The sequence below is a fragment of the Hemicordylus capensis genome, chromosome 3, assembly GCF_027244095.1.
Source record: "Hemicordylus capensis ecotype Gifberg chromosome 3, rHemCap1.1.pri, whole genome shotgun sequence".
Classification (NCBI taxonomy): domain Eukaryota; kingdom Metazoa; phylum Chordata; class Lepidosauria; order Squamata; family Cordylidae; genus Hemicordylus; species Hemicordylus capensis.
This window is the reverse complement of record NC_069659.1, coordinates 132,287,627-133,441,059: the sequence shown is the minus strand read 5'-3', so window position 1 is coordinate 133,441,059 and position 1,153,433 is coordinate 132,287,627. Positions and strand designations below refer to the sequence as shown.

Here is a 1,153,433-nt window from a genome sequence, read left to right as displayed (position 1 = left end):
CAATACCACAAACACAAGTTTCAGTACTCGAGACCCACAACACCGGTCTTGTATATGTCAGCAAGTCCATCAAGCTGGCAAGCTATGCGCAAGCATGGCACAATATAACATCAGATCAGTGGGTCTTGAAAATTATAAGGTCTGGCTATGCGATAGAGTTCAAAACTTTGCCACCTTTTCAAGGCATAATGTATACCAGACTGACCCAGGTACTGCTGGACTAAGTGCAGGTATTGTTGGAGAAATGAGCAATCGTTCAGGTGAAGTGGGTGGACAGGATGAAGGGATTTTATTCCCAGTATTTTCAAATCCCCCCAAAGAACGGGGGGATAAGAGCTATTATGGACTTGAGAGACTTGAACTGCTATGTGGACACCAGGAAATTCAGAATGATTATGCTACAGGGAATTCTACACCTGTTAGTACGAGAGGAATGGGCCATGACCCTGGACCTGAAGGATACGTATTTCCATATAGGTATACGTGAGATGCATCAGAAATACCTAAGGTTCGCCATAAGAGATGCAGCATACCAGTATGTGGTTTTGCCATTTGGCCTGTCCACAGCGCCGTGAGTTTTCACCAAAGTAATGGCGGCGGTTGTGGCATACTTAAGAACAAAGAGAATAGTTGTTTATCCTTATTAGACGACTGGCTTTTGGTCAGTGACAGAAGGGAAGAGTTGCTTTCGCAAGTCCAGTATGTGCTCCGTCTCCTGAGAGATTTGGGGATCATGGTGAACTTGAAAAAGTCCAAGTTGGAACCCCAGAGGCGCGTGAGTTACATAGGGGCGGAGCTGGACATGCAGGAAAAGAAAGTGTACCTGCCAGAGTCCATGTATGCACAAATCAAAGAGATGATTTGCATGTTCTGGAGACAACCAAGGCAGCCAGCAGTATCGATTCAAAGGCTACTAGGTCTCATGGCGTCATGCAATGCGATGGTTTGCCACACTCCCCTACATATGCACATGCTTCAAATGTGGCATGTTTTAATGACAATTACTGGTGCCTGTATCTTTCTTTCCCTGCTGTCTAAAAGGTAGTACATTTTAAAAGTTATACATAGGGGGCATAGCCTCTGATCATACACAGAGTACATTTCTCCCCTTTAAGCCACAGACTTCCGCTTAACGGCTAATGTCTCTTTCTTAATGTATCCTTTACAAAGCAGAAGAGGAGGCGTTGTTGCCATTCTTATTCTAAATATACTAACAGAGCATGATCTAGAATTAACTGAGCAGACATCAAAAACACTTGTGTGCATGGTCACATGCCTTAGAGGGAACACTGGTGGTCTATCTTGTCACCTTGTTGATGGGTGCTAAATTTCAGAGGGATTTGGTGGATAGTTTTGATTTTAGAAGCAATAGAAGAATGTTCCGGGCTTATAATGGCAGAATGTTGAAATAACTCCTCATCTTAACCCAAAGGTTTCTGGATGACTGTATTTTAGATAGATAGATCTAGATCTAGATCTAGATCTAGATCTAGATCTAGATCTGCCAGCTGAGAAGATAACATGTCTGAGGAAGTGGTCTCTAGAACATGCAGTTTAAATGCCTTGGATAACGTATTGTTGTGCTTGTATTTTGGGGACTTCATGCATGGTCACAGGACAAGTGTTCTCTCTCTCTCTCTCTCTCTCTCTCTCTCTCGACTTCTTTGCAATGAAGATTGGGTCATATTGTGACTTCTAGCATCATCATCATTTTTATTCATACTAGATTGCTTGCATCTACAATAAGTTGTCCTGCTGCCACAGGCTCCAATCTGTTGCAGAAATGTCAAAAAACTGCATCAAAAAATTGTGTGCCATTGTTGTCATCATCACTCTTCTACTTGTGTAGGTGGGAGTGGGAGCCAAACCTCGCTGTTCCACTGGCAGAATGTTGTTTTGCACCCTTTCTTACTTAACCCACTTTTATGGCTGGGTGCCCCGGATGTTGCTGTGTCTGTTGCTTGTGGATAAAAAATGCTTGGGGGAGGGAGAGCAGGGCACATTTGATGCTATTGTTGGCCCTAGTCTGCTGCCCTAATCTGCTACATCTGTGATATCATGCTTGCTTGCTTACTTGCTTGTTGCTGGCTGCTGCTGTTACCCTGCATTGGGAGGGGGTGCGTGGGGCAGTGCATTTCATTGTGGTTGTTTTATATTGTTGTGTGTAGATCAATTGCATTTCTGTGGAGGGGGATAGTGGGACACAGTGGATGTGGTGAGGGACACAGTGGATGTGTGTGATCTTTGAAAACCTTGTTCTTTGCAAAGCTCTGCTTTTGTTGGTGTGTGCTGCGTCCACCCTATGGGACAATGATGACAGACAGTGCCCATTTCTGCCTGTGGGTGCCTCCTAGGAGTGCCACAGTGGGTCAAGCGGTAGTGCCCCAATGGGTGCCTGCTACCACCCAGGTTTCAGAGTGATTGGGCAAAGAGTTGATTTTAAAGCATTTCTGAAGTTTGTATGTCTTTGGGGAAGATTTGGGGCAGAAAAGGGGCTTTGGGGGCAAAAGAGTGGATTGGGTGGTAGTGCCCCAATGGGTGCCTGCTTCCAAAGGAAGATTCCAAAGGAATTGGGCAAAGAGGTGATTTTATAAGAATTTCTGAGGTTAGTGTGTCTTTGGGGCAGAAAAGGGGCAGAAAAGGGGGTTCGGGTGCAGAAGAGTGGGTCGTGTGGTAGGGCCCCAATGGGTACCTGCTACCATCCAGATTTCAAAGGAATTGGTGAAAGGGGTGGTTTTTAAAGAATTTCTTTAGTTTGCACGTCTTTAATCTTCCCCCCATAGGGAATAATGGAATTTCAGCAACCCCATAACTCCACTTGAGGGCACTGAGGTGGCCCAGAGTGAGTGGTGGAGTAGTGCACATAGGGTGCCAACCTCCCCCAAACCCACAAGCCCATGGGGTCCTGGGTTCTGTTGTTTCTGAGGTGTTCTGAGAGTAGATTCTCTGGTAGCAAATGAGAGTGGATTCATTGTTTGTCATTGAAAATGAATCCACTCTAATTTGCTACCAGAGAATCTACTCTTAGAACAACTCAGAAACAACAAAACCCAGTACCCCATGGGCTTGTGGGTATGGGGGTGGTTGGCACCCTATGTGCACTACACCACCACTCACTCTGGGCTACCCTGGTGCCCCCCAAGTGGAGTTATGGGGCTGCTGAAATCCTCATTATTCCCTATGCAAAAAAGCTTAAAGATGTGTAAACTTTAAAAATCATTTCAAAACCACCCCTTTGCCCAATTCCTTTGAAATATGGGTGGTAGCTTCCTTGCACCCATTGGGCTTACCACCTACCACAGCCCACTCTGGGCCACCTCAGTGCCCCCCACATGGAGCTATGAATTTGTTGCAATCCCCATTATTCCCTATGGGAAAAATCTTAAAGATGCGTAAACTTCAAAAATTCTTTGAAAATCACCCCTTTGCTCAATTCCTTTGAAATATGGGTGGTAGCTTCCACTCATTGGGCACTACCCCTCCTTTTGGCCCCTGGACCCTCTTTTGATCCAATTCATAATGGAATCATAATGGAATCAGACTCATAGCCCAATGGGGCAAGTGGGGGGGCTGCCCCACATTTTAAAATAACTGACTGTTGCTTGCATTTAGGATTGATGGGGGCCAGATAAGCACTGGTGCGCTCTCTCTCTCTCTCTCTCTCTCTCTCTCTCTCTCTCTCTCTCTCTCTCACACACACACACACACACACACACACAACTCTTTTAGGTTGGCTACAGGCCTGAATAAGCCACAAGTGGCACAGCGGGGAAATGCTTGACTAACAAGCAGAAGGTTGCCGGCTTGAATCCCTGCTGCTACTATACCCCTGCTAACTGGGCAAAGAGGCACCTTTTACCGTGGTGATTCTCTTTATTTAGTGGGGGAGAGTAACTGGCCCTATCCACCCCCAGCACAGTACTTCCAGTGACTGTTGCTGGTGTCTTTCTGATGTTTCTTTTTAGAATGTGAGCCCTTTGGGGACAGGGTTCCATCTTAATTGTTTGTTATTTTCTGTGTAAACCGCTCTGAGCCATTTTTGGAAGGGTGGTATAGAAATCAAATTATTATTATTATTTCTTGTTTACACAGTCAGACAGGTGTTATTGACTGGTTTGTTTTATCCAGACATCGAGTCCTTCCCAAGGACCTGGGATGCCAGAATTTTATTGTCAGTTGTTATAGATATCGTCGCAGAATATAGGCTGTTCCCAGTAAAGCTGCTTTTTGTAATTGGCTGATGGTGATTTCTGTGGCCCCTATGGTGTTGAGGTGCTCTTCAAGGTCTTTTGGAACTGCACCCAGGACGCCAATTACCACTGGGATTATTTGGGTCTTTTTCTGCCACAGCCTTTCAATTTCAATTTGTAGATCTTTGTATTTGGTGATTTTTTCTATTTCTTTTTCTTCTATTCTGCTATCCCCTGGTATTGCTATGTTGATTATTTTGACTTGTTTTTCTTTCTTCTCGACTACAGTTATATCTGGTGTATTGTGTGGCAGATGTTTGTCTGTTTGTAGTCGGAAGTCCCATAATATTTTTACATCTTCATTTTCTTCAACTTTTTCAATTTTATGGTCCCACCAATCTTTGGCTACAGGTAGCTCGTATTTTTTGCAGATGTTCCAGTGTATCATCCCTGCTACTTTGTCATGCCTTTGTTTGTAGTCAGTCTGTGCGATCTTTTTACAACAGCTGATTAGGTGGTCCACTGTTTCATCTGCTTCTTTACAGAGGCGGCACTTGCTGTTTGTGGTGGATTTTTCTACTTTTGCTCTTATTGCATTTGTTCTTAGTGCCTGTTCTTGTGCAGCCAGTATTAAACCCTCTGTTTCTTTCTTCAAGTTGCCATTCTTAAGCCATTGCCAGGTCTCGGTGATGTCTGATTTTCCACTTATATTGTGCAAATATTATTATTTCTTGTTTACACAGACAGGTGTTATTGACTGGTTTGTTTTATCCAGACATCGAGTCCTTCCCAAGGACCTGGGATGGCTGAATTTTATTGTCAATTGTTATAGATATCATCACAGAATATATTATATTATTATTTCTTGTTTACACAGACAGGTGTTATTGACTGGTTTGTTTTATCCAGACATTGAGTCCTTCCCAAGGTCCTGGGATGGCTGAATTTTATCATTATCATTATTATTATTATAATTATTATTATATTATTATTATATCGGGCAACAGTGATATAGGAAGATGCTGAAAGGCATCATCTGCATGGGAGGAGGCAATGGTAAACCCCTCCTGTATCCTACCAAAGAAAACCACAGGGCTATGTGGGCTCCAGGAGTCGAAATCGACTTGATGGCACACTTTACCTTACAGGCCTGAATAGTTATGTTGAGATCCAAAATTTCTGTAGAAAAGTTACTTCTACTTCTTACGAAATTTCTGTGAAATGTCTGCCTTTCAGTAGTTTGGTGTTGGGGTGAATCACATATATTCCACTAGATAATGGAGAATGCTGTAATGGCAGATAAAATGCTGATTCAACATATGGAAAAGGTAATTGATCCTATTTAACCATGAATGATTCAAGAAAATCTTTAGTGAAATTACATGCAAACATAAAGTGTTATCAAGCTAAGTTGTCTATTTCTGAAAACAGTGAGCTTTCTTAGTCATTATGCTGCTTAGCTATTCAGACCCAGAATTTAGTGCTGTTGCTGCAAAAGTCTTGTCTCCACTTTAACAAGCCTTTATCTTGGTCTGACAGATTCACAGATCCTAAGAAATGCAGTTGTCAAAGAAGATTATTGTCACATCCACTGAGGTATCTGGGCCAATACCTCAGAGGATTGTTGGCTGTTGCAGAACCTTATATTTTATCCTTTGGCTGTGGTATTGGGGTTTTGTGGGCAGTGAGAAGGAAAACCATGATAGTTGAAGGAATAGAGCAATATGTCCTCAGCAGTGCCTGAAAAACAAATGCAGTTCCAATGTTCTGCAGTTTTAAGTTTTAAAGCTAATCCTATGAGTACATACCTGGGGGGGGGGGGAGAGAACTTCATCTTATACATCTATTCTGACTATTAATCACCGAAAATATTTAATCTTTAAACATAGAATTAAGCACAGAATTTAGCCAAAAAGCAAAACAGGAGGCAAAGTCTCAAGGTGCAGTGAAGCATTTATTTGAGCCCAAGGTAATTTAGCCACAAGAGGTTTTCTTCAGGGGCAATGCTTTGTAGTATACTAAGGAGAATGCTAACAAGTGGTCCTTTACCTTCTCACAAGCTGAGAAGGTAAAGGACTACTTCTTAGAGTTCTCTTGGCTGAAATGTGTTGGGCTCCAATAAATGCTTCACAGCACCTTGAGATTCTGTCTCCTGTTTTGCTTTTCAGTTAGGTGCTTTCTGTTTTTTCCATCTACAGAATTTAGCCACACTAAGTGTTGTTGATGAATTCCAATCTGCAAGGAGGAAGGAGGTATCATCTGGTCTGTCTGGCATATTCAATAAAAGAGGGGCAATAAAGTGACATGAATGTCCGGATAAATGGGCAATATAGAAGCAATATGGAAGCACATGAATCACAGTTTCAATTGCCTCTGTGCCACACAGAATAGAGTTTTAATTGCCTCTGTGCCACACAGGCACATTCAATCAGTAAGTGGAGCTTTTTGATATCTACCCTCCAGAATCACAAATGGGAAAACATTGAAGTGTGTCATCAAAAACACTCTCCGCTGGTTCAAGTTTGTCAAGACTAGTAAGATAACTGGCTGGCTTAAGGTAGTTTGAGAACCCACCAGGGCTGTTACTACTAATGGCCAAGCTTAAATCCTTCTGACATTCACTACCTTGAATATTATGCTTAAGAATTTGTTTAGCATTGTCATATCCCAAAGAGATTTAAAAATCAGAAGAAAATAGATATGTACCAAGCTTATCCTGCAGGAGCCTGCTCCAAGTGCATTGAAAACTGTCAATCAGTGTGAGAGATGTCAGCCAGCCCCAGTTGGGAGGGAAATTAAATTTTAAACAAAAATTTAAAAGAAGGAGCCAGGCTCTGGCCTCTACCTTAACTAGGCCTGCTTCTAATCATATCACAGCATTAGGTACACATCTTGGCACATGAAACACAGCCTGTAAAAAGTTAGATGGTATCACTTCCAATTAAGTAAAATTCCAATATGTGCAAAGCTAAACACTGTAACAGCAATTGAGTTAGGGTCTTGGCCGCAAATACTTGAATGGCAGCCTGGATGAAAGAATTTGAGGATATCAAAGGCACTTATTTGGCCATTAGCTGTTACCTGCTCAGTCTGGTCCTTCTTGGAGCTAATAGTCTGGAAGACAACCCCCACTATTTGTAGCACATTACTTGGAACAGACTAGGGTTCCAGCTAATCTACCATTTATGTTTAGTTGGCCTTTTGGCAAACACCATTATCTTGGTCTTGTGAAAAATTATGTTCAAAAGTTCTTCTTTACAACAATTGACCTGACATTCTGACCAATGAAGCACTGATACAATGGAAGAAGTGCTGGTGCTTCTGCAAAATTCAGCTAACTCAGTTCCACTGCTGGTTCAGCGATGGGCAAATTTTGACAACCTCCCTGTTCCCAGGAAGCACTCTGTGCCACCTAACAATATGTCCCCAAAGACTGCACAGCCTTCAGGAACATATATTTGCAGGACAGAGAGAGAGGGCTTCCAGAGGAAGTTGTTGAAATTTCCCCTATACACACATACTAGCACCAATGCAGAATTAGTCTGGAACTCTTCAGAAGCACTGGTTTATTCTGATGCTTTTTCCATTGCAACAATGCTTAATTAGTACATCAGCTGGTAAGATTTATTTCTGAGTGAGTAAGCATAGGATTAGGTTGCATATCATGCAAGATATCAGATATCATATCATGATATATCATGCAAGATATATTGTCACTCTGAACAGAGGGGAAAAGTGAAACAGAAAGTCTAAAAAGTAAGAAAAGGCAGGTGCACATATTATAGTTTGGAACATAAAATACCCTACATGATACCCATTAACAAGAAAACACTGAAGGGATCTTTATCACTGGAACCACTTAGCATTTGTTCACAAACTGATATTATTGAAGAGTGATGGGAAATGGATCACAAGTGCTCCTTAATCTTATGTTGTATTGCAGAGCAGTAAGAGTTTCTATTTAGACAATGGCCAAACCTACCAGCTAGGAAAATTTGAGAAAGGTCTGAAGCTTCCATTTGACTGCACAGGGAAAGTTAATATAATGTGTGCATACACCTGGTGAACCTAATGCAATTTCACACACTTCAGCATATTGGGGGGGAAACTTTCAATGGAAACTTCTGTCTTTTAAACACCTCTTACTCTTAGCCTGATTTAGGATGAAATAATATAAAGAGAGGGATCTTATAGTATGGAAGTCCTATTTCTAGAGGCTACCCTGGATTCACATAGGCCAATTGCTGAAGATTTAAGGGCTTAGCATCTGCTATTTATGTTCTTCTTGAACTGAGACACTGGGTTTCAATCATGCAGATTTGCATTTCAGCAGAACAGTGCACACTGTGAACAATAGCTCAGAAACAAGTAGGAGTAGTTCAAGTTTGAATTGTTCAGCACAGGTGACAGTCTATAAAGCATTTGGCCTTGACAAACAGGAGACTGAATTTAATTTGGATTACGTTTTCTATTTAGATTAATCTTCCCTTCATTTTTTATGCTGTGAGATTTTTAAAGTGAGCCACGTACAGTGCATATTGTTGGTAGGTTTTATTTGGGTACCTGGGTAATGCTGACCTGGATTGTTCTATAACAAAATGCCCTATAACAGAAATATGAAAACTTGCATACACTGCCAGTTCTTTTGGAGACACTTCTGACTGAGAGCTGTATGTGACAGCAAATCTAACATTTGGCATCCAAGCAAGGGTGGCTCGGGGGAGGGGGCAGGGAAGCATCCCCTTGAAAAAGTAGCTGCCCCCCTGCCCCCATTTCTGTGTCAGAAGTCTAATATGTGGGACACAGCTTACTCACCTACAAATGCACTTTGCCCCCTTCTGTGCCACCCCATTTTTCATTAGCTATGCCCCCCCCATTTTTTTATAGAGCGGCCACGGCACCCATCCTAGGTGAAATATTAAAATGGCATGAATGCATGCATGCACACACACAAATCCTGGAGCTCCTTTGGTGACTCTTCACCATCTATTTTGCCTGGCTCTCTGATTTGTCATTACACAGTACTCCTGTATACATGCCAATCCATGGTAAAGGTAAGAACATAGTGTGTGGGGGGGGGGGGCGGGCTTTGATCTATCTACTCAACTCTCCCTTGTGTAGTAGAAATCTGATCAGGGTAGCCATTACTTATATACAGTATCTTTGAAGTGATCTATTTACTTACAAACATATATAAAGAAAATGCATGACCAGAGTTCAGTCAACACACAAGCCCTATTCACACATTATATTCCATACCTGAATGTGTGTTACAGTGTACACAAGTACGGATCTGTACACAGGTCTCTGAATGTTTTAAATTTTTAATTGCTGCTTTAAAAAAAATTGCTGTAATTTCTGAACGTTTTAAATTTTTTAATTGTTGTTTAATCTTTGGTAATAGGAGGCGATATTGGGCTGGATGAGGAATAACAGGCTGAAGTTGAATCTGAACAAGGCAGAGGTATTGTCTGTAGGCAGCCGGGATCCGAGAGATGGTTTAGATCTGCCTCTTCTGGATGGGGTTACATGCCCCCTAAAAGATCAGATTTGTAGTCTGGGAGTGCTCCTGGATCCCAAACGCTTCCTGGTTTCTCAGGTTGAGGCTGTGGCCAGGAGTGCTTTTTGTCAGCTTCGACTGATACATCTATTTTGGGAGACAGGAGACAAAATGACCTTAAAATGGTGGTACATATGCTGGTAACCTCTAGGTTTGACTACTGTGGTGCCCTGTAAAACAGTGCCTTCCATCCCCAGCACTCTCAGACGTTCCAGAAGGATACTGTGGTCAATAGTATCGAAAGCCGCTGAGAGATCCAAAAGGACCAACAGAGTCACACTTCCTCTGTCCATTCCCAATTGGAGATCATCCATCAGGCTGACCAAGGCAGTCTCCACCCCATAACCTGCCCGAAAACCAGTTTGAAATGGGTCTAGATAATCAGTTTCCTCCAAGACCACCTGGAGCTGAGAGCCACCACCCTCTCAATTACCTTGCCCAGTCATGGGAGGTTGGAAACAGGCCTATAATTGCTCAACTCTGAGGGATCTAATGCAGGCTTCTTTAGAAGAGGTCTAATGATTGCCTCCTTAAAACAAAGAGGCATCCTGCCCTCCCTCAGAGAGGCATTTATGATTTCCACCAGGTCGCCTACAACAAGCCTCCCTGCTAGATAGAACAAGCCATGTTGGACAAGGGTCAAGAGAACAAGTGGTAGGCCTCACCGCTCCAAGCAGCTTGTCCACATCTTCAGGAGTCACAAACTGAAACCGATCCAGTCGAATTGCATAAGAGGAATTACTGGACACCTCTAGTTCAGACATCAAAATAACTGTGGAGTCTCCATCTAGTTCGGCCTGAATCTGAGAGATTTTATCTGCGAAAAACTCCTTAAACACATCAAAGCAGGTAACTGATGACTCCAAATTCTGGTTCAAGGGAGCAGGGGCGGATACTAGTCCCCTCACAACCCTGAACAACTCCACTGGGCGTGAACTCGCAGAGGCAATATGGGCAGAAAAGAACCGCCTTTTTGCCGCACTTATTGCCTGAGCATAGATCTTTAAATGTGCTCTATGTCATAGTCTGTTGGATTTGAGTCAGCTCTTTCTCCACTAGCGTTCCAGTCACCTACCTTGCTGCTTCAGCCCCTGTAGATCTTCCATATACCAAGGGGTCAATTTTGAAGCAGGTAGGAGGGGACGCCTGGGGACAATTGTGTTTACTGCCCTGGTGATAAATGTTTCTGAACTAAATATAAAGTACTATATATTACCTATAAAGCCCTTAACGGCTTAGGTCCAGGGTACTTAAGAGAGTGCCTTCTCTGTCGTGAACCCTGTCGCCTATTAAGATCATTTGGAGAGGTCCGGTTATGGTTGTGCCAACTCGTTTGGTGGTAACTCAGGACTGGGCATTCTCTGTGGCTGCCTCAGGGCTTTGGAACTCACTCCCTGCTGAAATTAAAGCATCTCCTTCTCTATTTGTTTTTAGGAGGACCCTGAAGACGTACCTCTTTTCCCAGGCCTGCAACTGAGACAAAATTTTTAGATGTGTTTTTATCTATTATTTTTATCTTTTTATTAATTTTAAATGTGTTATATCTGTGCACAGACAACTGTATGCTTTTACAACATAATGTCTGAATAGGGCTACAAATTATACCAGATTCACAGTGGTGCTGCAGTTTCTGAATCAGAATGTCCAGAACTACCCTGGTATTTAACTTGTACAATGAGAGGTGCGGCATGTGAAACCTGCTTAGAAGTCATACCCTCTGACCTGAGATGGGAGCCTGTCTCCTAACCACAGGATGAGTGTGTTTGCATGTCTGTGAGGGGGTCAGTTGTGATGCCTGAGAGCAAAGTTAAACCTGTGCCAAAACAGTCATGTGTGGTGTGACAATTTCAATACACAGCTTTCACCCTGAACCATCTTTCCCACATCTCTTCTCAATCAAAATGATGTGATATTGGGAGTCACAAGCCAAACATGTGGTGAAGCAACCCTAAAGCCACTTCTCCAAGGCCAAAGGTCCAGCAGAGCAACTCCATCAATTTGGTTGTGCAAATTGGCCCTGCCTCTGCAGTGCTGATTTCTGCTTCCAGCCTTCTTTCTTACTCATTGACTTTTTTCAGGCCTTATCCTTAGACCTAGCGCTCCTCTAAATTCCCTTTGAGGTGAAAAAGGTCTCTTCAAGACTGCAAAGAACTAAGGAGAACTGTCGAACTGAGAAGCCCTGAATTCAGAGGCATAGCTAGGGGAGAGGGGCCCCCTGTTCATCCCTCAGAGTGAGGGAGATAATGAAGAAAATAGGGAGGGGTGGAGCTGGGGGCCCCAGGTTCTTTGAACCCACTATCTGCTAAATTATAGCTTTTATACCCTGCCTGAAATATAAACAGTGTACTGCAATTTTTTTAAAAAACACACAAAAAAGTCCGTAGCGAGAGGGTACTGCTTTACCACCAGGCTGGGGAGAGCTCACCCCTAACTTAGATGGGATGCTAAGTGTGTAAGAATATGCTTACATGGGTCAGCAAATAGGAATCTTAATCGGACAACTTAAAAGACTAATCGATGTATTGTGTCAGACGCTTTCGAGGGTCTGGGCCAGGACCCTTTTCATAGTCCACGAAAGCTTACGCCACAAGTGACCAATCTTATCAGTTGAGGGGGCGTCACAAGCCTGCGGACCATGTCCGCCGCCGCCAGAGATCTTACGCGGCTGCCCCGCTGGGCTTCGTATTGCGCTAGGCAGCATCCATCCGCTCCCATCTCTTTCCCTCGGCTGCCCCCTTGGGGGCTGAATCAGCATAGACCTCGGGAGGCGCTGGTCGCGTCCTTCCGCTGCGCTCCTGCGCTGCGTGTGTGGTGGGCGATCACTTCGCCTTCGCCGCCGCCCCTTCCTTTCCCCCCCAGCGGTTTCGCTTCTCTTTTCTTGCCTCCTGTGCGGGCCAGTCTGCCCGCCCGGGGAGGCAGCGCAGCTTGTGAGCCGCGGCGAAGCTGCCTTTGAGGCAGCGGAGGAAATGGAGGATGAGGCTGCTCAGGCTCGAGCCTCAGGGCCTGGCGGCTGCAGCACCAACTGAGGAAAAAGCGCGGCTGGGCGGCCCCGTTGTTGCTGCTGCTGCTGCTGCTGCTGCTTAGAGACGAAGACGGGGCGGGAAAGGGGGGAGATCGGGGGTGCGTGTGCAGCCTGCGTTGCCCTCTGAGGGGAGCCTCCTTCCCCCGTTCGCGCTGCACCAGCCAGGCTGGGTGGTAATCGGAGTAGAGCTCGAGGCCAGCTAGGCGGGCAATGCATGGGGTGGACGCGGCTGCGGGTTGCTGAGCAACTCTGGCCCGGGAAAAGAGCTTCGCTGCCTGGCATCTCCCCGCACTCTGCCGAAGGAGGAGGCGAAGGCGGCCTGCCCAGTGGCCCAGCGGGGATGAAACCTGTGAGCGGCGGATGCAGCGACGAGACGCCCCTTCCACGGCCGCGTGCAGGGTGGGAGTGAATGGCTCGTGCCCACCACGCCCAAGGAGGGCCGCTCGTTTGACAAGCTACCTTCAGGGCGCATTTCGGAGTGAGTAGCTGGCTTTTCAGGCCCCGCTTGCTAGCAGCAGGGATGATGGTGGTCTGATCGGGGGCTCGTGACTTGGGGAGGGGAAGGTTAAGTCGCCCAATTCTTGCTATGTTCCCTGTGAGACTCTAGAGCGGGTTGGATGGATTCAGATCCCTCCCCTGGGCTGCCTCCAGCTTGACGACATTCCGACACCGAAAGCACTTTTTGGTAGCAAAGAGGGTGCAGTCCGTATGTAGTTGGTGACGTGACCACCAATATGCACAGATGCATTTTGCTGCATATACAAAAGGATCTCTCCGGCTGGGTGGGTGAATGGGCAACCGAATGGCAGTTCGGTTCATTGCACGCGAGTGCAAAATGAAGCTCATTGAGACCAGCAAAAAAAAAGGTACTTATTTCACAAGGGGGGGCGGGGTCAAACATGGCTCTGATTACCAGGATATTTATTTATTTATATATATTTATACATACGTGTGTATATAGTAGTGGAAGCCTCACTACAGTGTCAATTCATTATACAGCGGCAGTGAAAAAGGCAAGTGATTAGGAAGGGAATTCAAAATAAAACTGCAAAAATCATAGGGCCTTTTTACCTAAGGCTGCAATCGTTTTGCCTGGGAGTAAGCCCCATTGAAGGTAGTGACCTGGTATTCGGTATAAACTTGCATACAAGCTCTCATGTTGATCAGGGTGTTGGAACATCTTCTCTAAGGTTGGAAGATTAAGGGGGTTTTTCCCTTTAAAAAAAGAAAAAGACAACTAGGTAAAGACATGAATAGTATGATCAGAGTGAATGGGGAAGTTTTCTTGGTTACAGTGCTAGAACTTGGGTTCGTTCAGTTAAATTGATGGGTAGTAGGTTGAAGAAAGATGAAAAGACATATATATCAGTCAACACATAATTAACTAGAAATAATTACTAAAGGATGTGGTGATGGCTATTAGCCAAATAGCTTTTTAAAAGATTGGACAAGTTCATGGAGGAAAGATTTATTAATGGCTGTTCGTCATAACTTCTAAATGGAATATCTGATAATAGAATATTTGATAAGCAGCAGTATAACTCTGACTCTCAAATATTGGGAATAGACAATGGTGAATGGCTTCACCATTGTATCTTCTCTGACAGAATTGGATACAGAGTGCTGATCTAAGCAGTTCTTGAGTTCAGATGCATGTGCTATAGTGACACATCATGATCCATATGTGGCTGCAATGCAATATCCCTATAGGAATGGCTTTCCATATAAAAGTTTTGCTACCATTGAAATCCTCCTCATGCATGACTTCAATGACTAGCATTCAAGTTCCCCACTCCTCCTTTCAGTTCTCTGTTTGTAAAATAGTAATAATATCTGCCTAGGGTAGGTTGTAAGGGTAAGAATTAAAATTTCATGCTGGGAGAACTTGGTTTGCAAGAATAAGTGTAATTGCCTTTGGCTCTTTTTGGCAACCTAAGGGCATAGTTGGTGAAGGCCTTCTGTTCTGAAGCAAAGTAAATGAAGCAATTGCCTGAATACCCCCAGAAGCTATCAAACCAAATACATTGAGGATTTGATGGAATAAAGAAAAGTGAATTTAAAAAAAAAATCCCCCGAAGTGTGGAATTTCTAAATCTGTGGTGGACTCCTTCACTGTTTTCTGTTTACATGTCTGCCTATGGTGCTGAAGAAACTTGCTAGGCGCACATTATGAGCCCTTCACTCAGTTTATAGAAACATCAGTAGTTATATTCCCTGTACCGATAAGAGAATTGAAAACTTTGGGTCTGTGGTGCAGATCTTATGCTGGGAAAACAAACAAGCTCCTTTTACTTTGCAGAATGCAATAACTTCTGCATCCATTCCATTTTTTTCTGTGTAGAGGTGCATTTAGCTTTACAAACATAGGAAGCTGCCATATACTGAGTCAGACTATTGGTATGTTAGCTCATTATTGTCTTCACAGACTGGCAGAGGCTTCTCCAAGGTTGCAGGCAGGAATCTCTCTCAGCACTATCTTGGAGAAGCCAGGGAGGGAACTTGAAACCTTTTGCTCTTCCCAGAGTGGCTCCATCCCCTAAGTGGATTATCTTACAGTGCTCACACTTCTAGTCTCCCATTGATATGCAACCAGGGCAGACCCTGCTTAGCTATGGGGACAAGTCATGCTTGCTACCACAAGACCAGCTCTCCTCTCCATATCTACAGCAGCATGGGAGGAGTTTTCTCAAAAGTGCAATCCCTGCTGAGTATTAATTGGATCCCTATTAGTATTGAGAGAAGGAAGTTGTTTCTGCCTAGCCAGGAGTCTGGTTTTTATATAAGAACCATATCATTGGCCTTCTTTGCTTGGATCTTACTACTCTTTATGAGAAATACAGAGCTTTTACTGCTCTACATCTCTTCTTCTCATAGTGCCTAGTTGAGCACAGTGCTTGAAGTGACTTCATTGTGTTGCACATTGCCCAACACCCACCTCCCTCTCCCAGACAGGGATTGCCCATTTCCCTGTACTCAGGAACTGCCCATTTAAACTCTATCAACTTGCAAAAGGGGGCTTGGTCAACCGACATAATTGTGTACTGCCCTTAATTTTTTTTTAAAGTGTTTGGATCACTGCATTACAGTGTTCAATCTGTTGAACTTGTGAGATGGAGCACTGAGGACTGGCATGAATCCTACAGCCGCTACGTCTGCTGCATTTTTGGGCAAATATTGATTGAATCTCTTACTTTTTGTCATCATTCTTCCACAACTTGAAGGAAGTAGATTAAGCTGAAGCAATAGCATCCGTTCTCCTCAGAACATTGGTGCCACAGTTATAGCATTTTAAAAAAACAAAAAAACCCTTTGCTTGCAAATGACTGACAAAGCTGTATAAGGTGGGATTGATGTTTGAGGTTTGGCAACCTTGAACAGTTTCAGGTACTTGCAAGACTCTTTTTTTTTTTGGACAGATGAATGTCTCTCTTTGGCTGTTAAGGTATACAGCTTTGTCAGCATGTCATTTGATAAGAATGACATGTCAGTGTCATCTGCTATGAATATAACATTTATTTGGAATCATATTTGTTGGTAAGAAACATTTACATGAAGACACAATACTTCTCTGCCCTATATCATCTGATATCTATTTCCTGGTATCACAAGAGGATTTCACCATAGCAGTGTTCTTCATTGTTACGCCTGGGGGCTTAGTGGTGGCCCCCATTAACCCTAAGTGTGGCTCGCACAATTGGCAGCTGGGCTGTGGCAAAGAACATTTTGAAATCTAGACTTTTCTAATTCAGTACACTTTTTCATTAAGAAACACTTGGTTGCCACTGATTCTCCCCAAATGCTTGCACCATCCATATTTCCAGAAATCTGACTAGTTAGCTCCATCATTTCCTCAGATATACTTTTCAGGTATGGTGTGGGATTACACCGTGGGGAAGCAGTTCCCATGCTGCTGCATTTAGGCGAATTGGCCCTTGGCCCCAAACCAATGTCTGTATAATTTCAGGTTCTGGAACATTGCAAGAATTAGTTAAAAGGTATCTCTTCTTGGCTTCAGGGCCCTATATCAACTCAGGTGGATGAGCTTCCTGAATCTTGCAACTAACAATTAAGATAGCTTGAAAGGAGATGTTTCCTTTAGATTAATGTTAAAATGTATTTTCCAAAGCCAACAAAGAAACACAGTACATTATATTCTGGTCTCCATATGCTTGGCTATCACTCTTTATCTAGAGTAATTCTATGGAGTGTAGCATTGCGTAAAACACTAATCATGTGCCAGGCCAGAAATTTAATAAAATAAGTTTGAGCTCCTGTGTTTTACTTGCCTCCGGCTATTGAAAGCCTATGGGCTGCTCTGCACTTTATGCAGCAGATATGTTTGTTGCACATACACTGCATGTTTCCCATAGCAACACTTCTGTGTTCTTAGCAAAACTACTGTGAATAGTGTAATTTATTGGATTTTTAGGTATGAAGGAAGCACAGGTGTTTGTTCCTCCTTGTACAGGCACTAATATCTAAGACTGGCAATAGTATTTTAGAAGTTTAAAAGAGAATTCAGGTCCAGATTTATGTGATGATGTCTTATTCATGACTTCTGCAAAAATGCTCAAATGTGATTTTCAAAAGTTCACTCACAAAATGCTGTGGCATTTTGGGCAATAATTGGCTTTTGTAAGCTTTCAGACACTACTTCCCACTTCATCAAACATTAAGGATCAGCTCCTTTGTATATATATTTCAAAGGTCCTGCACAGCTAATCAGATGTTATTTTTAAAAACCCACACATTTCTTCACAGAGTGATCTCCATCTTCAGCCCCTTCCCCTTGCTGCTAGTTTGGTTCCTCTTCTTTACTTTTTATGGAGGCACATCAAACAGTTGTCAACCAGGCTATATTATGCTAAAAATCTTACATTAAAAAAAAATGTTTCTGGTAGTAGAGCACACTGGGAATTACCCCTGTGTAAGCTCCTTTCGAAATGAATGAGGGCTGTTGTTACACAAGGGCTGTGCAACTCCTGCTTGGTGCAGTGCTGTGTGCTCGGGAGGAATTAATTTGGAACTTGCTCCAAAGGCGCTGCAGTGAATAACATTCTCGGAGTTAGGTATTTATCTTTTTAGTAGTTGTTCTCTTAAGTATTACAGAAGGGGGGACCTGCAGCAAAACATTACACTTTATCCTCATCAACCATGCTTCTGTTTCAGGCTCCAGCCAGCCTGGAACTGGAGGGCTGTCTAGGGCCCACGGGAATGAGGGAGGTTCATGAGCTTTTCTAGACAGCAGGCTTTACCACGAGTTTACTGTGAGGCTTTACTGCAAGTTCAAATTTGCCCCCCAAAGTGGATTTTTTCAACCCCCGACGTAAATCGGACTACACTCTAACGTGCAACGAAAAACCCAAATCATGTGTGAAGTGCTCCCCAATAGCTCTCAGGGACTTCGAGGTAAATCTGGCCAATATGTGAATGCACACCCTTCATTCTGGAGGAGAAGTGCACTAAAAGCCCCATCTGGAAATACTTCAGGAGGAAGGAAAGGAAAAGGGATACTCTTCTCACCCTCCTGAAACATTTTCCTGCTGTGCTATAGCATTTAAGGTCTCTTGTTGGATCTGGCTGCTAGTCCCAAACTTTGGGTGCTTTAGTGCTGTATGTTGTAGTGGGAGGAAGGCTTCTGGGGGGTGGGGAAAGGAAAATGTGCCCCTTTCCCTTTTCTTCCTCCAGATTAGGGTTATGATTTACAAAGCACCTTAAATTCTAAATGCTGTGCAGAAATTAAAACAAAAAACACTCTCCCTGCCTCCTGCAGGCTTACAGTCTAAGAAGTGACAGTTGCCATGTGTAACTCAATGGCTTCTTGAGACTAATCCCTCCATGGTCTTCCATGTGTGATATGTATTGCCAGAAAGGAACCAGGTGAATATTGGAATAGATAAAGATGTATGAATCATGAAGCAGATCCCACTAGCAATTAATAGTTAACTGAGCAGAGTGAACACATATTTATTTTTCTTTCTCTAACCGTAGCTGAAGGAAATGGGTCGGATTCTGACTGGCACTTATGTGAAAAGAATGGCACTTCTGTCGCACAAGGAGGTGATAGATTTCCACAAGCTGCCACCTTCCAGCCCCCTGTGCCATACCACACACAATTCCTGAGGGTTCCTTGACCTTCAGGATTGGCTTTTTGGGAGATGTTGGGAGCTGTACCACAGAAGAGGGAGAAAGAGAGCCCCCATTCTGTGAGTAGCACACTGTGCACCATTCTCTGAATCCAAGCCAATATGTTTTCACATTGCAAATCTGGCCACAGGTCTTATAATTCATGCTTCTTTATTTATTCTTCATCTGATTTCTCTTTGGTAGTGTATATAACAAAAGATAAATTTGAAACAATGAGCCTAGCTATTTTGGTCTAGGGATGTGCACGAACCAAGGTGCCAGTGCCAAGCATGTGTTCTTGGGGGCAATACCATCAAGAAGTTGCATGCAGCGGCGGAGAGCAGGTAAGGACCTACTCTCCTCTTCTTCTTTTTTTAGATACCACTCACCACTCCCCTCCCCACGGTGCCAAACCAGTACACAAACCTTGGTTCATGCACATCCCTATTTTTGTCTTCCAGGGGGCCAAAATGTATGGATTGAGGTGGTTCTCATCATGAGGTACTTGTTTTCATTTACCTTGTAGTGAGATTTACATGGAACTGGGTCATCAGAAATATGCAACAAATGTTCAGCTCAGCAGTTAACACAAATTAAAGTATTCATAAAGTATCTATTTCATGCTTTATTGGATCTAAACAGTGGCCCAGTTTCATGCTGATTGCACCAAGAAATGTCTTAAAAATAATTTACTCAACATGAAATAGAAATAGCTACCATAATCTGCCCATTACATAGCAGGAAAATACCTTGTTCTATGTGAATGAAAGATGAGCCTCTGTAGATTTTGGCACATGGAACAGAGTTCTCTCAGATCTTGTCAGATTCAGTTGGGAGTAGGTGGTCCTTAAGGTATTGCACCTGGAAGCAGACTGGCAGCCAGAGAAGCTTCCTCAGGATTGGTGTAATGTGAAATACGGCTGGTCCCTGATAATAATTCTAAACTAACTGCTTTCTGTGGGCAGCCCCATGTAGAGTGCATTGCAGTAATTCAAAAAGATTTGAGCAAGGTATGGGTGACATTGGCCGGATCTCCTGTTTCAGCTGGAAACAGTGAGTATTTCATGTCATTTCCACATCCAATTTGTCCTGTATTTAATTAAAAACTTCCTATAATCCCAGAATCAGCAGTTTGATTGTCATATAGTAGCAGTGCTTTGATGTACCTAACCCAGCATTTGTTGGCTACCTTTCCACTATACATATATTTGGCTCTGTCTCTCCCATCTTTTGCTATTGTAACCAATAAGTCATTCTTTATTAACCCTAGCTTTGATGAAAGGGTGCCCAGCCTCTATGGACATCACAGCAGTTATGTACTCTATCCTTAGGCATGTACAGGCTTTGGGTTCTATTTCTGAGGCAAAGTAAGTAAAAGTTCTTATAGATGCTCTGTGCCTTGACCAAGAGAAATCTTCATTAAAGAAGATTCCTAAATATTTAAAACAGCTCGCTTGTTCAATATTATACTAGTGAATGAGGAGAGGCAACTTCAGTAGTGCACAGAGGATGGTTTATTGAACCAATGCATTTCATGTCTGTTGTTACTTTCTTAGGGTTGGATCCAGTCAGATCCTTGTGTAGGTAGCTGTCCCATGAGTTCAGTTCTCTATTCATGGCAGAGTGGTGGCAGGAAAATCCCATGCATTGTATACAGAGGTAAGCGTAGAGGATGTGAAAGGGTGACCAGATCATTCACATAGTAGTTTGTCAGCCAAGCAGTGCAGTTAACAGTACGGATCTTAAATAGTACGTGTCTTTTAAAACCCCACACAGTTGGATGGAGTAAAACATATAAAAGGTACCAGTGTTCCCTCTAAGGCATGAACATGTGCACGTGCTCATGCATTTTTTGATGTCCGGTCAGTTAATTTTAGATCCCGCTCAGGTTGAATCAGGAAGGTCCCACCCTGAATGTGTTGATACTGCCACCCAGAACAAATCTAATTCCACACACAGATTTAAAAAAAAAATAGAACACTGAAAGGTACTACTAGAAATATGTATTTGTTTCTGATTTGTAATGTTGATAATGTTTGAGCAATGTTGTGGTTTTTGTTAAAGGTGGTATTTAAATTGTAAATAGTTTGGCCTAGGAAAAAGAATATGTGTAGTCACTGTTTCCAGTGCTGTTTCACGGTCTTGCCATTGATTCATCATATAGCTTCTATGAAATTCAGCCCTAGGTGATACCCAGACAGCTCCCACAGAAATGGCGGATGTGATTGATGTCTCCAGGGTGAATCTGTTCCTTTGTCTTGATTTCTCCTGGGATAATAGCAATTGATCTGGCAAAAAATTTATGGCACTTAATATTAAAGTCAGAAGGATTTGTGGTACAGAAAATTTATTAATATTACTGAAGGAAGAGAGTTCGCTTAAAGGCGAGATGAACAGCTGAATTGTCAAAGTCCTGAACCCTGCATGTCTTTTGCAACATCAGCAATAACAGTTATTCTGATGCCATTCTGTAGCTGCTGTGTGTTTAGGAAAGAAAGATAGTTCTTGTGCCCCATTTTGAAAATAAAAAATATATTGGCATATTATTGTGCTTCCTGAAACTAGAATCTCATCCTATGCATGCTTACTTTGACTAGGCCTGCTGAGTTTGACATGACCTGCTTCTAAGTACAGTAAGTGGGCATAGGACTACAATTGAAAATTATTGCTACCTCCTTCACTTCTTCTGCACATTTATTTACTTCATTTTTTTCCTTAAGGACATGAGGGTGGCATATATTGTCTCTACAATTCTGTGAGGTAGTTTAGTCTGGAAGACAATGATTAGTCTCAAGTCCACCCAGTGAGTTTTGTGGCTGGGTGGAGATTTGGAGCTGGATTTCTCCACTCCAAGTCCAACACTCTATTCACAGCACTACACTGGCTTTTTGAGCTTCTGTTTGTTGCATAGTGTAGTTCTTTTTTTCTTTTTTGAACTGAGCCGGTTAATCCTTGCTCTGTACAAAGTGCCTGTTATTGTTGTGCATCTCTTTCTCACACCAATATTTGGTGGAGAAATGGAGAAGTGATTTTTATTTTGCTTCTGTATAGGTGTTAGCGTATGGGAGACCCTATCCTGACTAGATAAGCTCTACCTCTTTTTGAAAAATCTCTCATTATTATACACAGCTTTCAGCACCAAGGTAGCTCAAAGACTGTGCTTTTAATCCTCTTAACAACGTTGCCTGCAATCAAAGGAGATGCTTCATTAGTTATAGGGAGACTACATTTCCCAAATGGAGATACAGTACTGTACATATTAATTTTTTGTGTGTTTTTTAACAACAGAAACGAATAAAAGTTATATGGCTCATATCTGACATCATGCACCAACGGTGGCTGCTGTTAGCTGCATGCTTTTGGGTAATATTCATGTTCATGGTTGCTAGCAAGTTCATCACGCTGACCTTCAAAGACTCTGAAGGTAAGTTCACCTAATTTTAATTTTGTTATCAGCACAGGATATTGAGTATTTTTTTTAAAAAAATTATGTGGTCCAGAGAGCTTGTTGATTTGTTGCTACTTGCCTTATTAAAAAGATTAAAGTATGGAAAAGTATACTGCATAATGTATTGATGAAGGGCTTTTTTTTTTTTTTGGACGTTCATAATGTGCTTTCTCACTTATAAATCTTATGGTCACAAAAGACCTGAGTGTTATTGTTAAAGATAGACATATTTTCCATTACTGTGACCCTTTTTTAAAATAAAGAATCTTAAGTTGCATTAAATTCAGTATCCAGTTCTGCATAAATTAGAAGAGGTATGTGAGAGAAATAATACAAATCTGCCTGTTTGCTTTCCTTCTTCCCTGCCCCCTCTTTCTTTGTGTATGTTGACTTCAGAGAAATTAATGGCTTGTCTATGTGAGAGGTAGCTATGAAGCAGCATGTATTTGGCATGCAGTATTGTTTTGCCCCTCCTAAAAAGGTTTGGCTGGCTGCTGCTTTATTGGGTGTTGTCTTGATTTAAAGCCTGTCTTTTGGCAAATTGCTACAGAATTAGTGCTCCAACTCTTCCTTGCTTCCTTCTGCTGACACTGGCCAGTAAGATTCCTTTGTTAGATGGGAACAGGTGGTGGAAGAAGGCTAATCTAACCCTTTTGACCTACATATGAAAAGGTGTAGGCCAAAAGATGCAAAGATTGCAGTAGAATTTTATATGCAGCTTGGAAGATGAATATGGTTATTTTGTGTGATGATTTAAAGTGTTTTCAGGGGCTAATGCAGAAGGTATTGTTTGTGCTTATTCAAAATTCCCAGTCTTCCTCCTTACTCATCTATGCTGTTTGAGCGACAAATAACATCTAGGCTTTTGCTTAGCTTAAGTAGCCCAGATGGTATTTAACTGATAATGAGTTTAAATCTGCTAGATGACACTGCACTGTCTGTGTTGTCTCCATCTGCTGATGAGGTGCTGTTCAGAAGCATATCTTTTAGAGAAACTAGGCTGAAATATTTCATGCGATGCGTTGTGCAGATAGTGTTTTGCTGTTTGTGTGTCATGATGCCAATTTCTTCATTTTAGTTTAGTGACTTGAGAGAATTGACAAAAGGCATTTCCCAGTCTAAAACCGCAGCACAAGCAGAACTCTTACCTTGCAATCACGTGTTATATGGCTTAAAGGGGAAGACTGGTGATGCTGGTGAACTTTGGCTTCTTCACAGTAGATCAGTTCAGATGTAACATGGAGCTAGGATTACATCATGGCTTTGTGTGACATATCCTCATGTCTAAAATATGAACTCTTGAGGTTCAGAATAATTCTACTTTATTTATTTACCATATTTCTATACCGCCTGATATGTGTACCTCTAGGTGGTGTACAGAATTAAAACACAACAAATATAAAACAGAAGTTAACATTTCACAAAACAAAATCTCATAAGATAAAATAAATTAAACAATTTAAAATTAATTTTAATTAAAGCCTGCGAAAGCAATTTAAACAATTTAAAATTAATTTTAATTAAAGCCTGCGAAAACAAGTGCATCTTGAGGGTCTTCCTAAAAGCAAACAGAGATGGAGATGCTCTTTTTTCAACAGGGAACATATTCCAAACCCCAGGGGCAGCTACAGAGAAGGCCCGGCCCCAAGACACCACCAAACAAGCCAGTGGCAATCATATCTGGACCTCTCCAGATGATCTCAGTAGGCAACAGGGTTCATAACAAAGAAGGCACTCTCTTAAGTACCCTGGACCCAAACCATTTTGGGCTTTATAGGTAATAATCAGCACATTTTATTTCACTCAGAAATATATCGGCAGCCAGTGCAGTTCTTTTAAAATTGGTGTTATGTAATCCCTTTGGGTTGTCCCAAAGACCAGTCTGGCTGCCGAATTCTGTACCAATTATAGTTTCTGGACGATGTCCCCCTCAGGGGAAGACAGCCCCACATAGCATGCTTTACAGTAGTCAAGCCTAGAGGTTACTAGCATATGTACCACTGTTTTAAGGCCATTTACCTCCAGAAATGGATGTAGCTGACGTATCAGCTGAAGCTGATTTTAAAAGCTCTCCTGGCCACTGCCTCAACCAGATGAACCAGAGAGAATTTTGGATCCAGGAGCACTCCCAAGCTACATACTTGATCTTTCAAGGGGAGTGTAACCCCATCCAAAACAGGCAAATCTAAACCATCTCTCGGGTCCCGACCCCCCACAGTCATAGGAACATAGGAAGCTGCCATTTACTGAGTCAGACCATTGATCTATCTACAGTAGCTCAGTATTGTCTTCACAGACTGGCAGCAGCTTCTCCAAGGTTGCAGGCAGGAATCTCTCTCAGCCCTATCTTGGAGAAGCCAGGGATGGAACTTGGAACCTTCTCCTATTCCTAGAGAGGCCACATCCCCTGAGGGGAATATCTAACAGTGCTTACACTTCTAGTCTCCCATTCACATGCAGACAGGGCGGGCACTGCTTAGCTAAGGGGACAAGTCATGTTTGCTACCACAAGACCAGCTCTCCTCTCCTCAGTAAAGTAGAGTCAATAAATAAAGTTGTGCTGTTGAGAACATCATCTCTTGTCACTTCTATCTGACTCAGTTCTTTAGCCTCCATCCCTAAAAAGCCTGGTTCAGGAACAGGTATATGCTCAGTATCCTCTGCCGTGAAGACGGACGCAAAGAACTTATTTAGCTTCTCTGCAACCTCCATATCGTCCTTAATAATCCCTTTCACTCCCTCATTGTCTAATAGTCCAACCGCCTCCCTGGCAGTCATCCTGCTTCTGATGTATTTAAAGACGTTTTTGTTATTCCCCTTGATACTTTTAGCTAAATGTTCCTCAAACTCTCTTTTTGCCTCTCTTATTGTCACCTTGCATTTTTTTTGCCAGAGTTTGTGTTCCTTTCTGTTCTCTTTATTTGGACAGGCCTTCCAATTTCAGAAGGAAGTTTTCTTCCCTTTTATGGCTTCCTTGACGGTACCTGTTAGCCATGCTGGCATCCTCCTGGACTTAGTGGTACCTTTCCTCCTTTTGGGTATACAATCTAACTGGGCTTCTTGTATTGTGGCTTTGAGTAAACTCCATGCACTCTGGAGTGACTCTCCTGATTCTCCCTTTCAGCTTTCTTTTCACCATACTCCTCATTTTGGAGAAGTTTCCTCTTCTGAAATTCAAAACGTCTGTGTTAGACTTCCTTGGTGATTCTCTCTCCACATGTATGCTGAATTTGATGGCACTATGGTCACTGTTCCCTAAAGGGTTGATGACACTGACACTGCACACCAGGTCCTGGGTGCCACTCAGAATTAAGTCCAAGGTCGCCTTCTCTCTGGTTGGTTCCAAGATCAATTGTTCTAGGGCACAGTCATTTAGCGTATCTAGAAATCTGACCTCTTTGTCATGACCTGACTGTGAATTTACCCAGTCTGTGTGTGGGTAATTGAAGTCACCCATAATTACAGTCCTGCCTCTCCTTGACGCCTCCCTGATTTCCTGTTGCAACTCCCAGCCACTGTCAGCATTTTGATCCGGAGGGCAATAGCGCGTCCCCAGTAGCACGATCCCTTTCAGGCCTTGTATTGTCACCCAAAGGGTTTCTGTGGAGGACTCCAGTCCACCCAGGTTTTCTAGCTTGTTAGATTCTATGCCTTCTTTAACATACAGTGCTACTCCACCTCCAAGGCACCCCTCCCTGTCCTTTCTATAGAGTTTATATCCAGGGATAACAGTGTCCCACCGGTTCTCACAGTTTCACCATGTTTCTGTTATGCCCACTATATCTATTTCTGCATTAGCAACCAAGCACTCCAGCTCACCAATCTTGGCTTGGAGGCTTCTGGCATTGGCAAATAAGCACCTATGAGCTGAATCTCTCACCTGATGTGTGCTATCTTTCTTTTGACTCTTTGACCAGCTGGCACAGGCTCCCGTCTGCTCTTGATGTGGTTCTGCTCTGTCCCCTTCTGTTTGATCTGAATCCTTTGCACCCTCACACTTTAAAGGATGGCTTTTGCTGAACAGGATACTGCCCAGCACCCATCGGCTGTTCCCCAGGCATCATTTTAAAAGCTGCTCTGCAACCTTTTTTATTTTAAGCACCAGCAGTCTGGTTCCATCTTGGTTCAAGTGCAGCCCGTCCCTTTTGTACAGGCCTTGCTTGCCCCAAAATGTATCCCAGTGCCTAACAAATCTAAACCCCTCCTCCCGTCACCAACGTCTCATCCACGCATTGAAACTCCTCAGCTCTGCCTGTCTCACTATACCTGCACATGGAACAGGTAGCATTTCTGAGAATGCTACCTTGGGCATCCTGGACTTCAATACGCTACCTACCCCTGGTGGCACAGTGGTAAAACTGCCGCCCTGTAACCAGAAGGTTACAAGTTCAGTCCTGACCAGGGGCTCAAGGTTGACTCAGCCTTCCATCCTTCCGAGGTTGGTAAAATGAGTACCCAGAATGTTGGGGGCAATATGCTAAATCATTGTAAACTGCTTAGATAGTTCCGGCTATAAAGCGGTATATAAATGTAAGTGCTAAGTGCTATCAGCCTAAATTTGGCTTCTAGGACCTCCCGACTACATTTCCCCACATCATTGGTGCTGATGTGCACCACGACAGCTGTCTCCTCCCCAGCACTGCCTAAGAGCCTATCTAGATGCTGCGTGATGTCCGCAACCTATGCACCAGGCAGGCAAGTCACTGTGCGGTCAACACGCGGGTCACAAACCCATCTCTCTATATCTCTTAATGATTGAATCACCCACTAGGGATGTGCACGAATGGTCTTCGGCACCGGTGGGGGTAGTACTTTAAGGGCAGGGGAGGGTGTACTCACCCCCCTGCCGCGTTTCCCCCGCCGACGCTCTGTAAATTTCAAGCCCCTCGGGACGGCAGTGTTCCTCCCTGCTGCCCCGTTCCCGTCGGCCAGAAGTGGCTGGAAGTCACGAGTGCACATGTGCCCGTCGTTGCATGCACGATGGGCACACGCGCGCTCACAACTTCCGGACACTTCCGGCTGACGGGGGGAACGGGGCGGCAGGGAGGAACGCTGCCGCCCCGAGGGGCTTGAAATTTACAGAGCGCTGGCGGGGGTGTGTGAGTACACCCTCCCCCGCCCTTAAAGTACTACCCCCGCCGGTACCGAAACCCGCCCCAGCGCCGAAACGTTTCGGAGGCCTTTACAATGGCCTCCGAAACGTTTCAGGCACATGCCTATCACCCACTACAAGGAGGCCCCCACCCCCCGGAGGAGTATCCCCTGTGCAAGAGGATATGGGCTCATCATCCATGGAAGGGGTCCCTTCTAAAGGAGCATTTCTCTCTTCTTCAGACTGATGTCCTCCTTGCCCAAGACCTGCATTCTCCCTGACAGCAGAGGCACTACCAGCCCTGGAGTGGGATGCCTCTATCACATACCTGAAGGTCTTGTCCACATGCCTCTCTGTCTCTCTGAGCTTCTCCAGATCCGCCACCTTGATCTCAAGGGAGCGAATTTGTTCCCTGAGAGCCAGGAGCTCCTTGCACGATCACACACCCATGACTTCTGCCCATAGGGCAAATAGTCATACATGTGGCACTCTGTGCAATACACTGAGAAGTGCCCCTTCCCCTGCTGACTTTCTGTCTTCATACTGTTTTTATTGGCTGTTTACAGTATTTAGAGATAGTTTATTATCTGTTTATTATTATCTGTTTATTAGATAGTTTATTAGAAGTCCCAGCTGTAATGGTCAGCTATTTAACTGTCCAAACAGCCTTTCCCAAGAATATTAGGGATATGAGGGAGGGATTTGTACTTACGTTCTCTTCTCCACCAGGCTCCTTGTGATCACAGGGACTTGTTCCAGGCTCCCCTGCATACTTCCCGCCTAAACTCCTGCAAAACTGCAACATCCTGTTTGCTATCGCTGTCCGCTATGCTCTGTTCACTATGCTCTCGGGCCTTCACCTCTTATGTAGAGAGTAGTCTTGCAATTGAGATACAGGATGTGAGTCAAAGGAATGTGGGGCCTCCCCTAGCTCTAGCTGACTCCACTCCCTCCAGGCAGGGACAAAGTAAAACACTGGAGTTTGCTAGCCCTGGCAACTTCTAGCCCTGGCAAATCACACACACACACACACACACACACACACACACACACACACACACACACACAGCGAGACTAAGACTTACCTCTTAAAGAGAAACTATCCCCTGAAAAATCTCTCCTCCTCCTATTAGTTAGTTTGAAGGGAGAAAGGCTAGATGTTTAGAAAAGCTTGCTCCCTCCTCAGCTGTGTCTGCTCTTCACAGAGTAGTCTTCTAACTGAGACACAGGATCTGAGTCAAAGGAATGTCAAAGGAATGTGGGGCCTCCCCCAGCCCTAGCTGACTCCATTCCGCCCACCCCCGGCAGGGACAAAGTAAAACACTGGAGTTTGCTAGCCCTGGCAAATAACACACACACAGAGACACGGACTAAGACTTACCCCTTAAAGAGAAACTAGCCACTGAAAATCTCCCCTCCTCCTGTTAGTTAGTTTGAAGGGGGAAAGGCTAGATGTTTAGAAAAGCTTGCTCCCTCCTCAGCTGTGTCTGCTCTTCACAGAGTAGTCTTCGAACTGAACAAGCCAGGATCACTCGTTAGGTCTGAACTGAACAATTTTAAATATTGACTTACTCTAGTCAGAGTTTCAAAATAAACCAGAATTTGAATCTGGGATTGTATTACAGGCTCAGATCCTGGTTTATTTTGAAACTCTGGCTAGAATAAGCAAGGCCTGTTCAGTTCAGATGGAACACATTATCCTGGCTTGTTCTTAACCAGAACTGAAAGTAAAATTCTTCCAAGCGTGTGATGGGGTGGGGAGAGCAAATACTCCTAAGGTTAGGAAATGTAGCACAAAGTCAGGATCTAATCCTTTCTCTGCATTACATCTGAACTAGCCCAGTATTCATTGCTATTCGGTTTGTAAGATAATTAGTGACAAATCTCATCATTCCCACCTATATAAATGGTTTTATCCCAAATGATTTTAGTGCACCAAGTTGTTTCCTTCAACCCTCACAGCAATGCCATGTGATTTCATTCAGTTTTTCTTTTGCTTCTTTGCTTTCTTATTTTTTGGAAGGTCCCCCCCCCCTTTTTTTTGCCAGACTTGGTTTTAAAGAATCTCAGACAGCACAGCTGCCTCCTGCTGCCACAAGACCTTTCTCCTACCCCCATATCTGTGTGTAAATGGAATATTGCAGCATTGTCACTGACTGACATGTTCCACAGAACTAGCAGCAAACTTGTTCCATTCTTAATATTTGCATTAGATATGTTTGCATATTAATGTTTGCATTAGATATGTGTGGAATATTTGGGTAATGCAGTATACTAGAGTACAAAATGTATTGTGTGATGCCAGCCTAAAAATCAGCTTGCTCTGCACTCCTTGATCTCGATCTCTCTCTTTTATGAAGCTTCTAATTTGCAAACAGCATATAACTGTATTCCTCTATGTATAGCAATTGCACGTATGAAGCTCAGTTTGTATAGCTCCAAAGACCTTCCATATGCCATTACAGTCTATTTCTGTTGGATAGAGAATACAGTTGGCAGGGATTAGAATGGTTTTTCAGACTTTTTGTGAAATTATACAAAAGTAGATGGCATTTTAGATGTGTGAACTCTAAAACGAGTGCATAAAACATTTCATTGAATGACACAAGAACTTGAGAGAGAAAACATGTTTTAAGGTTGAAAATATTATTTAGCTTTATAATTTGTTCCAAACAAAATGCAAATTCTGTAGAATATATTATGCAAATTATGTGTCCATACTTGGGTCTAGCAAGGCAACAATTGGAAGCAAGAGCTCAAGGAAAGAGCTGTTGAGCCAGCAAAGGCTGGCTGCAAATGGAGTGGCTGAGATCCAGGAGCCCCTTCGCTTCCTGGGTGGTGGAGGGAGTTCTAGGGACAGGACAGGAATCTTGCTGCGGGACACCAGGTTCCTAGAGCTCCAAGGCTCTTCTGAAGTGGTGAGTGCAGGAGAGGAAACAGGCTCTGTTTGCTCCTGGTCTTTTGCCCCTTAGGTGCTTTTGCTGTGGTCTGGGGTCTTGGATGGGATATGATTATTCTCCTCTTTCTCTGAGAGGGGCTCTACTGGGTTGTAGTCTGGGTGGGTCCTGACATTATGTGATTTTTAAAAAGTATGTACTATATCTGTCTTGGTCTCCAAGATTTAATGTTTTAAGTATTTGTTACTTCTCTCACAAGGATACCAATCAGTGTTCCCTCTAATAGGGATTCCCAGATGTTGTTGACAACAACTCCCAGAATTGCCAAGCAAAAGCCATTACAGCTGGGGATTCTGGGAGTTATAGTCAACAAGATCTGGGAATCCCTGTTAGAGGGAACACTGATACCAACTGGTTTGGTCCGGTTCCATGTCTGGCTGAACTGAGTCTGGTCCAACCACCGAACTGGGCCGAGCTGGTTTGGGGAATATACTTGTAAAGCGGAATCCAGCAAGGAATCCCATTTTACAAGTAAAGGAGCGTTCCCGAAGTGGTGGTGGTGGTGGGAGGGGAAGCTGCTTGTTTACCCCGGCCGCTCACTACCACTTGCCCTTCCAGTACAGCAAGCATGCTCCCCGCCACTTACTGATCTGGCAGCTCGGTAAAGGTGGGGGGAGTGCGCTTGCTGCACCGGGAAGGTGAGCGGTGGCAAATGGCCGGGTTAAGCAGCTTCCGCCTCCTCTTGCTGCTGCTGCCTCAGGAATGCCCCTTACCGTTCTGAACCAGTTCGCGATCAAACCTTCGAACCGGCCCTGATTCGAGGCTAACTGGTACGGAGCGAACTGTTCATACACACTCCTAGATTGCACTAAAAGAAGAAAAGTAAGTAGGATGTAGTTGCACGACAGTGAAGTTCAGTTAGACACTAGAGATCTGACTATATAGGAATATAGGAAGCTGCCGTTTACCCAGTCAGGCCATTGAGCCCAACTAGCTTAATATTGTCTACAGTGACTGGCAAGAGATTCTCCAAGGTTTCAGGCAGGAGGCTTTCCAGCCGTACGTGCAGATGCCTGGGACTGAACCTGTGACCTTTTGCATGCAAAACAGATGCTCTATCACTGAACTATGGCCTCAAGATACATGGGTCTCCCATTAAGGCACTGACTACACCAAGACCTGTTTAGCTTCAGCAAGGTGGCTGTTTCATGTGTCACCATGACCATGCTCTGGGACTCAAAGGAAAGTAAACTACTTTCTGAACTCTTATTGTATAGTGCTGACATATTACTTTACTGCTTTTCTCAATCTTTTGAATGATTGAAATCATTCCAATCATTTTGATAATTCAATCCGTCATAAATCAAATTATTTCCAATTATTTAGCTTTGTAAATATGTCAGATTTTTGTTTTTGCCCATTTACCATACTCTACACACATGGAACTATAGATGCAAATAATATAGACATCTTCTGGATGCAGCTAGAAATTGGTATTAACTTGTGATTTAAGGGAAGGTTTATACAGGTTGAGTATCCCTTATCCGTACCGCTGGGGACCAGAAGTGTTCCGGATTTTGGATTTTTCTGGATTTTGGAATATTTGCATAATGAGATATCCTGGGCATGGGATCCAAGTCTAAACACAAAAAGAAGTTACTTGGAAGGAGGAGCCCCCTTTGCTGCCTCCTTCCAGGGGAAGGCCAGTTTAAGGGTTAACCTGAGGTAGTCCAGGTTCCTAGAGAGGTGACTAGGAAGAAACATTTGGCACAGCCACCTTCCCTTCCAGCCCCTCCCCTGAGAAAGGAACCATTGTGTCTTTTCCTGCCTGCAGGATCTGCAGCCCGCCCACCCCCTTGAAGAAGAGAGCAGTTGCCAATGTAGGTAGGGTGCGTAGGGACGGACCCCAGCGCCGCAGTGGGGAGGTGATGCAAGGGAAGAAAGCAGGGAGTGGGCTTGGGACGATGGAACCAGGGGAGAAATGTCCCAGGTGGGCAATGAGGGGGATAAGATGTGTGCAGCCTTCTGAAATAAGTAAGTTTTGACTGCATGTTTAAAAGCAGCAAAATTGGGAATTTGTGAGTGAGTGAGCCGAGGCGTTTTGTTTTGGTTACGGTGTGGTGTCCGGATTTTGGAGCATTCCAGATTTTGGTTGTCCGGAGAAGGGATACTCAACCTGTATACTCATTTGGTGGTTTTGTTTCACACATCTGTCTTGATCTCAGATTTGTCATTCCTTTGAAATACCTTTGAGTGTAATGTCATTTTTTCCCTCTTGAAAGTCTAGCAGATTCTATATCTCTGGTTTAAATCTGTGGGATCATTAGCAAATCATTTCTTCAGAGGGAAAGATACTTATTAAGCACATAGTATGCACATATATTATGTATATACCGATATAATACAAATGCCAAAAAAGGAGATTATTTTTCAAATTGACTATGTCTTGGGTTCACTGAACAACAAAAATATTCTGCTGTCACATTTCCATTATTCTAATCTTTGTGCTGAGTGCAATTTAAATATAATTCATTAGCCTCTGCAATGATATATAAAATGTCTGCTGGATTACGGTGCTAAATTTAGAAATGACTGTTTCTGGTTTTTCTCTGTTTCAAGTACAATCCTTTAATAAAATAATATAACAGTATTCGATTTCTTGAATATTTCCTAAAGTAAACAAACTCTTAGTGATGTATACGCTATAAAATAAGAGTCCTACTGTGGTTTCAACCCACTCATTTGGACGTACTACACAGGAGGTCCTCAGTTTTTATCTTGGCATCGTCACCATGTTTAAAAAACAAACAAAACCGTCAAACTATTGTAATTCCATCAAATTGATTAAAGGCAGCTTCACGTACTGTATATTAAGGTTGTCTACTGCATGTATGTGGAGATTGCTGCAGGTAAATGGTGTGGAATAGGCATGCAGCTGCATGTAAAAGAGACTTGAGAGCAAAGCAAAGGTTTGGATTATTATAAAGGGGTGTGGCGAGAGTGCGCCTGTTGTGATGTTTTTTGTTGACTTTATCATGTGCAGAGCAGCCATACAAATGGCTCTACAGCAGTGTACCTTCTAACAGAGAGTCCCAGATGTTGTTGGGACTACAACTCCCAGAATCCCTGGCCAAAGGCCATTGCAGCTGGGGATGCTGGGCTTTGTAGTGAACAACATCTGGGAATCCCTGTTAGAGGGATGAGTGTTCTACACATGACAAAGGGACATGCCAGGGGGGAATTTAGATGTCTGCAGATCTCACAATGGGTATGCTCTCAGCATGTCCCCTTTGTGATCATGTGAGCTATCAAGGTGTTATCCAAAGAAGCCCAAATTTAAGGCAGTGGCATTTCCCACAGTGTAGAGGTCATCCATTATTTTATTTTACTTTACTTTAATAAAAAATAAAGACTCACCTTTTCTCACAGGCTTTTAATTATAATTAATTTTAATAATTTGTTTTAATGTTTTATGTTACTGTTTTTATTTTTGTTTTTATGCTACTGTTTTAATTGTTTTGTATTTTAATCTATGCTGATTTTTAAATAATGTTTCAAATTTTGTACACCGACTAGAGATGTACAAATCAGGAGGTATAAAAATATGATAGATAAATACCGCCTGACTCCAAAGGCTCTAAGCGGTTCACAAAGATAAAATACAATAAAAACAAAATAAAACGGCTGTTATGACCACAATTTTAAAACATTCAAAAATTACTAAGAGCTAGGATAAAAACATGTGTCTTGAGGGCTCTTTTAAAAGCTAATAAAGATGTTAAACTGCGAATATCTATAGGGAGTGCATTCCACAGTCCAGGAGCGACTACAGAGAAGGGTTGTGGACCTAACAACCTGTAGACGGACTGAAATAGAAAGTAAAAGAGGAAGAGGCAATTTCCTTCAGATTCCAGTTCCAGTTCTGTCTTGCTCCAAGTAGCAGGGCTGCAAAAGAGCTCCACATTCCTGGCTTTCCTCAAGCTATTTTTCTCTTCCTATCCCCCACCCCACCCCGTCTTAGATTCTGCCAGGGTGGGAAGGAAGTTGCTTTCTTTCATTTCTCAAAATATTCAAACTTTTTTTCAGTTCTATTTGGCTAATAGGGTCCTTTACAATTTGGTTTGTTTGTTCTGGGCCCCTCTCCCCCTGGAAAAAACATGGATATTGCCCATGTGGGAGACTTGCTTGTGGGCTCCCCGAGAATTACCAGCAAAGTCCAAAGGGCCCTCCTCTGCCACTCCATGGAAGGAAGGCCTTTCAACTCCCCCCTCCCATTCAGGCCTGCCCGCCAAGAGAAGCTGCCCAAAAAAGGCTTCAAAGAAAGTGAAACACCTCCTTGAACCTCCGCAGAAGCAGCGAGTCAAACCCAAATGCATGCAGTACGGCTCAGCAAACATCTTCTCGTGCAGGTGATGTGCAGGCAGCGTCTGCTCCGCCACTTACCCCTGCAGGCCCAAGAAAGCCAAGTGGAGCTCCCGGATGATCCTGTACAGCATTCACCATGGCAGCAGTAGGAACTTGGCAAGGAGGAATCTGCAGTGCCATGCCTCCACCCCCACCCCCGGAGACCCCACTAATAATCACTGACATGGACATGAGCACAGGGCTAGAGGACCAGGCTTCCCGACCTGGCCACCCTGAGGCACCTTCTATACCAGTGCCTATATTTAATCCCAGAGAGGCGACTCCTATGCCACCATAGGAGTGGCATAGGAGTGGCCTCTCTGGGATTACAGTCCCACCTGGGATTACAGTCCCCCTGCCACCTCGGGTGGGGGCGGGGGGCGCAGAATCCATTTCCAGAAGATGTGGCTCAGCTAGCCTCAGGCACCGTGTTAAATAAGGAATGTGAAGAGCAATTAAAAGGCCCAGAAGACAAAAGATGCAACTTCCTCCTATGCAAGACCCATGAGTCCTCTGCAGCTGTTATCAAGGTGGCAGCCACCAACTCTATCTTCGCTCACACCTCTATTCTCTGGGCCCAGTATATTTCTCTGGGCAATACTAAACACCAACAAAGCATTAATAATTTAGCCAAAGCAGCCACGCTCATGGCAGATTCCAGCTTCGACTGTATACAACACTCTTCCAGGGCCATGGTGTCTGGTGTTGCGGTACACAGATGCCTTTGGCTAAAACACTGGAAATTTGACCCCAAATCTAAACCAATTTAGCCTCAACCGTCTTCTAGGGGGCTAAATTATTTGGTAAATCTCTGGGCTCGATTCTGGTTGAAACCCAGGATTAAAAGAAAGCTATGCCAGTAGGGGCACAGAGAATTTCGGAGAATTTCAGAAACTTTATAGACCTAACCCGTCTTCCTTTTACTCCTCCAGACAATTCTCTAGACCACCTGAATCACAATACAGGGACAACCACATCTCTAATTTCTGCTCCACCTGGCACAACCAATGGCAACAGCAACCCAAAGGGCCCCCCAGACCCCAAACTTGCCTCTTCTTCCCAACCTAACAAGAAACAATGACTCGTGCTGGTCAGGGGCAGACTCCTTCATTTTGCTCCCAAGTAGATCACCTCCACTCACAACTGTTAGGTAATCAGCACCGTCTCCAGCACCGTCTCCAACAGCTACTCCATAGACCTTACCTTATCCCCGCCAACCACTTCATAGTTTCCCCCACCTCCAGGAATCCGAACAAACATCTTCAGATGGGTCAGGCCATTCATCACCTGGTCCAGATCAGGGCAATAGAACCCATCCCCTCAACAGACGTATTTTGAGGCATTTATTCTAACTTATTTCTAGTGCCCAAATGGGATCAGTCATGGAGGGCTGTGTTGGATCTCAAGCACCTGAACCATTTTGTCCAGAAGAAATTCTGCGTGGAATCTCTTTGCACCATCAAAGAGTTGGTCAAACCACAGGACATCTTGGCATCAGTTGACCTATCAGAAGCCTTTCTTCACATATTGATCCTGCCTGCTCACTGGAGGTTCCTCAGGTTCTTCTACGATCACCAGCACTTCCAATACAGGGCCCTACCATTTGGGCTTTCCTCCGCACTTCGAGTATTCACCAAAACCATGGTGAACACATCAGTATGCATAGTACACATCAGGATGTAGGGTATTCACATACAATACTAGACAGTCTCTTGATCTGCTCCCCTTCACTCCAGCAGGCTTGCAGGGACGTACAGCTGATTCTTTATCACCCCCAATCTCATGGCTTCCTGATCAACTGCCAAAAAAGCCATCTTCTCCCACCTCAGACCCTCCAGCACCTAGGGGTTGTTTTCAGCACAGCAAGGATACCCTGTCTCTCTTCCACGAATGGAGAATCAAACTGGAGGACATTCTCTCTCCCCTCCTCTCACAATCAACAGCAGACCTGATGTTTCTAGTATAGGTACTAGGTTCAATGATTGCCTGCATAGAATGTACCCCATTGGCCAGGTGGCATTCACTTCCCTTACCTCATCATGGCCATTACCCACAAACAGCTCCTGCTCCTGCTGAATATTCACCAATCCTTCCACTGGTGGTTCTCTGGCCATACTTGGGTCTTCCACTGACAGAACTGGTCTGGATAATTGTCACCACGGATGCCAGGATGAGGTGCACATTGCAACAACAAATATGCCCAGGACAAGTGTAGCTCATCCTAATGGTGTTGGAACATAAATTAGCTGGAACTTCGTGCCGTCCAGTTAGCCCCTCAACAGTTCCTCCCACTTGTCAGCAACAGCCATGTCCGCATTCACACAAACAACATGATGGTAAAATCTCACATCAATCGACAAGGAGGCACCAAGTCTCCCCCTCTAATGACAGAATTCTCCTGCAGCCCATCACAGCTGAGCATCTCTGCAGAGTACCCAGTCATTAGGCCAAATGGCTCAGTCACCAGGTAGTCACCCCTACGGAGTGGTCCCTGCACCCTGTTGTTTTCCTGCACATGACCCAGGTACTGGGGCTACCCCAAGTGGACCTGTTTGCATCCACACAGAGCCACTGGCTTCCCTCATTTTTCACCAGGTTCCACTCTCCACTGGCAGAAGCCACGGATGCTCTCACAACTCCTTGGCCGCCCAGACTTCTCTATGCCTTTACATCAAGAACGGTCATAGGGTAACTCAGCACATTACAATTAGTATGAGTGGAAATCATCCTGATTGCTCTTCACTGGTCCCGGAGGCCCTGGTTCTCCGACCTGATATCTCTCTCCTTGGCATCTTCCCATCCATCCAAACCTTCTCTCACAGGGGCCCGTCCTCCACCCAGACCCAGAGTGTCTCTAACTTTGTGCCTGGTTAGACCCTCATCTCTAGCTAAGAAATGCTACTCTGCTGTGGTTTTGGACATCATCCTGGCTTCCCACCATCCATCCACAAACCGCATTTACCAGTCTACCTGGGCAGCCTTCTTCTGCTGGGCATGTCAGAAGCACCTTAACCCACTTCAGTCAGGCATTTCAGAAACCCTAGAATTCCTCTAGGCTGGGCTGGACATGGGTCTTCGGCCAAGCTCCCTTAAATGCCAGGCATCCGCTCTTGCTTCAGTCCTCTGGCTTTCAGCCTCTAGCTCCCTCTTGCTTCACCCTTACATCCATTGTTTTCTCAGGGGAGCGTGCAGTATTGCTCCTCCTCCCATTCATAGGTTTCTGTCCTGGAGCATCAACAAGGTGCTCAATGCCCTAACTAAGGCACCTTTTGAGTCTCTGCACACTGCTCCTCTCAGACTTTTGTTCTACAAGGCCATCTTCCTTGTAGCTGTCGCCTTGGACCATAAGGTGTCCAAACTTGGAGCCCTCTTGGTAAGCATGGAGCTATGCTTATTTCAACCTGACTCAGTGGTGCTCAAGCTCAATCCCACCTTTATACCAAAGTCAACTTCACCTTTCATAGATCCCAAGACCTAATCTTGCCCTCATTCTGTCCCTTGCCTTCTCACCCCAAAGAGAAGCTTTGGCATACCCTAGATGTCCGAAGGGCTCTTTGTACCTATATTCAGCAAACAAAAGACTCTCACTATTCTGATTCGCTCTTTTTCTCCTTTCACCCTTCACCCTTAGGTGCCAAGATGTCCAAGGCTATCTTTTCCTGGTGGCTTCCAGCAGGCATCAAATTAGCCTATGAATCTCTGTGAATTCCTATTCCTTTTGGCATTACCACACATTTCACTCATAGTGCCTCTACGTCAGCGGCTTTTTCTGCTCACATACCACAGGGTGAAATGTAAAGCAGCTACCTGGTTGTCAGTTGTGCCCTTCATCGGGCGCTATAAGATTGCTTCTTTCTCTCTGCTGAATCGGCATTTGGGTGTATTGTCCTCCAGCAAGTAGTATAAACACATTGGTCTTAACATGAAGGGTTCTTTTTCACAGTGTATGGAGGTCATCCGGCCCACCCGTGGATGTGTTTTTGGCAGGTGTCTTCCTCAGGCTTGGGGTCTCGCTTTTGGGAGAGTGTCAATTCCCAGGGAGTACAGTTCTCAGGGCATCTCCCCTTTGTCCTTGGGACCCTGTTTTCTTGCTTTCCTACATTTTTCCTTTCTTCTCCTGAGCTACTCTACGCACCAGTCCTGGAACTGGGGTTTTGGCACCATCTGCCTGCAGGAACTAGTCTCTTTCTCTTTCTCTTTTAGTCCTGTCTACAGAGAACATGTTTGGTCCACAACCCATGTTAATGGATGACCTCTGTACACTGTGAATAAGAATTCTTCAAGGTAAGGCCAATGTTTCTCTCTCAACCTATGAAAAAAGTAGGAAACAAAGCATGTGTCAAGGCCTCCAAGCGAAGGGACTCCAGAGAAAGAGAGAGTAGAGCAGTCATTTGTTCCATGCAGTGTACCGAGACAAAAATGAACACAGAGGAACTCAGAGAGAGCATGACCATCCCCAGAGATTGTTGGCGTCACCATAGAAAGGTTCAATAAATCTTTAGAAGTGTGATGGTGCTAGTTTTGCGATCATTGCCTGCAGCAAGCAGGTCTCCAGCCATTCATGGCTCCAGTTCACTGTGGTCCCTAGTTTTACAAACCAGTTTTACAGGTATTTATAGTACTTTAAATTGCACCTGGGAAGTTCCCAAAAGTGTGACTAGTTCTGCTGTAATTTATGTCTGTATTATTGCAACTGGATATAGCAAGAGATGTTTGCTTACCCACAAGTATTCATGTAAAACAGGGAAGGATGGAGTGCAAGATTTACCTGCTTCCTCATAATAATATTTGGCCACTTCAAGGATGTTTTCTTTCTTAAAAATAGAGGAGTTGTGTGCATTCCCTTCCACTGCTTTTCTAGAGTATTGACATTGACTGGACTGCACTTGCAATTTGGTCTAGTCAGTTTCAACACACCAATGACCTGTATTGAGGCTAAGGGAAGTAGCTGAAACTGGGAAGGCCGATTGAGCACAACCCTCTTCATAGCCAGCTCAAGCCAGTGTCTAACTCTTGTACAACTAGCAAACTATCAGTGCTGGATCATTGCTAGAGTAGCACTAAGGGAGATGTCATTCTTGCTGCTTTACAAAACTTGTTCTTCGCATGGAGCCTTTAAGAACCATGGCAAATATAGGCTTAATTGTGATAAATGTTCCAGAGGTTGTTGGTGATGTTTGACAACAGTGGTTGTCTTTCCTTCTATTATTGTCGTTTTCTTTCTGTCTAGTGTATGGTGCCAAGCAAGGGCCATTAGTACTGACTGCTATAACTGAAGTAGAAAAAATTCAAGTGACAAAAGAGAAGAAAAGAGAATTTCTTGGAGAGCTTCAGGTGAGTGTTGCTAATATTGAATATAAGATCTAAAATGATGATTCAGAATATGGCTGCACTCCCAGTCACATTTCATTTTCACAAGCATTAAAAGCATTTCAATGTGTGGACTCCTTGGGATCACCCAAGAGACCTGCTATCCCTGGAAAGCCTTGTCTGGATTCAGTGGGAAATTACTGTGATGTAATTTAATGGTGTTGCTGTTGTTTCAAACAATGGTTTGTGCTTCAAAACAATACACTTCCTTAGCTTAACTTGGAATGACTGGTCAGTAAATTCAGTCCTAAACTGAACTTGAATAAGAATGGGGGTGGGGTGGGGAAACCTCATAAAAATGTAAGAACTGCCGTTGCCAAGATCTTTTATAATGATAGATAGATAGACAGAATGTTGGATTGGAAGACAGCTGCAACTCCATCACATTTCTAATGTATCTGGGGCATAGCTTTAATTACAGAATTCACTTACTTCTCAAGGAATTACTGTAAGAAACAGCAGACACAAATTCATTTAGAAATTGACTTTTTTCATAGTGAACTGGAATAACCTATTTCGTGACAATGTTAAACCACATGTCTTTTGTCTGTATTAAAATGTATCCTCCTGTTGTTTTTTAAATTTTAAAAAAATTCATAACTAAAATAAGAATCCCAGAATGTTGCCAGATTAGAACAAGGGCCTATCTAGTACAGCATTCTGTTTAACATCAGCCAGCCAGCTGCCTTCAGAAGTCCACAAGGTAGACATAAAGGTGGCAACTTCACCCTAGTTGTCTGTCACCAGCATCTCCTATTCAGATTAGTATGTTCCCTCTGAACACAAAATTCTACTTCGTTGTCATAGCAGATAAGTCACTAATGGGCCTGTCCCCTGTGAATTTGTATAAGTAAGCCAATATCCAGAAAAGTTCTTCTGTTTGTGCAAGCTCTTATACAAAACTTTGCACAGGCTTTTTTCAAGAACTTTTAATGTACCACTGAAGTTTATTTTACTTATTTATTTAACATATGCTAAATATCACATATCTGGGTGGTTTACAATAAAATAACATAAATTAAAGTGAAAATTGTAATTTTAACATTAAAACAATTTTAAACAATAACAAATACTATAAATCTAATTAAAAGCCTGGATGAATAAATGTGTCTTAACAGCTATTTTAAATGCTGTTAGAGATAGAGAACCTCTTATTTTCGCAGGGATCACAGGTTCACAGTCTCAGGATGGCAACAGGGAAGACCTATCCCTGAGTAACCACCAGACCAGCTGGTGATAACTACAGATGGGCCTCCCTGGATTATCTCAGTAGGTAGCAAGGCTCATAATGGAGAAGGCATTGTCTTAACTACCCTGGGTCTAAGCTGTTCTGGGCTTTTAAAGTTATAACCAAAACTTTGTATTTTTACCAATATTGGTAGCTAGTGTAATTCTTTTAACTAGCCAACCCCGCACAGAGCATCTGTGCACTCTTTGGGGCCGGCAGTTACCTTCCCGCCCCCCCACTTCTGCCCCAGTCTTTGCTTTTGGACCCAGCCACCACTCCCCCTCTTTCTTCCCCCCCCTCCTGAGCCTTGCCTCCGCGGCCAGGCCCGCCACCTCTGGCCTCCATGGCCGGACTGCCGCCATGGCAACCAATCCTCCTGGGTGCGCCTCAGCCAATCAGGCGCGTCCACCACCCAGCCAATCAGCTGGGCACTGGGACGCACATTCCAAGCCACACCCAGAAGAATTAATAATATAGATATAGGTGTAATATAGTCTCTTCAAGATGACCCAGACACCAACCTGCTTGCCACATTTTGCACCAGTTGCAGTTTTTAGACTATGTACAAAGGCAGCCCCATATAGAGTGCATTGCAGTAGTTATAGGAACATAGGAAGCTGCCTTATACTGTGTCAGACCACTGGTTCATCTAGCTCAGTATTGTCTATACAGACTGGCAGCAGCTTCTCCAAGGTTGCAGGCAGGAATCTCTCTCAGCCCTATCTTGGAGATGCCAGAGAGGGAACTTGGAACCGTCTGCATGCAAGTATGCAGATGCTCTTCCCAGAGTGGTCCCATTCCCTAAGAGGGGAATATCCTACAGTGCTCACACCTGTCTCCCATTCAAATGCAAACGGGGGTGGATCCTGCTTAGCAAAAGTGGACAATTCATGCTTACCACCACAAGACCAGCTCTTCTCCCATAGATCAGCTCTCCTCCCAAATCTGGACTGGCATATCAGCCAAAGCTGATAGAAAGCACTTCTGGCCACTTCCTTGGTCTAAGCCACCAGAGAGAGTTATGGATCCAGAAGTAATCCCAAACTGCTTACCTGTTTCTTCTGGGAGAGTGTAACCCCATCCAGGACAGGAAGCTCAAAACTGTGTTTTTAATTCTGGCCCCACACAATAAATGCTTCCAACTTACCTGGATGCAATTTCGGTCTGTGTAGTGACAAGTCTTCCCTCCATCTAAAGCAGGGTTTCTCAACGTGTGGGTCCCCAGATGTTATTGGACTTCAACTCCCATAATCCCCAGCCCCAGTGTTCTTTGGTTGGGAATTACGGGAGCTGAAGTCCAATTACATCTGGGGACCCACACGTTGAGAAACCCTGATCTAAAGAGTTAACAGGAAGTGAGCCCTTGTCTTGACTGACAGGCTGGTGAACTGTAGAGCTCAAGCAATCAGTACATCAGGTGGGTGGGACCTAGACAGCTGTTGCTGGGAATTCTGGGGAAAAGAAAGGTAGTTCTGAGCTGGAGGAGAGCAGGAGAATATGCAGCAATGGAGTCTTGCTGCAGCAGGATAACTGTAGATCCTGGGGAGACAGGATTGCAGGAGGCTTGATTCTCAGGAGCTTGGTGAGTTCAAGGAAAAAGGAAGCTAAGGCTAGTGGCTTCAGAAGTTGAGGGCAGGAGAAAGTGTTATAGTAAGAACTTGCATTCAAATTTCTGTTTCTTTGGTGTGTGCTTTGCATTTCTTAAACAGCTGTTATTTGCAACTAAGTAACTAAATTTTAAAGTGTGCTGCCCCAGAATCATCAGGTATTCTTGTAACCAATTAAATATTTTTAAGTGTTTCTAAAAAGCTAAAGGCCTCAGATGGAACCAGTCTGTAGTAATTGAGTAAAAGTTGTTTTTCTTTATTCTTTACCTTTTACAATCCTGCAAGGGTGGTTATTACCCAGTGGGGGTGTGTGCAATACGGGTATTTCCCTGGGGCAAAACCCGTCTCAATGAGAGCTTGGCCGAATTAACAATTTAACTCGACATGCAGGCAGCAGGCCTGGGAGAACACCTGGATTTATATTTCTTGTCAGCAAGGAGGAAAAGGCTAATGGGAATCTTTGATCACTCCAATTCCCATTCAGAGTAGCCTGTAGGGGAAATCTGGTGGCAGCATTTTAAATTTACTGGAAATATAGAATAGCTTTATGAAAAGCCCACCCAGGCAGCTTACCAGGGATGATTTAGCATTTCCCCCCTCATCTGAGCTGCTCCGAGAGAAAGGTTGTAATTTGTTACAGTCTGTTATCCCTCATCCAGGCAGGTATTTAAGGATGCCTCTTCGTGATGGCATTAGCATGGAAAAATAGATTTGGACAGCATCAGCATACTGATAACACCATGCACCAAATCTCCTGATCATCTCTCCCAGTGGTTTCATGAAGATATTAAAAAGCATTGGAGACAGCATGGAGCCTTGTGGGACTCCATACCAGAGCTCTTGTTTTTAAGAGAAACAGTCTCCAAGGTTCACCATCAGGAATCTATCCAAGAGGTAGGAGCAGAATTGCTGCAAAGCAATGCCTTCTATTCCCAACTCCCTCAGATGATCCAGAAGGATACCATGGTCGAAGGTATTATAACCGAGAGATCCAGAAGGACCAACAGAGTCACACTCACTCTGTCAATTCCCAGTTAGATATCATCCATCAGGCTGACCAAGGCAATCTCCATCCTGTAGCCTGCCCAAAAGCCATTTTGAAATTGGTTTAGATAATCTATGTCATCTAAAACTGTCTCAAGCTGAGAAACCACCATGTTTTCAATTATTTGCCCAGTTTATATAGCTCATATATCTTTATTCACCATGTTTCTTGTATTGTAATGCCACTCCAGAAGCATTGTAGTGCTACATTGTGAGAAGTCTTCTGCAAGTGCTTGCACAAAGGTTTACAGGACAGCACTAATACAATTTCTGCTTCAAGTCACAGTTCTTTGGATCCAAGCCTGTATATCTTATTGCGTATTTTAGTTTTATTTTATTTATGTTTATTTTTATTTATTTTAAAATTTTATTTTAATTAATTAATTAATTAATTACACTTTTATACCGCCCCAACTCGTGCCTCTGGGTGGTTCACAATGATAAAACAGTTAAAAACACATATAAAAATACATAAAAACAATTAAAAACTAACAATTTAAAAGTCAATCACAGAATTAAAACCCTATTTAAAAGCTGAAAAAGCCTGAGTAAAATGATGGGTTTTTAAATACTTTTTAAAAATTGTCAGAGATGGGGAGGATTGTATCTCAGTAGGGAGCGCATTCCATAGTCCTGGGGCAGCAACCGAGAAGGCCCGTCTCTGTGTGGCCACCAGACGAACTGGCGGCAACTGGAGATGGACCTCCACGGACAACCACAATGGACGGTGTGGCTCATAATGAAGACGTTCTCTCAAATACCCAGGGCCTAAGCTGTTTAGAGTTTAGTTATAAGTTATAAATAGCACTTTGTATTTTGCCCAGAAACCTATAGACAGCCAGTGTAACTTCATCAGCAGAGGTGTAACATAGTCTCTCCGAGATGACCCAGAGACCAACCTGGCTGCCACATTCTGAACCAACTGAAGTTTCCAGACTACATAAAAAGCAGCCCCACGTAGAGCACATTACAAAAGTCAAGTCTGGAGGTTACCAATGGAGGTACCACTGTTTTGAGGTCATTAATCTCAAGAAACGGGCGCAGCTGGCGTATTAGCTGAAGGTGATAGAAAGCACCCTGGCCACCACCTCAACCTGAGAAACCAGGGAGAAGTGTGAATCCAGAAGTACTCCCAGACTGCGTACCTGTTCCTTTTGGGGAAGTGTGACCCCCATCTAGAACAGATACCGTATTTTATGGACTATAAGACTCACTTTTTTCCTCGAAAAATATCCGCCAAAATTCAGGTGCGTCTTATATGTTCTAACAGTTTAATATGTTAAAACTCTGAAAAACTGGATTAAAATTAAGGTGCGTCTTATAGTCCGTAGCGTCCTATAGTCTGTAAAATACGGTAGATCAAAATAGTCTCTGGAGTTCTGACCCAGCACAATAAGTACCTCCGTCTTATCTGGATTCAGCCTCAGTTTATTCTCCCTCATCCAGCCCATTACTGCTTCCAGGCAGGCATTTAGGGAGGATATGCTGGCTCCTGAAGAAGTTGACATGGAGAAGTAGATCTGGGTGTCATCGGCATACTGTTAACACCCAGCTCAAAATCCCCTGATGATCTCTCCCAGTGGTTTCATGTAGATGTTAAAAAGCATTGGAGAGAGTACGGAGCCTTGAGGTACACCATACTTAAGCTCAGATTTCATCTGGAATCTGTCCGAGAGGTAGGAGAGGAACCACTGTAAAACAGTGCCTCCCACCCCCCAACACCCTCAGACATTCCAGAAGGATACTATGGTCGATACTATCCAAAAGGACCAACAGAGTCACACTTCCTCTGTCAATTCCCAATTGCAGATCATCCATCAGGCTGACCAAGGCAGTCTCCACCCCATAGCCCGCCCGAAAACCAGTTTGAAATGGGTATGTCTTATCCTGAACAAAGAAGTAATTATTTCCTTCCCTTCTCTCCCCCTCCCCTCTATGTTCTCTTTTCTGATTTTTGTGTGAAGACTATAGGAAGAAGTCTGTCTGAAGACCTTGTACATCAACCTCTGATCCATATGGAAAGGCTTGAACTACTCAGGAATGTGTGCCAAGATACATCACTGAAAAACCTCACTCACACCACTGTTTCAAAGTTTGTTCTGGACCGAATATTTGTATGTGACAAGCACAAGATCCTCTTCTGCCAGACTCCAAAAGTTGGCAACACTCAGTGGAAGAAAGTCTTGATTGCTTTAAATGGTACCTGTTCATTTTCAAAGTCTGAGTATAAGTTTGCTTAGTTAGAGAAAGGTTTGGAACACAGCAAGAAAAGTGTAACCATAGATTACTTCTGAAGACTGATTTTGTTTTTGTTTTTTTCAGCGTTTCGTTCCTTGTAATATTATTCTATCTTTTTAAATACTTCCTTCAAAATTTCAACTACCTTTCAATACTCACTCTACCCCTTAGATGATCTCTGCCAATAAAAAAAGAAACTTGGCACATATGGTAGGTTTGTGGCCATGGTTATTGGAGCAAATTGTGAGCTGAATTTTAAACAAGGAAAAATTAAAGGTTCACTGCTTAAACCAGTACAGTAAAGCAAAATGTTCAAGTTATTCCAAGCTGGTCATCATTCTTTACAACATTGCCATATCTTTAACATTCCAGATTTAACTCTATCTTGAAAGCCAATAGAGAACAAAATAGTTTTAAAATAATGTGTGAAGACCAAGTAGTGTCTGTATTAAATTATTTCAAGGCGATGTGAACTTCTTGTGCGTTTCAGAACTTTGCTGTGAAGAACACGATTGCTTTTGTAGCAATTATTTGAGACAGAGGGTTGTGATTTAGCCTAGTGAGCTAGCTGAGATATTTATGCTCCGGCCTCAGAGTCTTCTTTGGTCACAAATAGGAGAGTGCTGTATCTGACTGCTTGATCACTAGGCAGCAGGAAGTCTCTGGATTGGCCAGGCTAGGCATAAATGCTGGAGCTTGGCCTAAATGTTGACTACTCTTGCTTGAGCAACAGAACAGTGCCTTCTGTCTATCGTATTTCAAGCTCCAGCTGCTCCACTCTTAGCAACTGACCTTGGGGGCCGTAGGATGTAGAGAACACACTCCAAGTCTAGATTCTGGAACACTTGCCCACAGATCTGGCCTGGCCCAGACGATGGACTTTTCTGTAACTGTTCTGGTCCTTATTGTGGGGAGTGGGGAGTGAGATAAGCAATTATATTGTGTCCCATGGCACAGAGCAAAGAACAGGGAAATCCAGAGAGAAAGGTAACTTTCTAAAAAAATATTTTAATATTATTCTCTAGGAGTTTATCCTTCCATAGATGAGATCCCACAGAACATTGTGCATGACCATGAGAAGAATGGGCTACCACGCTTATCTTCCTTCAGTGACTCTGAAATTCAAAACCGGTGAGAAGTAACTTTAGGTAATTTTAACTTGGTGTCTGAACCATAGAGATGTTGAAAAACCAGACACAATCAAATAAGCAGAATTTTGGTTACTCAGTTGCCTAGTTCTGATTTAACTACAAATCATGGTTTGTCATTACACTAGGGCTGAGAGAGATTCCTGCCTGCAACCTTGGAGAAGCCGCTGCCAGTCTGTGAAGACAATACTGTACTAGATGGGCCTATGGTCTGACTCAGTATATTGCAGTTTCCTATGTTCCTATGAGCAGGCACAAGTCTTGAACCCATACAACCCCTGCTCCTCCTGCCCCCCATGCATGAGGAGACTAAGTTTAAAGCTTCTGTTTGCAGTTTGTGACACACTACAGCTTCCCATTACTTCTGAATACCGTATTTTATGGACTATAAGACTCACTTTTTTCCTCGAAAAATATCCGCCAAAATTCAGGAGCGTCTTATATGTTTTAACAGTTTACTATGTTAAAACTCTGAAAAACTGGATTAAAATTAAGGTGCGTCTTATAGTCCGTAGCGTCTTATAGTCCGTAAAATACGGTATGTCAAACTGTGGTAAGTAACAGGAAACTGCAATTTGTTACAAACTACAAATGGAAGCTTCTAACTTCCTCCCCTTATGCATGAAGGAAGGGGAAAGGGAAACATGCAAGCCTAAGTGATTATCACATCATCCCATGATTTGTTATGACTTCTGAATTGAGACAGTGTGGGGCCCAAGTTGGGTAGTCAGGAACCTTGCAAATGAAGTGAATTTGCATTGACTTTTTTAAAAAATAAGATGAGAACTTACAGACTCCAATATGTTCGCAAAGCCAAAATGCTGGAGAGAAAGAATAATTTTTTTAAAAAAATGGAGAGTTTCTTTAAGGGGAAACACCTTTTTTTTAAATGGGGTGTTTCTTTAAGAGTTTGTTTCTTTAAAGGGAATGAGAACAATTACACAGGGAAAGGAAGCTGGGAAATAGGGGTTGTTGGTTTTTGTCAACTCTTTGGAAGTATTAAAAATAAAAGTAGATAAAGGTTTCCCTTAACACAGTTGTTACAGCAAAATCTTTCATTTTAGCTGCAATGATTAATGCTGGCAAATAAAGCAAGATTCTGTTTAAGCTTTCCAGAGGCATCATCTCAGACTGCCACTGTAGGAAGAAGCCTAACATTATAATAGCTGTGGTTCCTGTTGAGTTTGTCTAGGAATTCACAATGAAGCACAGACATAATGAGCCTCAGTCCATAGATACCATCTTCATTGTGGCTTCCCTAAGCAATTAACCTTTCAGCAAAATTCTAAATTTTTCTGACTGTAATAGTTAAAGGTTATTTGTTTATTTTCTTTGAAAAGTTTATATTTAACAGTTTTAGGGCTGGTTCATGCATGTACATCACTTCATTTCTCACTGATTAAGTACTTGCAGCAGAATGCGTGAATGGATTCTGTCAAAAAGATTGTGATATGAAAACATTATAGGGAGGTTCTTTTTGTGGTTGATATTTGATCTGTGATGGTTTATTCATACATGCAGGTCATTTGATACTGCAGTCTTCAAGAAACATGCATGTATGAAGCGACATTTATTTTGTCATGGCTTTGTGAATTTCCCATAGGTAAAGTTCTTATAATTGCATGTAAAACATCTTTTCTGGTTTTCCTTTCTTTTCAGACTGAAGTTATACTTCAAGTTTTTTATCGTAAGAGATCCATTTGAAAGGCTTATTTCTGCATTTAAAGATAAGTTTGTCCATAATCCTCGATTTGAACCATGGTATAGGCATGAAATTGCCCCTGGCATTATTCGAAAATATAGAAAGAATCGCATTGAGACCAGGGGGCTGCAATTTGAGGATTTTGTGCGCTACCTGGGTGACCCAAATCATCGATGGCTAGATCTACAATTTGGAGACCACATAATTCATTGGGTAACCTATGTAGAACTTTGTGCCCCATGTGAAATAACGTACAGTGTAATTGGACATCACGAAACACTGGAGAAGGATGCACCATACATCTTGAAAGAAGCAGGCATAGATCATCTGGTGTCATATCCCACAATTCCACCTGGCATAACTGCATACAACAAAACCAAGGTGGAGCGCTATTTCTCAGGAGTTAGCAAGAGAGACATACGGCGCCTTTATGCCCGATTTGAAGGAGATTTTAATCTTTTTGGCTACCAAGTGCCAACTTTCTTACTAAACTGACCCCTAAGAGCTGTGGGTAAAAGGATCTAGTAGATTAAACTGAAGTGTAGAAATAATCTTTTGCGTAACTGGGATTTCCAGTACTGTATCTTTTTTTCTAGGTTTCAGAAATTGTTCTATGTATCTGTTGAACATTTGCCATAGGAACAACTAGGAAATGTGATTTGTTAGCTACTGAAAATAGTTGTAATATATGGCACTGCAATATGTTATGAAACCTATTAAACTAGAGAATGTCACACATTCCTCTATCCCTTACCAAATAGAGGATGGACCAATAACTTATAAATGAGCTTGCAAGTGAATGCATTATGAAGGATGCATTTAGAAAGAGTGGCAGTTTCACTCTAGTGTAAACTGGCTAAGGACCTTACTATGAAACTCTGAGGTCGACACAGGACCAAAAATTGTTAAATATTTTGTACCAGGAGGAGATTTCCAGATTCTAATGTGGATTCAATCTCGATGCTGTTGTTTTTTCTTATTTCTTTTGCCATAGCCTTGTGATAGGTATTCACTGCTATTCATTCAGGCCATACAATTGTGGATTTTTAACTGAAAACTTCTGAGTTTGTATGAAATTAGAAATCTTCTGCAACTGGAGTCTAGATCCCACTTCTAAAAAACATACTGTTGGGGGGAAGAAACATGCAAGATTTCTTGTATTCAAGAGTGACTTTAAACACCACTATCTACTGTGCATTTTACCATGGGTTGCTTTTCTAATGGTGCTGGCAATCCTAATGATCAGATAAGCCACAAAATCATGCGAGTTTAAGAGTTCCCATAGTAAACTGGATCAATCTTCCATCCATATCTATCATCCTCTATCTATTGGGACTAATTTTCAGCTTTAGGAATACCATGCATGCAATGGGGTAGTGGGCCTCCATGTATACCGCCACTGCATGTGCAACTTTAACATGGTATGCAAGACATACATCTTTTCCCTATGATCCTTCCATTCTGGTGGCAATTAGGTGCCTATGGATAAACACACATATGTGCCACATTGCATTATGCATGTGCCCAGTAAGATATAAATGCACCCCTGCCCCATTTTCCCAATTGACAGCATATGTCACTTTAGTAGGGGACAACCCACATTTCTGATCTTTCCACAAAATATCCCTCTAGTTTTTATAGGTGAGTTTTTCTCCATGCTTCCAGGTGATCATCTGCCATATAAAACCACCAATGAATAACTGGCCAATTCACCAGGACAGGAGCTCAGAGATGTGTTTGTGTGACTCCTTTTAGTTTAATAACAAATTAGATGCCCAGAACAATAATAACAACAATTCTGATTTGTGCTCATTGTGTTTTTACTGGACAAAAACATTTTTTTTTAGTTCACCAGCAATAAAAACTCTCTGTTGGATCAGCTTCACTTCACTGTGTTGCCAAGAGGAGCAGGAGGAACAAATGGTTATATTTTAGGTTTCAGTAGGTCAACATTTTGGTTTTGGACAGAACTTTTGACATTTGACATAAAAGTTGGAATATTATTGTAGCAGTGTCTTAACTTGCTGGGCCAGAAATGGTCAGAATGATGAGAAAATTAAGTTTATTCTCCTTAATCTGGCCATATTATAATTCTCAAGGATGTGTTTTGTATTTGTGAACTTGAAAAAAGAAAAACCGTGCCAAAACTTCTGCTTCCCACAAAAATGAAGCCTGTATGAGCCAGAGATCTAATTTCAGAAGTATCTTTGCAGATCAAGAGCCATTCTGCATGTAGCACTGAATGAGGGGGTAGATGGAGAGGGCAAAATTCTGGACTGTACCACCACTTTAGTTGACGGGGGCGGGAGCTGGTTATATTTTTGAATGTTCTTAATTTTGTGTAAAAAAGACTTAACTGTATGTAATATAGTAGCACATTTAAATGGAAAATATTTAGTGTAGCCCTCTTCCTGGTGATGGTTTTTTAAAGGCAGGAACTTTTTTTTTTTTAAATAATGTGGGGAGCATTAAAATAAAATAAAATTTTATTTTACTCCCTCACATACATTTGTGGTCTGAAGTATAGATTTTCAGCACCTCAGTCTCTTTGTATTGAGCACTTGAGCTTCCATTTTGGAAATAGAATGGTGGGGTATAAATTCCTCTAATACCATAATGTAAATTAGTAATGTGTAGAATGGCTCTAATTGATGTAAGGGGAGTAAAATTAAGAGTTGTTTTTCATGCAGTAATTCCTTACATAGATATATTTTCTGTGAAGATAAATCACATGTACACTGTGTTATGCACCCCCCATACACACCCTGTAACACAGAAATTATAGGTGAGAAAATTACTGCTTGTTAAGGTGCCCTTAACTACTATTGTTAACAAGAGATATGTCCAGTTTGGCAAACTTTGCCAGGCAAAGCTTGAAGTGTTTTTGTGATTGGGGGTGTGGGGCATATTTCCAGTACCTTCAATACAATAGGTCTTAGCTGATCTTTAAAGGATGTAACAGCTCAGTTATTTTTATATGAAGGGTTAGAAAAGTGTATTGTTTAATGCATTTCAGGATTAATGAGCTGATCAAGTGACCTCTCTGCTGAATTAAAATGTAACAACGTGAGAAATGTGTTGCAAATCAAGGCCTTAAAAGCTAATTCTAATAAAAAAAGATGACGTTTATTGCCCCTTCTTTCTTTTTCTGATTTGATTGACCAGAATATTATTGGTGTGTCTTGTTCTTGGGATAAAGTCTACATAATCAGATGGGATTTTCAATATATTTATATGGTAAATATTCTCGCTGGCTAGTGCTCCTTACTCAGATCAGGTTCTAGTGTCTTCTGCTAGGCTTCAGTGTATGCTAAATGGTATGCTAAATGAAATTAAGGGTAGTTTTTACAAATTTTTTGTGATAGTGTTTGGAGAAGCCTGTTGTTCATCATGGCTTCCAGTTCTCAGCATGCCAGTATCAACAGCCATATAGTTATTGGATGGCTTTGTTGCAAATGCTTGAAGAGCAGTGTTCAAGATGCCATTATAAAAAGCAGCATCCTCTAGTTGGGGTGGATGCATATGTCTGGATTGCTAGAGGCTGGGAGCCATGTGTCCACTCAAATAATAATAGAATTAGGCTCTAAAATGGCTTCATCTGTGTGTGCATCACCCTTGCTGGTTGAAGGTGATACTGTTTACAATTATAACAGCTTTATTGCTCAACTAAGGATTTATTCAGACATTACTCCAATTCCCCCTTCCCAGTCTCTCACATACTCACACAACCATTGGGCTCATACACACCCTTGCCTCTCTTAAGACATTTAAAGGCATCCAAACCAGGTAATCCTGTGGTTATTAGAAAGTAAGATCACTCTATTCTGGATTTTGGACCCCTATACAACATATATTTAATATATTTTTGTGTGACAATGTAAGAATGGGAACAGTGGCATACTTATGTTCAGGCTACAATCTACAACTCCTCTGTTGAAAGCAACTGAACTGAAGAAAGTATGGGTGGTTCCTACAGTTACCATTATGACTGTCGGACATAATCATAGACCTTACAGTAACAAGCATTAGTGGATCAAATTATTATTCTGCAGATCAGTAAAGGAATTCCTGTGTGGCAACATTCATGTTGCAGCAATCAGTATCGCTCTCAATTTGCATTCTGTCCTCTGCTAATTTTCCTTCTGTTTTTTTGAAAGAGGAACTTTTAATTTCTTCAGAACAGAAATCCTGCAAATCGGAACCATCTGCGCAGCTTTAGGTTGGCTTCAATATGTTTCTTTGTAACTTGTATGCTACTATTGCCTGAAACTAGACTCTCTGCACTCCTGAAACGTCTGCTTCTCCTTGAAGCTTTCAACCTGTTTTCATTCAAAATTGGACAGATTCCATTTTAGACATGCCAATCTTGTCAGGCTCATTTGCTGACTCATCCCATTATCATCTGCCAAAATTGCTCAAGGCACTGTCTGCCTGTCACTATTGGAGCCAGACATGTCGCTATTAACACTTCAGGATAGCAATTTGTCTTGTGCTGAAGGAGCTTCTCTTCCAAGGCCAGTACTTAAGCAGGTGAACTGCTCATGGCAAGAAGGCTACTTACTGTGTGTTTTCTCCGGTTTTCACTAATAGAATGGTGCCACATGCTGCTTAGTAATGTTCATTCCCAGTTTCCTTTTACTGAAGAAGGCAAAGAGGAATGGAGGGTTGTTTGGACCAATAACAAAAACTGTGGAATTTTTCACACGGCACAGAAATTCCGGTGATGAATTTCATTTCACTAGAGAGTGACTTAACCAGATCCAGAGAGTACTCAGGATTTCCAGTAAGATATTCCTGCCCAAGGAAAAGGCAGATCACTCTCCTGGTTAGGTGTGTCAAGTAAGAAACTCCCTCAAGGCTTCCAGGAATGTTCAGTCTACTTCTGACTAGTGTTGATCAACTTGTTCACTTGGACCTCTCTCAGATCCTGCAGACTATCACCACCTCCTGGGCAACTGGGAGAAGATGGAACTCTTGCATTATCCTGGTCTTTGTCTTAACCTTTCTCTCTTTCACGATCATTAAACTCCTTTTCTTTTTTTAATATATGTATTTAACACTGAAAATGTGCTGTTGCTGGAAATATTTTTCTCATAGGGGTGTGCATTCATTTCAGAACCAATGAAAAATTTGTCCCATTCAGATGCTACTTTGTTGATTAGAAAATGATTGTGGAAGAATATTGAATGAACCAAACAGCATATGCGCCATTTGGTTCATTCGGGATTTCATTCTGGCAAGGCTCTCAGGGGGCTGCAGTGTTCTTGGGATAGGGCCATTCCGCCCACCTCCAATGCCCCAGGATGACGTTACATTATTCTAGAAAAAATGGGCACTGCTAGACAGCTCTGCCACTCTTTTTGAACTTCAGGGTTTAAAAGGAAAAAGCTCATTGCTCTGTCACACTACAAGTAAGCTCCCCCAAAGCTCTAGCTAAGAAGATGAACCGAGTAATAAATTGGCTACCATTTGTTATTAAATGAATTGAATGAAACAAACCAAGTTTTTAATAACAAAATGTACAGAGTAACAAAATGGGAAATGCTGTGCACACCTTGTTTTCTAATTCCATATAGATGATTAAGATCATCTTCACAAAGGTCTCCACCTCCCTATGGGGAGCATGCTGCATCTAATTTATTGTTTTGCATATTGCTGCATATGTGTAATTGTTTAAGTTCAGTGGTGTTTACAATTTGTGTGATTGAAAAGTTCAGCTCAGTATTATCAAGCCCACTGCTATTAGGTACAAGCCTGGTGAGAGATGTCTTTTTTCCTGTTTAGCAACATTTGCTGTTTATAGAATGTTCAGGCTTGCAGCATTCTCTGAATATGTGTTGAACTGCTGATTCCAATTATATGTCATTCATGCCCTCCGATGTGTTCTTTTGGAAAATCACAGTAGCGCCCTCTCGTGGTCAAAAAGTTAATAAAAGCAATTTGTGATACAAATGAGACCACAAATATAGACAACATATCTTAATATTTGCATGGGTTTTGAAAGATAAAATGACAAGTAAATACAAGTCCAGATAGCAGCAACTTTCTTAAGTCTTTCTGCTTTGTCAAAGTTGTATCATTCTCTCTCTCTCTCACACACACACACACATTTCCAGTTTTGCAATTATGATATAATTGTTACGTTCATCGTTTTTTCACAGCAGTCTGCTTGTGATCTGTATTCCAGTTGTCCTGGAAGCACATTCAATAACTTCCATAATCATGATATGGTGAAACAGATCTTTCTCTCAAGGCATGACCCCAAAAATAAAGTTCAGGAGACTGACAAGAAAAGAGCATGAGATGAGCATTTTTGTAGAAACAGAAAATTTAAGATCTAAACCACACACAGAATCAGAATCTGGTGTGTTGGGTCCCTCTCATGAAATCACCTGGAGTTTGGTACTGGCCCATTATAAGTTTGTTTTAATTAACTATCCTAAACCCAGGGAATTACACTCTTATACGTATCTTAGACACAGTTTTGCCAGGGCATTTCTCTCTTAACTGATCTTGGATCAATAAAATATTTACATTACAATGAAATCAGTGCATGTGCAGTGGTTATTCTTAGAGACTGGGAAAAAGCTAGATTTCTGTACAGAAGAAGATTTGTATTGCTTGAAAATGACATAGTAATGTCCAGAGTTTTGGAGAACCTGACTCCTCCCTACCCAGTATGTGGGAGTTTGGCCTCAAGCCCACCCCAAAATACTCTTTGGTGGAGGTGGGAGTTAGCAAAGATTTAATTGACCTCGCTGACCAGGACATTCCCCTAATTTCTGTTTCCCCTTCACTCCCAGAGTAAGAACTAAAATTGGTAAATTCACACCACAAACTTTTTCAGCAGTTCTCAGCAAGAGCTGGAACTGAAAAGATACAGCCTGAAGAAAAGGCTCTTCTAGATTCATTCTATGCGTTGCTTATTAAAATCACAAAATGATATTATATGGAAACTCCAACATTTGAGGGATCGCTTGCTATGTGTTCAGGAGTCAGGTGACATTGAGAGAGAAGAGCAGGCTATTGCAGAAGATGAAGGCACACCACAAAGGAGTCAGTGAAATCTTCTAGTTGGATAAAGGATGGCAGAGGATGGAGGAGATATATAAGGGAGGTTGGTTAGTTCGTTGGGGACACTGAACAGGAGAATGTTGCCACTAACCTACCAAGAAAAGAGATTAAACAGAATAACATTCTTTTTATATTCTCTTCAGCTAGCCCGGATAAACCATTGGTGTCTGAGTTATCAGGGCATTCAAGGTTGAGAGTAATCATTTTTCGATGTGGTCAGTGTGCTTTAGATGAATGGGCTCTGTGCCTGCGCAGAGACTTCGTCAGAGTTATTCCAAGATAATTTCCTTCCTAATAGGCAGTAGGCCCTCCCCTTTCTGAAAAAAATGCAGATTATCTCATCACCAAGATGTGCCCCTTCAACAGCACTCGGCGCCGACTGTCAGCTCCCTTGAACACCAGGGCCTTGATACTGAAGAGCATCTCAATACTCAAGAACCCTGTGATACTGAAGGGTCACTTGATACCAAAGGGCTGCTTGGTACCGAAGATCTGTTTCTTGATCAGGAGGAGGATTTCTATCCAGAAAGCCAGTCAGACCCTGAAAATGCCACACAGGAGGGCCTAGATTATGAAGACCTCCCAACTGAAGAAGAGGACTTGGAGGCACAATTTGAGACACTTTTTCCTAGATGCCCTTGCCCAACCTTCTCACGAACTAACCACAGGCCACATGAGGACTCTCGCCATATTGACCTTTACCATGCCAACTGGGACAAACTCCCAGCTTATAGGTCCTACAACACTATGACCTCATACCCTAGGGACCTCAGCCTTTATGATACCTTTCAGTGGTGCTATGCCCCTACCAACCTCCATGGTCCCAGCTGGACCAGTGAGACTAACATGAAACCTACAGAAATCACCCCCGCTCTCCACAACACACAGTTCCTCCTCACCTACCTAAGCAACCTTTGCCACCACCGTCTGCCCCTCAGCAACCCCAGCACCAACTGAAACCCAAGCCTACAGCCACAGCTACAAAACCACCCATGCCTTCCAACACCCAGAAGAAAGTCCCTCCACAAACTCATTTCACTCAACAAGCCACTAGGACCACTGATCCAAACCCAACACAGCCAGACACGCTGGACGCTCAACCCTCTCAAAGCATTGAGGACACCTCAGGTCAAGAAACTGATGAGGACAGCGATGCCCAATCCTCCATTTCCAAGGTCACGTCCTTAGCCTCTTCCCTCATCGACCTCATAACCTACACAAAGCCAGGTTCACTTCCAGAGGACTACAGATTCTTTTCAGAATACATATCCCTCATGGCCATTTGCTTAGGCATACCCTTGACTCAACAAGGTGAACTAAAACCAGACCCATTATTTGGCCTGATAGAAGCGGATACAAGAGCCCCTATTTCTCTTCCTATTGAATGCTGCCCTCATGGATATTGCCAAGGCCTGCTGGGCACGGCCCTCTTTGCTTCCTCAACCAATAAAGGGCTTGGAATCCTTCTATCGAGTTCACACAGAGGACAACCAAGTGGAAAACTTCCTACAGCATCACCGCACACTGAATTCAGTAGTGGTGGAGTTCTCCATATCTAAAACCAGGGCTCATTCAATCTCCACCTTCAGATAGGAAATTGAACATTTTGGACAGACACCTCTATTCCATCTCCACTCTGCACTTCATATTAGGCTATCAGGCCTACAAACATTTCCTCTGGGAGCACCTAGCCCCCTTCTTAGATCACCTACCTCCAGTTGATAAAGACCCAACTAAAACATTCTTCAAAGTGGCAGCACAGTTTGTCAAGCAGGAGATGTATTCTGCCAGATATTCAGCAGTCATGGCCACCTCAATAGCAGTCTGTTGCCACACATGGTTGCATTCTTCTGGCCTTGCCTATGAGGCTCGATCCCGTATTGAGGACCTCCCCTTCGATGGCAATGCCCTGTTTGGAGAAAATATGGACAAAACACTATAGAAGGTCCAACGCCTTCACAACACTGCTTGCTGCATGAGTGTCTACACCTAGATAGCAAAAGCCAACGAGATGGATCCACAAGCCAATTCAGAGGTCCTCAACCCAATATCATAAGGGTGATAACTCCTTTTGCACTCCAAAGTTTCAACCCTATGGAAAACTATCTTCATACACCATGCAGCACACACCAATCAACAAGCCTAGATAATCTGCCGCTTTCCCCAAGAAACAGTGACTCTCTTGGCCAGCACCAGTAGTAAACCCGTCTGTCTCCTTACCTTTTGGCATGGGAGGCGATCACATCAGACGCATGGGTCCTCACAGTCATAAGCATTGGGTACATGCTGGAATTTTCACCTATGCCCCCATTATATCCACTAATCACCACCAAAGCCACCCCCACCCTAATGGCTGAAGTGGCTTCACTGCTCGATAAACAAGCAATAGAACCAGTTTGCAATTCCTCATAAGAGGGGTTCCACTCCCCATTCTTCACCATTCCCAAACATAACAGAGGCCTCCATCCCATTTTAGATCCACAACAGCTCAACTGGTTCATTACCTACAAATGTTTTTGAATGATCACCATCACAACTATACTCACCCTCCTATAAAAGGACATTTGGTTCATCTTGCTAGACCTCAAGAACACATACTACCACATCACCATCCATCCTCAACACTGCCGTTTTCTTCGTTCCAAAATTGGAAACAACATCTACCAGTTCAGGGCTCTCCCCTTCGGCCCAGCATCAACCCTGAGGGTATATACCAAATGCATGGTATCATTGGTGGCCTTCCTTCAAGGGTAGGGCATCCAGATCTTTCCGTATCTGGATGACTGGCTTTTGGTGACCAATATGCCCCAAGTTATTCTCCACACCCTCACCACCATGACCACCTTTCTGAATGACCTAGGCCTACTAATCAACTATGAAAAATCCAAACGGATACCCACCAAGTTATAGAGTTCTTAGGCCTCCTGTTCGACTCTACGCAGGCCATGCTCGCTCTACCAGAATGCAGAGTTGAATCACTTCTAGCTCTGACAACCCAGGTGCTCCATCATCATTGTCACAGAGCCCCAGTCATCCAGCAACTGTTAGGCTATATGGCCTTCATGACACACGTTATCCAACATGCCTGCCTTTCTTCCAGGATCCTTCAAAGTTGCTTCCTGCACAACTTCCACCCCCACACAGAACCTCAACCCCAGTGGCTCACAGTACCAGCCATGTCCTGACAGTCATTTCTTTGGTGGACAGATCTCTCCAACCTCTCTGTGGGTATTCTGTTTCATCAACCACATCATGTCCTCACCACAGATGCCTCAGAGACTGAATGGGGCCCCCAAACCCAGTGTCTCTCCATTCAGGGCCTCTGGAACACAGAAGAGCAAATGCACCACATAAACTCTCTAGAACTTTTGGCAATTTTCAAAATCCTCAGAGACTTCTTACCACTCCTACACCATTCTGTAGTGACTGAACTGACCAACAATACTACTGCGAAATCCTACCTAAACAGACAAAGTGGCACAGGCTCCCTCAGTCTGTTCCCTCAACCTCTGGTCTTGGTGCATAGAGCATGACATCACACCTATAGCTGTACACATCTGCCAATGTCCAGGCCGACGCCCTTGGCAGGGTGAGAATGGACTCTCACAATGAGTGGCAACTAGACCTGGAGGTCACCCAATCTGTCTTTCTACGCTGGTTCTACCCAGAAGCAGACTTCTTTGTGTCCGACCTGAATGTCCAGTGCCCGCTCTGCTTCTCCAGAGCAGGTAAGGGAGCTTGCTCGTTAGGCAATGCCTTCACTACAACCTGTGTGGGGCAGACAGCATACCTCCCTCCCATCCCCCTACCTTGGGTACTGTGCAGGATTCAACAGGACCAGGTAGACTGCATCCTGATTGCCCCTTGGTGGCCCAGGAGACCCTGATTTCCCTGCCTCCTACGCCTCTCAGCAGGCAACCACTTTTGCCTCCCTCTGATTCCTCATCTACTCATCCAACAAGCTGGTCAGCTTCTACACCCAGACCTGCACAAACTCTGTCTCACCGCATGGTGGATATCACCCGCTTTCCTCAGTCCTTGTAATGAGTCCTTTCCGCCACCAAGAAACCTGCAACTATAAAGTCATACCAACATAAATGGAAATGCTTCCTTACCTTTCTTGAATCCAAGCACATAGACCCCAGAAGGGCTCTGCTGAACACATTTGTACTTACCTCCTTTCCTTAAAAGAAACAGGCCTCAAGCTCTCCTCCCTAAGGGTCCACATGGCAACTTTAGTGGCACACTCCCCGGTCTCCTCCACATCCTCCTACAAGGACCCGGGTAATCAAGAACTTCCTCAAGGATTTAGCCCACCTCTACCAGGATGCCCCCATCATGTCTCCACCCTGGGATCTTTCTCTAGTACTTACCTGTCTTATGAGACATCCCTTTGAACCATTGCAGACGTTCTCTCTGGACATCCTCTCCTGCAAAGTAGCCTTCTTAGTGACTATAACATCTGCCAGATGGGTGAACGAACTACAAGCCCTGTAAGTGGACTCCCCTTATTTCATCTTTCACAAAAACTAGTGGTACTCTGTACCAACATGACTTTCTTACCCAAGGTCATCTCCTCTTTTCATCAATCTCAACAACTTACCTTGCCAGTCTTCTTCCCCAATCCTGCAGACGATGCACAAAGGCATCTTCTTTCTGCGCTTGACGTCCACCGGGCTCTCGCCTTTTATGTTCACCGCACCTCTACCCTACATTCCACCCAATCTCTCTTCATTACGCATTCTGGCCCCAACAAAGGTGGCCAAATTCTGCCCAATCCATATTCTGGTGGATAGTCAAGACTATAACGATAACTTACCAAGAAGGACTTACCTGTTCCCATGAAAATCTCACTCCACTAGAGCAGTGTTGACCTCTGCAGCATTTGACAGAGTGGTTCCAATTGACGGAGTGGTTCCGATTGACATCATCAAGCAGCAACCTGGGCATCTCCTCGCTCCTTCATTCAGCACTATGCGCTAGATGTGTGCTCCTACAGAGATGCAGTTTTCGGCATGGCAGTCCTACAATCGCTCTGTTGGAAATGGAATTTCAGCTGATAGGATAAGTCTTTCCTATCTCAAATGTACTGAACCAATAAACCTATTTAGTTTAGATTGTACAACAATCTTCATGCGTGTTCTTAAAATAACTGGAACAACTAAACTCTACCATCTACTCTGTAACTGGAGTGGGTAGCTTCCTTTTGGCGCTTTGCTAAATAATTACAAACTCCAACAGGGTTACAAGGCCCAACAGCCCAAAGGTCTGCAGCAGAGGTTTTTTTTTTCCTTCTTCTTCTTAAGTGCAGCTGAGTCAGTCAGTTAGGCCAGCCTGGAACCAGAGGTGAGCACCACTGAGCTCTGCAAGCTGAATGGGAGGAACTACGAACAATGGGCTATGAAGATGCAAGCATTTTAAAAGCACAAGGGTTACACAAAGTCCTCACACAGAACAGGCCACAAGATGGCGCTGCCAAGCAAGAGGCATGGGAGAAGGATAATGACAAAGCATTGCGTTTGATCCTGCTAAACTTGAGTGATGAATTGATAATTAATTTCAAAGTCATTATGACTGTGTCTGAGAGAAAATTAAAAATCTCTTTCAGAGAGTATCCCCAAATGCTGCAGTCCTTCTAATTCAAAGGATTTGCAAAATGCAGCTACAAGAAGGTGGCGACCTTTCTGCCCATTTAAACATATTGCTGGATGTCAACAGATTACTTAAACAGCATGACTCTGCTTTGAACCATAAAGTATTAATTGGGTTGATTCTAAGGTCTTTGCCACCAAGTTATGACCATGTCAAGATGGCTTTGAAAGCTTCTGAAACAGACCTCAAACTAGACAATGTCATTGCAACTTTTCATGATTTTAGTCTCAAGGAAGTAGATACTGATAAAAGTAGCACTGTTGCCTATTGTGGCAGGCAGAAGAAAACCCATTTCAACTGCAATGAATTTGGACACTCAAAAGCTGATTGCCCACACTTAACATATCTAAGAGATTCCAAAGGCAAGATGCCTGGTTACCATGGCTACAAAGGGAACTCACAACCCTGCAGACAAAAGGACAGGCATGGTTACCATAGTTATGAAGGTGAATCACAGACCAACAAACAAAGCGGAAGGCAGTGTGATGAATCTGAGGAGGAAAACAAAGAAAAGGAATGTTATAGGATGAAAAGTTTCAATGTAAGAGGTGATGCCAATAAAAGAAATGGCGTTATCATTGATTCAGGCACTACCCAGAATATCCTGAACTCTCCTGAACTGTTTGTTGATTTAGACAAAAGTTACAAGGCTCCTCTTTGTGTTGCTAGCAGGACCACACTTGCGTCTGGAGGAAGAGGAGATGCAAAAATCATTTGCAGGAATAATCAAGGGGGTGATCCACGGGCTGAAGAGATCTTGATTAAAGATGCCCTCTTTGTCCCTGACATTGAATATGATGATCTCTGAGGGGCACGGAGTCAATAAAGGCTACAGAGTGACTTTGGGGGGCAAGGTTTGCTGCATCACCAGAGATGATGAAATAATCATGACGGCCTATATGTGTGAGGATGGTCTTTTTCAGTTGGACTGTGTAACTGAGCAGGCAAATCTTGCAACTTCATGCAATCATACAAATTGCATCACCCTGTGGCATGAAAGGCTCAGGGACAGACAAATGAGTATGATTAATGGTTTTAGAAGGAATGGACTGATTAAGGATTTCAATGTCATGCCATGCAATGAAACTGCTACAAGATGTCAGTGTTGCTTGCTTAATAAAGGAGTGAGTCCCAGCTTCTCTGAAAGAACCACAAGGATTTTTGGAATTGATTCATTCCCACATTTCTGGTCCAATTGAACACAGTGTGGGAGGAAATAACTACATACTCACATGTATTGATGACTTGTCAAGATTTACTTATGTACTGCATATCTACTGAGAGAGAAAAGTCAAGTGTATGAGAAATTTAAAAAAATATGTTGCACTTGTCAATAATAAATTTGGAAGAAAGCCTCAGAGACTACAGTCAGACAATGGAGGCGAATGTGTGTCAAATGACATGAAAAGATGTTTAAGGGAACATGAGATTTCACATGAATTTACTCCTGCAGAACTGAACCGTGTGGCAGAGAGGAAAAATGGCTCTTTTCCAGAAGTGACCAGATGCATGTTACATGATGCTGGCTTGGCAAATAAATTCTGGGGAGAAGCAGTGATGACTGCAAACTTGTAGAAAGGAGAATGTGTTGGATAACAACTGTATTTCTCAGTGGCTGCCAGCACCCATTCAAGAGGTTAAATCTCTGCTACGGTTATTGAAAAACAACAAGGCTCAGAGGAGGTTTTACAAGTAGTTCTGGTAAGAACTAATCTGCTGACTCTCCTTTTACTATCCCTACAACTGGACTAAATTTGGTCCAAATCGGTTAGGCAGTTAACAAGTTAATCCACTTGTGCCTTAAACATTCACACATCCGCCATCTTGAATTGGGGTGGATGACATCATTGCAAACTACACCATTGAAATTTTGGGATATAAAAGCAAAACTGACTTTATTTTATTTTATTTTCAAACCACTCAGTATTAACAGAAAGAGTGGCCTCTTGTGCCATTACTGCCTCACGGTTAAGAGAAAAAACTTGGAGTTGATTGGGGATGACTGTCATGGCGATTCCAAAATGCAAAGTCTTGTCTTTAGAGAGGATGAATGTCCCTTTTAATACTGTAGTTAAACTGTTTTAGGTCTTAGTTTAAAATAATATAAACTTAAATATTCTTGTCTCATTGCCTTGTTTGTTTTAAATCCGTGTTTGTTTTAAGTGTTAAATATTTGTAATATCTTAAATCAGGCCTGCACAACATAAGGCCCGGGGGCTGGATGTAGCCACAGGGACTTCTTTGCTGGCCCACAGGAAACAAAGTCCCGTAGCAACAGCAGGAGTCATGAAGAGCTCTTGGCCTGTCCAGTGACAAGAAGCAGATCCTCAATGCATTTGTCTGCTTGAGACCAGATGTTCTTCACCTGCCTGGCTAGTCCTGCCCCTGGGCCAGAGCCCACTAACACCATCCCTCATCACTCTTTCCTCCCACCTTTCCCCAACCTCCTCACTTTCATTAATTGTGTAAATAATTAATTGAAGTGTAATAACGTGTTGAAAATTGACCTCGCCCCCAACATGCCAAGTCATGGTTGGTTCCAGCCCACCAGGACATTTGTGTTGTGCACCTCTGTCTTAAATATTCCTGTTATTGCCTTATTTTAAACCCATGGTCTTTTGATATCATTTTTAGATTTAAATTGTATGTCTTACCTTTGCCTTGTTTTTATGCCTGGCCCATATAGGTTTAAATCTGTTTTATTTCTGCCCTGTTTTTAGATCTGCAGTGGTCTGACATTGTTGTCTTTAGGTCTAACTTACTGTTTCATGTTTGCTCTGTTTTTAAATCTGTAGTGATTGATACGTGGCTTGGGGTGTTTTTTTGGTCTAATCAATACAATTCTATTCCATAATCACCTAGAGTGCAAGTATATTGGATTTTAGAATTCAGCTTTGCTAAAATCTCTGAACTCCCAAGCTCACATGTTTTATTGTCAATATGAATAGACTGCTCACCTGAACAAAGAAAACAGCACAAAGCAGCTAAAAAGAGCTCCAAATGTTGCCAAAAGATAGCAGAATGCCGTGGATCTAAATATAAATTTCAGTGGTGCTCTTTCTGTGGTAGCACCCAGTATGTGGAACTTCTTCCTCAGGAGATTCATCATGAGCCTTGATCAGACATTGTAAAAAGTGGGGGTGCTATACTCACATACAAATGAACACTGCAACTGTTAAGTGGGGGTGGAGAGCTTCTGGACACATCAGTGTGGGGGGGGCAGGGCGGGGGGCTTCAGATCACACGCTCTACAGCATCTCCGCTTTTTATAGCATCTGAGCAGAGCTCTAACTCCTCCTTTATCAGTACAGTACCCCACTATCACTTAAAGATGCTTTTTATTCAGACAAGCCTCTCATTGTGCCTGAGCTTTATGCTGCTCTACTCTCTTTCTGTCTCTGTTCCTTTGGGCTCATTTTATATATATTTCTGCTGCTTTACAAATTTTGTGTTTTATTAACTGGTTTTTTTTATTATTTTTAGTGCCTCTTTGAGATCTAAGCAAGGGCATTGTCTTCCATTTTAGTTTTTGCTGTAGGCATCAGTTTCCTAGTTCAGAGTTGCCCACGGTTATGTCAAAAGTGCGAATTCACAGTTCATGCAGGGACCAGAAAAACTAGAGCCATTTGTCCTTAATGTAATTAAATCGGATTTAATACAGGGATTCATGGTGAGAAGAATCCTTCATCAGCTTTCTTTAAGATGTTGAGTTTTCATCTGCTTCTCAGGTGAAAAAGAGAAACGTTGAAACTAATGCAGTATTTGTGGCTAAGGGCATGATCCATGGATGCAAATGACAGAAAGAAAAACCTGCATTCTGTAGGAACGCAGGTGATGAATTTAATTTAATTTTTAGTTTATATATTACATTTTTATCTCCGTAGAGCTCAGGATGGTGTACATAGATATCTCCCCTATCCAGTTTACCCTAACACAACCCAGTGAGGTTGGTTAGGCTGAGATATTGTAACTGGCCCAAGTTACCCAACAAGGTTCATGGCTAATTGGGGACTGAATCCAAGTCTTCCTGGTCCTGGTCTGACTCTAACCACTATACTATTCTAGCTTTCAGTGCTGGGGATTAATGGAGGCCTGGTTTTTTTAGCATGGCAAGATGCCCAGAGCAGTCTACTACATACTTGAGTTTCTCCTCACAACAACCCTGTGAAGTAGGTTAGGCTGAGAGAGAAATGACTGGCCCAGAGTCACCCAGCAAGTAATGGGGATTTGAACTCAGGTCTCCCCGGTCCTAGTCCAGCACTCTAACCACTACACCACGCTGGCTCACTCAGTACATTTTGAATGCACTGAGTGAGTTTTGACACAAGTCAGTCTCTCTCAGTCTCCATTTCCTGTCTTTAATTTGGGCATAATAATAACATAGGTATACTTTACATGGCAACTGAAAGATTTTTAAGGTAATGTATGGGAAGAGCTATGAAAACGTAATGAAAGTGGGAAATAAATGATTATATTAGTGATTACTGTCCTGGTATCTTCTTTCAAGCAGAGGAACGTATCCTAACTAGGGATGTGCAAAACGTTTTGACATTGAACCTTTTGAGTGCTTCAAGCTCAGAAAAAAACAACCGTTTGAACCTGTTTTGACCTTGCTTCGATTCAAAACGTTTCAACATTTCCAATCTAATCCAATCTTTATTACGGTCATAGACTAGAGTACAAAAACACAAAAAAGAACAGACACAGAAAAACAGAAAACATAAGAACAAATATATCAAGATCAAACATTTAAAAACCTGAACGGATTTTACAAATTATATAACAGTACCTGGCCACTCTATTAATAACATTCTCATCAGGATTGACTAATAAAAACTTCAGATAAAAATCTTCGGGATGCCCCATAAAATCAGTCAGCAAAGGGGAGATTAATCCTAAACGGGCATCCCTATAAAAATCTATTATATTAATTCTTGTAGACGTGCCTCTGTGGGGTTGCATCCCAGCAACCCAGCGGATTGGCTGGGTGGTGGAGGCGCCGGATTGGCTGGGCAGCGGTTGGCCGCGTAGGGAAGTGGCCGCTTGGGGGGGAAAGGAAAAGAAGGAAAGCGGGCAAGTGGAGAGGAGAACTGAACAGACTGGGGTAGAAGGGAGGGGGGAAGCTGAGGGGAGAGAAAGCGGGGGAGCCTGGCTGGGCAGAGACAAACGCTGGCCACTTCGGAATCGGAAGATGCTCTCTAGAGGGAGGGCCGTGCAGGAAGGAGCCGCCCGACATCAGGGACTGGAGGAAGGAAGAGGCGGCAACAGCCAGCAGGGAAAACACAAGCAGGCTAAAAAGCGGAGGTGGGGGGGGGGAGCACGAATGAGAGAGAGAAAGGGGGAAACAGAGGAGGGCGCAAGCTGGGGCAGAAGGCTTGGGGGGAGAGCGGACTGGGGCTGAAGGCTGGAGGGCAGGGGAGTAGGGCAGAAGGTGGGGGAGTGTACTGCCGCACAGATGCTCTGTGCAGGATCAGCTAGTCACAATATAAAATAGAATGTGCGCTGGTCTCCTCTTGGCCTCTACTGCAGGAGCATAGGCGGGCAGGATGTTTCAACATTTCAACAACCATTTTGGAGGACTGTTTTTTCTCTTGCTGATTGGTTTTCTGGCACTGGCTTCCAATTGGCTTGTGATCTCCTTGCTTCCTAGCTGGCTTGCTACCATACAAATCAAATGTTGTCATGGGCAACTGTGCCCCCATTGGCTGGGAGGAGGGAGGGGGAACAGAAAAGGAGGGAATTTCAAATAAAAATGTATTCAAGGGGACTGGGAGGCAGAGAGAGGAAGAGAGAGACTTTATACTGTGCCTCTCTTTAAGAAGATACATCAGGAGAGGAGAAAGGCAGGTTTAATTTTGTGGTTTTCTTTTATCTGCATTGAGTAGAATATGTTGAGCTATTGCTGCTATAACTATCTGGTTTTGCTGGATCTCAGCTTGACAAAGGCAGAACTTGGGTGCCTGCCTTGAACCTTCCTTAAGTTGTGGTTTGTTTTGTTTGTGACATACTGTTGTGGCAAGAAATAGACAGTGGCAGCTGTGTGTGTGTGTGCAATATTTCTTGGTGATTGCTGTGATGAGTTCCATGTCTGGCCTTGAAACTCACTTGTGCTTCACTCACTGCTCTGGTCAGCTCTTCAATCTGCACTGCAAGGTGTAATCAGTCAAAATGTGGCTGAAGTTGCTCTTGTGGAGCTTAAGGCTATGCTTGCTGCTAAGTAAGGGTACTGCTGTGGCAGCTGTTGCAATGCTAGGAAGTAACTTAAGGCGTCAGAATTGTGTGTGAGAGAGCAACCTGTGCCAGTGATATTTCTGCAGTGCAGGCACTGTGGCTGACAGTAGATTCTTGGTCAGTGATTCTTTTTTGGCCATTTTTGGACTGTGTTTGAAATGTGTGTTCTGTGTTGGGAGGGACAGATTCCCTTTTACTGTGTGCTTTTGCAGTAATTTTCAAGGCAGTGTTGCAAAATGCATAACGAATTACAATGCAAAACTTTTGTGCACTCTGTGAGTGCAACTTCCTCTAGCCATAGGGAGCAATTGGGAAACTCAGAGCACCCATTGTTCCCCATGGAAAACTCCTTGGGACACCAAAGTGGGTAGAGTGGTAGGGCATAATGGGTGCTACCTACCACCTAACCCACAAAAGAAATTGGGAAAGGTTATAAATTGTTCAAAATCACTGCTTGTTCTGTGTGGGGGGGGGATTGGGTGGTAGGTAGCACCCACGGGGAACAATGGGGTGTTTCGAGTTTCCCCATTGTTTCCTATGGCCGAAACACTAAAAACATTTCAAGTTTTGTTCCATCAAAACAACCGGTTCAACCGCTGTTTCAATGAAACATTTTGTCCATTTGTGTTTTGTTTTGAACTCAGAGCAAAATGCAAAATGCATTTCGTGCACATCCCTAATCCTAACATCTCTCATGCAAAGTAACTTGCTGGCCAAATTAGCAGAGCATTGATTCAAATTATTATTTGAAGTTTTATTTGGGTGTCCACCAGCATATTAACTCTGCAGTCTATGAATGTTGCTTTCACTCTCCCAAGCAATAGTAGTTATCTCACAATCTTGAGCAGCACAAGATGCCATACACTTAATGTTTCATATAGAATGACAGAATAGTTTTAATGTATATGCTTGTTTCTCCAACTGGAGCTCATAACCGCCTTTGTCAGCATCCATTTTATTTCCCATGGTGTGATGTAAGGAGAACAAGCATTCCAACAGATCAGCCAGGATGTGAGATATCAGTCCACCTTTTGCCTGCAGCACAATGCCACCTTGGACACATCATTGGACGATTGCTCAGTGTTATATATGTGGTGAATCACCAAAATTAGCTGCCAAGAATTTCTTCAACAAGTGAAATTGCTGTTTATGTTCCACGCTGAGTCACACCCCAATGACAGCTCTCTGGTTTGGGAAGCAGTGTGTGTGAGAGAGAGATCACGTTTGGAGTTTGAAGGAAGTGAAAAGAAATAATAGGGTCAATCGAACATGGATGTTTCTTCTGCTCAGTTCTTCATATGAGTTGTGCTTGAAGAGGGCAAAAAGAGATAGGTAGTGGTGGCGGCAGGAGCAGCCATGTTTTGTTTAAAAACAGATAAATAAAATGATCAGAATACCATGGCCTGAGTGTTTTTAGCTAAAATGAATATGGGAGAGTGGATATTTTTTTGCAGATAAAGCATAGCTGATGGTATATGCTGATTCATGCATGGTTCTCTTGAGCCCATTGAACTGTGTGTGCTTGTCTCATGATAAAGATAAGGATTTGTATCCCCATTTGGGACTAATAGTTTTTTATTCACAGCGAAGTGTTCATGACATGAGATGAATCTAAAGTTTCAAGAAGACCAGTAGCTTAAAGCCATCTTATTTGTTTTATTTCTCTTTGTAAACCGCCCTGAGCCATTTTTGGAAGGGCGGTATAGAAATCGAATTAATAATAATAATAATAATAATAATAATAATAATTTTTATTATATCAAAAGATTAAGTAGTAAGCAGATTGGTGAAATAATATAAAACTAGCTCGGTCGGACACAGAGCATCTGCACCTCCGGCCAGCCCACCCACCCGACGCTGCCTTTTTCTCCCCCCCCCATGACTTTCTGGCTGGCCAGCCGCTTCTCCCCTCCCCCGCCACTTTCTGGCTTCTTCTCCCCCCTCCCCCACTGACCACCCACCCTCTGCTTTCCAGCCAGCCCGTTTCTTCTTTCCCCTGCCCATTTCCCCTCCCAGAGCTTTCTGATTGGTGGGCCAGCCCTCCCTCCTGCCCACTTCTCCCCCGTCACCCGGCCGACCGGGCTTTCCACTTTCTGGCCGGCTGCTTCTTGGTTGCCCACCCTTCTGCTGGCCACCCCTACCTTCTCTGCCCGCCAGTGCCATCATCATTTTCCCAGCCGCCATTAACTCCTGGGCCCGTCGGCTGGCTGCTGCCATTTTCTTCCCCCGCCCGTCCCCACCACTATCCAGCATCTCTCTGAACTCTCACGAGAGCTACCACACATCGGATTAGCAACTGGTACATTTACGATAATTAAATATATAGACTAACTGATCCAGCACAGAGCGTCTGCGCCTCTAGTTCTCCCTGTCTCTCCCCCATCTTTATTTTGTCTTCAGCCCCAGTCCATTCTCTCCCACTCCCTTCAGCCCCAGTCCATTCTCTCCCTCCCAGTCTGCTTTCTCTGTCTGCCCTCCGGCAGCATTTTCCGCTTTCCCTCACTACCCGCCTGCTGGAGTTTTCCCTCACTGCCCACTGGCTGGCCTGGCCACCATCCGTCCATCCCCGCCACTATCCAGCAGCTGCTCATGAACTCTCGCGAGAGCTGCCACTCATGGAATTAGCAACGGGTATGCAAGAAAGAAAGAAAGAAAGAAAGAAAGAAAGAAAGAAAGAAAGAAGTCTCTGTGCTTGGATTTTCAGCACTCATCTTCCGTAAAAGCCCACCGCCACCATGCACACACTGGGGGTGGGCGGGGCTTCTTCATTAAAATTCAGCCAAGCTAAGATATAAATTAGGCGTGACTTGTAATATTTGTTAAAGACTATGCCTTGGATACTGAACACATTTTATCTAACCAAAAGCAGCTTTTTGGGAGGGACCATTCAGACTGAGACCACGTCATGAGGAGGGGAGGTTTAACCCTTTCAATTGAAAATCATGCTACCCAGAAAGCGGATATTTGACCCCTGTGATTTCCAGCAGGAAGGGGATAAATCCTGTTCCCCCAGGCTCATGTTCCCAGGATAGAAGCCACACACACACACACACACACACACACACACACACACACACTTTTTGTTAAGTTAAATGAATCGGGAATCCCATGCACAGGATTTAAGGAAAGGAAAGGTTGTGTCATTGAGTCGGTGTCAACCTCTGTTGATCACAGAGTCATATGGTTTTCTTGGTAGAATACAGGAATGGTTTACCATTGCCTTCTCCCATGCAGTATGAGATTATGCCTTTCAGCACCTTCCTATATCACTGCTGCCCCATATAGGAGTTTCCCATAGTATGGGAAACACACCAGTGGGGATTTGAACCAAAAGCCTCCTGCTCTCTAGGCAGGTTGCTTCCCCACTGTGGATTTAAAGTTATATTTAATTTGGCCCTAAACTCTTACAGCTAACAATGAAGCAATATGTTTTATAGTTTGGCAACTGATGCAGCTTGCAGTATCCCCATTGTCTGAGCAAGAGGCTGCTAAATGTTAAATGGATTAGGCTGATAGCCTGCTTGACAGTTTCTGGATGTTAGAAAGGTAGGAGTCAATTCTAGTGTCCTCAGGCTCCAGGAGCATTTCCACACAGGGCTGTTACCGTGATTCTCCTTCGGAAGAGTGTGAGGTGCTTCACATGATCGGTGTGAAGCACCATTCAGGGTAGTGCAGGGAGCCGTCCCTGGGCAGCCGAATCGGATCCATTGCAGAGCCGGCTAGGGCTGCGGGGATTAGGGGGGTGCATGGCCCCCGGAAGTTACAGGATGCCTTATGCAAATGCACAGGGCATCCTAGAGAGACCCCCTGGGTCAGGAGGCTTGTTTCAGCCATCCAGTGGGGGTCTCCTTGTGTATTGCTGCGGCGTGGAGCCGTGCTGCAGCAGCACACAATCAACAAAACAGGAGTAGTGGAGCATTCACTCTGCTAACCTCATTTAAGGGGAGGGGTGGTTTTTGCGGTTTCCTGCGGGAGCTGTGCAGCTCCCATGGAGACAGATGAACAGGGGAAATCAGGCTAGGCTAGACCGAACACAGCTCTCAAATTGTGCAAAGACTGCTTGCCCCTCCCCTGAATCTACAAGAGTGTACCATTTTATCCAAATTGTCATGTGTCATGAGATAAATCCAATCAGCCATGCACTACAGAGTTTGTGCAAAAACCCACAAGGCTACCAGCCAGTATGACAAGCCCTTTCTGGCTCCAAATGCTGTGTGGACTGTGACAAAAAGAACATTATAAAAAGTGCTGGTTCAAGGCAATAAAATATTAGGTTGCAGATTCTGCTTCTAGACCCTAACATTTAATTCACACTGCATGCAATATTTATTATCTCTTTTGATCACTCTGCAAATGATTGTAAACTTCACCACCTCTTTCTACAACTGTGGTCTTCTGGTGGCTAAATAATTGGACATGAATCTGGGAAGTTTGGCTTTAAGTATCATCTCTGCCCTAAACTCATTAGGCTTGTTCACACAAATGTTTGAATCTATGTTTAATGTGGGTTATCAACATTGAAGTGGTTGTGTGAAGCCATGCCAAGCTGGTTTATGGCCCAAGATTCCCACCTTGGCATGGGTTCATACCATCACGCTAATTTGGTAACTCACATTATACCTAGATTCAAACAACTGTGTGGACGTGTATGTATGTATGTATGTATGTATGTATTTATTTATTTATTTATTTATTTATTACACTTTTAACCCGCCCCACACACGTGTCTCATGTAGGGGTGGAACCATAACTGAGCAGACATTTTCAAGTAACACGAGCTGCTCGACACCAGGGGCTGCCTCCTGGGCTGCCCAGCCTCTCCCTCACCCTCAGCCCTCTGGTTTCCCCACTCACTTGCCACCTCCATGGTGGATCCTAAGCTTCCTAGCAAGTCCATCACTAGGCTGTGACATTTTAATAGTGCCAGCATCTGGGGGAAACTTAGGACTCACCGCTGTCACGGTGGTGGCAGTATCAACAGTGGAGGGAGGAGACGGGCAAGGAAGAGGAGGAGGGAAAGCAGAGCCATCCTTAGTAGGGTGCAGGGCTGGGGGCGAATCAGCATGTGTGGGGCCTCCTTAACATTTGATATCATTACAGAATCATGCTGATAGATGACATACAGTGTAAATAGTGAGAGTGAGGGTTTTGGACATGTCCAACCAGCTTGAACATATAATGCATTTCTAAAGAAATAAAAACAAAAAGCACAACACATACTTCACAGTTCTCCTGCCTTCTGGATTACAAATCAACTTGAGCATAGTGCATTCATAAATAAACAAACAAATAAACAAGTAAATATTATATATTGTTTGTCCCAGAAGTTTTTGTAATTTTCTGCCATGAAACAAGCTTATAGGACTTTTTGGATGGTTTTTTTTTAAAAAAACAACTATGTGTCCAATCCACTTCAATTTAAATATACATATTCCTCACACCCTGCCCTACATCTCTGCTCAATAACAAGCCCTATGCCAAGTCATTCCAGAACAGGTGATCTAAAGGCTGGGGCAGAAAGGGGGGGCATTTTACCCTTTTTTATGAAGGCAAATGGCAGATTATTCCATATGGGGGTAGAATGATGGTCTAAGGTGGGGCTTTAGTTCCAGACATTTTTGTAATTTTCTGCCATGAAACAAGCCACTTATAGGACTTTTTGGATGGGTTTTGTTTTTGTTTTTTAATTAAAGGGGAAAAAAATAAAAACCAACAATTTGTCCAATCCTCTTCATTTTAAAGATACATATTCCTCCCACCCTGCCCTACATCTCTGCTCAGTACCAAAGCCCTATGGCAAGCCAATTCCTAAATATTCAAGTGGAGGGAGGAATAACCACAAAAAGGAAATCACATCATATCTCCATTACTAAGGCTGGGCAGGGCAAAGGGTCTGCAGAGAGCTCTGGTGCTGGACACTCTCTGCCTGCCTGCCTGCCTCCTTGCTTGCTTGCTTGCTTCCTTCCTTCCTTCCTCAGCTTAGGCTTCAGGGAGGCCTACATGGAGGTCTCTCTGGAAACCCCGCCCACCCGCTGCACAGCTGAGATGCAGAGAGATGGAACGCTAGCAGCTTGCCTTGGGAGACTTTCAAACTGCACACAGACACAAAAGATTGGCTGCGGGAAAAGATAAGTGGCTGGGACTGGGGGAAAGAGGAGGGCAGGCTGCACTGCAGTGTGCCAAGAGTGGGGCCTGTGCCAGTGCAGGGTTTGGGGCAATTGCCCCAGTCGTCCCGCCCTAAGGACAGCCCTGAAGGAAAGAGGTGAGCTGCCACAGAGGTGTTGGCTATGGGGTCAGGGCAGTGGGGGAGAAAGGGGGCTGGTGGCGTGAGTGTGGTGGCAGCTACGTTTAGGACCTAGGCTGCTGCCATCTTTGCTATGCCCTTTGATCAGGCCTATTGTGTGGCTTGGGCCATTTCATGGCTTCAGTTTACATCTGGAAAATGTGAATAGTGGTAACCTCCAGCTGTGAAAACAGAAATTTTTTTCATACAAGCTTATATAATATGTCAAGTTATAAATAATAATGTGAACATGGCTTTTGGGACATTCTAAAGATTCCTGGAGAATTCAAAAACATGTTAACCACTTTGTGATATATCAGTTGGATCTGATAAAGGTCATAGTCTGCTTTGGCATTTGGACATTCTAGTTTTGTTACCATCTCCTCTGCAGTTCCTTCCTGACCTGCTTGACTGACTCAGCTACCTGTTAGATCTAGTCTTTAAGGCAGGCACTCCATTAAAAAAAAAATTCTACAACAGCCAACAGTGTAGTATCATAGCCTAGCTAGCCTCAAGGAATACGACATAAATATAGAATAATTGTTGTTTGTACTCCCAGATGTTGCACCACTTAGCCTGGTCTGGAGAACTGTCATTTACTGTGCTGTTCTTTTCTTTTCAAAGTAGGATCGGCAAGTCACAGCCTGGTTGTGTGTATGTATGTGTTTTAGCCATAGATATAAACAGAGGGTGATGAGGACAGATTCTTGGGAATGTGAGAAGGGAACAACTTTATTCTCTTCTAGTTGCTATACTATGCTGTTCTCAGTCCCCTTAGTTTATGAGGCTGCCTTACACTGAATCAAACCATTGATCTGGCTTAGTACTGTCTACATTGACTGGTAGCAGTTCTCCAGAGTTCCAAAGAGGGGTATTTCTCAGTCTGAGATTGAACATGGGATCTTCTTTATGAAAAGCAGGTGCTGTACCACTGAACTAGGGCCCTTCCTGTTCCCCACCCACACCTTCCTAATCTGGTCAAATCTCTTTGACCAGATTAGGAAGGTGGGGGTGGAGGTACAGTTACATAGCTGTACTTAAATTACATAGCTGTGCTCTAGAAAATATGGGAGAAAGTTGAAAATGGAGAATCAGGCACTTATCTGATGAACTGGATAAAGGAATCTAATACTGACAAACAGCAATGAAATATAGGAGCTGTTATAAAAGAGATTGACAAGAGTGGCAAGCCATTTAACACCCAGCACAAAAAACCCTCTGGATCTGAGAAACAATTCTGTCTGTTATTAGATCTAACCTATATTTACGTCAGCAATGATTTTTTAGTGCTTACATAATCAAATTATTTTTTATTATGCGCCTGAGTGAGAATGTGAACCTGGGGAGAGCTGGGGGTGTTTCAATTAGAGTGGTTACGGGTAGGGGGAGGTATGGCAAAGGACCACATTTACATCAGAGGGGATGAATGGTTCAGCATCTTATTCCTATCCCTTCTTCTGGCTGTTCCCATAATGGGAGGCTTCCTGGCTGCTTTACCAGCTTGTCCTTTGGCCTGCTGGTTCTGCTGGTTAATGCCAGGTTGGTCCAGAATAAAATCTCTGTCATCCATGATTTAATTGTGGAGGAAGGGACTGACCTGGTTTTTACTACAGAGACCTGGGTGGGGGAGCTTGGAGAGTTAGTCTTTCCCAGCTGTGTCCACCTGGGTATTTAGAGCAGCATCAGCATAGGCTGGAGGGCTGGGGAGGAGGGGTTGCTATGATTTATAAAAGATCTATTTCCCTCTCTAGGCCCCCCTGTCCAAGTGAGTGCTGGTTTAGAGTGTTTGTTCCTGGTGTTGAGCTCTCAGGACAGAGTGGGGATTCTGTTGGTGGATAGAACCAACCCATCCTGTTGCCCAGCTGTCTCCCTGACTGACTTCATGCTGAGGCTGCCTTGTCTGGGGCAGCTCAGGACTTCATGGCTGCCATGACAACCATGGGACTGTCCCAACATGTTGTTGGCCCAACACATGAACTGGGGCACACTCTGGATCTGTTTTTTTCGACTGGACAGAAGAATGATGATTTAAAAATGGGGGATATGTCATCTATGCCCTTGTCATGGCCAGATCACTTCTTTCTGAGGTTTAGTCTCAGCGGCTACACCTCTCTGCAAGGGTGGTCTGCCCCCTGGATCCGTATACTACTACTATTACTACAATATTTATATATCGCTCGTCGACCAAAGTTCTCAAAGCAATTTACATAGAAAAATAAATAATACATAAAGACGATGGTCCCCTGTCCCCAAAGGGCTCACAAGCTAAAAAAGAAACATAAGGCACATACCAGCAACAGCTACTGGAAGGATGCTGTGCTGGGGCTGGATAGGGCCATTTGCTCTCCCCCTGCTAAATATAAGAGAATCACCACTTTGAAAGATGCTTCTTTGCTTAGTTAGCAGGGGTGATATAGACTCCAATGGATTCCTGAGGGCTCCGGGGGATTTTCCAGCTGGTATGGCAGGCACTCCTGTCGAAGCTCTCTGGAACAGAGAGATGACTTGGGCAGTTGACACGATCACTCCCAAGTGCCCTCTCCCACAAAGCAGAGTCCGTGCAGTGCCCTGGTATACACCTGTGCTGAGGGCGATGAAGCAAGCCGGGAGATGGCTGGAACATAAGTGGAGGAAAACTCAGGGTGAATCTGAGCAAACACAGGTTAGAGCTCATCATCAAGCCTATTCTGTGGCAGTGATGGAACAGAAGAAACACTTTTTTTTTTCATCCACCATTGCATCCTCTCATTGTCCAGTGGGACTTTTCCGGGTGGTTCAGGTCCTTTTGAAATCTGGCCTCAGGCAAGATGTATTAGAACCCCCAGTAGCACTCTGTGATACATTTGCACAGCACTTTGAGGATAAAGTCGCTTGCATTCACCATGAGTTGGACTCTACAGCTGATGCAGGGTCACTGGGAGAGGTGTCCAGAGTAACACCTGGTCTATTTTTGTTGGAGGAGTTTCAATTAATTATTGGTCTCCAAGGATGTAGACAAGGTGTTTAGTTGAGTATGGCTGACCACATGCATGCTTGACCCTTGCCCTTCATGGCTTATTAAGACTAGTAGGGAGGGAATTTTTAGCTGGATCCAGCAGGTTATAAACACATGATTGAGAGAGAGAGTGGTCCCAGCTCCATTGAAGGAAGCTATTATTTGACCATTCCTAAAAAAACCCTAGTCTGAACCCAGAGGATGTAAACAACCATAAATGTGTGACCAATATTTCCTCCCTGGGCAAGGTGCTTGAGTGTGTAATGGCTGACCAGCTCCAGACACTTTTGGAGGAAATAGACTATCCTAGGGATGTGCACCGAACCGGCTGACCCAGTTCGAGTCCAGACCAGACTCGAACCTGACTGGGCCAGTTTGGCCCAGTACCCTCTCCAACCTTCCCAATTCGGTTCGGTCCGGGGGGACTCACAAATCTTTTTTTTTATTTGACTTTTTTTTTACCGTTTCCCCTTTGGGGGAGTTCCTTGGGGGGGGAGTCCGTGGAGGTTCCTCCTCCCCCACTGGTCTCCATTATCACTGCCAGCGGCCCGTTTGTGCCTTTGAACTTTGGTGTGGTGGCCATTTTGGACACTGCCATGCCTGCGCAATTGGCGTCTGAGAGGCCTGGGTCATACCAGGCATCTCAGAGGCCAATTGCACATGTGTGGCAGCATCCAAAATGGCCACCGTGCCAAAGTTCAAAGGCCCAAACGGGCCACTGGCGGTGATAATGGAGGCCAGCAGGGGGAGGGGGAACCTCTGTGGATCCCCTCACTGCCCCAAGGAACTCCCCTGAAGGGGATACGGAAAATAATTTTTTAAAATTTAAGTTCATGAACCCCCAAACAGTTGGGGGATGTTCAGTCCAGGGTTGGACCGAACAGGGGGTGGTTCAGTTTGACCCCAGACCATCAAATCAAACTGGCTCGATGTCGAACCTGTTCGACGTTGAGCCGGTTTGCACATCCCTACTAGATCCATTTCAATCAGGCTTCAGGCCTGGCTTTGGAACAGTAACTGCTTTGGTCACCCTGTGAGGTGACCTGTGCAGAGAGAGAAACGGGGAGTGCAGCCCTGTTAATTCTCTTTTATCTCTCAGTGGCTTTTGGTCCAGACAAGATAGAAATACTGTTGGTTGGTGGTTCCTCTGCCCAGGTAAATGATGTCCAGCCTGTCCTAGATGAGGTTGCACTCCCCCTGAAGGACCAGGTTTACATTTTGGGGGGTGCTCATTGATCTAGCACTGTCACTAGAGGCTCAAATGGCCTCTGTGGCTCAGAGTGCCTTTTATCAGCTTCGGATGATATGCCAGCTGTGACCTTAGCTGTACAAAGATCGCCTGGCCACAGTTACTCATGCTCTGATAACGTCTCGCTTAGATTACTGCAACACATTGTACACGGGGCTGCTACAAAATCAGGCCGCAAGATTATTAACAGGGACTGGACATTTTGAGCATATTATGTCAGTGCTTTGTCAGTTGCACTGGGTCCCAGTCCATTTCCGAACCCAGTTCAAAGTGCTGGTTTTAACATTTAAAACCCTAAATTATGTATTTATTTATTACATTTCTATACCACCTTATTCATCCAAAGGCTCTGGACAGTGTACAACAATAGAAAATGAAAAACAAACAACCATTTAAAACCATCAGCCTGAAACAATATAAAAACAAGTTTAAAAACAGTTTAAAACCAGTTTAAAACATTTAAGAACAATTTAATTTGTTCTTGTTTAAATGGCTTGGGACTGTTTTACCTGAGAGAGTGCCTTGTCCCATATGTCTCAACCCAGACCTTATGTTCTTCTTTGGAAGCCCTCCTCCAAGTGCCCCTGCCAAACATGAGGTGGGTGTCTACTAGGGAGAGGGCCTTTTCACTGGTTTCATCCATTTATGGAGTAGCCTCCCCAGTGAGGTTCGCCTGCCTTCATAACTTTGTTCTTTTAGATGCCAGATAAAGACCTTTTTGTTCACTGAGGCCTTTTAAATTTTGATTTTTAAATGTAATTTTTAACTGATTTTTAAAATTGCTTTGTATTGTATTCTGTATTTTCTTTTTCCCTTTTTGGTCTGTTATGATTTAATGTGTTGTGTGTTTTTATTGGATGTTTTTATTGTTGTGAGCCACCCAGATAACAATTTGTCATGGGGCAGCTAACAAATAAAGTTTGTTTGATTGATTGATTGCTGATGTTGTGTTGTCCTGTACTATAATATAACAGTGATGACTCTGAAGAAGCTGCCATGGTAGCACAGAAAATAAGGCACCCAGGCACCTATGATGTAGCCAAACCTTATAATTCCCTAGTTTGGAATTCAAACTTTGGCTACTCATAATGTCCTCTAATTTGAGGATAGTGTTCTGAATCCAGTTTTCTTCTCCAGCTTTGATTACCTTCCACTCCCACCCACCTATTGACTAACTGCAGTGGTAGTGCTCTGCAGGAGAGGAAACACTGACAGAAACACTGACAAGCTCCCTCCCTCCCTAAATCATGTAATTTCCAGGGTTCCTGATAATCATAGAAAGGACACCTGGTGCCCTAGGGAATTACATTTCCCAAACCTGTACATTATGAAACTAGGACACTACCAATAGGGAGACCTTAGATAAGGCCTTCATGCTGCTCCTGCTCCTGCTGCCACCAGGCCAGGTAAGAGGAAAGTTAGTTGATGGAAGCTCACAAGTTCATGGTTAAGAACTGAAGGGAGGTGCTCAGATCCTATCTCATTCCTCATGATGTAATTAGGCTCGGAGCAGAGATCAGAATAATCCCAATTATTTTCTGATTTGTCTGGAAAATGACATGGTTTGTCAAGCTCAATTCCAAATGAAATCAGAATGATGGCCAGCATAACAATAGAATATTAATGGATGGAGGGAGTGGGCGTGAAATTAAATATCTGAACTTTGCAGTCCAAACCAAAGAAATCTGGGGGCTGTAATGCTTGCCTTGTGTTTAAGGAGAACATTATGAGTCACCAAGTTTTATATTCCAAACCAAGGTATTTTGAACTTTAACAAAACCACAATTGACAATTACTGTGATTGTAATCTTACAGGAAGATGGAACAGCAGTTTATTAAATATACAAAAAAGCAATATTGCTTGAGTCCATGGGGAAGTGCTATGTGTGGGAGTTCACTGGGGCTGCATTATCTGGTGACTAATATCTATCTTCATAGAAGCAAACAAGCTGCTTTGTTTGAACTTCAACAAAACCAGCTACGAACAACCAGCTTAATCACTGGTGCAGCTATAAATTCCACATTATATAGCATGTGTTGGCCAGGGGCATAGCAAGGTTGGAGTCGGCCCAGAGACAAGATTTTAAAATGGGCCCCCTCCTCACTGAAGTTCAGCTCATGAAGTAAAGACATCTTAAATGGGGCTGAATAATGGTAACAAAAAGAAAAGGTTTTGTAAATTGTGGACAATGCAAGTCATGTAATGGTACTAGAGAAAGACATGCTGTTCCGGTTGCTCCAGGTCTTAACACTCACATCAATTTCAGAGGATGAATACAACTGAAGGAAGCCCGGGTGGGTGTGGGACCTGTGGGAGTCAGTCATATGACTTGCCTTGGGGCCCCCCAAGGCAGTTGGCCCCCAGACAACTGTCTCCCCTTGCCCTATTATAGTTACGCCCCTGGTGTTGGCCTTCCATGACCTATGGGAAAATTAAGAATTTCCAAGCAGAATAAATAACTACAAAAATCTCAAATCAATAACAGCAACAAAACTATCCTTAAAAAAAAGTTTGCCTATTTTTTACAAAATGCTAATGCAAGCTTTCACAAAAATTGTGATTATGGTTAACTCTGATATATCCAGACATTATAAATCAGTACAGAGGTGGAGGAAAATAAGCCATCTCCCTCCCCTGTTCAAATACACTCTGACTCATTAGTCACCCTCTGGTGTCCTTCCCAGGGTTCTAGAAGGCAAGAAAAACTCACCATGCCTCTGCAGTGTTGCTAGCTGTGCTTCTTCCAGCTCCCAGGAGCCTCCCTGTTTGCAGTTGTATCTCCAGGCTTGGAGATTGCACTTTGGAAATGCTCACGAGAATCCACAGTCCTTCCAGGAGCCCTGGGATCTCGTCATCCAGATCAGGTGAATATGAGCCTTCTCCCTGCCTTGGGCCCAGAATCTACTTGTGCTCCCTTTCTTAAATACAACCCCATATCTCTCTCGAGGGAGTGTTCATCAAGCTGAGAAACCTTCTGCTCATTTTGTTCGAGCCCTTCCCCCATCACTGAGTTCCATTAGTTCCACCCTTCTGGTTGTCTATTAAGTTTCCTCTGAGTCCACAAAGATTCTGCTCCATTGAGTCAGATGTTGCTGAGCTACAACTCCCATCATCCCCACCTACAATTTATTGAGGCTGGGAAGTTATAGTTCACCAGCATCTGGAGTACCACAAGCTGGGAACCTCTGGTCGATCCAAGGAAAAACTATAAATGTCATTCACCGCTAGGTGTCCCCCATGAACAACTCTTATTCAGACCAAGTCATCAACATCTAATGACCAATTTTGACCTTACCTTTTGCAACCATTATTTGTTTGTTTCAGATATTTATATCCTCCCCCTACAGCACACTCTTGCAGTTAATCTAGTGTTGCATACAAAAGAAAATACATTGCATGCTTTGGTAGCATACCTTATTGCTGGTAAAACATAAGCAGCTGTGGTCATGGATACACAAATATAACAAATATTTATATACTGCTTTTCAACAAAAGTTCCCCAAGCAGTTTATATAGAAATCAATCAATTAATTAATTAAAATTAAATGGCTTCCTGTCCCTAAAGGGCTCACAATCTAAAAAAGAAACATATGATAGACACCAGCAACAGCCACTGGAGGGGTGCTGTGTTGGGGATGGATAAGGCCAGTTGCTCTCCCCCTGCTAAATAAGGGAATCACCACTTTAAAAGGGTGCTTCTTTGCTCGCTTAGCAGGGTATACTTTCCCATGCACCATAGAAGTTAACTACTGCTAATAAATATACTGGTTGTAGGTGTACATGTTCCCAGCACAAGTTAAATACATATATGGTATAGAACTAGTGTTATAACTAGTGTGAAAATGGTTGTGAAAATGATTAATATAAGGCTACTGGTTTGTAGTCAGAATGAGGCTACTGACTCGTACTGTTGTATTGAGATACTAGAAGGCATCTAGTTACACCTCTGGACTAGACTAGCTCGTGGATCAAACTTCAGTAGGGTTATATTGGTGTAAATACTTAGCAATTCATATCTCTCACTTGTACTAAGTAAGCTGATGATTACAACGATTAATAAAAACTCAGCATGGTTAAAACATAATTAATCTTTATAAAGAGGAAACCTAAGGATGCTGGCTGACATAAGGAAAATTACTCAAAGCAGGCCCATTGAAATTAAGAGGACAAGTTATACATTGCGTAATTTGTCCTTTTAATTTATATGGCTCTACTTTGGTAATTTTTCTCATGTCAGCTGCTTTGTTTTTTGCATGTTTCAGAGCAAACACATACACGAGCCTGAATTTGTCTCCGTGCTAAAATAAAGGTTGTGTGGGGGAGAGACTGCATGGAGGGAATCACATATTGAATGCCCCCCCTCAAAACCAAAATATTCCTGCCTGTGGAAAGTTAGCTAATCAGGGAGTGGTTTTTAGCAATTTAGCACTGATGTGAACATTTGCTATGTGCAAAGAGCTTTGTTTGATGGTTTGTGAAACTGAAAACATGTAATCTTGTGATGTCTCAGATCCCCGCCCCGCCCCCAACACTGTTTGCTTGATTTATTTGCATGTGTAGCTTTCAGAAAGGAACTTACTGTATCCAGGCTGACAGATCTTTATTTCCAATTAGCCTTTACCCACATGCAGGGCAATCCCATGGATATTTACTTACAAATAAGCCCCATTGTGTTCAGTGAGGCATACTCCCCAGTAAAGGCATTTAAGATTGCACTTACTGAGTCAGACAACTTAAAGGCACTTGCATGGTTATGGTATGGAATTTTATGCCCTATAGCACACCAGGAAATGAGGAAATCAAAGTTCATCGCATCACTTCCCCAACTCAGTGAATCAAGGGCCCACCTGCAACTGAGTAAGAAAACCAGATCCATCAACTTTGGGAATTGACTGCAATGCCTTTATCAGCTGATTACCACATCCCACTTGACACTCAAGTGGTAAAGACAGAGGAGGGCTGAGAGTTTGAGGACTGAGCTTTAGATTTCTGAAACTAGGTGGCCTTGCCAAGAAATTCTTCATCTGATTAACCTACTGCACAGAACTGGTGTGTGGATAAATGAGTATGATGAACACTACATTTCAATCTGTAGCGGTCAGTCTTTTTATTATGCCTGTGGGGCTGCCGCCTACTGCTTGCTTCTAACATGTTGTTGTTGTTTTATTTTTACATTTATATCTTATGTCTTGTTTGTTACAGATGGAACCTGATGTTTTCCACAGACATAAATAAATCATTTTGCAAGCCATTATTCAATATGCATATTGAGATTTGTAATGACAAACAAATTTGAGTGGTCAGCTTATTGTCATTGAGACAAACACTCTGTTCATTGCAGAGGGTGAAACAGCCAGGGGCATTAAAAAAAGGTTCATCAAATGAAAAAGTTAATTTGAATGAAAGTTCATGAAAAAAATGGCAGCTGGATTACCCTAAACACCAACCTACACAGATTAGGAAATCTGTAATTAGGAAATCATGAGGGCCAGTTAACATGTATGTCAAATGTAGCTCCAAGTCTTTGATTCACAGTCCCCAGTTCCAAGCCCCTTTCCCACTGGAACTTCCTTTGCATCCTTCCTTTCCCCTTTGCCCACCCCCATCACTTTTGGTGTTCCGTACACAAGGGTGCCTGCTTTGGCCAGTGTTGAGGCCTAGCACTTACTTAATTAACATGGTGATTGCTTCCATGGCCACAACTCATGCCATTTGGGTAATGTTGTAACACAGGAGGTCATTTTACTTACTTATTTATTTTTACACTTATATCCCGCTCTTCCTCTGAGGAGCTCAGAGTGGCGCACACAGTTATTTTTATCCTCACAACAATCCTGTGAGGTAGGTTAGGCTGAGAGATACATGACTGGCTCAGAGTCACCGAGTGAGTTTAATGGTTGAATGGGGGATTCGAACCCAGGTCTTCCTGGTCCTAGTCCAACACTCTAACCACTATGCTATGCTGGCTCCAACAACTCATAACCACTACACTATGAATGATCGGGGGCCTCCAGCACCCCACTCGCCACTGTCCCACACCGATATTTGCCATCTTCACTGCCGGGGGGTAGAGGCCGATCTGTGAGCAGAGCAGGCCTCCCCCTCCCATGGCCTGTCTGGCGGGCACACCTACAGTGTGAATATGGAATGTCGCATGTCGGTGATGTCACGACATGGGATGTTCCATATTCACACTGCATAGGCATGCCCGCCGTACAGGCCCTCCAAAGTCCTTCAGGTCCGGGCTGCTTTTGGACCTAGGTGTGCCCCAGGGGAGGTAGACTTGTATCCAGCCTCAAAGTCTTGGGGGGATTGCAAAAGTTGGGGGGAGTGTGTATGGTCTTTTAAAAACAATTTGCTGCCTGGGGCAAATGGGGGGGGGTGTCAATTACAGCTCATTTACACCCTGTAGTTACCGCCCTTCCAATGACAGTTGTTTTGTTACCCATGCCACTGCTAGACCTCCTCCTCAGTGTGGTGTTGGGAGTACAACACATTGAGTAATGTGTTGTACTCCTGACATATTAGCATGTCTTGTGATTTCCCCAGTTCCAGTGTTTCCAGAGTAGTGTAGGATGGCACTAATCAGAAAATGCAACCATGTTCCAGGCCTTAATATATTTAGAAGTGTGTTTGTGCAGAATTGCCATTAAATTTCTTTCTGCTTACACCATGATGTGGAGGCGAAAATGAAGAGTGCGAGAAGTGATGCCATTTTAAAGTTTCTGTGAGCAAGGCAACTGTTGGATAATTGACAGAGATTCTTGTTTCTAAATTGATTTAAAATGCTTGGTGGGTGACATGGTATATGAGGAAGAAGGATGTTTGGCTTCTGTCCATGATGATAAAAATGGACGTATTCTTGCAAGTGTCACTGTAGATGAACTAACCCTGTGTCAATTTATAAAGCTGGTGTGGTGGTAATGAAAATAATAGATTAACTGTTATTGCTGCTGATTAAATTGCTTCCATTCATTTCAAGCCATAACTGCTCCCAAGGCCAGAGAGAAGGGGAAGAAGTGCGTGGACCATGGCCCAGGCCAGCTCTTGAAGTCTCTCTCTTCTTTGGCCATTATATTTCATAGGCCGCCTCCCCCTTGTGTAAATAAAAACGCTTGTTTCAGAACTGACACCCGAGGTCCTTGCAACTTTACATAACGCATGCCACAGCTGTCTCTGCTGTTTAAAATTTGGATCTGATAAGAGCGTTACATAAATACAGTTCGCCCTATTTATCCCTTATGAACAAATGAAATCCACCCCTTTGCGGAGAGCCATGCTGGGCGAAGCGAGGAGGGAAGCACAGCCCCAGAGAGATGGAAGGCGCCTGTCCCTTGCCACCTTCCCTCTTTCATTCCATCTCTCTCTCTAGTCTGAATCCACGTAACAACAGGCTGGCTGCCTACAAGGAAACGTCTAAGCCGCCGGCCCGCCTCTCTCCGGCCACACACGTGCGCTGCGGGCGGAGCAGCTGGCTGAGGGCATGTGCGCGCCGCTCACCAGGCCGGAGACAGGGAGGGCGCTCCGCTGGGCGGTGCTGCCCTCAGTCGGAGAAAATGAGTTATACAACCGCCTGCCGTTGCATAAGCGCCTGAGCCGAGAATAGTCTCTCAGCAGCCTGCTTGTTCGTTCCATGAGGGGAGCGAGCGAGCGCCGCCTTGTTCTCCTCCCCCTGACCCCGACGCTGTCTCCTTCGGGGACGCCTCAGAATACAGCTGGCCGCGTCTCCAAGGCGCGCTCTCTGCCTGCAAAGCCGCCCCCTCTCAGGACGGGGTCCGAGCCCTGGCGACGACCAGACTGAACATGGTGGCGGGGGCGAAGTAAAGCTGCTCGGGCGACTCCCCTTGCCTCTGGGAAAGCTCCGTTTGCGATGGAGAAATAGCAGTAGCAGCAGCGCACGCCGCCACCACACCCACCTCGTCTCCCCAGCGAAAATGGAGCTGGGGACCGCCACCGGGCAGCAGCGCGCCCACCAGTCGGCCCCGTCGGGCAGCGGGCCCTGCCAGGAGATGTTGCAAGTAGCCGAGGAGGCTTTCCGCGGAGGGCAGTTCGCGCTGGCGGCCGAGATCCTGAGCTCCCAACTGGCCGAGCTGCCGCAGCCCGAGCGAGGCCTTTGCCTTCGCCAAGGGGACGCGCTGGCCCGCGCCGGTTGCATAGCCGAGGCTTTGGATTCGTACAGCGCCGCCGCTAGATTGGCCCGCCTGCGGCCCGAGGAGTTGCGGGAACTGACCGAGAGCTTCGCCTTCACCATCCGCGACAAAGAACTGCGGCTGCCTCCATGGCAGGGGCCTGGAGAGGGCGGCGCTGGGGGCTCCCCAGAGGAGGCTGACTCAATGGCGGACCCCACCTGCTGCCGCCCTCCAGAGCCCCTGGGCTGCCCTTTGTGCCTGCGCCTGCTGCACGAGCCGGTGACCCTACACTGCGGGCACACCCACTGCAAGCGCTGCGCCCAGAGCGGCGGAGGGGAGTGTGCCCGCTGCGCTGCCCGGCGCCCTGGCTCTACCGCAGCCCCTATCGCGGCGGCTCAACCCCCGGCTTGTCTCCGCGTCAACGTGGTCCTGGGCAATCTGCTGGAGAAATGGTTCCCAGCCGAGAGCAGGGCTCGCCGGCTGTGCGTCGAAGCGGACGCGCTGCGGGAGAGGCAAGAGCTGGCGGCTGCTCTGGAGAAGTACAACCAGGCCCTTGAACTCGGTGAGTGCTCGCTCTCCTGCCCCCGCCCCCGTGCGTGCGGTAATTATGTGGCCTGCAAAGGCAGAAAGGGCCAAGTTGCATTCTTGAGTCCCCAGTTCTTATCTCGAAAGCGGATTAGTGATTTCCTGGTGCCGAGGAAGCTCTCCGTAATGTCATGTCACTCGTTTCCGGGACTGAGTGTTGCAGCCAGTGCAGCTCAGAGGATCTAAGTGTCTTCAGACATGTTTAATGGCCAGTTGTGTAGTGTGACATACAGCTCAGGTTGCTTAAAACAATTGATAATGTAATATTTTCCACAGACCGGTGGTGCCCACTTGTTGATACTTTTCAAAAATAATTTCAGACCTTGGAATTGCGAGGCCTGTTCTAAGAGGGCGCTGTGTGCAGCTCAGGTGTCTTGAAATAGTGATCAGGTGTTTGAAATAGTGCCCATTTGCTTGTTGTTGGAGAGGAGTTCTGCAATAAAGGGCCTCTTCTTCAAGAAAGGATGTATATCTAAATGGCAGCTTTCTGCCCGTATTGTAAGGAGAAATGCAGGAGGTGGCAGAAATGTGGTACATGTTTGTTTGTTGAACAAAGTACAAAATTTAATTTTGTAGTTAAGGCCATGATCCCTGCATTGTTAGCTGATGGGGAAATTAGCCTGAGTTAAGTAGTGTAGCTGTTGTGAGTAAGCATTTAGTATCTGCCAGAACTGCTGTGCAGTTATGCCGGGATGCATGATAGGGTAAAAGTAAAATAACTTTCAAGCCCAAAGATGTAACCTGAGAAGTCAGTCTCATTGCATACCAGATTCCATAGGCAAGGCAGGCACATCTATGATTGAAAGTTTTGAGATGTGGATGCTGGGTAAAGGGTTAATGCATCTCCTAATTCGTGAATGCTATAGTTCTGGGCTCTGTCTCCACACCTTGACCAGCCAAGGACTCAGCACCTTGACCTACCATCCAAACCAAGTTTACATCATTATTGGTCCTGACAGATAAGGAGTTACCTAGCATAAGACAGGCAGGTTGTAAAGCATTCTGAAATCTGACAGCTACAAAACAGGGATATTATATTGCTAAGTCCCAGGGTGAGCAAGCTGTAGAAGCCATGGGCTTGGAGCAGAGCTAGTGTTCACTGTTTGTTTTGTGGAAAATACTAAGGTAGCTTGTGTAAGTGATGGCAAGAAAGTGAGATTTTGGTCCAGGAATTAGAAAAGTTCAGATTCTGGATGGATTCTTCAGAACCTCAGCACTTTGTGGGCTCAGCATTTATGTTTAAAAGATCCAAATTAGCTGTGCTGAATGGAATTCCTCTGCATCACTTCCTAATTACCTCACATTTTGACCAGTTTTGTTGTATTGACTTCTGCACCGGGATTCTTTTGGTGACTGATCAGGCACTAGAAAGCAAACAGCTGCATGGGAAATTATTTGGGAGGGTATTTGTTAACAGTGTCAGGGTAAGTTAAAACATAATTTCAGAGCTGGCAAATTTATGAAGTTGTTTTGTGAGTTCTTGGAACATAAGATGTTGCAAATTGAAGGCAGCATTCAAACTACTTCAGCATCATATAAACAAATAAGAGAGGTTAGTCATAAGTCCTGTTAGTTTCAGTGGTGCTTAGTTATGACTAATTTATTCTGAATGCTGCTCTCAGAATAGATGGAGTGCATATGATATAAGCATTAGCTCACAACTTTTGTGCTGCAGAAGTCTCTTTTATCCTTCCACCACTACACATATCAGTGTCTAGGGGGTACCATAAATATACCACATTTCCATCAGCTATGATTCTGCTTAGCTTTAGAAATGGCTGGGAATGAATGGGATGACTCCCCCTCGTAGGGAGTCTCTACTTGTCTAAAGCATGTGCAAATGTGGGTTAAGGTCACTGCCAGTCCTCTTTATCCAAACCTCAAGAACCTAACAAAATTACTTCCTTTCCATTGTTACCTCAGGGACTTTCTTTGCAATTCAGAGCAATGTTACCCATCACATAACTTGCAATGACAACATCATCTTCAGAATGTTTAATTCTGTCCTGTTTGGCACTGTTTTACCTGCATTTGGGCAGGCAAAGTGAAAGCTCCAAAAACATGTATGTTGCATTTATCTTGATTTGACAGCTGGAATAACAGAGGCTGGAGCATTCAGGAATGCAGTGCTTCTTGGCTTGACATAAGTTCATTGCACTGTGTACTTTCACAGGTCAGCCCGACCTTTTGAAATGCCAGCAGGAAGGTAGACTGATAAATCTGTTGTCTGATGGGCTGTTTCAAAGCTTTTGGGACTGACTACTGAAAAGGCCCTGCTCCTTCCAGCAACAATTTTCACTTCTCTGGTACATGGTATAGCATCATAGGTTATAAAGCTGCTGCACCAACTGCGACCTTGCCTGGATAGAGAGAGCTTGACCACAGTTACTCATGCTCTGGTAACCTCTCGCTTAGATTACTGCAACGCATTGTACTCGGGGCTTCCTTTGAAAACAGCCTGGAAACTGTAGCTGGTAGAAAATAAGGCTGCAAGATTATTAACTGGGACTGGACCTTTTTTGCATATTATGCTAGTGCTTTATTATTATTATTATTATTTATTATTATTATTTTATTCGATTTCTATACCGCCCTTCCAAAAATGGCTCAGGGTGGTTTATACAGAGAAATAATAAATAAATAAGATGGCTGGATCCCTGTCCCCAAAGGGCTCACAATCTAAAAGAAACATAAGTCAGACACCAGCAAGAGTGAGCTGCACTCACTTCTAGCCCATTTCCGAGCCCAATTCAAAGTGCTGATTTTAACATTTAAAGCCCAAAATAGCTTGGGATTGGGTTACCGGAGAGAGTGCCCTGCCCCATATATCCCAATCTAGACCTTAAGATCTTCCTGAGAGGCCTCCTCTGAGTCCTCCTTTCAAACAATGTAAGGTGGGTGGCTGCTAGGGAGAGGGCCTTTTCAGTGGTTGCACCCCGTTTATGGAATAGCTTCCCCAGTGAGGTTTGCCTGGCTTCATCACTTTGTTCTATCTTTGTTTTAGATACCAGATAAAGACCTTTTTGTTCACTCAGGCCTTTTACATTTATATTTTGATTTTTAAATTTGATTTATAGTTATTTTAAAAGTGTTTTTTTTTAAATTGCTTTGTATGTTGTATTTTCTTTTCTTTCCCCCCTTTTGGTCTGTTATTTAATGTGTGATGTGTTTTTATTTTATGTTTTAATGCTGTGTTGTGAGCCGCCCTGAGAACAATTTGTTATGGGGCGGCTGACATAGTGGAGTGGTGAGAGAGTTGGACTAGGACCGTGAAGACCCAAGTTCAAATCTCCATTCAACCATGAAACTCACTGGGTGATTCTGGGCCGGTCATGTATCTCTCAGCCTAACCTACCTCACAGGGTTGTTGTGAGGATAAAAATAATCACACATACTGCTCTGAGTTCCTTGGAGGAAGAGTCTAAAAAAGTTTTGAGAATCCTTGCAATAAAGCAAACGGATGTAATTGATTATTTAGTAGTTTGTCATTTTCAGCTAATTAAAACAGTGTTGTAATCATTGTTCTCTCTAACAGGGATTCCCAGATGTTGTTCATTACAACTCCTAGCATCCCCAGCTGCAATGGCCTTTGGCTGGGGATTATGGGAGTTGTAGCCAACATCTGGGAATCACTGTTGGAGGGAACACTGGTTGTAATTATTAGTTCTTCTATGTGGTCCTGTTGTCAATTCACGCGGAAGGATGTCTCACCTATGCAGAACACATTTTGGAATTTAGAAAATGGCTCAGTAAAATCTAACACAGATCCATTATCTCTGAAATCACTAGACACATCTTTTAAAAGTGTTTTTCAGAAATTTGATTCAGCCTATTCTTTTTAGTTAGTAGTTCGTGGATCCATCTCTCACTCTAATGTCTTAAGCTAGGGTAGTTGTTGAAATGCAGCTTCTTGCTCTCCCAGAGCTTATGTGAACAGTGGGATAGTATATAAATACTAGTAACTCTGATGCTCTGAAGATTGTAAAATGTTCTTAGATACTGCTTTTATAAAGCACTACTGTATGTCTGAGGTTACTCAACTAGCAAATCTTCTTTCATTCTTGTATTGTTTAATGTTGCATCCAGTGTCCCTTCGAGCAGGAATTCCCAGATGTTGTTGACTACAACTCCCAGAATCCCCGGGCAAAGGCCATTGCAGCTGGGAATGGTGGGAGTTGTAGTGAACAACATCTTGGAATCTCTGTTAGAGGCAACACAGGTTGCAGGAAAGTTACAATAGCCAACCATGCTGTATACAAGATGCCAGGTAGATTCAGTCGTATTAGAACTCAATTGAATTCAGACCTCAGGTGAAACTTTTCCAAACCAGGATCTCTGCTGCTACTTCTCAGTTGCAAGAGCTGGCATTGTACATCCTGGTTCACTTCTGTGCCTGACAAAGGCTCTGAGGCTCAGATAGGTCTCTAAGCTAAATTCCAGACACTAAGGCTCTCCACACAAGCAGTGTGGAGAGCCTGCAGAGGGTTTGCTGGGAGAGCAGGCTTGGCTGGATTGGTCACCCACACGATTACTGGATCTGTCTCGGAGCCGGCAGGGGATCGGGGGCCTCCTTGTCCCTGGAAGTCCCAGAATGTCCTGCGCAAGTGTGGGGGGCATTCTGGGGAGTCCTCCGACACCAGGAGGCTTTTTGTAGCCTTCCAGTTGGGGGTCTCCTCATGAGTTGCCCTGGTTCAGAGCCACACCGTGGCGATTCACGATCACAAAATAGGTTTGTGGAGTGCACGATCTGATAACCTCGTTGGGGGGGGGGGACATTTTAGAGGTCTGGCCACCAGGAGCCACACAGCTCCCATGGCGGCACACAACCAGCCAAAACGGGGCTGGGCTCCCTTAGCCCAGTTTTGGCTGATCGTGGGAATAGCCTCTATGTAGTACCTAGTAGGCCTGTGCTTCAGTAGTACCAATACTGAATAATCTGTACCATTGCATCAGTATTGCAACAGTCACCTCTGGGTAGAGCTGTGTGGTTACATTGAAGTGGCGGTTCCTTTACAGGAAGTAGAGTCTTGTACTGCCTCAGCAGTGGTTGGGACAACAGAGTGGTACAGGGGGCACCTCTGGAGTGGTTCAGGGCTCTGCTTCCTGTAAAGGAGGCCTCACCACATGGAAGCATGCAGTACTGTGCAGAGAGAGGGGTGCTGTGAGTAGCCACCTCCGTGCAGTACCAACACAGTAGTGCAGATTACTCAGCGTTGGTGCTGCTGCAACGCAGGGCTATATTACCCAATTCAAGACTCCTGAGATGAGTGGTTGCTTTGTTAGATTAATGAAAACAGAAACCTTCTTCAGTAGCAAGAGTGTGGAGGATCTACTCTTGGGTAGGATGAACAGGCTACAATGAAATATTTTCAGAGGGTTGAACAAAGCAAGTTATTCTGTCATTTACAGTGGGAAAGCGAGGTCCCCGTGTAGCTGGTGCAATTTTAGCATCTTTCTGAAGCAGTTAGACACAAGCAGAGACTGCACTATTAAACACTTGTGTATTGAACAAGATGGATAGGCCCTGCACACGAAATGTTACCTAACATTTGTTTAAATACAAGATGTACACAAGCTAGCTGACACTCATGGAAACATACGTTGCTTTTCACATGTTTACCTGTTCATTGATCATCCCCTCTTTTTAAAAGTGTGAGGTAGTCGAATGGCAAATGGAATAAAAATGAAAACAAGGCCCAGCTTAATCGCACTGCATCAAGTTATCAACAGTGAAATGCTTTACTGCCTTGCAGTTTATGACTCATCCTGCAGCATTTCTAGAAAAGCCTTTTTTCCAGTCTGTGCTGAAAGGGGTCTTATGTAAAATATACTGGTGTTCCTGCTTTAAGACAATAGACAGTCAAACATTAGAATTGTTATTTCTAACCATTGTGTGGCAAAACATCCACAGTGATTTAACCACTGAAGTAGCTTGGTATGGTTTAAATCAAAGTGGCCAACCTTTTTACTGGCTTATGGGCAGCTATACAGAGCAACTAATTGCCTGCTAGGATCAGTTAGTAATTGTACATAACTGTCTCCTTCACCTTGTAAAGTACACTTTTCTGTGTCAAGTAAACTATGCGTGTGTGTTCATACATTACACAGAAGCAAAGCTGGGTTTGCCAGTCAGTGTAAGCTCAGCAGAGAGCTGCAGTTAAGCATAGCTGCCAGACTAGTGTACCTGTATGATGCATGTATTTTTGCAGAGATAGGCCTTCCTATCTTACCCTGTTGGGTGTACACATTTTAGAGGTAAATCTAAAAAAAGGCCTTAAGGCACTGGACAGAAAACTTAAAATGTGTATGACTATGCAGTAGTATTTATAAATCAAATTTGTGCACCTCTTCCAACTTTCATCTCTGGGCGGTTAACAATAGCATAAAACAAGTTAAAACATAGAAAAACTTAAAACAATTTAACAATTTTAAAATCACCCACAAATTAAAACCTTAAAATTTTAAAGAACTGAAAAAGCTTGGGTGAAGAAGTGGGTTTTTAAATGCTTTTAAAAAATTGTCAGAGATGGGGAGGATTGTATCTCAGTAGGGAGCGCATTCCACAGTCTTGGGGCAGCAACCGAGAAAGCCCGTCCCCTTGTGGTCTCCAGCCGAGCTGGCGACAACTGGAGACGGATCTCTCCAGATGACCTCAAAGGACGGTGGGGCTCATAATGAAGAAGATGTTCTCTTAGATACCCAGGGCCTAAGCCATTTAGGGCTTTATAAGTTATGACTAGTACTTTGTATTTTGCCTGGAAGCCTGTTGGCAGCTAGTGTAACTCTTATCAGCAAAGGAGTGATGTGGTCTCTCTGAGATGACCCAGAGACCAACCTGGCCGCCGCATTCTGTACCAGCTGAAGCTTCTTGACTACGTACAAAGGCAGCCCCACATAGAGCGCATTGCAGAAGTCAAGTCTGGAGATTACCAACATATGTACCACTGTTTTGAAGTCGTTCATCTCAAGAAATGGACGCAGCTGGTGTATCGGCCAAAGCTGATAGAAAGCCCCTCTGGCCACCGCCTCAACCTGAGATACCAGGGAGAGGTGTGGATCCAGAAGTACTCCCAGACTGTGAACCTGTTCCTTTTGGTGCACTGTGACCCCATCTAGAACAGGGAGATCAAAATCATCTCTGGAATTCTGACCCCACACAATAAGTACCTCCGTCTTATCTGGATTCAGTCTGTTTATTCTCCCTCTTCCAGGCAAGCATTTAGGCAAGTTATGCCATCTCCTGAAGAAGTTGACATGGACATGATGACATCTGGGTGTCATCAGCATACTGATAACACTCGCTCCAAATCCTCTTATGATCTGTCCCAGCAGTTTCATGTAGATGTTAAAGAGCACTGGAGAAAGAATGGAGCCTTGAGGGGCACCATACTTAAGCTCAGATTTTGAAGAGCAACAGTCTCCAATCAACACCATCTGGAATTTGTCCGAGAGGTAGGAGTGGAACCACTGTAAAACAGTGCCTCCCACCCCCAGCACTCTCAGACATTCCAGAAGGATACTATGGTCGATAGTATCGAAAGCCGCCGAGAGATCCAAAAGGACCAACAGTCACACTTCCTCTGTCCATTCCCAATTGGAGATCATCCATCAGGCCGACCAAGGCAGTCTCCACCCCATAGCCCGCCTGAAAGCCAGTTTGAAATGGGTCTAGATAATCAGTTTCCTCCAAGACTGCCTGGAGCTGAGAGGCCACCACCCTCTCAATTACCTTGCCCAGCTATGAGAGGTAGAAAACAGGCTTATGATTGCTCAACTCTGAGGGATCTAATGCAGGCTTCTTTAGAAGAGGTCTAATGACTGCCTCCTTAAGACAAGGAGGCATCCTGCCCTCCCTCAGAGAAGCATTTATGATTTCTACCAGGCCTCCTACAACAGCCTCCCTGCTAGATAGAACAAGCCATGGTGGACAAGGGTCAAGAGAACAAGTGGTAGGTCTCACTGTTCCGAGCAGCTTGTCCATGTCCTCAGGAGTCACAAACTAAAACTGATCCAGTTGAACCACATAAGAGGAGTTGCTGGACACCTCCAGTTCAGACATCAAATTAATTGTGGAGTCTCCAAGTCCCCACATCTCTGGATGAACCCAGACACATCACAATTACTTCAACCCAATCCCACCAACAGTGTAGTGAGCAAGAATCTTCTCTTGCTGTTCAAGTTAATAAGTCGGCCCCAGCCTTCAGTCCCACCTCCAAAGGCTGGCTTGCCAGCAGCTGCAGCCCACTCTAATAAAGGCCAAGATCTCAGAAGCCCAGTGGGTGTGTCTCACACCCACACCAATCAGGCAGTCTGTCCAGGTGCAGAATATATATAAACACAATTAGAGTGAGCTCAGCCCCTGATGGCGAACAGGCTGCAGCAAGGAGGACAAGAGCAAAGAAAAGCCTTGGCCAGACCCTTCCCACCCAGAGGAGAGTGGAATGTAGGAGCCAGATAAGAACTCCTTACCCCCACAGCCTCTTCCAGTTACCTTAATCCAGTTGACTCACAAGCTCAGAAGACAGAAATGTCTTAACTAAACAAAGCCAGTGTCTAGTGTGTTTGAAAATTCACTTCAACAATTGATCCGGGTTGGTTATGATCGCAAACTGAGGACCTGTGTGATAAATAACTACGGATTTTGTGACGAACTGCTAAAATGCAAATCTACTTTTTGATGCATTGAAAGCACTTCTAAAATGCTTTGCCTGACTTTAATATAACTCCATTGAAAGAGTGCTTAAATAAGTACATGTCTTACAAACAGATCTCTCTCTAGAGATAGCATGATGCAAGCATTGTTAGTATCTTGTGCTTTCTGTGTTAGATTGTTCTGCAGAAAATGTAGGAACTAATGCTGTCAGATAAGCCTGGGTATATACAGACAGCCATTTACCAAATGGCAATATACCATTATGGGCATATCATCACTTGGTAAGCCAGCCTTTTGAATGGTTTTGCCAAATGGTGAGGAGTATGTTACCACTCCCCTGCTTTCTTGAATTTCCAATCAGGTGCAAAAGTGTGGGGAGATTTTCTTCAGCACATGGCAGAACAGTGCAGGTTTTCAAGTTGTTATATATACATCATGGTAAGTTACCACTTAGGAAATGATCATCTGTATGGCTCATATTTGGTTTTGTGTATGGCTCTATAAACACAATAAGGTCTTCTGATACAAAATGTTTAAATAAAATTGGTGGTTGGGGAAGCCCATATCATAATTCATCGATCAACCCTTCTGAGAATGTCTTGTTTGCTTGTTTTTTCTCTACTAAACAAATCTGCCTAGATAAGATTTTTTTTTTTTTTGTTTAAGTACTCCTCTCATATAAACCAATGAGGCTATTCACACAATTGTAGAAAATTGGGCTGGCCTCCACTAGCCCAATTTTCTACAATCATGAGAACCACCGGGCTTGACTGCGAGCCCGGTGGTTCTTGAGTGGGTAATGATCAGGGTTATTGGTTATATTTATATCACTTTCTTTTTCCATGGAGTTCAAAGTAGCATACCAGGTTCCCACAATAACCTGTGCTGAGATACTGATAGACTCAGGGTCAACCAGTGAGCTTCATAACTGAGTTAAGGATTTGAACTTGGGTCTCCCCACTCCTGGTCCTACACTCTGACTACTATGTCACACTGACTCTTAGTATTATTTTCACTTTATATGAAAGAACAACATTGTACCAGGTGCTGTTTAGAAATGATGATGAGCTCCAGAAGTAACACAGTTGAGCAAGAGGTGAAGAAAGAACAAGGATGTGGTTGGGGAGGGTTATAGGGCACCAGACAGTGTGGAAATGGGTTTGACAGGGCTTTGTGGAAGCAAGGGCATTTGTTCGTTTGAGATACAGAAGTGGGTTCTGTTGTTGGTGGCAGGAGATACAAAGGGTGAGTTCAACCAGAGTGGAAAGTGAGAAGAGATGGACTCTGAAACCAAGTTCCTGGATCTTGAAAATGATTTTGAGAGTGTTGGGGGAAACAGTGCAAAAACTAGTTGAGTAAAAATGCTCATTATCACAGGTGTGGAGAAGTTAACTTAGCCAAAACATTTCGAAATGATTGATAAGAGAGAGGGTGTAAATGCATGGGTGATGGAACAGTGAGGGAGTTTTGGCATCTGGTTAGATTGCTTAGGTTACCAACTTTTGAAGGAGTTGTTAAATTGAATTAAAAACCACTCTTAAGTGTAGTTTTTAGATTGATCCAGAAGCTACAGCTCTAGCTTCGAATGTTTTGTAATATATGATTTGACTATTGTACAGTGATGGAGTGAAGTTAAGCGGTCCTTCCAAATGAGATATCCCCCCCCCCCACAAGTTTATGAGTAGTGTGGGGCAGGAGAAAGAGAGATTTTTAGGAAAGGAGGAAAGTAGCATGGATTTAATAGAGAACAGTTCTAGATGCTGGATTTTTTTTAAAAAAGACCAAATAGAAAATTAGTGTAACAAAAAGAAAAATTTTGGTACATAGGGACTTCCTTTTTTTTCTTCATGTGCCAGACAACAAAGGAGAATAGACTGTGTTTTGAGGGGCCCGAATTTTCAATAAGGTGATGCCAGTGCTACTCTTTTTGTAACTGGCATGATTCAGGAAAGTTGCTTGAATGAACAAATGTGCTGGATTGCCTGATGGTACTATTTCTGGCTATTACAAAAAATAAAGATTTCCCCCCACCTAAATTGCTATAAATAGGCCCCCTGCTAGTTATTGAATTCCTAGACAGCTTTGTGTACTTTGGACCTCTCATTGTATCTCACAGCAGGAGCTCCTGCTGTATTGCTGGGATAGCAAATAACTCTCTTCTCTCAGATCCCTCCCCCCCCCACTCTCCAGTTTGCTTTAGTATGTGCTTTAGTATATGAACCACCTTAGTTATGCACATTCAATTTAACTTTGCTTTACTTTGTTGTCAGTAGTTGATTTGTTTGAGATACGAACCATAGGAGAGACTGAAAATGGGTAAGGAACCTGTGGAGCCAAATCAATCATACCACCCTGAAGCTCTGAAATACATTGGAATAAGGGTATGTGAGCAGTAGTTCAGAAGCAGCACTTTCCTTCCTCTTATCCTGTACAATTTGGGAAAATTTGTTGGTGGTTTAGACTTGCAGTGTTGCCTGAGATTGTGTGTGGATATATAAAAATAAGGCCTGGGCAGATGGTTGGTTTTCCTTAACCGGAAAAAAAATTTTTTTCCCCCTCCTTAAAATGCCTGTCAGTTTTGCTCAGATGTTGAAGGATGGACAAAAATTGGTTGGTTGCTGTTGCCTTTCTGCACCACTGGCCCCTCCAAATTCAGATGTCACTTTATTACTGGGCATGTCAGGAAAACAAATAGTCATCACTGCCCTGTGTAAAAGAGTATGGCTCAAACCATATGAGTGTAATTATATTTGTTTCCATAGAGAGTGGCTGTTGTTTTTTAATCTATGCAGACGCAGTATAGTCAGTCAGTGTAAGTGGCCTACCTTAAGGGGTGTTGCAAGAATCATGGAAGTAATGTGTGTGGAGCACTGCGAGGGCTTGAGATGCATACTATATAAATGAAGAAAGCTGCAATTACAGAATGAGCTGTGTGCTGCTTTCTTACTGGACCATTTTTTGGTTAATGAAACTGCGGTGCGGGGGTTGATTTCACCCCCAGAAGCTTCTCTGTCAAGCAGCTCAGCCAACACTGCATTGTGTCATGTGCCTGAATTTTAGATTGACAGTTGTTGCATGTTTTTCCTCGAAGAGATCTTTTTGGTATGTTTAGTCTGCTTGTCTGGGCTTCTTGTGATAGCTACTTTATTGCCTTTTGCATTCTGCTTCCCTTTAATTATGTTGTTTAAACAAAAAGGGAGAGGGCACATTCAATTCGGCTAACTTCAGCCTTGAAAGGTTTTGATCCTTTCAGCTTTCAGCAACTTAGTGACCTCTTTACACTAAGCTGGCTGCTTTCTCTGTGTCACATGCAGTTGAATGAATTCTTTATTGCAGCTATTTGGCAATTAATACAGCTTCCAAAGCAAGCCCTGTGTCAGGCCACTTGGAATGGAGTGTTTCAATCGAATTGATGATTACCTTTTGAAAGAGACTTACTGTTAAATACTTAATATGTCTAAGAAGAAATAACTGTTACATGTGTTCATCACTGTTGCTGATACAGAATCTGGCTAAGCTCTACCTACCCGACCCCCGACCCCACACACACACCTATAAAGATATGTTTTAGCTAGCTTTTCTTCAGTGGTGTTTTAGATTTTGCAGATGGTAAGGATTTGGGTTAGATTACATATGTTGCTTGTGTTTAGCTCCTTAGCCATCTTGAATACTGTGTTATAAACGAGGGTTATTGATGTTTTACATAAAAATAAATAGTTGATATCTTCTGTTAATCTAGGTATAGAAACCAGTGGTCTATCATTCATTCCTTTAGCAATTCCAACTATTTGTAGCAGCAGTAGTAGTTATTTTATCTTACAGTTTTTTATATTGCTCTTATGTGGCTTTTATATATTTTATCCATTCTCTATTTCTAAGCCATTTATTTATTCCTATAAAGCACTTGTAGTGCTTTGGTTTTATTATTCTTCCTATTGCTTTTAGAGTTATGTTTTATTAATTGTAATCATCTTAAAATCATATTGAGCTTTAAAACTATTATTTAGTTAGCGTGAGTTTTAAAATTATATTTTAGTTAGCATGAATATTACATAGTTGTAGTTTTTCTTTTCCTATGCTGGTCTATGATAGTAAATAAAGATTGATTGATTAAGTTTAAAAATCTGCTTTTCAAGAAAAGTTCTCAAAGCTCCAATGGCCTTACTCAGTACAAGGCAATTTTCCCATGTTCCTATTTTTAACTACTTTGACTCAAAGTTGTTCAAAATAGGAACATGGGAAACTACCTTGTACTGAGTAAAGCTATTGGTCCATCTAGCTCAGTATTGTCTACACTGATTGGCATCAGCTCTCCAAGGTTTCAGGCAGGAATCTTTGCTAATCCTACCTGAAGATGCCAGGGATTAAACCCGAGACCTTCTCCATGCAAAGCAGGTGCTCTACCACTGAGCTACAGTCTTATCTGCATAGAAGGATGGCTCCCTGTCTCTAAGGGTTTCTAAAACAAACACATGGGAGATACTAAGATACTAGCAACAGCCACTAAGGGACACTATGCTTAGCTGAGTTAGTATGAACAACTGCTATCCTCCTGCTAAATATAAGAGCGCCACCACCTTAAAAGGTGTCTCTGCCCTCAGTGGGGCATAGTTCCATGGTTTTCAATGGTGTTTGCTCTTATCAAAATCTAGTGCTATTCCAAGAACATCTGAAAATATTGTATGATATGGACACTGTAGGTTTACATTTACAAGAGTGAGGGGAACACATATTGGAGTTTTGTTCCATATGCCAATTGCTGACTGACAGAGATTAATTGGTAACTTGTTCTGTGGACTCAGCATTTTATAATTGTTAGTTATGGCAAAAATGATGTTTCACACTCCAGCTGCTTTTGGAGAGAGTTCTTCTCTATGATCCAGAATGGCAGCTTCCATACTTTTTGTTGGGGTAGGAAAGTATTGTTCTTGCAATGAATTGTTTAAAAGGCAAAGCACGAGTCAATGTGACACACGCTCGATAGAGATACAGAGAGGAGATATAGATGTAGATATAGATAACAACTTCAATATAATTTAGCTCTACACAACTTGGGACCTGGGTTCCACCATGTTCCACCCTGAGGTCATCTTCAGAGTTCCTTCTTTAGGTGTCCCTGCATTGGAGGTGAAGTGGGTGAGGACCAGGTAGGCCTTCCCTATTGTTGTCCTTCAAACTCCAGATGAAGGTATTTTTGTTTTTCTAGGCCTTTTAGAAACAATTGTGATTGTAATGCTCAGTGTATTTGTTTTAAAATATAGGAGTGGTCTAAAATGACTTCTCGAATGTAAAATTCCTTTCTCTCGGACACATGTATATGTACATTTGCACATACAACCTGGGAGTTGTGAGCAAGAAGGCCCCTTCACATGTTTCTCCCCCAAACCAGGCCTCTGAGAGTAGGGGGATATGAACAGGGCTTTGGATGATTGCACAGTGGATGGACAGATTCATACCGGGAGAGATGATCCTCTAAGTATCTTGGTCTCAGACCATCAAGAGATTTAACGTTATCTCCAACACCTTTAAATTAAGCCCCCAAATGAACTGATATTCATTGGAAATTGAACAAAACAGAGTCATGCTCCCAGCCTAGGCCCCAATATGGATCCTTTTCGCTGCATTCTGTACCAGTTGAAGTTTTCAAACACTTTTCAAGGATGGGAGACTCAGCACGCTTTAAAAGAAAGGGGTAATGAACAGCAAACCAGCTAACAAAGGTCAATCAAGGAAGCATTTTTAGGGGAGCCATTATCACTAGATTCCAATTATGCTCCCTTTTGAGTGACATGAGCACTTCTGTAATAATTGGTACATAAGAACAAAAAATAAAAAGATGTCACTCTTCACCATAGCCAGGAGCCCCTCTCCAAGCATAGATCCTGAAGTCAGGGGGTGGCCCTTGCCCTCATCCCAGCACAAAGTGGTGACCCATTGTGGGTGTCTACAGAGAAGAGTTCTTCTTCCACAGGGGTGGGGACACAAGTGTTGTCCCAGCTTCCTGGGGCAGAGCATCTTCTGGAGCTTGGTGAACTTGCCGTGGGTCCAGAATTCCTCCAGGCAGCAACTGCAGTCTTGGGGAGGAAAATGGAAACTGCTTCCCTGACTCAGATATTCTCTGTTGTCAGACTATACTCTGTCTCTTATTGTGAGCTGTATGCCTGATGTTGTAGCAGCTTGTCAGGTCAGAAGCTCCTTTTCTGGCTTTTAGAGCCAAAGTGTCAGGAAACTTCAAGAACTGGGGGAAAATCTTGCTACTAATGTGTCACTGTTGAACTCTTGCGTGTTGACATTGAGGCTCAGGGTTTCTCCAATTTCTCTTCTGCTGGGTTGCAAGCAGGATTCAACTTCTGTTTCATAGCCAAGAAGAGAGGACAGAAGCATGGAATTTAATAAATGTTAAAAAAAATCCCACCCTTGTGAGTGGCTTGGCTAATTCTTGGTTTGGGGAGAAAGAACATTTTATCATTTTATAAGTAGGAATAGTTTGGCTTACAGTCGTTCTTGGAATCGGTAATTCCCTGGCTATCCCTGGATTTTTATTGAATTCTTTGCCTCTTCTTCACAAGCAAGCAGAAGGAAGGTAAATGAAGGGGTTTTCACATAAAAACCATGGTTAACAGATAACCTAGAAACCAGAAGTGCTCGGTTTTCTTGATTTCCCTTCTGGTAAGCTGTATGTAAACAGTTGCCCGTGATATGGAAAGATATGCCTTTTAAAACTAAGGATATTGTGGATGGGCAAACTTTGACTATCCAAGCATGTCTTATCCTAGCCTAAGTCTTGGTTCAAGTTTTAGTAACTTTTTCAAGGCATAGATCTGTGGAGCCCATTCTTAGTACTGATTGCTCATCTGATAGGAACAACTCATTGGGACCACTGTTCCCTCTAAGGCGTGCACATGCTCACACATTTTCTGATGTCCACTCAGTTAATTTTAGATCCCGCTCAGGAAGGCCCCACTCTGAATGCATGTGTTTACATACTGCCTTGATACTGCCGTCCAGAACAAAATTCAATCATACCTCCCCAGATTATCTTGAGAGGTTGTGGGTTTGACAGAATAAAAGTTGTTCTCTTAAATACCTCAGACGCAAGCCATTAAGGGCTTTATAGGTAATGACCAGCACTTTGTATTTCACCTGGAAACTTATTGGCAATCAATGTAGTTCTTTCAAAATGGGTGTAATATGATCTTTTTGGACAGCCCCAGAGACCAACTTGGCTGCTGCATTCTGTACTAACTGCAGTTTCCGAACTACATACAAGGGCATCCCAATGTAGAGTGCATTGTAGTAGTCAGGCCTGGATGTTACCAGTTTTAAAGATTCAGTTTTAGAGTTTTTATTGTATTTTAAATTGTTTAATTATGTTAATGTTTTAATTGGTTTTATATTGTGAACTGCCCAGGGACATTTTTGTATGGGGCGGTATATAAATCTACTAAATAAATAAATAAAAATAAATATGCACCACTGTTTTAAGGTGGTTTATCTCCAGGAATGGACATAGCTGACAAATCATCCGAAGCTGATAGAAAGCACTCCTGTCCACTGCTTCAACCTGAGAAATCAGGAAGAGGTTTGGGTCCAGAAGTACTCCGAGACTACGTACCTGTTCTTTCTGGGGGAGTCTGGCCCCATCCAGAACAGGCAGATCTAAACCACTTACCAAGTCTCAACCTCTCACAATGGATACCTTTGTCTTGCTTGGATTCATCTTGCTTTGTTCACCCTCGTCCAGCCCCTTACCACCTCCAGGCAGGCATTTAGGGAAGTTAGGCCATTTCCTGATGAAGTTGACATGGAGAAATACTGATAACTCCCTGCACCAAATCCTCTGATGACCTCTCCTAGCGGCTTCATATAGATGTTAAAAAGCATTGGAGACAGTATGGAGCCTTGTGGGACTCCATACTGGAGCTCTTGTTTTGAAGAGCAACAGTCTCCAAGAGACACCATCTGGAACCTACCTGAGAGGTAGGAGCGGAACCACTGCAAAGCCATGCCTCCCACTCCCAACCCCTTCAGGCATCCCAGAAGGATACCATGGTCGATGGTATCGAAAGCTGCTGAGAGATTCAAAGGATCAACAGTCACACTCCCCGTCAATTCCTAATTGGAGATCATCCAACAGGCCGGGCAAGACAGTCTCCATAGCCTGCCCGAAAGCCAGTTTGAAATGTGTCCAGATAATCTGCTTCCTCCAAGACAGCCTGGAGCTGAGACACCATCACCCTCTCAATCACCTTGTCCAACCATGGGAGGTTTGAGGCAGTCCTATAATTGCCTAATTCTGAAGGATCCAATGCAGGCTTCTTCAAGAGTGGTCTTCTAGTTGCCTCCTTTAGACAAGGAGACATCCTGCCCTCCCTCAGGGAAGCATTAATGATCTTAACAAGACCCTCTCCAATAACCTCACTGCTAGACCATATAAACCATTTTGGGCAAGGGTCAAAAGAACAGGTGCAGTGTCCCAAGTATCTTGTCCACATCCTCAGGAGTCACAAACTGAAATTGATCCAATTTAACTACACAAGAGTTGCTGCTGGACACCTCCACAGTAGACTCTGCAGGAACTGTAGAGTCCAGCTTGAATATGAGAGAGGACCTCCCTGCACATCAGAGAAACCTCCCCACATCATGTGTGGGGAGGTTTAAAATTTTAAATAGCCACTCTCCCTGTTCAGGCTGATCCATCCACTGTCACTGTGAGAGTGGATTGTTAAGCTACGGAACTCGATTCCATTTTTTGTTAGGTCAAGCTCTCCAATGTCATGGTTTCTGCTAACATTACCCCCACAATATTAGAGGACCTTCTCTATTTCATTTCTTGAACTTTCCTAGCAATGTAATCTACAAAATGACTGCCAGTCAACAATGGGCCTCACCTACTAGTATTTGTATAAATGGTAGGATGTTTCTCCTGTTTGAAATCATGGCATTTCAGTTCCTTTCATTGAACAGTATGGTGGAGATTCTTAATATTTTCTTATTGCTGTACACTTTTCTCTCTTGAGACAGTGCTGGAAAGAATAATCTCTGATGTTGTGTATTCCTGTTATGAAATGATCCTCTTTGAAGCATCTCTCTTTTTTGGACTACCTGCAAAAGTAGTCCAAAAAGTAGACCTTGTTCCTTGTCGGAATATATGTGGGATCATTACAAACCAAAATAAAATTTATATTGCAGTGCTGTCCACAATTAGTTCTTAATGTTTCTTCTTTTATACAGAAATAATGTTTTAATTACTATTAAAAATATGTAGGCTGTACTCCCCCCACTGAACTGAGCTTGTAGCACATGTTGAAATTGAATGTTGTGACCTTTAGAAAGGAACTGATCATCCCACTCATTTCCAAAAGCATCAGATTTGTTGTCTCTGAAATCCATTCTTCCAGAGAGTGCATGTGTACGGAAAAATATCATGCAGTGGGAGTTATGGTTACCTAGAGACTGTTGTCGGCTCTCATCTTTCTGATGAGGCAGTATAACTTTTTTGTTGGTTTTTATTTATTTTTAAATAGTTGTTATACCATTATTAACTGCCTAGGTTCCTCTTGTTACTGAAGTCTACTGCTATTACGTACATTTGTATACTAGTGAAATCCTGGAGCAAGAGGAGCTCCGACCCTTTCCCTTGCCAGTACCCTCACTTTAGAACCCATCCCCCATATTGCATGGCAGAGCACCTTCTCAGGGATTCCCTCTTCTAGCATTCCAGATCCTAGAGTTGCTACACTTGACCCCAGACCTACCTGCCTTCGTGCTTCTTTGTGAACACGTCAGGATAATTTTTGCTGATGTATCCAATTAGCATGCTCAGAAAGAAGGCATTATTGAGAAGGTAGGCAACATTTTACACTGCACATTGCCTCCTTCCTCTTTCCGGGTGTGCTAGGATGAAATACTCCCTGTAGTGTGTCAAAGAAGAGTGAGTCCCAAAAAAGTAGGGAAAGAGCACTGCAAAAGGAGGGCCAAATGGCTACATGCATGCTGGACACATTAACCCCAAGCCATTTCTCCACTCATGCTCTCCAGCAGAACAGAGCAGGAAATACAGGAGTACAGTGGAAGTAGAAAAACTGCCTATCTGTATGTAGTGCCCCACATACTGAGTAGTATAGCGGGAATGCTTCTAAGCATGTGTGGGGCAGAGGGGCAACTTTCAGCCACCCCCTTTTCCTCTGCAACTGCTTTGCCTTCAAAAATACATTCTTGGTGATTCTGCAACCCTCAGGGACATATTTTTGAGAGGCACAGGTGGCTGCAGAGGGAAGGGGGGAATCTCTTAAAATCATCCTTCACCTCCATGCATGTGAGGAAACTCTTACTCGATGTGTCAGGCAGCCACTCTCCCCCCTCCTTCTTTTTCTTGTTTTATAAAGTGAATTGCTTTACAGCCTACTAGTGTGTTTGTCTTCAGCCTGGCCACTATTATTTTTTGTTATGTTTCCCCACTTTTATGGAAACTGACACTTTGTAGTAGTAGATTTCCCAAAGCCTTGCAATGAGTCTGTGACACATCCAGGCCTTGAACCCTGGCAATCCAGATTTAAATCCTGCTCATTATTTCACACTACTGAAGAATAGTATTTTAAATTTTACATCTTTTGTATTTGTAATGATGTTAAGTTTCATTTCAATAATGGAATAATAGCTTGCTGTTTTGTGTGTATAGATGAACCTATGGAGCTCATGATAGTCAGTTGGGCTCCACTGGATGAGTCTCTTGGTTACATGGGCCAACACAGCAAAGTTGGGTCGTCTTTGATTTGCTTTTTGATACTATTGCTAATAGTGTGCTCAGCTGGAGATGTCTGGGTCCTATTGCTGTCCATAAGCTCAAAGATTTCAACTATATGATTAACCCTGATTTAAATGGGAAGTGGATTCCATACTTGTGTTCCAGTAACCTCTGTAGGACCAGTTTTGGGGGAAGTGATTTGCTGCAAAGCCTTGACACAAATCCAGTGTGTCCCAGGTGAAAATGGTTTTCTTGCTGATAGGAACCAGTCTGGAATTCCTGAAAATTTGTTGTCTTAAGAGCTGAGTGGTTCTTTCTGAGGTAGCTTGCTTAACTTTTGGATATAAACATTTCATATGATGTTCCAGTATCATGAGCATTCTATGTAACAGCTGTTGAAATGATATGAAGAGGCAGCTTCTTCATAGGCCTGGCTAGGACTAGCTGCCATTTGACTTTTTCCATTCCATAATAGGGTTCCATAAGTAGTCATAAGTCATTATACAGAATGAATGTTATTGAAGTCTTTTGCTTCCACCTCCCCCGCCCCTTTTGTTCCCTAACCTGCCCTTCCTTTATGTGTTGTCTTGATTGTATTGTAAACCATTCTGGCAGAACTCTGCATATTTTATTTTACTTTTATCTATTGAACTTAGTAGAATTTTCAGCACTTGATAAATAATGATGCTAATTGGAAGTAGTTTTTTTTTAAAAAAAAAATATATATTATTCTACTAAACAGTTAAATCTCTATGTACTGAGTAAAGGATTACTGTAGTATAGCCAGGAATGGACTATGCAGAACAAACTTTGAGATTGGTTGTAGAATAATGGTTAGTTCCTAGATGTGCTTTCTCAAATTACACCAGAGTGTGAAGTGTGAAACCTATAATTAAAGGCCTTCTAATGTAGTTTAGCCACAAGCAATCGTTAGGGAAAGGGAGAGTCCATCTATCTCCCACCCAGTGCTGCCTGGAGTGAGAGACCAGGTTCCTTCTGCTGGGGTTCCTTCTGCTGTTGCCTGCCTGCTTTTGCTTCCCCTGTGGGACTGCAGCCTCAGGTTAACATCTGTGGGAAGTGTAGGCAGGACTGGGACCAGCCCCTGAGTGACTCAGCTGTTCCTCGGGTTTGGGGCTTTATAGGAAGGCTCCTTGTGGCAGCGGGCCTGCCACTGAAGGGGCGACACCAAAGTGGGTCGCCCCTTTGGGGAAGCCACTTCGGGGAAGAATGAGGGCGAGGGCTAGAGGGCTTCTGTTTAATTAGTTTTAAGCCATTTTAGACTTGGGTTGAAGTTGAAGTTGCTGTAATGTGTTTGGGTTCGTCTGAAGATGATGGGACAGGGGGCGCCTTCATGGACTATGGGGCAGCTATCTCGGTGGTGGTGGGGAATAGAAGAAGTAATGTTGGCAGGTCAGTGGGCTGTTCCAGGGGAAGGGTAGTCAGAAATTTAATAGCTGTCTCCCCTTCTGGCTGTCCTGCCAGCTCTTTGACCTCAGGAAGCACTGCCAACAACCCACATAGCTTTTCCCTGCTCCTCTGTAATGCCAGGTCAGTCCAAAATAAATCTGAACTCATCCATGGTTTTATCATGGATGAAGGGGCTGACCTAGTATGTATTACCGAGACTTGGTTGGGGGAGGCTAGTGGTCCAGTTTGGTCCCAGCTTCTCCCTCCAGGATATTCTGTAGAGGAGCAGGTGAGGGGACGTGGGCGGGGAGTTGGGGTGGCTGTGGTCTATAGGGATAACATGTCCCTTACCAAGGTCCCTGTCAGGTTATCGGACCATATTGAATGTTTGTACTTAAGTTTGGGGACCAGGGATAGATTGGGACTTCTGTTGGTGTACCGATCGCCCTGCTGCCCAGCAGAATCCCTTACTGAGCTCACGGACCTGGTCACAGAACTCGCGTTGGAGTCTCCCAGACTCTTGGTGCTGGGGGACTTCAATGTTGACTTCGGGACCAATCTGTCTGGGGTAGCTCAGGAGTTCATAGCAGCCATGATAACTATGGGCCTATCCCAAGTGGTCTCTGGACCAACGCATATTGCAGGTCACACGCTTGATTTGGTATTTTACTCTGATCAGGGTGGTGTTCCATGGGTGGGGACTCCTATGATTTCCCCATTGTCATGGATGGACCACCATCTGGTTAAGGTTGGACTTACAACCACTTCCCACCTCCGCAGGGGTGAGGGGCCTATTAGAATGGTCCGCCCAAATTGGTTATTGGATCCACTAAGATTCCAAGAAGCCTTGGAGGGATTTAATGTTGGCTTTGCTGGTGATCCTGTTGATTCCCTGGTTAAGAATTGGAACAACTTGCTCACCAGGGCAGTAGACACGATTGCTCCCAAGCGTCCCCTCCGACCCACTTCACATTTGGCCCCTTGGTATACGGAAGATCTACGGGGGCTGAAGCCGCATGGTAGGCGACTGGAGCGCAAGTGGAGGAAGGCTCGACTCTAATCCGACAGGTGTGACATAGAGCACATCTAAAGATCTATGCTCAGGTGATATATGCGGCAAAGAGGCAGTTCTTTTCTGCCCGTATTGCCTCTGCAAATTCATGTCCAGAGGAGTTGTTCAGGGTTGTGAGAGGATTAGTATCTGCCCCTCCCCTCCCTTGAACCAGAATTTGGAATCATCAGTTACCCGCTGTGATGTGTTTAAAGAGTTTTTCACAGATAAAATCTCTCAGATTCGGGCCGACCTAGATGGAGACTCCACAATTAATTTGATGTCTGAGCTGGAGGTGCCCAACGACTCCTCTTATGTGATTCGACTGGATCGGTTTCAGTTTGTGATTCCTGAGGATGTGGAGAAGCTGCTTGAAGTGGTGAGGCCTACCATTTGTTCTCTTGACCCTTGTCCAACATGGCTTGTTCGATCTAGCAGGGAGGTTGTTGTAAACAGCCTAGTGGAAATCATAAATGCTTCTCTAAGGGAGGGCAGGATATCTCCTTGTCTTAAGGAGGCAATCATTAGACCTCTTCTAAAGAAGCCTGCATTAGATCCCTCAGAGTTGAGCAATTATAGGCCTATTTCCAACTTCCCATGGTTGGGCAAGGTAATTGAGAGGGTGGTGGCCTCTCAGCTCCAGGTGGTCTTGGAGGAAACGGATTATCTAGACGCAACTGGCTTTCGGGCGGGCTATGGGATGGAGACTGCTTTGGTCGGCCTGATGGATGAGCTCCAATTGGGAATGGACAGAGGAAGTGTGACTGTTGGTCCTTTTGGATCTCTCGGTGGCTTTTGATACTATTGACCATAGTACTGTTCTACAGTGGTTCCGCCCCTACCACTCGGATAGATTCCAGACGGTGTCGATTGGAGACTGTTGCTCTTCAAAATATGAGCTTAAGTATGGTGTCCCTCAAGGCTCTTTCTCCAATGCTTTTTAACATCTACACGAAACCACTGGGAGAGATCATCAGGGGATTTGGAGCTGGGTGTTACCAGTACGCTGATGATACCCAGATCTACTTCTCCATGTCAACTTCTTCAGGAGCCAGCATATCCTCCCTAAATGCCTGTCTGGAAGCAGTAATGGGCTGGATGAGGGAGAATAAACAGACTGAATCCAGATAAGATGGAGGTGCTTATTGTGCGGGGTTGGAACTCTAGAGATGATTTTGACTTGCCTGTTCTAGATGGGGTCACACTTCCCCAAAAGGAACAAGTTTGCAGTCTGGGAGTACTTCTGGATTCACACCTCTCCCTGGTTTCTCAGGTTGAGGCGGTAGCCAGGGGTACTTTCTATCAGCTCCGGCTGATACACCAGCTGCACCCGTTTCTCGAGATCAATGACCTCAAAACTGTGGTACATCTGTTGGTAACCTCTAGACTTGACTTTTGTAATGCGCTCTACGTGGGGCTACCTTTGTATGTAGTCGGAAACTTCAGTTGGTTCAGAACACGGCAGCCAGGTTGGTCTCTGGGTCATCTCGGAGAGACCATGCTACTCCTTTACTGATGGAGTTACACTGCTGCCAATAGGTTTCCAGACAAAATACAAAGTGCTATTTATAACTTACAAAACCCTAAACGGCTCAGGCCCTGGGTATCTAAGAGAGCGTCTTGTTCATTATGAGCCCCACTTCCCATTGAGGTCATCTGAGGAGGTCTGTCTCCAGTTACCGCCAACTCGTTTGGTGGCTGCCCCGAGATTGTGGAATGCGCTCCCTGCTGAGATATGATCCTTCCCATCTCTGGCAATTTTCAGAAAACACCTGAAAACCCATCTTTTCACCCAAGCTTTCTCAGCTTCCTAACTTTTGGGGTTTTTAATATCTGGTTTATTTTAAAATTCAAAACCCAATTTTGGGGGTTTGAATCACTGTAATTGTTTAATTGTTTTAAAATGTTTTAAAATTGTTAATTATGTTGTTTTTTAATTTGTTTTAGCTCTTTACTGTTTTAGTGGTTTGTTTATTTTGGAAGGGCGGTATACAAATCAAATAAATAAATAATAAATAAATATTTGTAAACTATGAGCCTTCCTGTTACAATAATCATACAGTAAGAGGGAAAACTTTGTAAATCCATTCCAATAAGATTACCAGGCTGGACAGAATGCAACTTCTGTTAATATACTGACTACTTCACTGATTAATAATCTGCCTGACTGAACTGATAGATGTGGACTTGGAAATGATCTTGAAAATATGGATGTGCTGGAACATGATTCAGCTGTCTGAATCGTGGGCACTTCCCTTAAAACCAAGGGCTTACACAGCCCCTTTCAAGCGGAAGAGAACAGGTCTGTACCTGCTCCTCCTTCTCCACTCACCACCATTGCTCCAATCCTGGTGCTCCCCCAGCTATGTCTTCACACAAGTGGGGCATCTCCCAGCTGCCCCTGCCTCTGCATGTGCGTGGTGGCCATTTGCATGGCCAGAAACCATGCTGGCTATGCACATGGCTGCTGCGCTTGCACCACATGGGGGCTGCTGAAAGACGCCCTGCCAGCGTGCAGGCATAGCTGAGGGGAGTGCCGGGATAGCAGTGAGTGGAGGAGGAGGAGGAGGAGGTATGGACCTCCTTTCCTTCACTTTAAGGGGACTATGTAAGCCCTCAACTTTAAAGGGAGGTGTGCACAATTCAGATAGCCGAATCGTATTTTGGCACTTCCCTACTTGAGAACTCCCACACTTATGCAGTAGTTCTGGAGGACTTCCATGCCAAGTCCTCTTTGATAGGTACAGTTCAAAAATTCATAGCTGCCATAGCAACCATGGGCCAATGTGTGTAATACATTGGACCCGTGATATAGTGGGTCATACACTGGATACATTTTTCTGTAATGGACAAGATGGGAGTGATCTGTGAGTAGGAGAGCATTCATTACTCTTTTTCATGTGTGGATGGATCACTACCTAGAAGCAGGAGTATTGATTCCTCTGGCTTTCTCAGTGGCTTTTGATTATCTTTAGTATTCTTCTGGGCTACCTGTAAACTAGATGGAGGGCTCCCTGCTTTGCTGCAATGTTTGCACTCTTACTTTTAGGGCAGTTCCAGAAGGTGATGATGGGAAACTACTTCTGTGTCCTGTACAAGTTAATGTATATGGTTTCAGCCATTTTAACCTTGTCTCCCATGCTTTTGAACATTTCTATAGAACTGCTGGATAAAGTTGTCCAGGTATTTTCAACATGGTCTTTCCCCCTGCTCTTTTCCCCGCTTTCTTACATCTCAGGTGTGTCAGGATCCTCCATGAATGATTACTTGAGGTTAATTATGGACTGGATGAAGTAAATAAACGGAAGCTCTAGCAGACAAGATGGAGATGCTGATCTAGGTATACAAGTGTGCTTGTTCTAGATGGTGGGGGAAATGATGCTAAAGCAGACTCACAACTTTGTGATGCTCCTGAATCTGGCATTGTTTCTGGATGCCTAGTGGCCACAGTTGTGACCAGGAACCAACTTGAACTTACACATCAGCTGTACCACTTCCTAGAGACTAAGGGCCTGGCCTTTCACTGGCATGCTTTGGTGACCTCTCAGATGTACTGTTGCAAGGTATTGTGGGACTGCCCTTGAAATTCTTTTTGTACAATCTAGCTTTTGTCTGGAGCAGATTGCAAAACTGATATAACATCAGTGGTGGTTGCCATTAGCTTGGACAGCTTAAAAAAGTGGTCTAGACAGATTCATGGAGAACAATTCTGTCTATCAGCAGTTATTCGCCATGATGGCTGTATGTTACCTCCAGATTCGGAGGCAATAAGCAGCAACTAGAAAGGGCTATCTGCTTATATATCCCACTTCTGGTATTCCCAGTGCGGTAGCTTCCCATCTGATTTTCCGCTGTAGAAAACAGGATGCTGGTCTAGATGGCCCTTCTTATGGTCTTATGTAATGGTTTTTATTTGATTTCCACTTGTTAACAATTGGTTAAATTCAGGGTGCTGTTGTGGACCTCTGAAACCCTTGGAATACCTTAGGAGCCCCTTTTCTTTATCAGTGTAATTACAGTGCTTCACTCTATTCAATAGTGCTAGAGGTAGGAGCCCATATGGAAAATCCAGAAGATGGTTCAAGTTCTGCCAAGGAAACCGTACCTCCGCCAAGACAATTTCATGATTGCATCCAATATGTTTATAATGTAGTTATGAAGGGCAGTGGCATTTTGAAACCTATATAGGTGTGGGGACCATGAAAAAGATCAGAAGCTACATTAATACTGTTGCAGCAGGCAGCATTGTGAACTGCTCAATAGCAACCCCAAAGAGGAACAGCTGGCTTCCCATTGGCAGTTGCTGCTGTAGGCCTGATTTGTGTTCTGTATTGTACAGGGTGAGGTTGGGGACAGAAAGCTACAATAATAAGTGACACGGCATCATTGCTTTAACCTCAGAAGACAGATGTAGCTGGTCATGTGATGCTTGTTATATAGAAAAGTAGCCCTTAACTCATTGTTTGTTAGATGGAGTTTTCAATGCAGGCTTTAACGTGTTTGTATTAAATACAGCTTTCATTTTAAACCAGGTTAATTTGAACAAGAGGTGCTCCTGTAGATTTCCTTAGAAAATAAATCTGAAGTTGCAATGGGAAATGAATAGAATAAACTTTATTACGATCATAGATCAGACAGTATGGGAAATGAACACAAGGCTTAGAACTTTGCAAACCCCTAGCTAACAAAACTCGAATTGAGGATCATTTACAACAGCAAAAAACATCACTAGTTTGTTACTTGTAACTAAAAAACAAATTTTTCATGGTGCCTCTGATCACATGACTGTATTTTGCATCTGCTCTTTTAGCCATAAATTAAAATCAGGAAATATCCAGAGATGATCTTGCACCCCCTCCTAATGCCAAAATAATAAATAAATAAATAAACTTTATGTGTTCGCCACCCCATAACAAATTGTTCTCTGGCTGGCTCACAACATTAAAACATCAAGTTAAAAACACACAACACATGATCAGTGTTCCCTGTAAGAGGGATTCCCAGATGCTGTTGACTACAACTCCCACAATCCCCAGCAAAAGTCCTTGCAACTGGGGATGCTGGGGGTTGTAGTCAACAACATCTGGGAATCCCTCTTACAGGGAACACTGTACATAACATAAATAAAATAAATGTTACATTGAACCTGTCACTGTCTGACCAGCTCAACAAGTCTCTATCTAACCCCAGTAGAGCATCCTCCAGTGGTGGTTGCTAGTGTCTGCCTTATGTGTCTTTTTAGATTGTGAGCCTGGAACAGGGGACCCTTTATATTACTATTGTTTTTACTAATAAACCAGCTTGCAGTTTTCAAACATTCCTCCTGTACCATAAAATGGCCATGTACACTCTCATCATTTGTTGCTAGTTGATGTCTAGAAGAGTGAAAATGTATGTGTGGCTCCAGCACTTAAGCTTCTTCATGTTTTTCCAAAAAATGTGAGTTCCATAGAAATCCAAAATGAATAGAAATCCAGTGAATTGAAGCAATATAGCTTGGTTTTTTTTTCATCATTCTGTGAAAGTCTGAACTTCCTGTCTGTAAAAGTACTTGAGCAAAGGCTGCCAAAGTTTGTCAGAAGGCATCATTTCCTGTGTTTTTCCAATGGGAGAGTTTTGCTTCACTTTCTAGAAGATTAATTATTTTTTCTGGGGGTTTTGACTTTTCTGGTAGTGTGGGCAAGGTCTGGAACCTACTGCAAAATGGGACAATGCTTCAACAACCTAGAACTGTCTGGCTTGGGACTTACAGGCACTGTGCAGCCAGAGTCCACACAACCCAGCTCTAGACAACAATATTGTATTTTGAAAACAACTCAACAGTAGCACATGACCTTGTGAGGAACATGGGGAAGAGTTTTGCAAGTAATCCTCCAGAACCTGTTAAATCTGATTTAAGCAATTTGAGCTTTGAAATTTTGGAACTCGGAAGAATGAAGTACGGTAGTATCTCCTCACTCCACCACCTTTTTGTAGATATGATCATGGAGTCCATTTTTTGTGGAGTTTCGCAAGTGGATTGGGCTGTGGTGTGGGTGGGTGTTTGAATGCTGGTGTCAATTTTGTCCTTTGTGTCACTTTCCTGCACATTTGTGGATTCTAAACTTTTAAATCAATGCAGGAATCAAATGCTTCCAAGCTTGGTAATTGTTTTAATGTGACATGCAGACAGGGTGAGTGTGTGCTGCTTTTATGGGACAGGAGAGATCTGCCAAGGGCATCTGCCTTTGATAGTTTTAATTTGGTAGATTAAAAATATCAAACACCTCTAAGAATGAGAGAATTGGGGCATGGCGCTTTCTCAAAATCTGCATTGCATTTTATTAAATGGGCAACATCTCATAAAGATGTGTGCAGAATAAAGTAGGGATTCATTTGAGACACATTGAAATAAGCTAATAATAATTTCATATCTGTGTTTTCCCAGTAGTATTAATCAACAGGGGAAAATCCTGTTTACTAAATGGGGCAGACCTACTAGTAGGATAAAAGTCTTCCCAGATTCTGCAGCTAAAATCTATATAAACTCTGTTTAAAACAACATGGTATAAGAGATTCTTCATTTGCTATATCATGGTGTAGAGTAATTCTATATATGTGACTTTATTAATGCTGATTTTTAAAAAAATCTGTATTGTTTAGATGTTGCATTCTTATGGCCTGATGGTTGAAACAGTACATTAGATTCATGCATGCATTCATTTCTAATGTCTGCCTGCGCTGACACTATTTGGGTAGCTGAAATGGGTCAGAAGGATTTTGGCTTTCTACTTTAAAGCAGGAACCTCTCCGTATCGGCCTCTCTTCAGGTTTAGTGATGCAGCTGATATTGTGCCACAAGGGGTGAGCAAGACCATACAAGTTTCACCACACCAAGATGCTGCAGTTCTAATAGATTCATTCAAGAAATCCAAGCCTCATGGTGTAGGGGAAGGTTATTAGTCACTCTGACTACAGTTCCTCATAAGGAATTGTAGTCAGATCTCGGATTGTAGAGAGACAATCTAGGGCCTGCTGGGGACAAGTGGCATAAAGCATTTTTGCCTGGTGATGTCATATTCACAGCATGGCTGTATAAGCACTTGGCTCCTCTGGTATAGGATTGTCCATTTTTTATTTTTACAAGTATACTTTCCCTTTTTAAAAAAAGAAATCCAAAGTTAATCAGGAACTCATAAACCTTGAACTCATTAACCTTTAAACATTGAAATTTACAAATATAATTGTAAATTTCCTTGTAACTTTTAACATAGTCACTGGTCTGCTGTCATGCATAAGGAACAACTACAATATTCTGATTTGTAGAGCGTTATCAAAAGAATGCAGCTTAAATGGGCTGAGAAGCAAACAGGATCTGCAGTCCTACCCTAGGCTGTCCTGAGCATAATGATTTGTTCGCAGGGGTATGCGCGGAACCGTTTTGCGTGGTTCAGTCCAAATTTGGGGCGGACTGCAGTCCACAAACCGGTCCAGTAAAATCGACCAGCTGCTTGCTGCCACGAGGTTGGGGGAAGCACTGTGCAGGCTTGCCGGTAAGTGCCTTCTGTTTTCAGTATTAAAGGCGCCTCTCTCCCACCGCCTTTTATTACTTTTGGACGCAAAGGGGAATCCTCACTGGATTCTCCTTTACAAGTGCTTGAGCCAGTCTGCAGATGAACTGGGTTTGGTCCAATTCAATCACAGACTGGACCCCTTTCGCCAGGTCCAGTCCATGGTCAAACCTGCCCAGTTCGCTGCAAACCGGTTCGATCGCAGACCAGTTCATTACCTATTTCCAGGTCCTAAACTCACTGCTAAGCATTTTGAATCTGTCAGAGAAACATGCCCCTGTGAAATCTGATCATTTGTAGAGATCAGAGATGCTGATGTAAATTACACTGCCAGAGAGCCACCTGCTATTTGCACGTGGGCATTGCTCATCCTTTATTATAGATGCTGCCTGTTGATTGTCGTAATGCTAAATCTGGCTATCTAGTTCAGAGACAGGATGGATCTGGGGCCTTAAGATTTCCAGGGGGTCAGTTTGTCCCAGCAACAAGGGACACTGCTTCCTTTGAACAGCTGGGAATTCTGATTATGATTACTTGCTATTGTATTATCTCAAAATATAGAGGGTAAATTAAAAGTCTTTGAGAAGACATTTGGGGGAGCATCGGTGTTCTCTCATTTTTTTCATCTGTGTGCAGAAAGAGTTTAGTTCTCAGTGGCAGTATCAAGCCAGTGTGTGTGCACACGTATTCAGAGTGGGACCTTCCTGATTCAATCTGAGCGGGATCTAAAATTAACTGAGCAGACATCAAAAAATGTGTGAGCTCACACATGTGTGCACGCTTTAGAGCCAGCGTGGTGTACTGGTTAGAGTGCTGGACTAGGACCGGGGAGACCCGAGTTCGAATCCCCATTCAACCATGATACTAGCTGGGTGTCTCTGGGCCAGTCACTTCTCTCTCAGCCTAACTTACTTCACAGGGTTGTTGTGAGGAAAAACACAAGTATGTAGTACACCGCTCTGGGCTCCTTGGAGGAAGAGCGGGATATAAATGTTAATAATAATAATAATAACACTGGGGAGCATATACATTATACTTAACATTATCATCCATGTTGCATTATTTAGTGTACTCATGCTCGTTGTATTTTCTATGAAAACAAAATGTAAAATTATTACTTCTTAAAATTACATTAGTAATGTATAAAGCTGACTTGCTCCTTCAGTCTTCTTGCTTTTAACACACAGTTTCTCTGCCCTGATATTGCTAACACTGAAAGGAATCAATGACTGGATTCAGTAATAGTCGGAAACCAGTTTCCAGCTATAAGAAGCAGCCTTGAAGAGCCCGTGCTGGGAGTGTTCCCCCTCTCTTCTCTTCTCGCTTTGCACACACACAAGTGAAAACTTTATGAAGAAACCACAGTTTCACACCTATTCTATCAAATTTTTAGTATATAATCAGTTAAAGTTTTATTGATAGTGGTTTTAATTTGGAAGCCACCCAGACATTTTATATGGGATGGTATATAAATATGATAAACACACAAACTTGAGGGATTTTTATTTTAGTTTTTATTTTAGTTTTATTTATTGTATTTCTATACTGCCGGATATAGAAATCACCAGACGGTGTACAAATTAAAACATAACAAAATATAAAATTGTTGAAATTCATAAAACAGATTAAATCTCAATAAATAAAAATACATTAACATTTAGATTTTAATTAAAAACCTGGGAAAGCAGGTACTTCTTCAGAGTCCTCCTAAAAGCAAACAGAGAAGAAAATGCTCTTATTTCAACAGGGAGCACATTCCAAAGCCCTGGGGCAGCCACAGAGAAGGCCTGGTCCTGAGTCGGCAGTAGCCATAACCGGAGTTCTTCAGATGATCTTAATAGGCGACAGGGTTTGTGACAGAGAAGAATTGTGAATTGTTTCATTCTCTTCCTTCCAGCTGTTTTTCTGCTGAAAATACATTTTGCATTTTAGCATGGCAAGAGCCATTTTGAGCAAATTAGCAGGAATGGAAAAGGTTAGCAGCCAACCCACATATCTCTCCCAAACCCGGTCTGTTGTTCTTCCACTTAAATCTGAAGCACTTTAGATTTAAAAAATAAAGCAGCATTCGGGAGAAATGCATTCTTCTGCATATTATCTGTAGTTTCAACCTTTGTCTTAAGCACTTTTTGATGCTTGTACCTGGCTTGAAGCCATGCTTAAAAAATATTTTAAATGGCCATGTCTGTTACATAACCAGGTCAAACACCAACTCTTTGTAAACTTCAATAGAGAATGCTTTATAGGTGGCATTAAAAGAATACACTTAAAACAATATGCCACACCTTATTTAAGTGTAAGCCTTGTTGAACTTGAATTATGAGTCTCCCCCAGCAACAAATCTTTCACCCTTCATTTCTGTAGATAATGAAGTGAAAAGCTGCAGAATTTGCTGGTGGTTGAAAAGTCAGTTTCAGAACTGTCAATTTGTAAGGATGATATTTGGCAATATGTAACTTTTCAGTTAGTCTTATGGTCTATTTTGCAATTTGCCCAGCTTTGCTCTGTGTTCACTCAATTGAGGTACATAGAAAGTGGCATGAGATGGGTTTCCATCTCACCTTCAGAAAGTTTAAAGAAATGTTAACATTATTTATATGAGGTAGTGCCTCAAATTTTGATGGCCTAAATCTATGGTAATGATCTGGTGACAGAACCAGTCCAGTATTATAGAATAAATAAGTAGAATATCGATAGTGCTTCTCTGAAAGGAAATCTCAGGAGGACAAGAAATTGACTTTCAGGTAGTGTCATAAAGAATGCTTTGCAGTTTGATATGGAAATTGTATCAAGAGCAAACAAGGGCTCTTTTACCAACTGTTTTTTGCTGGAGACCACTTTGGTGGTGTACAAGTGGTCCAAGGTCCTAATGTCTGCTGCCAGAGTGGAGTGTTAGCAAGCCCCAATACCTCAGTTGATGTACCCCATCTGTACCCCATTTCACCTCCAGGTTGCCTTTCACCTCTAGGTTGGCAATAGGGGTTAATAGGCATTAAGAAGCCAGATTTGGCCCTGGCCCTCCAGTTGCTCATCCCTGCATTAGAATATTAGCATTTTAAAAATCTGTGTGATGCCTGTCTGCATAGTTAACAGTAGTACTTAGAAGAAGGAGCCAGAGCCCTCTGGCACTTAGGAAACAGAGAAAATGAACAGGAATAAGAGCCATACTGTGAGCCTTTGTTATACTTATTTACATACTACCTCTCAACAGAAAAGTTATAAAGCTGTTTACATAGAGAAAAAGAACAATAATGGTTCTCTGTCCCCAGTGAGGCTCACAATCTAAAAAGAAGCACAAGGCAACAGCCACTAGAGGAATGCTGTGCTAGGCTGAATAAGGCTAGTTGCTCTCCCCCCTGCTACATATAAGAGAATCTCCACTTTGAAAGGTGCCCTTGCTCATTTAGCAGGTGTATATTGTGATCATTCATTCATTCATTCATTCATTTTATATACTGCCCTTCCTAAATGGCTCAGGGGAGTTTACATTAAAATCACAAACACATAATAAAACAATTAAAATTACCCTCTGCTAACTTGGCAAAGAGGCACCTTTTAATGTGGTGATTCTCTTTATTGAGCAGGGGGAGAGTAACTGGCCCTATCCACCCCCAGCACAGTACCTCCAGTGACTGTTGCTGGTGTTTATCTGATAGGGCATATTGAGGAAGCCAAGTAATGAAAAGTAAGGCGAAGACAAACTGGAAGGGAGGGGATAGGATTTAAGAAATGAAACAAGTACATGAGTAGGACCTTCCAGAACTAGGCCTGGGTCATAGGAACTAGTTCTAGATTTTATTCAGCTCCTGTTGCTTAATTGCAGAGTACAATACTGTATATAAAGACTGACATGAACTCTATATTGGACAGAAGGCAGAAGAACAGGATATTGTTAATAGGACAAGTTGGGTATGGGTTGTGCCTCATGCAGGTGGAGTGTTTTTAATTGAGAAGAGGACCAGGGAAGGGATGGATGGCTACTTATCTGCTTGGTTTGCTTGAAAATAAAGTTTTCAAAAAGCAGTTGCATTGTGTTTGCTTGTGAGACATGGGACAGCTTCATGGGACTCCAGATCAGACTATCTTGATTGGTTGACAAGGCTGGTAGTCTCTGCAGTCCAGCCAGCCAGATAACCGGGATACTTAAGAAAGTTTATAGGAGCACAGTGTACTTGTGGAAGGCTTCTTCTGTTCTGTTCTCTACTTCAGCTTCTGACAGCTGAAGATGTTAGGGACATTCAATGCATTCTGCTTGTAGGCAGAGTTTTCCTGTAGCCAGGGAACATTATGCTTTCAACACTTCTGCCTGGAACATTATACATCTGTACATTCAGGTTAAAGGACTACCCTTGGCAAGTGGAGCTGGTGATCCTTTAACCAGAGCATTTCTTGAATGCAACAAAGCTACAGCACTGTCTGTTTGCAGTCCACATATTACATATTCAATATTTTTAAAGCCTTTATTTTTCCCCCTTTTTCCCTGAGTGGAAAATCTGGTCAGAAAAGTTCTTAAGCCCTGGAGATTCAACTAAAGCTCTGCTGTGGTGATCTTGCAGTATCTCCTTCCCCACACCTTCCTGTAATTTTGTTGTGCAGCTATGGGTGGAACCTTGAGTTGAAAGTGGCTACTGAAGGCATTACTTGCTATTTTTCAAGGCTGCATACAGCAAAAGATAGCTGTCTGACTCATTTGTGTGTTTCAGCATTTTTGTTGTAGGTTAAGTAAGAATAGAACAAAACTTATTGCCAAAGTGCTTCCTGTATCAAAGGGCTCTTAGTTCGGTTGTTTTTTAAAGTATTTGGCACTTAGAATATTATGAAATAACAGATCTTTCTTTTAAATTTTGTTACGCTAATAGAATTTGAACTCTATTATATAATTTGGAAATAGTAATACAAGATATGATGAAAAGCAGTACCAGAGAGATAGTCTGGAATTTGCGAATTTGCATAAACAGTCAAAAATCACGTGAATGATTTGAAAAGAACTGTTGCTCCTGACCCTCTTCTTTCTGCAGTGTAAAACTTTGGTCTTCAGCAGTCATGAAACATAACCTGGTATGACTGCATGTCAGCCACTGGAAGAATTCTGTAAGCCAAGGATCATGGTGCAATAGCATTCTCAAGAGTTCGCAATCTGAATGGGGTACTTATAGGGATTTGTTATGTTTTCAAGAGAAGGGCTGTAAATTAAAAAATTTAAATGAAGTACAAAATTTGTTAATAATTGGTTTCAGTATCATCAGCAAAATGAAATTTATAAAAAGGATCTTAAGGTTGGGTTTGTGGATCATATGTCGAGATTTGAGAAGGAGCTGTGTGAAGATGATGAAAGATTAGTCTCTAAGATGTATAAGTTGTTGCTTTTGGAGGAGACAAGAGATGAGGTGGTTAAAACGACTATGATAAAATGGGCTCAAGATGTGGGTCATAATATAGATATGGCTGCTTGGGAAAAACTATGGAAAACTGATTTAAAGTTTACTGCATGTTATACTTTAAAATAAAATTATTATAAGATAATATGTAGGCGGTATCTGACACCGAAAAAATTAGCATTAATGTATAAAAATGTTTCAAACAAATGTTGAAAATGTGAACAGTGTGAAGGAACTTTTTTCCATATGTGGTGGTCACACAGGAAAGCAAAGGCTTTTTGAGATATGATATACAATGAGTTGAAGAAAATCTTTAAAGTGACATTTCTTAAGAGGCCAGAATCCTTCCTGCTGGGAATAACTGAAAGAGAGTTCTCTAGAAGAAACTTAAACATTTTTAATGTATGCAACCACAGCGGCCAGGATAGTATATGCACAGAAATGGAAAGACACTAAAATGCCCTCAAAAGAAGACTGGTTGATAAAAAATTTCGAATATGCTGAGATGGCAAAGCTTAAAGCACTTATAAGAGATGAAAATTTGGAATGTTTTCACCCCTGCTAACTGGGCAAAGAGGCACCTTTTACCGTGGTGATTCTTTTTATTTAGCAGGGGGAGAGTAACTGGCCCTATCCACCCCCAGCATTATTATTTATTAATGTTTTAAAGAAGATTGGGAACCATTTTTGCTTTACTTAAAGAATTATTTTTCTAATATGGACTTTTCAGTAGGGTTTGAAATATAGTAATAACAGCAGGTTGGGTTGGGTAAAATCGAGTAGTGTATGGACTACTGTATGTATGTTTTGAATTATTATAGCAATGGTTTATATGTATAGTTATTATGAACCGCACAGATAGGCAAGCGGGAAGTCAGTATTTACCTATGTGTAGAATTAGATAAATGGATGTAATTTGAATGTAAAAGCTATTGTAAAATCCAATAAAAATTTAAAATGCAAAAAAAAAAAAGTTCACATGTTTGCGGATTGTTACAGGACTTGATGTCACAACAATTTCAGAGACAAATGAGGTCCTTTCTTTAAGCTCTCCTGGAAAGATCAAGTGCTTAGCTGTACAGCTCTAAAAAATGTTTGGAAGTGCGATTATGCAACACAAAGCTTGATATCTGAAGTCTTCCACTGAACAGAAATCTGTGTCTAAATCATCTTCTTAATAAAGATATAGGAATGCCATACAAAGAAAGAAATGCAGCCTGTGGGAATTGGCTGTGTTTTGAATGTGTGCATTTCACTGATACAATAATTATGCCAGAGGGCACTTGAATTTTGCATATTGCTTCTCTTCTTTGAGTGGGCTTTTAATAATGTGTATTTCTTTTGTTCCAGCTCCCTGTAAATGTTCATTAATAGCACAACGAGCAGAACTCTGTACAGCTATGAAGAATTATCAACAAGCCCTTTATGATGCAGAGGCACTTTGCCGAAATAAACCCCATTGGCCTAAGGTATGTAGTTTACAAATTGCCAAAAAGGAAACTACTGGGGAATAAACTAGAGGCTTAGTGTGCATGTGAGAACATTGGGATTGCTTTAAACGCCATAAAAAGTTAGGAATTTTATACTTTTGCATGAAAAATGAATTTCATGTTGGATGAAAAGTGAAGCCCATTCAAGAGCCCCTGGTGGCGCAGTGGTAAAACTGCCGCCCTGTAACCAGAAGTTTACAAGTTCAATCCTGACCAGGGGCTCAAGGTTGACTCAGCTTCCATCCTTCCGAGGTCGGTAAAATGAGTACCCAGAATGTTGGGGGCAATATGCTAAATCATTGTAAACCACTTAGAGAGCTTCGGCTATAGAGCGGTATATAAATGTAAGTGCTATTGCTATTGCTATTGCAGCTAGTGTGAATTCTAAAGGTAAAGTGTGTCATTGAGTTGGTGTCGATTCCTGGTGCCCACAGAGCCCTGTGGTTGTCTTTGGTAGAATACAGGAGGGGTTTACTATTGCCTTGTCCCACGCAGTGTGAGATGATGATGCCTTTCAGCATCTTCCTATATTGCTGCTGCCCGATATACGTGTTTCCCATAATCTGGGAAACATACTAGCGGGGATTCGAACCAGCAACCTCATGCTTGCTAGTCAAGTTATTTCCCACTATGCCATTAGGTGGCTTAGTGTAAATTCTACTGACTGTATTTCTAGCGGCCATTTTCCTTACTGTTTTGTTTAGGCTGAATATTGGTTAAATCTGTCCAAAGTACATCCATTAAATGTCTGCATTCAAACATCAGCCACTCCTCCTAATTAGCCCAGTTCTTATAAAAAGCATTTGTTGGCATATGGGACTTTGTGCTCTGCTTATTCTTGGGATGAGTGTGCAAGCAGTCATGTTGTTCTGGCCAAGCAAGATGCTGCAACTAGTAATAAAAGCCCTGTTCAGCTACTATCTCCATTTTTCATATGAGAGAGAGAGAGAGAGAAAAGAAGTAATAACTTGGCTTTTGATATGGATGAATGCAGCAAATATTTGCTGGTTCAGCAATAATAACAAGCCATAGATAGTCCATTGCATACATTTGCCTTGGGTTCATATGTTGTGCATCTGCTTTGCACAAAGAAAAATTTAGAACTTCCATTCTTGGTTTGCCACAGACTGCAGTTTCCCATATTCAGACAAAATGGAAAACTGAGTGTTGTTGCAAATTGTGAATGGAAGCTTCTAATCTCCTACCTTTGCCTAATAAAGGAGAGGGAAGTGAGTGAGCCTGAGGCTCACATATATCAAACCATGGCTTATCATTGTGTCCAGATTGGACCATTGGGAACCACTTTGATCACTGAAATAACATGGAAGTTAGAAATGAAGTTATGGAAGTTAGAAATGAAGTTCCTTCACAGTTGTTTTTCATGGAAGTTAGAAATGAAGTTCCTTCACAGTTGTTTTTCAACATTCAACTTGGATTAATCCTCCCCAACATTTTCCTTTCTTGTGAAATGTTAGAGCTTGCATTCTGCAAACATTGACTTCACTTCATCTGATTTTCCTTATCTTCGCTTTTCCCTCCATTGGAAAGAATGGAATACTTCATACATGTATGCATTCATGTTCCATTTTCAGCCAAGATTAGCACCATTACTTATAAGAAACAATAGGTTGACTGGAAAATACAAAGTTCCTGTCTTTGGAAATTGTAATGTAGCAAGTGTCTTATGTGTGTGCATACAGGGTCATTATGTGAAAGCACAAGCTCTTTCAGGATTAGGAAGGATTGAAGAAGCATTGAAGGAGTTTCTTTATTGTGTTGCCTTAAATCCTGAATGGAGCTCAATGAAGATGGAAGCCCAAAAGGTATACTATCTTACAAAGTTTGTATCTGATCAACATAGTATGTTTTGGCATGTTTTTTGTTATGCTCTGCAACTAAATAATGTTTTGAGTAATGGGCTCTATTAGTGTGTGTGTGTGTGTGTGTGTGTGTGTGCAATTCTGATATTAAAAAATACTAATTCAGTGCAATTTTTACCAAGCAATGATCTTGCTGTCTCTTTTAAACAGCTTGTCATACTAACCATTGGGAGCTGAGAGCTCTAGTAATTTCATTATTTTAATAAAACCATAGCTGTTGCCGTTTGTGGGATTGCCTAGGATTTCATGCATTATTCTAAAATAATGGTCTGCAGTTGGCAGGCTTCAAGCCACATTCAGCCTGTGAATCTGCCAGGGCCCTCTGTTCATCAGGCTCTGCTCATGGCCCCGCCACTAACAGAGATCCAGTTGGCAGGGACTAGAGACTGGGCCTTTTCGGTTGTGGCCCCTTGGCTTTGGAATGCCCTCCCTGAAGAGCTTCGCCATGCTCCCTCCCTCCTTCAGTGTTTCTAAAAAACATCTTAAAACACACCTTTTTAAGGAGGCTTTTTAATGCTCCAATTTTTTGTTATATCTGGTAGGTTCTTTAGCTTTTTATAATTTTCAGTTTTTAGCTTTTAAAATATCCTTTAATTTGTACCTAATAATGATTGTGGCATTTAATCTGAGAACTTTTTTGTTTAATTTAGTTAATTGTATTACTTTTATTGTATCTTGTATCTATCTTCTTGTTGTGAGCCATGCCAAGCAGTAGTGCACTGGAGGGGCGAACTATAAATATTTTAAATAAATTAATTAATAAATAAATATCCAACTGGGGTGGCTTACCAAGGTGGAAACACAGCTACATATGCTCATACCTCTCCCCTCCCTCTCCCAGTTATTTATTCTGTTTCTGTGTTAACCATTAGTAATGGTAGTACAGCAGTTTCTACAGCCTTACAACCAGCCTCCATTGATATTGATTAGCTTTTTTCAGGAAATGAGAGGGGAGAACTGGGAAAGCATGTGCTTCCTAGTTGCTTGGAACAAATGGGGAATGTGGGATGGATGTTCGGGTGGTTTCTCTAAGTGAGTGCCTGCCCCGCTCTCCCTGCCTCCCAGGTGGTGTATTTAAGAACATAAGAACAGCCCTGCTGGATCAGGCCCAAGGCCCATCTAGTCCAGCATCCTGTTTTGCACAGTGGCCCACCAGATGCCGCTGGAAGCCACAGACAGGAGTTGAGGGCGTGCCCTCTCACTTGCCATTACTCCCCTGCAACTGGTACTCAGAGGCATCCTGCCTTTGAGGCTGGAGGTGGCCCACAGCCCTTTCTTGAAGTATACTTAATATATAATTTCTTGAAGTATACTTAATATATAATTTCTTGAAGTATACTTAATATATAATTTCTTGAAGTATACTTAATATATAATTTCTTGAAGTATACTTAATATATAATTTCTTGAAGTATACTTAATATATAATTTCTTGAAGTATACTTAATATATAATTTCTTGAAGTATACTTAATATATAATTTCTTGAAGTATACTTAATATATAATTTCTTGAAGTATACTTAATATATAATTTCTTGAAGTATACTTAATATATAATTTCTTGAAGTATACTTAATATATAATTTCTTGAAGTACATTTAATATATAAAGGAGTGGAAGAGAGGACAGAAGTCTGGCATGCATAAGAGATTAGGCAATGCATTTTGGTTACTCTTGCATGTGAGAGTCACATTCTGAAGTAGGGAGGGAAGTTCTGATCGAGGGTTTTCCATTGCCCTGGTGCTTGGTCAGCTGTCTAGTCAAGCTGCCGACCGCTACTTAGTCTAAAGTAGTATGTAGTATACTACGTATAGTAGTATACGTACACTTTTTTGTAGAGCACTTGTAAACGTGTGGTGTGTTTTCTTTTTCTAGATATTGTGCGAGATGTTTTTTCCAGCCTTTGAAAATGTGCACGATAGTCTAACAATGCCTTTTTGTAATCGGACCTCTTACACAAGGTTGAAGCCTGCATTTCTAAGTAGCATAAACCCACAGTCTTCTGCAGAAGATGGGTCAACTGCAGGGAGCTCAAAGGTAAGATCACATGTATTCTTTAAGAATCCTGATATAACTAGCCTGCCTGACATACGTTACTGTATTCACATCAGTATTCAGAACATAGTGTACAGAAGTTCATTGTGTTACCAGCTTGGTTCTAGGTCATTAAAACCAATAGCATGGTGGCTGAATTAAGCAAAACATTATATTTTTTTAAAATGAAGCTTATTGATTATGGGAGACCAGGAATAAGAAATTGCTCATTAAATTGCACAATAGTATTGTGGTTCATTTTAATTAAATAGCTACGTATTAAATGTCACATGTTTTGAGAGTTTTATTTAAAATATACGTGGATGTTTGCTGTTTAAATGATCTGTAGTGAAGATTAAAAACAAAAAGGCTTGAAACACAAGCCACACCACTGCATGGTTCCAATCATTAAGCGCACAGAGCACTGCGTGACTGTCTGCTCTATAGACTTGGTTGCTGGAGAATGATCCACATCCACTTCATATAGGTGGGGTAAGTGGATGATATTACCATTAGCAAAGTTCAAGCACAGGTTGCTGTGAAAGCATTTCTGAGTCACTGCTGTAGACATTGAGAATGTTAATTTCAGAACGGAATTCTGAGTCCTGTTTTGTGCCTGTTTCAGGAGACAGTTTTGAGGTTAACAAAAACCCTGTCCCAAGAGACTGATGTCTTTCGAAGTTCTGATTCTTCTGTTTCCCATCATATACTGGACTTGCATTTTGAAGATAACAAGAAAACACTTGGAACGGTCCTTTCCAGTCTACCTGGTGCTAGCCTAAAAAGAAAGCTTTCTAGTGATGTGGGGGATTTACAGAGCTTAGAAGTCCCTAGCAAAATTCCTAGGAAAGGTTTGTTTCTGAATGCTTTATTTTTCCTTTTGTTTCCTACCCCACCCACCTGCTATTTTATTTTGTTTATTTTTGATAAAGAAACACACTGCTACTAAGCAAAATAAGTTAAAATGTTAAAGTTTGGTATAATTTGTGTAAGCATAGTTTTGTGGTTCTTTGTTATGGAGTAATACAATTATGGTGTGTGGATTTAAAAAAAAAATTAAATGAAAATTGATTTAAATGAAAATGAAGCTGAAAAGAACATCCTAATTTATATATTTGTAGAGGAAAAATATGATCTTGTAATGAACTGTAGACTATATAATGCAATAATATTGATTGGACAGGATTATAGGCAACTCCTTTGTAGGCAAGAACAGATTTGACACATCTGTAATATTTGATTTAGAGCAATTTTAATTCACGTGATGCTTGCTTTTAATAAATAAATATGGAATTGATAATTACTATCCACTTCTCTGGATCTGATAATGGAGCAATACAAATAATTTGGGCTTCTGCTTAGCCATAATTTTTTAAATGATGGGAACACAAGTACCATCACCATCAGTTATCTGCCAGGAACAGACTGGATTCTGTCTGTTGACTCCCAGTTGCCAACCTGTACATCAGCCTATACTTTTCTCTAATATTTGGTATTTATATTTACTATAGTGCTAGTACAACTGTTCTTGCTTCATGACTTCTAAGGCATTTAGATGTTGCTGGTTTGGTTCAGAGACTCTCTATGTAGCTTGAGCCATTTTAATTATTACAGGGCTTAGTCATACAGTCTTGCAGAGAAACTGTAGCCTTGCTAATTCAGAGTCTTCTGTTTTTCTTTTTCTGTTAAAGATGCAGATGCTACTTGTATGAACCCCACCTCCCTTCCTTTAAGAGTGATACCTGCAAACCTCATGGATGCATCTGACTTTGAATGTTCCCTCTGCATGAGGTATTAACAAGCTGTGAGCAAGAATCTAAATGCTGTTTGAAAAGCATTTTGTAGCATGGCAGTGGTGGAGAGGGTGAGGAGAAGGGAGAAAGATCCTTGTAAACGTCATGGAAAGTGTTGTATGTAAACGAAATGCTTTAATTCATTTTTTTAAAAAATAGGCCATAGTGTACTATATCTTCAGCTAATGAGTTCAACTTTATTTTTATAACCTATTGATGGGAATAGTTTGCAAGATAGATAATGTGTGTCACTCAAGTTCTCAGTTTTTTAAAAACAAGTTAGGGGGCTGCATCACTCATGCAACTAATGCAGTTAGTTGCCCCTCAATAAAAACATGCTGATTGGCTCCAAAAATTCTCGTCTTCTGATGTAGATTATTTTCCTTTAACAAGAGAGAGGCTCCTTCTGTTGGAGAGATTGGATTTTGGATCCAACTCGGGGTAGTTGTGTTGTTGAACATCCATAGGTGTGAATGATTGCCCCTGGTGTTTCTGGAACAATTGTTTGTACCTCTTGTACCAGTACAAATACACACATTACACGTACATAAGAAATCTGTTTCATTTTAGTTGTGTTTTGAATGAAATTGCGAAGTAAACATTGTTCACAATGTGTTTTCCAGGTTATTCTATGAGCCTGTTGCTACTCCTTGTGGACATACATTCTGCCTCAAATGCCTTGAACGTTGTCTGGACCATAATCCGCACTGTCCACTTTGTAAGGAAAAGTTGTCTGAAGTAAGTCCCCTATCTCACCCTCCCCATCCCATTGGCTGCTTAAATGAAAAGCTCTTGATTGGGTAGAAGCTTACTGTTAAAGTGGGTATGCTGGGTGCAGATTGTCAGAGCAGTAAATGGTGGGGTGGAAGCAGGACAAAAGTTGATCTTTTCCAATGGTAGAGACCCCCTAGAGGTCCAGGAAAATCTTGGAGTGTTGAAACTCCCTCATCTGTCTCCAGACTTGTGGAAGAAGCAGCAATCCAGGGCTGAGCATATACGTTGCCAATATCCATTGGCAGCATGAAGGCACAAACCGTTAGCTAGACATAGCTATTGGCTGAAGAGAAGCAAGCGACCTTTTGCTTGCTTTCCTGAAGCACAGGTCCCTACAATTGGCTTTGGGAGCCAAAGAAGAGGAAGCAAGCACCACCACACTTTGCTCACAGAATTATCACAGAGGCTGGAATGCCTTGAGTTTGGCACGAATGAGGCTTTCTGCATGCACCCCACTAAGCCCAAGACAAGGCACTGTAATAGCTGTGTGGCCAAAGAGAGGGACAGAAGCCCTCACTCCTCTGCTCTGAAACCACTGAGGGGCTGGTCTCAGGACTTCTGAGATTTGGTTCCGTGGAACTAATTCCAGGAAAAGCCATTACTACAGTCCCTAGCTCAGGCAGGTGTGACTGATGTCTCTACAGTCAACTCAGTTAAGTGAACATGAGGAGACCTGTTACTACCACTCCGAGCTGGATGCCCCTTTGCTTGAGCAGAGGGTTCAGGTAGCTGTCTTTGGGGATAGCAAAAAAAAGAGGGTCAGGGTAGAAAAACACCTCATCTTTGCTCTCTCTTCACTACCCCCACCCCTGCCCATGAAAATGTTTGATGCTTTCCACTTGTTTAAAACATTCCAGCCTACTTTATACATGACCTCTCAAGTGGCTTAGAAATATGTAGGCCTCCAGTCACGGAAGAGCCTGCCATCATGGTTACGGCACTTCCATCTGCAGACAAACACTGTCATTTCCGTGAGCAGTGGTGCAGGAGTTGAGTGATGTGCCAGGGACAGGACTCTCAACCTACTTTTGGCACATCTAAGTGTGTTTCTTATTTGAATGCCTGAATAGGGCTTGAATTTGACAACAATGCAGCTAGCACACCTACTGGATCTGGGCAAACGCCTCCTGGGCCACCCTTGTTACCATTGGAAGGACCACTACCTGGAAGTGGTTTTAAGGCATCCTTCAGCAGCCCCATTGTGCTACACCATCGGAGCTGCTTTTCAAGTTGCGCAGCAGCCCTGGTGGGTCCCTAATGTCAGTGGAGGTCTGCCCCTCATGTTGGCCACTAGAAATTGAAATGCAGTGCACATTGCATTCACCTTCTCTCCGGGGCTTTAGTGTGAAGGGATTGGGCCACCATGCCAAATTTACCACTGAATTCCTGTCAGAAGCCAGTCTAGTTTTTCACCACTATCCTATAACAGGATCTAAATTCTTCAACTTATTTGTTTTCTAGTTCTTGGCGAGCAGAACTTACAAAAAGGCCGTCCTTACTGAAGAATTAATAGTTCATTACTTGCCAGAAGAATTGTCTGAAAGGAAGAAAGTTTATGAAGAAGAGATGAAGGAGTTATCAAAGTAAGTAGTAGAAAAAAGAAACCACTTGATATAATTGTACTGGCTAACTTAGAAATGTTCATCTTGAGAGACTCTGGTCCAGACATGTGAACCATGGCCCCTGTGCAGAAGCACTGCCTGCCTATTGCAGCTATTAGTTCTAATAGCTGCTGCAGGCACCTGAAGAATCTCTTTCCATCCCTCCAGCCAGCACTGTTGCTGATCTATCCCCCCCAACCCCCACCCTCAGCAACACCTTGCTGCTTTTGCCATCAGAGGAGCAACAAAGAAGCTGTAGCAAAACAAGTGTTTGGTTTGAGGAGGAGTTGTTCAGTGGTAGAGCTTGGCCTGCAGAAGCTCCAAGGCTTAATCCCTGGCGTCTCCAGGTCGGGCTGGGAAAGACCACGTTTGAAGTCCTGGAGAGCTGCTGGCAGTCAGTGTAGACAACACTGACCTAAATGGACCAATGGTCTGACTCTGTGTAAAGCACCATCATGTGTTCTTCATAGGTTTTGATGCCCCTCTTCTCTGTTGCCCCAAAGGTCCAGGTGCTGAAAAGTAAGTGAGAGACAGTGGCAGAGGAATGAAATAGTGCTCTCTGAGTGTCTGTTAACAGATAATAGACCTACACTGAGCCAGAGTCTTCTGTACCTGTAGGAACTGGTTTACAGACTCCTGTGTGAGCTGGCGCATAGATTTGCTCAAAGACAGTATGACTATTTCAGCCAGTTCCTCATCTACATCTACAAAATAACAGTAATGTGCAGTTATTCATTTATTCAGTTTTTATACCATCTTTAATAAAACATCCCAAGGTGGTTTACAAAAGGTAAAATGCAATAAAACTCCATTAAAATAACATTTAAAACCTCAAAATCAGTTAAACAGTAAAAACTATAAAACATCAAAAAACCCAACCACCATAAAAAAGACAAATGGAAGCAGGAGACCTGGCAACCCCTCAGGGGTAAAAGCCTGAACAAATAAAAAGGTCTTGAATTGTTTTGGTTTTTTAAAGCAGCCTTATATGTCAGAATGGACATTCACTGGGACAGCGTTTCAGAGCCTGGGGACAACAACAGAGAAGGCCTTGTCCCGCATGCATGACAATTTAGCCCTTCTCAGTGTTGGCACATGGAGCTAAGGCCCCTCTAATAATCTTGTTGGGCGGGCAGAAACCCTTGGGATCAGGCAGTCCTTCAGGTATCCAAGGCCCAAACTGTTAAGGGCTTTAAAGGTAATAACCAGCACCTTGAAATGGATCCAGAAATAAATTGGCAGCCAATGCAGCTCATTCAAAATTGGTGTAATATGCTCTGAGCAAGCAGTTCCAGAGAGAACCCCGGCAGCTGCATTCTGCACCAGCTGAAGTTTCCAAATATTCTTCAGAATATTATGGGGATGTTGTAAATATAAATGGGATTATAAAGTATTTTCCACATCAGAAGTAATGAATGAGCAATTTCGCTTTACAGTGTAGGTTTCCAGAAGAGAAAAAATAACATTGGGGAAATTATTTGCGGCAAGGAGAGGGAAGCTTATCCCTGGGGAAGAGTAAACATCTGGGAGAAATAAAACTAAATTAATATATAGTGGAGGCTCTTACAACATGTATTATACTCATTTTATCATTGAAAATTCTATAATTTTTCTGTTATTAATTAATGATATTGTAAACATACACGGTAGAATTTTGTTGTAAACTCCTCTAAAAATATCTTTTGATATACTCAAAAAATGTTACTTCACTTGAGCCCTGCAAGTCCTTCATGTACTTTTTAAACGAACATGGAAAAATGCATATATTTGTATAGTATTTTATGCACCAAAGCTACAAGCTAAACACCAGAATGATATGATATGTATACTAAACTCTTACAGAGTTTACAGAGTCTGATACAGAAGCAGAGAGAAATGGCAAACTACCTCCGACTAGAGTTGCCACCTTTTTGTCCGGACAGAGATTCTGTGCTTTTTAATAGTGGCATGAGAGTTTAGAAATAAACTGGTGAAATATTCCCTTTTCCAGCATGGAGATGCAGTGCTTGCCTATTAACTACCTGCTATGCCGCTGTTAAAGACATGGAGGCTTGTTCGAAATATGGTTGCACGGCATCTATATGTATATCCAGTATAGCTTGAAGATTGATACTTAACTGCTCTGGGGAAAGGGTAAATGTTACGTGTTCACAAGCATCAAATATTGGGCTGTATACAAACTTCGTGTGTGCTATGTACGAACACAACAGGAAACTGGTTGTATGTGCTCAGTCCTTTTAAAATAGACCATGGTAGTGTGATACGTCAGATATTCGTAATAGAAGAGTCTGGGAAGCACAAGAAATGTCAACAAAGCTAAGCTTAGTTTGTAACAAGTTAATCAAATATCTCAAGTATGAGTTTCAGTTGCTTGTGCTGATTGATTGCATATATGTAACCGTGATTCTTTGTTCCCTTATGCTTTACAGTTTGAATAAAGATGTTCCCATCTTTGTATGCACCATGGCCTTCCCAACCATCCCTTGCCCTCTTCATGTATTTGAACCTCGCTATCGGTTAATGATAAGACGATGCATGGAAACTGGTACCAAACAGTTTGGCATGTGCTTAGCAGATGAACTGAAAGGGTAAGCAAAAGATTTGGAAGCCAACTTGAATTTCTGAAAGAAGAGATGCTGGTGCTTAAGCGTGACTGGTGTGTAAGTCCCCTAATCCCTGGTGTTGCTGTATTTTTTTAATAGTGCAGAAGAGTATTCTGTTTGCACGCAGAGGTGCTCTGCTGTTACTTCCTCTGAGGGCTGAACCCTAAGGCTCAAAGGTGAACCTGTGCCTGACTGTAGTAGTATTACTGTGGTGGTGGTGGTTGCATTCCGCGCAGCGAGATATCAGCATTAGGGACCCACCAAGGCTGCTGTGCAACGTGAGAGCAGCTCCAGCTGTGCTGCACAACGGGACAGCTGTGGAATGAATTGAAAACACTTCTGCATAGGTGTGCAGCGCTACTTTCATTGGAAGGTAGATGGGAGAACCATAGCTCAGTGGTGGAGCCTCTGCTTTGCCTGCAGAAGGTCCCAGTTCCAATCCTTGGTGTCTCCAGGTAGGACTGGGAGAGACTCTTGCCTGAAACCTTGAAGCATCGCTGCCAGTCGAGGTAGACAATACTGAGCTAGATGGACCAATGGTCTGACTTGGTATAAGGCAGCTTCCTATGTTCCTGTAAAGTAGTGCTGTGCAACTGCCCAGAAACTCTGTTAAGTTGTTCTGCAGCTGCTCTGTGAAGCAACACTGTTGGGGTTGCCTTTCATGTTGGGCAGCAGCCCTGGCGGGTCCAGAATACCAATGTTCTGCTGCATGGAATGTCCGCTGCTGCTGTGATGATGAATATTTATTTACAACTTTTTAACAAAAAAGTTCTAAAAGCAGTTTATGTACGTTTTGTGGGAAGTAACCTTCCTTCATTCCATGCATGCTTCTTAGGATCCAGCCCAACATCTTAAATAATAATAATAATAATAATAATAATAATAATAATTATTATTATTATTATTATTATTATTATTATTATTATTATTATTATTACATTCTTTTGTTAGAAGGGACTGATTGGGTCCATGCTTCCTTTGCTTCCATAGTATTGAAGATACTTCCAGAACATTTGCTGGAGTCTATAATCTTGTTGCAAAATACAAAAGAAATTGGTTTACCAGTTACAGCAGAGTCTTGCATTTTTCTCAGTAATCCCATGGCAAGTTGCACAATAAGAGAAAATGTAGCTGTCTAGACACACAGCCTTAGGAGAACTCAGACACCAGTTATCTGCCTTGCTGCAGTAGGCAACATGTTTTCCACATACCTTCTGTCTATTGCCTCATGATGTCGGGTCAAGTATGCCTGCAATTCTTGTAAAAAACTTTTTACAATTTGATGCTAAACATGCTTATGCAGAAGCAAGCCACGTGGAATTCAAGGGAGTGAATGCACTCTAGGTATGCTTAGGGTTGCTGTTTTAATGTGGTTCTCTCTCTCTCTCTCTCTCTCATTTCTTTCTGTTCAGGTTTGCTGATTATGGCTGCATTTTGGAGATCAGGGATGTGAAGTTTTTCCCTGATGGTCGCTCAGTTGTTGATACAGTTGGTGTTAGGCGCTTCAGAGTCTTGAGCCATGGTCAACGAGATGGATACAATACTGCGAACATTGAATATCTGGAAGATAAAAAGGTAACTTTTTGTGCAACTTTGTAAAAATTGTTTGCCTTCCAAGGTGGCTTTGAATGTCCATTGTTTCATCAGCTGCAAAATAAAATAACTCAGTTTTGGTCCCATAGACCCTGACAGTCTCCACCACATCCTCTTAATACTTATCTCTCTGTGTCCCTCCCTTGTGCTTATGGGCTCCCCCCCCCCTTCTATAGTGGCTTTGATCTACTTTAGATGCACTCTTTCTTCAGCAGCTAAAGTGACTTCCCCTCCCCCTTAATTGTTTGTTTCAGTAACCCAGCATATTAGGTATATACATGTGATACTAGGTTAATAAGTCATTATTTTGAATCAATACACTAAACTCAAAAGTTTCAAAGAGTTAGCTCCACACCAATGACTGGAAAGAGTTTCAAAGAGTTAGCTCCACTTCATGGCGACTGGAAGCATATTTCTGGAGATGTCCACGGCTCTATTGTACAGATGTCTCAGTTGTTGGGGCACTACCTACTCCACAGCAATATGTCAAATAAAAGAGTGTGAGCTTATAGGATCAGGGACTTGTAGAAAAAACCATATAAGGAGTGGGAATTCCTCTAAAATTGTTGGTATGTATGTGCAGCTTGAGGTATTACGTGGCCAAATGTTAGAAATTACTTGTGATCTGCTTGTAGGTTATATCAGGCCTCTTAAGAGTATCAGTGGCAGTCTCTTTAGATTGAAGTAGTATTACAAAGCTCTATCAGATCAAATGTTCCTCCAGTACTCTCTGGTCACTTGCCTTTTAATAATCCTATTAATTTATGTGTCTGGTTTCCCCCGCTAGGCAGCATGGAGCTGCTCTTGACTTGACAAATGGAGGGAAAAGATGACTGCATGGGTAATAGAATCTCTTGGTGGTTTAAATAGTCTGAGCTGTTTTGAGGGCTGGACACAAGTTGGAAGGCCAGATTTCTGTTGTATGAAGGCCAGAATTGGCAGGTTGTTCTTATATCTCACACTCAGGGAGTTTAAATGTGTTAAGATTTCATCATGTCCTCCAGGATTCTTTAATTTATTTGCCTTCATACTCATCCTGAAGAAACATTGGTCACAAATGCTGAGAGAATATGGTTTGCCAAGCGGTAACTTAACGTGATGAACGTATAACCACCTGATAAGGCTATATTATTCTGCCAAGTGGAAAGGAGACTGTTGTTTCTCCCCTGTTCTTTGACGTGGTCTCTGTGCTTTACACGAATGGGCTTTGCACCTGCGCAGAGACCTCGTCGGAGCATTCCGAGCTAGGATCTAGACTTTTGGCAGTAACCCCGCCCCTGTCCTATATATGCACCCAGGCTTCCCTCCTCGGTCTTTCTTCGTCCGTGGGCAGAGCGACACCCCTGTTTCCATTAATTCTGATTAGAATTCAGATGTGGGGTAAGAGTTTTCTCACCATTTGGCAGAATAATATAGGTAATGGCTTATGACGTGATTATATATACACTGTGTTAAGTTGCCACTTGGCGAATGGTCAGTTCACCCATTTTGTAATATAATTGCAACTATCTATGGCTTTTCTCCCTTCCCTTTTATTCTTGTTTTGTTACATAATTACTGAGGGTGCATCTTAATGTTTATCAGACCAGAAGTTACTCTGAAAATTAGAAACTTTTTCCACATTCTTAGCTGTATCAGAAGGGAGGTGATACAATGCTAAACAGTAAGAAAACTGGGCTTGGAGAATCCTTGAGATACAAGAAAGTGCAGAGGCGCCTCAAATCCTCTTTAGTCTGTCCCGGGTGGTGTGGTCACCTGGCCAAGCATGATGATGGTTAATTTGCAGGAGAGTGGGGGCTCCAACAGCCTTTAGATCCAGGCTCCAAAATTACCTAGGTACACCTCTGAGCGAAAGTGATGTTTGTCCCTCCCAGAAAAAGTATAATCCCACTTGAGAGATCTTTCGTGTTCACACAGTCAACTATGACAGGAACCTTCCTTTGTTCCAAAGTGGTATTTTGATTCCCATGTGAATGCCTAGACAAAAGCCCCATGACACCTATAGCAAGTTCAGAGGTTTCCAGTTGGGGAACGTACCCATGAAGTTATGCCTTAGAGTTTAATGTACGAGCTGTTCCACTCTGTCTCTTCTTCCCCTCCCTTTCCTTCCCTAAGAGCATCATGCTTGTGAATGACTGACTGTCTGTTTGAAGTAGAATTAAATCCTCTTAATGCAGAAGCCCCATTGAGTAGATGGCCGTTGATCCTCCTTAAGAATAATGCCCAACTAAGTGAAGGCTGGGTGCTTCCTGGCAGCATTACAAACCTGCTTGCTGTCAAATCCATTGTATTATTGGAAATGGTCAGTGCATCTGAGTGTCCACTAGAGGAGGTGGACTGAATCTTGTGCCTTCCCAGAGCTGAAAATGAGATTTTGGGTGGGGGTTTTTTAGAGAACTGACAGAAATATCCAGCAGAAGAGAATTATTATTTTGTGCCAACGGTGAGAGAGAGAGAGAGAGAGAGAGAGACCATAGTTAATGGTGGAGGGACCACACAGTTCAGCCAGGTCACAGCATTGTATCAATATTGGTTTAAAATGTACAGATCCAAACATCAATGGGATCTTCAGATTTAGAATCCTGCATAGCCACTATCATGCTGTACGCTGATCTACCTAGCTCAGCCTTATATAGTAAAAGGAATCAACATATTTGAAGTAAATATTTTTATCCCCATCCCTGAATTGTTCTGATAGGAATTAGCGGGTGAGGCTTCTTCCCCCACCCCCTTTTCTGGTATGTCTGTTTATATATGAAAATTATGCTTGAGTTAGTATGAGTGGTTGGCTGTGCTATTGCATTTGTTGTTGCAGTTTTACTACCTGCCTCTACCTGCCTTCAACAGTCTATATTCTGTTGAAGGCAGGTAGAGGAGGGGAACTAACAGTGTTAAAATATGTTGCTGTAAAAAAATTTTTTTAAGCTTTTAAAATAATATTGTGGTGTAGAAATAGCTGTATATCTATATCTATCTATCTATCTATCTATCTATCTATCTATCTATCTATCTATCTATATACAGCTCTAGTGTTTATTTTAAATAAATTCATAGCACTTGTGATTGTGGATAGCTTTTCAAATCCATGGCCGTTTCTGCTAAAGGTTTAGAATGGGTCTGGGTGGGGTGGGTTTTCAAGGAGGGAAGTTTCTGCATGCTCCTCTGCCCCCAGCCTTCCTACTCAGTGTCCCCTCCACAATACTTCTGTTTGTGTAGGAATTCTCAGTTGTGCAAATCGAAAGTCTTGCAATGGGAATTTTAAAAGGTATGTAAATTTGCAGCACCTGGAGCTTCTTAGTGCAGAAATCAAGGAACCTGGTTGAAAACTGTTTAACGTAGTTTTTCTGCTGTCTTTCATATGCACTCTGAAGAAACAGTGGACCCCACCTTCCTTCACTAAAGTTGCACATGGCTTTATCTGTTTTGTTTTTGTCACACGGCGCATGCGAGGAACCTAATTTTGGATCTCTTTCCTTCATTTGCCAGGTTGAAGGAGCAGATTATGAAGAACTTGTCCGCCTTCATGATTCAGTTTATGATCAAGCTGTTGCCTGGTTTACTTCTCTTAAAGAAAATATGAAAGCGCAAATTCTCAGCCATTTTGGGTCAATGCCAGGGAAAGAATCTGAACCACAGGTAAATATAGTACCTCATGTCTGCATTTAAGAATAGGGATGTGCAAAATGTTTCAAGCTTGGAATGTTCTGAGCTTGAAATCGGCCATATCCAGTGTTCTGAACTCGAAACAAAACACCCTTCAACTGAAGGGCCCGTTTCAAGCTTGGAAAGCGAGTCGGAATGTTTTGAGTATTCCAAGCGCCATTTGGGAGGCCTGGTTTTTTTCATGGGAGAGCTAGTCTACCAGTTGGGTTCGGTGGACTCCAGAACTCCACTCCAGACTTAGCACACCATCCTGCCTCAGAGAGCTGTTCTACCTGCTGCATCACTTAGTGCGTCAGCCCACCACAAAGTACTGGTCTACCAGGTAGCACGTACCGGGTAGACCAGTTCTCTGTAGCGGGCCAACGTGCCAAGTCCAGAGTGGAGGCCTGGTCTAGCTGCCAACCCCAATCAGTAGACCAGCTCTCCCCAGAAAAACATCCCTCTAAAATGGCACTTGGAACACTTGAAACACTCAAAACCTCCTGAGCTCGTTTGAGCAGAACAGGCTTGGCCGGTTGTTCTGATGAAACGTTCTGGGGATTTGCGTTCCATTTCGAGACTGAAAATAAACACAAAATCCATTTTGTTCACATCCCTGTTTAAGAGATGTTCACAGCATATGAGAAGATAGGGCACCTGTCCACAAATTGCCTTCATCTGCATATCAGTGAGTCTGGCTGATATGGCAGATTTTGTGCAGGGTGGATAAGTTATGTTTATTTATTTATATTGGCTGACATCTAGACAAGTTACTCAAAAGAATTACTTAGGAGTTACTCTGAATTTCAGTAAGAATACGCAGGAGTAATATATTCGGCAGTCAGCCACCATATTCCATCCAAAGCAGTCTACAATATAATAAAAATATCACAGCAAAATCAGTTTTAAAAAATCAGAGTACACATTTTAAAAAATAAAAACTGAGCAGCAGAAGCCATATTAAGACAGCAAATCAGGAGAGAATGATTAAGAAAACTACTCCAACCTACAACAAAATGGGTTTTCAAATACTTGTGAAGTGGGGTTAAACTGACATCTTGGGGAAGGGAGGACCAAAGCCTGGGTGACAGCTAAAAAGGCCATATCTTATGGCCCACCCAACCATACCTTTGATGAAGGTGGTATACTGAGAGTCTCCACTGATGATCCTAGTGATGACTCTAGCCACTGTGTAGTGGCTAGGGTGTTGGACTAAGACTGGGGGGGGGGGGGGAGCCTGCATTCAAATCCCCATTCAGCCATGAAACTCACTGGGTGACTCTGGGCTAGTCAATAACCCACCTCACAGGGTTGTTAGGATAAACATAACCATGTACACCACTCTGGGCTCCTTGGAGGAAGAGTGAGATATACACGTAAACATCAATATATAAAAAGGTGGGTCCTTCTAATACCCAATTGAATAGTCCTGCTGACCAGAGCTTTGGGGCACGGGAAAATATGGTTCAGGCCCAGGATTTGCAAGTGATGTGGGCTTACAGAAGTAGTCTTGTGAGGAGCACTTCTTCCCTGGGCCCAATAATCCTCAAGTAGCCTGCCATAAAGTCACTAGACATCCAGTTATGTACATCCAGTGGGTAGTACAAAATACATCATTTCCCCGAAAGGTGGGGGGGGGGCGGGGAGGGAATAATTCCAAAATGAAATTTGTAAAAAATCAATTTGCTGAAAATAATTTTTAATTCAAAAAATGAATTTGTTTTTCCCCCAATTTCCCAATTTTGTTAAAATTGGGAAACACAGGTTCCCATTATTCTTTTATTTTTCTAAAGCTGCAAGGCATATTTGATCAGCAAACTAGCCACATTTTTTCTAGTCTAGTACTATCACTATTTATTTATTTATCAAATTTATTGACCGCCTGACTTCCTTAGACTTTAGGCAGTTTACATAAATTAAAATGAGGACAAGAGAAGGGGGGGGAAGAACCCCCCCCAAACACACACATACATTAAAAACTTAAAAGCATGGCAAAATAGATAGCTTTTCAGGAGCTTCTTAAAGGACAGATGGCACTGTGAATCTCAGAAGGCATAAGTGGGGGCTGCCACAGAGAAGGCCTTCCCACAAGTCCGGTCCCCACGCACCTCCCCAGGGCCTGGAACTCTGAGAAGGCCCACCTGAGATGACCTCACAGGGTGGGTCGAAGTTGGACAGGAAAGGCGGTCCTGGAGGTACACAGGTGTCAATCCCTGAAAGGTTTTATAGGTGATAACCAGAACCTTGAATTGGACCCGGAAGCGAACTGGCAGCCAATGCAGCAACCTCAACAAAGGTGAAACATGATCGTATTTTCTGCTGCCCATAAGCAGCTGGGCCGTGGCATTTTCAGCCAGCTAGAGCTTCTGAGTCGTCTTCAAAGGCAATCCCAGGTAGAGCACATTGCAGTAGTCCAGCTGAGAGGTGACAAGGGCATGAGTTACGGGTGCCAGGGCCTGCCGGTCGAGGTGAGGCAGCAGTTGGCGCATCAGATGAAGCTGGGCAAAGGCTCCCCTGGCCACGGCTTCCACCTGCTGTTCCAGCAGGATATGCAAGTCCAGGATGACCCCCAAATTGCAAGCCTGTTCTTTCAAGGGGAACATGACCCCATCGAGAACTGAATAGGAGCAACTCTGTCTTGGAGGGATTAAGCCTGAGCTTGTTTTGGCCCATCCAAACCCTTACAGCCTCCAAACATTGGGTCAACACATTCACGGCATCCCCGGATCGGACTGGGGTGGCAATGTACAGTTGGGTGTAATACTGATGATACCTCATTCCAAACCGACGGATGATCTCACCCAGTGGCTTCATAAAAAGCAAGGTTGTTGTTAAAAAGCAAGGGAGCGAAGACAGAGCCCTGTGCCACTCCACAAGAAAGAGGCCATGGGCTGAAGCACTCACCTCCAATGCAAATTGTCTGAAACTGTCCACTAAAGTAGGAACGGAACCAGTACAACACTGTGCCCCCGATTCCCAACTCCCGCAGACGATCCAGAAGGATACCATGGTTGATGGTATCAAAAGCCTCTGAGAGATCTAATAGAACCTAAAGAGGCACTCTTCCCTCATCGAGGCTGCGATAGAAGTCATCCACCAGAGCAACCAGTACCGTTTCCATTCTGTGCTGTGGCCTAAACCCCGACTGAAAAGGATCAAGGAAATCCACTTCATCTAGCATTCTCTGTAGTTGAGCAGTAACGACTTTCTCCAAAACCTTCCCCCAAAAGGGAAGGTTGGAGATAGGTCTAAAATTATCTAATATCTCTGGGCCCAGGGAAGAAGACTTCAGGAGAGAGCGAACCACTGGTTCTTTCAAAGCTAGCGGAATCATTGATGAATTAACTAACTCCTGATGCCGTACTCATACCACAGGAAACCCTATCCACATCATCAGCACTGTTCCCTCTAAGGCGTGTGCACGTGTGCGCGCTCACAAGTTTTTGGATGTCCACTCAGTTCACTTTAGATCCTGCTCAGGTTGAATCAGGAAGGCCTCATTCTGAATGCAGGTGCACACACACTGCCTTGATATTGCCGCCCAGAACAAAATTCATTCCTCACAGAGATGAAAAAAAAATTGAAGGGACCACTGATCATCAGCCTCCACAATCTCAAATGTATCTCAAATGACATCACAAGACATTACCTCCATCACCTCAATGGACATAGCACAATCAGAGTCCAACTCAGAGCGGAGACGAGCGACCATATCGGCAAAGAATTTGGCAAAAACATCACAGTGGAGCCATTTTTCAACTCCAAATTGCCCCTTCCTACTGCTTCTCTCTCCATGGGGAGAAATGCACCTGCTGGTGGGAATTTGAAATAGAAAATTAGCCACTAGGTGAAAGATTTAAATACTCTACCTCCACTGCTTCTCTACTTTAGTTCCCCCACCCACCCAAAATGCCTTGCTGCTGCTGCAGCATCATTATTACTAGATTGATCAGTTTGGCTTTGGTTTCTTGGTCTATTCTTGTACTATTTTGTCTATTATTCTCTTTTGAGAATAAAGAGAATAGTCTATGTGTCAGTTATGTGGTCAAGGTGTGCCTTATCACCGTGTCCACATAAGCCGCAGTTCTACCAAGACAGAACAGACACTTTGATGTTTCCAAAAAAAGAACTAGCAGTTACTAAATGGTTGTGTGTACAAAAGGCATGCCAGGTAACAAAATTATTAGCTTGACTGTTTTAAAGCAGCATTTCTGTGTTAAAAACCATCTGTTCTGATTTCAACTTTTAATGCTCAAAATTTATTAAAGTCTTAATGGGAGGAAGAACTCCCACTAGTTGTTCCATAGTGAACAATGCTTTTCTAATGATGCTCTTTGCAAAAGGGGTGCTCTTTTGGTTTTGAGCAATTTCTCTATTGAAGTTCATGGTTTTTAGTGCACAGTAACTATTTTTGCGGGGAGTAGTTTTCTATTTCAGTCTTTATATTCTGCCTCTGCATTTCAGTACCAACATGCTTTTCTTTTGCCTAATCTACAGACTTCAAGCATTTATTATATAATTTTGCTTTGCTCTTGTTTCCCTTGCAGAGTAATCCCAGTGGTCCAGCTTGGTACTGGTGGCTGTTGGCAGTTTTGCCACTAGAGAACAGGGCTCAGTTGGCCATTCTTGCCATGACTTCACTTAAAGATCGTCTTATCGCCATACGACGTGTATTAATATTTGTGACACGCAAAAGACCCAGATGACACGGCCTTATTAGTGACCAGACCCTGAAAACATTGCTGGTTTGATATGCTAATTAGCAAGGAAAGGATTTGGAGACTGAAAGAGTCTTCTCGTTAATGACACCAATCTGCTTATCAAAACATTCACCATTCTTTGCACTCGCTCCACCCAGTAGTTAACCATGCACTCTGTGCCTATTGTCCTGGAGAAATCTGAGCCTCTTTGAAGTTGTGCCACAATTGCAAAATAACTGATAGTAATTGTGGGCAACAACTCAGAGTTACTACTCATAACCTATTTGTCATAATGAAAGAACTGAGTTAGAAGTCCGAAGACGTCACTGAAGCCCCACTGAAATTTTGACTTGTATGTAGCAAGGAAAAGAACTTGGAACAGTGGATCAGAAGCTGAAAATATGTATTATTAGAATATTTCTTAGAGGTAGTCAATTGAAGGGAAGTTCTCTAAACTATCCTAGAAGAAGAATGCACAATAAACAGCGGGTTTTGGAATGGAAAGGACAACCTTTTATCTGCAGCCTGTTGACAAAATGATTGATCTGTGAAGCAAAATGGGTTTTCCTGGATGTAGAATTCCCCTTCCAAGGATATATCCAGATGAGTAGCTGGTGAACAGCACTGTTCTTAGTATCACAGGCTGATAGAATAAATTAATCCCTTGTGTTTGTAACTTGCATGCTGTATGTAATGCGAAGAACGTTTCACGATATATGTAGGAAGGTGTGTTCTCCGTCTTCTCTCCCATCTCCCTATCAGAATAACCTCGGGCAATCTGAATTACTAAATGGGGGGAAATTATCTATGGACCGCCTGGTTCTCAGTGGTTGTGACTTGGAACCCCCATATACTTGAGGACCCCATGGCCTCCCATGGCAGATGGAATTCTGTATGTGCTTTGGATGCTTTTCTTTGCCATTGCAACATTTGAGCACGTTTGGCTCCATTGCTGAATTGTGACCAGTATGTTTAGCCTATATGTACTCTGTTCATTTCAAGCTGTTCTATGGTTAGCTCACAAAAAGCTGTTGAGTAATAGAATTGCCACTTCAAAATATTCTTCCTGTTCATCCTGTCAGTAAAACCTAGATAGGTAAGGTTCAGTTTCCACTTGTACCACAACTGCCATGCCAGCCTAAACTGTTATACTGGAACAATGTTTGTTAGCACTTTTAAAAACCAAAACTTTAATATCCTCTTTATGTACCGACCACTGTCTGTGCTTGGAGTCTGTCCTTGGTGACAACATGAGAGGAGGCACAAATCGAACCCTGTAAAGGCAAATCTCAATGCAAGCTTAAACCAGGTGTTACCTTCAATTTGTTCGTTAATTTTGTAAATATATCTGTCTGTTGATGTCTTAGTAACTGTTGTTAACTTTGAAAAATGGTCACTCAACCTATTGGAAAGGAATTCTAGCAGTAAATATGAAAAAATAAAACAGTCTTGCTAATGCAAACTGCTGAGATGGTCAAATTGTAGAAGTAATTGTACTAAGGGAGGAAAAAATAAAGTTAGTTCAAATATCAGAATGTTCTGCAAGCTGAAAGACACTGGGGCTGTTCAGACATAACACCAAACCATGATTTGGCATAATGTCCAAACAGCCTCAGTGGCTCATGTGCAAATAATCTGGCAAGGTAAAAATAGTGGCAATATTTTTAAAAGTGCCTCCTTAAATTAGAAAAAACTTTCTGTTTGGGCAAAGGCATAGACCCTTGCACATGAATTCAGGAAGAAGTATCTAAAATACATTTGTTGACTGCATTCTTGGGTACTGTAATCGTCGTCTGAGTGGTATTGGATGATTGGCAAAAGCATCTAGTTAGTTGTAAGTTGCCAGTTGTGGTTTCCTAGGAACTGATCACACACCCTGAATGTACTGTAGTTGCCTCTACCTTGAATTCGCCTTTTGTAGTTAATTAATGATCTGTGACTGCTCTTGTAACTATAAACTGCATAACTTGCAACCAGTGATTTAATAATCTCTACCATAGCCTTCCTGCAAGTTCTGCTACTGGAGTTTGTAAATACATGTACTTCTAGAAAGCTAACTTGTGTTAAAGCCAGCTAGAGGAGGTCTTACGGTATGTTCCTTCAATCCATTCCTTGGGTGCTATCATACTTCCCCACCACAACTGTCTTCCAGTTAATCCACTGGACTTTAAAAGCTTCCATGGTTATCTAGTAAGAGTCTTTAAAATGTACCCTCATTTTTTGGTGGGGAACTTGGACCAGCTTCTTGATTTTTTCTTGGCTTTATTCACACTTTTTTTAACCCTGTCATCTTTTTTTGCTTTTAATGTAGCAAATAAAGTAACAGCGTCATAGACCCTAAAAAAGAAATGAGTTTGTTCCACTAATTTATTTCCCATTGCTAGATTATATTCACTGCAGTATTCCCACTATTCCCAGCTGGAATTCCTATTCCACTATTCCTACCTGGTCTGTTTGGATGAATGACTCTTCTGGCAATCTTCAGTATGGGATCTCTAGTCCTTAAAATGAAAAGTTAGGTTTTCTATTCTGTTAACCCAAAGCACTTTTGGGTTTGTCTCCAAAAGTGCTTTGTACAAGCAGAGAGCACTTCCGCTTGTGCACGGTTCCCTCTCCCCAATACACGTTGATTCCTCCGCCTTGCACAGCCCCCTATGCCGCATCCTACACTGTTTTGAAGAATGTCCCAGCCCTCTAGCAGATTTTGGAGGGATACAGAAGACTGCAGTGGGGAGGAAGGGATATAAAGCCCTGTTGCAGAAGCAGAGTTCAGCTCATGCTACTTTGGATACAACACACTGTCAAGTGATCAGATGCACTAATTAAAGTGCACGATGAAAGCCAGGATTTTAAACCTCTCTTCATTCTCTCAGACTGATTGATCTGGCAGCTGAGAGAACTGGGGGTTAGGGGTGTCTATAGTCCAAAAATTCTTTAAGAAAAACTTGAAGACCTATGTTCTTGAGTGTAGCAGGGAGAAAAAGGCACCCCAGCCTCTACTATAAAAATCAAACACAACTTATTTTCTATCAGTGGTAAACAGCTGAGGCTTCCAAATAACAAATCTTGCAGGTGAAGTTCAATCTTCTGTGAATTTTGCAAACCCTACCAATTTGTTACTGTGACTTTTTGTCTGTTTTAAAAGTCCTTTCTTTTCAATTGCTGAGATTGCTTTGTGACTCTGGTGAGCTTCTCCTTTGGCTCATGCTGCAATTAATTTTCAAGAGAATAAATGGCAACGGTGTTAAGAAAGCTGTGTGCTTTAGTCATACAGTGTGTTATGTAACTGAAGGACTGGTGTCTGGTAGCGCCTTAATTTTGCAGCTCTGGAATTTTGCAGCTATCAACAAAGCGATACAAACCAGATCTGGGGCTTATGACCCCCCCCTCCCTTTTTAGTACATTTTATGTAGATAAAACTTGAAACAAAAACCTTATCTCTGTTTTGAAGCTAGTTAAAGGGGTGTGTGTGCGTGTGCACACATGTGCATGCACACGGGGGTGTATGTGTACATATGTATAAATATAAATTATTAATCTGTGCATTTTTGTACTCAGAAAAACAAAACAAAAACTGGTATGTGTTACATCCAAGTTTGGCATTTCTTGTTGCATAAAACAAAGCCAGACCTTTTTTAAAAAAATATATTGCTGCAATGTTCATTTCATGTATATTTGGAATATTCATGGGAAAATGTATTTATGTGATATTTGGAATAAATGAATTCAGTTTACAAGTGTAATCTGTACTTTTACTCACTCTCTACTTCAGACATCACTAGAAGTTTAATCAAGATTCAAACATTGCACTGCACATCTTTTGAAATATGCCTTGCCTTTAGGTTGCATACATGATCATGAGGGGAGAGAGGATGATGTGACTTTCACTACATTGGGGTGTGTGTGTGAGAGAGAGAGAGAGACTGACTGACTGACTTCAAAAAAGTCTCCCCAGGCTGCAATTGAGAAGGAGAAGGTGCTAAACCCTTTCACCTCCAGTCATTTTTAGCCTACTTTCTAGTAGGCTTATGAGATCACTTGGCATTCTGTGTGTGTGTGTGCGCGCGCACGCGCGCATCAACTTTGCAACGCCTGGACCAGTATGAACCAAATTGGGTACAGTTGCAGGGACAATAGGGACACCTCAACAGCTTAGTTTGTGATGATCTCATCCACCCTGATCCAAGATGGTGGATGTGTAAACCTTTGAGGTGCAAGTGGGCTAGCTTGCCGATTTGAACCTAGCCAATTTGAACCATATTTGCTACCACTGAATGGACACATAGGAATGCCCCAATGGTGTCGTTTGTGATGATGTCACCCATCCCAATCCAAGATGGCGGGTGCATAAACCTTTGAGGCATAAGTGCACTAACTTGACTGTCTAACCTATTTGAATCCAATTTGGAACAGCTGTAGTGAATGACACACTGGGATACCTCAGTGGTGCAGTTTGTAATAACAACATCCACCCTGATCCAAGAAGGCAGACACACGGACATTTGAGGCGCAAGAGATCTAACTTGTGGACCTTGACTTGCACCAAATTTAGTCCAGATGTAAAGACAGTGAAAGGAAAGTAGGCTGATTAGTTCTTGCTAGAACAACTTGTTCAGCTATAATATCCTCTCTCCCCATCCCCAACTTTCATTTCCCAGCTACTTACCCAAAGAAAAGATGAAGGGAAAGTATTAAGCAACACCTCCCCTTCTCCTCCACCTTGCTTTTTCTACTGACAGTAGAAAAAGGGAAAAAGTTGGAGGAAAGACTAAAACAACTGAGTATCATGTTAGCTTGAGAACAGTTTCTTTTGAGGTGTGTTTGTTTTTAAGAATTTTTCTACCTCTAGTTAAAACAAGTTGTTCTGGTAAGAACTGCCTGCATGCAGTGATGGGATCATGAGACAAGGTTGGGATTCTGTTGGTATACCACCCACTCCGCTGTCTAATAGTCTCCTTGTCTGAGCTGCTTGAGGTGGTCTCGGATGTGGCATTGAGAACTCCACGGCTATTAGTCCTGTGGGACTTTAATGTCCATGCTCAGACTGCCTTGTCTGGTGCAGCTCAGGACTTCATGTTTTCCATGATGACCATGAGCCTGTCTCAACTAATTTCTGGTCCCACACATGTGGCAGGCCATACACTTGACTTAGTCTTTGAGTCATTGATGTACAAGGGTGCTCCATAAATAGTCCAGGAGGCTTCAATACCATTATCATGGATGGATCATTTTCTGGTGAAGATTGGACTGAGGGTGGACCCAAAACACCTCTGCAGGGGTGGGGGACCAGTTAGGATGGTCTGACCTTGGAGCCGAATGGATCCTAATGGATTCCTGGTGGCTTTGGGGGAGTTTCCTGCTTGAGAGAGTGGACGATCCTGTTGATGGCCTGGTCTCCCTCTGGTATGAGGAGTTGGGTCGGGCGATTGACATGATTGTGCCTAGGCATCTTCTCCTGACTTGCCAAGCCCAAGAATACAGGTGACTTGCAGACAATGAAGCAGGCTGGTAGACGGCTTGAGCATTGTTGGTCAAAAACTCAGAATGAGGCTAGAGCCCATATTAAGGCCTACTCTATGGCAGTGATGGCGGTGAAGAAATCCTACTTTTCTGCCACCATTGCATCTACTCCAGTGTCGTCCAGCAGAGCTTTTTTGAGTGGTTCAAGGCATCCTAGGTGAGGACCCCAAAGACCATCAAACAGAACCTTCAGCAGCCCGCTGTGATCAACTTGTGTTATATTTTGCGGATAAAATTGCTCGCATCCATTCTGACTTGGATGCTAAGATTTTTACGATGCCAGAACTGGATGTTGCCAATGCAGCATCTGGTTCTGTTATATTGGATGGTTTTCAGACTTGTTGCTTGAGGAGGTGGACAGACTGCTTGGAAGAAAGAGGCCTACCAGTGTGTACTCGACCCTTGCCCTTCATGGTTGGTGAAGGCATCTAGGAAGGGACTGGGTCCATGTTTAGTGGAGGTGGTGAATGCTTCTCTAAGGCAGGGGGTGATAAAAAAAAGCCCTCATTGAACCCAGATGACCTGAATAACTTCTGACCTGTTTCTAATCTCTTCTTGTGCAAGGTGCTGGAGATCATGGTGGCATCTCAGCTCCAAGCTGCCCTGGATGAATCTGATTACTTAGATCCTTTCCAGTCTGGCTTCCAACCTAGATATGGGACAAAAACTGCCTTGGTTGTCCTGGTGGATGACCTATGCCAGGAGATAGACAGAGGAAGTGTGACTCCTGGACCTCTCAGATGCTTTCCATACTATCGACCATGGTATATTTCTGGGACATCTCTCTGGGTTGGGACTTGGGGGCACAGTTATACAATGGCTCCGCTCCTACCTTGGGGGTCGTACTCAGAAGGCGGTGGGGGGGGGGATGCCTGTTCCAGACCCTGACCTTTGGTCTATGGGGTGCCACAGGGATCTATTCTATCCCCCATGCTGTTTAATATCTACATGACACCTCTGGAAGAGGTCATCCATAGGTGTGGGCTGCAGTGCCATCAATATGCTGATGACACCCAGTTCTACCTATCTTTTAAGTCAGCAGACACCAGGGAGGCAATGGATGCTCTGAACCAGAGCTTGGAGGCTGTTCTGGACTGGATGGGGCGGGGGGGCAAACAAACGGAAACTTAATCCAGATAAGACGGAAGTGCCCTGGGTTGGTAAAAAAATTATCGGAGTAGTGAGGTAAATCTGTTCTTGGACAGGGTCACACTCCCTCTGAAAGTCTGCAGCTTGGGGGTGCTTCTGGACCCAACACTGTCCTTGGGGGCACAGGTGGCAGTGGTGTGCAGAAGTGCCTCACCAGTTATGGCTGTTGCACCAGCTGCAACCCTACTTGGAGAAATCAGACCTGACCTCAGTCGCTCATGCTTTGGTAACGTCCAGATTAGACTACTACAATGCGCTGTACATGGGGCTGCCCTTGAAGAAGGTTCTGAAGCTTCAGCTGGTTCAGAATGCTGCCGCAAGGATGATTATGAGTGCAAGTCACTTCACGAGTATTGGACCCATCCTGCTTCAGCTTCATAGGCTACCAGTCTACTTCTGAGCTAGATTCAAGGTGCGGGTGTTGACCTTTAAAGACCTACACGGCTTGGGGCCAGGGTACTTGTCGCACCACATTCACCTATATGAACCTGCCAGGGCCCTCTGCTCATCATCTCAGGCCCTGCTCATGGCCCCGCCACTAACAGAAATCCAACTGGGGGGACTAGAGACAGGGCCCTTTCGGTTGTGGCCCTTCAGCTTTGGAACACCCTCCCTGAAGAGCTTTGCCATGTTCCTTCTCTGTGTTTAAAAAAACATATTTTTAAAGAGGCTTTTTAATGTTTCACCTGTTGCATATATCTGGCAAGTTCTTTAGTTCCTAGTTTTTATAGTTCTTAGTTTTTAGCTTTAAGAATTTAATTTGGCATTTTAAAATCTAATGATAGTGGTTTTAACTTGGATTTTTAACTTGTTTAATTTGGTTAATTTTATTAGTCTGATTTTATATTGTAACTGTTTTATAAATGTTGTGAGCAACCCTGAGCAGTAATGTACTGGAGGAGTGGGGTATAAATATTTTAAATAAATAAATAAAACAAGTTCTGGTAAGAACTAATCTGCCTAATTTCCTTTCACTGTAACCTTAATTGATAATTTACCATCCTCACAAGTTAACCTACTTGTGCCTCAAATGTTCATATGACTGCCATCTTGAATTGGGGTGGATGAGATCACAAACTGTGTCGTTGAGGTGTACTTACAATGGTCCAGGCATTGCTAAGGAAAGTAGGCTAAAAATGAGTAGACAGTGTAGTATTTTTCCTCCAACTCCATGGAAACCCATGCATTGTAACACAAATGTTTGCTTAGGAGCAAAATTGTTGTAGCGGTGGTAGCATTTAAATATGGTGGGCAATTTATTTTCATTTGACAACATTAGAAGAAATTCCCTTATAGAACCTAGTTCTGGGGTAGTTTTTATAACTAGTGCATAACTTTATACAGCTGCAGAATTTTTATTGCAGACTGCAGAGAACAAAATACATGACTGTTTAAAAAAAAAAAAAAAAGACACTACACACAAGCACAGCATGCAGAGCACAGCCAGAAGTCCCATTCCACTCACACTCCTCACAGTCAGGTGTTAATCTGAAGAGGCAAATGCCCGAAGGGTGGTAGGCATTTCCATGCTCACATTTATGATGTCATTTGCCCCTTCAGATAAATGCCATAAAAGGGAGAACATGGGCAAGAGGGTGAGTGGGACTTCCCTATGCATTCTGCATATTGTATTCATGTACAGCATCAAACAGGCTGAATGGGGGGTAATTGTTAAAGCAAGGGGGGGTATTGGCCATAGTTTACCCAGTTATGTGAACCATTGGGTGGAACTGTCATTCACAGAACTGTAGGGTTAAAAGTGATTAGGTTAAGTTCAGATAGAATAGGAAGAATTTAAGATTACAGGGATATACTTTAAGCAAATAGCCAAGTTTAAGTGTCTTGAAACAGTTCAAAAAAATGAGGATTAGTATCCATTGCTTGTTGTATATATATCTTGCTACCTGAGATGCAACTACAAAGAAGGGCGGAAATTATAAGACCCATGACATTATGATTTATCTAAATGTCATCTATAAGACATGAAATAAAACTTTGAAAAACAGTTGATGGAATTAATATACAATGTTCTGAAAAGTATTGCAGACAGGCTGAAAGAGATGTGCCTAGCCAAATATATGTATTTCCTGACTAACCATATTACCCACCTTGTATGGTCTCAATGACTTCAGTGGGTTACATGTTTTATTTAAATGCATAGTGCAAACACCTTGCTGAAAAAAGGCTGGGGAGGACTACTGGAATTACTTTAGTGATGAAATGATGATGCATTGACTGTGGGAGGAAGAAACCACCCTTGTGGTAAGTTCAGCACAAGCAGAGACATACCATGGGCTATTTCTTTCTCTGCTGACTTTATCATAGCATTGAGCAATGTCTCCACAGAAAGAAAGAAAGAAGGTAGGTGGTCTTAACGTGACACTGTGCTGAGGGGGTGGGGTGGGCCAATTAGCTGACTCACTAAAATGACAGCTATGCAGATCCACTAACCTACATGGCATTTAAATTCTCCTAAAGCTTTTGAGTATTTAGTATTAATCTGCATTTGCAGATTAAAGTCTCCTTTAAGCATCTTCACATGTAGGCAAGCCATAGCTTATGTATCACGTCACTGAACTGCAGGGACTGCCACATGAAATACTGAGGTCTGTGGTTCTCTAACCATTCCTTGTACAACAGCTTTACAAGTTTGCAACTTAAACTATTAATATCAGTGTATATCTGTACATATTAGTCTTCCTTAGAAGCAGAAGCAGCCATTGGCCTGTCTTCATCAAAAGGCTTCCAAAAGCTCACCTTTGAGGTGAAAAAATCTATTCACATTCAAATCTTCTGATGTCATACCTGACTGCAGCTTAAGGCAGCCAAGTGAGCCATGACACCATCAAACCTATCAAGGATTATTGTGACATCAGAACAGATCAGACAAAAATTAAGAAAAACGAAGCAGGCCAAGATAAGAAGATTGAAATACAGCTCATGCCAGTTTGTTTAGCTTATTGTGTTGTTGTTTACACAGTCAGACAGGTGTTATTGACTGGTTTGTTTTATCCAGACATCGAGTCCTTCCCAAGGACCTGGGATGGCTGAATTTTATTATCAGTGTTGTTGCTGTTATTATTATAGATATCATAGCAGAATATAGGCTCTTCCCAGTAATGTTGCTTTTTGTAATTGGCTGATGATGATTTCTGTGGCCCCTATGGTATTGAGGTGCTCTTCAAGTTGTTTTGGAACTGCACCCAGGTCGCAAATTACCACTGGGATTATTTGCTGTTTATTGTTGATTTTTCAACTTTTGCTCTTAGTGCATTTGTTCGTAGTGCCTGTTCTTGTGCAACCAGTATTAAACCCTGTTTCTTTCTTCAAGTTGTCATTCTTAAGCCATTGCCATGTCTTGGTGATGTCTGATTTTCCACTTATATTGTGCAAATACTGACCACGCAGTGGCTTATTTTTTCCATTTTTCTGCTCGGTTCTTGATTTGTTCTTTCTTGTAGGCCTGCTTTCTTTCATTGGTGTTGAATAGTTTCTCGTTATTGACCATTTGAAGTGCATCTTCTTCACTGTACTTTATATATTCTTCAAGGCCTCTTTTCTCCTCTACTGTTTGATGGACTTGCAGCATTCCTCTTCTACCTGAGCTGCGAGGGAGGTATAGCCTATCGACATTGCTGCGGGGGTGCAGAGCATCAGGGGCATATCTAGGGTGGGGCAGGCAGGGCACATGCCCCAGGCACCACTTGAAGGGGGCGCCATTTCTTAAAATTAAAAAATGGCCGCCAAAAACAAAATGGCCACCATGCATGCTCAAATGGCTTCTAAGAGGCCCTAGGCCATGCCAGGCCTTGCAGAGGCCATTTGAGCATGTGCAGTGGCCATTTTGTTTTCTCAGGCCATTAAAAAAAAAAATTAAATGGCCACTGCATGTGTTCAAATGGTCCCTGTGAGGCCCTAGGCCCTGCCAGGCTGCAAAGAGGCCATATGAGTATGCATTGCAGCTTCCAAAATGGCCACCAAGCCGATCTTTGCAGGCCCGAAAATCAGCCCCAGACGGGCTGTGGCGGTGAATTAAAAGGCCAGCAGGGGGAGGGGGAATGGTGAGTTTGTCTTTGAATCAGTGTGAAATCCTTAGTATAAGGCCCACTGGGAGTTTCTTGCTCTCTTTCTCTCATTTTAACTGTCTTTCTGAAATACTAGAATATATTCCAAGTGGTGACACAGTTTACTCTGCATATCCTTTAATTATTTTCAGAGTATCTGGGAAAAGTCAAATTCTCCATTTATTTTTAAAACTTATGTAATAGTGATGCTACAATGCAGAGTAGAGAATCAGACAGGCACTCCAATTTAGTTTTCCAAGTATACTTCCACATAGTATTTGGGTATTTCATGAGCCCCAACATACTGACATTTGTAGTTTCCCAGCATTTTTTGGTCTGGCTACGTCCACTGCTAAATAGTTTTTGAAAGATTAAAAGAATAATGAGCTTGACTTGTATTTTTGAGCTGATATTATGGTAAAGTTATCTGAAAGATGGGTGTCAGATGTTTGGACAGGGGGCCCAATTTCAGTGCTTGCCCTAGGAGCTATTTTCCCTAGATACGCCTCTGCAGAGCATGATTGATGGTCATTATTTTCCTGGTCTTACGATCTAGTGTCTCTAGCTCTGCCTGGGTCCAGTCTATTATTCCTGCACTGTATCTGATAATAGGTATAGCCCAGGTGTTTATGGCTTGTATGGTGTTCCCACCATTGAGTTTGGACTTTAGGGTTTTTCTAACTCTCCTGATGTATTCACTTCCAATTTTTCCTTTAACTTCAGTGTGTGCGATGTTATCAGCCTGGAGAATGCCCAAGTATTTGTAAGGTTCTTTCTCTTCCAGGTTCTTGATGTTGCTTCCATTGGGCAGTTCTATTCCTTCTGTTTTTGTTATTTTTCCTTTGCTTCCGTTGGGCAGTTCTATTCCTTCTGTTTTTCTTATTTTTCCTCTGTTCATTATTAATGCAGCACACTTGTCTGTCCAAACTCCATTGCTATATCGCTACTGATTATATGGACAGTGTTAAGCAGTGATTCGATTTCTGACTGGGACTTTCCATACAACTTCAGATCATCCATGTACAGCAGATGGTTTGTTTTTTTTACTTGATGTTTTAGATGTTTGTTATCCGAGGCCTGTTTTGTTTAGTATTTGTGAAAGTGGAGTCATGGCGATTACAAACAACAGAGGGGATAGTGAGTCCCCTCGGAAAATGCCTCTTCTAACGCTAACCTGTCCAAGTGTCTCGCCATTGATTGTTAACTGTGTACTCCACATGCTCATTGCTTTAAAAAAAAATAAATATCTGAATGTTTTTCTGACACCAGTTGTTTCTAAACATTTTAGTATCCATGTGTGAGGCAGCGAGTCGAAGGCTTTCGTGTTGTCAATCCATGCGACACTTAGATTTGTTTTTCTTCTCTTGCAGTTTTGTAAAACCATTTTGTCAATCAGCAGCTGGTCTTTTGTGCCTCTGGTGTTCGGGCAATTTCCTTTCTGTTCAGCTGGAAGCTGCTTATTAGTTAATAAGTGTTGCATTCCTTCATCTGCTATTATTCCAGTTAATAATTTGAACATGGTTGGCAGGCAGGTTATCGGTCTATAATTACTTGGAACTGCACCTTTTACTGGGTCTTTCATGATGAGATGAGTTTTCCCAGTTGTTAGCCATTGTTCACTATCACCTCCTTGCAAAATGTGATTGAAATGTTTTGATAGTTGTTTATGGAGGCTTGTTAGTTGTTTAAGCCAAAAGCCATACAGTTCATCGTCGCCAGGTGCAGTCCAATTTTTAATTTTCTTTGCTCTTTCACTTATTAATTCTGGTGTTATTATTAGATCTTGCATTTGTTGGTTACATTTTTTTTCCTCTTTCACCCAGCCTGCTTTTTTATTATGATCTATTGGATTGTCCCATAGTGTCCCCCAGAACTGCACTGTTTCATCTTTATTTGGTGTTTCTACATTTCTTGCAGTTTCTCCTTCTATGCTTTGGTAGAAACGTCTCTGATTCTACTGGAATTGAAGATTCTGCCTGTGTTGTGTAATCCTAGCTTCGTATCTGCTAATCTTCTTTGACATTGCTGTTATTTGCTGCTTTATTATTTCCAGGACTTCTCTAATTTCCCTTGAATCTAGGTGGTATTTTTGGATCAGATACTGTTTGGTGTTTTCATTCTTCAGCTTCTTGTCTTTCATATCTTTCAATTTACTAGCATCTGATCTAAGCCTGGCGATTTTATTTTCTAATCTAATCTTCCATTTAGGTGATGTACTGCTTTCTTTTTTTACTGATCTTATATCCGAGCTCTTGTGTTGTTATTGTTGCTGCACTGTACATTAGTTGGTTTGTTTCTTGCAAATAATTGGTTGTTATTTCTGCAAGTGCAGCATTGACATCTTTGAATGCCTGAGCAAGTTGTTTTTTGGCAACTGTTTTTAGAGCTGGAAGTCAAACCCTATTAATAATAATAATAATAATAATAATAATAAACAACTTTGTTAGCCTCCCCATAACAAATTGTTCTCTGGGTGACTCACTACAGAGGATTAAAACATACAATAAAAACACATAACACATTTAATCATAACAAACAAAAAATGTGAAAAGAAAATACAAAATACAATACAAAGCAGCTTCAAAACTCATTTTAAAATTAGTTAAAAATCAGATCAAATTTGAACTCCCAAGTTTAAAAGGCCTGGGAGATCAAAAAGGTCTTTTAAAAGAAAAAAGTGATGCAGGCAAACCTCACTGGGAAGGCTACTCCATAAACGAGGTGCAACCACCAAAAAGGCCCTCTCCCTGGTAACAATACACCTTGTTTGGCAGGGGCACCCAAAGCAGGGTCTCCAAAGAACATAAGGTACAGGGTAGGGACATATGGGGCAAGGAGCTCTCTCAGGTAACCCAGTCCCAAGCCATTTAGGGCTTTAAAGGCTAAAACCAGCACTTTGAACTCAAAACATGAGTTTTGAGCATATGGATATTCTGAACTAAACCGAGTGGCAGATTCTACATCATACTCAATGTTCTGTAGAATAGTAATCCATGTGAAGTGTTGGAGGGAAGAGTGGGAGAAATTGCTATATAGAGTATTTTGAGAAAACACTCATGGCCAAGTCAGAGGCTGATTTACAGTCTCTTATCCTGGTCATAATAAGCACTGTAGTGATTTGATTTTAGGGGTTGCAGCTTTAGTTTAATAGAAGGATCCCACACAACTCTGCTGTGTATTCAGTCGAGGTATGAGAACACATCTGGTTGAGGATTGCAAATCCTGAGCCAAAAGAAATCATGAAATATAGATCTGAAACAGCACCTGTGATGTAGGTTGCCCTTGTTGGTTATATAACTTTTTCCTATTCTTTTGTGTGTGTGTGTGTGTGTGTGAGAGAGAGAGAGAGAGAGAGAGAGAGAGAGAGAGAGAGAGAGAGAGAGCGCACAATAACCATTTGTTATCTTTCTGATAATATATTATTGGGCAATTCTGGAGATGCTTCTTGCATTTGAAAACAGTCAAAACTCATTTTTGTAGTGACACTTTTGTAGGCATAAAAATGGCACACCCTATTCTTTAAATCTGCTTCACACTGCTTCAGAATAAGGTTGGTACTGTATTGTACTCTCTCACATTTATTTGTTTTGTTTGTGCTGGTCTGTTATCCTAGGTTGGCCATATTAATCATTCTTTCTAAAATCATGGACAACTTGCGCTGTGGACGCAGCCACATGATTACCAGAACCAGATGCTCTGGATTATAGAATTAGTGCCAAACTTTGCAACTCTGTCACCAGATTTGGGAATGTAATTGCAGACCCATTTGGAAGTCTGGGTGTAATGCCAGGACTCTGAAATGGGCCTGACGCTTCATGAGAGATCTCGAAGGCTGGCCTCACACCTGATGGCATAACTTGGCTTGCATTGATCTCAATATGTCCTCACACCCTGTCCCCACTTTTGCTTCCACAGAGTAATCTGTGGAACTTGGGAGGAGGCAGGGAGAGTTCACCCTTCCTGGTGTATACTGAAGTTTCATGCAGAGACCTCTAGACCCTATCACACACCCAATTATATCACTGAGAGACGGAGTCCTTGGACACTCCCATGTGTGTCTATCGAAGTATAATGGGTTTGATAGACTGTGTGTGCGGGTATGTACAGGCAGGGGTTATTTTATTTAAAATATTTACACCTGCTCCTCCAGTGCACTACTGCTTGGGATAGCTCACATTATTTATTTGTAAATAATCTGGGGAAACTGGGTTAATTTTCAAATGGCTAGTGGATATCTATAAATTATCCGGTATGCCCCAAATAGCAATGAATTGGATTGTGATAGTGGTGATCGTCCCATGCCTAGCAAGCAATAGAGAAAATTATAAAGCATATCTGCTGGAGAGAAGAGCATGACATGAGGTATGCTTAATTTCACCAGAAGATGCCACTCTTGTTCTCTGGTTCATCACATTTCTGACCTCTAATATGCCAGGCTGAAGTGGAAGAATTGCTCTTCAAACAGTACCATGTTCAGTGCAGTGGTATTATAGCCACATAGATTCCCATATATTTCCACAAGTGATTTTTCTGTTCATATGTTCCCATGCTGCAGAATTACCAAGAGGTACAGAGTAGGAAGACAGATCATCCTGGAGAGAATCTATCTATGTGGTCGCTAAGAGTCGACACCGACTTGACGGCACTTAATCAATCAATCAATCACAGAGTAGGATTTGAAGTACAAATGTGAACCTAGGAGGGAACTGTTTGGGTCGCTGTGGATTAAAGTCCTTGAATGTTTGTGCCAAAATAAATCTGTTAATCTTAAAAAAAAAATCCCCCAAATAAATCTGTTAATCTTTAAAATTCCCCAAGACTCTGGGTTTTGGGTTCTGCTGCTGTTGCAACAGACTAACATAGTTATGCCTCTGGTATTTGCAGAGTAAAGCTAAGTCATGGTGGTGGGAGTATTGGGGTAGGAAAGTGATGAGGCCATTTGCCCCCGCTAACTGGGCAGAGAGGCACCTTTTACTGTGGTGATTCTCTTTATTTAGCAGGGGGAGAGTAACTGGCCCTATCCACCCCCAGCACAGTACTTCCAGTGACTGTTGCTGGTGTCTGTCTTGTGTTTATTTTTAGATTGTGAGCCTTTTGTGGACAAGGAGCCATCTTATCTATTTGTTTGTTATTTCTCGGTGTAAACTGCCCTGAGCCATTTTTGGAAGGGTGGTATAGAAATCTTCTTCTTCTTCTTCTTCTTCTTCTTATTATTATTATTATTATTATTATTATTATTATTATTATTATTTTATTTATTTATTTATTTATTTATTTATTTTTGTAGTAGTGGTAATAAATATGTATTAAATAAACACATTGTGTTAGCAAAATTGTTCTCTGGGCAGCTCACATATGTAAACATAACTGTGAAGAAGCATGGTCAATTTGTTGTTTGTGTGCCTAGGTCTGCTGTATTTTATTTTTTAGCATTTAGGACAAAAGAAACCATAATAATTCAATCCCAGTGGAGTGGGTAATAGGCAAATCGTACCACGCATGGTATGGGTTTAGAAGAGAAACGTTGCCTTTCTGGCTGCAAGAAATTCCACTGTTCCTTTCTCAGCTGAAACTTCAGGTGGACTCGGAGGGAGTATTTCAATGGCTAATCGTGGCATTCCTGCACTGCCTCTACAGTCTTTGCTTCGTATTGTTCGAGTTGCCTGTCTTTGCACAGGGACTGCGGACGTGAAGGGGTTAAGGAGCTGCCTTGTTTCCTCCTGGTGTGGCGTGCGTGAGTCATCTGTCCCCGCTCGCGGAGCCCGCCTGCCTCCCCTCACGTAGAAGGGCTGGAGAGCGTCCTGGAACAGCCGCTCCCTGACGTGCAGCAAAGCCGTCTGTGACACTGAGAAGCAGAAACACCTGGGGGCCCCTCCGAACGCAGGGGCACACATTACACGTTCGTGTCCGGCTTTCGGTTAGCACAGCTTGTTCCCTTGTTCCATTTGTTTTTTCAGAGGTTTCAACATGTGTTTAAATCAAGTTCCAATATCTGTGGTATGTCCATCAGTGCGTTCTGGAATTAGGAAACAGCAAGCACACACTGGCAGCCAAGAAAACATCGTTTTATTTCCAGAAAATGCCAGGTCTAAAATGTAGGAAAGAAGAAGAATGTAGATGTCCCCTCGTGTGATGCCTGCAATAGGATGTGCTTGAATTCCAATACGCAGATGAAAGGTTCAGGGGTTGGGACATGCTTATGATAGCAGCTGCTATATAAACAAGTCAGAATGAATCTAAAGGATCCATGGATTTAGGCAGTTAAAAATATGTACATCAGGTAGGGATTCAACAGGCAGAGTTTATCTCTCCTTCTGTTAGGAAAGTTGCACCTTTTAAACTTCTGCCTGCCATACAGTTGTTAAAGGTTATGGAGCCTGCTGGGGGGAACGATGGCAAAAAATAAGAAGATTATTATTATTATTATTATTACTACATTTATATCCTGCTCTTCCTCCAAGGAGCCCAGAGCGGTGGACTACATACTTGAGTTTCTCCTCACAACAACCCTGTGAAGTAGGTTAGGCTGAGAGAGAATTGGCTGGCCCAGAGTTACCCAGCTTGTATCATGGCTGAATGGGGATTTGAACTCGGGTCTCCCCGGTCCTAGTCCAGCACTCTAACCACTACACCATGCTGACTCTCACAATATTAATAATTAACTAGTGGGCCCGGGCACAGAGCATCTGTGCCTCTAGTTGGGCTCAGCTCACCTTCGCCACCGTCGTCCTGGGTCAGGCCCCCGCCCCCGCCCTCGCAGCCGGACCCCCCGCCGCCACCTCACTGGGCCCGCCGCCTCGGCCCACCGCCTCGCTGGGCCCCGCCATGGCCCGGCCCGCCGCCTCGCCCCACCTCGCAGCCGGGCCCGCCGCCGCCTCGCTGGGCCTGCCGCCGCCTGCCACCTCGCTGGGCCCCGCCGCTGCCGCCGCCTCGCTGGGCCCCGCCGCCTGGCCCGCCGCCGCCTCGCTGGGCCCGCCGCCTTGCCTCTGCAGCCGCCCAGCCAGCGAATTCTCCTGAGTGTGCGCCAGGACCAATCAGGCACCCCCACAGCCCAGCCAATCAGCTGGGCTGCCGGGACACATTTTTCCTGGGCACACCCAGGAGAATTATATATATAGATAAGCAACTTTCTTTTTTAGCTGCCCCATAACAAACTTTTCTCTGGGCGGATCATCAAGTAAGAACACACAACACATGAAATCACACAAGAAAAAACAAATACAAAATACAAAGCATTTTAAACACTTTTTTAAAAAAAATCAGCTTTAAAAATTAACATGTAAAAGGTCTACATGAACAAAAAGGTCTTTATCTGGTATCTAAAAGAACAAAGTGATGAAGCCAGGCAAACCTCACTGGTGAGACTATTCCATAAATGGGGTGCAACCACCGAAAAGGCCCTCTCCCTAGTAGCCACCTGCCTCAGTTTTTGTGGGGAGGGGAATGGGGGCAGGGGAGAGTGCGAGCAATTGCCGGAAACTTGAGGATTCTTACTTTTTAAAAGATTGTTTTAGAAACTATCACCATCATCCACTATAATAATGAACTCAGGTGAGTGAGTTGCTATGATCATCAAAGTCAAAAAGGGACTCTCAAAAATGAGAGGCTCTCAGTAGTCTATGGGATAAGGCTGTAGCTCCATGGCAGAACATCTGGTTTGCATGAAGAAGGTCCCAGGTTCAATCCCTGTCATCTCCAGGTAGGTTTGGGAAAGACCCTGCCTGAAACCTTGGGCATTTCCCAGATTACATGCTCTACAGCAATTGGAGCGGTATAAAATGTTTCGGCTTTGCCAGACCGCATTGGAAACATAAGGAAAGGGTTGAAGCCATTTGTTACATAGTCTGTGGAAGGATGTGTTTTCCCAGCAGGAACCATGCTCCATTTTGCCCCACTGCACAAACCCCAGAACAGGGGGGTGTTCTTGGTTTTTTTTAAAGCTGCATTTGCACAGCTCTGCCAATGATGCCAGGTCCCAGACTTGCTGCCTCTTCTCCTCCTCTCCCCTTCCCCCCCCTCTATTCCCAACAAGTTCAGTTTGCAAGTGATCCATGTTCCATCTGGCTGCACTCACTACAGTTCCCCTAGCCCCCGTTTCCTTGCCAGGAAGGTGGAGTTTGCAGCCTGCTGTCATCCACACACCACACCACACTGAAACAGCATTGTAACCATTCTAGAATGGAAAAATACAGCTGGGTGGGGGTTTTTTGCAATGGGCATACAATGTTATAGCACTAAATCGCAGTGATAAAATCCGGAAGGAAGCATCGGAAATGTGAACAGCACCCTGCTGACAGTGGTGTCACAACACAGGAAGCATGGAAGCACTCTTAGCAGATACGTAGTGACCCCATTGTAGGGTCCAATCTGGAAAACGCCCCAGAGAACTTCTGCCAGTCATAGCTGCACAATGGTAGTCCTCTTGCAGATACTGGACTATAGCCCCCATAATCCCTGAATATTGGACCCTGTGGCTGGGGTTGATGGGAGTTGTAGTCCAACAACAGCTAGAGGGACAAAGTTGTGCAGCCCTGAACAATACTGAGCTAGATGAACCACAAATCTGACTTGGAATAAGGCAGCTTCCTATGTTCCTAGGTACACAAAAGGTATGGTATGTATTATAGATTTATAAATTAAAAGGGGGGAAGCCATTTTACCCTCCCAATGGTTCAACAAGAACCACTGAGCTTTCCATATTTCTATGGAATATAGGGAGCAGGTGACGAACCACAGAAAGTTAAGAGTATCTTTTTTTTTGTGGGGTGGGGGGTGGAGGAGAGAGGAAATTGACCTGCATAAGACTCTAATGGCTTATAGTAAGTACCTTGGAGGCAGATTATGATGGTGGTGGAATGCAAGCCATATGTTTTAGCTTACTTCCCTGCACTATATAGAGATGTTTCAGCAGGAATGAAAAGAAAAGGGGTCCTTTTTCCCTTCCCCACTCCAGAACACTCCCCGCCATTTCCCATAATATATTCAGGCTTGTCAGCTCTCAGTAGTTCCTGTCTCTGTTTCCCACTTAGTGCTAACCGTGAAATTATTTTTCTCAGCCAAATTTATTTTTTAGTTCCTTCACAGAAGAAGCAGTATTTGTAAACAGTGTTCCCTTCCCTCTAAGGCATGCGCACATGCCTTTGCTCACAAGGTTTTTAATGTCCGCTCAGTTAATTTTAGATCCTGCTCAGGTTGAGTCAGGAAGGCCCCATTCTGAATGTATGTGCGCACACACTGCCTTGATACACCCACCCAGAACAAAACTCATTCCGCACACAGATTAAAAAAAATTAGAGAGAACACTTCATAAACCATAAATTGTTCACAGCTTCACTCTCAGAAGTTAGAATATTCATGAACATTCCATACTATTTACATACTATATTCCATACAACAGTTCAGCACGTCCTTAAGGCAATGACCGAATAAACTTATAACTAACGTCCTTAAGGGGAACTTATAAAAACAAGCAGTAGTAGGGAGGCAACAACCAGTATGGAATACTGCTTGTTGAGATATGCTATGATGCTATTGCCAGTGCTGCTGAAACTGGATCAGTTAATACATTTTTTTTATGCCTGAGCCCACTAATAACCAAAGATGTACTGTACTTTTAAAGAAAGTATTTACAAATACCTTTTCTTTGCTTCCAAAAATGGAACACCAAATTATGCCTACCAAAAAGACTTAAATATGATTTATGCAAGCTCTTAGTCTTTAATGGCAATTTTACCTGTTTTTCTCCATCACGAACTATAAAATACTTTGCAGTAAATCAGGTATTTGCTTCTACAAAACGTTGCCCGATAAGGATCTAAAATGACATGTTTGTAATTCAGCATCAGCATACCAGAGAGGTTTCCAGAAGTTCCTGTTTTGTTTCCTCCCACCACACTCAACTTGTCACATCTTATCTCCTGAACTAAAAAACCTGGAGTCTGCCATATTTCGCAGAGCTTGATACATAGGCATAACTATAGGGGGGGCAGGGGGGCACGTGCCCCGGGCGCCACTTGGCAGGGGGCGCCAAAAAGTGCCCCCACCGATTTGCCAAAAAAAATTTTTTTTGATTTATTTTTTATTTTTTATTTTTTTGCAGAGCAGTCCCCCTCCCCCGGTCCCGGCGCCCCCCCCCCTTGGCATTGCTCATCCAGCACTGGGCGCCGCGGCGTCTTCGTAGTCAAAATCTCTGACTCTCACTCCCCGGCGCGCCCTGGCGCCCCGCCACCAGTCGCGCATGCGTCGAGAGGAGGACACGCACCAGAGCAAACTTCCTGAACAACTCCCTCTTCTGAACAACTTCCTGAAAGCCCGAACCAGTTCCCCTTTTTGCTCATTCAAGTCCTTCCTCCCCTATAATCTAACCACGTTTTAACTGAAAAGGTTCAGGGAGGGGGAGATGGGGGGATGTGGAACCTTGGGTTCCACATCCCCCCATCTCTCCCTTCCTGGACTTTTTCACTACGTAATGCAAGCTAATTTAATTATGTCATCATCAAAATGGATTAGCTGTTTCAGCCCATCAGGAAAGTCTAAACTTCCACCGATTTAATTAACCAGACTGAAAATCAGATGAACAGAGAATGTTTTAATGAAAGGTGGTATATACATTTAACAATAAGTAAAACTATCATTAGGAGCAATTAGCGATTACTTAAACATTGGTGCTGCCAAGCAATTTGTAAATAAAACTTGAAGCCCTTTGAAAATAAGCTGGAATTAAATGTAGGTTGGGCAGGGGGTGAAAGTATATACTTCTAAACATTTATTGTTAAATTTATATACCACCTTTCATTAAAAACAACCCCAAAGTGGTTTGGTTTTAGTAATGGATTTTAATTTTAATTGCTCTTTTTGTCAATGTGATGAAGATTAGTTAAATCTGAGTGGTCTTAGGCAACCAATGTTGCATCTGAAATGCCATTTCATGTTTTATTGTCATAAATACTCTCAAACCAATTTAAATAGCAAAGGTGTATATTATCGCTTTATTCAATTGCAGGGAATCTCAAAAAAGCAGGATTTGCAACTAAGGCAGTGCATATCTTCTCTAAAATGGCCCTTTTATAGTTTTTCTAACTTTGAAATCGTAACATAAAACAATGCATAAATGCTTCCCCCTCCATTTGAAACCTTTTCTGGTGTAAATAGTGCGCGGTTTTGGAAAAGGGGAGTCTTTCTTTAACAGCGGGAGAATAAGGAGTCTTTAGCACTGTCACCCTAGTCCCTCGAATTACTTTGGAGTCCTTGGTTTTCGTTTTGTTAAAATACAGTCACTCACAAGGGAAAGTCGGGAACAGAACCAGGGTGTCAGAACCAGGGTGTGAGGGAGGGGCATCATAATCATAATAATCATCATTGTATCATAATTCTGATGTTTGAGATACAAGCCAACTTCACAGGGTTGTTGTGTGGAAAAACCTAAGTATAATGTAGTATGTATCATCATTGCATCATAATTCTGATGTTTGAGATACAAGCCAACTTCACAGGGTTGTTGTGAGGAAAAACCTAAGTATGTAGTGCATTTTGAAATTTTTGGTAATTTTTGTAATTTTTTAAATTTTTAAAATAAAAGCTTTCTGAAACATATGTGTCAGTCAGATGTATGTTGGGGGGGCGGCGGGGGGGACGCGGCGGGGGGGCGCAATTTCAGTGCTTGCCCCGGGCGCCGTTTTCCCTAGTTACGCCTCTGGCTTGATATATCACTTCCTTCCCTTCTGCATTATTCCTGCGGCCTTATCTACATTCAATTAAAGCAAAACAAAACAACCCTACACCCCCCCAAAAAACCCCTTTGGTTTACAGGGATAGTTATAGGTGTGGCCGCTCAACTGTACTGCAAAAGGTGAGGAAATTATATGGCCCATGGTGTTCATGCAATAGACATATGAAACCTGATGTCCTATCTGAGATACAGGTAACCCTCATTAACCACGATTTCACGAATCATGGTTTCTTGTATCTACAGATGGGTCTTAGAGACTCAGTTTCCTTATTTGCAGCACAAAATATGTGCAGATTTCACTTATCTGTGGTTCCTGGGTGGCCGGCAATGACTTCTGATGTCATTTCCAGATGGCATTTTGAAGCCTGGAGCCATTTTGTGTCTCTTGTTTAAAAAATTAATTTTAAAGCAAAATATCAGAATATTTGATGGATTGGGAGGGGCATTCCTGGAGAGATTGCGAGCTTGGGGACCAAAGTACTGCTTTACTGCCCTTATTTCTGCTCCCTTCCTGCTTTTCTGGCTTTTTTTTTTAAAGAGCAAGGAACCTAACCCCTAGATTCCCATAGGGGTAAGGTTTCTTTATTTGCAGTTTCCGTATTTGCACGTATTGGCGAGAATGGAATCCCTGTGAATAAAGAGGGCCTCCTGTATTGTATTGATCTACAACATCATAACTGGGGATTAGTGTTATAGCAATGTTTAAGAAGAATTTGACAACATTTGCCTCTGAACATATGGTGAGTACTGTTACCTCAGCAGGCAACAACTACAATCAACACAATTTGTAAAAGAGGTAACAGCACTCACGCTATGCTCAGAGGTACATGTCCCCAAATGCCCCAGCTCTTGCTGTTGCCACCAGCCTATGCAGGTAGAGGATCAGAGCATGGAGGACCTAACCAAATTGTCTCTGTGATTATGATTTTGTGGTTTTGGTAGACAGCTCATTTAAAGTGTTGACTCAGTGTGGAGCTGCTATAAAATGCAAATTCCATGCTCAGGAACATTAGGAAGGGGGCTGAAAATAAAGCTGCTAATATTATAATGCCCTTATACAAATCTATGGTGTAGCCACATTTGGAGTACTGTGAACAGTTCTGGTCACCATATCTCAAAAAGGACATTATAGAACTGGAAAAGGTGCAGAAGAGGACAACTAAGTTGCCTAGGGCATCTTCCTTATGAGGCAAAGCTAAAACATCTGGGCAGGGGCATAGCTGGGGAGAGGGGGCCCGTGTTTATTTATTTTTATTTATTTATTCAATTTCTATCCTGTCCTTCCAAAAATGGCTCAGGGCGTTTTACACAGAGAAATAATACATAAATAAGATGGATCTCTGTCCCCAAAAGGCTCACAATCTAAAAAGAAACATAAGATAGACAGCAGCAACAGTCACTGGAGGTACTGTGCTGAGCGTGGATAGGGCCAGTTACTCTCCCCCTGCTAAACCACGTTAAAAGGTGCCTCTTTCCCAGGGTAGCAGGGGTTTGCCAAGTTAGTGTTCACCCCTCTCCCCAGCAGCCCCTTGGAGAGAGGGACATAATGAAGAAAATAGGGAGGGGTGGGGGGCATTAGGAGCTAGGGGGCCCAGGTTCTTTGAACCCTTCCGCTCAGTTATAGCTACACCCCTGCATCCAGAGCTTTTTTTTTTTAAAGAAAAAAGGCAACTGAGGTTTTTTTGTGTGTTTTTTTTTTCTTTTTTAAGAAAAAGGGTGACTAAGGGGAGACATGATAGAGATCAATAAAATTATGCATGGTGTGGATAAGAGAGAATTTTTTCTCTGTCTCTCACACCACCAGAACTAGGGGTTATCCAGGAAATTTAGGACTGACAAAAGGAAGCACGTTTTTCACACAGTACATAACAATAGATGGAATTCTTTGCCACAGGATGTGGTGATGGCCACCAGCTTCGATAGCTTTAAAAAGGGCTTAGACTAATTCATGGAGGACAGGTCTATCAATGGTTACTAGTCTCCATGACTATAGGCTACCTCCAAGCTTAGAGGCAGGATGCCTCTGAAGACCACTTACAGGGCAGCAACAGCAGGAGGAAGGGTGTGCCTTCATGTCTTGCGTGTGGGCTTCCCAGAGGTCTCTGGTGGGCCACTGTGGGAAACAGGACTAGATGAGACTGATTCAACCAGGCTATTCTTATGTAGGCTAGCACAATATATCTGAATAGACATCAGATGTCATCCCCCATGGCATGAACATTATGGACTATCCAATTTCCTCACTTTTTGCAGTTAAATTCTATTCTATTGGGTCATTTTTCTTCCCCACACTCTTATTGCCTCTCTTCATCTGTCCAAATGTCAGAAACGTGCATCTCAGCATGCAGAGAGAGAATAACTGCATTGCCCAGTTCCCACTTGCAGTCAGAATCAAGGAGGCAAACAGCTAGCTCATCTCATTCATTTTCTGAACACTACTGAAATTAGTTAGTAGTTGGCTTCTAGTCATTCTAAAAGATAAATTTCCATCTAATATTGTAGATCAAGGGGATGATAGCTGACATGGGACAGAATAATGGCAGCTGAGAAATGTGGGTGTAGCTACTTCCATACCAGCCATCCACATTGTCAAGATAACACTGATAATCTAAAAAGGGAAACTATTTTTAACCAGCATTAAAACTTGAGGTGGGTTGGGGGATCCCTTATAACCAGCGGTTAAAGACTGAAATGTCAAAGCATAAGCAGGAAGCTGTAACTTCTGACCAGAAAGCCCTAACCATTCAGTTATGGTATGCGGGGACTCACAGAGTGGTGGACAATTTCTGTTCCTAGAGGTAGTAGTAAGTAAGTAATAATTTATTATAGTCAATGACAAGTCAACATGCACACCAAAATATAAATCTGCATAAAACAAAACAAAATCAAAACAGTAAAACTTGATAACACCACATCAGGTTATGCAAAAATCTCAGATACAACTAAGTTGTTCCCATCTCAGTTTACAGGCTGCTGTACAGAATCTTGCTGTCCCCGCTGTGACAACTGCATGTTGATCTGCCAAAAGATAGGAGATGTAATACTCTTCTGATTGGCCAGGCCTATTTTTAAAAAAATGGTTCGATCCAAATAGTACAAATGCCACTATAATAGGCACAGTGTAAAAGAACATGTAAGACAGACTCAATGTCACCCAAACCTCATGGACATAACCGGTTCCTTAGCGGTATCCCATTAAATCTGCCATCCAAAACGGCAGAAGGCAAGGCATTAAACCACGCCAGAGAAAAGGCTCTCCTCTGGTTTAAGGTGGTCAAGTGGGTGAGGTATGCAGCTGGCTGGGGGTAGTTTGAAAAACTGCCTAAACTGCTACTGGTGATAACCAGACTTAAATCCTAGTGCTTCTCCGTATCTGCCACATGCTGTTTAATAATTTCTTTGGCAGCATCAAGACCCCAAACCAACAAATATTGTTGTGAGAAGCCATATCTGCCCCAATGCTAACTTGGCAAGGAGGCACCTTTTAATGTGGTGATTCTCTTTATTTAGCAGGGGGAGAGTAACTGGCCCTAACCACCCCCAGCACAGTACCTCCAGTGACTGTTGCTGGTATCTATCTTAAGTTTATTTTTAGATTGTGAGCCCTTTGGGGACAGGGTTCCATCTTATTTGTTTGATATTTCTCTGTGTAAACCACCTGAGCCATTTTTGAAAGGGTGGTATAGAAATCAGATAAATAAATAAATAAATAAATAAATAAATAAATAAATAAATAAATAAATAATAATAATAATAATAATAATAATAAATACCCCCAGTGAGGCACTACCTTGGCATGGTTGTGGGGCTTGCTTGCTCTGAGGAAGGTGAGAGCTATGCCAGAGGGCCAACCACACTGGACAGGTCTCACCAGAATTGCCAGACGAAGAGTGCCTCTCCCATCAACAATATGGTGAGACGTAACTTTAATAAATCTATACCAGATCAGTCATCACCCAGATCAACAAGGACCGCGCCAGGTGCTGGAGTCCCTGGACATCTGGTGGCAAGTGGGCTACAGGACTCAGGATCTTCAGTTGAGCAACCAGGGCTGGAGACTGTAGGGTAACTGCAAGAAACATCGCTTAACCGGAAAAAATATACAAAAAATGCCAACAAGGAAATAATAGGAACATAGGAAACTGCCATATATTGAGTCAGACCATTGGTCTATCTAGCTCAGTATTGTCTTCACAGACTGGCAGCGGCTTCTCCAAGGTTGCAGGCAGGAATCTCTCTCAGCCCTATCTTGGAGAAGCCAGGGAGGGAACTTGAAACCTTCTGCTCTTCCCAGAGCGGCTTCATCCCTTGAGGGGAAGATCTTGCAGTGCTCACACATCAAGTCTCCCATTCATATGCAACCAGGGCAGATTGCTTAGCTATGGGGACAAGTCATGCTTGCTACCACAAGACCAGCTCTCCTCCCTTCAGAAATAATGATCTGCTATTACAAGTCTAGTCCAACTAGAAGAGGTTATTTTAAAAGAATTTACCAAATTTGGAAAGAGAAGCATCCAGATACAGAAATGACAGAACAAAGGCTACCAGACCAGAGAAGATTCATAATAAGAAATAAAGTATTTACAGAGGCTGAGCTGGAAGAACTGCAAAGAGCAACACAGGCTCAAGATATGGAAGAAGAATTACCACCAATTGAAGAAGTTGCTCAGGTGCAGGTGGAGGAAGTGTTGGAAATAGAGGATGCCACGGTTGCTGAACTGTTTCAAAATCAAAACCAGGCAACCTCCCCTTTGCCTTTACCTCAAAAATCTGAATGACGTTTAACAAAAAAGCAACAAGAACTAAAGCAAAAAATAACAGAGCACATGAACCAAACAACCACCCGGGTTCGACTTCCAGCTCTAAAAACAGTCGCCAAAAGACAACTTGCTCAGCCATTAAAAGATGTCAGTGCTGCATTTGCAGAAATAACAACCAATAATTTGCAAGAAACAAACCAACTAATGTACAGTGCAGCAACAATAACAACACAAGAGCTCGGATATAAGATCAATGGACCTGTCAAAAAAGAAAGCAGTACATCACCTAAATAGAAGGTTAGATTAGAAAATAAAATCGCCAGGCTTAGATCAGATGCTAGTAAATTGAAAGATATGAAAGAGAAGAAGCTGAAGAATGAAAAGACCAAACAGTATCTGATCCAAAAATACCACCTAGATTGAAGGGAAATTAGAGAAGTCCTGGAAATAATAAAGCAGCAAATAACAGCAATGTCAAAGAAGATTAGCAGATACGAAGCCAGAATTACACAATACAGGCAGAATCTTCAATTCCAGGCAAATCAGAGACATTTCTACCAAAGCATAGAAGGAGAAACTGCAAGAAACATAGAAACACCAAATAAAGAAGAAACAGTGCAATTCTGGGGGAAATTATGGAACAGTACAATAGATTATAATAAAAAAGAAGGCTGGATGAAAAAGGTCAAAAAATGTGACCAACAAATGCAAGATCTAATAATAACACCAGAATTAATAAGTGAAAGAGCAAAGAAAATTAAAAATTGGACGGCACCAGGTGAAGATGAACTGCATGGCTTTTGGCTTAAACACCTAACAAGCCTTCATAAACAACTATCAAAACAGTTCAATCACATTTTGCAAGGAGGTGATATTGAACAATGGCTAACAACTGGGAAAACTCATCTCATCATGAAAGACCCAGCAAAAGGTGCACTTCCAAGTAATTATAGACTGATAACCTGCCTGCCAACCATGTTCAAATTATTAATAGTTATTATTAACTAATAAGCAGCTTCCAGTTGAACAGAAAGGAAATTGCCCGAACACCAGAGGCACAAAAGACCACTGCTGATTGACAAAATGATTTTAGAAAATTGCAAGAGAAGAAAAACAATAAGTGTTACATGGATTGACTACAAGAAGGCCTTCGACTCATTGCCTCACACATGGATACTAAAATGTTTAGAAACAACTGGTGTCAGCAAAAACATTCAGATATTTATTTTTTAAAAAGCAATGAGCATGCGGAGTACACAGTTAACAATCAATGGCGAGATACTTGGACAGGTTAGCATCAAAAGGGGTATTTTTGAACGGGACTTACTATCCTCTCTGTTGTTTGTAATCGCCATAACTCCACTTTCACAAATACTAAACAAAACAGGCCTTGGATAACAAACATCTACAACATCAAGTAAAAAAAAAAAACCATCTGCTGTACATGGATGATCTGAAGCTGTATGGAAAGTCCCAGTCAGAAATCGAATCACTGCTAAACACTGTCTGTATAATCAGTAGCGATATGGCAATGGAGTTTGGACTAGACAAGTGTGCTACATTAATAATGAACAGAGGAAAAATAACAAAAACAGAAGGAATAGAACTGCCCAGTGGAAGCAACATCAAGAACCTAGAAGAGAAAGAACATTACAAATACTTGGGCATTCTCCAGGCTGATAACATCGCACACACTGAAGTTAAAAGAAAAATTGGAAGTGAATACATCAGGAGAGTTAGAAAAACCCTAAAGTCCAAACTCAATGGCAGGAACACCATACAAGCCATAAACACCTGGGCTATACCTATTATCAGATACAGTGCAGGAATAATAGACTGACCCAGGCAGAGCTAGAGACGCTAGATCGTAAGACCAGGAAAATAATGACAACCAATCATGCTCTGCATCCCAGCAGTGATGTAGATAGGCTATACCTCCCTCGCAGCTCAGGTGGAAGAGGAATGCTGCAAGTCCATCAAACAGTAGAGGAGGAGAAAAGAGGTCTTGAAGAATATATAAGGGACAGTGAAGAAGATGCACTTAAAAAGGTCAAGAACAAGAAACTATTCAACACCAATGAAACAAAGCAGGCCTACAAGAAAGAACAAGTCAAGAACCGAGCACAAAAATGGAAAAAATAAGCCACTGAATGCAGGGGCGTACCTAGGGGTAGGGCAGGCAGGGCACGTGCCCTGGGCGCCACTTGAAGGGGGGCACCATATTGTAAAATTAATTTTTTTTAAAAAAATGGCTGCCAAAAACAAAATGGCCACCGTGCATGCTCAAATGGCCTCTGTGAGGCCCTAGGTCATGCCAGGCCTTGCAGAGGCCATTTGAGCATGCACGGTGGCCATTTTGTTTTCAGTGGCCATTTTTTAAAAAAAGATTTTTTTAAATGGCCACTGCACATGCTCAAATGGTCCCTGCAAGGCCCTAGAGGCCAGTGGGAGGAGGAGGAACCTTTGCAAACCCCCCAGCCTTTAGGAAGCCCCCCGAAGGGGCTACAGATAAAAAAATAATAATATATAATAGAAGTCATTGTACACATATTCATATTGGCACTATGTACAGAGAATCAGGGCTTGTGAATGCTGAGCTGATGCTTATGAGCTAGGATTGTATTCATTTGCTCTTACTTTGCTTCTTGTGATAAATGAGTTAAATGTGATGTCTTGCTAATATGGCTATTAATGGTGAACTTGTCTTTGAATCAGTGTGAAATCCTTAATATTAAGGCCCACTGGGAGTTTCTTGCTCTCTTTCTCTCATTTTAACTGTCTTTCTGAAAGACTAGAATATATTCCAAGCAGTGACACAGTTTACTCTGCATATCCTTTAATTATTTACAGAGTATCTGGGAAAAGTCAAATTCTCCATTGATTTTTAAAACTTATGTAATGGTGATGCTACAATACATAGTAGAGAATTAGACAGGCACTTCTGTTTAGTTTTCCAAGTACACCTCCACATGGTATTAGGGTATTTAATGAGCCCCAGCATACTGAAATGTGTAGTTTTCCAGCATTTTTTGGTCTGGCTAAGTCCACTGCTAAAATAGTTTTTGAAAGATTAAAAGATTAACGAGCCTGACTTGTATTTTTCAGCTGATATTATGGTAAAGTTATCTGAAAGATGGGTGTCAGATGCTTGGACAGGGGGCGCAATTTCAGTGTTTGCCCTAGGTGCTATTTTCCCTAGATACGCCTCTGACTGCATGGTCAATATTTGCACAATATAACTGGAAAATCAAACATCACCAGGACCTGGCAATGGCTTAAGAATTACAACTTGAAGAAAGAAACAGGGTTTAATACTGGTTGCACAAGAACAAGCACTAAGAACAAATGCAATAAGAGCAAAAGTAGAAAAATCAACAACAAACAGCAAGTGCCGCCTTTGTAAAGAAGCAAATTCAGCCATCCCAGGTCCTTGGGAAGGACTCGATGTCTGGATTAAAAAACCAGTCAATAACACCTGTCTGACTGTGTAAACAGGAAATAATAATAATAAATTGTCATAGAGGCTCTTATATCAGGATGAGTGAACCTCATCTTTCAGAACCAAGCGGGCAAGGCCGTGGGGGCAGGCATATAATTGAAGCCAGTAGTTAAATGTACAAAGCCATGCCTGTGCCTCAACTCTGGTCAACCCTGTTTCTAAACGCAAGATAGCGTTTGATACACATCTGGGGACTTGGAAGATGGCACGAAGAAATCCAGATTGCACCACTTCTAAGCTCTTAAAGGTACTTTCTTTTAAAGCTGAAAACCTATTCACATTTTGGTGATAACCCCCATGGGGTTTCCCAGATGGCAAATTTACTTTGACGTTTCCCAGGAGTGGTGGGTGTGCATTCGCACATCGAGGGGATTTACCTTGAAGTCCCTGTGAGGTATTGGGGTGCACTCCATACATGATTTAGGTTTTCCCCTGTGAATTGGAGCTTATCCCAAATTATCCCCATGTTTAAAAGGTCCACTTTCTACTGTGGCCTTTTGGGATACTTCAAAGTACACCAGTGTTTCTTCTGAGATGTTTGGAGGGCCATAGCAATAGAGGAGCTGGCATGGCCTGCTCTCCCCACCTCCTCTGCAGCTGCTTTCCAGCCAAGAGGACAGACAGGACGGGAAAGGATGGAGAGCTTCAGGCTGTTGCTTCTATACGACTAATTGTAAACGGCCCAGAGATGCGAGTTTGGGGCAGTATAGAAATATGTTAAATAAATAAATATTAGTTACATAATCCCACGATTAAGCCTGCCATCTGGGAAAGCCCTATGGTTTAAGATTGGGCTGAAGCATCCCCATCAGTAGCCCGCCTTCCATGCACTATTCTACAGGCAGTTTCTGCACTGTTTGTGTGATTGTGGGCATTAAAAAAATTCAACAGAGTTGCACAAGAGGAAATGCTTAAAACTGTTTTGCAAATGCATAAAATTGTGTAAGCATGGTTGCACAACACTATGGCCATTATTTCCAATGGCCATAGTGTTGCACAACTGTGTTTGATCAATTTTATTTGCATACTGGGAAAATGCACTTGTCACAGCTCTTCATAAAGGCACTAGAGATCTGTCAGTTAAAAAACATATGTTTGGAGCCCCATCCCTTCTGTAGTAGTATTATTTCACACATTATGTGGTCTGCTCTAAATAGGTACCAAGCTGAGACCTGTAACACTGGACCAAATTAAACCTCTGGATCAAATTAATTTTGCCCTCTGTTATTGTACATTACAAGATGGTCAGAGGTGCCCCCACCCTTTTAGCTAATGTATTTTGTTTTGCTTTTTTAAACAAGGGACATGATTTGGCTAAAACTGGAAAGAGTTGGGACTGGCGTTTGTAGATATCATTAATAGCTGATCCCATCCCTGCCACCACCTATGTAATCTGAGCATTGGCTGTGATTTAAGTTGTAACAATGACTGTGATAATGCTAGCTAGGTAGATATGAAACTAACTATTGTTTGAAATCACCAGCCATGGAGGAGGTTTTCTTGAGTCTAAAGACAGAACTTTTTGAGCCACGTAAAAGCTGTTATTTGATAACATATATATAAAGTTATCAATAGATAGATAGATAGATAGATAGATAGATAGATAGATAGATATGTTATCAATATATATGTTTGTTTGTTTGTTTATTTAACATATTTTTATACCGCCCAAACCGTATGTCTCTGGGTGGTTTACAACAAAACAAAAACAAAAAGTTTAAAACATTACAACAATTTAAAAAATTTAAAACAATATTTTAAAACAGCATTAAAACCATTAACACAATATTAATTAAAAACCTGGGTGAACAGATGCATCTTTAAAGACTTTTTAAAAGCTGTCAGAGATGGGAAGGCTCTTACTTCAGTAGGGAGCGCATTCCAAAGCCTTGGGGCAGCAACGGAGAAGGCCCGTCCCTGAGTGGCCATCAGACGAGCAAATGCAAATGCAAATGCAGACGGGACCTCTCCAGATGTTCTCAGTAGGCAGTGGGGTTCATTACAAAGAACAAGTTCTCTTAAATACCCAGGGCCCAAGCTGTTTAAGGCTTTAAAGGTTATAACCAAAACCTTGTATTTTGCCCGGAAACAATCCGCAGCCAGTGTAGCTCCTTCAATACAAGAGTTATATGGTCTCTCCGAGATGACCTAGAGACCAACTTGGCTGCCACATTCTGGACCAACTGTAGTTTCCAGACTACATACAAGGGCAGCCCTACATAGAGTGCATTGCAGTAATCCAATCTGAAGGTTACCAGCAGATGTATCACTGTTTTGAGGTCGTTGATCTTAAGAAACAGACGCAGATGGCGTATCAGCCAAAGCTGATAGAGGGCACTTCTGGCCATTGCCTCAACCTGGAACACCAGGGAGAGGCTCGGATCCAGAAGCACCCCTAGATTGCGTACCTGTTCCTTCAGGGGGAGTGTGACCCCATCCAAAACAGGCAGATCAAAATCGTCTCTTGAGTTCCGACCCGAGTACCTCTATCTTCTCTGGATTCAGTCTTAGTTTGTTATCCCTCATCCAGCCCATCACCGACTCCAGGCAGGCATTTAGGGAGGTTATGCCCTCTCCCAATGATGTTGACATGGAGAAATAGATTTGGGTGTCATCAGCATACTGATAACATCCTGCACCAAATCTTCTGATTATATCTCCCAGCGGTTTCATGTAGATGTTAAACAACATCGGAGACAATATGGAACCCTGAGGCACACCATACAAAAGTTCAGATTTTGAAGAACAGCATTCTCCAAGGGACACCATCTGGAACCTGCCCGAGAGGTAGGAGCGTAACCACCGCAAAGCAGTGCCTCTCACTCCCAACCCCCTCAGACGCTCCAGAGGGATACTATGGTCGATAGCTGAGAGGTCCAAAAGGACCAACAGAGTCACACTTCCTCTGTCCTTTCCAAATTGGAGATCATCCATCAGGCTGACCAAGGCAGTCTCCACCCCATAGCCAGCCCGAAAACCAGTCTGAAATGGGTCAAGATAATCAGTTTCCTCCAAGACTGTCTGGAACTGGGAGGCCACCACCCTCTCAATTATCTTGCCCAGCCATGGAAGGTTGGAGACCGGCCTGTAGTTACTCAGCTCTGAGGGATCCAAGGTAGGCTTCTTCAGAAGCAGTCTAATAATTGTCTCCTTAAGTCTAGGAGTCATCTTACCTTCCCTCAGTGACACATTTATAATCTCTAACAGGCCTTCTACAACAACCTCCCTGGCAGATAATATAAGCCATGTTGGGCAAGTGTCAAGAGAACATGTGGTACGACACATGCAAAGGGGACGTGGCATGGGCTGCCGAGAGCCCGAACAAGCTCTCAGCTCATCATTTCATGCAGCGTCAGCTGCCTGATAGGATGTTTTTCCCCTTTTCTCTCTCCAGAGAGGGAGAGGAAGGGGAAAACGTTCTATCAGGCAGTCAGTGCTGCCTGAAATACAGTAACTGTCAGCATGCAGCAGAGTTCGCCTGGGCTCTTGGCCGCCCGGGCGTGGGAGGGGAGGAGTTCACTCTGGGCTCCTCTGGATTGACCGATCCACTTCAAATTAACTATTAAGAGACCTCCCACCCTGCACTACATCTGTGGTCAATATCAAAGCCCTATACCAAGCCATTCCAGGAGATCTAAACAGTGGAGCAAAAATGGTGGCTGGCTGGCTGGGTGCTTTACCCTTTTTTATGAAGGCAAAGGACAGATTCCTCCACATGGGGGTGGAATGATAGTCTAAGGGGGTGGGGCTTCAGTTTCAGAAAAAATTGCAATTTTCTGCCATGAAACAAGTCACTTATAGGACTTTTTAAATTTAATTTTTCAAAAATTACTTAAAACCATTAAATTGCCCAATCCATTTCAAACTAAATATCCAGAGAACTCCCAACCTACTGTGCCCAATATCAAAGCCCTATGGCAAGCTGTTCCATAAATATTTAAAGAGGACAGGAGAAATAGCAATAGCACTTACATTTATATACTGCTCTATAGCCGGAGCTCTCTAAGCGGTTTACAATGATTTAGCATATTGCCCCCCAACATTCTGGGTACTCATTTTACCGACCTCGGAAGGATAGAAGGCTGAGTCAACCTTGAGCCCCTGGTCAGGATTGAACTTGTAACCTTCTGGTTACAGGGCGGCAGTTTTACCACTGCGCCACCAGGGGCTCTTAACCACAGAAAGGAAATCACACACAGTACCTCCATTACTGAGTCTGAGGAAGAGTCCCAGGCAGGCACAGGCTCAACACAGGAGGCCAGGGCAGGCCACCCCTGGCAGCTCAGGGCATGTGGTATGCACAGGCCACCACTCTGCCTCACTTCTTCTCCACTGCCTGTAGCCTGTCTGGAGAGCTTCAGAGGTCTCCTGGCAGAATGGGAAAGGCAGGAAGCCCCTCCCACCCACCAAACAGCTGGTGGTCAGGTGGGAGTGGAGGTTGCTCAGGAAGGCTGCTGCTGGGAGGAGATCGTGCTGAAGCTGCTCGTGCCCCTCACCGTTGTACTCGGCAGCACAACAGGGAAATGGGGATTTGGAGGCCCCGGGAAGTGTGGGGGAATGGACATCCCCCCAGAAGTCTGGTCCAAAGAGTGCCAGTGGGTAGGAGGCAGGCACTGCTGGAGATGTGACTCCTCAAGCATTGGCAATCTGAACCTCTTTACTGACCACTGGGGGCTTTAGGAATAGAGGTAGTGAGTAAGGGGATTCCTCCTGATTCTGCTCTTTGTCCCTGCTCTGGGCCCACCTGACAGGTAGACTGATACTCTCAGGTGACTTCCTTCCTGTTTCTTCTTTCTCCCCAGTGCCATGATGCAGCTAGATGCAGGGACACATACTTTCTATCCTAAATGTAATTTCCCTAATAAACCTTTTGGACTGTAATAAGCCTCAGTCGCTGCTCTGTCCTCTCACAACCATCCTCTGCGGCATAAAACTCTTCCCTCCGACATATACAAGAGCAGGTGTGGGGGCGGGGGGTTGTGTGTCTGCATGCTGTGGTTTGCACACCACCAGGGGGAGGGCTATATGCTGGGGGAGTGAACACAGACCTCTTTGATGCCAGCTACACCAGAGGGACTCTGTCAAGCACTTTTTAGAAATCTAAGTAGAGAATACCTACCAGATTTTCTCTCTCTCTGTCTGTGTGTGTGTGTGTGTGTGTGTGTGTGTGTGTGTGTACACACATTCTTGCTGACATTATGATCATGCTGCTCTTGTTGAGGTTAGCCTACCTCACAAGGAAAAAGGAATTAAGAATTGCAGAATAATTTGTATTCTCAAAACGTATATAGAAATTATCATTTCCCAAAAGCTTATTTTACCAATTGCAGGTCAAGAAGTCTCTCTTTTTTGTCCCTGTAATTTGCTTCAGAACTGACCTGGATAAAATGATTCAAATCTAGTCATGTATTATAGATAATGGACAGTACACATATTAATAAGAATACCCCATCTTGTAGGAACTTGAAGGAACAGAAGGAGATATTAAGATATCTTAGCATCATGCAGGTTGCAGCTTTTCAAACAGAAATGGTTTGCCTTGTCATCCATTTAATATTTATACTAAGGCCATGTTATGTTGAGCGTGAAATTAGAATGAAGGGATCAGAGGGGTTTAGAGAGCTAAGCTTAGATCAGTGGTTCTCATATTGTGGGCTGAAGCACACTACCGTGCTACAAAAAGTACAAAAGTGTGCTTTGAGAGCCACCAGGTTAGATTTACCATGTTGGATCTACTGCTCTATAAAGAAGGAGGGCTCTTGGTTAAGTGTTTGAAAGCATTAAGCGATCTTTTTCATGTCAATATAGGTGGGTTTTGAAAAGATTACATGCATATCTAGCTTTTTTCTTCTTTCAGCGACACAGGATGTAGTGAGAGGAAAGTGGTAGGTGGTGGGAGATGGCTTAAATGAACATTCTGCCCTGGACTCAAAGTCTTAAAGAGTCCCTGGCATTGGTGATGCTTTGGGATAATGTCACTGCCCATATACTAGCAGAACAAGGAAGAATCAGTGCTCTCTTGAGCATCTCCACTATTGTCCATTCACGACAATGACCCAGGAAATAGTGTGTGTAGAGAAACCCAAAATAACGATATAACTCTTTATCCTGGGGTTATATTTGCACATGATTATTTTATTGCCTTGAATAAAGAGGATTGATCTGATTATTTGAAATACTATACCATACTTTCGATGGGGGCCCCGCCATATGTGGGGCCTAGAGCCACACACACACACCCCACGCTCACCACTGCACAGTCCCGTCTCTGAGCCCCAAGGAAATTGACAAAGCTGATGGCAGAAAGTAACTATGGTCAGAAAGTAATAGTTACTGGGCCACAGGCTACTGTGGATTTGTAAGGAAGATGCCCACCTACCCTCTCTGGGAAGTGAGTGAGTGAGTGAGTGAGACTGTGTGTGTATTTAAGCTTAGCAGTGAAGTGTGGGCTTCGTTTAAAATCCAGTGCTGGGGGTGCACCCAAGTATCAAATGTACGAGAAATACTAACTTAAATTGCAAAGCTGAGAAACATTATTCTAAAGTCACCACAAGAGGTCACTATAGTCACTAGCAATGGATCGATCACATTTGTAAACTGACTGAAGCAGAAACATATTTTTCTTTTAACTGAAGGGTGACAGAGAATCATTTCCTAAAATCAATTACTTTTACAGGAACGCAGGTCTCACCTACCCTATAATGAAGAAATAAAGGTTCTTACACGGTTAAATTTACCACGAGAAGTCTTGCATGTAAAAACATGCACAGGCAGGCCATTGTCCCTCCTAATACAATGACCTTTGCAAAAGAAGACATTTTAATTAAAAGGATTTACAAGGGCATGCCTGTGGCTGAGCTGGTAACCACTGAGAAAATGCATCTGCGTTAAGAGGTCAGGAAAAACCACATGGTACTCTCTAACCCAAAGCAATGTCCAATATCAAAAGAAGGTTATGCATCCTGTGAGTGATCTGTTACATATCTGTCTGCTTTGGAATGCTAATTGATTTGGCAGCTACATTTTGTATATTAAGTCACTGAAGAAGACAACGTTGAAACGTGTCTCACATTTATATGGACATTGCCAGTTTTAAAGATACATTCCCATTTTCAGCAGATCACACACAGACATCAGTGTTTGATATCTTCAGAATAAATATGTTATTATTTATGGTATTAGCTGGGGTAAATTACCTAATTATATGCTGTGATACATTTGCAGTTTGTAGAGATCAACTGATATATAGATCAATATGAGCAGCCAGGATTTTTAAAAAGGTTTCCTTTAGCCTCATTTGAAGATAAGCAGTCTAATTTTCATGTGCATGCAGGTCTGCAAACCAGGGCTGGCTGCAGGTTTCAAGTTGCCCTTGGCATGTTTCAGGGAGCCCTTGCCTTTGATGGGCCCCAAGTGAGTCACTCTAGTTCTCCGTCACCACCATAAGAATACTATGCAACAGTGGTGGTCTCAAGCATCAGCAGTGACCCTGGGCCTTCAGCATCTGAACCAAAAAGGACAATCCCTGACATTGGCCCTACTGAAACATCAACCAAGCAATCTTAAGCATATTTACCAGAAGTAAGTCCCACTGAATTAAATGGGATTTACTCCCCAATACATGTTTAGGATTGCAGCCCGAGTATTATATCTGTTGCCAAGAAAAGCAATTTCTCATGGCTAGTAAATAAACAAGTAACTGCATGCAAGTGTTTTGAGCAGGTTTGTCACTTGTCTGTACCGCTCTCCACACCATGGCTGGACCATAAAGAAGTGTGGTGAGCCAGCCGTTTGAGGAGGTGAACTAGCTGCCTCCATTGGCCTGCTGCCTCTGCCTGCCTACTTCACCAACCTTTTCAAATATCAGAGAGCATGATCAGTAGACTGAGAGAGGGCAAAGGATGGTGACTGCTGCCACCACTTCCAGGTGAGTGGAGAATGGCTTAGTATGCCACAGATGGGGAAATGGGGGGATGGAACAAGAAGATGGGGAATTAGTACATAGCATGCAGAAATGGTGGGGGCTCACTTAGCCACTTCAGAAGAAAGACGGCTTGGGCATGGCCTGCTCCACACTTTTCAAAACTCAACATTTGTTTGTTCCTGTCTAATTTAAAAGCGTGCACATTTCAGGATTCACATGGACTGTTCTAAAAGTTCTGGCAAGGGATTGTAGACCTTAATCTTGACCTAAAGCATTTGGATTAAAATGAGTAAACTGAAGTAACTGGGAATATTCAGGGCTGAGTCCAACTTTTTCATGGGCCCGTGGGCAAGAGAGCTGCAGTGGCCCTCCATTTCCCTCATACCCAGGTCTTACTTATCCCCTCCTCCACATAGTAGCAGTTGGAGCCTGGTGCCAGCAGTGAAGAAGCAAACTTTTCCTGTTTCCAGTATAGTTACTTCAAAAGAAGGGAAGAAAGAGAACAAGTGGGGAGATCTTGGCAGCAGCAGCACCATCTAACATGTATATAACATAAGCATAGGCTTCCGATCTAGATTTTTCTTCAATCTAGATTGCATGAATTCTCTGACCCATTTTGGCCATGGGCTTCTCTGATCTTTGACATGTGACTTATTGGATTCTTTTTTAAAGAACACAATTGAAGTAATTGCTTAATAGTCAACCACTTCACTTAAGTTCAAGTTCTGCAGAAATGCATTAAACAACTATGTAGTAACATATGGGGAGATAGCAGTATAGTTTCTTTTGGAGCTGGCTAGCTGAGAATTCTTATGGCATGTATCATGCCAACAAAAATATGCTTCTGCTTTTAGGACTGGGAATTGCATGCAGTGGAAAAGAATTATTGGAGAAAGAAATGGTGACTCTTGGATAACTTTCTTTTTGCTGCAGGATAAATGAGCATGTAAATATTATCAAGGTTGTCATCCTTGATCATCAGAGATGCGTGGGAGGTAGAGTATGCCCATGGGGGACTGAGACAGTTAATGTGTGTGGTTAACAGAACCTGGAAACCTTTATTAGTGTAGGTGTGAATTGTTGATTCAGGTGAGCAAGCATGCATCAACAATCCCAGGATCATGCAAATATGCCAAGGGACTTTCCGAGATTCAAAGCTAAAGCCAAATACTGGGGCCATCCACACAACCAGGCGGGTGGAGGAGTGGGCGGGTGGGCAGGCAGGCGGAGAAGGCTGCACAAATTTCTCCCAGACAATCTGTTAAACATTTCTTGGAGCACAGACTGTACTTCCTGACAATCTGCTGCTGCACCAGGCAGCGCGGAGCTCTGGAGCCTGGAACAACGCATCCTGAATTCCAGGTATCCCACAATGCACCATGAGCAGAGCGCAGTGCATTGGGGGACTCCTCCGGGAGTTTGGCACTCTAGGCACCCATTTCTATGTCTCCTCAGGCTGAACACAGCCTGAGGGGAGAAACAATCCTGGAGCCTGGGTTAACAGCATGCTGGCGCCATTAACCCAGTCTAAAAGCCGGACTAGGTGGCACTGCCCCACCAGGATCAGGCCTAATCCCTGAGGTGGTTCTCACTCACTCCTAACCCAGGCTGGGCTTCCCTAGCCTGGGTTAGGTTGCATGTGTGAACAGCCTCACTGTTATCCCAGTTGTACTTCAGAGAGGATCAATGCACTTGTTTGTTTAAAAGCACTCAGAAATTATTCCAAACACTTGTAAACATACAAACAAAATGCTATTTATTTATTTCCCATTTTTGTGTCTCACAAGTAGAAACCTCAAGGCAGATAACTGATAAAATCAAAATAAGAATAATTATCTCTATTTCAGTTTTCATACAGGAATAGCAGTAGCCCTTTTCATAGTGATTAAATAGCAAACGTTTCCTGTGGACAGAGGTACTTAAAAAATTCAGGGCCTGGACCCACAGCCTCCCCCACTTTGATAATTAACTTTCTTCATGCTCTCTAAAGCAAACCAAAATTCATAACATGTTTTGAAGCTCCTAATCACCAGGGACATCCTTGCTATCGATGGCAAGTTGGGCCCACAGTACTTGCTTCGTTTTGAAATCTCCCACCCTTTTGCAACCACACCTTACAGTTGCCTTGCCACCACGTGGAATGTGAGAGATGGGGTTTCTACTGTGCATTGTAACGCACCTTCAACCTTTGTTTGTTTGTGGCGGTTTTGCCACCACACTTTAAAAAAAGTGGGGGGGGGGTTAATTGTGGAGAGGTTGCTGGGTTGCTGCTGGGCACAATGGCTGCTTGCCGCTTCCTCCATCATGCTCAACAGGTGGATCGCCACTCCCTCCACTACACTCCACCATACTCAGCATGGGGGCTGCTCACCACTTCCCCCACTATGCTCAATAGTTGAGTTGCTGCTGGAAACAAGGGCTGCCCACCACCCCTCCACGGTCCCCTCCAGAATGACCAGCAACTAGGTTGCTGCTGGGCATGAGGAATAGCAGCCACCTGCTCCACCATGCCCCCCCCCACTATGCCCATCTGCCGCTCCTCCACTGAGCCCAGCAGCTGAGCTACATCTGGGTGAAAGTATAGTCTGCTGCCCCCTCAATGACAGTGAGGGGTTCCACTGACAACCACTGTGTCAGTCACTGTGTCACTTTGCCAGTGTTTCCACTGACAACCACTGCCCCCTCCACCATGCTTAACTGCTGGGTGGCCGCTGGGTGCAAGAGGTGCCCATCGCCCCCTCCATGATGCCCAGCAGCTGGGTTGCCTGTGGGCATGAGGCCTGCCCAACCCCACATGCCTGGCAACTGCATTGCTTCTGGGTGCGAGAGCCATCGGCCACCATCTCCACCAAGCCTGGCAGCTGAGTTACCACTGGGATTCAAGGGCCATCCACTGCCCCTCCACAGAGCTTGACTGGAGGGTTGCTGCTGTGCATGAGGTCACCTGCTGGCCCTCCATTATGCCTAACAGCTGGGTTGCCACAGGGCACAAGGGGGGGCACCTACTGTATCACCCCCTCTCATCCTTTCTCCTCTCACATGATTAAAAGTGGTACACACTAAGACCATCCTCAATGGGACGTCTTTTGTGGACACCCTCCTGGTATGTTAATGTAATGTAATGTTAATGTGAACCACCCTGAGCCTTTTGGAAGGGCGGTATAAATAAATAAATAAATAAATAAATAAATAAATAAATAAATATGTCCTTTTACTGCACTGGGCCACAGTTAGGGTTGAATTGCCACTCAATATGGGATCCAAATATTAATTTAAGCTAGTCTTTATGTTACATATTGAATGGCAATTCAAATTAACTGCCCCCATGCAATAAAGGAACACACCAGAGAGGTAGTGGGTGATCCGCAAAAGGATGGGGATGCTCTAGGTGTGTGCCCCCCTTTTAAATGTATAAGTGGGAAGTTTTGTCAAAACCAGCCTGATGTAATAATTGTACAAATTGGGATTCTCCTCAGTGGTTACAATAAAAACAAATTATCTGCTGAGAATGACCTTCAGCGGAGAGTTTCTTCAATTTAGCCCTCAGTTAGAAATTAACTGATGCCAAACAAGCACACAACTGCCTCATTAAAAGACTCTGTAAAGAATGAATTGTTTACATATATTTTAATAGCAAAGCATTGTGGATAAAAATAAACCTTGGTCTGGTACAATTCTTTTTCTTTTCTGCCTGCCACTTCCCACAAACTCATCCTGTTACTTCCTAAGTATCACATGTAGAATCACTGAGATAATTAATTTCATTTGGCCACTGAGTACACTTTGTGTGCTTGAAGAATGCTATTTTTTCTGTAAATGAGAGGGGGAAGCTATAAATCACAGTGAATAAGTATAAAACACACCTGAAATTCATGCAAAAACACATGTGCCTACTGCAGCAGAATGTGTGTGTGCAAGATAAAAGCAACAATTATGTGTATTTCTAGTGCTGGGCAAAGTGGAATTCCTTTTTTATTGACTACGCTGTCTCCCAAGCTAATCTGGAATAGGTAGGAAGCAGATGTTCTGGATGTATTTTGTAAAAACAAAAAACAGAGCAGGCAGCCACAGCTGCCCGGCTGCTGGTAGGCACCAGGGTCAGGAAGCCAAGTGGGAATGCAGGCAAGCAAGTTCTATTCAGTAGCAGTTGGTGAGGCAGAGCTTCCTGCAAAGATGCATCAATAGTACAGGAAAGATAAAGGCTAATTTGTATCACATTCTTGAATTATCTAGATAATTGAACAAAAGCAGCCATATGACATCACATCCACCAATAATTGGTAATCAGGAAAAACATGGTGGTCAGTACCTGTGGCTTAGATCAGGTAGTTCTTTCTGTTAAAACAAAGAGTATTCAGGTCCATCTTCCACAAAATATAATTAGCCATTAATTACTTCCCAAAGTATAATTAGCCAATTATAATTGTCAACAAAGGTTGGCAATTGCTATTCTCAGGTAGCAGATTAAAGGAAAAGGGAAGATATGGGACCATATGAGTTCATAGTATCTGCATCCAAGCATCATTTCTCTGGGCCCAGTACAAACTTGTAACTCAGACAATCCCGCTTCTAACTCCTCTACTCTCTTTTTTGGTTTGAACAACTGACAAAAAAGCTGTTGTCTGTTTTGACAATTTGTTTGGTGTCCTTTACCTTCTTTTAGTTCCCATCGTTTAAGATGCTTACATCTGTGTTTAGAGACAGACATTACAATATGGCATGGAAATTTAATTCTGCATCAACACAAACCCTACCATGTTCCCTGTCTCTGTAATCTGAGTTGCCTTCTCACATATGCTCTTTGTGTTTGCGCTACACATGAATGGGGTGTAGGATTGTGTCAGATGGCCCGAAGTAAGCATCATTTCTATGCATGTACAGCAATACAAACTAAAGCAATTCTGGAACATGTGGACATATCTGTGATACCAGCGACTTTCTAATAAGAAGCTGTGCTAAAAATTGTGAGGGACTTCAACTGTGATGAAAACTGGAACAGTGCTTTCAACTCTATATGCTGGGCTCAGCAGGCCTGGCATTAGCATGTGATACTCAGACAGATGCTAGTGCCAGTAGGGCCCACCAATGGTGATGTCTATCCTGGCCCCACTCGAAAATATCCTTCATGCCCTCAACATTCCTCTCAGCATGAGCACAGCTGGAGCCACCATTTAAATCCCTCCCACAATGCTACTGATGTAGGGAATGTTATGTAGGTGTTGTTGTGGGGGCAATCAAAATGATAGCTCCAGCCACACTGGCACGGAGAGTAATGCTATTGCTGTTACTCACCCCCCCCCCAGTAAGCCCACTTGGTGGTCTCCTCCTGTGAGCTGGTGGTGAGTGGTAACAGCAGCTGCTGTACTCCTCTCAGGGCTTAACTTGTTCTCCTGGTTCCAATGGAATGACTAAACATTCTTTTTTCTTTTCTTTTGCAATTCTGTTCACAAGTGAGCCGGCTTTGACAATACTTTGTAATGTAGGCTTGCACAGGATGCAAGAGACTCCGCCATTAAGCTCAGAGGTGAATTTGCCTGTGCATTTGGATTTTTGCTTCTAAACTACATGTGGAAATGGTTGGCAGTTGCCCAAAATAGTGCATGCTTAATTCTATGAGGTATCAGACTGGCTAGTCCAGACTTCAGTAGTCTCTTTTTACAGAATGAGGAACTCAAGCAGGAGGACTGTTATTTAGCCAAGACCAGCTGGTACATTTTCTTCTTTTATCATTATTGGTGTTTTTCTCGTGGGGGCGGGGGAGAGATTATTATGAAAATTTTCAATATATTGGGTCTTTTTATTCAACAGGTAACTTGGAACCTACCTTGAGATAGGCTGTTTCAGACTCCCTGAACAATTGGATTTATTAAATGTACTGTATATCAGTATATATACATTCATATTCTGTTGCTTCCCTACTAAAACTGAATCCTGTTTGCTGCCATCGTTTGAATCCATTGCTTCTTGCTCTTCCTCCAACAGTCTGCCATTGTTCTGCCTCTTTTTTTAAAATAGCAGCTTTGAAGATATATGCACATCTGTATGTTTGGTCCTCCCCTTTACAGGTACATAACGAACCCAGGTGCATAGTAAATCTCCCCTTTACAGGTATATGGACCTGTCACAGAGAGAGGAAAAAGTATTTGCTGCATCTGGGCTGCTTCTGAGCCTATGCTTGATCCTATCCTTTACAAGTACATAAGGCTAGTGCCTGGGTGTGAGCTGAAGAGCAAGAGTAAAAGAGACCTTGACCTGCAACTCTTAGCCTGTGGGTCAAGATGTGAAGATAAAGAAGAAAGCTAAACTTCATATATCAATATATATATAATGTTTTATTTGATGATCCCTTATTTTAATGGTAAATATATTTAAGTGTTTTATCTGTATTTGAATCATGTGATAACAAGGTCTCACAAAGGCTATGATAGGGATAATTAAGCTTCCACCATCTCAGTCCAGAAATATATTGTTTCCCAGTATAAATTAATAGAAAGCAGGCTGAGAACAACTCTTGTAAGGAAACCAGCCTCAAGTATATTGGACCACCCAAGCATAAAAAATCAATTATACATATATATATTTGCTGGGGGGAGCTGGAAATGAGAATCCACATTTCATAGATGCTCGAAATTTATTTATTTATTTATTTATTTATTTATTTATTACATTTTATATCCTGCTCTTCCTCCAAGGAGCCCAGAGTGGTGTGCTACATACTTAAGTTTTTCCTCACAACACCCCTGTGAAGTAGGTTAGACTGAGAGAGAAGTGACTGGCCCAGAGTCACCCAGCAACTTTCATGGCTGATTGGGGATTTGAACTCGGGTCTCCCTGTCCTAGTCCAGCACTCTAAACACATAATGATGGGTCAACAGGCACTTGGTCACCTGATCTGGAATTGTTGATCAGTAATTTGTTTGTGTAAATTTCTACAGTCTTCCCTTTCCCCTCAAGCAGATGTTAAAACTATAGAAGCAACAGAGATGGTACAAGATACGTTGGCACTTCCAGCAGAAGCAGATGGCCCCTTATAGTCATAAAATATAATAATATAGCTTTTTTCAAGACCTCTTTAATGCACAAATATGTTTTAAAAAACAGGTGTTTAAGATAGCAGACATTTAGATGTAAAACACTGGCCTCAGTGCTATACAAAAGTGGCTGCGTTGTGCTCTTAAATACAAGTCAATGTCATGATTCAGCAAAAAGACTGACAGCAATCAGCCAATCCTGTTACAGTGTCAATCCCATTACAACCCTGCAATGTGTCATACTCAGAGGGAGAGAATAAAATTCCCAACCTCACAATACAGGTAGAGCAACAACAGAAGGGAGAAAATAAAACGTAAAATGAAGTTCATACCCACACTCAATAACCAATGAATTTCATTGCTTCCCTCATTTCTTCTTTGACATTTATAGCTGGATGCAACTGTTCTATATACATAGCTTCCCTGATTTTCCGTTTCCTCAGATCTGTCTCCACAGCCAAGGTGAATATCTTTGTATTCACTACTCGGCCTTGGTGGTGTTCTGTAACATGCACTGTCCTTGGTTTTGTTCTGTTTTTGTGCTGTATGTCTGCCAGATGTTCCTTACATCTTTTTTGATCAGGGGTTGACCAGTTCCCCCAATATTATAGTGCATGCACTCCAAGCACACCATTTAATATATAACCCCCTTTGTCTGACACGTCCCTCCTTATTCTCACAAATCTGGCAATCCTCTATTTCACATTTACTGTCATACAGTCTTGATTTTACTAAGTGCTGTCTCAAAGTCATCGGAGCTGTACACATAACATTCACTTCCAGATCTTTTTTTCTTTAGAATCTGCTGTGCCTCCCAAGTAAACATTTCCATCACATATAATCAATATAATCAACATATGTATTATAATCAATAACTGACCATTTTCTGCTTCCAGAATCCTCCAAATCTGCTGCCTGGACAAAGACAGCCCTTGGAGCAAGACTCTGTTTTTCTTCTGCTAGCTGTCAAATTTGAATTACCTACCAAGTGGAAGCAGGAAAAGGATCCATCTGTGGCATAGCAAAGTTTGGTACTTTTTAGTGGTCAGAAGACTATTGAACGTGTGGCATTTAGCAAAGTGAAGCTGGAGAAGTTCCTGCTTACTTGAAATGTGTTCGTAGTCTATGTGACAATACAGAGAGTCAGGCTAAAAGAACTGTGAAGTTCAAGCAATTTGTATCTATATCTGCATGTCTGCTGACCTGATCATTTCCTAACTTAATAAAAGTGTACATTTTTCTTTCTGCCTGCAAATGGCAACTAGTAATTCAGAAAATAAATGATACTGTCCAATGGCTAAGGTGAAAAAGAATATGGACATCTTAGCTCAGTGGGCATGATAATGAGTCTACCAAGGAAAGACACAATTTAAATCCTCATGCTGCTTCTACTGTAATGGTCGTTAGTACACTGAGTTTCCAGTCGGCTGCATACACCATAAAAAAAACCAGTGGTTGCTGAAGTAACTCTTTTTCTCCACCTGCTGCCTCCTCACATAATAGAGAAAACTAGAAAAAAGAAATTAATGACCCTATATTCTCTATACATTTAAGGATACCAGAATTATATGGATATCACAGACTACCAAGGACCTGCTCATGAAGCTTAATAAAAAAATCCATTGCTGCTGCTTCATTTCAGGAGGAAACCGTTTTGTTCTGTCTGATGGGATGGGGACATAGGTCAGTGGTAGAGCATCCACTTTGCATGCAGAAGGTCCCAGGTTCACTCCCTGGCATCTCCAGGTACATCTAATAAGGACTCCTGCCCAGAAGTTTGGAAAGCCATTGCCAGTCATTACAGAAAGTACTGGACAAATGGAGCAATAGTCTGACTCAGAATAAGGCAGTTTTCTGTGCTCCTATGTTTCCTTCAGCCATTTTGATTTCCCACCAGCAGTGCAAGCATTATGACAAGAAAACATAATACTGAAAGGGGAGCAAAATAAGGCATCTCAACCTTTTGCTCTGCCAGCAGCCCCACGTTATTCATTCCCCAGCTGATGGGAAATTCTCCTGCTCACACAGAGGTAAGCCGTTACTAAGTTGAAGCCAAGCTCAGCACAGCGGAGAAAATGAGCTGTGTGACAGAGCCAGGACAAATCTACACTGGAGGACTATCTTCCTGGTTAGAACCCCAAAGTTGCACCATATCCCACTGCAAGAGAACTGCACAAATTTGATGGAGAGTTACTTTCAAACTGAAGATTACTTGAAGGGTCTGGAAAAAATAGCTCAATGGTAGAAGGTGCCAGGTTCAATCCTCCCTGGCATCTCCAGGTAGGCCAAGAAAGATTCCTGCCTGAAACTTTGGAGGGTTGTTGTCGCTACTGAGCTCGATGGACCAGTGGTCTGATTCTGTATAAGACAAGCATCCTATGATCCTGTCTTCCTATGGAATTGGAAGGGCGGTATAGAAATCGGATGGATGGATGGATGGATGGAATCATTACCTCCCACACAAGGTTGGCCATGTACAGTGGAGAAGCTTCAGGCTTTTATTGCCCTTGGTGACATGTGGCATAGGCTCACCCATTTAAATTATCTATGGATGTTTTTCTAAGCTTATTTCTTATTCAACACACATTTTGAAGCAACATGATTACTCCAGCTCTCTGCTTGTGCTGCTCACTAACCTGGATTAACCGCTATGGAACATATAGCAAAAAGCTGTTTAAAAAATTAATAAATAATCAGTTTGTTACAGGACTTCCTGCATGGAGGAGCTTGTTTCACTGGAGGCCTATAAAGAGGGGCAGGCCAGACCAGAGTCACTGTGACTTTTTTTTTTAACCTTTAAAGTTCCAGGACAGGGAGTGGGGCTTAGTTACTCCTGTTGCTTGCCACCACCATCACCACTGCTTCAATGTCGGCAGTGGAATTAAATAGTGCACCACTGTCTAGTGTGCAAAAAGCCAGCTGGGAAGTGGTGTGTGCACACTCGCTGGCATTTCCTAGCTCACTTTTCACACACCGTCAGCGTGCTGTCTTGATTGTGATGAGATGAGACAACAGGTGAAGTGTGGGAGGTAAGGGGCACTGCCCACAACACTGAGTGCAGGGGTGTAGCTATAATTGAGCAGATGGTTTCAAAGGGCCCCTTCCCCCCAGTTCCTGAGGGCCCCCCAGCTCCATCCCTCCCTATTTCCTCATTAGCTAATTCACTCTGATGGGCCGCTGGTGAGAGGGGTGAACACAGGCCCCCCTTTCCCTAGCTACACCCCTGATTGGGGGCCCATACCACTGAGACCCCTAACAATGCCACTGACTATTATAGTTAATTAGTTCTATTTCTGTCCTCAAAGGTTTGGGTTTGATAAGAACAGTTAAAAGTAAACAAAGCACACACGATAAAAATTCCCCCTATTTCCCTGGCATGCTATGACCAAACTCTGCTGAAGCTTGGGTCATAGCATACATACTGCCAACATGTCCCTCTGAATGGGAAAATAGAGACATGCTGGCAGGTAGGAGCATGCCACCCCCAGTGTGTAAAACTGGATTGCAGAGAATGTGCAACTCACATTTTGTTCAGGGCATCAAATTAAGTAGGGCTGATTCTGACAGCTGCAACTAGTTATACACACTTCGGATTTCAATGCTTTTCATTATTTGCAGTTTAAATCCATAGTCGCCTTGCTTCATTAGCACAATTGTTTGCCTAATTTATTTAGAAACTGAAAGATCAACACCTTGTAATGGCAGGAAATAATATCAAAGGCTTTTCTGTTCATATGAAAATAAAAGCATTTGATATTATTTGCTCTTAAGATACCTAAATGCTTGGGCAAATGCTGACCTACATACTTCTTAAGACAGAGAGGAGGATGTTTATCCTGGAAAATATTCTGACCCACTTTTAAAATGCAACAATACCAACATGATTTATTTAAAAAATGAGCTTGCTTTAATTTCACAGACAATTGATTAGCATGTTTCTTGAGTAGTTTAAGGGTTTGTTTGTTTTAAAGAGAACTCTTCAATCTCTCTCTCTCTCTCTCTCTCTCTCTCTCTCTCTCTCTCTCTCTCTCACACACACACACACACACACACACACACATTTAAATAAAGATGCTGGCCAACATCCTGACTACTGAAGCACACACATTACAAGGATCTGCAAGGATACGCCAGGAACCCTCGTGCCACTCCACCAGTCCTCCTGCGCCCACACTGTTGCACAAGGGGACTAATACTTCTGAGTGTTGTTCATCCGCCGGAAGCATTCTGTAAGTCTGGAAACATACTGCTGATCTTCAGTGACGTGTTTCCACTCTCATAGTGCTCTTCCGGAGCGCAAGCACCACTTGAAACCATTAGCCCCCTTGCACAACACCACACTTGCAGGGGGAGTTGTGTGTGGGCTCCCAGTGTGCCTTCTAATCAGGGGAATATGTGCATGTGCTTCATTAATTAGGATTTCAGCTTCTGTTTACATTACTACTGTTTACATTACTACTACTACAGAGCCCCTGGTGGCGCAGTGGTAAAACTGCTGCCCTGTAACCAGAAGGTTACAAGTTCAATCCTGACCAGGGGCTCAAGGTTGACTCAGCCTTCCATCCTTCCGAGGTCGGTAAAATGAGTACCCAGAATGTTGGGGGCAATATGCTAAATCATTGTAAACCGCTTAGAGAGCTCCGGCTATAGAGCGGTATATAAATGTAAGTGCTATTGCTATTGCTAATGCTACTTCAGATTCCTATTAATACATTGTGGAGGGACAAGTCCAGGGGTGTATCTAGGGTAGGGCAGGCAGGGCACGTGCCCCGGGCGCCACTTGAAGGGGGGGCGCCATTTTGTAAAATTTTTCTAAAAAATAAAAATGGCTGCCAAAAACAAAATGGCCACCGTGCATGCTCAAATGGCCTCTGTGAGACCCTAGGTCATGCCAGGCCTTGCAGAGGTGATTTGAGCATGCACAGTGGCCATTTTTTTTTCAGTGGCCATTTTTTTTAAAAAAAAGATTATTTTTAAAAATGGCCACTGCACATGCTCAAATGGTACCTGCGAGGCCCTAGAGGCCAGCAGGGTGAGGGGGAACCTTTGCAACCCACCCACCCCCACAGCCTTTGCACACACACCCCAAATATTTTATATTATACACTGTACACATATTCACATTGGCACTATGTACAGAGAATCAGGGCTTGTGAATACTGAGCTGACGCTTATGACCTAGGATTGTATTCATTTGCTCTTACTTTGCTTCTTGTGATAAGTGAGTTAAATGTGATATCCTGCTAATATGGCTATTAATGGTGAGTTTGTCTTTGAATCAGTGTGAAATCCTTAATATTAAGGCCCACTGGGAGTTTCTTGCTCTCTTTCTCTCATTTTAACTGTCTTTCTGAAAGACTAGAATATATTCCAAGCAGTGACACAGTTTACTCTGCATATCCTTTAAATATTTACAGAGTATCTGGGAAAAGTCAAATTCTCCATTTATTTTTAAAGCTTATGTAATAGTGATGCTACAATGCATAGTAGAGAATTAGACAGGCACTTCTGTTTAGTTTTCCAAGTACACCTCCACATAGTATTTGGGTATTTCATGAGCCCCAGCATACTGAAATTTGTAGTTTTCCAGCATTATTTGGTCTGGCTAAGTCCACTGCTAAATAGTTTTTGAAATATTAAAAGATTATGCTTGGACAGGGGGCCACAATTTCAGTGTTTTCCCTAGGCGCTATTTTCCCTAGATACGCCTCTGGACAAGTCCTGTTATGTCACAGCTGTATAGTGGAACACTATGGTGGAAGGGAGGAGTTCAGCAGTGGTAGACATCACATAGTGAAGTGAAGAGTCTGTTTGTCAGTGCAATCGTGATGCATTCTACTGCCAGTACCAGGTGTTGTTGACATGGGAAAGTTGAGAGCTTCTAGGAGCTTGTGCAGCCTGCAAACCTGTCTTTTAATTGGAAGGATGGCTGGTCAAGAAGGATTTCCTCCATGACTCTACAGAAAGTAAGGGGGTTGAACACTGGGAGGGAGCTAAGCAGGAGGAGGAGGAGTTGCTTTCCATTGCTTCTGAACTGAGGCCCCAATCACAGTATAAGCTATCTATCTGGGATGATGTACTCTTCCCTCCCACACTCTTGAAATGTAGGCTGAATCAATGTCATAGGGGGCTGGAAGAAATTACTACCAAGCAGCAGGAGTGAAGGAGGTACAACTGCATAAGTCAAAGGGAAATGTGTAATTGATGCATATGGAACCAATTACCTAAGGAGTGTGGGGGTGGACAGGATTCTTTCTGGAGATGCTGCAGCTCTGGAGTTCCTGCACTGAATGGCTGCTGGATGAAATGGCCTATAATGCCCCTTCCAACTCTGTGATCATATGGTAATTAAGTCCCACAAACTGCATAGCAACTATGTCAGTTCCTAATACTAATCCCCACTAGATCCCATGACAGACCAAGCCAGGTAGTACACTGCCTTCCATAAAATACATAAGAATTGCCATACTCTCTTGAGGTGATCCATCCAGATCATCATTCTGGACACTATTAGCCTGATGTCACAAAGAAGTCAACAAGCAAGGAATGATGACAATTATCTTTCTTCTCTTGCCACCCTCCAGCTTTGGTAAGCAGAGAAATATTATCTCTCTGAACATGCTCCCAGAACCTACCTAACACCCCATGGTTGAAGTAAGATAGCAGTTTTGATAGGTTTAGTTGGATGCATTTCTCCATTTAAAAAAGGTTGCTCTAGTAAGAACTAATCAGCCTTCACTGTCAACTAATCAGCTTTCACTGTCTCTACATCTGGACTAAATTTGGTGCAAATTGCGGTCCACAAGTTAGATATCTTGCACCTCAAATGTTCATGTGTCCGCCATCTTGGATCGGGGTGGATATCATCATTACAAACTGCACCATTGAGGCGTCCCTGTGTGTCACTCACTACAGCTGTCCCAAACTTGGTTCAAATAGGTTTGACAGTCCTCAGGCTAGTGCACTTGTGTCTCAAGTGTTTATACACCTGCCATCTTGGATCAGGGTGGATGACATCATCACAAACTACACCATTTGGGCATCCCTATGTGTCCATTCAGCTGTAGCAAATTTGGTTCAAATCAGTTAGAGTGTCCACAAGTTAGTGCACTTGGGTCTCAAAAGTTTTTGTGTCCACCATCTTGAACTGGGGTGGATGACATTAACACAATCTTCACCATTGAGGAGTCCCTATGTGTCCCTACAGCTGTAGCAAATTTGGTTCAAATTGGTTAAGCGATTCACAAGTTAGCTCACTTGCGCCTCAAAGGTTTGCGCATCCACCAGCTTGAATCGGTGTGGATGACATAATCACAAACTGTGCCATTGAAGTGTCTCTGTGTGTCACTCACTGCAATTGTACCCAATTTGGTTCAAAAGGGTTAGGCAGTCCAAAAATTAGCCCACTTGCGCCTCAGATGTTTACACGGCTGCCATTTTGAATTGGAGTGGTTGACATCACCACACACCATGCCATAAGGGCATCCCTATGTGTCCCTATAGCAAATTTGGTTCAAATTGATTAAGCGGTTCACAAGTTAGCCCACTTGTGCCTCAAAGGTTTATGCATCCGCCATCTTGGATCAGGGTGGATGACATCATCACAAACTACGCTGTTGAGGTGTCCCTTTGTGTCCCTACAACTGTACATGATTTGGTTCATATTGGTCCAGGCGTTGCCAAGTTAATATGGGACACACACACTCTCTCTCACTCTGCTGGTGATCTCATAAGCCTATTGGAAAGTAGGCTAAAAAAAATACTCCTAGTGTTCTTATGAATTAAAAGTCTGAAACCCTTTTTGTCATTCCATGTCTAATTGCTGTTCTACACAACTGAGCACAAGTAAATTGGTGGAGTTCTAAAAGAATTCTCACAGGCTGAAATGACATCGGGCTATTCAGTGGAAGCAACCTGAGAAGGTGGAGGGAAAAGAAGGGAGAATAAACTCTTGATTAACGTCTGGTAAACAAAAATAGGACATCTCAGCAGTGTGTGCACTCCTGCTGAACATGACATGAGAATCCAGAAAATTTCCCTGATCTCAGTCAGTCAACCAGTCTTTATTATGGTCTTTGACCAATATCACAACATCTAAAATAATATAAAATTTTAAACATAGCCATATTAATAACATACCTGTACACTGGATCTAACCATTAGCGAGCACAATGTGACAAACTTGTATTGCAGAACAGAATTTTGCAACTCTCTCTGTGTGATAGACATATTCTATTAGTAAATATCTGGTGTAGAATTCATCTGATCAACCTGGCAGATTATGTAAAAGAGGGTCAATTAACCTTCGCCTAAGATCTATATAAAAGATGCACTGCAGGAGTACATGTGCAACTAGCTCAATCTCATCCAAGTTACAGGGGCAATATCTCTGCTCAACTGGAATTCTAATATATCTACCAGCCAAAAGTTCCAGAGGCAATGGCATTCATATGGGCTCTTGAGAAGGCCCATCGATGTATGGGGTTGACGTGGCGTCAACTGCAGATTGGGGGAAAGTTCCAGATTCTCATGGCACGCTTTGAGGGTCTGTGTGCAGCATCACTGAGACGTCCGGCTTTCATGTTTATAACCCATTTACAATACAAGTTCCGAACTGGGCTATTTGGGTTAACATTTACCTAAATAATTATAGTAATCTTTTGTGTAAACTGCCATGAGATGCATGTTTTTGGCAGTATATAAATGAACTGAATGAATAAATAATAAATAAATAATGAGATAAAGAGCCCAATAGCCCCCATACTATTGTTCTAGTCTCCTTGGTAATTAACCCCTAATACACAGCTAAAGAAGCTATATTTAAGTGGAGACTGAATAGCTCTCTGCTAAAATATCCTGGTTTTATCCAATCAATCAATCTAGGCATACAAGAGTTCCTAGAACATAATGACTACCCAAACACAAATAGATCCCTGCTGTGCTATGCAATGCATTGAATGCTTATTTAAGGTTATTGATTATTTTGTTCACCTTCTATATAGAAAAGGTAAGGCCCAAACTGTAAAGGACTTGAAACTCAAATTATGCTGATGTTAGAATATAGCACTAACCCAGGGGTGCACAAGTCAAATACCCTGGTGGGCTGGAACCAACCATGACTTGGTAGGCAGGGGCCGAGATAAATTTTCAGCACATTAATGATTACATTAAAATTATTAAAAATATTAATGAAAGCAATTATGAGCCTTTTGGAAGGGTGGTGTAAATTTAATAATAATAATAATAATAATAATAATAATAATAATAATAATAATAATAATAGCAGCAAGTATTAGTTACCCACAACATGAGGAGGGAAGAGGAGGCTCCTAGCAACCTTTCCTCTTCCTTGTCCCCCATGTACTTTCAACGCCTTCAAAGGTCAGTTTTGAAAAGAGGCTGACCCCCACCAGGTCCCTGGGGCAAGGCAGCATTTTGCAACTTACCTCAAGCACCACAATACTTTGGCCCAGCCCTGGGGCTGGCAAAAAAGTCCCCACGGGCCGGATCCAGCCCCCGGGCCTTATGTTGTGCAGGCCTGCACTAACCCCATGACCCAAAAGTATATCAGCTGCTCAAACTTGATACATAAAATACATGCCCAGCAAGTGGATTTCCTGTTACCTAGTAAAGTAAAGTGTGCCGTCAAGTCGATTTTGATTCCTGGCGCCCACAGAGCCCTGTGGTTTTCTTTGGTAGAATACAGGAGGGGTTTACCATTGCCTCCTCCCATGCAGTATGAGATGATACCTTTCAGCATCTTCCTATATCGCTACTGCCCAATATAATACCAGTGGGGATTTGAACAGGCAACCTTCTGCTTGTTAGTCAAGCATTTTCCCACTGTACCTGGCAGGTATACTGGGAATCAGGAGAGAAAGCTGGCAGACTTCTGATGCACAGACTAGAACAAATTAAAAATAGATCAAATATTTCCAGTATCAGAAACACACAAGGCCATATCTTCAGACATATGAAATGCATTAACATGATCTTTCAGCAATTGTATTCAGAGCTTTACAAAGCTACTGAGACCTCTCAGATGGAGGCGATAAATACTTTCCTTTAGAGTGACAAGGTGTCAGTCTTCTCAGAAATGCGGCAAAGACTATCTTTAGGCCCCAATCAATGAATCTGAAGTGGAACAAGCAATAAAATTCATGAAAGTGGGCAAAGCCAGGCTCTGATAGCTTCAAAGTACAGGGTCCTACCTGACACCAGGGTATGACTCCTAGCAATGGGAAATTACAGAAACGAAAATTTGGCCAGGCCAAATTGGGCTTGAACAAGCATGCTTGTGTGGCACAGCAGTGGCAGACTTCATTTGTTTTAATAGGGACATGTGCAGAAGAGCACCATTGTGCTATAGGGCAATAATGCAATTCTCCAAAGCCCCATATTTTAGCACAGCCAAGTTTGCACTAGTGCAAATTTACTTGCTCCACTAGCAGTTCATTGTTCTATATATCAGCCATAATTTATTATTACTCATTGTCTGGAAACAAATTCTGGAGCAGAGTGCTGGCTTAATATGTCAGTAAGAGATTGGACAGTTTGTAACCCTCCATCCACGGAAATCAAATTTTGGAATGATGTTCTTTCTTGAATTTTGTTTTCAGTTGTCTCCTATCAAGTTGTACCTGCATGCTCAGCAACCGACAATCTCTTCTTAACACTGGACTTGCATATAACCTCAGATGGCTCTTAATTTCTGGCTTATATTTGAGGTTTTTATCGTTTGTTCTTTTCCACTGCTGGACAGTTTTTACACATGTGCTGTATTTGTTAAAAATAAAATATTTTTTTTTAAAAAAAATCAGTCTTGGTGGTGTCATGCATTTCCATTTCGTTCAGGAGCTATGCAGACCAGCACAAAACTAGACCAGTTTAAACTCTACACAATGTTAAATACATCACTGTAGTTCCATCTTTTAAAAAGAGCAGCCCCAAGGGGGACGGCGATCTGGATTGGAACCACTTTGTAAAGGCAAGGTCATTGAATCCACCCCCTAAATCAGGGATTCTCAACGCTGGGTCCCCAGATGTCATGGGACTTCAACTCCCATAATCTCCAACCAAAGGCCACTGGTGCTGGGAATTATGGAAGTTGCAGTCCAATAACATTTGGGGATCCAGCGTTGACAATCCCTGCCCTAAATCATTTCCTTCTCTCCCATAACTGCTATTTGGTCTTAGAGGGAAGCAGCTATTCCCAGGGCAAATAGTAGTTTGGGAGGAGGGTCATTTCTGCATGAAAATATTGGGTGAGCACCCTCTCCTCATGTTCCATAGCCCTGAACTAGATTACCCACCCCTCCCCACCCCATTTTTAAAAAATTACAATGATGTTTTACATTGCGTATAATTTGACCCTTAGTTAGGAAGAAGATAGAGGGTTCTTTGAACTTCAGGCAGAAACAGTTTCCACAGTGCCACTACAGTTCATAGATTCTGGGTATAACGTTTTCCTATTCTTAGAAATCTTAGTTTTAAAATTGCTTTATTAGATATTGATGACCATAAGTTGTAGTGAAGGCTTAGCATAATTAGCATTAAGGCTTGGCAAATCTGTTGGGAGGGAGAGAGAGAGGTTCCCTAATGCATCCTTCCTGTATAGCACTAATAGACTTAAAACTAACAGTTCAGCTTCTGCTTCTTTTCCTAGGCAGAGGATGGCATTGTAGCACCACTACACACTTTAAACCCAGTGAAGGCACTCCCAGAGTGAGATCTTCATTTGATTGTCCTGGCTGTGCTCTAACAGTTTGAGGTTTTGCATTTTGCTTTTCATGTCTTCAATGAACAGATGAATGGTATAATGGCAGCACTTTCTAAGAGGAAGACATGAAATCCTTACATTTATAACAAAAACGTGTCATAAACCTCATTGTAATTCAAGCTTGAACTGTTCACCCTGTGCATGTCCAGAAACTCATTCTCTAATACTAGATGCAATGATCTCTGGAGGAAGATTTTCCATCTGTGTCCTTATGATGTTAAGCTGTTAGCGCTGTTCATTATTTATTACATCTACTGGTTTATGTTAAGCTATGATTTTCTTCTTCTCTGGCATTAAGAATTCATCTGGGTAAAAATGGGATATGCATATTAATACAGACTGGGTTTTGTGGGGTTTTTTTGTTAAAACTATTTTTGGTCATATCTTTTGTTTCATATTTGATGTTGACTGAAATTCTCAGTCCTTGTCATCAGAGGAACAATTTAGGAGCAAGTGGCTTGAGGATTCCCTTTAAGATTAATCGTTAAAATCACATTTTAATGAGACCTAAATTAATCAAAACGATGACTAGAATGGTGATAGAACAGCATAGCCTAAATTGGCAAAAGTTTACACAGATGCAGCTCTGGTACTATCAGTAATGTGACTTGTGTAATAAATTGTTGATCTTGGTGTTCATCTGATTTCCTGGGGCGTAGAAACCATTGAACTGGAGAGGAGAAATGACCCACGTCCATTGGTGACCAGTCCAGGCAAGGCCTGGGGGTCCAGGCACCCATCTCTGGGCATCCAGCTGGGAAACAAAGCTGAGAGAGGGTGATGAGCAGCATGTCCATGTCTTGACACTGGCCATGCCCCCTGCATCATCATGCTTTAAATGCCCAGCACAAAGGGTGTGGCTGGCACAGAGGTGGGGCTGAGTGTGGCATTCAGCCCCAAACAGGTAGGCGCTGCCTGATGAAGACAGGCTGGGGGCAGTAGCAACAGCAGGCGAGATGGGGAGGCCCTTGCCCCAGGAACACATCCAACCTTTCTGCATTGCAGCTGATTTCAAAAAGACAGCAGCCCAAATGCCTATTGCACAAAAGAGACATGACAACAGACAGTGTTGCCTGCCTAGAAGCTTTACATGTGCACCTGAGTTGGGTGTATATTTGTGCTTATATCCTCCTTTCTTCTTGGTCTCTTGCCTACAAAGAGGTAGAGAAGCATACATGGCATCCTTTGCCTTATCTCCATCTCTAGCCTTGTCACCTACCCCTGATTGCCTTGCATAGTATTCCTAGCTATGGACAAAACCAGAGGAATGCACAAAATGGAAAGAAACCCACAGAACGGTTTCAAAGTCTTTGCAGAAAGGAATTCAAGGTCTTCCACACAGTCGTGTGCACCAGAACTACAGGATATAAAGCAGGATTGTAACATCAATGTAGCTGTTAATACATAAACATTCCAGAAATATTGTGGGATGGAAATCCAGATTGCCCCTCCTCTCAGGCCTGCTGTTTTAATAGATGGAACTACAATGATGTAGTAACGTTGTGTATAGTTTGAACTGGTGCAGCTTTGTGCCTCATATAATGGATACAGTGAGTTCATTCACACAATCAAAAACTGTGTTCCACCCAGGTTTGAGAGATCTGTCTGCTCCCAATTTTCAGTTGTGTGGAAGCAAGCTAGGAGGAAAACCTGGGTAGAAATAATATTTATTGTGTGGAAGCAAGGTAGGTTAGCTTTTCCTCCTATCTTGTTTCCTCAGGCATCACCTACATGGGTACCTAGAAAAAGGTGTCTAAAGATTATCTTGGTGCATGGGCAGGTAGGTGTGGGAGCAGATGGTCCTTCAGGTATTCAGGTCCAAGGCTGTGTTAAAGGTAAGCACCAGCATTTTGAATTGTGCTCAGAAACACACTGCAAGAAAAGCACCACTTTAGAAATATGAGCTTTATGGATAGTGGTATATGAATATATCCTGGGTAGATGCATAACATTCTTATTTAAGAAGGAGGGAGGGAAGGAGGGAAGAATCCCCTTTGGGCAGATAAACATCCAATTTATTTAATGCAGTTTTTCTATACTGTTCTCTTGTGGCTTAGAAAAGCTAGGGTCCAAGAGGATTTTGCTTGTCACACAACACACAAAGAGAAAATTATATTCTCTTCTGTGGGAGCAGAGCTCTGCAAGCGGCTTCTTTTCTACCATCCCGACAACCCTTGCAAAACAGGGTTCTTGACTTAATATTACTGTACTGAGGAAAATCACAGTTAATGACAGTTTAGGTATTATAAGATAGCTGTGAAAGGCTGCTTATATTATTCTACAATGAAATAATAATAATAATAATTTTTGACATTTATATCCCGCTCTTCCTCCAAGGAGCCCAGAGCCGTATACTACATACTTGAGTTTCTCTTTCACAACAACCCTGTGAAGTAGGTTCGGCTGAGAGAGAAGTGACTGGCCCAGAGTCACCCAGCTAGTTTCATGACTGAATGGGGATTTGAATTCGGGTCTCCCCGGTCCTAATCCAGCACTCTAACCACTACACCATGCTGGCTCTGAAATAATCAAGGAGAATTCTTAGAAATGGATCACTTGGGAGGGTGAATTTGCATGACTCATGTCATTTGAAGTATTTGGGGAGGCTGAACCAAAAATCCAATATGAATAGGTCATCCAGGCCTGCGTTAGGTCAAAACAAAAAACCATTAGTTTTTCAGAACTGTCAAAACTTAAGACTGTCATTGGGCCAGTTCAGATGATTTTTTTAAACGTGTGTTTAAAAATGTGATTTTTTAAATATCCACTTGGAAAACATATTAAGATGAACAAACCAATGTGGGTAGAGTGTATTCTTAGAGAGCTCCGGCTATAAAGCGGTATATAAATGTAAGTGCTATTGCTATTGCTATTTTAGGTGTCTGGCTTGTTCTCTTACATCTTTAATAACTTCTAATGTACGCGTGTTCCTCTTGATATACCCTGTGATCAATTCCCCATCTTCAACATATCATTCAGGGCCCAGAATAACACCCGATGTAGGCCCAGAAGCCTGAACCAAGGCACAACCATCTTGCAACCAGATATTAATTCCTAGTTTCTTTTAGAATGTAGCTGGGCACACTAGCCCTCCCTTCCGCCAGTTCCTCTCACACTGGAGGTGTCCCTGATCTTTTAGAATGTAGAATGAGACTGAATTCTGGTCTCATATGTCCTAAGAAGTTCTTAATAGGTCCCAGTATTCTCTTTATTGTAATGAAACACACAAAAAGGGAGACTGACATCTCATTGCACTGTAACTAAAATATCAAATTTTGCTTTGAAGCATTACCTAAATTAACCATACCAAGTGATGCTACAGGCATCACAGAATGGATTGATTTCCCCCCCCCCCAAAATACCAATATTTATAAAAGAACATTTCATTGTGTTCTCACTTAAAAAAAAAAAAGCTTTTGTAGCTTTTTATGTAATGGTGAATTTCAGATAAACTGAATTGTTAGCATTTTGATCCTGTAGCTGTGTCTTTGTCTTAATGGAGATGTTGTTAAGATTAGAATCTCTGTCTATATTGTACTATTATGAAAGCCACAATGATCAAAGTGTGATGAAGAACCAAGACAATGTCAGTCTTTAAGCTACACAAATGTAAAACCTTTATCAGTTTCCAACACAAAGGGAAAAATTAATCTTTGTTATAAAAGACTTGCAGGATGAAAAGGAACCTGAAAATCATCTAGACCAATGCCCCTCAGGATACTATACACACCAACCCATTTTCACTCTGTAAGGAACTCAGGAGGTGCAAATGTTTTAGACTAAAAAGTGTTCAGAAAAGGAGAAACCATATCAATCCACTCATCTCCAGATTTAGGATGATAAAATGCAATTATTAAATGTGAGGCACACATGCATATGTATTTATGTGTGAAAATGGATGACAGCATATCTACAGTAATGGGGCTTTACAAATGGCATACCTGGAATTGCAAAATTTTGATACATCATAAGATCTTTTTAAAGGATGGGTGGGAAAAGAGGGTCCCATGCAGTGTTCCCTATAACAGGGACTCCCGGGTGTTGTTAACTCCCATAATCCCCAGCCAAAGACCTTTTCAACTAGGTATGCTAGAAGCTGTAGTCAGGAGTTTTTGACTTCTGAAAATGTAGACAAGCTGCTTGGAACAGTGCAGCCTACCACCTGTTCGCTTGATCCTTGTTCGACATGGCTTATACTATCCAACAGGGTGTGTTGTAGAGGGCCTTGTAGATATTATAAATGCTTCTCAGAGGGAGGGCCAGATGACTCCCTGTCTTAAGTATAGTATCTTCCCCTAGGTAAGGTTGTTAGGCATATTCACAACCAGTTCCTTTGTTGGCCTGACCTTGGGCCTGAAGGCAGGAGATGAAGTAGGTTTAAAAGTCTTCTTTATTCAGACAAGACAAACTCTGGGCAGCTTGCACTTAGAAAACAGAAAGCTAAGTCACACCCAACCCAACACAACCTAATCTTAAAGAGATAGGACATATATACTACATCTCCGCCCCCTTTTAGATTAATACAACTCTTTGTCTATTCCACTGTACAACACTGTAAATACTTGGAGCCAGAGATTCAAGCACATGACTCCCATTGGGGGCAAGTCTTTATTACTTCCCCATGACAAAATCACCTTATTGTTTGGACAATGTATAACTCTGCCACACCTAGTATGTTATACAGTGTCGAGGTACCTCCAACTCTTCTGGAGCTTCAGATGGATATCCACCACTCTGTGGTGCGGATTCCAAATCGCCCTCTTCATTTTGATCTGGTGATCATATATAGTTCTGTTGTGCCAAGTCTGAACTGTCTGCACAGGCATGGTCATTACATAAATCAAATCTGTCATTACATGACCCAGTAGTAGACAAAGCACAAACTTCTTAAATGTCTCATATTTCTCCTCAATTTTGTAGATAAGATCTATTACCTTTTTTTTTTTTTTTTGATAAAATCTCTATTCAGGCCGACTTGGCTTTAGACCCCACAACTTGATGGTAAAGAGCAGACTATATTTTCAGGTTTGGTACGTATTTGTCTCAGCTCCAGTATCAAGTTTACAAGACACAGTCACACCTGCTATGTCAACAGCAGTGTACCATGGTGAGTCCCCTGTAGTTTGGGGTACTGCTACCATCCCCACAAACAGGGAATTTAAACCTTTTTCTTGTACATGTACACATCCTTTGCAAAATAACTTCACTCATCACATTTGTAGCACATAGCTCCAAAAGCTGGACAAGCCCTAGGCTTATGCATGCCTCTACACCTGTTGCAAGAATAATTCAGCATTGAAAACGTGTCTCTTAAAGCTATTTGGTCCACTGAAAGCTTCCTTGCCTTCTACAATAAAGGGGCTTGCATTTGCTTCTGGCTTACTACATGCATGGGCATTGGAGTCTCAGTGGCCATCACAAGTGCTTGTGCACAAGTAAGCACTTGTGCTCTGCAATTATCTATTGCTTGAGAGAGCGTAAGATCTGAATGCCCTAAGAATTTTTCCTTCAGATTGCAGTCAGGAATTCTGAAAACAATTTTATCTCTTAACATCAGGTCTTCTGAGGCTCCAAACTCACAATCTTGTGCTTTACTTCTTAACTGAGTAACAAAACTATCAATTCCTTCTGCCAGAATTGATAACATTCAAACACAAGGTTTTTCTTTGGCTCACAGTAAGTTCTAAAGCTTCTTCCATGGTCTTCCTGGCAGAATCTATACAAACATTCTGCATATTATACATTTCCAATGCCTTATCACTAATACAATGCAAAAGAACTGCAATCATATACTCTTCTGGTTTATCCTCTGAATTAGTCAGTCAGATACAGAAAAAACCTTTGTTCCCATCTTCTCCAATTTCTCTCTACATTGCCAGACAAACATAACTCAGAAAGGCGCTTAAAAACTTCCATTATTTTTGTGTTTCTCCAAGTCTAGGCTTTCCATGCAGAATACTTCAAACTTGCTAAAGGTGCAGGCTCATTTCTGACACCATGAAGTATCTTCCCCTAGGTAAGGTTGTTAGGCATACTCACAACCAGTCACTTTGTTGGCCTGAAGGAGCAGGAGACTGCTCCTTCAAAGCCTTCTTTGTTTAGACAACACTGCAACAAACTCTGGGCAGCTTGCATTTAGACAGAAAACAGAAAGAAAACAGAAAGCTAAGCCACACGCAAACAAACACAACCTACTCTGAAAGAGACAGGGCATATATACTACAAAAGGAGGCAATCATTAGACCTCTTCTGAAGAAGCCTGCAGTGGATCCCTCAGAATTAATCAACTACAGGCCTGTCTCCAACCTTCTGTGGCTGGGCAAGGTAACTGAGAGGGTGGTGGCCTCCCAGCTCAAGGCAGTCTTGGAGGAAACTGATTATCTAGACTTATTTCAAACTTGCTTTTGGGCGGGCTATGGCGTAGAGACTGCCTTGGTCAACCTGATGGATGATCTCCAATTAGGAACTGACAGAGGGAGTGTTACTCTGTTGGTCTTTTTGGATCTCTTGGCAGCTTTCAATACTATTGACCACAGTATCCTTTTGGAGTGTCTGAGGGGATTGGAGGTGGGAGGCATTGCTTTGCAGTGGTTCCACTCCTACATCTCTGGCAGATTCCAGATGGTGTCCATTGGTGACTGTTGCTCTTCAAAACCTAAACTTTTCATATGGAGTCCCTCAGGGCTCCATATTGTTTCCAATGTTGTTTCACATCTACATGAAACTACTGGGAAAGATCATCAAGATATTTGGTGCAGGGTATTATCAGTATGCTGATGACACTCAGATATATTTTTCCGTGTCAACATCATCAGGAGAAGGCATAGCCTCCCTAAATGCCTGCCTGGAGAAAGTGATGGACTGGATGAGGGATAACAAACTGAGACTAAATCCAGATAAGATGGAAGTATTGTCTGGGGTCACAACTCGGGAGACAATTTTGATTTGCTAGTTCTTGATAGGGTCACATTTCCCCAGAAGGAACACAGGTATGCAGTCTGGGAGTGCTTCTAGATCCAAACCTTCCCCTGGTGTCCCGGGTTGAGGCTGTGGCCAGAGCTACTTTCTATTAGCTTTAGCCGATATGTCAGCTGAGTCTGTTTCTTGAGACAAATGACCTCAAAACAATGGTACATAACCTCTGGACTTAATCACTGCAATAGACTCTATCTGGGGCTGCCTTTGTACATAGTCCAGAAACTGTAGTTGGTACAGAATGTGGCAGCCAGGCTGGTCTCTGGGTCATCTTGAAGAGACCATATTACTCCTATACTAAAAGAACTACACTGGCTGCTAATAAGTTTCCAGGCAAAATACAAGGTGCTGTTTATAACCTATAAAGCCCCAAACAGCTTAGGCCCTGGGTATTTAAGAGAACGTTTTCTTTGCCACTTTCAAAAAGCTATCAACAAAGTTCCTCATCAAAAACTCTTGAGAAAACTTAACAGTCATGGGATAAGGGGACAGGTTCATGTGTGGATTGATGACTGGTTGAAGGTCATGAAACAGGGTAGGAATAAATGGACAGCTCTAAATGGAGAGAAGTAAGAAGTGGGGTCCCCCAGGGGAGTTTCCACTACCAAAAGGCAAGCAGCTGGTCAACAGGAAGTGCTCTAGAGAAAACAGAATGCAAAGCAAAACAAAACTCTAGAGTCTCGCTATATGTGGTTCTTTAATGTGGATCCCAGCCATTGTCTGGAATAATGTCCCACAGAGAGGAGAAGTGAACAGGCTGCCTCATCTTGGAAGTGCCTATATGCTCCAAGAAACAAATTTAGTACAGAAGTCCAGTAAGGAAGCAGAGGTATGTACTATAAGAGAACACAAAATACAAATACAGTTTTTAAATCAGTTAGCTAATCAGAGATTATATTTGTTTTTGAAGCTAAATATAGAAATCAGTGCTTAATAGGAAACACAGAACAAAGTTTATAAAACAGCAGAAAAAAGTTCATAAAACAGTAGCAAAATTAATGTACCTTTGAACAAAGAAGAGCAATTCGTATCGGGGGTTCTAATTTTCTGCATCCAAGTCATTTTTAACCACAAAGTTTTATATTTACATGTTACAGTCAAGGGCAGGGGGAGCCTGTTATGTTCCTGAAATAGATCACGAACATCACTGTAATTTAGATATAGTGGGGGATTAGAGCTTGTTAACAGCAATAACTGTAATCTCAATATTTCAGCAACTGACCTGCGTTGCTGAAGACTAACTCAGACTAAACTTGACTTTCTCAGATGTACTTTTGATACCTTTACTCAAAAATACTTGGATTCCCAACCCTCAGTGGGTAGGAATAAAGTTACTGAACTGAATAAAATCAAGGCAGCTAAGTTGCCAGCGGATGTCAGCCCAGCAGGGCCGCTGACAGCAAATCCCAGCCTGAGAGAAGATAAAATATGTGCTGGGCACCAATTACAAGTTACATTGCACATAGCTTTTAATGAGATCAACAGCGGCCATTGGATTTCTAAATCAGATATCACCTGCTCCTTAACCCAACTTTTGAGGTGCCAGCCTCAAAACCTTCCTGCTGTGGAGCATAGGAAGTTGCCTTATACTGAGTCAGACCATTGATCCATCTAGCTCAGTATTGTCTACACAGATTGGCAGCAGCTTCTCCAAGATTGCAGGCAGGAGTCTCTCTCAGCCCTATCTTGGAGATGTCAGGGAGGGAACTTGGAACCCACTGCACTCAAGCATGCAGATACTCTTCCCAGAGCAGCCCCATCTCCTGAGGGGAATTTCTTACAGTGCTCACACATCACCCCTTCAAAAGCAAACCAGGGAAGACCCTGCTTAGCAAAGGGGACAATTCATGCTTGCTACCACAAGACTAGCGTTCTTCCCAACTGACCAGCTCTCTTGGAAAAGCTGGGTAGTCTGGATGTAGGCCAGGATGTGTGTGTGCTTCTAGCACCAGTTGCACACCCTATTGCACTAGTCTCAAAAGCAACCTTTCAACTTTGTAAAACTAGCTCGCACAATATTCTTGTGCTAGCACATCTTTGCACAAGTACACCATCAACCTGTCCTTGGTGGGATCATCCCTGCTCCATGCAGTGCGGAGCAGGGTGGGTTGCTCGGAGGCCGGGACTCATTATTCCAGCCTCTGAGCACCCCACAGTACACGGTGCATCAAGCGCCGTGCACTGTGATATTCTCCCAGGGAATGAGTGCTCTAGGCATCCATCTCTGTGTCAGCGTGAACTGCGATCCTGGGAGCCAGGCTTCCTTGCTGGATTTGGCGCCGGGATCTCTGTGGATCCCGGCAGTTTTCTGTCTAAACCTGGGCTTGTGAGAACAGCATCTATGTGTCTTTAGAAGAAGATACATACACATAAGAAGAGGCAGGGTAAGTCTGCAAATAGCTGTTTCATGTTAAACTATAATCTGTAGGTAGCTGCATTCTCTCTAGAAAAATCAGCAGTGAATTCATCTACCCTCATTACACCTGATCATTCAGCCACCCCATGTTCCTTATGGGTCTGCTATTCATGTATCACAAATTAGCCCTGAGAAACCTTTAGTATGCCTTAGTCTATCTTCTATTAGCAGGTCATTAATGTGATTAAAAAGTTATTGTTATACAATATTATAATGTAGTGGTTTACTATGTGAAAAATATCATTGTGCAAACCAGTTTTACAAACGTATTTGTGCAGTTTTCTATCTCAGCCATTGTGGCTTACTTGCTCCACTAACTGTCCCTATTCAGTCCCAGCACAGAGCACCTTCAGTTGCTCTTGCTGTTGTTTACTTTGTGTTTCTTTTTAAATTCTAAGTCCTTTGAGGACCAAGCACCATCTTCTTATTATTGTCCTTTTTCTGTGTAAATTGCTATGATGATGATGATACCACCACCATAAGGACTCCAGCAAGTGCTACTTTCATATAAGCTCAGAGGAAGAGGCCAGATATTCAGAGAAAATGTTTGCCGTATTTTTCACTGTATATCTGAGCATATGGTAGAAGCTAGCTTTGCTTTTTGAATATTGCTTAATCCAACTCCAAGTATGGCCGCACCATAGATTTGTATAAGGGCATTATAATATTAGCATTTTTATTTTCAACCCCATTCCTAATGATTCCTAGCATGGAATTGACCTTTTTCACAGCTGCCGCACACTGTTTTGACATTTTCTATCAGCTGTCCAACCCTAAGCGTTGGGAAGTTGGCATAAATCTCCATTTGGGGCAGATTTCCAGAAGGGGCAACCACTCACAGAACCTAAGACTTCACTCCAGCACACGTAGTTTTAGCAGAATCCATCCCACGATGCTGGTTTCCATAGGTTAGATAGATCCAGAAAACAGGGGGGGAAAGCTATCCCGGTTTTCCTCCTACCTTGCTTCCAAACAATCATTTCTACCCAGGTTTTTCTCCTACCTCTCTTACTTGCTTCCACACAACTGAAAGAAAGCAATTTCAAGATGTATAATTTCCTTATCACCTATATCATATACACACACCCACACACACAAATATACATGTTTCTATTGATATACAGGAAATATATATCCCCCCCAGTGCATCACAGAAATCCGGCTTCCAAATACCATGCTTTCAAATTCAAAATGACAGTACATACCAGGATTGCTACATGTGGTACCAAAGCAAGAAAGCTGGCATTTCATCATCCTGGAAGTACAAAGATAGAATATTATCCTACTAGGTAAAGAATGCAATGCATACCACTACAGGAACTCACAGTAAGCAAATGGATAGTATGTCTATTCAGCAGGTACATTTTAATGTATAAACAAGATGCATTTGTAGTGGAATGGACTATGAGTGACCAGCTAGTACGAGAATTGTGCCCACAAATTTAAGGAATGTGGACATAAATTGATTGTTCATGACAGAATTATCAAGCAAAAGCCGAAATTAATGCCGAGCTGAAAGGAGGAGCATTTTTGCTTCATGTAAAATGTTCCTATACTCTGGCAATTCTTTACACCCCCTGGTGAAAGGGGGCAAAGGGGGCAGCACTAGAGGGAACACATGCCTGTTGCCACGGAAACTGGTCTAACATTCTTTGCCCTGATCAAGCACAATTAGTTGACTAGTTGGGGGAAGAATGTGAATGAGAATACACATTTGGATGCAGATCCAAATGCACACCACTGAAAGTAATGCAGTGCAGAATGACAACATTCACATGTGATGCCATCGATCCATACTGCATTACTTTCAATGGAATGTGCATTTGGATGCATATTGGAATGAGCATTCCCATCCATATTCTGTCCCACCTAATCATTCATAAATATGTGCAACTAGAGAGATGGATTGGGGTGAAAGTATTGCTGTGTAGCACCGCATTAGGCAATGGAAATGTTTGTTCTCTCATTCTCATTTAATTGTTTCCAGTACGGATACAAGCCCTCTTCCCTGTGGTTTTAGTGGCTTCCTAGAAAAGAGATCAAAGATGTTCAAGTAATACAAGGAGACCATTTTCTATCACACCTCTCCCCACTCTTCACAACACAATGTGGAATTGATTGGTGCTTCTTCATTTTTCTTACGTTGGCAAAATAACTCCTCATTTCCTACTGTCTCTTTCCACTAGTCATGATGAATGCAACACAAAACAATATTTGCACAGTAGATTGTTAGCACTCAGTGTCTTTCTAAGATGATCTCTAAAACTAGTAACTAGCTGATGATTGCGGGGGAAGTAAATGTACCAGAACAATGAATGGCAGGTTTGGAAAGAAGGATTTGGGAGTTATAACAAAAATAGTCATTGTGAGTGTTAATCACCAAAATTGAATTTTACTGTGTACTGAACTGTACACCAGTTTGACACCTTGAAATTGAACTAATCAATTTTCTTGCAGGCACACCAGCTTTGAAATTGCAACCCTTAATATGACTGGAATGGAAAGAAAACAAAAACTTCAGATCAACTTGATTTGTATGATAACAAGCCAACTAAGAAGCAAGGAGATTGCAAGCCATTCCGAAGGCAGTGCAAAATCCAGTCAGCAAGGGGGAAACAGACCTCCAAAATGGTGCTCAGAACATTCAAAACGTTTCAAGTTTGTTCCATTGGAACAACCGGCTCATGGTTGTTCCGAAGGAAGATTCCAAGCATTTGTGTTCCGTTCCAAGCTTGGAACAGAACACATTCCCGTTCTCTGCACATCCCTAGTGTCAGCATATCTCCAGACAATATGTGCACACACAGTGGCCCCGATCCACATGCCAAGGCTGTATGCCTTTGTCTGGCAGGGAAAGAGGCATGACAATATATTGTATGAATATAGTGAACAACAGAAGAAGATTCAATTTTCATTTTCCAGAACACTCATAACATTTGACTGAAACTACGTAAGGTCTTGGCTTGATTTTATAAACCCTGTCTGCATTATGAAACTGTCACAGAAATCCATTTAATGTTCAGGTTTTAATATGGATTGGCTATATTTTCAGGCAGCATTTAATATTCAATATTGGAAAGCAATGGAAACTGTCATAGGAGTAAACTGATGGTCATAAATATGACATTAGGATTATTACACACTGCTGAACAGTTCTTAATTATATTTTTCAAAACATAAACAAATAGGTATTTTGGAAAACATATTTTAAAAGTTAATAATTAATTATGTTCATATGTTTGTATTAAAACTGATCTGAAATCTGAGCTATAGTATTTTTCATTTTTTTTAATATAATAGCTTTTAAAATGGTCAGATTAATTCCAGAGTTTTATAACTGTTCTGGATGTCAGTGGATAAAGCTTTATTCAGTTTGTTTAGTTTAACAAATAATTTATCTAATCAATATATTTAAATAGTGTGGACCATGGAAGAATATTTGTGAGTACATTGTTGTTGTTGTTGTTGATTAGATTTTTATACTGCCTCACCCAGATGGCTCTAGGCAGTTCACAAATATAAAAACAGATTTAAAAACAGACATTTTAAAAAACAAAATTAAAACCAGTTCAAAATCAATTCAGTACTCACTAAAGGCTAGGCTAAAAATATATGTTTTTAGGTCTCTTTTAAAGGTTGCTAAAACTCTTAAGCCTCTAATATCAATAGGGAGTGCATTCCAGAGCCCAGGAGCAGCTACAGAGAAGGCCTGGTCCGAGTCACCGCCAAACAAGCTGGACAGAGATGGACATCTCCTGATGACCTTAAAGTGCGGTGGGATCATACTGAAGAAGGCACTCTCCCAAGTAAACCAGTCTTAAGCTGTTTAAGGCTTTAAAGGTAATTACCAGCACTTTGTATTTTGCTCAGAAACTTAACGGCAGCCAGTGGAGCTGTTTTTAAACAGGCATCATATGTTGATATACTGGCGACGCAATACACACAATGGATCTGTAACAATACTTCTCTCCAGACCTTTTTATGGCATAAATTAAAAGGAAAAAAGTTGTAACCTTTTCCCTTTTAATTTACTGTTCTTTGTTGTTAATTATTGTTCTTTGTTGCAACTTTTCCCCTTTTAATTTATGCCATTAAAAAGTCGGGAGAGAAGTATTAAGGCATAATATGGTCTTTCCGAGAATCCCTGAAGACCATCTGACTGCTGCATTTTTGACTAACTGAAGTTTCCAAATGACATACAAGGGCAGCTCACGTACAGTGCATTGCAGTAGTCAAACCGAGAAGTTACCAGTGAGTGCACCACAGTTTTTGAGATAATTATCTTCAAGGAACAGAGACAGCTGTTGTATCAACCAAAGTTGATAGAAAGTGCTCCTGGCCATAGTCTTCAACTGAGACACCAGAGAGAGGGCTGGGTCCAAAAGCACTCCCAAGCTACATACCTTAGTGGGAGTGCAACCCCATCCAGAACAGGAAGTGCTATCACATTCCTTGAATTATGACCCCTCACCATTGGTACCTCTGTCTTGTTTGGATTCAGATTCAATTTATTATCTCTCATCCATCCCATTACTGCAGGCATTTACGGGAGCTATGCCATTTCCTGATGACGATGTCATGAAGAAATAGATTTGGACATTCTCCACATATTGATAACACCTGGCTCCAAATCTCCTGATGATCATACCCAGTAGTTTCATGTAGATGTTAAATAGCATCAAGGATAGGATGGGGCCCTGAGGGACACCATACAATAGCTCTTGTTTCACAGAGCAACTAACCTCAAGTGACACCACCTGAAATCTGCCTGACAGATAGGAATGCAACCACTGCAAAGCTGTACTCCCTATTAGCAAATCCCTCAGACGTTGTAGTAAACATCCTGTTGTATTACGAATTACTGGCAGATGCCAACATTCACCATTTTGGGGGGAGATTATAGTTCATGATTGAACATTGAAAAGAGATACTTGAGCATATGTTTAGCCCCTATTGAAATCAATGTGACAGTTAATAGCCAGTGTGGTGTAGTGGTTAGAGTGCTGGACTAGGACCGGGGAGACTTGAGTTCAAATCCCCCATTCAGCCATGATACTAGCTGGGTGACTCTGGGCCAGTCACTTCTCTCTCAGCCTACCCTGCTTCACAGGGGTGTTGTGAGGAGAAACCTAAGTATGTAGGCTCCTTGGAGAAAGAGCGGGATATAAAATGTAAAAATAAATAAATAAATAAATAAATAAAATAATTGTTTCCAATTGCTGTCCATCATGCAACTGAGTTTATGCAATTGTTGCATTTTGTGCAAGTGCACTTCTTGTGCAAATGTACGAACATTCCATTACAAGGCAGATAGAACATTGCACAGTGCATCAGCCATTATTCCCAGTGGGTTAGGGTTAGTAGCATTGCAAATCCAATGATACATGAGCCCCTGGTGGCGCAGTGGTAAAACTGCCGCCCTGTAACCAGAAGGTTACAAGTTCGATCCTGACCAGGGGCTCAAGGTTGACTCAGCCTTCCATCCTTCCGAGGTCGGTAAAATGAGTACCCAGAATGTTGGGGGGCAATATGCTAAATCATTGTAAACCGCTTAGAGAGCTCCGGCTATAGAGCGGTATATAAATGTAAGTGCTATTGCTATTGCTACATGACCTGGAGCCAACTTGCACTCACAAGCAGCACAGGCAGGTTGTAAAGTGGCTGGCAAGCTGTGGGTATACTTCTCTCTTCGATGGACAGATCTCTGCACAGTGTATATGCATCACTGCTAACTAAGAATCAGAGGATAGTTTGTCCAGCCTACATTGGTGATATGCAAATTTCAAGGCTTAACATGATGTGGGGGTGTGGGGTGGAAGAAGAGAAGATGTTTCATGTTGTCACATGTTTGAGATAGCAAAGTAAATAGAATCTTCACTTCTATTCAGATTTTTCTATTCAGATATATCTTTTCAACTGAAATCTCTTCTTTGGAACGCCTTTCTCCCCCAGATTCGTTCAGCCCCCTCCTTAGTGGCTTTTAAGGCCCTTCTTAAGAACTACCTTTTTCACCAGGCTTTGCCCTTTAACTTTTTAAAAAATTGTTATTGTTCACCGCCTAGAGTCTTTGGAAGAGGTGGTATACAAGAAATTTTTAATAAATAAGTATTTTTATTTTTATTTTATTTTTACATTTATATCCCGCTCTTCTTCCAAGGAGCCCAGAGCAGTGTACTACATACTTGATTTTCTCCTCATAACAACCCTGTGAAGTAGGTTAGGCTGAAAGAAAAGTGACTGGCCCAGAGTCACCCAGCTAGTCTCATGGCTGAATGGGGATTTGAACTCGGGTCTCCCCGGTCCTAAATAAAATCTCTTAGCCAACCATTTAGATAGTCTTATCAAAGTGCTATTATTTCTTTCTCACTATCTCATTTGTATACTAATTCACTTATATGCAACTCAGTCTTTTGGAAATGCTGCTAACAGAGATTCCACCCCACTATAATTTTGTTCATATCTGTTTCCAGTCTGGGTTACTGAATATTAAAACAATCTTGTAACAAGCAAAATACTTTATACCGTGTTCATAAATAGTGGTGCAAGATTTCTTTCCCTAAATCATAGCTGATGCATGGCTCCACTACCATCATCCCAGGGTAAGAGCAATTTATAAACTATAATGTTAATACAATATTCATGGGAATCCTGTTTTTGATTGTTCATTTTTTCTCCACTTAATGTTCATTTTCTCCATTCCCTTTCCTCTCTGTAATCTGCATATTATCTATCAGCCATTAGAAAAAAATGGATTCCATTGTGAACAAACCAAAAAGGAAAATCAACTTCCTTAAGATCACTTTTTTCATTTTGAAGCTGCGGACAGAAGCAAGCACAATCAAATATCTTCTCAAGCCATTGTCTTCAAAATAAGCACATACTGGTATTCCAACAACAGCCTTCACATTAGTGCATGAATTCTGTCCAGCTACAACTCATATGCTGCCTCCTAATGTAGATTATTCCCGCCAGGAGCATAAATAAATCTTAGTGTGTGTGCTTTCTAAGGTCATTGCTGGGTTAGGAGAGAACACACAAAAACATGCTGGCAGATTTATTGGGCCCCCTCTGGAACTTCTTTCCATGGTATGCACATTGGTCTCTCCACAAGTTTTGGAAGCATCCAAAGAGGGAGGATACTTACTTCAGATATCCGTACACTTCCTTTTCGTTTCAATTTTTAATACCACACAGGAAGATAATATGGAAACAATCTGAATATTTACAAAAAGAATAGCTGAAAACTGAAATGTACTGTATGTAGGAAGAAGCTAGCATGGCTATAACTGTAGGAATGAACAGATGGATGAATCTTCCCCAAATTGTATCAGAAGGTAATTTTGTATTGCTAAAATTGTATCAGAAGGCACCTAGGTAACTTTGGAGCCTGGACCTGAGGGGTTTGGAGTCCTGCCCCCCGCTTGAGGGCTGGGGGCAAGTAAAATCTTTTTTAAAAATCTTTTTAAAAAAAGATTTGACTTGCCTGGCAGGCATGGGGCAGCGGTGAGGCTCTGGGGAGCCCTCCCCCCAGAATGTTTGGAGGCCCCCCAGAAGGCAGGAGGCCACGGACCAAATCCCCATGGTCTATGGCTAAGTGTGCCTCTGGGTTGAGGATATTAATAGTTTTCACTTGCCAATTTTTTTTCTGACTGTAAACACACTTAAGCTGCCATCTGGCTTTATTTCTATAGGACCATCTAGGTCTGGTGATATTTTTTTTTTTAAAAAAGAATAAATGTGTACTGAGCAGAAATGCATTTTATTCAGATAATTTCACTGTTGATGGGGGCTTCTGTGTGTACATTTTTCAGTGCATACAGCAGAAACTATTTTGAGTTTCAAGATAGTAGCCACCTATTAATGGTGGGAAGTAAACACTGCCTGCAGAACGGAGTGCAAAGAAACTAGTAGTCAATCTAGAGGTGATGTGGGAGTTCTGTGCTGGAACTTCTGATATCTTTTTCTTTATCAAAAAGCAGTAGCAGTGAGGGCACCTCATTTTGGCCGTGGCACAGCAGGGGAAGAGGGTTCTAATCCCTGGCACCACATCTTCAGTCCAAATTGCACCAAAACTGCTATTAGCTGCAGAGGCGGAAATTAAAGGGACAATCTGAAAGACAAAACCTGGTTACCTGAAAAAATCATCAGCTCCCAGATACAGTGAAGTGACTACTAGGATGGCCATGTGCTATAGCGCAGTCATGGACACTCTTTCAAACAAAAGGAAGGGTTATAGCATGATACCACATTTACCTGAAAGAAAGACGATCCTGAAATTAAAATGATCCCACTAAAAATGGTTGTATCTGTATTTCCTCGAAAGGAAGAGGACACTGAATTTAAGATGACCCCCCACCCCCAATGTTTGTTAAACTACTTAGGTGAAACCTAGTCTTCCTTTCAGGTAAATAAGGTAGATCACAGCAATTGCCAGAATCTAAAATTCCCTCAGAGAATAATCCCCAAGATCGGAAGTGACCCAAAGGACAGGTCCAGCTGAAGGTGACAGAGGGCAAGAACTAAAGATGTTCAGGACTGGCCATTTTTTACAGAACAGTATATCTAGATGATTATGTGACCCAAGAATCCATGATAAAGAAGTGATTCAGGGAGAGAGTCCACTCCTTACTTCAAACTGCTGTGGGCAGATTTGTACAGTAAAAAAGAACAAATGTGTACTGATATAATACCTCATTTCCAACCTAAAGTCTTCCAGTGTTTTTAACTTATTGAAACACACAGGGCACACGTGAAGGGAGACGGAAAGAACATGTTGAACATGTGAAAGACAGCATCAGGACAGGATAAATGGGCATCTGGAAGCACACAGGGGTGGAGAGTGGTGACTCAGGGAAAGCTCTCTCAGAGAAACTTATATTGAGATGTAAAGAAGAAAGGAGAGTTGGCTTAATGGCTAGAAATAAATAAATATATATAGTATATACCGTGCATACACTAAACAAAGGGCATGTAATATACATTCAAATGTGGTAGAAAGAACGCCAAAGACTACAGTGATTATGAAAAGCGAGACTGCAATGACAAAGATTACTCTAATAAAATATACAAACCTGACAATTTGATATGTAGCTATTTTGTTTGCTGGTGTGATCTGTTGACAGCTTGTTCTTTGCAAGTAAATTGCCCCAGTTTAAATATGTATCATATGGCACCTAATTCAACTGACAATATGCTACCAATTAAATTCTCTTTAAGGTACTATTGGTGCCAGCAGACCACAGAATGTGATGACAATCAAATATCCAGTAATATATATTTGTGACATAATTCTAAAGACTGAGCAATAAAACTGGAAACAATCTCTGATAAAAATAGACAGAATTAAAAATTTTTTAAAGAAACAATTTTCTACCATTAAGAAGAAACTATTCTAGGCATATCATGTCATGAAGTGAAGATGGAAGTCAACAAACAGGCCAGTAGGGTTGAGAAATAGATTATGAAAAACCAGGAGATCCCCTTGAAGTCCATAAGAGGTTTTCAACATTTAATTTGTGAGTTTGCATAATCCCACACCTTTTAGGGTTGGAAAAGACTTTTGAGTTTGTCTACTAGGGAGCTGAAAAGCAGAGTCTAAGGTTGTTCTCACGAACCAGGATGGTGGGGTTGGGAGGGCTGGTAGAGGATGCAGGAGCACTCTTGCCTTTCCCCCAGACAATCTCCTATCTTCTTCAGGCCATGCAACTCGCACATTCACATGAGCTGTGCTGCCCGGAGTCCACCCTACAGAAATCCTTGAATCACAACGCGAGGAGAACGGTGTATTGGGGGATTTCTCCACAGCCAGTCGCTCTAGCCACCCGGCTCTGTGTCTGCTCAAGTTGCAGGCAGCAACCTGAGCAACCTGGGTGGGAAGGCACACATGCGACCCTCTACCTCAATAATAGCCCGGGGAATAACCTTGGGCTATCTGGTAGGGCAATGCCGGAATTGGGTGTGATCCTGGCAGTCCACACAAGTAGCCCTACCCCAGATAGGGCTCTGCAAGCCCAGGTAGGGCTGCTTGTGTGAAGATAGGGCTGCTTGTCTATGAGTTACCACATACAGTTTAAAAGGTGCAATTTTTAGAGGATTTGGGGGGCTGAAGGTAGAACTTCAGGAGCTCCAGAGAATATCCAGGAAACTGCAGTCCACAGAAGAGGAGAGAGAAGCAAAGACTAGATTTCATCCTGAAGAAAATTTAAAAAGCAGAACAACCATGAGATACCAGATTTGTAGATATTTCTAGGAAGACAATTCTTAGTTTAGGACATTGAGTCTAAAGCAGGTGTACTTTTTAAAAACTGGACATTGTTATGTTTGGGGTTTAAAAAAAGAAGAAAAACCAAGTACCAAATTTGAAGTGAACACGTATTACCTGCTTATTATTGCTTTCTCACTCACTGCTATAGTGATTGCTAAGAACAACAAGATGGGATCATACTATCACTGTTAATACACTCATTTCAAAAAAATACAAAAATATACTGTGGCCAACAGGCCCATAAAACAAAAGAACACATAGATTTAAAAGGAGTACAAGAAGATGCATACAATGTAGATCATTAAACAAAAATTATAAAAACACATTTAAAACTGTCAGCCACTTCATTTTATTGGATGGGTTACATTTGTGATGTGCCGAAGTGTAATATATTTAATTTTTCTTTGTCTTCATGGGCTAAAGAACTTACAGATAATCCACTATAAACTTCTCATTTCCAACCCCTGTTGGAATGAATGCGGGAGTTCTGTGTGTAGTCTTGGAGCTATGCTCCTTATCCACTTCTGAAACTTTGTCAATGCCCAAATTGTATAAAGAGAGTCATTCAAGATTAATGTACATACTGTATATATGTTTAAGATTGCTTGCAAATAGGGTGACAATCATGATTAGTCCACCACCTTAAAAGATAGACCATGCTAGCTCAATTAGTTTCTAAAGAGATGAACAACATAATTAAACTCTAAAATCAAATAAGAAGGATGAGCTAATTTTGCATGGTAGATTAGGTACAGTACTGAAAAACAGTGATCTAGAAATATTGCTGGAAATTTTGCATCATGTAGAACTTCCTGCTGTGAATTTTATCAGTTGTCTTTATTGCATCTGTAATCTTGTGATTGAGTATTAAGTAGATACTTTACAAAACGTTTAGCAACCTTTGTTTAGAAAATGCAGTGCAGCACTGTTAACCCGAGTGAATTGAAAACCTATTCCTTTGCCCTTCTGCAATCATCCCTGTCACTGTTTGCTGAAGAGCTTTTCACTGTGTTATTTATGCCAGTTTGCCTGATGGGCTAAACTGCTATATTCCAGTACGTTGTTGCAGTTTTAAATCTTATTAGGCATTAGCCCTTCGATATTTTCCTTTTTCTTCAAAATCATAAGCTCCCGCTCTTACAGAGGAACTGAAATACAACAGAAACAGTACATTTTGCCTTATAATACCAATATCCCTTTCACTGCACATCTCAATGCACATCTAGCAGCTATTATTTCTGTAACTATCCAACCATTTACAAGGTATGTGGACAGAGGTGAAAGAAAGTATGTTGGTGCTAGCCATAGATAGCAAGTTCAAACATTTGTACCTAAACAATATGCAATGTTGATAATTAGCTAAGAGAGCAAACTATTTGTATTGGGACTGGAGCAAGACATGCACAGAGTGGCTCTACAAATCAGGCATTCTTGTCCTGAAGTACGCTGCTTCCACAAAGCAAGCATTCCTTTTTCTGCTGGGGCAAAAAAGCTAAATTGTACTCCCAGGAATTCTGCTGTCCTCTGAGCACATGCTTACCCATGACATGGGCATCAACTAAAGACACTAAATAAGGCAGAATGGAAAAACTGTTTGTCTAGGAGCTAGAGTCATCAATAGCTGGAGACATCAAAGGGCCATCACAGCTGTCTTCTGAAATGAAGATCCTATGAACACACTTCAGGTTTTGATAAATGGCTCACATTTAGTGCAGTGAAACACCGAAGGTTCAGCACTGCACTACTGTGTGTGTATCTCAAACACCACCCATACTGTTGCAGATCAGGGCTGTTCCGCTGCGACTTAACATTGTGCAGACACAGTTGTGTAACATTACATCAAATATTGCCAAGGGTCATAGCACCATGCAATTGTGACTGCACAATTTGAAGTCACAGCAAAGGATTCCTTTTCCACAGCAGCACGGACAGTGTTTGAGATGTGTGCAGCAGTGCAGACAGTGCTGAACTGTCTGTACTTTGCTGTGCAGAATGTGAGCCTTTATCTAGGAAACCAATGTAATTTCACACACCTCAAAAAACATATTTAAACTGAATTCTCCAAAGGTGCAAGATGGTGTGTAAAAGAACAGCATCAACGATTCCCCAGACAACATGTATTTTGCTTTCCCTAATTTGCACAGTCATATTTAACATGAAAGTCCTCATCTCATTGAAGCAAATCTATATGCAGAGACACTATTTGAATCTTAGATTTAAAATAATCCTAATTAATTTCTTCCCTTTCCATCTGTCAACATCTCCACCTCTTGCCCCTTTAAAAATTAAATATCAAAATTAAAAAATGAGTAATTACATTGCAGCCAGAGCTAGGAATGTTATCAGATCTAAGACTCTAATATATATAGGAGAGTCAGAACCTACAATATTGTTAGATATCCCATCTGTTGTGTAGTCAGCAAAACCTTTCCTTTTCTTTTAGAACATTATATAATGTGCCTCTTGCAAGTACAACCGTGAGTTGGTATATGAGGAAGGGAGTCAGGAGCTGATCACCTGTAGTGCTGTTTGGTGGAAATGTGGCTTTGAGACTTTATCTATGGGGCAGCATGCAGGTAGAACAGGTGTTTGCTATACCTGTAGCCAAATGGTATATTTGGCTCTTTAATATAACAGGAAAGGAAGGGCACTTTTCAAAATGAAATTATTTGTTGGCCATGGGGGCTCAACCATATACTTCTTGTGATGGCCCCTCATCTCCTGTTGTTAGAAGCCTAGGGAGAGAGGCACAATAAGATTAAAACTGGAGGGAGTTGGTGGGATGGCTTATCAAGATACATTCACCGGTTCCCCTATAAACTGAGCACTGCTCTGGAAAAAGAACAGAAAGAACAATAAGCGAAGAAAAGTCTTGAAGGGGTGAGCCCCGAGTCCTGTCATTGCAGGGTCCTTTCATTTCCTTGGGGCCATTCATTCCCCTTTCGGGCCTGCTGGGGGAAGCATGGAAAACTTATATAGCAGTGCCCTCCCACTGCCATGCCTCCTGGTACTGGGCTGGTGAGAAGGGATGCTACAGGCACTCTTGGTGTGGCTTGTCTCCTCCTCCTCCTCTTCCTCTTCCTCCTCCAACTCAGCTGGAGCAGGTGCTGGTCTCCTTCCTCTGGAGAGATGGCACGTGCTGTTTATTAAAGGGAAGAGTCCTTCTCCTTCCTTCCTTCATGAGGCTCATCTTGCTGCAGCCTCTCTGCAACTGACTCTGCCCCAGCTTTAACCAGAAAGCAATGGGAGAGGGAGCTATATCAAGCTGAGCCTGCATTGCTTCTGACTGTCTATCAGTGGTGGGGTGTACCCAGGACCAGAATGAGTGACTTTTGGCTAGCACGGCAGGAGAAAGAGATCATTCTTAAGCAAGGCAGGTATGTTGCAGGCCACAGGGGTCTCAATCAACCTTGGGACAGTGCTGCCCTCATTTTTGTCTATTTTCCAGTAGGCTTATGAGATCACCCGGCATTCCATGTGTGTGTCTCCTCCTAACAACTTCCCAGTGCCTGGACTAATATGAACCAAATTGGGTACAGCTGTAGGGACACATAGGGACCCCTCAACAACAAATTTTGTGATGATGTCATCCTTCCTGATTCAATATGGCAGACACGTAAATCTTTGAGGAGCAAGTGGGTTAACTTGTGGACTGTCTATTCAATTTGAACCAAATTTGGTACAATTGTAGTGAGTGACATACAGGGACACCTCAATGGTGTGGTTTGTGATGATGTCATCCACCCCAATTGAAGATGGCAGATGCGTGAACATTTGAGGAGCAATTGGGATAACTTGTGAACCACCTAGCCGATTTGATTCAAATTTGCTACAGGTGCAGGGACACATAGAGATGGCTCAAGGGTGTAATTTGTAATGATGTCATCCACCCTGATTCAAGTCGGTGGATACGTGGACATTTGAGCTGCAAGTGGGAACTGATTTGGACCAAATTTGGTACAGTTCTAGGCAGGGCCGTCCTTAGGGTGGGGCAACCAGGGCAATTGCCCCAAGCCCCACACTGTCACAGACCCCGCTCTGGGCACACTGCAGTGCAGCCTGCCCTCCTCTCTCCCCCAGTCCCAGTCCCAACCACTTATCTTTCCCTGTGCACAGCCCAGCCAGAGCCGATCTTTTGCATGGATGTGCAGCAGAGGCTTGAAAGGCTCCCAAACAAGCTGCTAGAGCTCCTTCTCTCTCCACCTCTCAGTTGTTTGGTGGGTGAGTGGAGCTTCCAGAGAGGCCTCCGTGCAGGCCTCGCTGAAGCCTGAAGGTGTAGGGAATAGCGGATTTAAGCCCAGCCTTGGTCTCAGAGCAAGCCCACATGGGGGAACGAAAAATGCTGCATCATTCCCTCCATGTTTGCTCAACAAAGGCTGTTCCTTTAAAACTTAAAACTGTCCCTTTGGTAATCGCTGCCACCATGCCCACTTTTTAACAGAGTTTAATCGTTCCTTGGTGTGGGTGAAATTCCAGGGAAATTCTCCTACTTTTACCAATGGGAAAGTACAGAAAACCCTCCATGTGCAGATTATACATCAAGAGCAAACTTGGTAGTGTGAGCTGCTGAGCAATCAAATTTGAGATGTATTTGCACCAGAGTAAAACCCCTTTTCCTGAGTTAAAAATCCTCTCAGAGGCAGGTCAGAAACAAAGAACAAAAAGAGAAGAACTTTATTCAAAAATACTACAGACTGCTTCAGTCTGAGGCTTTCTCAGCTTTTAGTTACAGATAACAGAAACACTCAGTACTTGCAAGAATACTTTCAAAGAACACTCCAGCTGGTATTTGGAGTGGCACACTTTAAAAATCGTGGTTACCCAGTTGCAAAGATAATTCAAAAAGCACCCCCAGTTGCAAGGAACCTATAAAAGCACCATTACAGGGTACAGAGACTTCTACACCCCCCTGGTTGGATAGAAAGGGCTCAGGCTAGAGTTTCTTAGAAGGTTACATTACAAAATAAAACACAATAGTCCAGGAGTATGGATTTGCAAAGCACCAAAGGAAAGTAAATATGCAGGCTAGCTATCACACTATTCCCTAAGTCTTTCCGAAGCCAAAAACCCTTGGCTTCCTTTCTCCATGAACTCACCCCAAACTCCAGGAGAGAATTCAAGCTTCCTGCAATCCTGTCTCTCTCTTGTTGGTTTTTAATATTTTCCTTTTGAATTTAAACTCATCAGAATGTCCTTTAAGTGGCTTGTTTCATGGCAGAAAATTACAAAAATGTCTGGAACTGAAGCCCCACCTTAGACCATCATTCCACCCCCATGTGGAAGAATCTGCCCTTTGCCTTCATACAAAGGGGTAAAACACTCCCCCCCTTCTGCCACAGCCTTTAGATCACTTGAGCATTTTCCAGATTACTCCCTGCAATGGGTTCGCAATACATCTCCTAAGCGCCCCTCCTAATTGCTCAGGTTTCGACATTGCAGTCGCTGCACTGTCAGCAGAGTGCTGTCCATATTTCCAATGCATTGTTTCGAATCTTATTGATGTGTTTCAGCCCTATGACACAGTAAATGTATTGCAGGAAAGTAACTGTGGGTTGTTGGGGTTTTTTTAGGAGACTTGTTCCATAGTTTGTGCATTGCAACGTAGTGTAGTGTGGACAGTGGAGCGAGCGGGCAGGCAGGGATGGAAGGATGGAGGAAGGGGGACAGTTGGGGTGGAGGGGAGACACGGAATGGGGTGTGTGTGTTCAGCCTCTGGAAAGAGCCCCACCACCTGCCTGCCTGCCTCTTCCCCAATCCACACATTTAGAGAGAGGGCGCAAAAAGCAGCCTCTCTTCTTAAAGTTCTCTTAGATGGGCTTGGTGGTGGGTGTCCGCACGTGCACTGGGGCTCTTGTACTGGGGCTTGTGGCAAAGAAGAACAAGACGGGGGGCCCGTGCACACACTCAAAAGGTAGGGCAAGCTCCCGGCAGGCAGCTCCCCGCTTGCTCTCTCTCTCGCAGTCTCAGTCTGGCTTTTGCTTCCTTTTGCATTCTGCTTTCGGGGCAAGCACAGATCTGGCTACTTACTTAAAAGGAAGCCCATTTAACTTTCTCATTTACTTCTGTGCAATCCCATTTGTTTACTGCAAGGCAATGGACTTTCCCTCCATTGCTTACTGCAAGGAAGCCCTGAGTGAATCATTCACCAGCAAACCTGCAAACTGTTCTCAATGCCATGTGGTATGGAGGTCTCATTCCGCAGTTAACAAATCAAGGATTTGTTAATATCTAAAGCCCCTCTCTGTATATGATTTTTGTTTGTTTATTTTTTGCTCGGGTTCTTACGCAAACGCACAATCTCATTCTGTTTCCTTAATATAGAGGCAATCAAGGGATTGCAGTTTTGTGCCATGGTGCTCCCCCTAGTGGCAGTTTTGTGCAAAAACGGCAAGAGAATTTTTTACTTAAAACCTCCTCACATCATTCATGCTCTGCAATCTAATTGGTCCGAAATGGAGGGGAGAGGGAGACAGTGAATGCGATTCCGGTTGAATATGGACAGCCCCTGCTTGGAAAACCCACTGCAGTAGTGGGCCATTTGAACGGCCACAGCCCAGTCACGATGCATTGAGAAATGCATTGAAAAATGCTGTGCTCGTGGTTTCCAGCTGCTGCCTAATACCGTTGCACTTTGCAACACTTTAAGTGGTGCAGATCTTGTAATCTGGAAAATGCCCTGGGATGACTTTGGTATTCCACTACCTAGGCTTTGGTATTGAACAGAGATGTAGGGCAGGATGGGAGGACTATGTATATATAAATTGAAATGGATTGGACAAATCATTGGTTTTTAAATTTTTTATTTTTTATTTTTTTAAACCATCAAAAAAGTCCTATAAGTCAGGGATCCTCAACGTTGGGCCCCCAGATGTTCTAGGACTTCAACTCCCATAATCCCCAGGCCCAGTGGCCTTTGGCTGGGGATTATGGGAGTTGAAGTCCAAGAACATCTGGGGGCCCAACGTTGAGGATCCCTGCAATAAGTGGCTTGTTTCATGGCAGAAATACATGTCTCAAAACCTCACTCACACTATTTACACTGTATGTCATCAATCAGTATGACTCTGTAATTATATGAAATGTTAAGGAAGCCCCACACATGCTGATTTGCTCCCAGCCATGCACCCCCTAGGAATGGTCCTGGTTCTAGGGACACATAGGAACACCTCAAATGCATAGTTTGTAATGATGTAATCCACTCCAATTCAAGATGGTGGACGTATAAATGTCTGAGACACAAGTGGGCTAACGTATGAACTGCCAAACTGCTTTGGACCAAATTTAGTCCAGTTGTTGGGATAGTGAAAGGAAGGAAAGTAGGCAGATTAGTTCTTACTAGAACAAGTAGTTGTTTGTTTGTTTGTTATATGGCAAGAGATTTTAAACTTGGATGCCCAGGTTTGGCCTTTGGCCATTGTGGCAGAAGATGATGGGAGTTGCAGTCCAAAAACATCTGGGGATCCAAGTTTCAGAACCTCTGCTTTATGGGATTCCTTTCTCAAGCCTACTTTCCTTAAGGAAAGTAAGTGTATGAGATTACCTGGCATTATGTGTCTGTGTGTGCGCCCATCCATGTGTGAGTGTGTGTGTGTGTGTGTCTCCCATCAACTTCACAATGCTTGGATCAATATGAACCACATTGGGTACAGTTGTAGGGACACATTGGGACACCTCAACCGTGTAGTTTGTGATGATGTCATCCACCCCAATTCAAGATGGCAGACACATGAAGATTTGAGGTACAAGTGGCCTAACTTAGGAACCAAGGAAGCTGCCTTCTACTGAGTCAGACCATTGGTCCATCTAGCTCAGTATTGTCTGCATAGACTGGCAGTGGCTTCCTCAAGGTTGCAGGCAGGAATCTCTCTCAGCCCTATCTTGGAGATGCCAGGGAGGGAACTTAGAACCTTCTGCATGCAAGCATACAGGTGCTCTAGCACCAGGGGCATAAGTATAATAGGGCAAGGGGAGACAGTTGTCTGGGGCCCCACTGCCTTGGGGGCCCCCCAGAAGCAAGTCACATGACTGACTCCCCCAGCTGTGCACCCGCCCGGGCTTCCTTCAGTTGTAGTCATCCTTCAAAATTGATATGTGTGTTAAGACCTGGAGCTACCAGAACAGCATGTCTTTCTTTAGCACCATTAAATGACTTGCATTTTATATATATAAAATTTACTTGAGTGGGGGGGGGGGACATTTCAAAATCTTGTCTCTGGGCCCATTCCAAACTTGCTACGCCCCTGTCTAGCACCAAACAAATAGCATAAATGATCTGAAATGAAGAATCCCAAAAGCAAACTGACAGATCCAATAATATAACAGAAAGAAAAACACAAATAAATATAAATATAAACTATATTGACAATTGAATAATCATCTAAACATGGTAATATAAATAAATCATGGAAGGCAAATTTGCTGGGAAAGCGTAAAATACATCGAACAACAAAGAATTGAGCAGGAGAACTGTATAGTCCATCAAATGAAGGAACAAAATGTGCAAATAACAGCGCCCTGGTAATAACACTGTTTCAAATATATTTTTTCAAGTATTCATAAAAGTTCATGTATTCTTCCAAAGTATCAATAAGATCTTCTTCATAGCTTCATTGTTGTGGAATAAATCTTTTTCATGGGGGACCACAGGTCTTCTCCTATGATGCGATAATTCTCTTCAAGGGTTCCTGAGATACTGGTGTAGGGACAGATAGGGATGCCTCAACGACGTAGTTTGTGATGATGTCATCCACCCCAATTCAAGATGGTGGATGCATGAATATTTGCGGTGCAAGGGGGCTAACTTGTGAACCACCTACCAATTTGAACCAAATTTGCTACAGCTGCAGTGGGTTACACATAGGGACACTTCAACGGTGTAATTTGTGATGATCTCATACACTCTGATTCAAGATGGAGGATGAATGAATGTTTGAATTACCAGAACAACTTGTTTTACTTTTTTTGTAATAAAATTGTTTTTAAACTGTTGTGAGCTGTCTTATGCATTTTAGAAAGGTGTGACTGAAATTATTGAAATAGTTACATAAACTATATAAAGAAGGAACACTGATGTCCCAATCCAGTAATAAATTAAGTAGCACACATGTACATGTCTCTTGCTGAATCCACAGGTATGCAGGTGAAAGGATAGTGCTTGCTTAGTTCCTGATGGTGGACCACTGCATCTGACAGGTGGGGCGCTACATGAAGTTCTAATTGTTTGAATGGGAACTGTGAATGCAACTCTAATTAGCTGATTGGTGGTGTCAGATTTGACAGTGCTGCTGACCACATATTTAAAGGATGGTGAGGCTATGAGCAGAGTGGACAGTGCCATGCATTTGGTTGGTTGGTTGGTAGGAAGATGTTGCACATGTATTGTTCTGCACTGGGGTCAGTGGATTTTATAGGGCAATAAATACATTCCTAATTTTACTGTCATGTCTAAATAGTCCTGTACTGAGGGACAGCTATTGTTGACAGTATGAATGATCAGATCCTACTGTCCTGCCATTGACCTATATCAACAAGATACATATGACATTCACTTTAAAAAGCAAGGAAACCATATATTATTTCCCACATTCTTCTCTGGAGCAAGAATATTCCTGCATTCAAAAAGCATATTTACTATTGATTTAGATTTATGTCCTGCTCTACAGTGATCCCTTAAAGGGCTTACAATAGCAACTAGAACAGATAAATGGGCACACAGAACAAAAGACAGAAAACAAGAAAAGACAAATTTAAAATAATGATCTGAACAAAATCTCACAATTCAGACCATTAGTTATTCTAAATATAGGCCTGGGGAGTCAGTCCAGCAGCAGGCTCAAATCAAAATATTGTACAACATTGTACCAGCCTGAACAGTACTAAAATTTTTCCATCATGTTGTAGTACATAATGTTTTTAATGTGATTTTTAAAATGCTAGTGTTATGTTGCTTTAATTGATAAGCTAGAAGCAAGGTTGTGAGAACAATGTTTAATATTGCTCAGGGTAGGTTCTGGACAATGATGTAAGGAATCAAATTCACAAACCGATTTTCCTTACAAGCTTTCTCAAAATCTTAATGCAGTAAGAGACATATTAGCAAAAATGTTTGTGTCTGTGTGGCTGGAACAGAACTATGCCACTCAAAGAAGGATGTAGTCTTCTGATTTCACCTATATTATAAAAAATACTTACTTGCTAGTAGCGGCTGGTGTGGGTGCCGTGGGGGGCGGGGCCAGCAAAAGGCACCTTTAAGCATAAATTAGAAGATGCTTACTGTACCTTCACTCCAGCAAGGCACCTGCAAGCTGCTCCAAGCTGCAGCACCCCCCAGTACTCCCTAGCGGGGGAATCGGCTCCACCACTCACCTGGCTTCCACAGAGCCAATCTCCTGCCAGTGGCCAGGTGAGAGGCGGAGCCAATCTCCTGCCAGTGGCCAGGTGAGAGGCGGAGCCAATCCCCTGCTGCTGGGTGGTGCACTGCAGCTTGCAGATGGTGCCGAAGCAGAGTTGAGCACCTTCTAATTTATGCTTCAAGGAGCCTCTCGCCACCCCCTTGCTGTCACTCGCACCAGCTGCTACTGCTACTGCTACTGCTACTTGCTAATGCTTACCAAGTCTTTGGCCCAGACACTTCTATTTTGTATTAATCTTGTTTTACTTTCTTCGCATGCAAAAGGTCCTTGTCCCGGCATCTCAATATAGGCCTGAAAAATATAAGCCTCTCTTTGAAACTTTGGACTCAGAGAGCCACTGCCAGACAGTCAATGTAGCCAGTTCTGACCTAGATAGACTAATGGGCTGACTCCCTATTAGGGAGCTTCCTATGTTCCAGATTTGGGGGGTACCATGATAGATCACAGGACTGGCTCTGATTTACCACAGTAATGGGAACGATATATGCAGGCAATGAATGCATTTTGTGCACTTAGAATTCTTCTGCACAAGCATAAAAATTGATATCTAGCACAGACTTTAACAAGCTAAAAACCTCAATTATTTATTATTTATTATTTTTTATTATTATTTCACTTTTCAATGGAAAAATTATCAATGTGGCTTACAGGAAAATAACAACAACAACAACAACAACAACAACCCCTAGTGAGGCACTATCTCGGCGTGGTTGTGGGGCTTGCGTGCTCTGATGAAGGTGAGAGCTATGCCAGAGGTCCAACCATACTGGACAGGTCTCACCAGAGGAGCCAGATAAAGAGTGCCTCTCCCATCAACAATATGGTGAGACGTAACTTTAATAAATCTATACCGGATCGGTCGTCGCCCGGGTCAACAAGGACCGCTCCAGGTGCTATAGTCCCTGGACATCTGGTGGCAAGTGGCTAAAAGGACTCAGGATCTTCAACTGAGCAACCAGGGCTGGAGACAGCAAGGTTACTGGAAGAAACATCGCTTAACCAAAAAAAAAAAAGAAAAATGCCAACACGGAAATAATGATCTGCTATTACAAGTCTAGTCCAACTAGAAGAGGTTATTTTAAAAGAATTTACCAAATTTGGAAAGAGAAGCATCCAGATACAGAAATAACAGAACAAAGGCTAGCAGACCAGAGAAGATTCATAATAAGAAATAAAGTATGCACAGGAGTTGAGCTGGAAGAACTGCAAAGAGCAACCCAGTCTCAAGATATGGAAGAAGAATTACCACCAATTGAAGAAGTTGCTCAGGCGCAGGTGGAGGAGGTGTTGAAAATTGAGGATGCCACTGTTGCTGAACTGTTTCAAAATCAAAACCAGGCAACCGCCCCTTTGCCTTTACCTCAAAAATCTGAATGACGTTTAACAGAAAAGCAACAAGAACTAAAGCAAAAAATAACTGAGCACATGAACCAAACAACCACCAGGGTTCGACTTCCAGCTCTAAAAACAGTTGCCAAAAAACAACTTGCTCCGGCATTCAAAGATGTCAATGCTGCACTTGCAGAAATATCAACCAATAATTTGCAAGAAACAAACCAACTCATGTACAGTGCAGCAACAATAACAACACAAGAGCTCGGATATAAGATCAGTGGACCTGTAAAAAAAGGAAGCAGTACATCACCTAAATGGAAGATTAGATTAGAAAATAAAATCTCCAGGCTTAGATCAGATGCTAGTAAATTGAAATATGAAAGACAAGAAGCTGAAGAATGAAAACACCAAACAGTATCTGATCCAAAAATACCACCTAGATTCAAGGAAAATTAGAGAAGTCCTGGAAATAATAAAGCAGCAAATAACAGCAGTGTCAAAGAAGATTAGCAGATATGAAGCCAGAATTATACAACACAGGCAGAATCTCCAATTCCAGTCGAATCAGAGACGTTTCTACCAAAGTATAGAAGGAGAAACTGCAAGAAATGTAGAAACACCAAATAAAGATGAAACAGTGCAATTCTGGGGGAAATTATGGGACAATCCAACAGATTATAATAAAAAAGCAGGCTGGATGAAAGAGGTCAAAAAATGTAACCAACAAATGCAAGATCTAATAATAACACCAGAATTAATAAGTGAAAGAGCAAAGAAAATTAAAAATTGGACTGCGGCAGGCGACGATGAACTTCATGGCTTTTGGCTTAAACACCTAACAAACCTTCATAAACAACTATCAAAACAGTTCAATCACATTTTGCAAGGCGGTGATGTTGAACAATGGCTAGCAACTGGGAAAACTCATCTCATCATGAAAGACGCAGCAAAAGGTGCAGTTCCAAGTAATTATAGACCGATAACCTGCCTGCCAACCATGTTCAAATTATTAACTGGAATAATAGCACATGAAGTGATGCAACACTTATTAACTAACAAACAGATTCCAGTTGAACAGAAAGGAAATTGCCCAAACACCAGAGGCACAAAAGACCAGCTGCTGATTGACAAAATGATTTTAGAAAACTTCAAGAGAAGAAAAACAAATCTAAGTGTTGCATGGATTGACTATAAGAAAGCCTTCGATTCATTGCCTCACACATGGATACTAAAATGTTTAGACACAACTGGTGTCAGCAAAAACATTCAGATATTTATAAAAAAAAGCAATGAGCATGTGGAGTACACAGTTAACAATCAATGGCGAGACACTTGGACAGGTTAGCATCATCATCAGTTTTATTACGGCCATTGGCCAGCAGAAATAACAGCAATAAACATACTCAACACTTCAGTAAAACAATGCTAAAACACAATATGACAGATTACAATCAGTAATAATACATTGTTTAATAACAACATACAACTCTCGCAGTTAGGCACTTAATAGGGACCTCAACCTAATGGCAATATAGAAAAAGTTAGCCACAACTGCTGTAGTCCCAGGGCTCGAATCCGCGAGGCAGTAATAAGTATAAAAGAGATCACACCTTCCAGGAAACTTGAGTAACAGAGGGGAAATGAGTTCTTCTCTAGCATCCCGATACAAAGCGCAGTACAACAGCACATGGGAGACAGTTTCCAGAAGGCCAACGCCACAAGGGCACAAAACCGCAACAGGATTATCTTTTGCAAAACACCGTTCCAAAAGAGAAGAGGGCAACACATTAAACCGGGCCCGGGCAAATGCAACCCGAAATTTGGAAAAATGCAGCGTTGTTAAGTAACTAGCACCTCTAACTCCCCAAGGTGGCAAAATCCCAAAATGTAAAGGGGAGCAAGTCCTATTGGCCGAAGACGTAGGTTCCTGCCGTTCGATATCGTGCAACCGGAGAAATAATATTTCCTTCACCTTATTATATTCCCAAGTGAGGAGTTCTGAAGGAGAAAGGCCCAGTTGGATAATTTTATTATTTACAAATGTTAGTCAAGGATTAGGATAAGAGTCCACCCATAAATACTGGAAAAAAGAAAATTCCTGAATCTCAGAACAGAGTTTACTCCATCGAGCGAAAGTAAGCTCCCAGGCTTTACAGACAATAGAGAAAGACCCAGATTCCAAACATAGAGCATAATAAGGCACACACCTAGGCACTGCAAAAATTGCTCTTAGAAAAATAGACTGTACTCTCTCCAGCTGTTACACCCTGGATCCATAACGGGACTCCAAAAAGCAGTTGGGCCACAATCTTAGCACGAAATACCTGGAGTGCCATGGGAACAAACTGGCCCCCTTTAGAGTAGTAAAATCGCAAAAAGGCACTGAGGGTATTGTGGGCTTTATGAACTGAAGACAGCCTATGGGTTTTCCAATTTAGATTATATTGAAATGATATGCTTAAATATTTATAGTTGTAAACCTGTTCAATGTGATTCTGATTTATTACCCATTTATATAATTTCCTGGATTTAGAGAAAACCAGGACCTTTGGTTTTTTGTCGTTGACTGTTAGTTTGTTGTCATTGCAGTAGCTGGCAAAAGCATGCAGCAGTCTTTGTAAACCTAATCTGGACTGAGATAGCACGGCTGCATCATCGGCGTAGAGTAAAATGGGCACTCGTTTGTTAGCCAGCTTCGGGGCATGGGAGTCCACGCTCTCCAGAAATGGAGCCAAATCATTGATAAAGAGATTGAACAGTGTCGGGGTCGACAGGTTAGCATTAGAAGAGGCATTTTCCAAGGGGACTCACTATCCCCTCTGTTGTTTGTAATCACCATGACTCCACCTTCACAAATACTAAACAAAACAGGCCTCGGATACCAAACATCTAAAACATCCAGTAAAATCAACCATCTGCTGTAAATGGATGATCTGAAGTTGTATGGAAAGTCCCAGTCAGAAATTGAATCACTGCTAAACATTGTCTGTATATTCAGTAGCGATATAGCAATGGAGTTTGGACTAGACAAGTGTGCTGCATTAATAATGAACAGAGGAAAAATAAGGAAAACAGAAGGAATAGAACTGCCCAATGGAAGCAACATCAAGAACCTGGAAGAGAAAGAACATTACAAATACTTGGGCATTCTCCAGGCTGATAACATCGCACACACTGATGTTAAAAGAAAAATTGGAAGTGAATACATCAGGAGAGTTAGAAAAATCCTCAAGTCCAAACTCAATGGCGGGTACACCTTACAAGCCATAATCACCTGGGCTATACCTGTTATCAGATACACTGCAGGAATAATAGACTGGACCCAGGCAGAGCTAGAGACGCTAGATCGTAAGACCAGGAAAATCATGACCATCAATCATGCTCTGCACCCCCGCAGTGATGTAGATAGGCTCTACGTCCCTCGCAGCTCAGGTGGAAGAGGAATGCTGTAAGTCCATCAAACAGTAGAGGAGGAGAAAAGAGGCCTTGAAGAATATATAAAGGACAGTGAAGAAGATGCACTTCAAATGGTCAATAACGTGAAACTATTCAACACCAATGAAAGAAAGTAGGCCTACAAGAAAGAACAAGTCAAGAACCGAGCAGAAAAATGGAAAAATAAGCCCCTGCATGGTCAATATTTGCACAATATAAGTGGGAAATCAGACATCACCAAGACCTGGCAATGACTTAAGAATGGTTACTTGATGAAAGAAACAGAGGGTTTAATACTGGCTGCGCAAGAACAGGCACTAAGAACAAATGCAATAAGAGCAAAAGTAAAAAAATCCACAACAAAGAGCAAGTGCTGCCTTTGTAAAGAAGCAGATGAAACAGTGGACCACCTAATCAGCTGTTGTAAAAAGATCGCACAGACTGACTACAAACAAAGGCATGACAAGGTAGCAGGGATGATACACTGGAACATCTGCAAAAAATACAAGCTACCTGTAGCCAAAAATTGGTGGGACCATAAAATTGAAAAAGTTGAAGAAAATGAAGATGTAAAAATATTATGGGACTTCCGACTACAAACAGACAAACATCTGCCACACAATACACCAGATATAACTGTAGTCGAGAAGAAAGAAAAACAAGTCAAAATAATCGACATAGCAATACCAGGGGATAGCAGAATAGAAGAAAAAGAAATAGAAAAAATCACCAAATACAAAGATCTACAAATTGAAAAAATCTACAAATTGAAATTGAAATACGGCTGTGGCAGAAAAAGACCAATATAATCCCAGTGGTAATTGGTGCCCTGGGTGCAGTTCCAAAAGACCTTGAAGAGCACCTCAACACCATAGGGGTCACAGAAATCACCATTCTGCGACGATATCTATAACAATTGACAATAAAATCCTGGCAACCCAGGTCCTTGGGAAGGACTCGATGTCTGGATAAAACAAACCAGTCAATAACACCTGTCTGACTGTGTAAACAAGAAATAATAATAAGATGGTTCCCTGCTCCCAAAGGACTTACAATTTAAAAGAAACACACCACACCTCCAACAGCCACGGGAGGGATGCTATGTAGGGGTGTGCATGGAACTGGCTGGCCCAGTTCGGTTCTGCACCCCCTCGAACACCCCCATTCGGTTTGGTCCTTCAATCCTCGAACCCTTCGGGGAGCTTCATCTAGGCCACAGGGGTGTGTGTCTACAAAGGTTCCCCCTCCCCCTGCTGGCCTCCCTCATCACTGCCATGGCCCGTTTGGCCATTTTATTAGGCCATTTTTTCCATAGCTGTTCATGCGTAAATGGCCTCTGCTCTGGACTTTGGCCCTGAAGTCCAGGTGTAAGAGTCCACTGGGTGTGATTTGCACAATTCCACACTTACCCCAAATATTATTATTCTCAACCTAAATGGCACAGCTGGTCACCTCTCTCCAATTTTGATGCCCTTCTTTAATCCCATTTTTTGTTTGGTAGCATCTAAAGCATTACTAGAAGATCTGAATCCTACAGAATAAATCATGCAAAATAAGCAGATATGTGTACATTTAATTAGATTGCATGCTTTAATTCTGGGCATAGCCCAGAATATTACCAAATAGGAAAATAGTGCAATGCATCTGCAATACAAGTTACAATACTGAATCCCTAGTCTTATTTCTGTCAGTAATTGTTGTGCAGGTTACAACCTAGAATGTGGTCCCTTGTTGCTACTCAGCTGTAGAAAAACAATATTCCCAGATATAACCCCAAAGCACTTTATTTGACAATTGTAGGGCATGCTGGGATTCTTATTTCCTTAGGAATGGAGCACTAGCAAAGCAATCTCCGTGGAACAAGCATCTCTGTGACCAAATCCCTTAATTACATCCAGTGGAATAGCACCTGTGGCAATTAACTTGTATAACTCCAGCACACTAATTTTAATTGGCTGAGGAGGAAATTAACTAGACTGAATATGTTTTACATAGTCATCAGAAAGGAAAAAAAATAGTTGTGTTTATTGTATGGATAGAGAGGTGCAAATGAGCTAACTTAAATCTGTCATCTTCCACAGTAAAGGCATAACAAAAGTTGAGGAGGATTCCTAATTTACAACCTATTTGAGTGGATTTATCTTTCCCCTGGCACTAGGTAAAATTTATCTAATTCAATTTTTCCAATTTGCCTTAGTGTGTGTGTGTTCATGAATTTCAAATACCATTTTTAGCTCTTTCGAAAGGATACCTTGCAAGTGCTTAAGGAGTGAATCATTTATTTTTTGAACTGACTACAAATACGTCAGACTTAGCGTAGCACCATACAAATGCCAACCCTTGGTGCCTTTCAAAGGGTCATCATCACACTTTTTTTTATAACAAGCATTCTTCTGGGACTAGTTTATTTCAGCATGTAAGATGAATACTTTCATGCTTTGTGTATTTGTTCTGTTTATTTTTTAAATTGAGAGAGTTTGGAAATCAGCCTTATTTGTATGATGTGTATTACTGATCTCTCTTTCTACGTAAGCCAGTTTTCAACATACCATCTAATTCTCCTAATGTTCCACCATACTCTAGTTGACTAAGAAACAGAATCCAGGGTTGCCCCTATGCAGATAGGGGCTCACTTGGTTCTCCTGTTCAGTTCTGTGGTACAAGAACCAAAAGTAAACAGGCTACAGACTAGTACAGAGCTGTTGTGGACTAGCATCTCTGCCACCTGCCAGATCCTGAGTCCATCTACCCCACTTCTGCTCCCTTCCTCTGGTGAGAGGAGTTTGACCTCCTGGGCTACATCACCAGTTGCCAGTGACTACAAGACTTTGCAACGCATCTTTACCAATGTCCGAGGCATCAATGCTCCCTCTTCCCCCTCTTGCTGGAGGCAGGAGTTTGGAACCTGGTCTGTGATGACATCTGTCTGGGGCTAGAATAAATTGTTGGAAGTGAAGGACTATATGCTGTCTCTTGTCTCAATGACATGGGAGGACAGACTAGTGAGTCAGAGGGCTAGAGGGTCAAGACATTGGTCATCCCTTCTCTACTGCTCTGACACTATCCCTTTGGAATGTAGATTGCTACTCTTAGGGACACTTCCTTCCTTCCAGCCACTTCCTTCCTTCCTCTCTCTCTTTTCTTCCTGTTCCTTCTGCCTTGCAACATGCAAGCTCCTCTCCCCTGCACCATGTGTGCAGAGGTGCAGAATCCATCTGCATCCAGCTAGCTGCTAGATTAGAGATCCTAACTCCTCACTTTCCTATCTAGAATGGAGTTCTTTAATAAATGCCATATATATTGATTTGAAACTGTGAACTGCCTCCAAGTTACTTTACTCTCAGCATACACACATACACGCATGCCTAACCAAATTCCGCTGTGTTGTGCCTCTGTGCACTCTGCTATAATGAAAAAGGGATTCTCTCTTACCAGAGAGAATTCCCAACAGAAATTACCATAAAATCTCTCCCTAAAATATTGTACCTTATTGTAGATTCAAACTGTAAACTAACTTGGGGAGCCAATCCTGGTTGTAAAGCAGGAAATGAATGAGTTAATGAACAAATGAATATCCAAACTGTATGTACACTAGTCTATTTTACGCACTGAAGTTCATGTCTGCATGCATTAGAGACTACCAGCTCTGATAACAAATTGCCAGAAAACAGAGATGTGTTGACTTGTTGAACTTTCCCTTTGGAGTGAACCTCGATACGGACTAATTGTCTTGGTGATTCTAATCTGGCCTCTGAAAGACCTTTCTACTTCTGGAGGGAATTAGAGAGACAACAGTGTAGGAATTATTATTGTGCAGGAATACACAGGAGACCAATAAAATAAGGATGTACTGACTCTGTTGCTTAAAAGGGTCCTCGAGCACATGACAAGTTAAAGCTAATAATGAAGCCACATGTGCATTCATTTTACTCATTACTGAAATATTCCATTGTGATACGACATGACAGTTAGGGACACCACCTAGTAAAAAGTGTACACCATGGAATGTGCTTGATAAATTATGTTGCATTTATGCTTGTTAGCAACAGTGACACTGAATAGTAACACACTGGTTCACACTGAAGTAAATGAAAACACTGCATATCAATGTAAGTGCTAATCCTTTTATTATGATACAGTCGAGGTAACAACTTTAGAGATTCTTTCACAACTGAAGTACCTCTAAGATGTTAATTCTTATACTCCAACTGTCAGTAATGGCAAACAGTATCATTGAACTTACTGAGGTCTGCTTCTATAAATTAACACAAAAGCAATGAGAGGAAATTTATTTGTATAAAATCAACATCTCAGCAATTTAATTAAGAGGAGGCACTTACTGTTACATCTCCCCCTCCTGAAATGACATTATTGCTGGCCCTTACTAAAGTGAAGTGTTTAGAGACAGAACACTTATTATTCCTCCATATTTTGCATCACATAAGTGCTTACCGTATTTACCCGAATACAAGATGACTCTGAATTTAAGATGACTCCCATAAAAAACCAGAGATTAAATACAGGTTATACCTGTATTAAGCTGAAAGGAAGAGGACTCTGAATGGACCCGCACAATTTCTAACTGCAAAGAACATGGGAAGCATCTAGCCTTGGATTTAGATAAATACAGTATTTGCTGTTTCTGTGGAACGTATATGTGGTAGTCAGATTGGCAGATAATGAGGTATTTGGGCATGGACTTTTGGAGGTAATATGGGCATTTAGATCTGAACAAAGGGAAGTTGGGACCAGGGAGTTGAACCATTTGGTTCCAGCTCAGGCTCAATAGCATTTTTAATGCTCCGGTTCAGACACTGACGGATGTCCTGATTAATGAAGCACTTGTGCAACGAGCACAGTTGGGTTCATGCAAAAGGTTTCCATAGTTGTGCACAAAAGTCCTCGCATGCTTGTGACAGCACAATGCTAGCAATACTAGCAATGCAAGCTCCAGGCAGCACAAGTAGCTAGAGCAACAGCCTTCCGCAAGCCTTCTGCTTCGTTAGTCAGGATGTCAGCCATTAACTCCAAAAGTGGTTTGATAACTGGTTTTGAACCAATTTAGAATGCACTGTATGCAATGGCGGTGGCTGCCTCTTGGGGCTGGGGGGTGGAGGGAAGGGAGCTGGGGTAACCATAGACAGGGTAACAACCAACCCATGGTTTTCTCCATCTGTAAAGGTGTTTACTGGTCTCAACCCAGATCTTCATTCACATCAGCACTTGGTAGTGCTAATTTAATGCTAAATTCTCCCCTTGGTTGGCTGTGAGTAAAGGAATCTTGCCCTTAGATTGGATAATTGTAGGGGTAACTGGAAAGTAGCAAAGCCATCTCTCTTTCTCTAAAGACCCATGCCTCTTCTTCCCCTCCATAGCTCCATCCCATCTTCTATCAGCATTGCCTACATTTCTCCCCATGCAATCTCAGCCCTCTCCTCCTCACTCCATGCAGGACTAGGCTAAGAAGGTCAGTGAAGTGGGGGGTTGGAGTCTTTAGCACCAAAAAAACTGGCATATAGTGGTGGAGCTACTTGACTATTTTCAACTGGCCTGGTTTCCAAGCTGTCCCTGGCAGGTTGCTCATAAAGAGAAGGCAATAATCTCAGAATTCTTAAAAATTAAACACAGGTATTTCTGCATTAAAGACACACACATCTCAGACAGTCTAAGTCTGAAGTTGTCCAAAACAGTAATTTCAGTTAAAATGCCATGTTTTATTTGGAAGCCAGTTAGGGTTAGGTTTCAGTTTGTAACTCCAAATTGCGCCACAGATGTTCGCTACACTGCGGCCCACCAAACTCTAGTTCTAGGAGAGGAGAGCCCCTTCCTGCTGCTCAGGCTCCGAGGCAGATTCCAGTAAGCTACATGGCCAGACTGTGGGCAAAATGTCACCATGTTAGCAAGGCGTCCATGATTGGCTAGGATCTGGAAGGGGGTGTGCTGGGCACGACCATTCATTTTCTGAGCTCTCTGCCTTCCCTTGGCATGGAAAGGACATTTTAAACCCATTTAAATGGCCTGCCAGGCCATGGGTGTGTGTGTGTGTGTGGTTCTGTCCCACCATAAACTGGGAAGATGTCATGGAGGGTAACCCTGGCAAAGCAATCCATGCAGACCGAACTGAAATCCACTGTCTAGCAGTTTGCTGCTAAGCAGACTCGCTTGCCCTCTCATGAGAGGGCCAGTTTACTGGGGAAGGCAGTGCTCATGCAAGGGCTTTGCCTAACCCACAAATGACGAGTTCATGAGCTGAGCCAGCCCACCCACCCCCACCAGTGCACCCAAAGGGGCCCCACTTGTGTGGGCCAGGGGCGTAACAAGGCTGGAGCGGGCCCAGAGACAAAATGTTAAAATGGGCCCCTCGCTGATACACACACACACACACTTCACAATATATAGTCATGTGACTTGCCTCTGGGGGGCCCCTCGAGGCGTGGGGGCCCTCAGGCAGCCGCCTCCCCTTGCCTAATGGTAGTTACGCCCCTGGTGTGGGCCCCAACTCTCAATGGTAAAAAATAGAAAAGATTCTCTGCAACCTCACCCTAGTTCCCTCTTAAGCCTTGCCCATGCCCAGAGGACATCTAGACGCTCCATGTTCCATGGCCTGGATGCGAGGAGAGGAGAGGAGAGGAGAGGAGAGGAGGGGGGAGACATTGGGACAGACTGTTAAATCCATTCGCAACCCTAGGTCCCCGACTGGCATCATGATATATGCAGATCTATGGGCGCAGGGAATTGTGGGAGAGCGGAGCCCCCATTCTCTGGCCACCCCAGGTCAGCAGGGTGGCCATTCTGGGGCGCTGGCAAGGGCACACATGTCAACATGGGTGGATGGGCTGGCAGGGGGGCATGTATCCATGGCAGCTTGGACACAGTCCCCAAGAGGAGGAAAGCAGTCTCCAGGGTACCCCTCCCCACAGCTTCCCTCCACACAGCAACCGGTTGTCAGGCTCTGGGTTTTATTTAGAGACTCTCATGAAGGAGGTGTCTGTGGGAGAAAGGGATGTTTTGCCATCAGGCATCATGATTGAATTTGCTCAGCAATTTTCTCCCCTCCCCTCTCATGAGTCCTTCTCATGAGTTGTGTGGGTGTGTCCCTGTGGCCTTTCACACTCATGATTGAGCACTGACAGATGACTGTCTCTTTTTGAGAAGGATTTTGGCTTACCACTACTGATCCCAGTAACTAGTCTTGATCATGAGTCAGCCTGGAGAGCAAGAACCACCCCCCCCAAAGGGATAGCGTTGGGGTCCCTTCCCCAACCTTTTTGTGAAAAGAATAGAACTTGGCTGCTTGGGAATCCCTGCTGGGGGGCTGCCTTTTGAACCCTTTCCATAGCCACCCTCTACAGCCATTTTTGTGGATGGGGGAGACACCTGGGACAGACCTTTAAACCCATTCAAAGTTCCTGGGTCCTGCCTGGCGTGGTGCTGTAGGCAGATCTGCTGGTGCAGAGATTCCCAGGAGAGGAACGCTCCAGTTTCCAGGGGCCCCTGGACAGTGGGCCCATTCTTTGGGGCTGAGGGCAAGGCTGCACATCTCCACAAGGGCTGGCTGGCAGGCAGGGTGCAAGGTTTGACAGCAGCTTTGTGGCAGTTGCCAAGACGGGACAGCACTCACCCAAGAACCTGACCCTACAGCTTTCCTGTATGGAGCATCCTGGCTCGGTATTGAGTCCCTCAGAGAAGGCACCCTTGTGAGAGAGTGGTCTATGGGATAATGGGGTACTTTGTGGCATACCACCTTGTGCACTTAGAATACTATCTTGTGCATTTGAAATTAGTCCTCACATACAGTTCTTCTCATGAGTAAGCCTGGGGAGTACAAACCCCCAGGGCGAAGGAGCTGGGCTCTCCTTCTCCTTCCCCAACCTTTCTATGAAAAAAATAGAACTTGGCTGCTAGAGAATTTCTGCTTGAGTCTGCCTTTTATACTTGACTCTGGGTTCCTGTCTCCCCAGCCATTTGCTCCCCTCCCGGCACTGTGATGGGGTGTCCTGCTTATGTTGCCACTTGGCGTGTTTGTGCTTGGGGAATACACATCACTGACACTTCCTTGACGGGGAGCAAAGCACTTCGTGCCCATCTGTCATCCGGTGCCCTTTCCCTACTGCTTGCCTGGTGGAGAGAGCAAAGGTCAGAGTGGGGAGAGAGAATGCCCCCGAGCGACTGACAGGTCAGTTGCTGCCTGGCAACTCAGGTCAGTTGCTGCCTGGCAACTCCATAGTTGCATAGCTGACAGGAAGTTCTCTGAGAGGCCTGGTTCTCTGAGAGGCTGCCAGCGAGAAATGCCCAAGCAGCCATGTCCTCAGGCAGATCTGCACCACCACCTCTATGACTATGGTTTGAAAATTAGTGCGAAACTGCAGTTATGGCTGCATCAGTTATGGCTGCATCCGGAGTTGAACACAATGCTTTGGCTGCAAAACCTCAGGTGTTGGAGGCAAATCTTAGAGATAACTGAGAGTTCCATTTGGAGTTTGGTGAGGCAAATCGGAGGTCGCTTTCAGCCTGTAACTGCGGATTTGAGCGTTCAGACATACTGGAGTTCCAACCTCAGCCACGTTTAACTCTAGTTTGGTGTTATGTCTGAATGTAGCCTAAGAGAAAGATAAGGGAGCTAGCAAGAGGCTTTGCTTAAAGTCCCAGAACAAGAGGTAAGTCAGGGAGCTGCTTGTTTGCTTGTTTGTTAGCAAAAGAACTACCCAGAGGAAGTGCCAGTCCTCCATATCGCCCATTTCCCCTTCCCATTCTCTAGAATGCTGCCAAGAATTCAGAATTCTCTGAATGTTGCCAAGATTTGCTAGCTAACAACCCCGCCTTGGGGTTGTTTTTAGCGAAAGGCGGTATAGAAATATAACAATAAATAAATAAATAAATACATACATACATACATACATACATACATACATAAAGGCATTTTTAAAAAAATAAAAAAGAGCTCCCTGCAAATGCTGGAGAAATCCAATGTCTTCTGAGGACTTGGCTGGGATGCTGAGTGAGGAGAAAAGGCCTGGTTTCCCACTGGAGAAGGGGAGGCTGGAGAAAGGTAGCCAGGGCTCCTACCTGCTCTCAACTCCATTTGCTTGCAGGCTGAGTGTTCCCATTTTCCACACAGATCTCCAGAAAGTTTGCTCAGCTTGCTAGCAGGACCCTGGGAAAATCAGATGACTGGTTGGCCTTGTGTGCTGGCTATGGGTCAGAATAGGTGCCTGTAAGCTATTCTGACTTGATTGGTTGTGGGCAGGGCTAGCCCCTGCCCACCCTTAGTGGTGGGGAAAGAGAAGAAAGGCACATACTGATTGTTGCTGGGGCACTATATATGCAATTTGGGTACTGACTAAGTATGGAAATTACTTCATTTGGAGACAGCAGATTCCACTGAACACCCTAAGGAGGAGAAAATGGCTTTACAAATAAATTTATTAAAAAGACCAAGAGCCAGGGTCATTTACAGGTAAGCAGTGGAAATGCAAGAGCAACACTCAAGCAACAGAGATAGACACACAGAGAGAAAGACAGAGGAAGGGATGGCATGTTTGGTGAGAGAATGGGGGTATGGCAAGGAGGGAAGGAACGCCTACTCTGCTCCAAATGAGGAGCCTCTTCTGACTATATTTAGAATAATATTAATCTCCTTTTCTTGCAATGTAAATCTACAAAATGAGTTCAATAATAATGATTAACCAGAGGAGAAAAATACTTCTCTTTAAGCTGCTATTTGTTGTCTTTGTAATGATTTATAACACAAATAAAATATATAACAGGATACATCTGTAAGAAAATAATTTAAATTAACATTCTGTGTTCTGTGCACAGGTAGGAAATATGATTCTTCCCTAGGCCTTTCCCCCTCTAATAACAATACTATGCATGAAAACCTAAATTTAATTAATGAAGCAAGCAATATACAATGATTTTCTGGGAAGAAATAATCCTCTAGTCTTATTTAGGTCTAGCCAAAAGGGAAGACCCACCTAGGGAAGGCCTCAAGCAAAACAGTAAAGTGATTATTAATCAGGTTTTCATCTTTTCCACCAGTGGTCCCTCTAATTTTTTTCATCTCTGTGCAGAATGAGTTTTGTTCTGGGTGGCAGTATCAAGGCACTGTGTGCACATGTGCAGTCAGAATGGGGGCTTCCTGATTCAACCTGAGTGGGATCTAAAATGAACTGAGGGGACATCCAAAAACTTGTGAGTGTGCGCACATGTGCACGCCTTAGAGGGAACAGTGTTCTCCACTCCTCCCGATAATTAGGGCTCTGTCTAAATAATATCTACCTTTTTGTGCTCAACTGGGCTCTATTCTAACTTGAGAAACAGGAAAACGTTAACTTACCCAGTTTAGGAAGAATGGTAAAGGGAGCTTGCAAACAGTTGCGACCTCAGCAGTCTGTAGGTAGGAAGTTCCTATTTGAGCACCAGACTACCAGTTCTAGGCCCTGCTTACCAATTGCTGCTGCTCCTTCTCTTCCTTTCTGGGGGCTCGCTAGGAAATATATTTTCCTTCATACATAGCTGGAGTAGAGAAGAGCCTTCACCATGTCTTGAAAGGGTATCTAAGTGCACAATTATTTAAGCACACATCGTGGACTAGTTACTGCTTTTTTGTTTGTTTTTTGTTTAAAGGGTTTGGGTTCCATTTCAGGTTCAAGCCAACCTTGAGATTTTAGGTTCAGGTTCAGTTCTGATCCACTGACAAAACCTGAGAAGTGACACCACTTTTAAAGAAGGGACATTTGCATTGCCTGGAATGAACCACTTATAAAAAGCATACCAGGTAGTTATTCACACATGGCTTCATGCTTCGGGGTAAATACTGAGCGAAGTCACTTCGAATTACACTCGCAACATTGAGGGAAGGAGCCCCTCTCCTCTGCTCTCGGGGTTTTTTAGGTGCAGGTTCACATCACATGCCTCCATGTTTTCCTTCTAGCCAATGGGGGCGGCAGGGCGGGGGAGAGTCTATATCTAAGTCTATAAAGTCTATATCTGCATTCCTAAAGAGGATTTCCCTCTTATCATGTTAATGATTTTAAGTCAGTGCCTCTCCTTTTTTGCAGAACAAGTCGCTTAAAACCAGCATTTTAAAAACCTGGAAATACCTCGAGATAAGCTAGAATTCAGAAGACAAAGCCTGATTTGTGTGTGGAGTGCTTCAAGGATCTTGAATGGACTTCGGGATAAGTTTGGATGCTGCGTGAATGCACACGCTCTCTTCCGGAGGAGATTCAGGGTAACAGCCCTGTCTGTAAAGCCTCCAGGTTGATCAGAGACTTCCTTTCTTCAGGCAGACCAGTATACAGCAGTTACAGAAGGAGTAGCAAGATTCTGTGCCACAGCATGCAAACTGAGATGGGAGCAGTAGGTGATGAATTGGAATTGAGACCTCTCTATGTAATATATAATTCTCCTGGGTGTGCCCAGGAAAAATGCCTCCTGGCAGCCCAGCTGATTGGCTGGGCTGCGGGGGCGCCTGATTGGTCCTGGCGCACACCCAGGAGAATTCGCTGGCTGGGCGGCTGCGGAGGCAAGGCGGCGGGCCCAGCACGGCGGCGGTGGGCCAGGCCGCGGCGGCGGGGCCCAGCGAGGCAGTGGCGGCAGCAGGTCCGGCCATGAGGCGGGGCGAGGCAGCGGGCCCAGCGCGAGGGCGGTGGGCCCGGCCACGGTGGCGGGGCCCAGCGAGGCGGTGGGCCCAGTGAGCGGCAGGCCCAGCGAGGCGGCGGCGGCGGGTCGAGGCGGCGGGGCCCAGCAAGGTGGCGGGGCGAGGCAAGGTGGCGGGGCCGGGCGAGGCGGCGGGGCCGGGCGAGGCGGCGGGGCCGGGCGAGGCGGCGGGGCCCAGCGAGGCGGCGGCGGTGGGGGGCCTGGCCACGAGGGCGGGGGCCTGACCCAGGACGACGGTGGCAAAGGTGAGCTGGGCCCAACTAGAGGCACAGATGCTCTGTGCCCGGGCCCACTAGTATGTTTTAATACTCTATTGCCCAGTCCTGTGTTTGATTTTATTTTACTCTAATTTTATTTTCCATTTTATTTTTTGATTGTTGATCACTGACTGTAATAATAAAATTGATTGATTGATTGATTCATTCATTCACTCACCACTTTTAAACAACAACAGTTTTGCGGGTTCAGATGCAGTTCAACTCTCTGGTTGTCAGAATGTAGAGTTTAGCATTTCAAAGCATGTATCCTTAATCACTGATATTGCATTGACTCCATTTTCAATATGGCTCTCAACCTGCAGAGGAAGATGTTTGGAGCTCAAAAACCAAGGGAAACTTGTTTGAATGAGTTGCCCCACCCCATAAGAGTGCACCAGGAGGATGTTTGGGTAAGACCTCATAACACCTGTTCTTAACTGCTGAGCTATCTCTTGCAGTATGGGAAATATCATCTGAACCAGTCCTTTCTGAACTTGTGTTGAAGAGCAGTATATAAGTATGCTAACAATAACGATAAGCTGTGAGACTGTTGAATGTGCTTCCTTTTTACATGATACAGAAGTTAAGGTGGGATCTGCATGTAGATGGGCAGTGAAGATGAACCGCACCCCCACGTGATTATGGAATAGTGGTGGGCGAGGGGTGGGGGAGATGTGCACTCATGTCTTTATAATGTGGGGCAGCCAGGCTGGTTAGTTAAGCACTGGAAGCAACCCAAATAGTATTTAAATTGCGTGTGGCAGGCAAGGGTAGCTCAATAGAGGGCATGGGGGGCACGTGCCTTCCCAGAAAAGCGGCTTGCACGCCACCGCGATTTCTGTTTCATTAATCGAATATGTGGGGCACAGCTTGCCCCCCCGTAAATGCACTCTTTGCCCCTTGACCCCCCCATTTTTTTGTTTTTTGTTTCTGGTACTGCCACTGGTGGAGGGTGGTTTGGTTTGAACTGTCCCAACAGGATCAGGTACAGGTACGATGGGAGGGAGTCGGAACGTGCAAACTCAGGACCCTAATCATGTGAAAAGTGCGACCGGTAGGACAGCATTGTCCACCCGCTCAAAGAGGTAGGGGTACGCGCGCGTGTAGGAAAAATATGGATATTATCTGTGACAGAAAAGCAAGAAGAAAGAACATAAGCTATATTGATGCCTGGATTGTGTAGCGGATATGATCTACTGAACATTTATGGCTGTGGATTTAAATATCTGCAACAATGTTTTGCTAGCCTATTGCCTGTAGTTCAAACAAATACATCGAACCGAAGATTTTAGTCGTAGCCTTAAAAACAAAATTCTCAAAGGCTGAAGCACGGAAAGGAAACAAAGACGGCAGAGGCGGCTGGGCAATCGGAAGCAAAAGCCTGGTTTTCAACCACATGGCTCCACCGAGGAGCCGCCGAGAGCCTCTGCTGCAGCATCCGAAGCGAGTCACACACGGCGTCTCCACCACCACGCGCTAGAGAGAGCCGCGGAGGCGAGAGAGGAGGCGGCGGCGGCGGCAAAAGGCGCCCAGAGGCACGGGAGCAGCCGCCTGTGGGCGAGTGGCGGCGCTTCGCCGAGCGAGAGGGCGCGCGTGAACCCGGCTCAGCCGCGCGGCGCCGTTTCTCGCTTCTGTTCAGGGAAGGAGGAGGGACGCACGGAGGAGAGCCCCCTCCTCCCTCCCGCTCCTCGCCTTTCGCCCACCCGCGGCGCTGCGAAGATGCACCTTGGCCGCTGCCTGGTTGCAGCTGAGCAGCTCTGACACATTCTGCTTTCTCCGACCTCGCCATGGACAGCTTCGACTTGGCTCTCCTGCAGGAATGGGACCTGGACTCCCTCTGGTAAGGAGAGCTGCGGCTGCCTTTCAAACTTGGGGGCGGGGGGGGTGCGTGTCAGGGAGGGCGGTTGGTCCTTTTCACTTCTGCCCCGGAGTTTTCCGGGAGAGCGGGAGGAAATGACTCTCCCACTGTTATAACGCGCCACACTGGGGGGCAAAATACGCTTGTGTGTTTAAATGGTGGTAGTGGGGGCTCTCTCTTTTCCTTTCCTTTGCTAAGAATGTTTTCTTGAATTCTCACTTGCAGAGACATTTTTTCGCGCGATTCCTCTGTTAGATCTGTATTTCGTGTTATCTCTCCTTTCCCCACACTGCACCCCACGGCTCTTTCCCCTGTACCCCCTTCCTTTTTCCTGCAGTTCAGTTTTGCCTTCCTCTACCCAGCATCTCCTGAACCCCAGTTCTTTCCCCCATCGCCTCATTTTCTCATTGCACCCCATATTCTTTCCCCCTACCAGCTTCCTTTTTAGCACCTCAGATTTGCTGTGCCCTACACCCAGTAATTCCATTCAGCCTTCTGCCCCTCAGGTAATTGCCCTTCACCTTCTTGCTTCTCTTGTCCTGCTCTCCAACCTCTTCCTTTTACCTTGGACTGCTCCTTGTGGACTGTAGAAATTACTGTATTTCCAAGAAGCCTCTGGCAGCAGTCAGAAACATTTTCTAGAAATATCATTAATGACTCCAGATGGAGAACACTTCCTCTTCCAGAATGGATCCAGTGGTTGCATATAGCATATGGCACTTTTATACACACACACACACACCCTCAATTTCCTTTTCTCATTCCTTTTCATTCTAGTAGTACAATAGTAACAGTGTCAGTCTTGAAGATTGGGGAGGTGGGGAAAGCTTTGCTTGTGAATCACGAATACTTTGTGCCACTGCTGAGTGCTACTTCAGACTGTGCCAGTTTTCCTGTTGTTTATGGTCCTTACAACATAACCCCTTTTTGTGCCTCACAAGACAATGTCCGTTGAAATGAATGATAATGTGTACATCTCTCTTTTGAATGTAAGAAGCATAATTTGTGGTCATTTAATCTCAATTACATGTATCTTGAGTTACCCATCTTTGTATAACAACTCCATTCTCTCCTGCTCTTGTCCTTCTTTTCCAAGGAAGCTGTTCAGATGCTACTACTGTTCTTGAAGCATAGGAATTTGTCTAGTGTATGATGGTGCGATGGTGTAGTGTATGATGGTGCGACTGGTTTGTTGGAAAGAAACACATTTCGTCATTTTATCTCTTGTTTGTTATGATGGTATGTTTGAGCTGGGGTCAAAGCCCCACCAAAATAGTAAATGCAGTGATTTTGTTTCGATGTCTCATGTGATCCACTTTCTGTCAACAAATGCATAATTGAAACAAATGCAATTATGCATTTGTTGACTACTGACTTTCTTTCCATGAAAGATATGCCTAAGTGAGCTAGACAAGCAAGCTTGTTACTGAGTTTTTCCTGTAAAAAACCTTGTGATTAAGTACTGCAAGCTTTTCTGATCTTGGCTTTTCTGAATTCAGCCGACTGTAATCCTGCACCTATTTAGATTGGGCTTGATGCAGTTTTATGTACGCTTTTTTGGAAGGAAGCCTCGCTGAACTCAGTGGGACAGAACTTATTTCCAAGTAGCATGCATAGGATTTCACATGGATGTTTAATGACTACAGGATTCCAACCAACCATTGATAAATTCAAATAAATTATTTGTAATTTCCTCAAAATAGTAATGAACAAAATAATACAAAATGCACTGCTAGCCTCTAAAAGTTGGTTGTTATCCTGATGAGGTCACTGCAGTTAAGATTATGTCTGTTTTTTCAGTGATAATCAATTCTTGACTAACACCACAGCCATAATGTAACTGATAGATTATTTTAATAGGTCTTTAAAACATCATGTTTTACATTCAACAAGAAGGGGTGGGGATGATAATACTTTGATTGTTTGGGGGTTATTAACTCTGCTCCAAACAAAGGCAAGGTTAATGTCCTTTGCAATGGAAATCCTCTGCTATATATTACAGACTATATATAATATTTTAAATAACATAACTGTTTGGAGACTAGATTCACTCAGCAATTGGTGTTTTGTTAATTTTTCAAGTATGCTCAGGTATTATGAAGACAGTCTGTAATTCAAGTTATTTGGTTTATTAAACTGATCTAAAATGACACATATATAGCCTTATGTGAATAGCACACATTTGCCTAGACCACAGTCCTAAGGGCATTTTTTGAGACTAGGTCCCACCAAACTTACTAGATTCATATTTTAATTAACATGCCTAGGACTAAGCACAAGGTCTCACTCTCTTTTCTTAAAATAGCCCCTTATATTTTTTAATTGTTGTTATTATTATTTACACTGATATCACTGTTTTTATATGCCTTATATACTTCTGTTACTCCCATTAAACTCTTTGGTAAAGGATTCATGGTTTTCACTTAGATTTTGTGCACACATTCCTGTACCCTAGAATATCCATTCTTTTAGCTTCCTGATAAATCATCAGGTTATAGGCCGCATCATTGAATTGCCCTGTTCTGAAATGAGCATTTTCCTTTATTTACCATGTAGGGAATCAACATATATGCTGTGCAGGAGTAGGAAGTTACAGCATGACTGGTTTAGTTTGGCATTTTCTTTGGTGGCAAAGTCTGAAACGGATTAATTTACCATTAATGTTCTAAACTCATATCATGTAATTTCTGTTGTATTGATTGGCCTTGTCTTGATTGCTGAGACTGTATCAGCAGAATTTTACCACAAAACAGGTGTCTTGGTAAATGGCTTTAAGAATGGTAAACTGAGAATAGAGATGTAGTTGAAACAGTCAAAACACGTATTGGACACTTTAAACCATGAATCATGATAACACCACAACTACATCACAGGATAATCTGCAACAAGAAGCATAGGACGAGAAGCTTATTTGTGAATGCCGGAAGTGCACACCCACACGCCACACCGTTCTTCCTCTCTTCTCCCAGTTATTTTATTGTTAGCAACTAGGTTATTGAAATTTTCAGGATTCATGCCTTCCTGGACGTGCTTACTCACCAAAATAAACGTCGTAGATCTAATTTTAGACTCAGCGGCCTTCTCAGAATCCTTTTTTTTAAAAAAGCACAGTTACCCAAAATAAAAGAGAAAATATGTCCTTAGATTAATATCATTTTGTAGTAAAGGCCTACACTTAATTTTCTGTTCAGCAAATATTTTTGCTTATTTTGCTTGGACATATTCTTGATTTGTGTACCATTTATTGACAGAAGAGCTGTTTCTTGCATAACTTTTAAGTAAAAGCGGAAACTAATAGCAATTTTTTATGATACTCTATTGTGATCTTATAGAATTAGTCTTTAAACTTATTTGTATTCCTAATAACATTAAATAGTAAAATGTATTGAGGAAATTAATAACATGACAATTCTAAGTGCTGGTACCCAAGGTACAGGAACCAACTGTGTTGGTACCTTTTATGCAGACCATATCAATATTATTGAATATGACCAGTGCTGGTATAGGCACTATTTTTTAGAATGTTGCGGATGCTGTAGCTAGATAGTTATACTAGATGATATTCTCTAGTAGTTTGCCAACTGCAGAATATTACATAAAAATGAATTGATGCTGGAACCGTAATGTTTTCCAGGTTTTGCACAATGCATAACAAAAGTATTATATCCCCAGATGCATTACAAAGATTTCACTGGCATGATGCTTTGAGAAGCTCTATACTACTAATAGTTTACTATTGGATAATGATGTAGTTAACTCTAAGTAATTGTTACAGCAGTAAAACAAATCCCATGCATTTCCTGTATACATTTTAAAAAGCATATAATGTACAGCTTGTTTACAAACCAGTTCATCATGTTCACCATTGTCTTGCAGCTAGTATGTTGGTTGAAAAGGGAGCTTTTATTATATGGGTGCACTTTAAATGCACTTTACTACAGTTGTAGGTGTGTTTATGCAAGAGAAAGCAAGCTGAGAGCCTTGCTGAATTATTGTAAATCAGACCAAGTGCCAGACATGGAATGGAATCATCTCCGCTTAGGGTCCTTTTGGAAAAGGCTATATTCATGTTCATCAACACATAGCTGGTTCACACAGTGCATTTTTTAAATGTTATGAGGTCTGGACTTTGGTATCCTGGGTAAATCTGTTAGGAACATAGGTTTTAGCCAAGTGTCTTTGTCCCCTTTTAATGGTTGCTTTAGCTATGTTTGCTTTTTAAATGTCTGCTTATGTGCATTTGCAATTGGGAATACTTGAAATTGAAACATAAAATCGTTTAATGTTTTATCCATAGCAAGTGTGAAAGCAAGATAAAGCAACATAAATGGGAAAATTATTTTGTATAATATTGAGAACTATGGATGATGAAGTGCCTCCAAAGAGTAATATCATTTTTAAAAGTCCAGGGTGTGATGAAGTCTCATACAGTTTTCTTAGAGACACTATTTATTCCTCATGCTTATATCCCACCCTTCTTCCTAAGACCTCAGGGTGACATTAATGAGGGGAGGGGAGATTACTCATTTTAGCCTCACAACAATCCTGAGAAAGAGGTTAGAGTGAGAGTGTCTGACTGATCCAAAGTGATCTAGTGAACTTTATGAGGAGTTGGAATTTGAAGCCAGCTTTTCCCAGTTCAAACCACCAATGTTCTAACCACTACATTAGCCAAACGTCAGGCCTGGCTTTGGAACAGGAATTGCTTTGGTCGCCCTGTGGGATGGCATGTAGAGAGAGAGAGAGAGAGATGGGGACGTGCAACCTTATTAATTATCTTGGACCTCTCAGCAGCTTTTGATACCAATGACCATGGTAACCTTTTGGATAGGCTGGCCGAGCTGGGTGTGGGAGGAACTGCCTGGAGGTGGTTCCACTCCTACCTCGAGACTCATTTCCAAAAGGTGGTGCTGGGGGATTACTGCTCAACCCCTTGGCAGTTGTGCTTTGGGGTTCTACAGGGTTCAGTTCTTTCCCCTATGCTGTTTAGTGTGTGTGTGCGCGCGCGTGCATGTGTGTGTGTGGTGATTTCACATGTTTTCTGTGTTTTTATTTTATGTTTTAATGCTGTGTTGTGAGCCGCTCAGAGAACAATTTGTTATGGGTTGACTAACAAAGTTTATTATTTTATTGCTGCTGCTGTTGCTGCTACTACATCATTGCTGTCTTTCATCCTAGCTCTTCTCTTTCTACAATGCAGAAAGCTCCAGGTTTGAGAGTGGCCTCTGGTGAGCTTCTCCCTGTCCGTAGCTGCTGCTGAGCTGTGGAATGCGCTCCCGGCAAAAATCTGTAGTTTGAATTCATTGTTGGCCTTCAAGAGAGCCCTTAAAACCTTTTTGTTTGGCCTGGCCTTCCAGGTTTTTCAAAACTGTTTTACATGTGTTAATTGTTAATGGTTTTAAACCGTTTTAAAAATTGTTTTGTATTGATTGTTTTTAAAATGACTGATTTGCAGGTTTTGTTTTTGTTACTGTACACACAGCCCAGAACCATTTGGATGGGGCGGTATATAAGTGTAATAAATAAATAAATAAGTGGGCCCCTCCCCTTTTTCTGGTGGTGGATCTGGTTTTACTCATTCTCGATGAGACAACAGCGGTGATGACACATTCAAGCCAGCAGTCGTGTATCTCTCCCCCCCCCCCCCGCCCAATGCTACATGTAGTGTCACAGTGCTGTTTATAGCACTGTGAGGGGAAAACACGGAGAGAAACAGCTACTGGTTCAAGTGCTGCCGTTTCTGCTGCTAGTCCACTGAGAATGAAATCAACCCAAGCCTGCCGTCACAATAAGGGTAAAGGTGCCCTCTGGGCTGCTAGTTTCCGGCTGTGCCCAGTCTGCCCCAAGGGGCCAGGGCAATTGTCAGCAGTGGGCTCCCCCAGGCACTAGACCCTTGGCAGCTGCCCAAGGGTCCTTTGTGCTGGCATCAGACCTGCAGGAAGCGTCTTTGGAGTCAAGTCAGTCCTGCAAGATTTTTTCTATATTTGGGAATATTCAAAACAAAGTTTGTTCATTAAATGTATGAGCCTCTTTTATATAACAAAGGTGCTCAAATTGGTATTCAATAAAAATACAATTCAAAGCAGTAGGATAAAATTAACAAAAATGTAACACTCCCACTTGCAGCCCGCAGTGTTACAATCCAGAATTCTTTAGCTTATTCTTCCACTTTATTCAGCCTAACGTGTAGGGAGGTTCGAATGGCATTTACCTGATTAGGTCTGGCCTGCAAATGCAACAGAATGAGGTGATAGAATTCTTGACTGCAGACTGCAGGTGAGCATTATAATTTTTTCATTGTTTGCTGATCCAACTCTTTCTTCCCCGACCTCCTTGCAAGTAAAACAATACCAGAAAGAAGTCTCTGCTAATTTTTTTACAGCTGATATCAGTGGCAGCCAGAGGTGGGGTGGGGTGGGGGGCTGTGAGAAGTACTTTTAAAAAGTCATTACCTGCCATACCGCCAGCTCCTGCCAGCCGCTGCCAGTGGCAGTGCCCTGCCCAGCATCCTGAGTGCCAGCTGCTGCGGCTTCAGCACTCACCTGGCCTCTGTGCATGTGTGGAGGCCATTTGTGTGGTCAGCATGGTGTTACTGACTACTCTGTATGTGCAGAGACCAGGTGAGTGCAGGAGCCATGCAGCCAGCACGCAGGATGCCGGGCAGGGTGCCGCTACTCGTGGCGGCTTGCACGTGCCGGTGGTATCACAAGTAATGAGTTTTTAGAGGTAGCTTTTGCCGCCCCTGCCCCCACCCCCGCACCACTCTCATCAGCCACCCCTGCCTGATATGCTAGTTTGCAATATGCAGGGATAGTTTTTACATAAGGGAGCTTTCAGAATTGACCCCCACAACACACACACACTTATTCTGCTGCATGTGTAGCCCAGCCTTTATTTCATGCAGAAGTATGCTTCCATATTTCCATATTGTTGTATTGATATTCTGACTTTCCAGGGGGCTCACAATGGCATTTTAGCCACAGTGGTAGACCACTCTCTGAGCTTTATAGCTGAATGTGGATTTGCATCTGCATTTCATGAAGAGTCCCATACAGTAGTTACACATATTGGAAAATATAAACATGTCTGTGTCAGAATCTTCCTGCATGTGCAAAGCTATCTGTATGTATGAGTAAGGCATATTTGACAAGCAAGACTTTTCAGAAGTGATTGCTGCCATATATATCTCCCTGCATTTTAGGTGCTGCCATCTAAGGAGGACTGTACCATTCACCTTCCTTGCTTAATATTTGAATCATCTCTAAAAGAAATTGAATGGGGGAACAGCACAAGTGATAGAAGTTTAAAATAAAAATACAGGTTAAATTAGTTGTGAATAGTAATTTGTGCTCTTGTTAGTTAAGTTGCAGTTGTATTCACTGGAAGCAAGCTCTGTTGAGAATAGTGGGACTTCTGAATAAATGTGACTTCGATCATTCTTTAAAAGTAAGTTTATTTTGAAGCAATTAAATATTAATTTTGATAGAATCCATTAAATGAAACACAAAAGGCCAAACTACATGTTATATTACATACATTTTAAAATAGCATGTTCAGAACTATCCAGCTCTTTTAAAATACAAATGGAAGCTGTGGGGCCCCTGATCAGAATGAGGGCCATGGCTCATGGGAAGGGGAGGATCAAACCTCACACAGTTTTCCTGCCAATTGGCAGCAAAAAGCAGCTTTGCAGGGTACTTTTAGCGGGGAAAAGACACATACCACATATCTAATACTGGGGCTCCCAAGACTGCATTTTGTTTAAAAGGAGAGCGAGTCAGTCCTAAGCACATTACTTTAAAATGCATTTAATATAATACATACTTTGGCTCAAAGTTGCCATAGAAAGCACACAGTTGCCTGTGCTGAAGCTTTTTCCAACTCCTGTTGTTCAGCTGTCCTGGCTAAAGAAACTGCTCACCCTGGCTGATGGTAATATCAAAGGGATTCCCCCCCCACCCGCCCACCAAATACAAGAGAGAAATTATTTCACGTAGAAATGGTTATCATCTTTGCTACTGAGATAAAAGATGTTGTTTTAATGCTCTTAATGACTAAAGCCAGAAAAGCAATGTCTAATATGCTTCCTTGAGGCTATTAATTATTTATGTCCATCTTAGATGTTTTCATGAGTTCCAAGACTTCCTTTCTTGCAGACATCTGCCTCTCTTTTGGTGTAAGACTAAGTATTTGTTTTTCATTATTACTGAAAAGGGAAATAAAGTCTCTGTGTTGAACCTTCTGTAATTTATTTCAATCTCCTTTTTGGGGAGGCAATTTGAGCAACTTTCCCAAATGTTTGAAGTCACAGTATCAAATGAAAATATTGTTGATTCCAAGGCAAAAAGATCTGGTAGCTGATATCCCAACTGGTACATGTGAGCTTCTAACAAAAGCACTTGCACGGAGCTAGTTCACAGTCTTCCGAAGCATGGGCACTCTTGTGCAAGACCACGACCATTTTCACAGGGCCCCCCTTACTCCAGAAGCATCTTTTGACAACAGAAATTTGACAACAGCATGGTGAAAATTGTCACTCTTCTGTGCCAGCACACCCATGCTTCAGAAGCACAGGGGCTAGTATTTAAAGTGCATAGCTGAATTGGAAAGATAGTTTACTATTTTAAAGCTATAAATAAAAAAGTAGTTACACTGATGCATAGGTATGGTTAACCTTTCAGTTGTTTGCCTCTGTTAAGAGAAAATGGCTGCATATTCTCCATTTGTTTGATTTCGTAGAAATTAATGGTATGCAATATGATAATGCCCATGCTTATTCAGAAAACTGTAAAACATTAGAATATAAACATTTGATAGTACATAGGCAATGTTGAACAAAGAAGGAAAGAGTAATTTTTTGTTTTGTTTGCTGGCTCCAACCACTAAACAGTGTTTTGGAGCTGTGGTGTTTGACATGTTGATGGACGTTTGGAAGGAATAGGAGTTTTTATGGAACAATAGGAATAAACAGCCACCTTAAGTGGTGCAGTGGGGAAATGCTTGACTAACAAGCAGAAGGTTGCCAGTTCAAATCCCTGCTGCTATGTTTCCCAGATGATGGGAAACACCTATATAGGGCAGCAGCGATATAGGAAAATGATGAAAGGCATAATCTCATACTGCGTCAGAGGAGGCAATGGTAAACCCCTCCTGTATTCTACCAAAAGAAAACCACAGGACTCTGTAGGCGCCAGGAGTCGAAATCGACTTAACGGCACACTTTACTGTTAGTGTTTTGGAATGAGGAACACCTGGCAGTTTTAGACTGTTGCATACTGGCTTGGAAGCAAGTCTTTTCTCTTTCAACTTTTTAGCAAATTGGAAACCTGTTGGAAAATGATGTTTCCTGCTTTGAAACAACTGAGTCTATTCTGAAGGCAAATCTAGTAGGACCCTAAAATACTTTTGAGATGCATGAAAGCCCCATCCATTCTCATGAACCTCTGCAGTTCTGGTGTACCTATAGTGAAGTCAATAGTTGCTGAAGGCCTTTTTTGGCTTCTCCCCTCTCCTGCCTTTCCCCTCTCCTGTCTGTCTATAGTTACCAAATATAATAATCTAGTGCATGTTGGTCACATGTAGAACAAGAAAGCAAGAAGAATTATCCTGTGTGTACAAGTATCTCTGTAGCAAAGATCTCTTCACAGGAAGAGAATCTGATGATCTAGCATTTCTCTCCTTTTCGCGTTACCAGCTGGCCATTTGCATATAGCCTAGAAGGATTTGGGGGTAGCTAGCACAAGGATGCTTCAGGAATGAAAAGGCCCAGAAAATAAATAGCACCAGGACTTTCAGAGGTGATCTGGAGTGCAAAGCGGATGATGGAGCTTTTTGTTAACTAATTTTTATTTTATGTTGAACTATACAGAATATAAACCTTCAATTTATAAAAAGCCCAAGCTTGTACATAAATATTATTATTATTATTTACATAATGCTTTTCAACAAAAAGTTCAAAAAGCAGTTTATATAGCAAAAGGAAAGAGAAGATTGTGAGCCCTGTCTCAAAGGGGCCAACAATTTTTAAAGAAACACAATGGGTGGGGGGACCAACAGTCACCACTGGAGGGACATTGTGCTTGGTAGAATAGGGACAGTTGCTAAATATAACAAAACCATATTTTAAAAAACCAGTAGGGCTGTTTTCACCACCAGAGCTACCTGGGTTAACTCTTATATCTTGGTCGTCTGCGGCAGTGGGAACCCTCCTGAGCCAGAAGCTCCATCCCTGGGTAGCCCAGATCGACTACCCAGGTAAAAAGTGAGGTTGGAGGAGAACTGACTTGTGAGGAGCCTCATAGCATCATGAGCTCTCCGTTTGTTGACATATTGGGGACCTCATGCCTTCCCCATGCTGGGATATTTGAGTAGACTCCTGAAGTTAACTCACAACAGTTAACTCTTCATTCAAGGTATTTCTGCACGATTGACCCTCCTTTGGTTTACCTCGCCTCCATAGATGCCTCAAATGAGCGAAAAACAGGGAAGTCAGGTAAGGCTCTGTGAATGCACACTCCCTCCTTATCAAAAGAAGGCTGGAGTCAGTGGTCCCTCTAATTTTTTTCATCTCTGTGTGGAATAAGTTTTGTTTTGGGCAGCATTGTGTGTGCAGATGCATTCAGAGTGGGGCCTTCATAATTCAACCTGAGCGGGATTTAAAATTAACTGAGGGGACATCAAAAAACTTGTGAGCGTGCGCCTGTGTGCATGTCTTAGAGGGAACAGTGGCTGGAGTGGGCTATAGGAACTCAGAGATGTACACATTAAAAACTCTTGATTAGTTTACTAGATGTTTCCGACTGAAAAGAGTTCCCATGTTTGCACGTTCAACCACTCCATTTGCATCATACTATTCACACATTGTGTTGTAGTGCAGCACAGCAGACAGAACAATGGGATCTTTTGAGATTGCCCTAGACAAGAAAGAAGGTCAACTGCAAAGTCCCCTCAGAACACGTTATGGGCTTTATCTGCCCCTAGATACTTGAGCCAGTGTGCTCCCCTTGATCTCCAGTGCTACCCACTTGGTTACCACCTTGTGGAGTCATTCTTTACTTCGACTCTGCAGCGGATACTTGCTATACCACTTACCGTGTTTCCCCGAAAATAAGACATACCCATAAAATAAGCCGTAGCAGGATTTCTAAGCAGTTGTGCAATATAAGCCATACCCCGAAAATAAGACATAGTGGTGATCTCTCCTGGCTCAGTAGCAGGCTGCTTGCTGAAGCTTTTCCCCTATCCCCCTGGTGTTTGTGTGGGGTGAGAGAGACCCACAGACAGGGGCGTAACGATACCGGTAGGGGTGGCAGGCTGCAAGCTGAGGCATACGGTAGAGGGAAGTACGGTAAAAATCTCCTCAGAAAATCTCCTCCTCAAAAATCTTCCCTCCTCCTGGCGGTGGCGGGCAGTGGCGAGAGTAAGCGCGGCGGTGGCGGGAGGCGGCGAGAGTACGCCGGGAAGTGACGCCGGGCCAGACGGCAGGCCTTGGTGTCGCTCTGCGCACTCCCGCCCGCCACTGCCGTGCTTACCGTACCGGTACTCTCTCGCGAGTCTTTTCAGAAATAAGCCATAAGTAACCTGTCTCTCTTTATAGCTGTTAAGGGAATATTATTGGGGGTGGGTGTGGGTAAATAATTGCACATGAGCAATCTCCTGGATGGTGCAATTGAGGACATTCCAGATTTGGTTTTGTGAAGATTTCCAATTTGTTGGACAGCTCTTAATTTAGCATTGGCAAACAGAGACAACTGCTGTCAGATTGTATTTTATTGACACTTTGTTAGCTGTACTCTTCGCTGACCTTTGATGAAAAGCCACAGCTGCCATATCTCCTCTAGACCCCACTGGAAGAAAGAAGAGAAGGGATGCTTTTCTCTCTTGTTCTTAGAGCAGAAATACAGCAAAGTAAGGAAGATCTCAATGAACAGACATTCTAGTACAGGGAAGAAACAACAAATAAGTGACCCCAAAGATAACTTTACAGGTTCTTCCAACATTTTAAATTCTGTCAATAGAGTATTACCCAGAGCCTAAAACTGGTTCTGAGGATGTAATTGGAAGAAGATATTAAAAGTAGCAACATATTTAGTTTAATAACTGACTAGTCAAGTTATGTTTGCAGACACAACAGTACATGAGTATTGGGCAACATATCAGTAGCAATATAGAACTTGGGTAAGTGCAGCAGACAGGAAACAATTTAAAGTTTAAATGAGAAAGACAAAATATTTTCTTGGATGTGTTTTCCCAACTTATATTGCAAGGCCTATTGATGAACAACACATTGTTATGATTGGCTAACCACTTCTTTTGTTAAGAAAGTTGCTTGTTGATAGCCCAAAATGCCTGTTTGATTATTCTTCAGTGGGGGGCAAATGTTTGGATGGCAGGTAATATTTCTGTATGCTTGTAGGAAAGCAGTTGGAGCTTGGAGAAGGTACATAAGAACATGTACTGGATCCACATGTGTTGGATCAGGCCCAAGGCCTATCTAGTCCAGCATCCTATTTCACACAGTGGCCCACTGGATGCCTCCGAGAAGCCCACACGCAAGAGCTGAGGCATGCCCTCTCTCCTGCTGTTGCTCCCCTGCAACTGATATTTAGAGGCATCTTGCCTCTGAGGCTGGAGGTGGTCTATTGCCGCCAGATTAGTAGCCATTGATAGACTTCTCATTCTAAGCCCTTCTTAAAGCTATCCAGGCTGTCACCACATCTTGTGGCAGAGAATTCCAGATCTCCTGCCTAGTAGAAGTACATGCTGTTTGCCTGCACTTACACTCTTAATTATTTTAAACCTTAAATAAATAAATAAATAAATAAATAAATAAATAAATAGGCACAAGTTTCCAGTACTCTTCCACCCCCCCACCCCCGCAATCAAAAGCTAAACTCAGGTAGGATGGCGTCTGGAACTTCTCACTGCTCAGGGAAGTTCTGGGCATGCAATAACATCCGTATCCAGTTTTATTTCAGTGAGGTACATTAAGGTACATTAGTCTGCCAATAAGAGACTAGCTCAAGGCCACCCTGTAAGTATTAGAGGTGAAAGCTATTTGAATTGCAGCCTGCCATGTCAAAATCCAGTGTTAGATCCATTATTCCACACTGACTCTCACAACTTTAAAATTCACCATGGAGAGAAAGGCAAGATGAGTCATGGGTTACATTTATAATAGTTGGTTTCATTTATAATAGTAGGCCTATTCAGACTACTGAATATTCAGGCCTGCTCAACTTCGTCCCTCCTGCATATGTTGGCCTACAACTCCTATAATCCCTGGCTATTGGCCACTGTTGCTGGGGATTATGAGAGTTGTTGTCCAATAACAGCTCGAGGGCCAAAGTTGAGCAGGCCTGATTATATGTATCTGTAGGTGGTTATTTGTAGATGTTTCCAATGCCATTTGCAAACCTTGCCCCTGTACTGAAAGCAACTGAGTACAGCTTGCAAATGGTGAGATAGTGCACACTGCACACAGTTACTGAATGTCTGAAAGTACCTCTGTGGTACTTTAATCTTTGGAGAAATCAGTGGAATTTCTTCTAAAAAAAGATATTTTAAAAATGTATAGTTCTTGCCTGTAGAGAGCCAACTATAGTCTAAACTTCTCTCTGATTGTTATCTTTTGATGTGTGAGGAGATTTTTTAAATGTGAGACTTCATTCAAACATTCCATCTCTGTCCTTGTAATGTAGAGTGACATAGTCCAGAAGAGCCCCTCCACACTATCTTTTACAGTTGTATTATCTTTCAGTGTCAAATTAGTTGTGATGGTGACAGACAGATTTTATTCACAAATCTGCCTCATTCACATATAAAGTGGGAGGCAGAAGGTTTATTTTCTACATCAATAGAGGCATGCGGATGAGGAAACTACTGCTTCCTCTGCTTTGCTTCTCTTAGCGCACGTAGTTGCTTTAGGCACTTCCTGTATAGGAGCCAGACTCAGAAAATAGTGCCAAAGGTGATGGAGTATGGGGAGGTAAAATGGGAGAGGGTTCAGTTAACCTTATCTGTATTCCTCTTTTGATGTAAAAATCAGAGACCGCTACTGACAACCAGCTTACATGTGAATAAAACACAAAACAATTGCATGTGGAACAGGATAGGTTTAAAGAGTAAAATATTGCACATTTTAGGAAACATCCCAAACAAAACCATTTAAGAAAACATCAGAAAAAATAAAATGGGAAACAGTCTTCAGATTACCTAGGTTTTTTAATTAGAATTCTTTAATCAGTTAATTATCTGTGTTTCGAATTATGTTTGAGATAAACACCATTGATTTAGTGCAGATTATATGGGTAGCATATTTAGTCAAGATAATTTCTCTTACCTAATTAACACAAAAACAATATATATTGTATTGAAAATAATTTAAACATGCTGCCTGTTCAAAAGATGAGTAAATTGTTTACATTAATGCCATCAGCACTCAATACCTCTTTCATACGCATCAAGCCTGATTGAAAATGTGGATTTTAATTGGATTCTAATCTGCAATTAATGAGTTGCTTGATTAATAGATTAATTTAAACCTATTATGGCTTTCTGTGATGGTTTGAGCATAGCCTGAAATACGACATTCAAGGACCTTTGACAGTGAGGGAGGAAATGGAGTCTGGTATTGTGAATAAAAACTTCAGTGCTTTATGAGGCTAGAACAATGTCGTTTCCTCTGGGAAATTAGTTTTCTCCCATGTCTTGAAGCAGAATGAAGAGAAAATTAAGGAAGAAGTATATTGAATCAGAAATCACCTTCTGCACAACTGTGTACAAAAGAGCAAGTTGAAAGTTTAGCCAGTTTACATTTTCAGTAAGCCAATAATGCATAAGATTTAACTAGCTCCTAGGGCTGTGCATCAATTTGTATTGCTATTCCGCTCTGAACTCAAGTGGGATGATTTGGCCTGATTAACCTCAAGCAAGCTGCTGTCTGATTTGGTCAAAATTGTACCGAATCAGGTCCAAATGGGTTCTCTCTAATTTGGATCCAAACACCAATCTGGAAGTTTTTGAGGGGTTTTAGCCTAATTTCCAGTAGGCTTATGAGATCACCTGGCATTCTGTGTGTGTATCTGTGTGTCTTTTCAACTTTGCAACACTTGGACCAATATGAACCAAATTGGGTACAGTTGCAGGGACACATAGGGACACCTCAATGGCATAGATTGTGATGATTTATCTAACTCAATTCAAGATGGAGGACATGTAAACTTTATTTATTTGATTGATTGATTGATTGATTGATTGATTGATTTCTATACCACCCTTCCAAAAAATGGCTCAGGGCGGTTTACACAGAGAAACAACAAATAAATAAGATGGTTCCCATCTTGAAGCGCAAGTGCACTAACTTGTGAACAGTCTAACCGATTTGAACCAAATTTGCTACAGGTGTAGGGACACATAGAGATGCCCCAATGATATAGTTTGTGATGTTGACCCCAGTCCAAGATGGCGGATACAAGAGGTGCAAGAGAGCTGACTTGTGTGCCTTGATTTGAACCAAATTTAGTCCAGTTGCAGAGACAGTGAAAGGAAAGTAGGCTGATTAGTTCTTACTAGAACAACTTGTTTTAAACCCTATTTGCCAAAGAGAAGAAGGCTTGTGAGATGACCGTGTGTGTGTGTCCATATATCCCCCTCCAATAACTTTTGCATTTACAGTGTAATGCAAACCACACTCATAGCACATGGGAGGAGGTCCTCGGGGACCACGATGCTGGTGTTAGTCCACCAAGTTGCTTCAAAATGGTGGCCACTCAAAATATAGGTGATATTCCTTTTCAACTCTTGTGTTATTAGTCAGATATAAACTAAATTCACAGCACATGAGAGGAGGCCCTAGGAGTCCCTCATGGGAATAATAATGGGATTTGGGGGGAGGGCAATCTGCCATGTTATTCCAAGATGGTGGCCAGCCAGAGTATAGGGAACACTCTTTTATAATCCATGTGCTGATGGTTGGATAAAAATCAAATTCACAACACATGGGAAGGGATCCTAGGTAAGAGTAACAATGTTAAAAGAAGTTGAAAGTATGCCCCATCAGTTCTGATTAACCTGATTAATTTCTCCAATCAAAAACAACAGCAGCACTTTCCCAATCCCTGCTTCCTTTGGCTTACTGATCAGGAGACCAGAGAGCTTTATTTTTTAGCTTTATTTTGCATTTGGTGGTGAGGGAACAGCAACTGTTGTGGTTTCACTTTCAGAAATAATTCTAGCAGGCTTTTTCTCTCTCTCCCTGAAGACTTGGGAAAGGCTTGGATGCTTTTGGGAATTAAAAGTGCTAAAGTAGCCCCTGAAAAAACTGTGATCCCCCCAAAACATGTTCTGTTCTATCTATCTATCTATTTATTTGATTTATATACCGCCCTTCCAAAATGGCTCAGGGCGGGTTACAATTAAAACAAGCCACTAAAACAATAAAAACTAAAACAAATTAAAAACAATATAGCAATTAACAATATAAAAACATTTTAAAATAGGATTAAACAGTTTACAGTAATTAAAAGCCCCAAAATCGGGTTAAAATTTAAAAACCCTGGAAAGCTAGGCCAAACAAATACATTTTAAGGGCTCTCCTGAAGGCTAACAGAGAATTCAAATTACGGATTTCCGCAGGGAGCGCATTCCACAGCCCCGGAGCAGCCATAGAGAAGGCCCGCCTCCGAGTCTCCACCAGACGAGCTGGTGGTAACTGGAGGCGGACCTCCTCAGATGACCTTAATGTGCGGTGGGGATCACGCAGAAGAAGGCACTCTCTAAGGGAACTCGGGCCTAAGCCGTTCAGGGCTTTAAAGGTAATCACCAGTACTTTGTATTTTGCCCGGAAACATATCGGTAGCCAGTGCAATTGTTTCAAAATAGGTGTAATATGGTCTCTCCGGGTTACCCCAGAGACCAATCTGGCTGCCGCATTCTGAACTAATTGAAGTTTCCGAACTACGTACAAAGGCAGCCCCACGTAGAGCGCATTGCAATAGTCAAGCCGGGAGGTTACCAGCAGGTGCACCACTGTTTTGAGGTCATCCTCCTCAAGGAATGGACGCAACTGTCGAATCAGCCGAAGCTGACAGAAAGCACTCCTGGCCATGGCCTCCACCTGAGAAACCAGGGTGAGGCCTGGGTCCAGGAGTACTCCCAAGCTGTGCACCTGCTCCTTCTGGGGGAGTGTGACCCCATCCAGCACAGGGAGATCTAACTCACTCCTCAGATTCTGAGCCCCCACAATGAGCACCTCCGTCTTGCTTGGATTCAGCTTCAATTTGTTCTCCCTCATCCAGCCCATTACTGCCTGTAGGCAGGCATTTAAAGAGTGAGTGCCATTTCCTGAAGATGAAAAGGAGAAATAGATTTGGGTGTCATCAGCATACTGATAACACCCAGCACCAAATCTCCTGATGACCTCACCCAGCGGTTTCATGTAGATATTAAAAAGCATTGGTGACAGAATGGAGCCCTGAGGGACTCCATATAATAGCTCCTGCTTTGAGGAGCGACTGTCACCAAGCTCCACCATCTGGGATCTACCCGAGAGATAGGAACGGAACCACTGCAAAGCAGTGTCCCCTATTCCCAGCCCCTCCAGGCGACCCAGAAGGATACCATGGTCGATGGTATCGAACACCGCCGAGAGATTCAAGAGGACCAACAGGGTCACACTCCCTCTGTCGATTCCCCGGTAAAGGTTATCCATCAGGCCGACCAAGGCTGTCTCAACCCCATAGCCAGCTCTAAAGCCAGTTTGAAATGGGTCTAGATATTCAGTTTCCTCCAAAACCGTCTGGAGCTCGTTAGCCACCACCCTCTCGATTACCTTGCCCAGCCAGGGGAGATTGGAGATTGGCCTATAACTATCCATCGCTGAGGGATCCAGGGTAGGCTTCTTAAGAAGAGGTCTAACTATTGCCTCCTTCAGACAAGGAGGCACCCTACCCTCTTCCAGCGATGCATTTATGATATTAACTAGGCCATCTCCAACAATCTCTCCACTAGATCGAAGCAGCCAGGTCGGGCAAGGATCCAGAGAACAAGTGGTAGGCCGTACCGCTCCAAGCAGCTTGTCCACGTCATCAGGAGTCACAGATTGAAACTGATCCAACCTAACACTGCAAGAGGGATTGCTGGATACCTCCCTCACAGACCCTGCAGAAATAGTGGAGTCCAAGTCGGCCCGAACACTGCCATTGCATAGGTTTTCAAATGGGTTCTATGCTGCATCCTGTCAGATTCGAGCCGAGTTCCCCTCCACTTGCGTTCCAGTCGCCTACCAAGCCACTTCATCCCCCGCAACTCCTCCGTGTACCAGGGGGCCATCTTAGAAGCAGGCCTGGAGGGACGCTTAGGAGCGATAGTATCTACTGCCCTGGTGAGTTCTCTATTCCATGTTCCCACCAGGGCATCGACAGAATCACCGGCCGCACCAACATCAAAACCCTCCAAGGCCTTTTGGAAACCTGCTGGGTCCAGCATCCTTTTTGGGCGGACCATCCTAATAGGTCCATCACCCCTGCAGGGGTGGATTGTGACCGTGATACCAACCTTAACCAGGTAGTGATCCGTCCATGACAATGGGGTAACCACCGGATTCCCCACCCATGGAACACCCCCCGATCCGAACAGAAGACCAAATCCAGTGTGTGGCCGGCAACATGAGTTGGTTCAAAAATTAATTGGGATAGGCCCATAGTTGTCATGGCTGCTATGAACTCCTGAGCCGCACCAAGCAAGCCAGTCCCAAAGTGGATATTGAAGTCCCCCAGCACCAAGAGCCTGGGGGACTCCAACACCAATTCCGCGACCAGCTCCGTCAGCTCAGTTAGGGAGTCAGTTGGGCAGCGGGGTGAACGGTACACCAACAGAATCCCTAATCTATCCCTAGTTCCCAGCCTCAAGAATACACATTCAATATAGGTCAACTGTCTCACAGGGGCCCTGGTAAGGGAGATAGTGTTTTTATGGACCACAGCCACTCCACCCTGCCACCCACTTCCCCTAACCTGCTCCACAACAGAGTAACCTGGAGGGAGAAGCTGAGCCCATACTGGGCCACTCGCTTCCCCCAACCAGGTCTCAGTTATACATGCCAGGTCAGCTCCCTCATCCATGATCAAATCATGAACAATTTCGGTCTTGTTTTGAACTGACCTGGCATTACAAAGGAGCAAGGTCAGGCTCTGTGGGTAGTTGGTGCTGCTCCCCAAGGCCTGAGAGTTGACAGAACAGTTGGAAGTAGAAATAGTTACTAAATTACTAATTTCTCTTCCCCTGTAACGGCCAGCTGTTCTGCCAGCGCCAATTCTTCTATTCCCCACCACTACAGCAATAGCTGCCCCAAGGCTATTTTATATGTAAATAAAGGTGTGAGTGTAGATTTGGTATTCCCTTTTCTGTTGCAAGTGAGGCAGGAGAATGAGGGATGGGCTGAAACCTCACCTCTGATTTGGGGGTCCTCCAAAGCACTGAGGTTACCTTAAATGAAATCCTTGCCCTGTTACTCAGACCTACTACTGTATTTTCATGCATATACCCTGCATGAGTATAACCCGTGCCCAAGTATTCTTCACATAAAATAATATCTTGGTGTGTGTAGGGGGAGCTGAATGCCCCACACCTGTGTAAAACTGGTGTGGTATATGCCAAGGAGCTGCCTCATCTGCCCTTCCAGTGGAACTCACTGCCACTCCTGAGGGCAGGGGATGTCTTGGGGATAAAGCATGGGGAATCCCAGGTAAGATGGGAGGCTCTCCATGTACCTCCCCTTCCACTTTGTTTTTGTTCCCAGAACTTCCTCCATCTTGAATGTAATATATTGAATGTAAGTGTTGGTGTGGAGAGTGGCGGGAGGGGTTGGCAGGGAGACTACTGTGGCAGTAGCAGCAAATTTTTTGTTAAAAATATTATATACCCTTCACCCACTGAGATCTTGCTTTTCCAGTTGCAAAAAACCTTTCCCACAGGGTATATGCATGAAAATATGGTAGTTATGTTTGATTTTAAAAACATAAACCCCTAATACATAGCAGTAGGTGGGTAGAAGTATGGCTTTCAGCATCTCTGCAGCAAAGGTTTTTTTGCAAAGCCAAATGGGTGCAGTGCATGGGGGAGTGGTTTTTGCTTTTTTTTCCAGGGGTGACTCTAGAACATCTAGTTTGGGGGAGTGAAGGGGTAGAAAAGAATGTCATTAAGGGAGTGATGATTTTGCTATATGTCAAACAGTTACAGAGGCGAGGTAATTAATGATAGTTTATTTACCTTATTAATGAAGCTTGCTTGACATTTTCAATCTTATATCAGAAAATGGACCAATTTCCTCTCAGAAAATACTATCTTTTTGGATTTGGCCAAACCTTCCAACCTAGTTTTCTCTTCCTGTCCATGTGGCAGGAAAGACCTGGGATGGGGAGAAAGGTCAGTAATAGGCCCTGCATTCCCCACTACATACGTGGTTTCATGCAGCCCACTATTTATTCATTCATTCATTCATTCATTCATTTCATTCCATTCCATTCATGAACCACCCCATCCAAAGGAAGACATAAAAACACACACCGTTTAAGACACAGTGCTAAAAACAATATAAAACAATTAAAAACAATTAAAAACCATTTCAAAATAAATTAAAATACTTTTAAAAACAATTTAAAGACCTTGGAAGACCAGGACAAACAAGTAAGTTTTTAGGGCTCTCTTAAAGGCCGACAGCGAGCCTAAAATGCCAGGAGTACATTCCAGGAGCAGCTATAGAAAAGGCCCTGTTCTGAGTTGCCACCAGACGTACCAGTAGTAATTGGTGATGGACCTGTCCAGATAACCTCAACGAGCGATGGGGATCATACAGAAGAAGGCGCTCTCTAAGGTAGCCCGGACCCAAGCCGTTCAGAGCTTTAAAGGTTAAACCAGCACTTTGTATTTTGCCTGGAAACTTATTGGAAGCCGTGCAGCTGTTTTAAGACAGGCATAATATGGTCTCTCCAGGTTACCCCAGAGACCAGTCTGGCTGCCGCATTTTGAACTAACTGAAGTTTCCGAACTACGTACAAAGGCAGCCCCACGTAGAGCGCATTGCGGTAGTCGAGCCTGGAGGTTACAATCTGATGCACCACTGTTTTGATATCATTCTCTTCAAGGAATGGACACAGCTGTTGAATCAACCGAAGTTGATAGAAAGCGCTCCTGTCCATAGCCTCCATTTGCGATACCAGGGCAAGGCCTGGATCCAAGAGTACTCCCAAACTGCATACCTGTTTCTTCTGGGGGAGTGTAACCCCATCAAGCACAGGAAGATCTAAATCATCCCTCAAATTACGATCTCCCACAATGAGCAGCTCCATCTGCTTGGATTCAGCTTCAATTTGTTATCCCTCATCCAGCCCATTACTGCCCGTAGGCAGGCATTTAGGGAGTGAATGCCATTTCCTGATGATGATGATGATGATGTTCAGGAGAAATAGATTTGGGTGTCAGCATACTGATAACAACCTGCACCAAATTTCCTGATGACCTCACCCAGCGGTTTCATGTAAATTTAAAAAGCATTGGTGACAGAATGGAGCCCTGAGGGACTCCATATAATAGCTCCCATTTTAAAGAGGAACTGTCACCAAGCTCCACCATCTGGAATCCGCCTGAGAGATAGGAGCAGAACCACTGCAAAGCAGTGCCTCCCATCCCCAGTTCCCCCAAGCGATCCAGAAAGATTCCATGGTTGATGGTATCATACGCTGCCGAGAGGTCATCCAAAGGTCATCCATCAAGCCGACCAAGGCAGACTCAATCTCATAGCCCTCTCTAAAGCTATTTTGAAATGGGTCTATATAATCTTTTTCCTCCAAAACTGACTGGAGCTGGTTAGCCACCACTCTCTCAATCTCCTTGCCCAACCGTGGGAGATTGGATAGCCTATAACTATCCATCATGGAGGGAACTAGGGAAGGCTTCTTGAGAAGTGGTCTAATCATTGCCTCCTTTAAACAAAGAGGCATCCTACCCTCCCTCAGCGATGAGTTAATTATATTAACTAGACCATCTCCAACAATTTGAAAAACTTAAATAGTGACTATGTACACCTGAACTGACCAAGCCATGCAAAACTTAGAATTTCGAAACTCAATGAAGCCATCAACTCCCCCTTCAGTTGCACAGTGCCTGGCATGTTTCATATTGTCTCCCACTCATCCAGGGGGCAAAGACTATCACCCACGAATGTGTGTGCGCACACACACAGGAAAAACAATGTATTTAACAATATATTCTTATTCTCTCTTTGGGTGTGGTGTCTTGCTGACATGGCAGGCAATAATTTACTGCTCCTTCCAGGTGCCCATTTTACAGAAGACATAGACCTCTTGTACCAGAAACTGCACCAAGTTAGGCAATATATTCCCATCCCTGCTCGGAGCATTAGTCTCCTGCTCTGTTGCCTCCTTGCAACGATTTGCAGTGAACTTCTTCACATGGTTAATTGTCATCAGCCTCTGCTAACTGGGGAGCTGTAACCTCACAGTCTGAAAAGAAACACAAGGAAGAAACCAGCAACAGCCTTCAGAGACATATTATTCTGGGTTGAACTGGGACAATCACTCTCTCCCTGCTAATTATAAAGAGAGCCCCACTAAAAGTTGCCTCTCTGCACAGTTAGCTAGGGTTATTATATAATCTGGTAGGGTGTATGATTAACATTTTGGCATATTTACTTGGAAGTAAGTCCCACTCCCTGTTCAAGGGAGCTTAGCTTACTCCCATATAAATGTGAATAAGATTGCATACAGCTTCTCACAGCATTTAATACAGTTTATCACAGCCAATATTTCCACAAGGAGACAACAGTTAACAATGACATGAGTTATGGGCATCAAGAACCATTATTTAAAGTCTTCACATTTAACCTCTGATGCATATAACTTAGCAGGGGTTAGTATATTATTAACCTGGCTCTAAACTGAATTTAATTGTGTGTTGCTATATGGGCCTAGAATATACTGCAATGTATGAAACAGCTGCATTCACAGCAGCAATATGGAGAAAGTAGTTGAGAAATTCTAGCTTTCCAGCTGAAATAAATGAATGGAGACATTCGTAGAAATGGTGAGAAACTATGTTGTGGCATGTGGAAATTATGTTGTGGCCTAGTATGTGCATAAATACAGTAATAATTTGTTGAGCTGTAACATCCTGCCAAACTGTGAGAGTGGTAAAATTCTCCTCACCCCTTGACAAAGTGTGACACAACCACTTACCCAGTGGTGGCATGCACACGGTGGTAAATAAAATAACTCCTTGGCCAGCTGTTTTCTTTCATCCAGTGTTGCTTGTGTTATGAGGGTTTTTTTGTGGGGGGTGCAGCCCCCTCTCCTGGGGTAGATGGGAGTGGTTATAAATCAGTCAGTTTTCCTTGAAACAAGGAAAGACACAGCAGGGCTCCAATACTAATGTATTTTATTTAAAATAATGGAGAAATGAAAATACAGAACATGAGAGGGCATTCCCACATGACATTGTAGGTGTATCTGGGAGAGGGAAGATAGGAGAAGTGATTGCAGCTGAGCTGTTGCTGAGAGAGCTGTTTGCTCCCCCTCTCCACACAGGCACAAAAGGCTGGAACCTGCCAATGGTGCAAGCCTCTCGGTGCAAGCCTAAGGGTGAGAGCACAAGGGCTTTTGTCCTTGGAAATGAAGCCCAAGGGGGAAGCATCTCTGCTGTTTGTCAGCAGGAGCCACTGCTGAGGAGGCTGCTTATATGACAAGAGTCTAGGATTACCAGCATAACTCTAGGGCTGTGGCTGATGTGTGGACATTTTGATGCCTTACGGAGTATGGTCCTAAAAGATCCTGCCTGGCATGGAGAGCATCTCCAGCTCAGGCCCATCAGGAGGGTGTATTTAGAGGGAAGGAAGAGTAGTAGTAGTGTGTCTCTAGTTGGCTAGGAACTAACTGAAGGATTGTTCCTTTCCTTGGGTATCTTCAGCTCAGGCCTATCAGCATCTTTTTCTTTAGCATTTTAATTGTTATTTGCTTATTGGTTTTATTTATTCAGAGGTGCTGATTATTTGTATTATGGTGGTTACAGGGTCTTGGAAGGGCACTCACAAGGAGGATGCAATTTCCAGTCCTCTTGCTCAGGAATCTAACCTAGATGTTTGTTTGCCTGTGAGAAACAAACAGCAGGGTGCAACCAATTTATCTCTAAGGAAATCGGGCTCAAGAAACACAATCTCTTGTAGCCCTATTGGTCACATATCTTGGAACAACAGTTTAACTGCAGTCTCTAGAAAAGATGATCTATGCTCTCAGTAAATGACCATACCTTGCTATTGATGATGTGTGGATTCTTGGATAGACTAAATATAGACTCCTACTGTTAGCTAAGGTGTAGATTCTCTAACAGTAACATAAAACTTAAGCAGAGGAACCATGCGGGTTGTGAGACTGAAGTTGTAAGGAACCGGTCCCAGCCAGCTGACTCATGAGGGAGATTTTTTTCCTGAGTCACCCCTCCCTCTGAGCTATGAAGCTGACTGGCAGGGGCATAGCTATAATTGAGTGAAAGGGTTCAAAGAACACAGGCCCCCATCTCCTGAGGGCCCTGCAGCTCCCTCCCTTCTTATTTTCTTCATTATCTCGCTCACTCTGGGGGGTCGCCAGAGAGAGGGATGAACATGGCCCCCTCTCCCCTAGCTACGCCCCTGCTGACTGGGGTTTTATTCTTTAACTTTTGAGGCAAGAAGTTAAGGCGGGGGGTGGGGAGGGAAAACTCTGGTAGTTTAATGGAAAGACGAATCTCTGGTAGATTAAATTGCTTCCACTAAGTCACTTATAAAAGTTTTTCCTAACAGGTCTTGAGTGACCAAAAAGCCCCGTTTCACTTTGCTTCCCCTTGCTAACAGGCAAGTATATAAAAACCTGGGTGTTTGCCTGCACATGGAGCTACTGATAGTTGGATAAGCTCTGCCTACTGGAGTTTGCACTCTCATGAAAGGGTGATCCATAGGGGAATTCTTGTCAATGGGGCTTCTTGTCTTCTTCAATGGGTCAGTCCTCTCATGAGCTTGTGAACACCCATCTGAACTGGTGACCCCACCCTTTGGGTCCCCCTCCCATTCTAGTTGAACAATAGGCTCCACTTCAAGTTTCCCTAGTCCCCCAACTCCTTGGACCTCAAGGATTCCAAGCGGGTCTATGTACCCAAGCAACTTCAGGTTGGGTTCCCAAGAAAGATTGGAGATAGAATCTGTATCCATCTTTTTCTCCTGGACTCCTGGTCGCTATGAGAGTTGAGAAGAGAGAAAGAGAGAGAGGCAGCATGAAGCTGCATGCAGCACTGGCTGAGCGAAGTCACTGACTCACTGCTGGCTGCTCACTCTTGCTGCAACTTGTGAGTCAGGGAAAGGAGGGAGGGGAGAGCGGGGCTCCTTGTGAGGAGCAATTCCAAGAGATGGTGATGATATGACCACCCTGCAGGTGGGTGTGGAGGTCAACTCTCAGTCCATATTCACAGGGTGTGCCACTGCACCCTTGCACCTCCTGGATCTGCCCTTGGAGGCAAGCAGCCGTGGAGGAGGCACTTGTTGGAGGACGTGGTTTTTTCACTTGTTGGGCATCATTTTTCACTCGTCTCAGATGAGTACATGAGTCCATTTCTGCAGCCCTGCAAATTAACCAGAGCAGGGAATTCTGGGTTGGGAAACCTGAGTCTTGGGGGTGGACCCTGGCTGGCCAAGTGAGCACCGTCTGTATAGTGGAGGACGGGAACCTAATTAAGAACAAAGAAGCTTTTATTGGGACAACTGGAGGCGAAATATGCGACAGTCACCGGGATTGGGAGGCATGTTGCTCGGGGGTCCTGGTCTGGGGTTCTGCGAGGAAAATTCATCTGGGCTGGGTGGTAAAAGCCCAATAGCCTGTATGTACTTTGCTGTGGATGGCACTCGCATGATATTTATTTATTGATTTGATTTGATTTGATTTGATTTATATACTGCCCTTCCAAAAATGGCTCAGGGCAGTTTACATCAAAATGATGACAAAATGTTCCATTGGAGAAAGGGTCTTTGACAAAAACATATATTACAAATTTATGTATGTTTTTGAATTGAATTGGTGGGAGCGTTAGAAACTCCTGTGGAATAACCACCTTCTCCTTCCTGGATCACCCAACTCATGAGACACGGTCAAAATCCATTACATGCTTTGGGGAGGTGCTGGTCTCTTCCCCACCTGGGAAAGGGGCCTGTCCTCCCCTTCTCCAACCATACTGGTAAAAGATAGATAAAAAAGGTATCTACAAGCATACTGTTTCGGTTCCCCAAACTGGTTCGACACTTGGACTGAACCAGGGGTCGGTTTGACTCAAACTGGCTCACAGTTTGGCAGACCAGTTCGAGTTTGGCTCAAACTTGAACCGAACCACTGGGATAAGCTCATGCACACCCTTAACAGGCAATGGGGATTCTGATCTATCACTTTCAAAAGGGCTCAAAAGAATTATATGGAAAGTCAATTTTAGGATGTTGGGGATCTCGCTTCATGGCCCTGAAAAGCTGCTAGGTCCATGACCGGGTTCCTTACACATGTGACTTTTCCAAGCCCTTTCTTGCCAGTTAATAGATGCATCTTTCCTGGACTATTTAGCCAGGTGCCTCATAAAGGGGTGCAGGGAGAGGTGTCCAAAGAGTCCAAAAAGTGAACCTCTGTAACCAACAGAACACTTTGTTTATTCCTGAGATTGCTTTGCCTAGCCCTGTTTTAATTTAAAAGAGTTTACAGAAGTTATTCCCTGCAGCAGCAGGGGAATTTTAGCAGCTGGAGGTCTATATACTTTTATTATCAGTAGTTCAGCTTTCACAGAATTACTTCATAATTAATATCACATAGAATTAGATACTATTTTTCTACATGTTTTAGTATCTCCAAGCTTTCAGGTGCTTTTGAGTGAGTACTTTCCCATAGCTCTCCTAAGGTTGTTGTGGTGTTTTTTTTTAATGTGTCAAAAGCCGTCTTTCAAGGAGTTGTGATAAGTGCTTATTCTCAAGGGTTACTTAATGGATGAAGAATGGATAAATTCACATGACAATCCACTTTACGATATGGCATAGTTGGCTTTCTCTGCTCAGATTCATTGGCAACACAGACGTATAGCAGCTGAACTACTGTAGAGTTCAGGTCAGTGCACTGCACTTCACTGTGTCCTGAAAATGACCTCCATATTGACAGTCAGGATGTGCTTCCTTACGTATTGTTTCTTTAGTTCAAGGCATGGCCTTAAACTATTACTAAAAATAATATAAACAGATTAAAATTACCATAAATAAAACATTTAAACTATAAAACATCATAAACTAAAAGCCTGGTAAAACAGCTGTGTTTTCCAAAGTCGTTTAAAAATAACCAGAGATGGGGAAATTCTGATATCACTTGGGAGTGTGTTCTAGAGCCTCGGGGCAACCCTAGAGAAGGCTTGGTTTTGGTCACCACCAAGTAAGCTGGTGGCAACTGCAACTGGACCTCCCCAGTAATCTTAATAGAAGGTGCTCTCTTAAATACCCTGGGCCCAAGCTGTTCAGGGCTTTATAGGTAAAAACCAGCACTTTGTATTTTGCCTGGAAACTAACCCCTGCTAACTTGACAAAGAGGCACCTTTGAACATGGTGACTCTCTTTATTTAGCAGGGGGAGAGTAACTGGCCCTCTCCACCCCCAGCACAGTACCTCCAGTGACTGTTGCTGGTGTCTGTCTTGTGTTGCTTTTTAGATTGTGAGCCCTTTGGGGACAGGGATCCATCTTATTTATTATTTCTCTTTGTAAACCGCCCTGAACCATTTTTGGAAGGGCGGTATAGAAATTGAGTAAATGATGATAATAATAATAATAATTGGCAGACAGTATAGTTCTTTTAAAATAGGAGTAATGTGGTCTCTATGGGTGGCCCCAGAGACCAACCTGGCTGCAGCATTCTGCACTAGTTGCAGTTTTCGAACTATGTGCAAAGGCAGCTCAACATGGAGTGCATTGAAATAGTCAAGAATGGATGTTACCAGCATATGTGCCACTGTTTTAATGTTGTTTGTCTCAAGAAATGGATGTAGCTGGTGTATCAGCCAAATCTGTTAAAAAGCACTCCTGGCCATCGCTTCAACCTGAGATATCAGGGAGAGGTTACCTGATCTTTCAGAGGGAGTGTAACCCTATCCTTAACAGCCAGATCTAAGCCACATCCTCATGCAATTACCTTGTTTGGATTCGACTTCAGTTTGTTCTCCTTTATCCAGCCCATTATCGATTCCAAGCAAGCATTTAGAGAGGTTAAGCCAATTCTTGAAGAAACTGATATGGAGAAACAGATCTGGGTGTCATCCGCATATTGATAGCACCCTGCACCAAATCTCCTGATGATCTCTTCTAGAGGTTTCATGTAGATGTTAAGTAGTATTGGAAACTACGACAAATATTTATATACCGCTTTTCAACAAAAGTTCCCAAAGCGGTTTATATAGAGAAACAAAAATAAAGAAGGATCCCTGTCCTCAAAGAGTTCACAGTCTAAAAAGAAACATAAGATAGAGCGCAAGTGGAGGAGAACTTGGCTTGAATGTGACAGGACACAGCATAGAGCCCATTTGAAGGTTTATGCGGAGGCGGTGCATGTGGCAAAAAAAAACAATTCTGGTCTATGTGCATTGCTTCTGCAGGTTCGCGTCCAGCAGAGCTGTCCAAGTTTGTGAGGAGTTTGATTCAGGCTCCTTCCAACTCAAACCAATCCCCGAGGACTTTGTTCTGCTGTGATGCTTTTAATGGGTTCTTTGCAGACAAAATCTCCTGTATTCGGGCCGACTTGGACTCCACTGTTTCTGCAGAATCTATTAAGGTGGTGTCCAGCAATCCCTCTTGCAATATTAGATTGGATGAGTTTCAATCTGTGATGCCTGATGACGTGGACAAGCTGCTTGGGGCAGTGCGGCCTACCACTTGTTCTCTGGATCCTTGCCTGACTTGGCTGCTTTTATCTAGCAGGGAGATTGTTGGGGATGGCTTAGTTAATATCATTAACTCATCGCTGAGGGAGGGTAGGATGGCTCCTTGTTTGAAGGAGGCAATTATTAGACCACTTCTTAAGAAGCCTTCCCTAGATCCCTCAGTGATGGACAGTTATAGGCCGGTCTCCAATCTCCCATGGTTGGGTAAGGTGATTGAGAGAGTGGTGGCTAACCAGCTTCAGGCGCTTTGGGAGGAAACCGATTATCTAGACCCATTTCAAACTGGCTTTAGAGCGGGCTATGGGTTGAGTCTGCCTTGGTCGGCCTGATGGGCCGACCTTTACCGGGGAACTGACAGAGGGAGTGTGACTCTGTTGGTTCTTTTGGATCTTTCAGTGGCGTTCGATACCATCGACCATGGTATCCTTCTGGATCGTGTGGGGGAATTGGGGATAGGAGGCACTGCTTTGCGGTGGTTCCGCTCCTATCTCTCAGGCAGATTCCAGTTGGTGGAGCTTGGTGACAGTTCCTCTTTAAAACGGGAGCTATTGTATGGAGTCCCTCAGGGCTCCATTCTGTCACCAATGCTTTTTAAATTTACATGAAACCGCTGGGTTAGGTCATCAGGAGATTTGGTGCTGGGTGTTATCAGTATGCTGATGACACCCAAATCTATTTCTCCTTATATTCATCATCTTCATCATTGGGAAATGGCATTCACTCCCTAAATGCCTGCCTACAGGCAGTAATGGGCTGGATGAGGGATAACAAATTGAAGCTGAATTCAAAGCAAGACGGAGGTGATCATTGTAGGGGATTGGAATTTAAGGGATGAGTTAAATCTTCCTGTGCTGGATGGGGTTACACTCCCCCAGAAGGAACAGGTACGCAGCTTGGGAGTGCTCTTGGATCCAGGCCTCACCATGGTATCTCAGGTGGAGGCTATGGCCAGGAGCGCTTTCTATCAGCTTCGGCTGATTTGACAGCTGCGTCCATTCCTTGAAATGAACGATATCAAAACAGTAGTGCATCAGCTGGTAACCTCCAGGCTTGACTACTGCAATGCGCTCTACGTGGGGCTGCCTTTGTACGTAATTCGGAAACTTCAGTTAGTTCATAATGTGGCAGCCAGACTGGTCTCTGGGGTAACCTGGAGAGACCATATTATGCCTGTCTTAAAACAGCTGCACTGGCTGCCGATATGTTTCTGGGTGAAATACAAAGTGCTGGTTATTACCTTTAAAGCTCTGAATGGCTTGGGTCTGGGTTACCTGAGAGAGTGCATTCTTCTGTATGATCCCCATCACTCGTTGAGGTCATCTGGAGAGGTCCGTCTCTGGTTGCCACCGGTACATCTGGTGGCGATTCAGAACAGGGCCTTTTCTGTAGCTGTTCCTGGTCTATGGAATGCACTCCCGGCAGATATCCACAGTTTAGGCTCGCTGTCAGCCTTTAAGAGAGCCCTAAGAACCTATTTATTTGGCCTGGCCTTCCAAAGCTTGTAAAGTGTTGTTGTTTTAAAATGTATTTTAATTGGTTTTAAATAGTTTTAATCATTTTGAATTGTTTTTATATTGTTTTTAGCATTGTTTTAATTGTGCGGTTTATGTCTTTGAAAGTTGTTGTATACTGTCCAGAGCCTCTGTATGGGGCGGTTTATGAAAGAAAGAAAGAAAGAGCAACAGCCACTGGAGGGATGCTGTGCTGGGGCTGGATGGGGGGCCCAATTGCTCTCCCCCACTCAATAAAGAGAATCACCATTTTAAGAAGGTGCCTCTGCTCAGTTAGCATTGGAAATAGAATAGAGTCCTGTGGGACTCCATACAATAGTTTTCTCTTTGAAGAGCAACAACCTCCAAGAGATACCATCAGGAATCTACCCGAGAGGTAGAAGTGGAACCACAGCAAAGCAGTGCCTCCCATCCCCAACCCCCTCAGGTGGTTCAGAAGGATACCATGGTCGAGGGTATCAAATCCACTGAGAGATCCAAGAGGGCCAACAGGGTCATATTCCCCCTCTTGATTCCTAATTGGAGACCATCCATCATAATTACTACTTTTAGTAACTACATGTCTTTCTTGTCTTTCTGTGAATAGATTTTTAATCTACCTATAGACCCTGAAAGTGGCCTATTTGTTGGCATCTCGTATCGCAGGCATAATAGTGCTTGCTACCAGTTCTAATAACAGAGCTTATATTTCTGTCCATTCTGCAAAAATGATAGGTTTTAGTTATATTTGCAGCCTATGTGAAGTTAAAAAATTTTTTTGCCTGTTCTCTGTACTGTTCTGAAATCAGTTTCAGTAACCATATTTAATATGTTTCTGACATACTAGAAATTAATAATAATCCCAGAACTTCCAGTTACAACCAATAACCTTTGCACTGAAACCAGCTGAGCAATTCTGATGACTTGAAATATAATTTTTCATGAAAGGCAGTGGTTTTTATCGCAGCCATGAACAAGCAAGTGACCTGGGGCATAAAATTGCTGCTCAGAAGAAAAGATATATTGTCACAAAATGCCGAGATCTCTTCTTGCAACAATTACAACAATGATCATTTAACATCTTTTATGCAGACAGTTTTAATCTGTAAAAGGTTAAGCATGTGACAGTTACTTGTTCCTACATACAGATTAGCTGAATAAGGTTTAACCTTTGGAAGTGCTTAAGCATCCACTGTTCAAAATTTATTGCATTAAAATCACCCAAATTTAAAAGGTCTAATATTTTTACTATAGATACTGAGATCTTAGAAATTTTTTGTTCTTGCATGGGGATTGGTCTCCCCCCTGCCCCCATTGTAACACTCACAATCTCAAGTGGAGCTCTTTGATTCTGATCTCTATATTTTTTTACAGACTGCTACTGAGCAGAATTGGAGGCTGCATCAGTCTTTCCTCTCTAGTCTTTCCTCTTCAGCTCAAAATAGCCTTTTCCAAGCTACTTTTTTCGCTCATGAACGGAAGGATATGGGGTCTGAGCAACTTCCCGTATCTTTCCCCATGGGTGAAAAGCAGCTTGGGGAGTGGAAAAGCAACAGAAGAAGAAAGGATTAAGTGCCTTTCACTGCCTGCTTTTCCAGTCAGTTGCAACCTGACCCAGACTGCTTTGGAGTTCAACAGTAAAAAAACAACAACAAAAAGCCTGAGGCTCATGGAGTGCATTGTATTATGGTTTTTTAAAAAAAAAAAAAACTGAAAATCAACTTCAGAAGCTGCAGTCATAGGCAATGATCACTAGGTGATAGAAATAAATAGGTGATAGAGAAACGTTTCATGGTGGACACTTTAGGGAAAGGAGTAAGCAGTACCTACCTCCCTGTAAGTCTTCCATTTCCATTCACAGCTTCTGAAGTTCCTTCCAGTTTAAAAACATGGGGAAGAGGGATCCAGAGTTCTTCTTCAACCTCAAAATCACCCTACTCACATTATTATCCTACTCAGGTGTATAGGCTCATTGTTATTACTCTAAGAAACACATGGTAAGACTTTATCATTCATAAGATGATGGCAAGCCATACACTGGTAGTGATGCAGAAATATTCCTTTGTTCACCCTGAAAATCTTTGAGAATTTGCCGGTGTTCCAAACTTGTATTCTTGGGGCTTTGCAAGCAACTGGTGGAGTCACTCAGAAAATGTCATGGCTCCAGCCCTGAGCAGCCACTGCCAAGGGAAGAGCCGGTCAAATCCATGTCACCTTTACTCCCAGCAGAAGAGTGAGACCTATTCCCTGACACTGAGCCTAGAACAGGGTCCCTTCACCTCAGACCCGCCAGACCCAGTTGTGTAGAAATGTGCTACTTTGGTGCCTTAAATACTAGCATGTTCATTGTGACCTGACCTTTCAGGGCTCTGACATGCCATACTAAAAGTATTTGATTGGCCATGGAGCTACCGCTGTCTACACCAGGCCTGCTCAACTTAGGCTTCCCAGCTGTTTTTGGACTACAGCTCCCATAATCCCCAGCCACAGTGGCCAATAGCCAGGAATTATGGGAATTGTAGGGCAATATCTGCAAGAGGGCCAATGTTGAGCAGGCCTAGTCTACACTCTTGATTATAAGTAGACACCTGCTGCAGTGATATTGGAATTTAGAAACAGACAGACTTCCCTAATAAAGGATGCCCCCATAGCTACATGGGTGCATTTTCTGGTGTCACAGGTCTTAAGGTTCCAATAATTCTTGCATAAATACACAGTAGTAATTGCTTTTCTTTACGCATTCCTGCAAATATGTATGACAGTAGATCTGCTGCCTTGGGTACAGAAATAATTAAATTCCTCTATTAATTGTAATTATCAGCTATGATGTATATTATATATAACTGAATTTAGATAAATATTTGTATATTGAATGAAACTATGTTGTAAAAAAGCATGAGGCACTCTTTTTATTCATAGTTGTCCTTGCTAGGTTTTTTTCCCTTGTAGATAACGATCTTTCAATCCTAGTTTCATAAATATGCATGTCATGTTCAAGATCCTATTTAAATGCATGCATGAGTAAGAAGCACTGAATTTGATTAACTTTATTAGCAATAAATAATGAAGTGTATTATTTTATGTTAACCCCTATCTAAGGGCAAAATACTGCAAACTCTTATATGTGTGTGTGACTTATGATTACTTACACTGATGCGAATGTCATTACCGGTATAAGTAAAGCTGTTTTAAATATGTGTTAGCAAGCAGCACCTGTATTATGTTGCAGCTTTCAGAGCTTTTGCTATCTGGACAGGCGATCATTTATATCCTTTTAAAAATGTATTTATAGCTTTGACTAATTGCTTCTTAGGACTTGGAGCCTTTTGCATTCACACAATTTGTTAAAACACATTCAGAGGCAGGCTGAGTAGAATAATTTTTCAACTTTTTAGTGTCACTTTTATGGACAAATAGCACTTGTAAATGATGGATAATAGCTAGCAGAATGCTGTGTTGTATAAAAAGAGTATGAATTATGTTTGCTGGGAGATACAAGGTTAACTTGTCTATGAACTAATTGGGGTGCTTTATGGTAAATGCAAACTGGTGTATACACATTATAAACAAGTCTTAGACCAACTGAAAAAGAATTTCTTCTTCTTCTGGAAATTATTCATTAGCTCATCCTTTTCTTCACTGCCTGGTCTATTGCGTGGGGGGTAAGACTAATCATAATGTATCTATAGGAATTACAACAGAGAACAGAGCAGGTGGTGGTTAATAATGTCACACATTAACAGAACAAATTTGTGGCCTAGTTGTATATAGGCACTGTGACTGCAGAACTCTGGTGACTTCAGTAAAAAATATATGTATCAAGGATTTGAAGGACTAGCTCCTTATTTCCTTACCCTGACCTGACAAACACTTATTTTTCATATGCTGTTATCCAGAAAAATATAATTAATCTAAATTCTGTAATCTAAATTAGTAGTAATCAAGGGTGGAACATAGTAATTGCTAAGAGTTGAATTTGCCAGAAGCAAATAGCAAACCTGATTGCATACTGTTACTAGACTTGGTGACACACAATACCGCTTTCCCCCCTCCCTGAGCTGGAACTCATCAGAATGGGTTGTGCGCTGACCATGTTTGAGAGACAGGACCAAACCACGTGAGGCTAGTTTCCTGTCGCCAGAGGATGCCATAGCCCCAGTTCCAGTCCTGTCTTGCTCAAGTTAGCAGAGCTGTGAAAGCTCCTCGGTGTTGTGTGTGTGTGTGTTTTAGTTTAAGACAGGCTAGTTTCTTATTTTCCTTCTTTATACTTTTATTTCTTTACCTCCTTCCCCACTCCCCTTCCAAGATTGAGAGAGGGTGGGATGGGAGCTGACTTTGTTTTTTAATTTAACCTAAATCCTAAAAAAAATTCTATTCCTAATTAGGCCATTGGCAATTTCTAGTTTTGCTTTCGTTTCCCTATACTCCTTATGGAGCATGCTCAGGCAGAAGAGCTGCAGCAAGGATCTTTTTCAGAGGACCTGCATTAGCGACTGCCTCCTGATCAAAGCAATATCCTGCAGGGCTACCTGCAGCCGGCTGCAAAGCCAGACGTCCTCGCGAGAGCCCTCTAACCCCACATATGGGCTAGATCAGTCGCAACTATGCAGATAGCCCCTGCTCCTGCCGCTCGACACGTACGTTTGTGGCGGTGGCAGCTCTGGCTCACACTAAAAAGCCACAAACAGGTCAACTGCTGCATGGTACTGGCAGAGCCTCCTGAGTCCTCTTCGCCTCAGCAAGTGCTTCTCTTTCTGGTGTGTTGCCAACCAAGAGGCAAACTTGCTGCCTTCCAAGTCCCTTGGTGGAGCAAAGGGAGTTGAGGGGGAAACTGGCTGGTCTGTGTCCCCCACCCCATGGCTGATCCCATCGCTCCTGCTGGAGAGGAAGCAGTGATTGCTCCAGCTGGCCCCTTTGAGTCCGACCGTGCAGCCAGTGAGTTCTAAGGGTGAGGCCTACCAAAGGAGCTTCCTGGCGACCCTGCTGGAAACCATTTTGGCGAACCTACTCAGTGCAGCCTGTAAGTAATGCTTCCCTCTCCCATTCAGGATTAATACCACCATATTCCACCACTGGGCATGAACTTTCATGGATTCATCGTCAAAAACTTGAAAAAGGGCCACATTAGCTCATTTCAGTCTCCGTCTCTTCTACACCTGGGGGCATTTTTGACAGCGCTCAATATTCCATGTCACTCCCCAGGAAAGGAGGAGTGACACGGTGCTCATCCAGCCTCTTTAATGTTGTCGCCCTACAGACCTCAAGCTTCTCTCTCAGATCTAGGGGATCGATGGTAGTGTGTATGGAGTGCACTCCCTGATTGAGGTGTCACTTCTACCTCTTCAATGGCTCCTGCTCCGTTGCAAGCACTCATCTTCATAGCCACTCACAAGCAGATTCGGTTCCCTCCCACTCCCTTTTATGGGGGCTGCTCCCAGAGGCTCCCCTCTAACAGAGCTGTGAAGACTCACGGTTACCATGGATGCCAGCCTGAAAGGGTGGGACACTCACTATGAAACCCAATATACACAGAGTCTTTGGTCTCCTCTAATACCAACATACCCGCCAAGCCACACACAAAAAGACATGGCAGGTCCAGATCACGAACCCAGATAGTGGAACCCGATCCTCATAAGATCCTCCGAGAAGTGTGCTTATAGCAGGCAGAGTTGATCCTACTGGCATTCCATGGGCTCCGGAAGCCCTGGTTCTCACAACTGGTGTACCTCTCAGTTCATCGCCTCCACAGGGATCCTCTCCCTTAAGGGCCTTTCACCCATCTGGCCCAGAATGGCTCCAACTGTACACCTGGAGGTTGAGCACTCGAACCTCATTGCCAAGAGCTATTCTCAAGCTGTGCAAGAACCCATCTTGGCTTCCCAGCATCCTTCCACTGTCTGGCCCTTCAGACAACATGGACAGCTTTCTCTAGATACACAGAAAATGACTAATCCACTGGTCACTGAGGTTGCCAAAGCCCTTGCCTTTACCTGTCTAGAGCTTTGGTCTCTGTGTTCCAAATATCTCAAATGCCATACCTTCATTCTGGCCCAATCCTGAACTTTTCAGAGTGCGGAAGTTCTGTCCTGCATTCCCACAGTTCCTGTTTTTTCTCTGTTGGGCCTCCAATTGTTCAGCATTTTCCCCATCAGGGTAGTTGAATGCAGCCTTTAATGCCATTCCCCTGCTGCCATTCAAACCCTTATCTTCCTCCTCTCTCTAGTTTATTTTATACTGGGTCCTTGTGGTCACTATATCTTCATCACACAGAGTGTCTGTGCTGACCGCTTTATTATACATAAGGACTCTGCATGGCCAAGCTTACTACATGGTAAAACTTGACTCCGCCTTCCACCAGTCTCATGACATTGTTCTTCCCTGCCTCACCACAGGTAAAGACCTGGATTACATGTTCGCCAGGCTCTATGCAGCTATATCAGGAGCACTATAGGATTTTGCATATCTGACCTCTCTTTGTCTCCTTCAGTACCTGTTTCTAGAAGGATTGTGGCTCTCTCTATGCCCAGGGCAGCTGCAGCGGCCTTCTCAACACGCACTCCTTGGATATCGGTATAGCAGCTATCCTGCTCCTCCATTTCTCTCCTTATTCATCACTACAATTATCCTCCTTGTAGACACCTCAGGCAACCTTTGGGCGCACTGTCCTCCTACAAGTAGTTTGAATACATCCTTCCCTCCCAGTTGTTTTTGCATACTGCTTGGGCATGTCCCATATTGATGAACTCCAGCACAGGGGGAAAAGGAACATTGGACTTACCATGAAGTGTTCTTTTCCCTGTGACTGGAGCTCATCAGGCCCACCTCTGGATGTATATAGTTATTGGGGTTGGTTCTTCGTATCTTGGGTGGAGCCACCTTACAGAACATAATAGCATTAGTATGTGTCCTCTGTGACTCCTGTTTATTCTCCTGTGTATTTAACCTACTGCCTTTCTAGGCTGTTTAGCTCTTTCTACATGTACCACACTCTACGCTACAGTCCCAGAACTGGGGCTATGGCACCCTCTGGCAACAGGAAACTAGTCTCACGTGATTTGGTCCTGTCTCTTGAACATGCTCAGTGCACAACCCATACTGATGAGCATCAGGGGGAAAGAACCCTTCACAATAAGTCCAATGTTCCTTTCTCTTACAACACTCATTGTCATGCCCTGATCTAGCTCCCAGAAGTGGAAATGTGACCAGTTGTCATCTGTCTATCTATCTATCTATCTATCTATCTATCTCTCTCTCTCTCTATCTATCTATCTATCTATCTATCTATCTATCTATCTATCTATCTACCTCTCTTAAATGTGCCTGTCGCTAATCTTATGTGTGGCAGCTCTATAGAGAGTTCGCAACTGAAATGCCGGGTGTGGGGGGGGGGAAGCGAATGGGCAGGCTAATGGATGGCCAGTGGCCAAGAGAAAGTGGTGCTGGGGAAAGCAGTGGCTGGGGAGGCGGGAAGGCGGCGGGGTGAGGTGGGAAAGCAGCAGGGGGAGGTGGGAAAGCGGCAGTGGTGCGGAGCGGGAAAGTGGCAGGGGGGAGGTGGCGGGGGAGCAGGAATGCGGTGGAGGGGTGGGAGAGTGGTGGCCGAAATGGGCCAAGAACAGGGGAAGAACTGAGGGAGAGAGAATGGGAAAGAAGGGGAGAGAAGGGGGAGGGCTGAGAATGAGGGAGGAGGCTGGGGAGGAGGCTGGGGAGGAGTGGAGAGCCAATCGGGATGAGGAAGGGCCAAGAATGGCAGGGGAGAACTAGAAGTGCAGATGATCTGCGCCTGGGCCAGCTAGTTATAATATACATTATCCTGATGCTTCAAAGAACAGAAGACTTGAAATGGGCCATGAAAGAACCATTTTGGTTCTGCAGCCACCTGAATGAAGGGCTAGTTACACAGAGATCCAATAATTGATTTTGTTAAATACCTGTGTGTGTGCGTGCGTGCGCGCACGCACACACAGATTCAGATTCAAACATTTTTAGTCATAGACCAGCAGACAAGTAAAATATTACAGTAATTCTGAATGAGTTCTACAAATAATATAGCAGAATCTATCAATTTTATTAACCTCACAGTTGGAATTTAAAAGTAAAAATTTTAAATAAAAATTGTCTGAATGGTCTGGGAAGTTTTGCAACAAAGGAGACATTAATCTTAATCGTGCCTCCCTATAAAAATGACAGTACAAAATGGCATGAGAATGCACACATATCAGGATAGACTTGGCTTCCCCCACCTGGGGGTGTTTTTGGTAAGTTGATTGATTAAGTGCCGTCAAGTCGGTGTTGACTCTTAGCGACCACACAGATAGATTCTCTCCAGGAAGATCTGTCTTCAGCTTGGCCCTTAAGGTCTCTCAGTGGTGCATTCATTGCTGTTGTAATCGAGTCCATCCACCTTGCTGCTGGTCGTCCTCTTCTCTTTCCTTCAACTTTCCCCAGCATTATGGAATTCTCAAGGGAGCTAGATCTTCACATAATGTGTCTGAAGTATGATAGTTTGAGTCTGGTCATTTGTGCCTCGAGTGAAAATTCTGGATTGATTTGTTCTATGATCTATTTGTTTGTTTTCCTGGCTGTCCATGGTATCCTCAGAGTTGGGACTAGACTATTCAAGGTCATTGAGTTGTTCTTGATAAGAGCCCCAGGAACTACCTCTGATGCTGGAGAAACACTGTGCTACTATCACAAGATACCCTGAAGGAAGAAATTTGCATCTGCATCTTTGTCTTTTGGGATGCCTGAAAAGAATCAGGATCCTTGTTATCCTTAGACTAATCAAACCTTTTGTTCAGGGTGAGTAAGGATTATTGTCAGGATGGATTTGCACCTAGCTATTCCCCAAGGCCAAACTTTACCTAGAAAGGAATCTCTCTTTTTCCCCTAACCCAGTGTGCAGCTTTAAGGATACCCCTCTCTCATACAACTTGCATTGTGGAGAGAAACCCTTTTTTCTCTTGAATGGTGCAACTTGCAGTTGCATTCCCCAGTTCTCTGGGATATTTCAGTGCACCCCAAGTTAGCAGATTCTGGTAACCAGTAGTCTAGGACATGCTGTTTCCCCTTGCCCCTGACGCTTCATTGAGATGGCCCCCTCCTTGCAACAATAGTATTAGTAGTAGTCCGATGCTGCCTTCTGGGATCCCTAATACTGATACTGTCTTTATATGTTCACATCCAACTTGAGGACATCAGCCATGTTCGCACCCAACTTGAGTTAATTTCCCCCACTTAAGCCAAAACATAGTCACAAAGCTTGGTAACAATTCCACATCAGAGCAAAGGTAGTAACAATACACTTGAAACCAGGGCTTATGTAAACTAACTGTTGTATCAAAGTTGTACTGCCAATAAAAACTGAATTATGTGATGGAAAAGAAGTATGTGACTATATTGCAAATATTTGCTTAATCTTTTAAGTCTACAGTTCTTACTATTTTGCATTAAGAATTCCTTTGGCATCTGATGTTACCTTTAAACTTCCAAGTGTATCTTTGCAACCACGAGGGCTACAAACAAGCTATTTAAAAAGGAAAAGGAAAAGAAAGCTTGTTTTCTCAGAAAGTTGAATTCTGTAATCAGTATTATATTTTAAACTTATGGTGCATGCACACAACCTTGGATTCAGGGGTGGAGATATAATTGGGCAGACGTGATCAAAGAACACACCTGGTTCACCACTTGCCGCTCCCCTCGAGCTCTGGGCAGCCTCATTCCCAGCCGGTTTCATTGTCAGCTCTGTGGTTTTCTTCTTCTTCTTATCTCTCTGGCTTGGAGTGAGGGAATAGTTTTAGACACTATTACAAAGATTCTATACAAGGTTTAACAAAAATTTATTTTGTGTCCCTTTCCATAGGTAAACAAGTTGCTTAGGACTAGCTTCAGACCTCTGTTTACAAAATGCTCTTGTGCTTTTTAGTACTATCTTTCGTTTACATTCATTCATACATATATACATATGCATTTTGTCCATAATCCACAAATCTGTTTTAGACATGGCCAAGGGATTCTGTTTTTCTCACTAACCTTTTCTGGACCCTGTGCTCTGATTTGGACCAAGTCCAAGCTAGGAATTTATAGAAAGAACTCTATTAATTCCTATTAGAATTCAGAAGTTCAAGTGTACTCATCCTTGGACTAGTGGCTTGACTGACCAGGGCAAATGGCAAAGGCAAATGTCAGCCCAAATGTTAGACCCTTGTCCTTCTCCACCTTGACTCTTGTCTTTGGTGTCCTTCGTGTTGTTCATCTATCTGCAGTTTAACATAATCATTCACTATGCCTAATTCCTCAATGGGGATGTCTCATAAATATCACATAGCATTCTTAGTAGTAGTATCCATTAAGCAGCTCACCATTAGGTAGTGTTTTTCATCCTACGTGAAGTCTTTGGTTTAAAATGCCTGTTTCAAGATTTGCAAAAATGCTCTCCCATGGCTTGAGGTGATTATGACATCATCACTGCTCAACCTCCCTGCAGGCCTTCTGATATGTGTGGGAGTATGAGTTGAGTGGACTTGTTTTGCACTGATTCCTGAAAATGAATTGCAAAAGGAAAAGGATTTGCAAAGGAAAATCAGGAAACCTGCCATTTATACTGCATGATTTCAAGTGTCTTCACTGGCAATGAAGATTGCATTGGAGTGGAGACGAGAGGAGTTAAGACCACAAAACTAGTATTAGAGCTGGTTCTATAACTAAAACAAAAAACAACCCTCCCCACCCACCCCCCAAAATATTGCCCTCTTACATGGTATACTAGCATGGGAAAAAATATTATTGTTTTTTCTCCCCCTTAAAAAAAGAGAGAGAGCAATTGTGCAAAGAAAAGGGAGGTGTGTGAAAAGTGCCTGACTCCAGCTTTTTTGTCTTTGAGAATAATTTCGGAGATTAATTTCTGTCAAGGCTGATGAAATCTACCCCTCTCCCCCAGGGTAAGGACGTGCAAGCTGACTTGAGGTCGAGCCCCCTCGCAGAGGCCATTTGTGCATGCACAGTGGCCATTTAAAAAAGAATTTTAAAATGGCCATTGTGCATGCGCAAATGGCCTCTGCAAGGCCCTGGACCATGCCAGGCCTCGCAGAGGCTATTTGTGCATGCATGGCAGCAGGAAAAATGGCCGCTGCGCCGGCTTACAGAGGCTTGAATGGGCCGAAAAAGGCACTAGATCGGGCCACAGTGGTGATGACCGAGGCCAGCAGGGGGAGGGGGAACCTTCATGGTCCCTCCCCCCATGGCCTTTAGGAAGCCCCCCAAAGGGGCTAGAGGAACAAAATAATTTTTTTTAATTTAAAAAAATTGTGAACTGGTGGGGGGTGGTTCGGTTCCGGTTCAGACAGAACTGGGGGTGGGGTTCGATTTGACCCTGAACCATCAAACAGAACCCCCGAACCAGTTTGCACATCCCTACTGCTGTATTTAGAGCCCTTTCTCATGACTGGTGAGAAAGGGCTTGAGAGCGTGAGGGGAGGAAGCCTTAAAAAGCTTACTTGCACCACAGATGATCCCTAGTCTGGGTGCGGCGATTGGGTGCCCAGATATGCAGCTGCTGCCTCTGTCAGCATGGAGGGCCAAGTGCCAAGACATGTTGACCTGGCCCCCGGAACTCCCATAATGCACTGTGTGAGTGCGTGGTGCATTATGGGGATTATTCTGGCAATGGCCATGAGGCTGCTGCTATGTCGGAGCTGTGCAGCACTGCTCAGCACCACCACATGATCATTTAGACCAGATTAATGGTGTGGCTGACCTGTATGGCGGGTTTGCCGCCACACTGCCACCGGGAGCCACATGGCTCCTGGCAGTTCTTAAAAATCCACTAAGACCAGACTTGGCTTCCTTAGCCCAGTTTTGGCTGAGCATAAAAACAGCCTCACAGTGTAGAATACATTACTACATTACTGCCACTAGAGCCCCTGGTGGCGCAGTGGTAAAACTGCCACCCTGTAACCAGAAGGTTACAAGTTCGATCCTGACCAGGGGCTCAAGGTTGACTCAGCCTTCCATCCTTCTGAGGTCGGTAAAATGAGTACCCAGAATGTTGGGGGCAATATGCTAAATCATTGTAAACCGCTTAGAGAGCTCCGGCTATAGAGCGGTATATAAATGTAAGTGCTATTGCTATTGCTATTGCTACATGAGAACACATTCAATACTCATTCACAAGAGTATTGTACTAACAATATTGAGGATGAGAACTTGAGAGAAGAAACTTCTTAAAAAAACACTAGTTTACTTATATAGCTTTTATACGGTACATACAGACCATATAACAAAGACAAAGCACAAGGCATCAAAATGTAGTTAACATAATTTGTTATTTCAAGGACAGTAGTCCCTAATTTAAAATTACCTTAGTCATACTCACAAACTGTCAATGATTCTAAAAAGCCACCTCATCTATTTGAATTTCCTCCCTTTTATCCTAAAATTTACTCATAAAGTAAAGTTGTGCTGTTGAGTCAGTGTCGACTCCTGGTGACCACAGAGCCCTGTGGTTGTCTGTGGTAGAATACAGGAGGGGTTTAACATTGCCATCTCCCGCACAGTATGAGATGATGCCTTTCAGCATCTTCCTATATTGCTGCTGCCTGATATAGGTGTTTCCCATAGTCTGGGAAACATATCAGCAGGGATTTGAACCAGCAGCCTCTTGCTCTCTAGGCAAGTTACTTCCCAACAAAAATTCTAACTACATCAGCATTCCATTTTTCTTAATTCTTAAGGATTCTAAATTCTTAACATCTAGTTTGAGATACAAGGTTATGGGTGAAAAGGTCATAATTCTTAACACTAAGTTTCAGGGGCAAGGTTGTTGGTAACAAGGTCATAATTTCTAGGCCTAATCTGAATCAAATGACTCAAGAAATGACTCAAGAAAAGACGGTGACTTTATGTAGGCTTTCTTGCAGCATCGTTTTTCCATTCCTCTGGCCCCTTCCTCAGACCTTTAGGCACTGTCTCAAATTAGACAGATTTGGTGCATCCCTTGATTTGGGGAGTTCTGAAGTTACTGCAGGAGTTATCAAAGTACTACCCTGGCAGACAAATTGTTCCCTAAGTATGTTCAGGATCTGGGCTCCACAAGTGAACTTGGATGAGAGAAGCAGCCACATTGATTACAAAACCATTTGTTGCTCTCTGGAAGTTGCTGGTGCAATTGTCTTATGGGTTCTAACCCCAGTGCCTAGACAGCTCCCTTCTGGTCAGCCTTCTGAACAACAGGCCTTGATCCTTTACGAGCCTTGATGGTACTACTGGACAGACCAGCACTCTATTCTCCAGACTCTGATCCTTAATGACTTTTGCTGACCGTGCTGGACAGCTCCTCAGCCCCTCAGTTCTCTGGCCTGTGTTGACACTTGACAAACCTATCTGGTTTGACTGGACTGCTTCACAGTCTAACCTTGAGGAATGGAACAAGTAAGAGGACCATGTGAAAATTCTGTTGTGTAAGTGGAACATTACTTGTGGTTCTTTGAGTACATGAATTACATATTTCAATAAGAGATGAGGAATTAGGGATCTATTGCTGCTACAATTCAACAGAATTCATGCCTGCTTGCATTCTTTGCCCATTTTCAGGTGCTGGAGAGACACAAATGCATCTTAACTCCAGGGTATACTTTTCCAGTTATAGAATCTAGCTTCTTGGCAAATTCTACTACCCATTGGTTTTGCCAATACACCTTAAATTGGTTCCTTGATTTTTAGAGGTGCTTTGTCCTCCATTGTGACTGTTTGGGCCTTTATCTTTTAGAGAGCTGCTGCATTGTTAATTGTTTTATTATTAATTAATTAATTAAATTGTTTTGAATGCAGTATTCTCCTAAGTTGTCACTATAGAGCTTCATGATAAAATATACACTTTTAATAGCTTACAAATATTATACCAGTCCATTTGTGCCTGCTTTCAAAAATGTAGTTTCTTGTTCCTCTGCCCACACTGAGAACCAGATAAGCTAGATGATACTGATTAGGTCTCCATAGCCATTCTGTATGAGCCATAAGAGGGAGCATCTATTTGCTACCCATTGCTGCAGAACCAATGGGTCCCTCTCTCCACCACATGTTTGCTTTTCATAGCCTTTGAGTACAAGCTCACTAATGTCCTCCAAACAAGGAGAACAACTAGGGGAGATCTAGCACTGTGTCATGTATAGAGTGTTGGACTAGGACTGGAAAGACAATCTGAAGTTGGAGCAGTCACTATCTTTCAGTCTAGTCTACCTCACAAGGTTGTTGGATGAAATGGAGGAGAGAACCCTAGAGGAAGGGCAGGATATAAATGTAGTTAATAATAATGCTTGCTTGCAGATGTGGACCAGGTACCTCATGCCCACTGTCTAAATAAGAGCAACTCCTCTATCCCAGTGGGCAGGGGCAACGTCTTCCCTTGCCTGTCTTTGCATGTTGAGGAGGAAGCCACGGAGAGTGCTGTTGCTGACAGTCCTGAATATGTGTCAGTGTATCAAAAGCCATGTGTTTTGTTGGTAACTATTTAAAAATAATTCTTCACAGGAAAGAGCATCCTTGGAACTATATACTGTGCTTCAACAGTGCCAAGGGTCATCTGCTGTGTATTAAAATGTGCCATTTTGGAATTAGCGGCATTAGTTGAGCATAAAAGCCACTTGAGTGGGAAGGGAGGCATAACTTTCCTGGAATGAATGCCTTCATGATCAAGTAAAGAATAGTTGACTTTCAAGTAAGTAGGTAGAAATGTTAAGCAGTTAACTATTCTACCTATTCAACAAACTCTGTCCTTGGACTCAGAATGCAGTGGTATTCTCTGTAATTTAAGCCTTAGGGCAGGCAGTACAACGGGAATTGAAGAAAGAGACAGGAGTTCCTAATTCATGAAAATCATCTGGTGGTCAGCTTGAATGCTTAACTAGCAGCAGCAACTTTGCCATGGATTTCTTTTTATACAGAGCACATGGCATAATGCTTATCTCCTCTGTTGGAAGCAAATGGAATAACCTCTAAAAGCTTCAAAATGGCACTTTAAGAAAAAGAAGAGAGATCTGATACCTCTAACAGGACACTGCTGATGAAGTCAGCATTGTTTCATCCTGGTTACACATTAAGAGCTTTTTGATTTGACAGTATCTTCAAATACCATGTTTAAGAATATAAGAAGAGCCCTGCTGGATCAGGCCCAAAGCCTATCTTGTCCAACATTCTGTTTCACACAGTGGCCCACCAGGTGCCTCTGGGAAGCTCACAGGCAAGAGCTGATGACATGCCCTCTCTCCTGCTGTTGCTCCCCTACAGCTGGTATTTAGAGGTATTTGGCCTCTGAGGCTGCCGGTGGCCTATAGCCCTCAGACTAGTAGCCCTTAATAGACTTGTCCTCCATGAATTTATCTAAGCCTTTCTTAAAGCCACCCAGGCTATTAGCTGTCACCACATCTTGTGGTAGAGAATTCCATAGGTTAATTATGCATTGTGTAAAAAAGGACTACTTTTTGTCAGTCCTAAATTGCTTGGCAATCAGTTTCATGAGATGATCCCTGGTTCTAGTGTTGTGTTAGAGGGAGAAAGGTTTCTCTCTCTCAACTGTCTCCGTACCATGCATAATTTTATAGACCTCTATCATATCACCCCTCAGTTACCTTTTTTTCTAAACTAAAATGCCCCAGGTGTTGCAGCCTTGCCTTAAAAGGAAGGTGCTCTAGGTTCCTGATCATCTGGGTTGTCCTCTTCTGCATCTTCTCCAGTTCTACAATTTCCTTTCTCAGATATGGTTAACAGAACTGTATGCAATACTCCAGATGTGGCCACACCATAGTTTTGTATAAGGGCATTATAATATTAGTAGTTTTATTTTCAATCCCCTTTCTAATGATTCCAAGCATGGAATTGACCATGATGGACCTGTCCTATGGCCTCATCCTTTTGGACAGAGGTATTCATGGAGATGGGCAGGATTACAAACCAGAAAATAGGATTATGCCCCCAGCTGGTTTTAGTAAATAGTATTTTCTAGGGTTAATACTGATGTGACATCAAAAAAATCAATTGTGTACATGGTAACTGCTGTCAGGTTAGCTATAGCCAAAACATTGGAAAAATCATAGCATGTCGATGGATATCTAGTATAAGAACCTGTGGCATATTGTGATCTCAGAAAAGCTAACCCATATTATTTGTTCCCTTTCAAACCAGACTAAAAATAATGCTTTTTATTTAATTTTGCCAGATTTTATTATTTATAATAAATTGTTCTAGTAAGAACTAATCTGCCTACTTTCCTTTCATTATTCCTACAACTGGACTAAATTTGGTTCAAATTGAAGTCCACAAGTTAGACTTCTTGCACCTCAAATGTTCACATGTCCACCATCTTGGATCGGGGTAGATGGCATCATCACAAACTACACCATTGGGGCATCCCTATGTATCCCTACAGCTGTAGCAAATTAATGTATCATACCTACTGTATGCAAGAGGCAAATCCATTTATAGTGCTTTCCCAATAACAAATTGTAAATGGTCATGTTTACAGAAATTAAAGCAACTGCTTTCATAACTGAGCTCCCTACCAAGTCATTCATTCTTTAGAGGAACCTTGAAATTACTTTTGCAAAACATTTCAGGCAAAATAATATATTTTAACAAGAAGACTGTATATAGTTTGCAGCATAGTATGACAAATGGTCTGATGTCTTAGTGTGCTTCTTCAGACTTATCCCTTGTCTACTTAAGCACTTTCACTGCCTTCTACTTAGTTATTAAATAATAAAAATTGTCTCTTCCTAATAAAGAGAAAAGACTGTCCCTTTCTAGACATGAGCTGTTCGCACACTATGGAATCTATTATCATTCATATTTTCCTGTGTTAAAATAATTTCCTGTAAGTAACATAAAGCAATATCCAAGTTACAGCAAACATGACTTTTAAAAGTAGTTTGCCCATTTGACTTGGGTCAGGTCTTAAAATGAACACAAACTCTTCTCTGTGTTCTAACAGATGACTAAAATATGGTACTGTACTAGTCCCCTGTAAATTTTCTTCTACAATTTACATAGTTGGAATCCTTACCTTATTAATGTTTAGTATTCCTTCAAGTAAAATTTAAGCATACTTTTAATTAAATTTTTCTTTCATCCCAATTTAATTTCCTTCCTGGCATGAACTTCGCTTTAAAATGTCATCCAGGTAATTTAAAGTGTACTTTTCACTTGTACTTTTCTTTGCTGTACTTACCTTTCTTTCCCCCAAATAATTGCATCTGATTCTACTCCCATGATAGCTTTGACAGGACCAGGAGTTCACCCCTAAGCCTGAAGCCGAAATTCAGTCAGAAAGCAAATCAAAATGGCATTTGCATTTTTTCCTTTCCATTGTAAGGTTTTCTAAGAGTTGTTAAATTATCTGTGCTTTTAGATAATGCCTTTTATGATGTACTAGTGTGCAAAGGGGTGAATTATAAATATTGAATTAAACCTTAGACAGTGTTTGTCAAAATGTGACACACCTGCAAGAGACACAAATAACTTTGTGCATCTTATGAGTAATAAGTGTTTAAAAGCCAGAATTCAGAGTTCCAAAAGTGTGAGTTTGGATTGCAGTGGGATTACCAAAAGGGACTGCCACACTTCTTCACAATCTCTGATTGTTTCATACCCAGTTATCTAAATGTACAATTGACCTAAATTACACATGTAGACATTACAGTAAATGGACACAGTAATTAGATGGCATCTGTTTTGTCTGTTGGACTGTGCAGATGTAATGAAGGGAACTCTCTTAACTATAGTCAGAAGGTCAAGAGTAGATGGTCCCTCTTCTTCCTAGAATGAGCTACACATATCCCCCTCAAATATGGCTAGGGGATACCTTGGCAGGCACTGCTGTTGGTTGTGGTTAAGCTGATTAGGAATTCTGGTTGCAATGGATCTGGTTTGCTTAGACTATGTTGGTGTTTGACTATGTTGACTATGACTATGGACACATAGTCTGTGCTAGACTATGTTAATGTTTGATGTAAGTCTTCACAAACAAGGGAGCGGGGAGGGAGAACATCATCTAATATCTTGCTTTCAGTCTCCTTAATGCATTTGAGGGAGGCCCTCTGTCATGTATGCATTGACTCATATTTACTTTTAAACTAATTGACCAGTTTCTGCCTTTCCGCATGTTAGGCTGGGGAAATAGAATTTTCCAATAGTAAAACTGTAGCAAAATGCTAGTGAAAAACTTAACTCTGAAGCTGCAATTCTGTGTGTAGTTAGGCTGTTTAAAATCCCATTGACTTTGATGCAATTTTATGGAGGGCTGCAACCTATCTGTTCTAGTAATTACGTGTTATATGCAGAGGTGTTGTAATCTTATTTTTTGACTTCTATAGCAATAGCTTTGGAGAGCACATCTTACTTGTGCATACTGACTTGTGCCAAGTTCTCTCTCTAATCTGTAAAGGTGCCACCATGGACAGTTCCGTGCTGTTGACTGTCATATTTAACTTCTAGCAGTACTTTTGAAGCAGTGCTACGATTACTACTGGTGGTACTTCAGAATGTGGCATTTGATGCTTAGCTATGTTGTTTGTGTGTGTGTGTGTGTGTGTGTGTGTGTGTGTGTGTGTGTATAAGAGAAGCAGGGGCACCACTATTTCTATGGGGACCACATGACACTGCTCTGCCAGGCCCAATTTAAGTGAAGGTGGGTCAACAGTATTTCAAGTGTGGCTGTGTGGCAGCTCAAACCCTGCAGTTCAAAAGAGACACAGTTGGGGCAAGGAAGGAAGTGTTCACAGTGGAGGAGATACTAGAATGCAACATCAACTGAAGACGTCTCTCCCTTGCTGGAGGAATGACTGTGGCAAGCCACCCATTGCTGAACATAGCAATTATCCCTAAAAAAACTGGAAGTTTTTTGCACCCATCTTTTAGTTCGCATCTCCTCCGGAATGGAGGATACATGTTCACATATTGGCCAAATTTACCCCACAAGTCTCTGCAAGCTATCGGGGAGCACTACACACACAATTTGGGGTTTTCAGTGCGCATTAGCCTGATTTATATCCAGGGTGAAAAAATCAACTTTTTGCACTGTTTTTTTTTTGGGGGGGGGGACTTGAACTTGCAGAAAAGCCTCACAGTAAACCCGTGGTAATGCCTGCTGTCTGAGAAAGCTCCTGGTATTTTTCACAACTGCTACTTGTGAAATAAGGTTGAAAGTTCTGAATTGCAGGGTGCCATCAAGCTGGTATGGCTGTACAGGTACAGCAGAACATTTCACATGGTGACCAATGCTGATAGAGATTTATTTTTTTAATTATTAGTAATATTTATTTATTTGTTTGATATGCCTCCTTTCCAAAGGTGGCTCAGGGCAGTTCACATTAAAATAAAATTAAAAATTAAAAGCAGATTAAAATTACAATTAAAACTATATAACATTAAAACTAAATATTAAAAGCCAGGCAAAAAAGATGAGTCTTTACGGCTCTCCTGAAGGCCTCCAAGGAAGACAATCCTCTTATATCCATGGGGAGTGCTTTCTACAACCTGGGGTGACAACAGAAAGGGATCTATCGCAGGTTGCCACCAGATGGACTGATAGCATCTGAAAATGGCCCCTCCTGATGATCTCAGTGAGCGGTGGGGATCTTGTAGAGGAAGGTGTTACCTCAAGTAACCCAGACCTAAGCCATTCAGGGCTTTAAAGCTAATAACCAGCCCTTTGTACTTTGCCCTGAAACCTATTGGCAGCCAGTGCAACTGTTTGAGAACAGGCATAATGTGGTCTCTCCGGGATATCCCATGGACCAGTCTGGCTGCCGCATGTTGAACTAACTGAAGTTTCCAAACTACATATGAAGGCAGCCCTACATAGAGTGCATTGCAGAGGTCCAACCTGGAGGTTACCAGCTGGTGTGCCACTGTTTTCAGATCGTTCTCAAGAAACAGGCGGAGTTGTCGAATCAGTTACAGCTGGTAAACACTCCTGGCCTCAGCCTCAGCCTGAGGGACCAGCGGTGAGACCCGGGTCCAAGAGTACACCCAAGCTATGATCCTGTTCTTTCTTGGGGAGTGTAACCTCATTCAGTTCAGGATGTTCTATCCCTTCTTGCCGATTACGACCACCAGCAATGAGCACCTCCGTCTTGCTTAGATTCAGCTTATCCCTCATCCAGCTCATTACTGCCTGTTGGCAGACACTTAAGGGGCCAATTGCCATTTCCTGATGTTGATGACAAGGAGAAATAGATTTGGGCATCATCAGCATGTTGATAACACCCAGCACCAAATCCCCTGATGACTGCACCAGGTGGTTTCATGTAGATGTTAAAAAGCATTGGTGACAGAATGGAGCCCTGAGGGAGTCCATATAATAGCTCCCACTTTAAAGAGCAACTGTCACCAAGCGCCACCATCTGAAATCTACCTGAGACATAAGAATGGAACCACTGTGAAACAGTGCCTCCTATCCCCAAATCCCTCAGGTGATCCAGAAGGATACATGGTTGATGGTAACTAAAGTTGCTGAGAGATCTAAAAGAACTAGCAGAGTCACACTCCCTCTGTCAATTCCCTGGCGTAGGTCTTCTATCAGGCTGACCAAGGCCATCTCAACCCCATAGTCCTTTCTAAAGCCAGTTTGAAATGGGTCTAGATAATAAATTTCCTCCAAGACTGCTTGGAGCTGGTCAGCCACCACCTTCTCAATCATCTTACCCAACCATGGTTGATTGAAAACTGGCCAAATATAAAATATAATAAATATTTTAAGTCCCAAATTAAAGTAATGATTGTCAGTCACATAAAATAAAAGCAATGACTGGGATCCAAAGGTGCTACTTTAGCAATCTCCAAAGCCTGCAACATGTCCAATAGATTTTTTTTTCCTTTTTCCTCTTTGAATGGGGATCTTTCCTAAATTTCAGATAGCATTTTTAGTAGTAATAATCCATTCACCAAAGGATATTTAACATCCTATGTGAAGTAGTTTGTTTAAAAATCCTGTTTAAAGGTTCACATTTCCCTGGCAGAGCAAAAACACTCTCCCATTAGCTGAGGGGATTATGACATCAGTGGAGATCAACCTTCCTACAGCCTTCTGGTCTGTGTGGGAGGACTGACTGACTGACTGAGTTGTATAGACTTATTTTGTGCTGATTCCTCAAAAAAATGGCTGGAAAAGGATTTGTAAAAGGAAATTTTGGAAATCTGCCTCTTGTAGATTCCTACATGATCACAATCTTCTTCACTGGTAATCAAGATTACATTGAGTGAGGATGAGGGGAGTGAAGACCACAACATTAGTATTAGAGCTGGCTCTATAACTCAAAAAACCCACAAAAAGCTTCCCTCCAAAAATATTGCCCTCTTACATGGCTTGCCAGTATGGGAGAAATATTTTTGATTTTTCTCCTCCTAAAAAAAGTGGGGTGGAGCAAATGTGCAAAGAAAGGGGAGTTGTGTGAAAAGTGCTTGTCTCCTCTTTTTGAAACAGCTGAGAATAATTCCTGTCAGAGCTAGTGAAATCTCCCCCCCCCCGAAAGGGAAATACCTTGAAAATAAAGGCCTCTGAGGTCGATTGGACCTGCTCCCCTATATCAGGTAGGCCTCTACTGCTTAAAGTGGCAGTGTTGCTGTTTCTATATGACAGTGGCCGCTCATTCAGGACTACTAGGCTGCAGAGCTCCTTTCTGGCTATCACAACGCTCCAGCTTTGTACCTCATAAGCATAAGGGGCTGCTGATTGTCTTACAAGTGCCAGAAGGCCCTGAACTTTTAGGCATAACAAGCAGACATCCAACTGGTGAAACTTCACCATATCAGGATAGAAACAGCACCTGTTGATATTTCCCCTTATACTAGTATGCCATATAAGAGGGTGATTTGGGGGGAAGGGGAGTTTTTAAACTTCTAAAAATCTCTCGAATACTACCCTTGTGGTCTTCACTCCTCTCCTCTCCACTCCCATTTATTTATTTATTTAGCATATAGATATCCCACCCCTCTAGTGCACTACTGCTTGGGGCGGCTCACAACATTAATAAAAAAATGTAATGTAAAAGTAAAATAAGACTAATAAAATTAACTAAATTTAAATTAAACAAGTTAAAACCAGGCTAAAACCACATTTACTATTACATTTTTTTAAAAGTTCCAAATTAAGAGTTATTTTCAAAGCTAAAAAATGATAAAAACTTTACCACTATTAAACTATTGATCAGCACCTCCATTCTCCACAAATTACTCCTTTAAAAAGTGGGGAGGGCAGGAAAAAATCAAATAAACATATAACGTTGGAGGATAATAAACATTTAATAATTTATTTATACTAACATTGAAATGGTCCTAACACACAAACAACATGGATTTCTCACTGAACATCTTTTCTCTTCTCACTGCATCTAGCCAAACTTTTTCTTTAGGAATACACACAATTTTTTCTTCTTCTGGTGTGCTTTTTGATGTGCTCTTGCAAAGTGGAATTATACACCACTTGTACCTTCTAGAGTTTTCAAAATCGTGGTTGTTTTGTGTCAGGTTATTGCAGGAAACTTCACTCTCCATACTCAGAATGACCAGGCCTCAAAGAAACACAGCAGTGATGGTGTCACAGAGAAGCCAATGGTTGCTGCGGGGGGTGGGGGGGGGGCGTGACCAAGTAGAAATTTCAAGCCTTGGTTTCAGCTGCATATAAGCAGATTTCAGGAGAACAAAAAATGCCAGATGACTTAAAGTCAGTTTTTGGTGAGGTCTGAACAATAAAGTTTTTTTTAGGAGACATCCTTATTGTAGAACTCTCCCCATGAGTTTTGTCAATTGCTTATAAAAGGTTTCTCATTAGGAAAGTGTGAGCTGCGCCTGGGTGTGGTGACGTCTTTTTCTGGCTTGAAAGGTGAAGAAGTGGCTTCAGAGTTCCTTGTGTTAGGAGAGGGAAGGTTGTAGCACCTATGCCTTCTTTTCCTTATTACACGGCGACCAGCCAACTCCCAGGGTTAGGGCTAGCCGATGTCCTTGTTGGAACCTGGCCTCTCATGATCGGCTGGTCCTGCCTTAAAGAGCTGTGCACAGCTGCTGCAGCTCTCACAAGAACCAGGACCCAGCCGAGATCTCATCCTGAAATCTTGTGAGAGCTCCAGGAACCCTCTTCCCTAGCCTTCTTGACCCTCTAGACTGGGCCTATTTTGGTGGTGGCCACACCTCCAGGCCACCACATGGTCACCCAAAGGAGGGACTGATGGGCAGGGCCTGCACAGTTGTGCCTGGCCACTGCCTAGGGTAAGTGCCTCCCTGCTCCTCAGCCCCCCTCCTGTTGTGTCCCAACAGAAGGATTTCTTTCTGTGAACTTGGAGAGCTTCTTCCAGCTGGACTAAATGGCACAATAGTCTTGCTCAGTACGCGGCAGCTGTAAACCAAATAAGGAGTGGCAGAGCATACAGGTAGTGGTATATGTCTGCAAAGGTCCCATATTGAATCCTTCACAGTTTTGAGTGGATGGATGAGCGAGGATCTCTGCCTAGAGAGACCATAGAGAGCTACTCCCAGTTGCAGAAGACCGTATTGGACTGAATAGATCATTGATATGATTAAGCATCTGGATCAGCATAAGCAACCGTATGACGTTTGTCTCCTACAGATAAAGCAGCTTCATATGTTTTATTTAATTAATCCACATTTTGATTTTTAAAACCTACTGGTCTCAAATTTCACCACACAGATACAATATATCCTAGTCATCTATAACTAAAACTAGTGGCCAGAATACTAATTAATGAAGGAGTGGTGCTTTGTAACATCCAGTGGTACTGTGGATGGATCAACTAACTCAGCACCAGTAGTCATGCAGAAAGTTGGGGAAATTTTTAGAATATCCCATTCCACTGGAAGCTGGCTGTGTCACCCAAAATATGTCCCTGAGGGCTACATGAAGCTCAGAGACAGAGTTTTGAGTGGTACAGAGCACTTTTTGGGGGAAGCAGAGAGAGAAGAAATTAGCCTGCCCACCTGCCCTGCCCACTCTGTACTGCAGAACTAAGAAATATTTGCGCAGTGTGGATGGAGGTGTCTCCCCTCAGGAACACATTTTTGGGTAGCACAGTGGTCTTCCAAGGTAAGAGGAAGTCATTGAAATTCATCTCCCTGACCCCCACTCCAAGCTCTGTTAGTCTGGAACTTGTCTGTGATTGATTGATTAAGTGCTGTCAAGTCGGTGTCGACTCTTAAATACCACATAGATAGATTATCTCCAGGATGATCTGTCTTCAACTTGGCCTTGAATGTCTCTCAGTGGTGCATTCATTGCTGTCATAATTGAGTCCATCTACCTAGTTGCTGGTCATCCTCTTCTTCTCTTTCCTTCAACTTTCCCCAGAATTATGGACTTCTTGAGGGAGCTGGATCTTCGCATAATGTGTCCGAAGTATGATCGTTTGAGCCTAGTCATTTGTGCCTCAAGTGAAAATTCTGGATCGATTTGTTCTATGATCCATTTGTTTGTTTTCCTGGCTGTCCATGGTATCTTCAAAAGTCTTCTCCAGCACCAAAGTTCAAAAGCGTCAATGCCTTTTATATCTTGCTTCTTCAAAGTCCAGCTTTTGCATCCATACAGTGTCACAGGAAAAACCATGGTCCGGACGATTCTAATCTTTGTAGGTGTAGACACATCACAGCATCTAAATATCCTTTCCAAGGCCTTCATTGCAACCCTACCAGGTGCTAGTCTGTGGAGTATTTCTTGATTGCTGGATCCTTTACTGTTGATGGTCGATCCTAAAAGGCAGAAGCTATCCATTACATCAGTGTCTTCATTTTCAATTCTGAGGCTTTTTGCTGTACCCGTTGTCATTAGTTTAGTCTTCTTTACATTTAGTTGTAGTCCTATTTTTTCACTGTGCTCCTTGACTTTCATTACTAGAGCTTGTAGATAATCTACATTCTCGGCTATCAGAGTGGTGTCATCGGTGTAGCGCAGGTTATTGATGTTCCTTCCTCTAACTTTAAAATCACGCCCATCTTCTTCCAATCCAGCTTCTCTCAGTATATGTTCAGCATATAAATTGAATAAAGACGGTTGGCTGGCCAATGGCTGTAACAAAAACTGACTGACTGAATAAAGAGGGAGAAAGTATACAGCCTTGTCTTACTCCTTTGCCAATCTGGAACCACTCTGTTTCACTATGTTTCGTCTGGACAGTGGCTTCCTGTCCTGTTTATAGGTTTCTCAAGAGAACAGTAAGATGTTCTGGGACACCCATTTTCCTAAGGATATTCCACAACTTGCCATGGTCAATGCTATCGAAGGCTTTTCTGTAGTCAATAAAGCACATATTGACCTCTTTCTGGTGTTCTTGGGGTTTCTCAATTATCCAGTGTGCATCAGCAAAGATGTCTCTTGTTCCTCAGCCTTTTATTTATTATTTATTTATTAGAAACATTTAATATACCGCCCACTCTGAAGACTTTTCTGAAACCAGCTTGAACATCCGGCATTTCCTTTTCCATGTAGGTCTCTAATCTGTGTTGGATGATCCTGAGCATTATTTTGCTACCATGTGAAATTAAGGATATTGTGCAATGGTTTGTGCAATCTGTTGAGTCTCCTTTCTTTGGTATGGGTGTGTAGACTGATCTCTTCCAATTTGTTGGTCACTGTGTCATTCTCCAAATTTGCTGGCATAGTTTGGTTCGATCCTTGACTGATTCTTCTTCTGTTGCCTGCCATATTTCTGTAGCTGTTCCCTCAATTCCTGTAGCCTTCCAACTTGGTAATGACTGGAGTGCTGATCTAACTTCATCTTCCCGTACTAGAGATTCTTGCAAGTAGGGAATCTCTTCTAGAGTATCTTGGATGTTGATGTCCTTGTTGTACAGTTTTTCAGTATACTCCTTCCATCTTTCTTTGATCTTCTCTGAATCAGTTACTACCTGTCCTTTGGCATCCTTTAACATACCAATTCACGGTTGGAACCTCCCTCTGAGTTCAGAGATCTTTTGGAAAACCTGTCTTGTTTTTTCGTGTCTATTTTCACCCTCAAGGTCTTTACAGATGTCATTGTAGTACTGCTCCTTGTCTCTTCTAACAACTTTCTGAAATCCCCTATTAAGTTCCTTCCTGAGGTCTTTCTCTTTCTTGACTTTGGCTTCTCTCCTCTTCTTGGCAATTTCCACCATCTGTTCTGACATCCATTTTGCTTTCTTCTGTTTCTTGGTCTTTGGCAGTCTCTTTTCACATTCGTCCTTAACAACTTCTTTGATTTCATTCCATAGCTCCTCTGGTTCCCTATCAATGAGGTTCAGAACTTCAAAGCGGTTCCTGATGTTCTCTTTGAAAATGGTGGGTACATTATCATATCGTGGAAGCTGGATAGCTTTGTTTTTCTGCTGTCTTTGTTTAGGGAGGAGGAATTCTCTAATTAACCTTCTCACCCTCTCGCACTAAATTATAGTCACAGGCATTGCCACAGAGTTGGGGAGGAGGGAAGTATTCCCTCCTCTACTCCTTCGCCTATCAGTGAGAACAAAGATCTGAGTTCCGCTCCAGGAGTCCACCAGACCAACAAACCCCATCCCTGCTGATTGTCTCATTTTCGGCAGCCCCTGCCTTAAATAAAGCCCTACATTTAGGACACTGCTCCCCACTTCCAGCTTGCACCTTCTTCCCTGGCCAGGCAAGTGGATTGGCCACCCAATCCCTGGCCTCCCAAAGGGCCTTGTTCTTCAACTCCACCCCCTTCACTAGCATTTCTACACATGTCTGCAGCTGTGGAGCTGATATCATCGCTGATATCATTCTTCTGTCTCTTGGGCTGCACCCTCCCATTCCCCAGCAGCAGTTGCCCACCTTTCTGAGCCCTTCCTGACTTCTGAAAGGTAATTACTGGGGTTGTCCTGGCAACTGGAGCCTTCTGCTTCTCTTGGCACACTGCCATTTGAGTGGGTAAACAACCCTGTTTCACAGAGGAGGGTAGGAAATCCCGACATCTGCTTTAGCTTGACTTGGAACTTGCACATGAGCTGTTCATTATCTGTTCCACAGTCGGCCCCTGGCCATGTCTTCAAAGAACCAAAGTGGCACTTATACACATGGACATCACCAGATAGAGTACACAGAAATCAAATTGATTACATTATTGGTGCAAGGAGGTGGAAGAGCTCAGTTATAACAGCAAATGTGTATAAGTACCACTTTGGTTGTTTGAAGAATGTGCAAGAGATCATTGGCTTGGGAGAAACTAATAAGTCGTTCTCCTGCTTCATTTCTGTTTTCTAGGCCATGTAGGCTGACTGTGTTTTCCTCCTTACCTTTTCCAACTTGGGCATTTCACTCTCCAACCACCACCAGCACATCTTGCTTGCATGTTCTCTCAATTTCAGACTGAACTTGAACATAAAATTCATCAACTTCCTCTTCTTCTGCATTAGTCGGGGCATAGACTTGAAGAACTGTCATGTTAAAGGGTTGTCTATGAAATCTAATTGATATTAGTTGGTCACTGACCGGATTGTACCCAAGTACTGTCATTGCTGTATTTTTCCTAACTGTGAAAGCAACACCTTTCCTTCTTTGGTTTTCATGTCCTGAGTAGTAATCTGTATGATTTTCTGACTGAAAGTGTCCCATTCCCATCCATTTTAATTCACTAATGCCTAAGATGTCAATCTGTAGTCGATTCATTTCATCTTTCACTGTGTGGAGCTTTCCCATATTCATGCTTCTTACATTCCATGTTCTGTAGCACTGACAATTATCAGAGAGCATCAACAGTTTGTTAGGATGTCAGCCACTATTCCTTATAGATTAGAGTAAAGAAATAAACATTTTTGTTAAGAATCTCATTAAATTGTTAAGAATCTCATTAAATCCCATTGAAAATTAGACATTAATGTAATTAATATGAGCATTGTAATGTTTGACATTACAAAACAATGTGTATCTAGAACTGGGTTTGTAAGTTATAAGTAAATGCCATATAACACAGCATTTATATCTATCCACATTTAACTTGCTATTGATTTTGAGTTTATAAATGCTAGAGATCAATTTCTTTCTTTTTGACTTATGTATTAAAGGTGAAAACAAAATATAATCTTTCGGACAAGATATTTATGTAAGAAGTATGGAGGGGGAAAGGCATTGTGAATTGAGTGCAGTCAGCATATGCATGTAATAATGTCATGTAAGGAAATTTTATATAGCAAAATGACTCTGAAGTAATCTATTGTCTTTTTGAAAGCAATGCATATTTGATATGTAAGATAAATGGGTCTTGCTAAGTGAATCACAGAATACACTTGCATACAACATCAGATTGTAAAACAAGACTAGGAGATAAATATCATTAAAGTAAAAATGCCTTCTAATTAGTAATTGTTTTTGCTGTTAAACACATTTTCAGTGGGTGAAAGTATCTTTTCCATTATAAGCCTAATAATGGAGATTATAATAATAGGTGTAAATTAACGCAGTGGGAAAACATTTACAGTGTAACATTCTAAATTAAATATGACATTAACAAGTCTAATGTTTAAATACTGTATAATTAGCATTTGTTCAACTCTTGACAAATTATAGCAATATAGACATTAGATGACTTTATTTATAGCTTAAGACATTTTTCATGCTTTCTTTCTTCGATAAACATTAAACGAGGCAAGTTTACTCCCCCCCCCTTTGCATTTTGTTGTAGCAAGGCATCAGCCACAATGACAAAGGGAACATCAAAATGCTGGAGAACTTAAATATTAACCAGAGGCATTTATTTTGCAAGTAGTATGCCATATTGTTAAAAGATTTAGTGGTATCAGCACTGTAGCCATTCATAGCTGTATTAGAAATAAAATACCGAGAATGGTTTATGCATAGCAGGTACAGAGGTAATAATACCCACTGTGCAATAAAATATTTGAATCCCCTGTGTGCCTCCTCAACGCATACATTGCTCCACTAAGTGCTTTGCATTGATGTTTGTGTCTGCAAATAAATATTGCCAAAAGTGCTTTCTTTTTATAACAGCAGCTAATAGGAGATTGAAAGCCAAGTGCAGAAGCAATGAAAATATCCAAACAAACAAGAAGCAGCTTACTGATTTAATATGTGACAAAGGATATCAAATTTTCCACATTAGAGCCCCATCAAGATCCAAGCTAGACAGAGGACTTGACAAAGCAGGAGTAAAATGTCGCTGTCTGTTTTATTCAGATGTAGTACTTTTAATAAACAGATGGTAACTTGTGCTATAACTGAGCTACTGGCAGAGCTAGCTGTAGGCTCTGATATTCTCTGGATGAAGCCCCCAGTCTGCTGTCTTGTCTTCAGTGCACAGAATGGGGGAGCCCAAGTTGAGCTGTCACCACCAGCATAATGCTGGCCCAGGCTGACCTGCTGTCAGGGACCTCCAGGTTTGAACTGAGATGCTTAAGAGCTGAAGCAGACACTTAGATTTTGGAGTGTGTGATTCAGGACTGTGGTTGCTCAGGGCTCAGAGCCCACTATGGGTGCAGAAGGAAACAGAGGAGTATAACATCAGCCTTTGTATGAAGCTTTTAGAAGAGCCAGACCTAATATAAATCCTGAGAGCCCGGCCTTCTGCCCTTGTCTTGTTCTGGTCAACAAAGCAATATCTTCTGTCTGCTGCACTTCAGACACTGATTCTGATTCCAAGTCTGGCTTCAATTTCTTCCAGTCTCAGGTCCCCAATTCTAGATTCAGCAATGCAAGCAGAAACCTTGGTTGGAAATTCACATCCTCCGTCTTTGTTGCCATCAAGACATCATCAGTTTAGATTTCATGCAAAGTAAAGAATCATATTATTGTTCCTAGCAGTTCATGTAATCTTTTAGGAAAAGCCCTTAGTATGAGTCATTGATTAATCAAGTATACCTGTGTGTAATATATATATGATGGATATTTATATACTGTTTTTCAACAGAAGTTCCCAAAGTGGTTTACATATAGATAAATAGTTAAATTAAATTAAATTAAATTAAATGGCTCCCTGTCCCCAAAGGACTCACAATCTAAAAAAAGAAACATAAGATAGATACCAGCAACAACCACTGGAGGGATGCTGTGCTGGGGATAGATAGGGCCAGTTGCTCTCCCCTGCTAAATAAAGAAAATTGCCGCTTTAAAAAGGTGCCTCTTTGCTCAGATAGCAGGGGAATCTCCTAGTCAATAGGAGATTCCGGGAATTGAATCTCCTACTCAAGCCTGATCAAAATCAAAGTACTGGGAACTGATTGGCAGCCATCAGTTCTTTTCTCAGACATCCAATCCCCTGTAAGCAGCCCTGCCTGCTTGTTTAGTTCCAGTTCTCAAAGCATTCTACCATGAAGGCTTTCTGTGAAAGTTCTTACATGGCTAGTAAAACCTAGAGATGTGCAGAATGTTCTGAGTTGGAATGTTCTGAGCTCAGAAGGGGCCATTCTGAGTGTTCAGAGCTCGGAACAGAACACCCCTAAAAAGGAGGTCCTGTTTTGAGCTCAGAATGGAACGTTCCGGCTTTTTAAAAGAAAAGAAAAAATTAAGATAGGGTGATGCTGGGGACGACAATAGGTACCTTTAACATTAAATTAATGGAAGCACGTACAGGTACCTTTACAGTTATATTAATCGGAGTTCTCTCTTACCACCAGTAGTAATACTGGCACTGTTCAAGCCACCATCACAGCACTCTGGCTGGCATCCTGCACAGTATTATGAACTACATATGTATACACATGGTGCTAAACTAAGTTTCCCTCAATTGTAAGAGGCTCTTCATAGACTATCCTGTGTTGTCTCAGCAAACATCTGCATAAACAGCATGTGTATTCTGAGTATTGAGTTTTGCAACATGTTCAGCTTGGGGCAAACTGCATGTTACAGGATGTGCGTGCTTAGTGCTTTTATGTTTACTTTTTCAAGTAGTAAATAGTCCCTTGGATTGGGAACATAGTGGAAGGAGGACTACTTGAATGCTGCCCCCGTCTTGGTCCTCATCTGGTGCTAAGAGAAGATACCAATTGAAGCGTTTCATCCTTGACATATAGTAGTCACTAGCTGGGCCGGGCGCAGAGCATCTGTGCCTCTGACCGGCCCACCCACAGCTGCTGCTCTCCTCCCACACGCCCGGCTTTCTGGCCGACCGGCTGTTTCCCCCCAGCCCACTCCCCCCCCATGCCTTCTGGTGGGCTGGCTAGCCTCCTCTCCCCCCCACCCCACCTGCTTCTTGCCCCCACCCTACCGTTTCTGGCTGGCAGGCCAGCTGGAAAGCTGGCCCGCCACCTCCTCCCACCCACTCCTGGTAGCAGCTGCCTCTTGTTCCCTCCTGCCAGGCTGGGCAGGCCCGCCACTGCCTCCTCCAGCCGACCACCGCCATTGCCACTGCCATTGTCTCCCCATCGCTATCCCCCAGGCAGCTGCTTGCAAACTCTTGCGAGAGCTGCCACACATGAGATTAGCGATGGGTACATTTAGGATAATTCTGTAGATAGATAGGTCAGGGAGATGATCTGGATCAGGACTGTGGCAGGAGGTAGGGTTAAAGATTTTCTCCTTACCTGCTGTGGTCCCAGTCTTTCTGTGAGCAAAGAGAAATCTTTTAAAAATGATGAATCTCTTTATTGATCTGGGGGAGAACAACTGGCCCTATCCAACCTCAGCACAGCATCCCTGATAGATGGTGTCTATTTTACGTTTGTGAGCCCTTTGAGAACCCATTGTTGAAAAGCATTATATATCAATATTCGCCATAGAAGTAGTATTTTTTACGTAAAAATAGCAAACATGGAAACACTAAGCATGCACTTCCTGTAACATGTAGTTTGACCCTTGGTGTCAAACAAGCAAATAAGTTTATTAGCAAGGAGCAAGCTGAAGATGTTGCCCCAAAGTAGACTACTTTTGAAAGTAGGTGAGTTCTATAAGTAATTTTTTTGGTTTTGTTGCCAGTTTTAACTGGCCTATTTTATTGTTGCAAGTTGCCTTTAATACTTCATGAAAAAGGTGACTGATCAGTTTAATATGTACATAATTTTCATATGATTATTTGCTTTCCCATTATAGGCTGAAACTAAGGGCATCTGAAGTCATACTGATATTCTATTATAATCAGCATCTGGCTCTTTGGCATAATCCCTGTGCAGTTTATTCAAATGGCTTTGGAATACTTTGTGCATCTGTTGGATAGTCTCCTGTAATTTTAATTGTATGTGTTCAAATCTGGCAGTATGTAAAGGAAATGTAATTAGTCTGAAGCTGAAGCACTTTTATTAATCCAGACATAATATTTCAATATAAAACAGAATTCAAGGGTCTTAGTTTGGTCTACAGTGGTCTCAGCACTTGTGCAAGGAATAGCACATAGCACTGCCTGGTTTTCCTCTTGCATTTCAGTCATTAGGGGAAATGGGAAGTCTTTGTGTGCCTTCTTGCTTGCGCTTCTCTGCTTGGTCAAGGATATATTGATATAGATATGGGAGGCATGCACAGACTTCCCATTCTGCCTAATGGCCAGGTGTGGTAACTGTGTGCACATGCTGCAGGGGAATATGGAGGAGCCAGGGCTCTTCTGTGCCCTGAGGAGATCTTTCTACATGGCTGCTCTCTTCTTGCTTCTGGTGACCTGGGTTGTACCCAAAATGTTTTGTTAAGTAATGTTTGCTAATCACAACAAATGCCTTTGATTTGTTAGATTCCTTTGAATGCTATCTTTGTAGACAAATAATAAACCGCATACACACTTCTAAAGGAAACCAGACGCCCACATTTAGAGATTACAGTGAAATATTTGTAATATTATATAAATGATTTCCCTTCCTATTATATAAGAGTTAAAGGCAGTGGCATATCAAGGCCGCTGGAGGCCCTTGTTCAGCCCATCATCATGGCCCCACTGCCCAGCAGCGCCCTCTGCATCTGATATCAGACGCACCCCTACGTCTGACATCAGCTGAATGGGGCATGGCCCCATTCGCAAACCACTTCAGCGATCAGTGCTGGGTTTCCAGTGTGTTCGGGAGCACCTTTCCTTGTTGGAAAGGCAGAGAGATGTGTTCCCGGCAAGGCTGGGAATCCAGCACTGGCTGACACTTCTTATGAACAGAGCCTCTGTGGCCCCATTTCTGTGTTTCGCCACGCCACTGTGCCTGGTGTCAGATGCAGGGTATGTGACGTCAGAAGCAGGAGTGTGGCTGGGGTGCCAGGAGCAGCTGCAGGGGTGTGGTGGCCCAGGCTTTTTGGACCTGTTCGGTCAATGGTGGCTACGCCCCTGGAAGCCATTTTTGGAAGGGCAGTATAGAAATTGAATGAATGAATGAATGAAGAGGATATGGGCTCATCATCCATGGAAGGGGTCCTTTCTAAAGGAGCATTTCCCTCTTCCTCAAATCAATATGCTCCTTCCCTGAGACCTTCATTTCCCCTGACAGCAGTCTCCCTGTCAGCCTTAGAGTGGGATTCCTCTACCACGTCCCTGAAGGTCTCGTCTCCATGCTGCTCTGTTTCTTTGAGCTTCTTCAGATTCACCACCTTGGTCTTGAGGGAACGAACTTGTTCTCTGAGAGCCAGGAGTTCCTAGCACCAGGCACACACCCATGACTTCTGCCCATGGAGCAAATAGTCGCAAATGTGACACTCTGTGTAATACACTGGGAAGTGCCCTACCCCTGCTGGCTTTCTATCTTCATAACTGGTTTTGTTGGCTGTTTACAGTATTTAGAGATTTATTAGAAAGTTAGGTCTTAGCTGTATTGGTCAGCTACTTAACTGTTCAAACTTCCTTTCTCAAGAATATGAAGGAGGGAGTAGTACTTACCATCTCTTTCCACAGGGCTCCTTGTTATCACAGGGACTTGTTTCAGGCTCCTCTACTGGGGAGGATCCAGGAGGGACACAGACCTTGGACAGCTCCAAGAGGAAGAGTTCTGGGTATCAGCCAGCTCCAAGTAGGAATCCATAAGTTTAAGTCTAGCAGCCCAAGAGGAGATATAGCTCCAGCATCTGCTTAGAACAGAATGTCTGATGTTATGGCTGCTGCCCAGGTAGAATGGCTCCATCTCTTCCCTGGGGAATAATCTGTTGCTTAAAGTGGCCTTGCCCAGTTTCTAAATACTGCTTCCAGAGGAGCTGGGGGATCCTTACTAGGACTGGCAGGACCTCTGGAGTCTCTTCAGAGGATGAAGGCAGGGCTGTGTCCTTGGCTTGTGAGGGAAGAACTGGCTCAGGTCCTCATAGTTCTCTCGAATTGGGGTTCTGGAAGCATGGGGTTGCCATACTTCCCAGACCTTTTCGTTGGAGATGGAACTCCAGGAGCATCGACTTGGCATCTTTTATCCTAGTGACCAACTAAACCTAGTGTGCCAACTAAAAATGACTGGATTTCATTTAAAAGATTGGGAAGATATCTAAAAGGCACAGCTTACTTAAAATTCAAGCAGCAAGCAAGCAGCAAACCAGGCTGGTGGGATACATGGATGTGGATTGGGCCAAAGACGAGCTGACTGTTTTCTGCAAAGTTAGAACTATCGGTTGGGCTAGCTTGAAGCAGTCAATTGTTGCTCTTTAATCCACAAAAGCATAGTATGTGTCAGCAGCTCAAGAGTGTCAAGAAACTGTGTGGCTACACAAACTATTCTTAGACTTTGGAACTGATGAGCCAAAGCCAACTGAGATGTTTGAAGACAACTAAGGATGTGCTCAACTCACAGATGAAAAAGATTAAGTCTCGGATGAAGTACATTGGAACAAAGCACCATTGCATACGAGATGTATAAGATAAAGAGCTTGTTGAAGTGACGTACTTTCTGACACAGGAGATGGTGGGAGATGGTCTGACTAAGTCGCTACCAAGGGACCATTACCAGACTCTTGGAACTCCAGGAGCATAGACTCTTGGCATCTTCTCTGCTAGTGACCACTAGGGGCATTAGGGGTAATGACAGTGAGGAAGGGTCTTCCTCTTTATTTCACTCTTCTTGTGTGTGTGAATCTCTCTGATCTGGCTTTCTCCGATTGCTAGACTAATCTTCTCAAGGCCTGTTGCTCCTGCCTGCTTGTTCCCAGACTGTGTCTTGCTTTCTGCTCTGCTTAGAATGCATTATCCATGCAGCTCCTTTCTTCCCCTCTCTACTCTATAATATGAAGACAGAAAGCTTGGGCATGCAGGCTTTCTATCCAATAATGTAACTTCCTTTACTTGCATTTGGATCTTAAACAACTGTCTCGAGCTATTCTTTAATGGACTCAATTTTTGCTGCTCACACTGGTACTGTTATAGTTGAGGTTAGTCGAATTCCTTCCCTCCAACATATTTCTCCTTGACTTCACACTCTGCTCCCTTCTTGCAAACTAAAGAGCCTCCTAGATCACTGGCTAAGCCTGTGGAAGCTGTGATTTTGACTTTTATCCACACTTCCATTGGCTGAGGAGATTGTACAACTCCAAGTACTTTGAAAAATCATCACAGATCAAAGTTCCCATAGACCAGGCCTGTTTAACATTGGACCTTTTGCAGATGTTGGCCTACAACTCCCATAATACAGGGCTATTGGCCACTATGGCTGGGGATTATGGGAGCTGTAGTCCAAAAACAGATGGGGGCCCAAAGTCGAACAGGCCTACCATAGACTGAGGCAGCCATGCAAATGAGCCAGACCTCTGTTGGAACTGCATTTCTCTTGCCCTTTCCACCTAATCCGCTTTCTCTCAGACTTCCATACAGCTTTGAGAAAAGCAGGGAAAGCTAGCTAATAGTAAACATAGCAAACATTTAAGAAAGTTCAGAGAGAAAAATCAGCAAGTGCCTTTAACATAATATATTTTATGCTCATTTTATTACTTGTCTCAGACCACATAACTTATGTGATCAATAATGTTAATTCGGGTGTCACTAAAACTAATGGTGTGTCAAAGGTACAGAGCTATATATACAAGTTGATAAATCATACAATTGTGATGTCTGGCCTTCATCTTTGGCTGCATAGTGGAAAAATGGAGCAGAGAGGGCAACAAAATCTAAAAATTGGGATGCTTGGATGATGGGATTTTGCATTAAAATTGGAGGTTAAATGTGTGTGTAATCTGGATGTTTGTTAGATTTTTTTCTTTGATATAGTAAATTGAGACATATGAGGTCAGTTAGATGCAAGACTAATTGTCAGGGAACTTGCCATCAGCAAGTTGCAAAAGCAATTGCAAGACTCCCAGATTGGACTCCTGTACCAAATACCTTAGAGTGTTCTGTATTAATATTTGTTAAGGCTTGGCCCCTGTTCTGAGATTGTTGCTTGCCTAGTACTCCCATCAAATGCAGTAGTAATGCTATAATGACTAACACTGCAATGGCTAGAGTCGTAGAAGATTTGAATCAGTATGCATTGGTAGTGTAACAATAACATTTAATAAAGCTGAATTCAATTAATTAATTAGTTAATTAATTAATTAACTGAGAGATTTCTACCCCACCTTAAGTATTAATACTACCAAGGCGGTTAACAGTAAAATAATCCACAATAAAATAATAGTGGTTAGAAACAGCAGATTTCAGAACAGAGCAGCAGATAAAATCAGTTTCAGCTAGTGTTTAAAACAAAGGAGAGATGATAAAAAGATTGTTACTTGGTGCCAAAAGGATTTGAGATTCAGTGCTAGGCAAACATACCTGATGAGAGTGTTCCATAAATGGGTCACCATAGCCGCCCCCCTCCCCCCGACTACTTTCTCGGCCCTGTGGGCCATCTGACTGTCTCCTTGCCTAGCCAGTCCTCATTTCCAAACCGTGTTCATTGCTGAGTGCATGAACAAATTGCACAACCGGCAACAGCAACAAATTGCACAACCAGACATGGCTGGGAAATTATCTCCAGGGGGCTTCTGCAGCCCTTCTAGGGTTCTGGTCTTGCCCCTTGTGCATGACACCACACACAAGGGGGGCGGGCATGGTCAGAGCCCTGGAAGGGCTGCATGAGCCATCCAGAGTTCATTCCAGATAGTGTTTTCTTGTTGGGCACATGTATTTTCCTTTCTCTCCCTTGAGCAAGGGAGAGGAAGGAAAATACAAGTGCCCAGCAATTGAATGCTAGCTGAGAATGAGTTGCGGAGAGCTTGCACGAGCCCTCTGGGGCTCTGGCCATGCACCCCCCTGCAGTTTACATCACATACAGGGGGGAGTCAGTGATGCACATGCATCCCCGCAAAAACCCAACAGGGCTGCTGGGGATGGGGTGAGCATGGGCCCACGATCCCTTAGCTACACCACTCTTCTTGGCTCCACCTATCTGTGTTTTGAACCCAGAGGAGAGCAGGCTTCCCTCTAAGACGTGTGGCTGCACGTGCGCAGACACACTCCAGGCTCCCCATGCAGCAATCCCTAAAGGCTGCTCACTCACCCTCTTGCCGCTGGCTGCTGCTTCCCTCTTCCAAGAAAGTTCCACTTCCTCTGCAGCTGCTGGCTCCCATTTGCTTCCCTTCCTTCCAGTCTCCACCCACCTCTGCTTCTCCCTTCTGCTTGAGCTCTTGTGCAGGGACTTGTCTCCCTCCTAGTCCTGATCGATCTTGCCCTGGCAAGAGCCCACACCTCTGCTTCTCCCCGCCGCTTGAGCTCTTGTGGAGGGAATTAGCTCCATCTGAGTCCCATTGGCTGCAGCAAGCCCCAGGACTCCATCCAAGTCCCGTTCCTCCAAGGAGCCCTGAGCTGCAGCAAACGTGACTCGGATGGAGCTGATTCCCCACACAAGAGCTCAAGTGACAGGGAGGAGCAGAGGCGGTGAGTGAGATGGGAACTGGAAGGAAAAGAAGCAAATGGGAGCCAGCCGAGGAGCAATGCCACCGGACTCTGGACTGAGTCTGATAGACAATGAGAAAAGGTGTGGGGGGGAGGGGAGCAGCAGCCAAGGGAATACAATCTGGAGTCTCAGACAACAGAGGAAAGGTGTGTGTGTGTAGAAATAAGAGGGAAATCAGGACTCAGAGCTGAGGGAACACCAGTGGGAGGGAGTCTGGGGAAAAGAACTGGAGCACAGTACCAGTTTCAGGGGAGTAATGGCAGGAGAGAGGGCATGCCCTCAGCTCCTGCCTGTGGCTTCCAGCAGCATCTGGTGGGCCACTGTGTGAAACAGGATGCTGGACTAGATGGGCCTTGGGCCTGATCCAGCAGGGCTGTTTTTATGTTCTTACAGCACACCTTGGAGTTGGAAGTTGGAACATAAAGAGCAACACTAGTCCCCATCCCCAGTCTATTCCCAAGTATAATTCTAAAATAATAATGATTTCAACCTTTAAAGCCCGTACGCTGAGGCTCTGAGAATGGCAGCATAATAAATAAATAAATAATGGTAGGGTGGCCAGAGCGTTTGCGTGCTGCTGCAGTCACAGAGGTGTGGAGCGGGAATGCAGCTTCAGTGCTGCAAGTCACTGTATTATTATAACACAAAGCACAAACAGGCAATTTCCTGGGATGACCTCGCAAGGCTGTGTGGGGCAAGACAAAACAGCAGGTCAGAGGGCTCCAACCTTGTGGTGGCATAAGACAGAGCAATTCATACAAGCCTGCCACTGAATCTTTCTGAATCTTGCTTGACCTTCTCACCCTCTCAAAGAACCCCAAAAGGCTGAAATTAGTTTCAGTGTTGATTAACAAGCAGCAGCAGAAGAGAGGTGGGGGCCTGGGACTGGGGGGGGGATTTACAAATGTGTGTCACATTTATTATTTACTTGTGTGTGAGGGAGAGTAATGTGCGCACACTGCCTTGATGCGGCCACCCAGAACAAAACTTTTTCCGCTCACTGATAAAAATTAGAGGGAGCACTGGAGGAGAGCCTTCAGTGATGATGCATGGGTGGATACACACGCTGGAGGAAGCAGTCCTTGTGGTACCCAGGTTTTAAAAAGCGTTTTACTCAGCATTCGGGTGTGTGTGTGTGTGTGTGTGTGTGTGTGTGTGTGTGTGTGCATGTATGTATTCTGGAGAGGGTTTCCCCTCCTCCTCCTCCTCCTCCTCCTCCTCCTCCTCATATTTGAAGTTTTGGGGGAAGGTCTTACATGTTCTCTAAATTTTTCTGGGTCCGCCCCCCAGACCTTCACTCCTGTAAGCAAAACTGTAAAGGAAAACATCAGTGTCTAAAGAACTGTGTGTGCTGCTTACCAGTGATGATGGAGATAACTCACTGCATAATTAAGCATCCTAAATGTACATAAAGTTAAGTACACTTAATTGTGTATTGTACTGAGCCCTTGTATAACCTAACATTTCACACCCACATGTAGTGTTTGTTTTGCTACCCAGCATTTATATGTGGTCTACAATATGGTAAATCATAATTGCACACACACTGTCTGCCACACCAGACCCTTTTAAAGCCAAACGAATCATAACACGGCATAACACGTACATCATTTTCTTGATTAACTTTGATGAACCTCCAGTCATTATCCATTATAGTAACGGTAAATTGAAAATGCTGCTTTGTTCGGATAGCATGTGTAGGCAGTTTTCATGAGTCATAGAATTTATTACTACTAGACTTGACATTGGTAATGAAATAACCACATTTTGCTTTTCCTTGGACATGAAATATAATGCACAGCTGCAATTATGCACCCCTTGCTTTCTACAATAGGACAGATAGTTCTGTATTTTTGTTGCTGTTAGGAATTTTTATTCCAGAAGTGAACTGTGTCACACTGCTAACTGTGCAAACATCTGGGAACATAAATATTTTATGCTGATTTTAAAATATTGCAGGAAATGAAGAATTTGTGTTTTGTTTTCCAATTCCCCAAGCAATAGGGAGTTCAGGATAGCCTGCTAATGGCCTTTTGCTTTTAAAGGAGTGAGTTCCAGAAGAGAGCCATATTCAGTATAGTCTTGGCAAGTCTCAAGATAGAATCAGTACCAAATTGACCCATTAGGAGAAGTATTAGGGTAGCAGCATCTTTGACCTTATAATTCTTATAGTTACTACATTAAACTAGTTTAAAATTTAATGTCTTTCTAAACATGCTAAACAAGTTAGTTATGCTGCTAGCAAGCTTTTTGCATTTAAAAAGTCACATCTTGTGATTTTAGGGCATGTACAGTTGAAAACAGTTGAGAAAAAAATGAATTTCAGTGCCATTGCTTTTCCATGATGTGGCTTGCAGATCAGATACACTTGCACATAGTGACTGGCATCCTGACTAACAAAGCAGGAATGCAGTGGGAGAATCACTGGTGCTTTTAAAAGTTCAACTAATTCAGTTTCACTGCTGGTTCCATGTGGGCCTCCCCTTCACCAGGAAGTGCTGCTTGCTGCCCCAAAATATGTCCCTGTGGGTCATACAGTTGAATATATTTTTGGGTGACCCAGAGAGATTCCAGGGTAGTTGAAATTACATCCCCACCACCCACACAGTACAACTTTAGTTTAGAACTCTTCAGAAGCCCTGGCACTACACTGGTTCTTCTCCTTTTGCACTGGTGCTTTATTAGTCAAGATGTACTAATAAAGCATTAGTCAGGGATTAGGGTAGCCCAGCCTGGGTCAGGCTGCTCGTGTGCAGCGCCGGGATCTGCACGGATCTCGATGCTGCCCACCCACCTGACCCAGTCCCCCCCCCAGCTTTTTACCCAGGGTCATGTGGGTGCTTGGGCTGCTTGCAGCCCAAGTACACACAGAGATGGGTGCCTAGAGCACCAATCTCATGGGAATATCCCCCAATGCACCATGCTTGGCACTGCGTGTAGCAGCACAGATCATCTAGGAGCATGGTCCGCTCTCCCAGCAGCTTTACCTGGATCGTCTGGGGGGGAAGGTAAGTTATGCATAGCCTCCCCCCTGCCTACCCTCCTGGTCATGTGAATAGCCTTATTGAGTCATAGATAGCTGGGTTTGGGAAAGGGTATATTCCATTCTAGGGTTTTCATGAATTCAATTAAATCTTTCACCTTCAATCTAGCTTCTGTTAGTGCATAAGTAGCTGATACCCGAAGACTCGGAATGATTGTATTGATGTTTGTATAGCAGAATTTCATGGTTAGTAGAAATCATAAAAGCTATGAAGGATGAAGCATCAATGAATCCAGCTTTAAAATTGCTGGCAGCAAAAGTTTTAAAACTCATGCTGCAAAGTGAAAAATGAAATTTAACCAGGCATTTTGGTGAAGGAGAAGTAATTTATTGGATGTAAGATGAAAAGCTGTGAGAGTAAACATCAATCTCATCTTAGACACATGTCACTGATTGATGTTTGCTCTGCACTGCTGCCTGGAGGTAAACTCTTTGAAATAGCATACTAGGTACTTTATCTGTCTGAGAGAAAGAGTACAGTTTGTTAAGTTGCTGCTTTTTTGAGACCCTGCTACATCTTCATGTTCAATCAAAGGGAAAACAGTAAATCAGAGTAATTGCTTTGCCCTGTGGCATTTCTATTTGTAAATGGAGGAAAAAATAGTGTAGAATCCTCAAATTAACTTCTGTTTAAACTTGGTGAGGAAGCCTAAAGTCACTAGCAATGTAAGCATAGCATTTTATTAATCATGTCACAAGTCCATCAAAAGCAGATACTTTGTTCTAATTGCACTCTGGCTTGTGTTTTCATTTCAAAATGCTCTCAATGCTGAGAAATTTAAAACTGTCACTTCTGGGAAATCACTGCAAGCCATTAGTATCATAGAGTTAGGAATAGTAATCATTTTTGTTTAGCTGAAAATGAAACTGATGTCATTAAATTGGCCAGTGAAGGAATTTGATGCAACTTATTCATGCAAGGAAAAGTAATTTGCACCTATTAGATGATCATGTTATTGAACAAGATGACTGCTCAACATCACTGTTTGGTTGAAAGGATTAGCCATATGAATGTACTAGGCAGACTCGTGGTCCACCTGGCCTAGGATGGTCTGCACTGACAGGCAATGGTCAGAGGCAGTCATTTTGCTGAGCCTTGTTACCTAAGGGCCAAACTATCCAGTGGGAGAGCTGGGTTTCCATCAGAGGCCTTTAAAATGAGAAGGCATGAATCTGGAGGGAAGGTATGTGGGAAAGGAAGGGTCTTTAACCCTTTCACCTACCTGCTGCTTCTCCTTTGCACACATTCTTCCCAGCTGCTTTCTGCTTCTAGATTGCTGGAAGCAAGCAACAGGGCTGTTGCCTTAATGGGGACTGTTGCTTCAAGGCCAAGGGCTGTTACATTCAAAGGGGTTGTTGCTTGAGGACTTGCTGAAAGCATCTGGTTAGCCACTGCTGGAAGGCAGAAGCAAGAAGCTGCACTAGATGAACCATTGGCAGCTGGGCTCTTCTTATGTTCTCAGTGTTGTCAGTACTACAGTATTTAGTGCAAGCAATTAAGTGAGCAGTTAATGTGGGATGTGAGCAATGAAGGTAAAATTAAGGAGATGCTGATACTGCCAACTCAGTCTTGACTGCCATCATCTCTACTCAGAAAACTCCACTCAGCTTATTGGCTTACTTAAAATTTCTAAATCAAAATGGCTGGTTTGTAAAATTCTGAAATCAATCTGATGGACTGTCAAGTAGGTGTGCTTAGAACTTCAGCCTGAATTGTACTTCAGCTGATTGAGGAGGTCATTCCCTTTCCTTCTAAACCAGATAAAATTTACAAATTGTTTGTTTTTAATATTCAACTACCAAGGATCCAAGATTTAAGAGAAAAACAATACTTGATATTTCTATTTTACATAATTGAGGACCATGTGCAGTCATGTATTATTGGAGCAGCTGAAGCAAGCATGGTATAACTAGCAACCTGCTACTTTTCTCCCATACATTCTTTGCTGCTTTTGCAGATGAGTAGAAGAAAGAAAGGTAGAATTTTTGAGAGAGACCATTCTTGTATAGCATGAGCAAATAGCCAGGTATCTTTCTGTAGGGCCTTTCCTATTTCCTGTGGTGTCAAAAAAGCAAACACAAAACAGTTAGTAAAAAATGCCCAGATTAATATGATTGATTGGCATAGTATGTAAATCAGGCTACCAAAATTTAGGGAACTGGGATAAATCAACCCAGCCCCAGGAGGACACTGGATGACAACCAGTGCACCAAATAATGTTTCATTATTTGGGGAGAAGCAGTTTTAACTGATCCTTGCTTCCATCTATAGACCTCTGTGCTTCCTGAAAATAGATTCCTGAGGACTGCAGAGCCCTCAGGGATATATTTTCAGAAAGTACAAAGGGGTTGGAAAGGGGAAGAAGGATAAATGAAAATCACCCTTTCCCCATTCCACATATGAAACCTTATTCAGCATGTGAAAGTTTGGTCTGGATGTCAACCACTTTGTCCTTAGTCTTACTATTGTTGTAGGGATGGGTTTTGTTTTATTGGATAGAAGGAGATATTTCTGTAGGGATTTAATTCAGTCTTTGGCACTTCCCCAAGTATACTTATTTATTTTCTGAAGTTGTGATGGTATCACATTAGTCATAGAGAAGAACTGTTTCAGTTGTATTTTCATGACCCTAGCTGAGATCAAAAGAAGGTGAATTATTGTGAAAGCCACTGCAGCATGTAGATTTAACCGCTCTTTAGGGAGCTTGTTAATTAAAGAAGAAAAAAACACTATAGAATGAAGCTAGTATTTGATTTTTTAAAAGCAGCATTCTCATAACACTCTAAAGGAACTGTCAGAAGAGGTAATGTGTTCATAGTTTCTATTTAACTCTAGCTTTAATTACTATCTGCTTTAAAAAGTTGTCAGCCTTTTCTTCTAAAAAGATGCTTCAATACTTCCTCTGGCTCATTCCACCATAAAGACCTGTTCAATGCAGGCTAAATTCTGTCCCCCAATCTCTCCTCCCTTCTTCAGAATTTAATTAATTGGTGTTTGTGTGTAGAGACAGGGAGGGAGAATGTGGCACAGAAGTATATTGGGACTTGAGCTTCCCTGTCTTATTGGACTGGTAATAAACTGATTCATATTTATTTGGTCAATTCTATGTTCCTTCCTTTCTTTTGTTGTAGTGTCTATGACCCTGACCGAAATATGCTGCGGAGGAAAGAATGGGAGAGGAGAAATCAGGAGATCCAACATGATGATGGTTTATTTAACGCTACTTACTCTCTCTTCAGTGAACCATACAAGGTATATATTTTTACTAATATTACTCCCGATGTCTAAAGAATTGTTGATACATTGCTCTCAGAGAATGGAAAAATAGGTATTCCCACTTCTTATGGGACAAAGGTTTATGAATGGAAGAGGCTCAGTTGATCTCATTCACTAACCTGTGATGAAATAAACTATGAGGCTGTTCTCATGCACATCCTAACGGAAACCCACCCTGGGTTAGGCTGTGTGTGAGAACCCTAACCCTGATTATGTGTCTTCTTGGACTGCATTCAGCTTGAGGAGACACAGAGATAAGGGCCTAGAGTGCCTGTCTCCTGTGGGATCCCCCAGTGCTCCACACTCAGCATATGGTGCATTGTGAAATACTCAGAGGTATTGTCCTGGCCTCCAGTGCTGCATGCTGTTCGGCGCAGCACTGCTCATGTGGAAGTGTGCTCCACGCTCCCAGGGTAGGGGTGTGCATGGAACCTTTATGGGCCTCCGAATGGGTTCGACCAGCAAGTGGTTCTGCTGGTTTGAAAGCAGGGGGTGCAGCTTTAAGGATGGGTGAGGGTGCAATTACCCCTCCCCCCACTTTCCCCCCACTGGCATCCAGTTTCAGTAAACGGGCCGGCAGGGAGGTAGCCCAATGGGCTTTACTGAAATCGGATGCCAGTGGGGGGAAAGCGGCGGGATGGGTAAGTGCACCCTCCCCTGCCCTTAAAGCTTCACCCCTCCTGCCTTTGACCCCTCCCACCCCGGTTCTGTGCACATCCCTAACCCAGGGACCTTTCCATGATCATATTGGGTGGGGGGAGGATGAATATTGCACAGTCTTTCCTCCACTTGCCCAGTAGGTCGTGTGAATCACCCCTATATCTGATGTTTCCCTTACACATTCCTGATCAGCCTTTTCTTGAAAAAATTCAAAGGAAGTAGATATCACAACTCCATTTGCAGCTTATTCTGATGTCTCACTGTCCTCATAGTTAGGATTTTGAGAATTCTGTAAAATTTCTAGAGTGCTTATAATCTTTCTCAATTTATTGTCTGCTTCTCCATCCAGGTCATTGGTGACAATATTAAATGGCACAAGATCCAAAACAATCAAAAATTGTTGTATACCTTCAGAGTAAAACTGTTGAGTGCAGCATTTCCCTCTTGGCCTCCATGCTAATAGTTAGTCATGCTGTACAGCTCAATTGTAGCTGTTGTTGCCCACAAGTTATATCCCTGCTAACTTGGCAAAGGGGCACCTTTTAATGTGGTGATTTTCTTTATTTCGCAGGGGGAGAGTAACTGGCCCTATCCACCCCCAGCACAGTACTTCCAGTGACTGTTGCTGGTGTCTATCTTATGTTTCTTTTTAGAATGTGAGCCCTTTGGGAACAGGGTTCCATCTTATTTATTTATTATTTCTCTGTGTAAACTGCTCTGAGCCATTTTTGGAAGGGTGGTATCGAAATCAAATCAAATCAGTCAAATAAATAAATATCTAGAGCTGATGGCTGGTTATGAGGTGAGCTGGAACTGGCTAGGAGAGGCTGTTGGGCCTGGACAAAGGTATGGAGACAAGTCCCCAGCCCTGACAAAAGGAAGAGGGCAAGGCACTGAACAGAGGAGAGGAATGATGGGTTGCTGGCACTGGAGATGTGGATAGCCTGACATTTCAGAAAGAGATGATACTAACTCCTGCTGGAGCAGACTTTTTGCTCGCTTCTCCACCGGAATGGAGGGTGTGCATTTGCACATCGGCTGGATTCACACCAAAATCCATGCAAGATATTGAGCAGCACTTCACACATGATTTGGGTTTTGCATTGTGTGTAAAACAGCTTAGCCTGTTTTATGTCCAGGGTAAAATAAAAACAAAAATCCATTTTTTGCATGGTTTTTTGTTTGTTTGTTTGTTTGTTTGTTTGTTTGTTTGAAAATTCAAACTTGCAGTAAGCCCATGGTAAAGCCTGCTGTCTGGGAAAGCTCCTGGTGAGGAAACACGGGCAGTGAGTGTACCATCTAGGTCCCAAACCCTCAACCAAGCTGGAGAGACACAGAACAACATCTATATACCGCTTTTCAACAAAGGTTTTCAAAGTGGTTTACACAGAGGAATAACAAATAAATAAATGGTCCCTGTCCCCAAAGGGCTCACAATCTAAAAAGAAACATAAGATAGACACCAGCAACAGTCACTGAAAGTACTGTGCTGGGGGTGGATAGGGCCAGTTACTCTCCCCTTGCTAAATAAAGAGAATCACCAAGTTAAAAAGGTGCCTCTTTGCCCAGTTAGCAGGGGTCCTTGAAGGACCTCTAGAAGTGGACTAGAAGGCAGACAGAAGACCTCCCTAGAGGTGGACAGAAGACCTTGGCAGACCCCTAGAGGTGGACTAGGCTAGGCAGAACCACTAGCTACCTCTTTAAAACATCTGAAACAACTTGCCTGCAGGTATCATTTACTTGAAACACTTACTTAAAGGATTCTGCTTCTTCTTTCAAGTCCTCATAATTAACGCCTATTATGTTGAGTTGCTCTCTGCCCCCATGGAGGTCACAAGATCTCTTTCCAGTCTGACCATATCTCTTTATAATAAACCATATTTCTTTAACCAGATGCATAGCTTCCCCATGGTGATTTCTTTTGGTCTGAATCCCTAAAGCTTTCTTGTAAGGAGTCATATGGTATTAGAGTTCAAAAATCTTGCTAAAGTTCAGATATATTAATATTTTATTTGGCTGCTGAATAAAATATTTTATTAAAAGGAAGTGGTTTACTTCAAGGTGAGTATGTATGCTAATAAAACTGCACTGTCTGCTAGCAATAATTCAGGCTTTATTCAAGAGGTTTACTAATTAGTATTTTCAAATTATATGGCACTCTTCCCTAAACTGAATACTAAAACCATAACAATTTGGTCCAGTACAAGCAACCATATAAATTATTTTGTGGGTCCTACTTTAATTGGTCGTTAGACATGAGCTGCCAGAGATACTTTTTTACAATCTTCCATAATGAACTGTCCTCACAAAGTACACATTAATATTGATGTCTCATTTTTTAGGCACTTGTTTTTTGAAGTGTATAAAAAGCAGAGCAGCTTCACATGTTGCACTATGTTGCAAAAATAAACTTTTAATATGAGTTTGTACAGTGCCTAATGTATTTTAGAAACAACAACAACAACAGAAGTATATTGAATATTTTTGCCTCCCTCTGATCTAGGAGGCCTAGATTATTGTTATTTTTCATACAAGGAGGCTGTATTCTTATATGAAGAGGAACATTATAACCACAGGGATGGCACAGGTACTAACCACTAATGTAGCATTATCACAATGGATGTAACATTGGTTGGGAAGAGATCTAAATATGTATCCACACTTTATAAATTCTGCTTTTGACTCTTCAGTTATGCTACTGAATTGATAAAATTGCTTTATTTGTTACAGAATACCATTTTTTGTGTGTTTTACAGACTAGCAAGGGAGATGAACTCTCCAGTCGTATCCAAAATACACTAGGTAACTATGATGAAATGAAAGAGCTGTTGACTGATCGATCCAATCAAAGCCATCTTGTTGGAGTTCCAAAGCCCTGTATTTCACAAACATCAGTGAACAAAGCTGATGAACTTTTCATTACTGACCCAAAGCCCCATGCTCAAGCTTCCATTTGCAGTCCTCCATCTTCCTTACCAGTGGTGCTTTCTGGGCAGCTGAGCAAGAACACTGCAGTGGTTTGGCAGAAGTCTGAGTCCACTTTGGAGAGCCAGCAAAGGGGAAACAAACATAGGCATGGATTGTCAGATTCACACAATAATGACTTCAGAACAGCTAACCAAAAAAACAATGTGGAAAAGATTAAACGTTATGCATCCAGTCCCTCATCACCATCTTCATCAAGTACCATCCAAGGTCCTTTACCACCCTCACTTGGAGAAAACATCAGAACACAACAGCAATCAAAGCTGAGTTGTGGTACAGAAGTTGCAGTTCAGGCTCAGGAAAGGCCAGCCATGCATAGCAGTGGACACTGTGTGCAGAACTTTCCTCCTTCGCTTGCTTCAAAGCCCAGTATAGTTCAGCAAAAACCAACCGCATATGTAAGGCCAATGGATGGTCAGGATCAGGCTCCTGATGAGTCTCCAAGACTGAAGGTGCCAGCTGAAACTAGCATACTCTGCAGCTCATTTAGAGGGATGCCTTCAACTAAAATAGACTCTTCTAGGACCAAGTCAAAAATGACAAAATTCAGTATTCCCAAGCAAGAAGAGGTAAGTTCTGCTTAATTATGATGTGCTATTGACATGATTGTCAATCACTCCAGATATGTTGCTAGCAATCCTACATAGACTTTTTCCTGTGGTTTCCAATGGTGGACATTGAATGGCATTTCGGAGGTGTGGGTGCGATATCAAAATGTACTGACTGTAAATAGTACATATGTCTTCCATTCTGATCACACCACCACTATGGGATATGCAGATTTTACCAGCACTCATTGTGGCTGTGTTTACTGAAAAATTCATATCTCCTACTTCCTCCCTCAGTACTATTTATGATTTAATCAAAGGGTTATATGATCTTGTATAGCTGTTGTGGGCACCTGTTGCATAATGCCTATGCGATCACTGAGGACTTCAAAGTACATTGAGCCGGGTCTCATGATCAGTGAGACCCGGTTTTGGAGAGTGAGTGGGGAGAGTGGGCTAAGCCCACTGGCGAGACCCATGCTGGCGAGACCCCCAGAGCTGGGAGGCGGCTTTTTGCCTTCCCTCTGGGGGTCTCCTCGTGAGCCATTGTGTGGAGCCGTGCCATGGCTACTCATGATTTTTTTAAAAAACGGGTTTGCGGAGCACTTGCTCCACAAACCTGGTTTTAGGGGAGGGGTACTTAGGTGGGTTAACTGTCTGGGAGCCACCGAGAATAGCCCCAATGTTTGATATCCTGACTAAGCCAGCATTGGAATGCTAGGAAGACACACCCATGCTGTATAAGGCTTCCAGAGTTTCAAAGAAAATCACCCCTCACTTTGTGCTCTCTGCCCTGCAGAGCTAAAAAAATTTACACAACACATGCATGTGTTCCTGGTGCACTGATGTTGGTTTAGTCAGGATGTTAGCCAGTCTGTCTCTACTAGGCCAATGTGTGGGTTTTGGTTTTAGTTTTTTGGATTCTGAGAGTATTCGCCTGCCATAGCACAGAAGTGCACATGTAACCCTTGTAGAAGAAAATAATTTCCTCACCTCTTCTGAGCAGTGCCTTGCAGATATTTATGTCGTTTCCCTTAAACTCAAAGCTATGCTCTTCCTTTCCAGCCCCAAAGCACACTTCATCTTGGGTGTTTTTCTTGCTAATAATGGGGATCAAACATTATTTACTTGTAGCCAGTATCCTCTCTTTTTTGTTTGTACAGTTGAATTGATGCTACAAGGGAGGGAAAGTATAGCAATCTCATGATATGACTTTGAAACTTTTGGATTTTGTTGGAACACACAGAAAGAGTCTGGGATATTAGAGGATCTAGGAAATAGTTGTGGACTGGACAGGGGAAGAGTGCAAGTAACTTGCACTCTTCCAGTTTTGGGACTGTGAGTATGGCACTGAGCTTCTGTTCCAGGTGAAGGGTGGAAGATTATTAGTGACATAAAATGGTAGCTTGATATATGGTCTCATGGAAGAGGAAAACAGCTTAACAAGAGACATGTGCCTTTTGTGTATATATCTAAGAGATGATGATGATATAGCAATAGCAATAGCACTTACATTTATATACCGCTCTATAGCCGGAGCTCTCTAAGCAGTTTACAATGATTTAGCATATTGCCCCCAACATTCTGGGTACTCATTTTACCGACCTCGGAAGGATGGAAGGCTGAGTCAACCTTGAGCCCCTGGTCAGGATCGAACTTGTAACCTTCTGGTTACAGGGTGACAGTTTTACCACTGCGCCACCAGGGGCTCATGATGATGATGATGTATTTTATTCAATTTCTATACCGCCCTTCCAAAAATGGCTCAGGGTGGTTTACACAGAGAAATAATAAATAAATAAAAATATTTAATAAATAATATTATATAATATATAAATAATAAGTATTTAATAATATAAATAAATAAATAAATAAATTATGCACTTCAGTCATAAATTTGAGGTTGCGACTTTACCCTAAAAGAACAACAACAACAATAAAAATGGTATATTTAAATTATTGTTCAGTTCTATATTTTTGTGATTTGTGAGGGTTTGGTTGATGAATTAGAATCCTTAATAGTCAATTATAAGTACATGTTAAAAAGGAAAATAATACCAGGTCCCTCTTTAGAAATGAGACTAACCAAGAAGAACAATACTTATCGCAAGTATTGTAGTTTCTGTATAATACACGCTCCGTTCCAGTATATCCCTCAAGGCTTCCCTATCTACAGGCCATGAAGTTGGCTTCAGTGCAAATGAATCGCTGGAAATAGCACTTGAATACAAATTAAAGGCCATTATTTTTAAATATGCAGGAAAGGTTGATTTCTAGTGTAGTTCAATTCCTCATTTAATATTGTTAATCAGCTTTGGAAAGCTCTCAGTATCTTGACACAAAGTGAATTTAATAATAATTTTCAGAAATTGTTTTAATTAGAATAATATCCTAGCTATACTTTATGTGAAGGTATCAAGTATTCATTCAGGATTTAATTTTTAGGAGTCAGTTTCATCAGCATTAATCAGAATTCATATCCGACCTCATGGACCTTTTAGAAATCATCCTATTTCTTAGTGTAAATGATAGCCTCTCATCTCAAGTACTGCTGTTTCACATTTAGAATTGTACTGTAAGCTGTAATCTTATGAATTACATTACTAGAAAGAAGGTCTAATGTTCTCAAGAGAAAAATCTTAAAGCACAAAATAAACTATAGTGAGACACTTGTTCCCAGTATGATTCTTAAAAAGTATTTGCTGTAGGTGCCAAACATTCTCATTTAGCTTGGACTTCTCTATTATTATAGCTGTATTATTATAGTGACAGAGTAAAGATCCAGTATCTGAATTCAAAAACAGAAATACAGATCATTATGAATTTTTATGAACATATATTTGACATGTGTGTGAAAATAGAAATGTTATTATTTAGTTGTACTTGTTGCTTGTTAAAGTCAGCTTCCTCTGTGGTAAATGATGCTTACTAGAGCAAGAAAATCCATATAATTGCTCTTTTCCCATTCTAGTTGGCAGTGAACTTCAACCATTATTGGACACTTGTTGGCTTTAGAAACATTGTATAGCCTACTTTTCTCAATGAATTGCATTCAGGAACTTGGAACACCTGCAAAATCTTATTAAGAATATTAGCATTTTTAAAAATTGATGTCTTTTATAGCACACATCCATTGATAATTTAGTATTAACTGCCTAGATCTAAACATTTAATCAGGTATTGTACTCATCAGTTCTTTTCATTCTGTATTAATTTCTCCAGAAACTTGGCTTTAAACTCAAGTTATTATGTGCATAAATAAACTGGGGATCAAATTGTTTCTTAGAAAACTGACTCTTTGTTCCAATTGCAGTTTACAAAGGGGTTTGCAAATGAAGCTTTCTGCCTTTTCTTACCTCTACAAGCACCTATGCTGTCCACCCCCAAAGCCAATCCTGTTGGTCAGTGGAACCTCTGGAAAGGCATGCGATGTGACACACAGGCTACAGTGAGAAGAGAAAATCAATATGGATTTGCGCCCCCCTCCTCGAATGGAAATCCTTCTGTTCACACTGTTATTCTGGCTGGTGGACTTCACACTATTATTCTGTCAGAGCGAAGCCTAAGAATCCATTCTGAACTGGGCATTCAATATATTATTGTGGTCAGATTTCTTTTCACTTTAGAGATCCATTAGCTCCATGATTTTTTATTCTGTAGGTGCAAACACCTTAGAATGACTCCTTAAGGATGTTGTAGACACATTTCAGGCTATGTTATAGGTGACTGCTATCTTTCACCATTGATCACACATTAAACAGGAGGAACAGCCAATAAGAGCTCCTTCCCAAAAAAATCATGAGGCAGAGCAAGGAATGAGACAGAGGGAAGGGAAGGGGCAATAGCTCAGAGGTAGATCACATGCAGTGCATGTGAAGGGCCCAGGTTCAGTCTTTAGCATCTCCATTTAAAGGTACCAGACAGCAGACCTTTGCCTGACTTGGAGTCCCACTGCCAGTCAGATCAGACAGCGCTGAACAGACCGGGACACCCTGATAGGTCAACAAGGCAGCTGCCTGTGCAGGGTACCATTTTGCCTGCCAAGGACTCCCTGCCATGCTCCTTGCTGCCCGTGCTGGTTGCTGTGCCCCTGCCATGGTGGCAAACATGGGCACTGGGATGGGGTGGGGCAGAACACAGGAATAGGAGGCTCGTGTGGCACCTGACTGTCTCCCCCTCCACTGCTGCCTCCTTCTCTGCCACCAATGTGCTTTTCCTGCTTCCAGCTCTGAGCCAGAAGCAGGAAGAGTGGGCAGGGTGCGGGCCAGGCTGCAGGCTGGTTCATTGGCTTCTCTGGCCACATGGTGAGCTGGCCAGCAGGCTCACCTGCCACTCTCTTCTCCTCTGACTGCTGGCTGCTCTTCCTGCTTCCAGCTCCCAGCCAGCCAAAAGCAGAAAAGCAGGTGGGCAGGCAGGCCAGAGGAGAAGAGGCGGTGGCAGGATGGCATTGCTGGCCAGTTCTCTGGTTTCTCTGGCCATGCAAGTGGCCAGAGAAGCTGGTGAACTGGTCAGCAGATGCACCTGGTGCCCTCGTCTCCTCTGGCCACCCACCTGCGCTTCCTGCTTCTGGCTCCCAGCAGGAAGGGCCGGTGGCCAGAGAAGCCCCATCCTGCACCTGCCACCACACCTCCTCTTCCCCTCTGACCTGCCTGCTGGCCGGCTGCTCTGGCAGTGACAGCAGTGGTGGTGGGGAAGAAGACAGCAGAAGTTTAAAAAAAAAAAACCATGAAGGCAGCTGGGGGTGGCAGTGACCAGGCTTTGCAAGGGGCACCAAAAGTCCTTGGGCTGGCCCTGGTTCTTGGGCTTGATGAACGAATGGTCTTACTAGTCACAAATAAGTGATATTTTCAGGACCAGAGGGAAGAGCTGCCCTTTAACCTTCATAATTTTTTAAAGTGTCACCCACTGCTCACACAACTTTAACAAGGCTTCCATTATCTTGCTAGCCTCCAGTGTGTGTGTGTGTAGGCTTGTGTGTGTGTGTAGGCTACACAGAGACATCATCAGAAACAGTAAAAGCATTATCACAGCATGGCTGAGAAGGTGTTTCTGGGTGTTTATGTATTGTAATCAGCTTGGACATAATTTTATATGGAAAGGTAGCATATAAATTGATGATGATGATATTTGCTTGCAGCTACATACTCAATTTCCTCTCCATAGAAAGTCATGTTCCATTCATCTATAAAATATGATATGGCAACAGGGGTGGAGCCACCACTGTGTGAATGGATTCCAAAACCCCCGGCTGCCATCAATCAGGGGCCGCATGCGCGGCCCCAGTCACACACCCCACATCTAACGTCAGACGCGGGGGCATTATTTTGGTCCCAAATGGGCCCACGCATTGGCAGCGTGGCCAAAGTGACACTCCGTGCCTTAAAGGCAGGGAGAGCCACTCCTGGACTCGCTGCCAGAGCAGCGGGGCCGATTGATCTCCCTCCCAAATGGGGCTGCGCAACCCTGTTTAGGAGAGAGATCAGCCCCTGCTGCATTGGCAGCATGGCCAGAAAGGCTCTCCCTGCCTTTAAGGCAGGGAGAGTCGCTCCGGCCCACGCTGCCCAATGTAGTGCGGGCTGATCTCCCTTCCAGATTGTGCCATGTGGCCCCATTTGGGAGACCATGTCCCCCACATCTGATGTCACACGTGAGGGGTGGGGCCAGGGGGCTGCGGCAGCCACACACGGGCCTTTGGCCGCCGCCAGCCTCCCTACACTTCTTAATGGCAATGAGAAATGTTGCTGTGTAAAAGTTACTTGATTAAACATGTTTAATCATGGTTTTTTACAACGGGGTTTCTATTTTATATGGGGTACTTTAAAATATATAAATGAATTTGTATTTCTATCTTTTTAATCCTGGTTATCATCTAGCTATCTAGCTCATTCTCTAATGGACACAAGCCATTTATACCTTGCTCTTTGCTCATTACAGTCATGAGCATTGTCTTCTCCCTATGCTATTATGAACATGACTTTGGCTCCAACTTTTGCCTGTCCCATCTCCAGTAGGGCTTTAGGGCTCCAGAGTATACAAACCTGATACTTAATAAAGTTAATGGTGTTGCCTGTTTAGGTTTTTCCATGGTGCAGTGGGGAAATGCCTTGACTAGCAAGCCAGAAGCTGCCGGTTCGAATCCCTGCTAGTATGTTTCCCATACTATGGGAAACACCTGTATCGGGTAGCAGCAATATAAGAAGATGCTGAAAGGCATCATCTCATACTGTGCAGGAGATGGCAATGGTAACCCCCTCCTGTATTCTACCAAAGACAACCCCAGGGTTCTGTGGTTGCCAGGAGTTGAAACCGATTAGACAATACACTTTACTTTAAGAATGATTCTAATGGAGCTTTGTTACTACTGCCACCTGGAAGCTTTTCGGACAGTAGGCTTTATTGCAGGTTTATTGTGAGGGTTTACTATCAGGGTTTACTATGAGCTTGGGGCATAATGGATACTCCCACAGAAAAAGAGGAATTTTTAACCCTTGACATAAATTGGGCTAGGTTCCAATACGGAGGAGGAAACCTAAATCATGTGTGAAGTGCTATCTGAAATATCACAAATACTTGGGGGTAGATCTGGCTGATATGTGAATGCACACCCACCCTTCCAAAGTAAAGTTGTGGTAAAGTTGCCATCTGAAAAAGCTCCTGCTAGTCAGAAATAGTCAGTAATATCATTCAGATAATATCAAATCCATAAACTATCTCCCCTCCCTGAACAAAATGATAGTTTATAATTTGCAGTGTCCTCAAGAAAAATAAAAGCTTAGTGTTTAACTATACACATGGAGAGATCAAATTTTAATGTAGGTCTTAAATATAAAATACCCCCCCCCCTTATTTAATGTAATTTTATTTACAGTCATTGACCAAACAGAGAGTAAAAACCAGTAAACATTAAAATATGTATATACATATATACAGTTTAAGATTGGGGTGATATCCCATTATACCTTTTAAAAGCAATATAACTAAACTTAGCTACAGGAATAGAAATTAAAGCATCTTTGTCTGAAAGCAGATGTTTTACAAGGTTAGCATCGGATTGATCTGCCAGTTTACATATTAGAGGAGCAATAAGGCGTTCCCTGGGATACAAATGAAGATTACAGTGGAGAAGGATATGTGCGACAGTTTCTGTATCTCCTGACCCACAACGGCAGTGTCGTTCTTCTAAAGGCACACCTTGAAACCTCCCAGCTAGAAGTGCGGATGGAAAGGAATTACGGTAACCCTTACTCTTGTGAATATCCATCGAAACTTAGAGAAAGTAATTGTCGACAGATAATTTGCGGGGAAAAGATCCATATTAGTTCTTATAGCTCTATCAAACTCTGGAAGCGCAGCCCAGTTTTCTTGGATCTCAATATCAACAAAGCGTTGTTTCACTACTCTTTTCGCGTTTACTAGACCCAATTCCAGCCGTTGGGCTGGGTCTAAGCCTAGAGAGGTGAGCTTCGTACTTACTGTAGTACACCATAATGGCTGGGGACTAACTGAAAGAAACTCAGGAATTAAACCAACTGGTCGCAGATGTATTTTCAACCAGAAATAAATAATCAAAAGCCAGGCCCGAGATTCAATTTTTATGAAGCCAGCCTCTGTCCTTAAAGTCACATTTGCTGTACATTTTGGTGTACCAAATAAATTCCTCAAGAACCCTGATTGGGTTCTTTCCAAAGTGTCAAACCTTGAGTATGGACCTAGTTGTATGCCATACAATAATTGCGGAATGACCTTTGCAGTATAAAGCTTTAAGGCAGCTGGTATGTAGCCTGCACCCTGAGTTCTGAAAAATCTTAGGATTGCTGCTAGGATTTGCCGAGTCTGTGACCATACTAATATGTGCGGATTTCCCAGTATTATGTTGAAAAATTACCCCTAGGTATTTTATTTGATTTACCTGTTCTAGTCGGTGTCCATCTAGCATCCATACAAATTTTTTAACTTTATTAGTGAAACACATGATTTTAGATTTGTCGTAATTAATCTGTAGATGCTCATCTCTGCAGTAAAGTGCTAAGGCATCTAACGCTCTTTTGAGCCCAACCCTGATTTGAGATAGAATTACTGCGTCGTCGGCATACATCAGGATTGGGATTTTCTTGTTGGCTAGTTTTGGTGTGTGTGTGTGTGTCAGATGTCTGCAAACACTTTATCAAATTGTTAATGCAAAGGTTGAATAGGTAAGGGGCTAGTACACACCCTTGTCGCACCCCTTTCCTAATGGGTACTAAGTTTGTAAGGTTACCAGCATGGTCTAAACGCACTCTTAAAAAGGAATTTTCGTGAATTTTGATGAGCAAGAGTAGAAGCCTTCGGTCCATAGAAGTAGCCGCCAATTTAGACCAAAGACGGCCTCTAGAAACTGTATCAAAAGCCATCTTAAGGTCTATAAAAGCGGCAAACAGGGGTCGCTTATTCCTTTTTACCTGTTTGTCCACAAGATGTTGTAATATTAGACAGTGGTCTAATCCAGATCTGTTAGCTCTAAATCCTGCCTGCTCATCCTCAATAATGCACTCCTGCTCTATCCAAGCACATAGTTTGACACATAAGTGCTTGGCGTAGAGTTTACTTATGATGTTTAAAAGGCTTATTGGTCTGTAATTAAAGGGATCATCCCTTCTGCCTTTCTTATGGATGGGAACCATCCATAATTTGCAGTGTCCTCAAGAAAAATAAAAGCTTAGTGTTTAACTATACACATGGAGAGATCAAATTTTAATGTAGGTCTTAAATATAAAATACCCCCCCCCCTTATTATTTAGAAGGTCTACAGTACATTTTTTCCTCCTTCTATTGTTTGCCACTTTATATTTTGGAGAACATCATTTATAGTAGGAAAAGTAGCAGAATATGGCTGCTGTGTCTAGACATTTATTTGAAATGCCATTTTATGTGAACCGTTAATGTCAAGACATATCTTCAGCGTATCACATAAAATTGCTGACCTTTCCTTGGTTCTTGATCACTTTTTGTCTCTCTCAATTAAGAAACTCTTCAGAACCAGTTCACTGTGTGACCTTGAGTGTATAAATCTATACTGATAATTTCATGGCACTTGTACATTAGGAATTATGGTGTATATATGGCCATAACTGACTGATCTGCTTTAGTACTTTTGGAGAGACTAAAATATACTAAACAAGGATTTCAAATATATTGTATTGGCTGCTTTATAAATGAAAGTACAATGAAGCAGTGACTGTCTGAAACATTGAAGCTAAGGGGCAGCCTAGAAATTATGGCAGCATGACTCAGCTTGAGCCATTTCTGAATTCCTATAAAGTGGAGGGACTGCAATTTAAAGGACAATGTGGCCAGGCAGGAGAAGGGAGCGAAACCCTCCAGCTACTTGTGCCGTTCCTCTCACCTATAGTTTCTTCACAGTCATTTTTCTCCCTATGTTGGTTTTGTTGCCTCCCTGCGCGTGTTGAAGTCTCCAGGCTTGGGGATCCCTCTGTGTATATATATGCTCTGGCGCCACACAGCAATCATGAGCCCTCCGTTTGTACACATGGGGACAGGTCACCTAGTGGCAATGGGCTAGTCGCCCCTTGATTTGGCTCCTAAACAAGCGAATTGGAAAGGGGGGTAGATGTATGCCTTCCCTATGCGGGAACCCCCTAAGCAGACCCCAGAAATAACTCAAATAACTCTCTGTCAAGGCCATCCTTGACTAAGGAACCGCCTGGCTTTCCCCCTCCTTACAAAGAAGATAGCAGTGAGCTAATGTGCTAATTGGCTCAGCAGGAAGAGATGGATAAGCTGGTGAAGGTAAATTTCCTTCCCTCACAAATAAGGTTGAGTAAGCTTTTGAACCTAAGAGATGCACCCATGGAAAATACTGATTAGATTACAGACTTCACCCTTTATGCAAATCCCCTTCCTATTTCTCATGACAAAAAGCCTTGGCTGTGCCTTGTGATTCACACATTGTTACATTCAGGAAGAGGGATCAGCAGCAATGCATTCTGTACAGGTCCATCCTGGCACAGTGGCACATCTAATCAGGAAAAAGCAAGAGGAATTTGCCCTGAAGGCATGTTTTGGGATATAAGAACCCCAACTACATGATCCAGTATGCTCCCTTCAGTATTTCACTGGGGATTCCAACAAGCGCTCCCTTGGGCCCCTCACTTTGGACTCCATCAGTTTTGGGGGCAATTTACTGTGTACTGGCCACCACACAAGGCAGTGTTCAGTATTTCGTGCCATTTTCTAGATTGGCTTTCTTGCCTAGTTTGATCTGCCCAGTCTTCCTTGCCAATCCGGGAAGCTGAGACCAAGGACGAAGCACCCTCCTGGAATCGCCTCTCTCTACTAATCTTTCCAGCCTTTTTGCCTCTGACCATGCTGTCTTTGAGAAGCGAGATTCTGCATTTCTTCCAGGAGCCCTGAGGTCTTATCATCCAGATCAGGTGATATGAGCCTTCACCCCTCCTTGGGCCCCAAATCAATCTCTGTTCCCCTTTCTTAAATCCAACCCCCTCCTTCTCTAAGAAGCCTCTTTCTCTTGCTTGCCTGGGAACTTACACAATTAGAACTCTGAGCTAAAATGCCTCACTGTAGTTAAAAATATTTTTGATAGAAATGTTGCCTTAACCACATATTTTTCTCTTTTATGTACTCCCTCCTAAAATAAATTCTTTTTAAATTTTGAAACTATAACCTTGTCTCAGTCCAATTCATTCAGACTTTGCTCAAATTAAAATCTTACATGAAACTGTTCCTTTCTGAGCTAAATTTCCCAAGTGGGCCCAAAAGGTAGATTTTGAGGTGTTCGCCAATCACCCCAGACAAGTTTCACTAACAGATCCTTCTAGTCTTGATTCCCACTGGAAGAAAAAAAACAGCTGAGCCAAAGCAATTCTGGTGGCTTTGACAGTGTTCTTCTGTAATATAAGAATACTAGTGTTTGTAAGCCCGTTGGATAACGGGCGCTAGTGGAGCTGTGCGCTCCGGACCCCCGCCGCCATTCCCCCTCCCGCCACCCACCGCCGCCTGCGGCTCCAGCCGGGCCCGCCACCCACCACCGCCTGCGGCTCCGGCCGGACCCGCCACCCACCGGTGCCCAGGGCTCCCACCGGTGCCCGGGCCCACCGTCACATCGAGCTTCCCCCGCCGCCTTGTCCGGCGGCCATGTTGGGCGGCCAGAAGCAGCCGCCCCGAAGAAGCCGGGTATGCGGCGGCGCGGCCAGGCCTCGGCCAGGCCTCTGCCGCGCCTCGGCCAGTGTTCCCCACCGCCGCTTACCCGGCGTCTTCGGGGTGGCCGCTTCTGGCTGCCCAACATGGCCGCCGGGTGCCGGCGTTCGCGGCTGCCTTGCTCTGTTCTGGGCATGCGCTTTGCACATGCCCAGAACAGGCCAGGCACGAATGCACGCTTGGTGTCCGTCCACGGATGGACACCAAGCGTTTTATTAGAGAGGATAATGGTTTTGGCTGAAGACTGCAAGCTGGTCATATATTTACTGATGGCAACCAGGCTAGTAGCCAGTAAACATTGGAAAAAGTTTAATCCCTCAACCTGGTGTGAAGAGTTAAGCATAATTTGGGACATAGTAGGTCAGACATTGACTAATGTTGTGCACACAGATGGATATTTCAGTTTTGCATGGCAGGGAGGTGTGTGTTTTAGGGATGTGCAATTTGATTTGTGTGCTAATCAATTTGTGCCACATCGGTGATTTGCAAATTCGACCGTGAATCAAACCGCCCCTTAAATGAAGGGGATGATTTGAAGTCAAATAGAATCAGCCCTGATTTGGCACGAATCGATTTGCACAATGTGTGCAGACATTTTGGTGGGCTTTCCCCCCTTGCTGATTGGTTTTCTGGCTCTGGCTTCTGACTGTCCTGAGATCTCCTTGCTTCTTGGTTGGCTTGTTATTAAAATTAAGTGTTGGCATGGGGAACTGTGCCCCCATTGGCTGGGAGGAGGGAGGGGGAACGGGAGGGAATTTCAAAATGTATTCAAAGGGACTGGGAGGCAGAGAGAGAGCCCTTATGCCAGAAGAGGATACATCAGGAGGACAGGAGGAAGAAAGGAGAAACGAAGGTTTGATTTTGTGATTTTCTTTTCTCTGCACTGAGTATGTTATTGCTGCTATAAAATGTTTTGCTGGAACTCAGATTGACAAAGGCAGAACTTGAGCTCCTTTCTTCCTTCTTTCCTTCCGTTGTGGTTTGGTCTGTTTGTGAGATGTTGTGATGAAAAATGGACAGTGGTAGCTCAGGGGTGTGTGTGTTCGTGTGCGTGCAATATTCTGGTGATTGTTGTGATGAGCTCCATGTCTGGCCTTGAGACTAACATGTGCTTCACTCACTGCTCTGATCTGCTCTACAATATGCATTCTGCATTGCAAGGTGAACTCAGTCAAAATGTGGCTGAAGACGTTCTTGATTTGCTTATGGATATGCTTGCTGGCTGCTAAAGGTGCTGCTGTGGCAGCTGTTGCAATGCTGAAGTAAGGAGTTATAATTGTGTGTGGGAGAGCAACTTGTGCCAATGATGTTACTGCAACACAGGAACTGTGTCTGGCAGTGGATTTTGGGTCAGTGATTCTTTATTGGCCATTTTTGGACTGTGTTTGGCAAAATATGGTGTTCTGCGTTGGGAGGGACTGTGTGCTTCTGTTCTGCAGTGTTTTTCAAGGCAGGGTTGCAGAATTTGTGCACTGTGCTTGTTTTGGCCATAGTGAACCATGGGGAACTCAAATCACCCCCTTGTTCCCCATGGATGGGTTTTAGGAACACCAAAGTGGTTTAGGTGGTATGGTATGATGTATGGTATGATGGGTGCTACCCACTACCCAACCCACAAAAGAAATGAGCTAGTGGGCAATTTAAAAATATGTTTAACCTAAACCCACATAGGAACTTATGGTTTTTGGTGGGGGGCGGAGTTAAAAATGTTTTAAAATTGCCTGCTTGCCTGTTATCTTTTGTGGGTTGGATGGTAGATAGCACCCATCATGCCCTACCACCCAACAAACTCTGGTATGCCTAGGTCAAACCACAATTCCCCCCTCCCCCAATTTTCGATTTGATTTGTCAAATTGGCCAGCAATGGGCAGAATCAATTTGAGTTTTTGTGATTCGATTCTAGGTCAAATTGAATAGCAAAAATTGATTTGTGCACAACCCTGGTGTGTTTGCCAATTTCCTCCTCCTCTTTCTGCCCCCAGTGCTCTCCAAATATATTTCTGATGGTTGGAAGGTCTTCAGGGATATATTTGCGGGAAGAGCATTAGGGGTAGCAAAGGAAAGGGGGGAATCAGCAAAAATGAAAGTGAAATGTCCATTATGGTGTTCAACACTCATGATTATGTGACCCTGTTAGTTTAATCAAATTGACTAACTGGATCAGAATAAGATAAAGACAACAATTGGATGATAAATTTGTCAATAAAAGGAGCCTTTTAATTTCCTACTGGAATGACAAACTTAATGATAATGTGCAAGTATTTCTTTTGTTAGGAACATTTTAAGATGTGATGAATGATGTGGTTGTTTGGATATGGCTGGCATTGAGACAAGAATGTGCTGCCCACCTATACCAGCCAGTAAGTGCTTCGATCTCCAGCTGGATGCTTCCTTTCTCTCTCATGCATGCGAAGAAAAGGAAGGAAGTACCTAGCTGACAAAAAAAGCACTTGTTGGCTGGGAGAGGCAGGTGCTATGTCTGTGTCCTGATGCAGGCAACATGATTGTGTTAGTGTCAGAAGCGTGCTGGTGTGTTGACTTCAAGGGATGTGGCTGGCCTGGCAAACACTTATTTAGCCAGCTGGGTGCCCTGGGAAGGGGTGAGGGAGCCTGAAGGTGGCCCCTGGATGCTGATGTTTGGAGGACATCCCCCTCCCCCACAATTCAATGGTGGCTTGCCCCTGAGGCTACGCTATCTAGGGCTTGTGATGACCTGTGTAAAGTGGTCTGTTGCTCTGTCAATTAAGGTAAAGTGTGCCGTCAGGTCGATTTCGACTCCTGGCGCCCACAGAGCTTTGTAGTTGTCTTTGGTAGAATACAGGAGGGGTTTACCATTGCCTGCTCCTGCCTATATCGCTGCTGCCCGATATCGTACCAGTGGGGACTTGAACTGGCAACCTTCTGCTTGTTAGTCAAGCATTCCCCTGCTGCAGCACTTAAAGTGACTGATCTGTCAATTACTAGCTGATTATCTGCATAATCTGTCTTATAACACATTCAAATATATATTCCGTTGAAAGTAATGTAATGTAGATAGGTAGTATCTGCAACTGAACAGCCAAATGAGCATCTGAGTAGGGGTGGCCTTCTACCTTACATTGCTTTCAGTGGAACAGACTTGGATGCTTATTTGGATCATGATCCAAGTGTGCACTCCATTGAAAGCATTGTAGTGCAGTTAGCCTGACTGCACTGAAATGCCATAGGGAGGGGGTAAGTTGGACAGTTGTTATCTTCCTCACAGCTAGAGTTGGCTGCTGCTGATCGTTATGTTCCAGATCTGTGGAGTCAGCAGACAAGAGGACTCAGGTGCATGGTTGTCATCTAGCAGAGAGACTTTAGGAACTTAATGGAGCCAGAAAGCAAGAGGACCCAGGCAGCAGGCATACCCTGGGAGCTCAGGACACAGCTGCAATCTGGCAAAGACTGGCTGTCTCTGTCAGATTGCAAGTAAGAGGACTCCAGCTGGCAAGAGGATGCAGCATGGTTGTGTTTCTTGAGGCTAAACAATCTGCGCACTCAAACCAATTTCCTCCTCTCAATGCTTTAAATTATAAAGGGGCAGTCTGCTTCAGTTTGAAGGATCGATCCTACAGAGTGGGGAAATTCAAGAGGATGCATGCATAATGGCATGTGTGCTTCATGACCAATTTCTTCAGTCTCACTGCCAGCCCCCCATTGGTGGTGGGCTTGTTTGTTTGTGCTGCTCTCAGCTGTGAACATTTACTGGCAACAAGAGGGCAGCAAATTTGTCTAATCTTTGGTCCCAAGTAGTATGTGTATATATTTGTTTATTTTGCCCAAGGCATAGGTCCCAAGCAGTAGGTGTTAATGTGTGTGTTTAAAAAGCTCAGTATTCCTGCATACCTTGTGGTTTCTTCTGGGATGTGCACGAACCAGTTCAGAGGCCCTTTTACGGGCCTCCGAACTGGTTTGATAGACCGGTGTTTCCGCCGGTTTGAAGGTGGGGGGGATAGCTTTAAGGATGGGGGAGGGTGTACTCCCCTCGCCGTGCTCCCTCCTGCCCCCGCTGTGCTTCCCCCTCTGGTGCTCTGTGTAGAAATAGTCCGGCAGGGTGGCAGTGTACCTCCTTCCTGCCCCGTTGATCCAACTGACTAGAATTGCCCAGAATGCATGTACACGTCGTGGGCGTGCACACATTGTGTGTGTGACATGTGCCTGCGTGCCACAACATGCACCTGCATGGTGGGCACTTCCGGTCAGGGAATCAATGGGGCAGCAAGGAGGTATGCTGCCTCCCCGATGGACTATTTTTACAAAGAGTGCCAGAGGGGGAAGTGTAGCAGTGGTTGGGGTTGTGGTAAGTGCACTCTCCCCTGTCCTTAAAGCTACATCCCCCCACCATCAGCTTGAAGGGTGCTGGTTCTGTGCACATCCCTACTGAGAAAATCCCTGAATGACCATTTCCCCATTTTCCTGTGTCCCCATGTAGGACATACTCTGCTTGAAAATAAGGGGAGTGCTATGTCATGTTTACGGAGGGGAAAGAAAAGAACAGCTGAATAGGAGAATTAGTATTGGATATGTGAAGATGATAAACCTTAGTTTCAGAAATAAAATATTTAGGTATTTGAACTTGGAAGGAAAAGCAATGTAGGAATAAAATTCTACTTCCCTTTGGTAATTCAAATAATTAACTGTGAAATATCCATATCTAGAAAGATTTGAAAGACGGTTAATGTTTTCTAAATGTCTGATTTCTTTTAATGACTGTGTAAGATAATTACTGTGGTCTTGTTTGTGTAATGTGGACAGGATAATCTGTAGTCTGAAACACAAAGCACAATGCAATTAAATTTCAGGCAATGAATTTGAAATGTCACTGTGCCTCTGGGTGACTCCTATTTTTAAATGTGATGTGAGCGTGTAAGAAGCTGTTAAACCTTAGTGAGTCAGCTGTGTGCATTTCTAGTTACCTCAGAACTAGAAAAAGGACCACATATGATTATTTTAGTTTGTTCATAATCGTTGTTTGATAATTGTCCTAAAATTGAAGGCAGCTGCAGAGGATAAAAATTTGATTGAACCAAGCATAAATATAGTCAGCAATTTAGACTGTTCTGATTCAATATGAAAATGACTTGTGATAATAAGAGGATTTCTATCTAAATTCATGAGTTGCTTTCATGACACTTTGGGTTAAGCCTGAAATAGATTAATCTTTTTTCTGATAAAGTTTCATAAGCTGTGATTTCTCTGGTGACCACATTTAATTGGATATTAAATAAAGTGCTTATCTTTATACCAACACGTTTTTATAGCACTTCGTATTTTACCTGAGCCGTATTTCTCCACTTGATGGGCAAATCAGAAGCACACATACATTTGAACAGAACCATTATTTGCTTAGGCTAGAATTAAAATGTATGTCAAACATAGTATATAAGTATAGGTTTCATATTAAAAGAATTTAAGATGGGTAATGTTAACATGAATTAATAATAGCACTGAGCATCTAAATAAGGCCTTTGGAGTATTCAAAGCAGTCCTCACAACAATCATATATGGTAGATCAGTATTAACTACCATGATTTTACAGATGGCTCCACACAGAATAGAAGCTTGCTTAGTCATCTGGTGTGTTCATAGCTGAGATGAGATTGGAATCGAGGATTCCCAGCTGTCTCTCACATTCTTAGCCACTTTCATCAACTTCACCATACTGAACAGATGACATCCACACTCTTCTTTTCTAAATACCTTTCAGTGATCTGTTATGATAGCAATTTGCTGAAGGCTTTACTTTGGAAGATGAAAGCAACAGAAATCCAAAATGTTAAAACACAAAAGATTTATAATTTTTTAAAAATCAGATTGGTCATTAATGAAATGACTGCAAATTGTCCAGAATGCCATTAACTCTTACCAGAGCAGTCAGACCAGGATATTGGTGCCACCATTAGAACTGTGCTTTATATCCAGGTGTTTGGAAGCATAAAGTATGTATGGTAAGGCAACCATTGCCCAAGGCCAAGTGAAAATTAAGAACTTTTCTTAATAAAAGTAGATATCATCATCGTCATCTTCTGGATAACAGTAGCTAATGTGGTGTTTTCCACTTTTGAGATATAGCTTGGCAAGGACCTCCTAGCCACCCATGCATTTAATATTTGTGTGGAGGACAGACTTAAAACCCTAAAGGTTCTCCCTGGCTTTGGAATAGCAGATGAGGAAATCACTCCTGATTTGCTTGCCTGGCAGCATGGGTTGTGGTTTTAAGCTGTTCAATAAGAGGAACTGAATTGCTGTGTTTTCCTGACCAGCAGAAGAGAATTACCTTGTTAGAACTTGTCTGCTTCTAATTTGAGTGTGAAGAGTAAAGGGTTTGTCCTATGAATTAACCGGTGGCCGTGGCAACGTACTTGAAGGTTGTTCTCACAACCCTTTTCGGTGGGCGGGAAGGACGGTGGGGAAGGCAAGATCAAGTTTACCTCCCCCGCAGAGAGTCACTGTCCATGTGTGCGAGTGCGACACGGCTCACATGCCCACACGATCTGCGCCCCTCCTGGCAGCTTGGATCTCTGGAGGCTGGGAAATTGAGTCCTGGCCTCTAGATATCCCTGAATGCTCCACGCGGGCAGTGTGGTGCTTTCAGGGACTCCCCGTCAAGCTGGGTTCTCTAGACACCTGGCTTTGTGTATGCTCAGGCTGCCTGCAGCCCTAGCATGCACACAACCCTGGACCTGGGGTAAAGGGCACGCTCGTCCGTGTGCAAAACCTCTTGGTCTAAATATGTACTCTCCGAGGTAGATGACCAGTGTTATCTCTAAGGCATGTGCATGTGCACACGCTCACATGTTTTTTGATGTCTGCTCAGTTAATTTTAGATCCCACTCAGGTTGAATCAGCAAGGCCCCACTCTGAATGCATGTGTACACACACTGCCTTGATACTGCCGCCCAGAACAAAACTCATTCTGCACACAGGTAAAAAATTTTAGGGAGAACACTGTAGTTCACTCTAAAAGGTTATAGTGGATGCTAGAAAAAACATGAGATAAACTCTATAAAAATTAAGATGGGGCATCTAATAACAATCTTAACCTAATGCCTGCCTCATAACTATCTACAAAACATACATTTGACCAATTTTGCTAGGAATCTTTAAGCTTTTCTTTATTTCTTTCATGAATAAGGCTTACCATTGATCATTTCTGTAACACTTTTCAGTGGTGTTCTCTATAGTATACAAAACACCTTACAACAAGCCTGCACTGCAAATGACTTTGTTGAATAACTTCAGGGACTGATTAATCCAACAATAAATATATGCATTGACAGTGCAATTCTTTGCCAACTAGTTCTCATTGAAATCTTGACATTAACTATTTGCAGGTAATTATGCTTTCTCACATTATTTAGTCTACAGGATGGCACTAATAATGTAGTAGCACTAATTACTTCATTTGGTATTGTGCCTATATAGGGTAAGATGGATAGTTATAGCTTCAGTCAGAAGCATGCATCCATACAGACACTTGTCTAGGTTTTGTAATCAATAGCATGACTATGTATAGATTTACATAATTTATATAGGCACAGGCACTATTGCTTGAGGTATATATGTTAAATTTCATAATCTCTTAAGTATGGCCAACTCAAAAATGTAAAAAAGTAATATAATTTTTTAAATATCAGAATCAAACATACCTTTAAGAAAAACCTACTGTTCAGGATGCCGTGTGTGTGTTCATGCATGTGTGCGCATGCACACACACCTATCTATACATACACACACACACACACACACACACACACACACACACACACACACACACACTTATAGCCTTCTCTTCCTCCAAGAAATTCAGGTCAGTGTACGTGGTTACTTTTATGCTCACAACAATCATGAGAGGTAGGTTAGGCTGAGAGATAAGTGATTGGTCCAAAGTTGTCCAATGAGCTGCATGGCAGAACAGGGATCTGAATCTAGGTCTCTCCAATTAGAATGCATGTAATCGATATGGTGGAAATTCTGGAATGGATTATTATAGTACTGAGTGTCTTTCTTTTATCAGATCAATTTAAAATTAATCGGTATGTGCATGTGGAGATTGATTGCCAAATTAAATTATTCATGAATAGTTCCATTGAAATTAATTGGACAAGCAGGGCATAACTAAGTTGTCCCATTAATTTCAGTGAGACTACTCATGATAAATTTAGTCTGGGTGTTAGGGGTATGCATGAACTGCGGTCCTAGCACCGGTTCAGCAAGGGGAGGCGAGCGGGGAGCAGGAGCATTTAGAAAGAGGAGAGCAGGTCCTTACCTGCTCTTCACCATGCCATGCATGTTCCCACTGGGGCGGTGCTCTGCTCAAGTACCCCCGTGCGGTGCTAACACACACATGGCATCTACACATGTGCAGGTGCCATGTGCATGCTGGCACCGTACGGGGGTATATGGGCTGAACGTTGCCCCAGCAGGAACCTGCATGGCATGGTGGAGAACAGGTAAGGGCCTGCTGTCCTCTTTCTTAAAGGCCCCGCTCACCTCCCCATGCAGAACTGGTGCTTGAACCATGGTTTGTGCACACCCCTACTGGAGTCAGCCAGAACATTCTACAAATTTATGTATGTTCTATGCTTGACATTTACCTTTAATTTTTTTGTTGTTTAGTTCCATTCTTTTTAGTTTTTACAATGTCACATTATTTTTATGTTCTTGCTTCTAAAAAATTCTTATCCAACCTGAGCATTTAGGAAAGAGCAAGAAATAAACAGGATCCTTTTACAACTTGTGCATAATTAAAACAGCAATAAATGTGGTGAAATTTGCAATTAAATTAAGTGATGATCAAATAAAAATTGCATTCATGGGATGAATAATACATTTTGGTTAGTTATTACCTAGGTTCATTATGTGTTATTGATTTTGCTTTATATTTCACACTCTGACCTTAGTGAGCGAAACTAGTCAATTCACATGCAAGGTATTGTTGTTTTACACCAAAAAGCCTTGAAGAGCAGAGAATGTATATATCTTTTGGTTTCATGATGCAGATTTTTCTGTATGCAAATACGCAACATCTGTGTATTTACTTTGCTTCAGACATAACTAGCAAGTGTTTAGTAATGAAATCTGTTCTTAATTATGATAGCAGCTGTCAGAGTATGAAGTTTTTTCTTCCTCTTGATGCAAAGTTGCCTGATTTACTCATTTTCATCTGCATTTGTCAGGGTTGCCAATGCAGAGAGAGAAGCCTTTATGAGTGGCTTCAATTTGCTTTCTGTGTGAGAGCATCGGCAAATTGACTAAATCTGCACAGCAGGGAAGTTTTATCTTCTTTCCTCATGCATTGCAAGCTGTTGTTTCTGCCCAATGCAGGAGACCTATAAAGCTACTCAACAAATGAGTGTGCTATTAAGTGCTCTGGTAAGTATTTTAAGCAGCAGTTCATGTAAATATACTATGCCTTGTTGAAGAAGTACAAGTATGAAATCATTGTTCGAGATAGGTGGCACTAGCAGGTTATTTTTCAAAACCATTTCTACTTTATTTTCATTCCTGGGGATACATCCCATTATCACAAATGGGCTAGAGCCCATTTTAGGGACTACTCTGTGGCAGTGGGGGTGGCAAATAAATGTTTTTTCTGCATCTGCTCAGTGTAGGCCAGCAGAACTGTTTCGTGCAGCAAAGTCATTGCTTCACACAGGCCCCTGTGTGATGTGGGAAGAACAGTCAGCAGCCCACTATGACCAGTTTGCTTGTCACATTGCAGATAAAGTCACTCACATCCATGCTGATTTGGACTCTCAGGTTTTCACAGTTCCGGGAGATGTGCCTCAGCAACCATCTGGTCCTATTGTGTTCAATTCTTTTCAGTTAGTGCAGCCTGAGGAAGTGGACAAGATCCTGGGCAATGTGTAGGCAATATCATGCGCTCTGGATCCTTGCCCTTCTTGACTAATAAAAATCGGCCAGGGAAGTAAAAGGTAGGTGGTTGGAGGTAATTATTAATGCTTCATTAAGAGAAGACAAGATGCCATCTCGCCTCGAGGTGGTGGTAAGACCACTATTAAAAAAGTCCTCTCTTGATCCCTCCAACCTTGTTAACTACCTGACTGCTTCAAATCTCCTTTTCTTAAGCAAGGTGATAGAGCGTGTGGTAGCTGTGCAGCTGCAAAGGGTCTTATCTAGACTTTTCAATTTGGCTTCTGCCCTAGGTTTGAGACTGAAACTGCCTTGGTCTTCCTGGTGAATGACCTTCACTGGAGACTACACCCTGTTTGTTCTGCTGAACTCCTTAGCGGCATTCGATACCGTCAACCATGATATCCTTCTGGATCACTTCTCAGGCCCATGGGGATTAAGGGTACTGTGTTAGAGTGGCTCCAGTCCTTTCTTGAGGGGAGATTCCAGAAGGTGGTGCTGGGGGACGTCTACTCAGCACCTTCACCAATGGTCTAAGAGGTCCCACAAGGCTCCGTTTTGTTCCTCATGCTGTTTAACAACTACATGGAACTGATGGGAGAGGTAATCAGGAGGTTTGACTAAAGTGTCATCAATATATAGATGACACTCAGCTCTACCTTTTTGTCATCAGATCCTCAGAAGGCAATGGATGTACTAAACTGGAGGTTGAAGAAGGAGTTGCACTGGGATGGGGACTTGCAGACTGAGGTTTAATTCAGACCAGACGGAAGTACTGTTGGTCAGTAAGAAAGCCAATTAGGATGTGGGGATTCAACTGCCTCTTGATGAGGTTGCAGTCCCCTTGAAAGAGCAAGTGCACAGCCTGGGAGCATTGCTGGCTCTGCTTTTGGATGCTCAGGTGGAGGCAGTAGCCAGAGGCGCCTTTGCACAGCTTTGGCTAGTGTGCCAGCTTTCTCAAGAAGGCAGATATGGCCACGGTTACCCATGCCTTGGTCACATCACAGCTGGATTATTGCAATGCACTTTTTGTAAAGCTGCCTTTGAAGAATGTTTGGAAACTTCAGTTGGTGCAGAATGTAGCTAACCAGGGATTTCTCTGGAATAGCTCACTTGAAGCATATTATGCCTATTTTAAAAGAGCTGCACTGGCTGCCAATTTGTTTCCGGATCCAATACAGGGTACTGTTTTTGACCTTTAAACCCCTTAATGGTTTGAGCCCTGGATATCTGCTCCCAAGGGTTTCTGCCTGTCCAGCAAGGTCGTCAGAGCAGTCTTTGCTCCGTGTGCTGACATTGAGGCGGACAAGGCCTTCTCTGTTGTTGCCTCCAGACTCTGGAATGATCTCCTGGGGATGTCCATTCTCTGATATCTGTGGCTGCTTTTAAAAAACTACCAAAACCTTCAAAAAAATTTGTTCAGGCTTTTACTCTTAGGAGTTGCCAATCTCTCTGCTTCCCTGCTGTTCTGTCTTATCTTTTTATAGTGTTTTTATGGTTTTGATTGTGTTTGTTAGTATTTTAATGTAATTTTAATGTAATTTTGTTGTATTTTAAGTTTTGTAAACCACCTTGGGATGAGTTTTATACAAGGTGGTATCAAAATTGAATAATAAATGAAATAAAATAAAATAAATTATGCCATTTGCTGCCAGACTACCAGCTGTTCCATCCAGTGGGATGGAATTAATTAAAACTTTTTAAATTGTTTTTAAGTGGGGCAGCTCTCTGGCTACTGGTGACTCTGCCCAGGCAAACTCCATTCTATGGTTTCAGTCCTTAAGTTAACAAAGGAGAGGGTGAATGTGTGTAAGGATGCTATCTTTCCTTGAAGACGGACTTTGATTGATTGATTAAGTGCCGTCAAGTCGGTGTCGACTCTTAAATACCAAATAAATAGATTATCTCCAGGATGATCTGTCTTCAACTTGGCCTTGAATGTCTCTCAGTGGTGCATTCATTGCTGTCATAATCGAGTCCATCTACCTTGCTGCTGGTCATCCTTTTCTCTTTCAACTTTCCCCAGAATTATGGACTTCTCAAGGGAACTGGATCTTTGTATAATGTGTCCGAAGTATGATAATTTGAGCCTAGTCATTTGTGCCTCAAGTAAAAATTCTGGATCGATTTGTTCTATGATCCATTTGTTTGTTTTCCTGGCTGTCCATGGTATCCTCAAAAGTCTTCTCCAGCACCCAAGTTCAAAAGCGTCAATGCTTTTTCTATCTGGCTTCCTCAAAGTCCAGCTTTCACATCCATAGAGTGTCATGGGAAAAACCATCATCTGAATGATTCTAATTTTTGTAGTTGTAGATACGTCATGGCATCTAAATATCCTTTCCAAGGCCTTCATTGCAACCCTACCAGGTGCTAGTCTGCGATGTATTTCTTGACTGCTGGATCCTTTACTGTTGATGGTCGATCCTAAAAGGCAGAAGCTATCCACCACTTCAATGTCTTCATTGTCAGTTATGAGGCTGGTTGCTGTACCTGTTGTCATTAGTTTAGTCATTGCTATATCCTTCCTGACTATGAAAGCAACACCTTTCCTTCTTTGGTTTTCATGTCCTGAGTAGTAAATGGTATGATTTTCTGACTGAAAGTGTCCCATTCCCGTCCATTTTAATTTACTGATGCCCAAGATGTCAATCTGTAGTCAATTCATTTCATCTTTCACTGTGTCGAGCTTTCCTATATTCATGCTTCTTATGTTCCACGTAATTCTGTCTTTGCAGCTTCGGATTTTCTTTTCCTGCACAGCAACATCAGCTGCTAGACATCCAAAAGGCTTTAGTCTCACTGCGCCATAAACACTCTGAGAGATCTTCAGCTCTTCCTCACTAGCATGTTGAGTACCATCCAACCTGAGGGGCCCAACATTGACAATTGTTCCATAGCCTTCTATGGCCTTTATTATTCTATGTAGAAGTAGTTAAGGCTTAAAAAAAAAAAAGTAAGGTGTAATGATTTTGTACAGTTTAGATGAATCTCTTTAGTTGCCGTATACAGCATCACTTTAATATGCCTTTAAAAAGTTATTTCAGTCCATTGGCTGACATCCTGACTAACGCAGGGCTTGTGTAATGAGAAAAATTGTGCAACTACAAAAAGACTCATGGAGCTGAGCAAAGAGGTTTCAAATCAAATCACATTACTTTATTGCAGTCAGTGACCAGTTTGATACAGAATATCATATTTAAAACAAGAGTATGTTACATGAGCTAATACACATAAGATAAAACTACTAAAATGAAATCTTATCTATTGTAGTTATGTATCAGGAGTGTCCATAACTAATCACTTTTGGTACTTATATGCAGCAGCACAGAATTTAGCAACTTTATACGTGACTCCTGTATATTGATCTGTATATTGTTGAAACACGGTATATAAATATTCATAGTAATAACAGGAACACTATAGCACTCTTGTGCAACAGTCTCCATTAAAATAAATGAGGTGTGCTGCAGTTGCACAACTCTTGTGCTAGCACAGATATGCTTGCAGTAGTGCTACAGTAGTCTGGAACACAAATTCCCGATGTAGTGTAAATAGCTTGCACAAGTGCAACATCCTTCCGCAATCAGGATGTTAGTCAGAATGCTGACCGTTGCGCATAGTATACCCACAACAACCAGACATGCTTAATAATTTTTGTTTGTTTTCATTCTACACACACACACACACACACACACACGCCAACTGCTATTGTTTTTGCTAAAGTTGTCCATAGGAAGGTATATATTACATAGATGTTTGGATTTCCTAATGCATTTTTCCTTGTGGCTCTTTGGTTGTGCATATAAAAACCCCATGTGGAGAAAATGTCTCCTCTTACAGTTTGGAGTGCTCTTTATGTTCTGATAATCACTTCTTGTTTATGTTCATTCTTCTCCCAGAGCACCAGAATTGTTAGCCTTGCCCCATCATAGGTGAAAGCTGGAGGAACAGTTGCTTTGGAGGTGGAGCAAATGTCTGTTTTCACCCCTCATAGGCACATGGGCTTTCAGCCAGAGGCGTAACTAGGGAAAACGGCGCCCGGGGCAAGCACTGAAATTGCGCCCCACCACCACCACACCCCCAAAATACTGTGCATACATAACACATGTTTGCCCACCATAAGCAGATTCCTACATCAGATGCCCACATGCAGTATATACTCCTATGTTGTGGAGGAGGAGAGCTGGTCTTGTGGTAGCAAGCATGACTGGTCCCCTTAGCTAAGCAGGGTCCACCCTGGTTTGCATTTGAATGAGAGACTAGAAGTGTGAGCACTGGAAGATATTCCCCTAAGGAGATGGAGCCACTCTGGGAAGAGCATCTAGGTCCCAAGTTCCCTCCATGGCAGCATCTCCAAGATAGGGCTGCAAGAGACTCCTGCCTGCAACCTTGAAGAAGCCGCTGCCAGACTGGGTAGACAATACTGAGCTAGATAGACCAATGGTCTGACTCAGTATATGGCAGCTTCCTATGTTCCTAAATACTACTGCAGCACACACACAAGACACCTGTCCCATCCTGACGCTCAGCCAACTTCCATAATCAAGATCCTACACACACACACACCACAACTGCCTACTCCTAGATTGACAAGGAATACAAGCCACACCTAATGGCACAGCAGGGAAGTAACTTGCCTAGGGAGCAAAAGGTTGCGGGTTCGAATGGAAACACCTATATCGGGCAGCAGTGATATAGGAAGATGCTGAAAGGCAACATTTCATACTATGTGGAAGGAGGCAATGGTAAACCGCTCCTGTATTCTATCAAAGAAAACCACAGGGTTCTGTGGTTGCCAGGAGTCAAAACCAACTTGATAGCACAAGAAACCACACCAGGGCTACCAACTTTCCAATAAGCCTCTGTACCCCCTTCTCAGTGTTCCCACAAGCCAGCAGCCAAGTCAGGTACAGAAACATCAAATTGCATTTGACTTAAAGCAAACATATATAGCAAGGAAGGAAGGGGGAAGGAAAGAGAGAGAAGGAGTGAGGGAGAGTGAGTGAGAGAGAAAGAGAAAGGAAGGAAGGAAGGAAGGGGGAAGGAAAGAGAGATACATAGACAGATAAATAGACAAGAAGTGAGGGAGTAAGGGAGAGCGAGTGAGAGAGAGAGAGAAGGAAGGAAGGAAGGAAAGAGGGAAGGAAGGAAAAAGATAGATAGATAGATAGATAGATAGATAATAGGAAGTGAGGGAGAGAGTAATCAATCAATGACTATCAAACACTAAATAAAGGTCATGAATTATATCCAAGTGGACTGATTTTAGTACCATATTATTAATTTTTCTTTAAAGCTTTTCTAGTGCAACGCAGCTCTCATATCAGAAGTGCTTGGTTATTATCTGCTTTAATAGAGAGCTCTTCGAAAAAAATCTAAGACAAAAGCCAAGTACTTCAAAACTTTCACAAATTTATATTAGCCTCTCCATGACAGTTCAGCTCTATTGTCCTTCCCTTTCTCTCTCAGCAATCATTCCTTTGTATGTGCAATGGAATAGCTGAACTGGGGAGGGAGCAGGGCAGGAGGTCTTCCACAATGTTAAGCACTTTACTACTTATTTTAAAACTAGAATGATGACACTAAAAGAAATAATAAAGTACCATCTTATTCCATATATTATTGTAACACCAGAAAAAAAAAACTGAGGGGGAGCACAGAAGGGGGAAAGTGTACTTATGGGTGGGTGTAGCAGCTCTCCCCCTATGAAATCACCACTTTAAAAGGTGCGTCTCTACTCAGCATTTTCTCCGGCACTGTTTCTGCTGGCTGTGCTGTCACCGTGTGACCATTTGATGAACCCAGTTACAATACTTGTCCTGCTAGGTAGCGTAGCTCACTCACCCACTTTGTCTGTCCTGATTTAAATTCTCCTTTAAGGCAACGAAACTCAGTAAGCTCTAGAGACAGAGGGGTTAATTAGCTAATTAGGCACTGTGGCTCGCATGACACCTGAAGGGGATCTGCATTTTTGTCTCACTCAGCAGCGTCCTGTGGGTTTGCAAGCACTTCGCAGAGAGGAGGGGCGGGACAGACAAAGATTGCCTTTTGTGGTGGCGCCTGTTGGGCTCACGCGCTCAGCCTCCCAGTTTTGCCACGCCGACCCTCGACTGGAGCTGCCTGGAGGAGCCCCCACCCTCCTCCTTCTCCATTCAATCAGCCCCGGGCAGGAAGGCTGAGCAGAGACTTTAGGTGCTATAAGGACGGGGAGAGAGGCACTCCCTCTTTCTGGACACACACACAAAAAAACACCACAGTATGAAATGATCCTGCCCGGAGTGCAGCAGGGCTGTGGCGCTGCTTTCCCCTTCCCAATGCTCCTCCTCCCACCAGCCCCGCTGCTGCCTGCCCCCCGCCTGCGCCCCAGACAACTTTGGGGTCAGCAGCTGCTGCCAGCCAGCACCAGCTCTTGCGCTATTTTTTTAAAAATAAATTTTCAAGACGAGCAGACAGAGAACACACACACACCTCCTCCTTGTCAACGACGACCACCAAACACTCGAGGTTTGTTGTTCTCCACCCGCTCTCGCTGTGGCTCTGCCTCCGACGCCACGTGCAGAAAGTGCTGGGGACGCCGATGCTGGGAGGGAGGAGGACGCACGCATGCGCAGCGGCGCGACTCAGCCAGCTTACGCTGATCAAGATTGCGTGTGTGCCCGCCCCCTAGAGGGCCTGCCGAAGCAAGCCAGCGTCCGGATTCCCGAAGGCAAGCAGCATTATAGCAAGGCAAGGCAAAATAGGCGTGTGGTGCGGTGCCCCCCGGCAGGCTGCCGCCGCCCGCCAACCAGCTGACTCTGAGCAAAGCAATGGGGGGGCACGGCCGTGGCAGGGACCGCTCGTGGGGGGGCGCCACCACGTGCCTCCTGCAGCTAAATAAATTTTTATTTTTATTTTTTAAAAAATTTTAGATCGGAGGGGGGGACTTTTGGGCGCCCCCCACGTGACCAGCAAGAGTAGCGCCGGGGGCACGTGCCCCCCCTGCCCCCCCTATCATCACGCCCATGCTTTCAGCTTAAGCAGTATGCTGTTTCTGAGACCAGGTTAAAGAACTGACCAGCATTTCTTGAAGACTAGTCTCTGGTAGAGATACTGGATTGTGTAAAAGATGGTCTTCTGCTAGTCTTCAAGTTCTAATCTGATCCTGTCATTGGATCCTCAGATTCTTAGGGACTTAAGGAATGATCAAGTAATGATAGTGGTCCAAATTGTTGTACTCTTCCTGGATGAGAGCTCTCTTCCAGGAGGTTTGAATCCAGGACATCTAGTCCTCAAGCAACTCAGGATGAACTTTGCTTCAGAATCCTGGAACTGTAGACCATTCATTTGACTCATGACCTTTGTTCTCAGGTTCTACAAGAGGTATGTCCTGGTGAATATGGACTTTACCTGTACAGGCAATCAGGGCACTAGCAATTCCCAGTGGTGGCTGATGGGCACAAGGGCTGGGGCGAGGGAGCTTCCCCCTGCCAACACTGTGCTTTCCTCCATGCTTTTGGGGGGAAAGTCCACTGACATGGAGGAAAGCCGAGAGGGAGGCAGAAAAACAGGGACAAAAAGAATAAATCAGAAACAGAGGGAAGCAGAAAGCAGGGCAAAAGGAAGAAACCATAAAATGAGGAGAAAGCGGAGGCCAAAAGGCAGGGGTCAAAAAGGGGGAGAAGGCAGGGGCCAAAAAGGCAGAATTTGGGGGGGAGAAGGTAGGTGCCAAAAGGCAGAAGTGGGGAGGCAAAAGGGGGAGAAAGCAGAAGGCGTGGGCCAAAAGGCAGAAGGGGGCGGGGAGAAGGCAGGGACCAAAAGGTGGAAGGAAGAAAGCAGAGAGTGGAGAAAGGGGCAGAAAAGAGAATTCAAGGGAGAGAAAGCCAGGACTTCTATTCTCCCCTGCCCCCATCAAAGAAAACAAACAAGCTATCAGAGAAACTCAAACTTACAAGCAGCAAGCATTACAAACAGCAAGGCATTGACCACTCCAGGCACTTAAGAAATGGGTAAAAAAAATGTACTTCCTGATTGCTTCAGGAGCTGTATTCTACCTACATTTTAGTTCCTGGTGTGTTCGATGTTAGGCTGGCACCCTCTAGGAATCAGACTGACTGGAACAGCTTGATTAGCATGCTGTTCCAGCCAATAAGACCAAGAAACAGGCGAGGAAGGGTTGGAGGAAGCTCTGTGCTTTGCAAGATTTGCTGGCTGTTTGTAATTTTGAGTTTCTCTGGTAGCTTGGTTTGTTTGTTTGTTTGTTAGGATGTGGGGCACAGCCCTTCCTGCCCTTACTGATTGCCACCTCTGCCAATTGCTCATTTCTGCATAAGGAAGACACCGGGCTCTGTGCAAAGAGAAATCTCAGGGCAGTGCAGGCTGAACAGCTGTGAGGGGATCTCAGTTCCTAGACAGTCTGGCTCAATTGCCAGTTGTTCTACTAGTCCAGGTTAAGCTGCCCTTGAATGACTTCTTCATGTAAATAGCCAGCAGCTTCATGCTACCAAAAGTCTTTGGTCCATGAACAAGGGCTAAAGAAGAGCTAGGGGATGTGTTGACCTCCCATCTCCCCTCCCCCAGCCAAAAGGGGGAATTAATAGCAGATCAACCCCTAGGTGCTCATTGTTCTTGAATTTGTTAGAGCTGGCAGGAATAAACCTGAAGGTTCTCATAAAGGGTCTAGATCTTGTTCTCCAGGCTAGAGTGCTAGGGTGCTTGTTCTCTGGCTCTCCAATCTTTCATAAGGCAAAAAAGCCTCAAACAAAACCAAAACTCAGTTTTGCTCCTTTGGGAGATCTTATATAAACATGAAACTCTGGCCAGAATACAAGGAAAAATCCAAAACAAATGTGCTGTGAAATTTATTGGTTACCAAAAAGAAAAGGATGCAAGTGAGATTCTTGGAAAGTGTTATCATCTTTTATAGATACAATCATAAACTGTATGTAAATCAGATCCTCCTGCATTTATTTGCCAGATATAGGTTCTCTGGGGAGAGAACTGCCCTGATAGTTCTTGCTATCTCTCCCCCCACCCCAGGCATTCTGACACTGCTTAAATAATTACCATACATTTCAACACATTTTTATATTTGTGAAATACACAGTGTTCACAGCACTTTCTATTCAGAAGGCCTAGCTGTTACCATGGTGTCTTCAAAGCTTAATACCATGATTAATGTAATTAATCTACAGGAGTGTTACTCTATTTTATCATGTCACTAAGTTTGCCGACACAATAAGGTGCAAATTGATTATGATGAGTGATGACTTGTAGCATACAAAATGTACTCAAACTATAGAGCACGGTAAACTTCTATATATTGTTTAAATACCAGGAATACCTCCTTCCATGGGTGGATGCAGTATTAAGACACTTTTCAGAGCTCTGAAATGTTTAAGATATGTTGTATGAAAGGTCACAGCTATAGAAAAGTATAGAAAAATACATAGGTCACAGCTATATTACAGTGTATAGAAAAATTACTCAATAAACTAAAAATTACATTAACATTAACACTCTTGTAGATTAATAAACAACTTCCAATACAGTCCCCATTTAATTACTGAAAAGAGAAAATGTAGCAATTATTTTTGGGTTGAGTATTTGGAAAAACTATTTAACAGTGAATATGGTATAGCAGGGCTGCACAACTTCAGCCTCCTGAAGATGTTGGACTAGAGCTTCCATCATACCTGACAATTGGACACTGTTGCTGGGGATTATTAGTAGTCCTAAAACAACTGGAGGGCTGGAGTCATGCAGTCCTCTGGCAGAGCATTGGTACAGGTTGTTTAGGAGTGCTATGGAGTCTTCATCACTGAAAGTTTTTAAGATTAGGTTGGAGGAAGACATTAGTTTGGAAACACATTAGAGAATCACAGTAGTTTAGCTGGACTTGATTCATGAAAAGAGGATGTAGCTGTAGGGTATATGGCAGTAGTTCAGCGGTGAATCATATGCTTTGCATGTAAAAAGTCCCAGGTTCAATCCTTGGCAACTCTCACTAGGGCTGGAAAAGACTTCTGTTTGAAACACGAGAGAGCCACGGCTAATCTGTAGCGATAATACTGAGCTAGATGGACCAAGGATCTGACTCAGTAAAAGACAGCTTCCTATATTATTAACAGTAGGGTTGCCACATGTGCAGGATTGGCCTCATGTAGCAGATTGTGGGAAGTGGAAAATTTGTTTCCTGATTCAGGCCAGGTTACAACATAATCTCCCTGACCGGTCTAAACCTGTTCTGCAGCATGAGGGAAGACTCTAGCGCTGAGTCATCTGTTTCCTCTGCTTGAGAAGCAGACAGGCTTAAAAATCTTTAGCTTTCCAAAACCCAGAAAGAAAGAAAAATATTTTGGTAGGGTAAATCTCGCTTCCACCAAGCCACATCTATAGAAAGTCTTTCCCAGTGGGGTTTGGGGTGACTAGAAATCCCTGTTTCACTTTGTTTTCCCTTGCCAGAAGGCAAGAATAAAACCTCTCTCTCCCATGCATCTGCCTGCATGTGGACTTAATTCTTAATTGTTAATTTGGCCAAGCTATCTTTGAGACGTGTTGTGCACCAGATAAATCCCCTTTATAGCCCACCCCTGCCCCTGGCTGGGTTAATAACCACCCTTGGAGGCTTGTAAAAGGTCAAGAACAAAGAAAAAACTTTTATTCTGTTACTACAGACTGGTTCTGTCTGAGGCTTTTAGACTTTTAGAAACACTTCAAAAATAATTAGTTGGTTACAAGAATACTTCAAAAGTGCCTCGATGATGCTGGGGTGGCACACTAAAATTTAGTTACTTAGTTGCAAATAACAGATATTTCGGAAATGCAAAGCACAACCACAAATCAAAATAAATTTCCTGACGCAAAGTCTGACTACACAAACTGTTCCCTAAGCTGGATTCCAGAAGCCACAAAGTCCTGGCTTCCCCTTTCCTTGACTCACCAAACTCCTGATGAGAATCAAGCCTCCTACAGATCTCTCACCCTGAGAAATTATCCTCCAGCCTCCAGCCATGAGGCATCTGACCTCATGCTAGTCCACACTCTCTGCCACAACTTCCTTTCTTATTTCCATTATTACCCCTTGCAGCTCTCCTGTCCTGCCCACCTGTTGGACTAATTGGTCGAACCCTGGAGTTTACCAGCCTGTCAGTCAAGACGGGTTCACTTCCTGTTAACTCTTTAGAGGGAAGGAAAGACTGGTCACTATACCGCAGCTGTCCAGGAATCAAACATTCTGTCCAGGTTATGGGAAGAGTATTACTCTGAACACGAAGAGTATTGTCCAGGAATTTTACCCATTTTTCTGGTGTCTCTCCCCAGGTATTATAGCTACATGATGTCAATGTTCGATGTTCATATTCTTACTCTTTTTCTGGCACCACTGTTGCTAATTGGCTAGGTTGGCTCTCTCTATATGGCTCAGTAAACTTCTTCCCTTCATTTCTGGATCAACTCTAGAGTTAGTGAGGGTATGTTGAAGGCAGCAATAGGAGACATCAAATACAGAAGAAAAAAGTAAGTGTTCCAAGTCCAACTGCATTTAAACAATGGCAATTTTATGTTAGGGACATAGGAAGCTGCCATATACTGAGACAGACCATTGGTCTATCTAGCTCAGTATTGTCTTCACAGACTGGCAGCAGCTTCTCCAAGGTTGCAGGCAGGAATCTCTCTCAGCACAATTTTGGAGAAGCAGGGTTCAACTTGAAGCCAACTTGAAGCCTTCTGTTCTTCCCAGAGTGGCTCCATCCCCTGAGGGGAATATCTTACAGTGCTCACACTTCTAGTCTCCCATTCATTTGCAACCAGGGTGGACCCTGCTTAGCTAAGGGGACAAGTCATGCTTGCTACCACAAGACCAACTCTCCTCTCCGTTATTAAATGAAGTAAACACTGAATACAGATTTCTGTAATTTATCATGTGCACTTATTGAGCACTCTTTCCAATTCCAGTAAAAAATTAGAGCTTTAAAGTTTGCCTCCCCCTCCCCTTGACAGTTGTGTCCAGGAATACTTTCCAACCTATATGGTAACCCTAACTACAGGTCGTTATCAGCCCTATATCCAAGGCAGTGTTTCCTCTAAGGCATGCGCACGTGTGTGGGCCCACAAGTTTTTTTATATCCTCTCAGTTAATTTTAGATCCTGCTCACGTTGAATCAGGAAGGCCCCACCCTGAATGCACGTGAGCACACACTGCCTCAATACTGCTGCCCAGAACGAAACTAATTCCCCACACAGATGAAAAATATTAGAGGGAGCACTGATCCAAGGGCATCCTGTAAATTAGTGAAGTTAAAGATGGATTTTTTCCCCCTGACAAAGGTGTGCTGGCCTAGGAATGGACTGGATGGCCCATGAATTCAGTTCCAGCTTTTTCTGTGATTTAAGTTTGTGAATTCCATGTATGATTCTATTATTTGAGTTCATTTTTTAAATTTATTCCCTTTCTGTAAAATTTAAAATTTTACAGAGCATGAGCAAAAATCTCAAATCTCTTAGTTAGCAAAAAGATTTCAATACCATAGCTCAGTATCCTTCTTTATTGCAAGGCCTGGAAACCAGTGGAGTCTCCCATCAACCCTAAGTTTGGCTCCCTGACTAATTGTTTCTTAGGCCTATGCAAAGCTTCCGCTGAGGCCAAATACTCTCCATAGCCCTCCTGGCACTGCACTGAAGCAACCACGCCCAGCACCAGTGGGGCTCCTGTAAGGGAAACTAAACTATCTTGATCTCCAACACCATCTTGGAAGGTGTATACTGAAAGCTGGGAAGTATTCTTCCCAGTGCTTTCCCCATAGCGCTCAATGGGAAAAGTGCTGGGAATGACTGCAGTTCCTAGAGATTTGTGTGTGCCTTCCCAGTCATGGCTCCATTTCTTTTAAAATCCCCCCGCCCCGTCCCTCCGTCCATGGCACTGTGTGCAGATCAATGCAGTCAGAAATGACTGTCACACTGAAGGTTTGTTGCCAGAGTGCCCCCCACCACTTGCAAAATAGTGAAGAACACCGAGTTTAGACTTCTGGTTCCAACAGTAAAAACCAGTATTTAGTTATTACCATTTTTATCATACTTGCTTATAATGGCCAACAATGTGTTGCATCACTATATACTGTGTAGCACTAGGGGTTGTATCCAGAGCTGCAAGAGCAGATGTCTGTTTGTGCAAAGGATATTTCTGGAAAGGGGTGGGATGGGGGCACAGGGGCCTCTAGGGGTAGTGCAATCACCAAGAATTGGGTTCAGCCATCTTCTACAAGCAGATCTCTGCTCATGGAAGGTGCTTGCATGGCTACACTTGATCCTTCCCTTCTCCCATCACTGCATCCCATCCCCTTGCAGAGGGCCCCCTAACTTTCAGTAGAGGCATTTGGGGGAGTGCAGGGGTCTGTGGTAGAAAGAAGGCAAGAAAGCCCTCATTGTGCAAATGGACTTCCCTTTGTGTAGTGCTGGATTATAACTCCTTTAACTTCTTTCATGACCAAGGCAATATGTAGTTTTGATGGTGGTAGGGGAGGTTTTCCTCCTATAGAGCAGCTCTTAGTGACTTAACTGCAATTTAGTATGAATTGAAATTTGTTTTGTTTTGTAGTATTCCATTAAGAAATCTAGGATAATGTGAGCCACAATCTTATGTACATTTACTAAATTTAGAAGGAAGGACTTCAGCATAAACTTGCATAGGATCAGGCTGTTGGAGAAGTAATCTTTTATGATTGTCATTTAAAATAGCTTTTAAAACTTACAGGCTGATATCCAGACCATCGCTGCAGTGGTACTACATGGGAAGGGTCACTTTTGCCAATCTCCCCTTCCCTTTGAAGCTCACTGCGAATCTCAAAAATATGTCCCTGAAGGTTGTGTGAGAGGAGAGATGGGTGAAAATGGCCCCTGTAGCCCCAGGATATCATTACTCTGAATTTTAGACACAGCATTCATATTTCTGCTTCTGTGTATTTGAAACTGCATATTGCCTATATTTCTTCTACTGCTTTCAGTTTTTGTGTTGGAATATTTTATAGCAAATATAGATTAATTAGTGGCAAACATTCCAGATCAATACATCTTATGAGCTTTTGAAATGGCAGCATTATATTAAGCACATAATTTATTTTGCAAATCTGTTACCCCACTTTCCTCCATGAACTATCCTGGTATCTTGCCAGAAATCCTATTAGCACTCAGTTTGCATTAGATAGATTAGATTATAGCTGCCACAAAAGTAAGCATATAGGGAAGGATAGAACACACCCTATAAGCAAGTTGGGCATGGACAGAGTGGGGGCACAGCACTGGATTCTATTCTTACAGTGCTACAAATTCCATTCATTTATATTGGCAGGGATGTAATCCTATTGCTATATTTTACCCATCCATCGGATTTTTTCATGTTAAAGTATTTCCCATATATGATATAACTGCTAATGTTGTTGAGCTGATACCTTGTTTGGAAATAGAATTAATAATTCAGGCAAGCATTGGTGTTGGTGTTCCCATAAACTTCTATATATCACCTGCTTACTCAATCCATTTGAAGCAGCAGAAACAGAAAAGGTAAATGAAATAAACAGACATCAAAATAGATTCAATATGGTTCAGAAATGTCTTCAGATATATTTCTAAAATGTACTGTTAATTCCCCATTGCAGCAACAATTATTTAATTGGAGCATGCTAAAAATGCGGTAAAAATGTAAAACATTCTGATTTTGAATCTTTTGTACTACACGTACACAAACACATAAGCGTTTGTGTATTAAAGATGAGAGGTAAAACACTAAACTATAATGTTTCTTTCACCCAACCTTCCCCTCCCCAACTAGTTTCTCAATGTGTTTCTTTTCCATTTGTGCTAGAACAAAAGCATTTTTAAGCTCAGAATTGCCTGCTGAACAAGTGTGTAGTTATAAAAATAAATCTGTGGGAAATGGCTAAGTTAGGAGGAGCAGAAGTTGAAAAGCACAAAACAAACCCTATACCACGATCGTGCCCCCCCCCCAATATGGAGATTTAATAACTAACAGTGAAGCTCAAACTAACTAGTTTCTTCAGGAAAGATCTCTTTTGATTGTCTGTCTTCCATACAAGGGCCTTTTATGGATTTGTTGAAATAAATATGTTTTGGATTTCCACAAATTTAGAAAATTGCTCTCATTAGGTTCTGTAGTAACATCAGACTTGCCCATGCTCAGAGTCAGCCAAGAGTTTTTTTATAGAATGTTTGTGAGGAGAGACAAAGGGGGAAGGGAAACCTTGCAGCTTCACTGACTGGAGTGAAGGGAGACAGAGGCACATAATTTAACTTCTCTCTCTCTCTCTTCTGAGATATATGTTTATGACCTTTGTGTGTATGAAGAATAAAAGCATGGGGAGATAAGTGATCACTAGAGCCCATAGAAGAATCGTAGCCACATGGGGGATTGAAGCAATTATACCTGATTGATGGGTAGTCATTGACAAACCACTTGGCTCAGCAGTATAAAAAGCCACCTAATGTGCAGAACGTTTAAAGCTTGAAACGTTGCAACTTAAAATGGGCCGTTTTGAGCTCGAAACAGAAACACCCTTCAAATGAAGGTCCTGCTTCGAGCTCAGAACAGAATGACCTCATTCCGAGTTGGAATATTTCAAGTATTTCGAGTGCCATTTCAGAGGGCTGTTTTTCCCTTGCAGACTGGTTTTGGCACTAGCTTCCGATCTCCTTGCTTCTTGGTTGGCTTGTTATCATATAAATCAAGTCGGAGAAAGCCAACCAAGAAGCAAGGAGATCACAAGCCAATCAGAAGCCAGTGCCAAAACCAGTCCGCAAGCGAAAAACAGCCCTCTAAAATGGTGCTTGGGACACTCAAAAAGTTCTGAACTCGTTCCGTCAGAACAACCGGCTTGACCAGTTGTTCCAACAGAAAGTTCTGGACATTTGCGTTCCTTTCCAGACTCGGAACGGAACTCAAATCCCGTTCTGTGCACATCCCTACCACCTAAGCTGCCTAACAGGGTTGTTGTTAGGGATAAGTGATAGGTTTTTTAAAATAAACCAAGTGGATGCAATCGGTTGTGTGCTGTCTTAAGGGGAGGTGAAACCCAACTCAATGCCTATGGTCCTTATAGCATTATACATATGCACATATACAAACAGAGGACGCAACCACCATACAATGCAGTAAGTGCATACAATAAGAAAAGTGTATGCATATGACACTCTTGTTATGTAACAAAGCACAGAACAATAATTAATGTACTCTTGTATTAACAGAACAATAGTTAATGTACACAGAACAATAGTTTATGTATTTAAAACAAACCACAAGTTTATTGATGTTTGTCAAATAAAGTTGAAGCTTGTTTTAAACCCAAGCACCCATGTCTGCCTCTTTATTACACCTGGCAATGCTAAAGCAACATTTTCACTTTCCTTGTACTAAATACACTTCTATTAAGCGTGACTCATATGAGAGCATCCCTTTTAAAAAGCACAGAAATTCAATTAAAGCAAAAACAAAAAACAAAAGCAAAACCCTGAACTGCAAAAAGTGAGGACATTTAATGACCCGTGATATTCACACAATTTGGTTAGGTCCTCCATGCTCCGATCCACAACTCCGATCCACTACAAGACAGTGGCAACAGTAAAAGCATTTGAGAACATGTGCCTCTGAGCATGTGGTGAGTGCTATAATCTTGGTTGTTTTCTGCTGAGGAATTAGCACTCACCATATACTCAGAGGCACAAGAATGTGTTAACAAATTCTTCTTAAACATGGCTGTAGCACTAATCCCCAGTTATTATTTTTGTAGGTCAGTAATATCTTGCAATGGATACTGAGTCTCATACCCTCATGGTGTAAACATTATGTACCATAGAGTGGTCTTGTTGTTTGCAGTTCAGTTGAAGCTGCCACACCCATAACTATCCTTATAAAATGAAGGGTGGTGTGTGTCTTGTTTTTTGTTTTTGCTTTAATTGAATATTGTTTCAATTATGATGGAAGTATTTGATTATATTTTTTGCTATTATTATTGTTTGTTCAATATTGCCAACCAGTACAAGGCAGAGTGCAGCAAGCAATCTAACATGTCAGTAAAGGAGAACCATAATGTAAAGCAAGCATATTACTAACCTCTTTTTAAAAAAAGAAAACAAAATTAGCCTCATTCTTATCTCTGAACATTAAAATAAATCTAATCCAAAACATCTTAAATGGCCTTCCAAAGGCTTTGACTCAAATAAACCTTTGGAGGATGGGTGAGTCCCATAACCTGGGAGCTGCTACTGAGAATGTTTCTTCTTTCACTCAATGTTTGGACTGATGCACAAAATTGTATGTCTATTTGAGAATCTCCAGCTCTAAAGTATAGTCAAATTAAGCACAGAATGCTGTTTGACTGTCTACACTGACAAAAATAAATAAAATAAAATAAATAAATAAATAATTGGTAGCTTATTTGCAAATGTGAGGACCATACATAAAACAGCTTGGAGGCAGGGTTCAGCACCTTTGTGTTGGGGGACCCTGTAGTTCTCATAGATCAGCACTGGCCATATGTGAGCCAGACTCATGCATGAGCACATTTAATGACTATTATCTGTTATATAAGGTCTAGGATAGTTAGCCTCTTATCTGTATTGATATTTCATTATAGAACCAAGATGGTGTATGAATATACACACACCAGACAATCAGGTTTAATCCAAATATAGATTGAAACATCTATTGCAATGATTCTGATTGTGAAATAAAGTTTGATGTGGTTTTTAAGCAGTGACATTCCAAATTCTACATTCAGACTAAGAGATGAATGGTCGTCCTGTAAATTTTTGGGAGTGAGGAAAAAGTAAATAACTTATATTAAATAAGAAATATTGCTTGTCTTACTTGCCATATCTTGCTTCTGAAATGTAAGAATATAAAGCCATTGAAAATGCAAATGACAGGCACTATTCCAGTTTATTTTTTGCATCGTTTGTTAAAAGCACTGTGCAACTATTTCAAGCTTTTTCTGTATTTCTAAAGTAAAAAAGCTTCAATCAATTAACATCAGGTCATTCATGCCCAAGAGCAATATATTACCTTTAAAAGGTGTATAGAATTTGTTTCTAATATGCAATTATTACTTTTTAAAGGTGAATAGGGCTTTGTACAGATAATCTGTCCCATGAAAAATCTTCAAAGCAAATATAAACTATTGAATCTTCAGAACACATAAGGTTGTTGAAATGAACCACTGAATTCTGATAACCATAGAGCTGTGTTTCTTGAAGTGTAAGATTGGCCTCCCTTAGGATATATTGGCAATTGCTTGGAAAGGTGAAGATTACTCTCTGATGTTACTTTAGAACAGTGTAGCTTTGGTTATACCTTTTCTGTACTTGGTATTCTCTCTCGTCCTGTATAAATTAGTGTAGAGTGAGTGTGTGATGGACATGAGAGTTGTACCTTTACTGTACTTGGCATTCTGGCTCATCCTGTATAAATTAGTGTAGAATGAGTGTGTGAGTGCTGCGGTCTATATTTTTACTTACTCTACACAGGATGGGTGCTGCGGTCTGTATTTTAAAAAAACCCACGTTTTTCTGCTTGGGAATTCAGGGAGGAGATTACCATTCTCAAATAACCAGCTGATCTGGGATGGCAGCAGAGGTGGTGAAACCTCCCCCACTTTCCCTCTCTCACTCTCCGTCCCCCACAACTCTCTCTCTCTCACTCTCATTCTCTCCCCTCACAACTCTCTCAGTCTCCCCCCACAACTCTCTCCCCCCACAACTCTTTCACTTGCCCCAACTCTCTCTTGTGCACGTGCTTCCTTCCAACTCTCTCTCTCATTTTCCCCCAGCCTCCCCCTCCCCTTCCCTTCCTAGGGAGAGTGCATCATTGGGGCCTTGGTTGGCTTCTACCGCCAGTCTCCGTCCCATCAACCTTCCAAGCCATGGTTTCCCTTTTGGCCTGCACGGACAGCCCTTGGTGTGCTCTTCCGTTCTGGCCATCCTTCTCGCAAAGAGAATAGGCAGAGCGACAGAGGCTGCTGCTCAGTGTATCTTCTTCTTTCTTCCTTGTTGCCACAACACCTCCGTCTCCTCGGCCTTCTCCCCCACCATCATCAGCTGCCCCTGCAACTGCTGCCCCTGCATCTGCCCCTGCATCTGCTGCTCAGCCCTACTCAGTGCCTTCTCTCTCCTCTGAACAACTCTTGTGAGATGTGTCACATACCACAGGATGTGCGACATAGGTCCTATTTAATATATTAATTGTTTATATTAATATTTAATATATTAATTTTCAACATTAAAAATATCACAAGTTTTTTTTAAAATTGAACACTAACGTACAACATATAGAGCAGCAGCAGCAACAAAAATAGCACTCATCTAAAAGCCTGGGTAAAAGCCATATTTTTTACTTGCTTTCTAAAAGCTGTTATGGAAGCTAAGGAGCAGATGCCAACTGGGAGAGCATTCCAAAGCCTAAGGGCAATGACCAAGAAGGCCCTGTCCCGTGAGCACAGCAACCAAGCCTTCCTCATCATCAGCACGTGCAGCAGAGCCCCGTCTGACGATCTTGTCAGGCGGGCAGAAACCTTTTGGGGAGTAGGTGGTCCTTCAGATATCCAGGGCCCAAACCATTAAGGGTTTTTAAGGTCAAAACCAGTACCTTGAATTGGATCTGGAAACAAATTGGCAGCCAGTGTAGCTCTTTCAGAATGGGCGTAATATGGTCCCAGCAGGCAGCTCCAGATAAAATCCTAGCTGCCGCATTTCCACTAGTTGCAATTTCTGAATATTCTTCAAGGGCAGCCCCACATAGAGTGCATTACAATAATCCAGCCATAACATGACTAAGGCATGAGTGACTGTGGCCAGATCTGCCTTCTTGAGAAAGGGGCACAGCTAGCAAACCAGCTGAAGCTGTGCAAAGGCACTCCTGACTACCTCCTCTATCCAAAAGCAGAGTCAGGTTCAGCAGTACCCCTCAAGCTGTGCACTTGCTCTTTCAAGTAGAGTGCATCCCCATCCAGAACCGGTGAAATCTCCTCATCCCAATTGGCTCTCCTGCTGACTAAAAGCACCTACATCTTGTCAGTTTGCTAGCCCACATCCAACTCATCACTGCCTCCAATCCAGTACATCCTTTGTCTCTCTAGGATCAGGTGATAAGAAGAGATGGAGCTGAGTGTCATCTGCATATTGCTGACAGCTTTTGCCCTTACTTAATGAAGCATTGATTATAGCCTCCAACTCCTGCCTGTATCATCCCTGGCAGATTTTATTAGCCATGAAGGACAAGGATCCAGAGTGCAAGATGTTGCCTGTATGCTGACCAAAATCTTGTCCACTTCCCCAGGCTGCACTAACTGGAATGAATCCAACACAACAGGACCAGATGGTGCCTGAGGCAAGTCTGCCAGAACTGCCAAAACCTTGGAGTCCAAATCAGCAGGGATGTGAGCAGCTTTATCTGCAAAATGACATGGGCTGTAGATGGTTCTTCCCGCATAACACGGGGCAGGGGGAGGGACGCGTGAAGCAGTAGACTTGGTACATGAAATGGCTCTGCTGGCCTACACTAAGCAGACACAATGGAGGCAGAGAAAAAATGTGACCCCCCCCCACCCCTAAATGGTTCCTAAAATGGGCTCTAGCTTGCGTTTGGTCAGATTAATCACGAGTCTTCCTCCAGTGTTGCTCTAGCCCTAGTGAGTTGTTTCATTAGCCTAAGCTCTAAGGAAAACCAAGGAGCTGAAAAGACTCCACCATGCTGGAGAGGGCTTTTAGGAGCAATCGTATCAATAGCCTAGGCTGTCTCCACATTACAGAGACAGCCTGGGCTGTCTCTACACCAGGGTCTCGACCGCTATGTTGTTTGATGTGTATAGAAGCATAGCAAAATTTGATAAACTGTCTTTTGGATCTATCTAACGTTTTCTAGGACATGATAAACTCTTATCTTCCATCTGTTGGCCCAATTCATACATTACCAGAGTGAGATTTATATATTACATCTATCTATCTATCTGTCTATCTATCTATCTGTCTATCAGATTTGTACACCACTCCAATTTATTGTCTCTTGGCGGTTAACAATAACATAAAAACAAGTTTAAAACATACACGAAAACTTAACACAATTTAGATAATTTCAAATCAAACACAGATTAAAACCTAAAAATTTCAAAAGCTGAAAAAGCTTGGTTGAAGAAGTGGGTTTTCAAATGGTTTTTTAAAAATTGAGGAGGATTATATTTCAGTAGTGAGCACATTCCACAATCTTGGGCCAGCAACAAAGAAGGCCTGACCCTGTTTGGCCACCAGCCAAGTTGGCGGCAACTGGAGACAGACCTCCAGATAACCTCAGTGGGTGGTTGGGCTCATAATGAAGAAGACGTTCTCTTAAATACCCAGGGCCCAAACTGTTTAGGGCTTTATAGGTTATAACCAGCACTTTGTATTTTGCCCAGTAACCTATTGGCAGCCAGTGTAGCTCTATCAGCAAAGGAGTAATGTGGTCTCCCCGAGATGACCCAGAGACCAACCTGGCTGCTGCATTCTGTACCAAATGGAGGTTCTGGACTACATACAAAGGCAGCCCCACATAGAGCTCATTGCAGAAGTCAAGTCTAGAGGTTACCAGCATATGTACCAAGGTTTTGAGATTGTTCATCTCAAGAAATGGATGCAGCTGGCATATCAGCCAAAGCTGAGAGAAAGCCCCTCTGGCCACCGCCTCAACCTGAGATACCAGGGAGAGGTGTGGATCCAGAAGTACTCCCAGACTGTGTACCTGTTACTTTTGAGGAAGTGTGACCCCGGCTAGAATAGGTAGATCAAAACCTTTGTCACATTTCCTCTATCCATTCCCAGTTGGAGATCATCCATCAGGCTGACCAAGGCAGTCTCCACCCCCATAGCCCGCCCGAAAGCCAGTTTGAAATGGGTCAGATAATCAGTTTCCTCCAAGCAGAGAGGTCACCACCCTCTCAATTATCTTGCCCAACCATGGGAGTTTGGAGACAGGCCTATAGTTGCTCAACTCTGAGGGATCTAATGCAGGCTTCTTTAGAATAGGTCTAATAATTGCCTCCTTAAGACAAGGAGGCATCCTGCCCTCCCTCAGAGAAGCATTTTGATTTCTACCAGCCTCCTACAACAGCCTCCCTGCTAGATAGAACAAGCCATGGCTATCAATTGTTCATCAATTATTGACGGACAAGGGTCAAGAGAACAAGTGGTAGGCTTCATTGCTCCAAGCAGCTTGTCCACATCCTCAGGAGTCACAAACTGAAACTGATTCAGTCAAACCACATAAGAGGAGTTGCTGTTCACCGCCAATTCAGACACCATAGTAATCGTGGAGTTTCCATCTAAGTCGGACTGAATACGAGAGATTTTATCTGCAAAGAAATCATTAAACACATCACAGTGGGTAAATGTTGGCTCCAAATTTTGATTCAAAGAACTGGGGGCAAGCACTAGCCCCCTCACAACCCTGGACAACTTCTCTGGATGCGAACTTGCAGATGCAATACAGGCAGAAAAGAACCACTTCTTTGCTGCATGTATTGCCTAAGCAATGTGCTCTATGTCGTGATCTGTTGAATTTGAGTCTTTCTCCACTTGTGCTCAAGTCGCCTACCTTGCCACTTCTGCCCCGTAGATCTTCCATATACCAAGGGGCCAATTTTGAAGCAGGTCGGAGGGGGCGCTTGGGAGCAATCGTGTCTACTGCCCTGGTGAGCATGTTGTTGCAAATCTACATCAGGGCATCAACAGGATCATCAACAGAGCCAACATTAAATCCCTCCAAGGCATTTTGGAATCCTATTGGGTCCAATAGCCTCTTCAGATGGACCATTCTAATAGGCCCCTCACCCCTGCGGAGGTGGGAAGCGGTTGTAAGCCTAACCTTAATCAGATGGTGGTCCATCCATGACAATGGGGAAATCACAGGAGTTCCCACTCACGGAAACCACCCTGATCAGAGTAAAAGACCAAATCAAGAGTGACCTACAGTGTGCGTCTTTCCAGAGACTACTTGGGATAAGCCCATAGATGTCATGGCTGCTATGAACTCCTGAGCTGCCCCGAACAAGTTGGTCCTGAAATGAACATGGAAATTACCTAGCATTAAAAGTCTGGGAGACTCCAATGCAAGTTCTGCGACCAAGTCCATCAGCTCAATTAGGGATTCCGTCGGGCAGCAAGGTGATCAGTACACCAACAGAAGTCCCAATCTATCGCTGGTCCCCAAACTTAAGTATGGTCAGATACACCAAAAGGGACCCTGGTAAGGGAGAAATTATGTGGTTTCGTTCCACACTAGTGTTGCTGGCCCTGAGGGAAGTGGTACAAGAACCTCAGTTTTCACCACACTTGCAGGGCTGGATGGGTTGAGTAGTATCTGCCTCTTGTAAATACTTTGCACTTTCAGGAGTCTACCATCTGGAATTTAGGAAAGGAGCAAAAGTCAAACATGGAAACAAAAGACAAGTCGTACCTCTTACCATATTTGCAGCATTCTCCAAAGAAACTCATTTTTTAAGAGAAATGATTAAAACATGTTGCATTCTGGAAGATTAATTTTCTATAATTAATGCAGAAGAAGGTTGGTGGGTACCAGATACAGGGTATTTTCAGTGGTGGCATTGCAGCTGTACAACATGCTCTTTGGAGAAATACATTATACATACACTTTGGCTGTTTTTATGAGATTTAAAGATGTTTGTTTCCCTTGGCTTTACTGTATTTACCTGAATTCAAGACTAGTTTTTTTCCAAGTTTTTTGATGTTAGAAATTGGGGGGTCATCTTGAATTCAGAGGCCCCTTCCTTCAGGTAAATACAGGTGTAACCTGTACATAAGAACATAGGAACAGTCCTGTGAATCAGGCCCAAGGCCCATCTAATCCAGAATCCTGTTTCACACAGTGGCCCACCAGATGCCTCTGGGGAGCCCACAGGCAAGATCTGAGGGGCTCTCCTGCTGTTGCTCCCCTGCAACTGGTATTTTAGAGGCATCTTGCCTCTGAGGCTGGAGGTCACTCGTAGACTACTAATCATTGCTAGACCTGTCCTTCATGAATTTATCTAAGCCCTTCTTAAAGCCATCCCGGCTAGTGGCTGCCACCACATCTTGTGGCAGAGAATTACATAGGTTAATTTTTCATTGTGTGAAAAAGTACTTCCTTTTGTTGGTCCTAACTTTCTTTGCAATCAGTTTCATGGGATGACCCCTAGTTCTCGTGTTATGCAGGAGGAAGAAACATTTCTCTCTAACCACCTGTATTTTTTAAGAGGGTCATCTTAAATTCAGAAACATCTTCTGTTTAGGTAAATATGATAATAGTAGATTATCTGATTTTATGCTGGTTTCAATGGAATGCTGTGCTTCTTGTTTTAATGCATCCTACTACTATAGCTTTTGTCGTTAATGTTAATGTTTTGCAGTTTGATAGCTTTTATTGGTTTTTATTGTTCACCACATTGTGAAAATGATACATTTAGAAGGCTGTATATAAACATACTAAATAGATTAAAATAAATAAGGTGTATCCATCATCTGTGTTTAAATTTTAGGTTACCCTTCAAGTAGAATGAACTAATTGATCAGAGTTGGCCCAAAACTGTTGGGGGGAGGAACTTCCTTTCTTTGTTTGGAATTGTTTTATTTAGGATTTCACAGGGTCTTGTATAAGTTGTAAAAAGGCCATGTGTCAATTAATTATTCAGTTTAAAGGAAAGGAAGCTAGCTAATAATTAAGTTATTTGAAAATGACTCTGTTCAAGCACATCGAGGAGTCCCCAACACCCAGGAAAGTTGCTGTTCACTTATTACTATAATATGTGAAATTTCTTTCTACCTCATAGCACAGATGAGATTAAATTCTTGGGAAAGGATTTTCCAAGAGTTTTCCAAGATGTTATTTTAGAACAAAAGTGGCAATTTCTACAGTTAATTAATTTGGCTATTTCTAGTGTTCTGGTTAAAGATGCAACACAAGACCTATTAAGGAAGTGTTCTGTTAAACCAGTTTAACACAGAAGGCATGCTGTCTATTTTTAAATGGAAGAGCAAGGAAAATACCTTTTCAGTTCAGAAGCACTGGAATGATGTTACCTGTAACACAGTCTAAACCTAGACTCAACCACAGTTTTATTGAGGTTCTTAAAAGATTCCTTGTTATCCCAAGAAAGATACAGTGCTTAAAAAAAAAAAAATCTTGTGCTAGCAGCAAAGTTAGTTTTGACTAAACTTTGGATATTCAAAAATATGTATCTTTAGAATTGTTTTTTTAAGAAACCCCTCCTCGGATTGCAATACAATGGAGAGACTTAAGGGACCAGGTCCCATTATTGTGGCTATGTTGGTTAAATGAAAACCTGAGATTCTCATGGCACATGCACTCCTGCAGAGCATGTTGTGAGAATCCAAGATTTCTCAGTTGTCTCTGCTTGGCAATGTGCCAACATGACATGGAATCAAACTCCGTTATCTGGGATCTGAAGTTGGTTTGTCCATGTTGGCTTGTCTATGTTGTTGCCAAGTAGAGATTGCTGAAACATCCTTTGTTCTCATGATGCACTCTGTGGGGATGTGCATGCTGCAAGAATTTAAGATCTTTATCTAATCCTCTTCACTGCAATCATTGGAACTGGCCTGGCGTCTTGATTCAGACACAGACAGAATATCAGAAAACTCTTGATAATTCAAAAATATTGTTTTAATTTACTGAGACAAAATGTACATGCAGGTAGCATTTAAAATATTTTCAGATTTAACTTCATGAAATAAAATTAAGCCATCTAATTAAAGTATGATCTGCAGACATTGCATATTTAAAGAAGATCTATAGTAAATATGTATTCATTGTTTATTTCATTTAATGAATATGGCAAAAGTATATTATGTCATTAAAAGAGGAATATCCTCTAATTATTTGTATCTTGAACGTAAGAATGGGATCAGATGGGTACAAAATCTGGTTGGCACCAGCATCAGATCCATGGGAATCACTGTATCTCTGGAGCACCTGCCACAGAATGGCTGGGCTATATTTATACTTGATTGATTGATTGATTGATTGATTTCTATACTGCCCTTCCAAAAATGGCTCAGGGCGGTTTACACAGAGGAATGAATGAATGAATGAATGAATGAGTAAGTAAGATGGATCCCTGTTCCCAAAGGGCTCACAATCTAAGATAGACACCAGCAACAGTCACTGGAGGTACTGTGCTGGGGGTGGATAGGGCCAGTTACTCTCCCCCTGCTCAATAAAGACAATCACCATGTTAAAAGGTGCCTCTTTGCCAAGTTAGCAGGGCAACTACAGCAGTGAGAAGTCCTTGCAATGACTGACCTTAGCACATAGACTGTTTCTGGGTTTCCATGGTATTAGGCTGTGCCTGGCAGGGCTACACTGGCTGGTAGACATATGGTGTAGATGTCCCATTAGCCCCATCATTGATCCTGGGGATACTGGACCAAGTTGCAGGGACTGGGAGGAAACAAGAAGAGCCCGGGAGAAAGACTCTGTAGAGACCTCCTGTCATAGTAGTGGTCTCAGGACCCGGGGGCTGCAATGCAGCCAGCCCTTCCAGCACCTTCCTGCTTTTGTTTAGCCCCAGGAGGCCTTATGTTCAAGACTCTGGTGAGAGTTTGTGGAATACACACACACACACACACACACACACACACACACACTGCCCCAGCACCACCTATGGTTCCAAGACAACACATAGAAATGCAGACTGTGACTCATAGGAGTTTTGCCATCAACTGGGCATAATGTGCCCATTGTGCAGATGTTCCTCAGTACGTTATACTTTGGAAAACGTCTGTTATGAAATAAGAGGACATACAAGCCACAACTGCCACATGGGATATGTATCTGCAAGGAAATTATAGATTTTTGACAGCACTCCATAGTTGAAGTCCTGGTTGTATCCCATTGCATCAACCAATCGCATGGGTTATACCGGTATCTCCATGGTTGTATCCCATTGCACTGTAGAGACTGAAGCTGTTCTCATGTGCAGCCTAACCCAGGCTGGGGAAGACCAGCCTGGGTTAGGCTGCATGTGAGAACCGCTGAGATCGGCTCCAGTCCCAGTAGTGCAGTTCTACCAAGCCCTGCTTTCAGACCTGGGCTCTGGGATCATATGTTTAGCCCCAGAGCACACAGATATGGATGCTTAGAGCCCCCATCTCCTGGGGGAATTCCCCCATGCATCGTGTGTGTGATGCAGTGCATAATGGGATCTCCGGAGGCCGCTAGTCTTGTGGTAGGAAGCATGAATTGTCTGTGTCAAAACCTTAGGGGATGGGGCTGCCCTGGGAATTGCATCTGCATGCTTGCATGCAGAAGATCCTAAGTTCCCTCCCTGGCATCTCCAAGATAGGGCTGCGAGAGACTCCTGTCTACAAATTTGGAGAAGCTGCTGCCAGTCTGTGTAGACAGTACTGAGCTAGATGGACCTATTATGAGTATAGACTGTTTGGGAGCTCCCAGTAGCACCCCTGCATATGAGTTGGGACTACAGGCTTCTAGTTTCCATTTTGGACTCTCTGAACTCACAGGATCATGGGCTCACCATTGGCTTACATGAGCTAACTCTTGAGGGTATGTCGCTTAACAGGCAGCATGGGGGAGGGTAACTTCAGGTCAAGCCTAACCCGTGACTGAAAGAGGACTATTCCTCATGCTCTCTTCTTTGGTCCTAGCACAGATAAGTATGCCAAAGTAGACATGAGTTAATTAAGAGCTATTCTTCTAACTGGAATAGCCAAGACCTCCCCTCTATGTTGGCACATCGGATTAACCTTCGAGCTTATCACCTTCCCAGGATGGAGCAGATAAGGTATAACAGGTTCATATCTTGAACAGAAGTGTTAATGGTTGGCTAGAGGCTCCAGAAGAGTTCTTGTTAAGTCATAAAAATTCCAATCACACCCAGGTCTTTCTGACCCACAAAAATAAGCATTAACATGCTCATTCACTCTATCCCAGGTTTCTCAAACCTCTTCACTCTTTTGTGCCTAAGAGCACACCCACCAGAGATTGAACAGGACAAAATGTATTCTTTTGTTCTTTTTTATGTTCAAAAGGATATCACCCTTTTCAGCATAAAGGTGTGGTCAACGTTTGGCCCTAGGGCAAGATGTTGCCTATTTCTGTCATCGAGACCACCAAGCAGTGCAGCTCTTCTTTGGATTCACCCGTTGCGTGTACGTGCATCCAGGCACTAGCTATACCATCTCTCGTACCCATCCCGCTCTTAGCCTCCAGGTTAGCCCTGTCCCCGGCCCAATCTTTGCAGCACGCTTGGCTTCTTCAGGGAACTGGCCTCTTGGGATCAGACCACCTTTGGAATTTTACTTGCTTCCTGACCTGCGAGTGGCACACGGGTTCCTACTCTTTTAACCTGTTTCCCTGCTTGTTCCTGGGGACAGAAGCCCCTCAGCACTGGCTGAGCAACAAGTGTCCAACACACCATCTGCAAGTATCCAGGTATTCTAACAAACCTTTACTCTACACTCTTTTACTCCCTCCTTGCTCTCTTTAAAGTCTAAAGCTGGTCTCTAAGACCATTTCTCTGGTCAGCCTTGCGTGACTTCTAATTCAGATCTCAAGCTAAAATGCCTCTTTGTGAGCTTCAGCTTAGTCTTATTGGTATTTATTAGTCTAGTTAGTTTTATTAGTTAACATTGTGTTGCTTCTTAATCAAGATTTCCTTTCTATACCCCTAAAACCCTAAATAAACCCCACATCAGTAATTTCCAAAACTGAGGTTTTGCACAAATTTATTCTGTAATGAGCTGCTCACTCTAGATTCACTGGTTCTCTACACAAGCCCCAAAGTCAGCCAGGGGTGCTTAGCCAGCACCCCAGAGCAGTTTCATTAACAGACCAATGGTCTTATTTGGTATAAGGCAGCTTCCTATGTTCCTACGTCTCGGCCTCTAGAGCTCCATGTGTGCTGCAGACATGCTATGCGGCTCATCTGGGAGCATGAAGTGCACTCCCAGCAACATTGGGGCAGTCATCTGTGGGAAAGGTGAGTTAAACCAGCCTCCCCACCCACCTACCTGCTGCCCCTCCCATCCAGTCAAGTGAACGACCTCATTACTTCCTTGTTTCAAAGAGAACTCATCTCACTTTCCTCTAGTGTGGAAAACACATCAGCCAGACTTCCTATATTTGAAGAGAATTTCCCCTGAAAATAATTTAACATGTGGTTTTTATCTTCAACAAATCTTGGCAGCAAGATAGCATTTCCCATTGCTGCTATCAACTTGCTTTATTTGAAAGCTTCTGTAACCTAACATGATCCATTTGATCCTTTAAACCTTCAAAGCATCTCTGTAAGAAAAGAGTCTTGCTTTTTGAACATTATACTGTGAGTGACACTACAAATAATGTGTTGAATGATTTTCCTCCTCAAAATCATAGTTCATTTTCTTAAAAACAGAATATTACTTCATTCTCCTTTATTTAGAATTGATTTTCATAGATAGCCAGGAACAGAGAAATGCTTTTCCCCTTTCTTGTGAGGTGTATAAATCATATATAGCAACACAATGCTTAAAAAATAAATGAACTTTTAATCTGTGATTCATTCATCGATGAATAATATATTAAACATATGTAGAGTTTTCCAGCTTGCTGATGATGGGGTAATTTTGCAAAGTCTTGCAGTGTATATAAATGACAGCCTATTTGACCATGTTTATGTTTCTAATGTTGTAACTATTTAATATTGCTAGATGTGTTTATATTTTCAAATTATACCTTCAGTGACCTCACAAAAAGGATGCTAAAAGTGTATTTGATTTTTTTTAAATATGAAATCTGCTTGCTTCCCTCCAGTTGGTAAACCCCCCCCCATATTGCTTTGATCCTTTAAAAAAGTGTGTGCAGTTACAGTGAAATATGTGACGATTTAAAAATGATGGTGGAGTTAGTGGAAGGACAGAAAATGAAATAATTCATTTACAAGTTTGCAAGAAGTAATGAAGTCATTGGCGGCAACATGAGAAGAATACTTGTATTCATTCATACTGGACAATATCTCTGCCCGATCCAGGCCATATTTGTGGAAGAGTGTGAGAGCATTCCTGCCGTTTTTGCCCACCTTGTATGTTAGGCTTTCCAACAGGCTGCAAAAAAGAGAAGAGGCATATTAGCTGTTGGACGAATTGATAATTATGTAGCCTTTCCCACTCTCTCTCATCCTGAGTTAGCTTGATAATCTGTGTCTTTTTGCCAACTGGAAAAGATAACTTCAGCACTCTTCTAGATGTGTGTAATGACCCTGGCTTCTAGCAGTGACCCAAAAACTGACATAGAGAACCCTTTCTCATGGTCAGTGAGAAAGCAGGGGCTGAGCAGTGGGGAAGGCAACAGAAGTTCGCATTCCCCACAGATGATCCAGTTGCTGGTCTGGGAGGGTCAGGGAATGCAATCCTGCACACCCAGATGGTCCCCTACTTTGCCCGGCAGCACAGAGTTATGGAGGACAGGACGTGTCATCCCACCCCCACCCACCCCCAAACTCCCCACAATGGGGTTAAGGGAGTGCTCGCTCCTTTGGAAAATGGGCCTCTTTAGCAGGTTTTCCGCCAAGGCGCCACCAGGATCGAACATGATCCCAGCAGTTCTTATGAGCAAGCAAGGCTGGGCTTCATTTCCTTAGCCCAGTTTTGGCTCCATGTGAGAACAGCCTCAGTGGGTGAAGGCCAGGAGGATTAGTGGTAAGAATTAAGAAGGCACTGTGGCTTGGCCCTAACACCAAACTCAAGACCAGCAAACTCAAGCCAAGCTCCCCAGATACTGCAACTCTTGAACTAAATTCCATCAAGAAGTTAGCAGCATCATCTCCAAGGGCACTTTGCACTTTACAAAGATGGCTTTCCAACACAGACAATGTGCCCAGCATGAAAAAGCAGAAACTGACCCTTCAAGGTTCCCAACCCCTCAGCTGAAATTAAACCCTTATTAGAACACATTGTCTGCTCCCAGTGACCTATCAAGCGTTCTGAAAGATTTTTCTCTGACCACCTTCTTTTTCTGAACTCTTGATCTAGGATTGAATATTGCCTGCCTCTCTTCTGCTCTCCCTCTCTCTCCCTCCCCACTCTCTCCCTCTCTCTCTCCACACTAGACTTCTCGCTGAACCTGCATCCTCTCAACACCCCCTATGGGTTCAGCTGAGCCAGGAGTGGACAGGGGTGCTGTTAGGCCTGGACTTTAGGGTGCAGGTCCTAGGCCCCCACTGCCTGACTGGCCACAGCAGCATGCCTGCCAGCAACCAATATGGAAATCTCTTCCTCACAGGGCAGCGGGTGCGGATTTGGCAATGGCTCTTCCATGCTATCTGGTGCGATGATAGTCTGGTGCTGGCCATGGAAAGCTCTCTCTGTGTGCAAAGACAGGCTGCTGCTGCTGCTGCTGCTCCCCCCATCGAGGATCAGCTGTTCTGTGGGTGATGGGACTAGTGTGGAGGCCTCTGCTTGCCTCCGTGGCTCTCTAGCAGCTCAGGCTGGAAGAATGCCCAGCAGCAGTGGGCTGAGCTTAGGAGGCAGAGGGGCCAGTGCTGACTGCTCAGACTTGTGCAAGCCATCTGCCCTGCCTCCTTGTGTGTTGTGCCTGCCTCATCCTTGCAGCCATCCAGAAGTGAGAGCCATCCAGCGTGGAACTATATGGGGCTTGTATGGGTTTCTCCCTCTTTGTTTATTTTCAAGATGGCTTGGCATAGGGCTTTGATATTAGGCACAGATGTAAGGCAGGATGGGAGGGCTCTGTACATTTAATTTGAAGTGGGTTGGTTAATGTATTGAGTTTTAATAAATTTTTGAAAAGCATTTAACTTCAAAAATTCCTATAAGTGGCTTGTTTCATGGTAGAATATTTAAAAAACTTCTGGAACTGAAGCCGCACCCTAGACCACCATTCCACTGCCATGTGAAATTAATCCTCTGATTTTCAATTAATTTTTTTCTTGCTGCAGTAAAAGTTGTGAGAAAGATCTATCTCTATCCATAGAGTACGTCACAGATAGTTTAAGTAGAACTAACTGTTACTATCCTTAAAAAAAACAAAAAAAAAACCCCAAGTGTTTAAAAATAAATGCACTGTGCTTGTTAGTTTGTGATCCAGAAGGTCTTCATGAGAACTGTGAAGCAAGGGGTACCGTGTTGTGGTTTTTATTTTCCTCTTACAAATGCATTATTTGTCCAAGCTGGTTTGTGATCCAAGTGTGTATTTGAACTGTGTTGTGTCCCAGCATGTACATGGTCAAAAAGCTGTGTGAATCCATTGGGGGTTGTGTTGTCCTTTTATTTTTATTTTTTTATTTTTTTGCAAATGCATTCTGTCCTAGACCTGTGGGTTTGTGGTGAGTGATCATCAAGGTGTGGGGCTTCTTTGGAGGTTGGGTCCAAGGAAGATTTTCGCTTCCAAATGCTCTCTTGCAGTTTTGTCAACAGGAGATTGAACCCTAACTCTTTCGAGAACATAATTAAGCAATATATTTAAATTCTACAGATGCTGTAAAAATTGATTTTGACTTATATTAATTTCCATTGCCTTTTAATGACATATACCATTTATTTGCAAGTTTGCTTTTAAAAGGATGTGTAGATTTTAAATTATAATGTTTGTTCAAAGGCAGCTTTATAGCTGATATATTGGGATCATCTCTTTGTCTTTCATTCCTACTTTTTTAAAAAGTCACGACAGCATCTTTAAAATTGCCAATAAATCTAATTGCTTCATAGCAATAATTATGTCTGTTTTACAGAATACTATATTTTATTGCCCTTAAGTTCCTTTTAAATTGGAGTGCAGTGCTTTGAACAAGTCAATTATTTTTGATAGTTACAGTAATTAATGTTTCATTATATTTTATTGAAATCATTTTGTTCATCTACCTTGGAGTCTATCCAGGCATTTCTAAATTGTGTGTGTGTGTGTGTGTGAGAGAGAGAGAGAGAGAGAGAGAGAGAGAGTGCGCGCGTGAGAGCGTGATTGCTCAGGTATTGGTGACAAACCAAAACCAGTGGGGTTTGTATGCTCCACTAGGAAACAGGCTAAAATTCAGGGAAAGCTCGGCATCACTTTCTGGTACTATGCAAAAAGCACAGCTGATACAAACATCCCACCAGACACACATTGCACAAAGGCTCTTAAAACAACTGTCTGGGTTGTGGCCATATTTTGAATTCTGCAAATTCCAAATGCTCTGCATGGCGTTATATTTGTATTATTTCTGTGGTCTCTTCCTTTCACTGGAGTATTTCTCCCTTTCTGGTTTCTTCATCTTTTTTGCCTACTTTCCAGATCACCTGGCATTCTGTGTGTGTGTCCGTGTATCTTTCGCCCACCCCACATCAACTTCACAATGCCTGGACTAATATGAACCAAATCGGGTACAGTTGTGTAGGGACACATAGGGACATCTCAATGGCATTGTTTGTGATGATGTCATCCACACCGATTCAAGAGGGTGGATGTGTAAACTCTTGAGGTGCAAGTGGGCTAACTTGTGAAGTGCTTAACTGATTTGAACCAAAATTGCTGCAGCTTTAGGGACACAGAGGGACACCTCAGTGGTCTAGTTTTTGATGATGTCATCCACTCTGATCCAAGATGGTGGACGTGTGAACTTTTGAGGTACAAGTGCACAAACTTGAGGACTGTCTAACCGATTTGAACCAAATTTGGTACAATTGTAGTGAGTGACACACAGGGACACCTCAATTGTGTAGTTTGTAATAGCTCTATCCACCCCCAGCACAGTACCTCCAGTGACTGTTGCTGGTGTCTATCTTGTGTTTCTTTTTAGATTGTGGGCCCTTTGGGGACAGGGATCCATCTTATTTATTTATTGTTTTTCTGTGTAAACTGCCCTGAGCCATTTTTGGAAGGGCAATATAGAAATCGAATAAACAAATAAATAAAATAAATAATGATGTCATCCACCCCGATCCAAGATTGCAGATGCATGAACATTTGAGGTGCAAGAGATCTAACTTGTGGACCTTGATTTGTACCAAATTTAATCCAGCTGTAGAGACAGTGAAAGGAAAGTAGTCTGATTAGTTCTTACTAGAACAACTTGTCTTCTTCTCCTTGGAAGGGAGTGAGAAGTTATGCACTTTATTCGTTCATTCATTCATTCATTCATTCATTCATTTTATTGTATTTCTATACCATCTGATATAGAAGTCTCCTGGCAGTGTACAATTTAATTCCCACCATTAGCACTGGTGGGAATGGATGTTTGTGTTCACAGTAGTCCTTTTTATCCAGTGCTTTTGGATAAAATGGAAATGGAAGGATTCCTAACAGTAAGAAAAACCAGAGAATACCTAACAGCAGCAAGTGTCACATGCAGAGCTTCTAAGTCCCCTGACCTGTCAGGTGAAATTGCTACTAAGCTTGCTAACCGAGTAAGAAATCTGTAAAAATGGCAAACTGTCTTGCATGGGAGAAGGCAGTTTGCCTGCATGTCTCACTTCTGAGCTTCCCAGAGGCATCTGTTTGGCCACAGTGTGAAACAGGATGCTGCACCATATGGACCTTTGGTCTGATCCAGCAGGGCCCTTCTTCTGTACGCAGTATACATAAAATCCTGTATATACTGTACATGAAATAAAAGAACTAGAGATCCTGCTCGATGAGAAATTTGATGAAAAAAACTTGATGAAAAATCACTCTCTGACTAATCTTCATTGGACCTGAATTTTGGACTCGTACAATGAAAGCTGCTATTTGGTGTCTATTAACCCTCAACAATTATCTGAGAAAAACATTAAACCTCCTAACAGCTATAATGGGCCCTGTGGTACATTTACCCACATGACACATGCTTGCCCAGTCTCAGGGCTGAAGTAAATACATGAATTAACTCTGTCTCAGTTAATTTTATCATTGTCTGTCCAGATACTGGTATAGAAGTTTAATAAATAAATAAATCCCTGCAGTTGCACAGAAGTTGGAAACTAGCTGTGTTTCTTCCTTCTTCTCCAGTCCAGCAGTATTGGAGGGGGACTATTCACTCGCAGGGTTATGTCCTGGGGGTGGTGCAGTTGTCCTAGCGCTGTAGGCCTGTCAGCCACTGTTATTTGACCTCACTTGACCTACCTGGGATGCCCCAGATAATTTCACTGTGCAGATCACATGAACTGCTTTGTGTTTGTATGAACATGGACAAACCGCATTACATTACCTTTTTAGGGATTATTCAGGAGCATTTCCAGGCAGCAGGCTTTACAGCAAGTTTATTGTGAGGCTTTACTCCAAGTTCAAATTTGCCCAAAAAAACCAACACAAAAAGTGAATTTTTAAAACCCCAGACATCAGTCAGGCTACACTCTAATGTGCAATGAAAATTCCAAATTGTGTCCGGATGCTCCCTGATAGCTCACAGGGATTTTGGAGTAAATCTGACCAATATGAATCTAGCACCCCCTCCATTCCAGAGGAGGAGCAAGCTAAAAGTCTGGAAATGCTCCAAGAGCATGTGCCTTACTTCCCTATTGCTTGTACTCAGTTTAAGAACATGAGCATATAGCACAATTTTTCTCCCCAGAAAATGTTCAGTGAAGACCTGAATAACGTAAACATTATTTACTGTAACAGACAGTGGTAGCACAGTGAAACCACATAAGCAATAACCCCTGAAGTCATGCAAGTATTTTAGGAATTAAGGTGTTACTTCTCTTTAAAGAGAAGTTAGTAATCTTCGTTTAATCTAAACAAGCCTGCATGTTAAGAACAAAAGAGAACAATTGCTTAAACCAAGATGCATCTATTCCAGCATTCTGTTGTGCCAAGCAAATCTAGAACTCTTCAAGAGGGCTTGTTTGTAATTGTTACTTTCAGTTGTTTGTTCCCAGTATCTAGGATTCAGACTTCTTCCAGGGCGCTTTCCAGATTAGCTCCTCAAAAGCAGCAAAATGCTTCCATTCAGGCAAATCGTATTTGAAACATAAAAAGCAGGGGGGCAGTCTTGCGGAAACGAACAACCCGAAAAAACAGCAACCTTTTTACGCCAGATACACAACATCATAGCACTATATTGCAGCTATTAAATTCGAAACAAGGCATTGGAAATGTGAATGGCACTCTGCTGTCCACGTCGGGACTGAGGTGTCACAACACAGGAAGTGTGGAAGCACACTTCAGAGATCCGCCGTGACCCCGTTGCAGGGTGTAATCTGGAAAGCACCCAGGAGCACAAAAGGAAGACGTATTCAAGTGAGGGAGAGCTTCCCTGCTAACTCTCTGGCTGCATAACCTATAGCCTCAGTTACACAGTCGGAGTGAATGAGTTTTAATTATTCTCTGGCTCTGGAAGTACTCTGTGTCACCTGAAAATGTGTCTCTTAAGGCTGCGTGACCCGCGGGGACATGTTTTCTGGTGATTCAGAGCACTCCCAGAGTCAGTGATTCACCAAACTTCACTCCCCCTGCTGTGTGTCTGGCTGTGCAATCCCAATACAGCTAGGAAAACTCCATCATGTGGATACAGCTTCCTTTTATCCTATCAGAAGGCTGCTCTGTTTGTCAGCTACTGTTTCTTTATAGGGAGTTCCTATTGGCTACCATGGTTAATAGCTACTGATAAGTCTGTCCTCCATGGTTTTATTTATTTTTTAGTTAACATATCTCTGTGGAAAGCTTCTCTGTGTGGTGACTCTACACACCTTGTCCATAATGATGAGCAAGGCTTGTGTGGCCCCTCTTAATTGCATCAGAGGCAGACATCAAACTAACGAAGCAGGGTTGCTACAGGATAAGCTCCAATGCTACTGCTAATGGAGCACTGGTGCTCACATCTGGGGTGGGAGGATTTAATGACCTCCGTTTCTCATGGAAGTGCTCTGTGCCACACAGAAATATGTCCCTGAGGGCTGTGTGATCCTCGAAGCATATAATTCCATGTTGCAGCCACAGACTGAGACCACTTTCAGAGGAAGGGGAATTTTTTGAAATCCTCTCCCGGTGCGGATTGCTGATGGTATGTTAGTTGAACCCAGCAGCAGAACCAGCACTTGTCATGTAATGCCCATGTATCAGTCAGTTGAATGTCAGTCTGAGTTTCCAGAACAGCACCAGATATTCCTAGAGACATCAGTCAGTGCTGCAGTCTAAACAAGTGGTCTGGGAGTGAAGAAGTAGTTTGAGAGTGAAAAGAACAGGGATGTATGAAACCTGTCCCTTTTCAGGTTTGCCTCCCCATGCTCTTGGATATCCACAGAGAATCTGCAGAGTGCCTCTGATGATACCCTTGCTTTTCAGAACAATTCCTGAACACGTGGTGGGCTTGTGTTCCCCACCCCACCCCGATAAAACTGATGCACATTGTAGTGTCAGGACAGCATATCTGTGTTGACACTTTACATGCACAAATGCACATCACATGAATGCATGCACATATGCATATTACACACACAAATGCATATTGGTGGTTGTGCCAGAATTTTCATTCAGTTTTCTGCTTGTCTTGATGCACAAATACATGCACAATTTGAGAAGGGAAGAAGAGCAATGATGGACCTGCAAGCACATGCCTAAAGGCCATGTTGGAAAGTGCCAGCTACAGACGCAAAATTACTGTTTTGCTTCTCGTTGCACACTAAGCTTTATACCCTGATTTAGCATGAGTTGTACATGACAGGTTAAAGGGAGGTTATGGACTCAGTGAGAGTAATGCAGTACAGAGACACATAGCTGCAGTCAGATCTACATTCAGCCTCTGTTCTTTCCCTCTCCATCTGGCTTACACAACAGTCTCTACATCCAGCTGTAAATTCCCCCCCCCCCGCCATAGAATGAATTGGATAGAATTGGACATAAGAAAGGTTTGGTATAATTATCTTTACCAGTTGAAAAGCAACATTTGCACCAGAAATCAAATCTGGCAGATTGCTGAAGCATCCCTTAAAAGGAAGCATTAAAGACTTGAAATATGTTCAAGAGAACTACCGGTACTTAATTGCATAGAAGTGTGTAGAAGGTTTGCAGCCCTCTGGAGGATCACCTAGTGCCTGCTGATAGAATTCCTGTAAAGAACCTTGGAAAAAGTTGACCTTGATCTAATTCAGCAAGTTATTTATATTATATTCTTGAACAAGAGTACATACTCAAGATCAATTAACGAATTAATTATGCCTTAAGTATTTAGAGATCCTAAGCATACACTCTTGCTTATACATTTAACACATCAGTGGACCACAGGGTTCTAGCAAAAAATGTAGACCCCACAAGAGTCAGCCCACCCTGGTCTAGAGTGTAGATGGCATTCAATTCATGTGAAAGTGACTGACTGTGAAACTACTGATCTTTTTAAACAACTGTGTCATAGCAGTGACAGCAGGTAAGAACGTTATCTTTTCTGCCACCTTTGCACAGATGAAGTGCTATCCAGCTGGATTCTTACAGATTCTCAACCAAACAAGTCCAGGCTACATCTGCTCAGAGCCAAAGATAAATTCTGTCGCTTGCAGTGAGTTTGTTATTTTGAAGATTAAGCTGCTTGTATTCTGTGCACCAGCAGTAGTGGCTGGTGCAGGTGCTGATAGGGCGGCAACGAGGGGCACCTTTAAACGTAAATTAGAAGGTGCTTACCTCTGCTCCGCCAGCACCTGCAAGCTGCTCTGAGCTGCAGTGTGCCACCCAGCACTGTGGCGGAGGATCGGCTCTGCCACTCACCTGTCTGCTGACGGAGTTTGGCTCTGCGGAAGCCAGGTGAGTGGTGGAGCCAGTCCCTCGCCACAGGGAGTGCTGGGTGGCACACTGCAGCTCAGAGCAGCTTGCAGGTGCTGCCGGAGTGGAGGTAAGCACCTTCTAATTGAAGCTTAGAGGCGCCTCTCACTGCCGCCCCGGTGGCACTTGCACTGGCCGCTACCATTTATGGGGAAATGGGAGGTCACTCTAATGAACTGTTGATTTGGCCTGTTTAATTGGACTAAATAAATATATGCATGAACAAACAAAAACAGTATCTTTCATGCTTCCTTTTCTCTATGTGGTAGAAATCCAGAACAGCTTTTTACAGGGTAAATTTTCTTTTGGGGTAGGGAACACTAGAGATTGATGTGTGTGCTTTTAAAAAAAGTAATCTGTTTGAGTACTTCCAGTGACTGTTGCTGGTGTGTGTCCTATGTTTCTTTTTAGAATGTGAGCCCTTTGCGGACAGGGAGCCATCTTATTTGTATTTGTTTTATTTCTCTTTGTAATAAAGAGCCATTTTTGGAAGGGCAGTATAGAAATTGAAATAATAATAATAATAATAATAATAATATTATTATTATTATTATTAATGATAATAATACAAATGTACAGGTTGAGTAAGTAGCAAAAAAGATACACAGGAGATTTTGCAGCAAAATCAGGCATCCTAAGCCAATAGCACCCTTAAGCCTCAAAACCCACCCCTTCATTTTTTCAGTTTCCTCACAATTGAAGGTGGCTGTGTGGCCCATTAATTCTCATTAGGAAAGCATCACATGTTTATCATTAACACATGATGCAAATTTTTGGATCAGCACTACTACTCAGTTAATGACATTTCTCAGGAAAATGTGGCTTCACATTTAACCTGGAGTTTTGCGGAGGGGCTGGAACTCCAAGAACATGCATGTGCCTGACTTCTGATGTCAGGAAGGATATGCTGCCATTGGGCACGACATCTAACTTAGCTGTGAAGTAGTACAGATGTCAGGTTCTGAACCGCAAATAGGGTAGAATATGCCAACACTGACAGGTTCAGCATATCTTTCATGGCACTGGAAGTAGCACATACGTTTCTGGGGTTGTGTCTGCTCCACCAAACTTCAGGTTTGGTGTGACGAGTCAAGTCAGCCAGTGTGGGGACTCAGATAAATCACTGCAAATTTGCAGTGCAGTTTGAATGGCTGTTTGAATGGGACCTGTGGTGTAGAGTCATTCTTGGTGCATTCCAAGTGAAAAAAATGGCTGCAGCAGTGCTGCTGCTGCCGCCACCTATACAAACTTTTTTAAAAAAGGAAGCTACTTCTTTCCATTTGAGGAAGAAACAGCCACTTTCAAGTAACACTGCAAGTATTGCGTGTTTAATTCTTAAATGTGGGCTGGGAAGTACATTGTGAATCTAGATTATATTAGTGAATGACTTAATCACATGTGGTATCTGGTTTCAGCATTCTATTTTAGACAATGATTATTTGTCTGAGTTGTATATTTTATTCTTGGGATCTGTTCTTCAGCACAAAAAACTCATAAATGAATGGAAGTAAAAAGCCCAGTGAAAAATACACAAGTGTGATATATTAAGATTGCAACCAGTTCATAGCTTCACCAAATTACTTTGCATGGTTTAGATCTTTTATCCAGTTGATACACAGTGTGGTAAAAGGAAATAGATTATTGAGCTGCTTGTATCTACTGTAGATGCACAAGCAGCCGCAGCAGTCTCGATTGCCTTGAGCTAATCCTTCTGATAACAAATTCAGATATTCCTCCTCCTGCATCGTTCTGCTTCTGTACTAAAAGCATATAGTGCTGCATCTCTTCTTGAAGAGATCCCCGACACCTTTATGATCCCTTCTCATGTCCTTGTTGTCTGACATGAGTATTAAGATTTGCTTAACAAAACGACCTGAAGCAATGCATTCAGTGTATTCAAAGGGGCATAATACATGCTCTCCCTCTACCCTGCAACTCTTGAATTCTTGTCCTGCAACTAGCACTGTTATGCATTTTGATTGTTTTCTTCTGTAATATTAGAACAAATGTAACAGAAAACATTTGTAACATGAATTTTTTATACATATGTTGACTGCAATTCAATTGATGGTTACTAAAAAGTTTAAAATTCTTATCTACCAACTTGGTGTGATTGGCTAAAAACACCCTGGGGCATAGCACACTGATCAAACTGACCAATTGTATTAGGGTTAGAGAAAATTAGAAGAGCCAGCGTGGTGTAGTGGTTAGAGTGCTGGACTAGGACCGGGGAGACCCGAGTTCAAATCCCCATTCAGCCATGATACTTTCTGGGTGACTCTGGGCCAGTCACTTCTCTCTCAGCCTAACCTACTTCACAGGGTTGTTGTGAGGAGAAACTTAAGTATGTAGTACACCGCTCTGGGCTCCTTGGAGGAAGAGCGGGATATAAAATGTAAAATAAATAAATAAAAATAGGCAACTGCAAGACAATTTTATTCATAAGTGGAGTCTCCTTTTTGTTTATTGGAATGATAACCTGAGAGGCCAACATGTTCTGTATCATTATGAGATCAGAGCAAGAGCTGTGCGTGCCCTCTCTGGTTGTTGTGCAACTCAACCAAGGGTTTGCTGCACAGCCAATTATGCATGTAGGGAGAGGGGGAGAAATTTTTGCTAGTCTCCCTCCCTCCCAAAGTATTTTGTGGTTTCCAAAAATATGTCCCTGACTTCAGCCCCCATGGACATATTTCTGGAAGGAAAAAGTTACTTTTGGAGCAGGGGGAGACTAGTGAAAAACACCCCCACCCTTGCATATGTGATGGGCTGCATGCATGGTGGCAAGCCTTTGGCCATGCTGTGCAATAGTCCATTGCTCTGCCATTGTAACACTGCAGAACATGTGAGGGTTAATATATAGTAATTTCCAGCCGTTTGCACTACAAGGAAAGATATGAAATATGGAAATACTAGCTTAACCCACGCAGAGCATCTGCATACCAGTACTTGATTGCTCCCCTCACCCCTGCCCCTTCATCTCAGAAATCTCTCTGCCCTCACCTGAGCCATGCTCCTGCTCCTGCTCCTCCTCCATCCCGTTGCTTCCGTCCCCCTCACCCCTCTTGGTCATGGCTGCGGTGTTGCCGGCCCCAGTTGTCCAAGTCGCAGTCCCCTAACCCCAGAGAACTCCTCACCTGAGTCCTGCTCTTGCTCCTCCCTGCAGGAGCAGCAGCAGCACTTGACAGGCCTTTCCTCCCTGCCACCGCCATGGCCACTTGTTCCCCTCAGGACGCTGACAGTCCTGGGCCCATCCCTCACCTGCCTGCCTCCCTCCCTCTGTCAATGGCCTCAGTAGCCCCAAGCAATGGCAGCAGTTGACCAGGCCCTTCCTTGCTGCTGCTGCTGCCACCTCCATGGCCGCTCATTCCTCTCAGGCCACTGACAGGCCCAGGCCCATTCCTCGCCCTTCCTTCTTTCCCTTTTCCCCTCCCTTCTTTTTTCTTTTCCTCTCTCTCTCTTCCTTCCTTCCTGAGTTAATAGATCTTGTTCATCTTGTTTCCTCATCTAATTCGCACAGTGGCAGCCTCCTTCTCCTGAAGGGGTTCTTTATTCCCTCTCGACCCCTCTCTTTACAGACCCCTGCCCACTATCCTTTTATAATATACAGTTTCTTCTCTGCTGTACAATCAAGCACATCTTCCGATCAGTAACAGTTACATTCCAACTGACCTTAACCATCACAGGCTCCTCCCCACTATCTGCATATGGAATCCCCATTGCCCAGTCACCATGATGCTTCAGCTCTGTTACCTCCAATTGGTAAAACACTGTGTGGGTGGGGCTTGCCGTGTACGTCCTTAGCCTTTTATATATGGAAATATAATGGTAACTAGCTGGGCCGGGCACAGAGCATCTGCACCTCTAGTTTCCCCCACCCCTCCTCCCGCTCACCACTGTTTTCTTGCCCGACCTACCACCACCATTGCCATTTTCTCCCCCCACCGTTTTCTCTCCCTGCTCACCCCACCACCATCCCCCCCCCCATTTTGTTTCCCACCTCACATCGCCTCTGCCGCCACCGCTTTCTTCTTCTCCTGCTGGCAGCTTACAAACTCTTGGAGAGCTGCCACAAATGGGATTAGCAACAGGTATGCCTAAGAGAAATAGATCTATAAATTGAAATAAATAGATATATAGATATGCCATGAGGTAGAAGCATATTCTTCACCTCTGCAGAGGTTTTTTTTTATTATTGTGTTAGCTGTCTTACAGAGTTGGTGATGTAAGTGCTTTGCTTTTAATATTATTATGTTAACAATAGGCAGAATATAAAGGCTGTATCTAAATGGGACAGTTATTTTCTGGGAAATAGCCATGTGAAGCCTCTATCACCAGGACTTTAACATCCTTGTTATGTGACTGTCTGCCTCAGAGGTGGGGAACCTTGGCCCTCCAGCTGTTTTTGAACTTCAGCTCCCACCTTCCCCAGTCGCTGGGGATGATGGGAGTTGTAGTTCAACAACAGCTGGAGGGCCAAGGTTCCCCACCCCTGGTCTACCTGGTAAGGTAAAGTGTGCCATTGAATTGGTGTTGACTCTTGGTGACCACAGAGGCCAGTAGTTGTCTTTGGTAGAATACAGGAGGGGTTTACCACAGCCATCTTCTGCGCAGTATGAGATGATACCTTTCAGCATCTTCCTATATTGCTGCTGCCTGATATAGGTATTTCCCATAGTCTGAGAAACGTACCAGCGGGGATTCAAAACAGCAACCTCTGGCTTGCTAGTCAAGTCATTTCCCCACTGCACCATTAGTTGGTACTGTTTGTGTTTTACCTGCTGCTCTATCTGCTGTTATTTTGTCCGCTGGCAGGTGTTGTTATTTTATCTGTTGCTATTGTTATATTGGCTGTTTCACTCTTGGTCTGCCTGGGACTTTTACACTGCAAGTTTACTGGGAGGCTTTAATGCAAACTCGAAGCTCTCCTCCAAAACCGAAGCAAATAGTGGTTTTTTTTACCCCGGATATAACTCAAGCTACACTCTAACACACAGTGAAAAACTCGAATTGTGTGTGAACTGCTCCCCAGTAACTCGCAGGGACTTTAGGGCAAATCTGGCCGATATGTGAATGCACCCCCAGAGGAGATGTGAGTTAAAGGGCTTTAAAAGCCCCTTGTGAAAAACTTCCTGTTGCTTAAAAACAACAACAAATCCTTTGTCTTGTTGATTGAGTGCATTTCTTAAGTTTTTATGTTTAGATGCCTTGAGTATTTTAGATAAAATTAAAATGAAATATTCTTAATAAATAAGTAAATATGTAGAGTACAGCCAATTTGTTACATGAAAACTTTTTCTTTAGATCACTTCTGACATGGATTTTAAGGTGTCAGTTCAGAAAACAATCTGTTCCTTTGTATTGCGATGAGTGGGCAGTACTTTGTAGTATAGCTAGTTACTTGTTCTCCCAGACCTTTAGCCTTTGAGAAGAATGCCACATACAAATCAGTGCATGCATGCTTATTGATGCTATCCTCTCTGTCGCAAAATCCATCTCTCAGCCTAGGAAGAAGACTGCCATCACCCATCAATCGGTCTTCATTCAAATCTATGGCTACTATTTAATGTTCTGTTTTAAAAGTGTGCTAGATGTAAGAAAAGCAGACTCTGTTTGGAGAAGACATAATCTGGACAGGCCAAAGGTGAGAGGAAATACAAGCAGCAGGCTCAGCAGACACACCAAGCAAAGAAGAAACATAATATGGCACTTCACCAAGGGTTAGCTGAAATAGTTGAAGAACAGGAAGGCGACTTGATGGACAGAGAAGGGAAGCATCAGAGTGGAAGGCATGATGGGCAGGAGGGGGGGGAGGGAATGAAGAGATGCAAAGAGATGCAACATGGTACGCTTAAAGGCAGTATTATTATTATTTTATTTTACATTTATATCCCACTCTTCCTCCAAGGAGCCCAGAGCGGTGCACTACATACTTGAGTTTCTCTTTCACAACAACGCTGTGAAGTAGGCTAGGCTGAGAGAGAAGTGACTGACCCAGAGTCACCCAGCAAGTCTCATGGCTGAATGGGGATTTGAACTCGGGTCTCCCCGGTCCTAGTCCAGCACTCTAACCACTACACCACGCTGGCTCTCAGTAGAGACAGCAAGAAGTAGAATAAGAATAGGAGAATGAAAGTGGGGTATTTCAGTTGTGGGAAGAAAAGTAAAACTATTTGCTTTACTTTGCTGCACCACAGGATAGGCTAGGAAAAGGAAGTGTTTGCCAAATAAAACATGCCTTTGATTATATGCCCTGTATTTTTTTGAGAACTGTTAGTTATGGATACATGTCACTAAAATCATGAGATCTCAAAAAAAAATTATTAAAGCTGATTATCATTATTTTAAGAGACTCCAGAGAATCAAACAATTATTTTTTCTCATCTTTAAAATGCCTTATTGGCATCCCATGAACATTAAGACTCAATTTCTGGTGTCTGTAGACACATATCAGCAATAACAACTAATCATTTACTGATCTACACTGAGCAGTATTAGAAAGGAAAATGCAATGTTTATATTGTACATGTCATAGCTTTCATTAAAAGCTCATAGAAATGATGCATTGTACTCTGACTACATAGATTACAAAATAAATATGTCTGCATTTGTGTTTTTGGGCTTGTGCCTTGGCTCCCAGTGGCAAACTTAGCCTATTAATGTCTGATGCTTTAAAGAAACATAAAAGCCCTCAGGCTAGTCTTGTATTGCAGTATCTCAGAACAGCGGCTGTGCGTATTAATCAGAGCTTTCAAACAAAAGGAGTACATTGTCCTTGATCCTCTGTAGCAGAGGACCAATTCACATAACCACAAATTTGAATTCTTTTTAAATCCCTGTACATGTTTGGTGGGTGGGGTGGCACCTTGGATTCATTGGCTGATCAATAAAATGTGAAGGAAGACAAAACATTATCATATTCCATTTGACACACAGTAAGGCCCAAATGACATGTTACAGGCAGATGCATGGACACTGCCATGTCCCTTGCCATTGTGTTGGGGGCGGGTGTGTGTGAGTGAGATGTTACATCACTGACTTAGTATCTGTCACCTGTCAACAGCAACCAAGGAAGTGGAGCAGGAAGAAGTGCTAACATGATGATGCTATGCATCATGTAGCTATTTATTTAGCTGTACCAGGAGGGTTGCATAACTTTGACCCTCCAGCTGTAGTTGGATTATAGCTCCCATCATCCCTGACTATCGGCCACTGTGGCTGGGAATGATGGAAGTTGTAGTCCAACAAAAGCTAATGGGCCGAAATAGTGCAGCCCTGAGTTTTATGCCATTAAGGAGACACAGGGAGAGACCTGGTTGACATTTCAGTAACCAATATGGGCTATCTTGGATACAGGCCTGGGAGACATAGTCCGACAAATTCATATAAATAATCTGCAGTCTGGAGCAAGTTAGGCCACTGAGATCAATTTGACATAAGCACTTAATTGCATGGACTGGATTTTATTTGTATTATGCCCTATGAGGCAACATATAATTATTTCCACTTAAGAACTAGTGATGAATTCATAAATTTCAGCATAGCATGCCTTTGCAATATCAAATATGTGTCAGCAAAAGTAACATTTTCAGATAATACATACATCAGCAGAGAGATCTTGACTTTTTCACGTGGTTGATGTTGTTTTGTTTGAGCTCTTCTGTGTAAATCAAATTTAATTATTTTTATTGTGAAATATTGCAAACTTGCATATGAGATTTGTATACATACCAGAACCTCAGCGTTAGTCCAGACAAATAAGTTAATAATTTTCACTTTGTCATTGACAAAATGAGATACAAAACACTTGCAGTATGTAACACATTTTAAAATAGCTTTATGCTTACTCTCCACTTTTTCCCAGTAAGCATTGTGGCTTTGACCAGAAGGAAAAATGGTTAGATAGTACTGTTCCTTTTGCATCTGTGCTCCAGTGAAAGAGTAGCTTGTCACTTGTCATTAATTCTGTTTACTTACACATACACACACAGACACACACACACACACTTGAGATGCTGTCAGCAGCCCTGCCTGATTAGACAATTACACATATGTTTTCACTTCTGTTAAACACTTGTATTTTTTCTTTCACCTTCTACATACTATGCTTATAGTATGCTTCAGGTGCCACTGTGGCTCTCATGAGCCTTTAAGATATAGTAGGATAATATATGTGCTGATGTTTTAAAAATAAGAATTGATGTATTTTCAGTGCCTTTCTCATAATAGACTTGTGAATATAAAATACATTTTGGTCATATAGCTGGCAGACTATTCTGCCAGCAATTTGAATGTATTGATCTTTAGCATAAATGTTTCAGTTATTTTTGACATGCCTGCAGGTGCCTAATTAAATTAGACAGGCTTTCCAGGCTTTTCTCCATTGGGTAATAGAAGATATAATTGTGAGGATTCTTGTTTATGGAGCTTTTCTATTTTAACAAACAGACCAAACACTACAGAATAGATGTGAGGTACCTATAGATTAAGGAAATTTATTTCTTTATTTGTTTATTTATTACATTTCTATACCACCCTATACAAAAAAGTCCCTGGGTGGTTCACAGTCTAAAAATCATTAAAACATTGACACAATTAAAACAATTTTTAAAAATACAAATAAAAATGCTCGAGAAATGGAGAAATAGACACTATAAGGAATTATGAAGAAATACACACTATAATATAGTTTCAAGCATTGTGTTCTGTCTTGATATAAATTGACACATTACTATATCCTCCTCCCTTTTCATCTGACATATGAGTGGGTCCCCATTTCCACATTATTCACGTAATGTGTTTTAGCCATAGTTTTTTGTATACATGTAAAACTAAACCAAATATAAATGAACCCTCTAGTCTGCAGATAATTCTGATGGGCACCTCGGATTCCATACATGTAGGGGCTTCCTTTTCTTTGAATGTTATGAAACTTTCTATACAGAATTGACCCAATGTAGTAAGGGAGAATTGTACGTGGAAGCAGGCAGCTGATGTAGGTGCAAATCTGAATGTGAACTCTCTTCTGCTTTGTAATGTTCAATTGGGTCCCATTGAACTGGCTGGATGTGTCTTGAATATGCATCCCCATCCAATGCTAATAACTTTTGCAGACAATTAGTTACGTATGACTACAGCTGGATCAGGGCCGAAATCTTTAACATTACACTCAACATTCCATATCTGGGTATATCCAAGCAGCAGCTTAAAACTGCTTTATAGTATCACTTCAAAGTCTTCAGCATCAAAAGAATAGAGAGCCTTATAGTTTTTTTAAATGCCCAATGTGTAAACAAATAACATTTTACTCAATAAATGCAAAGCTGAATATATATTTGTTAAAGTAATAGGAGGGAAGTACAGGGTTGAACAAGCAGTAAATTGCTCCTGGACAACTAAACTAGGTAGAAAGATAAGAGCTTTTATAAGAACTGATTGCATGCTGTCACATTATGGCTTGAGCAATACTATACTGTGCCAATTTCTGCATAGCTCCCACCCACAAATTCTGTAATATTTTAATATAATGGTCGTACACTAAATACAAAAGGAAAATTCCCTCTGTGGTTAGTAAGTGCTGGAATAATGCAGCACTCTTGTCATACCGAAAAGCATGCTGTTATTTTAAAAAACAATATACCGGTTGATAAGATTTCATGGAGGGGAAAAAACAGCAAGTAATGCATAGTTTGTTGTAGCAGCTGGCAAAAAGTGACAAACTTGACACAAATACTTCATTTCAAAAGGCCACAACTTTATTTCAATAAAAACAGAAATCAAATTTCATACCCAAATGGGTGTCGCTATAATTGAGTGGATGGGTTCAAAATTGAGTGGATGGGTTCAAAGAACCCAGGGCCCCCAGCTCCTGAGGGGTCCCCAGCTCCATCCCTCCCTATTTTCTTCATTATCTTCCTCTGAGGGGCCACCGGGGGAGGAGTGCACACGGGCCCCCTCTACCCTAGCTACACCCCTGCAAAGTGTATCAGGCCCAGTGATAACACTCTTTGTGAAGCTCTTCCAATGAAATCAGTTGTTCATCCCCAACAGTTCCTTATGAGGCAGATTTGATAAATGCAGATGGGTTGTATAGAAAAGTGTGCCATTGAGTCAGTGACAACTCCTGGCAACCACAGAGCCCTGTGGTTGTCTTTGTTAGGATACAAGAGGGGTTTACCATTGCCTCCTCCTGTGCAGTATGAGATGATGCCTTTCAGCATCTTCCTATATCGCTGTTGCCTGATGTAGCTGTTTTCCATAGTCTAGGAAACATACCAGTGGGGATTCAAATCAGCAACTTCTGGCATGATAGTCAAGCCATTTTCCTGCTGCGCCATTGGGTTGTACTATGCATCACACCTTTATTATTGCCAAAGGCCAGCAAGACACTGTGCATCAAAATAGAGCAAGGCACATTTGGAAGATTGTTTAGAAGCTTATCTGGTAGGGACAGGTAAGAATGTGGGAATTAGCAGGATATTGTGAGTGACAGAAGGCTATAGTCAAGGTCATTATAGGCTTATGACTGAGACCAAAGAAGAAGATTGTGTATGAAGAGTCAAGCAGTTTTCAGCATTCACAAAGAGGCGGTGTGTGTTTCATCCTAGTACCAGGCTGGTACCAAAGATTTTTTTTCTTGAAAAGATGCAGATTTGGTACTTAGGGCAGCCTCTTCTGGTGAACATTGTTAGTGGCTGGCATCCTGATTAATGCAATGTAGATGCACCAGGGCATTTTTCACGCAGCAGGCTTTACCAGAAGTTTACTTTGAGGCTTTACTATGAGTCCGAAGTTGCTCCAAAAAACTGATGCAAAAAGTAGAATTGTTTACCTTGGATATAAATTGGGCTACACTCTAACATGCAATGAAAAACCTGGATTGTGTGTGAAGTGCTCCCCAATAGCTTTCAGGTACTTTGAGGTAAATCTGGCCGATATGTGAACACACAACCTCCATTCTTGAGGTGAAGCGAGTTAAAAGCCCTGTGTGAAAAATGCCCAAGAATATGTGTCCGTACTTCAAAGAGCATCCCCACTACTTCTGCGCCCATGCAAGCAGGGCAGGGCAGTGAATTCCGATTATCTCAATCAATCATCTTTATTTCAGTCTCCAACCAGCTACACAATCTTGCACACGCAAATACAGTAAAATTACAAATACAATAAAGGAGCATACATTCTTTGTCCAATGCAAACTTTATTTATCCTTAATTAGCTCACATTGTCTTTTGCATACTGCAGCACAGAATTTTGTGGTTTTATATATGACTCTTGCATGTTTCTCAGAAAAAGACTTAAACAGCTAGGATTTTGAGCAACAGTGAGCAGCTAGGAAAGCTCTCCACAGTGAAAATTAGTCTCCCTGGCTTGTCCACGCTGTTAGTCAGGGTGTTGGTCATTGCTATTAAATTTATATCCTGCATTTTTACAAAGAGTGTGCTTCAAGCAGTGTGCTTCAGTATAAAACACAATTAAAATACAATAAAATTTTAAGATATACAGGTAGTGAAAAACCATCTTACAGATAAATACTCATAATAACATTAAGGAGCTTTAGTCCTACTCGTTAATAATATGCAATTGAAGCACAAAACTGGGTGAAACCATAAGTGGTTGGGATTTGAAGATGGGAAAGACCCTTATTCACATCTGGAACTTTGTTCAAGTTTTATCTCCAGCAGTTCCTACTGCCAGACAAATCAACTCACTGAACAGTTTAAGATGTGAAGTCTCCAAAAACTACTGCAGAGGAAAGTGAAAAAAGTTCTTTCAGAGTTCACAGGGGTGCTTTCCAGATTGCCCACTCAACAGCGGTAAAATGCTTCAGTTGGGGCAGAGCACATTGAAACTGTAAATAAAGGCTGTTGTGCAAAGCCACCAGCAGGGGAACAGTCTTGCAAAAACTCCACAACGGGGAATTACAGCTATTTATTTGTGCTGCACATGCAACCTTATAAGACTGTAGCGTGGCAATAAAATCTGAAGTAAAGCATCGGAAATATGAATGGAACCTTGCTGTCATGTCAGCACAGGGACTGCGGTGTCACCACACAGGAAATATGGAAGCACACGTTATTTTATTTATTTATTTATTTATTTATTTATTTATTTATTTAATGTAATGTATAGACCGCCCCATGCAAAGGCTCTGGGTAGTGCACCACAAGTTTTATAAGACATAAAACAAATACCAACTAAAATACACTGCTTAAACCAATATAAAAACAATTCTAAAATTATTCAAAATCATTTTAAACCGATTAAATACCCCCAAACAGTTTAAAAACCAGATGTGTCACTTTGCAGATCCGTAGTGACACTGTGGTAAGGGTTAATCTGGAAAACACCAGGGGTCCACACATTTAGGATTAGCTCACTAGCCAGCCATAATTGTGCTCGCCACCAACCTCCTCTCCTCCCCCAAATCCTTTCTGGTACACAGTGTGTCTTATCCATTTACTTTTGGTTATGAAGAGGGTAAGAAACAGCGGGAGTCCTCTCCTACTGCTCAGAAGGTATCCTGCTGCTTCATATCCTCTCAAAACTGATGTTGCACAGCTCTCTGGGTAGGAGAGCTGTGTGATCTCCCCATTGGTGAGCTGGTAAGTGGACTTGTGTATGGCTATGCATTCATAGTTATCTCCAGCATGCTCATATCGTTTCTTTGGATTTTCACCAGTATGTTAGGGTAATGCAACCCCTGCTAATTTGGCAAAGAGGCACCTTTTGACATGGTGATTTTCTTGATTGAGCAGGGGGAGAGTAACTGTCCCTATCTACTCCCAGCATAGTACCTCCAGTGACTGTTGCTGGTGTCTGTTTCATGTTTCTTTTTAGATTGTGAGCCCGTTGGGGACAGGGATCCATCTTATTTATTTGTTAGTTCTTTGTGTAAACCTCCCTGAGCCATTTTTGGAAGGGCGGTATAGAAATCGAATAAATAAATAAATAAATAAATAAATAAATAAATAAAATAAATGTGGAAGTTCATTGTGCTTAATAGAGGACCTTTAGATTTGTTCTAGTGTTTCTGAAGTCTTTATAAGGCTGCAATTGTAATTTTTAAGATCACTTTAAGATTCATTATTAAAATGTGGAGTTTTTGTTTTAATTCTTACATTTTTTTTTTGTAAATACCAGAGCAAGAAAACTCAACGGTACATTCAGGGAAGTTATTTATTACGCTTAATGGCAGTTTATAGTAGTTATACACTAGAGAAACAATGAATATGGTGTTTTTAGGTGTGCCAAGGGTATGCCATTTTGCTAATAATTTGTACTAATGCAAGTTGTGAAGTGGCATTTATGAACTGCATTTGGCATCATACATAAAACTGCAGCTAAATGTAGAAACATTGATCTGCTCTTTTATGAGCCAATACTTTTCCACAGGTCAGAGTGGCTTTTGCCCTGAGTCCTTAATAATGCCAGATTGTTAAGTTAATAAATGGAAGACTTAAGTTTTATAGACTAATCACTTCGAGTAATCAAAGTTTATTCTCTCAAAGCAGAATATAACATTCCCTATCTCCAGCTCTAGTGAAAACGTTATCTTAGTCTTGCCACAGAAATCTTTGTAATTTTCTAATTTTAACAGCGACCTTTTCAGTCTATCAATCCAGTCTATCACTGTGGAACAAGATATTTGTTCTGTGCTATTTGTCAATCCAAAGGGACCAAAAATAAAAAATAAAAAAAGCTGTGTAGTGTAGTTGGGCACTAATGTTTAAAATGTCAAAGCACATAAAAAGTATAATTAATAAGACATTAACACAGCCATGAGGACATGTGAAATATTTGATATGATAAAGAAATGTCACTATCTTTTGGTAAATAGAGATTTTTAAAACGTCTGCTAGTTTTATAGGTGGCATCTGAGAACAGGTATGTTGTTCTTTGGTATCAGTTTTCTGTATGCTCCCAAGATTCTTAAGATAAGTATGATATTTTAAAATTAAAAAGAAAAATCTTTTCTGTCTGCCCTCAGGCATGGAGCCTACATTAGTTCACTTTTAACAGAACTGTTTATAATGTATGGACCCACACAGCAGACGATTGAGCCAGCAGGAACTGCTTACAGTTCCAGCACAACTGCAATGAGGACTGCAGCAGCTAGAAATGGGGTCTCTATGGGAATTGCATCGAAGCTTTTGAAACTTAAATGGAATATTAGGAAATCTTGTAGAGAAGCGGTTGGAAGGGATGTAAGAATCCCTCTTTTTCAGTGGATGTTGGATTATTTGATTAGTTTTGTGGCTGATTTCTGGAGTTAAATTTGTTTTTAATATATCATTTAATATATCGTTTAAGTGAGTGTTTTAATTACTACTGCTATATTGCTTGTTGACTATCAACTGCTTTGAGGTCATGTAACAGTGGACTACAAATATTATTAAATGAATAAAACAAATGTTATGCCAGTTCGCAGGTCAGCATATTAAATCTTCCCTTGAGCAAAAGAATACATAGCAAAAGGTGTGAAAGAAAATTATTAGAGCCCCTATGACTGGGGGAGGGCATGAGTGAGAGACCATGAGACCGGAGGGGGTGAGTGAGAGGCCTTGCATTTGCCTGTGTGTCTCCTTTGCTGTACTGCCAGGAGATTTACAGCGGCCTCCCCACCACAACCCACCCTTTGCATGCTGGTCGGGACAGCTTGAAGAACACCTCAGCTCTGCTGCCTAACTGGGCTCTCCCTTCCTGAGTGCTTGACCACTAACATCTGTGGGCACTGGCTGATTACACCAGCCCCACCCAGAGTGCTTTGTGAGAGGAGAGATTTGGGGGAGTTATAAGGAAGGTGGCGGCGGCTGGCGGCGCAGCTAGCCTGCAGGCGGCCACCAAAGCTGGCCACCAAAGGGGGCTGGCCTTTGGTTCCGGGCCTTCGATGTGGGACTGGGGGCTGAGGCACAATATATGGCTATTTTAGGAGCTGTAACACCTGTCTAGCCAGCTTTTGTTATTGAGTCTAAATACTGAGTCTTGGGTGAAGTTAGTTGAAGCACATAAAAGAAGCATCACAGAGAATTGGTCAGGGGAAGTTAATGACCCAATCTGGTAAGGAGCAGGTGAGAAGTTGTGGGCAGGGAGGTGGAGTGGCTGTGGTCTATAAGGATAATATCTCCCTTACCAGGATCTCTGTTGAAGTACCTGACCATATTGAATGTGTGTACTTAAGTTTGTGGACCAAACAATAGATTGAGACTTCTGTTGATGTACTGATAGCCCTGCTGCCCAGCAGAATCTCTAACTGAGCTCACAGACTTGGTCACAGGGCTGGTGGAGTCTCCCAGACCTTTGGTGCTTGGGTACTTCACTATTCACTTCGAGACCAATTTGTCCAGGGATCATAGCAGCCATGACAACTATGGGCCTATCCCAAGTGGTCTCTGGACCGACGCAGATCTCATGTTACACACTTGATCTGGTCTTTTGCTCTGATCAGGGTGGTGTTCCGTGAATGGGGACTCCTGTGATTTCCCCATTGTCATGGATGGACCACCATCTGGTTAAGATTGGACTTACAATCACATCCTGCCTCTGCAGGGGTGAGGGGCCTATTAGAATGGTCCACCTGAAAAGGTAATTGGATCCAATAGGATTCTAAGAAGCCTTGGAGGATTTAGGATTTAGTGTTGGCTCTGCAGGTGATTCTGTTGATGCCCTGGTGGAGAATTGGAATAGCCAACTCACCTGGATAGTTGACATGATTGCTCCTAAGTGTCTTCTCCGACCCACTTCAGAACTGGCCCTTGCTATACAGAAGATGTACGTGGGCTGAAGTGGCAAGATAAACGACTTGACCACAAGTGGAGAAAGACTCAACAGTCTTGAGGCTGCAACAGAGAAGGCCTGTCCCCATGTGGCCACCAGATGTGCCGGTGGCAACTGGAGACTAACCTCTCCAGATGATCTCAATGAGCAGTGGGGCTCATAATGAAGAAGACATTTTCTTAAATAGGACTTTATAGGTTATAACCAGCACTTTGTATTTTGCCCCGAAACTTATCAGCAGCCAGTGCAGCTCTGTCAGCAAAGGAGTAATGTGGTCTCTCCGAGATGACTGAGAGTCTTCAAGTGCTTTTTAAAAGTTGGCAGAGATGGTGGGGGGTCTCATATTTCAGCAGTCTTGAAGCCAACATATTACAACATAGAACACATTTAAAGACCTATGCTCTGGCAACACATGCAGCAATCCAGACCTCTTTCTGGTACCTCAGGTTGCAGTGTGCGCTAAGATTCCGGTGGTTCCATTCAAGTTTGAGCAGACCACTGGCCCACAAGCCAGTTCAAGTTGAACTGGCCCCCAGTTTGGCCCGAGTGGCCAACTGGCTGAACTAGCAGTTTGAGGGGGCATGCCTGTAAAAAGAAATCAGGTGAGGATTCCCCTTTACAAGCAAGGGGGGAGCACTGCCTTACCTTAAAAAAAAAATCCTAATGGGGCAGGCGAGAGGGCACCTGTAATCTGAGGGTGTGGCATAGCAGTTCCTCCCTGGTCTGGGCCTTGCACTCCAGCCCAGCCCGTTTCCAGCCTCCACACATGCGCAGAGGCCATTTGTGTAACCTTCGCACATGCATGAAGGCCATTTGCATGATGACACAAATTTGTGTTACAAGCAAGGGGGGAACCCTGCCTACCTTTAAAAGAATAGTAATGGGGAGGGCAAGAGGGCTCCTGTAATCTGAGGGGGCGGCAGCATGGCTCCTCCTCCCTGGACCAGGACCTAGTGCTCCAGAGTGGCCAGATTCCAGCCTCTGCACATGCATGGAGGCCATTTGTATGACCTCCGCACAGGCAAATGGCTGTGCGTATGCAGAGGCTGGAACCTGGCTATGCTGGAGCGCCGAGCCTGGTCTGGGGAAGAGGATCCACACTGCTGCCATGCCCTCAGATTACAGGTGCCCTCTCGCCTGCCCCATTAGGATTTTTTAAAAGGTAGGCATGGTTCCCCCCTTGCTTGTAAAGGGGAATCCCCACCGGATTCCCCATTACAACCATTCCCCCAAACTGGCGAACCAGTTCCAAACCAGTTTATTAGAACCAGGGCCAGTTCAGCATGCACTCGGACCCACACCCCTTTGGGGCAGTCTGGTTCAGTTTGAGTCCAAACCGGTTGAACCAGGCTGGTTCTATTTGAGCTAAATTCGAATAGAACCGGTTCTGCACACCTCTATTACAAAGTACTGGTTATAACCTATAAAGCCCTAAACAGCGACTCGGGGTATTTAAGAGAACGTCTTCTCTGTTATGGAGAAGGTATATAAATATGCTAAATAGGTGACTGGCAATTATAGATGGATTTCACAACTCCAAGCTTCATTGGGCTTGGACAATAGTTTAAGGAGCTTCAGTAGTCCACATCTTGAAACATTTCCATGCTGGCGAAGGCACTTCACTGAGCCTACCCTCACAGCACTGTGGCTGAAGACCTGCCAGGGCCCAGTTTGTCTTCGAGTGACAAAAGGGCTCACAATCTTAAAAAGAAATGTAAGATAGACACCAGCAATAGCTACTGGAGGGATGCTGTGCTGGGGATGGATAGGGCCAGTTGCTCTCCTGCTGCTAAATAAAGAGAATTGCCACTTTTTAAAGGTGCCTCTTTGCTCAGTTAGCAGCAAATTACACTTCAGGGTGTGTAATTTGGGGGGACTAAGAAACTGCAGCACTGTTCTGGGGCTCTACCCCTTGGTGAGATCACTCATAATGGTAGGTTGCAGAGATAGATGAGACCTTGTCTACTCCATCCTAAGTAAGCTTAGTTGACCACACGGAGCTGCTGGCAGGCAATATTAAGCACATTGCAGATCCTTGCTTTTCAAAACAGCCCTCATTGACCCCAATTATTGCTTCTGGTCTTTATTTCGGGGCATGGCTGCAAACTGTGACATCAGTATTTTGTGACATAAGTATAAGCTGTGCTTTTCTTTAGTATAGTGATACCATGCATACACAGAGATTTTGCAACTGTGCATACATTCAAGCTCTCACAACTGCAGCATTTTAACTATTGATTGTTCGAAGCATATCATCAGGAGCATCATGCTGGTTAAACATTTTGGCAGCTGTCTGTCTGATATGATATAGTACTTTATAACATGTAACATTTTGTATGGAAAAGGAATAAGTGATGTATGCAGTACAATATGAAAGCATACTATAGGTGGGTAAGAGACCAATATATTCTTTTGGAAATAAAAACATTTCTAATGAGACTTGGATTCATCCAGTCAGGTTTTCTGTAAAGATGTGTTGCTAGATTCTGCCTTCTCTACAACCGAGTCTGACTCCATACCTTCTATACAAGTTTTTGAACTAGTGGACAATAAATATTACATGTTTGCTCTATTTAAAAATCATTTTTAATCATCCTTGCACACCCACATATGATAAATTGTTAATAAAAATATGATCATCTTTTGCCTGTAAGGATCAGAAAACTAATGCAGTGTTTTGTGATGTACTGGTCTAGATATTCTCAGGCAAGAGAAATACATATTGTGGCAAATGTAAATCAAGGTAAGAAAAACAATCAGAGAGGTGAAAATTGCAACACAGAGATGATGTACATGCAGTGGAAGGTGAAGCTTTTCTTATGCCATGCATGAATGCCTTTGCTGAAAGAAGGGAAATCTAAACAGCTGCACTATTGTATTCAATTGCTGTCAAAAAACATAGAGAGTGATTTGCTGACTCTAATAGATCACCATTTGAGCTTGGCAGCTGTTACTGGCAGGTTATACAGTAAAGAATACACGCTGTGCATGCTATATTTCTCTCTTGTTGGGGTTTCTTACTATAAAGGTGCTAAGATATGCAGCCAGATCAAAAGTTTACTACCCAGCCAGGAATTCTTGACCTGTGGACCAGGAATATGCTTAAAGAAGCATCATGCCATCCTCATTTTTCCTTCATTTCATAGCCTTTAATAAATCATACTAAGGGTATTCACAAAACTAGGAGTGGGTAGGGCTGGTGAAAAGTGGGGGGGGGAAGGCTGCACTACACTTACCTTCCCCCCAGACAAGTCTTCAACATTGGTGGGAAGCGTGTCCAGACTGCTGTACACAGTGTGGATCACTGGAGGCTGGGATGATACGTCCCAGACTCCACATATCCCACAATGCACTGTGCAGTGAGCACAGTGTATTGGGGGATAGCCTGTGAGACAGGCGCTCTAGGGGCCTGTTTCTGTGTGTGCCTGGGCTGCAACCCCACCCCACCCCACCCCACCCCCAACACACACATCCTGGCGCCGGGGTTAAGAGAGTGCTCACACCCTTAACCTTGGCTAAAGGCCAGGCTTAAAAGTGGGGTTAGGCAAGCAGCACCGGGTTCTGCGCAGATCCTGGCACTTAACACAAGTAACCTAACCCAGGCTGGGCTGCCCTAGCCTGGGTTAGGATGCTTGTGAGAACAGCCGTAATATGTTTCTAGCCCTTGTGCTAGATCATGGAAATTGAAAATTGTGAACTGAATGTGTATGATTGCAGCCGTGCCTGATGGCATCTGTAGATTATTAAGTGGCACCTACTATACCATTAGTTTCAAATGAAGCATATTTGGATTTTTATCTAGCTAAAGAGTTTCACATTGTTCCAAGATTTAATGGAATAAATGGGCAGCTCCTCAGTATGTGTTTCAGAGGGTTTGCAAAGTCATATTGCATGGAGCTTTATTCACATGTCAAGTGGAGCAAGTGTCTTGGAGGAATACAAGGTGTTATCAGGTATCAATCACATATATTTTAACTTGTGGAAACAATAAACCAGATACTGGAAATGTATAGTACAGGCCCCACTTCCCTGAAATGTAAGAGGTTCTAAGGACAGTTCTACCTGGATTAGGTTTACTTTGGAAGAGAGATCACTAGAGGCTTGTGGTGAGAGGAGAGGAGAACTGGTCTTGTGGCAGCCAGCATGACTTGTCCCCTTAGCTAAGCAGGGTCTGCCCTGGTTGCATATGAATGAGAGACTTGATGTGTGAGCACTGTAAGATATTCCCCTTGGAGGATGGAGCCGCTCTGGGAAGAGCAGAAGGTTCCAAGTTCCCCTCCTGCCATCTCCAAGATAGGACTGAGAGAGAGTCCTGCCTGCAACCTTGGAGAAGCTGCTGCCAGTCTGGGTAGACAATACTGAGCTAGATGAACCAATGGTCTGACTCAGTATACGGCAGCTTCCTATGTCCCTATGACTTTTGTAAGTAAACCAAATATTATAACTGAACATCAAGTGAATGATGCCGAGTCCGGTGGTTCACATGATGGGACGAAATTGGGCTAGTGGAGGCTAGCCCGATTTTGTCCCATCATGTGAATAGCCTCACCGAGTCAGACCATTCATCCATGCAGCTCCGTATTGTCGATGTCTACACTGACTGTTAGTGGCTGTCCAATGGAGCTACAGTGGATACAGGGGGGCTAGTGTCCAGTGACCACCTACTTCCTCCATGGGGTGCTGAGCTGGCCACTCTCCAGCAGCTGAATCAACTTGGTGAGGAAGAGCTGCCCCGCTTCCAGAGATAACATGCTTGCCTTGAAGGGACCACCTGTTCTCTCTGGGATCATGGCAGCCCTCTTGGACTGGGTTCATCAGAGCTGCCCTGATCCCAGCAAGAACAGATGGCCCCTTTATGGTAGGCCATAAAGTTCTTGCTGGTATTGAGCAGCCCTGTTTGTCAGCTTGATGATGTTATCAGGCCATGTTGTCATGCCTAGCACAGAGTTGGGGCCAAGCGCAGCCATCGGAACCCATAAATGTGGGGGAGGGGGAGTCCATCTAACAGGTAAGAACTGGCAGGGGGGGCCACAGTGAAGGTAGGAGGCCCTGGTGAAGGTGGGAGAGTATCTTCAAATCATATTCCAGGACCCACTCCAATCTTACTATGTCATTGTTCCAAGGTTTCAGACAGGAGTCTTCCCCAACCCTTGCCAGAGGATGAATCTGGGACCTTCTGCATGCAAGCCGATGCTCTATGCTCTACCCTTGAGCTGTGGCCCTATGTGTTGCTTTACTAGCTCTGATGGCACATTCTAATGTCAAGTCTTCTCCACATTCAGAACATTCTCACAATCATCAGCTCCCATTCAGACATTTCCTGAGAATTATCGGTAACCCACTTAACAAGTGGGTTATATATATCATATCATATCATATCATATCATATCATATCATATCATATCATATCATATCATCACTACAGTATCAATAGTGGGTTAATAACATATCAGCACAAAAGTATCTTTAATTTCTGACAGCAGTTTTCAAACTGTGTTCCAGGGGAATTTTGGATTCTATAGAAGTTTATCTATGGTATCTCAATGAGCAGATCAATACTGCTTATTACCAGAATGTTTCTCTGTGTGCTGCCAGTGGAATGTTGACTGTATTCTAGTGTGTATGAGAACAACTGTGTGTGTGTGTGTGTGTGTGTGTGTGTGTGTGTGTGTGTGTGTGTGTGTAGAAAAAGGCACCTTATTTCTTAGGCACTTAAGAAATAATAATTATAAAAGTATTATTGTCAGTTTGTGCAGAGTGATGGTGGATTTAAGAAGCTTAACCTGCACCCTGGATAAAATAAGTGTCTGCCCTAGAACACTTCCCAGAATTATGCACAGCAGCACACAAGGTTTCATGCGAGATATTAGGGGGCTCCTCATCAAACAGATCAATTGCAAATGACTTATTGGAATTAGAAAGTGTGGAAAAGATTAATGAAAATGTAACCAGACAAATTTAGGAAAATGTTTGGTCCAATGTTAAGACAAAGTGCTTAGGATAGGAAGGATGTACTAATTCCTCTGCTGATGTAACAGCACAAAACCTAAAGATATAGATGATTTTTAAAAAAAGTTTTTAAGGTGGTGTGACACAGAATCACTGTTGTCTGTGTGCACTCCAGATCTGCACAAACTATGACCTATGAAGCCAAATACAGCACACTACGCATGTTTAGGCTTGATAAGCTTAGTAAGAACTAATCAGTCTACTTTCCTTTCACTGTCTCTACAACTGGACTAAATTTGGTTCAAATCGAGGTCCACAAGTTAGATCATTTGGGCCTCAAATGTTCATGTGTCCACCATCTTGGATCAGGGTGGATGACATCTTTACAGACTATGCCATTGAGGTTTCCCTGTGTGTCACTCACTGCAACAGTACCCAATTTGGTTCAAATAGTTTAGGCAGTCCACAAATTAGCCGGCTTGGACCTCAGACATTCACGCAACCAACATCTTGGATTGGGGTGGATGATATCATCACAAACTACACCATTGAGGTGTCCCTGTGTCCATATAGCTGTACCAAATTTGGTTCAAATCGGTTAAGTGGTTTACAAGTTAGCCACTTGCGCCTCAAAAGTTTATGTATCCGCCATCTTGGATTGGGGTGGATGACATCATCACAAACTATGCCATTGAGGTGTCCCTGGGTGTCGCTCACTGCAGCTGTACCCAATTTGGTTCAAATGGGTTAGACAGTCCACAAATTAGCCCGCTTGCACCTCAGATGTTTACATGGCAGACATTTTGAATTGGAGTGGATGACATCATCACACACACCATGCCATTTGGGCATCCCTATGTGTTCCTACAGCTGTAGCAAATTTGGTTCAAATCGATTAAATGGTTCACAAGTTAACCCACTTGTGCCTAAAAAGTTCACGTGTCCGCCAATCTTGAATCGGGGTGGATGACATCATCACAAACTATGCCATTAAGGTGTCCCTATGTGTCCCTATAACTGTACCCAATTTGGTTCATATTGGTTCAAGTGTTGCGAAGTTGATGTTGGGCGGGACACACGGACACACACAGAAAGCCAGGTGATCTCATAAGCCTGCTAGAAAGTAGGCTAAAAATGTATATATACCGTGAGCAATGGTAGCTCTATTTTATTGCTTTCAGCATTCTCGGATGGGCGAGGGGCTATTGTATGTTTCCAGCCAAACAAAGACTTTGGATTGTGGGAGATATTGTGAAGGAAGGGATTCAGGATATTCTGTTGCTTCTATACTTTATTAATAAAACATTACACATTGATATGATTATTCAGTCTCTTGCTACAACTCTTGAAAGACAAATGTATTTTTGTGATTTTAGGAACTGGGATAGACCTGAAGGTCATAGTCAATAGAGAAACTGTCCATCAGTATTCCTTAGAACTATACTATTAAAAAACAACACCTAGTTTCTGTTCTACAGAAACTGAGATTGGGGCTTCTGAAGCTATGCACTGGCCAGGAGGGATAAGTTTGCATCTTTCTTGCATTTTAATTTTAATTACAAAAAATCATTGTTGCTTCATTTTTTTGCTTTGGATTATTTTGCTTAATATTTTCAAGGGTTTTAAACTTTGTTATAAAAGTATCATGAATTTTCACAATACAATAATAAAAAAATAAATGTTTTCATTTATTTCAGTTATTTGTTTCATTTATTCATTTTTCTAGCTTTGAAGCTATTCTTATTGACTACATGCAGAGAGCTAGTTACTTGTTCAGCCCAGATTGTTGAGCTCAAGTATGAATATACAGCTAGCCCTTTAATCTTGTGTGTGTGTGTGTGTGTGTCCGTGTCCCCTCTTTCCTTTGCATCACTGCTAAAGGAAGGTGTTTGTCATACTATCGGATCATATTGTAATTTTGCAGCTCATTGAGGAGAATATAGCTACTTGTACAGTCTCTCCAAACTTCTGAATTATCAGTGGTCTTTTCATGGTAACATTTATCAAAATTTATGCTGCTTTGACTCCTTCTAAAATAACAGTGAAGATAAATGGATCGATTGACCCCAAGAGCAGTTTATTTATCCCTTTAGTCACACTTCAGTAGCAAAATCAATACCCTTCTGAAATATCTGATATTACAGTGGTTCCAGTAAATAGTGACATTCTTGAGCTATGTGTAGGAGAGAACAAACATTTATTATCAACTTAGATATTTTAGTATCTGTATTGATTTTGCTGTGAATGCTTCTGAAAATTTTATTTTATCTGTAGCTAAATGAATGTCCTTTATTTTGGGGGGGAAAGCTGCCCACAGTTTAAGCCATGTAGACAGAAAAAGAAAACCCACATCTACCGATCTGGAGGAAAGCATCTTGTCAGAACTGTTTACTTTTTGAAATAATACATTGTGCAGTGAACTGTATTTTTTCATTCTGTGTCTTTGTTGGGAAACTGCATAGTATAGTAGTTTTTTAATACAGTTGTTGACATCCACTTGATGTATAACTACAAAATTGTTTTTGAGTGTTGGGTGGCTAATGGCTTGCTGTAAGGATTGAACAACTAAAACAGAGCTGGAACAGAAATTCAGGATATACTAAAACCAATCTTTATTTATTTATTTGTTTGCTTGTTTATTTGTTTATTTAATTTCTAGACCACCCATTCAAAGGCTCTGGGTGGTGCACAACAAGTTTACAAAACATAAAAACAAACAACATTTAAAACACACTGCTTTAAACAATATAAAAACAATTTAAAAACCATTCAGAACCAATAAAAACCAATTAAAATACTTTTAAAAACCCAATTTAAAACAATAAAAACAATTTAATAACCTTGGAAGGCCAGGCCAAACAAGTAAAATTTTAGTGCTCTTTTAAAAGCCAACGGTGAGCCTAAACTGCAGATATCTGCCAGGAGCGCATTCCATAGGCCAGGAGCAGCTACAGAGAAGACTCGGTTCCGAGTTGCCACCAGACATACTGGTGGTAACTGGAGACAGACCTCTCCAGATGACCTCAGTGTGCACTCCCTTAACCTGGGCTGCGGGGGCTTGTGTGTGAGTCGGGCTACTGCTAACCTGGCCACACACAGAGACGGGCACCCAGAGCACCTGTCTCTTGGAGGAATCCTCCAATGCATCGTGTGTGTTGCACAGTGTGCTGTGAGTTTCACAAAGGCCTGGACAATGAGTCCTGGCCCCTGTCTGCCAGTGCTGCCCGGAGCAGTGTGGAGATTCATCTGTGCTGCTCTTGGAAGCGCTGATCATGTGGGTGCACGGTTTACACACTGCCCAGGCTGTGAGCTGTCTGGAGGAAGGTAGGTTGAATTCTGCCTTCTCCCCCACCCACCTGTGCATGCATGCTTTTGTGAATAGCTGCAGTATATATTTATTTATTATAGTTATATGTTATCTTTCCATTGATATGCTCAAAGCAGCACAGTACATATCCGTACATAACCAGAGCAAATATAAGAGTCACCAGAGAAGAAAAATTTAAGAGAGAAATGTCAGGAAGCTGTTTTTTTGTCTCCTTACCCCACTGCTGGCAGTTGTAAATGCTTTATAGTGGCAGCAGTGATGAAACTGGAGATGGTTTTATTCCCTCTCACTGTTATTGCACCCTACCCTCTCTCTCCCTTCCCATCAAAAGTCAGCCAAAATATAAAACTCCGTGTACAGCAGTGGAAGCAGAGGCTGTGCTGTGCTGTTGCAGACCAGCCAGTTATAAATGTCCGTTTGAGCCATGTAGAGGAAAGAAGCATGGCTCCTTGTCTTGGACTGCAATGCTGCTGCTGTGGGAAGAACTGGGGAATGTCTTCCACCTCTCTTTTCATTTGGCAGAGGCACCATTCGGTCTGACAGTTCCCTGTTAGCTGCAGTGCTGCTGCTACCTGCTGGTGGGGGGAGACGTGATGTGAGAAAAGGTCTCGTGCCCATTGCTCTTCCTGTGGAAGCTCTGCCATCCTTTGCTCATACTAGCCTCTCTAGTGTGTGTTCCTGATACTTAAGACAAGGATGCACTGAAAGAGCAGCATGACCGATGCCAGATAACTTTTTATTTATATGCTTTTTAAACACTACAGAATTGCTCTAGAAGGCATTTTGTTCCTTTTACCAAAATATTCAGTATTGTGGAAAAAGGAACAGATGGCGTGTACTTTAAACACAGATAAGATGTTCTTTAGGTCATGTTAGAATGTGGTTCTTCATGAAGCAAACATACAAGCAATAAAGCATGCTGCTTCTTCTGTTTCTTGGCAGGGAGTATTATTAGCACTAGGAGTAATAAAGGTCAAAAGACACAGTGCTGTGCCATCATTTTTATGACCATCAAATTAATTTATTTATCTAGTGTCTGTACCTAATGGAGATTGACTCTCCTGGTTCCCTGCTGCAGTGATGTTCACTGAGTTGAAAATGAAGATGTTGGGGGATAAAAGTACTGCTCAGACTGCTATTGATTAACTGTCTTGTTTGCTTCATTGTTCAGGCTTCATTAGCCTCTTGGGGAAAGAGGCACCCCAGTATTACATCCCTGACACCTTCCTAAAAAGACGCAGGCTTTTAAAATGACAGCTTTGTCTACATACAGTTTTGATGTATAATTATTGTAGTCTTAACCAAAAGAATCTTGATGTGTTAGAGCAGACAAAAGAAAATACTCTTAAGTCATATCATATCAACAAAAATGTGGAAGAAATATGTTTTTTGATAATGTATATTCACTGTATTCAAATTTTACAAAAGCAGGAGATAAAATTGGCAATGAAATATGTAACTTTGTAAGCCTGAGTTATCAGTTCTTATATGTCTGTGTCTTTGAAGACATAAGTTTGAAGAAAGATTGACCTTTCTAAAATCAGATTGGTCGCCACCAGTGTTTTCTCTATTTTTTTCATCTGTGTGCGGAATGAGTTTTGTTCTGGGAGGCAGTATCAAGGCAGTGTGCGCGCATACATTCAGAGTGGGGCCTTCCTGATTCAAACTGAGTGAGATCTAAAATTAACTGAGCGGACATCAGAAAATCTGTGAGCGTGTGCACACACGGATGCCTTAGAGGGAACAGTGGTCGCCACTGGTAAGATATTACATCTTTATGAAAAGTGGGATCCTCATGGTTTCCCCCCTTCATCATCATATCATTCTATCAACTTTTAGTCTTTGTCATTGTCTTCTTCTTCCCCACTTACAGCTGACAATTCTAGTGAATTGTCACAAACATATTTCTGTTCTACTTGTACGCCTAAGAAACTCAAGCTTTTGTTTCATCATGGGCAAAATCAAAAGAAAGGCAGGTGTGCTTAAGATAAATTGAAATCAATGGAGATGCAAACCTGCACAGATAACAGTTTTAAGTCCCATTGGTTACAGTGGAACTCAAACACTATTTTTTATGCATATATACCACTTTTCAACAAAAATATTCTCAAAGCGGTTACATGGAGGGTGGGGAATAGATGATTTCATTTCCAAAAGAGGGTCACAGTATTGTGACCTGCAGAGGGCAAGGTGTGCTGCTCCTGTGACAAGGCTACACCCACAAGAGCAAGGCGGGGTCAATAGGCCGAGGTCACAAGTCAAAGGGTCAGGTCTGTCGAGGAGTAAGTGTGAGTCAAATGAACCAGTAAGCCAGAAGCCACTGCTAACTGAGCAAAGAGGCACCTTTAAAAGTGGTGATTATCTTATATTTAGCAGGGGCAGAGCAACTGGCCCTATCTGACCACAGCACAGCATTCCTCCAGTGGCTGTTGTTGTTGGTGTCTATCTTACATTTCTTTTTAGACAGCAAGCCCTTTGGGAACAGAAAACCATTTTTTGTATTTATTATTCATTTTTCTATGTATACTACTTTGGAGACTTTTGTTGAAAATAGTAGTAGTCATCATCATCATCTGCTTGGGAGTAAGGCAGGGTCAGACAAGGCTTATGCAACAATGTTGCTTCATCAAAGTCCTGAAGCAGAATGATCTCCATGTCCTTTCCTCTGGAGGGCTGGAGAGTTTAAAGGGTTTGGGCTCTCCAAGTTTGTAGATGCCAGTAAGAGTGCATCCTCTGGTCCTAGTGGAGGGGGTGGATCTGGCCCAGCTGGGGCTTCCCATTCCAACTCATCCCCAAAACTGACTGTATCACCCCCTGGCAGAGGAACCTTGGGATCCAGGGCTTCTCATCCCAACTCATCCCCCGAACTGTCAGCATCACTCCCTGGCTGAGGGGTCTCAGGAGCTGGGATCATGACAGGGCCACGTAGCAACAGAGGGGCATGAACCTGTGTGGTCATTTCCCATGAACATTCTTCAGGGTCATACCCCTTCCATTGCTTGGTCTGCATCACCACCTGACTAACAGTTCAGGGGATGAGTTGGGACAAGAAGCCCTGGGTCCCTTCTACCAGGGGGCGGTACAATCAGTTTGGGGGATGACTGACTGACTGAAGTGTGGAAGCCTGCAATTGGCCCATCCACCTCATTTGGAGGAAGGTAGGGCTGAGGAAGGCAGTCTTTTGCTGCCTTCTCTCCAACTCTGTCCCTCCCTCCTTCACTCCCTCAGTCAGTCACTCACTCACTGGTGAGGTGACTGCTTTGCTTTCAGACTCCTTCAGCTGCAATGCGCCTGTCCCTCCCAGCAAGCCTGCCCCAGCCCCAGCCAGAGCAGTTCAGCAGCGGCAGCCATTCATTTCACTTCATTGGGGAGGCGGGAGAGCTCTTGCCACTGTCCTGCTCTGCCGTCACTCAGTGGTGGCTTTAAAAGTTACTACAACAACAACAAAATAATAACAGAAAAGCCTCAGCCCTAGGTGGCCATGTGCCCAGCCCCTCTCAGCCCCATCAGAGTCCCTGTCTCAATTTCAGCCAACATGATATTGGCAACCCTAAGGGTCATGACACACAGGCTGACATCCTCTGATGATGATCTCCCTTACCCTATGACTAAAATATGTCCCTAAGGATCACGCAGTAGTCTGGAATTCACCCTGCATTTAGAAAGGCAAATTAGTATTGCCTGAACTATTCTAAGCCATTTATGTTAAGAGTATTCTTGGTTGAAACAAAAACTGTATGCATACAGGTTTTGAAATACTGTATTTCTGGACCAGATACATATGAACGGAATACTACATTCTTAAAGGATTTTTAAAAAAAATTGAACTAAAATCAACATTGCGTGACCACTGTTTAGTAACATTTGCATGGCATGAACTGGGTGCAAGAAATATATACATGATATGGAGTTTATTCACCAGTAGAATAAATGAAATAAATGTACAAAAATGATTTACCACAATATAAAGATGTTCTTGAATGAATCAGACTTTGCTATTTAATTTACATTTCGAGGGCTCATTAGGATGATAAATGACACTGCTAGAGAACAAAACATACTTCCGGAACAAAAGAAAATCTCTGTAGCCTAATAACATTTTATGCCAGCACTTACATTTGTCAGAAGTGGATGCTATTTATCCCTATGATTATTTAAAAATCATTTTTATTGTCCTTTGTTCTGTGTCCTCTTCTGGGAATTTTAATTCAGAGTTTTGACACCTGCTTATTAACTTGCCTGAAGTATGGAGTACAAAGGCTTGTGCTATATAAAGAATTCTAACTAGCTATGTTTATATTACTGGCAGCTGTACACAAATTAGCTCAGTTTGGATTTATTTCTCCTCGAAATAGAAAGCATTTCAGATAGATGCCTTAGCTTACTTATTGAGACGGCAAAGTTCTAAGAAATTGCCTAAAGGCTAGGACTATAAATAAGGGCTTTATTCTCAGGCCATGTCCATTTGTTGCTTTCAGGGGTGTGGGGAATCAATCCTGCAAGTCTCAGGCTCTAACTTGCTCTCCCTGCTCACTTACCATACAGAGAAGGTAATGAATAAATAGCACTGACCACATTTATTTGAACATGGGATATCTCTGACCCTGCTTTCCCTCCTGTTCTGAAAGAGAAGGAGGGATTGAGATTTCTTCCCAGAATGTAATAAATGAATGGAATCATATGAGAGGGCTTCAGCCTTCTTAGCATCAATTCCATCTGACTTGAACATCCTTCCCCTTCCTAGTTATGTTGCAGAGACAAACTGATCGTGGCTACTTACTGGTGAAAGAAAGGTACTCTTTGGACAGATACAGCCCTGGCACAAGCGATTAGAAAGGGATATGCCAGGAGCGTGCCCATTGGGATATCCTATGCAGATGTCCTGAAGCCCTCCTTGTGCATCCCTTTATCACAAAAGAAAGATGTTCTTCCAAATGACCTCTACATGCACTTCAGATACTTGTTTAAATATGCTCTCAGTACATCCCTTCCTAATTGCATGTGCCAGGGGCAGTATCATGCTCTTCACATATTCTAGGGCTATTTGTGAACTGAACCCTTGTGTTTTATTACTGAAACGGAGTCCTGTATGTATGTATGTATGTATGTATGTAATATTTATTTATGCCCTTGAGAAGAGCTTGGAAATTATAATTGGTACAAAATACTGGAACCAGGCTTTTAGGAATGACTAGTGATCAGCACATCAGTTGTGTGTAAGTTACATTGTTATCTAGCCACCTAATGGTGCAGTGGAGAGATGACTTGATTAGCAAGCCAGAGGTTGCCGGTTCGAATCCCCGCTGGTATGTTTCTCAGACTATGGGAAACACCTATATCGGGCAGCAGCGATATAGGAAGATGCTGAAAGGGATCATCTCATACTGCACGGGAGATGGCAATGGTAAACCCCTCCACTATTCTACCAAAGAAAACCACAGGGCTCTGTGGTCGCCTGGAGTCGACACTGACTCGACGGCACACTTTACATTGTTACCTATTTGTTTCTGAGCCCAGTTTTGGATGTTGGCTATTATGATTAAAACTCTAAATGATTTGTAATTAGGCTACCTGCCATAAAGACCATCTTTATCCATATGTGCCTTCTCTTACATTACTCAGATCATCGTCTTGGCCTTGCCCTGGGAGCCTTTGCCATCTGAGGTTCAGTGAGTAGTCAACCATGAGCAACGGGTTTTCAGTGGTGATACATGCTTTCCCTTCAGAAGCTCATTTGGCTCCTACAGTCCAGTCCTTTTGTGTTAATACCTGGCTAATTCACTGTACTTTTGATAGAGGGTGATATTTAGGTTGACAGTTTGGTTTACTAGCTTTGGGAACCTTTTGTTGGTTGGTTTTTACCTGCTGTGGTTGCCTATTAGTTTTTTATCTTTATTATTCTGTCTGTTTTTGTACTATTTCTAGCATTCCTTGGTGTTATGTTATTGTTGTATTATTATTTTGAACTGCTATGGTTACCTTAGGCAAAAAAAAGGCAGTATAAAAACCTTTTAAAATAAGCAATTGCACAGCAATTACAAACAGTCCACCACATTAATCAAAATCGTGACTTTCAGACTTCTGTCCAATTATGGGCTTAAACATCCATGACCTTTTAGCTCAGGCTTCTCCAACCTGCGGCCCTCCAGATGTTGCTGAACTACAATTCTTATCATCCCAGCCACAATAAGTTGTAGTTGGAAGTGATGGGAATTGTAGTTTGGCAACATCTGGAGGGCCGCAGGTTGGGGAAACCTGTTTTAGCTTATTTACTTGTCCTTTTCCCAAAAATGTTTGTGAAGACTTATACTCTGATTGTAAGCTAAACAAACAACAACATTTCACAAGTGTGCTTTTCAGATGGGAACTTAAAACTGCTTCGCTACATATAGGCTTTGTTTGTATGATCTGGGTCTTGACAACATCTTGCATACGGCAACAGCAATGTGCAGTTCGCACAGCCACACACTGTATTCAGATCTTATCTTGATGTTTCAGGTTAAGGCATTGTATTTGCATGATAAAATAGTAGCTGGTTTTTAAAAATTTTTTGAAAAAAGTTTGCAAGCTTTTGGGATTTACTCAGAAGTAAATAATTTAGTTCAATGGGCTTCCTCCCAAATAAGAGTGCATAGGATTGCAGCTGTATTTTCCCTCTGTGCCTTTTAGAGGTGTGTGTGTCAAATTCTCAGTGCAGAAGGAAGTGGTATAAAATCCAACAAGGCTAATTCTAGCCCTTGTCCATTGGACAATCAGGGACAAACGTCACTGGGCCCAGAGGGTAAGGGGACCCCAAGGGGCCCCTGAGCAGACCACCCCCTGTCCCGCAGTGCCACCCTTGCCCTGCCACCGCTTCTTATCTTTGCCCCCATGCAGCGGTGGGCGCTGTGCCACTCCGGCATGCCTGCTCTCTCTCTCTCTCTCTCTCTCTCTCCCGTCAGCCGGCCAAACTGTGCACTTGTGCAGTTCAACTATGGAGGTTGCATGTCCATGATGTCACGGGCATACAGCGTCCATTGTCGAACTGCGCAGGCACACAGTTCAGCCAGCTGGTGAGAGAGAGAGAGAGAGAGAAAGAGAGAGAGAAAGAGAGAGAGAGAGGCACGCCGGCTGGCCACAAAGGCCCAGCCCAGCCACAGCGCTCACTGCCATCATGGGGGCAAAGATAAGAAGCGGCAGTGGGGCAAGGGCGGCTGTGGCAGTGACCCAAGAGTGGCAGCACAGGGCAGGAGGGCAGCGAGGAGATGTTTGTTGCCCTGCTTCTTGCATATGATGTCAGATATAGGGGGCAAGATGTATGATGCGGGGGACCCCTACAAAGATTTTGTCCCTGGGACCCCGGAGGTCTCACTAGGCCCCTGCTCTAACCAGCTTCAAAACTTTAGGGTTTGCCATCAGATTTTACTCCATTTCCTCTCACACAGTCTGAAAAGTATTCTGCACAGAAAACATCTTAAGGGGGAAAAAGTTAGTATGTTTTGGTAAATCATGCTTCATTATTTGATTGCTTCTTCAGTATTTTTCTCAAATGACCTGCTGTTTCCATACAATATAATCATACAATATAATCTTCTAATGTATGCACATTTGTTTCCTGAGCTTCCTGCTGCCAAAAATAGTTCTGTATTTCCATCAGTACATGAGTCAGAACTCTAGAGAATGAAACAAGTGAGAGACTGCATTTGCATCTAGTGAGAAAATGCTTCAGCATGAGCTTTCTGTAGGAGCATGAAAAAATCTAGATGCCATGCAGCTTGCGTTTGTTTCATTATGACATGATGTAGAAGTGTTTGATATTACCCCCTTTTTCTTCTTGCCACTATCAGTCCTGACTTCCTTTAATGAGCCAGGATGACAATAAAAACAGCAACAGCGAAACAGCAAGATTGATTTTCCCCAAGAGCAATTGTATGACTTGTTCATAATATGAGTCTGTTTCAATCTCTTTTTGGAGTGGATGTTCTGAAAGAGAGATCACTGATTTAATTTTCCTTTTGAAATACATTCACACACTGACACATGTGTCAATATGTATTGCTGCTAAAATGAAGAAATACAGACATAGGAAGATTCAGCCACGGACTTCGGGGACCAGGTCCGTGTCCTCCTGCCTCCCGAGGGGGCCTCTGAATGATCGGGGGGCCTCCCAGAGTCCTGCTGCCCTGCCCGCCACTGCTGCCCGCCACTGCCGTGCGTGAAGCAGGCCTCCCCCCGCATGGCAGCGGCCCATCCAGCGGGTGCGCCTGTGCCTGGGCAGTGTGAATATGGAATCGCATGCCAGTGACATCACACATTGCATGCCAGTGACATTCCATCTTCATACTGCACAGGCGCGCCCACCGGAGAGCCGCCATGGTGGGGAGGCCTGCTCCGTTCGCTGCTCACCCCCCACACCCCAGTGCTAAAGACGGAAAATATCAGCACGGGGCAGCAGGGCAGCAGCGGGACAAATGCGGAGCAGCGGCAGGGTTCTAGGGAGCCCCCTTGATCATTTGGAGCCCCCTCCCCAGAGACAGAAGCAGTGGCAGGGCAGCAGCAGGAATTTATTTATTTATTTAAATTAAGGTGGGCCTCGCGGTGGGGGCAGCGGGAGGCCCTCCGAAGCCCTTCAGGTCCAGGCTGCTTTTTTTACCTTGATGTGCCCCTGAATATTTTCAAGCATACATATATAATTAAAAAAAAAAAAAAAAACTCTTTGCATGATCTAACAGCCTTGATGTGCTTTATGCAGCTTGATTTTAAGTATTATCTTTAGTATTATTTGGAAGTAGTCATCAATAAAAGGTCAAGGCAACATATGCTAAAGAAATCTTAGGCCTCAGCAATGGTCTGTTCTCAGTGGTTGGCTGTTGAGACAAATGGGCAAGAACATATTTGTATCCAAATGGACAAGGAAAAACATATTTGTATCCAAGAGGCCAGAGGCAGGAGCTTGGGTGGGGCCGGGCTGAGGGCCAGTTTCCAAAGAGTGGTTAGGTGTTTCTGCTGTGCCTACTCCTACCAACAAATTGCTCAGACTGGGGATGGGAGTTAACTTAGAACTCAGGGCTTTATTGGGCCTCATGGGTTTGGATCGGCCAGTAAGAGTCACCTGAAAGTTTTCAGACTGGTCTTGCATTGCAGAGACTGCCTCCTGGATCCATATAGCTCAGTCTGCCCGGCTGTTCAAGGAAGCCAGGTGCTGGTAGTGCAAGAGGCAAGGCACCAGAAGCTGCCTGTCAGAGGCCCTGGTTCAGCCTTTCCCCCAGTCACCATAGGAGAAGTGTTGCAGTGTTGTTCCAAGTGGGAATCCCAGTTCTGCACTGCATTCTTGCATGTGCATGGATCTGAAGAGATTGTAATACAGTCATCCCTCACCAGCCACAAGGGTTCCATTCTGGCAAAACCTCACCGTTGGCATGTTCTTGGTTGGCAAGCAATTGAAATCAATGGGAAACAGGAAGTTAAGGGGACTGTGGTCACAAAAACACCGAAAAATCAAAGAAAAAATACCAAAAATTATGCCTAAAATCACCCGGAATCCCTTAAACTCACCAAGAATAAGCAAGAGGAGTGAGCAAATTGAACCTCTGGAAAATTTTGAACCCCCCCAAATATTCAAAGGTACTTTTAAACCCCCCCAAAAGCACTCAAATCACTTTAAATTATGAGGAGTTTGCAGGGTCAGCAAGAGGAATGAGTGGATTGAACCCCCAAAATTGCAGGAATCCCTCTTTTTAAAAAAAATCACTAAAAAATCTCACCAAGCCAGGCATACTCAGATCGTGGTTGGTGAGACCAATCACAATTTCCCAGTCACGGATACTCAAAACCATCATGAGGAAAACCTCCATTGGCGAGGGATGACTGTATAGGATGTGAAGTTTTGTGTTAGTGAATGTCACAAAATACCTTCTCTTTTTCCTGGAGCCCTGCCAGACAGCAATTTTACTTTGAAAGGGCAGGTGAACATTCACATATCGTCCAGATTTACGTCAAAGTCCCTACGAGCTATCAGGGAGCACTCCATACATGATTCAGGTTTTTCATTGTACATTGGAGCTTAGCCCGATTTATGTCCAGGGTAAAAAATTCCACTTTTTGCACTGGGTTTCTGAGCAAATTCAAAATATCCGATATGTCCCGTAACTCGTATTTCACCCCTCTTAATCCTGCAGTAAAGCCTGCTGTCTGGGAAAGGTCCTTATGTATTCCTTGCAAACACATTTGCATTGCTTTGATGCTATTGAAAGAATTTGTCTGTTAGTTTAGCATGTAGTAATGTTGATGGTTTGTTACAGTAAGAGATTACTTCTGTGTATGCTGAGGCAGATACCTTGTAACTGATGAAGGGTCTGTCTACTTGACTGGCTAGTTCCTTTATCAGTTTACAGGCAGTAGTTTTGATGAAGCTTAAGGAATTTGGTGGCATCCTAAACTGTCCCATGAGAAGGGCTGAGGCAGAGCAGGAAGATTGGCTCTGCCCAAAATACCATCAAAAGAATTGAACATTTCACCTGAGCATCTGACCTAACACTTTTTCACTTTTGCCCCTGTACCTTCAGGAAGCCTAACAGCTGGCAAGCAAAGATCCCTCATCTGCAGATATCCTGACAGTTAAATGGTTAATTGGCCAATAAGGAAGTGGAGGGTAGGCTTGTGCATTTCGATTCGGGTACAAAATGTTTTGTGCCCGAAAACGGCAATTTCGGAGGTTTTGTAACCAAAACAAAATCAAGAATTAAAAACAGAGATTTTTGTTTTCAAATCGAAATGACTTTGTTCTTCGGAAAAGCATTGCAATTGAAATTGACTTCTCTGACTCTCTCCACTCCAGCTGAGGCACTGAGTAATTAGCAGAAGATAAAATGTGCAAAAAGCTGTTGAGCATGAATGGTTTAGTTAAGTATGTGTTGTATTCAGTGTGATTGAAATGCAAAATGACCTTGCAAAGGGATTTGGAAGACAGCATTTTGAGACAGAAATACCCAAATATCTTTGGGAACTCAATGCAATTCCAAAGCTCTTGCTAAAAGCCATGGTATAAATTGTGTAGAGAAGCTTTTCAAGAAGCTGGTTAAGAAAGTTCTGATATTACACAGGTTTTTATTTCCAAAGGTTTAGAAAGAATCTCTTGACTTATTCAGGGGTCTTTTGAAGAGCTATTTTGTTTTTCTTCTTCTAATTTTTATGAATTATAGTGGTGTCTAAGTTTTGTTGCCCAAGTTGAGCAGTCTAATGTAATTTAGGCCAGAATGTAATTTGGTGGGACATGATGTCTAAGCCAGTGGTTCACAACTTTTGCCATTGCAGGGACAGGCCATCCACATGGGACTACAGGAGACAAAAGGAGGGGGGTGGGGAATAGCCCTGTCAGTCTATTGACATCCCCAGGAATCTTAGTTGCTTCTCTCTTTCTTGTAACCATGATCCATGGTTTTGCACTTTCTTAAATGCAGTGATGATAAATCTCAACAATTCTGAATAGTAGGCTGATTTGTTTGGGCTATGGCTCACTCCAGTTCAGTTAAATGAACATTTGAAGCTGTTCCATAGTACCAAGGCAGTTCATTGGTCTATCTTGCTATCTCAAATGACCTGTGGTCACTGTTCCATGGGGATGGAGTGTTGTTATTGAAAGATTGCTTGAATCCACAAATGGGTTGTCCTGCTGTGCTAGTGCCACAAGGACAGGCTCACACCTGCTGCAAAATTCTCAAATAACTGTGCCAAAAAATTAAGTGTCGTTGTTGTTCATCATTCTCTTCACTCTTTCAACTTGTTTATGTGGGGCTTCAGGAGCAAAACAGTGGGTTGGGTGGCAGTGCCCCAAGGGTGGTGCACCCAGATTCCAAATAGGGCAAAGGACTGATTTCTTAGGAATTTTTGAGGTTTATATGTCTTTAAGATTTTTTCCCATAGGGAATAATGGAGGTTCCAGCAGCCCCATAACTCCACCTGGGGGGCACTGGGATGGCCTGAAGTGAGTGGTGGTGTAGTGCACAGAGGGTGCCAACCACCCCCCTGGATTGCTAACCCATTGAGGTACTGGGCTTTGTTGTTTCTGAGGTGTTGAGTTTAGATTCTCTGGTAGCAAATGACATTTTTAATGAAGAACCATTACTCCACTCTCATATGCTACTAGAGAATCTACTCTCAGAACACGTCTAGAACAACAAAACCCTGAACTTCATGGGTTGGCAACCCATGTGGGTGGTTGGCACCCTATGTGCACTAGACTGCCACTTGCTCTGGGCCACCCCAGTGCCCCTCAAGTAGAGTTATGGGACTGCAGGAACTTCCATCATACCCTATGGGGAAAATCTGAAAGACACACAAACTTCAACAATTCACCAAAAATCAGCAGTTTGCCCAATTCCTTTGAAATTTTTGTGGTAGCTTCCACTCATTGGGCACTATAACCCCCACCCACTCTTTTGACCACATGACCCATTTTTAAATCTGAATTAATTCAGATTCGGATTAATTTGGATACAAAACAAAACTGGGGTGATTTGGAAGGCTTAATTTAGGACAAAATACAAAATGGGGTTGATTCGGATTTAGTACAAATTGAAACAGAAAAAAATATAAAACACGCAACCCTAGTGGAGGGCCAGTCTGAAGATTTTGTGCTTGAGACAGCAGACAAGGCAAAGACCCAGGACAGCTGTTGGAGAGTTGCAGTGGAACTCTTGGGGCCCAACATTTCAAAGCTATGTGCCTCAGCAGTCATCGGAATCTACTGAAGGGTGGAAATGTCCCTTTCATTTTGAGGCTTGTGTCCCCAAGGTGCCTCTGTGAGTGAATGAGTATTAGGTTTTGGTAGGGATTAGAACGAACCCCAGACTAATTAGACAAACCCTTTAGACTTTAAGATTATTGGTTTGTTTCTTTTAAAACTTATATAATCTTGAATCATCCAGTTTAAATGCCATTTTAATTATTCCCTTATTACTACTACTATAAATATTAATAGGTTACCTATATATACTTGAAAACAAAAGTTGTCAAGAGTGGTTTACATAGTGGTTTACATAGAAAAATAAATAAATAAAATTAAAAAGAAAGATGGTTGCCTGTCCCCAAAGGGTTTGTAATAAAAACAAGAACATAGAGCTTCTCACAATGCATTTAATGTCAATTCAATTAGAATTGGATATTCTTGCCGACCACGTGCTCCCATGGAGTGTGTTGTTTGAACCGAGAATTTTTTTGGCAGTCTCTGCTTGGCAATGTGTGAACCCAACTTGAAGCCGAGATCCATAATCTACATCTGAAGTCCGCTTGCCTATGTTGGTTGGTGCATTGCCAAGGCAAGATTGGTGCATTGCCAAGGCAAGATTGGTGCATTGCCAAGGCAAGATTGTCAAAAAATTCTGGGTTCACATGATGCGGTCCCTGGGAGTGCATGCAGGGTGAAAATCTCCCATTCATCATCAAACTGACATTAGATTACTCATTCACTCATGGAGGAACCTTGGGGACACAAGTCTCAAAATGAAAGGGACATTTCCACCCTTCAATAGATTCTGTTGACTGTTGAGAACCAGCCCATTAGGCAAACACCAACCACCACCACTGGGATCGTGTGCTGGGGGTTGGATATGGAAGGTTGCTCTCCCCGTGCTAAATATATGATAATTGCCACTCTTCAAGGTACCACTTTGCTCAGTTAGCAGAAACAATTCATTGTTTTTGCATAAGCAGTAATCAAATCTCCTTGTGTAGCAGTATCATGCCTGCACCAAAACAGCATCTGTTACAAGGGGAAAAGGTAAAGTTGTGCTGTCGAGTCAGTGTCGACTCCTGGCCCTGTGGTTTTCTTTGGTAGAATACAGGAGGGGTTTACCATTGCCATCTCCTGTGCAGTATGAGATGATGCCTTTCAGCATCTTCCTATAACGCTGCTGCCTGATATAAGTGCTTCCCATAGTCTGGGAAACATACCAGCGGGGATTCAAACCGGAAACCTCTTGCTTCCTAGGCAAGTTACTTCCCTGCTTCAATTCATAAGGACAATTAGGTATCTGAGGGACCTCAGATTTGTGCAGTGGGGAAGTTGTAGAGCAGGGATGGGGAACCTTGGCACTCCATCTGTTTTTGGACTACAACTCCCATAATCCCCAGCCACAGAGGCCAATAGCTAGGGATTATGGGAATTGTAGGCCAACATCTGCAGGAGTGCCAAGGTTCCCCATCCCTGTTGTAGAGTATCATATTTGGTGCTGGTGCGTGAGTTTTTACGTGCTATTGTTGGGCATCGTTTTGCTCCTCAGCATAATTTCCCTTCGTCTTTGTTTTCCCTGTCTTCAGCTTCTTTTCCTTCACTGTCATTTAGTCTGGCTATTGCAATCCATACACACACACACACACACACACACACACATACACACACACACACACAAATGGCATCATGATCCTGCATTTGACATGATGAAAGCATACATGCCCATAAATAATACCATGTAGTTAGCTACAGCTGATGAGATTAAAGACAGTGAGGCCAAAAGGGGCTTAGGAGAGTGAAAGAGGTGGTACCTAGATGAAGTGGTACCTAGATGAATGGAAGTGTGCTAACAGCATCCAAATAAGATGGATTGATTGTCAGGGTGGATGTTTTTGCTGTAACTTGGACTATGTTAAATATATTAATTTCAAATAAAATAACAAATTTTTCAGCAAAGCCCTAGTATGAACCTTTTATTCCCAATCATCTAGACATAGTCCAGGGTTTGACTCCATTCATCCTGTATTTTGGTTTTGCTTCATTCAGACCAGGTAGTTAAGCTGTTAAGAAGATTTGGGGACGGACCTGGAGTTGGCCTGTAAGTGATGGGGCTAATAAGTCCCAGTAGCTGAGCAGTAACACTAGACAGGAGAAATTTACTTGCTGAATCCAAGGAAGGGCATAAAAGCACTACTTATAATGGCCCAGTCCTGGCATCTTATTGAATGTGCCATGGGCATTCTCTCTGGGCCTTCTAGAACCATGAGTATTCCCATGAGCTCCTACATCGCACATTCCTATTAGGTATTCAGAATTATCCCCTGGAAACTGGAAATCTTAATATGTTCCTCCAGATTGAACTCAAGAAGAGCCAAATTTCAGATCTTCTAACTGACTAGGCGATGAAATCCACTGCAGATAATTGATGTCCAATATGGCTTTCTGTCCTTTTGTTTGTCTGACTATCCAGACCAAACTGCACATCTCTGGTTGCCTTCTTGCTTGAGTTAAACAATTAGGTCATTCTCACGACCAGCTCCACCCGGGCTAACACAGTCCTAACCGGGTAGAACTAGTTGTGAGAAGCACCAGGATTGGTCCTGATCCTGGCGCTCCTTAGCTGGATAGCCTGTGTTTGAAATCCAGGGTAAAAGTGGAGAGGTGTGCATGCGTGTGCACACACTCCTCCCTCACCACCTGGCCATGTGGATGCTTGAGCTTCCAGCAGCCTGAACATCCATAGAGCTGGGCGGAATGAGCACCCAGCACTGGGGAAATCTCCCAAGGCACTATGCTCCTCACATGGTGCATTGTGGGATGCAGGAGGACCCAGCATACATTTCCTCCTCACCCTCGCCACTCCCAGAGTGCTTGTGTGCTGGTTGTGTGGGTGCACGGTGCTTCAGAGCCTGGAGTGGCTCTAATCACGTGGGGGAAGGCAGGCAGACTCCCATCTTCTCCCCTCAGCCCTCCTCAGCACCAGCCTTCTGGGCTGTGTGAACAGCCTTAATGTGTTGCTGTTCACCACACAATGCTGGGAGTTGGAAGAAAGTAATTTTCTAATCCAGTTTCCCAAATGGGCACAGGAGCAAGACCAACCTTCTCTAGAATCATGTCAAACAGTTGCTTTAGGCAGCAGATGCCCAAGTGGGTACAATTTTCCTGTTTCTAACTTCCATCTCTGGATGAGCCCGAGTTCAGATCAAAGAGATGGGTATGAAAAAGAGAAATGTTGATGTTTGCTTTAGGTGTAAACATACCTAAGGTCAACACTGCACAGAAGTAGTTATTTGTACAATATTTTATTTCTTATGGATTATTCCTTTATTTAGGAGTGTATTCTGTGAACATAATTGTGCTGCAGGTTATAGATAATACTAATACAATTTTTCATATGGTTAGGTGTTTTTTAAAATTATTTCCAAGCACTCAATATATTTAGTGATTTATGTTTCATTTGTAAAAGTTCTTAATACTCAGGCATTTCTCAGCAGCATTTTTTTCCTAAGCCCAAAGGTGCATTCATTATAAAATAATAAAATTGGTTATGTTCATGAAATCTTTATAATCATTAAGTAATGGTGGAATAAGAGCCAGTATGTGCACAGTGCTCATTAATAGGTTATTAATTGTTTTAACCTTTTATACATATGAGACAGATAGCTTTTATTATTGGATTCTCTAAAAGAGATAATTTTTATACTAAGTAATGTGTTCTCATCCCAGTTCCTTACTGGTCCAAGGACACATGCAGCATTTGCTTAAATGCCAATGGGTTCTACATATTAACTCTTGACTTGGTCTTGACTTGCAAAGTCTTGACTTGTCTATTGGCTTCTTGATAAAGTAAAGTGTGTTTTCAAGTTGATTTTGACTCCTGGTGCCCACAGAGCCCTGTGGTTTTCTTTTGGTAGAATACAGGAGGGGTTTACCATTGCCTCCTCCTGTGGAGTATGAGTTGATGCCTTTCAGCATCTTCCCATATCATTGCTGCCCGATATACTGTAGTACCAGTGGGGATTCGAACCAGCAACCTTCTGATTGTTAGTCAAGCATTTCCTCATGCTTTGTACAGCAGCTGAAATACTTCATAGCTCTTTAGGAATGCTAACCCACACTTAATCCCTTACTGCCTTGCTCTTTGTTGCCAAACAATAGATTGGTTTCTTTTCATGACCGTTAAGTGGGCAGGACAATTCAGAGAGCTGTGTATGCTGATGCTTTGTGGTTGTGTGCTTGTAAAAAGCAAGGTAGGAGGCGGCGAATGTGATCTCTGCTGAGCCTCAGCTGGATAGGATGAGCACACCCTACCTCAGCTTCTGAATGAGGTAAGAGGCTTAGCAGACAATCACGCTCCCTGCCTCCTACCTTGCTTTTTTTTACAATCAGACAACCAATATTAGGAGTGCACACACTTCATAGGAACATAGGAGGCTGCCATATATTGAGTCAGACCATAGGCCCATCTAGCTCAGTATTGTCTACCCAGACTGGCAGTGGCTTCTCCAAGGTTGCAGGCAGGAATCTCTCTCAGCTCTATCTTGAAGATGGCAGGGAGGGAACTTGGAACCTTCTGCTCTTCCCAGAGCGGCTCCATCCTCCAAGGGGAATATCTTACAGTGCGCACACATCAAGTCTCTCATTCATATGCAACTAGGACAGACCCTGCTTAAGTAAGGGGACAAGTCATGCTAGCTACCACAAGACAAGCTCTCCTCTCCTCCTACCATGGGTAGGACTTCCAAGTGTCCTACCCATTTAATGGTCATATGAACAAGCCTACAGTCTGTCTTGTAAGGGGCTAAGCAGAAGAAACAGCTCATGCTATGGAGGAGGTGGACAGATTTAATCTACTTGATGGACAGATTTAGTGGTGCAGTAGTGCATTGATGTATTTGGGCTCCCTTACCCAGAGGCGTATCAAGGGAAAATAGCGCCTAGGGCAAGCATTGAAATTGCGCCCCCTGTCCAAACATCTGACACCCATCTTTCAGATAACTTTACCATAATATCAGCTCAAAAATACAAGTCAAGCTCGTTAATCTTTTAATATTTCAAAAAACTATTTAGCAGTGGACGTAGCCAGACCAAAAAATGCTGGGAAACTACAAATTTCAGTATGCTGGGGCTCATGAACTACCCAAATACTACAGGTGAAACTCGGAAAATTAGAATATCGTGCAAAAGTCCATTAATTTCAGTAATGCAAATTAAAAGGTGAAACTGATGTATGAGACAGACGCATTACATGCAAAGCGAGATAAGTCAAGCCTTAATTTGTTATAATTGTGATGATCATGGCGTACAGCTCATGAGAACCCCAAATCCACAATCCCAGAAAATTAGAATATTACATGGAACCAAGAAGACAAGGATTGTAGAATAGAACAATATCGGACCTCCGAAAAGTATAAGCATGCATATGTATTCAGTACTTGGTTTGGGCCCCTTTTGCAGCAATTACTGCCTCAGTGCGGCGTGGCATGGATGCTATCAGCCTGTGGCACTGATGAGGTGTTATGGAAGACCAGGATGCTTCATTAGCGGCCTTCAGCTCTTCTGCATTGTTTGGTCTCATGTCTCTCATCCTTCTCTTGGCAATGCCCCATAGATTCTCTATGGGGTCAGGTCAGGCGAGTTTGCTGGCCAATCAAGCACAGTACACTGTATACTTTTCAGAGGTCTGATATTGTTCTATTCTACAATCCTTGTCTTCTTGGTTCCATGTAATATTCTAATTTTCTGGGATTGTGGATTTGGGGTTTTCATGAGCTGTACGCCATGATCATCACAATTATAACAAATTAAGGCTTGACTTATCTCGCTTTGCATGTAATGCGTCTGTCTCATATATCAGTTTCACCTTTTAATTTGCATTACTGAAATTAATGGACTTTTGCACGATATTCTAATTTTCTGAGTTTCACCTGTATGTGGAGGTGTACTTGGAAAACTAAACAGAAGTGCCTGTCTAATTCTCTACTATGCATTGTAGCATCACTATTACATAAGTTTTAAAAATAAATGGAGAATTTGGCTTTTCCCAGATACTCTGAAAATAATTAAAGGATATGCAGAGTAAACTGTGTCATTGCTTGGAATATATTCTAGTCTTTCAGAAAGACAGTTAAAATGAGAGAAAGAGAGCAAGAAACTCCCAGTGGGCCTTAATACTAAGGATTTTACACTGATTCAAAGACAAACTCACCATTAATAGCCATATTATTACAACATCACATTTAACTCACTTATCACAAGAAGCAAAGTAAGAGCAAATGAATACAATCCTAGCTCATATGCTTCAGCTCAGTATTCACAATCCCTGATTCTCTGTACATAGTGCCAAACTAAATATGTGTACAGTGACTTATATTATATTAATTTTTTTTAAAAAAAATTACCTTTTTTAAAAAACTTTTTTTACTTTTTACTTTTTTACTTTTTAAGCTTTGGGGGGCTTCCTAAAGGCCATGGGTGGAGGTCTGCAAAGGTTCCCCCTCCCCCCACTGGCCTCTAGAGCCTCACAGGGACCATTTGAGAATGTGCAGTGGCCATTTTTTAAAAATAAATTGTGTTTTTAAAAAATGGCTGCTGAAAACAAAATGGCCACCATGCATGCTCAAATGGCTTGTGCGTGGCCTAGCATGGTCTAGGGCCTCACAGAGGCCATTTGAGCATGCACAGTGGCCATTTTTAATTTTTTTTTAATTTAAAAAAATGGCGCCCCCCCTTCAAGTGGCGCCCGGGGCACGTGCCCTGCCGGCCCCACCCTAGATACGCCCCTGCCCTTACCCCTCCTGTATTCTACCAAAGACAACCACAGGGCTCTGAGGTCGCCAGGAGTCGATATTGACTCAATGGCACACATTACCTTTACCTTTACCTGCAGAAGAACTGCTTGCTCTGCTTTAGAAAGAAAATTGTTCATTCAGAAAGAAATAAAGAAATTTGTTCATTGCTAAACAAATTTGAGTATTATGGAAACAAAAACAAACAAACCAGAAGTTCTTTTGCCCAAAGTCTTTACACTTCAGACATCATACATTTCAGTCATTTTACTGGGGTTCTCTTATGGTTAATTATTTTATTTCTAGATAAAAGCTCAGCAGTTTGCCAGCTGAGGGGTAGATAAGAAAATTCCATCCTGTCTCCCAAATGTTTTAGCTCTTTCTTCTCAACCTTTTTCCCTCTTACATTCCACGTTATTCCTCAGCCTCTCAGCACATTCCTTGTTATTCCCTCTGTGGGAATAAATGTCGAGGCCTGGCACCTCCCAACATGGTGTTTCTTTGGCCCATGGGAACTTTCTTGTGCTCTCTGAGATGAGGAACACTGCGGAACTGGATGAAGGTATGTAAATCTTCCTGCCAGCTCTGCTCAGAAGGTGACTCTCAAAGCTTTCTAGCACTAGCTTTATTTTAACTTCTTATTTGCTGTATTCATTCATATAATCTTCAGCTCAGTGGGACTGAATACCAATTATCATTTATAAACAGTTCATCTCATTATGTTCCTTGTTATGGCATCTTTTATAGCGCACTAATTACAAATGCACAAAACAGCAGTGTTTGGTGTTAAATAATGTAAACAGGGATGCAATTTATTTTCACATTAAATAGCTTATATTGATTTATTGTTAATTTACATTTTTTTAAAAAAAATCTCTGAAGTAAACTAATCCATTTTAATATATTAGTGAATGTAGAAGTAGCTTAGATTCACATTATAGTATTGCAGAAAGGTTAATTCTTCCATAATGTCCTCTTTTGTTGTGTCATCCTGTTACTGACAAACACAAGGATGCAATAAGGTTGTTTCTTCCTCCCCTTCTTTATTTTGATGGAAACTCAAATTTGTTAAATATACCAAAAGAACTTTGGCTGCTATCCTATTCAAACTTAGGAGTAAGCCCCTCTTAACTCACTAGGATTTATTTCTGAGTAAAAATGCATAACATGGGGCGGCGGGGTGGGGGTGGGGGTAAATGTCTTAAATTCTCATTCTTTTATTACAGTGCAAAGAGTGTGTATACACAGTGTGCTACAGTTCTGATCAGCTGCACGTTTGTAGGCTCTGTAGAAAAAATTAAAACTTAATGGGTCTGGAGTTTTTCTTTCACTCACTGAGGAATTGTTCCAACTTAATACACATAGGAATACAGGAATTTGAATTTTTCTTAATATGGGAATTTGTATATCTGAATATATCTCTGTGAGTGCCAGTCAAATAGTCATGCACATGGATTAATCCAAAGCCACTTCTTCATGTGTAATGGATGTGTAAAAGATGAACCATGGTCAGAACTAGGATATTATGCCCATATAAAGCAATATTGTTGCATTGTTCTCAGGTTACCACTTTCCACTGGCCAAGTGAAGACGGTTTCATTCTCCTGAGTTTTTAATGGGTTATTAATTTGATTCCTGCTGGGTTTTTTCCTGTTTTTATTGGAGCTTTAATGGATGTTTTTATTGCTGATTTGTAATTTTTAATATTTTTTAATTGATGATATAAAAGGTTGAATTTTGAAAAAGTATGTTAGCTGTGATGGAAGCTTCCTCTGAATTATGTCATTGCATTTTTCCAATTAAAATAAAAGAAATAACAGCATCATGTAGCTCAATCCTATGCATGTTTACATGGAAGCAAGCTCCGTTGAGTTAGTGTGATTACTCCCAAGTAAGTGTGCATAGGATTGCAGCATTTGTTATTAAGCTGGACACTATTGTGCTGTGCAAAGAAGCTTGTCTGCTACAATGACAAAAGGATCCAATTTCCACTGTGGAAGCTTTCCAGAAAAATAGATATCTATTTCAAACAATTATTCAATTTAATACACTTACAGCATGCATTAATAAACATGGTAAGGAAGATAATGTACTATGCAAAACACATTTTCAAAGAGCTCCAGCTGGCTCTTTTGGAAAGACATTGTTTTTAGAGTCGAGGAACTGAATTCTAGGCAATGAGCACTTTCTGCTAGATTTTGAGGGTATCCTGCTTTTGCTGAGTGTGAGGAGTGCTGACAGGAGTCCTACAGCATCTAGCAGGATTAGGTCTGCAATCTGCAGGAGCAATTTTAATTATTGCCATTTTCCAGCAATGTGGCAAGAGAGTATGTTCAGCACAACACCCATTTTTTTAAAAATAAAGGAAAACATTAATACACTGTGACAAAGTATTGATTTTATACAATCAATCTTTCACAATAAAAATAAAAGCCATATACTTTATTAATAGAACTATACAGTTCCAGTCCATTACATCTCCCTCTTATTGTTTCTGAACTGTAGTGTGTGTTTTTATATGAACAAAGTGTTAGAGTTATGAGGCTGCTTGGCTAGCATGCCTAACCATTTCACTGGAGGTGCCCAAGCATCTTTTATAAGATGAAATATTATCAGTGCAGCTGTTTATAATTGATCCTATATTGTTGGGAAAGTGGAAGGGGTTGAAGAGTTCTACCTGTCATTTAAGTAATGGATACCAGTGAAGCGGTGGATGGTTTTAACCATTGTCTGGAGGCCATTCTGGGCTGTATGGGGGCAAACAAGCTGATAGAAGTATTCTGGGTTAGTAAAACTGATTATCCAAGCAGTGAGGTATCTCTGATCTTAGCTGGAGTTACACTCATTCTGAGAGACCAAGTTCACTGCTTGGAGGTATTCTGGACCCGATGCTGTCCTTGGAGACACAAGTGGCGGCGGTGTGTAGGAGTGCCTTCTGCCAGCTATGCCTGGTACACCAGCTGCAATCCTACTTGGAAAAGGCAGTTTTGAGGTCAATCACTCAGGCATTCAGATTGGATTACTGCAAGGCACTCTATGTGGGACTGCCCTTGAAGACTGTTCTGAAGCTTCAGCTGATCCAGAATGCTGCTGCAAAGATGCTCATTGGCACTAGTACTACAGCCACCCTGCATCATCTTCATTGGCTACCATTTTGCTTCTGGGCCAGATTCAAAGTGCTGGTTTTGACCTTTAAAGCCCTATATGACTTGGGGTTGGGTATTGGTTGAACTGCATTCACCCATATGAATCCTCCAGGGCCCTCCATTCTACACCTCAGGCCCTGCTCGTGGCCCTGCCATTGACCGAGATCTGGATGGCAGGCACTAGAGACAGGGACTGTTTGGTTGTGGCCCCTCAGCTTTAGAATGCCCTCCTAGACAAGCTTTGCCACACTCCCTCCCTCTGGGTTTTTAAGAAACAATTGAAAACCCATCTTTTTAGAGAGGCATTCTAGTTTTTTATTCTTTGTTCCAGTAAGTTTTTAATCAGTAAATATAATTTTAACTGAGTCTAGTTTTTAACTGAATTTTATTAATGTTATATTGCTTTGTTTTATTTTCTTTGTGAGCTGCCCCCAGTAATATTGTATTGAAGGATATAAATATTTTAAATATTCTTTTCTAATAGCTTCTAAATCCCAAGCCATAATATAACACAGTAACAAGTCTGAGCCTGTGGTCCTCAAAACTGCAGTGCACTGAAGCAATCCATTTGCTTTCATACTAAGCTGTTTTTCCTAAGACAGTAAACAAACCTTTACCTTAGGCAATTATGGTTTTACAATATCACCTCCAACTTGCTGAACAGCTAGTGTATGCATGCAGTTTTTATCTCCATCATCTTCTCTCCTATGTAGGAATCTCAGTCTTGAACAATGAAAAGTCCCTGATGAGCAACCTGCTTTTATCATACGATATCTAAAACAAAATCTATATGCAGCACAGTCCTAACCATATCTACTCAGCAGTCAGTCCCAATAATTTAAATTGAATTTACTCCCTGGTAAATGTGCATTCTAAATAGCATGTGTCAGTATGTAGTCACTGGGTGTCCTTCAGCATTTTATGGAGATTTTCTGTTCTTACGAATGTGCAAAATGGGTGCAAGTGACATGCTCCAGCAGTAATCACAGACCTGATATATAGTGAATTTGTGCCAGCTGAAAGCACTCTCCTTTTCACGGCTATGCTATAGCAGCAGCTTTTATTTGATTTTCATGGAGGAAAGAAATCACATAACAGGAAGGAAAAAGAAATGTGCATGCTGGCATTTTGCTTCCATGGAGCAGTAAAAGCCTTTTCCCTCTGAGATTTCAGACAGTTTAGTATCTCTGAACATCCTGAACCTAGCTGAGAGAGCAGAACCTCTGCACTGATAAGCTTTTGAGTGAATCTTATCTTGAGGTTCAGAGCAAAACTGCTGGGGCAATAAATGTTCAGGGCTTGTGGGACTTGAGAGTAGTCTTTTCTCCAATAAAACCGGGAAACATTCTCCTGCATTCTGCATAAAGGCTGCCCAGGTAGAGGTCAATTGGAGGGGAGGACAGAACTCCTAGAAAACTGGATCATTTAAGGAGTGAGGCTGCTGTGTGATCCAGGACTTTAAAAGACAAGATAGCTTCCTATAAAAAGTGAAAAGCTCGCCCAAATGGGGAGAAGAAAAAGGAGCATAAGCTCTGGCAAAATAAATACAAGTTAACAATAAGGCAAGCAAAATAAATTGAATTTGGGGGAGCATTCATATTGCTAAACATTTTAAGACAAATGATAAACTTTTATTTGAACACATTAGAAGCAGGAAATAGTGGTGTGCATGGAACTGGTGCCTGCTGGTGCGCATGTGCACTGGGCACGTCCGGCCACTTCTGGTCTGAGGAGGCACCAGGGAGGCAAGGAGGTATGCTGCCACCCTGCTGGACCCTTTTAGAAGACAGCGCCAGCGGGGAAAATGCGGCAGGAGGGGTAAGAGCACCCTCCCCCATCCTTAAAGATATCCCACCCCCTTCCAGCCGCTGGACAAACCAGTTCCAATGCTCATAAAAGGGCCTCCGAACCGGTTTGTGCACATCCCTAGCAGGAAATCAGCCAGGGAAGCCGTCAGACCATCAGTCAACTAACATGTGAAAAGATTACCAAAGGAAGAGAGGAAGATTGCTGGGAAGCTGCATGAATTCATTGCATAGATCTAAGTTATGGAAAGTGTTGGAAAGATACTCATGTCTGAACTGCCCTTGTTCAGGGAGAGAGAGATAAAATTAATGCTGCAATTCCAGGAAAGAATGGGTTTTCCTGCAGAAAAGTATGCATGTGTTGCCTAAGGCTGCAATTTTAAACTCACTTACTAAGGAGTAATCCCATTAAACACAGTGAGTAAACCTGCACGGGACTGTGCTGTTAGTAAAATAGAAGGAGCAAGATGAAATTCTAGACTTACCACCAAATTTAAATGACAGGTCAGTGATCTGGGAGGGTGGCACATGACCAAGTGTTCTTACAGACTTAAATGTGAAATTGTTGATCTAACAGAAACAGTTAGCTCTCATAAAATACAGCAGCTAAGCTGCTAAATGGTACTGATAATATGGAAGGAATCCCATCAATACTTAAATAATTTCACTGACTTCCAATGTCTTTGTGCACAATTCAGAGCACAGTAGTGCAGAATCCACTAGTGCAGAATCCCCTGTCCAAGAGAAAGAGTTGTGGTATGCAAGGACAAGGCAGTGGAGTAGAATCAGGGATATTGATAGTTTAATGAAATAGATATTATGTACAGAGAGGCAAGTGCAGACTGCTTCTTTTCTGTGCTCTTGCTGCTGGCTGTTTATTAGTCCTGCCTCCACTCCAAGACTGGAATACAGGTAACTAAAGCCCCATTCAAAAGCTGGTCTGGATCAAGGAAAAGATTAACCAAAAACACCACAAATGGGTTTTGATCTCTAAAGCCCTAAATGAGATGGGAGCAGCATACCTGAAAGAATGCTTCCATATGAGCCTGCCTGATACTCTTCAGAGGTGCTGCTCAGAGTATATCTATCTGCTGTGGTAAGAGGAGAATAGTAAGAGAGAGAGCCTGTTTGGCTATGGTGTCTTATCTCTGGAACTGCCCAGAGATGTGAGTTTGGGGCGGTATACAAGTGTGATAGATAGATAGATAGATAGATAGATAGATAGATAGATAGATAGATAGATAACTCACTCCTTCCTTTCCCTCTGCTATCTGTTAGGCTCTCTTTTTGATGATTTTTAGAAAACTAAAATCACTGCTTTTAACAGGGCCTGATGCATGTTGCTGAACTGGTTTGTTTAGTGTTTTAACCTGTTTAATTGATATTGATAGTTTTATGTTCTTGTTAGCTTCCCCAGCATTCCCTTTGATTAAGGAGTGGAACATTTTAAATAAATGAAATGCAGACAGTATTTTATACGACTTACCAAAAGCTGCATCTTAAACATGTCTATGAGAGGTGTATAAAATATCATTTCTTCATACTGCATGTAAGGACATAGGGAAGTACATCTTCTTTCTTGAAGAACATGGCCTGCACTCTTGCTGTATATACCTTGCTTACTAATAGCTATGTTTTTAAATGATTCACAAGTCTTTTATGTATAATGCTCCTACAATTTGTCCTCCTTTCCCCCCAAATATGGTGACTACTTTATAGGAATGGTTAGGCATAATTTCTCAAAATAAAAAAGAAAAAAGACATGTTTATAAAATTAAACAAATTAACTCAGGAAAGTGGAGTCTACTTTTCCCAGTATACACATCTTAAAAGAAAACATTTTTTTTTTTAAAGTGTGTTTTCTTAAGATATTGTTTTACATACAGATATATTGGACTTCTTGACAGGGATACCAAAATTGCCCGTTAGCAGGTCTAAGTTGTTTCTGTTCTATAAGTAGAGTCAGAGCCATTCCAAAGTTAATATATTATATAGAAACAAATTAGCGGTACAAGAAAATGTATCTTTCTAATGCACCCTACAGGCTGTTGTAGAGTAAATAAATGCATCATAATCCGGCAGAAAAGGAAGTGAGTGTGTTCAGACACAACACTGCTGGGTGCTTCATTAGTCAGGATGTCAGGCGCTGTAATGATTTTAAAGTGCTTCAAGTTTTGGCCTCTCTCTTTCCAGTCCCCAGATATTAAATAACTGAATGGGAGCAAATGCATTCATACGGGCAATTGGCATTTTAGTGCCTGTATGAATGCATTTGCTTCCACTCACTTATTTCATGCCTGGGGACTGGTGAAAGAGGAGTCAAGGATCTATTGGGAGGGTGGGATACTTAAACCTTTCCCCACCTGCTATTTATCCGCTCCAAATCACAAGCATACACACGCCCCAAAGCTGCTTTGCCCCAGGAAAGCAGATACATTATCATGAGGAACAAATTTCCTTTTCCCCTTCTTCAAATGTTGATGGCTTTAGTAAAAGGTATATCAAATAAACTATGAGGCAGCTCCAACCTCTGAATGTGCAAAGTGGCTGTCCCATGGTACAATTCTCCTGGGATGCTACCACTTCAAGCTGCAGGTGAGGGGACTGAATGTTTGAATGTTCCTCCCAGAAATATTAAGGATTTTTGGATATTGTGTAACTTATGAAGTTTAATTTCAGGATATAAGTTGGCCGTCCTGTACAACGCAGATATGTGCTTTATGGAATGTACCATAATTTTTGCCATAGCTCATGCCTATGAGCAAAATGTTCACTTCTACTTAAAAATATAGTTAATAAAAACTATATTGTAGTAAAGAGATCACAATTTCCCAGATGCGGGAAATGCACTTTCACCTAAGCACTGTGTACATGTTGCCTGAAGGCATATATTCAGCCATGCTATTCATTAGTTCTCACTATATATCTGTTTTCTTCTTTGTTTACAGGACAATGGGATAGGAGATGACAGCTGTGTTGAAGAAATTTTACGGGTAGGACTAAAGTTTATCCTTCCATTATTTATTAATTTAGAATGTATTTGATGTGACTTGGTGCTTTAATATTATTGAAGTTTGTTTTGTGATATAGCCTCCTAGATCATCTATAAAATTAACTGTTCTAAGAATAAGGACAAAGTAGTAAGAAAAGTGTATGTGCAGATTGGATGCTTGATATTAGTATGATATTTGCTAACACTGTAGGCCAGACAGCAGAAAACCATACGGCCTAAAATATTTGTTTTGTGTTCCAAAATGGGAAAATGAGGAATTTTATGCTGTATTCACGAAGTTAATGTTTGATACTATTCCAATAGTCAAAGAAAAATAGATTCCCCCCCGATCTCACTATGAGTACTAGTTGGAGAGGGGAACTGAAGGTACAATCACCAGAAGGAACTGGTGCTAAGATGTTAATATCTAATTCACATTGTATGAGGAATTATGAAGAGGTCAAATTTTGATTATTTTGTATGTTGCAACCAATGTAGAAATCATCTTAGGATTGTTTCAGCCTCTAATTGTTTGTAGTTTATTGCATCTGTATTTTATTGGCACTCCCCTTTCCCCACTTACCCATCTTTCTGAATATATAATGAAGTGAAAAAATAAATGAGAGAATTTGCAGTATTTGGTTTCCAGTGGAGAAATGGTACAAGGGAAGAGGTTAACCCTTCCCTCCCTATGTATCATAAGTCTGATTCAGCACCTACAAGTGCTGCAGAGGGTGAGGGGTATAGATGCTGCCTGACTTAAGCACATCTCTTAATGATGCATTCTGTATAACATGTAGTTTTCTCCTAAGTGAGTCAACAAAAATGTAAGTGTAAGGTCAGTCAGCATATAAACTAGTGAAAATAAGCAAATAAATGAGTAAATCGGATGGAAGGGGGAAATTGTGTACTCCCACTTTCTAGGGATGTGCATGAACTGTGGTTCGAAATGCGGTTTGAGAACCGAGCCTTAAGAAAAAGGAGAGCAGATCCTTACCTGCCCATGCAGCTTCCTGCTGCTGCAGCAGCACATGTTCCAAGAATCCCCACGTGGCGCCAGCACACACATGGCATCTGTGCATGTGCCACTTGCATGGTCAGCATGGTGTTGCTGACACACAAATTGTGTCTGCGTATGTGTGGATACCATGTGCATGCTGGCGCCATGTGGAGATTCTTGGGATGCTTGTGACTCCAGCAGGAAGCTGCATGGGGCAGTGGAGAGCTGGTAAGGACCTGCCCTACTCTTTCATAAATCTCCCGAACGGTGCTCAAACCATGGTTCAAATCACAGTTCATGCACATCCCTACCACTTTCTATTTAACTTGTTGGTTTTCAGTACTTCAGGCAAAAGGCCCTGGAAGCATAGTACAGTTAATAGCTTTTAGGCTAAATGTTTTCACTTCGGGTGGATTCACACTACTTGGGACCGTCTGGAAGTGGAGAAATGTCAGGGATATGTTGGGATGTGAGAGCACCTGCTCTTGGCGGGCATGATGTCTGAACCCACCCAAGTCCAATTCCTGTGTTCTCTACCTGAGATTCCCCGCCTGACTTCCAGATCCTGGATATGAAAGTCGACAGAATGTTGGCTGGAGTATATTGGGAACCAGACTTGAATGGGTAAAGATACATTGCTGAATTCAGTAAGTGTAGTTCTTTTTTTTTAATTCACACTGACTCTTATACCAGGAGGAAAGCTACAATTCCCAGAATTCCCATCAACAATGCTTAGAACTTGGAAATTTTGAGAGAGCTCTCAGCTTTTCCAAGCAGTCATGGCTGCCATTTCCCCTTCCTCCCTACTTGTAACTTTGGAATGGGAGGAAGGAGGCAGAAAACTGGCAGATGGGAGGTATGGTAAAACTGGGACTTTTACACACACCAGGCTTTACCGCGGGTTTACTGGGAGGCTGTACTGTGAACTTGAAGTTGTCCCAAAAAATTGACAAACATAGTGGATTTTTAAAAATCAGGATATAAATCAGGCTACACTCTGTGCCATGAAAAACCTGAATTGTGTGTGAACTGCTCCTCGATAACTCGCAGGGACTTTGGGGTAAATCTGGCCAATATATGAATGCATCCCCTGCATTCTGGAGGAGATGCGAGTTAAAGAGCTTTAAAAGCTCCATGTGAAAAACTCCCTGGAAAACATTCCTGGATTGGATATTTTTGAGCTTTTCCAGAGGATTTGAGATTTTCTAGAGAATTCTCCAAAACAACTTGGAAAGATCAGCCCATCCCAAACTGAGATGGTCATTTCCCACTCATTACCGGTATTGCCTGTACTAGTTGCACTACTATATGAATGGGAATGTGCATTCCCCTGGTTCCAGTGTTACGTGAGATGGAGAAAAATTATTTTTATCCACTCTCTTCATACCATGCATAATTTTATAAACCTCTATCATGTCTCCCCTCACTCATCCTTTTTCTAAACTAAAAAGTCCCAGGTGTTGTAGCTTTGCATTGTGAGAGTGTTCTAGGCCCCTGATTATCTTGGTTGCCCTCTTCTGCACCTTTTCCAGTTCTATAATGTCCTTTTTGAGGTATGGTGATTAGAACTAGATGTGGCCACACTATAGATTTGTATACGGGCATTATGATATTAGCAGTTTTATTTTCAGTCTGCTTCCTAATGATTCCAAGCATGGAATTGGCCTTTTTCACATTGAATTGACACTTTCAATGAGCTGTCCACCACGTCCCCAATATCTCTCTCCTAGTCAGTCACCGATAGTTCAGACCCCATTGGCATATATGTGAAGTTGGGCTTTTTGCCCCAGTATGTATCACTTTACACTTGCTAACACTGAACCACATTTGCCATTTTGTTGCCCACTCCCACAGTTTGGAGACGTTGTTTTGAATCTTCTCATATATCTGTTTTGAATTTCACTACCCTGTCATCTGCAAATTTGGCCACCTTGCTGCTTACCCCAATTTCTAGATCATTTATGAATACATTTTAAAGCACTGGTCCAAGTATAGATCCCTGGGGGACCCTACTTCTTACTTCCTTCAGTTCAGAGAACTGTCAATTTCTACCTAGTTACCTCTGTTTCCTGTCCTTCAACCAGTTACCAATCCACACATGAACCTGTCCCCTTATCCCATGACTGCTATGTTTTCTCAAGAGTCTTTCATGAGGAACTTTGTTGACATTTTTTGTAAATCCACTATGTCAACCAGATCACCTTTATCCACACTCCTGTTGACACTCTCAAAGAACTCCAAAAGGTTGATGAGGCAAGATTTACCTTTGCAGAAGCCATATTGATTCTCTTTCAGCAAGGCCTATTCTATATTCTTAACAGTTTTATCCTTGAGAATGCTTTCCATCAATTTGCCTGGAACAGAGATTAAGCTAAACGGCTTGTAATTCCACCCCCACCCGCCACCCCGATCCCTTTTTGAAAATTGGTGTTACATTGGCTACTTTTCCAATCCACTGGTACAGAGCCTGGTTGTAAGGATAAGTTACATATTTTGTAAGAAGGTCGGCAGTTTCACATTTGAGTTCTTTAAGGTGTCTCTGATGGATTGATTCCTTTTGAAAGCAATATAGTTTGGATGCATATTTGTATATACATCCCATTTTATTTTATTTTTATTTAATGTATTTGCATACTGCCTACTACTACTACTACTACTACTATTACTATTATTATTATTACATTTATATCCCACTCTTCCTCCAAGGAGCCCAGAGCGGTGTGCTACATACTTGAGTTTCTCTTTAACAACAACCCTGTGAAGTAGGCTAGGCTGAGAGAGAAGTGACTGGCCCAGAGTCACCCAGCTAGTTTTATGGCTGAATGGGGATTTGAACTCGGGTCTCCCCGGTCCTAGTCCAGCACTCTAACCACTACACAAATAGTAAAGTCAGAGACAAGTAAAAACAGCCAAAAATAAAAATGTATATAGAATTCATTTAAAAAACGTTTAAAACAAAGAAACCATTTAAAAGACCTTCAACTATAAAAGCCTAGCTGAACCAGGTGTGTCTTTAGTTGTTTCATAAAAGCCACCAGGGATTGAGCAGCTCTAATTTCAACAGGAAGTGTGTTCCACAGTCCCAGGGCAACTATAGAGAAGATTTGCCTCTGTGTTGCCACCAGACAAATTAGAGGCACCCTCAGATGAACCTCCTTTGATTGACTTAATAGGGGTGTGTGCGTGTGTGTGGGGGGGGTCATAACAAAGAAGGTGTTCTATTAAGAACCCTGGTTAGTGTCGGGCTAGGATCAGGGAGACCTGAGTTCAAATCCCTACTCAGCCATGAAAGTCACTGGGTGACTCTGGGCCAATCATGCATATCTAAGCCTAACCTACCTCACAGGGTTCTTGTTTGGATAAACATAACCATGTACTCCGCTCTGGGCTCCTTGGAGGAAGAGTGGGATATAAATGTAATAATGATGATCATGGATGAATGAATGAATAAAAATAAAATTAAGGGCTTTTAGGTAATAACCAGCATTTTGCGTTTTGACCAGAAACCTACCTACCTACCTACCTACCTTTTCATTCAATTTATATACCGCCCTTCCAAAAAAGGCTCAGGGCAGTTTACATCACTATTGGCAGTCAATGTAGTTCTTCAGGACATGCCAGAGACCAACCTGGCTGGTGCATTCTGTAGTTGGAGTATCAGTCAAAACTGCTAAAAAGCACTCCTGGCTACCATTTCCACCTAAGGCAGGGCTGCTCAACTTCAGACCTCCTGCAGATGTTAACCTACAACTCTCAAAATCCCTGGCTATTGGCCATTGTGGCTGGGGATTATGGGATTTGTAGTCCAAAAGCATCAGGAGAGGCCTAAGTTGAGCAGGCCTGATCTAAGGTATCAAAGAGAGGTTTGGATCCAAAAGTACTCCAAAACTACATATCTTTTCCTTCTGGGGGAGTGTAACCCCATCTAGAACTGTCAGATCTATCCCATCTTCTGAATTGTGGCTCTCTACAATGAGCACCTCTGTCTTGTTTGTATTCCAGCCCCAGTTCGTTATCCCTCATCCAGCCCATTACTCTCAGCAGGCAGGCATTTAGGGAAGTTATGCCATTTCCTGATGAAGTTGACATGGAGAAATATATTTGGGTGTCATCAGCGTACTGATAGCAAATCCTCTGATGATCTGAACCAAATTCCCTGATAATCTCTCCTATGGGTTACCTGTAGATATTAAGAAGCACTGGAGACAAAATGGAGCCCTGAGCGACACCATATAAAAGCTCTTACTTTGCAGAACAACAGTTTCCTAGTGATACCTTTTGGAATCTGCTCAAGAGGCGTGCGTGGAACCACTGTAAAACAATGCCTCCTACACTCAACCCACTCCACACCAAGTAGCTTGTTCACATCCTCAGGAGTCTCAAACTGAAATTGATCCATTTTGACCAGGAGTTAATGTGCCCACAGTTCCAGTTCCAGCAAGTGATACTCGTGGAGAAGCCTGCTTCCACATATAGATTTCATTTTCTAGATTACAGCAGATGTCTGGAAAACCTGCAAGAAAGTGGCAGCTCTATTTCAGTATGGCTTTGAACTGCATGAATAGCTCAGACATTTGACAGCAGATCTTAAGTTAGCACAATTATTTACAAATCTCCTTCCAGCCACAGTTTTATATTTCGATTATAGTACTCATTGTAACAATACTTAATCACGGTAGAAAGAAATCTAAAAACTTTTTTCAATAACTGAAGCTGCAAAATAACACATACTAGAGCAGGCTTTCTTTCTTGTAAAGGGAAAATGGAAAATGATAGGTTGTGCCCAAACAAATTGGTAAGAATGTGTGGTGTTTGAAAGTTGAGAATTTCGTTATACCTTTAAAAAAAAATCTCATTAATATCTTAAAAGACCATTAATTTGGGTGGTGAGTGGGGGGTGGGCAGGTAGAAATGCTCTATGGAGACTTTGTTTCTATTCCAGAAAACTGGAATCCTGCTGTGGTATTTAAAAAGCTTGTAAGTAAATCCTGAGTATATTGTAAAGTACCTAAGAGAAGATTAAGATGGGCTGAAGTCCATTGACTCAGATTGTCAACAGTATGCTGTTAATTGAAATGATTAATCACTTCAGCATCACAGAACAAGGAAGTAAATTTGTTTTAAAAAATAAGCAGGAGGTGCATTGTTGACTAGAGGGGCAAGCTGATCGGTTGTTTAATAATGCATAACCAACTGTACATTAGATCAAAAGCAAATTATATGTATCTGAAAAGCATCACAGCAAAAAATGCTAGTTGTTTTTCTAAGCCAGTGCAAAGCTAAGTCTACATACTTAGAAATAGATTGCATTTAAATCACTGGAATTTACTATCATATAAATGTGTTTAAGATTGAAATGCCAGGAAAGTTGTCTATTAGGGTAGTGTTTATATCAATATATAGCAATAATGGCATAGATCCAAAGAACTGTGGAAGGTTGTATATTAAGGTAGTTCCACATCCCCAAGCAGATTTTGAGTATATGTTTCTTAAAGAGCATTTCGTCATGCCATGTGGCAAGCTTCTTTTGAAACCAAGGGGAGTTTTTAAAAGTAGTTTGCAATGAGGGTCAGTCTTGTTGTTCAAAGGAGATAAGTAAAAAATTCTCACTGAAGGTGTCCAAGCCATCCAGCACGATAAAAGTAGGACTTTGAATACCATCCAAAGTTATAAGTTAATAATATGAGAATCTCATTATTAAAGGTTGTCCACTCACACTTGCAAGTCCACGTGTGTCCATCTTCCCTTTTGCCTGCCTGCCTTAAATGCCTGTGGCATTGGCCATTTTATTGCTGTCATATTTAAACTTTGTGGTTTCATGGTAATTTACGTTAAAGGCCCTGGATATGGCTGGCTATATGTATATCTGGACAGTGTTTTTTAACCTTGTATTTGGTGAAATGTTGGTGTTGAAAAACACATAAATCTGCATTTACTGTGTGCCAATTGATACTTTTATATTTTCTTAAGTGATGTTTGACTTCCACAGCAATTTCCTAAGAAGATGATATGGCTTGATGGAGTAGTGAGCATTTAAGAAAAACCTAGAGCTTTTATATCTGCCACTTATTTGCTGATTATCTTTCTGGAGGTCAGGCCCTTCATTTTGACACTTAATGAATAAAATGTCTACGTTGCAGGAAATGGGATAATGAATTGTGAAAAGACATAATCAGCAATGACTAAATAATTAAGGGAATTGAAATGTAGAGTCATCAGGGAATACATTAATAACATGATTTTCCATATGCTAAAAATGCTTTATTATTATTATTATTATTTTAAATGGAATATCGGCCATCACACATGCTCTATGACAAGAAAAAGTAATTTGATAGGAATTGTAATTAGACATTCTGCTTTTAACTGACTGAATAAAAGATGAAATCATATAGAAAGTATATTTAGATACAAGCCAGAAAGTAAACTGATTATTATTCATAGGCCTTCTAATAGAAGCTCTAATTTATGCATCTAGTGGCAATCATGTTAAGCAATTAGGAGGTAGTGTCACACTTCACTTGCCTTTATGCATTTGCATATGTATATATTTTTCAATAACATGGCAACATTTCTCATCTTTTAGTTACCTTTAATGCAAATAGCTGTCTAGAATATTATCTTGACGTTTTGCGTAATAAATATGGCCACTGGAGCTCTAAAACTGTCTGAAGTTCAAGGAAAATAACATAAGCGTGCTTCTGTTTTATTTTATTCAGCCTTTCACATACAGTAAGAAGAAGTTCACTGTAGCATTCCAGCTTCATGGGGTTTTTTGATAGTGTTGTATTACTGTCGTGATGATGCTGCACCCCTTTTCTGCCCACTTAAACTTCTCTTACTTCAGCTGTGCAACATCAGATATCATAATCTTGTTTAAGCAACATGCCTGGAGCAAGTTACTGTATTTCCCTACCCTATCAAATTAACAAATTAACTCACATAATTTATTCCACCTGGATAATATTAATAACAGTATTAGTGTTCTGTGTTCCTACCCATCACTTCTGCTGTAGAAAATGAATTAAATAATACAAAGTTCTAAGTGATTAGAAAATATCATTATAATACATTTGAAAATGGGGAAACTGACAGAGACCACTGATTTCACTGGAGCTTACTTTTGAGTAAGCACACATAGGAGTCAGGACCAGCAGGGATCTTAAGCAAGAATGTGAGGTCTCTTTCCCTTTCCCCTGAGCCCCTCAGCAAAGCTTTGAAGAACTTATTGAGTGAGTGGGAACCATTTATTTACCTGGGCTTACTTCTGAGTAAACATGTGTAGTATTTGGACCAAAGACCTCATGCTAGGAAGTTCTAGCATTCTCTTTCTCAGAGTGCTCAGCCACATGCTTCCAGAAAGTTCCAAAGACGTGCAGCAAGGAAATCCGAGAAAACAATCCCACCCCGTACCATTAAACAAGCATTCTGGTGTAGACTGCCCTTGAACACGAAGGTTCTACATAAGAATCAAACCGCCTATGAATGTGGAAATACTTAGGAAATGAAATCTCTGTATTCACAGGCAGTTTAGCTCCCACATAGAACCTAAATATTTAACGGCAATCTACACCAGAGCAGCACCGGTGGTTCTGGGTGAGAATGGTTTCTCGGATTTCCTTGCTATACTTCTTTGGAACTTTCTGGAAGCATGTGGCTGAGCACTTTGAGAAAGAGGATGCTGGGCTGGAGTACACATTTTGATAACTGAACCTGCAGTTCCACATGCATACCCACAAGGATGCAACTTATATTAAATGCAGTGAGACCTGCTTCCAAATAGTGAGCAGTGAAACAGTCCCTGAACAATGGAGTTGGGGGCAGGGAAATAATGGAAACATACTTTTAAAAATATGGATGAGAAACAAAACATTCCCACACAACCAAACTACTATTCTGGTGTAGACTAGGAATGTGCATGAACCTGTTTGGAGGCCCTTTTACGGGCCTCTGAACAGGTTCGAACACGCGGGGGGGGGTCGAGGTTCGAAGCTGGGGGGGGGTCACTTTAAGGGCGGGGGAGGGTGCACTTACCCCTCACCCCGCTTTCTCCCCACCGGCGCTCGGTTTCTGTAAAAGCCTTTGGGGCGGCAGGGTACCTCCCTGCCGCCCCTTCCCCCTCTTTGACCAGAAGTGGCAGGTGTGTGAAGTACTGGCTGAAGAGGGGGAAGGGGCGGCAGGGAGGTACACTGCAGCCCTGAAAGCTTTACAGAAACCAAGCGCTGGTGGGGGGGGGAGCGGGGGAGGGGTAAGTGCACAACCCCCCGCCCTTAAAGTGATACCCCACACCCACTTGAGCCACCCCCACCCAGTTCCATGCAGATCCCTAGTGCAGATCGCTCTTGAACATGGAGGTTCTACATCAGAACCAAACTATGCATATTGAAGTTTCACTCGACCATACGGAGGAAATGAAACCTTTGTAATCACAAGCAGTTTTGCTGTCATGTAGAACCTCCATGTTCACAAGCAGTCTGCACCAGAATAATAGTTTGTTGGCATGGTTGCAGTTCTATATGCACACTTTCAAGGGAGTAAGTTCCATTAAACTCAAAATAAAGAACAAATAGTTAAACAATCCCTGAAAAATGATGTTGGGAGGAAAATAGTTGAATATCTTTCAAAGATATAAGTGGGAAGCAGAGTAAAAATTCTGTAGTGTAAACCCATAACCACTACCACCACCTCACCCAGTGCACAGACTGTTCTCACAGAATGTGACATTATCCGCAGCATGCCACAGGGCATAGGCTCTGTTTGTTAGTATATTTAAGACAAGGATGCCAATAAATCCTCTTCTTTCTTTGTACAGAATACAGCAAGAAGGAATAGTGGCTGACATGATGAGGAAAATTAATTAAAAATAATCCTATTGAAATTAAAAAGACAAGTTAGGTTATGCCTTGTTTTAATTTCAACAGGACTACTTTGAGTAATTTCCCTCATGTCAGCCATTAAGCAGAAGCCTTAAAACGGGGCAGGGGGATGTGCACTATGTTCAGAGGCTATGTCCTCTGCATACAACTTTTAAAATGTACTTCTTTCTAGAAAGAAGGAAAAGAAAGAAACATTATTACATTATTAAAACATCATTAAAACATGCCACAACTATATTAAAAGAAGAAAAATAGCCAAGGCCAGAGGAGCTCATATTATCAGCTCCTGAGAGGCCAATTTTGGCCTGAGTAGACCTTCCCCCAACTTTCCATTATTTGCTTAAGATCCTTGTGACTGGAGGGAAGGAAGTAGAAAAAGAAGAAAAAAGGATTTTAGGCTTCAAAAGAGAGGGGTTCCAAGAATTTAGGAGCTTTTTCTCTAGGGAGCATAAGCAGAGTATGCGTTACCATATGTGCTGCCTCAACAGCATCCTGGGTTTAGTATGCATGCAAAGTAACACATTGTTAGACTACCTGTTGTAGTCTTGAGATACCTATGTATCTCTAGGAGAATTACTTAGTCTATGTCATTGAATTAACTAGAAGCTATGCTGATCATGTAAGCAGAGAATACCTAGTAGTAGAGCCTATTTCGAATCAGTGTATAGGGCAGGGGTGCACAGCTCAAATGTATTGGTGGGGGGAAACCCATCATGACTTGGTGTGTGGGGGCTAAAGTCAATTTTTGTGTGTATTGATTATTGAAGACTTGATTAATGGAAACTTGATGTGTGAGCACTGTAAGATATTCCCCTCGGGGGATGGAGCCACTCTGGGAAGAGCAGAAGGTTCCAGGTTCCCTTGCTGGCGGCATCTCCAAGATAGGGCTGAGAGAGATTCCTGCCTACAACCTTGGAGAAGCCGCTTGCAGTCTGTGTAAACAATACTGAGCTAGATGGACCAATGCTCTGACTAAGTATATGGCAGCTTCCTATGTTCCTATGAATTAAAATTAAAAATTAATTTAAAATATTAAATGGTTTTTAAAGCAATATTAATATATATCTAATTATATCACACACACACACACACACACACACAAATGTTGCAAGAGGGGCTCTGAACATATACAGAGTGGTTTCTCCTTCACAGAGGATGGGGCTATAGTTCAGTGACAGAGTCCTTGCCTTGCCTGCAGAAGGTTCCAGGTCCCATTCCTTGGTAGCATCACCAGGTAGGAATAGGCCTGTGTTCATGTAGCGAACATGGGCGGCCTCCCCGCTCGTGGTGGCACTTCCTGTGGCCGCCTTACCACCGCTACCACCACTCACTTTTTTGCTTGCCCGCAGGGCTGCTTCCTCCCTACCAGCAGTCACTCGCACTCCAATTGCTTGCCGCCCAGGAGGCAGTCGTCAGCTCCCATCACCACCTCCGTCAGCCACCTTCCCCTGCCATTCTCCATGGCTCCCAAGTCCATCTGCTTTAGTCAGACCTGGGAGCCTGCTGGGAATGATGGAGACACAGAGCACATGTTTGCCCTCATTCCCAGCAGGCTTTGGGGCCTGGTGGAAGCTGGGTGGGCCTCAGAGCCCTGGCAAGTGAGCAGACAGCAGGAGCGGTGGAAGGTGGTGTGCTACTGCAGGGGGCAAGCATGCCACCTCGGCCCGCTGCCTCCCCTTACCACTCACCCTGCCTCCGGAGGCCCTGGCTCATCTGAAACTGAAGATTTTTGGTTGACTGAATGTTTAAATTGACATATTCAGCCCTGCCATAATTAGGTGCCTTGGTAAGATAGGGAATGTTGCACCTGTGCAAGGCTACTGAAATATGGAATAAAGTTTATGAATGGTTGAAAAGGATGATAAAGTAGATTGTGTTAGAAAGAATAGCACCCCAAACCCCCAAAATATCAATTTGAAGTTGGTATTAGGAATGATATCCTTTGTGGTCTACGTCAGGGGTTCCCAACAGGGCGTACTGGTTCCCCCAGAAGTACTAGGAAACTGCTTTGGGAAATTTTGTTGAAAAGTGGTATATAAATATTCCCTGTATTTGTATTCATACTTGAAAGGCTCCTATGGGGGATTCAGAACCCTCTTGGCTCCCCATGCTGCAGCTGTGTAAATATAGCCCATTAATTTAGTGTAGAAAAAATGCCATACTACCCTGATCAGTAGCTTGGGAATGCTTCTGGATCCAAAACTCTCTCTACGTTCTTTGGGTTGAGATAGTGGCCAGGGCCACTTTTAATCAACTTTGGCTGATACATCCCATTTCTTAAGCTAAATGAACTTAAAACAGTGGTACACATGCTGGTAACCTCCAAGCTTGACTACTGTAACACACTCTACATGGGGCTGCCTTTGTCTGTAGTCTGGAAATTACAATTGGTGCAAAACTTAGCAGCCAGACTAGTCTCCGGGATAACCCAAAGAGACCATATAACGCCGCTCTTAAAAGAACTGCACTGGCTACTGATACGTTTCTGAGCAAAATACAAAGTGCTGGTTATCACCTATAAAGCCCTTAACGGCTTGGGTCCAGGGTGTTTAAGAGAGCACCTCCTTTGTCATGAACCCTTCCACCTATTAAGATCATCTGCAGAGATCTGGTTATGGTTATCACCAGCTCGTTTGGTGGCTACTTGGGACCAGGTCTCTATGAGTGCCCCAGGGCTATGGAATGCCCTCCCTGTCAAAATCAGAGCATCCCAATCTCTGGCTGCTTTTAAGGGGACCTTTAGGACACACCTGTTTTCTCAGGCTTTCAATTAATTTTTAAATTGTTTGTTTTATGTTGTAGAATTGTTTTAATTCATCGTGTTTTATACATGCTTTATTTTAACATGTACACTGCCTAGGACTGCACATGTCAGGTGGTATATAAATATATTAAATAATTTCAGTGGGAGTACTCATGAGTAACTTACTCTGGATGTAAGCCAGTAACTGGAGTAGCCTGTCTCATAACTGCAGTATATAAATGTGTGTGTGTTCATGTGCATACACACACACACACACACTCTGAGGCTGTTCTCATGAGCAGCCTAGCCTGGAGACGGATCCTCATGGATCCCTGCGCTCCCACCCAGCCTAATCCTGCTCCAAATCCTGCCTCTTAGCTGAGGTTAAGGAAGCAAACGCTCCCTTAACCTGGCTTCCGGGCTCGTGTGTGTCCTCACAGAGCCAGGGAGACATAGAGACGGGCACCTAGAGCACCCATCTGACGAGGGGATCCCCAAAGGCACTGTGTTCATCGTGTGGTGCCTTGTGGGATATGCAGAGGCCGGGAAAATGAGTCCAGGCCTATGTTGCTCCGCGCTGCTCCTGGCAGTGCAGGTCAGGTGGGTGCGCGACTTGCATGCTGAAAGGGCAAAGACAGATCATCTGGGGTGTTGAATCCTTGCCTTCCCTCCCCCTCCAGTGTTGCCTGTAAGAGGGTTCTTGACCGCAGCTCTCTGAATCCCCAGCTGCAGTGGCCTTTGGCTGAGGATTCTGGAAATTATCGTCAACAGCATCTGGGAATCCCTGGTACAGGGAACACTGTCCCCCTCCCCCGCTCGCCCACTCTGCCACCCCTCAGATCATTTGAATGGGCTCATACTCTCTCTATGAGGTACCCGAGCTGAAGGTTTGCTACAGAAAGGGCATACTAGGTCAGGAAATGTTCTAGGTCAGGAAATATCACACGGAAGAACTTATAAGAATGTGATTGTTTTGTGACTGATCTGATTTAACCACACTGCCTTCTGGCACCAATGAAGGCCTTAGGCCTCCAGGGCTCTGCTTCAACTGCAGGGCCAACTATTCATGCATGATAGTGTGTTGGTTCAAGGGGAACAAGTCTGGGGATTGGAGATCTCACTGTGTAGAATGTGAGTAACATCTCTTCAACTTTGGAATTTGCAGAGCCAAACTGTCTCAGAAGTTAAGGCATATTTAAGCCCCCCCACCCCATGAGTCATAGAAACCAGTTACATGATTTCCTGGCTCTCTCACTAGCTCTTGGCTCCAGGCTTGACGTTTTGGCTGCAGAGCATCTTTTATAATTAGGCTGGCAAAAATTTCTATTACCTTTCTCTCCTCACTCCAAGGTCTAATTGACAGCTGTTCCTGCCTTGCTCCCAGATGGCCATGCCAACACCTTGAAGTTGATCTGCCTCTGATATAATTTACTTCCACCTGTCACGTTAGGGAGCTCTCAGGCTAAAACAGAATTTATTCCCAGCAGCAGCACTTTTGGCTTCCTTATATTAGTTACTCCTTAGACCCACACCTTGTTTGATCTTTTGTTGTTGTTGTTGCACTCATTAGACAGTTATTCTATAATGTATTGACCACTGTGTCAAGTTGTTATTACAAATTACAAAGAAAAGTTTAATGATCAGTTTCCAAAGTAGGTGTGAAGCAGAAATTATTATTCTGAACTTTCGCCATCGAGAATGCTGATTATTTATTGCCATTACAGAATTTATTTTAGAAATTCTTGTGCTTCATTTGTGGCCGCTTCTGTTGTTTCTGCATAATCCTTGTCTAATCATTAAATAAAATCAGTGTTTAACTGCATTTAAAAAATCACATGATTGTTTAACAGGGTATATTACAGAAAATGGAGGCTTAAATAGTCTCTATGGATTTTTATTTTGTTGGACTGCATTATGAATGCCATGGTAGGGTGCTGCTTTCATATGTGAAAGAAATTACGGTATTGTACATCATTTTTATATCTTGTTGCTAGGCAACATATCATGGAGCGGGTATTGCAAAGGTGTCTGCTTTCTCATTAAAAATGTTCATGTTGCTCTTTAATCCTGGTAAATTAACACTGTTATTTGTATTATTTTGTCTCTTGTATACCTATTGACTGAGGGTTCATCTATTAGGTTTTGAAGAGTCCTGTCAGAGTTTTATTAAGTTGAGTTTGCATTTATAACTTGGCCATATGTGTTTGTGTTAGTCCCTTGTTTCTCAGTTCATCACCACTTGTTTTCAGACAGGAAGTCGAACATTTGTGCTCTCAGTCATAAAGGTAATTGGAATCATGGGCTAGACTGTTATCTGGATCTCATTACATGTAATGGCAAAGCTTCTGCTGGCTTGGATCCAAAAAGCCAGCAGCCACAGCCACCCTAAGTTGAAGGAAAATAGCCACTAGCTCTGTTCAGCAAACCCTTGCACAAGCACCAAAAGAAGACTTTACACAGTGCCACTTTGGGTAAAGTAGTGTGCCACAGTATGTGAAACATGAACCGTTCCCAGACGGGTGATTTTACTTTGCTTCACCACAGGAAGGGCACTTGTGCATTCACACATTGGGTGGATTTACGTTGAAGTCCATGCGACATATCGGAGAGCACTCCATACACAATTTGGTGCTTTCTCTTCTTGATGGAGCTTAGCCTGCATTAGCTTTGCACTATAAAGATCCACTTTTTATGGTGGCTTTTTGGGATACTTCGATATATCTGCTATGCACTGACGTTTCTTCTGAGATGTATGGAGGGGTCATGCTGATAGAGCACCTTTTCTAAAAGCCTTGCCGTGTGTGTGTGTGTGTGTGTGTGTGTGTGTGTGTGTGTGTGTGTGTGTGAAACACAGACTGCATGGACTTGGCCAGCCAAGAAGTTGCTGATAGAACTATAGAGGCCATGCTGATAGATTACCTTTTTTTAAAGCTTCAAATTTCTCAATTTTGTTTTGAACATTTTTCTTAAAGCCTCACCTTTCTCAATTTTCTTTTGAACATTTGCTGGTGTGAATGCATAGATCAGTGATCTGCAAGATCACCAAGCAAATGTTCAAAATAATAATAATTGAGAAAAGTGAATGAACCCTGAATAGATATGGCCAGTCAAGATGTTGGCCTTTCACAAAACTGAAGCAAAAGAAAAAGAAGGAGAAGGAGAAGACGAAGAAGAAGGAGGAGAAGATAATGATGAAAAAGAAGGAGAATACGAAGGAGGAGGAGGAGGAGGAGACGGAGATGGAGAAGGAGAAGACAGAGAAGGAGAAGACGTAGGAGAAGACGAAGAAGGAGGAGAAGACGAAGAAGGAGGAGAAGACAGAGAAGAAGAAGATAGAGAAGGAGGAGGAGGAGGAGAAGACGGAGAAGACAAAGAAGAAGACGACAGAGAAGAAGTAGAAGATGACGACGGAGAAGAAGAAGAAGAAGAAGCAGCAGCAGCAGACGGAGAAGAAGACAACGACGGAGAAGGAGACGATGACGACGGAGAAGAAGATGACGATGGAGAAGAAGCAGCAGCAGCAGAGATAAATCCAGAAGGGATCAGAGAAAGACCTTGGAGCACATGGTATGAAGGGGACAAGGAAAACATTCGGGAGGGACCCTATTAAAGCAGCCCTGTGTGAACGTCCCCCAGGTTTCTTTGAATTATTTTTATTGCACTTATAGGAAGATAATATATGACCTCATAACTTGCTCTACTTTACCCACGGTTAAGCATGCCATCTGGGACAGGCCATGGAGGAAGGGAAGAAAAGGAAGTGAATGGTGGGACAAACTGGAAAGACAATATGTCTATTGAACAACTGAGGTCTGCATGTTTTGTTTGTTTTTTAAATGTAAATTGCAGACGAACAGGACCTCAGTCAGGACCATGGTGTGGCAAAAGGTTAAAGCTTCCATGTGTCTCCCGAGCCACCTGTGTTGAAGGCCATGTGACTTGTTTAAAAATGTAAACACACAGACTTCATTCACAAAGTACACTTAGTTGCCCTGTAGGATGGAGTGGAGTTGAGAGAGAAAGGTTATGGGATTGCAGAAATATTCTTGGATTGATGCAGATAGAAGAGCACTAAGGAGTGGAGAAAGAGAAATTGTTATAGAGCTGTATATAGAGATCAGAAGAGCCCAGCTGCACCAGAGCAAGGGTCCATTATCTAATCTGAATACTGTTTCTCACAGTGACCCATCTAATGCTTATGAGATGCCCACATGCAGGGAATGGCAGCAACAGCTTTCCTTTTCCCTCATAGAGGCATCTCCTTTGCAGGTTGCATCTAGCTATTGTGTTCAATAGTTGCTGATTGACAGAATAAAAGAGGAAACGTTGAATCAAAATAGTAGAAGAAATGCTGTTCCACAGTTGAAATACTTGTAGAGTGTCACTGCCATCTGAACTGTACAATGCAGTTCTGCCCATAGCAGACACACCAGGTTTCAGGGGTCCTTGCAAACCTGCTCACTATGTCCCTCCACCATCTAGCTGGGCCTTAAAAGAATTGCTCCACTGCCATTGTACAAAGACTATGGGCATGGAGATCTCAGGGATAAGCTGTGGACCCTTCTTATCTCTGGAATCCTTGCTGGCCCTGCCCCCAGTGGAAGTAAACCTAGTAGTGTGAGTGAGATGAGGTTGCACTGTGAGCAGCAAAGTGCAGTCTATCTGGTGCCTTAGTAAGGTCCAGTGTTCCCTCTAAGGCATGTGCATGCACACAAATATTTTGTTTTTCAATCAGCTAACTTTAGATCCTGCTTAGTTTGAATCAGGAAGGTCCCACTCTGAATATACATGCACACACACTGTCTTAATATTGCCACTGCCTTGATACTGCTGCCCAGAACAAAACTCATTCCTCACACAGATGGGAAAAAAAAGAGAGAGACAACACTGGTGGGGTTCTTGACTAACTAGGCACAGAAACAGCACAATTCTTCCTTCTTGCTGGTCATGAGCCACTGAGGCTTGATCCATGGTTCTGTGTGCAGCAGCCTCATGTGGAGACTTATCAGGACTGCAAATTGGAACATCTTCCTGGCACGGGACTGGCCAGTTCTTCAGTATGGGAGTAGTCAATCCGATCCACGCTGCCATTGGCTCTGGCATGCTTTGGCTTGCTCCTCTGGCTCCTGCTGTTGTTCCGCCAAAAATACTTCATTTATTTCCCATAGAAGAGAATCAAATAGCATCCACCAAAAGAGTGTTCTGTAAAGTTGCTGGCTTCCCCCTGAGTGGCTGGTTTTGTGGGTAGTAGTACATGTGCCTGTAATTACTTGTACCAAGGAAGAGGGTTCATATTCAGATTTGTCTGCAGCAAGCAAGGCTTGATTATACATGTCTGTGCACACTTTCTAGATGGCACCTATGATGCACACATTTTCCAAATGTTACCTGTGAGCTTGAAAGAAGACCAGCGGGACAGGAACATTGGTAAGTGAACCTGCCCCAGTCATGTATAAGTTCACAATAATTATTGAAATCTCTATCTAATAACACCTTTTCACTTTTTCAGGACACTATGGATATCTGTTTTTTAAATCCAGTAACACCATTTACAAAACTGTGGACATCAACAGAGGTTGCCCATGACTGTGATCACAGAAGGACCTGCTCAGGCATTAGATGTGCTATTGGACAGTTGAAGATGTGGTTTCACATCATTCCCTGCACAGGAGGAGACATGTTATTTAGGCTAGAAAAGACAATACCAATAGTTTGTTGGGCAGTGCTGCACAACCTGGTAACTCTCCATGGATCCCTTGTCACATTCACACTAACTAAGCATGCAACAAATTGGCATCAAGGGACCACTTTGGAAGCAATGAACTGTGGGATTGTTGTGGTCTATGCAACTCTCAGCATGTTCACTAGTAATGAAAGACTAGTGAATATTGTTATAAAATATTATATTATAAAATATTATATTATATTGTTATATTAAAATATAATATTGTTATATTATATGTATTTATATTTTGTTTTTTGTTTCAGTGAATATTATTTCTAACTTCATTCCAAGTTATTTATTCATCTATCCATCCATCAATCTATCCATCCATTCTTTCATTCATTCATTCATTCATTCATTCATTCAATTTATATACCACCCTTCCTAAAGTGGCTCAGGGCAGTTTACATTAAAATAAAAAACAAATAATAAAACCATTAATTAAAAAAAAACCCACTTAAACCAGATTAAAATTAAAACTATATATTAAAAACCAGGTTTAAAAGATTGCTCTTTAAGGCCTCCTAGGAACATAATCATCTCATGTCCATGGGGAACATAATCATCTCATGTCCATGGGAACCTAGGGGCAACAACTTAGAAGGCTCAATCCCAGGTCACCATCAGATAAACTGGTGACTCCTGAGGACAGATGATATCAATGAGCAATGGGGATCTTGTAGAGAAAGGCGTGCTTTCAGGTAACTTGGACCTAAGCCATTCAGAGCTTTAAAGGTAATAACCAGCACTTTGTACTTTGCCTGGAAATAAATAAATTATTAAAATTAATTCTAATTAAAAGCCTGTGGAAACAGATAAGTATTGAAGGTCTTCCTGAAAACAAACAGAGGAGATGCTCTTATTTCAGTGGGGAGCATATTCCAAAACCCTAGGGGAACCACAGAGAAAGCCCGGTCCCGGGTCGCCACCAGACAACCTAGCAGCTATCATAACTGGACCTTTCCAGAAGGTCATAACAGGTGGCAGGGTTCATGACAAAGAAGGTGCTCTCTTAAAATCCCTGGGCCCGAGCTGTTAAGGGCTTTATAGGTAATAACCAAGACTCTGTATTTCACCCAGAAACATAGCAGCAGCCACTGCAGTTCTTTTAAAACCGGTGTTATGTGGTCCCTTTGTGTTGTCCCAGAGACCATTCTGGCTCCTGCATTCTGTACTAATTGTCGTTTCCAGACACCATACAAAGGCGGCCACACATAAAGTGTATTACAGTAGACAAGCCTGGAGGTTACCAACATATGTACCACTGTTTTAAGTTCATATTCCTCCAGAAATGGACGTAGCTGATGTATCAGCCGAAGCTGATTGTCATGGGCATGCTAGAAGAGTACAGGGAGGAGCTGGAGGAGGGGACAGAGGTTACAGCATAGGAGGGAGGAACAGAAGTTGCAAAGGAGAGTGGATCCGACACATGAGGAATTGAAAAAGAGTTAGAGCCGGGTGAGGCAGCTCTTGTGGAGGAGGCACAACCAGTCTCAGCTGTGGAGAGGCATCGGTCCAAGAGACAGCAAGAGTTAAGGATCTGCATGCATAGAACAACAGGCAAAGCTGCTGACTCAGGAACTCTTGATTAACAGCACCGGGGGTCAGCCTGTTTAAGATGACTGCACCACAGCTACCCTGCTGATAGCAACTTCAATTTCCTGTGAGCTAATCGACTGTATTCATATATTGCCTTGTCTGTGTTTGGACCCTGCACTGTGTTGACCTTGCCCGTGGACTTCGATTTGGACTCTGTTGGATTGATTGGATTTGACTCGGACTGAACCTGGATTGGATAACTTCTTCCTGTAAGACTTTGCTATTATACTTCTGCCTCTGCCTGTTTTACTCTCCTGACAGATTTACGACACTGATAGAAAATGCTCCTGGCCAATGCCTCAACCTAAGAAACCAAGGAGAGCTTTGGGTCCAGAAGCACTCCCAAACTACGTAGCTGATCTTTCAGGGTGTGTGTACCCCATCCAGAGCAGGCAGATCTAAACCATTTCTTGGGTACCGACTCCCCCCCCCCCCGTCAGTTCCTCCGTCTTATTTGGATTCAGGTTGCTATCCCTCATCCAGCCCATTACTGCCTCCAGGTAGGCATTTATGGAAGATATGCCATTTCCTGATGGGGTCAACATGGAGAAGTACATCTGGGTTTCATCAGCATATTGACAACACTCTGCAACAAACCTCCTGATGATCTCTCCCAGTGGTTTCATGTAGATGTTAAAGCGCACTGGAGACAGTATGGAGCTTTGTGGAACTCCACACTATCTCACTTTGCAGAACAACAGTCTCCAAGTGACACCATCTGGAATATACCAGAAAGGTGGAACAGAACCACTGTAAAACAGTGCCACCCAATCCCACCTCCCTCAGGCAGTTGAGAAGGATACCATGGTCAATGGCATTGAAAGCTGCAGAGAGATCCTAAAGGATCAGCAGAGTCATACTCCCTCTGTTGATAGCCAATTGGAGATCATCTATTAGGCCAACCAATGCTGTCTCAACCCCATAGCCCACATGAAAAACAGTTTGGAATAGGTCTAGATAATCTGCATCATCCAAAACTGCCTGGTGCTGAGAGGCCACCACCGGCTCAATCACCTTGCCCAACCATGGAAGATTATAAAAAGGTCTGTAATTAGCCGTGGAATCCAGCTCAGTCCGAATATGAGAGATTTTATCTGCAAAAAGATCATTAAAAACATCACATCAAGTGACCAATGGTTCCAAGTTTAAATTCAAGGGGTAGGGGGTACATACTAGCCCCCTCACAGCCCTAGACAACTCAGCTGGACATGAATTTGTGGAAGCATTGTGGGCAGAAAAGAACCGCTTCTTTGCCACACACACTGCCAGAGATCTTCAAATGTGCTCTGTGTTGTGCCCGATCAGATTCGCGCCAAGTCTTCCTACACTTGCACTCCAGTCATCTACCTCACAGCTTCAACTCCTGTAGTTCATCCAAATATATTGACAGCACCCAGCACCACATCCCATGATGACCTGTAGATATTAAAAAGCTTTGGTAACAGAATGGAGCCGTTAGGGACTCCATATAGTAGCTCCCGTTTTGAAGAGAAATTGTTGCCAAGTACCACCGTCTGAAATCTACCTGAGACATAGGAGCAGAACCACTGTAAAACACTGCCTCCTATCCCCAAATCCCTCAGGTGATCCAGAAGGATACTATTGGTGATGATATCAAAAGCCACTGAGAGATCCAAAAGAACCAGCAGAGTCACACACCCTCTGTTAATTCCCTGGCAAAGGTCATTTATCAGGCTTACGAAGGCCATCTCAACCCCACAGCCCACCCTAAAGCCAGTTTGAAAAGGGTATAGATAAACAGGCGCTTATCCAACCATGGGAGGTTGGAGACTGGCCTATAATTATCTATCACCAAGGGATGATAAATGATTAAACCACTTTGGGAAATATTGTATGGTACTCAGAAAGCTTAATTGTGTGTTGAGGAATTTTATTCAGGATTGTAAAGAGAGCCTTAAAAACCCATCTTTTTAGCCTGTCTTTAAAGGATATCTAGTTTTAATTTTAATTTTAATCTGGTTTAAATGTTTATTTATTTTATTTTAATGGTTTTATTATATATTTCTTTATTTTAATGTAAACTGCCCTGAGCTACTTTAGGAAGAGCAGTATATGCATCAGATAAATAAATAAATAAATAAAATGCTTTGAAGTTGGCAGATAACAGATCTCATGCTATTAGTGCTAAGTAGTATTGCTTCAGAGCACAAAGCAAGAAATGTGAGACAATTATAGTTTTAATGTATACTATATATACTATATATACACACACACACACATATATATAGTATATATACTCTCTCTCTATATATAGTATATATACTCTCTCTATATATCTATATCCATATCTATATCTATAGTATATATACTCTAGATAGATAGATAGCTAGATAGATAGTATACTATATATACTATAAACGCTAGGCAGAATGTGATTATAGCCATTCTTTATAAATATTTTTGTCAAATATAAATATAATTTAAGATAACCTGGCACTTTGTTTAAGAGGTTATATTTCATCTTAAGTAGGGATATAGTGGCTTGAAAAAGAGGGTTCAGAAAGTCTCAACAACAGCAAGCCCTCTGACGAAGTGAGGGGGATGCTACTCTTTCTATAGCAGGTTTTTAACATATGGCCATGTTTGGAAGCACATGGATTTGTTCCATCTAGCTCAGAAATTAATTTTTTTCCACAGCAAGTTTATTTATTTTATTTTTAGGAAAGTATATAATAAAGAGCATGCCTTCTGTGACATTTCGAACAACAGATGCTTCTTTCAGATTTCCAAGTAGAGGAATCCATTTTCAGATATTAGCACCAAATTATTCTTTCACTAATGTATCCAAGGCAAGATCACCAAGCTGGCCCAAATGGTCAACCAAATATTTGCAGGTACCTTGTTTGCAGTGTGTGTGTGTGTGTGTGTGTGTGTGTGTGTGTGTGTGTGTGTGTGTGTGTGTACACCCCCACTGGAGTTGCTAATGATCCCAAAATTTCCATTAGATTGCAAATGATCCCAAGTTTGAGAAACCTCTGTTCATAGTTGAATTTTTGTTACTATGATGGGAGCTTCTTGCAATCTTAGTCTCTTCTGGAAAACCTTCTCTCACATTATTGAAAGAACGGTAGTCTCATGAACAGAAAATACTTGAAACCATTCAATATTTTTTATATTATTATTATTATTATTATTATTATTATTATTATTATTATTATTACCATTGGGAATGCTCCTTTAAAAAAAAGAAAGCAGTACCAATACCCAAACAACAATAGAGAAAAAGAAAACAGAAAAGGTTTGATAGTAAACTTTTAGAAATGTGCATGGTTTGAATATGTTAATTTTTCTTAGACCCCATTTAGGGCTAGGGTTAGGGTTTCCTTGCATTGAAACAGACTCCTATATATCTCCCATTTACTTTGTAAGAAGTGTACCTATTTGTAGTAATGGCCATAAATGGTTTCCTCTATTAATAATCTAATGGATCCAGTATTCATAGTTATGCTGGACCCATTCCTTTTCCATTGAATCTTAGAAGTACTAGGAGCCTGTTTAGCAGCCCTGCACTGTCCCATTGCCACACAGCATTCTTGCCAAATTCTAATTACAGGGCCAGATACATCAATTGAAAACCAGTTGGCTACACTAGTATCACAAATTTTGTAGACAGGAAGATAGCACAGACTTAATTTACACTTTGTTATTGTGTGCAAAACCTTTTGTGCATCAGTGAATAAAAATGTGTGAAAAGGAAAGTGTTTTTCCACACATTAATATCCTATGATGAGCTTACCATCTGGCACAGTTGATCTCAAGTCACCAAGAAGTCGTAAACATGAAAACTCATAAAGCTACTTTAGCAGAGCTGCTTTCCGGTGTGTATTTTAAGTGCCACCATTTTAATTCTGATTTCCCCCCTTTTGCAACCTTGACATCCTTCTGTAATTTTTTCTTTCTTTCTCACACAGCCAAATTGATCAAGTGTTTTAATGGAACAGCAGAAGAAAAGAGTGAGAATGCTTTTTTATATGTAGTGTTTTGAATTCTCTACAGATACTTCACTGAAAGGGTTCTGGTGACACCTTAATACATCAGAGCACATTCTATTTTCTATCATTGCGTTATAAGTACCCTAAATGCTGGGATATGTGAAAGCCTGCTCGAAAATCTATGTGAAGCTGGTACTTATCTGTGCCAAATCATCTGACAGCTAACCCTGTAACGTACAACATATAGCTTGTTTGAAAATAAAAGCCAAGAATATAAGGGTTTGTGTTTCACTTTTGTACAGGACCAGAGTGCAAGCTTTTCAAAATACTTTGAAAGAGTTTCAGAACCCTGCTGCAGCTGCTTTACAATTAAGATGGTTCCATCTGCCCAAGCTGATGAGTTTGTATACCATGGCTTCAATATTTGCAGCTCCAAGATTTTGTTATTGTTGCAGTAGTAATACTATATCATGCAGCAGTCTAATAAACTTCATTTGAATTCATTATTTGTTCTAGTACTCATTCATCAAAGGTTTGGTCTCAAGCATATATAAAATCTCAATCCTGACTATAACAGGTAAGTTTATTTATACACTAGGAAACTGACACAGGAAAAGACAATTTTCCACATGTACTGATCATTATTTCTAAACAATTCTAAGTAATTGCTATATCTTGCACTAAATCCTAGGATAGTACTAAATCCTAACACAGAGGAGTAGGCAAAAGGGAAACCTGTGAGTCTCCCAGAATCTATGGATATGCCTGCCAACCATATCACCCCGTACCAAATTAGTCCCATGTGAAGTTGTAGCTTAGCCTCCCAAAGAAAAGAATGGGAAAGATGTACACACAGTTGGAGAGAGCAGTGTGATAACCCATCAGAATGACTGATATATATTCTCAGTAACTGTTTAACCCATCCATGCATCTGAATGCCTGTAATTTTGCCCAGCCCCTATCCAGTCAGACTCTCCTATGTACATTAGGATGGTTGCCAATGTCTGTTGGTTTTATTCCCAAGACACCATATATCTGTGTCTCATGAGGCTCAACATATCATCTCAGCATTAACCAGGAGGACACTGAGCTGCTTGCTAGTCTCTATGAGAAGTCATGGATAACATGTAGACTCCCAGGCAATGGGCAGCCTATGCATACCCTTCCCTGTACCTCATAATGAAGACTTCTGCTGTAAATAGCAAGGAAGATTTCTCCCTGTCTGCTTAGCATCATTAGTTAGAGAGACAAAACAGTATTAGTTTGTTTTGAACCGTAGCATTGGTGGAGTGAGATTACAGAGGAACGTGGTTGCCAAAATTTGTCTTCTTGCAAGGCCCTCCCACTTCTCACTAATTTGGCTACTGTGGGCTTTACCTGTGCTCTGTATTGCACAGAGAGAGGGGAATATTAATTTACCTGTGCATAATGAATGGCTGCTTGGTTGTTTGTATGGAGATGAGAGAAACACGTCGTGTAGCTGCAATTATAATGGATAGGTCAGATACTGAAAGTGAAAAGAGGTGCTATCACCTAGGTGCTCTTCTGTTCAGTATGGTTCAGCCTGGTTCTCCTCTTGACATTGGCAGATTCCCTGAATGTCTGCATTTGAAATTTCACCTACTGGAGAAGACGTTGTAGTTACTGCGACAATATTCAGCTATCCAGGGTAGGCAGTCACACTGAACCTCTGCCTGTCATTTCTGTTTGTTGTTCTGCTCCACTGCTCTGGTACATAAACCACAAGGAAAAATTAGTTTTTGTCCAGCTGCAGGAATGAGTTCCACCAAAGCTGGCTGTGCTTCCCATTACCTTTGAATGGAAAGGAGAGAGGAAACGAATACAGAAATAATGAGATAAGGAACCTCAAGAGTGTACTGGAAATCTTTATCCAGCCCAATGTATTTCAAGTGGTTGGCTTGAAATAAGCCAACAGAGTATTACATCACTATAGCGCTGAATTGTGGGACTGCTGTGCCCTTCAAAGGCAGCATCAGGATTGTGCAGATGGAACAGTTGCATGAGAAGTGCTTCCAAAAATTTCCCATAGTCCTGAATGGGGAGGGGGCTCACCCCTCACACTGCCATTGAAGAGCACAGCAGCCCAGCAGCATAGCATTACGGAGATGTAATGTGCTGGATATTACCCAGTGACTCTTCTTCAGGGGCAATGTTGTGCAAAAGCAAAACTGGTCGGGAAAATCACCTGGGAAACAGGAGGCTCCTCACTATTGAGTCATGTGCATCCCTGAGGAAACCTGATTTCCTTACAGAAGAAATGCTTATCTGCTGAGAGATTCGTCCACTTAAAATCTGAATCCGTATTCACCCCCTTTCTCCAGTTTGTGCTGAAATCACTGTGTTGAATCACTGGGCTGCTGAGTCCCAAAGCTGGAACATGGGATCCAGACTCACTAAGCTTTGGGTGCTCCTTGTGTGGGATAGTTTGTGGCAAACCCTGCTCTATACTGCCTTGGACATTCTTGACAAACAAATTCTAATGGATCATAGGATTCTCAGACATAGCAGAAACACTAAGCTCGTTCACATGACCTTTAAGTCAGGCTGGGAGAGTGGGTGGGGTGAAGGAAGGATGGCACATACCTTCTCCCCAGACAATCTCTGGTCTTCTTATGGCTGCATGGCTTGCGTGCCCACACAAGCAGTTCTGCAGGGAACTACATGGCAATCTGGAGGCCGGGGGAATACAGCCTGGCCTCCAGAAATTGCACAGTACACCTCATAAGGAGCGTGGCTCTCTAGGCGCCCAGCTCTATTTCTGCTTGGGTTGCCTACAGCCTGAGCAGACACATGACTGGGGACTGGGGTAAGAGGACACATCTGCGCCCACTTACCTCAGTAAATGCCCAGTGGTGGGGGACCCCAGGCTACCCAGCGGGGCAGCTCCAGCATCGGCCTTGATCCGGGCTTTTCACATGAGCAGCCCTAAGCAGGTACAGCTGCGCAAGCCTGGGTAGGGCTGCTCATGTGAACAGGCTTACTGTGTCTTGGTTCCAGCATTTGTTGGGTTAAGAGAGTTTTCACATGGAACATTTCCAGACAGCAGGCTTTACTGTGGATTTACTGCGAGTTCAAATTTGCCCCCCAAAAACTGATGCAAAAAGTTGATTCTTTAACCCCAGACATAAGTCAGGCTATGCTCTAATGGGCAATGAAAAACCCAAATCATGTGTGAAGTGCTCCCAATTAGCTCACAGGGACTTGGGGGTAAATCTGGCTGATATGTGAACATACACCCTTCATTCTGGAGGAGAAGCGAGCTAAAAGCCCCGTCTGGAAATGCTCATGGTAGAGCAGTGAGTGCATCTTCTTCCATCCTACCATACATGCAATATCATGTATGTTGCAGGAACTTTATGCAGATGCACAATCCCACAGATATCTGATTTGTGTGTTCATTTCCCCCCTTTATTGAAGGCAAAAATCATGCAAATGAAGCATCCATGCAGTTGAGCATCTATGTGAAGCACCCATATCATAAAAGACATTGGCAGGGAGGAGGGAAAGGAAATGTGCCCACTGTTTTCCTATGCAAAGACTCACGGTGGCTTTCTAAATGGCTTTGTAAACTCCGATTGTGCCTTGCCTTTAACTAGTCAGTGGCAAATGGCTTCTGTCAGAGGCTAGAATGTTGGAAAACTGTGTTTGTGTTTGTCAGTGTCCAGTGCTGTTATGGACAAAGGTAGAAAAATGCAGGAGTCAAAGAATTCATGTATACATAGAACATCTTAGACTAAGTAGTCATGGAATGAAAATGAATTTTGTTCTCTACTATGTACTGTACATATTCTAGCACTAATGAGATGTGTGTGAAATTCGTTCTAGTGGCTGTGTCTGGAATGAAGTTAATTCCAATTCTACTTTATTTAAATATGTAGCACTGAGAAGGTAAAGGAGGTTACCAGGCTATCAGAATGCTTATTTTGCTACACATTCCAATAGTGTTCAGTGGTTCATCTTGTTTCAAATCATTTTCAATTTTCTTTGCAACAGGTTCACTTTATTATACTATACACAATATTTCAATCTAAAATAATGTTATAACAAAACATATATCGGTTGCAGATGTAAACTGTGTAATATAAAATGCTTCACTGCTACTAGATATTTACCCATTAATATGTTTTTAACCTTCTGCCAACCTAGAAACATTTTCTTGGCAACTTCGCTTGATTTGGAACACTAAACATATTTTTCATTCCTCTTCTGTCCACATATATTCCACCATCTGTCATGCCCTGGTAAATAGCCAGACTCATATTATATTCTTTATGGTTTTTCAATCTCTTTTGTTTTCATTACTTGAAATTGGTCCAAGGTAATCCTGAGTCTGTGGCTGCTATTTAGTTAGCAGAGCATAAATACAGCATACTTGTTAGTGTCTCTAAACATGTATGCTAAATACTATTACTGTATTATCATTATTGATTATTATTTCCTGCAAAGACTTGGACCTTGAAGTATCCTAGCTCTTTCTCCTATGGTCTTCTTTCTTCTCTCCCTCCCAAGAGGCAGCCATTCATCTTCGTTATCCACTTGTGCCTGACTGCTGCCCCTTGTAACCAAGGAACTAGCTGCATTAGGCTTGCGTGGTAATTCAGGAATTAGAATCCACAGTTCTTGGGTGCAAGAGGTTAATGCACTAACAAACACTGTACCTTGATTAACCACATCACCTCAGCTTGCCTGCACCAGGCCAGTTTTCAGACAATTGTCTTATCATACGCCTCACTGCTTTTGTTTAAGAACCTAACTTATAAACAGATGCTGAGAGCAGTGTTCCCTTTAACAGGGATTCACAGATGTTGTTTACAACTCCCATAATGCCCAAGCAAAAGCCATTGCAGCTGGGTATTCTGGGGGTTGTAGTCAACATCTGGGAATCCCTGTTAGAGGGAACACTGGCTGAGAGGTAGCAGTGGAAGTCATAAGTACTTATTTTATTGTGTGAAATACTGCATAGGTGATTCTCCCTTTTTGCCAGGAGCTGAAATATGGGCAGCAGTAGTTATGGGGTGCAAGTCCAAGGCCTGGACTGAGAGAGTCAGGGAGGCATCAGATGATGCTTTGGGTAGCTGGTTCTGAGCCAGGGGCTTAAACCAGGAGCTGAGAATGAGAAATGTGCTGGAGGTCAAGCTGAGTAGAGGGTCAGATAGAAGCCAGGAAGGAGCCAGGAATCACACCACGTAGATCAAAACAAAAAACAGCAGCACAAGAGAACCTTGATACTGAGGGAAGGCCTGCCTCAGCTAGGAAGTCTCTTATACTTCCTGCTGCAGGGAAGACCAATCATGTAAATGTTGCCCTAGGGCGGGGTTTGCTCAGGTCTTCAGAGACAGGAGTCTGCTTGTAACTAGCAGGCTCACACAAGGGGCTGTGAGATTCAGGGCTGCACAGCATGAGACATTTGAACAGTGTAAACATAATAAGAATAATCATAAAGCAGCAAGGTGAGAGCAAACTTAATGTGACTGATAGAAAGGTGCACCAATAAAGAAGTCTGATTATAGGAACAGTAATTTTTGTCTTTCAGCTTCCTAAAAGTGTAAAATAAGAAGCTTCCCAGTCAGTAAGAAAGGTTGTCAGGAACAATAGCAATAGCAAAAGGTATTTGAATCACAGTTGGCTCACACCTGAAATGGAATGAGGCAGAAATTTAGTAAAATAAATGTGCCCAAACAGTTACAAAAGTCCAAAATCAAATTAAAGGATCATAGGCAAATGTCTAAAGAAACAATACTTTAGGCTCTAGGTTTTTGCTTTTGCAAAGAGCACATGGTATATAGAGGTAAGTTTTAGATATTGGAAATAATGTGAAGTGGCGTTTTCTAACTTACATCAGTGATGGTGAATCCAAAAGGGTAGTATAGAAGTTTGTCAGAGGTAGTATATGTTGACCTTCGTCGGGGTGTGTGTGATTCCCCCTCTTTTTTTGTTGTTGTGATCAGTGTTGAGAATGTTCACAGCTTAGTTTTATGTACAACAGCACCTCAGGAGCCATAAGAACATAAAAAGAAAGCCCTGCTAGATCAGGCTGACTGTCCATAGTCCAGTGTCGTATTTCTAGCAGTGGCTACCTAGATGTCTCTGGGAAACCTGTTTGAGGGTATTGTTTGTAGCTGTAGTTATAAGAACCTGTAGTTCTAAGTTCTTCTGCTGTTTTTCCTCCTAGATACATCATGAGGGGAAAATCATTTCCAAACAAGGCCTGTATTAAAAAGACTTTTGCTTTCCTATTTCAAATAAAACAATATCACCTTAAGATCATTTGTTGTAGTATTCTGTGTGTATAATTTGTGGTACTTATCTCATGGCAATTATAAGTCAAAGAAACTTATTCACAATATGTGAATCACAAGCACTTCAAATACTGAAACTGGAAAGCAAATAATATTCTGATTCTGATTAAAGGCACCCACGTGAATAATAAATAACATAACATTTGTAAAACCAAAATAAAATGAAAGACTACAGTTTTTATTATAAAATCAGCTGTTCATCAAGGAAGGAATAACAGTGACATTCATAGCTCATACATCATCTTGAAAATATTGCTTCTTGTTGCAGTCAACACATTCTACGTATGGAAAGAATTAAAACCAGCCATTTCAAATGTATTTATTTATTTATCATATTTCTATACCACTTGATATGTACATCTCTAGGTGGTGTACAAAATTTAAAATATTTAAAAGTTACAAATTAAAATACATAATAAAAACAAGAGAATAAAATATATATTAAAACAAGTTTTAAAATTATTAAAATTAATTCTAATTAAAAGCCTGCAAAAACAGGAGTCTTGAAGTTCTTCCTGAAAACAAACAAGAGAAGGAGATGCTCTTATTTCAGTAGGGAGCATATTCCAAAGCCCTGGGGCAGCCACAGAGAAAGCCCGGTCATGGGTCGCCACCAAATGAGCCAGTGGCATCCATAACCGGCCCTTTCCAGAGGATCATAACAGGCAGCAGGGTTTATGACAAAGGAGACGCTCTCTTAGATAGCCTGGACCTAAGCCGTTAAGGGCTTTATAGGTAATAACCAGCACTTTGTATTTCACCCAGAAACATATCGGCCACCAGTGCAGTTCTTTCAAAACTTTGTTATGTGGTCCCTTCATGTTGTCCCAGAGACCAATCTGGCTGCCGCATTCTGTGGTTTCCGGATTACATACAAAGAGCGCAGTAGAGCGCATTACAGTAAAGCCTGGAGGTTACCAGCATATATGCCACTTTTTTAAGGTCATTCACCTCTAGAAATGGACGAAGTTGACGTTATCAGCCGAAGCTGATAAAAAACGCTCCTGGCCAATTAAATTTTCTATTGTCTAATTTCAATCATAAGTTCACCAATTCAATGGCTAAATTTTGTTATAGTTTATGTAAAATACGTTCTGTTGTGTGTAATGATGCTTCTGGTCAGTGACTGAAATAAACTGACTGACTGACTGGCTACGTAGCTGATCTTTCAGGGGGAGTGTAACCCCATCCAGAACAGGCAGATCTAAGCCATCTCTTGGGTCCTGTCCCCCCACACAGAGTACCTCCATCTTATTTGGATTCAACTTCAGTTTGTTATTCCTCATCCAGCCCATTACTGCCTCCAGGCAGGCATTTAGGGAAGATATGCCATTTCCTGATAAGGTCGGTATGGAGAAGTAGATCTGGATATCATCAGCATATTGATAACACCCAGCACCAAACCTCCTGAAGATCTCTCCCAGTGGTTTCATGTAGATGTTGAAGAGCATTGGAGACAGTATGGAGCCTTGTGGAACTCCACACTTCAGTTCTCGCTTAGTGGAACAACAGTCTCCAAGCGACACCATCTGGAATCTGCCAGAGAGGTAGGAGTGGAACCACTGTGAAACAGTGCCACCCAATCCCACCTCCCTCAGGCGGTCCAGAAGGATACCATGGTCGATGGTATCAAAAGTCACAGAGAGAGACAAAAGGATCAGCAGAGTTACACTTCCTTTGTCGATATCCAGTTGGAGATCATCCATCAGACTGACCAAGGCAGTCTCAACCCCATAGCCCACATGAAAGCCAGGTTGAAATGGGTCTAGATATTCTGCATTATCCAAAACTGCCTGGAGCTGAGAGGCTACCACCCGCTCAACCACTTTGCCCAGCTGTGGAATACAGTGGTCCCTCGACTTACAAACTACTCGACATAAGTATTTTTCGAGTTACAAACGGCAGTTTTAGATCCGGTTTTAGATGCGGTTTTTTCGACTTACAAATTTTTAGATGGGGTTTCCTCGACTTACAAATTTTTAGATGGGGTTTCCTCGACTTACAAATTTTACATGCGGTTTCCTTGACTTGCCTGCCTGTTTACTGCCTGTTTATTCTTGAAAAGAAATGTTCCTGTGCAGTTTGCAAGCCTTACTGGGGGTCTGGGTCTTTTTTCTAGGCTCCGGAACGCATTAATCCATTCCCAATGCATTCCTATGGGAAACCACTTTTCGACTTACGAATTTTTCGACTTACAAATGTGCATTCGGAACGGATTAATTTCGTAAGTAGAGGGACCACTGTATTAGGTCTGTAATTAGCTAATTCTGAGGGATCCAGCATAGCCTTCTTCAAAAGTGGTATAATAACAGTCTCCTTAATACAAGGAGGCATCCTGCCCTCCCTCAGAGAAGCATTTATAATATATACCAGACCCTCTCTGATAATATTATGATCAGATGAGATAAGCCAGGTTGGGCAAGGGACAAGAGAACAGGTTGTAGGACACACAGTCCTCAGGAGTCACAAACTGAAAATGATCCAATTGAACCCCATGAGAGGAGTTGAACAAATATGTTCTCAATTATCATTATAATCACTGATATGTTGCACAAGGCAACACGGACAATTCTGAACCTCTCATACTGCTGTGGGCATCTAAAGCAACACCTGTGGTGTTGTGGGAAAGGGCTTGTCTGCTACTGCTAAAAATTGTGCAATTGCACTTCCACAGTTCTATGTACATTGGAAATAATGTATGTAGCACCGCAGAAGTCTGATTGCAGATTTTAAGTAGGAGCACTGCAAGTGTTGCTTTAGACTCATGTATATCAGCAAAGGCAGTTCAGAACTACCTGCATTACCTGTTGTACATTAAACAAAGACGAATTATTAGAAATTCATACTTTACTATTATAGAATGTTTAACTCTAGTATATCAGATTTATTTAAAATATAAATATTATTTTAACATCTTTCTTGTTTTTTCAAGGAAATGACGCATTCTTGGCCTCCACCGCTTTCTGCTATTCACACACCTGGCAAAGTGGAACAAAACAAGTTCTCTTTTACAAACAAGGTAAACAATTTTAGCTCTACTGTTACCATCCAATAAGCATTCTTGCAACTGGTTGACATCCAACTTACTAGAGAAAGTCATATTGAAATTTAGTAGTGTTTTAGAGTAACTCCTGAGTAGCACTATTGAGTAATTTAGTCAGGATGCCAGCACTGACCTTATGTTTTTAACAGCAGATTTGCTAGATAGATGTGAATATGAGCAATAAGAATATGCCACCATATAATGCCATTATACTACAAATTGTGAAATAATGGGTGCAATCTATCAAACATCAAGTTCTGGCTAAGCACGTTTAATTCATATGAATGGAAGTTACACAATTCATATGAATGGAAGTTGCACAACGCTAAGGTTGCTTGCATTTGTTGTGTTATCGTACAAACACTGACTGACATCCAGACTAGTGCTGCATCATTGCAACAGTGCTGACTTACAGACGAAGTCTGTGCTGTTGTGCAAGCAGGGGAAGGGGAGACTTTCAATGTGACCCACAGGGACATATTTTCATGATGCACAGTGAGCTTCAGAGGGAAGGAGAGAGCATCAGAAACTGCCCACTTGGACATTTGAGGTGCAAATAGACTAACTTGTGAACCCCCTAACCGATTTGAACAAAATTTGGTATAGCTGTAGTGACATGATGTCATCAACCCCAATTCAAGATGGCAGATCTATGAACATTTGAGGCACAAGCGGGCTAACTTGTAAAGATGGTAATTATCAATTAAGATTATAGTGAAAAGGAAGTAGGTAGATTAGTTCTTTCCAGAACTACTTCTTGTATTTACTATTTTTATTATTTTTATAGACAACCTTGTGGCACCTTTTAGGGTCAAAGGTTAGGATAGAGATTTTCAAATAAATGAATTATGTATCTTTCTTTTAATGTAAAGTTTTTTAGCCCATCACCTTCATGTGGCTCCTAATATGTGATTATTTAATGTATGGGGTGTATTTGGGTGGGTTTGGGGGCATCATGTATTCTTTTGCTATTTAATTGGATGCATGAGCACTCTTGAAAATTATAGCAGCACTCAGTCCACATACTTCTGAAAAATATGTTCCTAATTTTGGGTTGTAAAGATCCCAAAGGGCAACAAAAATAATGAATAATAGAAAATGAAAAATAGTTAATCACACAATAGCATTGTTTTTCTTTTAATCAAGAATGCTCAGATAAAGACATTTCTGACCTTCATGTCAGAAGGTATTTTCTTCTGTCTTAGCCATTTATTAAATTATTTCACCCTTAAGAAAAACTGCCCCACCTTCCTTTAGGCTCCTTAAAAAGGCATCTTTGTTGAGGGTTTGCAGTATATACATTTATTAAAATAGAATCAACTAACTGATTAATAAATTGAAACCTAGCAGTTTGTGTTTAAAAACCTTTTAATCAGTTGACAGCCTTGCTAATTATAACTGCCCAACCAGAAGTGAAAGCCTTTTGCTATGTCATTAGGGAAAGAATATATGCAATTAATATCCAACTTTTTGCTAGATGTGGAAGTAAAGAAATAATGAATGTTTAAGGAATAAGAGTTGTATTAACAGACATAAAACCTCATTGCAGACCATTATCAACATTAATTTGGAATCAGCCTCTTTTGTTACCATTAATCTACTTAATCTATAGAACTGGTTGCTAGTTAACAATCTTCTGCTTCCATCTTTGCAACTCTTTGTCAATGTTCTCTCTTCTTACTCTTTTTCCTGTCCATTTCATTGGCTTCTGCAGCTGGGCAATGGCCAGTGTTTTGCACTGCATTAGCAATAGATTGCTGATTCTAAATAAATAAACTCTGAATAAACTGCTATATTTTGTGGAGTTATTGGCATTCCAAAGTCATATATATGAAGTTATGTATACAGTTATTTCTAGAAAACAATTAAAATGTTTTTAACAAAACTCCCAGGGTGGCTCACAACACTTATATTAACATTAATTTTATATATTTGTATAGTGACATATAACATAGTGAATGGTAAAAATGGAGTAGCGTAATTCTAAAAAACAGTAGTATCAGCAGAAACCATCAAATTAAACCCAGTTTCAATGGCATGCTGAAATGTAAATTTTAAGGTAATTTTTTTAAAAGTCCTTGGAGTAGGAAGGACATTGAGTCTGATGCTAGACAGTGACATTCCACATGCAGGGCGCCAGAAGTAAAAAGGCCTCTCTCCGGTTTCTACCTGCATCACTTCAGAGCATGGGGGACTTAAACAAGGACTTCAAACAGTTACTTTAAGAATTCAGGCAGTCTTTTAGATGACCAGATCCCAAGCCGAAATCTGGGTTTAAGGCTTAAATATAAGTACAGGCAGTTTGAATGGCTTGGCAGCCAGTGTAGTGGTTTAACAATGGGTGAGCTGTAATTACTTGGGCCAGTTCCAGTTAGTAGGCCTGTACTTCAGCATGACAAAAGCCAAATAATCTGCATCACCCCTTTGGAACTGCATAAAGGTGTACAAGGGAAGCACAAGGAAAGGTAGTTCTTTCCCCATAGAGCTGTATTTATTATTTATTTTAATTAACACATTTGTATACCATTCAAAACACAAGTCTCTGGGCGGTTTACAAAAAACCAATAAAAACAAGTAAAAAGGTTAAAATATTACAACAATTTAAAACTTAAAACAACGTTAAAACTATTAAAAATCATCAAACTATTAAGACAGTGAGGCTATACACATGATCCGTGTGTAGAGCCTTACCAGGCTCAGCCCGCTCTCCCTGCAGATGATCCCCAGGCTACCCCTGGGCAACCAAATCGACCGCCCACACAACTACCAGCTCTGTCACAGAGCCGGTAGGGGCGGTGGGGATCCAGGGTCTCCAGGCCCCTGGAAGTCCCGCGGGGCATGTTAGAGAGACCCCTGTGCCGGAAAGCTTGTTGTAGTCTCCCAGTCGGGGGTCTACGCTTGAGTCACCATGGCATGGAGCTGTCTATCTCACGATCAGATAAACGGGGTTAGCGGAGTGCTCACAGCCCCCAAGCCCCACTCCCTGCATCTGACATCAGACTCAGGGAGTATTTAGCCACACCCTCGTGTCTGATGTCAGATGCTGGGGTGTGGTATAGCTCCCAAACGGGGCCGCACAACCCCATTTGGGATTAAGATTGGCCCGCACGGAAGGCAGGAAGAGCCATTCCTGGCCATGTAGCCAATGCAGCGCAGGCCGATCTTACTCCGAACCGGGCCACACGGCCCCGTTTGGGAGCTAAACCACGCCCCCGCATCTGATATCAGATGCAAGGGCATGGCTAAACTCTCTATTTCTGATGTCAGATGCAGGGGGTGGGGCTAGGGGGCCGCAGTGGCGGCTGAACCCAGGCCGCTACTGGCCTCCCTCCACCCCTGCTTTTACTACTACTTCTTATATACCACTTTTCAACAAAAGTTCTTAAAGCAGCTAACAAACTAAAAACAAACACAAGTTGTTCTAGTAAAAACAAATCAACCCACTTTCCTTTCACTGTCTCTACAACTGGACTAAAAATGGTTCAAATCGAGGTTCACAAGTTAGATCTCTTGTACCTCAAATGTTCATGCATCCACCATCTTGGATCACGGTGGATGGCATCATCACAAACTATGCCGTTGAGGGGTCCATGTGTGTCATGTGTACACAATTGTGTACAATTGTGTCCAACTGCAAATGTACACAATTTGGTTTAAATCAGTTAGACAGTCCACAAATTAGCCCGCTTGCACCTCAGATGTTTCTGTGGCCACCGTCTTGAATTGGAGTGGATGATATCATCACACACCATGCCATTTGGGTATCCCTATGTGTCCCTACAGCTGTAGCAAATTTGGTTCAAATTGGTTAAGCGGTTCACAAGTTAGCCCACTTGTGCCTCAAAAGTTTACGTGTCCCCCATCTTGGATCAGGGTGGATGACATCATCACAAACTACACCCTATGTGTCCCTACAACTGTACCCGATTTGGTTCATATTGTTCCAGGCATTGCAAAGTTGATGGGTGGGGGGACACACGGGGACACACACACACAATGCCGAGTGATCTCATAAGCCTACTGGAGTAGGCTAACAAGGTAGATACCAACAACAACCACTGGAAGGATTCTGTGCTGGGATTGGATAGGGCCAGTTCCTCTCCCCCTACTTAATATAAGAGATCCACCACTTTAAAAGGTACCTCTTTGTTCAGTTAGCACATCTTCCCAGTGAAGCACACCAAGTTTAGAATGTTACATGCATTGGGCCTCTGACATGTTGGGACAGCCCTATGGTTTTCATAGTGGGCATGAAGTCTGAAACTATCCCATACAAGGCAGCCCTGGCATAAATGTTGAAGTTTCCTAGAACATAAACCTGGGAGTCCTCAACAGCAGGACCTCTCTGTCACTGCTCAGAGAGATGGTTCGGTGGCTAGGTGAGTCAGTAACACAAGAGAATCCTTGATTGCCCAGCTCCAATTTAAAACATTCACAATTAGAACTCAGACAGACAGAGTGTGGAGATGAAATTCCTATAGACCACAGCAATTTCCTCTTCCTGGCCATCGAGTCAATAAAGATCATTCAATAAAGACAGGAGATGCCAGAGACCAGTAGCCTCATCATTTGAGATAGCTGTGTGGCTCTCTTCAATCTCTTAGAAAGACCTTAGATGGTGTGTGTGTGTGTGTATGTAAGAGAGAGAGAGAGAGAGAGAGAGGATAAACAACTGCAAAAAATTGATAAGGCAGATGTGAACATAAAATGGTTTTATTTGTATTGGTATGGCAGATCATCTATCCTCTCTAATAAAACGCTTGGTGTCCATCCGTGGACGGACACCAAGCGTGCGTTCGTGCCTCGACTGTTCTGAGCATGCGCGGAGCGCATCCTCAGAACAGTCCAAGAAAGACACGACCGCCAGCACCCGGCGGCCATGTTGGGCGGCCAGAAGCGGCCGCCCGAAGAAGCTGGGAAGCAAGGAGAGAGGCGGCGGGGTAAGCTGGCCGAGACGGCAGCAGAGCCGCCGTCTCGGCCAGAGGAAGCCGGGCGGGGGGAAGAGGAAGCCGGGCGGGGGCAAGAGGCGGCGAGGAAAGCCGCCCAAGGTGGCGGCGGAGCCACCGCCGAGGCCTGGTGGCGCCAGCAACGCCCGGTGGCGGAGACACTTTGGGGCTCTTGCCCGGCCGGGGAGACTGGCCGGGAATGTTAGGCGGGGGCGGGGGCGGCCCAGATCGGACCAGCAGCGTGGCCATGGAGGCGGTGGCAAGGGGAAGACTGGGCCCCAACTGACTAAAGTTGCCGGGTGAGTGGTGGGTGGAGCGCAAGACTTCTGGGGAGGGGGGAGGCAAGAGGGAGTGGGGGTGGGCCCGGATCACTTACTAGCGCCCGTTATTTAACGGGCCTGAAAACACTAGTAATGGATAAAGAAGTAGTATTGTTTTCACTCATTCTTGTTGAAAAAATAGAATATTGGTAATGTTAGCCCTCAGGCACGCTGAACTACTTTTAACCTGTTCTTAACTAATTATTAGTCTGACAGCTTGAAATTTACACTGTATGTATTAAACAGGCAATTAAAATTCCACAGGCTGTCATGACTTCAGCCGAGCTTATTTGATTTCAGTCTAGAAATCAAAGATAAACTATCTGAAAAGTTTCGTTGTCTTCATATTGAATATTCCATATAACAATAAAAAGGCATTTAATGTCAGGTTAGACATACTGGCAGCAATCCAGCTGGAGAGTTAATGGAATGCAAGACACACCATTCATGCAGCTGGTTTTGTCTTCCAGTTCTTTCTTCAGCCAACCCTCTGTGAATTCCTTTTTAAACTTAGGTTGATAGAAGAATCAACACAGCACCAGGCGCGTAACAACGATCGGGCAAGGGGAGACAGTTGTCTGGGGCCCCACTGCCTGGAGGGGCCCCCCAGAGGCACCTCACGTGACTCCCCATTGCCCCCTGCCCAGCCCCAAGGCCCCTCAGCCGCTTGCCCTGTTCGCCGTCTCTCCTGCTTGTTCTCCTGTCAGGCAATGGAGGCAGCAGACCAGCTGCAAAGAGCTCCTTTTCTCCCGCCTCTCAGCTGATCGGCGGGTGGGCGGGGCTTCCACGGAGGCCTCGTGTAGGCCTCTGTGAAGCCTGAACTCGAGTAGGGCCCAAGCCAGCCTGGAAGGAGGAGGCAGCCAGAGTGTTCTCTGCAGCAGAAGACCCCTTGCTTCCCTGCTTAACCCAGACCAGCATTTGCCAGGTAGAGTGTGAACTCCTTTTTGTGGTTACCTTCCCCCGCCCCGGGTATATAGGCATCTGCTTGCCATAGGGCTTTGATATGGGGTGGAGGGACTGAGAAGTCTCTGAATATTTATTTTTAAACAGCTTGGAAAATTTGCTGGCTTTAAAAAAACTATCTGAAAAGTCCTATAAGTGGCTTGTTTCATGGCAGAAAATTACAAAAACTTCTGGAAGAAACAGTATTATATTTATTTTATTCATTCATTCATTTATTTATAAATGCACTTATGTTCAAGTTGTTTTGCAACCCAGAAGGTCTGAGTGAGAAGTATGTGTTGTGCTTTTATTTTATTTTACTTTTCTTGCGTGTGAACTGCTCCCCAATAACTTGCAGGGACTTCAGGGTAAATCTGGCCAACATGTGAATGCAGCACCTCCATCATTCCAGAGGAGGAGATGTGTGTTAAAGGGCTTTAAAAGCCTCCTGTGAAAAACCTCCTGGAATCGAACTCGACTGAATTTGTTCAGAATTCTGAGAAAACAAACATAGGCTCACGCTGCATGGTTGAAAGTCTCCTTTGCTAATCTGCAGCAAGGGGGCCATTTTAATCATTCATCTTTCTAGTGTGTTCTAGGCATTAAAAGTAAAACAAATGTATAGTACTCAATGTATATCACTATATATTGTGACGTGTGCGTGTGTGTATTCAGTGAAATGTATTTCCAGGCAGCATACTTATTTTGGAATATCAGACTTAAATCCTTGGGGGCCTGGGGTGTGCGGAGGCCCTGGACTTTGAGTGGGGGGCCCCATTTTAAAACCTCGTCTCTGGGCCCACTGCAACCTTGCTACGCCCCTGCACAGCACAGTAATTTGGTGGAGAAGAGTATTCAACTAGGATTGAACAGTAAAATTGCCCATGCTGATTTGTGGATCTGCCATTGAGAACAGCATTGTACATTCTTTTGTAACCCAACTACAGTTCCTCAAGCAAACTTAATTGTTTCATTTTACTAAGTGGAGGACATTTATATTGTCAGAGTTCTGATTTCTGTTTATTTGTTGGATTATAGCAGAAAGTACAGGAGAAGAGAAGAATATTATTTGTTACTTTTGCTAAGTCCAGAGAGATTTCAAAATGGCATTTCATGTGATATCCCATGTATAACATCACATTATATAGTTATGTATGCATTATTTCACTGTAATGTAAAGCATTTTAAATGAATATGTAGAACTTTGGGGATGGGCAAGATTCCCCTGTCTTAGTTCAGAATGAGTTCCCTTACAATGAGTTAATTTGGGCTCAATTCAGATCAGGTTCAATTGGCTAGTTTGAAAGCTTGCCCTACTGGTTTGAGCTCCAAGTCTTGTAATGCTTTTGATTATAGTATGAGGAACATGATGAGGCATGGAGGCCTCCTCACCCCAGCAATCTTATCCCATATCCTTCTCTTTCCCTAAAATTTAGCTCCCAGCAGCAGCAACAAGGACATGAGGGGGAGAACATAAAGATGAGGCCTTCCTTAAGCTTTAAAACCTTGCCAACAGGATGTTTCCAGCCCCAAAATCCCTAAGAATTGTAGAATGTCATGGCTTCTATGTCCTTATTAAGAGCTCAGAAAACTTCAGTACACTGGGAGCCAAATGTAGGAAGCTGCTTTATATAGAACATTGGTCTATTTAGCTCAGGGGTTCTCAACCTTGGGTCTCCAGATGTTGTTGGGCTTCAACTCCTATAATCCCCAATTAAAGACCACTGGGGCTGGGGATTATGGGAGTTGAAGTCCAATAACATCTGGGGATCCAATGCTGAGAATCCCTGATCTAGCTCAGTACTGCTTAAATTGACTGGCAGTGGCTCTCCAGGATTTCAGTCTGTCCCAGCTCTACCTGCAGATGCCAGAGGTTGAACCTGGGACCTTCTGAATGGGAAGCAGATGCTCTTCTGCTGAGCTTCCACTCCATCAATCTTGCTGACAGGAGCAGTCTTTACATTTATGAGAACAGCTCTTCCAAGGTCAGATATTCATTCCTTCTCTTTTTGCTACTAATTTTCTTAGCTCCTCTACTTTATCTTCCCTGGGAGGCTAATAGGGCTCAGTCTTTGGACACCTGTTTTTCTTGCTTTATACACAGACACGTGTGTGTGTGTGTGTGCGCACACACACACACATGCGTGAGATAGATAGATAGATAGATAGATAGATAGATAGATATTTCTTTTATTCACATAGCTTCTGCACTGCTCTGACATTGTTCCCAAGTTTTACTTGTTTGCCTGTCATCGTTTATCCAGTTTGATATTTCTGGCATTTTATCCAGAATGTCCCACCCACTGACATCTCAATTTTAACATGGCAAAGCATGTAAACTTCTGTAAACCCTCTTGTAATAATAGTAGGGACCAAAATGCAAGAGGTTTGTGGAGGAAAGCAGTTTGGGTGGAAACTAGCAGAGAATTAGAATCCAGGATAGCAGCCAGTTTTAGCTCCGTTGTAGTCAGAGTTTCCCTTTCTTATTAGTTTGTTTGTTCGGCACTTCGGTTTCCTGTGCCATAATTTTACAAGTTGTACAGTAAACATTACATTGGCCAGATTTAGACATAACGTGGAACTGGAGTTAGAGCAGCCAGAGGTCCTCAAACCTCAGCGTCCGAATGCAGGAAAGCCCATTCGGACCCTAACTAAACCGAGCGTTCACTCACCAAACCCTCTGTTTGTTGTGAGATGCGCTGCACCGGCCTCCAGTTTGTGGCTGCCTTCATTACACCCAAATTTAGTAATGGAGACAGCTTTCCCAGGAACCAGAGTTGAGGGAAGGAAGCTCCTCCCTCTCTCTGTCCTGATTGGCTGCCACAGCTGTCCCATCAATCAAAGGAGGGAGCCTGGCAGTCATTTCCCCCTCCGCTCTGCAGTCTCACAAATAGACCAGCTAAAACCTTCAAGCAAGTTAGAAGAAAATGCTACAGAGAACTGGAAAAGAGGGGGGGGGGGTTGAGTCGCACTGAATTATAAGGGAAGCAGATAAGGAAGGCAAGAGACTTCAGTCTGCACTATTTCTTCATGTGTCAAGAAGAAAGAAAAAGACATTCTCAGTACTTCTCAGTTTGATGGTAATACAAATAAAAGTGGGTTGGTGGGGACAATAAATGTTAGATCTGAAAGGCACATGTTTTTCACTGGGACCAAGAGTGAAGTGGAAACTGTGGATCCATATGTGACTGCTTTAAAGAGGCTGACTGACATCCTCACTGACCTTTCATTTATCAGGATGCCAGCCACAAAGTCTTGCAAACTGAACCATTTCACATTCTAATAACAGATTACTAACATATTCTGGGAAAATGTGATAGATAAATAAATAAAATAAACGAAAGACTGAAACTGTTTGGTAAATGTAATTGGTACTACTGGCTGGTGTTGGTCTGCACCAAAGGAGGATTAAAATCCTATGCATATTTTACCTGAACCTGTGAAAAGCTTTGGTTCGGAAAATGTGACTGAGATCACTGAAACATCCTTGCTGTCTAGACCTGGCCTGCAACAAGTTAGGCCTATACCTGACCCCAGTTAGCAATAATATTATAGTTACAGAAACTTCTTATGGGGCCATACCTCACCCCCACAGTAATCCTTGACCCTCAGTTTAAGGAGGATGTAGTGGTGACTGAAGCCACCTAATGGCGCAGCAGGGAAATGACTTGATTAGCAAGCCAGAGGTTGCTGGTTCGAATACCCTCTGGTTTGTTTCCCAGAATATGGGAAACACCTATATCGGGCAGCAGCGATATAGGAAAGATGCTGAAAGGCATCATCTCATTCTGCGTGCAAGATGGCAATAGTAAACCCCTCCTGTATTCTACCAAAGAGAACGACAGGACCCTGTGGTTGCCAAGAGTTGACACTGACTCGATGGCACGCTTTACCTTTCATGGTGACTGAGCAGGTCATTGCTGCAGCTTCTAACTTGCAGGATGTGTCAGATATGCCTACTAGAGTCTTTCCGGACCTCCCAGGTTCAAAATATGTTGTAAGAGAAAGGGTCCTTGTACCTAGTTCTGACCTAAAGTCTCCTTTAAGCATCGCCAGTTTGTCAGAAGGCCTCTCTGGCAGTGATAGACAAGAACATATCTTTATCTAAGACCCTCTTTTTAAACAGGCCGAGACACAGCAAGTACCTTCTCCTGATTCTACCTTGAACAAGTCCTCAAGGGACACAAAATACAGTTCACTACAGTATACATGCTCATAAACAGTGTATTTTCATCCAGCACTTTCTATTTACATTTAACTTTGACAGGATTAACAATTTTGCAAAGGCTGAATGAATTGCTGTTCTTCTCTTGCGGTAGTTTAAAAAAAAATCTAATCAAATAAAACATCTCAATATCGAATGATTTACTGTAAGGGCTACACAAACTGTTTAGCTAGAAAGAAGTTCACTAATTTTTCTTTTAAAAAGCTACTGCACAGGCCTCTATTTACTATGTACATTGCTAGGATTCAGGTAACAGTCTAATTGGATTTAGTTTATAATGGAGCAAATACTGAACAGTTTTTCCTCACTAAACTAATGTGATCCTAAACATGGTAAATGGTCTTGTAAATTCCCCTTAGGGTTCTGGGAAGAGCATCTGCACATGCTTCCATGCAGAAGGTTCTACGTTCCCTCCCTGGCAGCTTCAAGTTAGCTCTGAGAGAGACTCCTGTCTGCAACCTTAGAGAAGCTGCTGCCAGTCTGTATAGATAATAATGAGACCAGATGGACCAATAATCTGACTTCGTATAAGGCAACTTCCTATGTTCCTGATAAGAAAGAGGGCCTAACTAAAACAAGGTTGAAATACAGAGATTTCTAGGAATAGTTGGTTATTTAGCAAAGTGCATTGCAAACATGAAAATACCATCAAGACACTTGTTGGCCAAGAATGTTGAGTTTTGCTGGATGCCAGTCTGTGAAACAGTTATATCTTTCCAATCTTGGAGAATACTTCCAACATGTGAGCAGTGCTCGCAAATATTGCCCCGTGGCACAATCAGGACTGTGGGAGTTGCAAAATGGCTTCTTGCACATCCGCAGAGAGTCTCCTTACATACATGCTTCATTAGGATGTTAGCCACTAATTATTGAATAGCATACATGAGAGTTATTTTGGGAAATGAGCTATGTGAAAAGAAGGGCGTGAGAATGCTATTTATTGCCCAGGCATGTGTGCTCAAATGGAAGAGATGGTACAGTCATTTACTAGTTGTCATAGGAACATAGGAAGCTGCCATATACTGAGTCAGACCATAGGTCCATCTCGCTCAGTATTGAAGACTGACAGCAGCTTCTCCAAGGTTACAGGCAGGAATCTCTCTCTCAGCCCTATACTGGAGATTCCAGGGAAGGAACTTGGAAACTAGATGCTCTTCCCAGAGCGGCTCCATCCCCTAATGGGAATATTTTACAGTGCTCACACTTCTAGTCTCGCTTTCATATGCAACCAGAGCAGACCCTGCTTAGCTAAGGGGACAAGTCATGCTTGCTACCACAAGACCAGCTCTATTCCTCTATAAATAGGAAGAGAGCCATGCCATAAATTTAAAAACAAGCTAATACACTTGCACCTCAAATGTTCATGTGTCCGCCATCTTAAATTGGAGTGGATGACATCATCACAAACTACACCATTGAGGTGTCCCTGTGTGTCCCTACAACTGTACCCAATTTGGTTCATATTGGTCCAGGCACTGTGAAGTTGATAGTGGGAGGACACACACACAGAGAATGCCGGGTGATGTCATAAGCTTACTTTCCTTAAGGAAAGTCGGCTAAAAATGATAAACAAAATAAAAAAGAACTTGACATAAGCTGGGAATCAACATTTGAATTTAAGGAAAAGAAAGTCATCTCTTGGCTGATTGCTATTCAAATCTATATTTGCATACATGTTAAACAGAAGAGTTTGAGTGATATCATCCCTCAGTTGTGCTCCAGAAACTTCTGGATGTTTGCAGAAAAATAGGACTTTGCTCAAACTAAATCAAGTGTAGAGTAATGTTTTAAAACCCTATTAGAATGTGTTCTATAAAAAGAGATGTAGTAACAGTAGGAAGGGTTCCATGAGTGGGTACATGGAAGGAGTTCTGGGGAGCACCAGCAGAGAACGGAAACCTAGGACAAAAGCCATTTTGAGTTCTACTGTAGTAAGAATTATAGTGTTCAGTAAAGTTCATTTGTTCAGTACTTCTTCTGTGGCATTTTACAAAATTTGCAGTGGGAAATAGAATATCTCTGGCTAAAGTCTAAATTGCTTCTATATTTTCTACAGTACTTCGCATTTTGCTGACTATACATGAATATTTATTAGTAGTAGTATTTGCCTTCAATTTACAGTAATTGAATGAAACAAAATCCAAATCAGTGATTTTTAAAAATACATATTTTCAGTAAATCACCTATGCAGGGCTGGCCCTAAGTGAAGTTTGACTATGGCATTTCCGCCCACCCTGCTGCAGATAAGTGCAGAGTCCCGGCTTTAATTTTAATGAGCAGTCACTCGGGTTGCTCATTCGTCAAGTTGAATGACCAGCCCATGCTGATGACCAGTGAATAACTAGCCTGTGCTGATTTGGGGACACTGTGGAAGAGGGGAAAGAGCTGAGGAGCTCAACGCCCACCGTTCCTCTATTGCCACTGTCTCCTCCTTCCCCTTAGCAGTGCAGGTCCTGTGATCGTCAGAGCCATCCAAACTCTCTTTCTTCATGAGAAGCAGGTTTTAATGGTGCTGCGAAGAGCTTCCCAATCAGCCCTGACTGCAGCCAAGCCAACCACTGTGCACACCACTTACTTCCTGTTTGGGGTTTGTGCACCTGAGAAACCAGGCTCCCACCTGAGCAACCACAGCAGTAACAGAGTGGAGCGAGGCAGGGAGAAGGCGAGAACAGAGTGCACTGAAGGGGAATGAGGACAAAGGCAAGCCAGAGACCAGCTAGGAGGCTGGTCCTGCCCATTTGACTTCTGCCCAAGGAACTGTGGCACCCCTTCGAGAATTGGTGCCCTAGGCAACGGCCTAGATATGCCTGATGGACAGTCAGGCCCTGCACCTATGGTATTTCAGCACTGTCTATCCTACTCTGACAACCCTCCCCTTCTTTTCTGAACTTTAATTCAACCTCTGAATTATTTACGTTTGGTGGTCTCACTTGGTCCGGATGTTGATGTTATCCAACCCTGTGGTTTCAGTCAATTGTTTTTATGTCTTTGCTTTTAAAATCTAATGAATCAGAACAGACTAAATGTGAAATAACTAGCTTAACCCACACAGAGCATCTGCGCACTAGTACTTGATTTCTCCCTGCCTCAGCCCCCCTCACCTCAGAGATCTCTCTACCCTCACCTGAGCCCCGATCCTTCTCCTCCCCACAGGAGCAGCAGGAGAAGCGGTTGATGAGCCTTTCCTTGCTGCTGCCACCGCCATGGCCACTTGTTCCCCTCAGGCCGCTGACAGGCCCATCCCTTGCTTCCCTCCCTCCCTGCCTCCCTCCGCCAATGGCCTCGGTAGCCCAAAACAGCAGCAGTGGTTGACTGGGCCCTTCCTTGCTGCCAGTGCTGCCATGGCCGCTCATTCCCCTCAGGCTGCTGAGAGGCTCAGGCCCGTCCCTCGCCCTTCCTTCTGCCTCTCTTCCCCTCCCTTCTTTTTCTCTCTTTCTCTCGCTCTTCCCCTCTGTCTTTCTTTCCCTCCCTTTTTTCCTCTCTCTCTCTCTCTCTCTCTCTCCCTTCCTGAGTTAACAGATCTTTTTCATCTTGTTCCCTCATCTAATTCACACAGCAGCAGCCTCCTTCTCCTGAAGGGGCTCTTTCCTCCCTTACAACCCCTCTTTTTGTAGACCCTTGCCCACTATCCATATATATCTATATCTATATCTATATCTATATCTATATCTATATCTATATCTATATCTATATTCATTCCTCTCTTCTATAATCAAGAACATCGTCTGACCAGTAACAGTTGCAGTCCAACTGACCTTAACCATCACAGGCTCCTCCTCCCTATCTGCATATGGAATCCCTACTCAGGTGCTTTTGCTCATGAACTCTTGCAAGAGCTGCCACACACAGAATTAGCCACAGGTACACCATATATACACACACACACACACACACACACACACACATACATACACACACGCTTTGAAGATTTGGAAGCCATAGGCAGTTTCCCTGTTAGTCTGATTCCTCATTCAGTTTCTACTATACTATTAGAAATTAAATGTAAAGTGAAATTTATGAGTGTTAATGTTCTAGAGAGAATCAGAATGCCTGAATTCTGAAAGAAAGAAAAATGTGTATTTACCTCTGTGTGCATGACAAATATCACAGACTGACCTCTCTCTTTCATAGCATAATATGTAAGGTAAAGTGTGCCATCAAGTTGATTTCAACTCCTGGCACCCACAGAGCCCTGTGGTTCTCTTTGATAGAATGCAGGAGGGGTTTACCATTGCCTCCTCCCATGCAATATGAGAGGATGCCTTTCAGCATCTTCCTATATCACTGCTGCCCGATATAGGTGTTTCCCATGATCTGGGAAACATAGCAGCGGGGATTCAAACTGGCAACCTTCTGCTTGTTAGTCAAGCATTTCCCTGCTGTGCCATTAGGTGGCTAGCAGAAAATGTAAGGTGCCTATATTTGGGGCAGGAGAAAATTAGGCAGAGAAGTGGGAGTCGGTTTATTTTGGTTTAGTTTGTGAGAATTCTGCAGGATCCACAATACTCTTCAACAATCAAATCAATAATTAATTAATTAATTAATTAATTAAATGAACTTTATTTGTTTGCTGCCCCATAACAAAGTGTTCTCTGGGCAGCTCACAACACAGGATTAAAACATGGAATAAAAACACATAACACATTAAATTATATGCCAAATCAGAATGTCAAATTATTTCTCTTACCATATCTTTGTTTGCTTTGACAGATACTGACATCTTGACTCATGCTGTGTGTGTGCTTCTAACAATGGTGTGCGTGCAGTGCCAGCTCTTGTACTAGTTACCATGCTCTTGGTGGCTATGAGAGCTCTTGTACAAGAGTGCAATTATTTTCAGCACTCTCCTTGCACTCTGTAACCACTCTGTTACAGTGCAGACATGTCCCTTGCGTAGCGCTTCTAGAGCACAGGTTGATTGTCAAAAATTGTCACACTCTTGCACAAGAGCAGCCACGTTATGATTTCTCTGTTAGAAGCATTCATGCAGCATTAAACAGAATGTCAGCCACTGTTTACATGCTAAGACACTTCTATCATTGATAGGTAATCCGTTGTAGCCATTTCAGTTATCATGTGATAATTATATATATAATTCTCCTAAACATACCCATCGCTAATCCCATGTGTGACAGCTCTCGCGAGAGCAGCTGCCTGGGGGATAGCGACTGGGACGGGGAAACAATTGTGGTGGCAGCCAGTCGTCCGGAGGAGGCGGCGGGCCGGCCCAGCTGGCGGGAACAGGAGGCGGCAGTGGGCCACCAGGAGGAGGTGGCAGCGGGCCAGCCCATCCAGCGGGAACTGGTGGCGGCGGCCTGAACAGGAGGCGGCCAGAAACTGTGGGGTGGGGGAAGAGGAAGTGGGCCAAAAAGCGGGAGGGGGGAGAAGTGGGCAGGGGGAAGTAGCTGGTCAGTCAGAAAGCCGGGCATGCCACCGTGGGGGACAGTGGTGGTGGGTGGGCTGGCCACAGGCACATATGCTCTGTGCCCGGCCCAGTTAGTTTGGTATGATTCACGATCTTCTGAATCAGCACTGATAATCATAAGCTTACTGGGTTGGCAGTAATCTGATTGCTGTCTAATCCACTCTACACTGTATCTGAATTTTTGATATTTGGCAACCTTCAACTATTTTTTTGTTTGTTTGTTTATTCGATTTCTATACCGCCTTTCCAAAAATGGCTCAGGGTGGTTTACACAGAGAAATAATAAATAAATAAGATAGATCCCTGTCCCCAAAGGCTCACAATATAAAAAGAAACATTAGATAGACACCAGCAACAGTCACTGGCGGTACTGTGCTGGGGGTGGATAGGGCCAGTTACTCTTCCCCTGCTAAATAAAGAGAATCACCACGTTAAAAGGTGCCTCTTTGCCAAGTTAGCAGGGGTAAACACTAGTCAGGTTTTAGGATTCCACAAAGGCAGAAAAGGTGTGGCCAGGTGTCATTAAAATAACTTACTCTGTGTAGCCTATTGAAGATTAATTTTGATGGAACTGATTTCTGGACTGAATTTCGAACAGGACAGGACCTGTTGTGACCATTATAGCAAACAATTTCAGGGGGCAGTGTTCAAAAGAGAACCATAGGACTACATTTTGGTATTTCTTCCTACAGATCACTTTGCTGCTTAGTGCTCCAGTCACTAAGGGAAGCTGCCATACCGATACAGCTTTAGAGCTGCTGTACGCATTACCCTTGCTCCAGGGAAGCTGCCATAGACAGTACCCCTGTGGTGAGTTCTTCATTCCCACCCTTCACTTCTGCTGTAACGTTTAAAGGCTCTTATCATGCAGAATCAGAACTCATTATGTTCTGAATAGAAACACTCTGCCAAGATTTCCCCCCCAAAAATAGAATAGAGAAATGACTTCTTGCTGTGTGGTGAAACTGATTATACACTGCAGCTCTTAGACTCTGTTATGGCCAGAGGAGTCTAATGAATCATGCTGAACTTTGGACCTGAGAGAGAGGAGTTGCAATTCCACCTCATCTTTATATTTACAAGGTAGACTTGGGCAAGTCACCATAGCCCTATTCACCCATCATCTTCAATGCACATACAATCTGTGTGCAGTAGGGATGTGCATGAACCGGTTCGGCGGCCCTGTTATGGACCTCCGAACCAGTTCAAAGGATCGGCAGCTCAGCCAGTTCGACTGTGGGGGGTTATCTTTAAGGAGCAGGGAGGGTGCTCTAACACACACAAACACCACTGCATTTCCCCCACCGGCACTGTCTTTAAAAATGGCCCAGTGGGGTGACAGCATACCTCCTTTCTGCCCTGGTGCATGTCGGATTGGAAGTGCCAAGTGCGTGTGCGCACGTCGCACACATGCACATCAGGCACTTCTGGTCCGATGTGCACCGAGGCAGCAAGGAGGTACACTGCCACCCTGCGGGACTGTCTTTAAAGACAGCACCAGCAGGGGAAAAGGGGGGGCAGTAAGGGCACCCTCCCTGCCCCTTAAAGGTACCCCCCAACCATCAAACTGGCTACCAGCAGTTCCATGCACATACCTAGTGTGCAGTATATGCATGTATAGATCTGTACACACATAGACTTCTTCACACATTATTTTGAATGCATATTTAACAGTACGTCTCCTAGGTAAAGTCTGCCGTCGAGTTGGTGTTGATTCCTGGCAACCACAGAGCCCTGTGGTTGTCTTTGGTAGAATACAGTAGGGGTTTACCATTGCCATCTCCCTCACAGTATGAGAAGATGCCTTTCAGCACCTTCCTAAATCGCTGATGGCCAATATAGGTGTTTCCTATCTGAACTTCTTATTAATTTATAGGACATGTACCCTGATTCATCTTCAAAAGGAATGCAGACCATCATTCAAACAAACCCATACATATTCAGGTTCAGACTCCTGAACACACATACAGTGTAATGTCTGAATAGGGCTCATATCTCAACCTCAGCTTCTTGTCTATGAAATGAGGAAATCATTAAGCAGTGAATAACTGTGAGAATAAATTAGATGCAGAATTGTTATTGCTTTCTCCAATTTAGTGATAGAGTGGGCTATAATTCTAAATAAGTTAAATATATTCTGCTTTGAGGAGAGGAAAGGCAGACTTTAATATATCTCATTTCTTCTATGACTCAGCCAACCAGTAATGACTAGTTTACTTGAAATAGCTCATAATTTTTGATATATGTCATTTAGGAAGCTGTTAATCCTTATTCACTGTTAAAATCATACATATTTATGTTAATTAGCTTTATTGTTGCAGTTTATTTCATTTGAAATATTCTGGAGAAACAGTAAAACTGCCTTTGAAAAGGGTACTTGACATTGTTTATACTTTGCTGAAATGCCATTTTCAGGTTTTCAAGGAGGCCTCTAAAGATCAGGAGACCATAAATTATATATAGTAATGTATCCCTAGAATCAACAAGACATTTGCAAATACAAAATCAGACTTTTACAGACTTTTATCATACATCTACGCTAGAAAAGGTATCATAATTGGTTTGAATTATTCAAAACTAATTGAATTTACATAGTTGGAAGACTTAGCACAATGTTTTGCAAAAATGATGAAGATGTTTCATAAAAACATCACTACAATTTCTAGTGTGACATAATTACACTTCACTTTTGCTAAGTGTTTATCTCTCTCTCTCTCCCCCTCCCTCCCTCTCCTGGTCCCCTGGTCCACAGGAATAATAAGTTCAGTCACACCCTTTTTAAGACTGCATTTGTATCTACATCCCTTTAGGTTAATATTTGTTACTCCTATATATATCAAAATATGTGGCACAATCCTTTTTTCTGAGTTTCTTTTCTGAGTTCCTTTTTTGTTGTTCTTTATTGGTGTTTTCTTATCATTATTGGTGTATTCTTGTATGATCTTTTTTCTTGCTAATACAAATAAAACCAATGATTAAAATATGGGGAAAAGCATGTAGCAGGAAAGAAGTAATTATCAAGTAAGAACATAAGAGCAAAATCATTACACTTTATTAAAATTGGCAAGGTGAGTGATTTGGAAGCAGTTCTGAAACCCCAAATTTCTTGTTGCCTTGAAAAGCGTATCCATTTCTTACAACATGAGAGTGAAATGAGGAAGGAGATGAATGTCTTTTTAAATGTCTTTTCCTAGACATTAGGAAATAATTTCATGCAATGATTTCATTTCATTTCATTTATTTATATTTATTTATTCATATCTCTGTAAACCACTTTGGAAACTTTTGTTGAAAAAACGGTATATAAATATTTGTCGTATTTGTAATTTCATAACTGTAAGAACTGATTGACAGTAAAACATTCTGCCTCATGCAATGATGGGCTCTTCTACTCTAGAAGTTTTAAGATAGAGGCTGGATGGCCATCTGTCAGGATGCTGCATCGGTTTCCTGCACGGAATAGGGGTTTGAACTAGAAGACCTCCAAGATCCCTCCCCTAAGTGTGCTTATATACAGGGATAGCCAGAATTATGTCTATGATCATAGCTGCTTCTCTCCTACCACCACCACCCCGCTAGCAAATCATGAAAATGATTACAACTGTCCCCTGTTCTGTGCCAGTCTCAGAAGGGCCCTTAACATGCTGCCTCTATGGGCCCCCTCCTGATTGCCCCCCACCCACTAAGCTCAGTGGTGGGGCTAACCTTGGTGAATGGAATGGGACAGAAGGAATGGCAATAGACCGAATATCTTGGCAGAGAGAGTTCCTCCATTATCGCTGCACAAAGGCTATAAGCACAGAGGTGGCCTTGGTGGTGGGCAGTGGGTCCTTTTGAGGAATCTGAGCCCTGAGCGGTTGTGGGACAGTGTCGGTCCCTGATGCTGGCCCTGACCACAACAGTTTTCACACAGGCACCGTTGTGTGCCTAAGTATCAGTCTCTTCACAGAAACAGTCCAAACCATAGTCTTAGTACAGAATCTTCCTAGCAACTATCTATATACTATTTCCAAAAGAGCTGGAAATGTCATAATCCTTATTGATGGAGAACTGGAGCACCTGCCAGTGAGTGGGAGGTACCAGCAGACTATGGGTGACCCACAGATATGTCGGTTTCACAAAAATCGGAAGAAAGCCAACCCACCACCTACCCCCGACACACACACACCAAACTGCTCCCATGTTCATCAATGAGAGAGATTGTCTGTGGGTTCAGACAGTTAAGCAGGTGGGTGGGGTTAATGGAACTCAGTGGCTAGTGGAGGGAATGAGGGCTTCATCAAAAAGAGCGGGAAATCTTTCTGCTTAAACAGCCCCTTCTGCTTCTTAGGGTGGAAAGCTGTCTAATCGTTTTCACAAAAGAAAATGCTGAAATTCCATGACTCCCTCAGCAGTCAGGTGACGCTGTTCTGTTTCTGAAGGGGAAGGAGTTTGACACAGTTAATCTCTTGGTGTTAAGAAGTACTGCCTCTCAGACACTAATACCTCCCTGGCTTTATGGGGAACTCTGGAGATTCAGATAACCACAATAAGACTTAACAAAAGAATTGTGCCTTAGATAGCCCACTCTAGGAGTGGCCTATGCCTTAGATAGCCCACTCCACTTAACAAAAGAACTGACTCTTAGATAGCCCACTCTAGATCCCTGCTTCTTAACATTAGCTGTTGAAGCTCTAGGGCTGGATGAAAATGAGGTGGGACTGAGCACCACTGCCCCCCCCACCACCACAGACAGACAGTCCAGAAAACAAAAGAAAAAGAATAAAATTTGAGCATGAAGAAGTCACAGGAGCGACTTGCTTTGGCTCAGCCACAAGCTCAATAATGTACAGGTGAAACTTGAAAAATTAGAATATCGTGCAAAAGTTCATTAATTTCAGTAATGCAAATTAAAAGGTGAAACTGATATATGAGATAGATGCATTACATGCGAAGCGAGATAAGTCAAGCCTTAATTTGTTATAATTGTGATGATCATGGCGTACAGCTCATGAGAACCCCAAATCCACAATCCCAGAAAATTAGAATATTGTGAAAAGGTTCAACAGTCTAGGCTCCAGGTGTCCCATTCCAATCAGCTAATCAATCCATAACACCTGCAAAGGGTTCCTGAGCCTTTAAATGGTCTCTTAGTCTGGTTCATTAGGAATCACAATCATGGGAAAGACTGCTGACTTGACAGTTGTGCAGAAAACCATCATTGACACCCTCCATAAGGAGGGAAAGCCTCAAAAGGTAATTGCAAAAGAAGTTGGATGTTCCCAAAGTGCTGTATCAAAGCACATTAATAGAAAGTTCTGTGGAAGGGAAAAGTGTGGAAGAAAAAGGTGCACAAGCAGCAGGGATGACCGCAGCCTGGAGAGGATTGTCAGGAAAAGGCCATTCAAAAGTGTTGGGGACTTTCACAAGGGGACTTTCCACTGAGGCTGGAGTTAGTGCATCAAGAGCCACCACACACAGACGGATCCTGGACATGGGCTTCAAATGTCGTATTCCTCTTGTCAAGCCGCTCCTGAACAACAAACAACGTCAGAAGCGTCTTACCTGGGCTCAAGAAAAAAAGAACTGGTCTGTTGCTCAGTGGTCCAAAGTCCTCTTTTCTGATGAGAGCAACTTTTGCATCTCATTTGGAAACCAAGGACCCAGAGTCTGGAGGAAGAATGAAGAGGCACACAATGCAAGATGCTTGAAGTCCAGTGTGAAGTTTCCACAGTCTGTGTTGATTTGGGGAGCCATGTCATCTGCTGGTGTTGGTCCACTGTGCTTCATTAAGTCCAGGGTCAACGCAGCCGTCTATCAGGAGATTTTGGAGCACTTCATGCTTCCTTCCGCAGACGAGCTGTATGGGGATGCTGACTTCATTTTCCAGCAGGACTTGGCACCTGCCCACACTGCCAAAAGTACCAAAACCTGGTTCAATGACCATGGGATTACTGTGCTTGATTGGCCAGCAAACTCGCCTGACCTGAACCCCATAGAGAATCTATGGGGCATTGCCAAGAGAAGGATGAGAGACATGAGACCAAACAATGCAGAAGAGCTGAAGGCCGCTATTGAAGCATCCTGGTCTTCCATAACACCTCAGCAGTGCCACAGGCTGATAGCATCCATGCCACGCCACATTGAGGCAGTAATTGCTGCAAAAGGGGCCCAAACCAAGTACTGAATACATATGCATGCTTATACTTTTCAGAGGTCCGATATTGTTCTATTTACAATCCTTGTTTTCTTGGTTTCATGTAATATTCTAATTTTCTGGGATTGTGGATTTGGAGTTCTTATGAGCTGTACGCCATGATCATCACAATTATAACAAATTAAGGCTTGACTTATCTTGCTTTGCATGTAATGCGTCTATCTCATATATCAGTTTCACCTTTTAATTTGCATTACTGAAATTAATGGACTTTTGCACGATATTCTAATTTTTTGAGTTTCACCTGTATGTACACCAGGGATGTAGTGTAACATTTTGTTGCAGGTCTGTATTTGTAACATTCTAATAACCAGTGCAACCACCAAACAACCACATTACCGGTAACTCTTTGTTCTCCATACAGGGCTGGATTCTGACATGCTGAGAGGCCCTAAGCTATGTCAAGCTTAAAAGGCTCCACAGCATTACAAAATGGGCTAGAGGTCCCACCTGTAACTATGATGGTGGGCATTGGTCTAATAAAATTTCAATATAATTTACAGATATTTCTACAAAGATTTGTATGATAAATAACTGTGTAGTCATGTAAGTATATTTTTGTCTTTTCAAAACATCACCTGTTTTAGAATCTTGTTTTCTTTTCTCCTTCGTTTTCCAACCATTTATGTAAAACTTGAAATTCATTCTTTTTTTTGGTAGAGGCCCCTCATAATCTGAGGCCCTAAACTGTAGCTTACTTAGCTTGTGCCTAAATCTAGCACTATTTCCAAATATTCCCAAAGATTGTCCATACTCCACCACCAAAAGACAAAACACTTAAACATGGAAAACCAGAATATCAGGGGGAAGGGTAGGCTTTAACTCTTCTCGCTGACAACTAGTTTTCTACATGCAGTGAATATTTTTGAATGGAGGAACAACCTGCATGATGTACAGCCCAGATACAGGTTGACTACTTCAACTACTGTTTGGGAGAAGTAGGCATACTGTAGTAACCTACCCAGGCTTAGGTTCCAAGGAGTAATGCCCGGAGGAAGAGTGAAAGGAAGGCCATGTCCCAGCTGAGATTCTCAGCTGTGGTGAAAGACCCACAGATCCCACGAACCCAGAACCACCAGAGCTCACTCTTTCAATAGCCATGATGTCAGCAGAGCCCAAGGGTACCCAGGATCTCAGTCCCATCTCAAGGGTCCTCTTCATCACCATGAAACCCCAAGAACAGCGGTAATGCAGGGTCAGAGCCAAACTACATCAGCTCTACATAGAGCTCCTCCTCTAGCTTTTTGTGTTGCCATCTTGCTACCTAACCCATGGTCCTTCACCCTACGAGACCTGGGCATGGATACATACCTAATGGTTTGTTTATAAGACTTTTCCCTTCTAGGAAGTGGGGGATGAGCTTTTGTGTTCAAGGAGAGAGATAATGGGTCAGCTTTCTGCTTAAGAAGGGGGGAGAATGTGGAAGAGAATGCTGAAGGTACTGTTCAGAAGAGCCTTTTGTGACAAGAGGGAAACAGTTGAATGGGGAATGACTGGGGAACCTCTAAAAGGAAACAACTGAATGACTGTTAGGATGATTTTTCTCTCATTGAAAATGTGAGTCAAGTGTTCTTGGTATCTTTTGAAAGATGATGAGGAATATTGATTTTATGTATTAATATTAATGAACAACGTACTTGGTAAGTGTTATTCCTTACAGATTATTTGGAGGGTTTATAATTTAAGACTGGTGTTTCATGCATATCATTTTTCGTCTAAATAATGGATAAAGTGAATTGATTGATTGTTTATATGTAAAGAATATTAGTTATTGTGTAGGTGTTTTCAGTAGTGTAACTATTGCAGCTAGGTAAAAAGAAATATTGCTCAGCAGGACATGGTCAATTTCCTTAGTGAACATTGTGGATTAATTTAAAATATTTATTAGTTCTGAGTTTTTATCCTCCTCCCCCCCCCCATTATTTGATGTTGGAATAGGATTAACTGGATATAAATGGATTTTTAGGATTAGTTATTTAAAATAAATGTAACTATATTAATAGTTTTATACAGATAAATTTTATTATATTTGGTTGGAAATGCCATGTATTAAGATAATTCATGTGGGATTAATGATCAATAATAACTTGACCTAATTTTGTTTTAATTGTAAACCGCCCTGAGCCATTTTGGAAAGGTGGGATAAAAACTGAATAAATAAATAAATAAATAATCATAATTAATGATTGATATATTATTCCAACTCCTTTGTAAAAATTTGGTGACAACCAGTAGGTAGTGTGCTGAGAAGAGCTCACTGCCATTGAGCAGTGACAAAGGAGGTGAGGTACCTGATTATTCCCATCCTGGCAGCAGCAGAGGCATGGAAGTTGCTAAGTCAACACCATGCAGATGTGTAGTCGCTGAAGAGCCAGCAGCACCCAGTGCAGACAAGTGACTGACCCATGCTGTGTAGTCAGCTGTGCACCTTCATGTTACTCAGTTTGTAACCCTATGCATCCACCATCTCCACGTGATGTCCACCATCTCCACATGTGTACCCCCTGAAGTTGCCCTGAAGCAGGAGTAGTATTTTGCTTCCCAGTATACCATCTCACTGTCTGATGCTGTAAAGCAGGGGTAGGCAAACTTGGCTCTGCAGCTGTTGTTGAATTAAAACTCTTATCATCTCCAGCCACATCCCCTGCTTTAAGGACTGCCTGTCTATAAGCATGTATATTCAATAACTGCATTGTTTAAAGCAGATAGAAACTACATACATTGCAACTGATTAGAGAAGGAAGAAGAGACTGTAAGGTTGTTCACACAACCAAGGAGGCTGGGGGAAAGGCAGGAGCTTACGTGCCTTCCCCCCACACAATCAGAGCCCAAACAGGGCTCCACCACCCACACACCCAGATGAGTGATGTGGTGACCAGTGGAGTGGTGAGTGTGAGGGGAAGGAAACACAGAATGCACTTCATGGGCAGTGAGGTGCATTTGGGAAGCCCCTGCTGCTGGGCCACTCCTTTCCCCCAGCTCTATGGAAAGGATGACTGCCTGCAGCCCAAGAGCCCATAATACCCAGACATGAGGTAGGAGGCACACATATGTCCTCCTACCTCACTTCTAGCCTGGGTAGAAAAGCAGGGCTATCTGGGGGTGGAGTGCTGGAATCAGGAGTGATCCTGGCGCTGCACACGACCAGCCCGACCTGGGTTAGCCCTGGCCTACCTCTGAAGGGCTGGTTGTATGGACAGCCTCTGTGGCTAAGAGCTTTGGAACTGTGGCTAGATCTTAGAAACTTCCCTTTTGGAGTGAAATCCTTTCTTCTGTGTACATCCATTCCTCATCTGACCCTGAGCAATGGATTAGGGAAGGAAGATATTTCCCTAGTCCAATTCTAGCCTTATCTCATGTAGAAGGAGGTAGTAGTAGGGGTGATGTATGAAGATCTGGCCAAAAATAGCCAAATAAGTAGAATACGTACTGTAACCCATCCCAGATGAGTTTATGTAGTCCCAGATGAGTAACATGTTGTTGCCTTTTTCCATGTTGGGCTGAAGCAGTGCTCTCTGCACAGCAGAACAGAACAGCTTCTTTCCCCATGTGCAGCATGGTATAAGTGAAACATTAAGATGTACTGCAAACAGTGTGTGCTATTGTTATGTTTCAGATTATCAACTAGTATGACCAATTCATATCTTTGCTCTTTTAGGACTCACAGCATGCCTCTACAGGACACAGCAATCAAAGTAAGAATAACTTCCACTTTGCAGATGCATTTGATAAAACAGTAACACTGATCCTATATATATTCGATACTATAAATTAGGGGGAAACAGCAGTTTGCAGTCATTACGGTATTACAAAGATGGGTCTAGAATTAAATGTAATCTTGGATATCAATGACTAATGAGTTTTGGATGTCAATGACTAGCCATTGATTAGTCATTTTAAAGGAAAGGCACAACACTGAAACGGCATTGGTTGCCCTGTTGGATGACCTGTGTCATAACCTTGATGTGGGAAGCGCACCTCTTAATCTCTCAGCAGCCTTCAATACCATCGACCATGCCATGCTTCTGGAGCACTTAAGTGGACTGGGCCTTGGGGGCACTGTTCTTCAGTGGTTCCAATCCTATCTCACTGAGCGATTCCAGTTGGTGTCGATTGGGGGTGAGTGTTCTGTGCCCTGGCCCCTTTCTTGTGGCGTTCCACAGGGCTCGGTCCTTGCTCCCATTCTCTTTAACATCTACATGAAGCTTCTGGGCCTGGTCATCCATCGGTTTGGGGTTTTCAGAGCCAGTGTGATGTAGTGGTTAGAGTGCTGGACTAGGACCAGGGAGACCCGAGTTCAAATCCCCATTCAGCATTGATACTTGCTGGGTGACTCTGGGCCAGTCACTTCTCTCTCAGCCTAACCTACTTCACAATGTTGTTGTGAGGAGAAACCTTAAGTGTGTAGTACATCGCTCTGGGCTCCTTGGAGGAAGAGCAGGATATAAAATGTAATAATAATAATATGCTGATGATACTCAGCTTTATATCTCTACCCCTGACCAAACAGGTGATGCCATCCATGTGTTGGCTCAGTGCCTAGAGGCTGTCAGGATCTGGATGGGCCAAAACAAACTCAGCTTCAGTCTCTCCAAGACCGAGTTGCTCTTGTTCAGCTTGTGATCTGGCCAATTGTCTTGTGTGAGTTTATCTCTTGACGAGGTTGCACTTCACTTGAGAGAGATGGTTCATGATCTGGGGGTCCTTCTGGACTCGTGGCTCCTGCTTGAACACAGGTGGAAGGCTGTGGCAAGGGGTGCCTTTGCCCAACTTCAGCTGGTTCACCAGTTACAGCCTTTTCTCAACCGGCAGGCCCTGGCAACAGTAACTCATGCCTTTGTTACCTCTCGTTTGGATTACGGTAATGCACTCTACCTAGGGTTGCCTTTGAAAACAATTCGGAAGCTTTAACTAGTCCAGTATGCAGCGGCCCACCTCCTTATGGGTGGCCGTAGATTTAATAGTGTCACACCTCTTTTATGGTTGCTGCACTGTTTGCCTGTTCGCTTCCGGGTCCAATTCAAAGTGCTGGTTCTCACCTACAAAACTCTTATGGGCTTAGTACCTGTATATCTCCAGGATCACCTCTCTTAGTCAGTTGTATCCCGGCCTGTGAGGTCTTCTCAGCTGGCTCTCCTTTGTGTCCTGCGCCCTGGTGTAGTGTGTAGTGCCTGGGCCCGTAGGAGGGCCACCCTTCTTCTTTGGAACACTCTTTCCCCCCTGATTTGTTCAGCCCCCTCCCTGGCTGCTTTTAAGGCCCTTCTTAAGACCCACCTGTTTTGCCAGGCGTTTATTATTATTATTATTAATAATAATAATAATAATAATGAATTATTATTATTTAAAATTAATTGGTATTGGTATTGTTCTTGTTCACTGCTTAGAGTCTTTGGAGCAGGCAGTATATATGAAAATCTAAATAAATAAATAAATAAATAAATAAATAAATAAATAAATAAATAAATAAATAAATAAATAAGCAAGCCTCACTTCTAAAACAATGGTAATAGACTGCATTACATTGCATACATCTTCCATTCTACTGATACTGATACCTCCAAGTTCCTAAAATTTCTATTCTTCATTCACTGGTCATTATGAAGATGTTAATAGTGCACAGCACCTGTTTAGTAAATACATTGTACTGAGTTTCCCTAAGCAAGGACAATGAATACACAAGATTTTTAAAATTTATTCTTAACATTTCAATTCTCATGTAGGCACATCTAATCTATGAATTAGGAATTTTAGTTACCTTTAGATGTTGCAAAGACATGTGACCTGTGCACTGTAAAGAAAGAGAGAATTGTTATGTGAGATGAGCTATTAGTTCTCTTCTTTGACATTCCTGACTCATATTAATGTTGCCCTGCATATTAAAAAATACATGGCCCTATCCTGTTCACAACATGAAAGCATCCTAAACCAAAGCTGCATTGTGATAGCTTCATGACCTGTCATACAGCAGATAGCACTATTTGCAAATTACAGAAACTGTGTTTGAAGATGAAATAAACGCTCTATGCCAGTAGATGCAGCTTTGAAAATGACTGGTCACCTACTGAGCAAGGAGAAATCCATCCAGAGGGGAAAATGTTTGGAGGCTTCTGGTTTAATACAGGACAGCACTTTTCTAAGGAAAGGTCAGGGATGAAAAGCAATGTGGTAAAAATCAATGCAGTGTGGTGCTGTTTAATTACCAGCAATTATTTGATATTGCTGTGAAGGCTAGCTCTAAGAAAATAATAAAATGGTAAACTGAATGGGTTTCAGTAGCTACATAATGGATGCGACAATGACAGTAAGAAGTAATAAAGAGTAAAATGGAGGTAAAGATGGACTAACTTCTCTGAACTTGGCATAAAGAAAAGCATAACTTTTTGAATAACTTGCTTTAAAAATCACAGTCTTTGCATACAGTAAGTCTGTCAATTATCTCCCATCGTTAAACTGGCAATTGCCTATGATTAATTAAATATACTACTAATGAAAAGAAAATAATCCCGAGAAGCAGGAGTGGATGTCAGTGCAAACAGTGGTGATTTCCTGCCTCTTCCTGAATATCAGGAAGAGAATACCACACTTCCACACAAACATATGCCTGTCAAGGGGTTGGTTTTTGTGCCCCACCCCAATTGTGACACCTGGATGAAGCTTGAGATGGGTTTCTGTAGTAAGGCCCAAGAACCAGAATAAAACAATGGATGGAGCCTTCATGTGACCATGGAGGGAATGCTTTGAAATGCTAATGAATATAACTGGTCTGCCATTTTAGACACCTGTTGATTTTATTATTGTTTTGGTGGTGGTGGGTAGTGTTTTTATTCCCATCCTAAGCAGCAGTTTCCTGAAGGGACTGGATAGAAATATTTTAAATTAAATAAAAATGAAATAATAAAATGCATGTGTTAGTGTTGCATCAGCCACCTTAGCTAGCTCTTCACCATCCAGCCACCATGAAGCTGCATGTGATGTAAAGTATGCAGATGCAAGAATTAAGGCATGCATAGTAGCCTGGAAATGGAGCAGAAACCTGCCGAATATAATTGCCTTGTAACTGACTGAGCAGGTGTCATAAAAAAGACATTTTAGAATTCCAGTTTCGCACACACACAATATCTATTATATATTTTGCTGGTGTGAAATAAAGCCCTACTTCCCAAAGATATACAAATACCAAATTTTGCATACACAATCCTGCCACTGAACCTAGCTGAATGCAATACTTTTTACACTGGAATGTGCTCTGTTTAGCATATTTTTTAGCAGAAATGCTGAAGATAATTATCATATTTTAACTGTTATTGCTCTCAACAGATTTGTAATGCTCAGTAATCAAATCAATAATTCACAAACAACATCATGCACAAAAGGAGCAGAATATTATTATTTATTTATTTATTTATTTGATTTGATTTATATATTGCCCTTCCAAAATGGCTCAAGGCGGTTTACAATTAAAACAAACCACTAAAACGGTAAAGAGCTAAAACAAATTAAAAAACAATATAACAATTTAAAAACATTTTAAAACAACAATTAAACAATTACAGTGATTAAAATCCCAAAATCGGGTTTTTAATTTTTAAATAAACCAGATATTTAAAAACCCCAAATTTAGGAAGCTGAGAAAGCTTGGGTGAAAAGATGGGTTTTCAGGTGTTTTTTTGAAAATTGCCAGAGATGGGGAGGATCATATTTCAGCAGGAGCACATTCCACAATCTCGGGGCAGTGACCAAGAAGGCCCATCTCTGTGTAGCCACCAAACGAGTTGGCAGTAACTGGAAACGGACCTCCTCAGATGACCTCAATGGGTGGTGGGGCTCATAATGAAGAAGACGCTCCCTTAGATGCCCAGGGACTAAGCCATTTAGGGCTTTGTAAGTTATAACTAGCACTTTGTATTTTGTCTGGGAACCTATTAGCAGCCAGTGTAACTCCATCAGTAAAGGAGTAACATCATCTCTCCGAGATGACCCGGAGACCAACCTGGCTGCCGCATTCTGAACCAACTGAAGTTTCCGGACTACGTACAAAGGCAGCCCCACGTAGAGTGCATTACAAAAGTCAAGTCTGGAGGTCACCAACAGATGTACCACTGTTTTGAGGTCATTGATCTCGAGAAATGGGCGCAGCTGGCGTATCAGCCAGAGCTGATAGAAAGCACCCCTGGCCACCGCCTCAACCTGAGAAACTAGAAACCAAGGAGAGGTGTGAATCCAGAAGTACTCTCAGACTGTGAACCTGTTCCTTTTGGGAAAATGTGACCCCATCTAGAACAGGCAGATCAAAATTGTCTCTAGATTTCTGACCCCGCACAATAAGTATCTCCGTCTTATCTGGATTCAGCTTCAGTTTATTCTCCCTCATCCAGCCCATTACTGCTTCCAGGCAGGCATTTAGGGAGGATATGCCAGCTCCTGAAGAGGTTGATATGGAGAAGTAGATCTGGGTATCATCAGCATACTGGTAACACCCAGCTCCAAATCCCCTGATGATCTCTCCCAGTGGTTTCATGTAGATATTAAAAAGCATTGGAGAAAGTACGGAGCCTTGAGGGACACCATACTTAAGCTCAGATTTTGAAGAGCAACAGTCTCTAATTGACGCCATCTGGAATCTATCCGAGAGGTAGGAGCGGAACCACTGTAAAACAGTGCCTCCCACCCCCAACCCCCTCAGACGTTCCAGAAGGATACTATGGTTGATAGTATCGAAAGCCGCCGAGAGATCAAAAATGACCAACAGTCTCACACTTCCTCTGTCAATTGCCAATTGGAGATCATCCATCAGGCCGACCAAAGCAGTTTCCACCACATAGCCCGCCCGAAAGCCAGTTTGAAATGGGTCTAGATAATCAGTTTCCTCCAAGACCACCTGGAGCTGAGAGGCCACCACCCTCTCAATTACCTTGCCCAGCCATGGGAGGTTGGAAACAGGCCTATAATTGGTCAACTCTGAGGGATCTAATGCAGGCTTCTTTAAAAGAGGTCTTATGGTTGCCTCCTTAAGACAAAGAGGCATCCTGCCCTCCCTCAGAGAAGCATTTATGATTTCCACTAGGCTTTTTACAACAACCTCCCTGCTAGATCGAACAAGCCATGTTGGACAAGGGTCAAGAGAACAAGTGGTAGTCCTCACCGCTCCATGCAGCTTGTCCACATCCTCAGGAGTCACAAACTGAAACCGATCCAGTCGAATCACATAAGAGGAGTCGTTGGGCACCTCCAGCTCAGACATCAAATTAATTGTGGAGTCTCCATCTAGGTCAGCCCGAATCTGAGAGATTTTATCTGCAAAAAATTCTTTAAACACATCACAGCAGATAACTGATGACTCCAAATTCTGGTTCAAGGGAGGGGAGGGGCAGATACTAATCCCCTCACAACCCTGAACAACTCTGCTGGACGTGAATTTGCAGAGGCAATATGGGCAGAAAAGAACCGCCTCTTTGCCGCACGTATTGCCTGAGCATACTGTAGATCTTTAGATATGCTCTATGTCGTAATCTGTCAGATTTGAGTCAAGTCTTCCTCCACTTGCGCTCCAGTCGCCTACCTTGCCGTTTCAGCCCCTGTAGATCTTCCGTATACCAAGGGGCCAAGTTTGAAGTGGGTCGGGGGGACGCTTGGGAGCAATCGTGCCTACTGCCCTGGTGAGCAAGTTGTTCCAATTCTCAACCAGGGCATCAACAGGATCACCAGCAGAGCCAACATTAAATCCCTCCAAGGCTTCTTGGAATCTTAGTGGATCCAATAACCTCTTCGGGCGGACCATTCTAATGGGTCCCTTGCCCCTGCAGAGGTGGGAAGTGGTTCTAAGTCCAACCTTAACCAGATGATGATCCATCCATGACAATGGGGAAATCACAGGAGTCCCCACCCACAGAACACCACCCTGATCAGAGTAAAAGACCAAATCAAGTGTGTGACCTGCAATATGCATCGGTCCAGAGACCACTTGAGATAGGCCCATAGTTGTCATGGCCGCTATGAACTCCTGAGCTACCCCAGACGGATTGGTCCCAAAATGAACATTGAAGTCCGGCAGCACCAAGAATATGGGAGACTCCAATGCGAGTTCCGTGACCAGGTCTGTGAGCTCAGTAAGGGATTTCGCTGGGCAGTGGGGTGATTGGTACACCAACACAAGTCCCAATATATCCATGGTCCCCAAACTCAAGTACACATATTCAGTATGGTCCAATACCCTAACAGGGATCCTGATAAGGGAGATGTTATCGTTATAGACCACAGCCACCCCACCTCCCCGCCCACATTCCCTCACCTGCTCTTCTACAGAATATCCTGGAGGGAGAAGCTGGGACCAAACTGGACCACTAGCCTTCCCCAACCAAGACTTAGTAATACATACCAGGTCGGCCCCTTCATCCATGATCAAATCATGGATGAGTTCAGATTTATTTTGGACTGACCTGGCATTACAGAGGAGCAGGGAAAAGCTATGTGGGTTGTTGGCAGATCTCTCCGAGGTCAAAGAGCTGGCAGGACAGCTGGAAGGGGAGACAGCTATTAAATTTCTGACTACCCTTCCCCTTGAACGGCCCGCTGACCTGCCATCGTTACTTCTTCTATTCCCCACCACCACCAGGATAGCTGCCCCATAGTCCATGAAGGCTCCCCCTGTCCCCCATCTCCAGTTGAACCCAAACACATTACAGCAACTTCAACTTCAACCCAAGTCTAAAACAGCTTAAAACTAATTAACCAGAAGCCCCCTAGCCCTCGCCCTCGTTCTCCCCCAAAGTGGCTCCCCCAAAGTGGCAACCCCCTTTGGTGTCACCCTTCGGTGGTGACCCCGCCGCCACAAGGAGCCTTCCTATAAAGCCCAAAACTGAGCAGGTGACCCGAGGAACAGCTCAGTCACTCAGGGGCTGGTCCCAGTCCTGCCCACACTTCCTGCAGATGTTAACCTGAGGCTTCGCCCCACAGGGGAAGCAAAAGCAGGCAGGCAACAGCAGAAGGAACCCCAGCACCCACCTGGTCTCTCACTCCAGGCAGCACTGGGTGGGAGGTAGATGGACTCTCCCTTTTCCTTTCTGCTGGGCTTCTAACCAGATCTTTCTCAAATTCAAATTTACTATATTCAAATTTCCCATTTATTTATTTATTTATTTAATGTATTGTTCCATTTTTATACTGCCTTTCATAAAACATCCCAAGGCAGTTAACAAAACTTAAAATACACAAAACACCATAAAAATCACATTAAAATCACAAAATCAGTTAAACAGTAAACATTATATAACACCAAAAATAACCCAACCATATAAAAAACAGAAGCAGGAAAGCTGCGAGACCCCAGCAGCCCTAAGGAGTAAACACCTGAACAGATAAAAAAAGTATTCAGTTTTTTAAAAGCAGCCACAGATGTCACAGAGCAGACATTCACTGGGAGAGCATTTCAGAGCTTGGGGGCAACAACATAGAAGGCCCTGTCCCAAGTGCACAACAATTTAGCATCTCTCAATGTTGGCACATATAGCAAAGGCCTCTCTGACAAACTTGTTGGGTGGGCAGAAACTCTTGGGAGCAGGCAGTCCTTCAAGTATCCAGGGCCCAACCCGTTAAGGGTTTTAAAGGTAATAACTAGCAGCTTGAACTGGATCCGGAAAGAAACTGGCAGCTAGTGCAGCTCTTTCAGAATAGGTGTAATATGCTCTGAACAAGCAGTTCCAGAGAGAACCCTTATAGCTGCATTCTGCACCAACTGAAGCTTCCGAATATCCTTCATGGGCAGCTCCACGTAAAGTGCATTGCAGCAATCCAGCTGAAACATACCTAAGATATGGGTAACCATGGCCAGATCTGCCTTCTTGAGAAAGGGATGCAGCTGGTGCGCTAGCTGGTGCACTAGCTGAAACTGTGCAAAGGCAACCCTGGCCACTGCCTCCACCTGAGCATCCAAAAGCAGAGCTGTGTCCAGCAACACCCCTAAGCTGTGCACTTGCTCTTTCAAGAGGAGTATAATCCCATCCAGAGTTTGTTGAATTACCCTATCCCAAGTGGCTTTTCTACTGACCAGCAGCACCTCCATCTTGTCTGAATTTAACCTGTTTGTTAGCCCACATCCAGCCTGATCCAGTTCTCTTGAATCTGATGTCAGATAAAGGTAGAGCTGAGTGTCGTCTGCATATTGATGATACTTCTGTTCAAACCTCCTGATGACCTCTCCCAGAAATTTCATGTAGATATTAAATAGCATAGGGGACAATACTGGACCTTACAGGACCCCATAGTCCCAAGGTCAAGAAATCAAGCACAAGTCCCCCAGCACTACCTTCTGGAACCTCCCCTCCCCCAAGCAAGGATCAGAACCACTCCAATGCACTTCGCCCCTGATCCCTATACCTGTGAGGCGGTCCAGAAGGATAGCATCGTTCACGATACTGAATGCCACTGAGAGGTCCAGCAGAGCCAACAGAGATGCACTCCCCCTGTCTAGTTCCCGGCATAGTTCATCCACCAGGGCCATCAAAGCAGTTCCATTCCCAAACACATGGTGAAAGCCAGATTGAAAGGGGTCTGGATAATCCATATCATCCAATACCTATTGCAGCTGCACAGACACCTTGCAGCTGCTCTATCACTTTGTTTTAAAAGGGAAGATTGGAAACAAGCTGATAGCTATCAAGGTTGGTGGACTCAATGGAAGGATTTTTAAAAAGATGGTTTACCACTGCCTGTGTGATGCTCGATCAAGGGCGGAGCCACCATTGAGTGGATTGGTTCAAAGAACCCGAGCTGTTGCCAATCAGGGCCCATGCCTGGTGCCTCAGCCACACACTCTGCACCTGATATCAGACACAGGGGGCGTGGCTTTGCTCCTAAACGGGACTGCACAGCCCCATATGGGAGTATATTCCGGCCAGCACCGCGTTCACAGTGCGGCCAGCAACACTCTCCCTGCCTTTAAAGGCAGAGAGAGCAGCTCCCAGCCATGCTATGAATGCAGTGGTGGCTGGTATTTGCTCTCAAACGTGGCTGGGCGGCCCCGTTTGGGAGCGAAGCGACACCCATGCATCTGATGTCAGATGCAGGGGGCGTGGCTGGGGGCTGCTGGCAGGAGGAACATGGGCCTCCCTTAATGAAGCATTAATAGATGGCTCCAGCTACCTAGCTGTTCCTTCTCTGGCAGATTTTACTAGCCCATGAAGGGTAAGGGTCCAGATATATGATAATTATTCAATAAAATGAATAATGTTTGAAGTTTAAATCCAGCAAATTTCAAACACCTCTTTTACTTCCCTTTAGAAGGACATTAATTAAAAAATCCATTAAACTTATTTAATATCTTGCACGTTCTTATCAGTGTACTCAAAATGACATTGCCCCATCAACGACGGGCCTCATCTACTAGTGTATATAAGAACATAAGAACAGCCCTGCTGGAACATGCCCATGGTCCATCTAGTCCAGCCTCCTGTTTCACATAGTGGCCCACCAGATGCCGCCGGAAGCCTACAGGCAAGAGTTGAGGGCACGCCCTCTCTCCTGCTTTTACTCCCCTGCAGCTGGAGAGGCATCCTGCCTTTGAGGCTGGAGGTGGCCCCTCCGGCAAGTAGCTGATGATAGACCTCTTCTCCATGAAGTTATCTAAGCCCCTCTTAAAGCCATCCAGGATGTTGGCTTTTACATCTTGTGGCAGAGAATTCTACAAGTTGATTATGCATTGTGTGAAAAAGTACTTCTGTTTGTTGGTCCTCAATTTCCCGGCAATCAATTTCATGGGATGACCCCTCATTCTAGTGTTTTGTGAGAGTGAGAAAAAATTATCTTTATCCACTTTCTCTACACCGTGTATGATCTTATAGACCTCTATCATGTCTCTCCACAGTCGTCTTTATTCTAAACTAAATAGCCCCAGGTATTATAGCCTTGCCTCATAAGAAAGGTGCTCTAGGCCAGGGATTCTCAACACTGGGTCCCCAGATGTTATTCAGCAACCATAATTCCTAGCCCCAGTGGCCTTTGGTTGGGGATTATGGGAGTTGAAGTCCAATAACATATGGGGACCCAAGGTTGAGAATCCCCACTCTAGGCGCCTGATCATCTTGGCTGCCCTCTTCTGCACCTTTTCCAGTTCTACAATGTTCTTCCTTAGATGTGGTGACCAGAATTGTACGCAGTATTCCAAGTGTGGCTGCACCATAGTTTTGTATAAGGGCATTATAATATTAGCAGTTTTATTTTCAATCCCCTTCCTAATGATCCCTAGCATGGAATTGGCCTTTTTCACAGCTGTTGCACAAATAGTCAACATTTTCAATGAGCTGTCCACCACAACCCCAAGATCCCTTTCCTTGTCAGTCTCTGACAGCTCAGATCCCATCAGCGTATACTTGAAGTATATATATAAACATATCACATATCACTGAACAATCACTGTTCAAGGGTGAGAAAATACAATATACTAGAAGGTGAGGCCCATCGTTGACCACACAAAGTCATTTTGTATTGATTACACTTATAGGAAAGTAAAAGAAGTTACATATATGGCATATACTTTTTAAATTAATGTGTTTGAAAAAGAGAACTAAAAGAACAGTTCTAAATTTGAACATTTCAATTTCCAACATTATTTATTTTACTGAATAATTACCATACATAATAAATTTGAATCATAGTAAATTTAAATCTGAGAAAGACTTTCTGTTCTCTTGGGCAAGATGTCATTTTTGAACTATTGATCTGGTTATTGAGTTTTTAAAATATCTGTTGAGAACAATAACAATAATCATTATATTTAAAATTTCTTCTAAAAAATAAAAACAATTTAAAATTTTGACCCTGCATATTCTGGCAGTGTAAAAAGTACTTCATTCAGCCAACTTAAGTGGCAGGATTGTTTATGCAAAATTTAGAATCTGTAGATAATTGTGAAATATGACTTTATTTTTCACAAACAAATCCACAACCAAACTCCTCAAAATAGATAATAGATATATACTATGGGTGACATCCTAACACTGTGTGCATGCAGTCAAAAGAAGAGAAGAATACATGCAGTAGATGAGATTATTGACTCTCACTGACATTCTAAGATTGTCTATAGATTTCGCGGAATTCTAACAATAAGCCCCAGATGCCCCAGATACTTAAGAACCAACCACCTAATGGCACAGAGGTTGCCAGTTCAAATCCCTGCTGGTATGTTTTCCAGACTATGGGAAACACCTATATTGGGCAGCAGCAATATAGGAAGATGCTGAAAGGCATAATCTTACACTGTATGGGAGGAAGCAATGGTAAACCCCTCCTGTATTCTACCAAAGACAACCACAGGGTTCTGTGGTCACCAGGAGTCAACACTGACTCAATGGCACACTTTACCTTTTACTTACTTAAGAACCACAGTAAGGTAGCACCTTCTTTGTTGCCAGCTATTCCATCAGAAATTAGGACTCTGAAACCTGTATCTCATTTCTTTCTCCAGCAGTTAAAATATAATTGCCTTTCTCTTGAAATTACACATTTATCTGCCGTGCTTTCTGTACAGTCTGCAATTATTAATGCAATAGGTCTCCTAGCAATAAGCATCCTCCTTCATGAGAAAGATGGATTACCAGAAAAATATTCCAAATAACAAAAGTCAGGTAACACAAACACAAATACAAGTCTTTGACTTGCTCTTTAATGTTGCTCACTGGTTGCTGGTTGAAATCCATCAGGCTATTTGATAAAAAGTAAATAGAGTAAATCAGAGTAAGACACTCTCAGGGTATCTTCTTCTGTACTCCAAGAAAAAAATCCTAATCTGAATTTAAACATTTAACATGTTAATTTTCCTAGGCAAGTCATGATCAGGGACCATCCCTTACTTCTCATACATATGTCACTGTTGTTTTTCAGTGCAAGCACACTAGAACTGATCAAGCATTTGCCACACAAAGAGTCTTAACATCCACAGGGGCCGATTAACCTTTTTGCCGCCTAGAGGCAAAAAGGCTTTTGTCACGCTTAAAAAAAAAAAGCAGCCTCTGTGTGGCAGTAGTATGGGGGGGGGTGAGAGGAAAGTTCTCCCCTCTTCAATTTTGTTTAAAAAGCAGCAGTAATGGGATCGCAATAGCTGCGGGGAGGGGGTGAGAGGAAAGCCCACCTTTACTTCAATTTTTTTTAAAGCCATGGCAGCGGCAGCAGTAGCTGCTGTGTAGAGGGGGGGTGACTGGGCGAGGAGAAAGTTCCTCTTTTTGCCCCCTAAAAGATCACTGCTGATGGCAGCAGAATAGGGCGTGGTGGCGGCTGGCTTCAGGGAGGAAGGGGGTTTAGGAGGGGAGAGTGCCCTCTCTTTTTTACCTCTAAAAGCCCGCTGCTAACTGCAGCGAGCTCAGCATCTTCCTCCTCCCAAATGAATGCACTCTGGCTGAGGCTCTGCTATAGACTGCAGCCCATTTCCGGCTTTGAAGGAAATATAACATTTATTTATTTGATTGGTTGGTTGGTTGCTTTATAGACCACCCTTCCAAAAATGGCTCAGGGCGGTTTACATCAAAACAAAAACAAAACAATTAAAATCAAAACTAAATTAAACAATTAAAATCATTTGAACATTAAAATAATTAACAAAAACATTTAAAACCAACATTAAAAGTTTAAAACCATAAATTTTAAACCATCAGCTTGCTTCTCCCAAGGAAGGGGGTACTTCTGAGCGATGGCTTAGGAGGGTATACATTAAGGTCAAGGTCTGTGCCCTCCACTCTCTGGGGATGACGTATTTCCACTCCAACCAGTGTGCAGATAGCAAATTGTAGACATATTCCCTACAGCCTTCTACATCTATTTTGTGTTTATGAGCATTCTGAAAAGCTGTTAAATTAATGTTATGTATTGACCTCCCCAGTCTTGTGTATTTATTCCTTTCATTTTCTTTTTCTAAGGAAAAGCTGATGTTGAGCCAAAGAATCCAGAAAACAGTGCTTCGCATGCATCGTAAGTCAGCTTAATATCTGCAGTCAGAAATAATGGATGTAGCTTCACTTGCCTAGGCATACACATTGTATCACTTGTTAGTGCTTTTTTGCACTAAGATAATACTTTAACATTCTCTCTGCTTTTAAAATCCTACTTTTAAATATGCTTTCAGTGAGGGTTTGATAATTGTCTATTAAGCTTTATTATCTCTTGCTTTCAAAGAAGGCTCTATAACAAAGAGAACATATGCTTTTTGAGTAAGAATAGTGGTGCTTCATAAAACATTGAGAGGTATTCTGTACAAAAGCAAGGAGTTTGGCTCACTGGCTAAAAATATCATGTCACATATTGCCTTTGATGTACTGATTTAATTTTAAAAGACTGCAATCTGCAGTTTCACCTTTGAATTACTGAAATCCAATTACAGCTATCTATGGTCTCTTACAATTTGTTGATTATCCTGAATTAACAAAAGCACTAGAGGAATAGATTAGAAAGACATTGGTAATATATCATTGTTCTTCATTGGAATGCAACAGAGGGAACTTTTATTCGGGCGGGGGGGGGCGGTTTCCAGTAGATAAAAGAAACTCAATTGTTTTTTATTGCCATAAAAATCTTGAAACCTTCAAACAGAGAGGCTCAGCTTTGGTGTGAGGGAACAGAAGAAAGCCTGGTTAAATAAGTAAGCTCAGTTTAGCCCACATGGTCAGAGTCAGTTTCACAATATCATCATTTTACTCATTTGAAGAGGCAATTTTTCATGTAACAGGGCAGACCTGTGGATTTTAGAGTGCATCTTATCTGTAATTTATACTCTCTGGTTCCTGTTATTTAAATTCAGAGTGCTGTATCATGTAAATCTTTTGTAAGGTGCCACTATTTGTTACATGCCCAAGAGCAGTCACTGAAGAACATGCAATAACAGTGATTTATTGTTGACTGTTCTTGATAACAGCTATAAATATATATTTAAATACTCCCTCAAACCAAATCTAGAAAGTCATTTGACACAGCCTAGTAAATATTTTGTCTTGCAGATTTTATTATGGAAAATGAATTATTTTCCACACGTTCTGTGTGACTTAAATGTTAGTAGTTTTCATGTATATTACATTTTACATAAGTGTATTTTAGTTTAGTAATCATGTTGCTCAGACACATTTCCAGTACTAAATAGCTGTTAGTGTGCATTGGAACTAAGAAACTTCTGATTTATTTTTTTAATGCATTGCCTTAAACACTTAAAGGAGATGATTTTAATGCCATCTGGAGGTATTATGGAGTACTGAACATAGGGCTTGGGCTTCTTTTTTGTATAAATAGTCTCTAAACATTACATAGGAACATAGGAAGCTGCATATACTGAGTCAGACCATTCGTCCATCTAGCTCGGTATTGTCTACACAGACTGGCAGCAGTTTCTCCAGGGTTGCAGGCAGGAATATTTCTCAGCCCTATCTTGGAGGTGCCAAGGCTGATAAAGATCCCTGCCTGCAACCTTGGAGAACCTTCTGTTCTTCCCAGAGCGGAGAACTTGGAACCTTCTGCTCTTCCCAGAGCGGGAATTTCCTAAAGGGAATTCCTAAATTCCTAAAGGGAATTTCTTACAGTACTCACACATCAAGTCTCCCATTCATATGCAACCAGTGTGGACTCTGCTTAGCTAAGGGGACAAGTCATGCTTGCTACCAAAAGACCAGATCCCCTCTCCTTAAAGGAAAATAAATTCTAATACAAGTTCTTGCTAAATACTTTCTCCTAAGCTAAACTTCTGAAAGCCACCAAGCTTGGCTTCCCTTTCCTCGGACTTAACCAAACCCCTGGCAAGCCCAAACCCAACCCCCTGCAATCTTGTCCCTCTAGAGTTGCAGACTCACCATGAGGTGATTCAGTCAAACGCCATTGTCCTTTCTCACAACTAAATTGATATAGACAATCAAAGCTGTAATATTTGATAAGCTTCATCTGCTGATACTCCTGCTGATGTTCTAAATGCACACATTCTAAAGGCTGCTGGAAGGAACACATGATGGAAGCACAATAAAAGAAGCACTACTACTAAAAAAATTCTGATTTATTCTTTTTTGCTGCATGGTTTTTCAACACCAAATAGTCCAGTATAGGCAGGGATTTTCAAGACTCTCACCAGAATGCTTTTCACACCTGGCCTTTAGTTCGAATCTCCTCTGGAATTGAGGTGTGCATTCACATATCGGCTAAATTTATCACGAAGTCCCTGCGAGCTATCAGGGAGCACTTCACACAAGTCAGGTTTTTCATCCCGCATTAGAGTGTAGCCTGATTTATATCTGGGGTTTAAAAAATCCACTTTTTGCATCAGTTATTTGGGGCAACTTCGAACTCACAGAAAACCCGCGGTAATGTCTGCTGTCTGGGAAAGCTTCAGTTAGACGAAAAATCGAAACGCCACACTGACCTATGGGGGGGTGGCAGGTAGTGGTGTTTTGCTCTTAATGCATAAATCAATGTGAATTTGGGACACCTTTGGCATGTCCATAAGCAAAGGACTAGTCCAAAGCAGATACAGTGCAGGACCAAATTTATACAAGCTGAAACCATATTGGCTGCTTCTGCTGAACTGAAGGGCTCTTTGCTTCAGTTAATTGGCAAGTTAATCAATTTGAATTTCACACATTGATCTCTGGGTCTCACCTGAATTTCTGAATCTCCAAAGAGAAGGTGTTTACTTTATACCAGGTAATGACCGATAACCAGAGAGAATGTGGGAAATTCTCTGTAGCTGCTGCTTGCTGACTTTGTGCCTTGCTACTCCTCGATGACAGATATTATTTTGGCACAAGTGAGGGCCAAAGGGCTCTCAGCTGGCGGCTTCGTATTCTACAGCTATAACATGACTAGTCCATCTATTCAAGAAGTTTTGCATCTTGTCCAGCTACTCAAGAAATCTGTTTTGGTTCATAAGAACATAAGAACAGCCCTACTGGATCAGGAACAAGGCCCATCTAGTCCAGCATCCTGTTTGACACAGTGGCCCACCAGATGCCTCTGGGGAGCCCACAGGCAAGAGGTATGTGCATGACCTCTCTCCTGCTTTTGCTCCCCTACAACTGGTATTGAGAGACATGGTACCTCTGAGGATGGAGATCGCCCACAGCTAGCAGACTAGGAGCAATTGATAGACTTGTCCACCATGCATTTGTCCAGGCCCATTTTAAAGCCTTCCAAGCTGGTGGCCATAACCACATCTCATGGCCAAGAATTCCATAGATTAATTGTGCGCGGTGTGAAAAAGTACTTCCTTGTCAGTCCTAAATTTCCTGACCTTCAGTTTCATGGGGTGACCCCTGGTTCTAGTGTTGTGAGAGAGGGAGAAAAATTTCTCTCTGTCCTCCCTCTCCACTCCATGCATAATTTTATAGACCTCGATCATGTCCCCCCTTAGTCATCTTTTCCAAGGTAAAGAGCCTCAGATGCTGTAGCCTAGCCTCATAAGGAAGGTGCTCCAGGCCCCTGATCATTTTGGTTGCCCTCTTCTGCACCTTTCCCAGTTCTACAATATCCTTCTTAAGATATGGTGACCAAAGCTGATCCTCTATCATGATTAGAGGAATGTAGAAAAGCTTATAAATTCAGATTTATAAAGGAGGGTTAGATTGTGTATTCTGTAAATTAATAATGGGAAAGAAGAAGTGAGTAGGCTCTCAGGAGGAGGAAGTGAGGATACCTACCTTAAAGCTAAACTAAATAAGACTGAGGATTTCATGCTCCCTTTAAAAAGTCTTTTTGCCCTTGCTTCCCCAGTAAAAGCTAGTTTGAAACTGGAATCTAGTAGGGGGAAAAGAAGCCATTCCTGAGATATGGTCTTTTCCAAATGAGGTGGGAGAAAGTTTGTTAATTCAGGATTGTATCGTAAATTAACTGATGAAGACACGAGCTAAGTTACAACTAGTAATTCAAGAGACAATTTAGATCAGTATACTTTGCCTGCTAAGAAAATTGATTCATATTGATATCTTCATTGAAACTTGGGAAGAACCTGAGAGTGGAACCCCATGAATTAGGGTCACATCATAGGAAAGGGAAAGAAAAAATAAGGGGAAGATTTGTGGGCTGTGAGGTGTGGCCTAGTTCTTACTTGCTTATTTACTTATAACATTTATATACTATCACTCCGGTACATTGCTGCTCAGCGTGCCTCACAAAATCGGTAAAAACAGATGCAATGTAAAACTAATAGAATTAACAGAAATTAACTAAAAATAAGACTCAGTTTAAAAAAGGTTTAAAATGACAAGTTAAAAAGTTAACATCCACTAGATATACAATGCAGATAAAATATTAAAATACTGTGCTAAAGAGATGAGTCTTTAGCTGTTTCTTAGACACTGAAGGAAGGAGCACAGCAGAGCTCTTCCGGAAAGGCATTCCACAATTGAGGGGCCACAGTTGAAAAGGCCTTCTCTCTAGTCCCTGCCAACCTGATCTCTATTAGTAGCAGGGCCATGAGGCGAGTCTGAGATGAATGGCAGGGCCATTCAGGCGAGTATGAATGATCTGGCATTTTACCTGTTTTGTACCTAATATTTCCCCCCTAAATTAGGCAACAATAATTATGCAGTGTATGCAGATGACACAGGATTGTCATTATTAATTCAGATTGATTTATCTTCAGTCCTTTCATATCTATTGAAAAAGGAAGGTTTAGAATGAAATTACCAAAATGCTAAAGTAGTTGCCTTTCATAACCTCACAAACATCTTTAGAAATTAGATGGTCATTTAACAAGTACAGACTTTCCATTACTTATGGGTGGTATCAGTGCCATCCTTTGCGGGGGGATGAATTGGGGCATTGCCCCAAGTCCCACACCTCCCCAGCCCTGCACCGGTGGTGGCAGGGTGATTCTCCCCGCCCCCAGTGCAAGCACAGCCTTGGAAGCCAACTGCATTGCTGTTGTATGTGCCTACCTGAGTGGGGGGAGAGACAAAGGAAGGGAGGGAGGCAGAGGAAATGGCAGTAGGTGAAAGCATCTCCCTTCTTGTTGGCTCATTGACTGGCACCCACCTAGCCCTCCACCTCACATCAGTGTGGATGAAACCCAGCCACTCCGTCTGCCCATCTGCCTTCCCCATGCTTCCTGCCAAATGTTGTAGCTTTTTGCAAGGGGAGGGATTCTGATATTTAAGTTGTAGATGGCTCACATCCAGACTAGTGTTAATCAGTCTAGGATGTCAGTGCTAGTGTAGTGTTAGTGTTAGTGCACACTAACACACAGCACTGTTGCTCAAGGTGGGAAGGAGCTATTTTGTTGATCTTCCCTTCCCGCTGAAGCCCACTCTGTTTCCCCAAAATATGTCCCTGAAGTCTGTATGACCCCACAGAGGGAAAGGCAGATAGGTAAAAATCTTGCGTGATGGCGCAGCTTTGGTATGGATGTCAGCACTGTTGTACCAGCGCAGTCCTAGTCCAGATGTTAGTCTATGTTTCTTTATTTTTATTTGGACCCTGTGTGACATTCTATTTATAAATTGAATTTATTCTTATTGGATAGTATTGTATTTTATTGTATTGTATCGCTTCTCGGCCTTTTGGCTGGGAAAGCATTCTCTACTAAAGTCATTTGCTATGATCAGATGACTGCATAGAAATAAAATCTATCTGTCTACTCAGCATCATTCATGAAAGCATCATTTACTATGGAATCATGCCTGTATCCCTGGTGCATAGGGAACGTCAAGGCTGCTGAATGGAGAGAGAGGTGGATAACTGGTGCTTTAATGGCCACAGGAGCATATTTGTATTCATGGCCCTTTTGAAAAAGAACCTGAGTGACATGGATCTATGGTTACTGAGCTTAAATACAGTAAAGAACATTGTTTGAAGATGTAACTATTAAGGCAGATTTCTAAGGAGCTGTTGGAGGTTTACTGATACTGAATGGGCATCAGTGAAATGTCTAAAAGTGAATGCTCTAAAAACAGTTTCTTCCATCTCCGTCTTTTTAAAAAAATGTATGTAGGCTTCTCATCTTGAAAACAATAAAGTGCATGCATGGATAATTGCTTAAAGTCATACTGACCTTGGAAAAAACGCCAAGGAATAAGTTAATTTTGTTTCTGCATATCTGAAACTCCATACACAAACTGAACATTTTACAGGTACAATGGTACTTAATTCACCCTTTCACTGGATTTATGGCCTCCATCAAACATTACTCTTACAGACAGGTTTATTGCCCTCCTGAATCAGGTAGAGAGCCATTCATAAGTAGCACATTTATATTTGAATCTTTCTGAAGGGGGGGGGAAATCAACTTTCTCCTATCTGTTACTCCATTACACACACAAAAGGGGGAACTCTTAATAGCAGAGCCCCAGGCATTTATTTATCTCTCAAACTTTCCAGGAAAGGCACATTCTAAGGAAGGTAACAGTGCCCCTTTTGCAATGAACAGCTTTTCTTAATTCCCTAATTTACTCCTACACAATTGTCTCTTTTGGCCCCCATTCTGTGCTGCTATGTTGAAGCAGCATTGTTGACACATTGCAGCCAACTCGTGTCACATGAAAAGTTAGTAGTTGCATGTTAAAGACAGATTGGTCAAGGGCTTGAGCCTTCTTATGTAACAGAAAACTTGATCAGTACTAGACTTTAAAAAGAAGGTATCAAATAGGTGATAGTCAAGGAGCACAGTGAGAAAATTGGACTATGACTAAATGTAAAGAAGACTAAACTAATGACAGTGGGTACCGCAACCAGCCTCAGAATTGATAATGAAGCCTTTGAAGCTTCTGCCTTTTAGGATCAACCATCAACAGTAAAGGATCCAGCAGTCAAGAAATACGCTGCAGACTAGCACTTGGTAGGGTTGCAATGAAGGCCTTGGAAAGGATATTTAGATGCCGTGACGTGTCTACACCTACAAAGATTAGAATCGTTCACACAATGGTTTTCCCCCATGACACTCTATGGACACGAAAGCTGGACTTTGAAGAAGCAAGATGGAAAAAGCATTGATGCTTTTGAACTTTGGTGCTGGAGAAGACTTTTGAAGATACCATGGACAGCCAGGAAAACAAACAAATAGATTACAGAACAAATCAATCCAGAATTTTCACTTGAGGCACAAATGATCAGGCTCAAACTATCATACTTCAGACACATTATGCGAAGATCCAGCTCCTTCGAGAAGTCCATAGTGCTGGGGAAAGTAGAAGGAAAGAGGACGACCAGCAGCAAGGTAGATGGACTCGATTACAACAGCAATGAATGCACCACTGAGAGACCTTCAAGGCCAAGTTGAAGACAGATCATCCTGGAGAGAATCTATCTATGTGGTCACTAAGAGTTGACACCAACTTGATGGCACTTAATCAATCAATCCAATCAATCTATTAATCAATCAAATAGGTGTAATTACTCAGACAGTCTTGGGCATTTGTTGAAATAGACCACTACTTCTGAAAGCTCATGCTATTCAAACTATTCTGTCTTTAAACTGTATCACAATTTGCTTTTTTAATTCAGAAGAGCTTCAAAAGCACCTGATGTTTGGTGTAGGAGTGATGCTTTATTGTAAGGAGGACGAAAAGACACTTGTAAGCACTTTCACTTATCCTCAGGGGCTCCCTGGATTGCATCCTGCAGCAGATTCTTTAGGTCTACATATGCCAAGTTTTGGAGGGGTGTGGGGGAAGCTTTAAAACGAGGAATGAAAGAGCCATGATTCTCTGCATGCCGCTCTTGCATTAGATACAAGATTCTGTGAGTAGGTTCAGATATTACAAACGTGATAGCAAGAGAAGCATATGTGACGCAAGTTTCATATTACAGTTCCTGGAACAAGGATTCATTCATCCTCCCTACAGTAAGATGTATGAATTACAGATGCATGTGAAGTAGGGATGTGCTCGAACCGTGGTTCGAGCACATTTTGGGAGTGGGGTCTGAGAGCTGTAAAAAAGAGGAGAGCGATTCCTTAACTGCATGGGAAGGCAGAGAACAGGTAAGGACCTTCTCTCCTCTTTTTTAAAGCTTCTGGGCCCCGCTTCCAAAATGTCCATGAACCACGGTTCGAGCACATCCCTAATGTGAAGCTGACACATCTGTCCAGGGAGTAGATGCATGAGTCCATGCTTTAGACATGGCACAGAAAGTGTAAATCACCTTCTGTCAATGCGTATTTTTACATCCAAAGCTCAATAATTGTTAAGAAAACCTGCAAATGAATGGGTTTGGTTAGTGCTATGTTCATCAGAATAGCTGTGATATATTCATGAGGAGGCAGACATATTTTCTATGTATAATTAAAATAAAACCTTCAATGCAATGGAACAACAAAGGAAAATCTATTTGTATTTTATTTTTAAAATCTTTAGCCTCTGGGGCATCCCCGCCACCCCCATTAAAAGCACCTTTATGCTGCATCAATGATTTCTTGTAATATCTGCCTGTGAGGGATTCCCCCCACCCCCGGAGAGCCTACCAAAAATATCCCCATTTTTGAATGAATGAAGTTAGTGTTTCTTAGATGGAGCTTTTGGAAATAGTGTTGGTGAAAGTCTGGTATTCATCCTTGAACCAAACAGCTGACACAAACTGTATTAGCTTCATTGTAATATTTTCACCTGTTTACTTTGATGATGATTTTCAAAAAGTGCACAATCAACCAGCATCAACTATTACAGTGGCTGCTTTGTGTTGACCAAAGGCACTTAGGCTTTTAAAGGCATTGTTGCATGTTTATTAATTGTCCCTTAAATAATTTTGTCCATCAAATAAGCACATATGTACAACACAGACAACTACATATGTACAACACACACAACTACACAACTACTAAGCTACATTTAATACCTATGGTAACTTCCTCCTCAGAGTATCCATACAGTATTACTACCATGCAGATCAAACTATTTAAATCAATTTTGAGATATTTTTCTGGTAAAGTATAGAATGCAAGTGTTTTAGGGAGATGAGAGCTGATCTTGTACTAGCGAGCATGAGTTGTTCCCTTGGCTAAGCAGGGTCCACCTTGATTTGCATTTGGATGGATGACTAAATGTGAGTGCTGTAAGATATTCCCCTTAGGGTATGGTGCCATTGCTCAGTAGAAGAGCATCTGCATGCATGCATGCATGCATGCAGAAAGACCCAGGTTCACTCCCTGGCAACTCCTTGGAGCTGAAGAGGCTCCTGCCTAGAACCTTAGAGAGCCACTGCTAATCAATGCAGACAGTACTGAGCCAGACGGACCAGTGGTCTGACACAGTATAAGGCAATTTCCTATGTACCTACGTATGCATTTTGAGGTGTATTTTGTAATATGGCAAACTATTAGTGGAAACAAGAACTAGAAACAAGTGGGCAGAATGCAGACTAAGTCATGACTGAGTGTTCCGTTGAAATTGAGCCTTAATTAGTCATGACTAACTTTTCATTTATTTCAGTGCTATTTAGCCATGACTGACTTGCCTGAATGCAGCCCTGTGGTTTTTAAGTTTGCAGATTAACATATCTTGAAAAGGCTTTGCTTAGGTCATCTCTAAAATATACATTATAGTAGCTTGTTTTTTATAAATGGTTTGTTGACTTGTACTTGGATGATATGGAGACAGGATGACTGTACAGAATACTGTAAATGAAATATTTAAAAGGATACAGAAAGATAAGATGATGTAAGTGTTGTGTAGAATTCTTAGAAAGCTGGAGAAAGATAAGATGATATCCTTTACTGCCTTTACTGCTCTCTTTTGATGACTGTTTTCCATGGATGCAATCTTAATCAAAACCTCACACACTTAAAATATGTAAAGAAACAATAACCTATTTCTGAAATGGAAATTTCACAGGAAATAAATGGTTTTCTTTCTGATTGTGAATTGCTGCTATATCTGTTAAAGTGTAAAGTGAAGGCAGAAACCATGTTGTTTCTAGAAGCTTCTCTTTTATCCCTGACCTGATGGTAGGGATAACAGTGAAAGTGAGAAATATGAATTCTGTACTGAAGTTTCAAGAAAGACATTGTAAATGTATGCTGGTCAATGACCGAATAAACTTATCTATCTCAAGAAAGACAAAGGATGTTTCATAAGCAAATAAAAGGGAGGGCAGTAGGATAGAGTCTTAAACTTTCTTTAAATTTTTACTCCTAAATTATTAATACATTGCAATACATATTGATGCCCTTATTCTGTGCACTGAATAATAACCATGATTATCACAATGCTTCATATTTCAAGAATGCTTCATCCCCAAATGCTCAAAGTGTTCCATATACATCATTTCAAATAATCCCTAAAGATATGCTGGAAGGATTGTAGTTGTAGTTGTAGTTGTCGTCGTCATCGTCGTCATAGTGCACATAGAGCAAGCTAAGACTGAGAGAAGACAGCTTGTCCAAGGCTAACATATGGCTTTGTTTAAAAGATTCCTGTGATTACTAACTAATGTTAGCCATTTTTATATCTGTTTCCAAGTCAGAGTCAAACCCTGAAACTGGAAGCTGATAGAAGGATAGGAGAGGGTTTCACCCTACCATTCTACAAACCCTTTCTGTGCGTAAAAATAGCAGGGGGCAAAACCATCCCCACTGCCCACAATTCCCTAAACCACAGCACATGTGCACTTCCCTCATGCTACTGGAGGTAATCTTCTTTAACAGAGAGCCACACAGAGATGCTAACCCTCCTCTTCTGGGAGGACAAAGGGAGACATTGGTGTACCTACAGTAATGCCTAGTAGTGCATTGTGCACTATCACCCTCAACCTTTTAGTTAACTGTGCACTGCTAGTGCTGCTAACCAGAGGTGTATCTAGGGAAAATAGCGCCTAGGGCAAGCACTGAAAATGCGCCCCCTGTCCAAACATCTGACATCCATCTTTCAGATAACTTTACCATAATATCAGCTCAAAAATACAAGTCAAGTTTGTTAATCTTTTAATATTTCAAAAACTATTTAGCAGTGGAAATAGCCAGACCAAAAGATGCTGGAAAACTACAAATTTCAGTATGCTGGGGCTCATGAAATACCCAAATACTATGTGGAGGTGTACTTGGAAAACTAAACAGAAGTGACTGTCTAATTCTCTACTATGCATCTACTAGCATCACTGTTACATAAGTTTTAAAAATAAATGGAGAATTTGACTTTCCCCCGATACTCTGAAAATAATTAAAGGATATACAGAGTAAACTGTGTCACTGCTTGAAGTATATTCTAGTATTTCAGAAAGACAGTTAAAATGAGAGAAAGAGAGCAAGAAACTCCCAGTGGGCCTTAATCCTAAGGATTTCACACTGATTCAAAGACAAACTTACCATTAATAGCCATATTATTAAGACGTCACATTTAACTCACTTATCACAAGAAGCAAAGTAAGAGCAAATGAATGCAATCCTAGCTCATAAGCTTCAGCTCAGTATTCACAAGCCCTGATTCTCTGTACATAGAGCCAAACTGAATATGTATATAGTGACTTATATATTAATTAAATATATTATTTTTCTAAAAAAAACATTTTACCTGTAAAAATAAAGGCCATGGGGAGGTCTGCAAAGGTTCCCCCTCCCCCGCTGGATTCTTAATTCACCGCTGCAGCCTGTCCCGGGCTGAGGGCCTTGCAGGGACCATTTGAGCATGTGCGGTGTCCATTTTAAAAAATCTTTTTTATTTAAAAAAAAGGCTGCCGAAAACAAAATGGCCACCACACATGCTCAGTTGGCCTCTGTGAGGCCCTGCATTGCCTAGGGCCTCACAGAGGTCATTTGAGCATGCACGGTGGCCATTTTGTTTTTGGTGGCCATTTTTAAAAAAAATCATTTTAAAAAATGGCGCGCCCCCTTCAAGTGGCGCCCAGGGCACATGCTCTGCCTGCCCTACCCTCGATGCACCCCTGCTGCTAACTGCCCTGCACTTCCTCTTCCTTTCACAGTAGCCCTATTCAGATGTTAATCTTCAAAGCTTCATTCATGGTTATAGCTCCAAAATATGGCAGAAGTCCCACCCTGGAGCTGTCACTCCCCGCTCTCTCTAGCGACTTACAGTTATGGCTCCACTTGTCTGAAGGGGAAAGTGTCATAACTATGTTGGCCGGCACTTCCGTGAGCGACCTTGTTCCTAAACTTGTCATAAGACCTCTTTTTCTTGTTGACAGTGAGGAATTAAGTGTGTTTGAATGCTCTGAAGGGAGTTTACCCTCCCATGTGCTTGTTTGGCTCGCATAGTTTTTCCTGAAGCCCAAAATACAGAGTGATGTCAGCTATGTCTTCCAATCTATATAGATGGGAATGACAAAGGCTGCTCCTAGTGAACAAACCCTGGGAGACCTAGGTCTCCTTATTGGGGTAGGGTGACTAAAGAGGTGATGATGGTAGCAAAGACCCAAAGAAAAGAGGTCTCTGAAGAGGCAGAGGATGGATAATGTCCATTTGGCCCTCTGCTCAACAAAATCCTCACCATACCACCTATTAGCCATTTCTGGTTCATGGCATTTTGTTATGCTAGGAAATAATTTTAAACATAAGTTGGTCTTGAAACTTGTTATGGTGCCTATCTTATTGTTGTGAGCTGCCCCGAACCATAGTGCACTAGAGGGGTGGGGTATAAATATTTTAAATAAATAAATAATTCTGTTCAGGTGTTTCAAATAGCCTTTTTGAAAACTGGTCTCAAAAGGTACAAAATGCATTTTTGTGTATTTTTTTAATTTAGGACACACTTAGGTGAGGAACAGAGGTGGGGAAAGATAATGAAGAAATGGCTTCAAAAAAGCAGCAAAGTTTAGATGTCTTTTTTGGTAATAAGAGAAAGAAAATAAGTTCATATAATGAGAGTGATGCATCATTAGATCATCAATGTTCTCTGTATGAATATAGAAACTACAAGTACCAAATGTGTGACGTATCTCAAGATCATTATTTTTTAGTCCATGGCAGAAAGTCTTCTGGGGCACCACAACTTAAGCTGTTACCTTACATCCCTTAAGGGAGAGAAGTTCATGCTTTTGTTGGAAATTCTCTGTGGTGAGAGAATTCCTTTCTCATTATAGCAGAGTGCACAGAGGCACAACACAGCGGATTTAGTTAGGCATGCGTGTATGCTGAGAGTAAAGTAACTTGGAGCCAATTCATAGTTTCAAATCAATATATAAGGCGTTTATTAAGGAATTCCATTCTAGATAGGAAAGTGAGGGGTTCGGATCTCTAATCTATCTATCTAGCTGGATGCAGATGGATTCTGCATCTTCTCTGTACATATGGTGCAGGGAGAGAGGCTTGCCATGTTGCAAGGTAGAAAGGCAGGTAGGGAAGAGAGAGAGAAGAAGGAAGTCCCTGAGATTAGCAATCTACATATCAAAGAGGTAGTATCAGAGCAGTGGAGAAGGGATGACCAATGTCTTGACCCTCTAGCCCTCTGACTTACTAGTCTGTCCTCCACTGTCTGAGACAAAGAGACAGCGCAAAGTCCTTTAACTTCCAACACCCCCTCTTGATGTCTCGTGACTCAGCTCACAAGATTCATTTTCTCTCTCAGCTTTTCAAAGCAGGGTCTTGGTAGTGGCTTAGTGAGTATGTCTGCAAGCATTTCATTTGTCGGGCAGTAGATCAGTTTGATTAGTCCATCCTTCTGCAGACTTCTCACTACATGGTACTTTACATCAATATGTTTGGTACTCCTCTTTACATCTTCTTGTCTGGAGAGTTGAATGCAGCTTTGGTTGTCTTCATACACTGGTATGGGCTGTGGTACCTCTCTACCTAGGTCCTTCAGAAGTTGATACAGCCATTGTATCTTGTGACTGCCCTGTGCAGCCGATACATATTCCGTTTCAGTGGTTGATGATGCTACTATGTCTTGCTTTGTGCTTGACCAGCTTATGGCTCCATCTCCATAGAAAATTATGTAACCACTGGTTGATTTCCTTTCTGTTAGATCTCCACCCCAGTCTGCATCTACATATGCTTCTAGTTTTGGTTGACTATTAGCCGGTAGCTTGAGCTTAAAGTGTGCAGTACCCTTTAGGTACCTAACAAGTCTTTTAATTGCATTCCAGTCCTTGACTGTTGGTGATGCAGTCTTTCTACAAAGTAAGCCAACTGCTGTTCTAATATCTGGCCTAGTGAGTGAACTAATGTATAAAAGCTTACCCAATGCTTCACGATATATATGGTTGTCAGATAGTGGCTCAGTTTGATCTTCTTGCTTTGTGTAGTTCACTTCCATTGGAGTTGGTGTAGGATTTGCATTTTCCAGTCTGAACAGGTTTATCAAGTCTTTAATTTTCTGTTCTTGGTTGATGAGAAAACTTCCATCTTTCTCTCTTTGTACTTGAATGCCCAAGTAGTGTGCAATGTTGCCAAGTCGCTTGACTTCCACATCTCTGTTCAGATGATGAATTATTTCCTTGCTGTCATCTGGATTTTCATAGGCAAGAATAAAATCAACATATGCCAAAATGTAGGTCCACTTGCCATCTATGCACCTCGTGTATAGACAGGGATCCGCGTTGCTTCTTTTGAAGTTTGCTTGAAGCAACATATCATTTAGTTTTATGTTCCATGCTCTGGCAGCCTGTTTTAAACCGTAAATGCTCTTTTGCAGTTTGCATACATAGTCCTCTTTGCCTTTCTCTAAGAAACCTGGTGGTTGTTGCATGTAAATGTCCTCTTCCAGTTCGCCATGCAAGAATGCAGTTTTCACGTCTAGGTGTTCAACATATATTCCTTTGCTAGTAGCAATACTTAACAGAGTCCTTACTGTGGTATATTTAACCACTGGTGCAAAGGTTTCATCATAATCTTCTCCATATTTCTGTGAATATCCTTTTGCTACTAATCTGGCTTTGTAGCGCTGAATCTCACCATCAGCATCATGTTTGAGTTTGAAAACCCATTTGCAGCCTATAACTTTCCTTCCTTGAGGTAACTTAGTAAGAGTCCAAGTTTTGTTTTTCTGTAGAGCCTCAAGCTCTTCAATTGCAGCTTGTTTCCACTTCTGGGCTTCTGGTTGTGGTAGCTGGGATATTTCCTCCCATGATGAAGGTTCTGGTTGTTCCGCCATTCTTGCGAGGTGGGACAGTCTCGGAGCTGGAACACTTCTGTTTGAGCGCGTTGATAGCCTCACCTCACCCTCTGTGGTCCCTTCCATTCCTCAGGTGCGTCTGTTGGATCGCTGGGGGTCTCTGTTTCGAGTATGGTTGGATCTGGATCTGCTGTCTCCTCCTCCTCAATTCCTCTGAGATCAGGAAGCATAATCCAGTCATCAGGGTGTTTGGTCTGGTTGCTTGCTTCAGTGTAGGCCCCCTCTGAAGGTGTAGCTCTTTCATTCTCATCAAAATACACCGCTCTGCTTATGGTTATCCTGTTGGTGTCAGGATCCAGAATTCTGTAGCCTTTGGATTGTGCTGAGTAGCCTACAAAAATCCCTTTTGTGGCCCTAGCCCCTAACTTAGTCCTTTTTTCCTTTGGGATGTATGAGTAAGCCGTGCTTCCAAAGACACGCAGGTGCATCATGGACAGCTTATGACCATGCCAAAGTTCATATGGTGTTGTTCCTATAGGCTTTGTGTGCATTCTGTTTTGTATGTATGTAGCAGTCATGATGCCTTCTCCCCAGAATTTCTGTGGGAGGTGTGCGTCAGCAAGCATGCATCTTACCATGTCCAGTAGACTTCTGTTCTTTCTTTCTGAGATTCCATTTTGGGACGGGCAGTAAGCTACCATGGTTTGATGCACGATTCCATATCCTCTCAGGAACTGCTGTGTGGCGCTGGACATATATTCTCCTCCATTGTCTGTGCGTAGGATCTTTGGCTTCCAGCCAAATTTGTTGCTTGCCATCGCCACATATTCTTGAAATTTCTCCAGCGTCTGTGATTTCTCCTTTAGTAGAAATACACACGTGTATCGTGAGAAATCATCTGTTATTGTTAGAAAATATTTTTGATTACCTATGGTTGCTGGTAGTGGTCCAGATATATCGCTGTGGATCAGCTCCAGGGGTCTTCCAGTCTTCCTTTCACTCTGCTTAGGAAATGGCTTGTTAACTGCTTTGGACTCAAGACAACAAACACAGTTAGTTACAATGTCACATGGTACAAAATCAATGCCATTAGCTAATCCCTTTTTTTTTTCATTTTCTGGATTGACTCATAGCTCCTGTGTCCCAGGCATCTATGCCACAGTTGCAAGCAGTTTTCATGCAGGCATGACTTAGCAAGGTTCACTTCATTAGGCTGGTATGCCTCAGGTTTGGACTGGGCTGGTCTTTCTCTGTCTGTAGATTGCTCTTCCACACTGTAAAGACCTTTGGATTTACAGCCTACAAGACAAACTTCTCCATTCTGGGTAACAACACATTGTCCATTTTTAATATACAGTTCACAGCCTTGTTTCTCTAGCTTGGATATTGAAATCAAGGAGCTTGAGAAGTCAGGGATATACAAAACATCTTTAAGAAAAAATGGTTTAACAGATCCATACAGCAATTTGCAATACAAAATTCCTCCGCCTTTCTTCTTGGCTTTAATTGTAGTATTATTGCCCAAATAAACAGTCTCTTCCAAAAATCCCATATATGTAGAAAAACAGTCCCCATCTTTATACTGAAGATCTTGCATTTTCTTTCTCAAGTTAAAGGTGTTTGCCCACCCCTTCTTCATATGCAAGGAATCTAGCTTGCTTAGCATTTCCTTTGAGGTTCCAAGATCACATATGGTGTAAAGGTAATTTTTACTCACAGAAGCTGCGATCAGGCCTCCAGCTTTCGCATCCTTAATTAGCCAGTTTTCTTTCACAGTTTTCTCAGCAGATCTGGTTCCATCTGCGGGGGGGGGGGTCCTCCTCAGTAACTTTTTGGAGTCCTTCTGCTTTCAGTGCAATCCTCAATCTAGTCTTCCATTCCAAATAATTGTCTGCATTCAGGATAGTCAGCCTGAGTTTTCCCTCTAGGTAAGTAGTCATCCTCGCTGGCTCCAAAAAGACAGTTGCTGTAGATTAGCAATTCAAAGTGTCCACGCTAGATCTCACTGGATCTCCTGGAACAAACCTAACTCTCTAGTTGCAGTACACGCAGCTCAAAATACTGGGCTCCCATAACCTGTTGGAAATTCTCTGTGGTGAGAGAATCCCTTTCTTCATTATAGCAGAGTGCACAGAGGTGCAACACAGTGGATTTAGTTAGGCATGCGTGTATGCTGAGAGTAAAGTAACTTGGAGCCAATTCATAGTTTCAAATCAATATACAAGGCATTTATTAAGGAACTCCATTCTAGATAGGAAAGTGAGGGGTTCGGATCTCTAATCTATCTATCTAGCTGGATGCAGATGGATTCTGCATCTTCTCTGCACATATGGTGCAGGGAGAGAGGCTTGCCATGTTGCAAGGTAGAAAGGCAGGTAGGGAAGAGAGAGAGAAGAAGGAAGTCCCTGAGATTAGCAATCTACATATCAAAGAGATAGTATCAGAGCGGTGGAGAAGGGATGACCAATGTCTTGACCCTCTAGCCCTCTGACTTACTAGTCTGTCCTCCACTGTCTGAGACAAAGAGACAGCGCAAAGTCCTTTAACTTCCAACAGCTTTGACACATCCTCTAGCACATGTCCTTGGACTGCAGTCAGTAGCGCACATAGGCATTTTGGAAGCCTGGACTTAAAGGGCTTTGGAGGGGCCTCCCCTACTCACTTTAGGGAAAGCTTGGAACTTTTTTTAAAAAAACTGCATTTTGCGCAGCATGCACTGTGCACCCACCACTCTCTTGTCCCCGGGGGCCTGCAGCTATCCTGGGGGGCCTTCCAGCAGTCCCCTGCCCACTCAGTTTTCTTTGTGCCAGGCAACACGAAGCGCTGGGGAAGTATGTGGCTGCTAAGCGGCTGTTTGAGTTGGAGACAGACGAGCATACTCCACAGCAGGATTGTCCATTTCCGTTTTTCGGCCGAGTGGAGGGGAAGGAGGGTAATCCTCTGTCAACTGCAGAGGCTCTGCAAGCCGAGGCTCCTCAGTCAGGGGCTGAGGAGGCAGCAGAGCTGCGAAGCTGGAGCTGTCGAGGAGGACGTCTCAGGACCGGAGGACAGGTAGGCAGCTGGACATGGCTTTGCACAGCCCACACAGAAGGCCCACCAGCCGCTACACCCTTTGCCGCCACCACGAGGCAGGCCTTCCTGGCTCACCCCACCCCCACCCCCGGCTGTGCAAATGGCGGCAAAAATAGCAAAGATTGGCATGGTGGGGCAGCAGTGGAGAGGGAACGGGGCAGGTGTGGGGTGGCGGCAGGCCTCTGTGGAGACCCCCCAGGACATTTGGAGACCCCACCAGAGATGGAAGGCCACAGACCAGATCTCCAAAGTATGTGGGAAAGACTGCCTCTGACTTCAGTCCCCACCCCACCCAGCTCCTTAAACTATACTGGAGGTGGTAAAGGAAGACTGCCCTTCTACCATCAAAGAGATACCAAGGGAAGGGAGAATTGTTTTCATTTGCCCATGACACCAAATTTCCCTTACCTCTGCTTGCTTGCTTTTTCCTATTAAAATCACTTCCCTGTTTTCTTCTTTCCTTCAATATTCTTCCACTTCCTAATATAAAATGAAGAAAGAGTTGGAGGCTATTCTTCCTTCTCCATTTTTCCTTCTCTTTTTTTCATTTGAGTGCAAAGCTTTTGAACTTTAGTTCTCTTTTGTTCTTTTCCACCCAAAATGATTATTTGGGTGATGGGTGTAAATTATTATGTATACCCATGGATATACCTTTGGGATTTTTGTGTAGGACTTGTTGAGATGTTTATGTGGTAAATAATAGAATCCAAATGCTTTATTTTATTATTTTATTATTTATTTATTATTTCTCTGTGTAAACCACTTTGGAAACTTGTTGAAAAGCAGTATATAAATATTTGTTGTTGTTTAGGGGATTTTTGTATAGGACATATTTCCACAACAGTTAATTTTCTGAATAACTTTCCTACGAAATAGGCATTCTAACGTGCAGGTAGTGGGATGGGACTCATAAAAATTCATGTGGTCCAATACTTTCTGTGTCAAAAGGAGGCTGAGACCCCTTTGGGGAAGGATCTTGATAAAGTGAAAAGTTTGGTTTATGCTTGTATCCAAAAGGTTAGGAAGACTCCCTTGACCAGAAAATAGGTTGTCTATCAGTTGGAAGGTCACCTTAAGTGGCGCAGCGGGGAAATGCTTGACTAACAAGCAGAAGATTGCCGGTTCAGATCCCCACTGTTACTATATCGGGCAGCAGCAATATAGGAAGATGCTGAAAGGCATCATCTCATACTGCATGGGAGGAGGCAGTGGTAAACCCCTCCTGTATTCTACCAAAGAAAACCACTGGGCTCTGTGGGCGCCAGGAGTTGAAATCGACTTGATGGCACACTTTACCTTTACCTTTACCTTTACCTTTGGGGAGAAACCTCTTTTTTCTTTTGTTAGCATTCAGTTCATTCTTTGGTGCTTCTATTTTTGTAACCAGTTTTGGAATATTTGAACTAAGTTTGACATTAATAGAGCATCCATCATTTAAAATACCAATTAAGGTGTCCTCACATCTGATAATCCCTTTGTGGGATATACAGACTTCCCACAGTATTTGGGGCAATTATCACATAATTGCAACAATTTTTAAGACAGCAGAATTGTAGAAAGCCATGAACACTTTTTTTCCTTTCCACTTTCCTCAGATTTAACATGAAGTTGAAATTTAAATTCATTTTTAAAACTAAAAGAATGTTGCAAAATGTCAAGGTGTAACATACCTTTTCCCCTTTACATCTCTATCTTCAGCTATTGTCGGTTAAGAAATCCTGTAATCTGAGTCAATAGTGAATTAATAGTTTAGAAGAAGATGGAAATGTGTGGGACAGAAGGCAAAAGAACAAGAGAATGAATTCTGGCATATGTCCAATTCAAATAACTAGCACTTTGTAAAACAGAAAAAAAGAAGTTAGGACTGAGGTCATAATATGGAAAAAGTCTGTTTCACAGACTCTTTAGGGTTGAATGTGAGCCAGGGTTTTTTGGTTGTGTGTGTGTTTAATGCACTTCTTATTAACATTTGTACACTGAAGCTCGCCCAGGCATGAAAGATTTTAGGATATGATCTTTTGTTTCTTTTTTTAATTACAAAGTTTTTTCAACAATGGCTTCTCTAACTTTGTTTTAAATTGCTGAGCTGGAAATTAAGCCAATTTAAATTTCCAATTGGCTTATTTATCATGAAAGTTTGAATAAACCTTTTTTATTTCACAAAATTATATTCTAGAAGCTTGTCAAATTTCATTCTAATCTGTTTATTTCTGAAAAGCATGAAAATAGAAACTTTTACCACTATATAATCATGTTGTTCACTTATGATCATTTTCAGACTTAAGACGTTTTTCATTTAATACTTTTAAACAGACTAATTTTTCATATTTAACAAGACAAACTGCTACAGTAAATTGCCTCAGTCTCTGGTCTTGGATTTGACTGCAGCTATTCAGTTTTTAATTGTGGCAAGAGATAACTACTTGGATCTATTAGGATGCTGTTGCAAGTAAATATATTAGCCTTTGATTTGATAAGTCACAACTGGAGTCTCCCTTCTTCAGGGTAAGAATCTTTCCAAGTTATCATTACACCTGAACTGTTTTTGAACTGTAGGTCTTATATTGTACAAGAACTTTGGCTTTAAGTATTTTTTTTCAAAATGCATGCATGTCAATTATGATTTCTAAAGCACATGCTAAACTTCTACATTGAAACTAATGAGGCTTAATATAGCTTAATTTTGGCTGGATTGTATCCACAGATTGAATGTGATGCTTTTCCTCTGGAATCTCTAAGTTGAAACTTCAGATCTCACAGATTCATCAGGCCAGATATTCCAATCAGGATGATTGTTCTAGAGAGATGTTTTTAAAAGATTTGTTACAAAACAAGCAAACTATGGAGTACTCAAGAAGTATAAGTAAACCTTTCCATAAACAGACTATAGTTGATTATTCATTGGCATTCTCTGGTAAAACAGTAAAATTAGAAATGACTTCTCCAGATGCTCTGTGTGTGTGTGTTTATGAAGTGTCTAGGCAGGAGTTTTTCTTTAAGATTCAGGTTCTCTGATTTATATTCAGTCCCAGATAGGAAAGTGATTGGGAGACACAGTATTCTAGAACCAGATCTAACTGCTTTGAATTTCTTGCCAAGTGACAGATGAAATATTTGTCATTGTTTCCTTTTTGTCAAGATTAATTATGTCATAAGTTAAAGTGTACATGTACAAAATATGGGTGCTTCAATCAATTTTCAGAAATCACCGTATAACAATCAAGTCTTATATATACATTTATAACATATGAGTTATGAAAAAGTACCTTTGTTCTCTTTCTGAAGTCAGATATGGTGCATTTAATAGACTATCAACTTTAGACAGATTTAAACTCTACTATATAAATGGTATATATCAATAAAACTTATGCTTTAAGTCCCATTGAGGAGGAGTTGTTGTTTCTGAGTAAAACATGCCCTAAATTAGAGCGCATAAGTAGAAATACTGTTTTTGATATAGTTTCCATGAAAAAATAGCAACTGTTAAAATAATTAGAATTACTTTTAAAAGGACAAATGTTTTAATTGTACTATTCTTCTTTAACAAGTTTTATTGCCACATCAATTTTTGATTAGTCTGGCTGTCAAAAGGTCTTCATTATCTGAGCATAAGATGTAAGAAATCACATATACAGCTAGAACAATTTCACATAGTTGTACTTACCACCTCACCAGGTAGAAGACTCAATATAGGTGTGAGGAATGGTGCTCAAAAAGTACAATTATTCGGAAAAGAGAGCAACTCTGTCTCTTACAAACATAGGAAGCTGCCCTATACCAAGTCAAACCATCCATCTAGCTCAGTATTGTCTACCCAGACTGGCAGCATAAAGAGGGAACTTGGAACCTACTGCATGCAAGCATGCAGATTCTCTTTCCCATCCCCTAAGTGGATAGTCTTACAGTGCTCACACATTCAAATGCAAGCCAGGGTGGACCCTGCTTAGCAAAGGGATGATTCATGCTTGCTACCACAAGAGCAGCTCTCCTCTGCTAAAATGAGGCAACATAGGAAGCTACCTTTTACCTAGTCAGACCATTGGTCCATCTAGCTCAGTATTGTCTACATAGACAAGCAGCAGTTTCTCCAAGGATGTAGTCAGGAATCTCTCTCAGCCCTATCTTGGAGAAGCCAGGGAGGGAACTTGGAACCTTCTGTATTCAAGCAGGCAGATGCTCTTCCCAGAGCAGTTCCATCCTTTAAGGGGAATATCTTACAGTGCTCACACATGTAGTCTCCCATTCAAATGCAAACCAGGGTGAACCCTGCTTAGCAAAGGGGATAGTTCATGCTTGCTACAACAAGACCAGCTCTCAACAGCCACTGACAGCTACTTCATTCACTGCAGAGTGGAAACTGTATTTTCTTTTTAAAAACCCACTTTATTAGAATAAAATTTATAGTGCAGAACAAAATTAATCCAAACACAAATAGCAAAACATCATATGACAAACCCTGATTCATCAATCCATCCACAATCTAATATTATCTGGAATAAAAAGGCAACCATAATTCTCCCAATATGACCATATTGCATAAAAAGAATTAGTTGCGGTCTGGTTACTTGCGGTCAGGACCTAATAAAATGGGTTAACTTTTCTGTGATCGCAATATGCCATAGATGCTTATACCAGATATCCAATCAACATGGTTTGATTTTTTCAGTGCTTGGCAGTTACCATAAACACCACTAAATATTTTGATGACACATCTGTATTGACCCAGAAAATTCTCGCCAGCTGGGAGAATAATCCTATTTTCTGATTTGTAATCTTGCTCATCTCCGTGAACACCTCTCACCAAAAGTGTAAGACCCTGGGGCAGGTCCACCAAAGATAAAAATAGGTTCCATTCATCCCACAACCACTCCAGAAAAGCAGGGAACAGCCTTTATGAATGTGTCCTAAATTTACTGGGGTCAGGTACCATCAATGAAATACTTTGAGAAATTTCTCTTTGGGTTGAGGAGGAAGTAACTGGCTTGCATTTCCAAATGTTCAACCTTCTTGGTCTTTGATTTCCTGTTGGAAGTCATTTTCCCAAGATACTTGAGGCCAGGTAGAAGGTTAAATGTGTGGTTTATGATCTGCTCATATAGTTTTGAAACCACACCTTTAAGGGAGTCCAAAGCTCCCAAGAGAGTACAGTGAAAGCTGTAATCACATTATTTATTAGCTACCACGTGCTATGCAGGCAGGTTGCCACAGTTTTAGACATATGTAGACTAGCCACATACTCAGAATCAGCAAGTTGAAGTTTGCCATTGTGAACATGTTAAAACATGTTAAAACAAAATGGCATTGTTAAAAACAAAACCCTTGAAAAATGATAACTATCGCCATATTGTATCCACATGTATTAAAGCCTGGAAATATTTAACAAATAAATACCACCTCTGAGCATGGTTGAACTAGGGGAAGGAATATATTCATGTCCATTCCTTTTGCAGACTTGCAACATATTGTATATGTAGGTTCTTCCCTGTTTACTGCCAGCAGGGACAGCTCCATGTGAACATCTGTGTTGTCAACCAAATTGCAAGACAGGGTACTAGGTGGATCTCTACCAGAAACTAACCAGAGAGCACATTATGGAATTGAGGAAAATAAAAGTAATGAGAATCCACTTGTGGCCACTTACCTTTCCCATTGAAACCAATGGCTTCAGGGGGCCTAATCCATCCCCCAACACTCTTGGGGCTGTTTGTATGTGTGGCTGTGAGCAACTGTTTGCAACTGCTGTTTCCCCCTTCTATTACTGCTTTGGTGCCTGGGGGTGGGGGTGGTCTTTTTTCATTTCTCCTGGAGTGATCCAGCTAATCAACAATAGGGTTTTGGATATGGTGATGTTGTGACACTGTGCAGCTAATCAGTTTGGACCACCTGTTAATGTTACTAAGAACACTTAGTATGTAGCCCACTTAGGAGGAGGATAGTGCTTCCTACACTCATTCCATGAGCAATTCTAGCCAGTCAGGAATCACTCTTAACAATGAGGTTGTTCACACAACTGCTTGAGCTGGGGCTGGGGAGGAGGTAGGATCATACCTATCTTCCCCCACATAACTGCCTGTTCCTGCCCTGCTGCGCTACTCACACGCCCACACGATCCATGTTGCAGCGAGCGGCACAGCACTCCAGAGGCGAAGCCCATCCTTCAAGAATCCTACAATTCACTGTGCAAGCAGCATGGTGCATTGTGGAAATTCCTGAGGCCAGATCAGTCCTTCCCCTGGTATCTATTATATTAATGGCTGCTGGCAGCCCGTATGGCCACACAACCGGGCAGTGAGGTAGGAGGGCACGCAGGATCAGGACTGATTCCGGTGGTTCTCACAATCACCCTCCCTGGGCTAGCTCTGCCTTACCTGTACATGGGTAGGGCTGGTCATGAGAATGACTTAAATGTGTTGCTTTTGTGGCAATGCCTGAAGTCACCCAAAGGGGAGACCTTCTGACAGCGACAGGAAGAAATAGTAAAACTAACAATTCCTTTTCAGCTCAACCCTACTTCAGTCATCACAATTCCAAACTTGGTTGCCAGTCAGGTAAAGCCTGCTCTTCATTAAGGGCAGGCTTCATTAAGGGCAGACTCATAAAAGGGCATAAATAACTGGTGTTACTGGGTGGGTAAGAGTGTAAGGTGGGAAATTCCTCATTCAAATTATGCCTCAGTTTTCAACTTGGCATGTGGTCTTAGGCAAACCACTCCATCTTGACTCCCCATCAAAATGGAGATAATACCGTCCTACTTTACAGGGTGGTTATAAGGGTTACTGAGATAATGTGCGTGTGGAATATTTTGAACACTCAAAAAGTGCAATATAAACAATGGCGATGATGATGACTGCTCTCCAATCTGTGTATGCACAGCCAAAAAGATGCTAATGAAATCATATGCTCACCTTAAAGTACTTTAAAAAAAACAACAGGATTTTGTATCCAGAAATTGGCAACTGCTAAAGAAAGTTATACATATAATTGATATTTATTTAATATTTTATTTATTTAACAGATTTCTATACCACCCAAAACTTGCATCTCTGGGCAATTTACAATTAAAATAATATAAACATTAAAATCATTAATATGGTTAGGCGGCTTCTAGACTTAAATTTAGGCTTATTGCTACTAAACTGCTCTGGGGAGAATCAGAAAATCCAAGCAACAATCATCTGCGCAAATTTGTCTGTTCGAGACACTATACTTTCCATACTCACACATTCTAATGTGGTGATTGGTATGAGTCTGTCCATACATGTTAAGTGTGTTGTGTGGTAAATATTTGAGGTTTTAACTGTTCTGTGGTGAAACTGCCACTTGTCTCCCCACTCCACCTCATCTGCTTCAAAGACTCACATCCCATGAGGCTTTGGTATCTATCCTGAAACTGTTTCCGGAATTTTGCCCTTATCCAATAGGGTGCCTCTATTGCTAAAGGCCAGGGCTGCACAACTCAAATGCTCTGGTGGGCCAGAATGATCCACAACTTGGCGTGCAGGGGCCGAGGTCAAATTTTTAGCACATTATTACATTAAAATTAAAAATATTATTAGTTAAGTGTGGATCTATTCCCTCTGTCAATGGACCCATGGTTTCAACCAAGGATAATGGACAGAGAATAGGTCCAGTCCCTGCTCAATCAGTGGGGGCCCTAGAGTGCATGCCAGCCCCAAACAAATGCCAAGTCCTCTCCCTAAATTGTTGTTGCTTTCAGGCTGCAATGCTAGGCATGCACTCATGGGAGTAAGCCTCACTGAGCACACCATGGAGCATATTTCTGAAAAAGCATGCACATGATGGTGCTATAAGGCAGTTTCCAGCTCCTTTGTTGCTTCAGGTCACTGTGGGCCAAATCCGGCCCCTGGGCCTTATGTTGTGCAGGCCTGCTAAAGATGAAGGTTTAAAGTCCCACCTTCTACCTCCAGTTTGTAAGCTTTCCCCAATTTTTTTTAAATATTATTCCTTTAAAAACAATAATATGCACTTAAACTCTGCTTCCATATGGGATTCCCAGTAATCTCCTATCCAGGTCTGAGTACTGTAGTTCTGAATCTGCTGAGCTTCAACAGTGCTGTACCCAAGGCCACTCCCTAGAGGCCTGGTTCTTATGTCATTCCTTATTATTTGACGCACTTCTACTCAGTTTAATTGAATGGCTTTAAGAAAATTAGGGTTATACTATTATCACTGTGCAATGAGTTATATTAAAAACTTCCGTTCACAAAAGCAGTTCTCTTCATACAAGGTGTGAGTGTGCAAGGGGGGGGGGAGGTGTTCTTTCCCTTGTTCTCCCATCCCATCACCCCTCCCCTCTTTACGCTAATGGGACGTCTTCCATTAATAGAAGTAGTTCTTTGGATATCACCCCATGTTCTGAACACATCCTGACATTATATTAGGCTGTTCTTTTAAGATTAAGATTAAAAATATATGTAGAAATGTGTTCTGTATCTATAGAGAGTGATGGCTGTTATATGTCCACATATACATCAGGTTGAAAGCAATCAATGATATGATAACAAAAATGCTAGTTACCAGTTCCGTCCTCAAGTGCTTGCAGGGGGCAACATCGCTCAGCGTTGCTAATTGTCTGTACATGTGGTCAGGCAGAGTGGTAAGCTAGAAAACTCTCTCAGAATTTAACCTATTCTTCTGCTTTAATCACTCTTCTCTTTCTATGATATGATAATCCTTCCTTTATCAATTCTGCCCAGTGTATGACTTGTCAGTGAAGACAAAGTCCTTCATCAGGTAGACACTAGTGTTACCCATGTACTTTAAAAACATTGACACACTCTTTCTATTTTGTTCCTACTTTTCCTCCAAAGAACTAAGGAAAGAACCAGGCACGAAGGGAGGCCAGTGGCAGCCCGGGTTCTGCTGCCACCACGGCCCCCCTAGCTCCGCCTCCTGCATCTGACATCAGACACAGGGGGCGTTTAGCCATGCCCCCTGTATCTGACATCAGACGTGGGGGCGCGGTCAAGAGCAAGAGAGACAGGCAGCTTGTAAACTAAGTTAGGAACATAGGAAGTTGTCTTCTACCGAGTCAGACTGTTGGTTCATCTAGCTCAGTATAGTCTGCACAGACTTGCAGCAGCTTCTCCAAGGTTGCAGGCAGGAGTCTCTCTCACCCCTATCTTTGAGAGGGAACTTGGAACCTGGATGCTCTTCCCAGAGCGGCCCCATCCCCTAACAGGAATGTTTTACAGTGCTCACACATGTCTCCCATTCAAATACAAACCAGGGTGGACACTGCTTAGCAAATAGGACAATTCATGTTTCCTACCACAAGATCATCTCCTCATGATCCTTAGATTTGCAAAGTCTTATTTTGAAACAAGTATATAAAAACAGACACAGACCATAAAATAATGTGTGTGCGTGCACACACATCCAAATTTCTTTTCAAGTTTCATAGCAGGCAGGATTCATTGCAAGCTACATAGCAAGGGAGATTCCCCCAGTTCCAGATCAGCTTTGGGGATTTAACTCCACCCCACCCCACAATACAATTCCAGCATGTCTGGGCAGAAAGCAAGTTATCAAAAATCCATATTGCAGTTCCACATTATGGTAGCATGATCTGTGGAATTTGAATTTAAGCAGCCCAAACAGTGATTTTAAAGGGATGTTTAAAGAAATGCAGTAACACTAGAGTAACACTACTCCTTTCTTTTGTCTATTTGCCCCCTCCCCCAATATAATTGCATGTTTCACATAGCAGGAAGGAGTCATTGCAGCTTTCACACAGCAAGCAGAATTCCCCCAGTTTCAGATCAGCTGTGGGTCCTTAACTCCCTACTGCATGCACCAAATGAACCCAAGTGGGTCTTCCTACCTACAGTACAAATTCTAGCTTGTGACTGGCTCTCCCAGTGTCCAGTCCAAGCCCCAAAGCAAGCAGCGTGTACTCCATTCTACAGGGCCTGATCCAGCAGAGCTGTTCTTACGTTCTTATGTAAAAGTGGCATGTGTGACTACCTCCATTCCTCCTGCTTTTATTTTCACAACAGCCTTGTGAGGTAGGTTGAGCTAACAGATACGGTGCACACGAGCAGCCCTTCCCAGGTTAGGGCAACTCTACCTACCTGGGTAAGACTGCTCATATGCAACACCAGGATCAAGACCGAACCGGGCACTGCCTCCCCCGATAGCCTGAGTTTTTAACCCAAGCATTTACCTGGGTTGAAGGTCATGTCATGAGCATTCCCATTACTCCAGGTCTGGGGCCGTATGTATGCTCGGGCTGCACTCAGCCCGAGCAGACACCAAGCTGGGTGACCAGAGTGCCCCCAGCTGAGGGAGGTGCATTGAGGGATGCTTGGAGAACTTCATCCTCTGGCTCCCTGCTCTGCTGCTCGCTTCAGCACTGCTCGTGTGTCATGTGAGGAGCAGACCCTATCAACAAAAAACGTTCACATGCAAGGAGACAGGCAGGAGCCAACCCTCCACCCCGCTGGTGATTTTTGGCCATGTGTACATTATTAATGACTGGCCCAAGATCGCCCAGTGACTTCATTTGAACAAGTCCTAGTTTGGCATTCTAACTATTACACCACAATGAGCCTCCCTTACTGCAGGTGGGGTGGGGGGGAATGCTGCTGTGCCTTCTAGCTTAATTCCCTGTTCCAGTTCTCACCTTCCAAATTAAGAATGAGACACAATGCTTTATAGAATCTGACATTTCATCTTCCACCTTTTAATGTCTCCATCAGCTTTAATCTATTGTGAAATCCCATGTTCTCATTAATGGAAGCAAACTGTGATGTTTTTTCTAGCAAAGATTTCTCAATTTAAAGAAGATTTTAGACTTCCTCCAAATCACATAAATATATAGAATCAGTGTATGTTGGAGCTTCTTCCGCTATTACCCTTTACTGGTGAACTGACATAATCACTTGCATTGTCTGAAGGACTACTAACTTAATAAAGCAAAAATAAACCAAACTGGTGTAGTTTTTACTTTCTTTTATAAAGAGTTCCACCGGGTCAGAACATCCTAAGGGATCAGGTGTCCAGGTAGGCCAAGCTCAACCTGCCACTCCCTGAATATATGCCTACCTTTTTCTCTCTGGTAAGCAAGCTGCTATCTTGCAGCACTTCTCCAGAAGAATAGCCATGGTAGCAGCAGGATGGCACCCAGTTCCTGCAGCAGGGTTGTTTCACCTAGCCACAGCCCCAGAAGGACCAAAGACATCCTGCACGACCAGGTTCAGAGTGTGTGCCACACAATGGATGGACACAAACTGACACTGCTTGGCTTCTTTGGTTATGCAGGCAGCATTATTGGTGACCGTGAACCCTTGGCAAAGGTTTGCCTACCCAGGCAGCTGTTCCCACCCCTGGTGATCCATGGACCCTGACAGATCACCTGCTGTGTGGTAAATGTCCAGCAAAGCACAGCCCACCTGTGCTTCGCTGCATGGGAGGGGCTGACCACGCCAGCAGCAGCAGATGTCCACTCGCTCTCCAACCCCCACCAGTGTGCCATGAGGAAAGAAGCATGCCTCCCACAGATCCACAGTGAAGTGCACACTGGTGTCAGTTGCTGCTGCACACAGCAGCCCCAACACAGCCTCCCTGCATGACTGGTACAGGGAGGGCACCACTTGCCTGCTGAAGGTGGTGCTTAAGGGGATTTGGAGTCAGGGATGAGCAGCCAGCAGAAGCCAGCGTTCTCCACCTGGAATGACTGGTCGTCCAAATCTATCATCTCCCCAATGTACCAGGTGATGACATGAGACTCTGGGAGACCAGACCACTTGCCCACCAACTGCACCCACAGTGCAGGCAACTTTCCCTGCTTGGAAGCAGGAGGAGGTACCTTGCTGCTAGTCAAGGACACATCAGGCCTATTGCTGCCAGCAGCAGCAGGGACCCCTGGGTGATGCTGTTGCAGGTGCTGCAGCATTGCCATTGTCCCAAGATGCTTGGGGTCCTTACCCCTGTTGACCTGTGTCTTGCAGTGGATGCAGACAGCATGGTGTTGGTCACCAAGGCAGAGCCCAAAGTGATCTCTTACCATGCTGCTAGGGTCTACCTAAAGATCTTAACTTGACCAAGACCAGCGGGCAGGATCTCTCACCTTACGGTGTTTCGGCTGGAGGCTTCCAGCAGCATCTTTGGCTGGAGTCTGCCAGGTGTTGCTCCCAAAGGAACTCATGGTTCGAGTAGATACCCGGATTCAACAGCTGGGGGGGGGGAGGAGAGGTGAGTGCCAGTCAGGTACCCACTCATCCAAACAATCAAAACAAAAAGGAACCCCTCCCCCAAATGGAAACAGAGATATCCTGGGCAGGCTGGACACCAGACAGTAGTCACAGCACACCAGCCGCAAAAAATATTAAAATAAAAATTCAATCCAGACAGCAGCAGCAAAGAAAGGTGCTACTTGGGGTTACAAGAGGAGAATAAACCAGCACAGCACCCCTGTTACTAAAGCCATTGGGGGCTAGCTACAAGCAATAAGCTTGGGGTGGGTGGGTCCAAAAGCAATAAACTTGTGGCGGGGACACCACACAGGGGAAAAAAATAATAATTGTAAACCGCCCTGAGCCATTTTGGAAGGATGGTATACAAATCAAATCTATCAATCAAACAAACAAATAAATAAATTCCAAGCAGCACCCAGTTAAGTCACTGGGGCTGCTGGTACAATTTTAAAATAAGTGGGGGATTAGCACAGCAATCCAGTTATTAAAGCCACTGGGGGTGGGGCTGGCTACAAGCAAGAATAAGAAAATAAAATTCCAAGGAGCACCCCATTAATGCCACTGGTGCTGCTGGTAAAAAAAAAATAATTAAGAAAAATTAAGCAGTTGTTAGCACTGCAGATTAAAAAGATTTTTTAAAAAAACCAAGAGACCAATAAGCCCAGTAGGCACTCTCTGTCTGTCTCCACTCACTGGGGGCCAGACGGGCAGGCAAGCCCAGACCACCACCACCACCTGCACTCTGCTCTCAGTGCTGCTGCAGTCTCTCTCTAATCTTTCTCTCCTGAAGCACAAAAACAAAGGCTCTCTCTGCCTCCAAGCAGCCCCTTATACACATTTTGAAACTCCCTCCTTTGACCTAATTCCTCCCTGTTCCCTTCCCCCAGCCAATGGGGGCACAGCTGCTCATGCCAACACTTGATTTGAATGACAACAAGCCAACCAAGGAGCAAGGAGATCTCAAGCCAGTGTCAGAAGACCAATCAGCAAGGGGTAAACATGGAGACAAAATGACACCCATGATGTGAATCATTCATATAGATTCACATCGAATCAGCCCCGATTCACTTTTACCTCGAATCAGGCTCTCCATTTTAGGAGCAATTCAATTCATGGTCGAATACATGAATGACACCTGATTCTGCACAAATTGAATAGTACATCTCTAATAATAATATGAATATGAATATGAATAATATGAATAATAGTGAATTGCAACAAAGAAAATATTCAAGTGTAAGATTATGAATGCATCGGATTGGTAGTGTCTCCTTCACGCAGGACCTCCTCTTCATCATCTCTAGGAAGGAACCTTCAGCTAAGTATTGCATTAAGTGGTGGGTTGCAGTGTTCCCTCTAAGGTGTGCGCATGTGCATGTGCTCACATGTTTTTTGATGTCAGCTCAGTTAATTTTAGATCCTGCTCAGGTTGCATCAGGAAGGCCCCATTCTGAATGTGTGTGCACACACTGTGCCTTGATACTGCCGCCCAGAACAAAATTCATTCCGCACACAGATGAAACAAAATTAGAACATTGGTGGGTTCAAGGAATCGAATATTTAAAAATTTGCTCAATTTCCCCCATAATTTGTTAAAATAGAAATATTTAACTAAGGTTTGTGATATATTGTAATCATCTGTCAACTATACCACATGCTATATTGACAAGAGCTTCTGCTTTACTATTGTGTTTTTTTTAGGTTTTAGGCATGTATCCCTCCACCACATTACACCGCCTGCCCTTTTTCCTTCATTGCAACAGCAAAGCTTTTGATTTATGCTCGAGTCATCTCTGCCTTGACTTCTGTAGCATACTTCTCTCTCTCTAGACATCCTTTGTCTTCAAAACACAGCTGCTAAAATCATTACGTTTTGTTACATCAAGACTTTTTTTCAGATTCTTCCCTCAGTGCTTCATTCAGTACAAACCCCTTGTTCTTACTCTGAAGAGCCTCCTTCACTAGTATTTTTCTTCCTGGCCTTCCTACTCCTCTCTTCCTTTCTTTTCCTTATGTGACTGTCTGTTTAGATAGTGAGCTTGTGGGCAGGGTCTTATCATTAATTTTATCTTTGGACAGCACTTTTTTAGGCATTTAAGAAATAGCTGGCTTTTGTTATCTATGCCTCATCCCATATTTTGGCTCTCTTCTTTCAAATTATCTCTGCCCAAGACCCTTTTTCTTGTGAGTCCACCACTGTGGGATTGACTACTTCTTCAATCAGCCATGTCCACCTCAGACACTGTCCCCTCAGAGGAGATAGGCTGCCTCAGCTTTCTCAAAGGTCTGGCTCTTCTAAAAACTCTCTCACTCTACTACTTTTGTACCTGTATTCAGAAAAAGTACAATACTATGAATACTATGTATTCGTAGTATTCATAGTATTCAATCATGTAATTGTTGTTACATGTGACCATATTTTATATGCCTTTGTATTTTATGTTGTACACTGCCCTGAGGTCAATGGTGAAAGGTGGTCTATCCAATTAGAAATCGATGCAATATAAAAAATAAAATATTATGTTCCTTTTTGAAAAGGAGAATTTGGAACTGCACAGTGGTATCTGACTGTAACTTGTGCACATGGCAAGCTACAACACAGCTGTGCATTGTCCTTGTGTATGTGCACATGCTTTCTTGCTTAGGGTCACATTCCATGATATATAGAAGCCTAGCATAGAAGAAGATCCTCAGCATAGAAGCCTAGCATAGGAGAAGATCCTCAGAACTGGAAATATGACAGCACTTATGTAATGCCAGCAACAAAAATTTATTTGAAGTGTGGTTAAAACACACAAACACAACTAAGAGCAGGAGATGGGGAGAAAAGAAGGTGGCATAAAGGTGTTCCCAAAGGTGGTATAATCTAAAAAGAAGCACAAGGCAGACTCCATCTGTAGAAATGCTGCACTAGTGTGCTGGAGATGAATAGGGCCGGTTGCTCTCCTTCTGCCAAATATAAGAGAACTTTGAAAGATGCCTCACTGCTTAGTTAGCATACACCGAGGGAGAAAGTCCTGTGAGCATGTGGAAAATTTTGCTCACTGTTGTCTCTTCCTGTTTCTGGTGGGCCACAAGCAAGTACTTCTGAACTGGAGAAGTAAGGCAGCTGGGATAGACAGAGAAGCCTGGAAGAATAACCTTCTATAATAGTAGAATCTCACTGCAAGTTTTTAGTGTGTCCACCAAGATTGCCTGAGTGAGCTGCTCTGTTGATTGCAGGGCTGTACACATGGGGAAGAAAAGACCATGTGGGAGCACAGCTTCTCTGACTCTTTGCTCCCTGAAAAATATCTAGTAATGCCAATAGAGCTACTTCCTAAATGCCTCTTAGAGGTCAATACGTTACTGGCTTCTTATTACAGTTATAAAATCTATAGAAGATTTCTCTCTTCTCAATAATGTTGTCTCTAAGTGGTGTCTTGTATTTGGCAGAATCTATAAATATAAATGAGGAGACATGTTTGGTTGGGGACTAGATTGGCTACTATGCTGTGAAGATGCTTTCAGATTTCCTTCATCTTTGAAACACTGGTGAACACTCTGTGGAAAGTAGCAGTGGGATGGGTCTTTGGCCGGGGGAAGAGAAATGGGTATGCTTGATCATGGCCTGGTTTTTAGAGGAGCTGGACTGCCTACCTTTCTTTTTCACCTTGTTATCAGTCACTTTTACCTTAATACACTTTGTGCAGTACTTGAATATTTGAACCTGCATAAATGATCTTGTGGAACTGCACATTTCCCCCCCTATCTCTTGTACATTAAAAAAGCCCTGTTCTTTTCCTCTCCCCTTTCTGCCTCCTCCCATCACTCTATGCTGTTGGGTCTTTGGAGTAAGGAATAGATTTGTCCTTTATTTTGCTCTGAAATATCACAGATACTGTATAAATCATATAGTACTACAGATAAATGTTCTGATTTTTGTTGATTTGCATCATCACTCTCTGGTTAAAATGTGAGCTTATGATAATAGTTAAGTGAGCAGATTATTTTGAAATAAAAAAAGAAGACAAGGCTTTAAAATAAACATGACAGGCAGTGAGATACTGCACTTTCCGCACACTGGGCTAGCAACTTGGGGAGTGTAAACACTGCTGAAATTTATACTATAGCATGGCACTACGCAAAGCAGTGGTGTATGTTATGTTCTCCCACTGTCCCTTGTGTTTAAAAATTAAGTAATATTTTCAAAAGACAGCAGCAGACTGTTACCTGAAATTGAAGTAATATAAACTTACCAAAATAGCTATTCATCACTAGCAGCAGGAATGGAATAAATGGAATCAAAGGAGGCAAGACGTGAATTGGGAAACTGAGTAGCTCTCTTAAACACTTTATTGCTTAAGCCTGTTTCCTCCTGCAACGGTGGTAAGTGATTAGTCTTGAAACTTTGGCAGGCTTCTTGACTGATGGGAATATTTAGGCTGGTACAGAGAAATAATCTTCTAGTAAGTGACCATCGTTCTTTCATTTTTATACATGTCTCATTTTTATGTTGCTTCTTTGATCTTGAAGTGGGATTATGCTGTAGATCTCTTTCAAGCTTTGAACAGTAAATCTGTCATCTTTAAGAAGGGAGTCTGCATTGCCCATTCTCATGCTATCCCAAGATGATGACTTGAGTATTGTAGAAACTTACTGAGGTCATTCACACAATCAAAAACTGTGTTCCACCTGGGTTTGGGAGCTGTGTGTGCTCCCAAATTTTGGTTGTGCGGACGCAAGATAAGAGGAAAACCTGGGTAAATGATTGTGTGGAAGCAAGGTAGGAGGAAAAGCTACCCAGCTTCCACACAGTCACTTCTACCCAGGTTTTCCTCTTACCTTTCTTCTGCACAACCAAATATTGGGAGCACACACAGCTCCCAAACCTGAGTAGAACACAATTTTGATTTGTGAATGACCTCGCTGTTTCTTTGTCCTTTTTAGTCATCAACGTTGACTGTTTTGAAAGGATGGGTTCTATTTTGTTTCTGCACTGTGGCCCTACTTGGTTTTGTCAATTTATTTAAGACCAAATGATGAGCAACAATGGTACGCAAAGAAAACAGTCTTCACCAGAGATGCAAATTTTGTTGAAGATGCAATTTTTTTTGCATTGTCTCTTTTCATTAAATATTGTCTTGAATTCAAGTGATAGCTAACTCCAGAGCAAACTCCAAGTATTTTGTAGATCCCTGAATATTTTGATTTAGAAATCACTTATCACAGTTCTAATGCAACTGTGATGCACGGGTGATATATAACTAGTGGCAGAGTTTGACAGTCCTTGTTTCCACAAGAGGTTTGCACTTGATATCCTTGCTGTTGTTAGTTTGGAATCAGATAATTGCTCTCCATTGCCACTGTGGCAGGCTGGCCATGTGGAGACACTGTGGACTGATTTGACACACAATGAGGCTGTTCTCATGAGCAGCCAAGCCCAGGCTTCGGCAGCCAAGCATGGGCTTGGCTGCCCATGAGAACCACCAGGATCCATGTGGATCCAAACCCAGCACCAAAGCCCAGCTCTTAGCCAAGGTTAAGGGTTCAAACATGTCCTTAACCCAGCTGCTGGGATCATGTGTCAGCACAAGCTGCTTGAAACTCATACTGACCCAGAGATAGGCGCCTAGAATGACCATCCCCTGGAGGAATCCCGCAGTGCACTGAGCTCGGAGTGGGGTGCACTGTGGGATGCTCGGAGGCTGGGTTCATGAGTCTTGACTTCTGTTGCTCCACACTGCCAGGAGCAGCATGGATAGTCATCCGCTCTGCTCCCGGCAGTGTGGGTTGTATGGGCTTGCGGCTTGCACGCAGCAGGGGCTGAAAGCAGTCATCTGGGGGAAGGTAGGTTGAACCCTGCCCCCCGCACCTGTGCAGTCATGCAAATTGCCTCTACTTCAGTTTGTGACTCTGGTATCTACAACAGTTGTCCTTGGTGCTGGAAGTAATAAGTAGATCATGATCTCTCATATATATATATATATATATATATATATATATAAAGCTAACATCATGAAGATAAAGAGAGCCCACAGGTTCTAGCAAACTACAATTCCCAGGGATTTTTGCATTTAAGAAATTCATGTTGGCAAGGAGGAGGAGCCCTCTACTTCTCAATAACACCCTCTGCCTTCAGATGCTGCTGGAAAGGGAAGGTAGTGGAGACTGCTTCTAATTGTCTGAATTTATTGAGCAGCCTAGACAAAATTCAAAGCGTTTTTGGCTTGAATTGTAAAAAGGGGGTTATCTCTGAATGGGAATGAGGATTTCCGAACTGCCTCCTATTCAGGAGGAAAGCTGGCCTTGTGGTAAGGTAAAAGTAAAGTGTGTTGTCAAGTCAGTGTCGACTCCTAGCGACCACAGAGCCCTGTGGTTGTCTTTGGTAGACTACAGGAGGGGTTTACCATTGCCTCCTCCTGCGCGGTGTGAGATGATGCCTTTCAGCATCTTCCTATATCGCTGCTGCCCAATATAGGTACCAGCGGGGATTCGAACCGTCAACCTCTAGCTTGCTAATCAAGTCATTTCCCTGTCCCTTTTGCTAAGCAGGGTCCACCCTAATTTGCATTTGAATAGGATGCTACATGAGTGAACACTGTAAGATATTCCCCTTAGGGGATGAGGTCACTTTGGAAAGATCATCTGCATGCTTGCATGCAGAAGGTTCCAAGTTCCCTCCCCGGTGTCTATAAGACAGGGCTGAGAGATACTCCTGTCTGCAACCTTGGAAAAACTAGGAGTTCATATTAGCAGTACAATCTCCGAGCATGCTCAGAGATCTTCTTTGCAAAGAGTGAAAGACAAGTTTAGAAACAGCACTTGGCTTTAGCTGTCCCTTTCAGTTGTTGTTTTCCCTTCTCACCCACCCTCACACACACACAAAAAAATGGGGGTAGGTCTGGGAGGAGGAAAACTGGACAATAAGAGAACCAGCACCAAGTCATTAGGAGCCGGCCCAAAATTTGAAGGAAGTGGTTAGGCTTGGCTCATAATGGCTTGAGCATTTCTGACTGGGAGAGATTGTTGCTGACCCTCCTGCATCTCTGAAATTCTTCTCCATTATCTAATTTAGATTCTGATATTTATTTATTGTTACATTTGTATAACGCGTTTCATTAAAACAATCCCAAGGCGGTGATACGTGACCATATGTATTGCATTAGGGCTTGGTGACATGTTATGCTCATCACATAAAAAATAGGGTGGTGTAGCCAAGCCCTGCCTTTTGAGAATTCAGACAGGCTGAGAAAGCCAGAGGAGATCATTAGCAAGCAGGAGCCACTGGTGGCCTTTCTTCCTGCTCTGTTTATCTCTGATTCTGCTTAGCTAGAAGGTAGTCTTCCCTGTTCCTTCCCTGCCCAACTTTTAGGGATGATTTAAGAAGAGAAATAAGAGCCATGGGAAGTCAGAGAAAAGGCATCCAGTGGCTTCATCTTCGCTATGTGTGTGTGATTTCAGAGTGCCTGCTCCTCCTGTTGGTGAAGAAATTCTCAATAGGCAGAGAATTCAGAATTCTCAATAAAATTCTACCATGGTAGGAAAAGGGTAAAGAGGCTCTTAATGAAGTCATGTCCTAAATAATCATCTGAGAATGGTAGCTAATGGGATGTTACTTTACAAAAATAAGGAGGCCAGGCCCTCTCTGGCCTACCTGTAATTTGAGCACTGTTAGTATTACATGTAGTCAGGATTTTACTGTGCATTGCATTTCAGAATACATCACCAATGTAATAGGAATTTAACAGTGCACTTAGCCAACCCAGACAGTTTCAAAAAGAAAAGCAGAACAGTGAAGATGGATTCAGTCCAAGTGGGAAAGTGTGGTTATTTTTTTGCCAGAATTGCTAATTTTGTTACTGTGGACTCCTGCTCAGTTTTTCAAGTACTTTTACATTTTGTAGTTAAATGTTGTGTTGACATATCTACTTGACAGCACTATTAATTTTTCTAAGCAATACTATTTCTCCGCTTTGGCCTGCTGATCATGGAAACAGGTGCGATCATACTTATGCCATTCGCAACTTCAGACAAAGGGTGTAAGTGTGAATACAGTAGGTGAGAAGGTCACACCAGAGATGCCCTGGGGATGGGACTTCTGTCCTACTTTAAGTGCTGCAAGCATGTGCAGCAGGATTTTGCTTGAAGGCCTGAACAGGCCTTATGCTAGCAGTCATCTTCCGGCTTTTTTTTCCTTCTTATTTCTACAAGATAAGCAACATTATTTCAGAAAATGTGAGGAAGTCCTTTATTTAAAAAGTACATTTGATTTCTAGCACATGAAACTATTTCAATGATACAACAGTAACAGCCAGTTTAAATAGCTGTTTCAGTGCTGTTATGTTAGCAGATACTACTAAATGAAATACATGCTTTGGATATATAATCACATTAGGCAAGGCTGACCATCTGTTATGTGATGGGAAAAGGATAATACCAGTACATTTCACTGCCTTAACACAGACTGGAGCATGTGTCCAGCCATTATTCATGAAGTATTTATGTTTTGCATATTAGATACCTTTTAAAATATAAAATTAGGTCTCTTTCTTAATATTAAAAAAATGCAATTGTATTTTAATAGTCACAAAAGATACATCTTGGCATACATAAGTATGTGCGAGATGCCTGTACTTGGTTTCTGTAGGTGATTCTGTTCACACTCAAAGATTGACTCTTAAATTTTCCCAGTCAATAACTATTGGTGCTATTAGCTAGCTGATCAGACTGACAAACAGAAGGAATGTAAACATGAAAAAATGCCATACTTTCCGAAATAATAATAGGATCCAAACTACAACTAATAGAATATTCTTTTGAATATTTTTAGCAAAGTGATAGAGTGTGTGGTGACATCCCTGCTGCAGGGGGTCTTAGTTGACACACATTATCCTGCATCATTTCAATCTGGTTTTTGATCTGGTTATAGGACCGAAACCAACTTGGTCACCCTGGTGTATGATCTACGCTGGAAACTAGACAGGGCAACCATATCCCTGTTGGTTGTGCTGGACTTCTCAGCAGTTTTCAGTACCATTGACCATGGTATCCTTCTGGTCTGCTTCTGAAAATTGGGGCTGGGTGAGGCAGCCTTGGACCAGCTCAGGTTCTACTTGGAGAGTTGGGTTCAGAATGTGTTATTGGAGAACTGCTGCTTTACCATGTGGCTATTGGCCTGTGGGGCCCTGCAGGATCAATCTTCTACCCCTTATTGTTTAACATCTGCATGAAGCTACTGGGGGAGATGGTCCAGAGCCTTTGGCTGCAGTGTCATCAATATCCAGATGACAGTCAGCTCTTTCTCACTATGTCATATGATCCCAGGGAAGTGGAAAAGTTTCTAAACTGGAGTTTGAAGGCCATGATGGTCAGGAAGTGGATTAACAAGCTGAAACTTAATCTTGAAAAGATGGATGTGACAATAGTAAAAAGCCTGATTGCAGTAGGAGCTTTTAGCCTGTTCTGGATGGGGTTGCATTTCCTCTGAAGAAGCAGGTCCGTAGCTTTGGGGTCCTCCTGGATCTGGTACTGCTTCTAGAGAATCAGGTGACAGCAGTGGCTAGGAGTGCCTTTACACAGCTTTGACTGATGCACCATTTGCATTCCTTCCTTGAGAAGACTGATCTAGCCTCTGTCACTCATGCCTTAGTTACGTCACAATTGGATTACTGAATGTGCATTATGTGGGGATGCCTTTGAAAAGTATTTGGAAACTACAGATGGTGCAGTATGCAGCAACCAGACTGATATCTGGAGCTGCCTGCAATGTGCATATTACACCTATCTTAAAAACACTGCACTGACTGCCAGTCCAGGGGTGTAGCTGTAACTGAGCGGATGGGTTCAAAGAACCTGGGCTCCCCAGCTCCTGAAGACCTCCCAGCTCCACCCCTCCCTATTTTCTTCATTATCTCCCTCACTCCAAGAGGCCACAAGACTGTCTGCTCCCAACTAAATTTACCCACCTGACTATCTATATATATATTTCTCCTGGGTGTGCCCAGGAGAAATGCGTCCCGGCAGCCCAGCTGATTGGCTGGGCTGCGGGGGCGCCTGATTGGTCCTGGCGCACACAGGAGAACGGCGGCGGCCATGGCCGGGGAGCCAGGCGGGCCCGGCCGCGGAGTCGAGGCAGCGGGCCTGGCTGGGCCCGGCGGCGGCACTCTTGGGCCCGGCCACGGCGATGGGCCCGGCGGCCGCGGCGGCGGCACCCTCGGGCCCGGCGGCCGCGGAGGTAAGGCGGCGGGCCCGGCCGCACTAGAGGCACAGATGCTCTGTGCCCGGGCCCACTAGTGTTAAATTAAATATTGTTGTAACAGTTTTAGCATCGTTTTAAAATGTTGCTTTAAAATTTTAAATTGTAACATTTTAACTTTTACTATGTTAATGTTTTAGCTTTTTGTTTGTTTGTTGTAAACTGCCCAGAGACGTGAGTTTTACGTGGTACAGAAGTGTGTTAAATAAATAAATAAAATATGTTGACTAGAAGGGCTCTGCTTAACATGTTGACAGCTGCTGAAGCTTGTTTGTTCTAAGCTGGGGTAATTGCCCCCACACTGTGGACAAGACCTTCTCCGTGATTGCCCCAGGCTGTGGAACTCATTTTTAGATGAGAACCAATGGTTCCCTCACTCCCAGTATCTTTGAGGAGACTAAAGACTGCCCTTTTTATTTGGATCTTTGACCACTGTCACCGGATTTTCTTTTAGTTGGTTGTAACTGTTTGTTGATTTTTAGTGTATTCTTAAAGAAATTGTATTATTGTTTTATTAGTTCTTTTTAATTTGTTGTTCATTGCCCTGGGATCTCAGGATGGAGAGCAGTATATAAATGTAAATAATAAATAAAATTCATTTTTAAGAGATCCAGGATACTTGCGTGTTGATAGGTGCATTACAAGTATGATACCTTCCCCTCTGTTTTCTCCTTTCTAAGTAGAGACAAATTCACACTACACAACACTAAGGGAACACTGGTGTTTGCCCTCTATTTTTTATGTTAAACATATGAGAGAACTTTGTGTCTCCAAACACTTGAGGAAACAGAGTGGACATGTGCATGGAACTCTGTGGTTGACTGCATCTCCTTGGCATGAGTCCACTCTGTGATTATGCAGTCATCTCTCCCTTTCACACTTTATATATTTACTAAACCAAATACTGATTCTTGAAGTGCTTTCTGATGAGAAAATTACATCTAAGTAGGATTGCGGATGGGATCACACTTCTTCATTTTAGTGATAAATTATAGCAGTGATAGCAAAGTAAGAGTTTATCCAAGATTATTGAGCTGTACATTATTTTCTTGTCTATTATGTGAAACATATACCAAATAGAAAATTATGACGCAGCTCTGGACTACCAAAGTGGGCATAGAAAAGAGAGCTATGCACCTATGTTAGCAGCCTTCCCTACTAAGGCTACAACCAGTGCACAGTGGGGTAAGTGAATTTCAAGGTTCCTACCTTCTTCTCAGATCATACTGTAACTGTTAGAATTATGCCCCTGAGGGCTGTGCAGCCTTCAAAAACATACTTCCATGCATCACAGAGTGCTTCTGGGGTAAGGAGCAGTGAAGAGATTGAATACTGCCCATCACTCTTTCTCCTGGATGCACTCTGCATAACTCAGAAGTGTGTTCCTGAGGTCTGTGCAACCCTCAGGCACATATTTACACCAGCTACATACAGGACACTCTGAGGGGAAAACAAGAACCCTGAAATGTTCCCTCTCTGCTGGGCACTGGGCAACATGTAGCTAGTGCCAGTCCTATGAAAGGGGCATGCATTGGTAGTCTGTATCTGAGCCTATGTGTCCTTAGCCTATTGATGTCAATGGATCTTAAGCATGGTTACCATTTTCTGAATACTGACCTCCTGAGATCCTAGTGGTGTTAATACCTTTATGGAAACTAGGCAGATGTCATAATCCTAGAAGAAGATAAAAAGAGAGAGAGAGAAAATAAGAGCTGGACTGTATTCTATTTGTCTCAGAATATCCCTACAATTCAGTCTTCCCCAGCTGGCCACATAGTTTGCTGCATTGCATTGATGCTGTGAGAAATGAGTTCCACTTTTTGTCCAAGTGATACAACTGTTGGAATGGGGCTAGGACTGGACAGGGAAAAGGATATACTATGTTAGCAACTATATAGTCCTCTTTAGGAATTCACACACACACACAAATAGATTTTGAAACTTTAAAATAAATGTGTATTTTATGCACTACAGTATGATACACATGATAGTGCACTTAACATTATTCACTGAGATTTCATCTGAATATAAGGCTCAGAGGCTTTCCTTTTACCCAAGACTGATAATCAGTTCCAAGAATACAGTGCATTTCTGGCTGACTTGCAAAGAAAACTTCTGTTTGTCTGAATGGCCTACTCACACAAGCAGCATAACACTGGAACCATGATCTCACATGATAAGAAAGATAATCACTGGGATTTTCCCCCCCACTGAAGAAGAACCCAGAACTCCCATGAGTTTGCTTGTATAAGTAAACAATTTACATGAGCATTCATTTTCACAGTTCAGCCTCTGGGTATCCTTTTGGAACTGACTCAGAGATCTTCAGCATTTTACTAAGAAGAGAGACTTTTTTTGCACATTTTCTGCATTCTGAAGAAACTTTTCAGCATCTGTAAATGTCAGCTGACAAAAAAAAGCAAGGAGTTTTGTATTGATCATTTTTTATGATAAGCTAATTTGGACAAAAAAGGGAAATGAAATGTCTCAATTTCAAAGATTTCATGCTTTCATATTTTGGAGATAAACATAGATTATTTGCATTCCAGAATATGTCCTTTTTAAAAAAATAAGTCTGTATTATTTCAACAAAATATTGAAAAACAAAATAATATAACAAAATAATATTGTTTGTATTATAGAAACAATTATTGGACAATTGAATTGTTGAAACTTTATTTCAAAAATAAAATTGGCTTTTAAGAAGCATGTAGTGAATAATGTAGGCTGCTAAGAGTATTCAGATATGTTTGTAAGGAGATTAATTACAATGTTCTTACTAGTTTATTTCTCCAGGGTGTGGTCTGAAGAAACAATTCACACGACCTGGGTGGAATCACTACTTTATTTTCAGTTGCTTTTGATAAGACAGACCACTTGTTTATGAGTGATCAAAAATTAATAAGTTATCGCAGTTCACTGGATGCTGAGATCTATGTTGCTACATACCTATGGCCGTGAGGAAAACCCACGGTATTGAACTTTTGTTGTACAATTTATGATGGCAGTTATAACACTTCTAAATTATACCACTAGACTTAAATGTAGATCTCCATTTCTTTCCCCAGAATGTTAGAAGATGACCTCAAGTTGAGTAGTGATGAAGAGGAGAATGACCAGGTGAGAAGAGTATACTTCGTATACTGTATAATGATTACCTGATTTAATGCTATTGAAGTATTATAGTATTTTGTGATCACTCAGTTAAACAGATTCATAAGAAGCATTTTGTATATTCTGAGAATGCCACTCAAAAAATGTGTGGTTCTTTGTGTAGAGTAATTGTTCCATGGTACAGATTTATTCCTACATTCCAGCTATTCTTTGCATGTTTCCTATGAATCCTTGCATAAATGCTGTTGAAAACATACTTGGCACCAAGACAACTCTACTGAAAACATGATGAGTAAAATTACTCAAAGTAGGTAATGCCTAACTTGTCCTTTTAATTTCAGTGGGACCACTCTGAGTAATTTTCCTCATCATGTCAGCCAGTGATGCCATGTCAAAGGCTCAGAAGAAAACACATAGTTTGTGCTCAGTAGACTTTGATATTTCCAACAAGTTGAAGAAGTCAAGAGTAACTTGAAAAAATCATGTCTTAATTGGACCAGAGTTCACCAGGTCTCAGCTCTAGCATCTGTTTTCAATGCCAGAACTTAACCCCACACATGAAGAAAGAAAAGGTACCAGAAGGTGGTGCTGGGGGATGTCTGTGCTACTCCTTGGTAATTGGTCTATGGGGTGCTGCAGAGTTTTTATTCTTTCCCCCATGCTGTTTAATATATTCATGAAACCGCTGGGAGAGATCATCTGTGGGTATGGGCTGCGGTATTATCAATATGTTAATGACACCCAGTTCTATCATTTAAGTCAACAAATACCAGAGAAGCAGTGAGCATGCTGAACCAGGATCTATAGGCTGTTCTGGGTTGGACAGGTGCGGGGCTTAAGTCGAAATTGGGCGACCCATTATTTCTTAGATATATTACTGATTTGGATATTTTTGCGTGTCAGGAAACTTGGTTATCAGAAGAGGTGACCATGGAAGGATTCCACACCTATATGGTTAAAGCGACTCCAGCGGGGGACCCAAAAGGGAGGGGAAGGCCAGCTGGTGGCCTGGCCATTTTTGTATCTATGTCACTGAGGGCTCAAGCGAGTGTTTTAGCTCCGATAGATAATATGGGCATGGCGGTGTCTCTACAAATGGAAAATTTAGCTCTCATATTCGTAAATATTTATATTCCGCCGAGACGTCAGAAGGCTTATATAAAACAGGTATGGACACGTTTGGAAGTATATCTTAGACAGTTGCAAACTGAATTCCCGCAGGCCTCCCTAGTGGTGGTAGGGGATTTTAACGCTCGTTTGGGTCCTGATGACAAAGCTTTATTTAGTAAATTTGGCCTGTACCCCCCTCAGCAGAATCCACCAGAGTCTCTCCTGGTTCGTAAATCCAAGGACCAAGTGAGTTCCTTTGCGGGCCTGAGACTGGCCCAGTCCATGTATGGTTTAAATTTGTACATCCTTAATGGAGCAATTGCTCAGGATTATCCTGCAGAATACACCTATTGGTCAGGCTCTAGAACCTCGACGATTGATTATGTTATATGCTCATTTGATCTTTTGAATTTGGTCGAGAGTTTTAGCATAGTCTCTAGACCGCTCGGTGATCATCTCCCTTTAGAGCTGAATCTTTGGATTCCTGCGGGGATCCAGAGATTTGAATCAACAGCGTTTAATGTAGATTTGCTGGAAGTTATGCTGAACAGAGTAAGGTGGTCTCCTGCCCAGCAAGATAAGATGTCTTCACTCTTAAATTCAAAGCCTGCATCTGCCCTCAGGGAAAGGATACTGAGGGAGGAGGAAGCAGAAGATAGTGTTGATGTTTATCAGAGACTCATGGAACTTTTACGCCCGGTCCTATGTGTTCAACAGAACTCACAACAGAACCCACAGCAGAAAGTAAGGCTTGTCCATGGTAAAGCATGGTTTGATGAAGAGTGTAGGAGGATGAAAAATGCCTTAATAAATGAATACAATAAGTATCGTGCATCATCTGACATAGTTCCACGTAGTTCCCTGTTATCTTTAAAGAAAGATTATAAGACACTTATTAAGAAGAAAAAACTTGAAGCGGACAGGGAAGACTGGCAGCGATTGATTTCTGCCACCAAGTCCAAAAACCACTCTTGCTTTTGGCGTTTAATAGCCAGCTATATGAATAAGAGTATACCTAGAGTTGATCCTCAAATCCCTGCCGCAGTATGGGAAGAGCATTTCACTAGCCTGTATAACAGGAATGCTGAACCGTCTAGGGCAACACTTATAGATTTGGAAGATTTGCCAGCATGGCCACCGGTATCATGCTCAGAAATAACTTCATTGGTCAAACAAATGAAAGTAGGTAAGGCCCCTGGAGTTGATTATATGTCAGCAGAAAATATTAGAGGAAATATGGAATGGTGGGTTCCTGTCCTGGCGGCCCTGTTTTCTTATATCGATCGCACAGCCCAGATTCCTAAGGATTGGGGGGTAGCAATTGTTATTCCAATTTATAAAAAAGGACTAAAGAACCATCCGGGAAATTTCCGACCTATTAGCCTCATAAGTGTTATAGGCAAGTTATATGCCAGACACTTACTTGTCCGTCTTGAGGAATGGATGGAAGTGAATCAAATCCTGGTTGAGGAACAGAATGGTTTCAGAGCAGGTAGGTCAACTACGGATTCTGTAATCGTCCTACAGCATTTGGCGGAAAAGTACGTGAGGACTTCCAAGGAGGCCCTATTTACTGCGTTTATAGATCTAAAGTACGCATTCGACCTTATCTCTAGAGATAAGTTGTGGGAAAAGCTTGCCCTGTCTTCTATAGATAGGAGACTTCTTTACCTCCTGTTTAAGTTACATGAGGATACGTCACTTAAGGTGAGATTAAATCACAAGGGCCAAGTAACTAGTTTGATCCCCACGAGGAGAGGAGTAAGGCAAGGGTGCATTTTGGCACCCACGCTCTTTAACTATTATATTAACAGCATGGTCCCTTATATGAGGAAGTTGGAGTTCCATCCCCCGAAGCTCGCAGGTAAACATGTAAATATTCTTTTATATGAGGATGATGCCGCTCTAGTTTCGAGGACTCAGATTGGCCTTAAGAGAGCTTTGCGGGCGTTAGTAGAATACTGTGACACACAAGACCTTACTTTAAACTATGATAAAACTAAAGTCATGGTATTTTCAAACAGACCTAAAATCTTTTCCTGGACTCTTAATGGCCATAAATTAGAACAGGTTATGCAATTTAAATATCTTGGTACAGTCCTTCAGGCAAATAAGACCAATAATGCCCATAGGGATTATATAACGCAAAACGCCCAAAAAGTAGCTTCGGCACTCTATTCTTTACATCTTAGGAAACGAGCACAATCAGTACAGGTGGTTTTTGAATTGTTCAGAGCTAAAGCCCTTGCCCTGTTGCTGGTTGGGGCACAGTTAGACCCTTATGTGGATATACGGAAAGTAGAAGCGGTTCAATCTAAATTCTTTAGGGGTATGTTGAGGGTAGCTCATTCGGCTCCCAATGCTTGTCTTAGATTAGAAGTGGGATGGCTTCCTGTCGAAGCCAGAATCTGAAAAGCCATTTTTGGCTATTGGCTTAAATTGGTTTTTTTCCCAGCTGGCCTTGCCCCACTGGTTCTGCTGGATGATTATAAGACCAGATGGGAAAGTGCAATTGACAGGAAATTAAGCTGGTTGGGGTTTTCACTTTCGGCAATAAGGGAGTTAGGGTTTACCACAGCCAGAGATATTATAAACCAGCGTATAAGTGACATAGCCAGACAGAGCGATATCAGTAAAGTGGGGTATGGAGTACGGATGGGAACCCAAATAAATGGACAATGTTTGGCACAATACTTACAAAAGATAACTTATGTGGAGTATCGTAGGGCCTTAACAGCAGCTAGGCTAAATGTGTTGCAGTCAGCAGTGATGGAAGGGCGATTTCATAAGGTTCCCTATAACCGGAGATTATGTCCATGTTTGGCAGGAGAAGTGGAATCTACTGAGCATATATTGTTGAAATGTAGTTTCTATAGGGATCTCAGAGAAGAGTTAATTACCCCTGTATTAAGTCAGTGTGGGTCAGCTTCAGAGCAAGTGAAAGTAGATTTTTTATTGGCGGATTTGAATGATTCTATTTCCTTGAGAGTTGCAAAGTTCTGCTTTGTAGCAGGCAAACTACGGCAGAGAAGGGTCGAAAGGAGTAATGCAGGGTTTGAGTAGCAGAAATTTGGTGAAGGTTTACTGTATTAGTATTTGCTTTCTTTTTGTTTTATTGTATTATCTGCCTTTACTCTGTAACCTGATTGTATTATTCTGTAGTTGTTTTATTTTATTTGGCTGTTGGCTGTAATAAAGTGGATGGATGGGTTGGACGGGGACAAATAAACTGAAACTTAATCCAGACCAGACAGAATTGCTCTGATTTGGTAAAACGAATCATCCAGGTAGCAAGATAAACAAAGTGTGCCATCAAGTCTATTTCAACTCCTGGCGCCCACAGAGCCCAGTGGTTTTCTTTTTGGTAGAATACAGGAGGGGTTTACCATTGCCTCCTCCTACACAGTATGAGATGGTGCCTTTCAGCATCTTCCTATATTGCTGCTTCCCGATATAGTACCAGCGGAGATTCGAACCGACAACCTTCTGCTTGTTAGTCAAGCATTTCCCCGCTGTGCCATTAGGTGGTTTGAATGGGGTCACACTGCTCCTGAAAGACAACGTTTTCAGCTTGGAGGTATTCCTGGACCCAATCTGTTCTTGAAGGCACAGGTGGCGGTGGTGTCCAAGAATGTTTTCTACCAGCTATAGCTGGTACGTCAGCTGCAACCCTACTTGGAGAAGTCAGACTTGACCTCAGTCTGACTTCATTCATTCATGCACTACTTACCATCCAGAATGGATTACTGCAATGGGCTCTACATGGGGCTGCTCTTGAAGACAGTTTGAAAACTTCAGTTGGGCCAGAATACAGCTGCAAGGGTCTTCGTGAGTTCTAGTTGCTTCTTAAGTATAACACCCATCCTGCATAAGCTTCACTGGTTATCAGTCTGCTTTGGGGCTAGATTCAAAGTGCTGTTTTTAACCTTTAATGCCCTATATGGCTTGAGCCAGAGTACCTGTCAGATTGCTTTCACCCATGCAAATCCGCCAGGACCATCCATTCATCATCTCAGGCCCTGCTCACACCTTCATCACTGACTGAGATTCAGGTGGCAGGGTCTAGAAACATGGCCTTCTCAGTTGTGATCCTTCTGCTTTGAAATGCCCTCTCAGAAGAGCTTTTCTGTGTTCCCTTCCTCAGGCTGTTTAAAAAAGCTCTTAAAGCTGATCTGTTTAGAGAGGCTTTTTTACTGCAGTTTGTATCTGATAGGTTTTTAAATTTTAAAATCTAGTTTTAATTGGGTCTATTTTAATTGATCTTCTGTTAATTTTATACTACATACTGCTTTGTGTTTTATTTGTTTTACTGGTTTTTTAAAAACTTTCTACTTTTTAATATTTTTTTGGTCCTGCTATTATTGTAAGCCACCCTGCAGTATTGCACTGAAGGGGTGAGGTATAAGTATTTTAAATGAATAAACAAGCTTTCTCAAAGACCTTAATCATAAAACAGATTTTCAAAGTTAGCAGATGTTTTGATGTGACACATCAGCTTTGATGCTATAGTGGCTGAAACATGCTCTTAAATACAATGCATCATGACTCAGCAAAAATGACAGCAATTAGCCAATCCTGTTTCAGTACCAATGCCAACCAATCCTGTTACAAAATCCCAATGTTTATGCTGTATGTCTGCCAAATGTTCCTTGTATCTTTTTATCAAAGGTCTACCTGTCTCCCAGGTATAAAACTGCATGCATTCCATGTAAACTATTTTATATACCACGCCCTTTGTCTGACAGCTTCCTTCATTGTTCTCACAAATCTGGCAATCTTTCACAAATGTTTCACATTTGTTGTCATACAGTCTTGACTTCACTCAATGCTGTCTCAGGGTCCTAGGGGCTGTACAGATTTTATTTAATTTTTTATTTATTTTTGCATTTATATACCGCCTTTTGTTAAAAGACAACCCCAAGGCGGTTTACAAAAGTTGAAACATACAATAAAAAGACAATAAAAACATCAAGCTAAAAAGTATAAAAACATAAAAACAGGCATAAAAACAATACAACAGATAAAAACACACAGAAGCAGCAGTAAAAACGATTATTGAAAAGCCTGGGTAAAAAGCCAAGTCTTTACAAGCTTTCTAAAAGCCGTGATGGAGTCTGAGGAACGAATGGCCACTGGGAGAGCATTCCAGAGTCTAGGAGCAGCAACAGAGAAGGCCCTGTCCCGAGTGCACGACAGCTGGGCCTCTCTCATTGTCGGCACCCGGAGCAGGGCCCCCTCAGATATCCTCGTCAAGCAGGCAGCAACCCTTGGGAGCAGGCGGTCCCTCAAATACCCCGGGCCCAAACCGTAAAGGGCTTTAAAGGTCAAAACCAGCACCTTGAATTGGACCCGGAAACAAACCGGCAGCCAGTGCAGCTCTTTCAAAATGGGGATGATGTGTTCCCAACGGGCAGCTCCGGATAAAACCCTCACTGCTGCATTTTGCACTAGCTGCAGTTTCCAGATATTCTTCAAGGGCAGCCCCACGTAGAGCGCGTTACAGTAATCCAGCCGCGACGTGACTAAGGCATGGGTAACCATGGCCAGATCTGCATTCTCGAGAAAGGGACGCAGCTGGCACACTAGCCGAAGCCGTGCAAAGGCACCCCTGGCCACCGCCTCCACCTGAGCTTCCAAAAGCAGAGTCCAGTAGTACCCCCAAGCTGCATACTTGCTTCTTCAAGGGGAGTGCAACCCCATCCAGAACCGGTAAAATCTCCTTATTCCGATTGGCTCTCCTACTGACCAACAGTACCTCCGTCTTATCCGGATTCAATTTCAGTTTGTTAGCCCACATCCAACCCATCACGGCCTCCAGCCCCCGATTCAGGACATCCACCGCCTCCCTAGGATCAGATGACAAGGAGAGATAGAGCTGAGTGTCATCCGCATATTGCCGACAACTCAGTCCAAATCCCCGGATGACCTCTCCCAGCGGCTCCATGTAGATGTTAAACAGCATGGGGGATAAGACCAAATCCCCGGATGACCTCTCCCAGCGGCTCCATGTAGATGCTAAACAGCATGGGGGATAAGACCGATCCCTGCGGGACCCCACAGGCCAATGGCCACAGGGCTGAGCAGTTGTCCCCCAGCACCACCTTCTGGACCCTCCCCCCAAGAAAGGACCGGAACCACTGCAACGCAGTGCCTCTGATTCCCATACTCGAGAGGCAGCCCAGAAGGATACCATGGTCGATGGTATCGAATGCCACCGAGAGTTCCAGCAGAACCAACAGGGACGCACTCCCCCTGTCTAGTTCCCGGCGTAGTCATCCACTAGAGCGACCAAGGCAGTCTCAGTCTCATACCCAGGGCGGAAGCCAGATTGAAAAGGGTCCAGATAATCTGTATCATCCAAGACCCTCTGCAGCTGGGAAACCACCACACGCTCCATCACCTTGCCCAAAAAGGGAAGGTTAGACACAGATCTATAGTTATCCAGGTTGGAGGGATCAAGGGAGGGCTTTTTTAATAGTGGTCTTACCACCGCCTCCTTGAGGCATGATGGCATCCTGCCCTCCCTTAATGAAGCATTAACGATCACCTCCAGCCATCTGCCTGTCCCCTCCCTGGCAGCTTTTATTAGCCTTGAAGGGCAAGGGTCAAGAGCACACAAAGTCGCCCGCACACTGCCCAGGATCTTGTCCACATCCTCAGGCCGCACCAGCCGAAAAGAATCCAACACAACGGGACCAGATGGTACCAAAGGCACGTCTGCCGGAACTGCCAAAACTCTGGAGTCCAGGTCAGCACGGATGCGAGCAACTTTATCTGCAAAGTGACAGGCAAACTGATCACAAAGAGCTGTAGATGACTTCTCCCCCATTGTCTGGGGGGATGTGTGGAGCAAGGTTTTTACCACACGAAACAGCGCTGTTTGTCTGCACTGAGCAGATGCAATGGAGGCGAAGAAAAAGCATTTCTTCGCCGCCCCCACCGCCACGGAGTAGTCCCTAAAATGGGCTCTAGCCTGTGTTTGGTCAGATTCGTGATGACTCTTCCTCCAGCGTCGTTCCAGCCGTCGCCCGAGTTGCTTCATCGCCCTAAGCTCCGAGGAAAACCAAGGAGCAGATCGGGCTCCACCAAGCCGGAGATGGCGTTTAGGAGCGTCGTTCCAGCCGTCGCCCGAGTTGCTTCATCGCCCTAAGCTCCGAGGAAAACCAAGGAGCAGATCGGGCTCCACCAAGCCGGAGAGGGCGTTTAGGAGCAACCGTGTCAACAGCCCGGGCCATCTCTCCATTCCAGAGATCAACCAGGGCCTCGACAGGGTCACCAGCTCTGGACACTGGAAACTCCCCAAGGGCCATCTGGAATCCAAGCGGATCCATAAGCCTCCGGGGGTGGACCATCCGAATCAGCCCACCACCCCTGCAGAGGGCAGACGGAGCAGTCAAACTAAGCCCCACCAGATGATGATCTGTCCATGGCAAGGGAGTGGTCTTAAATTCCCCCACCTCCAGATCATTTATTTCCCGGTCTGCAAAAACCAGATCCAGAGTGTGTCCTGCCATGTGGGTAGGGCCTGATACCAATTGAGACAGGCCCATGGTTGCCATGGAGGCCATGAAATCCTGAGCCGCACCCACTGGGGGGCCTCAGCGTGGACATTGAAATCCCCCAAAACAATAAGCCTGGGGGAACCCAAGGCCACCTCCGAGACCACCCCCGCCAGCTCAGGTAGGGAGACTGAAGTGCAGCGGGGTGGTCGGTACACCAGCAGAATCCCCAGCCTATCTTGGAGGTCCACCCTCAAGGACAAACACTCGAAATTCTGAGATTGCCTGACCGGGCACCTGGAAACGGGGAGAGTCTCTCGAAAGATGACTGCAATGCCTCCTCCCTGACCCTTGAGGCGGGGCTGTTGCACGATCTGGAAACCTGGAGGGCAGAGCTGAGAGAGACCAACCAGATAATAACTTCCAGGCCTTGTTTCTTCAAAATCCACTGTGCCTTCCAATTAAACCTAATAGTTATGTATGGAATTTTAAGTACTGGGTACCCTTCTTTAAATTAGTATTCCTATATTCTTTTATTGGAAATTTCATAACTATTATTTTTCACTATTTCCTATGGTTTCTTCCTAGATAATTCTATGTTATATCTTGATGATATTCCCATAGCTCTCTGTATCATACTTTTTAACTATCTGTACTTTTATCCCCTGTGGGTGTGCTGACCTACTGTTCATTATTATTTTCTGTTTCCTTGGTTTTCTATACCACCTTGTCTCAATTTCCCCCTCTTTTAATTTTATTTCCATGTCCAGAAAAGATAACCACCCTTGAGCATCAGGTTTATAAATAAATAAATTAAATTAAATTAATCTAAAATATTCAGAGTGCCTTTCCTTCACTGAATAGACAGAGGGAGTGCCCTCATATCAATGATTAGGGGAAGGATTTCCAAAAAAGAGGATACTGTTTCCAGAGAGATTTAATCCCAGCATCTCTTTTCCTGGAAATAAAGCACTGCAAGTTGTCACATGTGGACAAGCCTAACCAAGATCATGGAATTTTAAAGAGAGAAAGGAAGATGAGCATTACTACAAAAGCAGAGAATGTGGTAGCATAACAAAGGTTTTTAATATGGGATTAACAGACTGGAGAGAGAGAAGATTCAGAAATAGAAGAAGAAAATGAAGTTGAGCTGATCATAAAGAAGCCTGCTGTAATTACATTATCCATACACATTAGACAGACCCTTAATTTTAATTACATAAATTTATTTTTTTCTACTTTAATTAGCATCATTTATCCATTTAAAATTATAGTTTTAATTTTATAGGCAGTGATATGAAGATCAAATATGTGAAAAGAAATCTTCCTGGTTGTGTATTTAATTTCACCAACACTGAAGAAACCTTACCTTTTTAATCCTCAATCAATATCTGAAGAGCATACAATTAGCACACTGCTGGGTGGTTAACATAAATCTACAAGTTAAAAAGATCCAGTTCGTTTTGATTTATAATGCATAATGTAATAATTTTATCATCATCTCTTTCGGAAAATGTCTGAAGCTGTGTGTCATAAAGATGTCTAAACTATGCTCAAGATTGTTCAAGGCTCTGAATTGTGTTGATTTTAGCCTCTTTGTCCCCTGAAGTGTGGAACAGCACATGAAATATCCACATTACAATTGTTTGTTTTCAGCAAAGAGGTCATTGGGTAGTTTAAATCAGCCTTAGGTGTATTCTTAAGCAGTGATTACTAACTTTAATGCAAACATCTCTTCCTCCCTCCCTCCATTTTCCTTTTCTTTTTGTACTTTTAGGATAGGAAAAATTTATAGATGAAAGTAGAACCTTCTAAAAATAAAGAAATCTCTGAAGTCAGTTGTGCAATTCATGTCAATCAAATGGTAAAAGAATTTGATGGACTAGTTTACATATGTGGAAAAATAATCTAACTTATTTTTACAACTCTAGTCTTGTTTGTGGGTTGTTGTTTTTAATTCCTTAGGATCAGGTTGGTTGCCACTGAGGTTTTGTGACTGTGAAAATTTATTACCCACAGAGTCAATCAATCTGTATTCAGCAGCTTAGTCTGAATAAATAGAACCATTGTGCTTGTCTGGAATATGTAACCAAAGTTAATCCAGTCTGTTTGCCTCTCACATCTCCCGAGATTCATAAAAGGCAACACCCTGGTATGTACTCTTGGTCTCTGCCAAAGAAATTCTGAAATTGTATAAATAGAAGCTAAAGAAGCAACCAGAATCCATCCTAAGAGACATGGCTCCAAAATGGAACTCCAGCTGAAAGTGAAAAAAAGAACTGTGTTTTATTTATTTTATTTTATTGGATTTTATTGAATATCTAGGCAGTGTTCAAGTTTTAAAACTTTACAATTGATAACTAAGAGAAGCCATAGCCAGTGCAAGATGAAATCTAATGATGTCTGCATATGGATCTACAAATAGTCATTTCAGATATTAACCTGACTGAGGTGATCATCTAAACCCCCTTCCTGTTGTCTTCCTCCTTCACACACCATAGAACCATAGAAGGAGATGAAGAAGAAAAATATTCTGGTTTTACTTTTGAGCTAACCATAGTTCCCTGCTACATCTGAACTCATATGAACAAGAATTTTGAAATGAGTAAATTAGTAGAGGTTTAATAAATGTTTCATTTTGTGTATACACTGTGGTATACAATGGTAGCCACCCCATTGTTTCCAGCTAAATCGCTATATCTGAATGTCAGAGCTGCTCAACTTCAGCTTTCCTGCAGGTATTGGCCTACAATTCCCATAATCCCTGACTATTGGCCACTGTGGCTGCGGATTATGGGAGTTGTAGTTCAAAAACAGCTGCGGGGCGGTGGGGTGCTATGTTGAGCAGGCCTGCTGCATGTAGTAGCGAAAACAAATTGCCTATAACTCATCAAGGATATGCATGCTATGTGTTCAAAGAAGATTTAAGTATCATAGGCAGAGATACCAGGGATCTGAAGCAATTGATGATAGTCAAGTACAATTCATATGTTACTGACGTGGCATCTTAATCTTAGGGGGTGGGGGATGCTTTTCCAAGATAAGGTTCCATGTTGCATGTCAGAAACCACCGGGGTCTGAACCCTGAAGACGCTGAGAAGGAAGTTCCCCCTGACTCCTGGCCCTAACAAGAGCCTACTAGGGAAACTGAACAGCTAGAGACCACCCCTTCTATAGTCACCTTATCAGAAGAACCTGGAGTCACCAATGATCCAACATTCATGCAGGACCCCTGTCCCATTCTCAGGATCTCTACCATCACCCCTGGAAGCCCAAACATAGAGACAATGAAAAGCTATACTCCAGCACCAGAGGCAGAATGCCCACTGGTGACATGAGGCCTATCTCCTGGTCAGCTTATTTGTGTGGAGAGGGAAACAGACTAGGCACTTGCCTTAAATTGGGGCCATTCTGAACCTCCAAAAAAGGTGGGGCTTTTACCGCTCATATAAAGCTTTCATTCAGGGCCTGACCCTCACTGGTGCAACAGCTCCCTTACTGAGCTCTTTTGTGGCCCAGCTGCCATTTCCATCTTACTGCCTTGTCTTGCCAGATCTAGAATGGACATTGCATAATAATGCGACCAAAGTCAGATACCATAGGCAATCTCAATCACATGGTATTTCTCATTCTACTTTCAGCAGCCTAAATAAGAAGTGCCTGTGCAGTCTAAATGACCACAGTGTTACTGATAAGATGTGAAGCATGGCTTGTTTTTCAGCAACAACCACATAATAATTGTAACTAGTTGACCCAGCGCAGAGCATCTACATCCCTAGTTCTCCCTGTCTCCCCCACCCCCACAGCAGATCCAGCTCCCTGCCCTGTCTTCATTTCATCTCCAGTCTTTCTCCCCCCATCCCTTCATCCAGTTCATTCTCCCCCACAACCCCTTCATCCAGTTCGTTCTCCCCCCACATCCCTTCAGCCAGTTTGTTCTCACCCCCCATATACCTTTATCCAGTTCGTTCTCCCCCTCCCCACTTCCCTTTGGCCAGTTTGTTCTCGCCCCCTGTGCCGCTGCCTGCTCAGCTGTCCTCCTCGCAAGGAGGCAGGTGGTTGGCACCAACGTCCACTCTCCTGCCGGCTTGCAGTGGATCCACCGCCTCCTCAACCTCCCTCCCTGCTTGGCAGGCTGACTCGGAGAGAGGCTCCTCCTGCTGTGCACTGCTCTGTTCTGCCCTCCAGAAAATCTCGTGAGAACTACCACGCATAGGATTAGCCACAGGTATGCCTTAGAGAATCTTTATATTTAATTCTCTAAGATGTGCCCGTGGCTAATCCCATGCATGGCAGCTCTTGCAAGAGTTCGGAGAGCTGCAGGATAGCCATGGGGATGGGGGAAGGAAACAGCCATGGTGGCCAGCAGAGTCTCACCTGCTGGTAGAGCTGCACCAGCAGCAGGAGGAGGAGGAGGCCAGCTGGTGGAGCCGCACCGGTGGGAGGAGCCAAGGAGGTGGGTGGCCGACTGGAGGAGGTGGTGGCGGGCCGGGCAGAGGTGGGTGGGAAGTTAAGTGCCAGTGGGTGGCTGGCGAGAAAACAACGGCAGTGGCGGCAAGCGGGAGAAAACAGCTGGGGCAAACTAGAGGCACAGATGCTCTGCGGCTGGCCCAGCTAGTTATATATATATAGATGTATGAACTGAATCCAGGCTTTGAATCCAGGCTTGATCATATATATCACACAGCTAGCCGACAGAAGTGAATTAGCAAAGATAAAGAAGCATTCAAATTGTATTGTTTCAAATGCATTTTGAAATATCTTATAATTGGGTAAAACTGAAAAATTATTCGCTTAATATGAGGGATGTGTGAATCAATTCGGTTACAAATCGTATTTTTTAAATTTATTTTTTATTTAAAATATTTCTATACTGCCCAAAACTTGCATCTCTGGGCAGTTTACAATTAAAATCATTTAAAACATTAAATCAATTAACATTTAAAATCATGTAAAAGATTAAAAACATTTAAAACCCAGTATTAAAATTATTTAAAACTATAAATCTAATTAAAATCCTGGTTGAATAAGTGTGTCTTCAGTGCCTTTTTAAAAGTTGCCAGAGATGGGGAGGGTGTTATTTCAACAGAGAGCGCATTCCAAAGTCCAGGGGCTGCAAAGGAGAAGGCCCATTCCTGAGTAGCTGCCAGATGAGCGGGCAGCAGCCGCAGGCGAACCTCTCCAGATGATCTTAGCAGGCGGTGGGGCTCATGGTGAAGAAGACGTTATCTTAAATTCCCAGGGCCTAAGTTGTTTAGGGCTTTATAGGTAATGACCAGCACCTTGTATTTTGCCCGTAAACCTATCGGTAGCCAGTGCAGTTCCTTCAACTGAGGAGTAATATGGTCTCTCCTAGATGACCCAGAGACCAACATCGCTGCCACATTCTGAACCAACTGCAGTTTCCAGACTACATACAAAGGCAGCCCCACATAGAGCACATTGCAGTAATCCAGCCTAGAGGTTACCAGCAGATGTACCACTATTTTGAGGTCGTTAATCTCAAGAAATAGATGCAGCTGGAGTATCAGCCAGAGCTGATAAAAAGCACTTCTGGGACACCAGGGAGAGATTCGGATCCAGAAGCAACCCCAGACTGCATACATGCTTCTTCTTGGGGAGCATGTTTTGGGTGGTACAGTAGGTAATAGGGATGTGCCAAAACACAATTCAGCATTCAAATCATGGGCACATGTACATAGTATAATGAACAAGGCTATTGGATCCAGTAACCTTCTCAGGTGGACCATCCTAATGGGGTCCCGCCCCTGTGGAGGTGGGACGTGGTCGTGAGTCCAACCTTAACCAAATGGTGGTCTGTCCATGACAAAGGGGAAATGATAAGAGTCCCCACCCACGGAACACCACCCTGTTCAGAGTGAAAGACCAGATGAAGCATGTGACAAATATGCATCAGTCCCGAGACCACCTGGGATAGGCCCATAGTCATCATGGCCGCTATGAATTCCTGAGCCACTCCGGACAAATTGGTCCCAAAATGAACATTGAAGTCCCCCAGCACCACAAGACTGGAAGCCTCCAACGCCAAGCCTGAAACCAAGTCCATCAGCTCAGTTAAGGACTCTGTCAGGCAGCAGGCCAATCGGTACACCAACAGAAGTTCCAGTCTATCCCTGGTACACATCCCTTAGGTACACACATTCAATATGGTCGGACACTTGGACAGAGATCCTGGCAAGGGGGATATTGTTCTTGTAGACCACAGCCACTCCACCTCCCTGCCCACTTCCCCTGCCCTGCTCCTCAACAGAATACCCTGGAGGAAGAAGCCAGGAACAGACTGGGCCACCAGCCTCCCCCAACCAAGTCTCCGTAATACATACCAGATCAGGCCCATCATCCAGAATCAAATCATGGATGATTTCAGGTTTATTCTGGACCAACCGGGCATTACAAAGGAGCAAGATGAGGCTCTGTGGGTGGTTAGCATTGCTTTCTAAGGTCAAAGAGCTTGGAAAGCTCTTTGAAGGTCATTACACACCTTTATGAAGGTCATTACACACCTTCATTTCTTCTATTCATTTTGACCATCTTTGGACAGTGCCAGCTGTCAACTGCCATGTGCCAACTACACCCCCCTCCCATCCGCAAGGCAGTGGATACTACTCAGTTTATGTTCTAGGAATGTATTTGGACTCTTTGTGTTTGGACTCTTTGGTGTCTAATAACCTTTCCTCATAATGAATCCCTAGGAGGATTCATTACACACCAAAGAATCTAAACACCTCAAAAATCCCTAAAATATAAACTGAGTACCCAGTTGCTTATGGGGTGGGGGTGGGGGGTCGGCACATGAGATACCACTAATTCCCCACCTCAACCCGCAAAGCAGTGGGGTGAAAATGAACAGAAGAACTGATGGTGTTCAATGAAGACACCAAAGAATCTAAACACTTCAAAAATTCCAACCCCCCCGTCAAGTACCCACTGCCTTGCATGATTTTTGCACTTGATTTTAAAAAATCATTAACAATCAACCAAGTGCCCCACTGCCTTGAAATCTGGGTGGTAGGTGGCACCCATGGGGACCTACCCACCACCCAAATTTGGTGTCCCTAGACCCTTTATAAGTGGTCTAAATCAGTCCAAGTCCAAATTGAATTTAATCAAATCCAAATCGAATCTAGGGTGATTCAAGGGGACAGATTTGGACACAAAACAAATCAGGGATGATTAGATTTGGGCACAAATCAAATCTTAAAAATCGATTCATGCACATCCCTACTTAATATAATAATTTTAGGCTTCCTTAATGGAAGGCAAATAGTGGCAGAATCAGTTTCCTTCATAAAGCTAGATGAGGCTATTCATGGCCTGGAAAGAGAGGAGAAATGAATGAAATGAACATCTTAAGCAGGAACAAGTAGGGCATGTTCAAGAGGAACAAGAGGGAAGCTAGCCGCTGGAAGATATTATGGGAACTGGGAGCACAAGAACAAAGTTAATCTGTTCCTCTGGAGTCAGCAGAAGGAACCAATGAGCAGAAACAGGGTAGACCTAAGAGAACGGAGTACTCAAGAGGATATCTTGTAATAAACAAAGATATGGTGCAGTAGCTAGGGAATACTGTAGTTGCTAGCCTGCAGTGAAATTAAGCAAGTCCTAATGCAGAATTTCTTATTAACATAGAACTATCAAGTAGAGAAACAGAATACTATAGAAGTGAACATATTGAAACAATATGGGATGTCACATTTCTAAGCTTTAAACATATGGCAGAAATATTGCAAAGGATGTTAAAGCAATACCATTTCCCATGTTTTTAAATCTATAGCGGAATTATTGAAAGCGGTATTAAACTTACTCCATCACCTAAACCTTACCCTTCCCTAGGACATATTATCTGATGTAACTCCTAAGGTAAAGTATTTTAAATCTCAACATAGCAAAGCCAGATTAGCTATGACAGCTTTCATTAACAGAGTTTTAGTTGCAATGCATCTAAAATTGGCTAACAAGATTTTAATAGAAGATGAAGTTTAATGATCACATGTAATGATCTCAGCAGCCGCTGCCCTTCGCAGCAGATGCTAAGTATTTTTAAAAGCCTGCTTGTATGGCTGATGCTGTATACCCTTGTCCCCAAAGAAAGAGAGCAAAGACAAGCTTTGTAGTGCAGTGTGTAACACAAAGAAGCTTGATTTGAATGTGCTTAATTGAGTTAAGGTCAAGTGTATATCTCACAGTAATGATACTGAGCATTCTATGCTTTATGCAAGCTAAGCACTTGGATGGCAAAGGAAAGAGGAGAAAAGATAGGAGACATGGGGGAAAATAGTGCAGTCTACCAAATACTGCTGTTGCACAAGTTTTGTTCACCTCTGTAGCCTCATTCAGACATTATGGCCTAATTCAGACATACACTGTAACCATGGTTATAGTTGGCCGAGGTTATAACTGCAATATGCCCAAATATACCATAACCGTACGTGGTTACAGTCCAAAGGTTAACTCCGTTTTGCCACACCGAACTCCATATGGGACCTTAGGTTTTCTCTAAGCTTTGCTGCCAACAACTACAGTTTTGCCACTGAAGCATTACACTCGACTGCAGACTCAAATATAACCATGGTTTTGTGCCCATTTCCAAACCCCAGTCATAGAGGCAGCGGCGCAGACCTGCCCGTGGATGTGGCTGTTCTATGCTTTCAGCACTTCTTGCTGGCAGTCTCTCAGAAAACTAGCCACACTCCTCCTGTCAGCCATGCAGCTATGGAATTGCCAGGCTACAGGGATGCTGCCATGCCCCATCTCAGACTGGCCAGCCTGTCAAGCTGCACAGCCGCTTAGGGGCACCCCCGATTCCCACTCTGTCCCTTGCTCCCCCCACTCAGCAGGTAGCAGGGCAAGGGCACGACCTCATCAGTCCTTTACTCCCCATGAAGGGAGCAACAGTCATGTATGTCCACAAGCACAAACACTCCCAAGTGGCAGCACAAGCAGGGCACCCCATCATGGTGCCGGGAGTGGGGGATGGCTGAGGGGGAGGAACACAAAAGGTAGACCCAGGCAGGGAAGCTGGAATAGTCAAGTTATATTTTTAACACGGAAAGGGTGGGGAATTAACCAACCAATACAGACCAGGACTGCTCTCATGAGAATGACAGGCTATAGTCCGGAGGGCTGGTGCTGCCCAGCCAGGATACTATGTCTGTGTAAGCCCCAGGGAGGGGTTACTCCAGCAACACCTTTCCCAGTCTCGGCGGCTGGTGGGCAGCGGGATTAAAAGCACCCTCTCTGGCAGTCAGGAACATATGCATGATTTTCTCTGTTCACCACACCCATGCGGCTTGGCAGGAGTAGCTGAAAATGCCAGCTCCCCTCACCCAGGATTCCCCGTGACGGCTGATCTACATACGCCACAGCACCAGTCCTGGCCGGGGAATTTTGAATGGCTAGAAAGGTTTGTTCCATAACCCATTGTCCCATGCAAATGGTTTGGGTGGGGGTGCTATTGGCAGGGTTTGAAAGGCAACCTCCAAGAAGGGATTTCTGAGCAACCAAATTCTCTTCTTTTCAAAGAAAGATTGGGGAGCGAAGGCCCAGCCTCTTCCACTTGGGGTGGGGGGTTCATGCCCCCAAAGTCTTGCTCATGATCAAGGCTGGTCACCAGGGTAACTCTTGGTTCCACTGAGATCCTTTTTTAGCCTACTTTCCAGTAGGCTTATGAGATCACCCGGCATTCTGTGTGTGTTTCCATGTGTCCATCCATGTGTCACCTCCACATCAACTTTGCAGTGCCTGGACCAATATGAACCAAATTGGGTACAGTTGTACGGACACCTCAACAGCGTAGTTTGTGATAATGTCATCCACTCTGATCCAAGATGGCAGATATGTAAACTTGTTTATTTGTTTATTTATTTTATCAAATTTGTACACAGCCCCAAACTTTCATCTCTGGATGGTTAACAATAGCATAAAACAAGTTAAAACATATACAAAAACTTAAAACAATTTTAAAAATCAACCACAGATTAAAACCTAAAAATTCAAAAAGCTGAAAAGGTTTGGGTTTTCAAATGCTTTTTAAAAAATTTCAGAGATGGGGAGGATCATATTTCAGTAGGGAGTGCATTCCACAGTCTCAGGGCAGCAATCAAGAAAGCCCATCCCCATGTGGCCACCAGCTGGGCTGGTGGCAACTGGAGACGGACTTCTCCAGACGACCTCAATGGGCGGTGGGGCTCATAATGAAGAAAACTTTATCTTAAATACTCAGGGCCTAAGCTTTTGAGGCGCAAGTGGGCTAACTTGTGAGCCGCCTAACCAATTTGAACCAAATTTTTTACAGTTGTAGGGACACATAGGGATGCCCAAATGACATGGTGTGTGATGGTGTCATTCACTTCAATTCAAGCTGGCGGCCACATGAACATCTGAGGTGCAAGCTTGCTAATTTGTGGAATGCCTAAGCTATTTGAACCAAATTGGGTACAGTTGCAGTGAGTGATACATAGGGACACCTCAACGGCATAGATTGTGATGATATCATCCACCCCGATTCAAGATGGCAGACGTGTAAACCTTTGAGACGCAAGCTAACTTTGAACCCCTGCTAACTGAGCAAAGAGACACCTTTTAAAGTGGTGATACTCTTATATTTAGCAGGGGGAGAGCAACTGGCCCTATCCAACACCAGCACAGCATCCCTCCAGTGGCTGTTGCTGGTGTCTACCTTATGTTTTTTTTAAGATTGTGAGCCATTTGGGAACAGGGGACCATCTTATTTATATATTATTTATTTTTCTATGTAAACTGCTTTGAGAATGTTGTTGAAGAGCGGTATATAAGTATTTGTAGTAAGTACGTAGTAAGTAAGTGGGCTTACATGCAAACTGCTTAACCGATTTGAACCAAATTTTCTGCAGGGACATCTAGGGATACCTCAACAGCAACGCTTGTGACAATGTAATCCACCAGAGTTCAAGATGGTGGGCACGTAAACTTCTGAGGCGAAAGAGGGCTAACTTGTGGACAGTCTAATCGATTTGAACCAAATTTGCTACAGCTGAATGGACACATAGGGATGCCCCAATGGTGTAGTTTGTGATGATGTCACCCACCCCAATCAAAGATGGCAGATGCATCAACTTTTGAGGCACATGTGCACTAACTTGAGGACTGTCTAACTGATTTTAACAAAATTTGGAACAGCTGTAGTGAGTGACACACAGGGACATCTCAATGGAGCAGTTTGTAATGATGACATCCACCCCGATCCAAGATGGCAGACACATGAACATTTGAGGTACAAGAGATCTAACTTGTGAACCTCGATTTGCATCAAATTTAGTCCAGATGTAGAGACAGTGAAAGGAAAGTAGGCTGATTTGTTCTTACTAGAACAACTTGTCAAGGATCTAGTCACCCTACCCAGGGATCAGTGGCCAGGCATGAGAGTGAAAGGCCACAGGGACACCCCCAGACAGCTCATGATAAGATCATCAGAGGGTACAGGGTAGAATTGCCCTTGCAAATCTGCAGTGATGACAGGCATTCCCTTCCCACACTAACATCCCCTTCCCACACTAACACCTGCTTCACAAGGACGCCAAGCCATGGGTGCTCTGAATAGAGCAGCGATGTTTTCTGGATGGCAGCCACAGGGAGTGCTACCCTGGAGACTGATTTCTTTGTCCTGGGGACTGCAGACAAGCTGCTGTGAAACCATGCCCCCTGCCAGCCCGCCAGCCCATGTGTACACATGTACCCTTGCCATTGCCCTGGAACAGCCATCCTGCTGTCCGGGGGTAGCTGAAGAATGGGGTCTTCCCTCTCCTTTCAGTCTCCGTGCCCACTGATCTGCATATGGCACGAGGACAGACCAGACCCAGGAAGGGAGGAGATACTGTTTTCACTCCTTTTTACTCGGTGATTATAAGAAGTGTAGATGTTTGTGTGTGTGTGTGTGTATAGATATAGATATAGATAGATATATAGTTTGCTTGGGAATGCCTTTACAGGTGGGAATATTGTTATACTGTTTAAATTTTATTATGGGACCTATAGGGATGTGTTGCATCGGGGTATAATCTTTTTTTTTTAAACTTCTCAGAAACTGAGGGACCAAGGAAACAAACTGTTGTGATTAACATTTTTGTTTACTTAGATTTTATTGCCTACCAGCCTGGTGGCTACCAGAAATAGTCCACACCTGGATTATTTATTCCTTTCTGAAGGAATTTTTAACCGTCTGGTGTTTTGGGATGTGAATTTCCTCAGGAGCAATTCCCAGTAATTTGGATGGTATGGGCAATATGTCGAGGAAATATAGACATAACCCATATCCAAGCAGAGGTTAAAAAGAAGATTTCGTAAAAGGCTTCAGTAAAGGCCCAAGAAATTGGTCCACCAGAGGGAGCCTGGGGTGGCTATCTAGTGGGAAAACAAACAGTTTGATCAATATTAAAGATGATGTCAAAATATAACGGGATGGAACCACGTTTATCCCAGTTTCTTTAGGCCTGGGTAAGGAAATGTGCACATTGATTTACCCACAAGGGATGTGATTGATGTATGAAAATTGATGGAAGGCCCCTCTTTCTAACTTTATTTTCATTTGAATCTTGTATACAGGCCAAGCAATGGAACGGTCCATTCCCTGTGATAAACCATCTTTCCTCAAATGAATACCAAATTGATACAGGAAATATATTAATTTATTTTAATGCCTTACCTCACTCTGCAGGACAGGACAAGACAGTCATGAAGTTAGAGGTGATATATTGCCCACTGCCTCAGGTGCCAGTTTAGCTGGCCACTATTTCACATCAGAAATGTCCCCCCCCATTTTCACAAAGAGAGTTGGGGGTCCCTCTAGAGCAGGGGTTAAGTGGGTGGCTCAGGTCATGAGCTTGCAGTCTGCAGGTGGGGATAGCACCTTAGCAGGCATATTCTCAGTAGACTGTTCCTTTCATGAGAGTGTGAGCGCACTGGGCAGCAAGCTACTTGCAGTGGGCTTGTGATGGGTCTGGCTGGAGTGCTCTTCCGGGGTCTCTCTTCGCAACATCTTCCTTGATTGTGATGGGTCAGACCCCCCAGCATCCGTTGCCCTCTCCCATCTGCATTGCTCATTAGAGAGAGTGCTGGTTTCCCCCTCCCTTCCCACACTGAAAGTGGGATTCCAGACCCCCAACCCCCTGGGAATTCGAGATTGCCTGATGCGTTGGGGGTGTGGGGCCACTTGGCAGGGACGGTGCCATCACTGGCAGAAGCAGTGCTGGCATTGCAGGGCATTTAAAGGGTTTTCAATACCCTTCCCCCTGCTGAGGGCCGGGACAACCTTAAGGGACCATATAACACCGATTCTGAAAGAATTGCACTGGCTGCTGCTATGTTTCCAAGAGAAATACAAAGTAGTGGTCATTACCTAGCTTAGGTCCAGGGTACTTAAGAGAGCTCCTGAATGGCTTAGGTCCAGGGTACTTAAGAGAGCTCCTTTTTTATCACGAACCCTGTCACCTATTAAGATCATCTGGGGAGATCTGGTTATGGTTGATGCCAGCTCGTCTGGTGGTAACTCAGGGCTGGGCCTTCTAATAATTTGTTATGGGGCAGCTAACAAATATAGTTAATTATTCTCTATGGCTGCCCCAGGGCTTTGGAATGCATTCCCTGTCAAAATAAGAGCTTCTCCATCTCTGATAGCTTTTTTAAAAGACCCTTAAGACACACTTGTTTTATCAGGCTTTTAATTAAAATTAATTTTAAACTATTTAATTTTAAATTGTTTTATTCTGTGAAAGTGTTTTAATTGTTTTACTTTGTGAACTGATTTTAATTGTTTTATTCTGTGAAAGTGTTTTAGTTGTTTGTTTTTATTTTTATATTGTAACTTGATTTGTGTATACCGCCTAGAGATGTATATATCAGGCGGTATAGAAACATGATATCTCTCTCTATAAAAGGCTAACGATGTACATGGCAAGTCCTGCCCTCGCCCCTCCTTGCACCAACTGCGACCAATGAATGCCAAGGAGCGCCTTCCTTCTCCAGCTCGCTCCAGGAAGAGCACTCCAGGAAGAGCAGTGGCACTGCAGCATGGTGGCGGCCTAGATCAGCTCCAACCGCCGGCCACTGTCATGTCATCCCACCAATTCTCCTCGCGAGGAGGACAGATGAGCTGGGGCTTCTTGTCCAGCCTGCACGAGTGGCCCTCGGTGCACTCTCCCACACTGGCTCAGCTGTCCTGTTCGGGAGAAGACTCAGCAGGGCAACGCGACAGAGCTCAGGCTGTGCTGGGCAGAGTTCCCATCCCACCCCCGCCCCACACAGCCTGACCCCTCACTTCCACTCTGGTTTCCCCCCTTCCATCCTCTTGCCTCGGCGGCAGCGCCCAGTATCCAACACCTGCTTCCCCTGCTCCCCCTTTCCATACCCGCCTCCCATGGAGGGATGGTTGAAGTTTGGGGGGAAATGTGCATTCTCGCCCTCCAGTTGCTGTCCAGGTCAGGTGAAGGTAGGGAGGTCTCTGGGGTGAGGGGGCTGTGGTGGGGGGTGAGTAGAGCAACTGAGAGTATAGATGCTCTGCACGGGTCAAGCTATTAAATAAACAATACATACATACATACAAGGAATATGTGGAGGATACAGTTGCTTCTGCCTACAAATTGTCCCTGACTATTAAGATTTGTGGGTCTAGTCTTTCATCTTCTTTCAGCTTACTAGAGTCAGTAACTGATTTCTCTTCTACTGTTAAGTCCCTCCTTAATGTTAGAAGGAATTACCAGTATTGTCAAATTGTAACTCTGGTTAAATTGCCTGCAGATTCAAAGGTAAATATTAGCACATAATATCTAGCCTTTATTTTAAACCTTGAGTTCTTAGTGACTATTGTAAGATGTAGGGAATCTGTGCCTCAGCAGCTTTGTCCAGTTTTTATACTCACTGCTGAATCCTAATTACATTGAAGTAGCTCACTGTTCAGTCCCAATTACAATGAAGGCATTTAATTTCCTCTTTGATTTCCTTTCACCAACAAATTGCAGTGTGTGACTTTTCTTGGTAGTTTGTTTTACAGACATGGAAACCTGTTTATCTGTTGATTATGTTCCCAAGGTCTGGCCTGTTGCAATAAACGAGGTAGATAGAAGATGCAATCTCTAGAGAATGAGAACCAAAAAGTTATGACTGCTGGTAGAATGCTTGTTTTGTCTCATTGACTTGAGGTACAGCTAGAATCTTTCTTGAATGATTAATAGGCTGAGGGGAAATCAATAGATTTTATCCTGAATTGATCTATATCCGCTAATGTGCAGGGAGGGAGGGCACAGAGAAGAACCTGTATCTTACAATTTACTGCATTTGAGGAGGTACTGAAGCTGAGCAGTTCACCCAGTTGCCTGGTTTCTTAACTAATGAGTGCAATTTTTCTCAGCACAGTAGTATAGTTAAAATCCATTTGGGTGGAAACTCAGCTCTTGCCCATGTACAAAAGGAACATTATGAAAAAGGACAGTGGATTGCAAATAAAGATTCTAAGCAAGAAGATGTTATCAGTTGAGATCCAGGGAACCGGTCATAGGCCAAATGTTTGGCTTCACGATTCTTTATTTTTAATACAATATTAGAATATAAAGCAAACAAATGCCATTGCTCTTCTGATGTTTGGGCAGCTCAGTGTGTCTTTTATGCTTAAGAACTGTAATGCAAACAATTGATTGTACTGTGGTGGCTATGGTAGCAACCAAGAATTAGCAAGTCCCATTTGATTTTTTAAAAAATGTCCTTATGTCCTCACTATTGCTGGCTTCCAAATCAATAGTGTATAAGATACCTCATAAAGATCCTCACCCAGAGCAAGCTCCATTACTTATGTCTGCTGTACTAGCTTTGGCATCAGGTCCCAGTGGGGTAGAGAGCCACCTAATGGCAGAGCAGGGAAGTAACTTGCCTAGGGAGCAAGAGGTTGCTGGTTCAAATCCCCACTGGTATGTTTCCCAGACTATGGGAAACACCTATATTGGGCAGCAGCAATATAGGAAGATGCTGCAAGGCATCATCTCATACTACATGGGAGATGACAATGGTAAACTTCTCCTGTACTCTACCAAAGGCAATGACAGGGCTCTGTGGTTGCCAGGAGTCGACAACGACTTGATGGAACAACTTTACTTTATCCAGTGGGTAATAAAGTCCCTACTACCATGCTGGGAATTAGGACTGTTAGGATGAGCCCATGAATTGCTGTCTCAGTGCAGAAGTTAACATCAGGCTCAAGCCTCTGTGACTATAATCCTCAAATCAGTTATCCTGGTTCCCTGTGCATGGAATCAAAATGGAACTTTTTGCCTTAACTTTTTTATTCTCTATTTTATTCTCATCTATTCTTTAACTTTTACATTATGTGTTCCTTTCTTAATGGATAATGTGTTGTCCTTGGTTAAACTAATAATGTAAAATAAAATGCAGATGCTTCTTCCACCAAGATCTCTATTATGCAAAGATAAAATACCATCCACTAGTGGATGCTATTTTATCTTTGCATAATAAATAGACCTTGGTGGAAGAAGTGTTTAGAGTTAATATGTGCATAGCATATCCAACTTAACTTAAAATGCAAATGTTTGTTGTATATTTCTGTTTTCTCAGTGAAAACACCACCATGTATTTGGGACTCCCATGCAAAAATATATTATCTCCAGCATGTTCTCATTGTACATTTATTGCCTCTCTTTAAAAAGTAGCTCGCTGACAAATGATCAAACAAAGTGACCAATAAGGAATTTCCACAAGTGGCATTAACACCATTCAAATAAAACATGCAGACATTGCAACAAGTTAGTAAACAAGTTAATACTATGTGGAAAGAGTAGTTATTATATAGCAAAATATATATCTAAGTGTTATGTAGAGGGGCTAAAAGAAATTTCCTGAAGCAACTAATTAACCAGTGTCGAGAAGGAAGAACTCATCAATTATACCTTAATATGCAATCAGCTTGTAACTAAGGATGTATCTGCACAAAACATAAATGAGTCACAGATTAGTGAGTCATTTATTTATTTATTTATTTATTTATTTATTTATGTTATTAAAACATCTTTATACCGCCCCAAACTTACGTCTCTGGGCGGTTTACAACAGAATAAAAACACAGTAAAACATTCGTTAAAACAAAAATTGGGGGAGGGGGGCGGGAACACACACATTACAACAATTTAAAATTTTTAAAATAATATTTTAAAACAGCATTAAAACCATTAAAACAACATTAATTAAAAGCCTGGCCAAAGAAATTTGTTTTTAAAGACTTTTTTAAAGCTGTCAGAGATGGGGAGGCTCTTATTTTACTAGGGAGCGCATTCCAAAGCCTCGGGGCAGCAGCGGAGAAGACCCGTCCCTGAGTGGCCACCAGATGAGCCAGTGGCAGCTGCAGACAGACATCTCCATCAGATCTCAGTGGGTGGTGGGGTTCATGCAGAAGAAGGCATTCCCTTAAATACCCAGGACCCAAACTGTTTAGGGCTTTATAGGATACTAGTATTTTTAAGCCCGTTATGATAACGGGCGCTAGCTTTCTCTCCCGGCTTTAAGTGTTATTCTCCCCCCCCCACCTTTCTGTTTGTCTCTCTCTCTCTCTCTCTCTCGAGGGTTTTTCTTTTTCTTTTTTTTCTTTTTCATTTTCCCCTCCTCCCTCTGTCCTCCTGCCGCCCGCTCACCCGCCCTCCCAGCTTTCCAAAATCCCCTTCCCCGCTCCTCCCCCCAATTGATTAAGGGCCAAAATGGCCCATGAGAAGGCCGTTGCCCCCACCTATTGCCCACCCACCCACCCAGCTGCCAGAGCCCACCTTACCCGCTCCAGCCCGCGGCAGTCGGGCGAAGAAAAAACATTGTCCCTCATCCAGCCCATCACTGACTCCAGGCAAGCATTTAGGGAGGTTATGCCCTCTCCCGATGATGCTGACATGGAGAAATAGATTTGGGTGTCATCAGCATACTGGTAGCACCTTGCACCAAATCTCCGGATGATCTCTCCCAGCAGCTTCATGTAGATATTAAACAACATTGGAGACAATATGGAGCCCTGAAGGACACCATATGAGAGTTCAGATTTTGAAGAACAACAGTCTCCAAGGGACACCATCTGGAACCTGCTCGAGAGGTAGGAGCGGAACCACTGCACAGCAGTGCCTCCCACCCCCTCAGACACTCCAGAAGGATACTATGGTCAAGTGCACTTATGGGGCTGATGAAAGCTCCATTATAACATTATGAGGAAAAACCTTAAAGACGCGAAAACTTCAACAATTAACCAAAAATCAGCCCTCTGCCCAAATCCTTTGAAAAAATTCAGGTAGCTTCCTTGCCCCAACCCGGCACTACCACCAACCCCACCCTGCTCTAGGACACCCCTTTCCCCCCCCCCCGACCTTAACCAGATGGTGGTCTGTCCATGACAATGGGGAAATCACAGGATTCCCCACCCACGGAACACCACCCTTATCAGAGTGAAAGACCAAATCAAGTGTGTGACCCGCAATGTGTGTCGGCCCCGAGACCACTTGGTATAGGCCCATAGTTGTCATGGCCGCTATGAACTCCTGAGCCGCCCCGGACAAATTGGTCCCAAAGTGAACATTGAAGTCCCCCAGCACCACAAGCCTGGGGGACTCCAACACCAAGTCTGAGACCAAGTACGAGACCAAGTCCGTCAGCTCAGTTAGGGACTCTGTTGAGCAGTGGGGCAATTGGTACACCAACAGAAGTCCCAGTCTATCCCTGGTCCCCAGATTTAAGTACACACATTCAATACAGTCTGACACTCTAACAGGGATCCTGGTAAGGGAAAGGTTATTCTTATAGACCACAGCCACTCCACCTCCCCACCCACGGTCCCTCGCCCGCTCCTCTACAGAGTAGCCTGGAGGATGAAGCCGGGACCACACGGGGCCCACAGCCTCTCCCAGCCAGGTCTCTGTAATACATACCAGGTCGGCACCTTCATCCAGAATCAAATCATGGATGGTTTCTGATTTGTTCTGGACCGACTTGGCATTACAGAGGAGCAAGGTGAGGTTCCAAGGATGATCAGCACTGCTCCCCAAGGTCAAAGAGCTGGCAGGACAGCTGGAAGGGGAAACCGCTATTAGATTTCCAAGTCCCCTTCCCCTGTAACGGCCCACTGACCCGCCAACGTTCCTTCTTCTGTTCCCCACCAAGACCGGAATGGCTGCCCCACAGTCAGTGGACATGCCCCCTGTCTCCCCATCTCAAGCCCAGACACATACTAAGAATGTCTCACTCAGGACAAATTAAAACAGAAGCTCCACTATTAAATGCCCCCCCCATACAAATACCCAGGACAAGAGACCTGGCCCTCACCCTCGCTGTCCCCCAAAGGGGCGACCCCTTCAGTGGCAGGCCCGCTGCCACTGGCAGAAGCCTATATAGCCCTGAGCAGGCAGCTCTAGGCAGCTGGAATGCGGGAAACTGCCAAGTCATCCTCCTCCCCGGCCCCAATCCTGCAAGGCCTCACCTCAGCACAGCAACTAGTCCTGGGGGGCAGATAACAGACAGGGGGCAGCAGGACACGCAGGACAAGCAAACAGGCAGGCACCCAGTCTCACACCCTGGGGTCTACCTGGGAGCAGATGTTGTCTCTCCTCTTGTCTCTCCTGCAAGCTTCTCCCTCCTCCCTATGTAGATTTGACACATCTAAGCCCCACTACAGACAGAAGGAAGGCATCATGGGCCGAATATAAGTAATTCAGTCCCTGCTGTAGAAGAGCCCTGTCCAGGGGTGTAGCTATATTTGAGCTGATGGGTTCAAAGAACCCATGGGTCCCCAAGCTCATAAGAGCCCCAGAGTTCCACTCCTCCCTATTTCCTTCATTATCTCTCTCACACAAAGGCGCCACCGGAGAGAGGAGCGAACATGGCCCGCTCTCCCCTAGCTATGCCCCTGGACCTGTCAGTGACTCTGTACCAAATCATACTCCCTTTCTTAAGGAGCCTCATCCTATTTGATTCTTCTGCTTTTTACTTTCTACTCCCTCCCCCCGCCACTTTCTTCTGCTAAGAAATACCTGGGGCCCCACCTTCTGTGGCAGATAAGGGTTCTCCACCCTTTATGGCATGCTGATTGCTGGCCACATAATCATGACAAGGCTCCATAGAACTTGTTCCTACAAGAACATTTTCACACACAGGGCTTTTAGTTCACATCTCCTTTGGAATGGAGGGTGTACGCTCACATATCAGCCAGATTAACCCCAAGTCCCTGCGAGCTATCGGGGAGCACTTCACACACAATTCAGGTTTTTTCAATGTGCATTAGAGTGTAGCCTGATCTATATCTGGAGGTTAAAAAAAATGCCACTTTTTGCATCATGGGCGGGTGGGGAGGCAACTTCAAATTCTCAGTAAAGCCTTGCAGTTAACTCACGGTAAAGCCTATTGTCTGAAAATGCTACAGGAGAACTCTTGAACAAAGCAGTAGCTCCATGTCTGCAGTCTTTTAGCAATCATATACAAAAGCTATTCATGAAAATGCCCATGCAAGACAATGGATAGGCAAGAAGATGAGTCAGTATTGTGGGAAAGACACTGGAGGCCATGGGAGAAGAGATCCAGGATTGCCAAGATTGAGTGTGTGCGGAAAAGTTATAATTGATGTGTAGTTATGGCAGAAATGATGTGATAGTGCACTCTAGCTCAGTGAAGATCCAAATTCTTTCCGGACTAAGATTTATTAAACTGGAAGTGATGGTAGAAGATCATTCTCTTTTCTTCTGTACCTGATTCATATTGGTCCTGTTTTAGTGTTATATGTCCATCAGTCTATAGCAATTTGTATACAGTATGTCAATTACACATGGCAAGGAGAGAAAGAGGTTCTGAGCTGATTTAACTACAGAAGTTGTCTACCCAAGCAAGACATATGTGATAAGGAAGTGGAAACTTTAAGTATTGTTACCAATACGTTTAGGGGGAAACAAGACAGGAATGGTAAAAAAAAACTATGTGGTGGTAAGGAGTTAGGAGTTCATTTTGTCTTTTGAGTATCAAATTTCTTAATTTCAGTATGATATGTTTTCATGGAGTCTTTTATATAGCACATTATTACTTATGAGCAATTTGCCAATAGTAGTAGTAGTGGTTGATGTGGTGGTGGAGCAGATCTGAATAGTGAATAAACCTGTTTTATTCAGTTCCATGCCCAAATCTGCAGCCAAAATGGGCCTGAAAAGGCCTACCCATACCCATTCTTGACAAGGACACCCTCACTTTGTGCTAATTTAAAGGAGATTGAGGGGGCACAATCACATCCATGCCAGGAAGGATGCTGTGCCTAAAGAGACTTGGACATTGCCACACATAGATGGCGCATCCATAGTTGTTGGGCATTGTGAAAAGTATAGTATTTTTGATGCCAAGCCACATGGATGTTTCCTAAGTCCCATGCTCTTCCTGGCATGGAAAGGGCCTTTTCTTATAGTAAGTATTGAAAAGTAGCTCCAAGTGTGGGGCCCCATCCTTCCTGGGAACGGTGCAAGGCCTAAAGAGACCTTCAAGATTGCCACACAAAATGACTCAGCATCTTGTATAGTTCCCATGAAGTCAAACCACCATGAACTGTGCATGCACAAATGTCCAAAACTTATTTAGGGTCACTGTCCTTCGCAACATGAATGGGTCTCTCTCTACCCCCACTGCCACAACTCCCCTCTGGTAAGCAGAACAAATGGGGGCTTAGTGAAAAGAGATATCATTGTGCAACTGGGCCTGAAGCGTCTCAAATTCAGAATGGGTCCTCTTAAAAGCGGGCATGCTCCTAATTAATCCTTCTTTAAAGACCCATTGCAAGTCAGGAGGTCGAACCCATCACTAATAAAAATAAATCCATCTCCAGAATTAACAACATAAAGAGTCTGTTCTCACATGCTGCCTAACCCAGGCTAGGGACACGCAGACTAGGTTAGGCTGTGCATAAGGACTGCCGGGATTGGGCCTGATCCTGGCAGGCCAGCACCTGGCAGACCACCTAGCCTGGCTTTTTTGCACGGCTGCTAGCCAAGGTTAAGGGAGCAAGCACTCCCTTTACCCATGCTACTGGATCCTAGAGCACCCATCTCAGGGGAATCCCCCAATGCATCACGTATGTCTCGCAATGCATCGTGAGATCTCTGGAGGCCGGAACATATTGTCCCAGCCTCCAGAGCTCCGCACTGCATGCATGCAGCACAGATCATCTGGGAGCATGATCCACGCTGCCAGCAATCAGTCGTCTGGGCAGAAGGTGAGTAGCCTTCCCACCCCCCGCTGCTGTGAATGGAATATTACATAGGAAGGTTATCAATAGTGTGTTGAATCAGGAAGACCCAGATTCAAATCTTGATCATTCATGAAGCTCACTAGGTAATAGAGGTATCTGTCACCTAGTGAGATATCTGCCACCTAGGTGACAGAGGCATCTGGTGGGCCACTGTGTGAAACAGGATGCTGGACTAGATGGGCCTTAGGCCAGGGCATGTTCTTATGACCTTAGACCGGTCCTAGCATTGAACCTAACCTACCTCACAGGGTTATTGTAAGTATAAAACAGGGAGGTACAGCCATGTGTGCAACCTTAAAATCTTCTGAGGACAGGTGGAGTAAAAAATTAATATGTGTGCCAATCAAAGATCAACTTTATAAAAATAATACACACATTTGGCTCTAAGGTAACTGACATCTGTTTAATTATGCACCTTTTTGCACTAACTCTTTATTCCAAAGAGAGATGGTAAAATTCCAAAATGTATGAGATTAAACCCAAGGCCAAGATTGTACCATTAGGGATATCCAGTTTGTTGCCTAGATGAAGCCATCCACATCAGTTCTTATCATGGGACTCGTGTCAGCAAAAGAATGAAATGGGGAGCTAGTTCAGTGGTGTCTTATTAAATTTAGGAGGCTATGGTTTTTATTCGATGAACCACAAGTTAACATACTTGTAAGACCCATATTTTTCTACCACATTCAGTAGGCAACAGCTATGAGGTAAAGTATCAAAGGATCATTCATCTGCAGCACAGTCAGAACTTGCCAGCAATATATCACAATAGTGCCTTAGAGAGCTTGCAGTAGTTCTTCCACCCTTTGCTAAATGTACAACTTGTAACTACAAATGATTCCAGGAACCCAAATATGCAGTGTATGTTTCTGTGGAAGACTGGGAGGAGACTAAGAGTAAAGGAGATGGTGGGAATGAATTCCTGCAGGATTTTTTGAAAATGTCTCTGCGCAGGATAGTACAGGTTTAAAGTGCTGTGCAGTGCTTTAACAGTTCTCTGGCTTTATAGCATACTTAACAAAGTGTTATTACATGTTGTAGATGGAAAATATCAATTTTACTATGGGCTTACTGCTACTTGTTAATGCTTTAAAATTTGGACACGTGACAAGAATGCTTGTGACACATTTTTTAAGTGTTGATTGAGCTCATATTTTAAAAGTCAAGAGTATAAAATAAACATCTCTGCCCTTCCTTCCAGCAAGCAGCACAGAGATCTGCTCTCCGGGTTCTGTCTGACAGGTACATTTTGTCATTTTTATGAACTATAAATTGCTTTATGAAACGCTGAGCCCTATTTATTGTGGCATATAACTCATAATCGGATTTTGTCCCCAAGTATCTCTGAACTAGGATGTTAAACATTTTGCATGCTTGGATTTGTCATGCATGCATGGACTTTATTACTGCAAAAAAAACCAAAAAAACCACTGTCTTGCTGTATTTCATATGGAGTATTCAGAATCCCTTGTTGTGGCATAAAATGAGAGATATGAAAATGCATGAATGATGCAGTAAATTCTGAGCTTTAGCATTTGTTTGAGATATATCAAGCCTCATTTCTCAACAGTAAGTACACTATTTATTTCAAGATGTTCCTTTGACTTCTTTCTTTCTTTTACTGAGGAAATTATCTAGACTCTTCCCCCCCCCCATAAAGTGATGTATTTTATTCCAAATCATATGAGAATTATTCCTTTATCTTTACTGGTCTTAGTACTTGCTCAAACAGCAATCCTCGTGTTAAATAATTACTCAGATCTTTTTCAGTGTTCAAAACTTCTACTAAGATCTATGAAAATCTATGAGATGTTCATTTTCCTGTGTAAGGCATACAGGAATTGGGTTGTAAGCTACTATGTAGCTTTACCTTAAAGAACTCTTAAATGAAAGTGGATTGCTGGAATTATAAAGGCAGCCTTCTAACACAATTTTGGTTTTATATTAGTTTTAGGGAAAGGAAATGTTGTTGTTGGAAGGTACATTTTATAGCACCTCCTTAAAAAACAACAACAACAAAAAAAACCCCAGCCTACTGGATTTATATTTATCCACAAATGAGATACTGTGTCATACAGGCTGACACAAAGCAAATTTCCCCATGCCTTCTTGGCAGCCATCTCAGCCCTTCTGGCCCACACTCCCCCGCCTCCCTGAGAATAAGCAGTAATTGACTTTGTAAGGCAGCTCAGTCAACTGCTCCTCCAGAGCAGAGCCTGCCACTTAGGATGAATTATATGTTGTGCATGGATGAATAACATTTCTTTATGGTCTGAGGCTGAGACCATCAAAACTATCCCGCCTCCACTGACAATCTCTGTTCTGTTTAGACTCCCCCCCCTTTTTTTTTTAAACAGAGGGGAAAATAACCTGTCTTTTCAAACTTATCAAAAGATGAATGCTTTGAGCTTAGTTTGCCAATCTTTGGGAGGGGGGAGGGTGCTGGGAGACAAAGGTACACAGCCATTTGTGATAAATATATGCCATCTGTAGGAGGAGGAAAAGGCCGGACTATCCCTCAGCCCTGAATACATAGAAACCCCTGTTGTGACAAAAATTCCATTTGGTATCTGGTAGCATTAGAAGCATGGATAAATAAAAGTAGCTAAAAACATTACATCACCACCATCTAGAGAAGTCAGATGTCTACACCAAACTGCTGGTTGAGAGCATCAGGAAGACTTGGAGTATGGTGCCATCTGTGCACTGGGGATACCTAATTCTGTCTGAGGTGTGGTTGCTGGTTTGGAAAGGTGTTTGATGGGACGTGTGGGCTTGATGAGTATCAATAAAGTGAAACTCAGAAAAGGCATGTGGATGGAGCTTGCTCGAAGGTATGTTGATGGGGCTTGACATGAAGGAGTGTAGGTTGGTAGCAAGTTATTAATGGGGTCTCACATCCTCTAAAATATCAGATGCACTGAGCCTGTTTTCATGAGCAGCCTAACCCAGGCTTAGTGAGCCTTAGCCTGGGTTAGGCTGCTCGTGTGCAGTGCCAGGATCAAGTGTGATCCCTGCACTGCTGTAGTACCTAACCCTATTTTTAAACCCGACTGTTAGCCAGGGTTAAGGGTGTGAGTGGACCCTTAATCCCATGGTTGGGATTGTGTGCTGTAGGCAGCCTGAGCAGACACAGGGTCAGGCACCTAGAGAACCAGTCTCATGGGGGCATCCCCAATGCACTGCGCTCATTGCAAAGTGCATTGTGGGATAGCTGTAGGCCAGGATGCATTGCCCTGGCCTCTGGAAATCTGTGCAGTTTGGAGCACAAACTGCGCTCCATGCAGCATTTTCTTGATCATCTGGGGGGGAAGATGACTTGAACCCTGCCATCTACCCCTCCCACGTGCCCAGTAAATAGCCTTACTGTTTGGGTGTACTATTGGACTGTGCTTGTTTAACAATTTGGGTTGCTTTGCTAACTGCACCCTTTGTTGGAAAATTGTGGTTTGATCATGAGCATTTATACCATAGTAACTTCTCATTTGAGCTGTTTTAATATGCTTTATTTACTTGCTTCAGTGGTCCAAAATGCAGTAACCTGTTAACTAATCCTTCCCACATGGAGCATATTGCACCCCGAGGCCCTAATAAAGACAAGACACATATAGTTGGATGAAATAGGGCCACTTTATTAATTTAATTAATACAAATCCTGCAGTGAGGCATGACAATTCAGAGCGCAGTTACCCCAACCAAGGGTCAGTCTCATAAGGACGACCATCCAACCCCAGGTGAAAGACTGGGTGTTAGTTCCTCCTGGACTGTATCCAGACATTATAACAGCCATGGGGGGAAACCTTGCTAAGGGGAGGTCAGACAGCCCCACACATCCAGGCTGCAAAACTCTGAGTGGTGGGTGTCAGCCTGCTTCCAAGTAGGGGTGGATCCCAGCCCAAGGGCCGCAAAACCTGCAAGGGCTGTTCCTCAGCTTGCCTATTTGCCTTAAATGGTCCTCCAGTCAACCAATTAATACAGTTAAACTAACCCACACTCATTGGCAAAGTGATCAATCAAGAGGTGACAATCCTAAATCAGTTTCAGTGAGAAGTAGGTGAAAAAAGGTCACACCAAGGCCAATCAGGTGTGATCCAAAAAATTCCTACTTGGCCCCAAATGACGACTGGACATCCCTCACTGAAATGGGTAGGAGGGAGGGCTGCTCAGTCCAAGCAACTAAGAGTGGGTGCTATGGAGCCAGCTGCTTAAGATTCCACTCCTGTATTCCGATTGGTTAGTCCGCGTCACATAGCGGACTACAAAAATAGCAGCTTCCGTGTCTGCCTCAGGGACCGAGAGCACAACTCTGCCCCCCACAGTTGCATAAGGCGTCGGGTAGCAGCATTACATCAATTCTGAAGCAGGTCTACCAACTTCTAGCCTTGTACAAAGTGCTGGTTTCAACCTATAAAGTCCTAAACTGCCTAGGCCCAGGGTAACTTGGATGAACTCCAGCTGGGATGATTCCAACTGGGAATTGACAGAGGGAGTGTGACTCTGTTGGTCTTTTTGGATCTCGCGGCAGCCTTCAATACTATCAACCATAGTATCCTTCTGGAACACCTAAGGAGTTTGGGGGTGGAAGGCACTGCCTTGCGGTGATTCTACTCCTATCTCTCGGGCAGATTCCAAATAGTGTCTCTTGGACACTGTTGTTCTTCAAAATCTGAACTCTCATATGGTGTCCCTCAGGGCTCCATATTGTCTCCAATGTTGTTTAATATCTACATGAAGCTGCTGGGAGAGATCATCCGGAGATTTGGTGCAAGGTGCTACCAGTATGCTGATGACATCCAAATCTATTTCTCCATGTCAGCATCATCAGGAGAGGGCATAACCTCCCTAAATGCTTGCCTGGAGTCAGTGATGGGCTAGATGAGGGATAACAAACTGAGACTGAATCCGGCTAAGATGGAGGTACTCATTGTCTGGGGTCGGAACTCGAGAGATGATTTTGATCTGCCTGTTCTGGATGGGGTCACACTTCTCCAGAAGGAACAGGTACGCAGTCTAGGGGTGCTTCTGGATCCGAGCCTCTCCCTGGTGTCCCAGGTTGAGGTGGTGGCCAGAAGTGCACAATGACCTCAAAACAGTGGTACATCTGCTGGTAACCTCCAGACTGGATTACTGCAATGCGCTCTATGTGGGGCTGCCCTTGTACGTAGTCCTGAAACTACAGCTGGTCCAGAATGCGGCAGCCAGGCTGGTCTCTGGGTCATCTCGGAGAGACCATATAACTCCTGTATTGAAGGAGCTACACTGGCTGTCAATAAGTTTCTGGGCGAAATACAAGGTGTTAGTTATTATCTATAAAGCCCTAAACAGCTTAGGCCCTGGGTATTTAAAAGAATGTCTTCTTTGCCATAAGCCTCATCGCCCATTGAGATCATCTGGAAAGGTTCATCTACTGTTGCCAACGAACTGAGGACTGAGAACAGGCCTTCTCTGTTGGTCCCCGAGATTCTGGATTCTTGTTGAAATAAGAGCCTCCCCATTTCTGGCAACCTTTTAAAAGGCACTGAAGACATATTTGTTTACCTAGGCTTTTAATTAGATTTACAGTTCTAATAGTTTTTAATGTTAGGTTTAAAGTGATTTTAATGTTTTAATCATTTAAATGTTGTTTAATTTGTATTGTTTTTGTTCTACACCACCCAGAGACTTAGGTTTTGGGTGGTATATAAATATGCTAAGTTAGTTAGTTAGTTAGTTAGTTAGTTAGTTAGTTAGTTAAACAAACAAACAAACAAACTTAGGGATCCCTGTCTCCCATCTGCTCAGGTCATCAAAGGAGGCTCTTTTCTGACTGCCTCTGCCTATAGAGAGTGTAGGGCTTTTCCACTGAGACCACCACTTCATAAAAAATTGTTACTTAGCATGGCGTGCCAAGCACACTCATTCATGCCTTTAGAAAAACTGCTGGCTTTTCCTCGCAACCATATATTTTATTCTAATGGGAAGCATTGGTTGAGACCTTTTAATTCTTTTCGTATTTTTCGCATGTTTAAAGGAGAGGTCTTCAGCACATAGGTCACAACCTGACTTCAGGTGGATCATGACAGTGCTTTAAAAAAATAAAAATAGGGAGAGTTGTTTTTCTACCTCAAATGGAAACAAGTTGTTCTGGTAAGAACTAATCTGCCTGCTTTCCTTTCACTATAATCTTAATTGATAATTACCATCTTCACAAGTTAGCCCACTTATGCTGACACAGATGGTGCGGACAGCACTCTGAGCAACATTCTGTTAATCATCTGGCGGGGGGGCAGGTGAGTGAAGTGAAGTCTTCCCCCCACCCCGCCCTGCCCCCCACCCACCCACTTAGAGGTCAGTGTGAATGACCTCTAAGAATATTATGTCTTCAGTGAGTCTTTAGTCTGAAAGGCAACTCATAAGGGAGAACTCAGAACGCATGCAGATCAGATCACTCCAAGCACGCATATGAGCCAAGTGAGCCAAACACCCATATACACATGAACATCTCGTTCTGTCTAACCTGTGGTTGTGCCTTGAACCTGTTGCCATGCTGCTGCCACCACAAGCAGCCCTGTTGGCCTCCTAGGTGTGGGCATAGGCTTGCTAGTCCTGGACACCCACTGCTGTCACTGATCGTCCACTACTTCTTCTGTTCCTTTTAGTTCTCTCTTTGTGCTAGTGACAGAGCTGGAGTCTCCGTTATGGTAGGTTGATCTGTGTTGACATGGTATCATATACTGCTGAATTGCTTAGATCTATGGCACTTGTAATCATATAGAATAGCTAGATGAACTTAGCATTTTCTTTAGGGCTTGTCCCCACCACCCCATGCATAGGCACTTGCAATTGGATCTCATGTTGGAGATTGGGGTTCAAAATGGGTTCCAGCTCTTGGCAAGTTGAATACCATAAATATAAAATATATATTTATATATTTTATATAAAATATGTCATCCTGGTATAAACATCAGGTATCCTGGTATAAACATCAAGCATGTTGTCCTGGTATAAACATCAGGTTCTTTCTGTTGCCACACATAAAAGGAAAAGGAGCATTTTTTCAAAATTAATAAAAATTAGAATTTCCATTAGCCTTGAATTCAAGGAGGTTATTTTTCTCCATTAATTCAACATGTGTTGGCAAAGCTGTAAGAGTAGCTAGATCTTGAGTACATAATTTTATTTACTAAGCAAAGTAAAATCCTCAGTTTTGAAATAATGGGGATTTGCCTTTGAATGCAGGAAGATGGTTATATTCTTCTGGGGAGAGTTAGCAGTTTTTCAGCACCATTGCTTCTTGCTAGCCATAGCCAGTCACCTGAAATACTAGTAAGAATTGTGTTAATCATGGAAGTTCAAGAAAAGAGAGTGGTTATATTCCTAAAGAATAAGTGAGCTCAAACCCTAAATGCTTTTAATTCTTTGTTATTGTAGGTTCCTTTTATTGTGCAGTCTTAAGAATACATCCTATTTTGCCTATTTTCACTGGCCTTCAGGGAAACCCAGATAGGCAGTCCAGAATTAATGTGTGTGAACGAGAGGAAGCTGTTGGCATCCAGGAATGACTTCTCTGTATTTTAGCCTGCCGACAGACATAGCAGCTCATGGTGTGTAAAATATGCAAAGTACTATGAGGAGGAAGAGTGCATATGTGTGCAGAATATGAATTGCCTCAGCATATGATTAACCTCGCTGGCTATATAGTAAATAGAAGATAACTGTGATCAAAAATGAATTTGTGCGATTTATCAAGCTGAGCAACTGTGCGTTTTGCAGTGAGGCAGCAAGTCAATTCCAAAATCTAGGGCAAATAGAGCAATAGGAAATTGCAGGGACTAAGAAGTTAATCATACCTTTGGACTGCTTTCATCTTTTTTGAAAGACAGAGTCAGTAGAGTCCTAGCAGGAATGCTTCACAGCAACTGATCAGAAAACAATTCTTTCAGCAAGTCCTTAAATATCAGAAACAGAGTTGTTCTTTAATTTAATGGGACTCGGACATTTTATAAATGTGGTTTTTAAATGCATCTCTGATACATTTAAGAGGCCACAAAATATCTACAAGAAATATTAGCAATATAGAATCAAAACATAAATGACTGTGTGATTAAATTGTACAGTACATATAATAACCATCTTGGAAAAATCAGGGTAGAACTGGAATGCCATGTGTGTATGTCCCTTTGAAATATTCTTCAGTAACCTAGCTACCTCTCGTGAATCACTTTAGATGAAAGGGTTTTTAAAAAATATAATTTAACATTCTGATCATATAAATTTATGATGATGTAGATTTATGGTGATCTCAGAGCAACTTCATGTTCTGTGGTGTTGTTGGTACACCTCATTGTAAGCTTTTAATCCAGCACAGCACGTCTTGAGATCAAGCTGTAAAAGTGTTGTTAAATGGTTGCTGCGAATGTTTGACTCATGCATAAGAAACCATCTGGTTTGTTAATGAAGAAAAATATTTCTGTTTTATTGTTTGTTTTTGACACTTGAATATTGCATTGCCTTTGGGCAGTGTAAAGCTCTAAGACACAAATTATTTTCAACTTGTGCAGTGGTTCCAAGTGGCTCTAACTTCATCTGTTAATGAGGGCAGTTCTTCCATTTGATTGTTTCTTGTGATAATGGTTTCTTCAAAGAGGAAAGAGTGAAGAAAAAGAAATGTATTATGAATTATGTATTTTACTGTTATCACCCAGTTCTTCTGACCCAACGTTTTGGCACATACATCCCTGCCAGAAAGCAGTATCATAAACACACTCTGATGTCACCACTTTTATGTTTATTCTGACATCCTTTGTTAGACTTCATCAAGTGATTACATTATTTCCTTCTGCATTCATGTCTCCAAAGTGATGTCGTTGGATTTGGATTCTTAGATAACTAAATTGCACTTCCAAAGTGAAATAATTTGGAATCATTCCTGTATTAAAATGAAGGTGTGGAGAGCAGATCCTGCAGACTAGTGTAGCAGAGGGGCTAAGAGACTGAACTGTAGATCAAACCTTCCCTGGTTCATATCTTGCCTCTGCCATAAATTCACTAGGTGGCCTTCAGCAAGTAACACTATCTCAGCGTCAGGTCCCCAGCTGCAATAAGGGGATAATAGCACTACTTACTTAGCTTACAAGGTTGTTGTAAGGGTTACATCAAGATAATACATGTGAGAAAGACTGTGCACTGCACACTCCAAAAACACTATATAAATGATAAGTATTCTTGTACAGCACATCTGTAAGGGGTGGCACCAGTAAAATTAAAACTTTGTGCATGTGAGATACAAATATGCCTTTGGTGGGGGAGGGTGACTAATGTAGAGTGGGTTCACACAACCACCTGTAAGTAATTACCATGTAGATGCAAGAGGAACTGGTGATCATGGGGAGGGCATGATCCCTTTGGGCATGACGTCTGAACCTGCTGAACTCAATTTACCACTTCCACCTTAGTTTTTATCAACTTCATCAGGATTTGGTTACTTCTACATGCAAAGCAGATGCTCTACCACTTCGAGATGCTGTGCACTAGTGGGCTCCCCCCTCTTACTTCTTCTGAGTTAATAACCAACTCTGAGAGGTTTGTAAAAAGAAAGGAACAAAAACAGTTTATTCATTACTACAGATTGGTTTGTCTGGGGCTTAAGCTTTTAAGATTCACTTAAAAATGCTTAGGTTTAGATGCACTTAAAAATGCTTTGAAACAAGAATGTTTCAAAATGCTCAGCTCTTACTTAGGCGGCACACATTGAAATCTTAGTTACGCATTACAAAGAACAAATATTTAAGAATGCAAAGCACACAGAAACGAAATATAATTCCTAACGTCAAGTCTGACTAAACATACTTTCCCCTATGCTATATTCCAGAGCCCCCAAAGCCAGGGCTTCATTTCCCCCTTGAAAAGTCACTGAAAAGCCTGATGAGGTCAAGCCTCCTGCTTTCAAGGATCTGCAGAGTCACCATGTGGGAGCAAACTCCATGCTGGAATCCCTGCCCCTCCACACTCTACTGTTCCACTTCCCCCTTCTTCTTCCCAGCATTCCCCCCAGACGCCCTCATGTCCCACCCACCTGGTGGAATGATTTATTAGCCCTGGGGGTTGTCAGCCTGTCAGTCAGGGACGGGGGTTCACTTCTTATTAACCCTATTGGGGGTAGGGAGGCTGGTCACCATACATCCCTCTTTAAATTGAGACTAGGAGGCGGAGACAGGGTTGACAGCTTCTGTCTCAAAGGGATGGGAACACAAAGCTTAACTTCCTAATATAACTATCTAAATACGTTTAGATAGTATTAAACAATAACATTTCAAAATAACGTTTGGAATCTCTTGTCCTCTGTTGCCTCCACCCCACCCCCATGGTTCCTTACGTTCCAGTGGAGTCTTCAAAGGGACCCAGTTACAAGGCATCAGCCACCATGTTGGTCTTCTCCTGGGTATGCTCCACACTGAAGTCATACTCCTGGAGGGCAAGACTCCAGTGAACAAACTCTTCAGCTCTTCAAAAGCTGTTTGAAACTCTCTCCACCTCCATATTGGGTTTGTGGGTTCGGTCTGGCCCGATGACCAGCACCTGTTCTCCAGAATCAAAGACACGCACCCTGTCCTGTGGGTTAAGCCAGGCCTTTTGCTCAGTTTGGGCCTCCTGCAGCTTGTGCTGTGCAAGGGATAAGTCTCTTTCAGTGTGTCTTGGAGCTTGTCCCCAAAGTCCAATATGTTTTCTCCCTGGGGAGCTTCTTCTCCCCACTGACATCAAACCTGTCCCAAAGGCCCTCTGACATCTCTCCCATAGCCTAACTCTAAAGGGAGAATATCCTAGGCTCGGTTGCGGCACAGCTCTGTAGGCATCCAACAGCTGTGGCAGCCCCAAATCCCATGCTCCTCAATAAACTTCCAGACCATGGCCCCCCAAATCCCCTGGGCTCCTCCCACTAAGTCATTTGTCAGGAAATGGCCAGAGAAAGAGGTGAGATGCTTCATGCCATGGGTGCTCCAATGCTTCTCCATCACCCCAGATATGAAATTGGCACTTTTATCAGTCAGGACTTCCCGTGGCCAACCAATCCTGGCAAAAATGAGCCTGACTTACTGTCTGCGTATCTATCTGGCTCAGAGCCATCGCCTCCAGCCACCTAGTGGCATAGTCCACCCAAGTTAGTATATACTGTTTCCCCTGAGGGGTCTTGGGTTGGATGTCTATTGCCACTCTCTGGAATGGGTAGCCTATGCCTGACAAGGGTTGTAAAGGTGCCCGCCCCTTGGCCTGGCTATTCCCCATTCTCTGGCAAACATCACAGGACTTAACATAGTCACGTCCTGACCAAATCCAGTCCAGTAAAAGTTTTGCCTTACTCTTTCTTTGGTTCTCCCCATCCCTATGTGTCTATTTGGGTGGTCATGCACCAGTGTTAAGATGCACATGCAGTACTTCTAAGGCACTACAAAGTTGCCTCTGGGGTTTGCTCCCCTCCCTGTGACTTTTAGGGAGATACTCACAATACAGCAAACCCTTTCAGATGATGACCTGGGAACTCAGAGTTTTGAGTTGGGGTTCACCTACTCTCGCAACTGCATAAGACTTGGGTCTGCCTCCTGCTCTCTCTAGAACTCCTCAGCTGTGCTGCTGATGGCTGCTCCTGGCATCTTTGCCGGCTGTGCCTCCTCCTCCACAGCACCCGCCTCTGGGTCACTTGCCTGCAGCAGGTGCTCTGGGTTGGGGACATCAGCTTCTGTTCCTGGGTGTAGCTGGGTTTCTCCCTCACTGGGCCACTCAGTGCTCAGGCTGGCTCCTGGCCTCTCCCTGCTGATGGTTTTGTCTGCAGGTGTGCCTCCAGTCTGAAGAGGCAGTGCTGGCTGGGACCGATTATCTTGGGTCAGCCTCTCCTGCTCCACCATCACTGGATCCTTCTCTCCTAGATGGACAGTCTCCCACACGTGGTCAGCTAAATCTTCCCTGATCAGCATAGAATAGGGACAATCCTCCATCACTGCAAACTCCCAGTCTCCTTCCCAGTCTGCCCACTGGACAGGTAGCTTCACCAGGCGCATTTCTGCACCTGAGTGTCCATGGTTTGGTGAGGTTTTTTTGCAATTTGGGGTCCCCCCCCAGTTTTCGGGGGGCAGGTGGTGATTTCTGGTGGTTCTGCTTCACTCCTGTTACTGACTCATGGTGATTTGGGGGGATTTTTTCTGGGTTTTTGACTGTATTTTGTGATCCTTTCGCGACCTCGATTTCTCTGACCCCCTGTTTGCCATTGATTTAAATGGCTCACCAACCTCGAAATCGCCAACTGTGAGGTTTTCCTGGAACGAAACCCTCACAATTGGCAAGGGATGACTGTATTAGTAATGGATAATACTACCCATTGAATCCATTGGGCCTGGGGCTGTAGCTCAATAGTAGAGCATCTGCTTTGGATGCAGAATGTCCCACGTTCAATTCCTGTCATCTCCAGGTAGGGCTGGGAAAGACTCCTGCCTGAAACCTTGGAAAAGCCACTTCCAGTCAGTGTAGACAATACTGAGCTAGATGGACCAATGGTCTGACTCAGTATAGGGCAGCTTCCTATGGATGGAAATATCTATCTATCTATCTATCTATCTATCTATCTATCTATCTATCTATGTAACATATATAGTATGGATACCTGTCTCTCTCCTCTCTAGGGCTGATAGTATCTGGGGGGATGATTCCCATGAGGAAAATGTCAGTGGGAAGAGTTGAAGTCATCTTCCCCCAGTGCTGCAGGCCCAATCTTTTACACACACACACACACACACACACACACACACACACACACACTGGACCATCAACAGTACTTTTTAAATTACTGTTGCTTTCCTGAAATGTTTTAGCTATCTTTTGAACATCTTAAAACATATTTGTTTAAAATGTGATACATACAATGCAAAGTCAAAAATACTTGTTTCAGATAGGATGCTTTGTTGTTGTGCTTCCTGTGATATTAAGCATTATTCAAGCTAGATCCAGCATGATTCCCTCTTTTTTATGCATTTGTGGAAATAAACAATTGAATTTTGAAAAGGCTGAATTTACAATGCAAGTTACTTTGTTTTTTATAGCAGAATTCTGTTCTGTTATATGGATGTATTTAATTTTCCTGTTAATGGAAACATATGTGCAAAGACACGAAATTCATAAATTACACTTCCTCCTTATTGACAGGCACAATAAGCCAAAATTGTTATAAATGAACAAATAGTCTGTCAAAAAAAATATTGTAAACTATCCTCTTGTTATCAGAAAATTCATTGAGAGCTACAAAGTGAATCAAACACTTCCTGATTATCTTTAAAGAATATTTCATTCTGAAACAATATACATCTGGAAAGTTTGGAGCAGGAGGCGGGATTAGATCAAGGAGTACGATGGTTCTTCTAGGACTGTATAAAAATTGTTTCTTGAATCACCACATAATCCCTTTACTTTTATTTATTCTGCTTCCTACTCTTTTAAATGCACAATAGGGAGAGTAACAAAAACCATTATCCTTACTGCTGCTGTCTTAGTGTCACTGCTTTTATGATCTCAATGGTGAATCTCATTTCCGAAGCTTCTTTTTTCACTCCCCCCATTTCCAAATGTTTTACTTCTAACTGTCTTCAGAAGGATTTCCACCCTCTTTTTCTGTTCCAATTTGTTCTTTTGTTCCCTGTTTATCCAGCACAATATACTGGTAATTTGTTCTTCCATGACTTTGAAACTCCAGGAACACTCCAGTCTTACACACACACTTTTACGCACAGACTTTTTTCTGTGGTTTGATCGCAGACCGGACCGAATCAGAACTGGTTTGAGCAAATTGGTTCTGCACAAACAGGGGCCAGGCGTGTGTGGCAATGGATGTAAAGCAATGCTTACCCTGCCAGTGCGGCTGCCAGCACTGCTGCTTGCCCTCACAATGACCCCAAGCATACTCCCTTCTCCTTTTGCCAACCCACCAGCTCGGCAGCGGCTTGGTTCTGGCCTCCGTGCATGCCATTTGCATGGACCGGAACAGGCCAGTTCAAATCCAGTTCAGATTTGACCTGAACCAGCCAAACCAGTTTCGTGCACACCCCTACTTAAGGCAACTAAACTAGATGCAAGTCATTAAGTCCAATTCTATGAAACTAGCTGGCTCACAACGATTAATGTGCCCTGCATAACTGGAGTTCTCTGACCTGTCTTTTCCCTCCATCTTTATAAATGCTTGTGCTGATATAGGACATGATCTATCCAATGTTAAGCACTATTAATTCCCATTGATTTTAGTGGGAGCATTAAGCACATGCTTAAATATTTCCCATTTGAATCAATGCAACTTAACAGTGCTTAACATTGGCTGGATCATGCTCTTGATATTTGTCTGAATTACTTACATTTGATTGAGTAAGTCACAGGAGTAATCAGGTTTTCGTCTATAGGTGTCATTTATTCTAATCCTTGATCTGCACAATACCCTCCCTGTCATTAGGATATTTCCAGCTTTTAAAACAGTGATTTTGCTTTTTTTGTGTGCACAATCTGAGTGAGAATAGGCAATTAGCCAAATTAATCATCCTTACAGATTTTCAAAAGTAGCCTCATATTAAAGAAACAAGTTGTTCTGCTAAGAACTAATCTGCCTACTTTCCTTTCACCATAATCTTAATTGATAATTACCATCCTCACAAGTTAGCCTACTTCAGCCTTAAACGTTCACACATCTGCCATCTTGAATTCGGGTGGATGATGTCATCACAAACTATGCTGTTGAGGTGTCCCTATGTGTCACTTACTACAACCATACCAAATTTGGTTCAAATTGGTTAGGCAGTCCACAAGTTAGCCCACTTGTGCCTCAACTGTTCACACATCCGCCATCTTGAATCAGGTGGACGACATCATCACAAACTTTGCCCTTGAGCCATCCCTATGTGGCCCTACAGCTGTAGCAAATTTAGTTCAAATTGGTTAGTTCACAAGTTATCTCTCTTGTGCCTCAAATGTTCATGTGTCTGCCATCTTGAATTAGGGTGATTGACATTATCATAAGGTATGCCACTGAGGTGTCCCTTTGGTTCACAAGTTAGCCCATTTGTGCCTCAAATGTTCATGTGTCCACCATCTTGAATTGGGGTGGATGACATCATTACAATCTACGCCCTTGAGCCATCCCTGTGTTTCCCTACAGCTGTAGTTAATTTGGTTTGAATTGGTAAAGTTTTTCACAAGTTAGCTCAGTTACACCTCAAACTTTCATACATCTGCCATCTTGAATGGGGTGGATAACATCAGCACAAATTATGCCATCGAGATGTCCCTTTGTGTCCCTACAACTTTACCAAATTTGGTTCAAATCAGTTAGGCTGTCCACAAGTTACTCCACTTTCTCCTCAAATGTTTGTGTGTCTGCCATCTTGAATTGGAGTGGATGACATCATTACAAGCTGCACCCTTGAGCAGTGCCTCTGTTTCTTTACAACTGTAGCAAATTTGGTTCAAATCTGTTAGGCAGTTCACAAGTTAGCCTAGTTACGCCTAAAATGTTCATGTGTCGACCATCTTGAATTGGGGTGGATGGCATCATCACAAGCTGTGCTGTTGAGGTGTCCCTTTGTGTCATTCACTATAACTGTACCAAATTTGGTCCAAATTGGTTAGACTGTCCACAAGTTAGCCCACTTACGCCTGAAATGTTCACATATCTGCCATCTAGAATTGGCTTAGATGACATAACTACAAACTATGCCATTGAGCCATCCCTTTGTGTCCCTGCAGCTATAGTAAATTTGGTTCAAACTGGTAGACAGGTTAGCCCAGTTACACCTCAAACATTCATGCATCTGCCATCTTGAATGGGGTAGATGACTTTATCACAAACTATGCCATTGAGGCATAGTTCATAGTTAGTTAGCATAGTTCGCATTTCTTCAACAGTTCCAAATTTGTTTCAAATTAGACTGTTCACAAGTTAGTTCATTTGTGCCTCAAATGTTCATATGTCCACCATATAGAATTGGGCTGGGTGATATCATCATAAACTACGCCATTGAGGTGTCCATTTGTGTCTCTCACTACAACTGTACCAACTTTAGTCTAAATTGGTTAGGCAGTCCACATTAGCATGCCTCAAATGTATACACATCCTCCATCTTGAATTGGTATGGATGACATCATTAGAAACTATGCCATGGAGGCGTCCCTATGTGTCCCTACAGCTGTAGCAAATGTGGTTCAAATTAGTTAAGTGTTTCAGAAGTTAGCCCAGATACACCACAAACATTCATGTGTCTGCCAGCTAGAATTGGGTGGATGACATCATCACAAACTATGTTGTTGAGATGTCCCTGTGTGTCCCCACAACTGTTCCAGATTTGGTTCAAATCAGCTAGGCGATTCACAAGTTAGCCCACTTGCGCCTCATATTTGGTCCAAATCGGTTAGACAGTCCACAAGTTAGCCCCATTGCACCTCAAACTTTCATGCATCTGCCATCTTGAATCAGGGTGAATGACATCATTACAAACTACACCACTGAGGTGTCCCTACGTTCCACTCACTACAACTACACGTGTGCACAAAACTGAGTTGCCCGGTTCTAGTCTGGTTCAAGTCTGGACCAGACTTGAACAGGACCGGGCATGTTCAGTTTTGGCACCTCGAACTAGAACCCTCGCTTAGCTCAGGTTTGAGCCAGTTTGGGGGTTCTAAGTTTTTAAACAATGTTAAAGGCTTACCCAGTCTCTGGGTAGTGCTACCATGGCCACGGGGGGATTTCAGAAGGTTCCCCTCCCCCCACTGGCCTCCCCCCAGTCTTCGGGCCATTAAGACCTTTTCCCAGACCTTTTCAGCCCTCTCCCGGCTTGCAGTGACCATTTTGAAGGCTGCCGTGTATGTGTAGTGGCTATGTGTCTGCCTGGAGTTGCCACGGCAGCACTCTCCAGAGGCCAGGTGAGCCTTAAAAAAATCCCCCCCACTTAGAACCCACAAGGCAGCTCCGAGATGGCTCGGGGGGGTTGGCTCGAGGTCCCCACTTGTGCAAGTGGGGATGTTGTGTCCCCACTTGCGCCTCCAACATTCACGCTTCTGCCATCTTGAATCTGGGTGAATGACATCATTACATTACACACACACGCACACGCTCACATAAAATGCCAGGTGATCTCCTAAGCTTACTTTCCTTAAGGAAAGTAGGCTAAAAAAGCAACCTTAGCCTATAGATAAAAGAGACCTTTACTTGTATCCAGTAGTGATGGCTAACAGTACTTACAGTATAACTAATATAGAAGATAAATATATGTCCTTTTAAAGGAGAACATATTTGTAAACTTTGCTAGTTATATTCATTCTGTGTGTGTGTGTGTGTGTGTGTGTACATACATACATATACACGCACACACTATACCTCTCTAATTATATACTATCAAACCCCACTCCAATTCATACTTCCGAAAGAAATAGTTATTAGGAGCATTGTCCTTTTTAATTCATAAGGCATGTCCTAGGGAGCAAACTCTAAAAAATGAGGGTCTTATGGTATAATACTTGTGTTCTTGAATGTTAAATACTGAGGCAGGTTTTCTTCTCCATATAGGAGAACAAGTCAAGCTACAAGCTACAACAGTGGCATGAGGGAAGGAGGATTTTTTTTTTTAGAATTACCACTTTCTTTTAGAAAGTTGCACTCAGATGTGCTTTTCAGAATTATCTCCCAAAAGAGCTCCAGACATGACCTGCTATAAATATCTTGTGGCAGCTGAAACTGAAGGAAATTCTGAATAATGTCCCAAAGATTATCTATATGTTTTCACAATTCCTCTTTTCCAGTTTATATATCAACTTCATAATGCCTGAGCCGTTCCAGATGGCAGATTTACTTCAAAGTACCCTGGGAGTGGTGAATATATGTTTGCACCTTAGGGGAATTTACCTCAAAGTCCCTGCAAGATATCGGGGAGCATTCCAGACATTATTCAGGTTTTTCTTTACGCGTTGGAGCTTAGCCTGAATTATACCAGTACTAAAAAGTTCTACTATCTATGGTGGCTTTTGGAGATACTCCAAAGTACCCCAGCATTTCTTCTGAGATGTATGGAGGGGCCATAGTGACAGAGCGGCTTTCCCTAAAGCCTTGTGGTTTTTGCATTATTTTAAAATTCTGCTGGGTGATCTTGAGGAACACCTAGCAAGACCACCAACTTTGCCAAGTCAGTCCTCTTGCGCAAGTCGAGGCCAGAGGCAAGGATTTAAAAAAAGAGGGAGAAATTAAAAAAAGATCCTCCTGCCACCTTCCTTGGTTGGGGTGGGCCAACTCCCAGCCTTCCTCCAAGTCTGTGCTCTTTGGCAGCAGGTGCCAGGCAGGCTGAGGAGGTGGAGCTCTCTCTCCAAGTCAGGCAGCTACGAGTGCCCAGGCGCCAGCGGGAAGGCAGTGAGGCATGGTCCAAGCGAGTGCCTCTAAGCTGACGACCAGGCAGGCTCCCTCCTGGGAGCTGGGTTTTCTCATGCACTTCATTAACCCTCATCTGGAGTAATGATTTTCTAAACATGAGTAGAACTTCCTACTCCCAAGGAGTCCCATTGGTTACATTACATATGCAGGCTTTACAGTATGTAAGGGGGAGTTCTATGTTGGCATTCAGCAGAGGCATTGCAAGTCAGCTGTATTGCAGAAGACTCTCTAAGAACAAGTTTAATTTTTTAAAAATGTTTTAAATTCGTTAAAATGAAAGTTCCACCATGTATGAGCGGTAGGGCGGGGGGAAGGGAGGCATGGCATCCCACCTAGTCTAGAAAACCATTGGCTGGAAGGGACCTGAGAAAGACCTGGGGGCAAGTGGCATGGATGGTCTACGGGGAAAATCCAAAAGGAACAGAGAATCACTGCATCAAAGCAATGCCTAACTATGTGAACATCCCCAGAATTATTATTTCGGCTTCAGGCTGCAGCTTCTATGCGGCTTCTATGCGACTAATGATTACTTGCGTAATCCCGCGATTAAGCCTGCCATCTGGGAAAGGCCCTGGAGTACAATCCAGCAAAAGTTAATCACAGCTAAGTATGATTAAAAGTAATGACCCAGGATTTGGTTGCAACTAACAAGTTCCATTGATTTCAATTGGACTTTGTGACAACAGCTTTGATAGATTGGGTTTTCCAGATATATACACTGGTTATGGAGCCAAAAGGAAAACCTACATCAGACTTCTTGGTTTTTCTGATTTTGTTGTTTTTCAGTTTCTCTTCCATAAGATATTATAACTCTCCTGTATTTCATCTCAACCAACATTTTCTTCTTCATGATACAGAATGTATAAATGTTAGATGTGAGGGACAACTGATTGGTCATGCGAGGGTCGATCAATCTGCTTGTGGGAAACCCACAAGAAGAATAGGAAGGCAGTTGCTTCCAAGCTGTTGTTGCTCCCTGCTGTTGCTTCAGAACAATGGATATTCACTGATATACTGCCTCTGAACTTGGAAGTTCCATTTAGTTACAGTATCGTGGCTAATAGATAAAGACCTAATAGACAAGAACTTGTGCAAGATTATTTCTTTCAGGAGGTAAACTTTCAGTTGGGCTCTATATATTTTCTAACCCTGTGCCATTGGCCAAGATGGTAACTGTCAATGATATATAGATACTGTAATGAATAGATTATACAAAAAATAAGTGGCAAATTCAGTTTGGTTTGCCAAAGTTTATGTTTCATAAAATGCACTTTTCATGACATTTCAGATAAATAACTACCTAGATAAATAGATAGATAGAGTTTATTAGAGTCATAGACCAGTTAATCTTTACATATTACAAAATATTCGATTAAGTAATGTAGGCTTTAGGAAGCTTACATACAGTAAAACAAAAACACATTAACAGTCATCCCAGGTTTAAAATTGGACAGCAGATACTCCAAGTAAAAAAGATCAGTGTGGCCCACACAGTTCTTTAGCAAAGGTAAAATAAACTTAGAACGACCATCCCTATAATATTCACAATAAAGAATTACATGGGCAGTGGTCTCTGTTTCACCTGCACCACAAGGACAAAGGCATAAGGTACCCGCTTGTATTTTCCCTCCAAGACCGCGGTAGGAAGTACATTGAGGTGGGCCAGGGTCAAAAACTACCTAGAATGGAGAGTTTCACTCTTTCTTTTTCTATTTTATAAATTGAATTTGCCTCACATAGTAACTATACACCTCTAAAAGAGCAACATATGTTTCCAGAATTGAGAAATAAACCATCTTTGTTTAACTGGGAAGGGAAGTTTGTTTTGCAGCTGTTTGGGACCTTTTCAAAGACAGTATTTTAACCATGGTTTTTGTAGCTTAATAATTAGTTCTTTAAAAATTGTTATTCTTATTTCTATCTCTTGTTATCCATTGTATAATGTTACAGAAATTCATTTTATACATCCTAATGAATAACTCAGTAGTCTAATCTGATCTTAATTGCAACTAATTATCCTGTTCATCATTTCAACAGTAACAATATTTTCAAATATGCATAGAACAAATAAAATCGATTTGCCAATTTTTGCCCCATGTAATCAAAACTGGATATATTGTTTTGCCTCATTCCTCAACCTAAGTGAATTGCTTCCTGAAGAAAAGCAGGAGTGAAGGGCATTAAGATATCCTTTGAAAGTTCCCCCTTACCCTGTGGTCAGGAGGCAAGTCTAGCTGAGGACCCCTTGGGAGAGGTCAGCCATCTTCCCCAGACTGGATTGGCAAAGACATAGGGACCCTAGACTACCCACCCACCCCAAAAAATCACCTGCAATTTGTGAAGTGACATGCAGCTAAAATACATGAAACAAGCAGAACATTGTGAGAAGGCAAGGAGTGCATATCCCAATAATCCTATCACCCTGAAGGGTGAGAGACAATCTCAGCCCAATGAAGTGATGAGAGAATGCCCTCCTCTCCTCAATAACAGGAATTTACAGCAAATATAAAAGTCCTGCTTTCTCTGAGGAAGGGCTGGAAGGCATTTAAATATGCTTCAGAATATATTTGTATCTTTATCAGATGAGAGGGGACATTTGAATGCCTTCCTGCTTTCCCCAAGGACAAGAATTTACAGTGTTTTGTTTTGTTTTTTAATCCTGGTTCTCTTCAATCTGTGTTCAGAGTTCAGAGGTTTCTTGGAAACTTATCAGATGTGCTTCACAGAGAAAATCAGTTACAGTATTGTGGGGAAACTTCCCTTTATAAGAGCTTGCCTGCCACTACTGCTCTTGTGCAATGTGCAGCTATGTGGAAATTTTAGGAAGTCACAATATACACTTCCAGTTCATGCAGAGCAATACTGAAGTCACCTTGGCCTGGCCAGTGTTCTATATAACCTGATCTTTGAGCATGCCCCAGAATGGATCCCATGGCAAATGTTCAGGGGTTCCCTGAAATTAGAAAGATTGGAAACTATCACCCTGAACCATTGGGATATTTCCCCTTTAAAGTCCATGACAAAGAGAATGAAAATGAAGTACACACGTATGGAATGGTTTTCTGAAAGAAGCAGCAAATAGAATTGCCCGCTGACTAAGAAATAACCAGCCCAGGGTTACTTGTTATTTTTACTTAATTTTATTTATAATAATCCCAGTTAAAAATACAAGGTTAGTATTAACAATAAACACAGCTATAACACACAATACAAAATAAAGGTTCTGCCATAAGTTCCACAGTTCTCAGCAAGAACTATGTGCAGACATATCCCCATACTGACATACTGTATCTACCAATGGAATCACCATAAGAATAATGCTTGTGCATGAATATTACTTTGAGGTAATTTACACTCCCAGTAGTCTGAGTCTTTTCCAATCAGCAGAAAAGGATTGTATCCCTTCAGCTACCCATATGAAAATGCATCAAAAACTGAAGTATATTCATCACTGTAGTAATACAGATCTTCTGTAACCATTTAGTCACCATTAGAGTTCTTAGACTTCCATTTCTTCGTGATTGGCACTCTTGCTGCAGTAAACAAATTAACAAACATCCTACCATGATTGGACAGAACCCCTCCCCCCAATGTCATTCAGAAGAATCAGCTTCAGAGAAAGGAGGATATGTTAGTGTCTAGTTAATTTTTTCTTTTCGGCCGCTGTTTTTGCTTAAAAAGAATGCCATTCTCTCCTGCCTGTCTTCCTTCCCAGAAAAGGTTATTTATATATTAAATATGTTTTCTTCCTTATGTATGCATGTTGAAACCAGCGGGGTGAGGCTAAGCGGATGGTAGGAGCTGGTGTTTGTGTATTCCCAGATTTAAAATGCCAAGGAGAGGACTAGAAGAGATGGGCAGGCAGTGGTGAGGAGGAGCTTTTCTCTGTTGCTGCACTGACTGACTGGGCTGCCTTGTTTGCTCACTTGCACGTGGCTTATGCATTTTGTGAATGTCACAAAACAGGAAGAGACTTCAACTCTGACTGGAAAGTGAGGGGCACTTTGGGGCCAGGAAGAGCAAGGCCACTTCCATAATTCAGTTATGGATTCAGTTCCCAACCAGCTGCTGGTCAGCAACACCTGTGCAAAGGAAGCCCCCCACTGCTGCCAGCTTGCTGTTCTTGCTTGTTCACTCATCTCCCAAGGAAGAGAAGAGGGAAGCATTGCATGGGAAGTGTTGTTCAACCAACAAAAGTTACAGAGGAACTGCCAGCACCAAGATCAGTCTCTTCATGTGTATATCTGTGCAGACTTTGAGGGTTTGAAGTGCAGTGTGTGCAACCCCTCTTACTCAGGAAAGGGTGTGTGTTTTTTTGGTTCAACACTCTCTCTCTCTCTCTCTCTCTCTCTCTCTCTCTCTCTCTCTCTCTCTCTAATCTTTATATTTTGAGACAGTGTATTTCCCAATGGTTGGAAGAAGGAGAACAAAAAAATCATTTATTATGCCAAACTCAAGGATTTATAAACATTTACATTTTTTTCTTTGTAGAACCAAATTTGCCAAGCATGTATAGAGGTAAACTTAAAATTGATTGATTAAGTGCTGTCAAGTTGGTGTCAACTCTTAGCGACCACAGAGATCAATTATCTCCAGGATTATCTGTCTTCAGCTTGGCCTTTAAGGTCTCTCAGTGGTGCATTCATTGCTGTCGTAATCGAGTCCATCCACCTTGGTGCTGGTCGTCCTCTTCGTCTCTTTCCTTCAACTTTTATAGCATTTTGGATTTCTCAAGGTAGCTGGGTGTCCGAAGTATGCTAGTTTGAGCCTGGTCATTTGTGCCTCGAGTGAAAATTCTGGATTGATTTGTTCTATGATCTATTTGTTTGTTTTCCTAACTATCCATAGTATCCTCACAAGTCTTCTCCAGCACCAAAGTTTAAAGTGTCAATGCTTTTTCTATCTTGCTTCTTCAAAGTTCAGCCTTCTTATCTATAGAGTGTCACAGGAAAAACCATTGTCCGAACTATTCTAATCTTTGTAGGTATAGAGATGTCACGGCATCTAAATAACCTTTCCAAGACCTTCATTACAACCCTACCAAGTGCTAGTCTGCAGCATATTTCTTGACTGCTGGATCCTTTACTGTTGATGGTCGATCCTAAAAGGCAGAAGCTATCCACCACTTTAGTGTCTTCATTATCAATTCTGAGGCTTTAAACTTAAAATACCCAATTACAGATTAATAGAAAATCATAAAACATACATACAATATCACCCTAGGATCACTAAATCAAACCCAAATCAAACTCCAGTCTCTTTCTTCTAAGGGAATTATCCCAACAGTACTCCTGCACAGTCCATACTGAAAGTCCCTGGGTGAGCAGCTGAAATGATGAAGACCTGGTGCAACGAGGTCAGGCGAGCCTGTCCAGAATCTCAAACCAGCATGCAAATCTGGCCCAAAGAAGAACTGCAATATTTAAGCAAGTTCATAATAGAATAGAAGATCTCAAAATCTCTCTCTCCTTCTCCAGTCAGGAGCTTTCTGCTGGGCTTGAAAACTCGAGAAGATTCTAAGGACCTTCTGAGCATGCTCCACAGTTGATTAAGAAGGGGGTGGGTAGATCATACACCCTTTAGTTGCCAGCTCAAGGATCTTACCAATAGTCCTAGTACTGGTAGTAATGGTGGGGGTTACATGTGCATGATGAGAAAGTGAACATGTTTGTGTCTCCTACACAGAGCAAGTTTGTGTGTTATCTATATTCTTTGACACTGAAACTGCAATTAGTGCAAAATGTGGCAGCCAAGTTGGTCTCCGGGGGGCAACCCATAGTGACCATAGTAGTCCCTCTTTTAAAAAGTACACTGGCTGTCAGTATGTTTCTGGGCAAAATGCAATGTGCTGTTATGACTGGGGCCCAGATTCTTAAGCAAACACTTTCTTTTTTATGAAGTGAAAAAGACTACTCATTAAGATAATATGGGGAAATTTACCTACAGTTGCTACCAGCATGTCCGGTGCTGACTCAGCGCCAGACCTTTTCTTTCTATCTATCTATCTATCTAATCTTTTTAACCAGGCCTTTTAACTTTTGTGATTTTGTTTTAAGCAGTTTTTTGGAGTTTTAATTGATTTTAATGTTTTATTTATTTATTTTTTGTTTTATAGTTGTAAACCGCCCCGAGACTTTGGTTTGGGGCAGTATATACATGTATTTAATAAATAATAATAAATAAATACTGCCTGCTATGTGTGTCTCTAGGCGGTAAAACACAACATATTGAATACAGAGTAAAAACAATTAAAAGTTAAAATATTTTCATAGGATAAAAACAATTAAACTGTTTAAAATTAATTTCAGTTAAAAGCCTGAGAAAACAGGTGTGTCTTCTTGAAGCTCTCCCTGAAAGCAAACAGAGGTGTCTTATCTCGACAGGGTGCATATTCCAAAGCCCCGGGACAGCCACAGAGAAGGCCAGGTCCCAAAGTGCCACCAAACAAGCCAGTGGCAACTGTAACCAGACCAGATGATCAATAGGCGACAGGGTTCATGACGCTCTCTTAAGTACCCTGGACCCAAGCCATTGAGGGCTTTATACATAATAATCAGCACATATTGTGCTGATATGTTGATATACAACATAGCAGCAGCCAGTGCAATTATTTTAAAATCGGTGCTATACAGTCCCTTCGGTTTGTCCCAGAGACTCATCTGGCTGCTGCATTCTGTACCAGTATGCAGTAGGTTTCTGGACTATGTATGTACAAAGGCAGCCCCACGTTGAATGCATTTCAGTAGTCGAGCCCAGGGGTTACCAGCATATCACCACTGTTTTAAGGTTATTTACCTCCAGAAATGGACGTAGCTAGCATATCAGCTGAAGCTGATAAAAATGGCTGCCCCAAGGCTTTGGAGTGCACTCCCTGTCAAAATAAGATCTTTAACATTTCTGGCAGCCTTTCAAAAAATGCTCCTAATGTACCTGTTTAATCAGACTTTTTGTTAACTCTCAAGTTTTAAAATGTTTGCATTGTTTTAATGTTGTATTTAATTTTTTTTCCTATCGTCTTTGAATTTTAATTTTTGCAAACCACCTTGAAGCGTACATTTAGATGGAATAAAAAATATGTCAAATAAATAAATATGACCTGTAATCTTCCGTTAACTTTCTTTAGTGATCTGCTCTCTGTGTGTGTGTGTGTTTTAATTCTCTGCTATTTTTTAATAAACTCATTGTCCTTAGAATTATTGTCAGCTAAAATGCTCCCCACCTGTAAAACAGGTACATGTTTTCTAGATCCTTGACCATGTAATTATACAGTATGTGTGTGACTTGACATGAAGTTGTGGCCTGCTCACTTTCTTCTTTGCATGCAGGTTAGCTCCTGCTTCTTCCTGTGGCAGTTATAATCTAAATTGTGGTCAAATAATCTGTGAGATTCTGATATCATGCATGGATAAAGTTTGACGACGGGGGTTATGTAAGCACATAGCAATTCATCTAGATCAGGGATTCTCAACGCGTGGGTCCCCAGATGTAATTGGACTTCAACTCCCATAATTCCCAACCAAAGGCCACTGGGGCTGGGGTTTATGGGAGCTGAAGTCCAATAACATCTGGGGACCCACAAGTTGAGAAACCCTGATCTAGATTAATACAACTTTTCCGTGGATTCATCCCAGGACATGGGAATGTTTAAGGCCCACCCCTGAGCTGCACGCAGGTACCATAATGTTTTATTTCAAGAGTTGAGGAGCCTAATAGCAAAACACAGTGACATTTTAGGAAAATCTGCTAAGGAAAACCTTTCTCCAAGATTTTTCTATTTTTTTCTCTGATCTAACTCTGTAATTTATACCCCTTTGAGGTTTCATGCTAAGGAAACAATCTATTTTAATTATGTGAAACTTTCTCTTACCTGCCATTGATGAGAATTCCTGCTCTGCTTCCTGTGCCTGCTTTGACAAGGCCAGAGAGAGCTATTTTATTAACTTTTATAGCCGCCTGTGATCAAACGGCATGGCAGCATTCAACATTAACAAATGACGGTCGAAATTCTTCCCATCTTTAAATCATTGATTTACTGGTTCAGTAAAGCTGCCATTTAAAGTCCCCTTTTACAGTAATGGTATTTCATTATATTAATAATTCACAACAATTAACAAGATGGCTTGTATGGTAACATTTATGATGTAATAGCAATGCCCACAGTACTTCAAAATTGTTTTAATTATTATGGATAATTAGTTGATTTTAATTTTTGCACTTCCAAGCCTCTTACGGTTTCTAAAATTGCTACTATGCCATCACCTCTTGGTAATTGCACTGAACAGAGGGAAAATTACATTAGGCATGAACACAAAATGTATGTCCCTATATAGGAGCTGTTCTTCTCCAATTATTCTGCAATGGATAGGTTTACGGCCCAAGCAGCATAGCTACAATGGCTATATTAGGCCATTATTCCAGTGTGATATTTCATATCTGATTTCAAAGAAGCATGTTTTTTGGTTCAGTGTAGAAATGATATTGTCAACTGCTCTCGGTAGTGATGTTATAAGATGTACACCTGAAAGATATTTTCAAACAGCACAGAACAGTCTCGGAGGCAGGATATTTTATAGATGTGATATGGAAACCATAAAATGGGGGGTGGGGGTGGAATGTCAGTTTCAAGTATTCCAATATTTTTGCTGAAATAGGTATAATAATAATATATATTTTTAATCAGCAGAGACTCTAGTACAAAATCTAATTTAAGGCAGAATATTAGAATTGAATGTGGTCCAGTCCTCATTCGCTGAAAATTAAATAGGGTTGAGATTTATACTTCAAGAACAATAGTTTTAACTGATTGATTTTAGGATGGATACTTGATCAGCATGGCCTACAAAACCACTGTTGCTAACAAGAAAAGAAAAAGAAAAGTCATTTTTTCCTGCAAAAGCAATTGTCTAAAGTAGAAGTACATGTTATGAGAAGAACACAAGTTTCAGTCCCATATTTTCCTCGTAAAACAATGTGGAAGTACCCTACACACAAATTCTCCCCACAGATGCCACCTCTATACCCCCATTTGTCTTACATCAACAAGCATGGATTTGGGAATATATGTTTGCCAGGATAATGCATGATTCCGTTGCAACTTATTGAGATTATTCACACCTACCCGGGTAGGGCTGCTCATGTAGAGCACCAGGATCTGTCCCAATCTCGGCGCTCTTCACCAGGGTAGCCCAAGTTTTTAACCTTGGCTTATAGTGCAGTAGAAGGGCGTGTGAGCGCACCCTTCCACCTCACTCCCCAGTTGTATGAATGCTTGGTTTGCCTGCAACACAGGCATTCATAGAACCAGGCCAAAAAAGCAGGGTGGCAGCCAGGAAATCACCCTCACACAGTGTATTGTGGGATTTCTGGAGGCTGAGCTTCACCCCACCCCCCCTCCCCGGCCTCCGGATGGCTACGCCATTCACCACAGCAACAATTATGTGAGCAGGCAAGCAGTATGGCTTGAGGATCTCTGCGATCGTCTGGTGGGAAGGTAGGAGCGACCGTCATTCCCCCAGCCCTCCCCGCCCCAGATTTCAGGTTTGTTTGAACAACCTTAATCTTTTGTTTGTTTGAACAACCTTAATCCATCAAGGAAAAAAAGACTGTAAAAGGCTGAATAAATACTATTTTATTTATTTATTTATTTTTACATTTCTATACCGCCTTTCGTTAAAAGAAAACCCCAAGACGGTTTACAAAAATTAAAACATACAATAAAAGCAGTAAAAACATCAAGCAATAAAAACATCAAGCTAAAAACATATAAACAAGCATAAAAACACGACAACAGATAACAGATAAAAACACAGAGAAGCCGCAGTAAAAACGATCATGTAAAAGCCTGGGTAAAAAGCCAAGTCTTTAAAAGCTTTCTAAAAGCCGTGATGGAGTCTGAGGAACGAATGCCCACCGGGAGAGCATTCCAGAGTCTAGGGGCAGCAACAGAGAAGGCCCTGTCCCGAGTGCACGACAGCCATGCCTCCCTCATTGTCGGCACCCGGAGCAGGCCCCCCCCCATTCCTAAGTGCTGTGTGGCTAAAGATTTATTTGTGGAAAAGCAAAGCAAACCTATCTTAGATATGAACATTTCATATCTGTGATTGGAGCCACTTCACTCTGAACTGACGGGGATGTAGCAAACTTCCTGGCGGGCGGGGGACCAAGTGCAACCAGGGGGCTTCCATCGTGCACACAAATCATGCGCTTGCTCCAGGCCACACACCCTGCGTCTGATGTCAGATGCAAGGGGCGGAGCAACTTAACCCACCCAAGCCTTCCTCTCCCCGTTTCTCACCATGGGGCTGGTTTGCTGTTCAGGCTGGTCCCGTTCTTGCAGCCACTGCCATGTTGGCCACTGCCTGCTGCTGAGCCATTGCCAGGAGGGGTCTGCTGAGGCTCAGTGCAGAACGGGATCTGCAGGCTGGCTGCCACCATGGCCAGCAGCAGCCCTGGCTCAATGGCACAGAGCCGACCACGGGGCCACTGAGGGTCGCAGTTGTCTGCTTGGGGGGGGGGGGTGTGTGGCGGATCAGGGCCTGGCAGCCCCTCCTTTGGCAGCTCCTGTATGGCTGCAGTGGCCAGGGGGTGGAGCAGTGGCGAGGGCGGTGAAAAAAAGTCCTCCATGGCCATTCTCCTGGGAGAAGGAAGTGCGTAGAGAAGAGAAAGGAAGCCCCAGTGCATTTCTTTCCATCACATGCAAGTGCGCCCCAGCTGCAGGCACAGAAAGGGCAGCAGTGGCAGGGTGCACCCTGGGCCTTGTGGGCCCTCTGCCCCTGGGGACAAATGTCCCCCCTTGTCCAATGAACACTAAGGCCATGCTTTCTATTGGCTTCACAGACACATTTAATACACAGATTTTGGACAAGCTGCACTTTAAAATGCAACTGAGCATAATGTTAGGTTGACTTCCAGTTTCTTGTTGCAAATCATCTTCAGGGAGGGGGCATCAATTTGATGCAAATAAGGGAAGTGTTGCTTAACTTCCCCCATGGGATTCCAGATCTATGTTTATGATGTAAATATGAGTCTGGAAGCCAATAGGGTAAAAGTGGCTTTAAAAGTTCATGAGGAAAGTGATGGGGGTAAAAGGTTAACCACTTCAATTTCTCCACCACAAATTACTCCTTCTTCAGAATATTTTGCTGGAGATCATCAGACTAATATGGTCATCAGGTGAAAAGAACAAGTACATAGCTTGAGAGTGCTCCTGGATCTAAATTCTGTCTGGTTCCTCAGATTGAGGCAGTGGCCAGGAGTGCTTTTAATCAGCTTCGGCTGATACATCAGCTACACCCATTTCTGGAGGTAAACAATCTTAAAACAGTGGTGCATATATGGTAGCTTCGAGGCTTGACTACTGTACTGTGATGTACATGTGGCTGCTTTTGTACATAGTCCGGAAGCTATAATTGGTGCAGAATGCAACAACCAGACTGGTCTCTGGGACAATTAGAAGAGATCATATATCACCAATTTTAACAGAACTTCACTGACTACTGCAGGGGAAGATCTAGCAGGAAATTACAAGGGATAAATCAGGATAGATATAGATATATATAGATATAGATATAGATATATATATATATATAGAGAGAGAGAGAGAGAGAGAGAGAGAGAGAGAGAGAGATAAATAAAAGATAGATATATTTTCACATATAACAATATATGAAAATTAAATTGTAAAGAACAATAGCCTTTCTACTCAGACCAGCTCACTTGAGGGGAATGATTGCTGAGTCATCCCTGGGTGAGCTCCTCATAAAACTATTCTATATTCCCAGTAGATTACTTCGCTGCCACCAAGCACTCCAAATTTTTAGAGATTGGACTGCTTGGGGTAGAGTGCTTTAGTCCAGGGTTTTCTCTTTACCTTATTAGTGGGCAACTTTTTTTTTTTTTTAACCTGTTCTCCACGTGTATTCCTGCGTGTGGTGAGAGTTAGCGATAGCTGGCTTTTGGCATTTGGAAACAGTTTGCAAGGAAGGGAAGTGGAAGGGAAGGAAATGGAACTCGAAGCTTCCCCGCCCTCCCACTGACAGTTAACCAAACACTCTGTGAGGATTTGTAAAAACAGAGAAAAACAATTTATTAGGTTGCTACAAACTAGTTGGTCTTAGGCTTCAGCTTTTTGGTTGCACATAGAAAGACTTAGCTTGGTTACAAGAATATTCAAAACGCCCAGATCTTTTGTAGGTGTTGTGTAATTAATCTTAGTTGTTCATTGACAAGAAGCAGATATTTAGGAATTGTCCCATGCTAACTGAGCAAAGAGGCACCTTTTAAAAGTGGTGATTCTCTTTATTTAGCAGGGGGGGAGCAACTGCCACTATCCATCTCCAGCACAGCATCCCTCCAGTGGCTGTTGCTGGTTGACTTATGTTTCTCTTTTAGATTGCGAGCCCTTTAGGGACAAGGAGCCATTTTATTTATTTATTTATTTATAGCTATGTAAACCACTTTGGGAATATTTGTTGAAAAGCCTTATATAAATATTAGGGGTGTGCAATTCGGGTTTTCGGGTGATTCGGCTCGGACCCGAACTGAATCACCCCTGTTCTGTTTTGTGCCCGAATCTGGGTCACCCGAATCACCCTTGATTCGGTTCGGATTTGGATTTAATCCGAATCTGAATCGATTCGGGGGGTAAAAAGGGGCCCAGGGGCAAAATTTTGGGGTGGGGTGGTAGTGCCCAATGGGTAGAGTCTACCACCCCAATTTCAGGGGAATTGGGCCAAGGGCTAATTTTTGGTGAATTTTAAAAGTTTTAGTGACTTTGGGGCAGTTCGGGGGCATAGCATGGGATCTGGGCAAAAGGAGTGGGGTGGGGTGGTAGTGCCTAATGGGTGCAGGCTACCACCCCAATTTCAGGGGGATTGGGCAAAGGGCTGATTTTTGGTAAATTTCTGAATTTTTCATGTCTTTGGGGCATATTGGGGCAGAAAGTGGGGCCTGGGGCAGAATAGTGGGGTGGGGTGGTAGTGCCTAATGGGTGGAGGCTACCACCCCAATTTCAGGGGGTTTGGACAAAGGGGTGATTTTTTGAGAATTTTTGAAGTTTTAGTGACTTTGGGGCAGTTTGGGGGCAGAAAGTGGATCTGCCCCAAAATAGTGGGGTGGGGTGGTAGTGCCTAATGGGTGGAGGCTACCACCCCAATTTCAGGGGGATTGGACAGAGGGCTGATTTTTTGAGAATTTTTGAAGTTTGGGTGTCTTTGGGGCAGATTGGGGGCAGAAAGTGGATCTGCCCCAAAGGAGTGGGGTGGGCTGGTAGATAGTGTCTAATGGGTGGAGGCTACCACCCATCCCCAATTTAAGAGTGATTGGGCAGGGGGTGAATTTTGGTGAATTTATTTTTATGAGGTTTGTCTTCATAAGGTGAAGTGTGCTAAATTGATTACTTCCTCATATTATTCATAGTAAAGGAAAGTGTGAAAAAGTGAAAGTGGGGTCATGAGAGTTGTTTAATTGAAAAAAATCTCATTTGCTATGAGAAAATGAGAATTCACACCTCAGAAGTTTTTTCTGGGCTCTCGGCAGCCCAGGCCATGCCCCCTTGCACACGACAAAGTCACATGACAAGGGGGCGTGGCCTGGGCTGCCGAGAGCCAAACGCGCTCTCAGCGCATCATTTCAGGCAGGGTTGGCTGCCTCATAGGACATTTTCCCCTTTCTCTCCCTCCAGAGAGGGAGAGGAAGGGGAAAACGTTCTATAGGGCAGTCAGAGCTGTCTAAAATACTTGGCAGAGACTTTGCCTGGGCTCTCAGCGGCCTGGGCATGGGAGGAGGGAGTTCGCTGTGGGCTCCTACGGAGCCCAAGCCACACCACGTGCACGTGACATCACACACACGGGCATATTGGAAGGGGCCACCAAGCGGGGCTGGACACAGGCCACCGCTCAGCTGTCTCTGCGCCTGTATCCAGCAACTCCTCTTACATGGTTAGGTTGGATCAGTTCCAGTTTGTGAATCCTGAGGATGTGGACAAGCTGATTGGAACGGTGCGGCCCACCACCTGTCTTCATGACCCTTGCCCGACATGGCTTATACTATCTGGCGGGGCGGTTGTTGTAGAAGTCCTGGTAGAGATCATAATGCGTCTCTGAGGGAAGGTAGGATGCCTCCTAGTCTTAAGGAGGCAATTATTAGACCGCTTCTAAAGAAGCCTACCTTGGATCCCTCAGAGCTGAGTAACTACAGGCCTGTCTCCAACCTTCCGTGGCTGGGCAAGGTAATTGAGAAGGTGGTGGCCTCCCAGCTCCAGACCAAGACTGTCTGGAGCTGGAAACTGATTATCTAGACCCATTTCAAACTGGCTTTCGGGCTGGCTATGGGGTGGAGACTGCCTTGGTAGGCCTGATGGATGATCTCCAACTGGGAATTGACAGAGGAAGTGTGACTCTGTTGGTCCTTCTGGACCTCTCGGCGGCTTTCGATACTATTAACCATAGTATCCTTCTGGAGCGTCTGAGGGGGTTGGGGGTGGGAGGCACTGCTCTGCAGTGGTTCCGCTCCTACCTCTCGGGCAGGTTCCAGAAGGTGTCCCTTGGTGTCCCTTCAAAATCTGAACTTTTGTATGGTGTGCCTCAGGGCTCCGTATTGTCTCCAATGTTGTTTAACATCTACATGAAACCATTTTGATCTGCCTGTTCTGGATGGGATCACACTACCCCAGAAGGAACATGTTCGCAGTCTAGGGGTGCTTCTGGATCCAAGTCTCTCCTTGGTGTCCCAGGTTGAGTCAGTGGCCAGAAGTGCCTTCTATCAGCTTTGGCTGACAAGCCAGCTGTGTCTGTTTCTTGAGATAGACGACCTCAAAACAGTGGTACATCTGCTGGTAACCTCCAGACTGGATTACTGCAATGCGCTCTATGTGGGGCTGCCCTTGTACGTAGTCCAGAAACTACAGTTGGTCCCGAATGCGGCAACCAGGCTAGTCTCTGGGTCATCTAGGAGAGACCATATTACTCCCATATTGAAGGAGTTACACGGGCTGCCAATATGTTTCCAGGCAAAATACAAGATGTTGGTCATAATCTATAAAGCCCTAAACAGCTTGGGCTCTGGGTATTTAAGAGAGCATCTTCTTCATCATGAACCCCACCGCCCATTGAGATCATCAGGAGAGGTCCGTCTGCATTTGCCACCGGCTCACTCAGGGACGGGCCTTCTCTGTTGCTGCCCCGAGGCTTTGGAAAGTGCTCCCTAGTGAAATAAGAGCCTCCTCATCTCTGACAACCTTTTAAAAGTCTTTAAAGACGCATCTGTTCACCCAGGCTTTTAACTGATATTGTTTTGATTGTTTTAATGTTGTTTTTAGAATATTGTTTTAAAATTTTAAATTGTGTTTTAAATTTCTTGCTTTTAATTTTTTTTTTGTTTTTAATTAATGTTTTACTTTTTTAATCTTGTAAACCACCCAGAGACGTAAGTTTTGGGTGGTATAAAAATAAATAAATAAATAAATAAGTAAGTAAGTAAGTAAGTAAGTAAGTAAGTGTCTGTACACAGCATGCATGCAGCACAGTGGCTGCCTGATGTGTTGGTGGAGGAGAGCTGGAATGCTTTTCACAAGCAGCTCACAATACATCGGCAGAGGAGAGCTAGAGTGCTTCTCACAGGCAGCCCAGTCCCCTCACTCCCTCCCTCTCAGCCCCAAGTCAGTTTGAAAGATCAGTGAATGAGAGCAGCCTGGCCCCATGCTCCCCTCCCAGTCCTTAGTTAGTTGCAGCGAGAGTGAGGGCGTCAAGTCAGTGACTTCACAGCGCTTCTCTCTTTCTCTCAACTCTAGTGGCCAGGTTGAGGCAGCAATGACATTCCTGCTCAGGGGTCAACTCAATCCAAATTCACAGGGCGTGCAACTGCACCCTTGCACTTGCACACACTGGATCCACCCCTGGGCTACTCCTATGTTCCTGAGCAAAATACAAAGTACTGGTTTGGTAAAGCCCTCAACAGCTTGAGTCCAGGGTATTTAAGAGACCACCTTCTCTGATATGAACCCTGCCACCTCTTAAGATCATCTGGGGTGGTCCAGTTATGGTTACCATCAGTTTGTTTGGTGGCAACTCGACTAGGCTTTCTCTGTGGCTGCCCTGGGGCTTTGGAATGTGTTCCTTGTCAAAACAAGAGCTTCTCCATCTTCAGCTGCCTTTTAAAAGACCCTTAAGAAGCACTTGTTTTCTCAGGCTTTTAGTTAAAACATTTTAATTAATAATTAAAGAAACAATTAATTAATTTAATGAAATTGTTGATTTTATTGTAAAATTGTTTTTATTCAGTTTTATAGTTAGTGTATTTTAAAATTATGTATATGGCCTAGGAATATATCAATATATATATCAGGCAGTCTATTAATATTATACTAGCTGGCCCTGCGCAGAACATCTGTGCTCTAGGACTTTATTGCTCTCCGTTAAGTCCGGTCACAGCCCCTGCTTTATGGCTCAGTGTCAGCCACCCCCTCCCCTCTAGTCCCCCACTCGCAGCCACCCCCTCCCTTCTGCTCCCCCACTCACAGCCACCCCAATTACAGCAACATCTTCTCTTCTACTCCCCTACTTAAAGTGGAGAAGAGCAGGTCCACACCTGCTCCTCCTCCTATTGCTGCCATTGCTGTAATCCTTTCAGCTATGCCCGTGTGCCAGCAGGGCATCTCCCATCTGCCTTGCATGCTGGCATCATGCAGAGGAAGCTGGGAGATGCTCCACCGGCATGCGAGCATAGCTGGGGAGAAGCACTGGGATTACAGCAATGGCGGTGATTGGAGGAGGACGAGGTATGGACTTGCACTCCTTCATTTTAAGAGAGGCTGTGTAGCCGTCATTTCTAAAGGAATGTACCCATGATTCAGATGCCGAATCACATTTCAGCATATCCCTAATTTGTATCTCATTTCCATTACAAATATGGAGACTTGGTAAAAGCAGGAAGGGAACGGGCTGGAAATACGCCTAAAAAAATCTAACTAGATCCCAAAACCAATGGGATCTGTTAGTGGGATTGTTCTCTAAAACTGGAGAACAGTATTTTAACCCCTCAGTAGCTGGAATGGTGTGAAAAAGCCTGGAACGGTCCCCTAAAAGTCAAACTGCATCCCAAAAACAGAGATATGTGCTGCAGACACCAGAGAAGAATATTGTAGCACTGAAATATTTGCAATACAGGCAAACCTCATTGTCCACAGGGGTTCTGTTCTGTGCTACAAACGGGATATTAAGTCAATGGGATTGAGGGGGTTAGTTCACCGGAGGCTTCAACATAGCAGGAAAAGGGCGGAAATAATGGAAACAACGTGCTCTGCCATGCTTTGTGAGTCTGCAGCTGTTCCACAATGTTCCCCCAAAGGTCCAGAACTGCAATTTCCCCGCTATTTTTTTGCACACACACAAATAGCCACAAAATGGCTCCTTTCCTTAAAATGGTAGCCGGAAATGACCTCGGAGGTTATTTCCGAGCACCCCAAAACTGTGGATACATAGAAATTAACTCTTTGTAACATTTTTTCTACATATGTATTTTTTATTTATTTAAAACATGTATATACTGCCCGAAACGCAAGTCTCCGGGTAGTTCACAACATATGCCAAGGTCAGGTGTCAATTACCCGACCGTGGATATTCATAATCTCAGGTCCTGGGTCCGTGAATGGCGAGGTTCACGTGTATTACAGTTTTATTAACCCCTTCCATGCCAAACATGGACTGCAATGTTGCAACTGCCTGAAGCAGCCTGGAACAGCCCTCAAACTGTCAGACTGCATCCCAAAAACAGTGGAATGGGCAACAGACACTGGAGAAGAGTATTGTAACACTGGTTGTAACACAGGTATGGGTATCATACCTGCAAGCTCCAGTGCTTGGAGCAATAGTGATGTTGCTGTGGGTGTGTTTGATGTATGAAAGCTCCAGCAAAAGAGAATTGATCTCCACATGAAGCACATCAAAGCCTGAGAGCATATTCTAGTAACATTCCTAATTCAAAGATCTTTGTGCATGGCTTTCCTCCTTGGGATGAGAAGTCAACCGAAACCATTGTAAACATATCTGCAGGTGGCAGGATATTAGCTGTGTCCAATGATAAATGAATTCAGGGTTGGGGAAAAAGAATATAAAATAATCTGAAGAAATGAAAGAAAAATACAACCTTTAAATTTTGGTGTGGAGATCCACTGTGCATGATTCTGCTGTTATCACAGATTCATTCATCCACATTCTTAAAAATCAACTTGCAAATTAATCTTATATCCTAAGGAAGGTGGGAAAATATGGCTTGGGGTGGTGTGACCACATTCCACGCAAAAAAAGGACAGGACATGTTACTTGTGATGCCCTGAAAGCTTCAATGACCAAACTAGAAATAATGCACGAGTCCTATAATTAAGACAACTCAAGTTTTTTAAACAGAATAGCAGTAATAGATGACAACATGAATTAAATAGGCCCATGACACTACACGTGGGAGGTCTGGTTCATTCCTCCGCTACTTCCCTAATTTTATTGTTAAATTTATATACCGCCTTTCATTAAAAACAATCTCAAGGTGGTTTACAAAAGTTAAAAAACATGCAATACATACATACATACATTCCCCCAAGAGATGCAAATGAAGGACTGAAATCCCAAATAGGGGACTGCACGGCAGTGCCAGATCATCATTGGTCAAAAAGGTGTCGTAAAAAGGTCCAACCAGAAGTCTGAGTTAAAAGCCCAATCCATAAAAGTCCTGATGAAAAGGGTTTGGAGCCACAGGTGTATAAAAAGGGGCTGACTTTTGGCCAGGTAGTTGATGCATCCAGAAAAAAGTCAGCACAGAAGGCAGAAGATCAGAACAACCCAGCAGAGAAGCAAGAGAGCGTCAAGAATAGCAGCTAAGAGAGATGTCCCTTGAAGCGATGGGAGAAGTAGGGATGTGCACAGAACTGGGCGGGGAAAATTTGAAGGCGCGGGGGTGTTGACTTTAATGATGATCTCCACCACCCCCAAGCTACTGTTCACCCCATGGCAGAAGCATACACACAGTCATATGATACCTATAGGTTTCCCCTTCCACAGGGCAAATAACAGCTTGCGGGAAAAGTTCACTTCATCCTCCCATGCCATGGTCCTGATCTGACCCTACCTGCCACTGCTACTGTTGCGGTGTGTGTGTGTGTGTGTGTGTGTGTGTGTGTGTGTGTGTGTTTTAAATGGGAGATCTAAGTATAGATTTCCCATGTCATCTCTAGTTGCACGCTTTAAAGAAAGGTAAGACTGACAAAGCTGCCATTCTGTACACACAAACTCAGAATTATTGAGAACAGAACTTACTTGAATAAATATGCATGGGAATAGGCTGTTAAACTTGCAAGGCCTTTAGCCAGGTACTTAAAAAAATACGCTAAGGAATTTGAAGCTCATATGTTTCCATTTCTTCACAAGGCTAGGAAAGAAATATACTTTTCCAGGCCGATCCTATAAAGAGTTAACTTGTTCAGACCAGGGAATCAGCTGATGCAAGGTCAATGCAAACACAACGAGAAAGTCAGAGTTGCTTTATTTTTCTTGTGAGCAGGTCAAATAAAACACTGCTGATGTTCCATTTATCTGGTGTGACAAGCAAACACTTGGCAGCCAGTGCAAGCATACACTGGAATCTGGCACCAGTCTCCTAGCACAGCTGTCAGCCTGCTGACTAATCACTTTATCCTGAAGTTAATGCAGCTCTAGGTTTTTTTAACACACTTTCATCTCACATACCCAGGCGTTCAGTCCTTGGAGAGAGCTTTTTACTCTGGTAATGCAGTTATTAATTATAATAATTTTTTCACATGTTTGGCAGTTGGCTACTTGCATGAGCTTTTTTCTTCAATATTTTTATTATGTTTACAATGGTTTTTGCAGGTGGGAGTTATATCACACTGCTTCTGCCAGTTACAAGCAAACTGGAATAGAGGTCTCTAAAATACTAGTTTGGATTTCCTTTGTGAGGGTGTTTTGTTTGGGGGGTTTTTTGGTTGTTGTTTTTTTGGTAAGCTTGTTAAGGTTTTATTTTTAGTATTGTGTTCAGGGATTTTTTTAATTTTTATTTTTAGCTAGCATAATATTGTTGCGATTAGAATTTAAGCACTATGCAGCATGTACCTGGTCCTATGAGGAAAGCTGATTTACCTTAGGTTTGCATTATTTGATGGCACTTGAAGTGCCGTCAGCAATGTATTGAAGCATCTCCCAAGGACAGTGTTAAGATACAGGTGGAGCCTGTGAGCTCTTTATTAGTTAGTTGTGCTCAGCAAATATCACTCTGTAGATGCAGTATTTTAGCATAAATGTTGTATATTGTGAGAAGTACCTTAACCAGCTCCAGAACTCTCACTTTTTGCCACCATGTATTGCTAAAGGAGAAAAATATTCCCATTTCTTCAGGACTTTATAGAATGCCAGGAAAAGTGGCAGAAAACAAAAGTAATATTATGCTGTCATTGAGTACAGTCTACGGCATTATTATTATTATTATTATTATTATTATTATTATTATTATTATTATTATTTTGATTTCTATACTGCCCTTCCAAAAATGGCTCAGGGCGGTTTACACAGAGAAATAACAAATAAATAAGATTACTCCCTGTCCCCAAAGGGCTCACATTCTAAAACGAAACATAAGATAGACACCAGCAACAGTCACTGGAAGTACTGTGCTGGGGGTGGATAGGGCCAGTTACTCTCCCCCTGCTAAATAAAGAGAATCACCACGGTAAAAGGTGCCTCTTTGCCTGGCTAGAGCTTCCAGGTTTCCTGAAGACCAGGGTTCCTTTGCCTTTAGTGGCAATTTTGATACATGTAGCCAGTGCTGGCCTATGACATTTTGCTGCCTGAAACAGAGCACCAAATGGCACTCCCTCTCTTCCTCTCCGATCTCCTGTTAAAATCACACCCCCAGCTCTTTCTGTCTTTCAGTTCTCTCCCCACCTTCTTATGTTAGGAAGGGAAAAGCAAAAGCAAAGTCATGCCATTTCACCTTTCTTTCTCTGCTAGTCATCCATGGAGGAGGCGGGGCGGCCTCTGAAAACTGGCCTGCAGTCTGTCTCCTGAAGCAGCATGTTGCATGGTAGGGCCAGCCCTGCATGCAGCTCCTTGTAGAGGGCTGTTCATCTGCTGAAATCCCACCCCATACACACGCCTTTCTTAATTAAACTATTAAAAACCAGCTATTGAAATTGTGGGGAATTCTCTCTGGTAAGAGATACCCTTCTATTACAGCAGAGTGCACTGAAGCACAACACAGCGGAGTCTGCCTAGGCATGCGTGTATGCTGAGAGTAAAAGAAACTTGGAACCAGTTCATAGTTTCAAATCAATATAAGGAGGCTATTCACACAATTGCAGAAAATCGGGCTAGCCTCCGCTAGCCCGATTTTCTGCATTCGTGAGAAGCACTGGGCTCAGCTGCAAGCCCGGTGGTTCTCAAGTAGCCCGCCCCTAAAACCGGGTTTGTGGAGCGGTTTTTTTTATCGTGAATAGTGACGGCGGGGCTCCGTGCTGCGGCTACTCATGAGGAGACCCCCGGAGGGGAGGAAAAAACCACCTCCCGGCTCCAGGGGTCTCGCCAGCTCCCCATCCCATCGGCCCCCGCTCCCCCCAGCCCCGCCACGGAGCCGGCAATCATGTGAGCGGCTGATCCGGCCTCCCAGGGCTCCTGCCCTGCTCGTGTGTGGGGAGAGCGTGCTTAGCCCGCTCTCCCCACTCACTCTCCAAAACAGGGTCTCACTGATCGTGAGACTCAGCTCAAGGAGTCTTTATTGGTGAACTCCATTCTAGATAGGAAAGTGGAGAGATAGGATCTCTAATCTAGCTAGCTAGCTGGTTGCAGAGGGATGGTTTCTGCTCTCTGCACACATGGTGCAGGGAGAGAGGAGCGTGTGTGTTGCAAGGGAGAAGAACAAGGAAGAGAAGAGAGCAGGCAGGCAGGCAGTCCCTGAGAGTAGCAATCTACATATCAAAGGGATTGTGTCAGTGCAGTAGAACAGAGTCCTTCACTTCCAACAGAAATTAAGAGCATTCAACCAAAAGGAGTTTGGCAAGCATTTTGTTGAAGCAAAATGACATTTCTGTCATCCGACTTTCAGTGAAAGCAATTGGAAATTAAAGCCACTGTTTTAAACCAGGCTATGCTGTCATGAGAATTATCCTTGTACACCACAATGACATCATATGAAAAGGAAGAGGAGGCAGTACAGATATGTTCCACTGCAGAATGTTGGATGTGGGATATGCATGTGCATCTTAATGTAAATGTATTTTCTGTTTATCTCCTTCAAGGGTGGGGGCTGGTCAGCAGATTGACGATCTAGCAATTAAAATGAAAAAGCAGGTGCAGGGAGGAGGAGATGTACCCATGTTCCCTGATGCCAGAGAATGCAGTCTGCTATAGGTACTTTGTGCAAGGCTAATTGGCCAAACGTATTGGCTGCAGCAAATCAGTTGAACTCAGTGTGACTTTACGTCTGAGTAAACATGCATCGGATTGTACTGTAAGAGTTCTAAAGCTGTCCTTACGTTAGCCCAGTTATCTGATTATCACCTCCTGCCCCAGTGCAGCCTTTGATTCTTTGGTGAGCAAAGCTGATGAGGGGGGCTTTTCCATTTCAGTTAAGCCTGTAGATAACATTAATTTTTAAGAGGGTGCAAATATCATGAAGATGGTTAATGATACATTGTAAGTATCATTACAATGGAGAGGTTCATCTGCAGTTGCCACCAGCTCATCTGGTGGGTACTCAGGGATGGGCCTTCTCCATTGTTGCCTCGAGGCTTTGGAACACACTTCCTGCTGAAATAAGAGCCTCCCCATCTCTTACAACTTTTAAAAAGGCAGTCAAGATGCATTTGTTCACCCAGGCTTTTAATTAGATATTGTTTTAATTGTTTTTAATAGTTTTAATGTTTTCAATTTTAATAGTTGAAATGTTTTATTCTTTTTATTGGTTGTTTTTATTGTTTTGTTGTAAACTGCCCAGAGAACTTGCATTTGGGGCGTTATAAAAATGTGTTAAATAAATAAGTAAGTGAGACAGAAGTAAAACACAGAAAATAATAAAATCCTATGCAATTTGCAGGGGAAAGAAAAGAAAACTCCTACATTTGCTAGGAAATTAGATGAAATGCATTGATACTCTGTAGCCCATTTCAGACCTAATATAGAGCCTGGATTGAATCCTCGTTTGTGCTACATCCCCTAGCCTTGGTCATGTATGTTCCCCACCCTCCCCTTTGCACACAAGGAGGAATAGAACTTAGAACAAGCCAGGATCTCTTGGGACATCTCAACTGAGCAATCCTGGCTTAGTCTCGCTAGGGTTTCCAAACAAACCAGGTTCTAAACAGGGAATCCCAACTTCAGATCCTGTTTTATTTTGAAATTCTGGCTGGAATAATCCAGGAACAGCTGGATTAGACATCAGGAGAGATTCTGGCTTGTTCCATGTCAAGATTAAAAGTAAAATTTTCATCCCTCTCATGTGTGAAGGGGAGCCTAAGGCCAGGGGATGTTGTGCAAAAGCAAGATTCAATCCTGTCATGGTATTATGTCTGAATCGGGGCCTATGTTAGTTTAGAAATTAGATGCAGTGAACTAAAAAAGGGATTGAATTTGGACAAAGAGGTATTTACAGTCAAAACGTCGATTCAATTTTATGTAACATATTGAACAGGGGTGTAGGGAGCTGCCAGGAGACAAAGTCTGACTGATGGCTCCCCTGCCCCTTGGGTGTTCTTTTGCACCTGTAAAGTGTGTGCACACCCCAAGCCATGGCCCCTACATTTGACATCAGACACAAGGGGTGAGGCTGGTGTAGAGAACAGGACTGCCGTGCCACAGCCCCAGCATAGTTTCATTTCCCCTGTCAGTGGTTGGTAGAACTGCTGAAAGGGAGCTTCTTTCCCTGGAGTTCCCTTTCAGCAATTCCACCAACCACTGACAGGGAAAATGTACAAATGAAACTATGCCAGGGCTGTGACAGCCCCATTCTCTGCACTGGCCCTACCCTCTTGCATCTGACATCAGTTGCAGGGGAGGGACCAATGCCCAGAGGGGAGGGGAGAGTCCATCCCTCCCCAGCCAGTGTGAAATGCTGGCTGGAGAGGAGAGGGGCATGCCTTGCATTCCCAGCCAGTGAGCGCTTTGCTCACTAGCTGGGTGCAAGAAGGGGCAAGGAGGTACCCTGTGGGAAGCCTTGGGGGCCTGAGGGGCAGCCTTGGGGAGGCCCCAAAGCCTTGAGGCCTGGGGACAATTGTCCTGCCTTGCTCAACGGTCTCTACATCCCTGATGATGAAGTAAAATATGACTCACTACTAATAACCCTAACCCTCTCTGTCTGATTTGAGCAAGAACTTAACTGCATTTAGTTTGAAGAATTCCTCATCAGAAATGTATACAAAAATTGTATGTACTTGAGAAAAGAGTCATAAATACTAGCTACAACCAGAATGTATTGACTTGGAGGATAGGCATGAAGTTCTGGACATGTTTGGTTAGGTATGAGCTATAGCAAGAACATCAACGATTGAAAGCACATTGGCTTCCCGGTTAGCTTTTCTGAAATAAATGAGACAGGTAGATGTGTTTAGGATTGGTGTATGAGGGTCATAATGTTCTACAAATATTTGAAAGTTTTCAACACTCACCAGATAAAGATTTAGGAATGTGGCAATTGAATAACTCTGAGTATTGGAAAAGAATAAATATGGTAAATTCTGTGAAGGTACTAGTTCTAAATATTAGGGGTTTCTCCTGTCACTCATACGTAGTAAGCTATGGAATATTTTCCCCAGGGAAGTTGTAGAGACATATTTGTTTGAGTAATATTATGGGCTGTACTATAGAGAACACTCTTCAACTGCACAGGAAATCAATTGAAAAACACTTCCTTTCAAATACAGAGGCCTTTGCAGTGTAGTGTAGGATGTATTGCCTAGGCAGAGTCTGTGTTTGCTCCTTCTGGTATTCTAAATTTACTTTCAGATTTATTTATTTTTAAAAGCTTTGTGTATTGAAATTAGGGAGCTGTGGTGGCCCCTGCACGTCAGCAGGAAATATACTGTAGAAAGATCTCTGAGACTATTCTTAGTGAGTAGATAATAGCAGGCTCTGGCAGTCAAGCCTAGATTCCCTCTACTGTTCTGGAGGAAGGCTTAGGCCATTAGCTCACTACTGATGAACATTGCTCGTTTGCTCTAATGACATTATCTGCTTCTAACTGGCCCCTGCAAATTTTACAAGATCTGTAACCCTGTAAATACAAAGATGCTATAGATGTGGTTTGAGTTTGCATAAATATTCTTAATGTTTGCATATGCTCTAAGTTTGCATACACCTTTATGTTTGCATGCAAGTTTGCATAAATATTATTAAACTACAATTTAGCTTCAGCTTTTTCCTCATGATAAAGGCCTGCTTGCCATAAGCCTGTCCAGGCTTCCTAGGACCCTAGTCAAATGTATCAGTTTCTCCTCTCCTTGGCTGGCACTAAAGCAGCATATCTCATTATTTAATTTTGCACAGTAAGAGTTTCGGGATAGGCTTGACATGATGAGTATTTCATTCATATTATGAGCCCATTATTTGTGGGTTCCTCAAGCATTACTAGAAAACATATGCATTATTTCCTCTCTCCTTCTTTGCCAACTGACTGCTTCTTAACCCCAGCTAAGGTAACATTTAAAATTGCATGGCAGCTACAGTTTGAGGATGAGGCCATGCATACCTGCCAACATGTCCCTATTCCCCCATTCCAATGACATGTTGGCAGGTATGGACCATGTAGCTCAGTAGTAGAGTACATGCTTTGCATACAGAAGGTTCCAGGTTGAGCCCCTGGCGTATCCAGGTAAGGCCTAGAAAGACGCATGGAAAGCTGCTGCCAGTCAATGCAGACAGTTCTGACCTAGGTGGACTGACTCAGTGTAAGACAGCTTTATATTTCTGCACCTTATTTAAAGACTGCTACCATCATTAAACTCCAATCAGGACTGATTCTTTCCATGGGCCACTATTTACCAGCACATATCTTGCAAAAACATCATGTATTCACAAGCTTTGAGCCCTCTAGAACAATGGAATCCAATAATTAAACTTGTATGCTATTGTTGTGATTCTTTATCTTAAGATTTATTTATTTATTGCTCATCATGCCCTTTCTTTTTACATATGTTACTTTGATATGATATAATCCCTTAAGATTACACATCTACAAGGTAGAAATGTGCTTTGGTTTATGTTCTGGGTCTGTTTTCTCTCTCTCGCATGTGGGTCTGGCAGCACTGCTGGGCAGCCATCCAGTTGCAGAATCTCTGGGGTCTCCAGCAAGTGCTCAAGCAGCAGCAGTTCCAGTGAATCTGAGAGCAGTTCCGAATCTGACTCGGAAAGTGAAAGCAGTTCTACTGAGAGTGACTGCAACAAGCCCTCTCATTATTCCAGCCCAGAGGTAAGGAGTTCTGCTCTTTATGCCCTGGTACAAGAATGTGCACATGTTTAAGTAACTTTCACCTCAATCAAAACATAGAAATTAAAAAGTTAACTTCCAAATCAGTGGAATTTTCTTCCAAGTAATGCGATTAGGGTTAAGGCAGCTTTATGTGACATCTTGAAAGCTGAATTGCTTTGTATACAAAAGTGCCTTTAGGCACAGCTTGGCATTTTGGACAGCTAAGAGACTGCGATAAAATAAAGGTTTATATTAAAACATTATTTCCTGCCCTTCTACCCATTGGGAAAGGACTAAAATTAATAACTACAATATAGTCTAAACAATGAGACATAAAACAAACAAAACCCTTCAACATGTTTATCAAACCTCAGGGCATGATTGAGCACTTTGTGTATTCAGCAGGTCAGTGAAAATGCCTTTTACACTTGTCAAAGGCTGGCCATGATGGTGGTAGCAGTTGGGTCAGCCCACAGAGTCAATACCACATTGGTTCTAGATATGTGAGGTGATCAAGCCCAAGGGCAGTCAGGTGTCTTGGAGGAGACTGAAGGTGAACAGACTGAAAGCAGGCTTGTTGTCTGGCAGTACAAAGGGATGAGTGAGTAGCCTAAGCAGAAAATTGCCCAGACTGATGGAAGTTAGCTGAGCTAGGGGTCTTTCTAGCAGTGCCTGGCACCAGGTTGCTATCTAGTTTCATCTGATTCCCAGGCGAGGAAGAGTCTGGGTTGTGATACAGATATTGCAACTGGACTTGCCTATAGTTTCCTTCTTATATACAAGCTGTGGAGATGCAGAGAGCCAGTGCCTGATCTACAGGGATCTGTATAGGAGCAGATAATTGCTCTTCCTTCACATATTTTGCCCTTTCCTTTATTCCCATTTTCTTCTTCGCCCTATATCTATATTCTGTTGTAACTGCCATACTCTCTCCTCTCTCACATGGGTGGTCTCTTCCCAGAATGAATACCTAGCCACAGGAACCCACTCTTACTCTTTCTGCTTTCCTTTCCATATGGAGATTCAGCCTTCCCAAGTGAAGAGAAGGGCAATGTAGAGCAACTCAAAACTACCTTCACCTCTAAACAGGACATTCTCCTTTAGGCAGGGGAGAAGCCCTAGGTCAGGGGTGGGCAACTACAGTTCAACAACCACTGAAAAACCATAGTTGCCTATCCCTGCCCCAGGGTGAACGTGTAGTTTTGCCCCAGTCCTGCATTCTCCTTGGTTCTTCCTTTTGTTGCCTCCATGTCTTTACGACCCTTGTTTCCTCATGCCCCTGCTTTTCAGGCCACTGCTTACATTGTTCCACTTCTTGTCTCTTAACCAACTCTTGTAATATTCCTCTTTTACTCTCCTACAGTATATTTGGCTCCTCCTGACTTTTTTCTGCCTCTTCCTCCTTCTTGCTTCAGTTTCCTGCCTTCTCTGTCCCTTTCCTCAGGCTTCATTCTCCACTTCCCCTTCCTCCCTGTGCCTCTTTTTCAGACTATTGTCTTTCTGCCGTCTCCTTGCCTCTGGGCTCTTTGTCCCGTGGCTTCCCTGTTTCACAGGCTTCTTCCCTCCCTGCTCCTGCATGAGGTTTTGATTCTATCCAGGTTTTTCTCACAGAAGCTAGGCTGCAAAATGTTGAGTTTTCCAGCAATTGAAAAGTTCGCTCAGCCAATTGATGTCAGAGGCTTTATCACCACAAGCTATCTTTTTATCTATCTGCCTATAATGCCCCATTCAAAGCCTCTGCGCGGTGCACAACAGGTAAAATACTACAACAAACAGCATTTTAAAAAAACAATATAAAAACAAATCTAAAACAGTTCTGAGCCGTTTAAAACCAATTAAAATACTTTAAAACAATTTAAAAACTTTGGAAGGACAGGCCAAACAAGTAAGTCTTTAGGGCTCTCTTGAAGGCCAACAATGAGCCCAGACTACAGATATCTGCTGGGAGTGCATTCCATAGGCCAGGAGCAGCTACAGAGAAGGCTCAGCTCCGAATCACCACCAATCACTGGTGGTAACTGGAGATGGACCTCTCCGAATGACCTTAACATGTGATGGGGATCATACAGAAGAAGGCGCACTCTAAGGTAGCCGAGACCTAAGCCGGTTAGGGCTTTAAAGGTAATAACCAGCACTTTGTATTTTGTCCAGAAACATATTGGCAGCCAATCATGGGCGTAGCCACAATTGTGTGAACAGGTTCAAAGATCCCAGGCCGCCAATGAAAAGGGCCACTGAAGCCCTGTGGCTCGGGTTCTGGAGGAGCAAATAGTGAACTCCCCACTCTCATGCCCGGGCTGCTGAGAACCCGGGCAAACTTTCTGTTTGTTATTTCAGCCAGTGCTGGCTGCCTGATAGGACGTTTTCCCCTTTCTCTCCCTCCAGAGAGGAAGAGAAAGGGGGAAACATCCTATCAGGCAGCTAGCACTGCCTGAAATGACAAGCTGAGAGCTCGCTCGGGCTCTCAGCAGCCTAGGACATGCCCCCTTTGCGCATGATGTCACTCACAAAGGGGGGGGTGGCCCAGGCTGCCGAGAGCCCAAGTGAGCTCTCGGCTTGTTATTTCAGGCAGCGCTCGCTGCCTGATAGGATGTTTGGGATGTTTCAGCGCTGCCTGAAATAACGGAGAGTTTGCCCGGGCTCTCAGCAGCCCAGGCAGGAGGAGAGAGTTTGCTCTGGGCTTCTCTGAAGCCCACACCACGTCCCTGTATGTGTGACATCATGCACATGGGTGTAACTTGATGGAGCCAGTGAGCAGGGTCGGACCCAGGACACCATTTGGCTGGCTGCACAGCTGCAGCCAATGCAACTGTTTGAGAACAGGCATAATCATAATCACAGAGCCAATGTGGTGTAGTGGTTAGAGTGCTGTACTAGGACCAGAAAGACCTGAGTTCAAATCCCCATTCAGCCATGAGACTTGCTGGGTGACTCTGGGCCAGTCACTTCTCTCTCAGCCTAACCTACTTCACAGGGTTGTTGTGAGGAAGAACTTAAGTATGTAGTACACCGCTCTGGGCTCCTTGGAGGAAGAGCAGGATATAAAATGTAAAAATAAATAATAAATAAATAATATGGTATCTCCGGGTTACCTCAGAGACCAGTCTGGCTGCTGCATTTTGAACTAACTGAAGTTTCCGAACTATGTACAAAGGCTGCCCCACACAGAGTGCATTGCAATAGTCAAGCCTGGAGGTTACCAGCTAATGCACCACTGTTTTGAGATTGTGTTCTCTTCAAGGAATGGGAGCAGCTGGCGAATCAGCCGAATCTGATGGAAAGCGTTCCTGGCCACAGCCTACACCTGGGATACCAGAGTGAGGCCTGGATCCAAGAGCACTCCCAAGTGACGTACTTGTTCATTCTGGGGGAATGTAACCCTATCCAAGACAGTGAGATCAACCTCAAATTCTGATCCCCCACAATGAACACCTTCGTCTTGCTTGGATTCAGCTTCAATTTGTTGTTTCTCATCGAGCCCATTACTGCCTATATGCAGGCATTTAGGGAATTAATGTAATTTCATGTTGATGAGATGATGATGATGATGATGATAAGAAAAAATAGATTTGGGTGTCATCAGCGTACTGGTAACACCCTGCACCAAATCTCCTGATGACCTCACCCAGTGGTTTCATGTAGATGTTAAAAAGCATTGGTGACAAAATGGAGCCCTGAGGGACTCCATATAATAGCTCCCATTATGTGAATAATATATGAGTTACTACAAGCATATCGCATGCCCCAAAGAAAAAAATAGTTACCTCTATATATTGCCTGTCTTGTGCAGGTGAAGTAATATACTATCACCCCATGGCTGTCAGGGCTGTCAAATGCCTCTCCAATTCTTGGCCACCTGTGTGTGTATGTCTGTTGTACAGCCCCATATACCTGTCAGAAATGTACTGAGGCCTTTCACACAGTCATGCCGGTGGGCTGGGGGGAAGGCGGTGTTAAGCTTGCCTTCCCCGCAGACGATCCCGTACTGGCCCCAGTCACCCCACCACACACACAATTGCCAGTGCTATGTGCACGGTGCATTGGGGGATTCCCCTGGGGGTTGGGTGCTCTAGGTGTGGATTGCAAGCAACCCCACCACACACACAATCCCAGAGCCTGGATTAATGGCGCATTCGCTCCACTAACCCTGGCTAAAAGCCAGGCTTGAAAGTTAGGTTTGGCACCGCGGCAGCGCTGGGATCCACATGGATCCCAGCAGTTCTCACAGGCAGTCAAGCCCAGGCTTGGCTGTTTGTGAGAACAGCCTCACTGTATGGTTGCACAATAAGAAGTGCTGCCTTTCTGCTCCCTATGAATTAAAAAAAATATTGGAATGCAGATATGTAAGATAGGTAATGATGTGCTCTGCACAGAAAAGCAACAGAATACCAGAAATGACATAGCCTCGTTATTATTTATTTTTCTATGGAAACTGCTTTGAGAACTTTGGTTGAAGAGCGGTGCTGTATATAAATACGGTATTTGTTGTAGTAGTATAAAGCATCCAAACATACTTGGTGAGGATGGATCTATAAACAGAAACAATTAACTGTAATGTGAATTCCTAATATATCTGCAGCTTCTAAACATTTCCACTGCACATATAAGAATACTTCCATTGGAGAGTGCTTTACATGGGTACTTTCCAGATTAACCCCTACAACAGTGTCACTACATATCTGCTAAGTGTGAACATAAGAACAGCCCTGCTGGATCAGGCCCAAGGCCCATCTAGTCCAGCATACTGTTTCGCACAGTAGCCCACCAGATGCTCTGGAAGCCACAGGCAATAGTTGAGCGCATGTCCTCTCTCCTGCTGTTACTCCCCTGCAACTGGTACTCAGAGGCATCCTGCCTTGGAGGCTGGAGGTGGGCTTTAGCCCTCCAACTAGTAGCCGGCGATAGACCTCTTCTCCACGAAGTTATCCAAACCCCTCTTAAATCCATCCAGGTTGTTGACTGTCACCACATCTCATGGCAGAGAATTCCACAAGTTGATTATGCGTTATATGAAAAAGTACTTCCATTTGTTGGTCCTAGATTTCCTGCCAATTAATTTCATGAGATGACCCCTGGTTCTAGTGTTATGTGAGAGGGATAAGAATTTCTCTCTCTATACATTTTCACCACACCATGCATGATTTTATAGACCTCTATCATGTCTCCCTGCAGTCGTCTTTTTTCTAAACTAAAAAGCCCCAAGTGTTGTAGCCTTTCCTCATAAAAAAGGTGCTCTAGGCCGCTGATCATCGTGGTTGCCCTCTTCTGCACCTTTTCCAGTTCTACAGTGTCCTTTTTTAGATGTGGTGACCAGAATTGTACGCAGTACTCCAGGTGTGGCTGCACCATAGTTTTGTATAAGGGCATTATAATATTAGCAGTTTTATTTTTAATCCCCTTCCTAAGGATCCCTAACATGGAATGGGTCTTTTTCACAGCTGCCGCACATTGAGTCAACACTTTCAACAAGCTGTCCACCACGACCCCAAGATCCCTCTCCTGGTCAGTCACCGGCAGCTCAGATCCCATCAGCTTATACTTGAAGTTGGGGGTTTTCGTCCCAATGTGCATCACTTTACACTTGCCAACATTGAACCGCATTTGCCACTTTGTCGCCCACTAACCCAGTTTGGAGAGATCCTTATGGAGCTCCTCACAATCAGTTTTGGATTTCACTACCTAAAAGAGTTTGGCATCATCTGCAAATCTTGCCACCTCACTGCTTACCCCTGCTTCTAGATCATTTATGAATAAATTAAAAAGTACTGGGCCCAGTACAGATCCCTGGGGCTTCTTCTTACTTCCCTCTATTGTGAAAACTCTCCATTTATACTGTAAGAGAATCGAGATGCCCCAAACTCCCCTGCAATTAGGAAGAGATAGGGACCTCAAAAACCCTCACATTAAAGAGAACTATGGGTTATTTCCAATGGTCTTGGCTGTCAAGACTCTCAAGATCCGAGAAAACACAAGGAAAATGAAGGGGTAAGAATTAATCAAAAGCTTTATTTCTCACCAGATTTTCAGTCAAATCTCAGCATACAGCAAAACAATTCTCCCTTCTCCAAAAGCAATCAGGCAATTAAACTAACAGTTTTAAAAGATTGTCAAAACCTGTGGTCACAGTTTCCTTTGCACTTTACCAAAGCCTTCGTGCTTCCTCTTTCCCCCCTCTCTCCCCTCATAATCTCATAATGAATGCCACCTCCAGAGACATGGCATTTAACCCTGCCCCTGCGGTCCCTTTCCGCCCAAAATTGTCCCAAGTTCTCTCTTTCGAAGACATCCATGACGTTCGGGAACGAAGAAGTAAGAAGAGGACAGTTCTTCTTCAATACCTACCCTCTGTTTCTTTTCTTTCAACCAGTTAGCAATCCACACATGTACTTGTCCCCTTATCCCATGACCGCTAAGTTTCCTCAGTAGTCTTTGATGAGTAACTTTGTCAAAAGCTTTTTGGAAGTCCAGGTATACTATGTCAACTGTATCACCTTGATCCACACACTTGTTGACGCTCTCAAAGAATGCCAAAAGGTTGGTGAGGCAAGATTTACCTTTGCAGAAGCCATGCTGGTTCACTCCCAGCAGGGCCTGTTCTTCTATGTGCTTTACAATTTTATCCTTGATGATGTTTTCCATCAATTTGCCTGGAACGGACATTAAGCTAACCGGACTGTAATTTCCCGGATCACCCCTGGATCCTTTTTTGAAAATCGGTGTTACATTTGCTACTTTCCAGTCCTCTGGTACAGAGCCCAATTGTAGGGATAAGTTATATATTTTAGCAAGGAGGTTGGCAATTTATTTCACATTTGAGTTCTTTGAGGACTCTTGGATGGATGCCATCCGGCCCTGGTGATTTGTTAGTTTTCAGTTTTTCCAGACTGTTTAGAACATCATCTCTTGTCACTTCTATCTAACTCAGTTCTTTAGCCTCCATCCCTGAAAAGCCTGGTTCAGGAACAGGTATATGTTCAGTATCCTCTGTGGTGAAGACTGACGCAAAGAACTCATTCAGTTTCTCTGCAACCTCCATATCCACCTTAATAATCCCTTTCACTCCCTCATTGTCTAATGGTCCAACCGCCTCCCTGGCAGGTTTCCTGCTTCCGATGTATTTAAAGAAGTTTTTGTTATTCCTCTTGATACTTTTGGCTAAATGTTCCTCAAACTCTCTTATTGTCACTTTGCATTTCTTTTGCCAGAGTTTGTGTTCTTTTCTATTCTCTTCATTTGGACAGGCCTTCCAATTTCGGAAGGAAGTCTTCTTCTGTACTTCCTGTGTTTTGACACCACAGTCCCTACACTGTCAGCTGAGTGCTGTTCACATTTCTGATGCCTTGTTTAAGATTTCATCACTGCAATTTAATCCTATAACGTTGTATGTCCTTTGCAAAAAAGTAGCTGTATTTTCTGTTGTAGATCCTGGGGATTGTTCTCAGTTTGATCCTGCCAAGCGGAAGCATTTTACCACAGTTGTAGTGGGTAATCTGGAAAGTGCCCAGTACCCTGTTTTGCCTCTGAATAAGATAGAAGAGTAACCTCTGTTGAACACTGGGTGTATTGCAGCCTCCAAATGGATTTGTTCCTAATTCATCTGTTTGTAGCAGGAGAATATTATCAATATTTATTATTATAATAACACACTATTAAAAAGTTTAGTTAAATGTACAGTTAACATTGCCTCTGTTCTTTTGTGCTTGCCCTTTTCTTTTTCTTGACTCTCCTATTAAAATAGGAGTCCTAGTCAGTTCAGGACAAATTCTTGGAAGATAGTTCTCTCACTGGTTAGTGCAAAGAAAGCTAAATCAAACCTCCATGTACAAAGGCTGTATATCTCTGATTAAAGGAGCTTGTGAATGCCAGGGGCATCTGGCTATCTGCTACTGGAAATGGAATGATGGACTTTTCACTGATCCAGTAAGGTCAGTCTTGAGAGCTGAAATTCTCAAATGGTTTTCTCATTGGCTGGTAATATATTACTATAGAAAAATGTATGATAATCATAGAATATGCCAGTTGTTGTTTTTTTAAAAATACCTCTTTGTTTTGTCTGCTGACTATGCAAAGATCTTACAATTCCTAAAAACAGCATTATACAGTCTCTATAAGGTAAAACATTATAACATGAGATTTTAAAAATGTTTTTTTCCTAGCCAGAGCAGCCATCGTCAAACAAGTGGCAATTGGATAAATGGTTAAATAAGGTTAATCCTCAGAAAGCACCTATTTTGAACCAAAACAATAACCATGGACTGGAGACCTTTCAGTATTACAGCAAGGTAAAAGATGAAGGGAAAGACTGTGAAAGTACACTTGTGGCTTGCCAAATAGATCTCAAAGATAAAGAGGTTAAGCATTCCAACAAAGAGGAGCCAAGGCCTAGAACAGCTAATAAAGCCCCAGGGCATAAAGGTGGCAAGCAAAAATCACCTCCTTCAGCTGCTGCAGTTTCTGTAGACAGTGGCCCTCAGAGAAGGACATCATGTAAAAAACAGCCAAGAAGGACAGAGAGGACCTCTGGTGGTGATAACTTAAACAGCCTTGTAGTGGATGATCTTGTCTTGAACCAAGTTCTTTTGGAAAATAGCATATGTGAACAACCTAAAACCAGGCCTTGTAACAGCAAAGTTGAGCACAGAAAGGAACCACGATGTGTTACTGCCTTTGAAAAGAGACGTACAAGAGGAACTGGTAAAACGGCACCCAAATCCAAGGAATTTATTGAGACAGAATCTTCATCTTCATCTTCAGCATCTTCAGATTCAGATTCCCAGTCTGAACGAGAGGAATATTCTCTACTCAAATCTCAAATTGTGGCCTCAACTACAGTTGCAAATGAGCAGAAACTGAAGGACTCTGGGAGTAATAATACCAGCAAAGCAAACACCAGCTGTAGTGCCTTTGGTTCAGTTAACACCAGGACTAGTAACGATATAGCAAAGGAACTGGAGGAGCAGTTTTACACATTGGTTCCTTTTGGTAGGAATGAGCTCCTGTCTCCTCTGAAAGACACAGATGAAGTAAAAACACTTTGGGTCAAAATCGATTTGACTCTTTTGTCCAGAATCCCACAGCATTTACCTGAGGAGCCACTGGTAATGAACACTGGAATTAAAGAAGCAGTCAGTATGCAGCATAACATTGTGACTGACCTGCCTGCTGAAAAGGCTACCCCAAAATCTAGACGGAAACGCAAGGTAGGCTTTGTAGATTTGCTTTTAAATGTAAAGGGGAGAAAGGGAAAATTCTTGATTAGCACCTATTGCATATATACTGTCTGTGTATGTGAGCTTATCTTTGGTGGTTATAATGTTTCTGTAACTTCCCTCTAACATTTAAAGTCTGGCATATTTTAGAAAAAGCCAGAAAAAGATAATTAAGAGCTTTGGAAGCCTATAAGGACTTTAAAATCTTTTTAAAGGTATTGTAAAGGGCCTATATTTCTCTGCAGTGTGCCATTAGTTTCCCATTTGACTCTGAAGATATAGTGCCAATTTTACTAAAGATCTAATAAGGGCCACTTCACACATTACCAAGTCACTTCTATGTAGGTTTTTTCAGCGAGCCTGTAAATTATCACACACTATAAATTACAGTGTGTGGTAAGAAGACTGAATGTGAGTTCCTTATGGCAGAACCATTTTATGGGGTCAACACACGTTATGGCTTACATACTGATTTCCCATGGAATCTATATATTCATGTATATTATTAGTACATCTGTGAAATAATTTGGTATTGTCATTCAAATATGAGAAGCAGAACATTGTCATTTTATGGGAAGAAAATACTTCTCTACCACAGAAATGTTGTAGGAATAATAATGTCCTTTATAGTAATAATTCCCATGATTGCCTGTCTTCCTAATTTTTTTACCTCAGTGGCAGTTGGTACTGTTACTGCTTGTCAAGCAGGCAATTCTTAGGAAAGTAATATCTGTGTAGTATTATACTGGCCTTTTACCCAATGCCAGAGAGCACTTTGGAAAGTCATTAATGTGCACTTCATCTAAGAGCTCAGGAAGAGAAATAAACATTGCTGTGAGAGAAAGCAGCACTACATAATTGCATCAGGGAGTAAGAAAACTCTGGGCATGGACCGCCTTATCATACTGGGGCCTATGTGTTGTGTGTGAGGGGTCTTTAAACAGAGTTTTTGTAATGCATAGGAAGATAGGAAGCTGTCTTCTACCAAGTCAGACTCTTGGTCCCTCTAGCTCAGTATTGTCTACACAGACTGGCAGTGGCTTCTCCAAGGTTGCAGGCAGGAGTCATTCTCAGCCCTATCTTGGAGATGCCAGCGAAAGCTGGTCTTGTGGTAGCAGGTATGGATTGTCCCCTTTGCTTAGCAGGGGTTGCATTTACATGTGAGCACTGTAAGATATTCCCCTTAGGGGATGGGGCCACTCTGGGAAGAGCATCTGCATGCTTGCATGCAGAAGGTTCCAAGTTCCCTCCCTGGCATCTCCAAGATAGGGCTGAGAGAGATTCCTGCCTGCAATCTTGGAGAAGACACTGCTGTAAGCTCTGATATTACAAAAAATGTAGCAAATTTTTTTAATATTGCCATTAGGTTAAGGTCTCAATTAAGTGCTTAACTGTGGGAGCTGTTTATGCTTTTTAAACTATTTTTTTATGAATGACTATTTTGTTTTATTGTGTTTTAGTATTGTTGTATTGGATATGTTTGTTATTTCTATTTCTGCTGGCCAATGGCTGTAATAAAATTGATGATGATGAGAAGACACTGCCAGTCTGTGTAGACAATACTGAGCTAGATGGACCAATGGTCTGACTCAGTAGAAGGCAGCTTCCTATGACCACTGTAGAGCACAAACGTAGAATGAACACAAGATTGAGGGCTTTAGCTGAGAATATATACCTGAAGCCAAATAATCAGACAGTATAAGGATTCTTGTACATTTTATGAAAATATAAAGGGAGGATTGCCAACCTTCCTGGACTGACCTGGAAACTCTAGGAATGGGCATCAATCTTCAGGTCAATTCTGAAACAATCCTGAAGATTTTAATTGCTTAATATTGTTAAAATATTGGGGTCAGCGTTCAGTCAGAGTTGGCAGCCCTAAATAAAAATATTTCTAGAAATGAAATGGCTATTTTTCTTCCTTTAAAAAAAAAAAAAAATCTCTGACAGCAGCTGCTGCTGTTCCTACACTTTACTCTCTCAACTGCAGAATGCCATGAAGAACAAGGAAAGAATAACTGATATGACTATTTCTTTGTTCCCTTTGGCAAGAAAAAAGTGAGAAGCTGCCATACAGCTTAATGAGCAGTGGCGGTTCTCTCCTTCTCGGAGTGTAATACAGGGTTGCACAAGGGCTGGGAGGATGCTGATTAGCCATGGTGCCTGTAATAGCGGTTGTAAGAATTAAGTAGTGTGCTTGTGGTTCCTCTGCTTCAAATGGAAAATGTGTAGAAATAGTAATAAGTTTTAGTGGTTATAACCACTGGTCGTAACAGAACAGAACATAAGAGGAAAATATTAAAACAGAATACAACGTACCATAAAATTACATCAGCAGATATAAAATATTAGTTAAGCTAAAACCCACGCTACAATTTAGAACAAGGCATAATAGATGCAAATAAAAGAGCACAAAAGATGCTGCTTCTCCATTTAAATGATGACAACTTTACAAAACAAAGTACCTGTGTGCATGTGTGTGTGGAATTGCAATATTTTTGTCCTTGTTCTAAAGTCATTTTAAGCGCCAAAAAGCTAAATTTATTCCATTTATTCTCCCATTTCTTAGATGAGGGAAACAACCATTTACAATAGAATATAATTGGTTTCTTGCCCTCTCTTCCCCCACCAACTGCTGCACCCTCCCCGCCCTGCCAATCTAAGCCCTTCCCTGGCTGGCCCAGGTCCCTTTCTTCTCTCCCTGGGGAGACTCTGGCAAAGAGCCATGGGTGGGAGCTGAGGCAGCAAAGCAGCGAGAGTTTGTGTGACTCCTCAGACCCAAAGGAAGAGTTCTCCCATCCTAATGTGCCCTCTTGGAAACTCCTTGCAGAAGCCATTTGAGCATGTGCAGTGGCCATTTTGTTTTTGGCAGACATTTAAATTAATTTTAAAACGTAGCGCCCCCCTTCAAGTGGCGTCCAGGGCATGTGCCCTGCCTGTCCCACCCTAGATACGTCCCTGCAGCTGACTTTTCTGGGGTTCAATTGCTTGATAAGGAGGAGACCCAGACATTGGCATGGCTTGCAACTGGCGGATATTGGAAATGCTCAAGGCAGGCTGGCAAGGACTGCAGGCAATTCTCTAGGCATCATTCAGTGAGTTGCAAAATGTCTGGAAATGACAGTGAAAATGGCAAAGTTCGGGGTGGCGGGCCGGCGGCATTGGCTAGATTTGGGTCCAAATTGAATCACGCTCGATTAGGTTTGAATCAATTTGAGATTTGGATTCCTCCTATTAATTTCCCCAGATTCCCAGCTTTCATTTTTTAAAAATCCTAAGCTTTAGCCCTTGTAGAAGTGGAGTTATGGAGCAAAATGTGTGGTCACTATTTTTCAAGTGTTTGGATTATTTAGTGTATAATAACTTTCCCTCAATGAATCCCTATGAGGATTAATTGCACACCTTTATTTCTTCTGTACATTTTGACTGTCATTGGATAGTGCCAACTGTCAACTGCCATGTGCCAACTACACCCCCATCTTCACCTGCAAGGCAGTGGGGTACTCATTTTATTTTTTAGGAATAGTGAAGTGTTTAGACTCTTTGGTGTCTAATAACCTTTCTTCATAATGAATCCCTATGAGGATTCATTACACACCAAAGAGTCTACACACCTCAAATATAACACACCTCAGTCAAATATAAACTGAGTATCCAGTCGCTTGCGGGTTGGCAGGTAGTTGGAACATGCGATGCCACTAATTCCCCACTTGCAAAGCAGTGGGGTCAAAATGAACAGAAAAAATGAAGGTGTATAATGAAGACACAAAAGAATTTAAACACTTCAAAAATTCCTAAAAAAATAACTGAGTACCCAGGTGTGTGGAGTGGTGTGGGATGTAGTTGGCATATGGCAGTTGACAGTTGCTCCATAACTCCACTTCTACAAGGACTGGAGCTTAGCTTTTTTTTTAAAATGAAAGCTGGGGATCCATGTTAGGGTTAGGATAGGGTGACCTCAAATCCCCATTATTTCCCATGGTGGAAATATACAAAATCAGTAAAAACTACAAAAAAATAATCAAAAATCAACCAATTGCCCTACTTCCTTGAAATTTGGGTGGTAGGTGGCACCCATGGGGACCTACCCACCATCCAAATTTATTTTTCTTATTTTTTATTTTATTTATTGAATTTATATACTGCCTAATATTAAAATATCTAGGCAGTGTACAGAATTAAAACATAATATAAAATATAAAACATTTAAAATTAATAAAAAGATAAAAATCATAATTGATAAAAACACATTAAAATTTTAAAATTTGCTCTCAGTTGAAAGCCTGGAGAAATAGGTACATCTTCAGTGTCCTCCTAAAAACAGAGAAGGAGATGCTCTTATTTCAGCAGGGAGTGAGTTCCAAAGCCCTGGCACAGCCACAGAAAATGCCCGGTCCCAAGTTGCCACCAAATGAGTTGGCGGCAACCATAACTGTGGACCTCTCTAGATGATCTTAATAGGCAACAGGGTTCACAACAGAGAAGGCGCTATCTTAAGTGCCCTGGACCTAAGCCATTAAGGGCTTTATAGGTAATAACCAGTACTTTGTATTTCGTTTGGAAACATATCGGTAGCCAGTGTAGTTCTTTTAGAATCGGTGTTATATGGTCCCTTTGGGTAAACCCAGAGACCAATCTGGCTGCCACATTCGGAACCTATTGTGGTTTCCGAACTACGTACAAAGGCAGCTCCACATAGAGTGAATTACAGTAGTCAAGCCTAGAGGTTACCAGCAGATGTACCCCAGTTTTAAGGTCATTTGTCTCCAGAAATGGACATATCTGGTGTATCAGCCGAAGCTGAGAAAAAGCACTCCTGGCCACAGCCTCAACCTGAGAAACCAGGAAGAGTTTGGGATCCAGAAGCACTCCCAGACTACAAACCTGATCTTTTAGGGGGAGTGTAACCCCTTCCAGAAGAGGCAGATCTAAACCACCTCTCAGATCCCAGACCCCTACAGACAGTACCTCTTCCTGCAAATCTGGTGCCCCAGGACCTTTATAAGTGGCCCAAATCAGTCCAAATCTGAAATGAATCAAATCATTTTGAGTGGGGTGATTCAGGGGGACTGATTTGGACACAAAACAAATCAGGGGTGATTCAATTCGGGCACAAATTGAATCAAAAAAATTTATTCGTACCCATCCCTAGCTTCGGATTTATTTATTTTTTAAGTAAGGGGTGGCCTCACAGTGGGTGTGGGGGCTTGTGGCAGCGGGGGCTTCACAACGGGAGCCCCCTAAAGCCCTTGAGGTCCAGGCTCCAAAATGACCTAGGTGAGTCACTGTTCAAAGGTAGGGACATATGGAAGGAAACACTCAGATATTTAAAAGAGGAGCATTGCTCTATCCATTGGGAATTAATTGGCCACCTGTGTTTGATATTACAGGTGAAATTCGGAAAATTAGAATATCGTGCAAAAGTCCATTAATTTCAGTAATGCATATTAAAAGGTGAAACTGATATATGAGACAGACGCATTACATGCAAAGCGAGATAAGTCAAGCCTTAATTTGTTATAATTGTGATGATCATGGCGTACAGCTCATGAAAACCCCAAATCCACAATCCCAGAAAATTAGAATATTACATGGAACCAAGAAGACAAGGATTGTAGAATAGAACAATATCAGACCTCTGAAAAGTATAAGCATGCATATGTATTCAGTACTTGGTTTGGGCCCCTTTTGCAGCAATTACTGCCTCAATGCGGCGTGGCATGGATGCTATCAGCCTGTGGCACTGCTGAGGTGTTATGGAAGACCAGGATGCTTCATTAGCAGCCTTTAGCTCTTCTGCATTGTTTGGTCTCATGTCTCTCATCCTTCTCTCGGCAATGCCCCATAGATTCTCTATGGGGTCAGGTCAGGCGAGTTTGCTGGCCAATCAAGCACAGTACACTGTATACTTTTCAGAGGTCCGATATTGTTCTATTCTACAATCCTTGTCTTCTTGGTTCCATATAATATTCTAATTTTCTGGGATTGTGGGTTTGGGGTTCTCATGAGCTGTACGCCATGATCATCACAATGATAACAAATTAAGGCTTGACTTATCTCGCTTTGCATGTAATGCGTCTGTCTCATATATCAGTTTCACCTTTTAATTTGCATTACTGAAATTAATGGACTTTTGCACGATATTCTAATTTTCTGAGTTTCACCTGTACTACTGCCAAAAACTACTACCTTTGTTTTGTTTTATCGTAGTTAATCCTCAATTTCTCCCTTTCACAATAATTGGCCAATCTTGCCAACATTCTTCTAAGTTCAATCTCAGCACAGGAAATATATCTACCCTCTTTTGAAGCCATTCTCCAACTGTTGTTGGAGTACAGGAGTACAACTTCCATCATCCTCAGCTGCAATGTAGAGCCTCAGGTTTGCCACCTTTGTCTAGAGGTTAGAAAGTCACCCCCATGCCCACTTCCTATGGCATGAGATATGATCATTACAGGGGATAAGATGTTTAGTAGTCAGTGGTTCCTGGTTTTGGGTGGCTCTTGGTACCCTCATTGCCCCCCTTCTCTACTGCTGCCCATTATGCGACTGCCAATCATACACAGTTACATTGTGCGACTGCTGCTCAAACACTTACCTTTTCTCTGTGGGCCCAATCCACTCCACCACCCAGAGGGAGGAGGGCAAGGCGAGTGGCTTTTTCTTCTCTCTCTTGTCACTGACTGCATGCCTAGAGATGGCAGAGAAAGCAAAGAGCAGCTTTCTCAATTTCTTTGAGAAATTGACAGTGTCAATTGACAGGGGGTTGACAGTGGGCCCATTGCTAGGGTGTGGGCCTCAGTAGGTGCCCAGCAATGCTGATCCCTGACACCAACCCTGTCACTAGTTTAGAAGATCTTTTAACAAGATTTAAAACTCTGTGGAAAAATAGAAAAGAAGCACAACGAGTGGGACCAAGATTTGAGAGATATATGTAGGAAGACAGTAATGAGCAGAAATTAAGTAAAGTGTGCCATCAAGTCGATTTCAACTCCTGGCGACCACAGAGCCCTGTGGTTTTCTTTGGTAGAATACAGGAGGGGGTTACCATTGCCATCTCCCATGCAGTATGAGATGATGCCTTTTAGCATCTTTCTATATTGCTGCTGCCCGATATAGGTGTTTCCCATAGTCTGAGAAACATACCAACGGGGATTCGGACCAGCAACCTTCTGCTATTAGTCAAGCATTTCCCTGCTGGTACAAGACTGGAAAAGAAAAGGAGCAATGGGAAAAGAAATTCAGAAAAAGAAGGTGTATTAAGAGCTGGGTAGAAATAAGGCACAAAACAGATCATTTAAGAAGTATGGCCAGTAATCTAGAATATCGCTTTATTGAAGTACATGTACATTTTTAATGCATGTCTCTGTCTGTCTGTCTGTCTGTCTGTCTCTCTCTCTCTCTCTCTCTCACACACACACACACACACACACACCTTGCCAGAGCAGTAGCAGCTTTTTAAACTCAGAGGGTGACTCAAGTTCTGAAATGACAGTGAAAAGCCTCATTCTGTATGTTGATCTCTCGGCTTGCTGAACTTGGAGCAGGCAAAGGCATTTGATATGTGTCTGGAATATGAGTATAAATTAAGATTATATTATATAATACATTATATATAAAATGGCTGACATTAGGAAAAATACTCAAAGTAGTGTCATTGAAATTAAAAATACAAATTTCATTGGGACTACTTTGAGTAATTTTCTTCATTATGTCAGCCAATAGGTATAGACAGCTGAGAAGTTATAAAATGCAAGCACTGAATTGTAGAATTCAGTGATTCTACTATTACCCACGACATCTCAATATATGATGGGGTATTTTTCTTCTTCCTTAGTATGAAAATGAGAGTGAAAATAGAGAGAGCAAGAAGTTTCACACCGAGCAAGAGTGCTCCTCACATTTACTTGCCTCTGCTCAGGTTATTTCAACAGCAGACCATTGCAACATGATGAAAAACAGGTATGTGTTTCTTGTGTTCAGTAACATTCAGTCTTTGTCATGGCTAACAGTGCAAAAGAGCACTTTTATAGCTAAAATAAAAGATTTTGGTTTTTTAATACAACATGTATCAAAATGTGTTCCCTTCTAGTTACTGTTACTTAATCTCATCCAATGTACTTATCTGCTGTTACGGTATATAAGGAAACTGAACAGTTTTGGGATTATGAACAATTGAAGTAAAAAGGATGTTAAACTGATTTATTCAGAATTGTCACCTGGCCATGGCCTGAGCCTGTGGGGTGGGCAGGTTACAGTAACTTAGAATATACAGTACATGTTTTAAAGAAAGTAACTTGAAAAAAACAAAACTAGAACAAATGCTAAAAGCCCACCTTCGGCAGCTTCCCCAGCCATCCAGTGCCAGTTTGTAAGTACAAGCAGTGGCATCATTGCTGCTCGAAATGTAACATCATGGGTACAGCTGCTCAGGCCAAAGCCATTTGTTTGAAGTGGTTCTCAGTGTGGTTATAGCAGTTTCGCCTATGCTACTGAAATACCCTGAAAATTAAGGATCACATTGGCATAACTGAGATAACTGCGTTAAGAGGAAACCATACAAAATGGCTTGCAACTTGGAACGTCTCTACAACAGAAATGCTCTTTAGGGGGAAGATCCTGATTTGCAGAATCTAGTTAATAACATTTTATTGGATTCTAATTATTATTCCATGAATGGAAATGTCTTCTGTTCCCTCAAGGGTATAAGATTTTTGCCAATTTCCCCTTCCCTCTGAAGCTCCTTGCACCCCCAAGCATCTGCTGCTTTGGAACAGACTGTTATGTGGTATAGGGCTGCAGCAGGAGTGGGGACAATCCATGAAAATACCTTTCTCCCCCCCCCCCCCCGCTTATTCAAATGGAAATACCTTCTCTTTGTGAAACAAATCCCTGAAATCCAACCCATTGCCATGCCCAGGTGGTACAATGCAAACTTCACTGCCTCCAAAGTTAAAGCCTCAAAAATTTGGAAAACAATATAGAAGAAAAAACATATTCAAGACTACAAACAGAAGCTGGCAGAAACGTAGCTTGCATATTGCCTTTCATCTAGACTTTATAGCCAATTTCCTCTGCTTTATGGGTGCTATAGAGTTCAAAACGTGCTTAATGTGGTCACAAAAATATAGGGACAAACTATCGTTCATTTCATAGTGTTTTTTGAGTGAACTGAGTTAACAGGTTTTCTGTATGTTCATTCATTTATCTTATTAGTCTTTACAATATGGAAGTGCCATAATTCATAATTTAGAAGCTTTTATCAGTTAGTTGAGCACTTTAGCTGCTCCACACAATTTATTTCTTTTATGCCCAACCTGCACATTTAGGTCAGGATGGGTAAAGAGGCAATCATGCTTTCTTGCTTCCAAAAAATCAGCAAAAAGCCAGGGATGTGTACAAACCACAGTTTCGAAGCAGAAACCAGGAGCTTTAGGAGAACAGGTCCTTATTGCTCTCTACCACCCCATGCAGCTTCCTGCTGGGGCGGTGTGTGTCCCAAGACTGCACAATGCCAGCATAAACATGGAGTCCTCACATATGGTGCGCCAGCATGCACATGGCATCCATGCATGCATGGCCCAAAAATACCTGCGGGGTGCCATGTACATGCTGTCCGCTTCTGCCATGTGTGTGCTGGAACTGTGCAGGGATTCTTTGGATGCGTGCCACCCCAGGAATAAGCTGCATGGGGTGATGGAGAGCAGTTAAGGACCTGCCCTCCTCTTTCTTAAAGCTCCTTGTCCCTGCTTCTGAACTGTGCTCAAACTGCAGTTTGTGTACATCCCTACATAAAGCATGGTCTGTTTTAAACATAAATCTTGTAATGTTCATTTTTCTTGTCTTGTAAATGTATGTTGCTGGGAGAGGGGATAGTGTTTCTCCACAGCTACTTCACTTGCCCTTCCCTCAATAGTCCCCTGTGCCCCCCAAAGTTCTACTACTCAAGCTTGGGGACCCTATGAAATAGGTTGGCTTGCAGCAGGGGCTGCAGCAGGAGGGGAGGGATTGGCCAGGATCCATTTCAAACTGGAGATTGTATCTTATTATCTCCCTAATCCCAGGTGGTTGTCATGGCTCAGACTTCTGACTCAGAAGAGTCAAGAGCAGGAGGATTCGCCTGCTAGTGAGGGCTCAGAGGCACAGCAACAGGATTTGGCAGGGAGACCAGACTCTGGAGCTGAGGATTCGCAACAGCTGCCAGACATGATTTCTGATGGGGAGGAGCCTGGGATTTCACCTGTCTTGAGAAGGCATCTCAAGAGGCAAGCTCAGTGGCAGTCACGCAGGCGCAGGAGATCACAAGAGAGGAAGCCGAAGTGCTGACTCAGGGAAGCCTGATTGGCTGCTGGTTCTCTTGAGCCATATATATTTAGCAGTCTCTCAATTGCTCAGATGCTGTTTGCAACTTTTGCTGGACGGAGACAGTGTGCTATTTAAATTCCAGACTTTTCCAAGTTCCAGTTTGCCTTGTTTATGTTTTGCTGCTTTGTTCTGTTAATTCCTTGTTCTGGTGTCCTTCGCTCGTTTCATTCCTTGCTTTGTGTTTTCTTTTCACTTATTACTCAGTTATTGTTAGAGGCGGGTACCTAGTTCAGTTCAGGGGACTTTTTGTTTACTATTTTCTTTGTGAGCCTTTTCTTTCCTTCTTGTAGTTTTGCTGCTGCTTTCTGTTATCTCACAGGGGGAGTGCTGAAGGGGGTTGCAAATCCTGTCGGGTTAGCTGAGCTAACAGATTTACGACAGTGGTGTGACATGACATTTTAGTGCCCCTGGTCCATCTCCCTCCCGAGGATGTCAATCAGGTCTGTCTTTACTTCTTGGAGAACCCCAGCAATGTCTTCTCTGACTCTAGAGACCTTGGAATGCATACAGGTGGCCCTCGTTATTTGCAGGGGTTCCGTTCCCACTAGTTTCCGCAGATAACAAAACTATGGATAAAGAAACCCTAACACTATAGGGTTTGGGGGGTTAGGTACCTAGGTGTGTTAGGTTCCTAAGTGTGCTGAAAATCACAAGAAAAAGCGGGGGGGGGGAAACAGAAATAAGCACAGTACCTTGCTCTTCAGCTCTCCAGCAGTGCCTCCAAAATATCCAAATCCTCTGATTTTTATTCTTTTTTGAAGGGTTGTGGCGGTTTTTTTGTTTTTGTTTTTTGGTGCAGAAAAGAGCCACAAAATGGCTCAGCACTACAAAATGATGTCAGGAAATGATGTCAGAAGTCATTTCTGGCCACTCAAAAACAACGAATAGGTAAAAATAACCATATTTTTGCCCTGCAAATAAAGAAACTGGTTCCCTATGACCCAACCTCAGGTGCCGGAACTGTGGATAACAAGGGCCACCTGTACTAAACCTTTCAGAGAAAGAGCAGAGTACAATTGCAATAAATGTTTTTTGTTGTTTGTATGTTTATTTCTATAACAATTGGATGTAATCTACTTCATGCAGAATTTTAAAATCTCCTAATTTAGCTAATTTAAACCACTATCACACTGTGACCATCAAGTAATTTGTGTCGAATTGCAGTCCAGTTAAGCTTTTTTAAAAAAAAGTTTATAGAAAATAGATATAAACTCACCATCCTCTCCTCCTCTCCCCTGAGGTGTTTAGAATCTACATTAATGATAGACAAAATAATGAGGGATGATGAAATAGTTGTATATTAAAATGAGATTATCAACACCAATCTAATCTGGTCAAGGATTCCTAGGCAACAAATGTCACTATTGCCTTCTGGTGTGAGAATCCAATGGACTCTCTTCCATGATAAGAACACTGTCCAGTGCTTATCAGGGAAGAAGACATCTTTAGTTAAACCTTTGCTTTTTACACCCATACTTCCTAAGCACTCAGTTCTACTCAGTTCAGTTGGTAATGTGATCCATTATTTCTTTTCTGTCAGTGTCCACTGCCAAATAGATCAGCACAGCATAGACCATTGTACTCCATCAGTAAACCCACATGTTAGCCTTCTACTGACATTAGCTTCGAATTTAGAAATAAGTTCTTTTACCACCGTGGGGAGTGGTGGTTTCTCAGGTTTACTTCTACCCATTACTGATCTAGAGTGTAATATATTGGCTTTCTAATATTTCCAAGCAGACAAGGGACCTGGTTTTGCTAACTTAAAAAAATCTAGCACCCTAGAGGAGTCAGTGATGGACATCTGTACTGATACCATGCCAATTCAACAGGGTTTTTTGTCACGTGGGGTGGCACAATGTCCAGCTATTCTCCCCTTTCCTCTGCACCAACCAGTCCCTCCCTAAAATATGTCCTGAGGGTCCCCCAACTCTCTAGGACATTTTTTTCAGGAGACATAAGAAGACTGTGGAGGGAAACAGGGGGGGTGGTCACAGAAAATTGTCCCTCCCTCACATGCCAAAAACTTTGCTGCATGAGCACAGCATTAATCTGAATGTTGGCCAGTGTTTTTTAATATCGTGCATCTGATGTTCTGAATTGTATGCCGGTCTGAAGGACAGATTATAAATGTGCTAAATAAATAAACAATGACCTGACAGGTACTCAGTCACTTGAGGACTTGGCCTGGGTCTAACAGGCAATCAGCCTAGCCTGGTGACTTTGGTGCTTTGCATTTGCACTGACCTCAGTGGCAGGGGCATATCTAGGGTAGGGCAGGCAGGGCATGTGCCCTGGGCGCCACTTGAAGGGGGGCGCAAATTCTTAAAATCAATTTTTAAAAAAAAAAATGGCCACGAAAAACAAAATGGCCACTGCACATGCTCAAATGGCCTCTGTGAGGCCCTAGGACATGCCAGGCCTCGCAGAGGCCATTTGAGCATGCGTGGTGGCCATTTTGTTTTCAGTGGCCATTAAAAAAACCCCAATTATTTTTAAAAATGGCCACTGCACATGCTCAAATGGTCTCTGTGAGGCCCTAGAAGCCAACAGTGGGAGGGGTAACCTTTGCAGACCACCCCCCAGCCTATAGGAAGTGCCCTGAAGGGTCTACAGGTTAAAAAAAATTAATTTAATATAATATAAGTCACTGTACACATATTCAGTTTGGCACTATGTACAGAGAATCAGGGCTTGGGAATACTGAGCTGAAGCTTATGAGCTAGGATTGTATTCATTTGCTCTTACTTTGCTTATGATAAGTGAGTTAAATGTGGTGTCTTAAAAATATGGTTATTAATGGTGAGTTTGTCTTTGAATCAGTGTGAAATTCTTAGTATTTAGGCCCACTGGGAGTTTCTTGCTCTTTTTCTCTCATTTTAACAGTCTTTCTGAAATACTAGAATATATTCCAAGCAGTGACACAGTTTACTCTGCATATCCTTCAATTATTTTCAGAGTATCTGGGAAAAGTCAAATTCTCCATTTATTTTTAAAACTTATGTAATAGTGATGCTAGTAGATGCATAGTAGAGAATTAGACAGGCACTTCTGTTTAGTTTTCCAAGTACACCTCCACATAATATTTGGGTATTTCATGAGCCCCAGCACACTGAAATTTGTAGTTTTCCAGCATTTTTTGGTCTGGCTACATCCACTGCTAAATAGTTTTTGAAATTTTAAAAGATTGACTTATATTTTTGAGCTGATATTATAGTAAAGTTATCTGAAAGATGGGTGTCAGATGTTTGGACAGGGGGTGCAATTTCAGTGCTTGCCCTAGGCACTATTTTCCCTAGATACACCTCAGTGAGCATTGGATCCACACTCTGCATAGCATGCTGTGAAATGGCACCACTTGCCACTCCACATACTTATTATAAAAGGCTTAATAGTTAGTAGAATACATGTGCAGTAAACTAAGAATGGAGCAGAAATCCTGCCCAAATTAAACTGCATTATTGCTCATTTGCCCTGTAACATGTTAATGTGCATTTTAAAATTACGGGGAAACTTTGGCTCTGATTAAAAATTAATTCTGTGTAAACCACTTTGAGAGCTTTGGTTGAAGAACGATATATAAATAGCCGTTGTCGTTGTCGTAGTAGTCGCTGTCGTCACCATCTCACCAAGAAAAATTCTACTTTACTGTTAGCTTGTGGGGAAATAGCCACACCAGAGTGAAAAAAAATATAGTTGGCAAATATACAGAGGACTCACAAGGAGGCTTGCGTGCAGCAGCAGCTGAGACCCCCAATTTGTTGTAGCCACTCACTGTTATATTGTGCCCTTGAGGTTTGGTTTTGCAACTAAATGATGTTGCACTCTGTCAGAGCTCTAGGCCTGACTTTCCTCACAATGATTTTGAGAAGAGAAACAAGACAAGAATTATACATCTGTTGAAAATCTGTTTATAGAAGTGATAATTATAGTAACATACTGTAAGATACCGTGAGAGAGAGAGAGTGTGTGTGTGTGAGAGTGTGTGTGTGTGTGTGTGTGTGTGTGTGTGTGTGAGAGAGAGAGAGAGAGAGAGAGAGAGAGAGAGAGAGAGAGAGAGAGAGATAACGAGAAGCCTTGATACTTAGAACATGCAGTACATATTCTCTCTTTTCCTTTGTATGCTTCTTTTGTTCTTTGTCATCTATACTAGTATATCTTGCTCTTTCTTCAGGACCTGCATCAAATTAATTTAACAGCACTATCAAAGCCTGGTCACCAAGTTCAGAGAAATTTCAGATACCTACAAGCACATTTCTCTGTTTTAGTTCAAATGTGGTTTTATTGCTCTGGCCTATAAAATGTCACCTGTAATTGTAAAATAGTGGTCCATAACCTAAACTTTGTATTAAGAGCTTCATCTTATTTTCCAACTGGCTTTTTAAAAGATAGTAAGCAACTATCTTTTGTTTGGGTAGATATTAACCACAGAATTAGTTTGCCCTGGAGGGAAAGGGGAGAAACGTGATTCAAATCTGTAAACACTCTCTTGACCCTCATGCTGTAAAGTTGATTCCTGATGAAATAATAGCCAGCATCCTGTTTTTAAGCTGATACTTATAATGTTCATTGTGTATACAATGTATTGTATTTACAATATTTGTGACCCTGTTACTGTAATCTCCATTTATAGCTTTGCAACACCAATAAATAAAAATGAGAAAATGCTTCGGTCACCTGTTTCGCCTCTCTCGGATGCATCAAAACACAAATTCTCCAGCGATGATTTAACTTCTTCTAGCAGACACAATGTTGGCAACCTCTTCTCTTCAGTATCCTCAAACAAAAAACATAAAAGTGAGATCCAGTCCCACCTGCACCCTGGAGATTACAGTGTAAGTTTCTAGTTTTAATCAGAGTTCAAAACCAAGATTGGCTATGATGTGTGTGCATTTAGGGATATGTAACTTTCCTTTTGAAATCAACAAATATTATATCAGAAGTCATTGTCCTAACCTGTGGAGTTCATGGTCCTAATCTTTGAGAGCTGACCCTCTCAAAGAATACTTTTGGGGTTCTTTGAGAGTGTCAACAGGCATATGGATAAAGGTGATCCGGTTGACATAGTGTACTTGGATTTCCAAAAAGGTTTTGATAAAGTTCCCCACCAAAGGCTCTTGAGTAAACTTAGCAGTCATGGGATAAGGGGACAGGATAATGTGTGGATCAGAAACTCGTTGAAGGACAGGAAACAGAGGGCAGGAATAAATGGACAGTTTCCACAATGGAGGGAAGTAGGAAGTGGAGTCACCCAGGGATCGGTACTAGGACCAATGCTCTTTAACTTGTTCATAAATGATTTAAAAGTTGAGGTAAGCAGCGAAGTGGTCAAATTTGCATATGACACTGAACTATTGAGGGTAGTGAAATCCAAAACAGATTGTGAGGCGCTTCAAAAAGATCTCACCAAATTGGGGGAGTGGACAACAAAATGGCAAATGTGGTTCAATGTAAGCAAGTGTAGTGATGCACATTGGGGCAAAAAACCCCAACTTCACATATACACTGATGGGATCTGAGATGTCGGTTACTGACCAGGAGAGAGATCTTGGGGCCATGGTGGACAGCTTGTTGAAAGTGTTGACTCAATGTGTGGCAGCTGTGAAAAGGGCCAATTCCATGCTAGGGATCATTAGAAAGGGGATTGAAAATAAAGATTCTAATATTATAATGCCCTTATACAAATCTATGGTGCGGTCACATCTGGAGTACTGTGTACAGTTTTGGTCACTGTATCTCAAGAAGGATATTGTAGAACTGGAAAAGGTACAGAAGAGGGCAACCAAGATTATCAGGGGCCTGGAGCGCCTTCCTTATGAAGCTAGGCTACAGCATCTGGAGCTCTTTACTTTGGAAAAGAGTTGGCTAAGGGGAGACAAGATCGAAGTGTATAAAATTGTGGAGAGAGTGGACAGAGAATTTTTTCTCCCTGTCTCACAACTCTAGAACCAGGGGTCATCCCATGAAACTCAAGGTCAGGAAATTTAGGACTGACAAGTAGGGATGTGCGAACAGGTTCGACGTCAAACAGGTTCGGTTTGACCGTTTGGGGTCAAACCAAACCACCCCCTGTTCAGTCCGACCCCGGACCAAACACCCCCAAATGTGGGGGCGGGGGTTGCAGACCATTTTCCTTTTTTAAAAAATTACCTTATTCCCCCTCGGGGGAGTTCCTGGAGGCAGCGAGGGGGTCTGCAGAGGTTCCCCCTCCTCCTGCCGGCCTTGGTTATGCCCCTCTTCGCCGATTCGGGTGCTCTTCAGCTGGTTTTTGGCCTTCGCCCAGCAGCCATTTTGGGGGCCGCGTGCCTGCTCACATGGCCTCAGCACAGCCTGGGCCATTTTAGGAAAATGGTCCGCGAAACACACACCCCCGGACTGGACCTAACCGGGCGGGGTTTGAGGGGGTGCCGGACCAAACTGGCCCAGTCTGGTTTGAGTCCATTCCAGACTCAAACAGGGCCAGCCGGTTCCGTGCACATCCCTACTGACAAGAGGACTTTTTTCCCCCACACAGCGCATAATTAATCTATGGAATTCTTTGCCATAGGATGTGGTGATGGTCACCAGCTTGGATAGCTTTAAAGGGGGTTTAGACAAATTTGTGGCGGACAGGTCTATAAATGGCTACTAGTCTGGTGGCTCTGGGCCACCTCCAGCCTCAGAGGCATTATGCTTCTTGAGCAATGTCAGGAAAGGGGGCATTCCCTCACCTCTTCCCTGAGGGCTCCTCAGAGGCATCTGGTGGGCCACTGTGTGAAACATGATGTTGGACTAGATAGGCCTTGGGCCTGATCCAGCAGGGCTGTTCTTATGTTCTGTGCACAAACACCTTAGAAACTGAATATCTGAATGACCACATTCCGCCACATGAGTCTTTCCAAACTCTACCCTCTTCATTGGAGGCCCTCCGCTATCTAAGGTTAGGCAAATGATAGGAGAGATAACTTTATCAGTTGTAACATTCATGTTTAGAATGTACACCCCAGAGAGGTTCACCTGGCGCCAAGGATGTAGCAAGATTGGAGGCTGCCTGGGGCAAGATTTGGGGATGACCCTCCTCCCCATCACCACCTACCTTTGTGGCCCCTACTGCCACCACCACAGCCTGCCTGCCTGCCCCCCTTTGCCACCCTACCTTTGCTGCTGAGCCGGAGAGTGGTTAAACCTGCAAGGCCTGATGATCTCACTGAGCCAGCCCAGCTCAGTGATGCAGGGCTGTCCTGATACCAGGGGAACTGGCAGGCTTAAAGGGGCCACCTGTTCTCATTGGGATGGGGCAACTCCTCCACAATGGCTCATTGACTTCAGAGAGGGGCAGGGCAGGCAATGGCAGGTGGCCATTGGGCTCTTGCGTCTCCCTAGTGCCTACACCCCTTCCTGACACCCACACATTTTTTTGTTTATATGAGACAAATATATTTTTGTTTGCCCTGCCATTCTAACAAATGGTGCAGTAGTTCATTATTGTTGTTTTATGGTTTTAGCTGGATTTATCTGGCTGCTAATGACTGCTGCTTGTGCATTTTTTATATTGTCTTGTTATTTTGTTGTATTGTTTAGATAATATTAAGGGTGTGCCCTCCTGGAAGCTTCTGATGAAAGGAAGCTTATACATTTACTAAATAAATAAAAGAGTTAAGCATATGCATCCCAGAAACACTATCATCTTCCCAGTTCATCAGCCTTTACCTAGATTAGCATAACTCACTTCTTAAGCACTGGGGTAGTTTAAAAATTCTTCTTGACCATTAAGTAAAACAATCATTCCGGTGTGTTCTCATATAGATCTCACTAGGGATGCAATATTTAGATGCTTAATCAATTACATTGAACTAGCTGACCCAGCACAGAGCATCTGCGCCCCTAGTTCTCCCAGTCTCCCCCCCCCCCCGCCCCGGCAGCAACCAGTTCGGCTCCCTGCCCCATCTTCATTTTGTCTCCATCCCTTCAGCCACTTCATTCTCCCCTCCCTGCCCCCCCGCATCCCTGCAACAAGTCACTTCTGGCAGCTTTTCACAAACTCTCGCTTGGATTAGCCACAGGTACGCCTTAGAGAATTAGATAGATAGATAGATAGATTGTGGGGGATAAAATTTTCATTTAAAATGTCTCTGTTAAATTGGGCAGCCATCTTTTTAAAAGAAAGATATTTATCTTCTAATATAAATATTTCAAAAGAAAACGCAGAAGGCTAACACCAATTTAGAAAAGGATTCCTGCTCTTATACATGGGAAGGCATGCTTCTTTGACATGCTACAAGGCATGTGCGCATTGTCAAAAATATTCTTTCCTCAGCATAAATTTATGCATAAGTTTGTGCATAAATTTGTGCAGATTTAATTGATTAAAGTCAGGTGACCACTCTAGATCTCATACCTTTGGATCTTTGGATTACAGGTAGGTTTCGGTGTTTATTTCTCTCAGCATGCTTTTGCCTGGTCAAGATTTGATTTCATGGCTTGGACTTGACTTATGTAATTATTCTCCGTTAATGAAAATCATAACATAGGAAGTAGCCCTTGGATAGAAAACAACCATTGTTGTTCTTTATTTTGCTTACTGTGACTCATTTCTGACAGTCTCCTTTTATTGTTTCTTCAGAAAACCATGCTCATCAATTCAGAAAATGCTCTACTCTGCAACAAGTCACAGTACCACAAAGAGCCCTGGTCTCCTATATGCAGTATGCGCAAAGTCTGTAAAAGAACAAAGTTCATCGTTAATGATGGGTGAGTATAGGTTATTTGTTCTTTTTCTTCTAGAATAACAGTGCAAAAAAGAGAAAGCTGTATAAACATTCCAAAAAATCAGGTACAGATCTACAGCAAAATGAAAAAGACATGTGAGCAATGAAATGTGTTATTCCAGAACTTAACAATGTCAGCTTTTAAAGACACATGTTTGTGATTCCAAATGAGTCCTTTTATTTGTTAATAATAGTACTCCATAGCAGATTATTTCTTCTTATAAATTCTGTTATAAAATTGTATTGCGTTTTGTTTATTTCTTGTATTTATGAATTGCCTTTCCAATTAAAGAAAGGTGCCTGAGTATCGTACCAATAGAATATGAAACAAACACTGAACTGGACTTCAAAAACTGGAGAGTAATTGCCTTTGAAGCTTATGGAAATACTTTATGAAAGAAAATTAAGTCAAACAAGACATAAGTTTGGCTAATGTAAATAAGGTTTTTCTAAAGGTGTACTCCTAGAGAATGGCTTAGGACCTTGTGTTGCTTTTTTCATGGCACTTGGTTGGACCTAGATGCATTAGATACATTGGAAGTATTGAAATTGCTGACGTATAGCCACATGTGCGTACTGGAAAGGTTTCATGCACGCAGTAGGGGTGAAGCAATTTTCATCTGTTTCTCCTTTCCTCTCCAGCAGATTGTGCCTTCTGAAAATATGTCTGGGAGAAATGTGTGACCCTCAAGCACATATTTTTGGAAGGCACAGTGGGCCACAGAGGGAAAAAGAGGTAAGCTGAAAATCACCCCTCCACTGTTGTGTATACTTTTTCAAGGCACACAGCATTGATCTGGATGTCAGCCACTGTTTAGTAATACAGTATATGGTACAATACAGTACAGTTGTCCCTCACCAACTTAGTTCTCCAGTTGCAGATCTGAGTATCTGTGACTGGCAAACTGTCACTCCTCGCCAACTGCAACTTGAGTATTCATGGTTGGTGCCATTTTTTAAAAAATGCGGCTGATTTTTTGGCTGATTTCCAGGGTCACTAGGTAAATCTGAGGGTCAGGGGTCATTTACGGGAGTCAGTGGGTGATTGGGGGAGTTGGAGGCTTGAGGCTGATTTTTGGGAGCTCAGGGACATTTACAGGGGTAAGGGGATCTATTCCAGGGGTCAGGGGACCTTTTCTAGTGGTCGGGGGGACTTTTAACCTATTTTTGTGGATTTTAGGCACTTAGGCACTTGCAATTCCCCTAACTAACCCCATTTACAGTGTAATCCTGTGCCTTGCCAACCGCAAATTCACCAGCCGCGAGGGTTTCCAGGAACAAAACCCTTGCATTTGGCTAGGGACAACTGTACTATAATTAATCACCAAGATTAAAATTAAATTTTTGCTTTTTCTATGGGATAGAAACCACCCCACAATAGAAAACCCATTCATTTCTGCGGTGGTTTTTCTCCCAATTGAGTTAAAATGGGAACAGGAGAGATTCTACCTCGCCCAAGGGATTTCATTCATTTCTGGAGTGGTTTTTCTCCTAATTGGCTTAACATGGGAATAGGAGAGATTCCACCCCACCATAGAGAAATCCATTCATTTTGTGGCAGTTTCCATACTTGTGGATATATCATGTGTCAGAGTCCAGGTAAGAGTTTGACAGCAAGATCAGTGGTTTGCTTGTTTACACACCTTTTTACACATGCTACTGTGAGTGAAAATCTACCCCAAAATGCAGATGAGGGTTTAAAATGTTGCTATTACTACTAATGAAATTAATAGATCTAGAATCCTAAGCCTTTAGCAAAAATCAATTGGACTTACTTTCAAGTAAACATGCTTTGGATCAGAATGAAACTCTCTTTGTTGTATGACTTTCATGTTTTGAACTTAGGAACTGGTTCTCAGGTTCAAAATATGTATACACAATATACATTTATGAAGGGTGCAGATCTTCATATGAAGCTAAATAAAATATTGCAGTAAAAAGCTGAATAAAATACGCAATATTTTTTGCTTTTTAAAAAATGAATAGCAAATAGCCATTATGTATAAGGACATAATAGTTTTGGTGCTATGACGAGATTGAAACCTATATCCGCGAATCTCTAAGAGGGCAACTATAGCTAGACCTTGGGACACAAGTTAACATGAATTGACAAGACTGACCATAAAAGTATTAAATGTGGGTATTTTTTATGCTACAGAAGGATTATGATGGTAGCTGACTTTTAATAACTTTTTATTTTATGTGACAGAATTTAAAGCTTGCCTGCACAACTTGTGACCCACCAAGCTGAATGCAGCTCGCCAGCAACATATTGTGGCCTGCCAGGTGCTTGACATTGTTTTTCCAGTCTCAGGTAGGCAGCAAAACCAGAAGGTTTGTCGAGCCCATGGTGGGTTGTGTTTGGCTTGATGAGTCACAAGTTGTGCAGGCTTGATTCAGAGCAGGGCTGCTCAACTTCGGCCCTCCTGCAGATGTTGGCCTACAACTCCCATAATCCCTGGCTATTGGCCACTGTGGCTGGGGATCATGGGAGTTGTAGTCAAAAAACAGCTGGGGGGCCTAAGTTGAGCAGGCCTGATTTAGAGGATGAAAAAGATTTGGAAGGCATGGCTAAAAAGTGTAATTCACAGCCTGGCATTTTCACAGAAACGAATCATGTGAATTGACTTCTCATTCACACATGCATATGCATTTCTTGCTTTCTCTGTTGCATGGTTATTCAATACTTGAAGACTTACAGTTGAATGCGTGAACTGGCTCAATTAAAATACATTATATTTGATCCAATATTGGCTAATACGAAAGTTCTGTCCCTGGTGGTGATTAATCTGTGGTGGCTCTTCACACATGATTCAACTGGCAGCAAGTGATGAACCCGACTGTGTAAACCAGTAGTTCCTACACGGGGGCACAAAACTGGTAGAAAATCAGTTTTATGGTGTTTTCCCTACATTTTAGTTAGTTAGTTAGTTAGAATTTATATACTGCTTAATGTCAAAATCTCTAGGTGGCGTACAGAATTAAAATATAATATAAAATATAAAACATTTAAAATTCATAAAAATATAAAAGTCATAATAGAGAAAAACACATTAAAATTTAAAAATTTGGTCTCAGTTGAAGGCCTGGGGGGAAAGGTACGTCTTCAGGGTCCTCCTAAAAACAAACAGAGAAGGAGATGCTCTTATTTCAGCAGGGAGTGTTCCAAAGTCCTGAGGCAGCCACAGAGAAGGTTCGGTCCTGAGGTTCCACCAAACGAGTTGGCAGCAACCATAACCGGATCTCTCCAGATGATCTTCTTAATACCTCTTTCTTTCTTTCTTTCTTTCTTTCTTTCTTTCTTTCTTTCTTTCTTTCTTTCTTTCTTTCTTTCTATTGAATTTATATACCGCCTAATATATAATCTCTAGGTGGTGTACAAGAGGTGACAGGGTTCACGACAGAGAAGGAGCTCTCTTAAGTACCCTGGACCTAAGCCATTAAAGGCTTTATAAGTAATAACCAGTACTTTGTATTTCATTCGGAAACATATTGGCAGCCAGTGCAGTTCTTTTAGAATTGTTGTTATATCGTCCCTTTAGGTAAACCCAGAGTCCAATCTTGCTGCCGTTTTCTGAACCAATTGTAGTTGCCCAACTACATACATATGCTGTAGGAAACACACATTGTAAAGGGGCTTTTATAAAACTGTAGTAAAACTCTGTCTGAAGGGCTTAAAGATATGCATTTCTCCACATTCATACTGGACAAGTTTCTTTATAGTGTCTGAACTATAATTAGGGATTTTTTTATGAATGGTCATAAAATTCTGCATCACAGTAAGATATTTTATAGATAGTCCATGTAAATTGACAAGAAAACATAACAGCTTTGTGAGATGAACTATATCAGTTAGATGAAAATTATATATTTGAATAAAGTTAACAATTAACATTTTAAATTGGAATTTAAGCTGCAATGTACTCAGTAAATCATAGTGTGGACTTCAACGTATATTGATTTCCCTATTTTACTGGCATATATATTTAAAGAAATTCTTTTGTATATTCCCCTTCCCAAATTACTGCATGAATTTACATACCATTTGCATCTATCTACATAATCTATAGCAAATTGCATTCAGTAGTCTGGAAATTCTAAAACTAGTTATATTAGAAAGAATTGATATGAATGCTACTGCTATGGCAAGCTTATGTGTCTGCTTGTGCACTATAACCACTAGTAGAAATGCATTATTTCTTGCTGTCTTGGAGCAAGGTTTTAGAGAAATTGGTGGCAATTCAGCTAGAAGCACTTCTTTTATGGCTAGGCAGTAAATTTTTTGATAATTTCAGCCTCGATTAACCTCAGACATTGTGCTGAGATTGCCCTTGTTAGAGTGAATACAGAAGTGTGGGGTATTTTGTGGAAAGATCATTCAAGATGTGCCGTCTGACCTGTCATTATTCATAATACTAATTAGAAACACTAATTAGAAACATTCATAGCCAATATGTTTTTCCCCAGGCAGATCTTAATTATATCAGTCAAGAATGAAACAAATCTACTTTGTTTAAAATTTATTCCTCAAAACTATGATTATTGCTGTGATAAAAATATTTTAAGGATTAACACTAGAAATTATTCTTTTAAAATAAGAGTTCTAATTGTTACTTTTAAGAGACAGTGGGTAGCATCCAGATTAGTCTTGCACTAGCATAAATACTGATGTGCTAGCATAAGAAGGTTGCATAGGATCGTTGTGCAAAGAAATTAACCTGTCTTCTAGGCTAGTTACTGGACAACTTGTTTCAATTGTTGTACAACCTCTTGCACAAGCCTGTATATATGGGAACAGGGAACTCTCTGTGCAACATCATGCATTCAAGCTGTTCCTCTTCCATTCGTGGTAGCACATCTTTGCAAAGCACTGCAACCACAAAAGGTCCTTCCACAAGTGCTGCTGTGGATGCTACCATTGCCTGTAACCATTTTTGGAGACTCAGAACTTCATGCTATATAGCCGGCTGCTCTGATATATTGGCTTAGAGCAGGGATTCTCAACGTTGGGTCCCCAGATGTTATTGGACTTCAACTTCCATAATCCCCAGCCCCAGTGGTCTTTGGTTGGGGATTATGGGGTTGAAGTCCAATAACATCTGGGGACCCAACGTTGAGAATCCCTGGCTTAGAGGATTCGGTTTAACCTATTTGGATAAACCTGCTTGTATACACTGTTTCCCCGAAAGTAAGACCTACCCCGGAAGTTAGACCTAGCAGTAATTTCTGATGTACCGCTAATTGCCCTAGTGCATATTTGGGGCTAAAATTAATATAAGACACTGTCTTATTTTTGGGGAAACACGGTATTAAAATGGCCACTACCTTGCCAAAGACTTTTTGATAGACATGTGATGCTGCAGGGGAAAAAGCCTATAGTTTTTGCATCCACCATCATTTCCACCAGGCATCCCCAGCACTCTACTGGTTCTGCAGAGTTGCTTGCCAGCTTGCATTTGGGACTGGAGATATGTTCTGCGCCTTTAATTTTCTTGGTTCAGACTTGTAGTAGTGACTTCTCCTGACTGTTCGTCCCTAGATCCTGTCACCTGCACCTTATACTGCTCTCTGTGTGCCATGCTTGAAGTTCTATGTGTTAAAGCAAGCAGGGTAGGGAATATCTCCCACTGCATGCAACCTAGCAACCCAACAGAGGAGTCCTGTGCAAAGATTCAGCTTCAAAGTATCCAAGCCTAATAATTTGCACCTCACCCCCAGCCCTGCATGCTCCCTCTACAGAGAGTAGTTCATGCATAGCACAGGGGAAAGTCCTTAAAGGGAAAGGAAGCTATGGGAAGGCCCAGTAACACTGTGGAAAGTATGTTAGAAATGCTGGGAAATATAAGTCCTTCCTAGCACTTTCTTCATAGAACTCTATGGCAAAGCAAGGGTTCCCAGTGTTCCTTGTGCACCTTCCCTCTCAGCTTTCATGACATCACTGGGGCTTCTCACATTTTCACTTCCTTTTAATGGCCCTCCCCAGTGCTAAGCACAGACCACTCTGGAGATGAGTGGGAGGAGCAACTGCTTCCACACAGGGCCAGGGACAAGATGGAAATTATTTGGGTTCAAAGCCACATTTTTGCACAGGCCTACTACAGAGCCATGCACCTCACTTTTAGGAATCTCTGGGATGCCTTTGCCAGATTAACTTCAAGAAGAATGTATTGGAATCAGAATATCATAGACAATGGATAGACATATATTTTAAGACAGGTTTATTTTTGTAGGTTAATTTACAATGCGTGGTTCCTATAGTTTAATATTTATTTCTGATCCTCTTGTCAAAATGTCAATCTGTGGAATGCACATTATATATATTTGTTTCTTTTGAACATGGATACTTAAGTACTTCCTTAAATATGTTAAGCAAAGAAAAGTATTGTATACATATCTAATAGGCTCAAATATTTTCTTTTCTCCCCCTCCTTCCCACTTTAGGCCTCACAATATCGATCACTTCATGCAGGAAGCTAAAAAGAAGAAGCATAAAGCAGATGCCATGGTGAGAACATTTAGGTTTCAGAAAGTGTATTTCAGATTGGCTATATAATGCAACTTCATCAGGGACATTTTCCTAGTGGTAATTTCTCATGTATTTATACATTAGGATTTGCCTTAATATAAGATGTTTATGTTGTAAATCATGCATCTTTCAATAGCTATAGTCTCTGAGATCAATTACTGATACATTCTTCGATAAATTAAAATTTGACTTCCTTTTTTCTGAAGTGTTCTCTTTCTATAATGTTGCATTTTCAAAAAATGTTCTTGTCTAGCTACTTGATTAGTCTTCAGTGTTGCATTTACAGAAAGTATACTCTTACATTATGCTTAATCTACTTGTTTCTGTTGACCTCAATGAGCCTTTTCTCAGTAACAATGGATTCAGAACAATTATACATAATATGACCTTTTGTTAAACATCCCCTGCTCCACAAAATAGGTATGTGTGTGTGTTTGTTTGTGTGTGTGTGAGGTTTTGGGGGGTTGTTGTTTTTACGTTGTTATATCATTTCAAACAGATGGCTTTTTGTGCAAGTAGCCATTAGAATAAATCAGGGGTTTCAAATGATTTTGGCTATGTCTTGCCAGTTCTCTAAATCCATAAACAAAAACGGACTATATTTTGTCACTAATCTCCATGATTTTGTCACCCCTAAATCTTCCCAATCTCATGCTTACAGCTGTTTCTTCAGTGCCCAACAGTGTGATAAACTTTAATCCCAAAACAAATTTATAACATAATTTTGGGTGAAGGTTTCCATGAGGTTTTCTCTTCTTCTGTGGTGGTATGAAAATTCCATGCAATGCAAATAATTCACAAAGTGAACCATCCTATAGGCACACAATTATTATTAGGACAGGAGCTCCCATTTTCTGATTGTCTGTGACAAGGTTGGAGGTGGCAGCAGTGATTGTGTGTTAAGCAGCAGCTGGATCAGAGTGCTTTTTCTCCTATTTTGTTAAAGCTGCTGTTAAGCAGCAGCTGGGTACAACTGCTGAGTAGGAAGGAGCTCTCCAACCCAGCTGCTGCTTAGCACATGATCACTGCCGGCACCTCCAACCTTGTTTTTAACTCACAGACTATCATGGGAGCATACACAGGTCCTGAACTGGGGTAGCAGTCTTCTCCTACCCCAGTAATAATCATGTGAACGAGCCCACTATGTTGTGCCAGTCGTTTGGTGCAGTCACCATACACAAAATGTTTTAGCTGGCCTCCACATTGCTGGCATAATGCAGACCAACCCTACTGACGGAGGCCACATTTACAAGTAACACAGAATTGTGGGTCCAATGGACCTGCAGTTCTACTCCCCACCTCACCCCACACTTCTGTCTCCATATGGATTAAAAAAAGAGCAGGCTCTCTACAATCAGGGAGACTGTAGAGAGGAAGGGGAACTAGCTCTGTAGGCTTCCCTCTTGCTTGATGGACAACCCGCACAGCCAGTTACAGCCGGAGAGAGGTAGGAGCTTCCTCCAGTTCTGTATTCACTTGTAACGCTCCAAAACTCCAACCCTGCTGAGGGTTCATATTGGAGTTTGCAGAGCACAACCTCAGGTCACTTTACAAATGGGACCGGAGTTGAACGCATTCAGACATAACGGTTTGACAAGCTCTGGCCCCTGCAACTCCGGTTCTGCATTATGTGTGAATGCGGCCAGAGTCACAGAGGGAAACAGAGCTGTGGAGACATTCAGAACAGTAAAGGGTATGAACGGTTTCTCTAAGCTTGTGGAAATTCATCTTCAGAAAGGACTGGAAAAGTCTCTCCCTGAAGGCTTTGAGGAGTGAGTGAGTATGTGTCCATGGGCATGCAGCAGATGAAAAATGCAGGTTTTTACCATTACAAAATTTTACTCAGGTGCCCCCCTACCCCGAAATCTCATAAGAATGTGCTCTGATGAATCTCCTGCATTTGTTAATATAAGTGGAGTTAGAAGCATTTCCAAGCTATTGTAGTAGAACAGAATTACCATTAATTTAAATATGAGGGCTTTAGTTTGGAGCATTCTAAACTTTGGGCAAAAGCAGAAGAAATCATCAGTGACATTTCTGTCTTTCTTAGTTATTACCCTAGTACAGACTTACAGGCATATATATTAACATTACATGATAAGAGATATTCATGCTGGATGGCTGTATTTCTCTTTGCACATAGTTTTGTTGGATTTAACCATTCTCTCTTCAGTTTTTATTCTACTAATATTTTCCAAACTCATTTGTAAATATTATTGATTATTTCTTTTTCATTTATATAGTCCCTCCCCCCACTCAGAGTAATATCTGAAATTGTTTTAGAATCTTTAGTTCTGTTTTGTATCAACTTAAATCAGTTGTCTGATGGGAACAACATGTTATCTGAAAGTCCTAGCCATTGTTTTGTTATTTCTGAGTTTATTTTTGTTAAATTTGTCTGTAAGGTGGAGAAATTTGGCAAGGCATTGCATTATGCAGAAGCTGCGTTATCATTTATTGAATGTGGAAATGCTATGGAACAAGGACCTATGGAATCAAAGTCCCCCTACACAATGTATTCGGAAACAATTGAACTCATCAGGTAAAATCTTGTAAAATATTCTAAACATGGTTGAATCTTACATATTTATAGTTATGTTTCACTGTCAAGTTATGTGTTTGAATACTTTTAAATATGGACAAATTCTAGATAATAAAAAGAATATTAAGGTAATTCATGATAAGATAATTAAGAGGTATTTTAAATTGCTCGTTCTAATCCCTCCTGAATTGCATGATGGTCAGAAAGTATTGTTGTGTTTAGTATATAGACTAAGTACATGGATACAACTCTCATCTTGCAAATGATACCTTTACTTAAGATTGTTTCATGCCACGCTAGCAAAAAGCAAGCTTGTGGTTGTTTTTATGATGTTGTAGACAGAGTTGTTATTAAAAACAGATATTTATTGTTTGTTTGTTGAATTTCTATACCACCTGATATAGAAATCTCCAGGCGGTGTACAAGTTAAGACATAATATAAAAACAATATAAAACAGTTAAAATTCATAAGACAGATAAAAATCTCAATAAATAAAAACAGATTAAACTTTAAATCTCAATTGAAAGCCTGGGAAAACAGGTACATCTTCAGGGCCCTCCTAAAAACAAGCAGAGAAGAAGATGCTCTTATTTCAGCAGAGAGCACATTCCAAGGCCCTGGGGCAGCCACAGAGAAGGCCTGGTCCCAAGTTGCCACCAAACGAGTTGGCGGCAACTGTAACTAGACCTCTCAAGATGATCTTAATAGGTGAAAGGGTGCACGACTGAGAAGGCACTCTCTTAAGTACCCTGGACCCAAGCTGTATGATTTCCCTATTCTTTTGCTCTTCTGTCTTTGTAGTAGACAGAATAACCTAGAGAGGAGATTTGCCCCCAAATACACAAAGCCACCCTAGGTTTCCTCATAAATGGCATCGGTAACATAATTTTATTACTATCTGACACAAGAGGGAAAGTACTAAATCACTATAGAGATTTAGGCATATTTCCATATAAAGTTGATGTTTTTCACATCTGTACTCAATGGCTAAGATTCAAAGAGCTATTGTAGGTGTACTGAAGGACTTTGGTATCCCCAGTGGGATGCTTAACTTTTTTCATTTTGGACTTCAGACTCCCATACTATATCCCTCCCAAACTACTTTTTTTTTAAATATCAGTTTAAAAAAAACAGTTTGGCGTTTGGCATTTGGCATGAGGAACAGCTGTTTGAGAAACACAAATTCAGAGTTCAGTTTAGTCACATGGAACCAGATGTATGGTTCTTTGTATTCCGGCCTATATGTTTTCATGTAAAGCTCTTGTATTGGTCAACTACTAGTCCTGTTGTCTGACTTTTCAGAGTTTATATCTGCAGTACCCCTGCTTGTAGAACTCAAAATATTTTAAATTCTTCACTGTTTGTTTGTTTATTTATTTGTTTATTTATTTTTTCCTACTGCCCCATCTAATACTCTCACACTTCCCCAGAAGGAATGAGTACGCAGTCTGGGGGTGCTTCTGGATCCTAACCTCTCCTTGGTGTCCCAGGTTGAGGCCCAAGGTGCTTTCTGTCAGTTTCAGCTGATACTCCAGTTTCTTGAGATAAACAACCTCAGGTACATATGCTGGTAACCTCCAGACTTGACTACTTAAATGCGCTCTGTGTGGGGCTTTGTATGTAGTCCAGAAACTGTCGTTGGTAGAGACTGCAGCAGCCAGGTTGGTCTCTGGGTCATCTCAGAGAGACCATATTACTCCTGTATTAGGAGAACTACACTGGCTACCAATAGGTTTCTGGGCAAAATACAAGGTGCTGGTTACAACCAATAAAGCCCTAAACAGCTTACGCCCTGGGTATTTAAGAAAACATCTTCGCCATGAGCCCCACCGCCCATTGAGATCATCTGGAAAGGTTTGTCTGCAGTTGCCACTGGCTTGTTTGATGACTACTCAAGGATGGGCCTTCTCCGTTGCTGTCTCTTTGGAATGTGCTTCCTGCTTAAATAAGAGCCTCCTCATCTCTGACAACTTTTTAAAAGGCAGTTAAGACACATTTGTTCACCCTGGCTTTTAATTAGGTGTAGAGTTTTTAATAGTTTTTTAACATTGTGTTAAATTTTAAATTATTTTAATGTGTTAACATTTTAATTTTGTTTTAATTTGTATTGTTTTAATGTAAACTGCCCAGCGGTGCATGATTTGGGTGGTATACAAATGTAAATAAATAAATAAATAAATAAATAAATCCTCTGCGCAGTTTACATAACTTTCTGCAGCCACCCTTGACATATGGCAGGCCATTCATTCCCTGTTTTAATGGATAAAGCATGTAATTTATACTAAGTACTGTACATTAACTGAAAGCAATGACAAGGCTGGCCCTACAGGCTTATAGTCTAGGTGAGGATAAGAAACATAAAGAAAGGGGATAAATGGGAAGGAAAGTTCAAATTGTCACCTATGGGGCACAATAGATAATCCAATGAAAGTTTAGAAGAGAGACGACAGAAAGGGGGTATTAAAGATCAAGATAGAAATTGGCCCTTTTTTAGAGAAAGAGCGAGGAGAAAAAGCCTGACAAATGTCAAGCAGAAGAGCATTCCATGTGTAGGCTGTAGAAAATAAAGGAAATAAGAAATTGCAGTAGATTGGTGTTATGAGCAGAGTGCTATAATTCTCATAGAAGGTTAAAAAGGAGAAGAAAGGAAGAGGGAGGCAAGGTTACAAAAAGTGAGAAAAAGTTTGACCTTGATATGAAATGGTAAGCAAAGCTTGTGAAGAGATTGAAAGTGTGAGGTGATATGGTGAAAGTGGCAGGTGAAAGAGTTCAGAAAGCCAGAAAAACTGAAGACAAATGTGTGAGGCTGAAGGTGAGAAAGAGGAAGCCATCGAGTGAGTCATTTAGTCATCACTGTGGAACAGAATGAGAGAGGGAGTCCGTTGAAAGAAATAGGGAAACTTTGGTGGTGTGGAAAGAAAAAAGCAGCATAATTTAGCTAAAGAATCAATATGACTCAAAAAGGAAAAAGAAGAATAAAAAGTATCACTAGTCACCTTCCATGAGAAGATGTTCTGCTCATTACTGAACGGCTTTCTAAAGGCAAGACTGTGCTAGGCAGGCAGGCCAGCTCAACAGCAGTGCTGAAAGGAATTCTCAGTAAAAAGGGGGGAAACACATAGCTATGGTAATAACATGAACAAATGTGATGCGCAAAGTACCATGAATCAGTCCAGCTCCATTATTATTTGACACTTAATATAACAATGTTTTGTTGTTAATGCTTGTTGACCTTGTTTGCTGACCTTTCTCTTGCTTTTTTGAAGGTACGCTGTGAGACTAAAGACTCACTCAGGCCCTAATGTGACTCCAGAAGAAAAACAGTTAACAGCATTATGGTTGGTTTTTTTTTTTAAAGTTAAGATTTATTTTATTCCGAGACCCAGCCTTCACAAATCAAATGTCAATGGTCTACATGATGCACAAGGCAATACCAGAGTTCTCAGTTGGCTGGCACTGCTGTGCACATGGCAGCCAGCCCTAGTGGTGTTGCACAAGAGTGCATTTGTGCAACTACTTAAAACAGCATGCCCACATTTGCACAACGCTGCTTTAGAAACAAAGTAAGTTCCACTGCACAAGTGCAAGCAGGGCATGCTATTTTAAATAGTTGTTCAACTGCACTCTTGTGCAACACCTCCAGGGCTGGCTTTCATGTGTGCAACAGTGCCAACTGATTGAGAATGCCTGTGTTGCCTCGTGTATTGTGTGGGCCATTATAATGAGAAAGCAGCTTTTTTATGTTGCCTTTTGATTTAAACATTAAGTCTCAAAGCAAAAAACTTCTAGTCCACTTTATTCTGCTTTTTGTTTTGTTACGGTTTCTAATAATCTTCAGTCTGCATGTGTTAAATAACTACCTCAAACATACTGACTGTGACGGGATAGCTACTAGGGCTGTGCTTTGGAGTGTCCAGACCTGAATATATGGAAGACGTGGCTGCTCCTAGCATGGTTGTCTCTGCACAGTACTGCACGCTTCTGGTGTAGAGGGGACCTCCTTTACAGGTAGGGATGTCTAATCTGGCTCGGTTCAAAACTTGGATCAAATAGAACCGGCCTGCTTCGGCCGGTCTGAGTTTGAACTGGACTGGCCGCAGTTTGAACTGGACCAGTTTGGACCAGTTCAGTGGTCTACTGGTAAAGGAGAATATGGCGAGGATGTCCATTTACCAGTAAAGAGGCAGGAGGGCTTCCCTAAGGCTAGAGGGACAGGAGGGGCATCAGGGATACTTAATTTTTGGCAGCAGCAGTCTGGCAAAACCGGTTCTGTGCACACCCCTCTTTACAGGAAGCAAGGCCCTGAGTTTCATGCTCCAAAGTCACTTTTGTACTCTGCATATGCTCAGGAGCTACACCAGAGTAAAAAGGAGCTTGGTTGCACTGCCGCCTAGTGGCTTCATGTTCTTGGTGTGGAATCACAGATCAAAACTGGCAGAGAGGTGGCATAAGACAAATACCACAACATTCTGCAATTTTAAAGCTTTATTAAACTAATAATAACCACAAAAGGCAAGGCATATTCTAAAACAATCCTAGTATATGCATGTAAAATCAGTATTACAGCTAGCAGCCAATAACAATCTAAACAATTAAAGGAAGGGAAGGGAAAGGACAGGGATACAGAGAGAGTTAAGGAGGGAGGTGGAGGTAAGGGGTCGGGGTGGGGGGCAGGCAGACTGAGGTGCCGGTAGAGAGGGTGAAGGGGAGGGGAGCTGGATGGAGATCAAAGAACCTGGAGAAGTTGCAAATATCAACTTTATCAATTCTAGATGATGGTCAGCAAGAGAGCGTTGCTAAGGCATGTTGCTTGTGAGCTATGAAGCAGCAGCTAGGCAAGCAGATAGTGCATCTTGAAGATCCTCTTCCAGAGCTGGGTGCAGTTCACAACTTGCTTCACTTCCCTGCTATGCAGAGGGAATTGCCAGCAAGTCATGTCTGGTGGCACTTCTGCTTGGCTGGATAGGTCTACAGAGTCAGAGAGTTGAGCAAGTGATTGCTGAATCCATGCCTGCTACCACCTTGTCTTTATACTCTTTTGCAGGGGTGTAGCTATAATTGAGCAGATGGGTTCAAAGAACCTGGGGGGCCCCAGCTCCTGAGGGCCTCCCAGCTCCACTCCTTACTATCTTCTTCATTATATCCCTCTACCCAAGGGGCCACCAGAGAGAGAGGTGAACACCAGCCCCCTCTCCCCTAGCTACGCCCCTGCTCGAGCATAAAGTATTTGGGGCAGTGCAACATCTGACACGAATCTCCATATTTGTTAATAGCTAAACTACAAACACCCAGTTCTCATGACAAAACACATCTTCATTTCAAGAGAAAACCACCTGATAAATCTTATCACAGTGTCTGTTTGTCCTCGTAAGCATTTCAGGAGGCAAACCATCAAACTGCAAACAGCTGCTGTAATCCTTGAGGATTTCCTGGTTGGGGTCTGAGGGGAGGAAGGGGCAATGGGTGTTTCAGGAGAGAATTGCCTAAATGATGAAAGCAGTTCCAATAACATATTTAACAGACAGAATTCAATCTAGGAATCTATTGTATTAATTCTCTTGGGTGTGCCTTGGAATGTGCATCCCAGAGCCCAGCTGATTGGCTGGCCGGCGGACGTGCCTGATTGGCTGAGGCGCACCCAGGAGGATTGGTTGCCGTGGTGGCAGCCCAGCTGTGGAGGCCAGAGGTGGCGGGCCCGGCCTAGCCGCGGAGGCAAGGCCCAGGAGGGGGGGAAAGAAAGTGGGAGGGGCAGAGGTGGCTGGGCCCGGAAGCAGAGACTGGGGCAGAAGCGGGGGAGAGGTAACCGCCGGCCCCAAAGAGCACACAGATGCTCTGTGTGGGGTCAGCTAGTATAATCTATTGCTAGTCGGCCAGGAAGGAGCAATATGTTAATACAAAAACTGGATATACTTCCTTAGGGGAAGACCAGCTAAACATTGACTGTACTAACAAGTCACCTTTGGGTAGATATTTCCCTGAGTTAAGCAGTTCATTAAGATTTCAGCATGCCTCTGACCAGAGAGTCTCTGGCAGGGATGCTTGAAATGGACACATTGAAATGCACACAATCTTGGGTTCTTGGATCCTTTGTTCTGATATAGAGGTTATGTCATAACACCAGCAACAATTGAGAAGGTATGCAGGAGCACCAGGAGCTGTGTGTCCATGGGGAATGTTGGGGAGTGTCGTTCCCTTCAAGTGCTTTCCACAGAGAGCTGTGTGGGGAAAGCTCTCTGCTTCTTAGTGTTCCCCATGCATGCGTCCCAGCACTTCCTGCATGCTTTGCCAGTTATTGTTCTACTTCCCAGTTCCAAAGGGGTGGTCCATATTTTTTTGGCTCCAGATGCTCTGAATCACAGCCCTAGTAGCTATCGTCCTTTCAAGTAATTAATTTGAGCTGCTAGCTGTTTTCTGGAGTTTTTAAATTGCTGATACACCTTAATTGTAACAGTGCCAAAGTAATTTCTTCTTTGTATACCAGTTTAGGCTTAGTCATAAAACAGTATTCTTCTCTTACATAAAAGCATTGCATTTTGTTAATGAATTTGCTTAGAGTATCTCTCTGAACTAAGGTTTCCATAATCATGCATTTAATTAGGTTTAAGTTGACAGTTGCTGTAAATTGGGGGGAAAGCATATAAATTTTAACAACCAAGTTTCGGTGCATACAATCCAAAGCAAGTGTTATGTTACAGGCACAAAGTATCATGTGCAAGCTTCTACATACAAATCAGCTAGCAGTCTGGAGTTCACCAGTACACCAGTAGTTTTGGTGTGTAGAGTGAACAGGAAGTGCACATGTGAAACTGTAACATCAGAAGTCCTCTAAAAAACTCTGACATTCCACTTTCACTTGTACTCTGCCTTCCTGGGAAATGCCTGCCTAAAAACCACAGATGTCTTGTTCCCAGCAGGATTATGCAGAAGTTGGACATGACAATGCGGAATGAGAAGCGTGAGGCACTTGCACTTTTCTGCAACTCCATCATGCTCAAAGCCAATCATAGTTTGGCTTACACACACACACACACACACACACACACACACACACACACACACGTCAAAATGGTGGCAGTAGCCATCATGAAGGTATGAGGGAGTGTGTAGTTTGATTCCTGAATCCTTGAGTTTTATTAATCAGAAAGATAAGTGAATGGTGATTGGCCACATCTTACTCGTTTTGTTCCTCTATCTCCACTTAACTTAATTCAAAATTAACTGAATCATAAGTAATTTGATTCTGAGTTCTTGCTGCTCATGGTGCCAGGGCAAGTGCACTGCCATAAGCTGCTGCCTAAACAAAGCTAAAAGTAAAGTGTGCCGTCAAGTCGATTTCGACTCCTGGCAACCACAGAGCGATGTGGTTTTCTTTGGTAGAATACAGGAGGGGTTTACCATTGCCTCCTCCCACTTAGTATGAGATGATGCCTTTCAGCATCTTCCTATATCACTGCTGCCCGATATAGTACCAAGTATTTGAACCAGCAACCTTCTGATTTTTAGTCAAGCATTTCCCCGCTGCGCTAGTGATGGGCAAACCCTGCCCAGTCAGGTTCTAAAATGAAGTTGGAAATAATGAACTATTCTCCCCTACTTTGGAAAAAGGTTTGTAACTTTCACTTCTGTTCTGAAGTACTGTTCACTCATTATGGAATCTAGGGACATTGTACTCATGTACAGCCCTAAAAGCATGCCCACAAGCCCCATACCTGCAGTGATGTGGTCTAAAACCATGCACCTCTGCTCTCCACATTTACAGTGTTTGTCTGCAGAGAGAAGTATCTCTCCATCTCTTGTCATTTGTGATCATCTCTTGTGGTTTGCATACTGGGGCAACCAAGATCACTGGGAGTAGTCAGAAAGTCTGCCACCACTTATACATTAAAATGTTTTCAATAAATACTGTTCGCATCCAACCAAAACTTAAACTCAAATCTCAAGAGTCTGTTATGCATCATTTTAAAAGAGGTCCCTAGGAGATTGACTCTAAGGAATATTATATACTAGGCAAAATAATAAGTAACTAGCCAACCCGTACAGAGCATCTGTGCGCTCTTTGGAGCTGGCTGTTCCCTTCTCCCTCCTGCCCCACACTCTTGCCCCTCTTCTGCCCCACTCTCTTTTGCCCTTCCTCCCTCTCTCCCCCTCCCCTCCCTTTCACCCTCCTGCTCCAGTCTCTCCTCTCACCCTCCCCTCCCCCTGCTCATCTTTCCTGCCCCCCTCTCCCCTACACTCTCTTGCAGGGGCATAGCAAGGTTGAAATGGGCCCAGAGGCAAGATTTTAAAATGGCCCCCGCCCCTCACTGAAGCTAAGCTCATGAAGTAAAGAAATCTTAAATGAGGCTGAATAATGGTAACAAAAAGCATAGTAAAGTTTTATACCTGTCTGTCTGTCTTTCTGTCTGTCTCCTATGTGCCACAATAGAACATCATCCTAAATTTTTTAAAAATGTTTTATAAATTGTGGACGATGCAAGTCATTTAATGGTACTAGAGAAAGACATGCTGTTCTGGTAGCTCCAAGTCTTAACACTCACATCAGTTTTGGAGGATGAATACAACTGAAGGAAGCCTGGGTGGGTGTGTGGCTGTGGAAGTCAGTCATGTGACTTGCCTCTGGGGGTCCCCAAGGCAATGGGCCCCCAGACAACTGTCTCCCCTTGCCCTATTATAGTTACGCCCCTGCTCTCTTGCCCTTCCCCCTCCCCCTCACCCCCCCTGCCCCACTCCCTCTTCCCCTCCCCCCTGCCCCACTCCCTCTTGCCCTCCCCTCTTGCCTTCCCACTGCCCTCGCCCTCCCCCACTCCCTCTTGCCCTCCCCCTCCCCCACTCTCTCCTCCCCCTGCATTTTTAAAGCTCTACTTACTGGGCCGCCGCCGCCACTCCTCCTCCCGGGGGGTGAACAGGAAAGTCCCGCCGCCAGGTTCCCTCCCACCCCAGCCTCCCACGGGTTCCTGGCCTCGGCTGCCAGTCCCAGTGCCGCCTGGCCGAGAGCCGAGTGCCTCCGCGGCCTGGCCCGCTGCCGGGCTGAGTGTTGCCTTTGCGGCCGGGCCTGCCACGCCAAGTGCCACCTCCGTGGCCTGCTGGGCCCACTGCTGCCGCTTGGCAACCTTTGCAGCCACCCAAGGAGGCCAGCCACCTCTCCCCCCACCCCCACCTTCTGCCCCAATATCAGGGCTCACCGCCACCTCCTCATCGCCTCGGCCGGGCCCGCCGCCAGCCAATTCTCCTCTCTCCTGGGTGCGCCAGCCAATCAGGCGCCTCCGCAGCCCAGCCAATCAGCTGGGCTGCCGGGACGCATTCCGATGGCACACCCAGGAGAAATAAATATAGAGATATTAAAATAATGGGCTAAATCAACAGCCTTGAAAGAACCACAAATGCATATTTTCTGATTTCTTGAACCACCAATATTCTTCCTTTCATTGAGTAATGAATAAATTTGTTGCAACCATGAGCAATGACTGTTTCTGAATTTGTTCCATCAAACAGAGGCTCACAAAATTACCAGCAATTACTTCTATAAATTAATCCAGGAAGACAACGCTCTTATAGCTGCTTCAGTTTTTAGAATCCTAGTTTCTTCAGTCACTAAAGGGGCTGGAATACTACAGGTGAAACTCGGAAAATTAGAATATCGTGCAAAAGTCCATTAATTTCAGTAATGCAAATTAAAAGGTGAAACTGATATATGAGACAGACGCATTACATGCAAAGCGAGATAAGTCAAGCCTTAATTTGTTATCATTGTGATGATCATGGCGTACAGCTCATGAAAACCCCAAATCCACAATCCCAGAAAATTAGAATATTACATGGAACCAAGAAGACAAGGATTGTAGAATAGAACAATATCGGACCTCTGAAAAGTATAAGCATGCATATGTATTCAGTACTTGGTTTGGGCCCCTTTTGCAGCAATTACTGCCTCAATGCGGCGTGGCATGGATGCTATCAGCCTGTGGCACTGATGAGGCGTTATGGAAGACCAGGATGCTTCATTAGCGGCCTTCAGCTCTTCTACATTGTTTGGTCTCATGTCTCTCATCCTTCTCTCGGCAGTGCCCCATAGATTCTCTATGGGGTCAGGTCAGGCGAGTTTGCTGGCCAATCAAGCACAGTACACTGTATACTTTTCAGAGGTCCGATATTGTTCTATTCTACAATCCTTGTCTTCTTGGTTCCATGTAATATTCTAATTTTCTGGGATTGTGGATTTGGGGTTTTCATGAGCTGTACGCCATGATCATCACAATTATAACAAATTAAGGCTTGACTTATCTCGCTTTGCATGTAATGCGTCTGTCTCATATATCAGTTTCACCTTTTAATTTGCATTACTGAAATTAATGGACTTTTGCACGATATTCTAATTTTCCGAGTTTCACCTGTACTTGGGAAGTAAAGATTTGCTCTCAGGAACAGATTCAGAAATACTTCAAGATCCTTCACCAATCTCTAACCCCAAATTCCACACCATATAAAATCTGGTAAATGTTTTAGTTTAGGACTTGCTGGACTAAATGCCTGCCTTTTACCTCTCCAGAATCTTAAAGTGGCCTGAATTGTTTTCTTCATCATAAGTTTAGTGCAGATCAAATATTACTTCCATTTCCTAGAAGATTAAAAACCACTCTGAGATATGGAAAGGACCATATTTGTTCTAGAGGAACTTAGATCCATATCCATACATGGAAGTGTGGATTTTGGTCTTTTATTGTGATTTTGGTTTTAGTGTTGTTATGACACCAGAACAAAGAACTGTCAATTAGGGATGTGCATGGACCACGGAGGCGCGGTCCAACGCCAGGGGGCTCTCATTTTAAGAGCGGGGGGGTTGTACTTACCCCTCCCGCTGCTTTTTCCCTTCCGGCGCTCCATTTTTAAGAGCAATTTTCGGGGCAGCAGCATTCCTCCCTGCCCCCTTGTTGACCGGTAAAAGCAGAAGTAACTTCCACACATGCGCCCACCGCTGATGTGCACACACAAAAGCCACACATGTCACACGTTGTGTGCACACGCTGTGCGGCGAGCGCACACGGGGAAGTTACTTCCACTTTTACCAGTCAACAAGGGGGCAGGGGCGACAGGGAGGAACGCTGCCGCCCCACCAATTTCTCTTAAAAATGGAGCACCGGAGGGGGGGAAATGGTGGAAGGGGTAAGTAGAATCCTTCCCCCCACCCTTAAAGTGAGACACACACACCTCCCCGGTGCCGGACTGCCAGACCAGGCCACTTGCGAACCGGTTTGCAAACCTCTAACATGGCCTGCGGACCAGTTCATGCACACCACTACACTGTCAATGGGAGACTTGCCTTTTCTGATTGCTGAGTCACAAATACTATATTTTCTTCCAGCCTTTCCTCTAGTTTGACTAACAAACATTTTGTGAATAACTTTCCTACAATGGCTAACAAAATAACAGTATTGTAATTAGCTGAAAATATATAATTGCCTTTCTTGGAGATATGGACTACTGCATTAGTCTCCCAACTTGAATGAATTGTTCTCAGTTCATTAATAATAATAAATAACCTCACTATATCCAGACATGCAGATGAAATTTCTTTTACATAATTTTCACTGGTAAGCAGTCTTTCCCAAGAGCTTTAGCTGTTTTAATAAGTTCATTTCTTCATGGGTAACTAGGGCCCAGCATATTGCCCAGATCAAAAGTGGCCACAGGTGAGCACTGTAAGATATTCCCCTCAGGGGATGGATTCGTTCTGGGAAGAGCACAAGGTTCCAAGTTCCCTCTCTGGCTTCTGCAAGATAGGGTTGAAAGAGATTCCTGCCTGCAACCATGGAGAAGCCACTGCCAGTCTGTGTAGACAATACTGAGCTAGATAGACCAATGGTCTGACTCAGTATACGGCAGCTTCCTATGTTCCTGTGACTCACAGGTCACATTAAAAAAGTATTTGAAGTTATCTTCTCATACAGCTATAATAATAAAAGTTTTACGTGTTATAGGTTGATCTAAACATGTTACAGTTTCTCAGATAATACTGATTATTTTAGTATCCCCTTGTGGTAGGCTATTTTTTAATTTATCAATAACTTTTCATATAATTTCCTTTGATTAATTAGCAGGTTAACTGCTTCCTCTTAAAATTGTCATAACTCTTCTTGCTGTAGATCCTGATTTGCTTTTAGTTTTTAAGCATTCAAAATCAAACCAAGATTTGTTTATACTCGTATTTTCCTGCATTGTTTTAAAGTGAAAAATGATGGCTGCAACTACTTCATAGTTTTTCATACATTTCAAACACTCACACAACATTACGAACTGAACATGACATCCAAATGTCTTCTTTGTGTAGACAATACTCATCACATATTTATTCATCCTGGCTCCTTAAAGGGTATGCATGTGGTATCACTGAAGAATGCAAACTTGGAATATTTTCTGACATACAGTATTATAAGCAAGTGAGCTATCTAATAATTTCTAGGTTAGAAATTTAATAGAACCTATAGACATTTTTATTAGAAACTATAGAAATTTTATTAGGTGGTATAAAAATGTAGTAAATAATAATACTTGTTCCTCTGGATTTTTACATTTCTTGTGGGCTATTACATTATCTCATTGAACAAATGACAAAATCCAATGAATCATTGGTTTGCTTAGGACTGACAAGTGGGAAACATTTATGCATGCATAGGGATGGAAGTTGTGATTTTCAACAATCCTCCCCTTCCCTCTGCAGCCACCTGTGCCTCCCTAAAATGCATCCCTGAGGATTGCAGGACCCTTGGGGACCTTTTTTAAGGAGGTACAGGCAGCTGCAGAGGAACAGGGTGATCGTCAAAAATAATTCCTCTGTGTACAATCAGAAGTTTCCCGGTGCACAGCCTCTTCATTTGGATGTGGCCACTCTCTCCTGCAAGGAAAATAGATGGAAAGTAAACGTAACCATGCCTATCTAGATGCCTAGGAAAGTTGATAGGTGCATCCCTCGCTTCTTACAACAAATGGCCACCAACAGCTATGATGCCTTTTTGCAGATGTCTGCAGGTAGCCATGTGCAGAAGCAGCTTGCTTAGAAAAGCATCAGCAATAGGGTGGAGTGGTGGAATGAAGATCTCTTGCTGGAGATCTTCACAGCTGAAGCCTCTCAACATGGAAGCTGACCCAAATTCCCATATTCACCTCACTCCACAAGAGGGGAAGCAGGTTTATGCATGCATCGACTAGGCAGAAATCTGTCTGGTCACACGTTAGTATTCTTATTGCAGTGCACAAGTGTGTTCCATTGCATTTGCTAGTTGCCTATTTTGATGTGGATGATAATGGACATAATCCACTAGATCTTGTATGTGACTGCTTGTAGGTGACTAAATCTGGACCAGGGCCAACCGGTCAGCCCCTATCCAAAAAGAGTTTTGCATGTGTATGCTCTGCCTTACACACACACACACACACACACACACACTCACTCACTCACTGCCAGTGTGGAAGTGCACCTGGATACCCCCCCTCCACTATCTACATCATAATGCTCGTTTGAGCCCTGTTAAACTGGATCCATCTTTTGATGGTGATAGAGATTGTTTTGTGTGACCAGTTACCTGTAGTTACAGCTAGATCAGGACCATTGACTTTAAAATTCTGATGGGTTCTCAGCTTGTGATTTTACTGTAAATATGATGTATTTTAACCTTATTTTGTTTGTATTTAAAGTAAATTACATTTAATATAGATATTATAAAGTATAGTTTCAAAGAAACAGTGTAAAAATAATGGATAATAATGTGTTAAAAAACAAAATAATTTTCTTTTCCTAACATCAATAAACATGAAATCAATTGGCAGGAATTTCTTTCAGTGAGGAATTTCTTTCAGTTTTGTTGTTGTTGTTTTGTTTAATGACCTTGTCTGTTTTGGTGCAGGTCCTGCACTGCAGGAAAGGGGAGGCTGGAGGTTGTAAACAGTCCTACAGAGCTAGCTCATCAGTGTATGGGATTAATTCAAATGCAAAAAGGCACTGCATCTATTTAAGGAGAAAGGTCAAACAGAGGGAAAGCAGGAGGAGGACTGGCTTTTAACTTACTGAATAGCAATCCTAACTCATGCCTGCCATATAGCAGATGAGTTGCTTTCATTTGCATATTCACTGTACCTGGGAAGGTTACAGGATGAGAGTTATGAGGACTGCAACTCCATTGTGCCGTCTGGCTCCATACAGAGCAAACTGGGCTTAGTGCCAGAGAAGGAATAGTTGTACTAGTGCATTTCTTTTTCATCTGCTAAGTAGACACTGCCCACTAGTGGAAAAGGGGGGAATTTAAGTAACTTCTCGCTGATCTTAGAATGTGAAATACAACCCTTCTACCCAAATAATATTAAGCATATCGTACTTTTTTCACACAACACTTGATTTTCACAGATGGCATTTGATTTTGGCCCTTCCCTTCTTAATGATACAATTTAATCAGACCTCCTTAAGGCATGTCTGAAACACATCAGTCAGAAGCCACTTTTGACAATATTTTGAGCAAAGGCGGGGGAGGGTGTCTTTATGTTGATGCTCTAAGCTGAAAAGACCCAAGGACGAAGAGGCCAAGGTTCCTCTGAGAAACACCCACCACTGATTATTATTTCAGTCCAGAATGATGGGCAAGCAATGTGAAGGGGAAGGATGTGTGGTTGGTCTTTCACAGACCAGCCCCACCATTTCCAGAATTTGGACCCAGCCTCATGTATGGCCTTTGGCTGGTTCAAGGTTTTGCAAGATCAAAGTACAGCTCTCTCACAAGACTACTGCAAGTACATGGAGTTATTTGGGGGCTGAAGGGATGACTTGGGCTCCCACTGATGAGCGCGGTTGATCCCCCTTCTCTCCATTCTGGGGCACTTGGGGGAAGAGGACAAGCAATTCAGAAACTCCATACCTGAGTGAATGCCAATCCACCTAGGTCTGGAGCATACACTTTCTTCTGAAGTAAGTCATCTCCTACATTCAGTTAAGAAATATTAAGGAAAGGGTTTTGTTTTTTCCTGATCTAGGATCCCTTTATAAAAAACATAATACAGAGCCATTGGTCTTTTTTTCCATTACCAAGCCCTTGGGATCCTTTTCTCATCTAAGTAGGTTCACCCAACATTTTGGCCAGACCTAAGATTTGCAGATTCAGTGCAAGCCACATGATAACTGTGCTGAACTGCCACCATACAATTTCCTATTAGTTTGCATCGCACATTAGAGGAATCAGAGGATCAGTGTAGGTGGCACAACCTTCATGAACATACACATTAACCTCTTCACACAAACACACACCCCTTTTTAGATTACTATTTGACATGCTTACGTGTTACTACAGCAGAATGGGCATCTCCTGTGTGGACAGGCCCTTATTTGTGCCACCTTTGCTGTCTTAAACTGGCATCCATTTTGTTGGTGACTGTGGCAGTGGTAGAACACATGCTTTACATGCAGAAGGCCCCATGTCTGATCCCTAGCATCTCTAGGTAGGGCTAAGAAAATCCTGGAGAGCTCACTGCTAGTTAGTGTACACAGTACTGAGCTAGATGGACCCATTGTATGACTTAGTAGGAGGCAGCAACTGCATATGTTCATACAGGCTGACATGCAGATGAACAGCTGTTGGTCTAGCTCGCTCCGCCAAGTCAGAAGCTAGAGTTCTGGAATATTATTGCACTGATGCAACAGCGTGTTGTGCGCCTCTTGTTGTGGAAGCTCTGCCTCAGTCCACATGTTGCAGGGAATGATGCAAAGCTATCCACTATCCTTGTAGCACAAACACAATGCTTACACAAGTGAACCAAAAGCACAAGAGATTGAGCAACTTTGAGCATCTGTGCAGTTATGTGACCTTTGTGTATGTGTGTATCTTTGTTGCACTAGAGAAGTGTTTGTCTGGATGTCATTCACCATTTCCCTTGTAGCCAGTTGACACGTGAATAAGCTTAAACTTTAGAAGAAGTAATACCTTGTAAATCTGGTGAGAATGTACTTTTTGCAGATTGCTATAGATAGCGTGATAGAATAGTAATTGTTTGTGGTGTGTACTTTAATTTTTCTGTAATTTTTATTAGGTTTGTGGGGTGGGGGGTTGGTAGTGCTTCAAAAACATACCATGTGTGATTGGCCAGAGACAAAGCAACAAATAAGAAATATGGATAAACCAAGAGAGGGCTCTGTCTTTCAGCTCTCCTTAAAACTATTGTGTTCTGCCTTAATAATTAACAATACATTTATAGAGACCTAGAAAGTTTTCTGTTTTTATGATATCACAATCTTTTGAGATTGTGAGCCCACTGGGGACAGAGATCCATCTTATTTATTTAATTAATTATTATTCTGTGTAAACCACCCTGTGCCATTTTTGGAAGGGCAGTATAGAAATCAATCAATCAATCAATCAATCAATATGTTCTTAGCTTGCATATTTAAAATGTAACAATCTCTTTAAAACATTGTTTTCTTTCTCTTTCTTACAGTTACCGCTGTTTGGCACTTCTGTACTGGAGGATGTTTCAGCTCAAAAGAGATCATGCTGTAAAATATTCAAAAGCACTTATTGAATATTTCAAGGTACTTGTCTTGAGGAAACTTTAGGCATTCTTGCTTCTGATTCTAGGAAACAATTTTTCTTAAAACATTTTCCTTGTGGGAAATGCATAGGTGCTTCCAAACCCATGTTTTTACAGTGTCTGTAGGTGCAAAAAAAATGTGATATTATTGCAAGCATTGAAACATAATGCTGTGGGGAAAGACTGATGCAATCATGTCAGGTCCCCCCCCCCAACTACATATTCCCAGAGAGACAGTGGTCACGAGCACCCATAAATTTTCCCATAATATATCGTTTGGACCTGATGTAAATAATCAGCAGCATCCAGACTAATACTGCCCTAGTGTTAGTATGTTGCCCATATGCAACAGTTTTTCCTGATTCCTTCCTTCTGCTGTCCCTGAGGGTTCCCTAGACCTCAGGAACATATTTTCAGGAGGGCATCAGGGACAGCAAAGGAAAGGGGAATCCAGAAAAATTGTTGCATATGGGCAACGTTTTAATGTGAGGGCAGCATTCATCTGGATGATGTTCAGTGAGTTTAATACTGCAGTCAATATCTGTCCCAATCCTATTCCCTCTGAACTCAGTGAGTACTTGCAGTCAGAATCAGCTGCAGGTGTTGATATCCAATCTGCCATTTACAGGCATGCCAGTTTTGAAAAGGAATGATGAATAAATGGTGAAACAATCATTCAGAGATACGATGGCAGATGCTCAATCTAAAAACCACCAAAACAATTTTGTACCCCCCTTTAGATTCAGGATAGGCTTGGGAGTTATATTTTATCTAAACAAAAAAATGTGCCTTTGTCTAAAGTCCTGAATATTTAAAACCACTATATTTAAACCAATATATTTTAAATTCATGTATACCTCTGTGTTCATGCTCATATTTTATTTATATATTTTAAAAACATTTACTCAAGGCAGCAAGCAAAAACATCTATCTATCTTTCTATATGATTCGCTAAGACATACCCGTGGCTAATCCCATGCGTGGCAGTTCTTGTGAGATTTTGCAAGCGAAGGGAGGGGGAGAGGAAGGTGAGCGGTCAGGGAAAGGAAGCGGTGTGCCGGCCGGTGAGAGGAAGCACCGCCCGGCAAGAGGAAGCGAAGCGGCATCCAGGCTGGCCACTAGGCGGCAAGAGGAAGTGCTGCCCGGTGAGAGGAAGTGGCGGCCAGGCTGGCCAGCCAGCTACCGAGAAGAAATGCTTCTGGGGCTGAAGTGAGGGTGGACAAACTGGGGCTGAAGGGAGGGGGAGAGACGGGGAGAACTAGGGGTGCTGATGCGTTGCACCAGGTCAGCTAGTAACATTTAAAGCAATAACTAAAATATTGTGAACCAACCAGGGATGTTTTGTATATGCTGGTATTTAAATGTACTAAAAAAATAAATAAAACATAATCAGAACCAACTGTTCATTAAAACTGCTATAAAAGGTTAACAGTCAATTCAGAGAACAGTAGCGTTCATAGAACCATACCTTTAAAAGCCTGCTGAAAATAAGGCTCTTCTGCTTACCAAAAGGCAAGCAGCCATGGGATCAGGCAAATGTCTTTTGGCAGGCTGTTCTAGTGCCTTGCACCACCAAGAAAAAAGGCCTTGTCCTTCACGCTACCTCAGACAGTGGGAGTGGGTGGGATGAAAACAAACTTCAGTGTATTTTATTATACATTCATAATTATTTCAACTTGTTCCTAGACCAGCATAAGCCACTTCTATTTATTTCTGCTGACCACATATTCCGCAGCTTTAGAAGGGCAGAAGAACTGCATCCTTGCAAGGAGGCTGCAGAGTAGCTGAGGAGAAGGCCTTTTCTGCAGCCGAGTGTGCAGAGAAGGGGAGGGAAGCAATTTTTGGTGCTCTCCCCTCCCTCTAAAAGTCCTTTTGGTGTCCACAAATATGTCCTTGAGGGCTTCACAATCCTCAGATTAAACTAGTTGGTGCTATTGGAATAGGTAGAGAGGGTGTCACTTTTTTGTGCTTACAAACAAAGGTAAGGATACATGTCCTCAAATGTGCATTACATTGAGTATAACTCTATCATTAAGGACATTTCTGTGTAAATTTAATGAATAATAATATTTTATCATATCACAAGAGACTTGCTTGTGCACATGTTGATATGGATTCTAAAACAACCTTGCAGTCTATTTTGTTGGCATTCATTGTTGGCCCTCATTTAAAGTATTTATAACATTTCTTTTCTCAGCAGAATTCATCTAAAGTTGCTCAGGCACCATCTCCATGGGGTGCAAGTGGAAAGTAAGTTTACAACTCCACCAAAGATCTTATTCGGCCATACATTCTTCATCTCAACTGAAGTTTCAGGCACACCCTCTGAGGGGCTATTATGACATAAATTAAGACCACTTCACATATTACCGAGTAACAAACATGCATTTGCATTCAGTAGGGAGTTGCAGCCAGCCTTGGTTCTTGGAATTTAGTGCCTGAATTTTGTCACATCCTTGTTTTATATTTCTGTGAGCTCAATTTAAAAAATATTAGAATTGCACTTGGAAAAGTAATGTGGTGTGTGTATGTTTGTGTGTTGGGGTGGGGGGATGGAACCTGTTTTGCTCCCACTTCAGAAATTGCAGCCCATAAAATGCATCAGACATGAGCAATCCAGCTTGTGGTAGTGGCCCAAGACATTTTGGCGCCTGAAGCAAAACCCCAAATGCCGCCACCCCCCATCTTTCCTACACACACCCACACTCTGAATCCAAGCACTCTCAGCCCCTACTCCCTTACTTGGCAGCTCAGTTTGTGCTGAGCTGAGCAGCCAAATCAGGGACTAGAAGTGCTTGGATTCACAGTGCTACCCCCTTCCTTGGCTGCTCAGCTACTGAGCCCAAAGGATGGCCAGGGTTGGGGCAGCAGTGTCTGCACAGTACACTCCTGCTGTTCTTGCTTAACCAGGAGCTTTCCCAGACAGCAGGTTTTACCGTGGGCTTATTGCGAGGTTTTACACCAAGTTCAGGGCATATCGAATACTCTGACACAAAAAGTTGATTTTTTTTACCCTGGACATAAATCGGGTTAGGCTCCAGTATGCAGGGGGAAACCCAAATCGTGTATAGAGTGCCCTCTGATATGTCTCATGGACTTTGGGGTAAATCTGCCCGATATGTGAACACACACTCTCCATTTGGGTGGAAATGTGAGCTAAAAGCCTCGTCTGGGAATGCTCCAGTTCTCCCCTTCCAACAGGCAGGCAAGTGTGCTGCTACACCTGGCTGCAGCAGCCATGGGCAGCTCTTGCTTCTGCCCAGTAGCTGAGGGGCAGCAATAGCAGCAGTGGCAGCAATGGGTAGGTGTTCTGCATCCAGACAGCGGATGGGTGAATGATCACAGTTCCTCCTCCTCTTCCTTGTGCACTCAGTTTGAAAAGAATGGGAAAGTGGGGAAAGGGAGGGCAAGAGGCAGCAAAGGCAAAGAGAAAGAGCAGCAGGTGCTTCTCATAGAATTGGACTAGAGTTGCACTGCCAGCAGCAGCAAGTAGGTGGGCAGGCTGGACACTTCAAGACTGCCACTCCCCAAAATCCACCACCTGAAGCAGCTCTTTTCACTCTGCTGCATCATGGTAGGGCCAGCCCTGCAAGACTGTCATAGGGCAGCACACATGTGGGAATGTATTACTCAGGGGCAACACCAAGCTGAATGAATCTTACGGATGTCATGGGTCTGTGTGCAAGTTTTAGTCCTCCTTTAAATTCTGTTTTTCAGATATACAGGAACACTCTCTCCCATTTCACCTAGCCCATCTCCCGTGAGTTCTGTAGGGTCCCAGGGAAGCACTGGAGCCCCTTCGCCATCATCCATAATCAGCATTCCACAGCGAATCCATCAGATGGCAGCCAATCATGTTAGTATCACGAACAGCATCTTGCACAGTTATGACTACTGGGAGATGGCTGACAATATTTCCAAGGAAAGCCAAGGTGGGTGATAAGAAAATGGTTGACTAAAATGATAACCTGCCTTTCGAGGTTTCCTACCCTCCTCTGTGAGATAGGGTTGTTTACCCGGTCAAATGGTGGTATGCCGAGAGAGGCAGAGGGCTCCGGTTGCCAGGACAACCCCATCAATTCCCTTACAGAAGCCAGAGGACTCGGAGAGGCAGGCAACAGCTACTGGGGGATGGGTGGGTGCAGCCCAAGAGACATGGTGGAGATGGAATAGTGAAGATATCAGCTCCATAGCAGCAGCCTTGTGGGAAATGCTAGTAAGGGGGTGGAGTTGGAGAACAAGGCCCCTTGGGAGGCCAGGGATTGGGTGGCCCATCCACTTGCCTGGCTGGGGGGAAAGGAGCAAGCTGGAAGGGTGGGAGGAGTGTCCTAAATGTAGGGCTTTATTTAAGGCAGGGGCTGCCGAAGATGAGATGATCAGCAGGGATGGGGTTTGTTGGTCTGGTGGACTCCCAGAGAGGAGCTCAGACCTTTGCTCCTGCTGATAGGCGAAGGAGTGGAGTGACTATACTTCCCTCCTCCTCAACTCTGAGGCAATGCCCGTGCCTGTAATTTAGTGCAAGAGGGTGGAATGGTTAATTAGAGAATTCCTCCTCCCTAAACTGCCATTTTGGCTAATACTTAAATCTAGCCATTTGGGGTCTCTGTTCCAAACCAATGGACCTGCTTATTAAGCAGGTTTAGATTGCCATAGATTGCCCTTATGCTGCTCTGTTGTAAATCTGTTAGCTCAGGTAACCCGACAGGATTTACAGGCCCATTCAGCACTCCCCCTGTGAGATAACAGAAAGCAGCAGCAAAACTGCAAGAAGGAAAAGAAAAGAAAAGGCTCACAAAGAAAACAGTAAACGAATTAAGTCCCCTGAACTGAACTAGGTACCCCCCTCTAACAATAACTGAGTAATAAGTGAAAAGAAAACACAAAGCAAGGAATGAAACGAGCGAAGGACACCAGAACAAGGAATTAACAGAACAAAGCAGGAAAGCATAAACAAGGCAAACTGGAACTTGGAAAAGTCTGGAATTTAAATAGCACACTGTCTGTGGCCAGCGAAAGTTGCAAACAGCATCTGAGCAATTGAGAGACTGCTAAATATATATGGCTCAAGAGAACCAGCAGCCAATCAGGCTTCCCTGAGTCAGCACTTCGGCTTCCTCTCTTGTGATCTCCTGCACCTGCGTGACTGCCACTGAGCTTGCCTCTTGAGATGCCTTCTCAAGACAGGTGAAATCCCAGGCTCCTCCCCATCAGAAATCATGTCTGGCAGCTGTTGCGAATCCTCAGCTCCAGAGTCTGGTCTCCCTGCCAAATCCTGTTGCTGTGCCTCTGAGCCTTCACTAGCAGGTGAATCCTCTTGCTCTGACTCTTCTGAGTCAGAAGTCTGAGCCCTGACATACTGCCATACCTCTCAGATTGGGTGTGGCATTGCAAAATAAAGAAGAAAGCACCTTGCATGTGTGCAGATCATTTTCCATTTTCCATTCAAGAACATCTCTTGAATGGCTTCTGAGTCGGAATGTAACTTCCGGCAGGTATGGACCTCTGCACCGCTTATCTTAGAAACTACATCCTTCATTTGCCATTTGGCTGTGTATCAACCCTGTTATGGTCTGATGCTGACCATATGGAAGACCATTGTTCTTTATCATCGCCTCCTCCAGCACAGTATGAGATTATGCCTTTCAGCATCTTCCTATAGCACTGCTGCCCGATATAGTACCAGTGGAGATTCGAACCAGCAACCTTCTACTTGTTAGTCAAGCATTTCCCCACTGCGCCACTACTACTACTTCTCCTACTTATATTTATATTCTGCTTTTCAACAAAAGTTCCCAAAGTAGTTTACATAGAGAAATATAAATAAATAAGATGGATCCTTGTCCCCAAAGGGCTCACAGTCTAAAAGGTAGACACAATCTATAAGTTTGACACAGCAACAACCACTAGAGGGATTCTGTGCTGAGGTTGGATAGGGCCAGTTGCTTTCTCCTTGCTAAATCAAGGGAGTCACCACTTTAAAATGGTACCTTCACTACTTCAATAACCAAGGTCCAGTGGAACAAATTTGTCCTGACTAACTCCAGTCCCATTGCTTTCAAAGGGCTTAGTCACAAAGAACTTTAGGTGGATCAGAACCTTCATTTTTACCAGGAAACCAGTAATACCTTTTGCAAATATGTGCTAAGTAAAAGAAATAGCTAAAGAATCAGCTTCTTTATTGCAAAATAACATTGTTCAGTGGCAAAAAGCTTCACTTGAAAGGACTATTAGACTTAAATAAAACCCTTAACTGTAATTTAAACTTGGACAACTTTCATATTATTTTGCATTATTAATAAGTAAGATCAATGCCATACCTGTGATGCAACAATGATTAATGAATGGCTAATATTTTGTTCCCTAGATTTCTTTAATGATTTGGATGCATTGATGGGACCGGTCACCTTGCACAGCAGTATGGAACACCTAGTTCAATACACACAACAAGGACTCCACTGGATAAGGAGTAGTGCACAGTTGTCCTAATAACTGTGCGTTCATCTGGACACTAGATTCTCCCACAGACAATTCAGTTTATTCTAGATACTGTGCTACAGAAATTGTCAACTGCAGCATTGCTTCAAACAAATGTGAATATTTCTTCAACACTCAACAATATTTTTTCACAGTGCAGAAATAGCTGTGTATGTATATTATGCAATGTTTGTCTCTTCTGATGTATTATACTTTAATAGTCTCCAGATATCACTTTTATAAAGAAAAAAACTAAACATAGGCATGTTAGAACAAACTCTCTCACATTCATGCATACACACACACACACACACCCTTCCAGTACTTTGACACCTAACCAGTACTTCATGAATTGATTTAACCAAGAATAAAACACAGTGAAACTGTTCACGTGAGCAGCCCTACCCAGGCTTGAGTAGTTCTTCCTGAGTAGGGCTGCTCGTGTGAAGTGCCAGGATTGGAGTCGATTCTGGCGCTGCCTCCCCCAGTAGCCCGAGTTTGTTATTCAGGTTTCTACCTGGGTAAAAGGGTGCAAGCTCATCCTTTTACCCAGGTCCAGGGTCCAGGTGTATGCTTGGGCTACAGGCAGCCCGAGCAGACACAGAGCTGGGCGCCTAGAACATCTGGCTCACAGGGAAATCCCTCAATGCACCACACTCCTCATGCAGTGCATTAAGGGATATCTGGAGGCTGGGCTCCATTTTCCTAGCCTCCAGAGATCCACGCTGCTCAGAACAGTGTGGATTGTGTGGCCACATGAGATGCATACCACACAGCAGAGCGATGATCGTCTGGGGGGATAGTAGTTTCGACCCTGCCTTTCCCCCCTTAGAAACTGTCATGTGAATTACCTCAGGGGTTGAAATCCTGACTAAAGCAGTGTGGACAGAAGGAAGAAGCATCTGTTCTGTGGAGAGCTTCCTCACTGTCTCTATGCTTGGGCACAGGCACCGGGGGAATGATTTCCTGCTATGCCCTTGGCCACCTGAAGTGTCCTATGCCTTCTGAAAATATGTCCCTGAAAGTCATGCAGCCCTCAGGACATATTTTTGGAAGCACACAGCACTTCTGGAGACACAGAAGACTGGCAAAAAATCACTCCCCTCCCCTTGCCTACCACACAGGTGCCGTGACAGTGGGGAAGCCTCCAGCTGCGTTAAGAGCAGCTTCCCACTGCGAGGACACGCCTCCCATTGTGTCCTTCCTGCTTTAGGATGTCAGCCAATGCATCTACTTGGAAAACCCTTTTCCACTGGACTTGAAGTACATTCATAAATATCAGCTCAGCTCTTCAGATCATCGATGGTTTCCTGAAATAGGCCAAGTGCAGGCTCACTAAGGCTGTATTATAGAGCATATTTCTTCTGTTCTGTTCTGTTCTGTTCATTATAACAGTGATGGCGAGCGTCTCTATTCTTGAGGGCCATTCTGCTTCCTACACAATAATCTGGAGGTCAGTTTGTCATGCATACTCCTCCCTCCTATAATCCCCGCAACTGGTCTGACTAAAAAATGAATTTGATGACATGAAACGGCAAGAGCTAGGAGCATTGGAAGCTGTCTTATTTTGAGTCAGACCCTTGGTTCATCTAGCTCAGTATTATCTGCACTGACTGGCAGCAGTCTCCCAGAGTTTCAGGCAGGAGTCTTTCCCAGCCCTAAGGTGGAGATGCCAAAAATTGAGCCTGCATGCAAAGCAGATGCTCTGCCACGGAGGTACAGCCCCATCCCAGCAATGGAGTACATGCACTCATGCATAACATTATATACAAACCTCTATATTTCCATGTTGCATATATATTTCCATTACATCAGATGCAACAAATGAGGAATTATGCAACATTGAAATGTAGAATATATCTATTACTTAAAACCAAAACGGTTTGGGGTTTTTTCCCCTCATGAGTAAAACTGTGGGCAAACATTGTACCATAAATTGATTAAAATTTGGTTGCTTGTGGGTCTTACAGTAGAATATGCAGACAAAAAGGCTGTTCCGTGGTCATTTTACACATAATATGTAATCTTTATTTCTAAAATCATATTGGTTTTGTAAAGCATTTTTCACATGTATGTATACTATACTAAGCAAACACTTTTTAAAATGATGGCTAATACAGAATGGAAGAGGACTGGAGAAAGTATTTCTATCAAAAGCACCATTTCAAAACCAACTATGGCTGATTTAGCCACAAAACTTATTCTACTACATAGGTGTTTATACATCACACATTTTTATATACATTTAGCAAAGTAACTGGTGTGCAGTTTATGCTAGATTTATGCAGCAGTTACATCCAACTCTATTCATCTGGAAGGCTAGATTTGCTACTTTCTACATGAAACAGTTTCCTGTCCTTTTCTGTAACTATGCTTTTGTGATTCCATATTTACAAATTGTCTTCAGCGCCTGCTGACAGGCTGTTAGTCCAGGGAAATTATTCTAGCAATAATTAAATTCCACTTCAATCAGATAAAGTCACATCAGCTGACCTGTGCATTTGATAAATTATTCTTTTAAAAACAAAAAACAACAAACTCTTGCAGCACCTTAGTAGACTCGCACATTTATTGTGGTGTACACTTTTGTAAGCCAAAGCCCATTTTGTCAAATGCCTGAAATTGTCACCTAAGTGTATATATGCACATCATGAGTACAGAGACGAAAGGGGGCAAAGTGTTTACAAATGCTCATGCAGTATAAGAGAGAGCAGTGCTATGCAGAGCACCAATGAATACAAAATCTTCTTTAATCATTTTGTTTTTGCTTTTGGATAAATCTTATTGTTTCGTGTTTTTATCCTAAAATGTTCAGTGTTTCTTGTGTAACCTATTCCAAATTTACCAGTTTAAATACACACAGACAACCAGAACTTCTGTGTTGTTTTTATTTTTAAGTGACAATATCATCACTGGGGTTCCCAAGGTTAAAGAGAAACACCACTTGTTAAATGAAATAGTCACTGGTTTCTTCAGCAGTGAAAACTGCTATGCTGAGAAAAAGAAGATTTAAGTTCCAGAAACTTGTATGATTTTCTTCTGTGTGCAGATATCACTTTTCTGGACTGCAACCCAAATATACATCTTATAGAATATTGCCTATAATGTTCAAAAGAGAGACCCATAATCAATTCCTGTATTTGACTCTCTCAGTGCCACGTATAGAATAATTTAGCATTACATCATATTTGACATCATTTATTTACATCATATTTGACATCATTTTAACTGATTTAATGCTGACTATCAGATACTAAAAAAGAAATGTAAATAGGTTTTTATATATGGACAATATCTCCATAATTTAAGAATGTGAGGCAGTTATCTCAAAATATAAAATAGACTAATGTATGGGGGGAATTCAGCGGCTGAAGAATACTGGTAGACAAGTGTAAGAAAGGGTAAATTGCATGGATGCTGGAGGGCTTTTAGTTATTGCACAATGATTATTATTTGCCTGCCCTCAGCTTATGAAAGTCTTGTATTTACTAAAGTGGGGTTTGATTAGAATGATCTTACTATCTCAGCTATTTTAATGCTGTTAAGAAAATATTTTCAAGCTTCTGATACATAATCACTGAACTTCTTTTTTAAAGTTCCTTTTGTTTTTCTTGAAACACTTGGTCCTAAAATTGGTCTTCAGGGCTATTTAAGGTATTTTTTAAAAAATCACTTACCTTCTTTTGTATTAAACAAAATATAGTGTTCCCTTTACATTTCATTTCACTTTACCATACATGTAATGAACTTGTGCCCTTATCTAGGAACCCTTTGTAGCCACAGGGGTGTCAAAACGCAGAGATCATTCACACAATCAAAAACTGTGTTCTACCCGGGTTTGGGAGCTGTGTGTGCTACCAATTTTTGGTTGTGCGGAAGCAAGGTGGGAGAAAACCCTGGATAGCTTTTCCTCCTACCTTGCTTCCACACAATCGCTTCTACCCAGGTTTTTCTCCTACCTTGCTTCCACACAACCAAACAATTGGGAGCACACACAGCTCCCGAACCTGGATAGAACACAGTTTTTGATTGTGTGAATGACTTCCCAAAGTGCCTGATTGCAAGGAGTTTTGTCTTTACGTTATAAATGAGGGGTAGGTATATAGACATAATGCCTATATGTAGGGAGCTGCTTTCTCAACTGAAGTGAACAGAGAACCTCATATGCAAAAAAAACCCCTCTGTATCCACATGCTCCTGCACATGGAATTCCTGACTGGAGTACTGGCATTTTTCAGGTCCAGCATCAGAAGCCAGTATCACTGGATAGAATGTGGACTGTTCCACAACCCTCAGGACATATTGTTGGCTACATCCAGGAGTCCATCCCTGCCCGCAACAATATTTTTGGAAGGCACAGAGTGCTCCAGTGGAAAGGGGGATTGTAAAAAAGAAAAAAAAAGCCTCTCCCCTATTGCTCACACAAAACCTTATTCTCCATGTGTGATGTTATTCTGGATATCAGCCAGTATTGCCCCCCCCCCCCCCGCCCCCAAAAAACTATCGAGAAATTTCTCTCTTCATCAATGAAAAACCTACAAGCTAATATATAGTAAGATGATTGCAGGTAACCATTCTATGGGTGGTCACAATGGTGCACATCTAAGCTTGTGAGGAGGTCACCTCTGGTGCCATTGTGATTAGGAAGGTTTTAACTATATATCTGCTGCCAACAGAAAACATGGCAAAGATGGGTGGCCATGTGGTTATATGCTCTCAGCAGTAAGCAACTACTGGATGAATTGACATCTGTAGCCACCAAATGTCTGCCATTGTGTGTTGGGACATAGATATACTAATTGTTCTTACAAAAAATGATTTGTTGAGATGACCAAAATATGGATGCACATGTGAGAACCTCAGTATCTGCAGCAGGTCAAAGGCATCCTCAGTGCTAGAAAACATATCAATGTTATACTTAATGGCAACTCAGAGTACAGAGTTATTCAATATATGAGTCAAAAATGAGCACTTAAGAGAGGGTACACAGCAACCATATTCAAAGTGTTTAGCTCAGTTTAGGTATAGTTTCAGTGTTAGACAAACAGAAGTAATGGTCATTCATTTCCCATCCATTCATTTCCCCATCCATCTATCTATTTCCCATCCATCCATTCCTTTTTTCCATCCATCCATCCATCCATTTCCCATCAATCCATTCCCTTTTTTTTTCATCCATCCATTCATTTCCCCATCCATTAAGATATTTTTTAATCTTTCAACAAATCTGCACATAGAGGTGCCCACAACTCTCTGAGCATGTTGTGTTTCAGTGGAAAACTTGCCTGTATTGCCATGCTTCTCATGCCCATGTGTGACTACCATCTCACCCATAGGCTTCACCCTGTGGCAGGAGCAGCCCCGCCTAACCACCTGGCAGTGGAGGGAGGGCACTGAACAAGACAGCTGTCTCATATTCCTGGCAGTTCCAGGGGTGGATTAAGCCTTCTGCTGCCTGTAGGTGGCCAAGGATTTGCCGCAACCCCCCCCTCCCGCTGCAGTGAGGGTAGGGGTGGAGGGAGAAAGCCTCCCTTTTTCTCCTTAAAAACCACCACTGTCAGCGAAGGCTGCACAGCAGCAGCTTCAGGGAGGGGGACTAGGGGAAAGTCCCCCCCCCTTACCTTTAAAATGCCACACAAGCGATGGGGTGGCAGTAGCTGCAGCGGGGAGGCTGGTAGTGGGCCAAGGGGAAAGTTCCCCTTTTTAGCAATGCTTCTGTGCGTGCAGCAAGGGAGCACTCCTTCCATCTCCCCTCCTCCCTCTCAAATGACTGCACGCCCTGTCTGCAGTCCATGATGGGCCTTTCTCCACACGTGGAGGCCCATAATGGACTGCAGGTGGGGTGTGCAGTCATTTGGGAAGGAGTAGGGGAGATGGAAGGAGCGCCCCCTTGCTGCCCTCGCCTTTGCTGCCTTCGCCACACGTGCAGCAGCTTTGCTAAAAAGGGGAACTTTCCCCTTGGCCCACTACCACTCTCCCCGCTGCAGCCCCATCGCCTGCAAATAAAGGTAAAGGGGGGACTTTTCCCTTGCCCCCCTCTCCCCTCAGCCACCGCTATATGGCCTTCGCTGACCTTATCCTGCCACTCACAGCTGCAGTTTTTAAGGAGAAAAAAAGTGGGGCTTTCCCCTTGCCCCCAGAGAGGGGCAGCAAAATTTGCCACCGTAGGAAAGTGCCTACTCTGCCTCTGCTTAAATCCACCACTGGGCAGTTCCATTGCTCCTCTTACTTCATTCTGCCCTGCCCCAGGGTTAACTAGAGCTGTACTGCTTGCGGGCTGGCCATGCATCAGGTAGAGCTGTGCAGGCAGCTCAATAGTCAATATTAATCAGCCCACACAAACCTACCTGAGAAATGGCTAGCCTGCAGCAGTGCAACTCTTGTTAACTCTGGGATGGGCAGAAAGAGAGAGGGGAACTACATTGCTGCCAGGAACCGAAGGCAGCTGAGTCATGTTCAGCCTCCTCCCCACCCAGCTCATTAGAACGGGCTGCTCCTGGGCCCTGTATTACATGCTGGCAATTGACTTCATTTTTTATTGAGTTTGTCTTTATTGGCATTGTGTTTTTTATTTCATTTTAATGTTTCTGTTGTTGATTGTTTTTAATTTTATAAGATGCCCTGGGAAATCTTTTTATCTGATCAGCAGGGTTTAAATATAATTAATTAATTAATTAATTAATTGCCCAAGAAAGAACATTTGTGGTGACTTATCAAAAGCCTAATTCTCTGTGTAGTGATGGATATTTATGAATGGCAGCCGACAGGAAGTATTTTAATGGTTATTTCCATTTTATTATATTTGCTTCTTTTGTGCCATTGTTAATTGCTTTGAGTAGATATCTTTTCTTAAAAGGTGACTAAATTATAATAATAAATAACAACATATATTGCTTTTCAAGTTCAAACATCCACCACATGCCCAACAATTGTGCGAATTCAAATTTGCTGTTAAGAAAAGGGCTGACAGCCAGACTAAGAAAGCACTGGCGCTATGTGAGACTTATGCAGCAACAATACACGCATGAGGATAGAGAATTTTGACAACCTCCCCTTCCCTCAGAAGTGCACACAGAAATATGTCCCTGAAGGCTGTGCAAGCCTCAAAAACATATTTTCATGTGGTACAGAGCACTTCTATGGGAAGAGGAGGCAATCAAGATTCCATACACACACACTCTGCACGATCATCAATGCTGAGTGAGTCGAAGCCATCAGCACTCAGGAGCACTGCTACTTCACACATAAGACTGGCCCTTCCTTCATCTGGATGTCAGCCAAGGCGTCTGCCTGGATTACTTCACACAAGAGATTTGTGATATGAATGAATATCCAGGGACAATAATGCTGTTAGAAAGCATATTTTGCGGATCTAGCCTTGATTATCTTGGATCATGTTTGTGTATGTACTGTATTGTATATAATTATTTTTGTATGCCAATGCAGAGCTGACAAATTAATTTCCATTGTCCCAACCACTTTTAGCAAATTTCTTCCAAGAGTCGATATCATCTATTTCTATTTCTTATCTTTACAGGAATCAACTATTGATTGATTGTTGGCTTTTCTTCTTAATACCATCATTGTTATGAAAATCAGATAAAGCAATACGGTGCCAGTCTTCACATGGGTCTTAGCACTTTTCTGCTAGTTTCTATACAACCTGAGTACAGTCCTTCTGTATGGGTCATTACAACAGCATATTTTTAATGTTTACATTAACTGAGCAGCTTAATAAACTAGAGTATACTGTACAGTAATTTATGCTGTAAAATATGTATATATATATTGATATATATTGTAGCATTCTTGAATGGTTTGAAGTGCTTTATTTATTGGATCAGTTAGATTTTTGTCCCACCTCCAAGGGTATTTCAGAAAGTAATTGCAGTATCTGATGTACACAGCATTGGCAGCTATTTAGCCATTACTTTCCAAAATGCCTTTGTAGTTACGAAGAGTTTTCTTCTTACATGAGATTAATTCAAGGCTCGGGCTGCTACATTTTGATCACTTTGGGGGAAATTCAGCTTTTATACCACAACTTTTTAAAGTGGAGTAGCAGTGTCAGTGTCCATCTAAGTAATATATAGCTAATTATGAAGGGAGGTAATACTAACTCTTCATCATCATGAATCATTCACTGTATGTGATAAAAACAAACAGCAAGCACTTTTCCATTCTGCCTCTTTGAGACCCAAACTAGGAAGCTACCAATACTAAATCCATCTATGGCAAGTGCTTCTCATTCCTTCCTCACGCAATATTGCTGGGACTAAACATATGTATCTGTTCAAGGCAATGAGTGATGCTTTATTGATTATATGGGTGTCAGTTTTTCTCTTGAGGGGTCAAGTCACAGGCCACTCGTCCTTGTATGTTCACTTTGTTAGATCTACATTGGTGTGAGTGGTTTGTGGTTTCCTGAGAGTTTTGTCTGAGCCAAGCATGTGGCAGATAGGGTGAATAGCTGGCTTAGGAACATGGTCGTCTCCCCAGTTTAGGAATGATAATCACAGGATGTAAATGTAGTATCTGTATTATTCTGACAAACATCAAAATGACCTCTTTAATGCATAAAAGATATTAAAATAACTTACAGATTTTTACACAAAACATGTAAGCTAAAACAAAACTGAGCAAACGTTTTGCTGTAATACACCATCCTCAGTGCTCCATTTCACATGCCAGCTGAAGGCACTTAAATACAGAAGCTGAGAACTGAAAGCAGCAAACAGACAATAGATAACACATGATGAACTCTTCCAGTAGCCGATGTATCCTATGGCTTCTTTCATTTCATCCTTAACATTAGTATTGGGTTTCAGTTGTTTTATGAACATTGCTTCCTTGATCTTACTCTTACATCTTATTAAATTCTCTTCCAGAGCCAGTTTAATAAGATGTAAGGTCAAGAAAGCAACGTTTATAGAACAGTAGCACCACTGTCTTCCTGTTTCTCCAATTTGGAATGCTGTACATTCCACACATTCAATTTTATACGCTACTCCCTTCACCTTACACCACCAACCCTCATCCTCTTCACAGATAGAACAATCCCTCCCTTCATATCTATCATCATACAACCGGGAATTAAGTGAATGTTGTTTTAAAGTTTCCAGTGCTATACAAACAACACTAGCCTTAACTCCATGTCTGCTCAAAGTTTTCATTACCTGCCATGCAAATCTATCTGTTAGAAAAGGTATTTTTTTAAAGCTGGCCATCCTTTCACAAACGTTACACCCCTACTCTTACTTAGTAGAAGTTTATAAGCATTAACTTTAATCAACTCTTTAGGCTTTCTCCAAGATGTCACAGTATGCTCACTAGATCACATGCCTTTAGCCCTATGTATTTTACATTCTTAACTATCCGTTCCTTGTTTGTTTGTTTGTTTGTTTGTTATACTGCCTGACAACAGAGGGTCCACTTTACAATTCTGGGATGTGCTGAATTACTATTCATTAAAATCTCCTATACCACCTAGCCCCCACAAATTCGGATTTCAGTATCTAAAATGATAACCATTCCTGTTCATTTGGTTGTTCCCTCATTAACCTTATGCTCCCTAGTCTACTGAGCATCCCAGACTTTCTATCAGCATGATCTTTAGTTCTAGTAATAATCAAAATATCATCAATATGACTCTTATACAATATCATATCTTGATCTATACACCTTATCTCATTAGAATTCATATTGGAAATAGTAAACAAAGGTGCATATTGGTTTCCCATTGCCAAGTCTTGCTTTTGTGAGAAATGCTTACCATTAAATCTAAACACACGAGGCTTGACTATGGAAACCAACTTGCACCTTTAATTGCTATTTCCTATATGAATTCTATATCGGAATTCAGGAACACCAATAATGAAAAGATATAAAGAACATCTGGCTGATATGCAGCATAATAAAAGTTGAACAAAACCATATGTGGGTGATACATATGAAAAAACATCATAATGGAAAAGTGCAAAACAAAAAGTATCAATATTAGCTCTTGAAGGAAATTTGATAAAATGTAAGATCAAGGAAGATGTAAGATCAGTGTTCATAGAATAATTAAAACCTAATACTAATGTTAAGGATAAGATGATGGAAGCCATGAGATACATCGGCCACTGAAAGAGTTAATATCTTCTTGGCAAAAGGTCTGCTCTCTCCTCCCTCATGTGTTATCTACTGTCTGTTTGCTACTTTCAGTTCTCAGCTTTTAAGTGCCTTCAGCTGACATGCTAAATGGAACATTGAGAATGGTGTATTACATTGAAACATTTGCTCGGTTTTGTTTTAGCTTACATGTTTTGTGTAAAAATCTGTAAGTTGTTTTAATACCTTTTACGCATTAAAGAGATCATTTGAAGTTTTTCTTTGGAGCAGTGCAAGGCGTATTTCACCGCTGGTATATCATCTTGTATTATTTTGCCTTCCAAAAAGCATCAAACTAATGCATATTGTTCAGCAGTTATATTTGTTTCATATCAGGTATGCAAAATAAAATGTTCAATCTGTCAGATCTATTTCAGAATCAAGAGAACCATGTGAGAGGTTTGTTTATTTATAGCTCTGTTATATACATAGCTAAAGTCCATGTGTATAAGTGATGACATTATTGACCAATTGTTTTCCTGTTTGGAGATTTTGCTGTTTCCACTGTTCATACAAAACATGTAGCACAGTTGCTGGAATGGTGAAAAAAAATCTACTGTAATGTAACAGGATGAGCCTTAAGGATTTGTTGTTTTTTAAAGCACTTTTATATTAAAAAGTTAATATTAATTCATCAATAAGATTACTTTTTAAGTGTGAAAATAAACCATGAATTCAACACCTTAACATCTCAGTTTTGTCTGTGAGTGTCTTTATGAAAGTATCCTTTGGGATGCACATTGTGGCTTTTATTGTCCATGTTGTAACAGCCTATGTTACTAAATCCTATATGCATCCACACCCTCCAGATGAAGATAAAGTAATTTTAATGATGCATTATCAAATAGTGCATATTTAACAAAGAAATGTGGATTATTATTTGGATAACATCTTTTTTTAAAGATTGGCTGTAAATTCCCTGTGTTGATCCACAATGCTTCCTAAAGTCAATTCAGATTGTCGTAATTAATTGTTTTTAATTTTAAAACATTTCAGACTTTTCAAGCCTGTACCTCTATGCTTAATATAACAGAACTTCTACTACATATCAGGAGATTGGTTTTCAAACACTTATACAGCAGTCTTTACAATAACCCTGTAAAGTAGGTCACTGGCTGACATCCTGACTAATTAAGCACTTGCATAACAAGCAAAGTTAACACTAGTACAAGAAAATGATGTTAGGGATGTGCATGGAATGCATGCCGAGTGCATGCACATTGACCATTTGCATGGCGACACTGATCCCAGCTGCAAGGAGGCATGCTGCAGCCCTGCATGCCTGCTCTTTGGGAAAGTGCCAGCAGGGGGAAAGCAGTGGGGCGGAGGCTGGCAGGTAAGCAGCACCTTCCCTGCCCCTTAAAGTGACCCCCGCCGCCTCTGAACCAGTTCGAACTCTGGTGCTGGAACCAGTTCGGCGCTACTAGAATGAAGCACCAAACAGTTCCGTGCACATCCCTAAATGATGTCATTGTACAAACAACATATTTGCACAATTGCACAAAAGTTCCTTTTAAAACAAATTAGACGTGCTGCAATTGTGCAACTATTCTTGTGGAGGCACAGCACAATAGGGATGTGCACGGAACCACGGAGGTGCGGTCCGGCACTGGGGAGTATGGAGCTTTAAGGGTGGGGGGGTAGTACTTACCCCTCCCACCACTTTTCCCCCTACAGCCCTCAACTTTATAGCAAAGTTTTCGGGGCGGCAGCGTTCCTCCCTGCCACCCCTGCCCCCATCGTTGCTCAGCAAAAAAGGAGGTTGAGTGCCCGTTGCGGCGTGCGCACGCCTGTCACCGCCATGCCCACGCACGCCGCACACGTCACATGTAGCGTGCACATGCAACGTGTTATGTGTGCAGCGCGCACCGCAACAGCCGCATGCGTGCACTCAACTTCCCTTTTTGCTGGGCAACGACGGGGACAGGGGCGGCAGGGAGGAACGCTGCTGCCCCGAAAACGTTGCTATAAAGTCGAGCGCCGGAGGGGGGAAAGCGGTGGGAGGGGTAAGTACTACCCCACCCCACCCCAGCCGCCCTTAAAGCTCCATACCCCCCGGATCGTCGGACCGGCCCCAATCCAGACTGGTTCGGAGGCCTCTACCATGGCCCCACACTGGTCCGGTGCACATCCCTACAGCACAAGGTCCAAAATTAGCATATGTGGCTAACACAACAGCTTTGAGCTAGCACAAGATCCTTTTGCCAGCACTTTGTTAGTCAGGATATCAGCCAGTATTATCACCGCTACATTGTGGAGAAGCTTTGAGACTGAGGCTTTCCCAAAGCCATACAGGTTTCACACTCAAATTTTTTATATTTAAAATGGCTAACACATACACACACACTCACACCCATATTTTATAGGGATGTGCAGAACATTTTCATGATGAAACATTTTGACTCAAAATGGCCCGTTTTGTGCTTGAAACATAACTCCATCACTGCTTTTAGAAAGCTTGTTAAAACTTGGCTTTTTACCCAGGCTTTTACATAATCGTTTTTACTGCTGCTTCTGTGTTTTTTTTACCTGTTGTATTGTTTTTATGCTTGTATTTTATAGATTTTACATTTGGTTTGTTTTTATATTTTTTTAGCTTAATATTTTTATTGTCTTTTTATTGTATGTTTTAACTTTTGTAAACCACCTTGGGGTTGTCTTTTAACAAAAGGCAGTATATAAATGCAAGAATAAATAAATAAAATAAATAAATAAACACCTTTTAAATAAAGGGCCTGTTTTGAGCTTGGAGCAGAACAACGCCATTTTCATTGAAATGTTTTGATGATCTGAGTGCCATTTTAGAGGTCTGTTTTTCCTTGCTGATTGGTTTTCTGGCACTGGCTTCTGATTGGCTTGTGATTTTCTTGTCTTTTGGTTGGCTTGTTATCATACAAAGCAAGTCTTGTCGTGGGCAACTGTGCTCCCATTGGCAGGGAGGATGGAGGGGAAATACAAAAGGAGGGAATTTCAAATTCAAAATGTATTCAAAGGGACTGGGAGGCAGAGAGAGACCTTATACTGTGCCTCTCTTGAAGAAGAACATACATCAGGACAGGAGGAAGGAAGGTTTGATTTTGTGGCTTTCTTTTCTCAGCACTGAGTTTAATATGGTTGCTGTGTTATTGCTGCTACAACTGTCTGGTTTTGCTGGATCTCAGATTGACAAAGGCAGAATTTGGGTGCCTGCCTTCCTTGAGTTGTGGTTTGGTTTATTTGTGAGATAGTTTTGTGGTGAGAAATTGATAGTAGGAGTGTGCACGGATTGTTTTTTGCGTTTGATTCACTAGCAAATCTAATTGTAAAAAACCAAATCAATTGTTAAACCTGCCAGCTGCAGCCAGCCAGTTCAATGAATTGAATAATAAATTCATGAAAAATCACAAATCACCCTTATAGAGAACAATGGGGAACTTGAATCACCCCCATTGTTTCTTGTGGGTAGACCCTAGGGACACCAAAGTGGGTTGGATGGTAGGGCATAACCCAACCTACCTAACACCCAACCCACAAAGCAATAGGTCAATTGGGCGATTTTTAATGCATTTTTGAATTTTATCTGAGTGACCTACTGACCCAGATAAAGTTAAGAAATCAATTAAAAATCACCTGAATGCCCAGTTGCTTTGTGGGTTGGGTGGTAGGTAGGTTGGGTTTTTTCCGTTGTCTTCCCCCATTCCTGCTCCCTGCTCCAGCCAATGGGAACACAGTTGTCTCTGCCAACACTTGATTTGAAAGACAGCTAGCGAACCAAGAAGCAAGGAGATCTCAAGCCAACTGGAAGCCATTACCAGAAGGCCAATCATCAATTGAAAAAAATTGAGACAAAATGGGATCCACTAAACTAATCACTAGCAAATCGATCTGTGCAAATCAGGGGTTATTTGATTCACAATTAAATACAAGGGGCAATTAGATACGAACAATTAGATGTGAACAAATCAGTGAATTGCCCCCAATTTTCAGCAGATCAGTTTGCTAGGGAATCAGTCTGCACACCCCTAACAGACAGTGGCAGGTGTCTGTGTGTTTCTTGGTGATTGCTGTGATAAACTCCATGTCTGGCCTTGAGATTAATTTGTGCTTCACTCACTGCTCTGGTCTGCTCTGCAATCTGCATTGCAAGGTGTACTCGGTCAAAATGTGGCTGAAGTTGCTCTAGTTGAGCTTATGGCTGTGCTTGCTGCTAAGTAAGGATGCTGTTGTAGCAGCTGTTGCAATGCTAGGAAATAACATATGGAGTCATAATTGTGTGTGAGAGAGCAACTTGTGCCAATGATGTTACTGCAGCACAGGCACTGTGACTGGGAGTGGATTCTGGGTCAGTGATTCCTTTTAGGCCATTTTTGGACTGTGTTTCAAATGAGTGCTCTGTGTTGGGAGGGACAGATTCCCTTTTACTGTGTGCTTCTGCATTGTTTTTCACAACAGGATTGCAAATGGCAATGTAAAACCTATGTGCATGCACTCTATGAGTGCAGCTTGTTCTGGCCATAGGGAACAGTGAGGAAACTCAAAACACTTCATTGTTCCCCACGGGTAGCTCCTAGGGACACCAAAGTGGGTTGTGTCGTAGGGCATGATGGGTGCTACCTATGGATCCTATGGGGGTTTGGGGGGAAAGGTTAAAAAAATTGCTAAATATCAGCTGCTTGCCCATTTCTTTTGTGCGTTGGGTAGTAGGTAGCACCCATCCTGCCCTACCACACAACCCACTGGTGTCTCTAGGAGACATATGGGGAACAATGGGGTGCTTTGAATTCCCCATTGTCCCCTATGGTGAAACACTTGAGACATTTCAAGTTTGTTCCATTGAAACGGCTGGCTTAACCGCTGTTTAGACTGAAAGTTTTGGCCATTTTTAGAGATGTGCAAATTGATTTAGGTACAAATCAATTTGTACCCAAATTTAGCTGATTTGGGTGATTTGGAGACAAAACAAATCACCCCTGTGGTCCATTGGCTAGATTTGCGTACAAATCGAATCATGCCTGATTCAATTCGAATTGATTCGAGATTCAGATCCCTCCTATTAATTTCCCCAGATTCCCAGCTGTCATTTTAAAAATAGCTGAGCTCTAGCCCTTGTAGAAGTGGAGTTATGGAGCAAAATGTGTGGTCACTATTTTTCAAGTGTTTGGATTCTTTAGTGTATAATAACTTTCCCTCAATGAATCCCTATGAGGATTCATTACACACTTACATTTTTTCTATTCATTTTGACTGTTTTTTGGACAGTGGAACATAAGAACATAGGAAGCTGCCATATACTGAGTCAGACCATTGTTCTATCTAGCTCAGTATTATCTTCACAAACTGGCAGTGGCTTCTCCAAGGTTGCAGGCAGGAATCTCTCTCAGTCCTATCTTGGAGATTCCAGGGAGGGAACTTGGAACCTTCTGATGCTCTTTCCAGAGTGGCTCCATCCCCTGAGGGGAATATCTTACAGTGCTCACACTTCTAGTCTCCCATTCATTTGTAATCAGGGCAGACCCTGCTTAGCTAAGGGGAAAAGTCATGCTTGCTACCACAAGACCAGCTCTCCTCTCATGACAGTGCCCCTGGCCCTGCCAGCGATCCAGTTGATGCCCTGGTGGAGAATTGGAATAATCAGCTCACCAGGGCAGTAGACATTATCGCTCCTAAGTGTCCTCTCCGACCCGCTTCAAAAATGGCTCCTTGGTATACGGAAGATCTGCAGGAGCTGAAGCAGCAAGGTAGACTGGATCGCAAGTGGAGGAAGACTCAACTTGAATCCGACAGATTGCGACATAGAGCACATTTAAAGATCTATACATGCAGCAAAGAAGTGTTTCTTTTCTGCCCATATTGCTTCCGCAGGCTTTTGTCCAGCAGAGCTATTCAGGGTTGTGAGGGGGCTAGTAGGGCCCCCTACTCCCCTGAATCCGAATAGGCAACCATCAGCTTTTAATGAGTTTTTTGTGGACAAAGTCTCTCGTATTCGGGTCGATCTAGATCTAGATTTAGACTCCAGTTATCGCAGTATCAGATGCAGAGGTATCCAGCAACTCCTCTTGTGTAGTTAGACTGGATCAATTTCAGTTTGTGACTCCTGAGGAAGTGGACAAGCTGCTCGGAACAGTGGGTCCTACCACCCGTCTGCTTGATCCTTGCCCAACGTGTCTTATACTATTTGGCAAGGGGGTTGTTGTGGAGAGCCTGGTGGCAATTATAAATACCTCTCTGAGGGAGGGCAGGATGCCTCCTTGTTTAAAGGAGACAATTATTAGACCTATTCTTAAGAAGTCTGCCTTGGACTCCTCAATAGCTACAGGCCTGTCTCCAAACTCCCATGGTTGAGCAAGGTAATTGAGAGGGTGGTGGCCTCTCAGTTCCAGGTGGTCTTGGAGGAAACTGACTATCTAGACCAGGCATCCCCAAACTGCGGCCTTCCAGATGTTGATGAACTACAACTCCCAGCATCCCTAGACAAATTTTTTTGTGGATGGATATGCTGGAAGTTGTAGTTCAGCAACATCTGGAGGGCCGCAGTTTGGAGATGCCTGATCTAGACCCATTTCAAACTGGTTTTCGGACGGACTATGGGGTGGATACTGCCTTGGTCGGCCTGATGGATGATCTCCAATTGGGACTTGACAGAGGAAGTGTGACTCTGTTGGTCCTTTTGGATCTCTCGGCGGCTTTCAATACTATCGACCATAGTATCCTTCTGGAATGTCTGAGGCAGTTGGGGGTGGGAGGCACTGCTTTGCAGTGGTTCCGCTCCTACCTTTCTGGCAGATCCCAGATGGTGTCGCTTGGAGACTGCTGCTCTTCAAAATCTGAGCTTTTATATGGTGTCCCTCAGGGCTCCATACTGTCTCCAATGCTTTTTAATATCTACATGAAACCGTTCGGAGAGATCATCAAGAGAGTTGGTGCTGGGTGTTATCAATATGCTGATGACACCCAAATCTATTTCTCCATATCAACATCATCAGGAGAAGGCATATCCTCCCTGAATGCCTGCTTGGAAGCAGTAATGGGCTGGATGAGGGATAACAAACTGAGACTGAATCCAGACAAGACGGAGGTACTTATTGTGCGGGCTCGTCACTCGGGAAGCGATATTGATCTACCTGTTCTAGATGGGGTCACACTTCCTCAGAAGGAACAGGTACACAGTCTGGGGGTGCTTCTGGTTCCACACCTTTCCCTGGTTCCCCAGGTTGAGGCAGTGGCCAGAAGCGCTTTCTATCAGCTTTCGGTTGATACGCCAGCTGCATCCGTTTCATGAAGTTCATGATCTCAAAACAGTAGTACACTTGCTGGTAACATCCAGACTTGATTACTGCAATGCGCTCTATGTGGGGCTGCCTTTGTACGTAGTCCGGAAACTGCAATTAGTACAAAATGTGGCAGCCAGGTTGGTCTCTGGGTCATCTCAAAGAGACCATATCTATACATTTAATTCTGTTGGGACATGCGTGCCCAGGACTTGGAGGCAGAACTCTCATGACACGCTGCGAGAGTTCCAAAGTGAGGAATGAGGACAGGAGGAGAGGGGGAAGGAAGTGGTGGCGGTGGCTGGCCAGTGGAGGAGGGGGGAGAGAAAGGCGGGCAGCAGGTGGGGGGAGAGAAAGGCGGGTGGCAGGCAGCAGGCGGGTGGGAGAAAGGTGCGGCAGGCAGCAGGTGGGGGGAGAGAAAGGTGAGCGGTGGGCAGCGGGTGGGGGGAGAGAAAGGCGGTCTGCGGGTGGGGGGAGAGAAAGGCGGGCGGCGGGCGGCGGACGCTGGGTGGGGGGGGGAAAGAAAGGCGGGTGGTGGGCAGCGGGGAGAGAAATGTGGGTGGTGGGCAGCGGGGGAGGGAAACACTGGCGGTGGGCAGAAGGGAGAGAAATGCGGGCGGTGGGCAGCGGGGGAGAGAAACGTGGGCAGCGGGCAGCGGGGGAGAGAAACGCGGGCAGCGGGCAGCAGGAGAGAAAGGCGGGCAGTGGGCAGCGGAAAGGCAGGCAGCGGGCGGGGGGAGAGAAAGGTGGCGGTGAGCGGGGGGAGATAAAAGCCATTGCTGCGGCGGGCAGCAGGCGGGGGAGAGAAAAGCTGCAGTGGCAGGCAGATGGGGGGAGGAAAAACGGTGGCAGTGCCCTTCTTGGCCGTCCATCGCGGCTCTGTGTTGGGGGAGGAACGGGAGAGGAGGAGGGCTGGAGAGCGCGGGGTCAGAGGGAAGGGGAAGAAAGGAGAGACAGGGGCAGGAGGAAGAGGGAGGGGGAAACAGCCGGCCCCAAAGTGCCACACAGATGCTCTGTGCAGGTTTGGCTAGTATGTCTGAGCTATGTTTAGGCGTGGAAAACCTTTCGGTCATGCTTGTATTCAGCACTTGCTTGCCTTGAAGGAAAAAATATTTCTATCTTTCCCCCCAGCCATGTGACTTTTCACCAGCATCCTGTTACAGTGCTATCAGAGTAGTGCTTAGATTCCATGATTGTGGTAAAAAGCTTGCCAATTATATACCCAATCGCGTGTTGTCAGCATACCAGCCTGTGAGTGTTGTCCAGCAGTGATTCAGATCTTCTCTGGTCACAGCGGCTCACTAGTTACTCCTATATTACAGGAGTTGCACTGGCTGCCAATAAGTTTCCAGGCAAAACACAAAGTGCTGGTTATAACCTATAAAGCCCTAAACAGCTTAGGCCCGCGGTACTTAAGAGAGCGTCTTCTTCTGCATGATCCCCATCGTCCACTGCATACATCAGGGGAGGCTCGTCTGTGGCTACCTTCATGTCGTCTGGTGGCCACCCAGGGATGGTCCTTCTCTTTTGTCGCCCCGAGACTTTGGAACATGCTTCCCGTGGGAATAAGAGTCTCCCTATGTCTAGAGCTTTTAAAAAGTGTCTAAAAACTCATCTTTTAACCCAGACCTTTTAGCTTTTTAACTTTGTAACTTTTTAAAATTTGTTTTGTTTATTGATTTGTTTTAAACTGTTTTTAGTATTTAATTGAATTTAATGTTTTGTTTTTGTTTGTTGTGAACCGCCCTGAGACCTTGGGTTGGGGCGGTATAAAAATGTGCTTAAATAAATAAATAAATAAACTGTCAACTGCCATGTGCCAAAAACACCCTCCTCCTACCCACATGGCAGTGGGGTACTACTCAGTTTATGTTCTAGGATTTTTTTCAAGTGTTTAGGCTCTTTGATGTCTAATAACCTTTCCTCATAATGAATCCCTATGAGGGATTCATTACACACCAAAGAGTCTAAACACTTCAAAAAGTCCTAAAATATAAACTGAGTACCCAGCGACTTGTGGGTTGGAGGGTAGTTGGAACATGGGATGCCACTAATTCCCTACCCCCACCTGCAAAGCAGTGGGGTCAAAATGAACAGAAGAAATGAAAGTGTGTATAATGAAGACACCAAAGAATCTAAACACTTCAAAAATTCCTTTAAAATACATTGAGTACGTGTGTGTGTGTGTGTGTGTGTGTGTGTAGCTGACACATGGAAGTTGATAGTTAACACTGTCCAGTGTTAGTCAAAATGAACAGAAGAAATGAAGAGAAAATGAATCCTCAGGGATTCATTATGAGGAAAAGTTATTAGACACCAAAGAATCTAAATATTTCAATATTCCTAAAAATTAAAATGAGTACCCCACTGCCTTGCAGGTATGTGTGTGTGTGTGTGTGTGTGTGTAGTTGGCACATGGCAGTTGACAGTTGGCACTGTCCAGTGACAGTGAAAATAAACAGAAGAAATGAATGTGTGCAATGAATCCTCATAGGGATTCATTATGAGGAAAAGTTGTTATATACCAAATAATCTGAACACTTGAAAAATAATGACCGCACATTTTGCTCCATAACTCCACTTCTACAAGGGCTAGAGCTTAGCTTATTTAAAAAATGAAAGCTGGAGATCCGTGTTAGGGGTTAGGATATGGCGACGTCGAATCCCCATTATATCCTATGGTAGAAATGGGTAAAAACTAAAATAGTTCATTAAAAATCAACCAGGTGTCCCACTGCCTTGAGATTTGGGTGGTAGGTGGCACCCATGGGGACCTATCTACCACCCAAACTTGATGCCCCTAGGACCTTGTTATGTGGTCCAAATCGATCCAAATCAAAGCAAATGCAAATCGAATCTGGGCTAATGGGGGGGTAGATTTGGACACAAAACAAAGCAGGGGTAATTTGTTTGGGGCACAAATAGAATTTTTAAAAAATCAATTTGTGCACATCCCTAGCCATTTTGCATTTTGTTTCGAGCTTGAAACATAACACAAAATCCGTTTCATGAGCATCCCTAATATTTTGATATGAGATATAAACCAACTGACAATTTTTCACATTCCTACAGACATTTTACTTGGGTGTAATGTGTACTTGCTGGACACCCAGATTTCTACCTTCCTATCCAACTTCTTCATTTTCACTCCCTTTCCCCCCAAAAATGTTTTTCTTTCTTCCGGGTGTTCCTCACCCTGAATTTATTTAACCATTTCAGCTTCAGCAATAGAACAATGGTAAATTTATTTCCACAGCTGGGGCTTTTCATGCCTGTTGCTGATTTAATATGCTCCAATAAAAGATGTATCCCTGTTTTAATACATGATGTGATTTGCTTTCTCTTTTTGCAGCACTTGTGACAATAACAGAAATGTATTGTATTCTGTGACTTGCTCCATCTCCATAGTCATGCTTTTTATTGCAACTGTGAATCACAGTGACAGTTTTTACCATTTTTCCACAATAGCCCTCCTTCAGTCTCACACACATTACCTCAATTTTGCTCTTTGTTTCTAGACTAATTATTTCCCATCTTCTCCACTGAGTAGCATTTGCCATCTGTTCGGCTCATCAGCTAAATGATTGAGATGTTTTTGCACCCATTTCACCATCCATTTAGCAATTCCACCATCAGCAATGGGGTGGATTTTATATAAGCAGCTTAGCCAATTAATTTTTGAAGCAAAAGCATGTGAATGGAAATTTATTTGATTCACATGATATCAACAATACTACCTGTGGACACTTTCAGATTCCCTAAGTGGCCTTTTGGGGCAGATATTCTTATATTAATATTACGAATCATCCTTCTGAAGACACAACAGCAGCTGAAGGCAACAGCTGTGATGTGGCAGGAAAGCTGTTTGTTGTAGAGAAACTCTGGAATGGCAATGTCAGTTTTATTTATATACTGCCTTTCCATATACTAGGCTAAAAGAAGTCTATAGCAAAAACTGACAAAATACAAGAATAATAAAATAAGCCAAAAACAAACCATCAGTCACAATGCACACTGATGGCAACTAGAGACTTGGTCAGCTCTGGTTGAGTTCTGAGCCTATGAAGGTCAGGGTTATGGGTGGGCTAACCCTATGGGTTAGGCCAGGCAGAGGTTAGGCCAGGGATTAGCCTTACTCTAGGGCTTAGGCCAGACACTTAGGCCAGGGGCCCATTGTTGCTGTATTTTATTTATCTCTATATATATATATTTCTCCTGGGTGTGCCATGGAATGTGCGTCCTGGCAGCCAGCTGATTTGCTGGGCTGCAGAGGCGCCTGATTGGCTGGCGCACCCAGGAGAGAGGAGAATTGGCCGGTGGCAGGCCAGGGCCACTGGCGGGCCCAGCCAGGCAACAGGTGGTGGTGGCGGGCCAGGCCCGGCCGAGGCGGCGGTCGGCCAGGCCCGGCCGAGGTGGTGAGGAGGTGGCGGTGGGCCCCGATACTGGGGCATAAGGTGGGGTGGGTGGGGTGGGGGAGAGGTGGCCGGCCCCAAAGAGGCTGGCCACAAAGACTGGCAAGCGGCGGCAGTGGGCCCGGCAGGCCGTGGAGGCGGCACTTGGCATGGCGGGCCCAGCCACAAAGGCGGTACTCGGCCCGGTGGCGGGCCAAGTCATAGAGGTGCTGAGCCCAGCCACGGAGGCGGCTCTTGGCCAGGCGGCACCGGAACTGGCCGCCAAGGCCAGGAGCCCATGGGAGGCTGGGGTGGGAGGGAACCAGGTGGTGGGACTTTCCTGTTCACCGCCCAGGAGGAGGAGCGGCGGCAGCGGCCCAGTAAGTAGAGCTTTAAAAAATGCAGGGAGGGGAGGGGGAGGGCAAGAGGGAGTGGGGGAGGGGGAAGGGAGAGGAAGGGCAAGAGAGCATGGGGGAGGGCAACAGAGCGAGGGAAGGCAAGAGAGTGTGGGGGAGGAGGGGGAGGGCAGGAGAGAGGAGCAGGGGGAGGAGGGGGAGGGCAGGAGAGAGGAGCAGGGGAGGGGAGGGAGGGCAGGAGAGACTGGGGCAGGAGGGTGAGAGGGAGGGGAGGGTGAGAGAGAGGGGTGGGAGGGAGGGGAGGGGGCAAGAGTGTGGGGCAGGAGGGAGGGAGGGTGGGGCAGGAGGGAGAAGGGAACAGCTAGCCCCAAAGAGCATACAGATGCTCTGTGCAAGTTGGCTAGTTTACTGCTAGTATAACAACTTTATTTATATAGCCCTTCTACAGCAATTGTTCTCTGGGTGGCTCTCAAAATAATGCCCCAAACAGAAGGATAAAACATACAGTATAACTAAAAACACATTAAAACAAACAAAAACATGTGTGAATAAAAAGGTCTTCACCTGATATCTAAAAGAATACAACGATAGCACCAGGCGAGCCTCACTGGGGAGGCTATTCCACAAACGGGGTGCCACTGCTGAAAAGACCCTCTCCCTAGTAGCCACCCAACTCACCTCACTGGGTGTGGGCACATGGAGCATCATATGTTCCATCCCTGTTGACCTTTATATATTATTATTATTATTATTTATATATTTATTTGTTTATTCGATTTCTATACCGCCCTTCCAAAAGTGGCTCAGGGCAGTTTACACAGAAAAACAACAAATAAATAAAATGGATCCCTGTCCCCAAAGGGCTCACAATCTAAATAGAAACATCAGATAGACACCAGCAACAGTCACTGGAAGTACTGTCCTGGGTCTGGATAGGGCCAGTTACTCTCCCCCTGCTAAATAAAGAGAATCACCACATTAAAAGGTACCTCTTTGCCAAGTTAGCAGGGATCTTTAGGAAACAACTGAAGACACATATCTTCAGTCAAGTTTTTAGCTATTTAGTGGTTTTTAAGCTATTTAATGTGAACTTTATATGTTTTAAATTGGATTTTTAAAAATTGTTTTGTTTTAATGTTGTAAACTGCCCAGGGACATCAGTAGTGGGTGGTACATAAATATGCTAGAATGATTGATAGATAGATAGATAGATATCAAAGGGGCCAACCTTGTCTAACAGTGTAACAAAGTCTAACAAAGGGGAAGCAGAGTAGAGAAAGCATAGTAAGAGGGGGAATCCCCTTGCTCACTATCTCTACCCCTAGTGGTCAATAGGGACTTGCTGGTGGTAAGAGTTGATGCCATCAGTACCTACATCTCCTAAAAGCTGAACAAGTTACACCCTCATTATGTTTCTGGTGCAAAAGGAGTATCTATTGCTGCTGCTGCCCACTATTTCCTGATAAACCTCCACTGCAATTAGGCCCTAGAAAGCTTACTGGACAGGGATGGGGAGCAGCAACAGACATTCCTTCAACAGTTTACAATTGTAAACTGCCCTGAGCCAGCTCAGAAGGTATAAAATTGAATAAATAAATAAACAGCAGCACCATTTTAGACATCTATCAGGGTATTGTGACAACTGGATTGTCTAAACTGGTGCTGCAACTGAAGGAAGAGCATCTGCTGCTACTGCATACTGCTGTTCAGTAAGTTTGCCAGGAGGCTTTACAGACAGGGCTTCTACCACGAATCTCCTTCAAAAGAGTGTGTGTTCACACACCAACCAAACTTATTCCGAAGTCCCTTCAAGATCCTTGGACCCACTCCACACACAAATCGGGCTTTGTCTTGCGAATTCTAGCTTATCTCAAGGCATTTCCAGGTTTTTAAAATGCTGGTTTTAAGCTATTTTTTCTGAAAACACCAGAGCAAATAGGGAGAAGCACTGACATAGAATCTTTAGCATGATAAGAGGGATACTCTCTTTAGAAATGCAGATATAGCTCTTTAGTACTCCCCCTCCCGCCGCCATTGGCTAGAAGGAAAACATGGAGGCATGCCATGTGAACTTGTAAAAACAAAAAGCGAGAGCAGAGGGGAGAGGCTGCTTCCCTCAGTGCTGAGAGTGTGATTCGAAGTAGCTTCGCTCAACTTTTACCCTGCAGCATGAAGCCATGTGTGAATAACTCCCAGGGGGCTTACCATGCAACACCATGCAACAGCGGGCAGCAGCTAATGCTCTTCCTTTAGCCATGGTGCCCATGACTGGAATGGTGGTGGCATTTCAGATTTCATAGGTGTCCTGTCCAATGACATCTATTAAAGAACCAGAAATCTGGGCAATCCAAAATGGTATCATTGCTCTAACTGCAGGTTGTGCTGTTGAAGGAGGACTGTCCAAGCACCACTGGGACGTATGGGGGCTGAGGGGATGTGGGGGCCCAGCATGTGCACATCATCAGGGGTGTGAGGGCCCAGCACAGGGGCCCACCTCAACCTGGCACTGGCCCTGCTATAGCTCAGCTTAGGGAGTTAATGAAAGGTTCATGATGCAGTACTAGTGGGGAAGTTAAGCCTGGATAGCAGAACACCCTGAAAGTGTGCATCAGTTGCTCTGAGTTGGTTTGGCAGAAGAGCACTGAAAGTTGTTTTGCTTTTCTCACCATTCCTCAGGTGTCTAAATTTGCCCTACAACTTCTTGTATATTCGTCTTCAAGCTCATACACATTTATTTGATCCCATTATATTTCCTCATTTATATCAATGACATAAATTGTGAAGTATTTTGTTTTGAAACTTGAAAACAACATTATTTAAGAAGCACAGTTAATTAGAGGTTCATGATATAGTACTAGTGGGGAAGTTAAGCATGGAGGCAGACCACCCTGTGGAAGGAAGCAGTTTTTTGTGTTGTGTGTTTCTTTTAATAGGAAGGGGTAGGCTGGGGGGCATTCCCTGATTTTCTGCATATTTGATCCCTGCAGTGTCTCCTTGTGCCCATTAGGTGTCAGTAAAAGCCAGCTGCATCTAGAGGAGGAACCTTCATCCTTTATTTTCCCCTCTGACAGCAACAGCGTGTTAAACATAGATTATCCTTGCACTTTAATCCCCAAATGTATCCGAGTCGCTGTAGCAGACAGCAGCAAGGAATGTCCTGTAATGAATGTTACTGATAAAGCAAGTACAGTGCGGCAATGCAGAAGAAGGCTGGAGTTGCATGCAAACTGTGTGGGCCGTGCCTGCAATGCAGCACTGTCTTGTATGAGAGATGTGATCAGGCTGGTTTCAGGCTTATATACAGCAGTATTAATGTGTTCTTCTCCCCATTAGGTTTAGCTGCCACTGAAAAACTATTAGTTACAGGTCAATTTTATGCTGTGTCTTCCTCTCATGCAGGGCTGTCTCCCAGGTGCAAACTCTCTGGGATGTAGATACACACAGTCACAGAATGAATCTCATTACTTAGCTTTCTGATGCAATAACTGGTAACATTTTCAGAATCATGCAAATGAAGAAAATCTGAACATGAAAAAAAACAGGCCTCTAGCATTCATGGATGCAGAATACTGTTTAATGAAAGTGGGGGTTAGGGGTATGCATGGAACCAGCTGGTCCGGTTTGGCTCGAGTCCGAACTGGACCAGCCGGTTCGGTCCAGCACCTCCTTGAATCCTCCCTAGTTTGGAGGGGTCCACGAGTTGTGTGTGTGTGTGTGTGTGTGTGTTTAATTTTAATTTTTCTAAACTTACCCTTACCCTCTCCGGGGGAGTTGTCTGAGACGGCAGCGGTGAGGGGATGCCCGCAGAGGTTCCCCCTCCCCACACCAGCCTCCCTTATTCCATTAATTGGCCGGTTTCTGGCCTTACCCCCTCAGCTTGGCAGCCATTTGGGAGGCCGCCATGCCTGCGCAATAGGCCTTTGCGTGGCCTGGGTATGGCATTTGTGTGAAAAGGCACTCGCTGTAACTGTGATGCCTGCTGCTTCCATGATCGGCAGACTTGGGCTAAATGTCACATTCCATGACGTTTAGAAGCCTGAATAAAGGGGCAGAACATCTGGAAGTTTGATGTATTATTGCAAAAGAGTGTTATGTTATTGGTAAAAACTGTGTGGAATAGCAGTAGAATCTACAGGAAGCATTCTTAGCAGGGAGAGAAGAAATGGATACAGCATACACCTGATCAGGGTCTGGGTTCTAAATGAGCCTGGAAAACTGCTAATCCTTTTGGATCGTTCTGCAGCTTTCGATTTGTTTTTAAAACCAATTGTACTGTAAGCTGTCATGAGTTCATATATGAAGAATGGCAGCATATAAAATTTTTCAATTAATAAATAAACAGTTCTTCAATAGAGTCACAAATAGATAGAAAGAGTTGTAAGTGGCTTGACACATATTTTCATCTATCTGCAGCAATTGCCCTGAAGCATTTAGTAATGTTATCTCTCATGGGTTCTGTGAGGTTCAATAAACCAAAGACAATCAGATTAAATTGGTAAAACTGGAATCTGAATATCTGAGGCACTCAGACATTAGCCAATTATGCTGGCCAGGGAGTAAAGGGGGGAAAGGAGGGGGATACTTTAAGAAGATACATGGAACATTAGCTGAAGAATATGAAAAGTTTTAAAGAATCACGTTGCATAGAAATATCTTGTTTGTATAATTCAAATTATTTTTGTAAGCCAAGTCAAGTATATATAAGAAAATAGGCATTAAAAATTATTCTAAATAAATAAAATGCTCCGGTGTGTGGGGAGAAACCTGTGTACATTTTAATTCACCCCATATTTGATGATCACACAAATGACAATAGGCAGCATCCAGACTAGCTAGTCATAAACCCAACTGAAATAAATTAGACAAGTTAGTCATAACTTTTCAGAGTAAACTAAGTCATGACCAAGTCCCATTAATTTCAATGGGACTTAGTTTATTCTGGATGCTGCCCACTGCCTGTTGTGCTGAATGTACAACCACTAGGCAGGCCACCAAGTTGCCAGTTGTGAATGGGGTGTGTGTGTCTACAAATGACTGGGGCAAAAACTAGCCTCTGTGTAGACACACGTCTGGAAAACAGAGTTATGCCCAAGTGTGAACAATCATGGTTTCCAACATTCCATTGCTCAAATAAGGGACACGGGGAAGCGAATATGTAAGTGGGGTAATCAGGAGCCTGTGTAGCAGTCCTGTATGTGTTTTAACCACTTTCAATGTAGACTATTTGCAACTTGCAACTTAGATTGCTTTGCATCTGCTTTTTGATTTAAACATTGTAACCCAGACTGGGTGTGATGTAATTTTGTTTTCTAGAAAGAGAAGCACTATCTAGTAGTTATCACCTGCATGGTTTTCATTATCCATTCCTTATACCTGGAGAATGGTAAGTGAACCCATCATTAATAGCTGTTGATGTTTTTGTTAATGTCCCCAGTACTGGACTGTTGGCAACTCTCGTACCTGCGCCCACCAGAACCACAGAGTACTCTGGTAGGGAGAGAGATGGGAAAGGAGTTGAAATGCATACAGCCGCAGGGGCCTTTAAGACACAGAAGGAGAACTTGAAGTAGTAGTAGGTTCTTTAATTTTTATAGTTTTCCATTTTTTGCTTAAAATAACGTTTAACTTAAATTTTTAAAAAACTATTTTAAATATGGTTTTAGCCTGGTTTAACTTAACTTGTTTAACTTTATTAGTCTTATTTTACATTGTATCTATATTGTTAATGTTGTGAGCCACCTCCGAGCAGTAGTGTAGTGGAGGATAGGGATGTGCACGAACCAGTTCGGAGGCCATGTTAGAGGCCTCCGAACCGGTTCGGAACCAGACCGGTCTGGCGGTCCGGCACTGGGGGGGGTGTACCTTTAAGGGTGGGGGGTAGTACTTACCCCTCCCGCCGCTCTTCCCCCTCCGGCGCTGCATTTAAGATCGAAGTTTTGGGGACGGCAGCATTCCTCCCTGCTGCCCCTGCCCCGTCGTTGCCCGGAAGTCGAGTAAATACGAGCACACATGCGCCCGTCGCGGCTCACACGGACCTGTTGCCACTGTGCGCGTGCGTGCCGCAACAAGCACATTTGTGCTCGTATTTACTCAACTTCTGGGCAACGACGGGGGCAGGGGCGGCAGGGAGGAACGCTGCCGCCCCCAAAACTTCGATCTTAAATGCAGCGCCGGAGGGGGAAGAGCGGCGGGAGGGGTAAGTTCTACACCCCCCGCCCTTAAAGGTACACCCCCCTCAGTGCCAGACCGCGCCGCAGTGGTTCCGTGCACACCACTACTGGAGGAGAAGGGAATAAATATTTTAAATACATAAATTGTTAGTAGTAGAAATAGTCATTTAATCAGCAGCATGCACTCAGTGGTGCTCTGACCCCTGGATTTTGGGGATGAGGTCCAGAGCCACCACAGCCTCTGGGGGGCCCCAAATCCTCTTTAGTCTGTCCTGGGTGGTGTGACAGCTGCTGGCCCACACTGCGCCGGACGACTGAGTGTGATTTTGACCTGTGCTTGGTCCTTTAGAGACAGAGCGGGGAGTGGGGAAAGAAAAATGTGGAATGGGAATATATTGAGTGTTGAAACGTTCCTGCTATTTGCATAAATATACCCCACATGTTAAAAATACTGTGTTTGTCACAGTCTGTGAGAAGAGCTTCTGTCGGGTCTGCGGGGAGAGCGGGCTTAGCCCGCACTCCCTGCCAAAGATCAAAGGGCAGCCCTGGAGCAGCCAGATCAGCCACCCACACAACTGATGGCTCCATCACAGAGCCAGTGGGGGCTGCACGGCCCCTAGAAGTCCCAGGATGCCCCACGCAAATGCGCAGGGCATCGTGCAGAGACCCCCGAGCTCAGGAGGCTGGCTGCAGCCTCCTGGTCTGGGGTCTACTCATGTGTCGCTACACACCAAGGTAACACACAAGCAAAGAAATGAGGTTAATAGAGTGCTCGCTCTGTTAACCTCATTTAAGGGGAGGGTGTTCTAGGCGGGCTAGCTGCCTTGGGAACACCGGGCTTGCCCATGAGCCTGATGGTTCCCACGATCAATGGAAAGCGGGCTAAGTCCGCTTTCCGTTGATCATGGGAATAGCCTCAGTGTGTGTGTGTAGGGGGATGATGCTTAATTTGGAGCGGGGGGAGGGGTCTGGGGTAGGGCTCCAAAGGCCTTTAGATCCAGGCTCCAAAATTACCTAAGTGCACCTAATGGCACAGCATGGAAATGGCTTGACTACCAAGCCAGAGGTTGCTGGTTCAACCCCCCACTGGTATGTTTCCGAGACTATGGGAAACACCAATATCAGGCAGCAGTGATATAGAGGATTGCCAACTATCCCTCATTATGTGGAACGTCCCTCATTTCAGGGATGAAATCAGGGGCGTAACAAGGCTGGAGTGGGCCTGGAGACAAAATTTTAAAATGGGCCCTTTGCTGATACACACACACACTTCACAATATATAGTCATGTGACTTGCCTCTGGGGGCCCCCTCGAGGCTGGGGCCCCCCAGGCAGCTGCCTCCCCTTGCCTAATAGTAGTTATGCCCCTGGATGAAATATTGATCCCTATAGGGACAGCATATGTCCCTCATTTTGGTGGCAGGGCAAGCAGCTTCTTATTTTGAGAAGTTTTTGGTTGAAAAGTGGTATAACTTGAATATGTTCTAAATAATAACAATGCTGGCATTATTTAATAGCATATAATTCAATTACAATGATACTCAGGCTCTTGATTACCACTGCATATAACTCCCACCCCCAGCCAGCCTCCCCCCCGCACTTATGTCCCTCATTCTGGCAATAAAATGTTGGCAACCCTAGCGATACAGGAAGATGCTGAAAGGCATCAGCTCATACTGTGCGGGAGGAGGCAATGGTAAACCTCCCTCCTGTATTCTACCAAAGACAGTCACAGGGCTCTGTGGTCTCTAGGAGTCGAAATCAACTTGATGGCACACTTTACTTTTGCATGCACCTTATCTGCCATACTGAAAAAGATTATTTGAATTACATTTTTCTTCAAATACTGATCATTTGCATTGCCTTTCTATCATTATTAGAGATAGCGTTGAATTTTTACCTTATATCAGGAATATTGTTGAGGCAATGGTGCCCTTCCCATGATAGCAGGAGGTTTCCCCATGAACAAGGGATACACGGCGTCAATTTAGGGCTGAAATAAGGAACTAACCCTGCTAATAAGGGACTGCGGGTAAGCCTGCCTAGTCTGGCTGACGCGTAGCAGCTGTAGCGCACTGCTGTATGTTTGTCTGCATGTACGTGGAACGGGGGAGAAAAGGAGCTGGCTGATGGTGATGACGGCGAGCGTGTGGAGGCGCGTGCACACACTGACCTCGGTGTTTTTCATGTCCGGGCTTGATTCCACACGCACCCCCGTACCCACTAGGCGACACGACGCGGGGCGGGGGTTGCCTGTGCAAACAAGCCCGGGCATGAAAACACAGACCCATTACAACCCTCCACAGTTTCGCCATGGACCCGTGCGGGGGCTTTGTGCCTGCGTGCTGCTCCCCTGCTTCAAGCTGCCTGTGTGTATCAGGAAGCAGGCTCCGCTCCCGCAGCCAGCACAGCGTGAATGAGCAACACGGCTATTCTGAGCTGCAGTTCGTGAAAGTCGCGCTAGGGCTCGGCGCGCGCGCGCGTGTGTTTCTATATCCATCTCGCTCGTCTATATATAGCACTCCCTTAGTGCAGGGCTATCCCTTCCCCTCTCCCGCGTCTCTAGTGTTTCATTTGTGACTGAGGCGAATAGCGCTCCCTTCTTCTCTCCCCCTTTAGAGGGCGCTCCGACTTCGCCTGTCTGCTCCTCGGAGGAGTCAGCAACCCGCAGCGCGAGGAAGGGAAGGAAGCGAGAAGCAGGGAGGGAGGGAGAAGGAGGGCTCCAGACATCACGTGAGGCGGTGAAGCTTAATTAAAACACACACACACAAAACAACCCCACTCTCGACAGTGGTTGAGAGAGGCTGCCGCTTTAGGGCACGCGACTCCTTAGCGGCGCGAGCCACTAGAGGGCGCAGCCTCAGGGCCGGAAGGCCGCTTGGCTGTTGCGAACGGAGGGTGGTTGATCGCGTGAAAAAGAGCGAGCGAGCGAGAGAGAGGCGGGTACAGGCAGGCAAGCAGCGACGGTTGGTGGCGCGAGACTTGCCGCGCGCCGTGCGTGACGCGGCGTTCTGAGAGAAGAGGGAGGTCGGAGGAGGAGGAGTGACGAGGTGAAGGCAGGCGAGGCGAAGTGTGCTGCTGTTGCGGCGGCGGGCTGCGTGAGGGGGACGCGATGTGAAGCTTCCTCTCGGCCCGACAGGGCAGACGGCCGGCCGAGACGCGGCTGTGGCAGGTGAGAAAGCGGCGTTGCCGGCTCCTTTTGACTCCCTTCTTCCTTGGGCGGACACAACGGCACAACCCCACTGCCCATGTCCGCCTCGCCTTCCGTGAGAGGGGAGGCCCCGCAGCAGTTCCGGGCCCACCACAGCTTGGCCTCTGCTCCACCAGAGGAGCGCGGATTATGTAAGCAAAGCCGTCGGTTGTCAGCCCTTGCCAAGCAGGCTGCTGCCGGGGTCAGGCAACCCCGGCTTCCTCTGGCAGCGGGTTGTGGGGTGTGTGTGTGTGTGTGTGTGTATTGATACATACGGCCTCCTGAAAGGTCCGAGCTTGCAGTTGCTGTCTTTAGTTCCGAACTATCGTCTGCACCCCGTACACGTTCAGGAAACCATGGCGGTGTGTGCAGCGTTTCATCACTGCAGCCGTTTGCAGCTCACTATCGTGCTCTTCATTAAGCTGTAGGGACTTAGCAAGGGGTGGGCAGTCTGGTTATCTTGCCCTGTGCATTCAAAGACGCGGGGCTGTTGAGCTTTTAACAGCAAGGAGGAAAAGGGGGGTATTTTTTGACGCTCCTCCTGCCACCTTCCGCTTTGCTTTTGATCCGTTGTTAAAGGTGGGATCGGGACGCTAGTTGCGTCTATTATAAAACAAGGTACCCGTTGTTCAGACTCCTTGTTTAAAGCGGATGGAGGGGATGAAAGAATGGTCAGTGCCAGCTGACATTTGGTGCATGTTAGATGCAACAGGGTTTCCTTACTGAATCTGTTTTTCTTTTAAAAGTGTCCTCAGTTTATATAAAGCGATTGAGCAGACAGTTACGCCTTTTGTGGTTTCATTGAGCAGATCGTGAATGATCACTTTAACTTTGTGACAAAGAACCATTCAACTTGTGCCTTGCACAATTCCAAAATTCTGGCGAAATAATAAGATTGTGCTTGTTAATTATGCTGCTCCAGAGGTATAGAACAAAAAGGTCAGAGAGAGGCTTCTGTACATCTCTCTTTATTCACTTAATCAGTAGTGGTTCCAGAGATTGTAGTTGGACAAGGCCCCTATGCTTTGTTGGACTCAAGATAATTAACACACACAGTCCCTGCAGACATTTAATTTGCCATCTTGTTTGTTGTGTGGTCTTAACTTCTCTCTGGCATTGTCCATTTCCCATATCTGTAGTAAACAGGGCTTTCTTCCATGAGACTTCACTTCCAAGCTAGTGTGAATAGGATTTTAACCTGGCGCATGATTAGACTGTTCATTGGGTCTTTTCCACTAATCCAGTGACATTTAGATACATAATAGGAAGAATTTTGCCATATTTGCAGATGAGTTGAAGACAGCTGCCTCAATCCAGATGAAATTACATTTACTTGAAGTTTGCTACTCTCTTGTTGTTGTTAAGTATAAAAATGCTAAAGTAGTTAAGTGGTTGCCATGTAAGATAAAATAAATAAAATATAATCATGTATGATACACAGTTTGAAAGATAGAGGCAGCAAGTCTCCCACATACTCACAAAGCTGTCTCTTACGGAATTGGACCATTTTGGTCTCAAGGTCAGCATCGTCTACACAGACTGGCAGTAGTTCTCTAGGGTTTCAGATGGAGATATTTTTCCAGCCCTACATAGAGATGCCAGGCATTGAACCTGGGACCTTCTGCATACAAAGCAACTGCTCTACCACTAAGCTACAACCAGTGGTTCCCTCTAAGGCATGTACATGTGTGTGCGCTCACACATTTTTTGATGTCCACTCAGGTTAAATCAGGAAGGTCCCACTCTGAATGCACATGTGCACACACTGCCTTGATATTGCAACCCAGAACAAAACTCATTCTGCACACAGATGAAAAAAATTAAAGTGAACATTGGCTGTAACTACTAGGGATGTGCACGAAGTGGTCTGGAGGCCATTGTAGAGGCCTCTGAACCGGTTTGAATGTGGTGCCGTTTGAAGGTCCAACGCCGGGGGGTGGTTCTTTAGGGGTGGGGGAGGGTGCACTCCCCCCCACCCGCTGTTCTTCCCCTACCGGTGCTCCGTTTTTTGGAAAGCATATGAGGTGGCAGCGTACCTCCCTGCCGCCCCTTCCCCCATTCTTGGCCGGAAGTAACATCTGAGCCTGCGCTGGGCTCCCGTGCGAATGTCATGCCTGGCGCACGACGTGAGCGCATGTGTGCAGGGCCTGGGTGCAAGCGCAGATGTTACTTCCTGCTGAGAATGGGGGAAGGGGCAGCAGGGAGGTATGCTGCTGCCCCATATGCTTTCCAAAAAATGGAGCGCTGGCAGGGGAACAGCATCAGGGGGTGTAAGTGCACCCTCCCCCCACCCTTAAAGAACCACCACCCCAGCATCAAACCGCAGCTCCATGTTTCCGTGCACGCCACTAATAACTACGATATGATGAATCATACTTAATTGATTGCCTTAAAATTGTAAGATGTGTCAGAAAGGGAATCTAAAGGGATGGTAGTAAGTTTTACTGTGCTTCAGGTTAGCTTTCTAGCAAATTTAATGGAGGAAATATATTTTATTCATTTATTATACACAATTGTTTGTTTTGTTTTGGTCACATTTAGATACTGCCCTATATAAAATCTCAGGGCAGCTTACAATGTAACCAAACCAAAACCTAAAAATCATATAAACAGATACAATTTCTATAAATAAATCTATACCTTGTTCTTTGGAAAAAAACAATTCCAGGGCAGCTTACAGTATCTATACAAGACAATAAAAACAACAAAGAACAAAGAAATAGATAAAATTGTAGCATAAAATACTGTTGTCAAATTTTAAGGGCCTGGAAAAAATACAAAAATTATCCTGGTGGCAAAGAGACTCAAGTGTGTGCATGCCTGACAAGCCTCCTTGGGGAGAACATGGACTCCCACAACTTTGAAAGTCCTTTTCCTATTCACCACCTGCCTCACCTCATATGGTGATTGAACATAGAGGATGGGCACAGGTGGTTACAACAGTTGAAGACCTCAGTACATAGGCAGCTTGATATGAGAGTAGGCAGTCCTTCAGGTATCCAGGTTCCAAACTGTCTAGGTCTTTAAAGGTGAGCACCAGCACTATGAATTGTGCTCAGAAATAGACTGGAAACATTGGGGCTGTTTATGTACTGGCAAAGTATGTCCCCAACTTCTGGCCCAGGTTAATAGCCTAGCGGTTGTATTTTCAACTAAGAAGTTTCTGAGCTGTCCTCAAAGGCAGCTACATATGCAACATTGTTGAGGACATATCTCATCAATGTTCATTACAATAGCCTAAACTTTGGTTTCCAGAGAATAGATAATGGCCAGACTGTGTGATGTTTCACAAATTGGTGAGCAGATTGTTTGACAAAGATAGGAGAACTGGTCTTGTGGTAGCAAGCACGACTTGTCCCCTTAGCTAAGCAAGGTCCATCCTGGTTCCATATGAATGGGAGACTAGAAGTGTGAACACTGTAAAAGATATTCCCCTCAGGAGATGGAGCCACTCTGGGAAAAGCAGAAGGTTCCAAGTTCCCTCCCTGGCTTCTCCAAGATGGAGCTGAGGGAGATTCCTGCCTGCAACCTTGAAGAAGCTGCTGCCAGTCTGTGTAGATAATACTGAGCTAGATAGACTTATGGTCTGACTCAGTATATGGCAGCTTTCTGTGTTACACCATGTGGAGAATGTTGTCTGAAGTTGTTGCCAGATTTGGCTTGCGGCTCATTTGACCCACGAGTATACCCCTTAGGTTCTGGCACAAGAATTAACCAGCGTCTGGAAAGATTTTCTCTACAGGAGGGGCTGAAGTGGTGAATAGTATTCCATGTTATATGGATACTATTTGGGCTTCTAGTGACGAAGCTGGATCTATAAGCAACCCTGGTAAATGTGGCCCTTCAGACAAAATTTGCAACCCCATCCAGAAGAGGTTGAATACCACCTAAATAAAAATATCAGGGTTTGCAGGTGGAAGGGAGGAGCAGAACTTTAACAAAATTATTAACTTTTTCTTCAACCAAGAATCGGTATAGTGAAATTACAGTTACTTACATCCTGACGTGCTTAAAAAAAACACAACTCTCCCTCATCTCCCCTTTTCCATTTGAACACTTCACACAGAGCAATAAATATAAATTACATAGGCTTCTAAAGAAAAATGGATATAGACCAGTCTATAGACGTCTGTGAACATACTCTCATGTCATCACATACTTAGGTCCATAGGTTTTAGTTGAAGTATATACTTAGTTCTTCTATAGAAAAAGATGTAGCCTAACAGTGCTTAACTTTGGCTGGATTTCCCCTTTGTTTTTATGGCAGATTCTTTCAAGAAATGTATCTTTGTTACCTGTGGTTTTGGTAAAAGTGCAAGAACCTATTTCTTGTATTGATTTCTGCATCTAAGGAGTAGTAATTTGTTTCAGCCCAGTTAAAGTGGTCCTGTCCAAACAATTAACCACTCTTCATTTTTTCTATGGTCATAGTACATGTGAATGCCTAAGCCATGCTTAAGGATTGACAGTAAACCTGGATGGATAAGATGGTTGGAAATAGATTTGCAAAGCACAATGTTTAAATATGTTCACCACCTAGAGATGTATATATCAAATACTGTATTATATATCCACTGAGCAAATGGTGAGAGAGGCTGTTTTCCCCTTTGATCTAGCCTTTCTGTTTGCAAGATGACAAGCAATCTCACTGGTGTAGTAAAATTGTGCATGGTGTGTAGAACCAGGGGTCATCTTATGAACCTGATTGCCAAGAAATTCAGGACCAACAAAAGGACCAACTTTTTCACACAATGCAACCAGAGGTGCACTTAGGTAATTTTGGACCTAATGGCCTTTGGAGCAGTATTCTCTCTAATTTTTTTCATCTGTGTGCAGAATGCATGTTGTTCTGGGCAGCAGTATCAAGGCATTGTGTGCACACATGCACTCAGAGTGGGGCCTTCCTGATTCAACATGAGCTGGATCTAAAATTTACTGAGCAGACATCAAAAATGTGTGAGCACACGCATGTGCACATGCCTTAGAGGGAACACAGCTTTGGAGGCCCCCCTGCTGCAAGTTAAGCATCATTTTTTAACATGTAGGTTCTTGAGAGCACAAACCACACCACCCATGACAGACTAAAGATGATTTGGGCCTCCAGGGGATTTGAAGGCCCTGGATCTCAGCCTGAAATCCAGAGGTAAGAGTGCCTCTGCATGTAGCAGAGAGCCAGCATAGCATAGTAGTTAGAGTGATGGACTAGGACCAGTACTGGGAAGACCTGAGTTCAAATTCCCATTCAGCCATGAAACTCACTGGGTGACTCTGGGCCAGCCACTAATCTCTCAGCCTAACCTACCTCACAGGGTTGTTGTAAGGATAAACATAACCATGTATACCACTCTGGGCTCCTTGGAGGAAGAGTGGGATATAAGTGGGATATTTATATATAATAAATAAAATGTAGGGCTCTATCCCTGCTCTCATAACCAGAGTGAGTGAATGTGTGTAGGGCAGGGGTGCACAACTCGAACACCCTGGTGAGCCTGAATCAACTCTGACTCGATGTGTGGGGGCCGAGGTCAGTTTTCAGTGCATTGATTATTGAATTAAAATTATTAAAATAAAAATTAATAAAGCAATATTGAAATAGATATAATTTTAAAACAAAAACCAGACAACTAGGGCTGTCTGTGCAGGTCTGCTCAAATTACTACAGTATATTGGCACTATTCCCCACAATCTACTTGTAGATTTGCAAAGATTTCTCCACCTTTGCATTAATTCTTCTCTCCCCTACTCTGTATTCATTCAGAAATCAGCATCCCAACTATGTTTAATCATAGCAAGGGTTAAGTTTTTCTAACATGTGCACACACACACACACACCCCATCACCATCAGTCTCTATCAGAATGCACTAAATCCATCCCCGCCCAGCAAAGAAAACCCCATCCAGGCAATATAAATAGGAAGTACGAGGCAAGTTCAACATTTGCTGTACTTCCATGAGCCCTGGCCATCTTAAAGTGTGCCTTCAAGTCGATTTCGACTTCTCACACCCACAGAGCCCTGTGGTTTTCTTTGGAAGAATACAGGAGGGGTTTACCATTGCTTCCTCCCGTGCAGTATGCCTTTCAGCATCTTCCTATATCGCTGCTGCCCAATATAGTACCAGCGGGGATTCGAACTGGTAAACTTCTGCTTGTTAGTCAAGCATTTCCCCGCTGCGCCACTTAAGGTGACAGCCATCTTAAACACCCCCTCAAAACAGAAAACTGCAGGTGAGAAGAGACTGTATCCCACACAGCTCCCACTGCAGCTTCTTGAGTCAGGACGGCAATGTATTGAAAAAATCAGGAGAGACTTCCTAAATTTGTAGTCCTGTGCGCAGTTACCTGGGAATAGGTCGCACTGAATTGAGTGGGGCTTACTCCTGAGTAAACATGCTTAGACTTGCCTAGCAGCAAGGCAATCACCTTTTAAAAAACTGTTCTGTCTATTTCACCGACAAGGTTAGGATTGCAGCCTAAAACACTTTGGACAAGCTTTTAATGTTTGGATGTTCTTTTAAATGTGAGAACCGATGAAGGGATTATTTTAGAGAGCTAGCAGCCATGAGGATTTGGCGAGAGGTGACTGTAGGCAGCAGCCTCGGGCCATTTGTCCCACTGTACTCTATATCACGAAAACATGGCTGGATTGAGGTTTGGGAGGGCTCACTTAGGAGACTAAATGGATGAGTTTTCACCTCGGAAGAATGGTAGCGAAGGGAGCAGCCTGATAGCTTGATTCCACATAGCTTGATGGAGGGGAGTATGTGGGGATCTCCAGAAATAGCTTCAGAGTTGGCAAAGGTGGGGACGAAAAGGCTTTTAAAGGTGGAGGAGAAATTTTGAACGTGTGATTCAACTCCAGGAAGCACTTTTGCAGGAAGCTCAAAGCACAGTGGAAACAATATAGGTTTGTGATATGCTTTACAGCAGGGGCTGAGGCTCTCATTTTCTTTCCAACACTTTGCACAGCAATTTTGAGCTGCAGCCCACCCACCCCCTCCTCATATATACCTTTCTGCATGCTGCTTCCTCCATTCACCAACATTATCCTGCTTCTCCAGTTGGGACTAACTTACCCAACATTGGGTAAGTGCATCCAACATTGATTTCCTCCATTTCCCAGATTTCCTGCCTTCCAAGCGAAGATCTTTTGCCTTGCATGTCATTGTTAGAAGACTAAGCAGTATGTTTTTCATTCCTTGTTTATCAGAGATAGCTACCTGTGGAGATTTCTGTTCTGCTTCTTTTCTGTCTGCTGTCGGAGTCAGAGTGTCAGTCAAAAGCAAAAGAGGACGACAGTGGGCGGCTCATAGGCTACTGCTCTCCTTCCTCTTCCTCCCTGCTTTTCCTCTCCCTCCAGCCAGGTGTGCGTGCAGCCAGGCAGCGGAACTCCTTCCCCTAAGTCACAGCTAGCAGGATCTCTGCCGTGCTAAGGCCTCTCTCACTGCCTGCGGGGCTGTCGTCTCTGTCACTCAGGTTTCGGTGTGGCAGAGCAGAACACACATCATGGCCGCTAGCAGTGACGCGTCTCCATCCCCACTGAGGCCCCCCCCGGCCCCTACCACACTTACACTGAGGTGGTGGCCTGCGCAGATGGCTGGCAGCGGCACTACCCGGCGGCAGATGCGCCACGCACACAGTTGCTGAGAATTGGGGTGGCCAAGGGTGGCTGCCGCCATCATGGAGGGGAGGCTGGGGAGTGTTCGGAGGCCTCCCCCCCACCCCGCGGCAGCTCTGAACCCAGCTTGTTACCGACCCCCGCTAACTAGGCAAAGAGGCACTTTTTAAATGTGGTGATTCTCTTTATTTAGCTGGTGGAGAGTAACTGGCCCTATCCACCCCAGCACAGTACCTCCAGTGACTGTTGCTGGTGTCTATCTTATGTTTCTTTTTGGATTGTGCTTTGAAAACTTTTGTTGAAAAGCGGTATACAAATATTTGTTTTTGTTGACCTTTTCAAGCAGACTTCAGCCCTTGGTTACAGACCTCGGGTTGAGATTGGTAACAAGTTGGATTAACTGACTGCCAACTGGACTTGGGCATGTTCAGACGACATGCTGCAAATGGCCAGTGCCCTCACCGGCTGCTGCTACAGTGGATGCAACACTGACGGGCACCCGCCCCCCTGACGGGTGCATTGTGGGAGTTCTGGGGGCTAGGACTACATGTCCTGAGTTCCGTGCTGCAGGGGAAGCAGCAGAGCATCTGGGCATGCTGGATCATGTGCCCTGACTCTCCCAGACCCAGCAGCCGGATTGTTTGTAGAGAAGGCGTACTTCTGCTGCCTTTGCTGCTGCCTGTCCAAAAGTCTCTTCACATGATCGTGAGAAAGTGCTCGATGTATGTTAAGCTTTAGTCATCCGTCATTTCTATAATGCTATAGCAAGTAGTTGTAACTTAATGATAGCACACATGCTTTGCACACAAAAGGTCCCAGGTTCAATCTCTGGTTTCGCTAAGTATGGCTGGGGAAGTCCTCTGCCTGAAACCCTGGAAAGTCACTGCCAGTTGGGCAGAGTAGGGTTTGAGCAATTCAGTCTTGAAGGTTGAAACAAACGGATTGTTTTGCAAAAGTCCATTTGTAAGTTGAATGTTCATAACTCAAAACACTAATAGTTCCCAGGAGTTACTACTTTGTGTGTGTGGGTTGGTATTTGTAAGTTGGGGACTTCTTTAATGTAATATGTTATGGAGCTTTGTTTGTTTGAAAGTCGGATGTTTGTAACTTGGAAGTGTCTGTATTTGGGCAGTAAAAAACATCAAAATGAGGAGGAACAAGATTCATAACAGTGCTGTCCGTGTATACACAGAGCTATTGCGAGCCTGTTCATTGTAGCAAATAGTTTGTGAACAGTAAGTACTTAGCCACACTATTTGGCTGACCAGCTGTGATGCTTCCAAAAGCTAAAAGTTCAATGATATAAAACAAGAATTGGGCCTACTTCAAATAGTGCTTCAAATTATTAACGGGTAGGGGAGGCATGTTGTTGACCAGGTAAAGTCATTTTGCATAGATTACACTTTTAGAAAAGTTCAAGAAAATAAATATATAATAGTTTTTTTTCTATCTTTTCTTTTTACAATGTGAGCCCTTTGGGGACAGGGTTCCATCTTATTTGTTTGTTGTTTCTGTGTATAAACCGCCCTGAGCCATTTTTTGAAGGGCGGTATAGAAATCGAATTAACAACAACAACAATAATAATATATAACGTATCCCTGCAATTGGGCTCTGTACCAGAGGACTGGAAAGTAGCAAATGTAACACTGATTTTCAAAAAAAGCGATCCAGGGGCGATCCGGGAAATTACAGGCCAGTTAGCTTAACGTCCGTTCCAGGCAAATTGATGGAAAGCCTAATCAAGGATAAAATTGTAAAGCACATAGAAGAACAGGCCCTGCTGGGAGTGAAAAGGTAAATCTTGCCTCATGAACCTTTTGTAGTTCTTTGAGAGTGTCAACTTGTGTGGATCAAGGAGATCCAGTTGACATCGTATACCTCCAAAAAGCTTTTGACAAAGTTCTTCATCAAAGACTCCCAAGGAAACTTAGCAGTCATGGGATAAGGGGACAAGTACATGTGTGGATTGCTAACTGGTTGAAAGACAGGAAACAGAGGGTAGGTATAGATCTCCATCTATTTTCATCCATCCATCCTCATGGTTTTCACTATGGAGGGAAGTGGGGACCCCCAGGGATCTGTACTGGGACCGGTGCTTTTTAATTTATTCATAAATGATCTAGAAGCAGGGGTGAGCAGTGAGGTGGCCAAATTTGCAGATGATACCAAACTCTTTCGGTTAGTGGAATCTAAAACTAATTGTGAGGAGCTGCAAAAGGATCTCTCTAAACTGGGTGTGTGGGTGACAAAGTGGCAAATGTGGTTCAGTGTTGGCAAGTGTAAAGTGATGCACATTGGGACGAAAACCCCCAACTTCAAGTATACGCTGACGGGATCTGAGCTGTCGGTGACTGACCAGGAGAAGGATCTTGGGGACAGCTCGTTGAAAGTGTTGACTCAATGTGCAGAAGCTGTGAAAAAGGCCAATTCCATGCTAGGGATCATTAGGAAGGGGATTAAAAATAAAACTGCTAATATTATAATGCCCTTACACAAAACTATGGTGTAGCCACGCCTGGAGTACTGTGTACAATTCTGGTCACCACATCTAAAAAAGGACATTGTAGAACTGGAAAAGGTGCAGACGAGGGCAAACAAGATGATCAGGGGCCTAGAGCATCTTTCTTATGAGGCAAGGCTACAACACCTGTGGCTTTTTAGTTTAGAAAAGAGACGACTGTGGGGAGACATGATAGAGGTCTATAAAATCATGCATGGTGTGGAGAAAGTGGATAGAGAGAAATTCTTCTCCTTGTCACATAACACTAGATATAGGGGTCATCCCATGAAATTGATTGCCAGGAAATCTAGGATAAACAAATGGAAGTACTTTTTCACACAATGCATAATCTGCTTGTGGAATTCTCTGCCATGAGATGTGGTGACAGCCAACAATCTGGATGGCTTTAAGAGTGGTTGGATGACTTCATGAAGAGAGGTCTAACATCAGCTACTAGTTAGATTGCTAGAGGCCATCTCCAGTCTCAAAGGCAGGATGCCTCTAAGTCCCAGTTGCAGGGGAGTAACAGCAGGAGAGAGGGCATGCCCTCAACTCCTGCCTGTGGCTTCCAGCGGCACATTGGTGGGCCACTGTGCGAAATAGGATACTGGACTAGATGGGCCTTGGGCCGAATCCAGCCGGGCTGTTCTTTTGTTCTTATGACTATATATGGTAAATTTGAATCTGTTTTTCTTGGGCATGATGTTACTTTGGAATTATTGATCTGGTTATCTGTTGAGAACAGGAGAACTAGAAATCTGTTGAGAACAGTAACAGTTGAAATATGATTATATTCAGAATATCTTGTTAAAAAATACAAAGAACATATTTAAACTTTCCCCCGCACAAATTCTAGGTTAAAAATAGTGCATCCAGTTAACTTAAGTGGCAGGACTGTTCATGCAAAATAACTTGGAGATAACTGTACAGGTGAAACTCAAAAAATTAGAATATTGTGCAAAAGTTCATTAATTTCAGTAATGCAGATTAAAAGGTGAAACTGATATATGAGATAGACGCATTACATGCAAAGCGAGATAAGTCAAGCCTTAATTTGTTATAATTGTGATGCTCATGGCGTACAGCTCATGAGAACCCCAAATCCACAATCCCAGAAAATTAGAATATTACATGAAACCAAGAAAACAAGGATTGTAAATAGAACAATATCGGACCTCCGAAAAGTATAAGCATGCATATGTATTCAGTACTTGGTTTGGGCCCCTTTTGCAGCAATTACTGCCTCAATGCGGCGTGGCATGGATGCTATCAGCCTGTGGCACTGCTGAGGTGTTATGGAAGACCAGGATTCTTCAATAGCGGCCTTCAGCTCGTCTGCATTGTTTGGTCTCATGTCTCTCATCCTTCTCTTGGCAATGCCCCATAGATTCTCTATGGGGTTCAGGTCAGGCGAGTTTGCTGGCCAATCAAGCACAGTAATCCTATGGTCATTGAACCAGGTTTTGGTACTTTTGGCAGTGTGGGCAGGTGCCAAGTCCTGCTGGAAAATGAAGTCAGCATCCCCATACAGCTCGTCTGCGGAAGGAAGCATGAAGTGCTCCAAAATCTCCTGATAGACGGCTGCGTTGACCCTGGACTTAATGAAGCACAGTGGACCAACACCAGCAGATGACATGGCTCCCCAAATCAACACAGACTGTGGAAACTTCACACTGGACTTCAAGCATCTTGCATTGTGTGCCTCTTCATTCTTCCTCCAGACTCTGGGTCCTTGGTTTCCAAATGAGATGCAAAAGTTGCTCTCATCAGAAAAGAGGACTTTGGACCACTGAGCAACAGACCAGTTCTTTTTTTCTTGAGCCCAGGTAAGACGCTTCTGACGTTGTTTGTTGTTCAGGAACGGCTTGACAAGAGGAATACGACATTTGAAGCCCATGTCCAGGATCCGTCTGTGTGTGGTGGCTCTTGATGCACTAACTCCAGCCTCAGTCCACTCCTTGTGAAAGTTCCCAACACTTTTGAATGGCCTTTTCCTGACAATCCTCTCCAGGCTGCGGTCATCCCTGCTGCTTGTGCACCTTTTTCTTCCACACTTTCCCCTTCCACATAACTTTCTATTAATGTGCTTTGATACAGCACTTTGGGAACATCCAACTTCTTTTGCAATTACCTTTTGAGGCTTTCCCTCCTTATGGAGGGTGTCAATGATGGTTTTCTGCACAACTGTCAAGTCAGCAGTCTTTCCCATGATTGTGATTCCTAATGAACCAGACTGAGAGACCATTTAAAGGCTCAGGAACCCTTTGCAGGTGTTATGGATTGATTAGCTGATTGGAGTGGGACACCTGGAGCCTAGACTGTTGAACCTTTTCACAATATTCTAATTTTCTGGGATTGTGGATTTGGGGTTGCCATGAGCATCACAATTATAACAAATTAAGGCTTGACTTATCTCGCTTTGCATGTAATGCGTCTATCTCATATATCAGTTTCACCTTTTAATTTGCATTACTGAAATTAATGAACTTTTGCATGATATTCTAATTTTTCGAGTTTCATCTGTAGGTCATTCGGAAGTATGTCTTTATTTCACACAAACATATATACAAATTCTTCAAAATATATAATAGTTTTTCATGTGCAAAGTACTAAATCTAAGAATTAGGTAGTTATGGATATGTTAAACTACAGGATACTAAAACTACAATCATGAGAGAAGTGTCTATACCATCCAGTGTCAGATGTGCTGGTGGAACTTCTGTACTAGCATAATCAAGAATATCATTATGTTCTTAATTCATGTGTATGCTACTCAGATTTCTTGACTTCATGGGCTATTAAAATCAGGCAGGTTGTGGCAGGATTGGCACAGTTGCTTTCCTGTTTGGAGTCCCTGGAGAAAGTAGTAATTAACCCATTTTCCAATTTGGTATTGAAAGTCCTTGAAGGCTGATTTTCAATGATAAGGGGATATGATGAGGGGATAAGTATCCCCTCTCCTTTTTGCTTGCCTATGTGAGAGCTATGTATTTGCAGCTCCAGTTACAGTAATGGAGTTGAGATTTCTTGTTTTCTTGTATTTGTCTTTAGGAGTCTTCACCAAAGGAGATCTGAGAAGAAAATAAAGCTATCCTTACGATCAGCCTCATCCAGGCTGAGGCAGCCCAGCCTGGGTTAGGCTGCTCCTGTGGAGCATTACTCGCGATCCCAGCGTTATGTCCTGCCTAACTCAACTTTTAATCCTCTCCTTTAGCCAGCGTTAAGGGCACAAGCACACCCTTAACCCTGGTGTTGTTTGTATGCCGGGCTCGTGCAGCCCAAGCATACACAATTGGGTGGCTAGAGTGCCCAACTCACAGGGAAATCTGACTTGTGCAGTGCATTTAGGTATTCCTGGAAGCCAGGACTCGTTTTCCCAACCTCCAGAGACCCACGCTGCTGGGAGCTGCACAGATTGTGTGGGCATGCTAGGAGTGCACTGCACACAACATGGAAGAGAGTCTGGGGGCAAGGTAAGCTTGGTCTTGCCTCCCCCCCCACCACACCCTCGCTGTGTTTGTGACCTTAATAACTTATTCTCTCTGGAGTCTGTGTGTGTAAAATTCTCCTCTTCACCAAATTTTCCTATCAAGTTTCTACTTGTGTGCTCCTTGTTCTACAGACATGGGACCAAATTATGTAATATAGCCTCATGCTGTGTGTTGTCATGAAAATTGTGTTCCTGTTGCCAGGGGCACTCCTTCCATGAGGCAAGGTGAAGCAGTTACTTTAGGTGGTGAAGTATTGGGGTATTAGCAGGTTGGCAAGATGCACTGCCCCCTGCCATGGCCATCAGAGCAGCTCTTTAGGACAGATCTGACCCTTGCAAACTTTGCAAGGAGTGCATCTCCTCATACTCTCTTAAAGCTTGCAAGAAGCACAAGGACAGATGAGGATCATTTTGGCTACCTTCCCTCCTCCCCTTTCAAAGCTTGTAAAGTTTGGTTTTGAAAGGGGGCTAGCCCTCACCAGGGTTGTTGGGGAGGCTGCTCCTCAGGGTCTGAGGACCATTCAGACTGTGAAGCCTCCTTGTGCAAACATTCTTCCACAGCCACTCATGCTACTTTAGGCTCCAATCCATTATTGACTTGTAATTCTTGTTTTTAGTAATGTTAACTTTCTATTGTTTTATATTTGTTAATTTTGTGAACCACTCTGAGCAGTATTGTACTGGATGCGTGAGGTATAAATATTTTAAATAAATAAATAGTGGATAAATCAGTTTAGTGAGGGGCTACTTGCAAAACTATGCTACCGTATTATATAACAGCACCTATATTTAAATAAGGCAGAGAGAAATATTAGATTAAAGATTTCTAAAATGTTTGCACGTATGTGAATTAATATATTGTGCTACAGTAATGGACACATTGGTACTTGTGTTGTCATGCAAAGATTTTCTTTTGTAAATATTAGCAGCTCCTACACTTGTTCTTATTTCTGGTGATACAATTTCAGATGCTGAAATGCTGAAAATTATCTTTTTTCCCCTTCCTTCCTAATTAGAAGCTTCACTATGAAGCAAGGTGGATGGAGAAAACGAGCCAATGAGAGAGATGGCTGGGGGTCATGGGTATGTTCAAACTAAAAAAAATCATTTTTTAAAAAAGTATAGACAAATGTAATTTTGGAAAGTTGACTATTCTTTGTGGCCTTTTGTGCTATTAACACTACTGAGGCTTCTGTTTGTCTGCAAAGCCTCATTGGGAAGTTTCTAGAGCAGGGTTTCTCAACGTGTGGGTCCCCAGATGTTATTGAACTTCAACTCCCATAATCCCCAGCCCCAGTGGCCTTTGGTTGGAAATTATGGGAATTGAAGTCTAATTACATCTGGGGACCCACACGTTGAGAATCCCTGTTCTAGAGCTTTACATTGCCTTTCTTCTTTGGTAGGAACCCTGCCCCGAAGCGTCCCCCTTAGTGTACACCAAATGTACCTCTCAGTTCATTTGCTGCAGCATTTGTGTTGTTGGAGCCTTTTTTCCCATTGCTTGTTATTTTGCTGGGGCTGATGAGTATCTTTTAATGAAACTACTGATTTCTATAACATAGCCAACTCATTTTTGTGACTGACTTCTCCAGAGAGTGAAGGCTGTAACCAATTCCAGTTCATGTGTGACATTTAGCAAGGAAATTGCCCTGTGTTAATATTCTTGTGGCTTTCAAAACCAGTTTAGACTGACCACGCTTCTCTTACAAAATGTAAGTGTTGTGATCATGCTGCTTTGAAAGCTGTCCACAAATGAATTGCCAAAGCAAAATGAAACTTAATTTTTTTCAAAGGCAATATTTCAAATGCCCTTTTGATCAGTTTCTGCAGTTGTACACAAAATATTGAAAATGATTATCAATATCTAAATGTATGTTTTATTCAAGGGAGGATATATGTCTGCCAAGGTCCAGAAACTGGAGGATCAGTTCCATTCAGAGGCAACTCTGCAACATCAAAAAGATGGAACTTCATCCAGTATCTTTAGTGGAGTTGCCATCTATGTCAATGGCTTTACAGGTGACACTTTTATTCCTTTAAACTTTTGAAAAGTCCTTTTAAGAAAGCAGATAAGGTTGAGACAAGGCCAATAAAGGAACTGGGCTGTGGGAAGGGGCAGAGATATCACATTCTCCTAGGTAGAATCTATTTCAGCCTCCTGTTTGTCGAGAGAGCCAGCCAGGCTCCTTCCTCCTTGGCTGGCTTCTCTAGTGAACTGAAAGTGCTCCAGAATATGCTTCATAATTCTTTGTGCACAGGATTTTAGGACATGTTTTATTATGTATTCTCAGTTCACAGCTAGCATGTTTGGCCCTTCATGACCTGAAGGTCAAAGTAGATGAAATGCTATTGTGTCCTTTTCTCTCTAGAGCAGCTCGGGGGGTGGGGGGCTTCAGGATTGGGACCATAGTGGGTATTCAATCCCTTCTCTCCACTCTTTGAGTGTCAGTTAATACCTTTCCTTCAATCCATGGTTCTGACAAAAATCCCCTTTCCAGAAGCTCTAATTTGACCCAGGAGGGAACCTCCATGGACAGCTATGGAAGCATCCCGCTTGGGACTAATATCAGCTTTGAGGGATGATTTTTATTATGGAAGAGGTTAAATACTACCCCCCTCCACCCCCAGCAGCTGCTATTTTACTTAGGTGATGGTGGAATGGAAGCTCTAAATCATGCTTAGCATCACATATGGTTTGATCCAGAGAATGTGTTCCAAAATACAAGTTATGGGGTGTGCTCAGGCATCTACAAATCTGCTTGCCTGTGGCAAGTGCCTCCAGTCCTCTGGCAAGCAGGACACCCAGCATCAAATAGATCTCACCCCCAGAGTTCTCATTTTTGCTGCCATTTTTGTGAAGGTAAGAAACAGCAGGAATCCTTTCTAAACAGTCAGGGAAGGCTCCCACTGTTATTTACCAACTCCATCTCCCAGTGCAAATGACAGAAGACCCGTTTATCTGCTAATCCCTCTGTCTGTGTGCTAGAAAAGAATCTGAGAAGATGAATCTTTGTTCATTTCCCTTTGCTAACTGGGCAAAGAGGCACCTTTTAACATGGTGATTCTATTTATTTAGCAGGGGAAGAGTAACTGGCCCTATCCACCTCCAGCACAGTACCTCCAGTGACTGTTGCTGGTGTCTATTTTATGTGTCTTTTTCGACTGTGAGCCCTTCGGGGACAGGGAGCCATCTTATTTATTTATTTGTGGTTTCTCTTAAACTGCTTTGAAAACTTTTGTTGGAAAGCGGTATATAAGTTGTTGTTGTTGAAGGAAGGAGGGGTTGATGCTAACCACAGATAATGGCTGGCTAGTGAGCTAAGCCTAAACTTGTGTGTCCCTAGGTGTGCTCAGTGTGCATGTTTCATCTCCCTGAAGCTCCTGAGTTCAGCTGGGAGGCTGAAGAGGATAAAAGATAACAAAGATGAACAATGATAGTGGATTCTTTGTTCATTCATCATCTTGCACCAAAGATGATGAATGAACATCTTTGTTCATCTTTGGTGCAAAATGACGAATGTCCAGAGAATCCACTTTCATTTTGCACCAAAGAATCCACTATCAGAACACCACAAAAATTGAAAATAACGAAACCAAGTACCCCATGGGCTTGTGATTTGGGGTGGTTGGCACCCCTGTGCACAACACCACAACCTTCTCTGGACCACCCTGGTTCCCCCCCCCCCACACAGAGTTATGGGGCTGCTGAAATCCCCATTACTCCCTATGGGAAAAAGCTTAAAGACGTGCAAATCTCAGAAATTTGTTAAAAATCTTTGGCCAATTTCTTTGAAATTTGAGTGGTAGCCTCCACCCATTGGGCACTACCAGCCAAACTAATGTGGCCACAAAATGGAGGTCAGAATCTGAAACTGGATGATTTGTTTTGTACCCGAATCTGGGCAATTGAGCACAGGGGCAATTTGTTCTGTATACAAATTGCCTGAATCAGCTAGATTTGGGTACAAATCATTGTGTACTCGAATCAATTCACGCATCCTTAGTTAAGGGATGGTTCTATCACTGACAAGATTAAGGCTATTGTGGTATAGACTTGTACTGAAATCAGTATTGGAATATGTGGTAGTCTGTATTTTGCCCTCTGCTAGGAAGATAGAGGGCCACCTAATGGCGTAGTGGGGAAATAACCTTCCTAGAGAGCAGGAGGCTGTTGGTTCAAATCCCCGCTGGTGTGTTTCCTAGAGTATGGGAAACTCCTATATCGGGCAGTAGCTATATAGGAAGGTGCTGAAAGGCATCCTCTCATACTGCATGGGAGAAGGCACATAGATTCTCTCCAGGATGATCTGTCTTCAACTTGGCCTTGAAGGTCTCTCGGTGGTGTATTGCTGTCGTAATCAAGTCCATCCACCTTGCTGCTGGTCATCTTCTTCTCTTTCCTTCAACTTTCCCTAGCATTATGGACTTCTCAAGGGAGCTGTGTTTTCACATAATGTGTCCAAAGTATGATAGTTTGAGCCTGGTCATTTGTGCCAAGTGAAAATCCTGGATTGATTTGTTCTGTGATCCATGTGTTTGTTTTCCTGGATTCCATGGTATCCTCAAAAGGCTTCTCCAGCACCAAAGTTCAAAAGCGTCAATACTTTTTCAATCTTGCTTCTTCAAAGTCCAGGTTTCGTATCTATAGAGTGTCACAAGAAAAACCATTGCCTGAATGACCTTTACCTTAGTAAGATAGATTGCTTTATTTCAGGGGTGCAAGCTTTAATTGATTCATCAACTAAACCTTTAATTGTGGTGCCAAAAGTTAAAGGCACAGTCCCACATGATGTGCAAGGCATCTCCAGTGTTTCCAATTGGCTGGTGGTGCTGCACCCAGTGAACTTGTCCTTGGTGGTGTTGCTTAAGAGCACAGTTGAGCAACTACTTAAAACAGCACACATGCGTTTGTGCAGTGGGACCCACACTGTTTCCAATGTAAATAGGTCTGCACAAGAGTACAGGCACACTGTTTTAAGTAGTTACAGAACTGTGCTCTTGTGCAGCAGCACTGGCTGATCAGGCACATCAGTGTTAACTTGGGCCACACTTCTTTCCAGGCTGCTTGGAATGAGGTATGTTGCTGTAATAGGAAAAGAAAAACAAAATATTAAAGATGGTCTTATTAGAAGCATTCAGTGGATAGCATCTAGACTAGTACTTTGTAAACAGAAGAAGTTACTGTTCTGTTCTCAGAAGAACAGCGGAGAGGCAATTTGTGCCCATTTTCCTTGTTGCTGCATCCTCTGCGCCTCCTAAAGAAATGTGTCTGAAGGTTGGGGTACCATCAAGAGTAGATTTTTGGAGAAGAGAGGGGGCATTGGAGGGAAAGGTAAGTACTTGTTTAGGTGCTACCTACTGGCAGTTTAAAAAAACTGTTTTGCACTTTCAATGAAAAGGCACCAATGTGAACATTTTGGTAATATGTGCATATATGAATACAATGAATATTTATATACCGCTTTTCAACAAACGTTTCCAAAGTGGTTTACATAGATATAAATAAATAAAATTTATTTAAATGAGATCTTCTCCATTGATTGCTTAAAAGGCAAACCATTAACTAACATTTTCAATTGGTTGACAGTCCTGTTTTTAAATACTTTAGCCAAATGTAATCTAGGAGGCAAACTTAAATGGAAAGTGCTACACTAGATTTCTGTATTTGTTTGTTCTTTAAACATGTAGAAATACTTTTACATTGTTCTATTTCTATTGCAGACCCTTCAGCTGATGAATTAAGGAGGTTAATGATGTTGCATGGAGGGCAATATCATGTGTACTACTCTAGATCCAAAACAACACACATCATTGCCACAAATCTTCCAAATGCCAAAATAAAAGAACTGAAAGGGGAAAAAGTAGTTCGGCCAGAATGGATAACAGAAAGGTAAATATTGGAAACTTATGGCTAGGCTGATAATTTCATTGAAAAGTTCCAGATATGAGGATGGGTATCTTCCTTTTAAAAGACATCAAACAAAACTACATTCTGTATTATTGTACTATAGAACATTTTAAAACTTGATTTACATGATTTCTGTTTTTACCATTGATGAATATGTTCATATTAGGTGTCTGTTAACTTATAGTTCTGTAAAACTACTGATCAAGTCTAGTCAAAATTGAATGTAAAATCTTGAAGGGATAGGCTGCTAAGTGAACAGCAAGTTAATAAAAGTTTCAAGTAATAAAACAATTGGACTATATCAGTTTTGTAGACCACCCCAAACTTCCATCTCTGGGCAGTTTACAACTTCTTAAAACAAATTAAAAATGAAAACCTTAAAACAATTTAAAACTACAATCAAGTTAAAAAGCGTGGGTGAAAAAATGAGTCTTTAAGGACTTTTAAAATGTTGTCAGAGATTAACTCTGACAAGTTGATCTTGTCAGGGAGGTTCTTACTTCAGCAGGGAGTGCATTCCAGAGAAAGCCTGTCCCTGCGTAGCCTCCACATGCACTGGTGGCAGCTGCAGATGAACCTCTCTGGACGATCTCAATGGGTGGTGGGGCTCATGGTGAAAAAGATGTGCTCTTAAAAACCCAGGGCCTAAGCTGTTTAGGGCTTTATAGGTTATAAACAGCACCTTGTATTTTGCCTGTAAACTTATTGGTGGCCCGTGTAGCTCTTTTAGTATAGGAGTAATATGGTCTCTTGGAGATGACCCAGAGATCAACCTGGCTGCCACATTCTGTACCAACTGCAGCTTCTGGGCTACGTACAAAGGCAGCTCCGCATAGAGTGCTTTGCAGTAGTCTAGTCTGGAGGTTACCAGCATATGTACAACTGTTCTGAGTTCATTTATCTCAAGAGACTGATGCAACTAATATTAGGGGTGTGCCCGAACCGGTCCGGCGGCCATTCTAAAGAATGGCCGAACTGCCGGACCAGTTCGGCCCTGGCTGGTTCGGGTCCAGGTGGGGGGTATGTCTTTAAGGGCGGGAGGGCTTGCTTACCCCTCCCGCCTCTTTGCCCCCTCCAGCGCCCGTATTTAACAGACTAACGGGGCGCTGGAAACCAGCCGCCCCCCCACCGCGATTAGATTTAGCCCCAAAACTACCAATACCACTGCCCCCGCCGTCGCCCGCCAGCCCTCCCTCCCTCCCTCCCAGCCGCCCGCCCGCCCGAGTCCTCACCCGATGCTGTGTAAATAACGAGAAGAGCTCCTGAACAGAGCTCCTCTCTCTAGGAAGTCCTGCAGCATACTGAAGCTTTGCGCATGCGCGCGCGCAAAGCTTCAGTATGCTGCAGGACTTCCTAGTGAGAGGAGCTCTGTTCAGGAGCTCCTCTCGTTATTTACACAGCATCGGGTGAGGACTCGGGTGGGCGGGCGGCTGGGAGGGAGGGCTGGCGGGCGACGGCGGGGGCAGTGGTATTGGTAGTTTTGGGGCTAAATCTGATCGCGGCGGGGGGGCGGCTGGTTTCCAGCGCCCCGTTATTCTGTTAAATACGGGCGCTGGAGGGGGCAAAGAGGCGGGAGGGGTAAGCAAGCCCTCCCTGCCCTAAAAGGAAGGCCCCCCTTCGGTGCCGGTCCGGACTGCTTCGGACCGTGCACATGTCTAACTAATATATCGGCCAAAGCCAATAAAGAGCACCTCTGGCCACCGCCTCAGCCTGGTAGAGGTTAAGCTACAGAAGCACCCCATGTACCTGTTCCTTCTGGGGAAATGTGACTCCATCCAAAACCAGCAGATCAAAATCGTCTTCCAAGTTTTGGCCCCACACAACAAGTACTTCCGTCTTATCTGGATTCAGTCTCAGTTCATTATTCCTCATCCAGCCATCACTGCCTCCAGGCAGGCATTTAGGGAGATTATGCCTTCTGATGATGTTGACATGGAGAAATAGATTTGGGTGTTGTAGCATACTGATAACACCCTACACCAAATCTTCTGATGTTCTCTCCCAGCATTGAGTTACAGGACTGAAGATTACATTTCAGTATAAATGTAAAGCAGAATTTATGTGGGAAGAAACTATCAAATACTCTGATAAGCACTAAAGTAAATGGATTGTTAATTCAGGACTGGAACTTAAAGACAAAGGTGAACAATATTTCATCTTGCTCTAAGTATTGGCTATGCATCTGTAGTACATTGGGCCAGTTCAAGTGTCATGCAAGTCCAATATTAAACTTTGGCTTTTGTACAATAGCTCAGAGCCTCAAGAATACATGCCCCCCCCCCTTTCATGTGTGAGCCCCAGATGAATTTAACTTCTACCTGTGGATAGAAACAAACCAAAATCAGCCATGACATCCAAACCAACCAATCCTGGCTTATTCTAACCAGAGGTCTTAAAATAAATCGGGGTCTAAACTTAACGTTTGAAGTTGGGTTCAGATCTTGGTATATTCTAAGACTTCTGGTTAGAATAAGCCAGGATTGAACAGTTTGGATATCACAATTGATCTTGGCTTATCTCTAACCACAATCAGAATTCTTCCATGTGTATACAAAGGAGGTGAGGAAGTGTGTACTTCTGAGGCTCTGAGATGTCATGTGAAGGTATAGTCTAATCTTAACATTTTAACCAGCCCACAGAGGTTTAAAAGAATGGTTATAGAAATAATTTTTAATTTTGATGAAATATCTCTTGCCTGGAAAAGATGGAAATAAGGAACTACCCTGATAAATATATCAGTCATATAACTGTTACATTTATATGTGTTAAACTTTATTAAGTTATTTATATTCTTTAAAACAACTTTTTTTCTGAAATGTCATTTGAATTGTACTGGACATATCGGAAAACAAATGATATGTAGTTGAGTCTATCCCCACTGTAACAGATCCAATTACACCATTCCCACAGAAACCTGACCACATAAGTGCTAACAAGTTCTTGTTTTTCTAATTGGGTAATGTGATCTTACTGTAGTTTTCTTAATTGCAGCATGGATTGGCTTTTGATCCTCTGCCAAGCCACTTGTTAGTGTGGACTGAAGCTAGATGGGAAATGCATTATAAAGAATGAGGTGTTAGTATTGCTATGATCTGCCAACACATTTCCCTAGGCCATGCGTGATTATATTCCTCTTCTACATAACAGGGACTTGGCTGCATTTATCGCACCATTACCCTTCAGGGACTCTGGTGTTACAGATGGGAGTTGTCTATGAAGCTGCATTTGAATCCACAACCCTAAAATGTAACAACATAGGTCAAAATTCAGAATGTTCAACTTTTCTCTAGGATATTATAAGAGCTGTAGATATTGCAGCAACATTTGTGTAGATGGTATATAGAAAACAAACACATCAAAAGTTCATGGGAACCGTTCATAAGCAAAAACTTTGTATTGTTGTGTTAAGAAAAATCCTCCCTTCCCTGAATTGCAGAAAACAATACTCAAATCTGTTTCCTGTGGTTAGTTGTACTTCATGTATTTCTACACCAGTACTGGGATTTAATTGGACTTAATTTTATTCAGAAATAGTTTGAAGAATTGCATGTTTTCCAAACAGATTTTAAATGGTTGTCTAATTTTATTGACTAATTTTATTGCAGTTGTACACTTTTCTCAGTTTGTCCAGGATCCAAAGAACAGTTCAGTCAGTACTCTGTGCCTCAGGGGTTTGAAGGTTGTGTTTCTTCCCCCGCCCTTGCATCAAATCATTTTGAAATTGAGGGGGCTTTTTCAAAAGCTGATTTTTGTATGGCATGATGGGGGCATGTCTGCTGTTGACCCTGGATATACCCAAGCACTTGATGCTAAACTAGCTCTTTGGATCACGGCCTTAGGGTGATTAATAATTTTTCCAGTATATTTGCAGTGCAGTATAATAGAAGCCACCTGATGGTGCAGTGGGAAATGACTTGACTAGCAAGCCAGAAGTTGCTGGTTCAAATCCCCACTGGTATGTTTCCCAGACTATGGGAAACACCTACATCGGGCAGCAGCAATATAGGAAGATGCTGAAAGGCATCATCTCATACTGCACGGGAGATGGCAATGGTAAACCCCTCCTGTATTCTACCAAAGAAAACCACAGGGCTCTGTGGTTGCCAGGAGTCAACACCGACTCGACGGCACACTTTACCTTTACAGTATAATAACTATTGTTTTGTAAGAAGAGAACCAAGCTAGCAATAGTAATGTACAATGAAATGAACTATACCAACCCCCTCCCCCTTTTGAACTCAAGGAACTTTTCTGCATAATGGTTTAAGAACAAGAAAAAAGCTATACATAAATGCTGTTTGTTCTGACATCTTTGGTTAATTAAATTCTTGTATTTGTTGTAGTGTAAAAGCTGGGCGTCTCCTTTCATACATTCCTTATCAGCTTTACACAAAACAGTCAAGTATTCAGAAAGGCCTCTGTTTTAATACAATATGCAAACCTGAAGATCCTATTCCAGGTCCTAGCAATATCTCTGTGGAGCTCAACAGGGTGTAAGTAATTATTTTCATTTCCTAATTCAGATCAAACTGGAGGTTGACTAGCTCTGATCATTTAATGTTGATAATGTTTGTTCAGCACTTTGCAGATAAAAAAGGACATCTCAAATGATACTTGTAAACTGGTTTCACTCCATTTTAATCAAGCATAGAAATAATTATTTAGTCAACTTTTCATTTGTGTATTTTTTTTCAATTGAAGGTGCATTCAAATTGATTGACATAACAAAAATTTAGCCTTACTTTCTAATGTTGCCTTGGATTACTTGTACTGTACTTACCCAGTGCTAAGGAATTGTATTTGAGCCTTTGGTGAGTGACAAGCAGTTAGGGTGAATTGTGCAGTCCTTGCCCCTACCACTGTTATGCCCTCAATCTACAACTTCTTTTGCCACTTGGCAGCTTTATGTGGTGATATGCCACCTGTGCCACTGATGTTTCCAGCATAGCAGCACCAGTTCATGATGTCCTAAGTGTACTTGGGATTTCCCTGGAATGCTACACATTAGCAATTCTGCCCAATCCTATGTGTTTAGCTTTCTTACACTATGAATAATAATGTAAAAGTGAAATTAACACCTTGAAGTATTGTTCGGACATTGCAAGAAGTATGATTGGATTTGAAAAAGTTCCGTCTCTATTTTCAGCTGTTCTAGCTTCAAAGAAAACTGGCTGACATGAAGGACAGCTCTCCACTGACAGTAGGAAGCCACTAGGGCTCCTATGCAACTTGAAAGGTAGCTTTGACAGTGTAGTGATGGGGCTGCTGCAGAATGACTTAAAACTGCTTCCAGACAGCAATGCAATGCTTCTTCCATTTTTGTCCAGTGGAAGAAGCGTGGCACTGCTGGCCAGAAGTGGAAGTTGGGCTGGCTTGCAGGTTGTGCAGCAGTCCTGGCAGACACCCACTATCAACAGGGGGCTGGCCTCTGTTCTAAATTTTATAATTTAGAGTTATTCATTAGTTACCTTGTATTATAAAATTATTCTAGGGCAGTTAATTATAACAAGTGTTGGCCCACAGATCTAGACTTTTTTGTGTTTGTAGCTTCTATGTCTACTTTCCCTTAACACACCTCATATAATTCACAAGCAGTACTCGTATAAACTGCTTGAACATGCCATTTACATATTACTTTCAGGCCTTCACTACAAGTTGTGGGAGTATACGTGACTACCACCAACCTGAATCTTCCCATAATGCATAGTATAACAGGCAGTGAGCAGGTTCACATACAGTGTGGAACTTAAGTATATTTCATTCAACCTTGGTTTGTTTGAATCCATGCTGGCAACAAACTAGGTTTATTTCCAGCCCTCAAACCACGATTTGAGCCCTAGGTTTGAAGTTCATATATGAACTGTGACTTGTGCTTAACTTGACTTGTGTGATATCTGAACCCACAGTCTGTTTAAAATTTGTTTTAGTTGCACCACCCACTCAGGGCCTTCATGTACATAGATGTAAACCTAGAGTAGTCAGGAAACAAATTCTCTAGGCAGCAAGCACCTTTTGTCACTTGCTCTGAACTTCATTCCTTTCTATTCTGCCTAGCTACAGATCAGGTCATCTCAACTGTCTCAATACACACATCCAAACAAATGTAAAACAATAAAAGGCATTTAGCCTTTGAAACAAAGTAATCACAGAAGAGATCGAAGGGATTAAGAAAGAAATTGTAAACAGAAGGCTTTTAAAAACTAAATTCATATACTCTGAGCACGGTCCAGATTAACCTGCGGGGAAGAACATTTCAGTCACACAACAGGAATGGGGTGGCTTTGGGTGATCTTCCCTTCTTTCTGCTGGTCCCAATACCCCCTGAGGATTGGGAAACCACTGGAGACATAATTTCAGGTGGTATCAAGGGCAGCAGAAAGAAGAGAGGGTCACCAAAAATCACCCCATTCGTGTTGTGTGGATTATTTCCCTAAAGCATCCTGGATCCTGCTCGCTGATTTTAAAGAGTTGGAACATGGGAATATTGCCAGGGCCTGGGATCTTTTTTTCAGGTGGTAGGGTTGTTCAGTTGATTCCTGGGAGAGGGGAGGAGATTGTTCAGAATTCACTGCAACAGTTTAATTGGGGGGAGGGGAATCTACTCTGCAGAGCACTGGGTAGGAAATGGTTGACTATGCTTGGTCAGTGTTTGTAGAGGAGGGAGGGGATTATAGTAGCTTCTGTGTTTCCAAGGAGTTTGTGCTAAGAATTCAAATCCATTATCTAACCGGGACCAATAGTGAGAGAGTGGCTGACTAGGTAGCAACTTGCCAGCAGCAGGGCAAAGCAGGCTTGGGGCAGAATCTGAGCATTTTGAGGGAGGTCGAGAGGAGGCGGAGCCCAAATAAATCAAGATTAAGCTAAGCAAACCAAGTTGTGGTGATTGTCTGTGACACCAATCCTGAATTGTTAAATAAACCTGAATTAAAATGAAACTTGGCTCCACATGATGACAGGCAGTAAGTGACATAATATTGTCATGCTTGATTTCCCCATGCCTATTGCACTTCATTGGCTGTCAAAAAGACCTAACATAGGAACATAACTGCCTTATACTGAGTCAGACCATTGGTCCATCTAGCTCAGTACTGTCTACCTTGGCTGGCAGTGGCTTCTCCAAAGTTGCAGGCAGAGGTCTCTCTCAGGCTTTCCTGGAGATGCCAAGGAGGGAACTTATTTATTTATTTATTTTAACATATTTTTATACCGCCCAAAATGCAAGTTCTCTGGGCGGTTTACAAGAAAATAAAAACAACCAATAAAAAGATTTTAAAAGTTAAAAGTATTAAAACAGTATCTAATTAAAAGCCTGGGTGAACAAATGTGTCTTTACCTCATTTGTTGACTTGGAACCTTGTGCATAGAAGCATGGAGGTGCTCTTCCCCGAGTGGCCCCATCCCTAAGGGGAATCTCTTACAGTGCTCACACATGTAGTCTCCCATTCAAATGCAAAACAGGGATGACCCTGCTTAGCAAAGGGGCACTTCATGTTTACTACCACAAGACCAGCTCTCCTTCCTAAAAAAGGTGGCAGGGTTAGCAACATAGGATGCTGCCTTATACCGCCAGTGGCCGCATCTGGAGGTTGCAGGCAGGAGTCTCTCTCAGCCCTGTCTGGAGATACCAGAGAGGGAACCTGGAACCTTCTTCAAGCAAGCATGTAGATGTTCTTCCCAGAGCGGCCCCATCCTCTAAGGGGAATAGTTTACATGATGATGTAAAAGATGTCACATACAAGATGTTACTGAGGAGATATAGTTTTGACATCTGGAAATGTCAGGGATCCACAACTGTTGGCTTGAGTTGCTAGCCAGTCTCTGCTTCTATATACCTTCAACCCCCTTCCCTCCCAGGTCTTCTGGCATGTTGTCTAGAGGGCTTGGGTCAGGGTAGGAATATCTCTCGTTTGCACTGCTATTGGGAGAAGAGAAGGAGAAAAACAGTAGGGAACTTGTGTGCTGTTTCTGTCCTTCAAACAGCAGCACAAATGAGATTAGATCCGGGCTCCTTCCCAGATCTCTGTGTGTGTGCCAGAGGGCTTAGGAATGGGTAATGTCTTCTTTGATTTGAAGACAAGATTTGGCAGATGCTTCTCCTACTGTTTAACTACAGTACAAGTGAGAATTACAGATAGGAGATCTATGCTGCTAGACATCCTTCTTGACAGAGGCCCAAGGATACTGGTGCATGATGACCTGATAAATGGGTTTATGGATGGCTGAGGAAGTACCCCAAAGACTTTCAGGCTCTCTTCTTGCTTGAATGTTGTCCTGCACCTTTTCAGTTCCAGAGCTAATTATGATTTCTGTTGCATTTGCACCAGTGCAAATGTAGTTCACTCAGTCATAATCATAATAGGTTGTTCAAACCAGTTTACAAGCTCGCTTCTAATCATGGTTGATATGAGATATGCCCTAGCAGTAATCCTTTTTAGCATTTCAGAGTTAACTAGCTTGCTGATTTTTCTATTTGTGCCAGGTAGTTGGTTATTGTCAGCTGATCTAGGTTAACTTAAATTGCTTTCTTTGGTAATATCTTGACTTTTCATCTTCCCAAGAATCCACATATTATTATAATGCTTGAGGTTAATGTTGCTTATATTGCTGTAATCTCCTTGAGGTGAAACCTCTGCCTTTCCATAGCTTGAATGAAATTTGACATCATTCCTAAGATTCTACACCAGACCAAGTGGTGCTTATTTTGTCTTTTTTTCAGTCATTGCCTATTAGTTCAAAATGATGATAAAATATATAATCTTTTCCCACAATGTGTAAATAAAACATTAAAACAACAACAACCGGTTGTTCAAAGATAGGAAATGTTTCAGTGTGGCTCATCAGCTTCAGTGCTATCCAGTAGTAGCTGAAACGTGCTCTTAAATACAATAACTCAGCATCATGACTCAGCAAAACTGACAGCAATTAGCCAATCCTGTTACAACACCTGAATAAAAATTTAAGAAGCAAAAAATCCTGTTATAAAACCTCCAGTGTCTCATAATAAGAGTTGAGTTATTGTATTTAAGAAGCACGTTTCAGCTACTACTGCATAGAACTGAAGCTGATGTGTCACATTGAACGTTTGCTAGCTATGGACATATGTTCTTATTTTTATGTTTGTTTACTCATTAAAGAGCTCTTTGAAAAAGACTGTGAATTTAGAAGATGCGTACCTTATTGCTGTTATACCATCTAATTAGAGAATTAGGCATTAGGGGTGTGCATGAATGGTTCAACTGTGGACTGGTCTGCTGCTAACCAGGCTGGTTTGATCGCCGACTGGACCAGCCTTCAGTAAAGGCTGTCTGGTCCAAGATCAAACCAAATCTGGACCTGTTTGGTGACTTGAGGGGCAATGCTTGTAAAAGGGAATCTGTTGAGGATTCCCCTTTACAAGCAAAGGGGAATCCTGGTTTGAAAAAGCTTCTAAAGGGCAGCAGGGGTTGGTGGTGATGTGAGGGCACCTCTTAAAAAAAGATGTTAGGTGCTTACTGGTCTGGTGGTGGCCATTGCTGCTGCTGCTGCTCAAAAGACAAAAACGAAAGGAAAAAAACTCCTGGCACAGACCCATTGCGTGACCCTCCCCCCAGCAGCCTGCCCGTGCAGCAGTGGTGTGGGTCCGGAACTAATCTGGCCTCCACACGTACATGGAGACCATTTGTGTGACCTCTATGCATGTACAAAGGCCAGGTCAGTTCCAGACCGGGGCTGCACCACACACTGGGTCTGCTCCAAGCAGGGTTTTTTGAGGAGTGGCAGCGGTGGCTGCTGGACCAGAAAGCACCTTACATCTACTTTTAAAGATGCCCTCTCACCACTACCCTCCCCTAGCTGCTCTTTTTAGAAGCCTTTCCCCCTTTGCTTGTAAAGGTGAATCCTTACTGGATTCCAGCTCACTAGCTCCTTGAAATGCTGAACTGATTTGGTCGGTCAGATGGACCAGACTGGCCGGTTGGTTTGACCAAACTAGTTCGCAGCACTGCGATTTGGTCTGAACTTGGACCAAACCAAAAATCAGTCCATGCACACCCCTTTTAGCCATGTGCTTAGGGGCCAAACCACACATGATGGCAGAAGACCTGCATATGTAAGTGCAGGACTGCTCCAAGCATCTGTGAAGTGGCGGGGGAGGGGTGCAATTTAAACATTTAAAAGAGAGGCTTGTTAATGCTTTCTTAAGAATATTTCTATACTGTTTTTCAACAAAAACACTCTCAAAACAGTTCACATAGAAAAAGAAGAACTGGAATGAGGTACTTAACTCTCCTCTGTGTTGCTTTCCCCCTGAAGTCTGTCCTCCGAAGTCATTCTCCCCCCCCCCCCCCCAATTTGGGATCCAGTACTGGAAGTGAGCTCATTTTGGGGGAAAGTGGTTAGAGGATGAGGCTTCAGAGGGAGGAAGGGCTTCAACACCCTTCTGCCTATATACTCCTTTTGTACTTGGGTGTTACCTGCCAAGCTGTACACATGGTTTGCCAGATCTGTGTACATCTGCTTCCCTTGTGTGCATTTTGGTTCTTATTGTCCTGCTGAAATCAAAGGCTGATATTCCATCCAGCAGAACTCTGGCATTAGGGACTGCTGCACAATGTGAAAAGCAGCCCAGATGTATCGTGCAACTGGGTACATGCTGAACAACTTAGAGCAGTGCATGGGCAGTTGCACAGTGCTACCTCCATTGCTGTGCAACGTGCCCAGATGCGTAACACCCCTGGGGCTGCCTTTCATACTGCCCCAAATGCTGGTGTTCCACTGCATAGAATGTCTGCCAATAGACTTAAATGTGTTTAACATAGGCTAGATAATTCACGATCTTATTTCCTGGCTCTCTGTATGTTTTGTGTGAATTTTTAAATGTATATTAAAAGTCTTGAATGACTCCTAATGTTAAAACAAAAAGCTGCTCAAAGATCACTGGCTGACATGAAAAGTAGCCAAAGTAGTCCCACTGAAATTAAAAGGGCTTTTATTGTAATGAGACTATCTTATCTAATCTATCTATCTTATCTAATCTATCTATCTTATCTAAGGTGTACCCGTCACTAATCCCATGCATGGCAGCTCTCACGAGAGTTCGTGAGCAAGCTGCCAGCAGGGGGAGAGGAAAGCACCAGCTCTGGCAGACAATGCGGGAAACTCAACGGCAGTGGGGGGGGGATGGAGGCTGTGGGCAGGGAGAAAACGACAGTGGGCGGGCAGGGGAAGAAGGCAGCGATGGAGGGCAGGTAGGTGGGGGAAACTAGAGGCGCAGGTGCTCTTTGTCCGGCCCAGCTAATTGTATTTTTTCCTCCTCGTCTCTGTATTGTGTTGTGATAAATTTCTTTTGTTTTAGAAATTGTCTAGTAAAGAAGTATGAAGCCCAGAATGAAATCAAGGCCAATGGAATGAGTAAATTGAACAAGGAAGAGGAGACTGAAGAGAGAGAATTCTTGGAGTTGGAGCACGTCTGTTCTGGGAACAAACAGAATGGAATTCATCATAGAGACAGCACTGCCATTTTTAATGGACACACTCCTAGTTCTAACAGTGCCTTAAAGACACAGGATAACTTGGTGCACTCTGACAACAATTTTGCAAGCAGATTGCTTCCAGGCCCTGTGCAGGAAGAGGAAAGGAGAGAAATTGCTGACTTTAGAGACTGCTCTATGCAGCATTTGCAACAAAGCAACAAAAATACCGAACTTTTACGGGATGCGTGTAGGACTATGAGCAACTTAAAACCATTTTCATCTTTGCACAGTAATATTAAAATAAATGGTGCTCATCACTCTACTGTTCAGGGGCCTTCAAGCACAAAAAGCACTACTTCAGTACCATCTCCTAGTAAGGCAGATTCTTCATCTCTGTCCAAAGCTTCTAAAGGTAGTTTCATTTCTGACTTTTACTCTCGTTCAAGATTGCATCATATAGCTACCTGGAAGAATGAATTCACAGAATTTGTCAACAGCCTGCAGAAACAAAACAGTGCTATCTTCCCAGGAAGAGAAAAGTTAAAAAAATTGAAAGCAGGGCAGTCTGCAATTAACAAAGCTGACCCTAGTAAGTGTGTGTTTAATGAAAAAATACCATTCCTCCTTGCTGAGAAGTTAAACAGTTTATATTTTGACTAATTTTATTTCCTATGTCACAGGGTTTTCCTGGGCAGCTGGAGTTTGCAAGATAATCTGACCAGGGAATGAATATAATGGGTAGCGCAGTGTATTTCTCATGTCGTAGTTAGGTGTTCTTGGTTGATGGACAGTGCTCCAGAGTTGTGCATATTAGGAGTGTCTTCTGCAACATCATAAGCATTAAGGCTTTTCAGGGGATTTTGTTGCCTGTCCTTCAGTGTTGACAATATTTTGTGCAGTTTTATATCTGAAATCCAGTTGATGTAGTACCTTGATTGTAAATTGTTATCTTAATTTTAGGCTTTATAAGGAATGTCACTGTGTGGTTTGAAGAAGGTAGGGGTGTGTGTGTATGTATGTGTGTGTGTGTATATGTATATATATATATATATATATATGAAAAGAGAAAAATCTTTTGCCTCATTTTGTATTCATACTAATGTTTGCAGTATAAAAAATGACTAGTCCAGGCCAGCATTGTGAATACGCGCTGTGCTCAACAGAAGTTTGCAGAAGTCTGGCTCACATGAATAAGAACTGGGCAGTTTCAGGTAGCTCTTTCCCCATGATTACCAGCTTATGCCTTAGTGGCATATAGCCGACCACCTTAAGCAGAAAGAATTGTGATTCTTCCAAATGTAGGTGAAAAATGTAATGTACTGATGGCAAGATCTGAAACTGTGTTTGGATGAAGTAATTGCTGCTGTTCATATGTTGAGTTAAAGAGCAAAAGTAGTATTTGTTCATTGTAGGCAGATGCATCATTGACAACTTCTGAATAAAGAACTGTTTATAGAGTGTCATACAAACTGATTTCTTTGACAATATCTTTAGGTAATCTAGCAATCTGGATTGTGATCGGTTGCACTCATAAGAGTGGGTTCTGTGCCTGTGCGGGACCATTCGGGCAGAATTGATTCGCTTCTCGAAGCACTTAGCCCTGCACTTTCTCAAATTGGGCGGGCTAGCGTTTTCTCCTCAGTTCCTTTCTGACCACCATTGTGTTGGCACCTCAGACAGTGAGCTCCTTGGACTGGAACAGTTTTCTGTTGGGAGGGGGGAAGAGTTGGATAGATTTTTAACGTTTTATGACACTGCCTGGACCAGACTATTATTATTCTTATTACTTTAAAGCTTAGTCAAAACGACGGACAATGTTATGACTATGGACTGGACTTGGAAAGGACTTTCCTTCATGACACTTGAGTATTTTTCTTTTTATTTATCGTGCTATGGATAAGAAGAAAACCTTTAAGCTCTGTGTCCACTGTAACACAAAACTCCCTTCAGTGGGCGATCATGATTTGTATCTACTTTTGTTTGTGGGAGTAACACGACCCTTCCACCTGTAAAATTTGCTTAACCTTCTCTCATCAAACAAGAAAGAAGAGAGCCCTCAGCTGAAGGCTGCCCTTTACAATGATACGCTCCGCCTCAATGCCCAGGTCTCTGGTGGATGCACCCGTACCCTTTATGTCAGGCACAGCATAGAAGTTGACATTGGGCATGGCATTGAAACCAAAGTCAGGGTTTGCCACCGAGCAGTCTAAATCCTTGTCTCGAGCCCCCTCAGCAGCCACCACTGGCACATTTAAAGTGCCAAAGCTGCCTTCTCATCAGGGCTCAGATACCAAGGAGGCTCCCCCACATAAGAAACATCGGACAAAGGGCGCATGTACTACCACTGAGGAGGCTTCCATTGTGTCCTGAGGAATGCCTTCCCTTACAAGGCTCCAATCGGCGCAGGTGACACTTTGGTCACACCCTAAGGCTCTAGAGGTCATAACCCTGGATTGTCCATCACCTTTGACTCAACATCGAACTTCGATATGGAGAATAATACTGGCCACATTTTCATCTGTTCGGCGTCGGGGGCGCTCCCTCTCGCTGTCTACAACGCCACAGCAATCACCATCTCTCCTCAGTCTCCATCACAGCTTTTAGAAAGCATGTTAAATCGTGGCTTTTTACCCAGGCTTTTATATGATTGTCTCTGCTGCTGCTCTTTGTACTCTGTATTTCTTTTATGCTTGTGTTTTAAATTTTTAATCGGATTTCTTTGATATTTTTAGCTTAATATTTTAATTGTGTCTTTTTTACAATCTTGTTTTTAAATTTTGCTGTAAACCGCCTTTGTTTTAATGAAAGGCGGTATATAAATTTAACAATAAATAAATAAACAAACAAACCTCCGGCTACTCATCCAGCGCCACAGGCTTTGTGTCCTACGGTATCCTTCACCATCCATTTGATGATGGTGATGACATGGAGGCCAGTTTAGGGCCTGGTGACACCCAGCGCCTACTGAACTTGTTGGACTCTAAGAAAAGCACACTGTTGAGTTCAAGTTTTTACAGCTTTCTGGGCCATGGTCTCGACACTGAGGAAGAAGGGATGTTCTCTATACCAAAGATACCGAGTGCTTCTGCTTCCTTTGCCTTTCAGCCCTTCCATTCCATGGCAAGCCGTCTTTTAACACCGTAGCCCTCTAGTCCACATGCCTGGAGGGCTGCAAAAGATTATTCGGCCTCACAGGATTTGGTGCGTGATGGTGGTTGGGGAGATTCATCTCAAGCATACCTACGCTCCCCTGAACTTCCATTGGACTATCAAGACTACAAGCTTTGGAAAGCTCAGAGTCAACTTGATTCCCATAACTGATTGCTGTAACTACCCAAGTCACTCCCCCTCCAGATTTGCCTGCCCTGGCTGCAGTGTTAGTCTTGACATTGACTCAGGTCACTCTGAGGCTGTCGTCGGCCCTTCTGTGACTTCAATATCGATGCAACTTATCCCTCCAATACCAGAGGATGACAGTACTGAAGCGCCCTGTCTTGCTTTCTTGCATCTCCATCAAACCATGGAGGTGCCAACCTTAAAAGGGCTTCTGAACAGGTTCCTGCACATCCTTAGACCATAGAGCTTACAGAGGATAATGACTCTGATTCGTCGTCTACTTCTACCTCGAGTTCGTTGGAACATCCTGATGAACCCCCTCTCAAGGCGGTGCTCTCTGACAATACTTCTCAGAAAGAAGAAATGTGTTCTTATCGCCAGATGATGTTTTTCACCCTTACACTGCTACTTCTTGCCAAATTCTGCTATACCTTATGAACGTGAAGCAGCAGACCAATGTTTCTATCAAAGTCCACCTGGCCTCTATTTCTACTCATTATCACGGATGGAATGGAAAGAAAGTTTTATCTCATCCAGACTCCAAAAGATTCCTAAAAGGTCTCAACAACCTTTACCCGCCTGTTCGACAGCCAGTGGAGCCAGTCCCTTGTTCTGTCTGCTCTAACAGAGCCTTCTTTTGAGCCCATGGCAATGGCCCTTCCTAAACTTGTGGCACTAAAAACAGCTTTTCTGTTAGCCATAACATCAACTCAGCAGGTCAGCAAACTAAATGCCCTTTGCATTGATGTCCCCTATACTAAATTTCATGAGGACAGGGTAGTGCTTCGCCTGGACCCAGAGTTTAAACCTAAAGTGGTTACTGACTTCCATATCAACAGTGACATAGTTTTTACCTACCTTTTCCTGGAATCCTATGATGCCTCTGGGGTGTTCGTTAAATTTCCTAGACATGAGGCGTGTGCTCTTGTTCTACTTGCAGTTGGCCAAGCCCTATAGGAACACAAAACACCTCTTTGTGGGTTACAAGGGCAAAGGGAAAGGTTGCCAAATTTCTAGAAAGAGGCTGTCCCACTGGATTGTGGAACTCATTTTCCCAACCTACAAACATCAAAAGGTGGAGCCCCCTAAGACTATACGGGGCCCATTCTACCAGGGCGTATGCTATTTATGTGGCCCATATGGCTGGCATCAAGCTCAGAGATATCTGCACAGCAGCAACCTGGTCCTCTGAACTTACCTTTTTGTCAAGCACTATGCTTTAGACCTTTGCTCTGCAGCTCAGGCCAATTTTGGAAGGGGTGTGCTGGAAAGGGTCTTTCCTTAGCATAACACACCCCCTCCAGACTGACAGCTCATTAGTCACCCATTCTTATGGCTGCAACGGATCATGATCCAGATGAGCAGGTTGCTCACCTGTAACTTTTGATCTGAAAGTGATCCATTGCCGTCATAAAACCCTCCCACCGGCCCCACTGCATTATGCAAAGTGACAGTACTTATGTTCATAGAATATGGAGTGCTACATACTTGAACCGTGATCTAATTCCATGCGATGGTAGAATCCAAATGTTGATCCTTCAGGAACTGAGGAGAAAATGCTAGCCCACCCAAACTGAGGAAGTGCACCACATGCAGTGGGTGGGGCTAAGCGCTTCGAGGAGCTAGTCAGTTCTGCCCGAATGGTCCCGCAGAACCCATTCATGACTGCAACGGATCACTTCCAGATCAAAAGTTACATGTGAGCAACCTGTTTTTATTTCATTTTTTGTTATATCTAGAAGTAGATGTTATGGTTTGAACTGTCATTTTCTTTTTCATAACCTTTCTTGATCTTTAGGTCTGGATATGCCATAAGGGTTTGAATAATTTATTAATCAATCTATACTAGAGGACTTTGGAGCTTGCTGCACTGCGGTTCCATATGGTCCAATTGTTTGCTTCACTTTCAAGGAAAGCACAGACTTTCCATAGCCTGCTGAAGCCCAGTCCTCTCGCTTACACTAGGGCAACAGTAGTAATCTGTGCTGCTTGTGTCAGTGTTCATTTAGGCCCCTCTGCATTCAAATTGTGCTGCACAAGAATGTTTTGAGTGGGGGGGGGTGTCCCAGTAGGTGATCAAAATAGTTATGCTTGCTAATGCTGGCATAAAGTTGTGTTGTTTTTTCTAACCTGACTTGATAATATTAAGACACCTTGATAACAGATCTGAAGAGCTCCAATTGCTTTTTTACAGCCAAAGCAGCAGTATTGAATTGGACTGGAGGATGGATATAGAATTCTTGTTTATCTTTCAGTTTACTGGGTTGGTTCACATAATCAGCTAACTATGGTCAATTAGGATTGGGAATGCAACCTGGAGCCTGTTACCCTGTAGACTCCCTCCTTGGCTATAGTATGGTGCTGTAATATTTACTTCCTGATCTCTTTTAAAACAAAAGTTTTAAAGTCCTGCAGTGCAAAGCTTGAGAATCGGAAGCTGGCTTCCTATCCAGGTTTGTTAGCCAGAGTTGAGCCACAGTTCTTGACTTCTTATGAGTTATGGAGCTATGGTTTAAAGAAAATGGGAAATTTCTAGTGTGCAAGCTGAGGATGAAGGGGAGGAGAAAGCATATGGGCTTGGTAGGATTGGGGACACAACCTTAAGCCCATACATAGGATGGATTCAGATGACTCGCTGAAAGTGTGGCTGGCACGAACCCCTGGATCTCCATGTTCCCTCACAATTGGGTCTTCTGCACTGCGCAGTAGTCCTGTGGAGGAATATAAAGCTCCAAGAGGCACTCTCCGGTATTCCAAGGAAGCATCCCTTAAATTAGGTTGGAAAGCACCCTCTATCTCAGTTCTTTCTCATCCGCCACGCTTATCACATCACGAAAGTTCTGCTTTTCTCTTTCTCTGAGCCTGTGAAAGAAATTATATTGACTGACTACTCAGCTTGAGTTTGGACTGTTTAGTGACTACCCCTTGGATTTCCCTTCATTCTGGTCAGTTTTCAGTGTTGTTACTCAGATTTTTACTCTGCCTGGCTTCAAATACTCTTTGCCTTATGGACTTTTAAAAAGACATTCAAGCGCTGTAAGACCTGCAGGGGTACTCTCCCATCCTCTGACAGGCATGAAGAGTGCTTAATTTGCTTTGAGGGAGAATCATAACATCAATTCCTGTAAAATATGCCTTTCTTTTTAAAAACAAATGCAAAAGAGCAGAGAACTTCAAGTACAAGCCACTCTATGAGACTGTACTCTGGCCCCCAACCCCGATGCTGAGCTTGTTGGCCCCGACATTAGCTTATCATTGACATCAGTGTCGATGTTTGGCACTCCGACCTCAGCACCTTCCAAGCACCACGCTGACTCTGCATTCAAGAAGCCAGCCTCCTTCAAAAATGGTGACCACCACCATTGGCATAAAGAAATATAAGCATGATTGCACTGACTCCCCTGGCAACCAGTGTCCAAGCGGCAACATGTGGCTTCTTCTGCTTCGACATTGACCATGTCGGGAGATACAACTTCGGTGTCGTCGCCACATACCCCATCTTCAGCTCAACCTTGAGAAATGTTTTCTCCTTCGTTGACTAGACCTCCTCTTCTTCCTGTTCACTGTGTCGATGCCACATTCCATTCTCACTTCAGGAACTTTAGACTGTGCGTCAACATCGACTCTTTTGACAGCAACTGTACCCATCTAAAAGACACTGCTGACGTCTACTCAGCTGTAGACAACATCTATGACCACCAGACCTCTGGCAGATCATCAACTGATACCATTGACAACACGTCTTTCCCCATCTTTCCTCCATCATCAATCATGCTGGACTCGCCTACTTCCTCGCCTGGCCGCTCACCTCATAGTATGACTGGTTCCGACAAGGATCACCAGTGCTCACCCATGAAGCCTTTCTCAGCTTCCTTGACTGCCTCTGTTCAACACCTGGAATCCCTGATGGGTTCTACCACTCTTCGGCATCCACCTTTTTAAAGGGGTTCCCTTTACATGGTTTTGATGATGACAATGCAGCTTCAATCCCACTGGTGCCAAAGACCCTTCGGCATCCCCAGCACATCATATCCTAAGATGCTCCCCTTCCTTCCCTTGGAAGGAGTGCTTCCACTACTCCGTTCCACATCTTCCATCTCCTCCTCTGAATTACCTGAGTTGACCAGGTGCCGTAGACCCTGGTCAACTTGAATCCTCCTATATGAGAACCTTTTGAACTGTGAAGTTTGTCTCTAGTTCTCTCCCTGACTCAGCTGCCATTTGAGACTTTCTGATAGCCATCACCTCAGCGAGACAGGTCAGTGAACTTTCTGCTGTAAGGGCTGATTCACCATATACCAAGTTCTACTCTGATGAGGTGGTCCTTCATCCTAATTCCCCATTCTGCCCCAAGGTAATCTCCAATTTCCACCTCAACCAGGACATTATTTTGCCTACCTTTTTTGTTAACCCTTCAATGCCTTTAGAGGAGTCTGTGCACTCTCTCAATGTCTGTAGGTGCTGCCTCTAGTACCTCAACCGCTCTAAATCCTTCCATCTGTCCAACAAACTTTTTATCTCCTATTCAGGAAATAACAAGGGGCTTGCTGTCTCACGTCAGAGACTCTCTTATTGGCTTGTTGATTCATTTTCTCCTGCTATAGACGATAAGGAATACAGCCACTGGCAAAAGTCCAAATCCATTCTACAAGGGCCATGGATACTTCCGCTTCCCATATGTCTGGCATTAGCATGGCTGATATCTGCAAGGCTGCTACCTGGTCCTCAGACTTACTCTTTGTGATACACTATGCTATGGATCTCTGCTCTCCTGCTCAGGTCAACTTTGGGTAGTTTTGAAAAATGTGTTCTGTCCACACTAGCACCCTCCTCCATCTCTGGAGCTAGTCATCACCCAGTTGTGAGGAAACATGGATCACCTCAGTAATAAACAAGTTTCTTATAAGTAACAAGTGATATCTCTGGTGATCCCTGTTCACTCACAACACCTGCCCAACCTACCCCACTGCTAGCATGTATTCACAGTATTAGTCTCTTACGTCTTTCACCTGGACTTTGCTGGTCTTCATATCTTCACACGTCCCATTCAGGAACTGAGAGAGAGGGGGCACTCACCCACCTAATTTAACGGATGCTTCCCACACGCCTTGGAATGCTGAAGAGCACCTCTTGGAGCTTGATATTTCTCCACAGGACTACCTCGCAAGTGCAGAAGACCCAGTTGTGAGTGAACATGGATCACCAGAGAGATCACCTGTTGCAAGTAAGCAATCTGTTTTTTCAGCAAGCACATGCTCCCGGTGCAAGCCACAAGTTTCATTTTGAGACATGCAAACCCCGCCAGTGTTGGGTTCCCAAGCTGCACTTTCCTCCGCCACCTGACTTCAGATCTTGGTTGCAAATGTTGGGTGGTGGGAAGGGAGTACTTCTCAGGAACCTGACATAGGTTGGTTTGCACGTCACAAAATGAGTTGAACTTGTGCCAGGAGCATGCACTCACCAGAACCAGCAATTCATGCCAGTCATGCTTGCAGTGGGTCACCTGACCCTGCCCATAATTAAGTCATGTGAGATCTCCTAGCATGCAATGGCTGTTGTAAACATGTACTGCATACTCTTGGAACTGTATTGATTGTAATTAAGAAAAAGTATGTAAATGAAGTACTACTCAAGCCACACTGGCTCATTAGAACTGTGTGGCATCCTATATATTTTAGTGGTAGTTCAAATACTTGTGAACAAGGAACAGACTGAATGCTAGATTCACAGGAACACTATATAATGTATTATGACTGGCTTCAATTTTTTATTTGTCTATTATGATAGATAATGTATCCATCTTGAGTTCAACCAAGCATCAGAACTGCATAATGCATGTGGATATGGATTGCTTCTTTGTATCGGTGGGTATCCGAGATAAGCCAGATCTGAAAGGTAAGTATTCATTAAACTTTAATGTCACAACTTTTGAGTCACTGCTAAGGAAAAATCATGTCATTTATATGAAAAGACTTTTAACATAAATACAGTTTCTCTTCTTAGAACACATGTTTGTTTATCATACCTAAAAACTAATCACTTTATCAAAACTCACACACTTCTTGTGTCTGCCAAAAATTATTTGTCACTTTTTATTTGTGTGTGCACATGCGTGCATGCGCACGTACACACACATATGAATGAAATGTATAAACACCCTCTCTCACACAAATGTTAAGGTCAAAGAGAAAGATCACTTAAAATTAGATTAAAATAAAATATCCCAAAAAGACACACAGCAGTTGTAGCAACATTTCTTGACAACTTGCTGAATGAGAATCTGATCATCACTGTAGCTGGCGACCAGGGGTGGGTGGGGCAGGGAATGCTTCTCCTACTATTGGAATTACAAGGGGACGTCATCCAGGGGAATCTTTTTTATCAGAGAGCTTTGCAGCATGGACACACATCAGAAAATACCCTGCTCTGCATTCTAGCTGAACTGAATTGCATGAATGAGGTAACAAAGCTGCATCCTTAAACCTGAGAGGTCAGGAAGTAGATACAGAAAAAGGTACACTCTACAGTATGCAGCGTTGAGCTTTTTAGGGCTTTAATTACAGGTATGAAAAACTCCAGATACAGTGCCTAAAGTTGCTGCAGCACATGATAGAATCTGAAGGAGACAGTAAGCTTGGGAAACTTCAGTCCAGTTTGTTTGCTTGGAGAAGATTTTAATCATCAACTTAAAGTACAACTAAGAGTGAAAGACGTGCAACAATCTGTAATGTTTTGACTGAGAGACTGAACATGAACCTCGTTAGAGCTAAATGTTCTAGTTATTTGTTTTCCTTTAGCAAGATTTTGATTAAACTACATGTTTGCATCTTTCTCCCTTGCTGCTATATTAGTATATATGCACAGTAGGGGAAGCCACCTAATGGCTCAGCAGGGAAATGCTTGACTATCAATCAAGAGATTGCCAGTTCAAATCCCCGCTGGTACACCTATATCGGGCAGCAGTGATATAGGAAGATGCTGAAAGGCATCATCTCATACTGCGCAGGAGATGGCAATGGTAAATCCCTCCTGTATTCTACCAAAGACAACCACAGGGCTCGTTGGTCACCAGGAGTCGAAGCAGACTTGACGACACACTTTAGGGGCAATTGACACTTTTGATCATGTTTGGTTACCTCTCATCCTGAGTCTTGAAATCCTAGTCATGAGTAGGACTCCTTACTTCTGAGTAGTTCCATTGGCCACCAACTTTTCCAGACCATGAAACCTACAATAATTCTATATAGTTGGACAACTGGACAATGAAACTGGCAATGGCAATAACATCCATCAGGTTGAAAAACGCTTCCAGTGGCCACCTGTTGATCTTCGATTGGCAGCTGTACATTCTCAGCAGGCTGTCTAGATTGTCAACCCTACTCTTTGTCACACGGGTATGATATACTGCATGGCTTCCTCTGCTCCACTTCCACCACCTTATCATGGTGCATGGTTGACAGGGAAGCTAGGACAGAGGGTAGCTTCTTTCAGCTCTGTGGTTTGATGTGCCTGGAATACATTAGCACTGCAAGACTCAGGAGTACTATAGTTAAAACAGTCTGCAGCCAATTGGAGAAATAACAGTCCATTTCTTCTGCCCAGGGTGTGAGAACAGAAGTAGATAGCTATGGCTTGCACTTTCCCACACTGGAGGAGGAACAGAACTCCCCCTAAGAGGAAAGTGGGGGCAGCTTTTCAGAATCGCCTGTTTTGAAGGGAGTTATTTGCAACAGGGTGGTACAGCTTATTGGCTACTTTGAGGGGTCTGCTGGAACCCACAGCTCCAGCACACTCACCCAGCCACCAAAGCCCGTGCAAGGCATGGCACCTACAATGCAACCCCCCCATTCAACATCCTCAGGAGTGGCATCAGCCTGGCAGCACACACAGCAGTCTCACATCCTTGCATACAACCATCCCTGAATACAACCAAATAGCACACCCAACCAGGGATACATACGTTCACACACAACATGCTCTCCACTGGGAACCAAGCTCTCTCTCACCCCTTTTGTTTGGCTCTGCCCCACCAGGAGAAGTGGGAAAAGTTAGATTCATTGATGCCGGAAGTTGAGATGTTGTGGGTGCTGCCTGCTCTGATCCTTCTGGTGGCTACAATCTCTCCTATGAAGTTAGATGTTTCTGAATGATTTATTGATTCCAAATACTGGATCTGATGTTCTGGCAGAGACTGGTGTCATCTGCCCAAACTAGGAGCACAGAACTATTCAATGCCTTGGACGGTTGGTCAGACACTACCACCTTTTTAATAGTTTGCAGATTAATAATTTTCAAAGAAAAATTGGACTTACACTCCTGATTTAATATGGGACTGGGATAAAAACTACCCCAGTGAAAAATGTCCATGTGTTTTTTGAGATGATTTTCCTTCCCAGGGATGTAGCAAGCAACTGTTCACATAGACTAGTTAACAAGGTTGCTTCCCCCCTCACGGCGGTGCCCCTTGTGGCAGTACTTGTGCAAGTGCACCCTTCATTCCCCCCATGTTAGCCTCCCCTCTTCAGCTGGCCGCCCTCCATCAGCCTCTTGCTGCCCAGCTTCCAGACCTGCTGTCTTTCCATCGGCCCATCAGGAGTGTGCTCATCCTCCTTCCATTGGCCAGGAGTCCGGCCGCTGGAAAGAGGATGGGCCTGGGAGCTGGGCAATCAGCAGGTGGCTGGTGGCAGGAGGAGCCCTGGCCAGGGTATAGAGAAGCTTGGTGACTCCTCCCGGATGCTTGGCAGCTCCGAGACGCAGAGCGTGATGAGTTCTTTGAACACATCTGCCTTATAGCTCTGCAGTTGATTTAACATGAGGCTGGGATGGGAACTACCCCAATTGAGGGAATCTTTGCATTTTTGTGTGATTTTCTACTTGTTTGATTTTCTACTTTCATACTTGAAAAACTATTAATAAAAGAAAAATCATAACTGGTGGATGGCCAGATCTTGAGGTACCTTGTGCACCAAGTGCAGGTAACAATGTTCTGGAAGGGCATCGCTGAAAGTGCAATAATTTGCATATTTATGCTACATTTACCACATGTTTCAGAACGAGAATTTAATTCTGTTGTTGTTGCACTGTGGCTGTACAACCAGGAGCTACGGAGCAGAATATAGGCCTGTTCACACAATAGTCAAATAGTCAAAATTGGAGTAAGACACATTCTACCCAGGTTTTCATTATTTTATGAACTCACAAAAATCTGTCCAACCCAGGTAGCTTTCTATCAGCTCATCAGGAGTGTTTGTGCATCCTCCTTCCATTGGCCTGGGTAGCCAGCTTTTGCAGTCTGCTCTTAACCAAGTTAGGAGGAGTAGAGCTCTCTTACTTTTCTTGTCATGTGGAATAATAATAATAATATAATAATAATAATAATAATAATAATAATAATTAATTTGATTTCTATACCGCCCTTCCAAAAATGGCTCAGGGCGGTTTCCAAAGAGAGATAACAAATAAATAAAATGGCTCCCTGTCCCGAAAGGGCTTACATTCTAAAAAGAAACATAAGACAGACACCAGCAACAGTCACTAGAAGTACTGTGCTGGGGGTGGATAGGGCCAGTTACTCTCCCCCTGCTAAATAAAGAGAATCACCACGGTAAAAGGTGCCTCTTTGCCCAGTTAGCAGGGGTTAGCAGGATTACTTCATCTATCTGCCCTTTGGGACCGAGCAGGCCTGGAAACAATAGGGAGCTATAGCTACGGGGCCTGCCATCCATGGATGTGCCACTTTGCAAAGCACATGCTGTGATGATGTAGCTGGAGCAGGTTCAGTTGGACTGGGTCCACTTCCTGCTCCTTTGTGGCCAATCAGAGGGCAACTGCTGATGTAATGAGGCTTTCCAGTCCACTGGCAACATAAAACATGCTAGGAAGCCATGGAGGTCTTGGAGAACTATCAACACCTGATTTCAAGAATGAATGCTGGGCCTGGCTTAATCATGTGTTTCCTGGATCTGCTGACCCAAATGAAGGTTTTGTTTGTGTGCTGCTACTGGGGTAGGAGGGCTCTAATCCTCCAACCCACCCTCAAGTGGTTGTGTAAACAGGCCTACAATCTTGCTAAGCAAGTTGCACAATTATTTGCATTTTGTAAAACTGTAATACATGTTGACTTATAATTTTAATTATATTTCACAGGGAAACCAGTGGCTGTTACAAGTAACAGAGGATCAGGAAAAGCATTGCTCCGTCCTGGTGCAAATCCACAGCTGGAATGGCAATATTACCAGAATAAGTTATTGAATGGCAAAGCAGGTACAAATTGCAATTTCTTGAAATTGCACAAAAATGTAATTTTCATGGCACTATCACTAGTGACAATATGTTTTATAGTACTTTAGTATTCATATGAAAAGTAATGTTTAATGTGTATTTTTATATTATGGTATGATTAGTGGATGTGCAAATAAGATTTCAGATTTGGAAATTGTAAATAATGGAGGTGTTTAAATGAGCTTCTATTAATGGGAATATTTTTAAAATGCTCATCTAGGTAAAAGTGAGATCAGTGACAACAGTGTATCAGTGCTCCAAACCAAATCACAAACCTTAAAGGTATCATTTTCAGGGCAGCAGATTGATGTTCTGGCTGCTTAAATTTGCACTGATAGGATTCAGATGAATAGGGGCAAAATGTAAGTAAAATAGTATCCTACCATGTTTCAAAATTGGTTGACTAACTATGGCTATAATTTATCAAACCATAGTGACCCAAAGTAGGAGGTGGGCCACTCTAGGGATACATAGTTCATTGCTAGAGAATGTGTGAGATCTGTATCATGATCCATTGCCATTCATAAAGCTGGGTTCTGCGCCTGCGCAGGACCTTGCAGGTGGATTCTATGAGTTCCCCGTGGCACCCATTCTCCACCCCTCGTGCTTAGCTTAGCTGTTTATTTTGGCAGTTTGGGTGCCATTCCATCAATTCCTTTCCAACTGCCTTAGCATTAACCTCATTTGGTTTCTGCTCCTCGATTTCTTGGTTAGGTTCTGTGAGTAAAGTGATTGGACTGGGTTTTTTTGTGACATAGGACAGTTTATTACTCTTTTGCCTTCTGGATGTCAGATTTTATCTGTGTTACTGCTTTTTACACTTGGCTCTCCAAATGGACACTAAGAAAACTTTTAAGAAATGTGTTGCTTGTGGCAGCAAGTTGCCATCCACTGACTGCCATGACAGTTGTCTTTTATGTTTGGGCAAGAAACATAATACTTAGTTGTGTGAAATCTTCACTTTGTTATCTCGCCAAGCTTTGAAGAATCAAGCTCTGCATCTTCGAGTGTCATCCTATGAACAAGTGCTTCGGCCGCCGATGCCAGTGCGTCGATCCCCATCCTTTTCAATGTGGGTATCAACGTCAGGGGCTGTATCAGCCGCACAGTCTAAACCAGGCCTGCTCTACTTAGGCCCCCCACCTCTTTTTGCACTACAACTCCCATAATCCCCAGCCACAGTGGCCAATAGCCAGGGATTATGGGAATTGTAGGCTAACATCTGCAGGCAGGCCGAAATTGAGCAGCCCTGGTCTAAACCCTCAACATCTGGTATGGCCTCGATGGATACAGTGTTTAAGAGCCCAGCTGATGTGCCAAAGAGTTCTTCTACTTATCAACATTGGAAATACAAAAAGAAACAAAGGGCATTGGACAATGATCGATCTTCATCCCCATTGCAGAAAAACCACAAGAAGAGCTCCGACCTTGAGGTCGACCTTTAGAAGAGCTCTGACCTTCTCTGACCTTGAGGTCGATGGTCAGTACGACATCTCCAACTGCCATCCAGGCAACAACTTTAGGATTGATGTTGATGCTGGGAGGGTTGACTGCCTCAGCATCGACTACTGTACTATGGACAGCACTCCATCTCCCAGCTGTGCAGCTTTCGACATCGAGATCAGTGTTGACACTGGAAAGGTCTTCTACCCAGCCATTGACTCCGTGCAAATATTTTGTGTTGGTATTGACAGACGATCAGCGTCAACATTCCACTTCAGTTCAAGCACCTCACCCATTGTTGATATCTCTGGCTGAGACACCTCGACACTCTCCCTCAGCATTGAGGGAGGGAACCCCTTGATACCGTGGGTTGTTGTCTCCGATGGGTTCCATCATCGACGCAGAGAACATCAACCTTGTGATTGATGAGCAGCATCTAGGTGAGGAGGAAGCATTGGACTCTGTGTCCACCAAGACACTACTTTCTCTCTTGGACTCAACAGAGAGTGCCCCTTTGGCCTCAGCATTTAGGGGGGTTCCTGAGTCAAGGTTTAGAGTAGACCCTGATTTGGATGAGGGGGACATGTCAGTCCCTAAAACACCATCCATGTCCCCAGCACGTTTTATACCCACTGTCCACTTGTACATCAGGGGTAAAAAAAAGGAAAGATTGTGCCGTCGAGTCAGTGTTGACTCCTGACGATCACAGAGCCATGTGGTTTTCTTGCTGGAATACAGGAGTGGTTTACCATTGCCTTCTCTCACGCAGTATGAGATGATGTCTTTCAGCACCTTCCTATATCACTACTGCACAATATAGGAGTTTCCCATATTCTGGGAAACACACCAGTGGGTATTCGAACCAACAGCCTCCTGCTCTCTAGGCAGGTTGCTTCCCCGCATTAGGTGGCATGGGGTAGGGACAGGCAAAGCACGAGTAACCGTGTCATCCTGTGGGAGATGAGACTGTGTGGATGTAGTAGCTGGCTCATGGAACACAAGTAGACACGAGGTGAGACAAGAGTAGGCACTTATGGTGTTGAAACAGTAGGAGTTTAAATTGGAGGTGGAGAAGTCTGAGGCAGAGTAGAAGTATGGCCAGTTACCGGAGCTGGAGCTCTAAAGAGAAAGGAACTCGATTGAGCAACAAAGACTCCTGGATCACCAAAATGAAACTGCAAATGGTGAAATTTTTCCATGGTAGAAATCCTATTATGCCTTCCACAAATGATACTCCTCAAAATCATAAGGAAGTCCTGGGGAAGCAGTGCCATATATTTCCCTACAGCCTTCCCAGCAACAAGGAAAACAGCAGAGTAGTCACGACCCAGTGAGGAACCCCATTGATGGGTACACTTGCTTTGAGGCTTAGGTTGTATGAAGGACTGTCCAGCATTGTCACTTGCAGGAAAGCTGCAGGATGAGTGGCAAAGTCAGTGGGCACGGAACATCTGGTGAGCCTTCATCAGAGGAAACCATTCAGCCTATGCTTTTGAGTTCCCCAAATAAAGAATTGAAGGTGTATCACCTGCAAATTTCTGAGATGGATGAGGTTTTGGCTTTGAAATCAGGAAACTGAAGTGAAGGATCCTTCACTTCAGCCCTGTGTATGACTTTAAGGCTTTCTCTCATTCTGTTCAATCAGTAGCCCTCCCAATGCTGCCTGTTATATCTAAGGCAGCACAATCTGCATGGGAGGTGCTCCAGATGTCTACACCCACTTCTAAGCATTTGGAAGGACTGTATTGTGTACAGGAGGGAGGGCAATTGCTCATTTCTAGTGAAGCATCCAACTCCTAACTTGTTAATGATTGACTATGCTACCTCTTCTAAATCTGGATGCCGCCGTACTACACCAGCTGATAGTGCCATAAAATTTGTTTGGTTCCACAAGGTTTATTCTTCCACTTCCCTTTCCATATGCATAGCTAACTATATTACATGAATGACCAAATATTACCACGCTTTGTGGAAGCATTTATACCAGGATGAAAAGAATTTGACACCTGAGGAATTCAAAGCGTTTTGCGGAGACTTTTATTAAATCCACCAGAATTACACACCAACAGCTGAGCACTATTAAGCATTTGGCAGAAACTGAGTCCAGAGCGATATCAACTGCTGTCTCTATCAGATGCCATGCTTGGCTTTACTCAGTAAACCTGCAGAATGACATGAAGGAAAAGACTGAAGGATTGCCTTTTGATGGCAAAGGGGTTTTTTTTAGTGAAGAGACTGATAGATAACACCATGGAAAAATTAAAGAAATCTAAATATACAGCAAAATCCTTCACATTTTCCACTACACAGTTTTATTCCTCTTCTCAGTTCAGGCCTTATAGCCATCAGAAGCAGTAAACCACAGGATCTCCTTAAAGTATATCTTTGATGCTCAGGATAGTCCACCAGTTTCAACTTAATTTGCCACTTCCATCAAACTGGCAAGCTATGCACCTGCATGGCACCATATAACACCAGACAAATGAGTTTTAGGCATTGTCCGAATGGGGCATACGATATGTGCCTGCAAGGACTACTTTGATGAAGGAAGTAAAGGTCTTGTTGCAAAAGGGAGCAATTGCCCCTGTAGAGTGGACATGTCAGGATTTCTACTATTGATATTTCCAGATTCCAAAATGAGATGATGGGATCCGTTCCATTATAGACTTGAGATGGCTCAACAAATATGTCCATGGAAGGAAGTTCCACATGATAACACTGCAAGAGATCTTGCCGCTCCTCTTTCAGGAGGAGTGGCTTGCAACATTGGATCTAAAAGATGCATACTTCCTGTAACAAATAGTGGATTTAAGCCCAGCCTTCTTCTCAAAGCAAGCCCTCGCGGGGGAAAGAAAAATGCTGCATCATTTCCTCCATGTTTGCTCAACAAAGGCTGTTCCTTTAAACTTAAATTGCTCCTTTGGTAGTCCAATTGCTGCCACCATGCTTGCTTTTTAACAGAGTTTATTCCCCCCGCCGGTGTGGGCAAAATTCCAGGGAAATACTCCTTCTTTACCAATGGAATAGTACAGAAAACCTTCCACATACAGCCTACATGTGAAGAGAAAACTTGGTAGTGTGAGTTGCTGAGCAATCAACATTGAGGCATGTTTGCACCAGAGTAAACCCCCTTTTTCCTGAGTTAAAAATCCACTCAGAGGCAGGTAAAAATACAAAGAACGAAAAGAGAAAAACTTTTTTCAAAATAAAACAGACTGCTTCAGTCTTAGGCACTCTCAGCTTTGAGTTACAAGTAAAAAGAAATACTCAGTGCTTTACGAGATTACTTCCAAAGATCACTCCAACTGGTGTTTGGAGAGGCACACTTTAAAATTGTGGTATCCAGTTGCAAGGATAATTCAAAAAGCACCCTCAGGTTTAAGAAACCTTTAAAAGCACCTTTACAGGGTACAGAGACTTCTACAGAGTCCTGGTTGTATAAAAGGGCTCAGGCTCAGTTCCTCTTTGTTACGTAACAGATAAATACACAATAAACCAATTGTAAGGATTTGCAAATGCACAAAATCAAAAGAAATCTAATGCAGGTTACCTAACACACGCGGTTCCCTGGCTAAACCTTCCTCCAAAGCCCTGGCTTCCCTTCTGAACTCACCAAATCCATGGTAGAGACTTCAGGCTCCTGTAGATCTCCTAGTTGCCACCATTGCCAGGCCAGACAACCTGTTGTTCGCCCTGCCTGGCTCCAACTAAGGACAAAGAACTCCCTTCACCTGCCTCCAGGTCCTCCAGGAGCTGCCCACTGTGTGCTGAGTGGCTGATCCCTAGAGGTCACTGCCTGACGGACAGGACAGGGTTCACTTCTGGTTCACTCTTTAGGGGATTGTCAGGCCATGCTAGGTCACCCAAGTATGGAGGGCAGTTGGCCTTGTCGAGGCCCCAAAAGGGGCTGTGAGCGGCTCTCATGGGTGCAGTGGGCGGCCCTGGGGAAGGCACCGAGGGCCCTGCATCCCTCCTGATAAGGAAGAGGTAAGCCCCGGCGGTGCTGGTTCCCCGACACTCCTGTAAGAGCAAGGGGCACTTCCATTTCTCCATAACTGGATGATGTGATGTGCATAGGGGGCAGGGCCCGGGATCCAAAGAGCCTGGGCGAGCTGTCCAGAGCTTATTTCTAGGCAGGCAGCCCTCGCTGCTGGATAATGTCCATTTCGCTTCCTCGAAATGAATGTTATTCAGCAGTGAGGGCTGTCTGGAAATGAGCTCTGGAGAGCTCCTGGCAGCGGCGGCCCCTGCCAGCCTAACACTTTTTTGGAGGGGAGGGGATTTTTATTAGTGATGTTTCGTGAACTGGTACCAAACGCCTTACGGACCGGCGGTTGAGAAACACTGTTCTAGACAACATACTTTCAAATGAGTGCAAGTCCTCTACCAGACGTAATTACTCTTATAAGTGGAAGCATTTCAAATCCTACTTTAGACTTCAGGGCTTCTGACCTACTGAGGCTACAATCGGAGAGAGGTGTTACTGTATCTGACTAGTTTGAAGAACGCTGGTTTAGCTAATGTCTCCATGAAGGTTCTTTTGACTATTTTTTCACAACACTTGGGATGGGATGATAGGACTGTCTTCTCCCATCTTGATTGCCAAAGGTTTCACAGAGGGTTGAATAATCTTTATCCTCCTGTCAGGCAATCCTTAGAACAATTGAGTCTGTCTTTGGTGTGATCCACTCTGACTGAGAAATCATTTGAGCCAATGGCAACTGCCTCTTTGAAATTAGTCACTTTGAAAACAGTTTTTTTAGTGGCCATTACCATGGCCAAGAGGTTAGTGAGTTAACCCTCTCACCTGTTCTACATATGGATAAACCTTACACTAGATTTTTCCCTGATAAGGTGCTAATGAGACTGGACCCATCATTTCAGACTTTCATCTGAATCAGGATATTGTTCTAGCAACTTGCTTTAGAAACCCTACTACATCTCTGGAGAGATCGCTACATGCTTTAGATGTATGCCAATCACTTCTATTTTATTTTGACAAGATTAAGTACCTTTGTAAGTGCAGGTTGCTCTTCGTGGCCCATAAAGGCAGAGCTAGGGGCCAGTCTGTTTCCAGGCAGCATTTGTCTCAGTGGTTCTTTGAGTTAATTCCCTTGGCTTATAAACCTCAGAAAGTAGACCCTCCAAGTACTATACAGGCCCATTCAACTAGGGCTTATGCTCATTTATCAGGCATACAGATTGAGGACATTTGTAAAGCGGCTGCCTGGTCATCTGAACAGATGTTTGTGAAAGATTATGCCATTGATCTTTACTCTGCTGCAGAGGCGAATTTTGGGAGGGTGTTACAACAACTGCCTGCTTCTTCCACCTGGGAAAGTTCACTAAACATCCAGCTTTATGAATGGCAAAGGATCACAATCCAGATGAACAGGTTGCTCACCTGTAACTGATGATCTGGATAGTGGTTCCATCATCCATAAATAGTGGGTTCTGTGCCTGCGCAGATCAGCTTCGGGTAGAATTCGTTAGCTCCTTGCAACGCCAGCAACCGCCTGTCACACGTGACTGTAGTAGCCTCTAGTGGTGGTTGGGCGTCTCTGCAATCAGTTTCTTTCTGACCGCCATTGCGATCAGTACTCGGAGATAGTTGCTCCTCGAAGAAAGTTTGTTTTTCGTTTATTTGGACTTCTGAACTTTGGACACGGACTTTGACAACTCTTACGTATACTCCTTTGGACTTGGCATTATTTCGGATTATTTTGGCTTGAAACTTGCATATGGACTCGGCTTCCCTCATGGACACTCCTTTGGATTTGTTGTGATCTCTGACTTCCCCCTCTGACGACAGAACAGACTCGGCATCCCTCACGGACACTCCTTCGGATTTGTTGCGATCTCTGATTTCCCCCTCTGACAACGGAACGGACGACTAATCTTCGAAAATGACCGAGAGATCTGGTAAGACAGATGGCTCGGGGAAGTCTGGGAAGGACAAGACAACCTTTAAGCGGTGCACCAACTGCCGTGGGAAGATTCCCTCAACGGATGGCCATGCCCTCTGCTTGTTCTGTTTAGGAGAGAGGCATGACACAAAATCTTGCTCGGTCTGCGTTACTTTTAGCAAGCAGACTTTAAAGAATCATGCAGCACACCTTAGGGTGTATTTACTTGAGGAGTCTCTGGCGCCTAAGATGACTACAGAGAGTACTTTGCCGAGTCCTGCTCCAAAAGGGCAGTCTAAGACCCCGAAGGAGGCTGGTTCCTCGAAATTGGCAGGAAAGGCCTCGACATCAATTGCTTCCGCATCGAAGGCTACAACATCAAAAGCTGTGGCGTCGACTGCTTCGACGTCGACTGCATCAGCCTCTTTTAAGCGACCAGAGGATCGCCATTTAAGCCACAAGAGGAAGCACAGGGAAAGGCTTTTGAAGCAGGAGCCGCTGCCTAAAAAGGACAAGCAGTTAGAGCCGGTTGTGGAACACACTGCCTTGCCTTCGGGTCTACAGAATTACGTCATCCCTCGACGGCGAGCAGCTTCCTTATCCCTGGCGCCGACGCCTCACCAGTCTCCATTGACTCCACTGTCTCGACAGATTCCAGATCGAGACCACTCGGCGTCGAGGGAGAATAGACAGGAGATGACGTCGCCTTCGATACCGACTTCTCGACACCGACACCACTCGGCATCGATGCCAGCGTCTACAGGCTTTACTGCTCTGGAGTCGACGGTTGCAGTTATTCTTGATACCGAACTCGACATCGTACCAGACATTGACCTCGACATCGTGCCCAATGTCGACCTCAGTGTCGTGCCCTACGAAGAGAGAAATTCAGAGGTCATTCAATTGCCAACATCCGGAGTATCCCCTGTGACCTCGCCAGGCCAAAGAGAGCTTTCTCCTGGTGGCAGGCTGGCACGCTTAATTTGGAGGAGAGTACACCTTCTACCTACACCTTTACTGGTTTCAGTGAAGGTGACTATAATGTTCTGCATATTCCTAAGATGCCCTCTCTTTCGGCAAAGGCTACACTTGTCATGGGTCTCCTACCCAGAGGTGGTTGGGGAGATTCCATAACGATATCTTGAGAGGACTACTCCCTTTTCACGAGATGGTTAGAAGAATGGGGACGTACCCCCCCCCCCGTAAGAACACATAGGACGGAGATTGCCGTGCAAACTGCCATGCAAGCTACTAGAACTGAGACAGCTGTGCAAACTGCTGTGCAGCCTATGATTCCTGTGCAGCGGGCTGAGACGGCCATCCAAGCCTCTGTACCGAGACCTACTCAGCGTACAGTTTTGCTTCAAACGTACTTACCGCTCAGACCAGAACTCACATTGCCAGCACAGCGATCAATTTCGTTGCAGACTGATATGCCACTTACGTCGACCCAACCGTTGCTTTCCGTTCTTCGTCAGGCAGCAACACAGACGGCTAAGGAACCAGTTAGGGTGACCTCTACAGCTGTAGGCAACTCACCTGTTTCGTCTAGAGAAGACGATGATGTTGATATTGAGGAGGACTATATCTCGGACTCAACAGAAGGAGATCCCGAAAATCCAGAGACTCCTTCACTCCCGGATCCGGATTTGGATGTTGCAGCAGTTCCATCAATTTCTCCTAACAAGGAAATGAAAGGTTACCATCAGCAGGTGGCAGAAATGGCTCGAGTCCTGGGTCTACAACTCAAAGAAAAAACAACTAACTTAGAGGACCCCGTATATAATATGATGCGGTTCGCCGCGGGCCTCCAGCCGGTTTACCTGCCTATGCTGCCCCATATTTCCTTCCATATTCCCCCCATTCTGCCTTCTCTGTTGCTGCCCCTAGACTCTGGAATGCTCTCCCAGTGGCCATTCGTTCCTCAGACTCCATCACGGCTTTTAGAAAGCTTTTAAAGACTTGGCTTTTTACCCAGGCTTTTGCATAATCGTTTTTACTGTGGCTTCTCTGTGTTTTTATCTGTTATCTGTTGTCTTGTTTTTATGCTTGTTTTATATGTTTTTAGCTTGATGTTTTTATTGCTTTTATTGTATGTTTTAATTTTTGTAAACTGCCTTGGGGTTTTCTTTTAACGAAAGGCAGTATAGAAATGTAAAAATAAATAAAATATTTCAAGGGTGGCTAAGTCGGCTTGGGAGGTATTACAGACTTCAACACCTACTTCCAAACGATTGGAGGCTCTATATCGGATTCAAGAAGAGGAAAATGCTTACCTGGTGCACCATCCCGCTCCAAATTCTCTGGTAGTAGATTGTGCAACATCTGGATCTACTTCATTTAAACAAGTTTATAAAGCCAAGGAAGTTGCGGATGATCTCCTTGCAGACCATTCTTCCCTTACGGGGGAGGAGTGGTTTGTGACACTGGACCCTGAAGGGCACCTATTTCCATATAGTGATCTGTCCTGAGCACAGGACATATCACTATTCCTAAAATTCTTAAAAGTTCCTAAAATTTACAATGGGACAGCAATGCTATCAGTACACCATCCTACCGTTTTGGCCTGTCCACTGCTCCCTGTGTCTTCATGAAGTGTGTCAGTACCATCATAGCATATCTCAGGATCCCTTTTTAGATGATTGGCTGTTGACTTTGGACTGTAGAGAGAGGCTACTTTCCCATGTCCATTACACACAGGATCTTCTATTCTGCCTGGGGATCATGGTGAACCTTAAAAAAAAAAATGTGTTTATCCCACAGTCGAGGATCCAATTCATAGGAGCAGTTCTGGACTCGTGCAAAAATTGCGTACCTGGATAACAGAAAAGCAACCATCATGGCTCTAACCACCACTTTCCTTACACAGAGACTATTTGGATCTTAGCCTCCTGCACAACCACTGTTCCAAATGCACAACTTCACATGTGGCAGCTTCAACTATGGTTTCTGTTGGAGTTCAGACGTGTTTCCGACAGTCAGAGCAAATGGCTCACACTGCCTCTGTCCATTCTATGGTCATTTAGTTGCTGGACCGATTTGCGGTTCCTGGGGAGAGGCATGCCATTCCTTCTGCTGCTCCCTTCTATTATTCTAACCAGGGACACTTCCCTATAGGGCTGGGGTGTGCATTGCAAGGGGCTTCATGTACAGGGTTCTTGGACTACACATCAAAGAACTCTCGACATCAGCTGTCGAACTCCTGACAGTGTTCCACACCCTGAAGTCCTTCTTGCCTCTAATAAAACATCAGACTGTTCAGGTTTTACTAAACACCACAGCAATAGTGTACCTGAACCACTGGGGGTGTGGGGACTGTTCCTTGCTCCCTATGCACTCTGTCCCATAAGCTATGGATCTGGTGCCTGGAATACTGCATCCACCCAGTTGTGTTGCACATCAGAGGACAGACAAAATTCTGGCAGATGCCCTGAGCAGAGATCTCACTGAACCGTCAGCACGAGTGTGAACTGAATTGTGATATTTTCCATGCCTTCTTCCGCTCCTGGGGAACAACAGTAGATCTTTTCATGACCAGCCAGAACAAGAAATGTGTTCTGTATTGTTCTCGAGCAGGTCTGGGGAAGTCCTCATTAGAGGATGCATTCCAGATGCCTTGGAATGCCCACCTGTACTACCTTTTCCCTCCATTCCCACTGCTCTCTAGGGTTCTGAGCAAAAGTGCTACAAAATTGAACATGTTGCATATTGATCACTCCTTGGTGGCCTCTGCAACTATGGTTTCCCTCCCTACTATGTCTCTCCAAAGGGAATCGCTGACATTTGCCTCCGTGTCAAAACCTTCTATCTCAGGCTGAGTCTTTCATCCCTGCCTGGAGGTGCTGAATCTGATGGCCTGGAAGGTTAACCAGACCTCTTAAACAAGTGGAAGGAGTCCACTCAGAGGGATTATATGTGGAAGTGGAAGTGTATTTTCCTCTATGCTGCCTCAAAAGGTTTCAACCCTTTCTCTGCTACCGTTTGCCAGATCCTTCTGTACCTAACAGGTCTTAAAGTCAGTACTCTCTCTAAAACCTCATTAAAGGTCCATCTAGCTGCCCTTTCTGCCCGCCATCCGGGCTGGAATGGCCTTACGATCTTTTCACATCCAGAGTCAAACAGATTCAACCAGATTCAACCTTGGAGCCTATCACTGAGGCTCCATTTGAGCTACTCCTCTTGGCCTCCTTCAAGTATCTTCCTCTTTGATAGTAGCTTTCTAGGTAGCTATAACATCAGCTAGGAGGGTTAACGAATTGACAGTGCTCTGCACTGACTCCCCCTATATAAGATTCTGTCCCACTAAGGTGGTACTCTGGACTGATCCCTCCTTCACTCTCAAAGTAGTTTCCAGTTTTCACTAAAACAAAGATATAGTTCTATCTACCTTTTTTATGGATCCCTCAATGCCATTTGGCAAGGTGATGCATTCCCTTGATGTCCAGAGGTCATATTATTCTATTATACTCTACTCTATTATTATTGCTCTATTACCTGAAAAGGAGAAGACATTTTAGAAAGCTGAACCAATTTTTAATCTCCTACAAAGGAAACAATAAGGGCAATCTTATCTCAAGGCAGAAGCTCTCTCATTGGCTCATGGAGCTCATTTACATCTGCTACAAACAGCAAGGGATTAAGCCCCCATCTAAAATACGGGCTCACTCCACTAGGGCCATGGCAATATAGAGGAGAGCTGGTCTTGTGGTAGCAAGCATGACTTGTCCCCTTAGCTAAGCAGGGTCCACCCTGGTTGCATATGAAAGGGAGACTAGAAGTGTGAGCACTGCAAGATATTCCCCTCAGAGGATGGAGCTGCTCTGGGAAGAGCAGAAGGTTTCAAGTTTCCTCCCTGGCTTCTCCAAGATAGGGCTGAGAGAGATTCCTGCCTTCATCCTTGAAGAAGCCACTGCTAGTCTGTGAAGACAATACTGAGCTAGATAGACCAATGGTCTGACTCAGTATATGGCAGTTTCCTATGTTCATATCTGCGACCCATTTGTCGGGCATTAGCATGAAGAACACCTGTAAAGCAGCCACATGGTCCTCGGATTTGCCATTCATCAGACACTATGCAGTAGACATCCATTAGGCAGAGGCCAGTTTTGGTCAGGTGATTCTAAAGAAAGTACTCTAATTATTAGAGTATAATTTAGCACCTGCCTCCATCTGTGGGAGCTAGCTGATCACCCTGTTTGTGAGGGAACATGGATCACCTCAAAGATAAGCAGGTTGCTTACCTGTAACAGGTGGTCTTTCTGGTGATTCATATTCACTCACAACCCCCCCCCCGACTGTCCCTGCTGCTAGGACAGTTTTGCAGATGTTATACGGACTCACCTGACCTCTTCTCACCTTCAACCTTTACAATCACTGTGGCTGATCAGGAACGGAGGTAGAAGGTGCTCTCCCACTGAAAACAGACCACTTGCACAATTCGATGGCTCTAAAGAGCACCTCATGGAGCTTGATAATCTTCCTACTGTGCAGGGACAGAATCCCAGGTTGACTGAACATGGATCACCAGAAAGACCACCTGTTACAGGTAAGCAACCTGTTTTGTTTTGGTTTAATGTAGAAGCTTCTGAATTGTGAAAATTCATTATGAATTTTCCAGGATGAAATATCTTGGCACTGCAGGTAAATTAACTTACAGGCATTGAAACAAAATTAGATACATCTGTGCATATGTGTTTAAATCTGTATTTAACATACTTTGAATTATGTTCTAGTAATCATATGCAAACTATAGAGATTGCACATCTGTGAATCTGAACAATCTAATTCCAATTTATTAACTATGCTCTGATACAGGACAAATGTTATTTGTCCAGTACTTCTCCACACTGTTCTTTGTTCTTGCATTCTTTACTTTCTGCTAGCTACGGCTGTTCTAAGGATCTGTGAATCTTAGTTTGACTAGATATAGGCACCTAACGCATCAGTTCCTCCTTTTACAAAATGCTTGTTCACTGATGATGTTTCCTGCTTTTATTATTTCTCTTACTGGACAAATATTTTAGGAGCAGTTGAATCTTGGATCTCTTTCAAAATAAATCTTTAATTTTTATTCATCCACAGTTGTGTTACTTAAAACATTTGCCGTCACTCTCATTCTGTATCTCCATTTTGGAGCATTTTCTTGAGAGCAGGTAACTATTCTGTTGAGAGAACTTCTCGGATCCAAAGAGACAGGAAATTATACATACAAAATGAATGGGTTAGGGGCCTTTTCTCATCTGCCAACAGTCTTGAGATGTGAATATTTTTAGCTTTACTTTCCCTCTACCCCAGTATCTTCAATTTTCATTCTAAAGAGCAACACATTTTTATCACTTTAGATACAGATTTATTCTCAGCGATTTCTTTTTCACAGACTTGGGTCCTGGCCTCTGATTTCTCCATCCGTTGCTCCACATTGACCATGCGCCTGTCTAGTTTTCCAACTTTTGATGAGAGATTCTCTACCTTGCCTTCCAGTGAGGACAATGTGTCTTGCATTGCCCTGAATTTACATGGACTTCATCAGCTTATGGGGGGATCTGCTGTACTGCACGATTCGAACTCATCAAAATAGACAAGATGACAACATGCCAGGGCAGAAGAAGAAATGGACTAAAGGCATTGCTCTTGTTCATCTTTATTTGGGGCATGATCTGCTCTAATCTTACCATCTCAGATGTGTTGGGTAACTTGAAAGGAGCCCATCAAACTGACAGTAATGAACTGTCAGTAGTGATCAAGACAGTGTTTCAAGCCTCAGTGTCCTCTTTCTCCCCCCGCCCCCCATTGCATGTCTGGATAATCATTTTTGTAAAGACTACATCATGACTCATTTCCAATTGTTCTGTAACTTGGTAGCATCATCCAGCAATATTGGAGACTATGCCACTGGAAATGCATAACTTTTTACAGTATATTACCGTAGACTGCAGGAATGAAAATCAAATCCAAGTTGCTATACTCTTTCTTCAAAGCAAGAACTAGCATGTTAGGGTAGGTCTCTAGTTTTCTTCTTTTTTGGATGTATTTGCATCCACTGTATTTTTCTAACACAGTAATGTCTGTCTGTGCATGCTTCATCTCAAATAATGTGAGGATATGCACAGTGTTAGAATCTGCATAAAACAGATTTGATTTTATTTAACTTGATCATGTATACTGCAGTTCTGTACCACATATTTTTGCTTATTTCCTTTACATAATTGATTAGGGATAATTCTCTAACATAATTCTTTCTTCACTGGCGCTAGGTAGGTGAGCTAAAGGCTGCTTGTAAATTGAAATGGAAACATATCACAGAATAGGGCTTAACCAATCCCAGGCACCAGGGGAATCATGGCATCTAGAAATTTAAATGCGACTCCTGGACTAGATATTGAGGTTGAATTATATAATAAAATCTATTTGCCCCAGGCAGCCCAGATTCTGTTCTAAGTATGTCACTTGTACAGGGGATATAGAAAAGCCCATTTACCTTCCACCTCCACAATGTCTGTCACTACGTCTGGTAATTTTGTCAAGTGAGCATTGTCTGGCTTCTAAATTTTGGGGCTGGCTCCTGGATCTAAGGAAAAAATTTCAAACCCCACTATAGATTAGTAATGGCCAAAATTAAGTAGTTACAAAGTAAGATAGATATCTTTGAATATCATTAAAATAGTTTGAATAGGGTTTTTAATATTGTGCTTAACTTCCTGTTTGTGAGATGTTCTTAATAAATTATGTCCAAGTAATCTCTAGAAGATAGTTTAGCAATGATTTGCAATAGACATGTGCCCAAAATGTTTCGGCGATGGAGGGGGGGTATTCGGCGTTTTGGCGCTGGCAGGGGTAGTACTTTAAGGGGGGGTGTACTCACCCCACCGCCGCATTTCCCCCACTGGCGCTCTGTAAACTTTAAGCCCCTCGGTGCAGCAGCGTTCCTCCCTGCCGCCCCGTTCCCCCCATCGGCCGGAAGTAGCAAGCGCGCGTGCGCCCATTGTGCATGTGTGCGTGCTCGCTCGCTATTTCCAGCCACTTCCGGCCGACGGGGGAAACGGGGCGGGAGGGAGGAACGCTGCCACCCCAAGGGGCTTAAAGTTTACAGAGCGCCGGTGGGGAAAATGCGGCGGTGGGTGAGTACACCTTCCCCCGCCCTTAAAGTACTACCCCCCCAAAGACTTTTCGTGCACATCCCTAATTTGTAATTTGAATGGTATATTGTACAGGAAGTACCTGTTTTCTATTTCTGTACTTTTTATTTTGATAAGATATGATTAACAGAAATGTTCACCAAGAAATGAAGTTATATGATTGTACATCACTTTTAAGTTAATCTTCTTAAGTATGCTATAAGAGTTTGCTAATATACTGGCTGGCACCCAGACTAACACAGCTCTGGTGCTATGAGGATTTTCACTGCTCTTCCTTTCCCTCTGAACCACACTTTGACTCCTGAAAATATGTGTCTGAGGGTCATATGACTCAGACATATTTCTGGGAAGCACAGTGTGCTTCTTTGGGAAGGGGAGCAACAAAAGTCAGCCCTCCACCAGAGTGCCCGTGCTTCTTGTCTGGATGTCGGCCATTATGTTTTTCAGTTGATGGGAAGGAGAACATTTTTGCTGCACTTCATAGCAAAGTTGAAAGAAAGCAACTATATCAAATTTTCAGGTTTTCTTTTTACCCACTTCAGAGAAGAAACTTGTAGGAAGAATAAGTCTTGTGAAAGGTGCAATATGATGTAGTTGGCCACTATGAAGATAGCAAGTTCAAAGTTGAAGCTTGCCATTTGCAGGGTTAGTTGAGGAGCAAACTATGCCTAGATGTTTTCACAAGGCCCAGTTCTATTTTTACTTATTTCAAAACTTATTTCAAGAAAGAGAAACATTTGTATAGCTCCTAAGTAACTAATTATTAGAAGATACTGAAATAATAATGCTGAAAGCCATTCTGCTTAACATTTTCATATATAGAATTGCACTTGTGGTCAAACATACTTGTTGAATCCTCATGATAAGATCCTCTCAACCATAGTTTATAATACACAAATTTGCAGACCAGTACCTCTTCCAGTTTTACCTCTTCTGTTTTGTCTTGTCCAGATTGTTTGGGTATCATAAGCTATAAACATTTTTAGAAGGAATATATTCATAAAAAGTAACATGTGAAGTTACTCAGTTCCTCAACATATTGCTGTAAACCTAAAATGTATTATGACCATAACTCTCCCAGATTACAAAATCTAAAATCTACTTTTAATCATATTAGTGTGAATAATTTATTGTCAGTGGAATAAATTTTGTAGCCATTAACAATAATGTAATGTTTTTCAAGCAGAAATTAATAAACTGGACTCGACAGATGAGGATAATTCAAATTCAACTCATGTGAATGGAATTGACATTGATATCTCTGTCTCATCAATGGCTGAGATTGCATCTTGCAGCTATGAAGCCAGGTAAGAGAAAACTATATTTAATGTCAGTCAGAGGTGGCAGCTTTTTTCTTCGGTCCGCTGTAGAAGTGTTTATCCCGTGCACATAGGACTGTAGAGGGAGAACTCTTACTCTTGCTGTAGTTCATCAAACAGCATGTTCTCATGACCAGTCTCAAGCAAACGTATTCAGAGACATAGCATGGTTTGAATCCTTTCTTAGTTTTCTATCTAAAATTGGTACAAATCAACATCTCATTTAACTTGTGTGGCGTGTAATAAAATACGAAACATTTTAAACAAGTGTTGGAACTTCTCACATAGTTGGGGGCAGTGATGGACAACAGCCAGGAGAACATGCATGGTGAAATGTTAGTCCAGAGTAATTTACAAGACAGTGATGATATGATTTGCACCTTATTGTATATAATTTTTGGGTGGGGGGACCGGGAATAACTACTGACATTAAATCAAATAAAGTATGAATTTGTCTATCACCACCTTGTGCTGTTATCTGTAAATTCTATGAAAGGCTGTGGACAGATATCTGAAACAAATATAGTTTTAACTTTTAAGATTACAAAGTAGTCTAACTCATTCTTTACTATGCCCTGAAGCAAAAACAATGCAAATGTCTAGATTCCTCTTCTTCTCCCCACCACCACCACATCCATGTACAACTTCATTGTTGGGTTGACCATTTGCATTTTAAACAAAGGATTATTATTGTTGTTTGTTTTTAGGCAAAGTGGTATAAAGAATGGAATGTTCTTCGGGCAAGCAAAAAGATTGTGTCCAAATCTTCAAGCTGTATCTTATGACTTTCAGGCATACAAAGAAGTTGCACAAGCAATGTATGAAACCTTGGCAAGGTAAAAAAAAATAAATAAATAATAATCATCATCATCATCGTAATTACTGTAGAAGAACTTTGGGAAATCAGTGGCTGATATCCAGACTAACATTGTGCTGTTGCATGAGAGATAACTTTTGCTGATCTTCCCTTTTCTCTGAAGCCCACTGTGCCTCACAAAAATATGTTCCTTAGGGCACAGTGGGGTTCAGAGGGAAAGGGAGGTAATTTAAAATCAACTTCCTTAGTACGATGGCATGGCGTTTGTCTGGATGTCAACACTGTTGCACTAACACAGTGCTAGTCTAGTTGTCAGCCAGTCTTTTTATCATGTTTGAGTATGCTTCCCAAGCTTTCAAGAACACAAGTTCTTCTCTTGTAACTTACAAATACTCTGTGAGCTTCCCTTTAGACTGTCCTTTTCTGCTTCATTTTTGGGTACAGAATCTGCCAGAGGACGGGGTGGCTTTTGAATTTCTGTTTGCCAACACTGTCTCCACCCACCCTCCTGCTCCAAATGCCACATCAAAGTGCTTTTAAAACTGAGGAGTTCCAAAAACAGTTTTGTAGAACAGTGTTCTTTATTGTAAGGCCCAGGAGCCAGTGGCAGCTCTCATCATTGGGCCTGTGCAAAGCTTCAACCAGATCTGAATACTCTGTACAGTACCCCGGCACCATGTGAAAGCAACTGTTCTCATCAGCAACTGAGCCCTTGTCAGCCCCTGCACCATTTTGGAAGTATAGCCCTTTCAAGCACTTTCCCCATGTTATTTCCCCTTGAGAGAAGGCTCCATCTCTTTTAAAGGGCCCTTCCAGCACTAAAAAAAAGTATAGTACAATGTGGAGATCAACACAGTGGGAAACAACTCTTATACTGAAGAATTTTTGCTAAAGTGTGGCCCTCACTTGAAAAATAGTGAAAATCACTGGTGTATAGCATTAGTGAATTATCCTGAGAGAGAGAGAGAGAGAGAGAGAGAGAGAGAGAGAGAGAGCGCGCATGCGCCAGATATCTGAATAGGTATGCACTAGTGATTGTGTGTATTTAAGGAAGCTTTCTTCTTTTCAAACCTGGTCAGCATTTGAATGTTATCACAATTGGCATTTCCCAGTTAGAATTCCCATGTTAAAAGAATGTGTGGAAATATTATTCCTTTTCTAAGGGCCAGCAGAGACAGCCATTTATTTTTAAATTCACATATCTTGCTTACTCAATGTTAAAAAGCGGGTAGTCGAGTCTCCTCTATATTTCACAAAGAGAAGGAGGAGCATGTATTCATAAAGCTGAGCCCTCACCATGCTCTGTCTGTTCAAGGACTTTTCTCCCCAGACTTGCTCAAAACCTAGAGGTGAACTGGGCTGGGAAGGAAGCAGTGGAACAGAGGGAGGTGGTAAGGCAGGTTTCAGTCCCTCTGATACATTCATCTCTTTTGGAGTATAGAGTCCCACCCACTACTTTTAATATACATAAGTGAGGGGAGAGATGAATTGAAAAAGGCTGCCTCCTTTATATCTAGATTGACTCTAAAATACTGTATTGGTACAAACAGCAAGACCTGTTTTCCTTGACTTTAAGTATATTTAACTTGATGCAGGGGCTTTCAAACTTGGGACCCCAGCTGTTGATAGACTACAGCTCTTATCATCCATGATGGCCAAAATCCATTGTGCCTGGGGATAATGGGAGTTGTAGTCCTGCAACATATGGGGACCCATGTTGGAGAACTCTTATCAATATGTTAGTATGCATGTAAGAATAAAATAGTTTAAACTATATTTTTGAACTCTTTTTTTTATTAGCATGAAATTTAGTCCTAGAATGTAGTATTGGATTGCATATAAATTTTCATGTATAACAGAATTTTATATTTAAATTTATGCAGCAAGAAAAAATTGGGAAAATAACTCTACCGTATAGCAACTTTACTTGCTACATGTTTGTGTTTGCTACCTGTTTGTGTTGTGTCAACAAATAGTGAGCTATTGCTGTTTCACCTCCTTTACTTTGTATTGATAGCTATACTCATAATATTGAAGCTGTCAGCTGTGATGAAGCACTAGTAGATATCACTGAAATCCTTACAGAGACTGGACTGACAGTTGAAGAGCTAGCAAACGCTATTCGTACTGAAATAAAAAACAAGACCAAATGTCCTGCTTCCATTGGAATAGGTTAGTACTCTATTTGAAAATATGTATGTATAAAGATGTCAGGCGAGTTACTAAATATGAATTTCTAAAACATGAAAGATCTGATGCACAAAATTAAAATCAGACCTGGTTCATGCAATCATTTAAATTTAGGTTTAAAGTTGATAACCAACATTAGCCAACGCAAGAATCAGAGATTCATCTTGGAACAAAAGCTGCCATTGATCTTGGCATGGGTTCACACAATCTAACTAATATTGGTTACAACTTTAAACCTAGATTCACATATGAGTTAGGTTATATATAGGCTGTAACTAGTTAATTTAAGTCATGTTCTCCTCTTCTCTCCTGGAGTCTAGAAGATGGTGACTGGTTGAACTAAGTAGAGTCTGCTGCATAAGCTGGGACAGACAATGACTCCAGCTATGGGACACTTTGCTGAGAGCAGCTAAGTTTTTAAAAACCACAACTATACTCAAAGCCCTAGTAATAGGGTGGTGCAGGACTGTTCAATGTGTGTACGTTCCTAATGCATGACTCACTACTGGAATGTACATTTGTCTTAATTTTCACACATTACACTGGATGCATGAGGGGGAAGCAGGATAATGTGTGCTTCTTGCTTCTGACCTGCATACATTCAGTTTACTGTGCATGTAAATTTTCAAACAGGGCCTGAAAACTTGTTTGTTTTTGGTAGGTGTTCCATAATGTTTCCTGAGCCCGTTTGTACTTTATACTTGTAATAGTTTTATCTCTCTCTAACCTGTGATGTGTTGTAGTTTTAATTGCATTGTGCTTAAGTTTTTTTAATTGTTAGTTGCTTTGAGTTCTATTGAAAAAAGATCCTATGTGCATAGACTAAGTGTAAGAATAGGGTTTCCAATCACACAGAAGGAACACTGTGTGCTTAAGACTCATGCATGCATTAAGCTGAACATGTGGAGGTAGGGAACAGGGGCAATAGGATTCCTGGGTTCCACCGAAATTAACTGGGCTTAAGTTAGTCATGACTGTGTTACTGATTTTATTGGTGGTGCATGTTCATAACCTTTTCTGAATACAACCTAGTGTGTGCAGCCCTGCTGCCTCTTCTAGTGTGGTTCAATCTAACATGTGGAATCTTATCTGATAGCTACATTGACATAAATCTACCAGCACAATTGTATGGCTTGTGTTTGTAAAAAGTAATTTCAAATGTAGCCTTGAAAATAATCGCTGTCTGACACTGTAACCACCAATCTTAACTGGGGGCTTAGCCTTCAAAGTCTGAGCTTTTTGCAGAGAGAACTGGTCTCTTCTTATAACTGTGAGCCTGTGGGCATGAATCTCCAAGTGTCTCCTTCCTCCCCTTTATGGGAGGGCTGTGTGTGGAGGGCAGTGATTGATTCCTCCAAAATGTGAAATACTGTTTAATAATAATATGGATTTCTTCCATTGCAACATACTATATAGGTTCAAACATTTTACTGGCCAGAATGGCAACGCGCAGAGCAAAGCCAGATGGACAATATCACTTAAAGCCTGAAGAAGTGGATGACTTTATCAGAAGTCAGCTAATCATCCATCTACCAGGTACATGTTTTATTAGAGTAAACTCTCTTATTTTTGTACAGACACTTATCATGTTGTTGTTCCCAAGTCTCTGCCCAGTAGAAAACCAGTTTGGCTGTTATTACTTTTAAATGGCTATAGATGTTTTTGTTTACTGTCGGGGTAGGGGCAGGAAATGCACATGATGCTCTTTAAAATGTCAGTAGTCATTTGATGATCTGGATCGTGATCCGTTGATTCCATAAGGAAATGGGTTTTGCGCCTGCGCAGGCACCTCACAGGCCGACTGAGTAGCTCCTCGCAATGCCCAACCGTTTGCACGTGCCCTCTGAGTCTGTTATATTCAACGGTTGGGCATCTTCCTGTCAGTTTCTGTTTGACCGCCATAGCATTCAGACCTCGTTTGGGCTCCTCAATATAACGGAAATTTTTGGATAATGGTCAGTTTACCTTGTGACTATGGACTGTTTATCGGACTTGAATTGGACTGTGGACTTGATTTGTGTAAGGATTTGACTGACTACACAACTGTGATTGCACTTTTTGGACTGCTTAATGGATTTGGCTTGGTTTTCGGACGCAATTTGATGACAGATCGGACTGCCTACTCGGTTTGACTTGGGAAAACCCCTGGACTGCCTCAAAATAGCAAAGGGCTTCGCTTCTCCACAAATGGAGGCTAAAAAAACTTTAAACTGCATTAAATGCTGCGCAAAGTTACCTTTGACTGATTACCACGATGCCTGCCTGCTGTGCCTTGGAGAGGAGAGAAAAAATACAAAAACCTGTGGACAAAGGATAATGAATAATGAATAGAAATGAATAAATGCTAAATGAGTGAATAACCAGCTCTCAACACACATAAATACAGTCAAACACATCTGTATAACACATATAGACATACTCTGTAGAGCAGGCCTGCTCAACTTTGGCCCCCCAGCTGTTTTTGGACTACAACTCCCATAATCCCTAGCCATAGCAGCCAATAGCCGGGAATTATGGGAGTTGTAGGCCAACATCTGCAGGAGGGCCGAAGTTGAGCAGGCCTGCTGTAGAGATTGATAGTGACTGATGATAGAAGACAAATGACACCAGGGAAAAACCAGACAGCCACTCTGGGATAAGGAGCTGCTTCTCCAAAAAGCTTCATCAGAGGCAATTTCCCATTAGTACAGGCTGAAATGGTGAAATGAAAACATAAAGCAATATCTATAACAATGTAAAATATGAAAGACTGAACACAAAAAACACTCACAAAATATAAAATAACATTTCTGTGCATTTAGGCATATCAAAGCATATTAGGAAATTCAGGGTTCACTTTACTAATAAGAAGCTCAGCATAGGTGTTGAAGCAATAATTAAGCCTAAAAGGTTTCTCAGCTATACCTAAGACAAAAACTTCACTAAGAGATATAGCCTATAAAGATACAAACCTCAGACAGACTAATATTATAACACACTATCAATCTCTACAGAATATGTTGCTTGCCCTTTTTGAATGAAGGATTCACAATTTGAACTACAAGCATCTGCAACATCTCCTTGAGTACACAGTTTCCTCCTTTTGGATCTGAGAACTTATCACCTGCGTCATGTGTACTCTTCATATTCTCACATCTGAAAACATCTCTGACTTTGTTTGGATACCTGTATATACTGTTTTTTCATTTTTCAATTGCATATTGTAATTCCACCTGGTATTATTGTTATTGTATGTCTATATGTGTTATACAGATGTATTTGACTGTGTTTATGTGTGTTGAGAGCTGGTTATTCATCCATTTAGCATTTATTCATTTCTATTCATTATTCATTATTATCCTTTGTCCATGGGTTTTTGTATCTTTTTCTCTCCTCCTTTCCGTGGACCCCGGTTTTCTTTCCTTGTGCCTTGGAGAGGAGCATAATACGCTGGTGTGTAAGATTTGCTGCTCCTTTTCAAAACAGACCAGGATGAATAGAGCCCTGCATCTGAGAGAGGCATTAGATGATGAGTCCCTCCTACGCCAAGGCCAAGTCCTCCGTCAATGTCATCGGATGAGTAGACACAGCACAGATCTGCACAACAGCAGTCGAAAACTGTGTCTGCAGGCAAGCTATTTAAAAAGCCAAAGGACATTTCCTCAAAGGAGACTAAACACAAAGATAGGAAATGTCGTCATGAGTTGGGCAGCGCTGATTGGGACGCAAAAAACGAGCGAACAGCCTCGCTGTCCTCAGCCCAGGGATCGGATGCAGATTGGGACTCCGAGATCAATCGGGTGCATTCGGCATCAACAGCAGCTTCAGAATCTACAGCAGCTCGGCTGTCAACATTGACAGGGGCGAAATCCTCAACAGTGAGAGCAGGGAAGCCCTCAACACCAACTGTGGAGTTCACTGCAAGGGAGAAAAGCGCAAGGGACTCTACATCAATGTCGTCGTCAACAGCTGAACCATTCATGTCTACAGCCAAGCTTACAGGAGCGAGTGTAGCGCAGAGATGCCTGTCCTTGTTTCCAGCGCACACTCTTCAGCAGTCGCCCTCAACTCCAGTACTGTTAAAGATGAAAAACATTCTTGATGCCAAGCAACTGCAGGAATTACCAGATCAGGATGGTGCTGCTACCCTGAGGGACTTGTTAGACTCAGCATCGAGTACTCCTTCTGGTTCCACTTTCCAGGGCTTCTTGAGTGCTGGCCTGGATGAGGAGCAGGAAGAGGAGGATCTACCTCTGCCACCTCCAAAAACACCTTCCATTACATCAAGAAGGGGCATCAGGAAATCTGCTGCCACCAACTTCAGCCCTTGTTGCATTAGCTGCTGTGTCTGGCCAGGGTATCCGCCTGCCATCAACACAGCCAACACATTCTTGTGGTTTTCGCCACTCACTCCCCGAGGATTATGGGGAATACCTAAAGTGGAAGGCTCAGCAGATGCCTTTGACTCAGGCACAAGGGCCATCGCAACAGCATGTCATCACATATCAGGAGCCAGATTCCCACCTGAATGCAGCTCCACAGCAACAGCCCCTTTCCGTTCAACAGCAGCAGCCTGCCCCACAACTAAAAGAACCTCGGTTGCTGACCTTTGCATTGTGCCAGACACATACAGTGACCCAGAGAAAGGCTGGGGGTGGGAGGAGAAAAGGAAAGCAAGTCCTCCTCCTATACAGCGTTTGCCTTCATCCCCTGAACAGGAGGCTGATTTTTCTGAATCTGAGGAGTCTGACTTGGATCTAGCAAGTCGTCGGTCAGACCCACCTTACGATGTCCCTCCCCGCCTTTCAAGATCCTCTACAAAGGAATTGAAGACGTATCACTCTTTGATATGAGAAGTAGCGGAAGCTCTAGAAATTGACTTAAACCTACCTGAGACAGAGGGCACATGCAGTTGGTTGGGCGTCATGAGGAGCTACTTAGTCGGCCCATGAGGTGCCTGCGCAGTTGCAGAACCCATTTCCCTATGAATTCAGTGGATCACTTTCAGATCAATAGTTACAGGTGATCAATAGTTAACAGGTATTTTTTCCTCCCATATCAGATGTCACAGATCTTGGATACAAGGCCCAAGAAATTTCCATTTTGAGCTATTTTTCTTTTTATAAAATGTAGAGAAAGTCAAACAAATTCACCAGATCCAAAAGGAATCTAGTAATGTTTGAAGAATTTGTATTCTTTGTTTCACAATCATGTTATATTTCACTTCTGTAAGAGTTCAGAATTACTTTGTAGATAATTTCAGAATTACTTCAGCAATTACATTTAGTCATGTGCTATTTTTGTATAGTTGCAGATAACATAAAGTATGAAATAATATCTATACTAATATACATAGGATTTAAACAATGTAACAGTGCTTTCTAACTAATGCTAATTCTCAGTCATAAACTTCAAACACAAACACCTTTCCCCCCCTTGTTAGGAGTTGGTAGGACAATGGAATCTAAGTTATCATCTTTGGGTATAAAAACTTGTGGCGATCTACAGTGTGTCACCATGTCAAAACTCCAGAAAGAATTTGGTCCCAAAACAGGGCAAATGCTCTACAGATTCTGCCGTGGTTTGGATGATCGGCCTGTTCAAAGAGAAAAAGAGAGGAAATCTGTTTCAGCTGAGATCAACTATGGTATAAGATTTACCCAGGTAAAAAATATCCTAGCATTTGTGCAGTCACTATTGATTTCCACTGCAATGCACAACCACAAAAGGAAGTTGTTTGTTTATTAAGATGCACTTTTAGTTCACAAGAGGTAACAGATCAGTCAGGTGTGGCCAGTGCTTGGAACAGAGTATATACTCTGCAGTGTCCCCTAGAATCCTCTGCAGTGTTCTGGGGCTTCCTGACAGAGAGATAAATTCAGGAACGGTTTCCTGAATATAGAAAGCTTAAACTATTGGTATGTTCAATTGCCAAACTGTCCAAACACTAAATATTAAAATGTAAGTGTTTATGCAGTATTAAAGCTGAGAAACCAAGCTGGTGAAATTGGCATAAAATAGTGACACTGTTTGTCTGATCATAGAGCTACCATATCTTCCAAATTTAGATATCTAGCCTCTTAAACTGAAACTCACTTTACGAACAGCATTATCACTGCAGCATTGTTTCTGCATCATATGCATATATTTTGACAACTGGAATAATATGTTAAGGGTATGAGTTGAGAAGCTTCTGATTTTAAAATCTTACCTCAGCCATGAACTACACAAGAGTATATATGTTTCTAAATTAAAAGAAAAAAATTAACACCCCCCCTCAAAACAACAACACACTCCTATCCAATTTCAGGATCTTCAGAAATATGAGAGCACATAGCAGTTCAGACAGTGCAGTAGGGTGCCAGTTGATAAAAATAGGGAAATGAAGGGCATGGGCTAAGGGTGAATTGGCCTTCTGAAGCCTCTGATATATATCCTGAAAGGGGAATCTGGGATGGTGGGGGACGCGTGTCATCAGGCTAAAGAACTCCACTCCCTGCACTTATACTTCAGGAGAAAATAAAAGGGAAAAAACACATTTCCTTTTTCCCACTCTCCAAGAATTCCTCCCCCCTCTTCCAGCTATGTAACAATAAATACACAATTCTCTAGTGCTGTTTAACTCAACAAGGGTTTCCCACTCCCTCAAGGGAATGGGAAAGAAAAAAGGTGTCATCCTTCTCTCCCTGCCTACCTCCCCCTCCCCACCCCCAGCGAGGTCTGAGCAGCACTACAAAGCTGCTGTTACAGGCTGGCTGAAGTCCTGAACAGCAGCACTTTTCTCTTAGGGGCTGGGGAGATACTAGAACACCTTTTGTGATTACAATATTGATCTGTGTCACAAGGTTTGTTGGGAGGATACCTGAGATATGTGGAGAGGTTTAAGCACTCAAAATGCTTCTTTATAGATGCCAAGTATTTTGTTGGGATTGATGTAGGGATGCGCTGAAACCCACTTAATGCGGAGGAGAGCAGGTTCATCCCTACTGCTCCTCCACTCACCACCATTGGCGTACTAGTTGCGCTCTCCCCCAGCAGCCCCTGTGGGGTGCGAGCAAGCACATGTGTGGAGGCCATGTGCTTGTGGGTGCCACATGGGGGCAGCTGGGGGAGAGTGCCACTGGCATGCACGGATAGCTGGGGGGAATGCCACTAGTACAGTAATGGCAGCAAGCAGAGGAGCAGGGATGGATCTGGTCTCCTCGGCATTAAAGGGGCTGGGTAAACCCTCAATTTTAAAGGGATTGTGCCACAGTTGGGCTTCCAAATCACATTTTGGCAAATTCCTAGATTGATAACCTTAAAAAGTCATTCATTTCATCAGCCAGAAATAAATTGGAGGACAAATAGTCTCCAAAAACTGTGTGAATTAGAAATGAGACTCTTCTTTCCTATATGTGTACAACTCATTTTATTTATTTTTAGCCAAAAGAAGCAGAAGCTTTCCTACTGAGTCTTTCAGAAGAGATCCAACATAGGTTGGAAGCTACTGGTACAAAAGGCAAACGGTTAACTCTCAAAATAATGGTCAGAAAACCTGGGGCCCCTTTAGAACCTGCAAAATTTGGAGGTCATGGAATCTGTGACAATATAGCCAGGTAAGTCGTATCTGAATGTACATACATCAGTAACTGTGGATCTGAGTCTATAGATTTAATGATAACTGGAACATAATCTTAATTATTACATACTCTTATGGAACATATTATTCTATGTTATATGGCTTCACAGTGCTGAGAAACTAATAACTTTTAACTAAGTTAGCATAAACTTTCTGGCCTGCTTCAAAGTGGTAACAGAAGGCAAATATTTTTGTTGGGATCCAGAAGTTGTCATGTGAAGCATTTGGAGTACTAGTTATTCTGGGATGAGCCACTGCCCTTAACAAACAAAAAAAAGGAAGAAAACTAAAAATCCAACAGATGCAAAATTAAGAGATTCTGGGGGTGCAGGAGATCAGGGCTGAAATCAAACTCTTCAAAGCTGTTACTTCATTTTGCCTGGATTAGAAAACTTGGATATTCTTTTCTCCTCTGCTAGAGAACTTCATTAACTGCAACCACAGATAGTTGTGAATAGCACTCTCGGGGCTATTTAAAAGTGAACAATGAAATAAACATTGAGAGTTGGTCATAGAATATTGCCTAGTATGTTGACTAGAAAAATACCTTTACACAGAAGGTATTTCTGTCTTCAGTTTTTCTTTTTCTTTTGAAGACACTGATGTTGTCTTCATATGATGTGACTTGACAGTTCTGGCTGAATTAATGTGTGTATTTTGTCCTATTGATTTTTTTTTTTTTTAATGGGAACTCTTACACAGTATTAATTCATCCCCTAAACTTCTGAAGCTGATGCTTGATGGGGGAAAGCTATAGTGTAATCCTTGCCACTTTCAGAATACTCATATGTTGTACCATGAAGTAGCAGCATGGGTTGATGGTTTCGGGTAATAAACCTAACTGCTTAAAAACTTATTACAGCCATGCACGCAAACGTAGGTTGGGATGGGAGCGCTGGTGGTGGTGGTGGTGGTGGTGGAGGCAAGGCTGAACGTACCATCACCACCACCCCCAGTGGGATGTGTTGCTCACACACCCACACCATCCGCGCTCCTCCCAGCAGTGTGGATCTCTGGAGGACAGGAAAATAAGTTCCAGTCTCCATTAATCCCTAAATGCACTATGCAAGGAGCACAGTGCATTTAGGAATTCCTCTGTGAATCAAGAACTCTAGGCACCCAGCTCTGTGTCTGCTTGGGCTGCATGCAGCCCAAGCAAACACATGACCCTGAACCTGAGGCTTATGGTGGAGGCAGCGCCAGGATCAGCCTCAATCCCTGCGCTTCACATGGGCAGCCCAGCTCAGGCTGGGCTGCTCATATGAACAGGCTTATTGTGTGGTGATGAGCAAAAGAATACCATTTCCCACTATGAAGAAATTGGGATAAGTGTGAGAGAAGAACACTTGGCAAACTGTATGGCAGAAGTTTACAGATGGCTAGCTTGTCATATAGGACTGCAACATTTTAAGATTTTTAGTGGCAACATTATTTATTTTTATTATTTATTTATTTGATTTTTATACCGCCCTTCCAACATATTCCATATTAAATTTTTAGTGGCAGCATGGTTGCATGATTCCATTAGTCCAATGTTAAGTTGTGTCTTGGATAATAAATAATTTTTTTCTCCTGGCTTTGTGATTAATAAAATTTATTTGGTAGGACAGGATCTGGATTGTGATCCGTTGCAGCCATAAGAATGGGTTCTGTGCCTACGCTGAACCATTTGGGCAGAATTGACTAGCTCCTCAAAGCGCTTGGTCTTGCCCCCTGCACATGGTGCACTTGCTTAGTTTGGGCAGGCTAGTGTTTTCTCCTCAGTTCCTTTCTGACCACCATTGTGTGGGCACCTCAGGACTTCTAGCTCCTTGGAACGACTTTCTGTGTGAGAGAGAGAAATAAATGGACTGTTAGAATTGTTTTGACCTCGGAACGGACCTGACTATTCTTGCACTTTACGATTTCAACTTGGTTTAACGATCTACAGGACTTTCGGCTATCGACTTCGGAATGTCTTATTGCTCTCCGCTCAGATCTCTCTTAATGTGAGTATCAGTTTCTGTGTGTGCCTATTATTATTATGGAGAAAAATAAAACATTCAAGCGTTGTGTCCGCTGTAATTCTAAACTTCCCTCAGTGGACTACCACAAGTTCTGTTTATGTCTCTGAGAGGGCCATAAAACTTCTACTTGTAAAATTTGTCTCACCTTTTCCCACCAAACAAGAAAAAATAGGGCACTTGGTTTGTGGGCTGCATTATACGATGATGATCTGCACTCTGGGACGCCGATTCTAGAGTCCCCCGAGGACAACCCCTTGCCCTCGACATCAGGTACAGTATTGAGGCCGACAGGATCGATGTCGATGTCGACATCGACGTCAGGACCTGCCCCGATGCAGTCTAAAACCTTGATGGTCCCTGCCTCAACATCCCTGTCTACAACCTTTAAGACTCCGAAGCCGCCTTCCACTTCAAGTCACCAAAAATGGCATAAGTCCTGGCATTGGGCTGCCAATGCCGATGGAGAACCACCCTCCAATAAGCTCCATGACAAAGGCTCCAAGACTGATCGTGACCGTTCTACCACTTCACAAAAAACCCCTTCACAGACAGCCCTGCAATCTCTCGAGTGCATCCCGGCCTCATCCTTCAGCACTGGACTTGGTGATGCTCCCCTCTTTGATGGCTTAACGTCCATCCACAACACCAATGCTTTTCGACTTCGATACCGACTGCTCGAGGCTGTGAACACTCTCTTTCACATGCTGTGACTCCAGCACAAACACTATCGCCAGCCGTTAAAACTCTGTTCCCAGTGTCTCCTTCGGGCTACAACTTCTCCAGTTGCTTTCTAATTGGAAGCCAACGATACTGAACTTGATCTAGAGCGAGGGACCTCACAACATCTGCTCCACATGCTGGATTCCACCAAGAGCACCCCGTTGGCCTCGACCTTTTACGGATTTTTAAGCCAAGGTCTCGACACTGATGATGAAAGCACAACTTTCTTGATACTGAAACTCTGGAAGCTTTGCCATCTTGGGCTCTAATTTCCGCCCACTCGACACCATCAGCGTTTCAACCTTTTCAAGCACAAAAATGTCCACACCCATGGAAAGTGCCTACTGACTGGCCACTCAAGGCTTAACTCAAACATTGGCAGGGGGTGAATCTCCTGGGCCGAGTGTAGTCCCTCGAGGCTCCCCTCTGACTATCAGGATTACATCTGGAAAACCCACCAATCCTCATTGTTGATGGTCCCTACTGCTATGCAGATGACTCCTCCACCTGAGTTGCTGAGACCTGTCATGGTCTCGATGTCGACGCTAGTCACGCCTCTGCCTATTCTAACCTCGACAAGTATCTCAATATCAACACAGATTACTACTCCAAGGACGGAACCGGACTCCTTGATATCTAAGCGTCCTGTCTTGACATTTACTGAAACACAAACTCTTGATATGCCAAGACCATGTCCTCAGAAGTCACAACCTACACAAATGGTTATGCTTTCCACTTCTGCTACGATGCAGACAGTGCCTAGGAACAAGGATTCTAACCCTTCGGGACCTCGTACTGTCATTTTGACAGATGATTATGAGTCTGATTCAACTTCCAGCAAGACAGAATCTTCAGAGCATCCTGACGATCCCCCTGTTAAGGTGGTGCCAGGCGATAACGTGGCTTCTAATGAGATGTGTTCTTATCATAAGCAAATTTTGGCGATGGCCTCTGCCCTGGGTTTGCTGCTGAAGAAAACAGCTCAAAATGTGGACAGCCCCGTCTACAAGTTTTTCGCTTCGGCTGCCCTGACTCAACCAGTGCATCTGCCAGTTATTTCCACAGCTCTGAAGTCAGCTTAGGCAACTCTTCAAACTTCCGCTTGCACCTCCAAACATTTAGAAAACCTATACAGAATCCAGGAGGATGATGATGACTTCTTACTGAAACTCCCTTTGCCCAACTCTGCTGCAGTGGACTGTGCCTCATCATCCAAGACCAGCAGGTGTTATACTACGCCTGGGGATAAAGAGGGTCGTAAATTGGACACTTTGGGTCCAAAGATTTACTCGACCTCATGCCTAGGGATAAAGATTGCTAATTACACAGTCTGTTTTGCGAAATATACCCACTCCCTTTGGGATGAGTTGCATCAGAAACAAACCTATCTTTCCCCAAAAGAATTCCTTGCGAAAATTGATACCTATTCTAAGATTACTTTCCTGACCAGGCAACAGCTCAGCAATGCTAAGCACTTGGTAGAGACTGAGACTTGCACAGTGACTACTGCCATCATGTTACAAAGGCACGCTTGGCTTTGTGCCACTGCACTTCAACCGGATATGAAGGATCGTATGGAAAATCTACCCTTTGATAGGAAAGGTCTCTTCTGTGAGACTACGGATACCACCATGGAATCCGTTAAGTCCAAGTTTACAGCACGGACCTTCTCAACCTCTTCACAGCCTAACACTTCCAAATACCACCAGTTTGGCTGGAGACAAACTTATAGATAGACAATCAGTAAACCATATCAGCGTTTTAACAGAAAGCCTTATAACCAGAAGATGAGGGTCACCTAGAACTCTCGTCCCAAAACCTCCGATGCTGGCAAGCAGCATCTTTGATTTCTAGGACAGTCCACCGATTCCTATAGTTCAAGAGTCTCTCACATCAACTCCGCTCCTACCTTTCATCATAGCCGCCCCCAACATCAGGCTGGCAAATCATGCCTCAGCATGGCGCAACATAACATCAGACCATTGGGTCCTCCAGATAGTCCACATGGGCTACTTGATAGAATTCTTGTCCCAGCCATCCTTCAGCAGCATCAAGTTTACTCCAGCTTCCCCTCTTCTGATGGAAGAAGTTCAATCTCTCTTGGACAAAGGGGCGGTATTGGTGGACAGATCAGTGGTGGGGGTTTTTCTCTTGCAACTTCCAGGTCCCGAAGAGGGATGGCGGCCTATGACCAATTATGGATCTCCAACAATTAAATCATCATGTAGACACACACAAATTTCACACGATAACATTACAAAGCATCTTTCCTTTCCTCCACGGGGAGGAGTGGTTCATGACGTTGGATCTATGGGATGTGTATTTTCATATTGGGATCCAACATAATCAGACAGTACCTTCGCTTCACGGTGTGTCACCACATTTTCCAATACAACATTCTCCTGTTCCGACTGGCAACGGCACACCGGGTGTCTACCAAGTTCATGGCATCCATTTTAATAGGTTTAACTTCATTTTAAAATATTGTTTTAAGGTTTTAAATTCTTATGTTTTAACTTTCTGTTTTTGTTGTAAACCGCCCAGAGATGTAAGTTTGGGGCATTATAAAAATATGTAAAATAAATAATAAATGGCCTTAATTGTAGCACATCTTTGGTCGCAAGGGATAGTCCTGTTTCCATAACTAAATGACTGGCTCCTGACGGGAAGCATGGATCATCAGTTATCTTTGCATGTCATGCCGGTGCTGCGCCTTCTGGAGGACCTGGGCATCCAGGTTAACTGGGAAAAGTCCAAGCTTCTGCTGGTAAAGCGCATTACATTGGATCCATACTCGATGCAGACGCACAGCATGCTTTTCTTCCCATGGACCATTTCCTGTGGATCAGAGACCTGATATCTACCTATCTGGAGTGGCACATACAGAAGGCGCACGAAAAACAGAAGTTGCTGAGCCTCATGCAATTCGACCATTCTCTTCGCCAGACTACGTCTGTGCCATCTGCAACTTTGGTTTCTGTCAGTCTTCAGATCCAACCTGCACAGTGCCCAGATGTGGTTGACAATTCCAGGCCCTATCCTGCTGTCGCTCCATTGGTGGACAAAATAGGCCAACTTTCTGGAACTGCTGGCAGTGTTCCAGGCCCTCAAGTCTTTTCAACTGTCACTTGCAGGCAAGGTTGTGCAGCTCAACCTAGACAACACCATGACAATTGTATATCTTTATCGACAAAGAGGGACTGTCTCCCGCTCCCTGTGATTGCTGAGCCTGCCATTGCCCAACAAATGATACTGACCGCCATCCACATCAAAGGTGTGTGCAACACTCTGGCGGATCACCTCAGCAGATCACAACTTCTCCTCAGTCAGCACAAGTGGGAGATTAACTTAGCATATCTTCAACCAATTATCCAGGCTTGGGGCACTCCAGAGAGCGACTTGTTCGCCACAGCAACCAACAAGACGTGCCCCCAGTATAGCGTGAGGGCTGGTGTCAGCCTCAACTCCAGGGGGGATGCATTCCAATTCCATTGGGATCAGAAGTTTTTGTACATCTTTCCGCCCTACCCTCTGCTGAACAGGGTCTTAGCCAAGATCTTGCAGGAAGGTGCAAAGTGTATATTGATTGCTCTGTGGTGGCCTCGACAGCTATGGTTTCAACAGGCACTCAGACTGTCGAGGGGTCGCCACAGGCATCTACCTCAACACAAAAATCTTCTGACCCAAGAGAACAGAAGACTTAATCATCCCAACCTCAAGACTCTCAACCTGACTGCCTGGAGTCAGGCTCTTAAATGTTATCCTCCTTAACGAACATAAAGTATCCACTCAAGTCAATTACAACAGCAGGTGGAAGAGATTTTAGCTGTACGCACAGAGGCATGGTTTCCAGCCATACTCCGCCACTTCTTGCCAGGGACTCATGTACCTTACCATCTTGAAACAACAAAAGTTGGCCAATGTTTCTGTCAAGGTTTACCTGGCTCCAGTATTGGCCTGACATCCTGGATGGGATGGGAGGACAGTCTTCTCACACCATGACAGTCTTCTCACTCCATGAAATTCTTGAAAGCGCTCAGTAACCTCTACCTGCCTATTAGGGCATACTTTCATCATTCATTACGTCTTGGACCTTCGCAATGCAGCTGAAGTGAATTTCAGGAGGCGTGTGCTCAAAAGAGTATTACCATAGCATACTTCACCTGCCTCCACACTGATGGCTCATTAGTCACCCATTCTTATGGCTGCAACGGATCATGATCCAGATAAACAGGTTGCTTACCTGTAACCAATGATCTGGTAGTGACCCATTGCAGTCATAAGACCCTCCCGCCAGCCCCGTTGCAGTATGCCAAGTGACAACTCGTATGTTAATAAGACATGTATTACTACTTACTTTTTTGGACTGTAGACTGGTTCCATACAGTGACTGCATCCAAATGTTGGTCCTTCAGGAACTGAGGAGAAAACGCTAGCCCTCCCAAACTAAGCAAGTATACCATGTGCAGGGGGTGGGGCTACGTGCTTTGAGGAGCTAGTCAATTCTGCCCAAATGGTCTTGTGCAGACGCAGAACCCATTATTATGACTGTAACTAATCACTACCAGATCATTGGTTACAGGTAAGCAACCGGTTCCCTCCCCCCCCATCAGTAAACGTAGCTTCCTATCCAGATATTCCTTGCAAATGTGCAATAGAGCTTATTCTGAAGGGCAGCCTTTCCCTTCCCCCTCTGCATTGCAAACCAGAACTGCCTTGAGTCTGAAATGTAGGGGTCATGATCAGTCTTTTGGGAAATAAAAGGGCAAGAAACCCCTAGACACCATTCATACTTCTATGGCTAGATGTCTTGCTCTTCAAAATTAGCACTTATTCTTCGGACAAAAACCCAACAGCTCCTTTTTATAGGAAAAGCAATTTTGGAGCATATTTTCAGCAGAAAAGCCAGTGAGTTTAAGGGGTCATTTTTCATGTTTTTCCTGCAACTTCCCTTCCCAAACAGTTTCTACCTTGTGTATGCACCCCATACCCCAGCAGAGTTCCAGGTGCATGTTAACCCTTTCACACATGGGTCAGGAACCCTACAGAGGGTACAAGGAAGAATAATAAAAATTTAGAGTTGGAAGGTCTTTCAGTCTAACCCCCAGCACAGTGCAGGAAACTGCTACAGCATCCCTGAAAGATGGCCATGCAGCCTCTGTCTGGAAATTTAAAAAATGAGAGTTCGCCCTACACAAAGTAGATTTGGGCGATGTGAGGAAAATGGTTGCAGAAGAGCAGCAGATGGGGGAAGGGCTATTTATGTGTTAGCTCACATGGCTTTTCTGTTGAAAATCACCCCTCCCAAAAGTTCCATCATATAGCATATAGTTTAAATGTATTTTGTACTGACAAAAATTGAAATCTTGGTGCATTTTAAAATGTGTATTCTTTGCAGGACTGTGACTCTTGACCATGCAACAGACAGTGCCAAAGTGATTGGGAAAGAGATTTTAAATATGTTTCACACAATGAAATTGAATATATCCGATATGAGAGGGGTGAGTTTTTTTAAATCACTGGAACGTCAAAACTTTTTTCATGTGTTCCTCTTCTGCACAAGTGTATGTTCACTCATTTAACCTGGAGAAAAGAAAGGGGGTAGGTATCAAAAACAAGATAGAATCCTAAAAAACAAACAGTAAGTACCTAACTGATAATGAAAAAAGTTATATTATCAATGAACTAAGAATATGCATGCAAAGAGTTCAAGATGGAAATAGTACCATATATGTACAATAGTACAATATCAACAACTCCTGTAACTCCCCCCCCCAAAAAAAAACCTGCCCTCAAGATTTGCAATACAAACATACAAAATTACAAATTAAAATAGGTCACAGCAGTTCAAGAATTGTGCTCTGGTTTATTTAAAATGTGCAATTTAAAAGATTTGAGAGACAGGGAGCTTTTCTTTATAGAAAAGAGTCTACTCTCAAGTAAGATCCCAAAGACAACTGCTGGTAACTGTCATTTTTTTCTAATAAAGATTTCATAGTACCATCACCTCCACTTTGTGAACTTTCCATTGTTACCTTTAATTGCCATCATAACTACAGAGTGTTTCTTGAAAATTGTTTCTACCATTCTGGTAGAAACCATTTTCTTTAGAAATAACATGACTTTTTTTGTTACTTTTTAGGTTGGAATTCAAGTACATCAGCTAGTTCCTAGTAATAAAACGTCAGCAATTTCCCCTCAGTCATCAGTACAATCTGGATTCTTGCCTGGTGGATCAAATTCTATTATTGATTTTCTGCAAGTTCCAAAGTCTATAAAGAATTCAGAAGAAGAATGTAAGGAAGGTCAGTAAAGCAAATGGCAGTTATTCTTTGTGTGTGGATGGATAGATATAGGGGGAAAATGGACCACATAAAATTCCTTGAAATTCATTCCCTGTAGGAAAACTGTTCTTTAAAAAAAAACCACAAACCACCATTTATTATCACTGATTGTATTGCATAGATAACTTTACATTTTGCTCGGGTAGCAAAAGAGTAGTTCTCTGCTGCTGTATAAGGACATCTCCTTCCTATGTGCTCCAGAGGCAGGACTATGCAAATGAGCTAGAAGCTTTAAGAGCCTGGAAAGGAGAACCCAACCCAGTTCTTTCTGTGTGTCCAGCTCCAGAGGCAGTCCTTCTCCTTGCCAGTCTAAGACCTTTCTATACGCCCATGCTAATGCAAACCCTCTTGCTCTCTCCCTTTCTCTAATTTCACTCTTTTACTCAGTTAATTAATCTTAAAACAACTCCTCCTCTAGAGGCTTCCCCCCCCCGCCCCTTTTTCTTCCACACTCTCCAACTTGTGCCTTTGACAGCTTTGACACCTGGCTCCAAAGATCAGGAACATTCTTGTCCCAAAGGAAAAGAGAGTTTCCCTGCCTCAAAATTCTCTCAGCACGTTTAATACCATTAGGTCTTTGTTGTCTCTTAATGGCTCGGATGCTGCTGATCCTGAAGAGGGATTTGGGGCCTCCTGCCTTTAGGCTGTGAGGCCTGATGCCAGAACAAGTGCCTTGACGCTTCACCTTACACCAGCTCCTGCCTGCAGTGGGGTAACCGGTACATCGGCTTCTGCTGCTTCCTCAGAACCCTGGGTCTCACCAGGGAGGCACCTGACTCACCTGCCCCTTCAAGGCCTTCTGATGTAACTGCAGCTGTGTCAGCCAAAAAAACTGGGCCACAGACATCACAGCACTCACAGAGACCCTTTTGTGAACAGGCTGTACCACCCTCCTTGCAAGGGGGAGAGCGCACAAAGCCCTTCCCAACTAGCCAATGGAGGCTAAACTCCTTGTCCTTGTTGAGGTCATGTGCAGTCCAGGATTGGGGAGCGGAAGAGATGCCACTCAAATCAGTTTCCCAGTGTAGTGTAAATAATTCAGTAGCAGCTAAAATTATTTTCTCTCACTCACTATTAAATTGGGGGGGGGGTTATCTTGCAGCTGTTCTTAACTAAGACAAAACAATTCAAAACTTAAGTGCAAGTGAAAAGAAAGAGAGGCTGTAAGCAGCCAGAGAGAGAAAGGGTGGATGAAGAGAAAAAGGAGGAGGAGAGGATGCCAGTTCAGGTTTCAAGTGAGAGAAGGGGAGTGTGAGTGAGCTGAATCACAGAAGAGCTGACAGTCCAAGGCTGGGGAAGAGACAGAGGCTTGCTAGAGAGTAGAGGAAGGAGGGAGAGGGAAGATAGAGGAGGAATTGAGCAGAGATGTTAGTTAAAAGAGGCTGGGCCATAGGCTGCAGGTGCGGTTCGAGAAGCATAATTACCGGGTCCTGCAGACATCCAGATGTGGAACCCAAGAATGTGAAGCTCAAGTGCACAGAAGGCTTCCACCCCTCAGATGGCTCTGGCAGGGTGATAGGCTATTGAATGGAAGTCTCTGATCCCCAAAGCCCAGAGCCACTTCCAATCAATCAAGACGGAATTCCTCAAGGGCTGCCTTCACAGGACAGGAGTTACACGCTACTCCTCCCATGGAGTGTCTTCCCTCATGCTCCCTGGTTGGTTGGTTGTGGGTGGGTTGAGTTGGGTCTTTAGTGTGTGTGTCCTTTTATACCTTTTTCCAGGTTCATTATCCATATCTCCTATCAGAGAGACAGACAACATTTTCTTCATGTCTCTAGTCAAGTGTCAATAGCCCCTCTTTCCACTGGATCTTTTCTGGCCATATTTAGTCAAAGAGCCTGGTGTCCAGGTCGTTTCTCTGACACTTGTTTACTGAATCAGACAGAACTGTTTCCTTCTGATGTTCTCAAAACATCCCTATCTCTGTCCAGAGTGAAAGGCCTCTGGTCTGCCTAAAGCAGACTTAAGGGGCCTTTCTGGTCCCAAGAAAGTGTTAGTAAGATAAGATGCACAGAATTTCAGCAATTAATTGTGTGTATCTGATGTACCCCTAAAATATGCAGGTACAGTTATCTATGTATTGCTTCCTAAGGCCTTCTAAAAGTGATTACTCTTAACATTTTCAATTTCAAGCTGAGTCTCATGATTACCCTTGGCATAGCACAATGCATAGACACATTTTAGAGCAGAGATGGGCAAGCTTCCCCCCTCTGTCAACCTTTGAACACAGAATAAACAATTTCATTCAGTTACTTTGGTTCAGCAGAGCTAAAGTTCACACTGCAGTCTCCTTCAAAATGACAATCCCAGATACAGGCCTAAGCTTAGCCTTGTGAGCTCTCAGTGCTGGTCCCAATTCAACCAAAGTGCTCACATCAACCCCAGAGCCCACCTGCACAGAACACGAGCCAAATTGAGGGGAAGTGATGGGGTTACAGATACTTCCTTCTCAGGAGGAAAAACATCCTCCTAGGACCAAAATTAAAACCCAAGGACAATAATATTCCCTTTCAGCAATGTTTCAGTGACACAGTAAAGCAGAAATAGCTAGCCCCAGCTTCAAATAGAAAACCCAGCATCTTCATAGCTAGTAACTTTTATAATTTACCTCAGGAGGCAATGGAACTTCTCAAAGACACACACACCCCGCCGCCATGCTCCAATGGTGGTTCTTCTCTTTGGGGGTTATGCTCCCCAAAGATGGGGATAGCTCACTCAGAAATCCTTCAGATAAGAGAACTGAAGCAGCACTCAGAAGAGCGCATGAGGCATCATTTTAGTAGTTTGTTGATCAGCTGCTGCATTGATCATAGCCAGGGCTTCCCTCTTAAGGGTGGATAAACTAATTCAGTATATTCCTGCTGATCCAACATGTTTCATACAGACACTGTTAAAAATCCTTTATGCAGATGCCACTTTAGACTCCATTAGCTTTGCCTCATGCTCCACAGCTGCCACAGTGGTGGCTAGGCGCAGCTTATGGTTAAAACACTGGCAGAAGGAATGTTACCTCACGGACTAACTTGTCATCTCTACCTTACATTGGATCAAAATTATTCAGAGATGAGGCTCTTAAAGACATCCTCATTGAGACAAAGGATAAAAGGGAAGTCCTACCTACCTTCTGCAAGGAGAATCGGAGATCAAATGAAACATCCAATCAGTCCTTTTGTTCATTCAGGTTCCCCTTCAGGTCATGAGACAAGGATGTTAGGAAACAGCATCCCTTTTGGAATGGACAGAACGCTGCCAATAAATCTGCCACTCAACAACAGCTGGTTTTCAGTAGCCAGACCAGGACACCTAAACATTCCATGCCTGGGAGCTCTCACTACAAGTTGGATACTTACCATTCTGCCCATGCCTCATTTGGCAGAAGAGTATGTAGGGGAGTATAACAGAGCAGAAACTGAGGCTTGTTATGTTTATTGAACAAAGTTGCTAAGGTTTATTACTTAACTATTACCAAACTATAAACAGCCCTATTCTGAGAGAAAGATCATCCTAACAGAAAAATAAGTCCCAAGCATAGAGTAAGAAATACAAACTGATGAAACTGAAGAAATACAGAATTGCTGATTGACATGAACATTCTAAAATCTACCACAAGCCTATACACAGATAAACATATAATACATCAGTGGCAAGAACAAAGACAATGTGTATATATATATATATATATACACAAGTCCCTCCCAACCCTTCTCATTGTCTTGTTCCTTAATTTATAAACCAAATTGTCATCCACAGATTTTGAAACTGTTCTCTGGTTAATGGTTTTGTCAGTGTGTCTGCAACCATTTCTTCTGAAGCACTATATTTTATATCAATAATATGTTTATCTTGTAATTCTCTTACAAAATATTTCACATCATTTGATATAATTTTCTGTGTAACCTTTTCACATAAGAACAGCCCTGCTGGATCAGACCCGAGGCCTATCTAGTCCAGTATCCTGTCTCTCACAGTGGCCCAAAAGATGTGGCCCACTATACATTATACCACCAGATGGGCCTATACATTATACTATAGATCATAGTAGGCTTCAATGCACCTGCTCCAAAAGCTTCTAGAAGTTTATGCAACCAAATAACCTCTTGAAAAGCTTGTGCCATGAATATATACTCGGCTTCAGTTGAAGATAAATTCACAATAGACTGTTCCTTGCTGAACCATGAGATTGTTCCTTCTCAGTAGAAAAATACAGTGCCACTAGTTGACTTTCTGTCACCTCTGTCTTCTGTCCAGTTGGCATTCATGTATCCTACTAATTTGTGTTGCTGACATGCTGGTGATACTAACTGCATATCTGCTGTGCCCTTTAAGTGTAATCTTTTATGTGCAATCCAGTCCGTCCTTGTTGATGAATTCATTTTCCTACACAATATTCAAACTTCTGCTGCAATATCAGGACATAATACAGTTGTAATGAACAGCAACTTTCCAATTCACATTCTGTAGTTTTCATTGCTTTCCAGAGATTCATTGGATTCTTTCTCTTTAGGAAGCCCATTTCATTGGAGAACTCATCTCATTTGCCTCTGTTAAACCAAGACACTCATTTAAGTCTATTATCTTTTGCCTCTGTTTGAGTGTAAAACTTGCATCATCTCACCTTTTTATTTGCATCCCAAGATATTTCAGCCAAATCTTTAATTTCTACTTCTTTATTTAAATTCTTCACTATCTCATCATAATCTTTCTTATCCTGATGACAAACAATCAGATCATCTACATATATAATCATGTATGCCCATCTTCCATCTCTCTTTCTTGTGCACTGACAAGGATCAGCTTTTCTCTATCTAAATCTTCCTTTCTGAAGCAATTGACTTAATTTTCCATTCCAAGCTCTGGCTGCTTGTTTTAGTCCGTATATACTTTTCTGTAGTTTACCATTAAGTATAGTGAAAAAGGAAACTCTTGTAAACACCTATTTGCATTCTACAGCCTTTCTGTTTTCTGGTAACTTACAAGTGTCCATGTCTTATTCTTACGAAGTGAACCAATCTCTTCCTTAGCAGCCTGAATCCACTTATGTATATCTGAATCAGATATTCCTTTTATTTTATGCCAATCTATAGATTCAGGTATTTATTCCTCTTTTGCCTCAAGAGACTCTTTTATGTGGAATCCCTTTATTAATCCTATTTGTGGTTCAGTCACCCCTTCTTGATCAGATCTCTCTGCAACATTGATGATTATTTATTTAATTCGACATTGTAGTTTCTGTTCAGCTTCTTCACCTGTTGGAAAAACTGTCAAAATTAGACATTGTATTGACATTAGATTCCTGGTTCTCAAAGTAAGCAACACTGTACAACTTGATAGAGGCAGTAGCAGGGTCGAGTATTCCATAATTTTCACTGTCCGATTCATATCCCACAAAAATTCCTTCCTCACTTCTACAGTCCAGTTATCTCCTCTGCTCCTTGGAGATGTACGTGTACGCTTTACATCCAAACACTTTGATGTCCTTTAAACTGGATTTTCTTCCATTCCAGAATTCAAAATGAGTTAATCTATGGTTTTAGAAGGTAATTATTTTGTAGATAAGTTGCTGTCAATAGCTTCTCCCCAGTACTTTTTCTCCAGTCCTGCATCAAATAGCATGCTTCTGCACATTTCAAGTAAAGTGCTGTTTTTCCTCTCAGCTGTTCCATTTTGTTCTGGAGCATAGGGAATAGTTCTTGCATGCTTAATTCCCTGTTCCTTTAAATACTGCTCAGTGTCATTTCTGCAATAGTCACCGCCATTGTCAGTATGCATTGGGTTTCTTCCCAGATTTGTTAGTGACTCTGCTCTTTGAGTATCAATACTTCACTTTTGTCCTTCAGCGCGCACGTGCACACCCTCCCCCCCCCCCAAGAAAAATCATCAAAAGTCAGAAAATACAAATTTCTTCCTGGTGTTTTCACTGGGAAGGGACCACAAACATCACTATGGATTCAATCCAAGACCTAACTAGACTGAATTTGCATGTTTGAAGAGTGTGGATTTCTGATAGCATTTACTTCAATACACTCAATTCCCCCCTTTTTTCAAACTTGCATGGCCTTATTTTTCTCTCTTGCCAACTGCTCCTTTTCCAGCCTGAAAATGCTATATTTACTTTGATGACCTATCCTATGTTGCCATAATTTGCCAACTTTCTTCTACAATGAACCTCCATAAAGCTTGTCATCTTTCATCATAGAGTTGTGCGTCAAAGTCGCTTTTGCACTCTGTGTATATTCATCAAGCATACAACGGAAAGAAGATGAGTCTAGCAGCACTGCCACCTTGTTCCTTGTACAGGAATCACAGATCAGACTGGCAGAAAGGTGAAACTAGACTAGAACCATGACTTCATAAAAGTTTTTGAAGATTTATTGAACATAAGGCAGATACTTTAAGCAATCTCAGTCTGTGTTAAATCATAACTAGCTATATGTTGGATGCTTGTTCAATCAATACTACAGCTGACAATTAGCTAAAAGCATTCTTAACATTCCTGGCAGGAAGGAAGGGAAGAGAGGAAGGAACAGAGGGGTGGGGGAGGAAGGAAAGGTGCAGAGAGGAGGGAAGGCAATTCAGGCAAACTGAATCACTAGAGACTGAGGGAGGGTGGAGCAGATGGAGATGAGGAAAACTAGGTTGGCAGTTCGAGGCATGTTTACCAGATCTCAGCATAAGGACAGGTGCTTGACTGATGTTTGCAAGCATTGTTTGAAAGCATTGAGGGCAAACTTGCAGGCGGTTGGCAGATCTCGGAGAGGCAGCTGCACTCTGGAACAAAGATGGAGATGTAAGCTATGCCCCAATTCTCTCTTTGCAAAAGAGTTGTTGACAAAACTGCATCTTTGGTGGACTCCTGCTTCAGAGGGGTTGCCCAGCAGGGTCTGAGGTTGAGCCAGAATTGCCATATTGAAGCTTGCAGTCCCCCTTCTCTTATAGTCATTTGATGCTCTGATCGGGACACGGGGTTCTTTGAACCAAGGTAACATCTGGCTTGAATCTCCATACATGTCCATAGCTCAAGCCATAAACACGGATTCTCATGACAAAACAAACTATCACTCTAAAGTGAAGGCTCACAGAGTAGATGCATGGGTTTCATATGATAAACCCCTTTATTAGGAGGAAACTGTTTTCTGGTGTATTTGTGAGTTGATCCTGGGATGTAAACAGGGGGCCTAAAGAGTGCTGCATTGTTCAGATCACAGCTTTTACTGTCCTTGGGGAGTCTTCTATCCGGAGGAGGTGTGAAATACTGGGGAGGGGGTATGGGAAGGAGGAAGAGGGAAATCAGGGGAGGAATTCTAGGAGACAAGAAGTGTAAAACACTTGAGCTTCCAGCTAATTTAGAGTGTTATAAGTTTAAACTAAAGGAAACCAAACAGGCTTTGGTCTTTCATTACAAGTTATTTATAGGCATACATCAAAGGAATCCTATGGGCAGTATGCTAAGACATTAACAGGATACATTTCCTTAAGAGGAACCAGGAATAAACCAACAATTCTATCAAAGAAACCTTTTGGTGGTGATTTTCTCCGAGTTTTGCAATTCACAGAGTTCAGCACATCTTTACCCTGAATTCTCTGTTCTTGGTTGCTTGAAGGCAGGGACATCTCTATGGGATATCCTCCTCCAGGAGCTCCAAGGCAGGACAGATTTGATTGGATAAGAAAGACATGCCTACCTGAGCCCGAGGGGGATAAGCCCACCCCAGTTCTTTCTGTCCTTCAGCAGCTCCAGGCAGTTTTCTATCTCTCTCTCTAACCTTTAGCGTTTTTCCACTTTATTTCCTCCTATTTGCCTACTTTTTTCCTCCATTGCCTTTCCTTAACTCTCCTTTTCTACGAAAACAAAAAACCCCATCTTTCTTTGCCTCTCCCCCCACTTCCTCCTCCTCCGTTGCATGGAGCAGGCTTTCAAGGACAGGAGAATTATACTAGTCCCTAGGGGACCGAATCAAACAGCTTTTGGGCCCAGGCAATCACAGCCCTTCTGAGGCCCACTCCTTGCCCGGCAAGTCTCTTCAGCAGCAACAACGGCCGCCGAACAGCCGCCCACTTGTTTTTCAGCTGTTTCACCAGCAGCTAATCGGCAGCTCCTCAGCTGCCCAATCCTGCTGCGCCTGCTCCATAGACAGCACCTTCGTCCGCCGCCCGAAGTTCCTGCCGCTGCAGCATTGGCCGCTATCGAGCCTCCCTCGCCGCATGCTAGCGGGACTGCTGCGCGTCCCCACCCTCAGGCCGAGAGACGCGATCCACCGCAGCCCGCCGAAAAGCTGAGTTTCAGGCCGCAGTGGAAGACCTCCGTTTTCACCAGCAGCCTCCTGCAAACCCACCCCCAATGTCGGAGGAGATCCGGGCCATCAGCCTACAGGCCCAACGCCAGGATCAAACCAAGATGGTGGCATCATCTTCTGCCAAGAACGCAAGTACCTCCCGTGTAGGGCTTGGGGACAAGGGTCAGCTCTCTGCGGCCTCTCAGCAGCAGGTGGGATCGGGGTCTAATCCAACTCCCTCCACCTCGAGTCTGCCAAGCACTGGAACTGCTACCCACCAGAGCCCAGCCATTGCCCTCCCTAAGGTGATTCCACCCGAATGGCAGGCGTGGTTCAAAAATGCAATTGTGGACACTGTTTTACAACTTAGGCCCCCTAAAAAGCCGAAAGCAAAAGAAGCAAAGAAAAAGTCCAAACGGAGGTCCCCCAGTCCTGATTCTTCATCTAGCGCTTCTGTTAGTTCTACACCCAAAAAGGCTCCAGCTAAACTAAAACATACTGAGCCTAATGCTCCTATTGTCATTGATCAGGTTCATTCCTCTGAGGAATCCAACCATGACCGGGAACAGCCACTAGAACCCCAACCTGATCCTGATTCAGATACAGCACCTACTAAAGAGGAGGGCGAATGGTCAGAGGGGGAGGAAGGGGATCCTTCACCAGTGTCTCAGCGTTTATTCGTGGCTGAGGACTATTCCCCACTCATGAACAAGATCATTAAAACAATTTTTAAAAAACTAAACCTATGCAGGAACCTGATCTTGCTGTGAAAGGGTAATTGGTGTTTCCCAGGGCAAAAGCAAAGGATATGTTGTTACCTATGCCTGATTTATTTTCAGATGTGATCAAGGAAGAGTGGCTCCTTCCAGCGTCAAATCGCAGACCAATGGCGATAGCAAACAAGTTTTATTCCTTCCAACAAGCGGCATCAGACATGCTAAAGACCCCAAATATCGATGCTCCAATAGCTCAACTGGTGTCTGGCTCCTTGGTCCCGAAAGATGGTGAAGCCTCCCTCAATGACCTAGGAGATCGAAAGGCAGAGTTGTCTTTCAAGCGTGTCCACAATAATTCAGCCTTAGTCACACGCGCTACCTCAGTGGCATCTATGGCAGCCAGAGCATCCCTGCTTTGGGTGGATGACCTCATCAGCAACCCTCCAGCTGACCCAGTAAAGATGCGCCAGCAATTGCTAAAGATCCAGAAGGCGCAAGCCTTTATGGCCGACGCCACTTTGGATGCAGTTCGTTTTTCAGCCCAAGTCTCCGCTGCCGCAGTGGTGGGTAGACGCCACCTGTGGCTCAAAAATTGGCAAGTGGATGTCAACTCCAGGATCAACTTTACTGCTGTGCCATATGATACTTCTAAACTTTTTGGAGACTCGGCTTTAAAAGATGTGTTAATAGACTCAAAAGACAAGCAGAAGACTATGCCCTCTTCTACCATGAAGAAACCAGACAGGGCCCCTTTTTGGAGGCCCCTGCAATATCAACACTCCAACCAGCCTTTTGGGGGTTTTCATCCCTTCAGAGGCACAGGCAATAGATTCCAGAGGGGCTCCTGGAATAGACAATGCCAATCTTTCAGGGGATCCGGCTCCTTTAAGCCCACGCCACAGTCTAAGTCCAAACCACAGCAATGATGTGAGGCCTACCTGGCATGGAGGGCATTTGTCCAACTTTCTCCATGCCTGGGAGTCCCTCACCTCAGATGCCTGGGTTCTAGAGGTGATCAGACATGGCTACAGAATAGAATTTCACTCACCTCCCTCTTACAAATTCCTACCCACGCCAAGATCCCGGTCTTTCGCAAAGCACTCCCAAATGCTCCAAGATATTCAACACCTCCAGGACATCAAGGCAATAGAGCCACTGCCCACTCTAGAGGAGGGAAAAAGAGTGTATTCTATTCTGTTCACAATCCCAAAAACAGACAGCTCCCAACGATCCGTACTGGACTTGAAGCAGTTGAACAAATCAGTACGCCAGATTCACTTCCACATGGAAACCCTAAGATCAATCTCGGAGGCCCTGCACCGTCACGACCTATTAGCTTCCATCAACTTAAAAGAGGCCTACCTGCATGTGCCCATTCATCCAGACAGCAGAAAATACCTTCGGTTCAAATACGCAGGCAGGCAGGCATTTCCAATACGCGGTCCTGCCCTTCGGCCTCTCCTCTGCTCCTCGGGTTTTCACAAAGATCCTGGAACCCTTGGTGGACCACCTCCACCTCCAAGGGGTGAGGGTCTTTGCGTACTTAGACGACTTGCTTCTTCAGTCACGCTCACCTCAAGAGGCCCAAAGAGACCTCGAGTCAACTCTGTCAGCACTGGATCTTCACGGTTTCCTCATAAACCACGAAAAGTCAGCTGACTCCATCACACCAATTACATCATCTAGGAGTAACAATAGCAATAGCACTTAGCAATAGCACTTACATTTATATACCGCTTTATAGCTGGAGCTCTCTAAGCGGTTTACAATGATTTAGCATATTGCCCCCAACATTCTGGGTACTCATTTTATCGACCTAGGAAGGATGGAAGGCTGAGTCAACCTTGAGCCCCTGGTCAGGATCGAACTTGTAACCTTCTGGTTACAGGGCGGCAGTTTTACCACTGCGCCACCAGGGGCTCTTAGACACCACAAAGGCGACCTTGTCTCTTCCTCTAGACTGCTTGCTCACTCTTCAGTCAGAAATCAAACTAGTGCTATCGACCTCAACAGTCCCACTCAACACGCTGGCACGTCTGCTGGGTCTGATGGTGGCAGCGCTGGATTCCGTGCCTTGGCCGCATTTCCATCTACGCACTCTGCAGTGGCTCCTGCTCCCCTTCCAGAGGGAAATTGCCAGAAAGTCAGTACTCAAAGTGAACCTCCCAGACTCGACCCGGACTTCCCTCCACTGGTGGTTGAACTCCAACAATCTCCTACGAGGCAAACCCTTTCTGGATCCCCCCAGGTGCATTCTATATACCGATGCAAGCGACAGAGGCTGGGGGCCCCATTGCTCAAATCTGTCTACTCGGGGTCTCTGGTCACGACAAGGACAAGAGCACAGCATCAACTGGAGAGAACTTCGAGCTGTCTGGTTCTCCTAGCCTTCCAGTCCTCTCTCCATGATACACATGTGTTAGTCAAGACAGACAACACAACGACCAAAGCATACATCAACCGGGAAGGAGGAACTCAGTCACGCTCATTGCATCAAGAAGCGATGCTTCTACTGGCCTGGGCGGAGAAACATCTGGAATCCATAATAGCCCATCACGTCAAGGGAGAACTGAATATAGTGGCGGACTGGCTCAGCTGCACGGACGTCTCCTCGGGGGAGTGGAGTCTACATCCCAGGATCTTCCATCAGATCACAAGTCGCATAGGAGTCCCAGTGCTGGACCTGTTCGCAACTCCGTCCAACACGAAGCTTCCCAAATTCATGTCAAGATTCCCTTCCCCGGGCACAGCAGCAGTAGACACCATGTCAGCCCAATGGCCGGAGGGGCTTCTTTACGCCTTCCCCCGACCCCACTGCTAGCAAGAGTCCTTCGCAGGATCCGTCTTCTTCCAGCCGAGGTACTTCTCATAGCCCCCTTCTGGTCCCGGTGTCCATGGTTCCTGGAGTTGCATCACATGTCGATTGCCCCCCCCCCACATGGGAGTTACCACAACCACAGGACCTTCTCTTGCAAGGCCCACTCCACCATCCCAACCCCGCTTGGTTGCGTCTAGCCATCTGGAGACTGAGCCACGGATCCTCAGACGGCAAAGTTTTGATGGAGGAGTACTAGATACCATGTCAGCATTGCGCCGAGCATCAACAGAAAGAGTATATCAATACACCTGGAGGAAATTTCTACGTTGGCTGGCGCGTCACTCCATTCCAAGGAGGCTCCGTTCTCTTCAGCACCTTCTTCGTTTCCTTCAGGAGGGGCTGGAGAAGGGACTCAGACCAAATACCTTGAAAAGACAGGCGGCTTCACTACTTCCATTGTTCTCCGACGGCACATCCCAGTCATCTCAAGCACATTCTCATCTCCACCGGTTCCTGAGGGGTGCATCTCTACTATCACCGCCAACAGTCCACCGATTACCCACCTGGGACCTACATATTGTCCTTCGTGCCCTACAATCACAGCCCTTCGAACCTTTACGATCCATCCCCATCCGATTTTTGTCATTTAAGTTAGCCTTCCTCGTTGCAATTACATCTGCTTGGAGGATTTCCGAACTCCGAGCCCTGTCAGTAAACAAATCATTCTGCACTTTTCTAGATGATGCTGTACACCTGGTCCCAGACCTGTTCATGCGCCCCAAAGTCTTGTCCACTTTCCACCTGTCGCAGGATGTGTTCTTACCGTCTTTTTGCCCCAAGCTGTCCCACCCTATAGAAAAGAGGTGACACAAGTTGGATGTGCGACGCTGTTTGAAAGTCTACATAAAACGTTCAGCCTCATTCAGGACCTCAGAGAGTATGTTTGTGTCGTTCAATCCACAGTCCATGGGTTCAGCGGTATCATCTGCTACCATAGCAAGGTGGATCAAGGCATGCATCGCTATGGCTTATGAAGCCCAATGCCTCAGACCTCCTGCCTCCATTCTGGCTCACTCGACTAAGGCAGCAGCAACTTCAGCGGAGTTCTCCACAAACGCCTCAGTTGACGAGATATTCAGAGCAGCCACAAGGGCGTTGTCCTCTACTTTCACAAAGCACTACAAAATCGACGAGTACGCCTCTGCCAGAGCTGCCTTTTGGAAGGCGGGTTCTGCAGCAGGTTCTTCCTCAACAGTAGGTCAGACCGCTCCCACCCGTATTGGTCAGCTGTGGTATGTCCCATAGAGATGTCCATGCCTTCAAGCAACCGAGAAAGGAGCATTGGTTTCACTTACTGTGAAGGCTTCTTCTGGTTGCTGAAGCCAGGGACATCTCAGCCCACCCAGCTGCAGCAGTCTGACCTACTCTCGACAAGACTCCTGGCTCTGCGGCCCTACATAGATTAGGCCACTGTTATTTCCTCTCTCTTTTTGTCCGCAGTTCCTTGTTTATTGTTTACAGTCTTATTTATCTGTATACAGTGCACGTCTGCCTTTACCTTCTGAGTCCAAAAGAACTGGGGCAGGGTTATCCCCCTCGGGCTCAAGCAGGCGTGTCTTTCTTATCCAATCAAATCTGACCTGCCTTGGAATTCCTGGAGGAAGATAACCCATAGAGATGTCCCTGGCTTCAGCAACCAGAAGAAGCCTTCATGGTAAGTGAAACCAATACTTCTACTGGGTGAGCTGAAATGGCTGCTATAGATGCAGGCCTATTTTCTAGCTTGGCCCATACTGGTCCTGACCCACAGGACAGGCTACCGTGCATAACTATAAGTAAATAATTCTCCTTCTTTAAGCACAAAACAATGATTTATTCTAAAACATAATTCTGCAGCCTCTCTTTCTATCTGTTTTCCCACTCAGAATACTATTCTGCAAACATGGCATATGGAATGCTTACTTCATTTATTTTACCTGCTCCAACATTACATTTTAGAACTGCCTCTTTTCCTTCTGCAGAAATTGACTGACACTGCCAAGAATATCTCAACTTTATAGTTCATAACAGTGTCTGAAAACTCCTGTAGATGGTTAAAGAAATGTGCAAGTACTCCACTGTTACAAATATCTTTTTACTCTGGTTTGTATTCTGCAAATAATTTTTCTTGCAATACACACACCTTTCACAACTTCCCCCGCTTTACTTTCATTTTTATATCCAGAAATCTGTTTAAAAATCTGCCTTTCTGAGATTTGGCCTTATCTATCTTCTTCTCTTGAAGATTGTTTTTCTGATCTCTGTCAGAAAAAGAGGACATGTACTCTTTATATGTGAAGTACGTCTGCACACAAAACATGTGCAAGAGCTAGTCTTGTGGTAGCAAGCATGAATTGTGCCCTTTGCTAAGCAGAGGTTTGCATTTAAATGGGGGACTACATGTATAAGCACTGTAAGCTATCCCCCTTAGGGGATGGGGCCTCTCTGGGAAGAGCACCTGCATGCTTGCATGAAGAAGATTCTAGGTTCCCTCCCTGGCATCTCCAAAATAGGGCTGAGAGACACTCTTGCCTGCAACCTTGGAAAAGCTGCTGCCAGTCTGTGTAGACAATACTGAGCTAGATGGACCAAGGGTCTGACTTGGTAGAAGGCAGCTTCCTATGTTCCTATTGCCTGCCATTAATAAGTTTATGAGCATAATTTTGGACTGTTTCTTCCCTGTTCTCTCTGATCAAACTCCAACAAACATTCATGTACAGAACTTAGTCACATTCTCTTTTATTTGCAGGAAGTTAATAATACTTTTGTAATGCTTAGGCAAAATATTTAGCAAGAGCTCAGTTTTGTCTGGTTCAGATAATCTTATCTCTTGCTCTTCTAATTCTTTCAAAACTCCAAAAAAGAGCCTAAGTGCTCCTTTAAATCTTTTAGTTGCAGAACATTAGCATGATAGAGACTTGACTGGTCATAGTTTTCTGTTGAAAAACCTCCTTCAATCTCTCCCACACTTACCTTGTGGGTTTCTTATCTTCCATATGATATATCAAGATCTGGATAGTGATGCCTCGACAGGCATAAAAAATGGGTTCTGCGCCCACACAGGACAACTTCGGGTAGTATTGATTAGCTCCTCGCGACGCCTTTTAACTGCCACAGCACGAGCCGTGCAGTACCTATACTGGCAGTTAGGCATCTGTTGCTCAGTTTCTTTCTGACCCTCTATGCGTTAGGACCTTGGAAACTTTGTTGCTCCTCGGAAGATATTTGTTGTTAGACTCAGTGTATCGACTTTAGGACAATTCAGCCGCTCTTTAGTAAATCACATGAACAGACTTAGCTTACTTTAAAGGATATATTTACTCACGAACTGCATGGAACGGATTTAGTTTACTCAAGGGGATACCTTCACTCACGGAACAGCAAGGGACGAGCGGGAAACTCAATCGTTGTGGCTCTGCCCCATTTGGATTTATTCAGCTCTGTCCCTTACTAAACCTAATAAATTGGTAACGGCAGTCCCTAACAGCCACTGACGCCTTTACTCATGAGTGCACCTCTGAGAGAAAAAACCACCTTTAAATGGTGTGTCCGCTGCAGAGCAAAGCTTCCGTCAACTGACGGCCATCAGCTTTGTCTCCCCTGCCTGGGGGAAGAGCACTCCACGACTGCTTGCCCTATATGTAAAACATTTTCAAAACAGACCCTGAAGAACAGGGCGGCACGACTGAAAGTCTCTTTAATGGAGGACGCACTTTGCCCGACTACCTCCTCCTCCTTGCCGAGGGCTGCTCTTACGCAGTCTAAACCCTCGGACATGGCTAATGTTACGGGGACCTCCCTGAAATCAACTATGCCAGGCTTATTCAAAGAGCCCTCGGCACCGAAGGATAGAAGCCCGAAGCGCCCTTGCTCTTTGCCACCAGCAAATGTGGTAAAGAAGAAGCATAAGGCAGCTCCGACTTCACGGCACATCACCCCATCACCATCGGGGCTCCAGAATGAGCCGCGGAGGGGCAGAGCAAAGTCTTTATCTCCTGCCCCGATTCTTCGTCAGTCACCTGTAACCCCGACCTCGATACCGGCGGAAAAGAATCCAACTCGACATCGGGTGGATACCGGCAAGGCTAAAAGCAAGAGCTCCACGAGATCAAAAGAGAAAAGCGCTCCTTCGACGTCGATAGCCTTTCTGGATAGGGAAACCTCCCAGATGTCGGCAGCAGCCGCTTCTGCATCAGGAATTGCTACAAGCCACACTGCAGAATCATCCCCTATAGATCGGGACACTATGATTCCTACACAGGCTGAGCTGGACTCTCTGGATAGTGGAATGCAGATTGAGATTGCACCAGCAGAGGGGGAAATGGATATTGACCCTGACCTCCTGCAGCTCCTTCAGTCTGATAATACATCTCCTTCGACCTCTACTTTCCAGGGATTTATATCCCAGGAACTTGATGTTGATGATGACATGGAAAGTCTTCCTCCTCCCAGGACACCTTCAGTCACTCCATCGAAGAGGACACCGATAGGTTTATGCCCGTTGGGAGGATGGGGAGATACTTGTATTACATTATCTCCTGCAGAGTTTACTATGTATAAGGAGTGGCAGTCTGAAAGGTTAAAGAGACCCTTACTCTCGGAGCGCTCTTTGGCAGTCACGACTCAGACCACTCCAGGCGTTTTGCCTTGCGCTTCGATTTCTATTCAGACTCACACTCCTTTGGAGGGCGTACCCAGGGGCATTAGCGCTGCGGTTCAGACTTTGGAGCCACGTGTGATCAGGCCAACTGTACATGATTCGGCAGTGCAAGCTGCCATCCCTCTATCCTGCCCTATCAGGTCAGTGTCAATTCAGACCTCATTACCTCCGCTATCTATGCCAGCCACTTTAATGCAGCATGCTAGTCATAGGAGACCCTTGCCTGAAGAGACTGTCTTACCTGATGATGTGCCATCCTCCTCTGATGGAGAGGAGTACCCTTCAGATTCCACAGATGATGACCCAAAGGATGATTCAGACGACACAAAGGACGATACTGATGATAGGCTTCCAAAGGATCCCAGTCCAGATGTCGTGCCTCGTCCAACAGATTCACCTATGGAGGAAATGAGATCTTATAATCAGCAGGTTGCTGAAATGGCTGAGGTATTGATCTCTTACAGAAAACAACAGATGTGGATGACCCTGTTTACAATTTTTTGAAAAAATCTTCTGGCTCGCAGCCGGTTTTCCTGCCTATGCTCCCAGTGATCACCAAGGTGGCAAAGTCGGCGTGGGAAGTCTTACAGACTTCAACAACTACCTCCAAATGTCTGGAGTCTCTATACAGAATAAGGGAGCAGGACAATGAATATCTGCTAACTCATCCAGTTCCTAATTCACTGGTGATCAATTGCGCCTCTTCAGGAAAATCAGGAAGGAGGCATACTACACCAGCAGACAAGGAAGGCAGGAAGCTAGATGTGCTTGCTAGGAAGGCTTATTCTATGGCTTGCCTGTCTGTTAAGATCTCGAATTACATAGCTTGTCTTGCAAAGTATACCTACTCTTTATGGGAAGGTCTCCATGCGCAGAGATCCTCTTTGACGTCAGAGTTTCATAAGTGTTTTGAACACGTTTTTGTAAAGACCACGACGGCTACACAACAGCAATTGGCAAATGCCAAGCACTTGGCAGAGTCGGAATTGCGCACTCTGACAACTGCTGTGATGTTGCGACGGCATGCATGGCTCCGCTCGACCACTTTGATGCAGGATATGCGTGACCGCATTGAGTCATTACCATTTGATGGGAAAGGCCTGTTTGCAGAACAAACGGATGATACTTTGGAACATTTGAAGAAGTCTAAGTATACAGCGAAGATGTTCGCAGCACAGCGTTTTATGAATAATAAATTTCAGCCATATCAGCGAAAACAAAGCTCCTACAGGAGGTATGAGTGCAAGGAGTATAAGAAATCCTATAATCGATACAATCACAGAAATTATACACAAAAGAATAAGTCAGAACAGCAGAGCCGCAATAAAGCTGCTCAACAACCAAAACAACATCTTTGATTGTTCACAGAGCCCACAATTGCCGGAATTTCAACTATCGGAACCACTAAGCTTACCCTACAGAACCACAAGGACCAACATCACCTTGTTGCAAACCAGATGCACCATCAAACTGGCAAGCCATGCCCAAGCATGGCAACATATAACATCAGACCAATGGGTCTTGCGTATAATCAGGACTGGTTATGCTATCAAGTTCAAGACTCTTCCTCAGTTCAATGGGATACAGTACACCCCAAAGACAGAGACGCTGGAGGAAGACGTCAAGGTTCTGCTGGACAAGGAAGCAATTTCTCCGGTACCGTGGGCTCATGCTCTAACAGGCTTTTATTCGAAGTATTTCCAAATACCCAAGAAGGATGGAGGCATTCGTCCGAACATGGATCTCAGGTGGCTGAACCTATTTATCGATGTGAAGAAATTCAGGATGATAACGTTGCAGCAAATCCTGCCTCTTCTTCACCAGGAGCAATGGATTGCGACGTTGGATTTGAAGGATGCTTACTTCCACGTCGGCATTCAGGAGTCCCACAGGAAATATCTACGTTTCACGCTGGGCAGTCAGATATTTCAATACAATGTCCTGCCCTTTGGCCTGGTGACGGCTCCATGGGTGTTTACGAAATGTATGGCTGTCATCGTAGCCTACCTGCGGACGCAGGGAGTCTCAATATTTCTGTTTTTAGATGACTGGCTTCTTACTGGACAGACCAAAGATCTATTGGACAGACAGATTCAAACAGTGACTACTCTGCTGCACAATCTGGGCATTCGAATAAACGGGAAAGTCCCACCTTACTCCTGCAAGACGCCTGACATATATAGGAGCGGAGCTGGACATGGACTGCCAGAGGGCGTTCCTTCCACGAGACAGATACCAGCGAATAAAAAATATGGTTTTACTCTTTCATGCCGCTCCGACACAACAGGCCAGATCGGTCCAGGTTCTAATGGGGCTGATGGCCTCTTGCACCACTACTGTTCGCTACGCGAAGCTTCGCATGAGGAAGCTGCAGTTGTGGTACCTGGATGTTTTTCGACCCAATGTGGACCCCCAGAGCATGCCCCTTCTAATCCTGAGCGGAATCCTGGACTCTTTGCTGTGGTGGACGAAGGATGCGAACATGCAGGGTGGGGTGCCGTTTCAGGCCCCGGTACCCTCTTGCACGTTGACCACAGATGCATCCATGCTCGGATGGGGGGCTCATTTGGGAGTCTACAGGGTGCAAGGCCAGTGGACTCAGTGGGAAAAGCGCCATCACATCAATTTCCTAGAACTTCTGGCTGCCTTCCGGGCACTACAAGCTCTCCAAGACATCATTCAGGAGGAAGTATTGCAACTCCAGATGGACAATACTACCACAGTCGCCTACGTGAACAACCAAGGAGGGACAGTGTCGAGAGCGTTATGTCATCTGGGGCTCCAGATGTGGAACTGGTGTATTGCGAGGCGCATACACCTAGTAGTGATACACATAAAGGGTCAGGACAATGTCCTGGCAGATGCTCTAAGCAGATCTCCTGTCCTTCAGCAACACGAATGGGAGCTCAACCCCCACTTCCTGGACGAGATATTTCTCGCCTGGGGCACCCCGACAGTCGACCTGTTTGCAACAGCAGGGAACAAGAAATGCAGCCAATACTGCTCAAGGATGGGAGAGGGCCACCTATCCAAGGGAAATGCCTTCCAGTACCGGTGGACACGAAGTATGTTTTATTTGTACCCTCCATATCCCCTGCTGAACAGAGTTGTTGCAAAGCTACTACAGGACAACACCAGGGCGATTGTGATTGCTCCTTGGTGGCCCAGACAAACGTGGTTCCCACAACTTCTACGGCTGTCGAACCATACGTACAGGAGGTTGCCCTGTCAGAAGGACCAGATTTCGCAGCAGGGGGGACAAATACTCCATCCCAACCTGGCTATTCTCAATCTGACAGCATGGAAAGTGGGTTACTAAAGAGACTATTGCGAAACACCAGGAGAAAGTCAACTAGGAGAAATTATCTCTCCAAGTGGAGAAGATTCTCATTATATGCCAGTGATCATCACTTCCAACCGAAGGAGGCCACTGTGAGGGAAGTTTTACTATACCTGACCTCCTTAAAATCCAGTGGGTTGGCCAATGCGTACATAAGAGTACATTTGGCGGCCATCTCCGCTCGACATGGAGGTTGGGAACATAAGACCGTGTTCACTCATCCTAAATGCAAGGACTTTTTGAGGGGGGTGAATAATCTATATCCCCCCCCCACAAAAACCGTCTACTAAGTGGAGCCTCTCCCTGGTTCTCTCGACTTTAATAGGGGACCCTTTTGAGCCAATGGCCACCACATCTTTAAAACTGGTGACATTAAAGGCTTTGTTCTTGGTGGCTATCACGTCGGCAAGATGCATGAGCGAGTTGCGGGCCCTTCAGATGGATGAGCCTTATACTCAGTTCTTTCCTGACAGAGTGGTTATGCGTTTGGACCCTGGGGTCCGTCCGAAGATATTTACAGATTTTCATCTGAATGCAGACATTGTCTTACCTACCTTTTTCAGCAATCCGTCCACTCCGCTGGAGGCTTCTTTACACAAGCTGGACGTACACAGGGCCATCCTTTTCTACCTGCAAAGAACGAAAGAGATAAGAAAGACTAGCTCTCTTTTCATTGCCTTAAATGGGAAGAACAGGGGCCTTCATCCATCCCGCCAAAAGCTGTCTTTTTGGCTAGTGGAACTTATTAGGATGGCCTATGATGTTCAGGGAGTCACCCCGCCATCCTCTATTAGAGCCCATTCTACAAGGGCTCATGCTGCCTCCGCGGCTAACCTTTCGGGGAGAAAGTTCAAGGATATATGTATGGCGGCTACCTGGGCCTCGGATAAAACCTTTGTGAGACATTATGCACTAGACCTTCGCTCTGTAGAGGCAGCGCAGTTTAGCAGGGCCGTTCGAAGGAGGGTGCTCCAATAGCATGCAATGTCCTCCTCCATTTGGGAAGCTCGTGATTCACCCATTTTTTATGCCGGTCGAAGCATCACTGTCCAGATAAACATGTTGCTTACTTGTAACAGGTGATCTGGTAGTGATGCCTCGGCATTCATAAAACCCTCCCAGCTGGCCCCACTACAGAGTGCAAGCAATTGGAGCATTACATTCCAACAGAGAAAAAGCAACTAGGAAGCTAAAGTTGCGTGGACGTTATAGACTGTCAAACAGTCATTCAGAAACTGAGCAACAGACGCCTAACTGCCAGTATAGGTACTGCATGGCTCGTGCTGTGGCAGTTAAAAAGGCGTCGCGAGGAGCTAATCAATGCTACCTGAAGTTGTCCTGCGCAGGCGCAGAACCCATTTTTTATGAATGTCGAGGCATCACTACCAGATCACCTGTTACAGGTAAGCAACCTGTTTTTATCACATACAGTTAAGGATATATGCCCATCCCATGGCGGCTGCTCTCTTCCACTCTCTAATGGTCTCTGTTCTTCCTGTACAAAAAGTCCAAAACTATTTAGCCACATCTTTACTTTAAATGACCAACTTCTATAGTTTGTATCACTCAGCATTTCTACAGCCGGATGCATCTTTGTAGACACAAAGGTAGCCATTTCTTGTTCATAAACTTCTTGTTGCCTATTTTATTATTTCCAGCACTCTCTTCCCATAACCCCATGTAACAGAGTGTAACAGAGCGGGAATTAAGGCTTGTTTACTGGACATAGTTACTAAGGTTTATTACTTAACTATTACCAAATTATAAAAAGTCCTACTCTGAAAGAGCATCCTAACAGAAAAAATAATGGTCTCAAGCGTCCAGTAAGAAATACAAACTGACCAATCGGTCTACAGAACTGATGATTGACACGAATATTCTAAACTCTACCCCAAGCCTATACACAGATATGCATGCAATACATCAGTGGCAAGAATAAAAACAATGTATATATACACACTATCCCAACAGAGTACTCCAGCAGGTTCTCCCTCTTCAGTAGATCAAGGCGTCTCTACCCAGGTTTCTTGGACTGTGGCATGTCCTACATGAGATGTCCTCATCCAGCAGCAGAGGAACAAGCATTGATTACTTACTGTGAAGGCTGCTTCTTGTTCTTCAGTATGGTTCTGTCTCTTGGACTTGGCCATCCAGAACTGGGTGGGGTTCTCAGGCTGTAGCTAATTTGCATAGTCCTGGCTCTGGAGCATGTGGGAAGGATGAGATGTCCTCTGATCCAGCTGCAAGAAGCCTTCACAGTAGTAACCAATACTCTTTTTTCAAAGCTTAAAGTATTTTGGAATAATTAAACTGCTGTTATGTCTTTTTTGCACTGTTAGTTTTTGTGTCTGCTGTGGATCTTGAAATATCTTCCACTTCAAAATCATGTACAGTGCAACCAGCTCTCGATCATCCTCTGACATCTAACGTCAATCATGTTTCCAGCAAATCTGAACCTGCAGTCAATTTGAATGGTTTGCATACACCTAGAAGTATAAAATCAAGACTTAATTTAAGTATTGAGGTTCCATCACCTTCCCAGGTAAGATGTTCTTTTCTAGGAGGAAAAATGCAAAGAGAGGTCTGAGCTTCTCTCTCTCTCTCCCTCTCCCCCACTCTCTTTTTTTAAAAATACAAGTTAATTATCTTGTGGTAGCTGTGGGTTTGTTTGTTTATTTATCTCACATATTTATACCCTACCCAAAACTCACGTCTCTGAGTGGCTCATAATAAAATACAGATTACAACAATTTGAAATTTAAAACAATCTTAAAAACTATCAAAACAGTATCGAATTGAAAGCCTGGGTGGACAAATGTGTCTTGACAGACTTGTCAGATAGTCCTGTCTCTGGAGTTAATGGGTTGGAGTTAATGGAAAGGTTTATGGGCAGGATTCAGATGAAGTTAGGTGTTACTAACTTCCATTGAAATGAATAGGACTTATCTCAGTCATGACTACTTCTCCCTACCCTGGTACTTTACTTTCCCTGAGCCTTTGAGATTGCTCAAGCGATCAAAGCAAATTAATGTTTTACTATTTATAATCAGTAGTATTTGGAATGGTGAGCTTCAGCTAGAGAGTGAAGAATATTTTCTTTAGGAGAAATTCAGTGGCTGAGTCTTATACAATTCTGGTGTAACAGGAAAATCTTCTCTAAACATGGATTGGGCAGTTTTTGTTATCTCCATGGTTTGGCTCATTTGCTTTAGCAATCTGGTTTATTTTAACATATTGTTCCTTGAAGCGTGAACTCAAACTGATTGCTCTTGTCAGAAATCCTGCCCTAGCACAAAGAGTTGGTCTATAGTTTTTTTAAATTTCATTCCAGCCCTGTAAACTAGTGAATTTCAAAACACTTGTGGTTTCCAGCAAGGAGAACATGTTTTTTTCTACATGTCCTTTTTGTGCAAAGTGAGTGAATGAAACTAGGACAAATATATTGGAAAAGGGGAAAATGCTGTATAAGGTTAAATGTATTTTCCTTTGAATTTTACGTTAATTTAAACAGAATGAGAATACTCAAAATAAAGCTAACTCAACTATGTTAATGTTGTTACTTCTCAACAATCTTCAGGGTCAAAAGAGCTGCTTTGGCTTGTGCAAGGGACACCGGCTAGCTTGGTGGAATTTCTGACTTTTCTTTGAACTGCTATGTCAAAACTCTCTGTTTCAAAAGCAGTTTGCCATATAGAATGGGGGCTGCTGTTTTGATCAGAATAAGAGCCTTTTGGGCTCATGGTACTAATTTCACATACTAATTTCCTTGGATCCTGATCAGTGCTTTTTAATTAAAATTACTTTGTAGTGATACATGAGCATTAATGTTTGGGAATAAATTATTTACAATTCAGTAACTAATGTCACATTTTAAATATTTATGCAAAGATTAAAATTCCATAGTGTTGTGTATATATCCTCACATAGCCCTGTTATTTCCAAATCTTGATGCTTAGAGAGTCTTCAAAAAGAACCTTACAATTCAGACTACTGTCAGGCATGATTATTTAACATGTAATGCTCATTTATATAGTCCTCCTTTTTGCAGCCAAAATAAGCCTTGCTTGGTTGTGGAAATGTCCAGTTCCTCTAGATAATCCCACAAAGTTGGGAAAATCTCCTTAATTTGACCACTACAGAGAAGTCTATGTGGTGTATTACTCAGACAGAAGTGTTTTTCTTCTGCAATTTTGTAATATGATGATAGAAGAAACGAACCAAGAATATGAACTGACATGCTAACAGAGCCTCAGTGCTCTCTGATGGGGCTGCAGCAAAGCCAGAAGGGAGCCCTGACACTTTTCAAACCTGGTGGCTGTGCAGGCAGGCAGTGCTACCACATGTATCCCCATTCATGACAATAGGAATAAAGCCTCAAGGCTGCTTTCCAACTTCTCTGCATTATGACTCTGTTAAGCTGCACATCATGTCAGCCATGGATTTTTAAACACTAATGTAGAGATTAGATTCTGTAGAGTGCTTGATTCTGTTAATGTGCCAAACTGAAAATTTTATGTCTCCCCACTTGGTTTTTTGAGTATAAGTTGATTAATTTGCTTTTTTTCTTTTCACTTATATGGAAAACTATATTGTAAAATAAAGAAAATATTAAGCTCACAGAAAAGAAATGAATGCATTGCCCCCTTTCCTGCTGTTACTGCCCTGTATCCTGCCTCTGAACCTGGAGATAGTCCGTAGCCACTGATAGACGTATTCTCCATGAATTTGTCTACGCCTGTTTTAAAGCCACCCAAGCTGGTGGCCATCACAACATCCTGTGGCAGAGAGTTTAATTACGTGCTGTGTGAAAAAGTACTTCCTTTTGTCAGTAGTCCTAAATTTCCTTGCCATCAGTTTAATGGAATAAGCCCTACTTCTAGCACTGTGAGAGAGGGAGAACAATATTTCTCTCTCCATACCATGCATAATTTTATAAGACCTCTATCATGTCCCCCTTTAGTCACCTTATTTCCAGGTGGGTAGGTGGTTTGCAGATGTGAACAGCTTTCTACCACACAGAATCACTTTTCAGCCACACTTACGAGACAGCCTCAGCACTTTAAGCTGGCCCCAAGTCTTGTTATTTCAGCACAACAGTGCTTAGGATCTTGCATACCTACAACTGTAGAAACACACAGGATGGAAAAGCACCATGCCAACAAATAGGACGGAAGGAAACAGGAATGGTGCAGTAGTGGTTTATCAAAGAGTAGATGCCAATGTGTTTCGAGCAGAACTCTTCTTCAGGGGACTACAACATACAAAATATACCAATGAAGATAAGAAGAAATAGTTCTAAAAGGGACTATTTGAAACTACATACAATTTTTTAAAAATAAATAAAAGCAAGCCATTATTATAACCTTATAAAAAAGGAAATAAGATAAACCTCAAGTACAAAGACAAGAAAGGTTATAATATATAACCTCTCACAAAGACTAGCATTAGACTAGCAAGATCCTCATTAAGGATATTGATCTTATAGTGTTAATTTAATTCTGTTAGTATAGTTACACCAGTTTCTGTATGGTCAGCATGGTATTGTTGGTGTATTTACATGGATTTTCCATGGACAGTCCATTCTGTCTTAGTAATAAGTTGGTTGGTATTTTGCACACCTGAATTAAACCTGCACACACACACATACACAGGAAAAGAACTGTACAAGCCACAAGTAAGGCACGAACCAGCTACAAAAGGCTGCTTCTGTGGAAAGTAAATACATTCTGAAATCACCAGGGCAGCTCTGCCTGCCTGATTATTTAAAAAATGAATACTATTTTTTTTTAAGTTTATTTAACATATTTTTATACTGCCCAAAACTCACCTCTCTGGGCAGTTTACAACAAGATAAAGACATTAAAACATTAGTTAAAAACAAAAACAAGAAATTTAAAACACAACAATTTAAAATTTTAAAACAATATTCTAAAAAACATTAAAACAATACCAGCCTGGGTGAACAGAAGTGTCTTTAAAGACTTTTTAGAAGTTGTCAGAGATGGGGAGGCTCTTATTTCACTAGGGAGCGTATTCCAAAGCCTCAAGGCAGCGATGGAGAAGGCCCATCCCTGAGTAGCCACCAGACGAGCCAGTGGCAAATGCAGACAGACCTCTCCTGAAGATCTTAATGGGCAGTGGGGTTCATGACGAAGAAGACGTTCTCTTTAAATACCCAGGGCCCAAGCTGTTTAGGGCTTTATAGGTTATGACCAACACCTTGTATTTTGCCTAGAAACATATCGGCAGCCAGTGTAACTCCTTCAATATGGGAGTAATATGGTCTCTCCAAGATGACCCAGAGACCAGCCTGGCTGCCACATTCTGGACCAACTATAGTTTCTGGACTACGTACAAGGGCAGCCCCATATAGAGCGCATTGCAGTAATCCAGTCTGGAGGTTACCAGCAGATGTACCACTGTTTTGAGGTCGTCTAGCTCAAGAAACTGACGCAGCTGGTGTATCAGCCGAAGCTGATAGAAGGCACTTCTGGCCACTGCCTCAACCTGGGACACCAGGGAGAGACTTGGATCCAGAAGCACCCCTAGACTGCGTACCTGTTCCTTCTGGGGAAGTGTGACCCCATCCAGAACAGGCAGATCAAAATCGTCTAGTAATTAGTAACTAGTAACAAATAAGAAAGAACTGAGCCAGAGTGGTACAGTGGTTAGTGTGCTGGACTAAACTGGGGAAATCCAAGTTCAAACCCCCATTCAGCCATGAAACTCACTGGGTGACTCAGGACAGTCACTTATCTCTCAGCATCACCTTTCTCACAAGGCTAAGTTTTCATTGTGTTTCACTCATGGTCTGCTGTTATACTAATTAGTCCTTCCCCCTTGCTCTCCGTACCTTTTAAATGAGGACTTCTTTACTGAATAGCTAAGCTGCTTAGAAGTTGAGTATTCTGCTTTGTAAGCTACTGTTACTTTTTATCTTCTATTCCTCTGTAGTTCTTGTAGTTTTAAGTTCTTAGTTTTAATTTTTCTATACTTACCTGAGTCAAGGTTTTATTTTTCTGTCATTTGTAGGTGGGCTAGTTCCCCCATGTGTTGCAATCACCATGGTCAAGCTAATTTGAGTATCTTTGTTACATTGCTCAAACGTGCCAATTTGTTTGTAATAATCTATTTACCTATATCGGTGGTTAGTTTGTTTAAATACCTTTTTAAAAACAATTTTTTCTTATACTCATTGGTATACTTTATATGCTGTAGTCCTCTGAAAAAGAGTTCTACTTGAAATGCTTTATTTATTTACATTTCTAGCATGCCCTATACCCAAAGGTCTCAGAGCAGGTTACAATAAAACCAATATAAAATGTAATTAAAATACATCATAAAATCAAAAATGCAGTAAAAAATACAGTGCCTGAGAGGGGAAGAACCACTACATCTCTAGTCAAAGGCCAGGGTAAAGGCCGGTTGGGATCTACTCTTTAATAAATCGCTACTGCATCATTCCTATTTCCTTCTAGGGATGTGCCAAAACGCGATTCGGCTGGCTGAATTGCGACCACCTCCCTTTAAAATTGAGAGCTTACACAGCCCCTTTAAAGCAGGGGAGAGCAGGTCCACACCTGATCCTCTTCCACTTGCCACCATCCTGACACACACACCCCACCACCACCAGCTATGCCCGCCTTCCCAGCTGCCCCACTGGCACATCCCCATTCCCTTCATACCTACAATTATGCCAGTGTTGTAGACTATGCATTAGCAGCCCAACTAGGCACACAAATTTACTGTTGGGCACAAGTAACTTATTCCAAGAGAAAAAAACAGGTTGCTTACCTGTAACTGAAGATCTGGTAGAGATCCGTCGACATCCATAAGAATGGGGTTCTGCGCAGGCGCAGAACCCCATTCCTATGGCTGTCGACGGATCTCGATCCAGATCAAAAACCTCTTCAGTTGTGTTATGATTTTTATAATTAGCAACCAAAATGTATGAGGAGTTGTTAAACTTGTTTGTACAAAATGTTAGATTTTTTTTCCCCTTCTGAAACAAAATATGTTTAACACTTTCTTCTTCTTCTTTGGTAGCTGGATCCATCTGTCCTGGAAGCACTCCCACTTGATCTTCGAGAACAAATAGAACAAATCCATTTTCTTCAACATGAGGAGGTTTGCAGTAACAGTAAAAAGGACCCAGTAAATGGATACAACACTAGCTTTCCACCACAGCCAGTTGGAACTGTCCTCTTACAAATACCATATCTCCAAGAATCAAACAGTGATACAGGAATTAATGTAATAGCACTGCCAGCATTTTCTCAGGTGAATGAACACTGAAATAATGGGCTGACATCCTGAATAAATTACCCCTAAATAGTCCTTTTGAAATTAAGTAGCCCTTTAGAGTAACTCCTCAGTAGCACTATTCAATAAGTTACTGGATCTCAGCCACTAATCTTTTGCTTGCTTGCATAATAGTAGACCTGCACACATACAGAAATTAGTACACTACTTACTATATAAAAATAGTTTTTCAAGGTAACCTCACTACTTTGAAGACATTTGTATGTATGCTACAAACCACCAGATTTATTCAATTACCATGAATATAAACATTAAATGTTGTTGTACAGCAGCAGCATAACAACAAATGGATGTTTCATTATTTAGGTGGACCCTGAAGTTTTTGCTGCACTACCTTCAGAGCTGCAGGAGGAGCTCAGACAAGCATATGATCAAAGGCAAAAACATATAGAGACTGTTTTACAGCAAACAAGTACCACTGGTAAGTCTGTAGTTTCCACTCTTGGATGGCTTTTAATTATCATCTTGGTCACTGTGTTGTAAAACAATTGGCTGGCTGGGGGTGATTTTTTAAAAGTCCTAGATGACTCTCTTTTTCCTCCTAGCATCAAAGAATCCTTCACTAAATTTAAAACCAGTTATGAAAAAGAAAAAAAATAGGGAAAAAACCCAAGGCAGTCCAGTAAAAAACAGCCACAGTCCTTTGAAAAGCAAGCTCTTTGGGAGTCCTGCAAAAAATATGGCTATTTCTGGGGGAAGCCCACAGAAACGAATAGATGACTTCTTAAAACAGGAAGGAGCAACCACTGGTAACTCTCAGGTAATTTGTCAGAAATGAATACAGCCGTCAAATATTTTGAAATTCATATTTGGCTTCTCTGTGTTCTGCATGTGACTATTAAGACAGTTGAGAAGATATGAAAGGAAATTTTCATATAAACAATACTGCTTGTATACTTTGTTTCTGAACAGGTGGATTTAGTGCAAACAGTTGCAAACATTTCAAACCCATCCATTTCACAACCACAACTGTCTGCCACTACTAGGCCTCAGGCCCCTAATCTAGCTGGAGCAGTTGAATTCAATGATGTAAAAGCCTTACTCAAGGAATGGATTACAACTATATCAGGTAAGCTTGTAGTTTTACTCATTTAATGATAGCCTTTAATCCCAAGTATATAGCATGATAATATGTAAACATTTTTTCTCCCATTTGAAAATATGAACGGCAAGGCTTCCAGTCTCGACTGGCATGTCATCGTTCTCCCCATTTTACAGAAGGCATTGTATTCTAGGGACACTCCCTTTGAATAGAATTTATTTTCTTCCTTGTATTGGAGAAAAGGAGGGTCAATTACAGATTTCAGATTACAGAAAAGAGATGGTTGTGAGTTACATATGATGCAGCCCAGCATGTTCCCCAAGTACCTCTTACATCCCACAGTTGTCACCAAAATATCAAGATTAGCAGTATCAAAGGTTGCAGCGAAGGCTTAATGATCCTAACCGGATCACTAAGGTGCAGTTTTCCTGGGTTGAGCCTGGGTGAAAAGTATTAGTCAAGACTATAAGTGCAGCCTCGGTGCTACCCTGAGCCAAAAAATAGACTAACAGGCCTGGAAAGATGAGGTTTGCCTGGGGTTGGAGCAACTCACTCGCTCAGCAACTTAATCTAGAAAAGATGGAGACAAGACGCTGGCCATCGTGATGCACACTTTACTGGTGACTGTTGTCTTCTGCATTAGGGCTGCTGTGAACTCCTAGGTCTTCAAGTACAAAGGTGGGGAAAACAGCCCCAACACTGTTTAGAATGCCATGTCCATTGTAGCAAATGGAAATAACTGTGGCAACACTGCTTGTTCTGAACCGTGTAGTGGCTGCCTTATGCGTCAGCAGCACCCCAGTGCAGATTGTACTATTGCTGATACAGGGCAAACATCATGTGAGCCTGTATTTGGTTGGAGAATCTCTCTCTCTCTTTTATCTCTAACAGCAGCCTACTTTTTGGCATTCTTCCCTTTCTGAATGAGGTTTTTATAATCCTGTGTGTACATATGATCTCACAGATCCCATGGAGGAAGACATCCTACAAGTTGTGAAGTATTGTACTGATCTGATAGAAGAAAAAGATTTGGAAAAGTTGGATCTGGTCATAAAGTATATGAAAAGGTAGCTTTATTTTGGATCATATGATGGTACTATGTCTTCTGATGTAAAAATCCTATCCAGTTGGAAATGCAGTTATGAAATGCTGACTAAAATTTCTTCCTTTGTATCACCACAAATCTGTACATATTTCAATCTCTTTCCCCACCTTTGTACTTGAAGACTTTTTCACACAAGTATGAAGTTCTTGGCCACAGCTTTGCAAACTCAAAGTAACACTTGGTTTGTGGTGGCTGCATTTTTCCAGCTCCAGACTGTTTTTGCAAAGGGCTCACACCCCTGCCCCTTGTGAAAATTTGTCTTTAAATATCTTGACTTGTAAATCTAGTAAAAGTCCATTGAAACCAATAAAACTAATTAGGTGTGATAAATGTTCTGCTGCTTTCAATGAGGCTTAGCCACAACGCACTAGATGGATCAGAAGCACTATTTTGTAAGCTATTCTGTGTTATTATGAACTTAAACGTTAGTATCTAATTCAATGCATTGAATGGAAAACTTGATCCTCTGCAAATCAAGAGCAAAGTTCAGTCACCTGTTAATATCTCACTTCCTGTAGTAATTTCATAGTTCATGTTCAAAATGCATTGGTTTTTATCTCCAGTAGCAAATCACTATTTCCAATGGGGTAGTTGCCTGCTCATACCTTCACTATATGAAAATGATGATTGGTTAATGCTGGTTCTAACAGCTGTTCATTTTCTTCCATATAGGCTAATGCAGCAGTCTGTGGAATCCGTTTGGAACATGGCATTTGACTTCATTCTTGACAATGTTCAAGTGGTTTTGCAGCAAACTTATGGAAGCACATTAAAAGTTATCTGAACTGATCTTGTAGAAAAGGGTGTGGTGAGAGCCTGGAGCTCTCTGGTAGCTGTGCCATAAGTGCTTGTGAGGTATTTGCAAAGTGCATGATAGTAAAGCTGAGTTTTTATAAGTTGAAATTTTTTTTAAACAAGACAGTGTTTTGTACATTTCCTTTCAAGAAAGTGCCAAATTTGTCAGTATTGCATGTAAATAATTGTGTTCAGATTCTTTTATTGTAGCATAGAATCTATTTACAAAATGTTTGTTTATAAAGGTTTTATGGATTTTTACAGTGAAGTGTTTACAGTTGTTTAATAAAGAACTGTATGTAATTTGTACAGATCCTGTTGTTTTCATACTCCACTTCTATTACAAGTTAGTGCTATGACTTTGAAAAGTGACTTCCCATATTGTATTCTATTTCTGTCCATTCAAAGCAGTTTAGACACTGAAAGGTTGACAAATAATCCATTCTGGCGAGTGGTTTGAGGCATCATTTAATACCCCACTAGAGTTGTCGAGCTGCATGCCGGCAATGCAGACAATACCACGGGCAAGAAATACCTAAATGTTATTATTTCTGGATGGAAAACAGCTCTTACTGTTTCCCACAAACACAGAAGTGGTTGGTGTTAATCTACATGCTGAATTCTAGCAACTTCCTTTCATTTAAAATAGTTGAGTTAACCCAGTGAGATCTCTGGCAGCCTGGTAGAGATTTCTAGTGGGGTAGGATATTGAGTGCACTGCTCTAGCTCTTTGTACAGGTGGCCTATTTTTGGATAATGAAACTGGATAAAGAGATCTTAACTCTATGGGGATTGGGGGGGTTAGGTTACCTGAGCTTCTAAAAAGCAGGGAGAGGGCAGAAATAAGGGTAGAAAATCATAGTACATTAGTCTCCTATTAAAGAGCCACAAAATGGCAACCAGAAATTATGACAGAAGTCATTTCTGGCCACCCAAGACAGGCAAAAATTGCTTATATTATGCATGAAACTGTGATCCACAAATGAGGGGCTCCTGTATACCTCTGTTGGGTGGGAAATATTTTGTGTCTCCAAACTCCCCACACACGTGCTAGTGAGTAATTTCCTGCTCATCAAGTCTACAGCCATTGCAGGGAAGAATTGGTTCAGATGACAACTATCACACACAAATTGCTGGGTCCTTCACCACCTGTCCCAGGATGTTTTCTGCTGTGGAGGTGGTAGAGCCTCCAACAGTTAAGGATCCCAATAAATCTATTTGCACCTGCCCCCTGGCCTTTTAGCTTCAGATAGATCAGAGTTCTTTAAAACTTATGAGCCTGAAGTACAGGTGAGCATTTTGGGGATTGCACACCTCACTGTGTAGTTCTGTCTCAATGAAACTATATGGGGCTTGAAGAGGCCCTTCTCTACTGCTCTTTACACTCAACTAACCAATATTCCATGGCTCGTGGAATGCAATGACATGCTCAGTCTTTATTTGTAAGTGTGCAAGAACCAGCCCAAACTTTTTTGCATAAAGTGGGCTGCTCAGATATGTAGAAGCCTCCCACCTATGTTTGTAGATGGCCCTATCTGAGTATGCTAGCTTACTAAACTTACATCACTAAGCTCTAGTACAGTCAATTGACTATCGATATAAGCCTACTTCAGATCTTAATTTGGTTGTGCTTGATAATGTCTGCCATCTTGCCAGACCTTAGGCTTAGACTGCACAACTCAACTGTAGAATTGCTTGGACATCAATTAGCACCAGCTTATCTGTCTGTGATAAATCCCAAGACAACTATTTTTCACAGATAGTGGCTGCATCCCATTTTAAGAACATATGCATGGCAGATCAGAATCTTAACCATAATTTTTGTACTGTCCATACAGTATGTCTATACAGTGCTACCTTTAATATAAGAGGACAGTATCCATTTTCTTTATTTGCAGTTCAGCATTATTACAGTTTGTCCAATTTCATAAACTGTACAAGCAATAAAAGGCAGCCAACTATGCTTTACATCATTGTTTCACACAAAGCAGGTACAGATACCCAATCACCTAATTCTTCTATCTTAAAAAATTCCTATAGGCACAAAGCAGAAGAATGTTGAAAAATCAAGGGGGCGGGGAGAGGTATGCATAAATAAACATTTTACATCAAAAGAAGTCCAAGCATCAAAATCTGCAGGAGTTTGGTTAGTCACATACTGCAGTATTGATTTCACCAGTATAAAAGTGAAAGTTGAGCTTTGTAATAAAAATTTACTTTTTCATTTGGGGGATGTGAGCTGCAAAGGGCAAACTTTAAAACAATAGCCAGTATAAAGAGGACGACAGTGAGGAAGGTGCACAGGCACATTGGAACCACAGGGACATGTAAACTGACCACTGTCAAACCAGTGTAAGTTACTTGGTTTCTCATGGAAAACATTTTATCCACATATTTCCCCCCAGTTGTTAATTAAATCCAACAGTATATTCATTATAAGCTGTTGGTTTTTATAATAGGAATTGTGGGTTTATGCCAGCCTGCCCATTGCTTAACAGAACTTAGATTATTTCAAATACTTTCTTTAGCTCCACAATAAGCTGCCAGTCAGACTTTTGCATTTCATCTCTGAACCAGTCCTTCAGGGCATCAATGGACTGACGACTAATCTGTAAATAGAACACACATAAGATACATTTAGGCATAGTCCTAACACAGTATCCTGTAACAAAGAATGAGCCATTTCACTGCCCTTTCAGCTTTTTGGTCATAAGGGTACCTGCTTATGCCAAACCCCTCAAGGAGGTTGTGTTAAAGGATGTTTACATATAGTTTATCAAGCACAATTGTCATCAAACAGAAGCAAGATGCAAATTTGTACAAACTAATTTCAATACTTTGCAAAAGGCAGCTCCTTTAAAAGGGCTAATTTCTTAAGTCCCATTTATTTCAATGGGAGAAACAGAAGATTATTAACTTCCAATGAAAGCCATAGGATACAAAAATGCTTAACTCTAATCTTTTTCTTCCACCACAGAAAGTTTAACTCAATTATTGAAGCTTAACTACATATTCCAGTGCAAGTTGACAGACAAAACCCAGATGTGAGAAAAGACAGTAAATGTGTTTTATGAAGGAATGCATGAAGAAAGTTATCAGAATGCCAAAGCCCTGTAGACATTGCATTCCAACCCAATTTTCCATGCAATTGACCCCATTCTTATTTGTGTTTGAAGACAATGGCATTGTGCAAGAATCAGCCACGGGATTACATAACTGTAGTATTTGTGCCCTGATGCTGGAATTTAAAATCTCAAATAGCAGTATCATTTTTTTAAAAAAAGATGTGGATGTGTCTACCACACCCCTTACCTTTTGTTACCTACAAGGTAACAAAATTTTAAAATACACACAATATGTCAAAACTAAGAAAATGCAATAAAGCAAACAGTTATCACTCTGCTGTTGAATTCTAATTAGGTTTAACAGCAAGCAACCACAAACTATGAAAAATGCCAAACGCAGAGTACAAAAGGCTTTCAGGAAAAGCATTACTTCTCTTCTGCCTAAAGTTCAGCAGGGAAGAGGTGGAATAGCAAATCTTCCTGGAAGAGTATTCTATAATCCTGCTGCCACTGCCAAAGTGGTGTGTTCTGGATAGCCCTCCACAACCTCAACAATAGAAGGGTCCAGAGCAGGATCTCCAAGGAAGGTCTTAAAAAAAAGGCAGATTTGTACGAGAGCCCTTACTGTATTCTAGACAGACTGTTTAGTGCATTGAATGTCATAACAACTGATTTGAGCCTAGAAATCAACTTTAAGCCAGTGGTTTTAGCTGGCATATGTTCCCTAAGGCCTGCCCCAGTCAACAATCCAGCTCTGAACTGATTGTTTTTGACATCTCAAAAAGTAGCCCCATGTAAAGTGGATTATAGTAATCTAATCCAATGTCACTAAACATAAATTAGCATGACTAGGTCATTCCCATCTAGGAAGGAGTACAGCCAGCATAACCAAGACCTTTTTTAAAAAAAATGCACACACACAGCTGCCTCAGTCACCTGGGCATCAAGGGGCAGCATTCATTCATCCATCCATCCAATATACTGCCCAATCCACACACTCAGGGTGGTGGCAAGAACAGCATCCAAGATTAAACAAAAAAAAAAACCTTAAAGGGCAAATGCCTGGCAGAAAAGAAATGTCTTCAATAAGGATTTAAAGGCTGAAAGCAACAAGGCAGTCCATTTTTTTTTGGGGGGGGGGGTTCCCAGAGTAGAGGGGTAGTAACAGAGAAAGCCCTTCCACGGGCCCTAGTACTATGAACCTCTCTAAGAACAGGGACCAAAAGAAAGGCAACCTGAGAAGATCTCACAGGGTGAGACAGGACTACCTGGGAAAGGTGGTCCTGAAGGGTTTTGAAGGTGTGAACCAGCACTTTGAATTGGACCCAGAACCAAATAGGTAACCAGTGCAGTGACCTGCAGAAGAGGTGTCATACTAATAATATCTTCTAGTGCCCATAAGCAGGTGGGCCGCCACATTCTGGACCAAGTGAAGCTTCCGGGTCATCTTCAAAAGGCAATCCTAGGCACATTACAATAATCCAAAGGAGAGATGACGAGGGCATGAGTTACCGTTGCCAGCGCCTGCCAGTCGACCGGCACTACACCCAAAAGCATACCAAAGCCATGAAACTGAATTTTCAGGCAGAGTGCAATCCCATCCTAAAATAGGATGAACCACCACTTCAGACTAATGCAATGTCACGTCAAAAAAACCCAACTTACTTTGCTGACAAGTATATCCGTTGCTTCAAAATGTCGCCCATACATTTTCGGTGCCTCACCAGGAATCGGTTCTATTTTCACACAAACTTCTTGGCCTTTTTTTGCAACATCCACTGGTTTGTGATGAATTTCAATACTTGTAACTATTCCAATATCAATGAACTGCAACACATGCATAGGAAATTCTTTAAAGCATAATTGCTTTTTGTTAATATCCCATCTATTTTCAATTATGACATTAAAGCAGACAAAGTTTAGAATTTTAGACTTCCAGCAACAACAGCTTCCCAATTAAGATCTTAATGGTATCTTCTATTTGACCTTAATGGTATCTTCTACTGGACCATCTACAAGTTTATATGTCTGAAATGGGTGCAGTGCAAGCTCTCAGCCTAGGTTCTTATTACTTCAGTGACATGGAAGTCACAACAATGCTGCTCCTTCCATGCTAAGTAACACAAGAAGGCCAGAAGTATCTAGAAAGAACCCACACTGTGGCTCCTCTCCCCACAGCCTCACAATCCAGTTTCAAGAGGTATCCTGTACTAGCACAGGAAGGAGCTACAGTATGGTTCCTGGGCTTTGCACATTACCCAGTAGCAAAGGAAGCATCTGTGTTGCTTTACATTCCACCATACCAGACCTTGTTTTTCTAGTACTATATATCTGCTCTTCCTTCAACTATACTATGCCAAAATGCAAATTCACAAACTCGGAAGTTGGCCAAGGTTATTATGGCTACAAGTATAGTGGCACATGAAAGTTCCCTCCTGCTTACGTAGGAAATACATACATAGGGTTAATATGCAAACACTTTCTCCTAGACGTCCGATCACAATAAACTGCCAATATTTTTACATCTTCAAAGGGCAGGCTTAGGCATTTCAGAGCTCCACCATTAGTCATGCGTTTAATGATTTCAGAAAATATGTACACCTTTGTCCAATGTAAGACTCCAGTTTTACAAGGTGGAATTAAAACAGGTTGCTTGCCTGCAACGGGTGATCTTTCTGGTGATCCATCTTCACTCACAACCTGGGTTCTGCGCCTGCACAGTAATCCTTGTGAAAGAATTCCAAGCTCCTAGAGGCACTCTTCAGCTCTGCCAAATCATGGGCATGGCGTGACTTATTTCCGGTGGGAGAGCACCATTCTCCTCAGTTCCTGATCGCCAGCTGCGATGAGCTAAGAGGAATGTCCATGGATGGAGTCAAGTCAGTCAGTATGACTGTGGAGATATCCTAGCAGTGGGGTAGGCCGGGCGGGTGTTGTGAATGAACATGGATTTCCAGAAAGATCACCCATTACAGGTAAACAATCCGTTTATCTTTAAGGTGATCTATGTTCCCTCACAACCTGGGTAATTAATCAGCTCACCAAGATAGACGTGGGAACTAAAATACTGTTCAGAGTACTTTTTTTTTTTTTTTGGAGGATTGCCCAACCAAAGTTGGCCTCTGCCACTGAGCAAATGTCCATAGCATAGTGCTTAACAACAGTTATGTCCAAGAAGCATGTGGCTGCCTTGCAGATGTCCATACTGATGCCAGACACATGAGCTGCCAACATGGCCATGGCTCGAGAGGAATGAGCCCTGATCTTTAGTGTCGTGGATAGTCAGCATGGTTAGCTGTCAGTTCACTGATACGTCATGACAGAGTTATAGCAATGAGAAATGCCACTTTAAAAGAACAAGGACTTGAGGCTAGCAGAAAGGAGTGGTTCAAAGCGGGGTTCAGTGAGAGGAGAGGACCAGTGAGAGGCTCCAAGGTTTGATAGGTTCCTGGAAAGGAAGGAAAGGAGGTTGCTCACCCCTTTAAGGAACTGCTTAGAATCTGGATGGGGGATAACTGAGTAATCATCACAGCCCAGATGTCTTGCAGAAAGGGCGGCTAGATGCACTTTGATAGAAGTATTAGACAAGCCAGAACATTTGAGACCTGTTAAGTAGGGAAGGATCTGTTGGACAGTAGCATTGAACAGGTCAAGTCCTTGGTCTCGGCATGAAAAGTAGAACATCTCCACTTGCACATGGAGTTCCTGTGAGTGCATTCTTTTTTCCTCATTCAGAAGGATACTATCTAATAATTGATTCTCCAGGCTGTCAAATTCAACAGTTTGAGGTCGGGATGGAGGATGTGATCCCCCGTTGGGACAGAAGGTTCTGACAAAGAGGAAGGTGTTGGTGGAGGCATGCCCTTCGAGAAAGTCCAGTTTGGTCCACCAAAGTAACGATTTCAAGATGGGTGGAAGATGAAGCAGCTACGTTCTGGCTTTCAGAGTTCTGACTGAACACTGACAGAAGCCAGTTCTGGAGCCTGCACATGCAAAGCCTCATGTGGGGCACAGTAGCCATGTAAGAGGTCATGAGACCTAGCAGTCTTTGTATTGTCTGTGACCTTTGCTTTGGATTGAGAGTGAAGGTGGGAATCAGGTGTGTGATTATTTATTTATTTAGCAAATTTTTATACTGCCCCAACACAAGGTCTCAGGATTAGACATTTCCTTTCCTCTGGAAGGAAAACTCTCTTCACATTAGAGTCTAAGACTGCTCCGATGAACTAGATATGCCTTTGAGGTGTCAAGAAAGACATCTTTAGGTTTACTGTCATTCCCAAATCATCTAGTAGATCCTGTGTGATCTACTGAACCTGGGAGAGCAGGGTTTCTTTTTTATGAGTAGCTAGTACAAGTATGGGTAGATGGAGACTCCCCGTGTCCTGAGATGTGTGATAATGGTGCTGACACACTTGGTGAACACACGGGGGGCCATGGAAAGGCTGAATGGAAGGACCTTGTACTGGTAGCTCTGTTGACCCAGAGTGAAGTGCAGGTAATTTTTGTGTGCAGGGCCCACATGAAAATACGCATCCTTGAGATCCAAAGTGACAAACCACTCTTCCCTCATGAGTAAAGGAAGAATAGTTTATAATGAGATCATCCTGAACTTTCTTGTCCTCACATGTTTGTTCAGGTTGTGAAGGTCTATGATCGGCCAAAGGCCTCCATCCCATTTGGGCACCTGGAAATACCATGAATAAAAACCATCTCCTGATCTTCTAGAACAGTGTTTCTCAACCACTGGTCCCTGGACCGCTGCCGGTCCCCGAAGGGTTGAGTGCCGGTCCCTGACTGGGAGTCAACCCCACCCAACCCCAACTGAAATCAAGGCACTCACTTCCTCAATTTTGCACATGGTACGGAAGAGGAAGAGTATCACGGAGACATGGGACCCTTCTTGTGCCTTGCCTCCACGTGCTGCTGAGATCTTCCTACAGCTATCTTATTCCCTATCTTTACAGCTTCAAACTGTATGCAGTGCGGGGGCATGGAGGAAAAAGTATGGCAGTGGGCGCCACTTGAAGGGCTGCTGGTTCTTGCATGCTCATTGTTTGCAGCCAAAGGTTGGTTGGTTGAAACCCAGCTGCCTGTTGTGATCGAGGCGCCTTGAGAGGGAACGCTGTTTCTCTCTTGCATCAGTGCGGCTTGCTTGTATGTTGTTTTCATTGGCCCCATGTAGCTTTTGGATTTTTCTAATGGCCCAACATCCCCTCTCCACTGAGTAATCACAAGCACCTCCACCCCCACCCTGCACATACTGAAGACATACTGGAGACAAATTTGTTCACCCAGGCTTTTAGATTCAGGGGTTCTCAACCTTGGGTACCCAGATGTTGGTGGACTTCTACTCCCATAATCTCCAGCCATAATGGCCAAATGCCATTGTTGTTGGGGGTTATGGGAGTTTAACTGAGGGACCCAAGGTTAAGAACCCCTAATATTCCATGTTTGCAAAAGATTCCAAATTTAATTATTTTAATGCTTATATTATTTTCATTCTAAACTGCCCAGAGATGCAAGTTTTGGGCAGTAGAGAAGTCTGATAGATAGATAGATAGATAGATAGATAGATAGATAGATAGATAGATAGATAGATAGATAGACAGACTTGAAACCCCTTTACTAACTGCTGGTCTGGGAAACTGCGCATGAAGAATGTAGCGGTCCTTGAAACTCTGCACGAAGAATTTAGCGGTCCTTGACTCCAAAAAGTTTGAGAAACACTGTTCTAGAATTCAATGGTGTAGCCTGCTAATATTATGGACAACACCCAAGTAACTGATGTTATACAAGCAGTATTGCGCTGGATGGGCAGGGAATGAGTGAGATAGATAGATAGATAGATAGATAGATAGATAGATAGATAGATAGATAAAAAATACAATGCCAAACATCAGAGAAAGGGGCGAGATGTATAGGAGGATGCAGAGGTCAAGGTATTTCCAGTGCCAGCATGTCAGAAAGACTGCTTGGATTGGTCCTGGAGTTTCGCTCTCTGCTGCTGTCTATGTTGCATGGGTTGTACAGGTATTTAGGCATGTATTCAAAAGACATTTTGTAGTTCTCTGGTCAAATTGTTTATATTGCCATTTTTGTCTTCTAATAGATCAATAACACAGAATGAGGGCTGTTGAGAAGAAGTGGCAAAATCCCATACACTGTGTAGCAGGACATCTTCATTCTCTCCATTGTCTCATTCGTTTTTGAGCTGAAAAGTCCATCTCCCTCAAAAGGGCAACTTTTAGATTTTGTCCTTCATATCTGGGACTGGGACTTCTCTTGGTGTACTGATCGCCCTGCTGCCCAATGGAGTCCCTTCTGAGCTGACAGACTTGGTCTTGGGTTTGGCGTTGGAGTCTCCCAGGCTTGTAGTGCTGGGGAACTTCAATGTCCACTTTGGGACCGATTTGTCTGGGGTGGTTCAGGACTTCATAGTAGCCATGACAACTATGGGCCTATCCCAAAGGGTCTCGGGACTGATGCACACTGCAAGTCACATGCTTGATCTGGTCTTTCACTCTGATCAGGGTGGTGTTCCGTGGGTGGGGATTCCTGTGATTTCCTCATTGTCATGGACAGACCACCATCTGGTTAAGGTTGGACTCACAGTCACATCCCACCTTCACAGGGGCGATGGGCCCATTAGAATGGTCCGCCCGAGAAGGTTATTGGATCCAATAGGGTTCCAAGAAGCCTTGGAGGGATTTAGTGTTGGCTCTGCTGGTGATCCTGTTGATGCCCTGGTGGAGAATTGGAACAGCAAGCACACCAGAGCAGTAGACATGATCGCACCTAAGCGTCCTCTCCGACCTGATTCAAAATTGGCCGCTTGGTATATGGAAGAACTATGGGGGCTGAAGCGGTGAGGTAGACGACTGGAGCACAAGTGGAGAAAGACTTGACTAGAATCCAACAGATTACAACATAGAGCACATTTGAACATCTAGGCTCTGGCAATACGGACAGCAAAGAAGCTATTATTTTCGGCCCATATTGCGTCTGCAAGTTCACGTCCAGCGGAGTTGTCCAGGGTTGTGAGAGGGCTAGTGAGTGCCCCTCCTCCCTTGAATCAGAATTTGGAACCATCTATTGCCCGCTGTGATGTGTTTAATATTTTTTGGTAGATAAAATCTCTCATATTCGGGCTGACTTGGATTTAGACCTCACAATTACTTCAGTGTCTGAATCGGAGGTGTCCAGTGACTCCTCTTATGTGGTTAGGCAGGATCAGTTTCAGTTTGTGACTTGTGAGGATGTGGGCAAGCTGCTTGGAGCAATGCGGCCTACCACCTGTTCTCTTGACCCTTGCCCGACGTGGCTAGTACTATCTGGCAGGGAGATTGTTGTAGAAGGCCTAGTAGAGATCATAAATGCTTCTCTGAGGGAGGGCAGGATGCCTCCTTGCCTTAAGGAGGCAATTATTAGACCACTTCTGATGAAGCCTGCCTTGGATTCCTCAGAGTTGAGCAACTATAGGCCTGTCTCCAACCTTCCATGGCTGGGCAAGGTAATTGAGAGGGTGGTGGCCTCCCAACTCCAGGCAGCCTTGGATGAAACTGATTATCTAGACCCCTTTCAGACCGGTTTCGGGTGGGCTATAGGGTGGAGCCTACCTTGGTCGCCCTGATGGATGATCTCCAATTGGGAATTAACAGGGGAACTCTGTTGGTCCTTTTGGACCTCTTGGCGGCTTTCGATACTATCAACCATATTATCCTTCTGGAGCATCTGAGGGAGTTGGGGGTGGGAGGAACTGCTTTGCAGTGGTTCCACTCTTACCTCTCGGGCAGATTCCAGGTGTCGCTCGGGGACTGTTCTTCAGAAATAAAAACAAAATGGTGCCCCTCAGGGCTCCATTTTGTCTCCGTTGTTGTTTAACATCTACATGAAACCACTAGGAGCAGGGGCGTAACTACCATTAGGCAAGGGGAGGTGGCTGCCTGGGGGCCCCCACGCCTCTAGGGCCCCTCCAGAGGCAAGTCACATGTGAAGTGTGTGTATCAGCGAGGGGCCCATTTTAAAATTTTGTCTCTGGGCCCACTCCAGCCTTGTTACGCCCCTGGCTGGGAGAGATCATCAGGAGATTTGGTGCAGGGTGCTATCAATATGCTGATGACACCCAAATCTATTTCTCTGTGTCAACATCATCAGGAGAAGGCATAACCTCCCTAAATGCCTGCCTGGAAGCAGTGATGGGCTGGATGTGAGGTAACAAACTGAGACTGAATCCAGAGAAGACTGAGGTACTTATTATGCGGGGTAAGAACTCGGGAGATGAACTTGATCTGCTTGTTCTGGATGGAGTCACTCTTCCCCAGAAGAAACAGGTACGCAGTCTAGGGGTGCTTCTGGACACAAAACTCTCCCTCGAGTCCCAGGTTAAGGCAGTGGCCAGAGGTGCCTTCATCAGCTTTGTTTGATACGCCAGCTGCATCCGTTTCTTGAGATAAATGACTTCAAAACAGTAGTACATCTGCTGGTCACCTCCAGACTTGATTACTGCAATGTGCTCTATGTGGGGCTGCCTTTGTACGTAGTCCGGAAACTTCAGTTAGTCCAGAATGCGGTAGCCAGGTTGGTCTCTGGGTCATCTTGGAGAGATCATATCACTCCTAACTTAAAAGATCTACACTGGCTGCCAATACGTTTCCGGGCAGAGTACAAGGTTTTGGTTGTACCCTGTAAAGCCCTAAACAGCTTGGGCCCTGGGTATTTAAGAGAACGTCTTCTTTGCTATGAACTGCACCACCTATTGAGATCATCGGGAGAGGTTCGTCTGCAGTTGCCACCGGCTCATCTGGTGGCTACTCGGGGATGGGCCTTCTCCATTGCTGCCCCGAGGCTTTGGAACACACTTCCTGCTGAAATAAGAGCCTCCCCATCTCTTACAACTTTTAAAAGGGCAGTCAAGACACATTTGTTCACCCAGCTTTTAATTAGATATGTTTTAATTGTGTTTTAATAGTTTAAACTTTTAAACTTTTAATTGTTAAAATATGTTAATCTTTTTTATTGTTTTGTAAACCACCCAGAGAACTTGCATTTTGGGCGGTATAAAAATATGCTAAATAAATAACTTTGCAGGGAGGTGGACCACAGCCAGGTGTGCCTACGGAAGGACAGTGCACTGGCCAAAGACCTGGCTTTGGTCTCAGCAAGATGTTTGGCAGTGCTGAGATGCTGTCTTGTGATGTCTGCAGACTTGGCCAGAGCAGATAGGAATTTATCCTTAAAGTCCTAATGCACATCCTTCAAGTCCTGTTTTAGATTGCCTCAAACTGTATAATGAAACCTGGCCATACAAACCACATAATTCGAGATTTTCAAGGCCAAGCAAGAGGAGAACTAGAAATTCCATCTTTATCTACTGGGGCAGAATGAGCTCTTCGTGACTTGCTTCTAAGAGCATAGTCCACCACCAGAGTGTTAAGCAGCAGGTGTTTAAAAAGGGAAAAGGGCAAGAGTCCTCCTGGATACGATACAGTCTCAAGCCTTTTGGAGGTGGTAGTAGAGGCAGCAGGTGCATCTCAACAGACCTTTGCAGAGTTAGACAGGATTGTTACATGAGCAAGGTGGCGAGCTGGGCAGTTGAAGTAGATGCCATGAAATTGTAAACTAGATCTTTAACTTCCAGTGTTGCTGTTTTTAGTTCCAAGCCCAAAGCCTTCGTCATTTCAGTTACTTGAACACAGTAGGAGCGTGTTTCCTCCACTGGTGAACTTGAAGGCAGATTGGCAACAGATTCATCAGGGTATGGGTCCAAGGGGTTTAGCCGGGCTGGAGGTGTACTCCCCTTCAGAAAGATCATCCTGCTCTGGAGATTTTGCATGAGCCACAGGTGGATCAATGACCTCTACATCAGGATCTGTCACATGAGTAGGGGCAGGTGAAGCGAGCTTCCCGGCACCTACAGGCACTGAAGGTATCTTAGGGTGCTTGAAAGAAGACGCCCAAACAGATGAAGAAACAAGATCCTAACCTTTAACGGGAGTGGACTCAAGGATCATCTGTTACAGGTAAGCAACCTGTTTTTTTCATAGTCTTCCAAAGTCTGTACTCTTGAAAGTCATAAGGCAAACCTGGCAAGGGCACATAATATGGGCCTCAATATCTACAAAGTCCATGGATATATCCAGGTCCAAAGCCCCAGGAGGACTCCAATAAGCCATGGGGTGAGACATGGATGCATAGTGAGATACAGAATGATGAAAACGCTCTCTCCAATGTTGAGTGGAAGAGCAACTTGGAGTCACCTTGGCAGATGAAGCAGAAGGCATCTTGGGGACCCGAAAATATTCAGAGTAGTCATCCCTATCCAGACCATGAAGATGGAAACCTTTAAAGGTGGAGCCCGATGGGATACTGGTTGAAGAACCCAGGCGAGACTCCAAATTATGGGTTGCAGACTTGTTTCTCAACATCTGACAAACCTCCCTGGAAGAGTGGTGTTCCTTGTGAGGGGAGTCATGAAGAGAATATGCCAAAAAGAAGTCGATAATGACAGAAGAAGGCACCCTAGACAGGTGTCGGTGGGATAGTCCACGACGTAATCAACAGCGGCACAGTGCTCGTGACAAAAGTAATCTTGGAGGAGGTTGTCAGGGTAGAAGTTAACATCAAAGACGATGTCGGGCACAGAAGCAAAGTCAGCATTTTGATATCGATGAAGCCAATGCAGGAGGTAGAGAAGCCTTGAAAGATCCCTGTGCAGTGGATGACAAAGGGGTATGAGGTGACACACTCGATGTTGACAGTGTAGAAGGCTTTGGTTTCTCCATTGTCGAGGAAGCTGAAATTGTCTTGCAGAGCTTGGGGCTTGACAATCTCAGAGACCCAGAACACTCATGTTTATGCTTCTTGTGGCAGCAAGGTTGGGTGTCAACATCGAACGCCATTGGCTTCTTGAGGATAGAATCCCCATGGTCCCTATGAGAAGGAGCTTGAGAGGAAAATGTGGAAGCCGAAGCAGATTGATCCCGAAGGACAATGTACAGGCATATCAAGAGCCACTCTCGGTCCCAAAGAGCAGATGTCAGCCGGCATCAACACTGTCAATGTTGACAGTCTCGGGTAATTTGGCATATGACTCAGCAGCCAGAATGCAGTCTCATAAAGGGCCACTCACAAATGAAGTTCTTAGTTTGGCGAGAAAAGGTCAGGCAGATTTTACAGGCCTTTACCTTTTGCCCTTGACCCAAACAAATTTAAACACTCGTTTGTGCAACAAGGGTAAAGTACACCTGCAGGAGGTACACTTTTTGAAAGTTTTTCTAATGTCCATTAGAACAACAAGGGCAAGAGAAAGCTGGAAAAAAGACTGCGGTCAAAGCCAAAATCACAGGGAAAGACAAGCTAGAGGAGTAAGCTAAAGAAAAATCCAAAAGGCAGTCCGAGTCAAGCTGAATAAACAATTTGAGGGAAACTGAGGAACAAGGAGCGGAGCAAATCCTTCCTTATGCGAGTAGTGTGGCAGCTGAGAAGAAACTGAGGAGAATGGCACTCTCCCACCGAAAATAACAGTTGCACCATGCATGCCTCTAGGAGCCTGGAATTTTCTGCAAGGATTACAGCGCAGAACCCAGGTTGTGAGGGAACATGGATCATTCAGGAACAAGCCCAGTATTCTGCCAACACACCACAAGAATCATGCTGAAGGAAAGATTAAAGATCAGTAAGGGCAGGGGTTAAAGATTGACTACATAACCCTCCCCTCAAACCAGTCCTGCTTCACTGAACAAATTGCTATTTGTTTTTTCTACTACAACACCAGAGGTTACTATGCAGAACAGTACCTCTCTTGGTCCCCACCCCACCACAAACTACCGTACCATTACGATGGAGGCAGTGTGAAGAAAGCAAAAATGCTGGTTGTGGCTGGTACACGACATGGCCTTAACATCTTTGCTACATAAATCCCCATTAACACACCCTTTAAGAAAACACAGACTCACATTTTTACTAGGTACACACATGGGAGTTCCTTGTTTTACTTGACCTGCTTCCACAACGACTCCCATTACTATGGGATCTCGAGAATTAAAAATGAACTGAGGAAGTATTTTCATCTTGCAAGGGAATACTGCTATATGCCTAAGGGAGAAAAAGAGAGAAATTGCTCAACATATGATCAGAAAATCACTTGTAAAATCAGATACATGTTCAAATGCCTGCATTATGCTAGATTTATCCAACCTTGAGTCATCTATAGAACTAGAACTACTTCCCAGAACGTTGTCTCAAACAGTTCCCAATGCAGAAAATCCCTAGAAAAATAGGTTGCTCACCTGTAACTGATGATCTGGTAGAGATCCGTTGACATCCATAAGAATGGGCTCTGAGCCTGCACGGAGACCACGTGGTAGCCATGCTGTAGCTTGTTGAGGCATCCAAGCCCCACCCCCCCAAGCGTGAAGCGTGCTCTTTAAGGGCAGCTGGACGTCGTGTTCCTCAGTTCTTGGACGACCGCTGAAGTGCATGACCATCCAGTCTAACAGGTGAGTTTATCAAAGGCAACAGCAAGCTCACAAGTATGCACATAGTAGAGCACTACTGCAGAGGGGTGGACTGGGAGGGTCTTATGGATGTTGACGGATCTCTACCAGATCATCAGTTACAGGTGAGCAACCTGTTTATCTGGATCGAGATCTGTCGAGATCCATAAGAATGGGCGATTAGATGAAGTTCCCAGAGGAGGAGGGTGAAGAAGTGCTATTGCAACACTCTTTTATGTACACGTCTCCCGAAGCTTGCCTTTGCAGCAGAATGCACATCTATGGCATAGTGCTTAATGAAGGGTATCTCAGAGGACCATGTCGCTGCTTTACAGATGTCCAGGAAGCTGATCCCTGAGAGGTGTGCTGCCGAGGAAGCGTAAGCCCAAGTGGAGTGGGCCTTGATGGCTTTTGATGGAGATTTCTTCTGGAGCTGGTATGTAAGTATAAGAGAGCGTGGTGTAGTGGTTAGAGTGCTGGACTAGGACCGGGGAGACACGAGTTCAAATCCACATTCAGCCATGAAACTAGCTGGGTGACTCTGGGCCAGTCACTTCTCTCTCAGCCTAACCTACTTCACAGGGTTGTTGTGAGGAGAAACCTAAGTATGTAGTACACCACTCTGGGCTCCTTGGAGGAAGAGCGGGATATAAAATGTAAATAAATAAAATAAATAAGAATAAAAACTAACCACCTTGACAGGCGACATCTGGATATACACGAGCCCTTGGAGGCACCCTTGGAGGCAACAAATAGAAGAGGTTGATCTAAAGTCTTTAGTGTGGTCTAGGTAAAATAGGAGTGACTGACATACATCTAGAGAGTGCACTGCATGTTCCAAGGCTGACGAAGGTCCCCTGAAAAAGGTTGGGAGGACAATGGCTTGGTTCAATCTGAGCCACTTCTTCAGGTAATTCCGTCTATAGAGGGTTTCCATTGATTCAACAAAATATTGTCTAGGAGTTTGTTCCCCAGGAGATCAGACGAAGGGTGTCAACGTCTGGGTGGAGAACAAGACCACCTTCCTGGAGAGAAGGTCGGGTACCCAAGGTAGCATATGGTACTGGTTCCTTACCTGTAGAAACCAAGGTTGTCTTGGCCACCACAATGTCACCAGGATGCAGGAGGTCAGTTCGGACAGGAGAAGTGCCACCACTCTGGCGATCAATGGTTGAGGAGGGAACATGTAAGGACCAGTCCAACTAAAAAGCATCTCCGAAGGACCAATGATCGTGTCATGCTCTGGAGCAGAAGCGGACACACTTCACTTTTACGGAGATCACGAACAGGTCTATTGTCGGCTGCATCCAGTGGCAGAACAGGGGAGTTATGTACACAGAGTTGAGCTCCCATTCGTGTTGACGCTCTTGAAGAAAAACATGACTCAGGTCATCCGCTAGGACATTCTCCAGGCCTTTGATGTGTACTGCCACTGGAGAGACTCAGTGCCGTATGTACCAATGCCACAGCTGAACACTGAGGGCGCATAACATGAGAGATACTGTTCCACCCTGGCGGTTGATGTAAGGCTGGGTGGTGGTATTGTCAAGGTGCATCTGGACAGTTCTGTCTTGAACAAGTGGTAGAAACGAGCGAAGAGCATGGAAAAGAGCAAGTAGCTCTAGAAAGTTGATATGTAGATTGCTCTGCCACTGTGACCACTTCCCTTGTATTCAGAGACCTTCGCAATGAGCTCCCCAGCCCAGAAGGGAGGCATCGGTTGTGACCCAGATAGATGGTAATGGATTCTGGAAAGGAGCTCCCTCTAGCAGATTCCTCCGGTCTGACCACCACGTCAGTGACCTCAGGATTTGGGGTAGGAGAAGCAGTTGCTTCCACTGGCTGTCCCTGGCTGGGCTGAACAGCGAAATTAACCACAGCTGGAGTTTCCGCATCTTCAGACAAGCATGTCGGATGACCATACTGCATGACGCCATCAGCCCTAGAAGTCGCTGGATGGACTGCACAGGCTGAAGAGGTTGTTTCTGAAAGTAATGAACGAGGGTTTGAATGCAGAGGTAACGGTCCTCTGGCAAGAATGCCCTTTGGCTTGTCATGTCCAACACGGCCCCGATATAGGTGATGACTGGAACTGAATCCAAATGGGACTTTTTCCAGTTGACTTGTACGCCCAAGTCCCGAAGCAGGGCCAACACATACTGGATCTACAAAAGTAAATCGTTTTTGTGTTTGGATGTCAGGAGCCAATCGTCGAGATGTAGATAAATCGAGACGCCTTGTGTCTGCAGATGGGCGATCACCACTGCCATACACTTTGTGAAAACCCTCAGGGCAGTGGACAGGCCAAAGGGCAAGACATTATAGTGGTACACTTGGTGGCCTATGGTAAAATGTAGGTACTTTGTGACTTGGCCGGATGCTGACATGGAAATAGGCATCTTTCAGATTCAGCATTGCAAGCCACCTCTCCCCATGGAGAAGCAGCAATATTTGCTGTAATGCCATCATTTGAAATTTCCTGACTCGTATGAACTTGTTTAGGTGACACAGGTCCATTATGGGGCGCATAATGGTCCGCTTCGGTATCTGAAAGTAGCGGGAGTAGAACCCCTCCCGCCTGGCCGCCCACGGCACAAGAGTAATCTTCTCCAACAGTTCCCTCACCTCCACCTGCAATGTGTCCGACGGAGAGGTGAGTCTTTCCTGTGAACTGTGGTGTCTCCTGAAACTCTATGGCGTATCTGGAAGAAATTATCTTCAAGACCCAGCGGTCTGATGTTTTTGGTTTTTTTTCAAATTCAATTTTTATTAATTTTCAACAATAATAACCATCATAATAAACAAAAATGGACTTCCTGCTCACCTCTCTTCGTGAAATTACAACTATAAAATTTACCCTTATTATAATAGTAATAAAAAACATAAATTTAAACCTTTAAAGTTAAAAGGAAAAAAAAATCGTTATTCTACCCAACCTGCGTTTCAAAACAAATCCTGCTGTAAGATCAATAATCGGAAAATAATTCTTTAACTACAACACTCTTCCATTTCTATGCATACAGGTGAAACTCGGAAAATTAGAATATTGTGCAAAAGTCCATTAATTTCAGTAATGCAAATTAAAAGGTGAAACTGATATATGAGACAGACGCATTACATGCAAAGCGAGATAAGTCAAGCCTTAATTTGTTGTAATTGTGATGATCATGGCGTACAGCTCATGAAAACCCCAAATCCACAATCCCAGAAAATTAGAATATTACTTGGAACCAAGAAGACAAGGATTAAAGAACAGAACAATATCGGACCTCTGAAAAGTGTAAGCATGCATATGTATTCAGTACTTGGTTTGGGCCCCTTTTGCAGCAATTACTGCCTCAATGCGGCGTGGCATGGATGCTATCAGCCTGTGGCACTGATGAGGTATTATGGAAGACCAGGATGCTTCATTAGCGGCCTTCAGCAATTCTGCATTGTTTGGTCTCATGTCTCTCATCCTTCTCTTGGCAATGCCCCATAGATTCTCTATGGGGTCAGGTCAGGCGAGTTTGCTGGCCAATCAAGCACAGTACACTGTATACTTTTCAGAGGTCCGATATTGTTCTATTCTTTAATCCTTGTCTTATTGGTTCCATGTAATATTCTAATTTTCTGGGATTGTGGATTTGGGGTTTTCATGAGCTGTACGCCATGATCATCAGAATTATAACAAATTAAGGCTTGACTTATCTCGCTTTGCATGTAATGCGTCAGTCTCATATATCAGTTTCACCTTTTAATTTGCATTACTGAAATTAATGGACTTTTGCACGATATTCTAATTTTCCGAGTTTCACCTTTGTATCATTCTGCCCACCGTCGATGCATACATGAAGAAAGTCAAACCATTTGTAAAAATTACTCCTTGTGTTATTCCCAGCAGGAAGGATTCTGGCTTCCTGGAAAAAATCACTTTCTTTAATTAATTATATATCATGTCCCAATAGGCCTTAGCCTTCCCACAGGTCCAAATACCTTCCGTATGCCCACACTTTGTTTAAAACATTTTTATACATTAATGCCAGTTTTTTAATGTCAGATACCATATAAATCATTTTATAATAATTCTCCTTCAAAGCATAGCGAACAATAAGTTTTAAATGACTCTTCCATAATTTTCCCCAGGCTGCCCTTTCTGTAATTATGTCCAACATCTATACTAAAACCAGTCTTTAACCAAATTTTATATTTCAATTAAGCTTTTTAACTTACAATCCTTCCCATTAAAATACTACGAATCTCTGTAAATACCTCAACACATCTACTATACATATTTGATTCTTTACGCAATAAAGCTTCAATCAAAGGTAACCATAACGAAATTTTTTGTTCAGCGGTCTGATGTTATGCAGTGTCATGTGGGAGCATGGCTTGCCAATCTGATGGGAGGAGATGGCAGACACGGAGTGATGTTGTTGTCTGTTAGTGCCCCCACAGGTGGGGATGGGGAGAGCAGTGGTGCCGGTGGACGGGCAGAATTCTCAAAGACGATTTTGGGCATCTGACAGCTTGGCTGCGCAGGCTTAGTCTTGCTGGACCAATTGCGCTTTTGGTATGGGTTGTAGTGTCTTCTATATTCCCAGCGATCTTGTTTGTGATAATTAGGCCATTGTCTTGCATATGAAGGACAGTACCTCTGCGGGAAGGACTATGTGGAAGGCTGATCAATGAAAGTCTTAGCCATAAATTTAGACTTCTTCATTTGTTCCATCGTACTATCAGTGGACTCACTGAAAACACCGGAACCATCAAATGGGAGTCCCTCAATCTTATCTTTCATGTGCGCTTGAAGGGGAGTAGATCTAAGCCACGCATGCCTTCAGAGAGTAATTGCTGCTGTCAGAGATCTCAACTCTGACTCAGCTAAATACTTGGCTATGCTTTGCTGTTGTCTAGTTAGTTCTGTAGAGAGATCTAAGGTCTGCTGGAATTTCTTCTTGAACTCCTCTGGTGTCATGGAATTCAAGTCTGCCTGCAAGGTCTCCCATACGCTGTGAGTATACTTAGCAGTTCAAGCAGCGTAGTTCACTACTTTGATAGGCAAGAAGTAGAATAGATTTTGCATCCCAGCAAATTCAATTTCCTTCCTTCCCTCTCTGGTGGGACTACATGCTGTTTACCGGACTTAGAGGAGGCAAGCACAGTCTATCACGAAAGAGTTCGGCGCTGGGTGTTTTAACAGATAGGTGTTGTCCTTCTCCTGGACCCTGTATAAACTCTCTAGGCACTTAGAGGTGAGGGTCGAGGTGTAAAGAACCTCCCACATGCATTTTGCAGCTCTGGTGATGACCGGGAGCATAAGCAATGCCCCCGGAGCAGTGCTCTGAGTCTTGATCATAAAATTATACACCAGGTCATCGATGATTTAACTCAGAGTGCAAATCCAGAGCTAGCGCCTCTGCTACTGCATGGACATGCTTGTGATAGGACTTCAGTTCCTCATTTGGTGACACATAAGTAGTAAGGGCTGCATCTGTATGAGGCTATACCATGGTCTCTTCTTCCTCAGGATTGGATTCGAATTCCACAGAGCCATAGTACTCCGAGGCTGAGGAGGCAGGCAAAGTCTGCAAAACCGTCTGAATTTCTGTCGACAACAGCTGCATCGAAGGCACCAGTGCAGTCTGAGTGACAACGGTTCGGGTAGACGAGGCCAAGGTATGTATGGACCGCTATGATGTACGCAGAGGATCCATTTGTGATGCCAATGAGGAGCAAGTCATCCAAGGGACGTAAGGCTTCCAGGCTTGCGTCTGCTCTGAAAAATCGTAGGGTGCACCAGGTGAGGTGGCCCCAACATCTCGGCCAGGTCTGTTGCCAAAGAGGGAACGTGTGAAGCCACAGGTATGCCACAGCAGAGGTGCCCGAAGATGTTCCGCCGACAAAGAGGGCGGCTGTGTAGGTAGAGTCGCAGGAATCTCAGTATCGGAGGACAGAAAACCTTTAAAGACTGAACTTGAAAGTGTACTCGAAGACGAGTCCAAGATCGACAAAATGGTATGCGTCGTAGACAGGTCCAGATCAGCAGCCACTGCACCAGATGGATCGTCATCACCGTCGGCCTCAAAGTCCACTAAGAAAGCTTGGAGGCTCGGTGTTACTTGCTTCGACATTGACACTATTGGTGTATGTAATGTCTATGTTGAGGGAGCCTGTGGTGCCAGTGTCAAGGGAGCTGACGAAGAGAGCGGGGTCGGCACAGGTGACATGAAGCGCACCCTGGATGCAAACGAACCCGTGGTTAATGGCTGACCTTGATTATGAGGCATCAACATCGACATCGTGCAGACTACAATGAGCAGTGGTTGAAACTGCATCTGCAGGACAGCAGGAGGAGGCGGCTGTTGAAGGTCCGCTGGGGAGGACCTTCCCAGACTTATAGACTTGCTCCCCACTTAAGTCTATAAAATGCTGGCACTTCTCAGGCGGTGATTCCAAACAGTCGAGGTCAATGCACCTCGGAGGTCTCAGAGTGCTCGGTATCGAGTCGAACTGTGGGCACGGTGAGCTCACGAAGAATCTGTAGAAGATCTCGAAGACGTCGATGCCTATGTTGATGTCAAAGGCTTATGCTTTGGTGTCGACATGTATGACTTACGATGGGCTGAAGGTGTCAATGTTGATGCCGAAGACTTCTTGTGACCTGGTGTCGACGATTTATGATGACCAGGCGCTAATGTCGAAGTCGAGGGGTTTCGATGGCCCGGTGTCGGACACAACATCAAAGACTTCTTTGGAGCCAGTGTAAGGAGCCCCATCAACGCCAAATGCGCTAAAGATGACGGCCTCGAGGGCGTTGTCAAGGCGGATTTTGGCGGTGTTTTCCAAGGTGTACCCGGTCTCAAGGAGCTCAGCACCTCATCATAAATCATGGCACGCAGCTGCAGAGCCCGATTTTTATGGGTCTGTTTGGAAAAGCAGAGGCAAATCTTGCACACCGCCACGTTATGTTCTTCTCCCAAGCACATCAGACAAAGATTGTGCAAGTCTTTTGAGGGGAGTTTGGTGTTGCAGCCCTCACACCTCTTAAAAGCCTTTTTCTCTTCCACCATTTCACGATAGAATATCAGATTCCGTTCCGGGGGTCTAAAGCCAAAACTTTCACCACAGCCAGTTCAAAACAATACCAATCAAAATCTGTTGGCCAGTCCAGGTCACACACAATCAAAGCACGTCAGCCAGTCCAGGTCAAATCCGAAAAATTCAAAATAATAATACAGCAATTTTGTCCAAATTAATAATACAGCAATTTTGTCTTACAGATTGAACTCACAAGGAACTTTCCGACAACGAACGGCAGACCGAGGTCCAAACACTGAGGCAGTTGGAAAAGAACTGAAGAACGCAATGTCCAGCTGCCCTTAAAAAGCACACTGCACGCATGGGGGCAGGGCCTGGACGCCTCGACAAGCTATGGCATGGCTACCATGTGGTCTCGGCACAGCGCAGAGCCCATTCTTATGGATCTCAAAGGATCTGTATATTCTTGGCAAAGACACAGCCATTTACCAAGCAAATTACTTGCCACTGTTAGTACTCAGTAAGCTTTTCTTCTAAGCCCATAGAGGATCCATTCTAACACACGTTGGATTATATCTACAACAGATGTGTATTTAAAAACCTTTTAAACCACTGGCAAGGTCATTGGTTAAGAATTATTAAACAGAAATAGTTCTAACACTGGACAGCTATGGCAGGCATCTAAAGCACTTCGTGTGTGCACCCAGATACTTACATGAATGCCAGGGCTTCCCTGATGTTCACTTCCAGCTGCAGCTCCTTGCAGTGTGTCAAATTGCTGCAGAGAGTCCCCTGATTTTCAGAAGTCGTTTTTTGGGCAGTGTTGTTGTACAAAGACCTTGAGCCCTAGAAGCACCAGCAGGTGTGCAGAAGCTCCCCTAGTGACACTCTGGATCCTGGTCCATACATGGGCTTTTTTTTTTTTTAAGGTAGTCTTGAAATGGGATTTTTAAATTCCTCACACTTTTGCATGCAAACTCTCTTCATGATTCACATGAAGAGATTAACAGAACAGAAATTAAACTCAATTGGAAGTAATCATATGAGAATGCTACTTACTTGAATTCTTCCTGCTTCTGCTTTTTGTAGTCTTGCCTGTATTTTGTGAAGGCATCAAATAAGTGATAGATAATTTCTGCACTAAAGACTCTAACTCCTAAACTGTCAGCCATTTCCTGGGCTTCTCGTTCAACTCGCACATCAAATGCCAGAATTACAGCATACCTAGAAAATTTTAAAAGGCTATGAAGTGCAACTGTGATATAGGAGAACCATGGAAAAATGCACACATTTTATGGTACAAAACAGTAACAGTAGCATAATTATAAAAAGGCACTCACTGAGGATCATGCTCCAACATAACTGATGCCTTCATAACATCTTTTTTATGGACAGGGCCTATATTAATTCCAGCGTACTGTCAGAAGAGAAGGAGGAAAACAGCCTATGACAAAACTCATTTGCAGCTACAGAAAATTATAATCTGGTACAGCTATTTATGAAAGCAAAGTTGAAAATCTGGTACTTACTGGTACTTCTGATGTTTTCAGAAATTCAAGTAATGCCTCCAAAGAACCCAGAGTAGATGCCTGGACATAAACACCTTTTTCTTCTAACTTTATGGCATTCAGTGTTTGCTTCAATTCATGTATTAATTCATCCTTTTAATACAAAAGAGTGTATTTTATAGATGCCTCATTTCTTAGTCTGCCAAGTTTCAGAATTCCTCTGGACATCAACAGTGGAATTTCAATGCCTCCAGTAGCACAATGGGACACTACATCCAGCACTTATAGTCAGCGGAATCTTAGAGAACACTAGATTCCATATCTGTGGCTCACACCACTGGAAGTTCAAGCCATGAAGGATGTTTGATATCTGTGGCAGTATCAAGAAAGACCACAGCAACAGTCCGGCTAACCCCACCCCATTCGCTGGAAAAGGCTTTAGACAAAAAGCACCACGAGTCAAAGCTCTTCCACCCTTGTAGCAGCCACTTTACTGCCAACAAGAAGCACGCTGTCCAACTGAGGAACTCCCAAGCAATGTACGTAAATTCAGGTAGCTTATTTCATTTTCACCATAAAAACTATAATTCTACAGCCTCTGAAAACAGAGAATTTTTTAAAAATACATTGTGCACAAAAATATCTTGATCTGTTTATTGCCACCTTCTCCATGAAAAGAAACTCATCCGAGTTTAATTTTACAATGAATCAGACTAAGCAGAGACACTCCAGGCTGAAGCTAGATATTATGGCACATATTTTGAAAAGCAACCTCTAGCACTCATCACCATGGTAACAAGGGACACTTTTTACAAAGCACTGTGGAGACAAACTACAACCCATCACTAAAAAACCAATATGGGAGTTATTTTAGAATAGTCACTATTCATATAAGGAAGACGCAGGCATCTTCCAACTAAGAACTATTTGTTTATTTTGTTTTTTAAACTATTTGAAGTAAAAAACTAAATGTTCAATCAAGAAATAATGTATATTCTGACAAAGGAGATCAGGGGGTTCTACAAGATTAAATGAATGCCAAGTATTTCTCTTGGAAAAATGTATTCCACTGCTGAAATTCCAGCAAACAACTCATAACTGATTTTTTCCAATTCACCACAGTGGCATCATTCACATTGGGATTTTCTGGCTGCTGCAATTCTATTGCCATTCTGATGGAGTTCATATATGCTTTACCTTAAGAACTGGAATTTCATCATCTTTGTAGGCTACAAGCAAGGGTAAACCAGCCAATGTTTTCTCCAAGTCCTTTCCAAGGATCTTTACTCCTTGGGCAGCAACAACTTCTTTATGTTTTTCATACTGGTTCTAAGGAGGGAAGAGGAGGGGAAATTGGTTCTGAGGAGGGAAAATTGTAATCCACCCTGAGATTTTATATAGGGCAGTATATTGATGAGACAGAAGATTACATTTAAAAGATTAAAGATTACAGTTATTTTTGAGATGTCATCAGTCTTTCCTGTTTTATCCTACCAGTTGCAGGCAGGAATCCTTTGCAAGTTATCTTTACAAGCCATGTCATACAAGACTAAAAATACAGTGTCTGAAGTGGACACAAGTCTTAGCAGTAGCAATAGCTATTTAGTCAGCCACCTCTTCTCCAAATGGTTCCATTTCTGACTCGGACAATGAAGATTAAGAGGTTCAAGCAGACTCCCACTGTGGGATCTAATGAACATGAACCACACCATGTTTTTACCTTCACTCGTAGTTCTTTCATGGGAGGAGGTAGCAGAAGACCTCTTATCTGTGTTACTATAGGACCTTCAACTCCAGGGACAATAATGGTATCTCCTTCTCTCAAGCGTCCATTAATTAGAATAACATCTATAGTAGTACCCATACCAGGGAGCGCTTTGACCTAAAAAGCAGAAGATAAACCATAATGCTTCATCTCCATCCAGCGTGCTAGCCAAAGAGAGTACAAAAGACATGATAGACACATACTTCTAATTACCTCCATAACTTGAGCTCTTAGCTCTTCACAGTGTGCCAGTCTCTTGTTTAACATGGTTTGTGTTAACTCAACAAGAAGAGCTATTAGACTTCCCATGCCATCTCCAGTGTGTGCAGAGGTAGGTACCAAAGAAACAAATGTGCGGGGATCCTTATTCTCATAATACAAGGCAGCATTCAGGCCCTAAAATTGCAAATAAAGTGTTACCAAAAATGGCCCCCCCAAAAAGGGTAGAAAAACTGCACACGCACCTAAATTACTCAATATTCAAATATATCACTTAATTAAAAATCTTGTATTTTAGTCTCAAATTTCAGAAGGTAGGCCACATTATATTAAGAAGCCTATTTGTATAATCACGGGTTAGTCACCATCCATATATAAAGTGCCTGGCTTCCCTCCCAAAATTCTTGCATGGTGCCACCTCACTTTCCCATTCAAACCCCGTCACCTGAACATGAGTTTTTCCACTTCTGGGGTGGGAGGGATACATTGAAAGTAGGCAAAGCCTAGTATAGAAAGCACTGTCTCCCTCAACAGTGTGTGATCACTCTGTTCGCAGAAAGAAGATTGAGATAAGAGGCCTGCTGGCGCTACAGGGATTTGGTAGTGCAAGTTTCCAAGTCACTGCTCCAGAGGATTCATCTAGACTAGGAGTTATGGCATGGGTACCAAAAACAATATGTGAAATGATTCTGAGAGGCATTGACACTGCTAGAAAGACTGACCACTATAATGCCCGAGGCCTGCCTCTGGCTGGCGTGTTGCACCTTGCTGTAGCAGGCAGCAGACATTCAGAAACGGTAGCAAAGGTGTCTCTAGCTGTACCAGCTGGCTGGCTGGCTGGCTCTGAAAAACATATGTGCTGGAGAGAGCCTGCCAGCACAGCCAGAGAGGCCTCTGCCAATCCTGGATGACTGACAGGAAAGCAAGCATATGCCAGGCAAAGGCAAGCAGCACATAGTAGCAGTCAGTCTTAATTGCACTCTCTCTCCGGCAACTTACTTCTGTGCTCTGTCTGCTCCAAAAATGTAGGAAACAAAGCACAAATGTTTGCTGAAGGGTAGAAACACAGAGCAGCTTAATGGTGGCTGGAGAACAGCGCTGAATGCTGCCAGGAAGAACAAAGGTGGAAATCAACACGGGGCTTTCAGCCTGGTGGCGAGTCCAGAGACTAGCCAGTGATGGGGGGGATGGGCAGCACCATGGCAGGGCCACCAACCACTGCAAGTGGCAACCCTTCTTGAGCCTCTCCTGAAGACTTGGTACACTGCTTCTGAAAGGTTGCCAACCCTGACCTAGGGGAACACCTGCATTTGCATTCAGTTCCTTTTTCTTCTGAACTGAAATCACTGGGCTACCAACCACCAAATCAGAACAATGGATTGGGGATCCAGACTTGCTAGGCTGACTATACTAGTTTTAAGTACAACTAATGCTTGACTAACAAGCAGAAGGGTTCTATATCAGGTAGCAGCGATACAGGAAGATGATAAAAGGCATCTTCTCATATTGCGCGGGAGGAGGCAATGGTAAATCCCTCCTGTATTCTACCAAAGACAGCCACAGGGCTCTGTAGACGCCAAGAATCAAAATCGACTTGACAGCACACTTTACTTTAATGTGGGAAAGCTGCTGTAGTGCTTAGTTGCTCTCGACAAATCGACTGTGGTATATTCTAGGAACACAGGAAACTGCCTTATACTGAGTCAGGCCATTGGTCCATCTAGCTCAGTATTGTCTACACAGACTGGCAATGGCTTCTCCAAGGTTGCAGGTAGGAGTCTCAGCCCTATCTTGTAGATGCCAGGGAGGGAACCTGGAACCTTCTGCATGCAAGTATGCAGGTGCTCTTCCCAGAGCAGCTCTTCCCTAAGGGAAGTATCTTACAGTGCTCACACATGTAGTCTCCCATTCAAATGCAAACCAGAGCAGAACCTGCTTAGCAAAGGGGACAATTCATGCTCACTACCACAAGACCAGCTCTCCTCTCATTCTCTCTGTTGGGTTTTACACAAGATTCTTCTTGTGATTTGACTGCCTGAGAGTCTTCAGATCACTTAAGCAGAAAAGAGAGATTCCTGAGCATATCCCCAGAGACAAGTCTGACACCAATCCCTTCTCAAAATGGGCTTGCCACAAGCTAACCCTTGTGCTTGACTGTGAGAACTTCAGTGCTTCCCTTGCTTCCTGTAGATCCACACAAAGTCACAGTCTTGGGTGCTGAGCCTGCATTCCACTGCCTGTTCTCATTAGGCAGAACCTAACAAGGAACCCCAGCGTCCCCCACTTTCCATGGGTGGGAGCTACTCCTTGGAATGACACATGAGTTAGCAAACTAAGGAAAGGTAAAAACAGGTTGCTTACCTGTAACTGATCTGGGAGTGATTCATTGACACCCATAAGCAAGGGTTCTGCACCTGCACAGGGCCTCACGGGTAGAATGCTATAGCTCCTCATGGCGCCTACATTCTGCCTCACGTGCTCGGCGCATCCAATATACAAGGAGCCTTGGCCACCATTTTGTCAGTTCCCAAGCAACCACTGAAGCAGATGATCATCCACAGCATCTCTTGTGAGTATATTTTGTTGTCATTTTTTAAACTATTCATATACATATACCTTTGAACTACTGCAGCAGGAGAAATGGGAGGGTTTTATGGATGTCAATGTATCACTTTCAGAGCATTAGTTACAGGTAAGCAACCTGTTTACCTTGATTGTGATCCACTGGCCATCCCTAAGTATGGGTGTTTAGCTAGCTCTCCTAAGTGGAGGGTGCAGTAGTAACACCCTTTTCAACATGCTCCTCCCAAAGCTTGCCTCCGCTGCAGAGTGAAGATCAATGGCATAGTGCTTAATAAAAGGCATCTCCGATGACCAAATTGCTGCTTTGCAGATATCATGAAATTTAATACCAGTTAAATGAGCTGCAGATGCAGCATAGGCACAAGTAGAGTGTGCCCTGATTGTTTCTGGAGGCTCCACTTTCTGCTGTCTATAACTCATTAGGAACAGTTCTGCTATCCAATGCGAGAGGCATGGTCATAGATTTCCCCTTATGGGAGATGAATAGCCGCTTAGTCAAACAGAAAGACTTAGTATGGCTTATAATATAGCAGCGACCTATGCATGCATTGATCCCTCCAGAGGAGTGGTTGGATCTCTGAAGAAAGTTGGAAGTACAATGTCTTGGTTTAAATGAAAGTCTGATACAATTTTCGGTAGGAATGTATGGTCCATGCACATTAGTACTTCGTGAGGGTACAACCTGGTAAATGGCACATCTACACATAAAGCTGTCAGTTCACTCACCCGGAGGGCTGTGGTGATGGCTAAGGAATAGAGTTTTAAGAGTAGCTAATTTAAATAAGGCTGTAGCCATAGGCTCCTGTTAGAGAGAATAGGACCAAGGATAAGCTCCACTGAGCTAGAGGTTCTAACAGGTGGGTATAAATTGGTCAAGCCCTTGAGGAACCCCTTACTATCAGGGTGTGAAAACACTGATCTACCATCCCATCCTGGATACACGGCTGATATCGCTGCCATATGTGCCTTGATGGACACATTTGCCAAACCCTCAGATTTCAGGGAGAACGTCTCTGATGGAGGCCTGTTCAGCCTTAAATCCAGCCAACTTTGTGTATGCACTAAAAACATTTCCATTTGCATGGAGTAGTTTAGTCTTGTGGCTGGCTTCCGCTTATTTAGTAAGATGTCATCCAAAAGCCTATTCGCCAAGGTGCGAGTCTCAGTGTACTGAGATCTGGGTGAAATACTTCTGTATTTCAGAAGATCTGGGTGCTGGGGAAGTCTCCAGTGCCTGTGGTTTGACTGTCTGAATAGTAACTGAAACCAAGACTGGAGAGGCCACCATGGGATTATCAAGATGCAAGACACTTGACTGACAAGTAACTTCGCTACCACACGTCCTATTATAGATTGAGGGGTGGACATATATAGAAGGCCAGAGTTCCAGTCCAACTGGAATGCATCTCTCAATGATTCTGGATCATGACCTGCTCTGGTGCAGAAATTCTTCCATTTTGCATTCTGAGAGGCAACAAAATTGTAGGAGTGGACCAGGCATTTGATTCATGTATTTCAGGTTGATTTCCTACTCATGTCATTGCTGATGTAATGAAAGATCTGCTTAGATCATCTGCAAGTACATTGTCTGTGCCCTTTGTGTGTATAGCCACTGGGTGAATCTGGTTGTGAATACACCAATGCCAAAGTTGCAGGCGGAGGACAAACAGAGACCTGGACACAGTTCCCCCTTGCCTGTTTATGTAAGTGATGGCTGTTGTATTGTCTAACTGTAGCTAGACTACATGGCCCTGAAGGAGAGGTAGAAATGCTCTCAGTGCCAGGAACAGAAGCTCTAACAAGTTGATATGCAGGAATCTTAGAAGGCAAGACCACAGTCCCTGTACTTGACGTTTCCCACAATGACCTCCCCATCCAGTCAGAGAAGCATCTGTGGTGACCCAGATCAATGGGACTGGAGTCTGAAATGGGACTCCCTCTTGAAGATTGGCAGGTTTTGCCCACTAGTCTAGAAAGTTTAGTACCAGAGTAGGGATGTTGAGGTTAATGGCCTGACTGTCCACGTTCAGATGGAAGACTGACAGGAAACAGTTTTAATTTGCACATTTTAGTCAAGCATAAACATGCAGTTGCATTGCAGGAAGTCATGAAGCCTGAAAGCCATTGAATGTGGCATGCTCTTTGAACTGGATGAACTTGGAACGTTGGACCAACTCTTTTATAAGGTGGAAACGTTCTAGATGTAAGTATGCTCTTTTTGTTTCTGTGTTCAATACTGCCCCAGTGTAATTTGAGGTCTGTACCAGTTCCAGAAGAGATTTCTTCCAACTGAGTAAAATCACCAGTTCGTGTTGGAGATTTAGAACATAGGATTTTGAGAACGCAACATCTGCCTCTTAAGCTGCCAGGAGCCAATTGTCTAGGTATGGAAAGACTGCAATCCCCTGTGTTCGCACATGTGCTATGATGCTCATGCATTTTGTGAAGACTCTCAGCACTGTCAATAACCCGAATGGCAACACTTTGTACTGGTACACAGTGTTGCCCACAGTAAACTTCAGATACTTTCAATGATCTTCTCAGATGCCTATGTGAAAGTAAGCATCCTTGAGATCCAACGCTGCAAGCCACTGTTTTTGGAATAGAGATAGAACTATGTCTTGCAAGGTTATCATATGGAACTTTTTCACAGAGACATATTGGTTAAGTTGCCGCAAGTCCATGATGGGATGAATGCCACCTCCCTGCTTGGGGATCTGAAAGTAACGTGGGGGGGGGAGCTGCCCCGACGACGCACAGGAGTAATTGCTCCTTTCTCCAGTAAATCCTTCACCTTTTCCATCAATGAGGGTGCTGCATAAGTGTATTTGACACCCATGAAAATGGGCAGAATCTTGAACTCTATTGCAAAACCCACAGAAAAAATCTGGAGAACCCAACAGTCTGATGTTATGTGGTACCATGCTTGTGCATGACTTGCCAGTTTAATGGCTCTAGCAATTGAAGATGGTATCATTGGTGCCATTGAGATGGAACTGGCAGAAGGATGTTGGTTCAGAAGTGGACTGGTCGAATAATCAAAGATGCTACTTTGATGCCTCAGGCTGTTTGTTACGCAAGCCTTGGTTATTCTTGCTGTTGTGACCATAGCTGCATTTCTGGAAATGCTGGTAGGGTTTATGGAAATCTGTGTCTTCCCATTGTTTGTATGAAGAACATTGCTTCTCATAGGATTTGTACTTGGATGTGGAGTATTTCAACAATGAAAAGGTTGTGAGTTATTTCATTGTAAATTTTGATTTATTTTCCGTTTTTCCATCATGTTGTCAGTTTCATCACTGAAGAGGCCTTTCCCACTGAATAGTAAACTTTCCTATTTTCTCCTTCATGTCCAATTGCAAGCTTGAAGAATGGAGCCAGGCATGTCTGCGGATGGATATTGCAGTGGTCATGGTTCTGGACTCCATTTCCATTAGAAGCTTAGCACTGTTTAACTGCTGCCGTGTAATGACTATAGACTTCACCATAGTTAAGTGCTTTATAAAAATTCCTCTGGAGATAGACGATCATATGGTGACCCTCAGGGTTCCATACTGTCTCCTATGTTTAACTCCTACATGAAATCACTGGGAGAGATCATCAGGAGATCTGGTGTGGGATGTTATCAATATGCTGCTGACACCCAAATCTATTTCTCCATGTCAACATCATCAGGAGAAGGCATAACCTCCCTAAATGCCTCCCTGGAGGCAGTAATGGACTGGATGAGGGATAACAAACTGAGATTGAAACCAGATAAGACAGAGGTACATATTGTGCAAGGTCGGAACTCAGCAGACGATTTTGATCTGCCAGTTCTGGACGGGGTCACGCTCCCTAGGAAGGAACAGGTATGCAGTCTGGGAGTGCTTCTGGATCCGAACAGGTACACAGTCTGGGGGTGCTTCTGGATCCAAATCTCTCCCTGGTATCCCAGGTTGAGACAGTGGCCAGAGGTGCTTTTTATCAGCTTTGGCTGATACACCAGCTGTGTCCGTTTCTTGAGATGAATGATGTCAAAACAGTGGTACATCTGCTGGTAACCTCTAGGCTGGATTACTGCAATGCACTCTATGTGGGGCTGCCTTTATACATAGTCCGGAAACTGCAGTTGGTTCAGAACGCATCAGCCAGGTTAGTCTCTGGGTTATCTAGGAGAGACCATATTACTCCTGTGTTGAAGGAATTGCACTAGCTGCCAATACGTTTCTGGGCAAAATACAAGGTGCTGGTCATTACCTATAAAGCCCTAAACAGCTTAGGCCCTGGGAATTTAAGAGAACATCTTCTTCACCAGGAGCCCCACCACCTGCTAAAATGATCTAGAGAGGTTCGCCTGCGGCTGCTGCCAACTCATCTGGTAGCTACTCAGGAACGAGCCTTCTCCATTTCAGCTCCTGGACTTTGGAATGCGTTCCCTGTTGAAATGAAACCCTCCCTATCTCTGGCAACTTTTAAAAAGGCACTGAAGACACATTTATTCACCCAGGCCTTTAATTAGATTTATAGTTTTAAATAATTTTAATACTGAGTTTTAAATGTTTTTAATCTTTCAAATGATTTTAATTGTAAACCACCCAGAGACGCAAGTTTTGGGCGGTAGAGAAATATTTTAAATTAATAAATAGATCATCTATTACTGTTCAAGACCAGCATAAGACAGAACAATAAGGCATGAATCATTATAAAATTATAAAATGGTAAAATCATATTGCTTTAGAATTACTCTAAAATTGTGAAGAATACTATAAAACTATTACCCCTTAAAATAGATACAAGACCAAAGGCAAAACTGTAAAAACACTGATTGTAGTCATAATAGTAAACATCTTTGTTTAAAAGGATAAAACATAAAATATATAAAATATGTATAAAGTGAAGTGGCTAAAATAAGATATAAAGTAGGATAGCTAACTGGATGAGTTATAGTGGATGGAAATGAGAAGTGTGTCGAAGATGGGGCTAGCAGTGGCCTAGCTTGTTGCGACTTCCAGAGATAGAACTCTTGGTAGTCGTAGGGTAGCCCTGGCAATGACATGCCCAAGCACTCTCTCTGAAGACCCCAAGTCTTCAGTGCGCAAAACCACAAGAATGCCACTGACTAATGCTAGGTAAAAGCTGCCAACAAATGTGAGGCTGTCAATGAGAAGCTAGCTGGTGGGTGGAAGAGACTGAGTGACTGTCATAGTTGTACGCACAGGTGATATGGACTATGTCTTAGGGACACTAACTGGCACCTCCTCAACATCTGGAACTTCATCGTGATAAGAAGCCTTTAAGTGTTGAAGCTGAAGGGGTGCTCTCGGAGTCCAGAAAGATGCTAGGGCTGTGGAAGGATCCAGACTACCTTCTAGACCCTGGATATTATCTTCGATATAAAAAACAGGCAATGGTAGAGTTGGCTCTTAGCGTTGTGTGTCAACTTGCTCCAACGTCGACAGCACCAGTGTATTCAATTGAGATGTAGAGTCACGATGTTGAGCCGTTACTGGCTTCGATGTCAAGGGTGACTGAATCGGAGACAGAGCAGGTGAGATGGATGTTGGGCATCAACTCTGTAGCTGAAGTTGGCACTGGGAAAGGCGCAGGCATTGGTGTCAGCATCAAAAGTGGGAATGCACGTCAAAGAAGTTGTCTATGTTGTGCAATGATCTGGTGAGCGTCTATTCGCAGCTTCTCTCGCTGGAGTCCCAAAGGTGATAGTGTCTGGTCAGTACTCAGCTTGGAACTCGAGTCTTGGTCTTTAAGTTTCTTTGAAACTGGAGCCAAAGACTCCTCAACTGAATAGGACTGTTTTCTCTTTTTGTGTTTATGACAATGTGGAGAAGACGAATTCCTTTGAGACAAAGGCTGTTTAAAAGCCACGTATTTAGCCAATGGGGTAGTGGACACTGAAGGTTTAGACTGCACATCCACTGCAGCCGTCGGTGTCGATGTCAACCTTGAAGGTCAAACCCAGTCAAGGTGTCAGTGACCGTAATGCCTCATCATACAGCACTGCGGTCAATCTAAATATCCAATTTTTTCTAGTCTGGTGTGAAAATGACAAACATGTTTTACAAGTCAAGGTCCTGTGCTTCTCGCCCAAATTAAGCAGGAATCGTGGTGGTCGCTCGAGGACAACTTCCCACCACAATCTGCACACCGTCTGAAAGTCTTTCATTTCATTAACAATTAAATAATGAAAACATTCCAAGTCAAAACCAGAAAAATACAATAACACACTTTCTATTTTTAAAAAAATACAAAAACTCCCCCCCCCCAAGGGAATCAAGTCCAAACTGAGGAGCAGTCAAAACAATGAGGTCTTCACACTTAAGCAGTCAGAAAGGAGCTGGCAAAATGGTGCCCAAGTCTCCTTATATATTGGATGCACCAAATGAATGATGCAGAATGTGGTTGCCACGAGGAGCTATAGCATTTCACCCGCAAGGTCCTGCACAGATGCAGAACCTATACCTAGATCACAATCCAGGTTTTAACATTATCTTTCTCTCCCACATGCTTTCCCCATCCCCTTTTGTACCCAAATAGGACAACCATCATTCCTTCACTTCCCCTCCCTTTTAGTATCAGGGAACTGTTTGTATTCCTTGCACTACCAGGTTGCCAGATACTTCTGTTTGCATTATGCTTCTGTCGTATAAACAAATTTATTTCAAAAGCCTCATCTCCTAGTCTGTTGCTCCTCTTGGGTACTCTTGACATTTGATTGTTTCCAGATTGTGATCCCTTGTTATGCCCACTTACAAGATTAATTTTCAGAGCCGATTCTCCAACTCTACTCAAAGCATAGATACAGACATAGCTGAGCAAGTGTGGCAAAAGCTAGTATTTAGCAGGTATTAATGAGTCAAAGTTAGTAATTTAACTGACCTGCTGTGCAAACTCCACAATGGTAGCTTTTGCACGCTCCTCAAATTCATCCCTGGTGTTTTTTTTCTGCTTCTTCAAAGTGGCAGCTACATCTGTATCTGGACTCTTTTTCCAGTCATATAACCTATCAATCTTGAAAAAGCAGAATGGGGTGGGGGTGGGGGAGAGAAACATCCCTACTATTTAATATGGCATTATTTGGCTAGAGCAAAGTAATCAACAACAATTGTAAGGTATGAACCAGTAATTTAAGCAGCACACAGTATTTAGCATGCTTGTTAATATCTGTAGTCATCTCAGTCCAGAGAACCATCTGCACATAAATACACACAGAAATCTTGTCCATGTGCAGACCTTTTCAATTCATTTCCTTTCAATGAAGGGAGCTGATCATTCCAAAGGAATGCCAGTATGTGTCGGCTCTTTCCACTGAAATTAACAGAAATGCCATTCAAGATGAGTGTTCTAACTAAAGCGCTCTTGTCCAGAAATAATTATGGTCGGGGCAATACATTTCAAAATCATTTTAAAGTGTTATTTTAAAATTTTAAATTGTTGTAATGTTTTAACTTGTACTATGTCATTTATTTAACTACCGTCCAGAGACGTGAGTTTTGGACGGTACAGAAGTGTGTTAAATAAATAAATAAATAAAATGCTTATACATCCCAGTTGCAAGATTTGAAGGGAGAGAGTCATCTTTCCTAAGAAGTTCTTATCTACACTGTCAAGGAACAAGACTTGTATCCGACATTTTTCTGCAGATTAGTTACCTCAAAGCTTTGCACTAATCACTCATGCATATATGCATGCAGCTACTGGCTCTTCTAGAACCACTGAAACTGTTCTAAGGGGACAGGCTGGAAATATATCATTGCAAAAAAGAGTTCTTTCACACTCAACTACTCCTTTGAGTAATGAGCAATATTTAGCTTCCATGTGCAAAATATACTTACATCAGAATTAGATTTGGTAACATATTGCCTTGCAGGGAACAGAACAGTTTATGAAAATGGTCTCACACAATTTAGAGAGTAAGTTTCCTAATTCATCTTATTTATTTATTATTTCTCTGTGTAAACTGCCCTGAGCCATTTTTGGAAGGGCGATATAGAAATCGAATTAATAATAACAATAATAATAACAACAACAACAACAACTCACCTGTCTGACTGTGAAAACAAGAGATAATAACTACAATAATATAATTCCATTCTGATTCTTAACTGTATTTGAAAGAACTTAATTATCTGAATTCATTGCAGTAGCCCCAAACAAGGCTACCTTGCACAATTAACCCTCCCATTTACCCAAAAGGTCTGTATACACCATCGGTGAAACTGTGAATGTATAGCTTAACGAGGTAAAGTAAAACACAATAAGGGGACAGGCTGCACCATGAAGATCCAAAATGCAGAAGAAATATTACATGGTCATATGAATCTTCGAGATCCACAAGAGGAATGAAGTGAGGGTAAAAAGCTCTTTTCTTTCTAAAGAACTCGTTCTCAATTTGCTTTACAGAATAGTCTTGATTCTGTAAAGCAAACTAAGATCAAGGAATTGCTCTGTAGAATGATCTGGAAGGTGTATACTCATGACATCCAAATGCACACAAATATGGGAGCCGAAACACTCTTGCTAAGGTATTTCCAGTGTACCTTTTTCTCTCTATACTTCTAAAATTTATACATTTAAAAAAAGAGGATCTATGGTAATGAATATGAGTCACATAGTAGAAAGAAATCTAACTATTTTATTATATGCAAATATTTTTAATTTCACATATACACACACACACTCGGCAAAGTGAATAAGATAATCTCACCTTGTTGAGTGCAACTATAAAAGGACATTTTTTAGATTTCAGCAGGTTTATGGATTCAATTGTCTGTGGCTCCAAACCATGCATAATATCAACTACAAGAATTGCAATGTCACAAAGAGAACTTCCTCGATTCCGAAGATTGCTGCAACATTGGAAAAATGGTTACACTTTATATGCATAAAGGGAAGAGAAAGTGGGAAATAAGATCAAAGGTTTTCCAAGGGTAGGCAACCTTTCTAACGCAAATTCTATCACACAGAAAGGCTAGCATGCATGGTGAGTCTATTAAACAAAAATCTAAGACAAACAGCATACTCTGGTAATAATTTCTACTTCTATAGAATTATTTTTTTTTAACCATTATGTGATACAAAATGAGATTTCAAGACTTAATAGTATAAACCTACCTGAAAGACTCGTGTCCTGGAGTATCAATAATCAACATTCCTGGAATCTTGACAGTCTCTCTGTCAAACTAACATTGTTAAATATTAGATATTTAAAGCCTTGAAGCTTAAACAAAACTTTTGTCAAGAATGTACATCCTCAGCCGTAACCATGTATTCAAAACTTTGAACTTTGCTCCTTTTCACTTTTAATACAGCATCATTTCAAGACAAAGCAAGTGACCAAGGCACATGCAAGAAAACGTGCACCACTCTACTTTCAGTAACTCGATGCAAACCTTCTTCCAAACCACAAGTTAACAACTACTCGTGCAGTTAGCTGCACTAACAGAAATTTCACAGGAGGGTTAGGCCTCATACCATTTGCCCAGAGGTTCAAAGCAGAGCAGATGATCATAGCACATTATTTTAGGAATGGGACAGTAAACACTAGAAATCTACTACTTTTACGAAAACTGTGCACATTTGGAAAATTCCCCAAAAGTTAAGAGACTGCCTTACTACATGTGCCCATGAACAACAAAAGAGCCATCCCTACTCCTCACCTTTAGAGCATTCAAATGCAAATGGAGATACTGTGGAGCTAATAAATGTCTACTAGGTATTTAATCTTTACAAAATAATCCTGTTCTCAGTATAGGACAAATAAATAATAACCCAAGCATCTCTACTTGTAAAATGAATAAGGAACAGAGGGATCTTACTGAAAACCATAACGTTCAAAATAGTTAAGAGTTTCTTCTTGGAAACACCAATATGAAATACAGATAAAGCTCTTACTTACACTCCTCACCATCTTTGCTTGTTCATTAATGGCTTCAAGAGGAACATTAGTTGCCCCAATCTGCTGAGTGATACCACCTGCTTCACTGTCTTGCACATGAGTATGACGGAGCTGTGTGAAATAAAGAGTTTAATAATTATTATTGGGGTGAGAATAATGATCTTCCAGAGAGCCAATGAATACACTCATTAGTAAACACATCAGTTTTACAATGCATAATTTAAAGTAGTTTTTAATACCGGGTTGCTTACCTGTAACTGTGGCTCTTCTAGTGGTCATCTGTGACTTCACACTCCTGGGCTTTGTGCCTGCACAGAGACCACTTTGGGAACCTTCTAAAGCTACTCTCCACAAATTCTGGCGGACACCCCTCCTCCTCCACTGGTGTAGTGATGAATCCTCATGGCTTCTCCTCAGTCAGAGTCCACCAGATAGAGAACATTTCAGTATGGAGGCTAGGTGGGCGAGTGAGGTCACAGATAACCACTAGAACTACAGTTACAGGTAAGCAACCTGTTGTACTTTGATGTGGTCTCTGTGAGTCACACTCCTGGGTGCATCACAAACTGGCTTACCTAGTGGTGGGCGAAAATCAAGATAAGAAAGACTGCAGCACTGCTCTGCCAAAAGCAGCTTCCTGAGAGTCTCTTGTATCCAGGGCATAGTGCTTCACAAAGGATGAAAGATTTGCCCACATCACTGCTCTGCAATTGACCTCTAGAGGGACTCCTCTGTCAAAGGCCGTAGAGGCGGCCACCACCCTAACAGAATGTGCCTTGATCCTCTGTGGGAGTGGCCAATTGGCCAATTTGTAAAAGAAAGTGATAGCTTCCACCATCCAATGTGATAGTCTGTGTACTGATATCTGTGTTGCCTTGTGAGGTTCACAACAGGATAAAAAAGCGATGTCATCTTCCTGAAAGGCGCTGTTCTGTCTACATAATAGGAAAGGGTCCTCCTCACATCCAGCGAATGGAGGGCACACTCGCCTTCAGTGGACAGGTTCAGAAAGAAAGTGGGTAGAATGGGCTGCGAGCAATGTAGACATCACCTTAGGCGGGAAACGCACATCTGGATGCAGAACCACTTTGCCTTTGTGAAAGGTGAGGAAGGTGTCTACCCTGAGGGCTATTAGCTGACTGACCCTGTGAGATGAGGAAGCAGCCAAGAGAAACACTGTCTTAAAAGATAAGGAAACATAGGTCCACTGGCACTAAGGATTCAAAGGGGCTCTTCATTAACGGGAGGTCCCAAGAGGGAGCTGAAATAGGGTCATCTGGGTATTAATGAGATAAACCTATCAAGAACTTTTGAATTAATGAATTCGCAAACCAACAACTCTGGAGATGCCCCAGTCCATGTGCAACTATAGCCACAAGATGTACCCTCAGAGAATCAAGTTTCAGGCCCAACTCCTTCAAATGTAACATATAGGTACATGTGTTTTCAGTAAACAAAGGAAAAAATGGAAAATCCTTGTGGTATTGCAAAGTTCTGAATCCATTTCCATTTGCAGGAGTAGGATCTCTTGGTAGAATCCTTCCTGGCTGCTGAGAGGACTGTTACAAGCATCGAGGACGCATGTCAGATCCTCCAAGCTGTTAAGGAGCTTGGAGCACCACTCCCAATGACCGGGTGACAAGCTAGGTGGTAGTAACTTCCCAGGGCTAGTCTGTGTAGCAGTGGAAACTACGGTCTCCTTGGCCACCAGGGGGCTTAAGAAGCGGTCTGCCTTGTCCTCGTGAATCTTTCAAAGCACCTTTGGTAGTAGTGGAAATGGCAAGAATGCATGAAGGAACTTCTCTCCCCAGCTGAGGGCGAAGGCATCACCCCTGGAGTTTATTGCCACTCCTGTTCCGGAGCAATACTCTTGACATTGAGTATTGTCCGCAGTTGCAAAGAAGTCCAGGATGGGAAACCCCCAAACGACGGAAGACTTGATGGAGCCTCCTTCAACAGAGTTTCTACTCATGTGACAAAGAATGCCTTCTGCTTAGGTATCTACCGTGTTAGATTGTCCTTGGATATTAGAGGCAGATGGCATGATACCCTTCATGATGTACCATTCCCAAAAGGTTACTGCCACCGATAGCACCTTTTGAGAGCCTGGTTCTCCCTGCCTGTTTACATAGGCTTTGGCCATTGTATTGTCTGTCCATATCTGAACCACAGCCTTATGGTAGTAGTCAGGAAGGCTCCAAGCACCTCAAATATGGCCAAGAGTTCAAAGTAATTTATACAGTGGGTATAGGAAAGAATCACCCCCTTTGATAGACCTTAAATTCTGGTTCCCTTACATCCTGAAATGAAAACACAAAGAAAATTCCCTTCACCAGCTGTACTTATCCAATGCAACCTATAACATCCAACTGAAAAACATCACAATTACAGTCCAGAAAAAGTGTCAGAAATAAAAAACAAGAATTACTGAGATTGAAAAAGGATCACCACCCCCCCCAATGTCAATATTTTGTTGAACCACCTTTTGCTTTAATAACAGCCTTGAGTCTGTTGGGATACTTCTCTATCAACCTTGCACAGCTAGACGGAGCAATATTTGCCCACTCCTCCATACAGAACTGTTCAAGTTCGGTCACATTGGATGGTAGGTGTTGGTGGACTGCTATCCTCCCTGGATCCGGTCGGCCCTCCAAACTGGATGGAAGAGCAAGGAGGAAACTGGTAAGAGAGGTTACCAAGAGGCCAATAGCCACTCTGAAGGAGTTAAAGGACTTCATGGCAAAGAGTGGTTGTTCTGTGCATGTGAAAACAATTTCACGAGCGCTCCACAGATGTGGCTTGTTCGGGAGGGTCGCAAGGAGAAAGCCACTTCTCAAGAAAGGCCACATTAAAGCTCATTTGAGCTTTGCCAGAAGGCACCTTGAAGATTCTGATGCCAAATGGAAAAAGGTCTTATGGTCAGATGAGACCAAGATTGAACTATTTGGCCTCAACACCAAACAGTACACCTGGCGTAAATCCAACGCAGCTCACCATCCACAACACACCATACCTACAGTGAAGCATGGAGGTGGCAGCATCCTGTTGTGGGGGTGTTTCTCTGCCTCAGGGACTGGGGCTCTCGTTAGGGTAGAAGGAAAAATGGATGGGGCAAAATACCATCAGATTCTGGAAGAAAACCTGCTACCCTCTGCCAGACAGTTGAGGATGGGCAGAAGATTCACCTTTCAACATGACAACGATCCGAAGCACACAGCAAAATTGACCACACAGTGGCTGAAGGAGAAAAAAGTGAACGTCCTCATGTGGCCCAGTCAGAGCCCAGACCTAAATCTCATAGGAAATCTGTGGAGAGATTTGAAGATAGCAGTCCACCAACACCTACCATCCAATGTGACCGAACTTGAACAGTTCTGTATGGAGGAGTGGGCAAATATTGCTCCATCTAGATGTGCAAGGTTGATAGAGAAGTATCCCAACAGACTCAAGGCTGTTATTAAAGCAAAAGGTGGTTCAACAAAATATTGACATGGGGGGGGCGGGGTTTGATCCTTTTTCAATCTCAGTAATTCTTGTTTTTTATTTCTGACACTTTTTCTGGACTGTAATTGTGATGTTTTTCAGTTGGATGTTATAGGTTGCATTGGATAAGTACAGCTGGTGAAGGGAATTTTCTTTGTGTTTTCATTTCAGGATGTAAGGGAACCAGAATTTAAGGTCTATCAAAGGGGGTGATTCTTTCCTATACCCACTGTATGATGTTGAGCTTCAAAGGCTGTTCAATGGCCGACAGACAAATCTTCCAAAAAGGCTCCCCTAGCATGCCCCAACATGTCTGTTATGATGGCAAACTGTGGTGTAGAAGGCTGGAAAGGACCTCCTTTGGAGAGTGCTATTGGTGGGTCCACCAATGAAGTGTGTTCTGCACTTCTGCTGGCAGATGAAGGACTATCCCGAGAGTGTTGCTGAGGCCAAAAAAAACACCCAGGCACCAACAGTGCAGGACCCTTATTCTTAAGCAAGCATGTGGAAGAATTTAGGTCGTAGAAGCCATGTAAATCACCAAACATTGAATTGTCCTTGCCCTCTGACTCTGCATGGAAGCAATATGCTGTGTCAATTTGGACAGGTCCTGGAGTCCTCTGGAAGGCATATTTTCCACAGAGCTGTGCCAAAGAAAATTCCCAGGAAGTGAAGTTGCTGAGTAGGATGTTAAGTTGGCTTTTTGTCGTTTATCTGCAGCCCAAGTTGCTATTGTGTGCACAGCAGTGGTGGTTTCCTGAGGTGTTGCCTCGAAAGTCATCCAATTGTCCAAGTACGGGAAGAGTTGAAGTCCTAACTGGTGCAGATGTAAGACTATGACGTCTATGCATTTTGTGAAAACCCTTGGAGCCAAGGCAAGGCCAAAAGGAAGGGACTTGAATTAACATTGGTTTGACCCTATATGGAATATTAACAACTTACAGTGCAAAGGTCTTCTTGTAATGTGTTAATAAGCATCCTTTAAATCTAGGGAGTTAATGCAGGAGCCTCTGGGTAGGAAAGACAAGATTTGAGGAATAGTGACCATACTAAATTTCTTGTACACTATGAAATTGTTCAAGTCTCTCAAACCTAGGTTGCTGAGTAGACCCCCCATCCCTCTTTGAAACTGCAAAATATCGGGAGTAGAAGCCTCTGCTGGAGGTAAGAGATATTTTCTATTGAAATCTTTGTCAATAGAGATGGCACCTCATCTCAAAGAAGTGCCCTAAATGTTGTGGTGACTATTCTTGAGAAATGTGGTCTCTCCCAAAATTCCAGGGTGTGGCCTATTCTGATAACTGTGAGATACCAGGAATAATTGGTGATATTTCCCCAGGCTGAAAGGAATGGACTCAGGCCATTCCGGTAGTAAATGAGGCGTAGTCCAGTAGTAAACATGTTCCAGTAGTCAACAAGGCATAGTCACTGCTGCTTGGAATAGAAAGGCTGCTTGCCCTTCTGGACAGAAAGTTTAGTAGTAGAATAGTTGGTCAATCGCTGGTAGGAGTCAAAAGGAGCATTCTGATGTAGTTTCCTGTGAGAACCTGGAGGGGGTAGTGTGGGACCATTTCCATGACTTACTGGTCCTTAAGGAAGAGGATGAGTAGCTAATGGATTTAGCTGTGTATTTGAGCTTTTGTATCCTCTCTAACGCCTCATCCGTCTTACTCCCAAACAGTGCTTCTCCATCATATGGGAGGTCTAGAGTGAGCTTCATAAGCTAGACCAGAAGATCAGAGCCAGATGTGGCACTTGATCCCCACTGAAATAGCCATTGTACCAGCCACACAAACTGCAGAGTAACAGGAAGAATGTAGCTGCTGTTTGGCAAGGCAGTATGCCTCTTTCCAGAAAAATTAGGGTTAACTCTTTGTTCTGTAGGTAAGCATTCAAGGAAAGGCAAAATATTTTCCCAAAGATAATGGTTATAACAGCCCATACAAGCCTGGTAATTGGCTATTTTCAACTGGAGAGCAGAGGTGAAATATAGTTGCTGCCTTTAGGAGTCTGATTTCTTGTCCTCTCTCTCTATAGGAACTGACAGCTGTCTAATTCTAGCACGGGTCTGGGATGCCTCCACTACCACAGAATTAGCAGTGGGGTGCTTAAAGAGAAATTTAGCATCTTCTGCTTGCACCCTATAGAGATTTTCCTATTTCTCTGAAGTGGGAGGCAATGAAGCAGGGTTCTCCCAAGATTTCTGAACTATATCCATAAGGGCTTTGAGCATAGGTAAGGATACAGGAGTATGGGAGTACGAATAAATTAAAGCAACAATCAGATCTGGATCCTCTGGCGGCTGCTGTTGTATACCCAAAGAGGCTGCCATACTAGCAACATAATCACCATAAACTGTGAGGAGCTTTGGAGTCCCACTGGCGAGCCTGGTTTAGGATCGTTAATGGAGTCATTAGGAGAAGCTGTGTCTGAATTAACAGACTGATATTTTTCTACAGATGCCATTCCTCGTCTGAATCCTCTGAAAGCGCATGTTGTGAAGGAGGCTGTGGCATAGGTGGAATCATTTCCCTTTGAACTGCCGATGGTTCTTTCCAACTAGGCAGGATCAGGAGCTGTGTTCCCACACCCAATGAGAAATTCTCTGATGTTAAGCAGTACTTGGCTTTGCCAGCAGGTGTCGCCCTAGACATTGTTGTTGTTCCCAGGCATCTCTCCTCTCTGTGTCTGTTTGCAATTTAAAAAAAAAAAATAATTTTTTTTACATTTTATATCCCGCTCTTCCTCCAAGGAGCCCAGAGCAGTGTATGACATACTTAGGTTTCTCCTCACAACAACCCTGTGAAGTAGGTTAGGCTGAGAGAGAAGTGACTGGCCCACAGTCACCCAGCTAGTATCATGGCTGAATGGGGATTTGAACTCAGGTTTCCCTGGTCCTAGTCCTGCACTCTAACCACCACACCACAATTCGCCCAAGATTGCCTGGGCGTATGGGATCTGCCTCTGGGTCAATCGCTCCCTATGCATGACTCTTGATTCCTGGGCATTGGGACTGGGACTAAGGATAAGCCCGCTCCCAGTTGGAGTAATATCAGAACCAGCTGGCATGGTACTGATGGGTGGGGTAGCGATCAGCTCCAAAATAGTGCCTGCAGTTGAATTTCTGGTGACTGTAGTTCGGCTGAACGAAGCATTCCTCTCAAGAGCGGGGGTGCTGTGCCTGGAGTGCAGCATGGTCTTTCTCCTTCTCTCTGGACTGACAATACAGCTCATGGGTATCATAGTTGTACGGCTAATACACCTTTAAGAAGGATATTTTACTTGCCATATGCTGAGAAGACTAGATGCTGGAGCCCTCCGGAGACCCAGGGAAAGGCCTGAAGAAAATAAACACACAAATGGAAGAAGTGAAGTACTGATAAAATCAAATAAAGAAAGAGATATAACAGGACGATAGAGGATAATGAAGAATCTCTTCTTTCTTTTTCTTTTTAAAGAGCGGAGAGTGAAACGAGAAGGAAAGCCAAAGGACAAAAAAGATTGAGTAGAAGGTCCAAGGATGTGTCACTACACCAGTGGAGGGGGAGGAGCGGCCGCCAACATTTGTGGAGAGAAGCTTTAGAAGGTTCCTGATGTAGTCTCGGAACAGGCACAAAGCCCAGGAGTGTGAATCAGAGATCACACTGAAGAATAACCATGTCCTTTGAATAAGATGGTATAACAGTGATGAAATATGCATTCTCCAAAAAACCCACAAACATTTCAAGACCTCTTTAATGCACAAACAAAACATAAAACAAATGTTAAAAATAGTAAGTGTTTCGATGTTACACATCAACTTCAGTCCTATACAGTAGTGGCTGAAACATACCCTCAAATACCATGTCCTGTCCATTTAAACATAAGCAAGCAGTTAACTTGCTAGTATTTTGGGCTAACTGGTATAGCAAGCTGTACAGTTTTGCAGCACACACTTGGGTCTTACCTTATCCAGGATTTTCGTCTTTCCTGTATCTACATGTCCAAGGACACAGATAACAGGTGCTCTTAGCTTTTCATAATTTGTATTTTTATTGTTTTCAACACGGCGTTTCTAGGTTTAAAAACAGACAGCATATTCAAAACCATAAGAAAGAGTGAGAGCGTAAATAGGAGTTATTCAAAACAAATATTCAAAGTTCTCTTGCAAAGCAGTATAACATTATCAGCGTCTGCTGGAGAGTTCTTACCCTTCTATAGAATCCAATATGTCAGGGGTCATTTAGTAAGCCAGATCAGAAGTGCAACTAGTTATCCCAAGTTTACTACTGGATTACAGCCAGTAGCAAAGCAAAAACCCAAAGCACATCATCAATCAGTAGCTGCTAGAAGATATTGAGCAAGCAACAGGTGTTCTCACTACCAGGGGTAGGAGCTTCAGTAAAAGGTCTAACAGGGGTACTGTGTCATAACTCTGCCGGCTTCCAGTTTTTAACCACCATCTACTCTCCAAAAGGATAATGTACTCTTTGTAACTTAGCACCCCCACAAAACAGGCATTAATGTGAGGTAGAATAGTCTAGTTAAATATACATACCATACACACACACACCCAACCCAGAACTTAATACGTTAAGTTTATTATTTAAAACACAAACACATAACATTTCAGATAGAGAATAAAATGTCCAAAAAAAGGTTAATATTTATCCTTGACACAACAGGCAGACATTTGTAGCCTATTTGAAGATCTACTGCAGATGGCAATGGTTTCTAGGCTGAAATCCAGGATCCTCTGTAGCGCCTGATCAGAGGTATAGCATGGAATTCAGCTTTTGCCAAGCCCAAGATTGAAGGCCCTCACAGCTTTGGCTGCATCCCAATAAGAAAACCTGGCTGTTAACTAGCCCTAGTGCACAACATGATTCAGGACAGAAGAACAATAGACTAGGGCAAATGTGGGCTTGTTTTTCTAGGAAACACAGATCTGGTTGTTTTGATACTGTCTAGTTACCAAAAACAAGTGCCAGGAGCAAGCAATAGTTCCTACAGCTATGTGACAGTTGTGCGAGTGCAACTTGTTCAAGGTAGAGGACCACTCTGGAAACTCACCAAAAGCTACAAAGTTTTGGTTAATTTGAATATCTGCTTTCTGCAATCAAATATTTTGATTGCAGAAAACTTATCAAACATAAGAACTAAAATATCATCAAACAGTAGAACTAAAAAGGCTCCAAGGGAGCAGTGACATAAGCCAAGAAACTTTAGAGGAAAAAAGAGAAAAAGATGTAAGGCAATCTTCAGACTGATTAGTCATGACTAAGCAACACTGAAATAAACGAAAGTAGTTAGCTTGACTTGCAAGTCCAATTTCAACAGGACTTGGTCATCAGTAACTTGGCCTGATGTTATCTGTAGTGGCTGACATACAGTGCAGGGTAATGCAGGTGTTTCAGAACCAACCACACACCTGCATGTCTAAAGAAGTGTGATGCTATCTCCTATATATCTTCTATATATCTATCTCCTATATATCTTCCTATATAGTTGCTGACCGATATAGTACCAGCGGGAATTCAAACTGGCAACCTTCTGCTTGTTAGTCAAGCATTTCCCTGCTGCCCCACTTAAGGTGACTGTCAAGCAACTACAGTTGCTCAATTTTAAGTTGGAGTGTAACAGCTCTGTTCCACAACACCACAGGCTGTGCTTTACACACAGGGGCGTAGGCAGGGCTGTCCTTAGAGAGCCCTGGCGGAGTGCAGTGCCCATGGCAAATAATCCAATGCAGGGCCCCCTTCCAGTTAATTCTAATGGGGGTTAAAAGAGCAGGGCCTGGGGCATTCCCCTTGCTTGCCATGCCCTAAGGACAGCCCTGGGCATAGGCAGTGTTGAACTGCCCACTTTACCCTACACTGTATGTCATCCAGTATCTGTTTATTCAGCCTGAATCTATAAATTGTGAAAGATTGTGGCCACATACCTCGATTCGCCTTTTAGCTTTGTCATAAGAACGTTCTTCTTTAGTGCGATCATCATCTGAATAATATTCTGAATCTGAGCTTACTTCTTTGTTTAACTTTTTCTCTACAGATTGTTTTCCAGCAGCTTGTGATTCTGCTTCCCTTTCATCTGAAGTCTTCTCATCTTCATCTTCACTTCCCTCGCTTTCTCCATCCTCAAATTCTTCACTCTCATCTTCCTCTTCATCATCTTCATCTTCATCCTCATCATTTTGTTCCTTGACTTCAATGTGGACAGTTTTTCTCTCTGACAAAAGATGTTAGAAACACTAAATGCCTCTAAGTAAGGTTCTAATCTTGCACAGCTACCAGTACTCACAAGTCGCACATTTCAATAAGACTTGGACACAAGTAACTAGTGCAGAACTGCAGTCTCACATCCCTCAACTCAGCACACTAACAAAAACAGACACAATGCACCCAGAAGTGAAGGTATGGTTGACTCCATTCTTCTTGACTTCACATATTTGTATTGCGGAAGCTTTCTTTCATGAAGTGATAAGCATTTCAACACAACATGGCCCACAAGTAAGAAGTCCTCTTTGTCCCTAATCATATTTCTAAAATTCACTGACATATGAAAGGACTGACTATAGGATCCCATGCATTTAACACTGGGGCAGGGGCACGGCAGGCGGGGGGCTAGACACTGCTGGAATAGCAAATGCAAAACTTGTAAATACAGGCACTAACATTAGAAGTACACATAAATGTAAAGGTCTTCACTCAAGTTGAAAGTTGATTTACATGTCACAGTGCTTACCTACTCCATTATATAATATGCAATACAAGGAAAACTCAGTACTTTAACAAAAGAACAACAGAGCCTCAAATCAATGTAATACTCTACTTATTCTCAAAAAGGCACTCACCCTTCTCCCGTTCTTCATCACTGACCATAGCTTCCCAATCATCTAATCCTGTGTCTTCCGGTTCCTCTTCCTCTTTTTCTTCTGAAACTAAAAAGGGACATGGATAGGTTTTAATATAGCACCATGAATAAAGAGATAAGGGGATGGGCAGAACACTGAATTAGCCATATGTTTGTTAATGGCTTAATATAATAGTTCAAAGGTAGTTTAGTGTAACTGACCTCATAATTTTAGGCTAAAGAAAATAGAAAGATCTTCAGAGAGCCAGCATTTTATGATTTAGATAAAACATGCAGTTTCCTTTATTACTGACCTGGTTCTGATGGGAGCGTAATCTCCTCTTTTACTGGTGTAACTGGTTCTACAGCTTCTTCAGTCGGGGAAGTCAATTCCATAATTTCTAAAATTCAAAAGAGAAAATAATTATTTAAAAGTGAGGCCAGCAACATAGAATTTTTGCAAAATTATCAGTTCTGGTGCATTTTATTTATTTGCCCAGAAGAAAGCTATTTCAATTACAAATATTGATGTTATGGCAAAAACCAGAGGGTTTTTTTCTAACACAAGTATATGACAAAAGACTATTCTTTCTGATCATAGCATGTTTTCTAGTACTCAACATATATGACATATTAGCAGAGAAAACTAACCAGCACCAGCACCATTTTATAGCTAGATTTCTGGAATGGCTCAGATTCTTTTATTGCTATCTACAGCTATAGCCCGACAAACAACAATGTGTAACCATTTTCCTCTACAAGAAGGCACAGAGGGAATACTTCAAAGCATAAGAAAAAGAACTGAAGTGTTTTGCTTTGTTTTTACTTCAACAATGCAGTTCCAAGCATATTTATGCAAAACTGAGTTCAACGCTAATTACTCTCTAGGTGAGTTTAGGATTGTGCTGCATATACAGTGTTTACCAATCTTGATTTGGATTATTTTGGGGTGTTGTTTTTAATTTTGCAGGAACAAAATCCTTACCTTCTTTGTTTTCCTGTTGCTGCTGCTGCTTCTTCTTCTTCTTGTCTTCATATATTGGCTTTTTCTTTGGCACAGAATCTTTGGATGGCACCTCAACACCTGCCAAGTAGTAACCAAAACATTCAAAGTAGCACTGAAGTTGACCAAATGAGGTGACTAGTGACTGAATTGACACATCAGTGATATTGACCTCAAGTTTAAACTTCATCCTAACAATCTGACCCAAACAAATACAGGCACTACCTGGATAAAGGGACAGCTTACCTAATTACACTGACTATTTGCAATGCTCTGAAAAGTATGGTAGAGAAGAATTTGGCCATGGGAATGAGCAAGACAGCAAATATCCCATACATTATGTTAGGGGGTCCAAAACTGGGTCCCCTGTACACCCACTCTTGCACCCTTAGAGAGGTGTGCAGTCTGGACCTACCTGCTCACATAAGGGTCCAGTAGTGTCCACCACTGTGGCCAGAAGCAGAACAGGAAGACTGGCCGAGGAGGAGGTGCAGCTGCAGCTCCCTTCTTCATAGAAGCCCCGAACTGGGCACCCTAACACCCTACAAAGCTCTGGCCCTCCTGAGACCCCAGGGTCAGGCCAGGCAGCCATGGTTCGCTTTTCACCCACTCATGTAGTTGCATTCCTGATCTGGACACTCAAATCACTCAGTCATGCCTCCTGCATTATCCAAATCCCTGGAATCAACAAGTCAATATCCTTCGAGTCAACATTTAGCCTCCGCCCTAAGGAAATCCCATCTTTGTGTCTGATTACCCTGAAACCCATTGTTCTCCATTAGAGATCACCCTCAGTAGCCATAAACCCAGAGGAGCTCCGGTTTAAGCATGCAGCATTTACTACACAGACCATCTCCCAACCTATAAAACAGGCAGACAGAAATCCTGTAAACTGTGCAGCTTCTGGGATTCATACCAGGGCTGTAGCCCTCTGCTTTTTCATTGCACCCAACCTTTCCCACAGAGGACCCAGGCTTCCCTTCCTTCACATAGGACAGGAAGCCTTCCTCTCCATCCTCTGCTCCCGGGAATTTTCCTTTTCCCCTCCCAAATTCCCCTTCCCTTCCCTAGGCATGAATGGGTGAGTACATGATTGTGGTACCATCGGGTCAGGCTAGGACAGGTAACCTTGTTCACATATCCACTTCCCTCCCTCCCAATTAATAGAACCCTAGCAGCTTCAAAACAAGCTACTGTTTCCCCATAAACAGTCCCCAGCAGTACAGATAAGCACCTCCTTCTTAAACCTATTCCCTAGTTCCCAGCAGCCTCCAGATAGTTTCTCTCCTCTTTCTGCAAATTCTTTTGAGGTCCTCTCCTCCCTGCCTCTGGTCCTTTTGACCAACTTCTTTCCCTCTTCTTGCCCCAGACTCTCCCAGCCTCCTTTCCTCCCTACCCTCACTCCCTCCCTCCTGGCTGCTCTCTTCCCTTTCCCAAGGCTCTTCAACTTCCCTTCCTCCGGTACCTGGACTGACTCCTCGGATCAACTCCTCAAACTCTCTCAGATTTTCTTCCTTTCTGCCCCCTGGCCTTTCCTCCTTCACCACTTCTGATAACAGTTCCTCTCTGCCTCTTCTCCTCATGGTTCTCCTCAGTATCTTCCTTCCTGACTTTGGTCTCCTTGCTGGTTGCCTGCCCTGACAGGCCCTTCCCTCCTTCTTCCCAAGCTCTCTCTGGTTGTCTTCCTCTCTGCCCCCAGCTCCTCCACAGGTTCTTTTACCAACCCTTCCCTCCTCCTCTCCCTGGGTTCCCTTCCAGTGTTTTCTCCACTAAGCAGACCACTTCTTCTTTTCCCACTTCCTTCCAGTTAGCATTTACAACCATAAGCAGAAGTAAAGCACTGAGCTTGAGTGCTCCTCTCTCATTAGCATTAATTCAATCAAGCAACATTTTTACTTGGATTTAATCTTGTGACTCTCTTGGGAAACTGCCTGTTTTATAGCCATGCCTATAAGCTCCTGCAAGTGGGAGGAAAGCTGCCCTCCTAACTATGGCACAGAATACTTTGCAGAAGGCATGTGGAGACACCAAGGCAAATCACATACATACCATTTATAAAAAGAACCTCCCTTTTCCACAATTCACCTCCATCCATGCTATGCTGAGATTTACTAAACTGAACACTTAATTTGCTGGTTTTAGAAACAGTTATACGTTATGAGGGTGCATTTATACACATTTCAGTTATATGAAATTTATAGATTTCAGAAATAAGTATAGAAATTATATATCTGTGTTTATTTTTTTAAAGTCCTAGGGTTTAGGTTTTTGTCGTCCCCCCGACCTCCCACCCCATAGAATAGTTAATAGAATTGTTCTCAGCTACAAGACACTAGAAAAGAATTCAGCACATTTAAGTCCAAACCAACAAATACATGTCAGTCAACATATTTAGTATACAAAGCAATCCTTACCCTGAGCTTGCAGTAATTTAAGAGTAGCCTCTGCTCTGGCTCTAGCTTCTCTCTGAGCCTTAGTTAAAAGCTTTCCCTCCTTTTTCAAGCGTTCTTTCCTCTCTTTTTCTTTCTGTTTCTTCCTTTCCTTTCTTTCTTGTTCTAAGCGTTCCTTAAAAAAAAAAAAAGGTACATTTGATAAGGGAGGGGCCACAGGTCATTGATACCATATGATTAGCATGCACCAAATAACGGATTCAGTTCTCTACAATGCCACCTTGTATTGGGAACAGCAGTACTTGAAAGATCCCTGCCAAAATCTTGAACAGTTGCTGCCAGCCAGAGCAGACAATACTGAGCTATGGTCTGATTCAGGATAAGGCAGCTTCATGCATATGCTTACCAGCACATTGCCTCACATGTTGCCCAGCATAATGGGAGTGGTTCTGACGCACTTGCACTGCTGTGGGCTTGTTAAGTAGCAGGCCCACGCTCTAGGAGTGCTATTTATATTAGAAACAATGTAACTAACATCCCTGTAGTGTGGGCGTGCTATTCTAAGTAATTGTACTCTTGTGCAAAAGCACCAGACCACTGGTGATTCCCAACCTGTGATGTGTTGCACAAAATGTGGGCCACTATGCTGGATCCTTTCATGCAGAAATTACCAATTCTCTTCCCCTTCAGGAGATTAAAACACTTATTAAAATAATCATATGTGATAACCATTACTAATAGGCAAGCATAGCCATACCCACCATAACTGCCTTAATTATGAGTTACTGATCCATTTGCTTCCCTTATTCACCACCCCCCATGAGCAGCAAGAGTGGTATTTAATAAATCCCCCTTCAAAACCAAAACTGTACAAATGTGAACCTGTATTATATTTTACTCCATCCTATATGAAGAGAGTACCTCTTCCTTGCGCTTGGCTTCTAGCTCCTCGAGTCGTCTTATACGCTCTTCTTCCTCTCGCTTTGCTCTTTCCTCCTCCTCCTTCAGCTTAGCTAAGGCTTCTTGCATTGCTTTAACAGTGGCCTTACTTGGACCCTTTTTCTTCTCTTTTTCTTTTTCTTCTTTTTCTCCTTTCTTTTTCTTTTTATCTTTCTCTTTCTTCTTTTTCTCCCCTTCATTGTCATCAGCTAAGTGAGAAAGTCAGTTTTTCATTTCCAAAATCCAATTTTGTTTAAGAAAGATCTAAAGACAAGAGCCAAAATGCAAAGAACCTTTGGGCACATGCAAGGACCTGTGTAAGCAAACTAGGGTTTCTTAGAAGAAACTGTGTTTCTTCTGCTCCAACAGCAGTTTCTCACACCACATCAAAAGGTAGCTTCTGAAGTTCCCCTCAGCTGTGGAAGCAACTTATCCCCCAACGGAGGGACCTGTACTGCATACATGGAGTAAGCTGTACTGCATACATGGAGTTTATCACCACATGGGCCTTTGAATTAGGGCATGTGTAAGTTATACCCACATTATAATTCAAATAAACTAGCTAGCAAATCAGGTCAGCACCAAGACAGATTACAAAGTTCAGACAATCAATTTTTCCACTACAAGGCAACTTTTTGTGTGTGATCACTAATTGATGGAATCAGGGTGATGACAATGTAACTGGAAAGAGATCAAGCTGCAATTAACTCAGATGCTGTTGGCTTTCATCACCTTCTAAAGTTTGCCAAAAGTATGATAAGCCCAGAGACAATCATAAAATGGATTGCTTTACATGAAATACAATAATTCACTCTGGAACCCAAAGACTGGTGATTATCAGTCACCACACAACAGTAAAATCTACTTTCAGATATATAATCAAATGTGAAGAACTTTGGGGACTTTATGATAGAAAAAGTAACTAGTGTCATGTAGTAAAATCTCACTGCATCCTGACAACCGGGCAGAAGAAAACCCAGTTACCCAATGCTGCTAATATTCCTGCTTTGAGAGCAAAAGACTTGCCTTTACTCGATCTGCCTTTCTTTAAGAAACTATGTATAAATTCTCACAAAAATTCATTTCTCATATTTTCTCCCAAGTTTTACTAACCTTCTGCTACTACAGAACCCTCTCCCTTCTCCACAGTAATAGAAGCTGGCACCACTTCAGAAGTTGCTCCTTTATCAATCTTCTTGGGGGCCTCCTTTTGCTTTGCCTGTTCTTTACCGGCCTCCAAATCTTCTTTTTCCTTCTGTTTCCTCAGTCTGGCTTTCTCCTCCTCACGCTTTTTTCTCTCTCGTTCTTTTTTCTCTGCCTTTTTCTGAGCTACGGTTTTTATTTTGAATGAAGATTCCTCTTCTTCATCACCACTTTCAGCCTCAGCTGCTGCCTTTGCCTTTTGACTTTTCTTTTGCCCTTTTTTTGATTCTGAGCCTTCATCCAACTCATCACCACTCTCTCCGGAAGATGCTGCTTGTGTACGTTCTTTACTTTTCTTAACAATAATGTCATCATCTTCAGAAAGCTCCTGCTTCTTATTTGATTTTTGAGCTTTTCCTTTCCTTTTCTTAAGGAATGCATCATTGTCATCATCATCACTGCCAGATGGAGCTTCCTTTTTAGGTTTTTGGGCCTTCTTAGACTTTGTCTCTTTGTCCTCCATTTCTTCACTGTCATAATCATCATCCAAGTTGGATTTTTTGTTCTTTTTCTTTTTTTTATCTTGTTTTGAAAAGCTGATTTCTTCACTGTCATTCTCTATCTGGTAAATAATTTTTTTCAAAGTTATTAAAATATCAACAGAAAATAAAAGTCTTAAATACAGCTAAGAAAACATTGAAGTCTTTAAAACGGACTTGAGTACAAACATGCCCTCAGTAATATGATCTAATAATTTTATTTATTCATTTAACATATTTTTATACTGCCTAAAACGTACGTCTCTGGGAATTTTACAACAAAAATTTACATAATGGAGGGCAGTATATATTAATGAAAGGCAGTATAAGTTTCAGTTTTTTATTTCATTACGGTTGGGGTGTGTGTGAAAAATGATTGTGAATATAATAAGATAAATGTGATAAATGTGCTGACAGTACAACTGTACCAAGCTAGAGCTCTTTTACTATTGCCTATTATGGGTAGAGGACAATTTACCCCATTTAAATATGTTGTGTGTGTTATATTATTTGTGTGTGTGTATTGAAACACACAAATTTAAAAAATTCTTATATTTTGTGTCTTATATTTTGTGATAAAGTGCAGAAGAAGTAGAGAGCTCACCAATGCAGTCCTTTCTGTAAAATCTGCTCTTTACTAGAGCATTTGTATGAAGACATTGCACCAACAATTGCTGCATCTTGCAAGAAGGCTTCACAGCCATAGCTGACTTACTACATGTGATGCAGTGGTTGACAATCAGTCCGATGTTACATAAATCCCCCAAAAATTCCCATGCACAATCGGGGAGCAATTTTTGATGCTCTCCTCTTCCCTCTGCAGCCCAATGTGCCTTCTAAACTATGAACCTGAGAAGCAGAGATCACCAAAATTGCCCCTCCCCCTGCTGGGCATGCAGGATGCTTTTTGGTGCATGCAGCATTAGTGAATGTCTGTCAGTTTCTCCAGATTGCACCAAATGCCTCATTCCCCTCCACCCCGCTTTAAAGGATCTCAGAACTCAATTTTGCCAGAGCTTTCAATTATAGTGCAGTTGGATACAATTTTGGATGCAATTTTTCTCAGTATTTTTACTCTAACCTTTACCTTTATTGAAGCTGGTTCTCTTTCAGCTTTTCCTCCTTGCGTCTCTAAAGACAGCTCTTCCAACTCTTTCAAGATATCATCTTCACTACAATAAGAACAGTTACACATATTTTAAGTATTGCTTACTTCCAAATAAACTAGAGGCCAATCACTGGCTGATTCCAGTGCTTCAAGTGGTGCTGCCTCACCCTCTAGATTCCAGTGTCTTTCCACTTTTGTTTTCTTATAATTATTCAGAGAATTTGAAGAAAGGAACTTAAATGGGACTGATAACATATAATTCTTTTCTTTGTGTATCCTCTTTGTACCCTTTCTTATCTTTCCAAAGTAGAACACACCTTGGCAAGAGAGTAGGAAGATAGAAGCAGAGAAGCACACAACATTCTGTTTCTTATGCATTCCCATCTGCATGCTCTCCAATTCATTCTGCTTGGGTAACGAATGGCTCAAGAAGCAAACCAGAGGAGTGTGAAAGACACAAAATGTTGGTCTTTCTTTTCTTGCACACCTCTCTCTGCCCTTTACTTTACTTCAAGGAGATACAAGTAGGTCAACTTGCCAGCAGGCCATGAGTGCATGTGCAGGACAAGACACTTCAGCTTGCTAATATAACTAGCTGCCAAACAAGGAAATCTATATTAAGTTTGAACATATATGAATGAACATACAAAGCTGCCTTTTACTGAGTCAGACCACTGCCAATCTAGGTCAGTATTGTCTATGCTGATTGACAGCTTCTCTCCAGGTTTTCAGGCAGAGCTCTTTCCAAGTCCTACTTGGAGATGCTAGAGACTGAATCCAGGACCTTCTACATGCAGGGCATGTGCTCTACCATGAACTACAGTCCCTCCGATTGAGCGATACACACATATACCAATAGGATGCATTGCATGCATTTCCCCCAGGTTAAGGAAAACTTGGTTAAGGTGAAGTCCCACTCACAGGGCAGGGGCATCAACAAAAGTGTCCATAATTTGTTTGGGATCAGGAAGGGGGAATGGAGGGCTGGATTCAGGTCCCCACAAAACAATAATCAGAGTTATTGCTGGCAACCTTATTGTGCAGCAGCAGCTTAAGCTATAGCTTTCCAAGCTTGGGAAGAATTGCAGAACCAATGGTCATCATCCAGACAAATGCTGTGCAAGGCAACTAACAAAGTTGCGCACATGCAAGAAGGTTAAGGAGCTGCGGAAAGTCATGAGGATGCTCCAAGCTCCGCAACCTCTTATGCTATCCTTGTTGAACAAGCACAAGAAGAGCAGAACAGGATGTGGGAATTTCACAACACCACAGATTGCACACCTTGTTGCTAATCTGGGATGTAAGATCCTGACTTAGCAGAACTAGCTTTTGAAAAATATTTGCGCTAGTGCACTGTTAGTCTATATTTCAGTCCATATACGTGCATGACTCTTCATTCAACAAGAGATACAAGAACAAAAGCCTGATTCCATGCAACCACGACCTTAGCTGGATCAGGGCTACAAGGAACAAGTACGCTTACTCATATTCTTGTTTCTTCTTTTCCTTTTTCTTCTTGCTTTTAGACTTTTGAGGCTCTAGTTCTTTGGCAGCACCTGCACCCTCTATTTCAGCAGCAAGAGCATCAACATCAATGTCATCCTTGGCACTAAAAATTAAAATAAGTGTCAATTAAGCACATTTGAACATTGGCTGGAACAACAGAAGCAAAACAGCAGTTTTCAGTGATTTCATTTAATTTGAATTTCATATTTTCAATTACGAAGTCTTGAACAGAACATTTGGGTTTTATTCTGTAATAAACAAAATTCATTTTTACTTATTTCTGCACCATTTCTGTTTTAGAAGGCTAGATCTGACAAACCTGGTCTCCAAACTGTACTCATAAGTATTATTCTTTACTGTTGCCATTCATATTTGCAACCTCTGAATCCACGTAATTTCAACTCCACTATTTCTCTACAAATTGCCCATACAAATAGAAGATCTATCACCATGGTTCATTTGATCAAGAAGAACTTTGCTTAAGACATGGACGGTCCTGGATCTTCCTCAGCATGGAGGACAGTGGAAAGATACTGAAAGTCAGACAACACTAAATTATTTGCCTATTTTAGCTTCATGAAATTAAGGTCCTTGACGAATCAATTTCATGTATGCGTTGGGTGCCAGACCACTGCTGAGCAGTATCTTATTTATGGCGCCATATGATGCAATTGAAATTGTTCCCTTTAAATATAGAAAACCTAAGCAAAAAGAAAATTGTTAGAAAAAAATAAATACTGACTCTTTAGCTCCACCCCTTTATTAACCATACGTTGCCAAGCAGAGTTCATACTTTAAAAAGAAAAATGGGACAGGAATGAAAACAGAAAGTCTTAATAGTCTAACAAAGGCGTACAACCTATGTTCCTGTTACAGAAGAGATGACCCAAACATCAACATCATTGCAATTTATTATATCCAAATTATGTAAGTTAACAGCTTAAACTTTGGTCAATCATGTTTTGATTTATTTCTCAATTCGACAGCAGGAGTCTTTTGACTGCTGAGAAAACCTAGTTTCCAGCTGAAAGTTAAAAACAGCCCCAAGGAAAGCAACTCAATTCTTACATCAGACATAATCCACCAAACTGTTGTTGTTTTTAAATCAGATTCAAGATAGATTCAAACAGTTTGTACTATTTGATAAAACTATAGGATAGTAACTGCCCTCAGACAGTGCTACCACAGTATAAGCAAGTTGTGTGGTGTGTGTTTAAGGCTGCTAAGATTACCATTCTCTGCAATGAAATTAGTTCAGCAAAAAATAACACATTCTTCAAAAAATACAGAATGACTATTTGTTACTCTTAAAAAGTTTACAAGATCATGAAAAGCAATCAAAATCTAAACTTTAAGAACCTCTCAAGTTATTACATTGCATCATTGAAGGACTTCAAGCACAACAAAGCAACAGATGCACCACCTACCTCTGCTCAGCTGGAATGTGATGAGTTACCCACACTCTTACTTAAAGAATTCCCTGCTATTGCAAGCTATTAAGTCAGCAAAGTGGAAATCCCCTTTTAAGGATTAGCATTTACTGCAGCCTGTGGAAGTGCCTTCCACCAGACTATACAGCACAGCAAGCAGGGAACATAACAGTTGCAAGCAAATCTCAGCGTTTGGAAGAACAAAAATACAAATTAATGGAAAACAGAAATATATATAATAATACAGTAGAACAAAAATTTGTATTCTCTATTTTGTGACTTTCTTTCATAAAAAAATCTAGGTAAGGAGAATTTCAGAGCAGATTACAGGCAAATTTCTTTTGTGATGCAACATCCTGCAACAACATAATATATTAAAGTGATTCAAACTTTAACAGGAGCATTTGTCAACAACCAAAAATATATCCAGAAAGCTTGGAAGACATGTGCATCTCAATTTTAATTCACTCAGATTTAGTTACATTTAATTAGAAGATAATTTTTCACTTTCTGCAGCTAAACTCCTGGTTGAAATGTGCATTTCAATGGCATACTTCATTTGCTTTTTAAAAGTATCAATGGAAGGTTCCACATGCCTGGTGTCACATTTAAACTGGATCACAGTGTCTACAACATTACCACACCAGCCTAATGCATTATCTGGCCATGAATTCCCAGCTTGCTGATGTTGCATGTTGAAGTACCAGCAAAAAGTTTAACTGCAATGCCAAGCATATGGAGCCATAAGAGGGAAAGTTTTTAATATGCCTGACACTCCATTTTAAATAGACCACAATTAGAGCCTGCTTGTAAAGATATATCTTCTTATGTTTAAGAATCAGGAAATTCATTGGAAAGTACAAATTGCTTCATTTCTCAAGGCAACCTCCACACTTAACACAAGTAACATTTCAAAGATACAGTTATCAGGCAGAATCCTGACAAGGGATGTGCACAGAACTGGTTCGGAGGCCCTTTTACAGACCTCCGAACTGGTTGGAAAGTCCGGTGGTTCGAAGGTAGGGAGTATAGCTTAAAGGACTGAGGAGGTTGCTCTTCCCCCCACCCCCATCACATTTTCCCCACCAGCGCCGTGTGCAAAATCAGTCCCACAGGGCAGCAGCATACCTTCTTGCCGTCCTGGTGCATCACGGACCAGAAGTGGCCAGAAATACCCGGTGCACACATGCACATCACAACATGCACCGGGCACTTCCAGTCCGCAACGCACCGGGGTGGCAAGGAGGTGTGCTGCCATCCAACGGGACTGATTTTGCACACAGCGCTGGCAGGGGAAGCATGGCGGGAGGGCAAGAGCACCCTCCCCTGTCCTTAAAGCTACCCCCCACCTTTGAACTGGCAGTTACCGGTTCTGTACACATCCCTAAACTTGACAAAGCATGGGTACTATGTGAGATACACACATGCAGAGGATGGGTTTAACTCAGCAGCAGTGATTGCACTGGGTGGGGAGAACCTCCCTTCCTCCAGACCTGTGCTCTGCCATGCAAAAATATGTCCTCGAAGGTCACACACTGGAAGCTCATCACCTCCACTGTGTGCCTTTGACAGCACTACCCCCTCACAGGCCACACCCAGGGGGTGAATCAGCATGTATGAGGCCTCCTTAACATTTCATATCATTTCAGAATCATACTGATTGATGACATACAGTGTAAATAGTGTGAGTGAGGTTTTTGGACAAGTCCAACCAGCTTGGACGTATAATGCATTTCTAAAGAAGTAAAAATAAAAAGCACAACACATGCTTCACAGTTCTCAGACCTTCTGGGTTGCAAATCAACTTGAGCATAGTACATAAATAAATAAATAAAATTATATATTGTTTGTTCCAAAAGTTTTTGTAATTTTCTGCCATGAAATAAGCCACTTGTAGGACTTTTTAGATGAGTTTTTTTTAAAACCAACAATTTGTCCAATCCACTTAAATTTAAATATACATATTCCTCCTACCCTGCCCTACAGCTCTGCTCAATACCAAAGACCTATGCCAAGTCATTCCAGGACAGGTGATCTAAAGGATGGGGCAGAAAGAGGGGCATTTTTCCTTTTTTTATGAAGGCAAAGGGCAGATTCTTCCATATGGGTGTGAAATGATGGTCGGGGGAGGGGGCCTTCAGTTCCAGACATTTTTGTATTATTCTGCCATGAAGCAAGCCACTTATAGGACTTTTTGGATGGGTTTTTTTTTAATTAAAGGGGGAAACAACAACAACAACTTGTCCAATCCACTTCAATTAAATATACATATTCCTCCCACCCTGCCCTACATCTCTGCTCAATGCTGAAGCCTTATGGCAAGCCAATCCCTAAATATTCAAGGGTGGGGGAGATAACCGCAAAAAGGAAATCACATCATAACTCCATTACTAGGGTTAGGCTGGGCAAGGCAGAGGATCTGCAGAGAGCTCTAGTGCTGGACACTCTCTGCCTGCCTGCTTGCTTCTTTCCTGAGCTTCAGGCTTCAGGGAGGCCTACATGGAGGCTTCTCTGGAGGCCCAGCCCACCCATTGAACAGCTGAGAGTCAGGGACAGACAGAGCTCTAGCAGTTTGCCTGGGAGCCTTTTAAGCTGCACACAGACACAAAAGAAGGGCTCCGGCTGGGCTGTGCGGGGGGGGGGGGAGATAAGTGGATGGAACTGAGGGAGAGAGGTGGGCAGGCTGCACTGCAGTGTGCCCAGAGTGGGGCTTGTGCCAGTGCAGGGCTCGGGGAAATTGCTCTGGCCGCCCTGCCCTAAGGACAGCCCTGCCCCCCTCCGTCATGCAAAGGGGCCACACTCTGCCTTTTTGCGGCAAGCCTCAGCAGTTGGGGCATGCCACTAATGCTGTCTATACAATTGTGCTCACAGGAGCATGGAGTGTTTCTTTGACAGCAGCAGCTCTCTGGCTTCTTTGTCACTGCTGTGCTACTAAGCCAGCTACAATAGCTCTCTCCCACTGTCTCGCCTTCCCTCCAGCACCAGATCTGCCCAGAGACAAAGCAGAAAAGTTTGATGCTGCAGGAAAGGGGAGACAATGAGAGCAAGAGCGATGGTACTGTGCAAACAACCAACAGTGGTGCACCCCAGCCATAGAGGCTGGCGGCAAGCAGGAAGAGAGGAGCACGTCGGAATGGGATGCCATTTGGCTTATCGACATTTGCTTCTCGTGAAAATAGCAACAAGCTGGCATTGGCAGCACCAGTGATTCGTCACACAGCAGAAGTGCTGCATTAGCCTAGATACCAGCTGTCATTTGGGACCAACTCAAAAGAAACCTAAAGTGTTATCTTGGGGACAACATACATGTTACAGTACCATGTAGAAGCCACTTGAAACAGTTTACAATAATCATTTGAGCAATTTCCATGTGACGGTCATTAACTTGTAGTTGTGCTGTCAAGTTGCTGTCAACTCCTGGCAACCACAGATCCATGTGGTTTTCTTTGGTAGAATACAGGAGGGGTTTACTATTGCCCCTTCCCACGTAGAATGAGATGATGCTTTTCACCATCTTCCTATATCGCTGCTGCATGATACAGGTCAGGCATCCCCAAACTGCAGCCCTCCAGATGTTGCTGAACTACAACTTCCAGCATACCCAGCCACAAAAAAATGTGTCTAGGCATGCTGGGAGTTGTAGTTCAGCAACATCTGGAGGGCCGCAGTTTGAGGATGCCTGATATAGGTGTTTCCCATAGTCTGGGAAACATACCAGTGGGGATCCAAACCTGCAATCTCTTGCTCCCTAGGCAAGTTATTTCCCCGTTGCGCCATTAGGTGGCTTCATTAACTTGTAGACCACCCCTTATTTTCAGTTTTTACTTGTCACTCAAAGAAAGGCACTTCCTTTTCTGTTTCAAGTAGCTTAGGCAGGGCTACAGGCAAATCAGCAGTGGTAAGATTCTAAATCCATTTTTTCAGAAGTATCCTGTGCTTAATTAGCAGAGCAAGGCCATCTTACTATGCTCCCTATCCCTTGCAATTCCATCACACTTTCCTCGGTTTGCCAGACAACATCTACATTGTGTGACAGTTCTATAAAGCCATAAGTTTGTGAAGTTAGCACATGACCCCCTCACACATCCTTATGTTAGATGGGGCAGAGGTATAGTAAGTATGGGTATGGAGTAACAGGACTTTTCATCCAATCCTTAAAAAAAAAAAAAGATAATCAGTTCCAAAAAGGTCCATCCCACCTTCCTGACCCCATATCTTGTCCTACAGGAATAGCTTATAGCAATATGTAAGACTACTGCACAAAGAGAAACAAACTTGTGCACACCTTATTGGACCATGTGGACAAGCCCTTACTCCTCTCTTAATGAAATCAAAGCTGCAAAAGGAAGAAATTTAAATCCTCCATTAATAAACTCAAGAAAAATCAAACTGCATTAATGAGATAAAGTTTAATGCATCAGGATGAAGTAAAATACTTAGTTCTTTAGAAGAAATACAATCTAAAAGATTTGTTCATTTGGGTATGTTGATCTAGGTACAGATTTTAAGAATATAGCTCACCATGTACTGGAGACTCGCTAATTGCTCCAAGAACTACCTTATTTCTACCTTAGAGCAGAAAAGTAAAATAGTTTTCTGATACTCTACAGTTATCCTTTCCAGTCCTCTTTCATCACTGCTTTTCCAGTGGGTGAGTTCAAGAAAACAAGCTTCTCCTTTCCTTCCACTACAGACTTCAAGGCTCAAAAACAAAAAACTGGGAAATTTCAGAGAAGTTGAAGTGGGGGAAGAGAGAAAAGCAGATTGTGTCTGGGTTTTCCTCCTAAGGCCCAGTATGGAACAAATGAAAAAGGGGGTGATGGGCAGTGTTCCCTGTAACAGGGATTCCCAGATGTTCTCCCATCATCCTCAGCTGCAGTGGCCTTTGGCTGAGGCTTATGCAAGTTGTAGTAAACAACATCTGGGAATCCCTGTTATAGGGAACACTGGTGGTGGGGTCTTTATGTTGGAGAGGTACCTTTGAATGCTATAGAACAGGGATTCTCAACGTTGGGTCCCCAGATGTTATTGGACTTCAAATCCCATAATCCCCAGCCTCAGTGGCCTTTGTTGGGGATTATGGGAATTGAAGTCCAATAACATCTGGGGAACCAACGTTGAGAATCCCTAATATAGAATACATAAGACAAGAATATACGAACAGCCCTGCTGAATCAGGCCCAAGGCCCATCTAGTCCAGCATCCTGTTTCCCACAGTCACCCACCAGATGCCTCTGAGAAGCCGACAAGTAAGAGAGGAGGGTGTCCCCTCTCTCCTGCTGTTGCTCCCCTGCAACTGGTATTTAGAAGTATCTTGCCTCCGGGGCTGGAAATGGACTGCATCCATCAGGCTAGAAGCCACTGATATGCCTGTCCTCCATGAATTTGTCTAAGCCTCTTGTAAAGCCATCCACACTAGTGGCCATCAGTACATTCTGTGGCAAGAATTCCATAGATTGATTATGCACTTTGTGAAAGAGTACTTCCGTTGTTGGTCCTAAATTTCTTGACAATCAGTTTCATGGGATACCCCTGGTTCTAGTGTTACGAGGGAGAAAATTTTCTCTGTCCACTCTCTCTACTCCATGCATACACCTCTACTATGTCTCCCCATAGTTCTCTCTTTTCCTCACTAAAAAGCCCCAGATGCTGTAGCCTTGCCTCATAAGAAAAGTGTTCCTGATCATCTTGGTTGCCCTCTTCTGCAACTTTTCCAGTTCTACCATGCCCTTCTTAAGTGATCAAAATTGTATGCAATACTCCAAATGTGGCCGCACCATAGATCTGTATAATGGCATTATAATATTAGCATTTTTACTTTCAATCATCTTCCTAATGATCCTTAGCACAGAATTTGTTTTGTTGTTTGTTCATTGTGCAGCTGCCATGTACTGAGTCGACACGTTCAATGAGCTGTCCACCACAACCCCAAGATCTCTCTCCTGGTCAGTCATCGACAGCTCAGACCCCATCAGCGTATATGTGAAGTTGGAGGGGTTTTTGTCCCTATATGCATCACTTTATACTTGCTTACACTGAATAGCATTTGCCATTTTGTCACCCACTCACGCAGTTTGGAGAGATCCTTTTGGAGCTCCTCACAACCTGTTTTGTGTCATCTGCAAATGCGGCTACTCTGCTCCTTACCCCAACTTCTAGATCATTTATGAATAAGTTAAAGAGCATTGGTCCTAGTACAGATCCCTAGGGAACCCACTTCTTACTTCTCTTCATTGTGAAAACTACCCATTTATTCCTACCCTCTGTTTCCAGTCTTTCAACCAGATACCAATCCACACATGAACCTGTCCCCTTATCCCATGACTGCTAAGTTTACTCAAGAGCCTTTGGTGGGAACTCTGTCAAAAGTTTTTTGGAAGACAAAATATATTGTGTCACCAGATTACCTTCATCTACATGCCTGCTGACACTCTCAAAATACTCCAAAAGGTTAGCGAGGCACGATTTGCCCTTGCAGAAGCCAGGCTGGTTCTCCTTCAGCAAGACCTGTTCTTCTATATGGTTAACAATTTTGTTGAGGAAGCTTTCCATCAATTTACCCGGCACAGATGTTAAGCTAGCCAGCCTGTAGTTTCCCAGATCCACCTGGATCCCTTTTTCACTTGAAGGGATTTAATCCAGGAATGCAATCTGCCAAGTATATTGTTCCTGCACATAGGCCTGATACCATGATATAACACAAGCTCTCATTCCTCTTGCTCTTCCCTGTTCAGAGTTCTCCATCTTCTGTATCATGTGAAACAAAGCTGCCCATGATTGGGAATACACTTATAATATTAAGTCCCTAGCATGCAAAATAATGTAACATCTTTCACAATGTGTGTGATCTTTGTCATTTTATGTACACTAAGACCTAAACAAGGAGTTGATAAAACAGGAAGACTTACACAAATTGGAAGTCTTAAATCTTTAGGACACCAAATCTCTAAATCCTAAATACTATTTAAATACTAAATTCTAAATCTTTAGGATACAGACTGTGGTTAAAAAACCAGAGCCCTTCGAATATAAACAAGAAAATATATTTTCCATTTAAGATATAGTATACCTATTCAGCATTATTTGTGATATCCATCACATTTATTTTTAAAAAGTTAAGTGACATTTTTTCATCTTTAGAAAAAAGGTCAAAAAAAACACTAGCGTATAAATCACCACCAAAGCAACAAGAACAAAACTAAACACAAAAGAAACAGCAGGGCTCAAAATCAGCTATTGCTCTTCTCCCTCAAAAAGTAGACGGTATTTTTATTAGAAGCCTTGCAGCAGAAGGAGACACCACCTGCTTCCCAGACAGCCCCCAGGGTGAGAGACTGGTGTTGGCTGTCTGTTGCAAGCAACATCCCTTTATAGGCCCAGAGATGGCGACTCTGGTCAGATGGTATGCAGGGACTGCTGAGTCACTCCCGGGCCCCGATGCTGCACAGACTCCTCGCAGAGCAGTCACAGCCAGAGGCCACAGTCCCACAGGTCAAACGGGCTCGCAGGTGGCTGCCTGCGGGAGACCACCTGCGAGCCCATTTGACCTGTGGGACTGTGGCCTCTGGCTGTGACTGCTCTGCGAGGAGTCTGTGCAGCATCGGGGCCCGGGAGTGACTCAGCAGTCCCTGCATACCATCTGACCAGAGTCGCCATCTCTGGGCCTATAAAGGGATGTTGCTTGCAGCAGCAGGCTTGCCACCACTGGCGGGATGACACCAAAGGGGGTCACCCCTTTGGTGGAGCCACTTTGAGGGACAGCAAGAGCCAGGCTTCCTGGCCCAATAATTCACATGTAGGTGGGTATTTAAAAGTGTGGCTTCTGTTTTAATTAGTCCTGGTTGATTCTGTTTTAATTAGTTCAGTTTTAATCAGTCCTGTTTTACAATGTGTCTGGGTTTATCTGGAGATGAGGAGACAGGGGGGCATATCCACTGATCATGAGGCAGCAATTCCGGTGATGGTGGGGAACAGAAGTAGTAACGTTGGCAGGTCAGCGGGCCATTACAGGGGAAGGGGAATTGGAAATCCAATAGCTGTCTCCCCTTCGAGCTGTCCTGCCAGCTCTTTGACCTTGGAGAGCAGTGCCAACCAACCTTGGAACCTCAGCTTGCTCCTTTGTAATGCCAGGTTGGTCCAGAACAAATCAGAAACCATCCATGATCTGATTCTGGATAAAGGCACCAATCTGGTATGTATTACAGAGACCTGGTTGGGGGAGGCTGGTGGCCCGGTCTGGTCCCAGCTTCTCCCTCCAGGGTACTTTGTTGAGGAGCGGGTGAGGCACTGTGGGTGGGGAGGTGGAGTGTCTGTTGTCTATAAGAATAACATCCCTTATAAGGATCCCTGTTGAACTGTCAAACCACATTGAATGTGTGTACCAGGGGACCAGGGATAAATTGGGACTTCTGTTGGTGTACCCATCACCCCGCTACTCAATAGAGTCCCTAACTGAGCATACCAACTTGGTTTCGGGCTTAGTGTTGGAGGGGGACTTCAATCTGTCTGGAGCGGCTAAAGCGTTCATAGTGGCTATGACAACTATGGACTTATTCCAAGTGGTCTCGAGACCGACACACACTGCTGGTCACATGCTTGATTTGGTCCTTCACTCTGATCAGGGTGGTATTCCATGGGTGGGGACTCCTATGATTTCCCCACTGTCATGGACGGACCACCATCTGGTTAAGGTTGGACTTGCAATCACTTCCCACCTTCGCTGGGGTGAGGAACCTAATAGGATGGTCTGCCCGAGAAGGTTATTGGATCGAATAGGATTTCAAGAAGCCTTGAAGGCAGTGTTCCCTCTAAGGCATGAACATGTGCGCGCAGTCACACATTTTTTGATGCCTGCCTCAGTTAATTTTAGATCCTGCTCAGGTTGAATTGGGAAGACCCCACCCTGAATGCATGTGTGCGCACACTGCCTTGATACTGACACCCAGAACAAATCTAATTCCACGCAGCGATGAAAAAAATTAGAGAAAACACTGCTTGGAGGGATTTAGTGTTGGCTCTGCTGGTGATCCTGTTGATGCCCTGGTAAAGAACTAGAATAGCAAACTCACCGGAGTAGTAGACATGATCGCTCCTAAGCATCCTCTCTGAGCAGCTTCAAAATTGGCCCCTTGGTATACAGAAGAACTACGGGGGCTGAAGCAGCAAGGTAGATGACTGGAGCGCAAAATAGATTGAAAAATAGAGCGCATTTGAAGATCTATGCTCAGGCAATATGTGCAGCAAAGAAGCGATTCTTTTCTGCCCGCATTGCATCCGCAAATTCACATCTGGCTGAGTTGTTCAGGGTTGTGAGAGGGCTAGTATGTGCCCCTCATCCCTTGAATCAGAATCTTGAACCATCGACTACCCACTGTGACATGTTTAATGAATTCTTTGTAGGGGAAAATATCTTGTATTTGGGCTGACTTGGATTAAGACCCCACAATTACTTTAGTGTCTGAGTGGAGGTGTCCAGCAACTCCTCTTGTGTGGTTAGGTTGGATCAGTTCCAGTTTGTGACCTCTGAGGATGTGGACAAGCTTATTGGAATGGTGCAGCCTACCATCTGTCCTCTTAACCCTTGCCCAACATGGATTAGACTTTCTGGCAGGGAGGTTGTTGTACAAGGCCTGTTAGAGATTATAAATGCTTTTCTGAGGGAAGGCAGGATGCCTCTTTGTCTTAAGGAGGCAATTATTAGACCACTTCTGAAGAAGCCTACCTTGGTTCCCTCAGAGTTGAGCAACTACAGGCCTGTCTCCAACTTCCCATGGCTGGGCAAGGTAATTGAGAGGGTGGTGGCCTCCCAGCTCCAGACAGTCCTGGAGGAAACTGATTTTCTACACCCATTTCAGACAGGCTTTCGGGTGGGCTATGGGGTGGAGACTGCCTTGGTTGGCCTGATGGATGATCTCCAATTGGCAATTGATAGAGGAAGTGTGACCGTCCTTTTGGATCTCTTGGTGGCTTTCGATACTATTGACCACAGTATCCTTTTGGAGGGATGTGGGAGTGGGAGGCACTGCTTTGCAGTGGTTCCACTCCTACCTCTTGGGCAGATTCCAGATGGTGTCCCTTGGAGATCGTTGTTCTTCAAAATCTGAACTTTTGTATGGTATCCCTCAGGGCTCCGTATTGTCTCCAATGTTGTTTAACGTCTACATGAAACTGCTGGGAGAGATCATCAGGAGATTTGGTGCAGGGTGCTATTCATATGCTGACGACACCGAAATCTATTTTTCCATGTCAACATCATCGGGAGAGGGCATAACCTCCCTAAATGCCTGCCTGGAGGCAGTAACGGGCTGGATGAGAGGTAACAAACAGACTGAATCCAGATAAGATGGAGGTATTCATTGTGTGGGGTCATAACTCGGGAGATAAACTTGATCTGCCTGTTCTGGATGGGGTCACACTTCCCCAGAAGGAACAGGTACGTAGTCTGGGAGTGCTTCTGGATCCAAGTCTCTCCCTGGTGTCCCATGTTGAGGCAGTGGCCTGAAGTGCTTTCTATCACCTTTGGCTGATACGCCAGCTGCGTCCATTTCTTAAGATAAACGACCTCAGAACAGTGGTACATATGTTGGTAACCTCCAAACTGGACTACTGCAATGTGTTCTATCTGAGGCTGCCCTTGTATGTAGTCCAGAAACTACAGTTGGTCCAGAATGCGACAGCCAGATTGGTCTCTGGGTCATCTGTTACTCCCGCATTGAAAGAGCTACACTAGCTGCCAATATGTTTCTGGGCAAAATACAAGGTGCTGGTTATCTTCTTCTATATATTTAATTCTCCTAAACATACCCGTCGCTAATCCCATGTGTGGCAGCTCTCACGAGAGCAGCTGCCTAGAGGATAGTGATGGGGACGAGAGACAATGGCAGCGGCGGTGGACCAGCCTGGCGGTGGGCCAGCCGCCCATCGGCCGGAGGAGGCAGTGGCGGCGGACTGGCCTAGCCCTGGCCCGGCCGCCCATCGGCCAGAGGAGGCGGCAGCAGCGGACCAGCCTGGGCCTGGAGGTTATAGGATCCAACAGGATTCCAAGAAGCCTTGGAAGGGTTCAGGGTTGGTTCTGCTAGTGATTCTGTCAATGCTCTGGTGCGAACATGGAATAATCAATTCATTAGTAGACTCAATTGCTCCTAAGCGTCCTCTCCGACTTGCTTTAAAGACAGCCCCATGGTATTTGGATGAACTACAGGAACTGAAGCAGCAAGGTAGACAACTAGAGCGCAAGTGGAGGAAGACTCGACGCGATTCTGTTCAGGCACAACACAAAGCACATTTGAAGATGCTCTGGCAGTGTGGGTGGCAAAGAAGAGGTTCTTTTCTGCCTGCATTGCTTCTGCAAGTTCACATCCAGCTGAGCTGACTAGAGTTGTGAGGGGGCTAGTATGTACCCCCTCCCACTTGAATTTAAACTTGGAACCATCAGTTATTCTCTGTGACATTTGTAATGACGTTTTTGCAGATAAAATCTCTCAGATTCGGGCAGAGCTGGATTCCACAGCTATTGCAGAGTCTACCATGGAGGTGTTCAGCAACAACTCTTATGGGATTAGATTGGATCATTTTCAGTTTGTGACTCCTGAGGAACAGTGTTCCCTCTAACTGGGATTCCCAGATGTTGTTGACAACTCTTACCAGAATCCCCAAGCTGCAATGGCTTTTGCTTGAGGAATCTGGGAGTTGTAGTCAACAACATCTGGGAATCCCTGTTAGATGGAACACTGCTGAGGAAGTGGACAAACTGCTTCCTCGTCATAAGGAGACTATTATTAGACCACTTTTGAAGAAACCCGCATTGGATCCCTCCGAGTTAGCTAATTACATATCTGTTCCCAATCTTCCATGGTTGAGCAAGGTGACTGAGCAGGTGGTGGCCTCTCAGGTCCAGGCAGTTTTGAATGATGCAGATTATCTAGACCCATTTCAAACTGGCTTCCATGTGGGCTATGGGGTTAAGACTGCCATGGTGGGCCTGATGGATTATCTCCAACTGGTTATCCAACTGATCCTTTTGGATCTCTCTGCGGCTTTTGATACCGCTGCCCATGGAATGTTCTGGACCACCTGAGTGAGGTGGAATTGAGTGGCACTGTTATACAGTTCCGTTCCTACCTCTCTGGCAGATTCCAGATGGTGTCACTTGGAGACTGCTGTTCTACAAAGAGAGAACTAAAGTGTGGAGTTCCACAAAGCTCCATATTATCTCCAATGCTTTTTAACATCTACATGAAACCGCTAGGAGAAATCAAGAGGTTTGGTGCTGGGTGTTATCAATATGCTGATGACACCCAGGTCAATTTCTCCATGTCAACCTAATCAGGAAATGGCATATATTCTATAAAAGCCTGCTTGGAGGCAGTAATGGGCTGGATGAGGGATAAACTGAATCCAAGTAAGACAGAGGTACTGACTGTGAATAAGCCACCTAATGGCACAGCAGGGAAATAACTTGCCTAGAGAATAAGAAGCTGCTGGTTCGAATCCCTGCTGGTATGTTTCCCAGACTATGGGAAACGCCTATATCGGGCAGCAGCAATATAGGAAGATGCTGAAAGGCATCATCTCATACTGCGCAGGAGATGGCAATGGTAAACCCCTCCTGTATTCTACCAAAGAACACAACATGGCTCTGTGGTCGCCAAGAGTTGACAATGACTTGATGGTGCAATTTTACTTTACTGACAGTGGGGGGTCAGTACCCGAGATATGGTTTAGATCTGCCTCTTCTGGACAGTGTTACACCCCCCCCCCCAAAAAAAAAGATCTGGTACGTAGCTTGGGAGTGCTCCTGGATCCAAAGCTCTCCCTGGTTTCTCAGGTTGAGGCAGTGGCCAGGAGCACTTCGATAGGAAGCCCATACGGGCTTCCACCGTTTCAGTCAAATCCATGGGGGGGGGGGGGAGAGGAATAGGGAAGTAGGACAAATGGAAGTCAGAAGGAAAAGAAGATAAAGCTAACACCTGAGAGATAGATTCAAAGTTTAGTGAATGAGGGGATGAGTGGGGGAAAGGGGGAAATTATCTGGAGCTCTCTCTCCTAGTTGTTATCCTGAGGCAGACAGGAAAGGAACTGGGGGTTTGGGGCACCTCCTACTCCAAACAGGAAACATTTGGCTGAGATAGCTTCCTGTCTGTTTTCCTGAGGCATGCAGGGAATACCCACTATTCTAGGATGGGCTCCGATTTCGGTGGGAAATGACCTTAAAACAGTAGTACATATGCTGGTAACCTCCAGGCTTGACTACTGTAATGCACTCTACATGGGGCTGCCTTTGTACGTAATCCAGAAACTACAATTGGTACAGAATGTGGCAGTCAGATTGGTCTCTGGGACAACTAGAAGGGACCATATAACACCCGTTTTAAGGGAACCGCACTGGCTTCCGATATGTTTCCAGGTGAAATACAAAGTGCTGGTTATTACCTATAAAGCCCTTAACGGCTTGGGTCCAGGGTATTTCAGAGAGTGCCTCATTTGTCATTAACGCTGCCGCCTGTTACAATCATTTGGTGGCAACCCAGGACCGGGCTTTCTCTGTGGCTGCCCCGGGGCTTTGGAATATGCTCCCTACTGAAATAAGAGCATCTCCTTCTCTGTTTGTTTTCAGGAAGACCCTCAAGACTTACCTGTTCTCACAGGCTTTTAATTAGAATTTTAATTCTTTCATGCTACTGTTTTAATTGTTTTGTGTATTTTAGTCTGTGCTGATTTTTATATATTGGTTTGAATTTTGTACACCGCCTAGAGATGTACATATCAAAAGGTATAGAAATATGATAAAGTATGGACTAGTTGTTTTTGAATACTTTGCAACAGGGTGGATTTGATTTAAATCAAACTGATTTAAATCACGATTTAAATCACGATTTAAATCACGATTTAAATCACGATTTAAATCACGATTTAAATCACTAGCAGGGTGGATAAAAATAAAAAAATCCGATTTAAATAAAAAAAAATCCGATTTAAATCAAAAAAAAAATCCGATTTAAATCAAAAAAATCCAATTTTTTTGATTTAAATCGGATTTTTGATTTAAATCAGATTTTTGATTTAAATCGGATTTTTTTTATTTTTATCCACCCTGCTAGTGATTTAAATCGTGATTTAAATCGTGATTTAAATCAGTTTGATTTAAATCAAATCCACCCTGCTTTGCAAAGGCAGCTCCATACAAAGTTTATTACAATCTAGAAGTCACTAGGACATCAATGTCAGTGGCCTGATTTCTTCCCACGAGAGGACACACCCAGTCTAAGCTAGTAAAAAGCATGCTACCACCTTAGCATAAAGGAGCAAGGCCAAATCTAGGAGTATTCCCAAGTTATAAACCTGATCTTTAAGAATTGAGTGCATAACAAGTTGAACACCTCCTCAAGAATATCCAATCCACCAATATCTAGTCTAGATTAAACTTCAGTTTCCACCCCTCATCCATTCCACCACTGATCCCAGACATTTGTTCTGAATGTCAGCCACCATACCTGGACCAGATCTGGATATCATGATCATACCGATGATATTTCACCACAAATATCCCAATAATCTCACCCAGTGCTTTCATGTAGACATTAAACAGCACGGAAGACAAGATAAAACCTTATGATACCCCATAAACCAGCAGCCCCAGAGTAGAACAGTCATCTCCTACCATTGCCTTCTGAGATCTACCTACTAGAAAAGGCCTGGAACCACTGCAGAACTGTGCCCCCATCCTAACAATATTATCCAGAGGATACCATGGTCAATGGCATGAAAAATCACTGAATGTTCCAAAGCATCACTGTCCCCCATTCATCTCCTGAAACAGGACATCTACCAGGCTAAGGCATTGGGCTGGAAACCAATATAAATCTAGATAAACCAATATAAATCTAGATAAACAATGTTATCAAGGAACGTCTCCAGCTTGGAAATAAGCGGGTTTCATTGGAGACTGGCCAACCATTAGGCAAATCAATTGGTGTTAAGGAGGCTCCCTCCCTCCGTGTTTTTAAAAGACAATAAGACATCTTTTTAGAGAGGCTTTTAAATATTCTGTCTGCTGCTTATATCTGGTAGGTTTTTTAGTTTTTTTACTTCTTATTTCTTAGGTTCTTAGCTTTTTACTGATAACTTTTAATTTGGAACTTTTAAAACTTATAATTTTAAGTGTGGCTTTAGCTTGGTTAAAACCTGTTTAATTTTGTTTTTACTTTATATTATATCTATTTTATTAATGTTGTGAGCCATCCCAAGCAGTAGTGTACTCGAGGAGCAGGCTATAAGTATTTAAAATAAATAATAAGGAGGGTTCCTTCTAGAAATGATCTCACCACACTTCTCCTTCAAAGCAGCGCAGACCACCTTCTCTCCTAATGAGGAATTCACTTCCCATAACCTATAGGTTAATTTCCTCTTAGCAATTTAAATTAAGACTTTAGTTTTCAAAGTACAACTAACATGACTATGATGAGTAAGTACCCTATATCCACATCCTCAGACTGCAAAACCTAAAGGTTATCCAAGAATATGCAACACAAGATCACTGGAACAATCAGAAAACTATCTGTGACCAAACTGGCATCCAAGCAGTGAACGCAAGTTATTTTATCCAAAAGGTGCCTTGCAAACAAGTCACAGTAGACTAAAGGTTTATTCTGCTTCCTCCCCAGGGCAATAAGCCACATCACTCAGAACAGCTGTGCCAAATGCCATGTTGACAAAAAAGTATGCTTCCTTCACTGCATTCATCACCACAGAGTATGCCTTTAAATGGGATCCAGTCCACACTTAGATTCATTTGGAAAACTTCCCCACTTGAGTTCCAGCTTCCTAATAGACTACAGAGCCAACGAAAGTTTAACAACATGTACTGATGACAAGACCACATTATTAAACAGAGTCTTATGTTATTAAAGTGATCTCATTGTACAACTTTACTCCAAATCCTTAATACTATGATTTGCTTATTATGTTGATGTTCATTTTCTGAGCAGGATCTCTAGAAACATGCTGTTTCTTCTTCAGATGATAATGCTAACTCTAAACACTTTTTCTAAATCCAAGCAACATAAACTTCCTTTTCATTCACCACATTGTTGATGGTTTCCATGTTCAACTTTTAGCCATTTTTTTCTATTTATCAACTGGCAACAGTTATGCTTAAGTACTTTGGAGTGCATCAGCACCATCTAACATAGGGTATATTTATAATGGTTGAAATAAAAACTAAATGTATAGTTTATTTCATGAGTATACTAAATAATACTATTTTAGGTGCTGAGATATACATAATCATGTCATGTTCATAAAGCATTAGGGAAATCTTAGGTGTTATAAATTATTAGACTATTGTCCAATACATGCAGCTGCCCTTAAAGAGAATTCATAAATTTCAGCTTCTTCAAAAGACTGCTGCTAGACTGTTAACTGGATCTTGTTTTTGGAGTATGTCACTCCATGTTTATACTCCACGCCAAGCTACTGGGGTGTTTCTGGGAACAATTTAAAGTGCTAGCCCTTACGTTTAAAGCCCTAAATGGTCTGGGACCATGTTATCTAAAAGATTACCTACAGCACCCTTATTGTTCTGCCTATCTCCTGTGTTCAGCTGAGGAGGCTTTGTTAAGAGTCCTGCCACCAAATACAGCTGCTGACAACAAGTGTGTCTTCTTGCTACTCATGTCCAAGCTATGGAACTACTTGCCTATGGAAATGTATCTTGCCATCTCCTTGGCTGCCATTTGCTGCCTGTTTTTCTATAAACAGGCTTTGGAGCAGGTTTTAATTTTGAGCCAAGATTTTTTTCCTCTCTCTTAGCAATAGCAATAGCACTTACATTTATATACCACTTTATAGCCGGAGCTCTCTAAGCGGTTTACAATGATTTTAGCATATTGCCCCCAACATTCTGGGTACTCATTTTACCGACCTCGGAAGGATGGAAGGCTGAGTCAACCTTGAGCCCCTGGTCAGGATCTAACTTGTAACCTTCTGGTTACAGGGCGGCAGTTTTACCACTGCGCCACCAGGGGCACTGCGCCACCAGGGGCAGCATTTAGAAATTTCTTGAAGCTGACAGATTTTCCTGGTTGCTGTTGATCCTGCTGGTATTCATTGATTTATTGTACTTTATATTGCTTTGAATCCATGTTAAGACACCCTGAACTCTTCTTTGAAACATAAAGGCAGAATAAAACATTCACTAAATACAGTAAATAAAGTTTCAGGAGCGCCCCCCCTCTTCTTCTTCCATAGCATCAAACTGGCAGCATGTTATCCACTAGCTACTTGAAAAAACAAAGTATTGCCCCCTTCAAGTTGATGCATAAGTATTTAGTCATTTAACAGTTTGTCCCCATATTTTAGCCTCTTCTCCATACTCTTACACTTCCCTTTGCCTACGTGCCATCCAAGGAAGGCTCCTCCATTATGGGCTTTGCCCACCCCAACAATGGAAAAAAATTCAATTAAGGAATATTTAACTTTGTATTACTGCATTAACCGGAGGGATTCCTTCCCGCGCCACACCTCATCACTATGCTGTCTCTCTTTCAGTCTCCTGCAGGGAGGAGGAAAGAGATTAAAGCCCTAAACCATCTGAGATCAGGTTATCTAAAGGACCACCTACACCCATACAGTTCTGCCTACCCAGTCATTCCATTAACCAATCAAGTTGCTGTTCTCACTGCTGTCCTCAGACAGGAACAAAGAATGGTATGGGATATTTGCAGAAAATAACACCACAATGAGACTGCCTTCTACAGGCAATTTCACACTTCCACAAGTTCTATTATTTCTTAGCCCCTGGCCCAGACATTTCATCAAAAGACTGTAAGGATCACAACCATGGGTGAAGCTTCTAGGCCAAGGGCTATAAGCGAACAGAATTTGTGGAAGTGTGCTGGCACCTGCCTCCCAGTGTGTGAATTCGCTCCTTCCACTCTCTACAAACAACTTCATGTAATTATGGTAAAAAGTTAAACTCTTGCACAACCTTTTGTTTCTGGATCTTTTTCTCCACCATTTCTGGGACAGACATCTTTGGATGCCTTCTGTGTTTGAGGGATCTGGATTTAGTATTAAACCTTTAACTATAATTACATGAATAGTTTCTGGAGAGTGGAAGTGAGATGTTGTAGTTAAATACACTAGTATTTTTTTGCAGGAGGAAGGGGCAATATCTGACTTTGTATTGTCTCCTTATTTCCAAGCTGCTGAGCCTAGAGGACTGTTCGGAAGTTGCCTGTGTACACATGAAGACTTGCTCATATGTCCATAGCTAGAGAAGAACAGCATGGATCAGAGGTTCTGTTACTTCCAAGCTCTTCACTCAAATCCCTTAATATAGCTATTATAGTTACCTGGTGGTGAAAGAAAGGCACTCTTGCTCATCCTCAATTTCTGTCTCAGCCATAGCATGCAAACCAGGTTCTGGTTAGTGAGCCCAGATTCAAATTAATGCTTTTAGCTTAAAATGTTGTTACTAGAGGGAGAATTTGATAATTGCTGGGGCGGGGGTGTGTGTTCATTTCCAAAGTAGAGTTCTCAGACCAAACTTACCTAGGATTAAGTCCTGTTTAAGTTAATGGGACTTACTTTAGAATAGTCATGGATAGGATAATGCTTATCTGGCCCAGCATGCCTTCAACTGATAATACTTTGAGTCCTTTGTACAACTGAATATTGTATTGTTTTGACATGTTATTGTGTTATTTATTGATCTCATATAAACAGCTTTAGAGAGCTGCCCTGGCAAAATGCTATATGGAAATTTTAAATTTTAAAAGCACAGTTCTTAATCAATCTGCAATAAAATTTCTAATGTCATATTAAGAATGAAGGAGACAGGGTTAATATTATGCCCTCTCCCAGAAACATCTATTTCCCCCTTTTTAACTGCATACACTCAAAGGCAAAAGCCATGTGTAACTCACAAGTTCACATACCTCACTGTGATAAATGTATTATTTTACTGTCCTTATACTTATTTCTTTTTTGGCTGTTCTTCACACAAGTGCTCTTATTTATTTATTATTTATTTATTCAATTTTTATACCGCCCTTCCGAGCTGACTCAGGGCGGTTTACAATTAAAAAACAGAAATCATTAAAAACAATTAAAACAGAAATACAAATATAAATACCAATTTAAAAACATCTTAAAACACAATTAAACTATCAAAACAATTAAAACCCTGAAAACCAGTTTAACATTAAAACAATTAAAACTAATTAAAAACCCTGAAAGGCCAGACCAAATAGATGGGTTTTAAGAGCTCTCTTGAAGGTCAGTAAAGAATTAAGATTACAAATTTCTGCTGAGAGTGCATTCCACAGCCCAGGAGCAGCTACAGAGAAGGCCCGCCTCTGAGTTGCCACCAAACGAACCAGTGGTAACTGGAGACGGACCTCCCCAGATGACCTTAACGTGCAGTGGGGATCATGTAAAAGAAGGCGCTCTCTAAGATATCTCAGACCCAAGCCATTCAGGTTAATGAACAGTTAACGGTAGATGGTTAATGATTGTATTAGCTGTAGACGTTTACCACTTAAATACCATTTTGCTGAGGTGGTTTAAAAATAGTTTAAAGGAGTATATTATTCTGCTCATTCAACAAAATATAGGGATGCTATTCTGTATATTTGTATATATGATCCCCAAGGAGGGGGCACCCGGTTTGATTGTGAGGGGATGCATTCTGCATATGTTCAGAGGCACCTGAACTGTCTGAAAAGTCTCAGATAATGACAACACAGCTGGTAATTTGACAGATATGATCTCCAAAGTGGAGTGGAGATAGCCCTCCATCCAATGATTAATCAAAGTTACTTGCCCAAAAGCATGCACAGACACACACAAAAATGCAGATATGGAAGCAGCATGAGTTGTGTACATCAATCTAGGACACATAGCACAGATACATCCAATTCCAAGACTCAATAGCCACCACTGCACCATATCCACCTCAGCATCAGATCCATATTCAAAAAATTGCTATTCAGAACATCTACCTTGACTACTTCTAAGAAATCTCAGCTTGTTTATAGAGTCAAATTTTTTGTATGTCAAAAAATAAAAGTCTTAACTGAAATCAACTTGTTCACATATTATGCTTCACTTCAAAAGTAGTAATCATTTGATCTATACTATGCCTTACCTAACTCTAACCTGAAATACTCACATCTTACAAAGTCATTGGTTCCTCGTCAGTAAACAGTTAATAACCCTTAACCGCCATAAGGAAAGTACTCCAGACAGGAATAATCCATAGCACAAACATAACATATGGCCACTCCAAAGAAACACAATGAAACTCATGAAGAGTTAATATCGGTTATCTTTGACAACAGAGTGTGAACAGACCACTAGGAACTGTGCGACTTAGCTTAACATGTATTTAATGTTAATAAATGCACCAAATCTTCCTGATGGCTACGCTTTTGACTCGAACCACCATCAACTCTTTGTAAGCCAGGGCCTTTGCTCCCTTTGCAGCAAAGGAGTGTGGCAGATTTGGCAAAGTAATTAAGTGTCTTTGGTCTCCCGAACTGGATAAGCAACTCGGTCGAGAGGCCATATTAAAGACACAGATAGGGCGCGCGCGCACCTTAAAATAATTGCAAGAACTCCATTACGAACAGCGCTTCTTAATGAAGCGGGCAGAGGCTGACAGCATGGGGAACGCAGGCAGCCAGACGCAGGAGCAAAAGTCGTCAGAGAGCGTCCGCCTGCAGCCAGTCCATAGAGGTCAACATGACAGCGCTCAGGACTCCCCTCGCTACTCGTCCTCCGTCCTCCTCCACCCACCCTCACTTCCCACGAGCACATATGGGGGAGAAGGAGAAGGCGAGTCCTCAGAAGGCAGAGAGCGAGCAGGGGAGGGGGGCGGGCTGGCTGTCACGTGTAGTGGCCCACGAGACTTGAGCCGAGAAAGACGCCACCTGAAATTCCTCCGTCGAGGAATGGAGAGAAAAGGGGGCAGAGCGAGGAGGAGTGAACGGGAAGGAAAGCCGGACTCAGCATGAGGAAGAAGCAGGAAGAAGCTGCCTAGAAGAGGAGCCGCCGCCGCCGCCGTCATCGCCACTGCCTCTCTACCTACCCCCACCCCCTTAGCCGGGGGAGCAAGGGTGTCCTCCTCCGTCCGTCAGCCAGCCCACCCCCTAAACCAAGCCCAGTGCTGCAGCGGCTACCTGTCCTCGCTCTTGTTCTTCTGCTTCTTGCCCATGGCTGCGCTCGTCGCAACCGTCTCTCAGCCGCCTCACACTCGCTCGCCTTGCGCAGGGCCCGGCCAGCCACAGCCACATCCACACGCGCCTGGGCACATATGTTGAGAGGCCAATAAGGTGGCGCTGAACAGCAGGCACTCGACGCGCGCAGGCGCTTCACCTCTCCCACGCGGCGTGCGGCAGGCATAGACTCCGAGCGCGTGGGAAAGAGCAGGCCTCCGCTGTGCAAAACATCAGACTGGCTGATACTGTTGTTGTGTCGCCGCCTCTGGCCGGAGGGAGAACAGCAGCGGCAGAAACACGGCTCGCGGTTGGATATCGTGGAGGTAGTCTGGTGCCACATGATACAGGCTACAGCAAGCTTGTGGAAGCTCAGCTGTCTCCCCATCTGCTTAGAGCCGGCCGGGAACCTACAAACGTGGCTTTGAGTTCCACGATGCGTTATAACTGTAGCAAATTATAAGTATATGCATAACCTCTCAACAGCTAGGTGACCTGGATGAGGATAATTTATATTAACTGGAGAGTTATATAACTGGAGAGTTATATTAACTTCCTCCGTCTGCAGATCTCTTTTTATTTGACACTTAACCAAAACGCAATAGAACGCCTGAAAAAGGAAAAGACTTCTAATAGAGATGAATTTAGCAACGCTGAGCGTCAAACTTTTTAGCAGTCAGGTTGCTCTCCGTCGGCCGGGGTTAGCCGAAGAGATCATATTACACCCAGAGGAGGCGCTCGCAGAATGGGTGGTGCCTGCCCCCAAATCAGCCCCCACCAATTTAACTTAGTTTGTGGTTATGCTGCCCTCCTGCCCTTCCCTGCAGCTTGCCTAGCCAAGCTAAAATATTTACATATAGAGTGGGTGTTACATAGAGCCTAGTTACATACTAGGCTCCATTGAAAAAGCAGAGCACCTGTCAACCATTATTTACATATTAATGTATCAGCAGCCAATGGGAAGGCTTGGGTTTTGTTTTCAAAAGGTGGGCTGGGCTTAAAATGACCTACCGTAGAAGTATATTCTGAAGGCATCATGCTGATTGACAGCTCTGACAGCCAATCAGAGTGCCAGGTTCATTTCCAAAGGAAGAAGGCGGTAGCCTTTTTTGCACACAGCAGAGTGAGTGCTAGAATTTCACTCACTTTTACCTGACGGGCTCTGAACTTTTATTCTTCCCAGTGTGAGAAAGTGCTGCTTTGTTTGCTGTAGCCTGCAAAAATAATTATTTTCTTACTCTGTTTGTGTGAGAGCCTAACTCAGCATGGCTTACACACACAAATGTAAGGAGCGGTTTGCTTTCCTTATTTATTGGTTGTTGGCTGAGGGGTCATTGTTGTTTTGTGTGGCAGACAAAATGAGAAGGAACTAGGAGGGGCTGCTTGCTGCCCGGCAGAGTATTTTTCCTTTACCAGGCTCAGTTGCAAGACTTTTGGTGGGAGAAGAGCTGGTCTCTTGATAGCAAGTATGAATTGTCCCCTTTACTAAGCAGGTTCCTGGTTTGCTGTTGAATGGGAGACTATATGTGAGCACTGTTAAGATATTCCCCTTAGGAAAGAGTATCTGAGGTTCTAGGTTCCCTGTCTTCCTGGCAGCGGCTCCAGTAGGGCTGAAAGAGGTGCCTGCTTGCAGCCTTGGAGAAGCTGCTGCCAGTCAGTGTAGGCAATACTTTACTGAGCTAGAGGGACCAAGGGTCTGTCTCAGTATAAGGCAGCTTCTTATGTTGTATAGCAATACAGTCAAGGATGTGATGCTACTGGAGACATGAAAGATCTGGAATGGAACAGGTGGGAAGAGGGAAAAGGTGATGGGGAATTTGTGGTGGTGAGGCAGGAATTAGTAGGAAGGAGTTGTTGGCGGTGAAGCTTTATTTTGTGGAGTGAAGGATAATATATAGAGGGGGAAGTTGATGTTTTCTTTAAACCTAAAGGAGAAAATATGAGGGGACTTTGAATTATTGGCTAGGGGAGAGCTGCCTAGGAGGTGCTACCTGTAGTTATTCCCCTAATAAGAAATGGATCCCTGACAGGACAGTCAGTTAAAGGAGCAACAGATGAGGCTGATCTGTAAGACAGTCAGTCTGAATCCTCTCTCTCTCCTATCCCAGCCCCTTTGCTTTGGAGGTGGATGGCAAGTGTGTGTTTGTGTACTGGTTTTGTATGCACTGTGGTGTGTTATATCCTGTACCCAGATATAGCTTATAAGACTGAACCAAAAGGGGAGAAGTGTGACTAAGAGCAAGCTGTGAGCCCTATAAGGGGCTAGTCTGTTAATGAAATGATGCTTGGCATGGCTTGCAGCCCTACAGTTCTAAAGGCTCCATTATTGCTTCTGCTCCATTCATGACCTACTTCTCTTCTGATATTCTAATGATAAAGTTGGCATTGTGCAGTGGTTAGAGTGTGGGAGACTGGGGAGACCTGAACTTAAGTCCCCATTCAGCCATGAAACCACTGGGTTACTCTGGGTCAGTCACTCAATACAACTTGTGTATTGCTGATTTTGTCCCTGAATATAGAGTACTGAGGAGATGGGTTTTTTGATACTGTGCAAAGGGTAAGCAGCAGCCCCTCTCTCTCTCTCTCTCTCTCTCTCTCTCCTGCCACCCTAACCCCATCAGCTTCCCCCACTCCCCAGTGGTCTGGCAGTATGATGTCCATTGCTGTGCCAGCACAGAACCAATTTCCCAGATAATGGCAAATTGCCCCCTTGAGATTGCTGTACACACTACAAAAGTCTATACAGTAGACTTCTTCAAATGTTATGTGAGGGCTTCTTTTGGTGGATGTGACATTTGTGTGTTCACGCCATTACTGTACTACGAAATGAAATACACAGATTTTCAACCAATCTTGACTTTTTTGGGTACCCTGCTCATGATCATATGTACACACAAACACTGTGATGCTTTGATAAAGCTTATTTTCTGGTACTCAAGTGAGACTGACTGCTCTGCTATTCCCTGGCTCACTCTTAGCCCTCTTGAATTGTTTTTAATGTACCCTTTCATTTATCCCTTGAGTAATTTGTCAACCATGCTTCATATTGTGTCTTAGCCATCCTGACTTTGACTCTGCTTGTTTGCGCTTTGTATAAGAGAGAGTGATCACTGTTCCCTCCAATCTTATTTATCTGAGTGCAGAATGCGTTTTGTTCTGGACAGCAATATCAAGGCAGTGTGTGAGTGCAGAGTGGAGCCTTCTTGATTCAACCTGAGCGGAATCTAAAATTAACTGAGTGGACAGACATCAAAAAGCTTGTGAGCGTGTGCACGTGCCTTAGAGGGAACAGTGAGAGTGACTCAATGTGTGTTAAACACTTATGTAAAGCGGTAAAAAGCTGATCGTCACCTTAAGTGGTGCAGCAGGGAACTGCTTGACTAACAAGCAGAAGGTTGCCAGTTCGAATCCCCGCTGGTGTGTTTCCCAGACTATGAGAAACACCTCTATCGGACAGCAGTGATATAGGAAGATGCTGAAAGGCATCATCATCTCATACTGCGTGGGAGGAGGCAATGGGAAACCCCCTCCTGTATTCTACCAAAGAAAACCACAGGGCTCTGTGGGCGCCAGGAGTCGAAATCAACTTGATGGCATACTTTACACTTTATAGAAATAAAGCCTTAACTGCAGAGGTTTAAGCACTTCTCTTTCAATAATGTGATTAATCAAGGAACCATTACATATCAACTAGCAACCATAAGCAAGTCTGCTTAGAAATAAATCCCACGAACCAGTTAGCTTTAATTCTTAATGAATTGCCTTGTTGGCCAGAAGATATAAAGGAGCACAACCTGTTTTGCGCAAGTATGGTGTTGTCAATTTGAAGCGCAGCATATCCTGGGCCTTGTAGTTTCTGTGGGGGACTTGAGTGAGGTGAGTAATGACAAAGGAGTAGAGCCAGTAGCAGTTTCTGTGGCTTAGTGCTCTGTGACTAGGGTTGCTATGTCTCCCGAAATTTAGGGTAGCCCCTGGATTTTGGCTCCTCCACCTGGCTGCTAAATGTCTGTTTTACACTGATTTCAAATGCACTTCCCGGATTTTACTCTGGATCCGATCATATGGGAGGGCAGAGGGGAAAGTATACAAATCTGTCAAATAAATAAATAAAATGCAAATTAGTTGCGACATAATTTGCATAATATGCAAATTCGGCCACTCGAATTTGGGAAGCTTGAATATGGCAACCCTACTTGTGACCCACATAGTGTACTCCTTTTTTTTTAAACCGTATGACAAAGATTATTTTTGTCACCGTTTGTTTGAACTTGAGTTCAGTAACTACCACCATGGTTCCTCCACAACAAAGGCCCTGCTCCGCCGGGAGCAACCTTCTCCTATAGCCGCCTTCTACTGCTATAACAGGAACCGACGTCCGACTCCGTGCTCCGGCTTAAAACATGGGAAGTGGGGAAGGTTCAGCAACCATGTCTGACACAGAGATAGGAAACGGCCAAACAGAAGCATCTCATTGTCTTCATTTCCTATTTCCTTTCATAATAAGCCATTTTTAAATGTCCTTTGCGGTGAAAGTAAGACGTGGTGATAGAAACCAGTGGAGAACTCAAAGAGTTTAGTTTAGCTGGAATTGGGCCCCAGCGTATTCACTACTGCAAACAAAACTTAGCAGCCAAGAATGGAGGGTATGGATTTTCTAATTCGGCTCTTTTTTTCTTCTCATGTGGGCGCTTAGTTATGCCTATGGCGCCCAGTAGCACCATGCTTGCTACCGAAATTCAACTTGGTTTTCTTACTCTATTTATTTCCTAGCTCTATGAACTGATGTGTCCGTGCCACGCCTGCGAAATGAAGGCGGAGACTTGTGGCGACAAACCTCCGCGTCAAAGCGGAATGACGTTTTCCTTTTGCGTCACAACCGCTGAGACGCAAAAAGGTAAGCTTTCAGCCGAGCTCGTTCGTCTGTCAGGCCACTGAGGAGAACGAGGCCTGTGAGAGGAGCCCGCTGACGACGGCCTTGGTCCCCAGCAGTAGGTTGTTTCTTTTCTTTCTTTCTTTCTTTCTTTTTTTCCGTTTTGGGCCGTTGCCTGGACACGCTTCGGCTCCTGCTCAGTGAGTACCGTGCAGCAGACTGGCCCGCTCTTCGGTTGCTGTGGGTATCCGGGCGGCTCAGCTCGCCACGTACTCGCAATTGTTTACATGTACACAGCGGGTTACGTGTAGTGTACATTAGGGCTCAGTTACAGCCGCATTCGATCTGTGGGGCTTTCTGTGAGCCCTCTGGAAGTAGGTCCTATCTCTGTTACGTTTATCAACTTCCACTCACCCCAAACAGAGGCTTGGGGGGGGGGTTCCTCAGAACTGGTTCTGTGTGTGGATTTTATGCATAATTAACTAAAATCATGTGATTAACTGGCTAAGATTTCTTTAATTGTGCTCTAGCCCTCATGATTGTACAGAAGCAGATTATTCTGGACCAGTATGTAGGTTCTGTTGTGATTTCATGTGACTTCAAAATCATGTGTTTTTACTCATTTTTCTATGAAGTGCAGCGTTCCAAGGATATATTGGATGCACTTTCATTTCAAAGTGGGTCCCATTAACTCTCATTATGAACTGAGAGTGTGCCCTGGAACATGCCACAAATTCTTGTGGGCGTGAAATACTTTTGCAGTAAGTAGAACAATATGGAACAAATTGCCTGAGAGAAGAAATGCGTAGATCATGGTGACCAAGTTCCTGTCCTTGCAAATGCAAGAAGGATGCATTTGTTAGGCTAAATAGTAAATTTTTATTTTTATTTAGCTATTATATCCCTCTCCAAATTTTTGTCTCTGGGAGGTTTACACTAAAATAACATGAATTAAAAATTTAAAACAATAACAGGTTTTATAAATCTGATTAAAAGCATGGATGAATAAATGTGTATTCACAGCCTTTTAAAAAGCTCTTAGAGATGGGAAGGCTTATATTTCTACAGGGAGTATATTCCAAAGTCTCAGGGCAGCAACGGAGAAGGCCCATTCCTGAGTAGCCAACAGATGAGCTAGTGGCAACTGCAGATCAAATCCAATCAATCTTTATTACGGTCATAGACCAGCATACATTACAGGGGAAGGATACAGTCAATAAAAGTCATTAAAAGGCATGAAAGTCAAAAAGGCATAAGAAGACATAAAAGGACATAAGAGGGTGAGGATTACATAGAAAGTTATATAAACTGCATAAAATTGCATAAGATTGCCCACAGGGACCATATCATTAATAAAAATGCATAAAAGACATAGAGGCGTAAAAGGCATAAAAAGACATGAAGGGGTAAGGATTGCATTTTTGAAAAATTATATTAAAAGCATTTAAAATATACAAGGGCAGCTGTAAGGAAGGTCGAAATTTTATCACTTAGATAAAGCGAGGGGCTGTTAAGCTGTAAAACTATAATGGTGCTAGGTTATCATGAAGTGCTCTGTGGTAGCAAGCTACAGGTGCACTGGAGTTAAGCTGTAAAGTTGGGCGCTGAGCATGAGCTAGAGGTCATCATCCATCAGATTTTCAGTGCTGTTGCGCAGAACCTGTCAGTGCTATATGTGATGGCAGGAATGATATCAGAAAGCAGTAAAGAGGTGTAAAATTGTCCCATTTTACCTGGGTACTTGTGTAGTAACAGCAGGATGTGGGTGGATCGAATGTCCCTGTAATACAAGCACTGAAGAAGGACATGCTCTGATGTTTCTACATGTCTGGAGTTGCAGGGACATTGTCATTCCGAAAGTGGGATCTTTCTGAATTGTCACTCAAGCACGGCTGAGGGGAGAACGCGGCACCATGCCAGAGTGAAGGCCCTCCTTGGTTTTGTAGCAACTGTAGACAGATCTCAGATAATCTCAACAGGCAGTGGGCTCATAACGGAGAAGATGCTCTTTTAAATACCCTGGGCCTAAGCTGTTTAGGGTTTTATAGGTTAACCAGCACCTTATATTTTGCCCAGAAACATATTGGTGGCCAGTGTTGTTCTTTTAATATAGAAGTATTATGATCTCTTCGAGATGACCCACAGACCAACCTTGTTGCTGCATTTTGCACCAGTTGCAGTTACCAAACCATGTACAAAGGCAGCTCCACACAGGGCACATTTCAGTAATCAAGTCTGGAGATTACCAGCATATTCACTACTGCTCAGAGGTTGTTTATCTCAAACGGATGCAGCTGGCATATCAGCCAAAGCATTTATGACCTCTATCTCAGCTGAGACACCAACGGGAGGTTTGGATCCAGAAGCACTCCCAGACTCTGTACCTGTTCCTTCTGGGGGAGTATTACCCATCCAGGACAGGCAGATCATAGTTGTCTCCTGAGCTGCACAATAGATACCTCCCATCTTATTTGGATTCAGTCTCAGTCTGTATCCCTCATCTAGCCCATTATCTCCTCCAGGCAGGCATTTAGGGAGGTTATGCCTCTTCCTGGTTGAAGAGGTCTCCATATTGACATGGAGACGTAGATTTGGGTGTCATCAGCATACTGATAGCACCCTGCACCAAATCTTCTGATGATCTCTCCCAGTGGTTTCATGTAGATGTTAAAAAGCATTGGAGGCAGTATGAATCCTTCTGGCACTCCATACAGAAGCTCTTCTTCTGAAGAACAGTCTCCAAGTACAACAACGTGTGGAATCTGCCTGAAAGGTAGGAGCAGAACCACTGTAAAGTGATTATTAAATAATAAGTACTCCTACACAGTTGCTGTCTAAGCATCCAAGAGAAATATATACTCTGTGCACCTGATCAGCCAGAAGACAGCTGACTCCATTAGTTGAGGACTGCCATGCTACCAGAAGAGGCAGATATTTTGACTTTAGCATGGAACTCACATGTACAAAGGCCCCATTCACATCTGTAGTTAGCTGGTGAAGCTTTTATTTGCATGTATTCAAACTGATTTTGGCAAAATATATAACAAGCAAACATAAACTATAGCAATCCAAACAATATCTGGATGCAGCACGTAAATAAAATATTAGATACATCCAGTGAAAAATCCCAAATAAAAAACATTATACCCTTTCAGAATCCACCCCCCCAACAAGATGCAGCATATTCTTAGATAAATTTTCTTCTGACACTAATTATAGTAGCTGAAAATTGAGTAGTTTTAATAGTTATGTAGCGTTTTGTCCACACAACAGATGCATCACATCTGAGACTGAACTTCTTATGTATTTTTACAGAATGTGCCCCAGTTATAATTCCTTCTCCCTTCTGTGTGATATTGCATAACAGCATATACAAGATCTTATTTCGATCTAGAAGCACAGGAAGAGATACATTCAATATAAGGCAGATTTTTATATCTTCCTGCAAGAACAGCTGATGGCATCAAATTTAGTCCAGTTTTAGTGAAGGCTATCCTATCTCTCTAAATTTCCTTGAGATCACATCTTAAGGCAAAATAAATATATGAAATATTTCTGTATAGTGATGCTATCAGAGACTGATGCCACTGTTCTGTCACTTAGGAGGAATATGTCCAACCAACACTAGCCAAGTAATTTTTTTTTTTTGCGTACAATATCTCCACACTCTGCATATTGTTGCAAGAAGCCTAGTGACACCAATAAAGATGAGATAAACCTTTTCCAGGACTGAGTAGTCATCTTTTTCCTAATACATCACTGAAAATAATTTTCAACCAATGATCCAATAACCAATAATCGTCAACCATTTGTGTACCACTGTTGGTAATGACATCTATAGGACATATAGATAGTTCATACCAAATATAGTTTCAACAAATGAAACATGACAAAAAATGTATCATATCTGAAATCTCATGTGTTATATTAGTGAGGAAAGGACATTAGGGCATTGATGGGAGCAAGAAGATGAAATATAGTGTCGGGAGGGTCTTGTCACAATGGTTTTGATGTTTAATACAGTATATTTTTGTTGCTCTCACAACTTGTTTCTTTTTCTTTTTAGGATGGCCTCTCTTTGTGTTTAGCATTTTCTCCCCATTTTTTCTTTATAAAGCCTATGCCTTGTGTAACTGTTAACACCAACAATCACCCACTGTCAATATTTTTTTCTTTCTCCCTTCCTCCTCCCCTCACCATTTCTTCCAGTTCTTTCTCATTGTCCTCCCAATAAACTTCCAGTGTCATTGGCTGTGCCCTGTTGAATGACAGAAAGTGAAGAATCTCCTTTCAGAACCTTTGTTTGAACAGTCCATGGCTGCAAAGTGTACTTGCTCTCTGCTTTGAGGGTGGTTTTTGTTTCTGGGGGAGAGATCTGAGATTCCTCTCCCCCCAAATCTTAGGGTTTTGGGGGGAGGGGTATGTTTTTTCCCTCCCAACACCCCCAAATGTACCACACACCCTTAATGGGGGCTTGCGGAGGCTCTGTTCCTATCCACATGCTCTCTTAGCAGACAGCAATATATTGATTGATTAATGTCATTATGTAGTGTCTGGCTCTTGGCCTTCAGCAACAAGGACACACACATACCCTCTGACTATGCATTTAATTGGCCAGGAGAGAGTAGACCCCTATTAGAAATAATTGGTGCTGTAGCCATCTCCAACCAGTCTATGGCAGGGTTCCCAACTTTGGGTCCTCAGATGTTGATGGACTACAAAGGCAATTGTGACTGAGAATAATGGGAGTTGTAGGCCAACAACATCTGAGGATCCAAAGTTGGGAACTCCTGATGGGTTTATCTGGTTTTTATCATTTTATTGTTGTTGGCTGTCTTAGGTATTTTATTGTAAAAAGATGGCATAAAGATATTGAATGACAGGGATGCCTTACTCTGACAGGTTCTTCCCTTGTGGTTCAGACAAAACTAAAATACTAAGTCAGGTTGTTTTTCTGTAAATTATGTCTAGACCTGTGGCAAATACTAATTGAGCCATTGATTGTTATGTTTTCTAGAACATCAACTGTTGTGTTCTTAATCTCCCTTCAGACAATAACAACTCTGTATCAGAAATCATAGCTAAATCCTTGCTGATAGCTACAGGGATGAGAGCCAAAACTATTATTAATCAAATATAATCATTCTGGTTCATTTGGAATATACTCAGGTCACCTAAATCCTATATGCTTGGTGGAATATAGCCTTTTTAAATATGAGAGTTAAAACATAACATAACATAATTATTCACAATATAAGGCCCGGGGGCCGGATTCAGCCCGCAGGGACTATTTTACTGGCCCCCAGGTATCTTGCAGCAACACAGGAGCTGAAAACTGCCTTATAGCGCCATCCTATGCATGGTTTCTCAGAAATATGTTCCATGATGTACCCAGTGAGGCTTACTCCCATGTAAGCATGCCTTGGATTGCAGCCTGAAAGCAATGACAGTTTAGAGAGATGAGAGGAGTTGGCATTTATTTTGGGCTGGCTTGCACTCCAGGGGCCCCACTGACTGAGCAGGGACAGGACCTATTTTCTGGCCACAATTTCTTGGTTAAAACTATGGGTCTGTTGACAGGGGGAATAGATCCACAAGTAACTAATGATATTTTTAATTTTAATGTAATAATGTGCTAAAAGGAGCCAGCATGGTGTAGTGGTTAGAGTGCTGGACTAGGACCAGGGAGACCTGAGTTCAAATCCCCATTCAGCCATGATACTAGCTGGGTGGCTCTGGGCCAGTCACATCTCTCTCAGCCTAACCTACTTCACAGGGTTGTTGTGAGGATAAACTTAAGTATGTAGTACACTGCTCTGGGCTCCTTGGAGGAAGAGCGGGATATAAAATGTAATAAAAATAAATAAATAAATAAAAATTGACCTCGGCCCTTGCACGCCAAGTTGTGTATGGTTCTGGGCCACTAGGGCATTTGAGTTGTGCAGCCCTATATTACAATGATGTGTATTTATATTTTATATTTTATATTTATATTTATATTTATTATTAATTACATATATAAACTGCCCTATCCAGAGGCTCTGGGTGGAAACATTACATCACTTTGTTGAGGTCTGTTAACTGGATTAATTCAGGAGTACATAATTACTGTACATAATTACAGGGGTTTTGTTCCCACATATTACCATGGGTAAGGAAACTGGATAATGAATCATTGAGTCTATAGATAGGACCATGGGGATTAGGTTCCCAGACTTAAAAAAACAACAACAAAAACCCACCCCAAACTTACCCCCAAACTGAAAACGGGCCATATGAAGGGCCTTACCATGGTCCGTGGACCTTTTGGAGTCCAAGGACCACTTAGTCGCTTAAGTTCCAAGAATTCTGTAAAAAATTGTGGGGGTGGGGGGGTTGCTGGGTTTTTTTTTGTGGGGGGTGCTGTGTTTTTAATGAACCATAAAATGGTTCCCAGGCTCAAAGTGGCAGCCAGAAATTATCTCCAAGGTCGTTTCCAGCCACCCACGGACACCTGGGATTAACCCCTTTTATGCCTTTTTCACTCGCATATGCCGAGGTCGGGTGTTAATTACCTGGCCACACATACGTGAAACTACAGATGTTGCATCTGCATATAAGTGGTCCACTGTACCCCTTATTCATATTTTTAAAATAATACAATCATGTAAAATCGGTTAAATTCTTTCAGGTTTGTGTGTTCCACTTTTTAGAAAAAATGGCTGATACATCAATGGAAATGTTTTCAAATGTTCTGGAGTCTCAAATGCTTCAGACAACCAAGATTGTAGAAGAACAAGTTGATGCAGAGCTGCAAAAACTGGACCAGATGGATGAAGATGAGCTGGAACTCTTAAAACAAAGAAGACTTGAAACATTAAAGAAAGCCCAGCAACAGAAACAGGTAACTCTTCTGTATTATTATAAATAGTAATTACATATGTAAGTACTTGAAGCATTTCACATATATTATCTCAGTAATCTTTACAACAGTTCTGTAAATTGGGTTAGTATCCATCTGACAAAGTTGTTGTGAGGATAAATATAACCATGTACACCACTCTGGGCTCCTCAGAGGTAGAGCGGGATATAAACACAGTGGCCAACGTAACACCAATTTTCAAAAAGGGATCCATGGAAAACCTGGGGAACTAGGCTGGTTAGCTTAATGTCTGTTGCAGGCAAATTAATGAAAAGTATTCTCAAGGACAAAACTGTTAAGCATATAGAAGAACAGGCCCTGCTGAGGGAGAACCAGCATGACTTCTGCAAAAGTAATTGCCTCGCCAATCTTTTGTAGTTCTTTGAGAGTGTCAACAGGTGTGTAGATAAAGGTGATCCAATTGACATAGTTTATCTGGACTTACAAAAAGCTTTTGACAGTTCCTCATCAAAGACTCTTGAGAAAAATTAGAAGTCATGGCATAAGGGGACAGGTTCATGTGTGGTTTGGTAAGTGGTTGAAGGACAGAGGGTAGGAATAAATGGACAGTTCTCTAAATCGAGGGAAGTAAGTAGGAATTCCTAGGGTTCTCTACTGGGACCGGTGCTTTTAATTTGTTCATAAATGACCTAGAAGTTGTGGTAAGCAGCAAGGTGGCCAAATTTGCAGATGACACCAAACTATTTAGGGTAGTGAAATCCAAAAGAGATTGCGAGGAGCTCCAAAAGGATCTCTCCAAATGGGAGTGGGCAACAAAATGGCAAATTTGGTTCGATGTTAGCAAGTGTAAAGTGATGCATATTGGGGCAAAAAACCTTCAACTTCACATGTACACCGATGGGGTCTGAGCTGTTGGTGACTGACCAGGAGAAGGAGCTTGGGGTTGTGATGGATAGATAGTTGAAAGTGTCTACTCAGTGTGCAGCAGTTGTGAAAAAGGCCAGTTCCATGCTTGGAATCATTCGGAAGGGGGTTAAAAATAAAAGTCCTAATATTCTAAAGCTCCATCATCTGGAATCTACCTGAGAGATAGGAGCGGAACCACTGCAAAGCAGTGCCCCCTATCCCCAACTCCCCCAGGCAATCCAGAAGGATACCATGGTCAATGGTACCAAACGCCACCGAGAGATCCAAAAGAACCAGCAGAGTCACACTCCCTCTGTTGATTGCCCAGTAAAGGTCATCCATTGGGCCAACCAAGCCTGTCTCAACCCCATAGCCAACTCTAAAGCCAGTTTGAAATGGGTCTAGATAATCAGTTTCCTCCAAAAACACCTGGAGCTGGTCGACGAACACCTTCTCAATCACCTTGCCCAACCAAGGGAAATTGGAGATTGGCCTGTAACTATCCTTTGCTAAGGGGTCCAGGGAAGGCTTCTTAAGAAGCAGTCTAACCATTGCCTCCTTCAGACAAGGAGGCACCCTCCCCTCCCTCAGCGATGCATTTATGATATTAACTAGACCACCTCCAACAATCTCCCTGCTAGATAGAAGCAGCCAACTCAGGCAAGGATCCAGAGGACAGGTGGTAGGCCCCACCGCTCCAAGCAGCTTGTCCATATCCTCAAGAGTCACAGTTTGAAACTGATCCAACCTAATATTGCAAGAGGGATTCCTGGACACTTTCTTCATAGACCTTGCAGAAATAGTGGAGTCCAAGTCAGCCCGGATACAGGAGATTTTGTCCGCAAAGAACCCATTAAAAGCGTCACAGCAGAATGACCCCGAGGACTGATTTAAAACAGAAGGAGCAGAGATTAAACTCCTCACAACCCGGGATAGTTCTGCTGAACGCGAACCTGCAGACGCAATGCGTGTAGACCAAAATCCTTTTTTTGCTGCATGCACCGCTACCGCATAAGCCTTCAAATGAGTCACATGCCTCATCCTGTCAGATTCGAACCGAGTTCTCCTCCACTTGCCTTCTAGTCGCCTACCCAACCGCTTCAGCCCCTGCAACTCCTCAGTATACCAAGGGGCCATTTTTTAAACAGGTCAGAAGGGACGCTTAGGAGCAATCATGCCCTGATGGGTTCCCTGTTCCAGGTTACCACCAGGGCACTGACATTAAAACAATAAATAGAATTTAAGTTATGGAGGAATTATAATTATTCCTGATGTGTTTTTGTATTTCACAGGTAGCTTTACCTCTCTTGGCATAATAAGCAGTACCTAAATATTTCATACTAACTTTTTTCTCATAAACAGGAATGGCTTTCAAAAGGACATGGGGAATACAGAGAGATCCCCAGTGAGAGAGATTTTTTCCAAGAAGTGAAGGAGAGTAAAAATGTGGTCTGCCACTTCTATAGAGATACAACTTTCAGGTATAATAAACTTCTTGAAAGTTTTTTTTTTTAGTGCAAAAAATCTACCAAAATAGATCAGTTATTGAAAAAAACCACTTTAGAAACTCCATCTTTCATAGCTGACTAAATCTAATTCCCTGGTTTAGTGAACTTTTGTTAAGGCATTGAACTTTTCAGTCCAAATAAACACCCAGCTGTTTTCAACTGTGTGAACGAGAGAGCCCTGTTGTGAGTGAAGTGTTCACTTACAAAGGGAACACAGCACAGTAGGAGTCCTCTAGAAAGATTATTAGCAGTGGGGGGTGTTGAAAGCAAGTTTGTCATTGAATTTAATGGGACTTCGGTTAGGTACAGCTAACTTTTCTCATTGCTTTCAGTGATGCTTAGTCATGATTATCTTTCTTTGGATACAACCATCGCTCCTATTTTAGGTCTAGTTAGATATGCTTAAAGTGATCCTATGCATGTTTGTTCACAAGTAAGTTCCACTGAGTTCATGTGGCCTTACTCCTTCTTGCACATATAAAATTGCAGTCCTGTTCTTGGTGACTTTATGAGTACTTATGCACGCAGACATAGCCATGGTTGTTAATTTAGTATCGCAAGGGCAGTTAGCTGCATACACATTTCTATATGTAACCTAGCCATAGCTAATAATAATTTCAGAGATGGCAGCATATTTGCTAAATAGTCACGATACCATTTCAGTAATCTATTTGTATGCTTATCAAAATACTTGTCTCTTACCAGTAGTAAAACAAATCCCCTGCCAAATAAAGTTCATCATCATCAAGAATGTATTGATGCTAAAACGAGACTTAGCATCTACACTTCATTGTGAAGTATTTCAATTATTTTTTGTTTGTTTTTCTTCAGATGCATAATATTAGATAAGCATTTAGCAGCATTGGCAAAAAAGCACATTGAGACCAAGTTCATCAAGTTAAATGCTGAAAAATCTCCATTTCTGTGTGAGAAACTTCACATCAAAGTAATCCCCACACTAGCACTTGTAAAAGATGGGAAAACACAGGATTACATAGTTGGTTTTACTGATCTTGGTAACACAGATGACTTCGCCACAGAGACTTTGGAGTGGAGATTAGGCTGTGCAAACATAATCAACTACAGGTAACAAATTATTTTTCTAAAAACAAAATATTAAAGCTACTATATGCAAAATGAGAGAATATTTTTTTCTGGCAAGGTAGTAAACCCAATTTGGATTGGTGGATGGTGGTTCCAGGATGGTTAGTTTCAGGTTAGCTTAGTTGTATTGATTAAGAAATGTGCTTTATTGGTTATATTCAGCCACAACACTTAACTACTGTGATTTGGTATTATGAGAAAAATTAGGCACAAGCCTTGGGCTTGCATGCTCCCTCCACACATGAGGGGAGGAGACTAGAAGCTTCTATTTCTGGCTTGTAGCAAACCATAATTTGTGTCTGAACTCAGCAAAATGTGACTTGTCACAAGCCAGGAACAAAATACCTAATCTCCCATGTTTCCCTCAGAAAGGAGAAATGCACAAGCCCAAAATTCATGTCTGTTCACTTGTTTGTGGAAATGCAAGGTGTAGGGAAGGATATTCCTGAACAAATAATATCCTTTTGGTAGATCACACTTTTAATTCACAAAGACAGTGCTTATCCAGTGCTCTGCTTAGTAATGATGCACAGTACTGATGGAGAATGAAAAAGCAGAAGGTGTGTCCCTTCTGCTATAATTAGGAGTGTGCTACTTTTCAGCCTCAGGTAGTTATGCTCGAAGAGAACATTTTCTGGTTTATTATATCTGACTCCTATTGCTTTAGTTGCTGCCTTTTAGTTAGTACCAACATTAAAAACCAATCAAGAAATTGCAAATGTACCGGCAAACCAAACCTCGGCATTTGCCAACCCAGCATCCACAGTTCTGCGTATCTGCAGTCGGGTCACTGACAACCGACCTTGGCATATGCAGAAGAAAAGGGGTCCGCAAAGGATTAATTTCACACATCTGTGGGTTCAGAATGGCCAGAAGTGACATTTCTGGCCACCATTTTCAGGAGCCACTTTGTGGTCCATTTGTTTAATTTTAAAAAACTAAACATGATTTTTCACATGAAAATGCCACATTTTGGACTTTGGGGGGCATTGTTGGACACCTGGAGTTGCTTGGACCATGGCAGGGCACTTTTCCCCTCCATTTCTAGGGCTCCCTTCTTCCCCCCCCCTCTTTTTTCTTTTTTCCCTGTGTTTCGCCTTTTTCTGCACCTCCAGGAATCTAACCAACCCTCAAGTCCCAATGACGCATTATCCAATGACTACATTATCCATGGTTGCAGTGGAGAACGGAACCCTCATGGATAATTGGTTTCACCTGTATGTTTAGCCACTTTGGGTGTTTTGTAGGAAATTAAAAAGTGTGATAAAAAATTATCAGATAAGTAAAATATAATTGTCCTTGTGTGTTTGCCAGACCTAAGAGGCTCTATTTGGAAGTTTGTCCTAATGGGACTTGTTTCCAGAAAGGCATGCATAAGATTGCAACCTAATTCTAGAAACTGCTTCTTCTGGCAGTAGCTGTTTTATATTAACATTTTTCCCCCTTCCTAGTGGCAACTTGATGGAACCACCCTTCCAGAACCAAAAGAAGTTTGGAACCAGTTTCACAAAGCTGGATAAGAAAACGATCAGAGGAAAGAAATATGATTCAGATTCTGATGATGACTAGATGTCATGATGATATTTGTAAATCATCTTTTCTTTTAAGCTTGATACATTTCTATGAATGTTTTTATAAAACTCTTTGTTTTCAGTACATTTGCACATAATGCTCATTTTCTAAACAGTTCTATATAACTCATAAGAAGAAATCTTAAATATTTTTTCCTCTGCAAATGTCAATTTTAGCCTGAAAAATCTGAGCCCATTTGAACTAAGTTACCTAAGAAATGAATTTCAGCATTTAAATTACTTTTAAAATAGTTCTTCAGACTGTGTTTGTACTTTATACCATTTCCCACTGGAATATTGATAAGGACGTGTGGCAAGAATTGTTCAGCTTGTATGATGATGCTACAAATCTGACATTGCCTAACTTTACTACATTGCATATTATTAAACCATCTTATAGTACAATCCTGTCCATGGTTACTCAGAAGTAAGTTCCATTGTATTCAGTGAGGCCTTTATTCCCAAGCAAATGTGCTTAGGATTTGAGCCTTAGCCTCTCTTTTTAGCCTACTTTCTAGTTGGCTTATGAGATCACTCTGCATTGTGTCTGTCCCTGTCCCTGTCCCTCCCCATCAACTTCACAATGCCTGAGCCAATATGAACCATACTGGGTACAGTTGTAGGGACACAATGACACCTCAACAGTGTAGTTTGTGATGATGTAATCCACCCCAATTCAAGATGGCAGAGGTATAAACATTTGAGGTGCAAGTGGGCTAACCTGTGAACCGCCTAACCGATTTGAATCAAATTAGGTACAGTTGTACTGAGTGACATAGTTTGTGGTGTTTTCATCCACCCCAGTTCAAAATGGCGGACACATAAACATTTGAGGCTCAAGTGAGCTAACTTGTGAACCGTCTAACTGATTTGAATCAAATTTGCTACAACTGTAGGGACACATATGGATGCCCTAGTGGTGTAGTTTGTGATGATAGGAACATAGGAAGCTTCTGCTCTTCCCATAGCGGCTCCATCCCCTGAAGGGAATATCTTACAGTGCTCACACTTCTAGTCTCCCATTCATATTCAGCCAGGGCAGACCCTGCTTAGCTAAGGGAACAAGTCATGCTTGCTACCACAAGACCAGCTCTCCTGTCTAAGATGGTGGATGTGTGAACTATTGGGGTACAAGTACACTAACTTGGGGATTGTTCAACCAATTTGAACAAAATTTGGTACAGTTGTAGTGAGTGACAGTCAGGGACACTTCAGTGATGTAGTTTGTAATGATGTCATCCTCCCCTCATCCAAGATGGTGGACATGTGCACATTTGAGGTGCAAGAGGTCTAATTTGTGGACCTCAATTTGACCCACATTTAGTCCAGTTGTAAGGATAATGAAAGGAAAGTAGGCAGATTAGTTCTTATTAGAACAACTTGTTATAATAATCAGGGCTGCAATTCTATATGCACTTATCTGTGAGTAAGCTCTATTGAATACAGTGGCAGGTATTTCTGAGTAAAAATGCTCTGAAGTTTACCAACTATGTACACTGCATGTTAAAGCTGAATCAACAGGTAAAGAGCATATGGCAACACTTATACTGAATACCTTGCTTACAGGATGATTTAATATAATTCTTTGTTTCAGAGAACAAGCTCATTTAAAAAAAAAAGCCCAGGGGAAATATTCTCTTGATCATAATATGAATGCAATTTAATAGATTTTTGCACTGCTGTTCTGCACGGAGTGCCTCTGTATTACAATACACTACACAGGAGTGCCTGTCCGTTATGGGTGGAGAGGTAAAACAGCATTCTGTCAAGTTATTTCACTTGACACACACACACACCCCACCCTTTTGTGGCTTCTCAGCTTTCTGATTGTATTATTTGTGCTAAAAGGGGCATTGTTACATTCAGAATTGTTTCCTCCACAACTATTTCATTTATTTTAATCGAATCCATGTAATGGCTAAGTTTTAAGGAGTATAAGCTGAAAAGCAGACATGAAACATCAAGACCACAGTTGAGTGTCTCCCCCATCCCAGCCTCTGTCCCCATCTTTATAATGGGATTTTTTGGCTCCAAATAGGGAAGCACAGATTGATTGAATTGCTTCGCAAAAGTTCTCTTTAGATGATCAGTCTTCCATACAACACTCTTCCATGGATTAGTTGAAATAAATAGGTTTTGAATTTCTGCAAATTAAGAACAAAGAGGGCCCCATAATGTCAGATTTAGACATGATGCTCAGATCAGTTGGAGTGTTTGTGAGGAGAAAAGGGGAGAGGGAGAGTAAAGAGCTTCTACCTTGGTTGTTGCCCTGGAACAAGGGGCTTCTGCCATGGCTGGCTGGGGAAATGCTTCCACCCTCCCAAAGAAGGAGAAATGTCTTCAAAGTGTAACCATTACAGTTGAATAGTTTAACTCTTGTCTCTGAGGTAAATAGAACAGGTCTTGCTTCATCTCTGGCTGCTTCCGTTTTGTCCATTTTACCTCAGCACGGGTAGGCCTCTGTGCTCCTGTACAACTTTTAGCACCTTCCAACCTTGTTCCTCATAAGGGGGAAGGGCTGCTGAGTTCCTTGTAAAGGCCAGAACATTTAACAGTCGCATGACAGGCAGAGACTTAACAGGTGCAACTTTGACTAATGTGTGACAGTTCAAGCAGTTTACATTCTGCCTGTGTTTCAGTTTGACAGCTAGAGCTGAAGTGAGTAATGGTTCTGCTCCTGGTAGCCATTGCCACCACCAGCCCTGCTCTGGCTGTCATTTCCATTCTAGCTGCTGGCTGCAGCAGCAGCACTCCAGCCACCATTGCTGCTTCCGGCCGTGCTCTGGACACCATTACTTCCACTGGGCCCACTTTAGCCACTTTGTGCACCAGTAAGAAGTAGAATGACCTCTTTCCTCAGTGGAACAGGAAAAAAAATGCGAAGAGGCAATGCTCATTTATTTAACACAGGCCCCCTCTGATGTGTTCATGCCAATATGGCACCTGATTTTAAGAAGCAAGGGAACTAAAGCAAAAAACCTTTGGATTATAGGATAGTTATGGGTGTGACAACCCCAACTGAGCTCTAAAAAGTGAGGAGATTTTATGACCCATGATGGTCATGTCATGGGGGCGTGAGACTTGAGGTCATCTGAGATACCGCACTGGCTTACAAAATCATAACCATGGAAACACAATTTGGCTTGGTCCTCCATACTTCACTCTACTCCCTGCATAGGCTGTGTAGCTAACAACACTCAACATATGCTCAGATGTTAATGTCACAGTAATTCAAACTTTTCTGTTGCCATTGGCCTATACGGGTAGCAGATGGGAACATGGAGGACTAGCCAAATTGTGTTTCCATGGTTATGATTTTGCATGCTAATGAGCAATACAATATCTCAGACTGAACATCAGGTCTCATGCCCCCATGGTTTGAACATTATGGCCAATTGAATCTCATTGTTTTTAGAGCTACCCCTCCCATAATTATCCTATAAACAAAAGGGTTTTTGCTTTAATTGAACTGGCATATTTTCCAGAAGAATTCCTACCATCTTGGAATATCTAAGACCCCTTGGGGATCTAACAGTCTAGCTGTTAGGTGGATGAGCTTTTTTGTGCTTATAAATGTCTGTGCTGGCAAACGTTTAAATGCTTTGGGGGTAAATGGGCCTGTATGGTTCTTACAGATACCGTTGATCAAGCAAATTGGAGATAACTCACTTATTGAGGCAAACCTTCCCAGAAAAATTGAAACAGCAATCCAGTCAAACCAATTGAGCATACCTATGACTCTTCTCCTAGAGTTACTCCTGCTCTATCAGAGGCTGGAAGAATTGAGCCAATATGACAGAAGTGGTGCTGGGTAGATTATTACATCCATCTAGCTCTCTCCTGGGATGTCCCCCTCCTCCCTCCCCTTTTCTTTTTAAGGAAGGTGAGGAAACTGCCCAAATGGGGATGACTGAGCTAATAAATATCTGCCAGTCACAGCCTGCCTTTTGCTTAGTAGCATACATAGCTGTGCTCTACCTTACCTGCCAGATTGGTCAATGATGGTGAGCAAGATGGACTGAGGTAGATGATTTAATGGCCTGACTTGCTTCATATGTTCAAATGTTTCTGTCAGAAGGAAGCAGTAGGCAGACTACTTCTAGGTGGTATAAATAGGAAGGGGGTTAAGAGATTTTGAAGGGTAGTGGGGTTGGAGGATTGGGTAATGCAGTGCGGGGGAGTACTTAAAAGATGTTCTGAGGGCTCAAAGAGGGGAGTTGTGTTTTAGGCTATGTGTGAGTCCAGAAGTAAGCATAGTTGATAGGTGCAGTCTTTGTGTGCCATCAGATTAATAGGGTAGCAACTGCCATAGGAGGTGCAAAACCCATCTGGCTATGGCACAATAGGTCAGCAATATTTTTCTCCTTTATGTTCATGTAAATTGAAATACAATAATGTTAATTCTAATACTAATGTGTTTGTTTCTTTATTTACTTGATTTTCAGACCTCCTTTCCACTGCAGTTCTCAAGGCAGTGTATGGCGATAGAAACAAAATACAATGAACATAATAAAATAAAAAGAACACACAGCATCAATTCCACACATAAGACAACAGCATAATTAATCAGCAGAAAAATGCCAATTTAAACAAAAAGGTCTTTGTGTACAGGAGGAGGCCACAGTAGGGGTGTTCCACATGTCTTAAAAGGGAGGGAGTTATACAATCTGAGCTCTACCAGTAAGAAGTTTATTGTAAACAGATCGTAACACACATGTTAAAACATAATAAAGTAGCATAGAACATTATCACTAAAACAACATGCATAAAAATAAAAAGAGATACAGGTAAAATGATGATTCTAAATACCTAACTAGTTACAACTCTAATAGAGACAATTCAAGTAAAAGCTAGTCCTGGAACTACAACTTAGACAGCTAGTTAGCAGGTACAGTTCTCTTTCTATTTATTATTATTATTATTATTATTATTTTACATATATATCCCGCTCTTCCTCCATGGAACCCAGAGCTGTATACTATGCCAAACCATTTCCCTGAGTGGTATTTTAAAAGACAATAGAGTAAAAATGACCACTTGGTAACTAACATAAGGAAACACATCTGCCAGTAAATAATTGACACATTCTATTTCAGGATCTGTTGTCCACCAATGAGAAGGCCTGTCCTGAGTCACCATCGGGTATTATCTCTTGATAAAGGTGGTACCCTTCAAAGATTACTGCATGTTGTCCAATCTGCTATATTTCATAGGGTTGATTTATCAAATGTACCAGGGCACATTAATGTGCTACAAATGAACCTGAAGAATACCTCGAAAAACTAAACCACTGTGTTGCATTTATCTATCACCTTGGACAGATGCCCATTGGAGCAGGAAGGCAGTAACAATCCAGCCCTGTCTCTAATAATATATGGGCAGTGACCTCATCCTGTTGGACTAAGGACACACAGTGATTTTCTGATGCAGCCTGCACTTCGAGTGTAGAGAAATTCCAGAACCACCACCCCCACAGTCCTAAGAGAGAGACCACACCTCAGTGGAAGAGTGTATACTTTGCATACAGAAAGTATGAGGTTGAATCCCTGACATCTCCAGGTAGAGCTGGGAAAGACTCCTTTCTGAAAGTCAATAGAGTCATTGTCAGTCAGTGTAGACAATTCTGAACTAAATGATCAAATGATTTGACTCAGTAAAAGGCAGTTTCATATGTTTATCCCTGAGCTCTGATTGATTAGATTATGGGGAGGGTGAGATGCCAGACAATAAATGGGTCATTCTGCGGTTGCAAGGAGGATGTCTGCCCCCATTACATCAGAGAAATGGTTTGGCATAGTCCTCTTCTTCATATGCCTGTTTATTACATGCTGGGAGCCTTGTTCTGTGGGGGAGCATTTGAAAATGTTAACCTCCACTGTGAAGCAGTATATTTGACAATTCTGTTACCTCATTATACCTAATATGTAGAATGGCACTAAGTACAAATTTTACTTAAGCTACCATACTGGGACAAGACATTTATGGAGTTATTCTGGTCCCTGCAGAGCTGGATCACAAAATATTACAGTAAGGTCTGTGAAAGAACCTTCCTAAATTAGATATTTAAGCTCCTATGCCTGAATTCAGAACTGCAAGTTATTTGCTGACTTCATGGTTGAACAGCTGATCCTCACCCCAATTACTGATTAGATGTGTGCACTTGTTCTCAAATAGCCTCTAAAAATTAAAATATCTAACCCCAAATGGTAACTAACAATACCTGGGGCCAAACTAGACATTACGTTAATTGCATTATTGTCTAGTCTGGAGCTTATTTTAAAAGCACCTGGATAGGGGCCCATATTTGGACTGTGGTGTGGAGGTAGGTAGTGTTTTACTGTTACTTCCATGTTGTATTAAAAATGCCCCTCCACCCCACTGAAGCTGCTGTGAGCCTCTGAAGGTGCCATTGCAGCAAATTGCATCTTTGGGGACACAGCAACTTCAGTAGGGATTTTGGGCACAAACAGAAGTAAAGGGTTAAACATCCCTTACCTCTGCAGTCCTAAGCTGGATTGGGCATAGCACTTATTTTTACTTCAGGATACATCCCAGTCTAGACAATAGTTGAGATTTTTTTATACCCAAGAAGATCCCCGTTAGCCTTGCCTGACCAGAACTTAGCTGTGGGGATCAGGTTCATGTTCAGTTGTTTGCCCACTGCCTAGAAAATGAAACACACACTCCAAAAAATAAAGTTAGAATTTTTATTTAAGTTAAAAGGGCTAGCCTAAAGATTGGAAAACATTAAAGAGTTCAGTAGGCATCTCACTCCAGGCATGTCTTGGCAACACAGAGGATTGAATCTAGAACAGGAGACCTGATGAAAAATGTGAATAAAAATAACAAAAAACTATAGCCAGAGCTTAAGGCTCAAAGCTAGGAAAAATAAAAGGAGGGAAACATTCCAGAAAACTCAAATCCATGACTTAAACTCTTATAGTCCTTTTCTTCAGAGCAAGGTATTAGCCTCCCCAGCCCTCATGGGTGTTTTGCTGTTAAACTGCATTGCACGCCAGCTCTTCTTGCTATTTCTGCTGTTTCAATTCTTGCAAGATCAATTCTACTATTGTAACCATCTATTCATTCATATTAAGCTTGAATACAGGATTGTTGTGTCAACATCTGTGAGAGAAGAAGCAGCACCAAGGATACTGGACACTCAGCTTGCTGACAGATTTGCTTGCTGACCTTGCTGAAGTGTAACCGTGAATAGTAGATTAGTGGAACCCAAGGTATCCTATTAGCTACTCCTATGTATAAGAACTATAGCCTAAAAACTAATGAACTTTATTCTGCAGCCTATGGATTCCTGATGAATTGTTGCATTCTGCTTTAGGTATCTGGCATGTGTCGCTTGTATAGTAAAATAGCCCAGGTACAACCTTTCCCCTGAGTCTCTAATCTGGGAAAGCTGGTAAAGGCTCGATGGCCAAAGAACCAGACAGGGAAAGTGCTGATTATAGAACAATTAGTGTCTAACTACCAAGGCCGAAGAGCCAAGCTAAGGAGAACTTGGCAACAAGTTGCCTGAACATTCCGGAGTGCGGAAGGCAAGAGGACTAATTATAACAGACAAGAGGGCAAAGGGGAAGAACACCTGAGTACTGAACTTGGAAAGAAAGCATCGAGTTGTCATAATTGTTTCCTTGATGGATGTGAAGGGTGACCCTGTTGACACATTAGAGGGTATAAAACCTGAGGACTTTGAACTAAATGCCCAGAGGGCAGATCCAGGAGGTGCATCTTCACCCTCTCCTCAAACTGCAGTGTCCTCATACCCCTGCTTTGTGCATCTCATCTTTTCTTCAAGCTCCAGCATCTGTAATCATTGGGAGAAACCTTGATCTGGCCAATCAATTGGTTTCCCTGCACCTTTGATAACAGAGTTTACCTGCTCCCTCTCCCCCACCCCACCCCCACAACCTCAGATAAGCTGCTTGTATTAGAGTTAGGTAAATTAGCTTTGCTTGCCAGGAACCTATATCTATTGTACCACTCCAAGTCTATTTCCTTAAGTAAAATAATAAAAGACAATCTGGTTTGGTTCCTTGAGTCTCCTCATACATCCACGGGGTGAACCCCTCTTAGTTGTCAGTCAATGGTACAATGATATATTGGTGGGACACTGGTGCGTTGGTGCAGTGATTGTGCCCTGTTGAATCAAGGGTCCTCAGGCAGAATTAGGGCATTAAACTCACAGGTATAAACTGATACGCAGGGGTGTTAAGTTGACCTGCTGGTATAAACTGGTATCTGGAGTACTGGTTAATTTTGCTCACTAGCCGACCCCGCACAGAGCATCTGTGCTCTCTTTGAGGCCAGCGGTTACCTCTTCCCCCCCCCCACCTTCTACCCCAGTCTCTGCTTCCTGACCATGGCCGGCCTGTGCCAGGCCCAGCCACCTCTCCTCCCCACCACCATTTCTCCCCCACCCCCGGGCCTTGCCTCCGCGGCCGGGTCTGCCACCGCCGCTGCTTGCCTCCACAGCTGGACCGGGCCTGCCACCTCTGGCCTGCACAGCTAGGCCTGCTGCCGCCACGGCAACCAATTCTCCTGGGCACACCTCAGCCAATCAGTCACCTCTGCCGCCCAGCCAATCAGCTGGGTGCTGGAATGCACATTCCAAGGCACACCCAGGAGAATTAAATATATAGGTGTGGGTATATTGGTATGCAGGAGTGTTTAGTCAGCTCACTGGTAATAGCTGGTACCCAAAGCACCTGGTAGCAAACTGACTGAAAGAGAAGGGGCATAACAATATCTGTTAAGTTTTGATAGGTTACTTCAAATTAGCAGATCACACCCATATTAATCAGAAAGACATCATTTTAGAATATGCTAAAAGTTGGTTACCTGTTGCATCGTTTGCAAATATATATTGGGATTAGGTGAGATCAGCAATTATTTAGGATCGAAAAGCAAACTTTTAGTGGAAAAATCTGTCTGTGTTTTTATGGTATTTCCAGTCCAAAACAGCCTAACTATAGCTCCTCATCTGCCTAACTGACCCTTAGCCATGCTAAACTTCCCTTTCTTCTTAGCTACAAAGCCTACAAAGCAATCTTTAAAAAATAACTTGTGCTGTCAGCAAGGCATATATGAACAGACTTGAAACAAAGATTAAAGTGGATCTTGATTAAATGCATAGAAGCCTCTTACTTGATAAAGTGATCAAATAATAAGATAATTTGACTAATATTTTATATAAGGGATTTTTGAGGCACTTAATAAATTGTGGTTTGCAGTAATGTCTAGAGCCAACTAGACATTAAATGTGTCATTGTGAAGGAGAATGGGGCTTGTATTTTTATTTATTTATTTATTGGTTCTCCGGGGTTTTTAACTGTTTAAATGTTTTAACTGTTAATTGGTTTTATGCTGGTTTTTATCATTTTGATTTTAATTGTTTTTATTTTGATGTAAAACGCCCTGAGCCATTTTATTTATTATTTTATTTTATTTTATTTTATTTTAACAACACATTTTTATACCGCCCAAAACGCAAGTTCTCTGGAAGGGTTACAAGACAATAAAAACAACCAATTAAAAGATTAACACATTTCAACAGATAAAATTTACAATGTTAAAACTATTAAAACACAATTAAAACAATATCTAATTAAAAGCCTGGATGAACAAATGTGTCTTGACTGCCTTTTAAAAAGTTGTAAGAGATGGGGAGGCTCTTATTTCAGCAGGAAGTGTGTTCCAAAGCCTCGGGGCAGCAGTGTGTGTGTGTGTGTGTGTGTGTGTGTGTGTGTATAAAAAAATACAAGTCCTTTGATGTATTCCAAAATGCAATCCACAATGTCCCTCAGAAATCCCTTATATAAAATAAGTCTGTCATAGCCCCGGTTAATACATTTGCAGTAGAGTTACTTCAATAGTGTGATCATGACATGTTATGTTAATATCATTCCTAGATTTTTATTTTTATTTTTTTGCCACAGGTCCCCAGAATAATTAACAAAAATGAAAAATACAAATAAGATACAGTAAATTAAAACAAAACAATTAACAATTAGCAGATCAGCAGTATCAATTAAACAGCCAGCCAGAATCACAAAACAGGAGAAAAATCATGTTCATGATAAATAACAACCTTTACCATCTGCTGGAAAAGGATGAGGCCAGAGGAGCCTTCCATTGGATAGCACTCCAGAGCCTAGGCACCACAGCAGAAAAGGCTCTGTCCTGCATACTACTGGCTTCATTGATCAGAACTGATCAGGGTCCTGTCTGAAGATCTTATGGGTGGGTAGAAATGTGGGAGCAAATTGTTCTTCAGATACCCATGCAATATCTGGATACCCGCCTGTGGGTATACAAATACAGACAGACAGCAAACACTGGCTGGAAATGAGCTCGGGAGAGCTCCCACAGCTTTCCAGAGCCTTGGCCACACCCCCTTTGCACATGATGTCACTTGCAAATGGGACATGGCACAGGCTCTGGCAAGCCCGTCTGAACCTTCCCGAGCTCATTTCCCTCCCAAGCTCATTTCATCTGGCTGGCTGCGTTTATTTCCCTTTTTCTCCCTCCAGTGAGCCTTTCCCCTGGCTCTGATCCCAGGTTTAAGAGCACACCACTCCTTTGAAGTAGGCTGCCACCAGTCGAAAACTGATTTAAAGCCACAGCCCAGGCTTCAACATGGCTTTAACAACCCAGAACTGTTTGGCTTGGGACTTACAGGCACTGTATAGCCTGAATTAACATAACCCAACTCTAGACAACAGTGTAGTAATTAAAAAGAATGCATCAGTAGCACATGACTTTACAAGGCATATGAAGAGTTTTGCAACCACACCTAAGTATTAGGGATGTGCACGGAACGGCGGAGCTGCGGTCCGGCACTGGGATGGGGGTTCCTTTAAGGGCAAGGTGAGGGTGTACTTACCCCTCCAATATCTTTCCTCCCGCTGGTGCGCGTATTTTAGTAAGCATTTGGGGCGGCAGGGTACATCCCTGCTGCCCCTTCCCCCAGTCGTCAGCAAAAGGCATCAGAAAGCCTTTTGCGTGTGCACACATCGCGCGCACATATCACGTCTCCATCATGTGTGTGCGCATCACGTCTCCGCGTCGTGCTCATGCGCAAAAGGCTTTCTGAAGCCTTTTGCTGACAACTGGGGGAAAGAGTGGCAGGGAGGTACCCTGCTGCCCCAAATGCTTACAAAAATACATGTGCCGGTGGGGGGAAGCGGCGGGAGGGGTAAGTACACCCCCCCTTAAAGGAACCCCCCTCCCCGGCGCCGAACCGTCCCATGTCCGGACCAGTCCGGAGGCCTTTAGAATGGCCTCTGGACTAATCCATGCACATCACAACTAAGTCTATGAAATATATTAAGAAATAAGATTTGCACACAGAATAAGGAATTGGGAGGAAAGAGAGAAAATGGGAGTAAAAAAAAAGGCACACAGGGATACAAAAACATAAACTAACTAGCACTGAGTTTTACCTTAGTCTAGCAGTAGGCACGGGCGTGGAGGGAGGCCATAGGCAGCCCAGGCTCAGCTCGCTGCCTCGGTCCCCCTAGGCCCACGCCCTGAGTCAGCCTCTGACATCAGACGCAGGGAGCAGTAGCCATGCCCCCTGCATCTGGCGGCAGACATGGGGTGTGTGGTTTAGCACCCAAATGGGGCTACATGGCCCCATTCGGGAGCTGAACCACCACCACCCCCGCATCTGATCTCTGACACCGCCTGAGGGGTGGCAGCCTGGGTTCTTTGAACCCATTCGCTCAGTGGTGACTCCACTCCTGAGTAGGCAGGTTCTTAGCTGAGAAAGCATTTATCTCTACAGTGTATCCCTTTCTCGGCAATAGAAGCAACTGGTGACATGGTAGCGTGGATTACTCAGGACTGGACCGGTGACAAAATGGTGGGAGTCGTCTTGGCCCCTATTTTATAGTGATTACAAAGCGGGAAGGCTTTCCCACTCTTCCAGAGATAGATAGCTCTGGGATCCAATGAAAAGAGTTGGCATATCTCTGATATAACACTGGTCTTAGGCCATACCAGGATTGAAGTTTCCCCTCTAAACCGAAGGTTTCTCCTCCATAATGGGTCTGAACCTACATGTCTAAATGTAGATCTGGTTTGAGCTATTGTGAAAAAGGGTTTAAGACTAGATGGCCCTGTCCCTTCAATGACAAAAGCACTAATTTTCCTCATTCAGTAACAAAAGAGAGGAATATCCTGCATTCACTCAGGGTGGAGTAGAAGCATTGGGCATTCTTGAGTTAAGATGCGGATCTGCATTTCATCACAATAATTAGCCACAGGAAAGCTGATTCATGTAATCAAGTTTTAGTGTGGATCTGCTGAATTACATTCACAACCAACCTAAGCTATGCTGAGGCGTATCTAGGGAAAATAGCGCCTACGGCAAGCACTGAAATTATGCCCCCTGTCCAAACATCTGACACCCATCTTTCAGATAACTTTACCATAATATCAGCTGAAAAATACAAGTCAAGCTCGTTAATCTTTTAATATTTCAAAAACTATTTAGCAGTGCACGTAGCCAGACCAAAAAATGCTGGAAAACTACACATTTCAGTATGTTGGGGCTCATGAAATACCCAAATACTATGTGGAGGTGTACTTGGAAAACTAAACAGAAGTGCATGTCTAATTCTCTACTATGCATTGTAGCATCACTATTACATAAGCTTTAAAAATAAATAGAGAATTTGACTTTTCCCCGATACTCTGAAAATAATTAAAGCATATGCAGAGTAAACTGTGTCACTGCTTGGAATATAGTCTAGTATTTCAGAAAGACAGTTAAAATGAGAGAAAGATCAAGACACTCCCAGTGGGCCTTAATACTAAGGATTTCACACTGATTCAAAGACAAACTCATCATTAATAGCCATATTATTAAGACATCACATTTAACTCACTTATCACAAGAAGCAAAGTAAGAGCAAATGAATATAATCCTAGCTTATAAGCTTCAGCTCAGTATTCACAAGCCCTGGTTCTCTGTACATAGTGCCAATCTGAATATGTGTACAGTGACATATTATATTTTTTAAAATTAAATTTTTGTTACCTGTAGCCCCTTTGGGGGGCTTCCTAAAGGCCTTGAGGGGGTCTGAAAAGGTTACCCCTCCCCCCACTGGCCTCTAGGGCCTCGTAGAGACCATTTGAGCATGTGTGGTGGCCATTTTAAAAAATATTTTTTAAAAAAGTGGCCGCTGAAAACAAAATGGCCACCACGCATGCTCAAATGGCCTCTACAAGGCCTGGCATGGCCTAGGGCATCACAGAGGCCATTTGAGCATGTGCAGTGGCCATTTTGTTTTCTGCAGCCATTTTTAATTTTTAAAAATTTTTTTAAAATGGTGCCCCCTTCGAGTGGCACTCTGGGCATGTGCCCTTCCTGCCCTACTCTAGATACGCCCCAATGCTATGCAATCTTTAGCATATCTGCAAAAGATTGAGTAAATTGCAACTTCTTATCCATGTAGATCAGATGTAGATGTGCATCCATGTATCCTGAGCAATACCACTGCATATATTAGTACAATTGAATTCAGAGGCAAAGATCTCCAACTTCACATAGATACTGATGATATCTGTTGGTGACTCATCAGGAGAGATCTTGGGGTTGTGGTAGACAGCTCTTTGAAAATGCCAATTCAGTGCACAGAAGGATGCCTCTGAATACCAGTTGAAAGGGAGCAACAACAGGAGAGAGGACATGCTTTTATCTCCTGCTTGTGTTGTGGGGGGCTTCCAAGTTCTCAGAGGCATCTAATGGGTCACTGTGAGAAACAGGATGCTGGACGAGATAGGATATGAGCCTGATTTTGCAGGGCCCTTCTTATGTTTTTAAGCAGGTGACCCTAATTATTATGCAGGATTTCTCTTTCACATCTTTATCTCTCCCCTGCTTTGGATGGATTTATTTCTTAATGGCAGAAACAAATCCAGGGATGAGGCAAATGAAAGTGACTTTTATAAATGGGAAAGTGATTGTGCATAAAAGCCAGAGTTTCACCAGATGGGATGGATTTACCAAAAGAACATCCACAGCTCAACTCATAATTACATATTCTGCAATATGCTTAAATACAAACCCAATGCACAGCCCTTATTGGCTCATGTTTTGTATGTCTATAAAGCCCTTTTCTGTTACCTATATTTTAACATTTGTTTTCAGTAATGTAAGAAGTATGCCTTTGATGATACTATACTCGATGTCCATAATATTATATTGTATTTTATTACAGTCAATTATATGTATGTATGTGTGTATTTTTGTATGCATGCATCTGAGTTAACATCATTTGATTATACTTACTGACATACCAGCTACTAATGGGGAAAAGTGGTGAAGAATAATATCTTTGCAGAAGTAGCACATTCAGTTGAGAAGAAATGTTTTTCTGCAAAGAATTATTCAGATATGATTGCACACAATATGTCACAATAAAATTAAATAAGAGCATATCTTTGCATATTAAATAAACCAATTAGTACACAGAGAGAGAGAGAGGGAGGGAAGGAAGGAAGGAGGGAAGGAAGGAGAGGAGAGAGAGAGAGAATTGGAGAGCTGGTCTTGTGGTAGCAAGCATGACTTGTCCCCTTAGCTAAGCAGGGTCCTCCCTGGTTGCATATGAAAGGGAAACTAGAAATGTGATCACTGTAAGATCTTCCCCTCAGGGCATGGAGCTGCTGCTCTGCGAAGAGCAGAAGGTTCCCAGTTCCCTCCCTGGCTTCTCCAAGAGAAAGCTGAGAGAGATTCCTGCCTGCAACCTTAGAGAAGCCGCTGCCAGTCTGTGAAGACAATAATGGGCTAGATAGACCAATGGTCTGACTCAGTATATGGCAGGTTCCTATGTACCTATGTTCCTAATTAGTAAACAATTTCCATTTAAAATGTAGGGTCTCATTTTCCCTGTAGTAATATAAGTCAGCCAGCTAAACTAACAACAGTGCAGGGAGAGCTGCCCAACTCGACTTCCCTAGAATGCTGCTGCTGTTGTGGCATCACAAATCATATTGGATCAAGCTGTTCCTCTTCATGGTCTCTGTGCATTCACACTTATGGGTTCTGCACCTGCACAGCATCTCATTCGGAACCTCCTAGAGCTTTGCCTCAGAGCATTTTGGTTTGGGCCCCACCCCAATGCCTATGCATATACAGAGTACCGCTCCAGCTCGCTTGCTCAGCATCACCCAAAGAGAAGAGTCCCCTCCTTTCCTTGGAGGTTCCTCCTCTCGCAAGAAGAGAGCAAGGGGGACAATGAGCAATCAACCTGAGGCAGCAGTGGTGCTAGGAGCGGGACAGGCAAGGCAAAGCTGGATGTGGCATACATCTCCTCCCAGATGTGCAAGGGACGTCAGTGACAAATATCCCTATACTGCTTTTCAACCAATGTTCTCAAAGTAGTTTAGACAGACAGACAGACAGACAGACAGACAGATAGATAGATAGATAGATAGATAGATAGATAGATAGATAGATAGATAGATAGATAGACGTACGTGGTTCTCTGACCCAAAGGGGCTCACAATCATTAAAAATATTAAAATAAATACGGTGGCCACCAGCAACAGGCACTAAAGGTATGCTGTGCTGGAGTTGGACTATGATGGCGCCTCTTTGCTCACTTAGTAGGGATGCCAGTGATGAGGGAAAGGGGGAAAGGGCCAGGGGCGAAGCCAGTAGAGTGTGCACCAGGAAGAGGATGGAGTGGGAGTGTGAAAAGACTCCAGCCCCAGGTGGTGGGCCTGTGAAGCACAAGAGACAGATAGCAGCAGAGAGTAGATGAGGGGGTGGCCGGAACCAGCAGTAGGCAGGTGGGGTGACCCTCACTGCAGGACAAGGGCCCGCACCAGCCAACCCATGGTCACTCGCTGCATTACCTCAGTTGCCATTACCTCAATTGCCTCATAGGTGAGCTGCCCCTACTTACATTTGTAAGGACTTGTTATATATTGGCTATATTGTCTAATGGGACTTTTGTAGGACCCGAGAAACAAACATTACACAACAAAAACAAATGTTGTTATATAACAAAAATAATATATAGGATTTTTCTAGCTCCTACTGCCATCTCTGTCACAAAGCACTATGTTGTCATGTGAAGTATCCTCAAGCCTGCCTATGTATACACGTGACCTACTACTGTACACAGCAAATAAATAAACAAGAGTAATAGGGATTAACTCAGAATTTGTTGTAATGGTTCATGAACTAATGATTAGCTAGTGCCTCAGATGTGTCAATGTAATGTACAGGCATTATTATCTTATACAGGCATTATTACATTGCTGCTACTATCATTATAATATTTAACCCCCCTCAATAAATGTCATCACACTGGAAGGAGCTTAAACATTCTCCAAAGCCAAGCGTGTGGCTTGTATACAATATAAAAACCTTCTGAAGTATCTCTCTTGTAGGATGAGGCAAAAGGAAGAGAGGTGAGTCCAAACAGTTGTATTTGTTCACAGAAGAGAAGACTATTCCAGGTGGCTACATGATAAACGTTTAAGGGGTGGAAGCTAGTGGCTGTTACTGTTTCTAGTTAAGAATAGCGAAACATCTGTTTTGCACTGAGGAATTCTGTCTGCTATCTACATCATGAATATGTTGTCAGTATACGTTTTGATAGTGTTTGGAAGGAGATTTTAGACTGAGAACATCTTCAGATGTGCACTTTTCTTGCTGTTAATCCACGGTCTTTTGCTATGTGTGGTGGCCTGCCTGGTGGGAAGGTCCATGCATCCAAATGCATGGTCTGAATGCAACTTTTCAATAACTTTGCTAAAGTGAATAGCAACCTCATGGTAAATGCACATCTGAAGTTGTTTGGAGAGAAGATTCTAAAACAGATGGAGAAATTAATCCAAGAATCAAGAATCTCCCTTGGACTAGTTCCATTGTAGATATTATTCTATTATGCACAATATGGGCTGTACAAGATCCACAGTTGTCTTTGCAATGAACCATTACTTCTCATGCATTGTTTTTAGCAGAAATTACAGTGTGCCGATTTTTGTGTTGTGTAAATTAAGCTGATAACATTAATATTAGTTTAAGGCTACACCGCAAGTTTAATGGCTTGGTGGTGATTTGAACTTGGGTTACTGATCACCAAGCAGAATACACGATCCACTATGCCGCATTGATAGCGGCTAGTATTTTCACTCTCCGTTCCGCAGTGAATTAAACTGCTGCAGCCCCAATCAGTTAAATTAGGCTGCTAATGGCAAAATTGTTTTGAGAATCAGATTGTCTACAAACATGGATAGTGTTATATATGATATGGTTAACATCTGTTTGTGTTTCTGTGGTTTATATGATTTTCCACAGATTGATTTTCTTGTATATATTTTTGTGAAATACAGCAATTGTATGAGATTGTTACATTTGCAGTATAACACTAAGTACATTCATCTGTTTATTTTATTATTATTCATGTTTGCATTCTTTTCAGACCTCTGAGTGCTTCACTTAATTTCACTTCATTAACCACATGATGCTGATTGTGCTTCTGGTGCTGGGCCTTTCTGCCTCTGTTGGTAAGTAGCTGAAACTGCTTTTTTAGCCATATCTACAGCTATGCTTTAGATTTATATTGGCTTTGCCATGTTAACTGTCAACATCTCATCAAAGAATTCTGGGAATAGTAGTTTGGTGAGGTGCTTAGAATAGATCTCTAGCTTCCCACAGCCCCAGACTATAGTTTCCAGAGTTATCATGGAGGAGATGTGACAGTTTAAACTACAAGTCTATAATGCTGATATACCCTATATCTCAAAGCATATTGTTTAGCCTTAAAAGAAGATTCGTGTTTTGAGATCTGTGAACAGGGAGATAATTTAATCAACTAATGCCTGGTGGATTTCTCTGGAATAGGCACCTGCCTTCTCTATTACTGAGAAGAAAGAGTAAGTTCAGTTGGCAATTAGAAGTTTGAAAGTCACAAAAGTTATCATAATAAGATATATGTCAATATAAATCTAAAAGAGAAACATATCTATACAGATGTGTCATTTCTGATAGCATTTTATTCAACATTTTAAAGGTTACTGTAACCTTAAAACAACATTTTAAGGGCACAATAGTGTGGGTCATTCTGAATGAGGTCATATTGTAAAACAACTGCCTTGTATTTTAGAACCCAATGCGAATTATGGATGCTATGGTGACTTGAGGAGTATTGATACCCCTGTGATTACTTGTGGAAATGTGGCAGACACAAGCAACTGTGGTAAGCATGAAAAGTGTTTGTTTTGCTGTAATAAGAATATTCATAGATATTAATGCTAGATATCTAGCATTAATGTGGGCAGGATAACCTGGTGGCGCAGTGGTAAAACTGCCGCCCTGTAACCAGAACGTTACAAGTTCGATCCTGACCAGGGGCTCAGGGTTGACTCAGCCTTCCATCCTTCCGAAGTCGGTAAAATGAGTACCCAGAATGTTGGGGGGCAATATGCTAAATCATTGTAAACCGCTTAGAGAGCTTCCAGCTATAGAGCGGTATATAAATGTAAGTGCTATTGCTATTGCTAAGTACCAGTTTCTGAACTAGGCACCTAGGAGTTATCATTAAGAAGCCACAACATCTGACCCAAGCGAAACTCACCTGTCCCTTGAGAAGCAGATTCTGGCACTGAAATTAAAATTCAATTAATTCTTGCTTAAAATAAACACCAGACTCCCCTTAATTACACAGTTACCCAGGCCCTATAAAACCACACTCTCCCACATTTCACCGGTGAAAATAAGGACATGACTGTGAATGCTTAGGGGGCGTGGTCAAGCAACCTGGGCAGTGTGGCATGGCATGGAGTTCTGATTACAAGTATGCCATAAAGGGAAAGCAGCAGATAATAAAGAGCATATAAAACACATTATTCCAGATTACCAAAGCAGATGAGCCAAACCCATGCTCTCCAGTATTTCGCATATGAAAATAAGGAGACACTTCAACCATTCTCATATCAAAGATTATATGGCTTCTTTTCTTGAAGCATTTGTGACACGTTGTTTTGCTGTTCCATGATGATTTTCTGTAATCTGTGACAAACCTCCATCTACACAGCCAAGCTGAATGATAATTTCCCTCCTCCTCATCCTACAGATCCATCTTAGATTAATCTTACGTAACTGCATAATTTAGATACATCCTACAGTTAAGGGTTGTTTTCTCTCCAAGCAATCAAATGGGAGCAGAAGAAGGGCTCTTACTTATAATAATAATAATTCAATTTAATAATTTATTATTATTATTCTTACTTATCCTGCTCTAACCCAGCAGGACCAATTTGCTGGTGAGTCGGAGCTAGGCCCACTATAGATGGCCTTAGAACTCATGTCAGCACCCCGTTTGAACAGGATGAATGCCCTGTGTCAGATGCCACAATTCAGACTGCTACTTTTTATTTCCTGGCAGAGTTTGGTGCGTTCCATAGTTCTGTCAACAGGCAAAAAATCAACACAAGAAATATTCCTCATGAGTTAGGGCCACCTCTTTTTATTTATTTTTATTTCTGTATGTAAACTGCTTTGGGAACTTTTGTTGAAAAGCGGTATATAAATATTTGTAGCAGCAATAGCAGCAATATATGTGGCATTAGTAGTTCACCCTAGTGCATTCGCTTTTTCTGGCATATACAGCATGTGGAGGACCAAAATCCAGATTGGGACCGTGGAAGGAGATAGTGGGGTGTTAATTGAATCCTGTAGTCCCAATCTGGTTTGTGTCCCTGTACATGCCATTTACACAGTAAAACAGCTGACGGTTTCAATTAATTTTTTCCCTGTTAAATCACAGGTATATGTGTGAGCATACACACAGAGGCGTAACAAGACCTCTGGGGGCCAGGGGACAAAATCTCAGCAGGGGGGCCACCCCCTCCCAGCAGCCCAGGCCACACCCCCTGCATCTGATGTCAGATGCAAGGAATGGGGCAAACAACATCTCTCCACTGCCACTCCTACCTAGTGTTGGCTACCCCCGACACCGCTGCTGTCACTGCCCCTGCCCTGCCATTGCTTCTTATCTTGGCCCCTGTGGTGGCGGCGATGGGTGCTGTGGCTGTCGGATGGCAGGTGGTCTCTCCAGCCAGCCTATGCACCACTCCAGCCAAACTGCATGCCTGCGCAGTTTGACTATGGTAGTCACATGCCCATTCCAGAGAGGCCTGCTGCCTGACAGCCAAAACCTGCTGGGGGCCCCTGGGGGGTCAGGGACATTTGTTCCTGCTTGCTCATGCATACACACACACACACACACACTTACACCTACTTGCCATAATCCTGATCTAGTGTGCTATTTATACCAGAAAAAGCAAGCATACTCAGAGGTCATTCACACAATCAGAACTGTGTTCTACCCAGGTTTGGTAGCTGTGTGCGTTCCCAATTTTCGGTTGTGTGGAAGCAAGGTGGGAGGATAACCTGAGTAGCTTTTCCTCTTACATTGCTTCCACACAATCACTTCTACTCAGGTTTTCCTCCTACCTTGCTTCCATACAACCAAAAATTGAGAGCAACCACAGTTCCCAAACACAGGAAGAACACAGTTTTTGACTGTGTGAACGACCTCTAGGGATAACAAGGCTTTAGATGAAAAACACATTTAAATTCCATAGTATCTATATATTTAAAAGCCTTAGGACGTATGTTGCACATCTTGTGGTACGTGGCACATCTCACAAGAGTTGTCCAGGGGAGAGAGAAGGCATGGAGTAGGGCTGAGCAGTGGACGGAGGGACAGCTGCTGCTGAGGAGGAGGAGGGAGGGCTGAGGAGGAGACTGTGCTGAAGCAACAAGGAAGAAAGAAGAGACATTGAGCAGTGGCCTCTGTAACCCTGCCAAGTCTCTTCACGAGGAGGATGGCTGGGGTGGAAGAGCGCATCAAGGGCCTCTCCGTGTAGGCTGGAAGGGAGAGCTGTTCTTCTCATGAGGAGACTCAGTAGGGTGACATGATGGAGGCCGGCCCTCAGTGAGCTCTCTTGCCCAAATTGGCCATTCTGCTCGTGAGGAAACTCGGCAGGACGATGCGATGGAGGCCAGCAGTAGGAGCTGACCTAGGCCACTGCAATGCTGCTCTCCCTAGGAAGGGGAGGGGAGGCGGAGGCTGAAGGATGGGGGAGAGCAAGAGAGAAAGAGTTGTGGGGGGATAGAGAGAGTTGTGGGGGGAGAGAGTTGTGGGGGGAGAGAGTTGTGGGGGGGCAAGAGAGAGAATTGTGGGGGGAGAGGGAGACAGATGAGGGGGGGAGAGAGAGAGAGTTGTGGGGAGAGTGGGGGAGGTTTTGCCACCTCCACTGCCAACCTGGATGGAAGGGGGTGGCTTAAGGAGGGGGGAGGGGGAGGCAGGGCAGGGAGCCGAATTGTCCAGGGCGGGGTGAGAGACGGAGAACTAGGATGCAGGGCCAGCTAGGTTTCATATATTTTCTGTGCTCGTACACTCTCTAATATGAGTTCAATACTAGTAATTATTAATTATAATTCTTTCCCAACAACAACCACATTGTTATCTTTACAGGAGGTACTGCTATAGAAAGAGTTGCTCAAATAGATATAGTCCGTGTAAGAAGATATGAAGTCCAGATCAGGAATGTTGCTAGAAATCTGTGTGTGGAACCTGCCCTGATTGCAGCAATGATATGCCGTGAAAGTCGGGTTGGGCATCTCCTTGTCAATGGCTGGAACTCTGGACGAAGTAGATACGGCCTGATGCAGGTATAAAGGGATGAATAGAAACATATTTATAATCATATTTTAATATGGCCTTCAGCTGTATACATGTGCTGCTACTCAGTCTTCATGGCTCAGTTTCACATAGCTGAACATAAGAAGCTCTCTTAGGGCCAAACAACACTGGCTTTTTAAAAGCATCTTTAGAAGACACACATAGTGTGGACATAGACAGAACCTTTTATCTTTAACAATAATTCAAACAGGGCTCTGATATGGTCTGGGTGCATGGTGAGGATGGTTTAGTTTAGTGAGGATGGAGCCAGCGTGGTATAGTGGTTAGAGTGCTGGACTAGGACCAGGGAGACCTAAGTTCAAATCCCCATTCAGCCATGATACTAGCTGGGTGACTCTGGGCCAGTCTCAGCCTAACCTACTTCACAGGGATGTTGTGAGGAGAAACTCAAGTATGTAGTACACCGCTCTGGGCTCCTTGGAGGAAGAGCGGGATATAAATGTAAATAAATAAATAAATACTCCCCCCCATAGCTCTGTTCACCCCCCCCCAATGCAAGTCCCTCCCTCATTTTGTCTTGGGAGCAAATTGTCTCTTGGGAGCAATTTGAGAGGCAAAACTGGGACAGGGGAGAAATTCTATCCCCCCGCCCCCAGCTTGTACCACATTCCCAGTGCAGATTGCGATATGCTGATTTGGCTTATTTTTAAAGATAAGGATCACTTCCAGTCCCACTGCCTTTTCATCTAAAGACTGAACTGAACTTTTGGTCCATCTAGCTCAGTATTGTCTATACTGGCTGGCTTTCCAAGATTTCATACAGTATTCTTGCCCAGACCTAAGTAAAGTAAAGTAAAGTAAAGTAAAGTAAAGTAAAGTGTGGTGCCCACAGAGCCCTGTGGTTTTCTTTGGTAGAATACAGGAGGGATTTACCATTGCTTCCTCCCCCGCAGTGTGAGATGATGATGCCTTTCAGCATCTTCCTATATCGCTGCTGCCTGATATAGGTGTTTCCCATAGTCTGGGAAACATACCAGAGGGGATGCAAACCAACCACCTTCTGCTTGTTAGTCAAGCATTTTCTCACTGTGCCACTTAAGCCCTACCTGGTGTTAATTCAGAGGCACAGATGTGGCTGTGTTAACTCAGTGGTGAGGGAATTGTACTCTGCATATGCTCAGTGGCATTCTCATCATTTATTATTGCTTCACATGTTCTGTGGAAGAGAACTCGTATTGGAAATTATTTCTGTGGCCAAGCCCTCGATCAAATTAAGCCCTGACAACAAGTAGAAATAAGCATAGCAATAAAAAGTGAATCTTGTGACATAATAATTTAGTTTCACAAGATCCAGCAAAGAATTTAAGCAGAAGATCAGTTCTGTGCATCGGTAGTTGCTCCACCTTTAGGATTCTTATTGTATATCTGCATTTACTGATTGACCAAAATATATGCAAATTTAAAATTGCCCTTATGCAAGAAAAAATAAAAAACTGTGTGTCACTTCCTTCCAAAAAATCCCTGTATAGAACTGAACAAAAACTCTGTATAATTTTTTTTTTAAGTCTGCAGACCTAAGTGCACACTTTCTAGTAAATCCCATTGATCTCAGTAGGGTTTGCCACAGAGTCAACATGGATCACGCTTCACCTGACATCTAATGGGTATAATAGATGTCAGGTGTAGCACACAACATATAAACAGCCAAAATCCCAATTCCTGGAGTTTGGTGGTAAGTCTGACTTCTGGTGGGGCAGTGGGGGTGGGGGAGCCAACACTGATCATGTCATTCAAACCCACCAGCGTTGGCTCCATCAGCCCTGTGAACAATTCTGGAACCAGCATCTGGAACTGACTTCAGCTGTTGGCTACAGATGTCATTTCTGGAACTGTAAGAGCCAACATTGGTGGGTTTGGATGATGCAACCAACATTGGCTTCCTGCCTCCCACTCAGAGGCGCTCGAGGATGAAGTCCAGGGCCTCCACACCCCCTTGGGAGCTCCAAATCCTCTTTAGTCTGTCCTGGGAGGTGTGGTTTGTGCCCTCAGGAACCTACATGTTAAAAAATGATGCTTAACTTGCAGCAGGTGTGGGAGGGGCCCCCAAAGGCCTTTAGGTTCAGGCTCCAAAATTTACCTAGGTGCACCTCTGCTCCCACACACTGGAAGCCAGGCTTGCTGATGAACTCAGGAAACTGGAGATTTGGCTTTTCCTGTGTATGTTAACCCGCTCATTGTTTTCTAAGCCTCCATGAATTAATTGTGTTTCCTTTCTCAGCTGCAAAGCCTCAAATCATATAACCCTATAGAAAGATTTTGTTAATTCCTTTCTTTTAAATGCTGAATTAGGTTAATGGTTTGTGTTTTAAGCAAGTCATGAAGTAGTAAGATATATCAAGGTTATTCTAACGACCAATCGAACAGGTGCAGGAGGTGGGGGCTTTGCAAACCTTGCCTTCTCCCCAGATGAGTATCCCTAGACTGGTGTGAGTGTGGAGTGCGCTCCCACACCATCAGTGCTGTTCCATGCAGCACAGAGCAATGCAGATTGCTCTGAGGCCGGGACTTGTCATCCCGGCCTCCGGCATCCCACAGTGCACCACATGCCAAGCGCAGTGCACTGGGGGATTCCCCCAGGGGACAGCACCAGTGTTCTAACTTTTTTCCATCTGTGTGCAGAATAAGCTTTGTTCTGGGTGGCAGTATCAAGGCTGCCACCTTGATCAAGGCTGGGATCCATGTGGATCCCAGTGCTTTTCATGGACTGTCAAGTCCAGGCGTGGACCTGGCTGCTCATGAGAACAGCCTCATCCTTTAGCAACCTCTACATCAGGCTCCATTGCTCAGCTCTTTCAGTTCTGGGAAAGAGAGGGGAGGGGGGAAATCATTACCAGATTTCTTCCCTGCTAATTATCTGAATCCATTTTATGTTCTCTGTGTAACATTGTAAATAAGCTCTTCTTGTATATCCAAATATTGGATTAGCCATATATTAGGGCTGTTGAGGGGCAGCCCTTCCATGCAGCGAGGCGAGGTGATCATCTCCGGAAACAGATTGTTGGAGCGCCAGCAGTGCAGCAAAATGCCTTCCTATAGTATCCCAGCTTTACAAGATGGGGAAAGAGGGTACTCACAAGGAGAGGGCGGCCTTTGGCACATTGCCTCAGGGGCACAGAGGTCTTAAGCCACCACTCAGGCTGTTCATCAGGTTATTTGGATGAATGAGGTTATCAGTCCCAATAGGGCCAGCTTCAGGGATGCAAAGTGATTTCTTTCTAAGGCAAGATTTCAAATATGTATCTCTATCTTCCAGATTCACAGCCACTACTATCCAATTATTGGAGCTTGGAACAGCGAAGAACATATCAGTCAAGCTACAACTATCCTAATTACACAAATACGAGCATTACGGAAAAGATTCCCTCACTGGACTTGGCAGCAATATTGGAGAGGTACAATGATGTGATATAAATTGCCCAGAAGTTAAAACTATACTTTTAAGACTGAAGCTTCATTGGGTTCCAAGGCTCTGATATAGCCCCTTACAGTCAAAAAGTGCTGCTGAGCTGAAACAGGTGTCAGTAACAGGTGCATCAGAGCCATGAATGGAGTGAAGTTATCCAGTTTGTAATGAACTTACCTTTCTAAATACTGTTCCCTGGTGATACAAATAATAAACTGCCCATTTGGGTTAGATAGACTGAAATGATATATGAGAGTCTTTCAGAATTTGAAACAGGGATTGCTGCTTTAGGAAGAAGAGGAACAAGAACAATTGTGCTGGCTAGTCCTGGCTAGTCCATTTCAGAGCTAGGGTAAGGTATCGTAGATAACAATGAAATAGGGAAGCAGAGGAAGGTTGATCCTATACAAAGGAATCTAGAAGTTTGATTTGCATTATTCTTCCTGCTGTTGAGACAATAGAGCTGATTTATTGTGTATTTTCCTCAGATGGCTTAATGTGCTTTTGAATTTGTTTTTAATATTGTTCTCCGCTTTGAGAACTCATTTGAGTGAAAAAGTGGATTATAAATAAGAGCAACAGAGGGATTAAAACCCATGGAGAGTGGCAAAGAACAGTGTGTAGATGCTTCATTAAGCAGTCACTGGAAACTTGGGATCCATTTATATTTCTGCAGCTTTTGTAGATTAGACTCCTACATTTTCACCTTTTCCTGCATACTATGTGGGCTTGAAACTTGCTTTGTGATGTTTTTAATTTATTTTTCCGGATGCTGCAGAGTCTCTCTTGTAAAAACAAATGTGCCTATAATATGCAAAAGATTTTGCACATAGACTACAGGCAATGGACATACATTTTATTCAGTATTTTATACCCTGTGTAAGTGTAGCCTTAGCATCAATTTTGAAGTTACTTTTCCATGCTCACAAATCCCAGCTTGTGCACGGGAGCGTTTTGCAATGAGGGGATGTCAGCAGCAGCATGTGAACAGCCTCATAGAGTTGTTTTATCTAGCATGGAGTCTTGCCAGTAGCAAAGACCAAATAGATCCATAACTGGCTCTCCCAATATTTATTTCTTTTTTCACAGCAGCTGTGTGAAGTAGCTAAATTGATCAGAACATGGCAGTAATGAAGGAGATTAACCCTTCTCCCTGCACCATTTCCTCAGTCAGTCACACACTACCACTGGTCCTGGTGGTGGTGGTGGGGGGAACAGTACAATATAAATACCTTTATTTTTCCCCTAGTGGGGATAATAATGGATGGTTCTGATTGGGAAAACAAGACAGGGGTAGAGTAGAAAAACAAACCCTTCCTCTGTGCCACTTTTCTGATGACATAAGACCAAACTAGGTATAATTGTGTCCTTGTTTCCCTCACCCCTGTAAAGTGTGTGTGTGTGAGTGAGAGAGAGAGAGAGAGAGAGAGAGAGATCAGGACCATTGCAAGGGGTAAGGTTAAAGCTGTCCAACAACAACAACAATTTACATACCGCTTTTCAAAAAAAGTTTCCAAAGCAGTTTACATAGAGAAATAATAAATAAAGATGGTTCCCTGTCCCCAAAGGGCTCACAATCTAAAAAGAAACCTAAGATAGACACCAGCAACAGTCACTGGAGGTACTGTGCTGAGCGTGGATAGGGCCAGTTACTCTCCCCTGCTAAATAAAGAGAATCACCACGTTAAAAAAAAGTGCCTCTTTGCCTAGTGCTGAACTGGATTGAGCCCCAATGCATGCCCTTTACAGAAAGAAAAAGCAAGCATGCCAAGACCAATGCCTTGATTAGTGTCACATCTCATTTGTTCCAAAGCTATTAACCTTCTCCACCAGTGACTTCAAACAAACCTTGTTTTGTTCTGTCTGCTTATGTCTTCCAAAATTGGGAGGGTATAGGGGGTTCAAGCATTTGATAGGCCACAATAAATGACTGATGGGCTCTGTTCTGTTTGAAGGGCACAAGTAGTGCTATACAGTGTTTCTCTTCAAGTCTCCATTCATTATTCTGTTTCATTGTAGGTGGGATCTGTGCCTACCAAGCAGGCATTACAGATATTCTCAGCTATCCTGGAACAGACTTTTGTGGTACATACCGACGCTTTGCTGATGAAGTGATTTTTACAGCCAGATATTATTCCAATTCACTCTTTTTAGAGTAATTGTCTTTTTAAAGCTTTTAATATAGAAGAAATCTGAAGATGAATTGAAATAGTAGTGAGGAAGCCATTACTGTAAACTCAAGATATATTGGGCAGGCTCTCACAATCCAAGTGCCACCAAAAGTGGAGCAGAGAAGGCACATGCGCTCCCAGTACTTGATTTTCTGGGGAGTGAAAATGTTGGGCAGAGGACTGGGAAGTTATCATGTGCAAAGAGTCAAATGTAGTTGGTCAGTGCAGGCAGCTAACATTGGTGATGTTAGATTTGATCTAGGGTGGAAGAGGTTGGCCACCTGTGCCAACCAAATATGATTGCACTTTGCATACAATCACTTCTCAGACCTCCGCCCAACATTTTCACCACCCAGATATTTAGTATCAGGAGCACACACGTCTCCTTCTCCTCCTTTCCTCTGCCTGACTTCTGGAGGCATTTTGATCATGAGAACCAGCCCACTGCGTCCAACTTTTCTTAGTATTCGTAAAGTTAAAGTGTGCCATCAAGTCGATTTCGACTCCAGGTGACCACACAGCCCTGTGGTTTTCATTGGTAGAATACAGGAGGGGTTTACCATTGCCTCCTCCCGCACAGTGTGAGATGATGATGCCTTTCAGCATCTTCCTATATCGCTGCTGCCCGATATAGGTGTTTCCCATAGTCTGGGAAACATTTCCCATAGTCTGGGAAACATACCAGTGGGGATTCAAACCAGCAACCTTCTGCTTGTTAGTCAAGCATTTCCCCACTGTGACACTTAAGGTCCTGGAAACCCACAGACTCTCATCACTCTAAAGTATTTGTCCTCACTGTGTCTTCTCCATCTGCTGAGCAGGCTTCATCAGCAGGCCTAAATTAAAGACAGTCTGAATGCAGGAAATTCAACACAGTGATGTCTTTTAATAAATTAAAATGGAAATAATTAAAATGTTAAATAATCGTAGCCACTTTTGCCTTCCTTTATTTTTAGAAAGGCAAGTTTTGAACTTCTGAGTATCTAGTTCTGAGAAGACAGGTATCTTTGATCTTCATTAGTCTTGTTTCCACTATAATTCACAGGAATGTCCTTTCACTCTAGCTTTGCTTACCTTACAACTTTTGTTTGGATCTGACAGAGAAAACAAGGCACTTCTCTTGGTATTCTCAATCCCAGTACATTTCTTCCTTCACGAGCTCAATCAGGAGCCTAGCTACTTATGGGAGCAGCATACTTACTCAGTAAATTATGTCTTCAACTACATTCTCTGGAGCAAAATATGCCACAGAGTGACTGAGGTTACTCATGGTCAAAATTCTTGTCTTTAGCAGCAGTCCAATATGAAAAGATACTGGCGAGCAAAGAAGCATGCAATGCCTTTGTGGCTTACACAGTCTAAAAAGCAATTATGGGCTGAGTAGCATTCCACAGGTGGTAGACTCAATAGCATTCAATAGCTGGTTATTGTTCTGAGAGTTAGTGACAATGGCACTAGTACAAGGCTAATACCTACTCAATATTATATTTTTCACACACTTTACAACTGTCTCTGAATCATACACAAAAATAAGGCAAGGCAAAACATGGCTACTGTTGATTTCTGAACAACCATAATAATTTTGTTTGAGGGTTTTTGTTTTATTTGTAATGTGACAGGATAGGTTTGTCAATGTACCATGAAACTGATTTTTTTTTTTTAAAAGTAACATATCAAAGCATTTTGGGTGTAAAGCAAACGACAAATAGCTCTTAACTGTAAGTATTTGACTACATGTGTGACAGTTGGTATTACTTAGATCACACAAAATAATTAACTTGATATTTATATATGTCAAGGTTTTGCTACAGATCCATACTAGGGAAAGAGAAAGGATGTGTATTTTGAGATGTGCTCTTTCAGATAATTTTGATTTAGTCTTCTGTTTAAATTATTTCAAGTGACATAGGGCATGATCCATCCAAAGTTAACTACTTTCCCACTACATCAGCGGTCCTTAACTTTGGATTGTGCCCCTGAAATTGTATATAGAAGAGTGCAATAAGCAAGATGGTCACCATAAAAATAATGGAGGGGAGGTTCCCTCTGTGGGTTTTCAGGAGACCTTTAAATAACTTTTTATTTTTAATTTTATATGTTATAAACTACAAGATTGCATGCAACAAAGAGAAAAATATAAACAGCTTCACAGCTCATAAATTACACAGATTAATGTGCAGTCAAACTGAAGGCACTAGAGAGAACAGAATCTCATGCTGGAGAATGCCCATAGCCCAAAGAATCTGGAGAAATAGTTATCAGAAACTTACTGCATGTACTAACACATCAAAGAATAAAGATGGATGTTAACCTTGCAGGACATGTGTATGATGATTTTGATGAGTCGATATAAATAAAAAAGGCAACCCTCAGTACTTTAAAAACCCAGCCCTTAAGCACTGGAATGCAGAAGGTCTGGCTGAGTGGATTTTTTTTTTGTCCTTACCGATATTCCACATGGAGTCAAAACAAGCTTGGATGGGTGGGGGCTTCAAGAACTTCCAGCCTCTAGCTATAGTTACCTTTGCAGCAGGGGCGTAACTACCATTAGGCAAGGGGAGGCAGCTGCCTGGGGGCCCCCATGCCTCGAGGGGCCCCCCCAAAGGCAAGTCAAATGTGAAGTGAGTGTGTGTGTATCAGCGAGGGGCCCATTTTAAAATTTTGTATCTGGGCCCACTCCAGCCTCGTTACGCCCCTGCTTTGCAGTTACAAGAAGCAGGGAAATTGGTTCCTTTGTGAGACTTTTGATATGCAATAGAGAACATTTTGTGAGTATTTTGGTATAAGGAAAGGTTGAAACTAATTTGAATGAACTAAATCTGGGTTAATTACATCTGGAAGCCCATCACTACAGATCTGAAGCAAAACCTACTAAAAATAACTTTATTGCCAGTGGCTGCGGTAAATAAAGGGAAGCAGCCTTTATTGTATTGTATCTCAAATGTTCTCAACATGTGGGGCGCCATAGCCCTTTGGACCATCTATGCTTGATGTCACAAGTGGAATTTTCTTTAAAAACAAAACATTTCAGAGACCTGGAGCTTTCCCAGACACCAGGCTTTATGCAGGTTTTCTGCTAGGCTTTACTGCAAGTTCAAAGTTGCTCCCTAAAACTGACACAAAAAGTGGATTTATTTTTTTTACCCCGATATAAATCAGGCTACACTTTAATGTATGATGAAAATCTCGAATTGTGTGTGAAGTGCTCCCTGATAGCTCACAGGGACTTGGGGGTAGGCCTGAAATGCTTAACCTGTATATTTGTAAATAGAACAGATAATTACAAAGACACCATCAGCCTCCAGTGATCTTGTTGGAGATCCAGTGCATGGACCTTTTGCACTATGGTAATGATCCTTAGGGGCATTGGAAGTAGGGGTAGTTAGTGATGATCTCTTGCCTGTCCCCGCTTGCCTCTACTCTATGACCCCCGCCTTGACTCCTCAGGTACTTCCTGTAGTAAGTCAGTCCCCTTCCTTTCTTCCTAGAGAGAAGATGGAACATCTCTCTCTCTCTCCCTACCGATTTATGATGCAGCTGATAGACAGGTCTTTCTTATCTCAAATGTACTTCACTAATAAATCAACGTACTGTTTCAATTGAACAACAATCTCCATGTGTGTTCTTTAAGTAGCTGCAACAAACTCTACAATCTACTCTGTAACTGGAGGGTAGCTTCTCTTATTAGTGCTCTGCTAAATAATAACCTCAACAGATCTCTCCAGAGGAAGCCAGAATCCTGGTAGCACTGCACCCCCAGAACCTTTCACCACTTGGGGAAATGGGGAGTGTGGGCAACCACACTACAGAATAACAGCACTGTAACATAAGCAACAGAAGAAAACTAGGCTGCTGAAATGAGGAGAGGGGACTGAGAAATGACGTTGCCACTGTTGTGCACACCTGTGTATCAGCTATTATTACCACTGTAATTTGCTTTACACGGGGCTGCCCATTAAGATATCATAGAAAACTCTGTCAGTCCAGAATGTGGCAACCAAAGTGGTTGCTGGTGTTAGCCACCAAGTATATGAATGCCATCTTGCAGGTTACAGAGTAGAGTGCAGAGTTTAGTTATTACAGTTATTTAAATAACATGCATGTAGACTGTTGTACAATCTAAACTAAACTAGCTGACCCTGCGCAGAGCATCTGTGCAGTTGTGCACTGAGCCTGTGGCATCCCTCTGCAGCTCGCTCACCCCCCGCAGCTTGCTCGCTCTCCCCCCACAGCTCGCTTGCTCTCCCCCCACAGCTCGCTCGCTCTCCCCCCCACAGCTCGCTCGCTCTCCCCCCCACAGCTCGCTCACTCGCTCACTCTCTCCCGCAGCTTGCTTGCTCGCTCTCCCCCTGCAGCTTGCTCACTCTCTTGCTCTCCCCCTGCAGCTTGCTCACTCCCCCCGCAGCTCGCTCGCTCTCCCCCGCAGCTCGCTCGCTCACTCGCTCTCCCCTGCAGCTCGCTCGCTCTCCCCCCCGCAGTTTGCTCTCCCCCCGCAGCTCTCTCCCCCGCAGCTCTCCCCATTGGACAGGCCAGGGCCAGGCCATCCCGCCACCACCTCCCACCTCCTCCTCCTGGCTGGTAGGGCTTTGCCCACTGTCTGCCCACCTCCTCGCCGCCGCCATTATTTCTCCCCACCACCGCCTCCTCTTCTTGGCTGGTGGGGCTTCGCCCATCATCCACCCACCTCTTCTGGCTGGAGGGGCTTCGCCTGCCAGCCCTCCACCTCTGCATCCTGACCACCACCATTATTTCTCTCTGCTTCAATGCTGGAACTCTTGCACACTCTAGAGCATCCCTGCGTTAGTACTTGATTGCTCCCCTCACCTCAGAGATCTCCCCACCCTCACCTGAGCTGCACTCCTGATTCTCCTCCTCCATCATGTTGCTTCCATCCCCCTCACCCTTCTTGGTCATGGCTGCAGCATTGCTGCCGCCTATTGGCCAAGCTGCAGCCCCCTATCCCCAGAGACCTCCCCACCCTCACCCGAGTCCCGCTCCTGCTCCTCCCCACAGGAGCAGCAGCAGTGGTTGATCAGGCCGTTCCTCGCTGTTGCCACCACCATGGCCGCTCATTCCCCTCAGGCTGCTGACAGGCCGGGGCCCATCCCTTGCCTGCCTGCCTCCCTCTGACAATGGCCTTAGTAGCCCCAAACAGCAGCAGTGGTTGACTGGGCCCTTCCTTGCTGCTAGTGCTGCCATGGCCGCTCATTCTCCTCAGGCCTGTCCCTTGCCCTTCCTTCTGTCTCTCTTCCCCCTCCCTTCTTTTTCTCTTTCTCTCTCCTCCACTCGCTCTTTTCCACTCTTTCTTCCCCCTCCCTTCATGTTTTATCTCTCCCTCCCTGAGTTAACAGATTTTGTTCATCTTGTTTCCTCATTTAATTCACACAACGGCATCCTCCTTCTCCTGAAGGGGCTCTTTCCTCCCTCAGGACCCATCTTTTTGCAGACCCCTGCCCACTGTCCTTTTATATATATAGGTTCCTCTCCTCTACAATCAAGAACATCTTCCAACCAGTAACAGCTGCATTCCAACTGACCTTAACCATCACAGGCTCCTCCTCATCTGCATAGGGAATCCCCACTGCCCAATCACCACAGTGCCACAGGCTCCTCCCCGCTATCTGCATATGGAATCCCCACTGCCCAATCACCATGGTGCTTCTGCTCTCACAGGCTCCTTCTCTCTATCTGCATATGGAATCCCCACTGCCCAATAAAGTGTCACGCCCTCGATCTCCGACAGTGAGGAGGAAGGGGAAGCTGTCAACTTTCCAGGCGATGCAGGAGTGTCTGAGGGGCAGAGCCCGGCTGTCAGTATTCATGAAACAGCTGTGGATAATGACTCTGAGCAGGCACAACAACCTGAGGCAGCAGAAATTGTGAAAGACCAATCGGAAGAAGAGCTATGTAACCAACCCCCGCCAACCCCCCAACAGCGGCGTGTCACGAGACACAGGGATCAATTAGAGACTCTTAGGAAAAGCAAACGCCTGTTGCAGAGGGCTGATAAGCCTTAAATCCCTGCCAGCTGGGAGCTCTTGTGGCTTGCACTATATATCACGTCGTCAGTTGGCTACTCCCTGCTGAAAAACAACATTCGTCACTATATGTCGACAGCGTGCAGCCAAGTCCAGTCGAGACCCTGACATAAGGTGCTTCTGCTTGCAAACTCTGTCAGCCAATCGCCTCCTTTCTACCACGTCCCCACACATGGCCCGTTTTGGAGAATTAATAATATAGGTAGGTTTATTGGTGAAGTACATTTTGGATAGGAAAGACCTAGTCCTATCAGCTACATAATGGATAGGTAGGGGGAGAGAGAGATGTTTCCATCTACTCTCTAAGAGGAAAGGAAGAGGACTGACTCATTGTGGGAAGTACCTGAGGAGTCAATGCAGGGGTCATAAGGTAGAGGCAAGCAGGGACAGGTAAGGAGCACCTCACTAATTACCTCTACTCCCAATGCCCCTAGTGCAATGCACTGGAACTCCATATCCAACACAATTAACAATTTAAATAATTTAAATCTTTGAGTGTGCTTAGCTGGGTGTGGTGGTGTCAGGACCTCTCCGGATCCCAATCCTGATGAGGCCTCTGAAGAGGAGGAGCAGGACCCTACAGCAGCAGCAACAACTCCAGACTGGATCCCTGCAGCATCAGCAACTAATATCAGGAGACCCAACTGATATCAGAGACAGAGGCGTAACTAGGGAAAATTGCGCCCCTGTCCAAACAGGAATGATGGGACTTGTAGTCAACAATATCTGGAAATCCCTGTTAAAAGGAACACTGTACCATCTAGACATGGTTATTGATGTGAAAACCTGAAAACATGAGCCATCTCTGTAAAAGACTTAGAACAACAGTCAGGAGTTATGCAAGGATTCCAAGTGTCATTTTCTCTGTCTCATCTCATTCTTTAAAAAACATGACTGTCCTAGAGGATCACCTGCCCAAATAGCCACTAGCAAAATAGGGGAAGAAGAAGGTGGGGTGTGTGTGTGTCTATAAACCAGCCTTTGTCTTATGATGACTGTTGGCTCATGATGGGGTATATGTGCATTCACCACACTAGTGCTTACTTTGACACCAAGAGGGAGGAGGATACATTAGTTTGCCACACTAGACAGAGGAATTTGCAACAGGAGCAGACAGCCAAGTTCTACCAGGGCCAAAACCAGCCCCTGACAGACTAAGAAATCATTGTAATTTGCCCCTTCCTGTCACAAGCAGTGTGCTGTTCTTTTATTATTGATTCTAACTCTCAGATATCCCAGTCATGGATGGAAAATTCAGGGTCAATTTACAAGAGACACATTTTCTACATGGAAGTTTCTTCTGTGCAGGTGTTGTGCAGAAACCCATGTGTAGTGACCGCCAGGGGCATAGCAAGGTTGGAATGGGCCAAGATGAGATTTTAAAATGGGCCCCCAGGCCCTCAAAGTCCAGGGCCTCCACACACCCCAGGCCCCCAAGGATTTAAGTCTGATATTTCAAAATAAGTATGCTGCCTGGAAATACATTTCACTGAATACACACACGCACACTTCACAATATATAGTGATATACATTGAGTACTATATATTTGTACTACTTTTAATGCCTAGAGCACACTAGCAACGCTAATTATTAAAATGGCCCCCTCGCTGCAGATTAGCAAAGGAGACTTTCAACCATGCAGGGTGAGCCTATGTTTGTTTTCTCAGAATTCTGAACAAATTCAGTAAAGTTTGATTCCAGGAGGTTTTTCACACGAGGCTTTTAAAGCCCTTTAACACACATCTCCTCTGGAATGGAGGTGCTGCATTCACATGTTGGCCAGATTTACCCTGAAGTCCCTGCAAGTTATTGGGGAGCAGTTCACACACAAGAAAAATAAAATAAAATAAAATAAAAGCACAACACATGCTTCACAGTTCTCACTCAGAACTTCTGGGTTGCAAAACAACTTGAACATAAGTGCATTTATGAATGAATGAATGAAAATAAATAAAATATACTTGTTCCAGAAGTTTTTGTAATTTTCTGCCCTGAAACAAGCCACTTATAGGCTTTAGATAGTTTTTGTTTTTAAAGCCAGCACATTTTTCAGTCTGTTTTAAATTAAATATTCAGAGACTTCTCAGTCTCGCCCCACCCCCCATATCAAAGCCCTATGGCAAGCAGATTCCTATGGGGTGGGGGGACCATAAAAAGGAATTCACAGCCTACCTGGCAAAAGCTGTGCTGGATGGTCTGGGCAGAGGGGCTGCTGCTGCTGCTGCTGCAGAGAACTCTGCCTGCTTCCTCCTTCCTGGCTTGCTTGGCCTGCCCAGTACAGGCTTCAGGGAGGCCTACTCGGAGGCCTTTCTGGAAGCCCTGCCCAGCCACCGATCAGCTGAGAGGCGGGGAGAGAAGAGCTCTGCAGTTTGCAGGCCTTGCCGATCCTAGGCCTCGCCAATCAGCCGGAGCTGGAGGCGTGGCTGAGGGGCCCTGGGGCTGGGCAGGTGGGAAATGGGGTGAGGGTGGCAGGAACTGGTGTGGCGCCCCCACCTCAGTGGCACCTAGGGTACGTGCCCTGCCTGCCCCCCCCCAGTTCCGCCTATGATCAGAGACCCAATGCCCCCTGTTTGTACCATCCCAGCTCTGGACTCCCACATTTCCCCCAAGACTTCAGGGGTAGAGGTCACAACAGGGCTATGTAGAAGCTCAAAATTGTGATGCAGCACTAATTTGGCCATCCCGGCTCTCCACTCCAGAAGCCCTTCTCAAAAAGAAGAAACAAGAACCTTATCATTCACATGTTATGTTCAACATATGTACAGTAGTACACTTCCTAGCTCAGTGGCAGAGCATCTGCTTTGCATGCTAAAGGTCCCATGTTCAATCCCCGGCATCTGCAGGTCAGGCTGGGAAGAACTGATACCTGATACCTTGGAGAGTCAGTGACAGTTACTCTGGACAGTACTGAACTAGGTGGACCACTGGTTTGACTCAGTATAAAGTAGCATCCTATATTTCTATATAACCTGCATTTGAGGACCTGTACCCAGGCTCGTTTTTAAAGTACACACGTACAATTGTTCAGACTGATATATAGCTGATACGCCAGCTGTGTCCATTTCTTGAGATGAACAGCCTCAAAACAATGGTAAATATGTTGGTAACCTCCAGACCTGACTTTTGTAATGCGCTCTATATGGGGCTGCCTTTGTATGTAGTCCGGAAGCTTCAGCTGGTACAGAATGCGGCAGCCAGGTTGGTCTCTGGGTCATCTCGGAAAGACCACATCACTCCTTTGTTGACAGAGTTACACCAGTTGCCAATAGGTTTCCAGGCAAAATACAAAGTGCTAGTCATAACTTATAAAGCCCTAAATGGCTTAGGCCCTGGGTATCTAAGAGAACGTCTTCTTTATTATGAGCCCCACCGCCCATTGAGGTCATCCGGAGAGTTCCGTCTCCAGTTGCCACCAGCTCGGCTGGTGGCCACACAGGGACGGACTTTCTCGGTTGCTGCCCCGAGACTGATGCACTCCCCACTGTGATACGATCCTCCCCATCTCTGACAATTTTTAGAAAGCATTTGAAAACCCACCTCTTCACCCAAGCTTTTTCAGTTCTTTAAAATTTCAAGATTTTCATTCATTCATTCATTCATTCATTCATTCATTCATTCAATTTGTGGATGATTTTTAAATTGTTAAATTGTTTTAAGTTTTTGTATATCTTTTAACTTGTTTTATGCTATTGTTAACCACCCAGAGATGAAAGTTTGGGGTGGTGTACAAATGTGATAGATAGATAGATAGATAGATAGATAGATAGATAGATAGATAGATAGATAGATAGAATCATGTACTTTTGTACAGAAATCATTACCCCATGAAGTCTGAATAGGGTTTTGCACAAGCACCTGTTCTGGATCAGGACTTAGCTGAGATCCAGAAACAGGCAGAGCAACCACTATAAAACCCCTCAGTCTCTTCTGGTGTGACAGCTCTCTGAGGAAGCTTCTCCAACTCCAGGTCCAGCGACCATGGGCCTCTGCTTCAGGGAGAGAAGCAGAAACTTGAGCTCTGCAAAGGACTGTGTGTTGAGCTCTGTGTGAATGCAGGGCCAGCATCAGGGTTTGGCCAGGATGGGTACCAGCTGAGGATCCACACCAACACAGGAACATAGGAAGCGGCATTATATCAAGTCAGACCAACGGGTGATCTAGCTCAATATTGTCTACACATTGACTGACAGCCGCTCCCCAAGGTTACAGGCAGGAATCTTTTGCAGCCCTGTCTGGAGATGCCAGGGAGTGAACCTGGGACCTTCCACTGAGCTACAGCCCCATTTCCTAAGGGGAATATCTTACAGTGTTCATGTGTAGACTCCCATACAAATGCAAACCAAAGTGGACCCTACTTAGCAAAGGAGACATTTAATGCTTGGTACCACAAGACCAGCTCTCTTTCCTTCAAGTCTTAAATCAGTGGATAGGAGATGGGAATTCTTCTCTGGCTTGGATTGCAGTCCTGAGGGAGGATGCAGGGACATTTGGGAGAAAGCTCATTGGTTGGCGGGGATGATGGGGGGAGGAGATGCTGCAGCTGTGATTGTGGCTGCTGAGGGAATTGACAATGGTCACAGCTTCGCTTTTTCCTATCCTCCATCCCCATCACACACTGAGGCAGATACAATAGTGGACTGGACAAGAGACTCATACAGCAGACTCCCTGAGAATGCAGACACCTTTGAGGGAAAGCTCACGGGCCAGTGTGGAAGGTGGGAGGAGGAATAGCTGCCATTGCTGAGAAGTGGTGGCAGCTTCTCTTCTTCTCATTCTCCAACCCCATCAGTGAATTGGGGTGGGATGCAGCACTGCAACAACCAAAAGATGCACACAGCAGCTCTTCTTTTTCCTATTTTCTACAGTGGCCAAAGGGGAAAAAATAATAATAACATGTCATCATGAGCCCCATTACAGACAGCACCATCATCTGCATTGGAAGAAGAGGCAGACAGTTCCAGGGAAGAGATAGGGTGGGAAGACCCTGCAACCCAAACCCCATGTCCTTGCACCACAAGTAACTCACACACCAGGTGAACCCAGGAACCCAAATCAGCACCCCCATCATGACCTGAGGACACAGCCCTGCCTTCATCCTCTGACTCAGAGAAGTCCCATGAGGACTTGCCAGTTCTCCTAGCAGAGGCTCCTCAGTACCACTGAAGCCAATGCATACAAAATTGGGCAAAGCCTCTTTAAGAATCTGAGCCTTCCCTAGAGAAAGGGTGGGATCAATTCTTTCTACCTAGGCATTCATAATAAAAACTGGCAGTCTGCTCCAAGAAGCTACTGGAGCAATATTCCTCGGTTGCTGGACCAAGCTCTTGTTGGGTCTTTCCTGGAGCTAGCTGAGGTCCTGATCCCTTTCCCCTTGGAGCTGTCGGAGGTCTGTGTCCCTCTTGGATCCCTGGCTTGGCCTAGGACAGGATACTCTGTTATGATACAGGGACCTTTGAATAAATGATCCCAGGGGTGTAGGGACAATGGATCAAGGAGGGATGACAGTCCCTGGACCACTGGAGTTGAGGAGGGGGCACCAAGGCATCCCCTTGCCCCTCTCCAAGATACCCTCTTGCCTCCTCTTGCACCCAGCTGGCGAACAAAGTATTTGCTGGCTGAGAGTGTGAGGTGCACCCCACTCCTGCCCAGCCAGTGCTTTGTTCCAGCACTGGCTGATTGGGGGCTTTTTTCCCTTCCTTGTTCCCAGTGAGGCAGGGAAAGAAACCCCCACCAGTTAGCACGATGCAGCAGAGAATCAGGAGAGGGTCCAAACAGGCCTCTTCCAGGTAGTGACCATGCCCCATGTGTCGTTATTGCCTCTATTACTGATCACATAGCACGTCTGTTAAGGTATCAGCCTGAGGTTCCAGTTTCCCAGCGTTGTGGAACTTAAGCCAAAATAATATAGCCTCAACCAGGCAGTTTTTTTTTAAACTTTCTAACAACTGTTCTTATACATATATACACTTTCTGTTGCTAAGAATTTACAGACACTAAAACACACTTAGATACTTAGGATTGGTCACAGGAATACAGGTGTTTCTGTTTGGTAATGAGGATTATTATTATTTTGCATTCCTCTATTTGAAACCCCATCTGAAAATGTGGCATTTCTGCCTAAGAAGAAAAGCTTCCTACAGCCATGTATTGTACAGCTCAAATTCCTAAACTAACATGTCAGCAAGCAGACAGGAAGGAAGCAGATTTTAAAAGTGAAACAAGCTACATTGTTCCTTTTTTCTTCTTGGTTATACAACCAAAGGAGGCTGGAAACATCAAGCAGTCATGGCAGGTACATGTTACGTTAACCTTTCTTTCTTTTTTAATTAGCAAGACTTCTGTCTTCCTGTTAGTTGGGTAACATATAGCAGTGCCTACAATTTCTAAATGCACATGTACTTATCTGTTCTAGTCAGATGTGGAGGGTGGGGCTGGGAGGTTGTGGAAGTAAACTATAAATCAACCATATAGCACATGTTGTGATTTGATGCTCCTAAAACTTTGCTAAATCTTACTTGGCTTTCAGTTTGTTTCTGAGCACAGCTCAAGATGTACTACACCAAGCACAGCTACAGTGGGGACATGGATGCCCAGGAGCTGCCAGCTGCCTCCTCCACCCACATTGGACGCTGTGCTCCAAATCACATTAGAAGCCACACTGGTACCCCGATTTCAGTGAGAACAGGCCCCTTTAAGGAAGGCTGGTTCTCACAGGCACCCAGCCTCATTGAGCCAGTATTGTGATGTCACCTGGCTACATCAGCTCAGTCACTCTTGAACTCTGTGACAAAGGTGGGCGGTGCTGGGGGCTGCGAAGGCAGACAGTGGTGGGAGTGATGGAGGGTGACCATCCTCAAATCATATCCCAGGGTCAGCTCCAACCTTGTTATGCCCCTGACTCAAGGCTGGTCTTCACCCACGAAACTCCGTAGGACTTGAGACCACAGGATATCTAACATATTGCTTGCTTCCGTAACCCCATCTTCCCACTTAGCAGCTCCCTGATTGTGGGGAAAATTGGGGGAAGTTCAATCAACTCTTAGGAAAACAGAAAGCAACTATTGCTCTCCCCGCTCCCCCCCCCCACATTCTTCTCTTGATTAAATCTTTCCCCACTTGTCTCATCTCTCAGATCCTCACTGATTATCTGTGTACGGTACCTCCAAATCTTCTCTTCCATATCTCTCAAGATTAAAAAATAATCTCTACTGGAGCTTTTCCACACAGGGGCTTTACCCCAAATCTCCTCCAGAAGGCATACTGTATGTTCTTACTACAACCCGATTCCCGCCAAGGTCAGTTCCACGTCTTTGGAAGCACCCCATACACAAATTGGGCTTTTCCTTCTAGATTTCAGCTCATCCCGGTTTATATCAGAGTTTTTAAAATGCTATTTTCCAGCAAGGTTTCCTGGAAAATCCAATGCAAAGCGCTGACATCAGCCTTTACATTTACATGGTCAGAGCAAGTCATGCCAATGGAATGCAAAAACAATACTGCCTAGTGGCCTTGCCTTCCTTTGGCTTTGCCTGAGGCAAGGAGTTGTAAACCCAGTTTTCAGGCTTTTTGCTCTTTGAAAGTTTTTGGAAGAGAGAGATCTGGGAGGAAGATCTGCAGTCTTTTGAAGAAATGAACATTTCCTTGCATGCCATCCAAGCTGGGATGGGGCACATGCTGGGGAATAGAAAGCCATGGCTGATGGCTAACAGGCAGTCAAATCCACAAACCAATTAAGCAGAGGTGTGTTTGTGTGTGTGGACTTCAACTGAGTCAGATTAGGGTGCTTTAATAACTAAACCTTTTTGGAAAAGGGAGACATGGTGTCCCACCTCCTCTAGGAAGCCATTGGCCAAAAGGAAAACATGAGCTGAGTGTGCACCTACACCAGTGGTGGAGCGGGACCACCGGTGGCCTGTGTGGGGCCGCTGCAGCGGCTCCACTAACCCCGCCCTTACGTCTGACATCAGACACTGGGATAGCCACGCCCGTGTCTGACGTCAGGTGCGGGGGCATGATCTAGCTCCCAAACGGAGCTTTGAGGCTCCGTTCGGGATGGGGAGTGCAGTTTAACTCCCAAAGGGGCCGTATGGCCCCTTCGGCAGTTAAACTAAGGCCAGCGCAGCCCAGGAGCGGCTCTTCCCTGCTTTTTGCACGGAAGAGGGTGCAAAAAGCAGCCCTGCGAAAGCAGCACCAGCCTTTTAACTCCTGAAGGGGTCGTGCAGCCCCTTCAGGAGTTAGTTAGGCTGGCACTGGGTTCGCAGTGCGCAGCCAGGAGTGGCTCTTCCCTGGGAAGAGCCACTCCTGACTGGCACTGCGAACGCAGCACCAGCTTTAGTTTAGCCTTAGCCTTAGTTTAGCTCCCGAAGGGGCGCACGGTCCCCGTGTCTGATGTCAGATGCGGGGGGCGTGTCGGGACAGTGAAGCATGGCCCGATTGGGCGCGGCCCGGGTTCTTTGAACCTGTTTGCCCAATGGTGGCTCCGCCCCCGACCTACACAAAATAAACCTCACAGTGGGTCACTTCCCTAATGCTGCGAGTTTCATTTGAAGTGGCTGCCTTCACTGGATACTCCGAGAGCTGGAAGTCCTGCGTGGGAAAGCTCCAGCAGCCCCACCAGACCAGAACAACCTGTGTCCTCTTATTCCACTAGGGGGCTACACTCACAGGGTTACACAAGCTATTCACAGATTCTGAGAGTACACAACGATACAGTGCAAAATTGTTCATGTTTACTCTGTTCTACTGAGTTTAATGGGTCTTATTTCCTAATAGGATTGTAGCCATGCAACACAATCCTATACAGGTTTGTTCAAAGGTAAGTCCTCTGAGTTAAATGAGACTTATTCCCAAGTAAGTATACACAAGATTGAAGCCTTGGATTTTCAAGCCTGTCTGGAAGACAGCTAGTATTCAGGTATATTTATGCCTCCTGTATATGTGAGAAGCAGCCATTCATATACAGATGCTTTCTCTTTGTAAGGTCCAATATTTTTACTTCCACTAAACAAACTACTTTAGAAAGTATTGTGCGCTGCTAAATGAAGCATGCACACAGCCTTGTTCAGATTAGGACAGCCCTTAGCCTAAACTGTTGCCAGCCACAGGTAAAACAAAACATTATTCTAATGTACTGTTATCTGATTTGACTGGATATTTATCTTTGCCAGGTCATACTGCCTCCTATGGTGAAATATTGAATGTTGATACCACGGGGGCTTCTCTTGAAACTGGGAAACAAGAAGGTTTGAGTTATGGTGGTAAGAGGATTACTTTTCTCCATAGTTGACTGTAGATGAGAGTTGTTAACTGATCAATGCTAATCAAAGTATGTCTTCTCGTGAAAGAATAAAAATGATAGCTTAGGGAAAACTTTGGTCAACAGAGTGACCCAACAACCCTTGCCTTTATGTATATTAAGAACAAAGTAGTTTGGACTGAGAGGATTAGAGGCCATTCTACACATGACACTGATCACATTGAACTGCCAGCATGTAACCACTTGCTCTTCACTGATGTAATAATGTCAGAGGCGCTCTTACCCCTGGACTTCGGGGCCAAAGTCCAGGGCCTCAGCACCCCCTGGGGCCCCCCAAAATTGTCTTTAGTCTGTTCTCGGTGGTGTGGTTTGTGTCCTCAAGAACCTACATGTTAAAAAATGATGCTTAACTTGGGGGTAGAGGGTGAGGTAGGGTCTCCAAAGGCCTTTTGGTCCAGACTCCAAAATTACCTAGGTGCACCTCTGCATGATGTGTAGTAACAATAAACAATTCCTACTGTAATCATAAGGGACATTTGTATGCCAAAGGGTGCACATTCCCTGAAGGGGGCTGCTGGTGATGTGGGAATGCTCCACCTAAGAGAAAATAGGTGTTTACTAATGCTGTATGTTATGGCAGTGGCAGCAGCAAGTCATGTGGAACTGTTCTCCATAGTACAGGGGTTCTCAGATGTGGGTCTCCAGATACGAATATGACAAATATATACCGCTTTTCAGATGTTGCAGGACTATGGCTGAAGCCATTGTGGCTGGGGATTAGTAGTCCAGCAACATCTGGGGACTCAAAATTGAGAAACCCTGGCATAGTAAGTATGATGTTATACTACTGTAACACTCCTTGGGTGACTATTTTGAGTTGGAGATGGACATCATGAAATCAGCACAGGATGATTTTCTTTCTTTCTTTTTATAGTGATTAGGCATTTGAAAGCTCTATCTGTACATAAAAATTATGATACTCACCATCAACTGGATCAAATTCAGTCATACCTCTGGGACTTGTCTAAATACCAGTTGCAATATAATTTTTAGACCCATCTTGAAATAGTTCAATTTGTTCTCTGGAGTATATTCTGACAAGTAGTTTCATCTTGTTTCCCTTCCTGTAGTAATATGGTGGGAGTTTTTGTTCCTGCCTTCTCATCTGGTGCCACTAGTTACTATACTACTGAAGCTGAATTGCGACTGTCCTGTTTATTAGCACAAAATGTCAGCTCAACCATATGCAATTTAAGTGCACTTTTCATGCATTTGAAAATGTTTAAAATATTGTTTTCATCAGGGGTTACAGCTTCAGAAACTATTGCAGAGAGAGACCTAAAGAATCTGGAGAAATATAAAGCAAAGATTAAGCATGTCAGTAAAGAAACTGGTATTGATGCAGCTGTGATCGCTGCTATAATCTCTCGAGAATCTCATGCTGGAACTGTCCTGAAGGATGGCTGGGGAGACAAGGGAAATGGATTTGGCTTGATGCAGGTAAAGTCCCAATACTCAGTAATAATACCAAAGCTAGATAACGCACCCTGGGGTTAAGGGGGTCTTCATAAGTACTAATCATCTCCAGTCAAAAACAAAAACAAACTCTCATAATTGCATTTGTTCACATTTCTCTCATTACTCTTATCACTCCCCTTTGCTCTCTGTCAGTAGAGGAGATGGCAATGTTCAGATTTACCATTAATATTCTAAATGGATTGAGTCCCATGTATTTGATGGACCATCTGCTGCTATGTGACTAACTGCATATTTAAGACCTTTTGCCCCATATGCCAACACTAGTAAATTGCAGTTAGTGAGCATGTAGGACAGAACCTTCCTAAAATGGAACTCCTTTCCATAGGATATTTATGTTGCCCCTCCTTTCCTGGTCTTTAGGCATCTGCTTAAGTCCTGCTTGTTTCAGGATGCCTTTGACGTTTGATGAGTTGGGTGCTCTTCTCTTGGTTTTAAAAATTGTAACATGATTTTGATGCTGTCTTCTTATATCTTCTGTGGAGTTATTATGTACTTGTATCTGGGACAAAGTTATAGGACTTGCCCTGTAACAAAAAAGTGAACTTGGGCCCCTGCCCGCCCACCTCTTGATGAATCTCAAGATCAGTTCAATGAGTGGAGGCCTTTACACCATTTGCTGGAAATTCAGAGAAGAACTTTGTTTAACGACATGTCGAGCTCTCAAAATGGAGACACACCGGAAAAGGAAGCTACAAGGCTAATGTAGTAATACTGCTGTCATTAGGCAAACAACCTCAGGAGAAGTAGTTTAGTCCAATCACAGAGCATAGCATTAGTGGCCAGTCAGAGAACTAGTTCACAGTTTCATTGAATACAGCAACGTATTAACTGTGTGCAAAAGGAAAAACCCAAATATGGTTATTACATTCATTTCAGCACTTCCGTTCATTGCCAGCTCCTGATGTGCACAGGCCAGAAACAGCCTGTTTTTCCTTCATCAGTCCACCCTTTGAAGCTTATGGTGCTAACCATTTAGCTTCACAACCCAGTCTCTGCTTCAGTGCAGTCCCACCTCAACCACTCTAACTTTTTCTCCTGAATCTTCATCAAAGCATTCATCCTCTTTGCCTCCCTTTCTTGGGAATTGTTACCCAGTGTGCAGATCAATGTAAAATAGCATCTCGAAAATGCAAAACAGACGTATAAGAGTATAATTATCAGGAGAATAATAAAACAAATTTTTAAAACCTTCCAGCCCTAGTGGCAGCCTGGTGAATAACATCAGCATCAGTAACGATCAGACCTTTCTCAGTAATATATAAACAGCAGCTGGAATTCACCAACTTACAAACCCCTCCTCTGGAGGCCAGCATATAATCAAGGGCAATAACATTATCCAGGACCATTTGTCCCACAGAGTCATCCTCTTCCTGTAAAACACTGAAAGCATGGGCAGTAGCATTCAGAACTAGATCCATTTCACCAGAAATATTAGCTACAGCTTTTTCCAGATCAGACACTTCAATTCCTGGGAGGAAGGCCTGAACGGCTCTGGGGAACCTAGTGCTTCTGGTGATTAATGGATTATCTGCTCTAGGGAATATATGACGATGATAAGAAGTATCATTAATGGACTCATGGATGGTTACATTAGGTAACAGGTACCTCAGAAGTTTGTTTATTCATTTTATTGTTGAATTTATATACCACCTGTCATTAAAAACAATCCCAAGCCAGTTTACAAAAATTAAAAAGCATAATTAAAATGACAGTTAAATGTATTAAGCTAAAAATAGGACAACAAATCTGATTTAAAATATATAAAATACAAACATAAAAACTGTACACGGTTCACTAGAAAGACTTTCACCAAACATTTCCGCACATCCAGAACTGACCTGGGGAGCCTCAAGTAGAACTGATGCCTTTCACTCTCCACCTTTTCTTCAGAGAAAAGGGAGGAAAGAACCAAGAGCAAGCTGCTGTTCAGCTGAATGCCCGCACCCACATGGGTCCAGGGACATTTGTTCCCCCTTGTTCAATTATAACTATGTCCCCGTTTGTATCTTGTCTTTAATTACATTGTTGCAGAATGTCTCTGATTAGATGACTTTTCACACCTTCTGTATTTAGAATAGCCTTTAGCTTGGCGAGGAAACTGCAGGGTGTGCAAAGCTCCAGTTTTAGAGAATATATCACTATATGAGTTTGGGTTCACTAGGGTGCTGCATTTACAATATTCAAGATAAGAACTTGAAAGAGTACTACTAAAAAACCACTGCTGCTAAAGATTATGGCATAAAAATAGGATTACAAAGAAGTTAATATGAAAAATGATTGACTGTAGTCTTAACAGCCATATTTAAAAGTTACCTAAGAATCAGGTTCAGGTGCTGAAAAGGTTCAGGTGCTGTTTAGAACCTATAATAAGATTTCTCATCAACAAAATAACTTGGAGAAATAAATTAGCATTCCAGTCTCTTCTAACAGAAAACTGGCACATCTATCTTCTCTATATATCTTCCTCTAAGGCATACCTGTGGCTGATCCCATGCGTGACAGCTCTCGCAAATGTTCCGGTGAGAGAGAGTTGCTGGAAGGGCAGCTGTGGCCGAGGAGGGAGAGAGGTCAAGGAAGAGACATTGAGCAATGGGATCTGTCACCGCTGAGTCTCCTTGTGAGGAGGACGACTGAGCCGGGGCATAAGAGTGCACTGAGAGCCATCTGTGCAGGCTGGAAGGGAAGCCCCGGCTTGGCCATCCTCCTCGTGAGGAGACTCAGTGACAGATGCCATTGCTCCATGTCTGAGAGGAGACTGGCTGGAGGGGGTGAGTGAACAATAACGTCCTAGAGCACAGATGCTCTGCATGGGATAAGCTAGTATAACCTATTATTCCTTCTTTTGATGTACTGTTACTACAACTCGGACACATAATTTACCCTTTTCATGTAGATATAAATCTTTTTACCAAGCCTTATGCCCGAGGAACAGGGGACAGCTAGTTAGTACAGCAGAAAAATACCAGCATGAAGTTTCAGATGAAAAGGTTACAGATAAGATCATTCATTGGTTTCTAGGCCAGAGTTGAATCAAATGCCTAAAAGAAAGAAGGGGTGATTTTATTCTTGTATTCATTATAATATTGTTAGCTGTTTTGAGGCTACAAGACAAAAAGTGACAATTTTAAAATACTTTGCAATTTAAAGCTGGGATTTTTTGCTTGTCACTTTATAAAGCAGCTGAACGTGGGTGACACTATATAACGTAAACCCCGGACTAGGACCAGGGAGACCCGAGTTCAAATCCCCATTCAGCCATGAGACTTGCTGGGTGACTCTGGGCCAGTCACTTCTCTCTCAGCCTAACCTACTTCACAGGGTTGTTGTGAAGAGAAACAAGCATGTAGTACACCGCTCTGAGCTTCTTGGAGGAAGAGTGGGATATAAATATGATGATGATGATGATGATGATGATGGTTGACCACTTGACTCGTGTTGTGCTGGTGCAAGAAACTGCAAGTACTTAATAAATTTGCAGAAGTTGAGTTCCATAATATTGAGCAACGTTTAGTGGAAGACTTTCTCTGAGACACAAAGTCATGCAGTGTGTAGGGCAACCTGTTGCGCAATGCACTGTATAATGCAACATTGTTTGCTAGTGCAAGAACTAATCTGGAATAGACTTCTTTGTGCAACATCATTGTGCTATGACCTTATGCTAGCACAACAGCATTATACTAGTGCAACACTAGTCTGAATGTAGGCCAATAAAATCTTACAAAATATTTGAAATGTTTCTTCTAGGTTGATAAAAGATTCCATAAACCAGTTGGTACATGGGATAGTGAAGAACACATTACACAGGGTACCCAAATTCTACAATGCATGATAAAGGACATACAAAAGAAATTCCCACTGTGGACTAAAGAACAACAGCTCAAAGGTATGAATCTTGCAGTTCCAAATTAGTTTAAGCCCGACAAAGTGGGACCTACAAGGATTTTATGGTGGGAGGTAAAGGCTGGGCAAGTGAGCTTTCCCTCAGTTTCCTCCCCCACATCAAGCAAGGGCATCTGGGCAGGGAGACGATCAACAGTGCCAGACCTCCTCATGCCATGGGTGCATGATATCATTGTATTAATATACCTGTGAAGAGTGAATTCCAATCAAGGACACTTCTTGTAGCTGTTTATCTCTGGAAAATAACAGAAGCAATTCACTTGAGATCAGGTGACAGTTGCCATATTAATGCCACCCCCCTACCCCAGCCATATGATAATACTTTATCCAAGATAGCTGATGATAAGCAATTGGCTCTTTATATCTAGACTAGTTAGTGGTAAGGTTTGTGTGTGGTTTGAGAAAAGTAATATTCCATATATACAGGTTCACTAAAATATACAAACTTTTGTTCAGCTGTATCCTGTGTCTATAATACTGATTCATTTCTCCAATAGGGAAACACTGTTATTGGAAACGCATCCTTGTAAATGTCATTCAGGTTGTAATCATATGCTCACTCTCTTGTAATTAAGTTCTTTTGAACTTAGGGGGCCTTAAAATTCAACACATTAATGCAAAGGAATTAGTGCCATTTGGCATGGCCTGGTATTAACCAGCCCCATGATTAGAGAAGCTTTACCGCTGCCATCAAGTGGAAAACTTTATCCCCTGGCTGCCTCCACTAAACAGCCCACCAGACCTCTGCCTTGTACCCCAACTTGGGTAATATGGTGTGGCAAAAAGCAAGGTGGGGCAGGGAACACAACCTAGAAACCACACCAGATCTGAATTATACCAGATATAATTTTACTTGAAGAATAGAATAAGAGTAATCAAATTCTAGCAACTGTTTTTGAAATTTGTGTTAAAGTAAAATAATCATAACAGCAAACAACTAAACATGGGAGAAGCACATCCAACTATAGTATTCTGAACTGAACCCCAATAGACAATCTCACCAGCAGCTCCCTTAGTCAGCTTTTACTTCTCCAGCACTTGTTTCTTCATACAATGCTGTCTCCCTTTGCTCTCTCTACTAAACTATGCCCTTTTATCTCCCATAACTCTTTCCCCCCACTTCTCAAATAGTCCATCAGGAGGGTAGGTTTTATTAGACCTTTTGTCTACTTTAACTATTTGTTTTGGGCTTCAATAACTCCCAAACTCCAAACTTCATAGAGGTTATATTAGCAATTTGAATATTTTGTAAATTATAAATGTATTATTTTAAAAGTTAAGCTGGTCTAAGGACCGTAATAAATTTATTTACTTACTCCCAAACTAAACTTCTAACCTTTCCCTCGTTTTTGGCTTAGTCAGGGAAACTTACCAATTGGAACTTTTTACCTTTGTATAGACAATCAAAGAAAGAAAAACAACTTTTGTACAGACAAGGACAACAAGAAAATTAACCTTTTCTTTTCTATCATGAAGCCATTTTACAACACAAAATGGGGGACTTAGCCCAGTCTTCCACACGTGTAAACGGATTGTAGCATGGAGACTTTTATCCAGTGATGCTGTCATTCATCAAGCAGAAAAGGAAAATATTGCATCCTTGGTACACATAGCTAGCTTCCCTTTCAATCAACACTGCTAAACACTCTAATTTCTCCCACATCACAAAAATGAGAATCCTAGAAGAGAGTCAAATTGTATTTTAATGGGAGAGATGCAGATGAAAGAAGCATGCTTTTAATGTGACTTTGTTTTTATTATAGGTGGAATTTCAGCCTATAATGCAGGAACTAAAAATGTCCACACCTATGAAAAGATGGATATAGGCACAACAAAGAATGATTATGCCAATGATGTTGCTGCGAGAGCTAAGTTTTACAAGAGAAATGGATACTAATAAATGCTTTCAAATCTTTCATTACTTAATGGTTTAACACAAATATGCAAGCTCCTTTGTCCCAACTTAATTCATAACATAGCCTTCTTTTTTCCCTTAACTGTTTAAGTTGGACCACCTTTTAAAGTAAATGTGGATTTCTGTCTTACAGCAGTATTACTGAACTGGGGTTTTTAACCTATTCATGACCAGCAATCATAGTGGCAGCTAAAGTGTATTAATTGCTTGCAAATAACAAACTGGAATAAGTGCTAGTTATCTGTCTTGTATGGATTAGCATTAATTTTACATGTACTTGAACACAAATTGTTGTTTAAATCATGACCTCAAACTAGCAACAAGATGGTTAGATCTCCATAATTTTAAACAAACTTAATGGTGGATTAGACTGTGAACCAGGAAGTGCCTGGTTCAAATGTTGCCTTTGCTTATAATTCATTAGAGTGACCTTATGCAAGCCAGTATTGTCTTAGCTTTAGTTCCCCATGTACAGTCTCCGGACAGTAATGCTGTGTGGCTTCAATAATACATGTGCTTTGAACACCAAGTACTACAGATATGTTAAGTATGTTTGATGCTGTGTAATAAACTTGTATTTCACAATACACTGAGAGAAAAGTATTCAAAATGTGTTCTCAAACAATGGCTTGTTGGGTTATGTCCTTAAAACCAAAGGTCATAAGAACAGCCCTGCTGGATCAGGCCCAAGGCCCATCTAGTCCAGCATCCTGTTTCGCACAGTGGCCCACCAGATGCCACTGGAAGCTACAGGCATGAGTTGAGGGCATGCCTTCTCTCCTGCTTTTACTCCCCTGCAACTGGTACTCAGAGTACCAGAGTATCCTGCCTCTGAGGCTGGAGGTGGCCTATAGCTCTCAGGACTATAGTCTACTAGCCATTGACAGACCTCTCCTCCATGGTTATTCAAACCCTTCTTAAAGCCATCCAGGTTGCTGACTGTCACCACATCTTTTGGCAGATAATACCACAAGTTGATTTTGCATTGTGTGAAAAAGTACTTCTGTTTGTTGGTCGTAAATTTCCTGGCAATCAGTTCCATGGGATGACCCCTGGTTCTAGCGTTATGTGAGAGGGAGAAAAATTTCTCTCTATCCACTTGATGTATGATTTTACAGACCTCTATCATGTCACCCCGCAGTCGTCTTTTTTCTAAACTAAGAAGCCCCAGGTGTTGTAGCCTTGCCTCATAAGGAAAGTGCTCTAGGCCCCTGATCATCTTGGTTGCCCTCTTCTGCACCTTTTCCAGTTCTACAATGTCCTTTTTTAGATGTGGTGACTAGAACTGTTCGCAGTACTCCAGGTGTGGCCGCACCAAAGTTTTGTATAAGGGCATTATAATATTAGCTGTTTAATTTTCAATCCCTTTCCTAAAGATCTCTAGCATGGAATTGGCCTTTTTCACAGCTGCTGCACATTGAGTCAACACTTTCAACGAGCTGTCCACCACAACCCCAAGATCCCTCTCCTGGTCAGTCACCAACAGCTCAGATTCCATCAGCGTATACTTGAAGTAGGGATTTTTCCTCCCAATGTGCATCACTTTACACTTGCCAAAATTGGACCCAGGGGCGTAGCAAGGTTGGAGTGGGCCAAGAGACAAGATTTTAAAATGGCCCCCGCCTCTCACTGAAGCTCAGCTCATGAAGTAAAGAAATCTTAAATGAGGCTGAATAGTGGTAACAAAAAGCATAGTAAAGTTCTCTCTCTCTCTCTTCCCCCCCACCATGTGCCACAATAGATCATCATCCTAAATTATTTTTTAAACATTTTGTAAATTGTGGACTATGCAAGTCATTTAATGGTACTAGAGAAAGACATGCTGTTCTGGTAGCTCCAGGTCTTAACACTCACATCAGTTTCGGAGGATGAATACAACTGAAGGAAGCCAGGCAGGTGCGCAGCTGTGGGAGTCAGTCATGTGACTTGCCTCTGGCCTCCCCCCCAAGGCAGTGGGCCCCCAGACAACTGTCTCCCCTTGCCCTATTAAAGTTACACCCGATTGAACCGCATTTGCCATTTTGTCACCCATTCACCCAGTTTGGAGAGATCCTTTTGAAGTGCCTCACAATCCATTTTGGATTTCACTACCTGAAAGAGTTTGGTATCATCCGCAAATTTGGCCACCTCGCTGCTTACCCCTATTTCTAGATCATTTATGAATAAATTAAAATGCACTCATCCCAGTACAGATCCATTGTGAAAACTCTCCATTTATCCCTACCCTGCGTTTCCTGTCTTTCAACCAGTTAGCAATTCAAACGTGTACTTGTCCCCTTATCCCATGTCTGCTAAGTTTTCTCAAGAGTCTTTGATGAGAAACTTTGTCAAAAGTTTTTTGGAAGTCCAGGTATATTATGTCAACTGATCACCTTTATCCACACACTTGTTGACAGTCTCAAAGAACTCCAAAAGGTTCATGAGGCAAGATTTACCTTTGTAGAAACCATGCTGGTTCTCCCCCAGCAGAACCTGTTCTTCTCTGTGCTTAACAACTGCATGCTTTGCATCAAATTTGCATGGAACAGACATTAAGCTAATCAGTCTGTAATTTCCCAGATCGCCTCTGGATCCCTTTTTGAAAATCAGTATTACATTTGCTACTTTCCAGTCCTCCAGTACAGAGCCTGATTGTAGGGATAACAAATATATTTTTGCAAGAGGTTGGTTGGCAATTTCACATTTGTGTTCTCCATCTCTTGGATGGATGCCATCTAGCCCTGGCAATTTGCTAGTTTAATTTTTCCCGATAGTTTAGATCATCATCTCTCGTCACTTTTCTCTGACTCAGTTCTTTAGCCTCTGTCCCCGAAAAGCCTGGTTCAGGAACAGGTATATGCTCAGTATCCTCTGCCATGAAGACAGAGGCAAAGAACTCATTTAGCTTCTCTGCAACCTCCATATTCTCCTTAATAAGAGGAAGAGCTGGACATCAGGAAATCTCTCACAGAATGTCTTAGGACCATTTCAGGCAACCATGGTGCATGACAGCTACAGGAAAAAACGAGCAAATTTGCTCTCAACACAGATTTGGGTTTTTGCAAACCACAAACGTCAGAATTCAAGCACAACACAGGTTCACCCTAGAGTGGGAGCCTGAATGCAGTAAGCTGATTTATACTGGTATGTCTTACTGTTCATTTTTCACACTTGTATCGCACTTTCACATCATGCCCCTCAAGTAGCTTGCAGGATGATCTCTCATGTTCTTTTCACAAACACTCCATAGAGAGGTTAGGCTATGAGACAGCAGGATGTTTACTCAAAAGCAGAAGTAGGAATTTGAACCCAGAGCCTGTCAACCCCAGCACCATATCTAGTATACTTCTCAGCTCCGAGTACCACTTTCCCTTCTCTCACCTCTGTAAATGTCTAGAAAGCACTTTTAAGAGAGCCTGGCAAAGCAGAGGGGGACTGCTGTGCAAAAGGGATTTGCCTTTAAAACAAATCTGCAGCAGAGCCTGGCAGAGGCAGGAGGAACTACAGAAGCAGCAGCTGCCCATGCTGAACCCACCTTCCCCAGCAGGACCCTCACAGAGGTAACGACCACAGCTGCTGTAGCAGTCAGTCTCCGCAGACCTCCCAGGGGTTCCTTAAGCAGCGACCATGCCAAGGAACACACCACCAGCCCCCTCGCCAACCTTTGCTTATCTGCTGCAGTTGCAAGAGCAGCTGGCTGAAGTCACTTCCTCAAGCCATGCCCCTCTTGCTGTCTCTGGGAGGGGATCAAGGCAACAGGCAGGACAGAAATACCAACCATTCTCCCCTGCACAAAAGGGCACAATTTAGGAAAACCCACCTAACTACTTCTGCATCCCACCGGTGGTAAACATAGGAACATAGGAAACTGCCATATACTGAGTCAGACCATTGGTCTATCTAGCTCAGTATTGTCTTCACAGACTGGCAGCGGCTTCTCCAAGGTTGCAGGCAGGAATCACTCTCAGCCCTATATTGGAGAAGCCAGGGAGGGAACTTGAAACCTTCTGCTCTTCCCAGAGCGGCTTCATCCCTTGAGGGGAAGATCTTGCAGTGCTCACACATCAAGTCTCCCATTCATATGCAACCAGGGCAGACCCTGCTTAGCTATGGGGACAAGTCATGCTTGCTACCACAAGACCAGCTCTCCTCTCCTACATGTATCACTGGTTGGGAACCACTATCCCAGAATAGTCATGTGCACGGACCGGTTCGGAGGCCATTCTAAAGGCCTCCAGACCGGTCCGGGCACGGGGTGGTTTTGGTTCGGGTGGGGGGTTCCACACAAAACAGGGGGGGCTTTACTCACCCCTTCCATTAAAGTGCCGTATTTTTTCTAGTAATCCGGCGGCAGGGTGCCGCCCGCTTCAATCTCTTCTCGGTGGTCCTCTTATCCATAATCGGGGCGGCAGGGTCGCTCCCAGTCCCTGCCGCCCCTTCAAGCTGTCCCCCTCGGCTGGCGGCCGCCCCCTGAAGCTTCCCAGAGTTCCCCCGCCGCCCCCTTCTTTCAAAATCTGCCCCCATTATAAAGAGGACGGCAGGAGAACTCCCTGCCGTCCCCTTCCCCCTTGCCGGCTAGGCTGCAAATGGCTTCCTAGAAGCCATTTGCAGCCTAGCCGGCAAGGCAAGCGGACGGCAGGGAGTTCTCCCGCCGCCCGCTCGCTAAAGTAAAGTAAGCGCTTACTTTACTTTAGCGAGCGGGCGGCGGGAGAACTCCCTGCCGTCCGCTTGCCTTGCCGGCTAGGCTGCAAATGGCTTCTAGGAAGCCTTTCGCGCAGGCGCGCAAAAGGCTTCCTAGAAGCCATTTGCAGCCTAGCCGGCAAGGGGGAAGGGGACAGCAGGGAGTTCTCCTGCCGTCCTCTTTATAATGGGGGCAGATTTTGAAAGAAGGGGGCGGCGGGGGAACTCTGGGAAGCTTCAGGGGGCGGCCGCCAGCCGAGGGGGACAGCTTGAAGGGGCGGCAGGGACTGGGAGCGACCCTGCCGCCCCGATTATGGATAAGAGGACCACCGAGAAGAGATTGAAGCGGGCGGCACCCTGCCGCCGGATTACTAGAAAAAATATGGCACTTTAATGGAAGGGGTGAGTAAAGCCCCCCCTGTTTTGTGTGGAACCCCCCACCCCAGTGCCGGACCGCAGCTCCGCGGTTCCGTGCACACCCCTATCCCAGAACGTAGAAAAGGGAGTCCCCATTAGGCTTGTGCACGAAGTTGCTTCGGCACCAGTGGAGGTAGTCCTTAAAGGGCGGGGGAGGGTGCACTCACCCCTCCTGCCACATTTCCCTCGTGGGCGCTCCATTATTTTAAGCCCTTCGGGGCATCAGCGTTCCTCTCTGCCACCCTGTTGTCGTCATCAGCCAGAATTGGCCTGAAGTAGTAAGTGTGCATGCGCCCATTGCGTGCGCGCATGCACACGCAACGGGCGGTTGCTACTTCCGGCCGATGACGGCAACGGGGCGGCAGGGAGGAATGCTGCCGCCCTGAGGGGCTTAAAAATAATGGGAGCGCCGGTTGGGGAAATGCAGCGGTAGAGGTGAGTGCACCCTCCCCCGCCCTTTAAAGACTACCCCTGCCGGTGCCGAAGCGCCAAAACAGCATGGTGTAGTGGTTAGAGTGCTGTACTAGGACCGGGGAGACCCGAGTTCAAATACCCATTCAGCCATGAGACTTGCTGGGTGACTCTGGGCCAGTCGCTTCTCTCACAGCCTAACCTACTTCACAGGGTTGATGTCAGGAGAAACTCAAGTATGTAGAACCCCGCTCTGGGCTCCTTGGAGGAACAGCGGGATATAAATGTAATAAATAAATAAATAGGCCCCTGGAGCCATTATGAAGGCCTCCGAAACGTTTCGGGCACAAGCCTAGTCCCCATCTTAGCCAGTGATCTCTATGAATCAATTGTATATCTTAAAATATGTTCTAAGTCTTCTACAATAGCATAGGGTTCTTCAGCAGACATGTCAATGCAGAAAGGGGCCCCTAGTGGTTGAAAGTCTGAGAGCTACTGTAACAGGTGCTTTCAGCAGGCAAGCTGTAGAAGCACAAATTATCACAGATCTAGATAATTATGTTTGATGGAACAGTTTTGTTTTCTCAATATTGGTTGTAGCCATTTTGGATTAAGATGCATAGAGCACTGAAAACATATTCCAATTGATACTTAAAATCAGTTACCCATAGGTGATCATACTACAAAACAACTTTACGTTTAAGATTACATTTATTGTATAAACATTTACTACATACTATGAAGAATCAATTGTTTTCTGTTCCGCTGGTTTTAGGTGACGGCGAATTATTAGTTCACCGGTGCTGGTGTTAATGTAGGTATCAGACATTTCCTCTTCAGTTGGAATTCCATGGGGTAGCTTTAGTGGTTTTATTCTACAGATGGAGAAAAAGGGCATTTTAAGAAAATGTTTTCTACAAAAGCTATTACTGTAACTAAGGAGTGGAATCTATCTGGGGAAACAACTTTTTAATTCCAAAACTGGCAGCATATTTAGATAACATTCTTATCCCTAAATTTAGGCATCCATTTACTCTTGCCCACCTAAACGCCCTTCCAACGGCTGTTAGGGATGGTAGATATAAAGAGATTCCGTTTAATTTAAGGATTTGCCCCTGTGGGATGGGTGCTGTAGAAACTAGGGGTGTGCACGGAACCGCACAGCTGCAGTCCAGCACTGTGGAGGGGGTTCCTTTAAGGGCGGGGAGGGTTTACTTACCCCTCCTGCCACTTGTCCCCCTCCAGCGCTCGTATTTACTGTAGAAATTGGGGCGGCAGGATACCTCCCTGCCGCCCCTTCTTGCTGCTCAATGCAAAAGGCTCCGACAAGCCTTCAGTGCACGCGCACACCGCGTGCAAGCTTCATGTCTCCCCGACGCCGGCGGCCGGAGGCCCGCTCTACCCGCCGGCAGGGGCCGAGGCCGGTATCCTGCCGCCCCAATTTCTACAGTAAATACGAGCGCTGGAGGGGGCAAAGCGGCAGGAGGGGTAAGTAAACCCTCCCCACCCTTAAAGGAACCCCCTCCACCCAGACCGGCCAGGTCCGAACCGGTCCAGAGGCCTTTACAATGGCCTCTGGACCAGTCCGGACCCATCCCTAGTAGAAACTACTCCTCATACTATTTTATATTGTAAATTTTATAGCGATGCTCGTTTAAAACTAATTACTCCTCTTTTGGGGAAGTTTCCAAGTCACTCTGATGAATTTTATTTTAAAGTTTTTGTTACCTAACTTTTGTAAAGAGATCACTTTCAATGTGGCTAGGTTTTGCTACATTGCTTGTATTATATGCTCTAGTCTTATGTAATGTTTTTTGTTGTTCAGTCTGATATAAGATCATAATAAAGTTTATCTATCTATTACTGTAAAATACTGCAGGCAAGATAAGTTAACAAACCTTATTAGATGTTTAATGACTTTCAGTTTTGAATTCACAGAAGGGATGTTTTTGTGCACTGTGGGCTCATGTCTCTGTAGATAAACAAATTAAAAATCACTTAAAAACATCTATACATACAAAACTTGTGAAAATATCTATGTGAATCTGCTGCTCTTAAACATGATAAAAATCGTGAAACATGACCAATGAAAGCTTATTTAATAAACATCAAGATCAAATTATGCAAAAAGAATTTACAAGGGTTAACTGCAAATACAGAAAAAGAATCCCAATCAATGTGAACATTATCCATGCCCTAAGTGTCTTTCTGCAAAACAGCACAGAATATAGTTTGTGTTGTGCTAAAATCAATTAAGCTTGTATGTGTGCTAACATCTTAATTCCCCATGACTAAATAGCAATGCTAAAATCTACAATCTAGACTAGTTAATTCTGTCTAAGCATCATTGAAATCAATGAGACAAGCAAGCCATGACTAACTATGTGGTTGCTGCCCTGTGTGTTAATGGATTCATTACTTGATTTATCAGGATGCCTCTGAGTACCAGTTGCAGGGGAGTAACAGCAGGAGAGAGGGCATGCCCTCAACTTCTGCCTGTGGCTTCCAGTAGCATCTGGTGGGCCACTGTGTGAAACAGGATGCTGGACTAGATGGGCCTTGGGCCTGATCCAGCAGGGCTGTTATGTTCTTAAGGATCAAAGCTGTTGGATTTTAACACCCCAATACAGCAATGGAGAGTGTCAAACATCAAAGTAGGCTCCTTTGAACATACTCCCCTTCCTCTATCCACAGTTCAAAGAGAATATATGTGCACACGTTTTATTTAGCTTCCTCTCAGAAATCATCTATCTATACATATCATTCTCTAAGGCGTATCTGTGGCTAATCCCATGTGTGGCAGCTCTCGCGAGAGTTCGCGAGCAGAAGCACTGTGGTGATTGGGCAGTGGAGATTCCATATGCAGATAAGGAGGAGGAGCCTATAAGAGCAGAAGCAACACGGTGACATATCATTCTCTAAGGCGTATCTGTGGCTAATCCCATGTGTGGCAGCTCTCGCGAGAGTTCGCGAGCAGAAGCACTGTGGTGATTGGGCAGTGGGGATTCTATATGCAGATAGGGAGGAGGAGCCTGTGATGGTTAAGGACAGTTGGAATGCAACTGTTACTGCTTGGAAGATGTTCTTGACTGTAGAGGAGAGGAATGAATACACACACACAAAAATATATAAATAAAAGGATAGTGGGCAGGGGTCTGCGAAGAGAGGGGTCAAGAGGGAGGAAAGACCCCTTCAGGAGAAGGAAGCTGCCATTGTGTGAATTAGATGAGCAAACAAGATGAACAAGATCTGTTAACTCAGGAAGGGAAAGAGAGAAAGAAAGCAGGGAGAGGAAGAAAGACAGAGGGGAAGAGTGAGTGCAGTGAGAGAGAAAGGGAGAAAAAGAAGAGAGGGAAAGAGAGATAGAAGGGTGAGGGACAAGCCTGAGCCTGTAAGTAACATAGGGGAATGAGTGGCCACGGCAGCAGTGGCAGCAAAGAAGGGCCCAATCAACCACTGCTGCTGTTTGGGGCTACTGAGACCATTGGCGGAGGGAGGGAGGGAGGCAGGCAGGCAGGCAAGAGACAGACCTAGGCCTGTCAGGAACAAGCGGCCATGGCGGCAGCGGCAGCGAGGAAGGGCCTGTTTAACTGCTGCTGCTGCGGAGAGGTCTCTGGGGATAGGAGACTGCCGCTTGGCCAATAGGCATCAGCAACGCTGCAGTCAATTCTGGTTTTTCATTGTGCGTTAAGAGTGTAGCTCAGTTTATATTTGGGGTTTTTAAAAAAAATCTACTTTTTGCGCCAGTTTTGGGGGGCAACTTCAAACTTGCAGTAAAGCCTTGAAATAAACCATGGCAAAGTCTGCATACTTGGAACGTTCATAGTGGCCAACTACCCATGTACCACCAGCAGTTCCTAATTAATTTGCTCTTGTGCTCAAATCTCCAAATTGCTTTTTAACTCAGAAAAAGCCCTTTTAAAGCTACAGCTAAAGATGTGTGGGGGTGGGGTGAGAGGAAATTAGATTCATAGGTTCCAGAATCAAGTTTTTAAAACCCAAATGACCAGAGATTTGAAATATTTCCAGGCTTGATTAAAAAAAACAACAACACCTGAAATAAAATTGTTTCCATATAAGCAAAAGGTAGAGCGCACAAACCACTTTATAGCTATTTACTTATAATTCATGGGTATGAGTCTTCTAGAATAGGTATGAATATTACACAGTGGTTCATTCAATTTAATACCTTGCCTTCAATGAGGTTATTCATGCTATACCTAGAGCACCTCCAAAATGTCTGTCCAAACTTTTGATCTCTGAAGCTATCACCATTTTTGCAACTATCTAAAAGTGCAGTCCTGTGCATACTCATCTTTAATTAAGTCCCATCTAAATTAATGGGACTTACTTCTAAGTAACTATGCATAGAACTGGGCCACATATGTTAATGTCAAAACATAGAAAACTAATTCCCCTAGACTTCTTCCTCGAACAGGGGAAAATAAATAAATAAATAAATAAAAATAGTGAATGGATTAAATACCTTTTCTATTCCAAGAGTTTTGATCAAATCCTTTTCCCAATAAGGACGCCCTTTCCCACTTTTGATCCTGGTAACAACATGCAGTTTATGAGGCTGTTGTGGATCACCCCCATATTTTTCATGGTCCCCAGGCTGTGGCTCAAATACCTAAAGCAAGTTCAAGAAAAGTAAGCTTGTATTATACTGTCATTATCAAACAACACAGATTAGTAGTCATTAAAAATGTGATGTTTAGCAATGGTAACAGGATGAATAAAAGTAAATATAAACATTTTACAGAAACAGATCCATATCAAAACTTATTTCTACAAATATAATGAAGGCAAACTTCTATATCACTGCTCTGGTTCTGAAAACGTCTCAGACTTCAAGATATAGAACTAGCTCCTATCCCACTCCCAAATACATGCTGACTGAGGGGGTCTGGCTGGTGCCAAGTACCAATGCATGGGACCCATCTAGCTGGCTAGCACTTTCTTCACTAGCCAACTGGGTGTTTCTCTTTCAATTTAACTATAAATTAAGAGCCAATGTTTATAGTAGTTATGTGTGGCAGAGAATTCCTCCAGACAGTCGTGGAGGAAACTAATTATCTAGACCAATTTCAAACTGGTTTTCGGGTGGGCTATAGGGTGGAGACTGCCTTGGTGGATGCTCTCCAATGGGGAATTGACAGAGGGAGTGCGACTCTGTTGATCCTTTTGGATATCTTGGTGGCTTTCAATATTATAGATCATAGTATATTTCTGGACTGTCTGAGAGGGTTGGGAGTAGGAGGGACTGCTTTGTAGTGGTTCTACTCCTACCTCCCGGGTAAGGCATGTTCCAGATGGTGTTGCTTGGAGACTATTCTTCAAAAACATGAACTTTTATATGGCAGCCCCCAGGGCTCCATACTGTCTCCAATGCTCTTTAATATCAACATGAAACCACTGGGAGAGATCATCAGGAGATTTGGTGCAGGGTATCATCAGTATACTCATGACACCCAATTCTATTTCTCCACATCAACATAGGAACATACATAGGAAGCTGCCTTATACAGAGTCAGACCATTTATCCATCTCGCTTTGGCCGATACACCAACTGCATCTGTTTCTTTAGATAAACAACCTCAGAACAGTAGTACATATGCTGGTAACCTCCAGACTTGACTACTGCAAGTCAATATGCAATATGTGGCGTAGCCTTTATATGTAGTCCGGAAACTGCAGTTGGTACAGAATGCAGCAGCCAGACTGGTCTCTGGGTCATCTTGGAAAGACCACATTAGTCCTATATTAAAAGAACTACACTGGCTACCAATAAGTTTCTGGGCAAAAAATGAGGTGCTGGTTATAACCTATCAAGCCCTAAACAGGTTAGGCCCATGGTATTTAAGAGAATGTATTCTTCATTACGAGCCCCATTGCCCACTGAGATCATCTGGAGAGGTTCGTCAGCAGTTGCCACCAGCTCATCTGGAGGCTACACAGGGATGGGCCTTCTCTGTTGCCACCGTGAGACTCTGGAATGTGCTCTCTGCTGAAATAAGAACTTTACCATCTTTGACAATTTTTAAAAAAATCTTTAAAGACACATTTATTCACCCAAGCTTTTTAACTAGACTTGAAGTTTTAAATTATTTTAAAGGTTTTAGTTTGCTGTAAACTGCTAAGAGATGGAAATTTGGGACAGTGTACAAATATAATAAATAATGTGTACATAGAATCCTATATATGTTCACCTTGAGGTAAGCCCCACTGAACACTTGAGGTAAGCCCCACTGAAACCTACTTCTGAATCAATATGCACAGAACTGCATATTGTAAATGGCAAACCAGGGAACAGAAATCACTTTAACATAGCAGGTTGACTATGTAAATTTAAATAATAAAGCACACATACTGAACATTTTCTTGTATAGTCTAAGTAGTATCTCCAGAAGCCCATTTATGAGTATCAAAGGGAAACAAAGTCAGGTTCTTTAACACAAGACTTACGTATTCAGGAATTCTTGGTTTTGTGACTTTTTGTCTAACCCATGTTCTCCAGGTGGCTGACTCCACTTGGTTTTTTGCAAGATTCTGAAGAAGCAGGGAGGAGACCACACATTGTTTCAAAGGCTTAATATAAATAACATGCACTTTATAAATTAACTGTTGATCCTGAACTGGTCTGTAACTGAACATTGGCCTAACCTGAGTAAACACACCTTTCTGTCTGATTCTTGGATCCTTTATTTCTCCCTTATTATTTTATTTTGCCTTTAAATCAGGCATCTAGTTTTCCGAGAGTACTGAATACAGAGTCAGTAATAGAAATATGCTTGTGTAGCAGATTAAACCCTTTGTCTCAGAGCAAGCTCATGTGAGGGGAAGAAAAATGCTGAATCATCCCTGCTGAGCTTTCTGGCTCAGGCTTCTCCTAAAACTTTCCTGTAATTTTTGGTAGGTTCTAGAGGCTGCTGCCGCCACCGGCGCCAGCTTATCGACAAAGTTTAATCCCACCACCCCGGGCTTGGGGTGGAATCCCAGGGAACCTCTTTCTCTTGCTATTGGAAAAGTACACAAAAATCCTCCATGTACAAGTCTACATGTGAGAAAACTGGTAGTTGCCGAACGTCTGAGGAAGTTGTTGCACCAGAGTAAGGCCCCCTTCCAGCCCCCACCACTTTCTCCAGAGTTAAAAACGCCTACTCAGAGAGGCTTGTAAAAGAAAAGAACAAAAAGAAAAACAGTTTTATTCAAATGCCACAGACTGCTTCCATCTGAGGCTTTCCCAGCTTTTAGTTACAGGTAAAAATACTTAGTAGGTTACAAGAATACTTCAAAAAGCACCCCGAATAATGTTGGGGTGGCACACTTTAAAAATCATGGTTACCCAGTTGCAAGGAACAAGTATGTAGGAAAATACAAAAGCACCTTTAAAAGTTTACAGAGTCTTTTGCAATGCTCTGCCTGGATGGGCGAAAGCTAGTGTTTCTAAGTTTAGTTACATTACAAGTGAACAATCATAGAACAGTTTCAGGGATATACAAAGCACACACCAAAGAAACAGAAAGTCTAGTGCAAAATCTGACTAAACAAACTTTCCCTAGCTTAAACTGCCTGAAGCCAAAGCCCTGGCTTCCTTTGTCTTGAATTCACCAAATCCTGAATGAGAATTCAAGCCCCTGCAGTTGTATCTTCCAAGAACTGCAGCCATCCTCCCTGGCCACATGTATTCCTCTCTGCACCCCCAGCTTCTTCTCTCACAAAGAAAAAACTCCTTCCTCCCAATGGCTCTGGAATGCACTCCCTGCTGAAATAAGAGCATCTCTTTCTCTGTTTGCTTTTAGGAGGACCTTGAAGATGTACCTGTTTTCCCAGGCTTTTAATTGAAATTGGAATTTTAATGTGTCTTTTTATTGTGATTTTATCTGTTTTTATGAATTCTAAATGTTTTATGTTATATATTATGTTTTATTCTGTATACCGCCTAGAGATTTCAATGCTAGGCAGTATAAAAATGCAATAAATAAATAAACATCTCCCTAGGTCCCACCCACCTGGTGTGCTGATTGGCTGAGCCTTGGAGTTCACCCACCTGTCAGCACAGTGTTCACTTCCGGTTAACTCTTTAGGGGAGGGGTTGCTGATCACTAGGGATGTGCACAAACCTGTTCGGAGGCCCTTTTACAGGTTTGAACACGGGGCCAGTTCGAAATTCAACGGAGATGAGATGCCGCTTTAAGGGCGGGGGAGAGTGCACTTACCCTTCCCGCTGCTTTTCGCGCACAGGCGCTCATTGCTGTTAAAAGCCTTTGGGGTGGCAGCGCACCTCCCTGCAGCCCTGTTGCACTCCTCGGCCAGAAGTGGCTGGAAATACTGGGCGTGCATGCGCCGATTACATGCACATGCCCCTGCCACCTTTGAACCACCCAGCCGCGGTTCCGTGCACATCCCTACAACTTGCTTTTAGGGTTGTGCCTGAAACGTTTTAGTGCATTTGATGTATATTTCTTCTTTTTTTCATCAAACATTCAAATAATGAACGAACTTTTATAATTAACTTGTAATTAACCAAAGCTGCAGAGAACTGGTTCCTTACAAAGAACTGTAAATGCAAAACGCAAGGACCCAAACCATCCTGGTCGCATCAGCCCCATTCAGATTTTTTAAAAGCACCACTGTATCTGTGGATAGCAGTGCAAACAGGTCAGAAGTCCCATCCCCAGTCTGTCAGTCATTAGCGCTCCCCACCACTATACTTAGAGCAGGGTTTGTCTAATACAGAAGTGCCCTATATACTATGGTGGGCACGTCTATGATTGTGAGGCTAAATTGTCCCTACCTCGCAATCACTGAAGCACCCACCATCACAGACAGGGCACTTTCCTATTCAGATAATCTCCGCTTTAAGCTTGAGTGAAGGGAAGCAACAGTGACTGATGAGTCAGGAGAGGACTTCCAACCCATTTGCACTGGTGTACACAGTTACAGTGTGCAACTCGAGGAATACCTGTACATATGTGTTTTTATGTGACTGTACATGCATTCATTTAAAAATGAACCTGAGTACAAGGCATCTCAAATGCATGGTACAGTTAGGAAGCACACACTGTACCTGCAGTGGGAGAGCAAGGTCAGAGGGAACCCATGTTCAGTAAAAGAACATTTCTCTCCTGCACCAAGTTATCACCATATTTTCTACAGCACCACTGGTTTTTGCACTTTAGTTTTTGGCACCACCACTGCCAACAATACAAAGCCACCCCACAGAGCCCCCACACACATACAGCACCTTACTGACTCGCTCCTCCCACCAGCCACCCCTTTGCTGCTTGTGAGCCGTGCCACTGCTCCTCCTACCTGCTGCCACTTATGAAGCCTTGCCACCATTGCTACAGCTGCTCCCTTGCTGCCCTTCCTCCCACCCACTACTCACAAATCTCTGCCACCGTTGCTGTTGCTCTTCTTGCCATTGCTGTAGCTCCTCTTGCCTGCCGCTCCACTTCTGCTTGCAAGTTGGGGCCATCTGGCTTCCTACCAGCATGCAAGCTGGCTGGGATATAGAGAGTGTATTTGCACCAGGGTGGATTTGATTTAAATCAAACTGATTTAAATCACGATTTAAATCACTAGCAGGGTGGATAAAAATCAATGATTTTTTTGATTTAAATCCGATTTTTTTGATTTTTTTAAAAAAAAAATCATTGGTTTTTATCCACCGTGCTAGTGATTTAAATCGTGATTTAAATCAGTTTGATTTAAATCAAATCCACCCTGATTTACACCCTCTGTTGCCATTTTCCCAGCCAGCTCTTGTGGGCAAGCATGTAGATACTCTCGAGAGAAAACCACCCAGCTACCCCCTCCCCGCAAAAACCAGGCATGACATGACATGGCCACAGCAGTGGAAGGAGATGACTCCCGGGGGTCGAGGCCCGTTTTCACAAGACACCTGGCTATGTCAGTGTATACCCGTGTTCAACATAATTCTACCTGCGTACGAGTATGTCGCTCTGTACACGCATTCTATGAATACAGAGCATAACGTGGGAATATCTGCTAGGCGTTCTTTCCCTTAAGCCCGTACATTGGAGAACCGGGCTGTAGTTGCTCAGCAGCGAAGCACTGCAGAAGTGCTTCGGAGCACAGTCCCATGGACTTCTTCCTATCTTCCTGCCATTCAAACCGGGTTCCGGGCCTAAGACAACCGCCATGTACAAAAGAGAACTGAAGCGGACAGTTCCTGTACCCAAGCACAGCACTCTTTTAACGCAACAACACGCCGCCTTTCCAGCCACAGACACTTTTCACTCACCTGCCAGATAACAGAGGAATTGCCCCACGCGACCCGGCTTAACAACATTGCACGCCCCGCCATCTTAAACCCCGACACCAGGGACAGAGAGCCCGGCTTTCTACAGGCTAAACGGCAGCCTCGCTTGGATCGTCCAATCACAAAACACACCCTCATCTATTTCCGCCGGAAAGTTCCGCCTTTGAAGAAACCTGGGGTAAAGGGAGCTCTAGCCATTTCTTATGTCTATGGTCTAGTCTTCCGCCCGCCCATTCGATGGATGGGTAGGTTTCAGTTTCCAGTTCCTAGAAATCACGTGACGGATTGAGGTGTGTGAGATTATTTGTATCGTTTCTCTTTGGACTCGTATATTGTATACCGGAAATCAGCCTGTCTTGTTGTGGAGCAAGTTGTGGTTGTGCGTAACTCCACCATCTACAAAGAGGATTCCCAACCCTAATGTTGGGATCTCTTCCCGGCTGCAATGGAGGAACCAGCGGTGTCAGTGCTGAAGCGGGCGGTGGAACTGGACTCTGCATCTCGTTTCCAAGAGTCGCTCATTTGCTACCAGGAAGGGATTGACCTCCTGCTGCGGGTGCTTAAAGGTGAGGATTTAACTTCCAGCCCGGACAGAGGACCATTATTATTCTGTAGTAGTAATCCTCCCCACTCGTAAACTGAAATAAACCCGTAGACCTCAATAAGGACAAGTTTGCTGGAAAAGATTAAAGCTCCGCCTTTTCCAGCTCTTTGTTTCCATAGAACGACCAGCCAGATTTATTGTGTAACTCAGGGCTGCAGAACTTTGGCTCTCTTGCAAATGTTGGACTACAACTCCCATCACCCCGATGAATGGCCACTGTGGCTGGGGATGATGAGAGCTGTAGTCCAACAACAGGAGGACCGAAGTTATGCAGCTTTAACTGATGCCCCGCTTTTGCAGCTCTGAGATAGAGACCCTCAGGACGACTTACACAGGCATTAAAACAAATAAAGCAATAATCATCCCAAACTAAAACAATAGCCTCTCCAAAGCTCACAAAAATGGTATGAAAGCAATGTCCTTTCCATGTTACCTGTTCCCAGCAATTGATGTTCACAGCTGTGCTGCCTGAAGGCTTTTATTTAGGCTCAGTTCTCACTGAAGTAGTAAGCTGTACTAAGTAGTAAATAGTACTAAGAATGTACTATTTCAGATTGCAGCAGGGGGCTTGCATGAATTTATGTGCAATAAAAATACATCCACATAGAAAACCAAGCTACAACTCCTCTCCCTTATGGTTTCCTGTGTGGAGAAAACTTTGAATGAAAGTGCTTATCCTGTCAGTAATATCTATCCTTTAGTGATCATGGCATGCATGGTTGATAGATCTGTTCTCCATATATTTGAACCATTCCTTATAATCATACATCCTACTGTCCATCTCCACATCTTCTCCCTCCCCCTCTTTTAATAAAAACTTTATTAGAACAGCACAACATCATACAACAAACCCCAATTCATCAATCCCTCCATACTCTAATAATGTCTGGGTTAAGCAAACAACCATAATTCTCTTAATTGGTGTAAAAAATGAAATCTGACCAGATTACATAAAAAGAGTTATGTGGTCTGGTTTGCACAGGACCAAACAATATGGGGTAGTTTTTCTGAAATCACCATATGCCATAAGTTCTTGTACCAGATATCCAACGACATGTTTTGATTTTTCCAGTGCTTGGCTATAGCTAACCTGGCAACAGTTACCATAAACACTACTAATTTTTTCGATGATACACCTGTATTGACTCCAGAAAATATATTTACTAATCCCAGCTGGGGGATCTCCACATCTTGTGGTGAATTCTGCATAAAGTTTGATAATTTGTGAAAAAGTACTTTTTCGCACCTCAGTTTCATTGAAGTACTAAGTTCAAGTATTATGTGAAAGAGAGAAAAATGAACCTTTCCCCAGAATTCTGTAAACTTCTAGCATATCCTTCACTCGCAGCTCAATCCCATCTAGGTTTCTTCAGAAGCCCTGATAATCTCAATGGGACTTGCTTCCAAGTAAAGATGCATTACTCCTAAGCATGTTTGGTTGGAAGATAAGCCCTACTGAACAGAGCAGAACTTTTTTCTGTACAATTAGTCATATTTTTAACTAATCCATGTACAGAAGGTACTCCAACTTCTGGATTGTTTTAGTTGCCCTTACCTGAACTTTCCCCAGTTCTGAGGTACCCTTACGTGAACAGAAATTAGCAGGGTTCCCAATGTAAAATGCAACTACTTACAGTTTAAGTGGCTTGTGCATACTGCCGCCTTTTCCAGTATTGTGATAGGAGCCCTAATTGAGATAGGAACATAGGAAGCTGCCTTATACGTGTCAGAGCATTGGTCCATCTAGCTCAGTATTGTCTACATTAACTGGCTGGCTCTCCAAGGCTTCAGGCAAGAGTCTTTCCCAGTAGGAATGTGCATGAACCGGTTCGGTGCTCCTTTTCTGGAGCTCCAAACCAGTTTGGAAAGCCGGTGTTCGAGCTGGTTTGGGGGGGGGGTTACCTTTAAGGGGTAGGGAGGATGCCCATCTCTGCCCTGCCACTTCCCCCCTGCCAGCGCTCTCCCCAAAAGCATTGGTGCATGCACATCAACCATTTCTGGTACAATGCTGAACGGGGCTGCAGGGAGGTACTCTACAGCCCTGTGCCAACGCTTTGGGGGAGAGCGCCGGCAGGGGAAAAGTGGCAGGGCAGGGAAGGGAAGGGTACCATTATTATTTTGTAGTAATCCTCCCCACTTGTCAACTGAAATAAACCCGTAGACCTCAATAAGGACAAGTTTGCTGGAAAAGATTAAAGCTCTGCCTTTTCCAGCTCTTTGTTTCCACAGAATGACCAGCCAGATTTATTGTGTAACTCAGGGCTGCAGAACTTTGGCTCTCTTGCAAATGTTGGACTACAACTCCCATCACCCCGATGACTGGCCATTGTGGCTGGGGATGATGAGAGCTGTAGTCCAACAACAGGAGGGCTGACAGGGAGGATACCCTCCCTGCTCCTTAAAGGTAACCCCCCCCCGCCTCCTGGGAGTCTACAAACTAGTAAATGCACATCCCTATTTCCAAGCCCTACCTGGAGATGCCAGGTTTACCCAGGCTTTTATATGAGTGTTGTTTTTATTGCTGCTGTCCGGTATTTTATAGTCCTGTTGTGTATGTTTTTAAAAACTTTTAATTAGATTTCTATTGTTATATTCCAATTTAATATTTTTATTGTAACTGCTTTACAGTTTTATATTGTTTTAAATGCTTTGTAAACTGCCTTGAGATTGTTTTAATGAAAGGTGGTATAAAAATCTAACTAAATAAATCTAACCTGGGACCGTGTGCTAGGGATGTGCACAGAACTGGTGGTTCCACTGGTTCGAAGGCAGCGGGGGGAGGGTGCACTTACCCCTCCTGCTGCTTCCCCCCTGCCAGTGTGGGTTTTTTTAACAGCCCATTGGGGCAGCAACATACCTCCCTGCCGCCCCGTTGCCCTTGTCTTCCAGCGCATCAGCAACTTCCGGTCATATCCGGAAGATGAGGGCAACAGGGAGGTACTCTGCCGCCCCGATGGGCTGTTAAAAAAAACCCACACTGGCAGGAGGGGTAAGTGCACCCTCCTCCCTCTCTTAAAGGGAGACCCCTGCTGCCTTCAAACCGCCCCGCCTCGGTTCTGTGCACATCCCTACTGTCTGCATGCGAAACAGGTGCTCCCACTGAGCTAAGACCCCATCTTCGTATTGCACTGACCTCCTCATTGTCAGGTCTGATCTTCTGGAGGCACACTGCATCTGTGATTTCCATATCTGAAGGATCCCAGAACGCATAATTCCTGATTGCTGCATTGTTCACAGTTGCAACAGTTTTCAACAAAATGCCTTCATGTAAGAGTCCAGGAAAAAGCCAGGTGGATACTGCTAGTTCTGTTTTAGCTGAGATTACTACTGCTGCTGCGTTATAGCTGGGTACTGGGCCTCAACACAGAAGCATTACTTCTACCCTTGCACCATTGTTAGGACCCTTCCTGTGTGTATGCAGGTCCTAACTGAAGGGAAGAAACTGGGTTAATTAAAAGGACTAGGTTTTTTTCACCATCCTTCATGAACAATATCTTCTTTTTGCAGCTACAAAGGATGAGAAGAAAAAGGCTCATTACAGAGAAAAAATATCAAGTTACATGAACAGAGCTGAAGATATTAAGAAATATATTGAGAAAGAGAAGGAAGGTATGGAACAGTAATGTAAGTTTCTTTCATATGGTCATGAAGTACTTCACTGAGACTGGAAAAATACATATCAAGATATAACCATCTCTTCGTTAAAAATAAGCTTTCTTGTTTTTAGATGGAAAGTACCACAAACAAATTAAAATTGAAGAAAACACAAAAGGCTTCAGCTATGAAAAGCTATTTCAACAATATCTTAGTGAAACTGTGTCAGAGGTTTGGATTGAGGACCCTTATATTAGGCAAGTTCATCAGGTAAGACATTGTTAGTTAAATGCAGGCCAAATACTTTGTCCATATCAAAATCAAAAATTAACCCTATTTAATTGTTTACAGTTGTACAACTTTTTACGATTCTGTGAAATGCTTGTTAAGGGACCATGCAAAGTGAGAACTATCCACCTTCTTACCTCTTATGATGAAGTAAGTGTTTATTTTAAAAACCTGTTGTCTATTTGTTGAAGTGAAACAATTATAACCACAATAGGAACAACAAACGTCTTGCTGTTTTCAGAGAGGGTTTTTTTTGCTAGCTCTAATAAAATGGTTCTGAAATGAAGATGCTATCTTCTTTTCATTCTACTTTAGTCACATTTGCTATTAGGAAAAACAATTTACAGATAATTCGGTAGTAAGAGTAACAAAATGACAGATAAAATTGGTATGTTTACTGCCTGCTCAGGAGTAAGAACAAATTTGTAAATAGTCACATGCCTTGTTGCCTGTGGTAAGACTTCCTTCTAGGTGATCTGGCTAAGAAGTGTTTGTGAATTAAAGAGTTGGTTCTCTTGTCTTTCAGGCCATTAATGTGCTACAACTGGTGAAGTGTGTGCATGGGTAGATGGGCTAGTAACCTTTATAGACTTATATTTGCAAGACTGGATGAGCATTCATAATTGAGAGTGGGCATACCTGGGACTATGTTCAGAATCTATTTTACCTTTTGCACATTGACAGAACTCATTTTCTCTTGTACTTAAGCTAAAAAAAAAAAGAACACATATGCTCCCCTTCATAAGAAATGTTTTACGTCTACATTGATAAAAGTGAAAATAGTAAATATACTTAGTCATTTAGAGACCTGTGTCTGTAACCTGAAGTTGCCACATGTTTTGATTGTACCTTTTTATTTTTAATGGGAAAAATCTTAACAGGGCAATGGAAAGACTCAACAGATGAGTGTTCTAGAAGAGATACAACAGTCCCTGAAAGATTATGGCGTAACATTGGATGTATCCTACTCTCCTTCTATACATGATCGAGAAATAAGGTTTGTGACACACGAGTAAAATACCTACCAGTATTCAACATTTATTTTGGCAACCTATATTAAGTACATCAGGGTTGCCAGTTCTGGACTATAACTACCTTCAAGAGGTCCAAGGCAGGATGAAACAATGGTCAGCCTTGTTCAAATTGTCCATTTGCCAATTATTCTCATCTTCTGTGGGGTGAAACTGAAGTCCTACTAGGTATAGAAAGAGCAGGCAAATGGTCTATTTGAATAGCAGTACCTCTTTCATCTACTGTTGTAGTGCCCCCAGTTCATACACTTACTAGGGCAGGTAACATGCCTATGTGAAGTAGGTACATAGGAACAGAGACCAATATGGCTGGTCTTGCACAATCGCCTTCCCCGTCTGTGTGCATAAGGGGAGGGGCTCGCACCACTCATCCACTTTGTGTATTGAGAGTATATCCTGGTAAATGTATGAACTAGGGCACAGTGCCTCATTCCACCAAAATACTTAAAGCTAAAGGCAGAATTGCAAAGTGACAATTCTTTATTCATTCATTCAATATCTATACTGCCCTTCCAAAAATGGCTCAGGGCGGTTTACATAGAGAAACAGCAAATAAATAAGATGGATCCTTGTCCCCAAAGGGCTCACAATCTAAAAAGAAACATGACAGACACCAGCAACAGTCACTGGAGGTACTGTGCTGGGGGGGTAGATAGGGCCAGTTACTCTCCCCCTGCTAAATAAAGAGAATCACCACCTTAAAAGGTGCCTCTTTGCCAAGTTATAAGGGGTTATTATCAGTTACATCAGTGAGTCATGATGACCAAATACTTAGCAGCACATTTTGTACGTAAGATGCTTTATTTTCTCTCTCGTTTACCTTAACAATCCTGTTATGTAGGGCACATAACCTGAATCTGGTTCCAGTTTATGAGAAAAGGCAGGCAGCAGCTTGGCCAAGGCTGTGTCCATGGCGAAGTAGGGGTTTGGATCCAGGTCTCCCAATCCTAGGGTTCCATTTACCGGATCACATAGTTTTTAATATTTCAAATTTTATATTAAAGTATAGGAACAATTTAAGTAATGATCAGAATTCCTAGGTGAGGTTAGCTCCAAATCTGAATGATGCATGTTTTGAACAGTACTTTTATCTAGTAATCAGTGTTCCCTCTAACAGAGATTCCCAGATGTTGTAGACTACAACTCCCATAATCCCCAGCCCAAGGCAATTGCAGCCAGGGATGCTGGGAGTTATAGTGAACAACATCTGAGAGTTCCTGTTAGAGGGAACACTGCCAGTAATGTATGTCTATAGCTTATAATATCTTTGGGGGAAAACATCTTCTTTGCACTTAAACAGATTCAACAATGGATGGGTGATTAAGATTGGAAGAGGCCTTGACTATTTTAAGAAACCACAGGTGAGGCTGTGTGTCTGTTTCAGCTTTGAATAAATTTGATACACTGGATTGTTTTGATTTTTTTTAAAAAATGTCTTCCCTAGGGTCGTTTTTGCCTTGGATATTGTGACTTTGATTTGAGACCATGTCACGAAACTACTGTGGACATCTTTCACATCAAACATACAAAGAAAACATGACCTTATTCTCTACTTCAAGTAGTCTTACTGTTGTTGTTTTTAAAGTTTCAGCTATCTTACCTACATCTACCATGTGTTCTTTTTATAAAATAATCTGAATTTTGTACATCATGTGGTAATTTCTTGAATGAGCAAGGACGGGCCAGATATGCTGCAACCACTTCTGCCACAAATGCTTACAGAATGTGTGGTCAGAGAAACACAAGACTACTGGTGAGCATGAACAGTATTCTGAAGAACAGTAACCAAAAGAGGCACAACAGCCTAGAACAAGTGTAGTATAATTGGGCCCTGAGGAAGTCTACAAGCAATGGAAGAAGGCATGGGCATTCCCGGGAACATCAGTTGCTAGATTAACCTCTATGCTTGGGCTTGCTGTCTCAGGATACCACATAGTGGCTAACTTTTCCTGTTCAAAAGCTAGAGGAGCTGTAATTCAACATAGTAAATATTTACTTGAAAACAATTTATTTCAAAGAACTTACTTCCAAATAAATGAACTTAAGATCACAATGTGAGAGTTAATCCAGTCTGAAAAAGCAGTACATTGTATGGCATCCATATTTCATGAATGTTGTGTTTCCTTGGGATTCAAAAGGAATGAATTGCGCTTCTTAGGACAATTGTTCTTATGACTGTCACTGAATAAATGGTTTTTCATAAATATATAAATACATATTTAAATATGGCTGTATTTTTAATATTTATAAGCTGTTACAAGAACCTCTGAGATATAATTGTTTGAAATTATTTAAAAAATGGAAGCTTTTCAATTAATAAAAATTCTCAATGCAGTTTGCATAGCATTACATTGTTAATGTAGCAGGATCTAATTATTAGAAGTAACTTGATAAAGTAATATTAGGACTTGAAAACATGATGATAAACAGTAGGTGACATGTTTCACAAGGCAATACAATGCAGGGGCAATCCTGAACTGCCCCTGCAGGTGTCTAAAGGAATGACCACAGTGTACCAGAACAGGGCTCATCTACTGCTACTTAAAATTGCACTACTGCATTTCCATGGCACTATGTCCATTGGAAATAATCAACATAGTCCCATGGAAGTGTGATTGCACAATATGAAGTAGTAGTGGATGAGCCCTATACCGCAAAACCAGATGGTTCAGAACCAATGGCGTTGCCTTACAGAACATATTCACCAGTTTGTTAAACTCTCTAGTGGTATGTAAATGTAAAATGTGAACTCCCCCCACTGTAGTATAGTGACCGATAGGAAAGAGCCAACGTGAAACTGTTTTAAATGTTTCTTGTAGTAGCATATTGACTTAAATTCAGATTTTATTTAAGTATTCAATACACCAGTCTCAACATTCTCATGGTCAGCCAAGGATTAAAATGCTGCAAGAGAGCTAGCTTGTGCTGGCATCAGTGATGATCAGGAAACAGTCTGTTACTGAAGTCACATTAATGTTATCAACATATCGCATAGGAGATTCCACTTGCTGTATAACTTGTAATCTGTACATGTTCTCAGCAAGGTAGTTACTACTGCAGTGGTTTCACTTGGACAGAACTTGATCCCAATAAGATTGCTTGTTAGTTCATCACACATGATTGATGGCAACCAGTACTGAGGCACTTCAAAATGGCAACTTTCAATTTTGCCGTTCTTTACATCCATATTTATCTTCATTTCAAAGCAAGATTGTTTATCTGTTATATTGAAGCATGTGCTAATACTGAACTTTGGAGTTTTGCCATATACCCAATCCCAGGCTTGCAGTTTTTTGACTTTACTATTAATTCCAGAGAATTCTGTTTCATCAGCTGGATCTATGAAGATGATCTGGTTACCAATTTGATGATGTGCAGCATACTCTTCAGCAATGGCATCCATGAGCTTCTCACAAGTTAAAGTAGCATCTTCTTCAAAGAGATTTTTCACGAAGGCCGGTACACTGGGAGTAGCATTGCTTTTTATCCCACTGTAAGGACTCTTCAGTACAGATGATAAAATAAATTTATCAGCATTGCATAGCAAAGTGCAGTGGTGGTAAGCAACAGTTCTTCCTAGTTTTGCAGCAGTTCCTGAGATTTTAAAAATCCCATTCAGTAAGAGATCATACCTTTCAGTGGCCTGCACATCTAATTGGGGTCGCAAGGCTTTTAATGCTCTAACAACCAGTTGTAAGTTTTCCATTCTTTCATACTTTTTCCTAGTTGTAAAGAAGGTCAGATTGATGTTGCCCAGATCATGATAAACGGTTCCTCCTCCACTTCTTCTTCGAGCGAGTTTTATACCCTCCTGTCTCATAACAGGAAGGTTGCATTCCTGCCAGGGATTCTGATGCCTACCAATCACTACAGTAGAAGAATTTCTCCATAGGAAAAGCACTTGCCTGTTCTCTAAATCCATGTTATCATGGATCCAGTCTTCTAAAGCCAAATTCTGGTAAACATCCTGGGAAAGAGACTGCAGGATCAACCCCCCTTTTGTTGCCCATTTGAAGCCAACATTTGGAACCTTGTAAATATAGTACAACTGCAAACATTTCTTCAGTGATAATTGGAATATCATGTTTTGGAGGAATAAATTTATCAAACATTAAAGGCTGGTGAAGGATTTGCATAGTCCTCTCATTGAGTACAAACATCTGTTTAAATCATCATGTTGATGTGCTTTTCCTGTTCAAAAGCTCTGAAAACAGTTCAGATGATTTTATTAAATGCACTACATACTTGATGAGTAGACTGAACTTTATAAGATCTAATGATGATTCAGAAACTTCTAATTCCACTTGTGTGTACTGTTGACAACCTAAGGAAGTATAATATTCATTGATCAAAAAGTTCAAAATGTAAGAGGTTTGGTTAGGTCATTAGTGGTTTTATGTTGATCAGTTTAGCTCTTTACTATGTAATCAAGGATTACTCGCTCAACACAGATATCTTATACTATGAAACACAAGTTTTTCTCTCTCACATTGATTAGTCAGTTACAGAGTATGCTTCTTAGAGGCCAGTCCTAAATACCAATGGAGCATTAAGCTTCTAGTGCTATTTGCAAGGGAATACTGCACTCAATTTCTATAGCACTGTATGAAGACAGCTACTATAGCTGGCGCTGACAAGATACTCCAACATCACAAAGAGACCCACCCTTACAAAGAAAGGAAGGGTTGGTAGGGGCATCTTGTCTCTTGTCCCAAAAACCTTCAAAGCATAGCTCTTTATGTTAAGATTTTTGTGAAGGTAAATTAGTGGAGTAAGAGTAATTAAATCAGCTTATTACAGGAAAGGGTGCAGGGTGTCACAAGTTTTTATGGCACAAGCGTCTGATGGTGCTGCAACTACAGCTCTGCAATACAGCCAGCGGGAGGGTGGTAATAGGCATCATTTTGAGTATAGGAGAGGCAAGGCATGCAAGAGTTTGCATCAAAAGTACTGAAGGCACAGAAAAGCTAGTACCAACAGTTTCCGTTATGGATCTGGGCAAGGATACACTTGTCCTTCTTTCGCTGTTCCTTCATTGAGACAGCACCACCAGCGCGCCTGTTGCTACGGTTATAGAATGGAAATCTGCTCTTACCCAAGTAGGAGGACGCACTACAACTCCATGCAGACCACAAACAGCTCCTTCGACTAACCCATGCTTTCCTACGGCTGTGACTCAAAGACTTTCCAAAAATCTCTCCGTGTCCGCACAACAAAACTCGGCTTTGAGTTCCGTTTTAGAACACGCCCATAGGGCCAGCATAAAAGGTAGCGCCGTACCTTTTTCATGCGGTCTGCATCTGCTTATAGAGCTAGGAATCTCTAAACCTCTACGTTTCTTTCTCCTCAGGGTAGAAATGAGAGCTGCCCATAGAAAACAACTGAGGAATCCAGGATTTTGGCGTAGTTTTCAGATTAGTGATCAATTGGAAGGGCAATACTTTTTCGTTATTTGGAATGGTCCTTTAAAAAAAGTGTAAGGAACCAACCAATCACCTCGGGTTTAATACCGTGCAGTAATCATCCGGATCCGGATATTCAATAAACCCTTATGGCCATTGGAAGGAACCAATGTATTTCAATTGTCGTTCTCTGTCATTCGTTTTAGCACGTGCTGCTGTTGTACGTCCACCCGGATATAAAAGGTATCGGCATTCGGCAAATAGAGAAGTTCCTATCCTTTTAACTCAAGGCTTACTCAACTTGAAAAATGTGAAGGTTGTGCATGTGTTTAGAAGATTAGATCGTTTTTAAATATTTAAAACGTTGCCTTGCTAATAATACAGCATATTATGTCCATAGAGCGGGGGCGAATCTGAAATAGCGTGCCTTGCAACAGTCCTGTAATGAAGTACACCGTACATCCCCCATACAACAAAGCACCAAGGATGCAAGGAAATAACAATTTACTTATATTGTGCTCGTGTTTCAAATCCAGCACTCAGTAGCATGCAGAAACCTTATGCTCTGTTGAACTGCATGCACTTTTAAATAATGTATGTATAGAAGTATATATATATATGAGGAGCGGAGAGCTGGTCTTGTGGTAGCAAGCATGAGTTGTCCCCTTAGCTAAGCAGGGTCCGCCCTGGTTGCATATGAAAGGGAGACTAGAAGGGTGAGCACTGTAAGATATTCCCTTCAGGGGATGGAGCCGCTCCGAAGCAGCCGCCCACATGACTGCCAGCTCCGTTAGGAACGGGCAGGCAGGTGGGCGGAGAGAGAAAGCGGAGGCAGTGGCCCGGCAGGGGGTGAGAAAGCGAAAGAAGCAGCAGCAGCAGCAGCAAAGGGGAGCGGCGGCAGAATGGGGAGGTGGGGGAAGAAAGCAGGGGGCGGCTGGAACAAGCAGCCGGCCAGAGAGAAAAACATTGGAGGGAGGGAGAGTTCAGAGGTGGGGGAGAGCGAATAGAAGGTGGGAGGGCTGAAAACAAGAGGCCGAGAACGAACGAGGGAGGGGGGGCCAGAAACAAGGGAGAACTAGAGATGCAGATGTTCTGTGGCCAGGCCAGCTCGAATTATAATATTAGAGACTTTTAAAAGCATATGTAATTAATCTTTGCATAGGGGGTATGATTGAGTTTAATTATCAAAAGGGGGCTGTGTGTGGGCCCCAGATCTTTTAAGCACATAGTAATACCCATGCAGGGATTAATTTGCTAAATGAAGTCTGCTAAGAGACCAAAAAGTGATGGCAGGAAGGGAAGCAACTCATTAAAGTGACAATATTGCTTGACAGATCTGAACAGCACCGTGCTGATGCCCCCATTCTTGCATCTTGGCAACATTTAAACTGTGATGGTAGGTACATAATTGATCCTGTAATTTCCTGTAATGCTGCTTCTCAAATATCCAGGAGATTGTTAATTTCCTGGAATCTCCAGTCAGAAACAGCCCCCCCCAACTCCTGATTTGATATTACCTCTTTTTATAGAAGAAAACCGTCATCATTTTTGAAGCCGTCATCAATCCTTGTTATGACTGGTATGTTTTGACTCACAGTACTTGCTTTATATTAAGAAATTTCTTTCTTTTTGCAATCCCTTCTTACAGTTGCCTTACCATTGTGTGAGATCTGGGAAGTGGGGCTTTGTTTGTTTATTTTCACATTTATTCCTTCAGGGATCCCAGAGTGGTGTATATTGCTCTGTTTATTCCCACAACAATCATGTGAGGTAGGTTAGGCTACTGCATGGTTTTTTAAAATGTAGATGGGTTTTTCCCCGCAGGGCAGTAAACCATAACTAGGGGGGAGGCTACCCAATGCCTACTCCTGAACTGTTGCCATCATCTCATCCAATGAGGCCAGCAGCTGGGTTGCTGCTGGTTGTGAGACCCACCACCACCCCTCCCCCACACTCAACAGGTGGATTGCCTCTGGGTCCTATGAGAGCCCCACCCCCACCCCCACACACTCCACTGCCACTGAGTGGAATGGCTAGGAGCCAGTCCCTCTACCATGCCCAGCAGCTGGGTTGATGCTGGGCCCGAAGTCTGTCCGCCACTTCTCACCATGTGCGGGATCTGGCTGCTGATGGGCATGAGATCCATCTGCTGCTCCCTCCACCAAGTCTGGCAGCTGGGTTGCCGCTGTGCACAAGATCACTCACTCCTCCTCTCCACTGAGGCCAGTATTTGAGTTGCTGCTGGACATAAGGCGATGTTTCCTGCCACCCCCCTTCAACAACTTTGAAAGGTAATATGTTCACACACACATCCAAAAAAATCTCTGGGCTCCTGAGAGGAGGGCGGCCCTCCCCAGCTGTTTCAAAATATTTCAAGTTTATAGAGATCTGGCACATGGAGATTATACAGCACTGTCAGGATGATGACATTTTTGTTTTTCAAAGATGTGATGTTCCAGGAATAGGTAGATATCTGTACAGTAAAATTTGAACACTTTTTCATAAAAAAGAGTATTCAAAACAAAACAGGATTTGAAACAAATAGTGGATAATTCCATGTGATTTGGCTCTAAAACATTGTTTTGGTCCTTTCCTAAGTAGAAACATCTGATACCATATTTTGACAGGATAACATTTCTGAATCATTTTAATATCATCAAACGTCAGTAATTTCCAAACCATCATCTTCTTTAATACAGTTCTGAGAGTTGTTAGAACAAGCTTCTGGGAGAGCTTCTGCATTATTTTGTATCCTTTCAGGTATCCTTTTTTCTGTGGTTTGGAAAAAACTAGTCATAGCTCCTGCCCTGGATTCCTCAGTACTTTGAAGTAAATGGTCATTTATACCTGTCATTCCAATATCTGCATCATTCTGTATTATAGATACTGGAGTATTAGTTTTACTGCAACAGTTGCCCATTATGTGGTTACCATGCAAATTCTAGAAATTGTGCCAGCGTATCTTGAAATGCAACGTCAGTGAGGGTGTCCTTCAGTTAAACAGATGTATAATCCTGTGCAGGAACAAAAACACCCTTATCAATTAGAATAACTGTAGAATTCAGTTAACTTTTGTTTGAATCTAACATCTGTGCATTTGTAGCTAAGAGAAAAATTAAGGTGCAAAAAAATGCTTTATTCTATTAAAATGAAAATGCACTGTAAGCAACACCACAAATAACACATTTACCATGGGCAACTTATATCACACAACACAAGGTTACCTTTTGCCACAGATAGCAATTAACACGGCTGTTGTTTATGCCATCTGTATCTTAGGACAGACAAAAATAGTACTGCCCAATGTATCTGGTGTATAATAGTAGTGCCCCACACAGCAAAAACTATATAGGGCATTGTATTCAACCAAGGATTCTCTTGGAGAAGGCTGATACAGTAATTGTGTTCCATTTTCAAGGCCATCCTTCTACTTTTTTTTTAAATGATGCTAATTTTCAAGGAAGTCAATTCACTAATATGATTTGAGATGAAAGGCACTCATGATGATGGTTTTTTTATTTAATGTATATACCGCCTGACTCAAAAGGCTCTAGGCGGTTTACACAAATAAATACAATAAAAACAAAACAGCTATTAAAACAATTTTAAAAATTCAAAAATTACTAAAAGCCAGGCTTAAAAATGTGTCTTAAGGGCTCTTTTGAAGGCTGGTAAAGATGTTAAGCCATGAATGTCTATAGGGAGTGCATTCCACAGTCCAGGAGTTACTACAGAGAAGACCCGCTCCCGAGTTGCCGCCGTACAAGCTGGAAGCATCTGGAGACAGACCTCTCTTGATGACCTTAATATGCAGTGGGGATCATGCAGAAGAAAACATTATCCTAGGTAACCTGGTCCTAAGCCATTTAGGACTTTAAAAGTAATTACCAGCACTTTGTATTTTGCCCAGAAACCTATTGCCAGCCAATGCAGTTGTTTTAAAACAGGCATAATCTGGTCTCTCCGAGAATATCCGGACACCAATCTAGCTGCTGCATTTTGGACCAACTGAAGTTTACAAACTACATACAAAGGCAGCCCCACGTAGAACGCATTGCAGTAGTCAAGCTTAGAGGTTACCAGAGAGTGCACCACAGTTCTGAGATCATTGTCTTCAAGCAACGAACGCAGCTGTCAGATCAACCAAAGTTGATAGAAAGCGCTCCTGGCTATAGGCTCAGCCTGAGAAACCAGAGTGAATCCTGGGTCCAGAAGCACTTTCAAGTTACATACCTGTTCCTTCGCGGGGAGTGCAACCCCATCAATCACACCCCTCAAAGTATGACCCCTTACCATGAGTACCTCCATCCTGTTTAGATTCAGTTCCAATTTATTATCCCTCATCCAGTCCATTACTGCCTGTAGGCAGGCATTTAGGGGGGTTATGTTATTTCCTGAAGATGATGATATTATGGAGAAATAGATTTGGGTGTCATCAGTATATTGATAATACCCTGCTCCAAATCTCTTGATGATCTCACCCAGTGGTTTCATGTAGGAATGGAACCACTGCAAAGCAGTACCACCTATTCCCAAATCCTTCAAACGATCCAGAAGGCTACCATGGTTGATAGTATTGAAAGCTTCAGAGAGGTCCAGAAGAGCCAACAGAGTCACACTCCCTCTGTCCATTTCTTGATAGAGATCATCCATCATGCCAACCAAGGTTGTCTCCACCCCATAACCTGCTCTATAGCCAATTTGAAATGGATCTAGATAATCAGTATCTTCCAAAACTGCCTGGAGCTGATCAGCCACTACCCTCTCAATTACCTTGCCCACCCAAGAGAGGTTGGAGACTGGCCTATAATTATCCATCACTGAGGCCTCTAGGGCAGGCTTCTTAAGTAGAGGTCTTACAATTGCCTTCTTCAAACATGGAGACATCCTGCCCTCCTGCATCGAGGCATTTATGATGTCAACTACACCATCTCTAACAGCCTCCCTGATAGATGTTAGTCTTCTCCCTTGCTGCTTCAGCTCTCATAGCTGTTCAGTCTACCCTGGGGCCAGTGGCTAAGCCAGCCGAATGGTAGCCTGTGTTCTGCCCTGCCCAGCAGCCCCACCAGTGACACTCCATGTGCATGACGTCACATGCACGGGGGCATGGCTTGGGCTCCAAAGAACCCAGAGCAAGCTTTCTCCTCTCATTTCAGGCGGGGTTTGCTGCCTGACAGCGGGTATTTCCCTTCTTCTCCCTTCAGCAAGGGAGAGGAGGAGAAATAAATACTGTCAGTCAGCAAACATGAGATAAATGAGAGAGGGAGAGCAAACATGAGAGATATGAGAGGGGGACAGCTCACTCAGGCTATCCAAAGCCCAGGCCATGCCCCCTTTGCGTGTGATATCATGCTCATGGGGATGTGACTTGGGCTTGGAATAGCCTGAGCAAGTTCTCCCGCTCTCATTTCAGGCAGCAACAGCATTTATTGCCTTTCTTCTCCCTCGCTGGAGGGAGAGGAAGGGAATTAAATGCTGTCAGGCAGCAAGCACTGCCTGGAAATGAGAGAGGGAAGACTGGAATGGGCCTTCTGGCAATTGGGCCATGCCCCTTCTGTGTATGACATCACATGCAATGGGGGCTCCAGCGGCCCTTTTCATTGGTGGCCTGGGTTCTTTGAACGCATTTGCTCAATAGTAGCTTTACCCCTGCATGGGGCCAATTTTGAAGCAGAACAGAGAAGAGGCTTAGGGGTGCCCTGGTAAGCTCCCTGTTCCAGGTCCCCACCAGGGCATGAACAGTCTCACTTGCAGAACCAACTCTAAAACCCTCCAAGGCCACTTGGAATCCTACAGGATCCAATAGCTTTTGGGGGGGAGGGGACCATCCTAATAGGTCCTGCACGCCTGAAGAGGTGGGTTGTGGCCAGGAAACCAACCTTAATCAGATGGTGGTCCGTCCATGACAATGGAGACACTTTAGGAGTCTCCACTCACAGAACACCATCCTGATCTGTGCAAAAGACCAAATCAAGAGTGTTACCAGCAGTGTGTGTTGGCTAGGGATGTTCATGAAACAAGTTCGGAGGCCCCTTATGGGCCTCTGAACCAGTTTGAAAGGTGGCCAATTCCACCAGTTCGATGGTGACAGGGGTGCTACTTTAAGAGTGGAGGAGGGTGTACTTCCCACTCCCTCCACTCTTTCCCCACCGGCACTCTTTTATTCTGAAGTTGATTGGGAAAGCAGAATACCTCCCTGCCTCCCTATTGCTGTTGTCCAGATACAACTGGAAGTATCTGCTGCACCTGTGCACACTGGCATGGGTGTGCGCACACATCATGCCGTTGCACGGGCGCACCCAATGTGTGTGTGCCCGTGCTGGCAGGTGCAGGCTCAGTGGATACTTCCGGTCGTATCCGGACAACGGTTGTATCCAGGGGCAACAGGGCGGCAAGGAGGTACTCTGCCTCCCCGATTAACTTCAGAATAAAGGAGCGCTGTCAGGGGAAGAGCGGAGGTTGGGGTAAGTGCACCCTCCCCCACTCTTAAAGCAGAACCCCTGGTGCCACTGAACCACCCCCACCTGGTTCCGTGCACATCCCTAGTGTTGGCCCCATGACCAATTGGGATAGGCCCATAGTTGTCATGGCCACTATGAACTCCTGAGCTGCACCAGACAAGTCAGACGCGAAGTGAATATTGAAGTCACTCAACACCAAAAGCCTGGGTGACTCCAACACCAATTCTGTGATCAGCTCCTTTAGGGACTCCATTGGGCAACAGGGTACTCGGTACACAAATAGAATCCCCAATATATCATGAGTCCCAGGCCAAGATACATACACTCAATATGGTCCAGTTCTCTCACAGAGATTCTGGTAAGGGAGATATTATTCTGATGGATCACAGCCACTCCACCCCACCGCCCCCTTCCCCTAAACTGCTCCAACACAGAGTACCTAGTAGGGAGGAGCTGAGCCCATACCAGGCCACTAGCCTCCCCCCAACCATGTCTCAGTTATATGATGAATATCAAAGAAATCTCCAGTATAACAGTATTAATAGCTGAGATTGATGTTGAAATTCACTTGAATATTGTCTCCATTCTGTTTCAGGTTGACTAAAACCCAGTATTTTATTCTACAGACCACTATACAGTATGTTTTGGCAGTATTAATTTTCATTTATTTTCAGTTTACCATTTCAGAGACTTGAAAAACATTGAAAATGCTTGAAACCAACTTGTTAGCAACCCGTCTTTCTCCCATCTGTGGGATGCTATGCTGTGGATGGTTAGGGCAAGTTGCTCTTCCCCTGCTAAATAAAGAGAATCACCACTTTTAAAAGGTGCCTCTTTGCTCAGTTAACAGAAAATATACTTATTTTCCAGGCAGTTCTGGCTGAAGTTTGTACCATATTTACCCAAATATAAGATGACTCTGAATATAAGACAAGCACCTTTAAAAAACAGAGGTTAAATACAAGTTATACATATATTTACGCTAAAGGAAGAGGATTCTGAATTTAAATGACACCAGAAGGATACTATGGTTGATAGTATTGAAAGCCGCCAATGTCATGCCCCCACTCGAAGACACTGGAGAGGAGTGGGGGGCAGGCGACTTACTAGAAGGTGGGAAGGCACCTGAGGAGGAGCAGGCCAGTGATATGAATGGGGAGATAATTGAGACAGGCCAGGGTGAGTTTTTGGCACAGGAGGAGCCAGCAGGGCCGGGTGACCTTTGGAGAGAAGGGTCAGGAAATGAGCCAGAGTTTGAACGGCCACTATCTCCTCGAGGACACAGATGGGAAAAAACGTCAGCAACAGGTGAGGGAATTACGGAGGAGTAATCGGTTTGCGAGGAGGTAGCAGGAGCCGGATTGAATCTATGGCAGCTGGCGGGGGTGGAGTGTTGATTAAGTACACGTGGCTGCTGACTATAAAGCAGGCAGCCTGTGCCTTGAACAACTGCTGGAAACAACACGTCAAATCAGCTTGAGCCACTGTCAGAGAGATTGTGACCTTGGAATTTGGCTTCTCGCTCCTTACTTCTGTATTCCTGGTGAGGCTGCTAAACCTGTCTATTTAACAATAAAACTGAAACCTGAGCTACTGGCTATTGTATCATATATCTCTGGCCAGCATCTTCCATCAAGTGAGCTCGTGACACCTGAGAGATCCAAAAGGACCAACAGAGTCACACTTCCTCTGTCAGTTCCCAATTGGAGATCATCCATCAGGCTGACCAAGGCAGTCCCCACTCCATAGCCCACCTGAAGCCAGTCTGAAATGGGTCTAGATAATCAGTTTCCTCCAAGACTGTCTGGAGCTGGGAGGCCACCACCCTCTCAATTACCTTGCCCAGCCATGGAAGGTTGGAGACAGGCCTGTAGTTATTCAACTCTGAGGGATCCAAGGCAGGCTTCTTCAGAAGTGGTCTAATAATTGTCTCCTTAAGGCAAGGAGGCATCCTGCCCTCTCTCAGAGAAGCATTTATGATCTTTACTAGGCCTTCTATGACAACGCCCCTGCCAGATAGTATAAGCCATGTCGGGCAAGGGTCAAAAGAACAGGTGGTACTGCTCCAAGCAGCTTTTCCACATCCTCAGGAGTCACAAACTGGAACTGATCCAACCTAACCACACAAGAGGAGTAGCTGGACACATCCACATCAGACACTGAAGTAATTGTGGAGACTATGTCAAAGTCAGCCTGAATATGAGAGATTTCCCCCACAAAGTATTCATTAAACACATCACAGCGGGTAATTGATGGTTCCAGATTCTGATTCAAGGGAGGAGGGGCACATACCAGCACTCTCACAACCCTGAACAACTACCTTTTAACTCCTCAATAACTTTGTCTGGATGTAAGCCAGTGACTGTAGCAGCCTGTAGACTGTAGTGTTTGTGTGCTCTCTCTTAAGGTTGGGAATTCCTGGACTAAATGAAGTATAAGGGAGTATAAGGCTCAGGAGCTCTAAGATCCATTGGAAGGAAAGAGGATAACCCCTTTTTAAGATTTAGCCAGGGAAATGGCAGAATTTATGTTTGATATGATGTGCCTCTATGCTTCTGACATGTATAAATTGGATTGTGTGGACTAACCAATTAGAGGTGTTATGATGCAATATCCATATTGGATGTTGGATTACATTATCTTAAGTGTTCTTGCAGTTATGCAGTTCCATCATTCTGTACCATGCTTAACTTCTTGTATCATCTGAATATTCAGTAACATATCTCACTATGTAAGCATGTATGTATTTATCATATTTATATACCGCCTGATATATACAGGGAGTGTATTCCAAAGCCCACAGTGTCCCCGAGTAGCCACCAGATGAGCCGGTGGCAACCATTATCCACTCTATTGATCATATTAGCTTATTTTCACTGACATCTTAAATTGCAAGGTTTTCAGGAGGCCAATCAACCAGTCACATGTTCTAGTCAAATCCTCAATTATGCTGCTCTACTTGAAGTGCTTCCTCAAGGAGGAAAAGTAGATTTTTTTGTGCAAGTTTTGTCAATTCAATTGGTGTCATTTATGTCCAAAGCACATAGCATATGCAAAATATATTGCAAGCATATTCTGTATGTCTATGAGAACTGCAAATTGCTTTACAGATGCAACAGACCTTTGGTGAGCAAACACAATGCTGATAAATATTTGCTTATTTGATACCAGCTATCACATAAGCGTGTACAAGAGACTGCATATATAGAAGTGGCATTAACTTAGAAAAAGATTTAAAATATACAAGACTATGTTCACAGTATTGATGTCTGTCTTTTGACATTACAGTTATATGAAGACCAATATTTGTACAGTATGAACAATCCTAACATACTCCAGCACTTATTTTTTAAAATAAACTCAGAACAGCTTATTATTTTTCTTTCACCTGGCAGTAATTTTTTATTTTAAAAGTAGCAATCATTACTAACCTGTCAAGCATCAAGAATGTAAGACCCTTCCTGATGCAATCCAAGGGGTTCTTGAGATGTAGTTGCTCTCTTTCCTCCATTCTCTGCAAAAGGGACTGATGCTATTGGTGCACAATTCCCAACAGAGCATGATTTCTCTAAATATAGTGGTATGTTTATATGAGATGCTTTGTGTTGGCTGGTAGCAGTTTGCCAAGCAGAGTCTCCTGGATACAAATTCCCTCTGCTAAAATCTACAGGATGTGGAAAGGCTTGAAGTATCTTTCCTAGCCGATTGCTTTGGAGATATCAAAAAGACCTTCAAAGAGTGACTCCATTACTTTTATTTGAAAGAAGCAAATGATAAAAATGGAAACCTGCTGTTAACATTTGTAGAGTACTGAATCAACAGCACTCCCTCTGCTTTTACAAGTTCAATCCAGCTATTACTGCAGTGCATTGTATGTGGGGCTGCCTTTGAAAATGGTTTAGAAACTGGTCCAAAATAGGGCTGCAAGATTAATTGGGAGTGAGCATTTCGATCGTATCACACTGGTGCTTCATTGGCTGAACTGGTTCACAGTCTGTTTCCAGGCCCAATTCAACATGCTGGTGTTAACCTTTAAAGCCCTAAATGGTTTTAGTCCAGGTTATCTGAAAGAGCAACTCACCCCATATGTCCCTACTCCCACCAAGATGGCCTGTTCCAAGTGCCCTCACTAAATGTGGTGAGGTAGGTAGCTACTTGAGAGGGCCCTTTTGGCAGTGGCATCCCATTTGATCACCAGGGCGCTTCCCAGCCTAGACCCTACCACAGGGTCAGGATGTATCTCGGAAGTGTGCTTCCACACTTCCTGCATTGTGACACCACAGTCCCTATGCGGACAGCAGGGTGCTGTTCACATTTCCAATGCCTTGTGAATTTAATCACTGCGATACAGAGCAAGGACATCGTATATCTGGAGTGGAAAAGTTACTGTTTTTTCGGGTTGTTAGTTGAGGCAAGCCTGCTCCCCCTGCTGTTTACGTTCCAAATGCGACTTGTCCGAATGGAGGCATTTTGCTGATGATGCGCAGCTAGACTGGAAAGCGCCCTGGTGCCATCATTATGTTCTTTTAGACTCACAGCAAACACACAAGCCTGTTCACCCAGACTTTTAAAAAACTGTTTTTAGTTGTATTTTATCATAGTCTTTGTTTTTGCTGTCTTAAGGTTATATATTTGTTAGTAATATTTTTATACCACCTGGGGAGCTTTTATAGTTACCAAATGAATAATTGTCATTCAAAATCCTGTGTGACCCAGGTGGGTCCATAGAGGACTAGCAGAATTCTATGCATTTGCAACAAAAAAGCCTAAGCATTTTTTAAAAGATAAATTGAAACTTTTGTCAGTCAGTCTTTATTACTGTCTTTGAACATCCAAAACAAATGTAAAATGTAAACATAGCCATATTAATAACATATCTGTACACTGGATCTAACCATTAGCGAGCAGAGTGCATCGAACTTGTATTGCTGAACAATAGAATTTGGTCACTCCAGTGTGATAGACGAAATCACATCTGTTGAAACTTTTGAAGAGGGAACCCACTGCCACTTCCAAAAGAACTTTGGTGATAAAGTATGTGGTTTCTTGAAACCATCTTATCTTATTTTTTCATTTTATTTCTGCTGCAGGAGCCCTGGAATACAAAGAAATGTGAGATAAAGAAATTGGTCAGATCGTATCACAGTATGGGGCTGAAACGAAGTTACATTTTGCAGTAATGAGCGAGGCAGTGGGGGAGGAACCGATCTAGAGGGTTTTTCCGCTGACCTACAGGTTTACTCGAGTCCGGTCAATTTGAGTTGCAACAGAACGACAGGTGGGAAAGATAATAATATATATATATATAATATCGTTACCCGAACAAACTTAAATTCTAGTTAGCCTCTGAGAAATCGGAAGCTTGGGATGACTTCTCTCGTGACCAAGTTCTCACGGTTTTAGGGTCCGCAAAACGGACCCTAAATTGGGGCATTTTCCAGCCTCATCTTCAACGCCCCTTCACCACTTAAAAAGTTAAAGGCCCTTTCACATGCGGAAGGATCGAGAGAGCAAGACCCTCGTGTATGCAAATCGACGCAAGCCCCGTCCCCGGCCACGACGATCCTTGAACGATTCGCACTAACTTGCAGCCCAGACACGACGCCAGCGCCCTACCTCTGCCAAGAGAACTCGCAACGGAACACACACGGTTAAGGCGCGCGCGTGCGCGCACCTCCATAACATTAAAAAAAAAAAGGTTCGAGGAGCGCGCGCTCCCTTGACCCACCGCACACGCGACTCGAAGTCACAGCGCGGTTATCGGAGCGCCAGCGGCGGTTGGAGGGACGGGAGGGCGCCGTGTACGCGCACGCGCGCCAATGAAGGGTAGGGGGCGGGGTCAGAAGAGGATCGCTGCACGCGTGAGGGTTTTAACCTAACAGGTAACGAAGGAGGGGAGGGGTGTTACCAGGAGACGCAAAGAGGCGGGGGGAGGGGAACGTTATTGTGGCGAACCTGTAGAGGGCAGCACGGTTGTGGAGAACTAACGAGAGAGAGAACGAGAACCACGGAGTGAGCCCCCGTCTCCTTGGGGGCAGGCGGACTGGTGGGTCGGTGGGAGGTACCCTCTGTCTTCCTGGAGGTAGATTTGTGGCTTCCTCGACCCGCCCCGCCGCCTTTGAGCTGCCGCCATCCTCTGGTCCAGCTGCTCACTGGGGCTGCCTGGCTTGACAGGGGAAAGGAGGTGAAGTCGCGGGTCAGGCTGAGCAAGCGAGTTGATAAGCCCGGAGAAGACAGAGAAAGGGAGAAGGAAGGAAAGAAAGAAAAAAACAGACAGATATATTGCTGGAGCGGACAGTTTAATTGCCGTTATGGCCTCTAGAAGGTGCTGTGGGCGCAGGAGGAGAAAAACAGAGTTTCAAACAAAGGTACAGAGATAAGGATAAGCAAGAAGAAGGCACCCTCTGGTTTGCAATGCAAGCCGCGGAGGAATGAGGAGCCTTGCGATTAATTAAACGCGATGACGGAGTTGGAGCTGTCCTTGCTGAAATTTGGTTACTTTTCTTTTCGTCTTAGCTTTGCAGTCCTGAAAAACTCTTATCGGAGAGCAGCTGCAATTTCTGCTGTCCTCAAAAGTTTCAAAAACCAATAGAAAATTGATAATGGGAATTTCTCTTTAGCATTATGTTTGGGAAATATGTAAACCATTCCCGTTCCCTTTTCTTGAGATGTCTGCATCTTTGCAGGTTTATGGAGCTCTCTTGACTAGATTTGTGCCTCTGAAAGCGCCAAGCAGTTAAGTTTTCAAGCAAAACAAAACTCCACTGCCATGGTGACTGACAACCTCCATTGTGTCTACCAGAAAGAAAACAAAACAAAAGAATAGGCATGGCATGACCCTTTAGGTGTGTTGAGAAATACTCAGTATTTGCACATAATTAATCCAGATATCTAATTTCATTCAGTCAAACTACCAAGCATATAACTTTGATTACAAATTCAGTTGGAAAAGTGACTTCCACTGCAATCTAATGCACACTTATTTGATAGTAAGACCCATTGAATTTGACTTCTGAGTAAACATATATAATACTTTATTCCTTATTTAAGCCTATTTCTATGCCTCTTTTCAAGAACAAAAAAATTGTCAATGGTTTACATAGAAAGGAATAAGATGATTCACTGTCCCAAAAGGGCTCACAATCTAAAACTATAAGATTCTACTTTTTATTTTTTTAAAAGTAAGTACTTCACTATTATCAAATCAACCTAACCTAGTAAGCATTCTAATTATGTGGAGAGCGTCTGAGCAATATGATTTTTATCAAGTATTTTTCAAATATCCCTTTCAGAACAAAAATTACTTGGATTTCTGCTTTGCTTTTTCAAAGTCATGTGCACAAAATGTGTTTGATTTACTGTAAGTTTCAGTGGGAGCAGCTTAAAGCTGTGTGATTTCACTCTTAAGATGTACATTGAGAAAAAAATGAATATATGAGATTGAGACTTGTATTGAGCTTGTCTTTGGAGCCTGACTACTTTGTACTCATACACATATAATGCACATGAGGTATCCTTATTACTGAGAGTGTTGATGCTTGTTATTGACAAAGAGACTGATTAAATACAAAATCAGTTCATCTGGAATGGGAACATAAGCTAAACATGTTTTTATCCTATATCCTTATTTTTAATTCCCTAATACTAAATGTGTAGGTGGAATTCAGTCACATTTATTTTGTAGGGATGTGCATGAACCGGTCTGGAGGCCATTGTAGAGGCCTCTGAACCGGTTCGAATGTGGTGCAGTTCGAAGGTTTGGCGCTGGGGTGTGTGTGTGTGTGTGGTTCTTTTCTTCTATCATGCACACGCGCGCGTGGTACTTCCATCCAAAAATGGGGGCAGGGGTGGCAGGGAGGTATGCTGCCGCCCCAAGAAGTTTTAAAAAAGGAGCGCCAGTGGGGGGAAAGCGGTGCACCCCACCACCCTTAAAGAACCTCCCCCCCCCCCGGTGCCAGACCATGGAAGTGCAGTTCCGTGCACACCACTATTGTATTTACTTCCAAGTAAGCATCTAGGATCAGGCTGCATAAGTCATCTTAATATTTCTCTCTCTTCGTAAAATAGAATCTACTTTTCTTGATAATCATTTATCACAGGCAACCAACCGTGTTATTTATTTAATATTTATTTTTCTATGTAAACTGCTTTGAGAAATTTTGTTGAAAAGTGGTTGGTGTTTGTGTATATAATAGTATTATTATTATCCTGACTTTATTTATAGTTGATAATCTTTCCACTATTGGATCAGTTTTCCAGTAATCATTTGTAGAATAATGTTACTGTTTAAGGCATTAATCCCAGCCACAACTTATTTTGAGGGAACATCCTCAGAAACTAGAACTTATTTCCAAGTAAGTGTTTAATTGAAATATAAGAATATTTGTAATTGTAGGACTCCGCTTTCTGCAAAACCAATCAGCCATTAAGTTTTTTATTATGCCTGTACACATATTGGGCTCCAAATAGCTGAAGCTGAATAAAACACAAAGCTGCAATGGTGCCGCACAGAGATGAGCATTCCCACTGCACACACCTGTGTGGAACCCTGATCCCTAACAGACTCTCACTGGTTTCAAAGGCTTGGTAGGGAAAATGGAGAGCTGCTGCTTTCTACTACTACGACAACGAATATTTATATGCTGCTTTCAGGGGCAGAGCCACCATTGGGTGAAAGGGTTCAAAGAACCCGGTCTGCCGCCAATCAGGGGCCGCATCTCGCAGCCCTGACATACCCCCCCATCTGACGTCAGATGCGGGGGCATTATTTTGTTCCCAAACGGGGCCACGTGGGGACCAATGAAATCAGCCCAGACTGTATTGGCAGCGCGGACTGGAGTGACTCTCCCTGTCTCTAAAGGCAGGGAGAGCTGCTCCTGGCCTCGCTGCCAATGCAGTGGGGCCAAATGGGGCCGCACATCACTTTACAGGCAGGGAGAGTCGCTCCGGCCCACAATGCAGCGCGGGCTGATCTCCCTTCCAAACGAGGTTGCACAACTCCATTTGGGAGGGAGACAATGCCTCTGCGTCTGATATCAGATGCAGGGGCGTGGCTCGCCAGCCCCCTGTGTCTGATATCAGACATGAGGGCAGGGCCAGGGGGCCATGGCTGGACTGACTGCTTTTCAACAAAAGTTCCAAAAGTGGTTTACATAGAGAAATAAAAACCCAACAAATGAAGATGGATCCCTGTCCCCAAAGGGCTCACAATCTATTGCCACCTTGAAAGTGCACAGGGTGTGCTGAGAAGTGGTCTCCCTTCCCACAATTTCTCCATATAACTCTATGGGAGAAGCATTGAAAAGGACTCTTTCTCAGCACTCTGTGAACACTTTCCAAGATGGTGCTAGAATGCAGCAGAGTTCTTGGCCCTTTAAAGGGCCTTTGGAACCTGTTGGGAGTCAGGGATCCATGTCCTGCACAGAGGTGCATGTTGTTGTTGTTGTTATTATTTATTATTTATTTGATGTTGAGAACACTTGCCTCTGTGTGTTACCAGAGGGGCTATGCAGATTCTTCAGCTTTAGTTATTTGGAGCCAGATATTTGCACAGGTCTATTTTTAATCATTTATTGTAAAAGCATATTTTCATTATGATAGATTCTTTTGTGTATTATGGATGGGCAAGTTCAGACAATACTGTCCCTGCTCATGCATAGGAAGGGGACATGCTGAGATCATACCCATCCTGTGACATCCTCCTAGAATGTCCCTTTATCATGTGGGGAGGGGTTTTTCCAACCAAATGGCCCCTCTACACACACTCCAGATACTTCTTTAAATAAGTATTTGGAATGCATGTTCATTTGTATGTACAGTCCCCACTCCCACACGATAAAGGGACATCAGGGACATGTTAGAACATCATAGTGTCCATGGAAGACCTCACGGTTCGCTCTCAACGTGTCCCCTTCCTAATCATGTTGGCAGAGATGGTATCGTCTGAACTTACCCAATTATATCATCTTTTGGCACAGAAGAAATAATAGTCCAATACCAATCATAAGCACTTTGGTTGCAGTTCTGTGTGCACTTAACAGGGAATACACCCTATTAAATACAGTGAATCTTACTTCTCAGTAAACATGCATAGGATTGGGCTGCAAAGATATCTGAAGTATAAATACCTTGTGGTGATATCAATGTATCTTACATCTTTCAGTTGAATGTAGGACTAGAATACTGTTATTTAAACTTGTTTTCCCAGAAGGTGACAACAAAAGAAGAGCTTGTGTTAGGACTAGGAGATCCATTTTCTGAAAGTGACAGAATTTCAAGATCAGAAGACAGTTGTAAGAGCAAAGACAAAACCATCCAAAAGCTGCAATCAGAGGTTGTGTCATTTTTTCTTCTGTTTTTACCATTTGTAACAACTGAAATTATGTAATAAATGTAATATGACATCATTTATTTAGCTAGATCTCTCGGCTATAAGAAATCAAATGGTTTTGTCCTCTCAGTATTGATGCAGGGATAAAAAAATGGCAAAAGATCAATGATTACATTGTAATGATTGTATACTCGCACTTAATCAACCTGTGATGACATTTTGTCATTATGACTCAATATCCATGTCTACTATTGGGCTTTCCCAATACAAATCATCCTAACTTCAGCACATTTGTTTGCTGGTGGTATGGAGAGCAGTTATTGTACCTAGATGTCTCAGGACTGCTTGGCTTTTGTCAGTCTGGATTCAGACCTGACACTAGAACAAAAACTGCCTTGTATGGGTTGGTGGATCCTTTAGAAATGGAGGAAGATTGTACTTGCCACTAACAAAGTAAGTTATTTTAGAATCAGATTTGATGTTACATTGATCACAAGACTGCTCACTTTCTTGAAGGCTCCAGTAACAGCAGTAGCATACTTAAATGGGAGACTTTTCTTGGATAACAGTATTTTAAAAGTATCACGAGTGTTCTAATCTGACAAATTTACTGGGCAGAAGTTACTCTCCTAGTATCTCCCAATGTGCTCCCACCATGTCAAATTCACAGATGCCTGGAGTTTTATTTTAAACAATTTGGCATGGTGCTTGAGTTATATTATATGTCCTGGCTTTCTAATTTTTGAATGAAAACCCTGAATTTATTTATTTAATTTATTTATCAAATTTGTAGACTTCCCCAAATGTCCATCTCTGGGTAGTTTACATCATAAAACTAATTAAGACAAAAATGAAAACAATTTAGAACTAGGGATGTGCACAAACTGGTTTGGCGCTCCTTTTATGGAGCGCCAAACCGGTTTGGCAGTCTAGCATGTGTGCTGTCCACATGCACGTCAGTCACCTGGTATGATGCTGAATGGGGCTGCAGAGAGGTATGCTGCAGCCCCGCACCAGCAGTTTTGGGGACAGCGCCAGTGGGTGGGAAGCGGCAGAGAAGGTAAGGGCACCCTCCCTGCCCCTTAAAGCCCCTCCCCCACCTCCCAGGAATGCACAAACCCATTCATGCACATCCCTATTTAAAACCATAGTCAAGTTAAAAAGCTTGGGTGAAAAAATGAGTCTTTAAGGACTCTTAAAAAGGTGTCAGAGATCAATGGGCTCTCATGTCAGCAGTGAGCACATTCCAGAGCCTCGGGGCAGCAACAGAGAAGGCTCTTCCCTGGGCAGCCACCAGATGATCTCCAAGTTCAAGTTGAAACTGTAAAAATGCATGTGACACAAACTTAACAGCTATTTCTCGCTAATCAATTGCAAAGCCCCTCTAAATATACGAAAGTATATTGCATGCTGATGACAGATACGGTTTAAACATTAATCATGCCAAAATTCAAAGTATTCAGAAAGAATGAAAACTGCCAATACACAGCATAACTGCTAACTTGGCAAAGAGGCACCTTTTAACGTGGTGATTCTCTTTATTTAGCAGGGGGAGAGTAACTGGCCCTATCCACCCGCAGCACAGTACTTCCAGTGGCTGTTGCTGGAGACTGTCTTACGTTTCTTTTTAAACTGTGAGCCCTTTGGAGACGGATCCATCTTATTTATTTATTATTTCTCTATGTAAACTGCTTTGGAAACTTTTGTTGAAAAGCGGTATATACATATTTGTTGTACTGCTTGGTATTCTCATATTATATATAAACTATGTATCAAGATATTTTAAAAATACAATGGCTTGGATCCAAAGAACTTCTTGCATGAGTGGAAGGCACTTCTACTGGCACAAAAGAATGGTTTCCAAATTCTTCCTACCCACCCACTGCTGCAGCCCTCATACATACTCAATGATGCGCATCATTCCAGAGGGTCCTCTCTCATTCTCAGGAGTGGCTTTCTGGGGAGCACAAAGGGATGCAGTGGGAAGCAGGGGGTGGGAAAGCCTCATTGTGTATAACTACTCCCATATTTCTTTGGACCCAAGCCATTGTATTCCCTGTTCTTCTGAAGATGTTAAGGCTGTGTGTGTGTGTGTGTGTGTGTGTGTGTACGCCTGCAGAAACATTGGGTAGTTTAATTTTCTTAACGGTGGTGCTTACAAGCACCCCATGACAACCTCCAGGACCCGGAAGCAGGCTACAAGGTCACACACTCTCTCCTTTCTCTTTCCTTTCTTGAGATTATTATTATTATTTCTTGTTTACTCAGTCAGACAGGTGTTATTGACTGGTTTGTTTTATCCAGACATAGAGTCCTTCCCAAGGACCTGGGATGCCAGAATTTTATTGTCAATGGTTATAGATATCGTCGCAGAATATAGGCTGTTCCCAGTAAAGCTGCTTTTTGTAATTGGCTGATGGTGATTTCTGTGGCCCCTATGGTGTTGAGGTGCTCTTCAAGGTCTTTTGGAACTGCACCCGGGGCGCCAATTACCACTGTGATTATTTTGGTCTTCTTCTGCCACAGCCTTTCAATTTCAATTTGTAGATCTTTGTATTTGGTGATTTTTTTCTATTTCTTTTTCTTCTATTCTGCTATCCCCTGGTATTGCTATGTCGATTATTTTGACTTGTTTTTCTTTCTTCTCGACTACAGTTATATCTGGTGTATTGTGTGGCAGATGTTTGTCTGTTTGTAGTCGGAAGTCCCATAATATTTTTACATCTTCATTTTCTTCAACTTTTTCAATTTTATGGTCCCACCAATTCTTGGCTACAAGTAGCTTGTATTTTTTGCAGATGTTCCAGTGTATCATCCCTGCTACCTTGTCATGCCTTTGTTTGTAGTCAGTCTGTGCGATCTTCTTACAACAGCTGATCAGGTGGTCCACTGTTTCATCTGCTTCTTTACAAAGGCGGCACTTGCTGTTTGTTGTGGATTTTTTGACTTTTGCTCTTATTGCATTTGTTCTTAGTGCCTGTTCTTGTGCAGCCAGTATTAAACCCTCTGTTTCTTTCTTCAAGTTGCCATTCTTAAGCCATTGCCAGGTCTTGGTGATGTCTGATTTTCCACTTATATTGTGTAAATATTGACCATGCAGTGGCTTATTTCTCCATTTTTCTGCTCGGTTCTTGACTTGTTCTTTCTTGTAGGCCTGTTTTGTTTCATTGGTGTTGAATAGTTTCGCGTTCTTGACCATTTGAAGTGCATCTTCTTCACTGACCCTTATATATTCTTCAAGGCCTCTTTTCTCCTCCTCTACTGTTTGATGGACTTGCAGCATTCCTCTTCCACCTGAGCTGCGAGGGAGGTAGAGCCTATCTACATCACTGCGGGGGTGCAGAGCATGATTGATGGTCATGATTTTCCTGGTCTTACGATCTAGCATCTCTAGCTCTGCCTGGGTCCAGTCTATTATTCCTGCAGTGTATCTGATAACAGGTATAGCCCAGGTGTTTATGGCTTGTATGATGTTCCCGCCATTGAGTTTGGACCTGAGGATTTTTCTGACTCTCCTGATGTATTCACTTCCCATTTTTCTTTTAACTTCAGTGTGTGCGATGTTATCAGCCTGGAGAATGCCCAAGTATTTGTAAGGTTCTTTCTCTTCCAGGTTCTTGATGTTGCTTCCATTGGGCAGTTCTATTCCTTCTGTTTTTGTTATTTTCCCTCTGTTCATTATTAATGCAGCACACTTGTCTAGTCCAAACTCCATTGCTATATCGCTACTGAATATATGGACAGTGTTTAGCAGTGATTCGATTTCTGACTGGGACTTTCCATACAACTTCAGATCGTCCATGTACAGCAGATGGTTGATTTTACTGGATGTTTTAGATGTTTGGTATCTGAGGCTTGTTTTGTTTAGTATTTGTGAAAGTGGGGTCATGGCGATTACAAACAATAGAGGGGATAGTGAGTCCCCTTGGAAAATGCCTCTTCTAATGCTAACCTGTCCAAGTGCCTCGCCATTGATTGTTAACTGTGTACTCCACATGCACATTGCTTTTTTAATAAATATCTGAATGTTTTTGCTGACACCAGTTGTTTCTAAACATTTTAGTATCCATGTGTGAGGCAATGAATCGAAGGCTTTCTTGTAGTCAATCCATGCAACACTTAGATTTGTTTTTCTTCTCTTGCAGTTCTCTAAAATCATTTTGTCAATCAGCAGCTGGTCTTTTGTGCCTCTGGTGTTCGGGCAATTTCCTTTCTGTTCAACTGGAAGCTGTTTGTTAGTTAATAAGTGTTGCATCACTTCATCTGCTATTATTCCAGTTAATAATTTGAACATGGTTGGCAGGCAGGTTATCGGTCTATAATTACTTGGAACCGCACCTTTTGCTGGATCTTTCATAATGAGATGAGTTTTCCCAGTTTTTAGCCATTGTTCAATATCACCGCCTTTCATAATGTGATTGAACTGTTTTGATAGTTGTTTATGAAGGCTTGTTAGGTGTTTAAGCCAGAAGCCATGCAGTTCATCGTCGCCTGGCGCAGTCCAATTTTTAATTTTCTTTGCTCTTTCACTTATTAATTCTGGTGTTATTATTAGATCTTGCATTTGTTGGTTACATTTTTTGACCTCTTTCATCCAGCCTGCTTTTTTATTATAATCTATTGGATTGTCCCATAATTTCCCCCAGAATTGCACTGTTTCTTCTTTATTTGGTGTTTCTAGGTTTCTTGCAGTTTCTCCATCTATGCTTTGGTAGAAACGTCTCTGATTCGACTGGAATTGGAGATTCTGCCTGTGTTGTGTAATTCTGGCTTTGTATCTGCTAATCTTCTTTGACACTGCTGTTATTTGCTGCTTTATTATTTCCAGGACTTCTCTAATTTTCCTTGAATCTAGGTGGTATTTTTGGATCAGATACTGTTTGGTGTTTTCATTCTTCAGCTTCTTGTCTTTCATATCTTTCAATTTACTAGCATCTGATCTAAGCCTGGAGATTTTATTTTCTAATCGAATCTTCCATTTAGGTGATGTACTGCTTTCTTTTTTTACAGGTCCACTGATCTTATATCCGAGCTCTTGTGTTGTTGTTGTTGCTGCACTGTACATGAGTTGGTTTGTTTCTTGCAAATTATTGGTTGTTATTTCTGCAAGTGCAGCATTGACATCTTTTAATGCCTGAGCAAGTTGTTTTTTGGCAACTGTTTTTAGAGTGGGAAGTCAAACCCTGGTGGTTGTTTGGTTCATGTGCTCAATTATTTTTTGCTTTAGTTCTTGTTGCTTTTCTGTTAAACGGCATTTGGGTTTTTGAGGTGAAGGCAAAGGGGAGGTTGCCTGGTTTTGATTTTGAAACAGTTCAGCAACGGTGGTATCCTCTATTTCCAACACCTCCTCCATCTGCGCCTGAGCAACTGCTTCAGTTGGTGGTAATTCTTCTTCCATATCTTGAGCCTGTATTGCTCTTTGCAGTTCTTCCAGCTCAACTCCTGTGAATACTTTATTTCTTATTATGAATCTTCTCTGGTCTGCTAGTCTTTGTTCTGTTATTTCTGTATCTGGATGCTTCTCTTTCCAAATTTGGTACATTGTTTTTAAATAACCTCTTCTAGTTGGACTAGACTTGTAATAGCAGATCATTATTTCCTTGTTGGCAGTTTTTGTATATTTTTTTCGGTTAAGCGACATTTCTTCCAGTAGCTTTGCTGTCTCCAGCCCTGGTTGCTCAACTGAAGATCCTGAGTCCTGTAGCCCACTTGCCACCAGATGTCCAGGGACTATAGCATCTGGCGCGGTCCTTGTTGACCCGGGCGACGACCGATCCGGTATAGATTTATTAAAGTTACGTCTCACCATATTGTTGATGGGAGAGGCACTCTTTGTCTGGCTCCTCTGGTGAGACCTGTCCAGTATGGTTGGACCTCTGGCATAGCTCTCACCTTCATCAGAGCACACAAGCCCCACAACCACGTCAAGGTAGTGCCTCACTATTATATTATTATTATTATTATTATGCACTTCTCCTGTCTTTATTCTGTCAGCCTTCAACATAGTTCATAAAAGTCACATTTCAAAATTTTAATAAAGCTAAGTACAGCTATAAAGAGATCACATCTAAGTAATCTGTTGTGAACACTGCAGGTTTTAGAATATTTAATATGAACTTGTTCTTACTTTTCTTAAGTAGTCATTATTTACTTGGCATACCTGTGGCAAGACCCTGACCAAAAGCCAAAGCTGGATTTACTGCTAGTGACTCTGCCTGCTGAATTAGCAGATTCATAAGTTTTCTTGACATTCAAATTCCAAATTTAAGTCTATGATTTCTCTGCAATTCAGGATGTAACTAGATGTAATGCCTTTAGGGCCTAACTCCAGTTATGCTGATTTAATATAAAGAAAGGGGTGTGTGGGCAATTTTAAGCACAGCAGGAGTGAACTGGGGAGCTGAATCCTTCCTTTTCCTGCTCCCCCCCGCCCACTTTACCCCAATTGTTTTTCTCCCAGTGGTGTTGCTTCTCAGACCTCCACCAGGGAGTTATTCACACATGGCTTCATGCTGTGGGGCTAAATGTTGAGCGAAGCCACTTCGAATCACACTCGCAGCATTGAGGGAAGCAGTCCCTCGCCTCTGCTCTCAGTTTTTGTTTTGACAAGTTCACATGGCATGCCTTCGTGTTTTCCTTCTAGCCAATGGGTGGAGGGGGGAGAGAATGATTACTAAAGAGCTACATTGGCATTTAAGAGACAGTATCCCTCTTATCATGCTAATGATTCTACGTAAGTGTCTCTCCCTATTTGCTCCTGAGTCTTCAGAAAAAGTAGCTTAATACCAGCATTTTAAAAACATGGAAATACCTTGAGATAAGCTAGAATTTGCAAGACAAAGCCCGATTTGTGTGTGGAGTGAGTCCAAGGATCTCAAAGGGACTTTGGGGTAGGTTGGCTGGTGTGTGAACACACACTCTCTCTTTTGAAGGAGATTTGGTGTAGAAGCCTGTAAAGCTTCCAGGAGATAAACAGAAAAACAACAATATTGTTTAGGGAGGGGTGGGATGGACAGGAGAAGGGTTCAGCTTCCATCTCTTGCCCACTCATCCAGTATCCAAATTATGCCCCACCCCACACACTTTATATTAAATCATTGGTGATCCAACTTTTACATACAGGTCTGCTGCCATCACTTGTTGTTTGGACACAAGAGTCCTCATTATCATTCTGTTAGCAGATTTTCTGAAGAGTTTACTGTATGAGGTTGATGAAAATGTATCAGTTTAGAAACACACCTATGCACTGGTCCTAAGGCTATCTGGCTTTTCTTCCTCCTGCTTTTGGTCTATCTTGTCTCTGGGCCAAACTACTATAAGTTTCCTAATTTTATTTATTTATTTATTTATTTATATTGAACATATGAGTCGACACCGACTTGACAGTGCAACTTTACCTTTATACCGCCCAAAACACAAGTTTTTGGGCGGTTTACAACAAAACAATAAAAACAAGTAAAAAGGTTAAAACATTACAATTTAAAACTTAAAACATTAAAACTATTAAAAACCATAAAACTATAAAACAGTAGTTTGTAGAATCAATGTAGAATAAAAACTTGCATATACTGTCTGTATGAAAATCATGCAGGAATCTGTTTTAATACATTAACACACATTGGGCATGCAAAGGAACTGCAAACAAGGTCCTAAGAATTGTCTCTCTACAAGTCATCGTACCACCTATCATATCATAAACCTTCAAGCAATAAGGCTTAATGTGAGCCATACAAACCTAAACTAGAATAATTGAGGGCCTACTGATGAACCAAGATCAGCAATTTTTGCAAGAGAATCTTGTCACTTTCATAATTGATTAACCCACATAAAAAATAATATCTGGATTCAGTGTCAGTAAACTTACTCCCAATCTGGGCCAGACACAGACACTAATAGTATACTCAACTGTGGGTGGCACTAGGAAAAAAAATACGTTGAAAGGGGACACAAAGTGTATTTCTAGTGGGGTGAGCTTTGTCCCACTTCTTCGATTTCTGAAAAAAGTAATAATAGTATATTTTGCTTTAACAAATCCAAAATATTTTTTCTTGAAATAAGGCCTATTGGTTTTGATGCTTATTCTTAATATATGCTATATGTTAACATGATGTATGTTTGTTTTGTTTATGCTTTCAAATAAACATACTTGGGAGTACAGCCTTATTTTTATTCAGCAACTTTTCTAGCAATAGTTGCTAGTGGGTAGGGCAGGGACCACCTATCATATACCAAGGAAATTTGTGGTATTTGCTTTACATTTGTTTGATACGATATAAACAAAAGTTTCTATGAAGACTTTTAAGAGGTAAAAGATGGAATGATGTGCTCTGTGGATCCACTAGGTTGAACATCTGAAAACAAGAAATCTTGACCTGGAGAAACATGTAATGAAACTACTTGATAGAAAGGTGGACGTAACGACTCGCGTGGACAATTTGGCCAGTAAGAATGAATATCTGTGTAAAGAACTCACTCATGTAGACAAGTTAGCTGGACAGCTGGAAAAAGAAAAAGAAATTGTTTTGGATAGTGCTGACAAGGAACTGTCAGAAGCCAAGGTACTTGAATTCTTGAATGAAATACTGTTTACAAGTAGTGCATTTAGTGTGTTATTTTCCATAATTTGATTTGTTGTTGAAATAATTCGAGGAAGGAATATGTAACAAAAAGCCTTGCTTTGCTGGATATTCTATATCTGTTTAACATACGTAAAACTAATTGTAAGATAAAGGTCCAGATGATTTTACAACTAAGTTGTTGGAATTTACATTATTTTATATATTACAGTTATATTGCGAAAATAAATGCATGCAGATAGTGGGCAAAAGATACTCTGTACCTTAGTTCTGTGATGGTGCAGGGAGTAAATTGTACATACATAACTACAGTAGCACTCTTTGAGAGGTAAGAAGGGTAAGTCCAGCGTGCTGAGTGGTCTATTATGCTATGTTGTATATCAGTGTTTCTCAACCACCGGTCCGTGGACCTGTGCCGGCCCGTGAGGAGTTGAGTGCCGGTCCGTGCTGGTCCATGAGAAATTAATCCCCAGCTGCGCACAAAGGATGTACCATTCCATGACTCCAAAAACGTTGAGAAACACTGTTGTATATGACTCCTAGATAGTCAAAACGCCTTTATGACTACAATAAGGTGAGTAGTCTTCAGTTTTGCTTCTATCTTGACAAACTCCCCGTCTTTTTGCTCATTTGGGTGTTCTTGCTGCTACTCTGTATACCTGGTAATAGTGGTGGCTGGTCAGTAAGGGCAGCACCTCCCTCTCCCCAACAAAAACAAACAAGCTTAAAGGATCAGACTTACCAGAAGCCAGAGAAACCTTCAGAGCAATGAATTTCTTCCAGCCTCTCCTTACCTGCCTGTAACGTGTTTTGGTCATACTGGCTGGAACAGCTGCTACTCAGGCTGCTCCAGCCAATCTGATTCCTAAGGGGCTCCTCTTGGAACTGCCCCCAGGAAGAACTAAAATAATGGGTTAAAATGCACTTCCTGGTTGCTTCAGGGAGTATATTTTTAATACATTTTTCCTTCTTTCTGGGGCAGTGCCAGGAGGAGCCCCCTAGGAATCAGATTGGCTGGAGTAGCTTGAGTAGCAGCTGTACCAGTCAGTAAGACCGAAAGAGGAAGTTTCAGGCAGAGGAGGAGGGGCTGGAGGAAGCTCTCTGCTCTGGAGGGTTCCCTGGCTGCTGGTAAGTCAGATCTTTTACTAGCTTGTTTGTTTGTTTGGTGGGAGGGGGGATGTAATCCCTGTTTTCTACTTTCTGTCTCTCTTTCTGCTTTCTGACTTTCTCCTTGCTTTTTGCCCTGGCTTTTTTGTTTTCTGCTTTCTTCCTCCTTTCTGTTTCCTACTTTTGCTCCATGTTTCTGCTCTTTTTGTTTTCCTCAGTGCTGGCAGGCTTGGGTAAATACCCAAGCCTGCTGGTGTAGAGGTAGGGGGTAGGTTTCTGCTTTCGTGACTAGGTTCCCCCCCCCGCTCCAGTGCCCACCAGCCGCTACTGCCTGCTAATGGGTGACTGCTACTATACAGTAGTACAAGGCTGGCCTAAGCTGTTGCACTGATATGATATCATGAGATCAACCTGACACCAGCCCAACGCTATGTGATATTGCGCAAGTACAGCAGTCCTTGTGCTCAATCTTGTGCACACATTTGGCAGTACAGTGGCTTATAGAATTAGACTATTACTGTAGGATTTTTAATGCAAATAATTATAAGTAAAATCATAGTATATTATGCTGAAAACTATTATTTAATTTAGTTGGAATTGGCTTTGCTTTTTTCATGTCTATCATCATCATGATGTTATTTTTATACCATCAAGAATTAGTAAGCCTGTGCGTATGACTTTTATTACAAGCTCAGTTATAGAAATTCTCTTTTATATTCACCCTGTTAGATAAGTCATTCACAGGACAAGATCCAGCCAAAACTAAATACTTAGCTCCCCTTGAAATTAACTGTCTGTAAATCACTTGCTTAAATCTTTTTAAATTGGGAGTTAATGATCTTCCTTTGGTTGGATAGTACTCCAAACATTTTAAGAAATGCAGATCTTTAATATTTTCTTCATTTAAATACACACCGATAGTGTTTTGGATCCAAGTCTGTGCAAATGGAACAAAGCTCATACAAGAGATATTTTCAAAGTCTTCATCACCACGGTACTCCTCTGAACACCTACCTACACCTAGCCAAAGTTGCTCTTGAGGGTCAGGGGACCTCTGCCAAATTTCCAGATATTCTTGCTCAGTCCCCCTTGCCACTTCCCACACCATTCTTGAGGGTCCCTTGATCCTCAGAAATAACTTTGTTCTGCTCAGACAGGTTTTGAGCCAACCCAGTGATTTTACTGTTCTAAACTTGGAAAAAATCCTAGGGTTTTATAAAAGTAAATTCAGGATTGCAATCAATTAATCAATCATTTTTAAAGTCCCCTGTGTATAACTTGGGGCTGGGTCAGGTATTTGACCAGTCAAAACAAGCTGATCAATTGACTAGTTATAATAATTTAAACCATTCATTTTTCATAACGGTAAAAAGAAACAGAGTTGATTATGCTAATTACAAAAAGTCTTCTATGTCTTCTAGAAATCCCTAGGGTACAGTCCTTCTCAGAATCTTTATAGAGCACCATACCAGATTGCATGGAGGTCCCTCTTCCCCACATCAAATGTAGTTAACTCAGTGGTGATTCTGATTCCTGGACACTTGTGACCTGTGCAACCTTTTTATTACAGTACTCTGGTAGCTAAAGCTAAGTGCCTTCGAACATGTCCAAAGACTCACTTTTTAAAAATAGATGTTCTATGGGTGATAAAGTGGTACTGAGCTGGACACACCCAACGTATTTCTCTGTCTGAGGCAGCAACCCTGTATGCCTTCTGCCTGCTGCAGCTTACCTGGGAGGGGGACATCATCGCAACAGGCAGATAGTGATGATAGGCTGACTAGCTAGCAGGTATGTACTCCTCTCCACTCTTCCCCTTGGTGAATAGGAGGGCAGTGGTGTGCAGTGTGGTGGCAGTACATCTCACTCCGCCTCATCCTCTAACGGTGGGAGGAGGAGGAGCTTCCTGTATTCCCACCCCATTTGATGAGGTGGATGGTGAAAAACTGCCACCAAGTTTCTCGGCAGCTCCTCCTCCTCCCCGTCAGCAAATGGCATTTTCTCCTACAGTACCCTATCTTATTACAGGGGATGCTGGTAAGAAGTATATAGGGGAGGACAGAAGGAGACAGGGCTTTGTAGTTTACTGATGGCGAGATGTTTGGGAGAAGGCAGTGGTGTGCAAGAGGTATTTGGTGCCACTGCTACCTCCCAGTTTTCAGGAGGTGGGAGGCTGGCAGGCATCACTGCTTCCCTCTAATAATCTGCCACCTGAGGTGACTACCTCAGTTCACCTCATTAAGAGGCTGGCCCTGGTACTGAGCATGTGGTGAGTGCCTTTCCTCCATGAAAGAGACTGCAGAATCTGTTCCTGTGCCTAATCCTCAGCCTGTTTGCTTAGGTGAGGTTGGTCTTACAGATGTTGAACTGCCTGCAAATATTTATATATGTGTAAACCACTTTGGAAACATTTTTTTGAAAAGTGGTATATAAATATTTGTCATATTCGTAAATGCTTGTACTGTCTTGCTTTACTCTTTAATTTTTCTTTGTTTCCCTCCTAGACCTCTGCATTTTTATAACACTAATTGGTTAATTAGACCAAGGATTGCATCTGTTGTTTCCTACCTTCATCCATTTTCTTTGGCAGCATACTATATTTTAAATTCATTACTTTCAGACATTTGTATAATTCAGCTGCCAACTTCCCGCCCCCTGCTTTGAGATGCATCCCAAGACAGATTTAATATTTGTAGTGATTAGTCTTACATTCACAATACTGGGTATTGTGAGTGGGGTCTGGTATAAGAGTGGGGTTTAGGTTGGGAAAGAGGGGATCTGGAGACGAAGAGCAGGGGTCTGGAGTGTCCTCTGGACAGGGATTGGATAAGGATTCCTGTGGAACTTCTGTAATGGGTGGCTCAATGGTTGGTTTGGGGGTCTCAGTTAAGCTGTTAATTTTTGGCACAACCTCCGCCATTGGTTCTTAATCTGAAGCGAGGTCTGACTCATCAAAGAGGTCAATGCCTGGCTCAGAACCTGGGTTGAGGTGGTTCCTAACACATGAAATCAGATCACAAGTGCCCTCGATGTTGCTCAAGGGCAGGGATAGGCTGCCTCTCTATGGGGTTGCATTTCAGGTGCAATCTGTTTTATGTTTCGAATAATTACAAGGGTAGTAAACAAGATTCTTGTAGAGAACACCAGGTGCATTCTAATGACACCCTGGTGGCCATAATGTTGCTACATCTGACTCAGGAACAGGATCGGTATCTGCCACAACATTACAATTTATTGCTCCAGGATCAAGGGCAGACTTTTCATCACAGCTTGTCAGTTCTGAAGCTCAATGCCTGGTGAATAAACTACTAAACAGCATTTTGTTACATGAGGGGAAACAATAACTACAAGTGGAGAAGATTCTCAGAACATGCTAAAATAAACAAATATGATCCTTATTCTGCAAGCATTCAGCAAGTGCTGTCGAATTTGACGGATGTAAAGCAAAAAGGATTATCCAATACTTCCCTGAAGGTATGTTTGGCAGCTATCTCTGCGAAACATCCAAGTTGGAACTCGAAATACATTTTCACCAGTCCAGATGCCAAGAGATTTCTTGAAGGGTTGAAGAACCTGTATCCACGATCTGAGAAGCCAGTAGAGCAGTGAAGTCTGTTGTTGGTACTTTCAACTCGGACAGAAGGCTCCTTTGAACTTTTAATATCAATCACTTGAAATTCCTGTCTTTGTAGACTGTTTTTCTGGTAGCTATCACAACAGCATGTAGAATCAGTGAATTGACTTACTTAAGGTCATACCCATACAGCATTTTACCCAGACAAGGTAGTTTTGAGGACTGAGTGTAGTTTTAAACCAAAAACAGTATCAGACTTCCATATGAACCAGGACATTATCTTACCAAACCTCTTCAGAAATCCATCCACAGCACTAGATGTTGCTTCATGCACTACTGTCATAAGGGCTCTCCTTTTATTACCTAGATAGGACAATCTTGTTTAAAGAAATGACACACAGCTATTCATTTCATACAAGGGAAGAAAAGTACCAATATCCAGACAAAAACTATCTCTCTGGTTGGTAGAACTAATAACATTAGCCTACATTAGCTAATAACATTAGCTTCTTAATATTCCAAGCTCTGAGTGGAGCTACAGTACCCAGCCATTCCACACTTCCTCCTGGGCGCGTCACATACTTTGCCAGGCTGCCCTGTGTTACTGTCCACTTGCCCCTGGATGCTCCTGAGAAACTCTTCAGCTGCCTAGCCACTCCTGTGCCAGCACTGTTTCTGCAATGAAAGAACCTTTGCCACACTTCCAGGGTCAATTGCCCCACATTCTGCTGCCTCCTTGTGGTGGGAGCTGGAATTTCAGACATACTTGCCTGACTTTACCAAGTATTGTGAATGTACACAGATTGCTCAAAGGTCACTAGTTACAGTAAGCAACCTTTTTCTTTCAAGCCTTCTCTAATTCACTGACAATAAGGGAGGCGAAAAGAGAGTTTGAGGAACATTTAGCTAAAAGCATCAAGGGGAATAACAAAAACTTCTGCTAGGGAGGTGGTTGGACCATTAGACAATGAGGGAGTAAAAGGGATTATTAAGGAAGATATGGAGGTTGCTGAGAAGCTAAATGAGTTATTTGCATCTGTCTTCACGATAGAGGATACTGAGCACATACCTGTTCCTGAACCAGGCTTTTTAAAGATGGAGGCTAAAGAACTGAGTCAGATAGATGTGACAAGAGATGATGTTCTAAACTGTCTGAAAAAATTAAAAACTAGCAAATCACCAGGCATTCATCTAAGAGTCCTTAAAGAACTCAAATATGAAATTGCTGGCTTCCTTGCAAAAATATATAACTTATCCTTACAATCAAGCTCTATACCAGAGGACTGGAAAGTAGTAAATGTAACACCGGTTTTCAAAAAGGGATCCTGGGGCAATATGGGAAATTACAGGCCGGTTAGCTTAACGTCTGTTTCAGGCAAATTGATGGAAAGCATTCTCAAGGATAAAATTGGTAAGCACATAGAAGAACAAGCCCTGCTGCAGGAAAACCAGCATGGCTTCTGCAAAGGTAGGTCTTGCCTCTCGAACCTTTGGGAGTTCTTTGAGAGTGTGGATAAAGGTGATTGACATATTATACCTGGACTTCCAAAAACCTTTCAACAAAGTTCCTCATCAAAGACTCTTGAGAAAACTTAGCAGTCATGGGATAAGGGGACAGGTTCATGTGTGGATTGGTAACTGGTTGAAGGACAGGAAACAAAGGGGAAGTATAAATAGAGAGTTTTCACAATAGAGAAGTAAGAAGTGGAGTCCCTTATGGATCTGTGCTTGGACTGGTGCTTTTTAATTTTTTCATAAATGATCTAGAAGTTGGCCAAATTTGCAGATGAAACCAAACTCTTTAGGATAGTGGAATCCAAAACAGATTGTGAGGAGCTCTTAAAGGATCTCCAAACTGGGTGAGTGGGTGACAAAATGGTAAATGCGGTTTAATGTTGGCAAGTGTAGAAAGTGATGCACATTGGGACGAAAACCCCCAACTTTATGTATACATTGATGGGATCTGAGCTGTTGGTGATTGACCAAGAGAGGGATTTTGGGGTTGTGGTGGACAGCTCATTGAAAGTGTCAACTCAGTGTGCGGCAGCTGTGAAAAAGGCCAATTCCAGGCTAAGGATAATTAGAAAGAGGACTGAAAATAAAACTGCTAATATTATAATGCCCTTATACAAAACTATGGTATGGCCACACTTGGAGTACTGCATACAATTCTGTTCACCACATCTAAAGAAGGACATTGTAGAATTGGGAAGGGTGCAGAAGAAGGCAACCAAGATGATCAGGGGCCTAGAGCACCTTCCTTATAAGGCAAGGCTACAAAACCTGTGGCTTTTTAGTTTAGAAAAAAGACGACTGCGGGGAGACATGATAGAGGTCTAAAAAAATCATGCATGGTGTGGAGAAAGTGGATAGAGAGAAATTTCCCCCGCTCTCACATAACACTAGAACCTGGGGTCATCCCATTAAACTGATTGCCAGGAAATTGACCCTGGTTCTAGTGTTATGTGAGGGAGAAAAATTTCTTTTGATCCACTTTCCCCACACCATGCACCACCATGCATATGTACTATTTTACAATACAAATGTAGTTACAACTCCATATGTAATTTGCCCCATGTGTGCCCTGTGACAATGCACACATCATGTACATGAATAGCAAACCTGCTCACATGGAACTTTTTCTGGCTTTGTATTCTCTATGTCTGGTAACTGTTACAGAGTGTACCAAGCATCACTGGGGAAACCTTCATCACTTGGCTTTTCTGCAGGATACCTGTCATTACTAGGTTATGATCAAGCCAAGGAGACCTTCAAACAGAGGATTTTAGACTGAAATAAGCCTGATTTCAGAGGATCATCAAAATGAAATAAGCCTTATTCCAAAGGCTATAAGAGAGCGACTTGATTATTCCAGACAGGAACCTGCCACCTGTTTGTTGTCACTCTCTTTGCCCAATCACAAAAAAAATGTTCTTCAGAGAGAGACATAAGGTCTTGCCATCAGCGGTTCTATATGGGGAGTTTACTAAAGTTTCTATGGTCATCTGAATCTGCCCTAATAGTTCAGATGAGGTCAAATAGGTCCACCATGTGTTGCTATATCTTCCTTTTTATAATAATAGTCAATGCAGTTTTATTATTCTTTTACTATCGTATCTCCTCAGTCAAACTGATGATTTTTATGTCACATTCCTTCTATCAGATAGGAAATCCTCTGTTACCTACAATGTTGCTAAATTTGTGTGGCAGCCATAAAGATTTGCCAGCAGTTAACATCTGGCTCTTCACAGATATACTTTGTAGATATGTTGAGTAGAAGCACATTGTTTGTGTGACAGTATTCCTATATGAGTGCAGTATTTTTGTTGCTGGGTATTTGCATCTGATCAAAGATCATAACAAAGTAATTCATTAATAGACAGAGTGTACAATTCTGAAGAGGCCAGAGAAATTCTGGCTACTGACCACTGTTCCTTTATTTTAATTTTAGTCTCAGATTAAATGCCAGCACAATACTATAAGGAGACTAGAACATACCATCAACGTTCTTAAATCTGTAAGTTTTAAATCTCCTTTGTTTTCCCCTGCAAAAATGTCATGTTGCTTATATATTTCAAAAGACATTTTAAACTTGTGTACTTGATGCTTACTTCTTTCACTGGGTAGTTAAATGGCCATGTTGTGATATTCAGAATACATGTATGGCTACATACCTCTTATTTTGCATTTTATAAGTCTTTTTAGTGATTTCTTATGCTTTTCTTCAAAATTCACATTGTTTTTACCTTCCTGTAAGCTTGTAATATTGGAAACCATGAATGCATTCCATTCCTTTCCTAATACTTATATTGTGGCTTAGCACACACAGAAAGGGATCTTTTGAAGCCACTTTTGTATCCTTTCCCAACAGCCCTTAACCAGCAGGGAAGGGAGTGGTCTATTTTTATTTATTTATTTGTTCAATGTAGTAGTAGTAGTAAATTTGTTACAGTCTTTAGACCAGCTTAACACTTAAAATAATACATTTATAATTTACAAAATATTCAATGTATATATAACCCTTCCTATAGCAGCCCAGGGCAGTTCACATTAAAATAAAAAACACATAGTAAAACAATTAAAATTTTTAAAAAATTAAAACTTATTTAAATTAAAATCAAAACTGGATATCATTAAAAGCCAAGCTAAAAAGATGGGTCTAAGACTCAATATATGGCTCAATCATTCCCCATTTGGATCCTCTTTCTCATTCATAGAGATGCAACATGCATGTACAAATGGGGATGGATTTTCTTTCTGTGTACCAGAACATAAAAAAATAATATATTTATTTTCATTGACTCAAATCCAAACATTTTTTATCCATACATTGTTGGTACAATTTACCAATTTCCAAAAAACGAGGAGGAAGAGAGTGGCTAAAATCAGTCCCCTTCTTCTACCACTACTAAAGCTCATGGCAATGATATTCTGTTCAATGGTGCACATAAGTTTTGGTAGCACTGTGTGCGTGTCTGGATGCAAGTGTTTTCTCTTATGCTGGGTCCTTCAGCATGTGAATTATCACCTTATTTTATCTAAGAGGGCAATCTGTGTGTGAGCCTATTTTCTTGCATAGATTGCTTTTACTACATTACCTTTTTTTCTCCCTATTTTGATTAATCACAATATTGTTTTTCAGTGCATATTCACATGTGAATTATTCCTAATTTGTAGCCATCTCCTGCACACTTTAGGAACACAAAACTTGGGTTGTGTCCAAACCCGAACCACTTCAAAACATGTGATGTTCCTCACGGTGGAGGTGGGGGCAGCAGGGGTAGTCTTTGAGCCCAATATCTGGGCATGCCTGGCCTCAGAGCTTCTTCTGGCCCAGGTTCGCTGCACCTCTCGGGTCTGTACCCTTCACAGGACCCTCGGATGTCTGCTGCCCATGGCCAGGCTGTCTGAATCATTGTTCCCTCTAACAGGGATTCCCAGATGTTGTTGACTACAACACCCTGCATCTCCAACTGCAACAGCCTCTGCTTGGGGATTATGGGAGTTGAAGTCAACAACATCTGGGAATCCCTGTTAGAGGGAACACTGGTCTGAATCACCATGCTCCCTGTGCATGGCCCTCCTCGTCTGCCAGCCTCTCATCATTGGCTGGCTGCTCATTAAATAGCCCCTGAGAATGAGGGAAATTCTTACAGGATCTTGGGCCCAATCATAATCTTGTGTCAAGATCTCACGAGAGCTCCCCAAGATTTCACAAGACGCTCTCGTGCACAAGCGAACAAGCATTGATGGCTGGGAGCGTCCTGAGCATCCTCTCCTGTCCAGCAATGCCTCCTGTGGTTGGCAGGGGCTGCAACGGTTCCCTACCTGGAGGTAGGCAATGTTGCCATTAGCTCTCCGCCGCAATCGGCCCTTGGAGCCTGCCCATTCCTCAGCTCAGCTTGTGGGATTCCCCACAATCTAGTTTGAACTGGTTCACTGAACCAACCAGCCTCGTTGTTTGGTTCAACCCAACCAGCTCACTGATCTGCAGTTCGGTCTGAATTTGGACTGAACTGCAGCAAGCAGTCCGTGCATATCCCAGTGCATAAGAAATAAGAAGAAATAGTACATGTGGCACTAGAACTTTTAAAAAGGCCACTTTAAGGGATGAGATTTGATTTGTTAGTCTATCACCTCCACTCACTTTTCTCTAGAAAAAAACTAGTTGCTGAGTGATGAAGGTTCCAAGCACTGTTTAACACACAGCTGAGCCACAGGCTTTTGTTTACATACTAAACTGTAATACTGGCATATACCTGTAGAAGTTTGGTAGATGTACCAAGGGATGTAGTGGAGGGGAGATGTATAGGGATGGAGCACCAGTACTTCTTGGCTTCTCTGGCTTTTGGGTGGCCATGGCCATGGAGGCTGTCATGGAGAGTGCTTGCATTTCTGAATTTGCAACTACATCACTGGACATACCATGTGCTTCCCAGTCTCTCCAGCCTTTACTGTGAGAGCAGCTTCATATACTCAATCCTGTTAGTTTGGGCAGAAAAACAATTTTATCTCCTTTTACCATTTTTATAAACAGACCGAATCCTGGCTTCAGAGTAAAAAAAAAAAAAGCATAGATTCTTGTTAGTGGTCCTATTATCCTCCACACTTTGGATGTCTGTGCCTGTGTAGACAGGACCTTGGAACCTTCTAGAGCTGTAAGCTATAAGCTTTTTGGTGATAGCCCCGCTCCATTGGTGACACACATATAGCCCCTCATATATATACCTCCCTCAGTCTTCTTCCGACCTCTGCGACAGTGACTTCAGGAGACCTTCTGCCGCACTTTGTGCAAAGAGAACTTCCAAAAAACAAATCAAATCTTTATTGTTACGGTAATTCGACCAGCAAAACACAAAGTACAAAAGCTTTACGCCAAAAAACAAACAAACCTCTTAACCTTTCTCTTTAATTTAGTTTTTCATTTATTTTATCTGTCTATCCTCTCATTTTTCAGTCATTCTCATTTTATGCCTTTATTTAATTGCCTCTTCGCTCAAGGTTTTTCTCTTCAGAGATCCTGAAGCAGTATATGGCTGCTCGAGTCTCTTTGAAGAGCTGCCTTACTTGCTCTGTTAAACACCTCATTTCACACAGGCACAAGCAGTGCCTGGGGGAGTCCCACCGAACTGACCTCTGTGCACTTTGCCAAAGCTTTACCAGAGACGCCCGATGCAAACATGCTTCCAGCCTCTGTGCTCTGCTGTGGGAGAGGGCCTTACGTGCTAAGCCACTCCACTAGTCGGCTATCCCAGCAGCATTGTACTAGCTCAGGTATGCTGTGCTCTCAGGAATCCAAGCAGCTGATGCAGAATGAGTCACAGCCAGTGCCGGCACTGAAGACAGGCCCCGCACTCTTAAAGGGGCAGGTGCTGCCAACACTAGAGGTTTCCTCCTTGGGGCTTAAGCCTGCTAAACAAGGGAAGCTGGTGCACCAAGTTGCGGTGAAGAAGCAGTGCAAAAAGAAACACACCGCCCCAGCAAAGACAACAGCAGTATCGGTGGCAGCCTCACTTATGTCTGTGAGTGAGGCTGACTCAAAGAAGAAGCACAAGAAACCCAAGACGGGTTCAGAAGTATAGGCTAACACTAACTGGGAACCTAATACAGAAGGCTCCAACAGTCAGATGTGAAACCCTACTCTCCCTATGAATATGATGACTGGGACAGGCACGGTAAGAGTAAGCATCTCAGGGGGGTTGGAGAGAGGGAGAGGGTTTTTTTTTACTCACCTGGACCTCACTACAAAGCCTTCCCAAAATATTACACTTATGACAGTCATAGACCATGTTATGAATATAAGTGGGTAGAACCCAGGTCTGCTGTGTCTCGCCATGGGTGCAGTTATTTGGCACCTGAAAAGAGGGACAGGGCTTACCACTACAGTCGTAGCCCAAGGCGTCATAGATCCAAATCCAGCTGGGTTCAGAGCTGGTCTTGTGGCAACACATGGGTTTTCCTCTTTACTGGGCAGGGTACACTCTGGTTTGCATGTGAATGGGAGACTACATGTGTGAATATAACACTTTCTTTTGTACTCTCCTTCCTTTAATAGGAAAAACAAGGCACCCAAACCTGAGACAAAAAAGACAAGGGTTAATATTTTTTTAAAAGACAGCCAGCCACAAAGCACTGGAGTGCCACCACAACCAGTCAAGGCTGTGCCAGATACAAAGTCTGAGGTCTCTATGGGGATTTTATCTGTTTGAGACTCTGAGGATGATGCCGAGTTCTCTTTAAATAACTACCCAGATCAATCCCCAGGAGGCTTAACACACATGGCTTTTAGTTCAAATCTCCTCCAGAATGGAGTGTGCCAGTCCACATATTAGCTGCATTTACCCTGAAGTTGCTATGGGCTATCAGGGACCAGTACAGACAGGACTCTGTTTCCCTCCAAATCAAGGCTGCACATTCTGGCTTAGCCCAAATCATGTCCAGCTTTAAAAAATCCTCTATATTCAGCTGCTTTTAAAAAACAAACAAACCGAGGCTTCTGTTATGCCCCGAGGTTTCTCTGTGATGAGTGGAGTGGCCATTGCCAGTACTTTGGTGTTTTTCAAAACTCAATGAAGGGGAGTTTGACAACTGTGTTGGGTATGGTCTGCTCTGAGTGATTTGCACTTGCAAGTGCTGGGTGGGGGGGAGGGGTTGTGGCAGATTGGTGAAATTCTGTGGAGGGAGTCCAGAAGGGGAGGGGGAGGAATTAATTCCTGAGTTAAATGCAAGCACAAACTGCAAAATGTAGGTCTTCCTATGCTTTACATAGGCTTTAGATACGCAGAATGGAGACTACAGCTTTGTTGTAACCTGAGCCCTTTTTGTTTAAGCTGATTCCACGAGCCTGCATTTTCCTTCATGACAGAGAGAAAGCAATGATTTCTACTTTAAACCCTGCCTCTTAAATGGTCTGGGGTGTGTAGGGGAGGGGGGACATGAGGTGATGAAGGCAGTCACTCACAAGTGCAAGTTCATTATAAAAATCAGCAAAGATTTGGGTCAGATTCAGGTTACATGTTCTGCTGTTTGATCCGGCTGCTTGGCAACTTGTCATGCTGTTCTTCCATAACCAGCTGTCAAACAAACAACAACAACAAAAAAAAACCTCTCTCACCTTCTCCTCTGTGATGTGATCAGTTGGAGGAAAAACCCGGAGCAAGCGGTGGGAACGCACAGGAAAAAGATCTGCCAGGGATTGCAGAGAGGAGATGACCCTTTGTGAACTGTCCATTTAATCTCCCAAATTAAACATCTGTGAATCTGCTGTGAAGATGCTGTGATGCAGATAAGAAGCTGTGGCAGATAAGGACTAATTCCTTCCTGAGGATTGTAGACCGTACTCTGAATAGGTCTAGTGTATCATGTCAGCCTTGGGCTTAGACACAGCAACTGAAACATGAGACAGCAGATCCTGTGTCTGGCCTTATTCAGTCTGCTTCTGCAGCACCACTATCCTTACCACTTTTGCCCACTGTTACAGACGTAGTGAAAATGACTTGGACCAAACCATCATCTATCCACCCAACTTCAAAGAAATTAGAAAACTTCTATAGAGTATACCAAAGTGATGTGCCCTACCTGTTTTTGCATCCCAAATCTCACTCAATAATTAGGTTGAGTATTCTCAGCAAGGGGCCAAACTGAAGTTATTCTCTACCCCATCAGATCCTGATGGCAAAAAGCTAGATTCATTTGGTAAACGGACATATGCCATTGCAAGCCTTCAGGTGCGAAATATCAGGGGTATATGCCTAGGTATACCCATTTTCTCTTTGAAAAACTTGAGCCTTTCATCTGAAAGCTTTAACTGGACCAAAGAGATGCAGCTATGACCTTTATCTGTAGGCTTACAGACCACCAAGCAGTAATTGCACTCTACCCACCATGAGACAGACTGCTGTTCTAGGGCAATGGTGGTGGCAGTGGCACTATGAAGACACGCATGGCCATATCAGCAAGGTCCAGTTAAACAACGCCCTTGGACTGAACACTCTCAACAAAGACCATCTTACTAGCTGTTCCACCAACATGATCTCAGAAGGAACAGGTATCAACCTTACAGTTCCTTTTGCAAGTCAACTACACCATCACAGAAAACCACTCCTAAGTCAAAGCCAGCCTACGATAAAAGAGCCTGACACGATGACCAGTTCAAGATTCTTCTCTTTCGCAGAAGCATGGTAGGCAATTACTACGGACCAGTGAGTGATAACTATAATTCAATTGGGATTTGCAATAGAGTTCTATATACTTTCACCCTTTGGGGGAACATGTTATACACAATCTACCCCTGTCCTACAACAGGAAGTTTGATCACTTCTCAAGAAATGCGCCTTTCAACCAGTGTGCACAAACACAGCCAGGGGATTTTATTCTAGGTACTTCATGATCCCGAAATGAGATGGAGGCCTGTGGCCCTTTCTAGATCTTTGTGGACTCAATAGTTTTATTTGCTCCTGTCAGTTCTGTATGACTACTCTCACCCAGATCTTACTGCTTCTGTTTCACAACAAGTGGTTCATGGCAATAGACTTTAAAGATGCCTATTTTCATATTTCGATTTGGCCGCACCACAGACAGTACCTACACTTCTGCATTGGGAAGAGTACTTACAATATAAGGTCCTGCCCTTTGGTCTGTCCACCACAGCAAGAGTCTTTATCAAGTACATGGTGGTGGTGGCGGCACACCTCTGCCAACAGGCCGTCTCTCTATTCCCATTTTAGACAACTGGCTCTTGGTGGCCAGAACCAAAGAGAAGTTACACCAACATATCCATCCCATGCTGACCTTTCTAGGCGAGCTAGGATTGTGCGTTGACTGGGAGAAATCAATATTGGCTACCTCAAGGACCATAGAATTTTTGGGCACCATTCTAGATTCCCAGGAGATTCTTGCATCCTTGCCTTCCCACAGGATAGCAGATATCAGGACCATGGCCCACAAAATCTTAACACCACACACTCATCAACTGCAGTCCGTACAAGAGATGCTGCGGTTCATGGCATCCATAACCAGCATCCTATCTCTGGCACGCCTTCAGACGAGGCAGCCACTGCTAACAGATCATTCAGTGCAGGCTGTGATAGACAATGTGACCACGTTGTCATATCTGAACTATCAGAGGGGCACACACTTTCCAGCATTGTCACACCTAGCCATCAGTAACTGGATGTAGTGCCTCCATCATCAGATCTGGCTTTCTGCAATACACATTGCAAGGAAGGAAAATATATGGGCAGACTCCTTGAGTCAGACACAACAAACACAATCCCACGAATGGACATTGGACCACTCAGTGGTACAGGTCCTCTCCAGCAGATGGGATTATCTACGCATAGACACTTTTGCTCCAGAGAAAAACAAATTATTATAATTATAATTATTTATTATTTATTCAATTTCTATACCGCCCTTCCAAAAATGGCTCAGGGTGGTTTACATAGAGAAATAATTCATAAATAAGATGAATCCCTGTCCCCAAAGGGCTCACAATCTAAAAAGAAACACAAGATAGACACCAGCAACAGTCACTGGAGGTACTGTGGGGGTGGATAGGGCCAGTTACTCTCCCCCTGCTAAATAAAGAGAATCACCACATTAAAAGGTGCCTCTTTGCCAAGTTAGCAGGGGTTAATGCTCACAAATGCACACAGTTCTGTAGTAGAGCCAGCCAAGGACACCACTCCCTGGGAGATGTATTTCTCTCCTGTCATGGAGCAAGGAACTTCTATACATGTTTCCTCCATTACCACTTATGCAACAGTTCTATGCAGGATCAGAGAGGAAGCTTCAGATTTATTTATTTATTTGTTTGTTGAATTTATATACCGCCTTTCATTAAAAACAACCCCAAAGGCGGTTTACAAAAGTTAAAAACATACAATAAAAATGACAATTAAAATATTTAGCTAAAAATATAAAACAAATCTAATTTAAAAACTATAAAATACAAGCATAAAAACTATAAATGAGTAAAAACACATAGAAGCAGCAGTAGAAACAGTCATGTAAAAGCCTGGGTAAGATGCCAAGATTTAAAAAGCTTTCTAGAAACTGTGATGGAGTCCGAGGAGTGAATGGCCACTGGGAGAGCATTCCAAAGTCTGGGGGCAGCAACAGAGAAGGCCCTGTCCTGAGTGCATGACAGACGAGCGTGTGGGACATTGTAGGCACCTGGAGCAGAGCCCCCTCAGATGACCTTGTCAAGTGGGCAGCAACCCTTGAGAGCAGGCGGTCCCTCAGATACCCCGGGCCCAAACCGTTAAGGGCTTTAAAGGTCAAAACCAGCACCCTGAATTGGACTCGGAAACGAACTGGCAGCCAGTGCAGCTCTTTCAGGATGGATGTGATGTGCTCCCACTGGGCAGCTCTGGACAAAACCCTAGCTGCTGCATTTTGCACTAGCTGCAGTTTCCGGATATTCTTCAAGGGCAGCCCCATGCAGAGCGCGTTACAGTAATCCAGCCATGACGTGACTAAGGCATGGGTAACCGTGGCCACATCTGCCTTCTTGAGAAAGGGGCGCAGCTGGCTCACTAGCCGAAGCCGTGCAAAGGCACCCCTGGCCACTGCCTCCACCTGAGCTTCCAAAAGCAGAGCCGGTCCAGTAGTACCCCCAAGCTGCGTACTTGCTCCTTCAAGGAGAGTGCAACCCCATCCAGAACCGGTAAAAACTCCTCATCCCGATTGGCTCTCCTACTGACCAACAGTATCTATGTCTTGTCCGGATTCAATTTCAGTTTATTAGCCCACATCCAACGCATCACGGCCTCCAGCCCCCGATTCAGGACATCCACCACCTCCCTAGGATCAGATGACAAGGAGAGATAGAGCTGAGTGTCATCTGCATATTGCTGACAATAAGTCCTCAGATGACCTCTCCCAGTGGTTTCATGTAATGTTAAACAGCATGGGGGACAAGACCGAACCCTGCGGAACCCCACAGGCCAGTGGCCACGGAGCCGAGCAGTAGTCCCCCAGCACCACCTTCTGGACCCTCCCCCCTAGAAAGGACTGGAACCACTGCAATTCAGTACCTCTGATTCCCATACTCAAGAGGCGGCTCAGAAGGATACCATGGTCGATGATATCAAAAGCCCCTGAGAGGTCCAGCAGAACCAACAAGGATACATTCCCCCTGTCTAGTTCCCGGCATAGGTCATCCACTAGAGCGACCAAGGCAGTCTCAGTCTCATACCCGGCGCAGAAGCCAGATTGAAAAGGGTCCAGATAATCCCTGTCATCCAAGACCCTCTGCAGCTGGGATGCCACCACATGCTCTATCACCTTGCCCAAAAAGGGTAGGTTAGAGACCGGTCTATAGTTGTCCAGGTTGGAGGGATCAAGGGAGGGCTTTTTTAGTAATGGTCTTAGCACTGCCTCCTTGAGGCACGGTAGCATCCTGCCCTCCCTTAATGAGACATTAATAGTCACCTCCAACCATCTACTTGTACCCTCCCTGGCAGCTTTTATTAGCCATGAAGGACAAGGGTCAAGAGCACACGATGTCGCTCACACACTGCACAGGATCTTGTCCACATCCTCAGGCTGCACCAACTGAAAAGAATCCAACACAACGGGACCAGATGGTAGCAGAGGCACGTCTGCCAGAATTGCCAAAACTCTGGAGTCCAAATTGGCACGGATGCAAGCGACTTTATCTGCAAAGTGGCAAACAAACTGATCGCAGCGAACTATGGATGATTCCTCCCCCATTACCTGGAGGAATGTGTGGAGCAATGTTTTTACCACATGAAACAGTTCTGTTTGTCTGCACTGAGCAGATGCAATGGAGGCGGAGAAAAAAACGTTTCTTTGCTGCCCCCACCGCCACGGCATAGTCCCTAAAATGGGCTCTAGCCCGTGTTCGGTCGGATTCATCACGACTCTTCCTCCAGCATCATTCTAGCTGTCGTCCGAGTTGTTTCATTGCCCTAAGCTCCGAGGAAAACCAAGGAGCAGATCGGGCTCCACCAAGCTGGAGAGGGCATTTAGGAGCAACCGTGTCAACAGCCCGGGCTGTCTCTCCATTCCAGAGATCGACCAGGGCCTCAACAGGGTCACCAGCTCTGGACACTGGAAACTCCCTGAGGGCTGTCTGGAATCCAAGTGGATCCATAAGCCTCCGGGGGCGGACCATCCTAATCGGCCCACCACCCCTGCAGAGGGCAGATGGAGCAGTCAAACTAAACCCCACCAGATGATGATCTGTCCATGACAAGGGAGTGGTCTCAAATTCCCCCACCTCCAGATCATTTATTTCCCGGTCGGCAAAAACCAGATCCAGAGTATGTCCTGCCATGTGGGTAGGGCCCAATACCAACTGAGACAGGCCCATGGTTGCCATGGAGGCCATGAAATCCTGAGCCGCACCCACTAGGGGGGCCTCAGCATGGACATTGAAATCCCCCAAAACAATAAGCCTGGGGGAACCCAAGGCCACCTCCGAGACCACCCCTGCCAGCTCAAGTAGGGAGACTGAAGTGCAGCGGGGTGGTCAGTACACCAGCAGAATCCCCAGCCTATCTCGGAAGTCCACCCTCAAGGACAAGCACTCAAAATTCTGAGATTGCATCTTCATCACTCCCTGATGGCTTCAACAAGCCTGGTTCTCCACTGTGCTAGCCATGGCCAAAGGTCAGCATCCGCTTCTACCCAGCCATCCCAAACTACTTACCAGAGAGCAGGGATCAGTACTTCATTCAGACGTGAAGAGTCTTCATCTCACGGCCTGGAAGATCACCAGCCGGTGATCTGAGACCAGGAGGTGCTGGGTGTAATCTCCGTTGCCAGGAAACCTTTGATGCAACGTCCCTACAGGGTAAAATGGGCACACTTTACCATTTTTGTGACCTTCAAAGGGGACAGCCCCAAAGAGGCCTCATTGGACCTCTTTCTTACCTTTTACATTTGAAAAAGCTAAATCTTGCTGTTCCATCGTTGAAAGTTCATCTTGCTGCAGTTGCAGCCCACACTCCCCATGTCCATATTTTCTCGTAGGAGCCTGTTAGAAAAATGTTCAAAGGACTGCTCCACTTGTATCCCCCAGCTCCAAGATTAGCCCTTCCATGGGATCTCAAGCTGGTTATCTCTATGCTCATGCACAAACCATTTGAGCCAATGGCTATATGCCCACTGAAATACTTGGCCATTAAAACATCATTCCTCTTAGCAATTGCCTCCACCCTTTGAGTATCAGAGCTAAGGGCTCTCGCAGCTGACCCCCACTCCTTTCATATCCTTCCAACAGGATAAGGTCCTACTCAGACTAGACATTCGATATTTACCTAAAGTGGTATCTCAGTACCATGTGAGGGGAAAATAAACAAATAAACAAATAAGAATTGTTTCTCAGGACATCTGCCTTCCAGTCTTCTTTCTCTTGCCATCTTCAGATGAAAAACGCACTTGGCATACCCTGAATGTGAAACATGCATTGTCCTTTTATTTTCATCGTACTCGACCATTTCATCAGTCCACCTCCTAGTTCATCTGCTATGCTGGGAGAAACAATGGAAAACAAGTCTCCTGACAGAGATTGTCCGCCTGGACCACATCTGCCATCAAACAGGCCTACACATTCTGCAAAGGCAGTGACAACTTCTACGGCTCACCTCACATGGAATTCCATCTGTTGGGCAACAACGTAGAAAGGACTCTTGTCCTTTGTGCACTACTATGCTTTAGACACTAGGTCAAGAGCCCATTCACAGTTCGGAGCAGCAATCCTCAACACAGTTCTTCAGTAGATGCCTGTTTCTCCTGCCGTCCTGGTGAATAGCTTGCTAATCTCCAAAGTGTGGAGAACAATAGGACCTCTAACAAGAAAGTCAGGTTCCTTACCTTTAACAGTAGTTCTTGTAGTGGTCCATTGTTCTTCACACGAACCCCCCTCCTTCCTGCTGTAGCGGTCACCTACCTGTTATGTATTATCATGGTGGTCAGGGATTGAGGGAGGTATATATGTGAGGGGCTATATGTGGGTCACCAAGGGGGCAAGGCTAGTGCCAAAAAGCTCATAGCTTACAACTCTAGAAGGTTCCAAGGTCTTGTCTATGCAGGCGCAGACATTCAAAGTGTGAAGGACAATGGGCCACTACAAGAACTACTTACAGGTAAGCAACCTGACTATATTGTGCAGTATTTTTTAAAAAGAAAAATATGGAAATAATTGTTAGAATTTGCTTGAAAGTGGACTTCCTAATCATGTTTCTTCACTCTGGAATTTAAAAGGCTGCTTTGGACACCGAAAAATCACAAAAGAGGTATCCCTCAAGGCTTGACAAATTTATAAAGACATTGGAAGAAGACCGGGATCGTTATAAAACTGAAGCTGAGCATTTGAAGACAATGCTTCGAAATACATCTTTCTGTCCTAGGCTCAGTCCCTCTCGTTCTGTTTCAAAGACTTCTTCCTCCATTCAGGTATAACTTTCACTTTGCTAAAATATAGAATCTATGCATATATTGTCCTCTTGTTACTTTAAAAATACATACATAAAAAAGAGATCATGCTGCAGTTCATCATACAGAGTCTTAAGTCCTATTGAAGTCAGTGGCTGATTTTAAGAGCAGCAATCTGGAGACACAGCAGTGCTGCATTCCCATGCAGAGAGGCTGCTCTTAACTCCACCAGAGTCTTCCTGAGCAGCAAAGCATGCACACTGGGGGGGAGAGTGATTTTTACTGCTTTCCTCAGACTCCATTATGACTTTTTGGCTGCACAGCCCTCAGGAACATTTTGGAGAAAACAAAGAACACTTATGGAGGCAGGGGAGATGAGCAGAAATTACTCCCCACTGCTCCTGTATGCATGCTTACTGTTTGGGAAGATTCTGGATGAGATAAGAGCAGCCTCTCTATGCTCAGATTGCTGCTCTGAATGCCAACCAGTAAGATTTAAAGTTGTCTACCACATGCAAAATGCAGGTATTTTTTTCCAATGCACTTGCTCTCTGCTTGACACATTGGATTGTAGTCTAGATTGCAAGAACTAACTAATGATGGATTAGCAGGTGAATGGTTCTGCTGTTGGGTAGTGTTGGACTACTTAACACTTTCTCCATTTTCCCCATTTTCCCCATTATTTATTTTTTATTTATCTATCATATTTTTATACCATCTGATATGTACATCTCTAGACAGTGTACAAAATTTAAAATATTTAAAAGTCGACACAGATTAAAATACACGTGACACAATAAAAACAATATTATAAAACTTATTAAAACAAATTATTAAAATAATTAAAATTCTAATTAAAAGCTTGCGAGAAAAGGAGAGTCTTGAGGGTCTTGCTGAAAACAAATGGAGAAGTAGATATTATTATTTCAGCAGGGAGCATATTCCAAAGCCCTGGGGCAGCCCACAGAGAAAAACCGGTCCTGGGTCACCACCAAATGTGCTGATGGCAACCATAACTGGACCCATTAGGATATGCTTCTGTCATAAATGATAGCATTCACTTTAAATAGTTGTTTAGACACCTTATGATAAAATAATTCATATGCTAAACAATTTCTAATTAAAAAGCCTTTCTGAATAATTTAGGTAAGAGCACTCAGAACAATATTAACTGGACTACAGGCTTTATGGAAAACCTAAAACTATACAGTCAAATCAAATTGCTAAGTTTGTGATCAATTGATTTTAACATATTTCTTGTAAACCTGAATAATTATAAAATGAGGTTGATTTCTCTTTATTAAACTTTTAGGGATATAACTTAGATCCAGAACTTTTGCCAATCTTGAAAGAACGTGAAGAACTTAAGTCAATGCTGGAAAAATATGAACGTCATATGGCAGAAATTCAGGGCAACATCAAGGTTCTCACAGTAGAGAGAGACAAAATTATTTCTCTTTATGATCAGGTAACCTTTTCAGGAGTATGTAACATTTTCATGCTGACATATGTATACAATCTTGTAGTTTTTAAGAGCTATTTATGTGAAGATAATTGCAGGAGACCTTATTGAGGGTTTCTTACCCTCAGGAATTTCTTACCCTCAGGCTCCTAAATGCCAGAATTCCTTCCCTTTGGAGGAACTGCACGTTGTCTAGTTTTAAGCAGCTTGTTAAAATATTGTCATTTTGTCTAGGTTTGTGTGTGTGTGTGTGTGTGTGTGTGTGTGTGTGTGTGTACAAGCTGCATTTCTTGTAAATATGTTTTGCTGCTTTTTTAGGTGACAATTATGATTTGGGTTTTAAAATATTTTTCTCTTGCAGTTCATTTTATATTTTTATTAATTGTTAATTACTGTGTACACCTTCATTAAAAGAACAGTTTAAATGCTAAAAAATGTAGTGAAGAATGAAATGAATGAATAGATAGAAGTTACCTCTCCCCTTGTGATCTATCATGGAAACTAAGATGAGAAGAAGTATTAAGAAGAGCTCTGCTAGATTAGGAAAAGGGTCCATCTAGTCCAGTGTCTTGTTTCAGTAGTGGCCAGCAAGGCGCTTCTGAGAAACACAACATAAGCAGGGCAACAGCCTTCCCCTATTGTTACCCTCCAGCAACTGGTATTCAGAGGCCTTTGAATATGAAGGTTTCATTTAACTATAATGGCTAATAGCTGTTGACAGACCTATGCTCCATTATTTTGCTTTTAAACCTATTTTGTGGCAGTGAATTCCATAAATTAACACAATATGTGGTGATTCTTGATACACAGACCTAAGATTCAGTCTTTGGGAAGTTAGATATTGATGGGGTACTCCATGGAGGATCCTATCTTTGAATCTCCTTCTGCGTATTATTGCGTCAGTCATATTGATTGCTAGGAAATTCAAAAAGCCTTCTCATTTTAGGAAAGTTTATGGTGGTATGTAGTGATTGGATATTTATGGTTTGAATCATTTGTGTTATCAGTTGCTTACAGTTCAGGTATTTACAAACCAAGTGTTTGCTATTTGTCAAACTAAGGACAGAATTAACCCAATGGGACCTAACTCTGCCAAGTGTTCATAATCTCCTGAGAAAGTCTTTTTCTAGCTATAGGACATGCTCTAGTGGTAGGGAACTAGATTAGCCAGTAAGGCAATCTAGGGAAACAAAAGGATAAGCAGCCAAATAGTTTCCTTTTTCTCTCTTCCTTGCTTGCTGCCACTAGACTCCTTATACCTGACTAAGACAGGGAGGCCCAGACTGATGGGTTACCCTTCTTTGGAGTGGGAGGGTAAGGCAGACCAGTTTTAGGGAAACTCAGTTTAGGCCTCATGATAACATCTTGATATTTTACTGATATGTTTATATTACACTATATTGCAGGCAAAATTTTGATTGGGGTACAAGCCACAACTGGCAGCCAATCAAGTTTGTTACATATTATGGTATGTGCCCCAATAGAACTTCAAAATTCAAGCTGTTACAGCAATTTGTTGTCTCACATTAGATGTGGAGGAGAGTTGGTCTTGTGGTAGCAAGCATGACTTGTCCCCTTAGCTAAGCAGGGTCCGCTCTGGTTGCATATGAAAGGGAGACTAGAAGTGTGAGCACTGTAAGATATTCCCCTTAGGGGATGGAGCTGCTCTGGGAAGAGCATCTAAGTTCCAAGTTCCCTCCCTGGCATCTCCAAGATATAGCTGAGAGAGAGATTCCTGCCTGCAACCTTGGAGAAGCTGCTGTCAGTCTGTGAAGACAAAACTGAGCTAGATAGACCAATGGTCTGACTTAGTATATGGCAGCTTCCTATGTTCCTGAGCTTAAATATTAACTAAATATTAATTTTAAATTACAGGCACAGGAAGAAATTAGTGAACTGCGGAAACAAGCTATCAAAATCCCCAATGCTTCTAAAAATGCAATGACTGCTCAGGCTATCTTGAGGCGTGTGGAGACAGAAAGGGATGCAGCTATTTGTGATTTTCGAAGGATGGCCACAGAACGTGATAGTTTGAGAGAGAGGTTAAAGGTTTGACTTTTTATCCCAACTTGTTTGTGCAACATCTGTAGAACTTAGTTCAATGCCAAAGCTGCCAGATGGTATGTAATCTAATAAATGTTAAATGAACTTGTATCCTACTGAAAAATACTTTATGGGGTTTTTTTCTTATAGATTGCTCAAGATACTGCATTTCATGAGAAAGCTCACCTGGAACAAAGAATCGAAGAGCTAGAGTCAAATGTTCAAAGTGTAAGCAAAAATGTCTCTTGAAAAATATTGATTGGTATTAATATTGAACAAGTAGTTACTATTATGTAAAGCTAGTGACCTTACAAGGATACATTGAATTACTTTTTATGAATACATTGGATCTGTATCGTGATCCCTTATAATTTATAAGCGTACATTCATTGTATGGTTATTTTATGCTTGTATTTTAAATTTTTAGTCAGACTCATGGTTTTTATATTTTAGCTTAATCTTTTAATTGTGTATTTTTATAGTTTTGTTTTAAATTTTCTGAGAACCGCCTTGAGATTGTTTTAATGAAAGGCAGTATATAAATTTAACAACAACAACAACAATAATAAAATAAGCCTGGGTTCTGTGCCTGCACAGGACTTCAAGGGTGGGATACCCAAGCTCCTTGGAGCACTAACACACTACCCCTCTCATGCTTGGCATAACCATTTATTTTGGTGGTTGGAGCACCATTCCTTCAGTTCTTTTCAACTGCCGAAGCGTTCACCTCATTGACCAGGGCTCTTCGTTTGAATTGGTCCCTATAAATGGAGAGTTTCTGTGAAGTACTATTTATATTGGACTGGTTTTTTAACTATTCTTCTGCTAAATTGACTGGATTGTTGAAGGATTTGTAAGTTTACCCGGTTTGACTCTGCTGGTTTCTTGAGTTCCCATGTCCTAATGGATGTTAGAAAGACTTTCAAGAAGTGTAAAGTTTGTGGGGGGAAATTGCCATTGACAGATCAGCATGACTCCTGCTTGCTCTGTTTTGGCAAGAATCATAACACAAGGACCAGCCGAATTTGCACATTTTTTTCTCACCAGACCCTGAAGAACTGAGCCCTTTGATTCAGGACGGCATTGAAAGAGCATGCATTTTGTCCACTGAATCAGATGCCACAATCTCCACATCCACCATTGTTGATATCGACTTGGGTGTTGACACCAACCAATCCATCAACATCTTCTATACCTCAAGACCAGCTTTGGGAGCACGTATTCAGAAGCCCTGTGGAGGTTCCGAAAGACTCTGTCTCCGGGAATCATCACAAGAAGCATAAGAAGAAGAGAATTTTGGATGAGGATTGATATTCCGACTTGCCAATGTGAAAGCATAGATGGAGCCCTTGGCATTGAAAACCTTGCTCTGTATACATCCCTGTCAGGTGTTCAAGCACCGATGGCATGGCCGTCTCTGCTGTCGACACGGAAGCACACCTTGACATTAACATCAACCTCTTGTGAGAATTGACCACGTTGACTACACTGCAGTCTCTGCTGTCGGTTCCACAGCGATCCTCAACATCGACCGTGGTACCAAAAGAGCAAACCTCAGGCCTGGTTCCAATGTTGACTTAGACTGTGCTGAGACGGCTGTCTCCTTTGCTGGATCCCATGACGTCAATGGCATCACAAGCCCTTTCACAGGGCCAGCTTTCCCCCTCGATGTCCGTTATCGATGTTGATGTGGAGGAGGAAGGAGTCTTTACAGGGAAGATCTTCATCAAGTAGCTACCTGCTCCTTGCTCTCCCTGCTTGATTCTTTGGAAAACATCCTCTTGGCTTCAACATCTAACAGTTTCCTTAGCCAAGGTCTTGACATAAAGGACGATATCAGAGAGGATGTTATTCCCATCCTGAAAACTCTCTCAATGTCGCCAATGAAAACTTATTCCCCAAAAGGCACTCTACCCATAGATCATACCCCTGCTTCAAAGGGTGCACCGGGGCTTTTGCACAATGCTTACACCGCTGTAACTGTTCTAGTTACTAGAGTTCGCCTGTTTCTTTGTGGTGCATCTTCATTGTTTCTGTCATAGGATACCGATGAGAATCCAAGAATATTTCTTCACACCATGTCTAAATCTGCCATAGGACTATGAAGACTACAGTTTGTGGAAGCAACAGAGCTCTGCTTCATTGAATAGGATGAGATCTGAAAGTGGTATTCAACATGATTCACAGCATGAGGTGTGAAAGTGGAGTTCAACATTATTCACAGTCTGCACCACGGGCAAAAAGAGGACATGCTGCTTAAAAGCCCTGCTGCTATTACAGGTACTCCTGCGTTGCAGCCCATTACTTCTTTGATTGCTGTTTCTCAGGCACCACCTATTCTGGCCAAGCCTATACCAGTAGCTTCTGCCAGCTCTAATAAGGATTCAGATGGTTTGGATATTTTGGTTCAGCCAGTTTGAGAGGAGCATAGAGTCTCTTCAGGGGAAAATTATACTCTTCCTCTGATTCCATTGTGGAGTCTGCTACAACAGAACACCCTTCTGACTCATCTTTGGATGAGACTGTCCCAACTAGACCTTCCATCTCCCCTGGGAAGAGAGATTCCCAGATGTTGTTGACTACAACTCCCACAATCCCCAAATAAAGTGGCCTTTGCCTGGGGAATATGGGAGTTGTAGTCAACAGTGTCTGGTTCTCTTACAGGGAACACTGCTCCCAGTTATTACAAAGGCTGCACAGCCTGCATGGAAAGCACTCAGTACTACAACCCCAACTTCTAAGAGATTAGAAAGTTTATACAGGGTGCATGATGAAGAAGGGTCTTTTTAAAATTAAAACATCCAATGCCAAATTCATTAGTTATAGACTATAGGCTACCTCGAGCAAAACTGGCAGGTGTCATTCAGCGCCAGTGACAAGGAAGGCCGCGAGATTGAATTTCGCCTGCTTGGTGAAATTAGATCACTCAATTTGGGATGCAGGACATAAAGAACCTGCCAGAGGAATGCTGTCAAAAGTTCAAAGATACTTTGGCTAAGTCTACCAACATTACCCACCAGCATCTTAGCATGGCAAGGTATTTGATGTAAACGGAGTCACATAAACTGACATCAGCAGTTTCTCTGAGAAGGCATGCTTGGCTGTGCTTGGTGAACCTGCAGCCAGACATGAAAATAAAAATTGAGGGCATTCCCTTGACAGGAAGGGCTTGTTTAGTGAAAAGACTGACAATAATATGGAGAAATTTAAAAAATCAAAGTATACTGCGAAGACATTCACTTCTTCTACCACTCAGTCTTATTCATCTTAGAGGAATAAGTCCTTCAACCAACAGTGTCAGTCCTACACACCACCAGAACTGAGAGTTTGCAAACAGTCCTACCGTCCATACCAACGAAGGGTTTACAACCCAAAAGGGAAGCATCAGCAAGGCTCCCATATCAAACAACAGGAGCCTAATAAACAGCATCCTTGATGCTTTGATCGCTCCACAAGATTCCGTTCAAACTCTCCCCTCTATAAAACTGACAAGCTTTTTGCCTGCATGGCAAAACATAACATTGGATGTGTGGGTCTTCCATATTGTCAACACTGGTTATGTGATAGAGTTCAAAACTCTGCACGTTTTTGCAGTCATAAAATATGCTCCTGCAATATCTACTCTGATAGAAGAGGTGAAGGTTTTGTTGGAAGAGGGTGAAATTTCCCCTATGCAGTAGCTTTGTCAAATAGAAAGTTATTACTCCCATTACTTCCAAATCCGAAAGACGGATGGCGGAATATGGCCCATGATGGTTTTAAGGTGAACAAATATATCTGAACCAGTACGGTTTTTAATGATGATGTTGCAAGGTATCCAACCACTCCTTTACAAGGAGGAATGGTTCTCTACGTTGGATCTGAAGGATGCATATTTCCATATAGGCATTCAAAAGAGCCCCAGAAAGTATTTAAGATTCACAGCAGGAAGTGCAATGTTCCAGTAAAATGTGCTTCCATTCAGATTGTCAACCACTCTTCGAGTTTTTACAAAATGCATGAGTGCAATCCTAGCACATCTGAGAATAGAAGGCATTATAATATTTTCATAGCTCAACAATAGGCTGATAGCAGCAAGAGAGGAAAATGTTCTCTGAGTTATGTTCTCAGATTACATATGTATTGTACCTTCTGGAAGACCTGGGGATCAGTGTTCCCTCTAACAGGAATTCCCAGATTCTGTTACAACTCCCAGCATCCCCAACTGCAATAGTCTTTGCTTGGGGATTATGGGAGTCAACAACATCTGGGAATCTCTGTTAGAGGGAACACTGCTGGGGATCCAGGTGAATTGGGAGAAATTGCATCTGGACCCTGTCAAAAGAATTCAATACATTGGATTGGTTTTGGGCACTCATACAAAACAGTATACTGCTGATACCTCCAGTTTCCTTTGCACCCTAAGTGTCCAGTTGTGGAACTGGTGCATTGCTCATCAAATTTATCCAATTGCACTGCACGTAAAAGGGACCTAGAATACTCTGGTGGACAATTTAAGTAGGACAACAATGGGTTTACAACACCACAAATGGGAGATTCATCCAAAATACTTATTATTAAGTTATTCAGTGTCTGAGGGTATCCATAATTGGATCTGTTTGTAACAGAACAAAACAAGAAATGCCACAGATTTAAGAGCAGGTCTGGGAAATAATTCCAGCAGGGATGCATTCCTGCGGAGTTGGAAAAACGGACTACTTTACATGTTTCCTCCTTACCCTCTCCTGGGCAGGGCAGTGGCTAGAATTCTCCAAGAGAATGTGTCATGTATTCTGCTGACCCCTTGGTGGCGGCATCAAGCATGTTTTTCACATCTCCTCAGACAGTCAACATGCAAATACTGGTGCCTGCCTTGGAGTCTGGTTCTACTATCCCAGGATGGGGGTAAAATTCTACATCCTAATCTAAAGACTCTAAAGCTGACAATTTGGAGGGCCGGCTTCTAAAAAGAATACTCTCAAACAAGACAAAAGTTTCCACTATGCATAATTATGCTTACAAGTGGAGGAGGTTTAGATCATATGCATGTGTACAGGTTTTACTCCTGAAGATGCGCCTGTTAGACAAATAATATTTGACAAGCCTAAAGTGCAGTGGTTTGGCCAGTGTTTTCCTGAAGGTCCACTTAGCTGCAGTATCCTCAAAACATAAGGGATGGGATGGCTGACCTGTGTCTTCTTAACCAGATTGTAGAAGATTCCTGAAGGGGTGAAATAATCTATTTCCCCGGTTAGACAACTGATTGAAGTATTTCATTGGATCTTGCAACTCTGACCAAACCACCTTTTGAACTAATGCGAATTGTTTCCATGAAATTAATTACGTTAGACCACTTTTCTAGTGGCCATAACTACTGCCAAAGAGTTAGTGAGTTAACGGCTCTGAGAATTGATTCACTTTGCACTAGATTTTATCCTGACAAAGTGCTCATGCAGATAGACCCCTTGTTCTGTGGAGACATCTTTACATGCATTGGATGTCTGGAGGTCATTATTATTTTACTTAGATAGAACTAAAGGCTTTCATATGAGTAAGCAGCTTTTTGTAGCCTATAAGAGTAAATCTAAGGGCAAGCCTATATCAAGGCAACACCTATCCCATTGGTTGGTGGAACTAATATCTTTAGCATACAAATTTCAGAAGGTGGAACCACAATGCACAATTAGAGCACACTCCACAAGAGCATATACTGCATCTACAGTACAGCTTTCAGGAATCCTAACTGAAGATATTTTGTACATGTCTTCCTTTGTAAACTGAAGATGCTTTGGAAAGCAACCACATGTTCATCAGAGCTGCCTTTTATAAACCATTATGCTATTGACCTGCTGCAGAAGCTAACTTTGGGAGAGGTGTTTTGAAGAGGGTCTTGCAATAGCTTACTGCTCCTTCTGCCTGGGAAGGCTTGCTAAACACCTAGGCTTATGAATGGTAATGGATCACAACACAGATAAACAGGTTGATGTAACTTTTGATTTGTAAGTGATCCATTGACATTCATAAGACCCACCCATCCTCCACGCAACTGTAAGTGCATAGAAGGACATTTACATGTGCTCTCTTGAAGATTCTGTGGGATGATTGTCGGATGGCAGTGGTCATCCAGGAATGGAAGGAATGGTGCTTCATCCACCAAAATAAATGGTCACACCAAGCATGAATGACAGTGCATGAGAGACATGAGTAGTTTAGATATTCCACCCGTGAAGTCCTGCATTGGTGCAGAATCCTGTCAACGACCATTTACATGAATGTCAATGATGAATGTTGACATGAATATCAATGATCACTTACAGATCAAACATTACAGGTGAGCAACCTGTTTTTCCATTAAACTATTCCAGGAATGTGCAATTATTTGTGAGCATTCATGCGTATTGCCTGATCTCTGCAGAGCTTTATTAAAAGGGAATTTTACTGTTAAAGATATCATCCCAGACACTGTACTACCCTCAGATTTTATCACAGGTATTAATTTGGTTTTTGGGGTAAGACATATCCTAAGTTATTCGGAAAGTTTCAAAACCTGGGACATCAACTGCAATGATAAACAAATCAACACAGCATCTGTTTCTGTGAAAGCGTAGTATACCAAACAAGTTCTTGGGGTCAATAGTATCCCAAGACATTGGGGTCATTGTTTTGCTACTAGTATAAAAATGGTATAATGTACCCTGTCATTTATAATCTAACCCCTTAAAATCTGATTCAGAGCTATGCTCCAAGAATATCATGGTAAATTCTTCTCTGCAAGCTGTTCTGTCATGCTTATTTTGCTTGTCATAAGCCAAATATAAAAGCAAGAGCAGCTGCAATGGCAGCAGGGATATGGAAAAAGTAGTCAGCCCACCTTTATTTATATTAGTAACTATAAACCTTTGATTCAGAGCCAGCTCACATGAGGGGGGAAAGTGCTGAGTCATCCCTGCTGAGCTGCCTGAGTGGCCTTCCCTTTTCAACGACCTTGGTTTGGGGCTGTATACAAATATGTCAAATAAATAAATAAATAAAATAAACTCTTTACTGTAGACCTTTGATAGATTAAAATGCTGCCAACAGACACTCTTTTATCAGAGACTTGGACAGCCTGGGCTGGAGTGCCACAGCCTAGGCTCCTCTCTTTATCTTGCTTTTTGACAAATATAAACAAGTTGTTCTAGTAAGAACTAATCAACCTACTTTCCTTACACTCTCTCTACATCTGAACTAAATTTGGTGCAAATTGAGGTCCACAAGTTAGAGCTCTTGCACCTCATGTGTCATGTGACCTCAGTGTTCATGTGTCTACCATCTTAGATCGGGTTGGATGTTGTCATTACAAACTGCACCATTGAGGTGTCCCTGTGTGTCACTCACTACAGCTGTTCAAAATTTGGTTCAAATTGGTTAGACAGTCCTCACGTCCGTGCACATGTGCCTCAAATTATGCATCCACCATCTTGGATCAAGGTGGGTGACATCATCACAAACCAAACCATTGGGGCATCCTTAAGTGTCCATTCTGCTTCAGCAAATTTGGTTCAAATTGATTAGACTGTCCACAAGTTAGTGCACTTGTGTCTCAAATGTTTACGTGTCCACCATCTTGAATTGGAGTGGATGACATCATCACAAACTACACCATTGAGGTGTCCCTGTGTGTCACTCACTGCAATTGTAAGTAATTTGGTTCAAATCAGTTAGACTGTCCACAAGTTAGCCCACTTGTACCTCAGTAGTTCACACACACACCATCTTGGATCGGGATAGACAACATCATCACAAACTATGCCATTGAGGTGTCCCCATGTGTCCCTACAGCTGCAGCAAATTTGGTTCAAATCAGTTAAGCGGTTCACAAGTTAGCCCACTTGCGCCTCAAAGGTTTACGTGTCCGCCATTTTGAATTGGCGTGGATGACATAATCATAACTATGCCATTGAGGTGTTCTTGTGTATCACTCAGTGCAGCTGTACCCAATTCGGTTCAAATAGGTTACGCAGTCCACAAATTAGCCAACTTGCACCTCAGTGGTTCATGTGGCTGCTATCTTGAAGTGGAGTGGAAGACATCATCACATACCATGCCATTTGGGCATCCCTATGCGTCTCTACAGCTGTAGCAAATTTGGTTCAAATCGGTTAGGCGGTTCACAAGTTAGCTCACTTGCGCCTCTAAAGTTTACGCATCTGCCATCTTCGGGGTGGATGACATCATCACAAACTATGTCATTGAGGGGTCCCTATGTGTCACTCACTGCAACTGTACCTAATTTGATTTAATTTGGTTAGACAGTCCACAAATTAGCTTGCTTGCATTTCAGATGTTCAAGCAGCAGCCATCTTGAATTTGAGTGGATGACATCATCATACACCATGCCATTTGGGCATCCCTATGTGTCCCTAAAGCTATAGCAAATTTTGTTCAAATTGGTTAAGCTGTTCACGTTCGCCCACTTGCGCCTCAGATGTCCATGTGGCCGCCATTTTGAATTTGAGTGGATGATATCATCACACACCACACCATTATGGCATCCCTGTGTGTCCCTACAGCTGTAGCAAATTTGGTTCAAATCGGTTAGGTGGTTCACAAGTTAGCCCACTTGCGCCTCTAAAGTTTGTGTGTCCCCCATCTTGGATCAGGGTGGAAGACATCATCACAAACTACACCGTTGAGGTGTTCCTATGTTTCCCTACAACTGCACCCAATTTGGTTCATATTGGTCCAGGAGTTGCAGAGTTGATGGAAGGGACACATGGATGCGGACACACGGACACACACACAAAATGCCGGGTGATCTCATAAGCCTACTGGAAAGTAGGCTAAAAACCTTCTGTGTGTATGCCTACACATGTTCATATACGAAAACAAGGTAGTTGGCTTTAGCAGTCCTATTGGGGCTGTTTGCACTAGGGGCTCATCCTAGCTTTCCAGAGTAAATCAAACAATCTCTGAGGATTTTTAGAAAAGTAAAGAAACTGATTTATTAAATTTCTATAAAAATAGTTTGGTTTAAGTTTCAGCTTTTTGGTTACAGAGTATTTCAAAATGCCCAGTTCTTTCTGTTGGGAATTCTCTCTGGTAAGAGAATCTCTTTTTCATTATAGCAGAGTGCACAGAGGCACAACACAGTGGAATTTGGTTAGGCATGTGTATATGCTGAGAGTTAAGTAACTTGGAGCCAGTTCATAGTTTCAAATCAATATATATGGCATTTATTAGAGAACTCCATTCTGGATAGGAAAGTGAGGAGTTAGGGTCTCTAATCTATCTGGCTAGCTGGATGCAGATGGATTCTGCATCTCTGCACACATGGTGCAGGGAGAGGAGCTTGCATGTTGCAAGGTAGAAGGAACAGGAAGAGAAGGGAGAGAGGAAGGAGGAAGTGTCCCTGAGATTAGCAATCTACATTCCAAAGGGATAGTGTCAGAGCAGTAGAGAAGGGATGACCAATGTCTTGACCCTCTAGCCCTCTGACTCACTAGTCTGTTCTCCACTGTCATTGAGACAAGAGAAAGCGCAAAGTCCTTAACTTTCAACACTTTCTTAGGCGGCCCACAATGAAATCTTAGTTACTCACTTGCAACAAAGCAGATATTTGGAAATAATAATATTAATTAATTAATTAATTAATTTTACATTTATATCCCACTCTTCCTCCAAGGAGCCCAGAGCAGTGTACTACATACTTGAGTTTCTCTTTCACAACAACCCTGTGAAGCAGGTTAGGCTGAGAGAGAAGTGACTGGCTGAAATGCAAAGCACACCCATAAAGCAAAATAATTCCTGATGCAAAGTCTGACTAAACAAAATTTCTCCTATGCTAGATTCCGAAGCCTCAACAGCCTGGGCTTCCTTTCCCTTGAAAACTCACCAAAATTCCCAATGAGATCAAGTCCCTGCAAAATCTCTGACCTTCTGAGTTTCTCTTGCAGAATTTCGCATGTGAGAGCAGGCACCACGCTGGTCACTATTTCTCTCCACACTCTCCTCCAACATTGGCTCAAACCCCATTCAGAAGCTGTATCACAGATTGAGGGCTGAGGTGCACAGTGTAGTGACAGAGAATAGTGATGTTATGGCTGAAATTAGATTAGAATCAGAGACTCCCTGGCACACAGTACATGCAGTATTAGCCTCTGTGCTTCCGAAGTGAGGGTGCTCTTGCAGAAGAGCACAATTATTTTTGTTGCTCACTCTCTCCTTGCTCTGGAAGCACTCTATGACCTACGGAAAACATATCCCTGAAGGTTGCGCAGCCCTCAGGAACATGTTTTCACAGGTCAGAGAGTGACAAAAATTGTGGTGTGTTCTTGCACAACAGCACCCTCGCTTTGGAAGTGTGGAGGCTAAGCTAGTACTGTGCACGTGTTTTTGTTAGAAGCACGTGTACACCATTGGTCAGAATGTCAGCCATTGTTTTTACTTTGGATGATACCCAAGAACCTTCTCTATTCAATTTCTCTGAAAACCAACTTGAACTGAAGGTGATGGAGACTTTCCCATCATATTTATTTAGTACATTTGTATACCGCCCCATACAAAAAAGTCTGTGGGTGGGACTTTATAAGATATAATATTGTTATATTATAACAATATAAAGATACAAAGAGGCAACATACACAATATGTAGTTGAAGAACTGTTGTATAAAATTTAGCATTCTACAATGATTAATGCTTCCTTGTAATCTTTATGCTTCAGCTTGACAATGAACGGTTAGAACAAATATCAAAAATGGCTTTGATGAAGGAGACTATTGAGTCCATAGAAATGGAGATGAAAATATTGGCAAGAAGGGCAGTGGACTTCGAAAGCGAGGTGAACAAACAAAAAGCAGCTAATGCTTCATTGAGGTATTAAAAATATGTATACATTTGTGTCTGTTGACTGGCAACTGCTCAATTATAAGAGACTAAATGCAGATCTCTCCACAGTCCTTTGTTTTATTGTTACCTTAATCATTTGGGGCCTGAACAAGTATTCTCTGCAATCAGATGTATCAGTGAGGTACCAAGAATAGTCTAGTCTGAAACTGGGGTGATTTTTGTTGTAGTATGTAGATTATAGACTCTTGCTCTTTACTTAAGTTGAATATGACTGCTCACTTCATACACCAGGTTGACACTTTTTAAAAAAGAGTTCAGTAATTTGTAGTTTGTTTGCACTGCTAATCACATATTCAAAAGCTTGCTTTATTCCATAATTACCAGCTATATGTTAGTTATCATCTGTCATCCACATTTTAGCATGACTGTAGCAAGGTGGAGTGGGCCCTGGGTCAAAAAGCGAAGATGGGCCGCTGTTCCCCACTACCTTTTTCAGAGACGTGTGAGGGCGAGGACAAAGAAAAAGCTGTCACCAAGCTGGCAGCCCCACCCCAGGGGCACACACACACACACACACACACACACACACACACACACACACGCCCAGTTGTAGCTATGGCCCTGCATTTTGGTCCTGTTGCAAAATTTGCATGCAAAAATGCATTTAAATTGCCCTTGTTGTTAATCTTCAGCATACTGAATGAAAAAACAGAGCATAATCTTTCAGAAGCTGAACGACAACTTTCAAAGAAAAAATATGAATTGCAACTCACTCAGGAGAAAATTATGTACCTGGATGGAGAACTTGGTAAGTTCAAAGTGCTATGCTTTTTTAAAGAAATAATAACTTTGATTATCAAGTGGGATAATCAAACCTTTTACAAAGGTGATTCCCCCCCCCCAATGTAATTTATCTTTATTTGGGACCTACTTCATAGTCCACCTAAAATAATCTATTCCTCTTGTTGTTTTGTGTGACATTACTTTTCTATAAAGTTCAATAAATAATGAAATAGAAGAAGAAAAAGAAAAGAATTGTTTTTTGTCACTGAAGGAAAACCTACTGCATGCTTAATAGTTTCTTACATTACTACTAAATTAACTCAATGATAGATCATCTACACATTCTTGGATGACCAAGGTGATAATTATTTTTTCCTCTACGGGGATGGCAAGGGGCAGTAAACCAGGAGTTTGACTGGGACATGATGGGGCAAGAGCTACTTACTATTATTACATTTTTATACCAGCCCATTTAGTAGCCCTGAGTGGTTTACAGCTTTTGCCATAAATGTAACTGGTATTCCTATACTCTTGATATTGTTTCCTATTCTGGGCAGGAGAAAAATGGTCTATTGTGGGGGATCAAGAGATGGATCTGGATCGTGATCCATTGCATTAATAAGGAATGGGTTCTGTGCCTGTGCAGGGATCTCGCGGGTAGATTGACTAGCTCCTTGTGACGCCCACTCTGCCCTGCATGTGTTCCATGCTTCCGTTGAAATTGGCAGTTGGGGGTGCCATTTTCTCAGTTTTTATTTGATCACCAAAGCCTCAACACTTCATTGCTGGCTCCTCGGTTCAATTAGATTCTATAGAAAGAGAGAGAAAGGGTGGAGGGGGGGGGAACCATTAAAAAAAAAACTCCTGCTGAAATTGGACTTGTTTTGACTATTCTATTGCTCAATGAACTGAACTTGGTATTTTGGACTTTAAGATCTTTTGTGGCCTTGCGGAGCCCTGGCCTTGGGGGGGGGGGGCCTTCCATGATGGAGACCAAAAAAACTTTCAAGTGCTGCGTGAAGTGCAGGGCTAAATTGCTGTTTATTGATTACTGCTTGCTGTGCTTTGGTGATTCCTGCTTGCTGTGCTTTGGTGAACAACACAACCCGGCAGCTTGCAAAATTTGCTATTCTTATTCAAAGCGGATCCTAAAAAATTGGGTGCTGAGGCTGTGTGCAGTGCTTTATGATGAGGCACTCTGGCCTCTGATGCCTTGGCTGAATTACCCATCAACATCAGGGTCAAGATCAAGTTCGACGTTGGGCTTGGTGTCAGGTGAGCAGTTGAGGTCTGCGATCATGCAGTCTAAAGCCTCAAATAAGTGTATGGAGTTCAAGCGGCCAAAAGAGGTCCTCAAACTGGCACAACGGCACAAGACGAAGAGGAGGCACTCCTCGGATGAGGAGCGGAAATCTCCACCGCATAAAAAGCATTGGAGAAAGTCCAGGTCGATAGGCAGCACCCCTTCTCCTACTGGGTTGCAGGGTGACAGCCCTCCCACGATGTCGAATATTGTTCCATTGGCATAGAGGGTGTTGACTTTGAGGAATCTGACATCGGCATCACAGCCGACATTGACTGCTGTCTCCATATCAGCATCAGTGGCTGGCTTGACATTAGTGTTGATGTCAACTTTGATACTGACCAAGACATTGACAGAGGGGCCTAGATGCCTGTTTGCCATGGTCCTGCCACAGAGAACATTGTAGTTGTCTCTGGTGCAGACACTGGTACAGTCCCCTTCAATGCCTTTGCCACAACAATGCCTAGATAGAGGGGATTTCATCGATTTTGCAACAGAGGGACAGGATCAGGAAGAAGAAGCCTCTCCAGACTATAATAAATTGCTATCTATGTTGGATTCCACAAATAGTACCCCCTCGGGATCAACCTTCCATGGTTTCCTAAGTAGTTGACCTGGATGTCGAGGAGGTTCCTATCTTGGTCCTGAAAACACTATTGATGATGATGATGATGATGATGATGATAATTCGATTTCTATACCGCCCTTCCAAAAATGGCTCAGGGCAGTTTACAAAGAGAAATAACAAATAAGATGGCTCCCTGTCCCCAAAGGGCTCACATTCTAAAAAGAAACATAAGACACACACCAGCAACAGTCACTGGAAGTACTGTGCTGGGGGTGGATAGAGCCAGTTACTCTCCCCCTGCTAAATAAAGAGAATCACCATGGTAAAAGGTGCCTCTTTGCCCAGTTAGCAGGGGTATGCCCAGTTAGCAGGGGTATTGATGTCGCCACTGCGAATCTCAGCAACCAAGCCAATGATACCAGTCATTGATTGGTATCAATTTTACCAGCTGAGCCAAAGATTGATGTCGCCGTTGCATTTTCCAGTAGGTGACCCTGTAGTGACAAATCCATTTCTGGTGCTGCCACAACCTGCAGCATTAGTTACAACAGCGACTTTTACTCCACTGTCATGGAAGTCACCGGTTCAATATGTAAATATGCATGGAATACTGCACCAGTGCTTGCAGGGTTTGCATGGTCAGAGGGAGATCACCCATACTTGCTGTTTTTGACATATGACTGCTTCTATGCTCCGAGAGGATTATGCAGAGTGAAGTGGGCTTTGCAGCAGCCATTGCCTGGTCTGCCTGAGAGGCTACTGGTTCAGGTTATCCTAGGCTACATGCCTCAGCCTATAGTGCCTATTTAATCTGTGAGCAGACGTCTTAGTGTCTCAACAGCCTGCCAAACACAAGCTACAGTGGAATATCAGCATGTGCAACCACAATAGCCTCCTGCACTGAAGCTAAGTACACCAGCTCCATGGCCTGGGGGGAGCCACAGGTGCCACTCACTCCCGTGGGGCCACCTGCACAGCCGAGGGTGCCAAAGAAAAAGCACATGAAAAAAGGTGACTCCAGTGGCCCTTCCTTTGTAGGGTGCAGGTGACAGTGACTCTTCAGAGTCCCCAGATACGGATTCGGATGACATGGGCCATCCCTCTGTCCTGCCCTCAGATGTGCCTCCCAAAACATCTATCTCCCCATCGGAGGAATTAAAGGCCTATCATGCACAAATCAGAGAAATGGCAAAAGCATTGGGCCTAGAACTAAAGCTACCTGAAGCAGATCTTGAAGACCTGGTCTATAATATGATGGCAGCTGCGAAAATATCTCACCCAGTCACACTTTCAGCGCTGCCGGTGATTACCAAGACAGCACAGTTGGCTTGGGAGGTGCTTCAGACCTCCATGCTTACTTCAAAATGCCTGGAACGCTTATATAGAATCCAGGAGGAAGACAACACCTACCTTTTGCATCATTCTGTGCCAAACTCCTTTGTAATTGATTGAGTGTCCACTTCAAAATCTGGACATCACCAAACCACACCACCTGATAAGGAACGAAGAAAGATGGACATTATAGGGAGGAAGATTTATTCCACCTCTAGTTTGGCTGTACGTATTGTGAACTATGCAGCGTGCATGGCCAGATATAATCATTATCTATGGGATGACTTGTTTCAGGACTCTACATCGATGACTCCAGAGGAATTCCAAAGCAAATATGCTGAAGTTTATGAGAAGACTACTGCCATCACTAGACATTTGCTCAGCAACATTTGGCTGAGACAGAGTCACAGGCCATGGCGATAGCGATGACTGTGTCATCATGCCTGGCTGAGGTCCACGAACCTTTAACAAGACATGAGTGGACACATAGAGAACTTGGCTTATGATGGCAAAGGCCTATCTAACAAAAGCACAGACTCTACTATGGAGTCTATTTAAAAGTCCAAGTATACGGCGAAGACGTTCATGGCTGCAGCTGCGTCCCGTTACCAACCTTATGGGAGACAGCATGCTACTTATAAACAACAGGAAAGGAGAGATTTTAGACATCAATACCGACCTTACCAAGGGCTATGCCCTAACAAGGGCTTTGGCCAGTGGCCTAAGGGCCAGAATAATAGGCCCATTTAAGACCAAAGCAAACAGTCTCTTTGATCTGCTCTACCATCCACTGCACTTGGAACAACAACCACCTGCCATTGCACACAACGCCTGCTTTGTGGTTGCCAACTCCAGCAAATTGGTAAGCCATGCCCCAGATGTCAACGCATAAATTCAGACCAGTGGGTGCGCAGAATTATCTTGACTGGTTACACTTTAGAGTTCAAGACTGTGCCTCCGTTCTCGGTCATGAAATACACAAGAGTAACTCCTACATTACTGGAAGAAGTAAAGGTGCTGGTGGAAAAATTGGCAATCGTCCCTGTGTGGTGGATGGAAAGAATGTTTGGATTTTACTCCTGATACTTTCAGATCCCAAAGAGGGATGGAGGAATTCTGGCAATCATGGATCTTTGGGGCCTCAATTGGTTTGTGTGGGCACGCAAGTTCAGGATGACGATGTTGCAAGGAATACTGCCTCTCCTGTGCAGGGAGGAGTGGGTGGCAATGTTAGATTTGAAGGACGCATACTTCCACATAGGAGTACAAGAGAACCACCTCAAGTATCTGCAGTTTACAGTAGGAGATGCAGTGTACCAATATGCTGTCCTTCCCTTTGGATTGTCAACTGCCCTGCGAGTATTCACAAAGGTCATGGTGGTGGTTGTGATTCACCTTTAAATGGAGGGTGTTGTGATCTTCCCATTTCTGGACGACTGACTTCTGGTAGGAAGCGATAGAGAAAAGTTACTTTCTCAGATTCTGTTGTAAATCTGTTGGCATGGCTGACTCGATAGGATTTATGATCCCTCCAGCTCTACTTCTGTGAGTCCAGATCAAAATTCTGTAGATAAGAGTAGCAGCTTAGCTGCACGGATGAAAGCGAAGAATGACTGTCAAAGATAAAGTAGTATAAGCAAAATAAAGTCCCTTGAAACTAACTAGGTACCCCTCTCTAACATATCTGAGCAATAACTGAAACGAAGGAGCAAGGAAGGAACAGAACAAGGACAGGCTGAAACAATAAAGGGTGAACAATTCTAAGTACGAGGAACACTGTCTACGGAAGGCAACGCTGCGGACAGTACCGTCTCAGGAACAGCGTCCGCTTGATATAGAGCTCGAGATAACTGGCAGCCAATCAGGCTTTCCTGACTCAGCATTTCTGTTTCCTCTCCTGTGAAACCTTGTACCTGCATGTCTCCCACTGAGCCTTTCTCTTGAGATGTCGTCTTAACACAGGTGAAATTCAAGCTTCCTCCTGATCAGTGTCCTCAGCCCTCATCTCTGCCAGCTGTTCAGATTCCCCTGTCTGTTGCTGCCTCACCTCAGCTCTAGAGTCTGTTCTCACAGCCAGGTCCTCCTGCTGTGCTTCTGAACCTGCTCTCCCAACCAAGTCCTCCCGCTCCACCTCTGACTCTTCTGACTCAGAGGTCTGGGCCATGACAGATCCTCTATGTGTTAACGTTACTATGGGACCTAGGCATCAATGTCAACTGGAAGAAGTCAAATCTGGAACCACAGAAATTCATAAGTTATATTGGGGCGATTCTGGATGTGCAGGGGAAAAGGGCATTCTTACCAAAAGAGCCATTTCAACAGATCAAGGACCTGATTTGTCTCTTCCACAGGATGCCGTTGCAAACTGCATGCAATGTGCAGAGGCTGATGGGGTTGATGGTGTCCTGCAATGCTACAGTGCCCTGCTTGTGTCTGTGGATGCGTCTGCTGCAAATGTAGTACCTCAGACACTTTTTCCCCATTGTCAACAGTCAGCAGATGTTGCAGGAGCTTCCAGAAGGGGTACTACAGTCCCTACACTGGTGGATGTTGGAGAACAATCTATTGGGAAGCGTCTCATTCAAGCCATTGACTCCCGTGGCATGGGTGACCCTGTCAGGATGGAGGGCACATGGTGCAGAACATCAGGGGCAGGGAGTGTGGATAGCATAACAGTGATGCTAACACATAAATTACTTAGAGTTACTGGCAGTGTTCATGGCAGTGAAAGTGTTTAAGCTCCTCCTCCAGAACAGAATGATGCAATTCCAGCTCAACAACACCACAGCCGTTGCGTATCTTGGCGGGTGGAGGGATGGTGTGCCTGTGCCTTTATACCCTCAGGCCATACACACATGGGGTGTGGACAATGTGCTGGTGGACGACCTCAGCCGATTGATACAACACTACCAGCACCACGAGTGGGAACTCAACCACATCTACTTGCAATGGGTGTTCGACCTATGGGGATACCCAAGTGTGCACATGTTTGCGACTACTGTCAACAAAATGTGTCCGTGATTTTGCTCGCATGTCAGTGTCGGGAGGGGATCCTTGGGGGATGTTTTTCAACATATATGGACCAAAGGTCGTCTTTACATATTTAGCAAATTTAACCCAGCCTTTGTCTTAGAGCACTCTCACATTAGGGCAAGAAAAATGCTGAATTATCCTCTCTCTTGCTTTCACCCACAAAGGCTGTTCCTTTAAAACTTTCCTGTTTCCCTAGTAGCTTAGTTGCTGCCACCACACTCACTTTTTAACAGAGTTTAATCCCCCCACCCTGGCACGTGCGAAATTCCAGGGAACTCTCCTTCTCTTTCCCAATGGAAAAGTACAAAAAAACCCTTCCACGTGCAAGCCTACACATGATGAGAAAACTTGGTAGAGTTGCTGAACAATCAAATTGAGGTGTGTTTCATACCAGAGCAAACCCTTTCCCAGCCCCCGTTTCCTGAGTTAAAAATCCACTCAAGAGGTTGGTTACAATTGCAAAGAACAAAAAGAAAAATAAACTTTATTCAAACTACTACAAACTGCCTCTGTTTGAGGCTTTCTCAGCTTTTAGTTACAGGTAAAAGGAACACTCTAGCTACAAGAATACTTCAAAAAAACACCCTCAGATGATATTGGGGCAGCACACTTTAAAAATCATGGTTACCCAGTTGCACAGAACATAGATGTAAGAAAATACAAAAAGCAACTTTAAATCTTTATATAGACTTTTGCTACGCCCTGTTGGAATGGCACAGGCTCAGCGTTTCTTAGCTTAGTTGCATTACAGATAAAACACCATAGAACAGTTGTAAGGATCCTTAATTAAAAACAGCCACGCAAGGCTGTTTTCAGAAGGAAGAGCTAGTTCTTGTCTTGGGAGCTGCCGAAGATTTTCGGGGGACTTGTGGAAAGCCCTCAGAAGTCCGGTGAATCCAGAAAGGATTCTTCTTCCAAACCCAGGACTGCAAGGAGTTTGCTTATCACCAGCAATTCAGAATCTACCTGCTTTAAGATCATATGGACTACCATTCTCTTGAATTCCTTCACAGTTAAGTACTATATATCTTTGACTTTTACCTCTTTCATGTTCATATCTTTCTTCCTACTAATTGAGAAGATTTGGAGCTTTGGGAATAAAGCACAGCTATATGAATGGTTTCATTGTTCTTGAAAGGAGTGCTACCACTGCAATGCCATAAATATAACAAGATTTTAAAGTTATCCTTGACTCAGCGAGGAGTAAGATTTGAGACTTTGACTAACTGTTTCTTATAACTAGATTTTTATCTTGGTTGTAATTCTTTCAGACTTCGGCTTTGCGACTGAGGATCTACTTTTTGCTTTCGTTTTTCATAATTGTTGTTTGTGTTTGTTTTTGTTTTCCTTTTTAATACCAAAGACTTATTTATATTACACTGTTTATTAATTGCTTTCGTGGTTCTTGTAATTACTTATAACCTTTGAATGCTGTTGGACAGGCTTATCTATCATTATGGACGCTTTTGATTTATGGCAGAAGGATCTGACTGTTTGTACTTGTATATGGAAAAGACTTTTTTTTTAGAGGAGTTAATTGCATCCTATGGAGAAACTTGAAAGACATTACTCTTGGACTATGTTTATGCAGTGTTATAAATTCAGCAGTGGACTATGAATTAAGTCCTTTCCTTTCTTCAATAAGCTTCTCTTAACTTCAGAATCTCAGATGGACCTATTTTTTACTTTCAGATGTCTTATGCATAGTGTTAAAAATTCACATATGGATTAATCGCCTTTGGAATTTCATTACATCATCTTTCATCCCACTCTCTTTTCTTCTTCTTCTCTCTGATTCATATGCTGTAATTCTTATGATTACCATATGAGGGGCTCAGAGTTTTATAATTTACATAATGTGATATTGAAATTTCTGAATTAGACTTCCAGTGGGTATGCGTGGTACCTAAATCTGATTTAGGTACCACGCATACCCACTGGAACCACTGGAAGTCTTATGTTTTATGTTTCATGTACTCTATTCCTTTCATTTTGTTATGATATTTCTTATGTACTCTATTTTTTTTTAATTTGACTATGATATGAGCATGCTAAGATCACAAGAATAATGTTCAAGGAAATTTATAACTTATTCACATTCATGTTTAAATTAGGGACATAATTTTGGTTTCTTTTTTTCTTTCTTTTCTTTTCTTTTCTTTTATATAACCCCAAGGTAAACATAGCTTCCCCCCCACACACACATTGGGTTGCTCTATCTCTTTTCTCTTTTCCCTTTTTAAATTTTAAATTGGAGTATTGCTTTGGCTAAGACTAAAAGAATGGGTTTGTTAACTGATGTAGTTATAATGACGGAGTTACAATCTCAAGAAGAGACGTTATCTTTATCTGAGTTTCAACAGACTATAATCATGGAGCTGTGTAGGTTTTCTGATCGAATTGAAAGGAAGTTGGATCTCCTGTATACATTTCCCCCCACATGTGAACTGGCTGAAAAGAATCTGGTTCTGAGGTGTCGCTGAAAAGAATCCAGCTAGCCTAGAAACACAAGAACCTTCGGCTTTGTTGCTTTTTGACTTGAATATTTTGTGATTGGAACAACATATGGGGAAGCAGATCCCGGAAAAGATCTTTTTTTCTACACATCTTGGATTTTTTTATTCGAGGAATTCATAGACTGAGCTCCAGACAAGACAGAGATAAGAATCCTCCAAGAAACATCAAGATCACATATAGATGGGTGGTACTTTTCAAGCTTGAGATTTTTCTGGAACAGCAGAGATATAGATTCCCCTTGATGCAGAGAGGGGACATAGATTCCTCTGGGTACTGTAATGGATTTTTTGATAACTACAGACAAATTCTAGGATGAAGATCAACCGGAAGATTAAAAATGATTTTCTTAAGGGAAAGAACGAAGTCAGTGAGTTTTAAGATTGTTTGTTACCAGGTTTTTCCCCTTTCTCTTCTACATTTACATATCAATCTTTGGATGAAGTTTAAGTACAAGATTGGAAATGGCTTTTCTTTTTCTTTTTTTAGAGATAGAATAGAAATCTGCGAGATCAATGTGATCTTATTCCCTTTTTATCACAAGACACTGCTAGAAGATCCAATATTTACATTTAAAATTAGCAGTCAATTTCAATTTTAACAAATACTTAATCACAGTAGCAGTAGTTTAATGATATATTAACAATACCATAATATAGTCAACTTGCAACATAGTCTCAGATAGGTTCATATTATCATTGAGTTTTCTATACTTCTTATAACCCTAGTATTCAGGTTTTGCTTATCCTTCTCTTTTCCTTTTCTTCCCTTCCTTTATATCTTGCCACAATGGAATTAATAACAGGTTTTTAAGGTTATTATCATTTATACCCAGAATGGAACTTTACTCTTGAATTGTAGTAGACAGATATAGAAGATGCATCTATTCCTTCTCTCTTGTTAATCCGGGAATTTTTTTTACAAAGCTTGTTCACTTTTTAGGTTATTATTTATATCTGAAAACCGATTTTTTCCTAATAATAACGTGCTGAACTGCATTTCTCTATGTTTTTATGCTTCTTATAACTTTGTTATTCGAGAAGGTCTTTGACAAGGTGGAAGAGGTTTTCTTGTTCTATTTTCTTTTTCTGACTATGTATAACATCTTATATACACTTGTAATTTGGAAATTCAAGGGATGTAACCATGCTTCTATTCTTTTTTTAATCTTAAAATAAAATTGTGGGGTTTTTTTAAAGTAAGGTTATGCAAGGCACACGAAAACAAAAGTTTCTGACGCAGACTGACTAGCAAACAGTTAATTTCCAAAAGCCAGAAAGCCCTGGCTTCCTTCTCCCTTGAACTCATCCCAAACTCCAGGATTGAGAATTCAAGCCCCTGCAGTCCTATCTTCCATGGGCTGCAGTCATCCCTTTTGCAGCCATTTCCCCTGTCTGCATGTCCTGCTGCCCTAGCTTCTTCTGCACAAAAGAACTCTCTCTTCCTGCATCATGGCCCTCTAGGACCCACCCACCGTGTGCTGAGTGGCTGATCCCTAGCTGTCACCGCCTGTCAGTCAGGACAGGGTTCACTTCTGCTTAACAATTTAGGGGAAAAGAGGGCTGATCAGTTACAACATGTTTCCGCCTCAGCCGCTAATCAACCATGTGCTGGCACAGCTCATATGAGACAACATGAACATCATTCTGGTGATGCCGTGGTGGCCTCAACAGCTGTGGTTTCCACTGTTTCTCAGACTGTTGTGGGGGATTTTCCATAGTTTCCTTCTTCGACCAGATCTCCTAATCTGGGAAGATGGAGCAGTGTGGCATCTGGATGTGAACTCTGAGAATGACAGCATGGAAAGTCAGCTTATAGAGAAGATACTGATTAACAATAGGAAGCCTGCAATTAGAAAGAACTATGGCAGCAAGTAGAAAGGTTTCAAGGAGTATGCGCGCACTTAGAGATTCCTCTCTAGTAAAGCGACTTTGTGGCAAGTTCTTCTATATATAACCTATGTGAAACTGAAAGGCTTGGCGAATGTGTCCCTCCAGGTACACCTTGCTGCTATTTCCTAGAAACATAACGGATGGGTTGGCACCACTGTTTCCTCCCACCAGAAAGAAATTTCTGAAAGGCGTGAATAATCTATACCCACCTAAAAACCAATGGAACAATGGAGCTTGTCATTAGTTTTGTCAATGCCTACAGATCACCCTTTTGAACCTTTGGGCGAGACCACTCTTCAGTTGCTCACCCTGAATACAGTATTCTTGATAGTATTCACTACTGCAAGATGAATAAGTGAGCCCACAGCACTGAGAACAGACTTTCCTTACACAGTTCTTTCCTCAAAAGGTGGTTATGCGGTCATGCCGCATTTCCATCCAAAGACTGTATCAGATTTTCATTTAAACCAAGATTAAACCTACCTTTTTCCAGAATTCTGAGTTGCTGTTGGAGAGGGCGCTGTATTCTTTGGATGTGAGACATTCTCTGCTATATTACCTGAATGGAACAAAAAACATTAGGAAGACAAAATGTCTATTTGTGGCCTATTAGGGCAGGGCCAAGGGGCAGCCGATATCCCGCCAACGGCTGTCTCATTGGTTGGTGGGATTGATAGTGCAAACGTATAAACTGCAGGGAATAGATCCGCCGTGGACCATATGGATGCATTCAACAAGAGCATATGTGTCTTCTGCGGCATATATGTCTGGGATCCTTATGGCTGATATCTGCGCGGCTACAACATGGTCTTCACAGCAGCCATTCATTAAGCATTATGCCATTGACTTGCAATCTGCTAAGCAGGCAGGTTTGGGGAGTAAGATTTTAAAACAGGTGTTGCCATAAGCTTCAAGGACTACTGTGCCCACCACCTAGGTTTGGAGCTGGCTATTCACCCATTCCTTATCAATGGATCACAATCCAGATAAACAGGTTGCTCACCTGTAACTGATGATCTGGTAGTGATCCATTGTATTCATAAGACCCTCCGGAACCTCCCCGCAACAGTAGTTGTAGGATTATTATAGGTTTTAAAAAAGGAAAACAACTTACCATATATGGTCTCTGCAAGATCGTTGGCGGAAGGCAAGAAACTGAGAAAATGGTGCCCCCAACTGCCAATTTCAGTGTAAGCACAGAGCATGTGCAGGGCAAAGTGGGCGTCACAAGAAGCTAGTCAATCTACCCATGAAGTCCCTGAGCAGGCCCCATTCCTTATTAATACAACAGATCACTACCAGACCATCACTTACAGGTGAGCAACCTGTTTTTATCTTGTCATGGACAGATCACTACCTGGTCAAGTATAGGCTAGAAACTCTTTTCCAGGGAACTGGGTGTGATAAAATGAGCAGAATGATGGGTAAAACAGAAATGGCAAAAGTCTCAAGCCGAATTAGATTGATCTCAGGTAGGACCCCATTTTACAACCTCTTCTGTGGCAGTGATGATGGCGAAGAAATCTCACATCTCTGCTACAATCATGCCTGTGCAATACTACCCAGTGGAACTTTTCTGATAGTTAATTGTATGCAGCCTTGGGTGTATGGACTACAGAAATGTGAGATAAACGTTGTACTGAATAAATACATATATTTTAAGGGTCCCATGCTTTTCTTTCAATTTATTTATTTTATTTATAGCCTGCAGTATAATTCAAATTCACAGTGACTTACAATTTGAATTCACAAAAATGATACAATATACCAGGGATAGGTGGAGGTGATTATGGCTGTCTCTTTTTTACCCTGGCTGTTGATGGCATATAGGTTTTATGATGGATTTTTAATTTTAATTGGGTTTGTTTTGAATTTTTTTTATTCTACATTGTGTTATTTGTTAATTTTTACAGTATATTACTGTTGGGGTGTCCCCTGAGGCAGAGCCAACAACCAAGGGGAAATGCAGCAAGCTCCAGGGCAGTGTCCCCTCTGAGACATGCACATGTGTGCATGCTCAAACAGTTTTTTATGTCCCCTCAGTCAATTTTAGATCCTGCTCAGGTCGGACCAGGAAGGTCCCACTCTGAATATATGTGTGCATACACTGCCTTGATACTGCCGCCTGGAACAAAACTCGTTCTGCACACAGATGAAAAAAATTAGATAGAACATTGTGCTAGAGCAGGGCTTCCCCCACCCGAGTCTTGCAGGGATGGCCCTATCAGGCAGGGGAGGAAATAGACACCAAAACACCCACATGGAGGCATTGTCACTGGCCTAAGCAGGGAGGTATGGTCTTGCCGTCAAAAGACGATGAGGCCTTGAAGGATCGGGAGTGGCTCTTGCAAGATCTTGTGATGAGATCTTGTGAGAATTGCCCCAGCTGACAGGGGCTGTATAAGGGAGAACTGGCCAGTGATGAGAGAGCAGTTTTGGAGGGCCCGGAGTGGAAGGAGCCCTGGGGTTCTGGCTGAGCAGTGGGAGTAGCTAGGCTAGGGCGGGGCTATTGAATGTAACTCCCCTGGTGAGAAACTCTGAGACCACCTCAGCCCCTTGGCTCAGTGGAAAGTGGATGGCCATACTGAGAGTCTGACAATTAGTTTTATTGTGAGCCACCCAGAGCAGTATTGTACTGGAGTGATGGGATATAAATATTTTAAATACATAGAAATAATAATAATAATCATCATCATCCCAGTGGTAATTGGCGCCCTGGGTGCAGTTCCCAAAGACCTTGAAGAGCACCTCAACACCATAGGGGCCACAGAAATCACCATCAGCCAATTACAAAAAGCAGCTTTACTGGGAACAGCCTATATTCTGCGACAATATCTATAACAGCAACAACATTGACAATAAAATTCAGCCATCCCAGGTCCTTGGGAAGGACTCAATGTCTGGATAAAACAAACCAGTCAATAACACCTGTCTGACTGTGCAAATAAATAAATAAATAAATAAATAATGACATTGTCCAGGTTCCAGGATTTTCCCTCCAGAGGGAAGAGGCAGAAAGAGTTAAAGCTAGACCCTGGGCTGGCTGAGTAAAGATGCCAACCCACAGAATTAGCCCTTCCATTGATATAGGGCTTGGTAAGTGGTAAAATGCACAGGGTTTCCCCCCCAGTTTAGGCTGTAGAGCTAAGCTATGTGATCATTTTTAACACTGCGAAGTGTTTACAGTAAACATTAAAAGGCAATTTGAGCTGTTGTAATCTTAGTCTAAAAATAGTTATACAAATTATCCACATCTGTCATTTGTACCAGGAAGTATATCTGTTAAGTTGAACTATAACTTAATATAAATAAGTATTAATATAAATAAGTATATAAATAAGTATATTATAAATAATATAAATATAAAGCAGCAATTTGTACTTCAGTCATCCTTTCCATACTCAGACTAGCATACAAATACTAATTCATGGAGCCTCAGAAGAACTCTGCATTAAATAAGTAAGAGAGTTATGTTAACATCTTACGAGCAAGCAAAGCAAAGAGTAGTACTTGGAACTTTTACTCTCTCAACCCACTTTTTCTGGTTTGAGTATGCTGGTCAAGCTTGACAGTTGATCTAAAGGGACAAAAGTCCATTTTACAGTGTTTGCTGTATTCATATAAAGTTATCAGAGGTATTTCAAAATTATTTGAAAATAAGGTAGCAATAATATTTTCCATTTATTAGTGTTTTTCAAGTGCTCAACTTGTTTCACATACATCATCTCAGAAACCATTACAACATCACTGTAAGGTAGCGTCAGGCCTTGGCCTTTAGGATGGGCTGCAGCTAAAAGGGTCTGATTGCAGAACAGTCAGGCAAGGGTCAAAAGCCAGAGGCAGAAGATGTGATTAAGCCAGTTGGATCAAGTGCCAAATCAAGTAGACAAGGATCAGAAGGGCCAGAAGTATACAAAGTAGTCATAGCCAGGCTGGGGAGTATCAGGTGAGACAAGTAGAGGCAAGACAAGTTTATGCTGTGGCTCAGTTAAGTTACATTGCTCGGACTGAAGAACCAAGCCTGAAGCAACTAGGGTTCAGCTAGTCCCCAATTGATTTCTGAGGTCACCTGTGCTGAAGAACTATAATAATGGATCTGGATACTGAACCCACGGCAGTAATAAATAATGGGTTCCACGCCTGCTTAGACCACTTCAGGTAAAATTCATTAGCTCCTCGAGATGCCCCCAACCACCTTCTGCACATGCTCTGGTTACTTTATATCAGTAGTTAGGCATTCCTCTTTCAGTTTCTTTCTGCCAGCCATAGCAATCACTTTTTTGGATTTCTAAAGCTTCTCAGAAAAAAAATATTGTTAAAAAGTTTAAACAGCTTGGATGTGGAACAGCATGACTTATCTAAGGATTGCAATAAACTATTGTTGAAGAAGCTAGTTTGAACGGCTTGGCGCGGAACGGCACGACTTCTGCACTGATTGTGATAAGTGTTTGGAAATTAAACTGTGCATAGATTACGGAACGTTTAATGGACTGCTAATACATCTGAAAAATTAAACTTAATCTATGGTGGAATTTATTGGCTTGACTCGGAACTGGAAACAACTACTCTATTTGGCAAAGCCCTTATTGTGGTTCACATGAGTATGAAAGCACCTAGGAAAAAGACCACTTTTAAAAGGTGTGTAAGCTTCAAGGGCAAACTCCCTTCAACAGATGGCCACCAACTGTGTGTGTTGTGCTTAGGAGAGGGTCATAGTGCATCAGCCTGCTTAGTCTGTGTCTCATTTTCCAAGAAGGCTTCGAAGAATCGGGCTGCCCACCTTAAAGTTGCATTGCTGGAGAACACACTAAGTCCCAAAAAACCTATGCCCCAATTGCCCACCACATCAAGGTTGATGTTGAGATTGACACTGAGGACTGCACCAAAAATGCAGTCTAAATTCTTGGTGGCAGCTATGACCTTGAGGGTTGAAACATCCTTCAAAAAGCCAGCAGCCCTGGAAACCATTCCCAAGCAGGACAGGGGAAAAAGGAAGGGCAAGACGAACTGCTGCCCCACCGCCAAAGAAACATCGGGATATAACACAAGAAAACACCATGAAAAGACAACGAAGATGACCCCCTCTCCGACGGGGTTACAGCTTATGAAATGCCCATCGACACTGAGAGAACATCATCGATCAAAGGATGTGCCCGCACCAAAACCATGGCACCGAGTGGCTTCGCTTACACCGGCACCGACCCCGCAGCAATCTCCATTGACACCGAGACTTCCACAATCAGTAGCAATGCCTTTGACATCGAAGCCAAGTGATCGATCACCTGTTGCCTTTGACATTGAACACGATACCAAGCTTAAAATAGAAGTTGCGTTGGATTCATCGACGATGATGGATATCATGAGACTTATGGAGTCTGGAGAAAGTACTCCATCGACAATGATGTTCAAGGTCTCCCTTAGTCAAAGGGCTAGATATCGAGGAAGCAGAGAAAGCTGAACAGCTTCCTACGATACCGAGGACACCTTTGGTATTGAAAAGAAGCCTCTATGGAACCACCCTGTTGCAAGGGTTGCTGCTAGACAGAGGTTGGGCAGATATTTCCATTGCCCTATCTCCAGAATAATACTCAGAAACTAGGACAATCTCAAAAAACAGCCCTGCAAATGAGCCAAATGGCGACATAGTTCACACCAACCAGAAATGAGTATCAGGATTCATCAGTGCAGACTAGCACACAACTACAATCAAAACTAAATTCAAAAATAAGGGATGCTGCTATTCATGCAAACTTTCCTCCACCACTGATAATTCCACCACCACATTTACAGGTGGCAACCACCATTCACACACGAAAAAGAGTTGCCAATAGGTCCTGCATTGAGACATAGTATGGCAACATAGACTGTGCCTATACCAAAAAGCATTGCAACACAAAACGGTGCTGACAAGGGACACAATTAGGGCTAGTGTGGAAAAGAGAAATTCTTCAACAGGAAAAAACATGAGACAGGTTTCTGCTGTAAGGAACACATCTTCAACAGAAAGCAACGAAGATGCTCGCAGAAATAAACCCAGACCTTGTGCCACAGTGCACTCTTCCACGTGTGTCTGTACAACAGTACACGGAGACTCTTCGGATTAGGGTGATAGTTATGCATTAGATTCCACAGATGAAGAGTCAGTTGAACACATCCCTTAACCAAACCAAAATGTATCAACAACTCAGTCTATTTTGCCAACAGAGGAGATGAAATCCTACCATCAACAAATAGCAGAGATGGCTGAGGTACTTGGCTTGGACCTGAAACAGAGAACTACGGATCTGGATGATCCAGTTTACACTTTTATGGGGGGGGGGGGAAACTGCAGGTCTGCAACCAGTTTACTGACCAATGTTACCTGTCATTACAAAAGCCGCAAAGTCAGCTTGGGAGGTGTCCAGACTTCCACGCTGAAGTCAAAGAGATTAGAAACACTGTATAGGAAACAAGAAGAGGAAAATGAATACCTTATGAAACATCCTGTACCGGACTAATTAGTAATAGATTGTGCGTTGACTTCCAAGGGAGGAAAACGCCACACAACTCCTGCAGATAAGGAGGGATGGAAGCTAGATGTCTTAGGCAGAAGATCTTATGCTACAGCGTGCCTTACAATAAGAATTGCCAGTTATATGGCATGTTTATCAAAATACACATATTGCTTGTGGGAATCATTGTTTGAAGAGTGTGCCAATTTGACGCCGGAGGGATTTCAGAAAATATTTGAAAATATCTTTACAAAGACGACTACAGCAACCCACCAACAACTGAGTAATGCAAAACATCTGGCAGAATCGGAATCCCGTATTTAACATCAGCAATAATGCTGAGGAGACACACTTGGTTGTGTGCAACTAATCTACAACAGGACATGCGGGATCGCATAGAAGCTCTCCCTTTTGATGGCAAGGGGCTATTCTGTGATGAGATAGACACCTCAGTGGAAAGAAAACCAATGAATTTGATGCAAAGTCATTCACAACACCACCTAAGTTTACTAATACAAATATCAACAATATCAAAGAAGGCAAAGCACGTACTGACAGAATGAGAGAAAAGACTTTAGAAAACCTTACCAGAGATACAATTGGAAGCCTTATACAGTTTAGAAATAAGGCAAACCGGCTGAACCATAACAAGGCCACACAGCATGAAAAGCAGCACCTTTGATTGCTCTCTGAGCCCATCTGCACTATTGGAAACCAACAAGACACTGACACATACCATCAACGCCAAAAACAACATCAACTTGGCATCTGCCAGAATCAACATCAAACTGGCAAGATGTGCAAGCATGGCACCATATAACATCAGACCAGTGGGTCTTGAGAATAATCAGGACAGGGTATACAATAGAATTCAAGACTCTACCAGAGTTTACAGGGATAAAATATACTCCCGAAACAATGACCCTGATGGAAGAGGTCAAAGAATTGTTGGGAAAGCAAGCAATATCGCCAGTGCAATGGGCTCACAGTCAAACGGGATTTTACTCCCGCTACTTTCAAATCCCAAAAAGGAATGGGGGTATTCACCTAGTATTGGACCTATGCTGGCTGAACCTGTATGTCGAGGTAAAGAAATTTTGATTGGTAATGCTGCAAGCAATCCTTCCACTTCTACATGAAGAGAGGTTGGATTTGAAAGATGCATACTTTCATATCGGTTTACAGGAGTACCACAGGAAATACCTGCGCTTTGTGGTGGGCACGGAAATTTACCAATACATTGTACTGCCTTTTGGCCTGGCAACAGCCCCAAGGGTATTCACAAAATGCATGGCAGTGATCATAGCTTACCTTTGGACTCAGGGCCTCTCCATCTTTCCATATCTGCACTACTGGCTCCTCACTGCGAAAACAAGAGAACAGTTGATATCACAAATACAGTGTGTAACAACTCTTTTGCACGACCTAGGGGTACAAATCAATTGGGGAAAGTTGCATTTGCAGCCTGCCAAATGTCTCCAGTACATTGATGTGCTGTGCTGAACATGGAAAGGCAAAGGGCGTATTTACGGGAGGACAGATACAAATGAACACAACAAATGGTGGGAACGTTCCAAACAATGCCACAACAAAAAGCAAGAGCAATACAGGTGCTTATGGGTCTGATGGCTTCTTGCACGTCAACAGGTTACTGAAGAAAATCTTACTTAATAGAAAGGCTTCCACCAGGAGGAATTATGGAGGCAAATGGAAGAGGTTTTATAGCTACGCAAAAATAAAATGCTTCACTCCCAAGGAAGCAACACTAAGGGATTGTTTTATCTCACATCTTTAAAGACAAAGGGGCTTGCAAATGTCTCGATTAAGGTGCATTTGGCTGCGATATCAGCATGCCACAGTGGATGGGATGGGAAAACGGTGTTCTCCCATCCAAAGTGCAAGAAATCTTGAAAGGCATAAATAATATGTCTGTCACTGTCACTGGTGCTCTCCACATTAACAGAAAAGCCTTTTGAGCCAATGGCAACTACTACCATGAGAATGGTAGTGCTAAAAACAGTGTTCCTGGTGGCAGTTACGAGTGCAAAACGCGCAAGTGAAGTTCTAGTGTTGCACCTAAACGAACCTTACACCAAGTTCCATGCAGATAAAGTTATTTATTTATTTATTCAATTTCTATATCGCCCTTCCAAAAATGGCTCAGGGCAGTTTACACAGATAAATAATAAATAAATAAGATGGATCACTGTCCCCAAAGGGCTCACAATCTAAAAGAAATATAAGATAGACACCAGCAACAGTCACTGGAAATACTGTGCTGGGGGTGGATAGGGCCAGTTACTCTCCCCCTGCTCAATAAAGAGAATCACCACATTAAAAGGTGCCTCTTTGCCAAATTAGCAGAGGTGTGATTGGTTCTAGAGTTGTTGTTGTTGTTGTTGTTGTTTACATTTATATCCAGCTCTCCCTCCAAGGAGCCCAGAGTGGTGTACTACATACTTGAGTTTCTCCTCACAACAACCTTGTGGTTAGACTGAGAGATGTGAGAGATAATGCTACTGGTTCTAGAATTCAGACCAAAGATAGTTTCAGACATTCATTTAAACCAAGATGTAGTCCTGCCAACTTTTTCCAGAAACCCATCCACAGCTTTGGAGCACTCAATCATTCTCTGGATGTTCGCAGAGTGATGCTGTTCTATTTAAAAATAACACAGGAAACCAGGAAAACAAAGGGCAACAAAGAGGCTACTCTCCATCATGCCAACAAGTATCACATTGGTTAGTAGAGACAATACCGATGGCCTATGATCTACAAAAGATGACTCCACCAAGATCTGTGAAAGCCCATTCTACATGGGTGTACACAGCATCAGCAGCACATTTTTCGGGAGTAACATACAGGGACATTTGCATGGCTGCATCCTGGGCTTCAGACCAGACATTTATAAAACATTATGCTTTGGACCTTTGCTTTGCAGCAGTGGCCGAGTTCGGAAGGGCAGTTCTTAAAAGGGTGCTGCAATAACTTGTGACTCCCACCTCCAATAGGGAAACTCATAAGTCACCCATTATTTATGACTGTTGTGGGATCACTATCCAGATAAACAGGTTGCTTACCTGTAACAGATGATCTGATAGTGATCCCATGACACTCATAAAACCCTCCGAGCCATCCCCACTGCAGAGTGCAAGCAATTTTTTTTAAAAAAATTGCCGGCCAGCAGAAACTGAAAGAGGGATGCCTAACCACCGATATAAAGTAGCGTTGAGCATGCGCAGGAGGTGGTTGTGGGCGTCTCGAGGAGCTAATGAATTTTACTCGAAGTGGTCTGGGCAGGTGCAGAACCCATTATTTATGAATGTCTTGGGATCACTACCTGACCATCTGTTACAGGTAAGCAACCTGTTTTTCAGGCCATAATATGGGTGATGTTGCACTGCAGCAGAGAGCAGGCTTACTCTCTCTGCCTGGGAGCTGCTGTGGTGATGCAAAGAGTAAGGCACTTGAGCCCTGCTTGTTAGGTTCAAGACTGCCAGTACATTACAGGAATGCCAGTAGTATTATTTCTAATTCACAGATTGAGGGCTTAGGTGCACAGAATAGTGGCAGAGAGTAGTGACTTTGTGGCTCAGATAATAACCCATTTCAAATTGGCTTTAGGACAGGCTATAGGGTGGAGACTGCCTTGGTCAGCCTGATGGATGATCTCCAATTAGGAATTATAGGGGGAGTGTGACCCTGTTGGTTCTGTTGGATCTCTTGGCGGCTTTTAATACCATCAACCATGGTATCCCTCTGGACCACCTGAGGTTGTTGGGGGATAGGGGTGTGCCCGAACCGGTTCAGAGGCCATTCTGGAGGCCTCCGAACCGGTCCGGTTCCGAGCTGGTCCGGCGGCTCGGCACGGAGGGGGGTTGTAGCCTTAAGGGCGGGGGGTAGTACTTCCCCCCCCCCCCGCCGCACTTCCCCCTCCGGCGCTGTGATATTTGCAAAAGTGTCTGGGGCGACAGCTTTCCACCCTGCGGCCCCTGGCCCCATCGTTAGCCGGCTAGAGCTCAAATGCGCTCCACGCATGTGCCCGTTGTGGCACACGCGGGCACTCGCCGCCATCCCGCGCGCGCTCCGCAGACGTCACACGTTGACATGTGATGTCTGCAGAGCGCGCGGCGGTGGCGAGTTCGCACGCGTGCCACAACAGGCGCATGCGTGGAGCGTATTTGAGCTCTAGCTGGCTAACGACAGGGCCAGGGGCTGCAGGGAGGAACGCTGCCACCCCAGAAACTTTTGCAAATATCACAGCGCCGGAGGGGGAAAAGCGGCAGGGGGTGTAAGTACTACCCCCCGCCCTTAAAGCTACAACCCCCCCCCCCCGTGCCCATCCGGACCAGTTCGGGGGCCTGCACATCACTATTGGGGGAGTGAGGCATTGCTTTGCAGTGGTTCCACTCCTACCTCTTGGGTAGATTCCAGATGGTGTTGCTTGGGGATTGTTGATCTTCAAAGCAAGAACTGTTGTCTGGAGTCCCACAGAGCTCCATTCTATATCCAATGCTTTTTAACATCTACATGAAGCTGCTAGGAGAGATCATCAGGAGATTTGGTACAGGATGCTGTCAATATACTGATGACACCCAAATCTTTTTCTCCATATCAACTTTGTCAGGAGATGGCTTAACCTCTCTAAATGCTTGATTGGAATCAGTAATGGGCTGGATGAGGGATAAAAACACTGAAGTTGAATCCAAACAAGACAGAGGTAATTGTGGGAGGTCAGAACTTAGGAAGTGGTTCATCTGCCTGTTCTGGATGGGGTTACACTCTCCCTGAAAGATCAGGTACATAGCTTGGGATTACTTCTGAACCCAAATTTCTCCCTGATATCTCAGGTTGAAACAATAGCCATGAGTGCTTTTTATCAGCTTTGGCTGATACACTAGCTTACGTCCATTTCTCAAGAACAACAACCTTAAAACAGTGGTGCATATGCTGGTAATGTCCAGGCTTGACTATTGCAATGTACTCTATGTTGGGCTGCCTTTGTATGTAGTTCAGAAACTGCAACTGTGCACAATGCAGCAGCCAGGTTGGGGCCACTCATAGAGACTACATTACTCCTATTTTAAAAGAATGATACTGCCTCCCAATTAGTTTCCAGGCAAAATACGAAGTGCTGGTTATTACCTATAAAGCCCTAAATGGCTTGGGCCAGGATATTTAAGAGAGTTCCTTCTTCTTCATGAACCCACCGCCTGTTAAGATCATTGGAGGAGGTCTGGTTGCAGTTGCCACCGGCTTGCTTGGTGGTGACCCAAAACCAGGTCTTCTCTAGGGTTGCCCCTAGCCTCTGAAACACACTCCCAAATGAAATTAGAATGAAATCTCCCCATCTCTGGTTGTTTTTAAATGACTTTTGAAAAGACACCTGTTTTATCAGGCTTTTAGTTTATGATGTTTTAAAGTTTCATTTATGGCAATTTTAATCTGTTTATATGATTTTTAGGTTTTGATTGAATTGTAAACCACCCTGAGATTTTATACAGGGCAGTATATCCTCTATAATAAAACCCTTGAGTGTGCGCCTGTGCCGCCCGTGTCTTTCTCGGCAGTTCTGGGCATGCACAAAGCGCATGCTCAGAACCGCTGAAAAAGATACGGCCGCCCAGACATGGGCGGCCATGTTGGCCAAATTATCTGAAGTGGTCCTAACGATTCCCGCCGCCGCCGACCACCCGCCCGTCCTCCCAGCTGCCCAAGTCCTCCTCTCCCGGCCCCATGGGTGGCCATGTTTGCTAAATTGTTGTCTCGTTTGTTCTTAATAATTGCTGCCGCGGCGGCCACCCACCCGCCCTCCAAGCTGCCCGAGTCCTCCTTTTCAACCCCCCCCCACATGATTAAGGGCCAAATCGGCCCATGCAATTGCCGCCACGGCCGCCGGCCGCCCGCCCTCCCAGCTGCCTGATTCCTCCTTACCCTATTAGGCCTGTGTCAGTCGGGCGATAAAAATCCATATTTTGTGAAGGAGAGAGGAGCTCGCAAACAGAGCTCCTCTCTGTGCAAAGTCACTGCCAGAACTGGCGCTATGGACGCAAAGGACGCAATAGGCGTCCTTTGCGCCTTAAGCGCCAGCTCAAGAAGAGGCTTTTCAGAGAGAGGAGCTCTGCTTGCGAGCTCCTCTCTTCTTCTCAAAATATGGACTTCTAGCGCCCGAATGACGTGGGCAGAGGAGGACTCAGCAGTTGGGAGGAAGGGCGGGTGGTCGGCGGCAGCGGCCGCAGGGACAATTGCAAGGGCCCATTTGGCCCTTAATCAGTTGGGGTGTGCAAAAAGGAGGACTCGGGCAGCTGGGAGGGTGGGCGGGTGGCCGCGGCAGCAATTATTTAGAACATTCGGGACAGCAATTAGGCAAACATGGCCGCCCGTGGGGCCGGGAAAGGCGGACTGGGGCAGCTGGGAGGGCGGGCGGGCGGTCGCTGGTGGCGGCCGCAACGGGAAATGTTTGGGCCAATTCTGATAACTTAAAAAGAGCACACACAGTGTCACAAGCACGTTCCAAGTTCCCTGCTAGCCCAGCCCATGGTGCGGACTACAGCCGCCATTCCCTGTTCCTCTCCCCGGCCAACCAATCACATAGTGAGAAAACTCCCCCCCCCTTCCAGCCAAGGGCGGGAAAACAGGCTGCATAAATAACGGAGAGAGGGAAGGGTAAATTATAAAAGGGTGGAGGAAGGCGAAGACAGAGAGAAAGAGAGAGAGAGACAGACAGAAAGACAGACAGACAGCGAGAGAGAAAACAAGGAATGAGGGAGGGAGACAGCACAATAGAAAAAAAAAGAAATAAAGAAGGAATAAGAGAGAAGAGAGAGAAGGGAAAGAAAGAACAAAATAAACAAAGAGGGAGGAAGGGAAAATAAGAGAGATAAAAGTGAAGAACAAAGGGAAAAACAAAAAATAGGAAAGGAGAAAAAAATACCAAAAGAAAGGAAGAACTATGGGGGGGGGGGGGGAAGGCTAGCGCCCGTTATTATAACGGGCTTAAAAATACTAGAAATAAATAAATAAGATTAGAACCAGTTACTTCCTGATGCACAGCACACATTTCCTGACTCACATGCCACTGTACTACATTGGCTTGCTACACCATTCTATTTCAGATTCTAATCAGGAGTGCATTTGTTTACATTAAAACCAGGGCCGTAGGGACTATGGAGCAAGGAGGGATGATCGTCCCCCAGCCAGCAGGGTTTTTTTTGGGGGGGGCACCAAGCACTACCTCACCTTTGTCAAGAGTGCCCCCTTGCCCCTTCCCACACCCAGCCAGGGAATGAAGCGTTTGCTGGCTGGGAGCGTGAGGCACACCCTCTCCTTCCCAGCCAGTGTTTCACTGAAGTGCTGGGGGTGGGGGGAGAAGCCCAGTCAGCCAGTGTTTCAATGAAATGCTGACTGGGAAGGGGAGAGGAGAGGGTCTGAACAGACCCTCTCCTGGGCATTGGCCCTGTCCCTGCATCTGATGTCAGATGCAAGGGGTGGGGTCAATGCCGAGGGCAGGGCTCATCAGCCCTGGCAGAGCTCCAGTCAGCGGCCAGTGGAATAGCTGACAGGGAGCTCCTTTCTCTGCCTCCTTGAGAAGGAAAGGAAAAGAGCTCCCAGTCAGTGATTTCATGAACCACAGACTAGGGAAGGGGTTGGAGACTTTGTCTTCCGGCCACAGCCAAGCTTTCTGTGCCCCTGATGCAACCTTGTATGAACTTGATGTATTTTGGAACTGCCTGACCTAAAATCTGGTTTTAACATATGGTAGTAATGGTCACTAGCAAATTTATGCTCTTGCACTTTCTCTTCATAAGGAGTGTGTGAGTGGAAAAACATTCAACAATGCAAAATAAGCATTTTTATTTGGTGAACTTAAGAAGTTTGTGGGTTTTCAGTTTCTAATTCAGAAAATAGATTAAAATCTTGGTTTCACGTGTATAGTCTTTTGTATGCTTTAATCACCGCCTCTTTGTCATAAGATTCTATTACGATATTTCCAGAAAAGCTTTCAAAACAAAATCTTGCTCAAGAAGAAGACATTTGTTCACTTAATGAAACAATAACTGAACTGGAAAAGGAAAAGGATGCTTTCCAAGATCTTCTGGAAGAAAAATCAGATAAGATTGTTGCCCTTGAAGAAAGCTTGTCTATTAAAGTAGGTTATCATGTGGAAATATTCATGTAGTTTAGACTCAACATACTTTAGAATATTTTAAATGTATTAAATGGGAAGGAGACTTGGGACTTGATATTTATGTAGTTTTTCAAAGCACACACATAAAAATAAAATCTACAATTTCCATTTGTTTGAATGACATAAGAGTTGTGCTGGTGTTGAGATCACTAAAATAGTTGTGGTTTATTTTGCTTAATCCACTTTTAATATGCTGTTTGACTTGAGAACTTGGAGGACTAAAACAAAATTTTGGTTTAGGGACTTGCTGCATTGCTTGTTTTTAAAATAACCTATCTGCTCAAGGTAAAGGTAAAGTGTGCCGACAAGTCTATTTTGACTCCTGGCGCCCACAGAGCCCTGTGGTTTTCTTTGGTAGAATACAGGAGGAGTTTGCCATTACCTCCTCCCGCAAAGTGTGAGATGATGCCTTTCAGCATCTTCCAAACCGGCAACCTTCTGCTTGATAGTCAAGCATTTCCCCACTGCGCCACTTAAGGTGACTCATATCTGCTCAAATCTGACCAATATTTATAGCCTGGAACTTCCATTTGACACCAGCACAAATAACTTTACTACCATTTAGAACAGTACTAAAATATTAGAACATCTTTGAAAATCTTGAACATCTTTTTTATCATTTAATTGGCTTGTAGGATTTTTAGGCATGGACTGTGTAATTTCTGTGCTTTGTGGCAGCACATAATACATCGCTGGTGCTTTTTAAAAGTCATATAGAAACAGTTGGTCATTATAATTGCTATAGGCATCTAGAAATAATATCATGAAATAAATATTGTATAGCTCAAATCAAAGAATTTGTGTCAGCTGGAAACTATAAGAGTCTTTATAGGACTACAGCCCCGAACAAATAGCTCACATACTGAGTGATTTGTGACATCGAAAGAGGGCCACAGAAACACAGAGGGCATAGCTGACAAGATTGAGGTTAAATTTAGAAAGCCAGGGACATGTGGACACACACGATTGTCGTCAGCAGTATGACATAAGCATTGTTATATACAATATCAAATAGTTCAGGGGCCAGCAACGTATGGCATGAAAAATAATTTTGAATAGCACTCACACTGCTAGGGAGACCTAAGAAGGTTGTTATGATGTCCACTATCTGCCTTTGGCAGGTGTGTTATTATATAGGCAGCAGACATCCAGAAATTGGCAGTGGAAGTCTCTCTGACTGTGCTTGCTGGCTGGCTCTCTCTCGTGTGTGTGCACTCTGAAAAAGTGAATTTGCATGTGCAAGAGAGAGCCAGTCAGCACAGCCAGAGAGGTCCCTTCCACTGATCCTGGAAGTCTACTGGATGTTAGAGCAAGCAGTGACATGCTAACCAGAGGCAGGCAGCGGGCATTCTAGCTGCTGGTGTTCCTCATGCATACAGAGAGACAGATCAGTCAGCGATGTCAGCGTTGAACACTGCCAAGAAGATGAGAGGCAGTGATCAACGTAGGGCTTCAGAGCAGCTTGGGGCTTCCAGTCCAGCAATGAGTCTTGTAGCTGAGGATGTGGCCAATGACATGGAGGATGGGCCAGAATCACAGCCCAGTTGACATAGGGGACAGAGTGGGGCTAACAGGGCAAGGATGCAAACTTCACTTTGCTTCAAGCAATACTGCTCCTCAAGCCGCCCTAAAGATTTGGCACACCACTTCTGGAAGGTTGCCAAACCCTGATCTAACCATAGTGGCTAACAACATGATTCTAAGCACACTTACTCAGAAATAAATTCCACAATTCAGTAGGACTTACTCCCAAGTAAGTATGCTTTGGACTCCTAAATACATTTGAGGTTATAAGGAAATGTCTTATATTGAGACAGGCCAGTGAGCACTGTTGACTGACAGATAATGGGCCTGGAATTTGGCCTTGAAAACCAAAACAGATATGATGTAAGTAGATCTGTGATCAGATCGCCTGACTGATTTGGTTCTTTGATGGACATGGGGCTCTAGTTATGGTTAGAGCAGCAACACTGGAGCACCAAACCCTGTGCCTGTGCCATTCCCCAGACCTGAATTAACTGCCAAAGGTGCTTTTAGACTAGCTGTGTTTACTTATATCCTCTCTCTCTCTCTTTCAACAATTTAGATCAGTTTTAGAAATTCCTTTCCCAGAACTGCTGCTCATGGATCTCCCATGTTACATCTGTTTTGGCCTTCAGTCAGCGAGCCCTGCTACAGAGTATGCCTGAACCACTAAGTTAGAATCTTTCCACCATCTATGTGGTAGTGCTGAAAGAATAATCATTCCGATCTTTAAATAGTGAAGCTAGACCTTAGAAACACTTAGAATAATGGAAACCAATCTGATTAAATACACTTTGTTTCTAGTTTTATTCATCTCTTTTTACTAGCTGACTGAGGAGAAATACATTTTTCTTGTTTATTTTCAAGGAAAAGACAATTTCAGATTTGAAGTGCATACTTTCTGATATGGAACATTCATCAAAGTAAGACTCAGTTTCTATTTGTAAAGTAACTTTTAAATTAACCTATTCTGTAATAATTAATATTTATAAATCCATCTAATCTGCATTTATAGAATGTTAGTTACTTTAGATTCTTCTTTAGTATTTATAAATGTCCTAAATTTCATTGTCTAAATTATCAAAAATAAATTAAAAAGTCAATTTGAATGAACTGTGTTGAGTAAACTGACTCTTTGTACTATAAATGAATATTTTGTTCATTGTTAGTTTGATTATGGGACTGCTTTACCTAAAATCAGTAATTTAGGGAAATATCATGTCAAGCTTTTTCTTGCTTTGCATTAATAATTTTAAATGCTGCACAGGCATTCTACTGACGCACTCCGCCTGTGTGAGCAAGATATTACCAGACTACATCAACTATTGGATGATGCTAATAATGAGCTTACTCAAACAGGCAAGGAGAAAGAAACATTAGCTCTGGAGAATGAGAGGTTACAGGAACAACTTTACAGCATCAAGCAAGAAAATCAGGTATATATAATGGAACTGCTTATTGAAAAGAAAACATCTAATATATATTTCAAATACATTAACAGCATACTATATACTACAAAAGTGCTGTGGTCCTTTGCTGGATATATGAACATGGATAAAACCTATGATCCCTGTCCTAGCAATTTAGTAACTGACTTAGCCAGACTAAAGGAGAACTAAAAGTTACAGAAACTAGTGTAATGACGCCACAATTTTTTGTTTTTGTTTTAAATGAAAGTAAACTTGAAGGGCTGCAAATCTGAGTGGAAGAGCAGTGAAGGACATGCTTAAATGTTTTTCACTGGAAGTATTTCCACTCAGAATTCTTTCTTTCAGCTGCATTTCCTTCCACAAGGTTCCAAATGTTTATTTACAAGGGGACAGAAGCTGATCCTTTTCATTAAAACCAAAAACCTATCCCGGTTTTGTTACTCACTTAAAGATTGACTTAGTTGTTTTTTTCAGTTGCCTTTGTTTCTTGGGAGCTAAGAATGGGGATCCACAATTCCCTTGAACCAAAAGCAAGCAAAACCAGTCCCTGATCTTCAAATTGTGTTTCCTTCTGTCAAACTGTGGCTAGACTTCTGGGTACTGCACTGATGCTTTCAGTACTTTCACTGTCCAACCATAGCTGATTAGTGGTGTGGGGCAAATCCTGACTGAGCAAGAGGAACCTTTTAAAGTGGTGATTCTCTTTATTTAGCAGGGGCAGAACAACTGGCCCTATCCATCCCCAGCACAGCACCCCTCCAGTGGCTATTGCTGGTGTCTATCTAATGTTTCCTTTTTAACATTGTGAGCCCATTGGGGACAGGGAGCAATTTTTATTTTATTCATTCATTCATTTTATATATCTGTGTAAACCACTTTGGGAACTTTTGTTGAAAAGCAGTATATAAGTATTTGTCATATTCATTGTATATAAATATTCGTCATAATATTTCAGTCTGCCCAGATTGATTCGCCCAGTATTGGAGCTTGTCCAGGTTACATCTTGACTCTTACGTCTTGTAAGATGTTGGCTATCTCACCCAGCTTTATTCATCTGCATATTCGATAAGCATCCCCTCTGTTCCCTTCTCTGTTCTACAGCACAGGGCCCAGGACAGACCACTGTGGCACTATACTTACTGAAATATAGTTAGACACTAATAGAAAAGAATATGGAATGTATGGATAAAATGTTTCATATTTCCTTGACAGATTCTGCATCAAAAACTCATTAAGTGTCAGAATGAGCTTGATGACATGAAGCTGAAAACTGACGATCTACATACAGATATCACCAGGCTGAAGACCATATTGAAATCTAAAGTAAATGAATACTTTAAAAAGCTACAACTATAAAAACCTCAAATCCAAGGTTTCTGCAAAACTAGGCAAACTCCAGGTGCCTCCCATTTACCGGTAGATGCTCCAGAGCCCTGTGCTTCACGAAGCACTGTGATTTCCTGATGTTTCATTATGGCAGAACTACAGATGGGAAGTTAATCAAAGGGCTTCCATCCCAATCCTGTTTTTTCTTAATGTGTAGGTGGGGGTGCATTTCCAAGGAAGAAATGGTGGGTGGAAAGGAGGTTCTTGACTCATCTCTCATCTGCTGATTTTTCTGCTACAACTCCCCGCACTCCCCACCCCAGCCAAGTGTTTTTTTAACCAGCTAGCCTCTGGAAGAGAATGCCGCAGGGAGGCATTTGCAATGGAGAACTGGCAGGTGCAGGATAAGAATTAAGCACCTCTGCCTCCTGCCCACCAATTCTCCTTTACAAATTCCCAAGCCCTCTTTCCTCATTAGCTCAGCAAATTAGTTTGGGAATACATGTTTGATGAAATAACTACAATACTCCAACTTTTCATGGAACCAGTAGTTAAGTAACTGAAGAAGCTGCCCATTTTATGGCTCTAAAGATCTGAAAAATGTTTAATCATAGTGTAATTGGTCCTCTGAGAAGTTACAGCTCCACCACCACTGGGAAGTTGAAATATTTATATCATTATATCATATCTTAGCTTGATAGCCTATTCTCTCTGTGGGGGGTTACAGAGACCAGTTTTGGCTGAAGTTAGTCTATCTCTTCATGAAAGAATATCTTTCCATTTTATCTCTCTGATTTTTTGTTTGTTAAATGAAGAGGAGGACTACTGAAGGTTTAACTGATTTCTGTCACTTACTTTACTGTGACGTTTTGCATACCTGTATGGGACAAGATGGGAATTTTGATTACAAAATATTGGTGGATATGTGGCTTCATATATACAATATATATACCTTTTCTTTTTGGTAAAACCTGTGTTTTAATGCTTACATTTTCTTCTCCATTGAATTTTTATGTTTTAAATCGTTCTTTTGAGGCCAAGGTGAGAGATCTGTGTGAGGTTCAAGGTTCTTTTTTTCTCTGATGATTAGATTTAGTTTTTAGATGTACCCTTTATTTTTTACAGATTATCTTAATTCATTCAAGTATATTTAAATATTATTACTCTTTACAAGTCTTTCCCCCCCATTTTCCTGCTTTCTTTGCTGTGGATGAGTAATTGCTCTTATTAATGTATGATTATGTCAATCTCAGAGATGTAACTGGTACTATTTCTATTACTAATAAAAGCAAAAAATCTTGGGCAGGGGGGGGAGAAATATTTATATTGTTTTGTACATAGATTGCAGAAGTTTTGTGTTCAAATTGACTAGTGTAGTGATGCCACAACTTCAAGATCTCCTGAAACAGGTCAAGTTTTAGATTAAGATTAAGATCTCCTGAAACAGGTCAAGTGACCAAGCTACCTCCTAGCCCCCATTATTCATGGACTTGCTTTTCCCAACCTTTAGATTGTGAGGCCTCATGTTTGAAATACTTTTGAAGTTTATAAGAGTCAGGATACAGAGCTTGTAATCATTTGCCTACAAAAATAGAACATTTCCCATAAATCCCATTATCTGTCTTCCAAAAATGTTTGAGAAAATTTGAAGTAATGACTTGTATCATTTACTTAGAAATAAATCTAAAAGTTAAAAGGTACAGGTGTGAAACATCGTACTTTTATTTTTTTAAAAATTAAGTACCTTACTTTTTATTTAAAAGGCACCTGGATCCTGCTTGCCCTTGTTATCTTTGTAACTATAAAAGCTTTATATATGTTGCCCATTTTTGTAGCTGTGGTCCAATGTTCAACATACACATACAAGTATGAGCTGGATTTGATCAATTCAATCCAACATTGGGAATGCTGGACACCCTTGAACTCCTACATGCAATTCAGTATTAATGAGCTGAAATATAGTTAACTAAGGGCCAGTTCAAATTTTTGCCACCAAGAAATACTGTATATGAAGTGAGGCAGTGCTGCATGCACTCTCCTCAATATGTGTGTTAACATAAAATGTGATATGTACAACCAAATCCCATGATCTTCCTCTCAAAAAATGGTGTGGAAGGATCACAGAAATCAGATGCATGAATGCAAAGCATGCATTCCCTGCATCACATGTTACATTATACAGGTGAAAGGGGTATACATGTTGATCTGGATCGTGATCCATTGGCCATTTATAAGTATGGGTCCTGCAACTGTGCAGGACCTCACGGGTGCAATGCTATAGCTCCTCGTGGCACCCACATTCTGCCTCACGTGCTCAGTGTGTCCATTATATAAGGCGACTCAGGCACCATTTTGCCAGTTCCTTTCTGACCGCTGTAGTGTCTTTACTGCTCCTCGACTCAAACTGGTTCCTCTTTGTGAGTTCTCCTAAAAGAAAGAAAGTGTTTTACTGTTTTCTTTGGCTTGATTCAGACTGTTTTTATCAACAACTCCTACTCTAAATCAGGGCTGCTCAACTCTTGCCCTCCTGCAGATAAGAACAGAGGAAGCTGCCATATACTGAGTCAGACCATTGGTCTACCTAGCTCAGTATTGTCTTCACAGATTGGCAGCAGCTTCTCCAAGGTTGCAGGCAGGAATCTCTCTCAGCCCCATCTTGGAGAAGCTAGGGAGGGAACTTGGAACCTTCTGCTCTTCCCAGAGCGGCTCCATCCCCTGAGGGGAATATCTTACAGTGCTTACACTTCTAGACTTCCATTCATATGCAACCAGGGTGGACCATGCTTAGCTAAGGGGACAAGGCATGCTTGCTACCACAAGACCAACTCTCCTACAACTCCCATAATCCCTGGTTATTGGCTACTGTGGGGTTATGGGAGCTGTAGTCCAAAAACAGCTGGGGGGGCGGACCTAAGTTGAGCAGGCCTGCTCTAAATGGATCGAAAGACTTTTAAACTGTACAGAATGTGGTGTGGTTACCCTCCACAGAACACCATGAATCCTGTCTGCTTTGTCTGGGTGAGCAACACAGCACTGCAACTTGCAGAATCTGCCTGTCGTTCTCTCACCAGACTAGAAAAAAATTGGGCATCCAGGCTGAGGTATGTCACTTTATGATGAAGTTCGAAGACCTCCAACACAGAGACCTGATTTTCCATTGACATCGAAGTCGCAGTCTATACCAAGGGAAGCAGAATTCAAGCAGTCTAAACCCTCAACGTCCAGTGCCCCGTCAACTGCAGTTCCAGTGTTTAAGCCTCCTCCACCTCCATGGGAGTTTTCTTCTCAACAACACCATAAGTGTAAGAAGAAAAGATATTTCCGATGAGGAATCCTCGGCCCCGACTTCGAAAGCATAAGGACCAAGACCTGGCTTCCACACCGGCATCTGACAAGACACTATCTCCTACAGGACTTCAGCATGTGACTTTGCGTATGAAACACTCCAAGCCTACGGCATCGACATAAAAAAAGACTGAGAACCAGCATTCACAAGGACGGTGCTCGACATCCAAGCTGTAATTGACACAGAGCACTTCATCTTTGCCAAGTCGATGCCTACCATCAATCTTGCTGCTGATACAATCACCATTGCCATTGACATGGGCACCTCGACACTGAGAGGCTACAACTCAACTAAATACTCCAGTTCTCTTTGCCTCAAAGCAAGTGACACCATGACATCGTGAACCAACTCCACCTCTACCAGCATTTGATGTCTAGGATGACATTCAAGGATTGAATGGAAGACTGGATCCTTCAACAGTGAGAATGCTTTTCTTGATTCTAGACTCCAATGAAAGCACTCCATCAGCTTCTACTTTTAAAGGATTCCTGTCTCAAGGCCTGGATGAAGACCTAGACGACAGCCAGGATGTTGAAGAGGTGCTACTCTCCATGCCTAAGACACCATTGTCTCAGGCCATAAGTCCATCTCGCTGGTGCCACACATACTATCTTCAATTGCCAGCTCCATTAAACTGGCAAGCCATGCCCCAGCATGGCATCATATAACATCAGACCATTGGTCCTTTGAATAGTTTTTGTGGTAGTTTTTGTGTGAAACTGCTATTAGAAACTACTAATAGTTTCTGTGAGATAGAGTTCAAGACCCTGCCAGTTTTTACGGGCACCTACATGTGACACCTGTGTTGATGGAAGAGGTGAAGGACTTGTTGGGGAGTGGAGCAATTACTCCTGTGCGGTGGACCTGTCAGTGGGACACCTTCTGTTCCCTTTACTTTCAGATCTACAAATGGGTGGAGGCATTCGTTTCATCATGGACTTGCAGCAACTCAACAAATTTGTCTGTGTGAAAAAGTTCCATATAATAACATTGCAGAACATACCTCCACTATTATTCCAAGTACAGTGGCTTGCAATGTTGCATCTCAAGGATGCTTACTTTCATATGCATCAGAGAAGACCACCGGAAGTACCCAAGGTTTACTGCGGGCAACACAGTCTACCAATACAATGTATTGCTGTTCGGACTGTCAGCTGTGCCATGGGTCTTCACAAAATGCATGGCTGTCATAGTGGCACATCTATAAATAAGGGGGATTGCAATATTTCCATACTTGGACAATTGGCTCCTTGCAGCTCAAAAGGCAGAAGAAGTACATTCTCAAATGTTCTTCTCCAGGATCTAGGGATCCAAGTAAATTGGGAAAAATCTCACCTGGAGCCTGTAACAACATTGGAGTGGTATTGAACACTGAAACAAAAAGAGCATATTTACCCATAGAGTATTTCCACCTCATCAAAGAGCTAATCCAGGAATTCCAGGTCCATCTGGTCCAGAAGGTACGCCTCATCCAACATTTTCTGGGCTTAATGACCTCCTGCAATGCAACAGTACGTTATGCTTGCCTGAAAATGAGAAAACTGCAGTTCTGGTTCGTGTCTGTCTTCTGGCCCAACATAGAGAGTCAACAACTGAGACTCACCATTCCCATTCCTGTGTTACACTCTCTGAGCTGGTGGACAAAACCAACCAATCTTCAGGAGGATGCCACTTTTCAGACTCCAGTACTGTCTATCTGGGTCACTACAGATGCAACCCTAACCAGATGGGGGCTCACTGCAGAGGATATCAAGTACAGGAACTATGGTCCCTTTGGCAATATCAGTTTCTTAGAGCTACTAGCTGTGTGTTTGGGAATGAAGGCTTTCCTATCCCTCCTGAAAGACCATGTATTTGACCTACAGCTGGACAGCACTACTGCCATGGTGTATATCAACTGGCAGGGAAGGACTGTCTGCAGATCACTATGTGCCCTGAGTCTTCAACTTTAGCACTGGTGCATTCGCAGCCAGATTCACCCAGTAGCTGTACCCATAAGGGCATAGACAATGTAACTGTAGACAACCTAAGCAGGTCTTTCAGACATCAACAACAACACGAGTGGGAAATCCACTTGAGATACCTGAGTCCTGTATTCAGTGCCTGGGGCAATCCTGTCATAGATCTTTTTGCTACCTCTCAGAATGTAAAGTGCAAAAAATTCTGCTCCAGAGCAGGCCACAACCCAAAATCATTGGGGAATGCATTCCAGTGGGACTGGAGTTCAGGCCTTCTATACATGTTTCCTCCACAGCTGCTAACAGGAAGAGTGATAGCAAAGTTGCTTCTCTGTCAAGTAACTTGCATATTAATAACTCTGTGGTGGCCTTGCCAGTTTTGGTTTTCGTTAGTACTCAGACCAGGGGCGTAACTACCATTAGGCAAGGGGAGTCGGCTGCCTGGGGGCCCCCACACCTCGAGGGGCCCCCCAAAGGCAAGTCACATGTGAAGTGAGTGTGTGTGTATCAGCGAGGGGCCCATTTTAAAATTTTGTCTCTGGACCCACTCCAGCCTCGTTACGCCCCTGACTCAGACTGTTGAACCACAGGTACCAGAGACTACCTTACCACCCAGATCTCAATACACTGAGTCTCACAGCTTGGCGAATAGGCTTTTCGATAATCTTACTAAATCAGCATAAGCCTTCTATGAGACTTAACTACACTTGTAAATGGAAATGGTTTAGTGCATATGGAAGATTGGCTGGATTTAAGCCTGAACAGGCCTCCATCAGAGAAATACTTCTGTACCTTACTTCCTTGAAATCAGAAGGTTTAGCAAATGTATCCATCAAAGTACACATGGCAGCAATATCAGCCCTACATCCTGGATGGGACAGCATGTCAGTGTTTTCGCACCCTGATAGTAAGAGGTTCCTCAAGGGTTTATCCAATTTATACCTGCCAGTTTGAGAACCTTTGGCTCAGTGGAGCTTGTTCTTGGTCCTCTAACTGAGGGTCCCTTTGAACCAACCTCACTTAAACTGGTTACTCTTAAAACTGCATCCTTTATAGCCATCACGACTGCCTGCAGGGGGAGCGAACTGACAGCTTTACATGTAGACTTTTCCATTTATGAGGTTCTACCCTGACAAAATACTGATGCGCATGGATCATAGATTTCAGTCGAATATTGTATCAGATTTTCATTTAAATCAAGATACTGTACTTCCAACATTCTTCAGAGATCCAACTACTCCTCTGGAGAAATCAGTGCATGCACTAGATGTGCGTAAGTCCCTTTTATATTATCTAAACCATATTAAGACCTTCCATTTGACTAAGCAGCTATTCATCTGATCTAAGGGGGAAATTAAGGGACAATGCGTTTTGAGACAGCGTCTCTCACATTGGTTAATGGAAGTAATTCTGATGCCTTATAAATAGCAGAACATAGATCCACTAAAGACAATCAGAGCACACTCTACTTGTGCTTATGCTGTCTGCAGCTCATTTATCTGGCATAAGATTCTGAGATATCTGTCAAGCTTGGTCATTGGCGCGCTCCTTTCATTAAGCACTATGCTATTGATCTTCACTCTGCAGCGGACGCAAGCTTTGGGAGGGGTTGTGTTGAAAAGGATATTACAATAACTATTGTACCCTCCACCAGGAAGAACTTGCTAAATACCCATACTTATGGATGGCCAACAGATCACGTTCCAGATAACAGGTTGCGTACCTGTAACTGATGACCTGGAAGTGATCCATTGACATCCATAAGACCTTCCCATTCATCTCTGCTGCAGTAGTTAGAAGGTTTATTTAAAAGAGTACTAAGGAGAACCTCATTTAACAGGAAAAGGTGTGGATGATCATCTACTTCAGCAGTCGTTCAGGAACTGGCAAAATGGTGCCTGAGCCGCCTTATATAACGAACACGCCAAGCACATTAGGTGATGGAATGCAGGTGCCACGAGCTATAGCATTCCACCTGCAAGGTCCTGCGCAAGTGCAGAACCCATACTTATGGATGTCAAAGGGTCACTTCCATATCATCAATTACAGATGAGCAACCTGTTTTTCTGCTACCCCACTGCATGTATGGTCTTTTCAGTGGTAAATGTGTAAACTGGACCCAAATTTAAAAATAAAACAAAACTGACTTTGAATTTCAGGAGAAAGATAATCAAGACCTTTTGGAGGACTATCATATGGCCAATGAACAGGCAGAAAAATGGGAAACAAAGTACCATGAAATGGAAGCAGATTGTAACTCTGTCCGATTAGAGCTTCTCAGTATAGAGGCTGAGAGCCATAGGCTGAAGGAACGCACGGAATCCCTTGAAATGGAGATTGGGCAAGTACGTTTGAAAAGCCTCATCAATTCATTTTGTTAACTTATAGTTGGTTTTTCATTTAATAGGTAGTAGAACAGCTGTATATTTGATACATTGTACACTGCCCTAGGGTTGCTGAAGAGAGCATTATGTATATGCCAAAATGAAATAAATACATTTACTGGGGAGAACTGGGTCAGGACATGATGATAGAGGAGGAGTTTTAATACTTTCACTACACTATTTTCCTAATTTAACTCCCTTGAAACTGTAATTTGCCCTGTAGGGCAAGAGCCAGTGTGGTGTAGTGGTTAGAGTGCTGGACTAGGACCGGGGAGACCCGAGTTCAAATCCCCATTCAGCCATGAGACTTGCAGGGTGACTCTGGGCCAGTCACTTCTCTCTCAGCCTAACCTACTTCAGTATATAGTACACTGCTCTGCGCTCATTGGAGGAAGAGTAGGATATAAAAAATTATTATTGGTGGTGGTGCATTATTCTTAAATAGGATTCCCCGCCCCCGCCCCCATTTAAGATTAGAACTATGGTGAGATGCCAATAGGAGCTTCTTTTTCGAGGAAAATAGCAGCGTGGGTGGTGGTATTTGTTGGCACCACAGTATGAAAGGAAAGAGTTAAATATGTCCCCTTGAAGCTATTCAAGTAAAAAAAAAATAGTTATGTGATACTCTGCCTGGAGTATTTAACATACATAGTGCTCTTTGACCATGACTTTAGTTGTACTCTTAGACTTTCAATTGACTTTCACTGCTACAAGGGCTAAGGAACACAGTCAAGAACAAAATTGTGTCAGTCTCCATAATGACTGAAGGAACCTAGTACAGAGTGTAGTCAGAAGGGTGTAAATTTCACTTCAAACATTCTGCTTCAAAATCTTTAGTGGTTCAGAAGCAACAGGGTGAGAGTGGTCTTTGTTCACAGCTCTTTTTTCAGTGTAGAGCTGCCATATGGCAATATTATTGCAGCACTGACCTATCGAGCTGTGGCAGGCACCTGGGCTGAGTCATATTGCTCTTTGACCTCCAGTACCTGTAGCTTGAAGCAGTGGTTTGTTGGGCCAAGTTTGTGCATCTCCTTTTTCCAGCTGACAACATGATTAGCACTGTGAGGAGACTAGGAAAAAAAAGAGTTCCCTTCAATACACCAACTGTGATCACTAGCAACTTTCCTTTCCTTAGCCTCTCACACATTTTAGTCCATTTGCTCTTTTAAAAATTAGATTTACCATAGCATTTTAAAAAGTCCTCTGTTAGTAAAAGTAACTCCAGTACATTCAGATAAGTGAAATTACCATAAAGTAAAACTGTAATTATTGTTCTTATAAATATTAGGCACTTTTCATTTACTTAATTTGTACTACAAATGTTAATTGTCTTTATCACTACATGTTTTGGCAGCACTTAGCAACAGAAAAAGCCTACAAGTCACAGATTTCTACTTTAGGTAAATCTCTTGTGAAAATGGAGGAAGAGCTCCACAAATTCCAGTTGGAGAAAGTCTCTGTACTTTCAGATTTGACATCTACTCGGGAACTGTGCATTAAATTGGACAATAGCAAAGAATTATTAACTCGACAACTAAACAACACAACTCAGGAAATAGAACGGGTAAGTATGATATAATCTAGATATTGTTTAGAGCAAGCATTATAAAATAGCAACATGGATTTGAATGCATATAATATATACACTGAAATGCAGTGGAGAATAGACCAAGTTAACAATAAGCATGATCCAGGGGCGGAGCCACCATTGAGAGAATGTGTTCAAAAAACTGGGGCCACACCTCGCGCCCCAGACATACACTCTACGTCTGACGTCAGATGCAGTGGGCGTGATTTAGCTCCCAAACGGGGCTGCGTGGCCCTGTTTTTGAGCTAAATTGGCCAGTGCTGCATTTGCAGCACAGCAGGAATGACTCTCCCTGCCTTTTAAAAATAGGGAGAGCCGCTTCTGGCTGTGCTGCAAACGCAGCATTGGCGGATTTAGTTCTCAAACAGGGCTGCTTGGCCCCGTTTGGGAGTTAGATTGGCCAGTGCTGCATTCACAGTGCGGCTGGAGCGGCTCTTCCTGCCTTTTAACTCCCAAATGGGGCCACGCAGCCCCATTTGGGAGCTAAACCATGTCCCCGCGTCTGATATCAGATGTGGGGGCGTGGCTAAATGCTCCCTGCGTCTATCAAATGCAGAGGGTGGGGCTAGGGGGGCCACAGCAGTGGCAGAACCCAGGCCACCGTTGGCCTCCCTCTGTGCCTGGCATGCTCCTGCCAGAATTGAGCACTTTTAAGCTCCGTGATTTCAATAAGGAGAGTTAAGAATGTGATGAGATTGAAAAAAGTTCAGGTTTGTTCAGATGTTGTCTTGATTCAACCAATGTGAGTTAAAGATAGTAGGATAGTACTCCACATGCTATATTTGGTAGATCAGTTGTTAAACTTGAATAGAAAGCATTATCTATTCAAGCATTATTTAGCGGATCATCAAAGCATGAATACTAAACAATTGCTGTATAGTAGCTCCAAGAGTAATTTGAAATTTACGTTTACCTTGTCAGAATCAATTTTTGTTATGCATCAGGTTGAGTGCCCCACATACAAAAAAATCCCCACAGGACTGTTTGAATAAGCAAGGCTTTCAGAGCCTTATGGGGTAGATCCCTCCCAGTTCTTCTGCACATACAGGATAGAATACTATCTCTACTGGATAGGAGAAACGTTGCAAAGAGCTATAGGCACTAATTATTAATAATATTTTATTTATTTATTTAAGCACATTTAGCACACCCAAACTGACATCTCTGGGTGGTAAAAAATGAAACTCATATATAAAATAATATAATAAATTAAAATGAACAAATATATAAAGATATACCAGATGAAGACCTCTAAGGCACAGGGTATTTCCAGATGGATTGGGTATTTTTTTAAATGGGAGCATCAGTAAACTACTGCAAGAACTTCTCACCAGAACCATTCCTGGGCATTTCCACCTAAGCAGTTCTTGTGGTAGTTCTTCCTGCTTTTTTCTATCCACTTAGGAGTAGACTTGCAGGTTGTTTTCTTCCCTTTGCAGGCTGCAGTCCCTCCCTGAGCCACTACCCCTTAGGTGCATATGCATAGAAAGTGAGGACAATGTTGTTAAAAAGTCTGACGAATGTAGTGTAAACTGAGTTAAGTGCATTAAAGTGCACTAAGTGCACTCAGTCTTCAAGTGTCCTCCCAGCTATGTCCATGGTCTGTTTTTCTCATTTTCTCCTTTGCCTGCCATTTCTCAGTACCTCTGTGAACTTGGGGGGGGGGGAATTAAGAGGTGTACTTCCTGTAGGGGAATGTTACCCTCTTCTGACAGGCATGGTGTTTAATCTGCTTATTGGAAAAGCACAACGTTCGAGCTTGTAAAATTTGTCTGGCTTCCTCCAAGCAAATGAAAAAAATTAGGGAACTTAGTTTGCAGGTGGCCCTATATGGAACTGCGCTCTGGCCACCAACTCCAATGCCTATGTTGCTGATTCCATCAACATTGTCACTGTTAACTGACTGCTGCTCCTTGGGCGCAAGAGTGGCTATGAACTCAACATCTACACCTGCTCCCCATGCCCTGTCTTGGGATGGGACTGCGCCGTGCAACTTTTAAGACTCCAGCTGCACCTTCGAAAGCCAATTCCCATAGCTGAGATAATAAGCGCAAGCACCACTCTTCAAGTCCTCCATCCTCATGTAAACACCATAGGACATTGACATCGACTGCTTCAACATTGGCCTTGACATTGAGGACATCTCCCCATATACCCTCACCTATCATCCCGCAGAAGGATTGCCACAGCTGACCCACCGCTTCACCAGCACTTTCAGTGTCAACTCCTCTACTGATACTGACCTCTATGCCGCCAATGACTCAAGCACCTTAATGCTCCTCAACATCGATGACTGCAGTCTTGACACAGATGGCATAAACTACCTTACAGACAGCAAAACCACCGCCGACCTTGATGACACCAACCACCTCTCCTATTTGCCTCGACCTCTCACCTGATGTCTCTCCAGTACACATCATACACTCAGGATCCAACCGGAGTAGACACTCCTCCAGAGCTGCAGCTCCAGTTGTTCAAGACCATCCTTCCAGGTCTTTGGAATTCCTAATGGGATCCTCCACCACTACCCCTTCAGGGTCTATCTTTAAAGGTTTCCTCTCTTGGGCCTGGATACTGATGAGGATGCAAACCCTCCATCAGTTCCCAAGACTCTGTCTGGCTCCCCAAGATAAGTCACTCCGAGACACTCTCCGTATCTTCCATGGCTTGAGCAATATTATTCTGCACCCACTAACTGCCCATTAGACTATTGGAGCTAACCTGGTGCCTTAGAACTGGGGTATATTCAGGGCTTCTGCTGTTTCAGGGACCCACACTATCCCTTTCTCTGACTTTCACTTATGACTATGATGAATATCACCTTTGGAAAGCAAAAAAGCTTAAGAGAGACTAGAGGCTGTTCATTCCAAGGGCTCAGGCTTCATATCTGCTGTACCTTCCTTTCCTTTTAAGAGACCTTAAGCTCCTGGCACTCCTTAGGTCGTAGTGGAGCATCAGTCCCACTCCCTTCCGCCTGATCAGAAAGTGTCTCAATCAGTGCCCGCTAAATCTCCTGACATACACAATTTGAGCTCTGACGGAGAATATGAATCCTCCTCCTTCTCCCAAGGGGAATCTGTCACAACAGACCAACCATCTGGCACCTCCCCAGATGAAAATGTTGCCTGTACCTCCCTCTAGTTCCCCAACTCATGAAACCAAGTCCTAACAGCCATAGAAGCTGCTCCACTAGAAGACATGCAGAACAGAGATATAGGCCTCCGTTCTATCCTGGACTTGAGATTCCTAAACAAATTTGTGAATTCAGGATGCTCTCTCTACAGAACATCCTTCCTCTTCTAACGCAAGACAAATGGTTCATAACCCTAGACTTGAAGGATACTTATTTCCACGTCAGAGTAGGACTTGCACACAGAAAGTACCTTCGTTTTACTCTGAGCACTCAAGCTTTCCAATTCAAAGTACTCTCTTTCAGTCCCTCCACAGCCCCCTGGGTTTTCACCAAGTGCATGAGCTCCATCATAGCTCACTTGCAAACCCAGGGGATGTTGGTCTTCCTTTATCTAGATGACTGGCTTTTCATGTCAGAGAACAAGGACTCTACTCTCACATCTCCACTACATTCTGGATCTTCTAGCTTGACTAGGGATCCAAATAAACTGGTCAAAATCCAATCTGACGCCCTGGTGCAAAATACATTTCATCGGTGCCCTTCTAAATTCAGAAACAGGAAAAGTATACCTTTCAGAGTACAGGAAGCTCTTCATCACAAACCTGATCTCTTTCTGCCCTCTCAATCCTCACCAGAGGGCCCATACAATACAGAGGCTCTGGGGCCATATGGCTTCCTGCACCACTACTGTTCCGTATTCCCAACTTCACATGAGAGCACGCCAGCTCTGGTTTCTGTTGGTGTTCAAAGCGAACTTTGACAGCCAGAACATGTGGCTCTCCCTTCTACCTCCAGTTCTAAAATCTCTCAGTTGGTGGATAAAGCTGGCCTCCCTCTCCTCTGGCATGCCCTTCAGTCTCCAGGTGCCTTCTCTCACAATCACTTTGGACACCTCTCTGAAGGGCTGGCAGGCCCACTGTTGGGGGTTCTGCACCCAGGGCCTCTAGACCCCTCCCTCAGCAACACCATCTCCACATAAACCTCCTGAAACTCCTGGCAGCCTTTTATGCCTAAAATTGTTCCTCCACTGAAAAGCAAAGTGGTTCAACTACCCCTACACAATTCAATGGCAATAGCCTATGTAAAGGAGGAACTGCTCCCTGCCAGCGTTCTCTCTCTATTTTTTTTCATCTGTGTGCAGAATGAATTTTATTCTGGGCAGCAGTATCAAGCAGTGTGCGTGCACATGCATTCAGAGTGGGGCTGTCCAGATTCAACCTGAGCGGGATCTAAAACTGAGCAGACATTTAAAAACTTGTGAGTGCATGCACATGTGCACGCCTTAGAGGGAACACTGCTCCCTGCTCCCTTTGTCATCTAACCTCTCATCTATAGGACTAGTATGTAAACCACTACTTCCACCTGTTGGCATTACATGTCAATTACACAGACATTCTCTGGCAGACACCCTCAACAGGGACTTCAACTGATCCCTGCCACATGAGTGGTAATTAAATACTCCTGTCCTTCTCCAATATTCTATCTTTGGAATACTCCTGTAATAGACCTGTTTGCCACCAAGCACAACAGAAAATGTGACCCATATTGCTCAAGGGCTGCTGTGGGAGGAAACTCTATGGGAGATGTATTTCAGCTAACTTGGGTGGGACACCTCTTTTACCTCTTTCCTCCCTTCTCCCTTCTTCTCAGGATGCTCACCAAAATCCTACAGGAAGGGACTCAATGTGTCCTTGTCCCATGGTGGCCCCATCAACCTTGGTTTCCTGTTCTCCTTTACCTATCCACAACATTGGTGTCTTCCGCTGCGCCAAGATCTGCTCTCTTAGAACTCGGGCCAAGTAGTTCATTCCAACCTGCAAACTCTGTCTGACAGCTTAGAGGCTCAACATCTAGACTCTCTTCTTTTAAGTTTATTTATTTATTTATTTTATTACATTCATATCCCGCTCTACCTCCAAGGAACCCAGAGGGGTGTACTACATACTTGAGTTTCTCCTCACGACAACCCTGTGAAGTAGGTTAGACTGAGAGAGAAGTGACTGGCCCAGAGTCACCCAGCTAGTTTCATGGCTGAATGGGAATTTAAACTCGGGTCTCCCCGGTCCTAGTCCAGCACTCTAACCACTACACCACGCAGAATTTCTACAGAAGAAAATCATCTACTCATAAAAACTACAAATGCAAGTTTAGTTACTCTCTCTATGCTGCCGCTAAGGGGTTCAACCCCTTCGCTGCCTCTTGTCTGTCAGATCCTCCTCTACCTGACCTCACTAAAGCATTCTGGCCTCTCCAACATCTCTCTTAAGGTGCATCTGACAGCCCTATTCGCTAGAGTCCCAGGATGGGATGCAAGGACAGTGTTCTCTCACCCAGACTCCAAACAGTTCCTAAAGGGAATCAATAACCTTTTTCCTCTTGTCCGAGCCCCCATCGAACCCTGGAGGCGCTCTCTAGTCTTTTCCTCACTCACTGAAGCTCCTTTTGAACCACTTCTCAAATACCTATCCCTCAAGGTTGCTTTTCTTATTGCCATCACAATAGCCGGGAGAGTCAGCAAGTTCACTGATTCTCCTTACCCAAAATATTTTCATGACAAAGTAGTCCTTAAACTGGATCATTTTTTCAAACCCAAAATAATTTCTGATTTTCACTTAAATCAATACATCATTCTACCTACCTTCTTCTTGAATTCTTTGACCACCCTTGAGAAATCCATGAACTCCCTCGAGTCAGGAGGGCTTTGCTCTATTATGTAGACAAGACGAATCTATTCTGGAAATCCAATAGGCTTTTCATTTCCTAGAAAGGCAAACATAAAGGTCTACCTATCCTCTAGATAACCTTGGTTGCATTGGCTCGTCAAACTCATTTTCTCTGTAATAACCAGCAAGGAGTTAAACCCTCCTCTTGAATCAGGGCATGTACTATGAGAGCCATAGCTACCTCAGCAGCACGCATGTCCGGCATTAGTATGATGGACATTTTTTCCACAGGCAACAAGGAGGGTTGTTCATTCCAGCTGCCATCAACTTATTCAAGGCAAAGTCGATGGCTCACACGTTATATAGGGTACAGCTGGGACCCTATGCTAACTATTTCCTCCTGAAGTGGGTCCAAGCCAGTGTCATGGCTCAGACTTCTGACTCAGAAGAGTCAGAGCAGGAACTGGAGGATTCGCCTGCTAGTGAGGGCTCAGAGGCACAGCAACAGGATTTGGCAGGCAGACCAGACTCTGGAGCTGAGGATTCGGAACAGCTGCCAGACATGATTTCTGATGAGGCGGCTGGGATTTCACCTGTCTTGAGAAGATGTCTCAAGAGGAAAGCTCAGTGGGAGTCACGCAGGTGCAGGAGATCACAAGAGAGGAAGCAGAAGTGCTGACTCAGGGAAGCCTGATTGGCTGCTGGTTCTCTTGAGCATATATTTAGCAGTCTGTCAATTGCTCAGATGCTGTTAGCAACTTTCGCTGACCGCAGACCATGTGCTATTTTGAATTCCAAACTTTCCCGAGTTCCAGTTTGCCCTTGTTTGTGCTTTCCTGCTTTGTTCCATTAATTCCTTGTTCTGGTGTCCTTTGTTCTTTTTTCATTCCTTGCTCTGTGTTTTCTTTTCAGTTATTACTCAGTTATTGTTAGAGGGGGGTACCTAGTTCAGTTCAGGGGACTTAATTCATTTACTATTTTCTTTTATTTTCCTTCGTGTAACTTCACTGCTACTTTGTGTTAACTCACAGGGGGAGTACTGAAGGGGGTTGTAAATCCTGTTGGGTTGGCCAAGCTAACAGATTTACGACAGCCAGGTTCTTCTTACGAACATTATATCTGACTCCGAAATGCGTTTCTGATGCAACTTTGAGATTGGAATCGGGCATTATCTTGATAGAAGCCAGAGCCTAGTATTTCATGCTAATAAACTGGGCAAGAATCAACATATTGCTCTCTGGTCTCCTTCCTTTGTTGCTATTGGATAGGCACTGCTCGGGCTGGTGGGAGACCTGTGTCAGGAAACTCCATACCTATGGTCTTTCACCTGAGGCAGTCCTCTTTGTGGGTTTGGACGGGGCCAAAGAACTTATTAAACAAAGGATCTGGGATATTGAGTTTCAGAAAGACCTATTGAGGACATCTAGGTTATTCTTCCTGCTCAGTGATGAGATGAGAACTCGCCCAGCAGATTATATGTTTCTCCTCATTTTCCCCAAACATAGATGGGCCTTTTTGAGGGCCCATATGAATGCCCTCCCTTCAGAATTCTTGGTGGGTAGAATCCCAGTTGAACAAAGATATTGCCCCTGTAACTCTGATGAGATTGAATCAGTTGCACATGTGCTCCTGCGGTATGTCTTTTATGTAGACCTTAGGTGAAGGTTAATTGACCCTCTTCTACATAATCTTCCAGGTCTTTCGGATGAATTCTATACCAAATATCTGCTAATAGATGTGAATTCATCTATTACACACACAGTGGCAAAATTCTGTTGTTCTGCAGTATGAGGTAGTTGCACTCTGCTCGCTTATGGTTAGATCCAATGTACAGCTATGTTATTAATATGGCTATGTTTAGAATTTTATATTGTTTTAGATGTGTTATTGGTCAAAGACTATAATAAAGACTGACTGAGAGACATTTGAAAAGCTGCCATTTGGTCCTCTGACCAGCCCTTTGTCAAACATTATGCACTGGACATTTGTTCCACAGCTAAACTAACTTTGGTCGGGTGGTGCTTTAAAAGGTTCTGTGACTGCATCCTAGCTCCCACCTCTGCTTTGCTGAGGTTGCTAATCACCCAGTTCTGAGGGACCATGGATCCTCAAAGATAAACAGGTTGCTTACTTGTAGCAGGTTACAGGTGATCTTTAGGGGGATCCATAGTCACTCACAACACCTGCCTGGCCTACCCCCACTTCTAGGATGCTTATTTTTAAATTCTCCTAAATATCGCTTTTTACACATAAGCAACCTGCTTTTATTTCATCCGTTAGGCTAGATTGTTATACTGTCATTAGAAAACAGTATTGTAAACATTCTTGACAGAGTAGAAGTTGCATATTTGACAGGTGAACAGATGATGTGGACAGGAAGCAGAATTATAGAGTTTCATTTAGAATTTAAAATGTAATTAATCACTTTCTAATATACTTTACATTAGAAGAAACAAAGAAGTTTAATCTTTTGGTTTTCAGCTGCAGAATGAATGGGAATCTTCTCGCTCAGAAATAGAGCTCCTCAGAAAACAACTAACTAATGAAAGAAGCTCAATAAAAAACCTGGAAACCCTGTTGACATCCAATCGGGAAAAGGAATTTCAGTCTCAGATTATAAACCAAGAAAAGGATTCTGAAATTCAGCTTCTTAAAGAACAGCTTTCTCTAGCTGAAGATAAAATGTAAGTAAATAACCAAAAGTAAAAATACTGGATTAGTAGCCTGAAATTGCTATGTTAATTTTTGTGAGTACGCCAGACTTTATGCTATTAGTAAATTGAAAGAAGGCTCTTGCTACAGGGATGGTAGTCAGGTAATTGAGGAAGTGTTGAAAAGCAGACATCCTGAGGTTTTGAAAAAAGTGTTCTTGGGATGGGAGAAGACTGCAAGTTATAAAAATCCTCCTTGAAAATTAACAATCTTCAGCTAATCATGCTCAAAGCTGATTTCGTAACCCATGCCCTGAGAAAACTGATAATTGTGTATGTATTTAATTAATCTGGATAGTGGTTCCATCATCCATAAATAGTGGGGTTCTGCGCCTGCGCAGATCAGCTTTGGGTAGAATTTGTTAGCTCCTTGCGACGCCGGCAACCACCTGTTGCATGTGATTGTAGTAGCCTCTAGTGGCGGTTGGGCATCTCTGCAATCAGTTTCTTTCTGACCGCCATTGCGATCAGTACTCGGAGACAGTTTGCTCCTTGGAGAAAGGTTTTTTTTTTTTTTTTTTTTTGGTATATTTGGATCTTTGAACATTGGAAACGGACTCTGACTATTCTTTGGACATTCCTTCGGACGTCGCATGGTTTGAGATTTAATCGGCTCGAAACTTTGAATTCGGACTCGGCTTTGAATATGGACACTCCTTCAGATTTGTTTCAATCTCTGATTTCGCCCTCTGATGACGGAACGGACGACTACTCTTCTCTAAAATGAGCGATAAACCTGGTAAGGCAGATGGTTCAGGGAAGTCTGGCAAGGACAAAACAACCCTTAAGTGGTGTACCAGCTGCTGCGGAAAGATCCCCTCAACAGATGGCCATGCCCTCTGTTTGTTTTGTTTGGGAGAGAAGCACGACACGAAAGCCTGCTCAGTCTGCGTTACCTTTAACAAGCAGATTTGGAAAAATCATGTAGCACGCCTTAGGGTGTATTTGCTTGAGGAGTCTCTAGCACCTAAGATGGCTACTGAGGGGGCATTGCCGGGTCCTGCTTCAAAAGTGCAGTCTAAAGTGCAGTCTAAAGTGCAGTCTAAAGACTCCTCGAAATCGGCTGCAAAAGCTTCAGCGTCGATTGCTTTGACATCCGCATCGGCTTCGAAGGCTACGGCGTCGACTGCTTTGACATCGGGCACCTTAGCCCCATTTAAGCGGCCGGAGGATTGCCATTCAAGCTAGAAGAGAAAGCACAAGGATAAGCCTTCGACGCAGGAGTCACCACCTAAGAGACAACTGGAGCCGAATGCGGAGCACACTCCTTCGCCTTCAGGGCTTCAGGATTACGTGATCCCTCGGCACCGAGTGGCTTCCTTATCCCCGGCTCCGACACCACACCAGTCTCCACTGACTCCACGGCCTCAACAGACTCAACATCGGGACCACTCGGCGTTGAGGAGGGTTACAGAAGAGCCAGCGGTGCCTTCGACGCCGACCAGTTGGCATCAACACCACTCGCCATCGATGCCGACGTCTGAAAACTTCACAGCTCCAGAGTCGACTGTGGCAGTTATACTTGATACAGAACTTGACATCGTGCCCGACATCGACCCCAACATTGTGCCCGACATCGACCCCGACATCATGCCCGACGGCGAGGGAAACTCTGTCTGTTCCCAAGATGCCCTCTCTCTCAGCTAGGGAGACACCTGTCACGGGTCTCCTACCCAGAGGGGGTTGGGGAGATTCTGTAACGATCACCCGGGAGGAGTACTCCCTTTTCACAAGGTGGTTAGAGGAGCGGGAGTATACCCCCCCCGAACGAATCCAAAGAATGGAGACGGCCGTGCAGACTACCATGATTCCAGTGCAGCGAGCAGAAACAGCCATCCAAACCACTGTACCTATGCCTCCTCAGCATACAGTCTCACTTCAAACATACTTACCACACCGGTCAACTCTTCCACTGCCACCAAAATGTTCAGTTTCGCTGCAAATAAACATACCGCTAAAATCAACCCAGCCTATACCCTCCACCCGCTGCCAGGCAGCAACTCAGATAACCCGTACTCAAGAACCAGTTAAAGTGACTTCTACAGCTGTAGGCAACTCACCTGTTTCATCCAAGGATGATGATGATGATGATGATGATGATGATGATGATATAGAGGATGACTATACCTCAGACTCGACGGAGGCAGATTCAGAGGACCCAGAGGCACCTGATCTCCCAGATCCGGATGTTGCTGCGATTCCATCAATTTCGCCCAATGAGGAAATGAAAGGTTACCATCAGCAGGTGGCGGAAATGGCACAAGTCCTGGGTCTACACCTGAAAGAGAAAACCACTGACTTAGAGGACCCGGTATATAATATGATGCGGTCGGCCTCGGGCCTACAACCTGTTTACCTGCCTATGCTACCTCATATTTCAAGAGCAGCGAAGTCAGTGTGGGAGGTGTTGCAGACTTCTACACCTACTTCCAAATGTCTGGAGGCTTTATATCAGATACAGGAGGAAGAAAATACTTACCTGATGCACCACCCTGCTCCTAATTCATTAGTGGTGGATTGTGCAACAACTTCTAAGGGCTACAAAAGACATACAACACCAGCAGATAAAGAAGGCCGCAAGCTGGATGTACTTGGCAGGCGAACTTACTCTACCGCATGCTTGTCAATCAAAATAGCTAATTATGTAACATGCCAGATAAGGTATACGCGTTCCCTCTGGGAGGCATTGTATGATCAACGCATTGCGTTAGAACCAGGAGAGTTTGTTAAAAGATTTGAGACAGTGTTTGCGAAGTCAACTGCAGCCACCTGCCAGCAATTGGCAAACACAAAGCATTTGGCTGAATCTGAGTCTCGGACATTGATGTCATCTATTATTTTCAGAAGGCATGCCTGGTTGTGTGCAACGGGACTACAACAGGACATGAAGGATTGGATTGAGACTCTGCCCTTTGATGGTGCCTGTCTCTTTTCTGACAAAACAGATGACAACATGGAACAGTGGAAGAAATCCCGAATTACGGCTCGATCTTTCACTAATCCAAAGTATTCTAGCAGATACAGACCATACAATCAGTACAATCAATATCAGAACCACCAGAGCTCTTATCGGCGTTCTGACAAGAGGGATTTTAAATGACCTTACCAACGCTACAGTAGTAACAACAGGTGGCCCTTTTATCCTAGGAATAGGGCGAACCAGACTTCTCAAAATAAGAGAACACCGCAAGCGAAGCAGCAGCTTTGATCGGTTACAGAGCCCACCGACACCGAGCGAAATACCTCTTCTATGCAACAACAAGCACTTAAGTACCAGGAACACCATCTCCTTGAACACAGCCAGAGTTACCATCAAACTGGCAAGCCATGCTCAAGCATGGCACCATATAACATCGGACCAGTGGGTCTTACGCATAGTATCAACGGGATATGTGCTGGAGTTCAAGGAGTACCCGCCTTTCCTGGGTGTGAAATACACTCCCGAGACACCAGTACTGAAAGAGGAGGTACAGAAGCTCTTATTGAAGGGAGCGATATTGCCGGTACAGTGGGCTCTCAACCGAATGGGATTTTATTCCCGTTATTTCCAGATCCCCAAGTGCGATGGGGGCATAAGAGCGATAATGGATCTTCGGGGCCTAAATCAGTACATCGAAGTACAAAAATTCAGGATGACAATGTTGCAAGCCATCCGACCACTCCTCCACGGGGAGAATTGGATTGCAACACTCAACCTAAAAGATGCGTACTTCCATATAGGCATTCAGGAGAATCATTGCAAATATCTCCACTTCACCATGGGGGAGGAGATTTATCAGTACAATGTACTACTTTTTGGGCTGGTCACCGCCCCGAGAGTGTTCACAAAATGCGTAGCGGTGATAATAGCCTTTCTCAGGGTACAGGGTGTGTTCATATACCTTTAGTTAGATGACTGGCTTCTGACAGCCAAGACAAAGGAACAATTGCTGGAGCACATAGGCATGGTAACGAACCTGTTGGAGAATTTGGGAGTGCAGATCAGTTGGGAGAAATCGTTTCTCCAACCAGCAAAGTGCCTGCAGTACATTGGCGCGCAGTTGGCTTTGACAGCCCAGAAGGCATTCCTCCCGATGGATCGGTTTGCCCATCTACGTGCCCTAGTTTTCCGTTAAGAAAATCCCATACAGAAGGCGAAGACAGTACAGGTGATGTTGGGGCTGATGGCTTTCTGCACCACTACAGCCCTGTATGCGAGGTTATGGATGCGCAAGCTACAGCTCTGGTTTCTAAGGGCCTACAAGCCAAGCTCCGAGCCTCAGTCCAAACGGGTTTTTCTTCCAGGGAAGGTTTTGGACTCGCTGGATTGGTAGACAAAGGAATCAAATGTGCTCAATGGCATGTGGTTCCACGCACAGGAACTGGCATCAATGGTGACCTCCGATGCTTCCATGCATGGCTGGGGGGCCCACTTGTTGCACCGCAGAGTTCAGGGGCTGTGGACTCCAAAGGAAAGACTTCTACATATCAATTTCCTTGAGCTGGTGGCTGCGTTCAAAGCCCTAGTCACCTTTCAGAGGCAGCTTGTAGGGAAAACAGTCCAGTTACAGATGGACAATACGACAGCCATTGCTTATGTAAACAAGCAAGGCGGGACCGTGTCCAGATCTTTATGCAATCTCAGTCAACAGTTATGGAATTGGTGCATCCTGCAACGGGATTTACCCCATTGCCATTCATATCAAGGGCAGCATGAACTGTTTGACAGACTCACTAAGCAGAGATCTAGTGCTGGAGCAGCACAAGTGGGAATTGAATCTGGAAGTACTGGAACAATTGTTCCTGGCTTGGGGCAGACCAAAGGTGGACCTATTTGCGACTTTCGAGAACAGCAAGTGCAAACAATATTGCTCCTGGATGGGAGATGGCCCACGGAGCAAGGGCGATGCCTTTCAGTATCTCTGGAACCAGGAGCTGTTTTATGCCTATCCACCCACGCCCTTACTGCCCAGGATGGTAGACAAATTCCTGCACGACCAGACGAGGGCAATAGTGATTGCACCGTGGTGGCCAAGGCAACCATGGTACATGCAGCTACTCAGACTATCGAGAGGAAAATACAGGAGGCTCCCTCAGTGGACAAATCTAGTCACTCAAGATCAAGGCAGGGTGGTTCACCCAATCCTGCCCGTAATGAATCTCACCGCGTGGAGGATAGGCTTCTGAGGAAGATCCTCCTAAATACCCATAAGCAGTCCACGAGGAGAAACTACCAGGCAAAATGGTGTACACACATGCTGCCTCCAGAGGCTATGACCCGAGGGAGGCAAGTCTGAAAGCCGTCCTTCTCTTCCTGACCACTTTGAAGTAGAGTGGCCTGGTGAATGTCTCTATTAAGGTTCATATGGCGGCAATATCTGCGTACCACGATGGGTGGGACGGCAAGACGGTCTTCACCCATTCACATTGTAAAGACTTTTTGAGAGGCATCAATAACCTATATCCACCAGTGCTGCAGCTGGCTGAGAAGTGGAGTCTCTCCTTAGTTGAGCCATTAGCCATGGCATCTCTAAAGCACTTGACCCTAAAGACTCTCTTCTTAGTGGCAATAACCTCCACCAGACGAGTAAGTGAACTATGTGCACTTCGTATTGATGAACCCTATACAAAGATCTGGATAAAGAAAGGGTCGTCATGCGCTTAGATCCCGAGTTCCGACCTAAGATAGTTACTGAATTTCACATGAATGCCGAAATTGTGCTACCTACTTTATTCACGGAACCAACGTCTTCACTCGAGCATGCGATGCATTCGCTAGACGTCCGACGAGCTCTTCTCTTCTATTTGAAGGCCACGAGCAGTATTAGTAAAACACCTCGGTTGTTTATAGACTTACAGGGGAAGTTCAAGGGGTGTTTGCCAACTCACCAGAAACTTTCCTTCTGGTTGGTGGAATTGATTAAACTAGCATATGACCAGCAAGGGGTCAGTCCCCCAGCCGCAGTTAAGGAGCACTCAACTAGAGCTTACGCCACATCTGCAGCACATTTGGCGGGCATTTGTTTCACTGATATCTGCACGGCAGCAATGTGGTCATCACATCAGACGTTTGTAAGGCACTACTCCATAGATGTGCGGACTGCAAAGGCTGCTGACTTTGGACGGGCGGTCTTAAAGAGGGTGTTACAGTGACTTGCAGGATATACCCACCACCAATTGGGTAGCTCACAATTTACCCACTATTTATGGATGATGGAACCACTATCCAGATAAACAGGTTGCTTACCTGTAACAGATGATCTGGTAGTGGTTCCATCATTCATAACACCCTCCCTGCTCCCCACATCTGAGTTGACAAGCCACTGTAACGGAATACACGGGCCACTATACCTCCGCAGCATCATACTGCCATGTTGGCCATCAAGAAACTGATTGCAGAGACGCCCAACCGCCACTAGAGGCTACTACAGTCACATGCAACAGGCGGTTTCCGGCGTCGCGAGGAGCTAACGAATTCTACCTAAAGCTGATCTGCGCAGGCGCAGAACCCCACTATTTATGAATGATGGAACCACTACTAGATCATCTGTTACAGGTAAGCAACCTGTTTGTATTTATTTATTTGATTTATATACCACCTCTCCAAAAATGGCTCAAGGCAGTTTACAACAATTAAAATCAATTAACAGTAAAATCAAAATAAATCAATTCAACAGTTAAAATCATTGAAACATTAAAAACATTAACATTAAAATCATTTAAAATCAGCATTAAAAACTGAAACATAAATCTAATTAAAAGCCTGGGTAAATACATGTGTCTTCAGCACCTTTTTAAAAGTTTCCAGAGATGAGGAGGCTCTTATTTCAACAGAGAGTGCATTCCAAAGTCTAGGGGCAACAACAGAGAAGGCCCCTTCCAGAGTAGCTGCCAAATGGCAAATCTCTCTCTAGATGATCTCAGCAGGCGGTGGGGCTCATGGTGAAGAAGACGTTCTCTTAAATACCCAGAGCCTAAGCTGTTTAGGGTTTTATAGGTAATAACCAACACCTTGTATTTTGCCCAGAAACGTAATGACAGCCAGTGTAATTATTTCAACATAGGAGTGATATGGTCTCTCCTAGATGATCTAGAGACCAACCTGGCCACCGCATTCTGGACCAACTGCAGTTTCCATACTAAGTACAAAGGCAGCCCCACATAGAGCACATTGCAGTAATCTAGCCTAGACGTTACCAGAATATGTACCACCATTTTGAGGTCATTCATCTCAAGAAATGGATGCAGCTGGTGTATCAGCCGAAGCTGAGAGAAGGCACCTCTGGCTGCTGCCTCAACTTGAGACACCAAGGAGAGGTTCGGATCCATAAGCACCCCCAGACTGCACACCTGATCCTCCTGGGGAAGTGTGACCCCATCCAGAACTTGCAGATCAAATTCATCTCTCAAGTTTCGACCTTGCACAATACGTACCTCCATCTTATCTGGATTCAGCCTCAGTTTGTTATCCCTTATCTAGCCCATTACTGCCTCCAGACAGGCATTTAGGGAGGTTATGCCTTCTCCCGTTGAGGCTGACATAGAAAAGTAGATTTGGGTGTCGTCAGCATACTGATAACACCCTGCACCAAATCTCCTGATGATCTCTCCCAGCGGTTTCATGTAGATGTTAAACAACATCGGAGACATTATGGAGCCCTATAGGAACACTATGGACACCATAGGAAAGTTCAGAGTTGGCAGGACAACAGTCTCCAAGGGACACCATCTGGAATTTGCCTGTGAGGTAGGAGTGGAAACACTGCAAAACAGTGCCTCACACGCCTAATCCCCTCAGGCATTCCAGAAGGATACTATGGTCAATAGTATCGAAAGCTGCTGAGAGATCCAAAAGGACCAACAGAGTCACACTCCCTCTGTCAGTTCCCAGTTGGAGATCATCCATCAGGCCGACCCAGGCAGTCTCCACCCCATAGCCCCCCTGAAAGCCAGTTTGAAATGGGTCTAGATAATTAGTTTTGTCCAAGACCACCTGGAGCTGGGAGGCCACTACCTTCTCAATAACCTTGCCCAGCCAAGGAAGGTTTGAAACAGGCCTGTAGTTGTCTAACTCTGAGGGATCCAAGGCAGGCTTCTTCAGAAGCAGTCTAATGATTGCCTCCTTCAGACAAGGAAGCATCCTGCCCTCCCTCAGAGAACTATTTATAATATCTACCAGGCCCTCTACAGCAATCTCCCTCCCAGATAGTATAAGCCATATCGGGCAAGGAACAAGAGGGCAGGTGATAGGCTGCACCGTCCCGAGCAACTTGTCCACATCCTCAGGAATCACAAACTGAAATTGATCCAGGGTAATCACATAAGAGGAGCTGCTGGACACCTCGGCATCAGGCTCTGTAACAATTGTAGAGTTTAAATCTAAGTCGGCCCGAATACGAGATATTTTGTCCACAAAAAACTCATTTAAAACGTCACAGTGAGTAATTGTTGGTTCTAAGTACCGATTCAAAGGGGAAGGAGTGCACATTAGCCCCTTTACAACCCTGAACAACTCCGTCCAACATGAACTTGCGGATGCGATACGGGAGGAAAAAAATAGCTTCTTTGCTGTACGTATCGCCTGAGCATTGATCTTCAAATGCACTCTATGTAGTAATCTGTGTCAAGTCTTTCTCCACTTGCACTCTAGTCGTCTACTTCACCACTTCAGCCCCCATAGTTCTTCTGTATACAAAGGGGCCAGTTTTGAAGTAGGCTGGAGAGGACACTTAGGAGCGATTGTGTCCACTGCCCTGGTGAGTTGATAATTCCAATTCTCCTCCAGAATGTCAACAGGATCACCAGCAGAGCCAGCACTAAATCCCTCCAAGGTTTCTCAGAATCCTATTGGATCCAATAACCTTGTTGGGTGGACCATCCTAATGGGCCCCCTGCCCCTGCGGAGATGGAACGTGGTCGTGAGTCCAACCTTAACCAGATGGGGGTCTGTCCATGACAATGGGGAAATCACAGGAGTCCCCACCCATGGAACACCATCTTGTTCAGAGTGAAAGACCAGATCAAGCGTGTGACCAGCAATATGCATCAGTTCCAACTACTTGGTTTAGGCCCACAGTTGTCATGGCCACTATGAACTCCTGAGCCGCCCCAGACAAATTGGTCCCAAAATGAAGATTAAAGTCACCCAGCACCATAAACCTGGGAGACTCCAACGCCAAGCTTAAGATCAAGTCCATTAGCTCAGTTAGGGACTCCATTGGGCAGCAGGGCAATCAGTACACCAACAGAAGTCCCAGCCTATCCCTCATCCCCAAACTTAAGTACACACATTCAATATAGTCAGACTCTTCAACAGGGATCCTGGCAAGAGAGATATTGTTCTTATAGACCACAGCCACTCCACTTCCCTACCCACGTCTACACACCTGCTCCTCAACAGAGTACCCTGGAGGGAGAAGCTGGGACCAAACTGGGTCACCAGCCTCCCCCAACCAAGTCTTTTTAATAAATATCAGATCGGCCCCTTCATCCAGAATCAGATCACGGATGAGTTCAGGTTTATTCTGGACCGACCTGGCATTACAAAGGAGTGAGACGAGGCTCTGTGGGTAGTTGGCATTGCTTTCCAAGGTCAAAGAGCTGGCAGGACAGCCAGAAGGGGAAACAGCAATTAAATTTCTGATCTCCCTTCCCCTGCAACGGCCTGCTGACCTGTCAACGTTACTTCTTCTATTCCCCACCACCACTGGAATAGCTGCCCCATAATCAGTGGATACACCCCCATTTTCCCCATCCCCAGACAAACCCAGACACATTAAAACTCAACTCACCCAGGATTTAAAAACAGAAGCAAAATTAAAATACCTACCCACCTTTACACACCATGAGGGATCCTGAGCCAAACACCTGGCCCTCGCCCTCATTATCCCCCGAAGTGGGATTAATTAATTAATTAATTAATTAGGAGAAAGTATGAGAAATTTAGGACAAACTAGGAGAAAGCACAGAAAATATTACAAATTTTTAAAGCAATATTTCCAGGTTTTTCTATATACATTATTGTGGTTGTATTTTTGTTTGATATAGTTGGGCAATCTAAAGATGTTCACTCTGAAGGTGTTAAGATCTTTTGATACAGCAGGAATATTATGTAATGGTTTTTTATTTTGTTTTCAGATCATTATTTAATTCCTTCCTGAATGTTTTACAAGCTGCTCTTGATAAGCTAAACCTATTATTTATTTTATTATATTTGAATTGTTACAACATCCTTTCCATTCAGGAGACAATTTTATGTCTTTTATAGTGCTGTCCACAATCGAGATTTTTCACAGCTCAGAAATACAATAACCCAACTAGAATCTGAGTTAGATATCACCAAAAGACAACTGGGTACAGAACGCTTTGAAAGGCAAGTGTGTGTTTACAGTTATTTTCAGTTAAATAATGTACAGTAATGCTAATTTAGAAACATGCAAGGTTATATGGCTAAAACAGGGGTGTGCAATTCGGGTTTTCGGTGATTTGGTTCGGGACCCGAACCGAATCACCCCCGTTCTGTTCTGTGCCCGAATCTGGGCTACCTGAATCACCCCTGATTCGGTTCGGATTCGGATTAAATCCAAATCGATTCGGGTAAGAAAAACGGGTCCCAGGAGCAAAATAGTGGGGTGGGGTGGTAGTGCCCAATGGTTGGATGCTACCACCCAAATTTTAGGGGAATTGGACAAAGGGCTGATTTTTGGGGAATTTTTGAAGTTTTAGTGTCTTTGGGGCAGATCGGGGGCATAGCGGGGGCATAGCAAAAAGAGTGGGGTGGGGTGGTAGTGCCTAATGGGTGGAGGCTACCACCCCAATTTCAGAGTGATTGGGCAGAGGGCTGATTTTTGGGGAATTGTTGACGTTTACAACAACAATTAAGGTTTTTCCCCATAGAGAAGCACTGAGGTGTCAGCAAATGTATAGCTAATGAGATTCTCAATGAAACACCATGAATCCACTCTAATTTGCTATCATAGAATCCACACTCAGAATACCTCTGAAACAACAGAACCCTGTACCCCATGGGTTAGAAACCCATGGGGGTGGTTGGCACCCTATGTGCACTAAACTACCACTCGCTCTGGGCCACCCCAGCACCCCCCCAAGTGCAGTTATGGGGCTGCTGAAAGCTCCATGTATACCCTATGAGGAAAAACCTTAAAGACGCGTAAACTTTAACAATTCCCCAAAAATCAGCCCTCTGCCCAAATCCTTTGAAAAAATTCAGGTAGCTTCCTTGACCCTACTTGGCACTACCACCAACCCCACACTGCTCTAGGCCACCCCTTTGCCCCCCGCGTGAAGCTATACATTTGCTGACACCTCAATACTTCTCTATGGGGAAAAACCTTAAAGACGCGTAAACTTCAACAATTCCCCCAAAATCAGCCCTCTGCCTAATTACTCTAAAATTGGGGTGGTAGCCTCCACCCATTAGGCACTACCACCCCACCCCACTCTTTTTGCCCAGATCCCACGCTATGCCCCCAAACTGCCCCAAAGACACTAAAACTTCAAAAATTCCCCAAAAACCAGCCCTTTGCCCAATTCCCCTGAAATTTGGGTGGTAGCCTCCATCCTTTGAATCCTATGAAGATTCACTACACACCAAAGATTCTAAACACCTCAGAAATTTCTAAAATATAAACTGAGTACCCAGAGGCTTGTGGGTTGGGGGGGTAGTTGGAACATGGGATGCCACTAATTCCCCACCCCCACCTGAAAAGCAGTAGGGTCAAAATGAACAGAAGAAATGAAGGTGTGTAATGAAGACACAAAATAATCTAAATACTACAAAAATACCTAAAAAATAAACTGAATACCCCAGTGTATATGTGTGGGTGGGGTGTAGTTGACACATGGCAGTTGACAGTTGGCACTATCCAGTGATAGTCAAAATGAACAGAAGAAACAAAGGCGTATAATGAATCCTCATAGGAATGCATTATGAGGAAAAGTTATTAGACACCAAAAAATCTGAACATTTCAATATTCCTAAAAATCAAAATGAGTACTCCACTGCCTTGCAGGTGGAGGGTGGTGGAGTGTAATTGGCACATAGCAGTTGACAGTTGGCACTGTCCATTGACAGTCAACATGAACAGAAGAAATGAAGGTGTGCAATGAATCCTCATAGGGATTCATTATGAGGAAAAGTTATTATACACCAAAGAATCTGAACACTTGAAAAATAATGACTGCACATTTTGCTCCATAACTCCACTTCTACAAGGGATAGAGCTTAGCATTTGTTTGTTTTTAAATGAAAGCTGGATATCCATGTTGGAGATATGGCGATGTCGAATCCCCATTATTTCCTATGGTGGAAATGTTCAAAATCAGTAAAAAGTAAAATAATTCATTAAAAATCAACCAAGTGTCCTACCGCCTTGAAATTTGGGTGGTAGGTGGCACCCATGGGGACCTACCTACTAGCCAAATCTGGTGCCCCTGGGACCTTGTTAAGTGGTCTGAATCGATCCAAATCAAATCAAAGCAAATACAAATAGAATCTGGGGTGATGGCAGGGTTAGATTTGGACACAAAACAAATCAAGGGTGATTTGTTTTGGGCACAAATTGAATAAAAAAATCAATCTGTGCACATCCCTAATAAGTACCACTTCTTCTGTGTGATTTACTTGTGACAAAACATATATACTATTGCTCTTCATGAGTACAAAACTGTCTGCAGGAAAATTCTGTTAAGTCAAAATGTTTTTTGTAACTTCAGCAGGTAGATTATTTATGTATGCTTTTTTGGTCATTAAGGAAAAGGCCAGCTGGATTGCCAGTTGTAGATGGGGAAAGATTTCCCTCCTATTCCTTCAACAAAGCAGCAGCTGAATTTATCTCTATCATGAGATTCAGAGGTGAAAGAATGATAGCTTGCCTGCCTTGCCAGCAACCCCTTGAACCCTGTAACATATGCATCTACAAAAATGGAGCAGGGCAGCAGGCATAGCTCTGGTTGAAGACTCATTTTAACAGAGCTCCAGTTTTCTGTTGAGGTAAATGGTGCTCAGTTGGCCAAATTGAGGTGATGTGAAATTTTAATATCACACTAAATCCCTAATTGGTCTTCCTCCTAGCTCTGTATTTAGCTTCTGTTTTATGTCCTATCTTCCAGCATGCCCTCCTCAGTAAGATTGTCTGTGTCTAAAGAAAAGCCTTGGTGAACACCTTCCTTTCTAGTTAGTTATCTCCTCCTTTTTACCCATCTTTGTTTCAGGGAGCGTGCTGTCCAAGAACTTCGCCGTCAGAGTCTTACAGCTTCATACCACTTAACTTCTACAATAAGGTCATCATCACCTGAACGTTGCCGCCACCGGTCTCCTGACAGGTCTCTGGACAGATCTTTGGAAAGGTGAGACCACATTGTTGAGTGGTGAAAAAGGATGTGATCTTAGCTCCATACCTACAAGCAAATGGAAATACTTATTCCTTATTCCGTTTATTCTGAAATATCTATCTGAGGAGGTCTTGGCTCGCATAAAAAGAATAGAATGGGGTTTGACAAGAGCTAGAATATGTTCTACTCAGTTACAAAATTTAGGATTGGGTTTGTTTGGTAACCAATACTTCTAATGTTTTCTGCTAATTTAAGTGACATTATTTTAGGGATGTGCCAAAATGTAATTTGGAAGCTGAATCACAGGCACAACCCCTTTAAAAAGAAGGGCTTCCACAGCCCCTTTAACAAGGAAGAGAGCAGGTACATACCTGCTCCTCCTTCCCTCACCACCATTGCCATAATCCCAGCACTTCTCCCAGATATCTTCATGCACCGATGGGGCATCTCCCAGCTGCACACGGCATGACGCCAGCATGCACATGGCCAATGTGCATGTATGACAGGCATTTGTGTGGTCAGCAACCATGGGAGAAGCATGGGGATTACAGCAGTGATGGAGAATGGAGGAGGAGCAGGTATGGACCTGCTCTCCTCGTTAAGCAAGCTGTGGAAGCCTTCATTTTTAAAGGGATTGTGCTGGCGATTTGGCTTCCAAATCACATTTCGGCACATCCCTACATTCTTTGTTCATTTGAATGCAACCAAACAAATACCTTAGTAGGGTTATTCAGGATGGTGTGCCTTACATACACTATGCAGGAGCCCATGCTTTTCTTCTTTGTGGTGTTTGTATCCATGCCTATGAGATCTGTACCTATCTATGTGGGGCCTCTATCAGAACTTTCTAGAACTAACCTCAACAGTTTTGGCACAAGCCACACCACTGTAGAGCAAGAGGACATGTCCAAGTAGGTGTTGCCCATGCCTCCTTCCTCATTTATTCTTTGACTGCAGTAGCAGCAACAGCACTGAAAGGAACTTTGTCTTGTTGGCAAGATTTTGCTACCAGATGAGCTTAGGCGTCAATCCAAACTTCTTTTCCTTTTTTTAATTCTTTCTCGCTTCCCTTTGTCTGCAGGATGTCACAATTAATAAAATGTTGAAATTAAGGGAAAATACAAGCTGCATGAGAATGTTTTCCTATCCTGACACAGTCTCATAAACCATAAGAAATCAGTTGTCTATATATGAAAAAAATCATGTGTCTCTTTTTTGCCATGCATTAGTGCAGACTTCTGATGTGGTAGAGAGGCTGAATATTTGTATTCAACATGTTTGTATGAGAGGCAGCACTTTGTATAGAAATGGTGTGTGCCTACTTGGAACTGTAGGTATTTCCAGTGCTGAGAACTTATGATTGTGTGGGCATATGCATTGGTAAGGTCTATCCTAGTGAACCAGGCACTAGGATAAACGAAGAAGTGTATGGTTCGGATCAGGACCATCTGAAATAGATGGTGAGAAATGAAGGAGTTGATATCCTTAAAGTCAAGAGTGAGATGAAGGCCTCTGTCCTGTTTAGGAATGGTGAAAACAGTGGGAATAGAAACCTTGGTTGGCCTGTGATGGCAGGATAGGTTTGATAGCCCCATTGAGTAGTAGGCTACTGATTTAGTCAAGAACAATGAGTGTGGAGGGGGTATTCCATCTGATATCCCCTGCTAACTGGGCAAAGAGGCACCTTTTACCGTGGTGATTCTTTTTATTGAGCAGGGGGAGAGTAACTGGCCCTATCCACCCCCCCACCCGCCGCACAGTACTTCCAGTGACTGTTGCTGGTGTCTATCTTGTGTTTATTTTTAGATTGTGAGCCCTTTGTGGACAGGGATCCATCTTATTTATTTATTTATTATTTCTCTGTGTAAACCGCCCTGAGCCATTTTTGGAAGGGCGGTATAGAAATCGAATTATTATTATTATTATTATTATTATTATTAATAATAACAATAACAACAACAACAACAAGCCGACCCCGCACAGAGCATCTGTGTGCTCTTTGGGGCCGGCTACCTCTCTCTCTACATCCCCCCGTCTCCGGTGGGGCCGAGTGCGACCGCCGCCGCCACCGTGTGGCCGGGCCGGGCCACCCCTGCCCTGCCGCTGCCGCACCACCACCACCACGCTGCCGGGCCTGGCCGCCCCCACCGCCTCACATCTGCGGCTGGGCTGGGGCCCGCCGCTGCGGTCTGGCCCGCCGTCCCTGCCTCACATCTGCGGCCGGGCTGGGGCCCGCCGCTGCAGCCTGGCCCGCCGCCTTGCCTCCGCGGCCTGGCCCGCGCTGCGGCCTGGCCCACTGCCTTGCCTCTGCAGCCGCCCAGCCAGCCAATTCTCCTGGGTGCGCCAGGACCAATCAGGCGCCCCTGCAGCCCAGCCAATTAGCTGTGCTTCTGGGACGCACGTTCGAAAGGCACACCCAGGAGAATAAAATAATAATAATAATAATAATAATAATAATAATAATAATAATAATATTGTGAGTGGAGTGGAATGGTATGCAGTTCTATGGCATACGATGGTCAATACCCAGTTGGCTGAAGTGATGTGTTGTCTGTTGGAGACTGCATGGAAGAGGCTTCTTCTTGTGTTTCTTTGAGTCTGAAGAAGTTGGGGCAGATTACTTCTGCGATAGAAGCAGGCAAACTGCCCTCCACCCTGCTACAGTGCCCGCCCCCCTTTTGTTACCTTTTGGCTCTATGCTGCAGTGGTGTACTTGAAATGATGGAATGAGTATGGGCCATACCTATTCAGAAGTGTTCTAGCTCTGTATCATCATAGCTTGCACCAACACTTTTGAGGCTTAGCTCTAGAAAGTTTCAGTCACAGTTCCCATAGGTGTGACAGCACGGATGACAACTTGAAGAATGTTTGTTACAGGTAAATAACCTATTCTTGCCATCTCGTTACTTTATTTTCTGCTTCAAATGTTTCAAGTCTGGTGTGAGAAGTGAAATGTGAATGATTCACACTTCATCACCCTAAACTTTAATGTTTCATCTAAAAGATGGAAATGCAAACTTGTGTGGAGAGACCAGAGTTCTGTTCTTGTATTAGAATAACATGCAGCTTCTTCAACGTGGTCTCTGCACTCTACACGAATGGGCTTTGCTGCCTGCACAGACACCACATCAGAGTTTCTGCAAGCTGAAATTCTCTCCAGTGTTTTGGTGGTAGCCCCATCCCTCCTGGTGATGTGCACATGTACCTGGCTTCCCTCCTTCAGTCTTTCTTCATCCACTGGCAGATCGATGTCATCGTGAGTTGCTCCAAGCTTTTTGCAAGAAAACAAAAACTCTGTTTTTGTTCTAGGTTTGCCTTTATATTTTTATTCTGCTCTGCCCCCACCCCCATTCTGCCCTCTCCTTGCATATGCCAGCAAGGTAACCTTTAAAAAGTGTGTCCATTGTGGAGTAAAATCCCCCCCCCATGGACAGACATAGCTGTTGCCTCTTTTGCCTTGGTGAGGCCCACAAGATAGACACGTGCATCTAGTGCACCAAGTTGACCAAACAAAGCAAGAAAAAACAGGGCCTCTTGCCTGTGCTCCTGGAACTTAAATATTCCCAGACGGCATTGATCCCCACAGTCATGCAAGCCAGGTCTGACAAATCTACCAATCGCCTTTGGCCTGCCCACCTCCAGTTCACCCCTGGCACAATAGAGCTTGCAGCCCCTTACCATCACATTGCCTACCAAAGCCCCAAAATCAGGCCTATTCAGGCATTCTGTTGAGCCCGTGGCTCCGCACCAACCTTCCTCAATACAGAGTACCTCGGTATCGTCAACTTCAGGCATGGCCCTGCCACAAAAATCAACCATGATTGCATTGGGCTTGATGACTTCCACCATACCACTGAAGAAGACGACAAAGAGACCCTGCCCTGTGAGCACCAAAGCTCACACAATCTTGGCTCACACAGCTGATGAACTCCGCTGAAGAAGCCTTTGATAGAGAACCTCAAGTCCGTTCTGAAACCAAAAAAGCAGAAGCAAAAAACCATGCAACCCACTGTTCAACCACATAGGCACTCCCTTGACCTGGAACACCATCTCGACTCACCCAGCTTGGCATGATTGGTACAGGACCATCTCATACTGGCCTTTGAGCCTGACAGCGACCCAATCGATACCGGAGAACCCTGTTATCCACCCTCGGAAGCAGAAGATCTGCACTCCAAACCTGAGAGCCATTTCATACCTGAAGCACTCCAGGTGGAGGATCCACCTTACAAAACAGAGGCTCACTCAGACATCGAGGACTACCACTGCCCAAAGGACCTCTGCCCAAACTAAAAAAAACACCACCTTCTGTTGATCCCAACCATATCCACATCCATTGATTGCGTCTGCTACTTATTGCCAAGACCAACCCTACTAGATCGACCAGTATTAATCCAACTGGGACAAATGCCCAGGCTACAGGGATTATTGCACTGAGACAGGTACCATACAGCCTAGGAACCCGATCTCCACAGTGCAACCTCATGATACCAATCCTCTATCAGGGGTCAATCCCAGCATCAGCCACAACACTCCCAGTTGGACCAGTGGGAGTATCAACAAGCCAGACAAACTTGATACCAGTTCATGTAACTCAACCACTTCATCATTTCAGGTCAGAGTCACAGGTCCTCTCCTCTGAAGCCCTGCCCACACAGTGACATCAAGTCAACTAGAGGCAGGAAGCCCCACCTCCACCACCATGACCAAGTGCATACTATTCCTCCTTACAGAACGCACCAGACTCACTGACACAGATTCAGCAGTTGGTCCCAACCATGAAGGAACAACCATCATCCCATGGGGGCACACAACCTGGCCACAGTGATGACAACACCATGGACCAAGAATCCAAATATGAGGATGTGGAGGTGCAACCCACCCAGTCGGAGCTAGCATCCTTGGGCTTCTCGCTGCCAGATCTTCTAGTGGACACTAAAGCTGGTTCTCCTTCAGAAGATTACAAATTATATGCAGACTATATTTCATGTATGGCCATCTCTTTGGGAGTCCAATGGACTCAACACAACAAGACTGATCCCGAACCATTTGAGGGGCTTATTGACATGGATGCACACACCCCTATTTCTCTTCCCGTAGATGCAGCTTTCATGGAACTTGTTAAAGCTTGTTGGCAAAAATGATCATCCTTGCCTTAGTCAACCAAACGACTGGAGAATTTTTATAGAGTCCATACTGAAGAAGAGCAAACTGGAATTTTTTTTACAATGCCATCCCACCCCTAACTGAGTGGTGGTCAGTGGTATCTAAAAACAGATCTGCCAGCTCCATGCCAGCTGGCAGAGAGGGCCAAAACCTAGATACCTTTGGTAGGCAGCTGTCTCAGCTCTTCACCTAAAAGTTGCTAATTTATCAACCATACATTGTTCGTTGCAACCACTTTCTGTGAGAACGACTAGCACCATTCCTGGACCATCTTGCTCCTGACAAAAAAGAACCAGCCAAGTTGTTCCTGAAATAAACTGCTTATCTAGCCAAGCAGGAGTTCTATTCAGCAAGACATTCAGAATGTGTGTCCAAGGCCATCTCCATAGCAAGGCCATCTCCATAGCCATCTCCCCACGCTCTACGTGGGGCTGCCCTTGAAGAATATCCGGAAACTACAGCTAGTGCAAAATGCGGCAGCGAGGGTTCTATTCGGAGCAGCCCGTTGGGAACATATCACCCCCATTTTGAAAGAGCTGCACTGGCTGCCGGTTTGTTTCCGGGTCCAATTCAAGGTGCTGGTTTTGACCTTTAAAGCCCTAAACGGTTTGGGCCCGGGGTATTTGAGAGACCGCCTGCTCCCAAGGGTTGCTGCCCGCTTGACTAGGACATCTGAGGGGGGCCTGCTCCGCTTGACTAGGACATCTGGGGGGGACCTGCTCCCGGCTGTCGTGCACTCGGGACAGGGCCTTCTCTGTTGCTGCCCCTAGACTCTGGAATGCTCTCCCGGTGGCCATTCGTTCCTCGGACGCCATCAGAGCTTTTAGAAAGTTTTTAAAGACTTGGCTTTTTACCCAGGCTTTTACATAATCGTCTTTTACTGCTGTTCTTGTGTGTTTTTATCTGTTGTCTTGTTTTTATGCCTGTTTTTAGCTTGATGTTTTTACTGCTTTTTACTGTATGTTTTTAATTTTTGTAAACCGCCTTGGGGTTTTCTTTTAATGAAAGGCGGTATAAAAATGTAAAAATAAAATAAAATAAATAAATTCATTGCCACACCTGGCTTTGCTCTTCAGGACTGGCATATGATGCTCGCTCCCTCATAGAGGATCTTTCTTTTGATAGAGATGCACTTTTTGGAGAAAAGATGGATGAGACCTTGCAGAAGGTCCGTCTTCGCAACATCGCTTGCTCTATGAGCTACCAATCTTCCTCCTTGCAGATCAGCAGATCCAATGTAGTCCCAAAGCCAGCCCCAACGTCCCTCCACCCAGTTCCAGCCTACAGACCGTTCCTTTCATGTGCCTTGCTACCAGCCCTACAGGAAGAGACAGCCATATAACACCCACTGGCCAACACCTCCAAAATCTCAGCCGTCAGTTCCCTTCACACAGTGGCTGTCCTGTCCAGCGCTGGGTGGGGACCTGCCTATCCCCATATCTTCCTGCATGGAAAGTCATCACATCAGATTTGTGGGTTTTCACTGTCATATGAATTGGCTATGCACTGGAATTTTCTTCTATACCCCCGTCCTCCCCACCTATTACTACGATCTCCACCACAATCCTGCTTGAAGAGGTTTCCTCTCTCCTCCACAAGCAAGCCATAGAATGGGTGCTAAATCCTGCCACACAGGGGTTCTACTTCACTATCCCCCCCTACTTCGCTATACCCAAGCATGACGGAGGCGTTCACCACATCTTGGACCTCAGGAATCTAAACAAATGCATACAAATGCTTTTGCATGATATCAATCCAACCATCCTCACCCTCCACTAAGAGTTGATGTGGTTTGCTTCCTTGGACCTCAGATGCTTACTACTGGCAATACATCCATTTCAGGATTGGGACCCAAACCTACCTGCTCAATTCCCTACCCTTTGGCCAGGCCTTGGCCCCGAGAGTTTTCACAAAATGTATGGCCCTGGTGGTGGTGGCCTTCCTCCAGCAACAGGGAATTGGGCATTTTCCATATTTAGATAACTGGCTGATAGTCAGCAATACTCTAAAATATTACCCTACAAAGCCTACAAAGGCTCCGTGATGGCCACAGTCGGCCTCTTAAACCGTCTCAGTTTCCAGATTAATTACAAGAAATTCAAGCTCACCTCCACCAAATGCATCGAATTCATAGGACTGCTGTTCCACTCCATACATGCAAAAATCTACCTGCCGACATGGAGAATCCATGCCATCTCCACTCTAGCTACCTAAGTTGTGCATTGTCCGTGGCACTGCACGCACACAGTACAACTACTATTAGGCTACATGGCCTCCATGACACACATTCTCCTCCACGCATGTCTACACATGAAAAGACAGGGAGGGGCGCCTTGGAGGTGGAGTAGCACTGTATGTTGAAGAAGGGGTAGAATCTAACAAGCTAGAAAACCTAGGTGGACTGGAGTCCTCCACAGAAACACTGTGGGTGACAATACAAGGCGTGAAAGGGAACGTACTACTGGGGACGTGCTATCGCCCTCTAGATCAAAACGCTGACAGTGACTGGGAGTTGCAGGAGGAAATCAGAGATGCTTCAAGGAGAGGCAGGGCTGTAATAATGGGTGACTTCAATTACCCACACATAGACTGAGTAAATTCACAGTCAGGTCATGACAAAGAGGTCAGATTTCTAGATACGCTGAACGACTGTGCCCTAGAACAGCTGGTCTTGGAACCAATCAGAGAGAAGGCAACCTTGGATTTAATTCTGAGTGGCACCCAGGACCTGGTGCGTGATGTCAGTGTCATCGACCCTGAACAGTGGCCATACTGCGATCAAATTCAGCATACATGCGGGGAGAGAATCACCAAGGAAATCTAACACAGACATTTTGAATTTCAGAAGAGGAAACTTCTCCAAACTGAGTATGGTGAAAATAAAGCTGAAAGGGAAAAATCAAGAGAGTCACTTCATTCCAGAATGCATGGAGTTTACTCAAAACCGCAATAATCAAAACCGCCCAGTTAGATTGTATACCCAAAGGGAGGAAAGGTACCACTAAGTCCAGGAGGATGCCAGCATGTCTAACGGGTACTGTCAAGGAGGTCATAAAAGGGAAGAAGACTTCCTTCCAAAATTAGAAGGCTTGTCCAAATGAAGAAAACAGAAAGGAACACAAACTCTGGCAAAAGAAATGCAAGGTGACAATAAGGGAGGCAAAAAGAGAGTTTGAGGAACATTTAGCTAAAAGTATCAACGGGAATAACAAAAACGTCTTTAAATACATCAGAAGCAGGAAACCTGCCAGGGAGGCGGTTGGACCATTAGACAATGAGGGAGTGAAAGGGATTATTAAGGAGGATATGGAGGTTGCAGAGAAGTTAAATGAGTTCTTTGCGTTCGTCTTCACAGCAGAGGATACTGAGCATATACCTGTTCCTGAACCAGGCTTTTTGGGGATGGAGGCTAAAGAACTGGAGTCAGATATAAGAGATGATATTGGAAAAACTGAAAACTAACAAATTGCCAGGGCCGGATGGCATCCATCTAAGAGTCCTCAAGGAACTCAAATGTGAAATTGCTGACCTCCTTGCTAAAATATATAACTTATCCCTGCAATTGGGCTCTGCACCAGAGGACTGGAAAGTAGCAAATGTAACACCGATTTTCAAAAAGGGATCCAGGGGTGATCTGGGAAATTATAGGCCAGTTAGTTCCAGGCAAATTGATGGAAAGCATCCTCAAGGATAAAATTGTAAAGCACATAGAAGAACATGCCCTGCTGGGAGTGAACCAGCATGGCTTCCACAAAGATAAATCTTGTCTCACTAACCTTTTGTTGTTCTTTGAGAGTGTCAACAAGTGTGTGGATCAAGATGATCCAGTTGACATAGTATACCTGGACTTCCCTAAAGCTTTCAATAAAGTTCCTCATCAAAGACTCCTGAGGAAACTTAGCAGTCATGGGATAAGGGGACAAGTACATGTGTGGATTGCTAACTGGTTGAAAGACAGGAAACAGAGGGTAGGTATAAATGGAGAGTTTTCACAATGGAGAGAAGTAAGAAGTGGGGTCCCCCAGGGATCTGTACTGGTACCGGTGCTGATTAATTTATTCATAAATGATCTAGAAGTAGGCATAAGCAGCGAGGTGGCCAGATGTGCAGATGATATCAAGCTCTTTCGGGTAGTAAAATCCAAAACTGATTGTGAGGAGCTCCAAAAGGATCTCTCCAAACTGGGTGAGTGGGCAAAAAATGCCAAATGCAGTTCAGTGTTGGCAAGTGTAAAGTGATGCACATTGAGACCAAAAAAACCCCAACTTCAATTATACGCTGATGGGATCTGAGCTGTTGGTGACTGACCAGGAGAGGAATCTTGGGGTTGTGGTGGACAGTTCGTTGAAAGTGTCGACTCAATGTGCAGCAGCTGTGAAAAAGGCCAATTCCATGCTAGGGATCATTAGGAAGGGGATTGAAAATAAAACTGCTAATATTATAATGCCCTTATACAAAACTATGGTGTGGCCACACCTGGAATACTGTGTACAATTCTGGTCACCACATCTGAAAAAGGACATTGTAGAACTGGAAAAGGTGTAGAAGAGGGCAACCAAGATGATCGGGGCCTGGAGCAACTTTCTTATGAGGCAAGGCTACAACACCTGGGGCTTTTTAGTTTAGAAAAAAGATGACTGTGGGGAGACATGATAGAGGTCTATAAAATCATGCATGGTGTGGAGAAAGTGGATAGAGAAAAATTCTTATCCCTCTCACATAATACTAGAACCAGGGGTCATCCCATGAAATGGATTGCCAGGAAATCTACGAAAAACAAACGGAATTACTTTTTCACACAACACATAATCAAGTTGTGGAATTTTCTTCCACAAGATGTGGTGACAGCCAACAACCTGGATGGCTTTAAGAGGGGTTTGGATGACTTCATGGAGGAGAGGTCTATCATCGGCTACTAGTCAGAGGACTAGAGGCCTTCTCCAGGCTCAAAGGCAGGATGCCTCTGAGTCCCAGTTGCAGGGGAGTAACAGCAGGAGAGAGGACATGCCCTCAACTCTTGCCTGTGGCTTCCAGCGGCAGCTGGTGGGCCACTGTGCGAAACAGGATGCTAGACTAGATGGGCCTTGGGCCTGATCCAACAGGGCTGTTCTTATGTTCTTATGTACACTCTGGCACCTTACAACACTAGTTCATCCTACACTTCAACCTCCAGAGGGACGCATAAACATGTCGGCTATACTTACCTCATCACAATAGCTATTCTGTCCTCTGGTGGGCAGACCCTCATCATCTCATCCTGGGGTCCCCATTCTATCCTCCGTTACTGTAGCACATTGTGACCATGGAAATGTCAGAAGTTGGATGGAGAGCTCACATTGGTGACCTCCATCTCTGAGGCTTGTGGGATACACAGGAGGCAAAACATCACATAAACCTCCTTGAACTATTAGCCATCTTCAAAGCCCTCATGGGGTTCCTGTCCATTTTCAGACATTCCATTGTCACAATCCAGACTGACAACACAATGGCAAAAGCATATCTAAACAGACAAGGAGGCACCAGCTCCAAAACACTCCTTCATTTAGTACTAGAAATACAGCGATGGTGCATACAACATTCGATCACCCCATGGCAATACGTATCTAGGGCATGGCCAATTTGGAAGCAGATGCTCTGAGCAGAGCTGGAACATACTCTTATGAGTGGCACATAGACCCTGCGGTCCTCCACTCCCTCTTTGCTCAGTGGGGCACCCAGGAAATAGACCTCTTTGCATCACCCCTTAATGTGCAATGCCACCAGTACTAATCCAGGGTGGGAAAGGGCAGACACTATCTAGGGGATGCCTTGGCCCTGAACTGGACAAGACTCTTTGCACTTGCATCAGTCAGAACTTCCCCTGGCCAACCACTCCTGTCAAAAATGTCCAAGCAGGCCAGCCTGACAGCCTTTGCATCTTTCTGGCTCAGGGCAGTCACCTCTGGCGACCTAGTAGCACAGTCCACTAGAGTCAGAATGTATTGTTTTCCCTGAGGGGTCTTGGGTTGGATAGGCCCCAGAATATCTATTGCCACTCTGTGAAATTGTGTGCCTAGGCCAGGCAAAGATTGTACAGGTGTCTGCCCCTTGTCCGGGCTCTTCTCCACCCACTGGCAAACATCACATGACTTAACATACTCAGTCACGTCCTGGCCAAATTCAGTCCAGTAAAATTTTTCCCTTACTCTCTTCTTGGTTTTCCCCACCATGATGTGTCCATTTGGGTGAGCATGCACCACTTTTAAGATGTGCAACCGGTGTGTCTTAGGCACTATAAGTTGCCTCTAGAATTTGTACCCCTCCCTGTGAGTTTTAGTGATATATTCACAGTTCAGCAACCCATTCTGGATGACGATCCGGGAGCTCAGCATTTCACTGAGAGGTGGTGAGTTGGGGTTCACCTCCTCCTGCAGTTTCGCCAAACTTGGGTCTGCCTCCTGCTGTCTCTGAAACTCCTCGGTCTTGCCGCTGATGGCTGCTCCTGACATCTCTGCCAGCTCTGCCTTCTCCTCCACAGCGCCCCCTGCTGCAGGTGTTCTGGGATGGGGGCTTCAGCCTGTAGTCCTGGGTGTAGCTAGACTTCTCCCTCACTGGGCCTCTCAGCATTTGGGCTGGGTTCTGGCCTCTCCCCGCCAATGGTGCTGTCTGCAGGTGCACCTCCAGTCTGCATAGGTGGTGCTGACTGGGGCCAGGTACCTTGAATCAGCCTCTCTTGCTCTACCATCACTGGATCCTTCTCTCCTGGATGGAGAGTCTCCCAAACATGGTCAGCTAAATCTTCTCCAGTCAGCATGGCACAGGGATACTCTCCCATAATTCCAAACTCCCATTCTCCTTTCCAGTCAGCCCACCAGACAGGTAGTTTCACCAGGGACATTTCTGTCTGCCCTTTGGCAAAGGTAGTCTGCACCTGAGATACCTGAGCAAGCTGCTGGGCCTTGACAAGCAAGGGGTGTATGGCTTATATTGTAGCACCAGTGTCCTTGCATGCAGTGACTTTCTGGCCATTGACCCAAACACTCTCTTGCCCCTTGGGTGGAATAGCCTCCACATCAAAACAAGGAGGTGGCCCCTTACGGGCAGCCACCCCCTCTGGGCTCCTGACATGAGCTGTGTTCATTAGGGTTTTAGCCTTGGGGCAGTCCCTCTTGAAGTGTCCCACTTCCCCACACTTAAAACATCTGGGGCTGGCCTGCTCAGTCCATCTGCCCCCTTGTGGTGTAGCAGGTGGGGTGTGATTTGTGTCCCGTGGGCTCACCTTGTTAGGACTCCTGGGCTCCTTCTTGGGTCGAAGCTGAGGCTCCTCCCACCTTGGGACAAACTTGGGTCAGTCCCATTGAGGCACTTCTGCAGTCCCCCTAACTCTGGAGTCAGCCATCCTCTGTGCCCACTCTCCAGCTTCCTCAAGGGTCTTGGGCCCCTGAACAAAGACCTGCTCAAAGAGATGTTCTGGCAGTTGGGTCAGTAATTGCTCAGTTTGGACCAGCTCCATGATTTCCTCAACTGTCTTCACCTCTGCCCATTCCAAACATTAGCGCAGTGCCCTCTTTAACATGTTGGCATAGGTCTGATAAGACTCTGCAACTTTCTTCCTTAGACCCCCTGAAGTTACGCCTGGCATTTTCTAAGCCCTAGCCTGGACTTAACCATGTCTTTGAACAGCACATAGTCCTCCATGTCATCGGCTGACATTTCTGTTGACACTGCCAGAAGGGAACCAGTCAAGTGAGCTCTCAAGTACCTCATATACAAGTCCTCCTCAATATGATAGCCTTGGCAGGTCCTTTCAAAATTGGAGAGAAAATTGTCTGGATCCTCACCTTCCTTGAACTTTGGGAACTTGAGTTTCCCCCCTGGAGTGATTGAGGTTGCAGTCAGCTGAGGCAGCTAGTTCTGGTTGCCCTTTACTTATCTGGGCTATCTCAACCTCATGGGCAAGTTCAATCTTTTTTATCTTCAGCGTGCGCTCTCTCTCTCTCTCTCTCAATCTCTCTCTTAAAATCCTATCTTCTTCTCAATCTCTCTCTTAAAATCCTATCTTCTTCCTGAACCCCACCAAAGCCACCCACCATCTGCACTCCATTGGATGTAATCTGTCAGGCCGTGACTTGGGTGTCTCCTTCATGCATTGGTATGCCCTGGATGTGCACTCCCACAGAAATGCTTCCTTTGGAACAGCTGTTCTCCAGTCACTCTTTGCATGATCTCCCAACTCCAGGTAAGGAATGCACAGGTTGCAGCTTGCTATGCGCCCATTCATGTACAGCACAGAGACTACATTGAAGAACAACAGGTTGCTTACCTGTAACTTTGGTTTTTCTAGTGATAATTTGTGCTCTTACACACCCACCCATCCTCCCCTCTCTAGTTCTCTAGGTCAAGGGACTCAGGGACTGAAGGAGGGAAGCCAGGCACATACACACATCACCAGGAGGGGCGGGGCTACTGCCAAAACACCAGAGAGAATTTCAACTCGGAAAAATTCCGATGTGGTCCCTGAGCAGGTAGGTAATCTATAAGAGCACCAATTACCACTAGAAGAACCAAAGTTACATGTAAGCAACCTGCTGTTCCCGCTTTGGATTAAACCTGAAAGCATTGGGGAGAGGAAATGTGAATCATTATTGTTTTCTCTCTCGTCCCTTCAGAATGCCTGAAATAGATATATTTTCTTAGCAATAGAGATGTCGCTGAATATAGTATTGTAGATAAAATGGTGTTAAGGGATGTTAAACTGAAGTAGTTATGTGAATACACAATGTTTATTGAACTTTTGGCCATAAAGAGACTGTAGACGGGTGCCAGCCCTAACTTCTTAAAGCTTTCCCTTGGTGCTTTCCTTCTCTCCATCCATTGGGACTCCTGTCTCTCTGTTCACAGCTTACCTAAGAACTCCTGCTTATCTCCCTTTAGAGATCCCAGTGGTTATAATACTAAGCACCTATAAAATGGAAATATAGCCCAGAAATGGGGGAGTTCTTACATAATGCAGAGAGTCTGGGTGTTTGCTTGCTCCAAACCTTGGAGGATGGAGAATGTCTCTGTGACCCACATTCCACAAGTTCTGCATTGTCACTCAGCTATACTTCCAGACAATAAGTTTTACTAATTGTTGCTCAGTTCTGTATGTTCACAATCATTCTTAACCCTTTGCTTCCAGGTCTGTTAAGTCTTTGCCCCTTTCATTATTGTGAGCTGTGTTGGTGAAGCATACAGATAAGCCTGAGATGAGGTGGAGAGTGCTAATAGAAAAGCACAGATGCCTCCCTAAATTAGGGGAAAGCCAAGATCTTCCCCATGGCAATTATTAGTGAGAAGGGTCATTTATAGTGTTCTCTCCCATATGAAAATGGCAGTTCCCCAAACACAATCTATTACTTCCCCCTCCCTCTTAGTTTTTTGACAGTATCTCTCCCGTCCACATCAACTATGCAGCTCAAGAGGAGAACGCAGACAGACTCATTCTCAGATCTGTGGGACGTTATTTCAGAAGATACCTTAAGAGATAATATCTGTTTCAAATGTCTTTCTTCAGGGATGCTGAATTATAGATTTGAATAAAGCAATGTTCAAGCAACCTAAAAGACACATGATTCATCTTTCATTTTTCATTAACAAGTCTTTCCACAGATATAATTCTGATGAAAGTGATCCTAAGACGCCTGCTAATCCAGTCATATTCCTTATAACCTATTATTTTGCTCTGCATGACTAACTATAGCATGTTCCTCTTATACTATTGCTTTTCTGACAAACTAATTTAAGCCACTTGCCCAACATCATCATCCAAATTCTGTGTGTCTGATTTGTTCTTTTGGGGTAGATTAGTCAACACATAGTGACTAAGGGAAAAATCAGTCCATACAAGCTCCGGCTCTGTAAACTGGTTCCCTTGAAGCTCAGCAGCACATGCTAAACTTAGCAAGCATCAGTGCTTGATATTGAATTGCTATTGGAACTGCAGTTTTTGAGAAGTTATCATTGATTGTGCCAAATCCAACATTTGGAGTTGGTTTATCACAAACTGATTTACCACAAAGTGCAGCCAGAGAGATGATCTTTTTCCTTGCAGTTGCTGTCATACAGAATAATTGTATGAATTGGTCCTAAAACAGTACTTAGCTTTTCATCTTGACTTTGAGATTTTCTTTTAGTTGTCTTTTCTGAAAATCAGTTATTTACAAAGATCCATTCCCTAAGGACTTATTAAACCTTTCTGTAAGTACATTAATTCTATTCTGTTCTGTCTTTCTGCTTCCGAATGTAATTGCAAAAACCTTTGCAATTCAAACAATTAATCCAACAAATCTAATTAAACTATGATGGAAACCTCTTTTATATGTTAGTACTAACAAGCTGAAGATTGCTTCTGTATGACTAATATATAGCTACCAAATTCTATACTGACCCTTCAGATTTAATTACACTTCTATCCCACTGTACCTCGAACGAGCTCAGTGTGTCTTTCATGTGGCTTCCATGTAGTCTCTAATACAGGCAGTTTACAAGGCCATACAAGCATCTTCATTGTTCTTTAGCTTTTTCTTTTTTTGGTCATGACATTCTTCCTAAAATAATCTCACAACCAAGGGCGTATTCACATCAAACTCCAGTCCTAAAAATGTTTAAATAGTAAAGCCCTGTGAGTTTGGGGGATTTCCATGCTTAGGATAAGAACCTATTTTTTCTACATGGAAGATTTCCATTACTTCTGTGGGCCAAATGAAAAAGAAACTATTGTGTTGATTTTAATGTATATATTTTTAATTTACTGCCCAAGTAAATTCATTACTTGCACATGAATTAGCTGCTATTGAACAGCTAATCAGGTGATAGCTCGACCTGATTTTGTGTTGCATAAATATTTCCCAGTTTCTTTGTACATTTTAAATTCATGTGCTAGAGGCATCAGTTAAAGAGACTGAAAGATCCTTATGACCTGATTTTGAGAAGAGGTGCTGAGAATCAATAGTTCACCCCTGAAGTAAAAGACAACTATTATAGTTGTGTTTTACTTCAGTGGCAGTGTTCGCTTTCTCAGTACTTTTGAAATGTGGAGCTATTAGAGGTTAACCTATAATGTCTGTGTACAAAATTACTGTTAATGTATTTTCACCAGATGAATTTTAAATAAGAATGGCACTGCCCTCTTATAGAAGATTCAGCATAATGCCTCCTCTTCTATATTTGGCCTTGAGCTCCAGAAGAAAAATAGCACATACTATACTCTACATTGTAAGAGTTAACTTACTAGCTGCTTGGAGATGATTCCTTTAATACACCAGACTTATGTTAAGAGGACTGTGAAACAACATCCCTAGTCAGTTTCTTCATCATGAACGCTATGTATAGAGATGAGGAGGAATTATAAAAATCTTTAGGAAAGCTTCTGACATTTTTGAATTTGTATAAGACAGGCACATAAAAGGTAGCATTGAATTAAGTTAGCCAGTGGCCAAATCCAGACATGATTTGCCATCCACTATATAGTTAACCCATTCAATATAAAGTAGATTGAAGCTGGAGCCATGCACTTACCTAATGATAGTTGGATCCTCTTCACATAGATAGATTTTGATTTGACAGTGACTTTTTAGGAGCTTACTTTTCTGATGGGTGAAGGATCATGCTTTAGGCTGTAATCCTGTGTACACTTATTTGGAACTAATCTGCATTGAACACAGTACCTGCTATCCAGGCTAACTCTGTGCCAACATGCCAGGGTTTTCTGTTGCGCATGATTTTCTATAATTCTAATTCCTTCTGCAGCTGCCTTTGACTCCAGAAAATATATCTCTGAGTGCAGGGGCATACAGTAGGTAGGTTCACGCATAACAGTGGCAAGTAATGTGTTGCCAACCACTGGTTCCTAATGAGGTCATGCTCCCACCGTGAGCTGCAAGTTCCACACATTTCTTGTCATGAGAACCTGCCAATGTTTGTTTGCCAAGCACAAGCAGCATTCCCTCTGCCACCCAACTTCATATCTTCGTTACAGATGTCAGCTGACAGAGGGAAGTGTTGCTTGTCAACCCAACGTTGGTGGGTTCTCATAACATGAAATGTGCAGAACTTCCAGCTCAAATGAGAAGTGCATGCTCATCGGGAACTGGTGGTTGGCAGCACCTTACTTGCTGCTGTTACTTGATGCTGCCAAAAATAACAAACACATTTCTCAAGCAATGGAAAACCTAGTGTGTTGGCACAGGGTTAATTTGGATGTTGGCCATTGGGACTTACTTCTGAATAAACATGCATAATATTGCACTGCACAATAATAGCATGGGATTTCCTGTGTGTGTAAAATAGTTTAAGCAAATGAAAATCATAGTGAAAGCGGGGGGTGGGGAGGGGTGGGCGGGTGTGTGTACAGATATGAGAGCATGACATGTATTATTAGCATGTTGTCCAAAAGCTATTTATTGAAGGTGTTATGATTGAAGCCAAGAAAAGGGACACGTATGACCATTTGATTTTGGGAGCAACTGCCATCACTGGATACAACAGTTAAAACACTACAATTTTCCCTCTCTTATAGGAATTCTATTTCGAAGGACTTCTAATTGAGGAAGATATGGAAAAAGTCTGATATCTATTAGAAAAATGCAAGTGCCAAACTGAACTCAGGGTTTATTAAAACAATTACTTTAATCAAACTGATGCTGGATAATGTTTGGAGTAATTATTAACTGAAGGAGTGTGCACACAAATGCCTTATTTGGACCACTTGAATAAAAGCAGTTTTGATATGTTGTTTTATACTTTTAATACCAATGATTAAAGTGTCATATGGAATAGAAAAGTAAAAATGACTGTGACTTCACACTGTCAAAGAACACTATCAAACCATTAGAAACATGAAAACAATTAACAGTTTACCCTTATTTCTTGATCATCTGTTGTAATGGTTGCATTTTTGCTGAGCTATGTAAGTACTTTTACATGAGTGGACAGGCATACTCTTGAAGATGAAGGATATTTTAATATATATGGCTTCATTGTGAATAAAAACCTGATTTTAGAGTATAAACTAGCAATTTGATTTCAAAGTCAATAAACCAACCAATCATGTAATGCTGTTAATGTGTATATATAACAGCAGTAATGTTGCCCTGTCTAAACAGCTGTGTAATCCATCCTAAGTATTTATTTGCTGGGAAAACAAATCTTAATCAGACCCTTAGTTGGGCATTATATTTCAGCTATGAATAGTTTCTAATAAAGTGATTTGTGATGTCAATTAAAAATGACATTTATAAATAAACTCATTTTAAACTGTTTTCAAATATACATATTCACAGGTAACACATGACCAAATAATGTACTTTTCATATCTGAGTAAAGTTAAGGTACTGCAAATTATCTTATACTCTTTTGTTACCCTGTCAGTATTCATTTAATATTAATACATTTAATATCAATCTAGCAGGAATACTAGAAGCCCATTGTCTTAGTACAAACACATTTCCTGTTTCAGTATCTGTATTTTAAATAAAGAGTACTTGTCAGCGGACCTCTCTTTTGTTTTTTTATGGCAATTTCTAATTATGTTTTATTTAGTGTCTTATCTAGCTGCAGCTGGTAGAGCACATACATTGCTCAAAGTATGCGCTATAGTGGTTGAGCATATACTCTGTATGCAGGCGATCCCAGGCTCAATCATTTCCAGGTGAGGCTGAGATTTTGGACAGCTGTTACCAGTCAGTGTGAAAAACACCGATCAAAACGGATCAATGGTCTGTTTCAATAAGGCAGCTTTATATTAATAGTATGTCTTTTTGGAGAGGATGGCCAAGGAAATGATTAAGCTCTTCTCATGGTGTTTTCCTTTCTTCTTTAGTGTTATTTGTCTTTCTTTGATGCTTAGACACATCATGTTTGTACTACGTACTGTTTCTGCAACCTATCTTTTTAATTTTTACATATTTTTTTCATAGTGAATAAAATTACTACTTCAACATTAATATTAAGTAGAAAAGTTGGACATGAAAAACAGTAAGATCAGCCTTTAATAGCAGTAAAGAAGAACCCCGTTATCCATGGGCCCAACATTAATGGTTTCGCATATCCATGGCCAGGTAATTGGCACCTGGCCTTGGTATATGCAGGGGGAAATGGCAAAAAAGGGTTAAGACTCATGTATCCAGGGGTCAGCATGGGAGGAAATAACCTCAAGGTTATTTCCGCCTGCCATTTTGAGTAAGGGAGCCATTTTCTGGCTCGTTTGGGTTTTTTGTTTTTGTTTTTGTTTTTTTTTAATGCAATTTTTCATGGGGAGGAACAAAATTTGCAGCATTTGGGTGGCATTGTTAGACAGCTGGAGACAGAACATGTCAGGCACCCCCACTCCCTTGCCAATTTCCTCTACTTTCAGACAGTTTTTCATCCTGCTGCCACCCCTTTCCTCCACTGCTGCCCTTTTGCCCTGCTGCCTTGGAAAGCTAACACTTCCAATTCCCATTGCCCTAATGCCTCATTATCTGCAGTTTCACTATCCACCCCACTTCCGCAGAACAGAACCCCCGCAGCTAACAAGGTTCTCCAGTACAAATGAGCAAACAGGTTCAAGTCTTAAGCTATTACAGGTTGAGTACCCCTAATTCGGACATCCAGAATCCGGAATGCTCCAAAATCCAGAAACCACCATGGCGTGCTCCCGCAGCACCAATTCGTTGCGGCTGAGCACCTTGTAACAAAACAAAAAACAAAATGCCTCAGCTCACTCAGTCGCTTTGGCACTAAAGACAAAGGCGAGCAGGGGAGAACACGCCCGGCTGCCGGAACAGCAGCTGCTGCCACTGCCACCACCAAAGTGTAAGTTGAGGATGGGAAGGTGGATGAGGGAGGGTGGGATGATAGGGGAAAGCCCCCCCCCCACTCCCTGATCAGTTTGGCGCCTGCTCTGTTGGCGTCTGTTTTGGCACTCTGTTGGTGCCTGCTCTGTTTTGTAAAGGTACAGTACAATGTATTGTTGAAAATGTCAAAAAGGCCTGAAGATATTTGGATCCCATGCCCAAGAGATCTCATTACAGCATGCAAATATTTCAAAATCTGGAAAAGTCCGAAATCCGGAACACTTCTGGTCCCAAGCAGTTTGGATAAAGGATACTCAACCTGTATTGGACTTCCATCGAGTAATTTAGTCAGGATGTTAGCTACTGTATTTTGCAATCGCTTGTTTATGGATTCTGTAGGAAATCTATTAATCCTCTGATAACTAAAGAGGAAGCTGCAAGCACACAAGGGTCCAATCCGAAGAAGTAATGGGTGTTTAATTCTGAATGTTTTCCCCTGGCAATGTGCCTTGAGGCTGCTATGGACCCCCTAGTGTCATTGAAGTAAATGACTATTAGGTGCTATTAATTAACATACTTTCAAAGGGCAATATCCCCAGAGGTGTAACTATGGGGGGGCACGTGCCCCGGGTGCCATCTTTTCTGGTCACGTGGGGGGCGCCGCCATGACAAAAAAAAATTTTAAAATTTTTTTAAAATTTTTTATTAATACAAATGTTTCCTGCTCAGTGCAGCAGCGCTGCAGCAGTCAAGGGAGCACGTCGGCGCCCCCTGCCCCACAAGCGGTCCCTTCCGTGCTGCCTGCGCCCCCCCCCAATTGCTTTGCTGGCGCCTGGCAGCCAGTCAGTGGCCTGGCTTGGCGGCGGGCGCTTGTGAGGAAAAACCTAATTATAATGTAGTATGTTGGGGGGGGCGCGGGGGGCGCCATTTCAGTGCTTGCCCCGGGCACCGTTTTCCCTAGTTACGCCTCTGAATATCCCA

The 1,153,433-nt window shown here is 43.0% G+C and overlaps 13 protein-coding genes and 5 long non-coding RNA genes across 52 annotated transcripts; 11 read left to right on the top strand and 7 right to left on the bottom strand.

The window, feature by feature from the left end:
• Positions 1-9,498: 9,498 nt before the first annotated feature.
• LOC128351170 (uncharacterized) lies at positions 9,499-12,480 on the bottom strand. Its single transcript, XR_008319622.1, has 2 exons — positions 12,219-12,480; positions 9,499-9,837 (listed from the first exon to the last, which is right to left on the bottom strand). It is a non-coding gene; the product is annotated as an uncharacterized LOC128351170 (long non-coding RNA).
• Positions 12,481-13,082: 602 nt separating this feature from the next.
• CHST10 (carbohydrate sulfotransferase 10) lies at positions 13,083-52,205 on the top strand. 3 transcript variants are annotated; one of them, XM_053310399.1, is made up of 7 exons: positions 13,083-13,250; positions 20,455-20,557; positions 22,187-22,322; positions 39,970-40,073; positions 45,953-46,187; positions 47,252-47,357; positions 49,034-52,205. In XM_053310399.1, the coding sequence occupies exons 3-7, from the start codon at positions 22,223-22,225 to the stop codon at positions 49,569-49,571; spliced, it is 1,083 nt and encodes a 360-aa protein (XP_053166374.1). In that variant the 5' UTR covers positions 13,083-13,250; positions 20,455-20,557; positions 22,187-22,222; the 3' UTR covers positions 49,572-52,205. The 3 variants fall into 3 exon arrangements, with proteins under 3 accessions (XP_053166374.1, XP_053166372.1, XP_053166373.1); XM_053310397.1 differs by lacking the exon at positions 20,455-20,557 and adding an exon at positions 18,764-18,978; XM_053310398.1 differs by lacking the exon at positions 20,455-20,557.
• Positions 52,206-81,249: 29,044 nt separating this feature from the next.
• Positions 81,250-83,815, top strand: LOC128351227 (uncharacterized). The gene is made up of 2 exons (XR_008319653.1): positions 81,250-81,425; positions 83,341-83,815. It is a non-coding gene; the product is annotated as an uncharacterized LOC128351227 (long non-coding RNA).
• Positions 83,816-85,823: 2,008 nt separating this feature from the next.
• Positions 85,824-147,915, top strand: LONRF2 (LON peptidase N-terminal domain and ring finger 2). Its single transcript, XM_053311662.1, has 12 exons — positions 85,824-87,252; positions 123,412-123,530; positions 125,252-125,374; positions 127,308-127,469; positions 128,092-128,317; positions 129,158-129,257; positions 129,883-129,997; positions 131,495-131,616; positions 134,064-134,222; positions 135,650-135,812; positions 139,317-139,466; positions 144,020-147,915. Exons 1-12 carry the CDS (start codon positions 86,496-86,498, stop codon positions 144,176-144,178), a joined length of 2,355 nt encoding a protein of 784 aa, XP_053167637.1. The 5' UTR covers positions 85,824-86,495; the 3' UTR covers positions 144,179-147,915.
• A 102,125-nt stretch (positions 147,916-250,040) lies between these two features.
• AFF3 (ALF transcription elongation factor 3) lies at positions 250,041-702,015 on the top strand. Of its 4 annotated transcripts, XR_008318873.1 has the most exons (22): positions 250,041-250,224; positions 324,626-324,746; positions 328,187-328,984; positions 441,259-441,303; positions 474,451-474,537; positions 500,274-500,310; positions 513,517-513,568; positions 557,154-557,205; positions 589,310-589,350; positions 632,818-632,983; positions 641,140-642,183; positions 650,030-650,154; positions 657,191-657,392; positions 661,160-661,287; positions 667,746-667,809; positions 670,236-670,372; positions 673,640-673,711; positions 686,844-686,937; positions 689,134-689,186; positions 690,654-690,868; positions 693,301-693,526; positions 700,948-702,015. XR_008318873.1 is itself a non-coding variant. In XM_053306211.1 (21 exons), the coding sequence occupies exons 1-21, from the start codon at positions 250,172-250,174 to the stop codon at positions 693,420-693,422; spliced, it is 3,705 nt and encodes a 1,234-aa protein (XP_053162186.1). In that variant the 5' UTR covers positions 250,041-250,171; the 3' UTR covers positions 693,423-697,391. The 4 variants fall into 4 exon arrangements, 3 of the variants coding, with proteins under 3 accessions (XP_053162186.1, XP_053162187.1, XP_053162185.1); XM_053306211.1 differs by lacking the exon at positions 700,948-702,015 and having other exon boundaries at positions 689,137-689,186; positions 693,301-697,391; XM_053306212.1 differs by lacking the exon at positions 700,948-702,015 and having other exon boundaries at positions 690,654-690,792; positions 693,301-697,391.
• On the top strand, positions 456,445-460,013 carry LOC128349608 (uncharacterized). The gene is made up of 2 exons (XM_053306216.1): positions 456,445-459,348; positions 459,431-460,013. Exon 1 carries the CDS (start codon positions 457,034-457,036, stop codon positions 457,529-457,531), a length of 498 nt encoding a protein of 165 aa, XP_053162191.1. The 5' UTR covers positions 456,445-457,033; the 3' UTR covers positions 457,532-459,348; positions 459,431-460,013.
• Positions 474,378-488,714, bottom strand: LOC128349609 (uncharacterized). Its single transcript, XR_008318874.1, has 2 exons — positions 487,910-488,714; positions 474,378-474,496 (listed from the first exon to the last, which is right to left on the bottom strand). It is a non-coding gene; the product is annotated as an uncharacterized LOC128349609 (long non-coding RNA).
• LOC128349610 (uncharacterized) lies at positions 649,568-673,454 on the bottom strand. Of its 3 annotated transcripts, none has more exons than XR_008318877.1 (7): positions 673,370-673,454; positions 661,119-661,254; positions 657,235-657,334; positions 653,774-653,808; positions 653,250-653,381; positions 650,529-650,694; positions 649,568-649,760 (listed from the first exon to the last, which is right to left on the bottom strand). It is a non-coding gene; the product is annotated as an uncharacterized LOC128349610 (long non-coding RNA). The 3 variants fall into 3 exon arrangements; XR_008318875.1 differs by lacking the exon at positions 673,370-673,454 and adding an exon at positions 664,004-664,804; XR_008318876.1 differs by lacking the exon at positions 673,370-673,454 and having other exon boundaries at positions 661,119-661,743.
• Positions 682,859-724,462, bottom strand: LOC128349611 (uncharacterized). The gene is made up of 4 exons (XR_008318878.1): positions 723,627-724,462; positions 686,842-687,056; positions 685,274-685,335; positions 682,859-683,262 (listed from the first exon to the last, which is right to left on the bottom strand). It is a non-coding gene; the product is annotated as an uncharacterized LOC128349611 (long non-coding RNA).
• On the top strand, positions 724,348-837,402 carry REV1 (REV1 DNA directed polymerase). 5 transcript variants are annotated; one of them, XM_053306207.1, is made up of 23 exons: positions 724,348-724,898; positions 739,540-739,606; positions 740,410-740,542; positions 744,245-744,413; positions 748,775-748,924; positions 755,764-756,470; positions 765,005-765,112; positions 769,364-769,480; positions 786,166-786,289; positions 787,009-787,137; positions 789,136-789,290; positions 790,725-790,844; positions 794,731-794,951; positions 796,713-796,885; positions 805,033-805,135; positions 805,777-805,939; positions 828,221-828,369; positions 833,874-834,107; positions 834,456-834,570; positions 834,695-834,909; positions 835,062-835,218; positions 836,156-836,258; positions 836,969-837,402. In XM_053306207.1, the coding sequence occupies exons 2-23, from the start codon at positions 739,550-739,552 to the stop codon at positions 837,078-837,080; spliced, it is 3,714 nt and encodes a 1,237-aa protein (XP_053162182.1). In that variant the 5' UTR covers positions 724,348-724,898; positions 739,540-739,549; the 3' UTR covers positions 837,081-837,402. The 5 variants fall into 5 exon arrangements, with proteins under 5 accessions (XP_053162182.1, XP_053162184.1, XP_053162180.1 ...); XM_053306205.1 differs by having other exon boundaries at positions 724,359-724,898; positions 828,167-828,369; XM_053306206.1 differs by having other exon boundaries at positions 724,361-724,898; positions 786,169-786,289; positions 828,167-828,369.
• A 1,560-nt stretch (positions 837,403-838,962) lies between these two features.
• On the bottom strand, positions 838,963-917,412 carry EIF5B (eukaryotic translation initiation factor 5B). Of its 2 annotated transcripts, XM_053306214.1 has the most exons (24): positions 917,201-917,412; positions 894,566-894,691; positions 893,062-893,146; positions 891,406-892,057; positions 890,275-890,501; positions 889,378-889,528; positions 886,946-887,044; positions 886,275-886,361; positions 885,962-886,048; positions 885,050-885,336; positions 883,073-883,180; positions 875,644-875,754; positions 874,860-874,927; positions 874,453-874,594; positions 872,625-872,756; positions 863,160-863,342; positions 862,902-863,063; positions 862,379-862,510; positions 861,203-861,334; positions 861,014-861,090; positions 860,733-860,897; positions 852,114-852,252; positions 841,822-841,983; positions 838,963-839,700 (listed from the first exon to the last, which is right to left on the bottom strand). In XM_053306214.1, exons 1-24 carry the CDS (start codon positions 917,233-917,235, stop codon positions 839,593-839,595), a joined length of 3,657 nt encoding a protein of 1,218 aa, XP_053162189.1. In that variant the 5' UTR covers positions 917,236-917,412; the 3' UTR covers positions 838,963-839,592. The 2 variants fall into 2 exon arrangements, with proteins under 2 accessions (XP_053162189.1, XP_053162190.1); XM_053306215.1 differs by lacking the exon at positions 863,160-863,342.
• An 848-nt stretch (positions 917,413-918,260) lies between these two features.
• On the top strand, positions 918,261-938,464 carry TXNDC9 (thioredoxin domain containing 9). Of its 9 annotated transcripts, none has more exons than XM_053307579.1 (6): positions 918,261-918,359; positions 922,007-922,130; positions 928,799-928,989; positions 931,237-931,355; positions 932,214-932,468; positions 933,938-938,464. In XM_053307579.1, exons 1-6 carry the CDS (start codon positions 918,273-918,275, stop codon positions 934,053-934,055), a joined length of 894 nt encoding a protein of 297 aa, XP_053163554.1. In that variant the 5' UTR covers positions 918,261-918,272; the 3' UTR covers positions 934,056-938,464. The 9 variants fall into 9 exon arrangements, with proteins under 9 accessions (XP_053163554.1, XP_053163555.1, XP_053163562.1 ...); XM_053307580.1 differs by lacking the exon at positions 918,261-918,359 and adding an exon at positions 918,374-918,520; XM_053307587.1 differs by lacking the exon at positions 918,261-918,359 and adding an exon at positions 918,375-918,520 and having other exon boundaries at positions 922,007-922,224.
• A 13,066-nt stretch (positions 938,465-951,530) lies between these two features.
• Positions 951,531-961,637, top strand: LOC128348827 (lysozyme g-like). The gene is made up of 5 exons (XM_053304509.1): positions 951,531-951,601; positions 952,201-952,293; positions 955,579-955,775; positions 959,060-959,198; positions 961,229-961,637. Exons 1-5 carry the CDS (start codon positions 951,556-951,558, stop codon positions 961,366-961,368), a joined length of 615 nt encoding a protein of 204 aa, XP_053160484.1. The 5' UTR covers positions 951,531-951,555; the 3' UTR covers positions 961,369-961,637.
• Positions 961,638-973,670: 12,033 nt separating this feature from the next.
• LOC128349445 (lysozyme g-like) lies at positions 973,671-984,618 on the top strand. Of its 2 annotated transcripts, none has more exons than XM_053305739.1 (5): positions 973,671-973,711; positions 976,587-976,676; positions 977,979-978,175; positions 981,959-982,097; positions 983,878-984,618. In XM_053305739.1, the coding sequence occupies exons 1-5, from the start codon at positions 973,705-973,707 to the stop codon at positions 984,009-984,011; spliced, it is 567 nt and encodes a 188-aa protein (XP_053161714.1). In that variant the 5' UTR covers positions 973,671-973,704; the 3' UTR covers positions 984,012-984,618. The 2 variants fall into 2 exon arrangements, with proteins under 2 accessions (XP_053161714.1, XP_053161713.1); XM_053305738.1 differs by lacking the exon at positions 973,671-973,711 and adding an exon at positions 974,220-974,714.
• Positions 979,795-999,950, bottom strand: MRPL30 (mitochondrial ribosomal protein L30). The gene is made up of 7 exons (XM_053305737.1): positions 999,790-999,950; positions 995,985-996,068; positions 994,003-994,149; positions 991,415-991,488; positions 990,254-990,391; positions 982,301-982,349; positions 979,795-981,252 (listed from the first exon to the last, which is right to left on the bottom strand). Coding segments are annotated over exons 1-6 (600 nt in total). The 5' UTR covers positions 999,946-999,950; the 3' UTR covers positions 979,795-981,252; positions 982,301-982,348.
• Positions 999,951-999,990: 40 nt separating this feature from the next.
• On the top strand, positions 999,991-1,007,658 carry MITD1 (microtubule interacting and trafficking domain containing 1). Of its 3 annotated transcripts, none has more exons than XM_053305733.1 (7): positions 999,991-1,000,373; positions 1,003,919-1,004,020; positions 1,004,139-1,004,275; positions 1,004,357-1,004,443; positions 1,005,175-1,005,290; positions 1,006,625-1,006,685; positions 1,006,769-1,007,658. In XM_053305733.1, the coding sequence occupies exons 1-7, from the start codon at positions 1,000,253-1,000,255 to the stop codon at positions 1,006,862-1,006,864; spliced, it is 720 nt and encodes a 239-aa protein (XP_053161708.1). In that variant the 5' UTR covers positions 999,991-1,000,252; the 3' UTR covers positions 1,006,865-1,007,658. The 3 variants fall into 3 exon arrangements, with proteins under 3 accessions (XP_053161708.1, XP_053161709.1, XP_053161710.1); XM_053305735.1 differs by lacking the exon at positions 999,991-1,000,373 and adding an exon at positions 1,003,738-1,003,820; XM_053305734.1 differs by lacking the exon at positions 1,006,625-1,006,685.
• A 466-nt stretch (positions 1,007,659-1,008,124) lies between these two features.
• LIPT1 (lipoyltransferase 1) lies at positions 1,008,125-1,010,805 on the bottom strand. Its single transcript, XM_053305732.1, has 2 exons — positions 1,010,420-1,010,805; positions 1,008,125-1,009,648 (listed from the first exon to the last, which is right to left on the bottom strand). The coding sequence occupies exon 2, from the start codon at positions 1,009,406-1,009,408 to the stop codon at positions 1,008,290-1,008,292; it is 1,119 nt and encodes a 372-aa protein (XP_053161707.1). The 5' UTR covers positions 1,009,409-1,009,648; positions 1,010,420-1,010,805; the 3' UTR covers positions 1,008,125-1,008,289.
• Positions 1,010,806-1,010,949: 144 nt separating this feature from the next.
• Positions 1,010,950-1,151,170, top strand: TSGA10 (testis specific 10). 12 transcript variants are annotated; one of them, XM_053305724.1, is made up of 22 exons: positions 1,010,950-1,010,969; positions 1,012,256-1,012,305; positions 1,022,278-1,022,465; positions 1,027,395-1,027,520; positions 1,035,860-1,036,075; positions 1,044,226-1,044,291; positions 1,056,510-1,056,701; positions 1,057,993-1,058,148; positions 1,060,018-1,060,191; positions 1,060,336-1,060,413; positions 1,070,868-1,071,019; positions 1,071,685-1,071,800; positions 1,096,903-1,097,057; positions 1,099,488-1,099,543; positions 1,099,888-1,100,056; positions 1,101,263-1,101,373; positions 1,108,840-1,109,025; positions 1,110,419-1,110,628; positions 1,118,930-1,119,132; positions 1,129,406-1,129,510; positions 1,132,372-1,132,506; positions 1,147,053-1,147,301. In XM_053305724.1, exons 5-22 carry the CDS (start codon positions 1,035,905-1,035,907, stop codon positions 1,147,216-1,147,218), a joined length of 2,601 nt encoding a protein of 866 aa, XP_053161699.1. In that variant the 5' UTR covers positions 1,010,950-1,010,969; positions 1,012,256-1,012,305; positions 1,022,278-1,022,465; positions 1,027,395-1,027,520; positions 1,035,860-1,035,904; the 3' UTR covers positions 1,147,219-1,147,301. The 12 variants fall into 12 exon arrangements, with proteins under 12 accessions (XP_053161699.1, XP_053161703.1, XP_053161697.1 ...); XM_053305725.1 differs by lacking the exons at positions 1,010,950-1,010,969; positions 1,012,256-1,012,305; positions 1,022,278-1,022,465 and adding exons at positions 1,023,032-1,023,069; positions 1,023,874-1,024,032; XM_053305723.1 differs by lacking the exons at positions 1,010,950-1,010,969; positions 1,012,256-1,012,305; positions 1,022,278-1,022,465 and adding exons at positions 1,023,086-1,023,555; positions 1,023,874-1,024,032.
• Positions 1,151,171-1,153,433: the final 2,263 nt, after the last annotated feature.

Bases quoted from the DNA above. Each gene is read 5' to 3' on its own strand.
- CHST10 (XM_053310397.1), top strand. From the start codon at position 18,931: ATGTTGGGAGCTGTACCACAGAAGAGGGAGAAAGAGAGCCCCCATTCT. The intron at 22,323-39,969 runs GTAAGTTCACCT...CTTTCTGTCTAG, and splicing joins GACCTTCAAAGACTCTGAAG to TGTATGGTGCCAAGCAAGGG. The intron at 40,074-45,952 runs GTGAGTGTTGCT...TTTTGTGTGAAG, and splicing joins AATTTCTTGGAGAGCTTCAG to ACTATAGGAAGAAGTCTGTC.
- LONRF2 (XM_053311662.1), top strand. From the start codon at position 86,496: ATGGAGCTGGGGACCGCCACCGGGCAGCAGCGCGCCCACCAGTCGGCC. The intron at 87,253-123,411 runs GTGAGTGCTCGC...CTTTTGTTCCAG, and splicing joins CAACCAGGCCCTTGAACTCG to CTCCCTGTAAATGTTCATTA. The intron at 129,258-129,882 runs GTATTAACAAGC...TGTGTTTTCCAG, and splicing joins GAATGTTCCCTCTGCATGAG to GTTATTCTATGAGCCTGTTG.
- AFF3 (XM_053306210.1), top strand. From the start codon at position 250,172: ATGGACAGCTTCGACTTGGCTCTCCTGCAGGAATGGGACCTGGACTCC. The intron at 250,225-324,625 runs GTAAGGAGAGCT...CTTTTGTTGTAG, and splicing joins TGGGACCTGGACTCCCTCTG to TGTCTATGACCCTGACCGAA. The intron at 642,184-650,029 runs GTAGGCTTTGTA...CTTCTTCCTTAG, and splicing joins AATCTAGACGGAAACGCAAG to TATGAAAATGAGAGTGAAAA.
- LOC128349608 (XM_053306216.1), top strand. From the start codon at position 457,034: ATGTTGGCCTTTCACAAAACTGAAGCAAAAGAAAAAGAAGGAGAAGGA.
- REV1 (XM_053306205.1), top strand. From the start codon at position 739,550: ATGAAGCAAGGTGGATGGAGAAAACGAGCCAATGAGAGAGATGGCTGG. The intron at 740,543-744,244 runs GTGACACTTTTA...TTTCTATTGCAG, and splicing joins CTATGTCAATGGCTTTACAG to ACCCTTCAGCTGATGAATTA. The intron at 834,910-835,061 runs GTAATTTGTCAG...GTTTCTGAACAG, and splicing joins CAACCACTGGTAACTCTCAG to GTGGATTTAGTGCAAACAGT.
- EIF5B (XM_053306214.1), bottom strand. From the start codon at position 917,235: ATGGGCAAGAAGCAGAAGAACAAGAGCGAGGACAG. The intron at 886,362-886,945 runs GTAAGGATTTTG...TTTGAATTTTAG, and splicing joins GCAACAGGAAAACAAAGAAG to AAATTATGGAATTGACTTCC. The intron at 863,064-863,159 runs GTAATTAGAAGT...TCTGCTTTTTAG, and splicing joins TAAGAGCTCAAGTTATGGAG to GTCAAAGCGCTCCCTGGTAT.
- TXNDC9 (XM_053307579.1), top strand. From the start codon at position 918,273: ATGCTGATTGACAGCTCTGACAGCCAATCAGAGTGCCAGGTTCATTTC. The intron at 931,356-932,213 runs GTATAATAAACT...GTTTTTCTTCAG, and splicing joins TATAGAGATACAACTTTCAG to ATGCATAATATTAGATAAGC. The intron at 932,469-933,937 runs GTAACAAATTAT...CCCCCTTCCTAG, and splicing joins GCAAACATAATCAACTACAG to TGGCAACTTGATGGAACCAC.
- LOC128348827 (XM_053304509.1), top strand. From the start codon at position 951,556: ATGATGCTGATTGTGCTTCTGGTGCTGGGCCTTTCTGCCTCTGTTG. The intron at 952,294-955,578 runs GTAAGCATGAAA...TTATCTTTACAG, and splicing joins GGCAGACACAAGCAACTGTG to GAGGTACTGCTATAGAAAGA. The intron at 955,776-959,059 runs GTATAAAGGGAT...TCTATCTTCCAG, and splicing joins GTAGATACGGCCTGATGCAG to ATTCACAGCCACTACTATCC.
- LOC128349445 (XM_053305738.1), top strand. From the start codon at position 974,684: ATGTTCTTACTACAACCCGATTCCCGCCAAG. The intron at 974,715-976,586 runs GTCAGTTCCACG...TATCTTTGCCAG, and splicing joins ACAACCCGATTCCCGCCAAG to GTCATACTGCCTCCTATGGT. The intron at 976,677-977,978 runs GTAAGAGGATTA...TGTTTTCATCAG, and splicing joins AGAAGGTTTGAGTTATGGTG to GGGTTACAGCTTCAGAAACT.
- MRPL30 (XM_053305737.1), bottom strand. From the start codon at position 999,945: ATGAGGGTGTGTTTTGTGATTGGACGATCCAAGCGAGGCTGCCGTTTA. The intron at 996,069-999,789 runs GTGAGTGAAAAG...CTGCTTCTTCAG, and splicing joins ATTCCTCTGTTATCTGGCAG to AATCTTGCAAAAAACCAAGT. The intron at 994,150-995,984 runs GTAAGTCTTGTG...AACTTGCTTTAG, and splicing joins AACCAAGAATTCCTGAATAC to GTATTTGAGCCACAGCCTGG.
- MITD1 (XM_053305733.1), top strand. From the start codon at position 1,000,253: ATGGAGGAACCAGCGGTGTCAGTGCTGAAGCGGGCGGTGGAACTGGAC. The intron at 1,000,374-1,003,918 runs GTGAGGATTTAA...TTCTTTTTGCAG, and splicing joins CCTGCTGCGGGTGCTTAAAG to CTACAAAGGATGAGAAGAAA. The intron at 1,004,021-1,004,138 runs GTATGGAACAGT...TCTTGTTTTTAG, and splicing joins TATTGAGAAAGAGAAGGAAG to ATGGAAAGTACCACAAACAA.
- LIPT1 (XM_053305732.1), bottom strand. From the start codon at position 1,009,408: ATGATATTCCAATTATCACTGAAGAAATGTTTGCAGTTGTACTATATT.
- TSGA10 (XM_053305719.1), top strand. From the start codon at position 1,023,499: ATGGCCTCTAGAAGGTGCTGTGGGCGCAGGAGGAGAAAAACAGAGTTT. The intron at 1,109,026-1,110,418 runs GTACGTTTGAAA...ATGTTTTGGCAG, and splicing joins TTGAAATGGAGATTGGGCAA to CACTTAGCAACAGAAAAAGC. The intron at 1,132,507-1,147,052 runs GTGAGACCACAT...CCTCCCTCTTAG, and splicing joins CTGGACAGATCTTTGGAAAG to TTTTTTGACAGTATCTCTCC.